Here is a 1,023,306-nt window from a genome sequence, read left to right as displayed (position 1 = left end):
AATTAGTATAAACATTTTGGAAAGCAATATAGAATTATGCAAATAGATCTTGCTTATAAACATTTACCTTAATAATAAGAATTAATAAGATAATAAGAAAAGCCAAAATATTTATATCAACATTTTGCAGAAATAAAGAATTGTAAACAAAGTCAATGCCCATCAATTAGGGAATGACTGAACAAATTATGGTACATGAATGTAATGGAATATTACAATATGAACTATAAGAAATGACATATATAATGAATATTGAGAAGCATGGACTTAAATGAATTGATAAAAAGTGAAGTAAATAGATCAAATAAAATAATATGTATAATAACTATAAAAATATATATGGAAAAAACAATAACCACAAAATAATGGAAATGAATACTGTAAAATACAAAAAAATATGCTTTTATTGAATAAGAAATATAAGAAGGCATCTTCCTCTTTTACTCCTTTACAGGTACTGAGGTGAGGTAGGGTCCACAACTGTGGAATATTGCATGTATTCTAAGATTTTTTCCGAGTATTGATTGATTTCACTGATTTTTTCCCCCTTCTTCCTCTTTTCTTTTCTTTAAAAAAATTCTTTGTTATATGGGATACTTCTCTAAAAGGGAGAAAAAGCAAAAGATAGAATTAGGACAATGCACATAAGGTATCAATAAAATGTATGATAAAAAGAAGGAATACACTATCAATAAATATTTATCAAGTATCTACTATGTGTCAGGAACTGTGATAAATACTAGGCATATAAATATGAAAAAGAAATGCAGTCCTTGCTCTCAAGCATCTTGCAGTCTAATGGAGAAGACAACATACTAAAGAAAGCTGAAAAGAGGAAAAAGAGAAGGGCAGGGGCCCAGAAGGTGGAGAAGTCAAAGAAATACAAAATGAGTGCAGAAGGTTGGAAAACAAGATGTTGAGGAGAACAGAAAAGAGAAAGAATGGAGTGAAATTTGATATATCTCATCATTGGAAAGCTTCAAGAAGACTAAACAAGGCCAGGGGTAAGGCGGGCAGTGGATATTACCTGAATTACATTTATCTGAAATGGCCAGAGGAGCGATGAACATACACACGCATACACATACCCACACATTGGTGTAGAATGACACCAAATTCAATAGAGAAATAAATGGCTAAGGGAAGGTTTAGGCTGAAGGACAATAACATGAATGAAATAGTCATAAATGAAAGAAATTTACTAATTCTAAAGTGGGTAATAAAAAGGGAGGAAAGAAAAGAACTAAAAACTAAAGTGATCCCTTAGTTTGCGTATTAGACAATCTGAGGATGGCTGAAAAAAATACTGTGGCATATGAATAATAGAATGTTATTATGCTGTAAGAAATGAAGAAAGAGATTATTTCAAAGATTTCTGGGTATTCTTACCTAAAGAAAAGTGAAGAGCCAGGAAATGTTATATACAAAGACTGTAACATTATAAGGAAAAGAACTTGGAAAGATTTAAGTCCTATAATTTATCATGTCTGCAGAGGACTTGTAGTGGACCATGTTTCCTACCTCTTGAGAGACAAGATAAAGACTCACAATTTTAGACACAGCTATTGTATGTTTTGTTTTGCTTGATCTTATTGATTGGTCATAGAAGAGATTTCCCCCTCCCCCCCCCCCCGTTTTTTTTCTTCTCAGTTTTTAATTGGGGGAAGTCAGAAAGAAACTTTTTAAATAGTAGTCTCTCCTCACCAAAAGGAGGCCAATATAATCTTTTCACAAACCTCATAGTAGCAAACAGATGAAATTTCAGAAGGAAGCACAAACAGGACAATGTAAAAATTAACATGAATTTTTTACATAGTTTTTTAAAATCAAACAATATGAAATAGAGATTCATAATTTTCTACAGAATCTTCTGTGTTCTGCTGCATGAATGGAAATGTTCTTTTTTAAGTTGAGAATTTTTAAAATAATGTTAATCAAATAAAAGATAGCCATTAAAAATAAACCAAATCATTAATGATAATCTGTTCTCATTTTCATTTTGTCAGGAATAAGATGATTGCCATGTACTTGTAAATATGTAGAAAATATTTAATATTTCCCCATATTAAAATCTTTATATAGGCTTACTTATCATGACTTCTCATTTCCTATGTGTCTCCACATAGCCTATTCTATTTTTTAAAAATTTAATTTCTAAATTCAATTTTGTTTTATTTTTAGTTCTGATTTTTTCTGTCTCCCCCGTTTCTCTACTATCAAGAAGTCAAACAAAACAAATTCTTACTTTAGCTAAGTCTACCCTTCCTACACCACCACCATCTCTCTCCAAAAAAAAGAAAAGACAATATGCTTCACACTTCTGTACTCTTGAGTCCATACTGGGCCATCTACCAGTCATCTTGACTTGTATCTTGCCACTAGAATCCTATGATTTTGGAGGAGAGAGTGGAGCTGATGATTTTCACAGCTTCACCACACAAATCTAATTCATTTGCAAGACATCACCATCCTGATGTTATTGATTTTCTTTGAGAACAAAGAATGAACCATAAACAATCTTGAGTCCACAACTCTTTAACTTGAGAGAACATGTTTCAATATGAGTCCTTTAGAATTGTTCACCTCGCTTATTCTGTATACCAGGTTATAAGTTAGGGTGGTGATGAATAATTATTTTTACAGTATTTGTTAAGGACCTAATTGTGCCAGGCATTATACTAAATACCACAGATAATTAGACAGATTTCCCACTTAGGAGCTTATGAAGGATAGATTCAACTGACTATCCCCTAGGAAACTGACCAATAAATACCTCATCAGTTGGGGAAAAGTCTCATCTTGTCCAAATTACTTAAGTAGGAGGGCTGTGGATTAGAACAAGATACATCCCATAGGATGCCTGTGGTATAGTGGAAGGAAAATTAGACTTAGAGTCTTAACTGTGTGATTGTAGACAGCCTCAACTCTTCCATGCTTCAATTTCCCATGTATAAAATGAAAAAACTGTGATAACATCTCTCAGGCCCCAGCTGTCAAATTTTCTGGTTCCTGACATAGGAATATATATAGGCAAAATTTCTTTTAAGGCTACAATTTGTGCTCTCTAGCTTCACAGCTCAATTCAATTCAGTAAAAGTTTACTTAAATATGGGCAGAATAATGCACTATACAAAGATAAATGATAGGCCCCAACCCTCACAATGATTGTAATCTATAAGGAAGAGAGAATGTACAAAAAACAACTATAATACAAACAATACAGGTATAAGCTATTAGTGATCACAGAAAGGAAACGTCGTTTATTCTGACAGGATCAGGAAAAGGTTCATGGAGGAAGTGACAATTAAGCTAGTTCTTGACAGATGAGTAAGAGTTCAAAAGACAAAGATGAAAGTTGGAGAAGGCACTTCTGGACTCGGAATATTGCTGGGACAACTAGGAGGTTCAATGAATTGAGCTGAGCTTGGGGTCAGGAAGTCCTGAGTTCAGATTTGACCTCAGATACTTCTTAGCTGTCCTAGACAAGTTATTTAACCTAATTTGCCTCAGTTTTTCTCATCTGTAAAATGGAATAATAACAACACTTGCCTCACATGATTGTTGCAAAAATCAAATGAGGTATTTGTGAAAGAGTTTTAATGCCTCACACATAGTAAGTTTTGTTTAAATGTTGATTATAATATTATTATTATTAGGAAAAGGCATTGAGACTCAGAAGCAAGGAATGTGAATAGGGCAGAGTGAGAAATTCAGTTTGTGAATTCCTTTGACTTAGTGAGGTGAAACAGCATAATATAAAATAAAAGGTTGTTTGTAAACCTTACAGCTCTAAAGAAATGTGAGTTTTTACCATTATAACAGGTAGAAAAACTGAATGAGTATCTCCAACACTGTAGAAGAAACAGCAACCCACACCTGTCTTATTTCCTTAAGTTCTGAAATCTATAGATTAAACAGGATATAAATGCAGTAGCATCTAGGGAGTATAGAATAGAATTGTTCAGGTACTTCCAGCCTTCAAACAGCTTTGAGAGTGTGAACTGGTGGACATGCTGAATTTCAGGATCCCCACTGTCCACCAGAGGGCCCTGAGGCTCCAAACTCTGATCTCCTGGAGGAACCCCAGCCAGATTCAAAAGTGGAGGGTGGGGCAGACCCAGGGCGTCACACTAAAATGTAAAGACTACAGAAATCTTATCCTCTCGGCTGGATGATTTCTTGATTTTTTAGTGACCACATAATTAAAATGCACTAAAATAACCATAAAGGAGTTTTATGAAACTACATTGTAAAGAAGTAGCTTCACCTGGTGATCTCTCCCCACTCCAAACCTCTTCCTAGATGGGACATAGGATAAAAAGAATGGGGGGGTGGAAGTGGAGGGAGGCAGGACAGAAAGAGGTTCTTTCATGCAACAACTCTGCATATGGTAGAAAGAGAAGAGGAGAGAAGACCTAGAGAGTGAGAGATATCCCTTCACCCAATCTCCCCAGCTCCTAAGGTTACATGACAGAGCTACAATGGGATTTCATTTCATCACTGTGCTAGGAAAATAAATTAATTGTAAAGGATTCTGAATATTGGGACACAGTTTTAAATTTTTATTCTATAGGCAACTGAACCATCAATGGAATGAAATAGAAGATTAGATATTAATAGATATTAAGTGCTTACTAAGTACTGAGGATACAAATAGAAACATAAGTTTCTGCTGTCAATAAGCTCACATTCTAATTAGAAGAGACAATAAAGTTTGGGTTTGCAACCAATAGAAAGGACCAAAAGTATCTAGGTATGGCAGGCAAACTGCTGGGCAGATGGTCAGGTCCACTGAATCTGGAATAGCTAGGGCAGCTCCAATGGTCCCCAACCAATGACTTGGGAAAAGGATGGTGGACCTGAGGAAGTTGTATTGTGATACCTTCAGAAGTGATGAGGATGGAGTGGAAGACTGGACAGGAGTCCAACGGTAAATATGCCAAATGTAATTGAGTTGATTTCCTGAAGACAAGAGGTACTGTGTCTGTAGCCAACCAGGTGAAGCTTACCCCTCAAAATGCAAAGAAGTCCAAGCTGGGGTGAAAACGAAAAGCTTTATTAGGAGGAAAAGCAGGTACCAGTACCAAGGTTCTCCCCCCCACCTCATCCTCTACAAGGCACAAAGGAGCCCAGAGCCCAAGAGAGGTGAGGGAGATTTATACTGGAAACAAAGGTTGGGAAAAAGAATGGACAATTTTCCCCAAGAACAGGTTAACATAGAAGCAGGATATTGCAGGAACAATAGACCACAAGGCAGGTTTGGGCCATTGTGGAGGGCAAAGCTCAGCCAGGTCACCCAGAAAACACCAGCAAAGGCTGGGAATGAGCAAGATTTTGGCTTACTGCAGGTTTTTGATTGGCTACTTTCACAGCAAACAGGCTCACTCTACATTCAGTCCATCTGATTGATAATGTAATTCAGAAGACAGACATTTAAAAAAAAAACTAGTTTATTTTTTAATTCATTGTTTTATGAATTATGTTGGGATAGACAAATCAGAGCAAAAGGAAAAAAAATGGGAGAGATTTAAAAAAACAGAAAAAAGAAGTGAACATAGCATGTATCGATTTACATTCAGTCTCCTTAGTTCTTTTTCTGGATACAGATGGCATTTTCTGTCCAAAGTCTATTGGGATTTCTTTGCATCTCTGAACCACTGAGAAGAACCAAACTTTTCATAGTTGATCATAGCACAATCTTGCTGTCACTGTGTGTAGTCCTGGTTCTGATTATTTCACTCAGCATCAGTTCATGATCAGCTTGTTTGCTTGTTCATCTTCCATTTACCTTCATGTACCATAACTTGTTCAGCTATCCCCCAGTTGATGGGCATCTACTCCTTTTCCAATTCGTTAATACCACAAAAAAAAAAAAAAAAATTCTGCTATAAACATTTTTGCACATGTGGGTCCATTTCCCTTCTTTATAATTTCTTCAGTATACAGGCCCAGTTGTGGCACTACTGAGTCAAGGAAGAGTTTTTAGTTGGTGGTTCTGACTGTTGCTCCTAAAGGATCTACTAATCCTTTTTTTCTTATAATAATAGCTTCTTATTTTTCAAAATACATGAAAAGATAATTTTCAACCTTCGTCCTTGCAAAACAATGTGTTGCAAATTTTTCTCCCTCTTTCTTTTCTCCTTCCTCCCCTAGATAACAAGTAATCCAATATACGTTAAACATGTACAATTCTTCTAAACATATTTCCACTTAATCCTCCTCTTTACACCATTTCTCTTTCCTTCTGTGATACTTCAAGGGCCACCTCCCAATACATTAAGAATCAGAGGGTTACACATGTACAAAAATGTCTATACTGGTAACCGAGTAAATGCCCATCAGTTGGAGAAGGGCTGACGAAGTTATGGTATATGAATGTAATGGAATATTATTGTTTTATAAGAAATGATGAGCAGATTGATTTCAGAAATGTCTGGAAAGACTTACATGAACTGATGCTGATTAAATGTTCTGAGCTAGTCTAGTGCCTAGAGAACATTGTAGATAATAACAACAAGATTATGTGATGATCACCTATGATTAATTTGGTGCATTTCATAATCATGAGATGATTAAAGGCAATTCCAATAGATTTGTGATGGAAAGAGAATCACAGAGACTGAATGCTGATCAAAGCAGAGTATTTTCACTTTTTTCATTGTTTTTGTTTGCTTGTTTTTTCTCTCTTTTGTTTTTTCCCTTTTGATTTGATTTTTCTTGCACAGCATGATGAATATGAAAATGTTTAGAAGAGTTGCACATATTTAACCTATATTGGATTTCTTGCTATCTTGGGGAGGGAGGAGATGAAGAAAGAGGGAGAAAGATTTGGAATACAAGATTTTGCAAAGGTAAATATCAAACACTGTCTTTGAATGTATTTGGAAAAATAAATTATTATTTAATTTTTTCTTTTGCAAATTAAACATGCTTCTTTACTTTCTTATTTTTTTTTTGGTTTATTTTTTTAATCTGTTTTTTTTTACAATGTAACTAAAAGGAAATATGTTTTGCATGACTGCTCATGTATAATCTATTTCAAATTGCTTGGTTTCTCAATGAGGGGGGATGTATAAAAGGAAGAAAAGATTTTGGAAATCTACATTTTAAAATAAAGTTATAATTGGCCTTTTTACATGTAATTGAAAAAAATAAAATATTAAATGAAAAAATATAATTTTAAAGAGATGAATGTTCTGAGCTAGCCTAGAGCCTAGAGGCAACACACACATTGTTGTCACAAAATAAAACTATAGTAACATTATTATTTGTTCTTGGTAATTCTGTATATATTTACTCTAAGTAGCTTTTTGAGATAAGAGCAAATGACAATAGACAATGGAGAAAGTAGAAACAAAATTAAAAGAAAAAGAAAAAGAGGTTACCCAAAGACCACAGATAGTCCAGGAAGATAGGGAATTCCTTGACTCATGATTCCTGCCACCTTTCCAGCTATGGAATGAAGTTTCTAGGGGGGGTAAAAGAGAGATAGCATAGAGAATACTGCCTTTGTGAGGTATCTGGAAACTGTTCTTTCACTCCAAGTTTTGCCCTTACACTTTTGTCAAGGCCGTCAGGACCTGAACCAGGTTGGATTAGGAGGATCAGGTCAGAAAAAAAAATTAAAATCAATAAAACAAAAATAGCCCAGTCACCAAAATTAGTAATAAAAATCTCTTAGGCATATCACTTCATACCTGGTCTTTCCAAAGGAGTTTGACTATAATGATATGGAAAATGGGGAGACAGGGTGGTTCAATGGAAGGAGCATTTGATTAAGATTTAGAAGGTCTGAGTTTGGATTCTGACTCTATCACTAGGCTGGTTGTCCAGGCAAGCCAATAACTTCTCTGGGCCTTAGTTGTTCTGTTTAATAAATGAAAGTCATTCTGCATTACTTATCCCTGTTGTCCCGAGGAAAGAAGAAGTTTGAAAAATTTCAGACAGGAAATGGGGGGAATAATGGCTTCCTATTCCTATTACTTTATCCTTGGAGTTTTTTCTTTCTTTAAAAAAAATTCTATAATTTTTATTTTGCTTTGTTTTAAATCTTCAGGTTTCTCTATTTACACTCTAATTTTCTCTTTAAAAAAAATCCACTTGTAGGGTCCTCTCTGGGCTACTTGCCACTTTTAATTTACACTCACATGCCAGGTCCCTGAGATTATCTGAACCATGGGTTCACAGTACTCTGTAGGCTCATTCTCCTAATTTATAGCTCACAAACTACTACCAGTGAATTGAGCTTTATTTTAGTTAACCCACTGTCTTCCTTTAAGTTCCAATTAAAATGTCATCTACTGGAAGCTCTGTCCCACCCCTCTTGATTCTATCACTTTTCTTATCTTGTTTATTTCCTATTTTTCTTGTTATAAAGCTTGTTTGTACATATTTGCTTGTTGTTTCCCCCATTAGATTAGAAGCTCCTTGAAAGCAGGCACCATCTTTTGCCTCTTTCTGTATCCCCAGCACTTAGCACAGTGTCTGGAATAAATGTTGAATAAACATTTGTTGAGTGCTCTGGAACGCTAATATTACAGAATCCCAATTTTTTCCCCCTTAATATCTTCACTTTGCTTACAGTTGAGTATGATGCCTTTCTTGAGGACATTGCTTTAATGCTAGGATGTGGTCTCCATCTCCAAGTTCTGGCTCAGATGAGATCTAATATAATAGTAGGATCAGACTGGAATTAGTATCCTAGAATCAACAGTGATCTCCAGTCTCCTGAGCCACAAAATTCTGACCCTAGCTTTCTCCTCTCCATGATTTGGTCCCGTTGCAGTTGTTGCTGTTCAGTCATGGCACACCAATACTGGCCAGGGAATTTTCTTGGCAAAGATACTAGAATGATTTGCCATATCCTTCTTCAGTGGAAAAAAGCAACTAAGTTAAGTGTTCTGCCCAGAGCTACACAGTTAGTAAGTGTCTGAGGCCAGATTTGAACTCAAGCTTTGCTTACTCTTGCTCTATCCACTGAGCCAAATAGCCTCCAATCCTATTGCTATTGTTGTTTGATCATTCGAAATGTCTGACTCTTCATGATGCCATGGACCACAGCATACTAGGCCCTTCTAGGCTCCACTATCTCCCAAAGTTTGTCCAGCTTCATGTTTTTACTTCCATGACATTACTCATCTCATCTTCTATCATCCCTTTTTCCCTTTGCCTTCAATCTTTTTCAACATCAGGAGCTTTTCTAATGAGTACTGACTTCTCATTTTGTAGGCAAAGTATTTAAGCTTTAAACTTCCACTGAATTGCCTGAATTAATTTCTTTAAATATTGACTGATTTGATTTCCTTGCTGTCCAAGGGACTTTTAAAAGTAGTCTCTAGAACCATAAAAGTGTTCTTTGATTCTCCTGTTTTTCCATACCAGTGAGTAGGGGGAGAGGCAATTTGCCAATTGCTCCTCTCTATTTTCTTGGCTACTTAACATTCAGAGTATCCTCTGAAGAAACTACAGCAATCAGTTCAAACTCCTGCGCTGTGACCATATTTCCTACAATCATATTTTGCCTTGCTGCTTCTCTTCCCGCTTTCCTAACTTCCTGCTCTGACAACTACAATAAAATCAACATTACTACTGTCCAATTGCTCTTTTCATCATCCCTGTGACTTCCCAAGCCAAAATATCCTTTCCTTCCCATCATTCTACCATATGTGCTGTCACCCCAGTAGAATATAAACTTCTTGAGGGCAGAAGCTGCCATTTTTAATACCTTTATTCTTAGTAATTGCTGACAAAATATCAGGTGGGAAGTGTGTTTCGTTTACATGCAAATGGACTATTCAAAAGTCTAATAACATTGTTGATGAGGTCCAACAAGTCATGATGAGGTTCAAGTCAAGGTGGGAAGTCATCCAGAATGAATTCAAAGGTTCAAACTATCTCCAGGTCAATGGGCAAAACTTTATCATAATGGTAAACAAGCAGGCAAAACCCTAATGAACTCTCAATTAGCCAATGAAGTGATAATATACATAGTGGACAATGGATTCCAGCTCACTTCATTCTCCATTTACAACTCTGCCTAATTTCAACTCCTGGGAACAAGATGCCTTTTCAGAATAAACTTTTAATCTCATCACTATCATGCTAACTCAAACCTTGGATACTACCTCCCTCAGCCTCCTTTCCCCTTAGATCTGAGGGCTAGAGGGTGGAGTACTAAAAACATTTCAAAGTTTTCCCTTTTAGGGAAATGGACTTCCAGCTCACTCCATTCTCCATCTTCAGGTCTCCCTAGTTACAAGTGCATAAAACAAGATCCTACCTCAGTTTCTCCAGCATTACACTCACTTCTGTTTGTGTATTTGTTACTGCACAATTATTACATTGATATGTCAAAGTTTTTCAACCATTCATTCCCAATTGATGGTCACCTGCTTTGCTTCTAGTTTGCTTTGCAGTAGTAAAGTATGCTGCAGTGGATATTTTGGCATATTTCTTTTTGTTTCTGTGTTAACCTTTGTTTCTTCTTTGACTTTTTTGGGATACATGCCCATTAGTAGCATCTATCAATAGGTCAAAGGATATGGACAATTCAGTCATTTTGATGAGGGAGAACCTGAAACTGTCCTCTCTGACTTTGGGGGGGAAGCCATGGGGTGACTCTCCTCTGGAAGAGACTTGCCTCAGGGAATCAAGATAAAGTGGCTTCATTCTGTTATCTTGGTGGGGCTAACTGTACCGTCTATTGAGTTGAAAATTAGTCCAGGACCACTCCTAATTAGCTTGAACTTAAGTGGTCTCATTTAACTGGAAATCTAGGCCCCGGCTTAGTGACAACATTGAAGGAATCTCATTCAATTGATCTTTTAACTCGTAACTTGCAGAGACCTGAAGCAGGACTATGCCTTGTCAAGGAAACTCTCTCTCCTTGGCATAGCTACCTGCCAGGACTCCTGCCCACTGTGAAGACATTCACTTCTCAGAAATAACCCCTCTTTATTTCTCTGCCAGGACCTTATCACTCGGAAGTCAGTCTTCCTAGCAAAAACTGACTTCTGCACTGCCAACAATAAGACTTCCTTTTTGCCACTAATATTTCAGGTGTGAATTCTTTCATGTTGAACCTGTGCCGACCAGAAGGGTATTCTCACACCTCAACTCTGCACTACCACTAACTGCATCAATTTTTATCGCATAATTACAAATTGAAATACTGAGGAGTTGGGCACGATTAATAGCATTAATGTGTCTATCTTTTCCAGTGACTCGAGAATGACTATTTCCATTTTTTGTCATCATTACCAATTTTCATGATACAAGGTGAAATATCAGAATTATTTTAATTTGCATTTCTCTTCCTATCAAAGATTTGGAACATGCTCTCATATGATCATTTATAATTTTCAGTTCTTTTGAGAGCTGTTTATCTCCATTATTGGATATATGCACTGTGGAACTGGGAAATGATTCAGTCATTCTAAAAGGCAATTTGTAGCTTTGCCCCTTGGCCTAATGATATCACTACTAGTCATATTGCTCAGAGATTGAAGAAAAAGGAAAAGAATCCATATATACAAAAAGATTTATAGTAGCTATTTTTGTGGTGGCAAACAATTAGAAACTAAGTGAATGCTCATTAGTTGGGGAACCAATTAGGGCATATAAATGCAATGGGATATCATTGTATTTTAAACATGATGACAATTTGAGAGGAACCTGGAGGGACATGTATAAACTGTTACAGAGTGAACTGAGCAGGACCAGCAGAATAATTTATTCAGTAGTGTGTGGGACAGTAATGACCACAAAAGCAATCACAGATTCTCAGAGTAAAAAAAGCAAAAAGAGGTTTATTACGATCTCAAGAGAAAGGGCAACTCCCATCTGACAAGGCATTTGTCAGTAAAGAAGTACAAAACTGCAAAACACAAGATTAAATAGAACAGAAGCCCCACTGACCTCTTCTCTCCAACTGACTTTTTCTCCCATTGTCTGGGGGAGTCTAGGCTTATACTCTAATCATGGAAATCTATCCCAGAAACAAAAGAATAAATTGCCTTTTTAAAAAAAATTTATATGCTAATTAAGAGGTGATGGGAAACTGGAGGGGAATGTTTATTGAAAACAATTGAACACCTGTAACTTTTTAACTATAGCTTAACTTGGTATTGCAAAATCTGTTTTAAGTTATAATTAGGGCATAAATTGGAAACCATATCCTTCTCAAAGAGTCTTCACTCAATTTATCCCATATAGTAGCAATTACATTGTTAATATAACTTTGGAAAGATTTAAGAACTCTGACTAATGCAGCAACTCAGCATAATTCCAGAGAAACCCTTCTTTTACTTACCTGTAGCAAGGTGATAGACGCAAGATGCAGAATGAGACATACCTTTTTTTGGACATGGCCAACGTGGGAATTTGTTTTACCTGACTATGGAGAACAAAATGTGAAAACTGTGGCTGAAATAGCTCTGGCCTGGGATTCAGGAGTGCTAGGTTTTAGGTCCTGTGACATTTAAAAAGTTCAAGAGGCAAAATTTCTGGGTAATTAATCATTTTATTAATAATGCTAGCATATTACCAAGAAAATGGGTCAGTGATATTCTCAGTTGCCAAAGATGAATCATGGCAATTGGCTCAGATTTATATGCCCTTGGAAGAGTGGGTGTTCCAGAAGATGGCAATCAATTCTGATTGAATTCAAAATGAGCATTACAATGAGAGATGGACCTATTCTAATGAGTGGTTAGGGAAATATAACATTGATTATGTCATTTACTTCTAAATTATACAGCTTGGGCAATCTAAATCCCCACCCTACCAGTATAAAATATAATAGACTTTCCCACCTGGGTGGTATCTGAAATAGACTGAGGACAAAGATAATTCGATCACATTATCAGCAATGTCCTTCAGAGACTGAGTCTTAAAATGAGGACTTTAGAAAAAAGGAAGAACTCTAGATCTCGCCAAATCATTCATTATTAATAATTATTTCTCTTAGTCCTGTTCTCACACTTACTCTGGGTCTCTGATTTCTCTTATAAGATGAAGATAAGATGCTCTCCAAGGTCTCCCATTTCTGATTGTTCAAGTGTCTATGAGATCTGGAATTCATTTTACTCCACTCTAGATCAGGCTTAGCCTAGAGTTGAATGGCTATGATTTTCTATGCTCTCTCCTAGAGGCTTTACCTTTTATGCAAAATGAGAAGTCTGATTAGATGATGCCTAATGTTCACCTAGCTCTAATAGGATACTTTGAAGGTCCGGGGAGTAGTTTGTGTCAAGCCTTCCTGTCCTCAAATACCTGTTTTCCTAAAAATGTTATCACTGAATTTTCACCTTGTTGTCCAGTCATTTTCATATGGCTCTTCATGGCCCCAGAGGGGCTTTCTTGGCAAAGGTAATGGAGTGGTATGCCATGTCCTTCTCCAGTTAATTTTATAAATGAGGAAACCAAGGAAACAAGAGTCCCACAGCCAGTAAGCATTTGAGGTCAGATTTAAACTCAAGATGATGACCTGTCACTTTATCCACATCTCTCTTCTGCTCCTCTGTAAGAAACAAGCATCTTATCAAGAGCTTTACAAACCCTGATTGTATTTCCCTTTGGTTTGGCCATGGTTCATGGCTTGGATTCCCTATTGGCTGTAGGAAAAAATGCCAATATCTGACCTTGATATTCAAAATATTCCAAGATCACAATCCAACTTACCTTTCCATATCTATTTCATATTACTTACCTTTATACATACACAGATTATTCCAGCCAAGAGACTATTTCCCTAAATTCATCATTCTATCCCTAGAAAGTTTTCCTTTATCGTCAATATATAATTTTTTACTGGAAATGGATGTCCATCAGTTGGGCAATAACTGAATAAATTATCGTATATGAATGTAATAGAATATTATTGTTCTATAAGAGATGATGCACAGGCTGATTTCAGAAAAGCCTGGAAAGACTAACATGAACTGATTGCTGAGTGAGGTGAGCAAAACCGGAGAATATTCTACATAGTATCAGATGTGACGATCAACTGTAATGGACTTGGCTCTTGGCTCTTAATATGGATAATTCCAATAGACTTGGGATGGGAAAGGCCAACTTCTTTCAGAGAGAGAACTATGGAGACTGTATATGGATTGAAGCATAGTATTTCATTTTGTTGTTGTTTATTTGCTTTTTCTTTCTCATAGTTTTTTTTCCCTTTTGATCTGATTTTTCTTATACACCATGACAAATATGGAAATATGTTTAAAAGGATTGCACATATTTAACATATCTAATTGCTTGCTGTCTTGGGGAAGGGGGAATTGAGGGAGGAAGAAAAATCTGGAACACAAAGTCTTACAAAATGAATGTTGAAAACTATCTTTACGTGAATTTGGAAAAATAAAATATTATGGGGAAAAATATATATAATTCCTTAAGGTTTGCAAAGTACTTTGGCACAAACTAGATATAGGCTAACATCTTACAACATATACAACATAAGGCCAAAATGGGTACATGATTTATCCATAAAGGGTGATGCCATAAGCCAGTTTAGGAAAGCATGCCAAATCTCTGAATAAGGGCAGAATTTATGACCAAACAAGAGATATAAAGTATTGTGAAATGTAAAATCTGTAATTTTGATTATATTAAATTCAAAAGGTTTGCACAAACAAAATCAAAGCAGCCAAGATAAGATGGAAAGCAGAAAGCTAAGAAAAAATTTTTACAGGAAGTATCCTCGATAAAAGCTTCATTGCTCAAAATTTAGAAAGGTGAGTCAAATTTATAATAAAAGTTAATCCCCAATTGATAAATGGTCAAAGTAATATGGTTAGAAGTTGACACAGAATTCTGAGATTTTCTCAGCCATCAGGAGCTTTATTTACATAAAAATACAGGGACTAGTCCTAAAGAAATGTGTTGGTGTGTGGGTATAGCAGAGGTCTAGCAAGGGAGTCTAACAGGTCTGGGGGAAGAGAGAGAAAAGCACTGGGGTAGCTTATATAGGAAAATTTTGGCACTTTCTCAGGGCTTCTGATGAATAGGAACAGGAAGATAGATGATACAGGGCAAGGATGGGGAAAAGATGTGGTTCTCTGTGACCTCCAAGGCAAACATTGTATATAGTCATGGTTTTATGTGGGAAAGAAGTGTTCCTTTGACTGATGATAATGGCTGAGGACACATTTCTGGGGCAAAATTCAGGGGTTTTGTTCAGGGGTCTGTCTCATCAAAAGGAATGGAACAGGAAGTTTTCATATGAAGAAATAAAAAGCTATGGATAGTGAAATTAAAATGTGCTCTAAAGCACTACTGACTAGAGAAAGGCAAATTAAAACAACTCTGAGGTACTACCCTATACCTCTTAGGTTAGCTAATATGACAGAAAGGAAAATGATAAATGTTGCAAAATTGGGACACTTAGGCACTGTTGGTAGGATTGTGAACTGATACAACCATTCTGGAGAGAAATTTAGAACTATACTCAAAGGGTTATAAAATTATACATACTTTTTGATCCAATTATAATACTCTTAGATCTGTATCACAAAGAGATTAAAAAGCAGATAAAAAGGGGAAGAGATCTATTTGTACAAAAATATTGGTAGTAGATTTCTTTTGTAGCAGTAAAGAATTGGAAACTGAAAGGATATCCATCATAGGAGAGTGGTTGAACAAGGTGCGGTATATGGTTGGAATGGAATACTATTATAAGAAATAACCATCAGGAACTGCCACAAAGTGAAGTGAGCAAAATCAGAATGTTGTACATAGCAAGAACATTGTATGATGATCAGTCATGAACAATTTATTTTCTTTTTTTTTTTTTTTTTTACCAGTAGATGTTAAATATATTAAAATATAACTTAGATACATAATAAGTATACATGACCAAAACATTATTTTGCTGTACAAAAAGAATCAGACTCTGAATTATTGTACAATTAGCTTGTGAAGGAAATCAAAAATGCAGGTGTGCATAAATATAGGGATTGGGAATTCAATGTAATGGTTTTTAGTCATCTCCCAGAGTTCTTTTTCTGGGTATAGCTGGTTCAGTTCATTACTGCTCCATTAGAAATGATTTGGTTGATCTTGTTGCTGAGGATGGCCTGATCCATCAGAACTGGTCATCATCTAGTATTGTTGTTGAAGTATATAATGATCTCCTGGTCCTGCTCATTTCACTCAGCATCAGTTCGTGTAAGTCTCTCCAGGCCTTTCTGAAATCATCCTGTTGGTCATTTCTTACAGAACAGTAATATTCCATAATTTTCATATACCACAATTTATTCAGCCATTCTCCAACTGATGGACATCCATTCAGTTTCCAGTTTCTAGCCACTACAAAAAGGCTGCCACAAACATTCGTGCACATACAGGTCCCTTTCCCTTCTTTATAATCTCTTTGGGATATAATCCCAGTAGTAACACTGCTGGATCAAAGGGTATGCACAGTTTGATAACTTTTTGAGCATAGTTCCAAACTACCTCCAAAATGGTTGGATTCCTTCACAACTCCACCAACAATGAATCAATGTCCCAGTTTTCCCACATCCCTCCAACAATCATCATTATTTTTCCTGTCATCTTAGCCAATCTGACAGGTGTGTAGTGGTATCTTAGAGTTGTCTTAATTTGCATTTCTCTGATTAATAATGACTTGGAGCATCTTTTCATATGACTAGAAATAGTTTCAATTTCTTCATCTGAGAATTGTCTGTCATGAACAATTTATTTTCAGCAATACAGTGATCCAAGAAAATTTCAAAGGATTCATGATGAAAAATAATATACACCTCCATAAAAGAACCGATGGAGTCTGAATGCAGATCAAAGCACACTATTTTTCATTATTCAAAAATAAAATAAATATTCAAAATAAATAATATATTAATAATAAATAAAATATAAATAAATAAAAACAAATATAAATATTTAAATAAAATATAAATGTAAATATAAAAATATATATTAAAATGTAATGATAGATTTGGAAATGTTATTTGCAGGTACTGCACATGTATCACCTATAACAAATTGCTTATTTTCTCAGGGAAGAGAGTGGTAGGAAAAGAGTGAGCCAAAGAATTTGCTACTCAAAATTTTTAAAAAATTAACGTTAAGCTTTTGCAAGGCTGAATGTTGAAAACTATCTTTGCAGGTATTTTGAAAATAAAAAACCATTATCAAAATAAAAAAACCCAAAAGAATAAATGCTAAAATTTGTTTTTACACATAATTGTGGGGAAAAAACCATTTTCTAAGTGTAAAGGGAGCAACGATTGAGCATCAATTCTTAAACGCAATCCACAGCCGGGTACGTGAGTAGAATCCCATTTATGGCTTCAGCCAGACTCGGAGAGAGAGGATTTAGGATCCGCGGAATGCTGGGAATTGTAGTCCAACTTGGACTACAGGAACTCCAGACGAAACCGCGAAGAGTCTAAAGGCGCCATTTCTTCCAGCGCATGCGCACGCCACAGAAGGGGGCAGCATGGAGGAGCCATCAGTTCAAGCCGGCAAGAGGAAACGCGAGGAGGAAGAAAAGAAGGAGGAATCCGACCGGGTTCCTGGACCAGGAGGAGATAAAGAGGTCATTGGGAACGGAACCACTGCCTCCGCCCGTTTTCCTTTCTCCGGCTTCCGGCTGCAGAAAGTGCTCAAAGAGTCCTCGCGGGATAAAATCATTTTCCTCCATGGGAAGGTACCATTCATCCCGCTCTTCGGGGGGGAGGGGTGAGGCGGAAGGCCTGTACCAAGTGGCTTAGGTGGCGGGAATGTGCCAATGAGTGAATAAGGAAGGCGGGATGTACCAATCACTGAATAAGGGAGGCGGGCTGTACCAATGAGTGAATAAGGGAGGCGGGCTGTACCAATGAGTGAATAAGGGAGGCGGGATGTACCAATGAGTGAATAAGGGAGGGGGGATGCACCAATGAGTGAATAAGGGAGGCGGGATGTACCAATGAGTGAATAAGGGAGGCGGGATGTACCAATTGAATTAGGGAGGCGGGCTGTACCAATGACATAAGGGAGGCGACCAATGACTGAATAAGGGAGGCAGGCTGTACCAATGACTGAATAAAGGAGGCGGGATGTACCAATGACTGAATAAAGGAGGCGGGATGTACCAATCACTGAATAAGGGAGGCGGGATGTACCAATCACTGAATAAGGGAGGCAGGATGTACCAATGAGTGAATAAGGGAAGCGGGATGTACCAATGAGTGAATAAGGGAGGCGGGATGTACCAATGACTGAATAAAGGAGGCGGGATGTACCAATCACTGAATAAGGGAGGCGGGATGTACCAATCATTGAATAAGGGAGGCGGGATGTACCAATGAGTGAATAAGGGAAGCGGGATGTATCAATAATTGAATAAGGGAGGCGGGCTGTACCAATGACTGAATAAGGGAGGCAGGATGTACCAACTGGGACTAGAAAAGGGAAAGTGATTGCGTTTCTCAGCTTTAAACAGAGAACTGGAGCATGATTTATTCATTCATTCTGTTGTTTTAGTCCTTGCGAGATGTACCTGGTGGACTGCTGTTCTTGACTCTGACACTTTAATTTCTTCTATAACCCAAAGCAATAATAATAATAATAATAGTAAATGATAATAGTCTCATTTGATCTTCACAAAAACCCTGGGAGGTAGGGGCTCTTTATTACCCCCATTTTACAAATGGATATACTGAGTCAAACAGGCTCACTGTGCCACCTAACTGGCTCCATCACATCTTGCAAGCTCCTTGGGGGCAGGGACTGTCATTTTCCTCCTTTTGTATTCCCCAGAATTTAATAAATATTTATTGAATTAGCCTGCAAAATGAGGTAAATACTTGTCCTACCTACCTTGCAGAGTTGCTTTGAGAGCAATACTCTTTTGACTTTAAGGTACTTTAATAATGTGAATTATAATAAGAATTATTATCACTAAGCACTAAGAGAAATTCTAATTGTGTTGGAAATGTACCCCCTGGAGGAAGTATCTCCTACCTGTTTTAATGTGGGAGGCAGAACAAATGTTTTTAATAATAATAATAGCTTCCATTTTATTTAGCTATTTAAGTTTGCAGAAGTGCTTTGCAAATCTCCTTTGAGTCTCACTATAACAGTGGGAGGTAGCTGCAGTTATTGTCCCCTTATAGATAAGGAAACAGGTTCAGAGAGGTTAACAGATTTATTTGCCAAGGTCATACTCTTAATAAGTGTCTGAGGCAAGATTTAAGCTTAGTCTCCCTGTCTCCAGATCCAGCAGTCTATCCACTATGTCATCTTGCTGACTTTTATTGTTAATAAAATTATAACTAGTAATTGTATTAATAAATATGAGGACCACACACAAAAGGGAGCTGAGAAGTCACTAGACACAATGTTCCAGGTGCTAAAAAATCTAAGATAAAAAATTGAAACAGTTTCTAATCTTAAGGAGCTCAGCAGGGAGACAGTCTTTGAGAAATTATAATCATTAGTCATTTTAGTTGGTAATTGGTTAGTAATAGCAAGGAGGATACCTCTTAGTCTGGTAAGGTCCATAGAGCTTGTAAGATTGGCTTCTCTCCACAGCAAGAGTTGAAGTCAATAGGCCTAGGCTTCTGTGGCTTTGGTGTGTCTTTTGGCCCCTCATGTCTTCAGTCTGAAGCCCCTACTGATGATAATGACCAAAGAACCCTTTAATCTAGTAGGGATGACATTTAAATTCTAAATCTGGTTTCAGTACTCACTGATGTGTGATATTGAACAAGTTTCTAAGTGATAGGACAGTCTCCAGAGACCAGGAGGATAGTGTGTATATTTATATATATATATATATTTTTTTTTATAATTTCTCCAGTCGTATGAAGTCCTTTCTTTCTTTTTTTTTTTTTTTAATTATTATAGTAACTTTTTATTGACAGAATCCATGCCAGGGTAATTTTTTTACATTATCCCTTGCACTCATTTCTGTTCCGATTTTTCTCTCCCACCCTCCACCCCCTCCCCTAGATGGCAAGCAGTCCTATATATGTTGAATATGTCCTAGTATATCCTAGATACAATGTATGTGTGCAGATCCAATTTTTTTGTTGCACAGGGAGAATTGGATTCAGAAGGTAGAAATAACCTGGGAAGAAAAACAAAAATGCAAACAGTTTACATTCATTTCCCAGTGTTTTTTTCTTTTGGGTGTAGCTGCTTCTGTCCATCATTGATCAATTGAAACTGAATTAGGTCTCTTTGTCAAAGAAATCCACTTCCATCAGAATACATCTTCATACAGTATCGTTGTTGACGTATATAATGATCTCTTGGTTCTGCTCATTTCACTTAGCATCAGTTCACGTAATTCTCTCCAAGCTTCTCTGTATTCATCTTGCTGGTCATTTCTTACAGAACAATAATATTCCATAACATTCATATACCACAATTTACCCAACCATTCTCCAATTATGGGCATCCACTCAGTTTCCAGCTTCTAGCCACTACAAACAGGGCTGCCACAAACATTTTGGCACATACTGGTCCCTTTCCCTTCTTTAGTATCTTCTTGGGGTATAAGCCCAATAGAAACACTGCTGGATCAAAGGGTATGCACAGTTTGATAACTTTTTGGGCATAATTCCAGATTTCTCCAGGAGGATAGTGTGAAGTCAGACAGGTGATGGGTTATCCCAGCTCTAGTGATTGCTCTGAGTTTCCCTGATTCTTCCTATCTCCACAGGTAAATGAGACTTCTGGGGATGGAGAAGGGGATGATGCAGTTGTCATTCTGGAGAAGACTCCCTTTCAAGTGGACCAGGTGGCTCAGCTCCTTCTGGGGAGTCCTGAACTCCAGCTGCAATTCTCCAATGACATCTACAGCACCTACAATCTGTTCCCACCAAGGCTGCTGAGCGGTGAGCATGGGGGTAAAAAAGGCAGGAAGAATGACAATGGGAGACTACATAGGCTGATTTGCAGGTTTCTAGTTTTCTGGGAGTATATTAACTGGGGAGTAGTCATGGGCTAGAGAACACAATCGCCTGTGACACAATGAAGAGCAGGAATTGGCAGAATTTGAGATTTTCCCTACAGCATATTTTTCATTTTGAAGAATAACCATCCATCCATTTCTGCATTATTGTTGTGAGGTAAAAGCTTACCAATTTTCCTTTAACAATTATATTCTAATTTCTTTTTTAATCACATCTGTAAATGCAATACACTCTTTGCAAGGCATTCTGTGGTTTCATTTCTTGCTTTTGGCTTGACTTTTGCTTACACTTAAGTATAAAAACACTGATTTACATTTATGAATCTTGCAATTGTCTTTTTGATTGATTCAGTCTTGGCCTCTTCATCAAAAAAGGTTTTGTTTTTTGTTTTTTTTCTGCTTTGAAATGTCTTCAAATCCTTGATGTGCAACAAATACATTTGCAAGAGAGAATGCAAACATTTGGGTCCTTTATTTGAATAAATCTCAATTTAGCTGTCTAAAAAATCTGAAATAATTGGCCATTCTGGATTTGCTTGTTTTGAAGTTGTCATTTTGTTAAATGTACTCGTCAATTTACAAGGGTGGGATATAATCATAGCAAAAGGCACTGTGATGAGTTATGAACCATCATACTTTCCAAACAAAAGACTCTTTTGGTCATGTTCTTACTCCTGTTTGGATAATTTTCTGCTACCATAAACATTCTACTCACAAAATTATGGAATTCTCCTTTAAAGACTATTCCGTTTTCATTTTTATAGTCACCCCTATCCCTACAATTGTTCCTTTTTGATATTTTTTTGGCAAATATATCAATTTTCCTGTTTTTAATTCATTTTTAGGGTGAATTACTTTAGTTTTTGTAGTCTCTACTAGATGATGCTGGGCTATCATCATCTCTTTTTTTTTTTCTAGAAGTACTCTATTTTTTTTTTTTTTTTTAATTTAATAGCCTTTTATTTACAGGATATATACATGGGTAACTTTACAGCATTAACAATTGCCATACCTCTTGTTCCAATTTTTCACCTCTTACCCCCCCCACCCCTTCCCCTAGATGGCAGGATGACCAGTAGATGTTAAATATATTAAAATATAAATTAGATACACAATAAGTATACCTGACCAAAATGTTATTTTGCTGTACAAAAAGAATCAGACTCTGAAATATTGTACAATTAGCTTGTGAAGGAAATCAAAAATGCAGGTGTGCATAAATATAGGGATTGGGAATTCAATGTAATGGTTTTTAGTCATCTCCCAGAGTTCTTTTTCTGGGCATAGCTAGTTCAGTTCATTACTGCTCCATTAGAAATGATTTGGTTGATCTCGTTGCTGAGGATGGCCTGGTCCATCAGAACTGGTCATCATATAGTATTGTTGTTGAAGTATATAATGATCTCCTGGTCCTGCTCATTTCACTCAGCATCAGTTCGTTCTCCAACTGATGGACATCCATTCAGTTTCCAGTTTTTAGCCACTACAAAAAGGGCTGCCACAAACATTCGTGCACATACATATCCTCATCTCTTTTGAATAATTTCTGCTTTGTGCAGAACACTGTGTCATGCTGAAAGAAAGAACTTGTTTAGACTAAGCCAAAACCTCTGCTCTTATTAAGTTTAAAGTCTGGTGGAAAAGTGAAGGATATATTGGAAGAGAGGAGAAGAAAATGAAAGTAGTAAGACTTGCTAGAAAACTATTGGAGTAGTGGCAAGTGGCAAAAAAAAGGCCTTATACTAGGATGTTAGCATTGGGATTAGTTGAGGGCAGGATGAAAGCTGTAATATTCTTCTCTAAAATGTAATATTCTCTGTTGAGATTTTCTTGGGGTCTCTGGAGGCAGCCTTCATTTCAGTTCAGTAATCACCACAAGTATAGCCAGAGATTAAAGTCCAAATCCTTTATTGTCTTTTTCTAAGTCTTGTCTCCTTTCCTGTGGCCCAGTTAGCTTTCTTATAGTCCAGATCCTTTATTATCTCCTTCCTGGAGCTGGGCAGCTTTCTGGAGAGCCTTTCAGTCTGGCCTTGATTCCGAGAGCTTGAGCTCCCGCCTGCCTTCTCTGGCTTCTGAATCTCCCCGACTTCCTTTGTGCTTCAGCCTCCAGCCACAACAAAGGTGGAAGATGGAATGAATCTGTTTCAGCCTCCGAGAGCTTCTAGTGCTTTCTGGCCCTGAGAGCTTCTTGCTTATATTCTGTACACTGAGTACACACCAATCATTATATCACTAGGAAACCATTATTTGTTGTAGGATTAAATCAAGGCTAAACTAGATTTAACCATTGTCTCCTCGATTCCACTTAGTACCTTGTTTCAAGTTCTGGCCCATAACATCTCCTTGTAGTATTAAATCAAACATACTGAACCATGCTAAATTAGATAATTATTGTCTCTATCAATTCCATTGACTTAGTACCTTGTAAGAATCCTTTGTTTCAAGTTCAGAGTTCTGGCCCATAACATATAGCTGTTGCAAAGATAGATTCAACAGGGTTTGATAACTCATTAGATATAATAGATGAAGGAAAGGAAAGAATCAAAGATAAAAATGTTTGTTGAATTGAATGACAGTTGCTAAGATTTCCAGCATAGGAGACTGTTGAGTGGTGATGCATTGATAGAAATTTTGATATAAACTTGGTTCTGGATGTATAAGTTTGAGATGACAAAGGGATATGCAACTAAAAGTTGTCTAAATAGGGAGAAATTTGAGTCTAGAGTTTAGAAGAAAGGTCTGACATGAAAATACTAATTTGGGAGTTATCCACATAGGAGAAGTGGTATTTGAAATTGTGAAAGAGAATAATATTACCAAAGAATAGATTATAAAAAGGCTATATTACTAGAGCATAACCTTGAGGGAAGAGGATATAGTGATATTACAGAGAAAGTTTAAAAGGATTAACCTGAATGAGAAGGAAGAGTAGCTCATTTTCTGTCACCTGAGGGAATTGAGTGATGATGCTGAGAATTTGGTGAATAGAAGAGAGGAGCTGAGATAACTAAGTTTGGATTTCTCATTTTTCTGAGGGAAATAGGAAGCAAAATATTTTGCTTTAAATATTGTGAATAAGAATACTATTGAAGGCCAAAGGAGTTTGGGGAAGCTTTGGAATAGCTTCTTCCCCTCTCCTTCCCCCATTCCCATTCAGCCTAAGTGATAGTTTACTTATTCCAAGCCTTATTGCCTTCTACTCAATTGCTACAATGTCTGTATTCTCCACAAAAATCACAGAATCTGAAGTGAACAATAATCCAAAGGCTATCTATTCCAACCCATATTTTAGTGGGAGTCCCCTTACCTCATCCCCAACCAGTGGTTATCTAAGCTTTACTTCAAGGCCTCTGGTGAAGGAAAACTCACTACTTTCCAGGGCACTTCATGATACCTTTGTGTAATTCAAATTGTTTTGTTTTGTTCAGGAATGTAAAAATGTTTTTGTGGGTTTTTTACCCACACACACAAAAAATTGTTTTTTATTCACTCACTCAAATTCATAATAAATTATCTTCAAACTTGGTTAAAATTAACAGCAAACCATGATGTATTTTATCACCTGAATCCAGTAATTGATAGTTTTATGATTTTCTTAAACATCAACCTTTATTTAACTCACTTTCTCCAACTGACTTCTCTGAAGTTAGAGACAAATACTGTTTTGTTCCTTGCATCATAGTTCCGAATAGTGGAAGACTTTTCCAGAAAATTAGAACATGTTACCTCCCATACCTCCACCCATCCCCTTTGTCAGGTTCCTTCTCATCTTGAGAAATTTCAATGACTTCAACTTCAACTTAACAGAGAGGCTGTACAATTCTTGCAACTTACTCCTTTTTCAACCATATTCACATAATTTCCAAGCATGGAAGTGATCTCTGAGGCCTTTTTTTTTTTTTTTTTAAGATTAGATCTCCCCATCTCTCCCAGACCATACTCTACTGTCAATTAGCAGGAATTTTGACCTGCCCCATTTCTGGATTCATCCTTCCTTAGGAAGTTTAGTGGTCTCCCTAAGCCCAGGACTCACTATATTGGTTCCACATTTAATGTAGTCACTCAGGCAGCTTTAACCCTGTTGTAGCTCAATCTCGCCAACTTCTCCAAACTCATGCGTTTCACCAGCCTTCCCCTCTCTGAGTAGCAAGAACTACAGGGTGTGTGCCACCATGTCTGACACTGAGGAGCTTTACCAGCTGTGTAATGAGAACAGCAGTCACTTTTAGTATTTTGTAAGTTATTTCAATGCTAGTTTTGTTTTATTTTGTTTTAAGGGGTGTTTTATGAGTTAATGATTCTCAGACTGGAATGCACTAGGTACTGCCAACTCTTAGAGCTCTGTCTTCATTAGTGCCCTATATGGCATTTAGTCCATCAGTAACTCAATCTTTCTTTTCATTAAGTGATACATCACTTGTTTTATTTACCTTTATTACATCTGTTTTATCAGAAAGTTTACCAGCTGTTCATTTAACTTTTCTTTTTTATAGTCACTATTTGTAATCTCTAACAATGATTTCTTAAATCTACTTTTCACTTTAGGATTCTTTTACTTTTGCATTTCAAAAGCATGACATCACCCTTTGTCATAAAAATTTCTCCCATCTTTTCTAGAATCATGACTATCTTTAAGGTTCAGGGTCAGTCTTTCATTTCCAAAAACCACACAGCCAACAGCTGTAGCAGTGGTCAACATCTTAAGCTGGGTTTTTTTTTCTTTTGTGATCAACAAAACCTTTTACCACAAGAAGTAGTGATCCAAATTTTAGCTTGTTCAAAACCAATGTACCAAGTGCTTCTCCTTTAATATATTCAGCAATTACTGACCAAGGGCTTATGGCAACATATGCAATTTGAAGATCAGGTACAAGACATTGGATGTAAGAGACCTTTTTTTTTTGGTAAGAAACAAGGAACAACTTATACAATAAGAACAACATTATAAAGATAAACAGCTTTGAAAGACTTAAGAACTTTGATCAATGTGATGTTTAAACGTGTCTCCAGGATATTTAATGATGAAGCATGTTATTCTCTCTTCTTCAGCACAAGTTTATTGGAACTGCCTTGAATCACCTCATTGTTGAAAAGAGCCAAGTCCCTCACTGTTGATCTTCACATCATCTTGTTGCTGTGTGTAATGTTCTACTCACTTCACTCAGCATCAGTTCGTATAAGAATATCCAGGCTTTTCTGAAATCAGCCTGCTGATCATTTCTTATAGAACAATAATATTCCATTACATTCATACAGCATAACTAATTCAACAATTCCCCAACTGATAGGCATCCATTTAATTTCCAGTTTCTTGTCACTAGAAAAAAGGGCTGTTGAAGCCTTTTTTTAATAGGCATCTTGGAGCTCACATTTCTGATCTCTGGCTACATTAATAAAATATGGAAAGAGAGGATTTCTATCTCTGTTAAACTTCATGACGTTCATTGTTTCTGCTTTTTCATCCATTATTTTTCTATCCTTTAGTGCAATATTCTCCTTCATGCAACTTTTTTCATTTTATCATATATTATGTTGCCACTTTATTAGCATCCATTTGCAGAAATCGCAGCCTTCTGAGGGATTTCTTCAGGGATTGTGACAGCTTTAGGCTGCTCCTTCAGCTCAGCAGCTGAAGCTCCCAGCCTCAGTCCTCTTCTGATCTTCCCCAGATTTGCCTCTTTGCTAATCTTGCAAAGCCTTCCTTAGCAATGTCTGGGCAAGGACAATGGCCGGGGTAGGGGTTGTTCCCAGGCTCTTTGTCTATTTCAGTAGTGACATCCTGAAATCATATTTTGATATTTGTTCTTCAAGTCTTTCACTTCTACAGTCTCTCCATATTTTGTTACCTTGAGTCTCCCCCAACTTTGTTCAGTGAATCACAATTGACTCCTTGGCCTCATAGTAACAACAACAGCATCTGCTAAGATTGACACCTTAGAGCATTGGGGCTCCACATTTGACGTCTTTAACATAAACACAAGTCATATGGAAGAACAGTGATTGTCCTGGATTCTGGTTCTAGCTGATGAAAAAATGAGAGCAGCTAAAGCATTTTTGCAGGAGGTGGAGGTTGTGGATAGGGAGGGGGGTCAAGCAGGTGCTCAAAGCATGTCATCAGTAACAGAGAGGGGCTGACAACTCTAATTATTAAGCCTGTCTTTCTCATATATGACCAAACTCTTCCTCTTTGCTATATCTGCCTTTTGGTTCTAATTCTGCTTTCCTGGACTAGACAGTACAAGTCTATTCCCTTTTCCATATGCCAGCCTTTGATGACCACAATCATGTCTCCCCTAAGCCTTCTCTTCCTAGCCTAAATGCTAAATTTTCTCCCATCAGTCCTTATGTAGTATGGCCCAAGTTAGATTTGGAGATTCCCAATCCACAGAGTTGTGGGGATGGGAAGTTTTTACTAAAGGGATACACAGCATCTAATATATGATGTGATACTGATGGTAAGTACAATATGATAGAATCTTGTAACTGGAAGCAGGATTTAAAATGCTCCTGATAATGAACAAAATAATAAACAAAATAATGTCATTTAGATTATTTTATATCTACATATGTATTATTTTAGTGTATCATATTTTTCCAGAAAAAAACTTTTTAAAACTTTTTCTTTTTTTATGATAAATTTGACTAACATGAACTTTTTTTCTTAATTTAAAAAAATTTTTTATTATAGCTTTTTATTTACAAGATATATGCATGGGTAATTTTTCAGCATAGACTTGCAAAATCTTCTGTTCCAACTTTTCCCCTCCTTCCTCCCATTCTCTCCCCTCGATGGCAGGTAGACCCATACATGTTAAATAGTAACATGAACTTTTCATATACAAATAAGAATAGGAAAAAAATTGTATATGAAACCATAAATCTCTTACAGTTTTTTTAAAAGAATACATTACATATAACACATTAGTATCAATTCTGTCCCTTCTGAATCTTCTTCTGCCCTCTTCAGAATAACTATTAATTAGATGAGCATTGTGAGTCCCACTCCGTACAATTTCAGTTGCTTTCTTTGGCGTGAGTTCCACTGAGGGTGGCTCCATGGGTTCCTTTTGACTTGTGATGACCTGCCACAAAGAGGAAATTGTTTGTCACTCAGGTGTTCACACACATAGCCCCCAGTTAGGGCTGGTGTTAGGCTTTAAGAACTTGGAAGGGACTGCAGAATTTGGCTCCAATTCCCTCATGATGAGGAGAGGTGATACGACCCACTTTTAAGATCCTTTCGGGCAGCGACGGTGTCTTGAACATCTCCCCTTTTGCGGGAATTGCCCAGGAAAGGTGTTTGATAAAAATGTTGAATGAAGAGTCCCTGATCCTCAAATCCTGATTCAGTTCTGGGCAAGTCAGAGAACAGCCACAAGGTGGCGGTGTTACCTCGCCACTCAGCACAAGCCCAGCCAGCAAATCCCTCCTTGGAGCAGGATGGGAGGCCAGCATCCCTTTCCTTTGAGTCTCCCTCCATGGCTCTCCGCAGGATTTCCTCATATCTCTCTCCTTGTTCCTGCCCCTTAAAAATATTATAATAACTATATTTCAGTCTAAAATTAGTTTCTTTTGTCACCCCATGTGTTTTATTTTATGCATTTAAAAACATTCTGAGAAGGGGTCTATAAGCTTCATCTCTGGACATATATCCTACGGATTCCTTTCTTAACTGTCTTTTCTTTTTATCATTTAATTAACAAGTGTTTATTAAGCATCTACTCTGTGCCCTGGCATTGAACTGGATGGTAGGGACACAAAACCACTCTGTCTACTAGGGAACTCATCTGCCCTCCAGAGTTCTTCTCTCACTTCAAGAGATCTCTTCCATTACCATGTTTCTCCCTGTCTGCAGGGTTCTCCCAGCTCCTTGGCCTGCTGCTGCATTTTTTCCCTCAACTTTTCTCGTATGCCCTTTGTTAGGGTTCTTCCCAAACTGTTGCAGCTCAGAGATGCTTAAAGATCATCTAATTCAACCTTTTTCTTTTACAGGCGATCTTCGAGTTAAATAACTTGTTCAAGGATGCATAAGAAATTAGTGGTAGAGTGAGGACTAAGTCTTAGGCTTCCTGACTCACAGTCTAGTGCCTTCTCTGCATTGTTATTCTTGAGGTGAGATTGTGGTAGAAACCTTTGTGGTTTGATAGCTGATGGCTCATCTTGGTATTCTTCCAACTAAGCAGAATAGGTCAAATATTAGAACATTTCCCTTAGGCCCCCCGGCTTTATCTAATTGCATTACTCAGATACTCTTGAATCTCCCATCATCAGAGTCCAATCTGTGAGATTTTAATGACCTCTTACCTGGAGAGGAGATATTTTTGAGAAAGGGAGGCGGGGAGTTAACTTAGGAGCCAGGATTGCTTTCTGAAAAGGTCAATTGTTTCCCAGGATATAAAACAGGGGAATGGAATCTCTAGTTCAGTAGGAGGTAGGAATCTATGGTTGAAGGGAATGGGGGAGGGCTATCCAAGGTAGGGAGGAAAGAGGGCAACCAGGTTTTGGGAGCCATGTCCTAATAGGTTTCCAAGAAACTTTGGGAATTTAGCCTCAAGCCAGTATTGTCCTCCCTAATTTTATATGGAGGAAACCCAATCTTCCAAGAGTGGAGCAACGCCCAGAAAGAATCACCAGAGCAGCCACTGCAGGCTTATACAGAAGCCTTTTTTGAAATTACTCTTAGTGAGAGTTTTCAGTTCAGGTTTTTTCCTTTGAGGGTTTTGAGTTTTACTTCACTTCTGTTTATGTTGAGCATGCCTTCCTCTTTGTGTTTTGAACAGTTATCTTCATTGGAACTTTTCTCTCTCTCTCTCTCTCTCTCTCTCTCTGGGGAAATTGTAATCGAGAATATTAAAGAGGAAGATTGGTGCAGCTGTTGTGGCTACACAGAACTTTCATGCCAGGGTGACTTTGGCCCTGGACGCAATTGTACAATGTAACTGAGTTCTCTAGCAGCTGGAGAGGAAGACTGGGTACCAGGCACTCGGGGCTCACTCCATCACAGGCCAGCACAGGGCTTTGGCAATGTCCCATCTTATCATGGGTCTCCTCTTCAGCTCTTTTTTGCAGCTGAGCCAGAGGACAGTAGTCATTAGAGTGAGGACAGTAGTTAAAGGTACTAATGACCAAAAATAGTCTTGACCAGATCTCTTCTAAAGAGAAATCACTTCCTGCCCCTAGATTTTAGCTGCTTCTTCTATATAAGTATATAACTAACTTCTATATAACGAGAAACTAGATCATCTCTGAGTCCCTTCCTGACAGTAACAGTTTAAGAATCTAGGGCTGTGTAGCCAGCAGTGTGGCTTTACTCATTCTAAATCAGTAGAGAGGAATGTAGCTTTGAGAAAGCTTAGATTGAGCAAAAGCCCACTGTGGCCTGGGTTAGATCAGAGTAGAATGTTGCTGAGACTTGAAAGGAAGATTTCTGTCCATGCCTTGCTTCTTTCTATATCTCTAGTACTTATTAATATGGTATCTGGCAAATAGTAGCTGCTTAGTAAATACTTATCAACCAACTCCCTGAATTGGCTTTGAAACTGGTGTAGTAAAAAAAAAAAAAAAAAAAAAGTAGTGGCCTGGGCCCTGGGTTTGATTTGGTCTCTGCTACTCATGGGATTGTGAGCAAGTTACCTACTCTCTGCAGGCTTATTTCCTTGTTTGTATAATGAGAAGGTATGATTGGTTAATTTCTAAGGTGTTTTCTAGTTCTAGAGCCTTAAATTTTCTTTTATTGAAGCCATAGACTGTTCCTCTTTAGAGAGAGATCAGTTAACATTTAAAAGAGAGTTGAGGGCTTTCCAGATGTATTCTCTCTATAGCACGGTCGATAGAAGGCCAGATTGATCAGTTCTTGCAAGCCAGACCCAGCTAGAAAGTTTGTGTTCTGAGCAACTAGAGTCCTTGTGGCATGAAAACCTGAAGCCTCGCTTTCTGCAAAGATGACCTACATTTCTTGGGATATTTCAGGATCTCCTCTAACTTCCCTAATAAATGCATACGTGTGACTAGCAGTCATGTGGAGCACATTAGTCAGGAAACAAAAAGTTATTGAATAATTTCTGTGTGTAAGTGTGTAAAGCTAAAGAGCTAAAGGGCTGTTACAGCGTACAAGAAACTTACTTAGATGCTAAGTGGAGGAAGAAGACATACACATATGAAAAGTTAATAATCTAAGGTAGCATATCACTTACTCTATCTTCAGGCGTTTATGTGTTTGTTTACAGACATCTTCTATGTGCTTGGCATGGTGCTAGACACTTGGGAAACAAATACAAAGAATGAAAAGAGCCCAACTTAAATTCTCTGGAAAGAGATAATGTACAAATATATATTTTTACAGAATAAAGGTAGAATCAATGCATAGTAGTTTAGGAGAAAGGGGCACTAGCCATTGGAGAGATGGGGGAAAGTTTCAACTACTCATGGAAGCAAGAAACATGAGCTTGGATAGACTTTGAGAGATAATGGAGGATAGAAGGGACTGGTGCTGTGGTACCTGGGGTCACAAAGAGTTGGCCATGACTGAAGGACAACAAGTGAAGAGCTGAATTATAATAAATGTAAGGGATTCTACAAGGTAGAGGTGACAAGAGTGTATCCCAGGCATGAGGGACTGTTAGGGCAAAGCCACAGAGGCCAAAATGGGGGTGTAGATGATAGCAAAGAGGCTGGTTTGGTTAGCCTGAAGAATGTAGAAAAAAGGGAATGATGTATAATGAAGCAGGAAAGGTAGGTTGAACCAGGTTGTGAAGGACTTTATGTTTTGACTCTAAAGTTGGTAGGGAAACATTGGACTTTATTGAAATGGCATGGTCTGACCTGCTTAAGACAAATCACTTTGGCAGATATAAAGAATGAATTGGAATAAGAAAAGACTTGAGACAAAAAGACCAGTTAGGAGCTGTTAAATTGTTGATCCTAGCAAGAAGTAATGAGAACCTGAACTAAGTTGGTAACTATGTGAATAAGGCAAAGGGGATAGATACATGAAATGTTGGAGATAACAATGGCAAGTTTTGGCAACTGAGTGGATCTATATGAAGTGAGGGAGAGTAAGTAAAGGGGTTGTGGACCCAGGACTTTGGGAGCATAATGGTGGTCTGGACAGAAATAAGAAATTTCATAAAACTAGTGGATCTGAAGGGAATGCATTCTGTGTTAGACATATGTTTGAGATTTCTATGGGATAATCATGATATAGGAATGGAATTCAGGAGAGAGACTAGGGCTGGATATATAAATCTGTCAGTTGTTTTTCCTCTCGGATACTGGATTAGCTATCCTTGAGCTCAGTTAAAAGAGTAGCACTCTTGGAGACTCAAGAGAGCTGATGTGGTCATAAAATGAGAGAGTAAAAGGAGAGAACAAAAGATGGTCCAGAATAGAACCTTGGGATTCATCCACATTTTAGGTAAAGAACCAACCAAGGAAACTGAGAAGGAATGATCAAATGGTAGGAAGACAACCTCTATGATGTTATTTGTGTATATTTCCTCCAATAATTCTGATCCCAATTCATCAGTTCCTTCCCAAATATTCAGATTCTTGTCTCTGCCTTCCCATAAGCTCTTTGCAGGGGTCCATTTGATGTGCCAGGGTCTTTTTCCTTGCTCTTTTCCAGCATTAAGAATCTACCAGTAAGGTCATCCTGCCATCTAGGGGAGGGGGTGGGGGGGTAAGAGGTGAAAAATTGGAACAAGAGGTTTGGCAATTGTTAATGCTGTAAAGTTACCCATGCATATATCCTGTAAATAAAAGGCTATTAAAAAAAAAAAAAAAAGAATCTACCAGTAAAGTGCACAACCTGTCCATCAAATGTTATCTCTTGCTGTTGCCATCTGATCAACCCATCTTTTTTTTTCCACTCATACGATTCTTTGATGACACCTTTTGTTCTTGTCCTCCTCTATCTGACTATTTTGATGTGCTGAGCCTGCTCACAAAGGCCTTCTCTGAGAGCCCCATTGTGGTGTGGAGCTGACACTGGATTCTTGCAGACAAAGCACATGTCCAGGTGGGTTCTACCCTGCAGGAAAGCTCAATCCCAGCAACAGACAAAGTTTGCTTTCCGAGCCAACCTAGCTAAGTTCAGAGAAGCTCACCAGTTGGCCAGGCGCGGGATAGATTCTTTGGCCACAGCAACCTGTAGAACAAAGGAAACTTGTTATCACATGTCAGATGAATAGTGTGGATAATGAGGGCTGCAGGAGATCAGAGGGAGCTGGGGAGCCCTGGGAGCCACAGCAGGGGGTGGAATGTAAAGCAGGGCTTGTGGGGGAAGATTTGGATGAAGGAGCTTTCTGGAAAAAGGGACCACTGAGCACATTTCCCATGGCCCACTGAGGAGACTTAGGTTTATTTCTATGTGGACAGAAGTTTGGTGTCCACTCAGGGTTTTAAGTGGGTCTCCCGGAGGTGGCACAGGAGGAGGGAGGAATAAGAGGAAGGGCAGATGTTCTGGCATCTCTTTGGGCCTTTTCCCCGCCCAGTGCTCTTAAAGGCATCAGGCTCCTTTCTTTCCCCTTTTGTGTACTTCAAACCTCTTGATGCCAAAGTATTAACATTTTTTGGAGGGTTTGGAAGGAGGCCAAGGCAGCATGAGTTAGAGCAGATTGAGTTCCAGGTAAACTAGAAGGGCTACTCCCCACCACAAGCCACTATGGGACCTTTGCTATGGCCCATCTCCCTTGGGCCTCCATTGTGAGTATTCTTCTTAGAGCAGAGTCCAAGAATGGCTAATCAGAAAGATAACCTTCTTTTGATCCCAATCTGTGAAATGTAGCTAGGATACTTGTAGTACTTACCTCACACGGTGATTGATGGCATAGAGAATGTTAAACACTACGGATCTAAACAGTTTGTATTTACTTTAGCTCTCATCATTGTTAGATAATCCTCTTTCTTTCATTTAAATTTTTATTTTTTGTTATTCTGAACCTTATAAACCTCAATAAACATGAGCATTCATATATATATATAAAACAGAAAATGATTCTCCATGATACACAATTTGCATTTTGAAAAAAGAATATAATAAATTTTATTAGTTAGTTTCTTTAAAAAGATGACCATGTGTAGTGGCAAGAAACTGGAAACTGAGTGAATGCCCATCAATTGGAGAATGGCTGAATAAATTATGGTATATGAATGTTATGGAATCTTATTGTTCTGCAAGAAATGGCCAACAGGACGATTTCGGAGAAACCTGGAGAGACCCACATGAACTGATGTTGAGTGAAATGAGCAGGACCCAGGGGATCATTATACACAGCAACAACAAGACTATATGATAATCAGTTCTGATGAACATGGCTCTCTTCAACAATGAGATAATTCAGATCAGTTTCAATAATCTTATGATGAAGAGGGTCATCTATACTCAGAGAGAGGACTATGGGAACTGAGTATAGATCACAACATAGCATTTTCACTCTTTCTGTTACTGTTTGCTTGCATTTTGTTTTCCTTCTCAGGTTTTTTTTTTTCTTTCTAGATTTGATTTTTCTTGTGCAGCAAGATAATTGTATAAATATGTATGTGTGTATATATATGTTGGATTTAACATATATTGTAACATTTAATATGTATGGGTCTACCTGCCAGCTTGGGGGGGGGGGAGGAAAAAAGTTGGAACAGAGGTTTTGCAAGGGTCAGTGTTGAAAAATTACCCATGTATATGCTTTATAAATAAAAATCTATTAAAAAAAAAAAAAGATGACCATGTCTAAAAGGAAATCTTTGCCCAGGACCTCAGAGAGTAGAAACCTCAAGATCTATACTTACTGCTTTCACCTTCTACTTTTTTGCTTTCCCTCCCTCTCCTGCCTGGACCTACTCACCCCTCCCCACTTTAGTAGGACTTGTAGCAATCTCTTGGTGTGCTCCTAGTGAGCTCAAGATCTTCTTTCCATTCTCTTTTGAAAGCCTTATCTTCTGTGGAGGTCAGGCTTCTTAGATTCTACTGAAAAAGCGGCAATGCTTCAGGCTACTCTATGTCCCTCAACCAGCAAAACTAGCGAGCTTGCTTCCTGAGGTGGAAGCCCTTAGTGGAGCCAAGACCCAAGTCTTGGTGGGCAGCGCCAGGGCCCTTGTCAGCAGAAAAGTTCCGCTTACTCAGAGGACCTGAGAGCTAGGCTTGGGCTGGAACCAGATTACCCACAGTGGTAGCTTATTCCATTTCTTCATTTGGCTCTAACTGTAAATTCCAGCCTGTGGTAGCCTGCTCCCTTTGCTTCCTCCCAGATTAGTGGTTAGCTTCCTGAAAGCCTTCTTGTGGTGCTACTTTTAAGTTTTAGTTGATGTTGAAGCCTCTCCCCACCTTTTATTTTTAAGTAAACTGACTTATTTAGGGTAACAGCTACTAAGTGTCTGAGACCATATTTGATTTCAGGTCTTCCGGACTTCAGGGCCAATGCTATATTCACTGCATCACTTCTATGCCTCTGAATCCCTTTTTGAGAATAATATCCTGTGTCTTTTCTCAGTCTCCCCTTTCTCCCTATTAACCCAGCCCACTCCTAGACACACAGGAAACTTTTTCACATTGTTTTTCATTAAGTTTTTCATTGAGACTTGGTGTCTATGTTCTTATTAACATGAAATAAAGAAATGATGAGATAAACCCTTAAGGGGAGAGGTTACTTTTTTTTTTATAGCTAGGGAGTATCATATGTCGTGTTTCATGTTCAGGTATGGCATTTACTCTCTCTTAGAATAGACTTTTTCTTTGTTTAAAATTATGAACCGGAATTCAGTAGTGTGTGTATTTCTATACTTTGACAAGAGTCAACTGTCCTGATTCTCACATTTTGCTGAGTGACACAGATGCTGTAGTTATCCTACAATATAACTTTTCCCATCCTCAAAGTCTGTTTCCTTCCCTCTCCCCCTCCCCCATCCCTCTCAAGCTAGCATTGAGAGTATAGATTGAAGCCACTTTCCTGGGCCTCTTCTGGTTAGGGTTGGGGTTGTGAGTGCTGTGCTTAGGATAGCAGAATTTGATTTTTGAACCAGGAGATCCATTTAACTCCCTGACATTTTGTCAATTAGCCAACTGTGGCTGATGACTAAGGAGGGGAAAAGTCTGAATTGGCTCTCTTTACCATAGTCTTCAGAAAGACGGGAAGAAGTAGAGGAATTGGGGTCCTAATAAAGGAATCTGGGCAGACCTAAGACCTTGCTAAAACCAGGCATCTGCCTCGGAGAGCAGCCTTAATCTTTAGTGGTACCAGGTAATTAGTGGTTTGGGGATATGCTTTTGAGACTTCCAGCAACTGAACCACACCCTTTGGCCCAATTGATCCTCTCTTTGGAGGTATGTCTGCATTTTCTCTGAGAGGGTGGAGGAATAATTCTGTAATTCTTGGGCTCTTGCCCCCCAGCTGTTAACCCATCTAGAGACTGCTACTCTGCTCCTAACTTCTAGACCTGTCTCTTATTCTTTACCATAAGTTGAGGATGATGGAGAGTGTTGATTAGCAAGAGAAAAGCCGCAGAATAGGAATTCTTAACCCGGAGGCTGTGAATTTGGTTTTCAAAAAGATATTTTTTTTAAAAAATTGGTCATTTGTAATTGTATTTGTAAGCTTGTGTATTTTAGTTTAGGCATTTTGAAAGCGTTATGTTGAGAAGGGATCCACTAAAGGGAATCCGACTCAAAGAAAATTAAAACTTCTGGCCTAGGAAGTGAACACCTTTCTCTCACCTGCTCCTGCTCTGTTGGCTCTTGATGTACAAGGCATCTCTGACTGTGGGTCTGAATTCATGGCCAACCAAGCTGAGGTATTTACGTGTCTCTTTACAGTTCTACCTTTCTTTGTTTTGAGAAAAACTTTTCATTCCCAGATTATGCATTTCTATTGTTTCTCCCTTCTCTTCTGGGCCTAGCACATCTGGGTCAGATAAATAGAAACTGGCTTATTGTAATGAAGGGAGAGCAAAAACTGCAGCCTGAGCCATTGAAATGACCTCATGCAGTAAAAGTCGTTAGGGACCACTGGAAAATAGTCTTGTTTGAACATGTGTATGGGAAGGAGAGCAGACTGTCTGTGGTTTGCATTTTCGTGTTTCATTTGCAGTGGCGTTTTCCTGGGGATTTGGGTAATCTTGGTTTGGCAAAGAGAAGGAGAAGCATCTGCTCTTCTCTCTCCTCTAGTCAGCTCCCACCTGCAGCTGTCCCTTGCCTTCTGCCTCTGAAAACAGCTAGTCGGGTGCCATGATTGCAAAAAGAGGAAGAACAAAGGGTTGATGGACAGCTATTCTTGGTGGAGCCAAAAAGCAGACAGCATTGGCATGAGTTGTCAAAAGGAACATGTGTATGCCAGAGAAAGGGTGTGTTTCAAGCTAACAGCAAGACTTCTTGTACTTGTCCTAGGCTAGTCTGAATTTTTCAGGTATCCAGTTGGTGTCATTCACTGTTCAGGGCTAGATATAACCCTAGTATTTAGCATTATGATTTTTTAAAGTTCTCTTTTTTTTCTTGTGGTTTTCCCCTTTTGTTCTGATTTTTATTTTACAACATGACTAATAAAATGATTATACAAGTATAACATAACTGATTTCTGTTTTGAGCGGGGAGGTAAGGGAAGGAGGGCGAAAAAGTTTGTAATTTAAAATCTTGCAAAAATTAATGTTGAAAAGTATCTTTACACATAATTGGAAAAATAAAAATACTATTAAGGGGAAAGAATCTTATTCTCCTAAATCTTAGAAGTTAGATACCTCTCTAGCAATTATGTCTTTTAATTGAAGATAATTCTTTTTAGAGTTGTTTCTAAATCAGTTGTTGAAATTCTTCCAGTGTAAGAATGTGACCCTTGGGCTACATTTTATATTTAAATGTTGCCTTTGATATGTAGATATGAAAATTTTATCTGATTGTTTCCTTGGAATTTAGATTGGACACTACACTTTAGACTACACTTTAGGCTAGAAAAAGAATGGTCTTAAATTAGCCAATGGAACCAAAAGCTGGTTTGTTTATTGAGTAGAGCATTTCTCTGCTCTGAGATAATAACTTATCTGGGGCAGCTAGGTGTGGAAGTGGATTAGAGCACTAGCTCTGAAGTCAGGTAGACCTGAGTACAAATGTGGTCTCAGACACTTAACACTTCCTAGCTGTATGACCCTGGGCACTTGCACTTAGCCCCGATTGCCAAAGAACTGCTATCTGGGGGGGGGGGGGGGGGGGGGGGGGGGGGGGGGGGGGGGGGGGGGGGAGGGAGGGAAGAGAGGGGAGAGAGGGAGAAGGGTCTAGGACTTAACACCTTTCTAGACTTAGACTGCTACTCTCAGAGAACCTAAATGTTCCAAATCTGAGCCAACCCTTAGCAAGGAGAGTTCATAGAATTGTAAAGCTGTAAGGGATCCTAGAAGCCATCCCGTCCAACTCTCTCATTTTACAGATAATTAAACTGAGGTACAGGGTAGTTAAGTGGTTTGCCCCATATAACACAAATAGAGATAGCCTGAGACAAGGCTTAATCTCAGATCTTCTCAAAGTCTACCATGGTATCTTAATGGAGAGCCTTCTGTATTTAAGAAACATTTATCTGGCATCTGTTTAGTACTTTTCACTGTGCTCATCACTTATTAGTCTGGTAATATCGAATCTGGATCCTCTTGAACGTTAGTGGGAACTTGGATCTTAAGTGAGTTTCCAGTTCCCCTTACAAGTTGGCTGTCACTGGATGACTCCAGATAATCTGGATGTAGTCAAGTGATTGGTTCTCAACTTTTTTGAATTAGTGGCCATTTCTAGTTGTTTCTCCTTCACTTTTATAACCTCAATATGGATGTTGACAGGGGTCTCCTAATAGTTTCTAATTATTATTTCTGCCATCACAATGTTTCCTGCCTTAGTTCCTGGCCTTCCCACTTCTCCTGGGTTATTGCAAGAACCTTGCAAATAGTCTCTCAGCCTCAAGTCTTTCCTCATTCCAATCCATCCTTTCCTCAGCCACCAAACTGCTTTTCCTTAAACATGTCAACTTCCCTCTTCCCTTCTTGCTGGAGTACATCAAAAATGTTGGGGTACTGGGGAGTGGGGCATGGTGTTGACTCAAAGAATTCAGACCCAAACCGTCTCAAGCAAGGGTGTTTATTTGGGCATTAACTTGGAGTAAGGGATGACAGACTCTGTGCGCCTCCCTAAGAGAGATGGGCTATTCAATAGGGTAAGGCTAGGGATTATGTGAAGAAAGATGAGTAAGAAAGAACAGGAGAATTGGGCAATCTCATATGTTTAACCAATCTCTGATAAGATGGTGAGGGGGATGGGAATCCCTGTGATTAGATATATCTCAGATAGAATGTGCATGGAAAAAAAAATCCTTTTGTTCTAGAGAGAAAGAGAGCCTGGGTATTGCAACTGAATATACAAGGTAAAAGGTCCATTTGTAGAGTTAGGATATTAGAGCTAGGGCAGCAGCTAAGATTCCATTACTCATAATCAATAAAACCCCATGGTTTTAAAGATCTTCATTTCCTGGTTCTTTCATGTCTTTACATCTTTCTAAACTTTAACATTCCCCCCCCCCCCTCTCTTCCTCCCCCCCCCCCCCCCACCCCGCTCCCCATGGACTTGGTTATCTGGGATAGAACTATCTCATCTTATCTCTGCCTTTGTTCTAGATGTCCTTTGTACCTATAATTCTCTCCCTTCTCTTGGCTTCCTGGCTTTTATCAAGACTCAGTGCATATCACATCTTCTAAAGAACTTTCCTGGTTCCTTTCCCAATTCTTCTGCCTTATCCCCTCAAATTAGCCTTGTATTTACTTGTAGGATGGAACTAGGGGAAAGGGGACATCTATTTAGATATACTCCCTTATCCTTAGTAACATGAATATAATTAGTTTAGTTTTCAAGGAAGAGGGTACCTTTCAAATCATCTAAGCCAATGTTAAATCCATCTAAGCTAAGGCCTGGAGAGTTGAAGTGGCTCGCCTGGGGTCACATAACAGGTTAATGACAAAGACAAGTCTTCACTGTCTTATAACCCACCCTCTCAATTTCTGGCATCCATCTCACAGCTGATGAAGGACCTCCTTGTTGGTGTTTGTCCTTTGTTCTTGAAGAAGACATCATATCTCAGGAAGGATGACTGAACTTTCAAGTGAATTAGAAATAAGTGAGGTAGAGTTGTGCTAAGTCATCAGCCTCACTCTACTCCAGAGTCATTGTAGTCTGAAGGCTCAGGAGTGACTTCCTCATCACAGGTTCACTGGCCTCTTTTTTTTTCTTTTCCTTGACATCTATACACATTTGTTACTGTTGACCACTGTGTCCTTCTGAATGTTTTTTATTTTCTTGGTTTTAGAAACATATTTTTTCTAGTTTTCTTACTTTTCTAATTATTATTTCTCTGCCTCCTTCGTTCATGTCTATTTCTTGGTGCTTTTTCTTTATAACCAATCTCATTTAATTCCATGGCTTAACCATTACCTCTGTGCTGATGCTTCTATATCTGTATCTCCAACCCTGACTTCCATATAACTGTCTTTCTCTAGCACATCTCTACCTGGATATCCCACTAATACTGTAAAATCAATGTGTCCAAAACTAAGCTTATTATTCCTCTAACTTTCTGACCGGTATTGTCACTATTTACTTAATCTCTTCTGTTGGAAATCTTGATATTACCTTGAACTCTTCTCTATATCTTCTCTCTCACATCTAAGGTACCTTAGATTCCTGTACCTAATTCCTTCCTTCCTTCCTTCCTTCCTTCCTTCCTTCCTTCCTTCCTTCCTTCCTTCCTTCCTTCTTTCCTTCCTTCCTTCCATTCATTTTTAAAATCTCTTTCAAGAACCGCATCTTCTAATTAGGGAGACGACACATACTGAAGGACTCAGCTTCAGGACAACAGGAAACACCCAGTTGACTTTCTTTTTTCCTTTTTCTATTTTGTATTTAAGTTTTAAATAAATATATTTTTATTTTATTTTTTTTTTTTAATTTTATCATTAAATTTTATTACTGAAAGCAATACAGTGATTTATGGTTTGTGATATTATTAGAAGCTTGGAATAGAATATCTTTCTCATCATGCATTTTTATTGTTTACAGTAAATTAAAAATCAAGTAAGACTAATCATGGAATTGGATATAGAGGAATCTTGATTTTTCAGATGTAATTTGACATGTGAGCAATTTCAGAAATGTTTACTTCTTTTATCTACCTGATTTGGTTCTATTGTTCAAAATGTTTTTTATAGTGTAGCCAAAACATTGAAAAGGAATATCTTTTCACCATGAAGGTGTGAGAATACCATCATAATGCATAAAGCAATGGTTAAAAAACAACAACCAGAAATAACATTTTGGTTTTTAAAGATTTCTCCTAGCTCTCACTTCAAAATTTTTTAAAAATGAAAACTCATATTAACACTCTTAAAACAAATTGGTATTTACTTGTGATTAGGTTCCCTTCAATATGTTTAAATAATGTTTGTGAAATGCTTTGCAAATCTAAAAGTGCTATATAATGTTAGATCTATTATTTTTATCCTTATTATTATTCTGCTTTTTCTCTTATTTCCTTAACCTATTTCCCTCAACCATATGTAGAAAAAAAGCATATAATTCAGTGCAGAAATATATACATGCATATATATACCTATATATATATATATTTCTCAAAGTTCAATTTTGTTTCCTAGTTAAAGATTTAAATAAATATATTTTTAAAAAATAAAGTTAGAGCACCTAGGTGGTGCAGTGGATAGAGCACCAGCCCTGAAGTCAGGAGGACCTGAGTTCAAATTTGACCTCAGACACTTAACACTTCCTAGCTGTGTGACCTTGGACAAGTCTCTTAACCCCAGTTGCCTCCCCAAAAACAAACAAAAGAAAAATAAGTACCCCTCAAACATTATATGTGAAACCTAAAAAAAAAAGGTTGGAGCACAGAGGGGCTCAATGGTTATTTCATGGAGGAGAAGGGATGAAGTAGATCAGCATTCTGTCAGGAGAGAGCCTCCAGCTCTTTGTCAAAACTGGGCAATGGAAGATGAAGGATGAAACAAGGGTAGAGGAAGATTAATTCTCTTGAATCCTCAAGCCACCAGTTATCTTCTCTTTCTTTATATTTCTGCTACCATCACTCCCTTACATTTATTTCTACTTATCTACCTAGACAATTTCAATAACATCCTAGTAGATATTCCTGACCCTATTTCCTCTGGCCCTCTGCCCTTGCCAGACCAATTTGTGCATAAAAATGTGTTACTCCTCTTCTCAAAAACTAAAGTAGCTCCATTTTATCAAGAAAAGTTTAAAAGTTTAAACTTTGGCATTCAGGGTTCTCCACAGTCGGGTACCACTCTACTTTACCATCATTCTCTCATACTGTTTTTCCCCATACATTCTCTACTCCAGCTAAACTACCGTAGTAGGATTTCTAGTTGATCTAATACTTTCCATCTTCAGTGACTTGTGTTCATACTGTTTTCCTGTGCCTAAAATGTCCTGAATACTTTAAAGTACAGCTCATTGCCATCTTCCATGGGAATCTAAGGATTTGTTAAGATTCCCAAAGCAACCTATCAGTAGCAGTCTTTCCCTAAAGACCTCATATAGCATTGTGTTTCATACTTAATATTGTTATTTTATAATATTGTATCCTAGAGTTAGTTGTTTTTCTGTCTTATCCCCCTTTCTATAAACACCATGAAGGCAGAGATCCTATATTAAGCAAACTGGTACCTAGCACTGCTCTGTACTTAGTAGGTGTTTAATTTATCTCTTGATTGCCAAGTCAGTATTCTTTTTATTGGATTTTAATCTTTTTACTACTTAGATTTTCTTTATTCTCCAGTATCTTGGAAGACCCTTAAAAGTTGGTTGAAGGAGCCATAGGATGGGTGGGAATTCCTTTTGGTATCTAACTTCTTAAATACTGGCTTCTTTGCTTCACCTGACTCATTAAGGAGGGTGTCAACCTAAATACTCACATTAGACACAATAATATGAATCTCAAGAGTTGTTACTTTGGAATGATCTTCAGTAACTTTTTAGTCCAACTTTTATCCAAAGCATGACTGTTCTACAGCATTCTCCATAAGAGAAGATATAGCATCTGCTAGAAGACCTCTAGGAAATAGATTTTTCCCTATGTCCAAGGACAGCATCTTCCATTTTTGTAGAGCTCTAAATTGTCACGTTGGGCCAACTACTTCCTTGTGACTTCCATCTTATTTTGTCCTTTGAGATGAAATAAATACATCCAATTCTTTATATGACATCTCTTTAGATATTTAGTCTTTCTCTCCCAAGTCTCATTTTCAAGCCAATACCCCCAATTTCTTTGGTAGATTCTCATTTCTTGTCCCCTTACCAACATGCTTAACTTTCTCTAGATATGTTTTGGTATGACAATGGCCTTCCAATAATACGTCGGCTAAAACTAGACACTGTCCTAGGTGTGGTCTGACCAGGGAAGAGGATAATGGATTCTGGACAAAATTCTGGACATTTCTTTTTTAAGTAAATGATTAAAAACTCTAGAACCAACCAAACAAAAAACCCTCTAGAACCAAGAAATTTTTTAAAATTCCCTTTCCTGAAACTGAAAGTCCTACAGAATGGTGAAGGGAAATCAACAGGAAGCTGAGACATGGTCATCAGGAGTGAGTTAAAGAGTTTGCTTTCCCTGGAGCCATTATCCAGCCCAATTCCCCACTCAGGAAGAGCCAAAGTTGCCAAATTCTGGGAGGAGAATGAAGGTACCAGTCATAAAAGTGCCTTTATTTGCAGAAGCCAAGGCAGCTAAGCTAGCTATGACTGATGCAAGAAACTTGACCCCCTCCCTTGTAATCTTCTTCCCTCATGCACTATCAGGGTCTGTTTCACCCCTGACTTCTCACACGTATACTTGCAATTCCATTACCGAAGACATACATCCAGAGGCTTTAGTGAGAGTCATGGTTCCTACTTATCCCTCCCCCACTTTCCAGGCTCCTTGTGGGGTAGAATTTGTCAGTCCTTATTCTAATAAACTACAGGGCCTCCTCTTTTCTTGTTTCCCGAGTTTCTGTGCCTGATCTCCCTAGCACCTCATTATGTCACCAGCTGTTTATATTTCTCTCAAAGCAGTTAGAACTGTTTATGTTCCTTTTCTAGGGCTGTTTGTGGGAAGAAAGATATAGGGGAAGGGGGTGCTGGCTGAAGTTAAGGAAATTTGGATGCTCCCTTCAAGAACGTGCTAGTAAAGGAGGAATGGATATTTGATGTTGTTCATCCGAAGAAAAGCAATGTGAAGACTAGGATTGGGCTAATCTGCCCTTAGGGTAGAGTTAGGAGCTAAAGGAGTCACCAGATATCACCCTTTCAGAAGAAAAATCTTGCCAGCCCAGCTCATCCTAAAAGCAGAATATTCCCAGGATTAGAATCCATGCATCCAAGCCTCATCAGCTGACTTAAGTGTGGGGACAGAACTGCCAAGAGTCAGGTTTTCAGTGGGCACTGGTTACAGGCCCACTGTCCTGTCTGGTGTTTGGGGGTAATGTGCTTCTGGCACCCAGACGAACACCCCAAGTGCAGTTTGGGTGCCAGAGAGAGAGTTGTTCATTTATCAGAGTCGCTGACACATAGGACTAAAAAAAGTTGCTTTCCAGAAATCAGAATCCTACTCTTCTGGGTGGTTCTGCTTCCCAGACTGGACTTAACCAGCTCTGGGACAATCTCTCCGACTCAACTGGCTTTTACTTAAACCAAGGAACCAAGTCACTTTTGCCCGGGGCCCTGGGCGAGCAGCCTTCTCTTCCCTGGGATGGCCTGGGGAAGGGGCCTGAGGAGCGCAGAGCCAGCAAGGCCCAGGGAGAAGCTGTGCTGGAAGGGCGAAAAGTCTGAGGCCAGAGGGTCCTGGGGAGGAAGATGAATGAGTGAACTGACAAAACCCTAGTCCTGTGCTGGGGCTTACAGGTGGGGAAGGCGGGGCAGGAGGGGGAGGGGTTGCTCATTCTCCCTGCTCTAGTGGGTGGCTTGGTAACTCCACGTTGGGGCAGACTTCTTGACAAACCCTGGCAGACAGAGACATGTTCTGGGCCCTGGTGGCTTTCTACTCTTTAGAGGCCTAGAAACTAGGCTGCAGTGGGCCTATGGCTTCAGGCTGTCTGGGTGCCAGGCAGGAAGAACCAAACAGGCTGAGGCCCACCGGTGCTTCCATTTGCATGCAAAGGGTCTGAACAAAACCGTTTTTACTCCCACTTTTCCTAGAATAGAAAGTAGAAGTAGAAATCATAGAATTCAAAATGAAGAGACTTCAGAAATGATTTAGTTCAACCTGCCCATGTTTGAACCATAATCCTCTTTGTTCCCTAGCTAAAGCCTATCCCCCAGCCTTTGATGACATTTCCTCAGTGAAGATTCAATTACTTCCTGAGGTGGCTCATTTCCCTTCTAGGTTGTTAGAAAAGAAAAAAATTAAGGGATTCTTCTAGAATCCCTACAACAAGGCCAATTGTGGGGAAAACAGAAAAGGCCTGGTGTGTCAGAGAGGAAGCCATTTTTGCCTTAGCCATTTTTGGCCTAATTACTTTTTCTCAAAACCAATACCATTTTTAATTGTTCTTTTTGTTCTTTAGCCCCAAAGTTCAGTACCATTCACTTCTCATTAGCAGGAAATGGTATAGTGATTCATAATTAAAGTAAGTTCTCCACATTGCCTCTGATAAGTCAAAACACTTTATAAGCCTCTGATAAGTCAAAGCACTTTATAATTCTCCATCTAGGAAGTGATTGACTTCTTACCCAACAAAATAATGTTGGCTTGAGCCTGGACTGTAAAAGAGGAAAGTTGCTGCCTTTCATTGATGCCTGGTACATTTTAAGGATGCAGTATGGGTCTTTTTTTTTTTTTTTTTTTCCCAGAATAGATGAAGCTCAGGGTCTCCCAGACCCTCCCAGAAATTTTATCTTAGGCCACCTGTAACAATTGCTAAAAGGACTGGCCATATGTAATAATGACTAAAAAGATCAACCACCTTTAATAACTGCTACAGGTCAGCACCTTCTCACATGTCTTATTTTATACCACCTTGATGAATTTCTAGAAGAGGAGGTATATAGGGGATGCTTACTGAAGTTAAGAAAGGATAAAGTTAAAGAAGTTAGAATGATGATGAGTAAAGTTTGACCAAGGTCAGACAATCTTTATAACTTTTTTTTTTTGCTTCAGAGTTCATTCATTTTTCTTTTTCTTTTTTTTTTTTTTTTAAACTTAAAGCTTTTTGTTTTCAAAATATATGCATGGATAACCCTCAACATTGCAAAACCTTGTGTTTCAAATTTTTTCCCTCTTTTACTTTAAACCCTTCCCCTAGATGGCAAGTAATCCAATATATGTTAAACATGTGCAATTCTTCTATACATATTTCCACAATTATCATGCTGATCAAAATCAGATCAAAAAGGGGGAAAAAATGAGAAAGAAAACAAAATGCAAGCAAACAACAACAAAAATACTGTGTTATGATCCACACATTCCACAGTTCTTTCTCTGGGTGCAAATGGCTCTCTGGGTGCAAATGGGCACAAATCTTTGTGATTTTCATCACAAAATCGTTGGAACTGGCCTGAATCATCTCATTGTTGAAAAGAGCCACACCCTTCAGAGTTGATTATCATCTAATCTTGCTGTTGTCCCGTACAATAGATCTTTAACTCTTCTCCTGGGCCTAAACTACATTTAAGAAAACTATAGGAGCTTCTTCTAATTTGTAGTTCATTCAAGAGACAGGAAGCATGGCTCATTTCTCAAGTCCCCATGACCTTCTCCTTCCTAGGTTCCTCCCATCCCTTTCTCTCCCCCTCCCCCCTCCAGCTCAAGCTTGTTTGAAGTGTGACTGGGAAACTTGTATTAACTGGGCATTTGATTTGGTTGCAGATATAAAGACAACGGTGGTTTACCCTGCCACAGAGAAGCACTTGAAAAAGTACTTACGTCAGGACCTCCATCTGGTCCGGGAAACTGGGGATGATTACAAGAACATCACTCTACCCTATCTGGACTCACAGAGCCTCAGCATCCAGGTAATTAAAACTGCCTTAGAAGAGATAGACATAGGAATAAATATCATAAAGTCCTACTTATTCTGGACTAACTATGGGAGTTGAGGAAAGAAGGAGAGCAACAAAGTGTAGTGAGTAGAGCACTGAGATCAAGATGACTTGAGTTTGAATCCTGCCCCCAACACTGGCCTTGTGATCAGTGAAAATCATTTAACTTTTCAGGCCCCAGTTTCCTCATCTGTAAAATAAGGAAGATCTCTAATATCCCTTTTAGTTCTTAACATATGATTCTATAAGGAAGGTCATCATGAGGTTCAACAGGGTTGGCTGTTAGGATTCCAGTTTAGTCTGTTTTAGGAACTTAGATATCTGACTTGACTCCTTATTTGACTGAGTTCTATTGCAAATTTATCATGGTTGGACCTCCTGGAACCAAATCTACCTTTATTCAGACCCTTTCCCCTGGGTATAGTTGAAGCAAATCATTTTCTAGGGGTTGAAGCTTAATGTGAAAGACTATTTCCCACTTTTTTTTTCCTTTCTTTATTATCCCACATTTAACTCAATAAGTACTTAAGTGCCTACTATAGACAGAGCCCTTTGTTAGGAACACTGTTACATCTAAATTTAGAGATTCTCTTTATCCAGTAGCTAAATTTTTAGTTTGATCCAATCCTTCAAACATCCTTTTAGCCTCTAGACTTGGCCCTAAGCTATCCAAGAGAGGCCAATGGGAATTACTGCTCAGAATTTGGCTGTGTTTGAAGTTAACCCTAATTGACATCATCAGTTATCATCATCATCATTTTCATGTTTCACCTACTCCTCATTTCTGGATCTTTCCCACTATTATATTTACCCAATACAAAGTAGAAGCAACTCTATTGGGCAGGTGAGTTAGTCCCAATTTGACCCTTTGCTCACTAAAATGAACTGTCCTTTCTTTTAAAAGATCTCCCTATCCCACTGTGGTGCTCATTGGAAGGGATAAGGACTAAGTTGGGCTTCTCATCTTTGATTAAAAGTATAGGACAAAAGTAGAGAAAAGGTAGGAAGTAGCATTGAGCCTTCCTTGATGAAAAGGGGAATCCCTACTTCGATGGATTCTTTATTTCTCAGACCAAGAGTTTTTTCAGGCGTTGATCTTTTTTTTGTAGGGAAGCTAACTCTTAACCAGCTCAGAGACAAACCCCTCCTTGGAAGTAGAACCAGTGTCCTCCCCTGAAGTGCCCTTTCTTTGTGGTGAGCAGGTCCCCAAAGAATGTGCCACCCTTGCTTCGTGGCCTGGTCCCTAACCCTTTCTGTCCTGAATATCAAGAGCATGAGACACAGATCTTTGTAAAAGCACCACCTATGCAGAGATGGTTTTTAAATGTGGAAATGTCTCTGAACAGCTTCAGTTGCATCTTCCTGGCCTAACTCTGATTTTGATCTGGCTCTCTACCTCTTCTGTTGGTGACATTTCCGGTCTTTGGTGGGTAGAGAACTGTTATAGAAGAGTATGTGGTTTTCCTCCTGTGCCTGCTGAGTTTAGCAGCTATAAATCCCGCCAGCTGCTTTCCTCTCCCCTTCCACTGATCCCTGGGAATCATTCATTGCTTGGTGGCGGGAGCAGATTGCAATGTGATCTCAGTTACTCTCTGTTTTCCCGGCTCCCTCCCTGGGGATGGCATAGAGCTGGGAGAGGGAACTCTGATGTTGGGGCCAGGGGATGTAAAAGGCATTATCCAGCATGTAGAAGCAGGGAAAGGGAAAGGAGGAGTACTTGAGCTAGGCATGTTGCCCGAGGCTCCCATACCACTTTGGAAAAGGGTTTGCTTGAGATCCTGAGATGGGAATGGTTGTTTTTGCCGACTCTGCTGCAATCAGCCACAGGAGCTTGAAGGTCCAGCCCTGCTGCCACCTCCAGCTGTGGTGCTCATGTTCTAAGAGATTCTACTGTGTGACCTTAGGCACTGTCCCTTATTAGAACCCTCAAACTACAGCTGACCAAGATGGCCATTGAGGCAGATAGAGTAACCAAGTCTGGGTGGTCCTGCTATGCTAACTAACTAACTAGCTGCAGCAATGAAAGCAGAAGCCCAAGTAGAAACCAAAGTAGACACGGATGTCCCAACTCAGTGCAGACCCAAAGGCTTCATCCCAGCTTTTCCTTCCCTGTCTTCTCTTCCGCCAGCATACTTTTCTCCAAGGGCTATGTATGGTGATTAAGCTCCAAGGTTACTTCAGTGTACTTTGTAGCCATCCTGTCTCCTTTTGGCATCTAGCTTCCCTTTATTTCAAAGCAAAAGCTTCCATCCTTTGTGAGCTTTTCTTCAAGACTTCTTTCTCTTCCCTTTTTCACTAAATCTGAAACCCCAGCTTACCACTCTGGGTCCCTACAGGGCTACCACATTCTCTACTAATCAGGTGTTGGGGAGAGAATGAAAGGACACTCTTCCCAACTTCCCTGAGGTACCAGGTGCCTCACCAGACTTTATGTCTCTAGGACCTGAACTGATATTACCATGTCAGCCTTCGTCACCCAAGCCCTTTAGTCAGCTGTACTCTTCAACACTCTTATTGCAGAGATTTTCTTTTCTTTTCTTTTTTTAAATTTTTTATTGCCAGAACCCATGCCAGGGTAATTTTTTACAACATTATCCCTTGCACTCACTTCTGTTCCGATTTTTCCCCTCTCTCCCTCCACCCCCCAGATAAAGATCCAATATTTTAGGTTACAGTATATCCTAGATACATTATATGTGTGCAGAACTGAACAGTTCTCTTGTTGCTCAGGGAGAATTGGATTCAGAAGGTAAAAATAACCTGGGAGGAAAAACATAAATGAAGATTTACATTCATTTCCCAGTGTTCTTTTTGGGGACTGCTTCTGTCCATCCTGATCAATAGAAACTTTGAGTTAGATTTCTCTTTGTCAAAGAAATCCATTTCCATCAGAATACAGCCTCATATAGTATTGTTGTTAGGATATAAGATTCCGGTTCTGTATTTCATTCAGCATCAGTTCATGAAGTCTCCCAATCCCTTGTATTCATCCTGCTTCTTTTTACAGAACAAAAGATTCCAAACATTCATATACCACAAACCCAACCATTCTCCAATTGATGGGCATCCATTATTTTCCGCTTTAGCCACTAAAAAGGGCTGCCACAAAATTTTGGCAACAGGTCCCTTTTCCTTTTTAGTATCTTTGGGGTAAAGCCCAAGATAAAAGTATAAAAAATATAAAACACTCATCAAAGGGTATGCACAGTTTGATAACTTTTTGGGCATAATTCCAAATTACTCTCCAGAATGGTTGGATGTGTTCACAATTCCACCAAAAATGCATCAGTGTCCCTGTTTTCCCACATCCCCTCCAACATTCCGCGTTATCTTTCCCTGTCATTCTAACCAATCTGAGAGGTGTGTAGTGGTATCTCAGAGTTGTCTTAATTTGCATTTCTCTGATTAATAATGATTTAGAGCATATTTTCATATGGCTAGAATGCAGAAATTTTCTTTCCTTTGTTTAGAATGAGTGAGTTTCAGCTGCTGTTGTGGAAGAAATCTGGGAGTTTTATATTCATAAGAGAGTTCTTAGAGTCAAAAGAGATGAGTAAATAGAGCTAGAGAAGTTTAGTTTGCCCATCCTGGGCCCTGAGTCCAACTATCTTCCTTTTCCCCTTATACTCCCATTTCTTCAGAGAGACTCTCAGACCTTTGATGTGGAGTGATCCTGCTTTAAGTGCCTACTCAGTCACTGAAGGATCAAAGTGGGATTAGTCTGGCTCCTGAGAGGCACTTAGCTGAAGGGTCTGGACAAGGGATAGAAGGTCATGCTTTGGCCAGAGGACTCCTGATAGAACACCTGTTATTGTAGCCTGCTTTGGGTTCTCAGTTAGGTGTTGGGAAAGCTTGCTTGTCTGTTGGAGCCCTAGGCAGGAGAGTGCTCCAGGAGAGGCAGGACTTTCAGCCATCAGAGCGGCCCAGTGCTAACCACTCTGCATGCTCTCCATAAGAACACCACTGCAGACTCCTGCTTTCCCTTCTTCTCCTTTGCTTGATAGCCCCTGAAGATGAAGGAGCTAGGGATTTCAAAGGCTTCTGTTCAACCAACCTTGCCTCCTGTCCCTTTCAGGACCTTGGAAGACAGACATTGGCTTTGGCAGTACAAAAGCCATGTTTTTTAGCCTGAAATAGTAGAGAAAAAGCACTAAGTTGAAATCTATTTGAACTGGGGTTGATTCTAGTGCTGGTGCTGATGCTGGTTCCATATGTCTATTAGAAGAAACTCCCAACCCCTGAGCTGAATTTCATGTTGTCTCCCCAAGCCTCTCTGTATTCATCCTGCTGATCGTTTCTTACAGAACAATAATATTCCATAACATTCGTATACTACAATTTACCCAACCATTCTCCAGTTGATGGGCATCCATTCATTTTCCAGTTTCTAGCCACTACAAACAGGGCTGCCACAAACATTTTGGCACATACAGGTCCCTTTTCCTTTTTTAGTATCTCCTTGAGGTATAAGCCCAGTAGTAACACTGCTGGATCAAAGGGTATGCACAGTTGGATAACTTTTTGGGCATAATTCCAGATTGCTCTCCAGAATGGTTGGATTCGTTCACAACTCCAACAATGCATCAGTGTCCCAGTTTTCCCACATCCCCTCCAACAATCATCATTATTTTTTCCTGTTATCTTAGCCAATCTGACATTTGTGTGGTGGTATCTCAGAGATGTCTTAACTTGCATTTCTCTGATCAATAGTGATTTGGAACACTCTTTCACATGAAAGAGTTTCAATTTCATCATCTGAAAATTGGCTGTTTAAATCCTTTTACCATTTATCAATTGGAGAATGGCTTGATTTCTTATAAAATAGAGTCAATTCTCTATATATTTTGGAAATGAGGCCTTTGTCAGAACCTTTAACTATAAAAATGTTTCCCCAGTTTGTTGCTTCCCTTCTAATTTTGTTTGCATTAGTTTTGTTTGCATAAAGGCTTTTTAATTTGATGTAATCAAAATTTTCTATTTTGTGATCAATAATGATCTCTAGTTCTTCTTTGGTCACAATTGAATTTCATGTTGAAGAAACATATAGTTAGATTTTTCAGAGTTAAGGATTTTTGGGAATTATAATTATCTCAATGCTGGTAGGACATTAATGCACTGTCAGGGGAACTGTGAACAATCCAGCCATTCTGGAAAGCAATTTGGAACTTTATTTCTTCCCTCACTTTTCTTCTCACCACTTAATAGTATTTTATTTTTTCTAATTATACATAAAGATAGTTTTCAACATTCATTTTTATAAGATTTTGAGTTCCAATTTTTTTCTTCCTCCCTCACTCTCCCCTTCCTTCCCCAAAACAGCAAGCAATCTGATATAGGCTATGTATATATAAAATCATGTCAAATATATTTCCATATTAGTCATGTTATGAAAGAACCAAAACAAAAGGGGAAAACTATGAGAAAGAAAAAACAAAAACAAAGCAAAGTAAAAATACTATGCTTCAATCCACATTCAGACTCCATAGTTCTTTCTCTAGATGTGACTAGCATTTGGAAGTTTATTTCTTGATGGGCTGGAGGGAAGAGGGAGAAAGACAAGCAGATTTTTTTTTTAATACAAAAAAAATTTTAAAAATTAGCTGAGGTGAAGAAACGTGGCTCCAGGGAGCTTTTTTTTTTTTTTTTTTTAACAAATGTATATGTAAGCTGTTGTCATTAATAATATGAAAATTCATTTTTTAAAAACTCAAATGTAGTTTTTTTTTCCTCTCTCCTTCTCTTAGTGGGTATATAATATTCTGGAGAAGAAGGCTGAAGCTGACAGGATTGTATTTGAGAACCCAGATCCTTCAGATGGCTTTGTTCTCATTCCTGACCTCAAGTGGAATCAAAAGCAAGTAAGACTTTTTTTTTTTTTTTTCCTGGGGCTTCCTCATGTCTTTCAGTGTTTTGTTGCTTGACTTCAAGCTTCTGGCAATCCTTAGCCCTTGCCTCCTTTCTTTGGCTCCTTCAAACAAGTTAAAATCACCAAGTGGATCACTAAGCTCTTAAAGCCAGGAAGAAAAGTTGGCAGAGCACATACCTGTCATACTCAAACATGTGAGTGAGAAGAATTGGCCAAATGCCGGTTCTGCCTCTCCTCCCACCTAGTGAGCCAGTGTTTAATGATCGTATCCCTTAAAGAGAATGGCCATGGGGAGTATTCCTTAACATCCCTGCAGTTGCCACCAAATTTCTATCCTCACTTGCAGGAGGGCCTCTATCTACAACCTGCTGCAATGAAGTTTTGTTTGCACTGATAGCTATTCCCTCAAACATTAACCCCCATTGTCAAAGTGATTGTATTTCATTTGGCTTCCAGTGAATAGAAATGAGTTGCAGTTCATTCTCTTAGGGATCAGGCACCCCAAGGAAAGCCTCACTCAACAAAAAGTGTGCAGCAGCCTCAGTCAGCAGTCTAGTTTTTCTTTCCTCCATGTGGGAAGCCCATTTTTGCCTATTGACTCTTTTACCTGATCTCCAAGTAGTTCTCAGTGTTTCTACTTCTTAAATGCTGAATTTAAGTGTTACTTCAGCTATTCTCTGTTTATATATAAAGTATTTGCCATTCCCTGAAGAATGTCTCTGTCAGTCCAGGGTAATTATTACATTTATATTTCCCATTTATCTCTTTCTGTGAGTCCCTCAGATCCCCAGTGATAGTAAAAATGCACAGTGAATTATTGTGTCCAGGAGCAGACTGAGATCTATATGGGATCAAAAGGAGAAGGAATGAAATAGTAGTTAACAGCATCAGGATGGATCATTCAGCAAACTGGGGAATGGGGAATGGCTAGGTCAAAAGTTGAAAAGAGGGATTCTTTTCCTCTGAGTATTCTGAATCCTTTTTTATATAGTTCTCTGTTGGACTGGGCCTGTTTGACTTTTGTGGTCCTGATGTCAGGGTCTAGATTGGGCTTTATCCTGTTTCTTCTTCATAAATTCCTTCCCTTTTACTTTTTATCTTTGTGTACTTTCTGATTTCTTTCTGATTCTAAACTGAGCTGACCTGTAGAGTATTTCAGACATGTACTCATTCTCTGTTATCTCCTATCACCTCAAGAGTATAGTAAATGAGCATAGTAATCTAGTGTATAATAAACTCCTAAATCCAAGCTTTTAGAACAAAAACTACTGGGAAAACTGGAAAACAATATGGCAGAAACTGGTCATAGACAAATATTTCACACTGTATTCTAAGATAAGGTCAATATGAGTACATGCTTTACACATAAAAGGGGATACTACAAGCAAATTAGGAGAGCAAGGAATAGTTTATTTGTCAGGTCCGTGGATAAGGGAAGAATCTAGGACCAAAGAAAATATAGAGAGCATTAAAAAATACAAAATGGATAACTTTGATTATATAAGATTAAAAAGGTTTTACACAAACAGAATCAGTGCAGCCAAGATTAGAAGGAAAGCAGAAAGTTGAGAAGCAATTCTTATACCCAGTATTTCTGATAAAAGCCTCATTTCTTTTTTTGTGGGGGAGGGGTTTATTAAAGGTTTTTCATTTTCAAAACATATGCATGGATAATTTTTTCAACACTGATCCTTACAAAACCTCGTGTTCAAAATTTTCGCCCCCTTCTCCCCATCCCCTTCCCTAGATGGCAAACAATCCAATATATGTTATACATATTAAAATATGTTAAATCCAATATATGTGAACATATTTATACAATTTTCTTTTTTTTTCCCTTTGCTGAGGCAATTGGGGTTAAGTGACTTGCCCAGGGTCACAGAACTAGGAGTGTTAAATGTCTGAGATCAGATCTGAACTCAGGTCCTCCTGACTTCAGGACTGATGCTCTATCCACTGCACCATCTAGCTGCCCCCTTATACAATTCTCTTCCTGTGCAAGAAAAATCAAATCCAAAAGGAAAGAAAATGAATAAGAAAACAAAATGCAAGCAAACAACAACAGAAAGGGTGAAAATGCTGTGTTATGATCCATCTTCAGTTCCCACGGCCCTCTCTCTGGGTGTAGATGGCTCTCTTCATCACAAGATCATTGGAACTGGCTTCAATCATCTCATTGTTGGAAAGAGTCACATCCATCAGAATTGATCATCATATAGTATTGTTGTTGAAATATATAATGATCTCCTGGTTCTGCTCATTTCACTCAGCATCAGTTCATGTAAATCTCTCCAGGCTTTTCTGAAATCATCCTGCTGGTCATTTCTTACAGAACAATAATATTCCATAACATTCATATACCACAATTTATTCAGCCATTCTCCAGTTGATGGGCATCCCCTCAGTTTCCAGTTCCTTGCCACTACAAAAAGGGCTGCCACAAACATTTCTGCACATGTGGATCCCTTTAAAGGCCTCATTTCTTCTTTTTTCCCCTCAATACTATTTTATTTTTTTCCAAATACACATAGTTTCCAAAATTCATTTTTGTAAAATTTTGCATTACAAATTTTTCTCCCTTTGTCCCTCCCTCTCACCTCCCCAAATCAGCAAGCAATCTTGGTGGTGGTGGTGGTGGTGATGGTTTTTTAATAGCTTTTTATTTACAAGATATATGCATGGGTAATTTTTCAGCACTGACCCTTGCAAAACCTTCTGTTCCAATTTTTTCCCTCTTTCCCCCCTCCCTCCCCCAGATGGCAGGTAGACTAATACATGTTAAATATGTTAAAGTATATGTTAAATACTATATATATATATATATATATATATATATATACACACAGTTATTTTTCAGCAAACAATCTTCTATAGGTTAAATATATTTCCATATTTGTCATATTGACAAGAAAAATCAGACCAAAAGTGAAAAAAAACATGAAAAAGAAAAAGCAAACAAACAAAAAAAAGTGTACTATGCTTCAAATCACTTTCCATCTCCATAATCCTCTTCCTGGATGTGAATAAAATTTTGCATCCCAAATCTGTTGGAATTGTCTTGAATCACCAGTTGCTGAGAAGAGCCAAGTCTGTCACAAATGATCATCACATGATGTTGCTGTTATTGTGTACAATGTTCTCCTGGTTCTGCTTGAGTTCGTGTGAGTTTTTCCAGGCTTTTCTGAAATCAGCTTGTTCATTATTTCTTATGGAAAATAATATCCCATTATATTCATACACCATAACTTATTCAGCCATTCCCCAACTGATGGGCAACCATTTAATTTCCAATTCCTTGTAAAAGACCTCATTTTGAAAATAGAGAACTGAGTCAAATGTATAAGAAGACAAGTCATTCCCCAATTGGTAAATGGCCAAAAGATATGAACAGACAATTTTCAGATGAAAAAATTAAAGCCATCTATCGTCACACGAAAAAAAAATGCTCTCAATTACTATTGAGTAGAGAAATACAAATTAAAACAACTCTGAGATACCACCTCACACCTATCAGATTAGCTAAAATGACAGGAAAAGATCATGATAAATATTGGAGGGAAAAAGTAGAAAAAAAGGAGGACATGTGAATTGTTGGTAGAGTTGTGACTTGATCTAGCCATTCTGGAGAATAATTGGGAACTATGTCTAAAAGGTTATTAAATTGTGCATATCCTTTGATCCAGTAGTGCCACTACTGTATCCCAAAAAGATCATAAAAAAGGGAAAAAGACCCACATGTGCAAAAATATTTGTGGCAGTCCTCTTTGTAGTGGCAAGAAACTGGAAACTGTCCATCAGTTAGAGAATGGCTGAATAAGTTGGAATGCCATTCTTCTCTAAGAATTGATAAGCAGGTTGATTTCAGAAAAGCCTAGAAAGACTTACATGAACAAATGCTGAGTAAAATGAGCAGAACAGGAGAACATTGTAAACATTAACAGCAAGATCAACTATAACAGACTTAACTCTTCAGCAGTGCACCTGTTCCAAACAGTTCCAGTAGACTTGGCATGAAAAATGCCATCTATATCCAGAAAAAGAACTATGGAGACTGAATGCAAATTGAAGCATACTATTTTCGCCTTTTTTTTTTTTTCTTTCTTGAGGTTTTTCCTTTTTGTTTTGATTTTTCTTTCACAAGATGACTAATATGAAAATATGTTTAAAAAGACTATACATGTATAACCTATTTCAAATTGTTTACTACCTTGGGGAAGGGGAAGGTAAGGGAGGAAAGGAGAAAAAAATTAGGAACTCAAAATCTTATAGAAGTGAATATTGAAAACTATCTTTACATGTAGTTGGAAAAAATAAAATACTTTTAAGTGAAGGAAAAAAAAAAGCCTAATGCAACCACAGTTAAAAAGGAAGCAGAAAAGTGGGGGAAAATTTTTGGCAACAAGTTTCTCTGATAAAGATCTCATTTCTCAACTATAAAGCAAATTGAATCAAATTATAAAAATCTAAGTTTTTCTCCAACTGATAAATGGTGAGAGGATATGAACAGGCAGTTTTCAGAAAAAGAAATCAAAAATATTTATAGTCATTTGAAAAAAATGCTCCAAATCACTACTGAATAGAGAAATGATAGTTAAAATAACTCAGAGATACCAACTACCTTACATCCATCAGATTGGCTAAAAAAAGGAAAATGATAAATGTTGGAAGAGATGTGGGAAAATTAGAATATTAATGAATTGGTGGTAGAGTTGTGAACTAATCTTACCATTCTGGAGAGCATTCTAGAACTATGCCCAAAGGACTATAAAATTGCATAGCTTTTGATCCAACAATATCAGTTAGGTCTGTATCCCAAAGATAGCCAGAAAAAAAGAAAAGGATCTATTTGTACAAAAATATTTATAGGAACTCTTATTTGTGGGTAGCTAAGAATTAAAAATTGAAGGGATGCTTATCAATTGGGGAATGGCTAAACAAGCTGTGGTATATGATTGTAATAGGACATTCTTATGCTGGAAGAAATGACAGGCAGGTTATTTCAGAAAAACTTGAACTGATACAAAATGAAGTGAGCAGAATCAGGATGATATTGTATCCAGGAACAGCAATATTGTATGTGATGACCGAGTTAGCACCCTGGATACCTTACAATTAGCCGGAGTCAGGATAAGCAAAAGTCCTTGGTCTTTATTCTTGGTCTTTAAAGGAAGAAATGAATTGGATGGATGCAGAATCTTCAGCACCTTCCTTCTTCATCTCCCGCCCAGAAGTGACTCTGGCTAGTCTTACTCCACTCCCTAGTCCCTCCTACAATTCTCTGTGTACAACAATTATCGAGCACAGGATAGTGAGAAGGGCCATTTTTCCAAGCATATGCTTTATAGAGTATTGTCCAATCAGTAATTAGCCTTAAGTGCTCGGTTGTCCAACCTCAGTGCATTGACTCAAGAGTTTCAGCCCTTTACAATTGTATAATGAAGACCTGTGAATAACTTATCTAATTTCAGACTGATTTCAATAATACACTTATTTAAGAGAATCCCAAAGTATTCATGAATGAAGCGTGCTACCCACCTCTGATAGTCTTTGATTATAAACTGAAACATACTATTTTTCACTTTTTTCTCTTTACTTCTTTCCTTTTTTCTTTCCTTCTTCCTTTCTTCCTCTCCTTCCTCTTTCTTTTTCTTTCCTTCTTCTTTTCCTTCCTTCTTTCTCTTTCTTTTTCTTCCTTCCTTCCTTCTTTCTCTTTCTTTTCCTTCCCTCCCTCTCTCCTTCCCTTCCTTCCTTTTTCTTTTTCTTTCTTTCTTTCTTTCTTTCTTTCTTTCTTTCTTTCTTTCTTTCTTTCTTTCTTTCTTTCTTTCTTTCTTTCTTTCTTTCTTTCTTTCTTTCTTCATTTTCTTCCTTCCTTTTTGACTCTTCCTGTTCAAAATGACTAATGCGGAAATGTTTTACATGATTGCACATGTATAACCTATATTGTATTATTCACCATTTCAGGGAAGGAGGGAGTTGACAAAGAGATAGAATTTGGAATTCAAAACTTTAAAAAGAACACAAATGTTAAAAAGTTGTTTTAGCTTGAAATTGAGAAAAAATTATTATATATGTAAAAAGAATATAGTCAAGAACAGTTAAGAGAATGGGGTTCTTAGTACTCAAGAATCAAAGGAAAAGAATCAAGGATATAGTAGTCCCTTTGTTTCTGATAAGGGTTGCAAGGACTCTGCTTAGAAGGGGGATCATGCAGCCCTTAGGCAATTGTGGTTGGGGAAGTGTGTGAGGGGGGAGTTGAAGGGAGTTTCCAGAAACTGAAATCTTGACTAATTTATTAGAATCAGGTAAGATCAAAGAAAATAAACCATCTCATTCGAGAGATGATGAGAACATCTGCTTGTCCTCTATAGTTAAAATCTTTTCCTTGCCTTGTAGGAGTTAATTGGGATAATAGGGAGGAAAGGACTACTGGCAGACCAGCCTGAGTTGGCTCTGGAATTGTTTGGGGAAGGGCTGGGGGATGAAGCTGCTGAGCCAGGAACACCTGTGCCAGCAATGGGAAATGCCTCCAGGGTCAACTCAGCTTAGCTCAGGAGTTAACTTCTACAAAACTCCTGACCTTCCCATGTATTCACCATGTAGTACCAGGAGGCTTGGGATTCAAGGCTAACTGGTGAGGTGATGAATGGAGGTGGGAGAGATTTCAGCATCACAAGACCCTTGAAACTTCAGAGCTTGTAATGGATACAGTGCTGAGGCACATCATCTTGAATTCAAATCTAGATTTAGCCATGAGTTGTGTGATCCTTGACAAGTTAATTTATGTTGTTTGCCTGAGTTTCCTCATCTGTAAAATAATCTGGAGAAGGAAATGGTGAACCACTCCCATATCCTCGCCAAGAAAATCCTAAATGGGGTCTCAAAGAGAGGGTCATGAAGAGTTGAAAATAACTGGGACAATTGAACAACAACAAAAAAACAACAAAAAATTCCTATCTCCTGAATGTACAATGATTTTGAACCTGAGGGTCCCAGAACTAAAATTTATTTCTCATTTAAATACTAATGCTACTCAGCATCTTGTCTTCCCATTTAGGAGGAATGATTCCTGTCCTTCTGGACAGTCTCCTATGTAGCACTCAGTCACAGAGAACTTTTTGGAATTTCATCTTTGCCACCAACATCCTCCCACCAATGAGACCAGAAGCAATATTTTAGTTTGAGATTAGAGAAGCTGGCTTAAGTGAAATACTCTTATCAACAATGATACAGATGGTGTCCGTGTGATTTTAGATCAGTACTGTTGTCTGTCTCCATAGTAGCTATCTATGGTTTGGTTCTTTCTCCTTTGCTTATTCCATTTTTATTTTGTTTTGTTTTTAGCAGCTATTATTATCAAGTGTGAGTCACAAGGTATGGGAAATGATGCCCCAAGCCTCAAGTCCTTCTTCATATATATGTGTGTACACATAATATATAAAACTTTTTCTTTTTTTTACTGAGACAATTAGGGTTAAGTGACTTGTCCAGAGTCACACAGCCAGGAAGTGTTAAGTGTCTGAGACCGGATTTGAACTCAGGTCTTCCTGACTTCAGGACTAGTGCTCTATTCACTGCACCCACCTAGCTGCCCCAAAGCTTTTTATTTTCAAAACACATGCATAAGACAGTTTTCAACATTCACCCTTTAAAAATCTTATGTTCCAAATTTTTCAAATTTCCTTTCTCCCCACTCCCTTCTTTAGAGGGCAAGTAATCCAATATATGTTAAATATGTGCAATATTTCTATACATATTTCCACAATTATCATGCTGAACAAGAAAAATCAGATCAAAAAGGGGAAAAAAAAGATAAAGAAAACAAAATGAAGCAAACAACAACAAAAAAGTGAAAATACTGTGTTGTGATTCACACTCAGTCCCTCCTGATAGACCTCTCTCTGGGTGCAGATGGCTCTCTCTTATCACAAGTCTATTGGAATTGGCCTGAATCACCTCATTGTTGAACAGTCAGGTCCATCAAAATTGATCATCATATAATCTTGATGTTGCTGTGTACAATATTCTCTTTGCTCTACTCACTTCACTTAGCATCAGTTCATGTAAGATTCTCCAGGCCTCTTTGAAATCATCCTGCTGGTTGTTTCTTACGGAGCAATAATATTCCATAACATTCATATACCATAACTTAGTCAGCCACTCTCCAACTGATGGGCATCCACTCAGTTCCCAGTTTCTTGCCACTACAAAAGGGCTCCCACAACCATGTTTGCCCATGTGGGTCCGTTTCCCTCTTTATGATCTCTTTGGGATACAGGCCCACTGCTGGATCAAAGGATATGCACAGTTTGATAGCTCAGGTCCTTCTTAATGTTATTTTCTTATTTCTGTAGCAGGGCCCAATGTTGGGCACTCCTCTCCGCCCCTAAACCATGCTAGGGGCCCTAGCCACTGTGCCCCACAAATGCTGTTGCTCCCTATGGTCCCTACAGTGGCTAAATACTGTTGTCTGTCTTGCAGTTGGCTTGTATTTATTCTGTAAATCTACAACTTCTTGGCTTTTGCCCGAGAGTAGGCCAAGGGGCTATGGAGGAGAGAATTTTGCCATGAGGGTGGCCTTCCCAAGAATGAATTTTCCATTGTCCCAAAAGAAGTGTATTCACATTGTTTTAGGTATAAAAAGACACTTCCTTTGAAGGGGGCCAGATGATCTGGGGAAGCAAACCTGGATAAGTGGTTTTTCTTTATTCTTTCTGTTTGGATTTAAAAGTGAACATTTTCATTAAGTGCCTGCTTTGAGAAAGATCCTGTGCTAGACAATGGTATTAGAAAAATGAAAAGCAATATACTCACTTCCTTAGAACTTACTATGTACAGGGTGAAGAGAATAGGGTTCTTAGTATCTAAGAATTAGAAGCAGGGCAGCACCAGACACGATCTCTTCCTTTGCTTCTGATAGAGGTGATAGACATTCTTTTTGGGAGGCTTATCATGGACCTCCTAGATGAGGCTTAGAGGCTTAGGAACATGGTCAAGGAAAGGATAAAAGAGAAGGGGGCTATCAAAATATGCATTACAGAACGTTAAGGGAGAGGTTCAAATGGTATGAGAAATTTGAGGTAACTTACATTTTTATAGTGCTTTAAGTTTTGCTGAGTATTTCTTCATAACACTGTGGAGTAGGTAATAATAGAATGATTTTTGTCCTCACTTTGCAGATGAGGAAACTGAGGCAGACAGAGGGACTTGCTCAAGGTCACTCAGCTACTACATGTCAGAGCCAGGAATTGAATACAGTTTTGACTTGAAATCCTCTTTACTACAAGTAGCCAGAAGGATGGAGAGGAGTTTCAATGAAGAATTATTATCTGCACTTGTCTTTGAAAAGTAGGGAAAAATTTAATTGCTGAAAATATGGTGGGAAAATATTGTAGCCATGAGGGAATGATTATTGTTATAGTCTAATGTAAAGAGGACCAGTGGGGACACTATGAAGTCTGGGAAAAAGTAGGAGTTATAATTGGTTAGAATGTATATCAAGTGGAACTTGTGTATGATGAGCAGGTGAGATCCCTTCGCCACTTGACTTCTTTGGGGTCTATCACTGCATTGTCAAAATGACGAGCATTCGCAGCCCTTCCTCTCACAGGGGAAGTCACACTCTGGCTACATGGTCTCTGGTAAGCTTCCTCTGCCCCACAAAAAGATTGCTTGCGCTGGCTTCCTTCTGACACTTTGCCCGCATCTAAGTCGTCATGTAAATCCCTTGTCTGTGCTAACTCCTGACAATTTTCTGACCTCCCTGGAGACCTGTAGGGGTCATCCATTAGGTTGGCACACCAGGTGTCCATAGAATTAGTCTTCATCGGCTGCACTCCTGATTTAGCCTTCGTGCTGACAGGTACCATCAGGATCTGTGCTCCATTCTAGGCCAGGGGAACCAAGAGCTGTAATTTGATGTGTCATATTTAGCATTTGTCAGCAGCATTTGTCTAAAATAAATGCTATTATTTGGGAACACTGTGGTAGTTGATAAATAGAAGAGCTAAAAAAATCAACACACTCACACAAATCAAAAATATCCAGTTCCTCCCAAGTTTGAAACTTAATTTTCTTTTCTAGCTTCCTCAATCCTTTAATTGGACAAAGTAGTTGAATTGGTTCTGTGATCATAACCTGAGAAGGAAGAACTTACTGTTTGATAAAAATTGCTGGGAAAATTGGAAACTAATATGGCAGAAACTAGGCATTGATCCATACTTAACGCCGTACACCAAGATAAGGTCAAAATGGGTTCATGACCTAGGATAAGAATGAATTATTAATAAATCTAGAGGAACGTAGGATAGTTACCTCTAGAACCTGTGGAAGGGAAGGTTTCTATGACAAGAAACTAGAGATCATTACTGATCACAAATAGAAAATTTCGATTAGCTACAAATCATGAAGTGTTTGTACAAACAAACTAATGCAGACAAGATTGAGGGAAGCATAAACTGGAAATATTTTTACAGTCAAAGGTTCTGATAAGAGGCCTCATTTCCAAATATAGTAGAGAATTAACTCTAGATTTATAAAAATCGCTTCATTCTCCAATTGAAAATGGTCAAAGGATATGACAGACATTCCATGAAGACATTGAAACTCATTTCTAGTCATATGAAAGATTGTCAAGTCATTATTAATCGAGAAATGCAAATTAAGACAACTCTAAGATACACTACAATCCGCAGATTGGCAAGATGACAGGAAAACAATGGTGACTCTGGTAGGATGTGCGAAAATGAGACTTGATTCATTGTTGGTGAGTACGTCCACATTTGAGCTATCTCAAAAGTTCAAACTGCATCTCTTGATCCCGTTAACGGATCTATATCCAAAGATTATAAACGAAAGGACTGATCCATGTGAGCAGCACTTTTGTGCTGACATCTGAACCTGAATGGAGTCATCCAGTTAGTGGTGATACAATGGTATCATAGGAATTACGTTCTTAAGAATACAGGATGATTTCAGAAAGGCCTGAGAGACTTACTACTGATGCTAGTGAAATGAGCAGGTACCAGAGATCATTATACTTCCACAATACGATGAGACTATCCGATGATAGCTCTCACAAGATCAACACTTATGGAGCAGAGAACTGAACAATATACGAAAGACTCGAGACTAAATCATTATTGATATTCAGTCTATAATACACTGACTTTGATTTCTCAGCAGTATATTGTACTAATAATTAGTCATTTTATTTGTACAGAATAATGTTTGGTATGTATATTATTGTGTATCTAAGTTATATTTTAATATATTAAATCTACTCATCCTGCACATTTAGGGAGGTGGGGGAGAGAAAATGAACAAGAGGTTTGCAATTGTTAATGCTGTAAATTACCATGTATATATCCTGTAAATTAAAGGCTATTACAATTAAAATAAAAATAAAAATGAAAAAATAATAAATAAATAAACTGAAAATAAAATAATAAAATAACCTGAGAAGGCTGAGGCTGGGGAGAAGCCTATTTAACACAACAATGTGCATTCATTCAGCAGTTCCATGCTCCTGCACAGTGGGTTGGGTCAGTACTTTCACATCTGAGTAGAGGGTCAAATCATTTAGTCCTCTATGGTACTAGCAGAAAGAAAGGAAGCATGACAGAGGCTAATGCTCACTTGTACCTCAGGCAATTGGGGAAAACCTCATTTTGTATTTTTGCATCTGAGAACCAAAAGCATTCAGTTGAGTGATTCTTTACTACCTGAATTATTGCAGTTAGAAATTGAAATTAGTCGGGGTCATTTGGTACTTTCCCCCAGGGATAGAAACATTGGAAGCTAGGAATCCTTAAGGATCCTTCCAAAGTTGGACTTCCTTGAACTGTGTGATTGACTTCCCACATTCACAATAAATTTATGATATGGGCCAGCCCATAGCTCTGATTTTTGGCAAGTTGGTAAGGATAGGCTTTTCTTGGCTGGAAGTGGAAAACAATGTGACCATAGTATAGGAATCCGTTGATTTTGGCTCTTTGAATTGGCATGGCCTCAAAGATTTCAGACCTTTTTCATTTTTTTTTTTAATTTTTTTTATTTAATAGCCTTTTATTTACAGGATATATACATAGGTAACTTTACAGCATTAACAATTGCCAAACCTCTTGTTCCAATTTTTCACCTCTTACCCCCCACCCTCCCTAAATGTCAGGATGACCAGTAGATGTTAAAATATGTTAAAATATAACTTAGATACACAATAAGTATACATGACCAAAACATTATTTTGCTGTACAAAAAGAATCAGACTCTGAATTATTGTACAATTAGCTTGTGAAGGAAATCAAAAATGCAGGTGTGCATAACTATAGGGATTGGGAATTCAATGTAATGGTTTTTAGTCATCTCCCAGAGTTCTTTTCTGGGTATAGCTAGTTCAGTTCATTACTGCTCCATTAGAAATGATTTGTTGATCTCGCTTGTGAGGATGGCCTGATCCATCAGAACTGGTCATCATCTAGTATTGTTGTAGAAGTATATAGTGATCTCCTGGTCCTGCTTCATTTCACTCAGCATCAGTTCGTAAGTCTCTCCAGGCCTTTCTGAAATCATCCTGTTGGTCATTTCTTACAGAACAGTAATATTCCATAATTTTCATATACCACAATTTATTCAGCCATTCTCCAACTGATGGACATCCATTCAGTTTCCAGTTTCTAGCTACTACAAAAAGGGCTGCCACAAACATTTCGTGCACATACAGGTCCCTTTCCTTCTTATATATCTCTTTGGGATATAATCTCAGTAGTAACACTGCTGGATCAAAGGGTATGCACAGTTGATAACTTTTTGAGCATAGTTCCAAACTACTCTCCAAAATGGTTGGATTCGTTCACAACTCCACCAACAATGAATCAATCAGACCTTTTTCATGAATGGAAATCAGACAATCCAGAAATGGTAACCCAAGGACTTGGTAGGGATAGTAAAGGAAAATAATAGTAGTAACTTAATAACATCACTGTGCAAAGTGCTTTACAAATATCTCATTTGTAGGTGTTGTTACTATTCTGTATAGGAAATGGGGTAGGGGGGCAGGTGAGGGAAGGGAGGGAGGGAAGTAGAGAGAGGTGGAGAGAGGGAGGGAGAAAGAGAGAGAGAGAGAGAGAGAGAGAAAGGAGGAGAGAAGGAAAAGAGAGAGAGAGAAAGGAGGAGAGAGGGAAAAGAGAGAGAGAAAGAGAGGAGAGAGAGGGAGAGAGAAAGAGAAAGGAGGAGAGAGGGAAAAGAGAGAGAGAGAGAAAGGAGGAGAGAGGGAAAAGAGAGAGAGAGAGAAGGAGAGAGAGAGAAAAGAGAGAGAGAAAGAGAAAGGAGAGGGAAAAGAGAGAGAGAAAGAGAAAGAGAAAGGAGGAGAGAGGGAAAAGAGAGAGAGAGAGAAAGGAGGAGAGAGGGAAAAGAGAGAGAGAGAGGAGAAAAGGGGTGGGGGAGAAAGAGAGAGAGGGAGAAAAGAGAGAGAAAGTGATTTGGCCAGGGTCACATAAATGTAATTAAATATATATAGTTATACCCCCCAAAGAAATCTCCCAAAAGCCTTTAATCTTCTTACTTCCTTAAATGGAAAGATTCAGCAAACTTTTATTTATTTATTGTTGCACCCTACTCAAACATAGACACTTGTATGTTCATGGTTAGTAGGATAAAGTCCCTTGGATGGTGTCTATCTATAGCTCAAGGTTAGGTTGTAACCGCTGCTGCTACTGCTGGCTCCCGGGCCAGGGCTCCAGGCCCAGAGTGGGAAAAGGGGGAAGGAGGAGGATCTCCTGCAGTAGACAAGGGAGCTTTTGAGTCAGGGCCCTGTGTCCCCGCCTTAGTCTGATCACTACCTGTAATGCTTTTTTGTAGTTGGATGACCTCTACCTAATTGCCATCTGCCATCGCCGGGGAATCAGGTCCCTACGAGAGCTCACTGGGGAACATTTACCTCTACTCAGGAATATCTTGCGAGAGGGGCAGGTGAGTCACCAAGGGGGCACACCACGGCCTGGTTCCCCCCTGGGAAAGAATGGTATCAGGAACTTCTTGGACTTTTCATTCTCTTCTTCACATCTCTCCTCTTGTGCTTTGCAAGTATTTCCCCAGGAGCCCCCATAAGATCATCACCTGGCATAAAAGACCCTCTGCATTCCCTAGCCTGACCCTGACTGTCCAAACAGGTCTCCTGCTTCTCTGCACTGGCCAGACTGGCTTCTTCATTGGCTAATCATTCCCACCGACTCATGCTGGTTTCTCTACCTGGCATGTTAATCTCCACCCTGCCTTTTCCCCATGGGAGGCAATCCAGGTTTAATGATTTGCTCAGGGTCACCGAGCAGTGTCAGAGGCAAGATTTGAACTCAGGTCCTCCTGACTTCAGGGCTTGTGTTCTATCCACTGTACCACCTATTTGCCCTTTCCATCCAAATTATAATGGTTTTTCAAGGGCCACTTTGCACTCTCCTTTTCTGTTAAATTGCCTGACATCTGACATCTGACATCAAGCTCTTATATTAGGTCTTGCCTCCATCATCTGGGAATACTGTTTGTGCAGAGTCTGGTACTGATCCTGGTAGCCAGATGATCTGACTGTGTTTGGTGTTTCTGGGACATCCAGTTCTCCCTTTCGCTCTCATCTTTTCTGTTCATCCTGATTTTCTCTAAAATGTACCCAAGTTGAGAATGCTTAGTCTTTTCCAGCTCTAAGTATAGGAGATTTGAGGACAGAGTTAAAGGCAGAGGCAAGAACAGTTTGATAGGAAAGTATCACAGGTGAAGTTACTATATATTTGGCCACTCCTTGAGTACATTAGCCCCCAATTTTTTTTTTTTTTTTTTAAATATGTATTGATTCACATTTAGTCTCTTTCTGGATGCAGATGGCATTTTTTGTTCAAAGTCTATTGGGATTGCTTTCAATCACTAAACTGCTGAGGAAAACCAAGTCTTTCATAGTTGATCATCACACAATCTTGCTGTTATGTGTACGGTGTATTCCAGGTTCTCTTTGTTTTACTCAGCATCATGTAAATCTTTCTAGGCCTTTCTAAAATCTAAAATCAGCTTGTCCATCATTTTTTATAGAACAATAATATTCCATTACCTTCGTGTATCATAGCTTGTTCAGCCATTTCCCAATTGATGGACATCTTCTCATTTTCTAATTTTTTGTTACCACAAAAAGAGCTACTATAAACATTTTTGCACATGTGTGTCCTTTTCTCTCCTTTATGATTTCCTTGGCATACAGACCCAGTAACACCACTGCTGAATCAAAAAGTATGCATAGTTCTATAGACGTTTGGGCATAATTCCAGATTGCCCTCCATAATGGTTGGATCATTTCACAGTTCCACCAACAATGTATTAGTGTCCTAGTTTTTCCACATCTCCTCCAACATTTATCGTTATCTTTTCCTGTCATCTTAACCAATCTGAGAGGGGTAAAGTGGGATTTCAGAGTTGTTTTAATTTGCATTTCTCTGATCAATAGTGATATAGAGCATTTTTTCATATAACTATAAATGGCTTTAATTTCTCATCTGAAAATTGTCTGTTCTTTGATCATTTATCATTTGGTAGTCCCCAATTCTTGATTAAAAGTCTGAAGGACAGTTAAGCAAGTAATCATCAGGCTTTTCAGGAGTTACCAAGAGTTTGGTGTTACACCTCCTCCATAGTTTCTCTTTCCCCTTCCTCCATGGCAAGCAGTCTATCCAAATTTGGTGACTTAGTTAAAACCCATCACTGCACCAGGGTCTCATCCAGAACCAAAATAAAAACCTTCTTTTTTTCTAAATGAGCCAAGTTGAGATTTAACTGGCCTTCAGGATGATCCAGCATCCCATAGCCACTTCTTCACCCACCCTTTCTTGCTTAAGGTTTTCTAATTCCTAGCCTGGCCCTGACCTTGTTTTCTACAAGTTCACATCCTAAATTGGTGGGTACAGAATCCTTCCGTCTACTTCCTTCTCTGCAACAGTGTCTGGAGATAATCAGAGAAAAGGATAGGATGTCTCAATAATATTTTGGTCTCAATAATCTTCAGGAACCAAGAGGCCTGTCTGAATCCTGGGCCTTTCCATGTTCTGAACAGGACTTTTTCCTGATAGGAAAATAGACCTAGGGAGGTTATACCAAACTGAGAGAGAATGATTGCATCTGACCTAAGTCTCCAATGCTGGGTGGTGTTTGGGAAAAGGGATGTGTGTGGACTCAAAAGTTTTGTCTTTGGACTCCTCTCTTTTCTCAGGAGGCCATCCAGCAGCAGTACCAAGTGAAGGAGGACCGTCTTCGGGTTTATCTGCACTATCAGCCCTCCTATTATCACCTGCACGTGCACTTCACTGCCTTGGGCTTCGAGGCACCTGGCTCAGGTGTGGAACGGGCACACCTGCTGGCTGATGTGATTGAGAATCTAGAATGTGACCCACACTATTATCAGCAGCGTGCTCTTACGTTTGCCCTGAGGGCTGATGATCCCCTGCTTAAGCTATTTCAGGAGGCCAGGAAGAGCTGAGGACCCACACAGAGGGGTTCTCATGTGGGGAGATAAAAGGAATTTTTATTACTCTTGGATTTTTAAAACATTTTTTTGTACTGGTTTGTTGTCTGTACTAATGAATAAAGTATCTGGTTCACTAGGCCCAGAGTGACTGAGTGTCCTTGGGATTGGGAGAATAAGGAGGTGGGGGAGGAGGGCAAGGCCTTCTTGAGGTGGGTGGGGTGGCCTTGGTAAAGGTCATGATGTAAGTCTGGGAAGAAGCTTGGACCTACACCAAGCCTGGTGTCCCTATTTATCCCTAGGTCCCTATTTACCGTACTTAACCCTGTTTATGGCTTTTTATTCCAAGCAACTGTCCAACCTTGTGGTCTTGAGACACCTTAGAACGACCAGCTAGAAAATCTTTCTCTGAACAGCACACTGAGTCATCTCAAAGCTCTACCCACTTTTCTCCAGTGTTTGGTTTACCCACTGCCCTTTCCTGCTCTCTTGGCAAGATGTGGGAGTTAGCAAGGTGGAGGTAGGGAGGAAACTTAAATAAAAATCTGATGATGAAATTCATTACAGTGTCTATTGTTTGGTCAGTAAGCATCTATGGAGAGCATAATACAGTGAAAGCATTGTCAGTAAACATATTAGTGGATAGAGAGAGAAAGAGATGTGTATGTGTATGCATGCAGATATAGCAATATAATTAAATATACAACAATATACAGCAAAACAATACATCAAGATGATCACACATAAAATAAGTCTGGAAGCTTTGAGAGGACTCGAGGTTAAGGGAGTGATTGGTATATTTTGTTTTGTTTAGTTGGGGAGACAGTTTTCATTTATGGAATTTGAATTTTAGAACTATCAGGAAGTTTGAGATTATCTACTCCAATTCCTTCCTTTCCAATGAGTATATTTTTTTATGCCTGTCTTGCTTGCTTCCCATCTCACCAAGGCTGAAACCCTGCTCTCCAGAAAACAGAAGAATACAGTTGAAAGTACTGCAGGAAACAGGCCTCAGAGCATCTGACCCAGGTTGTAGCCAGGGAGGTTTGATAAGGCCCTAGGAGGTCCAAGCTGGCAGATTGACTAACATCATAATTTGACCAGCAAAGTGACTTATTCTTTGCCAATCCCTTTAAGTTCTAGGGATTTGATAAGGTAGAGCTAGAGGGAAAACTGTTTCCTTAGGTGACTACAAAGGCATCAGGGTAGGTAATATCTGAGAGAGAGAGAGCAAACAGGATCTCACAGGCTGCAAGTATGAGCCTGTCCTACTCCTGATTAGGACCCAAACCAAGTCGTCTCTCCGGCTCAAGCAGCAGCTAGTGCTGCAGTCCGGGCTGTGAGCTTGGGCTCTGGTGCTCTCTGTTCCTGGGTGGGTTGCGCAGGCCTGGTGTACTCTCAGTCCTTTGGGAGAGAAGATGCTGTTTCTCTTCAGTGAGGGTATTACAACTTCGGACTCTGAGTAGCTCCCCAAAACCCGCTGTGGCAGCCTGATGGATGAGCCAGTCAGGGCTGAAGTTCAAGTTTAGGTACAGGGAGAGCCGACCTGAAAGACCCATAGTTAACATAGGGAATTAAGGTTTGTTGTATGAGAGAACAGTCCATCGTCGTGAGTACAATTCGCAGCAGCTATGGGACAGGTAGCCCAGCCATATATCTGACTAGATCCCAGACAGGGAGATAGTTTCTACCCTTGCCAAATTCTCTCTCTCTCTTTCTGTCTGTCTGTCTCTCTTTGTCTGTCTGTCTCTGGTCCTCTCTGTCTCTCTCTGTCTGTCTCTGTCTTTGTCTCTGTCTCTCTCTCTCTCTCTCTCTCTCTGTCTGTCTCTCTCTCTCTCTCTCTCTCTCTCTCTCTCTCTCTCTCTCTCTCTGTCTCTCTGGCTCTTTTTCACACACTCAAAAGTAGCTAGTGCAAGTATTAGATGAAGAAACCAAAACTCTTCAGAGAGATCAGGTGATGTGCTCAAGATCATACAGCTTGATTTGAACCTAACCTGAGATTCCAAATCCAGGATTCTTTCTACATTACCACATTCCCTCTCTCATTAATCATTACACAACACATCTGAAATACTGGGACACAGGGCAACTAAAAAGACAATTGGAAATGCCCTCTGACTGAACCACTGTAATGCATTGGATAACTCCAAGGAATCTCTCAAATTTCCAGAGGAGAGAGGTTTTTAAATACCCCTCAGGGCTAGATGAAAAAGTATTGACATAGTGTTCTTTCACTGATACTGGTTCCTACTGGGTGAGTGTGTACAGTTACATCTGTGACCCTGGGCTTAAGTTGCAAGGTGAAATTCTCTTTAGCCAGCTTTATACAAGGAACTAGGAAAGGAAGTCGGATAAGGAGCCTTCTTTATCTCTAAAGGAAAACTAGAACTGGGAGAAGCTGATTCTTGACAAACAGTTCAACAGAAATACCAAGTCTAGGATTTTCTCTTTGTGTGTGTGTGTGTGTGTGTGTGTGTGTGTGTGTGTGTGTTGTCTCTGTCTGTCTGTCTCTCTTACACTGTCTCTGTCTTTCTCTCTGTGTCTCTGTCTCTACTACACTGTCTCTGTCTCTCTCCTCTTCCACTCTCTCTGTCTCTGTCTCTACTCCTACGCTGTCTGTCTCTCTGTCTGTCTGTCTGTCTGTCTCTCCTCTTACACTGTTTCTCTCTGCCTCTCTCCTCTTACACTGTCTCTGTCTCTCTGTCTCTCTCCTCTTACACTGTCTCTGTCTCTCTGTCTCTCTCCTCTTACACTGTCTCTGTCTCTCTGTCTCTCTCTTTCTCCCCTCTTACACTGTCTGTCTGTCCCTCTCTCTCAAAACTGAACAGGTGCAGAATTTGAACTTTTCCAGTTGATTGGTACTCAAATGAATACATAACCTGAATTCTACCCATCCATGCCTACCCTACCTGTGTTATTCTCATCCAAGAGAGTCCTTTTATACTTTAGCCGCAGAAGCCCCACAAAAAGTGATGGAGACCCTCCACTATTTCTTGACATTGTGAGAATACTTAGTGAAACCCTCAAGCTGCCTTGGCATCCCTTAGCTACACTGTGGGACCAGCCCATCTTCTCTTCCTCGTCTTCCTCTCCCTATTGACTTTCTTTGTTCCTGTTCTTTGTGCCTCATCGGTTAGATGTTGTAATCTCACACCCGCCATACCCTCTCCATTGACTTCTGATGATGCTCATCTTTAGGTCTATAGAGACTATTGTATTCTGTGTTTCAGTTCCACAGCAACACTGGTAAAATACTGGAATTAAACTGGGAGGGAGTTTGGATTTATTAAAGAAGTTGTGCAATTTCCTGAAGGCATTCCCTCATGCCCTTCCCCTCCCATTTAATTTAAGTGCCTGCCTCCTCCGTAGAAGATGTGCTGGGCAGTGGTTATATTACTGACCTTTAAATCAATTTCCTGTTTAATGAAGTTGGTCTGTAGTTCAGTAATATGATTTATTTCCATCTCACCTACTATAGAAGAGGCAGGGAAAGACGATGGCGCATCTGAGGCAAACAATAGTTTCAAATTATCCTCACGACAAGATAGGCTATTAATTGGGAAATGGCTAAATATCACGTAGAACTTGAATGTAAAGATATTGCTGCACCATAAAAAGTGACAACTGAAGAATTGAGAGAAGGAAGATTTATATGAACTGATAAAAAGTGATGGAAGTAAAATTAGAAAAATTACATGACTGCGTCATGGTTAAAGGAAAGAACGGATAGCAACAAAAGACCAAACAATATCCAACTACGATGGCCAAGCTTGGCCCCAGGAAGAAATGAGAAAATGCTCTTCCCCCTCTCCTTGTAACAATGGGGGACTATAAAGGGACTATACACTGTCAGACTTAGTTAACATACTGATTAGTTTTTTCGGAATTGCTTTTTTTCCCCTTCTTTTTTTATTTTATGTTACAAGGACCGACTTACTGGGTATGGATAATTCAGAAATGAAAGTGTTATAAAAAATAATACATCAATAAAAATTATAAAAACAAAAACAAAACAGGGAGCAGAGCCCTGGACTCAGAAAATTCTTTCTAAGATCTGATCTTGGGAAGATAAACAACCAATAAATTAGCAAGCTGCCTGCTTCTCTTTAAGCACACTCAGTCAAAGTTTGGAGCCCTTTAATTAATAGAAAGTGACATGTTAGAGAAAGGGATATACCTCCATAGGTCCTTAGGGTGAACTTTTCCATTATCATGCGTCTGGAAAGGATTTCACTAACCTCTGACCATGGCATTGACTGAACTCTTTTGGCTAGACCAAGTGAACACCTTCTTATACTTCATTGAGAAAACCAAATCAACTTTCTGAGAAATTAAAGATAATCCAGGCCTGGGCCATTCAGCTTTCTGTTGCTGTCAAATAAATCAGACACTAAGAGAAAGCAGGAACTCAGGTTTATCTTTTTTCTCTTCCCCCTTGCCATAATCTTTTAATCATCTGATAATTAAACTTTTATCATTCTATAAGAAATATCTATTGATACATCCCATTTGTTAAATAAATAATACGTAGGCTGATAAAAGGCCTGAAATCAATGATCTCTGAGTTCTTTTATGGCTCTAGCTCTCTGATCTTATAAAAGGGTTGGACATGAAACTAGTTCCTGACCTTGGGAAGCTTACAGTCTAGTAAAAATCTGCTTCTCTCTCTCTCTCTCTCTCTCTTTGTGTGTATGTGTGAATGTGTATATGCACATTCAAGGTAGCTAGTGGAAGTATTAGATGAGGAAATCCAGGCTCTTCAGAAAGATTTATCCAAGGCTATACAGGTAGATTTGAATCTAAACCTGATGATTCCAAATCCAAGATTCTTTCTATAATACTATCCTTCCTACTTTATTAATCATAACACTATATGTCTGGAATATCCTTCCCTAGCCCTATACACTGCCATGTCACTTGCCTTGAAGAATGGAAGAACCTTGGTTAGTATTCCAGCTCTGTTACTGCCAGTGTGACTTTGAGAAAGGCAGGAATAAAGGCAGGAACGCGCCCAACCTTTCCCCCAGAATGCCCCACATTCCTTTAAACAATGACTCTAAACAAATTGTAGGGTGTCAGAACACCCAGAAAGATGGAGTAGAACATTTTCCAGCTGAGAAAGGTACTTTTCCCCTCCAGGTCTAAGTGACCTCATCAGAAACATAAGGCGGTTAAACTTGACCTCTGAGGTTTCCTCCACCCTGAGCCTATGATCCTTTAATCATATGAGGCAGTTAAACCTGAAACCCAGTCTCCCAAAAGCTAAGGGTTTCCCCTAAGTGCGTTCTTATCTAACCAAATACACAAATCTAGCACCCTTCCCCCTCCACGTCCCCATTACTTTGTTTTCCTTTATTTCTGTATATGTGGAAAAGTTGTTTGTAGTTTTCTTTAATAATATTCAGTTGTATTCCCTCAACATCTCTTATTTTAGAGCATAAGCATTTCAAGATTAAGGATTATATCTGTAACTGCTGGTTAGTTTCTCTGTCAGGTATCTCCATACTCTAGTTATCCTCCACTCAGCTGCCTTACTAATCTTCCTAAAGCCCAGGTCTGATCATATCACTTTCTGATTCAACAAATTCCAGTTGCTTCCCATTACTTGTAGGATTGTATGTAAACTACTTTCTTGAGCTTTCAAAAATCCTTCCAAGCCTGCCATCTTAATTCCTTCCATATACTCTTCAATCTAGTGACACTGCCTCTTTTGCTATTCCTTAAATATAGTATTGGGATGCCCCAATTCCTTGCATTTTCACCTGCCATTTAACACAGGAGGAGGTCTATCCCTCATCTCTAGCTCCTGGCTTCCTTCAAGTGTCAGCTAAGGACCAACCTTTTCCAAGAAACCTTTCCCAGTCTCCCTTAATCTTAATATCTCCCCCTGTGACTCCTCCACAATTTGTCCTGTCTATATCTTATTTCCCCCTTTTGATTATGAACTTCTTGGGAACCTGGACTCTTTGTCCTTTGTATATTTTGTTCCTTACCTGGGAAACTGTAGATATGTGTAAATAAGTTCTAGCTGACTGACCATAACTTCTTTCTCCAGCTTTACAGTTCCATTACCACTCCCTCCTAGATATCTTAGCCAGTCCTAATTTCTTCCATACATGTGGAAGAAAACTTTTTTATTTTACTCTTTCAATACTTCTGTATTTGAATGCACCTTATCCAGGTGAGTTGCTCTCTTTGAAAATACCTCTAACAACTTGCATTTGTGGAGCATTTTTAGGTTTGCAAAGCACTTTGTATATATTATTTCATTTGATTATTCAAAGGTAAATGGATCCCAATTGTGTACCTCCTGGCCATGCCCTTCCATAACTATTTTTGTTGATCATGTAGCTGCATTAGTGGATGATTTCCTCTCAATACTGTAATAATCCCTAGGTGCAGCACTTTATCTGGCTATCATTATTTGCTCTCATTATCTGACTGGACCACCTTTAATTTTCCCCCAATGATGCTTTTCTCAGATCTCTTCATACTATTCTTGGCATCCAAGTCATTGTTGATTATGCTCAACATCCTTCTTACATCCACCATACAGTTCTCTTTTGCTCTTAGAGTCATCCACGGTTTTGACTTTTTGCATATCACGTCCCATGATTTACAGAGTACTGCTAGAAAAAAAAAGACTGGTATTTTAAGAAGATGGGTTTTTATGTCAGGGAGCAGCTTGGGATCATTTAAAGTGTTGCACAATTTCCCAAGTGTATTTCAGCCCACTCTCTTCCTTCTGTTCAATTCTGGAACTAGGTCATTATCCATCTGTAATGTCTGTCTAAGATATATGTAGGGATGTGTCCGCTCAGTGGGGTGCCCAGCCAACTGAATATCATAATCTGGATAATAGTCATTCTTCATCCACTTAATTTTTCCTGTGTGGACAATAAGATTTTGTGCTTTACCTTTTTCCCCTGCACAACATGGGAGATTAAAAGAAAATGATTGAAAAGGCCAATTGGTCAGCTTCTCCAATTGACATTACTTTCTACATTGAAAGACAATTGCCTTCTAAATGGGGAGCTAGGTGAGTCAGTAGATAGGGTATTGAGTTCAGAATCAGATAGATATCTTCCCGAGTTCAAATCCAGCCTCAGACACTTACTAGCTGTGTGATCCCAGGCAAGTCACTTAACTCTTTTTGCCTCAGCTTCCTCATCTGTGAAATGAGCTGTGGAGAAGGAAATGACAACTACTGCTCCAGTATTTTTGCCAAGAAAGCGCCAAATAGGGTCAGAAAGAATTAGATGTGACTAAACAACAGCAACAAAGCCATCTAAATGAGTGGTTTTATGATACTCTTCAACATAAACTGGGGAGGGGGGGGGAAGAAGAAAAAACCCCAAGAGCACAAACATAAAATTTCTGAATCCTAGTGAGGATTTATGAATGATTTTCTCTATACCCAGTATAGGTCTCTAGATGGGTAGAGAAGGAATGAGCTTCTTCTCAAGTCTTGATTTGGTTGTCCACCAGCTTATCTGAGACTGCAGAGGCACAGAGAAAAAGGGGTGAAAATCCTAAATGGTGAGATGGGAGTGGGAGTGGGAAGGTGTGTGTGTGGATGGTGGAGAACACTTTCCCTTTTAGTAGGAAAAAACCAAGGCTAGTGAAGTCACATATTAGAGTTAATTTTCTAGTTTCAGGAATTCTAGGTCAGTGATTGGCAAAAAGGGATGATGAGCATATAATCAGAGGGCTCATCCTTCTTAACTCTGATTAAGATTCAGAAATCTGTTATATATAAGAACTAGGCTGTTACAAAGAAAAATTTTCACTTAGTCTGAGCAGAATTGTTTTAATTATTTTGAAAACAGGAAGAGATTTTCCTAGCAGTTTAAGAATGTTAGACAAAATAGTAAAATTCCAATAAATTGGATAGGCAAGAAAAAACCAAACAGCCAAAGGAGTTGTCTCTAAATAGCTAGGCCCACATCAAGGGTAATTACCTCAAGACTTGCTTCTTTAGAAAGAAAAATGAAGCCTTTGCTTTAAGAAATAGCAATTTCCTCTTTGAATTCTACATATAAATGCTGATTAGATTAAGAGGAGAAGATTTTCATTTGAATTCTAATTTTAAATATAAAAGGCCTCCACTTATCAATATAGCTTCCTAAGACAAGAATTCTTTCTCTAGCAAGCAATATTAATTCCTTTAGATTTACAAAAGATGACCTTTGCACTTACAAAAATTTTAAATGCAAACACAATTTTAAATACATTATTAACTCAGAGATAGAACTACAGGGATTAGACATTATAGAAAATATAATATTTGGCCCATTCACACAAGACTATTTCTTTCTAATGGTTAGGATTCTCATTAAGAAAGCACTCTGTCACCAGGGGCTTCAAGCAATTAGGACCAGGATTATGGGATGAAGACCTCACCATCTCCAGAGAATCTCCTTCCATTTGGACTCCATGCAGGACATCTCTCTTACTCTAGGCAATGGCCCTTACTTTAGGCAAGCATAGGTGTCCCTATTTTATACTTTACTTGAATATTTTCAGAAAAGAATCGAACAAACTTCTTTCATGATTGTATCTTTCAAGGAATCTGATATAATTTGTAAGTATGAATATAAGGCATCTAAACGAAAGAATGAGTAAAAAATTTAAATGCTTATTGCATGCTAAGTACTATGCAAAGTTCTGGGGATATAAATGTTTAAAAAAAGAGACTATAAAATAAAAGGAAGTTTGTGGTATAAAAAGTTACAAAAATTTAAGAATGAATTTCTTACGCTACTGCTAGTACTGTTATCAAGATTTTCTTCCCCATTGAAATGATTATTGCTATGTCAAAACATAGTTCTTGTTCATCAGTGCTTCTGAATAACTTGCAGTTATACTGTATGATTTCTTGCCAGATGTACAATGTTTATGGAAAAGCTTATGAAAAGATCAGAGATACTACATAAATACATTTGCAATTTTGATAAATTCTTGGTACAAAATATCCACACTAACTGAAAGTCTTCTACTATAGATAGCATTTTCTAGGAGTACTCTAATGTAACATAAAAATTGTTGTTCAACAAATACCATTTGCAGACAACCCAAGGGGAAGGGATGCTATCTTGTTTGTTCCAAACCAACAGCACCAAAGAAAGTATTATATTCCTAAATCTGTATTTCAACTTAATTATATTTGATGGAAACACTAAAAATCTGACATTAAAAAGAAAAGAAAAGAAAAGAAAATTTGGCTCCAGGGCAGATGGAATTAGGGAAGTCCTAAGAGTTTGGTAGGGGAGGGCCTAGGGGTAGAGTGCAGGGGATACAGAGGTCGTTACCATGGCATCAGGGAGGGCCATAACATGCAAATGATGGAGGGTTGTGCAAGGCCACCTGCCTCACTACCAGAGCCAATTGGGCCCAATAGTCAGATATTGATCAGGATGACTGGAGATAGCCTGCAAGGCTCGGAGGCACTCCCATAATTTACATGGTTAATACAAGAGTGCTGGGGGATTTCTGGGGCACAGTGGCCATGTAGATGGCAAGGTTTGGTGGTCCTGTATCCTATAAGAAGGATGGAGTTGTTGACTTCCATTTCCTTTTCTCTTGAGCAATCAACCAGGTCAGGTAGGCAGGGGGATCAGAGCTCTCCATGGTGGGCCAGCAGAACCCTATGGGTCCTAGAACTGCCTGAGGCTGGAGGAAGGGGCCAAGGAGGGGAAGGTGAGGAGGCAGAATGCATATAAGCTGTGTTGTCCCTCTAGGGAAGTGAAGAAGCCTTCATATAATGCCTGCTAATGTGCCAGACATTGTGTTAAGCTTGTTACAAATATCTCCTTCGATTGTCACTTTATGAGGAAGGTGCTGTTATTAATTCCATTTTATAGTTGCAGAAATTGAGGCAAACAGCAGTCAAATGACTTGTTCAGGATCCTCAGCTAGGAAGAATCCTATCCTATTGTTTTTCTGATTCTAGGTCCAGAGCTTACTGACTTTATCAGGCTAAATGCTTTTAAAAAAATAACTACACACTAGAACATAACTCTTCTCTTCTTCCTACACTTTGGTAAATCCCCCTACGTATTTATAATTTTTACTTTGTACCATAGCTACCAACGAAATATCTTATCTTTCTCATTAGCTATTAGTCTCCAGTGAGAACAGTGACTATATCTTACTTTGCATTCCCCCCTGGTGTACAACACAGCTCTTGCTCATGATGGATCTCCACTAAATGTTTGTTGAATGAACAGGTAAATGAATGAATGAGTGAAATTTGAACTATGATATATTTTTTGAAGAAGATGGAAATAGAAGTGTCTAGAAGGCTGAAGGGGGTGGGATGGTGGGGTGGAGAGCAGAATTAGAAATCTTCAACACAATGAGCAGACACATGGAGGAACGTTTTGTAGGTGACCTGCTCTTTTTCCTCTGGAGGGGGGTCTGGGGTACACCATGAGGTATTAAGGATAAATGCTAGGACAGACTGCCTTCTGGCAAGGGGAAAGGAAACCCTAGAATGTGCTGCAGACATTTTTTCCAGGAGATTTTTAACAAAAGGCAAGAAATAAAAATTTCACAACAGAATGTTGACCTTGTTCAGATACAGGGCCATGAGTGATGTGAGTTTGTAAAGGTCCCTTCCTGCTCAAAGGCTCTGCTTGAGTCAGCCAGGTTTCTGCAGTTACAAAACTACTGTCTCTGCCATTGAGAAGCCTGGGAAAAACCCAACTTGCTGGCTTAGCCGTCCAGTTGCTTAAATCTGATAAAAATAGGAGCCGAAATACCATCTCCAGGCTGCTATTTTTAAAAAGCATCTGAGATACCAGATTGGGTTTATTTCCCCCTCATCAGAGAATGGCTACAGAGCCCTTCCCTTCTTCTAAAAGGCAAGATGCTAATGTGGTACACGTGACAGAAACCAAAAAACTGGCAAGATGTTTTCATTGCCCATCCCTCCCAAATCCCCATCTTCCTCTCTTTCACTACCCAATAGTTGAAAAATAACATTAGTGGAGCTCACAGATCCTCTGACCTACACTTGCCTCTCACGTCTACAGACTGACTTCATAATGCCCTCTTATTTCCCAGAGATTTTTTAAATACACCTGGAAGATAAACATTTTTCTCCCTTCACAGAGAGAGACTGAGGCCTAGAGAAAACAGATGAATTATTAAGTATCAAATAGCACAAAATGTGTTATTCTCAGATAGACTCTTTTGTCTCCAACTGCCAGTGGGGAAAAAGGATTTGAAATTTAAGGATATGGGTTAGATTCTTACCTTTGTGTGACAACAGGTAAATTATTTACCCTTTCTGGGCCTCAGTTTCTGCCTTGTAAATAAAACAAGAAGTTTGAACTAGATGACCAAAAGTCCCTTGTAGTTCTGCCACTGGCTTCCTAGTTCTGGGACTACGGACAAGTCATTTTGTTTCCTCTTTTGACCCTGGATGACAAAGCCTGTCTTATTTACCTTACAAAGATTTTGTGAGAATCAAAAAAAGTGCTGCCATGTAAAGATAAGCTTCTTTTATAGGAAGTAGTTGACTGAAATTATCTATTTTCCTACCATGTAGAAGAAACACATGATTTTTTAAAAACTTTTTTATTTTTAAAACAGATGCATAGTTTTCAACATTCATCTTTGCAAAACCTTGTGTTCCAATTTTCCCTTTCCCTTCTCCCCATCCCCTCCCCTAGAAGGCAAGTGATCCAATATATGTTAAACATGTGCAATTCTTCTATATATATTTCCACAATTATCATGCTGCACAAGAAAAATCAGATCAAAAAGGAGAAATAGAAGTGAAAAAGAAAAAAAGATGCAAGCAAATAACAACAACAAAAATGGTGAAAATACTATGTTGTGATCCACACTCAGTCCCCACAGTCCTCTCTCTGCATTCAGATGGCTCTCTCCATTACAAGACCATCAGAACTGGCCTGAATTATCTTGCTGTTGAAAAGAACCACGTCTGTTAGAATTGATCCTCATATAATCTTGTTATTGTAATGTACAATGTTCTCTTGGTTCTACTCATTTCATTCAGCATGAGTTCATGTAAATCTTTCCAGACCTTTCTGAAATCATCTTGCTAATCATTTCTTATAGAATAATAATATTTCATAATATTCATATACATAATTTATTCAGCCATTCCCCAACTGAGAGGCACTCACTCAGTTTCTAGTTCCTTGCCACTACAAAAAGAACTGTTACAAATGTTTTTGTGCATGTGGGTGAAACACATAATTAACCAACTTTTTTGTGATCTGCATTATTTTTTAAAAATGTATTTATTGGGGCAGCTAGGTGGTTCAGTAGATAGAACACCAGCTCTGAAGTCAGGAGGACCTGAGTTCAAATATGGCCTCAGACACTTAACACTTCCTAGCTGTGTGACCCTGGGCAGGTCACTTAACCCCAATTGCCTCAGAAAAAGAAAATTAATATTTCACCCAGTTACATTTATTTATTCTCTCTCTCTCTCTCTCTCTCTCTCTCTCTCTCTCTCTCTCTCTCTCTCTCTCTCTCTTTCTCTCTTTTATTAAAACTTTTAATTTTCAAAACACATGCATGGATAATTTTCAACATTGAACCCTGCAAAACCTTGCATTCCAAATTTTCCCCTTCTTTCCCCTACTCCCTCCCCCATAGCAAGTAATCTAACTTGTATTAAACATGTAAAATATATGTTAAATCCAATATATGTATACATATTTATACAATTATCTTGCTGCACAAGAAAAATCAGATCTAAAAGGAAAAAAATGTGAAAAACAAAATACTAGCAAACAACAACAAAAAGTGAAAATAGTATCTTGTCATCCACACTCAATTCCCACAGTCTTCTCTCTGGGTGTAGATGGTTCTCTTCATCACAAAATCATTGGAAATGGCCTCAGTCATCTCATTGTTGGAAAGAATCATGGTCTCCCAAGTCCTATTTAAAACAATATTTATTTATTTTAATTAAAGCTTTTTATTTACAAAAGATATGTATCGATAATTTTTCAACATTGACCCTTGCAAAGACTTCTGTTCCAAATTAACCTCTCCTTCCACCACCTCTTCCCCTAGATGGCAAGTAATCCATGTTAAATATGTTAAATTATATGTTAAATCCAATATATGTATACATATTTATACAGTTATCTTGCTGCACAAGAAAAAATGGATCAAGAAGGAAAAAAAATTGAGAAAGAAAACAAAATGCAAGCAAACAACAACAGAAAGAGTGAGAATGCTATGTTGTAGTCCACACTTAGCTCCCATAGTCCTCTCTCTGGGTATAGATGGCTCTCTTCATCACTTAACAGTTGGAACTGGCTTTGCATTTGTTTTTAAAATTTTTGAGTTCCAGGTTCTCTCCCTTATTCCCAACTCTAGCACCCATTAAGAAACCACATGTGAATTATGCAAAACATTTCCATAAAAGTCATGATGTGAAAAAAAATAGATCTCCTACCCTAATGAAAAAAACCCTTAAGAAAAATAAAATTAAAAAAAGAGAGTGTTCACTACATAGAATTCCCAATCCTTCTATTTTTTTCATCCTGCATTTTTGATTTCCTTCACAGGTTAATTGTACACTATTTCAAAGTCCGATTCTTTTTGTACAACAAAACAACTGTATGGACATGTATACATATATTGTATTTAACATATACTTTAACATATTTAACATGTATTGGTCAACCTGCCATGGAGGGAGGGGATGGGGCGAAGTAGGGGAAAAATTGGAACAAAAGGTTTTGCAATTGTCAATGTTGAAAAATTACCCATGCATATAACTTGTAAATGAAAAGTTATAATAATAATTTAAAAAAAAAAAGAGAGAGTGTTCTCCAATCTGTATTGAGGGAGAATCAGTTCCTCCAAAATCTTTCAAAGTAGTCATGGATCGTATACTCCTGAGAATAGCAAAATCAGGTATAACTGGTCATCCTGTAACATTGCTATTACTTAGTATTCAGTACATTTCACTTTGCTTGCATGGAAGACTTTTCTGAGAGAATCCTGTTCATCATTTCCCACAGAATAATAATATTTTATCACAAACACATATCACAGTTTATCTAGCCATTCCCCAATGGATAGGCATTCCCTTAAGCCAACTTTCAATAAACTAAGCTTTGCCAAGTTGACAACATTTGCAAGGTAAGTCATCACAAATTGGGATTTCACCCTCATGATGTCTTTGGTCCTCTTCAAGAACCAAGGATGAACAGCAGCAACTTCAGCACTGACATACAGCAGGCATTTATAAGGCACGTTGATTGATTGAGTTGATTGAATTGACTTGCCTCTTTTTGAACTTCATTTCAGGAATAAGTATTATTACAATTATCTCTTCCACATCACAACTTTTCTCATCGAGGTTTCAATATATGGAGGGTCAACATAAGACATTAAATTGGAATTTTGGGGTGAATTTATAGAAGTTGTAGATGATGTGAGGAAGCCATCAGAAGAGAGAGCCTATGACCAAATATTTATCCCAAATGTTACAAAAAAGTACTGTAAATACTCCATAAAAGAAAAAAAATTCAGACTTCTCTGGTATAAAGAGAGGGACAAAAAATTTTACATGTCTTTTCCTGATCTCAGGGGAACTGAGCCCCTCATCTCCACAGTGTGGGAGCTACACCAACTATACACAAGACATTGCCATTCCTTAGGCCTTGGCTATGGTAAGTGCTAGACTGAACTTGTAGCATTTAATTTTACAATAACCAGGATTAGTCTCCAACTGGTCACGTGTGTATGTGTGATCTCATTTAAATTCCCCGTCCTTACGTACCTCCTACATTCCTCCCAGGAAAGCATTGGGACACATAACCCAGAACTCCCTTGGATTCGTTTTTAGTGCCCAGGTGACCCAATTCATTGTAGCTGCTTTGAGGCTGAGAAAGTTTTTTTTTTTAATCACAAAGGCAACGACATTAAAAATAAGAGGTTCTTGTGTATATTTACAAATCTTTTACAAGGCAAGGTATGAGCTCCAGAATGAGTTACTTGGAAGACTGGGGTGGGCCTAAGGCCAAGGAAGGGAAAATTATACATTTCTACCACTAGAAAAACAAAGGTTATAATGAGGTCACTCAGCTGGACAAGGAAGAACATGATGATCCTAGGAGAGACGACTCTTTGGCCCTTATGTGGCCCACACAGATTATATATTTGAATCTGACACGGCACACCCAGGTAGCATCTTTGGAATGGGCCTGGAACACCCAGGTTTTGGTTCATTCTTTTCCCTCTTCCCTGTTGGATGACCTCTTTTAACCCCCTTGCTGCCTTTGACATTTTAGAGAAGATGGTGAATTTGAGAGAGATTAAATCACTTGTCCAGAATTACCCAGATAGTGTCAGGTAAGATTCAAAACCAGTTTTTCTTTTTTATTTTTTCACTTTATATTTATGCTTTTTATGCCTATATTTTTACTTGATGTCTTCCTAGACTATAACTTCCTTCAAAGTAGGAATTTTTTTGGTAGTTGAATCCCTGGGCTTAGCAGTGTACATAAACATAGTAGGTGCCTAATAAGCTCTTATTGATTCACTGATTAAGAGATTTGGAACAATGAATGAAATGGCAAAAAAAGCTCTTAATAAAGAGCTGTATGTACTAAGCTCTCATTGTACTAAGCTCTGAGGATATAAATTCAAACATAACATAATCTTGTTTCCTCAGGGACCTTACTTTACTTTTCTTTCTTTTTTCTTTTTCTTTCTTTTTTTGTGGTCAAGACAATTGGATTAAGTGACTTGCCTAGAGTCACACAGCTAGTAAATCAAGGGTGATTTTAACTCGGGTCCTCCAGATTCCAGGAGTGTTCTCTCCACTGCCCCAACTAACTGCCCCAAAGAATTTAGGTCTAATGTGATAAGGATGCAACAGTACAAGGTGAGTTGATTTTGTGGTTTCAAAATTTGAGAGGACAAGAATGATTCATTCACCAACCAGGAAAGTAAACCCTGCTTCACCTCACTGTAGGAATTCCTCCAGGATACGGTCTTTGGTGTTCGGGTCAAGGCTGCATGACAATTGTTGTTCCCTTGTTTCGGTCCCATTTTTTTTTTTTTTTTTTTTTTTTTTTTTGGCAAAGATACTCAAGTGATTTTTGTCATTTCCTTTTCCTGCTCATTTTACGGATGAGGAAACTGAGGCGTAGAAGCTTAAATGATTTGCTGAGGCTGTTTTGAAGTCACAAAGAGGAGTCTCCCTGACTCCAGCTCCCCTCACTACACCACTGAGTATTTTCTTGAAATAATGTTCTAGAGGCTGTTACAAATTAGGTGGAGGGGGGGGGGTCCCAGAGAATGGGGAATGGGAGAGAGGGAGGGGATTACTTTGAAGACTCAATTGGAAAGAGGGGACTTAAAAGTCAAGAAGACCAGAGTTCCAAAGTGGCCTAGCTGAAAATGGAATAATAATAGCACTTATATCCCCAGGATATTAGGATCTGAATGTCTGTGAAGCATTTAGCACAGTGCTTAGCACATAGTAGGCAATATACAAAAGTATATTTTTCACCAACAGTCATTTTTGGGGAAAAAAGATACCTAGCAGCTGTGAGGGGGCTTGTTGAGATCAGATATCATGAGTTTGCAGTAGCCCCATTTGGGACCTTTATGGGATTTTCTTTAGAGGAATTCTGAAGCTTATGAATTAAGAGTGAAGAAGGCAGATGGTAGGGGTTTGGCAAGGCCTGAGAAGAAACAGGACAAAGGAGCAAGGGAGCCTAGGGAGAGAGGTCTGTATAACTATGTGCAAGGTCTTCAAACCTAAAGGGGGAAAGTGGGACCAGAGAGGAGCTATCCTGGGAGAACAGGGCAGTGTGCAAGAATTAGAGACTGACAGAGATGAAAAAGTATTGTAGAAAATAGCCATTTTACAAAACAGTTTGGATTGAGGCCTCCAAAATTGCAAACCCTTTGCTGAATGACTGTGAGAAAGAAAAGGATCCATATGTATAAAAGTATTCATGGTATCTCTTTATGGTGGCAAAGACCTGGAATCTAAGGGAGTATTCTCAGCTTCAACTGGGAAACAGCTGAACAAAATATGTGTACAATAGGACATTATTTTGCCCAAAGAAATGAAGAAATGGGGGTTCCAGAGAAACGTAGCAAGACTGAGTGAAAGCAACAAGATCAAGAGGATAACAATATAAAGACAAACAACTTAGAAAGACTTTAAGCACTCAGATCAACGAAAAGATCAACCACAACGCCCAAGGACTGATTACGAAGAACTGTACTCTGTTCTTGAATAATAAGAAATGAGAGATGAAACTTGCAGAATGAGACACACGTTGATGGATCCGGCTAATGTCGGAGTTTGTTTTGTTTGACAATGCATTATGGGTGACAAGGATTTTTTCCCTCCGGAGGGAGAGAGTATCAATGCTTGTTAGCTGCAAATAACAATAAGAATGGATTTAAAAGAACAGGATGTGATGGAAAGAGCCACTGGCAGTTATGATTGGGGACCTCTCATAGTCAGCTGTGTTCTTTAGGTCAATCATCTGGACAGCTGGGTGAAGGATAGATTTCAGAATTCTAAGGCAGGGAGACTAGGAGGCCCTTGAACGAAACAGGGAGACAGGAGGAGGGCCTCAGTGTCATGGCTGTGAGAAGGGAGAAGGGAACAGAAGTGAGAGGTGTTAGAGAGGCTGAAATGGCAACCAATTGGTTTTGTGGGAGCAAGGAATGATTGTGAACCTTGAAAGATGATAATATCTTGACTGCTAATAGGGAAGTTTGGAAGTATATTGCTGACTAGGTGCTTGGTACTGTGCTAAATGCTTCACAGACACTCTGGTTATAATATCCTCAGGAGGTAAGTGCTGTTATTATTCCCATTTTACAGCACCTTTGAACTTAGGTCTTCTTGACTCCAGCTTCGGGTCTCTCCTGGACACTGAGCTGAGAGAGAATCCTGCCTTCAGAAGCTGGGAAGTTAGGGGCTTGCACAGCAGAGAAAAGGCATGTGTGTTGGGGGGAGGAGAAGGGTATTAAAATATGAGGGTAGATGTGGTAGTTAGGCTCCATCAGAAAAATGTGGGATTTGAGGGGAGGGGGGACATTTGAACGTTATGGATTTCATGGAGTTGGAGAGCAAAAACTAAAGTTTTTTTTTGTGAAACTTTTCATTTTACAGCTGTGGAAACTGAGGCCTAGTAAAGGTGATTTGCCAAAGGTAGAATAACTTCAGGAAGGGTGGTACATTATTGTAGAGGCTAAACCTCAGCACAAGGTTATAGAAGGGAAGGAAGTTAAAGGTTTGTGGGCTGTTTTTTTTTTTTCCGGTAAATTTTTTATTTTAAGCTTAAATACAAAATGAGAAATTTTTTTTTAAATGCCATAAGAGCATTCATAGCAAACCATAAGACAATTCAATAGAAAACAATACATTTCCATTTCAAGAAAAAAATCTATATAATAAATACTACACATTGTTTTCAAAGCTGCCTAGCTTTTCTTGGCTTCCTTGTTGATTTTCTTTTATTCTCTGCTGTACAGATTTTACTTTATTTTCCTCTTTTCCCTTCCCCCACAAAGGCTACCCTTAACCATGGATATATCTTATATACGTTATATAATATATATGTAGAATACACATAGATATCTATAAATATATACACTCATACACACACATATAAGACCATACTATGTTTATTTTTATCTGTCATTTTTCTGTGACAGTGAGTAGCATCTTTATTCATAGGTCCAAGTCTTTTTATGGTTTTTCTATATCAACAGCTCATTTCCTGCACCACAGCAAAATTCCAACCCAATCGTAGATTATCTAATAAAGTTTTGAGGTTTATTTTCAATTTCACTGTTTATAAAGATTCTGAAAGTACTAAATAGCAAATATGATCATTTCCATATACCAAGTAGAATAGGGGGGAAAAAAGATTGAACACAGAACTGAACATTTTTATCAGGTAGTTTGCTTTTAAAGTATATATATTTAATTTATAATAATATATTACAATTAATTTAATTATTAATACTTTAATAATTAAAGTGTATATATGTTATATACTTTATTATTACATACATATTATAAGTATATACATATTAGATACTTTATATATACAAAGTATATAATATACTTAATATGCAGGTTTCAAAGTTATCCTGCTAGTTTGTGTTTCCTTCTGGGCTTCCTTCTCCTGTGCATTGATAAAAATACTTCAGTGACCTACTTCTTTCTCATAAGCCCATTTCCATCTCCTTCCCTACTCTCTAAAGACAAATAAATCCAACAACAACAGTGATAATCAGTATGCACTAGTAAGGAAAACCCCCAAAACTCCACATTGGCTGCCCCTTAAAACTTGTTCTGAAAAACCGTTAGTGATCTTGCTTGTGAATGAGGGGAAAAGGGCTAGCGAATGGGGTGTGCGTAGGGAGCTTCCAGGGGTAAAGCGCTTATTCCAAGCTGCTGTTTTCCTTCTGATCATTGCCTACCCTCCCCCCCGCATCCCCGGGCTTGGCTGCTCCCCCCTCCCCAGCAGCTCTGCCCACCTCCCTGGCCTGGCCGCCGGAGCCTCCGACCCGGGGTCCCGCCCGCGACGGCCTTTGCAGCCCCGTTTGTCTGAAAGACTCGGGGCTCTCGGTTTAATGCACTGGATGTAGGGGCCGCGTGAAACGCCGCGGAGAGGCGACTTTAGAGCCCAGCCCCGGACCCCCTGCCAGGTGGGGAGGCGCACCAGGAGAGGAGCCGAGCTTCCCTCCTCCTTTGTGCCTCGGTTCGGCGTCAGAGCCCGGGACACAGACTAGGGACCCATTTTCGGAAGGGAGGGAAGCCCCCGAGCAGTTCCATCCTCCGGGATGTCGGGGCTAGCGGGGGACCCGGACCTGGCAGACCTCTGAGGTATCCCCCGCCTCTCGTTCCCATCTTCCCTTCTCCCCTCCCTACTTTCTCCCCTGTCCCTTTCCCCCCTTTTCTCCCCCCCCCTTGGACATTTCCCTCCCCTTGCTTTTCCTTCCCTCTCTCCTCCTTCATGTTCTCGGCCCCTGCTCCTTCCTTTCTCTCTCCTCCCTCTCTCCCCAGCGCTTTTCCTATGGCTTCCCTCCTCTCCCTCACCTTTCTCCTCCCCCTCCCTTCCCCTCAGTTCCTTTTATCCCTCCTCTCCCAACGCCTCCCTCATCTCTTCCCCCCCCCTTCTTTCCTCCCCCACTCCTGCCCTCCCCTTCCTCCCGCTCGGCTCCCTCCTCCCCTCCCTCCCTCTCTCTCCTCGCTCCCCCTTCCCGCTCCCCGCGCGCTCCGGGGCCGTGTGCACAGCGATGTCCATCCCTCGCCGGCCCCTTCCCCTCGCCGCCGCCCGCCCGGTCCCCTCAGGCGCAGACTTCGCAGCTCGCCAGGCCCGCCGCGGTGAGGGACAGGCCGGGCCACCGCCGCCGCCGCCGCCTCCTGCGCGCCCGCCGCCCGGCGCCTAGCGGATCGGAGCGGCGTCCCCGCCCTGACCTGTCCGGCCGCCGGGTCCGCCCCGCCTGCAGGGTGAGTGCCGCCGCCGTGAGGGGGAGAGGGGAGGGGTCGGAGGGACCTCCGCGGGGCCGGGAAGGGGGAGGGGGCGGGTGTGAGGAGAGGAAGGGGCCGGGGCCTGGGGCTGGGGGGCGTGGGAGGAGGGACGCCCCGCCGCGGCCCGCCCGGCTCCGGGGCCCGCCCGCCGCGGGGGGCCGCCGCCTCCCGCTGCACAAAGTTTCCTCAGCCCGGACCGGGGGCATCCTCCGGGGCCCGGGGACCAGGCTGGCAGTGCCCACGCGCCCACCCGCGCCGACTGCCCGGGCTCCCAGGATTCCAGCGGGGGCTCCCCGGCCCCAGTAACTGCTCGCCGTCCCCCGTGGTGCGGGGCGAGGTGGGCGCCTCCGCAGGCGCGGGCCCCCTGGCAGACGCCCCGGGGCTGCCAACATGTCTGCCCGCCGCTCCCCCGCCACTCCGGGTTTTGGGCTCCCCGGCCCTCCCTGGGCCCTCAAAGTCTGCGTTTGGCCTGATTTTTGCGCCTGAAAGAGGGAAGGGGAAAGGCGGTCCTCTGCCTGGATCTCATGGCCCCGTGGTCGGCTCCGGGGAGCTCTTGGGGGGGGGGCGGACAGTTTGCAGGCGCTGGGGGTCCTTTCCCCGGCCCCGGCAGAATTTGGGGGAACCAGCGCCGTCCCCTTTTCCTCTCCCCCCCAAACAGAGAATCCTGGATCCCATAGAACTTGGAGGTCCGGACCCAGGATTCTCTCCTTCTGGGCGCCAGTGGTCTCTTGCATGTGTGGGTCCCCAGCTAGCATGATCCTTGGTGGTCTCGGCCAGCTTCTTCTCTGCAGTGGGTCCGGAAAGGCTTGGGCCAGATCAAGGCTTTCCTCTCCTGGACCTAATAGTGACATCCCTCCGGACATGTCTCCCACACCCGGCTTCTGGCAGCAGCTGTTGCCCAGCCACAGACTGGGAGCCCGGGGCACCCCGCTGTCCGGTGGGGCAGACACCCAGAAGCTCGTTTCCCTAAAACATAATGGTTCAGGCCGTGGGCGGCTGTTCCAGAGCTTTGTCTTTGAACCCCCTGCCCAAGACCACAGCTTGATCCAGATGAGCGGGGCCCTGGCACTGCTTCCAGGCACTGCTGCTCCTCAGTAACAGACTTCCCAGCCCGTCTCCAAAGCCGGCGTGTGAAGGGAGGGCGGGAGATGCAGGCGGCCCTGAAGTTACTGGGCACAAGAAGAAAAAGAAGAGGGGGAGGAAAGTCACAGGGTCTTGGCCAGGGTGCTCCGGGCTCAGAATCGGCAAGTTTCAGCGGAGAGACTGGGCAACTTAGGAGTCACTTAGCCACTGTGATGGTGACAGGGTGTGTGTTCTAGGGTCAGGGACTGGGGATCCTTCAGAGGCAGCCTGGTGCCTTCCATTCTGTTTCTCCCCTTCTTACCCATTCCCCTCCTACTCTCCTCTTAGTCCCAGTGTAGGGGCTTGTTTATTTGAAGCCGAATGATAAAATGCCCTTTGCACTACCAAGATTTTGTTCCTGACCCAGTGGAGGGCCCCTAAGGGCTGCTTTTCTGGGTGGAACCACTTTTCAGGCCCTTGCTCTTTTTATCACTGTTCGGAGGAATTATACTAAGAATGATTGGCAATAAGGTTTGCTTTTCATCTGTGATCTCATTTGATCCTCCTCTCTCCCCTGTAAGATTAGTATTTGTTCAGTCCTTGCATCATGGAAGAAATATTGGAAGGGCTTGCCTTTTCCAGCTCACTTTACAGATGAGGAACTGAGGAAAACAGAGTTCAGTGACTCCCTCAGGGTCCCATAGCTACAAAGAATCTGAGGCTGGATTTGAACTCATGAAGATGGGTCTTCCTATTTTCCCAGTAAGCCCTTAAGCCTTAAGAAATCAAAACTCGGGTCTTCCTGACTCCAGCTCTGCTCTGTGGATGCTCCCAGATTACTTTTTCTCTTTGCATCTCTGCTTGCCCTGCAGTGACCCAGCCCCTCCCTCCCTCCATCCCTCCCTCTCTTTCTCCCTCCTGCCCTCCCTTTCTCTTTCTCTTTTTAATCTTCCACTGATCCCAGCTTCTTTCTACTTCTCCTAGGCTCCAGTGAGGTCAGTCACCCAGTGGAATCCTCAGGACAGTTTACAGGCTTTGGAAGGACCAGGGGTTTGATTATCTTCTCTCCTCCGCAATAACTTATCAGTCCTTCTTCCTTCCCTGTGTGACCTTGGCCAAGGACAGTACACAGCTGACATTTATGTAACATTTTAAACTCTGAAAAGCTCTTTTATTTTAACTTTCTGGGCCACATCTCTAAAACGAAGGGATGGAGTTGGGCTAGGTTATCTTTAAGTTTCCTCCTAACTCAAAATCTTATTAGTGGCTGAGGATCTTTGCAGAAAGGGCAGTTTAGAAGAAGCTGGTGAACGTTGTGGTGCCCTGGCCCCCTCAGTGTTAACTTTTACCTCCCCAATTCCGCTCTCTGTGGTTGTTCGCCTGCCTAGTCACTTCCCCTTCCCTTGGAAACTTTACTCTCTGTGTTGAAGTTGTTTCTCCAACAGCTGTGATGGCCCAGAGTGGGGCAAGGCAAGGTTTCAATCTCTCTTGAACTCTTCAGAATTGCTTTCAGTGGGGACTCCTGCCTGCTACCCCAAGTGCCCTGGAGCTCTGATTCAAATAATTTATTTATTTATTATCTTAGTCCTCCATAGTTGAGGGGGCCCCAGATAGAAATTATCTACTTAAAATTTTCCCATTTTTCATTTGAGGAAACTAGGCTTCTTCAAAGAAAGTGAAGTGGAAAGGGAGTCTAGAGGCCCTTGTTTCAGTCCTACTCTCCGAACTAGCTGTGTGACTTCAGAATAGTCACTTCCCTGGCAGCTTTTTCCTTTTTAAAATGGAGAGTTTAGACTACATGGTCTCTTGAGGTCCTTTCCAGTTCTTGAGATTTTATGACTGACTCTCTGGACTCTTTGATTAATCTGCCAAAAGTCAAATCCCTTAGCTCCATAGGGAAAGTCATGCCAGAGTCCTCGCCTGGCAACAGTGATTGCAGGGTCCCAGGTCCAGGCCAGGACAGCTTGGAGGCTGGTTCAGTGCAGATAATTGGACCACGGATAATTTATATTTTCATGTTGTTGTTTGTCGTTCCTTCTCTGAGAGGGCTATGACATCAGGGAGAGGTGGTGCCTTGACATGCAAATGAATTGGATTGAAGTGAGGGAGGGCTGTGCAAAGTCATCTGCTCCACTTTCCCCTGCAGAGCCAACTGGGTCCGGTGGCAAGATGTAGATCAGGACGACTGGAGCTGCCCGTGGATGAAAATTACTTAAGCTTTGAAAGTGCTTTTATATTCATTGTCTTGAGTTTTACAACAGATCCGTCCCAAAGGATTGAGGAGGTGGTCTATAAATCTATCCTTGAAAGACTAGGTGAGGAAAAATTTCCTGGTACATTTTCTTTGGGGTTATCTTGGCTGGGACATTGCAGAAGTGGTTGGTGGTCTGAAGACATGAGCTCTGTGCTTCTGCTGTTTCTTTAGCTGATCCTTCCTCTGCCAGTGTCCTGGGGGGCAGAATCTGTGCATCATCCGGGGCTTAGACATCTTTTCTCTTTCCTATTTCTCCCTCCTCCCTCACTCCGAGATCTGGTTCATAGCTTTGGGCTCCACTCACCATATAAGTAGGGGCAGTAGATGGAGTTTCAGACCTGAAGTCTGGAAGATGAGTCTTCCTGCCTCAAACACAGCAAGTCAGTTTAATTCTGTTTGCCTTGGTTTCTTTACCTGTAAAATGAGTGGGAGAAGGAAGTACCAAAGTGTTCCAGTATCTTTGCCAAGAAAAACCCCATCAGCACCAGCACCAATTAGGCGGCTCTTCCCTATGCCTCATAGTTCTCTCTTTTCCTCCCCATACTCATTATTTTACCTGTGGTTTCTCCAAAGATGATGTTCAGGATATATGTGAATGGCAGACCTTAGGTGAATTCTTATTTACTTTGTGAGTAGTCCCTCCCCGGAACAACTCAGCCAACTTCCCATCTCCCTCTGACTCTTACCTTCTTCCAGAATCTTGGGTATGGCATCAAAAACTTAAACGGCCAGATCCAATCTTCAATCAGACTTTGCACTTTTATGTGTCCTTGAAGGGGGTGCCGGACCTCCAGAGGGCTTAATTTCATTCCTTTGCACCACCTTTAGCCCTAGGTGACTAGTAAGTAGAGCAGTGGGCTGGGAGTCAGGAAGACCCAAGTTCAAATGCAGCTTCCGACCTGCATTAGCTGTATGACCCTGGGCAAATCACTTAAACCCGGTTGCCTCTATTTCCTTAACTTTAAAATGAGACAGTATTTATAAAGTGCCTAGGACAGTGTCTGGTTTTGTCCCTCCCTTCTACTAATTCACACGTTAGTAATTGGGGGTGGGCAGAAGGAGGGGTTGGGGGGAAAATGCAAGTGTCCCAGAACCCTCTTTGTTCAGACTTGGGGACCAGAGGTGTCCAGCTTGAAACTAGCTTGCCAGCCTGACTGTGGAGTAAAATGTAAACTTGAGTGAAATAAAAACTCAACATAGATAATGTTAATTGATGGTTTTCTAAGTAAATATCTCTTTGTATTTGTAATTACCACCCCTGTTGGAGGAAGGAAGTGGACAACTGCCGTTTGGGGGTTCTGGATGTGGGCCATGGGGTTTCTTCTGGAAGAACGGTTGCTCCCAGGTGTATCCAGACTTTGGTCTAGTGTTTTAAGTGCAGCCTCGGGTGATTTCCCAGACTTCTTACCTCCCAGGCTTTGTCTCAAGTCTAGGCAGGATTGACTTCAACTTTGCTGAGTTTGTGTAGGTCTTGGGAGGCTGGGCAGATCTGGGCCTAGAGCGAGAGGAAGCAAATGCTGCTTCTACCTGTAGGATTTTAGGCAAATCCTTTCAATTACACAATTACACAAATTACAGGATTCTGCCTCTGGAGGCTTCGGGTTCAGTCCTAGTTAGTATGTGCCCATTACCCAGGCCCCAGGCCTTGTCGCTGTGTGCCTGAAAGCATCTCTGTCTACTTGGATTTGTGCAGAACACATATAGTAAATTAATAGAATGTTTTCTCTGGGCACTCCCTTAGAGCCTAGCTTCTTAAATTATGCGTCACAACCCCATATGGGGCCTTGCTGAATATGGTGGTCATGACATTATAACTTAATATCAGTCAGTGTTTGGTATCTATACCTCTTATATATCCATGTAAAAATGATGGTTGTTGTAAATGTGTTGTGTAAAAATTTTTCCAGCAAAAAGGGGTTGTGAGTGGAAAAAAGTTTAAGAAGCCCTGTGTTAGAGCATGTCTAGTTTGACCCTTCCTCTCTTTAAAAATTAGGAAACCAAAACCAGCATTGTCTTGTCATGTGTTCTAGTCTCCATCCCCTGAATCTTTTCCTGGAGGCCTCAATAACCTGAGCTCAGTCAGTTGGAATGTTAGCCCCTCCATCCATCGGGTAGGGCTCCCTTCCCTCCCTCCCTCCCTGCTTTTCCACTCTTCCTCCCCCCCCCCCCCCACTGTCTCTCCTTCTCCTGGCTCCCCTCCTTCTTCTCTCCGTTTTCCGCCCTCCTATAATTGCTTCCATCTGGCCAGCCGACTCTGACTCTTCCTTTGGAAACAGGGTTTCCAGGCTCTGGCTTCCCACACCACTGAAGAGAACAACCCTCAAAACCATCAGAGACCTAACGGAAAGGGGGGAAGATGGCTGCCCAGGTTTAAGCTCTGTCTTCATGGGGAAATATCAGATTTGAGGCTGAAGTAATAATAGCTAACCCTTCTTAGCACTTTCAGGTTTGCCAAGTTTTTTTTACGTTTAGTATATCATCATGAGGTAGACACAAGTATCCTTATTTTACAGATGAAGAAACTGAGGCTGAGAGATGAAGTGACTTACTTAGGATCACACAACTAGTAAGTGTCTGACCTAGGGTTTGAGTTCAGGTCTCCTGACCATCAAATCCAACCTCTCCCACCCTGTTCTGCCTAGCTGCCCAGCCTCTGCCAGCACTGGGGCAATGGCAACTTCACTTCAGAGATGCACTCTCTTAGCCTGCCTGTTTTGGGTCATGGGGGACTCGGCTCAGATCTGGAGGTTCCCACCTAAATTCTTGCTTGGAGGTGGTGGCAAGTGAGGGGTTTTAGAAAGAATACCAGGTAAGGAGCCCAGGGATGAGAATTTAAATCCTGTTACCCAAAGGAATGAATTTATGGCCTTCCTCTCTCACTGTTACCTGACTCCCACTCTAAAATTGAATTAAATAAGCATTTATTAAGTGTCCACTATGTGCAAGGGTGAGAGCCTTCCTCCAAGTCTGGATGACTTGTGTTCAAATTTGACTTTTGACATGTCCTGACTTTGACTCTCTAAAATGGAAGTGGTTCAATAGTTGTCAGTCTGCCTTTGTAGAAGGATTTTCCCAGCACCTGGCTGCGGGTCTCCATCTTCCCTTGCCCCTACATTTCTGCTGGAAGCACACTCGTGCACAGATAAGCATACAAATCTCAGCAAGTAAGACTCTTTCAGCAACTTCACTCTGGGCAGAGTTTCTTTGGCCAGAAGCACATTCAGGCAAAGAAGAGGAACCTGGCTTATGCTTAGATCTCAGCTACACGTGGATTAGGGAGCTCAGGACTGAGCAGTTGTTCCCCATGGATGGGGGACAGAAACAGTCAACAAGCTGTGGCCGAACTCTGTCCATCACTCTTAGGGACACCTGCAGTTACAGCCTGCCACAGAACCAGGGACTGACTGTTCCCCCAGGGCCCCCAGGACGCCTGCACGGTCCCAGCAAGGGCTGGCCACAGGGGGGCTGTTACTTAAGCCCTGAGGATGATGCAGGCTGTGGCCCAGCCCCTCTCATGCATACACGTGGCTTAGTTAAACCTTCCTTCTCAGTATGGGCCCTTCCTCTCATACGTGTAATTAACCTTCCGCTAACTCCTGATTCTCCTGTCTCGAGCCTGCTCTGTTTGGCCCGGGGCGCCCACAGGCTGGAGTCTGGTCGCGTCCCCGTTGTCCTCGTTTTCCCCTCTAAGTCTTGTGGACGGCCCCACTTCCCCTGCGTCCAGAATTCCTTGTTGCCCTCCTACACACATGCCTCATGGGGGCTTTTTGCAGGTTGGCAGAGGAGAGAGAAGAGCGGAGCTGGAGTTCAAGTTTCTGGCTTGGAACTTTGATTGTTCTGTATTACCTGGGTAACCTTAGGGAAATCACAGGATCTCTCTGAACGTCGGTTTTTCTTTTGTGGGTGAATTGGACTAGGTATTGTCTGAGATCAGCCCTTTCGGCTCAGTATCCTGTGAGCTAATCTAAAAGAAAAGAAGGCAACTCTCCTGTTGTTCCTTGGATCTTTTCTCAGTTCAGCCCAACTCGGCTGAATTCTGCGGTGTTTATGGAGCGGCTTCTGCGTGTGAGCCGCTCCTGTTCGGTCATCCTGGGCAAGTCACTTCCTCTCCCACGCCTCCCTTTCTCGGCTGGAGGGTTGCATGAGGCGATGGCGGTGAAGAGCGCGGATTCTCTCTCCTTCCTCTTGTTCTAGACGCCGGGTGCACAAGATTTAAGAACGGGTGCGGCCCTTTCACCCCAGGGAGTGTAGCTTTTCCTGGGGCCCGCAGGGAGACGGGGGCGCAGCCGACAAGGATTCTAGGTTCACAAATGTCAGGATGGGACAAGCACTGGAGGCTTCCTGGAGGTGTCCGGAGCTGAGCCTCAGAAGCAAGATTCTGAAAGGCAGAGATAGGAATATGTACCAAGCACATACACGTAGGCGCATTTAAATTCAAAGGACAGCTTTGGCTGGATCAGAGGATCCAGTTTGCTGGGAGCAGTCTGTGTGAACTGTGGGAATGGGGAAAGCCGAGCTGGAGCTGCAGGCTCAAAACCCAGTGTCTTGAATGATCCTTGATGATTCATCTGGGACCCCGCACCAGAATCTGTGTCCTGGGGGGGGGGGGGAGGTGGGGCTTCGCTGCAGGCGGCCATGCTTCCCCTCCCTCCCGAGTGCTGGCCTTCCTCCTCCTGCCTTCCCCGGAGCTTCAGCCCCGGAGCTCGGCCATCCCCGAAGGAACAGAGCCATCTAGTGGACTTGGAGGGTGCCCACGGGGAGGGGGCTGCCCGGGGTTCAGATGGAAGGTCTCCAGCCAAGGTTGTTTTGAGGGATGGGAAAGGATGGAGGCTGTGGTTCTTCACTCATTCCCGGGGGGGGGGCGCGGCCCCTTCTCGTGGGCCCCTCTCAGAGGGGGGAGTCAGAGCCCTGGCCTGTGCACCGTGGGGATGAGCAGGGGCTGGGAGCCAGGGGAGGGCAGCCATTGTGACCAGGGGCACGAGTCACACTCCTTGACAGCTCCTTCTTGCCCAGGCTTTGGCACTCTGTGCAGCCAGCTATGGCTGCTGGCTCTGAGGCGCTAATCTCCCATGTACCTTTCTGGGCTCTGCCTCGGGCCCTGTCTGTGGTGTTGGGCCGCATAAATCCGGGTTTGGGGTCAGGCCACAGCCAGCGGCTCGGGCTGGAGCTGTCTCCTGAGTCTCTGGGGTGAAGGAGAGGTGGGGTCGGTGCTCCATGCCCCGCCGGGGTCTCCTCCATAAGACCCTCAGCTGTGCCAAGGGGAAACAGCTGCACTGGCTGCGGTCCGGCTCTGTATGGATTCGATTTGACAACAAAGATCTCTGTGTGTTCTCAGGCTTTTACATAACTAAAGGGAGAGAAGGGTAGGGTGTGGGAGAGGCAGGGATGGGGACAGAGAGACACCAAGATGGGAGAGGTCAGGGACAGGGAGAGTGGAGAGAGAGAGACAGAGAGACAGACAGAGAGAGAGACAGAGAGAGAGAGAGAAAGAGAGAGAGAGAGTGTCAGAGAGAGAGACAGAGAGAAACAGAGACACAGAGAGAGAGAGAATGAGAGAAAGAGACAGAGAGAGAGGGAAGGAGGGAGGGAGGGAGAGAAGAGGAGAGAGAGGGAAAGAGAGAGACAAAATGGGAGAGACTCTGGGAAATGGGAACAGACATGGGAAAAAAAAAAAAAAAAAACATGAGAAAGACCAATGAAGACGTAAGGAGAGAGAAAGAGAGAAAACTATGACTCTTTGTCCCCAATTCCCCCCCTTCCTGCTCTGGGTGGTTGGGCGGCTTTTCTGGGTCCCTTCGGCTTTGCGTTGCTTATATTTCAACTTCCTGTCTATTAGACTTTCTTGTCTCTAGGCAGGCATGGAAGAAGGGGCAGGCTCAGGAAGGAGAACTGGCAGCTTTCCTTGGTTCCTTTGCCTTTTTCTCTGGTCAGCCTTGAAGAGAGAGGATTAAGAAAGAAAAGTAGTATCTCTCTCCTTCTCTGGGCTGAAGGAAGTGATCCCCAAGACTCATCCTTCCCTTAATCTTTTCCTTTTCTCCTTTCACTGGTGTCCAGTTTCCACTCATTGAATCCCTACTTAATTGGAAGCTCTCAGACGGCCTTTTAGAGTTGGAAGGAAGGTTTGGCTCACATAGTCCAGCTCCCCATTTGACAGGTTCGTCTGAAGCTCAGAAAGGAGGAATGGCTTCCTGCAGGTGACAAGTCAGTGTGTGCCTCCTGACCCTCAGTCTTCCCAACATGGGTCACAAATCTTGCTGTGCTTGCTACGTAATGCTCTGAGGTTCTGAGCCCTGCACTGATCGTGCTTCCCCTCCCCCCCCCCCAGGGGGTAGTTGGCCAGGGCCTCTCTCTTTCTCATTTCTCTTAACAGGTTAAGACCTTCCCATCCCCACCCCCGTTCTTCCTTAACCCCAAGCACAATGAAGCTTTTCTTCTTCCCCTACTGTTCTTGTATATCTCCAAATGGGAGAGGGATGCCAAACTTAAGCAGTGAGGAGAACTAGATTGGTTGTTCTCCTGAGAGAGGAGCTTTCAGTCTCTAGGGCCCCCAGTCTTCCAGCCTCAGCCCCTATCCATTGCTCTTATGGCTGGTCTATGAAGGGGCTCAGAACTTGAAGATAGTCCAGAAGGAAATAACCTGAGATGATTGTCAGGAATCTTTCCCTCTTTATATAATGGAGCCTGGGGTCCTTCTTTTTGGGAGCATAGGTCAGAGATTTAGAGCTGGAAGGAACCTTGAGAATCACTTAATCCAGAGATGGGGAATCTTTTTTCCTGCCAAGGGCCATTCGGATATTTATAACATCATTCACAGATCCTACCATATTGTCAGCTTATAGAACTGAAGTAGTGGGAGGTTGTTCCAGGAGGTTGTTCTACCTAACTTACAGCTCATTGCCCGGGTTTGCCTTGTATAGCCTGTGGGCCATATCCAGACGTTCCCCACCCTTAAATCCAACCTTCTCATTTTACAGGTGAGGAAACAGAGGGTCCAGGTAAGTTAAGTGAGTTGCCCAGTTCATGCAAGGAAGTGCCTAGGTTGTGATTTTAATTCAGTTCTTTCAACTCCAAATTCAGGGTTCTCTCTCCACTCTTTTCTGTTCTCTTAGTTTTAAAATCAGAAGTCTTGTCCCCCTTTTTTCCTAGTAGTTAAGCTGATTTAGGTGGTTGTTGGACAGCCAAGGGGAACAGGCTCTGAATTTGGACAGAACTGTGGGATGGAATATCTTCCTGAAGTCTGCAGCGTTTATCGTTGGGGAAGGCAGGGGCAGCAGCAGTAGGTGTTGTACCGGGCAGGGGCTGGTCTGTGGTCCTGAGCCCAGGGCAGAAAGGAAGGGACCTAGTCTGCTCCAGCAGCCGGCCTTGTGCCTGCAGGAGAAGCCGCGAGTTCTCCAGCCCCGTGTCCCCTTTCCCCTGGGCCCACAGGCTTCTGGGAGCGGGGTAGGGCCGAGGGCTGGGCTCAGACCTGCCTCTGCTCTCCCAAATCCTGCGGGCCCCAGGCCTGAGGTCCCTCCCTATCTGATTGGTCACGCCCCTCGGGTATCTCACCTCCCCTACCCGTGCTGAGGCCATTCTGTGATCCCGAGGCAGCCAAGGTGGCAGAGGACAGGACTGCAAAGGTCTGTGCGGGGACTTCTTGGGAGGGGGGGTGGCTGTATGTGTGATGGAAGGGGATGAGCCTTGTGGGTGTGTGTGTGCCGGGCACTCAGAGGGGCTTCCCCTAATGCTGCTTCTACCCCTCCAGGAGCCTCGGATCCTCAGGCCTCCTCAGCGCCCTGCAGCCTAAGCTTCTTTTGCCTTCCTGGGAGTCTCAGGGAGAAGAATGGATGGAGGTCAGCAAAATGGGCAGGCACTCGGAGCCCTTTCAGACCCCCTCCCATAGGGCCCTCCTGAAGTTCCTCGGAGCTTGCTTAGCTGGCAGAGCTAAAGCAGCTGGGGGGGGGGGCGGGACCCCTCCTCGGGGAGCTGCCCGAGGTCACCTTCTCTGTTTGAGATCCTGTAAGCAGAACATCATGCCTGCCTTCTCCTCAGCTGGGGAGGAGGACAAGGTCCCCTGGTGCTCAGATGTGCCGCCTTCTCTTCTCCCTGGCTCCCCTGCCAATTGCTTCTGGGACCTGTGGCTTGACAAACAAACTGGCTTTGGTAGAGGGAGTGAGAGCATTGGAAAGGCAGGCGAGAGAAAGCTTCAGCAGCAGGGACCGGGAGTACCCCAAGTACGGGAATGGGGGAAGGGAACGCTCTCCCAGAGGGGGTCCTCCCGGCTACGGACACAGTAAGTGCTGGGGTGGGGGATGGGCCCAAGGCCCCTGGCGCCCCCAACTGCGTGTCTGTGTGTAGTGTCTGGGTGAGCAGGAGGGCAGGCCGGCTGATGGCTGAGTTTGTGAGGGCTGTGTCGGTGGGTGCGCCCGTGCAAGAGCTGGGGAGATCATGAATGCCTCCGCCAGTCTTCCTCATCTCTCCATGCAGAGCTCAGTGTATCCTAGGGTGAGGGGAAGGTTTGTGTGAGCGCTTTCCCTTCACTTACCCACGTCGGGTTTCAGTCTCTGAGGTGGAAGTGGAACCGGTCAAGAAGAGGGAGCTCCTCCTGCTCACTGACAACAAGAAGTGTATAGAAAGGCACAATTTTAAAAGCCATTAAATGAGGCTTGTAGATAAGATTCCTCTGAAAATGAAGCTAGTCCCCCTAGGGAAAGGGCTCTTAAGACACCTGGGCATTCTGTTTTCCTTCCCAGAAGCTCTCATTCCTCCTCAGCGGGTGCTGCAAACTCAGAGAGAGCTGCCGCCGTTCCCTCACCACAGATAGACGGCAGGGCTGTACCACTTTCCTGGGCACTCTCACTGGGTCCTGGCCGGCCTCCCTCAAAAGTTTCTGCCTAGGTGGCTTTGGAGCCAGGGAGAAGTTCTGTACCCTGAGTGCTCGTAGCTCCTCCTGAGGAGAGCTGTGGGTGTCAGTCAGGTGCCAGTAGTTTCAGATCTTGATACTGCCACTTATTAGCTGTAAATGGGCTGATTAGTCTCTGAAATCCCTTGACTTTGTTTCATTTCTTGTGAAATGGGAGCAATGATCAGGAAATCATAGTTAGAGCTTCAGGAACCTCCTAGACCATTGAGTCCCACCTAGTAATTGGGCAGATGAACAAAAGGAAGAGAAGCTGAGAGAGGTTAATTGTCAGGGTTAAACAGTAAATTTCTGAGATAGCATTTGAATCTAGGACTTTGTGATACTAACTCCAGTTCTCTGTCCTTGGCTCCAAGTCACCTCCATGGTATTTGTACTGACAATATAATAAAAGTGCTGCTGTCAAGATCAAGTTGAGTAATATGTGTAATTGCAAACTGTAAAAAACTTTTTTACATCAGTTATTACGAATGTGACTGTGAGTTGGGAGAATCATTTGCCTGGGACAAAACTAGGCTTTACATTTTGACTGCAGGGCAATGTTGGCTGAACAGCATCCAGGGTAGAAATATACTTTTTGGTATCAAAAAGATCCCATTGAATACTTTGTAGTCTATTCCTCCGAGTTTCAGAATGGAGATCAGCTGTTTGGAGATGGATTGTGGGAGAGAGCAGAGGAGGGAAATAGTTGTGACTGTAGCCTTCTTTTCTGGATTCACACGTATACATTATTCTTGGGATGGTCACTTGGTACTGATCCTAGTTTAAATAGAGACCCAGTGACACAAGTGACCTGGCTATGTATCTCTTTATTCTTAACCTTTTCTCTGAAAAAACATAGGGGCCCTATTCCATGGTGCAGTACTGATTCTGATGACAAACGGAGCCTTCTTCCCTGAGAAGCTCCCTCCCAGAAGAAATGCAAATCAGGGTGATTTGCTATGGAAAACCCTGTCTAGGGTGGGCATGGGGGTAACTTCCCTACCTGCTTGAGATTTTCCATTAGAAAGTTTTCCCTCCTGCAGGGAAAGGGAGGCTGCAGCAGCGCTTAGCACGGTGACTGACACAGAGTAGGTGCTTAATAAATTTTTATTGGTTGATGGCAACAGGTACAGGGGTTTGCCTTGTCTCTGGGATCTCAGCTGTTTGGTAACTATCTTGGAGTTGTGGGACCCTGGTGTCTTTTGTCATTCATCCTGGCCATCGCTAGATTTACCTGGGTACCAGGCCATACCGAGCCAAGCTTCAGCAGGAGGGGAGGCAGGCTTTAGCACCTCAGGGGTGGCCCAGCCTGTTTGTGGTCTCCCTAGTGAGTGTCTGGGTAAGGAACGCTCCTTTGGCTCCCCGAGGACAGTTGGGAAGGAGTGGGAGGGAAGCAGTCCTGGGTCAGGAAAGGCCGAGCCGCAGGGGCTCAGAACAGTGGGACCTGCCCCACTTGGCTTTGGTTCTCGAGGTCGGTCTGGCCGGGGAGAGGAGGATAGGAGAGCTCCAGGAGAAGGGGACTGTGGACAGGGCATCTGGGTCATCCTAGCCAGCGTGCCTCCTTTGGGAGGAGGGTTATCTCCTACACAGGACACCAGGGCGCCTGAGCCAGCATCTCCAGCACATACTTTGTTTCAGCTGTATTTACATTTGTCCTCCTTTCTGTCTCACTATCTTATCCATCCCTAGCTCAGCATTCTGCCCTGGGAATGCCTCTGCAGTGCCTGGCATCCCGGTGGTTATTTTCAGATGATCCCCTGCTATGACTGGTGGCTCGGGAACAAGGCTGTGGGCAGTGCTGCTCCTCCCTGCTCCCAGGGGCGGCTCCTGCAGCTGAGGCTGGGGGTTCTGCTGTCCCGGCTCATTCAGGACCCTCCTCTGTGGCCTAGAGGAAAATCTGTGCCCCCTTGGAGCTGAGAGAACTGATTCAGCTCCGACTGTGGACCCCCTCACTTCTTCAGTGAATGGGGGTCCCAACACCCGGGACAGGTCTGCTCTCAGAGTTATGACCAACAGATCAGATAATGTTTATGAAGCCCTTTGTAAGCTTCAGGAGCCATAAAATGTCCACTTCATTGTTAAAGGGATTTGAAGGATGCAAAGGATAGGGCTCCTAAGTCAGTCTCCCTCCATCCCAGGTGGTTTGCTTTCTCCCTGTGCTCTTTGTTACAAGGGCTTTCCTGGGACTTTTGCTCAGACTCTGGGGAGGAAGGAAGAAGGTTGCTAGTGATCTAACTGCTAAACACTAGGACTTTCTCTCCTAATCTCCTTGGACTTTCTGCAGCTTTGGACAGGAAGGATATTTCTCTTTGTTTCTGTGATTATACTGCTCAGTTCTCGATTCTTCTCCTACCTGGCTGGCTCCTGCTGCATTTCCTTTGCTGGATCCTCACCCCTCTCCTGACTTGTGGTCCTAGGCCCCCTCCCTCTACATATTAGACCTTGATGAACCCCTCCATTACCATGGATTGATGCACACGTCCAGCCCTAATCTCTCCCAGAACCAGAATCACCACTGCCTGCCAGACAACTTCCTTAGAGAAATGTTCAGTCAGCACCTCAAATTCACTGTGTCCAAAACAAAACTCATCATCTTGCCTCTTAAACCTGCCCCTCCTCCTGTTCTATTGTGAGAACCACTCTCCTTCTAGTCATCCAGATTTGCAATCTCAAATTTGACTTTGGCTCTTGGCTTGCCTCAGCACACCCTATCAGTTGTATTACCACACCTCTTGATCTGCAGCATCTCATGGCCTAGTCCAGACCTTCTTTATATAGGACGGTAGTCTCCTAATTGGTTCCTCTATCTTTAGTCTTTATCCTCTTAGTCTGTGCTTCACTCAAATGCCAAAATAATCTTCCTAAAGCTTCAGAGGCTCCCTCTTAAATATAGAATAAAATGCCAATTTAGCCTAATATTTAAATAAACTGCCCTAAAACCTGCCTTCAGTGTACTTTTCCAGGCAAATTTATTTGATAGTGTTCTTTTTTGTACAATCAGTACACCTTCCAGCAAAACTGGCCTGTTAACTCTTTGCTGAGCTCAAGCTCTCCCTCTGCATTTACAGCTAATCATTCCCATGTACATCTTCCTCATTCATTTTCAGAATTCTTTAATTCCTTCATCCTCCATGAAAACTTTTCTTATCTTTTCCCATACTTATATTATACTTTTCTGTGTATATATGAATATGTATGTCTCTATTCTTCTTGGGACATTTTGTATATGTTGTCCCTTTCAAACCTCAAAGCCTAGAAAGGTGCCCCTGTACATAGTAGATACAATAAATGTTTGCCATTTCATCTCAGAGGTTGTGAGAGAACCCAGTAAGTAGAATGGAACTTTAAGGCCTATAGAACAGCTTTGGCACAGTGGTATGAGCTTTTATGAGTGAAAAATGTAGTTTTTATACTTTACTATATTTTCAGTGTTTATTTTATACTATATCCTTTACTAATATAATATCCGAAGAGTACTGATTAATGGATTAGGGTCAATCTACAAAAGAGGGCTCTAGTGGTATGCCTCAGTTTTCTATCCTTGGTCTTGTTCTACTTGATATTATTTCAACAGCTTAGATAAAGGAATATATGGGAAAGATGCTTCTAAAAGTTGTAAATAACACAAACTTGGAGGGATTGCTGTGTGTGACATGAGGATTGTTTTAAGCTTTTAGCAGGCCAAAACAATGAAGTTGAAAGCAAGACAATGAAATTTAAAAAGAAAGGATGTAAAACGGGATTCAGACTCAGGAGGTACAAAAAATTACATAATAATATTAATGGGGAGGAATTTTTCTATACAGTAGATGTTTAAATTTTACTTTATTTTTTTTTGCTGAGGTAATTGGGGTTAAGTGACTGGCCCAGGGTCACACAGCTAGGCAGTGTTAAGTGTCTAAGGTTAGATTTGAACTCGGGTCCTCCTGACTTCAGGGCTGGTTCTCTGTCCACTGCATCACCTAGCTGCCCCTAAAAAAATGTTTGTTAAATTTCATTGAAAGGCTGACCTTGCATTTTAGTGAACCATGAACCTATCATATTACCTAGCTGTCAAAAAAATTTAAATTTGTTATTCAGACATGTGTGACTCTTTGTGATCCTATTTGGGCTTTTCTTAGCAGAGATATCTGGAGTGGCTTACCATTTCCTTCTCCAGCTCATTTTACAGATGAAGAACCTGAGGCAGAGTTAAGTGACTTGCTCAAGGTCATGCAGTTAGTGAGTGTCTGAGGCCATATTTGAACTCAGGAAGATGAAGAGTCTTCTTCTTTCAGACCCAGCACTCCTAGCCTGAGCCTCCTAGCATTCCAGTTTTATTAGGCTTCACTAATAGAAATACAGGGAAAGGAGACAGTCATCTTGTGCTGTGCTGGCCTGATCACATCTAGTGTAGTGTGCTCCTTTCTGAGTACCACATTTTTAGAGGGATATTGGAAGATACCCACTATGTATGCTTGAGGGAAAGTGATCAGGATGGTGAAAGTTCAGGAAAACATGCTGTATGAACAAGCATTGAAAAAAAAAAAGGGGTTGATTAGGATGGAAAGGGAAGATTTCATGGGAATATCATCAATCTCTATGAATATGTGAAGAGGAAGGAGACTTATTTATATAGCTGTAAAGTTCAAAAAAAAGGTCAATGGATATAAATTATAGGGTTAGATTTTGACTGTAATAAGAATTAACTCTTGAATTAGTACCTTAGATGGAAAGAAAAAAGCAATAATAGCAATCATTTAGATCATTATACGTTTTTAAAAATAAAATTTAATAAATAAAGCTTTCAAGTAAGGAATGATCATACATAAATATTAATCCCAAATAATTTAAAATTTTTGTAATGTCATAATAACAGGTTGCATCTTGATTTAAAATTTTCCCCTTTGGACATCCCATATTCATTCTGTTCAGGGAACTAGTATAACCACGGTTTCTACCACAGCTGGCCTCAAGGAGATTTCTTACTTTCTTGGCTCTTTTGGCTTCTGTGGGGCAAGCTCCCTTTTTGTCTTTTTTTTTTTTCAGCTGAGGCAGAGTGGCCATCTTTCAAAGGTTGTGGAGTAGTAGAGAGTGCTCTGGGCTTAGACTTGAAGGAGGAGTCTACCTTATTGGACTGGTGTGAGAAAAACCTTATAATTCTTTGTAGGATTTGGAGTGGAACTGGAGAAGTTATTATAGTACAACCTCTCTTTTTAACCAGAGGAATACAGAACTGGTCTAACATAGGATTTTGAACCCAGCTTTTCCTGACTCCAAAGTCAGTCACTTACGCATTTATTAAGAGCCTCTAATTCCAATAAGCACTACAAAGAAATGCAAAGGACAGTCCCTTCTCGCCAGGAGGTCACAACTATGTACAAACAAGATAACAAGACAGTATGAATTAGGAGTAACCTCAGAGGGAAAGAACTAGCAGTAAGTCAATAAAAATGTATTAAATTCAACTGAGCTTAAAAAGGCCAAGGTCTCCCACTGCGTCCGGGGCCATCTCCAGTCCCTGGACCCCAATGGCTCTGGAGGGGAAAGTGAGGCAGGCAACCTTGCCCAGCCTCCCTCACTGAAACCCAGTTTGCCTGCCTGTCGTGGAGTCCCCTGATGTCATGGAGAACAAAGGACAAACAGCAAGTCCCCTACTGTGTGTCAGGCAAATGTCAGAAAAGACTTTTCTTTTTTTCTTTTCTTTCTTACTATTGAGGGGAGGAAGATGGCCTACAAAAGGAAGTATTTAACAGGTCTGGCTGGTGTGTCTGGTTTGGACCAATTAGGCAAATTCAGAACATAGGGCAGGGATGACTTCTGAGCCCTGGGGCAGCAAGCCATTGGGGTGTGGTCGACCCCGGCACAAGAACTCATGGCTTTGACAGGCAACAACTTCCATATAAGGACCAAGAAATACCGATTGGTGCTTGCATGAAGAGAGGGGTGCTAGGCCAGTTCAGCTTATCCCCAGGCTAAGGACCGGGCACAGGGGCCGACCACCATCCTCGCAGACTGGTTTCACTTGGAGTCACTTGGGCATGGTGCAAAGGGCCGTGTGCAGCCAGGCAAAAGATGAGCCTGGAGGGAGTGGGGGAGGCTTCTCGTAGAGGAGCCTAGAAGGGAGCCACGAGGGGGAGATTAGGAGGGAGGGAGTTCCTGGCCTGGAAATGGAAGGTAGGGAACATGGCGGCCGGGAGCCGCCGCAGCTCTGGGCTGTGGGATAGCCCCTGCGTGCAGGGGAGAGAGGGGCCAGAAGGCTGGGAAAGGCCAGGGTAGCACGGGCTCGGGATGCTAGGCCAGGGCTTCTTGTATTGGATCCTGCAGGAGGTGGGAGCTACTGGAGTGGGTTGGACAGGGTGGGAGATTGTAGTCCAGTGCTCTGTTCCATATGCTTTAGCCACTTCAGAAATGTGTGGCTCACTACTCTTTCAGCCACTGGGTGGGGGCTCAGTTTTCTCATGTGTGAAATGGGGCTAGTAATCTTGTGCCACCAGTCTCACCTCGTGCTCTCACTGCTCGTGGCTCTGTGGAGTACGAGCGTGTGCCGGCCAGGTGTTTCGCCTCCTAGCCATCTCAGGGGACAGAGGCTCGTGCAGGTCCCACCAAGATTGTGGTACTCGGCTCTTTACTGACCAAGGGGAGAAGGAGCTCTTAGCCCAGTGCTGGGAGAAGTCCTGTTGATTTTGATCATAGGAAACATGGATCTCTTAGGGAAGATCTTGTGCTGCAGTGCCTTCTTCATCCGGGTCATTTTAAGGCCTGCTCCTGGCATATCTGGTCCAGATCCCTGATCTCGGAGACGAGAAATGGAGGCGAATGTGACTAGCTTAAGGTCTTACTGTCTAGGAGTTTAGTAGGCAGGAGTTCACTCCTGCTTCCCCTCTTCCTCTAAATCTGTTTCCTTTCAACCAAACTGACTCCTCCAGTGGAACATAATAGTTGTCTTCAAGTACTGGAAAAGCAGTCTTTTGGAAGGATTTAATTTCTATTGTTTGTTCCCCCTAGGCAGATCCGGGAGCAATGGATGGGGGGTGGAGGGAAATTTCTAGGAGACAAAGTTTAGTTTTACATTTAGTATCCTCCGAAGGTATAGTAGGAGGCCCCAGAAGTTAGCAGGCTTCTCCTCCTCCAGGTCCTTAAGCAGAGTGAATCTCCAGTTGTAGGGGAATTTTTGTTCAGAAAAATTGGACCTGGTGGAGAGCCCTTCTGATTATTTTAATTTTGTTTTTTTGCTCTTTCTGGTTTTATAACACCTTCATTTCTGAATACATCCCTCCCTCCTGCTCCATCCAGAGAGCTATCAGCCGTCCCTTATTTAAAATAATGAAAAAAGAAGCAAAAAAGGAAGAGCTGTTTGGCAAAATTTACCGCCCGGCAGTCTGTTAACGAGGATTCTTTAAATTCTCACTATATGCCAGGCCGTGGGGGACACAATACAAAAGGGAAAGTGGTCTCTCCCCTCCAGGAGCCTACAGTCTGCAGAGGGCCACCACACACACACACACACACACACACACACACCTTGTTTCATTGCTCTTTGCTTTATTGTACTTCTGAAGGTACCGCTTTTTTTCTTTTTTTAGAAATTGAAGGTTTGTGGCAACCCGTGTCTAGCTAGTCTGCTGGCACCATCGCATACGACCACACTATCTTTGTGCCACATTTTGGCAATTTTCTGAACATTTCAGGCTTTTTCATTATTATTCTATCTATTACAGTGATCGGTGATTGAGATCATCGATGTTACTATTGTAATAGTTTTAGGGCACGACAAATCACATCCATGTAAGACTGCAAACTTAGCCTTGAATGTTGATCCAGCCTGTTCCCTGTCTCTGTTCCTTGAGACACTACACTATTGAAATTGGGCCAATTACTAAACCTGTAGCAGCTTTTAAATGTTCAAGTGACAGGAAGAGTGAGTGATGTGGCAAATTTAATTGTTGACTTATTACAAGAAGTTGCCACAGCTAGCCTAACCTTCAGCAACCGCTACCTTGCCGACCAGTCAGCAGCCAACGAGATAAGACCTTCCACCAGGCAAAAAGATTATGATTTTCTGAAGGCTCAGATGATGGTCAGCATTTTTTAACAAACAAGTATCTTTTAAATTAAGGTACATACATTTTCTCAAGACATAATACCATTTCACAATTCATAGACTATAGTATAGTTTAAACATAATTTTTATATGCACCAGTAAACCAAAAAGAGTATGTAACTTACTTTATTGCAGTGTGGTCTGGAAACTGAACCTTTCATGTTTCTAAGGGATGCTGATACTTAAGGAAATATGTATGAAATAGATTCAGTGTGATTTGTGAAAGACTTAAAGTTGGGGGATCAGGGAGGATCTCTTGGAGAAGGCAGTCCTTGAGCTGCGCTTCTCAGAGAAAGATGAGGAGGGAATCCAGTCCAGGGCAAGCCAGCGCAATGTCAGGGAGGCAGGGGACGGAATGCTTAGTTCTGTGAAGCATCCCGAAGGCCGGTTTGGAGAGATTGCAGTGTGTAGAGAGGAGTCATAATATATGATAACTTTGGGATAATATGTTGAAACCATATTGTAAAGGGCTTCAAATGGCCAAACTGAGGACATTGTTTGATCTTAGAGGCAATAGGAAGCCATCGGAGATTGAATAGGGGAATTATATGGTCAGATTTGTACTTTTTTTTTCCATCAGTGACTTGACTTTTTTTTTTTTCAATTGATTCAGTGATTCAGAAGGATACAACATATAAAACATGAGAGGAAGTAAGACATAGAGAACCAGTATTGGAGTTCACTAGACCTGGGTTCAGGTTGCTCAGTTCTGTTGTGTGACACTGGGCAAATCATTTAAACTCTAAGTTCTCTGGCCAAGTGAATTTATACTTTAAGAAAAATCAGTTGTGCTGATTGGAAAAAGAAGCAACTTGAGTGAGGGAGACCTATTTGGAGGCTCTTGTAATAATAGCCTGGGTGTTAGATGATGAGAACTTTTATTTGGGTGGTAGCTGTGAGAGAGGAGAGATGTGAGAAAGATTGTGAAGGTAAAGGGAACCACCAGGTATGGGAACCTCAAGTGCCTGTGTGGGGGTGAGTGAGAGAGGTGAAGTATCCAATGGACATCGAAATGAAGGCCTGGAGCTGGGGAGAGGTATCAGAGCTTGAAATAGAGATCTGGAAGTCATTTGCATGAAGATGACAATTAAATTCTTGTAAAGGGATGAGGTCAGTGAGAGAATTGGGAGGAAAAAAATGCCCTGGATGGAGCCTTGGGGTGCACAGGCCGTTAGTAGATGTGTTATGGACAGAGACTCAAAGAGTCCGAGAAGGGGCCAGGTGGCCCCCCCCTTCGGTGGGAGGAGCAGCCTCCCTCTGTCCTCCAGAGTCATTGAAATCCATTGGTAAGGTGAAAGTCTAGTGGACCCCAGTTTATTTTAAGTCAACACCCATTCAAAAGGGGGCAATTAAAGATTAGCATGATTGTGAGAGAAATCTGTTGGGGAAAGTAGGGGGTTGGAGGATCTGGGTTTGAGATGGGTGAGAAGAGCCTTCTCTTCAACCGATTCCAGCTGTCTGCCCTAGCTGCACCTCCTTGGTCTACCTACCACCTTTGCAAAGTAGGGAAAGAAGTACTTTTTATATCTTTTCTCTGGGATCCTGCTTTGTCATTTGTAGTTTACAATGATTTTTCTTGTTTCCATTTATAATGCTGTCATCACTGGTACTTCCTGGTTCTCTTTACTTTGATCAATTCACATAAATAAGTTTTCTTATTCCTCCTGTATTCCTCATAATTACAATTTCCTGTGTATTATGTTTGTGTACCATAATTTATTTAGCCATTCCCCAGTCTATGAGCCACTAATTCGTTTTCAATAGTTTGCTGCTACAAAAAACAGTTTTTATGGATATTTTGGTGCATATGGCAACTCTATTTTTGACCTCCTTGAGTATTTATATATTATATATATCTACATATATTTACATATATATGCACATATGTGTGTATATGCATAGGGAATCTTTGATTCAAAGGTTATTGACATTTTAGACATTCTTAGCTTAGTTCTAAATAGATTTCCAAAATAATTGGACTAACTCAGCTCTACCAACAGAGTATGCCAGCTGTTCTAGAACCTGCTCTAGCACTGATTAATCCCATCTTTTGCCATCTTTACCCATTTATGAAGTGTTGAGGTGAAATTTCACAGCTATATTTATTTGCATTTTCCTTATTGTTGGTGACTTTGGACATTCTTCTGTGTTACTGTTAATAGTTGTCTTCAAAGCCAATTCTTCTGGGAACTGTTGATATCCTTTCACCATTTTCTAAATCTGAGATTGTCAGATTTTGTCCTACCTGTCTATTACTTCATCCTAGGCATGACTCCCTTCCTAGCAAGTCTTCTTGGGATCCCAGTGAGCTTATTATTTGTATCCCTTTATTAAAATTTCATGTTTACTTTATCATATTCATTACTTTAATATATTGATATTTGAGGTGATAGTTCTATACCCTCTTTAATCAATCAACACATTTATTAGTTAATTAAATTAAACTGCATGCTAGGCATTCTATTATTATTGAAAATGGTCACTTGTTAAGAATCTTTTGGACCTTGTCTGGAATGACTCTTGGATCAATCTTAAGAGCAGGTGTTGATGTGGAACTGAGGGATAAAGAACCTGGAGGAGGAAACAAGTGACTTTAGAGGGATTGGAAGGAAACAGGAAGGCAGATTTATTTGTTTAGGACTGGCCCTCTTCATTTGGAACAGATTAAAAAGGCCAAGTTGGCAGCTTCTCTCACTTGGGAGTTCCTGGGCCATTAGGGTGATAACAGTAGTCAGGTAAATTGCCTTTTTTTTTTTTTTTTTTTTTTTTGGTAAATTGCTTTTCCATGGATGGAGTGGGCTTTGGTGGTGCTCACCTTGTCTGTGCCACCTGCTTTCCTAGGCAGGATCCAGTGGCGTGGGCCCCTTTCCTCTGCTTCCCATTTGGTAGCTTCTGCTAAGCTCTGGCGCAGGAAGATGCAGGTAGCCACTTGGTTCTCTTTTTTAGTGGAAGGAGAAAGGTCTGATTAAAAGAAGTCCTTAACAAAGTTTGTGTTTTTCAGGAAAGCTTAGTTGTTAATTTAAAAATAGTTCATTTAAGTTTCAGTTTCTGTAGTTCAAGGAATAAAAATAATCTACTTTGTGATTGTGTGATCAAGTAACATTTGCCTTTAAAACAATTGAAATTCCCTTAATGTGTATCCTAAGGAAATGTGCTTCCCGTGCCATTAAGGTTAAGGATGGCATTTGGCTCTTTGCCCTAGACCTGTAACAGGTGGGTGAGACTTGGCAGGATTTTCCACCATCAACTTTTTCAGCTGAAGTGGATTTCCCAGGTGTGGGGGGACCTGTAGAGATAGGAGCTTGGAGCCATTCCCTTTGCTCTGGCTGGGTTGTTGCTCCAGCTTTGTGTGATTGATACCTTCCCAGATTGGAAAAGGAGAGGAACACAGTATCTCTGAATCTCATGAAGATCTGGGGGAAAAAATAGCCTTAGTGCTAGGTTTTCCTGACTACAAGGGAGTTCAGAGATTAAGTCTAAACCTCATTTTGCACATGAAGAAATTGAGATTGAGATTATTGAATTTGTTCTTGCCAAGCCCAGACATCTGACTCATATATAGCCCAATGCTTTTTGCAGCTTTTTGGTGCCTTCTCACTGTTGAATAGATGACTAATTTAATAATGAATATGGTAGTCCCTCCCTTTTAACAAATAAAATTCATCCTTGTTCTCTTTTCCTATAATTATTCAGCTGTACTGGGTGGTCCCTGAATTTAAATGTGTGAGATCACCTCTGGGCCATGTCTACCTCCAAAAAGGGACTTGCTTCTTTTCTTTCTCCACATCCTCTTTCTCTTCCTCCTAGATATTCAGAATCCAGCTTGGGTAGGTACCACTTTCTCCATGAAATTTCTGATTCTCCCCAGTTGTTAATTATCTCCCTCAAATTACCTTTTTTTTTTTTTTTTAAATTTGTTTTGGATATGTCATATCCCTTAACTCTTTGATGTCAATGACTTTTTTCCCCCTGTGTCTTTGTGACCTGGAGCTTAGGATATTGTCATGCACGAGTAAAAATGAAGCAAATATACACTATATAACGGGCCTCTAAATGTATATATTAGAAATGCTTGCCATTCTGCTACTGTGGAGGATATTTCCACACTGGAAAGTCCTTAAAATAAAACCACAACAAATAAATGATATAAAATAATTTTATTGTGGTGGAAGTGGGGAATAATTATGGAATTAAAGGAAAAAAAGAGTAATTAAGCTCCAGAAATTGAGGAAATCTCTGTCTTGGGAGAAAGATAAGTTGTATTAATTAATTAGCCAGAACCCACTTATCCCTAATATCCACCCCCTCCCATCTTAGTAGGGCTAATAATAAATCTGAGGATTTATTTGACTTTTGACTTTTACTGCCTCACCTTATGAAGAGGAGAGACAAATTGGGCAGCAGGGTAGGGCCAAGAAAAGAAGGTGAGAATTAGGAAGGTGTGGGCTGGGAAGACTAGAGGGAGGAGTTGGTCCCAAGTCTCAGAGGTGCCTCCAGGCCTAGCCCATAGTGACCTCTCACTCATGTGTTTGGGCCCTGAGTGTTCAGGGAGGGTCCAGGTGCAGGGTGGATCCATAGATGACCATAACTTGTCATACCAAGAGGAGGCTGATTGGTTGGGGCCTCCTTCAGAGTCAGGCAGGCTCACTGTGGAGGGGGGGAGCGGTGAGTTTGGGGAGAGAGGTGAGTCCTTTCCCATTGACACTGGGGAGGGCTTCTGCCCCGGGAAAGCTCTGCGAGCCCATAGAATCTTTGGGACTGTGACCACTCAGGACTCCATTCCTCTACTGCCTCAGTTCTAATTGTGTTTAGCAGGCATAGGAACCTCATCTCCAAGGACTTGAGATGGAGACAAGACAAACTGCGGCTCAGCCCGGTCCAACATGCTGCCCTCCCACCTGGGCTCCTAAATAGGAGTCAGTCCCTTCTCCTCCGACCCCTCTGATCCGCCAGCTCATCTCTCCCCAGATCCCGGCCTAGAGCCTTCTGCACTTAGCTTACGGGGGTCCCACAATGTGGTGGAGATTACCGGCAGCTTCACTTCTACTAAGTCAGAAAGACTAGGGCTCAAGTCTTGCTTCTGTTCCATCCTGAAGTGTGACTTCAGAAAAGTTACTTTACTTCTCTGTGCCCCAGGCAACTCTGACATGCAGCTGCAAACCAGGTGCTGAGTGAGATTGGTAGGAGTTTCCTCACCAGGAGTTTCGTATATGGTTGAAATTGAAGGTCCTAAATGACTAAGAACTCCACTAACTGTCCCCTCCACCCCACCCCTATCCCCATGCCTGTTCTACTACCACTCTCCTCTTCCTCTTCTTACTAGCTATGTTTCCTCACCTTTCCTGCCTCCCTGCTCCTTTGTTCCTTTCCTCCCAGGAAATCCTTGGGTTTTGTTCTCTTCTTTTCCTACCACAGCCTTAGCTAGAGCTTCTTACGGGCAGTCATTGTCCTAGCTATGGCCCTAGCAACCATTTTTTAAAAGGGGTGTGTGTGTGTGTGTGTGTGTGTGTGTGAATTTATATATATATATATATATATATATATGAAGTGTTTTCAAGAGGCTTCAAAAGGAGCATAAAATACTGTTTTGCCCTTTCCAAGCTTACTCTCTGGGTTGGGTGGCAAACACAAATGATGTTGTTGTTAATAGAAATAACAGCTTATATTTTTATGGCATTTTAAGGCTTATAAAGTGCTTCACAGTGTTTATAAAAGAAAGTACTTCCACAATCCCTGCTGGTTTTGGGAGGCAGGAGAAGTAGACTATGGCTCTGACACATTCTAATCATGTGACCACTGGGAAGTCACATCAGTAAGTTACATTACTGCCATGGCCTTCTGATTTTTGTCTTAAAAAGATAAATGGGCCTTTTGTTCTTCCATCATTTTTATCTTCCAACAGGCCTTTTTTTCTCTTCCCTTTTCCCAAAGAATTTTTTCCCCAAATCAAATAATAAAAAAGGCTAAATATGAAATCATTTATAGAGGAAAGACACTAGAATTAATAGGAGTTGAGAAAGGCTTTCTGTAGAGGGTAGGATTTTAGTTGGGATTTAAAAGGAAGCCAGATATAGGTCAGTAGCCAGAGCAGAGGAAGAAAGGAAGATATTTTCTTATCTCTTCAGGGCTGACATTGGCCATTATAAATACTCAGAATTCAGTTTTGTTAAGAATAAACAGTTAAGAATTCTCAAGCAAAAGGATACCACCTATTGGCCATATCTGAAAATATGTATCTCCTTCCATATCTCTCTAATTCATTACCTCCCTGCCAAGAGGCCAGTCATCATTTCCTGGAGCTATAATTGTGTTGATCATTTATTAAGTGTCACAACTGATTTCCTTTTTTTTTTTTTTTTTTTTTCTTTTTTTGACTGAGGCCATTTGGGTTTAAGTGACTTGCCCAGGGTCTCACAGCCTGGACGTGTTAAATATCTGAGGCCAGATTTGAATTCTGGTCCTCCCAACTTCAAGATTGGTACTTTATTCTACTACACCAGCTAGAGTTTTTAAAAGTTAAAACAACTTTTAGTATGTTATAATCGTTATGTAAATTGTTATGGTTCTGTTCACTTCACTCTTCAGAAATTCGTACAAGCCTTCTTAGGATTTTCTGAATCTGTCTCACTCAACATAACTCCAGCTGCAAATACAAAATGCTCTCTTTCACATTCAAAGTCCTTCATAACCTAATCCCTCCTACCTTTTCAGTCTTCTTATATTTCACTTCCTAACATACTTATTGATCCAGGGATACAGGCCTCATGGCTGTGCCATGAACTAAAAACTTCATCTTTTGGTTCCTGGTATTTTCTTTGTTTGTCCCTCTTGCCTGGAACCTTTTTCCTCCTCTACCCTGATTACTGACCTCCCTGGCTTCCTTTTAAGTCATAACTAAAATCTACCTTCTACAGGAAGCCTTCTCCAACCCCTTTTAATTCTAGTGCCTTTTTTCTGTTAATTATTTCCTGTTTATCCTGTATGCAACTTATTTTGTATATATTTATTTGCATGTTGTCTCCCCCACTAGATTTTAAGTTCCTTGAGGGAGGAACTTTTTTTTTTTTTTGACAATTTAAAAAAAATCTCCAATGCTTAGTTTAGTGCCTAACATGTAGAAGGCATTTATTAGTTGTTTATGAATTACCTGAATAATATTCCATTACGTTTATAAGCCATAATTTATTTATCTATTCCTCAATTGATGGGAACCACTTTGTTTCTACTTCTTTTCTACAATAAAAAATATGGCTATATAAAAATTATAGGGGATGTGCATGTTGCAAGGAAATTTTCCTTTTTTTCTCATTTCTTTGGGGGAATATGCTTAGAATTTATACGACATTGTCAACGAATATGTACAGCTTAGTGATTTTTTTTTTTGGGGGGGGTGTATTTCCAAATTTGAGCCTCTATTTCTTAACTTGTATAAAAGAAGTGATGATTTGTACTGCTCTCAGAGCTTTTACTATTGTTATATGAGACATTTGACTAACTGTATGAGACTGTAAATGATAAATTCTGTGAGATTTCAAAAAAGAGTGATTAGGATGAATACTAGTGGTTTGGGAGTGTTCTGGTAAAAGAATTGAGTCTTGAGATATGATTTGGGGAGGTAGAAAGGAAGAGAGAGGGCAGGAGAGGGAATTGGCAGAAGCCAAGGCTTGAGTCCAGAATGTACATAGTGGTTGGGGACAATGACTGGACTAGTCTGGTTAGTTGAGAAAGTTGGTATCAGTGAATCCTAGTAGGTAAAATTGAAGCCTGATTGTGGAAAGTCTTGACCGCTTGACAACATACATTCCTGCTTAATGAATGATTGTAAATTGACAGTCATCTTCTTACAATGCAAGTCTGACCATACCTCTCTTATTCATCAAATTCCAATTCCATATTATCTCCAGAATTGAATAGAAAATCCTTTTTGACTAATATTAACCACCTATTTTCAATTAACTCTAAGTGACTCCTTATTATTTTTAGGACCAAATAGAAAACCCGCTATTTAGCTTTTAAAGCCCTTCATAGTCAGATGCCCCTTCTTACCTTTTCAGTCTTCTTATATCTTAATCCCCTCCCCATATGTTTCAGTCCTGTGACACTGGCTTTTCTAATCTTCCTTACACACAACAATATATCTTCCAATTCCATACAGTTTCACTAACTGTTCCCCATTTCCAGTCATCTCACCTACATCTCCACACCCCAGACATACTCCTTTTTTAAGTCTTAACTAAAATCCTACTTTGGGCTTTTCCTGATCCCCCTAAGTTCTGGTGCTTTCTCTTTGAAATTATCTCCAGTAATCTTGTAAATAACTTGTTTGTATACTGTTGTTTAGCACAGTACATGGCACATAGTAAGTGCTTAATAAATGCCAATTTACTAGTGACTAATCCTTTAAGCTGTCCACAACAGGTTCAGAGTAGTTATATAGCTTAATGGGAAAACTCTCATTATGAAATCAAGAAAAAACCTGGATTCTTAGTTCCTAAGCTTTCTAGCTATTTGACCAAGTGCCCTATACTTCTCTTTCAGTCTGTTTCCTTGGTTGTAGATGGGTGTATTGATTCTTGTACTACTTATTTATTAGTAGGGTTGTCATGATTAAAAGGTAAATTATAAATTTTAAAATGCTCTCTCTCTCTCTCTATATATATATATATATATATATTTGCCATATATATATATATATGCTTATTCTATACATCCTCTAAATCTCCTGGTTAGGATTTTGGTCAGTCAGAACAAAAGAAAATAAGATTGTGCTGGCCTGAAAGGGAAATTGAAAGGGATGTACTTGCTTTGCGACATAGGGAGTATCCTCCTGGCATGAAATCTGGAAAGGCCAACAGTCTTTGAGCCATTGTTTTTGGGTTTTCTCTCAGTGGGGACTTTTCGGAATATTTCTGCCCGGCATCCTGCTCTGATTTCTTGGCAGGGCCAATGATAGCTGACCTTGGGTGTTAGGAGTTGGGTAAACATCTGCGTCGTTGGAACCTGAATCAAACCCTTGCCAGTCTAATTTAACTAAGATGGTGGCAGTCTTCTGCCACATTGATTCCTTCTAGGGGGGTGGAGCGGGGTGGGGAAGAGGAGAGGAAAAGTTGGAGAAATTGCTTGCTGCAAAGTGGATGTGACAACCCACATTTGATTATATTACCTGAAAGCAGAGCTCCAAGTTGGAGGGATTCAGCTACAAATGTTAAAGCCTGAGTTCTGGTTTTTACATGTTTTCCCACTGGATGGAAAAAGGCCTTTTCTAGACCAGTGATTACCCTCTTAATTTGTCTCCTAGGATGTCAGAAAGTAGCTGAGGGAGAGGGGAGGGAGAGGGGTCGTCAGTAAGATAGGATTTGGAACTTGAGATATGAAGCAGGCAGTTCAGCTAAAATCTAGGCCCAACCACATACTTCCTCAGGGTGGGGAGCAGGTGGGCAGGGAAGCAATCAGTCAGCCCAAAAGTATGGTCTCCTCAAATGGTCTAGAAATTAACTTTCTGGAGCTGAACAGACACCTGTTCCTTTGTCTTCCTAGGTGGCCCGAGGCAGCCGAGATGAAAGCTCTCCTTGGGAGCCGTGCTACCTGCTGAGAAACATGATCAGCAAGTCTCGTGAGTATTTTCTCTGATGGGGAGGGCCAGTTACCCTACATCCCCGGGTGGCGCTGGTATAGTGGGCTGCCTTCTAGACCCCTAATCTGGGGTGGTTAGAGTGGACCATTTCTTCAGGAATGAGAGAGAAGGGGAACCCTTTTTGTATTGTACGAGATGTGAGAATCTGTCCATCTTGAGCTAGAATGAATTTGCTTAGCTGGGGTGCGATTGGAAGGATTATCAGTGGGGAAGGAAGGTGGGGTATGACTAGGAGAAGTGGGATTGGGCAGTGGTCCCCACATCTCCTCTAGTCTCTTTGGATATCCTGTTTGTAGGCTGGAAGATCTTGGCCGTGCTGGCTCTGTTCCTGGTCATGGCCTGGTATTCTATCTCCCGAGAAGACAGGTATGTGCTGCTAGCTTTTATCTCTATTATATTAATTTATTCTCCCCCTCAGAAGCCTGACTCCAGAGCAACTGGTGGGGAATGGAGGTGGGGACAGGGACAAAGCAGAGAGCCTAGGAGAGGCTGAAGCCTGAAAAGATTGTGTTTGGCACAGTGACTTGGCATGTATGTAGCATGTGCTCTATAAATGCTATATAATCCCCCTTCCCATCTCCTTCTTAGAGAAGGCTGAACTCCTTTCTTCCTTGAAGTGGAAATGAGGGTGCTTGTACTGCCTGCCTCACAGGGCTACTGTGATGATCAAATAGGATAATTTTTTGTTTAGAAGAAAGTCAAAGAGCTTTATAGATTGTTAAGGATTGCCCTTCAGATGTCCCCTGGACATAGGAGGGCTGGGACAGCCAGCTGCCCTCGCCGTTGGCCAGGATCCAGGGTGAGCCTATAAGAATAGGACTTGGGGCACTCTGTTGGGCCTGGGATACAAATACTGTAGGGACACAGTTCTCAGGGAGCTTACATTCTACTAGCACAGGACTCATTCTCCCAATATCCTGGACATTTCTAAGGGTAGCCCTAATTGGACCTGTCGGGATTGGGTGCAGTCTTAGGTGCCAAGCTCACGGTGTCCTTGGCAGAAGGGCAGGGGAGCTGCTAACTCCTTTCCCTCCCTCTGTTCTAGTTTTTATTTCCCTGTCCAAATGGAAGGGCTGAAGTGCCCCCAGGGTGAGGTGGAAAAGAAAGCTGCTCAACTGATTGGCAAGTATGTGAGGAGGGGATGGGGGAAGAGGGTGGGGCACCATGGGTAAAAGTAGAGAGCAGAGCTGATTTCAGGGTGAGCTGGCAGGTCCCCTGTGAAGACTGATCCATTTCTAGTAATAGCAACCTTGTGAGAGTTGTAGGGAGAGTCAAACTGTGAGTCTGAGAACAAGGTGGGTGGGAGCTGGTGGGTCTGTCAGTGGGTATGGGAATAGTATTGGGCAGAAGCCTGGCCCTGGTTTTAATGGATGGATGCACTTCCCCCTTCCCTTTTGTCCCCTTCTTCTTCCTGATGCTATAGCTACTCTCGAGACCAACCCACCTTTTTGCAGTTGAAGGATTTTTTTTGGATACAGACAACTTCCACCTACCAGCTGCCTTATGGTGTCAAGGGGAGTGGTAAGTGCAAGTACTTGGGCTGGGCTGTTAATTCCCTTCTCGACCTTGCTTCCTTCTCTCCTGTTTCTGGATCTTACACATTGTTCTCCATGATGCCAGAATACTTAGCCGTGAGCCACAGAGGGACTATCAGTGACTCAATCAGCAAACATTTAAGTGTCTCCTGTGTGCCAGGTTATATCCTAGCTGCTGGAGATGGAGAAACAGAAGCCAAAAAACCCTGCCTTCAAGGAGTCTTCGTTAGTGGTGGTGTATATAGAATAAGAGAGGCATCCAGCTTCTAGAGACCTAAAGGGAGGAGCTTAGCTGGGATGTTTGTATGTGTCAGAAAGACTGGGATACTGTGGGATAGAGAAAGAAGGGGGAGTGAGAAGGGGTTTCAAGGCTGGGGACCGTGCTGCTGCTTCTACCATCTCCCCAATTCTGTTGTCCTTGCAGAAGATGTGCTCCTGAGGGTCCTGGCCATTACCAATTATGCCATGCCAGAGAGCATCCAGAAGTGAGCAAAAACCACCCCCTTCCCCTTGCTCCCTGTCCCTATAGTCTGTCCCCACTGTAGTACTAAGTACTGCCCCTCTTCTCTTCTCCATCCTCTCTCTGTCATTGCAGCCTGGTGCTGTAGGTTATTTCTCTGCCCTGATCTATGGTCACAGGTTTCTGGTCCTGGTATAACCCTTTCCATTTTTGGTTTTCTTCTTGCCCCATCTCGAGGCATTCATGGCCACAGATCAGTCCCCCTAGTCCCCCGAGTCAGAACCAGGCCCAAAGCCAAATCTCCTTTTCTCCCAGGTGTGCCAGGTCTACCAGTCCCCATGGTGACATAGACTGCTGTAGGTGTCACCTTGGTGACAGGATGGAGATAGTGGAAGGATGCTTAGAAAATTGGAGCAGAATTCTACTGATTTCTGCCATTGATAATACTCTCCCTGTCCCCTTCATTTTCTTTTCCATCCCCAGTTTCTCTTCCTCCTTTTCTGTCTCTCTCCACTAAATCTTCCTTTTCTTCTCCTTCCTTGGCACCCTTGAAGTCCAATCTTAGGAATTGGATTCCAATTGGATGCCAGGTACCCCTGCGACTCTCTAGTAAACCCTGTGGGGAATTCTGATTAATGAGACTGAAGGGGGGAGGGTTGAGATTTTGGCACTTTTCCATGATGTATTGATGAAAGGGGAGTCAGTAATTGGTTGTCTGGTTGTGGAGAGGGGTAGAGGAGGTAGCAGGTAGGGTTCCCTGATATTCTCCCACTCTGTGGCAGGTTGAAGTGCCTCCGGTGCGTGGTCGTGGGAAATGGCCATCGGCTAAAGAACAGCTCTTTGGGGAACACCATCGACAAATATGATGTGGTCATCAGGTTGGTGTGGTGTTCTGGGATGTTTTTTCCCTTCCTTCCTCCTGGAAGTGGAAGTGATAGCAGCTTAGGTCCCTTGTGTGTCTGTCCAAGAGCAGGGCTAGCTCCTCATTTTTGAGGGATCACCTCAGTGCCCTTGTGCTGAAATCTAATGACTGTCAGTGGACCTGGATTCATATACCATTTCTTCCTCTTAGTGTGATCTTGGACAAGTTATTTATGTCCTTGGGCCATCTGTGAAATGAGGAGTTTATCTTTGTTCTTTTAAGACTCTTTTATCCCCAAATTGAAGAGTGTAGGGGACAAGCAAAATTCTCATGAATAATGATCAGACCATTTCCTCCATCCCAGGCTGAACAATGCTCCAGTGGTTGGCTACGAGAGTGACGTGGGATCCAAGACCACCATGCGTCTATTCTACCCAGAGTCTGCCCACTTTAGCCCCAAAGTGCAGAACAACCCTGATACCCTCTTGGTTCTGGTACCCTTCAAGGCAATTGACTTTCACTGGATTGAGACCATCTTGAGGGATAAAAATCGAGTAAGTGCAAGGACCTGCAGAATAGGGTAAACTGGTGGTCAAGCCCTGCAATCTGAGTCAACCTCCACTCCTTCTATGCCCAGGATTCCTGGAGTATTAACAGATATGGGTGATCCAGCCTTGGGCCTCTGGAAATCAATACATAATTACTCTATTTTCACCTGGGGTCAATGTCTAGTAGTCTGGTGTCCCAGGTCTTGTCCCTGCTGGGGAAGCCTGCCAGAGGCTGAAGAGGTTCCTGAGCGGAGTGCAGGCTGTAGCAGGTATGGAGTGATAGTGGGAGACAGGGCCCAGAGCACTGGCCTTCTTATTTCCCCTTCCCCCACAGGCATTGCTGGGGCTTGAGAGCTGAAGGGAATGAGATTCTCTCTCTCCTCTCCTCTGGAAAATAGAAAATTCCATGTAGATAAAGGCCCTTATCTCTAACTTATCTCATCTTGGGAGCTGGACTGCAGCTTAGAGCTATTGGTGATCTGCTGTTCACTCCCTCCGGAGATCTTCAGGAGAAGTCCACAGCCCCCCACCCAGGGCATTTTACTGTGCCTGTAACTCCAGTCCCTCTAGGGAGGAGAGCAGGCTACCGTGCTTGCTCGTGTCTCCGCAGAGATGGAGACCAGCTGTCTTTGCTCTTCATAGTGTGACCCAGTGTATAAAATAGGACAGCTTCTTGCAGCTTCCCCTCACAGCCTGCCCTCTAACCCCCTCTCTTCTCTTCCCTCCTCTTCCCTGCAAGTAGCCCCTCTTTCAGGTTTCCCCTGCCTTGGGGCTGGGCTCCTCTGTCTCTCATCTCAGACCTATTTCTCCCATCATTCCGTCTCCCTCTGCCATGTCAGGCTAAAGTCTGCTCTTTAATTCTTCTCTTCCTCCAGGTGCTAAAGGGCTTCTGGAAACAGCCCCCCCTTATCTGGGATGTCAACCCTAAGCAGGTTCGGATCCTTAACCCCTTCTTCATGGAGGTCACTGCTGCTAAACTGCTGAGCCTGCCCATCCGGCCATCCCGGAAGATCAAGCAGGTGACTGGCTGGGGGGAAGGCAAGGAGAGTTGAGTTTGGGTTGGATTGAGATCCTGTACCTGGAAGCAGTTCAGAGCTGGGTAGGGGATGGGACCTGCCCTCTGGGGACTATGAAACCTGAGGATTTCTTCCTTAATCCTTTCGCTTCTCCTTTCCTGCCACTCCCAACTTTCCCCTAATCCTCTGCCTTCTCCCAGAAACCCACAACAGGCCTGCTGGCCATCACACTGGCGCTACATCTCTGTGACCTGGTACACATTGCTGGCTTCGGCTATCCGGATTCCTCTAACAAGAAGCAGACCATTCACTACTATGAGCAGATTACTCTCAAGTCAATGTCTGTGAGTTTCAGATAATTTCTCTGGGGTTCCTGCCATCTCTCGTGACGCTTGTGACCTTTAGCTAGGGAGAAAAGGAAGTCAAGGCTGCAGAGGGAGTGATTGATAAGCCATGGAAGAGAAGAGAGGGGCACAGTGTGGGGGAAGATGGCCTAGTTCCTCAGGAAGGGAAGCCAGACTAGTGCTAGGGTAAAAGAAAGTCCATGCTGGGAATACCCCTCCCAGTCCTGGGTCAGAAGGAGAACCCAGGAGATCTGACTCCCAGACCAAGGTTCCCTCTATGTTGGGTTACTCTTGATTTTACAATCCTAATCTTTTTTCTATTGAGAAGTCAGGACCTGGGGATGAGGGAAGTCCTCTGGGATGGGGATGGTTGTGAGAAGGGAACTTTCATGAGAACTGGAAGTAGGACAAAGAAACCTTGTGAGTTCCTAAGTGTGTTCTCTTAAAATTTCCAAAGGCTTCAGAACACAACGTCTCTCACGAGGCCCTGGCCATCAAACGGATGCTGGAGATTGGAGCTGTCAAGAATCTTACTTACTTTTGACTTGGACAAGAACTGTACCAGTCAGTCTGTCCACCTTATTGCCAGAGGAACCACTCTTGCATGGTTATGGGGAATCCTGGTGCTTGTAAAATGCACTTGGACCCCACTCTCTTCAGCCACAGGAAGAGGGCCCTGGGACTGGCCAAGAGTGGGTTGGGGGCAGTGCCCCAGGCTACATCTGAGAAGTCCAGGGCCCAGCAGGTTATGAGGCCATGGAATCGTAATGAAGAATATGGAGTTAGAGTTGGTGCTTTCATGACCACTTTCCCCACTGGGGCCAAGAGACTGTTTAATGTTCTATTTAATTGGGATATAGGGGGATGGCAGGAAGAGTCAATGCCTTAGCCACATGGGAAGGAGTTATGGGCTGGTCCCATAGTACTCCCTGGAAAGAGAGAACCAGGGCCTTCATGGGCACAATACAGTATTTTTTCCATTTTTTTTAAAATACCCACACAAATGTGATGGGGCCTTTGAGGCCTGGACTTAAGAGTACTGACAGCCCAAGAAGTAGGCACAGATTCTGAAAATGTTGTTTGGGACAGGGGCTGCTGCCTCCCAGCTGGCATGGGAGGAGAATGAAGGCATGCAGGGGTTCTTCAGGGGAGGGCCCCCATTTTTGAAATAGGTTTATGAACCTGTCATTAAATATTTTTCCTCAAAGGAAGATGGAGTCACATTTTATGATTAGGTGGGAATGGGATGGAGGGGTTGGAAGCAGGGGGTAGCTGTAAGAGCCAAAGAGACAGCTCCCATTTTTGGCATGGGACGGAGTCTTGAGGGCTGTTGTCTGTCATCTTCCCAGTGTCCTTGGTGCTGGGAACGCAGTGGGAATCAGACTTGACCTTGTTGTGAAGGGAGTGTTCCCTCTCTCACACAGCTTGCTTGAGGACACAGGCAGGGAGCTCTGGCCAGAGCCTCTCCTGGTGTTCAGAGCTGCCCTGCCCACCGTGTATCATCAGGTTTGGATTTCTAAAAACTCCCTCTGCTTCCTAAAGGGTTGGAGACTGGGCGCCCAGACAACTGGACAGGCGAGAAGGGTGGGGACAGAACCTCTCTCTCTTCCTCTGGACATTTGTGCCCGCCCCACTTATCACTTCACAGAATCCCAGGATGGCAAGCGTGTTTTGGAGAGTGGGGCGGAGTCAGACATCTGGAGCCGGATTTCCCTTTTCTTGATGCTCCTTCTAATCAGAGCTAGTGCAAGCCAGGTGCCTTGTGTCAGTTCCAAATGATTGGGTAGGAAAAGGCTGGGGACTGGGGTCAGGTCAGTGTTCCCATCTCGAGTCTCGGCGTGCATGCTGCTGCTCTCTCCACCCACTCCTCCGATCCCGCAGTCATTGCTGGCTGCCAGCTGGGCCTCCTGCCACCACACATCTGTTCTGATTTGTCCCTGAGTGGAATGGGACCCACAGCTGTGTTCTTGGCCTTTCCCAGGGTCTGGGAGGTGGCCAGTCTCAGGCAGGACAGACAGAAGGGCTGGAAAGAATTCCTGTGGGGATGTTGGGGTAGGTCTATATGTATTTGTGTGTGTGTGCGGGTATGGGAGGCCCTGATCCCAGGGAATAGGAAGAGAGTTTCCGGACCATAGAGCAGGGATGCTTAACTTGGGGTTCAGAAACTCCATGAACTTGGGTGGGGAAAAATAGATTTTTATTTTTACTAATCATTGACTGAAATTTAGCATTTCCTTCAATTGTATAAAAACATAATTCTGAGAAGGACTTCTTAGGCTTAATCAGATTGTTGGAGGAGTCCGGGACACAAACAAGGCTAAGAATCCCTGAACCAGAGCTTCATTGAGTGAAAGGTTTGAACCCTTCTCCCTCTGTTTCAGACAGTGCAGAGATTTCTTGGACCTATTTCATGACCACCCATTTGATTTCCCAATCCCCAAGCTAAAAACTTCAGGAACATCAGCGCCCCACCACTCACAATGGAGAAGAAGTTCTGGGGTGTAGGCCCTCTCCTAGCTTTGCCTCATTAGTGTTGGCATCTAGTATCCTGGTTTGCCTCTTGTTCCAGCATTAGAAAGCAACAGTGAGAGTGTACTCCCCTTTTGGGGACCAGTAGGAATGGCTGCTCTCACATGCACTCCAGCTGTTCTGGACTACAGCCACAGCCTGTTACTGAATGTGCCTAAATGTGAGCCAGATCCACCCCCTGCTCACGGTCCTTAGCTATGCAATCCCCCCCCAATATACATCATGTCGTCATGCTCCCCAAATAGATGCCCGAGAGACTCGGGCACATGTATACATACGGTCATTATTCATCTGTGCGCTTGGGTGGAATTACACAGTCACACATGTGATAGTCACTTTGAAAGACAATGAGATATGCTTGTACCCCAGAGCCAAGTTCCCAGCTTGTGGTGTGACCCTACTTCTTGAGTCAGGGTGAAGGAGGAGGGGGAAGCCTGAGCACATCTGTAGTGAGATGGTTCCTGCTCTTAAAGGAGGAGGAAATTGTCCTTTCAAGAACCATTACATGGATGAAATCTAGTTTGAGGATGATAAATTGAAGAAGGAGCTTGGTACAGAGCCTTAAACCTCCCCCTTTCTCCTCCCTCTCATCCCCCCACTTCTTGGGACAAAGCCACTGTGTTCTTGTGGGATGCTCTGGAGTGCAGAGCTTGACTGTGCCCTGGGAGAGCCTTAGAGAAAAGTTTGGCAGGGAGTTTTCTTTTATTCCGCTATTTCCCTTTGAATACATCTAGAAGACATACTCCTGCAGTTCAGTGTATGGTAGGTGGGGCCAAGAGGGAAAGGAGGGAAAACACTGGGGAGGAAAGGTAATTGTCAGTCCTACCTTTGATCCCAGGAATCCAAGTAGGTTTCTGGGACAAAGAAGGTCAGGAAGCTGGGTTTTCTATTGTGGTGTTATCACTCAACATCAAAAAGACCTCATACAAGACCGGCCATTACCAGTATGATCTTGGATGTGTGCCCCAAGCAACTTAACACCATAATAAACTTCAGAGGTGTAAGGGATTGGTATCTCTAGAAGGGTGCTCCATCTTTCCATCAGAAGGAATGTTTCAGAGCTATAAAATCTCAAATCTGTACCAAATCCTCTAGTTTTAAAAAAAAGCCTTAAGGTCAAAGGGTCCTCATCTCCTTATCAGCATCAGGTAGCTGACTATCGGTAAGGCCTGGGTCATGATTTTTCTTTTCCCTTCTCGTCTATCATGAGAGTGAGCTTCCAAGTCTTAGACCTGAGGCAGCAAAGGCAAGCAATGTGGGACATCGGACTTGAACACAACCAAGGGGCCCGGAAGCTCTGCTGGACAACAGTTGCATGAGGGGTGGGGCCGCCTTCAGGGAAGGGTCTCGGGGCCCTGGGGGCTAGTGATTCCTTTGGTCTTGACGTTAATTATCCGAATGAATCGCTTGCCAGCTTGCCTGGCTTTGATTAACCCACGTTCTACGCCCGCCTCGGAGACGAGGGGAGAGAGAGGAGCGGGCCCGAGTTAAAGGCCTGCCAGGCGGCGGGGGAACATGGCTCTCCCTGACCACTCTTGGAGTGGAGAAGGGAGGAAGGGGGGGTAAAGGGGCACCGGAGATTTGGAGCTGGAAGGGTTTGAAGAAGTCCAAACCCGTAACTGCACAAGCTGGGAAACAGACCTAGAGGTTTTTAGGAGAAGAGGAGATGAGGGAGGATGGAGGGGAATTTAATTACGCGGGCGCGCCCGGACTGTGGGGACGCGGAGGAGGCTTTTGAGTGGTGGATGAGCGCCCAGTAACATTTCCGACCACCTGCTGTCTTCAAAGTCTCCGGGGTCTGGGGTGGGCGGCCCGCGCTTGCGTAGCCCCGGGATAGCTCCGGCTGGAGTTCTCTGCCCGCCTGCCCCTGCGGCTGGTTCCCGGGGCTGGGGTGCCCTCGGCGCGTGCTCGGCTCTCCGCGGGAGTCCCAAGGGGGTCCCAAGGGAATGGCTCCTCCCGGTCCTGGCCGCCGGGGAGAGAGGAGCCCCCAGCCCCGAGCTAGAGCTCACCCCGCGCGGGGGCTAGGGCTCGCTGCAGCCGCAGCTGGAGGGTCTCCCTTGGGAAACGGACGCATCTCTTTCTGCAACCTTTCTTGGTGGGGGGAACACACCCATTCCCTTTATTACAGTGGACAGCTTTTACTCCCAGCCTTCTCAATACAAATGTGCGCTTAATTTCCGTCTTGCTTCATTTCCAATCCCACTTTGCTCTGACAGTAGGGCGTAAATGGAACGGCAAACATGTGGTTGGGAAGGAGAAGTATTGGGGGGAAAGTATCCCCAGGGGAAAGTCATTTATTTGGTGGTGTAAGAGTCTCCTGCTGTGATTCCGTTTTGGTGGCTGAAAGTGCTCTCCAGATTTGCCTGTTCCCAAAGACAGTGTCCAGCCGGGTGGGAGGACGGGCGGAAACCGGGCTTGGAAAAAACGCTTGCTCGCTTGGGTTCCATTATCTTGCTGAGAGAAGGAGAGAAGGGTGGGTGGGTTTAGGGGATGGCTTGGCTGCTTATAGAGAACAGTGTCCAGTTCTGGTTGCCCCGGCTTAGAAGGAACGTTGCAGGCTGCATGGGATGTGTTGGGGGAGTGATAGACCATGATAGAGAAATTAGGTCATGGGAAGATGGGAGATTGGTGGAGGGAACTGGTACTAGTGAGCCTGGAGAATGTTAGCTGCTAGACAGATCACTCTTTAAGTATTTGAAGGAATGTCCCGTGAAAGAAGGATTAGGTTTGTTCTGCTTGGCCCCAGAGGGTAGAACTATGGCCAGTGGATATAAGAGAAGCAGATTTTAGCGCAGCATAAGGAAAAACAAAACTGCCTAGGAATTAGAGTTGTCCAAATGCCCGGGGGTGGAAGTCTCTGAAATTTAATGCAATAAAGTTCGATAAAGAAGAAGCAGGGAGCTCCTGCTCACTGGGAAGTTTTGAGCACAGGCTGGCTGACTTTCGGAGGGGATGCTCTGAGCAGGATTCATGTTTTGGGACAAGTGACCGACAAGGTCCTTTTGAGCTCTGCAGTTAAAGACCTTTTCCAATGCTAGGACTCTATAATATGAAAATAGATCATTGGCATAGGGAGTAGGTATGACATATTTAAAGGTCCAGTTAAAAAAAGAGATGAACGCCATTGAGTAACAACAGGATTCTAGAAGAAATCGTGTGTTAAAATTGTGGAAAAACTAAATGGAAGAGTGTAATGTGTGGGGGGAAGTAAGACCAAAACTGGCAGCCAGGACCGTAACATGATCTCGGGCTTCTTTAAGAGAGTCACAGTGTCCAGCACTGGGAGTGGGAGTGATAATCCCAATGTACTCTGCCCTGGTCAGACCACACAGGGAGAATTACATCCATGTCTAGGAGTCCCGTTTAAAGAAATGCATAGAAGATCAAGGAAACATTCAGAAGTTCATGATGTGGTAGGTGAGATGAGAATCAGTTGAAAAAACTGGATATATCACTGGAGAAGAAAGGACTTTGGGGCTTGTTTAGCAGATTTCTGCTCAGCCCTAGAGGGTGGAATAAGGAAATAGCAGAGAAGCAGAAGCTTGGTGCGAAGGAAAAAGGACAAACAACTGTAAACCAATGAGATCGATCTAAAACCTAAGGGATTGCCTATGTTCTTGGTCACCGAAAGTGTTCAAACAAAGGCGAATGGCTACTTGTCAGATTTCCTGTAGGGTGATTGTACAAGATAGCCTAAGACATCCTTTCTAACTGAGATTCTGTGAATTGATCCATATACATATAAAAATCAGGTGATGAGAGTGCTTTTGAACAAAGTTTGTGAAACACTCCTAGGTTTTTGGAGAGTAATAATAAACTAGCATTTTATATAGTGCTTTAGGGTTTTTCTTTTCATAGCAATCCTAGGAAATAGATACTGTTGTTTTCCTATTTACAGATGAGTCTTGAAATGGTTAGGTGACTTGCCTAGAGCCACACAACTAGTAAATGCCTGTGACTGGATCTGAACTTTGGTCTTCCGGATTCCAGTGCTCCATCCTTATCAATGAAACAAACAAACTTGTGAGGGGTGATGAAGATGAGGGATGATTTTGCAATCACAAAATTGCAAAAGTCTTCTTATGCTAAAATTTTGTGTGATTTTTTAGCATCTCCTTGGTGTTCCACCAAAATAAGTGCACCCTAAGACCCATGTCTAGCAATTCAGTAAGGAAGTGGTTAGTTATTTATAATTGGGTTTCCTTTTAAGCTGTTGCTCAGTTGACCCTTTTTGACAGGGGGAATTTTGAGGTTGCAGGATAATGTCCAGTGCTGGAGATTTCCTATGCTTGCAATCTGATTTGAGGGGGGGGGAAATAATTTTTAAATGAAGTCATTGGGGAAAGGAAAGTTCTGTTTGAATTAATTGAGAGACTTATCTGTTCATGAGAAGGGGAAAAAGAAGAAAAACTATAGCAGCTTTGGGAGACTGAAATACTCTCACGATTCTAGAATTTGTGCAAGCAAAAACTTATGAATTCTGGAAAGTGGAAGGTCTCATATGCTATTTCAAACTTCCAGAAAGGGCCAAGCTTTTCTCTATTGAAAGCAGGCATGGTTATTTCGCATGTGGAGTCTGCAATACTTGAAGTGCAACCACTTGAAGGAACTCCAAGAGTCCCATCTAGTAAGTTTCTGGGATACTTCTACCCACTTAAAAATTCTAATCATCAAAGGAAATTCTCATTCAAAAGTATAATGAAATGCTCTATTTACATACAATGCTTAATTCACTTACAAACTAAATAATAACTAACAATAATAAACTGATAAACATTAACTACTTAATGAAAAATCAATTTATTCACATCTATTCAGGCTCAATTACTCTGGATCTTGTTTGTCTAGGGAAAGTGACAAAAGCAGGCAGATGGGAACTCTCTTCATTTTGTAATTAAAATATGCGTGTAGGAGTCTCTCCAAAATTTGCTTTCCAAGTCAATTTTTGTGTGACTTCATCTTTGGGGCCTTCTTATCAGCATTGCTTCCAATAGCAGCATCATGAATTTACATTTAAACATCAGGCACCATTCTCATAATATTGGGAGAGGAATCGTTAGGCTAGAACACCTGAACTGTTCCTCTTGCCTGAGCAATTAGAGGATGGTCTTTCAGAATGGGTGATTTCATCCATGAGAATGAGTCACACAAAGATATGTGGAATTTGTCTTCAGTTACCTTCATCTTCAAAGGTTGGGAAAGGAGATCAACTCAATTCAGGCTCCTAAAGTGATGGAGAAGTGAACTTCAGAGAGATCTTGGAGAAGTCATCCCTTTATGTTACCGTCGATTTGCTTTATCAAGACTCTCCCTTACCTTCTCACCTATATCTTTCCAGAAGTTAAACTTGTGGCATGGGGAACTGCTATATCCCTCTTTCCCAAAGGATTTCTGCAAACTCCAAGCTTATTCTAAGAAATTTTCCTGTGTGTGTGTGTGTGTGTGTGTGTGTGTACACACAGATTTCTGTGTCAAGGTGAAACAATATAGTTGGTAGAGAACAGTTGTATGGCACCTCCTCTGGTGAAATAATCCTTTTCCTTAGGAAAGAGGAAATATTGCCTCAGAATGTTGTGTTTATTCATATCTTAATATAAACTTAGGAAATGCCTTTCAGACACACTATTGTTGAAATGATTGATATGAGGAACTCTTCATCTTTTCTTGTAACAGGGTAACTGATGGATGGAATAAGAAGAAAAATCCTTAAGAAATTGAAAAAGGAGATTTTTTTGGGGGGAGAGCAAAGTTTTCAAGAATTAAGATTCTTTGCTTTTTTATTTTGTTTTGTTTTGATTTACTTTAGGAACTTCCTTTAAAAAACAAACTAACTTTGTCTAGATTGAATTCTGGGAAAAGTTAGTTTATCTTAAAGTCAAAATAACTAAGGGAATCTGAGTCACCCCTAGGATCCTGGGGTGGTAGTGGCAGATCTGACAAATATATGGGAATTGTGGAGGGAGTAAGTAAACTTCACGTTAAGGAAGACTGGGAATCTGGCTTTACTGACTAGCATATTCTTTTACTTCTTTTCATTCAGAAACTCAAGATTCTAGTCCTAGAGTTGGATATTTTCATATTCTTCTCCCTTAGGGAGAGAAATCATGTGAGTTCTTTGTGCTTCTTGTTTCAGAGAAGAGAGTATCAGAACACAGAAGCAAGAATACAGACACAGACATAGACTGAATGGATAAAATCTGTAATCTATGATCTATCTTTAAATGGCTTGAAAAGGAGGAAAAGACTAAAAGATATATTTAAGGAAATTCTGCTTAAGTACAAGACTTTTTAAGTGAAGCAGTCTATCAAATTACAGGGTCTGCAGCAGCAAAAACTTTCATTTGTCTGCTAAAGACAGTCCTCAGAAAGGATGAGACAAAGTGAAAGTTAGCAAGGAAGCAAGTAGATTATTCCCTACATTAATAATTTAGTTCTTCAATTTATCCATGCCCTCACTAGAAGAAAGCATAATCTGACATTTTTTTTTTCAAATTTCTGTTTCAAACTTTTGGAGAGATGGGAAATTATGATTATAAGGAAAAGAGTTTGAAGATTTATCAGAAACTAGATTATTTAATGAGAGAAGAGCATGAGGCAAAAGAGAATGCAGTACCCATAGTGATTCATTCTTGTCCTCCAAGCTTTAAGAGGGTGCTTTAATTTAAAGGTTTTAAAATTTTACTGATAAAATTTGACATAGTTAAGAGGATATTAGAGAAAAGGTGCCGATTTGTACCTAAGGATTGATATTTTCTTACATCTTACTTCAAATAGTATTTTAATTTAAATTTAACAATAAATATAGATGATTAGGTTAGCTAAATATTTATGCTACCTATTAATGACTTATTTTTATAGAAAAAGCTCACCTAAATGTGGACTTAACTAGGAAAGATATTAATTGCTTTGTCTTATTCTCCACAAAACAAACATCACTTTCTACCTACTTAATGTGACCTACTCTAACTGAAGGCCTAATGCCTAGAAGGAATTTGGGAAAGTATCTGAAAAGTTAATCTTGTTTCTGTTATGGCATATATCACAAATAGGATGATGAGGGCCACTGTATTTCAGTATCTTAAATAAAAACAAACAAACAAACAAGGATTTTTGATAGTTCCTCTTATTATCATAAATAGTATGCACATAATTTCCAAGAGATTGAAGTGGATAGGTAAAAAATGTTTTCTTGTAGGGTCTTTTGAAGAAATTGGATTCTTATCATTGGTATGTGCATCATTATCTGCATTATTACTATATAAAAGTATATTTGATACTGGAAAATTTCAAGATCTCCTTTTGAAAGGAGGTGTTTGAGGAGGAATCATCAAAGAGAAACTGACTTGGGTCAGGAAAATCAGGAGTTAAAAATGTTTCTTCTGCTAATCTCAGCTCTGGCCAGTGTATTCTGGATCAAACCCAGAACTTAATGGTATGTGCTAATGGGAGAGTGTTTCTTTAAACAGAAAAAAAAAATAACAATTCAGTTGGTTTTGAATATTGGCAGATGGACTCAGATGTACTAGTAGTGATTTTAAAGACCTCAGGGGAAGTCTACTTAGGATAATAAATTTAGAATTGAAAGGGACCTCAAAAGTCACTTAGTTTTTGATATTCAGATGAGGAAACTATGAAAACTGGAGAGGTTACCAAGGTCACACAGACGGTCAGTTACTAGAATCAGGAGTAAAATTCAGGTTCTTGTATTTTAAATTCAGTGTTCATTCTACTGTGATTTCGCAGCCTCTCAAGAAGGAAAAAAAATATTAAGTCTGACTTTTCTTAAAGATAGAATTTGTCTGGAAAAAATGTTCCATATAAATTCTGGACAGAAAAAGTAGATCAAAGTCAATAAAGTCCTCCTAAATAGCGACATACCCAAATCTCATCTATTCTGAAAGAAAAACAAAATCACTCAGGTCCTACTATCTCCACAAGCTATCTTTTCTCTTTCCTTTTAGAGCCAAATTGCTACAAAAAGTTCTTTACCCACACAGCTTCCACTTTCTCTCCTCATTTACTTTTCAGTCCTCTGAAGTCTGACTCCCAACCCCATCACTCAACTGCAACTGCCCACTCCAAAGTCACCAGTGATCAGATCTAAATCTAAATACCTTTTCTCAGTCTTCATCCTTCTTTTAATAGCATTTGATGCTGTTGATCTCCTTTCTCAGAATACTTTCTTCCCTCTGGGTTATCATCATAATACTCTCTTTTGGTTCTCCTACCCGTATGAAAATTTCTTCTCTTCACATATAGTATACCCCATTACTGTGACTGTGTCCCAAGGCTCTGTACTATTCTGCTATTCTTTCTCCACATTCTCTCAATTGGTGTCTTTATTAGTTCTCATAGATGACTCCCAAATCTATTTAGATATAATTGCTCTCCTGATTTTAAGTTGTTCATCTTCAAGTACTATTGGATATTACAAACTAATGTTCTGTTGGCTCAATATATCCAGACAGAACTCATTATCTTTTCCCTTCTTTTTTTCTAAACTCTGTTTCTATCAAGATCACTATCATCTTTAGAGTTACCTAGGTTTGAAGATTCCTCAATTTACCTCATTCCACATAGCTAATCAGTTGACATATCTTGCCATTTCTATCTCTCACATCTCTTTATACACTTAGCCACCACTCTTATTCAGGTCCTTATCAACTCTTGCTTGGACTATTGCAATGGTTTAATTGGTCTCTTCCTGCTTCAAGTATCTCACTTCCCTGGAGTCCACCTTCCACTCATCTAATAAGTGATTTTTTAAAAAGCACAAGTTTGACAATCTTACTTTAATCAGTAAACTCCAGTAACTACCCATTGCCTCACGGCTCAAATTTAAGCTCCTCTTTTTAATTTGTAAAGCTTTCCACAGCCTGTCCCTAATCGACCTTCCAGCCTCCCCTTTCCTACATTCTATGGCCCAGCCAAACTTTTTTCTTCCTGTTTCTTACACATAACCATACCTTTGTGTCATTGTGTTGGCGCTCCTCTTTGTCTAGAATGAGCCTCTAACTCTCACCTCTTAGAATACTTTTATTTCCTCAAAACTTTTCAATATCACTATTGCTATTGAATCACTACATACCTTCTATTTAAGTTTTTTCAGGAAATTCCCTCCCTGTCCTATTTCAAGTTCCCATTCCCCAAATTTAACTTGTCTTTATTTTTACATATATTTATATGTGTATATATGTGTGTATATGCACATATACATTTAAAATATATACATACACACAAACATATATATGTATATAGTCTCTATAGAATATAAGCTCCTTCAAGGCAGGGACTACTAATATTTTTGGCTTTATTTTCACTGTCTGACTTATAGCAAGTGCTCAATAAATGTTGATTGATTGATTCCAATAGCCATAGAAACTTCTTGGAGAAGATATTTACTAATTCATTGCGGGACTCCTTGAATACCGAAGGGAAGATTCTGGGAATCAGATAGGCAGGGGCCAACCCCCATCAAAAATTCCTCAGACAGAGTTGAAGCAAGGAATAGGAAAATGGAATTAGATCTACCACTTAGGCTGTGACATTTAAGTTCATCTGTGGGGTTAGACTGAAGTTATCTAGGGAAAAGATTTCTGTACCCTCTAAACATCAATTCTATGCTTGTATACGTTATTTTAATTTCCTTTAGTTTTCAAGCTTTTAAAAACAAATTCAGCCTTTTTCTCTTGTGGAATAAGGTAAGAAGGTGTTTGTACTATTTGGTAGGGGTGGTAGGAAAGGTTGTAGCCAAATATGATAGTAGCAATGTTAGGGATCCTGGAAAAAGTACAAAGCAGAAGGAAACCTCCAAAGCTATCAGAATTTCAGTTGATGAGTATCCCCTATCTGCCCATGTGTCTTTCTTTACTCATGAAGCCCAGAGACATCATCCAACCCTTTGACTCCAAGCCCCAAAGGCAAAGCGATTTGGTATGACATTTATGAAAGAATTGCAGTCTATTATTCTAGGAAACACAAAGAAATGATAGAAATAGCCTCCTATTTCTACTCGAACTATGCTACTAGAACTTGAGCTGTGCGAAGTTCTAGGCTAGCAGCAAGACCCTATTTCAGCCTTGGTGACAGGTGGCAGTCACAGACCTGCATTTCTTGACAGGCTTCTCTTTTGGAGGTCACAAGAGTTAATCCTTATTTCCAGTTTATCTTGTTTGAATAAAGTTGCTTGCCTGAGCTCCCCCATTAGAGTGTGATCTCCTTGGGATAAGGGTTTTCTTTTACCTTTCCTTGTATCCTTAGCAAGTAGTACAATGGCTGGCACTTAGTTGGTACTTAATATTTATTGACTGACTTTCCATTCCCTTCCAGTCTTTCAATATTGCTCCTGAAACAAAGGCTTGGGGGGCCACTGTCTGATTACTGTGATGGAAAAGGGGCTTCTCTTATGGATCCCAGAGCTCTCCCTGTTTTCCTGGGCTGTCCTATGTTCTTCACTAGCCCTGACTGCAAGGGTGTAAGTGAGATGTATGCAGGGTAGAAGGCCGTAGACTGGCTTTTGGCTCACTTCTCATGGACCAGCTGCTGAGGATCTTCAGAAGAATGGAGAATCAGCAAGGGGCTATTCCCACTGAACCAAGTGGGGTGAGAGTCAGACTATGCTGCCATCCCATAGAGTGGAGGATACTAAGAACTGCCTTCCAGTACACACACTGCCCAAATTCCCTTTGCAATCATGCATTCATTTTCACCATACCCTGCCCCATCTTTCCATGGAAAGAAACCTGACCAGAGAAACTCTCACACCTCTTATATTAACTCCAGTTGTGCTATGGGGGGTACACAAAGCAATTGGGGAGCGCAGAGAGGTTCCGTGTTACAGAAGGAGGGATAGGTTTTGGCAGGGGCTACTTTCGGGGTATAAATTCTCCCTCATCCTTCTCCCTCTCAGGACCATCAGCCTCCAAGTAGATCAGCCCCTGCCTCAGAATCCAGGGATGTTGAGTCCAAAGACAGAATTGCAATAATATGGACACAAAACACCAAACAGAAATGGGGGGGGGTGTCCCCACCAAGTTGGTTGGGAGCGCATCCCGCTTAGGGCTGCTATTGGCTTCCCAGTCTCCAAAGTAGTAGCTATGAACAGCAGGGAAAGGTAAGGGGTGCCCGGGGTGACTTAGGAAGAGCTTCCTGATTTCCCCAAGATTGCAGAGGAGCATAGGAGGAGGGAGTGGGGGAGTGGGGTTACCTGGGGGGAGAGCCCCAAGTATGAAGAGCAGTTTCATTAAAGCAAAGTGGTAGCTGCTACCAGAACCTGGGGGAAGGAAAGGCAGCAGCGGGGTCCCTGGGAATGGGCTGGGGGCCGGAGTCGTCCAGCACTGGGCTCTACGTCCTCCGCTACACTCTGTGTCCTGATTTCCCACGCCGCGGTCAGGGAGAGAGATTTGTGCTTGTTCCGAGCTCAGAAGTGGGTCGGTGTCGGGGGCGCGATGCTGCCCCGGGGCTCGGCGGTCCCGGGCCCCTGCACAGTTCCCTGGGACGCCCCTCCCCAGCCCGTCCCCATAGGTTTGGGTCCTTCAGACGTGAGTCTGCATCCTCCGCTGCAGGGGCCGGCTGGGGTCCGAGTTCTGCGAGGAGGACTGCGAGTGGTGGGAGGAGGAGGCGGAGGCTTTGCTGGCCTTGTCGAACTGCACGTAGCCGTCCTGCTTGCCGCTGCTGCTGACGCTGCTGTCACACTGCGTGTCCAGGAAGGAGCTGCTGTCGCTGAGCGAGCCCCTCTGGAACTCGCGCTCGCACAGCTCGATGGAGGAGCTGCCCATGCCCAGCACGAACCTCTGCCCGTAGTCGTAGAGCCGGCTCTGGCCGCTCAGGGTGCTGTAGATGTTGGTGAAGGACATGCCCGTGGGCACGCGCTGCTTGCCGGCCGGCCGCAGGTCCGGCTGGCAGCTGGAGAGGGAGATGGTGGGCGTGGAGTGGTGCTCCTTGAAGGTGTTGACGCTGTAGTAGCCGTTGGTGGGGTCCTGGGCAGGGAAGAGGGGGGCGTTAGAGACCCTAAACCGGGCACTGGGTGGGTCCGCCCAAGGGATCCACGGAGGGGAGGGGTTCAAAGGGAGCCCTCATGCTCAGAACGGACCGGGACCCATTAGCACCGTGATAATCCGTGCTGAATTCTATGGGTAATTTGCAATTAGAACAATCATCCTGAACACCCGGAAAAATAACACTCCCTGGGAGCGGCAGCGAGGAGCCCGGACATTTTGTGCGTGTGTGTGTTGGGGGGGGGGGGTGACCCTAGGACGGCCTTCTGCCCACTTTCTTGCCCAGGGATCAGTGGCGGGGCCCACGGGCTCTCTCTGGTTGCACCAGCTGGAGATTGGAACATGGATCTTAATCCATCTCTGTCAATCCCACAGCTGTCTTCAGAACACCTGCTTTTTACCTTTAGGTTCTGGAATTCTTTCTCCTCCTCCTTGAGCACCTCGAGCTGTTTTAGAACCGAGTCCTGCTGGAATTCCCCTCGATCCATCTGCAATACAAAGGAGGGCTTTCTGTGAAAGGGAGATAGGCATTCCCAATTTTCCCCAATGGGAAATAGAGGAGTCTGAACGTAGAAGGTGGTACTTTCCCTAATTACTTTTCTGGAAGGATAGAAAAGCTCAGATAAAATTTCAGACTTTATTATTTTTGCTTCTTAGATCCACAATGGGAGAAGAGAGAGGGGGCAATAAGGATTGCCTTGCCTTCATTTGGGCCTTGGAGTTACTCTCTAAAAGCTCTGCTTTCCAATTATAGGAGAACCTAATATTGGCTACAAATCAGTCCCTCCTTCATTGAATAAGTGGCAAACTTCATCTAAAACAATGTCAGATTTATGAAAATGAACTTCATCTGCCAGAAGATAGAAAACAATTAGACATAAAGTTAATAAACTTGAGTCCCTAACATTGATAGTGGATGCTCCATATGTTTTTGCTATATTAAATTTACAACCATCATGACGCATATTATGATACATATCATTTCCTGTTTCTCACATTTTTTATTACTTGTGATGTTAGTCCAAGGTCCCAGCTTATTCTTAACTGGGCCTCCTTTCCTGTCTCCCACCCTTCCTTCTAACTGGTCTCTTCTTAAAGTGTTAGGGATAGGCAAAGATTTCTATCCTGCTTCCTCTCCTCCCCCTGCTCCTGCCCTGTCCTTTCCTCTTTGCTTTTTATTTGTTTTGGGATTCTTCTTGTTCCCCCTACCTACAGATCGTCCTTTGAGGATGTCTTTCTTTGGCCATAAGATCCCTGGAGGGTGGGTAGAAAGAGTGAAAGACCCAGTGGGATCTGGACTTCTTAGCACTTTCTTTCTGCCAGAGCATATCTGTGGATCTTCCTAGGGAAGTAGTGTCCTGAAGGAATGAATCAGGGTAGAGAGCTCAAGCAGGCGGCTATCAGATTGGGGAAATGGCTTGGTCCACATCCCTAGGGACACCAAGGAATGGCCCTCTGTGGAAGAAGCTGATCCCCAGAACTTATCCAGGAAAACAATGAGTTACTACCGAAAGTTGGGCTTGGGCTCTCCCTGTCCCATGAGACAATTGGATAATGTGAAAGAATTACTTTTTTTTTTCTTCCGGAGTTGGGGTTGCAGAAAAAAGAGTTATGGAAACGATCTTGGGCTGAGCCCCTGGACCTGCTGTCCCTGTGGTCATTCACCCTGACTGGCTAAAAAAGGAGGTGGGGAGGGATTTGTAGATTGGAACTGCTAACTACTTTGTCCTTCATGCCTAGAACTTTAAGGAATCAGTGCATGTAGGGATGAACAAGGGGCAAGAATTAACATTTTTACCATCAGCTGCTTGATGGTGGGGTGTTCCTCAGCGTCTCTCCCAGAGGCAGGTTCCTTGTGGACGATTTCTACTCGAATGTCATTCTTTGCTGACACAACACCTTTCAGATCTGAAGAGAGAGTGGGAAAAGACAGATGATAAAACTATTCCTGCCTTGCCCTTATTCCTCCATAGGGAGCCATTTCTTTCATTCATCTTGGCATCTTTCCCTGTTCCCAAATGGGGGTTCCGGTCTTTCTGAGCAAAGAACCCTCTATCCTGCTGCTCTTCAGCCCACAGTTCAAGAGGATTCATGAGCAAAAAGCCTTGATTTGAAAATGTAGAACTTGTTTGTGGGTATCTGGGTACGCAACATTTAAATCATGTGTTGATTGGGTATTCAGTGATCCCTAAGGTATTACTTAAAGAGCATTGAGCATATTTTAGGATCCCCCACTTACATAGCACTTTTTGCAAAGCACTTTACAAATCCTAAGGGAGATAGGTTCTATCTTCCCATTTTACAGATAAGGCAGCTGAGGTTATCTGACTTGAACAGGTCCTACAGCTAGTTAAGTGTCTGGTGCTGGATTTGAACTGAGGTCTTTCTGACTTCAAAGTTTATTATGTTACTATGTGGTATATACTAGACACTTAATAACTGCTTATTGACTGAATCTAAATTTAGAATTCTCTCTATCTAGCTGCCTCTCCTGGACTTTCTAGTTCAAGAGACTTAACAGTGGGGAAACTTGACCTATCAGTTCTTCTCTACCTCCAGGGAAACACTTTGGGGCACAAATTAGTTACAGTTTTTCTGCCCTTTACTTTTCCTGACTCATGTCTTTGTCCTTTGCTTTTTACACAGTGGCCTCTGTTTTTCGGTTTGTAGTCACTTCAGTCATCAAATCTTATCACTTTTCCTCATGCACAGTATGATGAAAGAGCCCTTCCTTTATTGGCAATTGAATGATGTTATTACTGGAAGTTTAAAACAATTGTGCACTGTAAAGTTGTGAGGCTAGGGTATAGGTGGAGCTGGCAGCTGGACTAGGACAGGTGTGAAATATTAATTGAAGTCAGCTGGTGTTAAATCAGCAACTCTACAACGGAGAGACACACAGAGAGACAAAGAGTCAGAAAGAGACAGAGAGAGACAGAGAGAAAGAAGGGGGGGAGCGGGAGAGGAAGAGAGAAAGAGAAAGAGAGAGAGAGAGAGAGAGAGACAGAGAGAGAGAGAGAGAGAGAGAGAGAGAGAGAGAGAGAGAGAGAGAGAGAGAGAGAGAGAGAGAGAGAGAGAGAGAGAGGCAAACTCATTGGAAGCGGGATGGCGTGGGAGGAACCCTCCAGAGTTTTGAAGTCAGAAATGAAAAGGAGTCGGTTTTAGGAGTTGGCTCGGGACAGCTATGTCTGGGACCATATCCAGGAATCCTAGCCGCTGACCAGATGGTGCAGCCATGCCTAGATGCACATGAAGCCAAAGGCCAAGGAACAGGCTGCCGTATATGTTAGGGAATGTGGTCAGGGCACAGTCAGATATATAGAGACAGTTAGGTTAGCCCCGGAAAACTATGTTGACCATCAAGAACTAGATTCTGGGTAACTTAAGATAAAATGCTTTTACCTTTTTATGTGTTGTTTTCTCTTTAAAATGTAAGTTTCTTGAAGTAGGATGTGTTATATTTGTATGAAAAACTTTCTCTCTGTCTCCTCTCCTTCCATCTTTCTCTCTGTCTCTTCCCCTCTCCCTGCTTCCATCCAATCTGCCTACTTAGTTAATTGTTTGATAATTATTTGTTAATTATTTTTTAAAGATCTAACATTTTTTTCAGGTGAATAAAATAATGTTTTCCAACCACTGATCTTTGGCTATTTTGTTTTGTTGTGTGTGTTATACACACACACACACACATACACATTTTAGCAATTTGTAAATCTTTTACTACTAAAGAGTCTTATTTTTAAGAGGCAAATAGCTGGCATAGTAGATAGAGCATTGAACTTGAAGTCAGGAAAATCTGAGTTCAAATTTAACCTTAGATGTTTACTAGTTACTTGACCCTGGGTATATCATTTAATTTTTATTTGCCTCAGTCTTTTTAACTGTAAAATGGGAATAATAATAGTGCCTACTTGTAATATTTAGCCCAATGTCTCTCTATACTAGACTCTCCATAAATTACCCTTACTTCTTAATACCCACAAGCATAACTTGGCTTGAGCCTTAGGGAGTTCCCATTCAACAGGGCTGAGCAGTCAGAAATAAAGAATTTAGATCATTTTATTGGATAGAGGCACAGTTTGAATTGGGAAAAATGGCCTTTCAGATCAGATGGCGTCTGGTGGCCCACTAAGATGAAGAAGCTATGAATCCAACAGCTTTGTGTTGGTAGATCCATTAGAAAGAGAATAAAAAGAAAACTTCAGGGTGGTGGGTTTTCAGGTGCAGCTTCAGATGTTTGAGAGTTTTTCCAGTTTTGCTTCCTATATTTTTGCTTCCATTTTTGAGCCTTCACATTTGCTTGTAAAACCTTCCTCCTATCTGGCCATCTCTTGCCTTCTTTCTGCCAGTCAATGCATGCCCTATTCTTTAAAATTGCTCAAAACTTACTCTGTGGGGAAAATCTTCTCAGGCTACTTCTACCTGGGCTTGCTCACTTCATTCACAGAATCAGGGAATATTAGAATGGAAAAAGACTTGAACTATCATTTAAGAAAATTCCCATCCAATGCAAGAATATCTTCCATAGTATTCCTGGCAATTGATACTTCATTCTTAAGCTGAGAACTTCTGGCTTTGAAGTTGTTATTTCACCTGGCAGCCCATCCTATTTTCAGATAACATTGTTAGAAAATTCCTTCTATTGAACCCAGTGTTTTTAATCAATTCTATTTAATGGTTTAAAACTTTTGTTCTTTGGAGATGGCATGGGAGTAATTCTCTTTCAAGTGACTTAAAAGGAAAATAATTTTTATCTTGTGTGGTTTTTCTCCACTATAAACTCCTCCCTTCCCTCCTACTCTTTCCAGGAGAAAAATTCCCTGTTCCTTTAACCATTTATTCCCAACATTTCTTTTAGCCACTTATATGCATATATTGTCATATAATTGCATAGTGTTTGTACTTGTTGGTATACATTCTTTTCATTCTTTCTTTGGGACTGTTTAAAGCCCAATTTTGCCTGTTAAACTGGAAGCCACTCAAGGACAAAGAGAAAGCCTCTCTCCCCAACACCACCACCCCTTTTTCTTTTTCCTCCCTTTTTTCTCCTACTTTAGTTCTCTTTCCCCTTCTTCTATTTTCCTCCTTTTCTTCCTCTTTGTTTCACATCTCTGCCTGGCAAACAGGGCAGGGGTTTATCCACTGAAGGAGATTGATTGCAAATGTTGGGATGACTGTCCCTATTGTGATGAGGTTCACTGCTTTTGCAGTCACAGGACCTACTCAGAATTGTGTGCAGCTCTGTATTCCCACCCCCACCTCTGGCCCTGAGAGCTCCCCAATCCCCTTCCTCCATACTTCTCTGGGATCGGGCACAGCAGAAGGCCACAATGGTTGCCATGAGGACAAGGAAGGCCACACCGGCTCCCACCGCTACCCCAATGATGACAGACATCGGCACGGACTCTGTAGGAAAGAAGAAAGCCCCTATTATGGTGGTGGTGTCTTTCTTATACTGTCACAACTTCTTGTAGCTCTTCCCTACCATGTCACAGCTGGAGGAGGGGGCCACACTTAGACCTCCCTCCTTCCTGGGAAATGGGGATTGAGGAGATATGGTAGAGTCCCCCCTAGGTTAGACTGATTTAGGACCACTGGTGTGGAAGAATTATGGCTGGGCGTTGGGGGGTGGTACTGAGGGAGGGAAGTGGTATGAAGGTGACAAGGAGGAATTGAAGAAGGGATGGGGACTGGTGGGAGAGGACTGGCAGGTACAAACATCGTGGGGGTAAAGGGCAGGCGTGCTGAAGGAAGGGGGGAGCAAAGGGACGGGGAACCAGTCACTGGTAGGAGAAGAGTTCTGAGAGGCAGAAGATGAGGAATGATTGGGGCAAAGGAGGATGCCTTTGGGTAGTGGACAGGAGAGAATCATCGGCTCATTTTTTGTTTATCTTGGTAAAGAGCTCTGCCCTTGGTGGCTCAGAAGCCTCTGCCAAGTTTGGGCACAGAACGGATGGACAAATGGATGCATGGGCAATGTAATTTAGTGGGAGAGCCTTTTGGAGAATTCCCTTGCTGTGCAGTCTTCAATATGGGCACCTCTTCCCCTCCAGGAGATAGGTAGAGATGGATGGGGTAGGATCAGGTTTCTTATCCCCTGATCTATTGTTCTCTATGGTCCCTGAACCTACAAGGAGGGGCTAGGGAGAGGGCAGTGAGATAACTTTCAAGAAACAAAGGGGGACATCCCCTTTAATCTAAGGGAGACACTCCCTTCTTTTACCCAGAACTAATTTTTGACCTAAATTGGTCGTCTGAACTTTGCTATTATTCTCTGATTCTACTGGTTTGTCTAAGTTCTCCTTGTGACACTCCCGCCACTTGCATTCAGTCCTGTCTCTAATGAAAAGGCATCAGCCCTTTCCTTCCTGGGAGTCTTAGACTTGGGGAGTTGTAAGAAGCAGAGAGTAGATCACTGATTTTTCTTTTGGGAAGTCTTGGTCCTTAATCTCTCCAGAGCTGAAAGGTTCCCCTAGTCTTGGTGAACTAGCAGTGTGTCAGCTCAGGCACCAAATCAGTGAATATTAGTGGAAAGGAACTTTAGGGACTCTAGTCCCTTCATCTCCTCTGACTGATAAACTGACACCCTAAAAGAGATTTTTTCAGGATCTTACAACTTATTGGTGGCAGATCAGGATTTACTGAATGACACTTCCTAACTCTTTCCACTATATCATGCTTGCCCTTGAGCATCTCACCAGGACAGGAAATAGGATAGCAGGTAAAGAGTGAAAATGGTTTGGTGGTCATATCTGGCCTGATTCAGGCTCCAGTGTTTAGTATCTCAGCCTTCCCCTAGTTTCTCTTTCTTATCTTCCAACCTGGGAGTACATGTCCAGTAAGGCAGGCAAACCCACAGGGCAATCATACTTTCTGCAGGCAATTCTAGAGTGGTTTTGTTCCCACCCAAGAGGAAAGAGAGATAGTAGTGGCCCAAGGCCCTGAGACTCTGGCTGCAGGACTGGCATACTGGGAACTCACCTACATAGACTTGTTTGGATCATCTAACATTACTATCCAGGACCCCCTTTTTGTAGTTTCCCAGTGGGTGGGTAGAGGGAAATATAGGAGAGATGGGGGAAAATAATCCCCTGTCCCAATCCTTTCTTCTGTTTGGCACCAGGAGTCCTTGTAATGAGAAGAGGGATTTAGAGGAGCTGGGGATGATTGTTAGCAGACATGGGAAATGGAGACAGGTAAAAGAAACTTTTCTACTTTGCCAATGGAAGGTTTCTGCAGGGGTGCTAGTGAGACTATTATCCTATGGTTCATAACCCAACAGTAGGAGGAAGATAATAATATTTAACCTTTGCCTGACAGAGTGTGCAAGAAACACTCAATAGAGAGTAGGGCTGGCCAGTCTTGTCTAGGAGAAATCCAATCCAACAAGTACTTCCTGGGCTGGGAAAACACTGAAAAGAGGCCTGGGTTTTTGGTCAGAAGAACTGGGTTTCAGAATGAACCCCCACGATAGTGTAACATTGAGGAAGTTACTTAAGACTGAGCCCCAATTTCCTAATCTAAAAGGGGATAATGCTTGTATTACCTTCCAGGAATGGAAGATCCTGGAACTACGAACCACTGAGTATTATTTATTAAGAACAAGAAGGAAGAGGCAGGGTAGCTTCACACGTAGGGTCACTGGAGAACCCAGACTTCCCCAAGCCCGGCTAAGGTGGCTGCAGGACCTCCTGGATGCCAGGATGGTTGGTGGGATCTATAAGAGGGCAGGGCACACAGGGGTCCAGGACACCAGCGCAGTTCCTGTGAAGCCAGGGGGGCAGAGGCTTCTCGTTATCTGCCTGGGCTCTGATGGCCTTTTTAGGTTTTGTACCAAGCCCCCGACATCGATGTCTCTTCATCTAGTTCCTGTGTGGTACTGGGACAGAGCCCTCCCAAGCACAGGAGTCTGGTGCTGTTTGTTGCCAGGTGACTGGGGAGATGGGCAATTCCCAGGGATCTAAATCTGATGATAAGGTGCCAAATATCAGGCAGGTGATCCCCAGGTAAGAGGGCACACTTAGCATATATCAGGGGTGGAAATGGCAGGACCCTGAACATTCCAGCAAGTGATAGACAAGTGGTTACACAGAAGTCAGAGGCCTTCTGGGAGTCCAGGGACAGACAAGGGAGTGATACCCAAGGGCACAAGGGATGCCAAAGGGCAGAGCTGTTCCTGAGAAGGGAGGGAACTATAGAGCAGGAGCAGCAGGCTCTGAATGAGAAGGTCAGTCAGGGGTGCTGGAAGTTGTGACAACTTAGGGAACAGGTTTCCCAGGGTCCCTGTTCTGACCCATGTTGGGGTGAAGAAGGAAACTCACTGGAGAGCCTCCATTCCAACTCCTGTGGTACAAGTTGTAAAAGTTCTCCCTGAATTGTGGGAGTGGTCAGTCTGGGGCCTGCAGAAGCCTCCACCTCCCACCTAGCCGACCGGCCCTTCCCACCCCTCCCTTGGGCAGCTCCTTTCATACCTGCTTCCAGCCCAGCTCCCGACTTCATTTCCGTACCTGTTTGGAAATAAGGCAAGTGTCCACAGCTGGGCCAGGGTGGGGGTGAGGGGCAAGCTAGCTGGGAGGCCTGGGTGAATGCTGGAAGGGAGTGCTCTTCCTAATCATAACTGCTAGACCACCCAACAGGCTCAGCCCTGCAGAGTCGAATTTAGAATTTATTCAGCCAGAGTTAGAGACACCAAGGGGGAACAAGGGGGGTGGGGGTGAGAAAAGCAACAATGCCTGGGGATGTTGGGTAGAGGGCTAAGGAGGGGAGAGAAGCAAGGACTGAACATTAGGGGGACACGTGGGAAGAGGCTAAGGAGCTTTGGGATGACATGTGGATGATGTCATGCAAATTAGGTGCCAATAATCATGTAAACTAGAACTGCTATTTGGAGGATGGATGCCAGGAGACAAGCATGATGGCACTGAGTATCAGAAGAACCTAATAAATTAGGAATCTTCCATCGGTCTGGGTATCCAGAACTGGAGAGTGAAGTGGAAATGGCCAGGACTGGGGGGGAATGGTCTGACCCCAACTTCTCTGCCTTCTGTACCCAACATCATCCTTCCAAGGAAGTCAGGGTCAGGGCCAGGGCCAGTACATTCTGCTTGAACCATCTGTGGGGCACTTCCGCTAGGGACAGGGGAAATCCTGAACTTTTCTTAGTGGGAGAGTGCAGTTGTAGCTTGAAGCTTGGGAAAATGGTCCTATGATCTTGCTTTCTAGTGATCGGCTGGCACCGGTGGGCAAAAACTGAGTGTGAGTTGTCCCTGCGCATCTCACTTCCTGCTTCTCTGTTGCCCGGCAGGAGTTCTGGGCCTGCAGCTTTTGCTGAGCACCCAGCTATGGCCACCTCCCTAAGTGGCACCTGGAAGGATCTATCCACTCTGGAGTTTGGGTTCGGCTCTCAGTCAGGGTTCAGCTAGAACCATCTCAGCCGTAGAGATTGTTTGTTGCCAGGTGCCTGGGGAGACGGGCACTTCCCAGGGATCTAAATCCGAAAATAAGGTGCCAAACATCAGGCAGGTGATCCCCAGGTAAGAGGGCACACAGGGGGAAATGGCAGGACCCCGAGCACTCCAGCAAGTGGTGCAGAGAAGTCAGAGGCCTTCTGGGAGTGCAGGGACAGACAAGTGAGCTATTCCCAGGTCCCTGGACAGCTACTCAGCTGCCTCTGTATCGTTTCTGGTCCTAGAGCAGAGAATAACCAAACATTTGGGGCTCTTCTTCCTTCCCTTTCCCTTTGTTTGGTTGCCCGCCCATTTAGCCCAAGGCCTTGCCCTTTCGGCTGGCATTTCTACTTCTACGTTCATGGCAGCTTCAGACAGCCCTTATAGAGAAGAGTTCTTTCCTGCCCCTTTGCCCAGCATTGGGAATCCTCTGGGAACTCTCCTCCAGCTGAGCTATTTCCACAGAGCCAATGTTCCCATCATACCAGTGCCCGCTCTGCCCTCTAGTGGCCACTTCTAGGCTCCATGGCTCCCCTTGAGCTTGGGGCCATCCCCAATGGCCTGACAGTGGTTTGATTGGGGATCTTTGTAGAAACGGGAGAAGGGACAGGAGCAGTAGCAAGCTGCTGCGCCGCGGCTTTGGGGAATCTTGCAAAATGGCCCAACAGCTTGCTCAAGGGTAACGTGAAAGTCGGGAAAAGACCCTGAGCCCTGATTTCTTGCCATTTGTTATGGGCCAAAGCCTTCACTTTGGCCAAACTATTCTCCTCAGAGACTTTCCGAGTGTGTCTCCGTGACAATGGAGACTTTCGTCTCAGAGTTCCAATTTCCCATAGACTTCCCTTCTCGGCCCTGAGTGAGGGACCCCCCATTCTGCTCTCCCCGTCATCATCTCCCCTAACAGCTCCCACCTTGCTCCTTGAGCCGTATTATCTCTGTGTCCGAACCAAAGCTGTTCCAGGCTGTGCAGTTATAGATGGTCTGAAAGTCAGCCCTGACGATGTTGCTGATGGTCAGTGTGGAGATGACCCCTTCTTCGGTGCTGACCGTCTCCACTGTGTAACGCCCCGAGGTCCCCGACTCCAGGACGTTCTCCTTCCAGCTCCAGGCCTGGGGGGGAGGCAAAGATGGGTCACTGATGCCGTGCCCTCGCCTTCCACCGCGAGCCTCGGCTCTCTGAGCGTTTCTAGTACACACACACACACTCAGAAGGCATTTGCTCGAGGGAGCGCCCCGTCTCTGTATTTTTTCCAGAGGGGACAGGGAGCAACGGCGGGATGAACTCCTTGACTTTCAGCCTGCCTGCTTTGGGGAACCTGCCTGACCTCCACAGAAGGATCTCCCCGCAGGAAGAGACCTTGCACATGCATGAGCACTCTGTGCTCCATTATATACCTGCAGATACAGAAACACCCCCTCATTCTGGATGCTTCCTTCAGTCCCAGTGTGTGGGAGTCAGTCCCGGTGTGTGGAGTCTTAGTCCCAGTGTGTCCGTTAAATCATATCAAGGGGCCCCTTTAATTCTCTCCTTGTACAGATCGGGAAACCAAGGCCAAGAATGGTAAATCACTTGCCCAAGGTTACAGAGGTAAAAAAAATGACAGGTTGGATGTGAATTCAGGTCTCCTAATTCAGAGAGTGCTGTGGAGGTGAGTGCTTAAGGGTGCAGATGAATGGAAGGGTAAATACATTGTGTGTGTAATATCTGAAGGTGCAGGGATGTAGTCATTCGTTGCTCAAGTCCTGGTATATGTTAGAATGTGTGTGCAGGACAGTACTGAAGTGTGTGAAGGAACAGGCAGGGTGTGTGCTCCACAGGGTGATTGTGCAGGATCAGAGAGGGTTGCACTTGGAAAGGCGTTAGTGATCAGCTGGTACAGATGTCCTTAATCTTTTTTGTGTCATGGTCCTCTATGGCATCCTATCAACCCCTTCTCAGAATATTATTTTTAAATGCATAACAAAATATATAGGGGTAAAAATGAAACTTAATTATATTGAAATCTAGTTATCAAAATCCTAAAAAAAATAGTTCATAGAGGCAGGTTAAGAACTCATCTAGTCTAATCCTTTCATTGTATGGATGGGGGTAGTGAGGTACAAAGGTTACATCACTTGTCCAAAGCTGCAAAGCTAAAGAGTGCTGGATTCAACCTAGAATCTGCAGCCTAGAGATTTTTCCCCAGTACCAGTGACTCTCTACATGATAGTAGTTGTACTGTTAGCACCTACTGATTGAAGGAAATTATACCATGAAAAAGCTAATACCATCAGGTAGAGCTTTGAAGTACTTTATGGCTATATAAAGACCAAAATCATAGCTCCAGTTACCCAGGTGGATTTGTTAACCCTTTAAAACAAGCCTCTGGCCCTTCCTCATCCATGGGGGCCTTAGCCGTGCTATTCTTTGGCCTCTGTAGCTGCACCGGCAATACAGTGTTTACTTTAGAAAAAAGCATCTTTATACCCTTTTCCTGCAACCGCTGACAAAGAAAGAAGATGAACAAGAATCCAACAGTTCCCGCTCTTGTAGCCCGGATGTTTAATTTGGTGTGTAGGGCACCTACTCAGGTTCTGGCTTGCTAAACTGGCCCACTGATGAGTTGTATGACTGTTCTCCCTGAGCCACATTAACTAAGTTCAGAGAGGCCCCCAAACAGGAGGGACATACAAGTTTTTAAGTTAGAGCAACTCAGAAAAAAGGGTAAAGGGGATTATAATTTGTGTCCAAGTGGAGAGAGAGAGGGTTAATGAGGTGACAAAAATAATTGGTTCTTGGAGTATTCCATTATAAGTATTTGGGGTAGGGGAGGGCTTAACCTTTAAAAAATTATTATGCACAGTCTAGTGAAGCTCATCAGCCTCCTTTCAGAAGGAAATGAAATGTTTCAAATAATTGAAGGAAATAACAATTTCCAGTGAGAGGTTAGTGAAAATAAATATGTAGTTTTCATTCATTCATTCATTATTTTTTCTTCCTTTTTTTTTTTGCCAACCCAAGTATATGTACTGCTTGAAATTTATCCATGAAGTCCATGGACCTCAGGTTAAGAACCCCCAGCTGTGTTATGGGTGCAAAAGGATTTTATGAGTTAAACTATTGTTAATAATTCCCACTTGTTTCTTTGGAAAAATGCCCTCTACGCTGGAAACAATTGACCAAATCATCAGCAAGTTAGGAATTAGCTATCTCATTTTAGGTTAACAACAACCCTCTGAAATAGATAAGGCAAGTTTATTGCTGTCTGGTAGATGAGGAAGCTCAAGTCAAGAGACCTTACTTGACATGTCCACTGTCATACAACTGTTTAGGAGTAAATCTTGGACCAGGTCTTGATTGAACGTGAGCTCCTTAAGGGTAGAAACTATTGTATTTTTGCCTTTGAATCTGCCCGGGGTCTGGCTCATAGTAGTCACTTGATAGCTATGTATGGATTGAATGATCCTTACTTCAGTTTTTTGTTTTTTGAGTTTTTTTTTTTTTTTTTCTGGTCCTCACTTTGTGTATCTGTGTTTCCATCTAGTCCTCCCTGCTCCAATGTATTGAGGGGCAATGGTCACCAGGTGGCTAAATTCACTCACGATTCGGTCTGGAGGAGGGGTGCTCCGGATAAAACACTTGATTTGCCCTTTCTCGCCATGCAGGGCATGCTGGGTCTGGGTGCTGGAGATGATGGGGGGCCCTATGGAGAGAGATACCAACACATATTAGGGAAAGTGTCCAGTTTCTTCCCTCTTCACATCCCCTCCCCTATAGCCAACACAACGACCCCTAGAATGCATCTGCTAGAAGATTGGAGATGAACATGGACCAGCAGAGGGTGAGGAAGAGAAGGAAGAACAGTCAGGAAAGGAAATCTTTGTCTGGGCCTCCGAGGAACACCAGAGCCTCTCTAAAATAAGTCCAGGTCCTATAGTTAGCATGTGTCAGAGGTGGCAGCCCGGGGCATTCTTGGCTCTGAGGACTGCCTTCTTCACTATGATCCCTAAGCACTCCTAAACAGCCCTCATTTCTCTTCGGGTTTCTTCTGATGTGGTCCAGCCCCTTTAGCTGATGCCATTCTAAAGAGAGCCGGCAGGGGAAGCTCTTGCCTAACACATACAGCATTCTCTCCCTGGAAACTGCTGCTCCAGAGGATGGATCTGGGAAGAATCCTGCTGGATCTCCCTGACAACCTGAACTAGTGAAGCTATTGAAGTGTTTGGGCTTCCAACTCCACCAAACGGTCCTAGGTAGATAATCATAATAGTTTAAATTAAATTAAATTTATTAGTTTTATTTGATTATTTATTAAATTACATTAAAATCAGTTTTATAAATATCAAATAATTAATATTAAGGAATAAAACAACAATAATATCAAATAAATAAAATAAATAATAAATAAAAATTAAATGACAAAATTATTAAATAAATATAAAATTAAATTAGTTTATGAATTAAATTGAATAGTTTAAATTAAATTAAATTTTAATTAAATTTTTAAAAATCCCTCTAAGCAACATCTTTGTGAACAAGGCAATATTATGGTAGTAGCATTATTATTTCCATTTTACAGATGAGGACAGAGGCTCAGAGAGAGTTTAAAGTGACTTGCCCAGGCACATAACAAGTAAGTGGTAAAGTGAAGACTTGAACTGGGGTCTTCTGATTCTAAGCCCAGTGTTCTTTCCTCTACATACAATGTTGCTTCTGATTTAGTCCTCCTCATCTACCTAGTATAGTTGATAGAATAGCTAGGGAGATAAGAATATTTATATTCCGAATGTTGAAAATTGGTCATTATCTAAACAATAGCCAATATTTATGTAGCACTTTATGGTTGGCAAAGTGCTTTACAAATATTATCATTACAGCAATTCTGGGAAGTGGGTGTTATTGTTTCCATATTTACATATGCGGAAACTGAGGCAGACAGAGCTGTGCCCAAAGCCATACAGGTAGTATCTGAAGCCAGATTTGAACTACCCATGTAACGTCATTTTACAGCTACCTTCAGCCACATCCCATCCAACGGTCGCCCCTGAAATCACTCTAGCATTCTATCTTTTCTGTGGCAGGTTTCATATACAATCTGCCCTGTTTTCTCCTTCCTCTTTTCAAGAAAAGCAGTACAGAAAGTGCTTGAAAAGGCCATTCAGTCAACATTTTTTCCTCTCAGGGAGTTCTTTCTCAGAGCTTATCCCAGTCTTTCATGGTCTGGGTAAAAGTATTACTACCAGGTCTGATTATCACAGAAATGAAGAGTAGCAGCTGTGATGATTCTATAATAGCCTTTGAAAACCTGAAGATGTTTACTGCCCAGATATCTCCTATTATTGGATGTTATTTTGTACACTGGCTAATGAGTAATTCATTTTGGCTGTATAATGAGTTTCCAATTCATGAATATCTAATATCCAAAGGTACCTAAATCAAAAAAGGGCTCCCTTATCAAAAAAGGGACTGCCTCCTCCTTAGAGTGACCATGGGAATTCCTCTTTTCCATCGGGGCAATTGTTTTTCAGCTCCCTCGGGGGTTACTAATACTCTTTCCTAAATGTTTGAGACTCACAGGACACTTTCTGTGTATACTGTGGACAGGGTAAGAGTAAGAGAAAGGGAATGTCTGTTTCCATCACTTGGAGTCCTAAATTGGATTTTGAAATGAGTTTTCCCACAGATGCAAGGCTATAAATAGTAATTACATTCAACAGTATCTGATAACTTATGGATGAAAGAGGGTTTTATGAACTAGTTTGGGAACCTAACCACCATTTATAACATTGCTGTTACATGGATGATTATCCTAAGCAAATATACTACAAGTTCTTCTAACCTGGCTTACCAACTTTTGGAACACAATTCTTTGGTACATTGGGGACTTCTTGTGTAGGTAATAGTGCCACACACAAATGCCAGGATTGGCTGACTCCACCTGGTAGATGGAAGGCTGCTTCCTGAAATAGAGATCTCAGAGGCTTACTTAAGAGGAAGCTGGGCTGTCCCCCAATACCTAGGACAGTGTTTACACAAAGATAAGAGTTAAATGTTTATTGAATATAATCAAGGTATTCTTGGCTGTGAAAACAATCAGAAGCTATTACTAGTCATTAGGGGAAGGAGATAGCAGGTCTGAGCAGATCTCTTTTGGGATTAGATGGGATTTGGGTAGAAAAACCCAGAATTGGAAAGGACCTCAAAGGCCAGGGAATCCATCTTGGACCCGCACAAAATTCACTTTTTGCTTCAAGACTTTTTGTCAGGGGGATCTCATGACTTCCTGGGGCAGATCAGTCTACTTTTGGATTGCTCAGATTGCCAGGGAGTTTTTCTTTATGGGGTTAAGGGTTAAGGTCTCCCATTTCACTGACATTGAGTATTCTCACATGAGGAAACACCCTACACCAAAGCAGGTCAGCATATTTTATGCAACTTAGAGTATTAGAGAGTTGCCTTAAGCTTGGAAAGTCTAAATGACTTAGCAAGGTCCGCATAACAAAGAATGTGTCAGAAATGAGACTTTAACTGGGTTTTCCTGGGTTTAAGGCTCTTTCTCCTCCATTATGCTGCCTCTTAAATTTAATCTGCTTCTTTTCAACTTCTATTTCTCTTAGTTTTGCCTTTGGGATCAAATAGAATAAATCTATCCCTCTTCAATCAATCAACATTCAGTAAGCACCTACTATGTGCCAGGCACTGTGTTAAGTGCTGGACACAGAAAGAGATCAAAGAGTTCTGCCTTCAAGGAGTTTATAATCTAATGGAGAGAATACATGTAAACAACAGATACAAAACAAATTATCTGCAGGATACATAGGAAAAAATGAAGAGAAGAAAGGCACTAGAATTAAAGAGAGGTTGAGCGAGGTTTCCTGTAGAAGTGAATTTCAATTGGGACTTACAGAAAGCCAGGAAAATCAGTAGTCAGAGCATAGGAGGGGGAGTACTCGAGGCATGGGAGACAGCCAGAGAGAATGCCTGGAGCTGAGATGGAGTACGTTGTTCATGGAAGAGCCAGAAGGCTGATGTCATTGGATCAAAGAGTATGTGGCAAGGCTTAAGGTATAAAAAGACTGGAAAGGTAGGAGGAGGCTATTATATGGAGGACTCTGAACACCAAACAGAGGATTTTGTATTTGTTCCACTTCCACATGACACCCTTATTAGGACCTTAGGGATCACCTAGTCAAATCCCTTTATTTCTTAGATGGGGAAACTGAAGCCCAGAGAGGCTACGTGGCCCTTTGACTCTCAAATCAGTGTCCTTTCTGCCACACAACACTGCCTCTGTCTGGGAAAAGGTGGGGATGGGGTATGTCTTGGGTCTCAGAAGAGCAATCCATTTGCAGAGAGAGCTAAAAACAGAGATGGGAGAGCTAGGAAAAGTGGGATGGAATTAAGTTATTAGAAAGTACCATTTGCTCTAGGGGTACAAAGGATCCCCAGTGAATAGAAAAAATCTTCTGCTATACTGAGTTCTTGATTCTCCCCCTCTCAATTCAACCTCCAGTTCCAGCAGAAATAGTAAAGTAGGATCCCTGAGGTCTTTACAGTGTGGACATGGTTTATGTGGGACTCCATTCTGTGGCAGGATAGTGGCTGAGGTGGAGTCTCTGTTTCTGTATCACTCCTGGGTGGGGGATGGGGAGATCATTTCTCATCAAATACAGCAAAGAAGACTGGGATGAAGGGTGCAGAGAATAGTAAATCACACTGGGAACAAAACAAAAATTGCTGCAAATATAATTGTTGTTTTTTAGCCCCTTTAATTAAAATAGATTTGCATTTCTATGAACAGCTCCCAGCTAAGGGGAAAAAAACACTAGGTAGTTTATGACAGAAACTGACTCCAGTATATGAGTGAGGTAAAGAGGAAAGAGAAAAATGTAGTTCTCATTAAGAGTGGGACTTTTATTCTGTGTGGGGCCGAGAAGTGATCTCTGAGTTCCAGGAGCCTCCCAGATCAGCAGGGCTGAGGTTTGCCCTGTTCTCCTCACCCACAAGTCAGGAAACGGGACAGCTCCTGTCCATGGCACCTATGGCCATTAACTTTCTGACTTCCTTTTAAGTCAGCTAAAATCTCATCTTTTACAGGAAGCCTTCCCGAATTCATCTTAATTCCAGTGTCTCTTCCCTCTGCTAATTATTTTCTATTTAGTCTTTGCTTTGTATACATTTATTTTCATATTGTCTTCCTCATTACATTGTAAGCTCCTTGAGGGCTGGGACTTTTGCTCTTTTTTGTATCCTCAGTACTTAGCACAGAACCTGGCACATAGTAGCACTTAATAAGTGATGATTGATCAGTTGATTGATGGTATTCTCACTCATAAACTACCCTCCAACCTCCTTCCCCTAGGGCGAGGGCATTTTAGTAGCTGTAAGAGCTAGGAGACAAATGAATGTATGTTGCCCACGAGGCAGAGAGACTGAAGGAAAATCAGGCAGGAAGTCAGAATTAGAAAATAGGCTATGTCTATCGTCCATGGAGACTAGTTTTCATGGTTGGTAGGGAGGCCAAGCCTAGATCACTACTGACTCAGATTTTTGAAATGAATCAGGTGAGACCTGTATGTCCTTAGAGATGGAAGTTGAGACCAACTCACTTCATTTTGCACAGTAACATCAGCAACCATCCTCTCCCTTCCTTATCCCCAAACACCAATTCAGTTTCAGTGAAAGGTTCAGCCCATTCCTGACTTTGTCACTTGAACTCAAGAGTTTCCTAGGCTCCTCTCCAATGATCTAAAATCTATTTAACACTCACCCATTCTCCAGATAGTAGCTGGAAAATGTAGTTCCTTAGCTCAGGCCATTAATTAGCCACTAATTAGGACCTGTCAATTCATCTCCTATCACTGAGTAAATCAATTCCTACCAATATAATGGCTTTAATACCCCATTATAATGTTTTAGCATCTTGGCTGGCTTTTTTACTTACTAGCCTTCCCTTTCCCTTCTCTCAGTTGGTTGTGGAAGAGGAGGAAGTTGAAACAATAGCTATGTTGGTGGGCTCCTGGGATCTTTTTGAGTGGGTGGAAGAGAGTAATTCTCCAAAGTATGGCCATTAGGCAGAGTATCCAAGAGAGTGAATGAATGAATCTCTACTCAATGAGGCTGCCATCTTGGGGAGTTCGATTAGAAGCAAATTCTGTTGCTTAAACTCTTAAAGGGACACTGGTAATATCGGTCTTTATAATGGCCCCCTATTTCCTTTCTCAAACTCTTTTAAAAAAATTACTGGATCTATGATTTCATAGATGTAGAGAACTCTCTAGGAGGAAAACTTTGTCTAACAAAGCAGATCAACACTCAGAGTTATAAAAAATTATCTGGGGACACTGAGAGATTAAATGAACTAGGACCTGACCACAACTAAAACTTAGGGAATTTACTGGATTGGGAACTCAGAGACTCTAAGATGATAGATGGTTGACCCTTCCCCTCCAATCTAATTTGATTTTAGGCAGCATTAACAGAAGTAGAGAGTTCAGGAGAAGAGATAAGAGAACCCTGTTATGTCCTATTCTGGTCAGAATACAGCCACATTTTAGGAAGGACAATTGACAAGAAGCCGGAGGCCAGGATGGTGAAGAACCTGGAAACTATCCTTTGAGAGTTATTTGATGGAATTGTAACTTGAGACACAGAAACTGTTTTCAGGTACTTGGAAGGATATTACACAAAAGAGGGATTAGACATATTTCTTTGCTCCAAAGAGGAAAATTAAGGATTAAGGAAGATTCTCTCTCTCTCTCTCTTTCTCTTTTTTCTCTTTTTATTCCTTCACATCTATCTCTATTCTCTCTTTTCTCTCTCTTTATTTTGTCACAATCTATCTCTATTCTCTCTCTCTCTCATATATATGTAATATCTAGCTATCACATCTATCTCCCTATTCTTTCTGTCACATCTCCCTATTCTATCACATCTTTCTATTCTCTATCACATCTATATATCTATCTATCACATCTATCTTTATTCTCTATCATATCTATCACATCTATCTATTCTATCACATCTGTCTCTATTCTCTCTCTCTCATATATATATATATATATATATATATCCCATCACATCTCTTTCTTTTCTTTCTCTCTCTCTATTGTGTCTATCTCTCTGTCCTATCACATCTATCTCTCTATTCTCTCTATCATATCTATTTTTCTATTTTCTCTCTATTATATACATCTCTATTATATCCATCTCTTCATCCCATCACAGCTATCTCTCTATTTTATTTATATATTACATCTACCTCTCTTTGCTATTACATCTATCTCTTTATTCTCTCTTTCTCTTCTACTATCTGTCTCCCTATCCAGTCTATCTCTTTTTCCTCTCTATTTATCTTACATCACCTGTTTCTTATCTATCCCATCTTTCTCTAGTTATCCTGTCTATTGCATCTATCTATCTTTATCCTTCTCTTCCTCTTCCTCCTTCTCCTCTTCCTCCTCTTTCTTTTCCTCCTCTTCTTCTTCCTTCTCCTCCTTCTCTTCCTCCCCACCTTTACTCTCTTTCTGGCTCTTCCAGCATATGAACATTATAGGGAGGATATAGAAAAACTTATTAAAACTCACCTGGCCCAGGCTGAGAAGTGAGTTCTGCATCACTGGTGGTATTCAAGCACAAGCTAGAAGACCACTCATCAAGGGTGTCATGAAGAGAATTCACTTATCAGTATAGCAATTGAATTCCATGAACTCTAAGGATACTTCCCTAGCAGATGGTACATGATTTTTATAGTCAGTAGTGCCTGAGCAGGACTGGCTGTACAGAGCTCAGGACCTCTTTTTTCTCTCTAGAGGGGGCAGCAGGGTGATGGCTGAGCAAAGTGTCAGACAGCTTACGGGCAGGAAAAGACTCTAGCCTCTGTTGCCATGGATATAAACGGAGGCGCGATCAAATGCTGTTATTTTTAGCCCCGCAGTGCCAGTTTATTGGTGGCATCCTGGGGACACTAGAAAAAGCAAGATAACTTCAAGCTTTGGACCCTTACTGGGACAGGCTCTTGGTCCAGATAGACTTGCCCCTTAGGACTCCCAGGGTTTGGGGCAGAATAATCATGGGGCACTCAGTATGGGACACTCAGTGACTCTGAATCAGTGGGTGGTTCAGCAGGCTGGTTGAACAGACCTGCAATATTTGAGGAAGAATCTCTAGCCAAGGTGACTGAAGAGAGGGCAACTGCCAGTGGACAGTGTCCAATAACTGCTACAGAGCCTGGTGTCAAAACAGCAGGAGTATGGGAAGATGTCCCATCTCTGTGCTATTTCTGGGGGCCAACTCAATGCCTCTGCCCCATGGAGCCAGTCAGGGACAGGATGGAGTGGGAAATATCAGGCATGGAGTAGGAACAATGTCAGGGAGTCTTAGAAGCAAAAGGATAATAACAACAACAGTGATAACAATTAGACTTTATAATGCTTAAAAGTTTTTCAAAGTTTTTCTCATGACCTTCAGAGGTAGATATTATAAAGGATTATTGCCTTCATTTTATAGATGAGGAAACTGAGGTTAGAAGAGATCAAATGAAATGATCAATATAAAGTGCTTTGCAAGCCTAAAAGTACTATTTAGGTCCTAGCCATTAGCTATAATTACTGTAAAGTTATTTGCTCAAGATCAGGTTGCCTGACTCCAGGGAGTTTGTATTACCTTACTTTTGCAATGTATTTATACAGTCAAAGACTATATAGGTGCTTCCCAATCACCCTTCTATTAGTTTCTGACCATACTCTGAATTCATGCCTAGAGATTTTAGATCTTTTATCTCTGGACTGTTTTTTCCCCCCTCTTGATTTGAGTATTTCCCCATCCTGCATTCAGGTGCTCAAGTTGTCTTCCTAAAGCAGTTCTGATCATTCTCTTCCTTCCACCCCAACCCCAATAAATTTTAATGGCTCCCTATCACCTTCAGGATCAAATATAAAATTGTGTTTGCCTTTTGGAGCCCTTCACAATTTGTTCCTTTCTTATCTTTTTAGTTTTCTTACATTTGACATATAGATTGTAAACTCTTTGAGGGCAGGAACTTTTTTTGTTTCTTTTTGTATCTCCAGTGCATAACATAGAATAATATCTGGCACATAGTAGGCATTTTTTTTTTTTACTGATTAATTGGTTTTACTCTCCAGTATAGAGTCTATGGTCCAGTGATGTTAGTTTATATGCTGCTCATTACAGGTTATTATCCATCTCCTGACTCCTGTCTTTCCTCTGGGTGTCCCTCATGCCTGGAATTTTATCTTCCCATCTACTCTCTGTCTTAAGCAAATCTAACCTTCTTTAGGAAATCTTTTGGGAGAGGCAGCTCTTAGGACAGTACTGGTATACAGCAAACACTTAATATATGTTTTTTCATTCATTTATTATACTAATGTTGTTTAGGGAAAAAAGTGGGACTTTTATTGAAAGGGGTAGGACCTTCATGAACTCTCCATAAAACCCCTTAGGGGTTAAGTGTGGTTTTATAGATTGATTCTGTTCCCTTCCTTGCTACCACCCCTCCAGGAAAATGGGACTGGGATATTACCATTCACAGTCAGGGACACTTCTCTCTCCCCAGCTCCGACTCGGGGAACAACAGCTCTACACACATATTTGCCAGCGTCTTCTTGTCGGACAGTTTTCAAAGTCAGAGTGTTTTCATTGCTCAAGACCTGGGAAAGGATAGAAAAGATCAGATATCAGGAGTAAGGGAAAAGCTGATCTGTCCTCTAACTCTAGGATGGTGGAGACTGACACAATTCTGAGGGAAGCTGAGAGAGGGCAAATAAGTGGTTTCATTTTATTTTAGAAAACCCAGCCTCTGCGTTCTTAAAACAAAAACATGAAACCCAGGATCTGAAGGAGAGGAAGACATTCCATTAGTGGTAGGTGTCATGGAATGTAGAGCAGGAAGGACTTAGAAAGAATTTGGTCCTTATCTATCTTATTTTAAAGGACGAGGAAACTGAAGCTCAGAAAAATTAAATGAGTTGTCAAAAGACACAAAGTAAGTAGCAGAACTGAGATTTAAACTCTTGTCCACTAACTCCAAGTCAGGTACTCCGTATCTAGTTATAATTTTTGCTTGAGCTCTCTGTCCCTGTCTTTGTCTATCTGTCCCTCTCTCATTCCTTCCCCCCTCTCCCCGTCTTTCTTTCTCTCTCTCTGTTTCTCTCTCTCTCTCTCTCTCTCTCTCTCTCTCTCTCTCTCTTTCCCCCTTTCCCCCATCTCTGTGTCTCTCACTTGCCTTTTCTTTCTATTTCTCATTCTCTATATCTCTGTCTCTCTGTCTTTGTGTCTGTGTTTCTATCTCTCTGTTTTTCTCATCTATCTCTATCTCTCCCTCTTTCTCCCAGCAAGGATTTAGTTACAAACTGAGTGGTTATGGAATTCTGCATTGAAACTAGGGTTCTCTCTATGGCTGTGTCCTGACTTTTCCTTGCAGTTGTCCTTCCTCACCTGGGAAGCAGTGTGGCTAACCTATTTGGAATTTGTCTTCCTTGCTATGGTTGGGGGGGGGGGCAGGTGACCCAATCCTGAGTTCTGTTCCCTTCTTTTAGTCTCTGGATCTTCATTGTTCCTACTCTCCAATCTTGGACTTTCATTATGCTTCTTCTTGTAGAGCAAAGGACTGGTTAATTTATTCACACATGATTTATTACCCTCTATATTTTAAAAGAGGCTATGAGGAAGAGGGTAATGCTCAACCCAGTGGAATCTTAGGTGCTCCATATGGAGCTCTCTGTCTCTCTTTCTGTCTCTCCCTGTATTTGTCTATCTGTCTGTCTCTCTCTCTATGAATGGTGGGAATCTCAGGGATTTTGATGGTTTAGTGGGGAAGATCCTTTGGGGGATAGGAATTGTCTTCCTAGTGATCCCTAAAATCATAGTAGTTTCTCCTATGATCCATAGGTAGACAACTCAGTTGCTTGGGATTCCCTCTACCATTTCTTGGATCCTTCTTTTAAATGAGGATTCTTTTAAAAGATCCTTCTTTTAAAATGCTTTTCCCCCTAGAAAATTTATGGAGAACTCATCTAGTTCCTTTCCTTTGCGGTTTGAGAGCAGGAGGGACAGCAGCTCTCAGATTGGGACCAGCAGAAAGAGGTCCTTGAGGACCCAATCTTCCTAGGGCCAGACACCTACCACTCCAGAGCCACGTTTCATCCACACGATGGTTAGTGATGGGTTCCCTGTCCAGGCACAGTTGAAGACAGCATCAGAGCCCAGGTCCACCAGCAGCGACTGAGGTTCAGAAGTCATTCGAGGACCAACTGCATTCAGGGTAAGAGAAGAGGAGATAGGTCTGTTAGATTTGAACTAAAGGGATGAACCTTAGTTGTAGAACTTCAGGCATTTAATATAAGGAACTGGGGGAGATATTTGGGGAAGATCTGGAGTGGCTTTCCCCCAGCCTTGATTGAACACCCTTTATGAAAGCTGTTGCCTGCTTTGTCTATTTGGAATGATGGTCTTGGGGTAAAAAAGTTAAACTTACTGCCTTCCTTTTGTTGTCTTCTCAGTCCTTTTCACCATTGCCTCAGGAGGATATTGGATCCAGTCTATGCTCAGGGTAAGGGTAGAGCAGATGTGGGACTGACCCAAGGCAAAATGGTGGAGTAGAAAAGTACATTTTTATAGGGTCTTCTGGAGACAATGTTTTACTTCAGAGAGCCGCTCAATGAAGCCTTCTCTGTTTTCCCTAGCTAGAACTTGTCACATGCTGCCTCATATGATGCTTATTTTACTTATCTTAGACTTCCTACTCCCTCTCCATCTTCTTAGATTGTAAGTTCTCTGAGGCCACAAGCTCCATCTTATTTTATTTTTGTATTCCCAATATAGAAGATTTTCCTGTAGCAGGTAGTTAATAAATGTTTGCTGAACTGTATTGAAATAGTGGCAGTTTGAGGTGATAGTCTGGTGAAGATAATCTTTTCAAATTCAGAAAGCTTCATGTACTTAAAAAATTACATCAATAAAGTGTCTAGTTCTGTTTACAGTGTAAGATTTTGGATCTAGCCAGATAAAGGATACCATTCCCAAATTACTATTAGTAATCTAAGTGTGAATTTCTCCTCAAGTTACCCCCCAATATCACAAGATAAGGGAAGATCTTGAAATAATTCTCCTTCTTCCAAAGACACTCACAGTAAACATCCACTGTGCGACTGATGTTGGTGCTGCCCAGTGCATTGGTGACTTCACAGGACACTGGCTCGAAGAAGAATGTGTGATCCACAGTGGTCTCATAGGAATCCTCAGATCCTTCCTTGATCACTTGACCCTTCTTGGCCCACCTGAAACACAAGTGTCCCCCCAACATGGTGGAGACTTCTAGGCAGCAAGGCTTATGAGGGGGGAATTGTAGGGGAAAAAAGGTTGAGGGGTGGGAAAGGAAGAGGATGGAGTTCTTTTTTCTAAGAATCTCAAAGCAGTGTTCCCAAGATATATAGAGGGAGTAGGGATTCCTTTTCCCACAGGGAAACAGAAACATGGAAAGAGATTGGCTCTCAACCATTCCTTGAGATCAGATATCCGAGTAGGGGAAAGTAATCCTTGGGCCTGGAAGGAGAACTGAGCTGTTTCCTATTCAGCCAGTTTGTGTGAAAAAGAGCTTGAACCTTTCCTGACTTCAAGGCCTGCTCTATATCCATTAAGGCAAGCTGATCTTATGTTTATTTTATGTCTTTGAGGAGCAGCATGACATGATGGATAGAGAGTTGGTATTGAAGACAATTGTGGCTGTGTGACTCTGAGCAAGTTCAATCTCAGTGCTTGAAGGAACTCTAAGACTCTGAGAAGTCTTACAGAAAAGCTGTCAGAAATTTTCTATTCTGAAGAAACCATGCATCCATCCCTATGCCTATTTGAGTAGAGATGTTTCCTCCTAGTAGAAGACAGTCTTTTGTAGGGGAGAGATCATGTGGTTTTTGGTCTTTGTATTCCCCATGTAGTATAATGTTTGATACTAAATTGGAGCCTAATAAATGCCTTTAAAATGAAGTTAGACTCTCTGCTGAAAGTCAGCATGATCCCCATCTGCTTACCTTGATAGGAAATCAAGGAGACTTGCATCCAAATTTGACTTCAGATCTTTATTCTTATGTGATCCTGGCCTTAAACTCTTATCTAACCACCGAACCTCTGTTTGTTTCGGTTTCTTCAGTCATAGAATTAGGCTAATAATAGCACCTATTTTGCAGGGTTTTTTTGAAGATCAAATCAGATCTCATTTTACAAAAAAAATTGTACATTCCCTGCACTTCTCTTCAATCAGTTCCCTCTGCTCCTCTGCTCCAAGGCAAGGTAGGCTCTTGGTTTATGGAAGACTACCTGACTTCTTAGAAAGTCCTTCTACCTCCTCAGCCTGACACAGAGTAGATCATCCTTCTCTGTGCGGGAATTGATTTAAAGGCAGAGGGAAGGACCTTCTCTGGCCAGTAAAGGTAAGCCCTGGATTGGGCAGATTGGAATTGAATCCTTCTGGGAGGGACTCCAAGGCTCCGAGCAGCCCCGGGGTCTCTGAGAATGGACAAGAAGGCACTTACACCAATCCAAGATCTCTTACAAAACTACCCTCTCCCCAAGAGATACACTCTTTCAATGATTTATCTTCTCACTGTTGAACAATTTGCACCTTTCGGTAAATTTCATTTGTGATCTACTTCCCTTGGGCTGCATTTAAAACCCTTTTTTTTTGGGGGGGGGAAGTAAAAATGGAGATCAATTATTCCCTTCCATCCAACTAAAGATTATTTTGCCTTGTCCTTCTCTCTCTGAAAGGTGACTCAAGTAGAGGGGAAAGGATGAGGTAGGATGGTTTTGGCTAGGGGATAGAATATTGGACCCAGAGGCAGGAAAACTGGGTTCGAATATCACCTCAGGAATTTATTAGCTATGTGACCTTGAGCAAATTAATTAACCTCTCTGAGTATACCTCACTTTTCCCCCACCTCACACGGTTGGTGTAGGCATGAAAGGAGAAAATGTATATAAAAAGCACTCTGCAAACCTTAAAATACCACATAAATGTCAGATATAATCTTTATTGTTTTTCCCTGTTCTTGGGCTTCCACATCTATTTTCCTGGTTTCCCATTCTCTTCTTGGCTTTTTTTCTTGTCCACCCCCTTCCTCTCCTTGCCCCAAAAGAAACCCGCCCACTTTTCTGCAATATAAGGGAATCTCTACATGGGTATTGAGAGGTTAGAGTCATAAATCAATATTAGGTAACAATTAAGAGCACAATTCATACTAATAATTATGATTTGACTACAGAACACAATATCTTTCCCCAAGTGCTCAAGGAGGTTCCTAATATGCTATTATTCATGAGTTATTCATGAATCATTTCAATTTTTATTTAATTTAATGATCAGACTTCAGAGTCAGACAGTGCTTGTCCAATGCTAGGAAACTCTGGCTTATCATTTGTTAGAGATCTGTGTCCCACATTTCTTGGAGATGGACAGAAGGGGAGGGAGAACTGAGATGGAGAGCAGGGACACCTGGAAGGTTGATTTCCAGGCTAGAGGCTGAGGCATTTTGGGACTGTTCATGCATTTATTCTAGACACTTAGACTCCCTTGTTTTTCTTAGGGCAATACAGGGCTTGGGGACAAGTTGCTTGGGCATGATGGGTGGCAATCTGGTGCAGGGAAAGGAACGCTGGATTTAGAGCCAAAGGATTTGGAATGAGTCTTAGCTTTTCCTATGTGACTTTGGGCAAGACATTTAACTTTGCACCTCAATTTCTTCATCTGAAAAACGGAGAGGTTGAATGTAAATTATCTTTACAATCGCTTCCAAATCCCAATATAACCTAAATTCAGTTTTTGGGTGAGGAGTAGTATTCTCATTCCCTAGTCTAGCTCTCTTTTCTGTCCTAACCCAATATTAATTAAAATATTCTCTCTTCCTCCTTTCTCTTCTGCCTCCCCTTCTCTCCTTCCCCTACTCTCTGCTTAACTCTCTCTGTCTCTCTGCTTTTCTCTCTGTGTCTCTTGCTCTTCTTTCTCTCTCTTCTCTTTCCTTTTTCTCTCTTCTCTACCTCTTTCTTTCTATTTTTTCCTTTCTTCCTCCCTCCTTCCTTTCTTCTCTCTATTTCTGTCTTTTTTCTTCTCTCTTCCTTTTCTCTCTTTCTCCCTTCTCTCTCTCTCCTTTTTCTTTCCCTTCTCTGCCTTTCTTTCTCTCCATTCTTCTCTCTCTTTCTCTTTGTATAAGTACATATATATTTTTTCCATCTCTCTTCTTTTTCTTTTCTTTCTCTCTCTCTTCTCTCTCCTTGCTCCCTCTTCTCTGCCTCTTTTTCTCCCTCCTCTCCTCTCTCCATTTCTCCTTCCCTCTCTCCCTCTCAGTATCTTTCTCTTCTCTCTTTCTCTCCCTTTTCTCTCTTCCTTCTCTCTCTCCTTTTTCTCTCCCTTCTCTGTCTCTTTTTCTCCATTCTCTTCTCTTTCTCTCTGCTTGCTAATTTATTACTCTCCTCCCTAAAGGTACATGCAGTGTGGAATGGAGATGAGAGGAGGAAAGAATAGAATAATCAGGGGTAGTAGGCCTCTGCATGAGGAGGAATGGAAATACAGACTAAGTAAGAAGCAGAAATGGTCAGGAGCTGGATTTGGTAGTCACAATTCTAGCCCCTTCCCTAAAGCTCTGCTTAGGCTGCCTCCTTTCTCCTTTCCTTTGCACCTTTGATTTGTGTTTCATTTTTCCTTTCCCTTTTCCTGTCCCCAGTCTTTGAGCCTCAAGTTCACAGTCAGTGTAGTGCTTCCCCCTCACTTGGCAGGAGTCCCTGGCAGGGGCCTACTGATTTTCTGTGTTTGCTTGTCATCCAAGGACAGACTCACTATTAATGCTTCCTGGGGTGAAGGGGGTTCATGGTAAGAGGCTTAGGTGCTGTTGGGGAGGGCAGTGGCACTATGAGTCTGTGTGTATATCTCTGTACATATTGTATGACTGGGACCTCTGTTGCCCTCATTAGCACTCACAAGAAGCACATAGGCCTTGAGTTTCCTTTCTGTTGAATGAGTTCCTATTCATGTTTCATAGGAAAAGAAGGGTTACCATTTTTATTTCCTTTCTCCTGAGGAAAGGTACCAGACTGATTTCTCCTTTCCTGAGAGGGAATGACCAAAAGACATGGATGAAGGTAAGGTGGATGGAAGATGTTCTAGGGTCTCCAGCCTGAGAGTTCTAATAGTCAATGTTCTTATTTTGGTTTGGGTTCTAATAGTCAATGTATAATTGAAGATGCTGTTAACTTCCCCAGCCAATACTAGAAAAGGTTTCTGATCCCAATCTTTAACTGTCTCCTTGAGGTAGGTGGCAGCTGATTGCTAATAATAACAGCAGTCAGTCTTTATAAAATATTTTAAAAGAATGCATATTATCTTCCTTTAGGCCTCAGTGTACTGGAGTAGTTTACTCTTTATTCTCTGCCAAGTAGTGACTATTATCTTCATTTTAAAGATGAGAAAACTGAGTCTAAAAGAGAATAATTTAAGTGATTTACCCATGGCTCCATAGCTAGTGAGTGCTTGAGGCAGAATTTGCACTCGAGGCTTCATAAGTGCATATCTTCCTACCTGCCCTTGAATTAGTGTTTCATAAGGTTTCTGGGGAAGGGAGTATGGGGGAATTAGCCCCTTGAGTTACTCAATCCTAAATTCTCTGGAGGGAGGGAGGGACTTTAAATCTTCCAAGGATACACTGCACACCCTAAAATTATTCCTAATTCCTTCTACCTTAGCCTTACTCTTCTTTTTCTCTTGTTCTTTCTTCCCTTCCCTTTCTTATCCTTTTTTTCTCTTCCTCCATTGTTTTTCTTCTTTTATCTCCTTCTAAAACAATTTGTACCTGCTTCACCTCAGAACTAGAATATAGCCCAAGAATATAAGGTTATAAAACCTTGTGATCTCACAGCTTAGAGGTGAAAACAGAACTTTTCCAAAATTCAGATAAAGATTATTAGTTGTTATCAAAATGATGAGAGTAACTAATATGAGTATGATGTTTACAAAATGTTTTCACATACATTATCTCATTTGATACTAAGTAAGGAGCAATTAAATACTCACTGAAGCTGAAAAACAATATTTAGATATGAAGGCATAACATAGCCTTTTTTCCTTCAAGTTATTTCATCCCCTTCTTTTCTTCTCCTTTTTTCATTTCCTCTTTTTTCCTCCTTCCTCCATCTACTTTCTACCTCCCCTCTCCATTTCTCAGCTTAAACTATTCCCAATCAATGCTTCATTTGGTCTGAGCCAATATAAAAAGATTAATTATTTATATCAACAGAAAGAAAAAAAGCTTAGTGTGTTATGAGGCACTCAGCCTCAAGTATCACCAAGTTGGTTTTCCCACCCCTCTAAATCAGGTCCGAAAGTGGCATGGGGTGGGGGTGGAGTGGGGGTCACAGAGAACAGAAACAGAGAGTGATGTGGACCCCTGAGGAAGGGGGAACAGAGTATGTGTGGATGAGAGGAAAGATTTCTTGAGATCCTCTCTGCTGAGTGTCCCAGTCTGTCCACCCAGCTAGACTAGGCATTTTTCTGCCTCTCCCCTGAGTTTCCCTCCCCCTCCCAAGTATCTAATTTTCAGAGAAACAGGAAAAAATACAGAAGAATTGGGAGTGGACAAACCAATTCATCCCATATAATCGTGTAAAAATCAATTGTTTGTGTGAGAAGACTGCCCTCTTCTCTCAACATCTTCAATCCTCTGGAAGAGAGAAGCAATCTAAAGTAGATGGGGGGGGGCAGAAATGGGGGTTGGAAGGATCGGCAACCTCTCCCTTCTGCTAATGCTATTTTAGAACAAAGGGGACCTGAGTCTCTACAAAGTCAGCTTAGTGGCTTGGAATACTGGAGACTTTCTACTCTCACGTTTGGGCTATCCTGATCAACCTGAAGTGGGGGGCTTTGCCTTTTTCAATTATGACAGGTCCTGGAATGCCCAGCTGCCTGACAACAGACCCAGTTTCTGTGGCTGTAAAGGTCTGTTGGTACAGAAGTAGCTAACAATTATATAGTGCCTATTCTGTGCCAGTCATTGTGCTAAGCATTTTACTATTATTCTCATTTAATCCTCTCAACAACCTTGGGAAGTAGGAGTTATTATCTCCATTTAACAGATGAGGAAACTAAAATCAAGATAGATTATTAAGGGCACACAATTAATAAGGGTCTGAGGTAGGATCTGAACTCAGGTTTTCCAGATGTCAATTTTAGGGCTTTTACCCATTAAACCCTCCGCCTCCAGTGACAGAAGAGAAGGGAAATCAAAGTCAAAGAACTTATCACCCACAATCCTAAATTGAGGTAAAGCTTTCTGCATTTTCTTGCAGCCTGAACTCTTCTGATTTCAGGAGGTCTCCCAAGAATTCTGAATGGTTGTGAGGATTGATAAATGGGGAGAGGAGAGTGGAGAGTTGATGTTAAACAGTGTCACATTGTAGTAATGAGGCTGTCTTGACAACTGGAATTTAATAATAACAACAACAATATTTATTTATTCCTTTACATACTTTTATCTCATTAAAACTTTATACCAATTTAGGAGCTAAGGCTATTTATTATTAGTCTCATTTTGTAGATGTGAAAGCTAAGTCTCTAATGAGGCAGCTAAGTGGAGTAAGGAAACCCTAAATTCAAATCTAACCACAGACACTTTCTAGTTGTATGATCCTGGGCAAGTCACAGATCTTGATCTAATAGTAACAATTCAGATTTCCATAGCGATTTAAGGTTTATAAAGCTTTCCCTTCACAACAGTCCTATAAGGTAGGGGACACAAGTACAATTGCTCCCATTTTCTAGATAAGGCAACTAAGATTCAGAGATTATTCTGACATAGCTAATTAAAGGTCAGACTAAGTATCTCCTGCCTCCAAGTCATGTGTTCTTTTCACTAGATCATGCAACCTCTCAAGCCATCTGAGGGAATCAAGGAATTTTTGTATTGGAAGGGATCTTTAAAAAATCACCTCTTTTGTCCATTTTTAAAAAAAGTTCCATCCTATATATATTTGCTGATATTTCACATATTTCAGTCGTAGAGGGCCCTAGGGAATAGAGGTAATTTACAAAGCTCCAGTTAGGACTATAGGCCAGTGGACCTGAGGGTAGCCACCTGCCTTAAGAATTAAGGGGCTCAGGTGGGATAGTGGCTCACCACAGAGATGCCAGCACTATCTGGCTGGGCTAACATCAGATGCTTTCAGGGTAATGAGTGAAGATACTACAAATGCAGTAGAATATATGCAAGTTATACTTTGTATAGAACTTATTCATGATATGTTTGCATGCAACTGTTTCCTGTCTGTGATCTGTGTGTATAAACTTGGAAATATTTCCAAATATAAGATATTATGTAACATTTATATATTTATCTTTGTACCTGGCATAATTTGCAGGGAATGGTAAATTTTTCATGGGGGTGGGTTGTAACAGATTCAGTAGGAAAAGGATTACAATTCTCAGGGTGCCTGAACACAGAGTACGAGTGTTCTCTGGAGGAAAGCAAAGCTGCCATTCCCCCTAAGAGTGTGTCTGTGAAGAAGCTGTGGGTTGGAGGGATGGAGACTTCTGGGAAGAGAGGGAAGAACAGAAATCTCTGATGAATTCATAATCAGGCTGGATGTGGAAGAATAACCTGGGGGCAGTGGGCAGATGGTAATTACTACTGGGCAAGGGGCAAATAAAGAAGCTAATCTGGGAGAGGCAAAAGAAAACATGAAGCTGGAATCAAGAAACTGCCTACACCTTGGGTCCCTAAAAAAACTATGTGTGTTTAGAGGAACTTTATTCCAAATCCCTAAAATTGGGATGGGAGGGAGGGAGGGAGGGTGAAGAGGCAGAGGAAAAGACAGGTTTGAGATTATTTTTATTTGGTCATGTGAACTGAGATTGTTTTCTGTTGCTTTAATATTCATTTCTGGTGTGGTTTTATCATTTTGTTTTTTAGCATGAGTAAATGAATTCCTAATTCTGAGTCTGTGGGATCCATAGGTCTATCTATATCTAAGTTATACATATATGTTTGTACAAGTGTATACTTTCAGAAATGTATCTGGCCATGCATAGCTGTCAACAGATCAAAACTGATATGTCCTAGAAAACCCACAATGGAATCTTTTATCATTCCATCAGTTCCATGTATGTTCCATGCTAGGCCAGTCTTCCAAGTATGGATCTATGGTTCTAGGATTTTCTCACTTCATCTCTCAACATTCCTCTCCTACTTGTGTTCTCAAGAGCTAGAGCCAGCCAAAGGTGTATTTTCTTATTAAATTGTAGAGCTTTCCAGAGTATACAAAAGTCTGGTATTCAGCATGGTATTTCCAATCAACCTTCCCTGAGCCTAGTGTCTGGAATATATCTTATAATATAAAATGTGGGATAGGAGCAGTGGTATGCTGAAGACAGCTCAAATTCAAGAGAGCTGCTTGTTAAATTTTCAATGTAAATTGGGAAATGTTGATTTGCAATCAGGGCTTTATTTATTGTTTTGTTGATTGTCTAGACCTAAGGACATGATTTAGAAAATGTTAACACTGCAGATCAATCTTTAAAGTATGCCATGGGCAACTGCTCTTTCCCTGGTTATTAAACATTTACCAACATATCCCTGACAGAGGTGACCTTTACCTGCACAGGTATGTGCATATATATGTTTAAAGGGGACAGGTGGATGACCAGATGACCAGCTGCTAGCTCTTACCTGTACTGGGTGACTGCTGGGTTAGCCTTTGCAGAGCAGTGGAATTTGACATCATTATTTTCTAGCACTGGCTGTGGCTCCACAGACAGATTGACAAGGGGTGGATCTGCAAAGACAAGAATATAGTTAGATTTGAGGCAAAAGGAGTAGTGGCTACCATATGGAAGGGCCCAGTCTAAAGACTCCTTCTTTGTAGGATAGAGACAGCCTGGAATTCAACTACAGGAAGCATTCGTGTAGCTGCTGCTCTAGCAGCTGCCACACGACTGAAAAGAGCCCCTTGTAATGCGCAAGAAGGATGTTCCCGGAAGGAAACCAGGACCCTTTCTTAGCAGAAATGGGCGTCAAGACTTGGCATTTAAACAGAAACTTTGCTCAGGAAATCACAGCTATTATGAACCCTCTGGGTCAACATTGGCCAACTCCTGACTTTTAGGAAGAATGATCAACTTCCAAAAAGGGTGTATGTATTTGTGTATATATTTAAAGGCAAACTTCCTGCCTTTGAAATTTCTGTATAACATTTCCTATAATCAGTTTGATGCATCTGTTTAACTTGCAAGTGACATTTATGCCCTTTCATCAGTTTAATCATCTCCACTGAGTACTTATTGGAGTCACAGGGTTTTCAGTTCCTTGATCAACCTAGAGAATTTTCCTTTTATATGATAAGCAGTTAAACTTTAGAGTGTTGTGTTAGATGGGGAGATGCGCGTGCGCACACACACACACACACACACACACACACACAGAAGAACTTCAAGAAGACAGTAAAAGCAAGAGATTTGTTGCTGTCTAGCTGTGTCCAACTCCTTGTGACCCCATTCGGGGTTTTTCTTCCATAACCAGCATTTATTTATTAATTTTTTGGGGGTATATGTGATATTAAAAACATAAATGAAGTATTTTATTTAAAATGGTTGTGAAAATTAACATTTCTACATTATAACAAAATCCAGTAAAAATTCCAAAATTGCTACAGAATATATAAATTGTCTGAGAATCAATCTTCTGAGGAACACTTAAGACTTATAGGGGTTCATCAACAATCATTATTTAAAGAAAATTGAGGCAAACAGTATTAAGTGACTTGCCCACAATCACCCAGATAGCAAGTGTCTGAGATTAGATTTGAATTCAGTCTTCCTGACTCCAGGCCCAGGACTCTATCCAAAGCAACACCTAGTTCCATCCCTCAAAGCATATACATTATATATATGCTTATAAATTATGTCTATAATATTATATATTTAATTATATATAATTTCCCTAGTGGAAAACATGATGGATTTGGCTTCAGAATACCTGGTTTCAAATCCCACTCTTGACATTTTTTCCCTGTATGATCTTAGGTAAGTTAGTCTGTTGCTGGGCATGGTGGTAAGCACCTGTAGTCCTGGCTACTCAGGTGGTTGAGGTTGGGACTGGAGGATCTCTTGAGCCCAGGAGTTCTGAGCTGCCATGTGCTATGCTGATTGAGTGTCTGCACTAAGTTCGTTCGGCATCAATATGGTGACCCCCTGGGAATGGGGGACCACCAGGTTGCCTAAGGAGGGGTGAACCAGTCCAGTTTGGATAAGTTAGTCTGTCTTGACCTTATTTTCCTTACCTATAAAACAATGGGATTGAGTTAGATGATTGGTCAGATTCCTTCCTGTTCTAAATTTATGGTTCCAAAAAAGACAGAAGAGAGCAGAGTAAAAAGGATGGGGAAGCAATGAGAGATGAGTCACAAAGAAGAGACAGAGAGATAGGGAGAAATCGAGAGATCAAAGACAGAGAGATAGATGTTAAGAGTTATGAGGACTTTAAATTTAAATCAGAGAAACAGGACTCAATAAGCCAAAGGACAACAGCATCTTCCCTTGAGCCAGAAAGAAAATAAACCTAGATAAGTCAGCCACTCTCTCTGTGCATGTCTCTGTCATCCTTTAGCTGTGTCTTGTTTCTCTGACTTTGACAACTCACATTTATATAGCACTTCAGGGTTTGCAAGAGCTTTCTCCAAAATAATACTCTAGAATTCAGGGGTCCTCAAACTTTTTAAATAGGGAGCCAGTTCACTGTCCCTCAGATTGTTGGAGGGCCAGACTATAGTAAAAACAAAAACTTTGTTTTGTGGCCCTTTAAATAAAGAAACTTCATATGCCTGGGTGAGGAGGATAATCATCCTCAGCTGCTGCATCTGGCCGGTGGGCAGTAGTTTCAGGACCCCTGCAGATACATAATAAGTGTATGTATCATCCCATGTTGTAGATCTAGAAACCGAGGCACACTGATTTGCCTGTGGTTATAATGATCAGGTGGGTGAGGTGAGTATGGTACCCATAGCTGAGCTAGATTTCTTTTTTCCCACAGAGGTTGATTTCTGTCAAACACGCTTGAAAAATGACTGAGATTCCAGGTCATGGAATGTGTTTTATCCTTAATTAAACAGAAAAAAAGTTATGTTGATTCGCTTTTGCTTTTAACATCATTGTAGTTTTTACTACCCCTCCCATATTTGTAGTAAAAAGTATGATAAAATACAACAAATTGATGTATTAGCCATGTCAGAAAATATATGTCTAATGGAGCATAATCTCCAGGACCTTGGATCATAGCTGTTTGGATCATAACTTTATTTCACAATTAACTAGGCAAAGAGACAAAGAGTTGGACTTGGATCTGATTTGGTCCAATTTGCTCATTTCACAGATAAGGAAATTGAGGCTCAATGAGTTTGAAGTGACTGGTCAATTGGTGAAAGATGAAGGACTAGAATGTGTTTTGACTTCTACACCAGCTTCCTTTATGCTACACTGAGATACTTTCTCTTGGAAAAACCTATTTTGTTTCCATCCAGTGTCCCATGGGAGATGCAGAGCCCCTATGGCTTTGATGGAACTATGGGAGAACAGTGAGTGACTGGAAAGGAGCAGTCACTATCCCTCACTTTTGGGTAAAATTTACCCTGGGGGCCTGGTCTATCTATCCCAATAGTCAGGCCATCTCCTGGAAGTGTCCAAAGATGGAATACTTTGGGGCTGGGGAAAGAATCAACTCTCTTAGAGAAGTGAGCCCAGGAGTTGTGAGAGGAAACATTTGTGCTGGGAATGCATAGTGTGGGGGACTGTGGGCAGCTGGGAAAGACACTGGGATGTGGGAGCAAGGAAGGGGAAGACCAAGCTCCCTAATTAGCAGGGGATGAATCACTATGAAGGAACTCTCTTCCCTTCCTCTCTTCCTATTTTCCCTACCTCCCCCTGAGTCTGGCTGGGGATTATTTACTCTGGAAGGTGTCTGCCACCCAAGACACCAACCCACCTGTCTTTTCATGGAGAATTATGAGGCAAATTATAGGTATTTGCAATTTACTCTAATCTCATTTTAAAATGTGTAATTCAAATGACAATAAAGACAAGTATAGTGACGAATACCAATGAGAGCAGTGCACATAGCCAGCCTAGATTGGTGCAGGCTTTTTCAGGCCCCTTGCCGCCTTCTGACTCTGCCCTATCATTACCTAACTGCAGCTAATCACCTTCCTTTGTTAAATATGAATCACGAGGCCCCTCACTGGGATATGGCTCACCCACATGTGATTTGGGGATTTGATAGAGAATTTTTTCTGCTTACACTGAGACCCAAAGACTAGGGGTATTACTCTTGATGTCTCCACCCTAACCCTGTCCTTGCTCCAATTGGAATGGGGTTGTGATGGGCAAAAGCTTAATAACTGATGCATTAATAATTATTGCAATGATCCAAAATATATGTTGCATTAGTCAACCAATAATGACTTGTTATGATAATTGCAAGAATGAGATTGCTTGATTTAATCCTATTGAAAGCAAGCACTGTGTAAATGTGTTCATTAGTCTGAATTCAAGAATCTTATGGGAAACTCTGCTGCTCCCCTCCCCCTTGCCCAAATTATTATGATCCTTCCTCCCTTAGACCTCACGTAATTTTCTGTTTGTGTTTTCCTTATGTACTAACCAGTAATCATTTTGTATTGTAGTTATTTGTATATATACTATATCTCTCTACTGTAATTCTGTAAGTTCTCTGGGTCAGGGAACAGGTTTTAGAGCTTTATTTACTCTTTAAATTAGACCTCTCAAATGACTGGCATAGTGTTCAGTGCATAGGAGGAAATTAATGAATATTTGTTTCTGTTGGAATCTTAAGGATCCAAACAAGAACTACATGAATGCATTTATTAAGATCTCCAAAAGTATAACTAGAAAAAAGTTGAAGTTAGGATGGAAAAGATTATACTAGACTCAATATCACGTCATTTCATCTCACTTTACTTATGATACTATGATAATAAAACATCTTCAGATAAGTGTAGTCAATTGTTTTGGAGCCACTAGCTTCAGTTAGACCAATGGCCTCTAATTCTGGGGGTGCTTGTGTTGGGGTTGACACATTGAAAAACTAAAGGTCAATTAAGACCCAGTCATTACAAACTAGTCAATCTAGGTCTCAGTCATAGACGAGGCAGTTTAGGCAGTGATAGGACTCTTGGAATCCAGGTCTGGAAGGAAGGGTGTTGTTGGGATGTCTATTCATGTACTCTTCTGGCCATGAGGTTCTCCCTTCCCTTTCTATATTTAATGTTTCAGTTATACTGATCTTCTCTCTGTTCTTCACACATAGTACTCTATTTCCCATCTCCATGCCTTTGTATCGACTGTTCCCCATGACTGGAATGTATTCCTTCTGATCTCTGAGTAATAGAATTCCTCATTTACTTCAAGACTCAACTAGATCACTATCTTCTCCATGAAGTCTTTCAGGATACCTCCAATAACTAGTGTTCTTTATCCCTAACTATCTGGTGTTTGTCTCTGCTTATAGAATATAAAGATAATTTCATTTTTTGCAGTTGTATCTCCAGCTCCTAGTACTTTGCTTGGCACATAGTGATCACTTAATGAAAACTTGTTGGTCGACTGATTAATTCATTTGCTTGGTTCCACAATCTACTTCATTATAGCATCCTCTCCCTCTCCATTGATACCCTGACCAGCAGTAACACACTGCCTCTTAAATGCCTTTCTCCAGGCATTTAATCTAGCTTTCCTGTTGCCTGAGTTTCTCCTAATTCTGGAAGGTCTGCCTGAGTTGTGATTCCGCAGCACTGAGTTTTCTTGGTAAAATTTGCACAATCACACTGAGGACTCTGAAGCACCTAAACCCCTCTACTTTTTTCTTTCCCAAGGTGTAGGATATGAATTTTCAGGCACCTGCTGAGCTCTAGTGATATAAATAGTTTATGGCATATTCAACTATTAAACATGATTTTAATCCCACTTGTGATGTCGGCTGCATAACTCACAGGAGGGCATCTTTGATGTAGCTGGTGGAACCAAAATCACATGGAGCAGATGTTACAACTGTGAGTCTGTTAGTATTTTCAATCAGCAAAGGCTTGCATTTCAGGGGTGGGTGGTGTTTTCTGGTGGGGGAAGAGGGTTATATTTTGGAGAGAGTAGGAGGAGGGTTGATTTTCTGACTCAGCAATTTTGCTAAACATCCTTTTGAAATCTGGCAGCTGGCTGCAGTGTTCAGATATGATAAGGTGGTGGGGGGTGTTGTGCATTCTCTCCCATTAGTCAATCTTAGGGCTTTGTCTTCCGTTGGGATAACACATAAAGACCAAGGGAAACAAACAAATAAACAAACACGTGGTTTTCTTGAGTTCAGATGTTTCTCCTTGGTTAACTAGGAGATTTGCAAAGGCAGTGCTGATTTTGTCCCTGGTCTCCTTGTTATCTGTTAGATGAGGGATCTGGGATGGGAAAGAGTGACTGGGAAGTGTCTGTGAGTTTGTGTATGACATTGCATAGGGTGTATCTTTACACACACATGTGTGTATATGTGTGCATGTGAGAAGAAAAGATTTGGGGAGAGGAGACACAATAGCTACCTTCAAATATTTGAAAGACAGGCATATGGAAGAGGGATTAAACTAACTGTGCTTGGCTGGGAGTACCATTAGGTGGAATGAGGGGCGATTGAAGAGAGGCAAATTCAGCCTTGATGTAGGAAATCTTCTACCAGCTTGAGCTGTCCAGGAGTGGAATGGATGTGTGACCTGGAGGAGTGGTGGGCTTCCCTGTTTGGAGGGTTTTGAACAGAAACTGCATGACTATTTGATGCGTTTTTTATTATTATAGGGATTTCTTTCATGTCCTATTTGGACTAAATGGCGGCCAAGTTTCCTTTCAACTCTCAAATTTTGAGATTTTGTAATTCTGAATGAGTTTATATGTGTGGATGGCCACATTAAGGTCAGGACTTGAAAAAAATCTTACTGTCAAGGGTTTCTTAGGCCTTCTTCCTCTTGGACAGGTTAAAATCTGTAAACTGTGGTTGGTGTACTTGGCTTGGGATAGAAGCTATACCTGTCATTAGTAAATTATCACATTTGTACAAAGAAAGGCAGATGAACTCAAGTGACTTTGTGTATATGGGTTAGGATAAGATATCTCAACAACTTCTGGAAGATTTCAGGCCATTGCTTCATTTTGATTGGCTAAGGCTTCTATTGCTCCCTTTTTAACCTAGGGAAAATTACAAATGGAACCTATCAGTGGGCCAATACCTGATTGACCTGGAACACTTGACTTGTCCTACACTATAGGTCTTCCCCTTTTTTCTCCTAGTGAAAAAAATTTTTTAAAACTATTTTTCAAATTTAGTAAAATAAAAAAGACTAAAGAATTTATTTTGAAAATCTTTAATGCCTTTTTTTTGGAGGGGAAACTCATAATGAAATTACATCTAAAAGATGATTCTTCTGGACCTTTTTCTTCTAATGAATTAATTTTCTTTCTCTGTTCTTTCTGAAAGTGATAGTCTGAAAAAATCTATACATTATTCTGGATATGTTTATTAGGAGAGAACCTTTCTAATAAATAAAAAAAAGTTTTTAGCTTGTGCAAATGAATAATGTCTTGCATAAATTCCTAGCTGATAAAGCTGTATCTTGTTCCATTGTTATATTAATAATAATGAATCATCAGACAAATTGATTTACACCATTACATTCTTGACTAAATCTCTGAGATTTAAAGATATTCATAATTCTCACTTTAGTAAGTAGAGCTCCAGCTTGTGGTGTTACTATCTGTCAACAAAAGTAATTTTAATATTAAGAAGTAAAATTTTATTGAAAAATCTGTGAAAATCACAATCAATACATATATGGGGAATCCTCATTCTTTTTAAGCTTAAAGTCATGTATAAAGTATTGTAAGGGACTTCAGAAGTTATTTAGTACTAGCTATTCCTGAAACCATTCTTCTTCACTTCGTAAAGCAGTCCATGATGCTTCTATACAGCTTAGAGTGTTAGAAAGTATCATTTCTTCTCTTCTCCCCCAACTTTTAAAACATGGACATTTAGTCAGCAATCACGTTGACCTTCTCCTGTGGAATCCCCATTCTGTTGTTGTTCTTGTTGTTAAACAACAAAAATTCTTTTCTTTTTTTTGGTATCAGTCTTCTTGTCATTTTCCTTCCATATTATTGTGGCTTTTCCTAGATGATACTGCATTCTAGGCCATATTTCAAAGGAGGAACCTTCTTCTATCCCTTGACTTACTCCCCAGGAGGAGGAGTGAGTGAGCTTCTGGTGGCCCATGGTTAATCCCAGGGCCTCTCCCTACCACTGTATTTCAGCAACCTCTGCTCTTTTGAAGGACACTATTCTATCTATCAGTCTACAAAGACAGACTGCTTAAAAAAGCGAAGACTATAGTGAGATAGAGAGACTGCAGATAAATGAGGAGATGGAAAGGAATTAGAGTGTTTATTCAGCACCTCCTTTGTCTTTTTTTTTCTGGGGCAATTGGGGTTAAGAAACTTGCCCAGGGTCACATAGCTAGGAAGTGTTAATGTCTGAAGCCTGATCTGAACTCAGTTCCTTCTGACTTCAGGGCTGGTGCTCTCTCCACAGCACCCATGTATTTTTTTTTTTGTTTGTTTGTTTTGACTAAGTAAAAGTAAAAGTAAAAAACATAATCATTCATTGGGCACAGTCTTGGTCAAACTGAAACCTATTTAACTTAAAAAGGCTAAGGTCTCCCACTATACCCAGGGCCATCTCCAGTCATTCTGATCTATATTTGGCCACTGGACCTAGATGGTTCCAGAGAAGAAAATGAGATTGGTGACCCTCACTTCAATCCAATTTACTTGTATGTCCCAGCATCACCTCTCTAATGTCATGGTTCTCTTAGAAAATGAAGGAAAAACAACAACTCCAATAATGGGGATGTTTTGTGGATGAGCAGTATCTTTATCCAGGAGTAGGTTACTGCTATAGCTTAAACCCTATGGTTCTGTGGTTCTGAAATATCATAAGTTTTCATGAGCAAGCTGAAGGCTTGTCTCTATGGGCTATGGTCCTGGGATGTACTCCAAAGAAGGTGGAAGCGTCTATGACACAGAGTGGGAAGTCAGCTCATCTGGGTTCTAATCCCCACTTGGATCTCCATTCCTCAATTCAGCTGATTCATCTTTTACTTTAGTCTTAATTGGGGTGGGAGTGGGGTAGGACGATGATCCTTATTTGGAAATCAGGGAATTTATCAGCACCTGGCACTGCCTTCTCCAGTCCTGTGAAACATTTGTCATCTGAGCCACCCTGTTAAACTGATCATCTCATTAGAGCACATGTAGACAAACAGCCTTTTAATAGTCAGATGGGCTATTATGATGATGATGATCTTGTTTATGGGGGATATTCTCCTCATATGATGGATAATGGGTTAGAGCTGAAGCCCTGCTGTTTTCCTGTGTCTCTCCCTCTCAGAGCCCCAGCTGCCAGTTCCTAGAAGCCTATCTACATAGAACCTGGGAAAGACAATTAGAATTGCAAAGTCGGGTTCAAACCCCAGCTTTCCTACTTCCTGGCTTTGGGGAAATCACCTCAATTCTCTGGTCCTTCCTCTAGAAGATAAGGGGAATGGATGAGATCATCCCTTGGGTTTCTTCTGGCCCTAAATCTTAGAATTTTCTGTTTCTTAAGATCAACCATGTTTTCTAGACAGACTAGGGGTGGGTATATGTGAAAGAGGGATGGCTCTGGAGACATTCTTTGTAGTTGGGAAATGATGTGCTATCATTTCTCATCTCCCATCTTTTGACAAGGTTTAATTTGAGGCTTAGTGAGGATCATTTATTGAGGGTGGAGGAATCTCTGTCCTTTGGCATTTAAGACTTTTTAGTATGTAACTCTCTTACCTTTCCAGTTGTCTTACATTTTTCTACTCTTCGCAAATGCTAAATTTCAGCCAAACTGTCTTTCCTTTCTGCTCCTTACACAGGACATTCTACCTTGGTACCTCCTGTCTCACATTCCTAAATGCTCTCCCTCTTCATCTCTACCTCTTAGAATCTCTGACTTCCTTCAAGACTCAGAATAAACTTCACCTTCTACAGAAGGTTTTTCCTAGTCTCCTCAGAAATTAGAATATTTCCATTTAAGGTTACTTTTCATTTATGCTGTATGTATTTTGTATGTACCTATTTATTCACATCTTGTCTCTCTCATTAGAATGTAAGCTCCTGGAGGGCAGGAGCCCTCTTCCTTTTTGTATCCCAATGGCAGTGTTTGGCACATAGTAAACACTGAATTAATGCAGGTTAATTGATTGTCTGATCAATGGTTCCAGTGACATTATGAAGGTAATGTCTTAATTTGTGCATAAGTTGGATTTGAGTGAGGTAAAACTGTGCAAAGTCTACAGCCTCATTCTCTCCTCCATAGTCATTGAAGTCCCGTAGCAAGACATAAGTGAAGATGACTGGCAGTGGTTTGAGATGCAGTGGATGACCTTGGAATTCTTTCAAAGCTCATTTTTTCCCTTCAAATATAGGACATTAAATTAATCAATAGACTCTACTATGTGCCAAAAGCTAAGTGGAATCATTATTACTTGGAAAAACAGTCAGGGTTTGAAGATCCTTTCATGGATGGTAACTCCTGTAATCATTTGGATAGAAACTCAAATCTCAGGTTAGGAAGGAGCCAAGCAAAAGAGGATGCTTCCCAGACAGAATGGGAAGAAAAGAAATGCCTGAGTGGGTCAAGGTGATAAAATCTATTGTGAAGATGGAGCTCCCCTTCTCAGCAGTTAAAATTCACCATAAGACCCAAACTGTGGTATAATAGAACCCAAGTGATGTCTCCTACAATCTAGAATTCAAGCTCTATCTTTTGTATGCTACTGATCAAATCATTCTCTTCTAGAACAGGGAAATAAATTTCTCAGGGACCTGAGTTGATCTCTCTAATATCTGGAATCTACCTTGTATCCCTATGGATCAGTTTATATCAGCACAGAATCTAGAATGGTTCTATAAATTGCTTAAATTCTAATTCTAGAATTACCCAGAATTAAGAAGATTTAATTCATATTGTGGCATAGATTGCCACAAAACTAATTTTATTAAGAACATGAAAAAGTAGAAACGTATGTATTACAAAGAGCAGAAGATCTCAATTTTAACCCTATGTGATCTTAAATGTTATCTTCCTTTTTTGGGCTTCAGTTATCTGCACAAGAATTTGAACAAAAATGATCTTTGAGAGGTCTTCCTGTTCTAAAAGTCTACAATTCTATGATTCTATATTCTAATCTCTTGGGTTAATTAACAGTATCTACTGGTGGATTGTTCAAACCATGGAACCCAAAACACTGCCACCTGGTGTCCTAATTGTGCTCTAGTTGCAGAGGGAAATGACACAAGAAGAGGCAAAGAAGCCCCATATCTTGAGTCCTACAAATAATTATTTAAATATATCAAATGATGTCAGAAATATCAAAGGAGCCATCCAGTCAGCCATCATTAAAACGTTTTACGTTTTTTGAGGCTGATTAGCAGTGATTGCTCCCTGGGGGCAACTCTAAAATGAAATGCTTTCCTGAACTTTAAACATTTGAATTTCCTCCCCTAGGGCAACTAGGTAGCACAGTAGATAGAGTCTGGAGTCTGGAAGACTTATCTTCCTGAGTTCACATCTGACTTTAGACATTAGCTTGTGATCCTGAGCAAGACAGGATCCTTGTTTACCTGTTTCCCTACTTGTAAAATGATCTGGAGAAGGAAATGGCAAGCCATTCCAATATCTTTGTCAAAAAAATCCCCAGATGGGGTCACAGAGAGTCTGAAATGATTAAAAGAGTGTACTCTATTTTTTTTCCCCAAAGTGATAGTATGTCTCTCCATTTCAATCATGTAAATATAGCCAAACTAGCTATTGACTCACAAACTAGTTTTACCAGTCAGTTCTTCTGTGTGTATGGGCACAGACAGAAAATGTCAATACTGACCATGGGTAAATTGGGGACAAACTCTTTGTGTGACAATGAACTAGACTGTTAGACCCTCCATCTCCTATCTTCAAGCCTTGGTGGGATCTGGGTACAAAGCAACACTTACGCTGGATGTCGATGGTGACCGAGGTCTCTTTCCCTCCTGGGATGGCTTTGTTGGTGGCTCTGCACACGATGCGCTGTCCATTTTCCACATCAGCAGGTGAGACAAAAAGGGTACTCACAATGCTTTCCCGCTTTCCATCCCGAAGCAGGGTCTAGAGGAAAGGAAAAGGAAAGGAAGACAGAACACTGATTATTCTAGCCCAGAAGCCATTAAGGACTCTGAAGAAAAAGATGTTGACAGTGGATTATTCCATTTCAGCAGAGGTAAGGATGTAGCCTTCAGTGTAGGCTGGGAGGGCAATGAGGTGTGAGGAAAGACATGAGATTTGGAATTAGACTTTAAGCCCCAGCTATGCAACTTACTAGTTATATGATCTTAGACGATTCATTTCAATTCAACAAGCATTAAAGAGCCTTTTATGTTCTAGGTATTGAAGACAGAAAGCTGAAAATTAAACAGTTACTATGCCTGAGGAGCTCATATTCTACTGGGAGGGCAAGTCTATCCCTCTTTCTAAAGCTCAGTTTCTTCATCTGTAAAATGAAGGACTCTTTTAGCTTGAAATCTATGATAATCCTGTGATTTTAGGAACCCTCTGACTGAAAGTCTGACCTGTATACAGGACAAAGGCAAGATGACAAAGTCAAATTTTTCATTTGCTGTGAAAAGTGACATTTGTTTAGGTTTCCAGAAGTGCAAAAGAAATCAGGTTGATCTAATGGAAATCAGGCAGAAGGATTACTGAAGATTAATTATATATAATACTTTAGTATTGTATTTTCTACTCCTTCTATTTGCTTTTCCGGGACCTATGTGTTGGTCTGGGTTCTTGATTTTTTTTTTTTTCTTTTTTTTTGTGGATCATAGACCCCTTAAGAAGACTGGTAAAGTTTTTTTGATTGAAATAAAGATGTATTTATCCTCCCCTGCTTTTAAAAAACAAATCTCCTGAAATCTGTCTATGCATTCTTTGGGTGTATACAGTCCCCAGATTAAGAACTCTAGTGCTGAGAGACCACTGAGCATGTTGTAGGCTGATACTTTGTCTTTTATGCCTGTGTTCATGTTTCAAGTTTCTTGAACCGTGCGTTGTGGATTTCTTAAACTGAGGGGTCATGTAAATAAAAGTGGGGAAATCATGATTTATTATCAGCATTTTATCTGTATACCTCTTTTATATACCTATGTATCTGGAGTTGCGTAAAAATTTCTTGGGCAAAAAAAGGATCACAAGTGGAAAAAGTTAAGAAGCCCTGCTAGATCATTTTATGATGCCCCCTGCCCCAAACCTGGGCAATCTTTTTCTTGCATAGAATCTAGCAAAGGGGAAGAAGTCTGTGACTCTGGTATGCTATACAAGACTCAACCTGATAATCTCATTGGTGATTACATTCTGCTGGTACATCCTGAAGGCTGTACATATCAAAGGGAATTGGATACTCTCTACCCAGTCTTTCTCCCACCTACTCCCAATGCATAGCTGAGATACCAAAGCTCTACACTTGGTCTGAAATGTATGGTGGACTAATTCATTCATATTCTCCTGCCAACCTCACTGAAACAAAAGCTGCAACTAATAATTCTCTCACCCAGGGTAAGTAATAATACAAATTGAGTTGAAGTTCTTTGGGAAGAGAGAGCCCAGACACTGATTTATGATGGGGAGTGGATGTAGGAATTTCTTGAAGTCACTGGTGGGAAGACTGGATAGGTGGATACCAGGCAGGAGCTCACCTACAGTTTAGGAGTGAGGAGGAAGAAGCCCACCCTTTGGTAGTTTCTTATTTGAATGACTTTTTCTTGTTAGCTTGAGCTTGAGCTTTTTCTACTCAAAGAGTACAAATGCTATCATTGCTTCTAAATTTTGGGGCCCTGGATAAATTTCCTATGATACTATTTTAATTATTGATATGATAGAAATAGAAACTCATTACATACTCTCACCACAATTGTTGGTGAGCTTTCCATGTTTCCTTAATTATTCCTCTCAAGCCAGTCTTTCAACTTTTATACCAACACCAGCCATAAAAACGACTTTCTTCCTCTTAAGAGCATTGTTCAGTCGCTTCTGACCCTTCATGATGCCATTTGGGGTTCTCTTGACAAAGATACTGGAGTGATAGGCCATTTCCTTCTCTAGCTAATTTTACAGATGAAGAACTAGAATAAATAGGGTTGAGTGACTTGTCTAGAGTCACCCAGCTAGTGAGACCAGATTTGAACCAGGAAAATGAATATTCCTGATTTCTGGCATAATACACTATCAACTAAGCCACCAATTGCCTCAATACTGAGGTGGAATTTTAGGTACCCACTTCCCTTTTAGTTTTTGGGGGAGCAGCACATCCTGTTTCCTGTTATTGTCCCACAGCTGAGCCCAGTAATAGAAAGCGTAGCAGTAGTTACGGTTTGTGAAAATGTTGGCAAGGCCATTATGAATTGCCCCCTTTAACATCTCACCTCGTTGTCTCACTTTTTAATCTCTCCAAAGTGCTTTCATTTCCAATGTCGTTGGGAACCTTCAGACCCCCTTGTGAGGTAGGCAAGGTTGCTCTTATCTCCCCATTTAAAAGATGAAGAAGCAGTTAAGTGACTTGTTCCTTTCTACCACTGTGATCTGGGGCGAGCCACTTAAAGCTCTGAGCCTAATTTCTTAATATATGAAAAGCTGAAGCTGGATCAGATAGATTGAACACTTAAGATCCCTGTGATTTAATCCAAAAAAAATCCATTAAATGATGATTATGTGGGAGAAACTGTCCTATCCCATTTTGTTCTATATTTGATAGAGATGGAAAATGGATGGACACAAAGATCTTCACATGGTATCCCTTGGCTTACTTCCTTTACCAAATCTTAAAAGGCTTTTTCCTTAAGCCTGTATAAAACAGTCTAGAATAAGCCTCTGCCATTAGGTCACCAGGGAGAATTTACAAGAGCTAGGCTATCGTTATTCCCTTGATTTCATTATGGGGAAGCACTGTAGGTGGAGACCTCTATCTCCGAGGCCCTTTAGGGAGAAGAGGTATCCCATTTTCCCACGGAGTAGGTCTGATTGGTCTCTTTGTGGAGGAGAATGCAGAAGTGTTGTTTCAGAAGAGCTGAGACATTGGGGCTGGAGAGGGGAGAGCATCACTCAGGCCCAAGCTGGAGCTCAGATCACATTAACACGTTGGCTTGGGGCTCCTCAGCAGACAACACACAGACTATAAATAGCCAAGCGATAATAAGAACAATTTCCTGGATGGAAATAAAATTCTGTGTGTGTGTGTGTGTGTGTGTGTGTGTGTGTGTGTGTGTGTGTTGGTGGAAGGATAGAAAGGTTATTTTTTTTCCTCATTTCTTTTAGTTTGCTTTTTCGTTTTGCTAACAAGAGGCATTTGCATAAGTTTGACTCTGCCAGGAGTTCCTTCGATTGATCTCTCCTACTTTCTGCAAAGAAGTAGAGAAGGGGCAGGACTGGGTGCTGGTAGGAGTGGAACAATGAGGCCCCAAGCCACTAATTAGGCTCCTGGCTGCTTCTCCCACCCATTGGTGGTTCTCTGTCTTGGAATGATGATTAATGACATATTTACTGTGTCCAGGCGTTTGCTTTTCTGGGAAATAAAAATTCTGGTTCAAGTCTGTTTGTTGCATCTAATTAGAGAAAAAGGGAGATGTGTTCATTAAACAAGGACAAAGGAGAGAAGAAGGAATGCAGCCCAGGAAGAAGGCTAATTGCCTGATGGCTGTCCCCCACTCACCAAACAGACACATTCACACACCTGGCTCTAGGGAACTCATCTTTTTGTTTTTTTTTTTTTTCTGATTTCCTGAAGTAAGGAGGATGGCCAAGGGCATCTAAATGTTACGCCAGAGTGGGTGCAGCAAGATGAAGCCCAGTTGGAAATTTGGCAGGCTAGGATAACCGCCAGATTGCACAAGATCTGTGGGACTTTGTGGGAAGCAAAACAGAGAGTGGGGCATTTGAGGAGAGAAATTGAGGTGGGGAGGGGTGGCAGAGTAGGGTAAATGAGGACTGGGAGGGGGCACATGAAAGGCTAAAGCTAGAGGCATGCTACACATGGGATTATTTTCTCTTTACTCTTCTTATTTCTTGCCCATTGTCTTTGTTCCTCTCCTTCTTGCTTTTTTCTCTTTTTTGATAAAAAAATGGAACCCATAAAAATGAGTTTCAGGAGCCTGTAGGGTATGTCCCTTAAAATAAAGATCACGTGGGGAGCTATTGGAGCAATACTGAGGAAATTAAGCTGATTTTCATGCTGGGAGAGTATAACACATAATATTATTTTGGATATGTGTGTTAATTTCATGGGTTGGTATATTTGTACCACCTAGACACTAAAGTTGAAGAGGAAGGCTTCCATCTCTTTGGTAGATGCTCCATGGAGATTAGACAAGAATCTTACCTAAGAAGAAGGCAGAGAGTGGTTCTTATATCCGCTGGGGGAAAGAGCTTCCATCTTTGAAATCATGGAGTTACCAAAGTGCATCATTAAATATTTTAGTGGGAAAAACCATTGATAGTACAGAACTATTCCTTTGTCACACTGAGGCACAGAATATCAGGGCTCCAGAGAACGCTCCAGGGAACACTCCAGTGTGGGGATTGCCAGTTTAGTCTGTTCTTAATTCTTTTTTTTTTTTTTTCTTCACTCGTCCAATTCTCTCCCTCTTTTATCGACTCTTTTGTTCTTTGCTTCTTTTTTTTCTTGTTTCCTTTCCTCTTTACCCTCCTCTCTTTTCCCTTCTTTCATTTCCTGGGAGTGAGTCTGGGTTTTGAGACACCCTAGAGACATAAAGCTGCCACCCTCTAGCTACAGAAAGGTTCATTAGCATGTAAATCAGCTCTGGGTCAGGAAGGGCATTAATTATTAGGCACTAGTTATGGAATTTCTTTTTACTGCACTATCAGAAGGGCTGCACTGCTAGAAGGCTCTTGCTGCTCCCTCTTTGCCATATATGTGTGTGTGTTTGTATAGTGTAGGTGGGAGGGTAGAAAGATGTTTTCATTTTGACCAGGCTGCTTGGTTTTCCTTCCCTGTGCCAGGCCTGGACAATGCTTGAACACCACAGTATGGATGTAACTGAGGCTTTTTCCTAGGGTCTTGACATCTGGGGATGGGACTCCCCTTCTGACGGTGATGGTCTTTGCTCTCTCACCTGAACCCAGGCCCTCTCTCCACCATTGCTTCTGGCCCTCAATACACTCATAGCCAGGGTCCCGTCTGTGGAACCTTGGGTCTTGTCTTCCTATTAGCCCCTCTCTGCCTTCTCTTAGGGGGTAGGGAGTTAGGAGCCCTCAGCCCTAGTGCAGGACTGGACTCCTTTGGGGACCAGCCACCTTCTCTTATGATGCACCTGAGCTGGTCCATTTTCTTCCCCACTCTCTTCTCCCTCAGACTGTATTTTCCCTGAATGTAAGTAGTCCTAGTTGTGGCTCTTGGTGGGATAGTGGACAGAACTATGGGCCTGGAGTCTGAAAAACCAGGGTTCAAATCCAGTCTCAGACACTAGCTGTGTGATCTTGGGTATGTCACTTATCCTCTGTTTGCCTCACTTTACTCAGTGGTAAAATAGGGATAATAATAGCCCCTACCTTCCAGGTTGCTGTGAGGATTAAGTGAGAATATTTGTAAAGCACCTAATGCAGTGCTTGACTTATAGTAGGTGCTATATAAATGCTAACTGTTATTACTATTATTATTAGATCTGTTGTGACAAAATCCCATTACAGCCACTTGAAAGACCTAGAGCCTCATTTCAAGTACTATAATTAAGATGTAATCACCAATTTTCTGGGACCTGATCCTTTTTCTTTTCTCCATTTATTTTCCCTATGATCTTTCCCCACCTCGTCTCTTTCTGTCTCTCTGTTTCTTTCTGTCCGTCTCTGTCTCTGTTTCTCCTTCCCTCTCTGTCTCTCTGTGTCTCTGTTTCTGTTTCTCCCTCTCCTTTTTCTTTTTCTGTCTCCCTCTCCCTCTCTTTCTCCCTCTCCCTCTCCTTCCCCCTCTCTCTGTCTCTATTTTCCTCTCTCTTTGTTTCTCTCCGTCTATCTGTTTTTGTCTGTCTCTCTGTCCCTGTGAATGTCTCTCTATCTCTGTCTCTATTTCTGTTTTTGTCTGTCTATCTCTCTGTCCCTGTCAATGTCTCTTTCTCTCTGTTTCATCCCTCCCTTTTTTTCTCTGTATCTCTCGGTGTCTCTCTCTCTGGCTTTCTGTCTCTGTCTCTCTGTCTCTCGATAGGAGAATACTTGTGCATTTACATACCTATTGATATCTATGTATAAATTAGGAAATGTGCATGTGGGAGTATATACCTTTATGCACATATCTGTGAATGGGATGTCACAGAAGGGAAAAGGATTACTAAAAAGTGGACACATACATCCAAATAGTTACAGAACATGAAAGCTCAAAGACATTTCAGAGATCATTGACTCCATTTACAGAGGAAGAAGCGGCGGTCCTAGAGAGATGAGCTGATTTATTCTAAGTCACAGCCATATACGTATATACATACATGTATTTAATTTCATTCTATAAATTATATTTTATTAAGTGTCCCTGAGCTAAGAACTAGAGCTAGAAAGGCACAATAAGGTTGTTTTTGCCTATCAGGAGTGTATCTGTAAGTGTGTGTGTGTGTGTGTGTGTGTGTGTGTGTGTGTGTGTGTGTGAGAGAGAGAGAGAGAGAGAGAGAGAGAGAGAGAGAGAGAGAGAATGTGTGAAACTTAGAAAAGATTAGGCAATTGGATCTTTTCCTTGAAATCTGTAGAGTAATCTCTACCATGAAACCTCTGATGACCAGAGCTCACATCAATCTCTTCCTCTTAAAATTCTCTAGCACTCTTAATCTATATATGCCATCTTATATCAAATGAAATATTGTGTGTAAACCTTAAAATGCTTGACAAAACCAGTTACTATTTTTATCATGTTAAAAAAAAAACCCTACCATTGGTTTCATGTACATCAGTTTAGCTTGTTCAGCGAGACTGAAAGCTCCTTTAGGATAGGGATCATGCAATAAATTCTTCCTTTCTGCTCCCCATGATGTTCCTAGTGACAGTTAGGACTGGCTGAGATAGAGGGACTAAGCAAAACCTAAGTAACATCACCAGGGTCTTAACCACAGCTTTTGGATTTACTCTCCTTAAAGGCCCTTGCACCTCTGATGCTTTTGAGACCAAGCAGCCCCTTTAGGGCCACAGGGTTATGAGGTCTAACTGACCAGGGGTAGGAGTAAGCAAGGCTAAAACTGTAGCTTCCAGTCTCACCGGGGACTCCATCCCTTGGGATTCCCCACAGGCTGCTAGGCAAGAGCCAATCCCAAATTGCCTCCTGGGCGGGAGTGGGGGGAGGGAATGGTGGAGCAGCTGCCAGAGGAACGTTGTTTGCTTGGCGATCTATTTCCAGGGCTTCATTTCTCTCCCCAATCTCTTTTTACCCCAGTGTGTCAGTCATTGGGGGAGTCTGCTTCTTCGGGTTCACAGCTGGGGCTGGGTGGGGGGCACGGGAGCAGAAGGAGAGCACACAGTTGAGGGATCTGTGGTGATTGGAATTAGTTCCTAACCATTACATCGTAATGATCTGAGCCCTAATTAATTTCATAGGAGTCAGTGATGGCAGGAGAGGACCACCCTCCATAGTTTCTAATTAGCATGGGTCCTGAGAGCCCTGTGGGCAAAGGGGTTGGTAGAGGGAGGAGAGAGGTGGACTTATTTGGGCATCATCTGGTGTATACCCTGCCAGCAACAGGGACTTCTAGGGCTGGAGAGGCAAGGTCTGAGTGACCAACCTCTGTGGTAACCAAAGGGTTACTTTACTGGGTGTATTTGCTCAGTAGCATGAGGTCTCTGACAGCTATAACCCGGTCTCTGACAGCTCCAGATTCTCCTAGCATTATCTGTACCTTAAAAACCACACACACACCAAACCTGTGATTTTGCTTGTGTATCACACTCCCAATGAGGAAACTCTGTCTCTGCAGTTTATAGAAGTTTCAGAGAGCTCTGGGGCTTGGAGAGGGTGAATGACTTGTGCAGCATCCCACAGCCATAGATGTCAGGGGAAGTTTTCCCAACTTCAAGACTAGCCCTTTCTCCATTAGACATCACCACCTGAGCATCGGTGTTATTTGTACCAAATGTGTACACAGCATTTGGTCAACCTTGAAGCAACACACGGATATCTGTGTGATCCTTGCTTGATTGTTTTGCTAATGATTTCACTAGTGTGAGTTCTGACTTCTCAGCCAAAGTGTAATGGAACTGCAGTCTGACTTACACAGCCACTTACTGAGGGGCAGCTCAGGTGCATCCGACACTACGGGACCTCATCTGGGGCTTTCTTGGCCACGATACTGGCCTGTTTGCCATTTCCTTCTCTGCCTCATTTTGACAGATGAGAAACGGAGGCAAAAAGCGTGAAGTGACTTGCCCAGAGTCACTCAACTAACTGAGGCTGAGTAATCTGAGGCCCAGGGCTCTATGCATTGTCACTTATTGCCTATGTGATGTTGGGTCAAATATTTCCCTTTCTTAGGGCTTAGTTTCAGGCATTTATAAGCTATGTGACTATGGGCAAGATGCTTAACCCTGTTTGCCTCAGTTTCCTCATCTGTAAAATGAGCAAGAAGGAAATGGCCAACCACTCCAGGGTCTCTGCCAGGAAAATCCCCCAAATGGCTAAGATTGGAAAAGGTTGGAAAAGCCTATTTTGTAAGAATCTAAGTCTTCTCAGTTCCCAATCCAGTGGTCTATGCACTGTTACTTATTGCCTATGTGATGTTAGGCCAAATATTTTACTTTTTTAGGCCTTAGTTTCTTCATTTGTTAAATGGGACTGGAGGTTGTACTACATAAGCTCAGGGCTCCTTTCCAGCCCTAAGCCTCTGATGATATATAATGGATTGGAAAAGCCTGTGTTTGTGAGCGGAAGCTCCAGTTTTTGACAAAGGCTTGAGCTGGGCTTGGGGTATGGGGAGAGTCTGGCCCTGAGGGGCTGATCCAATGTGGACCCCGGATTATAGCTTGGTCACACTCCAAACCAAAGGGGCTTCAGAAGATATTCTCTTCTCTTTGCTCTTGCTTCAGCATCTCTGCTCAGCAAGCATTCCTTCCTCCTCCTTCTAAGGAGATCAAACCCTCTTCTGTCACCTCTCCTCCCACTCTCTTATCTATTTATTTGTTGGCATTTCGGATGATAATGCCATTGCCAGCTTCAAGGCCCAGAAGCCCAGATCAAAACACATGGGACAGAAGGGCAGGCTCCTTCTCAGACAGCCTGACCATGCTGGCTGTCTGGAGGAAAGGGGCAAAGAAAGGAAAGGCAACACAAAGAACTTGGAGGACTGTCTTTGATGTTCTTCTATGCAATCGCCCACTTCAGAGGCACAAGAGGGAAAAACCAATGAATCCAAAATTGCATGGCCAGATTAATCCAGGACCAGGAAAGAGAAATGCAGAGTTTCTCTACCTTTCTCCAAATTCTATTTCATTTTAATGTGTCAGTTATATGTTGCCTCATCACAGATCATCCTGAGACATCTCTTGTCACAACTGATTTTGTCAGTTAACTTTTTATGTCTCCTTGTCGACGTAATTCAATTAAATTTACCAGACACTTGGAGTATCATGTATTATGTGCCAGGCACTGTGTAAAGCATGGAGCACCTAAAGACAAAAACAAAACGGCCCCTATTCTCGAGAAGATCACGTTCTATTGGGAAGAGATAATTTGTACATCGTTGATTTAATACAAAATTTGTACAAAGTATTTTCAGGGTGAGGGAGACATCTAACAATTGGGAAATTTGGAAAGATTTCTTTTAAGAGGTAACAAGTACTTCAGAGGAGCATTGAAAGGAAGATTTCAAGATGGAAAGATGAGGAAGGTGAATGTGGGAAAATGATGGAGGTGGGGACGGCAGGACACAGCCTGGGCAAAAGCTTGGAGATGGGAAATGTCAGGGATGGGGAAAAGCACATAGGTCTGGGACATAGAGGTAATAAAGAAGAGAAATATGAAATTAGTTTGGAAAGGGGCAAGACAGATTGTGCAGGATTTTTTGTGCCAAATAAAAGAATTAATATCTGATCCTAGAGGAAAGAGGGAGCCATTGGAGCTTCTTGAGCAGGAAAGTGAATGACATGGTCAGATCTGTGTTTTATATATATCAATCTAGCAGCTGTGTGGGAGGAAGAATAGAGGTGACATGTCATATTTTTTGGAGTATTCCATAGCATCCAGTGGGGAGCTGGATATAGTGGAGGTGCTTTGTTGTTGTTATTTCTGATTCTTTGTGATGCCATTTTGGGGGTTTTCCTGGCAGAGGTACTGAAGTGGTTGGCCCTTTCCTTCTTGATCATTTTACAAATGAGGAAACTGAGGCAAACAGGGTTAAGGAACTTGCCCATAGTCATATAGCTTACAAATATCTGAAGTTAAATTTGAATTCAGGAGGATGATTCTTCCTGACTCCAGACTCAGCACTTCATCCACTGCACCATCTAGCTGCTCATGTAGGAGCTTAGTCAATGCTTACTGATTGAATTGTATACAAACTATATCTGGAAAGCCTCTTTTGGGAAAAGAATTCTAGGTCTGTACACTTGACATGATTTTTTGTCTCTTCTTCTAGCTGAATGGATTTTTATTGCAGTACATCTTTAAAGTAAGGGAGAGGAAAATGATTGCTTTCAAATGTCTTCCAGTTTTATCCACTAGGGAAGGGGTGGCTTCCATTGCTTTAGTGTCTAGCTTGGTGCTTAATAAGTGTTTATTGGATTCTATTCTTTTCCTTTTCTGCAGAATGTTTGAATGCTAAACATAAATTTGCCTAAAAAACTATTTTATGGAAAACTCACACATGGTAAACATAAGGTGGTCAGACAAGGACACTCTCAAGGTCTCTCTTAAGAACTTTAGAATTGATTCTATGACATGGGAGACCCTGGCACAGGACCCTGGCACAGGATGGTGTGCCCTCATCAGAGAAGGTGCTGTCTCTATGAGCGAAGCAGAACTGAAGTAGCTCAGAAGAAATGCAAGATGTGCAAAGTTAGAGAATCCCCCCAATGTTCATATGGACTATTTGTGCCCAATTCTGGTAGCGCATTCTGGGCTCATATTAGTCTGATCAGCCACAGTCAGACACTCTGTAACTTTACTCTAACATGGTCATGTCATTTTGCTTTTTTTCCCCAACTAAAACCATTTAGGGACAGCAAGGTGGCACGGTGGACAGAATGCCAGGCCTAGAGTCAGGAAGACTCATTTTCCTGGGTTCAAATCTGGCTTTAGACACTTATTAGCTGTGTGATTCTGGCCAAGTTATTTAACTCTATTTGCCTCAGTTTCCTCATCTGTAAAATGAGCTAGAGAAGAAAACTGTGAACTACTCCAGTATCTTTGCCAAGAAAACCTCAAATGGAATTATGAAGAATCAGATTCAACTGAAAACTACCGAACAAAAACAACATATCTTTTATCTGGTTGTCTGGAAGCCTTAATCATGGTAAAGAGGAGCCTAGGGTATGCTGGTAAATGTTTAACAACTGACTCTCTGAAATAACAAAGTGTATGTATGATATATTGAGTTTAATATGCATTATTCACATTTACTCCCTCACTTTCTTTCTAAATAATCTACAGAAGAATAAATCAAGCCTGAATTCTTAGTGTTTGCCAATTTCTAAGGTGTAAATGCTTATACTGAAAATTTAACAGTAGAGTTGGGTTGGAGCTGACTTCAGCACACTCGTGAGGGGGAGAATATAAGTGACAATCATCTAGGAATTTCTGTGTTTGAGAGATAGTCTAGCATAGAAGACCTGGAATCAGGGACTCTCTCTCTCTCTCCCCTTCCCTATCTCTCTCCTGTCTCTCTTCTCTCTCTGTCTCTGTCTCTCTGTCTCTCTTTCTGTTTGTGTGTGTGTGTAACTACCCTCAATGTCTGAAACATAGGAGATGCTTAATAAATGCTTATTGACTGGCTGGCTCCCTTTCATGCTCAGATGTCATCTTAGACATAATTTTTGGAGTAAAGGTACTATAAGATGATAACAAAGATGATTATGTTGAACACAAAATTAGCCCTCATGAAATATAATCCTTTCACGTCTCATTTCTCAACTCCTTAATTTCCTCCTTTTCTTCAACAATAATGAGAAAGAACAGTCTATTTTAGGGTTTGGAGACTCAGGCTCCAATCTTGATGCTCATACGAGCTAGCTGTACAACTGTGGGTAAGCAATTTAACCTCTCTTAGGTTAATCATCTGGAAAATACAACATCACAATAATAGTTAGCACTTACATAGCCCATAAAGGTTTCCAAAGCCCTTTACAATATATTACCCCATTTGATCCTCATAGCAATCTTATAATGTAGATGTTATTATTGTACTCATTTTACAGGTAGGTTGAAAGAGATTAGGTGACTTGTCCACTGTCATACAGTTTGCAAGTGACTGAAGTAGGATTAGAAACTCGAGTGTATCTGGTTTCACGTCCAGCGCTCTATCCATTATGCCATCTAGCTGCCTAAATTAATAGCATCTGGTCCCTCTTTATCCATTATTTTGAGAAAAATATGTGCCTTGAAAAATATAAAGTGCTTGAACAACTCAAGGGAGGGATCATCGCCACCATCATTAATATCATTATTAATTTAGCTCTTTGGGGAGACCTCCTGGTGGGCTCATCCCCTTTTTCAGAGAAGCTCCTTTCCCTTCTCCACTTTTGGCTGCTCCCAGGACTACTCTTCATCAGTTACAGAAAACAGATGTGACATTTTGGTAAGAGTCACTGCTGGGTGCTTTAGCAGAGACGAGAGGCAGCACGGTTGGAATGTAAATCTTGAAAAGGGGGAAGGGAAAAAGAAAGGACAAGTAACTGGATGGAAGATTAAAAGTTTCACCAAACCATCGAGGAGCTGATTCTTTACGATCTTGTCTCCTCAACAACACTATGAGCCCCCAGAAAACAGGAGTTTGTGCTTCATCCAGCATTTCACTTTAGAGCTTTATGCTTCCTCCCATTCTGTATTCCCCATGTGTCTTTGGCAGAGAGGAGGTGATCAGTAAATATTTGCAGAGTTGAACTTGACATCCCAATTTCAGGCTTTGGAATGAGGGACAGGAGGTCGTGTGAGTTTTTGGCAGCTGTCCTTAGCCCTTTCTGCCCTCTGCTGGATCCCGTTAAATTCTATCTTTTCTTTTCTGAGGCTATAGCCCAGCTGCTGCTTAGGACTTAGGAAGGGAACAGGACCTGACAAGTCTGGGAAGAATGTCTGCTTCCTTCCCCTCTGCCCTCATTTGATTGGAATATTCTCATTGTCATATTTTCATGTTTAATGATACAGCTGGGTGGTTCCCAAATGGAAAGACAAGCTGGAGGATTTATCTCCTAATAAGCTGGTTCTCAGAGCCCCGGGGCTTGGGACTACGCTGGAGGGAAAATGTTTATCACCCATACTCTGGTGGGTGGGTGCTGGCAGAGAGAGCCTGGAGGCTGAGCTCCTGCCGTTGACCCAGTGAGGCAAGTTTTGAACGCAGGGCGATCCTGCAGCTTAAAAAAGGATGAGTTGCTTTGAGAATTCAGCTTCTTGGAATGGGAATGGGAGCAGCCAATAAGACCTAAAATCCACCACTGATGAAAAGCATGTTGGGCAAGGGAGTCAGTATTAGGGAGTGGGAAGGGTACCTGAGTTTGAGATATCTCTACTCTCTACTCCTACCTGTGTGATCACCAGAGATCCAGTCCCTTCTCTGGATCTGTTTCCTGACCTATAAAATTCGGAGGTGGAGAAGGTGATCCCTGAGGCCCAGATCTGGCTCTATGCTTGTATTATCATTTCTGAGGTTTCCTTCATCGTTCTGGGATCTTGTGGACTGAGAGAAAGGTCCATGTCTGCTCCCCTCCCCCAGCCTTTTCCCACCCGATGTCTCACCTTGGAGTAGGTGGCCCCATTCATAACCTCTCCTTTCCTCATCCAGATAATAGAGGCAGCGGGCTTGGCATTGTCAGCATGGCAGGTGAGGTTGAGGGGGTCTCCCGCACGAAGACTGATCACCGGTCCCCCCAGGATGACCGGATCATCAGGAGGCACTGTGGGAGAGAAGCATTGGAGACATCAGTCTGAAAGCTGAGAAGTGACATTTTCCTTGGGCTTCACGGTTTCTCTCTCTGTGGGAGGATAAGCGGCGGTGGGTTTCTACAACATGATGTTGGGCTACTTTAGGAGGTATGTCCCCAGTACCTAACGCAGGGCCTAGCCTGTAACTTGTTAACCGACTTGGATGGGGGTGTGTGGGTTTGGCCAAAGAGCATGCTCTCTGGTGGGTCCGATTTTTCAGAACAGACTAAGTAAAGCCTCATAGTAATTGAATTGAAAAATAAAAATTGAATTTATTTAAAATGACCAAGCTTTTTGTATTTTCATGTGCATTGAGAGTAGGGATGGTTCCATTCCTTTTATCTGTACACAAAGAGCCCAGAACAATCCCTGGCACATAGAAGGTGCTTAATAAATCATGCTAATCGATTGAGCTCCATTTTGGAGATGAGGAAGCAGACGCTCAGCAAGGGCAAAATTTACAAATGGTGCAAATTCTTCCATACTTTTGCCTCCTCTCTTCCTTCATGCTCTCACTACCTTGCTTCTTCCCCTGAGGTGAAAGTATAGTCTGTTTTGGAGACCTTGGATGTAGGATGTCTTTGATCCCTGGAGTACATTAGAATGGCCAAGACAGTAGCACTGGCTTAGCATAAAGGGATCTCTCTCTCCTGGTTACCATAGGTTACATGGGGATAGGAGTTGATAGCTTTTCACTAGACAGGCTGCTATTCTTTCCTTTCCTTCTTTCCTCCCTTCCTTCTTCTCACCCTTCCTTCCTTTCTTCCTTCCTTCCTTCCTTCCTTCCTTCCTTCCTTCCTTCCTTCCTTCCTTCCTTCCTTCCTTCCTTCCTTCCTTCCTTCCTTCCTTCCTTCCATCAATAACTGCTCTATCCCAGAGCCCATTGGACACTGAGAGGTAGTATAAAACAATGGAAAGATCATTGCCTCTGAAGTCAGGAGAATGGACTTTGAATCCTGACTCTGACACTTCCTCCCTATGTGACTTTGGACAAATCTCTAATTCTTGTTTTCTCTATTGAAAACTGCCAAGGTTCCAGTAGATGTCCTCTGGGGCTCCACTTCTGCTATTATTCTTAAATAGAAGTCCCTTCGCCTCAGGGTCATCCCAGCTATCCTCCTGCCTCCAGCCAGGATTCTCTTTGGCTAAATTTCCTGACACCATAACTGAATTTGAAATGGCTTCCTCCTTACATTTTGGATGAAAAAAAAAAATTCATGTTCTCAGTGATTCTAATATGAAATCAGTAGCTCCTGTTCTTTCACATTCCAGTCCTTTTTCTCTCCCTCAATGCCTACCCTCATTGGCCTTTTTGAGGTCATCCAACTCCTCCCAGTTCTTTCTCTTTTCAGCCAGAGTCTTGCTGGGTGGTCCCACCGCTCCGTGCAGATGGCCTCTCTGGGTGGGGTGGCCAGGGCCCCGGGAGCTCGGCAGTAATGACAACTCACTGGCCCAACACCGCTCACAGGCTTTCATTTGGGGACTTGCTAAACACTCATTAATCCTTGGCTCGCCCTCCCTGGGCTGATCAGGGCTGGTCAGAGCTCCAGGATCACAAGATGGTTCAGGGTGGGGAAGGAGGATGATTATGGGTTCCGATAAATGGGGGAGGACAAAGCAGCTAACGATTAGCTCTCAATAACTGGAATTTCATCCCAAAGATGCAGAGAAGGCCTCCTCTCACTCCTCCCCCAGCTGATCCACAGGGGAAAAGCGACCGGCCTTGACCCTTTCCCAAAGACCTTGTAAGGGCTCTTACTGATTTTCCTTGTTCACCCACCTGAGCCCTGCTCTTGTCCCAGTCAGGCTCTGAGGCGGAGGAGAGCGAGTAAGGCCCCAGCAGTCTCGGCCTACATTGGACGGCTGGGGACCCATGACTGGTATTTTAGGCCGTCTCTGGACGCTATCTGCGTCCCCCTTGTCTCTGCCACCTCCTAAAAGGCCGCGAGTGTCCCAAACCACCAGGCTTCTTGTGTGAGTCCTTCTGAGTCGGCTCCAGCCCCCCGGCCCCCCGGAGCCGCCTCCTGATGGGCTGACCTGTGTCCCCATGCCTGAGGTCGCCCGAGAACATTCTGGTCATTTAATTCTCTTGGAACCTTTCCCCATATCTTTTTGCTTGTGCTTCAGTCTATTGAATTAGAGGTAACAGAGACACGGAGATAAGGAGGGATTAGGCTCATGTACACACACACACACACACACACACACACACACACACTCAGAATGGGTCCTGATTACATCTTCCCAAATAAGTGGTTATCATCCTGGTTATTCATGTAGGCATGCATTATTGATTGGCCCTCGGCTCATTACACACCAGATGGGGGTGAGGGTGGGAGGGAAGGGTGGGGAGGGGGCTGTTGGGGGGCTGCGTGTGCTCGGGCCTAGGCAGCAGGAGGAAAGGCTGGGGGAGGAAGCGCAGGGCCATCAAGCTGAATAGAAATCAACAGTCCTTCTCCGCAGCTGTAACTTTACCGGAAGGAGAGCAACTCATTACCTCTCCATTCAAACTTGGGCAGAAGAGACTGAGAGGGGGGCGGTGGAGGGGGAGAGGAGCAGCCAGCCGAGAGATGCATTATTCATACATCACACTCGCTGGATTGGTTATTATCCTGTACCACTATAGAATTTGGTCTCCTAATTTTTAATCACAGGGAAGGTGGAAGCGTTAGCCTTTTGTGATTAATTCGGGGATAAAAATAGTTGCCTGTTTTGGTGGTGTGTTTGTTGTCAACCAGGGAAAACCAAATTAACCATTGGGTGGCCAAGGGGGACCGGAGAGTCAATGCAAATTCCATCCAAAAGTTGGAACTAGAAGGATGAACCTGGAGGAGGTAACAGAACTTGCGGAATGATAAAAAGCACCGTTTGGCAATCAAAAGGCTTGGATCGGCATCCAGCTCTGCCATTTACCAGCTGTGAGATCTTGAGCGAGTCATATAATGAAAATAGTAACAAAAAAGAGCCTTTTGAAGTTTGCAAAACATTTCATATATGTTAGTTCAGTTAATCCTCACAACACTGGGAGTGGTTTAAGTAATTCCCCCCCCCCCCCCGAGGCAATTAGGGTTAAGTGACTTGCCCAAGGAAGTGTTAAGTGTCTGAGATCAGATTTGAACTCGGGTCCTTCTGACTTCAGGGCTGGTTGCTCTATCCACTGGATCACCTCACTGTCCTTTAAGTATTATTGTTATTCCCATTTTATAGATAGGGAAACTGAGGCTGAGAGAGATTGACTTAGCCACATAACTAGTATTACATCTTTCTACCTCCAAGCCAAATATTCTATCCACTGTATTATCTAATGGACTCTTTGGTTTCCATAAATCTCAGTTTTTTCATCTGTAAAATGTTGGAAGATTTTTGGACCAGATGATCTCTAAGGTTTTTCCCAGCTCCAGCATCCTATTATTTTTAAATTAGCAGAATCCTTGACACAGGCTGATGTGAAATGAGGAATGCAGGACTTGCTTTTGTTGTTGCTTATGAAAAAAAATTGTTTTGATTAAGAATCCAACAGTCAATGCAGTGGGGATCCTGGCTTTTGCAAAGGCTTCTTTGCTATCATCCAGGACACAGACAGCTGGGTATCTCCCTCCCTTCCCCCACCACAGAGCGATGCCCTCAATAGGATGGCTTTGCCAGCGGGTGTTTATACTTAGGGCATTATCCCATCCTGTTCCTTCCATTCAAGGGAATAGGGAGGCGTGAGGTTATTTTTTTTCCCCCTTGCATCCACCCCCTTCTCTCTCCCTACATAGGTGCTACCTTAGTTTAGGCCCTCATCGCTCTTTCCTGAAGACTGTTTAAAACAGAGTCCTCATGAGTCTCCCTACCATAAGTCTTTTTTCCGCTCCAACCCATGCTCCTCATGGTACTGCCCTACTCAATAAACTCCAGTTGTTCCCTTCACATCCAGGACCAAATATAAAATCCTCTGTTTGGCATTTAAGGCCTTTTGCAACCTGTTCCAAACTATATTTCTAGTGATAGCATTCATTATTCCCCTTCACATACTCTAGAGGCCAGAAAAACTGGCCTTCCCGTTCATTCTTAAACACAGCATTGTCTCCCATATTTATGCCTCTGCACAGATTATCCCCCATGTTTACCATGAATTTTCTTACTTCTTAAAATTCCTAGTTTCCTTGAAAGCTCAGCATCTACTAGGGGTCTTTCTTGATCCCCCAGGAAGCTGCTAGTGCTTTTACCTACTGCCTAAATTATTCTATCTTTATTCTGTATATATTTACATGGTTCATGCATTATAAACTCTACCAGGGCAGGGAGTATTTCAGTTTTGTTCTTCTTTCTCTATTGCTGTTGTTCAGTCATGTCAATTGTGTCTTATTTTTGGGATTTTCTTGGCAAAGATATTGGAGTAGTCTGCCATTTCCTTTTCCAGTTCATTTTATAAAATGATGTAAAATGATAAGGAAACTGAGACAGTTAAGTGACTTGCTCAGGGTCACACACTAGTAAATGTTTTAGGCCGGATATGAATTGGGAAGAAGAGTCTGACTCCAGGCCTGGCACTCTGTCTATTGTGCCATTCAGCGGCCCCTTTATCTCTTCTGGATTTTCCCTTATTAGGTTCAGCCCTAGGCCCTAGTCAGTCTGCCTCTTTTTTGGTTCCTTATTCTCTTTTCTGATATGTTCCCTTCCCTTCCAAAAGCAACATCACAGTATTAGTCGTAGGGAACGTTGAAAGAACCCCTGCCTGGGCCATTCCCCAATCTCTGGACAGGAGTTCATTTGAACACATTTCATGTGCTACTAAGTTATTCAGTCAATAAACATTTATTAAGTGCTTACTGTGTGCCACACATTATATTAATCATTAGGGACATAACGAAGGATGGTATCTGTTCTTGAGGACTTCATGGTCTAATAATGGGGGTGGGGGTCAGTATGTTATGTATGAACCAGCTATGTACAAAAAAATTATAGATGGGAACACATTTAAATAATCAGTGGAAGTAAGTCACTAAAATTAAAGGAAGTTGGGAAAAAGGGTTGGAAGATGGACTTTTAGCTGGGACTTGAAGCCAGAAAAGTAGATACAAAGAGCAAGAATATTCCAGGACTGGGGGATAGTTGAGAAAATGTTCAGAGCTAAGAGATGGAGTGTTATGGGGGAGGGTAGCCAGGAGACCAGTGTCAGTGGGTCACAGAGGACACTAGAGAGGGGTGGGATGGTGTCTCCTGTAAGAAAGTCCCTCTGCATCTTCCCCAGAATTCTCTAAAGAAACAATTTGTGGTGAGATCTCTATTTTAGAGCTTAGCCTTAAGAGAAACTTAGCTAAAATCAGATTGGACAAGTTAATCTTGAAGGTCCCTTTCAGTCCTAAATCTACATTACAATTACAGGTTGTGAGTAGTGCAAGCAGGATATAAGTTCAGGTCCTTTGATTCAATTAAACCAGATTTCCTTTTGACATTTTGTAATCATGCATAAATTCTAAAAACAGAAGGAAACTCAGAGGCCATTTTGCTCAAATTCTCATTTTACAGATAGGGAAACTGAGGTTTGGAAGTGAGAAGTCGCACAGGTCATAAATATCAGAGATGGTTTTTAGACTCTAGAACCAGTAAGCCTTTGTGGCATTCAAAGGTCAATGGTTATTAGAATGTGGCTCCTGGGATCTCAAGAGGCTTCATGGTGTGGCCACTGTGGGGGAGAGGGGAGGAGGGCAGGTAGGAGCAGCTAGTTGGGCATCTGTGTAGAAACTTGCCCCTTTCCACATGTTTTTAAGAAGAACCGCCATGAGCTAGGTTTCTGCCTCATGGTCCTAGCTCTGACCTGGGGGCTGCTCAGATTGCTTTCTGAATGACATCCTGACCTTGGAGGTGGGTTGCAGGAAAGAACCCCGTTCTGAGGCTCCGATCCAAGGTCCTTGTGCATGGTCCCAGACCCTGACTCTATGTCAGATTTCCTAGGGTCACAGTGGGGAATGTTCGGGTTGTAGGAGAGCTTTAAACAGACTGGAGACAGTTTGCAAATCAACTGGCTCTTGGCTGGAGGAGGGTTCCCTGCTTGCAGTCTGGCTCAGCCCTGGACATACTGGGCAAGGGGCTGACCCTGCAGAGAGATAAAGAACAGCAAAGGAACGAACCTCTCCGGTCTCAGGAGCAGATTGGAAGGGGGGGGGGGGGGGGAGAAGGCTTATAGTTCCCTTTATTTTGTCCAGTATATTTGGGCCCTTGCAATCCAAATCCTTCCCCCATTGTATTTCTCCTTCCTTTCCCCCCCTTCTGCAATCCATTACACCCAGGGAAAGTCTTCACATGCTTGGGGTACACCCTCCTAATTCAATGGATTTGAGGCCTATTGATTATCTTTGGTCTAGTTTAGCTGCTGTGCTTCTTGGAGCCATAGGTGAGAACTGAGTGCCAGGTAGACACCAAAGGTGGATGAAGAGCCCTGAAAAGGGTTTGGAACATCTCTGAACACCCGGCACAGTCTTGATTAATAAATGTCTATTGATTGACTATTGACTGGCTCATGCCTCAGGAAGAAAGGGGCAAATGCAATTATCTTTGAGAGAAATCCTTTAAGTTGCCTGTATATATTTGCTAGGGGTAAACTCTCTTCTCTTTTTCTGTTCGAAGCAAATGCTTTGTTGAAAAAAATGCTTTTTTTTCCTTATATCACAGTGACTTTCAAGTGATCCTTTTTACCTCCTCTCCTCCTCCCATAAGGACCTTCTCTTGGAAAAGAGAAATTGTTCAATTGTGTTCAACTCTGTGACCCCATTTAAGGTTTTCTTGGCAAAGATACTGGAGTGATTTACTATTTCCTTCTCCAGCTCATTTTACAGATGAGGAAATGGAGGCAAACAGGGATAAGTGACTTTTCCAGAGTCACACAAGTAAAGTCTGAGGTCAGATTTGAACTCGGGAAGACGTCTTTCTGACTTCAGGCCCTGCACTCTATCCACTGTCCCACCTAGCTCCACCAAATGCCTTGTCCACAGCTACACTATGTCACTCTTCTGCTAAGAAGAGACAGGCTTCATCATTAGGCCTTTGGACTTGACTGGTCACTGAATTGAACAGAATTCTGATGTCTTTTAATGTTATTTTTTCAGACATTGCTGAGGTCATTGTATAGACTTGTCCTGGTTCTGCTTACTTTTTTCCAAATTGCTTTGTCTGAGTCTTCTCAAGTTTTTGTCCATTCTTCATTTCTTATGAAGAATTCTTCATTCAATTCTTCAGTATTGGTTCAGTAGGATATAAAAATATCTCTCATTAATACAATAATATTCTATTATACTCAATTATCACAATTTGCACCCTTAGTAGAGAGAACACTGGCTCTGGAGTCAGAGGACTGTGTTTGAATCCTTCTTCTGATGCTTACTATCTTTGTGACCTTGGGCCTAGACTCAGGCCTAATTTCCTTTCTTGTAAATTAGGGAGGTCAGATTAGATGGCCTCTGAGGTCCTTTACAACTCTTCAACTATGATCCAATAAATCTATGCTCCTATGAACCCAGTCAATGAGACCACTTTACTTTCAGGAAGACTGTTATTTTGTTAATAAAGGAAATATCCATATAAATCCCTGGATTAGTTTAGAATTTAGGATAATGAGAACCCTATTGAATGATTGAATAATAATGAGCCAAATAGCAGGTGGAGAAGTGATTATCAGTTTTTTGCTGTACTAAAGAAAGGGCTGCTACAAATAGAGAAAGTAACCCCTGTCTTTGACATCCTTCATGGATTACTAAGTCAAAACAAATATAGAGTTTTCTGGTCTAATTGTTTTCTAGAATTCATTCAAACTCCACCAACAATGTACTTGTCTTTCCATAGTCCCTCCCCACATTTGCTAAATTACCTCTAAACGTTTGTTGTTTTTGCCAATCTGATGGGTGTGAGCTAAAACCTCAGTTGTTTTAGTTTGTATATCTCTTATTAGGAGTAATTTTGAATATTCTCTTATATGGTTATTGATGTTTTTAAAAACACTTACCATATATATATATATATACACACACACATATATATTTAAACTGCCTCTTCACAGTATCTGATCTCTTATCTTTTGGGTAACGGTTCCTTTTTATGTATTTGTAGCAATTCTTTATAAAGCTTAGATATCAGATTTTAGCAGAGATTCTGCTAAATCTCTGTTAAATAGTAAAAAAAAAAAAAAAAATTACCCCAGTCAACATTTATTTATTTTGTTCCTGAAAATTATATAAAATTATATAACCCAAACTTTCTATTTTATCTTTTAAATTACCTTTATCACCATATTGGATATCATGAACTGGTTATGCCTCAAGCAAATCGAGAACAAAATTATCATGTGAACACTTCCTAATATTATGTTATATGAATTAGAAATGTTGCATTTTCTGGTTGTAGAAGATACCTATTCTAAAGTGTTAAACTTTGCTCTTTTTACTTAGGCTTTTGTAGGAAGACTCTTGTTCAAGTTGTACTAATATATAGTACTGAAGATAAAATTGTCTTTGATATCATTGATGTTACTAGTTATTTTATATTGTGATGTGATCATGTGATAAAAAACACACCCAAATGTACCTCTTTCCTTTAAAATATACCTTTCCAGAATTTTTATTTTCCAGTATTTACAGAATTTTAAATTTGCTTAAAGAGTAAAGTTATTTGGAGTAAATATGTTAATATCAACTATAATAAAACCATAACTGTTAGCAACAACAACAAGAAGATGATCTTTATCCCTATTTTGGTTAAGAATTTCTCACTTTCATAGTTGTATAAATTATCACCTTCCATCATTCTTAAATCTTTTACTTTTAAGTTGAGATTCCATTTGGAAATTATTATGGCATATGCTGTAAGATGTTGGTCTATACCTAATTTCTGCCAAACTGCTTTCCAGTTATCAAATAAGTAGTCTTTATTTTTGTAGTATGTGTATTTCAGTTTATGGCAGCATGCTTGATCATTTCTCGGTCTTGCTTGCTTAGTCTATTCTACTGATCAAATTTTTTATTTTTTTTAAAGCCAGGAACAACTGAATTTTTGAAGATTATTGTTTTATAATATAGTTTGAGATTTGGGTAATAGTAGTTTCCTCTTTATTTCTACTTTCCCTCCTCTATTTCTCTTGAAATCTTGACCTCTGTTCTTCTAGATGTGTTTTGTTATTATTAGCACAGTTCCAAGTGAATACTCAGCCTAAATATAAAAGACTACATTGAAAAATAATTATAGGAAAATAGAATTATACAATTGTGACTTGGGGGCAAATTCTTAATCAAATAAGCAATAGAAATAATCTTAAAAGACAAAAAAAGCTTTTCCAGGAATAAAACAAATATGACATTATATAAAATAATTCCATGGTACTTTGATTGGTGTGGCACTAAATCTGTAAATTAATTCAGGTACTACCATCATTTTCATTATGTTGGTATAGTCCCACTATGAATAACGAATCTCTCTCCAATGATTTGTCTTTGTATCTGTTAAAAGTGTTTTGTAGTTGTAGTCAATTAAGTCCAAAGCTGTGTCTTGGTAGGCTTACGTACCAGATATTTTATGTAATTTTAAATTATTTTAGATAGAATTTTTTTCTATCTCTAGCTGAGTTTTGTTTTATCTGTTTCATGTGTATATGTTTCCCTTCTCCATTTGGATTATAAATCCTCTAATGGCAGACATTCTTACATTTATTTTTTATTTTCCACAGTGGCCTAGAAAGGTGCTTTGTATGATACTTGAATTCTTCTATAGATCTATAATTTGACTGGTGTGAGTGCTTTCCTTACTGATATAAATCTCAGTCTCTTTATACCTTCTCATTTTGTACAATCCTTGTCCATCTCTTTACTCAAATACTCCACAGAAAATCTCCCCCAAACTCTAAAATTCTTGTTCTTGTTCTTTAACATCTTGGGAGCACCAATGTACTATTCATTTTTGCCCCTTGGCCACTCTATTCTTTCTGGTCATACATGTGCTTGAAGGTGTCCTTTCTTTTTTTTTTTTTTTAACTAAATTTTTTCCCCATGAATAAAACTCTTTTATCTTCAGGTTATCTTGTTTGTACATTATTGTTTGCATTAGATTGTGAGTTCCTAAGAGGGACTGTATTTGCCATTTTTTGTTTCTCTATGGCTTAGCACAGTGTTAGATACATAGTAAGTCTGAAAAATAATTCTTGACTTGACTTGATTTCGACTACTACTTTGAAAAAAAGAAAGAAAAAAATCCCTTGTAACAGATATGTACCATTGAACAGAAAGAATTTCTGTATTGGCTATGTCCAAACATGTATATGTGTGTATGTGTGAGTATGTGGAATAATGAATATACTGTTGGAGGAAATCAATGAGTAGGTTGTTTTTTTTTTTTTTTAAACTGTTTTTTCTTTGTTTTGAGGGAGTGCTCAAAGCATGTAGGAGACAGGGATATATCCAGAAATGTAAGCAAAAGTGATTAATAAAACTTATGTAAAAAATAAATAAATGGCTTCCTTCACTTCCCTTCTCCCTATCTTTCTTTTCTTCTTCCTCTTCCACTAGAGAGAATTAGTTTTTTAACTTGGTTGGTACATTGGCTCCTTGTGTTCTTGGACAATTTTAAGTCCCTGTTCTTGTGACTATCACCTCTCCAAGCAACTCCTACCCCCCATCAGGACCTTGATTTTCTCATCTCTCAAATGAAATGTTTGGGCTAGATAGTATTTTAGCTTCCTTTGAAGTCTAAAATCATGTCATTTTGATACTATCTAAGAAATTCCTTTTTGTTTTCTTTCTCCAATGAAGGCGGTACAGATTTGTGGGTGCTAGAAGAGATTGAGAGCTGAGTTAGTGCCCAAAGTAACATAATTCTGGTATTACAGAATATCCTTTTGAGCCACTTTAATCTGTGAGAGAACCTAACTGTGCTGGGAGTCACCAAGGAGGCTACTCCTCCGGACTGAAAATAATTGAAAAAAGTCTAATATTTAGGTGAATATTTTAAAAGGATTTTATCATTTACCAAAATAATGGTTTTATTGACTAATGCACTGATATTGCATAGCATGAGATTCATCAGTCAACAAACATTTATTGAGAACTTACTCTGTATCAAATGATGGCTTGGGGCTATGACATAGTGAATCAGTTATTGGTGAAATAATGTATGCAAAAGATTTTTCAGGCTTTAAAGTTCTTAGTTGTTATATTATTGTTGTCATGACTTCATATATTAAGATAATAACTATTCAAAATTATGAACAGTTTCAAAGTCACAAAACATTTTATATACATTATGACAACTAAGTCTCACAACAACGTCATGAGGTTGTCGATGAAAAGTATGACCATATCCATTTACAGATGAGGAAACCATCCTGGACAAGTTAAGTGATTGTTTCATGGCACAACCAATAATTTCAGAACTAAGACTTGAACCCAGATCCTGTGATGACAAGAACATCATTCTTTGTACCTCTGTACCTTGTTGGCTGTTATTAGGGAACAAACTGCATCAACACCCCCATGAATAAAGTCAACAGGTTGTTCTGGGAAGTCAGGCCATCTGAGAAGCCTCTCTTGGCTGGTTTTTGCCTCTTGGAAAAGTGCATAAAAGTGCTGGTGACTGTCCTAAACTACAGCTCAAATGCTCAACCCTCCTCTAGGACTAAACTTCCTACCTTATTGCCTTGCTCCTTCATGAACTCTGTCCCAGTGGATTTCTCTCTCTCTTCTTAACACACCTCTATTTGCTCACCCAGAGGCTGTGCTCAGCAGTCTCTGCTGTCAGATTGTATCTTGTTGGTCCTGTGAATGCCCTCGATCCGTGGCAAAGGCCTTCACCTTCCCTTCCCTTTCACTCTGTCCTCCAGAGATTGCTCTCATCTGGGCTGACATCCCTGTTATGAGGAGCCCAATGAGTTCCAGGTAGCTCTTCCCCCAGGTCAGAGCCTTTTTCATTCAGGCACACTTTCTGTACTCCTGCCTGATTTTCCAGGCTCCTTCCATCTGGCTAGAGACATCAGGACATTAATTCAATCCTTCACGGCCCTCTGCTTACATTGCAGGACAATTCTATTTGTGCTTTGATTTGATAACTATCAACTTGGGCAATGGGGGCTGGGATGAACTAAGCTGCCCCTCCTGTTTCCCTGGCTTCCTGCTCACAATAAACTTCTATATCTTCTGTTCAGGGAATTTGGAGCCTGAAAGGCTATTAACCCATCTGTTTAAGGCAGTCTTTTTTTCACTAGAAGCAGGAATTTAGGTTATCCGGTTTATTCTCTACCCCTTTCTGACCCCTTTTTCAATCTCTCCCATTTTATAATAGGTAAACCAAGGCATGGGGAATTTGCATTTTTACAGATACACCACATATCATTGGTTGAATTTAGGAAACACCAGTCTGGTAAAGCTGGCTTTAATTCATTTAACAGAGCACAGTCATAGCCCCCTAAGTTTAAATCCAAATTCTGTTATCACTTTAACATGGGATAAAATCAATTAACTTTTCTGGGACTCAGTTTTCTCATCCATAAAACGAGGGAATAGGTGACTTGTGAAATTTCTTCTAGTCCAAGATTTAAGATCCTGGGATCCTAGCTGCCCAGACCATTTTTCTCAGGTTACAGAATTATTACTCATGGGAGAAAAGATCTCATAAGGCTTCTGTCAACTTTTGGTCAAACTTGCTTTACCTGTAACGTTCATCATTGCAGTTGACATGGCCAAACTATGTTCTGACCCCTAGAATAGTCTCCCCTTATTACAAAACCTATTTGGGGCCTAGAATGTAGCTGGTTCAAGGAAGGAGCAAGTGAGATGGAGAAACTGCCTTGTTACCATTGCATCTTTACTGGCTTTTCCTTACTCTGTTGGTCTGAGGATTAAGAATGCTCCTGACAACTGAATGGATGTCCATCAGTTGGAGAATGGCTGAATAAATTGTGGTATATGAAAATTATGGAATATTACTGTTCTGTAAGAAATGACCAACAGGATGATTTCAGAAAGGCCTGGAGAGACTTACACGAACTGATGCTGAGTGAAATGAGCAGGACCAGGAGATCATTATATACTTCAACAACAATACTAGATGATGACCAGTTCTGATGGATCAGGCCATCCTCAGCAACGAGATCAACCAAATCATTTCTAATGGAGCAGTAATGAACTGAGCTAGCTATGCCCAGAAAAATAACTCTGGGAGATGACTAAAAACTATTACATTAAATTCCCAATCCCTATATTTATGCACACATGCATTTTTGATTTCCTTCACAAGCTAATTGTACAATAATTCAGAGTCTGATTCTTTTTGTACAGCAAAATAATGTTTTGGTCAGGTATACTTATTGTGTATCTAAGTTATATTTTAATATATTTAACATCTACTGGTCATCCTGCCATCTAGGGGAGGGGGTGGGGGGAGGTAAGAGGTGAAAAACTGGAACAAGAGGTTTGGCAATTGTTAATGCTGTAAAGTTACCCATGTATAAATCCTGTAAATAAAAGGCTATTAAAAAAAAAAAAAAGAATGCTCCTGAAACTTCTCACGAGTCACTTAAAGTGGCTCATTCTATAATATCACTTCATGATGGCAAAATGGAATGAGGGAGAGACAAGAAAGTCTGTCAGTAGCATCCAGGCTTCTGAAGTAAGCACTGGCAACAGCCCATTTCCTAGGGTTTGCTTCCTAGTGCCACAGAGCCGGGCAAAACCCTGACTTTAGAGAGATTAGTCTGCTGGTTCCAACTGCTGCTTTCTCCCTTCCATGCCCAGCAGTCCACCCTGCAAGGGTGAATGAGAACTGCTTGATTTCAGGAGAAGCCTGGGAGTCATAAGCATTAGAGATTTAACCATGCAGTAAAGAGGTACAAGCTCAGTGGTTTGGCTTTTTCTCTACTTGCGAATAGTGTGTTGGGACCTATTTACTTGCAAAGGAAGAGTCACATTGTTCTTGGCTATGGTTTCAACTCAAGGTAATTCTATGATCCTGGAATGGCTCAGATTCTCTTCTTAGCAAGGCAGCTTCCACCATCTGTCAGTCTCAGTGGCATTTCCTTTATTCTCTTAACTGCTGGTCCAATTTGCTTTCTTTTGATGCTGTTGCTCAAAGATCTGTGGGAATGTAAGGGGGCACCCACTCCATCCACTCATGGATATGAACAGAGTATTTGGAGTCCAATCAGTTGTCTCAAGTTAGACTAGTACAATATAACCTATGGAGGTAGTGTGGATAAAGAGAAAACATGATGAATTAGGGATAATGAGACTAATGCTATAACCTTAGATTTGATATTAATTAACTTTATGGATGCGAGTCAGAGCTGGAAGGAACTTTCAAAGTCATACATATAGTCTCCCTCATATTTTAAAGGAGGAAAGAGACCCAGTGAATTTCCGTTCTACACTGTCCTCTACTCTTGGATCCCTAGTTTTCTTTTCTTGTCATTACATATATCAAGTCAAATTTTAACTCTGAATTTCTCCCATCATCTGCCTCCTTTGTTCCTTTTCATGAGATGTTGAGTGTAGTTGGGGGAAGTTCTACAATTGTGCTGACTAGCTCATTGCATATTCATATTATCCAGCATTAACTGGGTCCTCATTGCAGTGACTTCCTGTTTCCCTCCCTACAGAACCTATTCTAAACTTTCTCTTCCCCCTCAAGCTACCTACATCTCTACTTCTCCTACCCCTCTCTCTGGCTCTTACTTTGCTGAGACAATGGAGGCCATTTGACCCAAAGTTCCATTTTCTTCATATCAAAACTTCATATTATAATTTTTTATAATCTTTTGTTCCCCATTGTTCCTTTTCCTCACCAAGGTCAACTCTTCTACATGTGCACTTGATGCTATCTCTTCCCACTTTCTTCAGCAGATTGCATCCTTTATCACCTTTCTTTCTTTTGAATACTCAACCTCTCCCCATTTATTAGTTCTTTCTCTGTTACCTTCAAACATTCCTGAGTCTCTCTTTTCTTAAAAAAAAAACCCTCCAATAACAATAATAAAAAACCCGAAACCATTTCATTATATACTCCAATGCCCTAAAACTTTTATCCTATATTTTTTCTTCCCTTCTTAGTCAAACTTCTTGAAAAAGATATCTATCCTCACAGATTCTACTTACGCAGTTCTTTGCCATCTTATACCTGAAACCTTTTTTTTTTTTAATTTTATTTTTTTTATTTAATAGCCTTTTATTTACAGGATATATACATGGGTAACTTTACAGCATTAACAATTGCCAAACCTCTTGTTCCAATTTTTCACCTCTTACCCCCCCCCCTCACCCCCTCCCCTAGATGGCAGGATGACCAGTAGATTTATACCTGAAACCTTATAACTCAAATGAAACTACTCTCTAATGCTACCAGTGATCTCTTAACTGTCAGAACTAATGTCTTCTCAGTCATCAACCTTCTCATCCATTCTGTTGTAATTGTCACTACTGAGCACTCTCTTCTCCTAGATACTTTCTTTTGTTTTTGTGATTTTACTTTCTCCTGATTCTCCTTCTACCTGCCTGACTGCTCTTCAGTTTTCCTTGTTGGCTCATTGTTCATACCTCCTAGTTGTGAGTGTTACTCAAGATCTTTCCTTTATACATTCTTATTAACTTCATCAGCTTCCATGGGTTTAACTATTATCTCTTAAGTAGATTATTCCTAGGTATTGATATCTAGCCCTGGTTTTTCCCTTCGCTTTGGTCCACATCATCAATTGATTATTGAACATTTAAAACTGGGTGAGATATTTCATACTCAAAATGTCCAATACTAAACTCATTATTTTTCCTTCCTAAATCCTTCCCTGCTTCCAAACTTTCTGATTTCTGTCAGAGACATTGTCATTCTTTCTGTCCCTTGGATTCATAAACTTGATAATTCTTGATTCCTCACTCTCATTCTGCATATCCAATCAGTTGCCAACTTCATAATCTACCTTCATAACACCTCTTAAGTACAACTCCTTTTCTTCACTGACATAAATCTTAGGCTACTACTTTAGTTTTGGTTCTTATCTTTTCTTGCTTATATACTATTACAATAGCTTTTTAATTAGTCACTACTGCAATTTATTCTTCATGCTGCTGCCAAAATAATTTTCTTAAATATTTTTTAAAAAAAATTAAATGAATATTTTTTAATGATCAAATATCAATTTTCTTTCCCTTCTTACCACCCCATCCCCCATTAAAAATGAGACCCCAAATCCTATAATAAATATGCATAGTTAAATAAAAAACATTTCTGCACTGGTCATGTTTATGTCTCATTCTTCACTCTGAGTTCTTCACCTCTCTATCAGGAGGTGAGCAGCATGCTTTATTATTGGTATTCTGGAACTTTGCATTGATGAAAGTTTTTAAATCTTTAAAAGTTGTATTTACAATATTGTTGTTATTGTATAAATTGTTCTCCCGGTTCTGCTCATTTCATTTTGTATTACTTAGTAAAATTCTTCCTAAGTTTCTCTGACTTCCATAATTTCTTATGCAACAATACTATTCCATTGTAATCATCTACCATAATTTCGTTCATCCATTCCCCAATTGATGAGCATATAATTTTCCTTAAGCACAAATCTGATTACATGACTTCCTTATTCATCTCCATTATCTTCCATTTACTTTTATGATAAAGCCTTTCACAACCTAGATCCAGCCTCACTGGACATTATTCCCTTGAGATTCATCCAAACCAAACTTCTCTTTGTTCATATCATTCTTTTATTCATATCTGTGCCTTTATAATGGTCATCTCCTCCCACATGGAATGCACTTCCTTCTTAACTTTTCATAGGGTCTCTGTCGTCCTTTAAAATGCAGCACAAGCATCATCTTCTGCATAAAACCTTTCCCAATCCCTTAAATCCCCCAATTAGCTTGTATTTAACCTCTTTGCTTATATTTATATTTATTCACTTAATATATATTAGTTATTTATATGTTTATATAGGATGTCTCAAAAGTCTTTATGCTGAAACTTTTGGGACAACCTGTACATATACTTGGTATCTATCTATCTATCTATCTATCTAACCTCCCCCATTGGAATGTAAGCTTCTTGTAAGGAACAATTTGTTTCATTCTTTATACTTTAATCTCCAGGGCTTAGGACAGTTCTTGACACATAACTGATTACTTCTTACCTCAAATATGATGCTTTTTCTACTATTCTAACTTTTCAGAGCCTCAGTTTCCTTTTCCATAAAATCAAAGAGTTGGCTTATATGATTTCTAAGCTCTCACATTCTGTAGCTGGGGTTGGAGAACAGAACATTGACAGAAAAAATGTGTATATGTTTCCCTTCTCCATTTGGATTATAAATCCTCTAATGGCAGAAACTCTTACATTTATTTTGTATCTCCCATAATAGCCTAGAAAGGTGCTTTGTATGATACTTAGATTCTTCTATAGATCTATAATTTCATTGATGTGAGTGCTTTCCTTACTGATATAAATCTCAGTCTCTTTATACCTTCTCATTTTGTACAATCCTTGTCTATCTCTACTCAAATACTCCACAGAAAATCTCCCCCAAACTCTAAAATTATTCTACTTGTTCTTTACACATCTTGGGAGCACCAATGTACTATTCATTTTTGCCTCTTGGCTATTCTATTCTCTGAGGGAGGTATTATAATGTATTAGCATCTTTATCTTTACAAATAAGTTAATTGACACTAAGTGACTGGTTCAAGATCACATAGCTAATAAGAATGTGAGCCATAATTCAAAATGAATCCTCCTAAATCTAAATATAGAGAATTATTACCACTATAATGCAGATATTCCTACTCCAGTAGCCTCACAGGTCACCTTTCTGAGCTACTCAGATGAGGCAAATGAAGTAATATTTTTGTTCCTTTTTTCCCCACTGCAAAGAGAAAGCAGTACTATTCTTTTTATTTCTGATTAACTCAGCACCAAAGAATTGTTCTTTGGATGTTGAATACTTTATTAATATAGAACAGAGAAATCAATGAACAGGTAGAGAATAGGACAGAAGAAAAGGGTGAGAAAGTGGAAGGAGGAGTGAAAAGATTGTGTATGTTTGTGTGTTTTCATCTGTTCCTATGAGGACAGTGTTTCCATATTTTTGTGTGTAGTGTTATATTTGAGACAGTGGGACAGGCTGTGTGTTTTTGTGTATTGCAATAGCAGGGCAGTATGTGTGTGTAAGCAAGAGTGCATTTATAGCTGAAGATGTGAAAGGGTGTGAGTTCGTGTTTGTTACCAAACATGAAATAACTTGGCTCAGTCACTAGAGGGAGAAAACATGCTGGATTGAGCAGATTGTGTGAAAATAGCCAGAAAAAAATTGTGAGGTTTGGAGGGGAAGAAAAAGAAAAAGGAAGAAGATGGAAGGGAGGAGAGAAAGAAATAAGAAAGATTGTGGCCTAAGAGACTTTACTGACCTTTTTGGGAGTCTTCTGGGATCAGAGTCTTAGGTTTTATTACTGCCACTCAGAGTTAGACAGAAAGTGAGCTATACAGAATTGCAGAATTAGAAGATTCTCATAATTTATCTAGATTCTAGTCCAATATGGACCGAAGAAGAATTCTCCCTATGCCATACCTGACAAGGAATCATCCAGCTTTTGCTTGAAGATCTCCAATGATGGAGAGTCCACTCACTCCTGAAGTTGCTCATTTTACTTTGGACAACTCAATGAATAGGAAGTGTTTTCCTCTTACAAATCCAAATCTCTCTCTGCAACTTCCATTCCTTGCTTTTAGGACTCTGGACCTAAGTTCTCCTTACTTTCTTCTCTGAGGCAACTCAGAGAACTTCTCTAAATCCAAATCTAATCCCTTGTTTTGAACTGTAGGACTGGAAGAAATCTTAGAGATCTTTTAATCCAACTCCCTGTCATGGATGAGGAAACTACAGTCTAGAGAGGTGATAGTGCTCAAAGAGAATATTTGCCACTACCCTTTCTTTTTTAAACAGATAAGGAAAACAAATTTCAGCAAAACTGAATGAGCTGTTCAAGATTACACATTAAATGGCAGAACTTGTACTAGAAATCCGGGTCTCTGGGTTCTCAGTTTAGACTCCCACATTGGCCATGCAGTGTTAGTCTGTGCCAAGTACTTTCCTTCTCTAAATATCATTGCCTCATTGAAGGAAACCCCTGATTGGGTACCAATAGAGAATATGGTCCTAATTTCTGAGATTACTGGGAGAGTGAACAAGGGACTACTCCTAAGATTCACTGACATCTTCTGAAGAGCAAATTGGGAATAAGAAGGTGTTGTTGCCAATGATAATACTACTAGCAACTAGGATTTGTGTAGTGATTTAAGGTTTGCAAAGCACTTTAAGTGTTATCTCCCTCAATCCTCATAGGTGCTATAGGTAAGTACTATCATTATTCCTATTTTACAGATGAGGAAACTGAGGCTAAGATAAATCAAGTGATTTGCTGAGGATCACAGAGTTACTAAATGGCTGAAATAGGTCTTTCTTACTCTGGGGCAGTTAAGTCACTGACTCTGAAGTCAGGAGAACCTGAATTCAAATTTGGCCCCAGATACTTACTAGCTGTGTGATTCTGGGCAAGTCCTTCAATCCTGTTTGCCTTAATACCTCATTTGTAAAATGAGTTGGGAGAAGGAAATGGCAAACAATTGCAGTATTTCTGCCAAGAAAACCCCAAATGAGATCATGAAGAGTCAGATACAACTGAAATGACTTTCTAACTTTTGATTTGGTGCTCTATCCATTATGTCACTTTGCTAGTCATTTATAAATGTTATAGTAATCCTTGTGAAACTGTTTCCTGAGCAGACTGGGACCTAATACTGAAGATGGATGGGTCAAGGTGGGGAGGGACTCATTCTCTAAATTCTTAATATGACTTTCATTGCTCTGATTTCCTTGAAATTTGTCTTGTCAGCCACTCTGAAATGGCAACCCTGAGCCCACCCCTCCCTTGAAACTTGGAAGTATCTTGATCCATAAATAGAGAGCAGAACGGATTAGTTGGTTCTGCTGCTGGATCCATACACACCAAATCAACTCCAGGTCTGGAGAACATTGGGTAATGTAGAGAAATAGGCCAGGGGTGGTTACATTTTTTCTATGGAAAACTCCTGAGCCATAGGTAAAATAAATGGAAAGATATGTAAATAAAAATAAGCTTTGTTTATTGTTGTTAAAGAGAAAATTATCAACAGAATCATAGGATCACAGAGTTAGAGGGCAACCTTGAAAGCCATGTAGTCCAACCCAGATCCGAACAGAAAATTTCCCTACAACAAACTGGACAAAATCATATGACCTTCACTTGAAGACCTCTATGGAGTAGGAAACCATTATGTCCCCTGGGAAGCTCATGTCACTTTTGGATACCTTGCATTGTTAGGCAGTTTTTAAAAATTACGAGTTGGAATCTGCCACCTTTAGATTCTGTTTGTCAGCTTTTAAAATTAAGAAGAAGAAACATAAAACCCTACCTGTTAAATATAGCACATAGCATAATTTATTTCAGGCCTATACTGTGGCAAATTAAGTGAAAGAAAGGGAGGTAGAAAGAGTAGGGAAGGAAGAAGAGGAGGAAAAAGAGAGAGAAAAAACAGATCACAGAAAGAACAGAGGCACAGAGAGGGATATACATTGATTTATATAAAACACATAAATATACAAAGATACACAACACTTGGCAAATACAGAAATACAGAAGGAGAGGGTATAAAGTGAAGAAGAGAGAGGAAATAAAAAAGGGAAAGAGAAAAGAGAAGAAAAAAGGGAGAAAGAAATGGAGAGGGAGAGAAGAGAAAAAAGAGAAAAGAAGGAAGAAAGGAAAAAGAAAAATAATGATAGAGAAAAAAAAGGAGGGACAGGAGAGAGAAAATATAGATCTCTCTTCTACCAGAAATGTGAAGTGAATTTCAGCATAGCAAGAAAAAGAAGCCCTTCCTTCAGGTCCCCTACCACAATTTCATATTAAGGAAGTCTAGAAAAATAGCAGCTCCCTCTCAATGTGTACCATTGAGTTTTATGTAAATATAAGACATAATTGGGAGGACACATGAACCTGTATGCCTATAGTTATGAAAATAACCTCTATATTTGCCAGACTCTTGAGAGGAAAGGAATTAACTCTTTCTCACATTGTCCTATCTTGAGGTAAAATGGAACCCTTTAAACAAAATAAAAAGGAATAAATATTGTTAGATTTTATCACAATAGATAACATTTATGAAATACTTCAAGCTTAGTTTAGTAAATTTGGAGTCAGATCACTTGGTTCTAAGACTAGGGTCTGCTTCTTAATAGTTATGTAATCTTAGCAAAATTACTTTACTTGTAGGGACCTTAGTATCTTCATTTGTGAAATTTGATTTAGATACCATATCAGGGCAATTGTGAGAATAAAACAAGATTATACATAAAAAGCTTTATAAATAAAAATCACTATTATTTACAAGATCTTTTCCTCACCTCAAAAAAGCCACACCACAAAACAAAAAACAAAACCCTAAATCATAATACAGCAAAATCACCTTCACTTAGAAGTAGAGTAGAAAAAGTATTGATTTTGGATTGAAGAGACCTATGTCTAAATTTTGGTTCTGTTTTCTCTTTTATCAAGAAAAGTGAAGATTTAGAGAGGACATTATTGTTGTCTTGAAAAATTTGAATGGATGACATGAGGAAAAAGAATTAGTTTTGTTCCAGGTAGCTAGAGAAGGTAGAATGAACAGGAATGGGTGGTATATTTCAATTCAATATAAGTCAAAGCTTTCTCCTAGGTAAAACTCTTCATCAATGGATCACCTTGAGAAACAGTGGGTTCCTCATCACCAGATGTCTTTAGGCAGAGGCTGGATAAAATTTTTTTGGAGTATTGCAGAGGGGATTCTTGCTCAGGTGTAGGTTGGATTATATTATCTCAGAGGTCCCTTCCAACTCTATGATTCTATGAACCAGTTGCTTGACATTGGACTGGCCTTTTAACCTTTCTGGTCCCAGTTTCCACATTCATAACATTGTACTAAAGACTCTTGTCCTGCTTTCTTATCTCACAGGGTTGTTGTGAATCTCCTATGAGAGTATTTATTTAACAGTTCTTTGCAAGCTATAAAGATCTGGATGAATGTAAAAGGCTTTACATTTATTTTGCAGTTTTGCCCAGGGCTAGCTCTGACCCTACTTCTATTCTGTAACTCTGGACTGCCTGGTTAGTCCTCCTTCTTACCCACATTTCCCTCCTGCTCTTCTGCAGCACAGTGTGTGACTGGCTGGCCCAGTCTGCCCCTTCAGTACCTGAGGGAGCTCTGATGGATGCCCAGGTTGTACTGTCACTTATGAAGATAAAGAAATCACCCTCAGCTTGTGTAATGTCTGGACTTCAGTTGGAAGATAAGTTCTTTTTATTCCAGGTCTGTTGGGATTGATTATTTTCAGAGGTGAGAGATGTTTTTCTTTCTCTTCTCCCCCTTGGAAGGCTAACTTTTATCAATAGAATTCACCAAGAGATGAAGTGAGTTCTCTCAATCATTGCTATGAAGCTGGTGTTGTGGGGCAGCTGAGGAAGTCACTTGTACCCTAAAGTCACTGGGGTTATTTATATATGCTGGTGATTGTGGGGGAAGAATAGAGGATGGGCTAAATAAGCAAATATGTGCAGACCACAGTCCATGATACCACAGCCACTGGCACAGACACACAAATTGTCTTTCTCAACATCCAAACTTTGACAGACTAAGAAGAGATAGACTTTAAACTACAGTATGAGGGCATTAGGTTAGAAAAACAACAAAGCTTCCTGTCTGCAAGAGTTGGGTGACATTATCCCAGAAGATCCCTTTCATCCTTGTTTCCTCCACTATCTAATTTTTGGCAGTGCTGAGATTTTTGGTCCCTTAAAGGTGAATTTGACTTTGAAACAATAACAGAAGTAGGGGTGAGGGTGGGTAGAAATGGGCAGGATATCTGGAAGAATGGAAATTAAAAGATATAGGATGCAATGCTAATTCTGTCAATGACTAATAGGCTAGTTATAATATTTTTATTATATTATATTATTATATTTTCTATAATTCAATTTTACAACTGTATTAAGCAACCACTATGTACAAGGTATTGTGTGAAGTACAGAGATGAGAATACAAAAATGAATAGCCCTACTATGAATCAGTTTACTACCTAGTAGGGAGATAATTTTGCATAATTAACTATAAAGTCAGAAAAATATAAGTATCTAAAAGTTAACATTTATATAAAGCATCTAATATGTGCCAAGCATTGTGCTCAGCACTTTACAATTATTATCCACTTGATCCTCACAACAATCCTGGGAAGTAGTTAAATATTATTTTCCCTGTTTTACAGATGTGGTAACTGAAGCAGATAGAGGTTAAGAGGCTTGCTTAGAGTCCCATAGCAAGGAAGTGTCTGAGGCTGGATTTGAATTCGAGTCTTCCTCACTTCTGGTCTAGAGCTCTATCCACTGTGGCACTTAGCTGACTCTGTGCCACCTGGTAAGCCATTTAATTTGCAAAATAAGGGGGCAGGACCAGATGCTATCTAGCATCCTTTTCAGCTCTAACACTGTATAGTTTGTGGCTGGCTGTTTGGTGAGAAAGGTAACTATATTGTCTTTGGAATAATAAAATAAGGATTCTAGTTTTGGTATTGCTGGAGTGACCTTGGATGAATCACAGTCTCTTTGAGCTTTGTTTCTCTCCTTATTCATACATTCTCTTGGTTGTTTTCATGTTCCACCTCTTTTCACAGGGACTGATAATCAAATAAATTTGACCACAGTTGCCGTGAAGGGCAAGACAACCTACAGTTCTATAGGTAGAAGATCCCAGCAACTTTACACACATCCAAGACAGCTTCATCCTTTTTTTCAACACCTTTATCTTTTTTTTTTTCTGTCTCTTCATGGGAATCCCCTGGAATCCTGGAATCCTTGTTCTATTGTTTGCCTCACTCCATTAATTTCTTTGTTTAGTTTTTAAAAATGTGTTTAGGAATACAGGATTATTGGGAGGGACCCTTAGGTTCTATCTGATCCAATTTAGCTGATAGATGAGGCACTGGGGTTAAGAGAAGTTGAAGGATTTGCCCAGTGTCACACTGGCAGTAAAGCAAAGGTGGGATTCCATATGTGAAGTTCTGCTATTCTCCCCTATTACCCTTTCCCCATCCCCAGAGGGAACATAAACTCCCTCAGGCCAGGGATTATTTTATTTTATCTTTGTATCTTGAGTACTTAACACAGCTCCTGGCACATGGCAGCCTCATAATGTATAATGTTTGTTGAATTGAATTCAATTAAATTAAGTTGAATTGAATTGACTGTTAGATATTGTGGGCAATCTGGCCCTTAATCTGCTCCCTCATCTTCTTTCATTCTCTCCCTTTCGCATCTTCCTTTTCCCTTTGGCTCATGATTGACTCACCATGTAAAGTGTTCTGTGCATGAAGGACGCTCTATAAAAATAAATGGGACTGTGCTGTGCTGATGCTGTGGGTGCCCTGGGACTGGGCTGAGTCAGAATATATAGGTTTCAGTTCAGATATACATCATTGTCACTGCTCATGAATCCACTGGAGTAAATGCTGTATATATTGGTTAAAATGAAAATGTGTCAGGCGGGGGACAGCCCATCAGCTGCTTTGAGAAATGGACCAAGCAAGGTATCCAGGCTCTGGTTTGAGGTGAAATGTATTGGATGTGTCTTAAAAATCCTGCTACCTTTCAATTATCCACATTACCTATGGGGACCAACTGCATGGATAATTCCCAAACCAGCAGATCATTAAAAAAGTCATTTCTCACTTGGCTTTGGAGTGCATCTTATAATTCTTTTGATGGGGGAAAGAAGGCCAATTTACCTGACTAATTCTGTTTATTTTAGGATCAGGTTAAAATCAGTTTGTATTCCCTGCACACAACTGCTTAGGAGGCAGCAAGGGAAAGTCCCTGGGAAAAGAATCATTGTCCTGGAATAATTCATTGGGTTAGCAGTTCTCCCCTGGTCATTGAAAACTGGCCTTAGAGTTCTGTAATCCAGGGGGGTCTGAGACTTCAGACCCACCCCTCCTCCTGACTGTTTCTGAAAATTCACTTCTTTTCTATACTTCTCCAGGGCTGAATTACTTATTTTAATTCTTGACCTTCCACTTGGCTTAAACTAGGGTCTAAAGAATATTGTGTAAATTCAGATACAATGCCTTAATCAGATAGGTAAATCCAATTGTTTTCTGCTGGTGGAATGAGGATGATTCTTACAAACGTTTAAATAAAGTGGAAAAAGGCAGGGGAGCTGAATAATTCCCAGCCACCTATCAAAGATGGGTCCTCAGAGAGAAAGTGGAACAGGAAATCTCTTGGGGGTGTTTCAGGATTTGAATCACTGAAGAAAACAATAACTTCCCACTCAAATGGATGATGGATAGACCACTATATTTCCAAGTGGGGGCCTAGAGCTGGTGGGCACAGATATCCTTAAGAGTGTGGGGAGGGGAGATGAGGATGGCATGCCTAGAAATAGAAAGTCCCCTGCCAGATTCTATTTATTTTGCTGTGAGTTCTTCCTCTGTCCACTAATTCTGCATTTCTTACCTTTATAAAGGGAAAGATGGCTCAACCTTCTTGCACAAGATGCTGACAATGAAAAGGTTTATAAGAGTTACCCTCATTCCACAAAGAAAACAATTGGACTTGCCTATCTGACAATGCATTGTATCTGAATTTGCTATATAAAAGAATCAGTGATTGATCACTTTGCTCTCCTCTCAGTGCTCCAAGTGCTTGACCCACTAATTATTCTACTAGTCTCTGGATCTAATGTCCATAAAGGAAGAGCATCTCCTCGAGATCATCTCTTTAGAAAATAAAATCCAAGTAGGTTAGGGTAGAGGCAGAGATCTTTTTTTATGATGCTGGAAGAGCCAAATAATCATAGCCTTAGTTTTCCTCAACATTAGAAAATTTAGGAGAACCTTAACTGACAGTGTTTAGGTCTCTGAAGGACTATTGTACACAGCACAATGATCTGACAATCTTCTCCACTGAGGATTAGAAAAAAGGGAAATAGGCTCAGGTTTCACTGTGAAGGGGTGAGATTAAAAAAAACAGGAGGGAACTAGTGAAAATTTAAAGTCTAGAATGAATAGCTGAGGGAAATTGTGGAATCTGTGTATTTGGACTTGGAATCTTATCTGCCTAGAATAATAACATGAAGAGTGTCCCAAAAGTCTTAGTACAATTAAAATGTTTAATAACTTAAGGTAAGTAATTAAATTACCATAATGAAATAATTTGTTTAATTTAATTAAATAATTAAACTTAATTAAAGTTAATAAAGCTTTAATAGCTTAAAATAGTACTAGGACATTTTGGGACATCCTGTATGGCACCTTAAGGTTTTACTAAGTACTTTCCTCACAACATTCTTGTGAAGAACTACTACTACCAGGATCATTATCCTCATTTTTCAGAGGAGGAAACTGAGGCTGTGAGAGATTAAGTGCCTTCTATAGGTCATATCTTTAGTAAGTGAGACACTATTTCAATTCAGCTCTTGTTGATTACAGTTCTAGAACTTGGCTGACTTCTCAGGACCCTTTCCAGCAGGAGAGAGCCATGATTGATCAGAATCCTCCTGTTTGTTTCCCCAAAGTTTCTATCTCCTTCAGGTTTCCTTAGAGTTGGTCCTACTGGTAAGGACAAGAGACAAGGCAGTGGGAAAGGTGGGGGGCTGGGGAGGAGAAAAAGGAGGGTGTTAAAGGGAGAAAGAGATTTGGGTGTTTGGATGTGGTGGTTGTTGTTAATTGCCAGCTGTCACCCTGCCTGCCTGTGTTCCTGGCCCTGCTCCCAGCCAGCCCAGCTATCGCAGGAGGGAATAAACACATAACACAAACATATTTTTATGGCTTCCTATCAAACTTTGATAAATTGATTCTGAAAGGGGCTTTTCTCGCAAGCAGTTTATGGCTCAACAACTGTTAATGGTGAAATATCAAGACGCTGAAAGGTGCTCTCTGGCGAGCTGCAGAAGGAAAGACTAGTCCTTAACTGCTTCAGCACCATGGCCAGCAGAGCCAGCTGGGAGCTGTGGCTCTCCCTATCTTATGTCCTATCTTTTGTCCCCTGTGCTCTGGAGGCAAGAGAGACCATGCTCTATCTAATAAGTTAAAGGAAGGGGCTGCTTCCCTCTTCATTAAATATGGAATAAAAGGCAGGGACTTCAATTGTTGTCAAAGGAACTTTAAGTCAGATTTAAAGGAACTTGATACTGGAAAAGGTGGCTCACAGATTGTGAAGTAATCTCTACCTCCAAATAGCTCCACTAATGGTCCCTAAAGTGCATGTTCATATTCAACTTAATAAGTAATTATGAAAATGAACTTAACTTTGAATAATAATACAATCAATTAAAATTGCATTTACAATTTAATTAAACTCTTTAAAAAAGACTTCAAAATACAGCCATGTATATCAACTTGTCATTTACTCTCATCTTCTCTGTCCTCTTCTGTTCTTCCCCATCTTCAGACTACTCACCCTGAGCTATGTGTATTTTTTTCCTAAAGAGAGGAGCATGTGTTCCCCATAGACATTCTCTGTGGGTTCTGAGACTGGGGCCCTTCAAAAAAGGCTGGATAATAACTTGTCATTGATGTTAGAGAAAGGAATCCTATTTAGGTTGGTCTGGATGACCTTGAGAGTCCCTTCTCTCTGAGAATCTGTGAAACTAACTTGGGAAAATATATAAATTTTTAATAAAGTTAATCAATGTGTATACTAATTTTCTGGTTCTACTTTCTTCACATGATATTGTTTTATATGACTTTCCATATCTTTATATTTCTTGTTTTTATCTTTTTAAGTTGCACTACAGTATACTGTTTGATATGTCACCATTTATTTGGCTATTTCCCAACAACTGAATATTTATATTGTTTTTTTTCAAATTCAAACAATTATTTCATATGTTAATTTAAATTAATTTTTAAAAAACATTTTTCTTAGAGTATATTTCCATCGATGGCTTATAAAAGCAAAGGGGGAAAGAAAGGGAATGAATATTTATTTTTGCAGGGTACTTTGCTGCTTTATAACTATTATGTTATTTGATATTTATTAACTCTTTGAGGTAGGCACTACTATTATCTTCATTTTATAGTTGAGGAAACTGAGATAAATAGAGTTAAATGATTTTTCCAAAGCCACACAGCTGGTAAATGTCTGAAGTCAGCTTTAAACTCAGGAGTATGAGGAAAATCATTAAAGAATTTTTCCCTTATCATCCCCATTGGAGGAGACCAGGATGGGCAGGTACTAACTCTCCCTGTTGTCTTCAGGTCCATGCAATAAATGATCCAGAGTTCCCTGATTGCCTAGAGGGAGCTGATTGAGGGGGCGTGGGAGGGAAGATGAATAGCCTGGGGAGGCTGTACAGATAGAGATGCTCCTGGTATTACTAAGCACATTGATCACTGTCCCCAGCCCACTGTCCCATGCTTTAATCATATTGGGTGGCTCCCTTGCCATTAGGGACATGATCTAGGCTGGCTTAGTAATTTCTACAAGATGGTCTCCTACCTTAGAGCCTTATCCAGTGGTTACCAAAATGCTTGACACATAGCAGATCCTTAATAAATTTTTATTGATATTGATAAGTGCCTGGTTCCTGCTCTCTTACCTCAGTTCCTGCTTTCAGCTCATTTTCAGACTACAGGACTGAGGTCTCTCTTTGATGAAAGGCAGTAGGGAAGAATAAAAAAAACTAACATTTATATAACATTTCATAGTTAACAAAACAATTTCCATTCAACAATTGGGAAGTAGTCAGTAACATGATAATTACTCCCATTTTCCTTGTGAGGAAAATAAGGCTCTAAAATGTTAAGTGATTTGTCCAGTGGTCATCAACAGAGTTGATGTTAGTCCTAGGTCTCCTGATATCGAATCCAGCATCTATCTCCTCTATCACATTGCTATTGAGGTAAGGTTTTATGAGGATCTTTCTAGTCACTGCAGCTTTTGGCTTAACTTTAAAATTTTTCTTCCTGGGATTTCATGATCTCCTACAGATGGGTTCCTCTTTACCGCTACCTCTCCAACCTTATTTTCAGATACTTTCCTTTGTAAATCCTCTCTGCCTTTCACCCAAAGGGTATGTATGACATTAGAATTCTTAACCTTTGCCTCTGCTTGTGCTGTTGCTCTTGGATCCATCTCCTCTTCTCTTCTCCAAGGCCTAGAATGCTTCAGAGAACAATTCAAGCTCCATCTTCTCTACAAAGCTGTCCTTAATGATCTAGTCTATGATGTTCTCTTCTCTGAATCATATAACTTCCTCATCCTTCTGATTAATATTTACACTTGATTAAGCCTGATCTTGATTTATTCTTTCATATATATGTATTATATACATAAAACAAAGTATGTATATGGATCTATATGTATATATGTGTATTTATATGTGTGTGTGTGTGTGTGTGTGTGTATACACATATCTCTATATCTCTATCTGGAGCCTATAGTCTATCAAGACATACACCACACACACACAATTTGCACCACTAGATAATTAATCACTTTAGTCTGCATTATAATAGAATAAATGCATAAAAGAATTACAAGAGTTATTCCAGGTTAAAGAAAGAAAAACACTGTTTTGGACTTTGGGGATTAGAAAAGATCTCACAGAAGAAATGGAACTTGAGTTGAGCCTTAAAAAAATAATCAATAAATAAGCATTTATTAAGTGCTAAGAATTATGCTTGGTTCTGAGGATAAAAAGACAAAAACTAAGTCCTTGAGGAACTTAGATTCTGTGGGAGGAAATAGCATATATGAATTGAATTTCAAAATGTATATTGGAATAGAATATATGAGATATGCGATAAGACCATGTGGGAAAAGACATGGAAGCTATTTTTCACTATACATATACAAGAGATGGCTAATAATTCAGTATTCCTGAAAATTAGTTCTTGTAGGTAGGATGTGAATAAGGAATGAATAGATCTACTGTGCCCTCTCCTTTTTCTTTACTTTAGTGTTTATTAGCAGTGGCTGGAGAAGGATGTCAGGATTAGGGCAAGAAGGTAATGAAGTCCAGTAGGACATGGGGCCCTTGTTACCTCTCTTCACCTTGGGAAACTTAAGAGGCTAACAGGTAGAAATCAATATACTCCCTCTAAGGCAATCTAGTCCTGACCTGTTCACATCTCTGGGAGACTCAGCAAACTAGGCCAGAGATGTTTGAAATAGCCTAGAGTCGTGTAGACCTCCTATGATCTTATGTAGCCTATAATCCCAATAGTAGGCATAATATCACGGTATGGCTATGGGCCTAACATCAGCAACTTGGAAGTCAATTCTTACTTCTGCTTATTTGTTGGCTGTCTATTCTTGGTAGAACATTTAACTGCTTCATGATTCAGTTTCCTCTTTTATATAAAGGAGATAATAATAATGTCTCTTCTACCTACTCCACAAGGTTATTTGGAAGATACAATGAAATAAAGGATATGGGAAACTTTGTAAATTAGAGGGCTACATATGCATCAGCTGTTATTATGATTAGAAGTCCTGACAGAAAGCTTCTCCTTGCCTTGTTCATTCTCCATTGTCCCATTAATGGGGCTGAAGGCTCTTATGGTCCTTTATCCTTAGGGTCCTACCTTCCCTTCCCACAGCAGCACATGCTTGTCTCAGCATCCTTTGCTTCCTGTTCCAGAAACTCCTCTCCTGACTCTTCTCTTCACTCATCCTTTCCTCTCTTGGCTCTCTCATCTGCAGCCAGTGCCCGAGGCTGTTGTGGCAGCATTTAGCAAGAAAAAGCAGCGGTTGAAGCAGTCCTAAGCAGTCAAAGTCATGAAGCAAGTTTATACCGAGCTCTGCTAAATGGTACCTGTCGTCAGGAAGATGCGGCTCATTGAAGCCCTATCAAGTGCTCAGCCGTGCTCCTTGCCTCAGAGGGAGAGGAAGGTCACAGGGCAGAGGATGGTTGGGAGGTATTTTCTTTCTTTCTTCTGAGGCTGGGTGAGGCAGGCCACCCCAAACAAAACAAAAAACCTGGCTTACTTGTAGGGAGCAGCCCAGTTAAGCCCACTCCTCACAGACTCTGGTAGCAAGCACAGTGCCTGGCACATATTAGGTGCTTAATAAATGCTGACTGGCTGACTGATTCCCCTCTATTTATGGCTCAGTTTATGCTTCTTTAAGATGAAGCAGTATGCTGTGGAAAGCTTGTCCTTTCCCTAGAGCCCTATAGTCCATTTCATCCTTGCCCTCTAAAGTCTAGAATCTAGGATCAAAGACATTTTGCACAAGTTTGTTTGCAATCTTGAGGTCTCTTCTCCTTTTGGGATATTGTCATGTTTTATCCTCTACCACCCCCTTGTCTCTGAATATGTACTCAGTTTTAGGAATGCCCACTTTCCAGAACAGAAGTTTGCTGGCTAAGTGATTGTTCCACTGACACCACAGCATCATAGACTTGGGTCTATAATGTATTTTAGTCCAATTCACTTATTTTACAGACACGAAAACCAAGACCCAGAGAGGTAAAATAGATTGCATTATTATTTGCAAGGCATTTGGAGGTAATTGATTTGCCCAAGATCACACAGCTAGTAAGTCTTAAGTGTCTGAGGCTGTATTTGAACTCAGGTTCTCCTGAATCCAGGGCCAGCAGGCTTTCTACTGCATCATCTAGATTCCTCCTAAAATAGGTTTTAGCCTAGATTTTTAAATTCTAAATAAATCTTTTTTCCCACTGCTCCACTGACACTGAAAATATTTCTAGAATCCTACACAGGTTTGAAAATCTGGAAGGATATTAGGAGAAGTCATCTAGTCAATCCATTTTTTAAAAATCCATTAAAAAAAGTGAGGCTCTGAAAGACTCAAATGAAATTTTACAATATCATGGATAGTAAGCAATGGCAGAAGTGGGACTTGAAATGATATCCTCTGACTTCAAAGACACTGCTCTTTCCATGGAACTACATTATTGCTATGGACTTGGGGCTTCACTGAACTTCTTCAAAATTATCTTGCAGCAAAGAGTTTCTCTTTATAATGTTCTCTTTCCTCTGGGTTCTAATCAGACTTCTCCTGGGTTCTTATTGCTCCCAGATTATTTTCCTTCAAGGGCCATGTGTTGAGTTTGTCAGTGCTTTTCATTTCTCCGATAAACACAGACTCAGTAGTGACTGTGAAATCGCTGGGTGAGGGGATTTGCTCTACTGCCACTCTGGTGCCAGAGAAATTGTATGGGTCCTAAGGTTTTCCCTCCAGGCTCCATCACTCTTCAGACCTGGCCAGATACGGACCGAGATGTAAAAACTTGAGCATAACATCTAGGGATATTGGTATGTATACATCCTGGCTCTGGGACTGGGTGAGGAAGGATGCTTGTAGACAAGCACCTTGGCAGCAGCTTCTCTGAGCTGGTTTTGGGAACTACCTAATTATTCCAATGACCATTACCTAATTTCAACCATTTTATTTTTACAGATGAGGACACTGAGGTCCAGGACACTTATGTGATTTGATCCAGGCCACACAGGTTTGAATCCAATGATCTCTCTAACACATCATGCTGACTGCTGCTATCACTGTTGCATTAGATATAGATGGTATATCTGAGGTAGCTAGTACAGCCTTTGTTATCCATATTTTACAGATAAAGAAGGAACTTGATGTAGTGGATAGAAAGCTGTCTTGGAAGACTTGGGTTCAAATCCTACCCAGGGCAAACCACTTAACTCTCTGCTCTGGACAACTCTTTCAGAATGCATTTTGGAGAAGCAGCCAATGTGTACAGTTGGAGTTTCCTCACATGGTACTTCTCTATCCTGATGAAATCAAAGATCTAATTTCTATCCTCTTCTATAGATAAAGCCACTAAGTCTCAAAGAGATGATTAGCTAAGCCAAAGACTGCTGAGATTCTTCCTCAAAATCAAAAATTTCAAATCACTTACAGCCCTGAACTGACATTACTGTCAACACCATGGTTTTATAAAGGGCCATAGAATCATAAAATCTCAATTTATCTTTGTCACAATCTTGAAGGTTATCCTTTATCAGAACCCAGAGAGAAAAGAGAGATTTCCCAAGGTCATATAGCAAGTGAGGTTTTAGAACTCAGATCTCCAGTTCAGTGCTCTTCTCACTGGACCAGAGACACAATCAGCGTCCATGGAAATAGACTGAGAGTGGCTGGGAAACCACCGAACAAACCTCTGCCTCTCTGCTGTCTTGGGCACAGCTCCAGGCATGAGTCATTTCTGAGAGTCACTCCTTATTTCTTGTTATCATAGTAATAATAAAAGATAGCTATAAGGAGTGATTAATGCCACCCAATGTTTCCTTAGCATCTTCTTGGCAAGGAATTTAACGTACTTGCTTTCATTTCATAATACCCTTGGGAAATAAAAAAGAGAACTGGTATCCTGCCCATGTTATGGATAACACAATGGAGTTCCAGAGAACCGCGATAAGAACTTAGCTTCTGGCCCATGCTGGATCTTGAACAAAGACTAGGGGGTGGGACATGTGGACAGCTTCATAGATACCACCCTCTCAGCCATTCCTGCTCTCCCTTCAAACTTTGATGAAGTGAAATTTGTTTCCTTGGCTGTTTTTCATACAAGGCACTATACCTCTAGATGTTGGGCATTTTCACCAGCTGCCCCTCATGTATGGAATACCCTCCCTCCTCATCTGTATCCCCTGGCTTCCTTCAAGTCCTAGCTAAAAATCTCATCTTTAATGAGAAACCTTTTCTTACCCCTCTTCCTGCTTAGTGGCTTCCCAGTTATCTTTATTTTATGTTGTCCATATCTTGTTTATACACAGTTTTCAGGATGTTTCCCCGAATTGGACTGTGAACTTCTTGAGGACAGAGATTTATCTTTTTGCCTTATGTTACATCCCTAATGCTTACTTAGCACATAGACTAAACAATGTGACCTCATGGACTTTGTCAATGGGGGTTTCTTGGCAAAGATGCTGGAGTGGTTTCCATTGCCTTCTCCAGTGTATCCCCATTTTACAGATGAGCAAATGAGGCAAAGAGGAGTTAAGTGATTTGATCAGGGTTACAAAGCTAGTATCTCAGTCCGGATTTAAACTCAAATCTTCCTCAATCTAGACCTGGTGTTCTATCCATCACACCACTTAACTGCCCCTCTTAGAACATAGTAGGCACTTAACAAATGTGAGCTAATTATTAATTCCCTGAAGTCATGAGTTTAATTATGGGGAAGTTGGTGGCAGAAAGAGGAAGAAATGTAGATCACTTATCTTTTGGATATTGAAAAACTTCCTAAGTGTGGTATGAGAATTGTTGAAGGAAAGAAAGGCACATTGAGGAGGGCAAAGGAGTAAAAAGGAGGGATATTATCCAATTAATGGTTATCTCTTGGAAGGAAGAGGCAAAACTTAGTTATTATCCCATGAGGAAGAGAGAGAAGGCAGGCTTTCACTTTGTTTAATCTTCCCAGGGCTATTACACAAGCCTCTCACTCCCCAAGCCTCCCCAGATTCCTAGGAACTAGGCAGGGCTCTTGCCTTAACTACCCCACCCGTCTCATTTCCTCTTCCTGACCCTTTCAGCCAAAATAAGCCCAAAATACAAAGGTTTTTATGGAACCCGCCTGACACCTGGTGGCAGCTGGCAATAATACAAATCCATGAATTTGGGCATGAGACTGCTAAATTAAAGGTACTTCACTTTCCTATTGAAATTTCATATAAATTAAGAAGGGTGGGTTATGGTTATAATTAAACTAAATTGGAGAAACCCAATAGTAAACATTTTTAAAAAAGGAAACATATTTTAGAAAATAAATAATTGCTCTTATTTATCTATATGGAGTGGCTAGATGGTGCATGGGATAAAGCACTAGGCTTGGAATCAGGAAAACTCATCTTCATAAGTTCAAATCTGACCTCAGATACTTAATAATTGTGTGACTTTGGGCAAGTCACTTAATTCTGTTTGCTTTAGTTTTCTTATCTTTCAAATGAACTGGAGAAGGAAATTGCAAGCCACTCTAATATCTTTGCAAAGAAAATCCGAAATAGGGTCACAAAGAATCAGATATGATTGAAAATGATCGACTGTATCTTGTAAACCTGTCTGTCTTGTGTTTATTCATCTATCTTGTAAGTTTGGGATATCCTATGCAGGAAGATCAAACCAAACAATATTAACTGGTTCCCTTCTCTCTTCTTCTCCAAATACCACATACTTTTAGGAAAAACCGTGTTTATAGGAAAACACTAGTTTTCAAGGAAAGACTTGTTAATTGACCAAAATCTATTTTAGCGATGTTTTAAAATAAAATATGTTAGGATATTTTGACATCTCAAGCTCACCTGATTCAGACAGGACTCACTAACCCTACTCCTCTCCCCAATTCTCTATTTCTATCACTGTTCTTCCAGACATCCAGATCTAAAACCTTAGTCATCCTTGATTTCTCTTTGTTTCCTCTTACATATCTATTCAGTTGGTAGGTCTTCTAGGATCACAGATTTATATCTGAAAGAGACTTAGAAATCAGTAGGTTCATCTCTCTTATTTTACAGATGAGTAACCTGAGAAAACTGTATATCCTCAAGTCACAAGCTTTGCCCCAAAGAGAAAAGAGAAGGCTGCTATTGAATTGGATTTTACAAACAGCTTTAGTTTCTCTGATATTCTTAATTTAGAAGAGAATGCAGGGAGAGGGTGCTGGGCTGGGGGTCAGGACTGGTGAATTTAAGTCCTAATTCTGCCCCTTACCAAATCATCTTGGGGAAATTATTCAACTTCTGTTTCCTTATTGGTAAAAATGAGCATAATCTGTATAAGTTGAATTCACAGAGTTATTATAAAGATTAAATATCTATCAAATGCTTTTGTTATTGAGGTGTCTGACTCTTTGTGATCCCATTTGATGTTTTCTTGACAAAGATACTGAAGTAGTTTGCCGATTCCTTTTCCATTTTGTTTTACAGATGAGGAAACTGAGGCAAACAGGACTAAGTAATTTGGTCACGGTCACGTAGCTAGTAAGGGTCTAAGGTCAGAATTGAACTCATGAAGAGGAGTGTTCTTGATTTTAAATCTAATTCTCTATCCACTGTGCCATCTAGCTGTTCTATCAAATGCTATCCAAATGTAAACAATTAGAATATTTGATTACAGTTGCTCTAGTTAAATTTGTTCTCAGGGCTTGAGTCAAACTAGTTTGCAGATGTGAGTTCTGAAGTTGCCAGGACCTAGTCTCTCTGTAGTCGGTGACTTTCATGTGCCTGAAGGAGAGAATTCTATTCTGATGCTTCTTTAGTTTCAAATTTTGACTTTGCCTTCCCTCCTTCAACAATATCATCTAATATATGAGTTGCAGAGGCAGTAGAATGTAGGGGGCCAGTTTTTGAGTCAGAAAGACTTGAATTCCAGTGCTGCTCTAACACTTTCCTAGATATATGGCAGTGGCAAGTCTTATGTCTAAGATTATAAATTACCCGGAGGTTGCCAACATAATTCAGGGGAGGGAGTTTCTGTTCCAGGAAATTCCCTGTACAGATCCAGATCACCCCTTTCCTACCTGTCCCCCAGCCCTCCTTAATTCTTTTTTTTTGAGGAGTTTCAATTAAGGGTCATAATTTCTTTTGGGACATAATGTCATTCTACCTTCTGTTAAGGAGGCAGCATGATGTAAGATTTGCAGGTGCTGGATTTGGAGCAAGAGGACCCAGATTCATAGCCTGCCTTTAGATATTTACTTATTTCCTGAAACTTGCTAAATTACTTAAATTCTTTGTACTTTAGTTTCCTCTCGGTCTTTGCCTCTCTCTGTCTCTCCTTTCTCTGTATCTATCTGTCTCACTCCTTTCTTAGTCCTGTCTCTCTTTTCCCCTTTGTCCCTTCCTCTCTCACTTCTCCTTGTCCTTCTCTCTTCCTCCTTCTCTCCTTCCCTTCTTCTCTCCCTATTCCTCTTCTCTTTTTTCCTCCCTCCATCCTTTCCACCCTCTCTCTGTCTGTCTCTCTGTCTCTGTGACCTGGGGTCTTTGGACAGCCTGCCCAGTGACTTTGATTCCCAGGAATTAGCTTTCTCCAGGAACGTCTCTTTGTTCAGACCGACAAGCCTTTGTGTTCCACCTCGAAGAGGGGGAAGTAGAAGGTTACGAAAGGGAAAACCTAGCAATGGCCATACAGAGCTCATGGTTTCCAAGGAGGGAGGCTAAACTCAGAGTCAAATTCAAGAGATTTGAGAATTTGGGATTAGTTACAGTTCTCTCCTGTTGCTCTCACAAGTGATGCCCAGAGAGTCCCTCAGGAAAGCTGGGGTTGGGTCAGAGAAACAGGGCAACTGTGTGTGTGAGTTCCAGGCAAGCTATTTTGCTTTGGCTGCCAGGCCCTGGGGATCAGAATTGCCTTTTTAACATTCACTCCGAGCTAGAAGTTGACAGTCAGTCAGAGTCAGGGACCGGAGCTCAGCAGAGTGGGATGGAGTCGCTGAATCTATAAATCCAAAGGAATTTATTCCCAGGGATCCCTGGGTGCCTTGTCTGTCCCAGTCTAGTACTCAGTCATAGGGGATGGGCTTGCTTGAGAAAGGTCATGCAGCTTGAGACAGTGCTTACTGGCAAAGGTTTTGGAAGACTGGGGTAGGCCAGTGGAAAAAATGAACTGGATCCTCTCTGTTACCAGGTCATATAAACAGCAACGAATTGCATAGATTTGCATATATTAATAGGTAGTAGGTACTCTTTGGGAAATGCTGAGCCTAACCTTCATTGGCTATTTTTGTTGTTGTTAGTTAATGTGAGAAGAATTATTTTCTCTCTGTCCTTTCTGGTTTCCTTTGGTTATGGATGCTTACAATTAAGCCAAAAGGGAACAGACAAATTATAGCTAAGTCACCTCATTAAGTCACAAGAGCCCACCAAAGTGGATTAATTGGCAATGCTAAGATGAACCAAATAATGGTAAAATCTTTTTCTTTACTTTGGGCTGAGACACCAAGACAACTTTCTTTGATTAGGTAGAGAATTGAGCCCAGAGTCTGGAACACCCGAGTTCAAATCCTGATTGCCGTGGATACTGGGCAAATCACTTAACCTGTTTGCCTTAGTTTTCCTACCAGCAAGGGTTACTGGGACAGCCAGGTGAGGCCCTAATGCATAGAGTTCTGGGCCTGAAGTTAGGAAGAGTCAGCTTTGTGTGTTCAGACACTTTACTAGCTGTATGACCCTGGATAAGTAAGTTATGTTACTCTCTTTGCCTCAGTTTCTTCATCTGAAAAATGATATGGAGAAGAAAATGGAAAAGCACTACAGTATCATATACAAGAAAACACCTAATGGGGCTGTGAAGTATAAAGTAGGACTGAATAACAACAAATGAAGGGTTATTGTAAGGATCAAATCAGAAAAGACTGGTTTAAAAAAAGTGCTTAGCACAGTGCCTGGCATAGAATAGGTGTTATATTGATGGTTATTCCCTTCTCTTCCCCTAATAACATTTATTGTTGTGTAGTGGAAAAGGTGCTGATTTTATCACCAAAAAAGGTTTAAATCTCAATTCTAACATTGGCTTTTTTTTTTTAAACCTTGAACAGGGTTTCCCTTTGAGTGTCAGTTTCTTAATCTATAAAATAGGAATAGTATTTGAAGTACTTAGCTGACAAGGTGGTGTGTATATCTGTGTGTGTGAAGTGCTTTGTGAATCACAGAATATTAGAAATGTAATCTACTATTAGCATTCTTGTTGTATATGTTCAATATCCTCTTAGAGTTACAAGAAAAGACCTGGAAAGGCCATGGGAGACCATTTTGTCTACTTCTCTCATGTTACAGATGAAAAATCTGAGGTTGAGAAGGGAAGTGACTCAGCCCAGTCCAGTGATGTTGCCAGGATTAAAATCTAGTTTCTTAGGGCTCTTGACTCTCTCTGATGCAACTTTAAAGACTATTTAGTTTTATTCATTAGATGAAAATGAGAATCTATTGTAAATAAACAAGGGAAAAAGACCCAATGTACAATTTTAAGCTGAGGACATATGAACTGGTCTGGCACAGAGGTCTACAAATTTCTCTCCCATTTGTCTTTTCAACTCTACCATTCAATATCTATTGATTACAGAAGAAAGTAGAAGAATCTTCAGGTTTATTAGTCTAGTGATTCTTAACTTTCTGTGCTATGGACCCCTTTGGCAGTCTGGGGAAGCCTATGTTCCAGGCTCATGTTTTTAAAATACACAAAATAAAATACATTGCATTACAAAGGAAACCAAAGATTAGTGAAAATAAAGAGATTTTTTTTTTTGGCCTTATTCAAGTTCCCTGGCCTCCTGAAATCCATGCATAAAGCCTTTGCGGGTCCATGGACCATGTGGACCCACCTTTGATCTAATTTAATTTTCTCATTTTACAGATAAGGCAACTGAGGCCCAGAGTAATAAAGTGACTTGCCACAGTCTCACAGGTAGGTAATGTCAGTCTTCGGATACTCAGTCTAGCTCTCTTTTCATTTTACTATGCTGACTTCCCTATCAGTACTGACTCAATTCAGCACCTTCCCTCTAGTGTAGGAAGGGAATTAATTTTGTAGAAGAATTGGTTCTTGTTTTGGTCATGGATGAGTAGATCTTAATACTCCAAGGAAGGCCAGTAGCCTATGACTCCTTTTCCAAAATTCCCCAATGATGGTTGAGTTATGATACAAAGACATATGGCAACTGAACTTGATACCTTTTATTTTCTGTACTTTAAGGGACCATGGAAGTATAGGGTTATTATGGGAGCCCTTGATTCTAAAGACAAACTGTAGAAGTAGAGAGTAGGGAAAACTGAGTATGGTCAAGGGCCTGACCTCTAATAATAAAGTATAAACCTCTTGTCCAGAAAAAAGGCTCAGAGCAAGAGAGGAAAGGAGGGAGGGGCAGAGTCTTTCTCCCCCAATCTGACTCTAGCAGTAGAGAGAGGAAGAGAATTGCTAGGGAAAAAGTGCCCAGTGCCCCAATCTGAGTTTTTCCCCTCATTAATTTTAATCTAATTTGATCACAACATTCCATGGTAAACAACAGCCTCTCTTTAATAAGCAAGGCTCTTCCCCCGACCCTGCCATTGTACTCCTAATCAGCTGGTGTATCAGGAAAGACTGGGGCTGCTAATTGTGGTGAGGAATCACTGCTATCCTGTGTGTCAGGTATGGGATGGCAGTGAGAGATAATTATAATCAGATCTAATTAGTAATTATAACAGATCGCGACTAGAAATTGTTTTCAGTTAAATATTCCCAGAGAGGCTCTAATAGTCTCTCAGGCCCGATGAAAGCTGCAGGGGGGTAAGGGGAGGAGTGTTGGGAAGGGGAGGAGTTGAAGGGGAATGTGAGGAGTTGGGAGCTTAGTATCTTGGGCAACCTTGTCTCCTACAGAGCCCGTGTAGTGAGTAGATAGATAGCTGCGCTTGGAGTTGAGGAAATCTGGATTCTAATAAATATGACTGCTAAGGACCCTTCTAATCTTAAGACTTGGTTATTCTTCTTCTGATGCTTATCAGTCATTCTCTGAGTATATATCAGATTCTTCATCTGTAAAATGGGAATAATATAGATGTCCCAAAAGTCTTAGTGCTTAAAAATTAATTAAGACTTTTGGGATACCCTATAATATTGATGTCCCCAACCTTATAGAATTGCAATTTTCTAGATAGATGGTTCATGTATAGATGGTTCATGTTTCAGTTAAATGTCAGTGATCATCATTTTTCTAGATGCAGAAGCTGAGGCCTAGAGAGGAGAAGGTCACACAACCAATTAGTGGAAGAGCCAAAACTAAGGACCAGGGCTTCTTTCTTAGAATAATAGTTCATAGATTTCAAGATAGAAGGTATGACCTCATTTTGCAGACAGGAAAACAAACTCGGGGAAATTAAATGACTTGCCCAAAGTCACACAGCTATTAAATGTCAGAGCTGGGATTAAACCAAGTTTCTTTTCCTCAGAACACATGGCTCTTTCCACTATCCTCCACTGCCTCCCATACACTAGGAATGAGGCTTCTTTATCTTATTATCTTATTAATTCAAAAGGCATTAGTTGCCCTGACCCAGGAATGAGAGATGAAAATTCTACTCTGTATGAATTTATTTATTTATTCAGTCATTTTAAAATTTAAGGCAATGGGGTTAAGTGACTTGCTCAGGATCACACAGCTAGTAAGTATCTAAGGCTGGATTTGAACTCAGGTTCTTTTGACATTAGCGCTCTACTCATTACACCATCTAGTTAGCCCTGTGTGAATTAATAATATCAATGACTTACATAAGAAAACATACAATAAACTCCTTTTGTATCTAGTATCTACCTAATCAGGACAGGATTGACAGTCATTCCCATCATTCTCCTGAACAATGATAACTGATGTTCAGAATGATCAATCCATAGTCACTTGGACTTCCTAAAATCTTCTCCAGATCATAAAAGATCTAAATCTATTAAAAGATTTCAGTCTTCATTCTTCTCTGCAGCATTTGACAATTCCCTTCTTCTGAATATTTTCTTTTCATCATGCTGATCCATTATGGTTCTTTTCCTACTCTTTTGCCTACTCTTAGTTTCCTTTATAGGAATACCATACATATCTTACTCTTCTATGCTTCAATGCATCCCAGATCTTTCTCTTTTTTCCTTTCTTTTTTGCATTCTCTCTGTGATCTCATCAATCTACAGGGATTCAACTATCATTTCTATGCATACTCAGACCTCATCTCTCCTCTGAGCTCCAGTCCCATCATGTCCAACTGCTTATTGGACATTTCAAACTGAGTATATCATAGGCACTTCAAATTGAACATATCCATAACAGAACTAATTATCTTTTTTTTCTTCATTTCTGTTGAAAGCACTGCCAATTTCTTAATCACTCTGATTTGCAATCTATGTGTCATTCTCAACAAAACTTGCCAGGTCTTGCCAATTGTGCCTCCTCAACATCTCTCATTCGTGCCTCTGTTTCTAATCACACCGTAACCACAGTCATCCAGGCCCTCCCTTATCATCCCTTTCCTGTACCATTGCAGTTGCCTCCTAAAGATTCCTTGAATCTTAGTTCTTTCTCTTCTAATTAATCCTCCACATAGCTGCTAAATGGATATTCCTAAAGCACAAGTTTATATCATATCCTAACTGATGGAGTTTAAGTGACTTCCTTACTGCCTCTGGATAAGATACAAGCTCTCCTGATTGGTGTTTTAAATACATTCACGATTTAATTCTAGTCATTGTTTCTGGGCTGGTTACTCATTACTCCCTCTTATTCATTCTCTGTTTCTATCAAAGAAGTTTCCTTGCTATAGTTACTGTGCAAGGAAATCCCATCTGCCATCATGCCTTTGCACAGGTCACTCCCTCCCTCTCTCCCCATGCCTGGAGTACTCTCCCTCTGTACCTCTGCTTCTTAGAACACCATCTTCCTTCAAAGCATGGCTCAAGTACCTACTCCTTCACAAGGCTCTTCATCAGTTCTTCCAGTTGCTAGTCCCTCTCCCAATAAAAGAACAAAAACAAAAACAACAAATCAAAACTTTGTATCTATATTGCATTTTCTGTATTTGTGAATATGTGACATCCTTTAGTAGCTTTCATTCTACTGAATGAAAAGCTTTCATTCCTTGACAGCAGGGATTGTTGTAATTTTGTATCTGTATGTCCAGTTTCTAGGACAGTAGAGCTTGTGACAAGTCCTGAAAGGGGAAGCTAAGGCTGCAAACTCATCACAAATAACCACTTTCAGCCAAACTGTGGTGAGTCAGGCAGGCTGGTTTAGAATGATGGACTATATGGAAATACCCAGGCTATTTGACTTTTCTATTCCCTTCTTGTTCGTTAGCATACCCACCTGTGAGATGGCAAAAATCACAATTGTCCTGGGTGGGAGTTCAAGAGAATGTCCAAGCTTTGCTTGTAGGACTGAATAGGTACGACTAATAGAGGTGGGAGGATATGGTGAAAAGAATTCTGAAGTTTGAGTCAGGAAGACCACGCCATAACTGCTTACTAGCCAGGCTTTTGTGGACTTCAGTTCCCTCCAGGAGTCTCCACAAAGGAGAGAGCTAGATGCAATGTCTTCTAAGAAAGTTTTTTCTAGCTTTAAATCTGTGAACCTATGAGAACCCTGAGGCGTATGTGTGTGTGTGTGTGTGTGTGTGTGTGTGTGAAGGTACATCAAGACAATATAAAAGTGTGTGGAGTGGGTCAGGGACAGGAAATTAACCTTTTCTATCAAGAACAGATATAAGAGTTTGTGGGAAAGGCACATGTCCTCCCTCTATTCTTCATAGAACTGATCTTTTTTTCTAAATTCTAATCCTCCTTCAAGACCCATTAAAAATCTCTCTTGTTCAAAGAAATCTTTACTGACAACACTGATACACATTGATCTCATCCATTTCTAATGTTTTAACAAAATGATAGTTTGGGTGAAGGACTCATATAAGTACAAGTAGTTGACAGAGATCATTTTTTATGTTCTGACAGGGCATTAGATGGATGGGGTCGAGTATGTTAAGGAGGTAAAGTGCTTGTCACTGGCTCCCCTTTCTCCATGCCTTCCTTCAAGAAAAGGGCACAGTGAGGGAGATACACAGAGTGTCTTAGAAGATGGAGAAATTTAGCCAAAAGCTTAAGGAGGGGAGAAGTGGGGAAGTGAGAGAAGAGATGAAAGGTAAGAGAGAGGAAAGGAAAGCATAAGAGACAGGAGAAAGAGAGAAAGAAAGAGAGAGAGAGACAGAGACAGAGAGAAAGACACAGACAGACAGACAGATGGAGACAGACATAGGGACTGAGAGAAAGACAGAGATGAGATAAAGACAAGAGAGAAACAGGGATAAGAGAGACAGAGATGACAGAGAGACAGGTGAGAGAGAGAGAGAGAGAGAGAGAGAGAGAAGAGAGAGACTTCTTCCACATACAAGTTATAGCCTTTAGTAGCTTGGTCTATTGCCACACAGAATTTAGGATTAAACCAGCTTGGATTAGGAAATTTAGCAAAGGCCAGATAGATTTATCAGTTAATTTCAGAGCATGCTGAATTTTTGTATCTGAAATGTATGGTATAAATTTTGTTTTTTTCTTTGTAAATTAAACCCCTGCTAAATCTTCCAAGGTGGCTCAATTCAGGGAGGGGAAGGACAGATGAAGCTAGCCAAGGACACATTTAGGACAGAAGAATGAAAATGAGGGTGCTGTGATAGGTCAAGCCGTGAGGGTTGATTAGATAGGAAAAAAAATCTGTAGTGTTCTGGAAGAGATTCTGGATAGGGCTCCAAGGACCAGAATGAGTACAGCAATCTGAGACTTAGGGGAGTCATAGAATTTTGAGAGGTCTCTCAGGCTTCCTCCTAGAGGTTTCCTAGTGTTTTTCTACAAAGTACATAGTATAAAAAAGTACTGGGTTATCACTCCATTTTGTATAATTCCCTGTTCCACTTGTGTTCGTTTTGTCTACAGGCAGCAAAGCATGTTGGTCTTGTCTCCTCAGTTAGATTGTAAACTCCTGAAGGCAGGGGGACCAGTCTCATTGGGGTGGTGCAATATAGGGGAAAGAGCACTGAATATGGGAGTAAGAAGAAGACCTGAATTTGAATCTTGGCTCTCACATTTTTATGTTGCGTGGACAAGTAGTTTCCATCTCCAGCTTCAGTTTCCTCATCTGGAGGTGGGAGATTATGATACTAGTGCTACCAATTGACAAAAAATATGAGGATGTGATTCTTTAAATCTTAAAATATTATAAGTATAAATAAGAAATGATCGATTCCTCTCTCTCTCTCTCTCTCTCTCTCTCTCTCTCTGTTTGTGTGTGAGTATCATAACCTAGAATGGTCTTGACAAATTAGGTACGTGTCAGTACTTGAATCATTAAGACAGATTGAAGAGAATTGCTCCCATCCCCTTCTACTATACCAGGTCCAAGGGCTGACACGGGGATATCCTTTCAAGCAAGAAAGGTGAGAACCTGTAAGCATTTTGTGCTTGACTCAAGTAGAGAAAGGACGTCCTCCTTAGGTCAGGAAGTGAGGTGTGGTTCAGTGGAAGGAGGTGAGGACCTGTATCATTTCCAGGTTGTACCATCTCAGAGGACAAAGCAATTCAATTAAGAGCTGGTTCACAGTGAGAGCTAAAAAAACCTCTCTCCAGAGAATCATTTCCTTCTATAGATTTTTAAGACCAGAGGCTAGAGAATCACTCCTTTTATTTTATTTAAAAAAATTTTTTTTTCTCCTTGGTGCCATGTCTCCAGTCAGTAAATAAGTGGGAAATAAAGGATTTGGGAGAAAATAGAATGCAGTCAAAAGGTAAATTGTGGTCTTAAAAGCCCCTAAGAGACTAGCATAGACTTTGAAATGTTTCCTTGTTTGATGCAGTTTCCTTGGTGAGTCCCTGCTTTTGGCCTTCCCATTTGCATCTTTGGAAAGGTAATCTTTAAAACTGATTTCCCCTTGGTTGCATTTCATCAGTGTAGAAACTAAACAGTCTGCTGCATTACAGTAATAACATCAACATTTCACCCACCTTCGCCTTAATTATTTTTCTGTCTTGCCAACAGAACCTGTTTAATAAGATTTATGGGTGGCGGAGAGGTGGGTTGAGCTGGTGTGTGGCTTAGATAATCGCCCCAGCTGAGCTCCCCCTTGTTGCATGTCACCATTGTAAAAACATAAACTAAGAGCTTAGAGGTATTTAAGTAATAACCACGACAACATTTCACCTATCTTTCCCTTAATTATTTTTTTCCCTCACTCTTGCCACCTGAACCAGTTCAGATAAGATTACTGTCTGGATAAAAATCAAAGGCTTGCCTTCTCCTAGGTAGATAAGCTGTATTTTTTTCCCCTTGGGTGAAGGGGATAGAAGAAAGAGTAGGGGAGATTTAGAAATTTGTGCAGTCCATGTGAAAGAAAACAGGAAGGAGACAGGAGGAGGCAAAGGTAGCCATGGTGTGGGTATTGGGAGTGGGTGCAATGCTAATAAGAACTGGCATTCACATAGTGCTCTGTGTTGTTTCATGTGACTCTTATTACAACCCTGGGAGGTGGGTATTATCATGATTTCCATTTTACATATTAGTAAACTGAGGCTGAGAGACACTCATGCAGTATTTGAGTTGGGTCTTTTTTGACTTCAAATCTCTCAATTACCCTGGAAGAAGACTGGGCTGGACCGGCACCAGCTAGAAATAGAAAGAGTATTTCTGTGTTCCTGACCATTCTACTTGTAGAATCATAATATTTCAAGTTTGGAGGGAGCTTGGAGATCATCCAGGTTTTTTTCTTTCTATTTTTGTTAAATAGATGAGGAAATTGAAGACCAAAGAAGTTACAGGCTTAATTTCCCTGCAAGATATGACCTTGTGGTGTTAGTCCTTGCTTAGCTGACCTCACTTTCCACTTCTCCTTTCAGAAGCTGGTGTCTCCAGATCAACAGTGTCCCTTTTCTATTCTATTAAGTCGCATCATCTAGGGATTGACTGTTCACTTCTGTCCCAGCCATACTGGATTTTCAATTATCCTGTTTCTATCCATGAGTTTTTAATTTGGAGGTAGATCATAGGTCTCTCTCTCTCTCTCTCTCTCTCTCTCTCTCTCTCTCTCTCTCTCTCTCTCTCTCTCTCTCCTACCCTCCCTCTCCCCTCTCTTTCTCCCTTTCTCCTTCCCTCTTTCTCTCCCTCCCTCCCTCCTGCTCCCCTCTCTCTGTCTCTGTCTCTCTGTCTTTCTCTTTTTCTGTCTCTGTTTCTCTGTCTTTGTGTCTGTGTCTCTGTTTCTCTCTCTGTCTTTCTCCATGTCTCTGTCTCTGTCTTTCTGTTTCTCTCTCCAAAATAAATAAGGAAGCCCAAAGCCTAGATAGGCTGAATTCCAAAAAATGGTCACATTTTCACAAATTGATCAAGGAACAATTCTCCTAAGATAACACAGGTGATAACTGGCAAAGTAAGCATTCAAACTTAGGATTTCAAATCCAATGTTCATTCCACTGCTTCTCCATCCCTGGTTCCTGTTTATGTGCAGAATGCCAGAACCTAGTCAGAGGCTGGTGATCATTCTTGATGGGAAATGAAGATTTTTAAATGTGGCAATAGGATAAAACTCAGGGAACTAGAGACTGGGCATGAGAGAAGAACTAGAAACTGGGTATAACTCAGGGCCAATGCAGAGGCTACTGGAATGCTGAATCAGCAGAACCAAGGTGGAAATATAGGAAGCTCCAGGTGTCCCAGAGAAAGACTATGGCCAAATTCCATGTCCAGTAGGGTCACATTGCACATGGTGGGGGGTGAGGTGGGAACTATTGCTACACTTTGACTAGGAGGTCTTGGGGCAAACTGGGACAAGCACAGTCTGAGAAACGGGAGACCTTGGCTCTGATTTGGGCAAGTGATATCACTCACTCCAGGCCCTTAGTTTTCCCTCTTTGTAAAACAAAATGTGTTGGATTAGATGATTTTAGATCCTTTCCAAATATGACATGAAGGCTGCTCTGAGTAGCTTCTCTGTCTTGGAACTAAAAGGGGAAAGAAACAAGAGAAGTCCACGTAGAATCATCAAATTAGAGGTAGAAGGAACCTGAAAGCCCATTAAATCCAACTTGCTCATTTTACAGATGAGGTAAGTGACTTATCTAGATCACAAAGCTAGGGAGTCTAAAGTAATCTATTTATTTAGTGCTATACCAATCAGACTTCCAAGAAAATATCTTAATGATCTAGAAAAAATAACAACAAAATTAATATGGAATAATAAAAGGTCAAGAATCTCAAAAGAATTAATGAAAAAAAATCAAATGAAGGTGGCCTAGCTGTACCTGATCTAAAACTATATTATAAAGCAGTAGTCACCAAAACCATTTGGTATTGGCTAAGAAATAGATTAGTTGATCAGTGGAACAGGTTAGGTTCACAAGACAGAATAGTCAACTATAGCAATTTAGTGTTTGACAAACCCAAAGATCCTCACTTTTGGATAAGAACTCATTATTTGACAAAAACTGTTGGGATAACTGGAAATTAGTATGGCAGAAATTAGGCATGGACCCACACTTAACACTGTATACCAAGATAAGATCAAAATGGGTCCATGATTTAGACATAAAGAACGAGATTATAAACAAATTGGAGGAACATAGGATAGTTTATCTCTCAGACTTGTGGAGGAGGAAGAAATTTGTGACTAAAGACGAACTAGAGACCATTATTGATCACAAAATAGAAAATTTTGATTACATCAAATTAAAAAGCTTCTGTACAAACAAAACTAATGTAAACAAGATTAGAAGGGAAGCAACAAACTGGGAAAACATCTTCACAGTTAAAGGTTCTGATAAAGGCCTCATTTCCGAAATATATAGAGAGCTGACTCTAATTTATAAGAAACCAAGCCATTCTCCAATTGATAAATGGTCAAAGGATATGAACAGACAATTTTCAGATGATGAAATTGAAATCATTACCACTCATATGAAAGAGTGTTCCAAATCATTATTAATCAGAGAAATGCAAATTAAGACAACTCTGAGATACCACTACACACCTGTCAGATTGGCTAAGATGACAGGAAAAGATAATGATGAATGTTGGAGGGGATGCGGGAAAACTGGGACACTGATACATTGTTGGTGGAGTTGTGAACGAATCCAACCATTCTGGAGAGCAATCTGGAATTATGCCCAAAAAGTTATCAAACTGTGCATACCCTTTGATCCAGCAGTGCTACTACTGGGCTTATACCCCAAAGCGATACTAAAGAAGGGAAAGAGACCTGTATGTGCCAAAATGTTTGTGGCAGCCCTGTTTGTAGTGGCTAGAAGCTGGAAACTGAGTGGATGCCCATCAGTTGGAGAATGGTTGGGTAAATTGTGGTGTATGAATGTTATGGAATATTATCGTTCTGTAAGAAATGACCAGCAAGATGAATACAGAGAAGCTTGGAGAGAATTACATGAACTGATGCTAAGTGAAATGAGCAGAACCAAGAGATCATTATATACGTCAACAATGATACTGTATGAAGATGTAATCTGATGGAAGTGGATTTCTTTGACAAAGAGACCTAATTCAGTTTCAATTGATCAATGATGGACAGAAGCAGCTACACCCAAAGAAAAAACACTGGGAAATGAATGTAAACTGTTTGCATTTTTGTTTTTCTTCCCGGGTTATTTCTACCTTCTGAATCCAATTCTCCCTGTGCAACAAGAAAACTGTTTGGATCTGCACACATACATTGTATATAGGATATACGAGGACATGTTCAACATATATAGGACTGCTTGCCATCTAGGGGAGGGGGTGGAAGGTGGGAGGGAAAAATCGGAACAGAAGTGAGTGCAAGGGATAATGTTGTAAAAAAAAATTACCCTGGCATGGATTCTGTCAATAAAAAGTTACTATAATAAAATTTAAAAAAATATTGAAGAAAATGTAGAAAAAAAAAAAAAGCTAGGGAGTGCCTGAGGCAAAATTCGAACCCCTTTTTTCCTATGTCCATGTTCAAGTTTCATCCACTATATCACACTGCTTCTCCTATGTATTTGTACCCTAAGATGGGTCTAGGGAATCATACCTTGGTGACTCCCTCCACCTATTCCCTCTATGTAAATCCAATTCTGATGGGAAAGGATTAGGATTTAGCTCTGCCTTTTTGTCCACTACATAACCTTCCCTCTTTCTCTTTCAAGACTTCAATTAAACCCATCTATCACACTGACCTTCTCACCAGCAGAGGACAGAGAGATGTGCGGAGAATAAGAAGTTCCATCCTTTATCCCCCATCTCAACAGTCAAGGGTATGGGCATGCATACTGGTACTGGGGTCAGACCCAATCTTTTTGCCCTTCCCAGGCCAGTTAGCACTCGCATGTCCAGCAGGGTTTCCCCCTGTTTCCTTGCTGCCACATCTGTGATTCCAGCCGTATTTCTGGCACCCAGCGTTTTCTCAGCTGCCAATGTTATTCTTGACATATTTGCATATGGAAAGCTCTTGCTTTTATATAAACATTTGCAAACACCTTGATCGACTTGTGAAAATGTGACAGTTTTTTGGAAGCCAGCCTCTCTGGGCTACAAGCTTATTTATTTATTTTGGAGAGCAGGAAATAGCTATGTAAGTTTGTGGGTTCCTATGAACCTCCACTATGGTAAACACTCATAGATATGGCCAGAATAATTGAGAGGGCCCAGTGTAGCTGGGAGAGAAGCAAGCAGTCAATCTCTAGGTAATGAGACTTAATAGAATGGAAAATGGATGCTGTTGATCAGGGGACACTAGCCTCTAAAGTGGACTAGGAGAGTGGGTTCAACTGAGTGGATGTTTTAAAGCTTCCATATCCTATCTTGCTTAATGCGGACAAGCTTCATGAAGGCAGATCCAGACTTGCCATTCAGACCTAGAGCTGGGCTGTATTTCCTCTTATAATATATATCATGGGGCTGCTGGGGACCTCATCCAATCTATGGGTTCCCCAGAGCGGGGATTATATCTAGACCTGTCTTAAAAGGGATAACTTGTCCCATAGCACTTCTCTACCCACTTACATCCTGACCAGTCTGAAGCTCATAGTTCTGTGGCATATCAAATAGCTAATCTCTTTCCAGGAAAAATAGTGGCTTAGTGCTGGGGTTGGACAAAAGAAGACCTGAATTCTAATCTGGCTTCAGATATTTATTAGCTGGGCAAGTCACTTAACCTCTTTTTGTCCCAGTTTCCTCAGCTGTAAAATGAGGATAATAATAATACCTGCTTCCCAAGGTAGCTGTGCAGATCAAATGAGATAATATTTATAAAGTGCTTAGCATAGAACCTGGCAAATAGTAGGTACTCTATAAATGCTTATTCTCTTCCCTTTTAACAGCCTCTACTAGACCCCTTTCCTGTAACCTAATCCCTAGATTTGATGGTATAATGGGAAGAAGACTAGAAATATAGTAAAAAGATCTTGATATAGTTCCAGGCTTGGCATTCATCAGCATTGTGATCTTATGTAAATCACACTACTTTTCTGATCTTATTTTTCATCACTAAAATGAGGGTGCTCTAAAAGGCAATTTGTAATCTCTCTCGAGTTCTAATATCTCACATGTCATCATCACTTCTGGGCAAACAACTCAAAACACATGTCTATGTTTCAGTATGAAGGTCAGTGTGTTATAACAGTTCTGAGTAGAGGAGATACTTCCTTTATTTCCCAAATCCCTATCAGACAACAAGCAGGGAGGAAGGTAGGGAGGATTTTTATTTACATGAACAAATTACAACACACACACACACAGTTATCTATACTAAGAATGTTGACAGAAATGATCTGCTTTGTGTTTTGATTATATGGATTTTAAATTTGTTAGTTCTAGCTGTTGTTCATCCTTCTTCTTGAAGAGGATCAATGATGACTTGTGTGTGAATTGTATTTAAGGTAGACACAACTGTGTCCATTTTACTCTTTCCTCCAGAGGTAAAGTCCAGTGGCAAGATAAAAATCATCATAATGACTGGTGATGGTTTAGGTTGCAGTGGGGTGATTTTGGTCTTTCTAGATGAAGGTCTTTCCCAGGTTTCATTTTTTTTCTGAGGTAATTAAATGACTAAAGGCTAGGAAGATAGTAGATCTGGCTAGATTTTCCTGAACTGTCTCATGAGACCTTATGATATCAGCCATGTTCTCCTGAAACTCCATAGCTGCCTCTTTTTTCCCCTTGGGTCTGAGTTCCTTGTCCCAAGACCCTCTTTGCTGTGATCTGTTCAGCTCTTGGTTCTTTGGTTTTAGTCTATTGATGCATCTTTCCCATATTTAGTCAAGTTTGAAATAGCTACTAGAATTTGATTGATTTCTGGCCCTCTGACCAGTTTAGCACCTTCCAAGTTCTTTCTGGCTCAATCTCTTTACCTGACTTTCTTCTTTTCTTGTTCTGTCTCAACTTTTTCTTTTATATATCCTATGGAGGGCTCAGGGAAGCACAACACAGAAATCTATTGAAACTATACAAATTTCTCATCACTAAGGGATTAATCCAACCCAGTTACAACTCTCTCTTCAAAACTCACAAAGGCATCTTATTTCTTTATGGAAATGGCTCCCTTTGGGATGGAGGCCTATAACTTATAAGCTTACTCAGTTCCCTAGCTGGGAATTTGAGCAATGGGAGCATTTATCCTTTCCCAACCAAAGCTCCACACATTTCCTCCAGCATTAGTTAATCTGGTACATCTTCCTCTTTTTAGAAACCTCATGAGCTTGCCTACATCCACAAAAGAACCACATGATTATTTCTCAAGTTTTGCAATTGGGGTTAGGTGACTTGCACAGGGTCACACAGCTAGGAAGTGTTAAGTGTCTGAGGTCAAATTTGAACTCAGGTCTTCTTGACTTGAGGGCTGGTGCTCTATCCACTGTGCCATCTAGCTGTCCCCATATGATTCTAATTCATTCCAACATCCCTACTTACACTTATATTCTATATAATATGTATGATTTAATACAGCTAGAGGAAGTTATTATTGTTGAGTTCTACACAGGACACAGTAGGTGGAACACACAGTAGGTGCCTAATAAACACTTACATTTTCTTCCTCTCTCCTTTTTCCCCCTTTGTTCCTTCATTCCTTCTTTCCTTCCTTTCTTCTTCCCTCCTCCCCTTCCTTTCTTTTTGTGAATGAGCAGTGGGGATATACTTCCAATGTGAGGGAGCTCTTTATCTCTTGAAGCACATCCTTCTTCTGTTAAGACAACTTCAATTTCTAGACATTTTTTCCTTATTTTGTTTAAATAACTTTCCCTATAATTTTCATCCAATGATCCCAGCTTTATTCCTTGAAACAAGAGAGAATGTTTAATTCCTCCCTACCTTTCATGGATTTAGATATACCTATGATGTCTCCCCCAAGTCTGCTTTTTTTTTCAGCCTAAATATCTGCAGTCCTGTCAATTAAACTGACATCATTAATCAAAGCATGATATTAGGTGAAACAACACCACAGGGGACAGTTCATTTCATATGAACAGTGTCATAAGTGGGCAGCCAGCCAAATGGTGCCATAGAGTTTCTTGTCTTTACATTAATGATATTATTGCCAAAAAAATGTTGATCAGGACAATGTTATTCACAGTATACCTATATGGGCACCATTTTTTTTGCATGTATATGGGCTTTATTCCCCTCACTTGACTGTAAGCTCCCCAAGAACGGCGATAATGTTTCCTCTTTTCTCTGAATTTCTTCAGCATCTAATAAAAATTTACATGCACAGTAAATGTTTAATTCATAGTGTTGTCCAACTGGAGGAAGGTTTGAACCATGAATCTAGTCCTGACATCTCAAGGTTAGATTGGTTGCAATTTCACTGAAATATATGGCTGTTTTCCAGGTAAACATCAGGCCTCACATGCCAGATTATATTAACCCACTTCCACAGTGGGTTAATGGATAAAAATAAAGAACTGGCCTCCAAGGCAGGAAGACCTGGTCAATCACTATTCCATACTCTAGGCAAATCTTTTAAGTTTCAAAGAAGATACCCATGTGTATTGGTAGAAGGGGCTCCTTATGCCAATGACATCATAGGTCCAATTTTTGTCTCTATTCCTATGCCTGAGGAATAGGCTAGAGACAGAAAACATATTATTAAATTTCTGGTGTGAGCATTTATAACTAAGAAAATTGTTTTGTTGACTGTCATTCTAGACTTAAGATAGCTATGGAGAAAATGTTAATCCACATTAAATTTAAAAAGTATGTCAGGCACATATCCTCCTTCTCACTCCCCTTGGAGAGCTGGTTGTTAAACATTTACCAGTGTATGGTGGCTATCTGTATCCTGCCTTCTTAGCTAATTAATTAAAAATGACATTAATATAGTATTTTACAGTTTAGGGAGTGTTTTGTATATATCTTCTTAATTTCATTTTCATAACAACTCTATGAGGTAGGTCACAGGGACCCAAAAGATCATTGAGTCTCATGTCTTTGTTTTTCAGAGGACAAAACTGAGACTGAGATTTGCTAGTAAGCATGTGAGGCAAGATTAGAACTCAGGTCTACTTGATTCCAAATCCAGCATTCTGCACTATGCTCCCTAGCTACCTCAAAGATACTGCAGGCACTACACTGGAAAGTGTGTCTGCATAGGGTTAGGAAAAGGCTTCTGGCACTAGAACCTGCCAGAATGTCACCTGTACTGTTTTGGGGAGTAAGGAAATAGCTTTTCTTCTTTTCTGTAGAGGACAAGGAATGGGAGAGATCCCTAGATGTCTTCCAAATGTTCTGAGCAATAATAATTCTTTACAATTTTCCAGAATTCTCCCCATCACTTTGAATAATCCATTGTCATGATCTGCTAGATTTAAGAATATTTGCTCCAATATTTTGTTCTTTGTTCCTTTGTATAATAGGGAAGGAAAGAGATGGGTGAGAGAAGTTAGGTCATTGCTTTGCCTCATATGGGAAGACATGGTATGGCGGGACAAAATGAACTATTTCTATACTTTTGAAGCTCTAGATCATTGTTCTACTTACTTTTATTGGATGCAAGGTTTCTCCCTTGATTATATAGTGAACTTTGTTTCAACCTTACTTTTTTCAAAGTCTTTTTTAGGTGAAGAAGACTTTTAACTCTTCACATAGGCAAGAAAGGAGTGTATGCATTTATCTGCATATATGAATGTAGATATATGTGAAGGAGGAAAGGAAGAGGAGGAGGAGGAAGAAGAGAAGGAGGAGAAGAAGGAGGAGGAGGAGAAGGAAGAGGAGAAGAAGGAGAAGGAGGAGGAGGAGAAGGAGGAGAAGAAAAAGGAGGAGGAGGAGAAGGTGAAGGAGGAAAAGGAGAAGGTGAAAGAGGAGAAAGAGGAGGAGAAGAAGGAAGAAGAGAAGGATAAGGGGGAGAAAAAGGAGAAAAAGGAGAAGAATAAGAAGAAAGAGGAGGAGGAGAAGTAGGAAAGGAAGAAGAAGAAGAGGAAGAAAGGGAATGGGAAGGAGGAAGAAGACAGGTGGCAATTCCAATAGAGAACTCATTACTTCCATAGATCTGGAGTTTGGGTTTATTAAAGAGAGAGAATCAGGCTGAAAGATGGTCCATTTTCAGGTGTGTGTGTGTGTGTGTGTGTGTGTGTGTGTGTATCTCTGGAGCAGCTGGGCAATCTCCACTCTGTGCAGAGAAGGAGCAGTGTCTGCTTCACCCCAGTCACAGCTCCCCAGCCCCGAGAAGGTGCTTGGTTTGTTCCCACAGCTAAATGGAGTCCCAAGGCTTTTGGCCGCAGAAAAACCACAGCAAGAGCAATGAGACTTGATTAGGCCCCCTGGCAAATGGATTCCTCTGTCCTCTGCCTGCTGATGTGTGATAGAGTGGGCTGAGGAGGTGACTGCCAGCTCCAGGGATCATTCCTCACTCTCTGTCTCTTTCTGTCTCTGTCTCTGCTTCTCTCTCCCCCCCTCCTACTATAGCTCTCTTCCTTTGCCTTGCTGCTACCCAGGGGAAGGCTCCCATGTAGTGGCATTTTCCTTTCTCATTTCATGCTATAATGGAGATTCATTGCCAGTTTTAAATCCATAATTTGCCATGAAACCCTCTGCTCAGGACTAGGCTGAGGTCAGAGCCAGTAAGCCAGGGGATATTTTTAGCCACCAGAGGTTTCCCTCCCTGTCCATCAGCCTCTGTGGGCCCTAACCAAATGCATATTTCAAATGAATCCAGTGGGGGGCGGGAGGGCTCTGTATTGGAAACCTAAAATGCTTGGGAAATCAGTATCCTCATAGCTCACATTTATATAGAACGTTACAGTTATATATATATATATATATATATATATTTTTTTTTTATATCCGTTCACATACATTATTTTATTTGGTCCTCACATTAGTTCTCTGAATGATAGCTAGTCCCACTATTATCATTCCTGTTTTGTGGAGGAGGGAAATGAGCCAGAGAAATGAAGCAAATCAGAGGTTAGTTTGGGTCTTCAACCCAAGATCTTTTCATGCTAATAGTTAATTTTCATATAATGTATTAAGTTTTGCAATATATTTTACATGTTACCTCATTTGATCCTCACAACAAGTTTATGTAATAGATGCTATTATTACCCCCATTTTATAGATGAGGAAACAAGGGGTAAGAAATTAAGTGATTTGTACAGTGTCAGAGGGTCACAACATCTGAGGCAAGGTTTAAATTCTCATCTTCCTGTCTGTAAGTACAGGTGATTTAACTCATGTTTTTGGCATGGTGGCTATTCCCCCCCCCCCCCCCCCCAACCTACTTTACAGCCTCTTAGAAGTAGGAAATGTGTTCTGGGATCTGTGGGGGTGGGTGCTACTTGACCTTTCCTTTTTTCCTTTTCTTGCCTCCTCTCCCTCCCCCCAGCTGTTGCATTTTTTATTAGGGGGATCAGTACCAAAGCAAAGTCCCTCATACTGGTGATGTCATGCTCCAAACATCTCATTCTTCTCTGCTGGCTGCCAAGGGGAGGGTCAATACTTCTGTTAGGTCGCTAACAACTCATTAAATTCTTAATGGGGACTGGTTCCTAGAGAATCCGTGTGTCTCCCCACTGCATGGGCATCCATGATTATGAATGATGAGATTCACCAAGAGAAGATGCAAGGAGATGGAGAACAGTTGGGTATGCTAGGAGCAAAATGGCATGGGCTCACTTGCTGCAGTGTGAGTGATTCTGCATGTGCTTGTTCACTTAGGCATGTATGTAGAAATATGAGAATAGCTTTGCAAATAGCAACGGTATTCTCACTTAGGATTCCTAAGTGCACCAGGATCATAGGATTTAGGACTAGAGCAAATTTGAGATAATCTAGATCTTGTTTTTCAGATGAGGAAACTGAGGTCTAGAAAGTTTAAGGACCCTACTGAAGGTGTTGCAGTTATTCTGTCATTTTTCAGTCATAAATGACTCTCTGTGACCCCATTTGGGGTTTTCTTGGCAAACACTGGAATACTTTGCTACTTCCTTTTTTCAGCTCATTTTACAGGTGAGGAAATTGAGACAAGCAGGGTAAATGACTTAACAGAGTCCACAGCTACTAAGTGTCTGAGGCCAGATTTGAATTTAGGAAGATGAATCTTCCTGACTCCAAGCTTAGCATTCTATCTACCGTACTGCCTAGCTGCCCTCTACCAAATGTACTGAGAAATAAATTCAGGATTTGAATCTAGGTTCTTTGCCTTCATATCCATTGCTTTCTCCACCATATTAGAAAAGTGTGGCAATTTTACCTGGCATACTGCTCAGGGAAAGTATTTGGAAAGGGCCTTTGTGCCCTAGTAAGGTGGGTAAAATTTTATTTTTGCTAAAGATCTTTGAGAGTCCATTTCTTGGAATCACATAGGTCATATTTGACCCAGGGACCACATGTGCAACACAATCCCTTTTCTTGATAATTCTCTGTCTAGATCCATACAACATGAGATTTAATTCTCTGACCCTGGATCCGTTTTTTGGAGGGAAAAGCTGAGAGTATTTTCATAACAGATGGATCCCAATTCCTATAAAAGCCTTCAGGAGAAAGTTACTGGTTTCTGATTAGTGAGAATTTTTTTCCTGCCCCTTACTCCTGTTCTGATGTATGGGCCCCAATTCAGAGAAGAAGAAACCAGACAGATCCCATCCCTGTCTAAAACAGGATGAAAAATGAGGAGGGACAACCAAATCATTTCCAATGGAGCAGTAATGAACTGAACCAACTATGCCCAGAGAAAGAACTTTGGGAGATAACTAAAAACCATTACATTGAATTCCCAATCCCTATATTTATGCCCACCTGCATTTTTGATTTCCTTCACAAGCTAATTGTACAATATTTCAGAGTCTGATTCTTTTTATACAGCAAAATAATGTTTTGGTCATGTATACTTATTGTGTATCTAATTTATATTTTAATATATTTAACATCTACTGGTCATCCTGCCATCTGGGGGAGGGGGTAGGGGGTAAGAGGTGAAAAATTGGAACAAGAGGTTTGGCAATTGTTAATGCTGTAAAGTTACCCATGTATACACCCTGTAAATAAAAGGCTATTAAATTAAAAAAAAAAGACTGATATCAGTAATTGGGTAGCTCAAAATAAAGATTGGGAGAAAGTTTAAAAAAAAAAAAAAGAAAAATGAGGAGGGAGGCCAGAAGAGACTCTTGTTTTTGTTTCTGCGATATGGCAGATTAACTGGCTCTGGGAGATAGTTTATCATAATGAATGATCTTTAGCTTGTGGCATAGACAGAGCAAAGGAAAGAGGCTACAAAAGTTACACATCCTTGTATCATTCTGATATCCTCAGAGAGTCCCAAGGGTCTCATTGCTCATCATCATCATCATCATCACCACCATTACCACCATCATCATCATCATCACCACCATTTACACTAACACCACCACCATCATCATCACCATCCCTGCCACCACCACCACCACCATCATCATCACCATTACTATCACAACCATCACCACGACCATCACCATCACCATCATTCTCACCACCACCACCACCCCTACCATCATCATCATCACCACCACTATCTCCATCACCATCATTATCATCATGATCATCATCATCACCACCACCACCACCATCACCATCATTATCATCTTCATCATAATCCTCACCACTACCATCATCAGCATAAGTAGATAATAGATACACTAAATCACATGGAACACAGGGTACAAATCATGTAATTGACATTGTCTCTTTTCATGAAGATCTTATGGTCTAACTCTAATAAAAGATACCACTGTTCAAATCAGGAAAGAGTTTCCCACAGGCAATAATTGAACAGATTGGCTTATAGTAGGTTTATAATTACAGAACACTTATATAGGGCCAGCTAGATGGTGCAGTGGATGGAGTCTGGGTCTGGAGTCAGGAAGAGTTGAGTTCAAATCTGGAACACAGATTCTTACTATCTGTGTGCACTAGTCGCTTAATCTCCGTGTGTTTCCTCAACTGTAAAATGGGGATGGTAATAGAACCTATTGCACAAGCTTGTTGTGGGGAATCACATGAGATATAAGTACTTAGCATAGTGCCTGGCACAAAGTAGGTCTGTTTAACAAATACTTGTTCCCTTTTTGTTCCCTTCTCCACCTAGAGCTATAAGAACTATAAACACTTTACTTATAACACCTCAAAGCTGATACTACGAGAATTCTTATATCCATTTTTAGAGGGTGGGGCTGAGACCTTTAGAGATATTAGATCCAAGGTCTTTTGAACAGTGTCATCACTGGCACAAGAATCCAGGACACAGAAGGCCATTAAGTTCAACTTGAATCTGGTCATGAAAATAGGCTACTATGGCAAGAAGCATGGATTTGGAGTTATGGGATCTGCATTCGACCCTCATCTCTGCTGGGTACCTCTTGATTTCAGGAGTCATTTAACTTTTCTTGGATTCTTTTCCCTCACTTGTAAAATAATGAGGTTGGACTAGATGACTTCTGAAATCCTTTCTAGTTCAAAATCTATGACCCCATAGTGTATGATCCAGTAAGTGGCCATTCATCTTATGCTGGAAGATCTTTAGTGAGGGGGAGCCCACTTCCTCCTAAGTCAACTAACTTTCACTTCTGGAATGCTCCAATTAGGAAAAAAGGTTTCCCTGACGTCAAGCTTAAATCTAGGTCTCTGAAGTTTCCAGTCATTACAACTTATTCTGTCCTGTGCCACTGAACAGGATATGACTAGCTCTTTTCTAAATGACAGCTAAATTTTCTAAATGATAGCAAAAACCATCACGAACAATGGAAGAACACCGGCTACTTGCCCAGTCAGTCAGGGAAGGGAAACACCACCAATAGGTCAGTAAGAGTGAATGTCCCAGTCCCAGTCTATCCAAGGACTGGGTTTGGAACCCTACTAGCCCTGAATCTGTAGCGAAGAATGAAGGTGGTAGCTAATGTTGATACCAAGGTTCCTGCCCCAGCATCAACCCATCCCTTCAATGTTATTGTTAGAATGTAAGCTTCTTAAGGGCACAAACCCAGAACCTAGTATAATATATATGATATACAGTTGGCACTTAATAAATGCTTGTTAATTGATCTTTCTTTCTTTCTTCTTCTTCTTCTTTTTTTTTTTTTTTTTGCCGAGGCTACTGGGGTTAAGTGATTTGATCAGGGTCACACAGCTAGGAAGTGTTAAGTGTCTGAGGCCACATTTGAACTCAGGTCCTCCTGACTTCAGGGCTGGTGCTCTATCCACTGCACCACCTAACTGCCCCTTGTTAATTGATTTTTGATAGAGCATCAGCCCTGACTTCTCTCAAGGCTGAGATTTGGAGGCCTCTTTGACTTGGAAATTTCTGTCATGGATGGAAACACCATCTCATTGGGCAGACTGTCACTAATCTTCCATTCCCTGTTAGCTCTACTAGCTCCTTGGTGGGGATAAAGCAGGAAAGTGTTAGGGAGTGTGGGGAGGTGGAAAGTGCACTGGACTTAGAATCAGGAAGATGGTTTCAAATTTTGCTTCTGATATTTCCTCACTATGACTTTGTGGGCAAGTTATTAAACTCAAGACTCCATTTCTTCATGTGTTAAATTGGGATAATAAAACCTGTGGCACCTATCTCCCAGGGCTTCTATGAAGGTCAAATGAGATTAAGTACGTAAAACCCTTTGTACACCTATGTAAATGTCAGCTATGAAGACTGGGCTCCTGTTATGGAGAAGGCATTTGCTCTGCCCAGTGTCTATCATTACCCCAGAGAAAATCCAGCCTAGCATCTCTGAAATCACCAGGTAAAATTCTAATTTCCAGTTTCCTTTAAGACTAGGTTCCAGTGCTAGAATCTACATGAGACCTGATTCCTGTTTCTTGAGAAAGCTACTAGTGCCTCCACCCAAATGGTCTCTTATTTGTTTTGTGTATACTTATATGGGTATAAGTTGTTCTCCTCAATAGATTCTAAACTCTATGAAGGCAGGACTTGTTTCAGTTTTGTTTTTATATCACTTGAGCCAAGCACAGTGCCTGACACATAGCAGTCTATTCACTGAATCACCTGTTTCTATAGGCAAGAAACATGAAAAGTGGATATAAGTAAACCTGAGAGGGGGAGGCACTAACAATTGGGAGGGAAGGGAGACTGGAAAAGGCCACTTCCAGAAGGTAGCACTTGAGCTAAATCTTGAAGGAAGTCAGGGTGCTAAGAGGTAAAGGGAAGAAAGGAAATATTTCAGATATGGCAGACACAGGTATGGAGAAAAGAGATGTGTGAATAACAAATAGGTCAGTGTGTTAGGAGCACAGACTCCACAGAAGTGGAGTGTAAGAAGATTATGAAGAATTGTAAATGCCAGACAGAAGAGTTGATATTTGGTCCTAGACGAAATAGGGAGCCACTGAAGTTTCCTGAATAAGAGACATGGCATTGTTGAATCTGTGCTTTAGAGCCCATCATCACCCATAACTGAGATACCACCATGATCTAAAGTTTTCAAATCCCTCTCTCTCATCATAACCCCCTTTCCTTTCATCTTTCCCTTTATATCACTTCTCCTAAACTGATTCTTCATCTTTACCATAGTTTGTGCCCTTCTATCTCTATTTTGGGCTCACAGTCCTTTTATAACTTTAATCCCACAATCAATCATTTCAACCTATGTCTGCTCCATTTTTGAATTCCTTGACCTTTGTCTTATTGATGCTCATGCCTTGCCTAGCTCTATTTTTGGGTTATAGTCATCCTCTGCCTTACCAAAGCTATACAGGTGTTACTACTAAAGGAAGGTACTCAGTCTTGTCAACCAGGTTCTGCAAATTTATGTGATCTAATCTCTATTAGGTCTTCACTGTTGCATGTAACATCCTTTTTTGTTTGATGAATGATTCTATCCCAGTTTCTGTTTGCTGTCCCAATATTTCTCTCTTTTCCTTAAGACCTAATCACTTATCCTTCCTCTAAATCGAATACAGAATTCTGCTTTTAACTGCTAAGTCTGATGGCTTTTTTTCAGTCCTCAGTCCGTTTGGAAGACAGTCCCCAGAGAGGCAGAATGATTCAGGAGATAGAGAGTTGAATTCAAAACTGAGAGGACCTAGGTTTAGGTTCTTTCTCAGACACAAACTGGCTGTGCTATGTCACTCTAGGCAAATCATTTAACCTTTTAGTGCCCTACACAACTTTCTAAGACTTTAAGAAAGAAGACGCCAATTTGCAGTGATAAAGGGAGTTGTCTCATCCGGGAATCCCCTATATCCATGAAGTCATTGATCTAATCCCTATCCCATCCTTATTGGTCTTGTCTGTAGCTTTTGACATCATAGATTATCACTTCTTCCTGGATGCAATTTCCTCCCTTCGAATCCATTATACCATGTTCTCTTACTATCTGCTTACTACTCCATCTCAGTTTCCTTTACTAGACCAACATCCATCTCATGCTTTCTTCTCATGGGTGTACCTTCAGACTTTAGATTCTCTTCTCTTTTCTATTTTTTTATGTTATCTGCATTGGTAAACTTATCCATTCCTATGGAATCTAAAAATCCCATTATGATCTTTCTCTTGAATTCTAGTTTCAAATAGACGATGACCTGCTATGTATCTTGCTCTGGAATGTCCCATTCATATCTCAAACTTGACATGTTCAAAGCAGAATTCATTATCTTCTTTTTTGCACTTAACAGAATTTTATTTTTTTCAGTTACATGTAAAGATAGTTTCAATATTCATTTTTGTAAGAATTTTAGTTCCAATTATTTCTTCCTACTTCCCTTCCCTCTCCCTCCTCAATACAGCAAGCAATCTGATATAGGTTATATATGTACAATCATGTTAAACATATTTCCATATTAGTCTTGTGATGAAAGAAGAATCAGAACAAAAGGGAAAAATCACAAGAAAAAAAAACAAAAAAATATAAAAAAGTAAAAGTAGTGTACTTTGATCTACATTTAGTCTCTGTAATTCTTTCTCTGGATGTGGATAGCTTTGAAATTGTCTAACTCATTATCTTCTTCCCTTAAACTCTTCCTTCTTCTAAAAGTCCCAGTTTCTGTTGAGGGCACCACCTTCCTTCCAGTCACCCATTTGCAAATTCAGAATCATGTACATTCTCACCAAACTGTTCTACTAGATTTTTTTCAAACTCACCATTTCATCCTTTATCTAAAAGATTTTATACAGATGGTGCTTTCTGTTTGGGATATAGGGGGCAGTGGCCCAGTAAAGTTTTGGTTGAAAGAATCAGGGAAACCTCAGACACTTATTTGCTGTGTGACTTTGAGCAAATCATTTAGTTGCTTTTTGCCTCAGTTTCTTCATTTGTACAATGAGGATAATAAGAGCATCTAATGCAAGGTTGTTTTGAGGGCAAAACAATATTGTAAAGTGGAAAAGTGCTAAACATGGTACCTGGCAAATTGTAAGTAATACACACACAAACATGTGTGTATGTGTATGTATATGTATATGTACATGTTAGTTATTGCATTATTTCTTTTCCTTGGAATGCTTAGTTTGCTTCCAAGCTAGTTGGCAACTTCTTCCTAGAAGACTTCCTTGATCTCTGGTCTTCCTTCTTTCCAAACTCCTAGTAGACTTTCTTCCTCCTCAAATTGTTTGGTATTTATTTTTTCTCTGTAAGTTTTGTACTCACCTGGTAGAACCTAAGCTCTTTAAGGGCAAAAACTATCCTGTTTTGGTCACTGTATCCTCAGCACCCAGTAGAATACATTGTATTCAGGCACTTGTTCAGTGTTTGTTGAGTTGAATTGAATCATTTCTCTTCCAAGTCTTCTTTTCTCTAGGCTAAACATCCTTTAAACCAATCTTACATGGTATAATCTCTTAGTCTTTCTGTCTCCAAGTGATGCCATTTTTCTACACTAGGGTAAGGAAGATAACTCCTCAAGATAAGTATAAATTGCATCCTGTTGCAAAGTCGGAGCTCCTGCATAGCTTGGAAAGACTTCCTAGAGGAAGTGAGCACTAAGCTGAGCAGCCATGGAAGGGTTTTGACTTGGTACTGGAGAGAGGGGAGCTATTTTTGCTACAGAAGAACAGTGGGGGCAAAATGATAGAGAGATATTTAGTATTTGTGAGTAAGCCTTAAGGGGAGAGGCTGAACAAGGCTCCTGGGACAGTACCAATACTTTCTCCTGCACTGAATGCCCCACCTCAAGGCGGGGAACCTCTTTCCTGCTTCTCTGCCATCATCATCTCATTTACTGCTGCTACTTGGAGTGATTATGCTATAATGAACGTGGCAGGAAACAGACCTACTGTACAAATGAGATCCGGCACCTCTGACCAGACCAGAGGCTTGGGCAAAATTCACTTAATAAGGAGATAAGGAAATCAATTCTGCTTGTCTCTGCAGGAACTGGGTGCCTGGAAAGGGCATTTAAGTGCTTAGACTTCACTTTTCTGCCAATTTGCTGAAGCAGCATCTCTAGTAATAATAATAATAATGACAAAAGTAATAATGATAAAGGTTTGAATTTATATATTACTTTAAGGTTTGCAAAGCACTTTACAGGTTATCTCATTTGAGCTTTAAAACAACTCCATGAAGCTGGTGTTATCTCTATTTTACAGAAGAGGAAACTGAGTCTGAGATAGAATAAGTGACTTGCCTTAAAGTCACATAGCTACTTAATCATTTGAAGCAAGGTTTGAATAAAGGTTTTCCTAACTACAAATCCTGCATTCTGTTCATTTTGCCAGGTAGCTGTCTCATGGACAGTCTCCTCATTTTCTCACGAATGGGGACAATGAAGGGATTATCATAATGGCTTTTAAAAATTTTTCAAAACACAGGCAAAGGTACTTTTCAACATTTATCTTTGCAAAACCTTTTATTCCAAATTTTTCTCCCTCCCTTCCTCCTCCCCTTTCCCATGTACAACAAATAGTCCAATACAGGTTAAACATATGCAATTATTCTAAACATATTTCTACATTTATCATTAATGAAGAGATTATCAATGAGAGACCAGGGACACTTGTTGGTGATTTCTTCTCTTGTGATTCAGGACTGTAGGGTCTCTATCTTCTCTCAGCAGATCTACAAACTACCTCTTCTCTTCACCTAGTCCTTGACTTTGAAATATTTGACCCATCCTTTCTTTATCTATTCTCTAGGCCAGAAGAAGTGTGAAGTGAGAGTAGAGGGATGAGGATGAGTGGAAGATCACATGGACAAGTCCCTTAACCTCTCCCAGACTTATTTTCTTCTTCTAAACATAGGAATGAGAATACCTGGAGGTTTATACAACTAATGTGTCTAAAATGCTTTACAAACCTTTTAAATGTTTTAAAAAGGTCAGTTGCTATTATTATTAGTATTATTATTATTATTGAGTGAGATCTCAATGAAAAGAAGGACTTTATGAGTTTCTGTGTTATACTCTCAGTTCTGGCCCAATCACTTTCAGTAGCTTATTTTACCTCCGTGGGCCTCATTTTCCCCCAAAATTCAGTGAAATAGTTAAATACTGGCTTGACAGTATGGATATGAGGGCAGAAGTTCTTGTCCCTTGTATCCTGTTAGGTGACATTATTTAGTTTTGAAATCTGGAGTCAAAAGAAAGGGTAGAAGAGAGAATGAAGGAGCTTCATCTTGAAAAATAAACAAGTAATAAGATACATTTGAATTTGAATCTGTTGGGCTTCAGTGATGACATTTGGGGCTTGATGTCATTTTAAAAGAGGATTCAGATGCTCTCTGTATTTGAATTGACTTAGTCTCCATCATTAAATAATTCATGTTGATTTAGGAAAGCTTTATTTCTAATGGGAGTTGCATGAAGGCAGAGTTAATATTAGAACGGCCAGGGAGGAATGGCGGATGGAGAGAGGGGACCAAGAAAATGAACCACATTTTAATAATTAACACGACATCCTTGCCACCCATTTCCTACTGGTGTTCTCCCAGGCTCCCCAAACTCTGTTTCCTGAGCTGCTAGGGAGTTATCACAGACAAGTTAAAACCCTCCTCTCTGATAGCAACAGGAAACCAGGCTTATGGCTCTGGCATTGAAATAGGGCAGATTCATCCAACCCTGATATTGACTCTGTAGGGATTTGCATATATATATATATATATATATATATATATATATATGTGTGTGTGTGTGTGTGTGTGTGTGTATTTGTATGTATATATATATATTTATATACCCACAATATACATGTAGGCACATGTGCATACATACACACATGTGTACATTCACATTTATACACATAGGTATTTGTCTATAGACACATGTATTTTATGTATAGCAACTATATGTATATCCATTAGATTGTGAACTCTTTGGAGTCAGGACCTGTCTTTTGCCTTCCTTTGTATGGACTGACTCAAATGACACATATGTGTAGATGCAGCTAGATGGTGTACGGTCCTTGATAGAAAGTGCTGGACTTAGAGTCAGATAGATCTGAATGCAAATCCTGCCTCAGACAATTTACTGGCTCATTACCCCAGCCTCAATTTCCTCAACTATAAAATTTATTTGTATTCAACTCTCTATGACCTCATTTGGGGGTTTTCTTGTCAGGAATACTAGAGTTCTTTGCCATTTCCTTTTTGAGATCATTTTACAAATGGGGAAACTGAAGCAAACAGGTTAAGTGACTTGCCCAAGGTCACACGGGTATAGCAAGTGTTTGAGGCCAGATTTGAACTCAGGATAATTCCTGATGCTAGGCCCAGTATTCTATCCATTGAGTTATTTAACTGTCTCAGGAATATGAAAGGAATATCTGGAATATGAAATAACATCTGTTTTTATAAGTTATTATGAAGATCAAATGTGGTCATAAATATAAACCATCTTGAAAACCTTAAGGCTTCATATTATATGATTACAATAATTATAATTATATGTATATGTAAACATTTAGCTTTGGACTGGGCTGTGTTGTCCAAAAAACTCATCGCCGGATGTCAACCCTTTGCATGATGAGCTAGGCTGATGTTCCATCAGTAGATACTGTCTGATTGGGAAGGCTTTTTCAGTTTGGTAGGACCTGTCAGGGCTTTTTTGTAGGGGTATGTGTATGTGTACAGATGCATGCCTATGCATTTCCAACATGTATGTATGTTCATGAATATGCATGCATGGTTACTACTATTACATGACTATACATAGTCTCTGGGGTGCCTGGTCATTTAGTAGGTTTTCAAGCCAGTCCAGGAAGGGCTCCTTCCTTGACAGAGAATGCTAGATCTGTTGCTTTTCTTTAGTTAGCTCTTCCCTTTCCTGTTTTATCTTTTATGGTTTGTTGAACATAGAATCATAGAATCCAAAATGCTCTTCCTTATATTACTCTGTAAGCTCCTTGAGGGCAGGGAGTAAAATTTCCTCTTTCTTTGTATCCCTTGTACTTAGCATAGTACCTGACATACAGTTAACACTTAATAAATGCTATACACTATTCGACTCTGTCCAGTATATTCTGGGTTCAGAACAAGGATAGTCTTGGCTCTCCTTGTTAGTGAAAGGAGCCAAAGAATCTAGTGTCCCACAGTTGGCTTGTTCATTAAAGGTAAAGTGGCAAGATTTAGATTCTATGCCTTTGGCTAGCAAGGGCTCTTTTCAGTCTTGCTTGCTCAGTTCCTCTTTGTCCTCACTTCTCCTATTCTTCTCTGTCTTCCTTCTCCTGTCCTGTCCTGTCCTATTCTATCCTGTCTTGTCCTGTTCTATCCTGTCCTTTCCTGTCCTGTCCTGTTGTATCCTGTTCTACCTTGTCTTGTCCTGTTCTATCCTGTTCTGTCCTACCCTGTTCTATCCTGTCCTGCTCTGTCCTGAATTATCCTACTCTCTCCTATCTTCTTTTCTCCAGTCTTGTCCCATGCCCTCTTCTCTCCTCTCTGCTCCTGGTCTCCCAGTGAAGCAAATCCTGTGTTCCAAGTTGCTACATGGCTGATCACATCAGAGAGCTGGGAACACAATGCTAATTTATGTGTCTGTGACTCTGAGCTTTGTGGCTAGGGTGGGGGGCTTGAGGTCTGAGTGTATGCTGTCTCATGAGCCCAGGCAGCTCTGCAAACTAGCCCTCTGGCTTCTCAAAATACGCTGCTGGCAGATGCATGACTTAACAACACACATCTGTTGGCTATATAATCTCTTGTATTTGCCCTCCTCACTTGGTGCTTTGATGGAGGACCTCTGGGGACCTCATGAGGTTCCAGTCAAAGTGTTTGCTTTGCAATTTTCCTGGAATACCATCTGATTCGACTCTCACATTTTCTGCAGGTTCTAATCATGCTCTTATTTTATTTAATTAAAAATCTATCTCAGGCAAATACAGACTAAATTAGGAAGCTCTCCTATTCCTGGCATGCAGAGAACATTGTCTCCTCTGGGGATCTGATAGGACATTTTCCAGATCTAGGATATCTGGCAAAGCAGATGGGGTCTTTGTAGGGGGAGTCAGCTAGGGGTTAGGAGTATACTTCTCTCCCCTTTCCTAGGCCTTCCAAATGAAAAGAAATGGAGACTGTATCATCTTTACAGGATAAAGTTTTTGTGGGACTAAGTGTGTGTGTGTGTGTGTGTGTGTGTGTGTGTGTGCTGAATACAGATGAAAGGAAGCTAGCCAATCAGGAAAATTGATCACATTCATGAAGTAGACAGGAAATCCTTAAACATGATAGAAATAGAGATTCTACTTGTAGAGATATTTTTGGGTATGACTAGTGGTGTGGTTCTCTATTAAGTCTAGGATCTAGGATGTGCTGGTTTGGGGATTAGATGATGGGAGGAAGACTCAATTTAAGGTGGAATGATAGTCTGAGGTTGGATTTGAAACCAAGTCCTTCAAGTTCCAAATCCAACACACTTAAAACACTTTTTAAAAAATGAATTATTCTTGTTATTATTGGTGCTACTCTGAGAGGCAGCATAGCTTTATGGATAGATAAAAATCAAAGTCAAGAAGACCCGGGTTCAAGATATATCTTGGCTCTGGGCAAATCACTTATCTTCCCAGAATTCTCGGCAACTTTCCAAGGCTTTAAGTTGCTGAAAAGATGCTGACCTACTTTGGTAAAGGGAGTTTCCTCACCTAGGAATTCTCTATACCAATATAATCACAGGTAGAGTCACTCACTTAGTTGCTGTCATGGAGGAGATGATCCCTTTGTTCACTTTCTTTTTTTCAGAGGGAAGGGTCCTGGGCCAGACTAAGATCAGAAAATTGCCCATATGCCCCAGTTTTGAGATCTTGGAATCTCAAAGGAACATCATTTACACAGATATGCAGTGGTCAGTGGGCAGTACAAGGCTGTGCAATTGGGAAGGGGGGAGGCAGTAAAGAGTTCTGTGGGCTGCCTCTTGGTATCATAAAACTCTGGGAGGATTGGAATATAACCCACAGAGAAGTGGGCCAGGCTGCTGACATCAGATTCCAAGAAACTACTCTGAGAAACATGGCTTGTACCCTGGAGGTATTAAAGAAAATGCATAAAGGTAAGGACTACACACTATCCTGGAAAAGCTTTAAGTCCCTTAATGGGAAAGGTTTAGGGAGAGGTGTTTACTCCTTTATTCCATATTGGAAGCTCTTAGTAGCCTGTATATTTCTTACTGGTTAACTCCAATCATGGTATAGCCTCCAGTTTCTTAAACTGTGGGTTACCAACCCCATATGGGATCCTGTAACTATATGTGGGGGTCATGAAATTAATAGTTATTATCAGTAAATGTTTGATTTGTATGCCTATTTTATATACCTATAGACCCAGGGTCATATAAAAATTTCTTGGGTGAAGAGGAGTCACAAGTGGAAACCATTTAGTTCATTCTCTCCTCTCTCTTCCCCTTTCTTTCTCCCTCTTTCCTTGCCTTCTCTACTCTCTTGCCTTGCCCCCTCATCTTTTCCTCTTTTTCCTTTCTTTCTTTTTCTCTCCTCCCTCCTTTTCCCAACATACAATATTTCCTGAATATTGTCAATAAGTAAGGTATTGTGTCAGAGTCTCATCTCTCTAGAGCAGTTTTATTAAGTCATGGGGACGGGCCATATAGCCTCTATGAAAGCCTATGACTTCCCAAGGTTCCTTCTATCACCCTTGCAATCTTGTGATTCTATGAGCACTAACAGAGCTTCATCTAGACTCTTCCTTGGCAGGAAAGAGTATAATTCTTCCTTTCCTGTGTTTTCCTTAATCTGTACTTTTAGCTCCTTAACCTCTGCCTTTCCCTTTTCCTTGCAATAAAAGAAATTTGAAGGTTAAGGGTATTTTCTGAGGTTTACTTAGGGGGCTCATCCTTCCCATGTCTAGAAGCTCAATTTGACTCTTGGTAAGTGATACTAAGGGGCCTGACTGCTGGAGTGTTTGGAAAAATATGTCCCTGTGCATTTCACCATGTAGATCTGAAAACAATGTGACAAACTCTTAAATATTTAATTTCTAAACAGCCGTGCTGCTCCTCCTCTGCCCATACAAGGAAGCAGCATCCCAGGATGCTGAGCTCGCTGTCAGAGATGGGCTCTGGCTCACAGGTGGGGTAGCCAGAGTTGGTGATCTTTCTTGATCCAACATCACATGCTTGAATTTGTGCTGGGGACAGAAGCAGTACAATGGAAAAACCGCTGGACTGAATCAGATTATCTAAGTTTTCATTTCAGCTCCTCTATGTACTAATCATATGACCACAGACAGTTCTCAACATCTCTAAACTTCAGTTTTCTCATCCACCAAATGGGCATGATAATGCCCATGTGCCAACCTTATCATGAGGATTAAATGAAATAATATATGTGAAAATGTGTTGAAAAATAATAATTTATGATGCAAAAATAACAACTATGTAAAATATCTCACCTCATCAATGTTGATTGCAATCCATCTATACCTGGTAGATAATTCCTAGAAAGTTACCTGAATCTCAGAGATTAATGGCTTGCTTATAGTTACACAGCTGGTAAGTACTAAAAATGGGATTTGAATCCAGGTTTTCCTGACTCCAAATCCAATACTACACATTACATCGTATTGCCTCTATTAAAATGTACAATATTATTAGTATTTATGAGGCTTGACACATGATGGATACTCAGTGTACTTTACTGATGGATTGGTTCAAAGTTGAGAGGAACAATATAGTGAGGGACTGACTGCCATCTTAGGATTTAAGACCTTATAAATTCATTGGGTTCATTTGTCTTCCTCTGTCTAAAACTGCCTGAATGAAGGATGGGGGACTACTTTGGGCAGGCTTTCCTAGGAAGATGAGAAGCTGATGGGAAGCATGAAAGTAGGGTCTTAAAATATCATAGCAGTTGCTCACACAGTGGATAGAGCACTGGGCTGGAGTCAGAAAGACCTGGATTCAAATATAATCCAGACCCTGAAACTGAGTTTCCTCAATTATAAAATGGGGATAATAATAGCAGGGTGTAAGAATAATATTTGTAAAGTGCTCGACACAGAACCTGGCACATAACAGACCTCTGGATAAATGCTAGTTATTATTATTAATATTATGTGATAGGGAAAATTGGTTAGCATAGGGTAGAGAGAGGGAAAAGGACAAGAAGGGAGCACAATGCCCTGAGCTTTAAGATTTAAGCTTCAGTTCAAGGCAAGAAACATTTATTAAGCACCTATGATGTGTTAGCCTAAGGGATACAGAGGTATCAAGATTCAAAACCTCTCTTTGGGGAGATTCTACCAAATCTACAGAGACAAATAGAATATAAACTGGGGATGGTTGAAGCCAAAGAGAAAATAGATGGAGTGATCTAGGGAAATCTAAGGAAGGAGAGGACCTTTTTTAGTGGGGTAAGGAGGAGAAGATGCAGAATCAAGGCAACTTCACAGAAGGGGTGATATCTGAACTGAACTTTTGGTGAATGGAAACATTCTGAAAAGTAGATGTCAGATAATGCATTCTAGACCAAGGGAACCACTTATATGTACAGAAGTGGGGGATGACATCCATTGAGCTTGGGAGACATAGTCCGATTTGATGATCATATAGAATATGTGAAGGGGAGTAACGTTAACTAAATTTGGTAAGGTAGGCTAAAGCCATATTATGGAAAACGCTGAAGCCAGATTAAAGAGATTTTTCTTTTTAAATCCTAGACACAATAGGAGCCACTGAAGGTTTATGAGCATGGTCCACCTAGCTAGTTGGCAGATCTTCCCAATGTGGCAGGAGACCTCTGTTCTCTACAAATGCACTTTTGGTACTGACGCATTGACTTTCCCCATATGTCAGTCCACATTCTGCTATTTGTCAAGATCAGAACTCTTACCAAGAACAGTGAGACGGGCTGGGCGTGACCGGATGGCGGCCTGGATGGCCTGGCATTCATATACAGCATCATCTTGCAGCTCTGCCCGAAGAATCTTTAGATGATGTTCTCCAGATAAGTGGTTTCCTACCACTAGGTACTGTGGGTAACCTGCAGGGACAACAGGCAAGTCAAACAAGCATATAAGGGAGGAGAGGTACAATGAGGTGATTCAGGCCAGCTCCAATAAACTTGTGATAGAGAGAGCCATCTACAAACAGAGAGAGAACTATGGGGACTGAGTGTGGATCATAACATAATATTTTCAGCTTTTTTTGTTGTTGTTTGCTTGCTTTTTTATTTTTTTCTTTTTGATCTGGTTTTCCTTGTATAGCATGAGAAATGTGGAAATATGTTTAGAAGAATTGCACATGGTTAGCCTATATTAGATTACTTGTTGTCTAGGGGAGGAGGGTGGAGGAAGAGAGAGAAAAAAAATTGGGAACATAAGGTTTTTCAAGGGTGAATGATGAAAACTATCTTTGCATGTATTTTGAAAATTAAAAAAAAACTATTATTTTTTAAAAAAGATAATAGAAGTGAGGGGAATATTAGGAGGAGGATGGGAAAGAAGTTGACAAAGAAGCAGGAGTCACATAGTGACTTCATTGAAAATCACAGTGACTGGATTTCAGAAAGTCAATGTAGGAAACAAGATGCTTGTCTAGGAAAGCTGGGTGGAGTCAGAGAATTTGGGGCATACACAGAGCAGAGAGATGCTTATGATTATCTTAGCTCCCTAGGAAAGGGGAAAGGTGGGAAATATAAAATTTGTTTTGGATGATATGTAGAGCTATATCAAAGGTGGGCTGATTGTGACTTTACCCCAGGTTGTTGACAGAAGTTGTATTCTTTCAGGAAGTAGAACCAACTAAGCTGATCACCTAGTTAGCAAGAAAAGTTTTTGCTAATACTAGAAATAGCCAGTTTATCACTTTTCCCTCCACATCCCAGATAAACCTTGACCTGGTCCTTCCCTGCTCCTTTCCCTAGCTGGGTGCCCCATGAGCATGGGTCTCAGGGTATCATTATGGTGGAGGCTAGTTGTTTGGAGTTGTTGTCTTTATTCCAAAGTATATTAGATTTGGAGTCAGAGGACCTGGATTCAAATCACTTCCTAGCTGTGTGACCCTGGGCAAAACCTCAGTTTCCTTATCTGTAAAGTGAAGGAGGTGGATTAGATGACTTCTAAGGTTCCTTCTAGTTCAAAATCTATGTTCTTATTATTCTATGACTGGGTGAAAAGGTAAAGGGGGTTCTTTCCTCTGGCCTTGTGTTCTGGAGGATCTCTGCCCACCCACCGTGTTCTCAAATGCAGCGTCAGCTACCAACATTGCTTATTATAACTTTGGTAACTTGTATGGAAGGAGGGAAAGGGGTAAGAGGTAAAGAGGGCAGAGCTGGGGTAAAGCTGGGATGATGTGGGCCAAAGAAGGATTTTTGTTAAGAGGGAGAGGATGCAGAAGTAATGAATATTGGTACAATGCTGGGCCTGAGTTCAAATCAGGTCCCACAACTTACCAGCTGTGGGACTCTAGGTAAATCACTTAATTATGTTTTCCTCAGTTTCCTCTGAGCTGGAAAAGAAAATGCTAAACTGCTCCAGTACCTTTGCCAAGAAAACCCCAAATGGGGCAATAGAGTTGGACAAGACTGAAATGATTGAAGAACAACAATAAAAGCCTTATGTCTAAGGGTATGAGGCCTCATAGAACAGCTTTTTAGTTTTATTCAGTTATCTCTTCCATCCACCAGTTAAGCCTTTTTGGGACCCAAAGCACTTAGGAATTGCTCCCCTCCTTGCTTTTTGCAATGAATAATAGATAAATACTCAATGAAAATTATAAATCATTAATCCAATCTCACAATGTAGGGTCTAATTTAAATTCTAATGAGTTAAGTTCTTTAAAATGACAGTGTAGTCTTTAAGACTCTATTCTTGACTGAAGCATCCTGAAGGCCTGTACTGGAGGGGATCTGTTAACTACTTTTGACCTTTGGTTTGACCAGGGTAGAGATACATAGATCTCTTAACTTGCTGCAAGTCTCAAAGTGACTTTATCCTTCTCCAAGTGCCATCTTTACCTTTCTTGGGAGAGGGATGGAGAGGTCAGGAGGTGCCATCTCCTTCCTAGCTATTCCCTTTGACTTGAGCTAACCTTCATGATATTAGAAGGTCCAGTTGAGATCTGAGAAATGGTGTTCCCTTACTCTATGCTGCCATGTTTAAAGCACTTCTGCTGTATTTTGTCCAGGTCTAGGCACTACATTTTGAGAGAATAAAAGCCTAGGAGTTATTATGGATAGTAAGCCTTGGAGTTAGGAAGAACTGGGGTAAAATCTTGCTTCTGACATATACTCAGTGTAGGCAAACTCCTTGATTCTTCAGGGCTCTGTTCAATTTCTTATAAAATTATAAATAGGGGCAGCTAGATGGTGCAGTAGATAGAGCACTAGCCCTGAAGTCAGGAGGACCTGAGTGCAAATTTGACCACACTTCCTAGCTGAGTGACCCTGGGCAAGTCGCTTAACCCCAATTGCCTCAGCAAAAAAAAAGAAAGAAATTTTTAAAAAAGAGGAAAAAAGCTAATTTACATAGGCTCTACTTCATCGAGGGGAGTCTGTATACTGGAAACCCCCCCACATGAATGAAATCACAGGTCCAATGGCAGCAGCTCACTTTTATATAACACTTCAAGGTTTCAGACTGCTTTGTTCAGCATAATCATGTGTTATAAGTAGTGTAATTAGCATTATTCCCACTTGACAGATGAGTAAATTGAGGCTCAGAGAAATTTAATAAGTCTAAGTCATCTGGCTAATTAGCATCACAGACAAGACTTCCTCCAGCCATAAAGCTCTTTCCTTATCCTGGGGACTCTTCAAAGAAGGGCAGATAGTATAGTGAGATGTTCAAAACTATCATATGAGGAATATTGGAGAAATCAGGGGTTTTTAGAAGAGATTTAGGGAGGCCAAATCACTCTCTTTAAAGATCTTAAAGTTTGGTCATTTGGAAAAAGGAGTAAGCAGACTGTCTTACTCCTGAAGGCAAGATTAGATATAATAAAAGGAAGCAATAATGAGATTGTATTTATCTAGACATAAGGATTTAAAAAAACTCATTTAGGAACAAACTGCCTTGTTTGGTAGTGGGCTTCTTACCAATGGAGATGTTTAAGAAGAGGCCAAATTACCATTGATTATAGGATCCTTTTTGTTTCCCTTTCTTCAGTAGCCTTGCTTGGTGCTTGCTGTAGAAAGAGTCTTTTTCCTGAATAGTGGATTCTAAATTGCGACCTAATCCTAAATCCCAAGTGGTCTTTTAGGGATAGTTAGATAGAAGGATAGATGATGGATAAATAGATGGATGGATAGATAGATACATATTGATGTATATTTGTGGGTCTAGCATCAGAAGGAGCAGTGACATTATGTCAGTTGCTTCACAACTTGGTTTCTGCAATTACTCATAAGATAAACAAAAACTTGGACAAAACTGGCTATTTTGCTGTGACGCCTGAGGGTGCTGGGAAACCCATTGAATTCAGCTTCCTAAGCCCAGTACTTGCTGCTGTGTCTCCTTTATTTCCCTTTGCAGGATTTTGGGATAGGAATCCAGGTGAGTGGATTGCTCTCCATCAGGGTGGGATAAGCCAGGATTGGGTGGTGGGGCTGGGGTGAGGGTAGCAATGTTGCTCCCTTTCTATTCTAATCTTTTCCCTGCTGATCTTTGCCTTGCAGCAGGCTCCTTCCACCCCCATCCCCTTTGCCCTCTCCCCTGGGTCCCCCTGGCCTGTTATTAGTCTTGGGCCTCCTGCAGGCATCTTGGCTCATTCTTGCACTTGGTTGTTTTGCAAGCTATGAGCAGCAGGACTTTGCTCTCATGAGCTGCAGAAAACACAAATGATGAGTTTGTTTGTATTTGGCTAATTAGAAGACTAGCTGCGATGCTATCCTAAGAATTGGCAGCTTCTCTGGAAAATGCACACCCAGAAGCATTAATTGCCATGGATGTTTCCTGCCCCTAAATCCTTCCTCAGATTTTTTTTTCTCTCTTGAACTCCCAGAGGAAGATCAGTAAGGTTGTGAACTTCGAAGGAATCTAGCTAAAAGTCACACTGCATGAGTAGGTGTACAGACAGGGATGCTGGAGGAGCGGAGATTTGTTATTTCACAGATAAGGTGATAGGTTGGGATAAGGACATCTGGATTTGGGTTATGTTCTGTGTTTATTAACCATCTTGCCATCTGTGACTCTGTTTGCCTTTCTGTCAAATGGGGAGAACAAAATTATCCTTTTCTTCCTTCTGTAGATCTTTGGGGATTTATGAGATGATGTTTGAAAAGGGCTTGAGTTCCTTAGAAGAAAGATGCTCCATCAAAACAAGAAAATATTCTTTATAAATCATTTCCTTGACTGGATTTTCCATTTATATACTTTGTGTTGAATGTATTTAGGACATTCCTGTTCACTGTTTATTTTTTTATTTTGTGACCTAAATGGGATCACACAGTCAAAAAAGGATAAAAAGTATGGGAGTGGATTCCTAATCCTATCTCTGGCATATCTACAGATATTGCTATGTTGGCATGTTACTTAATTATTTCAGGTCTTAGTTTCTCTATTTGTAAAATACTTTAGAAGCTTGATAAATATTTTTTGAATTGAATTCCAGTTTCTTCACTTCCCTCAGGGAAGGCTAGCCTTACTGACTTAGATCCAATTGAAAGGATCTACATATATACATACATATTTCAGATTTATTTTTACTTTAAAAAATGTATAAATAAGTGTCTAAAAACCTGTCCTTTCCACAAACTCCCTCCAAATTAAGCAAATTAAATGGAAACAAAAAAATAAAAAAATGCCTTCAAGATTTATCTACATAGCTGCCACATTAATCATGCCCCAAAACATATGTCTTTTCCTGCATTTTAAGTTTATTAACTCTCTGTCAGGGAGTGAGTGATGTTTCATTTTCACTAATAATATTTGTCCTTATTTGATATTGATATTTTCAGGATACATGACAGGGCAAGGGCTTTTTCAGAACAAAGCAGATGTTTTGTTTCCTTGTGTTTGAAACAGAAGCCCAATTTTATTTTTATCAGGGAAACCAAAATGGTGAGGTTGCAGACTCATTTAATCACTGTCTCCCTCGAGGCTTGGTTGGTTGTGAGTTCCTCATTGGGGAGGTCCTCAATCAAAGGGCTCTTGGAACACAAATGTTGTGGAAGAGATACCTATTTCATTGCAATATCCAAGGTCACTTCTAACGTTGAGAATTGATTATTGATTCAGATTGAGGATAATGACCTGGATCCCATTGAAACAAGCAATCAGCTCTTGGAAATCTATTCTCTTTGTATAGAATGATGTATAGTCAACTCTCACCTAGGCAGGAGGCAGGGAGGAAGAGAAGGAGCAGTAGACCTGAAATCTCTTTACTATCTCTAGTTCTGCCTTCTGGGAGTGAGCATGGGGTGACTGCCTTTGAAATATTAAAAGATTACTATCATCTTAGGCATACATAGTACAGTGCATTTGGAGCCAAGGACTTCAGTTCAAAGATGACCTCAGGCATTTATTAGCTTATGATCCTAAACATGTCACTTAATTTTTACCAGTGTCATCTATAAAATGGGAATAATACTAGCACCTACCTCCCAGGGTTATCATGAGAATCAAATAAGATAGTATATCTAAAGTGATTAGCAAACCTTAAAGCACTATATAAGTGATGACTATGATTATTATTATCATTATATCTCTCAATTTCCTCTAGTAGAAATATCCCCAGTTCCTTGTACTGATTTTTTGCTATTTACTAGCTCTGTGATGTCTAGAAAATCAGTTTAATCAAGTCTCAGTTTACTTCTCTGGATCTTGGTTTCTTTATACTATTTTTTTTTTTTGTAAAGCATTTGGAGATAAATGTCTTGCCCAGGATCACAAAGTTAGTAGATGTTAAGTGTCTGAGGTAGGATTTTGAACTCAGGTCCTCTAAACTTCAGAGCTGGCACTTTCTCCATTGTGCCATTAAGATAACCCCTATACTAATTCTTATAGTACATATTTCACTATGACCCAGCCTCCTTTCTCGTCAGACCACAAGATACCCCATCTCCTAAATCTGAGCATTTCCACTGGCTGTCTTTCACAGTTGGAAATCTTTCCCTCCTCATTTGGCTTCCCTGGTTTTCTGGGTTAAAAAACTTCTTGACCACTTATTTTTTATTTTCCCAAGGAATCCTTCCCTTCGTCCTTCATCTTAGTGCCTTTCCTTTAAGGCAATTCCCAATTTATCTTGTATATATCTTCATTGTACAGAGTTATATATATGTTGCCTTCCCCATTAAATCACAAGCACCTTGAGAGTAGGAACTTTTAAAAAGACCTTTCTCTGTACCCCAGAGTATAGCATAATGCCTGGCATGTTGTTTGGTACTTTTCAGTCACGTCCAACTCTTTGTGACCCCATTTGGGATTTTCATGGCAAAGATATTAGAAAAGTTTGCCATGTCTTTCTCCAGCTCATTTTTACAAATGAGGAAATTGAGGCAAACAGAGCTAAATTACTTGCACAGGATCATGAGGCTAGTATCTGAGGCCAGATTTGAACTCAGGAAAATTACTCTTCCTGACTCCAGGCTTATTTCTATCAACTGCACCATGTAGCTGCCCAAGGTACTATATAAATTTAAATGTAATTAAATATAATTTATTATGTGGATTATCTCTACTGACCTCCAGATGGCCTCCCTGATTCTGCCCATTTACAACCCTAGGTCATCCCAACTCTGGCTGAAAACATCTGGCAAGGAATACAGGTTCTTTAATTAGTAAATGATGCCAGGCCAAACCCAGGGCAGCTATTTGGGGTTTGGAAAGAATATCCCTTTCCCAGTTATGGGTGGTATAGAGTTCAGGTTCTTTGAGACTGGCTGGTTTCCATACTCCTTAAACTTTATGGCAACAGACAGTATATTTTCAAGAGATTATTATGTATTTTATCCATGCTCAGTTGGGCTGTAACATTCAGATCCTGTGAATATATTGACCATTGCTCTAATGTTTCAACTAATATCTCTGGCAAGATATAAATCATATTTTAAAATATTAATTTTCTGGCCATCGGGTTCCTGAAGACACTTTACATTTTATTTTTTTCTGCAGTTGAACACCCTGTGGGAGACAGATTTACTTCTTAGCTAGAGACACCTCTTTCTCTGCTCCACTGTGTTAGGTGGATGCATAGCAAGTCAGTATCTTAAAAAAGGTCACTCACATACTCATCCCAAGAGGCCATCATTATTTTTTTCTGACATAGTGGCCAAGAGTAAGTGGGCAACTAGGTGGCGCAGTGTTAATAGGTAATCACAATGTCATGAGACTTATGTGAAAAGCAAGTTTATTATAAGAATCCAAAAGAGTTCACAGTCTTTATAGAAGTTTGCATATTTATGGCAGTGCAACAAAAGGAGGAGGAGAAAACAGGAAGGGGCATGGCATGGGAGGGGGAAGGTGCAGTAACCCCTCCTGAAGGGGAGGAGCAAGGTGATGGTAAAAGCCTCATTCTTTCCCCTTGGGAACTGCTGGACTGTGAAAACTATGAAGATAGGAGGATTCTCTACCTGCAAAGAATCCTAACTGCACAAGCATTTTCCTTTATCCTGGCACAGAATGCCTCCAAGTACACAAAGGGATGCTTGGGGTGCAAACCACAAATTATGTCAGCAATGGGGGGAGAGGGGGAGATGGACCTCCTGCATGTTTCTGGGTCTGCTATTTCTCGAAAATTTTGTAACTCAAAAAGACAAAGGGAGCCTCTTAATATAGTGGATAGAGTATTGAATCTGGAATCAGAAACATTTCTCTTCCTGGGTTCAAATCTGGCTTTACACACTTACTGGCTGTGTGACTTTAGGTAAGTCACCACCTCTGTTTGCCTCAGTTTCCTCATCTGTAAAATGAGCAGGAGAAGGGAATTGCAAACCACTGCAGTATCTTTGCCAAGAAAATCCCAAAATGGGATCACAAAGAGTTGGATATTACTGAAATGAATCAATAACAGCAAGGTGGCCAAGAAATTGTTTTAATTTCATTTGCTGCAAGTGGAGAGAAGGTGCTGTATGATATTTGGATGGGCAACTCAAAGTTTGGTCATTACTTGCCAAGATGTTTACATGTCTTTCTCAGATGTGTATATGCTGTTAAAATCACCAATGAGTGTGATTTTAAAGTGTGTTCTGAGTATACTTGGGGATTCCAATGCTCTTTAGGGGATTCAAGAGGTCAAAATTATTTTCATAATAAGTTTTACTTTCTAATACAGTAAATATCAACAGATATAACCCACAGAAACAAAATATCCTTGGGAGACTTTGATAATTTTTAAGAATGTAAAGGAGTTCTGAGACTAAAATGTTTGACAGTCACTGAAAATTAAAGCAAAAGTAACCTTAGAAACTGTTATACAACCCCTCCATTTTGCAGATGAAGAAACAAAAGCCTGAAAATAGATGACTTTTCCTCTAACTCCAAATCCAGTGTCCTAAATACTCGAAAGAGTGATTAGGGAAAACTGGGATATTTTTAAAATTTCAGAAAAGATAAGACCATAGGTAATTATGGAAGAGCAAATTTGGAGAATCTGACCTCCCAGTTAGCTGAACAGCAGTTCAACCTGTTAATGCTACAGTGCATATTTGATATAAGATAGAGTTACATTTATAGCACATAGGAGGTGGAAGGTAATCTTAAAGATCACAGAGTCATCTTAGAGAAGTTAAATGAATGGTCTATTGCTACATAGTTATAGTAATAACAAATTTTTGATATTTTAAGATTTACAAAATACTTTCCTTTTAAGAATCCTACAAAGTAGAGAGCAAATGGACATTATCCACATTAACAGAGGGGGAAACTTAAGCGCTGAGAAATTAAGTGGTTTCATAGCTATCTGTTAGTCAGCAAACACTTTCTGAGTCTTATTATGTGCCAGGCACTGTGCTAAGCACTGGAAATACAAAGAAAGGAAAAAATAAATCCCTGCTCTCAAGGAGATGATAGACTAATGGGGGAGGCAATGTATAAACACTTATGTATAAATAAGATATATATATGTAAATGTATATGAATGATAAACTGGAGATAATCTCAGAGGGAAGCTAGTAAGTGTATGAAGTAAGCTTTACACCCAGATCTTGTGATTCTCAAATTCAATTCTATTTGATTTACACCCTGCTGCTTTCTATGATGTCTATTGTTTTTTTTTTTTTTTAATCAAGATATCATCGGTTTGTACTCTCAGAGCTAAAAAGAATCTTGGAGGCAATTTAGTCTCATTTCTTCATTTTATTTATTTATATGAAGAAATTGAGACTCATTCAAGTACTAGAACCAGAAGGTCATCAAATTGATTTTCACTCATTTTACAGATTAGGAAAGTGAAACACAGGGAAGGTAAGATACTTGACCAGGAACACAAAGCTACTAAGTATCCTGGACAGGATTTCAGTCTTGTTTTTCCCAAATCCAAGTCTAGTGCACTACTCACTAACTCATGTTTTTTAGCTTGAAATATAAATGTATAGGTGAAATGCTGTAACCAAAGTGATACAGACAAGATCTGAATCCAGTTCTCCTGCTTTCCAGCCCAATAATACTATTATGTTATGTTGCCTTCTTAAAGATTGAGTCTGCATTTAGAGGAGAGGAAATAGCGTGGAGCCTTTGATTGTGGTCACCAAGAATAGGAATATCCATGACTTAAAATATAACTAACATTTATAGGTTCATTACATTAAAATTGAAACCAGATTCTATAAGGCAACATTCTATTTATTTTACAATTCATCAATTATAGATATAGAGAGAAGGAGGTAGGGTTTCTGTAATTGAATTATAGCAACCCTTCCTCTTTCTTTCTCCTTCCTTCCTTTCTTCCTTTCTTCCTTTCTTTCTTCCTTCCTTCCTTCCTTCCTTCCTTCCTTCCTTCCTTCCTTCCTTCCTTCCTTCCAACATTAACAGTGAGAGAGTTTCCAATTCCCTTCTTTTTGGACTTCAAGATTGTTTAATTTGGTTCTGAATTGATGTTTCCTATGAGCCCCACAAAGGATAATACATATGATAAGCATAATGAGTAGGTAGACAGGTAAGAAAAAGGGCACTATGTTTCCTCTGTTGAGCTGGACTTCACAGAAGACATAGGCACACTTACGTGAGAGATCTCGGCCTACACCTAGTGCCAGACCATCTTTGATCCAGAGAACAAAGCCATCATACTCTGGGATGGCACAGAGTAGTGTCACTGGCTGTCCGGACACCACCACTTGGTCCTGGGGCTGCTGGCTGAAGGAATATACTTGACCTGAGGAAAAAAGAAACAGAAAGATTAGTTTATGTTTAGTTCCAGGTTAGAAGGAAAAGGAAAAGAAGACTAGGCAGGGGTTGGGGGAGTTGGATAGGGTAAAGAAAGACACAACTGTTGTTTTCAAAATATTGGAAAATTTTAATGTGGGAGAAAGATTAGTTTTATTGGATTAGTTTTTATTTTCCATTTCTACTTTTGGGTAGTTAAGTATCAATGGCAGAAATCATGAATGGAATTGATTTCACACATTATAAATTTATGTTGTATAACTTCAAGTAGGCTTTCAATGGAGCATGGAAATCTTACTTTGTTATTATTAACTCTATTTTACTTAACAATTATTTCACATCTTTTCCTCTTTCCTCAATTACCCAACTACCCTCCACCTTTCACATTTAGAGCATATGATTTAGCTTTATCATTGGGAAGATTGAGACTTCCAGCACACACACTCCTTATCTCCTTTATTTCTCAAAAATCTTAAGCTTCAGTTAATATATCCATTACTTTTTTTCCTTTCCTTCAGGAAGAGATATTCCTAATTTTGTTTTTGATTTTTAAGTTAAATTTTATTTTTTCAATTAACAAGCATTTCTTTTTCTCCTATCTCCCAATGAAAAAAACAATAATTAAAAAAAACCCTCAAACCCTTATAACAAGTATGCTAAGTCAAACAAAACAAGTACCCCCACTGGCCATGTCCAAAAATATATGTGTCACTTGGCATATTAGTCTATCACATCTCTGTCAGGAGGTATATTTCTACTTTTGTTAAACCTAATCCTTCTACTTGTGCTTTTGATCTCATCCCCTTTTTTTCCTCCAGCAATCCTCCCCACCCCATACATCTTTACTCCCCATTGGCTTCTCATATTCTTACAAACATTCTTGTTTTTTCTCCTTTAAAAAAAAGACTTTTCTATTCCATCCAACTATCATTCCATCTTTCTCTTCTCCTAAGCTCTCCATATTTTTCAAAAAGTTGGTTATATTTAATGTCCCTCATTTCCTCATTATCCACTTTCTGTCATCCTCCTGTAATCTTTCAGAGACATTATGGTATTTTGGTTCTTGTACCTCTCCATTTACTCCCTTTCTTGCCTCTTTTACTGACTCCATTTCTTCCTTTCAACCCCTTAAACTCTTCCTCACCTCTCTTTTTTCTCTATCTCTCTTTTGTTTCTCTCTCTCCTTTCTCTCCCTCTCCTTATTCTCTCTCTTCCCCCCACCTCTCTCTCTCTCTCTCTCTCACACACACACACACACACACACACACACACAGATACATACTTTCTGAGTTTTAGTCACTCTCATGGCTTTGGCTGTCACATCTACATGACTTCCAAAACTATCTTGACCTATGAAACTATAATAAATAAATAAATCAGTAAGTATTTATTTAGTGTCTACTATGGTTAGGCACTGCACTAAGGGGATAAAACTAGAGTAGTCCCTGTTGGAGTATTCAATATAGTGGAAACAGCTCTGGTTTTTTTAATTAGTAGATTTGAGTTTAAATCCTACCATTGAAACCTACTTCAGGGGCAGTTAGATGGCACAGTGGATGGTGCAGCCCTGAAATCAGGAGGAACCTCATACACTTAACACTTCCTAGCTATGTGTCCCTGGGTGAGTCACTTAACCCCAATTGTCTTACTAAATATTACTTCAGAATCTTTGCAACTTTGGACAAGTCATGTAGCCTTCCAAGAATTTAGGCTTGGAATAAAAATAATCCAAGGATTATTTGTAAAATGAGATCGGATCATGTGACTTTGAGGTACCTGTGAGTTACCTTTGAGCTCTAGGTTTATGATCCTATGTGTAAACATATGTAAATACAAAATAAATGCAAGAATTTTTTAAATAGGGAAATTAGCAACTGATAAGTCTGAATCTTGACACATTTAATTCTGGGGCTTTAATGTTTTCTATCTAGCTACAAATCAGGATCAGGTTTTCTTCTCTTCTTACCTGTCTCCTTTTCTGGTTCTGCATTCTTTTTCTTTTACCTTAATGCGGCTGTCTTGCCAAGCATTGAGCCTTTTCTCTTCAATTGCCAGTCTAAGTCACTCCCCCATTTCAACTACCTCTTTTGGAGACTCCCCAAATTCTATTTCCTGTTTTGACCTTTCTTCTGAGCTCCAGATTGACATTTCTCCCTCCATGGTCTATCACCACTTCAAATGCAACATTTTCAAAACTCAATTCATTATTTCCCCCCTCTAAATCTCTTTACTCTTATGGAAAGGATACTGGAAATCTGGAAAGAGTCCAGAAGAGAGTGAACAGGAAAGAAAAGTGCCCAGGTTCAGGCTATAAGAGGATCAGCTGGAAAAGTGGGAATGTTTAAGCCTGGAGAAGAGAAGACTTAGGATATAATAGTTGCCTTCAATTTTTAGCAAGGCTGTCACAAGGATGAAGGAACATGTTTATTCTGCTTAGCCCCAGAGGGCAGAAATAGGAGCAATGGGTAAAAGTTACAAAGAGCCAATTTTAGGTTTGATGTCATAACTGATATTTATATAGCACTTTACTGTTTGCAAAGAACTTTACATGCATCTCATTTGAGCCTCACAGAAACCCTGTGAAATAAATTCTGCCTGCACTATTTGAGAAGATGAGGAAAAAGTGAGATAAAAAGAAAGATTAAATGAAGGGCCAGTGATAATTTGGCTACTAACTATAGGAGGTGAGTTTTGAACCAGATCTGCTTGATGGGTTCAGTGCTCTAACTACCAGGCCATTCTGCCTCTCTTTGTAAGGAAAAACTTCCTAAGAAATAGAGCAAAAGCCTAATGGGCTTCCACAAAAGGTTGTAGGTTCCTCTCATTAAAAAGCCTTCAAACAACAGCTGCCATAGTATATTGTAAAAAGAATCTTAATTCAGGTACAAATTAACCTAGATGATATCTGAGATTTTTTCCAAATCAGATTTTATGATATCATAAAAAGTACCATGGTGCCAGACTGGTGAGGGCCTTGCAATCCAGGCAAAAAAATTTAAACTTTATAGTCAATAGGGGACAACTTGAGATTTTTGAGCAAAAGAGTTCTTCTGACATATGAATCTTCCTTATAAGTCTGATAGATATGTGAAGGATGAATTGAAAGCAGAAAAAAATAGAGTCAGGCAGATCTCTTGGGTAGCTATTGTCTAAGGGAGTAGTTATAAAGGTCTGAATTAAGATGGTGGCAACCAGTAGAAAAAGGGAGATGGTACATTTGTGTGATATGACAGCCAAAAAGAAAACACTGAGAAAGGAAAAATGTTAAGGATTAGAGAAGTAGTAGTGTCACTGGATGCAGTGCTGGTAAGACCACATCTAGAGGATGATACCTTCAAATGGATTCAATATATGCAGTGGGAGTAGAACCACTTAATATATAATATAATAATAAATAATATAATCACTTAAGAACCATTTAATATATGATTGAATATGAGAAATGAAGGATAGAGAAGAATCAAGGATACCAAGGTTTTCAAGATGCATGACTGAGTAAATGGTGGTGACACTAATGATAAAGAGATTTAGAAGAGGGAGATAATATGTTGAGTTTGGAACAGGTTGCATTTGCAGTGGTTTGGGTTCAATAGTACACTGTTAATTCATACTGAGCTTACAGTTTATTAAAACACCCAAATCTTTTCCAAACTTCCGTCCAGCCATAGGGGTTCTAATCTTTTATTTTTGAAGTTAATTTTTTAAAAAACAAATGCAATAATTGTTAAACTTCATTTTATTATATTTTGTCCATTGTTCTCCTTGTGATTGTTACATTCCCCCCTCAATAACATTAACAATTTCTTCAAAAATACTTTAAAAATTTTTTTTTGACAGGAATTGAAGTTAAGTATATTGGCCTATTACCTAGATACTCCAATTTCTCATCCTCCCCTCTCCCCTGCTGTTTTTGTTTTGAAAAAGTTACCCTTTTTCAGCCCTGTAGTACTTTACCCTTGTTTCACTATCTTCCAAGATAACAGAAAATGGATTAGCCAATCTGCCATTCTGCCAATTTTTTCTAGTACCTGAGGATATGATCCATCTGGCTCTACTGACCTGAACTCATCAAAGACATTTCTTATTCTTCTAGCCTCATTTGGTACTACTTTCCTCCACATGCTTTATTCTTTGGCCACATTGGATAGATTGTTGTCCCCCTAACATTTTTCATTTTTTTTGCCTCTATGTCTTTGTTCATGCTGTTTCCTGTGGCTGCAACACATCCTTATGATCTGACTTTTCTTATTCCTCTGCCTATCCATCCTTGAATTCCAGCTCTAATACTGCTTCTTTTTGATCCTCTTCCCATTGAATCAGTAGCAGCATTTTCTGCTCCAAGCCTCAGAAAATACTTTATTTTGTACCTCTCCAAGGTACTTAATATGCATTGTGCTTATTTTCACATTTATCATTTCCACTTGACTAGATTATAAGCCTCATGAGGACTTGCAGTGAATCTTATTTATTATACTATAATCTTAGATGAGAACAATGAGAACTAGGAAGAAGATACTTTGCAATCACATAAGACCATGTTGGAGCTCTCCCATATCTCTGTAGAAGGTGGATGCCCTTAAAAATTTACAGGTATATTAGGCAGAAATATCATCTAGTCTTTCCCTTCCCCCTCAACCTACCCCAACTTCCTGTGAGTACTTGGAGTCCTTTTAGACACTCAGAGGGTCAAAAAATTCTGTGGCTACCTTTGTGTGCAGAGTTTGTATGGAGTTATAGAGGAAGAAGGAAAAATTGAACTCATTAAAGTTCACACTTTAATGAAAGAAATACATACTGTACAGGCACAGTCATATAATGATGACAAGTGGTTAGCATATGACCTGAAAAACAGTAGGCACTTAATAAATGTTGATTGATTGATAATAAGAATACTGATAAGATAATAATTTCCAAATATATAGCAATTTATTACTACAAAGTGTTTTGCATACATTGTCTTATTTGAGCCTCCTAACAACTATATGATAAGGGCAAGACAGGGATTATTCTACCAATATGACAAATGAGGAAAGCCCAGACTCAAAGTGGTTAAATGACTTCATCAAAGTCTCATCATAGCTGCTAAGTGATGAAGAGAACATGTGCATCTAGGTCTTCTAATTCTAAGGCTAGCACTCTTTCTATAATAACAGGATAATATAAACAAAAGTAAAAGGTAGGGTGGAAGTATCATTGTGTATCTGGATTTTCTTATTATTTCTGTTCTCCTTCTTCCTTTCCATCACAAGAAATGTATGCGTTATTGTTGAGTTATTGAAGGAATATCCCATGGGAACAGACCATCCTGACAGTATAAAGTTCCTATTGCATCACTAAGAATATGCACAAAAGGCTATCCTGAGAAGGGATAAAGCAGTGGAGAATACCAGAAGGGTATTGAAGAAGGGTGAAGGGATTGCTCACTCCCCCAAAGTAGAAAAGGACCTACTATAGCTAAGTGGTGCAATGGATAGAGTTTTAGGCTCAAATACAGCCTCAGGGGTTTACTAGCTGATTGACCATGGGCAAGGCATTTAACTTCTTTTTGCCTCAGTTTCTTCAAAATGGGGAAGATTTCTTTTCAAAAGAAGGAAAATAAAAGTACCTATCATGCTTATTTATTATGAAGATAAGATGAGATAGTAGCTATAAAATGCTTAGCACAGCGCCTGGCACATAGAAATGTTAGCTATTGTTATGTGCTATTATGAATACCTATGTGACCTTGAGTTCTGTTCATCTTATTTTTCTCCATTGTAAAATAGAGATAATAACAGCTCTTACCTCCCATGGGCAGTGTGAGGATCAAATTCGATATATGTAAAATTCTTAGTTTAGTACCTGGCACATAATAGACATTATATAAATACTAGCCATAATTTTTATTATTCTTATCATTGTTAATATTAAATAGGTTTACAGAAGAGAGGAGGGTGGCTGAGTTCCCAACCTGATGCAATTTTGGCTGGGTTTCTGAGGAGTCTCATTAAAAATCAAATTGGCCTTGAATGTTGGGAGTAACACTTTTTATTCTGATTTAAGCTTTACAAATTAGATTTCATAGGACATTTTAATCAGCTGCATGTGGTAGTTTTTTTTTCAAGTTCTTCTGTCTCTTCAAGTTCAGGGTTACAATGTGACAATGCTTTGGGTGCCAAACTAAAAGGGGGGAGAGAGAGAGAACAAATTAATGATAGACAGATGGAGAGAGCTAGAGAGACTGACAGACACACCAGGAGAGAGAACCAGACACTGGGGAGGGAAAGGAAAGAAGGAAAGGAATAGGAGAGATAGAAGAGTGGAAATATTCTTTTTTTCATTCCCTTTTCTCATCATTCTGATGATGATTTCATACCTCACTCCTTAATTTCAATAACTCTAAAGGCAGCTTGAGCAAGACTGACAGTGTCAGGCTATGACAATAGTCACCAAAGATTGTGTTATTAGAGAGAATTATCACGTTGTCAGCTAGGAGCTGCGGGAGTTGTAATGAGAAGGCACAAAGCAAAGTGGTGTCCACACCCTCTGAAAATGTCCATTACAGAGGAATGGTGTTGGTTAATTGCTATCAGAGATGAGCCAGCTCCCCTCCCCTCTTATGGTCTCCCTTTCTTTAGCTTAAGGAGCATGAGATTCTGGGTGAGAATACCTAGTGCTGGAGAAAGACAGGATGGTTGTGTGTAAGAGGCTATTATTTTCTTCCTGAGACTATTATTTTCTATCCTTTGAGAGTAAAGAGGAGAGCCTCAGGTAGGATTCTAGCCTGGTATCCAAATTAGTTTGAGACCAGTTTGGAAAAGTTGCCCTCACATTGAAGATAATTTCTCTCATTCCTTCCCTTCTCCTACATATAGTCACAGACTAGTGGGGTCTCTGCTTTCTTAGCAATATATCTCTGGGGTGGGGGCGGAACAAGAGGAAGATATTTCACAGGAAAATTTCCCAAAAATACAGTTCTTCATGGAGAATATAGACATGTGATGACACAATTTATTTTCTGTAATAATCTTTCTCAGAAAGGTTGAGAAAGATGACCCATTGGATGACCAGTGCCAGAGTTCTTGTTGTTGATACTTAGAGGCCTAGGCTAAGGGTCTCCAATGGAAGGGGCAGTTTTGAGAACTTGACTCTCTAACTGTACCATTTATTTAAATCTTTTTAATTTATACACTTGCATTTATAGCATCTACCTCTCTATCATCGTTCTGTATATCTCTCACATTCACGTTGTTATTTACACATTGTTTCTCTCCATAGAACGACTACTCTGAGAGCAGGGACTATTTTTGCTTTCTTTTTGTATAGCTGGCATTTTAGCACATTGCCTGGCACATAGTAAGCACTTATAAATGCTAATCAACTGACTTAATGAAGTCTGGTTCACCTGCCTGTGACTGAGTGATGAGCATAACTGTCTAGGAACTCAGGTAGTTTCCTGCTTGTTTCCTGCTAGGTATCTGTGATCTGAGGTCACAGATGTTTCATTGTGGTTATTGTCATGAATTTGACTTACTGGAAGTGAGGAGTTAACTAGTGCAGTGGATAGAGTGATGGGTTTAGAATCAGAAAGATTTCTCTTCTTGAGTCCAAATACAATCTTAAAAAAATTACTAACTCTGTGACCTAAGGCAAGGCACTTATCCCTGTTTGCCTCAGTTTCCTCATCTGTCAAAAGAGTCAGAGAAAGAAATGGCAAACCTCTCCAGTATCTTTGCCAGGAAAGCTCCAAATGGGATCACAAAACATTGGACGTGACTGAAAACAACTGCATGAGGTAGTGAGAGAGGGGTACAGAAATCTGTTTTAATATTGATGTTTCTCCTAGATCTATGCACTTTCAAGAAACTTTTTTAGTCTAAGGAATAGGTATTAGACTAGCATTCAGGAAACTTAGATTCTGACTCTGAAATTAAGCAATGATATTAAACCATGATATTAAATAACTTGAAGGAAAAAATATGGGAATGGGATCCTTGCACCAATTCTTTAGCTGAACCAGGGAATGAAGAATCAAATGTGTCTGGTCATCATTGGTATGAAAAATGGAGGGAGATCTTAGGTATTAAAAAGAAAGAACTGTCCATCACATCATCCTAAATTATAAGCAGGACTCTGAGGAAATGGGGAATATGGAGAAGAGAGCTGTTGGTGTAGGAGTAGACATTTTCCAAAGGAATACTTTGTAAAGATTCATAAAAGCATTCCTAAGTGTACTTAACATTCGTTATTTCATTTGATGCTACATGATTTTTATATTGAAAGATGTTTCTGGGGGAGATGAATGCATGGGGGAGTTTAAAAAAGGTACAAAAGGATGTTATTTACAACAAATCATTCTTCCCTCTCTGAGTTCCTGCTCTATTGATGGTTTTCCTTTTCAATCAGATTTCATTTGCTTTTAAACACCACATTTCAATCTTTGTTAGCATGAAAGGATAACTGTGAACAGAGAAATCCCTTTCATTCATTTTCTCAATATCCCCATGGTCATTTGAGAGTTATCCTGAAGCTTCTGTTCTATATTTCCACCTGTCTTATGAATATTTCCATTTGGATCACTAAATTGTAGCTCCTTGTCAACTAGGACCAGGTCCTCACCTCTCACTCATTTCCCAAACTTTACCATACAAATTTCCAATTCCATTCTTCAACTGAGACTACTTTCTGCAGGGTCTCCAGGATTATCAATGATATCAATAATTTCAAATTTGATAACCTTTTCTTAGACTTCAGTCTACTTGAGTTCATTGTAGAACTTGCCTCTGTTGACTATCTCATTCTTTTGGATATTTTTCCATCTCTTGAGTTCTATATCACTGGTCTTTCCTTGTTCTCTTCCTAAATGCTTTCATCTGTTTTCTGTCTCCTTTGCCATCCATATTTCATTATATAACTGTGAGTCTTCCTCAAGTTGGATTCTTCTTTTTTTTTTTTAGAGAGGCACTGTGGTGAAGTATTCTTCTGACTCATTTGCATTTGAATCCCACCTAAGATGTTTACTACTCTGGGACCACACTAAAACCTGGAATCTAGGGATTTTTGAGTTGTAAAGGACCACAGTGGTCATCTAGTACAATTCAAACCTAAAAGGAATTCTTATTATAACATACCAAACAAGTGCCCATCCAGTTTCTTCCTGAAGGATTATAATGAGAAAAAACTCATTATTTTCCATCCCATTATGGGACAGTTCCAATTGTTAGACAGTTTTTACTTGACTCACCTAAATTTAACTTTTTGCACTTTCCATTATTTTCTCCTTATTTTACCTTCTGGTTTAAGCATCTAATATAAGTCAGGCAATGTGCTAAGAATTTTATAAGTATTATCTCATATGATCTTCACAACAACCCTTTGAGGTAGGTACTATTTATTATTCCTATTTTACAAGTGGGGAAACTGAAACAGATAGAAATTAACTAACTTGCCCAGAGTTACACAGTAAATGTTTGAGGCTTCATTTGAACTCAAGACTTCCTGATTTTAGGCCCTGCCCTCTATCCATTCCAATACCTATTTGTCTCAAAGGATATGAGTAACATTGCAATGAGATGATTGCTGTAAGATGGGGGGGGGGGGGGGGGGGGGGGGGGGGGGGAAGGGAGGGAGGGAGAGAGGGAGGGAGGGGGAAAGGAAGAGGGAGAGAAAGAGGGAGAAGAAGAAGGAGAAGGAGAGGGAGAGAGAGAGGGAGAGGGAGAGGGATATATCAAGAAGCATTTGTTAACCTTTCAGACAGGAGGACTGAAAATAGGGAAGAGGCATTTGTCCAGGCAGATAGAGAATGCTTAAGAAAGAGAAGGATGAGCTCATAAAGATTTTTCTGGGAGATGGCATATCAGGACCACACTGTGACTTTGTCATCATTAGAGAAAATGTTTCTTGAACTTGAGAGTAATCCCTGAAGAAACTGAGGAACGAAATATGATGCTATGGAAAGAATACTGGACTTCAAGTAAGAACAACTGTCTGAGTGCATATGCAGTAACTTACTTGTTCCCGTGACCTTGGCAGGCCATTTAACCCTTCTGAGACAATTTTCTCATCTATAAAATGAGGCTATTAATACATTTACTACTTTTGAAAATTAATGTAGCAAAATGCTCAATAATTGTAGAGGGACTATTATTAGAATTATAAAGCGAAACTGGAACTGACTGAAAAAAGCCTCTTTATTATGTTAAGCAGCATCAAATAGAATAGAATTATAAGACTACATAATCTGTACTTGAAATTTACTTACTTGTATATAGTTTGTCTCCTGAGATTCATTCATCTATTTAGCATATCTTTAGCAAACCCAAGATCTACTATGAGCAGAAGATGATGAAGATGAACAAGAGCCAATTCCCTGCCCCCTAAGGATCTGGGAATAAAATTTTTCTTGCATTATCGACATTTTACATGATAAACAATTGACATGTGTTGTGCTTAGGGTACTATGTAGCAGGGGCACAAAAAAGAAATAACAGGGAAAGGAGGAGAAAACCCTTGAATTATGAATAATGAGAAAAAATCAACCAATTCTGGTAAATCTTCTGTTGGAGAGCACAATCTTATCACATCATATATATGCAATATGTTCTCTAACTATGCTCCACATTTCCAGTGTTCATAGTTTGTGGCTGTAAAACTGAATACCATGTTTGAGTATGGTTTCATCAAAGCAAAGAGACTATCATCATCTTGTTTATTTTAGCTCTGGGCTTCTATTAATTATATGAAAGATTGTGTTAGCATTTTTGTCTGCCACATAATAATAATATCAACATTTATGTAACACTTAAATGTTTTCAAAGCAATTTATGTGTATTGTCTCATTTGATTCTCCTGATAGCATTGTGAATTGTGTGCTATTATTGAGCCCATTTTGCAGATGAGGATCTTAAAGTTTAGTGACTTGCACAGGGTCACATGGCTATTATTTATTTAGTTGATCTTATTTTATTTTAAAACATTCATTTAAAACATTTTCAGTTCCAAATTTTCTCTTTTCTTATAGCTTCTCTCTCATTTTAAGAAGGCAAGCAATGGGATACTCATTAAAATGTAAAGTTATGCAAAATATATTTCCATACTAAATTGACTATTATTTATTAAATACAGGAGACAATATTTGAACTTGGGTCTTTCCAAATCCCAGTCTAGCACTTTTGCCAATATATCATTCAACTAGTTCACTTCAAGGTTGACCAGTTATAAGCTTAGGGTCTACTGGAAACTTTAGCTCTTTTTCAGAGGAATTGTTGCCTAGTCAGGATTCTCCCCATCTTGTAATTATGCGTTATATCTTCCTTCTCTCCTACCAGAAATTCTTTTTTCTTTTCCTGCCTTTAAAGTCACTTGTACTTCCTGAACACCAGGCCACTAGACTCCTTGCTGAGATATATATCTGAGGACAGAAGCAAGACATACAGCACCAGCTGGTTCTGCATAGAAGAGGAGATAGATGGCAAAAAAAGAGTTATTGGGATTAAATGATTTAGATAGGAAAGCTTCCTTTGGCCCTCCAAACAAAAGCAAAATATTCTTCTTTGTGAGAGATCCAGTAATTGAACTTCTCTGTGATTTCAGGTTTGTCATAAGGACAGCATGAGCCTCATGAGAAGAGGTGACAGGAGACCTTTTTTTTTTATTACTCCCCTTCAGGCTTTCAGTGTCTTATTCAAACTGAACTACCCCAATTTCTCATTTCATTCTATATTCTCCCTCTTTTGGGCATTTTCACAGGCTGTTCTTCAGGCTAGGAACATGTGCCCTTCTTTCCTCTACTTTCCACTTCCCTCCTCAATAAACTTTATTTGCTCCCTATTCTCTCTAGAATTAGAAACAAGCCCTTCTGCTTAGCTTTTAAAATCCTCTAAAACCTAACCCTAACCTATTTCTCCAATCTCATTATACATTGGGACCTTTTCTATACTTTAGGGTCCAGTCAAACTGGCTTTTTTTTTTTTTTGCCATTTCTTACAAATATTACACCATTTCCCACTTCTGTCTTTGAAACAGCTGTCTACCATGCCTTATGGAAGCCATTTCTCCTTGTTTCTGCCTCACAAAATGTCTTATTTTTTTTTCTAAAGACTAGCATCAAGCATCATCTTCTACATGAAGTCTTTCTTCAACCCACTCCTTATTCTGGAAACATTCTCTTTATATTTATATCTCCCTGGGTAGAATATACATTCCTTGAGCCTAGGAATGATTTATTTTCTTTATGTTGTTTCCCTTGTGCCTAGCATATCACCTGTGACTTTGCTTGCTTCCATACCTAGCTCAGGGGTCCCATTCTTCATGAAGTTTTTCTTGATTTCTCTGTATGAAATGATCTCTTTCTCTTCAGATGATCTTGCAGCATTTGGGATATGTCCTTCTCATATTCTGTTGTACGTATTTCTACATTACTGGTGTCATATTCCCTTTATTAAATTGTAAACTGCTTGTGGACAGGGATTACATCCTTCTTTAAGCTTTATATTCCCAGGGCTTAGTACATATTAGGTTTTTAATGAATGCTTTTTGAATTGTTTGACTGATTGTGCCCCTCAGGCTCAGATGTTGGGGCATATAGTTAGAGAGTATGAGAAACAGCTTGAGCCACAGGATTTCAGGGATCTGGCATATTGCCCAAGACAGGCAAGGCAAGCAAGGTGAACAGAAGACTATACCAACGGGGCTAGAAGTGTAGTAGTTAGTGGTGGCCCTATAAATCAGTTGTAAGTAGAATCAGCTAGAGAGCACAATAGATAGAGCACTAGACCTGAAATCAGGAGGATCTCAATTCAAATCTTGTCTCAGATACTCACTAGATATGTGACACTGGGCAAGAAACAACTTCTGATAGGTTTGGCTTTTGTATCTATCAAATGGGAAAATTAATAGAACTTAACTCACAGCATTGTGAGATCAAATGCATAGTTATGTAAAAGGTTTTGAAAATCATAAAACACTGTAGGATTGCAGCTGTTATCCTAGGGAGTGGTTAACTGGATATTTCAGATGGAAAGAAGGAGGTCAAAAGTATCTCTTAGATTAAAAATAAAGGCTCTTATGCGTCTGATTTTCTGGGAAGTTGCTGCCTAGCTAATGTTTCTCCATCAATCAGCTTCTCCATTTTCTAAATGAAGACTACGACAGTTTGCCCTTTTTGACAAATACCTTGGAGTCTCAAATGTGGTTAGAGCATAACTCCTTATCACATAGATTCTGATCTTTTGTGGGGTCAAATGATATCCCCCTGAAAGAATTCCAAAGAACAAAATCTCACTTAAACTCAATTCGTGTGCAAGCCATCAGTCTTGTGATGTCACTTGTCCTTTTCCATAACAAAGGATTACCAACAACAAGGATATTGGTCAGTTAGTCAGCCAATAAACACTGATTAAATGCCTGTGATTTCCTAAATCCTGTGCTAAGAGCTGGGTATATAAATAAGAAAAAAAAGACAGTCTCTATTCAAAAAACTTACAATCTGATGGGGAAGAAAGCAAAAGCAAAGGTTGAAAAAGGGAGTGGGGGGAGCCTTGACACAGGATCATGGTGGAAAAGTCAGAGAAGACTGAGTAGTTCAGCCATTGAGAAATGTGATGTTCTGAGCTGAGCTTTCTCCTTAAATGGAGGTTTTGGAGTTCATGGCTCTACCCCTCAATCAGAGGGACCAGAGGGTGGTGATTAACGATGAAATGACATAGTTATGGTAGAAGGCATGCTTAGCTCCAGCATTTCACTGTATTTGGTGAGACACATCTGGGAATTACAAACTGTTACAAAATCTAGGAAATATACAGGGCCTGATAGAAAGAGAACATATGGTTTGAGAAAATATTTTAAATTTGATTGTTCATTTCACAAACTGAATTCATTCCTAAAATGTCGAATTTGAATCTCTAGGCACTGAGGGGGTCAGAGATCACAAAGATGATTTCCCTCCCTCCCCCCTACCAAATGTGACCACTGGCCTTCCCCAGATATGTTTTGTGTTCTCCTACTCTGTCTGCCTCCTCTGATATGCTGCACAATTTCTACTTCTTTTTCAAGGGGCAGTTCAAATGCCACGAAGCTTTCCCTGATCTCCCAGCCAGAAATAATCCCATCCTACATGTCTGAGCCCACAGCAACATGGCCTTCACTGAATGATGAGGAAGCGTATTGCTAGTACAATCTGCCACAAACTGTCTCTGTGATTCCTGGTATAAAACAAACTGTCAGTCAACCAGTGCCTGCAAATCTTCCATCCTTTAGAATTTTCTTGACCATACTTGTGAATATTTTCTTCATTGCTCCCACTTCCTTCTCTCCCCACCTCCACCCATACACATTCCTTTTTTCCTACCTGTATTCTCAGGATGACAGCCTTAACTTTCTTACTCAAACAAGCCCACTTGCAGACGCTTAGCTCTGTCCTTGAACTTTTGGCTTGGATGGTGCCCTTTTGGTTGGGCATGTTAATCACTCCTTGATACTAAACACAGACTACTCTCCTTCTTCTACAAGGGTCTAAAAATATGGTATCATTCTAATAGGGGAGATAAGACAACTACACAAGAAACCAGTACATAGTGGATTATGGAAGTGCAATGAGATAGGTTCATAGTACTCTGCGAGTTCAGACAAGGAAAGATTACTTTTGACTGGGAGATCAGGGAACTTCATGAATTGCCCCTTAAAAAAGAGATAGAAAGTGTTGCATTTCTGGGAAGCCAGTCCAGGTAGTGTAGATGGGCAGAGGATGAAGAGCAGTGATCATTTTGTGGGAGCATCGGGCCCAGTCATTGCCTACCACACCAATGTGGTCACTCTCTCTCATGTCATCTCTGAGGGGATGATTTTTCTCTTGCCTTTTTGTCCACAGCCTTCCATGTCTGAGCATAGCCCCTTGCCAAGTCAACTTGGAAGAAGGCATATGCAGCCAGGACACCACATGGCTGTGTCCTTGATGCTGTGGTCAGAGCCAACGCTGCTCAGCCAAAGTTATGAAGTAGCCAAAACCAGTTTCTGGCAGACTAGCCATCAGTGTGTCCTCTTTCACCATGCTGCCCTTGGGCTCTTCCTGTTGGGCCTTTATACTGTCTCTCCCATTACTCATTTTTTCTGCCATCTAGATCTCCTACTCTAGTGCCTCACCTAGACTATTTTCCTTGGCAAGCCATGCCAGCTCCATTAAATTTAATTATTTATATTCCTATCCTTTCAGGGCCCTGCTCTCTGTTTTCCAGTAGATAATAATAATAACAATAGCATTTAAATAGCTTGTTAAAGTATACAAAGTGCTTTAAAATATTATTTCATTTGACCCCACAGCAATTCTAGGAAATAGGAGCTATTATTTTTCCCCTTTACAGATGAGGAAACTTATGAAGACAGAAGTTAAGTGATTTGCCCAGAGTCACATGATTAACAAGTACCTCAGGTTGAATTTGAATTCAGATTTAAGCATTTTATTTATTGTACCACATAGATGCTCCGAATATAGGGCTTTGGATTTTCCCTTCTGAGGTAACATAAGTCCATTTTTTGAACTGATTGATCTTAACTGTGGCTTTCTGGAGACAATAATATGAACTCCATCTTCCAACCTAGAAAAATATCTCCATTAGGGGAAATTTCAGACCTGATAGGCAGATCTATGAAAAGCTACAGTGGCAGTAAGGATGGGGCTATCATCAAACTACTGGAGTCTTAGGATTTAGAGCCAGAAGGGATCTTGGAAATCATTTAGTCTAACCTTTTTATTTTACAGATGACAGAATTAAAGTTCAGGAGGTTGAAGGATTTGCCCAAGATCATACAAATGGCAATTAGTAATTTCGGGGTAGAAATGGATAGACTAAGAAAACAAATTATATCCCTCCTCAATTGTTTGGATTTGCTCATCCTGGATTCTCTGTCTCTGTCTCTGTCTCTGTTTCTGTCTCTCTCTGTATCTCTCTGTTTCTCTGTCTCTTTCTCCTGGCTTTTCTTCCTATCTGTTATTTTTCTCTCTCAAAAATTCTCAGCTTCTTAAAACTCCTCTCCCCAGATCTGGCCCCAGGGAAAGAGCAGGCCATCCATTTATACCCTAGGTTCTTATTCCCTTCACCTTATTCCCCTTTCACGTATGCACAGCATATATTAGCATTTTAAAGTCAATCACCATCTGGCTCTGGGATGTCCCCACCATCTTCAATTAAAATGTTTTAAATGCTGAAGACCCAACATATAAACTTTGAAGAGGGCAAAGGCAGTTTGCCTTATGTTGAGCTTGCTTGGGGACCAAATAACTTAGACCTTGCAAGTAAAAGCCACCTCCATGCCAGGTTCGCCAATGTGACAATGATGGAGATTCAGGATAGTGAGACTAGGGCTGAACAAACTGGAGCCTTGGACTCTCTTGTATGCCCTTTCTCCCTTTAACTTTGCTCTTACTTTATCCATTCATTCTCATCACCTTTTTCATGCAGCACTCTAATCCTTGCTCCTTCATTGACTTTACCCATCACAAGCTCATAGATCCATAGAATGTTAGATGTGGAAAAAACCTTAAGAGATCATTTTATTAAACCTTTTTATTTTTCAGATAAAGACTGAGACCTACTGGTATTTCTGACTTCTGGCATTGTTGTATTTGCTATTTCCCTCAAAGTTTGGCCTATTCTGTGAATATGTAGATTTTTCCTCCTCTTCCTCCCAGCCACCAGAGAGAGAAGGGTCAGAATGAATTCAAAAGGGATGTCAGAACAAATGTTATCTTAGCTAGGTGACACAGTTTATAGACAGAAGATGATAGTTCAAATGAAGACACAAATATTCCCTGGTATGTGACTCTTGGCAAGTCATTTAATCTCTGTCTCAATTTCCCCAACTGTAAATAGGAATAATAATAGCCCCTACTTCCCAGGGTGGTTATGAGAACTAAGTGAGATAATATTTGTAAAGCACACTGCAAAGCTTACATAAAATAAAATAAGAATTAAATAAAAGCAAAATATTATTATTGTTAGTAATTAAGACTAATCTATTTCAAAAGAATCCGGGGAAGTGCAGGTAGATAAAGGAAGTCCATTCCTAATCTGAGAGATGACCAGTGCAAAGGTGGCAAGGCACAGAAGTGGAGAAGACATGGTAAGAATGGGAGATGTTCATTATTCTAGTTCAATCACATTATGAACCGGTTGGCTGGTTATGGGAAGAAGAGATACTAGAAATCTTCCCTATAGCTCTAAGTTGTAAATCAAGCCTCAGGCTTGTCAGTGAGTTAGGGGGATATTTACCCCAAACATATGAAGACTTTCCTCGGTGGAATGGGCTTATGAGAATAATTTGTTCCAGTGTCCATGAAGATGGCTGAAGCATGGATCTTTGATAGACAGCAAGGTCATCTTGACCTTTATCCTGCTACTGGGACTCCCTGTTGACTGGGAGAATGAGAGGAATGGCTCTGTGCAACTTTGCCTCACTTCAATCCAATTCATGCACAAGTGAAGACATTACCCCGTGATGTCATTGGTCCTCTTGGAAAATGAAGGATGAACAATAACTCCCCACTAACCTGTGCAATCAGATCAATAGAAACTAAAAGAAAGAAAAGTGATGTGGACCAGGGGAAGACTTGTGGCCCGCTCTAGTCAGAGGAACTTGGTTTGAATCTTGTTTCCCGTTTGACTTTGGGCAGGTTGTTTATGCTCTTTAGGTCTCAGTTTCCTCTTCTATAAAGTGACTGGGTTGGACCAAATGGCCTCTGAGTTATTTCCAACTCTGGGATCTAAAATCCTACTAATGCCAACAATTCCCTCCTTATCTCTCTCTCACTTGGCAGGCTAGCTGAGTGCTTGCTCCCACAGCAGGTGGAGGGGAGGTTACAACTGTTACCACTATAATATCCAGACCTAGGGGTGGGTGGGGATGTCAGAAGTAACCTTGTATCTCACGTTTCCTTCCCCAAGCAGGAGTGCTTTTTGCAGATACTCTCAGAGCAGAGGGAGGGAGAAATGGAAGAGAGCAGGGCACAGAGGTGGTAAATGACCCCCCAGAACATGCAGAATATCAGCCACCAACATGGAATAAGAACTGAGCTCTGGTTTCCAGAATCCCCTATACTGAGTCTCAAAGGATGGAGGCAAGCTAGCATACACACTCTCCCTCTTTATACATGGAGACCATCTAGAAAGCATTTCAACAACATGTATGCATACTTTGAAGGGTCACAAAGTGGCGCAGAGGATAGAAGGCCAGTCCTGGAGTTAGGAAGACTCATGTTTTACATCTGGCCTTAGACACTACCTCTGTGATCCTGGGCAAATTCACCTAACTCTGTTTGCCTCAGTTTCCTCATCTGTAAATGAGCTGGGAAAGGAAAGGGCAAACTACTCCATTATATTTGCCAAGACAATCCCAAATGGTGACATGACTCAACAACAACAGTTGGTTGTACCTGAATCTTCTGCATACTTTGAACATCAACACGGTATTTACAAATACAGCTAGAAATATAATAATTAGATTGAAAGCTAGAGGTTCCTCGGAGGTCATTTTCTAGACAAGGAAACCAAAGTTTAGGGAGTTTGTGATTCATTCAAAATCATGCAGGTTGCTGCAAATGAACAGAGGGAGTATTTGAACTAGGTTCTTACTGTTTCTGTTCCACACTGTCTCATCATTATTTGTTATTAGTATTATGTTATAGCTTGCATGATAGCATCAAAATGGGTAAAAAGTGCTAGAAACTTGAGAAGGACAAATTCTATCTGACATTGGAGATCAGAGGATAACAATAATAATAATAATAATGGATATTTTGATAGGTTTCACAATAGCCTTGTGAGGTTGAGATGTGCTAGAGGCACCATTTTTTCTATCTTTGAGATATAGAAACTGAGGTTCACACATCCAGCAAGTATTGGAGAGGGATTCAAGCTTGTAATTTTTCTTCTCTTCTTTTCTTTCTACAAAATCCTTGACTTAAAGTTAGAAGGTACCACTGAAATGCTACGATGCAGAACTCTGAGATGAGATGAGATGAGAAAACAGGTTAAGGTGGGGAAAATGAGGGGCCCAAAGTCACACAATGCATAAGTTCTGAGTGACCTAGGTAGATTTTAAATTGTCATTGGAAAATGGGAACTGTTACATATAAAATATATTGGGAGGAGTGAATTTGAAAGGGGACCATTAATAAATCACCAAAGTGAGGTTATGCAGTAAGTCTTAGGCTGAAGTTATCTGGCCCACCACTTGCTGGGAACATGATAGGCTTCAGAGATAATGCAGAAATATGTATATATGTGTGAGTCAGTTTGTAGTGTCTGCTCTTCTCAAATATATAGAGCAGCTGATGGGGAATAGTCTAAACATTTGCTTCCTTTGGCTGCAAGCCATTATATTCTCCCATGATTTTAATTACAAATGTATTGGTTAATAAAGTACATACACACTCACACACACACACATACACACATATATTATTGAAATGTCTTATATATGATTTGAAGTAGCAAGAGTGAAATGGGAAATTTCTGTATCCAGCAAAAATGCAGCCAATGATAAATAGAGAAGGGAGCAAAAGCAACAACTTATGGTGATTAATAAAGGCTTATTGATTGAATGGTCTGCTTTGCCTATGACAATGGCTATTTGTAAACACGGACTTTCTTCCCTAAAATATTATAAGCTTTTTATGTGTAGGGACATGGCTTTTTCCCCTTTGTGGCCTTCTTAGCACTTGACACAATACTTGCATGTATGAGGTACAAGCATTAGTCCACATATTTGGTGGACTAAGGACTCAAAAGGATGAATTGATTATTCACCTTTCCCTGATCTCACAAGATTAGAGTTTTAAGAGTGGAGCAGAGATCATCTCTAAGGTCCATTTCAGGTAAACATTTATGATCCTAGAATTTAGCCTAACTCCAAAAAGGGAATAACACTTGTCTGAAGTCCCATAAATGGGAAGTAGTAGATTTGGGTTTTAGGTCTGTGGCTTCTGGCTCTAAGGCATCTTTCCATTGTCCTATACTAGATTGTGTGTGTGTGTGTGTGTGTGTGTTGTGTGTGTGTGTGTGTGTGTGTTTGTATGTGTGTTGTGTGTATTGCCCTTTCTTATTTCTAAACATATTTCATTGTTCCCTATACCTGGAATACTATCTCTCCATTTCTTTTAGGGTTCCTTCTAGTTCTTCATCTATGATTCTAATCATAAATCTACGATTTATCATGATCTGTGCATGTGACTTGTCTCCCTTGCTAATCTTTAGCTCTATGGAGGTAGGAACTATTCTTGTTTAAACTCTATATCTCTCCAAGACAGTGTTCTTCATAGAGTAAACACTTAATAAAATGTCTGTTGAGTTGAATTGTGTACATATATCTTCTCATTCTAGACTATATGGTTTTTTTTTTTTTTGAGTACAGCTCTCTCTTATTTCATCTTTGTATTTTTTCCAAAGTACTTAATACAGAGTTTTGTACACTGTGGGTGCTTAATATATATTTGCTGAATTAAAGTGAAATGAATGAATGAATCAACACACTGAATTTCTTTGCCTGAATTCCCAATCAGTGCCTGACTGTGCAAAAACTTCCCAGCCTTAGGGTGCTATGAACTGGAGCAGCATCTGTCAAGAGGCGGCCAGGAGCTTGAGAAAGAGAGGCCTTTGGAATCAGAAATTAGAGTTATTAGAAATCTATTTCTTCCTGTTAGTCATGCAGGAGAGAGCTGAACCTGAGAGTCTTCCTGTGGCTCTGATACCATCACCAAATCCCAGCCTTGTTTTCAAAGTCCCACGGACTCGTGTGGTCAGCCACGCAGAAAGGGCTCAAATGCCACCGTCTGCTCTGTTATTAGCAACCAATTGGGGAGGGTTTAAGTATACATGTACTCAGGGATATTTATTGCCAGCTTCCTCCCAACTCACAAATTGCTTCTTATAAGATTAAGAACTGACTGCCTAGTACTTGGGAAATAAGCCACCAGGAGGAAAAGGAGGAAGGAGGAGATGTATTCACCTTTCTGACTAACATTCAGGAATGTGTGTGTGTGTGTGTGTGTGTGTGTGTGTGTGTGTGTGTGTGATGGGCACATCCTATATTGGGTTGGCTGATTCTGCACCTAGAAATACAAAGGTCTAGAATAAGGACCTAAAGGCAACCATTTGGAAGACTTTCCAAGCAGAGAATAATATTCTTCTCTGTAGGATTGTTTCATTCTGCCTTTTTTTCAAGGCCAATTTCTTTCCCTAAAAGAGGATAAGCTTGAGAGGAGGTTCTCAAAGGATGTGAGGGAAAGGAGAGAAGTGTTGTGGAGGACAACTAAACTCTAGGCAGTGGTAGTAGGGCAAGACTAGGTGGTAGGAACCATTACCTCTGGTAGAACTGTAATCTTTTGTAATGATTTATACAGAATCCCTGAACTGGAGGGGGCTTCAAAAAGTCATTTGATCCAAGCTCCTGCTGCTGGGTATGTATTCATTCAAGAGAGGTCAAAAGAACTATGCTTTCTTCTGTTTGCCCAACCTGGACCTTTGGTCTTCTGGGCCTAGAAGGAGTTCTCTCCCCAGATTTACACTCTGTGGAGTTGGCAGCCTTCTCCTGAACTCTTGGCAATATCATTCATTTCCTACTACATACATAACTGTTTATTTTTCTTCTACACCGGGGTAGGGAGGGGATTTGGGGTTGTACACCTTGGAGTGAAGGTAACATCTCTAAGCCCTGTTCACAGAGAAAAATCCCTGGACATATTAGCTCCCTGCTAAAGTTGTCCTAGAGAGCTGAGGTTTGTAATGAAGAACAAGGCCAGCCAAGGCAGGGTGACTCCAAAGTCACCATAAATCCAGTGATTTATCCTGCTTATCAACACCCCATCCCTGAGGCAGGGCAAGCTCTGCTCTCATTAGCGAGCAGGAAGAGATGTTCCTTCCATTGATTCGGCCCGTGGCCCTGTTGCCAAATGGAAATTGACAACGGCTGCTAGAAATAATGTGCTCATTGGTGTCTGGAAAGGAGCTAGCTCCATCTTAGCCCATCTATTCTGGTTTGAGATCAAACTGAAGAATAGCCAGGGAGGACGATGTGGTCAAGAGGCTTGCAGGTGGTGCTGAGGGTTCACCAGAGCCCCCAAAGGCAGAGATGCTGAGCGTGAACCCCAAATGTGCTGCCAGCTTACTGTGTAGTTCTGGCTATTTTTTTCTCTTCTTGAATCCTAGTTCCCTCCCTAGTCATACTCAGAAAAAGGAGATATATTTTTCTAAGAGGTGGTAGTTGAATTATGCAGGCATATTTCTTAACTTAAAATATCAGAGATTTAGACAAGGTACAAGGATATTAGGGAGTTGCAATGTTTCCTTCATCTGGAATGAGTCACACACAGGAGTTAGGGGAATAATCTAGACCTTAAGAGAGTTTTCCAATCTGAAGTTGATAATTTTCAGCCTCCCGAATGTCCCTTCCTTGTAGGCATGTAGAATAATACCGAATTTAGTTTCTGCTTTGTCACTAAGTTATTGTGTGACTTTGAGCAAGTCATTCAATGCCTCTGGGCCTTGGTTTCCTAATATGTAAAATGAAGAATTTGAACCACATGATTTCTAAGATTCTTAATGTTTTATAAGTCTATTCCAGAATTGACAAATGTGACAAAAGTACTAAATTAGGGGTTGGAAAACCAAAGTTCAAATTCCAGTTCTGTTACTTATTTATGTGAGGGGTTAAGTCATTTAACTCCTGGGGTCTCAATTTCTTCATATATCAAACAAGGTTTGGATTGGATTACATGGGCTATGAGCTCTTTTGCAACATCAAATCTTTAATCCTATGATCCTGAGTCCTATATAATATAGTAACTAGAAATGGAAGGAGGGGAGGAGAAAATAAGGTTTAAGAAGGGGAAATGATATTCCTGATTACACTTGGTCTTTTTGGAATAAATCCAAAGTCTGGTTCCATCTTTCTAAGAGCAAGAAACACTGGAAGCAGCTAGGTGATATAGTGGATAGATCACCAGCCCTGAAGTCAAGAGGACTTGAATTCAAAATGGGCCTCAAACACTTACTAGCTGTGTAATCCTAGGCCAATAATTTAACCTTTAATGCAAAAAGAAGGAGGAGCAGGAGGTGATAAAGTGGGAGAAAGAAAAGGAAAAAAAAGAAACACCGATTTGGGTGTCTGGGATCCTGTGTTTTTATGCCATTATCTATATGACCTTCTGCAGGTCATTTTACTTCTCAAGGGCTCCATTTACTTATCTATAAAAAGAGGGAGTTGGGCCAGATGATCTCTAAATTCCCTTCCAATTCTCACATTTTATGATTAATGATTTCCATCTTAAAGTTATCATTCTGCCTGGCTTAGGGGCTTTGGCGCTTAGTCCTTCTATGGAGAGAAAAATGAACACTGCAGTCTCCTGCTGACATGCAGGTTGGGTTGCCATGGCTGCCTGTGGCAGTGGGGCTTCTCTTAGGAAAGGCTGTATTGGGAGGACATAGCTTCCCTTTCCTTTTAGCTTCATGGTTATTTTCAAAGATTGGGAACCATCTTGTAGAATTTTTTGTTCCATAAACTCGGCTTAAGCCTGTTTTATAAAGCTCCCTTGGAAGATGCCTAGGTCAGTTACCATTTGGAAATAGGTTGTCTTGGTACTGCATCTTGAATTTCTCTTGTTTTGGGTTCCTAAATGCTTAAATAAGTTCTCAATTTACTGTGTTAGGGGAGTTCCAGAAATATGCATTATTTCAAAAGAGAGAATGCCAAATAAGCCTTACTTATTATGTCAGAACACATTTTAGTGTTTATATTTGAACAAGGAGACATTTGATGTTCTAGAAATTTGCAATATTTTATAAAAAATAATGAAACAATCCTGGGAAGCTTTGACTAAGAAGTTGGAAACTATTCATCCTCTTTCTCATTTCTTTCCTTCTTCCATCAATAAGGGCAGTTAGATACTGCAGTGGAAAGTGCTGAATCTGAGGTCTTTCTTAGTTCAAATCTGGCTTCAGACATTTATTAATTGTGTGACTTTAGGGAAGTCATTTAACCTTATTTGCCTCAGTTTCTTTATATGTAAAATGAGAGGGAGAAGGGCAAACTACTGTACGATTGTTGCCAAGAAAACCCCAAACGAGGTAATAAAGAGTCATACAGGATTGAAAATGACTGAACAGCCACCACCACCACCACCACCACCACCACCCTCATACTAAGAATACAGGGCGTTATTTCGTAGTCTGGCAAAGTACCCTTCTAACTTGAATTTCTTTCCACTTCTCACAGAATTTGGTGTCTTTCTGGCTGACCTCTTCCTTGGCCCAGGAAGGAAACAAACAAACATTCATTAAACTCTTACTGTGTTCCAGGCATTATACTAAGTGCTTTACAAATAATAATAGCATTTATATTGTGAATAATTCTGTATCTATACTCTATAAGTTCCTACTATGTGCCAGATACTAAACACTTTTTTACAAATAACATTTTTATTGTGAAATATTCTTTTTTTCTATAAACTCTTATTATATGCCAGGCACTATATTAAGTTCTTTACAAATAATAATAGCATTTCTATTGTGAACTACTCTATTTCTATACTCCATAAATTCTTACTTTGTTTCAGACATTAGTTTACAAAAAGCCTGGGAGTTAGGTACTCTTATAATGACCCCCATTTTATCATTGAAAAAACTGAGGCAGGCCCCAGTTACATGACTTTCTGACTAAGCACAGAGCTCTATCCAAGGAGTCACTAGCTGATATAGGAGTGGGAATTAGGTGTTTTGGTTTCACAGGGTTTCCTCTCCTTTTGGATGGAAGGCTGAGCACAAGAGAGAGTGAATTGAGAAGTCCTAAGATGCTAACAAAGGACTTTGTTAAGTAGCTGCTAATATCACTAAGAATGCCTGAGTTAAGATTAGTCTAAGTAACATGCATTATGTGGTATGTGTATAATGTACCTCTAAATAGAGTTGTATCCATAAGTGTCCTAATAGAGAAAAATAATGATGACATTTCTGTTTGCCATGGGACTTTGGACTTGTGGTATCCCAGTTTTATGGGACTAGTTTAATGTAAATTATCTCATGGATACTGCTCTTTTTAGCCCCACCTCTGGGAGAAAAGCAGACCTGAATCTGACAGGCTCATTTACATAATCCCTAAAATTACATAGCAGAGCAGAGAAAATGACTAGCAATTATTGTTTCACGCTTTGTTTACATTGTTTGGAGTGAAAACATTTGTAAATAAGAGATGCTGCCATGTGTAAATAATGGAATCACCTTGAGAGAAAGCTAGTAGAGTAGGCCATTGGTCAGAAACAGGGGCAGGTATTAATGGGCTTGTTTGTTTTTTCTCTTGCTGGTCTTGAAGTTCACTCTGAGGCTCACTAGTGGTGTGACCTTGAAAAAGTCCCTTCACCACTTTGCTTTCATGTTCCTCATTTCTAAAATGACAATCCTATTGGCACCAGCTATCTCACAGTTTTATTGTAAAGAATGTGTTTTGTAAACATGAATAGGTGCTATTAATTTTTTTTTAACTTAAAAATAATCTGCTTGCCATCTGGGGGGCGGTGGAGGGAGAGAGGGGAAAAGTTGGAACAGAAGTGAGTGCAAGGGATAATGCTGTAAAAAATTACCCAGGCATGGGTTCTGTCAATAAAAAGTTATAATTATATATATATAAAAGAACTAATGCCAAAAGAGGTTGTTTTGCACAGGTTTAACCAGATATGTGATAAAAAATTATAAACGTTATTTTTCATTACTAGAAAATCACAGACCCCCCCCCCATAAAAAAATAAAAATAATCACTGTGCTTTTGGAGTTTATTTTTACTTAATGATAAAATGGGGGTGGTGAGGCAAGGAAAAGGGAGCAATGGAGGCCTATGGGGAAAGTGTGGATGAGTACAGTGAATCTTAGATTTCCTTATCATAAAGGAAATAATAGGGAATAGCTTCCCCAAGTATGATGAAGTGAGGCTCCAGAAACAGACTTATGATGTTGAATTGTACATTGGAATATTCCTAGATTTGTAACCAGGAGTACAAAATTCAAATCATGACTCTGCCCACACCAATTGTATGATCTTAGAAAAAACACTTTTTTCAATATAGATATTATTTTGCTTGTCTTTAAAAGGAGAGTTTTGGAGTAGATTCTCTCAAAAGTTCTTTTTAAATGAAAATCCTATGATTTTTTAAAGCAAAATTTCTTATCCTGGGGTCTTTGACTTTCTTTTTGAATATCAATATTTTGAAAATGGTAGTATTTAAGTGTATTTCATTTCTTTCATAATCCTATCATTTTACTTTATGCATTTTAAAGCATTATTCTAAGAAAAGGTCTGTAGACTTCATATTTTGCCAATGGGGCTTATGACAAACAAAAGGAATTGCAAAACTTTGTTTTAGGGTATCTGGCTATAGTAAACCCTTCATAAATGTTACTTACTTGAGTTATTGAATTGTCTGCTCCATTCTATCTCCATTTCTTTCTTGTACACCCACCATCCAGCTTGGGAAAGAAAGGGGCTTTCCAACATTAAGCAGAAGCTCTGATACTTCTTCCCTGGTGATATCTAAGGCTATGCTTAGTTAACCTCTGTGAAAACTGAAATGGGGCAAACAGAGGTGAAATGAAGGCAAAAAGATACAAGCAAATTGCCATGTCTGTTTATTATCTCCACTTCAGAGCCAATGTTTTGTCAATGCACCTATCCTCCTTGCACAGAATGGCTCTTATTCCTCAACTCTTTGTACATACCATCTTCTCTTTCCCTGTATGCTTGGAGCCTGTAGTCTTCACAAAATCAGAGATTGGCTAAGCCATCCCAATGTTGCAAAGCCTAAGCAAGAGCCAGTTGTTGCTATGCTGGGCCATTCTGCTTTGAAGATCTTGGAGACAGAGAAAGGATGAGCTTTTGAGAGACAGGCTCCTTCAATGTGTGGGTATTGCTGTGCCATCCAAGACATCTTTCTTACACTCCCCAAGAATCTATTGGAGATACTATCAGATGCCCTGTTTACAGAGTAACTCACAGCTTTACTTGAAAGACCAGAGCAGCTTTCTGAGTCTCCTCCCCTAAATGCAGCAATATCTGGTAACACTTGGTGTCTTGGGGAGAGAATTCATGTCTGTAATTAGTTACTGTATATCATGGTTAGTACTCGGCTCAGGATTTACTGGGCAAATACCATTTAACTGCACAATAACTACAGGTTCTTGCTGCTTACGGGGTTATTTAGTAAGACTGGGAAAATGGGGCAGGAGGGAATCTGAATGGGAGGTATTGTAGCCCCTTGAATCAAACTTTATGAGTTTGGGTTTGGCAGGAAGGCTGCTGCTCAGAGCCAACTCTCATTGCTTTGTTTTGCAGAGCTGGTTCAAAGAGTCTCTTTCTCTTTCTTGGATCAAGAAAAGAGGTCCAAGGTTGGCATTGAAAGTTGCTTGAGTTCATGTCAAGACCAGGATATCTTTTGGTCAGTTGACCCTTCTAGTAGGAAGGCTAGAAACAAGGTGGGAGAGGACAGTTACATCCTTTGGAAATGGTGCTACATTTGGGATCCCTGGGTTCTAGTCAGTGCTCCAACATCCACTCAGTATGTGGGGCCTTTATTCATCCATTTACTTATCCAGGAAAGAGAGAGGGTAGCAGCCTGCAGCGGGGAAAACAATTAGCCATTCTTGGCCGACGGCATCAAGATAATTGCAAAGCTCCACTCATCTCTCCTGGGTATGGGGTTGGTTGGAAAGAGGCCGTTTCTGGACACTTGGCAGACACTCATGGCCTAGATCTGCTTGAGCAAAGTCTGTCTTTGTTTGGCCCGACTCTGTCTAAACTCCTCTAACCTATTTAGGCCTCAGAGAGAGAAAGAGACACAATAATGAAAAACCCAATGTGCAACATTGCCCTACGCAATCCAATAAATTACTCGGTGCCCGGCTGCCAGCTCAGACTAAGCCCAATATTGCCTGCAGTAATTATTTGGATCAAATGCAGTTTATCTGCTTCATATTTGTGTTTCTGTGCTCTGTGGTAACTTATAAATGTCATTGCGGTGTTTATTTGTTATAATGAAACTTAATGGTGTTGGAAGCCAGGAGCAGAGCTTGTGGGACAGCAGGTTTAAAGCAATCTCTTCATCTCTGGAGCAGAAATAGGCAGAGATAACATTGAATTACCCTATAGGGAAGAAAGACTTAGAGATACAAGGAAGACCGAGTCTGTTTGCTATGCAGTGGACCAAGAGAGAGCAAAGAGCTCTGGGAATGGGACTAACAAAATCTCTACTCTCCAGAGGCATCTCTTTCAGAAGAAAGGGAAGAAGTTGGTATAATCAAATTCCAGGATCCCTTTTTTCTTGTTCCATTTCCTTGGGGTCTCTGCACCTCCTGGTTGTGGCTCTGAGAGATGTAGGCAAACTGAGCCCTGAAGAGGTAATGAGTGGGAAAGTGCTGGAGAAGCAGCCATACCTGATTACTGAACAGAGGGGACCACCTGGTGAAGACTCATTTTACCAAAAGAAATAGTAGGGAAAAGAAGGCTAGATTTGAAGTCTAAGGACCTAGGTTCCTTTCTTAGAACTTTTTATTTGACCTTGAGTATGCCCCTTATACTTTCTGAGACTCAGTTTCCTTATCTGTAAATTGAGGCAATTGAATACATGACCTCTTGGGTCTCTTTGAGCCAGAAATTTATGATTCTACGATCCATGGATAAAGTAGGGGACTCTAAGGGAGCATGGGAACAGAGGGGAAAAGGGAACAAAGGGTAAATATTCTCTTCAAGTGGTTGTTTGCCTGATGTTCTACTGGTGGTAAGCAGAACAATGGAGGCACACAGGAGTGGTGGTTTCAGAGTGGCAGAGGCTGCATTGTTCAGCATGGAGGACACTTAAGGACTGATAATTAGAAAGGGATATAGAATAGCAGTCTCAAAGATGAGAACATCTTACAGTGAGGAGAACGGTGAGAGGACTACATTTTTACTCTTGTAGCCATGGAGAAAAATATCTCCTAAAAGTTTTCCCCTCAGAACAGCTCTATGTCTAAGAGGGACTGTTGATTCTGTATGACCAGAATCCTCAGAGATCAATTCATACAGGAGCCCAGAGGGTGACTTTGGTCTCTCTAGTCAGTCTTCTCTTTTGTTCACATGGAAGAATTAACCCTGAGGATGTTGACCCTAACTCACACCTTGTCAAGAGGAGGCTGGGATGGGTGGCTGCAGAGCTTCATCTGACCTTGGCCTTATTTCTATTGTGTAGGACCCTATTAATCTTAGGAAGTCTTATCTATAATAGACCTTCGTTCCCATGTGATGCCCCTATTCTGATGATGGTACTTTAAATATTCCATTAATTCAGGTTATAAAAATCACAGTCATCTTTGATTCTTCCCTCTTCTCACCACCTCCATCCAATCAATTATTTAACATGCAACACATGTTTATTAAATTTCTAGCCATTGGCAGATTACCATGTAATACATCTGGAGAACTATAAAATTTAGTGAAGACTTAGTACCTGTTCTAGTAGGCTATAGAATCCAGTGGAAAGAAAACATTTAAACACAGATAACTATAATGCATAAAAATGCATTAGAAAGGCAAAAGAAAGCCCCATGAGGACCAAAGGAAAAATTGTACTGATTTACCTAAGCTCTTTCAGTGTGCCATAGGGTTATGTATAGAATATACTTTTCTTACTTCCTCCACCTGTTAGAATCCCTTGTGGCCTTCAAAACTCAGTTCCAGTACCATCTTCAACATGAAGTCTTTCCTGATCCCCCCAATTACTTGTGATTCCCACCCCCCAAATTACCTGCTGTTTATTTTACATATATCTTCTATATAATTTTATATGTATATGTTTCCTTCCCTATTAGAATTTAAGCTCTCTAAAGGCAAGAACTATTTAGTTTTTGTCTCTATTGTGGTACATAGCAGTCACTTAATATATGTTTGTTGATTGATTGATTGATCATGGGGGAACAAGGAAAACTTAACAGAGAAGATACCATGTGAGTTGGACTGTAATTTCTATTTGGCTGGAGCACAGAGTTCTTGGAAAGAGATAAGGATAGAAGTGGGCTAGTGCCAGATTTTGCTCTATCTTGGGAGCCAAGCAATTGAAGAGCACTGAAGATTTTCAAGTTATTAACATGATCAGATCTATGACTATTTCCAAGTTGTTGATATTGCTCCAGCTCTCCTCATATCCACTGTTACCATTCCAGGTTCAAGTCCTCATGCTTGGACTAAGAAGTTAACTGGTCTGCTTTCTTCCATTTTCTACCCTTTTTAATTAATTCTTCTTATAGCTGCCAAATTAACCTTCTTAATACAAATGTCAATCATATCACGTCACTCTCCTGCTAAGAAATCTTTAATGGTTTTCTAATGTTTAATAAACAAAATATAAATATTTTATTTTAATATTCAAGATACTCAAGATACTCCCCCCCCCAGATCTTTCTAGTCTTGTATACTATTCTCCATTCAAACATGCAATTCTCTAGCAAGAATTCTCCATCATCCCTAATTTCGTTCTTCTGTTTCTGGTCTCAACCTTAGAGTCTAACCAGAGTCATCTATGATGCCTTACTCTTCATCATCACCCATACCTAATAAGTTATCAAGTCTTGTTAATCCTACCTCCTCCTTCTCTTCTTCCTCCTCTTAATAATAATAATAGATAGTATACTTTGCATGCTTTGCTAGGTAAATAGCACTTTAAAGCATGGAAAGCATTTTATAAACATTATCTCATTTTATCCTCACAACAGCCTTGAAAGGTAGGTGCTATTAATATTTTCATTTTATATATAAAGAAACTGAGGAAGATCAATCAAAGGCCGGAGCCTTTGGATTTATCCCATTTTCTCCTAGTTTAACTTCTAATTACCTCTGACATGGACTTTCCTAATAGTCTCCCAGTTGGTTTCCCTTCTAATTTCTCTCCTTTCTGATTCATCCTCCACCCAGTGTCCAAAACAATCTTTCTAAATCATAGGTCCAACTACTTCCCTTAGAAAAATATCACGTGTCTTGCAATAGAGTGGAGTCATCCTTCTAGTAGAATATACTGCATCTATCATTGTTTTCCCTTTTGCTTTTGAAGAGGACCAGTGACATCATGGATGATGTCTTGCCTTGCACATCAATTGGATTTAAGTAAGGCAGAATTGCACAGTCATCAGCTTCACTTTATGTTCAGAGTCATCAAAGTCCAGTGGCAGAACAAAAGTGAGAACAACTGCTGATGGCTCGGGATGCAGTGGATGACCTTGGCCTTGAGCTCTAAGTGCTACACAGCCACTGCTTCAGCCACCGTAGTGGCCCTTGGAACAAACTGTTCTTCTCTGCCCATTCCATTGGGGGAAGTTTCACAGGTTTGGAATAGACATCCTTCTAATTCACTGATGGGTTACACTCAATCTGGATTAACCTTTCTGCAAGATGGTATTATGAGGGTGTAGACAGTGAGCATGCTGCAGCTTTTGACAGCTACAGATAAGAGGTAAGACTGCACCCATCAGGAAACAAGACTAAGGAGTCTGAGAGAGTTGGTGGAAGTAGCACCAAAAAGTGTGACCCTTGGCTTCAGAGAAAAGAGCTAATTATAAATTCAAAAAATAATTAGTTCTGGCCGTTGGGTGTTTATCTTCAGATAGAAACAGGTCTGGGGAGCCCAGCTGAGTGACCTGCCTAGCAATGAAACTACCCAGTGAGGAGCAGCATACAAATATGAAATGTTACCAGGATCCTGTAGTTGCAGAGCCCCGAGTAGCCTGGCCACATGTGCCTCCTTATATGTATCTCACTACCAGTGTACTTTTAAGTTTTTACCATTTCTTCTCACTGAAGCTGCATATATCATACATAAGGATGAAAGTTATTGGCCATACTGTATATTTCCTTCTCCAACCAGTTAGTTCCTCTTCATATAAATACCTGTGTGGATCTCTATAGAAATGGGACCAGGTTATGAGATTTACCCAGGACATTAACCAAATTTCCTGAAGTTAATAACTGCTTTAAACTATCCCAAATGGTTTCCTATCTATTATCTAATTTTTTTTCTTCACAATAAACCTCTAAGATTAATAGGACTGGCATCATTCCCATTCTACAGATGACACTGTTACTTGGAGAAACTGCTAAATAGTAAGGGGCTAACTTTGTTTCCTTTTTATATAGGGCTAATAAACAGACACATTAGGGTAATGCAGTATATAAAACAATCTTGAATTTCAGTGAAAATTTGGTAGTCTCATGTTACTTTTATGAATAAGATGGAGACATATGGGCTAGTTGATAATAGGTTGAATAACTGGGTCATATTAGTCTGGAGAAAAGTACCTAGTACCATGACCAAGAGATCTGTCCTTGACCCTGTTTTTTTTGACATTTTTATTACTGACTTGAATGGAGGTACAGAGAGCATACTCATTAATTTTGCAGATGACAAAAATCTGGGAGGAAGAGTTCACAGAATGGATGACAAAAATCAGAATCCAAGGAGAACTTCCTGGCTAGAACGATGGGCTGAATCTAATAATGTTACATTTAATTGGCATAACTGTAAAATCCTATGCTTGGGTTAATAGATCAACTTCACAAGAATGGAAGTAGGGAGCAATGAGGACCTAGATAGAAATTTGTGTGGAAAAAACCCCTCGGATTTTTAGTGGGACACACAAATCAGCAGAGTGATATAGGAACAAAACTAAGGGACAGGGTTCAGAAACTTGAAGAGTCTTAAAATTCAGTGGTTTAGGACCGCACCAGCTGAACTAAGAGCTGGTTTTTAAAATGCTTTGAGATCCTTTAATGGACAACAATGGGTAAGTGCCCCTTAATACTAAGTATAGATGTTGCTATTGCTACATTTGATTCTGCAGTGGGAAATACTACACTGCCCTATTTATCCCACATTCTATTCGTAACTATTGAAACTGTCACCATGTTCCACATTCCATTTTGCTATTATGTGTATTTCAAACCATTATAAAAATGGACTTGATTTTGTTCCTTTGAATGCTATTAAACTCTACCCATACCAGTAACAACATAGTTTCCATAGAAACTAATACACTTTAGAAAGGGTGAGTCTAGAGCTACCAAAGGAATTGGGAAGAAAGCAAATAGAAATTGGGGAAATATACACATACACATGAACACACAACACCATTACTGCTTGTCTGTGGTTGGACAGAGCCATATGGCATGACCACAATATAAGGCTGAGGAGGGAGTAGAGGGGCTGTCTTCTAGGATTTTATTGCCTTTCCTTAGATTAAAAACCTCATATGGTTCATCACTGCCCCAAACTGCTCATTCCAACACAGAGCACTAAAAACTTTATGCCATTGCAGGCCATTACAAGTCTCTCATTTATTCAGGATCCCCTGTGTTTTCTGCCCTCATTGGGTTCTGGAAATAATGATAAACATTTCTCAGTCCAATTGGAAGTTAAGAGAGACAGTGAGATAGAGAGAAGGGCAGTGCTACAGGGATAGAAAGGAGATTATGTTTCCTGGTTAGTTATTCATAATGGGCCACAGTGGTATCTCTAAGTTCTATTTAAAATTCCTGTTCCTATTCTTGATGGTGATTTTCATACAGCTTTAGAATTGCTGTCCCAAGAAAGCTAACAAGAATGGTAAAAGGGCCTTGAGATCATGCCATACAAGAAGTCACTGAAGGAACTGCTTGTTTTGGAGAAGAGGACACTTGGAGGCATACAAATACTGATGATCTTTTCTTTATATTTCCTTTTTTTCTTCACAGTATTTCTCCAATCTTTCCTGTTTTTGCTATTCTAACTCTTATAGTTTAGGACTTCTTTCATCACATTGAAGCTATTTCAACAATTTCTAAATTGTCCCTCAAAGGATTAGATTGAGATTTAATTTTTTCCCTTGCTTTTCTACATTTAAGCCACATACTATTGCCAGACTCACCTCTTCAAGCTTCTCTTTTCATGTTCTTGTTCAAAACTTTTCTCTGGCTTCCTATTGCCTATGCTGCAAAGTTCAAATGCATTCGCCTAAGCTCAAAGTGTCCAGAACTCAGCAGTAAATTAATGAACATTTATAAAACACATATCATGTACCAGATACCTTTCATACCACTCCCCTAGAAAATTTCCCACTTCAGTGAAACTGGTCTGTTTTTGTTTCCCAAAAAGATGCTATAGTCACTTCCCTTTCTTTTTCTTACCAATGATCTCAATCCTACCCTTATTTCAAGACCTGAGTTGAGCCTCATTTCCTCTGTGAAGCTTTCTCCAATTAAACTGGCCTACACTTAAGTCCCCTTCCTATGAACTATTTTCTATTTCACTAGCTGCCCGAATCACTCATTTGGCATTTAGCATTTGCTGCCTATGTAATTACATAAGCACATAGTAAGTATAAATGTTAGCTGTCATTATTTGTTTTTATGTGTATTTCCTGTTTCCATAGATAGATTATAAGCTCCTTGAGGAAGAAGTTAATTTCTTAACTTCTTCATCACTTCCTTAGTACTTAGCACAGTACTCCAAATATAGATGGTGATTAATATTTTTCCATTTGTTGAATGATGACTTGCTCTGGATATTTACATATTCCAGTCCTTTCCTTGGAATATCTTTCCTTTGTCTATTTCAATCAATCAATCAATCAGCATTTATTAAGTACCTAATATATTCCAAGTCCTATGCTGGTATGTAGTCTATGCCCTTAATGAGCTTACATTTTGTTGTGGGAGAAAATGTGTCTCTGCAAATTAGTAATTAGAGAAATTAGTATCTACAAAATTAAGACAAGATAATTTTGGAGAGTTATTAGTAGCTTGGGAAATCAGGAAAGGCTTTTGTTTCTTTGCTTTCTTTGAAAACTAAGTGACTCCAAATTCAGTTCCTTAGGGAGGCCCTTTGACTGATCCACTCAAATTTGATCTTTTATTTTTTTTGGAATGCTTTCTGTATGCAACACACTATTATACACAGAGGGAAATATGAGAAAGTATAAGACATTATCTCTTCCCTCAAGGAGCTCACAATCTAGTTAGGGTGACAGGACATACCCATAAAAAAGGTGAATAATGGTATAAGTAGGATTTGGTTAAGTTAGAAAACCATCCCTCACTTTTGTCAAGATGATTGGCTCTGCAGCAACAATCAAGCAAGTGGATCTAAGAATTGCCAGCCCAGAAGTCCCACTTTTTCTCTGTTTTTCTATATATCAGCAGGGAACCTCAGCATAGGAGGGAAAGATCTGGTTCAGTCTTCAGGACTATTGCCTATCCTAATATGATAATAATTGAAGAATTTTTCTCAGGGATTTATTTGATCCTGGTATATGCAGTATGAAGGAATTCTTAGAATCATAAAATCTTAAAGTTAGAAGGAAGTCTTAAAAATCCTCTGGTCCAACCAGTATTCGGTGCATTAGTCTCATCTAATACATTTTGAAAAAAATCTTCTTTGATCTCTGAATAAGGACCCTCAGTGACCGGGGTTCATTACCCCTGACCAAGCCTATTCCATTTTGGACATCTTTGTTTTTGAGTTAGTTCAGTCATGTCGGATTCTCTTTGAGCCCATTTGGGAATGGTTTATCATTTCCTTCTCCAGCTCATTTTACACATGAGGAAACTGCATGTTAGGTGACTTATCTAGGGTCACAGAGCTAGGAAGTGTCTGAGGCCACATTTGAACTCACATTCTCTTGACTCCTCTATCCACTGCACCACCTAGCTATCCTTTTGGATACCTTTAACTATTGGGAAGTTTTTATTTATGTCCAGTTGAAATTGGCCTCGTACATACAACGTCCACTCATTAGTTATTTTTGCTCTCCAAAGGCTAAGTCCTATCTGTGCAAATTTGATTAAATCAGTCAAGTTCTATGGGCCTGTGTTTTTTCAACTCTGATTTATGAAGGGGTTTAAGTATATCTATTACTTATTAATTATTAATTAGATTATTTTATAGACTATTAGACTATTAATAGACTATAGACTATTAATAGATATTAATTATATCTATTGATATAACCAACAATATTTTAGTTCTTTTCATTGCCACATCAAATGGTTGGCTTGCATTGGGATTATAGCACACTAAAATCTCTAGGTCTTTTTTTTTATACAGTTGTTATTGTTTAGTTGTTTCTGGCAGGTCTCAGTCCCTGTGACATTTCTTTTTCAGCTCATTTTACAAACATAGAAACTGAAGCAAACAGGGATAAATGACTTGTGCAGGGTCATATAGCTAGTCTAAGCTGGATTTGAATGCCCGTTTTCTTGACTCAGGCCTGGTACTCAGGCACCTAGAACTGTTTTAATCATGTCCAGCTTCCTCATCCCACATCTGTATAGGTGAGTTTTGAACCTGTGTGTAGGTATCCCTATTAGATGTCATCTTGTGTATTTCAGGTTTGATTTGGTTATTGATCCTTTTAGCTATTCCTCCATTTTTGGAGGGTATTAAGTGCTCAGTCTTTTCTGAGGGTATTAAGTGCTCAGTCTTTTCTAGGATAGAAGAAATAAGTTCCTGGACCCGTCAGGAAGACCAACTTGGAGGAAAGGGGCTGAAAAAGGGGATATGTAAAGAACAATTAGAAACCTCAATTACACCAAGGAAGGAGAAGGGAAATGGCAGGTCTGTCATTCCCGGATGCTGTGTGAATTAAATAACTATCATAAAGTGCCCTGGAAATTGGAGTCCCACCATAAATAATAAACAGGAGCAAAATACAAATAACCCACTATGCAGCCCCAGAGGAAGAAAACACATCAGCAAGAAAAATGAAATAAGAAAAATGCACCAAAAAGGCTCCAGCTAACAAAATGGCAGTATTAGCCAACATCCCGGGGGCTCAGAAAGGGAGTGAGGAATGGTCTTGAGAAAATGATTGCAGGCCCTTGGCCATAAGTCAGGATTGTGGTGGCTGCCACAGTTAGTATGGGACAAATACCACAGTGGAACCAGGCACAGTCCTACTATATCATGATGCTAGGCCCAGTTCCCAAACTGGCATCATTCCCTTTCTCTGGAAGAGTACAGATGGCTCCTTAGGTCACTGGGCAAAGGCTGCTCTGGCATCCTCTGGGCTAGCACCACCCTGACTACAGCTGACTGTGGCGCTGAATCATGAGTCTCTGTAGACTCTGTAGTCTTGTATTAACTTTGAAGGCCTAGGAAACATGAATCTAGCTTCTAGAGCACTGAGCATGTAGTCCTTAGATTTTCTAGTGCTACACAAACCTTCTTTTGATGCTTTCAAAGCACTTTAAGACATAGAAGGGAAGACATAGAAAAGTCTTTCTGTATTGTTGAGTTGAATTTTAGAGCTGGAAGGAAATATGGAAGCATCTATTCCAACCCTTTCACTGTGGGATGGAGAAACTGAGGCAGAGAGATAAAGTGATTTGCCTAAAGTCACCTAGTGAGTTGGTGGCAAAGCTCGGGCAAGGTAGAGTGCAAGTGGATTGCCTTCCAATTAAGTGTTCTCTCTGTACCATGTTACTCATGCTTTGACTCCATTGTCCACCTTCCACTCCACAGGGGAAGGGAAGAGAAAAAGGAAGAACCATGTTTATTTTAATTGGATGGGGAAACTGACAAACAGCAAGACAAAGTCTTCCAGTTTATATCCCGTAACATTTATGGGCTACTGAGGACTCAGGTACTTACATTCTAGAGCATCTTGTTAACAGGCTTTATAACCAACTGCCTGTCACCATGAAATCATGCCCAAATTTCTTCCTAAGCGGTTCAAAGGAGGTAACAGCTTCCTATATTGTAGGTTTTTCACAAGTGGTTGTTGAAAGTTTGTTGAATCTATTTCCAGGGACCCAGTGGACATTGACCTTGACTTGGAACACAGTGTAGTTTAGGGGGATACCCCGCTTTTGTCCTTTTTTAAGTCTACAACATTCTCTGAGGCTGGGGAATTAGGTATTTAATGGAGACTCCTTTCTGGCCATCCTCCTGGGATGCAGGGCTTGCTCATTTAATTGACTCAACAGCCCTTTTATGTCCTTTCTCCTACTAAGTGATGGAGAGGGGCACTCCAGCCCTTCTACTGTCTCTGAAATATTGTCGTCAGATAAAGAACAAAACGCTCACATCCACAGCATCCTAGGACACACCTCTCCGAATCACTTGCAATTGTTTCTTCTCTGAAAGATAAAAGTGATAAGGCTGGAGGGCATATCCACTTTCCCACCACAGTGCTGAGAAGAGGAGAGCACCGAGCCAATTGCTCCTTGCTACTTGAGAAGTGGAGAGACTGTGTTGGCAATTTGCTCCTTTCTACCTTGCAAAAAGTGGGAAAGGGCACCCCCTGCAAACTGGAATCTTTGAGAACTCTAATGGAGGTTGGATTGCTCATCCTCTTTCCATTTTCTGTCTGTCCAGGCAACAGAGCTGAAAATCGGATTTCTTAGATCGCCAGGCACCCTCCTCACAAACTGCCCTTCTTGGGAAGGGCCAGGATCCAGCCCTATCTTGACTTCTGTTCTCCATCAAGACTTACTTGTTTAGTATCCTGTACTGTTAGGATTTTGCTCTTAGTTAGATTAACTAATTTAAGTGAGGAAGTATTGTGAAGAGTGCTTGCAAATGAAGTAAGTACAAAGTTCTGGATTTGAATCAATATTAATTGTGTGAACATGAAAATATCACTTTGGTTTTCTGAGCCTCAATTTCTTTAGCTATAAAATGGGATGATGATAAAATTCACAAGGTTGTTACAAGGAAAACATTTTATAGACCTTAAAGTATGGTATAAATTTGAGTTACTATTATTATGTTTATGTACCCTTTCCTTTTCTTCCCTTCCAAGTAAGGTATAGCTCTAAAGAGGTTCTGGAGACAATGACAAACCAAAGGGGTGAAGATTTTATGATTATTGTATTTATAGTGCCTAGCTCAGTGTCTTGTAAATAATTTTGTGGTTTTGTCATCTTTTCAATTGTGTCCAATTCTTTGTGAGCTCATTTTGGATTTTTTTGGAAAGATACTGGAGTGATTTCCAATTTCTTCTTCAGCTCATTTTATAGATGAGGAAACTGAGGCAAATAGGGGTAAGTGACTTGCCTAGGATCACACAGCTAATAAGTGTCACAAGTGTCTGAGGCCAGATTTGAACTCAAGATGATGAGTTTTTTGACTCCAAAGACCTGGCATTGTATCCACTGCACTACCTACCTTCTTCTCTCTCCCTCCCTGTCTCTCTCATTCTCTCTCTCTCTTTCTCTCTCTCTCTCTCTCTCTCTCTCTCTCTCTCTCTCTCTCTCTCTATATATATATATATATATATATATATGGTATTTAATACATGTTTATTGAAATATAATGAACTGCATCTCTCTACTGATAGGACTTTAAAGCATCATGAAAAATCAAAGAGAAAAACTGTTGGAATGGGGGATGGGAAATCTTTCAAATAATATCTCAGGGAACTGTCTTCTAGGTTTATGAGTAAAAACAGTCTATATTAAAATTGTATTGTAAAGTTTACCAAGCACCTGACATATTTTAATATTTACATACATATTTCTATATTGTCTAGCCTTCTAATTCTTTAGTCTCATTAAATCCCATGACCATATCCTTCACTCTCTCTCAGATATAGATAGGGATAATTACATACTAGATCTTATATCATAAGTGTTTCACTTCCCTAATGAGAATCTCTGGCATTCTCTAATCTGACCAGAGCCTCCTATCATTCCACCAATCCCTATGTGCTACTGCTCCTAAAACTTTCACTCTCATCAATCTCTCCAACCCCTACACCCTATAGTAACTTTCAGGCCATTATACCCACCATAACTTCATTTTCTTCCCTCACCATTCTTGACAAAGTAGGTAAACATTTCAAATATTCACTGTTTTCTTCTCTCTAATTCTGTAACCCTACGTTCTATGATCACTCATTTCTTGCCAAACCTGGGCCCCGGATCATTCCCATTATCTGTCTCCTCTACTCCTATTCATGAGCTACTGACTATTACTGGAGGAAGCCTCATCACTGTTATAACTGGGTAAATTGCAAAGTCAGATTATTCAACTCAAAACTAGATGTTCCTGCAGCATCGTAGTCCCTTTATTCCTCCCCAATTTATCTTTCCACAGAAAATATTCCAAACCTTCTCTTTTCTTCTTAAGCCTCCCACACTACTCTTCCCTCCTTTCTCAGCTGAAAGTCTTACATCTTACCTTACTGAGAAAATAGAAGCTACTTGATGTGACTTTCCTTTCTCTGTTTTCTTCTTAAAATACCTTAACAACACCTTTCTTTCTCTCCTTTTTCCTCTCATTTTTAACAAGAAAGAAATTGTTCTCCTTTCCAAGGCCAACCCCTTTGTCCATATTCTTGACATCCTCTTATTTTCTCTAGAGATTGTATCTTCAATCATCCTGCCTCCTTAATGACATCAGCTTCTCTTTATCCAATGGTTTCTTCTTTACTTTCTTCAAATATGCATCTCTACTCCATCATTCTAAAAATCTTTGCTAGATACTACCATCCCCGAGGCTATTGTTCTATATTCTTTCATTTTATTGTACAAACTCCTTGACAAATCTCTCTATTCCTAGCTACTCTGATCAAGTCAGTGATCCAAGACAATTCCAAAGGACTCATGATAAAAAATGCTATCCACTTCCAGAGAAACATGTGATGAACTTTGAATGCAAATATTAGTATGCTTTTAAAATTTTCTTCCTATTTCTTGCTATTTTTTTGCAACATGGCTAATATGGAAATATGTTTTGTACAACTTCCCATTTATAACTGACATACTGCTTATCTTTTCAAGGGGTTGGGAAGAAGAAAGAGAGGGAGAAAGAGAATCTGAAATTCAAAATTAAGAAAAAATAAATATTAAACATTTTCACAAATAATTTGGAAATATTTAATGAAATAAATGAAATATATTTTAAGAAAGTTTTTATACTACTCATTGCCTTCATTTCTTCCCTCAATAATTTCTCATCCCTTTGCAATCTGGTTTCCTATTTCATCACTCAAATGAAAAAAAAACATTTTTTTAAAGTTAGGGAAGCTAAATGACATACTGTAGAGAATGCTAGGCCTAGAACCAGGAAAACTCTATCTTCTTGAGTTCAAATCTGGCCTCAGACACTTACTAGCTGTGTGATTCTAGATAAATCACTTAACTTTTGCTTCCAGTTCCTTCATATGTAAAATGAGCTGGAGAAGAAAATGGTAAATCACTCCAATATTTTTGTCAAGAAAACCCCAAATGGGATCATGATTTGGACATGACTGAAAACAAGAGAACAACAACAACCAACAACAAAGTTACCAATGATCTTTCAATCATCAAATATCTTTTCTCAGTTATCATCCTTCTCAATCTATAGTCTTCACTTGATGCTGTTTATCACCTTTTCTTGTATGTTCTCTCTTTCCTTTTTTTCTTTTGTTGTGTGTATGTGCAGCACTATTTTGTTATTACCTCATGTACTTAAGCACTTCTATGAAGATGAAAACCTAGTATTAATGTTTTTATCTATATAAAATCTATCTATCAGGATTCAATCTCTTCCGTGAGCTTCAGCTCCATTTCAACAATTATCCTTTTATTTTATTTTATTTTATTTTATTTTATTTTATTTTTATATTTTTTAATAACTTTTTATTGACAGAGCCCATGCCTGGGTAATTTTTTTTACAACATTATCCCTTGCACTCACTTCTGTTCCGACTTTTCCTCTCTCTCCCTTCACCCCCTCCCCCAAATGTCAAGCAGTCCTATACAAGTTAAATATGTCACAGTGTATCCTAGATACAAATTATCTATTAAACATTCCAAATTGGATTTCCTATAGACACTTCAAATTTAACATATCAAAAACTGAACTCAATTTTTGCTTTTAATTCTTCTTATCTTCTAAACGTTTGACTCTTCCTTTGGAAGCACTATCATTCTTCCAATATTCCAACAAATTCAAATAAATTTATATTATTCTTAACTCCCCACGATAGTATCCCCACATCAAGGAAAGCCCTGTGCTCTATGACTAAAGCAGAATTATAGCAGCTTAAAAGAAACATGAAATGTCCAAATTTAGAGAGATCTGCAGTTTAAATGATCATGTAGACTGTTTGTACCTGACCTCTGGTAGTGCTTTCCAAGCTTGTATTGGTCTGATAATACATTGCCAGGCATACCTTACCTAGACTCCCAACACAATAATGTCTTTTTGGTCCTCTTCAAGGATGAAAGGTAATAACCAACCAATCAACCCTCTTTGATCCCACATATGCAATTAGTTGCCAAATTTTGTCATTTCTATGTCTACAACACCTCTCACATCTGGTCTCTTCTCTCTACTCTCAGGAGCTTGGGACATTAGAAGGATAGTGTTTAACAGGAACAATGAAGTTTGGAAGAGGAGTGGGTAGAGAAGCAGGGTTCACATGCTGCTGGCTCAGGAAGGGAGAACCTTTGGGCATAAGCAAAATTTGACCTACATATCTTCTACCCTCACTGCAGATCACTGTCTTCACTCCTAGCTCTTTCCATTTACCAAATAATCTGTGTCTCAACTGCTTAAGTATGGATTTGGCACTCAGGTTGTAATACTGATATAGGTATGGGAGGAAACCTGGAAACTGGAAGAGAGGTGAGATCTATATAAGTAGTTAACACACAAGGAACCCCTTCTAATAGGTTCTATTTTAGTTAGTGTGATTTAAAGATTGGACAAACTTAATCTCCTTACTTTCTTTTGAATCCCTATTCGGCTTTAGCTTCCTTCTCTCTTTCACTTTGCCCTCTTCTTGGTCTCTCTTGTCTTATCTCATTTCCTCCCTAGTTTTTCTTTGCTCATATCTTTGTTCTAAGCCTGATTCACTTTGGATGTTTTGGAGCTAAAAAGCCAAAGAATGAACACACACACACACACACACACACACACACACACACACACATTGAGTGTCAACCCACCTTCAACCTTTATTCTTATAAAGGCTGCAGATTCAATGCAGAAGCTATTAAATACTCCCCAATAGAGCAAACCTTGCATTGACTATCACATGTCTCCTTAAACGATCTTTGAATAGCATTTTCTTTTTATTGCTTTGTGTAGTTTAACAGCTCCAATTGCTATTACTCCAGCTTATGATAAACCCTGGATCTATAAAGCTTCCATTCATTCATTATTTCTCTCTTGCTTCTTCTGAAGTTATTTGTGTGTGTGTGTGTGTGTGTGTGTGTGTGTGTGTGTGTGTGTGTGGAAAGGGGAGGGGAGAGGAGATAAAAAGATATCAAATTAACAGAGAAACAAATGAAACCAAAGACAGGTTTTCCCCTGTGACAAACCCTCTATTAGATACTGTTAAGCCAAACAAACAAGCTTTAGTGTAGCATAAGTGGGTCTTTTATATTTATTCTAAATTAGAAACAAAATTATCACCACCTTATCTTTAATGGAAGAAGCAGTTAATTGTTCTTATATCTCACTAATTTCAGTGTTGGGAGAAAAAGAATTATTTTTATTATTTTCTAATTGTTCAGCTATACCAAGGTATTGTATTATATAGTATAGAAGGAACAAGTGCTTTTTGTTCCTTTGTGATGTATGTCATGGCTATGATGCCACTCAATTATTAATAGGCACAAGTTATAATTATTCTGGATTTTAGTATGAGATAATTACAAACTATAAAAACAACTTCCCTCTGCCTGGAGATGCCTTTTCTTTTCTGTAGTCATAGTAGGTCAGCTAGGTGGCACTGAGATAAAGTGGATAAAGCACTGGGCTTGGTATCAGAAAGACTCATTTTCATGACTTCAAATCTGGCCTCAGGCACTTATTAGCTGTGTGACTCTGGTCAAGTCACTTAACCCCATTTGCCTTAGTTCCTCATCTGTAAAATGAGCTGGAGAAGGAAATAGTAAATCACTCCAGTATCTTTGCCAAGAAAACCCCAAATGAGGTCCTGAAGAGTTGGACACAGATGAAAAACATCTGAACAAAAACAAGACATAGCAGAATCTGGACTTAGAAGTTTCAAAAAGAAGGGAAAGTGCTTGAAAATTGAATCTGAAAAAATGATAGAGTGATAGGACTATTTAAAAATGGAAAAGATCATTGAGGTACTGAGGATCCTATTATCATCACTTACTTTCTCCCTATCTATATATTCTGAGACTCTGAGGCTGCTTATCTCATGCTTAAAATCTATTCTCATCCTGTCCCTTGATTGTTAACTGAAACCTCAACATCATTGTACAAGAATCTTTTGCTTTCTGCATACTTCTCCCCCTCTTTTTCTCTCCATCTCCTCCCTTCTCTTCCTCTTTCTTTCTGTATCTGTGAGATTTCTTGAAATTGTGATATTTTATAATTCTGTGAGATATATGCATGTGAAGAGATCTGTGAACCTTTGCTACTGTTGATGTCTCAAATGTCTTATTCCCTGATTTTGATTTACTCTATGCTGATGAAGAATTGGTTACACACAAAGGGTGGTGGGAAGAGTACAAAGAAAAAAAATCTACTTTGTATACATATTAGAAGTGTGATATTCTGTTCTACTGATCCCAGGGGAGACCCTAAACATGAGATAGTTGGGACTTCTCCAGGGTTATTCTTGGCAGATGTAGCAATGGATGATGTAACTGTGGAAGGAGCACTAAATTTGACTTTGGAAGACCTCTGTCCCAATGCTTCTTATACTATTAATTGACTTCTATGGCTTAATTTTCTTTGTATTTAAAATTGTGGGATTGTATTAACCTATTTTTTAAATCTCTTATAGCTCTAAATTCCAATAACCTATGTAGCACCTAAGTGGGAGCAGAAAAAAAGAGGGGAATGATTCACTTTTTCATCAGGTTTGAAATCTGATTTTTCTGGGACTTGAATGATATGAATTATTGCACATCTAGAATGAGATAAGAGCTCATGGGTAAGGGGTTCAAATCCCAGTACTGCTCACGACAATTAGGTGTCTTTACTTTGTTTGCACAAACAAACAAAAAATTTGAACACCAGGTTCAAATTTTGTGAAAAGTATGAGCACTTTCAGAACCATGGACAGCACCACAAGCTGTTGTGTGTAGGTGATAGAATCTGAGAGTTGGAAGGAATCTTAAAAATTAATCATCTAATGCAATCATCACTTTATAGATGAGGAGACTGAAAACTCCAGAGATTAAACCATGGTTTCAAAGTTACACAATTTATGTGAAATGGGACTATAACCCAAACCTCCTGACTCCCAATTCATTATATTAGCTTGCCTTGTCTTATTTATTCTACTCTCTCCCTCTCTCCCCCATTCCCTTTCTGTCTCCCCCTTTATTAATCTCTTTCTTTCCCTCTCTCCCTTTTCTCCCCTTGGCTTCTTTTCTACCATTCTATTTAGAAGGGAGAAGCAGTTGCAGTGAATGCTCCTTTCCTGGTGTGCTTCTCAAAGATTTTCATCATACATGGGAAGGGAGGACTCTGGTGGGCACTCTGGAATAGCTTCTACTTTGCCTTGACAGGTGAAAACCAGGGAAGTGACTTCCCCCCACTAATTAATTGCTCCTGTTTATAATTTAGAGCATGACAATCACTGTAATAGCAATAAGATCTGAAGCTAGCAAGACATTGAGCCCAGAAAAGGGCGTAGGTCAGATGAGGTGACAGTTAACAGGTCAGAGGAGAGCATCCAAGGAGTTAGGAAGATGGAACTGGTTACTGGTATGCTATTCAAAATCTGGGCAGGGTAGAGATATTATTGTGCTATCCTCTCCTTCCTTCTCTCTTTTCCTGAAATTGGGTCAGAAGGAACCTTTGGAGTCCCCTCATTCCTTTCTAATGAGGGATCCTTGATTTGCAAGGGGGAAACTTACTCATAGGAATCCAAGCTAGTGGTAAGGGAAAACTTCATCTGTCTGATTTTAATTAATAAATGACATCCGCAGCTATTGTTTATCCACTTTTGAATCTTAACAAACAGTCTGTGACATCTGATAGAGTAGGTTATTAGCAGTATGGAGACAGATGGTAGAAGACTAAAGTGAATGCTTCTTTATTGCAATGTGACCATAAGTGAGAATACTCCTTCTGCCTCCCCCAGCCACCCACACCTCATCTCATAGGACTCCCAGAGAACACTTTCCCAGCTCTCTTGTGATTAAGACCATCTGTGGAGAGAGCCCAGAACAAGGTAAAGGTAGAAGGGCTTAAATTAGAAGCAGTATGAAGGTAGTATTAGTTGATCTCCAAGGTCATTCCAGGCTCTAAAAAACTTCTATGTTTGTAACATTTGGGGTTATTGGAGAATTGAGAAAAGGAGATGGAATTTGGTTGTAAAGTTCTCAAGAGCAAGGACTATGTATCTTCTTCCTTTTTTTCATTTCCCTTAAAATGCCCCACACTGAGTTATTAATTCAACAGTAACTCAACTAAATGTGGAAATATATTTAGAAGAATTGCACATATTTAACCCACATTGGGTTACTTGCTATCTAAGGGAGGGGAAAAGTGGGGGGGGGAGAAAGATGTGGAACATAAGGTTTTGTGAGAGTGAATGTTGAAAACTATCTTTGCATGTATTTTGAAAAATAAAAAGCTATTATAAAATTTTTAAAAATTAATATATACTTGAGGATAAATAAAATATTACATTAAAAACAGTTAATCATCAAATGTGAATAAATGTGGAAGAAAGACAGTATGGATATAAAATTAGATAAGAATAGGCAGTGGAAAAAAGGTGATAAATTTAGAATGGCCTGAGTTTAGAGCAGATATCTGAATGGAAGTACAAGAGGAAAGATGTAGAAATAATGGTAAAGATAGAAAGAAATATAGCAAAAGAATGAACTTCAGAAATGTTAGGAAACATAACTGAAAAAAAGAGAACAGCTTACATTTCTATAAGGCTTTAAGGTTTATGAAAAATTTCCCTTACAATAAGCTTATTGAGGTAGGTAGTACATGACATCTTTGTTTTTATAGATAAGGAAACTGAGGTTCAGAGAGGGAAGTAGCTTGCCTAGAGTTATATATGATTAATAATAGTCAGAATTTGAACCTGTGTCCTCTTCTTCCAAATACAGTGTGCTTTTCAAAACACCACAGTGAATAAACAGTCCATTATTTTCTCTCTATGAGTCCCTAGGCCCCTTCTGTTTCTTTTTTAGAAAGCATTTTTAGTAAGAGTAATAATAACAATCATTCATACTCATATAGTGCTTTAAGGTTTACAAAGCAATTTTCTCATGACATCCCTGAGATAGACTAAGTATTTTATAGATGAAATGAAGGCTCAGAAAGGTTATGTAATTTGCCCATGGTCAGTCATTCATTATTTCTGGAACATAATTGTTTCCCTCCCAATGACTCTCTCAGGGGACAGTTAAGTCTTCACTGACCTTCATTCATCCTCCGGAACTTTTCTTTGGACATGTACCCCAGCACCAGACAGCATCCTCTCTTCTGGAGTCCAAGTTCTGGAAGGAAGCACATGGTAGGATGAGTCAAAAATGAGAAATGTGAAAACCTTATCTTTGGAAACTGAGGTATATATTGGGGGGGGGGAGGTAAGGAGGCCCTCCCAGACAAATTGGGATAAGACTTCTTTTCTCAGATACTCCAGGAAGAAGTCTCCAGAGGGAATATGACTTTTAGAGAATACCCACTCCTATATTCTCTGAATCCCTTTAAAGTTATTCCCCAGAAGGCAACGAGGCACTAATAAAGCAAAATCCAGAGTCCTATCAACAACTATTCACTTAGTAGGTTATCATGACCAGACTCAGAGAAGGAACTTAGTAGTATAAACTCAGAGATTAGCAGATTTTTTTCAGATGTGGGCAGGAGTTTGACATCAATGTGGGGAAAAGGATTTGCATTAGAGACACAAAGGTGCAAATGCCAAAAGACTACAATTGGTACATTTGAGGGAAAGCTTTAAGGACTGGGGAAAATTCTGGACATCACTTAGTTCACAGCACACATAATTAGTCATTGTCACCAACATGTATTGAAAAACTGAGGATATAAGACAGACTTCTTGCCCTTGAGAGGCTCACAATCTAGTTAGGGAGATTTGACAGAGATTTTTAAAAAGATAAGGAACACAAAGTGGCTGGTGTTGTATCAATCTGATGTGCACTATTATGTAAACTAGCATGTTTTTAAAAAGAATTAATAACTAATGTTTATGTTGGCAAGTAGGTGGATCAGTAAAATGAGGGAGTGAAAGTAACTCGTCTTCCTGAGTTCAAATATGACCGCAGATACTTATTAGCTCTGTGACCCTGAGCATGTCACTTAATCCTGTTTGCCTCAATTTCCTCATCTATAAAATATAAAATGAGCTGGAGAAGGAAATGGTCAACCACTCCGGTGTCTTTGCCAAGAAACCCCAAATAGGGTCATAAAGAGTCGGACATAATTGAAAAAACTGAACAACAATATTTATGTAGTACTTGAAGGTTTGCAAACCATTTCACACAGATTATTTGATTTCTATAACAATCTTGTGAAATACCATAGATGCAATTGTTAGAGATTTCCCCTTTCTTTAGGGGATCCTGTGCTGTATAAGGCTGCCTGGATCAAAGCCCCTTTGATGTTTACTTATTATATTTGTGGAGTCTTTCTATTTTACAGATGAGGCTGAGTTATGTTTAGAGCACACAGCAGGTAAATGCCTGAGGCATAATTTGAACTCAGGTCTTCTTATTCACCATCCCTTACAATTACCTTTAGAAAAACCTCTTCATGATGGTACCACCCACCTTGGTCTGCAGCCAAGGATAGAGGTGACACTGCTTTAATCACCAGAAATCACTTCCTGTCCTTAGCTCTGAAACTAGCTCAAATAACCAGGATATGGAACAACAGTTTTACACCTTCTGGTACTTCTATAGAATGTCACAGCTTACTTTGGAGGATGCTTTCCTCACAAGAACTCTGAGGGACATAGCACAAGTGTGATTATCTTCCTTTTCCAGATGAGGAAAGAAACCTTCAGAGGGGGTTTAGCCAAGATTAAACAATTAGTAAATATGAGAGCTGAGACTTGATCTTAGTCTCAAGTCCACTGCTCTTTCCAGTAAGAAGTCACCAAGCAGCGTCACTTCCCCATCTTTTTCCGGCTTTCTCCCAGACTTCTCTGGGTATCCAGCTGCTCCCTAGATAGGTCTCTAAAAAGAAGGAAAAAAGTACTGAATGCTGAGCCATGGCTGCTTCCTCCAAGACCTGATCTTGATTTGGTCTGTATTTCAGCTCTTAAACCATGGTCAGGGTGGGCACCTGCTGGAGCCTCCTCCCCACCCGGCCCTCACTCCAACCGAAGCAGGATGAAAGGGAGAGCAGGGCCCGTGACAGACAGCTAAATCAAACTTGGGGGCTCTTGCCCCAGAGAAAGGAAATGCAGGGCTTGCAATGGCAGGATACCATGGCCCGGGGGGATCACTAGCTTTGATCTTTTGATTCTTTAAAGGGGCTTATTGACTATCAGTAAAGAGCAGAGAAGCAGATCTAAGTGTGGCTTTTCTAAAGGCACTCACGTCTTGCTTTCTTTTTTTCCTGCACATTGACGCATCTGAAGGCACAGCCAACACGCTCTCACTTCAAACAAACCTCCTTCTCAGACGCCCAAATTGGCGATGTTAAGTTCTCTCATCCAAGGCCTTGGCCCTTTCTTTAGGGGATCCTGTGCTGTATAGGGCTGCCTGGATCAAAGCCCCTTTGATGTTTACTTACTATATTTGTGGATTCTTTCTAACATCATCTTCAAGAAGCAAGAATCCAGACTGCCTAGAAGGGGCAAGCGGAAGTATAAGCGACACAGAATTTTAGTGGAACAATAGCTTCTCAACAGAGACTGCAATGAAGGCCTGAACACCCTGACAATGAGCATAGTTAACTATCCCATCATGATTGCATATGCATTGTCACTGGAATGATACAATTGCTGACAATGTCTATTATATTTTTCATTGGATTTTTATGATCATCTTAAAGCACATCTCTAATGTCTTCTAATTAAAGAAAGGGAGAGGGAGAGAGAGACAGAGACAGGAGAGAGAGTCAGAGAGGAGAGAAAGACAGAGAAATAGAGAGAGAGACAGAAAGAGACACACAGAGAGACAAACACAGAGAAAGAGAGACAGAGATAGAGGCAGAGAGACTCAGAGACAGAGATACAGAGACACACAGAAACAGCGACAGAAAGAGACAGAGACAGAGAGAGAGAGACAGAGACCCAGAGAGACAAAGAGGAAAGACAGAGAAATAGAGACAGAGACAGAAAGAGACACACAGAGAGACAAACACAGAGACAGAGAGACAGAGACAGAGGCAGAGAGACAGAGACAGAGAGAGAGAGACAGAGACAGAGAGAGACAGAGACCAAGAGAGACAGAGACAGAGAGAGATAGAGACTGAGAGAGACAGAGAGAGAGAGAGAGAGCTCACCAGAGTGGAGGGAGGGAAGAAATGAAAGATTGGCAAGATGGGCAAGAGACCCTGGAATGCTTTTGAGACTGGACTCAGTCTATCCTCTGGTCTTGAAGTAATATAACACAGCTTCAAGGAAGAGAAAGGAGGAATCAATTTCCCAGGGAATATTTTTTGGGAGGGGGGATAAGCAGAAAATTAGAGCTTGGGATGATCGAAGAGCCCACACCTAATAGCTGTGAAAATCTGCACTAGGACTTTCTGACTGACATTATTCTGTGATTCTATTCTGGGACTCCACTGCCTTATAGTTTTGTCTTTATAACTGTCCCCCTTTGTGTCTAATACAAAGTCACTGCTTCTTGATTGTCTCACTGACTGTAGTGTTTTATTGTTGACAAGGCTTACTTTCTCTGTAAGGATGAGAAACCTGATGTTTCTCAGAGAGAAGTGATTTACCCATGGTTATACAGGTAATGAGTGTCTGAGTTAGGATTCAAATTCAGTTCTTTGGGTTTTAAATACAAGGCCATGTCTATTCTACAACACTTCTTGTTTATAAACATGCCATTCCACTGGGTAATTTAATTAAAATCTCCAAACATTTATTGAGCTCCTATGGGGTTCAGGCTTCAATGCTGGGTACCCATTGGAGGTGTGACAAAGATTAAATAAGACTTGGTCCTTGCCCTCATGAAGCTGACCATGCAGTGATCTGACATGGATTCTGGTATCCACTTTGCTTCGTTTTGCCTGTCAAGAGCTAAGCACACTAGGAAAGATATTACAAACTATCATTGTAACCAGGAGACTCGCTGACAACATCTGATTTTTGCAAATTAGCAAGAAAAGAAATTTTAAAAACCTGATTAATAAAAGAAATTGGGGATGCGGCAATTTTTCAATGTATGTGGCTCATTGAATTTGACATGTGTGAGTTAGTCTTAATTATTTAGGCGGCTACATTACCGGGCTCTAATAAGCAGACTGTGGAAAACTGCTAAATGAGAGGGTTTTTTTCTTGAGTGTATGCTGAGATGTTATTTTGGGTCTATGAAATACTTGAGAGAATGAGAAGGCTGAGGATTAGTGAAGTAAGGATGAACCGGCTTCCATTGTCATATTTCTACATATAGAGCTAAATTGAGGGCCCCAAACCACACATTAAAGAATTTTGTCTGTGTGATGGAGGAAAGGTCAGAAAAATTGCCAAGAATCTGAGGATGCTAGCAAAGACCCTGATCAAGCAGACTCATGGAACATTTGAACCTGGCGCAGGAGGGAACTTTAGAGATCATTTAGTTTAGCCCAATCATTTTACTGATGAGGCAGCTTATCCATAGTCACACAGCAAGTTAGTGATAGAGTTAAGACCAGAACCTTCTTATTTCCAGTCTAGCATTCTTCCTATAAAAAGGGAAAAAAATGAGATTCACCTGGGGGAAAAGTGAACTCAACCAGCATTTTCCCAGTACCAGGCACTGGGCTAAAGACTGGGGATACAAAGAAAGGAAAAACAACCCAAACCAACCAAACAACCCAGTCTTTACCCTCAAGGAATTCACAATCTAATGAAGGAGACAACATTCAAAGAATTACATTTGAAAAAGATATTGACAAGAGAAATTGGAGGAAAAAAATCCTCAAACCACTACTACTTGAGAGAAAGTGGATGATGAAAATGATAAGGGTGTGTGTGTGTGTGTGAGGGTTGTTGGGGGTGACAAGAAGAAACAAAGTTTTGTTTTTATGACTAATAGAAGCCAGTAAACCAGTCTCAAACATGTCAGGAGACATGATAATAGAATCAGTTAGCAAGGCAAACCCAGAGATTTCTCATTTTAGAATACAAAAGGAAAGGGATAGTCCAGTAGAATCAGGTCTTTGGGTTGAAGTCTTCTGAATTGAGTTATTACAGTATCAGAACCTACTAGACACATCAAATGAATAGAGGGGAGGATGACTGTGAGAGTAATACTGACTTCAGGTAAAAGAAGAAAACACAATGACTACAGTTTATAAAAGGTGAAATGGGAAGTGTAGTGAGTATAGTAATAATTGAAAAGAGACTTGAGCTTTGGGAAATATCAGTTTAACTGGTTGGATATTGTTTATTCAGGAGAAGAGAAGGCTAAGGGCTGACTGAACAACTCATAGACTCAAAAAGGAGAGTAATGGCTATCATTTTCCCATCCTTATCTTTGCTCCACAACGGGCAAAATGAGAAGAAATGTTCAGCAAAAGATTTCAATTAAAACAATTTTCAAACAATAGGATGAGACAATTGAATTGGTAATAATTGTTGCCATTTATATAAGCCTTTAAAATGCAAAATCACTTTACATAAATTTTTTCATTTGTATTTTATAGCTAGCCCATGAAGTAGGTATTGCAGACATAATCATCTCCTTTTTATAGATGGGGAAATAGACTCAATTATGACTTGTTCAAAGCAACACAGCTAATTGGAAGAAGAATTCAAATCCAGGTCTTTTAAACTCAAAATCTACCTATAAGGGAGATTTACATACATAAGAATGCTCTTTGCAACCCAAGGTATCATACCAACTCCTGCTTTCTGCTTGTCTCCTGGGGATGAGGGAAGGTGGCAGATTAGTTGCAGCATTGAGATTTCATTATTCTTAGGAAAAATCCATAATTATACTAGTATAGCCATCCTACCTCACATTTGCAGTTATACTTTTCAAAGTTATCTCAACCTCATGGCCCTTCAAGATTATAATGACAAGTATCAATAACTCCATTTTGCAGATGTGTTAGTGAGAAGTTAATGAGATGTGTAGATGAGAAGTTAAAGTATGCTATCAAGGTCACACTATCAGTTAGGAACAACAGTAAGATTAGAATCTAAGTCTTCCAACACTCAGTTCAATTTTCTTTCAGATAAAGGGCAGGACTCTTTAAAGGCAGTGCTGTGTAGTGGAAAGAACACTGGAATTAAATCAAAGGGTCTGGGTTCAAGTTCTAACTTCATTAACTACCTGTGTGACCTTGGGCAAGAAACAACTTCTCTAAACTTCAGGTTTCTTTTTTTTTTTGAAAAATTTAAGAGGGTTTCTTATTTTTGGAAGTTTTAATAATAGCCTTTTATTTTTAAAACACATGCAAAGATAACCTTCGACATTTGCCCCTGCAAAACCCTGTGCTCCAAACTTTTTTCCCTCCCTTTCTCCTCCCCTTGCCCCAGACCGCAAGCAATCCAATATAAGTTAAACATGTGCAACTCTTCCAAATATACCCTTCAGATATACCATGCTGCACAAGAAAAATCAGATCAAAAAGGAAAAAAAAGCAAGAAAAAAGAAAGCAAACAACATCAACAAAAAGTGAAAATACCATGCTGTGATCCACATTCAGTCTCATTTCTCTGGAACCCAGGTACCATAAGGATTTTGTCTTTGGCAGTCTATCTCAAGGAGCCAGTCACTCTTCACATTCAGTGAATGAACCCATCAGTAACCTTTGGATGAAGAAGACTACAATGTCCTTACAATCTTCCTCATAACTAGCCCTCCTTATCCTCTTTCCCTTTCTGCACTCCTGAACTTCCCATTGTGTCTTTTTATGAAGCATCATTTCTTACAGGCTGTTCCCATCAGTGCTCTATAAAAGTTACTCTGAAACCTTATCCTTTCCTAACCAAACTCAAAGCTACTGGAAGTGAACACGGTCTTGAATATCTATTGAATAAGAAATAAAATATTATTGATCCTCGTCAACCTCAGATGAACACTGAAGCATGTGTTTGCAAATGGAAGGAAGAACCAGACTATTTTTATTCATAGCACATCTGACACAAACATGCAAGTACATAGTGTTGCCTTCTTCACTGGGGAAACCTAGAGTGGCCTCTGTTAATTGAGAATTAAATAGTGTAATTGCCCTTTAGTACTAAACAAATATTGACACATTAGCCACAACTGAGGATTCTTTAAAAAAAATTAGTGATAAGGAAGTCTAAGAAGGTGGAAATTAGTTTGAGAAGTGGCAAAGCTCAGGGTCCCATAGCACTCCTCAGATAGCCAGGAGAGAGATGGTCATCTGTCCCCATTCACTAGGACAAAATCATACCCTCTCTGAAGGTCTGCAGTATATAGCAAAGGATTTCAGATAGTTAAGGAAGAATGTTTGGACTGGAATTCTTAACCCTGTGGTCCATAAACTTGTTTTAAAAAATATCTTGATAACTGTATTTTGAAATGATTGCTTTCCTTTGAAATCTCTTATGCACTTTATTTGATAATTTAAAAATATACCTAATTTGATTATGCGTTGCTTTATTGTGCTTCACAGATATTGTGATTATGCATTCATTCATTTTACAAATTTAAGGTTTGTAGCAACCTTGAATCAAGCAAGTGTATTGGCACCATTTTTTCCAACAGCATATGCTCACATTATGTCTTCGTGTCACATTTTGGTAATTCTTACAACATTTAAAGCACCTTCATTATTATTATATCAGTTATGGTGATCTGTGACCAGCAATCTTGATGTTATTATTGTGCTTGTTTTGAGGCACCATAAACCATGGCCAAAAAAGATGAAGAACTTCATTTAAAAATTATGTGTGTTGACTGCTCCACTGACTCAGCATTCCCATCTCTCTTCCTCTCCTTGGATTTCCCTATTCCCAAGTCACACCAACATCAAAATTAGGCCAATTAATAACTTTAGAAGTGGAAGGAAGAGTCAACTGATGAGGCAAACTTGATTATTTTGTCATTTTAAAAAATTGGCACAGCCATCTCAACCTTCAGCAACTACTACTTTGATAAGTCAGCAGCTGTCAAGATTGAGGCAAAACTCTATACCAGCAAAAAGATTACAACTAAAGACTGAGATGAATGATGGTTAGCATTTTTTTAAATCAATAAAATATTTTTTAATTAAGGCATGTACATTTTTAGATGTAATATTGCATGCATAATAGACAAAATGTAATATAAACATAATGTTTATATGCACTGGGAAACCAAACAACTAATGTGACTCACCTTATTGCAATATTTGCTTTATTATGGTGGTCTAGAACAAATCTGCAATATTTCAGAGGCTTGTATATTGTGAGAAGGGTCCATAGATTTCACTAGATTATCAAAAGAACTCATCATACACACACAAAATGTTAAGAACCCCTGATTTATAACAATATCTAGCATTTATATGATGTTTTAAAGTTTATAAGTCTTAAAGTTTTACAAATACCTCATTTTAGCCTCATAACAATCCTGGAAAGCAGGTGCTATTATTCTCATTTTATAGATAAGGAAACAGAGACAGATGGAGGTTAAGTAACTTGCCCGAGAGACACATAATTAATAAGTATCTGAGACAAAATTTGAATTCAGGTCTTTCTAATTCTTAGGTCCATGGTTTTATCTACTGCCTAATTGTCTTACCTAACTATTTAGACAATGAGAATTAGGACCTTGGAAAGGGTGACTCCCAGAAGTTAGGCAAAAGAGACAATAACTTATCTCCCTTCAGCTGCTAAAAAAAAGACATGAACATTAAGTCAAAAGTAGAATGAGGTTGCTTACCAGACTTGCAGGTCTTCTTTGGAAGAATCTTAATCTTAAACCTTAATCTTAAAAATTGGAGATCTTTAAGAAAAGACTGAGTATATGACCATTGTGGGGTATGATTTAAAGGTATGTTTTTTTCTGGTGCTGACTAGACTAAATGGTTTCTGAGGTGCCTTTATATTTAAGAGTCTGTAGTAGGACTTGTTTCCTTGGAGGATTGGATAGGGAGAAAAGAGGTAGGACAATGAGAATAAGTAAGATTTGGGTACTTTTTAATATAATAATGATTCTTATTTGTAATGGCTTTTTATATTTATAAATTCTTTTCATGCATCATTCTTGCTTGATCTTCACAATAGTCCTGAGAGGTAAGTAACTGAGTTTAATTACTGGATCCATTACTGGATTAAATCCATTACTGGATTTAATTGCCCATTTTACAGATGAGGAAACTGAAACTGAAGGTTTTGGGAGGCTCAGGTTTGATAATTCTAACTTCATTAAAGAACCGTAAGCTTTACATTGCTATAATGATCTATGATTTTATCTATTATGTTAGGGATGGGAAGGAACCCAAGTTTTCTTATTTCTTATTGCAAGCTGAAAGAGACCAGAATGGCCATTTAGTCCCCTCATTTTATAAAAGAAGAAGTTGAGGCCAGAAGGTTTATTACTCCTTCCAGTTGCTTCCTTTCTATAATCCTCAGTTTTTTCATCTATAAAATAGGAATAATAATATGTTTTCTAATGATTTTACAGGCTTATAGGAAGGAAAGTGTACCAACAAACACAGCTGAATGGGAGGTCCTTGTCAATGTTTTTATTCTTTCCTATCAATCTGCTGAAGTCTCTTTGAAAGCTGAGACCGGAGAGAATATTTAGAAAGTTCTTAGTTTATCACTGCCAACTCTTTTTTTTTCTTATTCAATCTGCTCACTCCTTTTTACAGCTTAATTACTTGTAATCCCAGCAATGATGACAGCCATGAGTTATACAGGATTCACCATTTCTAACCAACCTCTGTATTGAAGTGACCAGAACACAAGCAAAGTAAAAGGTTATTAATCCTGCTATGTATGGGCTCTGTCCCTCTAGGCTGGGGTATAAATATTTAATAGCTAATAATACCTGTTAGATAATTTTTGGAATTCATGCTTGCTAATTTTAAGTTTATTAAAGAACTATAAACTTTACATTGGTGTAAAGAGCTAATTGCATTTTCATTGCTTATTTAATATTGAGTTAATTATATTAGAACAAAGTTATTTTTTCCCATTCCTATTATGTATCAATTAGTTGTTTTAAACTATTGATTTGTATTTAATTAACTATGCTATTACATACCAATTAAATTTTTATAAGAGAAAACCTTAACAGCTGGGGTCTTAAATTACATTCTGAAAACAATGGATTACACAAAACACATTTGTTGAATTATGTCTTTTAGGGATTGATGGTAATGATAACTTTTCTCTTTCAAGGATTGATGGTGATAATTTTTGTCTTTGGGCATAAGCTGGTGGAAATGTTTAGAATTCTCAGCCCTATCCTTTTTTAGTTTACAGAGATGTGAAAGCTTACACAGATGTATTGCTATAATAACTTACACAATACAAAAAGTAAACTTAAGAGTATGCAGAGACCTGATTTTGAATCTCAATTCATTACTTATTTTTATGTGTGACCTTATCCAAGACTTAGAACAAAAACAACAACAACTAGCTAGCATTTATATAGCATTCTTATGTATACAGCATGCAGGCATCATGTAAAACACTTTACAAATGTTATCACATTTGATCTTTACAATAATTATTGTGGCATTATTATCTCCATTATACAGTTGAGAAAACTGAGGCAGAGTTATGTGACTTGCTCAAGGTCATACAGGTAGTAAGAGTCTGAATTGGATTTGAACTTATGGAGCAAAGATTTGAGTTTATTTTTGAACTTCATTTTTATTTTAGGCTTCAGAATCCGTGCTATGTAAACTAGTCTGTTTCTGTCTATCAGGACAGATCTCTTTCTCTCTCTTCTCCCTATCCCATTTTATTTCTTGCTGAGTTATCTAGCAAAATTATTTTAAAAATCTAACATGGTCTCCTCTTTTGATAGGTAGCAGGGAGGGGAGACCTGTGTGGCCAGCATTTTGTGTCTTAGTTTATCGAAGTCCTAACTGAGGGTGCTATAAACTTCCAACTCTGTTTTGGAGTTGAACTCTAGGAAGTTAGAGTTCAGTGAAGGCCAATAAGATAGGGCCATAAGGAAGGTTGTGGAAAATGTGAATTTGGTCACAAAGCTAGCCCTGTGGTGCTTATTGTTGTTATTACTAATGATGGAGTGTCTGATAGGTAACTAATGTAAAGAGTGTTATGTGATGGCTGGAATCAAGGGACTTTTGACAACTATTCTGCATAGCTAGTAAAATGGAAAAAATCTTGGCTTGAGAATCAAAAGATTTGGATTATAGTTCTGGCTCTAGTAGAAAAGGATAGGGAAATAGTCCAATTGATTTTTTTCTTCTCTCTTAACTTTAACACCCACCCCCTCTCCAATCAGCCTAGCTGCCCTGTTAGGGCTCTGACTTTTGAGAGATTATTTGATATGAAGTCTTTTAAATTTTTCCTAAGGGAAAGTCGGAAGTTTGTGGCTGGTCTCCAACTGCTTTGAAGCTCGACTGGAACAGGTGTCCTGGAGTAAAGCACAATGTCCAAAGGGGGCTCATATACATATTCACTTGAGGCTAAGGGGACAGGCTTTGAGAGTAAATACTCTCTCCTAGTGTCATCCTCTGAAAACCAAAGCAGAGGGCAATGAGGAGGCTTGAGCATTTACCAACCCAAGTGAAGGATGACTAGTTCTCCCTTCAAGAGCCCTCACAAGTAGGACACAGAGCTACAAAAGAGCAATGGATATTTCAGGGGAGGAATTAATAGGAAACATACACAAATATCCGTGTGAGTACATAAGTGTCCGAGGTAAGACCAAGGCAGAGCTATGAATAGTGGTAAGGAATGCTGCCCAGAGACCTGGCCAGAGGAATCTGCTGCCCACCTCTGCAAAATGGGATAAAGAAGGAAAAGGCTGCCTTCTGAAGAATGGCAGCAAGACAGAGGCATAAAGAAGGGAAGGAGGTATGCTAGGTAGGTTGTCAGCTCACATGTCACATCCTGCTCTGGCCATGGTGCTGATATTTGCTTATGTGCCAGCAAACCATTTTGTCATCCATTTATTGTACAAATAAAATGTTAAAGGCTGAGGATTAGTCGAGTGAGTCCTAAGGGGACCACAATGTGACTTGAAAGAATCTATCATCAGATTCAACCGATAGGAACCTTGGCCTCTGTAAATGGATCCCTGGAGTCTTAAACAAAGAGACAAGAACAGGGAGGGGAGCTCTTATGAGATGGTGTAGGCGAAGAAAAGGGAAACAAAACATAACACACTTTCGTTGGGCCAGGGTTTGGTGGATGGGAGAGGAAAGGTTAAACTCCTTGACTGAGCTAGATGCTGCGACTTTTCCTCATTTTGAAGGGAAGGCAGGAGTATGAGAAACAGGTCAGATGATAAATATGATTCTTTCCTCAGTCTCCTCTAAAGACAAAGTCATAGCTGCCTCATTCACACTTGAGTAGCCACTTGGACTATGTTCACTCAGTGCCTTGTAATTCTACACAAGCAGAAAGAATGGGTAAATGTGTGAGTGACTGGGTGGTATTGATGGGAAACACAGATATCCTACATTTTTCTTCAATGATCTTTCTCTGTCTGGCTTTGCAAATGCTTCTGAACCTTCCCAAGGATTCTTTACTGGGCAGGAGAGGTAAGGGAAACCTGGACAGGGACTCAGCAGGTCTCTCCAGAGTTAGAAATTCCCTCCCTCCTCTTCCCCTCATTTCTCCCCACCCAACTCTTAACATGGATGAAAAGTACTCAGTAATGTTTTGGCACAACAGGAGAAGGCAGGAAACCCTGTGGTCCTCCTATTACTGAAAATCCTCTTCAAGTCTCACACACATGCCATTATGACTTTGTATCTTATAATTAAATTGTATCTGCCAGTTACCTCTCAGCACGGCAGCAATTCAAGCTCATTGGAGGCTCATTTTTATTTACTTATTTATTTATTTATTCATTCTTGATGATCCCATTTCCCCTTTGGCCAAAGTTTCTTCTGCCTTGGAAAAAAATGAGAAGTCAAAACACTTTCCAGCTAGCTTTGATACTTGCCCTGCTGTGTGTCTGTAGGACAGAATGGGAATGCAGTGGAGCTGACAGGCGAATGGAGACTGGGGGAAGTTTTAAGATGAGAACCCACAGAGGAGGGAGCAGCATTGCTCTGTACTATATACCCTGGGGATACACATATTAAAGTATTACACACTTGGCCTCAGTGAACATTTAATCTGATGAGAAAACATGGAATAAACAAAGATAAGTAAAATACAAAGTTGAATATTATTGGGAGCAATGGAACATTACAACCAGGGTTGGTTGAGCTCTTCATGGGAAGGAATAAGCATTTATTAAACACTTGTCCCAGACACCATGATGAATGCTTTTACATATATTATCTCATTTGATTCCCAAAACCATTCTGGGAGGTAGTTGCTACAATGATCAATATTTTTTAGTTGAGGAAATTGAGGCAGATAGAGGCTAAGTCTCTTGCTAGTGACATACAGCTAGTGAGTTTTAAACTCAGTTCTTCTTGACTCTGGGCCCAGCATTATATCCACTAAACCATCTCTGCTTGGATCTCATTCTGCACTGTATGCTTATGATGAGATGTGAGAATTGGGAGATCCCCTCTGGTCGTACATTCTGTGGGCATCCATAAACCCTGTCAACTCCACTAGGAATCCTAACCTTACAGATATCTGCTCAATATGCTAGACTACTGATGTACAATCTTAGGAGGCTAAAAGGTGGATGGGAAGTACAAAAATAAGGATATAATTGTCTATTCAAGATTAAATAAGGGTTAACCAAGATAAAATGTAATACTATTTGGGATAGTGAAGGAAATACCCATAATAGCTATTCTTTCTCACATGCATGCAAGAAGTAGCTAAGTCAAAATTTATATATGGTAGAATAGAGCCAAATGCCTAGGATTTGTCCTTTTGTAAAGAATCTGCTCCCTTCTCTATGACTAACCCAGGATGAGCAAGGGCACAGGTTTCAGTCTATAAGTAGATTTATAAGAATCAAAGGTTTTTACAGCCTCTTTAATTATTAACCTTTCCTAGGTGAGGGGGTGAAAAAGAAACAAAACAAACTATATGGATTTGATTAAAGTAGTAACCTTAAATGGATACAAGAGCCTTGATTCTGAATCACCATCAGTCATGTCAAATGGTCATGGAAGTTCACTTACTGTTCTTGGCTATCACTGTGAGACACTGATTGCTAATGTGCGAAGCTAGGGCTGTACAAACACCACATATAATAAAAGAGACCTTGGAGAGGTTAACCCAGTTTTGGCTACCTGAATTTAATATCTCTGAAGGAGCACAGAATGAGAGAAGAATTGGAAGTGTATATTGAGAGATTGTGGGGTGAGAAGGGTTGGAAAAGGGAATTTCCAAGACCGTCACTTAAAGAATGCATCTCTGGTGGTGAAAATGATATTTTAAAACTTAGATGGCTCTTTGGGAGGTAGATCATACACAGAGAGATATGTGCACAAGCAGTTTTGGCACCTGGGACAAGTTTTATAAAATATTTTGGGGCAAGTACCCTTCAATTTGTCCTCAAATCATCTGGTTACAGGCAAAATTTGGATATGAGCCTTACATACTTGACTTCTTAAAGATAGTTTTTCACTATACTATACTGACTCTTTGTATAGTTGAAGAGTAAAAGAAAGCGAGGAAGGCTCCAATTGGAGCATGTCTCAGGAGAAACTAAATTCATGCACTGCCCAGTTACCATGTTCTGATGTAGCATCAACCAGTTTGGAGCTGGGGCCCCGTCAAACTCTTCTCTCAAGTTGTATGACTTACTGCAGCCAGTTGGGCTAAGGTTGCCAAGGGCCCACTTTCCTGCTGTTGGGCCATAATGTGAATGATGTGTGGAAACTACTCCCTAGCTCCTATGGGTGTAGCTGCACCATTCCCAAGCACAGTCATAAGCCCATTAAAAGTAATGGAGTGAGATTGCCCACCCCATTACTTTCCATAGCTTCAATGCAGCTAGACAGCCCTGAGCTGTCCTGAGCTCCCTAGTCCTCCTCTGATTAGGGACATTGGTCATCCCAGTGCCCATAGCTTTGTTATCACTGCAAAGGGCTTTGTGTGCTTGAGATAAAAGACTTTTTGGATTTCTTACTTTTCAGGCCTTTCAGACAGGGGGCTTGTGTCCTTATTGTATTTATTGGGCTTGTACTTGTTGCTGTGTCCTATTTCAGATAAACCATTTTCCCTCCTCAATTATGGTCCAACTTTACAGAATTTGGAGTCTTTCCTCATGGCTAAGGTCCCTGAAATGTCTGGGATCCTAGGTCAGAGCTAAGATGGCCTAGTAACAGAATTATCCAGATGGGAAGAGTTAATTTAGTCTATGCCCAGTCTCCAGGCAGAGACATCCCTAGAAAAAACATTTCCTACCCTCTCTAGAGATGGAAACTTCATAATAGCTTGTAGGCAACATTTTTAGTGCTTCAGGATCAGGATTCTTAATGTCTAACCTAAATTCCTATTACTATAGTCATCTCATTGTAGCAGAAGCCTAGGTAGGTGATTATTACTCAAGGGTCATTACTGGGATAAGTAGAAATATTTTGACCTGTAGACATCAGGGATCTTAAGTAAAAAGCTACTGTCTTGGAGAGGAACAATTTCATAGCACCTCTCAGTCATTAATAGCGACAATTTAATTAATTAATTTGGGTGAGACAGTTGGGGTTAAATGACTTACCCAGTGTCTCACAGCTAGGAAGTATTAAGTATCTGAGGCTAGATTTGAACTTAGATAACCCTAACAGCAGTAGTACGATACCCTGCCCCTGCCTCTCTGTTCTGGTCAAATGTCACAGAGAAATCCTGATGAGTCAACACAAGACCCTCAGGTTTGCTCTGTGGTGAGGAAGCTCCCCTGTGGTGAGGGAAATGCCAGCTAGCAGATGGCCCAGTGATCAGTGACTCCAAATGCAGTACGTGCTATTCAGGGAGTTGATCACATCTGGCTATTGCCGTGGTGAGGGGTGGCTGCCAGGGACATTGATGTGGAAGATTCAAAGGGGCTCTCGGGACCATTCTATTGTTGGAGGTTGAGCACCTGGCTGCCCAGGGCCTCAGCTGCCCTACATCTCCATCCCATGCCCCACTGCAGGAAGACCAGGCCAGCAATATCTGCTCAGAGAGAGCACCAGACTGGATATACCAAGGAGCTGGCCAACTCTGCCATGTCTGAATTGGAGGCAAATCCTGCTTTGCCTCACTTTCTGGGGGCATGTAGCTTTGTGGAGAAGCATGCTTTTGGGGATGGATTCTTCCTTTTCTGCCTCATTTTCGTGTGGGTCAGACAAGATTTCTGTTTGAGACACTGCCATAAGCTAATTCGGAATCCTTAGTGGCAAAAGAAATGCCTGGTTTTCCCTCTCCCTCTCTTCCCCGCCAGCTGTAAATGCATAGCTCAGAATTTTTCTGAGTGCTTAATGGAAATAATAATTTCTTATTTGGGGAAAGCAGCAGCAGCAGCAGTGGCTGGAATCCCTGAAAATTCTGCCTAAGGGCTTGACACAATGGGGATTTGCCAGGCTGGCACCCAAACTTGTTTGTATGCGGTTTGCTCTATATTAACTTGTGCTGGTTTATATTTCTTTCTGTGAGTTCTTATTAGTTGAGTCATATGGGAGTTTTGGTCTTTCCCATTAGATGTGGAATGAAAAGAGCCTGGATTCAGAGTCACAAGATTTGGGCTTGTATCTTGCTTCTCCTATTTACTTCCCTGAGCTTTCTTCACTTCCCTAGACCTCAGTTTCTTCATCTGCAAAACACAGGAAATGGAATAAAAGCTCTCTAAGATACCTTCCAGATTTAACTCCTATGACCTCTAAAGGCCTTTCAGATTGCAGGAGTAACTACAATCCTTTGACTATCAACTCTCTGAGAACATGGATTTTTCATTCTATTTCCTCAGAAAAGGCTCTGGGCTTGGGAGACCTTCAACACGTATACTCGAGCAAGTGGCATTTAATCTTTTGTCTTGTATTACACTGATGCTTTGGGAAGTAGCAGAGTTTGAAGGGTTCAGTGTGAAAGGAAAGTGGCATTTAAATAATCAGGAGTGTGTTTCAGCCAACTCTTATTGGCTTGTAACAGCTAATTGTTAAATTTTGGCAAATGTTACAAATCAGGGCTTGATTTATTGTTTTGTTGATTGTTTAGGCTTAAAGTGCTGGAGAAGATGTTAATAATGCTCAGTAACTTAAAAGTGTCCAGTGTATAAATTTTTTTGGGAGAGGGAGCTGGTTGTTAAACATTTATTACTCCACCTCTGGCTATAGCACATGGCTGACTTAAATAAGTTACATATGGTAACTAGGTGGCACAGTGGATAGAATGCTGGTCTTGGAGTCAATAAGATCTGAATTCATATCTGGTCTCAGAAACTAGCTATGTGACTTAAATCATTTAAACCCTGTTTACCTCAGTTTCCCCATTTGTAAAATGAGCTGATGAAGGAAGTGGCAAGCCATTCCAGCATCTTTGCCAAGAAAACCTCAAATGGGATCATGAAGAACTGGACATGACTCAACAACAACTTAAATGAAAGTATGAGAAAAGGCTCCTATGCAGGTTCTCCTGTTCTATGCCTTTCCTCTTCTGCTTACTATTTTTTTCTCTTATCTGACTTTAACTATATCATAAATCTGTCATGCTGTGCATTAATATGAACTCTTCTTACATGTTTAGTTTCTTTTTTTTGGTAATAGCTTTTTATTTTTCCAAATGCATTTAAAGATAGTTTTCAACATTCGTCTCGGCAAAACCTTGTGTTCCAAATTTTTCTCCTTCCCTTCTTCCTACCCCCTCCCGCAGACAGCAAACAATCCCATAGAGGTTAAATGTGTGCAATTCTTCTAAACATATTTTCATATTAATCATGCTGTGTAAGAAAAATCAGATCAAAAGGGAAAAAACCCACAAGAAAGAAAAAAGCAAACAAACAACAGATATTTAAGTTTCAAATCATGTTTGTAAGGGACAAATGCATAAGACTTCATTTCCTATAATGCTTGGACTCTGTGAGTATAATAAACTCTAGATGAGGATTCTGATTCCTCAAAAAGCTCAGTCCAGAAGAAATGGATGTTTTAGAAAAGTGAGAAAGAAAATAAACATATATTAAGCACCTACCATGTGACAGACACTTTACAAGTATCATCTCATTTGTTCCTCACAACAATGCTGGGAGATAGGTGCTATTTTTATTCCCATTTTACAGTTGGAAACACTGAGTCAGACAGGTTAAGTAACTTGCCTAGGGTCACATAGTAAGTGTTTGAAATTGGATCAGGTCTTGACTGAAGGCTCAGAGTTCTATCCATTGTTATATCTGGCTGCCTTATGGTAGAGAAGGGGTGGGGTAGGCTCAAGGGTGGCTAGATGTGGATCTGTGGTGGGGAGAGAGGTGAAAGTCAATCAACTGGGCTGGTAATTATGAATCCCACTGCCTTATCTGAACCATGATGATGCCTTCAGAGCCAAGATGAAAACTGTCACCTCTCAGTTTGTCTGAGGGGGATTTTTGGGAAGGCTCCTCGAAGTAGAATTTATCATGTACGAAGTGGCTATCTCTTGGACTGTGAGTGCAAAAGGACTGTGCTCTTCTGCTAAATTGGAAAGTTGGAAAGATTAAGGCAATTAGAATAAAACTCTCTTATATTTGCAGAAGATGGTACCTGTGTGTATGAGTATAGGAAATGTTTTGTTTTTGATTTCCTTTCTTGTTATTGATGTTGTTTCAGGTCTTAATTAAATGCTTTTGCTATTGAAGTTTTATCTTTGGCATGTCTATCCAGAGAATGATACACCAGATGGGATATCTGGCCATTGTTTGAATAATCAGTTCCCCCTAAACAACCCGTGAGGGGTGTGTGTGTGTGTGTGTGTGTGTGTGTGTGTGTGTGTGTTTTATGTGTGTGTGCATGAAGGGATGGTGCCATTTATTGTTTTCTCCCAAGATTCTGGGGTTTTTCATTCTCAAACATTCAATTTACTTTCTTTTTTTTTCTTGTTTAAAATATAGGCAAAAATGTGGGCTCCCTTCATTCTGGGTGTCTCACATAGATCTTGGGAGAGTACTTTTTGGTTTTTGTAACCTACTAAGTAATACGGATCTTTTCAGCTGTAACTGGAGGTCCTATGCCATAGGGGGTAGAAGAAATGGGAATTATGTAGTGATCTTGATCTCTGCCTCCCTTTCCAAAGATTACAAAGTCACAAACACCTTGGGAGGAAGAGATAAAAAGAATGTCACCATGGCACATTCTTTGCCTGATAACACAGCTTGGTTTAGTGTTTGACTTGGCAACATTTCATATTGACCGAGTCTGTGGCACTGGGATTAAGAACGCAGTCAGGTGGTCTTTGAAAGGATGAACATCTTATCTGGAATCAATAAGGCAGAGGAAGTTCGGGACTAACTTCATCAAAATGCCACACGAGATGAACTTGTCCTCCAAATGCACAGTGCACTCCCATCTATGATAAGGGGCTGGCAGGGGTGACTGACTTTGTGACATCAGGTCACCAGGCATAAATTCTAAGGGCTCAGACCACTGCTGTTCTGTTTTTACTGCAAAAGTATGTTTTCCCACAAGTCTCTGAACAAATATCCCTCTGACATTTTGTAAACCAGCTCCCAGAAGAGGAAATCCTGGGATTCATTAGAATTTAGGTAGGGAAGAAGATAGAGAAGAAGACTGTTTGATGAATCACAGTTTGAACCTGGCTTGAGAGACCAAGTAGGAGACATTCTCTGCATGAATCCAATAGGATCCCTGAAAGATGGTCATTCGACTACAGTTGGCACACTTCCCATGATGGGGTTCAGTTCTTTCCAAGGCACCCCCTTCCCATTTTCAGGTAGCTTTAATTATTAGAAATTTCTTCCTTATATTGAATCCCAAACCGCCTTCCTGAATTTCAACCTACTGGCCTAATTCTGTCTGTTGGAGTTACATGGAACATAGTTATTCCCCCTTTGTCATGATGGCTTTTCTAAGCACTTAGAAATGATCATCATTCCTTCCCTTGGTCTTTCCCCCCTTTAATATAAACTCCTTCCCTCAAATGGGACTATTTTGTAGGAATAACTTGGAATTGTAGTGCACAGAGTTGAAAGAGACCTTAAGAACCAATTGGTCCAATTCTCTCAATTTATAAATGAGAACACCAAAAGTCATTCAGGGAAAATAACTTGCCCAAGATTATCCAGATAGTAAGAGGCAGAACCAAGATTCAAATATCTAAGTACTCTGACTTTTAGCATTCTTCGTGTTTTTCCAGAATCTGGAAGTGTCAGAGTTGGGGAAATGAGCACAATGATTCTGGATATTGGTACAAAGCTCTCTGTCTCTGTCTCTGTCTCTGTATCTCTGTCTCTGTCTGTCTCTCTGTCTGTCTCTGTCTCTGTCTCTCTCTCTCTCCTTATGGGAATCTTGAAGGCTCCAGTTCTCCTGAGGTCACAGATGTGGCTAAGCAGAAGGATGAGTGGGAGGTACTGAACAGATGCCCTATAGCTGCCATTCCAGAACTGCCAAGGAGCCCTGACCCAACCAGAAATTTCCCCAAGGACAACACACTAGACAACATTGTCTTGGGCAATAAGTGGCTTTCTGACTTAACATTAGTGTTGTTTCTTCTGGTCCCTAGCTCATACTAAATTTCCTTTTACTATGTTCACCTTGTCCTTGTATCTGGAGTGCACTTCTCTATAGATTTCATCTCTCTAGAGGTGCTAAGTCCTAACTTAAATGTTAGTCTTAACATTTAAGTTCTTCTAGACTCTCCATCTTTTAGGAGCTATAATTTGGAGCTAAGGTTCCTATCCTTTTAAATGACTCCTTAGAACAGAAATTCTTAACTTGGGGGTCAACAGATCTGCCAAGATTTCTTGGATAGATTTTAATAAGTATATGAACTTGTTTTTTTAAATGGATAACTATATTTAAATAAAATCAATTTCTTTTGCAATACCATGCATTTACTTTATGCTTTTAAAATGATATTCTCTGAAGTGGCCCATAAGCTTTACCAGACTGCCAAAGGGCAGACACATAAAAAGTTAAGAACCCCTGTCCTGGACTATATGTGATGGAATATGATAGAGTGAGAATAATATTGGATTTGGAATCAAAGGACTTTGGTTTTAGTCCCAGTTCTGCCAATTACTCCTTGCACAGGTAACAGGTGTGGTCAAGTCACTTAATCTCTCAGTTATAATTTCCTAAAATTAGGAGGTTGGAGTAGATGGTTCCTATAATCTCTGAATTTATTCATGTTTCTTGTCTTTTGCAAGTATCTGATATTGGAAAGAATTGACTTAACGGTATTGGATGAAAGATTAGTATTCTTTGATTGTATTCTTCCTTTGTCTTCCAGAAGAGTAGGGATAGTAATGGGCTCTCCTGATCACCAACAGGAAGAATCTGGCCCTCACTCCCAGATCCCGGTTCCAGTGGATTCTCTTTTTAAATCAGAGTTAGGATTCAATAGCAGATTAAGGAAGTAACCACATCTCTTTGAGAGCCTCAGAATCACTGATGGAGAATTGTATTGATGGCCCTCATTAATCAGTCCATCCCAGTCCCATGACAGCCTTCTTTCCCTGACTCTACCAGTAAAATTGTCCTCTTTCTCACTGCTTGTCCTGCACAGTCACTACCCCAAGGGAAGGTCTGTGTGTAGGATATACATGTTAAGAATCAGCTCAAAGTGGCCCCTCCCTTGCCAGATTTGCTAAGCCCTGGTTTGTGTTTCTATGTTCAGTGTTTTGCCTACAAAAGCCTGGCTCTGCCGGGAGGGATAATCCAGACACGGCTTTAGGGTTTAGTTTGAAATCCTTAGTTGTAGCAGAAAAAAGCAGAACCTGGAGCTAGGATTTTGGCAGATGCAAAGCCTGCACATTTACCTTCCAAATCTGTGAGCTGGTGACTTGTCAGGAAAGGTTGAGAAGCAGACAAACCCAGTTTGCTCTTTGGTAAGAGGAGGGGAGGGGAATAATTAGATAGGAATCAATTTAGCAAATAAGATTCTATATTTTCTATTGGGGGGAGATCTTCCAACTCTCTCTGGACACATGAGAAGACAACAAAGAGCAAGAGGCTGACTAGCATTAGACTCAAGAGGAGGATTATAAGATAAAAGCTAGAATTTATATAGCATTTTAAGGTTTGTGAAGACTTTACATATGCCATTTCATTTATTCAGCTTTGTATGGTATTGATATAATTATCCCCCTTTTATAGATGAGGAAGACAAAGATCAAATGACTCATTGAGTCATTTATTACTCAGTAATAAGTGTCTGAGGTAGCTTTTGAATTCAGAGCTTCCTGAATCTAAGTTCAATACTCTATTCGCAGCATCACCCAGCTATCCCAGGAACTCTGGCTTAGCTATAGGAAGCTGGAGAAGTCACCTTCTTCCTTATTTAAAGGGTTGTGGAACAGGTTGGGGGAGATGTTGAGTGAGTTCTTGTCCTTACTCTGCCATCTTGGCTCTGCCTCCCCTAATTCACCTTCTTCATTACTATCTTTAGCTAAGGTTACTTTTAACCTGACCCTTTCTGGATTCAGACTGGTATCTATCCTATTATTTGAAATATTTGAAGGAGACTCCTTTCACTCCACAAAGCATTCTTACATCTCACACCTCTACCAACATAAAGTCCTGGATAATACCTCACTTAAATCCCTCCTACTTATAAGTTAAGCCCCTTTCTTGACTTCAGTGGAAATACAGAACAGCTGCTCCCTATCATCTGCAAAATATCCCTTTCTATCCTTGAAAATTAAGTCCTCTTGCCTTCTCTTTTCTGCAGTGAAATTACCTTCAATTCTATTAACCTGTTTTTGCAGGTCCTATTTCTCAGCTCTTTAATCATTCTCTTGGCTCCGCTCTGGATTCTCTCAATGTCTCCCATATTTTGCTTACCTGGTGAGGTCTCCGACTATGAAAAATAAACACAAACCCTTTTTAAGTCCTCAGGAAATTCTGGGGATCCTTCTGAAGAGTGGGCAGTGTTTGTTTTTGTCAGTAGCACTTAGACTCAGTTGTCAGGTCTTTCTAGAAGTTCCCAGGGAATATATTATGTTTTCCTAATGAACTTTTCTACTTAGCTTCCAGCTCTGAGGATTAGAAAATTCCAGATAAACTAAACTAGATGGGGATAGAGAGGTTCTTCCCAGTCCAGGAAAGATCTGTGTGCATGCTGGACCCCACAATGCCTTGGAGCCCCTGAGGGTCACAGATCTGGTTAAACTAAAGGATGAGCAAGGTGTGCAGAACAGATGTCCTAGCACTGCTATTCAGAGCTGTCAAAGAGCCTTTGATCCAATAGGAAAGTTCCCTGAGGGCATGTGACAACCTATTTCTGACTCAGGCAATCAGTAGTTTCCTGATAAAAGGAGTAGGGACCTAGGGGCTCCGGGTGCTTTCATGTCTCAGTATAGGTGTTAAAACCCAAAATAAAGGAGGGAGGAAGAGACAGAGATGCACAGAATGAAGCTAGGAGAGAGATACAGAAGAGACAGTGAGAGATTGGTGTTTTGGGTTGAATGGAGACAAAGCTGGAACCTCAGTGCATCCAGTCTGTTCAATATCTGGAAATACATGTTTCCTAAATTTGAAAAATGACAGTTGACTGAAGGCCTGAGGCTGGCAGGTAGGGAGTACACACAGTCCTCCACAAGGGAACTGCTGGTGAACACAGCCTTTCAGAAGGCATTACAGGCCATTGTTTTAATCAATACTGTATTATTTCCTTCGCAGCCTCTATCCCCATGTTTATTATGTGTAAATAGGGTTTTTCAATGATGTGAATGTGTTAGTTTAATGTAGCTGACATTCAGCGCGTGCAATCTGGCGGCTGCCCCTCAGGACCTCCAGGAAAATGAGATGATGTATCCACCACAAAGCTGTCCTTGTGAGTGAAATTGGAAAAATAAAGCTAGTGGGGATCTGGGGGCTCTGTGTGTGCATGTGTTGATGGAAAACCCAAAATAAATGAAGGGGGATGAAACAGAAATACACAGAGATGATAGGAGAGAAAGAAAGATGAGAGATTGAAACAGAGGGAAAAATAATTTCCATTGTGAAGAGAATGCTCACTATTACATTGGAAATGGGATTCCCTCTTTGTCCTGTGTAGAACAGGTCCATGGCACACCCACTTGTTGAAAGAATTCTCTTCCTCCCTAACAAGGGGGAAGCAGCTTTCTTTGTCTGTCTCTTCTGTTCAACAGAGATAGGCAACCAAGCTCAGCAAAGATGGGTTGTTCAACCTTGGTTTCTAAACTAGGTGGGTCTTAGGTCCCAGGCCACTGAATGCATCAATAATACTTTGCAGGCTTGAACTCTAGGATAAAGAATCATTCATACAGAATAGAAGGGACCTCAGAGGCTTAGTCCATCTCCTTCATTTTACAGATGAGGAAATAGGCCCAGAGAAGTTCAATGACCTACTACTGGTAATTACAAAAATATTGTCAGGAGCAGAATTTGAATCAATATCTTCCTAATTCCAAGTCCAGCACATTAAGAACCAAACCATACAATAAGCACAACCATCTATGCTGTGTTGCGATTGAACATAGAATAAGGGTATATGGTGGAGATGAAAGAGTACTGGATCTTGAGTTCAAATCCCAGTTTTGACACTAATCTGTAGTAGGATCTGAGAAATCTCATTTTTATCCTCTGTAAAATAGGGATTATAATGCTTGTACTACTTTTCCTGAAGAGCTGGAAACAGTATTTTTAACCTTAAAATGTTCCCTAATTTTGAGAAAGTATTGCAAGAGAGATGGCTTGAAGATTTGAGGGACCTTATAGGCCATCTAGTCTAATAGCTCAATTTTACAGATGAAGAAATGAGGCCTGGAAAGCTCAAAGGACCTGTTCAGGTTTACGATGTGGTAAAAGTGGGGGAGATGGGATAGAATTCCAGGAGCTCCAGCTCGAAATTCAACACTTTCTGTGATACCCAAGAACCTTCTAGTTGTTAGAGAGGAGAGATGTACAAAAGAATGTTTTAACAGGAACAATGGAAAAGCTACATGACAAATTATATTTGGACAAAAGATGCCACAACCAACATATTTCTGTATAACAGAAGGGTTTCAAAGCTCTGGACAGCAGCATAAAGTAATATTAGATATCAGAAAATTTCTTTACAATGAAATAATTTAGAAGCATCTAAAATCTCATATTCCTATAGTACTTTAAACACTTTCTTCACAAGACAGGAATCTTAGACCTATAAGGAGTATAGGAATGGAAGATGTAATCTAGAATACCCCCTTTATTTTCTATGTGGGGAAACTGAGGCTTGCCCAAAAATACCTTGCAGACCAGCAGCAAAGCAAACAGCCTCTTGTGTTGGCTGCCATTAAGAAATAGCTGCTTCCTCTGGACAGATGGGGCTGAATCTTAGGCCATGTCTAAAAACACCAGTCATCACAAGAAACTGAGGATGGTCCAAGGTAGGAACCTTCATAGAATTTAGATCCTTTCTACTATTCCAGTATTAAGGCTTTTATCTCGTTTAGCTCAAGCTCAGGCTTTGCATCTTTTTGATCTGTTTTAATCCTACCTAGTACGGACTCCTGCTTCTGATCCAGACAGTTCCATTTAATTCTGGCCCTTCAACCCTGTATCCTTGGCAACCAGCTCGGTATGTCCAATCTGATGCTTCTGGCCTCTCCTGGAGCAGAGATTCTCTGGCATTGTCCTTTATTCATTCCCTAATCCTGGAGGCTTCAGCCTGCAACATGGAAGGCTTGAAGTTCCATGGCAGATTCTCTTCCCCAGAGTTCACCTTGGAGTTTATCTTAATGAAAATTTAGTCTTGACCAAAAGAATTAGTAGTCTCCCTCTGGACAAATTAGACTCTTAATGTTGCCCTCCCTTTCCCTCCAGGGTTTGGATGGTGTAGTCCTATTTGGAATTAGTAGTCTTTCTCCCTAGAAAGCCTTAAACATGAAACCATTCCTTCTTTTCTTGTCCTAAGATTCCATGATTCTTCATTTTAAGTGATAAGAGGAGAGAGAGAGAGAGAGAGAGAGAGAGAGAGAGAGAGAGAGAGAGAGAGAGAGAGAGGCTCCTAGGGAGAACAACTTTAAGAGATGCAAGGATGTGATCCATAACTCCATAGGCCTGTCTATGCATCCATCCGTAATGTTTGTCAAACTCTGGGGGTCCCTTTAGCTAAAAGGTGCTATATAAAATGTAAATGGCCATCATTATCATTAACTGCCGTCTGCCTGTCTTAAACTGACCACATGGAATGTGATTCAAGTTGGGCATCCGGCTTCCCTCCACTGGCTAAGAAATATTGGGGAGGTGTTTTTCTTGGCAAATAAATCTGATATCATAAGCCCTGGCAGGGATCCAATCTGAGTAATTGCCTTCTGCTTTTCTAATTTCCACTGTAGCTTGGAATAGAGAACAATACTCTTTACTTTCCTTTAAAAACAACCCGTGACCATTTCCTACTCCCCAACAATGGATACTATTGAAACCATTGCAGAAAGCTACCTCAGAACTGATGGCATTTCAGGGATGAGGAGGCTCAGAACATTCTGCACAGTAGGAGAAACACATTAGAAATTTGACTTTACATTGCAAAGAAGGACTTGAAATGAAATCAGGGCATGGTACTGGGTTTCTCTTGTTTCTGGGAAACATGAAGAAAATGCAATGAAGAAAAACATATCTTACTCTTTTATAGCCTAGTTTAGCACCCTCATCTTACAAACATGAATATTAGGGTCCAGAGAAATTAGTTAATTTGTTCAAGGTTACATAGTTGATGAATGGCAGAATATTTTGGAGACCTTTGTTAGATTGTTCTGTGTACTAGTTTGTAAATTTCTTGGAGGAACTACTATTTTTGTATTCCTATAGAAACACATACAGCATAAATGCAGGGGTTTTTATTTCTTCAGCAAACACTTATTAAATATCTAATTATATGTGACATATTCATAGCATGACTGGTAGAAATATTAGTAGTTATTCACTCAAAAATGCTTATTGACTGAATCTAACCCATTTCTAGCGATACATCAAATTTCTAGCTCCACTTCAAAGGCCAAGTATGACAGCTGTGAGCCTACTGCACTACATATGTGATTCTCTTGCTTTTGCCAAATGCAACGATGACAACTACATTTTTAGAGTAATTTAAAATTTATAAAATTCAGAGTGGTTAAGTGAATTGTCCAGGGTCACACTGCTGATAAGCTTAAGAGTGAGGGTTCAAACTCAGAACTCTTTTCATTCTGTGTCCATTGATCTTTCCACTAACTCCATGCTACTTCTCTACATTTCACGCCTGCCCTGCATGCCTACCTTAAATATAGCCTCCAAATTAATCTTTATACCTTTTCCCATATTATGAGGAAAGGAGCACTGTGCTCAGAAAACCTAGGTTTGGTTCCTCATTCTGTCATTAATTAAAAGTCATTTAACTTCTGGATCCTATTTTTCCTCATCTGTAAAATGAGAGGGCAAAACAGATGATCTCTAAGGTTCTTTTTAGCTTGAGGTTTTATTATAGAAGGAGAATTTTTGTTTTCATGAAAAACCTGGAACTCTCAATCTCTGAAACCCTAGACTACAAGACTTCCATTCTCTTCAGAGGAAGATAATAATTATGTGGTACAGTGGAGTGATATCAAGAGTCCTTCTGTACTATTCTCAGCTCAGTCACTAATTTGATATATTTCAGTTTTCCCTTCTAAGAAATGGAATAATAACAACCTAATAGAGTTGTTAAAAATCACAGCATTTAATGAATATGAAAGGATTTTGAAAAGGAAGTTACTACACAACTGATAACAATAAAAATGTTAGAAAGTGTTTTTTAGTTTAAAAAAAAAACATTTTCATGTGTTTTATCTCATCTGTTCCTCAGATCAATCCTGTGGAGTATGCTAGTAGAGTTATATTATCATACCATATTACAGAAAAAGAAGCAAAGGTTCAGGTTAAAATAATTTGGCTAAGATTGCTTGACTAGTTAGTAGCAAAGATGGGAACCAAACTTAGGGCTTTTTATTCCAAAGCCAGGCTGCTTTAAAAAGTGTTATTTGAATTGTTGTGATGAAGTGTTATTAGTATTCTATCCCATTGAGCCATGAAGTGGACGAGAGAGTGTCTCGATGTAGGAAGAGAAAGTCTGAGAAAGATCCAGTGTCCATGACACTCTCATCTTCTTCACTCTGATCCCACAACTATCCATGGAAGACAGTTTCTTTTCCAAAATAGTAACCTTTTCCTTTCTCTGCATTGCTCATGACCAAGAGCAGGGGATACAGGTCCAGTCAGAACAACTAACAGAAGCCATTGAATAAAAAATATTGGTCCTGCTTTCTTTAGTTGAAGGTCTGTAATCTGGGAGATGTTCATTTAGCATATTTCTACCTCCCAAATGGCTTTTACTTTTTCCTAAATTGAAACTGCAGTACAATATATGTGAATGATTAGGCTATGTAATACATTCCTGCAAATTTAGATTAGGAATGATTATGGCTTAAATAAAATAGTTGAACACAATTCTTATTGCTATCTATCTTTGCTCTTCTTTGCAATATAAATGGAGTGATGGAATTTGAGGAATGAATGACTTTAAGAGAGGGAGAATAGATCTGGGGGGAGGGGATTTACAGGGGGAAAGAGAAGGACCCTCCTTGTATTTCTGAATTTGACAGCTAAAGATGAGCAAAAGGAGGCTGTCTTTGTTAAATAAGAGCTGGGCTGGGGATTAGGGCAGACTTCAGGAAGCATTGTGCCTCCAAAAAAAGTTTGAATGGGGGATTGAAAGATTTTCAGTCTAGTTGGTGTGGTGCTTGACTCACAGAATCATAGAACTGAAAGGGAACTTTGCTTGAAATATGAACCCATTCTACAAGAACATATCTAGTCTATGTTCAGTCACCTTAAGTAATATATTCTGTGTCGGTGCAGCTCTCATCTTCAGAACATTCATATCTTAAGCAGAAAACTGACCTTTTGTACATTTCATCATTGGTTCCAGTTTTCTTTGGGGGTTAAACAGAATAAGTCTAATCTGTCTTACACATGTCAACTCTTCAAATACTTGAAGGTCACTTATCTTATCCCCATTAGGTTTTTCCTTCTCCACAGTAAACATCTTTGAACTAACAATACAACAGCAATCCCTAGCATCTTAACAACACTTTAAAGTTTGCAAACGCACATATGTTAACTATTTTTAAAAAATATAATAACTTTTTATTTTTCAAAATACATGCAGATAGCTTTCAAAATTCATCCTTGCAAAACTTTGTATTCCAAATTTTTCTACCTTTCTCCTTTCTTCCCTCCTCCCCTACAGAGCAAATAAGCCAATATTGGTGAAACATGTACAATTCTTCTAAACCATATGTTAACTCTTGATCCTTATAACAACTCTGTGAGATAGGTGCTATTATGATTCCCATTTTACACCCGAGGAAACCGAGGTTAAAGAGGTTCTGTGATTTGCCTGGTTCACTCAGATAAAAAGTGTCAGAAGAAGAACTTGAGGTCTTCTTGAACCTTACTCATTGTACCACCGATCATTCTCAAGCAAATGATACATAGTTGGCAAGATTTTAAATTTCTTACTATCTTGGTTGTCCTTCTCTAGGAGGCTCATAGAATCAAAATCACCAGGTTGGTGGGGACCTCAAAATTGTTTGGCCTGATCCATGAGAATCCTATCTACAACACAACTGACATATGTATGATCACTCAATTTTTATTTAAAGGCCTCTAGTAAGGGGAAATTACTACCTCCTGAGGCAATCTACTCTACTTTTGATTTGCTCTAATTGTTAGGAAGTTTTCTCTTATATTGAGCCAAAATAAGCCCTTTTGTAACATCCATCAAATGCTTCTAGAGAAGCAGACCCGGTTGAATTAGATTTTCCCAAAAGGGCAGCTAAAGGGCAGCTCTTCAAATATTTGAAGGCAACTATCAACTTTCCTCAAAGTATTTTTTCCTCTCTTTTCTACCTAGTTTTTTTTTTTAACTTATCCTAATATGTCATGAATTTTCCTATTCTTCTTGCTCTCTTCTGGACTAAGATAATTTTTATCAATGTCTTTTCTAAAATGTGTGGCCCAGAATTTTAAAAAAGCAGGCATAGAATGTTAAAATTGGAAAGGAACATAGAGATCATCTAGTCAAACTCAGGAATTTTTTATAAGAGGAAGCTGAGGTTTGGGGAGGATAAATATAGAGAGTTAAAAAAAAGTATCAGAGATTTAGAGCAGGAAAGAACTTTAGGGATCATAAAATCCAACACCTTCATAGTGGCAATAATGGGATTAGAACACACATCTCATCTCCCCAGCCAGTTCACATACCCCTAAATCACACTGTTTTTCTTTCTCTGGAAGGTTTAAAAGGAGAGAGTATCCATATGTAAAAGAGTAGGAAGCAAAGGATGAACTATATGACCCCAGGAGAGCTTTCCCAGTTGAACTGTGGAGATTATCTCCTTAGGAAGCTTGTCTTCATGATGGAAAGATAAATGCTGTAAAAACAAAGCTGGTTTAAATTGGAGTCATTGAAGATAGAGAAAACAGGTACTCATTCCACTATTCCACTTTTCAATATTCAACCCAATATTTTATAGTGGTGCAAAGATGTCTAGTGCAGGTAGGGGGCCATTAGCCAAAAGATCCATGAATGCCCCAAGGAATCTCTAAATACCAGAGACTTTGCTGCATTTCACTCTTGACAATCTAACTAAAACTTCTTCTGACTAAAGCAATTACTGCCTCTCCGAACACTTGTGATATGTATACTCTACCCCATGGCTCTTCTGACTAGAGACAATATTTCTCTTCTTTTCATCATGATAACTGAAACAACAAATAACATCATTTTTGTTCAAGGACCCTTCAAGTCCTCTAAGGCTGAAGAACTTTGAGTTGTTGGCAGCAGTGGCAGCGAGAAAAACAAAAGGATGAGCGTGGATGGCTCTAATCAGCCCTCAGGGTCTCAGTTACCAGCTGCCAGCCTTCAAGCTCCAGGGCGGGGATTTTCACCTCTTCACCCCTCTCTGGTAGAAAACAGTTGGGTAATCTTTCTTTCTTTGTCTTTAGAATGGACTGTTTGCAGTTCTCCAGTGGAACCAGGTGCCCTGGAAGGGTGAGACTAGAACCTCTACTGCACCTTCCCGATTATTGCAGCTATTTGGCCAAATTCATACAACTAGTAAGTAACTGAGATAGGATTTGACTTCTTGACACTGGATCTAGCACTCCATCCACTGTACCAGTTACTCCATGCTGCTGTTGCTACTGATCCTTTTAAAGCTCAACCCAACATCCATGCCAGGGAGGACGGTGACAATGGCAACGTATGGGAATGCTGGTGAGGATGATGTGTGCTCTGAATTACTATGGAGCAAAGATTTGTCAGGAATCCTAAAATTCTGGTGACTTAGGTCTGGTGATTCCACTATGTTTATTGTGATGCAACTGCTGCTAAGAGTCAAAGAAATATAGAAGGTGTCCCAAAAATCTCAGTGCAATTTTGGTAAACTTAAATAAGCTTATCATTACACTAAGAAAAATTGCATATAAATTTATTAAGGCTTATAACTACACTAGGACTTTTGAGATACCATGTGAATGGCAGAATAAGGTTGCAGATTGATTTTATCTAAAACATTGTGATGTAATCAGCTTGAAATAGAGTAAGCAGAGTGAGTGGAGTTCCTTTTTGTTTCAATATTATAAGGAAGACTACACAGGAAGAAATCAGCAAATCCAATGTTTTACTTGCTGAAAATGCATCAGTGCAGATGGTGCTGACCACTAAATCTGACAATGAGTCTGCATGAAACAGAATGAGGATGTGAATAGTTTCCTCCTATGTACTATTTATTACAATGTATTATTATGTACTACTATGTACTATTATTACAAAACTGGAAACAGAATTTTACCGGTTATAAGTAAGGGCTTTGGACTGCTTTTAATCCATGGTACCTTTGGCTCCAAATAACATAACAATATATTGCAGATCATTGTAGGGCAATAATAAAAAGATTCATTTTTCTTTAGCTCAAATTATATGAAATAAACATTGAAATCAAGTTGCTCCTAAAAAATACAAGAGGGAAAATTTGAAAGATGTAGAATCATTGAGGATTTCTATTTAATACAAGATTCAGAAATGTCACTTAATAATGAAATGATAACAAAACAATAATGATATCTCAAATGATTTTGGAGAGGAAATGGGAATACTTAGACTGGAATTTTGAAAACACCTATTCAAATTTTAAAGCTATTATCTCAGTATCTAACTGGGATGGGCAGTAAAATAGGTGGGTGTATTATATTCCCACTTAAGGGTAGCAAGGAGAACAACAAAAGAAACTTGCAGAATGGAATTTAGAAAGTAAAGGTACATAAGAAAGTCTTCCTTTAATCTGTGGTTGAAAAAAAGTAAAAAAGATTATGGGCAAATGCAAAAAGTTAAGGCACCACAAATAACAGTATGGACAATTTAACATTAATCAAAACCTTTATTACATGGGCTTGAGAAGCTAAAAAATCAGAGAGAAGGAACTCCTGAAGAAGGAGGTTGTGGAGAATTTCTGGTCTTCTATATGATTGTTAAATATCTGGGACAACAAAAATATTAGTTGAATCAAATGCGAAACAGAAAGCTTGCATTGCCTAATATAATGAACTTGAGAAAAGTTAAGTCCAAGAAGATAACTAAAATTCTAGCATTTTGCAAAACTGGAAAGCTATGGGACTGGATAAGATCCATAATTATTGGTTCGAATGTTTCACAGTGATGCATTAATTACTAGGAAATCACTAGTTCTCAGACACAAGCCAGATTATACCTTTCTTAAGACAAGATATTACATATCCATTACCAAAAACTGAGAACATCAGTGATCTTTCCAAATACAGACTAATGATGCACTTATGTATCTTATGTTAAGCACTTACAACTTATATAATTGAGAAGCTCTATAAACACTTAAGAAAATATATATTGGCTCAGATCCCAAAAAGGTGTACCAGAAATTCTTAGGGGTGCAAAAAGCAACTTACTATTGATTCAGTAATTATTAAATGAGTCATCTGAAAAAGCCATCACATTTATTCTGCCTTTATTGATTGTTGTAAAACCTATGACTCATTTCCTCACTCATGGCTTATTCATGTATTGCAATTATATAGTAAAATAGACCCAACTATAGTTCCTCCAGATGCAGTTCAAGCATCGCTTTATTTTACAAAGGCTTTCTTGATTTCCTCAATTCTAATGCTCTCCTTCCCTATTTTGTGTTCATTCTATATATACGTTTATATTTTATTTTTGCCTCTCCTATTAGAATGTTAGTTCCTTGAAAGTTATTTGATTTTTTATTTTTTTACCTTCATTACATAGAATAGTACCTGGCATGTTTTAGGTGCTTACTAAATGCTTGTTAATTTAATGATGTTGCTATAGCAAATATTCAACCTCCAGTCTACCTAGAACAAGAAACTTTCAAAATAAAAAGACCTAGAAGGAGAAATCAAAATCATGTGGCAGAATGAGGTACCCATCCTGTCATTCTGTCTGCTATTCAAATTATGACTCTTCTTTTGGGCATAACTAAAGAAAATGAGCTACTTGTACCAACTTATTAATTTTTTCATCATTTTATCTATGGGTACAACAGACTGCATAGAATAAATTAAAAGAGAATAATAGCAGGATAGAGACTTGTCCTAGAATTGTTTCTATCTAAACTCCATTAAAAATGAGAGAAATACGAGTAGTAATAGTAATGTTAGAATGTGTTAGAAGTGTGCTGTTCTTTATAAATTAACATATGACAAATCCCAAAAATATCTTTGAGAAGTATAAATATGTATTTATATATGCAAATATGCATACATATACATATACACATATGTGTATATATATATATACATACATACACACACATATATATATATATAAATACACACATATACTGGAACCAGACTATCATTATAAACAAAATTATTACCCATAAACTCCTGCACATAGCAATGATCCATAAAAGTCAAGAACATTTTTTTAGAACAGATGTCTTCACACTTAATAGTAATAATCCCCAAACAATAGCCTTTCAAAATATAGAGATAACAGAAGAGATTAAGATCATGTGGTGAAAGTATGAGGGTATATCATCTTATCTGGATCTGTCCCAATGATGATTTCAATGAATCTATAGAAGATAAACTTCTAATTCATACTCATTCAATTACAAAAAGCAACTATTTCATTCACTTTCACAATATAGTCTCCAAAAACCTAGAATAATAGCAGGATAGTGATTTGTTCTCAAACCATTTCTTTCTGAAGTCGATCAAATAAGATGAAAAAGAGATAAGAATAATCATGAAAGTTGATATAGATTTTACAATTACAAAGACTTAACTTTGTTTACTTCAGTTCCACATCTGTAAAATGACCTAGAAAAGGAAATGGCAATATCTTTGCCAAAAAAAAGCCCAAATGGAGCTGAAATGACTGAACAACCAATAGCAGTTATAAACAACTAACACATATTATCCCATTTGATTCTCATCATCACCTTTGGATTACAATTAGTAAAAACATGATCATATCCATTTTGCTGACAAAGATCTAGATTTGAAAAGTCCCTTAGAATTTATCTATTTCAACTTTTTCATTTTACAATTGAGAGAACAAAAGCTTAAAAATCACAAAAAATGATCGCTTGCCAAATGTTACTAGGGTAATAAATATCATAGCTGAGAACTGATTTCAAATATTCTGAGTTTCAATTTAGTAGGTTCAAGCCAAATTGAAGTTCCCCCTTAAACATTTGCATTGCCATTACTTCTACTTAATGATTTTTTTTTCTTTCCTCCATCTGTCTAAATCTCAATTCCACTCCCATTTACTCCATGAAACTTCTTTGACTATTCCAGCCCACACTGTTCTCTCTTTTCTCTGCAATCCAAAGTGCACTTAAGGGCAGCACCACATAATTGAGTCCTTAGTTATTTCCTAATTGCTTCCTTTGTGTATGTATTGTCTCTTCAACTAGGTTGCTAACTCTCAGAGGACAGAGACTGTGCCATTCATGTTTCTATCCCCAAAGCATCCCACAAAGTGCTTAGCACATAGAAAGTGATGGGAAGGATTTAGGATTATAGAATTTAGAGCTATATTATAATGGACTTCAGTAGTTATTCAGTACAACCGTCTTATTTTACATAGAAGGAAATTAAGACTCAGAAGGAAGTGATTAAACCAGTCACACAAGAGAGTCATTAGCAAAGGCAAAGGGAGAAAATGTATAAATGCAATGCACAATACACAGATATATGCATATGTCTGTTGCGTCTCTCTGTGTGTGACACACACATGTACTGTTTATATTTGATTGGCTGACATGCTTTGGTAGGATCTCTCTTCTGTGACTTAAAAATGTAGGTTCTAACTCTATTTAATTAGCTCAGACTTCATCTTTCTCCCTCTCCTCTACCTCACTCACTATGTCTGAAATGGCCTGGGTTTGAGGCAACTGGAGATAGAACAGCTGATTGGGATTTTGGTTCATTAATTTTCTTTTCTTTCTCTGTCCTTTCTTTGGTAATACCTTATGCACCTGCCATTGGTTTTAGCACTTAATGAAAACACTAAAGGAAGAAATAGAGCACTCATGGGCAAGTTGAGGCTTGAATAAAAATGAATCTGCTCAAGAAGGTGACTGCCACTGTTGGGGTGAGGTTTATTCTTATTTTAGCCTTAGCGAGAGAGTGGGGGGGGGAATTAATGCTCTGGCTATGCTTGCAGGGGCTAATGCCCCAGCTCAAGGAAATTCAGACAAGAGAGTTGAATTAGCTTTTTCATAAAATGTCAGTGTAGGAAGAGATCTTAAAGGTCTTTTAAACCAATGCCATCATTTGACAGATGAGAAACCTGAGCTCTAAAAATAGAAATGATTTGTTATACATAGGATCACTTGGATTGTAAGTGGCAAGCCTTTCATCAGGATTGAACCCAGGTCCCTGATTGTGCACGTTCACATTGTCTTCCTCCTCTTGCACATTCATTGTCTGTCTTCCAAAGCAGCTAGGGTATAAGAACCACAGTGTCTGTAATGATGTTGAAAATTTGTGACAGAATTATGAAGTAGTTTGTCTTTGGTGCTTTCTTCCCTTCCTTTTGACCAGGGCTCACTTATTCCACCAGTATCTTCAATGTCTCCCGTTTGCACTTATCTAACTAAAACTTAAGTTTTTCCCATGTCTTACCCAGGAGTGAAGGACATAGGAGGATCAGATGAAATAATGGATCCAAGTTCCTTCGCAAACCTTAAATCTATATACAAATACTTATTGTTGGTCTTGTTACTATTATTATTATTATCATCTTGCAGTCACCAGGCCTCTAGTCTGGCAATGACGACTTCATTCCCTAAGCCCACGACTGCACTCCTGCTGAGCTTAAGCAATGTTTATAGAGCAATTAATGGGGATGTGCTGGTAAATGTTTAACAACAGGACTCTAGGGAAAAATGTATGTACACACACTTTTAAATTTAATCTGCATTATTAACACTTTCTTAAGTCCAGACAATCAACAAAACAATAAGTCAAGCCCTAATTTGTAGCACTGGTAAATTTCTGAAATGAAAATGCCAATAGTGAAAATTTAACAATGGCTCTCTCAAACTGGTTCGAGCAGGCCACAGAATATCCCAAGTCTTATCTTCCTATTTTTATCTTGTTCAGTTGTTTCAGTCCTGTGACCTTTTTATGACCCCTTTCGGATTTTATTGGAAAAGATACTGGAAAGTTTTGTCATTTTCCTTCTCCAGCTCATTTTTATAAAGGAAAAAACTGAAGTAAACAAGGTTAAGTGATTTGCCCAGTGTTATACAGATAGTAAGTGTCAGAGGTCAGATTTGAACTAAAAAAGATGAATCTTTTTGACTCCAGGTCTGGCACTCTATCGGCGGAGCCACCTAGATGCCCCTTTGTCTGTAAGGAGCAGCCAGGTTAGAAAATTACCTGATGAACTAAATTAGGCTCAAGTGTTAATAGCTGATAGCTATTCACCCAAGGGGTATTAGCATTTCAACAGGGGATAAGATCTTAACCCACTGTCTAACTCCCTGATGACAGAATTCGGGATGTTGTGGATAGGAGAGAGAATTACTAGGCACTTTTCTCACAACTGTCCTGTCAGATAGGTAGTGCAAATGCTATCATTTCCATTTTACAGATAAGGAAACTAAAGCTCAGAAAGCTTAAATGAATTGCCCAAAATCACAAAATTAAGAGGTACTAACAATTATACTTGAACTTTGGCCTCTGTGCTTTTAAATCTAGCTCTCTTTCAGTCATATAACATGGGTATTTGTTCGTGGGAACAGATGCAGGTGTAGAACACAACCAGTTGTGGGCGTCTTGGGGATGGGGCTTCCCTTCCAAAGAGATTGCACCCACTTTGTGATGGTCTGGTAGCTAGCTACCTTTCCCCCATCTCACTCCCAAAGCCCTGTCCCTCAAAGTTTAGCTGCAGTTGTTTTAGGTAATTATACCTCTGCAACTGACCCTTCTTAGAAATTCACATTTTAATAAAATAAACAAATATTTATTTATTTAATGACAAAGCCAAAGGTTGAGGGGCGGACTCCTAGCTGGTGTTTGAGATAACACAGTATTTTTCAGGTCACCTTTGCCTTATGTGGATGGATGGCTTTGTGGTGGCGGGAGTTCCGCCGAGCGTTTCCCCCCAACGCATGGATGAGTAATTTACCGTTTCATCAGTCACCACCTCGCTCACTCAGCCATTGTTAACTGGTGACTTGAAAATTACCTTTATTTAGTTCTGTTATCAGGAGGCTGCAGGGACTCGGGCGTTTCCACTCCACTTAGCTTCTTCTAAGGCTGACTGAAGCGTGCAGGCACATCACACAAACAGGAGCACCTCGGACTGCCCAACCCTGCCCACTCCTCCTTCCTTCTCGGAGCAGCTGGGGACGCCTGCGGAATGGGCCAAGGCCGCCCGCCTCGGAGCAGCTCCCCGGAGCAGATAAGCCTTGGCGCTCTGGGACGCATCATGTCCTGTCTGTCTATACAAATTCCAAACCCTCCCCAGCCGCCCGCGGGGGTTGCGGTCAATTCTCCGGCTACATCATGGCCTGCACCCTCTACCTCAGCTAAATTTGCTGCTTCTCCGGGTCCCGAGACTCTGAGACTTGGCCCTTGCTTCAGGAACTATTTGTTCTCTCTGTTAGGCATTTCGAGAAATTTTGGGAAATGAATTAATCTTTGCTGCGCTCCCCACTCTATTCTCCGTCCCAAGATACCCAGCCAACACAACTTGGTAATTCCCCTTTATGACCCAACCAAGGTGAGTTCAGGGGAATAAAACTAAAAACACAAGTTCAACTATGCTAAGTGTTAGCAAAATCTCTTGTTAAAAATTATATGAAATTCCAGAGCCAGAGAGAAATAAGAGCCTCGGGGTTTATCTGCTAATTTGGATTATGTGCACACCAAACTCTTCTTCCACACTGGTAACGGAAAGCTGGCTTTATTCATAGCCAGTTTGTTCACCGCCACTAAGAGGGGCAGGCTTAGTGAAGGACGGGCTAGGGACATCTGGATGAACCAAATAAACTTGGCTCCTGGTGGACTTGAAGTGAACCTTCTCCTTCTGCCTAGTTCCTCTTCTCCCTCCTTTCATCTTTTATCTCATCTGTGATAATTGCTTACCCCACCATTTGGAGCAAGCCCTGTCCTGTTACCAGGCAGTTGCTGACTATGGATGAAGGGTTTGTATTCAACTGTGTCTAGCTTTGTTTCCATGCAGCTGGGAAGCTGGTGACAAGGTCTGTGGGCTGCTGGGCCAGGGCTGAAGTGTACTTGAGATCCACTTCATCTCTTTCCTCTCTTTATTCCAAGGCACTTAACCCACTTGAGAAAGGGTGAGGGGAATGGAGGGAACTGGGCTCCTGTTTGGGGCAGACAAAGGAGTTGGAGCCATCCTGCCTCTTTATCAGGGTTGTCTGTTTCCTGGCATACAGGTGCTGCAGGCTGAGAGGGACAAGAGGAGGAAGTTGGCGTAGTCCCTTGGCTGAACCACACTGCACTTCTGGGCTTGGTGATCAGTGGGGAGACAACTGGGTAAGGATAAGACACACTCCCAAGGGAGAGAAAGCCCATGGGTCATTTTGGTCTGGTATTGTAATTGGTCTCGGTCCATCTCCTCCTTAATCACAACTTTCTCCAAAGGCTCATGCCTGATTTCCAAGCATACTGGACCTTTAGGGTCACACTGATGACACAGTCAAGCTGTAGGTATCCCCACCTCTGAACCTTGCTACCAGTGGCAAATCATGGCAAATCCTCCAAACCTTTCTGGGCCTCAGCTCCCACATTTGTAAAATGAGGGACTTGGACTGAATAATCCCTGAGGTCTCCGGTTCTGGAGCTATGATCTTAGAAAAGATGCTAAGGTGATAGGGAATGATTGGCACAGAATGTGGCTTGGAGTCATTCATGTAAATCAACTTTAGTTCTGTCAAGACTGGCATCGTTTGTTTTTCAAAGAGTTTTTCATTTTTGCTTTTTGCTTGTGAAGAGGAATGAATAAATTGTGATTTACAGTATGTCAAGGACACAAAGCTGGCAAATGTGGCTCTGTCTTCTTAGACATAATCTTCCTTTAGGAAAAATGGGGATAACAGTTGAATCTCCTTGGAGAAGGAGGCACAGAAGGCTTTCAATACTGAGAGTTTCTCTTTATGGCCTTGTTAAGGGTGGTTAAGGGGTCCTCTGAACTGGTCTTATTGAGTTGCCATATTTTCCAGAAACATTGGACCCAAAGATGCTGGAGGCCCTGAATATATCAAGGATGGAGCTCCCCTTGAGCTGACACAATTTGTTGTTTCACCCCAACTGGACTCCTTGTGTATCCTTGGGAAGCGAGACAAATGCCAGCCAGTCTGTGCCAGACTGGGATAATGCATGTGCAGCTTGGGTCCTTTGTAGATAAGTAGACCCTCCTATCTTCATGGTCTAGCAGTTCCCAAGAGAAAAGAATGAGGCTTTTGCCATCACCTTGCTCTTCCCCATGGGGAGTGCTGTCTTGTCTTTTCCCTTCCACTTTTGGTATGCCATTCCCCCTCCCATATCATGCTCCTTCCTGGTATCCCCTCCTTGCTTTTATATTATTATAAACGTATAAACTTCTGTAAAGACTGGGAATCCTTTGAATTCTGCATGCATGTTCATTTCTCTTATAAGAAACCTGGTTTTCACATGCCTCATAGCATGATTGCCTATTGACATTTTGGTGGCAGAAATGGGCTGATGAGAGAAAGAGACTCAGAGTGCTCAGAGAAATCAGATGAGGGCTCAGTATCAGCATGGGGTGTTTGTTTTCCCCACATATACCACATCTCTGGTTTGGGGAATTTTACTTCTCTATTCATATTTTGGACTTCCCTCTTTTTGGGTTGAATTCCTCATTACAAGAGAAAGTCAAATTGTTTGTGGTAAAACAGACAAAGGCAAGGTCTTCTTTGGTTAAGGGTAACCAGCTAATATGGATTTGAGAATTCAGTTTTGATATATGGGCTGGATGTTTAGATAAAGGTTTTTCCAAGCTAGAATTGGGTTTAGTTTTTCCTAGCTGGGAGACTTGGGCAAAGAGGGCTTTTGAGGGGAATCCTGTGATAAGTCTTTGGGATGAGTGAATGGGCCTGAATTTTTGGCCCCATTTCCAGGGTCCTGCCAAGGTGATATAGTCAAAGAAAGCATACCAAAAATGCATGCCCTATTTCTCCTGGATGGCTGACTGATATAAATAAGAAAGATATTCTATATAGACATATGTGTGTGACTTGGAAATACAAAAGTTTAGAGTTCTTTTGTTGTTGTTTGTCTCTCTGTGTGTTTCCCATGGGTACTAACGTGTCTAAATATGACTTTGTTCCCTCTAATGGGACAGCTGTGGGCCAAATTTTATAGCTAAATAGCCTTGAAACCTGCAGGTATTTATGTAGTTGGTGAAGATGCACATTTTAACTTGATTTGTAGATTTAGCTAGCAAGGAAATTTCAGCACTTCTAAGTTGCTGGTCTGTTTGTTTCTTGTATCTGTGCTTATGTCTCTGCATCTTGTTAAGCTAATTTATGTTTTTAGAAAGATTTTGTTTTCTTCCTTAGCATTTCTGAACTATAGTCAAGTTCTTTCCATCAGCCTTCCCTTCTCAATCTCTACCCATGATGTTTGCTTTATTGTTTTACATTTAGATAAAAGGTCCTTTCATTGATTACAAAGAGACAAATTTGGGGGCTGGGTCAGAGAAAGTTTCAAGGCATGCACTTCAGAATTGGCCTGGCATGTAATTCTCTCCTGGTTCATGAAAAATGTTAAAGTCTTTTGTGAATCAAGACACAACCAAAAGGTGATTGAGTTTGATTAGAATACCTAATTTGGTATTTAGGGATAATATGAGTTAAAATTAAGCACTGATACATGTATATGATAATAAAATGATAGTAACTTTTTGAATTGGTGTGTATACTGTGAAATTGGAAATATTGCTACAATTATAAGAGATTCCTATATTTTATCATAGATATCTGCATTTGAATCTCAAGAAGTGCTGTATTCCATATCCATACAAGAGGAGCTTATATCTGAAAGTAACTTGAAAATGCTTTGTTGCTACTTGTGTGAATACTACACCAGAATTTGACTATTACTTGAATAAACTAAGTTCTGTAAGCTGTTAAAAGATTTTTGTAAGGAATAAAAGCATCTTAAAGGATTTTTGGTACTTCCATTTCTTAGCAAATAGCAGATACCTTAATAATTCAACAGTTTAAATGTTAAAATATGTTAATAGCCAACATTTGCACCTTATGAATCAAATTCTTTAATAGGTTATTAGTTTTGTTTAATACCACTGTATACTAAAAAATTTTAAGGAGAATTTAAGGAGTAATAAAAATAATGAATGACTTAAAGGTAGAATCTGAAGGTAATAAGGGAGATAAGGTTGTTTTTTTTAAATAAAAGACAGTTTAAGTATGTTGACAAAAGAGATTGAAAAAGTTTTGGCTCTGTTTAAGAGAAAAGGTTATATGCAATGTTATGTGTTTATTTTAGTGGGAATGATAGTAATAAAACGGCTGCTTTATTTGGAAGTATATAGGAAGAAATCATAAAGAACTATAAGTAAATTGATAAACTATGGATTTCCTCTGAGACTGGAACCCAGATTTGAACTAAATTAAAATGTGCACTTAAGTGTGATAATTGAGTTAGGTTAAATCCTAATATCAGATTGCCCCTTTTACAATCTTTGGCAGTGGATTAGCTGGAAATAGTGGACTCAATAATGTGAAATACTTGGAATAAATAGAATTTGTGTAAAATATACTACAGTGTTAAAACCATAACCCAAGATTCTCTATCCATTTGGAATATAGATCTAGGTACAATTGAATTCACTCTGGTCACATTTGAAGTGAAATGTGACCTCTCTTCTAATTTGATGCTTAAGATTAGTCAGAATTTATCATGCATTTTGGCATTATGACAAATTGGGAAAATGCATGGATCAGATATTTGTTGAGTTGGAGAACTTAAGTAAATTATCTTACATCTATTTACCATAATCTTAAACTGTGATTGATGAAATTTGCCATTTGAGGTAAAATCTCTTGGGACTGATTCTGTTTTGGCGTTTGAATTTAGGTGTAATTGTTTGATGGGTCATTAAGTCAGTAATCCACCTTTCAAGAGAAACACTATAAGCCACTCAGAAGGAACATGATCCTGAACAATTCCAGGTGGAGGTCTGTATCTGGAAGAAAGCTGAGAGGACAACCTTGGCCTTGCTTAAGGTAAATCTTTCTGGCTTTATTTCCTCATTGTGTTCTTTTTCAATGGGAATATTTCCCACCTGGCTATTCTTGGGTCTGGCTACAAAGTGGAATTGTTACTGAATGATTGGTTGTCAACGATGACTCTTACCTGAAGTCAAACAGAGTTAAGGATTCTTTATTCCACTGTATATATGTTGTCATCAAGGACCAGTTTGATGCTGTTATAATTGTGTCTCTGCTTTTTCCTTTTATAACAAATTTCTCTTATTTGAGCAAGTGGTCAATAGAAGACATAAGCACAATGCAAGTATGTGACATCTTGATGTTTTCAATCTTAATGAACAGTCATTCCATATACCCAACAATGAGGAAAATTAGTACTCAGGCTTGTCATGTCTGCTAATATTTACATAATCATGCAAAGATTAAATCCTCAAAATACCTTATTCTCTTTGAATAATTAGCAAATATAAAAAAGTTTGTGAAACAAAGATGCAAATATGGTGTTATATCATTAGCCCATACATCTGAGCTACTATTATAAAATAAAGTATGTAAGATCTGAACTATTTCAGTATAAAATTATAGTCCTTTCTTTATTTTAAAAAACTTAATAAATGAGTATTTGGCCTAGTCATCTGCTTGTAACTATATTTATATCTATATATCTATATAAAAGAAGGTCCTTAAATATTTCAAAATGATTTAAGAAATAATTAGATATTGATACAACTTTTTGTGGGACCTGCTATTATATTAATAATTGAACCTAAATTAGAAACATCTTCTGTTTGGTTTAGAGAAGAAAATTTAGTGCAATTAGTTTTCTTAGAGGGATGTAATTTAAATGACTTAATTTAAAATAATTCTTAGTAGTCTCTTTCACCTCCTGTTACTCCCTTCCTTTGGGAGAAATAGGAGTATAAAATTCTAGAAATTCATCGCTGGAAAGGACTGTTGTTCTAGTCAAATGGATCTATTTTCTTTCTGCCAGAGTTTATATTTCATTTCTTGCAATAGCTTGCTTCCCATCCCCAGAACACACTTTTTTCTCACTTCTACCTTTTAGAATCCTTAGTTTCCTTCAAGACTCAGCCAAGGAGCCATCATCTATATTGTCTGTCCTGATCTTCTTAAATTATTCTCTCTTCCTTAGATAATCATGTCCTTATTTATTTGCTCGCATGTTGTATCTCCTAGGAGGATGCAAGCTACTTGAGAGGAGGACCTATTTTTTTTTCATTTTGTCTTTCTATCCTCTATGTCTAACAGAGTCTAACATAAATAGATACAATGAATGTTTGTTGAAATGAATTCAACCAACATGATAACTGGTCTCATTTCATGTCTCATTTTACAGAGCAGAAAATGGAAGCTAAGAGATGTTGTCTCCAGACCAAAGTCAAACAGACAGTCAATGTCAGAGCCTGGACATGAAACCGGAGCTCCTAACTTTCATGATACGTTTGATCTCTATGAAGGGGCCATCTTGCTTTTAGCCTGGGAATTTTTAATGTTGTTTATGTGTGATTGGCCCTTTAAGCATTTTAGTGAAACCTGTGGACCCCTTCTTAGAATAAGAATTTTTCTTTAAATTTACAATAGAAAAAGGTTAAATTTCCTTTAGATGTTAGTGAAAAGTAAAGATATTTTTTTCCCTTCCCCTTCAAGTTATACATCCCCTGAATTATATCAATTGACTTAAGGAATCTTGTTTTAGATAGTTTTCCCCTATAATTTGTATTGCCTTCCATGAAGAGATCTTACTTGTCTTCCTGCTCTTTTTTCCTGCATTCATGGTAAAAATTCAAGTTTAGAAATACAGGCTCAGAAGACTTTCTAATCTGTTGTCTTGAGGCAGCCTCAGAACAAGATGGTGGTGGGTGTCCTGGTCAGGACAACAGGTAGTCAGCTACCTCTGCCTTCTGACTCCCACAGATCACTCGCCCAGCTTCTTTGCTTGTGCTAACAGGCTTGGTTTAGGAAAGATTTGAAACCAGGATTGACTCTTGAAAATATGATTTCACACCAATCTATCAATGTTCAGAATCATTGAAATTCCTGCTTTCTTCCTTAAAGGGTCTGTCTTCACTTAATTAATTCTGCTTTGATGGGCTTCTCTGTCCCCTAGAATTCTGTGGTTATTGGTCTCTGTCCCCTGTTCTATCACTAAGAACTATCTTAGTGGTCTTCCAGCCTAAGACCTTGCCTATCTGCCAACTTTCTCTCAGTACTGACTGGTATTAGGGAACTAGGGGCAGAGACATTGGCAGCAACAGTGAGCTGACAGGCCTGAGTTCACATCAGTACTGGGGAGTCGACAGGAACCTCTGAATTAAGTGGCCATGTTTAGTTTTTAATTAAGCCCCTACAGTCTTTTAAAAAGGTCACTGATGACACTGTCTTCTTTAAGGCCAGTCTGGGAAGACATTCAAAGTCAAAGTTCCAAGACGGGAGCCTTGTTACTTAAAATGTCACTGGAAGAAGTTTTGAGATGGGGAAGGAGGGAAGTAGAGGGGAAGATCGCCCATATTTTCACTGTTGCCTCAGTGCTTCTAATTGGAGCCCTAGACTTTCTGGCCCTAAAGGGCAACAGTTCCCACTCTATTCTCTCCAGTGCCTTTCCCCCTACCTGCTCAGGAAAGCAAGCACATAGACCAAGGTATCTATTATGTCTGAAACAAAGCAAAAGGTTAGGTCTTCTAGACTAGCACAGGTGACCCATTGGCATCATCTGGGAACCCATTTGCAGGCTGAGGGCAGAATGGGGTCTTCGTGTCATCAGTAACAAAGTCACATTTAACATTTGTTGTGATACTGTCTGCACCAATTTTTCCATTAACTTCTTGGGAGATCCTGACCAATGTGTAGTTCTTTCTAGATTGGAACACAATTACTTAGTTTTTTCACATACTCCACATAAACTGTTAATTAGTCATGCTACAAGCATTTCTTAAGCACTTATTATGCTTACCAGACACTGTGCTAAGATCTACAAGAGAACAAAGCAAGGCAAAACAGCCTTTATCTTCAAGAAGCATATTTGAATATAAATAATTATGTGTATACAATATATATTATATAATAAATACATTATGATATGTAAAATATATACCATACGTGTGTTTAATCAATAAACATTTATTAAGTACTTACTATGTGTCAGGTACTGGGCTTAGAGCTGACCATACAAAAAAAGAGGCAAAAGACCGTCTCTGACCTCAAGAAGTTTTCAATTTAATGGAAGAGTTTACAATCTAATGGAGTAGATGGAGGGTAATCTCAAACTACCATTTGGGAAGCAGAGACTTTTATGGCTAGATCTACATAACTGAATGTGAGAGAGAGACGGAGTCATCTGATTTCCTGGAGCATTCCATCCAGTTATTCTGGATAATTATCCTGTGTCAAATGAAGACTTCAGAAATGTTGAACGAATCAAAGGATTGGGAAAATTACAGAAATATAGGAGCCACTAGGTGGTACCCTAGATAGAGTACCGACTTGGAGTCAGGAAAATGAGTCTTCCTGAGTTCAAATTTTACCTCAGACACTTACTAGTTGTGATCCTGGGCAAGACATAAAAATCCTGTTTATGTCAGTTCCCTCATCTGTAAAATGAGTTGGAGAAGGCATTGGAAAACCACTCCAATATCTTTGCCAGGAAAATCTCAAATAGAATTACAGGACTGAAGAACAATGAAATGATGACACCGACAATAACAAAGAATTCATGATTGTTTTGCTGTATTTTCCTACCTTATCACTACAACTTGAACAAAATGGATATTAAATGATCATGAACAGCCAGTGACTTTGCTTGGAGGGTTCTGGATTTGAATTCTACCTTAGACACTGTTTTAGCTGCACGAGCCTGGGAAAAGCACTTAACTTCTCTCTGTAGCTCAATTTTCTAATTTGTGAAATGGGAAGAATGACATGTACCTCCTAGGGCTGTTGAGAGAAGCGAATGGAATGACATGCAAAGTATTCTGCAAACCTGAAAGAGCTATGTAAATTTTAATTATGACAGACATTGGTGGTGATAATGATGAGGATAGTGAAGAAAAAGATGATGATGATGATGATGAGTGGGGTCTCCAGGGAGAGAGTAAGAAGAAAAAGTGCTAGGAGTAACACTTTGTAAACCTTAAAGTACTATATAAATATGAGTTATTATTGTGGCTCCTACCATTAGGAAAGATGGTAGGCTCCTTGGTACAGTCACTGGAGACTTTTTAATTTCAGAAAGAGTCCCCATTGGTTCATGGTCAATTTGTTGAGAGCAGTACAATAGCCCATGTCCCAATATATGGACAATATCACTTTGTGACCTGTGGTAGTAGTGCTGGTGATTGTGTGGGAGCTTAATGTCCTTTTTCCTCCATTATGGATAATTGTCATTGGACTACACAAAGTGGTGTTGATGGTGGTGGGGAGGGTAGTATTGAATGGGGAATATGTGCCTGCCCACTTCAAAGGCTTACTTTGGTATTATGTAATTCTCTTATGGAATTCCATTTTTCTAAGGCACAATAGCTTTCTCTTGGCTCGGCTCTCCTTGCCTAGTACAGAGCCCTATACTATTCGAAAATGCTGAAATGAAAACTTCAAAGGGTTTTATGTCAAACTCCTCTTAGACGCTGACTCATAGAAATGTTTCTGGAAATCCTCAAAAGCTTTATTAATCTGTTAAGATATCCCTAGAGCAGGATTGTCTGTAATATCATATTTCCAGAGCTCTTCAGCAGCTTCCATTGTATCATTCCTATTGTTCTTGCCTATTTTCTTGGCCCCTAATGAACTCTTTCTGAAGCAAGAGGGCTCTTGGCTATGCTGGCTGTTTTAGTCTCTCATCTTCCCCCCACCTCTTCCTACTCATTTCTCTTTAACTCTGAGAGATGAAAAGGAGACCAACTCTGCATTTGTTTACTCCTCTTCCTCTCCCTGTTGGTTATGCTATGTTACCACTTTTTTTCCTGGCAGCTGGATCTAGGTCAAGTGCCTAGGGGCCTATGTTGAAAAGTCTACCCTTCATTTCTCAATATAGTCCTCTCCCCCCTTCTGCAAGTCACCATGCAGATCTCCAAGGTCTGCTTTTAGAAGCCTTCATTCCTGGGGCTACTTTAAGGTTTACAAGGGATCTCCCTAGAGTAAGCCACTACTTCCACTAAGCAGCCCTTGTCAATTAAATAGAAATTAATGGGCAGTCTTAGAATATACAAATGATAATTCTGCTGTACAATAAACCGCTATTAATTCATTTAATCTGTTATATATTCAGCTGGTCTCAGGCCATGTTTCAAAGTCATTCACCCCAGTTATTTTGCCATCTGCCCTGTGGCACCAGAGACCCTGTCACTGGGCACACATTTGAATTTTGCTTTTGGAAAGAGCAAGACAATCCATTGTCCCAACTCTTTAGAGCCAAACTTACTCTCTTGACCAGCATTACCCTACACATCTTGCCTTCCCCTCTAAAAATATGTCTAGGGAATATTAGCACAATGCCTGACACATAATAAAGCAGTTGATTGATGGATCCATAAATGACTACTTGTAGAAATTGATATTTATACATCTTTAAGGGCCTGACTCATTTTATTAATTTCATATGCTAGTTACTTACTATCAGTATGGTTTGGATGCATTTTCTTTTGGGAGTGATGATTTATGAGAATCAAGATATAGGAAAGAAGAGGAAGAGGGAATAGATTTGTTGAATCTGGCCCCATAAGGCAGAATTAGGTATAGTGGATGCCAACTGGCAGAATCAAATTTAAGTTTAATGCCAGACAAACCTTCCTGATGATTAAAGCAATCTTAAAGGGAAATAAACTGCTGTAGGAGGAGAGAGTGTTTTCCTCACTAGAGATCTTCCAGTGGACATATTGTCACTTTGTTGTAGAAGGGATTCTTGCTAACATGTTAGTCAGTCTATATTTTCAATACATGTCTGTTCAGATCTTGAGATTCTGATGTTATGTTTAAGTAAATTTTAGCAGAGACCAAAGACTCAAAGATAAAATTATTTCTAGAAAAAGGCCACATACCGAGAATTCCTTTGGAAACTTTATAGGAGAATTCTGTTACATAGGAAAAACTGTAAGGGGGATTCTTGGTTCCCAGCATCTAAAGGGAACTACACTTGGTAAAGGACCCAGATACAGAGAGAAATTCTGACCATGCTGCTAAAGAAGGCACAGAGAAAGTATTGGATGCTCAGAGAAGACTTAATACTGTTCCTACTGGACCTTTAGTGTAAGGTGCACTGTGGACTTGGTGGTTAGAGAACATGGGTTTAAATTCTGGTTCTGCTACTTTGTTCCCAGTGGGACCATGAATAAACCCTTTTGCTAATCTGTAAAATGAGGGACTTGGACAAAATGATCAGTAAGGTCCCTTCTGTTTCTAAATCTATGGCTCTTCATAACAGCCTTAGGATGCCTGTCAATTGGGGAATGACTGGACAAGTTCTGGTACATAATTGTGATGGAAAACTACTGTACTACAAAAAATGATGAGCTCAATGATTGTAGAAAAACATGGATAGACTTGCATGAAATAAAGAGCAGAATCAAGAGAACAGCAATATTGTTTTAAGAACAACTAAGTGATTAAGTCATTTTAACTATTATAAAAACTCTAATTACATACAATAACTCTAATAACCTTTGAGTTAAGTTGCTATCTGCATCCACAGAAGTATGTATAGAATGATTTTTTACAAATATTACATATATATAGTTATATATACATATATATATATATATTTGTGTTTAATAATATCCATTTCTGGGGCAGGGGGGAAGGAAAGGAAAAATTCATGATAACTTTATTATATATTCAAAAGGAAAAGCGAATCTTACAATAGATTTTCAGTTTCTTGTGTAATCATACACATACACACACATATTTAAAGAGTAGCCTTGTGTTTGCTAAATTAGGTTGCAAAAAAAGCCAGTGTTGCCTTATCCCAGCCAAAGGGTATTTTCTACTCCTGGGCTATAGCTTCTGCCTTCTGGAGGGAGAGCAATCAATGAGCTTCTCTCTCTTTCCCTCAGACTCAGACTCAGGTGCCTGCGTTTGGCAGAAGACTTCGGGAAACCATCCTGGATTCTAGGGCCTGATAGTTGAAAACGAAATTCTGAACCCTTTGCCCCAGGACTTTCCACAGAGGCAAAACACAAAGAAATTTCTCCCATCTAGGAAGAAATAAAAAAATGTATTTATGAACCAGTCTCTCTTGCTAAGGGAGGGAATTTATGTCTCTTCATGCTCTTGTTGACAATAATAACTGATTGCTGCATCAATAGGATGCAATATAATTTAAAAACCCTCCAAAACAAGGAGCAGAAAACAACTTGTGAAGGGAGAATGAGCTGGGTTGTGGGCACCTTTGATTTTGTGGCGGGAGCACTGGGCCTGCTAATGCCCCGAGGTGATGGGAACTCAGCTCTCGGAGCACCTGCAATCTCATCTTGTTTCCTACCCAAGCACCGGGGAAGAAAAGCAATTTGTTTGCTCTCATACTTTAAAGATGAACTTTCCGTGCTCAATCAAACGTTATTATCCCAATGTAAGTCAATTTACCTTTGAATTTGAAGGCTATTTTCTTTCTAAATGGCTAATTATGGGAGATAGATGGCTGTAAACAGGAGCTTTCTATTTCACAACTCAGCCGGTCCACTTTTCTTTAGCACCTAGAGTGGGGCAGGCAAAGCAGATTCTAAAATTTGCTTTTCCAATGTAACTGTGCCCTTGTCACATGATGCTTTTAGCTCTGCTTACATGCTATCTCTTACTTTGCCCTTGGAAATTTTAAGGTGATATTCTTGCTTCCCCCCTTGAACCCCAAATCTTCCAACCCCATAGTCACATATTCTTCTCATGGAACTTTTTCTTTCCTATTCTTCCTATGGTTTGCATTCCATCTCTTCTTCAAATTTATGCCTTCTCCTAAAATGGCAGATGGCTCCTATTGAAAGGTATGGTACCTGTTTAACATGTATGTATGGTATATGTTTAACATATACTGGACTACCTGCCATCTAGGGGAGGGGATGGGGGAAGGAGGAGGGAAAATTGGAACACGAGGTTTTGCAAGGCTTAATGGTGAAAAATTATCCATGCATATGTTTTGAAAATAAAAAGCTTTAATTTTAAAAAAGACATGATTCTACTAGCATTGGGGTGAAGGAGAGGAAGCAGAAGGTTTTGGGTGAATTGCTCATTAGGCAGTGTTTCTACCCCACCCCACCCCAGGCCACTTTCTTGGGTCCATCTTCCTGAGATTTTGACAGATAGAACCCTCATGAATCAGACCCAAAGAGAGTAGTAGAGTCATTTCTCTGTCATAGAATCATCTTGGTCTCTTCCCCTTTTCTCTCCATGGGTCTATAATGTTCTCTCTTCTCCCTGCTCTAAGTTTGTGAAGCAATCAAGTATTAAACATGGGAAGTAGAAGGCCACCCTTGATCTGCCAGGACCCTGTCCCTTTCTTACCTTGACATCAGACCCCTTCATTAAAGGAGAGGTCTTAGTCCCAGAATGTGACATCCTAAACTCTCGATGACTGGAGTTTTAAGGGAAAAGTGACACTAACAGAGGTCAAGATAAAACGAGGTCACCTGAGGGAAGGCTGGGCTTGCTCGCAGGGCTGCATCTTTGATTCCTCTAGCAAAGTCAGGAAGCCCAACTGGCAAAGCACCACGGGGGCAGCTGCCTTTCTCAACTGTATTACGGGCATCATCCAGGAGTTAATTGAATGGGGCCGTTTGTTTACAGAGATGAGGGCCCGTGTCCCTTCCACCATCCCCATGAGCCGTGATGAACAGGTAACTCTAAGTGTGCAGTATTTTTGTTTTCCTTTTGATGAATCTCCAAGCAGAGCTGCTTTGAAGATGAGAAGCCAATTGTGTTTGCTGGGTCATGGGTGTCTCCAGCTGAGGGTCAGAGCCTTCGGAATGCTTCAGATCTCAAAGAGTTTAGATTCCTCTGGCGTGTAGGCTATGGTGTGATTCTGTGAAAATGCGTTTCCCTGCTCCTGTCTCCCCAAAGAAGCCTTTCCGTTGGCCCCGAGCTCTTTGCTTCCAAACACTGGAGCAGCAAAAGCTTCTTTGTCCCTGGGACCTCATTGTCACTCAGTATTGGTCAGGGAATCTGGTGTTGTATTGGGAGGGTAATTTGGTGAGGGGTCTAAGCCAAGTACTTTCGGAGTAGGATGGACATAGTTGGAGTGATAAGATCATAGCCTAGAATAGAATGTCAGAGTCTGATCCCATCTCTGGGCCTGATTCAGCAGGATTCCAGTTAGTGAAAAACCTCAGCAGGTCTCAATGACCTAGCGGCTAATTGGATGCCAGTCTGAGTTCTGCTTAGTTTGAGTTTGAGGACTAGCATGTAGAAGCCTCCTATGAGCACTTACTGTCTGTACCATTAATTTGTGTACTTAATATAGCTGATTATATATCTATTTTCTATATACAGATTTTCTTAGACCATAAACTCCATGAAGATAGTTTTATAATTTTCTTGTATGGTGCTTAGAACTAAAAATAGTTCAATTTACCAATTATTTATTAAATGCCTACTGTATGCAGGATAGTAGGGAGGTGTTGGAAATAAAAATACAAAAAAACTCTCAAATCCTTGCTCTCAAGGAGTTTAACTTTTGAATGAATCATAGTATTTAGGAAATATTTTGATGAATTAAATTGAAGTGGTATGTGAACACCTAAATATTTTTATAGTTCTATTTTTACTTAACAATACTTAATCTACTGGATTCTATACTATATTCTTGCTCTTTCTCCTTTCCTCCTTCCCTTCTTAGCCGTCCCCCATTTTCTTTCTCTTAACAATGATTTTCTAGCTATTTTCTGATTACATGCCTCTGCTCTGCTCTATTCCCATGATATATTTTGAGATTATTCAAAAACTGGCAATAAACCAATGATGGGCTTCAAATTTGTCCAAAATAGAATCTTTCAAAGGAAAGCATGAGGATATTTCAGTCTAATAATAAAAGGGCCTTTGGAAGGCAGAGTTTTCCCTAAAGAGAACCAGGAGATCCATCTCAGCCAGAAGGATAGGTGCTCTTCCTGGATCCCATGATCACTGAGTCCCAAAAAAAACCAGGGCTGGAATGGAAGAATTCCAAGCTTTGCTTCACATGCTGATTAAACTAATAAATCCATATTGATTATGGACAAACAGACAGGTGGGAACTCGTATGGACTTTGGGACTCTCCTGGACTCTCCTTGTTTCTGCAGCCAGTTAGAAGAGAGATATTTCTTTTCTCTACAGTGAAGACAATGATTACTCACGATGAAGGGAAGAGACAACTCCTTGGGAATTTGAGGAGAGTGGGAATGACAGATCCAAGTGGACCACCTTTGGGAGAAGAGAGAGACAGAGTCTTGAAGCCTGACTCTAGGAGATTGAAGTAGCCCTTAGGAAAATTAAGATGGAATCCAAATCTCTTAAGAGAGAAAGAGGAGGGAAAATGTAATCAACAACTGCCCATCTTCATTCCTCCTTTCATTTTGATTCCCACTTTGTCCCTCTGAACACATCTACCTTGGAGGAAAGTAAAAGACCCAGTCTCCCTTGAAACAGCTGTGGCAGTGCATTACGCCAACATGGTTAATGAGGCATTTGCTCTATCTGACAGTAGGCGGCTGCTTTCACTTGCTTGCTTCTGCTAGCAGCCTTCCAAAAGCCCCTTGCTTCCTCCCCTCACCCAACCCCTGCAGAACAAATGTTGGAGTGGCTATCTTTCTTGATCTTTCAGACTTGGCAGCTGTGAGCTGACCAGGTGGCAAGAGGAAAAAGGGTCAGTTAGGGAATATAGTTGGGTCTGTCAAGCGTGTCCTTTGGACCTCTTATATGAAAATAACTTCCACTTTCCTCCACTGACCAACAATTAATTCCACAATCTATCTTCAAAGAGGCATTACATTCTACCTGCTATTGTCATTGGGGCAAAGTATTTCATGTTTTTTTTTTATCACTTTCAAGTGATTCCATGAAAATGGAGTGTTTAGTTAATGTGGAATAAGAAAATAAGAGTTAGGAAAAAACCATTCTTATTAATCTCTGTCCAGCTAGTGATTAGGCCAAAGAAATAAGACTCAGATCCAAAGGAAAAAAGATATTACATCTAGCTCACTTCTTGTGGTTTAATAGTGTTCAGTTTTGGCTGACTCTTCATGACCCTTTTTGGGGGTTTCTTGGCAAAGATACTGGAGTGGTTTGCTATTGCCTTTTCCAAGTTCACTTCTAGGATAATGCAAAACACCAGCCCACCTTGTCCCAACAGTCCAGGAAGGTGACCAGGAGACATTTTTCACCATAAGTAATGACAGTCTTGGCCAAGACCTCATCTGAACTGTAAGAGTGGAATGAAAGGTTCTGATAAGTATTGAGATCTAAGCCAGAACAAGCTGACTTAATCCCTAGCTTTGGTAATGGATGCCTCAGAGGCAGAGTTGAGTGTAATTGTATTAAACCTCAGTTTCTTCTTGTGCATTGGTAAAGCTATTTCCCATATTGATATTATCCTTGCACGAACATTCCAGGTACCCTGGAACTATAATATGATTTGTTCCAACATCTTTGAAAAACAGTTATTTCTTCCACATCATGATTTTTTTCCATTGGGTTTTCAATATATTGCAGGTCTGTATAAGATATTAAAGGGGAATTTTGCAAAAAGTTTTGCAAAAGCTGCAGATGACACATGAAGGCCAGCAGATGACACAGAAAAAGTTTAAAAACCTCAGAAATGCACAAAATATGGGTATAGTATTAGTCTATGACCAAATAACCCAGATTTTACAATAAGGTACCATAAATACCCCATAAAAGAAAAAGAAGAAAAAATCAGCTTTCTTTGCTTATAAAAAGAAAGGGCCATGGAGAGATTTACATGAACTGATGCTAAGTGAAGTGAGTAGAACCAAGAGGACATTGTTCATAGCAGCATTAAGATTATGTGATGATCAACTCTACTGGATGTGACTCTTTTCAACAATGGGGTGATTCAGGCCAATTCCAATAGACTTGTGATGGAGAGAACCATCTGCATTCAAAGAGAGGACTATGGGGACTAAATGTGTATCACAGCTTAGTACTTTTTGTTGTTATTGTTTGCTTGCTTGTTTTTTCTTTCTCATTTTTTCTCTTTTTTGTTCTGATTTTTCTTGTGCAGCATGATAAATGTGAAAAAATGTTTAGAAGAATTGCACACATTAGCTTATATTGGATTAATTGCTGGTTAGGGGAGGGGGGTTGGGGAAGGAAGGGAAAAATTTGGAACACAAGGTTTTGCAAAGGTGAATGTTGAAAACTATCTTTACATGTATTTTGAAAAATAATTCAAAAAATAAAAAAATCTATTATTTAAAAAAAAAACTAAAAAAAGAAGAGAGGCCCAAAAAGTTTTATGCATATTTTCCAGATTGTGGAAGCCCCTAACTCCTGGAATGGGGAAAGGATAACTGTAGTCAAGGAACAGGATGGCATAATGAGACAGATGGGTAATACAGGGAATAGAGGTATTGAGAACTGGAAGACCTGAGTTCCAATCCAACCTCAGATAATTAGTAGCTGTGTGACTCTGGGGAAATCTCTTAATTCCCATATTCTTCAGTTTTTTCATTTATAAAATAAGTCTAATAGTAGCATATATCTTCCAGGATTGTTGTGAGAATCAAGTGAGATACCATGTGTATAGAACTTTTCAAACTTTAAAATGCCATATATGAAAAAATGTTAGCTATTATTATTACTATCAAAAGTCAGGACACTCCTCACCACATGACAAGTCTTCCCTTTTAGTCAGGTGTTGGTAGCTAAGTCACTAAACAGAGTTGGATACACAGTACAAAGACAGAGGAACCCAGTAGTGTAGGAAAAAAAAAAAACCCAATAACATTGAATTTACATCAGATAATGTGGGCTTGAGTTCTAACTCTGCCACTTACTAGCTAGATAACCTTGGACAAAACACTGAACTCACTGAGTCTCAATTTCTATCTATAAAATGGATATAACATTTGCATTATTTGTGGATAAAAAGGATTGTTGTAAAGAGAGCATACTGTGAGCTTTAAAATGCCATGACAAGAGACAGCCTGAAGGGTCAGAGCTAAGATGACAGAGTACAGGCAGAAACCCAACTGAACTGAAATCATTTGACTAGTAATAGGTTTTGTTTCATGTTTTAAATACCTGATATTGCACATGTCATTATTGTATTTCTATGTTATTATTGTATTTCTAAATCTTGAAATTTGAGAGATCATTGTATCAGAAATACTGCTGGACTAATAACTTCTTTTTTATTTGGATGCCATTAATTATGAATTAAGTTTTTAAAAGAAAGTGATAATAATTATTTGAAAATTATTAATGAAGCATATTTTGATTTTTAAAATAGATAATAATAATTATGAAACTAAATAGCAGAAAATGACATGTCCTATAATCTGAGAACTGTTAAAGATGGATGTCAGGTAATGGGAAAAATTGAGGAGATTACCTTGATATAGCCTAAAATAGGAGTCTCTTGACTCAGTTTCCCTATGATTTACTTTCTGAATAAGAAATTTCTCCACCTGGTTAATCCTGAACCTTGCTTTTGATATCTTGTGACTACATGATTGGCTCTCAGATATGACACATGCTTGGGATCAAACAGAGTTAAGGTTTCCCCCCACTTTTTAAAACATATGTCAGGTCAGTCTCTACCCTTGAAAGGATAAGTCTTGACATTGTTATAACTATATCCCTTTTTTTTACTTTCATAGCAAATTTCTATAATAAGGGCAGGTGAGCAGTAAAAGTTTTGAAAGTACAATACTAAATCTATTAATCAAAAGATAGATATTAAAACATCTCTGAGTTCCTGTGATAGGATGCGAGTATGAAAAATCTAAGAATTTTAATCTATAAATGTGGTCAAATTATAATATAGGGATGCTATCCTCCTAAAGGAGGAATTAAAGAAAGTAATGACAAAAATATAATATAAAGATTTTTTAATTAAATAGAATAATACATTTTGAGAAAGCAACAGGATTAGACTTGAAAAGATAAGAAAATATATACATATGTTTGTGATTGGCTCCAAATGTATGTAGTAGGGAAATTCAGGATTTGAGTATGTTTTAATAATAAGTTCTCAAAATTGGAATAAGAATTTTGTATATAAATTGCATTGATAATTTTAAATAAAGTGAAATTATTAACCCATTTTTAAATTATCTGGCAAATAATATTAAAAGTCAGAAGGATTAATTTTATAAGTCACATATTCATGAATTCTTTTTTAAAAAGATTCTTATATCAAGTACAAGGTTTTAGTAAAGATACAAACAATGCGTGGTATATATAAAAATTAAAATTATAGTTTCAGATTTGGGAAATCAAATTTAAGATATCATACTAAATTGTATTAAGTCTTGTTATTAACAGAATTTTTAGGAACCTCTAGAAGTAATTTGGAATCAGAAGAGCAGAGCCTTCCTTAAAAGCTGTTTTGAGAATGAGGACTATTCTAGAAATGTCCAAGAGAAGATCTTCACGGGCTAGATGGCTACATGAGACATTTGGGACTCAAAATGTGTTGGACATTGGAAGTGGGTTACTACCATATCAGGAGCTTTGATGATAGTTAATATCGATGATCATTATTGCATTGTTTTGGCCTTTTGTTTCATGGTGTTGATATTTAAGTTTTCTTAGTTACCTTGGTAACATAAATCTCTGTTCTCAAAATTAGTTCACTGTGAGCCCTCTAAATAGTTTGATCGGCAACCTATGTGAATCTGATTATGAATATATGAAAAACCTTATAGATTTGGCTTATAGATAAGTAATCATGGGCTCCCTACGAAACAAAAAGGAATTTTGAGGGAATTGAGGGTATTGGAACAACAAGTGGTAGTGGGAATTGAAAGGATCACACTAATTCCACCTTGTGTCTCAAATCTGGAGTTAGCTTAGCTCCCTTTTTATTCAATTATGGGTCTAGTCCAAATTTATGATAAAACTTTATTCAATTATGGAAATTGGGGAAAAACTTTATTGTTTGAATCCAATCCTGTGTAAATGTAGGATTGTGTCACTTCTGACTGCAAAGAGAAAGATTATGCTGACCAGAAACTCAATCAGACCCAAAGTTTGATATGAAAGGAGTTTTCTTATAGTTATATATCTCAAGCAATCCATTTGTCTTCTCTGAAAATTGATCCTATACTGGTTAATCAGTTATTTATTATTACCATGTTCCTTTGATTGACACAGATACTAGGGGGAGTGGGTTATTTCTTTTTTCTTTTCTTTTGTTTTGTTTTGTTTTGTTTTGTTTTGTTTTGTTTTCTTTCTTTCTTTCTTTCTATTTTTTTTGGTTTCAAGGAATTGTACTTGTTCACTCTCCCCCTCCCAACTTAAAAAGCCCCAAATTTTTCTTGTAATCAAAAATCAAATTACCTTATTTTGTATCCTGATTAAATGTTCCATTTTAATTAATTAGCCTTATTTGATTGTTTTTAATGTATACAAATCCCTCTGTATTCAAGGTCCAGAAATAACCTGAGGAGATTTGGTTGCAGTTTGTTGGACAATTGCCATGCACTGTTTAATAAATCAAAAAATGATTGGAAGCTCGAACTTTTGCTTTCTCATTATTTCATCTTTAACTTGTCACAGAGTTGTGAACTGGCCTGGCCGTTCTGAAGAACAATTTGGAACTATGCCCAAAGGGTTATAAAACTGTGCATATTCTTTGTCCCAACAATATCACAAGTACTCCAAGAGATCAAAGAAAAATGACTTATACAAAAATATTTATAATAGCTTTTTTTGTGATGACAAAGAATTGAAAATTAAGGAGATGATTATCAATTGGAGAATGGTTGTAGCATATGATTATGATGAAGTACTATTGTGATTTCAAGAAAAAAATGTCAACACATATGAATTGATGTAAAGTGAAGTGAGAAGAACTGAAAGATCATTGTGCACAGTAAAAACAATTTTATTGACTTTAGAATTCAATTGTGTCTGTCTCTTTATGACTCCACTTGGGTTTTCTTAGCAAAGGTACTTGGGTGATTTGCCATTTCCTTCTCTAGCTCATTTTACACATGAGGAAACTGAGGCAAACAGGATTTAAAAGACTTGCCCAGAGTTACAATCTAGTAAGTGTCTGAAGGTGGATTTGAATTCATAAAGATGAATCTTCCTGATTCCAAGTCCTATGCACTACCCACTTACCCTACCAGTAATATGGCAATGATGATCAACTGTGAAAGATGTAGCTACTCTGATCAATACAATGATTCAAAACAATTCCAAAGGACTCGTGATGAAAAACTGCTACCTATTTCCAAAGAAATAACAGGTGAATTCTGGGTATAAACTGAAGTGTTTTTGCTTGTGATATGGCTAGTATAGAAATATATCTTTCATAATTTCACACGTATAATTGATATAACTTTACTTGTCTTGTTAGTAGGGAGGGGTGGAGTGGGAGAGAGAGAATTTGGAACTCAATTTTAAAAGAGTGTTCATTATCATCATCTTCAAAGTTGTAAAGTATGGTAGACACAGAGCTGGCTTCAGAGTCTTGAAAGACCTAGTTTCAAGACCTCCTGCCTGTGGCCTAACTCTGGTCAAGTCATTTATCTTCTCTTAAGTTGAAGAGGTGGTATTGATTAGGGAGGGTTCCTCATTGAGAAGTCCTACATTAATGAAATCATGGGCTTGTAAAAAAATGAGATCGCTATATACATATAATTTTTTATACTGTTATTATGATTCATATCCTTTCCAGCTTGAATGATCAGCTCTACTTACTTTTCTAACTTAGCTTAGATTCCTTAGATATACCTAGGTCTATAATCATTTACTGTTCTATCTCTGAATGTCTATAAAAACTTCATACATAGTAATAATAACCAACATTTTCCATTAACAGAGATTTATAGATCCACAAAGGTCTTTCTCATAGGCAATATAGGGAGCCCATATGACCTATTATTACTTTTGCCCTATCCTTTCCATTTTATTCTTCTTTTCTCTGCTTCACCCCTCCAATCACAAACCTGTGGACAACCTTTGGAATTTACCCTAGTGTGAGCTAACTTTGGATTCCACTAAGCTGAAGTTTCTATCTGGTGTCCTCTTCACATTTGCCATTCTATCTTTTCCTCCCTCCCTCCCTCTCTCCCTTCCTTCCTTCCTTCCCTCCCTCCCTCTCTTCCTTCCTTCCTTCCTTCCTTCCTTCCTTCCTTCCTTCCTTCCTTCCTTCCTTCCTTCCTTCCTTCCTTCATCCTTTTCTCACTCCCTTCTTTCCTCCCTTCCTTCCTTCCTTTCTTAATCATTTATGCAGAAGGAAGAGGAAGAAGTCATCTTACAGAAGATTCTTGTTAGGTAGGGGGTGCTATTGGTATGGAGAGGCATTATGCAGAGCCATTCTCCTGCTTTGGGAGAAATGATGGATGAGATGCAGACCAGGGGGCCCAGCCAACATCCAGCTGACACTGGGGATGGGGGTGGGGAGGGTAATGCATGTAGAAACTGCTCACAGCCTGTGTTGGGCACTTCATTTCCCAGAGACAACCCGTACGTTTTAATAATGTCTACTTGGGTTAATGAAAGTTGTCGGTTTCACTTAATAAATACATCGCCATTTTCAGCCATAAATATCCATCATGCTGGGCTTGGAGTTGCACATTTATGATCCCTGCAGGGGGTAGTGCGTAAAGCAGGGGAACATCAAATATTCTAGGAACTGAGGTGGGTTTGGAGGTGGAGACAGTAGGAGAAGGATGCTGAGCAGAGGCATCCTAAGTCTCAAGTGTCAAGCCTCTAGACATCTTGCCCTAGATATGGGGAAGAAAGGAAAATGAACAAGGTGACTATTCTTGTCCTTTCCATTCTCTATGACTAAATGAGGGGTGTGTAGAAGGGACCTCAAGAGATCATTCCATCTATCCTTCTGCCTTTGAGAAGTAAGATACCCAAATTATTCCTTTTGGAAAAGAGTTTACCCTAAAGCTGTCTAGGAAAGGGGATTTTGTGGGTTCCTTGGGGAGTCCTTTCCCTTATTTCACTGATTTTTTGAATGGAGCACTCAGCCACATCCCAGTGCATAAAAGCCATCAAGAAATCTTAGCACACTTCAGGGGGCAGCTTGGTGCCAGACAGTGATCCTTGGAATTTCAGTGCAATGAGAAATGCAATGCTGCCTCTGAGTAGTGACCCGAGAACTTGAGTCTGAGTTTCTAGGGAGTATAGCTCAGATGTAGGGTTGGAGGAGGGGTGGGCACTCCAGGGGAATATTTAAGATGCTAGGGCTATTCTTTTATTATTCGTCTGTGGCTTACATCTTTTCCTGTGCTGATACATAGTAATAAATTTGTTTTCCTTCCTTCCTTCCTTCCTTCCTTCCTTCCTTCCTTCCTTCCTTCCTTCCTTCCTTCCTTCCTTCCTTCCTTCCTTCCTTCCTTCCTTCCTTCCTTCCTTCCTTCCTTCCTTTCTCCCTTCCTTCTTTCCTTCCTTCTTTCCTTCCTTCCTCTCAGATGATCAAAGGTGGAAAGGGAGCTAGGAGGAAGCAGGCCTGAGGGAAGAGAAGAAAAAAGGCAGACAAATTATGGAAGGTAAGTAGGTAAGTGATCCCCTGCTTCAGCAAGCGGCTCTGGTATAAAGCCTATTTCTGTGCTTATTAATCATCTGTTCTATGTTTACTTCATTAAGCAGTTATTCATTTAAGAGGGGCTCTCCCAGGCAGCTAGTGAATCAACTGTAGTGCCGGTCACAGAGTGCTTATTAGTAGTCAAAGAAGCTCTGGGGTGCTATCAGTGGTAGAGTGGGAAGCCTGCTGGCCATGGTGGGGTTGCCTTTTGGTTAGGGTTTTTGGCAGGGTTTTATCTCCCAATTCCAGAGAGAATCACAGACTTTTAGAGCTGGAAGAAATCTTGGAAATCATTTATAGTACAACCTCTCTTATTTTATGGATGAGGAAATAATCCAAAAATGGAATTGACTCAGTCTACAAGCAGTGGCTCCTCTGGAAGGTAATACCCAGGAATAGGGGCCATGTACAAAGACACCTCAATTCTCTGGGTCTCAATTTTTTCATCTATAAAATAGGACTTATAATATTTTCCTACGTACTTCAGAGGGTTTTTCTGGGGAAAAGTGCTTTGTAAATGTTAGAGCAGTGGTATCAAAATCAAATAGGAAGAATGGCCACTTAATCAAACATAAAAATTCCAGTAAGCTGCATATTGATTTAGAAAATCACATATTAATATTATCTACCTTCTATTATATTTTTATTTATTTTGTTAAATATTTTCCATGTACATTTTAATCTAATTTGGGCTATCCTGCATAGTGTTGCTGTAACTGGTGGGCTACATATTTGATACCTCTGCCTTAGAGTTCTATAAGTATGAGTTTATTTGTTGTTACTATCAATATTATTCTCATCATTGTTATTTCTTGCTCTGAGAGGGCTGGACTATGTGGCCTCTAAAGGATTCTCCGGCTCTGAAATTCCAGGAGCTTTAACATCTTGGTCCCATTTATAGAGTGGTTATAGAAGGAAGAGTATTGAGTCTCAAGGCATCCATCTGGGCTGGGTCTGATATAGCCCATGCCATAACTATAATAGCCTCATATCAGAGGAGGGAAGAGGTTTACTTGAGAGCCAGATATTAGAGTTCCTTCCTTTCCGGCTTATTTGATCTTTCGAACAATGACCGCCTCCTGCCACTGGGAGGAGCAGTCTTTCCATAGGTTGTTCAGCATTTCTGAGAACCATAGCATCTCCTTAAACCAGACAAGCCCTCAATATTATTAACTATTCTCTAAGGCTTTGACCTAGACATTAAGTGATTTCCACTGCCCTTAGTGACACAACACAACAATCTAGCCTACCTTTCAGGAAGCCCTAGACAAGTCCTTGCCATTAAACCTGAATTTACCCTCCTGAGAGGGGTTTGGGATGCTATCGCCATTTTTTTAGACAGAAAAACTAAGGCTTAGAAGTTTTTGCTCTGGGGGAGGGGATGGAAATCAATGATAGGCCCACCCTACTGCTGAAATCTAGCAGTCTTTTAAAACTGATCTGTCAAATGAGATCCAATGAGAATCAAATAAGACTTTATCAAACCTTAAGGCTCTAGGTAAATGCTAGCTATCAAGCATTTATTAAGTGACTGCTATATGCCAGATAAAGAATGAAAAAGAACCTTTTCCCAAAGAAATTACATTTTGTAATGGAAACAACACATATATAATTATATACAGAATAAAAACAAAGTAATGGGGAGGGTAGTCCCTACCAAATGGGAGTATTGGGAAAGATCTCATTAAGGAAGAAATGCTTAAGCTAAGCTTTGAAGGAAAGTACTAAAAGAAGGAGGTGAAGAGGGGGTGCATTCCAGGCATGGGAGGACAGCCTTGCTAAGATACAGGGATGGAATGAGAAAATGAGACCAATATGTAAGTAATAGTATAGTGGGGATAACACTGGGCTTGGAGTTCTAAGATGCAAGTTCCTGCAAGGTCTTATTATACACAGTCAACTATTTATAAAGTTCTTACTAAGCCAGGGGCAAGCTAGATGGTACCACAGTGCACAGAGTGTCAGGCCTAAGTTGGGCAGACATCTTCCTGATTCAAAACCAGCCTCATGTACTGTGACTCTGGGCATGTCACTTCACTCTGTTTGCCTCAGTTCCCTCACCAGTAAAGTGAGCTGAAGAAGGAAATGGCAAACCACTCCACTATCTTTGTAAAAGAAACCCCAAATAGGGATTGTGAAGAGTTAGGACTGAAAAAGCAGCAGCAGGAACAACATGTGCCAAACACTGTGCCAAGTCCTGTGGATACAAAGGCAAAGGACAGTTACTGTCCTTGAGAAGCTCACATATTATGGCATATAAGTGGTTTTTATTATGCCCTTTGATTAGATTACTAATTAGGGGTCTCTGAACAAATGATTTCACCTCTCTGAGCCATGATGTGTAATAGCGAGAAGGCCTGTTTGGCCAGGATGAAGAAGAAACAGAGAAAAGTATTGTCTAATAATCCTTGGGAAAGATAGGTCAAAGCGAGGCTGCAAAGGACTTTAAATCTGACCCTTTTTAAAGTCAAGTGGAAGAAGCAGCAGCTGCTGAAGATTCTGGCGTTTGCCTAGGTCTTGGTGGTTGCACTGCTGATCCACATCCCAGTAGACACAACAGCTGCCCTGTCACAATAAAGAGGCGTATATGCCTTGATGTTAATGTTCTCTGAAGCCATCAAGCTCCGTTGGGTTCTGACCAAAGGAATCATTTCAGCAGCACCCAATATTTCCTCTCTATCCTCTGTGCTTCCATGCCTTTTCTTCTACTCCAGGCACTGAGTCTGGGCAACTATAATTTATTATGGATTGTGTTGTATATTTCAAAAGAAGGTCCCTAAAAATCACACAGATATAAAACCATTTCCCTGCTCAAAAATCTGATATCAACTTGTTGATTCCCTCGGGAAAAGACAAAGCATTTAAGGTGCACCACAAGCAGATTGCCACATGCCTTCTTTCTCAGCCTTATTTTGCACAAATTTCCTTCATAAACTCCATCTCCTAGCTCATCTGGCCCATGAGCTGTTATAGGACATGTACTCTCCCACCTCTGCAGACTTGCACAGGATGGCTGTTCCCCATGGTTCTCAGACTGTTTTCCTTCCAGGCTCATCTCAAATACTAAGCTCCTCTTAAACCTTCTCTGGTTCCCTCAAGTGGTTAGTACTGTCTCTGTCCTTAAATGACCTTTTGTGTTTATTTAAATGTGTAGTTCAACTTCACTTCACCTTCCTCTCAAATAGGTTGTAATTTTCCTGAGAGCTGGAATTATTTTTATTGTGTTGTTTTATATTTATGCCATTTCATTTTATTTTATGTTATTTATACCTTGTTATTTTATATTTATATTTTTCATTTTATTATTTATATCCCCAGTGTCAAGCATAGTGCTTCATATATGATAGGTGCGTAATAAATGTTGGGATATGTGGTTTGTTATGTTTGTAGTTCAGTTGTTTTTCAATTGTATCTGAGTTTTTGTTGATTCCATTTGAAGTTTTCTTGCAAAGATATTGGAATGGTTTGCTATTTTTTCTCCAGTTCATTTTACAGATGAGGAAACGGAAGCAAGCAAGGATAAGTGACTTGCCCAGAGTCACACAGCCAAGAAGTGTCTGAAGTGCAATTTGAATTCAGGAAGATGAGTCTTCTTAACTGAAGGCCTGACACTATCCATTGCGCTGCTCATGGTATGTTATATAGTGCTACTGGAATGCTTCCTATTGTTATGTAAGTGATCCTGGGTATGATAAGGCTATACAAGGACAATGCAAACTCTAATAGATTCTACCAAACTGGAAAAGGAACAGGCAGGACACCCCCCCCCCCCCCCCAGATAGCCTGGGAGGGGCTGGCTCCTTCAGCCTGGCCACAAGATACATGTGGGTTTTTCTGATCAGCAACTATAGAAGAATTATTTACCAAGTTACAAAGGTGATGCAATCAAGCCTGAGTGGAAGGATACACAGTAACAAAATGAGGATACAAAGTAACAAAATAAGTTTCTGATATATTAAAGGTTGGGCAGTTAGGTGGCTTCTGGGATAGAAGAGTAGGCTTGGAGTCAGGAAGAATTTTTTTCCTTAGTGTCTGAAGCCAGATTTGAACAAATCTGGGCTCAAACACTTATGAGCTGTGTGATCCTGGACAAGTCACACCCTCAATTTCTTTAGTAGTCAAAGGGGCTAGAGAAGGAAATAACAAATCACTCCAGTATCTTTGCCAAGAAAATCTCAAATGGGGTCATGAAGAATCAGACACTAATGAAAGATGACCAAACACTATTTTAAAATTGACCTATTGGTTACACATCTTTAGTTATAATAATAAATTACATTGATCTTGTATTTATTTAATATTATTTGGCATATACTTACACATATTGAACTTGCATTCTTTTCATTATTTAACTCTTTGAGGGTTTAACAGAGTATCTGGAGAACAATAGATGTGTACTATATGTTTGCTGGTTCATTTAGCACTCAAGTTTGCAAAGAACTTTTGCATAAATTGAATTTAATCCTTTCAAATGTCATGTGAGTTATGTTCTACAGATGTGACTCCTCCTTCCCTTACCCTGAGGCTCACATAAGGACAGAGGGTGAATGAGTTGTCCAGGTTCACACAGCTAACATGTCAGAAACAGGATTTGAATCCAGGTTTTTCTGACTCTAGCTACTACTACAAATTATAATTAGATCTTCCTCACTTATGGGGCTTGTGCAAAATTTAGAGGCCAAATGTATGTAGTAAGGTGTCAGGCTAGTTTAGAAGAAATGAAAAGATTGACTAAAACTAGAGAAAATCAATTCCCTCCCTCTACCCCCCCCCCATTCCCCAAATTGCCCCATCAGCCCTATCAGCATGCTTTTTGAACTAAGGGGCTACATAATACATGTTGTTTAATTAGTTGGGTGCCCCAAATGACTTTTTAAGACTTTTTGGGACCCAGACTGATTAAGTCCCTTAGGATTTCCTGCTCATGGCTCCTCCTCCAGCTCAGACCCCCAAGCCACATTAAGCCAGCTGCTGATTCCCTCATTAAAATAATTAACCCTGTCTTTGGTAGTACTCCTCAGGTACTGCAGATGAATTCCTGGCTGTACAGTTGTTTTCCCAAGCAGGTGCAAATGGTTTCCTCTTCTCCTCAAATGGGGTGGTTAATCACCACATTCCTTTATGCAGCATTTTACTCTGAGCCCAGTAATTACACTGAACCAATGGGCCCCAGTAGTAGCATTGATCCATTAAGGTCTATTTATGATAGCATCCGCTCCCTGGTTTTTAGGGTGGCTGCCTTGCCCAGGTGCAGAGAACCCAAAGAGAGAAACCCAGATGGGAAAGCTCTCCCCCCCCGCCACTTTCTGCAGAAAAACTCAGACTGTAGTGGCAAAGTTTTTAGAAACCTGTCCCATAGTTGGGTGTACTTGGAAACTGGTAATTGCCTATGTGATTTGCAATTTCCTGGGGCCTAATTGCATCTGCACACACAATTACCATGCGTAGCACCTGTCTGCTTGGGATCTGAGCATTGTTCCATGATGGGATGGGATAGGCTGGGAAGGGATGGATTGGAATGGGAAAACAAAGATGCCTATGCTAACATTCAGCTCCCTTGGTCCCAGCTTGAGCAATGTGAACAATTTGGTCTTTATAAATAAATTAGTCATTGATGGGGTAGGTACCTGATACAGAGTGGGAGAAGTGGAAGACATAATTATAGTACAATCAGTATTATTTGAAAGAAGGAAAAATCTACCATAGAAGCAGGTTAAGCCACTGCCAACTCTGACTTTAAAGTTAATTGTGAAGAAACCCTTAAATGTGTGCCATTCATGCTTAGGTAATTGTCAACTTATCTGCTGGGGCAGAGATGAGTACCATGAGCAAGGAGTGAGGGTAGATTATATTGGCAGGGTTGACTGAGGCAGCTGCAGCATCCCAGTCTGAGCTCAGATATTGAGGGCTACAATTGCCCTAAGCAAATTCCTTAATGTCTACTCTTTGTCTCTTGTCAAAGAGGGCTAATACATTCCTTTCTCCTGGGCCTCATACTGGCTTAATTAGATATTGTTTATGCTACTTCTATCATTTATGAATACTTCCTTGCTTAGGAAGTAGGAGAAGCTTCCAGCTAGGGTCTAGTGATTTAATCATCCATCTATCCACTGGTCCATTCATTAATTGATCTATCTATCCACTGATCCATCCATCCATCCATCCATCCATCATTCCATTCATCCATCCATCCATCTATCCATCCATCCAACTATCCATTTCATTAATACCTGAAGTAATCAGGTAAGATCTGGTATAGGAAGTGCTACTTAAGCTATTTTGAAAGGACCCATTAATCTATAGCTATTTTTAAAGTTTTCTTAAAAACTTAAATTTTTAAAGTTTTCTTTCTTTCTTTTTTTTTTTTTGGCTCTGTGCCAGGTATTGTGCTAGGTGGCATACAGAGACTATACTTTTAAAAATCCCTGCTGTCAAGAAGTTTGCATTTTCTTGGCGAAAACACCATGTACAATAGTTAAGTAAATACTATACACACACACATATATATATGTATGTGTATATATGTAAAATATATGTATATATGTATTTGGAGAAGTGGGAATGAGCAACTCTATATGTGTGTGTGTGGGGGGGGTGTGTGATAAGAATAGATCTTTTGTAGGAAGTGGCTCTTGAAGGAAACTAGAGAATCTAAAAGATTCAATTGAAGAGAGAGAGCAGTGCTAATTCTGTCTGGAAAAATGTATGGCTTGCTAGTTCCCCTGAGGTTCTTATTGTTCATTTGGGAATAACTCTTCATGACCCTTTGGACCCGTCCATGAAGTTTTCTTGATAAAGATACTAGAGTGCTTTACCTTTTCTTTTTCCAGTGGATTAATACAAATCAAGATTAAGTGATTGCTCAGAGTCACATAGCTATTAAGTATTTGAACTCTGGTCTTCTTGACTCCAGGACCAATGCTTCACACCCTGAGTCATCTAGCTGCCTCCATAATAAGATTTGGATGGAAGTTGGATGGAGAGGACTCTGGACTGTCAATCAGAAGACAGGGTTTGGCTTAATTTTCTATTAGCTGTATGATCTTGGTCAAATAACTTGAATTCTTTATTCCCCAGTTTTCTTACTTGCAAAATGAAAGGATTGAGTGAGATGCTATTTAAGGTACTTTTTATCTGTGATGTCTAAGAATCTAGACATCTGCTTTAATGAAAGTCAAACTAAAAGGAAATGGTGTGAGAAAGAGACAGGGGCAGACCCCGAGGAAGGAGCATGAAGAAATAAAATCTACTTGCTTATTTTTTCCCTTATAGAATCTCTGCAGTGACAGGCTCATTTTGGTCTGGGCTGAGTTTAAAGTAGCTGGAATCTTGCATTATTCTCCTCTTTTTTCTGTTTAGCCTGATCCTTTTTTATCATGCAGAAAGAGGGGTGAGGTAGTAGTATAATGGACTGTCTCTGTGAGGGGATTCATGGAACAGTCTACTAAAGACCAGGAAGGAAGACAACGTGTGTAACTGTGAGTCCTTTGGGGTGAGCGACTAAGACATTACAAGAAGGAGGAGAAATGAAGACTTCAAGAAAATTCTGGACAGAACACCATTCCCTTAGAGATAACATCTTATCCCACACAATAATATACTGTAACTTTGATACTGGAAGGTCAGTACTTTCATTAGAAAAAGGAAAAAAAAAACCTTTATTCTAATTAAGGGTCTTTCCAGATAGTGTCATTTTTCATAAGACCTGGATTTGGTATCAGAGGACGTTTAACAAGAAACTCAACCTTTCTAGGTCTCAGTTTCCTCCTCCATACAATGGAGGTAGGGGAGAAGTTGTACTAGGTGATCCCTAATACCTTCTTCTTCTTCTCAATCTACAATTCTCTGATTCTTTTCTTGGAGACTTTAAGGCTATTTCCATGATTGTTCCCCAAAACATTAATCTAGATAGTCTCCTTGTACTAAGGACTGACATGAGTTCATAAATTTCAGAATTCCAAAGGACTGAATTTAGACTAGTATTTCATTTACTCATCTAAATCTGTCTTCAACAATGAATGGCATGGAGGGACTCTTTGTGGGAGGGCAAAGTTGCTTTTTCTTAATGGCAAACTCAATCATTAGAGGTGGGCCCCATACATTTCCAATTCCTTTAACCTTATTAAGGACTCATAGTATCACTCTATTACTTTATCATCATGGGTATCACTTTTATATGTTAGAGAAGCTCTTCTGGAATCCTTTTGTGTTTTATAAGTTTCACTTTTTGCCATAATGAATTCCATTAGCTTATTAATGCCATTATAAAATGGCAATTTCTCCATTTTCTCTTAAAACCCTTAAAAAAAGCACACATTAGATACCACTTCATACATGAGGCCTTTCCTGACTCCCCAATCTTTAATTCTTTTTTTTTCTCTTAAGATCACTTTGTATATACTTTGAATTTCCTTAATTTTTGAACATGTTGCCTTTCCCCTTCTCCCTCTCCTTGAGAGCACATTCTGCTATGATTGCTTGTTTTGTATCTTCAGAGCTTGGTGCATAGTAAGTACTTAAGAAATGCCTTAATCATTCACTGATTCATTAATTTATAACAAAACTATGTCTTTTTGTGGGTAGAGTTGTCCCTAGATGTCCCTGAATATGAATTATGAGGTCATTTGTCCTGGATCCCACCTTTTGCCCACTACTTACTGGCACTGGACAGTGACTTAAGGGAATCATCAACAAAATAAGAGACCGTGGAGTCTTCATCTGATGGTAAAAAATGATTGAGGCTACTCTAACACTCCATTTCTAATGGAAAATTTTTCCTCCTTTTCATCATCTTGTCCTATTACTTTCTCCTTTCTTCTTGTTGCCCTTTGGGGACTTCTTTTCTTCTTCCAGGCTACCCTTGATATTCACCATCTTCTTATTTCATATAATCACAATTACAGAACCTAGTTACAAATGGTGATTAATAAATGCCCATCTAGTAGATCTGATCTGTATCCCTCAAAGGATGACTTTCAACTATTTGTGACATATTGTTCTTGTTGTTTTTGTCTTTGTTGTTCAGTCATGTCTGATTCTTTGTAACCCCATTTAGGGTTTTTTGGAAAAGGTCTAGTAGTTTGTCATTTCCTTCTGTAACTTATTCTACAGATGAGGAAACTAAGGCAAAGACTTAGTCTGAGGCCACATTTGAGCTCAGGAAGATGAGTCTTTCCTGCTCCAGGCCTCACACTCAAACCACAATGCCGCCTAGCTGCCTCATCTATGATGTGAAACCTTAGCAAAGGATTTGGGCTTTCAAAACCCAAATCAGGGAATTGAATTGACAAAGATTCAGTCCTCATTCAGCCACTGTTTATTTATTGAGCACCTACTAACACAATTAATTGTCAATTAATATTAATAGTGCTAATATTAGACATATAGCTCTTTAACATTTTCAAAATGCTCTATATACATGATCTCATCTGTGCTTCATGTTGACCTGCTTGACTGAGAACTACTATAGGCATTATCCTTGCTTTATGGATGAAGAAATTGATAATCAAAGAATTTTAATGACTTGACCACAGCTCCACTATTAAGGTGATGTTAGAGACAGGATCTGAATCCTGCTTTTAACTCCAAGTCTAGCACTCTCCCTTCCTATGGGCCAAAGGGGCTATGAATGTGAATAAGACATGGACTTTGTCTTTATGGAGATACTACCAGGGATAAAACAAGGATGTAGAAAAGGAGTTGAACTCAGTCTCCAAGTCTAGCACTCTAAGCTGCTGGACATAGAAGAGACTCAATAGATAAGTGTTGACTTGTAGGCAAGCATTTTATCATGGAGAGAGCAACAGATTCTGAAGTTAGGACATTGGTTCAGCTCCTAATTCTAGTACATACTACGTGTGTGACCTTGAGAAATTTATTTAATGTTTTTGGACCTTAATTTTCTCATTCATAAGACAAGAGAGGTTGATCTAGGTGGCTTTTGAGGTCTCTTCCAGCTTTAGATCTGAATCTATGTGTTGAATGGGTAAAGCACTGGGAGGCTAGAATACTTGTGTACATTCTTTTGATTTTGGGCCATTTTCTCTAAGAGAATAAGGTCACTGGCAAGGTCTATGGAATGGTTTAAAGGCCAAGATGGTGCAGTGTTACTAATGTTAGCAACTACCAAGGTAGGTAGGGCACGTGGCAGGGCAGATTAAATCAGTCCTGGAGTTTGTCAAATACAGAACTTGAGCTGAGAAACAGCTTTTTCACACGGGCATAGGAAATGGGTAATTTGACTAATGAGTTCCGATCCATGTTCTGATTTCCGTCTGGGATCAGAACATTCGGCAGCCAATCAGTCGTCTTAATTTTTTCCACCCACTTTGTAATCATCTGATTGATGTGCAATTATCTCCCTGAGCTCTAACACACATTCCTCCCCTCCCCCATGTTTGCAATCTGATGCCAGATAACCTTCATTTTCCCCATTTATGTTGTGCATTTTGGCCACTGTTTGATATAATTATTTTTGCAATCATCTTCCATTAGGCAGAAGAATATGGCAAAAGAGAAAAAAATGAGAAAAAGAAAATAAATGCCTTCCTGACAAGTTCTCATATTTTATGTTCACAAATAATCTCCCAATATCAGAGCAATAATATTATTTTCTCAAAATGTGCATTTATTAAAATGTAAAGCAGCCTGATCATATTGGGAACGAGAAACCTTGCATTATCTTGGCCAGAAAAATATCACTTATTTATTTCATATTACTTTTCCGGAATTTTAATACCAATGTCTTTTTTTCTCCTCTTCCCCTTTATCTAGCAAGGGAGTGAACCTGAAAGACTGATTTCTAAAGCAGCATTGCTGTATGCTCAGGACTTTAATTTGGTTTTAAGAATTGCTTTTGGCTCTTGATTTACGACAAGCTTCTTTTGCTGTATAATTCCTTTGGCTAGAAACTGAACAGGGCTCTCTTCTTATGTATAGAGCTCTGACATGGGGTATTCAGTCTCTCCAAGAGAGGGGGAGATGGAGCATAGTAAATTTTACAAAACCGTACATTAGAAAGGTCACAAATATGCTCTAGGGGCCTTATAATCTCTATTTCGTCCGTCTTTTGTCTTCTCTATGTTGCCTAAAAAGCTGGTGCTGAGAGAATGCATACATTTCATGATTCTGTTTCAAGCATATATTGGGAACATCTGGGCAATGACTGCTGGAATTCAATTGAATCCAACAAAGATTTATTAAGTGCCTATCATATGTGAGACATTTGGGAATAAGAAGATAAAGAAGATATGTCCTCCCTCTGAGAAGCTTACAGTCTAGGGGTGGAGATTCAATCAAAACAGATCAAATCAATCAATAAGCATTTTTAAAGTTTCCCAATATGTCAGGGAATGGGGATACAAAGACAGAAATGAAACAATATCTGTCCTTAAGGATCTCGCATTCTATTTGAAGAGAGAATATATGCATAATGTAAGTATATAGAGAGAATAATTTCATGGGGAGCACTAGCAGTTTGGGAGATTAAAAAAGATCCCCCACAGAAGGTAGGATTCAGCTGGGCTTTAAAGAGCTTCTAAGAGGAGAGAGGAGAGAAGAGGAGGGGGTAAAGGAGTGAGAGTTCCTGCCAGACTTGGGAAACAGTGGGTAAAGTCAGGAAGATAGGAGATGGGGAAATGAATCTGGTAGACAAATAGCTAATACAAGTTAGGATAGTGTGGGGCAGTGGAAAGAACACTGGGCTCTCTCTCTTAATGATTTCATGTTTATCCTCTGTATGGCTTGTTTGTATATTGTTTGGTTGTTGCTTCCCCTATTAGATTGTGAGCTCCTCTGGGGCAGGGATTGAGTTTTACATTTCTTTATATACTCAGCACTTAGCACAGTGCCTGGCATACATTAGACAGTTAATAAATGCTTATTAATTGATTTTCTAAGCTTAAAGTATTCAGACAAGTTCAAATCTTGACTTCATGATAACTGACTTTTATGTAGCATTTTAAAGTTTTCAAAGCATTGCAGGTATATTATCTCAGTTGGTAAGTTATTTACTGACTGTATGACCATGAACAAGTTATGTAACTCTTCTGGGGCTTAGTTTCTCCATCGGTAAAATGAGGATACACTACCCAGGGAATTTGTGACATAAGCACTGCCTTAAATGGCTAATAAATATGAATTGCTGCTATTTTGTGGTCATTATTACTAGAAGGGGGCAAAATTAGTGGGAAGTGTTTGGAGGGGTTCTGAATACTGGGCTGAGTGGGAGGACCCTTAGTCTTTTGTTCTGGGCCTTTTGACACTGAAGGTGAGAGCTCTCAGCAGAATTTGAATTAAATTTAATTGAATTTCTGTCTCTACCAGGAGTTGTGATAGTAGCTGCTTCTTCCCTCCTTCCCAGGCCTGGGATGCTGGAATGATGGATGAGGCAATGTTGGTAAAGTAGTTTATGCTTCTCAGACATAAGCTAGGAGAAGACACAAAGCAGGCTCATTGTTTTTGGAGTGGAATCTTGTTTCCCTGATGACAGCCATCAGTGATAGGTAGTTCTATAAGCTTACCAAAGGATTTCTCTTTCTCTCTTTTCCCCAGTGCCACTTCCTTTAGGGCTGTTGAGTATTTGTCTCTCACTTGGGGCAACTACAGGGGTTGTTAAGCTTGATGCTGAAGGGAAGAGGGGATGGACATCTTTCTATCTCAGTAGCTGCTGATTCCCCTTCTTCCTGCCTGGGGAATACAGCCTGGCATATGGTATATGTACAGCTGTCACTGTAGTACTGCACCCTTCTGCTTCTGGTGCTTTTTTCTAGTCCATGAGGGAGGAATCTTATGGAGACACATGGAGTCAGGAAACCTGCATTCTACCTTTGGGTTCTTTCATTTACTAGCTTAAACTAGTCCTTATATTCCATTTTTCTCATTTTTAAAATAAGATGTTATATTAGAGTATCTCTAAAGTCATTCCCAAGGGATCAGGGACTAACTTTATTCTATGTTCTCCCTATCTCAATACTGGTACCCTTCACAGGAAACAAATATAGATCCATGCAGTTGGTGGTGCAGGGAATAGATTTTGGGTCAGAAAGACTTACATACAGATTCAGTCCTAGATACCTTTTAACTGTGAGATCCTGGGCAAGTCACTTAACTTCTACCTGTCTCATTTATTCAACTGTAAAATGGGGATAATAATTGTACTTGTGAGAAATCCAATAAGTTAATATTTATAAATCACTTAGCACAGTGCCTAGAACATAGTAGGCACTTCATGAATGCTTATTTCCTTCCATCTTTTCATGTGTACATATGCAAGAGTACACACACAGAAAAAATAGGTAATTAATGCATAAATTCACTCATATATTCACATGGGCTTATTATTTGTAAAATATTTTGTTGGATTCTGAGAGAGATTTGAGAATGAATAAGACAGATTCATTTCTTCAAGAAAGTGGAAATCTAGTAGGGGAAGTAAGATTTTTGTATGTATGTAGCCATCATACAAGGTAGGATGATTATTTAATTTTAATAAATTTAATAAACATTTATTAAGCACTTATTATGCTCAAGGACCACAGAAGGGGATCTAACCAAAGTGCAGTGGAAGATCAATAGGTGATATGACTATGAACAGACTGCAGCATATGAATGTAACAGACTCTTAGTGCAGTAGGAAGTGAGGAACAGGAAGAATTTAGAGAGACAGATTTGCATGAATTGACACAGAATGAAATGAGCAGATTCAAAAAAAACAATATACACAATGACTATAACAATGTAAGTGAAAAGAACACTAAAAGGAAGCAATTTCTATGTAAGTGTAATAACTCATCTTGCTTCCAGAGAATGGGCAATAATATATATCCTCCTCTTCTTGGCAGAAAGGAAAAGGGCTACTAGGGCACAATGTCCCATATCTTGTCAAGTGCAGTCACTATGTTGCTTGTTTTTACATTATTGATCTTCTTTGTTATAAGGCAGAGTTTGATTCTGAACCTATGTGGGATTCTATCTAGAAATAACTGAAAAGTAAACAAAAGCATCAAAGACCCCAGAATGAAAGATATGGAGAAAGAGTAGAGCTATGAAATTTCACTGTGGGTTCTCTGATTCACATACACTTTACTCCATAGGCTTATAGATTCAGAGTTGTAAGTAAACTAAAGACAATCTAGTTTCAATTCCACATTTTATGTAAGGAAACTGAAACCTAGAGAGATGAATGTGTCAAGTAAAGTCACACAGGTTGTAAGTAACAGAGCAAGGATGTGAACACAAGTCTTCAGACATCAAATCTATTATTTCTATTATACCATACTGCTTTTGGCCCATACAACATTGCTTATCTCTTTCTCCTTTCCATTTTTCTTCCTCCTTTCTTGTTTTGGGCAATGACTTAACTGTTCTGAATTATTTCTGGTATGTGTCTGAAAGAATATCTCTTTCTCACTACCTCTTTTCTTCTCTATTTGGTGTTTGGGAACCTAATGTACTCTTCTTTTTCCTTAATCTTTTCACAATTATTTCACCATCCATTTCTCAACATATATATGGATCCTATCTAAATTCTTCCCTTCCTTCTCTCTTCTAAGTATTATTCAGTTTTACAGGAAATATCTCTCCTCACTTTTTCTCTATTTGTCTGTTCCATTAGTGAGGTGGTAAAATGACTCTAATCATGGTTGATAAGTATAAAAGTAATATTAGCAGTAGAGCAATAATTGTGGGCAAGGAAAGCCATGGATTTGGAGTGAAGTTAGAAATGATGAAGAACCAGTACCATCAACCTCAAAATCACTAGGAAAGTATCTGAAAGCATCCTTCAGAAATTCCATAAAATTCTCCACCTATCCAAAATGATGGAGCTTGGAAGGAACTGTTGAGATCATTAGGCTAACCCTCTCATTTTATGGAGTCTGGGCCCAGAGAAATGATGTATCTAGCACTTAAATTTCCTGATTTTTAGTCTAGCTTCCATTTCTCTTTTTACTGAACCTCCTCTAATCAAACTTGCTTTCCTCTCAAACCAGTATTCAAGATAAATAAGAAATTAGCTCATTTGATTACATGCTTTCCTGCTTTGTTTAATCACTAGTTTTACTTCGATGCTGGTGCTTGGGGGGATGGGGTCATTGCCATGTTTTTTTGGTTTTCCTTTTAGGCTTCCTAAGTCATACTAAGCACACTGGCATAGATTGGGAGAGGGTGGTCACGACAGTTACCATCACAGATGCAGTTTCTATTGAAGGAAGTAAGAAATTATAGGGTTCAGCTTTTGAGTTCTAAGAGACCTTTGGGAACATTTAGTCTAAATCCCTCATTTTACAGATGAGGAAACTAAGATCCAGAGAGAGGAAGTCAATAAATCAATAAGCAGGTAACAAATGATTACTGTGTTCCAGGCAATCCACTATGTATTGGGTACATATAAAAGTGAAAATGAAACAGTCCCTGTCCTCAGGGAGCTTATATTATAAATGGGGAGACAATAGATATTGTATATAAATAGGTTCAAACAAGATACATACAGAGTAGATAGAAGGTAACTTTAGCAGCTGGAGGAGCTGGGAAAATCCTTTTGAAGAGGTCATTTTTGATCTGGATCTTAAAGGAAGCCATAGATTGGAAGAGGCAGAAGTGAGCAGGCAGAAAATTCAAGAATTGAGAATATACAATGAAAAGGTGTGAAGATGGAGCCTGTATGTATGACTGGACCAAATAGTATATAGAGGGAAGTTAAGGACAGATGGTGAAGTTTCAAATGCCAAACAAAAATTTATATTTGATCTAAGAGATAATTAGGAGTCACTGAAACTTCTGAAGTTGGGAGATGGAATGATGGCCAGACCCACACTCTGGAAAAATCACTTTAGTAGTTGTATAGAATATATTGAAGTAGAAGTGAACTTGGGGCAGGCAGACCAAGTAACAGCTATTTCAGTGGTTCATCTGAGAAGTAAAGAGGGCCTGAACTTATCAGTTCATTAGCAAATGTGCCTGGCACCTAGTAAGTTTTTAATAAAGGCTAGTTGACTTGTTGACTAGAACCAGGTAGGTTGCTATGTGAGTGAAGAGAAGAGTATATCTATATGTATACAAATATAGATAAATATGATAAAAATAGATATATGAATATCTATTCATATACGAATAGATCTGTCGATCTGGTAGCTGAATGGATCTATGAAGTAAGTGAGAATAAGGAGTATTGGATGACACTGGGATTGTGAACCTGGTGCCTAACAAGAAGATGGTGCCCTTAATGAGAATAGACTAGTTCAGAATAAAGGTGAGTTTTGGCTATATAGGTAGTGAATATCCGATTCAGGATTTGAAATCAAGTTCTCTGTCTCCAAATCACATGTCCTCCTCATAACTTCTTCAGCATGGCAAAATGCTGGAGTTAGAAATAGGGACATCTGAGTTCAAATCCTATATGTAATAGCTATGTGAACCTAAACAAGTTACTTAAATTAAATGTGCCTCAGATGGTAAGCACCTAGCAGGTAAGCCATAAAGAGTGGATATCTATATTGATCATTCCTCTGCTGCCACATTAGTGTTTTCTAATGCTTTGTGTTATATATGTAAAAGAGGGGCATTTAAGTGCCATAGGAGATAGAGTGCTAGCCCTAGAGCCAGAAAGACTCATATTCCTGAATTCAGGTTGTTTTGTCCTTTATTCTCAAAGAGGACCATGACATCAGAAAGGGAATGCATGGCATACAATCTGGTCTAGAACACTTTTTAGCTGTGTGACCTTGAGCAAACCACTTAATCCTATTTGCCTCAGTTTCCTCATCTGCCAAATGAGCTGGAGAAGGAAATGGCCAACCACTCCAGTACCTCTACCTAGACAACTCCAAAATGGGGTTATAAAGAGTTGGATATGACTGAAAAACAACTAAAGAACAACAACATTGTACGTGTAGCCATTGTATACATTACAGAGGCTGGTACCTAAGATGACATTGTTTCTCTGGGATTATGATTTTTTGGTTCTGAATTCCTAATAAAAAGACTATGTATCCAGTCCAGTAAGGCTCAGTGCTCATATACTATTCCCTCCCTACCCCAATGGAAAATCAGTATTAAGATCCTATTCCACACTCCATGTGGGGTAGTATTACCATCTGAAATACCGACTCCTGGAAAGAACCCATGTATAGTCCAACAGTACTGCCTGACATTTTGGGTTTGTTAAGGCATCTTTTTCTTTTTTCCAGGCCTGCATTTCCCATCAATCCAATGGCCAGGTTTTCTGTAATTTGGCCTCTCTTTTCTCCCTGTCTAGCAATAGGGAAGTGGGAATAGTACAGGTTAGGCATCCTGAGGCTGCTTCCCTAGTGTAGCATCATTGAAACTGCATTAATGATCTGGTACCAGGACTATTTTGAGGAAAAGCTTAGGAGTTACAGCACTAGAGGACTGGGATGGTGGTGGGTGGAAGGGGACATGATCCAAACAGATTTGCCACTAATCTGATTGCCCTTACTAAAGACAGAAATAACATTACAGTGCTGGAGCTGTCAATTAGTAGAGAGCTACCAGAGGAATTGTGGAATGGAATTTTGATGGAGCAGATGGAGGACAGGTAGGTTAAGGAGAGGGTAGAAGTGGGAGAAAGAAAGTGGGATGAAATGTTAACCCACTACAAAAGATTTTCCTTATATATGGTGAAGCTGCCTCAAAGCCATGACTTTTTTTTTTATTTAATAGCCTTTTATTTACAGGATATATACATGGGTAACTTTACAGCATTAACAATTGCCAAACCTCTTGTTCCAATTTTTCACCTCTTACCCCCCCCCCTCCCCTAGATGGCAGGATGACCAGTAGATGTTAAATATATTAAAATATAAATTAGATAACTAATAAGTATACATGACCAAAACGTTATTTTGCTGTACAAAAGAATCAGACTCTGAAATATTGTACAATTAGCTTGTGAAGGAAATCAAAAATGCAGGTGGGCATAAATATAGGGATTAGAATTCAATGTAATGGTTTTAGTCATCTCCCAGAGTTCTTTTTCTGGGCATAGCTAGTTCAGTTCATTACTGCTCCATTAGAAATGATTTGGTTGATCTCATTGCTGAGGATGGCCAGGTCCATCAGAACTGGTCATCATTTGGTATTGTTGTTGAAGTATATAATGATCTCCTGGTCCTGCTCATTTCACTCAGCATCAGTTCGTGTAAGTCTCTCCAGGCCTTTCTGAAATCATCCTGTTGGTCATTTCTTAGAGAACAATAATATTCCATAATATTCATATACCACAATTTATTCAGCCATTCTCCAACTGATGGACATCCATTCAGTTTCCAGTTTTTAGCCACTACAAAAAGGGCTGCCACAAACATTCGTTCACATACAGGTCCCTTTCCCTTCTTTATAATCTCTTTGGGATATAATCCCAGTCATGACTTTTTTTTTTTAAAGATGATGACCATAACCAAGTTGGAACTGGAGCAAATGGGGGGCAGCATGAAGAATTTTAGGGTAGATGTATAGGAGAACAGTACAATGAAAAAGATGCTTTATAAGAATCTCTTCCTCTAAATACACATTTCAAAGACTGGGTCTACAGCATTCCCAAGAGCAGTATGAACTATATTAAAATGTAATCAGGAAATAGTCAACAAAATAAATAAAAGTTCAGTAAAATACAGATAATATCACAACTGTCAATTGTGGCTCAAGAGAATACTTACATATGGTTTAGTGGCCCCTGTTCCTATTTGAAGTCTGTTATCATTGCCCTACATATCTTAAACATTGGATTGTGGCTTCCTTGTCTGGGATGTCCTAAGGTAGTTTAAATGGAAAGACAGGGCAATGATTTTGTTCCCCTATTCAGCAATCTCTTCATCATTCCCAGCCAGCCTCCACTTGAACACTTTCATTGTATAGAGCTTATTCTCTATTGGACAGCTCTGATTACTAGCAAGTTGTTTCTTTCACATCCAGTCAATTGCTCTATCCTGTCCAATTCCATTTCCACAATATATAATATAATATAATATAATATAATATAATATAATATAATATAAATATATATATAAAATCTAGAACCCTGGAAGTGAGAGGGACCTTGGAAGCTAGTAAACCAAAGCCGCTCATTTTATAGATGAGGAAATAGAGGCTTAGAGAGAAAAAGTAACTGCCCCAAGTTTACAAAACTAGAGGCAGATTTGGGATGAGATCTCACAGAATCGCAGGTTCTAAAAGTTGGAAGAAATCTCTAGTCCTAACTCCTATGACCAAGAATGCCCTTCAAATACATAAAAGCAACCACTTAAAGTCCTTAATTCATCTTTTCCTTGTATAAAAAAATCTCCAGGCTTCTTATCATGTTATTTGCTATCTTCTCAACATACTCTAGTTGTTGTATATTCCTTATATGAGGCATCCAGCATTGAACATAATTGTCCAAAGGTAATCTGATTAGGGCAGAACATAATAGAGTTATTGCCGTCCTGAAGATAACAGTTACAAATCTTAAGTCAGTATTCTTTCTATTATATTATGATATCTCTAGGCCAATCACCAACATCTGGCTCCTTCCCCTCCTCCCCCAAACTATTATAGGGATCCCTTCATATTGTAATAGGTAGTTTGGATTTGAGTGAGGAGAGCTTGGAGCATTTCCACTACTAGACCTTAATCTCATTGATCACAAGGACTATGATTTAATTGGTACCTATTTTTACCTAATCGGTAAAAGATACACTGAAAGGCTTTTAATGCTCCAAAAAGACAAAATATAATAATTGTGACTGGGCTAAGGAGTCACAGAATTTCAGGGGTAGAAGAAACCTTAGTGGTCATCTAGTTCATCTTTCTCTCCCAGGCAACAATCTTTCAGGTTCTTGCTGGAATACTTCCAGATTATTGGGAGCTCACCATTTTCCATACTACTCCACTCCTCTCTTAGACAATTCTGTGTGCTAGAAAGTTCCTTCTTATCATTGAACTGAAATCAATCAATCTCCCTGAAATATCTCTGTTAGTTTTGCCTTCCTGAAACCAAAAGGAACATATCTATTATCTTGTCTACACCTTCAAATACTTGGAGACAACTATTGCCTGTCTTCCCTAATTTTCTCTCATCCAGGATAAGCAGTCATCTTTGCTTCAACTCTTCCTCATATGTTCTAGTTTCCAGAGATTTCCTCTTACCTGCCTGACTGCACCACAGGCTGCTTTGTTGGATGATGGTTCAAATCACTCTCACTAATAGTGGGTATCCCCTAGAGCTCTGTCCTGAGCTCTATTCCCTTCTTCTTCTCTACTATTTTTCTTGATGGTGTCCTCAGCTCTCATGGAATCAATGGCCATTTTTATTCTGTTGATTTTCAGAACTACTCATATAGTCTTAATCTTTCTCCTGATCTCCTATCTTACACCTTCATTTGCCTATTGGACTTCTTGAACTGGATGTCCTCAACACATCTTAAACTCCACATTTCCAAAATTGAACTCATTATCTTTCTCCCCAAATCTTATTATCTTTCCAATATCCAGGGTCATCCTTGACTCCTTCACTCTCTCTCCTCTTATCCAATCTGTTGCCAAGGCCTGTTGATTTGATCTTGAAACATGTCTCATATGCTCCCTTCTCTCCTCTGATATTGCTACCACCTTGGTGCAGACCCTTATGGCCTAATGCCTGGACTATTGAAATATTACAGGTTGGTCTCCCTGCCTCAAATTTCTCACCTCTTTGCCCATTTTCTACTCAGCTGTTAAATTGATCTTCTTAAAGTTCAGGTCTGACCATGTCATTCCCTTGTTCTAGCAGCTCTCCATAAAGTCCATGATCAAATACAAAATCCTCTGTACTCCAGAAAGATATATCCAGACCCCTCTTACTTTTCCAGTCTTTTAACACTTTGTTCTCCCATCCCCTTATTTTCTGTGATTCAGTGACACTGGCCTCCTTGTTGTTCCTTACATTAGACATTCAATCATCTCATTCTAGACATGTTCAATGTCTATCTCCTTTTGTTGGATGACTGACTCCCATCTTTCTAATTACCTTCCTCTACTGGGATTCCAGTTTGTTGAAAGTCCCCTTAAAATGTACACCAAACTGAAAAGACCACTTCAGATGTGGTCTGACCAGAGCAAGGTATTGTGGGATAGACTGTTCTTTTCTAGGATCTGGATCTTCCTAACACCTGACCTTTTCTCGAAGAAAAAGTTAGTTTTTGTATGCAACAGGGAAAGAACTTTTATTAGACAACACATCTCCTTTTCCTTCAATCTTCTACCTACCATGATCACAATCTATTATTTTTTTTTTAATAATCATCCATTCCTAGGGGAAGAAATAAGCTGAGTTCAGTGAGGTGGGACAGGGAACACTGGAAAAAAAGGGATCATGACATCATAAATTTAGATCCAAAAGCCACTTTAGAGCTGATCTCATCCAAATATCTTTATTTTATGAATTAGTAAACCAAGATTCTGACCATCAGGTGATTTGTTCAAGGCCACCAGGTAATTAAAAACAAAGGTAGGATTTTGGTCCAGGACCTTTGACTATAAATCTAATATTTTTTCTATTGTACTGAGTTTTTGCCATGAAAAAAGAAAGTAGGACCAGAGGATTCTCCCCCCCCCCCCCAATTCACTGATCTTTGTAGCTGTCCAACTATCTGGCAACAGAAATTTTTCAACAGCTGGAATATAGAGTCAAGTAAGGCACTTGGATATTAGCTAGTGCAGAAGACAAAGTCATCCAAAAATTATTATGCATTTCCCATTGCAGTTAATTTTGGCACCTTCATCAGAGCTTAAATTCCAGCACCATATCAAACTTAAAAAAAAAAATTTTGATGTACATGTTAATTACTGCTAAGAAGCAGCTACTTAAATCAAGAGTTTATCTTCATTTGACGATTCCTGAATGACTTGGGGGAGGGGGGAGTTACCTCTTTTGATTTGGGTTATTAAATAGGTGATGAGAATACCATGTGACAGGAGCTCCAGTCTCCTAATCCAATGTACCCATATTTTGCAATTAGGACTCAACTAAGGAAGAGTTGTTCGGAAAATTGAGTTCCTCCAGGAATTCCTAAGTGTTTGCCTGTGCTATGGAGTGGGAGATAGTCCTGAATAATATAATTTTGTGTGTTCAAAGCCTTGAGAGTCTGCAGAATGATAGCCTAATGGTAAGTGATATCTTAAAAACATGTGAAAAGCTTAAAAAGTGGATCCATGTAGAAAATAATATACTATTATTTAAAAGCGTAAATTGCCAAAATGACACTACTCTGTGATGCGCTCTTCACAAGAACCATCTCGGATGAATTCTTAATGTGTATATATATATATTTTTTTAACCGCGACACTATAAAACCCATAGAAATACCAAGTTATTTACCAAGTGATTAAACTATAGTCATTTATTATAATTTTACTAGAACATTGTTTTCTTGGATGGCGAAGGCTTTATTGCCTCAGATATAACACTTTACTCCTAATAATCCCTATTGATTTTACTGTATTACCTTATATTTTTAGATTTGTTTTAGTGCTTTGCATTAAATTCCAACCTTAATGGGCTTTATAAAATGAGATATATTGTCATGTTTTGCAGACCTTATGAAGATAATTATCTTGTCCAGTGTGGCTTTCATTTGGGTGAAAAATGTTCATTTTGGGCTGCTGTCAGACATAATTTTTTTGGTGGGGTGTGGAGATAACACAGTCCCTGGGGTTGACTGTTGCATTCTGCTTCTGAGGCAGAGGGAAGTCAAATTGATCAACAGTACCCCCATTGTAGTCCCCAGCTCTTTGGTGCATGGAAACTTCACCCAGTGGGCTGGAAGAATTGGGGTATAAGAGACTCTGTAGTAACTAGAAACAGAGATGCCAAAAGAATACTTTGCTTGGGATTTGTGCAATACTTTCTATCTTCACCATCCACCATCCACGTCTAATCAGTTGTCAGTTCTTGTTGATTCTATCCATACATCTTTCATATCTGTTCCTTCTCTCCCTACTCACACATCCACTATCTTTTCTCATCACTTCTCTTCTAACAAATCAATAAATGTGTATTAAGTACCTACTATGTTCTAGGCCAAGTGCTGGTGATACAAGGACAAGATTTCTGCCATCAAGGAATTTATATTCTAATAGGGGATACATATAATTAGTTCACATATCTATATATTTATATATAACATGCCTATATTCTAATATCTAATAACAATAATAGCTTACATTTCTATAGCACTTACTATGTGCCAGGTACTGTGCTAAATGCTTTACAGTTATCTCAATAACACTAATATTATTATTCACATTTTACAGATGAAGAAACTGAGGCAAACAGAGGTTAAGTGCTTGTCCAGAATCATACTGTTAGTAAGTATTAAGGCTAAATTTGAACTCAAATCATATTGACTCTAAACTTGGAGCTCTGTCCATTCACCACTAGCTACTAACCTGTATACATATTATATATTATGTAATATAAAACACATGTTATATATATTATAAAATATATAATATATATTATAGTGTATGGTGTGTGTGGGTGTGTGTGTGTGTGTGTGTGAGAGAGAGAGAGAGTATGTGTGTGTGTGTGTGTGTGTGTGTGTGTGTGTGTATGTGTACCCACATGCTCAAGGTATATCCAAAGTAGATTTCTCCCTTCTCTTTAGCAGCTTCCTACAACCTTTAGGGTAAATTACAAACTTCAGATTATGTAAAGCTCTTCATCTCCTGATTCTAGCATACATTTCAAGGTTTACTTTATATCATTTAGCTTCATAAATTCTCAGTTTAGCTGAAACAGTCTAATGGCTATATTTTGATTCTGATGTCCCATCCCTCTTCTGTGTACCCTTGTACTTGGCTTCCTCCCCTGAATAGCTCTGGATTGCTAGGTAGGCTGGTTATTTTGTCCAGCTAGATCACAGTTTACATCATTGAGAAGGTAAAAAAGTTGGACTAGATACTTTGTAATCAATGGGATGTCATTGTGAACTTTCAGCGTTTAGAAATCAGGAACAAAGAGTCCTATGAGGCAGGCCTCTAGTTAGACTAGAGAATACCTAAAGTTATAATGCTTTAGGCTTGGGAAATACATTAGATGAAGATGTATTTATAAAGTGTGAGAGCCATCCTGGTGCACAGATAACTTTTGCACAATATTATTTTTGTCCTCTGAATTCACTATGAATTCACTTACTCCTTTAAATAAATATTCTTGCCTAAAATTCAGAATGACTCTGGCTTAGGAAGAAAAAAGAGGTGGATGCTGAATGAAAGTATCAAAAAATCAGTAGCAGGTGGGAAGAGTCCCCAGTAGAAGAATGAGGCACAAGGGAACTTCAGCCACAGACTTGGGATCTAAGGGTCCAGACAAAGTCAATCATGGTAACCTGAGTCTATCTGATAAGGCTCTAGGATCCCACTTCTTTTGTTGTTCAGATTTTCTTTAGATATGTTTGACTCTTCATTACCCATTTCAGGTTTTATTAGCAAAGATACTAGAATAGTTTGCCATTTCTTTCTCCAGATCATTGTACAGATGTGAAACCGAGGCACAGAGAGTTAAACGGCTTTCTCAGGAACAAACAGCTTGTGTCTGAGGCCATATTTGAACTCATGAAGATGAAATTTCCTGTCTCCAGGCCGGCACTCTAACCATTATGCAATCCAGCTGCCCATTAAGGCCCTTATTTATGCCATGGATCCTAGAGTAGAAGGGAAAGATGGCACAGAGTTTATTTTTGGTTTTCTCTTGGACTGACTAGAAGACCTTTTGTGACATAATTTTTTTACTTATGGCCTGGGAGGGATGATGCTAGCTAAGTGCTTGGATGTTATGTTGCTAGGGGATTAGGAGTCAGAGAACCTGAATTTGATTTGCCTTTTTCTAAGTAAGTGACTTTTAACAAAGTTACTTCACCTCTCTGGGTCTCAGTTTTCCTATATGGAAAATGAGAGAGTTGGACTGGGTGACATCTAAAGTCCTGCTAGCTTTCAACCTATGATCATATGATACCCAGAGCAAGGTAAGATTCCTTGAAAAAGGAAAATGGCATTTGGGGCCAAATTGATTACAATGAGAGTAAAGTAAGAATGAGTCCACTCTGATGAGGGGATAAACCTTGAAAGATGAAGGAAGGGAAAGAAACACAGAGACAGACGGACAAATAGATAGAGACACAGAGAGATAGAGAGAGAAAGAGACACACAGAGGGAGAGAAAGAGAAAGAGAGAGACAGACAATCTCAGAGAGAGAGAAAGAAAGAGAAAATAGAGAGAGAGACAGAGACAGAGAGGGAAGAGACAGAGATAGAGACAGGGGAGAATGTGTATGTTTGTGTGTGTGTGTGTGTGTGTGTGTGTGTGAGAGAGAGAGAGAGAGAGAGAGAGAGAGAGAAAGAGAGAGAGAGAGAGAGACACACACACACACAGAGAAACAGAGAGAGACAGAGACAGAGACAGAGACAAGAGACAGAAAACAAGAGGGAGAGAGAGACAGATGGAGAAATGGAGAGATAAAAACAGGGACAGAGGAGACACATACACAGAGAAACAGAGAGGTAGAGACAGAGACAACAGATAGTAAGACACAGAGAGAAGTTTTTTTGGCCTGTCTTACCTTTTATTTTTGCTAAACCTTTTTTTAACCCTCTTCTGATTTCTGCCAGGAAGAAACAAAACCCCAGATCCTTTTGAGAAAATAAAACATGAATCGTTTCCGCCAGAAAATAGTCAAGACACCATTAGGTGCTTAAGAAGTAATGATGGTTGGAAAGACAGAGAATTAGTCGTCTAGGTGCAGTAGGTAAACAAATGCATATCATATGCTTGGATTTGTTGTTGTTTTTGTTTAATAAGAAAGCAGGACTGCTTCTTCTCCCACCCTGTCATATGGGCTTGATGTCGGCACAATGGGACTTGACAATCCTCTGGAATTGTTTGACAGGTCAGACCCAGGAAGGGTTAGCTGGTTGACTGTGTTGTGTAATTCAGTGTTAAGTATCATATTGATTCCCTGAAGTGCTGCCATGGATGTTAATGGAGACAAATATTGTGGCTGGGATTTTTCAAAGAGCTGAGTAATTCCTTAGCATCAATAACGCTTGTCACAACATAGAAGCCAGACAACTTCAGGCTGCTTGATTACACAGGTGGACCTGTAGAGGGCAGGATGTCCCGTTAGGTATCTCTGCATTGGTGTGATACTTTGTAGCAGGTGCAATGGAGAGAGCAGTGGACCTGGAGTCAGTCAGGAAGATGGGAGTTCAAATATGACCTCAGATACTTAATAGCTGTGTGACTTAGGACAAGTGACTTAATCTCTGTCTTTGTTTCCTCCTCTGTGTAATGAAGATAATAACCGAATCTGCTGTCTGGGGATTGTTGTTTATAATTTTGCAAAGCTTAAGGTGTTACAAAAATGCTTATTATTATTATCATAAGGTAGCCTATACTTTGCCACAAGAATTGGGAGATTGGTGTGTGTGTGTGTGTGTGTGTGTGTGTGTGTAGGTGGGGTGGGAATGTAGAGGTGACAGTGGGATGAACTTCCTTAACTCATCCTTTACCATGACTGACTTCACAAAAAATGTCAACAACCACTATAAATCCTATACCTCAGAAATTCTATCTTTCTCAGTAGCATTATCTAGTAACCTGGCTTCATTCAATCATTCACTCATTCCTTGACAACATCTTCCTTCATTAGGCAATTATATAGTAAATTATAGTCCTTTCTGCTAGGGAGTTTAACTTTCATTAAGGAAGATAAGACAGGGACACAAAAAACTACAAAAATAATCACAATAGGATAAAAGTACAATCAACTTGCTAAGAGAGTTCTGAGGAGGTATGATAACTCCAGTTAAAAGTAATCAAGGAAAATTTCATGGCTCCACAATAGGTCCTTAAAGGATGGAAATGGAAGGAAAAGGCATTTGGGGAGGGGCAGTATGAGAAGGAGAAAATAAGAGATAAATTTGAAAGAGGGTGACTCATTCAGCTTGGTAGGACAAGTGTCAAATAGTATGAATTTGGGCTAGGAAAAAAATAGTAGGTGAAAGCTAGATTGTGAAGTGCTTTGAATATCGAGCCAGGCACTTTGACCTTGATCTCAGGGTCCATAGGGTGAGGTGAGGGGGTACTGAAAGCTATTGAACATGAAAATTGCATGATCAGAACTTTACATTAAGAAAGGAAATGTAATATAATAAAAGGAATGCTAGACTTTTACATAAGAGATCTGAGTTTGGAGATTAGTTCCATCACTTAGGACCCACATCATCTCATAGGGCCTCAGTTTCCCCATCTGTAAAATGAAAAGTTTGGACTAGATGATTTCTAAGGTCCTTTCCAGCTTGACATTATAGGAGTTTTCCCAACCAGATAGTTGTTTATCCTCAACTGCTTTGAAAAATCAGTATGGATCTTTTCCTCTCCTATCACACACATCTCTGCAGATTCATAGTAATAGTAACTGACATTTGCATTTCATTTTAAGATTTCTGGAGTACTGAACATATTTTTTATGCAATTCTTAGAGTAACCCAATGAGGGTTGTGTGTAGGAAAACATTATGGTTGTAGATAAGTCAGAAAATAAAAGTCCTAGTTAAAATCCTATCTTTTACAAGAAGGCTTTTCCAGTCCCCTTAATTGTAGCTTTTAATTCTAGTTCTTTCTATGGATTATCTCTGATTTCTTCTGTGTAGATGTATATATAGTATGCATGTTCTTTTTTCCATCATACTGTGAGCTCCCTGAGAACAGGGACTGGTTTTTCTTTGCATGTTCAGGGCTTACACAGTGCCTGGCACATGGTAGGCTCTTATTACATGTTGACTGACTAACTGAGTACGATTATAAGGAGGAGAGTAAAATGAAATAAGGCTAGAAAGAAATGGCAGAACCAAATTATAGAGGGTCCTGAATGTCAAGCAAAGGAGTTTGACCCTTATTCAATAGGTAATAGGGAAACTATTAGCTATAGTAATAGTTTGGGTCAGAGGTCAGCAAACTATGGCCCAAGGTTCCAATCTAGACCCTCTGTTTTTGTAAGACCTGTAACGTTTTTACATTCTAAAATATTTAAATACAATACTATATTTGATTTAAATACAATATTAAAAAATGTAAAAACCACTCAGCTCCTCAGGCAATACAAAAACAGTCTTGTGTAGGTAATAACAGTAATAGCTCACATTTGCTTTTATATATTTAATGAGAGACTGTACTAAGACTGGGGCAGTGAGACGGGTTCATCTGACATCTGCATTTTGCTTAAAACCTTGTATAGTCCTTTAAAGAGATTGGTCTTGAGGTCATGCTTTAGAAATATGAGTTAGTATGGTATTGTCGAAACAATGTGGTATCAGGAATCACAAGTTTCTCCAAGCATTCTTCTACTAGATACTACTTTATAATCTCAGGCAAGTCTCTTAACTTTTCCAAGTTTCAGGAATTCTCATTTATAAAATGAAAATTGAAGGCCTAGATGATAATATAAAGTCCCTCCCACCTCTAAATGCTTTGGTGCATTAAGAGACTTAAACAGTAAAAAATATCTAGAAGATGGAAGAAAATGGGATTAAGGATTTCTTTCAGTCCTAGAAGAGACTTTTTAAAAAATTCAATAAATTAAAGAAATGAAATTAAGAACAAACTAGGACTTGGATATATGAAACTATAATGTACAATGAAAACTATAAGTATAGCAAAAAGGAAACTAGCAAATTGAGAAAATATCTATGACAAATATGATGGATATAAATTGATATCTAAAATAGATAAGGAGCTGTTAAAAAAAGTCATTGTGCTAATTCCCAGTTTACAATAGACAAATAGCTAAATGATGTGAACACTTTTTAAAAAAGAAAATATAACTTGTTAACAAATATTAGAAAAAAAGTTTGATCTTACTAATAATCATAGAGATTTAAATTAAAACAATGTTGCAGTATACCTCATAACCATTGAATTGGAAAAAAGAATTTAAAACGATGGAACATACTAAAGAATTGTGGAAAAATCTAGACACGTTCATTGCTGGTAGAATTGCAAACTTAATAGGATTTCTTTCTTTCTCTTTCTTTTTCTTTCTTTCTTTCTTTCTTTCTTTCTTTCTTTCTTTCTTTCTTTCTTTCTTTCTTTCTTTCTTTCTTTCTTTCTTTCTTTCTTTCTTTCTTCCTTCCTTCCTTCCTTCCTTCCTTCCTTCCTTCCTTCCTTCCTTTCTTTCTTTTTTTAGCAAGGCAATTGGGATTAAGTGCCTTGTCCAGGATCACACAGCTAGGAAGTATTAAGTATCTGAGGTTAGATTTGAACTCAGTTCCTCCTGATTCCAGAACTGGTACTCTATTCACTACATCATTTAGTTGCCATCTAGCTGCCGCCTAGAATTCCTTTCGAGAGCACCTTGGCAGTATACAATAAATATTACCAAGTAATAGTAACTTATGATCCAATAATTCCATTGTTGGGAATTGGTTTTTATATATCTAGCTCTTTGTTCCTAGACTTAAAAAACCAACATTATATATAATTGAAAAAAACATGAAAATTTCCTAAATGTCCAAGAAAAAGGAAATGGTCAAATAAATTAAGTGCAAAATACCCTCATGCTTAAAAGCAAAAAGTATGATGAATGCAAAAAAGCTGGAAAGATGTTTTATGAAATAAATCAAAACAACAATACAAAAATAATCCCCAAACAGAGAATGGAATGCACACTAACTATAGTTATATCAGAGGAAAAGTAAACAAGAACAAATGAAAAAAAAAGAATCCTGATTAAAACTTTGAAGGTTTGAATGAAAAATTGTTATGATACATAATGCATTAAAATTCATTAATTTAAATGTAAATGGTTACTAAGCTAATTTAGGCAGTGGTATTGATGCTTAATGTTGTTTTAAATAAATCATTTAATTCAAACAAAATAAATCCTATGTTCCTTGAGGGTCTGGGGGAGGGCTGGTGGAGCTGCAGTGAGCTGATTTTCTCTAGAGCTGGTAAAAGTATGTGAGCCAAGAATGTAACCTCCTGGTTTATTGCAACAGCAAAATTCCGGTCTCCCAGAATCCTGGTGGTGCTGGATAATAAGGCAAAGTTTAGGTCCCTATGCTGAAGGGTGGATAGGGACATCGGTTGGGCATCGGTTGGGAGGAGAGGTGTGATACTGCCTGTCAGGAGCCTGGCTCCTGATCTAGGGTCCAAAGGTCACCTTCTTCAGAGTAGCCTAGAACCTTGATGAATAAGCAGCCAGCTCAATTCACTGATTTTTGCTGGTCTGAGCTCAGAAAGTCAGGCAGCCCAGGGTAGAGCTTGAGATTTTTGGCTTGCAAGGAACACACAGCTTCCCTGGCCAGCTTTTCTTAATGGTCTTGCCAGAATGGGATGGTGTGGAGTATCAGATGAGTAGCCTAGTCAGATGTTTTTGTTCTCAGCCAGCAATGCCTTCACTGATGGGCTCAGGAATGATGCTCTGTTATAGGAAATGGTCCAAAGAGACCAAGTTTTCCCATCCAGCTGGATGCAGATGGGCAAAAGATGTGGGAACAAGACCAACTGAAGAAGCCAGTCACAGGTAAAGAATCACAGAATCTCAGAGCTGGACTTACCCACCTTAACTACACACAGTAGGCAATTAAGAATTGTTAATTGAACTATATATAAGGCCAGGCAACAATGACTCTAGATTAAAAACCAAATATAATTTCTCCTCTTCACCTGCTTCTCTGGTAAGCTATCATTATAAATTTGGTTAATGTCTACAGATTGGATTAGATGTCCTTTGAGACAAGATGAGACAACTTTCCCAAAACAGTCTGGGCAAAGGTATAGAATGTTAGGCTACTGAATATATTTTCCAAGGATCATACCACTACTGATCCTTTGAGTGCAGAATTGATCCTTTACGCCATGGGAAAGGTCCGACTTCATTTTCAGGAGTAGTCCTTAGGGAGGGAGATAGTACAGCAGACAGAGCTTCTGACCACCTGGATTAGGAAGACCTGAGTTCAAATTTGGGAAGTCATAATCTTGTTTGTCTCAATTTTCTCATCTGTAAAGTGAGCTGTAAAAAATGCCTGGAGAGACCTGCATGAACTGATGCTAAGTGAAGTGAGTAGAACCAAGAGAACATTGTACACAGTAACAAGAATATTATGCAATGTCAGTTCTTCAACAATGAGGTGATTCAGGCCATTTGCAATAGATTTGTGATGGAGGGAGCCATTGACACCCAGAGAAAGAACTGTGGGGACTGAATGGGAACCACAACATAGTATTTGCACTTTTTTTGTTGGTTGCTTGCTTTTTTCTCATTTTCCCTCTTTTTGATCTGATTTTTCTTGTGTAGCATGATAAATGTGGAAATGTGTTTAGAAGAATTGTACATGTTAAACCTAAATTGGATTACTTTCTGTCTGGGAGACAGGGGAAGGGAAGGAGAAAAATTTGGAACACAAGGTTTTGCAAGTGTGAATGTTGAAAACTATCTTTGCATGCATTTTGAAAATAAAAGGGTGTTATTTTTTAAAAAGTGAAAAAAAAAAAAAGAAAAAAAATGAGTTGTAGAAGGAAATAGCAAGCCACTCCAGTATCTTTGCCAATAAAAGCCCAAATAGGGTCACAAAGAGTTATGATTGAAATAAATGAAGAATAATAACTTCAGGAATGGGGGTCATAGAGAAAAATAAATTGTAGGAGGGGTTCCTCTCAGCACCCGAAGGCAGTATGGAAATCACATTGTCTCTAGTATCAAGCTAGACTCCAATTTCTTTTTTTGATGTTTATCCCCTGAATGTTCTTGGGTTTCAGTTTCCTTATTTGTAAAATAAGGGGGCTGGACCAAATGACCTTTGAGGTCTTTTATTATTTCTAGATCTGTAATCTTATGATCACAATGGGCCTTATCCTTTGCCCCTGCACGAACTCTGAATCCAATCACTAGCATTTATCATCGTTCAGGAATTATGAGGGAGGGCCTGCCCCAGAGTTCAGCCTTACCCTCCAACTCCCCTAAACTGGCTGCATGACAACCCTCCTTGGGAATTCCTATGGCAATGCCCTTGCTGGGTCTGGCGCTGTCGCCTGGCAATGGGAACATGGATCTCTTTAATTAAGAATGTCATGGCAGGCTCCCCAGCCCTGCAGTGACTGACGCTGCCAGTTCTGCTGCCATGCGGCCGATGTGTCATACCATGGTACATCATATCCTAATTAACACATCTTGTCAGGTCCAGCAGTTGGCTTTAGTAAACATGTTCCTAGCAGCTGTCACTGGGACCCAGTGTGGGATTGGCTTGCCTCATTAGGTTGGGAGAATCAAGATGGCATTTGGCATCAGGGTATAAAAAGAGGTTTGGGAGGTGGAGAGGTAAAGGAGCAGAGAGGAAGAGGAAGGGGCTTTGGGAGAAACTGTGCTACTCTCACCAATGATTCTGTGGGATTTTAGAGAACACCATAAATTTCTTTCTCATACATTGTCTAAGAGTGTAAACCTGGTGGTAGAGTTAGAATGAAATGACAGCTTCAGTAAGAAATCAGGAGCTGGGCCTTCACCACTACCAAACTGTTTAAAGCTGGCAAAGTCACAAGTCTTTTGGATCTCAGTTTCTTCCCTTCTCAAATGGAGCTAATGTCTGCCTTTTTTTCTCTCTTAGGAGGTTGATAGTTGTGAGTATTTCTGGAGAAAATATATGTGAAAGTGATGAAATGAAAAAAAAGTAGAGCATAATATAAATTTAAAGTAGCATTATAATAATGTGTGCAGGAATACTCTTCATTTCACCAAAGCTCTTCTATGCTATATCTCCTGAACACACTCCTGTTTCCTTGGGAATTAAAAAAAAAGACTAGATCTATTATTGGGCTAAGAAATTTTTGGTGAGGAAACTCCTTTACTAATGAATATCAGCAAATACTATGCAATTTATAGTCTTAGAGACTGGCCTGGAGTTCTGAGAGGCTGACTTCTCTAGCCAAAGTCACACAGCTTGTATCAGGGGATTTTGAACACAGTCTTCTTGACATAAGATCAGCTTCCTATTTACTATAACATATTATACTATGACATTCTCATGCTATGAGAACTACCACCATCACCACTACTACTACTCTTCTTACCCCCACTACTACCACAAGTAACACTGTTATAAATTTTATTGTCATTTTCCCTCTTACAATGTTCTTTCTCCCTCTTTCCCTACTTATCCTTCGAGGTCTAGTTCATATCTCTCCCAATCCCCCATCTCCATGGAGCTCCATGTCGCTTCAATCTGTTCACGCCAAGCTGGAAATCCTCTCACTCCTCTAAACTCATGGAATCACCTAATTTTAAAACAGAAAGGGGCCTGAGAGACCATCTGTTCTAATCCCCTTACCTTCCAGATGAGGCAACTAGGGTCCAGGGAGGCTAAATGAATTTGTCAGAGTCACATAATTAATAAGTATTGGAGTCAGACCTCAAACCTCTGTCTCTTGACCCCTGGTCCTGGATTCTTTTATCTGCAACATGACTCCTATAGCATGCATTCCCTATGTCCTCTGGGAACTTATTATCTACATCCTGAATTGTAGGAACTGAACAAACAAAACTGGGGGAGGAGAAGTACATTTCAGGCAGAGGGAAGAGTACAGGCAAAGGTAGAGGCAGGACATGTATAAGCAACAAGGAGCAATCTAGTTTAACTAGATCATAGAGAATGCACAGGACAGGAAGAATGAAATGACATATAAAAATCTACATATGGCATGATTTTAAAGCATAGTATCCAGACAGAAAGTCTTACAACAATCATTATAACACCTAGGAAAATTAAGTAGACGTATTTAACAGTCATAGAGAATTATTTGCAAAACATCTTTAATAAGTAATACTTTATTCCTGTTCATTTGTTTTAGTTATATTCAACTCTTTGGGGCCTCATTGGGGTTTTCTTGGCAAAAAGTACTAGAATGATTTGCCATTTCCTTTTTTGGCTCATTTTATAGATGAGGAAATTGAAGTAAACAGGGTTAAGTGACTTACTTAGGATCACATAGCTAGTAAGTGTCTGAGGTCAAATTTGACCTTAGGAAGATGAATCTTCCTGCCATAGGCATATGCCTATGGGGCATATATGCCCCATATAGCTAAGTGCTACTTAGCTGAATAACTACCAAAATGGTAAAATGCTAAATAGTTCCCAGACATCTCTTATATGTTCCAGAAGTCTTTCTTTATGTCTAGAGTTTGAGATTTAAAAGGGACTTAAAGATCATTTTTATTACTATTATCAATACTATGACTATGACAATGACTACTCCTACCCCCCCCCCTTCCCACTATCATTATTACTACTATTTTTTGAAACTGAATCTCCCTAACTTGCTTAGGCTGAAAGTTCACTGTTCACTCATAGGCCTGATCCCAATACTAATCAGCATGGAAACTATAAATTGCTCTATTTTCTGATGGGGCTGGTTGACCCCTCTTTAGGCATTCTGGTGGCCTTCTACTCCCTGGTATCATACAGTAAAAATACTGGGTCATTTTTAGTTTATTGCACCTTAGAACTCCTGAACTCAAGCAATCCACCAACTTTAGCCTCATCCCTTCCCCAGGGCCCATGATTATAGCAGACATGATTATGCCCAGTCTAAAACTTTTTACAGAAAAGGAAACTGAGGCCTGAGAGAGACTTGGTCAAATTTATACAGAATATTAGTAGCAAAGCTGAGATTAGGGCATCTGATTCTGTCCTCAGTGTAGATGAAAATTACTTTTCTTAAATAGGAAGTCCAAGAATCTTAGGGCAGTTTTAAGTCTTAAGAGCTCAAAGATTGAAAGCTAAAAAGGATTTGAAATAGCTTCTGAGTCAGGAAACTGAGGCCCAGAGAAATGAAATGATAAGATAAAAGAATTAGGATTTGAACCTAGGCCCCCAGCTCCTGATGTAGGAATCTTCCTACTGTGTCAGCTTGTATGGCTGATCCTGGTTTCACATATATTTTCTGCATGAGACTTTTGGGAACTGCTGTGTTGGAAGGCTGTTCGAGAATGTCCATGCCTCTTCCTCATCACTTAGGTCTACCATAGCCCAAGTTGCTCTTTGAACCAGCCATCCCCGGCTTCCTTCATGTTTCTTTATTCATCTGATTGGAATACCTGAACAACTGCACAAGCCATGAAATCATTTCTCAGTCATAAGGAATTTTTGCTAATGTAGTATGTGGGGGGGGGGGTCAAACCCAGAGAATTTGTAAATCTTTGATAATCAACATACAACTGATCATGCAATATTGAATGTGGATTTTAATTAACATGCTATCATTTTTTAATTTAAATTTTAATTTTCCCCCTCCTTCTTCCTTTTATCCCTCTCTCCTCCAAGCCCCATTCTTTTTTAAATGAAGGGGATTTCTCACTCCCATGTAGGACTGTACAAAGGGCATATCTTACTTTCTCTTTGATTAAGTTGTTGAGTGAAGGGGAGTTGGAGTGGGGTGAGGTGATTTTACACCTAATAGTACAACTGTGCAGGCTTTGTTTGATGGGTGCGTTTAGAGAAGCAGTGGGGCGTGGAGATATACCCAAGCATGTGTCTTTGTGGATGAATCCATGTTAGAATCCAGGTAGATGTTAAGTACTAAGAAAGACAGCCTAATTTTTGAATAAAGAAGTTCATAAATAAGCTATGGACTCTATGAGAATCATAGCATAGAGATTCAGGGGTGTGGGTTGTGTGTTGGAAAACAAACTTGGGTTGGCCAGGTAGGGAGATGGATTTCACCCTAGACCTCCAGATGGGGAGGTAACTCTTGGCATTTTGGTTCCATAAGGTAGAGGGAGGAGGAGGTATGAATCAATGAGAAATAGCACATAGAATGTGGTGGAAAGAGCAATGCATCTTGGAATTAAGAGATGATAGTTGGGACACATTGCTCCGTGATTTTGGGCCAATCACTTTACTTTTCTGGATCCAAGTGACAGATAGTAAAATGGATTAGATTAGAGCTGAGTTCCCCTTTTTATCTAGTTCTTCTTCCTGATGGTGATCTGCCTGCCTGTATCTATCCTTTTCCTGTAGGAGACTGAATCTCCTACTCCTCCTGATAAGCCTTCAAGGTTCCAGGGTTTAGGTACAGGGTCTGCTCTTCTATGTTGCTGACCTTTCCTCCCCCTGAAGAATTGGTTTCACTTGAGAGCTTTTGTGATTCTGAGCACTACTTAACTGGGTAACCAGGCCATTGCTATTGGTTGCTTGATGACTTCAGTTAGGTTCCTTGACATTAAACTGTATAATGATAATCAATCCTGTTATAGCAGCTCAAAAAGATGTGTTGGACTTCTTTTGCTGACACCATCAATATAAGGCAAAAGGCTGCATACTGTGTCTAGAAAAGCTCTTCTCCTTATGTCTGTGAATGGTCTTTCCTCCCTCCCTCCCTCTCTCCCTCCTTCCCTTCTTCCCTCCCTCCTCCCTCTCTTCCCCCCTTCCTCCCTCCCTCCCTCCCTCCCTCTCTTCCCCCCTTCCTCCCTCCCTCCCTCCCTTCCCCTTCTTCCTTCCCTCCCTCCCTCTCTTTCCCCTTCCTCCCTCCCTCCCTCCCTCCCTCCCTCCCTCCCTCTCTTCCCTCCTTCCTCCCTCCCTCCCTTCCTCCATCTCTTCCCCCTTCCTCCCTCCTTTCCTTTCTTCCTCCCTTCCTTCCTCCCTTCCTTCCTCCCTTCCTTCCTTCTTGCCTGCCTGCCTTCCTGTCTTTTTCCCTTCTTTCCTTCTTTCTTTCCTGCCTTTTTCCCTTCCTTCCTCCCTCCCTCCCTCCCTTCCTTCCTCCCTCCCTCCCTTCCTTCCTTCCTCCCTTCCTCCCTCCCTTCCCCCCTTCTTCCCTCCCTCCCTTCCTCCCTCTCTTCCCCCCTTCCTCCCTCCCTTCCTTTCTTCCTCCCTTCCTTCCTCCCTTCCTTTCTTCTTGCCTGCCTTCCTTCCTGTCTTTTTCCCTTCTTTCCTTCTTTCTTTCCTGCCTTTTTCCATTCCTTCCTCCCTCCCTTCCTCCCTTCTTCTCTCTCAGGGCCATGAGTTTACTACTACATCTCCAGGAGAACCAGTGAAAAACCTTAGGCTTTTGAGTTCACATGCAGAAAAGGAAAATGTCCACATATGAGATTATTAATTCATTGTTCAATTAAGTTATGATCTCTAGAATTATCACAATATTTGGCTCGGAGGAAGCCAGCATTGAAAAGCTTGTTCCAAGTAATGTGTGAATAATGTAACTTTATTACTTTTCTCGCTGGTGAGTAATTGTGACTGACACATTGGCAATAACACAGACTACCTTCCCTTCCTCCCCTTGCCTTTCTTTCACTGAAGTGCTCAGCTTCTTGTCTCTGCTCATCTCTTGTTCAATTTTCTTCCCTTTCCCCTTCTCAGCCATGGCTAGGCTGATCTCCTCTCCATCTGAAGTCAGGTAGGGGCAGAGTAGGAGGTGGTCAAGGGCTGTCAACATGATATCAAGGAAGGAGGCATGGATATGAGTACTCAGCCAACATTGCCTGGTGTTTAACAGTTGTGGTGGTTTACAATTAAAGTATTTTTTTGGTCAGGACCTGTTATTTCATCAGTCTAGGAAGCCCCTCGGTGAAAAACTTCCTCCCCAATCCATAATATTGGCACCTTCTCTTTACAAAGAGTTGCCTGGGGAACTGTGAAATCTACTGCACATTATATAGGACTACAAGGTTTACAAAGTGTTAGATTCACAATTAACAAGTGAGGTGTAAGTATTAGGCAATTACTATTAATTATCCCTATTTTATAGATGAGAACAGTGAATCTCAAGACTTATTTTAGTTTGTTCCTCAAAGGTAGGGCTCCTCCTTTAGACTCCGTAAACCTTGAAACTTTCTTGCTGGAAACTTTCATTTCCCTAGACAATTGACACTTATTATATCAGGAATGGGAAACTAACTAATAAGGTTAACTTGAATGAGAGCCTATCTTCTGCCTATAAAACATCCGTTCTTATTCTGCATTGATGTAGGATCTGTTGTGTGGGCCAGTTCATGTGTCCCTTGCCCTGAAAAAAATGAAGGCATGACCAAGAACCTGTCATCTTCCTGGTGGTCTCTCATGTGGATCACTGATCCCTGTTACCTTACTGCTAAGTTTAAAGATCATCTCACCCACCTGTCCCTTCCAGCCAGCCAGTCATTCATTCATTCAACAAGCACCACTCCAGTATCTCTGCCAAGAAAACCCCAAATGGGGTCACAGAGAACAGGACATGATAAATAGCCAAACAAAAAAACATGATAAATAGCTAAATAGACCAAAAAGCTATAGATGGTGTAAATGGTAAATAATCTCAGAAGGAAGCTACTAATATTGTTTTTTTTCCCCTAGGTGAACATGATTCTGCTATATCCTTATCTTCTCTTCTTTTATCCTATCTCCCCTTAATTACAGGTCCTCAGGTGTCTAAAATTAAGCATCTTTCTATATGTGAAATAAAACAGGCATACAATACAAAAGCATATTGCTTTTAGATAGGAAACAAGCTCGTTGAAACCAGAAACTGTTTGGGTCTTCATTTATTTATTTATTTTTGTTCTCTGTATCTTCAAGACCTAGCATGATACTTAGAACATGGTAGGAACTTAACAGATGTTTGTTGATTAATTTTAGCATCATTTGGCTGGTTTTCTTTTCTTTTTTTTTTTTTTTTGGTAAAGCTCTGCAAAGTCACTGAAAGAGGCTGGGACTTTAATCCACTGACATAATTCACTGGCTCTTCTTTATACCCCATTCATTTTTCTTGACATTTAAGATCCAAACTTTTCTTTTCATCCATTTTCTTTAGCTGCCATGAGTTTAAGCACTCTATTTTCTTCCTTTCCTATTACCCATTACCCATTAGTGCATCCCAACACCTTTGTTTACACAATCTATCCAGAGGTTGACATCTTATCTACACACTATCCAGTAACATGTATTCCACTGGGGCCTCTTTTCATATGGCCCAATCAAGTTTCTGCTCCCACTGTTTCTAACTATTCAAGCAGAACTCTTTAGTTCTCTCCATAACAGAAAAGACTGTTTCTACATCATATGGATCATTCTTGAGGAAGAATCACAATCATCTGGGAACTCTCCTCTGTCTTGCTCTGGTGATTTGGTTTGACTTTCTCCACTGGGCCATTTCTGTGGAAAAATTAGTTTCTGCTTTTCTGGGGAGTCTGAATTGCCTACGGTCTGAATGTGCATTGTAAGCTGTTGTCATAAACAAGGCCCCTTGGAAAGGGCGGTGAAAAGATTTTTTTTCCCTAGGAACTTTTTTTAATCTGGTGGTAATAACTCTACTCATGCTGCATGGGGGTGAGAAGGGCAGAGGCTTATACAAAAGACAGTTTGATCTTAATATATTGGCATAGGGGGCTCTCAGAAAGTCCTTCCCTTATATTCTGCTATTCTTTCATCCTTCTGTCCTCAGCTACTCCTGGGGTATAGGCCACTGTGTCTGTAGATGCAAAGTGTAAAGATGATAATGATTTCCTAGATGAGGAAAGAAGCCCTATTTAAAGAGTCTGCACTGGGGCAAAGTCCCACCCATTCTGCCCTCTGTATAATTTTGGGACAGAATGATCTCTGAAGTTAGGCATCTTGCTTATTTAAACCCACTTTACTTTGTCTACTTTTTAACCAAGCTACTCCTTCACTCCTTCATGCATCCTACGTGATACAAATGTATTCAATTAAGTAAGTATATTATTTCTAGGTTGTGCTTGTATTTCCATCTACCCCATGGTTCTCAGTGGGTTCATTAAGCAGAAGTCACTTTTCCCAAGTCAACTTTGCATCAATATATGTCTCCTTGAAGGTAGGTTTCTTTGAAACAATAAACTAAACTGATAGCAAGCAGAGGTTTGCTCAGGGGCAGTTTGCCAGGCTTTGGCCTCTGCAGCAGATTCTCACCAATCAATCAACAGATATATAATCAAAGGCATCAATTAGGTGTGGTAGACTGTGGGTAGCAGGGGAATTCAGAGAAGGGAGAAAATAGAGGCACTGGAATAATGGAGAAGGGCTTCTTTGGGTGGTGGGACTTGAGTGAGGCCTTAGGGGAGACCACACTCTTAGTTTGGGTTCCAAGAAGCCCAGAGGCAGTGAGGTACAGTGGAAAGGGTGCTGTCTTTGGATGAAGATTATGTGGGTGCAATCTTATTACCTGAATGACCTTGGGCAAGACTGTTTCCTCATTTATAAAATAAAGGAGTCAGACTTCATGGCCTTTATGGTCTCCTCTACTGCTAAATCTATGGTCTTATAGGTCAAGGCTTCTTAAAGTTTTTCCACTTGCGACCCATTTTGCCTGAGAAATTTTTATGTCATGTTGGCTATATAGATATATAAAACAGGTATGTAAATTAAACATTTACTGATAATAAATCAAAATTTCACAATCCTTACATTCAGTTATGAGACCCCATTTGGACTCAGGACCCACAGTTTAAGAAGTTTTGTATAGATCATCCCTTTTCCATCGTGAGGACGCATGACAAGGGTGTTATTTTCCCCTCATTTAAATCCAATAAGGCACAGACTTGTGAAAAATAGGAAAGAAGGAAAGTGGTTGCCTACTCCAGTGCTGAGGGCTGGGGTTTCTGATTTCATGGGGGGAGCACACAGGAAGTAAAACAGAACTTGCTTATGCTTGTCCTTGCTCCAGTCTCCATATGGGCTGTCGTCAGAGTAGTTGGAAAAAAATTAGTAATTAGCACTAGCTATGTCACATCAGTTAATGATACAGTTTCTTCTTTACCAGCTTCCTCCTCTCCCCCCTTCTCACTTCTCCCCTTCTGTCTGTTAGAATTGGAGCTGCTAGCAATGTCTTCTCTTTTCACTTTCCTCTTATTTGTTTCTTTGGCTTGTGTGCATCTAGTTCCAAATATGTATTTTTCTTTTCAATGCCCCTCTTTCTCTCTGCTCATAACAGAAAGGAATTAGTCCTTTCTAATTACTTAGACCCCTTTTAGATAGCCCTTCCTATGTATTAGCTTGAGAAGGACCTTCAAATCAGCAGGGCCACTGACAGCTTTCCTGGAAAGAAAACCAGAATAGATCATGTGTGAGTCTGGTACTTCCTTTCCCTCAGGCTGTATATCATCATGAGGGAGACAGTTCACACCATCACTTGATACAGATAGAAGTAGGCCCAGGGAATGAAATCATCTGATGACAGAATTTCAGCAAAAAACCCCCTAGCTTCTTAAGTCCCTCCTTGGCAGGTACAAACTGTAGCCTCTGTTGGCCCTATACCCAACTATGAAATTGCTACAGAGTCTTCCTTACCTGTTCAAAGCCTTGAGACTGAAGGGGATGTTTCTTCCCCCTCCAAAAAGATTTGTTTGGCTCCTCTGTTGAACCAAAACCTTATTTTACTTGGGGATTCAGAGCTGGCTTATTTGAGAATCAAGAGAATTCTCATGTCACTCAGGTAATCCCTTAGCTATACTTGTCCTATAAGGTACTAGACATATTGCAATGGAGGGTGGAAGGAGATCTTTCTATTCTTCATGGTCTCCAAGAAGTGAGGTTTCATAACTTGCTTCCCTTGACTGCTTCTTGCTGAAAATAAATCTTTACAGAATCCCAGGAGCTCAGAGTAGGAAAGAATTTTAGAGACTGTCCACTTCAACTCACACCTGGTCCCAAATGCCTTTCATTGCTGTATTTCCTTGAAGACTTCCATGATAAAGTACCCACTGCTTTTAGGGACAACCATCTCGCCCCTCTTCAGTTTTTATGGTTAGGCAGCCCCTTCTTAATGGAGTGCAAGTCTGTCTCTCTGTAATCCATGTCTACTGCTTCCTCCCTGACCAGTCCTCCTAGTACTGTAAGACACAGGATTATGAGACTGGTCTAATACCCTGTGGCATTTCACATACCCACATTTCAGAACCTGGAGCTGGCGTAGAAGTAAAGGAGCATATGGACTGAGTTGTGTCTACAAGACCCAGGAGGAAACTGTGTCCACATGGCACAATGGGGCCATGATGCGATGGACCTGGTAGTAAGATACAGTAGTGAGGCAGAGCCATGGATATTTGCACTAAGATAGGCTCAATTGTCCAGGAAATGGAACACATGCTGGCCACCTCACTCATCCATCTGGTAAGCCATTCACTTAATTAGGGAGAACCAAAGAGAAAAGGCTGCAGGAAGGGGAATTCCAGGGAAAGAAGACAGACATTTCTTATGGCACAGTGGGAAAACTAATCACAACACAGAAAAAAAACCTTAATTTTGTAGTCAGGGGGCCTGGGTTAAAATTCTTTTTCATGGGCGTATTCCTTTTGTGACTCTGAACAAGGCATTTAGCATCTCAAAGTCTGTTTTCTATGTATAAAGGTAGAGATTGAACTATATGGCCTCTCAGAGCCCTTACAGTTCCAGATCTAAAAGCTATAGCAATGGATAGAATTCAGAACCAGAAAGATCATGGAACCTTCATTTTACAGAAGAGTAAACTGAGGTCTAGAAAAAAATGAAAACTTGTAAAATCCACACAGGGAATAAGTATGTGGGGAGGGGGAATCTGGACCTAAGTCTTCTGATTCTAATTCCATTCCCCTTCAATTTCCATCACTTAGGAAAGAAACTAAAATATTATACAGCTTTGAGTATTATTCCAGGTCAATGATATAACATTTGAAGATCTCAAACACGGTTCTAGAGGAATGGAGCAGAATCTCAAATTACTTTCACAGGCAACTGAGGTTTTAAACTCCCCACCCCAATTTCCATAATTACAGTAGTAGAAAAAATGGAATCATTTTGGGGTAAAAAACTAGAGACATAGATGCATTACAATTCTATTCTCCCTTCCCCCTTTAGAATACTGAAACATCTTCATAAGGAAAGACTCACTGGGGTACCCATCTTTTTTTCTTCTTTGTGTACTAAAGACTTGATTATGTTAATTCCTTTCTCTGCTTCTAAACCATGTCTTTCTAAAGACAATAAAAGCATTTCCAGTGCATTGAGAGGTTAAGTGGCTTTCCCTGAGTCACAAGCCAGACTGGGTGAGATGGAGGGATTGGGTCTCTGGGTTCCAAGGCCAGGTTCTTTATCTACTATGTCACACAATTTTTCTTTTTTTCCTATCTTATCCCCTGGCTTACAGTAACCGCCCTCCTTTCTTCCTAAATGGCACCTTGGCATGCTGGATTGGTGATGAAATTACTTGTGATGTATTTCTCCAGTTCCACTGACTTTCCCTAGTTACCATGCTGACAACAGGAAACCCAGAAGCATTATCAAAATGAGGTGTGGTCTCTCTTTGTCCTAATGACACTCTCAGTCTCCCTGATGCAGTCTTTGGCATGCTGTTTGAATTTTTGAAACTTTGCCAGCTCAGTCTTAGTTTCCTCCAGCACCCAATTAATGCTTTGGTGCTAATTGATCTAGGGGTTTTTGCTCTGGAGGGCCAACCCTTACCCAAGGAAGCTTTCCTAAAAAGTTCTGCCTTTTTGGCCAAAGGGGACTCTCTCTCTCTCTCTCTCTCTCTCTCTCTCTCTCTCTCTCTCTGTTTTTCTGTCTGTCTATCTGTCTGTTTCTCTCTCTCTGTTTTTCTGTCTCTCTGTGTCTTTCTCACTCATATACATAATACACATACATGTATATATGTATATACAATATATACATATGTATGTGTGTATATCCATATTGCATATCTTTATTTATTGAAAGAATCTATCCTGTTCTTCATGAAGGTCTAGGGAGCTACTTGTATTTCTGTTGGAAATTTTTAATCTTCTCTTTGTTCTTCTCACACAAGGACTTAAAAGAACAAAAAAGCTCCTTTGCTTGACCAAAATTCACTTAAACGTTGTGTGAATTTTTTTTGACAGAATCCAATCCTTTAAGCCTTTAAAAGTAACCTCTACTGAGCCCAATAAGCCATTTCAGATGTGGCTGTTTCTAATCCAAGGGTCTTTCAGAAAGCAAATGCTAAACAACAGATAGATGCATCCCAGGACAGTCTCCTAAGAGTCTCAGAGCTCTGCAAACTGGAGAATGTGTCCAGATAATCCTGACTCTATCTTCCCATCCTCTTCTTTGCTTGCTGGTTTGATTTGTGTAATTAGTATTCTCTCTGGTGTTGATTTTGTTCAAATATATTGGGCCCATCAATCACCCACTTTCCAACTCATCTGTCTGGATCAGTCAATTACAAAGTTATTTTTGAGCCACCAGGATTCTTGTGAAATAGAGACAAGAAGGAGCTAAACTCATTTCAGGTTTGACCTCCTCAGCTGGCAATGAAGTCGACCGAGTTTGCTTACTCCTCATGGCCATCGGTTCCAATCTGGCCTGTGAAACTGAGAGGCCACTTGCTTAATTGGGAACACTTTAATATAGATATCCATTAACTTATGCTAAATTACAGTAAAATATCTATGGAGGAAAAGGATGAGACATCTGCATGAATGCTAAATAAATTCATTATGATCAGTACTGTGAGAATGAATATAAAATGAATGCACCGTGAGAAGACAATTAATCTCCCCCCCCTTCCCCAACCATGTTACAGTTTTATTTCCACCTACATTCAGCTTTAAAAGAAGGTATGGGAGATTTTTTTGAATCGACCAAACCTGTTCTGCTACAAAGTGGCTTCAAAAGGCCCTGTCCCATTTGTGGAGGAGAAATTGCCTCAAGCTCTATCCTATATCCTTTATCCCAGGAATGGATGGGGGCAGAGGGGATCATGGGGTTGGTATGGGGATTTGTGGAAATCTCCCTTTCCCAATACACACACATTCATACCCAGTTACTGGAACTGAAAAACATTTTCACCTGGAACAAACATAAAGATTGTCAGTTCAAATTAGGCATCAAATGGATCCCAATCTACTTCTCTGCTATATAACTTACAAAGATCTATGGAACTTAATGGACTCTACAGTATTGCCTTCTAAGTCATTTGCATCAGGAAAATTTTACTGTCCCAGCAGACAGGTTGATATAGCCTCCAACACTTAAGAATTTGTACAACAGTCATTTGCCTAAAATACTTAAGCTATCCATGACAGACAGATAAACCCTCACACTAAGCTTATTTAACTGTAGGCCTTATAGTTGGTTCCTTATAGAGAGTAAGTTATTATTGGGATAGTATCCAATCAATCAATCAATCAGCATTTATAAAATGCCTACTATGTGTCAAGCACTGTGTTAAGTACTAGTGATAGAAAAAGAGGTAAAAGACAGTCTACTCAAGCAGTTTATAATCTAATGGGGGAGACAAAATACAAACAAATATATACAAAGCAAGCCCACATACAGAATAAATAGAAAATAGGAGGCACTGGAGCTGAGGAGGATTGGAGAAGGCACCCTGTAGAAGGTAAGAATTTCGTTGAAACTTAAAGGAAGCTATGGAGGTCAGTAGTCAGGGTGGAGGAGGGAGCAGAGGCATACAGGAAAGTCAGGGAATGCTGGGATCTGAGAGATGGAGTGTCTTTTGTGTGGATCAGCCAGGAGACCAGTTTCACTGGATCAAAGAATTATGTCTTGGGGAGGGAGTTGTTATAATCCTGGAAAGGTAAAAGGGAACTAGGTTATAAAAAGCTTTAAATGCCAAATAGATCATGCTGTATTTTCTCTTGGAGGTCATGAGAAGCCGGGGGAGTTTATTGAGTGGGGAGGGTGACTTGACTGGACCTGTGCTTTTGGGTGGTCACACTCATTGATACACAAAGGAGACAAAATATGTGATTTCTCTCTCGTTATCTTCATGAATCCCTATTCTAGTCTGCTTGGGGATGGATATATAAGCTCAGTGCAGGGAATTGACTAATTTTGGGTGCTCACAGAGGTTAGGGCCTATGTGAGGTTTTATGTCGAAGCAGACAATGGGAACTCTTTGTTTTAATACAAGATGAGCATGTCTGAGCCAGCTATAAATATTCCAATCATGATTAGATTAAATAAACTTAAACACACAGGTTGGTAGAATTCCTTTTTGGAGTCCCAGACTGCATTCATTCATGTGCACTTGTTATTATAACTGTGCATATAACTCTTTCCCTTCTGGATGAAAGAGTCTGATGTAAAAAGTATTTATATCATTATCTTGGCTCACTCTCTGTTGCTTTACGAATGTAGAATATTAATTCCTTGAGGGTAGGGGTTGTTTTCATTGGTGGAGGAGAGCATCCTCTGTTTTTCTAAAAGAGAGGCTCCACTAAGTTTTTTCCTTTGGGTTGGATTGGGAGACCTTTTAAAGGTTACTAACCCTAAATTCGCGCTTTTTCCTCAATTGTTTAATTTAACATCACAAATCCATATTCTGTTAGTGATGATATCTTTGTCCTGGATTAAATCTTGACCATGACATTGGGCTAAAAGCATTGAGAAAAATGGAAACTTCCTTAGTGTTACTAGTAGGAAATTGGGAGATAATTTCCTTGTTTATTGGTCAGCAAAAGATGTTCTAAGCTTGAACAGAACAAGCCATTCAAAAGTTAGGCCTTGAAGCATAGTATGTTTGTTCCTTCTTGCCTTTTAAGGAGGCAGTAGAGCCTGATTATTTTTCCTACCCCTGAAGATTTTTTTCTTTTAAAAATTTTTTTATTGTAAAAAATATTTTTTCTGATTACCTCACTTTACATCAGTTCATAAAGTTTTTTTTTAATTTATTTTTTCTCGTCAATAGTATTTTATTTTTCCCAAATACATGTAAAGATAGTTTTCTTTCTGTAAGGTTTTGAGTTCCACATTTTTTCTCCTTCTTTCCCCCTCCCTCCCCAAGACAGCAAGCAATCCAATATAGATCAAACATGTACACAGTCCTTCTAAACATATTTTCATATTTGTCATGTTGTTCCAAAAAAAATTAAACCAAAAGGGAAAAAAATGAAAATAAAAGCAAACAAATGTGAAAATACAATGTTTTGATTCACAATCAGTCCTCATGGTTCTTTCCCTAATGTTAGATTTCTTTCCCAATACTCCCTTCTTTCCCATTATATAACTTATGTAGAGTTGTCAAGGGCTTGGGACAAAGCCTGCTACATAGACTTTATAAAGTGATTTTAAGAAAAAGATTTGGAGATCCCATTGCAGCTTCCTAGGGCAGCAAGGGCAATTTCTGGATCTAGGCATCTTGTGTGATTTCTAAGATCTCTTTGTGCTCTGAACGTAGGATGCTATGAACAATAAAGAAAGAGAAGCTTTTTAGAAAGAATGTTATCAAAGAAGCATATGACAGGAAAAGAAGGCAAGTTCGGTCTATAGTAAGGTCAAGGGCCACCTTCTCATGAATTTTCCAATTATCTCTGCCATGCCCTAGAATCTCAGATGACCTATATATGGAGGATTTATGGAAAGAACATGGTCAACAGTCACATGAGAACTGAAGGCATGGAAAGGTTGTGGTCTCCATCTCTGGAGAGAGTGCTGCCCTAGAAAGGTTAGAGTTAGGATTAGGATCCCATGATCTAGGAAAGTCTAAATAATTTGTTTATTAAGCAGTGCTGTTGTTTGCTGGACTTTGGATACAGAAACAACTTCTCTATATTTCCCCTTGAAAGGGGGTAGATCTCCTGAATCTGTTGGTGGAAGGAGAACCCCAGAAATCTTGTTATCATGTTAAGTAACATCATTTTAATAAAAGCCTCACTGCCTCACAATCTTGGCTCCATACCCCTTGCCTGCCGAAACCCCTGTAGATCTGTGATTTGTTCCTACTGTTCCTTCTTCTGAAACGGCAAGGGGCTCTACTTATGCCGTTTCCCTGTAAATATTTTAGGTTTTGCCTGTGCTTGGTGATGTCTTCCCAGGAGACAGCATTGAGAATACACCAGGTTCCCTATTAAGATCAGGAGGCAATAGAAATTGCAACTCTGCTGAAACCTGCCCATCCCCACCAGAGCTCTTGCAGAGATGTTAACTGCACTCACCGAGCTCCTCTGTCTCCTCATTTTTCCCCTCCCCTCCCCTCCCATCCCTGATCTTTACCACCAAAGTTCCCAGTCTAAAAAAAAAGTATAATTTCCTTGGGCCACAAACAATTTCAAGTCAGGATTTCAGGGGATGAACAATAAAGGGGCCTTTGAAAGGTAAATAGCGTATGATTGAAAAGAAAAGCATTTGACAGCTCAGTAATATGCCAAGGAAAGACTGCATTGTTATAACCAAGAAAGTAGTCCAGTATCAAAAAATGTGTTTACCTGTAATGGAAGATACAGGCAAGGCTGGGGCTGCAGGAGAATAGTATGTGAAGATCTGGTTGGGATATTCTTTTGCTCAAAAATTTTTAGTGGCTTTCTATTATCTATCAAGTCAAAACACCTGTCTGGAATTCAATACCCTTCACAATCTAGTGCCAACATATATTTCTAGCATTATCTCATGAATTTTCTTTCCTTATTCTATCTCTAAATGTAGACAAATTAGACTATAGCTTCAATTCATCCTCCATTTTCCTATTTCTATGCCTTTGCTCAGGGATGTCAGATCCATGTCTAGATGTCCACCCTCTCTATTTTTCATCTGCTCGGTTTCTATCCATTCTATAAAGACCATATCATTTTCTACCATGACCTTGACCCTCTCTCCCTACCTCTTATACCCAAGAACAACCATCTTTCCTCTGGTGACCTTAGAAAGCACTTTGCTCTATATCCTTCTAGGAGGGAATAGAATACATTCCCAGGCTCTGATGAAAGACCTCTAGTGATAGAGAGCACTAATGGTAGCTGAAACCTGTCTTTTTTCATGCCCTTCAAATATTTTAGAAAAGTCATTTTAGAATAGTTAGGATTCCCTTAAGTCTTTTTTAGGATAAGATCCCCAGTTCCTTCAATTCTCATAGATATGATTTACTTCCTGTTCACCATTTAGTCTTAGTCACCATCCCCTATGTTTTCTAGCTTAAGCTCCTCTTTCAAATGGGATAACCAGAACTGTATCTGACACTCCAGATAGTGTCTGCTGTGTTTGTGTTACTGTTACAAATGCCCTTTTACTACTTTATTTTCTCCCCTTGGTGAGAGTGAGTGTACTTAAATCTTTTTATTTTATTTTATTTTTGAGGCCTTGAGGAGGATAGTGAGATTATTATAATATGGAAGGGTTTCAAAGGCTGCTATCATGTGTTACTCCAGAAAGAAAAAAAAACAAACACTATTTTCCTCCTAGTACAAACAAATTATATAATGGTTTAAATGAGAAGGAAATATAATATTTTATATTATGTAATGGAATAAATGAGAAATTACTTGTAGATATTAGAAAGAAAATTATAACTGATATTAATAACGACAGTCTATAATTAGAGTGGCCTAGAAATAGTTTCTCTGGTTTCCCTAGAGCTTGAGGGATAAACTGCATGACCTCTCTAGCTCCCTTGTGTTCTGGAAGTCTGAATACTCAGGCTCAGTCAGTGCAAACTGGTAAGCTCTACATTGAACAGAACAAATTCCAAAGACCCAGTGTGAGTACAAATATAAGCAGAGTGTTTTGTCCATTAGTCTTACATCAAACTTTTATTAAACTTCTCTTGTGTGTCCAGCATCATGGGAAGATTAAAAATTTAAAAAAAGAAAATTAAAAATAAAAAAGAATAAAAAAATTTTTTTAAAGATTAAAAAACTTCCTGGAGTTTGCAGTCTACTTGAGAAGTCAGTCAATATTGATTACCTACTATGTGCCAATATGTGCTAACCACTGGGGACACAAAGAAAGGAAAAACATTAGTTCCTGCCCTCTATATGCTCTAATGGAGAATAGAACATGTAAATAATCACAGCTATCATTTATATAATGCTTTAAGGTTTGCAATCTCTTAATGAATATTATCTCATTTTAGCTTCACCCTAACCCTGGGAGGTAGGTGCTATTACATCAAGGCAGACAGAGGTTATTTGCCCAAGTCATAGAACTAGTGAGTGCTTAAGGTTGGATTTAAATTTAAATTTTCCTGTTATGCTACCAGGGTCACCTGACAGTGGTTGCTGGAGATCCAACCCAGACCTGCAGAACAGATCTCCTCTTGTGAGAGGAGGCTACAAGGAGATGGAGAGGCAGTTGCTGTTCTCTGACCTCGTTGACTGACCTCTCTCCTCTTCCCTCTGCCTCCAGTTTAATCTCATTACCAGTCCACAACACCTGTGTCAGCAAAGGTTACCCTGCAACTCCTTCAGATTTGATCCATAGCTGTGGAGGCTCTCGGAGAATTGACCTGTTCGTTAACATTTTCCTACTCCAGGACTAGCATTCTGTTTATTGTATTTGCCTAAATGACTAGGTACATGCAAGATACATGGAATATATGCCTGAAAAGTCACTAGATTATGCGTGTTCTTTGACTCAGTAATATTAGGCCTGTCTTCCAAAGAGATCAGAGAAAGAAGAAAAGGACTCATAAGCCTAAACATATTTATAGCAGTTCTTTTTTTGTGATGACAAACAATTGGAAACTAAGGATGGGATGTCCCTCAGGTAGGGAATGCTTGAACACTTAAGGTATAAGAATATAATGGAATATTTTTGTGCTATTATAAATAACAAAAAGAATGGTTTCAATGGCTTTTGGGAAGACTGAAGACTTGATACAAAGTAAAGTAAGCAGGACTAGCCAGGAGAATTTTATATATATACATATATACATACATACATTCATATATATATAATCACAAGAAATATAAATATTAATGACTTTGAAAGACTTAAGAACTCTGATCAACACAATGACCAATTGTGATTTCAGGACTAATAAACTTTACTTCTGGACAGAGAAATGATGGTTTCAAGGTGCAGAGTGAAACATATATTTTTGGACATGGACAACATGGAGATTTGTTTTGCTTGCTGATGCATATTTTCTACAAGTTATGTTTTCTTTTCCTTTTAAAATAGGGGTATTGAGTGGGAGAAAAAGAGAAGTGCTTTTTAAGTAAAAAATTAAATCAAACTGAAGAGGAAAAAAACAATTATCTTTTTGTCTGAAATTTAATGTGAAAGGAAAAAAGCATTAGCAGCTGGGGGAGTGTGAGGAGCATCAGGGAAGGTCTCCTTCAGAAGGTGGGATTTAAGATAAATCTTGAAGGAAGCCAGAGAAACTAAGAGGTAGGGGCGAGTGGCCAGAACATTACAGGATTGGGGGACAGTGCAAAGAACAGAAATGGGAGCGTCCTGATTGAGGAACTATAGGAGCCCTGTGTTGTTGTCTATCTTTTCTTGAAGAAGACCGATGACATTCCAGGTGGTATTTTGACTTGGGAGTAAATTGGATTTAGTGAAGTAGAGTTGCTCGAAGTTATCAGCCTCATTCTTTGTGCAGTTAGATTGAAGAGCTCGTGTGGAGGGGAATAAGATATAAGAAGTCTGGAAAGGTAAGAAAGGGCCAGGTTATTAAGAACTTTAAATACCAAAGAAAGTCTGGAGGTGATAGGGAGCTCATTGAGCAGTATAGTAACATGAGGAGACAAATGCAAAAACAGAGATCAACAAAGGACAATTTGGGAGGCAGCATGGTAAGGTAAATAGAGGGCCAGTCTTGCAGGCAGGAAGACTTGAATTCAAGGTTCCAATCCGAGAAACCTTGATAGTCACTTAATCTCTTAGGGCTCTAGACCTCACTAAGACTAATTAAATTACCAAGAAGATGCTGATGCATTGATGGAGGAAATTTCCTTATGTGGAAGTTCGCTATCTCAGTGACATAATAGGTCCAATCCCTATTTCTCTGGGAGAGAAAATAATTATTATATTATGGGGAACAGACTTTAAGTATTACAGAAAACTGGAGAAGAGGAAAATCAGGGTAGGCTGGAGTAGTCGGGAAACTTTATGTAGGAGAAGAGACTTGAGATGACCTTGGAAGAAGGAGTAGGAGTCTGAGAAAAGAACTTGTAAATAGAGAGAGCAGTTCCAAGTTGGGGAAGCAATGTGAAAAAAGGCGTAGGCCACTGAGAACAGAGGGTCTATCTATTTGAATATCAATAAAAATTTTATTGTTCACACATAAATCTGTGGGAGAAGTTAATTAAGAAGGCTTAACAATAGTATATGCATCAACATTAGTTTGGTGCTTCATTAGCATTGGATGAAGAAAAAGGAAATAAAATAAATGTGGTGTGGGTGAGGGGAGAGTGGAATAAAAATGGCTGTGAGTTCCTAGCTGAAATATTATCTATGGGGTTGGCATAGATCCTGCCCAGGCTTTTTCTTGAGCTGGTCGTGTACATTCCCACCTTCAGGGAAAGACCCTAGCATATGAACCTCTTTGGGTGGATCAAAGCTTGCATTCATGTGGAACTTCCCACTATCCTGTCTCTAGTAGGATACTAGCACTAGAAGAATCCCAGCTTATTTGACAGATGATGGACAGACAAGTCCATTAATGATTAGAGCTCTGGTAATGATTGTCCCCAACTATCTTCTCCCTCTTTTTGGTGGGTTAGCTTATTCAGGCTTTCCATTCCATCCTTATCTTCTTAACAGCTGTTTTTAAAAAACCTTACTATTGTTACATATTCAATATATGGAATAAGATTAGCTAATAATATAATTTTTTCCTAATAATAGGTAAAGAGTTATTTTCCCACAGATGGTACAGAGGTCAGGATGAATATTGTATGCTGAATGATAATTAGGAGGGGTGCCTGACTGTAGCAAAGATTGAATACAAGATGGTGGTGGTGGGAGATAGGATTGAATAGATGGAATGGGTCTCTATTACCATAGGCCTTGACCTTGCATGTTAGGCTGAGGCATTTAGGTGTTTTGATAGGAACAGAACCAAGGAAGTAATTTGCCAGGGGTTGTAGCCTTGATCCAGCTGTGGCTTTGGATTCTTATGCTGTCCTCTGTCTGATCTCTCAGGTAAATCACTATGTCCTCTTGTGTACTTTTGGATAGAACCACCACAAACCAAGTTTGGTGAAATGTAATTCTGGTTCTTTTGGTCTTTATTAATAAACACACAGTCACACACAGACACACACACACACACACACACACACACACACAATCAGATCTCTAGCAGAGACTTTCTTTTGGGGATGGGACTTGCTTGGGCGGTAGCTACCCTTATACCTTAGGATTTATCACAATTCATGGTCCAAAGTTATGGTCCATTGGCTAGAACTTTGGACTTGGGAGACGAACTGATGCTGAGTGAAATGAGCAGGACCAGGAGATCATTGTATACTTCAACAACAATACTGGATGATGGCTAGTCCTGATGGATCGGGCCATCCTCAGCAACAAGATCAACCGGATCATTTCTGATGGAGCAGTAATGAACTGAACTAGCTATGCCCAGAGGGGGAGTTCTGGGAGATGACTGGAAACCATTGCATTGAATTCCCAGTCCCTATGTTTATGCACACCTGCATCTTTGATTTCCTTCGCAAGCTGGTTGTGCAGTGGTTCGGAGTCTGATTCTCTTTGTACAGCAAGGTGGTGTTTTGGTCATGTATACTTATTGTGTATCTGGGTTGTATTTTAATATATTTAACATCTACTGGTCGTCCTGCCATTTGGGGGAGGGGGTGGGGGGGGGTAGGAGGTGAGGGGTTGGAACAAGAGGTTTGGCAATTGTTGGTGCTGTGGAGTTGCCCATGTATATATCCTGTAAATTGAAGGCTATTAAATAAAAAAAAAAAAAAAAAAAAAAAACAAACCTAAGTTTAAATTCTGCCTCAGGAACTTACTATCTGAGAGCTGATGGGTAAGTCATTTGACATCTTTCAGCTTCATTTTCGTTATCTATAAAATGAAGATAATAATAGTACCTATCTCATAGGGTTGTTATGAGCAACTAATGAAATTACCACATGTAAAGTGCTTTGTAGACCTTAAAGGTGCTAGCTATTATCTTTATCATGGGATTTATAGCTGGATGAAGCTTTAGAGATCATCTAATCCACATTTTGAGGAAGAGGAAATTGGGGCTTGGAGATATGAAATGATGTGTCTAAGGTCATGCTGTTAGTCTGGATTAGAACTCAGGTTGTCTGGCTCTAAAAACTAGGGCTCTGTCCCACTATAGCACGCTGCTGTTCCTTGGACAACATTTAATTCATTACTCACATCCAATCTGACTACTTTCCATACTTAGCTTTTTTTCCTCCTTTCTCTTCTATGCTACAGAGGGTCGGGACCAATACTAATGCTTATGCTGTTAAACCTTTTTAATTAACTTCAACTTCTTCTGCAGATTTATGTTTAAACAGTAAATTTTTGTTGATACTCAAACACATAGGCAGTGCTCAGAATGATATATGAGTACTCTCGTCCTCAAAATGGTTCTTGGTGAATTACCACCAGAGACATTTTCATGATCCTCTTTTATTAAAATAATAATACTCAGCATGGCAATAATGCCTTACAAACAGCAGCCAATTAACCCGTCCCACTGGCCTGCAGGTCAGCTTCAGCATCCTTAGGTTAGAGATATGATCACCTGGTGAGTCACTGCTGGCGTCTTGGAAACAATGTCAAACCAGCCTGGGCTTTTGCTCCAGAGCTTCTGAGTAATGATTTTCATTTAAAAGGTATCTTTGTTCTTGGACTGTGTGACTCGATCTATTATTGTTGTTAATTGTTTTGCCCTTGTTTAATACTTTCTCTGTACGGGTCTGTGGTTGACCTCCAAGAGGGGAATTTGAGTACACCTTTGAAAATCTATTGGACTTTTAAACTCTTGCCTAATTACAAAATCCATTTGTTTTCCTGTAACTTTAGATTGGTTTTTCTAGTATTTTTAATTATGATTCCTGCCATTGATTGGAATTTCAATTGAGCAGCAATCTGGATAAAAAAAAAGAACCTCCTTTATCTGCTCCTGGTTTTTTTTAATTCTCTATACTAAACTAACACTTTTTTCTATAAACCAATACAGTCATATTCCATGTTGTACCATTGACCAACCAATTATTTCAATTTTAGCAATAGATTCAGAAGAGAGTTTAATGATCCTCAATGGTTTAAACTGAATTTTTATTCCTACTGTAATTTAGTAACATGATGACACTTAAGCCCTTAGAAAGTATTTCTCAGCTTCCAAATACTGAACAAACAAGAAGGCACATTGTTGTCTAAGGCACTTCTATGGGCAAGCTCAGTTGAGACCTTACTGCCATCACTATTCAACAGTGTTTATGAAGAAATCTCCATCTTTACCTGGCACCATGCTGGGGATAAAAATGAAATGTAATAGAATTCCCACTTATAAGAGACTTTAGGCTGAAATCAGAATGTGGCCTATGGTGGCTGAATGGTAATTTGTAGCTACCATATCTTCCTTGTACTGACTGTCGTAACTAAAAATACAAAATCTCCTAAATGACATGGACTTCAGTAGTTATCCAGTCTAAATCAGACATCCCCAACAAGCCTTCACCTGAAGACTTTCAGTGGCAGAAATCTCCTAAGACAGCCCATTTTACTTTTGCAGTTCTAATTGTTAGAAAGTTTTTCTTATACTGACTTCATGTATTTTCCCCTGTAATTTTATTCATTGGCTCTAGTTTTATTCTCTGAGAATTGGAAGAACAAGTTACTCCTTTCCATAAAAATCCTTTACAGTCTTGAAGATAGTAATTTTCAAATGGCTAAATAGCCCTTTAAAATATATTTTTGAGTTTTATCACTAGACTTGTTACTGTGTTCCGAAGTCTTCAGCTCCCCTCAATCAATTAATTAGATTAGTTTAATTAATAAAAAATACCTTAATTGTGTTTATCAAACATTTAGAACAAAGCCAGAGTATAACTGTTGTTGGATACTATGCATTTATAAATGCACTCAATTTTGCATGAACTCTTTGACCTACCATGTCACACTATTGATTAATTTTGAGGTTGCAGCATATTAAGACCCTTAGTTCTTTTTCACATAAATCATAGTCTAGTCAGGCTTCCCTAATGTTGTGCTTGTGGAGTTTATCTCTTTGAATAAAAAATATGAATTCATATTCATTGTCCCTTTTAAATTTCATTTCATTAGATTGGATCCATCATTGTAACTTCTTGAAATCTTTCTGGATCCCTATTCTGTCATGCTGGATATTCATCATATCTATCAGTGTCAAGCTATGGTCAAATTTGATAAGAATACTACTTATAGATACTTTCATGCAAGTAACTGTTAAAAATGTTGTCCAGAATTGCACCATGGATAGAATCCTGTGGTATTTGACAGGAATTAATCATCATTTTGGGGGTCCAGTTGGTCAACCAGTTCTCATACCTCCTCTTAAATATACTAGTATCAATATACTCATTTCAGCATTTCTCTGATCTATGTTTGATGTAGCATCTTCTGCAAAGAATATATGTGAAAAACCTTTACCTTTCCATCCTAGAGCTGATCTTCTGCTAATTTTCTATCTTCCCAAATTTGGAAGGATTACAAATCCAAAGGTTTTTGTGGTCAGCCAACTCCTGCTAGAGTTTGTTACCCTAATTATACTGTCAAAAAAGGCTTCTAATTTTGTTTCTAGAATTACTTGTATTTTTGTCACCAGAATTTTATTCTTGAAAAAATTTAATTCTTCTTGCATTGGCTTTTTTAGTAGACATTTAGGTCATGAGATCCTAATCTACCTTTTAAAAAAATCTTTATGATCTTATTTTCTAAAAACTAGGCCACATTTCAGACTATTCCCAGCCCTTATCTCCTTATCTGTCATGAATTGTAAAGAAGTATGATCACCTCCTTCTTAGGTTTTTTTTCACTTCTATTTTTTAATGTTCAGTTCATCTTTATTAGCCAGAATAACGTTTAGAAAGATAGTTGACTTTATCATTTCCTCTGCCATTTGAAGAATAAAATTGTTTAGGCCAAGTTGAGAATTCATTAATTGCTTTGCTTTTAGCAAAATGATTTCCAGAAGTTTTTTATACAGCTGATTTTGGCTCCAAATCAAATTTGTGATCATTTCTGCCTTCTGGCTAGGCCGTCTGTAGTACACTTTCACCTCAATAACTCTTCTGTTTTTCCTTGCATTAATCTTCATGTAAGCATTATCTACTATTTCCCCTTGGGATTTATGAATATTTTCAGTGGAATATATCTTTTTATATATAATGCTGTTTTGTTAGTTCTGTTATTTAATTTATTCCTTTTGAACAAGATAAGCCTATTCCATTGTTATATTCTAGACATGAGTGATATTCTAGTGAGTGTTGGTAATGCCTGAAAAGTCAGTTATCTTTTTTTACATTCCCTTTTCTCTGTCTCAATGCCTCTGTCTCTGTCTCTCTCTTCTCTACATGGTTAATTCCCATAATTGGGATGTGCTTATAGACATATAAAGCTATGATTGCTATTAGTGCTCTTCTTAGATATTATTTTCTGTGAATTACTGGGGGTCCCCTTTTGTCATATTTGCTATTTTGTGAGTTATCTGGTTTAGTAGATTGTGGATCATTTCCTCTCTTTCTTTTAATTTACATTTCAAAGCCCTTCTGGGAGTGTAGGCTGAAGGAGATCCATTGTATTCTGTGAAAATTCAGGTCCCAGCCCTCATTTGGGTCCCAGTATATTCACATCTTCTCCAGATCACTACATCTAGGCTGATCTTGACTAAATGTTTAAAACAAACTGATATTAATTGCAAAAGAAGAATATCCTATCCTACCAATGGATCATCTAAATCAAGCTACAAGGTCTTTGAGCCATGTACAGATTGTATACTATGCCTTCCTTATTCTATGCAACCCTGTCTATTATGTAGGTGGTTTTTCAATACATAACACAAGAGGAAAAAATAAGGTTAATGGGAAGAAGAACTTGGTTTTGGATATAGATCCCAGTTACTTTTACTCCTAGGGTGTTTCTGGTCTGATGGGTGTTCAACCAAAGAGATTTAGAAATGGCAGCACCTATGAGGTAATTCATTCCAAATTGTGTCCTTTAGTTAGGAAGTCAATAAGCATTTGTTAAATGCCCACTATGTGCCAGACACTATGCTAGGTGGTGGAGATGCAATAGACAGTTGTCCTTTTTCTCAAGAAGCTCACAGTCTTATAAAGGATATAACATAAATACTGTACAAACAAGATCTTTACAATATAAAATGGAATACTCAACAGAGGGAAGCCACTTGCATTGAGGAGGGTTGAAAAAAACCTTTCTATAGAAGGTAGAATTTTAGTTTTATGTGATATTTAGTCACAGATAAGCTACATACAACATTGAAAAGAAGATCATTTCAAAAGCTCACAGCTCAGTTTTGAATATGCTAGTGGGTAGCATCACAGGGAATGCAAAGTTAATATGATATCTAGTGGTTGAATTTTATAAGCATTGACAAAATGGGTGCCAGTTCTTTTGAAGAAGGAAGAAAGGAAGGAAGGAAGGAAAGAAGGAAGGAAGGAAGGAAAGGAGAGAAGGAAGGAGGAAGGGAGGGAAGAAGGAAAGAAAGGAGGAAGAGAGGAAAGAAAAAAGGCAGGAAGGAAGATGGAATGAATGCAAGAATGAAGCAAGAAAGGAAACAAGTATTTATTAAGCACCTATATGAAAGGAACTGTGTTAAATACTTTACAAATATTATATCATTTGATCCACATTCCAACTTGAAGAGGTAGGTAAAATAGAAATGTTAGGATAAATCTTTTTTTGGGTAGCATTTTTAAAAATGTCCATAGCTTGTGCATAATTACCCCTGAATTATCTAGAGGATTCATCAGGTTTGATTATAGATGCATAATGAACTTAGCCAATTTGTGTGTATTAGGGAAGTATGAATTCTATATGAAGTCTCACAACTTATTCATGTACCATTTGCTTTCATTCCTTCTTCATAATAAGCTAATTAGTTAAAATTATTTGTGCTTATACAAGGTCTTAAAAGACACAGAAAATATGATTAGGCTGTAGAACTCAGTAAATGTGAAATTATGAAGACATATCCTTGTGATGGAAAGTTTGTGAAGCCATAGTTCTTCAATTTTGGTTTGGTGAAGGAAGGTGACAATTACTTTCTTGATGATACTCTCATGAAACTAAGGGAGGTTATTCAATATAAGTACCCACAGGCCTGCTTGTCAAGGTACTGTGCCAATTATGGGCAGAAAACAGTGATGGCTGTCTACCTTGGGCACCCAGAGGTGAAAAGATCAAGAGTTTCTGAGTGGGATATTAATGGATATGTTTCACCTCTGTTTATCAGATCATAGGATTTAAAGCTAGAAGAGCATAGTGGGTAGAGTGCTGAACCCTGACCTAGGAAGACTTGTGTTAAAATTCCATCCTTGAAACTTGCTAGCTGTATGATGATGGGCAAATCACTTTACCTCTTTTCTCTTCAGTTTGCTCAAGGTTAAATGAGGAAAATAGACCTTGCAGCATTTTCCTTATTTTTTTCCCAAGGAAAATGCTTTGTCAATCTTAATACCTTTTTTTGACTATGACTTAGGAAATTAGTTTGGAATTAGTCTTGGAAGAGACCTTAGACATCATTTAGGCAAATTTCCTTACTTTTTAGGGAACTGAGACCTGGAAAGATGCAGGGGCTTCCAAGTACACATAAATGATATAATTATTATTTACATGCAATGAAGTCCAGGGGTGTTTTAGACTTTCATAGTTGACTTACTAATGGCAGCTAGATGGATATAATTCCAGACTAGGAGTCAAGATGAATCATTTTCCTGAGTTCAAATCTAGTTTCTGACACATTATCTGTGTGATCCTAGTCAAGTCACTTAACCCTCTTTGCCTTGTTTTCTTAATCTATAAAATGAATTGGAGAAGGAATGGTAAATCACCGCCATACCTTTGCCAAGAAAATGGGTCGCAGAGTCAGAAATGACTAAACAACTACAAAAATGACTTTCCCGAGTAACTAACCAGATATACAGATTTTCCATATCAGTATCAACTTTGACTCCTTACTCTGACTCATCTCTTACCAATTGCCAGATCCTGTGATTTCTTTCTATAAAACATCTCTTATCACTTTTCTATTTCTCATACAGCTGCCCACCTGGTTTGGGATCTCTTTAACAAGTTTCTGGCTTGTTGTCCCTACCTCAGCTCCTTCCGACTCCAATCCATCCTCCACACAACAGCTGAAGTCATTTTCCTCAATTGCCTCCCACACAGTAAATGCCAGTGGCTCCCTATTAGTCTTTGGCACAGAAATCTTTTCATAGCCGTATAGTGGTACTTCACTGACTTTATGGTCCAGATAGACCGACCTACATGGTGCTCCATTTCCCATTTTAGTAACTTGGCTATTCCCAATGTCTGGAATCCTTACCTCTGCCTTGTAGAATCCCTAGTCATCAAGTCTCAGTTCAAATAAAGTTGCTAATTCTCTCCTTCCCTAAATTACCTTATATTCATTTTATTTACTTTATGTATCTACTTAGGTCTCACATATTCCCTCACCCATTAGAATATAAATTCTTCAAGGCACTGTTTTACATTTGTAATATGTACCTGGCACACTGTGGGCGCTTGGTGGCTGAATGTGGTCTATCTCATTTTGGGAAGAGATTCTAAGTGCCAGAGGTCTCTCTCATTTGCCATGATCCCAAGAATCTGCTACATTTCTGTTAATGGACAGAAGGATTTTTCACTGGCCAAAATACCAGTTCCCCTTTACTCAGCATAAAGTGCGTCTGCCCTGACAGCTGTCAGAATAAGGGATTTGAGGATTAGCAGTTTACATGCCCGTGGCAATGAGGTAGTTCTTCCAAGTGGAGTATTTCAGATATATGAATGTTATATATGATGCAGGCAGTATGGGATAGTGAGAAGGACATGGGGTTAGGAGTTGAGACCTGGACTCTAGTCACTCACTGGTCGTGTGAATGGCCATGTTTTTCGTGCTGGTTTCCTTATCTTATGCGAGTAAGATAATAATAATAATAATGGCTAATATTGGCATAATATTTGCCTGTATTATCTCGTTTGAGTCTCATAACGACCCTAGTATCTAAGTGTTATTTTTGTCACTCTCATTTCACACATCAGAAAACTGAGGCTGACTTGCCCCAAATCATCACATGAAGCCTTCCTGATTTCACTTCCCTAACTCCCAAACCAAGCACTTTATCCGCAATTCATCAATCTCCACCATAGAGATGTGGGAAAGAGCAAGTGAAATGATGACTGTAGCCTGGGAAAGTATAAAGCACCATGCAAACACAAATCAACATATGCTAGAAACATAACTCCAGATGCTGGTGTACTGTAAGCACGAACATGAGAACAAACGAGCCCACGGATCCCTTGGAAGACTTTCACGTACCCCAGCCTCAGCTAGAACACATGAATGCTGTAGGATGGAGGAAGAGCACAGTCATGCTTTGGCAGCACCCCAAGGGAAAGCAAAGAAGGGCCATGTGACTAATGTGAAGGTGGTTGGTGGGAAGACTAGTATAAGATTCTCATTTGCCTCTGCAGGTTAAATTGATAACACTTCATGGACCTTACAAGATGGTTGATGAACATAAAGAAGTGGGCTCTAGAATATACATAGGGAAGAAACATGTGGATTTTTATCCTAGCTTCCAGTAGCAATAGCAACTATCTCAAATCTCTTCTCCTTTCTTATCATTTATACCCTTGTGTCCTATATTTACAATAGATAGTCCAGCCTTCTACTTCACTGAAAAGATAGAAGTTATTTGATATGAATTTCCTTAACTTCCATTCTCCATTTATTATTCATCATCTCTTCCAGTTATAGAAAAAAAGATAAACTTAACACCTAAGGATTGTCCCTCTACTTAGACCCTAGATCCCACTCCTTCCTTTCTCCTTCAAGACCTTGCTCCAGTAGTCTTGCACTGTTAATCTTTCATCACTTCTCCTCCTCCTTCTCCTTCTTCTATTTTTGCAAATCTTATTTAATATTTTCCCCAGTTACATTTAAAACAATTTTTGTATTTATTTATTTTTATTATGATTTTTTTTTTGCTGAACCAATTGGGGTTAAGGGACTTGCCCAGGTCACACAGCAAGTGTTAAGTGTCTGAGATCAGATTTGAACTCAGGTCCTCCTGATTTCAGAGCTGGTACTCTACACACTGCAGCACCTAGCAGCCCCTTATATTTATTTTTTTTTAAATTTGAGTTCCAGATTCTCTACCTTATCCCTACCATCAGCCCCCATTAAGAAATCACATATGAAGTTATGGAAAACTTTTTCATAAAAGTCATGTTGTTTCACCACTAGTTCTTTCCGTTATGCCTACAGACATTCTCAGACATCTTCAACCCTAGAAAAAGCCTTTCCTTGATCTTTTAGGCTATCTATCTCTCCTCCCTATTCACTGTGAAATTTCTTAAAGTTTTCTGTACTTAATGCCTCATTACCCACTCTCTTTCCTTGTAATTGGGCTACTGCCTCCATTACTCTACTGAAACTGCTCTCTTGAAGGTCACCAATGTCCTAATTGCCAAGTTTAAGAGTTGTTTCTTTCACTCCTAATTCTCTTTGTCTTCTCTTTAGCTTTTGACACTTTTGTCCACCTCCATTATAATAGTATAGTATATTCTCTCATCTTCTGGCTCCCAAGACACCAAAAGTGGCATCAGATAAGCAGATAGAAAGTGCTAAGAATTGCATAGATCTTAGATGACCTACAAACATGAATTTGAATATTGTAACTCTTATTGTATGAGCTTTGCCCCCAAATCAAGGAGTTGACATGCTCTTGGGGGAAGTGAACCACATCAAAATGAGTGTTCTTATTGCAATTAAATCCAGAAAAGGAAGTGGGTTAGTCATGGGAATAAAAGTAAGAGATCTTCAGCATGTTGAGAGGATAGAGTAACATTTATGGAGTACCATTATTACTGCAGATAAAATTTGAGGGTTAGTGATTTGCACTAAATAAATTTCCAAATGAATAAATGGATGTAAGATCACATCACCATCTAAATGTTTAAATTGTATATTTCAATTCCTGCTATGAATACTGTAAGGGCCATGACTGTGACCACAACTATAACCACTGGAGGAAGTAACCAAGACTACTAGATACCCTGAGTTGAAAGGGACTTCTGATCAATTCACCTATATTCTTAGCTCTAAGCAGGACTGCATTTGTTACCCCAAACAGAAATAGCTTTGTCCAGTTTGAGAAGATCAAATTTTCTTGAGAAGAAATTCCATGGTGGGAAACAAATTTCATAAGATGAAAAGTTAGTGCTATCCTTTTCTTCATGGAGCAGAATTGTAATGAGGAATTATTTCACCTTGGATAAAAAGAGTTTAGAGGCAGGGAGAGAGCATTGGTGGAAGGAAAGATGATAGTTCAGCTTGGGGTGAGAAGAAGAGAATCCAACACCTCTTTGGAGGCTGGAAACATCATAGTAAAGAGACTTTGTGAGTGGTGTTGGCTAGAGGCAGTTGTAACACAAAGTAATATGGGCCAACAAAGGATGGCCAGGTAAAGGATGGAGCCAGTGGTCACTTTGAGGAGGAAGAATAGGGTTATCCCCCTACTCCATGGGAGCAAGCCTTCTGGCAAATGAAGAACTCCTTCTAGGGTGTAGAAGGTATCTTGGGGTAAAACCCTATTCACTAGTTATGGTTCTGTCAGGTAAATGTGCCCCTCACATCCTATATGGCAATAAGTAGAACACAGGTGCCTTTCCTTCTTATTGTTCACTAGCAGGAACTCTACCTGGAGCTCAGGTGCAATGATACTTCAATACTTTCTGGGGTAAAGATCTACATACTCCAGACACATTCATTTCAGAGCCACTTTCTATTTTTTTCTTCTAGGCTATTTGCAATAAGCTTTTGTTTTCTTGCTTTAAATGGTTCTTGGAACCCTTTCTCTTTAAAGGTGTTATTTTCTCCCTCTGCTTGGACACTGATGTGATCCTGACAGGTGGCAGACCAGAGGTCTGTAGAGGTTCACTAGCAGATGCTCACCCATCATCTTTTTAAAGCAAAAAACCCAAACAAGAAGGGTTTGAATTCAGAATAGGAGACAACCTTGAGAGGTATTCCCAGGCCTCAGGCTGGACAAAGGCTGCTTGCTCTGGGCATGTAGACAGTCCTGCAAGAGACAGGTGGCAGAAGCACATCTGTCTGCCTATTTGGATGGGTGGCAGGTGATTTGGCAGCTGTAGTAAAGATTTGTGAAAGGGAGAGAGAAGGGTAGTGGGGGAAGAGGATTAGTCATTTTAGTCAGGATAATTTTTCCTTGTGTCAAAGCCTCATCCAGGCGAGCTTTTACCTTCGCTTGCTTTTATCTGAAAAATAATATGAGCAGGATCTCTCAAAATTGGGTCACCAGCTTGCAAAGGCAGAGACCTGCCAAGGTGGTAACTGCTTGAATTCACGTTGAGTTTACACAGCTACGTCCTCTGACAAAAGCCTTCTTTGTTTCCCTGAAAACTCTGACTTGCTGAAGCTTTCACGCCTGCCTCTCTTTTCCTCTTCCCTCCTGCCCTCCCCTCAAACCATTGAATTTGGAAGGTTAAAATCATTTCACTTGTCAAGTCAAAAGCTATTCCCCCTCCTCTTCTTGTTGTTTTACTTCCTACCAAGGGAAGGAAACAACTGTGTTATCACTCCTCAGACTTGAAGCCACTTTGTGGAGGGGGCGGATCTGCAATTTTCAAAACATAATTGTCATTTCCGAGCCAGGAGTGCCAGTCTGCCTGAAGGACATCTTATTAAGCCTGCACCCTATCCAACAGAGCCTGCTGCAAAGAGATGTGGGCTGGGAATCAGAGAACCTGAGTTCTCATCCTGGATTCATTACTGATTCACTTAGTGATATTGCTAAAGCCATTTTACTGGTCTGGAGTTCAGCTTCTTTAGCTTCAAACCAAACTAATGATTAAGATCCCATTGGTTTATAAAATAATTAAGAATGATCCTTTGCCTTAGGCTGGATTTCTAGGGCCAGAATAGAGAGAGAAGATGGATAGTGTAATATGGTGCAAAGATAAAATATGGCAGAGTGGGAAAAGCCTGGGAGAGCCAGGAGTCAGGAGCTCTAAGTGAGAATCCCATCCTGGACATTAGTGAGAAGCAGAATGATACATTTGGACTTAGATAACTTGGACTCAAGTTCCTCCATCGCAAAACCTGACAATGACCATAGGCAATTACTTTAGACCCTCTTTGGGTTTCATCTGGTTTCATCTTTTGTAAAATGAAAGGTTTTTTTCTCTGAAATTCCATGCTTGTCTAAACTGTGTGACTCTGGGAAAATAATTAAATTTCTTTGAGCTTCATTGTCATCATCCTTAAATTGAACTTAATACTATGTGCACTACCTATTTCATAGAATAAAATCACAACTCTATTTTCCTCAGTTTCTTCATCTATAAAATAAGGATAATAATAATAACAGCTAACTCACAGGTTGTGAGAATCAAATGAGATAATTATAAATGGCTTAGCATAGTATGTCAATATAGTATGCACTATGTAAGTATTATTATAATTATTAAGAAAAATGTCTCATAAATTATATAAAAATGAATTACTCTGAGAATGTATCACTTCACTGATCAACTTGTCAGAGGGATAAAGATATCTATTGCAACCCCAAAGATTTTTACCCAGAGATAATAGAAGTAGCAGTTTGAATTTAGAGTTGAAAAAGCTGGGGTACAAAGGGTTATATGGATAGGAAACTGTTTCAATTTTCCATTTTCTTAGGGAAATAGAACCTTAGGGACTGGAGAAATCAGAGTCTTCATTTTTCACAGCCTACATATTGACAACTTGAGCTCATAGAGAAACCCCATAATCCTAAACCATTCAGACATTGCTGAAAAATCAGTAAAGACATCAATGTGGCACGATATTCCTACTCTTCCTCAAATGGCATACACAATTTTGGACGTGCAATCTAACTTCTCTGGGCCTTGGTTCCCTCATTTGCAAAACACAGATTTTGGAACAGGTGACTTCTAACATCCCTTCTTGAACTGAATGTATGAAAAACAATAGCATTGAGAGCTTACTATGTGTTGTGTGGGCAACAGAGTGCTGGGCCTGGAGTCAATAAGACTCCTTTTCTTGAATTCAAATTTGGCTGTAGATACTTACTAGCTGTAGGATCCTGAGCAAGTCCCTTACCTCTGTTTGTCTTGGATCACTCATCTGTAAAATGAGCTGAAGAATAAAATGGCACTTTGCTAAGAAAACCCCAAATGGGCTCACAAAGAGTTCAACACTTGGGAAAAAATGAATGAATAGCAAACGTGCCAGATAATGCTGGAGATATGAATTAAAAAAGCCAGAAAATCCTTGTCCTCAAGTGGTTTACATTCTAATAGGACAAGACCATACATATAGGGTAGTGCAGACCATAGAGGGGCGTTTTGTTCAGAAAAGTGAAATCAAGAGAGAGAAAGAAGAGTATAGAAATGGCTGGGGAGTGGGAATACTTACAGGGAATGCACAGAAACCCAGGTAGAGCTAAAATACCTATCAGAGACAGATGCTAAGGAACCCAAACATGTCATGAAAAAGGCTGGGGAATAAACATGATATGTGTGGTTCCTTCTTAAGGCTGGAGGTGACGCATTTTCTTATTTTCCTGATCCACTGGCATGTCCATGAGGCAGGATCAACACTTATTTCCCTCCTTTAGCTTAATAGCCCCCTTAAAGTAATGTGTGATTTGTGCTAAGTATCTGATTAAGCAACATAAAGTATTTAACCTATTGATCTTTTAGTCCTCACCAGCCTGACATTCCCATATAGACTTTAATTACTAACTGGAAAGTTTTACAGAAGGGAATTTACATCTTGTTAGGACTGTTTCTCTCCAGATACTTGTATTGACAGCCCCTCTGGGCTGGGGCTTTTCTTCCTTTTCCCTTCTAGGCAAGGCCCCATTCGTTTTGCATTAAGGCCTTTGGATTATCCAGGAGCATGAGTACCTCTTACATGAATAAGCCCCCTTTATATAACTAGGATTTTTCATGCATATTTTAGAAGACCAATGAAGATATCATTAATTGGTTTTGCTATTTTCCCTAGCCTGATCTTTGCAGCTATAAAGTTGTCCAAAATGACAGCCCCAATTTTAGGTACCTGGTTAGTGAGGCTGACCCCTGATCAAAAACAAGCCTTGTCTCCCAGGGAGAATAGGCCAGCAGGCTTCTTACCAAGGCCTCCAAAGGAAACTATTTAGGATGGCCAATTAGCTGACTAATTGCTCTCATCTGAACCTCTTCTTAGAAAACCAATTCCTTCTTTTGCCTGCAAGGACATAGAGGAGAATATTAAACTCTGATGGATTGATTTATATGCTGTCTTTCCTTAAAAGGTTTTAGTTTGACACATGTCAGATTTGGGTTTGTTAGGCTGTTTGTTTTTCTGTTTTATAGAATCACAGAATCTTAGGCTTGGAAGGGACAGCAGAGACCATTTGGTCCAACTTGTACCTGAGTAAGAATCCATTCTGCAATATTCCAGATAAGGAGTCTCCAGATTCCCCTTGGAGATCTTTGCCCATTTGTCATTTGGCTAGTTCTAGCTGTAAGGAAGCATTTCTCTTATCTTGGAGTAAAATTAGCCTCTATTACTTTTATGTATTCATTGCTCCTCAGTTTTACCTTTGAGGGCAATCCGATGCAATCTAATCCAATCTGGCAACTTTATTAAGTCCTTTCAACGTATAAAGCACTGTGCTAGATGTTGGAGATACAAATAAGGAATGGAAACCCTTCCCACTCATCCCCAAGAGTGATTTAGGTCTCCCAGAGCCCATCCAATCTACAGGACTGCTTATAGGGCTTAAGTTAGATAGGGGTCACTAATGGTACCTCTTCAAGTGAGACAAAAGATCATCTGGCCTTATCATCTACCCTGATCCTGGAGCCTAGAATCCTCTGGGTCTTACCATTCAATTTTCCTCTATACTGGAAAACCCCTGGAACTATCATCTGATCTACTGATGTAATCTGCCAAATTTAGCACCTTGCCATCTGCCTTGCTGCTGAACCCTTAGGAATTCTAGGGGTTTCCATTTGTCCTATAGCCAAACATTCTTTTATGTGTTGTCTCCTTATTGGAATATGAGCTCCTTGAGAGTAGCAACTGTTTTGTTTTTTACTTCTTCTTTTTACACTTTCAGTCCTTAGCACAAATTTTGGAACATGATAACTGTTTACTAAATGCTTTTTCATTCATTCATTCATTCATTCATTCATTCTTCTCCTTAATTTTTCTCTTCATGTTAACTATCTCATTTCCTTCAGCTGTCCTTACATGGTCTTGTTTCAGTCTTTTCACTATCTTGATTGCCTTATATTTACATTTTCATATAGGAATTTTCTGAAATAGCTATGCTGGAGAATTCAAGGAACAGCTATGCTGGAGAATCCCAAGAATTAAGGGACTTCAAAATCCCTCTATAAAGGAGAGGAGGTGCATCTCTCTAGTTGAGATGAGATTTCCCTAAAGGTCAATTGGGCAAATGGTTTGTGAGGAGAGCTGTCCTAGATTCCCTTCATTGTGTTCTCCTTTTATTTCCACCTATTCTTTAGTCCCTTAAGTAAAAAGTATCATTTGATGATCTGTAGGTAGCTTTAGAGAAAGAGTGAGGGCCTGAGCTTCTGCTACAGAATATTTCACAAAAGCACTAGAGAAACCAAAGACCAAAAGAGGCTGGATATGGAAGTTCAGGGGTGCTAGTGATCTGAGGAGATGTGCCACTTGACCTTTCCAGTCATTGATCTTTACTCTCTCTGAAAGAACTTTCACTAGCATTACTAGTGTGACCATTTGCAACTCATAATCCCTCACAGCTTCAGTGTCTTCATTTGTAAAAAGGGGACAATATTTGTACTACCAGGTTGTTGGGAAGGCAGAGTTTTGTAAGCCTTAAAGTGGTGTAGAAATGTGAATGATTATTGTTATTATTATTATTATTATTACAAACTCAAGAGATGAATTCCCCTTTTTTAAGGATGAGGCATTTCTTATAGTCAATTCTTGATTAGCCAACTCAGTGCTATGGCTAGGACACTAGACTTGGAGTCAAGAAACAAATTTTGGAGTCTACATTTTGCTCCTTATTGACTGTGTGCTCTTGTGCAAAGTCAATTGATTTCTAAGCCTCAATTTTCTCATCTGGAAGATGGGTATAATAATTACCCTTCCTATCTTATTTCCATCATAGGGTTGTTATAAAGATTTATATGCATATGAATATGTAAATTTGTGTCATTATTACAGTGGAGAGAAATAGTGTAATCCCAAATAGCAGACTATTAAAAATTCTTTACTATTTTGTATGTATTCTATGAGGTTTTAAGGTTATTTCACGAGGTTTCCTTCCCCTCCCCCAAAAAAGGAAGTGGATTTGTCTGCTTAATTATACATTAGGTTTTTTCTGTCAGTTTAGCTGATTTCTGTCAGGCAATGTGAATAGACAATCTAAAAACATGTTGTGGGTTAAAACATCCTGTAGATATTACACAAATAGCCAATGACCCACATGCTTAGACTATCAAGAACTTTTTTAGTTTGATGTAATGGAAAGATCACTGGTTTTGTGGTCAAAGACTCCAGGTTCAAATCCCGGTTCCGCTACTTTCTGCTTGTTTGGCCTTGGGTTAGGTATTATAGTCATTCTTTTTGTCTTAGTTTCATCATAGTAACTAATAAGAGAATTGGATTTGATCCCCTCTAAGGCCCTTTGTAGCTCTAAATTTATGATCCTACTAATGTTAAGCTCATGGAAAAAATTGCTAACAGCACAGATCCAAGGATTGATCCTTGAAATTCCTACAGTATGTATCTTTTAGAGTTTATTTCTGGGGTCTTGATATAATAAAAATAACAAACATTTATAGAGTGCTTTAAAATTTTCAAAACACTGTACACATATCATCTCACTTGATCCTTATAACAATCCTGTCATATAGATGCTTTTTGTTCCCATTTTATAGATGAGGAAACTGAATTTAAAAGAGGGCAAGTGACTTACCCAGGGATCACCCAATTAGTGTAGCTGGATTTGAACTGAAGTAGGATTTGAATTCAGGTCTTCTTGAAGCAAAGTTTGGCTTTCTATCCATTGCTATTGGTCAGTTCCTTCCATTGTGTCTGACTCTTTGTGACCACTATTTGCTACACAGTCCTAAATCCACCTAACTATACCATCTGTCATCGGCCCAGAAGTGTTCATCATGTTAGTCAGCTGGCTCAGGGGAAAACAGAATAAAATGTAAAAATACAATGAAACATAGATAATGTTAATTTATAATTTTTTTGTCACTATTCTGCCGTTAGCAATCCTTTTGTTAGGCTTAATAGCCCTGTTTCAATATGAGTTTGATGTCACTGTAGTTAGCTTGTTCATAAAAGAAGCATGAGAAACATTGTCAAATGCTTTGTGGAAATCTCAAGGAACTTTGTCTACAATATTCCCCTAACCTGTCAAACTAGTAACCCTGTTCAAAACAAGGAAATGAAGTTAATCTTTAATGACCTCTCGATGAAATTAGGTGATCTAGTGTAATGATGAATTAAGATGGCTCTGCAGTTACCCTTAGTTGCTGGGTGAGTAAAGCCTATGAGTGAAGATTCTTGGTAAGTAGAGGGTAAATAATAATGATTATTTTTATATAATAGCCAGCATTTATTTGGTGCTTTAAGATTTATAAAATGTTTTACAGGTATTATTATCTCACTTAAACTTCTTGACAACTCTTGAAGACAGGTGCTATTATTACAGATGAGAAGCAAGTATTATGATTTGCTCAGGATCATACAGCTAGTAAACGTGTGAGATTGTATTTGAGCTCAGATCTTCTTGATCTAACCCTGTGCCCTATCTACTGAACCACCTGGCTGCTTCCACCAAAGGTTTTGGTTTGGTTTCCAGGACTGCTTGCTTATGCAATAGATGAAGTGTGGAGAGTGGGGAAGGAGCAGAAGTTTGACCAACCACCTAAGGGTGTCCAAGAATGTTCTTGGCTTTGAAATGGAATAGGTGACAACTGGAAGAGTCAAGATAAGATGAAAGGTAGAAAAGAGAGATGTTTTTATGCAAACTGCCCACCCATCCTCATGTGTATCATTGGAAGCTTTCCTAGAATGTAAAATAGTAAAAAAAAGATTCCAAAGTCCCTACCCCCCAAACACTGGCTGGGTGAATATATTAGAGTTGTGACTGCTTCCTAAGCAGTGGGACATTTGGGATGTTGTCATCTTTCTTATGAGAAAAGCTTTAGAGAGCGGTTGTTGCTGCCCCTTTGTCATTTCAGTCGTGTCCAACTCTTCATGACTCCATTTGGAATTTTCATGGCAAGGATACTGGAGGGGTTTGTCATTTCCTTCTCCAGCTCATTTTACAGATGAGGAAACTGAGGCAAAAAGGGTGAAGTGACTTGTCAAGGGTTACACAGCTAGTATGTGCCAGAGAACAGAGATTTAGGATAAATAGCACCTGACAAAGCATTATGCCTCTTTGGGTCCCTCATAAAAGATGTTTAACCTAGAAAAAGTCTGTCATGGAGGAGAAGGCACCATTGCCATATAACATGAACAACATCTTTTAAAAATAATAATAGCTTTTTATTTTTCAAAATTCATGTAAAAATAATTTTCAACATTCACTCACAAAACCTTGTGTTCCAAAATTTTCTCCCTTCCTTCCTCCTCACTTCCTCCCTCCCCTAGACAGCAAGTAATCCAATATAGCTTAAACATCTGCATTTCTTCTAAACATATTTCCACATTTATCATGCTGCACAAGAAAAATAAGATCAAAATGGGAAAAAATGAGAGAAATAAGTAAGCAAGCAAACAATAACAACAACAACAAAGGTGAAATATTATATGTGATGCACATTCATTCCCCATAGTACTCTCTCTGGATGCAGATGGTTCTCTCCATCACAAGCATGAGCAACATTTTACTATCCATTTGTAGCAGGAGGGGCATGTGAGCTAGATTGGAGTGCAGATATCCTAAAATCCATGTGCTGCCTTAACCTAACCAGTATTGGACATCTTGGATGAAATGACTGATGATAGTGTCATGCCTTTTCTGATCATAGGAGAACCTATAGATAGAGATAGAAGGAGAGGCTCCTTCTAGAGGTGGTTTTGTTTTTGGTTATGGGTCCTTTTCGGGAGAATGGTCCTTTGTCTGTATGGATGACTTTCCTTAATCCTAATCCCAGCCTAATCCAATCCAAAGGATGGTCACAAATTGATAAAATGATCACAGTTACAGTCTTTCTGTAACTGATGGTCAAGTGGCTCAAACTTTGGATTGGATTTCAGGGCACTTGTGATGGACTGCGTGAAATGGGGTTTCCTTGAAATTCTGGGCCGGAGAATCCAACCTCTTTTTAGGAAATGCACTCCTCCTATGCATATTAAGCTAGGACATGGAGGGTTAGGCAGTGAGGAGGGAGTTGATGAAAATAAGAGAAATAGAAAGGCAAAGAACAAGCATTTATTAATCACCTACTAGGCATTGGATACTGTACTAAGAATTTATATAGATATCACCTCATCTGATTCTCACAAGAACCCTGAGAGGTGGCTGAGGAAATTGAGGGAGATAGGTCACAGATGTAGTTTGGAGTCAAATTTGAACTCCAGGCCCACTGTGCTATCTAGTATCCTCCATAAGAAATGTTAGAGAAATGGAGAGACAAGAGAGACTACTTGAGAAGATCTTGAATATTTTCTATTTTCCACTAAACTCTTCCTACTTCTTGAGTCTGAAAAGAAAAAGTGTTCTCAGAGTTGTAGCCTTAAATTAAAATTAAAAATAAAATAAATGTGTATATTTCCTTGGTCCCCCAGTATCCCATTCATAGGATGCTGAGGAAGAAGAGAGCTTATAGCCATCCTCTATTAGAAGCAGATCAAAAAGAACATACATATCTGCGATGAAGATACCATTAACAGTGTGGGGGTAAGTGACGAACAAGCATTTATCTTTGGGAAATCTCCTGATTGACTATCAAAGAGAATATAAGTACCTTGGAGAACATTAGAGGCTCGGGAAACTCCATCTATAACTTCAAAGCCTAGCCCCTGTTTGAGATAAGTAGCCAAGAGAGCAGCACTGAGAAAAATAGGAAATGACCCAGTTTATTACCTCCTCATCCTGAAGTACATTTTCCATTCTTGTTTCTTTGACTTTGTAAGTGTGGGGTTAATTTGGCTTCTAAGTTATTTCTTTAAACTCTCCCCCCCCAACCCTAAGTCTATGCAGCTGAAGTTCTGAATAATAACAGCAAATCTCATTTTTATAGCTCAGAATAAATAGTACTTTGCCTTTATGCAGTGCTTTATGATTATGAAACACTTCTCTTACAAGAGTCCTATGAGGTAAGTATGGAAAGTATTGTTGTCCCCATTTGACAGTCAAAGGGCTTTTATGGTCATTGCATAGAGAGACATAACTGACTAGGGGCTCTGTCCTCAAAGAGCCCTCTTCCATGGAAGTGGACAGAAGGGAAGAGGATTAACACTCTGGTAAGTAAATACAAATACAGGTAATGGGGTGGGTGAGCTGCACTAAACTTGGGGAAAAATAAGGAAAGTCTCTGCAGACTTTAGGCATAGGGTATCCCTCACATATTCCTGATGGAGAAACCAGGCTATTGAAAGTTTAAGTGACTCACTCAGGTTCACACAGTTAACTAACGTTGAGGTTGGAACTTCAGCTAAGGTATGATTCCAATACCGTCTCTTTTCCTATTGCAGTCTGCTTTTCGAGAATTAGAGAAGCATTAAAAAAAATTCCCAAGTAAATCTCTTAACCTCTCTGGGCTTCATTTTCCTCATGTATAAAACAGGGGGTTAGATTAAATGATTTCTAAATTTCCCAGCACTTGTATAGTTCTAGGAAAAACCAAGAAAAGAGCAGCTTTCTGATATTACACTGAAGAGAAAAAATGTCAAGAGTGTGCCCATCTCTGAGTGAGTTAGTAGGACACAGGGATGGCTCCTGAGGGAAAGAGGCTTTAACAAAGCTGGTTTGTTTTAATGCCACAGAGACACAGACTTCTTCTCTTATACACCTCCTGGTTTTCCCCAGGGAGGGAGTTGCTGGTTTCCCACTAGGAAGCAAAGAATGGATGTGCTTGTTACAATTACATTGTCTTTAGGGAGCAATGTGTTGCTTCTTGGGAGGCTTGGTGAGCAGCAGCTGACTGATGCTTAGACAGCATCCCTGGGAAGTGGCAGAGACTGCCCTTCCCCCATGCATTACAGTGGGAGAAACCAAGGTAATGAAATGAGCAGTGGTATCATCTAGGAGGGAGGACCTTGGATTGTTCTAATTTTTGAGTGACCTAAGGCAAAGGAGGGCATTCCAGTTCTAAATCTCCCTAGGGTATTTCCTTTTCCCCTCAGAGCAGAAAAGGATACTGGAGGAGGGAGGGAAGGACCCTGGACTAAATATATGGGATATGGTTATAAGACCATAGTTTTAAAGCTGAAAAGGACCTTAAAGATCATTTAGTCCAGGGAGTCTTAACCTTTTTGGGGTATTCTGGACCCCCAAGTTGTGAGTCCCTTAAAGCCTATGGTCCCTTCTCAGAAGAATGTTTGGAAATGCACAAACAACACAAGATTACGTAGGAAACAGTTTGTATTAAAATACAATTATCAAAATATTTTTTTAAAAGTTCACAAACTCCAGGTTATGAACCCTTGTTTGAAGTCCAATTACTTTATTTTACAGATGTGGAAGCTGAAGCCAGGAGAGCCATCCCATACCACACAGATATAGTCCCGGGCAAAGCTAGTGCTTGGATTTAGAAACAACATCTCAGCCCAGTGTTTTTTTCCAGATAGCTGCCACCCCCAGATTGAAGGGAAGAGTCCTTTCCTGTCTCCCTCCACCCCCTTCTGCAAAAGGCTGAGTTATTCGGCCGGGGATGGGGAAAGGGCTCTGCCAGGGTTCTTGGTCTGGGGAGCCAGGGAATTTGCCTCCCTGACGCTATGCAAATGTCACTTGGTATGTGTGTGTGCACGCACACGCCCCTGGCACTGGGGAAATTAACCAGGCTCAGTGTGTTGTGGGAATTCTGCACTGCAACCTAATCAGGGCTTAGTTTTTCATTAAAATTTCCATTAATACTGAAGCTGTTTAGGGCAAGTTGAGTCGGATTTTCCTTCGCCCCCCCCCCCCCCCACACACACACACACACTCCATTCCTTCTGAGGTTGTGAGTTGCTGCCGGGGTCATTAGAATCTTGTCTCATTTAGCAATTTTTTCATCATCACATCTATTCCACACTGTTTGGTCTTAGACACTGCACAGATAATTAGGTGGACACAGCCCCTTCACAAACCAATAAATTGAGGAGATTCATATTACTAAATAAAGACAGAAGATCGGTACAGAAATATAGGTAAAATAATAAGAAGACCTTACGAATTTCTTCTACAGGAATTCAGAATTTATGATACATTGGTCCAGAAAGGGGCTTGATATTGACCTCTGAACTGCTTAGAGAAGAAAAGGGTATTGAGCTAACTAAATAAACAGTAAAAACAAGATTGCAGGGGAGAATGTTTTGTTTTTTTTTTTTTCCTGCTAAAAGAACAAACTTTTCAAGTACCCTCAAGTATTTTGGAACTATCCATTTATTCAAAGATAATTGATATGCTAATTACAGATTGTTCTTATCTATTCATGAAAACTGGTCCCCTCTGGCACTTTACTAGGCAAAGCTTAGTTCATCTATCTTCCAAGAAGTATCCATGTAGGCAAGGAACAGTAAATATTCTACAAAACAAGCTTTCCGCCAATCAGCCAATCATTCTGAATGAGTAAGTTTTTTTCATAGTAATATCAAAAACATGTCAGGCATTAAAGCAATTTCTGATCTAGAGCAGCCATAATTATAAAATTTGGTTGCAGAATCTTACATCAGAGATGTCTTGTGAAATAGTGGATAGATCCATCTCAGGTCTGCTATTTATTAGCTGTGTGACTGTGGGCAAGTCACCTCATTAAACCCAGGTTCTTCATCTGAAAAGTGAGGGAATGAAATAGATCAAAGTTTCTTAAACTGGTTTGCAATCCCACTTGGGGTTGCAGAACTGAATGTGGTTAATTAAAAATTATGATTTATTATCAGTACATGTTTGATTTGTATATCTATTGTATATATCTGTATATCTGGAGTTGCTTAAAAATTTCTCAAGCAAAAAGGGTTCATGAGTTGAAAAAGTTTTAAAAGCCCTTAACTAGATAATCTCTGCAATCCAAATAGAAGCAGAAGGGAATTTAGAAGTTCCCTTCATTTTATAGATTAAGAAACTGAGGTCACATAAATTAAGCCACACACTTAAGAGGCTTGCCCAAAGTCACACAGCAAGTGATGGTACAGCCATTGTCAGGAATGATGTGAACTCTAATGAGCCATTGTCAGGCGTATTCTACACAAGAAAGGACATATTCCTGGGACTGTTTTTTTCTTGCCATCATGACCACAGCTTGCCCAACCCACCAAATCTGTAAGGATCCTGAGATAAGGGACCCTTCCTTCCCCTGAACAGGATCATTAGAGATACTTTTGTCTGACAAGTAACCTTTGTGAACAAAGCACCTTCTGAATTAGCAAGTCTCTCTTCCTGTATTCCCATCATGCAATTACTGATATAGACATAATGAACTTGCAAGTTAGTTCTCCACTAGCATCATCCTTCTTAACTCTCTAGATCTTGCTCTAAATACTTCCTATTCCTCTTTACCTCTGACTTTTAAATGGCCCCCATCAAACCAAGTCAGCAGCTAGGATCATCTTACCATCCATTTTGCCCTTTTGAAAAATAAAAGGCATAAAAAGACACCTTCACCAGTCTGGAGGCTAAAAGTTTTCTTTAGTGGACCTTGGTTTCTCATTTGTATAATGAAAGGCTTGTTACCTCTAAAAATTCCTTTAAACTTTAAAAACCAAAACTTTTGGATGAGGGCAGGATGCCCAGCCACTTGTTTCCATTATACCTCTATTATCTTTCTCTGGTCCTAATTGTAACAGATGCTACTTAACTCCAGTAGCTACCAAACTCCCCTCCCCCCCAAATTGATTTGCTATTGTTTGGTCACTTTCAGTTGTGTTTGACTCTTTGTTGGAATTTTCTTGCCAAAGATACTGGAATAGATTGCTACTTCTTTCTCTAGCTCATTTTACAAATGAGGAAATGAGGCAAATAGGATTAAGGGACTCGTTCAGGATCTTATAACTAGTAAGTGTTTAAAACTAGATTTGAAATCATGAAGATGAGTCTTCCTGAGTCCAGATCTAATTCTCTAGTCACTGCACTATCTAGGTGCCCATGGGTTAGCATATTTCTTGAGCTGGCCTGGCTATTACAGGCCTCTTTGAGAATGCTACTGGGGAAAGACTCATCCAAGTTTTTCCACCATTTCATCAGAGGTTTGGAAAAGTTACCTTGTTATAGTTAGTCCCTCTAGGATTCATATTATCCCTTTCATATTTCCCCAAACCAGGTAACTCTCAGAAAACTAGCTATTTCTTTAATTCTATCAACCATAAATATAGATTTTGTGTATATGTGTGTGTATGTAGTGTTTGCATAGGTATAAGTGTTCCTGTGTTCTATAATTTATTTTTCCATTTTGTACTATTAGTATCATGAAGGAAAGGATCATGACATATATGATTTCCATATAGAACTATGTCTACTCAGGAAATATTTAGCAATAACAACCAGATACAATCTCCATTGATTATCTTTAAGAAGCAGGGAGGGGTAGTTAGATAGAACATGGACATTTGTGTTCCATAGATGAGCACATTTGAGCTATTTGGGTCAAACTGCTTTCTCTACAGCATTGTCTTGTTCAAAGACCACAGGACAGCAAATCAGGAGACCTGATTGTGAGAAATATATCTGTCACTAATTTGCGGTGTGATCTAGGGGGAATCATTTTAGTTCCTTGGCTATTGCTTCCTCATCTGTAAAATAAGAAGGTCTGGTCTGGATGGATGCTCACTAAGGACCCTTTTAGTAGCCTCATTGTACTACCAATGTGACTCTTATTGAACTGCTAAAAAAATCAAGATGGATGGATTTGAGTTTCATATCCTTTTCTAGCCTCTTCTTCCTCTAAGGAGGCTGAAGACAGAAAGAGAAAAGTCAGAAGACCTGAATAATCCACCAACTGGATGACAGATTATTCCCTGAAAAAATAAAGGGTCACCTGCTGTCAGATTTCTTTTCTTGGAGGAAAAGGGTAGCAAAGCAGTCCAAAGCCTTATTATCAGGAAGAACATTTAATATCCAGAAAGTTACAGTCAAGTTTATTGAACAATAACCCGTTTTCTTCATTTAGAAACAACGAAGAATCATTCTCTTCATTTTAGTGCCACAAAGAAACACTATTTGTGATTTCTGCTGCCTGGTTATCAAGTCTCTTAACCAACTCGGCTTATTTTCTTGCTGCCGATATTAGCACTCTGGGCAGAACACAACACTCTTTCTCTCTGGTGAGATTTTTTTCTTTCTTTCCTTTTTTCTTCTAATTTGTATTTATTGTGTGTTCTTTCATCAGAAGAATGAAAGAATGTGTTCTATCAAGATAAGAGGGGTGATCAATCCCCTTCTGTTAGCTGGTCTATTTATTTAGGGTATGGCATTGTGTAAATATTTGCTGAATGATTTCTGGAGTGACTTGTGTGAGTCCCTCCAACAAAGGCTTAATGGACCACCTCAAGGAACAGTTTTTGCCAACAAAAATAATTCAGAACCCTGAGGTGTTTTCCAGGGAGGCTGATCAGGCTGGGAATGTGACAGTTCAGGGACATCCTGGAGACCCACAAGCAACCAGGTAATTTAATTTGTCAATATCTCTGCAGTTTTCTGTCTATTCCACTTGAAGCAGAGATAACACAACACAGGGCATGTTACTGTTCTTTTGGTTTTTAAAAGGGTGGAAAACGCCCCCCCACCCACCCAACAATTCCAAAACAGTTCCAAGGTGTAGGATGAAGCATCTCAGAGCATCTTAAGCAAAAACTTTGAAAGCAGAATGTTAAAAAACAAATACAAAGCAATCAGAGAATGTGTCACTAATGAAATCAATCACAGTAAAAGTCCATTTCCATTTCTACATCCTGGCTTCTGTTCAAACAATTTCCAGTTGCAAATGTCATTCGGAGGGTCTAACCCACCTGACAAAGGTTTCAGAATCAAGAATTGAAAGCCAGGAGAAGGTGACAGGAATGAAATAATGTGGCTGTGAATGAGGGGGTGCCATTAGAGCAACTAGGTATATAGCCTGCTCTTTTAAGGATTCTGGCAGAAGAATTCTGTTAAAATACATTGAGTGGTTTTTTAGGGTATTGCTATGACCTTCCCTCTGGCAGAGGGAGGAGGAAACTAGAAGAGAGAAGCAAAGACTGGTCCCTTTCTTGGGAGGGTAAGGTTGAAGTGGTCTTTTTTTAAATTTTATTTTATATTGATAGTCTGAACAAATTACAGGATTCTACTACATATGGAGTCATGCCCAGCTCCGGCCAAAGAGCACCTATCCAGTCTGACTTGGTGACTTATTTTGGAAGGGGTTGAAGTAGATGATCACTTCTAAACATTTTTATTATGATCTAAACAAGTTCAGTAAAACATGGACAGATTTACATGAACTGACGCTGAGTGAAATGAGCAGAACAGGAGAATATTGTACACAATAACATCAGGGTTATGTGCTGATTAACTATGATAGACTTAGCTCTTCTCAGTAATGCGGTGATCCAAGTCAATTTCAATAGATTTGGGATGGAAAATGTCATCAGCATCCAAAGAGAGAACTATAGAAATTGAATGTGGATCGAAGCATATGTTTTTCACTTTTTTTTGTTTGTTTTTTCTTTCTTGTGAGTTTTGACTTTTGTTCTGATTTTTCTTTTACAGCATGACTAATATGGAAATATGTTTGAAATGATTGTATAACCTATATCAGATTGCATGCTAATTTGGGGAGAGGGGAGGTAAGAAAGGGAGGGAGAAAATCTTACAAAAATGAACATTGAAAACTATCTTTACATGTAATCAGAAAAATAAAATACTATTGAAAAATAAAAAAAAAAGTTTCTTCAACCCTATTAAAAAACAAACACCAAATTCTGTGTTTGACTGTAAGTAGCAGGACCATTTTTTAGTGTCCTGGGAGAAAACTTTTCTTTTTAGAGAAACGGGGAAGCAGCAGTTTGAAAGAATGTCCCCATTGCCTAGAATCTGGAGAGTGTCCAGTCATATTCAAAGTAAGTTCCACCCACTTTGGGTTGTAGTAAATAGACTGCTATGCTGGGAGGTAGGGAGATGAGTTCAAATTTAAATTAAAATATTTCCTACCTGCAGGAAGTAAAGTAAGTGACTAACCTCTGCTGCCTCAGTTTATTTGTAAAATGAGGATAGTTTTAGCACCTACTTTCCAGGATTGTTGGGAAAATAAAATGAGATAGCATTTGAAAAGCACTTTGTAAATCTTAAGGCACTATATAAATGCTGGCTATTATTGCTTTATGGACGGGAAGCTATAATCTCCATCCTGGAGAGATCCAAGCCTATTTAGCTTAAACATTACAGGGCACAGTGCTAGATAGAGAGGATAAATCTATTTTTTTTTTTTGGAACAATTCAGAACACCCCGTTAAGGGATCTGGACATATGATGAGCCACAGAAGAGGGTCTGGGCTTAAATCTGTCCAAGATGCTTCCCTTTCTCACAAGCCCAAACAGCTGTCTATGGCTTGGTGAGCTTCCTCTGGGGAAAGCAAGCCTTGCCAACTGAACCCCACAGTGATGCGGTGACATTTCCTCCTGCCCCTTCCTCATTAGTTCTGTCCTGACTCCCAGAGATGACAGGAAGGCTTTGCTCTCCCATCTTCATTATGGCTTGAAGTAAGCAGACAACGTGCCATTTGCTGTCTCTGATCTATAAAAGGCCAGTGGCAGACAGATCATTTTCTATTTCATTCCCCTAGGTGGTTCACCTGGGCTTGTAATAACTTCCAGTCCCATCCCACTCTTCTGGTTCCAAGACTGTCCCTTAAGAGTCTGTCCCTATATCATTTTGTTAGTTTAGAGTAAAAGGGATTTTAACCCAGTTCCTCCCCTCATTGCTAGGACTAACAAAAAAATGGGCAAAGGAAGTAAATTCTTTTAAAATTAAATGCTATTTATTTATTTATCTTGAACATTCATTTTTTTTTTAAAGAATTGAGTTCCAAATTCTTTCCTTCTCTCTCATTTCTTTCTTATCCATTAAGAAGCCAAGAAGTGTAATATCAATTATACATATGAATTCATGCAAAACATATTTCCATATTAACCAAATTGCAAAAAGAAAGCAAGAAAAATAAAGTGAAAAATAATGCCTCACTCTGCATTCAGACTCCACTATTTTTTTCCTCTGGAGGTGGAGAGCATTTAAAAAAAATCATAAGTCCTCCTTATTAGTTTTGGATCATTGTATTGATGAAAATAGCTAAGTCATTCTCAGTTGATTATTCTACAGTATTGCTGTTACTATGTACAATATTCTTCTGGTTCTGCTTACTTCATTTTGCATCAGTGCACATAAGCCTTTTCAGGTATTTTTGAAACCATCCAGCTCATCATTTCTTATAGCACAGTAGTATTCTATCACTGTCATAAGCTACAACTTGTTCAGTCACCCCTCAATTGATGAATATCTTAGGGAAAGGGGAAGCTTAGTAATATCCTGAGTTTTCTTCATCTTGTAGGATTTTCCCTTTTAATAACCCAGAAGAAATATCCATGTAAGGAACTAATCAGAGGATTTCTATCAAGATTTGTTCTTTATTCTTTTGTTCCTTTGAGGCATTAGTTTCATGTAGAATCCCTTTTTTCTTACTATGCTTAATGATAATTCATATTTATATTATAACACTTCCTCCCACAACAACCATGTGAGTTGGTAGCAAAAGCATTCTCATCCTTATTACCAGCAGAGGAAATTGGAATTTAATGGAAACTGAGGTTAAATGACGTGTCCAAATTCACACAACTAATAAATGTCAGAGCTGGGATTTATTTGTTAGATCCATTATCTACAAATGGAGGCACCTGAACCTAAGACAAGGTCCTGCTTCTAAGTCCTCACCCTGCATGGCTCCCCTGCCCCCAGAGTATTCCAAATACTAGAACAGTCTCCCTTTTCTGGTTCATTGATTTATGTTCTTCATTTTTTTTAGCTCTTCATTTTATGACCACAATCTTTTAGGAATCTTTCTTTAAGCTTAACTACTCTCTAACCATTCTCCCTCCCCACACTAAATGTTTGACTTGTGACTATTGTGGTGTAATAGAAAGAATGTGGGACCTGGAGGGCTACATTTAAATCTTGGCTCTGATACTTACTAACTGTGTGAACCAGGGGAAATCAATCTCTTCCGAGCCTCCATTCCCTCACAATACTGTACAACACATTCATTATTAGGAAAGTATTTTTCAGTATTGTATAGAAATGTGACTTATCATTATCATGATCTATAACTCACTTCAGTACTAAACTTTATGGACTTGCATATTTTTTCTGCTGAATGTGTGAACACTTCCTGTGATTTGGTATATTGTCAGTTCTTTATTATGTAGCATATTTTATAAACTTTAAAGAATCATATGTTTGTATATATATGCATATATAAACATGCATGTACCTATATATATATATATGTATCTTGTTCTTGAAGTCTTAGAGCTTTTGGATATCTTAATACTAACTAGCATTCCTATAGTGCATTAAAATTTGCAACGTGCTCTTCATATGTTGTCTCGTTTGTTATTTCAGGTACACCCAATAAAATGTTCACTAGCTAACTGGTCAACTAATTTCTCATTCACATTCCACAGAGAATCAAATTCATAGTACCAAGAGCCATTTTATGAGTCTTTATTATGCACAAAGCTCTATGGCAGATATTGTAGCTGATATGGAGAAACCGTAGAGATAGTTTTGGGTTTGCCAGTTGGGGATATACACAAGTGAAATGGGTTGCCTTGGAGATATAGTCCATTTTCCATGCCTGGAAGTTTTCAAGTGAAAGCTGAATAACCCCTTGCTGAGGCCATTATAGAAGAGATTTCCTGCTTGGGTAAAGGTTAGACTTGATGAGCAACAAGTTCCCTCCAAAGTCAGAAAATCTGAAATTGGCTGAAATGTGGTTCTTCCCTGCTATCTCGCAGGATCTTAGATCAAAGGCTTCCAAGATTCTCACCATCTCTAAGGTTCTCAAGAACTCCAAACATAAACTCCCAATCCTATAATCCAGTATTTATTTCCTACATGTTTTCTGAAGTAACAGTTTCTCTCACCTTCCTCCAAAAGCCACTTCATTCAAGATGTTCAAGTTTTTCCTCATTAAATCCAAGTAAAGAACAGAGCAGAAGAGTTTGGATTGCTCTCTTGCCAATGCTAGCTCTCCACTATGCATATAGAAGAACCCTAAGGACTAGAGCAGGAGGGGAAGAGGAAAAACAAATGGTCAAGCGCTTGAATAATCCAAAAGATAGGCAGTTCTGGGATAGTGGGGAATTGGGTATATTTTGCTGACTCAGGCAGCAACACTAGCCAAAGTAGGATGGTAAGCAGTTGTGCACATCTTCGTGGAGTTTGATAAAACTGAGCAAAACTTGGTTTGAAAGGGCAGAGGCAAAAGTAAAGTCAAGCAAGGAAGTTGTGCTGAGTGAGTGGAATTGGACCCAATGCCCATCTGTTATCCAGTAATGACAGGCTGATTGCAGTCATCGGCCCAAGCTCAGGCAGGCAGCACTGGGAAGAAAATTTATGAAAGAACCTTATGCTCTGGTCACAGCAATCTAGCATCTCTGGAAATCAGATCCAGACAGATAGCATTTTGATAACTCCTCCTGACCGTTGCCTTTATGCTAATTATAGAGGCCCAAGAGAAAGAAGGGGCCTGTTTCCAAAGGCAAGAAGTCCATAATTGCTTTTAATGTGTTTCCAAAATTCATCTGTACCCCTACCCAGTCCCAAAACAGGGCTAGCAGAAAAGCTGGGGAAGGAAAGGATGCATGGAAGCTCAGAACATCAGTAACCCTGGCTCTTGCCTTGGCTCGTGCAGATGTACTGTGTGGAGCTCTGAATAGCACATTTTGCAAGGCCCCTGAGAGCAGGGAGTCAGGCTCAGGGCCTGCAAGCCTCCTTTACAGGGAAAACTCATTAATCACTGTTGTACTTATTGATATACTTAAAGGTGCTATAAACACAAGGACACTTTTTTCCCCACTCTGAAAACAACAATCCTGGCTGGTAGACAAGGAGATTTTTTTTTCTGTGAATGAAATGCTGTTCCTGGCATGCATTTGATGGAGGAAGGAGCTGAGTGAGGTGCCTTGAGGTGAAGTGATTTGCTTAGGGTCACAGAGTGAGTTAATGATAAAAAAAAATGGGGCTAGATTTTAGGTTTACTGATTGCTGGATATAAAACCAAAGGGTTCGAATCCCTGAATAAGCTACATCTGTCTGAGCCTCAGTTTTTGTCATCTACAAATTTAGGAGATCATGGATGTATTATCATTTTTACTGTGGAAAGGTGCTTTAGAGATTGTGCCTAACTCCCACATTTTACAAAGTCCCATAGAGATTAAATGATTTGACCAAGTGTTTAACACATTGTGGTAAATGCTAAGGATCCCTAGACAAAATTACACCATAGGCCTTAATCCCAAAGAGTTTAATGATCTATTGGGTTCTGGATAGACATGTGCAGAAAGAGGTACAATATTCTTTTTTCTAGCTATGTGACTTTAGAAAAATCTCTGGAACTCAGCTTTCATTCTTGAAAAAAAAGAGGAGAGGCCTATATGATCTCTAAATGAGCTTTGAAATTCTGTCTACTTTTGGAAATTGTCTGGTTATGCCAGGGATAAGGACAACTTCTAGTTTAGGGTAAGAAGGGATCAGCTTCTTTTCTGGGAGAATGAAGCCTTCCCAGTATCTCTTAAGGGGGTGGTGTGAAAATTCTAAATTTAGGAGTGAAAGCACTTAAAAGGCATTTTAAATGAACTCTTCCCCTTCCCCTTCAGGCAATACTATTTTAAAAAGTTGGACTGCTTCTTAAAGATCTCAGAGGAGCCTGGGTATTGACTGCTCTTTTGTATAATATTATTCTGGGTCTTCCTTTTCAGAGTCCTTTCTCCTATCTGATAGAGATACCTTCGTAGACAAGGCAGTTTCAACAGTTTTTGGAGTCCTACAAAATGAAGCAGCTCACATGGAAGTGAGGTGTCTAGATCCCTATGAGCTTGAGTCGTGTCACTTTGGTGAATAAAGATGGCTCTCATTCTGTTTAGTTAACAAAAGATCTAGTGATAACTTCTGTAATAACTTCAGGTAATAATGATAATAGCTACTATTTAGAGCATATTTTAATGTTTGTAAAATGCTTTACAAATATTCTCATTTGATCCTTACAACAATCTTCTTGTTATTATTGTTCAGCCATGTCCAATTCTTCCTGACTCTGTGTAAGTTTTTTTTTTTTTTTTGTTTGTTTGTTTTGGTAAAGATACTGGAGTGTTTTGCCATTTCCTTCTCCAGTTCATTTTACAGATGAGGAAACTGAGGCAAACAGAGTTAAATGACTTGACCAATGTCATGTCTGAGGCCAGATTTGAACTCAGGAAGATGGGTCCACATTCAGTACTCTATTCACTGTGGTACCTAGCAGCCCCAACAATCCTGGAAGATAGATGCGATTATATTTCCATTTTACAGATGAGGAACTCGAGGCAGAGGAATAATTAAGTGACTTACTTAGGCCTTCTTCACTCTAGATCCGGTGCTGTATCTGCTGTATTACCCACAGATTATATATATATATATATATATATATATATATATATATATATATAGCCCTTGTGATTCAGTCTGTCTCCACGCTATTATAATATATCTTCCTCTTTGCCATACAAGGAAATATTGCCCCATATAATGAAATTGCGCCTGAGGAGCCTGATTATTTGATTTTTAAGTTTTAAGCTGCATTTTCTGTTCTCAGAGAAATGCATTTCTCATTTCCCATAGCACTCAGTATGTTTGACATAATGGACTGTGGGCCCTTGTCTCTCAGCACTTAGGACTGAGACTTGCTTTTAATTACAGTTGGGCTCTGTATTAAGAAATACAAGGTGCATTGGGACTGGAGCAAAAGAACATTTATCAATACACTTTTATGTTGTTACATCGTGACAGAATTTTTTTCTGAGATTGGTACCTGCATGATGTTTAACAAAGTTGATAAAGCTTTGGGCTTGGATTGGGAAGATCTGAGTTCAAAATTGAATACAGATGCTCACTAATTGTGTGACCCTGGTCAAATCACCATCTCTGCTCAGTTTCTTCAGCTTTAAAATGGAGATAATAATAGAATAATTGTAAATTAATAATTAATTGTAATTAATTGTAAATTGCTTAGTACAGTGCCTGGAATACTGTAAACACTGTTTAACTGTTAGCTACCACCAGTCATCACCAGCAGGCAGTTCTCAGGTTATAGTTTGTTGTCGGCTTATCTTTGCCTCTCATAGTTTTGGGTCAGGTCCTCCCTGTTTGTGGGAGAAGTAATGGGTACAATTCAGGTGTATGACCTATAAAGAACAGAGACATTCCATATTTTGCTTCTCCGTCTGTTTCTATGGGGATCCTGCTGTCTCCAGCCCCCTTTTCTTTCCTCTGGGTTAACTTTTTTTCTGTAGCTCTCTTAGGAAGGACATTTCTACTTCCTGCTATTCTTTTAATTCTCATACCTCCATCCCTGTTTTCCACAGAGGCCCAACTCTTGTATTTTCTCATAGCACAAGCAGGACTGCCTGTATCCAATAGCTTGCACAAAAGAAAAAAGCCAGACAAACTCTAAGGCACCTGAGTGACACAGTGGATAGGATGCCAGGACTGGAGTCAGGAAGACTCATTTCTGAGTTAAATTCAACTGCTAATTCTTACTAAATATGTGATATTGGGCAAGTCATTTAACCTTTTTTTGCCTCAGTTTCCTCACGTATAAAATGAGCTGGAGAAGGAAATGGCAAAGCATTTCAGTATTTTTTGCCAGGAAGACTGCAAATGGAGTCACATAAAGTCAGGCAGGATTGCAAAAATGACTCAACAACAACAAAAAAAGTTCTGCTCTAGGATCAAAGATTAGAACCCTAGATTTTAGGTTAGAGAACCTGGGTTCAAATCCCATTTCTGTTATTTACTGTGTAATCTTTGGCAAGTCATTAAAAATGATTTTTTTTCAGATATTTTTATTTTTCAGATATTTACAATTCTGGATTTTAGTCTATTCATCTAGATGACCATGAACATTCCTTCTAAGTTTAAATCCATGAACTGACATGCTGACTCATTAGTGAAGTTCTTGATGATCTCCTAGGCTCTGAACCCTGCATGGTTCTTCTCCTTGCCTGCCTTAGAAAACCTTCTTGAAATTTATTATTTGAATGACTATATAACTGGGAACTTCTGGATCTCTTCTGATTACTCAGGGAGCCAAGTCTGGACCTTTCTGGCTACCCCTGACATGAGCTGCCCATTTCTCTGTGGAATATCATGTTTGAGAAAAGAAGCTCCTCTTTCACTTAGCCAAAAAAAAGTCTAAATAAATATCCTGATTTATTTATATATTTTTTGTGATTAGGTAAAAGAAGCCTCAATTCTTATGTAGCCTTAATCACTGAATGGGTGCATCCTTAGTCAAATGGAGACCTGTTGAAGACCATAGCTTAAAAAGGCCAAAGTCTCCCATTGCCTCTAGGGCCATCTCCAGTGATCCTCATCTCTATCTGGCCGCTGGATCAACATGGTTCCGGAGGGGAAAGTGAGGCAGGTGACCTTGCCCAGCCTTCCTCCCTTAGATTCAATTTACTTGCATGTCACAGCATCACCTCCCTGTTGTCATGGCCCTCTTTGAGAACAGAAGACAGACTACAGAACATCATGTTTTCTTCTTCAAGATCTGATACACCTTCATATAATCGAAATCCTAGCCTTGACCCGGGAAGGAAAGCAACCTCCTCCCTGAGGAAACCAGCAGTACCTAAGGCAGCCATCACTGGTCAACACTGACTGCTCATAGAGCACTGGAATAACTTCTATAAGTAGTTAGGTGCAGGATAGAGCAGCAGGTCTGAAATCAGGAAGACTTGAGTTCAAATCCAGTCTCAGACACTTCCTAACAATATAGTCCTGGGAAATTCAGTCTCCATTTGACTCAGGCTCCTCATCTGTAAAATAGCATCTACTTCCCAGGATTGCTTTAAGGATAAAATAAAATACTATTTATCAAGTGCTTAGCATAGTGTCTGGCGCATAGTAGATGCTATATAAATATTAGCTATTGATATAAATGGTAACATCTAACCAATCACTGTAGTATTTCTGCTTTAAGGCTAGTTAGAGCTAGTTATGAAATGAATTCAATGTGGCATGAAAATGATTTAATTTCTACTTGTTTTTGTTGAAAAAAAAACAGTCAAAAATCCAGGACTTGAGTCCTTGTTCTTCCTTTAATTAATCAACTATGTTGATCATACTTTCTTTGAGTTTTGGTTTCATCTATAAAATGGGCAGATAACTAGATTCATCTTTCATCCCTCACAGAGTTGTGGTGAAAATCCAGTAATGCTAATATGAAAATGCTTTGATAATATAAAGCTAGATACAAATATAAGGCATCATCCTCACTGAATATTATGGAGATAGGAGAACAGGGAGAGCAGGGAAGGTCATGTTGTAAAAGCCTCAGTTCTTGAGTTTTCAAGCTGCCACTGGGAGCCTTGAAGCAGTGGATCATTTTAGAATGTCTCATACCTAATTGTGCTGGGTCAGAAGCAAGAGGGAGGCTGTCTCATCAATTCCCCACTTGCCTGAGATTTTTGTGTTTTTCTCTCTTGGAGGAAAGAACAGCAATGACCCGAGTCTCTGGAAACTCTGATATCCTGGGAATGCTCTGAAGAGTTCAACCATGGACAGAGGATGAAAGGATATTGACACAATCCACCACCTGGCCTGTCATCAGTATCTCTGGAAGATGTTGAGACATACATGGGTTGAGACACCAAAGCCTATGGAATCAGGTAGTTGTCAATGTGACTGTATACCTCAGGGAACTTCTCATTTCATTATAAAGGATAAAGCATATTCCCCACCCCACCCCCCAGTATGATTTTATGTGGTAATGAAGCATGCAGAAAACCACACAAGATAGATGGCAGCTTTCACTAGTGAAGCCGAAAACTTGGTTAACTTAATAGTCTATTTATTACATTCACTCCCCAAGCTTACAGCACCTGATTAATATCTTCTATCTTCTCTCTTGCTATACAATTAAAACTAGTAATATGTGATTGCAAAAGTTGACTCTGGCACAGATGAGTGCGAATTTTGAAGCTTAGATAAGAAATGAAAAAAAGATTTTTTTCCCTGGGTGATGATGGTGTCAAATTTATTGCAGTTTGAATCAGAGTATACATTGGAGGAAGCTGCTTTGTAGAATCAGATAATGCTGGGGTGGGAAGCATTTTTAACAGGCAGTTTTGTCCATTTCCTTACTTTTGGGCAAACTTAAATCATGCCAGACAAAAATGAAGACCCTGAGATGCTGTGGAAAGGGCTCCAGTCTGGCCCTCAGGAGCCTCTGTTTCTAGTCTTGACTCTGTAGCTAATAGTATATGACTTTGGGTAAATAATTTTTCTATGAGGCATAGTTTCTTTAGCCATAAAAGAAGAGATTTGAACTAGATGATCTTTGATGTCCTTTCTAGCTCTGGAATTTTGTGAAATTTAAGAAATTAAGGGCAGTGAAAAAGAGATTCCACATTAATGATAAAGACAAAGACGGGACACTGTGACTTACTCATCTAGCCAAAAAGGTACTAGGTTATCTAAAGATGGTCATCTATATCATGGGGAGTGATGAGACTTCAGAAATGCTTTAGGTCAAAAAATAAAGGCAATTTGATAAATCCCAGGGGGAAAATGCTTCTTCTTCTATTTCCCCTAAAGATAAAGGCAGTTTTTATCCAAAAAGGAAATTTAAGAAGAGACCTTTTTCTCCTTCACATGATAAGTTGATGATTTAGAATTATCTAGTGATGCTTAATGAATCACAGATTCCATTAAGCTATGTTGAATATGAGGGAACTAAAGGTTGAGAGACTTGTTCATGTGTCTCTAGAGATCAAACCATCAAAGGTGGGTTGAGCTCTCAGAAATTCCCTTGTCTAGCTTCTTCACTTTGTACATGAAGAATTTTAGTTTCAGGATGACTATTTGACTTGTCAAAGGTCAGAGAAATAGGAAATACAGATATTTGTAGGAGAATAGATATTTGAACATAGTTTCTTTGATTCCAGATTCAGGTTTCTTTTGAAAACCTATTCCCTTGAATCATAGACGAATCTCATTCTTCCCCTAATGGCTCTGACTGTGATTCTCTGCACTTCATCAGAAGGTCTCTCTGAAACTTTCCTCAGTGCATTAGAAAGCATGTGTCTGCTTCTCTGTCCCTCTTCACCCATTGATGAATTCTTCCAGAAGTTCAGTTCAATTATGTTTGATTCCTCCCTTGGCTCATAGGACTTCACCACTGTCCCTTTGTGGGGATCTTCCCTCTACATTCTCTTTCAGCTCCCATTAAATGTAAGCTCTTTGAGGGTATGGGCAGTCTTTTCACTTGTGTTTGTATTTCTAGTGATTAACATATAGTCAATATTCAATATGTTACCTTGCCTTGCTATCTTAACAGACCCACTCCAGAGTAGAATCATGAGAGGTAAGGATTTCCCATCATGGGGGGAACGATTCATAAAAGGTCCAGATGATCATTTATCAAGTTTGTGGGAGAAGAGTTCCCTGTTTAGGAATAGATGAACCAATTTGGACTACGGAAGTCTGTTTTGACACTGAGATTTTCTAAAATAAAGACTCAAAGTTCAAGTCCAGGTTTACAATTGAATGTGAAATTGAAAAAAATGAAGAACATATATGTGTGTATATATATATATATATATATATATATATATATATATATGGAGAGAGAGAGAGAGAGAGAGAGAGAGAGAGAGATGGTCAGCCTAACTTCTCAAATATTCAACTAACTGATCCTGGCTTTGAGGTTTTTTTAATAGCCTTTTATTTACAGGATATATGCATGGGTAACTTTACAGCATTAACAATTGCCAAACCTCTTGTTCCAGTTTTTCACCTCTTAACCCCCCACCCCCTCCCTAGATGGCAGGATGACCAGTAGATGTTAAATATATTAAAATATAAATTAGATACACAATAAGTATACATGACCAAAACGTTATTTTGCTGTACAAAAAGAATCAGACTCTGAAATATTGTACAATTAGCTTGTGAAGGAAATCAAAAATGCAGGTGTGCATAAATATAGGGATTGGGAATTCAATGTAATGGTTTTAGTCATCTCCCAGAGTTCTTTTCTGGGTATAGTTAGTTCAGTTCATTACTGCTCCATTAGAAATGATTTGGTTGATCTCGTTGCTGAGGATGGCCTGGTCCATCAGAACTAGTCATCATATAGTATTGTTGTTGAAGTATATAATGATCTCCTGGTCCTGCTCATTTCACTCAGCATCAGTTCGTGTAAGTCTCTCCAGGTCTTTCTGAAATCATCCTGTTGGTCATTTCTTACAGAACAGTAATATTCCATAATATTCATATACCACAATTTATTCAGCCATTCTCCAACTGATGGACATCCATTCAGTTTCCAGTTTTAGCCACTACAAAAAGGGCTGCCACAAACATTCGTGCACATACAGGTCCCTTTCCCTTCTTTATAATCTCTTTGGGATATAACTGGCTTTGAGTTTTCAAACAGATTTTTGGCTTACAATAGAATAGCTTTAGCCAGCCTTGTGCAACAAGTGATTAGTGAAGGCAGATGGTTGGGAAGATTCAATGAGTAGTGGAAAAATGATAAGCCATGGTAAAGTTGGGTAGAGGATTATTGTGTTATACTCAGCAAGGTAATTCAAGTTTGAATAGACCTCCCTATTCCTCTTTAATCTCCCTTTTTAGCAAGTGCCTCCCTAAGCCTTCATTCACTTTAGTGGTAATTAATGTGGCCATATTCTAATCACTGTCTTTGATTTCTGGGCTGGGTCTATGGAATACAACATAAGCAAGTAATATATATGACAAAAGCAAGTAATATTCAGCCAAAGTGGAGACAGGGTCTCATGGAGCAAAAGCCCATACATATTGTTTAGTTCAGGAATTCCTACCCTTTTTTGGTGTCGTGGACTCTTTTGGCTATCTGGGATACATATGGAGCTTTTCTCAGAAAGCTTATATTACATTCATAATTGAAGGAAATGTTCAATTTCAATTAGAGGTTAAAGAAGATAAACATATAGTTGCTGCTGTTGTTTTTCTACCCCTATCCAATGTTATAGATTCACTGAAATCTTTCCACTCATTCCGTTAGGACTTATGAACAGCAGGTTAAAAATCCCTAGTTTAACTGAATTTAACCAGATTTATTCATTTATGGGTCAAACAGATTCCATCTCTATAGCCCTGTTCCAGCTAACTTTCTGCAGCCAGAGAATGATTATGCAGATGAAGGGGAACTAGACTGAAGCAGATACTCTTAGATCAGTGGAGCTGACAAAAATGCTGGGCACATAGTAGGTATTTAATGAATGCATGTAGCATTGAATAAAATTGAATCCAGAGTGCCTATTAGAATTATATTAGTGATGCTTAAGTCCCATTATGCCATTTCACAAATGTCAAAAAATGTTCTCCTGAAGATTCCTGTAACTTCAGCACCTGCTCTTAAGCAGAGCTCAGAAACAGTTTCCTGCACTGAATCTGAAGGCTGCAAAAAAAGCTAAGATATATAAGTGAAAAATAGGGCCAAATTCAAGGGTGAAAGTTGAGGAGAGCCATAACAATTGTGGTCACACACAGCAAAGTGTTTAGTTTCTTACAAAGGCTCCTGGCTTCCTTCCAGATTGAGAAGTTCTGGCTAGCTTGTGTTATTCTTGATTCTCTCTCTCTTCCTTCTCTCTCTCTCTCTCTCTCTCTCTCTCTCTCTCTCTCTCTCTCTCTTCTTTCTCTCTGTTTCTGTCTCTCTCTCTCTCTTTCCATCTCTTTCTCCTTTCTCTCTCTGCCTCTCCTCTCCCCTCCCCTCTCCTCTCCTCCCCTCCCCTCTCCTCTCCTCTCATTTCTCCTCTCCTCTCCTCTCTCCTCTCCTCTCCCTCTGTCTGTCTCTGTCTCTGCCTCTCTCCCTCTCTGCCAAGAAAAGAGTAAACTCCTTGAAGGCAGGGGCCATTTGTTCTCATATTTCTGTTCCCTCACCAGCACCTGGCACAGTACTGGGCCTGTAGCAGACATTCAATAAATACCTGTTGACGGAGTGACTAGCCAGAGTAATGGAGAAAAAATGTTCTCATAATGAAGTATGATTCATTCTTCCCTTTCCTGATGAGAAAGCAAAAGAAATAGGCAGCTCTCTGGATAGCATGCCAGGTGATGAAGCTATTTAGCCTGAGTGGGACCACTTATTGATCTAGTCCCCATTAGTCCCAGGCTCATCAGTTCTGCATTGGAGGTGTGCAGCCAGAAGCCAATGAAGAAACTTGGCCACCTAAGCTAGATTCTCTCCCCTACCCCATCCTACTATTATTCACCAGGAGGCAGGGGAGCTTACCCCTCCTTCCTTCCCCTCTTTAGGGCAGAAATTGTTGGGAGAGAAAAAAAAAATTGAGTAAACATATGCAAGAATTGGGGTTTAAACATCCCATGAAGATTAACTTATCTGCAGTAATTGACTTAACTAGGGGATTTTTAATGCTTTTCAAGGTTTCTTAGAGGAGGAAAAAAATGCCGAGTGAGTCTTGGAGCAGCCAGCAGAAAAGATATTCAGGGGGAAAAAAAGTATCTAACAGAAGCAGCCCATAGCTAGGAAATTTTAAGGCACTGATTCTAGGGGATTTAATAAGAATGTAATTTGTATAATTAACCATTCATCAATGTCAATTTCATTAAATGAATGCCAGAAATATTACCTTCAGCAGCTCGACCTAACAGGATTGGAATATATTATATGAAAAATGAACACTTAGTGGTTTTTTTTTCCCCCTTCACTGTCTGTCATAGCAAGATTTGCAAGACTGTGAAATAATTTAAAGGGTAGTAAATGAAACTGGCTAAGGCAAATGTGTGCATTTTGGTAACTAACCTTTGTCTGATGTATGAAAGTTCATGTCAAAATGTTTTTCTATGGCAGTGACTAAAGGGGCTTATACCTCTAAGGTGATGATGTGGGGAAGATGCCCTGTTTTTCAGGGACACATGTGTTTTCTTTTTCTAGTGTTGCTATTATTTATTTTATTTATCGCTGAATCTAATCCTTCTGATTCCACCTTCCTAAAGTTGCAGATACTTTTGAGCCATTTTGCAAATAGGCATTTGCTTTCTTGCCCAGGAGAGGTGATAATTGAGGCTGGGGTAAAGAGAAATCATTCTGAATTTTATTCATTCAATTGTGAATCATAAAATTGTAAAATTTGACAACAGGAAGAAATTTCAGATGATTCATTCTTTGCCCTCTCAACCTTTGTGTGATGATTTCTAGTGTTGGGGAATTCTTTCTTCTTGAGGTAGCCCATTCCATTTTTTTTCTATCTATCTACTGACAGTACTGATTGTTAGGAAGTTTTTGGATGATTTGAAATCTGTCATCCTGAAGTTTCCAGTCATTGGTCTTAGTTTTATCCTTTAAGGTCTATTAAAATGAGTCTCATCCTCTTTTCCGTTGCTTACTATCATCAAGGAAGACTGGCAGAAGATTCGTGATATTTAATTTCAAGGCTGTTCAAAAGGGAGGCAAATTACAGGAATTTACTTTTATTTTTCCCAGTGGGAAAAGTTAGAGACAGAAAGGGAAAACAACACCTAGCTATTGTTAGACTCTTGGGGCAAAATATGTGAAAACTGCAAACTTGTATTACAATGGTTTGGGTTAGTGTTATTTCTGCTGTTTTTAAAGCTTATGTGTAAGCTCTGAAGGCCATAGGCACCTGAATAGGATTTTTGGAATGCTGGTATTTAGCATTTTTAGGCCACTTGAGATCAGCTTTTCAAGCAACAATAATAGGATTTTTAAAATGTGAAATCATTCTGCCCGATGATAATTCAGATTTTCCTCTTATATTTTAGGAGCAGCACAGTGTGGTAGAAAAGGCCCCCATTATATTCAGATTTATGAGATATGGTGAGAGCTAGAATAGACTCTCTCTCAAATTCTAAGTTATCTGTAATTTCTTCTTCATTATCATCATCATCATCATCACCACCACTACCACCACCAGGCACTGCACTAGGTGCTGGGAATACAAAGGCAAAAAACAATCCTTGCTCTTGAGAAACTCACTTTCTTTTGGAAGATATAACATGTAATAACACCATGAAATAACATGTAATAACAATTAAGTATATATAAGATACATGTATATACCGGGATCACGAAGAGTAGGAAAGAAAATGAACAACATAAAACATCTATATATCTATCTGTGTTTATGTCTACATCATCTATACCTAGATACACTTGAATAATCTGTTACCTCATCCTCAAAATGTCCAGTATAACCTGAACATCTTCCTCATATAACTAGTATGTATCTGAGGCTAAATTTGAATTCAGATTTTTCTGACTTCAGGCTCAGGGATCATTGTACCAGCTGGCTGCCTTCCCTCTTCTGTTCTTCCTTACTTCTGGCATTGTCTTTCTTGACTTTTTTCTTAACCTCACAGACATCTACCCTCAGTCCCAAACCTCCTTCAGTTAGCTCCCCTATCCTATTGATACCTCCTCAGATTTGGAGTTACTCTGAGATGCAGTCTCAGAGGTCCCATTACCCAATGCAAATCAAATGTATCTGACAACTAGTCATCTGGCCTTTTGAAGACCTCCAGAGAGAGGGAATTCATTATCTCATGAGTCAGAACATTTGACTTTTGGATAACTCAATGTCAAGCTAAAATTTCCCTGTGTACCTTTCACCTATTGCTTCTTGGGTTCTCCTTTGCAGCCAAGCAGAACAAGACTAATCCATTTTCCCCAGGTGAGCCCTTCAGATACTTAAAGATATCCATCATATTCCCCATCCAATAAGTTTTCTAAGTGAGCATTTGTCTGGCCCTCACCCTTTCAAATACTAGACATTGGACTGGCCATCGCCTGTTCTTGGTGAAGCCATGTTGGTTCTTTGTGATTACCTTTTCCTTTTCTGAAGGTCCAATAGCAATTTTTTTCCTTTACATTTCCTTTGCATTCCTTTACATGGCTCCATTGAGCTCATTGGCCAGCAGTTTATAGACACTATTCCATTTTTTTAAAAAATGAAGTCATTATTTGCCCTTTTCTAGTCTGATGGTACTTCCATTATTCATCACGATTTTTCAAGGGCCACTGACAGTAGTCTAGGCACCATTTTTCTTCAGGATCCTGGATATGGTTCATTTGGGCTTAGGGACTTAATTCATTGGATACAGTTAGCTGTTCTCACATTGTTTCCCTACTTCAGTTCCAAAAGTGTGGTCTGAGGACTTACCCTATTGGGGATCAATACTTTGATGAGGCCAAAGTATTATAATAATAATATTAAGGCATTTTAATTTCTACTATGGTAAATATTGCTAGACAGAACACATAAACAAAACATTTTTTTTGGGAGCAATTCAATAATTTTTAAGAGTGTAAAGGGTTCCAGGGACCAAAAAACTTGTAGCATTTACATAGAGAGGGGGGCAGTTCTCACAACATGAATGGTTGGAAGTGATCAGAGCTTCATATAGGAAGTGGTATATGAACTGAATTAAGGGAAAATAAGGATTCTGAGAGACAGAAGGGATGAGGGAGTCCTTTGCAGATATAAGATGCAACATGTCCTAAGGTATTGAGTTGGGAGATATCATCATATCAAGTTCAGAAAAAAGTTAATAATCCAGTTTGGGGAAAACAGAATATATGAAAGGTAGTCATGTGAACTAAGACTAAAAATATAAGTTGGAGTCTGGTTGTGGAAGGCTTTAAATGTTCAGGATAAGGAATGGTTTTTGAGACAAAAGAGGAGTTATTGAAGGCTTTTGAACAGGGGAATAACAGTCAGATCTATACCTCACAAGATCATTTTGGCAGAAATAGGAAAGGCAGATTAGAGAGGAGAACAACTGGATTTGGCAGACCAATTAAGAAGTTATTAAAATAGCTCGGCTGCAAGGTGAAAAAGGCCTGGATTATGATGAAGGCCAAGTGAGTGGAGAGAAGGGAACTCAAAAAAATAAACGACTAAAGGTTGAATTTCAGACTTGGGAACTGGGACAGGACTCTTTTCCGATCCCTGAGATAGTACTACTTAAGGTGATTGTTTTGTTTTCTGATACTGGATGCAGATTACCTGGGCCAAGCAAGTCTGAGAACTGTTCATATGGACAATCAAGAAACATGGATCGAAATATCACCAAGATGAAAAGCAACTTGCTGATCTTAGCTCCCTTTTTATTTCTGTGAATTTCTTTATCAGCAAGAATACATGCTTCCAGTAAGGCTCCATTCCTCAGTGTAGGCAGAACTCTGTCTGCAGAGAAGGCAAACTTGCTTACGGAATGGCAACAGATGTCATTCTTGGAGGGACAACTCTGCTGCCAACAGACTGAAGTCTGAGTAAGTATAGTCTATAGGGGTCAACTCAGAAATTGCATTTTCTGTTTTTTTTGTTTTTTTTTTTTCATTTCAGAGAAAGAGGAGTTAGTAGCCTGTGGGCATTTGTATTTTCATTGAACAGTGTGTGTGTGGGAGATTGAGGTATAGTTCCTGACTGAAATTTCTGGCCATTAGTCTTTACTGAACTCAGCTATAAGCTGTGAGCCTTGTCTGAGGGACAGTAGAATAGGGCCTTAACACTCCTGCGTTGCTGGTCTCAGAAGAGAGAGGATGAGGGAAAGGGGGTCTGGAACCCCATGGAATGATATTCACTCTTTTATGAAAAGAACCTGGGAATCAGAGGCCTAGGTGCTACTTCTGATTCTGAGTCTACCTGCCCTAGTTTCTTCCTATTCCAACTCATCTTCCATTCAGCTACTAAAGTGATTTTCCAAAAGTGCAGGTTCAATAAATAAATTCTAATGGCTCCGGATTACTTCCAGGATCAAATATAAAATCCTCTATTTGGCATTCAAAACCCTTCATAACCTAGCTCTTTTCTACCTTTCCAGCTTTTTTTTTTTTTTTTTTTTTTTTTACTATTTACTTCTCAACAAATATTTTTAATCCACTCACACTGGCCTTCTGGCTATTCCTTCCAACATTTTCTCTGGCTGTCCCCCATGCCTGAAATACATACCCTTTTTAATTCCACCTACTAACTTCCCTGGCTTCAAATCCCAACTAAAATCACATCTTTTTTTGGAAGCTATTCCCAACTCCTCTTAATTATAAGGTCTTCCTTCTGCCAATTAATTCCTATTTATGCTGCATAAAACTTATTTGTATATATTAATTTGCATGTTGTCACTAACATTAGAATATAATCTCCTTGAGGAGAGGGATTATCTTTTGCCTCTTTTTGTATCTGCAACATTTAATGAAGTACATAGTAGACACTTAATAATGATTGATTGATCTCAAATAAACTAGCTGTGTCTAGTCATTCTGTCTCCATCATTTTCTTATTTTCTAAATTGAGGAGTATGGATTAGATGATCATAGATTTAAAAAGTTAAGTGTTCAAGTCACAGAGGTAGCATCTGGCTAGGCTGGGATTCAAATTGACTATGAATCCTGCTCTCCTTTCACTTCTCTAAGATCCCTTCTAGCTTTGAAATTCTATGCAATCATCTGACTGATTAGCACAGTTTGAGCCTCTCAGGTGCTTTCTTTATCAGCTGTATGTACCACTAGCTAATGAGCAGACTTGAGAGGATCTTTCACAGTTAAATTCATCTTTTTGGGTGGGCTTTCTCCACTGCTTATGTGTTCCAGGAGAAAGGCACTTGCAATGTTCAGATTTTGAATGTTCATGTAGGCACTGAGGCTTGTAAAGGCCACCTAATCAATTTACTTTGCCAAGAAGAACTACCAAATCATTGGTCACATTCATTTTAAAAGAAGGAAATAAAGTTATTTCTTTGGTCTGTTCTGTGAGCACCGGCTTCAGGTTGCCAAAGGGTCCAGACCTATGAAAGGTTGTCTATACACACATCCACTTTGGTTCACCATCACCACTCCTTCTCCTCCAGCTTGAGGACTTTTGTGCTAGAGAAATTTCTTAAGGAGACTTGGGATTAGAGAACCTTTGAGATAGATATGAGCAGAAAGATACACGGGTAGTATTTTAGTCTCTTCTGATGATTACAGTCCCTTTCCACCTCCACAGAAGCTGCTGACACTAACTCAAGAATAGGCTCTGCCCCCAGCACATAATCATAGCAACAGAAATTAATAATCTATACTTAATGAACTTGAATTAATAATTATTTTAATTATGAAGTTCTCTCCTCCTTCACTTCTGCTGCCAGGGCAGGCACAGCCCTTCTTACACAGTGAAAGACACCAGAATGGTAGTAGATAAACCTTAATTAAAACATCTGAAAATATAATGACTAAATTAAAATGCTGTGACATGTCATTTTCATCTCATTTTGATTTCTTGTTTGTGATACTAAAGGCTTCCTTGCTGCTAGGCAGGGGCATGGTAGCTTCCCAGGGTAGCCAGCTTTCCTTCAGTTACCCACCACTGCCAAGTAAACATTCCACTGCTGATGGAAGAGTTCAGCCATTTTCAAGTTTTATCTGACACTGTGACCCATTTGTTTTTTTTTTTTTTGGCAAAGATGCTCAGATGGTGGAGTGTTTTGAATTTATTTCTCTGGCTCACTTTTTTTTGAAATTATGTAAAAGATTCTCATACTAATAGTTTTGTACAAGAAGACTCAAATAAAAGGAAAAAAAGAAAGAAAATGAAAAATTGCATGTCTAAGTCTGTATTCAGTTAATATCAATTCTTTCTCTAGAGGTAGATAGTATGCTTCATCATTAGTCCTTTGGGATTGTCTTGGATCATTGTATTGCTGAGAATAGTTATCATTCATAGTTCTTCACTGTACAATATTGCTATTATTGTGTACGACATTCTGGTTCTATTCACTTCACTATGCATCAGATCATGTAAGTTTTTCCAAGTTTTTCTGAAATCATCCTTCTTGTCATTTTTATATCACAATAATGTTCCATCACAATCATACACAACAGTTTGTTTAGCTATTGGGCATCCCTTTAATTTCCAGTTCTTAGCCATTGCAAAAAGAATTCTTCAGGTCATTTTACATATAAGAAAACTGAGGCAAACATATGTAAGTGACTTGCCCTGGATCTGAGACAAGATTTGAAATCAGTAAGCTGAATCCTTCCTGACTCCAGGCTGGGTGTTTTATCCACTATGCTGCTTAGATGCCCCATGAAAGAATGTAACGGCCATCATGGAGACTAGGGTACTGCTTCTTTGATGGCAGGAAGCTCATTTTTGTTTTACTTTCCCTTTTCTACAGCACCTAGAATAAGCTACATCCTTGATACTTCATGAGAATTTACTGACTCTAGTACAGGTATGATGGAGGACTATTTGTTGGGTATGATATAGAAGAGATAATAGTAATGATATTAGTTAACATTTACAGAGGGATTTAAGGTTGGCCAAGTTCTTTACACACATTATCCCATAACAACAGCAGGAGATGTTTTAACTTAAAACAAAGTATTAAAATCCACATTTACCCAAAAAGTCATTTAGAGCAGGATTGTGAAAGACCTTGATTTCATGTCATATAAGGAGGCATTATATGAGATGGTGATGTTTAACTTGGACAAGAGAAGATATAGGAAGGAAATGATAGTTATTTTCAAATATCCAAAGAGCTGAGATTAGATTTGTTCTACCTGACCTCAAAAGATAAAGACAGGAAGGCTGGACAGAAATTGCTAAGAGATAAATTTAGGTTTGATATAAGGAAAAATTTACTAGTAATCAGAGCTATCCCAAAATTGAATGTTTTAAGGAATAGTGGATTTCTCTTAACTGAAGGGCTTCAGGCAAAGGCTAGATGACCATTTGTTGGATATGATATAGAGAAGATTAATAGTAAGGATGATGATGATAAGAGAATGCAGGGCCTGGAGTCCAGAAGACTCATCTTTCTGAATTCAGATTGAGCCTTGGACACTTGCTAGCCAGACACTTACAAACTGTATGACCCTGTGAAGCCATTTAACCCTGTCTGCCTCTGTTTATTCATCTGTAAAATGAGTTGAAGAAGGAAATGGAAAATCATTCCAGTATCTTTGCAAGAAAACCCCAAATAAAAAGTCAGATATAACTGAACAATAATAAAAATAGCTAATTTTTACACAATATATTAAGGTAAAATATTTTTACATATATTATCTAATTTTATTTTCATAATAACACTAGAAAGGAGATCCTATTATTCTCATTTTATAGATGAAGAGACTAAGGTTATTGCTGACTACTTACTATCTCAGGAGGGATTTAAACTTGTCTTCCTGTCTTAAAGTCTTGCACTCTAGCCAATACACTAACCAGTTGCCTTCTGGGATGCTCATTCAGGCAGGGATTGATCAAAATAATCTCTGAGTCCCCTTTCAATTTGAGCTTTTGTATTTGGGATTGTGTAGTCATTTCCCCTTCCCCCCTCATTTTATTTCCTTTATGACACAGATGTCTTGCTATGACAAAGCACCAAGGGTATCCCAACAAGAGACTCCCTGTTCTCATGGTTGCTCATTTTCCTGCTGTTGTAGGTCCACAGATCAGGAGACCTCAGATGTATGAGTTGGAATGAACCTCCAAATGTCTTCATCACGTACCTCCAATCAGGCCCTAATCAGTTCCAGCCTCATTGTGAATTTACTCCCCTTCCTGTACTTGGAGATCCAATTAAACAAAATGATTCTTCATTTTGCATCTCTGGACCTTTGGATTGTATTCTAATCCAGATATAGTTCTTGCCATTCTTGAAGACATAGACCAATTACTTTATGAAAGTCTTTCTTAAATCCCCCCATTCTTAGTAACTTTTTAATATACATACATATATTTCTGAATATATATATCTCCTTGTCTTCTTCATTCGAATGTAATTCTCTTCAGAATAGATAATCTCATTATTTTCATTCCTAGGACCCAGCCCACAGCAACTTGCCTAGCTACTTAGGCCTAAATTCTTAATGATTTTTGATTGGTTGGGGGAACTGATCCTCAGAGAAGTTATGGGACTTGCCTATAATTCACCCAACTAGTATGTGTCAGAGGCAGAATTTGAACTCTAAAGTCCAGGAATCTATCTATTATATACTCCCTAATGCTTCTTTCACCTCCTGGACCAGAGCCTTTGCTTCTTACCTTTTCTATACCTTATATTGTGGAGCATTTTTTACTCCACAATATAAAGGCAAAAACATCATACTTAGCTGTTTGGGGGACCCAAACCATTTTATTCTGGTGGTGAGGTATAAACACAGCTAGTTAGTGTCTCAGGCTGGATTTCAGTTGAGATATTCCTGATTCCAATTCTATCTAGTTGCCTCCAAGATAACCCTTACTAGGAGACTGCAGTGGTTCTAGGTCTCTTATGTTTGGGTTCCTAGGTCTTTCTCTCTATGATTATGGAAAACACCTTTATTCTTTCATTATTACCCTTCTTGTACCCCAACCCCAAGCAAGATTATATTCCCTAATCTGTCCTGTATTATTCTGGGTTTTCTAGGTGTTATCTCCAGGTTTTAGACTGAACAGCATTTTAGGACATTCCCCAACATCCTACATATAACCTTTCAGCTACGTATACAGTAGAGAAGCATCCCTTTCCTTCTTCTCCCTAACCCATTTTCATACTGACTTTCCCTGACTCATTCCACTTCTCTCTCATGGCTCACTGTTCTCTTCTTCCCACTTCCTTGGTCCAGTGCTTTTCATCTACTGTTGAGCTTCCTTCCCATCAATCTTATGGTTGATAGCTTCCCATCAATCTGCAAATTTATATGCACAAGCACCTTCATTTACATAGAACATAGCTGCAAAGGCTTCTGCTTGTGTGGCTAAAGTGTATACATAAAGCACATGCAATAATAGTAATCGCTAGCATTTAAGGAAAGATCTACCTATTTTAGTTTCATTCAGCATCCCCCACATGGTATGCAATGACAGATCGAATCCAAGCCAACCCTGACATTAAAAAGTGCCTTTCAGATGGAATCATAGAGCAAGGAATTTTTTTTAAAGGAAAACACTATCCTAACTGGCTTAAACTTTCCCAGGTGAGAGCAATTTCTAAAGTATTTTTACTGGGAGACAGAATATTGGAAAGTTAAGTCTTACACACACACACACACACACACACACACACACACGCATGCATTTTTTGCTTTTGCTTGGTTCTGCTAGGGATGGAAGCAGTCTCCCCAGCTGAAGCTTTGATCTCCTATCAAATTGCTGGAATAGATTTCAAAGCAGGCCTCTGGACATTCCCACTGGTCTCTGGAGTTGCCAGTTTGGAAAGTGAAATGGAGAAAATTTCAGAGCTTCTTCTTTGCTCCAGACTGGCTTCTCTATTCCCTGGGTGACTTTCAGATTAACTATCTCCACCACAACGCCCCCCCCCCAACCCTTTCCTGCTCCCCTCCCCATTCCTAAACAGGAAATTACTCCAGCAAAACATACAATCTGGTGCTTTGAGAGCTGCCGAAGCTGCATAGAAAATCTTTCTCATTGCAGATGTGTTGAGCTATTTGGTTACTCCTGAAAACTTGGAATGGCAGGTGGGGAGGAGGAGGGAGAAAGGAAGGGTGGGTTACTATCACTGCAGTAAGAAAAATGAAGTGAGGGGTTTACTGTCTGTGAAAAGTATACTACATCCCTGTTAAAGCTGAGAGATAAATAATTTTCTTTATGACAGTGTCAGGGGGAAGGAGATACATAACTTCTTTAAGAATAACTCCTGACTCTTTTAGCAGGTCAATATACTGAGAGATGTGTAATGATTTTAGCCTTAAGATGGATGTCCCCAATGGTGAGGCATTGTCATTGCCATAAATTAGTCACTCCAATAACGTTTGCCTCCGGCCTGCACAGGACCCACTCTTCTCCAGACTGACTTCTCCCCCACCCCCAACTTCTGCCGCAACCGGATTATCAGCTTTTTCCGATGAGTGCATTCAATACTGTTCCTTTTCCATTTGGAACATGATTGTGTGCGTGCTGTACATAAAAGATATTGATTGCAAGTAAGCCGTTGACTGGAATACATGCCTCTGTGGAAATGTTAGGATGGGGGAGAGAAGGAGGGGGAAATGAAATTAAAAAAGAGAGTGAGAAAACACCCACAACCCCTAGTTGGAAGCTGCTCAAATATTTGAAGCTCACAATGTTTTGGTTGCCTTTCCCCCCCTTTCTCAGGGTTTCTAAATGTCAATATTTCACTTGCTGCTGAACCAGTGGAAATCATAACAAATTGAATAAAATGGGAGAGCCAGATTCAGCTTTCCTGGAAGGCTGATTGGTACTTTGGGATCCTGGACTGGTTGGGCAGGTACTGTAGCTGTACCAGTTCATAATTAAACTGAAAAGAAATAAATGCTACTTTGCTATGAAAAAGGGAGTTTTCTGTAATATAAGTGAAGAGTTTTATACACTGTCCTTTCTAGTTTGGACCAAAAGATTTAGAAATTGCCTAGGTCACTCTGGAGGGCATTTCTGCTTGATCAAATTGCACAATAACTAATTAAAACTGTTTAGCTCCTAAAGAAAGGGGGCAGTGATATATGAGAGAGATGGGGAAAACCGGCGCTGAGAATTTACTTCCACTTGGCTACTGTTGAGCTTGTCTTTATGGTTGACTGCTCAATGGAGTTACTTGGACTATGCATTTGGGTAGGTGTATGTGTATGTATGCATGTGGGGAAACCGGGATGTGAGCAGGAGTGAGCGGTCTTACTTTGAGTGTGTAGACTATTTTACCTTCATGATTTATTTCCAGCTGGTTGTCAGCACTTTCTTGGAACAGAAAATAAAGTCTTCTTCTAACTAACTGAGATGTGAAAAACTTGAAAAGGCCAAGCAAGATGCTTTGTAAATGGTGTCTGGTAGGAAACAATGGCAAATAAACCTCAGAAAATTAGACGCTCCGTTGCTGCATCAATCTTAGAGCAGCCTCAAGGATAAATGAGTTTTCTGTCCATTGGTGCCATCTTATACCTGGTGAAACTGAGTCACTTTAGAGCAAGGGTCCTCAAACTTTTTAAATAGAGGGCCAGTTCACTGTCCCTCAGACTGTTGGAGGGCCAGACTAAAGTAAAAAATAAAAACTTTGTTTTGTGGGCCTTTAAATAAAGAAGCTTTATAGCTCTGGGTGAGGGGGATAAACGTCCTCAGCTGCTGCATCTGGCCCAAGGGCCGTAATTTGAGGACCCCTGCTCTAGAGGGTGAACATATTACAGAGGATACCTATAATGGGGTGGACTAAGAACTGAGGAATTCAAGTCTCCTAGCCCCAAACTGTTGTCTCAGTTTTACCTTATTCAACATCTGCCCTACCCTTTAGGTGTGTTAGGATTCTATGTATTAGGTAGCATTAGATCCTTACAAATTCTTAAGAAATTATAATATAGAACTATATGATTATATATATATATATATATATATATACATACATAAAGTCAGAATATAGAACTATATCCCATTCTCAGGTGGAAGTAAGGGAGAGTTCCCAGTGACTAGCCAGCCACCAGGCTCATATGGCTTTAGCACTCCCAAATGTAAATATGCCTAATTATTCCATCCAAACATCCCTCTGAGATTGTGAAAGATGCCCGTTAGGTAAGTTTTTTAGTTGACTCTGTGGGAAGTGACCATTGCTTCTAGTTAGACTCACTCCAAGTCAATGCAACTAGCTACCTGTCTGCCTGCCATTTTTCCCTCCCCTTTTTGGGGGCCGCCTGGGTTTCAGCTAACAATATCTTGGGACTGACAGTTTAGCACCAAAGGCATGATGTGGTAGTCAGATTTCACAGTGTTGCGCAGGGAATATAGACCCCTTGACAGGTAAAGGAATAAATATGAGAAGACATTTGCTGTTAAGTGTAAATGGCAAGTAGCACTTTAGAAAGCTAGTTACTGAAACGGATGAGACAGGGGAATGAGAACTGCCTCTTGTTTGTGTCCCTGTTTATCTCTGTCATACACTGGCTTCCTCTTGGGTCTGACCTCTCCACTCAGAGCTTCTCCCAACTTATCTGAGAGCAGCCCCAGGATAGGGGGCATGGCCCAGTTTATATCGCTGATGGCTTTACCCAGCTCCTGTCAATTCAATATGCCAGGAGCCCATACCCCTTAGAGAATAGCTACATTTTTGCTTGTCTTGCAGTCACTTTCATTTTCTTTATTTATTTTTTTTATTTCTGGATATATTTTCCTTTGATATGACTGTCACTTTCCGTTGAACACTCAGGCAAACACCCCACAAAGTATCCCCCACCCCCACACAGAGCTCAGGAAAAACCATCTGATAGAAGGATCAATAATGATTGTTCATGGGAGCTACAGGTGAAAGGAACCTTGGAGGCCATCTGGTCCAAATATTTATTTTACAGGCAAGGTAACTGAGGCTCAGAGAGGTGAATTCAAATCAATATTTGAGCCCTGGACCCTCTGATACCAAATCTAGTTCTCTGCATGGCATTGAGTTGCCTCCATGCCTTTTGTTCACTCTTTAGAGTATCATTTGTAAAGAGAAAGGAAGGAAGTGCGCTTTAATTTGTTATTAATTTGGTTCCAATATTAAATAGTATTTGACCTGATTTCAGCTCCCTTTTAGTGTGGCAACAATCTCTTTGACCATGACTACTCTCCATCATTAGTTGCTTTACTGACATCTCACCTCTCTTTATTCTTTGCATGAATTCTAAAACCCAGCGGGCAGTTCCTTAGAAATAAAGCTAGTTAGTTCATCAGCTACCCAGCTCCAGGGAAAGTTTAGGAAGGCAGCTCTGGGAAGGGCAGCACTTCACATCAGTCCCAGAGATGGTTTCCTGTGTCATCTTTAGGGAATGCCCCAAGTTTGAGGTTTGGGATTGGAAACCCACGCTTTATGATTGATCTGGGAGATCACTGATTAGGAAAATGGTTATAGCACTCAGTTTCCTGTAGCAATTTACTTCTTCATTGAAATTTTAAAATTGTGCTCTCTTTGCTTGAGCTACCCCTAGATGGTCTTTTTGTGTGAATCTTCTACTAATTTTAAGTTTTTTCTAAAAACTTTTCTGGAGCCCAGTGAATTCCTCTATTGGGTATGGGAAGGCAGATAATTGCTCTTCCTCTTAATTATCTAGAGAGATTGTAGTTTTTGAGCAAAAGTTGGGTGGCTATTTGTTGGAAATGTCAAACTGACTATTGTTCAGATGGGACTGACTTCATTGGAGAGCTTAGAGCTCTATCCAACTTTGAGATTCCATGATTTTGTCAAGTCTTAGGAATGTGAAAAGCACCAATCTGAAGACCTCACTTCATTTGTCCAACAACCGGCTGTCTGATGAGCTATGGTCAAAAGATGTACTGGGTTCCCTGATGATGATATCAATCAGTATATCAACAAGAATTTATTAAGTACCTACTGCATGCCATACATTGTGCTAGACAGTAGGGAAAGAAAAATTAGATGGGTCTTGTTCTCAAGTAGGGAATATTATGCTGGTGGTCGTGGTGCTGAGGGACCCAGCACAATCTCTGGATGATAAATAAGATATTTTGTATGTAGAATACATACAAAATTAATAACAAGCAATAGGGATGGGTCGAGAAACTAACAACTTGGGGAATGAGGAAAGGCCTCTAGAAGAAGCTAAACACTGTAGGGGATTTGACTGTGTTCAAAATACCAGTGCTTCTGAAATGGGCCAGAGCTATTTTAGAAATATTATTCCTCCATATCACCAGCTCTCTGTTGCAAGGCTGAGGAAGGCCCTGGAGCCAATTACTGAGTTTTATCAGGGATAGAAGCAAAGCAGTTAGGGGGAAGAAGTCCGTGTTTCTAGAATGAGCCTTCCTCTCTTTCCAGGTGACTTTATCAGACATGGCTCATAAATGATGAATCCCCAGGCTGTTCTTTAGATTATTTATCATGCGAGCATTCCAGCTGGGATGAGAGTTGACTGCTAGCAGATTGGTTGTTAATGGAAATGATGCAATTTATTGAATTTGTATTTTATTTACTGCCATAACGGGCATGCACCTTTGGTAGGCTATCAGTACAACCAACTCTCAATCATCTTCAAATGGGTTATGGACTTTGCAGATTATAATATTAACAGTCAATAATAACAACTATCATTTGCATACTACTTTAAGATTTGTAAAGTGCTTTCATATCTTATCTTATCTGGTTCTTATAATAGCCCTGAGAGGCAGATACTATTATTACCCCCATTTTACAGATGAGGGCTGAGAGAGGTTAAATGATTTGCCAGGGCCATATAGCTAGTAAGTGTCTGAGGCAAGTTTTGAACTCAGATCTTCTTGACTCCAAGTAGAACGCTTAAAGAAACAATTTAGCAAGGATCGTATGCATATTGATGTATGATTTTTCTTCTTAACATCCAGTTGTTTTGAGATGATGACAATCAAGAAGGCATCAGGATCAGGCATGTATGTTCATTTAAGTATATATCTGATTGAATTCTGAAATGTAATGAAAACTCCATTTTAGGATTATTTGTTATGTGAATGTAAATGATTTCTATATTATCTGTTATTTTACATTCTTTATGTTTCTTTCCCCTTCCAGTACTTCACCCTGAGGATATATGTTGGAATGGAGTATCACCTGCTTTATCTTCATATTTATTAATCTATATTTGCATATATTTTTATATACTTATATATGTATATGATGTAAAATTCTTGAGCACAGGGAGTTTTTAATTTTTGGTTTCATGTCATTAATACTTAACAGAATGCCTGGCATATAGTAGGTACTTACTAAATAAATGTTGACTGATTTATAATGGGGAGGCATTCCTCCTTGTGTCTATGGAGCTTGCCTTCAAAGTGTTCACAGTTGAATTAGGAAAAAATTAAAATTTTCAAACATTGTAGTGCCAACTGTATACATTGACAAAACTAACACATGTGAAGTGAACAGAAGAGCTCAATTTGCAGAGAACAGCATCCATTCTTGATAGGCCGGAGGCAGCATGAGTTTGTGTGCATACATAATCTACTCAGAACTGATCCTGAACTGACATTTCATATAGGCCAGTTTGAACAACTTGAGGTAAAAATAAGTTTAACATCCCTAAACCGACTGATACTACTGTTTTTGGATTTAGCTTACAATGATGCAGTTCAGAAGGTTAACAGGAAAGACCTTGTGGAAATGATGGCACAATGTCAGATATAGATTTTCAGCCTTGGGTTTTAGAACACACCGGTCTTCACAAGAGCAGTGGTCTGTCACCCATTCAACAGGTAAGAATTTTGGAGGAAAGTTTGCTTTCTTTTATTGATGATTAGTGGACACAAAAGGTAAAGTTAGGAAGGAGCAGTACCTACCTCCCAGTTGAAATCAAGGATTATATGAAATCCTTCACTTATTAAGTTGGACAATGCTAAAAATATTGACCTCATTTCAGGTCTGGCTAAAGTTAGGACTTTGTAATATGTCAAACACAATCTCTCTTTCTGTATCCTTCTCTCTGTCTCTCTGTCTGTCTCTGTCTGACTCTGTCTCTGTCTCTGTCCCTTTCCCTCTCTCTCCCACCCTTTCTCTGTCTCCCTCTCTCTATCTCTCTCTGTTTCTCTGTCTCTGCCTCTTTGTCTCTGTCTCTGTCTCTATCTGTCTCTCTGTCTCTTACACACAGACACATACATACTGTGAAGGTAGAATAGTGAGTTGCTTGTTGTTATTGTTTTGGTGAGCCAAGGATGTTAGGGCCGCTTGCCTACAGGGATTTTGATTTTAGTAAAAAGAATTGAAAAGGCAAGACTGAATATTGGAAGAGAACTGTAAAACTTGGGAATTGAAAAAGAGAAGGCTTACTTTAAACAGCATTGATTTTAATAGGACATACTTCCTGGGTCTGAGGATCCTTTGCCTCCAGAGATGAGGAACAAATTTAAGGAATCTTGAATCTGGGTTTACAATTGGCTGGCAGACATATAGAATGTCTAGGGGTAGGCTAGAGAGGTCAATAGTCACATTGTAGAAGGTATTTTTCTTTGATGGGTTGAGAGAGGTAACTGGGTTAGAAAAGGAAGAAAAGAATTGGGGGAAGGGTGATGGAAGACAGCAGAAATGCAGCTCTTTCATCCAAAGTGATTGAATTCCCCCTAAAAATAGGGCACAGACATATACACACAGACAGCGAGCACCACTGCAAACCAGGCTGGGTCCCCAAAGGGGAGATTTCACTTTGACAGTGACAGCTTCTAGGGACTTCTGTACTTATATTTAGTCCTAGCCAAGGTAGGGTTGTTTCCCTGTGATGTCAGAGCATGAGGAGGAGGGGGTAAGAAGGAATAGTAAAAAAAAAAACCTGATTATGAGAGGGGATGGATCCTCCCAGATCTTTAACATTACCTAGTTATTAAAAGACTTAAAAATTCTTCTTCTCAGTCCCCAAGTCCTTGTTCCTATCTCAAAAAATCCCTCTTTTCCTTACACATAAGTGTACACCGGTTCTGGATCATTTAGCACAGGACAGTGGAATCTGAGGCCAGAGGTTACTACATACTGCCTGGGTCCCCTTAGGCAGGTGTCTTTACTTTGGCCTCAGGTGGCAGACCCCAAAGCACTAGGTGAAAGATGCAGAGCATAGGAACACTTCTTAACAGTTAGAATAAAACAAAAACCAGATGTCTTAGAAGGGAGCAGATTCCCCTTTATTAGGGATCTTTCAGCTAAAGCTGCAGGTCTTCTCTAGATCTCAATTTTCCTATCTATAAAATGGACCAGATCAGGGATTCTTAATCTTTATTTGTGTCATGGATCCCATCAGGAGGCTGGCAAAGATTATGGCCCCCTTCTCAGAATGATGTTTGTTGCCTGTTCTCATAATGAAAAGAAATACTAAGTTTTAGTTAGAGATGAATGAAATAAAGATGTAACTTCCTCCCATCCCCATCTACGGTCAAAAACTGACCCTGAAATGTATTCACAGACTCTCTTAAGGGCGTGTGGACCTCAGATTAAGGAACTCTTTAAGTCTCTTCCAGTTCTAAATTTTATAATCCTATGACTTCAAGACACAGTGTCTCATCTTTTTTCTCAGCTTTTCAAAGGGTCTGGACTAGTGATTTTATTGATATTGAGAATTCCCAGGATGGACTTTCTGGTTGAAGGAGACTGGTAACTCATCTATAACTTAGAAGTTTAGGGGATTGCAAAGAGATGTTAGTTGACTTGCCCATAGCTAACAACCCTTATATGAGGCAGGTTTTGAATCCAGGTTTTTTTGACTACAAGACCAGACTTCTAGCCTTTTACTATTCATTATACCATGAAGCTTCCATAACCTTTGCTTAATAGTCATTTTTAATATCCCTAGGACCTGATTTTTCCCTTCTCTGTTTCTGACCCATGCAAATTCTCCCCAGGTTCTTGAATTCAATGGAAAGTAAGTCTAATTGTTTTTTTGTTTTTGACTAAAATATAGAGATAACAGGGTTGGAGTGGGGTAAGGAGGTGAGAAGAAAGAGAGGTATCTGGTGGATAAAAATAGGAAGCAAAACTGCATGAGTTATGTCCATCACACAAAATAGCAATTGTGCAATTTGGAAGTTGAGTTTGGCAGGTTGTAGCAGATGATAGGAGCACAAACTCCATCCCTAAGGGAGCCACATTTTTTTTTTTCTCCATCAAAGTCATCAGGCAGTAAAAGGAAATTGCAGGGATGGGGAAATAATGAAAAGGGCTCTTTGTTTTCCCCCCAGTCCGAACTCCTAGCTCATCAAACCTTGGAAATGCTTGGTACAAATGGATGTTCCTGTTTTATTGCTTATTTATGGGAATCTATTTAAAGTGAATTGCATTTTTCCATTGGATCCCAGAAAGCATGTGCCAGAGTTGTGTTTCCCCTGGTTGTGGTGGTATCTGGATTGGGGATTCAGTCTGATTGTGTCAGCATCACATTCTATGGCATTTAAAAGCTGGAAGTGAAAGAGTCTAAGGGGGAAGGGAAAAGAATGTGGAGGAATCCTGGGGCCTCTATCAGCTCACAGGGTGTCCCACTGGTGTGAGAAAGGGACATATTTTGGGATAATTACCAGATCATCAAATTCATAATATTTCATGTCACTATAGAAAGTCAATAGGGAAAAGGCACAGGTCCAGTTTGCCTTTCTCCACATGTTGGAACTGATCCTGGCATCTGTGAAGAATTCGAACGTCTCTAAGGAGCAAGAGGTCTGATTAGCAGAATAAAATCAATTTCCCCTAAATAGTCAGGTTGTAAAACTTGTATCTTGCTTACAAACTTTGTATTCCCTTCCAAACTGCCAAAGAAGCAGCCAGCCTTATTTTTTCCTGATTATACTTGCAGAGGTGATGGTGGACAGGTGAAGACAGAGGAAGAACAAACACATGGAGAGAAGTCACCTCCTCCTTTCTGTTCTGCAGTTCCCCACTAACAATGAAACCAGAAACAACAGAAAGATGGGACATGAAGGTTTTAGTTTCTTAATAGGTCCTAGGTTTTATTCTTTGGACTTGCTGTATTTCTTTTAGACTTTAGCAATAGTAATAAGAAATGTTATATTATAGTTAGAGAGGTCTTCTCAGATTCAGGAAGACATAATCTGACTTTGTGATTCAGGACAAGTCATCTAACCCTCTGAGTGTCCCCAGGAACTCTGTAATAAATTTGAGATCTGTATTTGTGCCCAAAATTTCTCACTGAGCATTCCATAAATTCACAGGTTTGATAAAATTATAACAATAAATGATCATCATAATATAAGTAATAACAATAATAACAGATAATGTTATGCCACTGTTCTCTTTTATTGTCCTGACTCAGTTTCCCTTATTATTCTGACCCAGTTCTGCCTCAGTTTCCCTAATTGTTCTCCTCAATCATCCCTCTCTCCTAATCATGATGATCCAGATAAGGAGAAAGACCTTCTATCTTAGGCATCATTAGAATGTTGGGTGCCTCTCCCCACTCAGTAATCCCAATTATCAGATATCCCCCATGCCTCTCCTTACCCTGTTAGAACCCGATTGTCTGAGTCCTGTTCCTGCTCTCAACACCCTGACTCCACCCCTACTCCCTGAGTCTGAGCCATGTGGATATAGGTCATTGAGAACTCACATTGTTGGCTGGATTCTTGGAGATGATTGTCTCATTCATCCCAGGGACCAAACCATGGATCCATTTGGTCCCAGTAAATCTCTCCCTTTTAAATAAATTATTAAATACTCTCTAATCTCTCTCTTGCCTCAGTTTCTCTGGCATTACATTTATTCTAGAGTACTTTAAAGATTGCAAAATATTTTAGATGTATTTTATTTCCTTTGATCCTCACAACTCAGTTAAGATACTTCTATTATTATCCTCATTTTATAAATGACAAAAGGGAGACTAAGAGATTAGATAGATCAGCCAGGGTTCATTCAGGTCTTATGTATTTCAGAGAGGCTCTGTCCTTAGGTCTTTCTGATTCAAAAATCAGCATAATACCAACCTAGTGATATAGGCATTACATGTATCATCATATACTGATTTTTTCAAGCCATAAATGATTTAAATTTGTACATTTTCTTATTTTGCTTAAGATTTCTTCTCATCTTTTTTCTACTTAGCAAGTCTATGACCATTGCTTCAAATCTGGTATATCTAAACATACACACATATAGACATATGGATACACACATATATACAACATATATATATATATATATATATATACACACACTCTCTCTCTCTCTCTCTCTCTCTCTCTCTCTCTATATATATATATATATATATGTATGCACTCTCTCCATACACATATTATACACATATATGTTTTGTCTTTCATGCCTATGCATCTGGAATGACTAGAAAGTCTGGGAGTATCTACAAGTCTGTGGAGAAGTGGCTATGATTTTATAGTTTTTGTTACAGGAGGAAGAGAAAATGGAAAGCAAGTATCAGATGTAATTTCTGCTAAGTTCCTGCCCACAGACAGTTAGGTGTAGTCATACCCTGTGACTCTGGTGGGGTTTGGTGGGGTTATCCTAGTCAGAGCACAACAATTCAGGTCCCTTGAATGACTACCTTCATCAGACCTCAGTGATTACAAGAGAGCCATTTTTTTTCTCCAAGATTCTTTTTTTAAGCGGATGAAGGAAACAGGTTACTAGATGTAGAATCTTAGGCAATAGATGAACAGAGAATTCAATTCTGCCCAAGATCCAAGCTCAGGGATAAATGGATCTGTTGCTTATCTCTCAGCTCAAGGGGGAAGAAAAACCTTTCTCTCCCTCCCTTCCCCTAACCCCAAACCTCCAATTCTAAATACTCATCCATACCAGTTTTCCTGGGAGTGCATTCTCTGTCTACAGCTTTACAGTGGATCCCAGGGGCAGAAAGCAAGGCTACCAATTAAATTTATCTCCTTCTCCTTCCTTCATATTAGATTACATCCTACTCGGCCTGCAAAAAGGCACCATAAACCTGACAGACATTTTAGAATCTTTTGATAGCAAACTGAGGGAGTGGGAGGCAATAAGAGGAGAGCGGGAGAGAGGGAAGAAAAGAGAGGGGGAAAGAGAAAGAAAAAGAGAGAGAGACAGAAAAACAGAGATACACATACAGAATGAGAGAGAGTGTGTGTGTGTGAGGCAGAGAGACAGATACATACACACATACAGTCAAATAGAATCTCTGTATTTATATGTATGTATGTGTGTGTGTGTGTGAGAGAGAGACAGAGATAGAAAGACAAAGACAGAGACAGACAGAGAGGAAGACAGGAGAGAAGAAAGGAGAGGAGAGAGAGAGAGAGCAAGAAAGAACAAGAGTGAGCAAGCAAAAGAGGGTGAGAACGAGAATGAGAGAGAATAGAGTCTTAGCAGGTCTATGAGAGGGATTTGTCCCTCCTGAGTGTCTTTTCTTCGGGATATGTGTGGAGTTGGGAGAGAGAGAGAGAGAGGGAGAGAAGGAGGGAGGGAGAGAGCCAACGCAAGCACAAGCCAACAGGAGATGGGGATGCTGATAAAGTTTGAACAAACGCAAAGTCAAGCACAATAATAATTTGGGCAAAATGGCAAATGGCACAGCTGAGGAGGAAATAACATTGTGAATGTAGAAACTCCTAAATGGAGCGCAGATGGGAGGGAAAAGTGTAATCTTCTGGAAAAGCCTCTAATTGTCTGCCCACACTAATAATTTCAGCAAACGCTCCCTCTCTCCCTCCTGCGTGTAATTACACCATTCCATCTGTCTATCAGCAGGTTTTTTACTGTGCCTTGCTGCTACCACGTTCTCCTGCTTGCAGAGAGATGAGGTTTTTCGAAGATTTAAGAATCCTTCTGACACATATCCCGAAGAAAAGACACTCAGGAGGGACAAATCCCTCTCATAGACCTGCTAAGACTCTATTAAAAAAGTCATATAATCTCTCCAAGCTCCATTATGATGTCAAAACAGGGGTTGGGCCACATAGTCCTTCCCCCATTTCCAGCACCCCCACCTTGGATTTCTCTTCTATTAGATTTTTGGGGAGTATGGCATTGGAAAGACAACTGTTTTCTTCCCAACCAAATGGGTTTGGTGGAAATGTTTACCTGGCTGATGTGCAGGTAGTCCTTTTTCCAAGAAAACATTGATCTAGAGTGAGAAGAAATTCATCTAGAGGAAGGGTCATCCTTTGGGCACATTCATCCTAAGATGAGGGTCACATGTATGGGAAGAAGAGGCAGAATGAAAATGGATAGCCAAGGTCATCCTTACTTGTAGTAGCCATAGATTTTTATATTAGCTCAGCTTTCCTTGTTTAAATCACATGTCTTAGCATCCTTGTTCAGAAGTTTTTAGAAGAATGTAATTGTTTTTTATTCCACTTCTCTTGAAGTTAATTACAGAGAAGATAGGTGAGCTGGTATTTCTAGTCCCATGGGAAAGTACCTAAATCTCTTCTTTGTAGGACAAAGCATTTCCCTTTCATTATGCTTAAGTTTCCTCATCTGAAAAATGGGACTAATGGACATAATGATCTTGGGGTAGTTTGGCTAGAAAGTACTCTCTATGTGTATGGCAAGTATTTTCTTTGTTTTTGTAGGCAACACAATATATCCATGTAAGTGGACCCAGTGGTGGAATCCTGGTTCACCTTTATGCTAAAAGGAGTTTATGTATTAAGAAATCTAGTTTCAAAAGGAAAGGGGCTTAAATTACAATCAATAAACACATTTAGCATCTACTATGGGCAAAGTAAGTAGTTGAGGCACGTAGCTTAGATACAAGGTATTTGTGACTTCTAACAATAGAGAGTTATAGCCTTTGAAATTCTTTTAAGGGCTGAGTGTAATTTATTTAGGATGGTTCTGTCAGTGCCTGACTGGAAAGCAGGGTAATGAATTAGATAACTTTTTAAGGTTCTTGTAGGGTCCAAGACTTTGAAGGAAATGAGAAAAAACAAAACAAAACAATCACAGAATTTGAAATTTGGAAGGGATCTCAAAAGGCATTTGATCCAACTTTTATTTGAAAGAAAAGTCCTTTAACAAAACCTCTGTGAAATAGTTATTCAACCTTTGCTTAGAAACCTGGAGTAAAGAGTAACCTACTATTTCTCAAGGTAGATCGTTCCACCACCAGAGGACTAGTACTGTCTGGAATCTTGACCCCATCCTTAGATCAATTTCCATCAGTTAGAAAATCCACTACTAGCACTGCTAACTCATTTTGTCCATCCATTTTTAGAAAAGCCCATCAGTGAATGCTTACTGAGTCTTCACTAGCTGCATATTAGGCACTGTAAGAACTGGTATGTATGATCAGATAGGCAAAAAAAGGATAAATTGTTAATTTATGTACTCATGTAGCCCTAACTTTTCTGCTAAAATTGCCTCAAAAAGCTCCATTGTTTAATCATTTTTCAGTCATGTCTGACCATTTGTGACCTCTTTGGATGTTTTCTTAGTAAAGGTATTGGAACAGTTTATCATTTCCTTCTGCTCATTTTACAAATAAGGAAACAGAGGCAAATAGGGTTAAGTGACTTGGCCAGAGTCATACAGCTAGGAAGTATCTGAAGTCAGATTGAATTTAGGGAGATGGTTTTTTTTGACCCATCAACAACACTCTACCCACTATCTGTGCCACTTAGATGTCCCCAATACTTATAGATTTGACTACATGGGGGTAACTTTATGGAAGCTTTGGGTTAATTAAATGTATCATTATTTCAATTGTTATTTGGCATCCCTCTTATGGATGGGAATAAGAATGGGCTAGTATAGATATTGATTTGTATAATGTTAATGTTCAACCTATTCCCCACCTCATCCCTCAGCCCTCCCTCACTCTAATTCAATTCACTTGCATGTCATGGCATCACCTCCCTGATGTCATGGTTCTCTTCAAGAACGAAGGACAAACAACAACAACCCTTCATGATTAAATACTGTGGAGTTATATATATGTGAATGCTGGTCTTCTAAGCTCATTCTTAGAGGAGATGATATAATACAGAAGAGTGAATGCTGGACTTGGGATTAGGAAACCTGGATTCAATGTGAGAGAATAAAGAGAACAATGGATTCAGAGTCAGAAGTTCTGGGTTCCCATCTTAACTTTGCATCTTACTACCTGTGTGATGTTGGACTAGGCTCTGAGCCTCACCAGATTTCCATTTCCTTACCTGTAAAAAGGAGGAGATTGTATTGGATGACCTCTAAAGTCTATATGAATTAGAGTTCAATTCTTTGACTCCATGAAACTGAGAATTGGAACAATTGCTATCACTAAAGTTTCTAGGGAGGAGGAGAGACTTTCATCAAAGTCAAGGTAGTCTCCTAGTCCTATGACCAGCCCCAGTGCCCTTCTCTTAAGTATAGGCATCTATATAATAACTTGCCTTTCTACCTTCCTTAGGACTTTAGGGAGCTAATGACCTTTAAATTCAGCTCATATCTCAACCTCTCCCTTCCATCCTATCTGCCTTGCAGACAAAGCCCAGACAGAATTAAGGACTCCAAGTTCACTCCGTTTCACAATAACCCCACAAAATCTATCCCAGAAGCCCATTTGTCCTGACGTAGCCTCTGAAAGCCTAGGCATCCATGTCAACATTTTGCAGAAGCCCAGAATGCATTATCATGGAAGGGCCATTTGAGTGGAGTAGCTCTAGCAAAGGTATTTTTCAAACATTTCAAGTATTTCAAACATTCTTCAACATCGATTCATTTTTCCGTATCATGGTCCTTTTGACAATAAATGAATTACATAGTGTGTGTGTGTGTGTGTGTAGAAATAATAAATTTCTAGATGAGCCAGCATCACAAAAGATTGGTTCTTCTATCCATCTGTCTATATAAAACACAAGTACCAACATGGCATGTGGAAAAACACCAACCCCTCAGTTTTGCTAGGTCACCATGAAGAAGCAGCTGCCATTATTTTCATGTTGCTAAAAAGCATAGATATCAGTAGAAGAAGGAAGCCACAGTAGAAGAAGGAATGAATTTTCTTAGAAGTGATAGCTTTTCTTTATGGAAGCAGAAAAGCTGCAGCATCAGCCTATCATCTCAGAAGCCATTCTTTGGAAAGTCACCATGAAAGATGCATATGAACTAATGCATAATGAGCATATGAAATAATGAACCTAAGTAAGCTGAGTCAGGAAGTCAATTTACATAATGTCCACAATAACACAAAAAAAGATGACAGAACTATGATCAACACAGTGACCAATTGTGGATGGCTTTCAAATAACTGATGAGGAAACATGTTTCTATATTTTGGGAGAGAGTTGGTAGTCTGTAGCAGTGCAGTGAGGCATACATTGTTAAACATGGCCAATATGTTATTTTGTCTTCCTTAACTACTTTCTTTGTTTCAAGGGAACATTATATGGCAGCAGGGAGAAAGGTCATTTGTCAATAGCAATGATGTAAAAAAAAATCACCAATGAAATACATTGAAGCAAAAAAATAAAAAAAGTCACTTTATTGTATTTTCAGGAATGTTTTACATTCGAATTCCTAGAGATACCAGAAGTACCATTTTAGGAATTGACAAAGCTGGGAATGCCATAGCATTATCATTGTATATATTCAGATATGGGTAGAGAAAATGAAATCTAGAAAAGTAATTGATCTAAGATCAACTGGTATCAGTACCAGAGAGTTGGCCTTGTCTTTCCATTTTTTTAAAAATAGAATCACAGATTTAATTCAAATCACTGGTTAAACAAAAGCTCAGAGAGATTATATAATTTCCCCAGGATCAAAGAGTTAGCATGCAGTATAATCAAGGTTTGAACTCCTGTCTTCTGATATCACAATGCCTCTTACCTATTTGTTGCTCTGATATGAGCATCTTAGTCCAATTACTAGGTTATGCTGGATGAGTCTTGAAAATGGAAATCAGAAAAATGGAAAAAGGCAGGTATGCTAGAGGGTGTCAAGAGAATTATGGGACATGAGATTTGCCTAATAGTGTGGGCATTTTTTAAAAGACATCGGACTATGTGGAGTCATACAACTCTTAATTTTAATTTTAGGTCCTGGTTTTGGCTCTGCTGCTAATTTGCTACATTATTTTAGACAAATAAGTCAATATTTTTCTGGCCCTCACTTTTCTCTTCTATAAAATGGAGATGATATTACCTTCCCTGGCCACCTTGAAAGAGTTGTCAAGATCATATGAAATAATAGATTTGAAAATGCTATAAAAAGCATAAACACTACAAATTCATATCTTTTAAATATTTAAAAATTATTATGAAACCAAAGCTAAAATTCTCCTTTGGTGTTTCACTGTTATGCAAGCAATCCTAGCCTACCAAATAAATGGTGCAGTAGATAGAGTCCTGGCTTTGGAGTCAGGAAGTCCTGAGTTTAAATCTGTTCTCATTTACTTGTGTCTATTATGTGATGAGGAAGTCATTTAATTTCTGTCTGCTTTTGTTTTCCCCCGCTGTAAAACAGGGCTAATAAAAGCACCCCCCAACATGGTTATCAAGAGAACCAAATGAGATAAATACTTAATAAATATTTCTCTTCCCTTTCCTAATTTATAGTCTTGTAGCAGGAGTACTTAATCATTTTTGTGTCTTGGACTTCTTTGAAAGTCTGGTGAAATCTATGGACCCTTTCTTAGACTAATTTTTTAGATGCATAAAAAAATACAGTTGTAAAGAAACCAATTTTATTCAAACACAGATATCAAATTGCTTTAAGAACAAAACAAAACAAAACAAAACAGGTCTTTGGATTTTAGGCTAGGAGCCCTTGATACAAAGAGATGCAAAGAACTAAGAGAGTTTGAGGCCTTTGTCTGGGGTCATACAGCTAATGCTATCAGAAGTAGATTGAATTTAGTTATTTTTGAGACTGGATTTAGTATCATTGTTGGGAGTAGGGAGGGGAAGCTGCATCTTTTCTTGAAACTGTGTTATGGGAACAATTAATGGTATTAATCAGAATTCTCTAATCCCCAGAATTCATAAAATTGATGTATTACTAATGTGAGTCTCTATGGCTCTATGCAGCAGTTTCTGTCAGGGGGTGCTCATGAGAGGGAAAACCCAGAAATCTATTTGTCCAATACCTGAAGACAATGGTACCCCTGCCCCCAAAGCTTCAGCTGACCCTTCCCCCTTTCAAAACAAAACCTGGGTTTCATTTAGAGAACACTTTTTTTTCCTGCAAAAAGGTCTTCAGCTCCCCTGCCCTGGCAAACCTGGGACCCAACAGGACTCCCCTCTGCCCCAGCAACCTTTCCATTTTACAATGTTTCTCTTTGATCACTTAAAATATTGCACCCTGGCAGCGGGGACAGGGAGCTAGGGCCCTGACCATGGGGGCACATCATTTCCTAATGAAAGCGAGATTGGATTGGAACCATCTCATGCCAGGCTTGCCAACACTAGAGCAAAGCCTTTTTTGAGAAAGAACAAAGCCCAGCTCTCCCTCTGTTCCTGCTAACAGGGTCACACCAGCCGTGTCTTTGTTCCTGTCTGAGGAACTAGAGGACAATTGTCATCTTTTGCTCCTAAGGGAGCCTCTTCATCCCCATGACGACCCTGAGACATCTTAGAGCGAAGGCAAACTTTGGGAGGTACTGGCTGGGGAGGGCATGTGGCCCAATGGGCAGAGCAAAATAGATGCGGGTCTGAAGGCTGGCATTGTGCTTTTTATCTATAAAAAGACTGTTAATACAATACTGAGTCCCAGAGAGCGCTCTGATGGATGGCACTGATGAGCTTCCGGGAGGCAGGACCTTTAGGTCATCTGTCCTTGACTTTCCAACAATACTGAGTCCCCAGGCTGAGAGGCCAGAGAAGAAAAAGAGCTGTCAGTTCTTGCTGGCCACATGGAGGCCCTTTCTCCCTCTGACTCACTGTCACACTGTCCCATGCTCCCTTGGAGAACAGATCAGGGCTTCTCTCGTTGGGAGGCCAGTGCCGAGGTCAGCCACAGGTACTTGTGTGAGTGATGCTTTGGTTGGCCTTCTTCCCCCAAGGGAAGGAAGCGCATTCTTCTGAATGAATAGCTCTTCAAAAGTGAGTTTCCACATTAATCTTTACAAAAAGATCTATATTTGTTTAAGCCCCCTCCCACATGATGTATATGGAAATGAACACACATTCATAAATTTGAATGAGTACAAAAACAAAAAATATACATATACATGTAGACAGACAGAAAGGAGAATCATGGAACAGCAGAAAGAACACAGATTCTGAAGTCAGATGACCTGATTTTTACTTCTTGGTTTAAGTCACATAACTTTTCTGGGTCTCAGTTTACTCATCTGCAAAATGAGAGATTGGATCAGATGAGCTGTCATGTCCCTTCCAGTTCTAGATTTATAATCCTCTCTCTCTCTCTGACACATGTTATGTTATGTATGTATAACACACAGTTGTACATGCAGGCACACAACTTTTGCAGAATAAAGCAAAACCCTGGATATAGAATATCAACTAACAAATTATAGAAAGAAACTATTTATCTCTAAGATGTATTATTACATATATTCTACCAGTGCCTATCAGGGCCAGACTGATGGGATCTGAGCTTTCACATTTATGTAAGCACTGCCTCAAGGTGATGGTGGAAAACTCAGCTTTTCTATTCAAATGGGAGGGATGGGTCAAGCATTACAGAAAAGTGAACCCCTTTTTCTGGAAGCAGCAACTTAGTATGATGGTGATGGAGAAAGGAAAGGAAAGAAGGGAAGAAGTAAAAAAGAAAGGAAAGAAGGAAGGAAATAAAGAAATAATTATTAAATGTTTGCTATGTTCTAGGCATTGTGTTAAGTCTTGGTGATATGAATACAAATAAAAAGAAATACTACCCCTGCTTTCAAGGAGCTTACATCCTAATTAGGGAAGGCATCACACAAGGGAAGTGAAGGGAAAGGAGAAAGGAAGAGATGGAGACAAAGAGATTCAAACCTGCCACTTATTATGGATATTTACATGATAACACATGCATTTTGAATTGCTTACATTCTCAATTGGGGAGGTTGGAAGAAAGGGAAAGAATCTAGGATACAAAAATTTAAAAATTAATGTTAAAATTGCTTTTACATGAAACTGGGGAAATGCAAAATTTTAAAAAAGCCAAAAAATTAAAAAAAATAATAAAATCCTGCCACTTACTTGGGCACACTATTTGTTCTTTTAGAGCCTCAGTTTCTTCATTTTTAAGATGGAGATAATAATACTTGTGCTACCTACATCATCATGAGGTTTTTCTATGAATTATAGTGGATAATGTATGTAAAATGAAAACCAAAAAGTACTGTGTAAATATGAAGTATTATTATTATGACAAAGAATATTAGAAACCTAAGTTAAAATACTTGCTGGCTTTGGCATTCACTTTATTTTTCTAGTATCATTTTTGCCATCTGTAAAATGTGAATAATAGTACAATTACTCTATACTTTCAAATACTATATAGATAGGGATGATTTTTCTGATTGTATCCATGCTGATACAACCAGCACTTAACTTACTCATACACACAAGTCTGCAAAAATCATTGATTCAGAGCTGAAACGGATCTTAGAGGCTATCTAGCCCAACTATTTTTCTTTTACAGGTGAGGAAAGTGAAACCCAAAGTGGGGAGGTGTCTAGCCCCAAATCCTATGAGTAGTAAGTACCAGAAACAAAATTCAAATCCAAATTCTCTGACTCAAAGTATTCTTTCAACTGTATCCCACAGGGAAGTCTGAAGTCACTTTTGACATCTGGTCTTTGGTGGTTCATCATATAGTAATTTACTTCAGGAATTTATTTTTGGTTTGAAGATCTATATCAACCTCAAAAGTCTTTGATGGTTTTGGTTGCCTTTCTAGAAAATGGATTGTTTCAAAAGTTATGACAGACTAGCTCAGGGCAGCCTCTAACAGAAGGCTCCTCAGAGCTTTCCCTTTGATGACTTTCCCATGCTTTCCTCCCCATGGAAGACTTTTCCTTCTTAGACTGACCTTGGAATGAAGACCTTTCTTTTTTTTAAAGCTTTTCTTTGGTTTTATACCTCTATAACACATGATGACCTATTCAAAGTACAACATTAGGTAGAAATGGAAAGGATGATTGGGATTATCTCAGCCAAATTCCTTATTTTAAAGATCAGGCAACTCTGGCTCCAAGAAGTTAATTAAATGCCTGCTAAGGTCACCCTCTAGATCAGTAACAAAACTGGGAATAGAATCTGGAGTGGTTTCCTTTCCATGACAATGTTAAATCCCTAAATTACCTCACAGTCATAAAACTTGGTCAATAACTACAGCTTGACTTGTTTGAACATCTAGTTGATGCTTAACAGTTACAACCTAGAGCACTTCCAGTTTAAAACCGCAGATTCCAGGCACATTCCATCCTTTTCTACTTCCTATAGTCCCTCTGATTTGGATTTAATCATCAACTTTTTGCTTCTTTTTTTTTTTTCCTAAGGACCCTCCATTTTTTTTAACAACCTGCTTCCTTCTCCTCTCTCATACTAATTATATTCAGCCACTTTATGATATTCAACCCTGAAATGAATATTGCTATAGTCCACCTTTAATATCTGATAGCTTGGTCAAACTGAGAGTGAGTGAAATAGGATATGGTGCTTAATGCCAATATCTCTGATCTGGAACGGGATCCATAACCAAGCAACTGGCACCCCAAGGACTCCAGAAATGATGACAGTAGTTGAGAATGTGGAGAAGTGTGTTAAAGGGAAGAGTTTTTGTTATCAATGAAAAAAACTACTTTTCATTCATTCTTTTGATGATTTCCAACAGGCATATATTAAATACCCCAATGTAAAGAATCAAAAGTGTTGGAGAGAGATATAAATGAGAAAATAACTCATTATCTCTTGAAACATACAGCCTAGGAAGAGAGATGTAACCCACATAAACATATGCCACCTCCCCACATGCTACAAATAAACAATACCAGAACATGATAGGAGAAAAATTGTAAAATGTGAGAACTGAGAAAATAAATGTCACTTCTAATTAGAAAAATTAGGAAAGACTTCATGGAGGAAGAGGCATCTGAACTAGGATTTAAAGAATGGGTAGAATTTCAAAAGATGGAGATGGGGAGGGTTTTTCTAGCAAAAGAAAATGACCCAAACACATAAAAAGGGCTAAGAAAGTGCTATATACACAGCACAGTCTGTATGTAGAATCATGGGAAATGGTGTGACATATAGAAAATGAGGAGGCAGCTAGATTATATAGAACTTTGAATACCAGACTTGGTAATGAGGTATTTTATTCTTTAAACAATGGGAGATAATTGCAGGGCTTTGAGCAGGGGAGTGATATGACCACATCTTTGTATACAAAGATTAATCTGAGATTTATATAAAGGATGAATAGGACAGGGGTGAGATTGAAGCCTGGGACACCAATGTGGAAAGCTGTCCTGATGGATCTCAGTGAGGGCCAATATTAAGATGGTAGCAGTTGGAATGGAAATGAGGTGAGAGATATGAAAGATCTTGTTGGGGGTAGAATTAACAGGGCTTGGTAGCTGAATGGATATGAAAGAGTTACTATATCATTTTATGGGAATGGTGCTGCTACTGGCAGAAATAAGAAAGTTAAATGGAGTATCACATTTTTGAAGGATAAAATGACAAGCATATTTTAAGATGTGTAATCTATGAAAAAAAATCTAAGTGAAAATATTCACTAGGTAGTTAGAAATATGGACCTGAGAAGATTAAAAAAGAATTCTAGGAAGTGAAATACATATGAGCAAAAGTACTAATGTGGGAGTAACTATTGCGTGTACAAGGTAGAGTAAAATATTTAAGTTCATATTGGAGAGTAGTGGAGAATAAGATGGTATAATTAAAATACAGCTAAGTCATGGAGAGTTTTGAATGTCAGGATGGGAAGACTTGGTTCAACAGTTAGAAGCTATTGCAAGGGAAAGTGATATGAAAACAGTGATCTCTTTTGAGGAATATTAATCTGTCAAAAGAAAGATTGGAATGGGGGAGATAATGGAAGTAGTAGTTAGTAATCTAGGCATAAAATGAGAATATAGAATAGGGAGTCAACCATATAAATGAAGAGTAAGAGATGAGTGAAGATTTTGAAGGAAGAATTAATAGCCCTGGTGACAGATAGAAAATCTCCACAACAACCCTAGGAGTTGGGTGTTATTATTGTCCCCATTTTGCCAATAAGAAAACTGAGGTCAACAGAGAGTATGTGATTTGCCCAGGGTAACACAGCTTGGAAGTGTCTGAGGCTAGATTTGCTCTCAGGTCCTGACTCCAGGACCAGTGCTTTATCTACAGAACCTGCTAGCTTCCTCACCAGATATTCCTTTTTGTAAATGAGATTGTGATGAATGCTTTGAGCTCCTGCACACTATAGAGTCTCTGTAATGATATTTATAATTACAGTACTCAAAAGAATTCAGTCTAACTAACCACACAGGAAAAACCAGCGAAGAGCAATGCCTGTTGTCTAGAATATGATTTGCAATAGGATGGACAGCTTATACAGCTGGTCCATCAGTAAATATATATATCAGGTGTACACTATAGACAGATAATGAGATGGGACCAAAAGTGAACAGAAGAAAGAGAGCAGATGGAACTACATTTGGGAAATTGTAACCTGCTTTCAAAGACCCCTGAAACAAAGCCCCAACTTTTCATCACCAATATTCTTCCAGTGACACAATATGGCTGTAAACTGTGGAACAATACATCCTCCAAGGAATCAAAATTGCCAGTCACTCAAAAAACAAGGAAGAAATCCACAGTGGGCATAAATTGGGTTCAATATGTTGTCAGTGAAAAATTTCTTACTAATGACCTAAAAAGGAAGTGGGCTGGTCATGAATTGAAAATGAGGGTGTCCACACAATGTCAAGAGACTTAAGGAAGCCTGATAGCATGTTTTATGAAATCTCTGCATAGGACTTATGGGAAGTCATGGATGAGAGATGTGCTTTTAGAGTACCCACAGAGGTGAGATCATGGATCCCCTGGGGTAGTAGAACATTGAATAAAGGTTCTGGGTTACATTTGAGTTGATAATCTGAGAGGAAGGGCTCTGTATTTCCAGTCCTTCCCTTCCGACCTTCCCTTGAAGAAGAAAATAAGGCATTTAGAGCTCAATTACGGAAATGCTCTCAATTTTCCAAAAGAAAATAAAGAGAAATCCTAAGTAAAAATCATTTTCTTGCCAAATGTCCTTGGCTATTATGATAACATTATTCCAATATTACTTATTTCAGACTTTTGATAGCTCTTCTGACTTTACATAGCCATTTTGTCTACTGTAGCAGTAATAAAGCATTGTAAATAGCCAAGAAGAAAATGGGAGAGGGACTAGTAAAGAGGATTTTTAATGATGGGAAGATCTGTTTTCTAACTTCATAACCAAGGATTTCTATTAGACTTGTCTGGCTCTCATTCCAGGTCAGATATGAAACCTATAAGAACAGACTCAGAGAGTGCATTTGCCTTAGAGAGCATACTATACACATAGTCGAGGTAGGAAGTTGGGATAAATGACCCCATTAAGTCTCTTGAAGGTCTATGATTCCCCCTAATAACCTTGGGCAAGAGAAGAATAGAGAGAATGTATTTCCCAGTTGTATAGATAAGAAAATGGAATCCAGGGGAAGTGAGTTAGCTCAATGACCTTGTGGCTGAATTGGGAATGGGTTTTTTTAATTAAAGTTTACAAAAAGAGAATGGTCATTGTGGAAGGTGTACACATTTATACTAGGATCCCAAGGACTCCCTTGAAAGCATTTCAAAATGCCATAGGCACCTAGTATGGAGGGAAACCACACACTAGAAACCATGATATGAGAAGATGGATCGAAGAAGCTGAGGATGTTTAGTCTAGCGAACAGAATAGTTAAAATTGTTGTCTTCAGAGAATTGAAAGGTGATTAACTCAATTCCATTCATTCCACAGACACTGAGTTTAAACTAGATACAAGACATGAAGAGACAAAGGAAAAAAACATGGAAGGATTCATGAAATCAAAAAGCTTATATCTGATTATACCTCTGGTAGAACAAAAACAGAGATAAGTGTTTTACAAGGTAAGGAGTAAAGAGGGGAATGGGAGAAATCAGAAGTACCCAAAAATAGTTTGAGGAAAGAGAAAATGATAATTCAGGTCACCAGGAAAGGTGTTCTGGAAGAGTTAAGGACTTGAGAGCCATAAAGGAAGATAAAGATAAAGATTTTTAGATGATGAAGTGGGGAGGGAACACATTCCATGGATGTACAAATAGAATAAGACAGGAGATAGAATGTTAAGCTCAGTTCATGGCCATCAGTCCAGTTTGATTACATTGTAGGGTATGTGAAAAGGACTAATAGAAAATGAGGAAGGAACAGTAAAAATTTCTTTGACTGGCATTCAAAACTTCATAACTCAGTCTTCCCCTACCTTGATAGTCTTATATTTTACTCCCCAACACTTATTCTTTGATCCAATACAATGGCTTCCCAGATGTTTCATGTACTGCATCCCTCAATTCCAGGCATCTTCTCTGATTGTTCTCCATGTTTGGAGTGTTCTCCCTCCTCTGCTCAGCCAGCTGACCTTCGTGGCTTCCTTTAAATGCCAACTAAAATCCCACCTTTTATTGGAAGCTTCCAACAATCCTTCCTAATTCTAACACATTCTCTCTGCTAATTATTTCCTATTTATCTTATAAATAGCTTCATTTATATATATTTGTTTTATGGTTTCTCTCCAGCTAAATTATAAACTTGAGAGCAGAAATTCTCTTTTGCCTCTCCTGTATCCTTAGTGCTTAACACAGCAACAGGCACATTGTATGTACTTAATAAATGATTATTGATTGATAGCAAATTAGGTTAGAAATATTTAACATATACATATACACACTGGTCTGCAAAAACCTTAAAGAGCAATGACAATTTTTCTGCTGTTGGTATTGATGCTTCATTCTTTTATTTTGTTAAATAGAATTTATATAAAAGAAGTCCTGGGACAAAATGATTTTGATTTTTAATGTTAAGCAGATTATTGCACAGGTGGGTATAATAAATGCTTTTTGTAGTTCAATGAAAGTATTAAGATGTAAACTTATTTTTGGGTAGGTTTACTTAAATCACCTCTAGTGAAGACAGAATGAATGGGATAATCTGTACTTCATCCTAGTCCAATGATTAGGATTTTTCCACTACTATTTAAAATGAAGATGATGGCCTTGAGGAGTTTGGACAATAACTGGGGCCTGTGATAGAATCAGTCAATGAAGAATAAAATGATTGGTATTCCTATCTAAGAGAATTAAGATTTACTCTGCTTGGTTGAGTTAGCAAAAATAAGAACAGTAGGTTAAAGAAAGTTAGAGAAAGATAGTGAGAGTTCATTTCATTATAAGGAAGGGCTTTCTAACAATTAGCTTTTTTCCCCCAAAGATGATGTTCAAGTGAAGATTGGATGACTGTTTGATGGAGTTTTTGTAGAGCGGATTATTGCCTGGGTATTAGTTAGACAAGATGACTTCTAAGGTCCTTTATACCTCTAAGCTTCAATGATTCTGTGAATGAAAATGGGAAAGGAATGTTGAGGGGATCTCAAAGGAGAAAGGGAAGCCAAATACTAAGCAAAGAAGTTTGAATGTTGGCTAGAACCAGAAACACAATCATCAAAGGACGAGGAATAAAAGTATTATAAAGAGAGATAAGAGGTAACTTGTACCAGGTAAGTCAGAGCACTATTACCCCTTCCTCTTAGACCTGATTAATATTATTCAGTACCCTAAACCTTCTCTACTTCCCACTTCCAAGATCACAAGTCCCTGCATCAATCACATGGAGAAGCAATGCCTGGGGGGAAGGGGCCAGCTATCCCCAATTGTTGAGCAACTGCCACTCATCGGAGAGGTAAGTAGCCTGGCTGAAGTATCAATGAACCCTGAGGGAAGAACAGGAGGTGACGTGTGTCACATAAATGAAACTACCACTACCATCTCCCCTCAAACTCTGATGAAGTAGCCAAGGATCCCAACATCAAGAATACTGGGAACATTAATGAGCCTCCAGACTAAATGTCCTGTTTCCATTTTGATCTCTACAGATGCTACTGAAGGATGCTATCACAGGGGAGAAGTGGCCTACCTTCCCTAGCAAAGACCAACTGCTGGCAAACTGCCAGTGATGGATAGGTAAGCCAGAACTTAGAGAGAGAGAGAGAGAGAGAGAGAGAGAGAGAGAGAGAGAGAGAAAGAAAAGTGAGAGAGAGAGAGAGAGAGAGAGAGAGAGAGAGAGAGAGGCAGCACTCCTTGGGCCACCAGTCTTGCTTCCATCCTAACTCCCAAATCATCATCATGGAGAGCAAGTTCCATGGAGATGGGGCTGACAACTGCTTATGCAGATGTTGTGGACATAGCTACTAAAGATTCAGAAAAGAATGCTCCCCCCCCCCGAAAGTCCTTGGGATTGCCAAATCCCAAGGTTCTACCTCAGAAACAAATACATTTTTATTAGTAGAAAGGACACTAGAGATAATGTTTTGTCACTATAGTCAAAAGACCATGGAACATAAAATCTTTTAAATGTGTTGTCTTTTCTTTAGAATATGAACTCCTTTAAGGAAGAAACTGTTTTAAATTTTTTCTTTGTATCTCCAACATTTAGCACAATGCTTTGCACATAGTAAGTGCGTAATAAATGCCTTTTCATTCATTTGTTCATTCATTCATACAGAATCACTGAATTTGGGAGTTAGAGGAGACCTGGATGGCCATCTAGTTAAATTTACATCGAAAAGAATCCCTAATAGAAAAAACATGACAGGTATTTATTCAGCCCCTCCTTGAAGATTTTCAGTGAGAAAAATGAAACCAAACTGCCACCTCTTGCCTAAGTCCTCAAAGGTAAGAAGGAGTGTGAAGATTTACTTTTATGGCCTCTATTCCTATAAAAAAAAACCGTTCTCAAAGCGATTTTGCCCTGCTGTTCAATGGGAGGATTTTGCCCTCTCTGAACTCACTTTGGGACACTGAGGATATGGTTCGACAAGGATGCAGTCCCAGTTGCATTTTCCACCTAATACAGTCCCTAGAATTGTTGATCACTGTGAACTATACCTTAGCATTAGATTCAGGGTCACCTTCTTGCCATCCCCTCTACCATAATAGAGAAGTGAAAAACCAACTAGATGCTCTCACTTATTGACATTCTTCTTGTTCTTCTCTTCATTCTTTCTTCTTCTTCTTCTTCTTCTTCTTCTTCTTCTTCTTCTTCTTCTTCTTCTTCTTCTTCTTTCTTCTTCTTTCTTCTTTCTTCTTTCTTCTTTCTTCTTTCTTTTGCTAGATCACTCTCCTTTTCTCTATGTAACCAGCTTAGACCTGAGAGTACAGCTCAAAGGTAACTTGCCTTTTCTTCAGCTGGTTCAGCATTACTGCAGCAACTCTCCATGGTACTTAGACTTTCCTAATGAGAGGAGAATCAGCTCTTAAAGCCTCAGTTAACATGTATGCAGATGGGAGCTTGGGGGAATATTTCTTTAAACGGTGCTCTCCATGAATCCCCATCACCTTTCATATTTATTAAGAAGTGCCCCCTCTCTGTCCTCAGATGTGGGATTCACTAGTTCCACTGTGAATCCTGAGTCCCCAGTGCCCTCAGGGAAAGCAAATTAGTCTCTCTTATAATTAAGTGATTCAAATAAAGGCTTGATTTAGATTTAATAAAAAAAGTTATTCCAAGTCAAACAGATTGCAATTGATTATTAAGAATGGAATTACCAAAGTTCAACAACTGTTATAGAAAAGTATCTTATTTCTGAGTTGCTGAACCTCAATAAATACTATTTTAATAATTAATTAAAGTTTAATTAATGCATGATAACAGTCTCAAGTTGAAACATCTTTTCAGGATGATCTGGGATGGATGGGGGAGGGGATCTCACAAGCTAAATGAATGTCATGATGGGGATAGCAAGGATTTCCATTACATTCGTTGAGCATTTATTAAATGTCTGCTATAGCCCAGGCACAATGCTAGATACTGAAGATAAAAGACAAAAAAATGAACAATCCTTGCTCTTAAGGAGATTACCTACTTACTTGAGGGACAATTCTGAATTCTAAATGCTCATTCCTTGAGCAGTTAGGGGGTGTTGATGACTTTACCACTTTGGTCTATAGGCACTAGAGGGAGAATGTCATAAACTATAACACCAAAAAATAATGATGCTAAGGAGAGCTGTAGGTTTTTTAGTTAATTTAGTTTTTATATATAGTAAATAGGAGAAACAGTGTGGTATAATGGGTAGAACTGGACTCAAAACCAGGAAGCTCTGGATTCAAGTCTTACCTCTGACATATATTGGCTAAATTACACTGAGCACTTTATCTAGACAGATTAAGAAACCCTGCATACTTCATTGTACAGTCTTTGTTATAAGTCAGCCAAACAGTAGTCCTCTTTATGCTACTTTCTTTTAAATCAGGAAGGATGGAAGGAAAGGACTAATTAGGAGAGCCTTGGTACAACTACACCAAAAGCAACTACTTTTTCTCTGATGAGTTGAAGAATTTATTTGAATGTGAATTTTCTGCAACAGTTAAAACAGTTGTTGTAACGTGAGAGGAATTGTGCATCTTAAATAGGGAGGTATATATATATATGTGTGTGTGTGTGTGTGTGCATGTGCATGTACGTGTGTGTGTGTGTGTGTGTGTGTGTGCACTTGTGCATGTGCTTGCTAAGGGCTATCCCTATGAAAGCAATTCTCAAGAACTAGGGAGTATTGGGCTGATTATTTTTCAGTAAGCCAGCTTACTGGCTCAGTGCTTGGAGGGATCTACAGCTCCTTAGAGCCCCCTCTGCTGTCTGATTGATGCTGTGACAGTCAAACAGATTTGTGGTTTAACATACCCCACCTCAACATCCAACCTCTTCCCCATTTCTGGAAGAAATAATACTCGTTTAGTTCTGAGAGCCCGAGGGAATGGATCCTATGACCTCTGTCCAGCAGGCCAGGCCAATCACCGTCCTACTGAGCTAAGAGCAGAGCTTTCAGAGTTGATTCCGTTGGAATATATGGGAAGATATGTGACTTTGGGAGCATGATCCTGTTCCCTCCTCTCTCCTCCCACCCAAACAAAAATCAGGATATCATAACATTTATACTTCTCAGAGTGATTTAACTGGCTGCTCTCTGGAATAGTGTGATTCTGTGACACATATAGAATTAACTTACTCAGAATCAGAATGGACCTTAGTTGGTCATGTAGAGGGCCAGATGAAGAAGTGGAGCCCAAGAACTTAGGTATTCACCCAGGGTCATGCAGATTGTAAGTATTAAAGACAGGATTTAAGTCAAGATAACCCAGACTCCAAAGGTAGAGCTCTTTTTATTATCTTATGCTAAGGGGAATTAATACCTGATCAGGAAGGGTTTTTGAAATATGAGGAAAGTAGATTGCTTAGAAAATTTTAAGATATAAGGGACTTTGGTGATTATGATGTCTAACCCTCTTATTTTACAGGTGAGGAAATTGAGGTTTTAAAAAGTGAAGTGACTTGCCCAAGATCATGCAGGTGATAAGTAGCAGAGCCAGTATTTCAACTAGGATCTTTTGGTTGAAGATTCAAGGCTCTTATACTCAATCTGCTTTTATATCATCCAGACAAAATTGACCAAAGCAAAATTAGCAACTAGAACTCTTGTGGTATCATAACCATTTAATCAACAAGCATTTATAAGTGCTTACCACATGCCAGACATTGGTCTAAGCACTGGGAATACAAGGCCAAAGTAATTTGTCCTCAAGAAGCTTACTTTCTACTATGGAATAACTCACTTTTATATAGTGCTTTTAGCGTTTACAGAATATTTTATAGACATTTCATTTAATCCGCATAAAATTCTGTAAAATAGGTGATTTTCTCATCCTCATTTGATAGAGGAAGAAATTAAGGCTCAGAGACATTTAAGTGACTTGTTAAGGATCACACAGCTAGGAAGTATTTGAGGAAGAATTTGAACCCAGCTCTTCCTAGCTCCAAATTAAGTTCTCTTTCCACATTACCTCTCACAGAGATGACACAGGGGCAAGATCATGGAATCACTGATTTATAGGAAAAATGGAGGCTCAGAGAAAGAAATGACTACTTCAGGGTCACAATGGTAGTAAGTAGCAGTTAATTTTAAGTGGAAATATTTCCAATCCTAATGGAAGGAGGGAGAGGGGAAGGATACAAATAGATAGACAGAGACAGACAGAGAGACAGACATAGATAGAAAGAGGGGGGTGGGAAATAGGGATAGAGACAGGCAGAGGAAGAGACAGAGAGATACAGAGATGGAAATAGATACAGAAAGAGAGAGAGAGAGAGAGAGAGAGAGAGAGAGAGAGAGAGAACCTAATAAGGTGAGTTATCTTGTTGATAATTTAAATTTTCATGAAGTATGAAAACTAATAAGAGAAATTGCTATTTCAGACAATTCTGACCAACTGCAAGAGCTGAAAGGGGAGGCAGAAGATATTAGGAGATAATGACCATGTGTTACAAAAAGGGCATGCTTTGCAGTATCTCATCATTAGTGTAGGATATTGTAGCGGTGATTTGTTTCAGGTAGAGATCAAACTAGATTCTTTATCCAACTACTGAGGTTCTCTTACAATAAAACAATCTCTTTGTAATTAAGATATCTAGACTTATGTCTGAAAGTATATATAGATTCCCTTATATGTACAATACCCATTCCCCTATGTGTGCATTATTGCTTCTCTCAAAAGCACATCATGCATCCTCAAGTGTTTATCTCCCCTTCTTCCCTTTCCTCTCCATGCCACCAAAATTTTCCCAGAAATGGGGAATATTTTTTCCCACATTAGCATCATTCCTCCTGAATATTGCAATAACTTTATATCTCCAGAAGATCAATTACTAATGTTAGTTTTCCTTTCAAATAGGGAAGGAAGACCATCCCAGGATGGAACTTCTGCTGTTTTTCAGACGTTTTTCCAAGGTACCTTTATATGATGATCTCCAAAAGAGGCATTCTGAACAACCCTAATGGGTGGGTCTCTGTTTCCTTCTCCCAAAGTCCCTTTTTAATGGGCCCCCCTCTAGCAATGTAGATGCTGTACAATTACCTGCTGCTGCTTTGACTGCCTAAGTTCTCAGCAGAGAAACCATGAGACTCCAATTACCTGGCTTAGCCCATGGTAGGGATTTCTTAGGACACTTTTTGCTTTGTCAGAATAGAAAGCACTTATTACTCTTCATGTGGAATGAGTTTCCAGTGACAGATTGCTGGCCACTTAGTTCTGTTGAAACCACGAATTCTGATTGCTTTGGTTTCCTCATATCCTCTCTTCCCCTCACCATTCCTTCTTGCCTTTTCCCCCTCCCTTCTTTTTTTTTTAATTTAATAAAATCATTTATTTCCTATTTTAAAAAAACCCTCTTTGTGCATCATTTAGGGTCGTTGAAACAATAAACAACATCAATGGTTATCAAAAGACATCAAAAGAATCAGGAGAGAAGATATAATCAAGGATATTCTGATAAACTTTTTACAAGGAGCTCGCCAGAAAACATATAGATAAAATATACATATATGTATATGACATTCTTTTAAATTTAATCTGTATTACTATTTATTTTTTTGCGCTCCCTTTATTTTTGGTTTTCTCTTTCCACTCTTATTTCTTCTGTCCTTTATGCTTCCTCTTTCTTGTATGTTATTCCTATAGGAATACCTATATTCAGAGTATACTCTGACTTTCTTTATGTTTCCTTCTACCTTTCACTACTTTTAGCTCAATTCTTCTCTTATCATTCCCTTTGCTTTTTTTTTTTAATAGTACAAAGTAAAGGATGTTATTGGTCAGTTCCAATGACACACAAGACATGTAGAATTGTGTCATCTATGGAAGATATCATCTTGGGGCAGCTCTAGGCCCAAAGTTCCTTTTTATTTAATAAAACTGAAGGGGGTTTCTTTTCCACAACGCATCTCACAGAACAAGAAACTGGACTTATCTCCTTCTGATGGAATCTATTGTGGCCAACATGTTTTAAGACTAGAAAAGGGTTTCTATGTTAGTAATGAACTAGTTCTATTGCAAGCACACTAACCTCTTGTTTTGGATTATATCTAACAAAGTTAGATATAAATCCCCCACAAGTCTTCCTTTGATGTCTTTTCATGACATACATGAAGGTGATGTGGAGTTTTTGAAGTTTGTGCCAGGGGAACACAAACTCTGGCAGGTCCTGACATATTGGGGGGAATCCTATATCAAATTAAATCAGCTATCCTGTGGACAGTTGGGCTAAATATAGAGAAACTCATTACAGATAGACTGACCATCTGTTGATGAATTATTTGCTCATGGAAACCCATGAAATAAAGAAAAATACAAAATGGCCGTTCATTTTGTGGACGGTCTCTCCAGTTTCTGCAATGATGGTAGAATGGTTTAAAAGTAGACAGAGCAAACTAAGAGTCTGTTTATAGACTACTCTGTAGATATTAAACTGTAAGCAACCTAATTCTGAGATTCTTATATGGTTATCAGTGATCAACTATGATATTAGAGAAACTGAATGATACTGATCTTGATATTCTCATTATAAATGAAACCAGAAGACAAATGTAAGTTACAAATAAAGGGAAAAATGGCTCACAAGTTCTTTTTGGACAGTCACAAAAGAGTTGACTTTATTGTATGGCAAAAGACTATAAGTAGCATCATTTTATGATACGTTTGATTATCTTAAACTTGCTTTTGATAAATGTTTATAAAAAGATCTCTATAAAGATAATTTCAGCTTATGGACAATATTAGTTGTAAAAGAGGAAGAGGTAGAGAAATTCTATAAAAAACTCTATTATCTTCTTTAAAGGAATGAGTGTTATACTTTAATACTCTGACATCAATGCAAAAGACGGTTGTGGAGGAGGATGGTGAAGAATATGTTAGAAGACATATTTTAGGTGAAAAAGAAAAGAGAGATCAAAGCCCTGTGGACTATAAAAAGACATGCCTATATATTATAACTACTTTCTTCAAGAAGAGAGTCAGGAGGCATCTAGTATAGAAAGCACTGAATAAAATTACAGAAAATGGAAATGCTTTAACAAATTTATATTCTGTCTATGCAGTCAGCTGATTCAGAAATGACTCCTACAAGCTATTTCTCATCTGTTAGAATAAATTCAAAGATCAAAATTAGTATCAAATTATTAGAAATAATGAAAAAGAAAAGATAAGATATGCAATTGAACTTACTCTAATCTGACCTACTTAAATAGATATAAGTATATTTAAATGAGCTGTTGTGCTGAAAAATTGAGAGTAGATAAAAGACCCGACATTGACATAATCTCTTGTCATTTCCTAAGGGAGTTTAACTGATCAATTGCCATAATGTGGAGACCAAAAGAGACTGAAATCTGCTTCAGCTAGCAAATACTTGATATCTTTACCAGGTAGAGAGCTATAGAAGCCAAGGGCAAAACAGATTTAGAATAAAAACCTATTTCTAAAACATTACCAATGGTAGAATATTATGAATGATATCAACTCAAAATGATATGAAACAGTCGAGAAAAAAACAGGTTTACAAAAATTCAGTCAGACTCTATTAAGCCAGTTCAGACTGAGTTCATTTAAAGATGAAACCGAAAGTAGAACAATAGACAAAATATTGAGATCTGTCAAGATTTTTATGACAAATTATTTTTTCTTATCAATGACAATGGAACCACCATATTTAGATTTTAATATAATAGTCTCAGATGTGTTGCCTAAGAAGTAGAAAGGGTATCTAAAGAAAATAAGATGGGAAAAGAAGCTAGACTAGACCAAGTATATACAGAGAAGCTCTTTTCTGGAGGCAACACACAAGTAGGTGTGTATGTGTGTGTGTGTGTGTGTGTGTGTGTGTGTGTGTGTATGTGTTTACATGTTGGTAGGAGGTTAAAAATTGATTTATCAAATTACTTAGGAAGTAAATATTTCAAAACACTGAGAAAATCCTTATTGTTACCAAGAAAGGCTATTGATAAGATATCAATAAGTAATGACCAATATGCATGTTCACTTTCTCATCTCTACAGAATCTTTATAAGAATATCTAGACAAAAAAGCATTCTTGATGAAAGGATGGGAAGGGAACAAAATATTATTCTGCTACAGAACACAATTTTAAAGGCTTGCAATTTATTGATTGCTTGTTGACTTACAAAAGTATTTTATTTGGTAGAGTACAAAGTTTCCTTAAATGTTTTCCCCTAACAAGATATATCTCATACATATCTTAAGATCATAATTATTGAAATGCATAATAACAGAGACAACTGTTCAGTGACTTTCTCATTATTCTTTTCAAATAAATCATAAAATAAGGACACTTGTTTACTATAGTGTTTGGTGAGTAGAGAATGGAGAATACATGGAGAATGTTTAGCATACATCCCAAGTCTAAAAGGGATTTTCTATAGATGGTGGGGTTCTCCAGATGTTATTGCTTGCAGATAGCATTTTCTTAATTGTACCAAACTTTAAAACATTGTAAATCTTTCTAAATGAGGTCCAAAATTACTCAAGAGTTTTGCTTAACTATCTAATAGTCAAAATATCTATATTTATATAATATATATACATACATATATATATATATATATATATATACTTGAATGAACAAACCATAGAATTGGGATATCGTTATATTTTTGTTGAAAAGATATTATGGATGGTCAGTAAGCCAAGGCCAGAACTAAATCTAAGATCTGGATTGCATTTGGGAATTTATGCAGTGTTTCTCATGACCTTAAAACTCTTCCTGTAAAAAAGTCCAGTTTCAGAAACACTGGCCTTCTTCAGATGATTTTGCATAACTGTAAGTCATATTATACCAGTATTCTCAAGAATGAAGATTGAGAGTTAACCAAAGGGCAATGGAGAAGCTCATGGTGATCATGGACAGCTGTACCATATTCTCCATGTACTGTTAGAGGTGGCCTAAGGGATATCATCAGAGAGATGTATGACCTAAAAAAGAGGGAGATAGCCATGTAGCAATAGAGAAGGACCACTGGTAAACAGAATTCTTTATAGGTATCCAGTGAAGTTATATGGAAAGGAAGGCTCTCTATAAAATGGGCAGACTTGTCTGTGAAGAACTTATGGGAAGCCATAGACAAGAGTTGAACTTTCTCTAGTTTTGTCTACTTTTTGGAATTGCTACCAGTGCTTACATCCTCCCTGGATCAGAATGACTGGATGGACTGTGACTTGGGTTATTGAAGAGAATGCTCACTTTGATAAGGTCACAGATCTATCAATGATATAGCATGGAGTTGGAGATATTCATGGGATTTATCCTTTGATCTAGTGACTATCTACATTGCTCTAGAGAAAGAATAGAGAACAGTAGTCTGTGCCTTCTCATCACCTACCCTCTACATCTGTCTTTTGGTGGGAGAAAAGACACAAATAATTAGCTTTTTCTAAGCCCTTGGATAAAGTGAGCTCATATTTGCTTCTGGATTATTCCAATATCAAAATGACCTATCTATGGGTCGGCTTCTGATTTCAGAAGCAAGTTGTAAGAGAGTGTTCTATCTCTATGGGGCAGTTGGCAGCTAAATATCACATGAACTTACTGGCATGAACTTAAAAGAAAGAAATAATTTCTGCAAATGGAGACAAAGAAGTTTTCTACAATGGCTGGAAGAAAAACTGTAGGCTTCTCAAAGAAGTGCAGTGTGGGAATACAGGGAGAGAGGGACCACTGTGCAGATCAAAAATGGGAGAGGAGGGACAGAGAAAATGAGAAAAGATTCATCTGAAGAGGAGAGAAACAGAATGAGGGGAGAGAAAGACAAGGAAAGGGAGGATATAAGCACTGGTAGCAATTCCAAAAAGTGGACAAAACAAGAGAAAGATACAACACACACACATACACACACACACACATACACAAAGAGAGAGATACACACAAAGCAGAGACAGACACACACAGAGATAAAGACAAATAAATACAGACAGACAGACACAGACACATATACACAGAGAGAGAGAGAGGGCGGGGGGAGGGAGAAAGGAAAAGGAAAGGAAGGAGGGAAGGAGAAAGAGAGAGAATCTCCATAATAAGCAGTGATGAAGTCAGTGATAGAGTGACTACTGTTCCCCAGTAAAATGTACAAAAAAGAGCTTTTTGCTATTCTAGAGGATACAAGTGGAATCTGCATTGTTATTGACCCAAGAAAATGACTCTCTGACTATTGTGGAACAAGATTTATATTTAGAGACTATCCTCCTTAATACAGAAAATTGCAAATGCTTTGAAGAAGAAAATAAAGGGGGAGGCAGGAGTGAAAAGAGAAGTGGAGAAGTAGGAAAAGAGGGATAAAGCAAGGTAGAAGAATGAAGGAGAAAAGGAAAGATGAAGAGTGGTAGGAGGAGGATTATAGGGGTAAGATACAGGGAAGAAGAAATAGTGAAGAGGATGTTAGAATGAGGAAAAAATGGAAATAGAATTGGAAAAGAAATGAGTCAGATTTCAAATATTTCAAGATTTGTTCTTATCTGGAATGATAAACAATTACCAATATTTGTTGACATCTAGGCAGCTCATTCAAGCTAATACTAATCATAGGATCATGAATTTAAAACTGAAAAAAAAAAAAACCTTAGACAGTATCTAGTACAGCCTTCTCCTTTTACAGAAGAGGAAAAAAGGTACAATGACATAAAGTGACTTAAAATGCTGCATATTATAAAAATTTCTAATCAGAATGTCTGTAAAATGAGTTAATTGGGTGGTTTAGTTGTCACCCAATATGGTGACATCCTTAATAGGTAACCTGAAGTCTAAATAGAAATCTTTATTTATTAGAATTATTTATTTATTATAATCCCACTAAGGCTACAAAATCCAATCCAACATGCATTTATTATGTGTCAACTATGTACAGAGGAGTGTTGTAGGTTCTGGGGATATGATGAAAAAGGGACAAATAGTCCCTGAACTAAAGGAGTTTATGGCCTATCAAGAATATATACCTCATATAAAGAGATAGTATATACATGATTATTCAGTGGAAAGGATGGTAAGACTGGAGTCAATGGGCCTGGGTCCTAATTTCACTTCTGATATGTACTACCTATGGTAATTTAACTAATTTCTCTGAATCTCAGTTTCCTCATCTGTAAAATGAGGGCTTGGATTAAATGACCTCTTTTAGGAACTTTTTGAATTCTTTGAGTTCCCTTTTAGATATAACTCTGGGATCCTATGGTAATTTTTAAAAATTTAGTTTATAAAATAAAACAAGCCATTTCCTTAACACAGTAGAATGAAAAAAAGATGATTGTACATGAAATTGCAAATATATTATGTACAACTTGCTATTCCTGTTAAATATATAATAAAGATATCCTTGGAAGTTTCTTTTTTTCTTCCTTTTTTTTCTACACTCCCTCCTACCCTTAGAGATGACTGCCATCAGACAGGCCTGTGTATAAAATAATTCTATACATACTTCTATTTATCAGTTCTTATTTTGGATGAAGAGAGTGTCTTTCTTCATATCATGATAATTTGATGAAGGAGCAAGGAGCAAGAGATCTGAAAAGACTCCTCCCGCCCATAAAGGATGATCAATGAACCGATCCTTAGAGGAAGCAAGTGGTTCTAAGAGGCAGTAGTGAGGATAAAGTATACTCCAAGCACCCAAGGACTGCCTATGTAAAGGTGAGGAGGGGAAGGTGGGAGATGGAGACTTGCTTTTACTGAGGCTTAGGATGTGGGAAGATGAGTAATGTGAAGTAGGCTTGGAAAAAGAGTTCAGAGCCAGATTGGGATGGATTCTAAATGCTAACTTGAGGAGTTTTCATTTTATCCTTTAAGTAATAGAGAACCACTAAAATCTAGCCTCAGGGGCAACTGGATGGAGCAGTGGTTAGAGCAGTCAGGAGGACCTGAGATCTAGCCTCAGTGAGGAGAGGTGGGGCAGAAGCTAAGGGGAGATCCCTAAAGCCCAAGGCTGGTTAGGTCCTTTTCTGGTTCAAGGAGGGGTTAAAGGACCCACTATTGCCTCTAGGATAAAACAATAACCTCTCTATTATTCAAAGACCTTCACAGTCTTGCTCCAAGCTATCTTTCCAGGCTAATTACACATTACTCTCCATGTTCCAGTTAGACTGGCCTGTACGTGACATTTACCTGATTCCATACCTTTGTATGGGCAGCCTTCTAGTTTGGAGTGTTCTTTTTCTTCATCTCCCCATCTTGGAAACCTGACTCAGTTAAGTCCCAGTGTAAGTACCAACTTATACAAGAGTACTTTCCTTACTGGTTCTCTCTCTCTCTCTCTCTCTCTCTCTCTCTCTCTCTCTCTCTCTCTCTCTCTCTTTGTTTCTCCATCTCTCTTTCCTCTGTGCGTATCTGTCTGTCTGTCTCTATCTCTCTCTGTTTTTTCCATCTCTCTTTTCTCTCTCTCTCTCTGTGTCTATCTCTCTCTGTTTCTCCATATCTTTTTTCTCCCTGTCTGTGTGTCTGTCTCTCTGTTTCTCCATCTCTTTCTCTCTCTATTTTTCTCCTTCTCTTTATGTGTCCGTCTCTATCTCTCTTTCCTCTATGTCTGACGTGTCTCTCTCATTTTGTCTACTTCTGGAATTCCCACCAGGGCTTACATCTTCCCTTTCCCTATCTACATTTATGGGTTCTATCCTCCTTCTTAATCAGGATATAAGCTTGCAGCACAGGAATGATTTCATTTTTGTTTCTGTATCCCTATCTCCCAGCACACATTCTGGCACACAGTAGACACTTAATAAGATTTTTATCACAATCAGTGGAATCTCTTCCTAAAGCCCCCAAACTCTACCACAAACTCTAGCCTTTTCTGTCTGGGAGTTCAGGGCCAGCTCTAGTAACCACCCCCTCAGCCCCACTAAGCCATCAGCTCCTGTCCATTCTATTTTTCATTTCAAGCCACAGCCCTCCAGTCTTCCATTGCTATTGGAAGCAGCAAAGTTATTTTTCACTGAGCCTCAGCATCTGAACTTAATAGCATGCTGTAATGCCACCCTGTGCTGATACGTGGCATATTTAATATCCATCTTTCTTAGAAATAACAGCATTCAGAAATTAGAAGGGACTTTAGCAGTGAAATAATTAATGTGGATAACCATCATAAACGCCACAAATGGAACAAACACCGACGGCAGTGAATCGTGATTGCTAATATGCTAACTTGCTTTGACAGAACTTAAGAAATTTTCCTCCAGAGATTTAGGGATGGAAGTTAAAGAGCCTCCTTCCTCATGACAAGAGATCAGCTTTTCTGGGTCAGGGATGCACTGATCTTCTACCTGTTTGGAGGTAGTTGCAATAGCTATGGTTAATAGGATTTCCTTTTCCCTCCCTCCCTAACTGGGGCCTCTTTCCCTCCCTGTCTGCCCCTAGGCTGCCATCTGTCAGGAGCCAAGCTGCATCCAGCCTGATTTCTTGTACCCTGCCTCTGGCTTAGGAGGCACAGGGCCATACCCAACTCAAATCCTGGGCCCTAGTAAGGCCCCAGGGGAGTGAGGGGGGAGCTTCCAGACTGGGGTCTGTGAGAAGGCTTGCTGGGCTCAGCTCAGCAAGATGTTGCTCTTTGAAGATTGTAAAGCATAAAGGGAGAGGGTGGGGTAAGAGAATCCAGCCTCTAAAGGCAGAATAGAAATGAAACATAAGCACAAATATGCAGGAGGATCCAGGAAAAAAATAAGGGGAGGCCATCATTACCAGGGGTTCAGGAGGGGAAGCTGGGGTGGGGAGACCCACATTTCTCCATTTAAGCAGGCTGCTCACTTATTGGCTCTGACCCCAGGCCCCGAGGGCCTTTGAGAGTCCAAGCACAAGGCCAAATTAGATGAGTGACCGCTTTTCTCAGTGCAATCCCAGTAGATGCAACTAAATAAATGCAGGGAAAAGGGGACAATAACCCTATGAGAAAAGCCTGAATCCAAAATGGGATTCAACATCCTAGTTTTTAGGTGTCATAGGGAGGGATTCATGTCCTGTCAGCCAACTGAGCCACGCTGAGAGAGGGAGAAGGGGTGGGGGGAAGCACAGCTCAGCTCTTGCTTAGAAAGGCTATAGTTTCCTGCAAATGGGGTTTCTTATCCCCTGGATAACAATGAATGGACCTGGCTTTGAGGGCTCCAAAAAGTCATCTCTTTTCAAAATCCGTCTGAACAGGATTTTAAAATGGCAATGGAAAAACCAGATACCAAGGAAATATGCAAAACAGAAAGGTGCAGAAAAAAAAAATCAAATGAAGGTGGCTTAGCTGTACCAGATCTAAAATTATATTATAGAGCAGCAGTTACCAAAACCATTTGGTATTGGCTAAGGAATAGATTAGTTGATCAGTGGAATAGGTTAGGTTCAAGGGATAAAACAATCAACAAATATAGCAACCTAGTCTTTGACAAACCCAAAGACCCCAGCTTTTGGGATAAGAACTTACTGTTTGATAAAAATTGCTGGGAAAATTGGAAACTAATATGGCAGAAACTAGGCATTGATCCACACTTAACACTGTACACCAAGATAAGGTCAAAATTGGTTCATGACCTAGGCATAAAGAATGAAATTATTAATAAATTAGAGGAACACAGGATAGTTTACCTCTCAGACCTGTGGAAGGGGATGGACTTTATGACCAAAGCAGAACTAGAGATCATCACTGATTACAAAATAGAAAATTTCGATTATACCAAACTGAAAAGTTTTTGTACAAACAAAACTAATGCAGACAAGATTAGAAGGGAAGCAATAAACTGGGAAAATATTTTTACAGTCAAAGGTTCTGATAAAGGCCTCATTTCCAAAATATATAGAGAATTAACTCTAATTTATAAAAAATCAAGCCATTCTCCAATTGAAAAATGGTCAAAGGATATGAACAGACAATTCTCAGATGAAGAAATTGAAACTATTTCTAGTCATATGAAAAGATGCTCCAAGTCATTATTAATCAGAGAAATGCAAATTAAGACAACTCTAAGATACCACTACACACCTGTCAGATTGGCTAAGATGACAGGAAAAAATAATGATGATTGTTGGAGGGGATGCGGGAAAACTGGGACATTGATGCATTGTTGGTGGAGTTGTGAACGAATCCAACCATTTTGGAGAGTAGTTTGGAACTATGCTCAAAAAGTTATCAAACTGTGCATACCCTTTGATCCAGCAGTGTTACTACTGGGATTATATCCCAAAGAGATTATAAAGAAGGGAAAGGGACCTGTATGTGCACGAATGTTTGTGGCAGCCCTTTTTGTAGTGGCCAGAAACTGGAAACTGAATGGATGTCCCTCAGTTGGAGAATGGCTGAATAAATTGTGGTATATGAATACTATGGAATATTACTGTTCTGTAAGAAATGACCAACAGGATGATTTCAGAAAGGCCTGGAGAGACTTTACACGAACTGATGCTGAGTGAAATGAGCAGAACCAGGAGATCGTTATATACTTCAACAACAATATTATATGATGACCAGTTCTGATGGACCTGGACATCCTCAGCAACGAGATCAATCAAATCATTTCCAATGGAGCAGTAATGAACTGAACCAGCTACGCCTAGAGAAAGAACTCTGGGAGATGACTAAAAACCATTACATTGAATTCCCAATCCCTATATCTATGCCCACCTGCATTTTTGATTTCCTTCACAAGCTAATTGTACAATATTTCAGCGTCTGATTCTTTTTGTACAGCAAAATAACGTTTTGGTCATGTATACTTATTGTGTATCTAATTTATATTTTAATGTATTTAACATCTACTGGTCATCCTGCCATCTAGGGGAGGGGGTGGGGGGGTAAGAGGTGAAAAATTGGAACAAGAGGTTTGGCAATTGTTAATGTTGTAAAGTTATCCATGCATATAACCTGTAAATAAAAGGCTATTAAATAAAAAAAAAACAGAAAGGTGCAGCTAAGGAAATAAAAATTCTGTAGGTGAGATAGAAGAGAACAGGAAATCATTCCTGGTTTAGATCTAAACTGACTGAAATCTGAGGCCCTGCCCACACCGAGGCCAAAAAATGCCGCCCAGGCTCATTAGTCAATTCCAAAGGGGTTTGAAACCAATTTAAGGACCAAGAAGCTAAATTGGATCTTCCTGCCTGGCTCTTCAGCTCTGACACTAAGGTCTTTTGGAGGGAAGGATGGGCTGCCTGGAATTGTATGTGCTCTGGACAGTGACGGAGACACATTGGACATCGAGTAATACAGTGTGGAAGCAAGCATCCCTAAGAGAAATCCATTAACACGTTGCAAGGTCACAGCCCTCTGGTCTGCTGACTCCCTGCTAACCAGGCCAACCTTGCGGGACAGATGGAAGTAGGGATAGAGTTCTGTGAATCAGATAGGGGTGTGAGTTTACATCCAGAATGGAGGTCCTTTGATATTTTCCCGATTTCCTTTTATTTGAGGACTAGAGACTAATGCTGTCTTCATTATCATGAATTCTCATGGCCATGATGGAAGGACAGCCAACCTGTGGGGCAATGTGGATTAAGTTTTCCTCAGATATTTACTGGAGCTAAATGACTCTGGGCTAGCTGCTTAACCTCTTTCTGCCTTAGTTTTCTCATTTGTAAAATGAAGGGATTGGATGTAATGGCCTTTAAGGTCTTTTATAGATTTAAATCTGATACTATGAAGTAAGATACAAGAATCAGATTGGGAAAGAAAAAGACTATTTGTTGGGAAGGGAGAAAGAGCCCAAAATAAGAAGGATATATAGGAAAAAAAAAGTTGGTGAGATGATCCACCATAGACCTTTAAAAGTATAAAGCCTGGATCCCCAGTCAACTTCCTAGGTTCCTGTCCCTCTTTTGGACATTTCTTTTGGATCTCATGGTCCTTTTACCTTGTATTCCTTACTAAGTATCCTTGATCTTATCTTGAGACAATGAGTTGGCTTTTATTCTTGAGATCAGATATTCCCTAAGCCTGAACTCTAATTATGAGTTCTCTTTCTATTTCTTTTTTAAAAAACCTTTTATTTTCAAAATATACGCATGGATAATTTTTCTACATTGACCCTTGCATAGCTTTGTGATTCAGATTTTCTCCTCCTTTCTCCCATCCCCTCCCCTAGCTGGCAAGCAATCCAATCTATGTTATATATGTTAAAATATATGTTAAATCCAATATGTTTAAACATGTTTATACAATTCTCTTGTTGCATAAGAAAAATCAGATCAAAAAGGAAAGAAAATGAATAAGAAGACAAAGTGTAAGCAAACAACATCAAAAAGAGTGAGGATATTATGTTTTGATCCACATTCAGTTCCCACAGTCCTCTCTCTGGTTAAATGGCTCCCTTCATCACAAGATCATTGGAACTGATCTGAATTATCTCACTGTTGAAAAGAGCCACGTCCATCAGAATTAATCATTATATAATCTTTCTGTCGCCATGTACAATGATCTCCTGGTCCTGCTCATTTCACTGAGCATCAGTTCATGTAAGTCTCTCTAGGCCTCTCCAAAATTATCTTCCTGATCCCTTCTTATAGAACAACAATATTCCATGACATTCATACACTATAACTTATTCAGCCATTGTTCCACTGATGAACATTCATTCAGTTTCTAGTTTCTAGCCACTACCAAAGGGGCTGCCACAAACATATTTGCACATACAGGTCCCTTTCCCTCCCTTAAGATCTCTTTGGAATGCAAGCTCAGTAGAAACATTGCTGGATCAAAGAGTATGCATAGTTTGATAACATTTTGACTATTCTCTTTCTATTCCTAGTCCTCATTCTGGGAATTTTTCCTAATATCCCCTTTCTTCTTTCCTTTTTTGTTTCCTGCTTCATAAGATATAGATACTTAATTCTATAAAATGTTTTAAATTTTTAAAAAGTTCTTTACATCAATTATCTCATTTTCTCCTCACAACAACCTCTGAGGTAGATAGTGAAGATGTTATCATCCCACTTTTACAGAAAAAGAAATAGAATTTCAGAGAGTTCAAAGTGATTTACTCTTGATCACACAACTAAGTAGGAGAAACTAAGAGTTAAACCCAGCTCTTTCCTGATGTCAAATCTATTACTCATTCTATTACATTGCATCATTTCTCAGTAGTAGAGTTATATAATTTTGCATACTAAGTGCTTAATAAATGTTTGTTGAATTGAATTAAGCTGACTTATTTTCCATCCAAGAAGTTATCTATGGAAAATGGGGAAAAACTTCCTTTCCTTTTATAGATGCAAAATAATTGACAGGTAGACTGATAGGGATATATGAGAATCCTAGCAGAGCATGACAGAAACAGAAATGTTAATGGTGGAATATGGGCCTTTATTCATGACCAGAGCTCAAACTCTGTCCTGGGTCCTGTTTGGAAAAAACATGGAACTCTCCACCCTACCTCTATTCTCATGACTTTCATGGGATGATATGAGCAGCCTACATCTCGATCCTTTGTCCACAGAGACTGGTTTGGTTCTAGGCCATCATGGAGATGGAAAAAGGGACCCAGAAAGCAGCAGGGCCAGAGTGACTTTTCTGAAGATCAAATTGAATCCTTAGGTTGGCGCCAGATCTAATTCGGTCTCCATCGGGGCATTAGGGGATAAGAAAATGCTTGGGAAAACAACCATTTTTCTGTTTTCTTTTAGGTCCATTTATCAATCCCTAACCCCATTCCAAGTGACTCAGAATCAGAATCATAGATTAGAGATAGAAGGGACTTCTGGTCTCTAACTTTTCTTTCACAGATGAGGAAACTGAGGCTTAGGGAAGTGAAAAAACCTCACATCACAAAGATGTCAGAGATGACATCTGAATCTAGGTCCTCTGGCTCTTGAGCTAGGACTCTTTCTATTATTCCACCACTATATTGTTCCTCTACCATAATATCAGAAAAACCTCAAAAATCAGAACACATGCTCACATATACAAATGTGCACATGCGTGTTGTCAGAACTTATTTTCCTAATGGACAAGATGTGGACTGAGTTAGCTGGCAGATGGTACCCTGGAGGGATTGAGCTTTGTCACTGCTGATCAAGACACTTCAAAGATCCTTCAGGTCTCGCTCATGCAGGGGCTGGGAAGGAGGTGCAGGTAAGGGTCTGCAAGAGCAGGTTATGCAAACTTCCAGACAGAAGTTTTAAAATTGCATTGGAATCCTTTTCTAATAGTGGCAATGGAAGAAGGTTTGAGATCCACCATTATCACTGGCTGTCATGCCAAGTGCCCTACAGGTTTTTAGATAATGTTGGGTTGGGGGGATCTGGTGAGGTGGGTGGATACCTTTGTGGTGTTGCGCTCTCCTCCAGAAGCGTTCTGTTCTATGGGCACCCAGTCAATCAGGGAGGAAGAGTGGATGCTGAGGATTCATCCTCTGATCCAGAGTCACTGAGGCAGCAGACTGGGGCAAGACTGTATAGATGGATGACTTTACAGGAAAGGACAGCTTAGCGCTGAGCCTGCCACCAAGCATTAATCTCAAGGAGACGCTATTGAATTCAAAAGAGACTTAACATCAGTGCAGAGAGATCAAAGATATGATCTCTCTGGCAGCATGTGCTCTCAAGAGTGATCAAAGGGAAACAAAAGGGGTCATTTTGGGGGCCTGTAGATCAGCAGACAGGTTCCTTAACTTGGGCATGTTGTGAGCTGGCATCTGGGGTGCAGCTACCCCAACAAAGGCTCGGAATCTTTTTATTCTTTTAGATTTCTATACATATTCTGTTCCCAAATGAAATAATGATATTATCATATTATAGCACTTTGTCCCTATTTACCCACAAAAAGTCAGCTGGCCTTCTATTTTTTCTTTCCTTTCTCTCTCCTCTCTCCCTCCCCCCTCTGTCTCTCTGTCTGTCTCTGTCTTTATATCTGTCTCTATCTCTGTTTGTCTGTCTCTCTCCTTTCTCTCTCCTCTCTTTCTCCTTTCTCTTTCTCTCTCCTTTCTGTCTCTGTCTGTCTGTCTCTCTCTCCTTTCTCTCTGTCTCTCCTTTCTCTCTTTCTCTCTCTGTCTCTCCTCTCTCTCTTGTTTCTGTCTCTCTCTCCTTCTATCTCTCTTTCCTTTCTCTCTCTGTCTCTCCTTTCTCTCTCTCTCTCTTGTCTCTGTCTCTGTCTCTGTTTCTCCTTTCTTTCTCTGTCTCTTTTTGTCTCTGTCTGGCTGGCTCTCTCTTTGTGTGTGTGAGATAGTTTTTCTGCCTTCCTGAGGATGTTTAGGTGAGGCTATCCTGTGTGTCTGGCTATGTTAGGAAATTAATCAGAATTACAGGCTCTCTCAGACTCAGTCTGTGTCACTACTCTTAGTCTACCTGATTAGAATGATAGACCAATAATACAGGGAGGGTGTTAAGTGGCTTCCTCCTTTCTAACCAATAGGAATGCCATAGGGTGGGGTGGAAGGAATCTAAATAGGAATCCTGGGTTTTGGTTCTGACTTCTTCATTAATCACTTTTGTGATCCTGGACAAGTCATTGAGTCTTACATGCCTTCTCTGTAAGCTGAGGGGTGTGTGTATGTTGGACACGATCCCTAATTTGTAAAAATTCTGTAATTTTGTGATTCAATAGCTAGGCCTAAGGCCTCAAACTGACCTAGTCAAGATTTCTGCTTTTCTAGAATCCTCCATTTTTTTTTCCAAATTCCTTTTTGAGACAAAATAAGGAGGGGTTTAGCAATCTAGGTGTCCTCTAGAAAAGCAGGTGCTATGTATGACCTTTCCTTTTATTAAGAGGGGTAGGTATATTTCCATGCTATCAGAAGATAGGTTAGATGGCTCAGGTGTCTTCTTCATAGCTTAGAATAAAGCACTCCAACAGAACAGTGCATATTTGCCTTTTCAACTTCATGTCACAATAAGGAAGCTTGTCCCTAAATATATTATGTGTTCTAAAGCTAAATAAATGAATGTTCACTCTTTTTTCTAGTTGACATAGGACTCAGTTTAAAAACACTATCTCTCACTCTGATCTAGGGCTCAGTTTAAAAACACTATCTCTCACTCTGATCTAGGAGACTGGCAATGAGAGTTCAGCTTTATACAGATTGTTTTAGATAGGACGTTCATAAAGGATAAGATTTATAATAAAATTCCTCTCCCTCTCTCCAGTTTTCCCTTCCTGCCTCTCTCTCCCCACCCCTACCCAAGCTTGACTGTGTTATCTTAAGGAAAGCAGGTAGTTCTTCACATCTTTCTAGTCAACTTAGCTGGGTCAGTAGAACACAACTTAGCATGTTCTCAAAGAAAATATGAATTGGTTTAACTTGATCCTTCTGGGCTTGTTTCACAGTTGCCACTGAAAAAAATGTATTTTGTGTTGGTGTGAAGCCTTAAATAGGCTTCACATGGGTCCCAAAGACTTCTCTACAGTTTGTATAAATCTAGCCCAATTAAGCATTGGGTGGATCTGAATCTGAAACTTAGAGCTGTTGGAATTTTGAAGATGGGGAGTTTCACCAAGAAGGGACTCTTTCATGAAACCAACTCATTGGAAATTCACATAGACCTTAACTTGAGCAGCTCCTAGGAAGTGAGGAGGAAAGACCAACCAAAAACCTTTTGGTTTATACTGCACCATAATGACATAGTTGATGAGTAATATTGGGTTCAGTGATGAGGAGCAGACTGTGGGGTCAGCATGAGTGAGAAGGGTAATAGCTCTGCAGAAGAGATCAGATGTGGATGTCTTCTTGTAGGAGTGACCATCTGGTCATAAATGCTACATTTTCATTAATCCTTAAAATAATTGGATTTTATGTATGCCAGTGTGAGGCAGAGGGGGTGAACCTAGTGGAGTGTACTTTGGCCTGAGACAGGTTGGAAGAGAACTGGAAATTAACTATTGAAATGGCATAAAGATAAACAATAAGGACATTTTACACCTGTGACAAGTTCAAATATTCATTGAAATTCTCTAACTCATCCTAGCAATCTTCAAATGCAATTTCAACAAACTTCCATGTAGACAAAAGGTAAATGCTATTTTCTATATTATTGGTGGAATAGAACTGGCTCCTTTTGTCCATCAATTGTCCCCTTCCTTATATTTATTTCCAGTATGCGGTCTAACCTGGAGGAGTATAGGACATGACTCAGAAGATGAAGGGAATAGAAATAGTATACAAATTACAGGAGTGGAGTTGGGGGAGATCAGATGTAAGAAGGCATGTTTGTGAACTTGAGTTGGAGGTATCTTTCAGGTATGGGGTGATGGTTCACTGGGACTTCTTTTTCTTCTCATCTCAGATTCCCTGAGTCTCAGTCAAAGTATTTAGACTTACTTTGGCAGTACACTCTACAGGGATGTCCACATTGATAAGAACGTTGACACACACATTGCCAGAGAGCTTATTGTTTTGGAGGCTCTGAAGGAAAGTGTGGGAGAGAAGAGGGATTAAACTGACTGTCAATCTGAAGGTCTACAGAGCCATTGAGCTGACATCATTGTTGTATACCTAAGAAACTTGAACAGTGTACCAGCACCATGCAGGAAGTTGAATCACTTCCATTTGAATTGTCTTAGGAAGATCTTGAAGATCCCCTGGCAGGAGAAGGTACCAGACACTGAGGATCTTTCTCAAATTAAACTGCCAAGCATTCCACCTCTACTGCAGAGAACACCATTCTCTTGAGCTTACCACATTGTCCAAATGCCAAATGTATGCTTGCCAAAAGAACTATTACATATAGAACTTACATAGGGCAAGCTTCCATATGATAACTATACTCTCAAGGGCTCTCTTAAGAACTTCAGAACTGATAGTATCTTAGGGGAGACACTGGCACAAGACCGCCCAGCATGGCGTGCCCTCCTCGGAAGGTGCTAATGCTTCTAAGCAGAATTGAATGAGACCAAAGGAAACTCAAAATATGCAAAATTAGGAAGGTACTCCGTGTTCATATGGACTATTTGTGTCAGAACTCTGGCAGACCTTATATCGGTCTGATTACAGTTGGACACTGTCATTTGACTTTAATATAATGATGTCATTTTGATCCTCTCTGAGATCAAAGGGCAACAGCCAACCATTTGGACTACAAGATACAGACAGAACTAGAATAAAGATGAACATGACCAAGGATGGGATTATTGGATGGGTACACTACCAAGTTCATAGAACCACAAAAATATCAGAGGAAGAAGGAATCTCAGAAGTCATTGAAGTCAACCTGTATGTCAAGTTAAGAAGCATTTATTAAGTGCTTTTTCTGTGTCAGGGATTGTGCTAAGTGCTTGAGATACAAAGAAAGCCACAGACCATCCCTACCTTCAAGGAGCTCATAATTTAATGGATAAGCTGACATGCAAACAAGCAGGTACAAACAGGATATATAGAAGATAAATTGGGAGAAATCCCAGAGGGAGACACTGGCCTTGAGGAAGAGCAGGAAAGATTTCTTACAGAATATAGGATGTTAGCTGAGACTTGAGGAGAAAGATATGAGGAGAAATTCCCTGTACACCATTTCTGATGAGTGAGCATCTTCATCCATTCCACTTTTGTGCAGAAAAAATGTCAGAGAGTTTTTCTTTATAACAACCTGAAATCTGCATCTGCAACTCTCACCCATAACAGCTACGTCTAGCCCCTGGAGATATGTTGAAGTACAGTTCCACATGGCAGCCCCTCAAAATACTTGAAGAAAGTTATTATGTCACCTTACCCATAGTCCTTTCTTCTTCATGTTAAAATAATACCTACAGCTCCTTTAATGAACCACACAAGCCATGAATTTGAATCTACTCCAGCTTATCAATGTTTTACTTAAAATGAGACTGTTGTTGAGCTGTTTTGGTCATGTCCTACTAGTCTCCATGACCTTTTCGTGTGTGGCAAAGATACTGGAGTGATTCACCATTTCCTTCTCCAGCCCATTTTGTAGATAAGGAGACTGAGGCAAACAGGATCAAGTGTCTTATTCATGATCACACAAGCCAGATTTAAATCCAGATTCCCCTGACTTTAGGACTGGTATTCTATTTAGAGTACAATCTAGCTGCCCCTAAAATGAAATACTTTTAATTGAACATAGTACTGCAAATGTGGCCTTAAAAGGCAGAATACAATGGGACTGTCACCTTCTTTGTTCGTGGTAAGGAAATGTTATTAATACAGAGCACTGTGGAAAATACAAAGCCGGGATAAGACCAGATTCTTGTCCCTGTGGAATTTATCCTTTAGCTGGGGCACACACTCGGGTGATGGTATGGAGGCGTTGGTCCCTGCCTTGTGGAATCATCGACAAAATTATGGTTCATTTGAAATATGATCACATTTTATTGTATAATGATGCATAATATTAGGTAACAACAATGTACAGTGTAACAGTGTAACAATGTAACAACTTTGTACAGTATCTTTAACCTTTTCCAAGAGCTCTCCCATACATTGTCACACTGGCTACTAACAATAGCTTAAAGCAGATAGCACAAATATTACCAGTCCCCATTTCTGGGGAAAGAGCCTCAGATGGAGGAGAGAAGTGACTTGTGAAGGGCACACAGAGCTGGAGGTAGGGGAGAGGGGAATCTGGGGCTTGGATTTTCTCCTCTGTGTATCTCCCCCTGGACCAGGCTGCACCAAGGAAGCATCTGCTTGGCACCTGGAGTGAGCAGCGGACCAAAGGCAGAGAATGGAAAGGAAGCTGAAGGGGGGATGCTGGCAAAGGCAGCTGTTTTCAAGCAGATAACTCTAAGGGACAATGGCTTTCCCAGCAGTGGGGGAGAAGGGGGTACCTATAACAAGAAGCTTAAACCACCCAAAGGTAGCTCCCTTTCTCCTCCCAGAAGCTTTGTGAGGTCGGTAATGGGGATCCTATTATTTTCATCTTACAGATAAAGAACCTGAGACTTGAGAGGTCAAGCTTTGTCTCCCCAAGGTCACAATGCTAATACGTTTTTCAGTCATCCTGTTTGGTCTCCATGAATATATTGAGTGCAGGAACTCACTGGGTGCTACCCTTTTAACCCGGTCCCTCCACCCCTAACTCCCTTCTAGATTTGTCTCATACGGACATCAAGGACTTTATTCTTATAGTCTGGGGTTGGTTTTGTCTCCAGGGAACAATATGGGAACAGAAAGTTGCTGCAGGTTTGGAAGCCAAGGTGACTGTAAACTCCCTGAAGGAAAGATCTCTTTCATTTTTGTCTTTCTGTTCCCAGGGATAGGACGTACAGGCACATAAGAGGCACTTCTGGAATGTTTGTTAAATAGAACTGAATATAGTGACAACAATGGGGTTGGGGGAAGGGAGCAAGGATTTCTTTAGGGCCTCCTATGTGCTAAATTCTTAAAAAATATCTTGTTTGATAGCTTTTTAAGTCAGTATTAAGGATGAATAAGTAAAATATTGTCTTAATATTTTAGGGTTTTTTTGGAAACAAACACACCAGTATTTATGCACCCAAATAAGAGTTACCTTTCAAGGTGATAATTTTGAGGGGGACTACTTTCTTTTGAATATGTATACTCTGGTTTGTTTCTTCAAAGAAAAGTCAGTCACTTTACAGTCTTAAAGTATACAAGAAAACTAACTTTTCATTTATTTTAGGACAAGAAAGATGGGAAGGTGATTCTAGAAATGGCAAGTTTTAAATCTGTGCTGTATATACAGCAAAAATTCACAGTGTTTCAGGTGATGATAATGATGGTGGATAGTTGCTTCTCCTCTCCTGTAAGTTTATTACTTTTCGGTCTCTCCCAATTTTAAAGCTCCATAATGATGTACTTTCTAATATGAATAATTCACATTTACACAGCTCTTCATGCTTTCTTTATGTTAGGAGGCAGTGTGATACAGTGGATACAAAAATGGCCTGGGAGCCAAAATCTACTTCTCATAAAAACTGAGTATATGACCCGGGTGTGTGCTATTTACCTTTCAGTGCCTGAGACAGATGTCCATAATGAGAAGTTGATGATTTTTATTGAGAGATAGAGAAAATTCCATATAGCATTAAGACCATGTCCTTCTACCTTACATTTTTTCCTATATAAAATGAAGAGGTTGGAGTCTAGGGCCTCTTCTACTGATTAAACTATGATCTTAGAAGTTACAAGAAAAAAATAGTGCTATTTTTCTAAGAGAGCACCCATTCTTTAGGCATTGCCCTTTATCAGTGAAATTAGAAGTTAATGCCCTATCCTTCTTCATAACAACTGTCTGAGGTACATAATGCAAATGCAATTATCTACATTTAGCAGAAAAGGAAACTGAGATTCAGAGAGGCAAAATGACTTTTTGAAGGTCACAAAGTGATTAAGGTTGGTAGCTAGTATTTGAACTTGGGATGTCCAAATATCTTTTCATCCCATAACAGGAAAATTTCATAAAAAGAAATAAGGACTGAAAAACATCTTACTCTCTTTTCTTATAATTCACCTCCTAAAAAGACATATTGTGCTGAGAAGATCAAACCAGTTTGCATCTCAGAAAAGATCCAGACACTTCATTTCTCCTCTGAGCTGTCACTTGCTGTAAAAATGATCATTGATATTCAGCTATTATACTTCCATAATGATTAATATTCTTAAAAGGCTCTTGAAAATACATTTATACAAGGATACATGATCAGTTCCTACATTTACTTTCAATTTAAATAACGGTTTTAGCCAGGCTTTTGATGCGCTGTTTACTTTAATTACTGTTCTACCCCTATCTATGTCTTGACACAATGTCATTTAATATTTTATGAATTTCTCTTAGTCCCTTTATTCGCCTAATGTCTGTGATTCTAAGGGGTGTTTGGTATGTATGTATTTTTTTTTTTACTGTTGAACTTTTAACTTTTCTAAGGTTCATTATAAACAAGATTTGACATCTTGTTTATACCACATCATGGTGTTTCCTCCCTTGGTTTTAATGGAAGGGAATAAATAAATTAGTCAACAGCTGCTTTGCCAAACTGGCTTGAAGAAGACCCAGGCACCTAGGCCTGCTGGAGTCTCAGAGTGACAGAACAGCAACCTTAACAAGCCAGAGGAACTTGAGCCAGATTAAAGATTTGGCTTAGGGAGAGACTGGACCAGGATTCAAGAGATGGGCTTTGCCAGTGAGATGATATTGTGGAACATCCCAGGATTTGCATCCTGGTACTTATTGCTTCTGTGATGCTAGACAAGCCACTATATGAATTTCTTCACCTGGAAAATGAAGGGGATTGGCCTGGAATCTAGAATTAGGGGTTCTTAAACTGAGATCTGTTAATTTATTATTTTAATATTTGTATAATTGTATTTCTACAAAATCGTTTGCTTTGTAATTTTATATATTTTATTTTATCCATTTACATTTATCATTCTGAAAAGGGGATCCCAAGGGATCTAGGACTCCCCAAAAGGAGAGAACCTTAAGATTCTTTCCAGTTTTATGTTCCTGTAAGTCTAATTCTCTGAGCTTCAGGTTGTTCCTCTATGAAAGAGAATAATGTTAGACTCCAGTTTTTAGAATCAGTAGTTTTGTAAAAGCTATAGGAAAAGGTACTTATATTGGAAGCCTAAGAGAAAATGGGGTGAAGCAAAAGGAAATCAGTCATTGAGGCTAAAAGAAATTGACTATTCTTTCACTCATTTCACAGAGTTATTTGAAGAGATCAAATGGACTCTTATAGGTAAAACATGGTTTAAACCTTAAAGGGCTGTGTACATGCAGTTATTATTATTGTTAGATTTCATGGGAATTTGTATTTCAGAAGGAGCTTGGCAGGGCCCAAGAGTCACCCATATATCCATATTGATTTTTATATTTATAGAGATGTACAGATAGGGTACCCTAAAAGTCTTGGTGAATTTTAGCTTTAATAGTTCAAAAGCTTTGGGACACACTTTATAATGGGTTTCTACTATACTTCATTAATTCTGAGGCATGCAGTGAAATGCACACAGAAATTGTGGGCTAACTGATAAAGCATTATAGCCTGACATTGAGTTCCCATATAATATCTTTTGTATGACACTTCTATTCATATAAACAACCAGCTTAATATTTATAATATCACCTCTTGGACTTTTAAAATAGCCTTCTAATTGGTTTCCCTTCTTTTGTCTTTCCGCTTTCCAATTCCAGTCTCCAATCCAGGCACCCCTAAGCTTCCAAAATGATTTTCCTAAAGTTCAGGTCCCACACTATCAGTTGTTCAGCCATTTTTCAGTTGTGTCTGACTCTTGTGATGCCATTTTTGGTTTTCTTGGGAAAGATGCCACAGATATTTGCCATTTCCTTCTTCAGTTCATTTTACAGATGTGGAAACTGAGGCAAGGTCACACAGTTAAATGTCGGGAGACTGGATTTGTTATCCCTTGATTCAGTAATCTCTAGTGGCTCCCTATTACCTTTAGGATCAAATATAAAATTCTTTGGCATTTAAGCCCTTCCCCACCCAGCTCTCTTTCCTTTCCAATCTTTTTACACTTCCTCTATGTGCTTTTGGAAACAGTGAACTTGTCCTGTTTGTTGTTCCTCTATTCAGCTCTCTGACTTTGCAGTCTATCATCCATACCTGGAATGATCTCCTTCCTGGATTCTGCCTCTGAGCTTCCCTGGCTTCCTTCCTGATTCAGTCCTATAGGAGACCTTTCCTTATCCTTCCTTTCTTCTCTTTCCGGCCTCAACTAGTGCTTTCCTTCTGAGATTACCCACCATCTGCTTGGTATGTATAATATACAAGGTTATTTACATATTGTCTGCCTCATTAGATTGTGAGCCCTTTGAGGTCAAAAACAATGTTTTTGCCTTTCATTAAGAATACCAGAACTTAGTACAGAGACGGGTATGTAGTAGGAGTTTAATAATTATTTGTTATTTATTTCAAGAAATAGCATCTGAGCTTAGTTTTAAATAATAATAATAATAGCTAACATTTGCATAGAGTTAACTATGAACCATGTGCTATACTAGGCATTTTACAATTATTATCTCTTTTTATCCTCATAACCCCCCTGGGAGAAAACTGCTATGATTATCTAATTTTACAGATAAGGAAAATGAGGCAAACAAGTTAACAGAAGTGTCCAGAATCACAACAATAATAAGTATCTGAGCCTGCATTTGAACTCAAGTTTTCTGTTTCCAGGCTCAGCACTCTATCCATTTATTCTGTCAAGCTGCCTATTAGCTTTGAAAGAAGCCAAAGATGAACAACAACATAAAAATAATTATAACTTACATTTGTAGAGTGCTTTAGTACTTTTAAAAGGAGGGAATGAGGGAAAGCATATTCCATGCATGAAAAGGAATAATGTGAAATAAATCTGAAGAGATAGGTTGGAGCTAGATTGTGAAGGGTTTTAAATGTCAGGTTGAGGGACTAGTGTTTTATTGTGGGGGCACTAGGGATCCACCGAACATTTTTGAGAGGATAATGATATAGTCAAATCTGTGCTTTCCTCTTGTTCAATGCCTATCACTCTCATTGTCTATGCAATTCCTTTGGGTTCTTAATACTTTCTATTATGTAACTCTATCATGGCTCCTCTCCTTACTAAGAACAGAACACAAGCCTTGAAGACAGGGATCATGCTTTTTATGTCTCACGGCACTTAGTATATTGCTATCAAATAGGAGACACTCCATAAATACTTGTTCTTGACTTATTAAATCACTGAAAGCTCACTCTTCTGAATAAATACCATTTTTAGCCTTTCTGAATGTCACACTTTTCTTAAATCATTTCCCTGGCGCTTCTTGGAACATTTTCCAATTTTCTATCCCCTCCCACCTCTTCTTTTTCATTGAGGAGCCTGAGAAGGGCCTCTTGATCAACCAGTCAGGAAGGACAAATGTTGATTGATTTTGTGGTTCAAATGCCAATTGTGAGACTGATAGACAAGACATACCTCATTCTTCAGGCCAGTTGTGTTGTGGGATCTGATTGGGAGTAGATCTGCTGTGCGGTCACTTTGGGGTTGGGGCACAGTGAAGACAGCAAAGGAAGTCACCCCAAATCACTACTTAGTAAAAAATAAGAATACCTGCAAATCTTTTGTTATGTATTGGTAGATGTATAGTTACTCTTTGGGGAATTGAAAGACCAGAGCAATACATTTTGCAGAGATTAGAATCTCTTCCCTTGCTTATTTGACAACCCAGTTTAGACCTGTTTCCTTCTCTTCCTTACTACAGGGATTTTAAAAATATATCCATCCCATCCTGTCCTTTCCTGATCATGATTATCCTTGGTAATCCCAGTGATGATCCAGGACTCTATCTCCCAGAATTCCTTCACTCACCTCTGGCACATTGCTCCATGAAGGCTGATCTCTATTTAGTAATAATGACAGTTTACTGACCCCTTGATTGATTTAACAAATGTTTATTAGGTAAGTTATGTTTCAGTGGGGCGAGAGGACCAATGGAGACCTTCAAACAAGGATGAATAGACTAGGAGAGAAAGGGACAGACAATGAGCAGAATGTCTTCCAGGCATTAATGGCTACTGTCCCAATGTCCCAGGCCCATTCCTCAACACCTTTCCTATGCTAACTATAGACGCCAAGCCTATAACTGGGGGAATTGATCAATACTTCTGCAGAGGAACTAAAGAATAAAAACTCTCCTGGGGCAAGCCAAATCAGGAATGTGTTCTTGACAATATATATCAAGGGACTAAGGTTTATTGGAGAAGGTGGATACAATGGGTGGTTGTCAGATCTGGGGAAAATGGGACACATGAGGCAAAGAAATCGAAACCCATAACTCATATTTTAGGACAAATATTATTTCCTTGTCTCTTTCTCTATGAATCAAGCTAAATTGCTCCTTAGGCAGAACTAAGTCTGAGAGCAGCTGGAGTCCCATTGCAAATGAATGAAAACAGTCTGAAAATTATTCTTCCCTGCCTTTCCAGGTTTTACACATAAAATTTTGTACATACTACTAGAAACAATGGAAATTAATAATTGCTATCTACTGGTAAAAATAAGGAAGGCACTCACAATAATGTAGGTATTAATATATGGACCACAACAATCTATTTATCTATTTCTTCCCATTCTTACTGAGTCAGGCACCCTAGTTCAGGGTCTCATTATCTAGATAATAAACATCTAATTAATCCTCTTTTTTTTTACTCTCCCCACGTTAACTACTAGAATAATCTTTTTATTTCATAGTTCTGATAGTTACTCTCTCACTAAAAAACCCTCAATAACTCCCCATATTCTATAAGATAAAGTCCAAATATTTTGGCCTGGAACACAAAGTCATCTACAATAGGGGTCAAATTTACTTTAGCTTAAGCTATTTTTTTCCATACCCTATGTTTCCACAATTCTAGATTATTTGTTGTTCCCTGAACCCATGCCATTCTTTATTTCTGCACTTTGAAAGGAAGAAAGGAAACAAGCATTTATTAAGCATATTTATTATGTGCCAGGCAATGTACTAATCATTAGGGGTACAAATTTAATTAAAAAGAGAATCCCTACCTTCCAGGGGCTTCTGTTGTGGAGAAAGATAATCCACAAAAAAGAGCTGAAAGGTAGGAAAGGCAGGAGACATGGTTGTGAAACTTTGAAGTCAGATACAGGCTTGGAAATGGAGGTTGGCTTGGGTCTCTTCACTAAATGGAGGTCCCAAGAAAAATTCACTGACAGGAGAAGGGGGAGAGGTGAGCTTTATAGAGGGATCTTCCATGTTAAGAAGGCTGCAGGGGAGATAAGAACTTTGGGTCACACCATTCCTATCCCCACAATGGCCTGATACTCTATGTCTTGCTCTTGAAATATTTCTCTTCTTTTAAGTTAGGGATCAAATGCCACTATTTAGTCTTTTCTAATCCCTTCCTTCTCCTCCCCTTTTTCCCCACGTAGGTAAGATCTTATTCTCCTTAGAACTCCGATGGCACCTTGTACCTTTCCCAGGAAAACTTAGCACATAACGCCCTATATTAAATTTATTTTTATGCATGTTGTTGCCCATGCCAGACTATTTGCTTTTAGAAGGCACAGACCATATCTTATAATTCTATCCTTTATCACTGGCTCAGGGCCTTGCAAAACTCAGGTTCTGCAAATGTTTATTGAATTAAATGAATGAATTTCACTCCCACACAATTCCAACCCAAATTCTAATATAAAACAACTCTTACTTCTGGGAAGAATAGATTTCCTAGTAGAGCTTATGGTTTCCATGGGTTAGAGAATTGCATTAATAAGACCAAAGAAACTTTTTATCACTTTGTATGCATGAGTTAGCTTTGCAAAAACTCAGCCATAATCATGAACTTAACCTTGGCCAACCATTTTGCAAAAGTCTGCTCTTGGCCACAAGAGGAACTGGATAGAAAACTATAGATGGATAACAGAGCCACAGAATTTCAAAGATGGAAAGAACCTGAGATATTTCTTGTTGGAGATCTTAACCTTTTTTGTTATGAATCCTTTTGTTAGGTTGATAAAGTCTATTATTTTTTAAATGCACAAAATAAATTACCTAGAATTAAAAAGGAAAGTGAATATATTGAAATATAGTTATTGGACAATTAAAGAAGACAAGGACATTGACCCCAGCTTCTTGGTTCACTGTTCTAATTGCACAAATGAGGTAAAAAGGGGATAAGGGGTTTCTAAGATTAGACAAGTAGTTCATAGAGAAGGGCCTAGAACCCAATATTGTGGCCCCCGTTCTGGACTTCTCTTTATTTTACTACTCTAAGCAAAGCAATAACTATTTGGGGGGGGAGAGAAAAGAATAGCAAGTATGTCCTATTGATAATGAGTGAATGTCATTGAATGTCAAGATTACAAATAATCTTACACATTATATAGACACAGAAACAGGATTAGAAGGAAATGTCATGTATCTAACCCATACCTGAAAAAAAGAATTCCTTGTGTAAAATATCTCCAAATTAGTGATCTTGCCTTTGCTGGATAGTAAATTCCACTACCTTCTGGGATAGCAAACTCCATTTTGGGATAATTCTAATTAGCAAGAAGGTTTTATTTCAAATTTAAGACTGAATTTGCCTCTCTACCCATGTCTATGAGCTTGGACCTCTTGGGCCAAGAAGAAAAAGTCTAATCTCTAGAAGACAGCTCTCATGACTTCTCTAAGACTTATATTCTCCAAGTTAAATATCCTTCATTTCTCCAATCAATTCTCTTTTCTCCCATCATTTTGAAAGCCCTCTTTTGAATAGAAATTATTTCATTTTTTTCCCAATGTGCTTATTTTTCTAATGAGGGACCTAAGACTGAGAGAGCTACCCTGATTTGCTAAAGGTCACACAGGTAGTTGGCAGCAGAACTGGGAACAGCATCCAAATTTTCTAATCCCACTTCAGTGTTCTTTAAATTAAACCATCAATTTCTTAAGAAAAATGATAGCACCATTGACCAAAGCCTTACAATTGGTTTCAGTGGAAAACCTATTCAAGAGCAGTGCCCTCATTCAGAAAACAACAACCCCAAACTAAAGTGAACAGAATACAAATCCTAGAATTTTCTCTACTACAGTTTTCAGGTTTGCTCTTTGTGGCAGTTCTCAGAATCAGGCCATTAGTAGAATCTGGGTGAAAGTGTACTTAGCAGGGGTGTGCTTGCCAAGGGGAAAATGAATGTGTCCTCCTGATTTTACATGGTTGCTTTAGATAATTGTAGAATTCAGCAAACTGGGCTGGGGCCCAGAGCTTTGGGAGAAAGGCAGCTGACATCCCATTCAAGGACAGAGACACAACTCCAAGGTAGAAGCCCAAAGACTAACAACAAGAAGGTGAAGGAGAATGTCAGGTGGCTATCTGTGAAAACCTATTTAGCCATATCAGCTTGTTAGTGAAAGTTCTTGGGTTCCAGGTCACAGGTCTTAGTTTCCAGTTGCAATATTTCCTTGGAGAAAGTTTTTTCATGTGATATGGTGGCCAAAGGCATCTAAAGTAACATTGGGCTGCATTGCATTGCATCTAAGACTTAAAGTAGAAATAATTCCATTGTCCAGGTCACATTCCAGGTCACAGGACGTGGTTTCCAGCTCTAACATTTCCTTGCAAAAAGTTTTTCCTATGAAAGCATGTGATATGGTGGGCAAAACATCTAAAGTAACATTGGGCTGTCTTATGAGAGGTTGAGTATCCAAGACTTAAAGAGGAGATAATTCCATTGTACTCTGCCCTGCTTAGAGTATATCTGGACTATTGTATCCTGCCTTTTGGAATTACATTTCAGAAAGACATTGATAGACCTAAGAAAACATCTGAGGCAGAGATGTCAGACTCACAACTGGCACTTGCAATCCACAAAACTCCAAAGTGCAGCGTAAATCAGATTAAAATATAATTGCTAAGTGTTTAACAAAATAAATAAAAATACAGTACAACCAAAATAATGCCAATTTGTGGTTTTCTAAGTCAATGTATGACCTGCAGGGATCTATATGAGTTTGTCACCACTGATGCAGAGGACAGTTACTAGATCATGGATTTTGAGCCAGAAGAGGTGAGAAAGACCAACCTTTTCATTTTCAGAGAGATCAAGGTCATACAACTAACACAATAAAAAGCTGTGAGTTGAATCCAGGTCTTTTGTCTTTTCCTTGGGCATTTTTGCCTCATGCTACCTCTCTCTATTCAGTGGAAGAGGATAATTAAGGGAAACATGAGAATTATCTTCTAGTATTTTAAAGGATGTCGCATAGATCTTTTCCACTTGACCTCAGAGGATAGAACTAGTGATAACAAGAGGGAAAGAAGGAGATTCAGTCTCGAGGTAAAGAAAGATCAACAAGGAAAGCTGTATGAAGAGTGGAACATGGCGAGGTAGTTCACACAAGGGATGGGATGGCGGAGCTCTTCAATCATAGTCTGGGTGACCACTGGCTAGTGTTGTAGAGGAGATTCCTAGTTAGAAGAGGCTGGACCAGAAGAGCTTTGAGACCCCTCCCAACTCTGCAATTCTGGCAAGACCATATTTAAGTCACTTAATCTGAATCTCACTCCTCTGAAATGTACGAAGGAGAAAAATACTCCTCATACTACCCTTCTCACATGGAGAACATGATAAAGTTTTTTTTTTAAATTTTAAGTGTTATTTGTACAAGTCAGCTACAATTATATCCATTAGCCCCAGCACTATCACGGGGGAGTAACTGACAAGGAGTTCCTGAGGTGTTTGGGGTACCCCTCTTATGTCTCAAGTTTACATATCATCTAGGAAAACTAGTTAATGGGTTAAAGAACACTCCCCTTAAATTAATATTATAGTTCAAATTGCTAGATTTTTCCTAGTGATGTAAAATGAGGCAAGTTGGCTAACTTAGTTTCTTCACCTACAAAAAGGGAATAATGCAATATTGCTTTTTACTACTTAATCTGCAGAATCTTCTGGAAGAAGTGTTGTATTCACTTTTGTACAAATGCAAGCTCCTATAAGCATTAGCAAAATTTTGGTTTGGGGCCTGAAAAGGCGGGACAGCAGAATGAATAAAACAGATTTGATCATGTTATTTCTCTGCTCAACAAATTCCAGTGGCTTCCTCTTGTCTCTAGAATTAAATATCAACTTCTCTGTTTAGCTTTTAAAATCTTTACAATCGGGCCCCAATGTATCTTTTCATCTTTATCATGCATCACTTCCCCTCTCATTCGATGATCCCGCCAAATTGACCTTCCCTCTCTTGCTCTCCTTTTCCATGGCTTGCATAACCTTCCCCTCTCACCCTTCGGTTGTCATGTGGCTCAAAGCATCCTCCTCTCACCTTGCTTAAGATGTAGCTCAAATGCCACTTTCTCCATGAAGCCTTTCTTGATTTCCCTCCGTAATTAGTATTGTCTGTCCCTCCCAAAGCCCATTGTATTTAACTACTTTGAATTTATTGCCTTTATACTTATTATTTATATGTATAAATAGGAATTGATTCATTCTTTGTACTCCTATCCTTAGATAGGCCTCACATAGGGCCAGACACATAGGAGCACTTAATAAGTGCTTGTTGATTGATTTATAGAGTTAGGAGTTGGAGTCAGAAAGACTTTGATTATGATCTTGCCACCATGAGCAAATCAATTAACTTTTCAGGGCCTCATATATAAAATGGGGATAACTATCTGTTTTGTTGTTCAGTCTTTTTTAGTGATATCCACCTCCTCATGACCCCATTTGTTGGCAAAGCCATTGGAATGGTTTGCCATTTCCTTCTCCTGCTCATTTTTACAGATGAGGAAATGGAGGCAAATAGATGCCGACTGCCCAATTAGGGGACAAACAAATAAGCAACAAGGATGCCTCTGTGGCTATGGCCTTCCACCCCCTTACAGCTTTGACTTCCCTCTTGGCATAATAATAAATGATTTAGAGTTAGAATCCTCAGAAGAAGTTAAATTTGCCTTTTTTTCGACAGATGGGGAAATTAAGGTAAAGATCAGGGAAGTGATTTGCCTGAAGTCACACAGCTAATCAACAGCAACTGAGATTCCCACCAAGGGGAATTCATATAGTAGTTATGGGCACATAAGGGTGACACAATAGTCTTAAAGTTTAAAACCTCACTGAAACTTGTGGAAATTCCCAGAGTAGGAACTTATAATGCTTGTTGCCTGATTGTCCTAGTGACTCTGTCTCCAAATTTAGGGCTCTTCCCCCACGTAGGTTCTGAAATAAGGCCACAGTTCTAAAAATCAGTTGGAATTGGTTTGAATGAAGTATAATGAAAAGAGAGGTAAAACTGCTTAGCAGAGAGACTGCTGGATTCAGAATTGGTGAGATCTGGATTCAAATCCTGCCTCAGACACTTGCTTTTAGATATTAGTTAAGAGACTTAAGAGTTTCTTTATCTATAAAATGACTCAGTGATCTAAAAGGTCCTTTATAGTTCAGCTACTTTATGATGTGAACCCCTAGTCAGGAGAGTTAAGTCTGAATGTTCTTTCTGATGCTTCAACCAATTCATGTTCCCTCTACTCCTTTGTAAAATGGGGGCAATGATATTCCTACTGTCTACATCTGCACTTTGTGTGCCCTGAATGTGGCACAGACAGGTGAGCTGGTTAGGCATTTGGGCTGTTTTCTGTAGTTGGCGCTGGCAATTATTGAGTGCATTGTCTCATTCCCTGGATTTGCTGAGAGCATTAATGAAGCCCTTTACTGTTTAAGCAGAACTCACCAGTCTTTCCCTAAGCACTTCACTGCTTGTGTTTATTTGGGCAGTAATTAATTGCATTTAATCCTTAAATCCTTAAATTGTTTCTAATTTGGTAAGCAGTGAAGTTGGGGCAATCTAACTCTTGGCTCCCACCTGATTTTCTCTTCCTCCTGGAAGGTTTTTTCCTTATTTCCATGATGGGTGGCAAACCTTGGGAGAATGGGATCCTAGAGTCCTGACCCTAGTAGGTCTCCAAGAGTGATGGTGTTTGGGTTCATTGACTGAGTCACTGCTGGAACAATAAACATCAAAACCCAAATGGAACTCTATGACATCCGTCATAGAGAAAGGCTGATGCAATGACCCGACTTTTCTCATCTTTACAAGAATGTGTCAAGTATCATAATGCATTAGGCTATAATATTTAAGTGGAGAAAGGGGGTAAGGAAAAAGAAATGGTGAATGTTCAATAGATGAATGAGCAGCCTTGAAGAAATGGGTTTGGAAAGAGAGCCTCTCTGAGTCTCAGTTTCCTCATCGACGAAATGAAAAGAAAAGGGTTAAATTGGATGAAATACAGCCTCATTGTGTGTTCTGGACCAGGAATAGAGAAGCTCTGGATTCAAATTCTGCCTCATTCCTGTAAGATTCTGGGTAACCTCTCTTGACTTCTGTGGGTCTCTGCCCCTTTATTTATAAAAGAACAGATGGGGTCACTTGGATGAGAGGCAGGTTGATGCAGGAAATAGGGCACTGGATCTGGAGTCAGATAGACCTGAGTTCAAATTCTACTTCAGATACTCATTAGCTGTATCACTCTAAGGGAGTCATTTGATACTTCTGTGCCTCAGTTTCCTCATCTGTAAAAGGAGGGTGTTGGACTTCATCCTTTCTGTTCTAAGTCTATGATTCTATGAATAAATAATTTTTAAGGTCTCTTAATCCACTATGCCATGACCTTTAAGGTACCTTCAAGTCCTGCATCTATGATATTAGGGCAGCCAGATGGCACAGCAGATAGGGCTCTGGGCCTGGAGTCAGGAAGTCCTGAGTTCTAATCCAGCTTCTGACATTTACTAGCTGTGTGACCTTGGGCAAGTCACTGAACCCTGTCCACCTGAGTTTCCTCCTATGTAAAATGAACTGGAGCAGAAAATGGCAATACATTCTAGTATCTCTACCAAGAAAATCCCAAATGGGGAGTCAGATATGATTGAAACAATTGAACAAAAAAAACTCCTAGGATTTTACAAACATTTATTAAGCACTTAGTGTCTACCAGGTCTTGAGCTAGTTAGATAGCATGGAACAATGTGGGGAGCACTTGGTTTGGAGTGAGAGAGCCTGGGTTCAGATTCTGCACAGACACAACCTATGTGATACTGGGCAATCATTTTGCTTCCTTAGGGCTCAGATTACTTTAGTGGGGGTGGATTAGACTGCCTCCCATACTGAATCTGTGGTTCTAGGTGCTGATGTTTCAAAGTCAAAAATGAAATAGCTCCCTGCTCCTAACATTCTGTCGGAGAGAAACAATATTTGCAGAGATAAGTAAATGGAAAATGTATGCAATGTAATTTTGGTGGGCAGGTGGTAGGGGGACAACTAGGAGGAGGGGGTAAGAGGGGAAATGAGGAAAGACTATGCAGGAGGGGACAGCTGAATCACGCTTTGAAGGAGGCTAGGGCCTTCTGAGTGAGCATTCCAAGCATGGAGCTTGATAAGACAAGAGACATGTCATTCTGTGGCCTAGAAGTCCCAGATTAACTTCTCATATCTGAGGATTGGGATGATGGCACAAAAGCGGCAGAAATAGAAAACATTCCTATTCCTAAAAGAAATCCCAAACCTTGGGGATTTCAAGGAAGAGCAAATAAAATGTACTCCATTTGCAGGAGTCACGGGGATTGGAAAAGGAACACTTAGATTTTTGACACTGCACTGTGATCATTTTGACGGGTTTAATATTATAGAAATATTTCATTGTTTCAGCAGAGATGAGGGAATCTAATCATCCATCCAGCTGAACTCAAGATTTGTCATGATTCACTGGAGAGAGAGAGAAAGACAGAGAGAGAGGGAAAAAAAAATTGATTTAAAATCCAGTTTAACCTGAGGTAATTTGGGCCATTAGTTCAAATTGTGTGGTTCCCCCCTGCCTTTTCCTTTTTTTATTTAAGTCACAGCTCTGTTTTCAAGATATTATTTAACAAAAGTGGCATCTAATTATGTTTCCTCTCCACATTCATTTTTAACAGGTAATGAAGGCTACACTGTGGAGTTATACAAGTGATTAATGGAAGAAAATGCAGATGGGCCTCAATTGAAGCAATAGTGTAAAGTATGGTTTTATAAAAAGGATTGAAAGGAGCTAAAGTGCCCTGTTGCCAATCTAGATGGAGCCCATTTTCTCTTTTTTAAGCTTGGGCTGTTGTGAAGTATCAAAGAACTAGGAGAGGATCTGTGCTGTGTCCAAGGCTAGTATGCAGCAGAGACCAAGTAGTCAATCACCCATTCAAAGAGATTTAAAAGCAAAGTGTCTGTCTCTTTCTGCCCCCCCCCCCCCAATATTTACTCTAAGCTGGTGCTACAGTTCCTGAAATTCTATCATCGGAGATTTATTCCTTTGGCTTAATTAATCCATCCTTCGATGGCATTTAAAAAAATACAAATAGCTTTTGGGCATGTGCCTATAATACAGTGTCTAGTCACTAATAGGCTAGTATGAATGACATTCCAGGTCAGGAAAGAGGGCAGAGAATATATTGGGAGGCCTGGTAAGAAAAAGGAGACAGAACAGCACAGTAAAGCTTCAAAAGATCTTGCAATCTGGAAATAGAAATCACTTTAGTAATGATCTGATCCAACCCTCTCATTTTCTATATGAGGAAACCTAGATCTTGACAGGTAGAATCTGTTGAAGACAAATTTTGTCCATATCATAGTTTTGTCTAATGCAGGTCCTATTAGACCACTAACCCATTCAAATAGAGAGTTTTTTCTATTTGTTTTATCTTACTTGCCCCTATGAAGCACAAGGTTGGAAAACAACAGAATCAGTGACTAAGATGTACTTTGGCTTGTTAGAGCCTCTCAAGGTGTAGATATTTCTTGGAAAGCTACCAGTATAGGTCATATAATGTTTATTTTAGATCAGATTAAACTTGGTGTGAGAATCTAGGGACACAGTTTTACAAAATATGGGGACTAAATTTGTTTCTCATGGTGTCTGGATGGCAGACATTTCCCCAACATTTTATCCCATTTGAGCTAACTCTTTTTTTCAATAGTTTCTCAGTCTGGGTCAAAGGGTCTTCTGCTACAAGAACCCTCCCTTTGTTTTTCCTTTGCTCAATCTATCTTCTCCTTGTCTTCCTCCTCCCTTTCTCACCCTCGAAGTAATTTTCTACCCTGCCTTCCCCCTACACTCTAGACTAGTGGCTTTCAATGTGTGGTTCAGGGAATCCTGGAGGTCCCAAAAATTTCAGGTAATCTGTGAGAAAAAAAAACTTATTTTTCCTAATTTTCCTAATACTAAGACATTTTCATTTCTAATATGGATAATATCTATAAATATAACCATAATCAAAAATTCTTTGGGGATACTCAATAATTTTTAAGAGCATTAAAGAACTCTGAGATCTCAAATTTGGAAACCACTGATTTCTACCTTTTAGGTTTTTTAAACCTCAGGCTAAATTCCTCCTACTTCAGGATGCCATTCCTATTTCTACTTAATTCGGATTCATTTACTCTGCTAATCATCTCTATTCTTCACTCCCACCTCCAGTAGGCATTATATCTGTAAATGTATGTTAAAGTGTAATAAATGTCATTGATGTTTTTGTATTCAATGCTTTATTCCAGGTAATACCAGCCATGAATTTTCCTTCTTTAATTCCTTTATTAGATAGTAGTAATAATGATTGGCATTTATAAAGATCTTTAAATATGCTCAATGTTTGCCATGGTAGTACATTATCTCATATACAATTCTGTGAAGTAAGGACTATAGATATTATTATATTCATTTTACAAGTAAGGAAACCAAGGCTGGGGAAATCAAATGACGTGCCCAGATTCATATAGCTAGTGCCAGAGGCAGGAATTGAATCTGTATCTTCCTGACTCCCACAGAGTAGCTACTATTCCATGCTGACAGTATTTAATCAATCCTGTACATATTCTATTCTTACATCATTATTTTCATGTTTTTTTTGCCCACCTCACCCCCTTAGAGATGTTTGACAGCAGAGACTCAGTTTTGCTTTTCCTTGAATCCCTAACATATAGCACAGTCCCTGGCACAACAGAGGCTTTTAATAAAAGTTTATTGGATGAATATTACTAAATAAACTGTCACACTTTTGAGGAGTAGTCACTTTGACTTTGCCGAATATTATGATTTCTTATACCTGTTTCAGGTGTTTATCACAGTATTAGATTGCCAAGGAGGGAATGAGATCTCATAAAAAATAACCTGAACTTGGCTCTTTTCAAAAATAAGGTGATTCAAGGTAATTCCAATAGATTTGTGAGGGAAAGTGCCATCTGCATCCAGAGAGAAAACTGTGGAGACTGAATATGGATCAAAACATAATATTTTCACCTTTTGTTGTTGTTGTTTCTTTGCTTGTTTATATTTTTCTTTCTCATGTTTTGTTATGCTTTTGGCCTGATTTTTCTTGGGAACAGCATGACAAATATGAAAATATATTTAGAAGAATTGCATATGTTTAACCTATATCAGATTGGGGAGGGTAAGGGAGGGAGCGAGGGAGAGAAATTTGAAGTACAGGATTTTGCAGGGCTAAATATTGAAAACTATTTTTGCATGTATTTAGAAAACTAAAATACTGTAAAAATAAGATAAAATAAAATGCAAAAAAGTAACCTGAAAGCCCAACCCATAAATTCTAAATCTTTAATCTTAGAGTGAGAGGAATCATGGAATCTTGTCACTGGACTTACTTTGTATAACCCTCACCTAGAGTTTACTTAGGGGAACTCCTACTTGTCTATCCTCAATCCTATTCAAAACACTTCTAACAACTAGTCATTAAGCCTCTACTTGAAGAATAGGGATTTGAGTATTCACATGCAAGTGAACTTTTTGGACAGCTCTTATGATTAGGAAGGTTTTATTCATGTTGACCTCAAATAGCTCTCTATAATTTCCACCCATTGGCCCCAACTATGCCCTCTATCTTAGAGGTTCCAAGCAGAACAATATCTTTCCAATGACAGCCCTCTGAATAATTGAGGACTGTTGCCATGACCTTACGACGTTTTCTCTTTCGAAAGCTAGTATCTTCAACCTATACTTGAATGGCTTGCTCCGGGTATCTACTAAAATATCATAGCTAGAAATATATATATAGTGTTCCAGTTATAGTCTAACCAGGGCAGAACAGACGAGCCTTTAACCTCCCAAACACTAAATACAATAATTTTTAAAAATGTTTCCACAGTTCTTTCAGCTGACATCACATAGCTGATTTATGTGGAGGTTGAAGTCTACTAAAGCCCCCAGGTCTTTTTCATATGTACTCTTTTCTAGACATGTAACTCTCATTCTGTGCTTATATAGTTGCTTTTTGTAAAATCCAAGTGTAGGACTTTTTTGTATCCCTATTAAATTTTAGTTTCTGCCTACCATTCTAGTCTAGTAAGCTTCTTTGGAATCTTGACTCTCTTATCCAATTTGTTAGCTCTGTAATACCAGCAAGTTTGATAAGAATAAAATTTATGCCTTCATCTTCATTGATAAACGGTGAAACAGAATCAGATGCTTGGGGCATTCCATGAGAGACCAGAGAGCTCTAGAATGGACACTAATCCATCTTATCTTTGGATATGGTCATTCAATCATTTTCAGACTGAATGAGGACTCCTTGGCTGATGCACAATTTTGAAAGAAAGTGTTAGGTAAAATTAAAAATCATAGTTTCTTAAAGTTAAAAGGACATTAAAAAGCATATAATTTGATGAAGTTATTTTGGGAGGGCAATGGAGGGGATAATTTTATAAGACAAAGAAATATTACAAGATGAAGGTTCATAATGGTTAATTGACTTCCTCAAGTCATGCTAGAATCCAGATCTTGAGCTATTTTGTCCAGGGTCTTTCCTGAAGCATTATTCCATCCATCATTTTTTTCCTCCACACTTTCAGTCACTCAGATAAATCTCAAGTCATTTTGCACAGAGGGCACTTATGCTAAGAAAGGGAAAGTAGGGCACTTGAGAAGTGAAACTTCTATTTACACCAAGCTTCAAACTGAACTTTACATTTTCCAGTTTTAACTTGCCAAATGCAACCTTAATCTAGTTCATTTGCATAAGCTTTAAAATAGGCCTTTAGAACAAATGTAAATGGATCTTCAAAGAACAATATTTTGATGGGTTCTCCCTGTAAATGACTCAAAAACATATGGATGACATTTCGTGAGGATTTCCCAGAGAAACCTGCTCTCCATTGGTATGCAGGAAAGGTTTACTGAGGTAAAATTGGGATGGAGGGAGGTAGAGGATGGTTCGTGGCTAGGTTAACTTGGCTCTCTTCCTCATGGTAGCCTCTATCTCACTGCAACCCCACACAGGCAGATGGAGCTTCAAGGTTCAGGCTCTCCATGGAGGTGAAAATAAATTGCCCCTAATTGAAGCAAATTCTGAATACCAGGTTCCCCCCTAGGGTATTTAAAATTTGCTTCAACTAGGGGCCATTTATTTTTGAGTGAAAGTTCAATGGACTGAACAGCATCATCCAAGTTCTGGGTTCTTAGCTATACCTCTAGGTTACCTTTCATAGAATGTGAGCTCCTTGAGGACAAGGATTGATTGCCTGTGACTGAACACTTTAAATCTTAAGCTTCTTTTAAGGGTTACTTCAAATTCCACTTCCTACAAAATTCTCCTTTGGCTTTCAAAGCCCCTCATAAACTAGCCCTCTCCTTCCTTTCCATTCTTACACCTGTCTTTCCATTATGTATTCTTTCATTAAGCGAGTCCGACTTCCTGGCTTTTCTATGAACAAAACATTCCATATCTCAGCTCCAGATATTTTCTCTGCCTGCTGCTTACGCTTAAAACACTCTTCCTCCTGCTCTCTGACTACTGACCTTCTTGGGTTCTTTGAGTCACAACTAAAATCTCTCCTTCTACAGGAAGCTTCCCTAATCCTTCTTAATTCCAGTGCTTTCTCTCTGTTAATAATTTCCCATTTATCTTATATATAGCTTTATAGCTATATATAAGCTATATTTAGCTTTATATATATTTGTTTACATGTTGCCTCCTGCATTAGATTTGTAAGTTCCTTGAGGGCAATGACTGCCTTATAGATGAATGAATTTCCTGATATCCCCTCCCACCAGTTTCCTTAGAATTTATTTTCTGTTTCATATTTACTTATTTGTAAGTTTTTTTCCCCAATAGAATATAAGTTTTTTGAAAGCCTGGACTACTTTATTTTTGCATTTGTAGCCCCAACACTCAACACTGTGTTTGGCACATAGTGGGCACACAAAAAACAAATGCTGATTAAGTTGAATTGTCTACATAAGAATCTGCAGCTATTGAGAAGACAGTATACATAGTCATGGCAAGTTGCTCCTTCCTCTTTCCATTATAGGACAAGATTTCTTCCTGTTCAACAACCCCCAAATATTGTTATTATCTACCTTGGCATCTGTCTGCCTTCTGTGATCTCCTGGGAATGCCCAAGTGGTAGCCAACCCACTCATTTTATATAGGAACACAGACCCAGAGAATCTAAGTGACTTGCTCTGGGGTGAAAGTTAATAACTGGCAAAGTCACTTAGGTCTTCTGATTTCTGGATGTGGACCAATTAGTCTTTCCACTGCTACAAGCCAGCATTTTCAAAGTCCAGTGAGGTCCAATGGGAAAGCAGTGCCTCATGTGGGGCAGCGTTGTCCCCTGGACTTAAATACAGTTCTTACCAGAGTGGAGTCATCATTCTGAGGAACAATATTAAGTCATAAAAAGAACAATATGAAGAATAAAAAGAACAATTGCAAAAGTTTATACAAAATGAACAAGGCAGAATTAGATGAAGACATGTATTAAGCATGACTATGTTTTAGAAGTCCACTCAATTCAATAAAACGTAAAAGGATATAGCCAAGAAAGATATTGGAAGGGAATCCTGGAAATAGTTACTTTTCATATTACATTTTTTCCTTCTCTCTTTTTTAGACCAGAATGTAACTTATTGAGATTTTGTGAAATTTGGGGAAACTTTATACCATATTTTATCATTCATTTGTGCTTGCTAAAACTATTATTAAATTCATAATTTAAAAATCATTGGTTTCCTCCCCTCCCCCCTAAAAAAGATATATTCTGGTCTTGAAGAAGAAAGAAATAGAACTGTTCAGGATCAATTTCTTTTTAATAATGCCATAAGAATCACTTTGCTTTGATGAAACCACCTTTAATGCAAATATCCCATTATTGCTTTTGAAGATGATAGTGAAAGAAGTGTGTGTGTGTGTGTGTGTGTGTGTGTGTGTGTGTGTGTGTATTGTGTGTGTGTAGGGCAAGATGAAAGAAAGGGGACCAGATTTCACAAGTATCCCCTTTTTACTTACCATTGGAAAGAATAAAATATCATGGAAAGGTATCTGTTACTCAGATCCAGAATTGAATGGGAACTTTCACTATTAAGAAATTTAGAGCCCATAAGACAAGCTGAGCATAGTACTGTGGAAAGGTTAAGCAATCACAGCTTTATTGACTAATTTCTTTACTTCGTCATTGCCGTGCTGATTGCTGAGTAATGGAATTCCCTTCTGTGTAGAGGCTCCAGAAAGAATATATTTACATTTAACAAAACCCAATGGTATGGCATTTTGAGATCAAAGTCTCAGTGCAGAGATTTAATGTTTTGGCTGTGTCACTTGGGGACTAGACATTTCCCAGGTTAGTTAACAGGGCACTATCCCAGGCTTAGCTATTTTGAGATGAAGACATCACTGGTAAGGCACTTTTGAAGGGAAGAGATCAGGGAAACTACAAATATGTCATGAGCTAAAGAAAAGTAGCTATTTTAATTAATTTATTTCTTTTAAAATATTATTTAATTCAAATTTATGGGATAAAATAAAAATTTCTATAACAGTATAGTTAAAAAGATTACACATGAAACTAAAAAATATTATATACAATTAGCTACTGTATTTACATATATAATAAATTTACACACAATACATTTCATTTTTTTTCTTTTCCTCACCAGAGAGGGCTACCATTAGATGGTGGGTATACACAGACACAAACACACACAGACACACACACACACATATATGTATGCATATGATTTTACTGTATATCTATCTTTCTCTGGATGAAGAGTTTTCTCTGTAATCCTATATATTTTATTTTACACATTTAAAAATACTATTCTAAGAAGGGATCTATTCATTAAACTTCATTAAACTTACAAAAAGGTCCATGGCATAAATCGTACCTTAGACTGACCCAAAAGAATAAATTGGAACAGCACAGTTTTCTGGTCAGTCTTATAAGTGATAAATGGCAGCAAAAAATGGACAATGCCTCTCTCAACTGAATGACATTTGGTAGGTAGTGAAGCAATACAGCACCCAAAATTCAAAAAGGGAAAGGCCATTTAGTTCAATGACCCCATTTTACAGATGGGAAAATTGAGGTCCACAGAGACTTGCCCCTAATTACTTGATTAGAAAACATCAGAGACAGAATTTAGAACCTTCTGACTTCAGCATCAGTGCTTCTGCCAGAGTATCCCACAGACCTATTTCCCCCAGTATTTATTGTGTTTCTAGCTGCTGTGTGAAAGACCCATTTTTTTCAAATGCTATGGAATTCAGAAGAAGAGACTAGGGAATTCAGAGTATGGAGAGGTGATTTCTGGCTGGGATAATCAAGAACGGTTTTATGGAATAGCTGACATTTGAAGTTGGACTTGAAGCATAGGTACTCCTAATAACAATTCATGTTTCTATAGCCCATTTAACTTTGTAGAATGCTTTTTCACAACAATCCTGTGAGACAAATCCTGTGAGACCCCCATTTTATAGTGGGGAAACAGTGTCAGAGAACCATATGCCCAGGGTCACCCAGTTTTTGGTATATCAATAAATGAAGATGAAGTGGAGAGAACTTAAAGCAGAGAAAAGGTATGCTCAAAAAAAACATGGAGGAAGGAAAGCAGTAGGTGCCTTCAGGAATGACAAATAGACCAGTTTGGCTAGAGCACAGGGTAGGTGCTGGAAGGGCTACATTGGAAAGGGGTAGTAGAGAATGACATTGGTCCTGATTGTGGAGTGCTAGATGCCAAGAAAAGTGGATACCCCTTTTTCTATGGCCATCAGGTATGTATGGGGAGCTTCTGAGCAGTAACAAAGCTGTGTTTTCGGAGGTTTCAATGGGCATAAAATGGAGAGGAAAGAGACTAAGGACAGGGAGACCAATTAGATAGTTTAGGGAGAAGGAAATTAAATGACAAATGTAATAGAAAGAGAGAAATGTGAGAGAAATTATGAAAGAAGGACCAGTAAAACTTGGAGATGAGATACAAATTGTTTGAGTCCTGATTGATTCAGGTTGAATGTAAATATTTCTGCTTTGGCCAGAAATGCTGAGGGTCTTTCCCTTTCTGATTTATTTATATTTATTTTTCTAGATCTTTTTTGGACTAAGTGAAAGAGGAGATTCTTTGCCTCAATTGCTACCTAAAATTAAACACTGAATGGGTGCAGCCTCAGTTAAACTGAGACCTGTTGAAGACCTTAGCTTCAAAAGGCTGTGGTGTCCCAGTGCTTCTGGGGCCATCTCCAGTCATCCTGATCTCTATCTGGCCACTGGACCCAGATGGCTCTGGAGGGGAAAGTGAGGCAGGTGACCTCCCATCCTTAAATCCAATTCACTTGCATGTCATGGTATCCCTTCCTTGATGTTATGGTCCTTTCCAAGAACAAAGGACAATAAGAGAAAGAGTTGGAATTGGAGATAGAAAGGCCTAATTTAAATCCTGTCTCAGATATTATGTTTTTGACCTCAGGGGTTTGACCCCATTTCACTTCTCAGCCTTAGTTTTCTCATTTGTAAAATGAATAATAACTACCTTGCCAAGTTGTCAAGAATGTTTTCTAATACACAAATATCAGCTATTTTGGTTTGGAAAGGGTCAAAGAAGACTCTAATGTATTGAACCTTAATGATGGGGAGAGTGGTGGTGGCAGGGATCACAAAGGGAAGTGAGAAGGAGGAGATGTTTGGGGAATGAGTAAAGATGGTGTATATATGTGCATATATATATATATAATGATCCACCACATGTATTTATATATGTGTGTTTATATGTCATTATACATATATAATTGTTTCTTTTAGTACAGATTATGTAATCTTATAACTAAATGTACTTATAAATATATATACATATGTATATATATATATATACATTTTTATATTTCTTATATTTGTCACTCTTTCTTCTTCACCATCCTAGAGCTTTATTCCTCATAATGAAGAATAAAAAGAAGAAAAAAAACAGTTGAGCAAAACTAGTCACAGCACATTACCTCAGTTCTGAAAAGGAGGCATGGTGGTTAGGATTTTATATTTGGAGTCACTAGAAACTCAGACAAGATTTGAAATCAGGAAAATGAATCTTCCTGACTTCATACCTGGGAATCTATCCACTGTGCCAACTAGCTACATTAGAGATAGTTATGTTAAATGTTTTGTAGATTCTCATTTATCCAAATACATTGGATTAGATGCTTTCTAAGGTCTCTGTAGAAGCACAGTGGATAGAGCGCTAGGCTTGGAAACCCAGGGAAACCTGGTTTAAATCTGGCCTCAGACACTCACTAGATGAGTGATCCTGGGCAAGTCACTTAATTCTGTTTGCCTTAGTTTCCTCCTCTGTAAAATGAGCTGGGGAAGGAAATGACAAAACATTCCCATATGTTTGCCAAGAAAACTCCAAAAGAGGTCATAAGGAGTTAGATATGATTGAAGGGAAGAGAGAGAGAGAGAGAGAGAGAGAGAGAGAGAGAGAGAGAGAGAGACAGAGAAAGAAACAGAGACAGAGGCAGAGAGAGACATACACGGAGAGACAGAGAAACAAAGACAGAGACAGAAAGACAGAGACAGATGGAGAGAGAGAGAGAGAGAGAGAGAGAGAGAGAGAGAGAGAGAGAGAGAAATAGATGGAGAGAGACAGAAAGACAGACACAAAGAAAGAGGGAGGGAGAGAGACAACGAGAGAAACAGGACAGAGAGACACAGAGAGAGAAACTAATAGAAAAACAGAAAGAGACAGGCAGAAAGACACATAGAAACACACAGGGAGAGAGACACAGAGAGAAACAAAGACAGAGAGAGAGAGAGAGAGAGAGCAGAGAGAGAGAGAGAGAGAGAGAGAGAGAGAGAAAGAAAGAGAGAGAGAGAGAGAGAGAGAGAGAGAGAGAGAGAGAGAGAGAGAGAGAGAGAAAAGCAGAGACAGAGACAGATGGAGATAGCCAGAGAGACAGAGACAGAGACAAGAAATAGATGGGGAGAGAGAGAATGTGTGTGTGTGTGTGTGTGTGTGTGTATGAGAGAGAGAGAGAGAGAGAGAGAGAGAGAGAGAGAGAGAGAAAGAGAGAGGGAGAGAGGGAGGAAGGGAGGGAGGCTGCAGTTGAGAATCTCTGCTCTGGGGGAATCTGTCATTTGGACATAGCTCCTGCATTCTAATCTTCTTAGAAAACCTTGGTTTTCTCTCCCTGCCTCTTTCTTACCCTTCCCCTCCCCCTAACAGGGAGTCTCCAGCAGCTGTAGCCTTAGTTTCTCTGGTAGGAGCCTCTTTGGCTGCATGAAAGATTCCCTGTGACACAAGATAGCCACTTTTGCCTGAAGAAAACCACATGGAAATCAAAGGCTTCAGACTAAAGCTTTGTAGTGTACCCTATAGCAACTAAAAAAAAAGGAGATGTGGGGTGGGGTGAGAGGGAGGAAGCCTGAACAATTTCCTAGCTCATTAAAAATAACATTTTGTTCACATTTCAACATCTGAAAAAAGACTAAATGGAATTTTACAATATATTCATACACTCTGGTCTCAGTAAAGCAAGCTTGGGAAAACTGATAACTAGCTACATTACTATGAAGCCTTGGAATTTGCATTTTCAAAGGTTCTCTGTTTCTCTACCACCCCACCCCAACCCCCCAATTTTCAAATATGTATATGGATGTTTGTTACTTTCACAATGGGAAGAAATGTAAGAGTGGATAGATGTGTTGAATTTAGAGAAAGGAAGACCTGAGTTCAAATTCTGTTTCTTATAAGTTTAGTAGCTGTGTGAGCCTGGGCAAGTCACTCTGTCAACCAGAATGTAGGATGCTTTGTAAACTTTAAAGCATTATGCAAATATTCATTATTTAAATTTCTATTACTTAGACCAAGGACACCTGAATTTCACCCATGTCAGTTGTGTGATGATGGGAAAACGCCTTTTCATCCATTGTATCCCCTAGATACCCCCTTAAGGATTAGTCTTGGCTTCCTGACTCTAGCTGCTGGATGCCATCATCTGTGACCTGACTCCTAGTGACACAAAAGGGTCAGTCTTTATCTTTTGCTCCTCCCTCCCCAAATAGCCCACCCCTTCCCTTTCCCCTTTGTCCATTGTTATGGCTGGGATGGGCTCATGTGCAGCTGATCGTTTATTTTCTTTTGGGAAACACCTTGCATGGCGTCCCTCTGCAGAGAGCATCTCTCAGAACAAATGCCTCGTTGGATGATTGATTTATGTATTCTTTGAATATAGTCAATTTATGAGGCTGTTTGGCCAAAGAAGAGAAAGAAAGTGAAAAGCCAAGAGTAAAAAATGGGTTTGGTTTTCTATCATTGCAGCTATTCTATTCAAACCCAGCCGAGGCCCCCCTCCATCCCGAGGCAAGAGGCTGCTTCTCTACTCTCAGGTTGTGCGTTCCTGCCCTCATCTGCTGCCTTTTACTCTCTTTCCCAATAAGATGCCCCTGCCTCTGTGGCAGGAGACAGGGTAGCCTCAGGAAGCTGTGAAAGCAATAAACAAGGAGATGTTTTCTAGGTCATCGCCCGATCGAGTCCCCACTTAAACAATAATCTTGCCATTGCATCTGCAAAACCCCAGACTCAGGCCCCAAAAGGTTATTTCATCAATAACTCTTGAGCCTGCCCAAGGCTAGTATTATTCCCAACAGACATTTTAGACAATCTCTAAACAGCCTCGGTGGAGGAGAAGGCCCTAGCTTCCCTGAAGTACTTAGGCGAGAATATTGCCATTACTGTTCTTGAAGGGGAGGGTTCCAGGAAGGTGGGCTAAGAGAGGGCATTGACTCTGAGAGTTGGAGTGGGAGGCAGAGACAGTGGGGATAGGCTATCTAATACTAGACACTCTGACTGACAAAGGAAGGATCATGTTCATCTCCGGACAAGCACCTGACCATGGCAGTCTAGAGCTCACCAGGGTCTAGAGCTCAATCAGCTTTTGTTGAGGAGAGCAGCTCCATGGCACGGTGAACAGAGCATTGGACTTGGAGTCAGGAAGTCTTGTCTATAAAATGATCTGGAGAAGAAAATGGCAACATTCCAGTATCTTTGCCAATAAAACCCCAAATGGGGTCATGGATTGTTTACAATGGCTGAACAGCAACAACAACAAAATGAGGGAGTTGGAGCCAGGGAAACTGGGATATATCTAATTCTAGCTACCACAGTAGGTCTCAAGCTTAGGAGTTTTGAACCGCAATGAACTTGGCCAATCAGGCCTCTGTGCTTGTTTCAGCATTAATGTGGTAAGTGGTAATGTGGTAATGTGCTCTGGAGAGCAGTGGGCCACCAGATTGCCCAACAAAATGGTGCAAGCCAAAGCTCCATCACTGATCAATAGTCATGGAACTGGGTCCAAGAATAACCCCTGTTTTTGCCATGTGGCAAGATGGGGAAATCTAGTCTTAAATTAAAAAAAGAGGTTGGAATAAATGATTCCTAAAATCCTTTCCAGCTTATACTCCTAGCTATAATCTTAGGGTCCTTTAAAGTCATACAAATTATAAGGGGCAGAACCAAAATTTAAAACCTAGGTCCCTTGTGTCTATTAGCCCTTTAATTGCATCTAAATCTTTGTTTCCTCACTGAGGAAATGAGGATAAAAATATGAAGGGTATCTCATTGCAGTTAGAAGGATCAGATGAGAAATTATATATAAAGTGCTATATAAGTGCCAGCTATTATTATTTTTCATGTTACCAAATGGCCGTTCAGTCGTGGAGGTGTTTTATCATCCAAAAAGTTACCTCTCTCTCCCTCCAACAATTCTATGGGTAGACTATATATGGCAGCCTCTGTGGAGTACATGGCCTTTGATCTTTACTGGATCCTCCTGAGCACTGCAGGTAAGCTGGCCCTCTTTGATTTACTAAGCATATTTACCAAGCAATTTGTAAGAGCAAGTAATTACTACACAGTTCATGGAATCATAGGTAGGAGAGCCCACTGAGGTCATCTTGTGTGACCTCCATCTAGCTTTCCGCAGGCTTCCTCTTTCATTCCTATTAGCATTTAATCTCATTTCTTCTTCCATCTCTGGGCAGTGATGGAGTCACAGCCACATCCCCTAAGGAGCCACTTCCACTGCCCAATCACTCTGAACTTCTCCTTAATGTTCCACATTGGCTTTCCCTCCCCTAGCCAAAGGCCAATTCAGCCTTGTCCTCCTAACTTCCAAGCTGGTGATTAATTCAGTTACTTCGTTTATTCTCTTTTCTTGGAGGTATTTATAGACTGTGATTGCATTCCCTCTGAGCTGTATCCTTTCTCAACTATATACATTTAGCTCTCTTGCTCTCTCCTGATACGACTTATCTGCTAATCCCTAGAACATTTATTGGTATTTATGTTTTGCTTGGATTTGCTATACCTTTTCTAAATTGCATTGACTAGACTTGTGTAACTTATGCCCCCCCCCCCCCAGTGGAAAGTGTTCTTTTTACCATTCTTGCCAGCTTTCTCTTGGGGATGTACAGCTGTTGAGAACTAAAAAGATCATTCGTGGGGGAGAGGAGGTTAACAGATGGCTCATAATTATATTATAAGAGCATCTCGAAAAGAAGAGAGACCATTTTTCAAGTGCTTTCTTTTCTAAATGGTTCCCACCCACCCTTGCCCCCTGCCAACTTTTTTTTCCTCTTCATGTCAATGCTTTAATATCAAAGAAGGGTATAAAATCACAAGACACCCTCCCACTTCCACACCACTTACTTGCATGGGATTTTAGTCTCTGGAAATAATAGACACGGAAATTCAAATTCATCACCACACTACTCCAATCCACTTAGGTGAACTTCAAATGTTCCAGAGTCATAGGATCCCGGAATATAGAGATACAAGGCACTTGAGAAATTATACAGTTCCTCAGTTTACACATATATCCCTGAATCTCAGCTGGGTTAAACAATTTATCAAGGTCACATAAGGAGCATGTCAGAATGAGGTTTTTTGACTCATTTTTTTCCTCCACAATACTTCACTAAGAAAGCAGTACTATGTGTTGGAAAGCCACATTTTCTATTCCATAGGGATTTTTAGTGCACAGGAATAGGGATTGGCCACATGTTGCATTTGTTATAGGAAACTATAAGGAAAAAACTCCTTTTGTCAATCTAAGTTGGTACTTTCTCTGCAACTTTTATATCTCAGAGAGTTGACTGAGGAACTGAGGAGTTAAGTGACTTACTTAGAATCACATGATGGATACATGTCCAAAACAGACCTTCAAGGCTCAAAGGCTAGTTGGCTATCCATTGTATTATCTTGCCAATTCATTAACTCATAAATACAAGAGGTTTTGAGGTTTTGAATTAAAATGGGCTTTAGGGAATACTTAGCCCAATCTTCTCATTTTACAGATGGGGACACTGAGTCCCAGAGAAGGAAAATAACCACTAAGTTAGCTTCTATCTAGTTCTAATATGCTTGTGTTGGTTGCAGAGTTGCCTAGTGGAGCTCACAATCCAGCTGAAGCAGTGACAAATGGTTCAAAGTTAAGACTTCTCATTTGTCTTCCTTTATGCAAACTCTTGTCAAATGGAGGTTCTTACAAATGGAGCTGAATCTTTGATAAAGACTGATGGTGTGGAGGAGGATGGAAGTACCACTGAGTCAGCCTGCTTTCAGGCATAGTATATTCCACCTAGTAGGTATTTACGTGTGCTAAATCAAACTGATTTATAAGGTTAAAGCATGATTTTGTTGAGGATTTTAGTAGAGAGCAACTGAAGAGAGAAATGGTCACTAGCCCAACCCAGGCTGGAACAAAGACACTTTTTTGTATCTCCTACTTCTCCAAGAACTAAAGAAGTCCTAAAAATCTCTGCCCAGCCAGCTGCAGATACACCCATCTAGAATCAGATTCTAGTGCCAAGCAGTGCTGACTCATTCATTTGGGCAGACAAGAATGGCATAGTTAATATAATAATAATAATTCATAATAATGCTGGTAATGATACTCTTAATTTATATAGCACCCATCTTTAAGATGCTCACAGCATTTATGGATTTTTATAAATCCAATTAAGTTCTTTATCTCAATAAGATTTCATCTAATTACCCTCTCTGGAGATGTCACCACAACCAGTGTAAATTGGGTGGAGTGTGGGGAGCCAATTTGGTTTATTCAGGTCAAATGAATTTAACTTGGTCCACATAATTGAAATTTATTGTTCCAAAAATGTGATACCCAAAAACTGAACTCAGTATTTTAAGTGTGTTCTGGCCAGAGCTGAGTATAGTAGGACTTCCAGCTCCTACAGTCTGAATATTGCCAACTGATATTGCTTTTTTGTCTACCATGTTATATTATATACTCGTTTAAGCTTGTAGTCTTAAAACCTCAAGATTTCTTCACATGACTTATTGTTTGGTTATGTATCCATTTTAATCTGACTGTGTAGATGTGGCATCTGGTTGATATATACTTAACAGCAATTTGAAAACAGTACGACATTATACAAATGAGAGAATCTAAGACACTTGAGGCTCTCATCCATTCTTCTGGCCTTATGCTTAAAACATCCCAGAAAGTAAACTGTCTTATTCTCAAAGGTCTTCAAGGACAGCCTCCTTAAGTAAACTGTCTCAGTGCTTAACAACTCTGCACAGTCAGAAAGTTCTTTATACATAACCTAAATATCTATGGCTGCGAGCAAATTGCTTTTCCTTCTGTTCCAATGGTACAAGCATGGGAGAACAGCTGGAAGGGTTACAATAACCCCTTTAACAGACTTCAAGGCTGTTTTAAAAACAACATTCAGGTTTTTCTTCTCCTCACCTAAGTAATTTCAGTTTTTTCCTTAGTATTTCTTATAAGGTCTATTTTCTATATAACTTGTCATGTGATAAGAGAAAGAGTTGGAAAAATGGTTAGAACATAAGATCTTGGAGATCAGGAATGGAGATCAGGAATCAGGAGATCAGGATCAATAAAATGCCAGATTAGAAGTAGTATGTAAATTAATACATGTGTTGATGGTGAGAAAGGATAGAAGGAAAAAGAAAGAATGAGAAAGACACAGAGACAGATAGGGCAACAAAGAGATAGAGAGAGAAAAAGACATAGAATGAGACAGAGACCAAGAGAAATAGAAGCAGAGAGAGACAGATCCAGAGAAACAGAGACATATAGGCAGAGAATCAGAGAGAGAGAGAGAGAGAGAGAGAGAGAGAGAGAGAGAGAGAGAGAGAAAGGCTGAGACAAGATGGAGACAGATACTCCACAGAGAGGAAAAATGAGTTTAGATATAGATAGCAATGTCCATTTTTGAATATATGAAGAAGAAAACCACAGGGTCAAAGCAAGACTAAAGAGAAGGATGATGGAAGGGTAAATTGACTAAATTCCCACCTTTAATAACAAATCTTCATTTTAGCCCTTCAAGTTCCCCACAGTGTCCACTATTTATTTCTTGATTTTCCCTAGAAAATATCCTTGAAGATAGTCTATGAAAAATCATCAAACTTAGCTCCATAAGGGTTCAAGAAACTCTATGTGCTGATTGGCAATGAGAGCCTAATAATGCAGCTATAGATTTAACAGCATCATTACTATGTTAATAATAATCATTGCTCAATAAAACCATCCCCACAAGGAGAACAAATCCACTGGGTGCTGTACATGAGCATCATTATAGAACATTCAATTCTTTCAAGATAAGAAGCACTTGAATTTATAAAATGTCACAAAATACCAGAGTTTCGGGATCTCAGAATGGAAGAAAAAGGAGACACCATCAAATTCCTCTACAGTAGACCCCAATATTGCTTATCCAATCTCAATCTGAAAGTTTGAATTTTTTATTTTTTAAATTGAAATCCATTCTACTTTTGGACAACCCTAATTATTAGGATATTTTTCTTTATATTGAACCTAAATTTGTATCTACAACCCATTACTCTCAAATTTTAACCTTTGGGAACCAGCCTTAGCTCTCCTCCACATGACAGTCCTCCAAATACTTTAAGGCACCTATTATGTGTCTCTGAAGTGTTTTTTCTTTTCTTATTCAGGCTTAATGTGCTTAGTTTCTTGAACTAATCCTTACATGGCACAGTATTTAGTATGCTCTCCATTTAGGTGACCATCTTTTTGGAAGAAAATCATAGATCTAGAACTATATGAGACTTTATGGAGTCTATTTTACAGAGAAGAAAACTAAAGCTTAGATATTTAAGTGACTTGCCCAGAGTCCCAACAGGTAAAAAGCAACAGAGAAAAAAATTGGAATCCAGGTTCTTGGATTTCACAGAGAATTCTTTTGTCTATTGAATGATGCTGATTTTTTAAAACATGTTTTAGCTTTACATTGTATTTCCTAAAATGTGTCTTTTCCTTTCCATTGTCTTTCCTAAAATTCCAAACTAAATACAAAATTTCATTCAATGACTATCTGGCTTATTCTGGACACTTAGCTTTGGAGGCTTCCATGTAACATTACTTACTCATGCTGATTTTGCAATCCACTAAAACCTCCAGGTCTATTCACAAAGACTATTGTCTATATGAACTTATAAGGCTATTTTGTTTGAAGCTCACTAAAGGGTGTTAGATTTATCTCTATTAAATTCTATTTTATTAGATTTGTCTCATCATTCCATCATGTCAAGATTTTGTTGGCTCCTGGTTTGATCAGCCAACATTTTAGCAATCCCTCTGAGCTTCCTGTCCCCTGAAGATTTGATAATCATGCTATCTGTGTCTTTCTCCAAGTCACTGATAAAATCATCTTCCTCATTCTGCCCTTCTCATTCCAGTGAAACCCAGACCCTATTTCCTTGTCAATAATAACTCACACTTTTTATCTCATTTTAAAGTCTGCAAAATGTTTTATACACATTGTCTTGTTGAATCCTCACAATAAGCCTATGTTTTGTATGTGCTATTATGACTATTATTAACATCATCATCATGTTATGTTACTTTATGATATTATATTACGTTATTATATATTACTAATTAGGTAACTGAGACTTGGGTTAAATGACTTGCCCATAGTCACACAGTCATTGTCTGACAGAGAATTTGAATCTAAGTTTTCCAGCTCAAATTCTAGTCTAGTTCTGTATTCACTATATCTAATTGCCTCAATATCAATCATGGAATTTACTATTTCTGCTTCTGGAGGAGAATTCACTTCAGTGATGGAAAGAACAAAGAAATCTCTGAATTTCTGTTGCTTTTTATTTTTCTCCCTCTTAAATTTGGTGGGAAGAGGATGTATATAAGCCCAGTTCTATCTTTAAAACATACATCCTTCCAGTGAGAAAAATATTGGTTGACTGCCAAAAGAATCTAGTGTTCTATTCTAGACTAAAATCTCTCGAGAACACGTTAATTGTTTTTGTGCTGTAGTTAAGCCTGGAGTTTTATGAGACCCATGGATGAGAAGGTGATAGCAAAGATATAGGCACCTTCTCAAAGGCCCTTTGTTTTCCACATCAGCATCTGGTTAAGTTGGGGGTTAATGGACTTCAATAAGAACTTATATCTAATAAACCTGTTCTGTAGAAGAAAGGAGGAAAATCTGGAATGGAGTGGTAATGTATGGTAGGGGTAGCGATGCAGAGGAACAGAATGTTTAGCTCAATGTTTGTGTATGAACTCCCCAGACCAGAGAAGCTCTCCCAAATCAAAGTGACCCAGTGTCATGGCAAGCAAAAAAATTCTTCTGTGCATCACAGGGGACTTTGTATCTCTTTCTTTCACTATGAGCACAAAGAGCCTTTCAGATCTTGAGGAAGCCCTTTAGATGATTGAAGGAGCCACGCTACCCTAGGGACAGAGCTATTACCCTCAGATTGATGTCTATATGGGCAAAGTGAAGTAGAGAGTTAGAGCAATTATCCATAGTTTTAGGAAAACCAACCAACTGACATTCCAACCAACCAACTAACCAACCAATCAATTAAACAAAGGACAGTGAAGGAAACATCGCTCTTTAATGCAGTTAGTGAGTCCAGTGTTGGAAGGGAAGACAAGGGCTATGAAGGGAGGACAAAAGTCTAAGGTTTTAAGTTATGGAGCAGGTGCTAATCTGCACTGGTAGAGGAATTTCCTTATAGGAAGTTTGCTGTATTAATTAAATTATTGGAATGATACAATATGTGTATATATTCGCACATATGTGTATATATACATATATACACAAAAATACACACATGCATATGCCATATAATTATTATGAGGTAAATTCTTTGCAAGTCCCCAAGTATCATAAATCTGTAAGCAGTTACTACTTTAAAAATATTTTACTTTTTTTAGGTTCTACATATACAATTCAATTTTTTTACATATTTCCATATGAGTCATGTTGGGAGAGAAAAAATCAGAACAAAAGGGAAAAACCATGAGAAACAAAAAATATAAGGAAAAAGGTGACAGGGGCAGCTAAGTAGTACAGTAGATAGAACAGTTCATATCTAGCCTCAGACACTTAATACTTCCCAGCTGTGTGATCCTGGGCAAGTCACTTAACCCAATCGCCTCAGCAAAAAAAAAAAATGACAATAGTGTACATTTATCCACATTTTGTCTCCATAGGTTTCTCTCTGGATGTGGACATTTTTATAGAACAATAATATTCCATTACTTTCATATACCACAGTTTATTCAGTTATTTCCCAATTGATGGGCACCTACTTATTTTCCAATTTTTTGGAGCTGTTATTATTAAGGTCTAGACCATCTACATAGTCAAAACAGAGATTTGAAGTATGGAAAAATTAATACAAAATATTTATTAACAATACTATAATTAAGAAGAATATTTTCTGGGGACTCTTCTATCTAATCATTTCAAATCATGTAAATCTAGTATGTGTCAGAAGGAAGAACATGAGCCTTGGTTCTTCTGACTCCAAAGCTAACTGTCTTATCTTTTATATTATAGTGCCTCTTCTATGTGAGTATTATTAATACCATTTCATGAAATAACTCATATTTGTATAGTAAAAGACTTTCTGCATAGCAAGCCTGGCATACGTTGTTATTATAAACATTTTACAGATGATGAAACTGAGGTTCAGAAATAAAATCAGTTGTCTATAGTCATACATCTAACAAATACTAGTGCTAGAAGTCCAAACCAGATCTTCTGATTTTCTCAAATGTTATTTCCATTATCGATGTCTTTTCTAAGAGAAGAAGCAGGAAGTTTATAACTTGGAACATAATCTAATAAAACCTAGGCTAGGGAATACGAGCACTTGGGTTGGGTTTCTGTCTGTTTCCCTCCATGTGACTTAGTAAGTCTCATTACCACCTGTTTCTTCATCTATAAAATGGGAATCACCACATCTGTTTCCCTCAAGGGGCTTCATACATCTTCATTACGTGGTTTGAGATGATTAGATAGAAAGGTCCACAGAAAGTATTATTCTTAACTATAATGTTCTTAATAAATATTTATGTGGCACAGTTAGTGAGCACAGTGTTTAAAGGGGTTTGCTTGTATTCTGTTGAAGACAGGGCCTGGGAAATGAGGAGAAAAGTCTACCTTGTCACTATTTATCATTCTTAGTTAACAATATAAGATATATGATAGCTGCTAAACAATTTGGTGGCAGAACATCATAAATGAAGTCTGTTTTCCCTGGGAACTGCATAACCATTTGAATTAATTTAATTTGAAATATCAAATTAAATTAAACTGTAGAATAATTCCCAAGGGAGAGCATATTTCATTTGCAATGTCTTTTGATAGAATATTCCCTGCCAAAAGTTTTGCTTTGCATCTGGCTGCAGATCTAAATTTATTGCATTAGCTTTGAGAAGACTTTTAATAGAAAGTGAAATTAAAAGAAAACTTGATGGAAAATAAAGATGTTAAATACTCCCAAATAACCCATACACAGACTCTGGTGCTCTATCTTTGTGGCCCTCTCTGTGTCCCCTGCTGTTGATGTCAGATTGAGCGACCTGGCTAGATGGATAGCTTTCATCAGATAATCCCAGTGTAATGCACAGAAAATGTCAAAAGACACTAGCAAGATCTAGTCTGTTTGGGGCCTGATTATGTCTTACCAGGATGGTGAGAAGAAAAAAGAAGGGGATGGTTGGTGGTGGGCAAAGGTAATCTTTGATATTAATAGGAAGGAGGGGAAGCAAAGAGAATTATTCTGCTACATCCTCATGTTATTTCTTGATCACAACCTTCCCTTTCTTTTAGCCATCTTTTTACTAAATGCACAAAAGGGTTCTCCAATGGGGTTTTTGGGTCAACAGGTTGGCAGGAGAAAAGCCGACGGAGAGTCCAGCAGTTTGCTAAAATATAGGTCACCTTAAATCATCACTTAGAAAATGGCTAGTCTGCTTTTCATGGCAAGACACTGAAGAAAATTGCACTGAGTAGCTGCCTGGAGATTGATGCAGTGGGAATAATCTATTTCTTCTTCTCAGTGAGCAAATACCCAGCAGGAAAGGTAGGTAGGAAGAAAAAGTATTTGCTCCAAACAAACATCCCCTGGCCCTTTAAGGAAGGTCTGCAATTGAACTAAAATTAGGCCCTAAGAATCCAGATAAGAGGTGTCTTAATCAAATAAAAAAAGCATTAGGCTTTAATCTCCAGCACTTTAGTAACCGCCCAGTTTGTTTTAAATCTTGATTGGAAGAATTATCCTGACAAGAAAATTAATAGTAAGTCAATAGACCTGTGGCCCAAAGATAGGGCCTTAAGTAAGCAGGGGGAAAAATCACTGGGACCCACAGACTCTGCCTTCTCTTCTGCCAACACACAAATGGCTCCAACAGAATCTTCTGGAGTGGCTGGGTGGGTGAAGTTCATTATGATTTTAACCATGAAACTATGAAGTGCAGGTAATCATATTTTAAAAAGATAAGGGACATGACTAGAAAAGAACTCAGCTTCATGAAGAAATTCTAATTTTCAGCAGTCATGGGTGGAAAATCAATACCACTCTCTGATGCAAAATGAGGCCTGAGCTTGATAAAGCTTTTCCCCCTTCTCTCTTTCAAAAAAAAAAAAAGAAATCTATCATAAAGTTAAAAAGAAAAGAAGGAAGGAAAGAGAAAAGGAAGGGAAGAAGAAAGGAAGGAAGGAAAAAGAAAGAATAAAAGGAAAATGTCTCACACCTAGTATTGTGTGCTGACTGAATATGCACTTTCCTGAACTTTTTTTCCCCTTCTGTTGCTAGAGAGATCTTAGTCCATCTATTCTTGTCACAAATGCATCTTGTTCTCCTGATTGGAACAGTCCTTTTCCACGTTCTCCTCCTTCTTCCTCCAATGTCTTACCTCTTTCTCAAATGTCTTACCAACCACCATGCTCTTGAATGAGCAAACAGACTCCATCATTTGCGCTCCCTCCAGCCTTCTCTTTCCTTTCTCCATAGTCCTTGCTGTTTCTGAGCCCTGAGCTGGAACTTCCACAGTCACTAGAGCCATCATGATCATGAATGAATAAATGATTGAACCAAGAATTTATCAAGTATGTATTGCTATGGATAACAGGATGACACGGTGAGATGATGGTTCACAACAATGAGAATGATCCCAAGATCATTGGGAAGAGCACTGTCTCCAGCCCAGTGCCCTCAGCCATTACCTTGGGAAGCAGTGCCCAAGGGAGCAACACCTCTCAGCAACAGCTCCTGCAGGTGCTACAGCTACTGAAAACACAGAAAACAATCATGTTCCAGGCACTGTGCTAAGTGCTGGGAGATACAAATAGAAAAGACATTTTCTCCTCTCCAGAGGAAGAAGATGATGCAATATGAAAGATTACAAAAATAAGTCAGCTAAAAAATTCCCATGGTCCTTAGGGGATGACAATAACTTTTTATAAATGTCATCCCCACTGATAAAATCAAATTTTTTGAAGCATATGGCAGTGACAAGCACTTTGGTGACAACTCCAAAGGCTTCCTATTGTTTCCAGAAGCAAATAAAAAATTCTCTGTTATAACTTAGCCCCCTCCTACCTTTCCAGTGTTCCTCCTTTACCCCCTGACATATGCTCTTTGATCCAGTAACTGGCTTCTTAGCTGTTCCAGGCATTTTTTCTGGCTGTCTCCCAAACCTGGAGTGCTTTCCCTCTTCGGCTCTGACTACTGACCCTCCTGTTGCTTCCTTTAAGTCTCAACTAGAATCTCATCTTCTATAGGAAGCCTCTCCCAACCCCTGTTAATTTTAATACCCATACTCTGTTAATTATTTCCTATTTATTTTGTATGTAACTTGCTTTGTATATATTTGTTTGCATATGGTCTCCACCATTATGCTGTTAAGGAACTGATTGTCTTTTGTCTCTTTTTATATCTGCAGTTCTTAACACAATGTCTGGCATATAGCAAGCCCTCATAAATATTGATTGATTGATTTTTGGAGGGTCTTCATTAGCTGGGGCTGGAGCACTTATAAGAACAATTGCTGAGAATGTTTGTGGCAGCCCTGTTGGTAGTGGCCAGAAATTGGAAACTGAGGGAATGCCCATCAATTGGAGAATGGCTGAATAAATTGTGGTATATGAATGTTACGGAATATTATTGTTCTGTAAGAAATGACCAGGAGGATGATTTCAGAGAGACTTAGAAAGACCTATATGAACTGATGCTGAGTGAAATGAGCAGGACCAGGAGATCATTATATACTCCAATGACAATACTATATGATGATCAATTCTGATGGATGTGCCCCTCTTCAACAATGAGATGAACCAAATCAGTTCCAATAGAGCAGTAATGAACTGAACCAGCTATGCCCAAGGAAAGAACTCTGGGAGATGACTAAGAACCACTACATAGAATTCCCAATCCCTCTATTTTTGTCCATCTGCATTTTTTATTTCCTTCACAGACTAATTGTACACTATTTCAAAGTCTGATTTTTCTTGTGCAGCAAAATAACTGTATGGACATGTATACATATATTGTATTTAACTTATACCTTAGCATATTTTACATGTATTGGTCAAACTGCCATCTGGGGGAAGGGATGGGGAGAAGGAGGGGAAAAGTTGGAACAAAAGGTTTTGCAATTGTCAATGCTGAAATTACCCATGCATATCTCCTGTAAATAAAAAGCTATAATAATAAAAAAAGAACAATTGCTGCATCTTGTTGGGGATTGCTTCCTGGGATGATGGTTATAGGTATAAGTTTTGTGGAAGTCTTGGATTCTCTATAAGAGATAACATGAGAAGGAATTGACTTCAAGTCAAGTAGTCTTAATCCTGGGCAGTTTGCTATTCCTTTGTCAGTGAGATCTTGCCATAGATGGAGAGTTGGACTTGAAGTCAGTAATACCTGAGTTCAAATACAGCTTCAGACACTTTCTAGGTATGTGATCCTGGGCAAGTCATTTAATCTTGATCTGCCTTAGTTTCCTCTTAAAATGGGGATATTATTCCCTTAAAATGGGGAAAATAATAGCACCTTCCCAAAGGGATAATATTTATAGAGCATTTAGCACAGTACACACAGTAAATGCTGAACATAATGCTCATTTACTTCCTTTGTTCCTTCCTTTCCAGGTTGTATGGAGGAAGCAAGGCACTTCTCTTCATCCAAAAAGTTACTCTACTGGACAGAAATAATTTTACATAGGTGATGTCATCTCCCTTTTTTGACCTTCCCTTCAGGAAAGAACTGAAATGTAAACCTGCTTTCATTCTAGAAGAACGAGAAATCACATCCACGACTATACCTGAAGTTATGTTATATTGAGTCTATCACAGTTGGTATTTATTATTTAAATAATAAAAATAGCAACAATGCTACTGTGATAACTACCACCACTACAAAATTCTATGACAAGTAATAACTTGGCTTAATATACTTTTAGAAACCTGAATTTAAGAATGTTTTAGAATATATCTCCTACAAAAGAGGTAGTGGGGTTTAATAGAGTGTTGGATATAGGAAATCAGTATTGTCCTGATCCAATGGTCCATTGTGGCTATGTGACCTTGAATAAGTGACTTAACCTTTCATGGCCCTAGACAATCCTCTGAGACTCTAAGCTGCAAAATAGTTGCCAACTGCATTGGTAGACTGTGTTTTCTCATTGGAATTTTCCTATACCAAAGATATAAATCATAAATACAAACCATCCCTTTTCCCCCCAACTGAAGACACAATAATATGCTTCTGGATAATGTTAACAGATCAGATATTCTGCTATTTGATAGGACAAAGAGTTTACTAGGACTCATTGCTAGATCCATCCCACTTAGTGGTATTGTTGCCAAAATTTATGCAGAAAAATACTAAGGTAGTATGTCATTTTGACAAAAAAAGCAAAAATAAATGTAGAACCTCAGGAATATTATAGATCCATAGATAATTAGAGTTAGAAGAGGCTTTGGAAGTCATTCAACTGAGTTGGATTCTATTGAATTTGATTCCACAATCCAACCACTATAAAGCATGAGTCTCTATTATAGCAGACTCAAGAAATTAATATCTCAGAGATGCAAAAGGTTTCATTATTTGTACAGTTTATGGAATTATACTTCTTTCATACTTAGTCATTACTTTAGAAGTTTTGTTTGCCACATTTTTAAGAGAGGCACATTAATGGAAAGATAGATAATGGAAAGGTCTTGGAATCATGAAATCTAGAGTTTTACTCTATATTGGACATTTACTAAGTTTAGAGTCAGGTACAACACTTTGGACTTCAGTTTTCTAATCGGGAAAATAGGGATCAAAAATTTCTGCACTATGTCACAGAGTTGTTTTCAGAAAGGTGTTTTGCAAATCTTAAAAAAGTAATAAAAGTTAAAAGTTATGCTTTTACTATTAAGATAATCTTATGTCAATCACAGATTTTAGTAATATATCTGGCCAACAAACAGTTATTGAGAGGCAGCTAAATTGAGTACAGGGGATAGAGAAGTAGGCCTGAAGTCAGGAAAATCTTGTTCGAATCCAGCCTCAGATACTTACTAGGTATGTGAGCCCAAGCAAGTCACTTAATTTAATCTGCCTTAGTTTCTTTAATATGGGGATAATAGCACTCACCCCACAGAGTTGTTGGGAGGATCAAATAAAATGACATTCTCAGCACCCAGTAGACTCTTATAAATGCTTAGTCCTTTTCTCCCATGATCTAGCTGTTAAAATGAATATACTTTAAAATTTTTTGTTTGAATCTATTGGTTAAATATCAATGTATAATAAAATAACAATAATTATTTAAAAGAATAAGTTCCCCTGGACTGTTCTGTTTCTTAACTAGAACAGAATAATTATTGCTTCTAACTCAAATTTTACATCTTACATCCTTTTGAATAACTTACAAAATATAATAAATGATAAGTGGCAATTTGATAAATAGCTAGCATTATAATGAATATTAACTATGTGGGGGTTGGGGAACCTACTAGTTATGAAAAGCATCTTACAGAGAAATGTACTCCTAGAAAGTTCAAGGCAATTCTACCTAATACTAAAAATTCGACTCAAAATTAAAACTTATCCTTGGTATATTCTAGTCAACAGTTTACCTGAGCAAACCTTGGAGGATGATGGTACCATATGCCTCCCTGGCTTCACTAATTACATGCAACAGGTCCAGGGGACTATATTTTCTGAAGGCAATAGAGGAGAAAGATGAAACAAAATTTCTTTTCTCTATGATGCCATTCACAGGAGTCCTTCCATGTGCCAAAGGACCATAATGTTTACCATTTCCTGATCATTCTGTATTCAGACTTCTAGTTTTCATGCCTTTGTTTTAGTACCCAGTTGGCTTCCTATATGTATGTCTTTCATATTTTCTTGCCTAGAGAATAAGTTCTTTCAAGCATGATACAGTGAAAAGCAGAATGAATTGAGTCATGAAGCCCACATTTGAAATTTTTTTCTGTTACTTACTATCTGTGGCTAAATTACTTACACTCTCTGGGTCTCAGTTTCCCAATCAGAAAAATGAGAAGGTTGAAATACATGACATCTCAGATCCCTTTCAGTCTTAGATCTCATTATCTTTTAGTTCTATTGTATTCAACATCCAACCAGTTGCAAACACACTGTAGATGCTTAGGAAAGGCTTAGTGAATGAATGAATGAATGATTTTTCTGAAGCTTCCTGGAAGGTAAAGCTAGTTTTTGCTATGGGGGAGCTGACCTGGGAGTTGAGCCAAATTTTTGAAGGTGTCACCTGGACTCAGGGCATTAGTTCCTTTGAATGCCTGGCCAAATACATCTACTGAGACACAGGGGTCCGTCTTCCAACAAACACTGCTCCAAGTCTCACATTTTTATATGCCATGTTACACACATCATTTCTGAACCTCTAAGAGCCCATGCATTTCTGAGCATTGGCAATCAAGCAGAAAGTTCTGGGGCAAGCTGTGAAATCTCTGAAATGAAAATCAATTCCATCTCCATTTCATGGAGACTAATGTGGCATTTACAACATAAACAATCACTTCTGTTAGGGAGGAAAATTAAAAGCTGCACTACATAAAGGCACAATGTTTAAAGTTCTGGTGGAAATGAGCACTTGGCTTTGAGATGATTACAAAGGGAATTGGGGGAAAAAACAGAAAAAGGGAAAGAAAAGGGAAAAAAGGGCTTTTAACAGTTCAGAAGCACAGAAGTTTCATAAGAAAAATTTGCCATTAGTGAAACTACTGGTTTTAGCTTTGGTCTTTGGAAAAATGTACCTAAGGATTTGCATGAGAGAACTAGGAGAGGTACTTTCATGGACTCCCAAAAGTCATGACCATTTCCTTTTCCAACCTGCTGAAGTCAAAAGGCCCAAGGCTTGGATGAGTATTCTGATGTTCCAAGTGCCTGGGGAAAGAGTTTATGACTTGGGTAGGGAAGTAAAATGGTTATATTTAGGAATATTTGATCTTGAGCCCAGTGAGTACTTTTTGTATCTGACCTCTTTTTCTGCTGTCTTTATTTAGGATCCTATGTGTTTCTGTGAGCAGAATATTGAGCATTTTCTTCAAATCAACATTAGAAGAGGATGCTAGAGACACTGTCCTGTTATGAACAGTGTCCTAGCACAGGAGTTGGAATACATAAGATTTAGGAGCTACTCCTGATCTTGGGTGAGGATTTTTTAAAACCTTCCTGGGCTTCTGTTTCTTCATCTGCAAAACTAAAGGTTTGGATTAGATGATCGCTAAGATTTCCTTCCAGCTCTTAAAATTTAAGATTCCTTGACTCATTTGCATGTGTTGCTCTTTAAAACATCCATTTCTGCCAATCAGGAGGTATTCATTTACATAATGACTCTGATTGGCTCATCAACCAAAGTTTTCATGGAAATCTGGTATTGTCAGGTACCCAGCAACCATAGTCCTTCCAAGAGATTGACTAAACAATAGCTCCTGACCTTGACAGTTCAGACTGATAAACAGTTAACCAGAAACTTAGTGATGTTTCCATAAAACTAGCCCACACAGTTATGAACATGCTGTCATGAAATCCCATTTAACTGCTGGCTTTTTATAAACTTCAGCAATGTGAACATGTCGTCTTGTTATACTTAGGTTTATTTTTAAACAATACTATGAATATATGATTATGTTACCAATATCATTCTATTTCTGCTTACCATTGAATAATTAGTAGTAATATTATTTGGGGAGCACAGTTATATCTACATCATTTAAACTGAAGCCAGATACATATGTAATAAAGGAGGTGAGTCAATATTTAATTCTTTTTTGAGGAATATGCTGGCTACCTAGGGTGTGACTTGCTTATATATGCCAACCAGTCACCTGATCTGACAGTTTGATTTACCTTGATCAGTGTACCAATTTGTTAGACATCCCCACCCCCTTAAAAAGTGCTAATCACCGTTTTTCAAGATAGAAGATAGATGGGAAATACTGCACAAATTGCTTGCTATCGTCCAAAAATGCTAATCGCTTATGAACATCTAAATTATGGCTTGAGACCTTGCATGATAAGGTAAGAAAACAGTGTCTGTGCATACAGAGCTATTATTTACCAATGTCAGAAATAACTATAACATTTGCATAACTGTGGGGCTAGATGACAATTTCTCCCTTGAAATTGCTTCCCCTGCAGAAAAAGCAGTGACTGGAATGAATTGGGGTGTTGTTTTTTTAACTTCTGACAAAATGGAGTGAGGACTTCTCTGAATCAGTTAGCAAAGAAAAATGTTAACTTGAAAAATAAGTTTTCTCTGTTCCAGAAATACAATTAAAAATACTTCATTTTTTATACATTCTAGGTTCGTGCTAAAAAAAATAAATATTGTGTTCACTAGATAAGGGATAAATGTGTGCACTGGGCATGGCATTTCTTGGTGAGTTCTATTGGGATGGATATGAGGTTGAGATTAGATCATTAATTGGACTGGTATAAGAGTCCCTCTTAACCTTAGCAAGTTTGTTAGAGAAGTTTTTTTCAATGTACAAAGACCATAAACTTTGACCCCACGTCCATAAATGGTAAGACCTTTACTCAGTATAGAGCAAATCAGAAAAACAATGGATCTTTGACACCTCCTTTCCCTATGGAACACTCAGTGGAATTTTCTCTGGTCTGAATTTGTTTCTTAGAAGATAGATTGTTTCAAACCACCACTTCAACTCATCATCTACTGTTTCATTGCTATTTTTCATAGGAAGGAAGGAAGGAGGGAAGGAAGAAAGGAACTATTTGTTAAGTATTTTACACATATTATCTCAGTCAATTCTCACAATAATTGTAGGTATTCTCATTAGATCATTTTAAAATGAAGAAACAGAGGCAGACTGCCTACGATCATATAGGTAGGAAGTGTCTGAGTTCTCATTTGAACTCAGGTCTTCCTGATTCCTGGTCAGAAATTTATCCATTATATCATCTAGCTGCTTCTAGGAAGTCTTTCCTGATTCCCTGAGTTGTTAGTATCATCTTAGTATCATCATTCACTGAAAGCATTTGGTATTTCCTTTGTATGTAATTTGTATTTACTTATAAAAAAAACTGGAAATTTACACTGAACTTTAAGGTATGCAGAGTATTTCACTTATCATATACCATTTCAGGTTCACATTTATCTGCAAACATGTTTTGCCCTGTAGTTCCTTGAGAATAGGAATCCCCCCCCCCTTTTCCTTTGTATCCATCTAGCATATTTAGCTAATAGCAGACTTGATGAATGTGTATTGGATTGGATTGGGTGAGAGCTAGCAACTTCAGAGGAGTCAGATTCCTTTCTGTTTCTTACCTGAAATCTTTTAGCACCATTCTGAGTGCTTTCCCCAAATCACCTTTTCTCTGTAGCTGACCCTGCAATTGTACTTTGTGGCTTATTCTCTAAGCTAGAATTTTTATATAAAATTATCAATTTGTTGGGTTTTTATGCAACATGTTTTTATTGAGTACCTACTCATTGGCAAAGTATTGAATTAGTTACTATGATGGATATGAAGATATATAACATACATTCTCTATTCCCAAGGATCTTATAATCTAACAGGGAAGATAAGACCATACATAGATGAAAAGTTAAATATAAATCTAATAACCACAGGCAGTAACAATACAAGAGATTAGGTTCCTCATCTGTAAAATGAGGGAGTTGTATTAAGTAATCTTTAAGGTACCTTTAACTCTAAATCCTATGGTTCTATGACACAAAGTAGTAGATGATGAAGTTCTTCTGAAGATATAACATTGAACTTGAATTAAGAAGAAGACTTGGATCTTGCAGGATTGTAGAGATATCTCATGAATTATATGACTATGAGCAAGGGCATGTCATTTAACTTTTCTACATATTAATTTCCTCATCCATATAGTGCTTGACCTTAGAGCGGTTAAAATGAAATATGTGGCTAAAATATTATATAAATTTTAGATTTTATAATAAATATTCAGCACAGATACTAAGTATATGGATTTTTAGGAAGGGAGTCATTCTGAAGTGAGAATAGTCTGGAAAGGCTTCATGGAGGACACTAGACCTGCAACTGATTTTGCAAGAATCCTAATGAATCAACTATGTCTATTTGTATTATATTTCGGGAATGTTTGGGTCCCTAAGTGGATTTATCTGTTATCTGGAATTTATGTGAAACCCATTTAGGTATTCAAGGACAAGACTAATGGAAGAACAAAAATAGGATGGGCATGGAGGTAGCATACTTTCTCTATGCTATTGCTATAACTTTCTCCCTCTCTAAAATAAAGAGAGACCCTGATACTTATTACTTATATATTTTGGGTAAATATTTCTCTGGGCTTCTATTTCCTTTATCTTTGTAGAGGTTATGCTAGAAGACATCTAAAATCGTTCTACATTTTGGTTCCTGTGATCCTAAATAATTTTCAAAAGGGAAGTGACCTGACCTGATATGATCTGACCAGGGGAGGGCAGGGATACTAGGAAGAATTGAAGATTGTATACCATCTTATGGTAGTCATTGATAAAGAAAGAAGAGAGGAAGGGGACAGGAAGAAGAAAGGGGAATTAATTTGTATCAGGCTACTCTGATCAAGGGAAGATTACAAAGGAACAAGTCCCTTTGTAAGGTTACCAGAGGGGAATAAAAGAGCTCTGTGTAGGAGATCCAGATCAATGCCTTTCCTATTGTAAGCAGGGACAGATTGTCCTAAACTTCCAGCATCATTCAGCCCATTCTCAGTCCAGTTATGTGTTATGGTCTGTCTGCTGGTCACCAGAAGAGGGCAGCATTAGGACCACATTCCTCAGGTCTTACAGTGGGCAGAGAACAAGTGGAAAGCTAAAAATCTTCCCCCTTTCCTTCTGAGATGGTACATGGTTAGTTGTTGACAGTTTAATGTAAAAGCACTGAAATAACAAGATTAGCAAATGGGAAGAAGATTTAAAAAAGCAAATCCAAGGCAGTTTATGTGGTCATTATTCCAAGACTCAGTAATTCTTAATACTAACTAAAGACATAATTACTCTATACTTTCAGTATCAAAAGATCTTAAATTCCCTAAAGTCACCATGGGATATTTTTTCCTAATAGGACAAAAATCTTTTAGTGCACTTTACCCAATGGCTGGGAGCTAATGCTGATACCTGCCTGTGATATTCTATCTTAGTTTTATCTTTTATAAAATCTTTCAGGGAGACTCACCAGAAATCATCTCCCTGTTCACATTCTTATTTGCTGACATCCAATTCCACATTTTCTATAACTGAATTGTACTGCACATTTTGGAGTTGTTCATCTCAGCTAACTGTGTTCAATGTCTCAGCCCCCTTCCTCCAACTTCTTAGCTCTTTATTGTGCTATGATCCTTATAGAGCTCAATCTATCTAGGGAACTGTGGGCAATTGTAGAAGTGTTGTTCATTAGTACAGACACATGATCTTCACAGGAAAGTTCATCTTCTTCCCTCACCCTCTGGTAAATTCTTGCAGATCTGCATTGGAGAGTTTGGATTGCTGGGTGTATGTGGGTGGAAACAAGAGATCCTAGTATTACCATTTCTATGAACTTTGTCAAGCCAAATCTCCATGGTCAAACATCATGATAGAGGCTTGAACTCCTACACAATTCTTGCTTTTAATGCTGCTAACCATTGTGCCCCAACTGTCATAAATGGAAATGAAGCTGGAACATAGTGTGGTAGGAGGCAGCCTGGTATAGAGTATCTGAAGACAAAGGATTCGGGTTCAAATCCACATTCTGATTCTTATAACCTAAAAGACTGAGAAAGTTATTTAGCTTCATCATGGGAATCATTTCCTATCTCTGAAAAATGAGACATTAGATTAATGTCCTTTAAGATGTTTTCCAGTTCTAGACCTGTGACTACTTTTGCTACCCAATACTTCCCTTTGGCAGTAAGGTTACATCTTGAAAGCTTCCTTATTGGACCTTCACAGACTATGATGTCTCAGGTTTGAACTTTGAAAGCTAGGGGAAAGCTATTCCTACATACAAACCTTTCATCCCAGTCCCCATTTACACTAAATTACAATTCCAAATGTAGCAAATTACTGACAGTCTTGGAGCTTCAGAGACTCCCATTCTCATGGAAGAAAAGGTCTCTGTTAGAAAAGAACAGGACTGTGCCAATGACTTGCTCATTCATCCTCTCATTCTCTTTCCTTCTGTTCATTCATTCATTTACCTTCCTTCATCTACTCATTTGCTTTACTTCTTTTTTTGCCTGGAAAGCTATTTGGCACAATGGATACCAGTGCTGGGCCTCAGGTCAAGAAGATACCAGTTTTAATCTGGCTTCAAACATTTACTAGCTGTGTCATCCTGGGATAATCATTTAATCTCTATCTTCCTCAGTTTCCTTAACTATAAAATGGGCATAATAATATTACCTGCCTCTTGGAGTTGTATCAAATGAGATAGTATTTATAAAGAGCTTAATAAAGTGCCTGACTTATTTTGTTTCATTTATTTCCTTTCTTTCTTCCTTTTCTTTTCTTTCCCTACCTCTCTTCCCTTCCCTCTATTAGTCACTTGACTTTAATAATAATTTATTCATCTACTTTATTTCCATCATTCTTTATTCAATTATGACACTCTTTCAACAAGCATCACTGAATATCTATTACACTCAGAGTCCCATCCTCTTTGGAGGATGGGGGTAGCAGATAAATGTGAAGAAGTGTATAGATTCCCCATAAAATCCTGGTCTTGGCCTTGGGAATCTAATATAGCTAGAAACAGGAAGCATGCATGAAATGACCCGTGGAAAATATGAAGCAAGATTTCCATGAGTACAAGACCGGTGTGCCAGAACTAAGGATATTAAGGATTAAGAGCATTAATAATCAAATTGACTTGATTAGGAATGTTTCCTTACCTCACTCTCTCTCTTCCCATTGATATCTGAAAAGTAGGAGCTCAAATGAATCAAAATGTTCAGTTTTTAGGTGACATTCTAAGTCTCCTGATCTCTGCTCCCTTTTATTTTTTTCCCTTCCTTTTCTTTTCCATATCTGTCCCTCACCTCATTGCATTTTAAGTGCTCCTGTCATTTCCCCTTTGGTGAGGGCGAAGAGAGGTGGGGCTGTACAGATGCCCAGTGATATTTCAGAAGCTCTAATTAAGAGAAAGATTATTCATGCCATTTGAGTTTTAAAAGGTATTCAGATCAGAATGAATAAAATGCTCACTTCTTTTCCAGCTAACCCACTCACCCACACACCCTAGGGCAAAAATGAAAAGTAACTCTTTTTTCAGGGGAAAAACAAAACAACATCAGACAGTAGGACATTCTGATCAGTAGGTCAGCAGCACTGGTGCCTATAGTTTTAGCAAATATATCTTTTGTTGTGAGTCTTTCCTCAATCTCTTCCTTTGCTGGATTCTCTTTCCCTCTCCCCTCCCCCCCTCTCTCCCAAGCATAAACCCTGGGACATTTATTCTCCTGTCGCCTATGCCCAGAATCTATTGCATTAATCTCTCCCTTGGGACATTCAGTTTATTGACAGCTGTCCCTGGTCCTGCTCTTAATGAATTGAAATCTACAATGACTTTTCTTTTAATTCTTTCTCACTCAATGTTTTTTGCCCTCTCCATTCACAACTCTTTAGAGCTTTATTGGTTACAAGATCTAATTATTCTATCACAACCCCTTCCCACCCACATATACTCAATCACCAAGTCCTCTTGCTTTTTCTTCCTGAAATCACTCATAGTCATCCATCTTTTTCAATTTCCACTACTATCACATCATTTGGATTCTAGCAATAGATTCCTAACTGACCTCTCTTTATGTCTAATATCTTTGCTTCCTCCCCAACCATTCTTTATACTATCTGTTAGAGTAATCTTCCTAAAACACTATTTCGAACATTTCCTTGCTCAAAAGACTTTGATAGCTACCCTATTGCTTATATGATTATCTAAACTCCTTAGCCTGCCACTCAAGGTTTTCTATATTCCTACTTCAGTGTACCTTCCCTGCTTTCCAACTATTCTCCCTTCTAATATGTAATTCCACATAAATTGGCTTAATGAGTAAAGAATCATAGCTTATGTTTCTCTGCCTCACTCATGGTGTTTTGCACAGAGTAACTGCTCAATAAAAATGTGTTGGTCTTATTCAGTTTCCTGTCAATTTCTAGTCTATCCAAAGATTAGAATCCTCTAAACCCATATTTTATCAGACATATATCACACAGCTCCTACTAATAACAAAAAGTGTTAATACAACTCTGACTTGTCTAATTTAGAGAAAGTTCTGTTAATGCCGTGGTAGAAAATGAAAACTAAGAATAAGGGGCAGCTAGATGGCTCAGTGGATGGAGCACCAGCCCTGAAGTCGGGAGGATCTGAGTTCAAATCTGATCTCAGACACTTAACACCTCCTAGCTGTGTGACCTTGGGCAAGTCACCTAACCCCAATTACCTCAGCAAAACAACAACAACACAAAACTAAGAATAAGATTTAATCAAAGTTTGCAACATCTTCATTTTTTCCTACTAATTCAGTCATTCAACAATCATTTATTAAATGGTTACTGTATGCCAAGACACAGTGCTAGACACAATAGCAAAAAAAGAAAAAAGTTTCTGTTCTTGAAGAGTTTCTATTTTGTTCATGAAACAATTCAAATAGAGATGGAATCTCAGTCATTTAACAATCATTAATTAAATGGTTATATATGCCAAGACACTGGTAAGATACAATGGCAAAAAAGAAAAAGTTTCTGTTCTTGAAATTTCTATTTTATTTGTGAAACAATTCAAATAGTCATGAAATCTTGGAGACAGAAAGAGCTTCAGAGATCAAGTCTTATACAGACATATGGATAATAATTCAGTTATATATGTGTATGTATGTGTATGTGTATAAGTATGTATGTATACACACATATGTGCATCTCCTCATCCTTGCACATGTTGCACCCCCACCTCCACCCCAATTAGCTCTTAGCGGGCAGAGTCTATTTAGTTGTCTTTATAAATAAAAAAAAAAAATATATATATATATATAATGACTGATGATGAAAGCTAAACTGTCTTTCTATAGCTTCCACTCATTTCCACTAGTTCTACCTTCTGAGGCCAAATAGAACCAAACTAATTCCTCTTTCACTGAATAGTTACTTAAACATTTGTCTCCTCCTTAAATCTCTTGAGATGATGAAAATTCCTAGGTCCCTTTCACACAAACTCTTGCCTAGCCATGTCTTTTTCACCTTATATATTTGCAGAGATAATATTTTTGCTCTAATACAGTATTTCTTATTAAGATGTCTGCCCTCAATTGTCTTAGGACATACATTGTTGAGCCAAAGTAGGTTTACAATCAATTTATGGTCATTTTATTTTTATCATCTGATTTGTAGTTTCCACATAAGTAAAAATGGAGACCACAAGGCACAGATTTATCAAAATCCATTTAAAGTTCATTTAAACATAGTCAAACTCTCTCCCCCCCCCCCCACTTTCCTTTCTGGGACTCTTTTTTTCTAAGGCCTACACTCATTTATAGCATATCCTGAAGGTTAATTGGGCACTGCAAAGGATTGTTCTTTGTTTCAAATAATAGAAAAGTCCTCCTGAGGACAGAACAGGACCTGTTAAAGAGAATAAACACACAGTACTGCTGGGCTGGCTAAAATATCTTCCAGAGGCTCTGCTCACTGCTTTTTCATCTTCCTTATTATAGGTTTCCATAATTCTGTATCTTAACAGGTTTGCGGCTTCTGCATTTAGCCCTGGAATAAACAATGTGCTGATAATTGCTGGGTCATTGTTATTTACTTCTGCAATTTTTTAAAAAAAAGAAAACCCTTTCCCTGTGGGCTACAGCAGGAGAGTAATACTATAATTTCCTTCATAGTCTCCATTTAATGAGGTCAAAGTGCAGGAGAAGGAAGTTGGGCACTTTTCAAGGAAATGTACAACAACAAAGTCGACCTCAGACTGAAGAGTAAAAAATAACTCATTCTTTAAGGGAGATTCATTGTCTAGGGCTCCTGAGGGGGCAGTCAAAGTCCAGTTATAGGGTAAGGAGGCAATGGTACCAGGTTCTTACCAGACAGGGTTATAGTTGACCATTTTTTGCCTCAATTAAATCTGTTTTTCTCAATTTGTAAGTCAGGTAGAAAAGGTCCCCTCTTACCCAGTGCTCTGTGATTTCTATAGTAACCTTATTTGACTGATTCCATTATCAGCATTCTAAGCCCAGCCAGGCTATAAAGATGCTATTAGCTGAGTAAATTCCCTTTCTTGTTTTGATGTTTACATCCAATTTCCCACAATCCATTGCTTTTGCCAATCCTCTAGGGGTGGCAGCTAGTATTATTTTTATCCCTAATGTTGTGAGTGGGTAAAGTGATCATCTATTAGGACATTCAAAACCATTCTCTAGCTATAGTATCTCTCTTCCCTCCCCTTCCTTCTCTTCTTTTTCAAATCCCTCTTGGTGGCTGAGAACAGTAGGAGTCCATCACCGACAGCACATCATCTATCCCTGACAGCTCTGGTGCTATAATACGGGCCTGCCAAACCTATTACAGTAATGACAGTGTTGCAGAATTAGAACATACACTCCTACATAGAGAAGGAAAAAAATGAGGGGGAGAAAGGGGCAGGATTATAATCTTGTGATTTTTAAAAAATGTTGGATTGTATTTTCCTCATATTCCCTTCCATTAAAAAAATATCAATTCAATATAGCCAACCAACTAACCATACAACTCATTAAACAGCTTTGCCACAAATGCACTGATATTGTTTAGGTCCCTGGGAGCCATTAAAAGTAGACTATTAGGTCTTGTGTTACAGCTCACAGTGCCATTCCATAATAATTCTCCAAAATGGGGAATGTTCAAAACTATACTTTTGGATGGGTTTTACTATTCTCACTAGGAATTTATCGAATTAACTTTCTGCCTTGGGTTGTTGGGTTTGGGGAAGGAAGTAGAAACTTAATCATCATCCTTTTGGCTGGGGATCCTAAAACACTTTTGATAATTATGATAATTAAGGTGCTTTGTTTAGAGTAATTAGTCCCTAGGATTTCATCTTGGAGACAAGGAAAGCTAATTGCCTCGATCTCACAGAATGGGAAACCAAGGCACAGAGGAGTGACTCATTGTCATGGGTAAACCACATATAAAACAGACGTGGAAGGAACAAGGCAGGGGTTCTGTTTGACCAAGAGAAGGGTCCCTCTCATTGGATGGAAGTTTGAATTGAAATGCAATATACCTTCCTGTCAGTTCCCTGTGTAAATTGAGAAGAAAAAAATATGCAAATTATGGCATGCCGGGTTGGATTTTAACATAGCAGATGTGCCCAACTCTGAGGTTCCTAGGGTTCCTGCTGAGCCATGGATGTTCAAAAAGAGATACATGATGCATTTCATCTCATTAGTTTTCTTGTTGAGACAGCATATTGGTGGAAGAACCTAACCTTTCCCTTGATGGTCACTAAATAAACATAGAGAAGGGCAGATTAGGGTCATGTACAACTCATCACTCAAGGGTACAGGAGAAAAAAAGAAAACATCTGGTTTGTTCTCATTCTCTCCTCTCTCTCTCTCTCTTTCTCTCTCTCTCTCCTCTTTCTCTTTCTCTCTCTCTCTCTGTATGTGTGTTTGTCTGTCTGTCTGTCTCTTCCCCATAAAACAGAAAAATGGTCCAAAAGACAGGAGATCTATTTAGAATAGTTGGATATCTCGCCAAGTCTAAAATATAGGGTACTTCCAGGTGAGAAACAAAACATACCAATACTAAAAAGAGTAGAAGAGATCTGTTAGATTGACTGCTGAGATCCTAACTCTTGTCATTGCAACCAGGTTCAGGGAGTTTTCTGAGTACTGATATGAATAGAAGTCTAGACAAGCAATGATCCTTAATCATTCCCTACAGCTCTTTTAGAATCTTACTAGTCACCTAACTAACTTTCAGTGTGCATTAAATATTGGAGGGACATTCAGATATAATAGATACAAGTCTGGACTTTGAATTAGGAAAATGGTTCAAATATCATCTTTGTCACTTGGAGGATGTAGGCAGCAAGGTACCATAAAGGAGCATTGGATTTTGAGTCAGAAGCTTATACTTGAACTTAAACTCTGTCTCTGTTACATGGCAACCATATGACCTTGAGCAAGTAACAAATTTTTTGTCCTTCAGTTACATCATCTGTAAAATGGGGCTAATAATAAATGTACACCTATATCACAAGGTTGTGATGATGATGAAATAATATACTTAAAATCATTGTGAACTTCAAGTTAGAACATAAATATCCTTTTTGAGGGCGAGCAATAATTTTGATCATGGTTTCATTTTACTATAATAATGGTCATCAGTGTGTGCTTCTACAGATATTAGACTGATACAGAACAGTTAACTCTGACCAGATGAAATCCAGTCACTGTAGCTTTGCCACCTTTAGCTAATTTCTTTGTCAGCTGAGTGAAAATTTTATGGCAAACATTCTTTCCATATTCTCTTTTACTGTCCTTTTAATTCTTTTGTTTTTAAATATGAAAACATCCAAGGAATTAGGCAAAGGTTGTAGGTATTAAAAGGCACATATTCATAATTTTTAGAGATACTAGAGTGATGGTTGGGATAAGGAAGTTGAGTTTCAAGCCTCATTTGAACCCATAATAAAGTAAAACAGAATCAGTTGCTCTGAATCATAAAAGAAAGGGTGGTAAAAAAAAAAACCAATAAAAATAACTCACAAACTCCACTTGGAAAAGTCCAATTAATCCCCAGAAAATGAGCAAAGATCTTTAATATAACCTGACAGTTGGAAAGATTGTTAATTAATTCTTCAATAGTTCAGACTAGGTTTATTGAAGTTGGAAGAACAGTGAGAAGACTAGTTAGTAAAAAAAAAAAAAAAGCTACCAACTATAGCTATGAAAAATATCACTTGTTATGTACAAGAAAATATAAAAAATGATTCACTGAAATTTCATAAAAGGTGACTTGTATTGTTGAAGGTTATTTTTTCTTTCAAGGCTATAACAAAAATGATTGTTATGAGAAAGACAGTAGAGCCTATAAAATCTAGGCATCTTCATCAGGCTATGAAATTTTCACCCAAAAATGCTTTGGATTTTCTGGTTTCAGTAGGCCTGAAGTCTTGTTCTAATTGCGGGAATCATGAACTCCAATAACTATACTGATATAATGAGAAGTAAAATTGTACTCAAATTATATTATTCCAAAATGGGGAATGGAACACTATAGCATAACCTTGTACCATTTCATATCCTTGAGGCTATGAAATTTCTTCAAGAAATTTAGATAAACATGCTTCAGTTACCTAGGAATTTCCCTGATTTAAATCTAATCAAAGCCTATGAACTACAATCAAGGTTAGACTTGGAAAAATGGACTATTTGCCAATCTCATGCTTGACATCCAATATGATATGTAGCTTCATGCTGAAGAATTTAATGTGTCAAAAACTTATGAACTCAATTCCAAATCATATAAAATGTGATTGCAGCAAAAGCAATATGATATATTAAAAGTTTTTTTTAAGGCATGAAAAGTTGTAAGGTTTGTTGCATAGATCAATAATTTAATTATTTTACTTTGTCTCATTTCATCTTCACCTTCCTGCATGTCTACCATTGTGGAACAAAAAAAAAAAAAAGAAGAAAATTCTGGACCATAAGGAGTTATAATATGGGTGAAGAGATAAGACGTAGGCATATAAAATGCCAAAATTTTTATATATAACATATAAAACCAAGAATCAACACAGGCCCAGCACATATTGTAAATACTTAATAAACATTTTATCTGATGTTAATCTTAAATTCTCATTTAAATAAAAACTATTGTTAATAAATAAAGAAGATGATTTTAAGAGAGAAGCTCCTATCATGGAAAAGATTCTGACTGGAAGTAAAAATAAATCAGATTTTATTCAATTTGATACAAATAATTTTTAAGCCCCTAAATTATGTAACATACTTGGTACAAAGAAAAATAAGACACTATTCCTGCTCAATTGGAGCTTATAGTTTATAAAGGAATGAGAAGACATGTCCAAAATTATCACAATTGGAAATGGGATGTTAAAATGTAATTAAATTTAAAATGAGAGGTTAAAAGTAAGTGTTAGTTCACAGATGGGAAAGAAAATTATTGTGTGAATATGAAAGGCTTCATGAAAGAGTTGGTAAAGAATTTGATCTGAGTATTGAAGGATAAATAAGAATTGAACAAGATCATCTAGGGAAGGGCATTCTAGGTTGAGGGTACTTTGAACAAAAGCATAGCACAGAGGGCAGAGAATTGTGTTAAGAAACACTACATAATTTGGTTTGGCTCAGAATATTAAGACACAATGGGATTTATGGATAGAAAGGGTGGTTTAGGATTAGGTTGTTGTGGATTTTGAATGGCAAATTAAGGATATGGGGTTTTATTATGAAGGCAATGGGGAGCCCCTGAACGTGTTTGAGCAAAGGTGTGATGGAATTACAACCTTGCTTTAGAAATATCAATTCTTATAGACTACGACAAGTTAGAGGGGAAAGAGTGGGAGAAACTGAGAACTACAAGTACATAGCTGCTCCTCTCTCCAATATCTAATTTCAAAAACAAAAAGGAACTAAATTATAACAGAAAAAGAATGGTTGATTTGCATATGAATCTTCAGTTATTTGCACACTTTCCATTTAATGCCAAAATACAAAGAAGTTTCCAATGATCCTGCTCTTTTTGCTACCACCTGTGGCTTTTCCTTTCTTTCACTTTGTTCATCTATCCATCCATTCATTTAGGAAGGTGCTATTAAACACCAAAAGATTTAAGAGCCAAAAGTTGTTGTTGTTGTTGTTTTATGGATGAAGAAACCTAAGACTAGAGAAAGATCTTACAGAGATCACATAGGGAGGATATATTATGTGCCAATTGTGTACCCTGAAGTCTAGGAGATATGGGCAAAGCAAGAATCATGATCTCAGTTCTTAAGGAGCTCATATTTTACTCAGTTAACCTCAGTTTCAGTAGAGTTTGTGAGTCCATTAAAATGACCAATTGGACACCATCTACAAAACTTGCAGCTTTTCTAATCCTCAGATTTTCAGTCCATGAAAAAGCACCTTTCCAAAGAGAGCTGACCTTGGAATTGGGCTAGGTAGAAAAAAGATTGGAAGCCTTGAACGTCATTTCATATATTTTAAAACTGTATAATGTTAAAGCAGAAAAGGGCCCAATGAATCAGCTCATCATCTCCCCTTATTTTAGAGAAAAAACACTGAATTGGGAGCCAGAAGATCTGGATCTTGCTCTTAATATTACCAGTTAATAATGAGACTTGGTTAAGTCTCTAAGTCTGTCTCTTCACCTGTGAAATGGGAACAATAATATGCCAGCTTGTTCATGATTTTTTTTTGATAAGACAAGCAGGGTTAAGTGACTTGCTTGGGGTCACATAGATAGTAAGTGTGAAGTATCTGAGGTCACATTTGAACTCAGGTCTTCCCATCTCCATGATGTTCTTATAAGAATCCAATGAGATAATGTATATAAAAGAAGATTTATAAAACTGCTATATAAAGTTTGGTTGTTATTATTCAGAAGAGGAGTAAAATAGATTGAGAAATGGCTTTAAAGACCTGGCCAGGTTCAAGACCTGCCTCTGACATGCTGATGATATTACTTACCAGTTTCCTCATGTTGAAAAAGGGAATAATAGCATCCACCTCACAGGGCTGTTGTGTGGGTTAAATGAGATTATGTAAAGACTTCATAAACCTTAAAGAATTATGAAAGTGATAGCTATTCTTAATACTACTATACCCAAATGCTGCACCTCCAAATACATTTTTTCCACCTTGAATACTCTCTATCTCTACATCCTTCCTGATGTGAAAATTTCCACCCTCCCCTTTCTGCTTTCTCTTCCTCTGAGGATGCCCTTGGGAGATCTGGAGTAAATGTATTTGTCCCTTGCTCCTATAGCGGAAACCTAAGCGGAGTCTTTATTTGAGACCTGCTGCTAGCAGGTCAGTCCTCATCCCTCTCTTCCTGTCACTCCAGTCACGACAGCCCTGGGGGTCATTGAGTAGGATGAGCATGCTGAGTCACGATGGGCTGTGTGATTCATTTGTGCCAGGGAGATCTGAATAGATAATAATTCTCTACATATGGCAATTAGCAGAATCTTTTTTTAAAAAAATGCCTTGATGGTTAAAAAAAGGAAGGAGTCTGCATAATTCTTGTAGCAAATAATTACTTAGTTGGACGATTATGCAAAGGTTTTGAAATGACCTGATATTTCCGTGGAGTTGAAATGAGTGGGGGAGATGTTTTCAACTTTCCATCTTCAACTTTTCTACTTGTATCACAAGGACCAACATTGTTAACACCACAGTGGCAAGAGCACTGGGCTCAAAGACCAGGGGATGAAGGTTCAAATTCTACTTCTGATAAGTATTTACTGTGACCCTAAACAAGCCACTTAATCTCTTTACTTTTCTTCAGTTTTCTCAACTACAATTGAGGGGATGGAATTAGGTAATTCCTGAAGTTCCCTGGGTAGCTAGGTTTTATAATGAATAAGGTGTTGGATTTACAATTAACAATATCTGAATTTAAATTCTGCCTTAGATATTTACCAGCTATATGTTGTTACTCTAAGCAAATCATTGACTCTGTCTCTACCTCAATTTCTTCATATGTAGAAAGAACTCTGGGAGATGATTAAAAACCATTACATTGAATTCCCAATCCCTATATTCATGCCCACCTGCATTTTTGATTTCCTTCACAAGCTAATTGTACAGTATTTCAGAGTCTGATTCTTTTTGTACAGCAAAATAACAGTTTGGTCATGTATACTTATTGTGTATCTAATTTATACTTTAATATATTTAACATCTACTGGTCGTCCTGCCATCTGGGGGAGGGGGTGGGAGGTAAGAGGTGAAAAATTGGAACAAGAGGTTTGGCAATTGTTAATGCTGTAAAGTTACCCATATATATAACCTGTAAATAAAAAGCTATTAAATAAAAAAACCCAAAAAAACAACAAAAAAAACAAAAAAAAAATTTCTTCATCTGTAAAATGGGGATAACTATAGCATCTAATTCAGAAAGACTCAAATGAGATAACATATTATAAAGTGCTACATAAATATTGGATTTTATTATTGTTGTTATTATTATTATTTCCCTTTAAAGTTCTAAATCTATAACCTAAACACTAGCTTTCAGAATTAAACCTGTTTCTTGACTTATACCTTAAGACTAGGAGAGTTTATGACTTCAAATGCATTTTCCTTTACAATCTCAGAGCTTTGTTAGCTCCCTTTCTCGAGTTTGTGTGCAGAAAGTCGAGATAATCTCAGGACAGTACCCTCCAATAAATTAATTTCTCTATCTTAAACAAGATGAGATTCTTAATAATTTTCTTAATCAATTAGCAATCAGGGAACAAATTCATTCTTCTGTCTGTATTCTCTTCTCTTGGTCTACCAGGATTTGCAGCATGGATTGAATTTCCAGTTCTTGCATGGATGAGTGAGTAGAAGAATAAAGGGAAAAAGGATGCAAATTCACCTACTAAATAAGGAAAGTAAGAAGAATCATGGTCTTAGATTTTCAGGAATAATATGAGTTCCTGGTCCACCTTGATCTTCAAAGCTATTATGAGTTATTGTTCCAATTCATGAGCTTGGGCAAGAGATTTGGTATCCTAAACTGTCAAGTGAGATGGTCTCTCAATTTTCCTCCAATTTTCAAATGTTCTCATTCTATTGTATAGTTATGAACTGAATAATGATGCTGTTCTCTTTTTCTAATTTTGTTCTGGCAGAGATTTGGTGGGGGCAGAGTAGGAAGCTCTGTTAGTGTGGGGGATATGCATTTGAAGATGAACTGAAGGCTGAGCCATGTTCTAATTCAGAGGAGGTTTCAGCAGAAAGAGGAAGTGACTTCAAACACTTTTTTTTTTTTTTTTGCTAAAACAGTGTTGATAAACAGGACACCCTTAAAATGCCAAGGAAGGTCTCAGTTCCTCAGACAGTCAAAATGGCTGTGGGTAGACAAGGAGGATCAGGAAAGGTAAAAGAGAGCTAGGATGTGGGTGGGGAAGAGGGAGAGTGATTGACAAGCTGCTAATGGATGTATTTCAGAAGGTGCTCATCACCTTCACACCCAAGCCCCCACACCCTGATTATTCAACAGCTCCTGCAGAGACTGACTAGTACAGCCAGAAAGAAAAATTGTTCACAAATGTTGGGGAAAACTACATTAAGAGAGGAGATAAAAATCTTTTTTAACCTTCACCTGGTATGGGGGGGGGGTGATAGTGTTAAGGATCTAGATGGGAGGCTGCTGAATTATTTACCAGCTCACTAAGGGTGTCCAAGCCTGTGTCCCTTTCTATCTTACCAGAGTCCAGAAAGTGAAATGGTCTCCTTATTTCAGAACCCCCAGAAACAGAATTATCACTATTTAAAGTCATATAAGACCCTAAAGATCATCACTTCGTATTATTCCCTTCATCCATTTTACAGAAGAAAAAATTGAAATGTAGCAAGAAAAAGCATTTTCTTCTAGGTCACAGATAGAAACTGGAGGTAGATTCGGGATCACATAATTTTTATCCAGAGGAGAGAAAGGATTGACTGTAACTCTCAGTTCTCTGCCTCTAGGACATCCCTTGGTCTTGATCCATAAGAGTTAGGGTTATTAGGGATAAAATGGGGTTGGGAGTGGGGTGTAATAACTGGATCCAGAGTTCCTCAGAGCACTCATAACACAGATTAAGCAACTGACAACTTACTTACAAATTTAATGCCTGTGGAGATGCTACTTATAACCATATAGATCAAGGCAAGGTAGTGGAATGGAAATAACTGAATGGGAAGTCATTGGGTTCAATACTTATCCTTCTTCTTATCTATGCAAATAATAAGGTATATGTACTGATTACTTTAGATGTTATTTTATGCATTTGGCCCATCTATAAAATCAGGGGGCTAGTAGTCTATGTGCTCTACATTCTCCAGAGGTGGTTTGGTAGCATAGTAGATTGTCCCTGTATTTCCAGTCAAGAAGATACAAGTTCCAATTCCAGTGCCTTAGGCATTTATTAGTTGTGTGACCTTAAAAAATCACTTAACCTCTGTCTGCCACAGTTTCTTTCCTCATCTATAAAAGGGGGATGATGCTTCCCAGGGTTGTTGTGAGAAACAGATTAGATAATATTTGTAAAGTGCTTTGCAAACCCCAAAGTACCATATAATGTTAGCTCTGATTGCAGGGCACCAATCTATGTGGAGAATGAAGCATTCATTATGTGCTTGGCACTGTAAATGCTGGGATATCAAAAAAATGAGAAAAACATGGTCTCTGTCATCGATGTGTTCATGTTCTTATGGGGACACAACATGAAAGAACTATGCACACAGATGATAGTTACAGAATCGATGGAAGGTAGAGAAGAAAAGTTTTCTGGGTGTAGAAGGGAGAGGAGAGGGAGAAGAAGTATTTATAAATGAAAACATTCCTCATATTCTAGCCTAGCTAGCAACTTTCCCCTTGGGCTACTATCTGGAAAAGAAATAGGAAGGGAAAAGAGCTGATTCTCTCCTCTTGAGGTCAGTGGAGGAAAACGCTCTTTGCAAGATTACCTTAAGGTCTTCTCCTTTCAATATCAGGGTGTCTGTGGATTACCCCAGGGATATAGGATGGAGGAGGAAGAGTTATTTTAGGCCCTCTTGACTTCACCCCTCTCTGGCTCGGGTTGCTTTGTGTTCTGGCCATGATGTACATTCTGCATGGCAATCTACACATTTGCCATTCCCAGAAATGCATCAGGGAAGAAAAAGGAGCTGGAGACACTTACCTGCAGGGGATGAGAATGAGCATATATTTATGCTATGTGCACATCTTTCTCCAGGCAGGAGGGTGGATTGGGATCCATCAGATTTTTTCAACCCTAGAGAGACAATCCTTCATTTGGACTGGGGGAGCCTGCAGGAGATGTGGGGCTGGTTTCTCCAGGGCAGAGTTCACTCAGAGATGCTGACCCATCTTCTGTTCTGCGTTCTACATGGAAACCAGACTGACAGCTTGGCTCCTGCTGCTATTCGGCTTTACACTCCCCGAGGTTCTATTTTTAAAGTTGCCACATGGGCTGGGCTCTGGGCTGCTTGAGGATTTGAGCCAGCAGGCTGTTGAGCCACAGCCCCCTCTCCTCTCAGCAGAACTGGGACCCTTGGCTTTCCCAACTGGATTCTGCCTTAACAAAATCCTGTTAAGACACCCCTTCAGCTAATTCCTATGGTCAGAAAACACCCTAATCAGCAAGCAAAAAACAACTCTAACCTGCCTCTCAAAATATCCCCCAAACTCCAAGTCCTAGAATATTTTGCTAATCAGAAAATAGCTGCATCTCCCACTTTATTCTACAGAGACTATGTACACTGTGGGAAGCGAAGAAAAGGGGCTGTTTGCCAGATGTGCTTACTTAAGGAATAGATCGATATTTCAAAAATCCAGATAGATGCTCTGGAAGTTGGTTCCAGACACTGAAATGGAATTCTCTCCAGTCCCACTGAGTTAAGCACCAATATACACATCTTTCTGACCAGCATGGAAGCTTCCTCCGAAGTGAACTTTCTGATGGGGATAAATGTTGGCAACTCTTTGACTGTGATGCTCGTCCCAGCTCTCTGAGAGATAACTGTGAACCTTCAGCCACCACCAACTCTCTTCTGCCTCCTGAAAAAGCCCACTTTTCATTGGTATTCTCCTCCACTAGCAGCCTTGGTACACCCACTGTGTTTGCATCTGCCTGTGGGAGATGACGAGGTAAACTGGACAGCACTGATGAGTGGCTGCCTGCTCCTCTCCCCAGGCCCCAGATACCCAGGTATGCATGTTCAAATCAGCACCCTGCTGTTTCAGCTGTTTTTTTCCAAAGATTCACTGAGCCCTTCACTTACAGAACAGGGCTGAAAAATTCTAAGAAGAAATAGTCTTGGACTTTGGTAGCTTTTACTTTGAAGGAGAGAGCTGTGGACCCCAGGAGAATAGCTTTTTTTGAAGGAGAAGGGGATCTAGAACTTTACCTCTGAAAGAGTACCAACCAGTATCAGTATAGAGAAAGAGCATTTGGAACTCAGAGGACGTGGGTTCAAATTGCACTTCTGTGACTCTGGGATCTTTAAACCTTAAATTTCCTTATCTGTAAAATGTAAAATGAGAAAGTTGGACTCAATGACTTTCAGACTCTCATACAGCCTCCAATCTATGATTTATATGTGTTTCCTTGGCTCTGAGTTTGTGCTCTGAGTCAAGGATTTCACACCTAGAGATATTACATGTGGTCTTTTGTTTAGATGACTGCCTTATAAAAGAACATGTATTTATGAAGAGAAAACAAAGATTAACTAGTAATAGTGCAAACAAATTCATGATGAGGTTTTTGTGGGACCAAGCTGGTGATTTGATGAGAATTCCTGGTGAGAAAATAACCACTTCTAAGGCAGATCAGAATTCATTCTATAGCTATGAATTCAAGTCTTCCCAACTCTGATGCCATCTTTCTAGCTACAATACTCTGTTGCTTCTTTAGTGAAAATTTTGAAGATGAGGAATATTAAGCCTGGAAAGGTAATGATTCCATGCAAGCTTAATAAAACCTACTGTGTGCTCATTACTTTTCTGGGTATTCCAGGAAGTACAATAATGACTGAATAAGAATCAATTCTTTGCCTTTGATGAGCTTATGAGAAGAAGAACAATTAGATCCTACAATATAATTGGTATAAATACATTGATAGGATTTTCAGCACAGCACGATAATTCCATACAGGAATGTGGAGGAATAATGATTTTACAAAAATAATTTACTCAGGATCTCATAGCCAGTGTCCTAGGGAAGGATTTGATACTATCCACCACAGCTATTACTGTTATTGTCATACTGTCAAACAACTGATGTCTGCCCATGATAAACCATAGTCTGTTCTTTCTAATTTAGGAGCTAAAACCAAGCATGAAGGGAGGAGGGATTCCCATCTCAATGTCTAAATATCCCTTCTCCTTTCCTTGACCTTGTTACAAAATATCCTTTCCCCTCTCTCTCTGATCCCTTTCAGGGAAGGATAAGGCACAAATCAGTAGTCAGTTCCATTTTCAGGGATGTGATGGGTGTTGTTCATTTTATCTTCAAAGTTTAATTGAGTTTCACTTTTTACCTGGGATTGAGTAGTTAACCATTATGAGCCAGAAAATAACATTTTGTTTCTCATCTTTCTTGCCTCTTAAGGTAATTTAAAATAAATTGCTTTAAATTTTCAAAACTGCTGATTTAAAAATATTTTTTTTTCATTAGAGTACTGGCAGACATGATTTTAGGAAGAAAAAACAAAAGAAAACAAATCACGGACTACAAACCATCTGAGATATTACTTGATATCCTAGGGAGTGCACTGGATTTGAATTGAGAAAACTTGGTTTTGAACACTATATCTGCCCCTGGGGGAATTATTTATCCTTTTCTTAGCCTTAATTTCCTCATTTACTGTAAAGAGACTTGGGTTGGAAAATTCAATGGCTTCTAATGTCTTTTCCAGCTCTAAATCTCATGACCCTGTGATTGCAGACTTCAGAGCTGGACCTACTTGGCTCTGTGACCTCAGCGAAATTGCTTAACATCTCTGTACCTCAGTTTCTTGCAAAACACTGACATACCCTGCCAAGAGAAGCTTCATTTCTCCATAGTCTGAGGATGGTAAGAGATGTTGATTCCCACAATGGTCTTCTCAGCCATACCTGGACCACCAGAAAGTTGTCAGTGCTCTCCAGGAGGAAGGCAGCGGCATTTGGGGTAGGACTATAAGGTAATGAAACGGACTTCCAAGAGTCACACACGAAAATTAATTTCATTACTTTATAGTCATACTGAGTCCGTGCACTTCAGTGAAGGCAAAATTAGCCACCTACTTGTCTGTATGCTTTCAAGTTCATTCAGCTGGGACCCACCTTCCCTATGATGCATCTTCCCCCATCCCACATTTTTAATATAAAATCCCATTTTAAATTGCATCTATGGACATGTTTCCTTCCCTGTGAAGCATCTTCCTTGATCCCACATTATTAATGCTCAATCCCAATTCGAATTGCATCTATGGGCATGTTTCTAGTAGAATATAAGTTTCTTGAGGACAGAGTTGGTTTTGTTTTTGTTTCTGTTCATTGTGTACTTAGCATGGTACCTTGCCCAGCACACCCTATTCAATAATTGTGAGATGAACGGTCCCTTAATGATTTTTGTTTGCATTTGTCTCATTTCATCCACTAGAGTTTTTAAATTATAGAGTGGGGTTTCCTGGTGGAAGCAGGTAAAACTGAAAAAAACATGGGGAGAAGTAATGGACAAAATTATTTTTAATACGATCTCACATAAATAATCTCCTTTTCAAAGAAAAGAAAATTCAAAAGAAAAGTCAACAAGAGAGAGACTAAGATGGTAAATTCACTTCATAAGGTAGGGATTGCCCAAAAATGAACTTTTTGCGGTATCATGATCAAGAAATCCCACATCAGGGAATGGGTCATCAACCTTTCTCTTTTCTCAAAGACCCAGCAAAAGAATGGAAAGAGAGACCCTTTCTGCCCAAGAAAGAGGATCAGCAATTATAGTCACAGCATACTTCATGATTGATGCTCCATCCTCCATGGGTTTAAACCATGTTGCACCATGTGGACAGGAGGGTCTGAAATAAGCTTCCCCAAGTGTCAGCCCCCAGCTCCCTACAGGCAAAGAATCTGCCTACAGGTGGCAAGTGGGATGGTGAGGCTGGGTGTGGGAAAACAATTCTCTCATCTTTGGGGCTAGGTTCCTAGTAGAATCTACTGTGCAGGTTTAATGAAGGGACTTTCTGCCAACATCTTGTTTTTCTCCTCAACTTTGAATGACAGAATTTTATAGTTCTGGCACTGGAGTTAGAAGCCTTGAGTTCAGACCTTGTTGGCATTGCACCTTAACATCTGTTGGGCAAATTACTTATTTGTCTTGGGCCTAAGTTGTAAAATGAATGGATTGACTAGAGCAAAATTTCTCAAACTGTGGGTTGTGACCCCATATGGGGCTGCATAATTTAATGTGAGAATCCATGAAATTATGATTGATTATCAGCAAATCTTTGATGTATACCTATTTTATATTCCCATATACCCAGGATTGTGTAAAAATCTATCAGGTGAAAAGGGGTTGTAAATGGAAAAAGTTTAAGAAGTCTTGGACTGGAAGACCTAGAAGGCCCTTTCCATTTTAAAATCTATGATATAATACTGATAGTAAATATAGTTAGAGATATTTTATTTTAATTATACATTCAAGATTTTTTGTGTTATAAAATATAATAAATTTTAATTTTCTTTGAATAAAATATAAATTAGGAAAATTATTTGTGGAGATTGTTTGAAGTAAAGTATGGTGGGCTGTGACAATTAGTATAGAAATTACTTTATTAGACTATAAGGTCCTTCTAAATCAGGAATGCTAATATGAGCCCCATTTCATCTTACAGTGCCTCCTATGAGACTTTGCATGTAGTACAGGGCTCATTCATCATGGCCTGACCTGGCTTAAATGCAATGCTGTCTCTGTGAAGATATTTCTCTATGAAGATTTCATTAGCAAAGGATACTCGTTAGTCATAAGTTCCATTTTGGAAAAACAGAACAGAGTTCCTATACAAATAAAGCCATCATCCCAACATTTTTACCTCCTTTTGGTTTTCTAGACCCACTAAATAATAAGATATGTTTTCTGAGGAGGACTATTTCATTCTTTGCATTTGCATTTCCAAAATCTAACACAGTTTCTGGTACATAATTAGCACTTAATATATGCTACTTGATTGATGAGCTGTTGGAAAATGAAAGATAAAAGGCCTAGTAAGGAAATAGAGTACAAAGTAAGAATAGTTGCCACCGATAATGGGGGTGCTAGGAACACTGAAAGGCTCTTATCTCATGTGCTTAGGAGGGAGCTTTGGGAAAGGGAAGGAGAAGACTTATCTTAGGCAATGGAGTGGTACGTGGAGATAGTGACAATATCCTGGGCTGGAATAAAAAATAATAGCTATTTCTATAGCTATTTCAAGCTTACAAAACTTTACAACAATCTACCGAGGTAATACAAATATTATTATTCACACTTTACATATGAGGAAACACAAAACAAGACTGTGAGAGAGACACTGAGAGGTTGATGGATTTGTTCAGCTAGCAAAATAGTTGAGTCAGGATTTGAACCCAGTGGGGAGAGAAGTCCCCACCGCTTATAGTCAGCACTTTAGCCATTATACTACACTGTCATGAAAAGGAGGCCAGTGTACTGCTTTGACCTAGTATCCAAGCTTATTGTCTTTGACTTATATACCAACTGTCTTAGAGCAATGACTCATGGCTTGGCACAATGCCTGCCACAAAGTAGATGTTTAATAAATGTTTATTGATTATTGATTAATTGAGATTTTTCCTCTGAAGACCAATCAACCATTTATCAAAGAAAAAAAACATATATATATAATCTGGTAAGCAGGAAAAATGGAAAGACAGAAAAAGTGACAGAGAGATGTAGGGAAAGAGACCCAGAGAAGTTGGCACAAAGATATAAAAATATAGGCAAAGAAGGGCAGGCAATGGAGGGGGTAGAGAGAGAGAAAGGACCTAGAAAGAGAACAGCATAAGAGGAGAGATGAAGAAGCAATGAAAACCAAGATTTGCGTGGGAGTGTGTACTGTGATTGTGTAAGAACAGCATCTTCTGCTGAATATACTTGAGAAGTGTTGTGCGGGAGATAGCCTTAGCTTTTTACTCAGTGTAATTAATTACTTTGTGGGTTTAAATAAAAACCAGCTATTCAAGGGGAAGCCTGACAGGGTTTCTTTTAACTTAATGTTTGCTGAACCATCCCTTCTATCTCACTTACCTGATGTGGAACATATGTTGGGATCAGAATGACAGTGAATAAATCACCAGATTTGCTTGGCTTCTTTGAAAAATGAATTTGGGGGCTGAGATTTCTCATCAGCATATATCTTCCCCGAGCAGCCTTCTGACAGGGCATTAAGCTTGGGGGATATGTTGCATAGAGTCTCCCAGAGACACCCAAGTACCCACATCTGGTGATACACTCCTTACCACATCACTCAGCCTCTGCCACCTGCACTGGGATTACCTCCCGGGACTCAGGTAACCACAGAGTTCAAGGACGATGTCTATGCTTCAGTGCTTTAGTGGATCCGTGATTTCATCCATGTAGCATGCTGTCCACTTAGTGCAGCTACCACCCCTTACATGCCTTCCCTTCCTGCTCCATCCTCCACAGAAACACTATTCAAATGTGCTGAAAGTCTCCCTCCCTGTTCTTACATTTCCTGGGTATTAAGTTAGCACCTGGATGATCCATCTATTATCCCTTGCTTCCCCAAATAACTAGCCTATTGTCTTTCCCAATTATATATGTCCTTGATGATAATCTCCATGGTGCTTCTTGTATGTAGGTCATTACAGGAAATATGCTACAATTTACTTGTGCCTTCCATATGCCTCTCCATTTACCTTTAGGCCACCTGCTACTTGCATTCTCCAGAGATTGTAGTGGTCTGAGATTTGCAACCATATGGTAATGCTGGGAGAATATTTGTGTTAAAAAAAGATTCGGTACTTTGTACTAACGAGAAGCTTAGGATCATTAAAACCACTGTATAATTTCCCAGATGCAATCTAGGCAGCTCTTTCCCTCCTATTCAATTTTGGACCCAACTCATTATCCCTTTGCAGTAACTGTCACATACTTATGTTCTGATATACCAACTCAATGGACTGGTCCTCCAACTACAAGACAAAGTGTGGATAATAGGCAATTTTCACTTTTTTCTTTTTTTAATGGTTATATGTATTATTAGTTTAATCTTTTTTTGAGGTTCAATTCTGGATCTCATTGAAGATCTGGGATTTGATGCAATCAACATAATACCACTGAAAATCAGGAACATCTGAAGGACAAAAAAAGTCTATAGGTAATCTCTTTCCATTTGGACATTAATGGCAACATCAATGGTGGTACACTTTTATTTATTTGTTTTATGCTTTATGCAATATTAATGATCAGAGGGTTATTATAGAACTTCTCTATGATTGCATACATCAAGGAATCTTAAAAGATCTTAACATAATGCCTGACAAGCTATTTGTTGGGGGAGAAAAGCTTTTCAGTCTTTTTTTTTTTATTAAATCAAATATTATTTTGTAATCAACAAACAATATACATAGATCTTTTTGCATCTTTTAATCATTGTGTTATGATAAATATCTTTTGTAGAGAATAATTTGGGAAATGCTAATTGTTCCTTTTTCATATTTATATCAAAGATGCTCTCTCCATGTTTACAGATCATTCTCAAAGATTTTATAAAGATGAAGAACTCAATATACATGCATCAATCAATGGCAGTTGATCTTTTCACAATAATTTCTATGAGTAATAATTTAATTTATAATTTCCCCCTAATTTTTAGGTATCTTTTTCTTTCTGAACTTTGTTGCAAAATGATCCCTCAATGTTTTTGAGATTATGCCATGTTTAGCATGAGTCTTGTTAGCATGTAGTTGATCTGATTTTCCCTGGCCATTCTTCCTGACTTTATCTTAGGTGCCATTTCAATTATCTTGTATATTACACTAGAGATTAAACTGTTAGGGTCTATTCTATTAAATTAAACATTCTCTAATTTGTGAGTAAAATTTCTGAGTCAAGATATAATTGTAATAACAAGGGGACCAGAAATGATGCATATTCTTGCAGATTTTTCACAATGAAGGAGATTTATGGAGCTACAAATGGCTAGGTTGCACCAGCCTTAGAATCAGGAAGATCTGAGTTTAAATTCAGACTTAGACACTTACTGGATGTGTGACCCTGGGCAAACCATTTAACCCTAATTGCTTCCCAAACAATAACCAAAAAATACTGTTAAAACATAAAATAAAAAAATTAAATAAATAAAACATAAAATAAAAATACTGTAAAAACAGACAGTATATATATAATTTATATTAATATATAATATATAAATTAATTTACATTAATATATATTATATATAGTTAATTTACATTAATATATAATGTATATAATTAATTTGTATATATATATATATATATATATATATATAATTTCCCTCAACAGCATGCAAAGTTCCTGAGGTCAGGATCTGTTTTAGTTTTGTTTGTATACACCAGCATCTAGCATGTAGTTCCTGGCACACAGGAGGTACTTAATGAATCCTTGTTGATTGACAGATCACACAGAGACCCTAAGCCCTCCTTATTTCCAGAAGCTATTGCTCTCTTAACATGTTAAGAATGTTTTAGTTTTCTTGCTACCATATCATATGAGAGGCAACAAAGTGGTATAGAGTATAAAGAAGTGGAACTGGCATCAGGAAAAATGAGTTCGAATCCTGCCTCAGATGCTTACTAACTGTGCAACCCTGGCTGATCAAGTCATGTAATTGCTGTCTGCCTCAGTTTCTTCCCTTGTACAATGAAAATCATAATAGTATCTAACTCCCAGGATTAAATGAGATAGTACTTGTTAACGTCCTTTGCAAACTTTAAAGTGCTTAATATATAAATACATTTAATAACATATAAGTATATAATATTTTAATATTGACATATAATATAAATATATAAATGCTGGATATATAGCATGTATATCTTAATTACATATCACATCTATAACATAATTATATATTATACATTCATATAATTATTAATACATATGCTATATTATATTATATATTTGGGATAGTTAAAATGGTACAGTAGATAGAGTGTTGAGCCTGGAGTTAGAAGGACATCTTTTCCTAAGTTCATATATGGTTAATTCTGTTTGCCTTGGTTTCCTCATTTGTAAAATGAATTGGACAAGGAAATGGAAAATCACTTCAGCATTTTTGCCAAGAAAATCCCCAATGGCATCATGAAAACTCAGCTATGACTAAAATGATTAAACAACAACAATGATGTTATTTATTTAATATATAAGTAAGTGCCAGATATTCTTATTGTTGGCTTCTGTTAAACTTACAGTAAACTGAAGCCTCCTGTTCTGTTTTAGCTCAGTTGTTGTAAAGTGCCCTTCTTCCCCTGTTATACTTGGGAGTTGATCTTTTGACTTCATATCAGACTTTGCATTTATCCATCTTAAATAGTATTTTATGACAGTAAGATTTGGCAATTTATAATATTCCATCTCAGCTCTCAAGGGATTTATATTCATTCTAAGACAAGAAAATATAGAAAACTTGTAACATAACTTGTTATTAAATGAATTCAGACATATTCCCAAGGTTAAAGTATGGCCCCATGGAATTAACAACGATTGACCTGACTATTCTGACATAACAGGTTTAGAGTTGGCTGACCCTGGTCACTGATACTCGTGTTACAAAATGCAGTTATGGTTAACAAGAAAATACCTTTAAATAGAAATAATAGGTGATATGAAAGGGGATTTAATAAAGCCAGAGAACAAATTGCTTAAATTGGCCTGAGAGTCACAATCTAACTGTCTCCAAAATCATGGGGCCTTTTCCTTATCACAGCAATTGTTTGATGTTTTTGTCAACATGGCCTGATGCTAAAAACTGGTCAGATCTGTGCTTGTGCATGGCTAGTAGGTTGGCAGCCAACATATTCAATGAGTTTCTTCAATCTCTGCCAATGTGCTACACACCATTGCTACTCAGCCTGAAAAACATGTCTGGGCTGGCTTGGGCATTCATGCTGAAAGCTTGAATTTGGGTCTGACTTGGAAGGGCCCATTGATGAGGTGCTGGCTCTGTTTTCTAATTGGGACAAAGCTCCTGGGTTGGTGACAAGCAGTGATTTGTCATGGAAGGGCAGAGCAAAAAGAGGGAAAAGTGAATCTGGGTTGGCTGTGCTGAGGAGCCAGTGACAGCTACTCTCTCAGGGAGCTGGAGCCTCGAGGAAGAGAGTGATGGCTCTCTGAGCCTCCTTAGGTCCAGAGGAAATCTGGCCTTACATTCCCAGTGCCAATGCAGAAACCCAGGGATGGCTTCAGCAGGAGAGCAGTCCTGTCTAATTTTAGCTATGGCAGTGGGACAACTCGATGGAGCAAATAGCTGAAGGGATGAATGAGCGGCTGATGGAGCCAATCAACCAACAACTGAATGAGTTTTACTGTCCTCCATTGTCCCAGCCTGAGGGACTGTCGTTGGTGCTAGGTTGGATGGACAGCATGGAAACGGACTGCTTTATCTGTGAGGAGTTTGAGACAACAGTATGGAAACAGCTAATAATGGGACGGGCGATGTTTTTGTGATGCTGTTCATTAAACACAAATCCCTAAAAAAAAGTACCCCACCCAAATCAACAACAACAACAAATCCCCTCTACACTCAGCAGAATATTCTCTACTTCATTTTACTTCACCACGTGAGGGAAGAGAGAATCATTTCATAATTCAGACTTCTGGCATTTTCTCACTGCATCTTTTGCCAGAAGGAAAAGGAAGCTGTTTTTACTTCCCCATGACCAAGATGTATTTTTAATGAGCATTAATGGTCTCTCAGCTTACCAGACCATTTGGGGGGATGGCACAAATGGGCAGCTAGTCCAAGGCTAACAGACGGGGGCCCAACTCATTTGTTTTCCCTCGCTCATCTCTTCCTTAAACTCCAGTGGAGCCTAAAGTCTCACAGACTGAAACTTTCTGCTTTTACAAATCTTTAGCCGACAAAGTCAGCCAAGTATAACAGATAATACCCTGGCTAGAATAGTTAGGGTCCCTGACTCTCCACTAGGGAAGAGATTTCATCCTATTTAATCTTTGTGTCTCACACAGTGACTACTAACACAGTACTTGGTACACAAGCACTTAAAACTTGTTTAGTGAATGAATGGATGAATGATTGACTCTGGAAGATACAGACCTCTGTGATTCATTTCTTCTTATTGTCATCAGCTTTAGGGAACTTGAATGAATCACCTATTAAATTCTTAACAATTAAAACTTCCTAATAATTACAATGTTCAAAAAAAGAATCAAGTTGCATTAGGAGGTGAAATGAGTTCACTGTCACTTGAGATATTAAAACAAAAACTTAGAAGATCCCATATTAGGGGTATTATGGAAGATTTGTAGGGGCAAGTTAGACTTTCTAAGATCTCTTTCAATGCTGAGATTCTAGGATTCCAAAGATCTATGGGTTCCAACTATGTTGGTCACAATATAGAGCCTCTTTCTTAAGGTTTCCAATCTGATATCATTTCTTTATAACACCCTAATACTTGATTGAAAAATGAAAAAAAATTATTTGGACTAATTCATTTCAGCTAAGCCATTTGATGCTCTATTCCTTCATTTAATTATTACCTCCTTTCTTTCTTTCTTTCTTTCCCTTCTCCTCATTCTTATGGAATCAGACTAAAACAAAGTTAAAGAAGAGGAAGGGAACAAGTATTTATTAAGTGCCTACTAAATGATAAGTACTTTATAAATATTACCTCATTTTAAAGGCCATGGTGACAAGTGGACTTTTTACAATTCAGAACATAAATACTATCAAATGACCCAGAGGAATAAGAGTGGTTGGTCCTAATTCCAATTTGGGTAAAATTGGCACAATTCCTCCCTTCAGGAGAACATAACCTTGTTATTGTAAGGCAAGGACTTTCATTATATCTCCATTACCTGTCAGAGTACTTTCCATGGTAGGCATTTAATAAATGTTGGCTGAATTTAATTGAATTCATGTGATATAAGACAGGAGAATCAGCATGATCATAATAGTTCACATTTATATAGTTCCCATTATATGTGATAGGCACTGTACCAAGTGCTTTATGATTATTATCAACAAGCCTGGGAAGTAGGTGCTCTTATTATACAGATAAGGAAACTGAGGCAGGCAGAGTTAACTGACTTGCCCAGTGTCACACAGCTAATAAGTCTCAGGAACTGGATTTGAATTCCTGACTCCAAGCCCAACCTTCTTACCTCACTGCCACCTAATTAACCAACCAGTATACCACCTAACTGCCTCTGTAGGAGAAATTAAAATCCGAAACTGAATGATGTTAACCTGCTGGGGCTCATTTCCTTGGCTCCCTTCCTCTGCTGTGCTCCATGCAGCCAAATTCGGATGGTATGAACTGTCCCTGCTCCCAGGAGGGCATAAGATAGATGGAAGCATCCTAAGCGACAACAATGCCAATTGTCTAATGTTTATAAATAGCTTGTGTTCTTTTAAATATTATGAGTAAAATAATGCGCTCACTAAATAATGTGGCATTTGCAAATGAGGATGTAAATGAGGGTACACTGCCAGGCTGGGCTGTCACTTGTTAGTCTGGAGGTGGTTTAAAAACAACAATAACAACAACCAACCTTCCCCTCTCCCAGCCCCACCTCCACTCCACCCACCCAGCTAAGTGTTTTCTTCTGTGATGGTATCTTTTTTTTTTTCTTTTGGTCAAAAGACCTTTGTTAACAAAGGCTCAGAAATTGCATCCTTAAGCGCCTGTGGGCTGCTTCAGAAGAAAGGTCTGGGTTTTGGAAGCCTCTTGTTGAGGTAAGAGCACATTTTCATCTTGCACTGACAATTTGGGTTGCTATTTGTTGACCTGATGAGATGGCAAATAGTTGAGGTATTAAATCTGGAAAGGGGAGGGTGTTATAATCAAAAACCTAATTCATCTTTTCTGGCCTTGGTATAATGCAGGGAGCTAGTGACTCACTGGGCCTTTGCTAACAATGCTTTCCTTTTGGCTCCTGTGCAATAGGAGATTGCAACATACAGCCAGCCTGCTGCTGCCTTTTTATGGGATTTGTGGGAAATTGTACATATAATGCAAATCCATTTTCTTTTTTCTCTTTCTTTCAAAAGAAATGGATGAATTGGCTTAGGAAAATGAGTGATTGATGAGAGGACTCTCAGCCAAGCATAGTGCGGGCAGGGTATCAGTAAGCTTCTCCCATTGCTTCTTTCAGCTCTGTTCTCACTCACATTCCTGCCAACCCTGACCTGGGAGAACTATGTGGTCCTTCCCAAAGAAATTATCTGGGACAGCTCAGCATGGGCACCTTCCTACTCATGTCACTCAGTGCTCATCTCTCTTCCCTCTCTCCACCCCCAATTCCTACGACTCATGTCCTGAATCTCTCTGAGGAAGAAATCTATCACGATCCTTAACTAGATGGAATTGGAATAAAGAACAACCTAAAGGCTAATCTTATGGGAATATGAGAGAAGCACTTTTCTTAACTTTCTTTTTCTGCCCTCCTCCCTCATTCCCTTCTCTCTCTCCCTCCCTCCCTTCCTTCTTTCTTTCTTCCCTTCCTTTCTCTCTTCCTCACTTCCTATTTCTTCCCTTCCTTCCTTCCTTCCTTCCTTCCTTCCTTCCTTCCTTCCTTCCTTCCTTCTTTTTCCTTCCTTCCTTCCTTCCTTCCTTCCTTCCTCCCTTCTTTCCTTCCTCCCTCCCTCCTTTCTTCCCTTCTTCCTTCTTTCCTTCCTTCTCAATGGGGAAGGGCATGGGTGGGATGGAGTTGTGAATGTATTGTCTGTTACTGTGCATGTACCCTATTAGGAAAGGGAAATAAAAGGAGGAATGGATTTTTAGGAGGACAAATGATGTTAGACAGCAGTGAAGCAAGAGTAGAAACCTTTGCAGCCTTCCTACAATCTCTTTCTATGCTCATCTCCTGCTTCCCATTTGTAGCACTTTATTCTTAGCTAGTCATCATAATTCACCTTAAGGTATCAACTGGTAAAGGTTTGTAGCCCCAGGATTATTTGCATTTTAATAGGAGACTTGAATATCTGAAAAGCTCTTTAGGCCCAATGGAATGAATCTCTAATGACTGAATTTCAGGTTCAGTGACAGACTTGGCAGAGATATTTTTGTGGTTGGGAGAGTCCAGCCTGGTGCTGATCAAATCAAACTCTTAGGTAGCTGCTGACTTTGATTGTTCAAAGGCTAACCCTTCAAGAGGGGGCCAAAATACATTTCACCAGCTACATAGAATTTATAGAGCCTGGAGGGTTTCTGAAAATCATTTGCAAAGATGCTTTTAGCCACCGACTTTTCCTAAAATCATAGGATTTAGACCCGGACTGGATTATGGAAATCATTAAGTCCACTCATTATTTAAAGATGAGGAAACTGAGACCCAGAAAAGTGGTGTACAGGAAGTAACAGAATCTCTATTTGAACCTCAGTCTTCACTCTGCTTCTAAATACAGAGTGTCTGCAACCATATCTTCTACCTTTTTCCATTTTCCTTATCTTTAGTTGACCAGGGTATAGTCAATCCTTGAAACCCTCCCCACCTTCCTCTCCAAACCTCTCTGTCTCAGACAAGTTAAGAGTAGACAAGTAGTGTCTGGAGGATCTGGCAATGACCTCTAATGTCAGGCTCATTCCCACCTTGAATAAAGCCTCTTAGAGCCTTCTGGAAAAGCATGAATCAAAATGACAGCACATTTTTCTTGCTGAACGATTACCTTCTCCCGTTATTTTGTTATTCATACTGCCTATAATAAGCCATGTTGCCATGATGTCTCCATTTAATTTACTATTTAGACTAACCTTTCACCAGGGCACTTTTACATTCACGAGGGGATGTGGATTCATTTTATTTTTATTTTTCGAATGCAATGAAATTGGTAATCCTGCGCACAGCCTTGGCCTCCAATGATGAGGAGAAAGGCCAGACACACAATAGCCTTGGAATTAATCATGCATTACGATGGTGAGGGAAGAACAGAACACTCAGGCTAATGAGATACAAGGGTACATGGTTGTGGCATATGGATTAAAGGCAAGGGGAAGAATTTAAACTTATTCTTGCCCCAGATTTTGCTTTCAAGGCTTCTTTTCTGCCTTCATTGCAGAATCTGCCTGTCTTTCTATCTGAGATTTTTACCTAAGACAAACTTTTCTACTACCCCTTTATATTTAAACAATGCTTTTTTTTTTTTTTTTTTACAATGGCAGTAACCTAATAAAGAAGCTAATATGAGGGTGACCTGGAAATATCTAAATTCAATTAAGGACCCTGACACCCATTAGCTGGGTGTCCCAAGTCAAGCAATTTATTTTCTTTGTACCTCTGGCAATGCTATCAGACCTCTAAGAATAGCAAAAGAAGGCTGGCTCTGGAGTTAGAAGACCAGGGTTTGCATTTTGTCTCTGTCATTCATACCTTCTGTGCCCTTGACCACAGTTTCCTCCTTTGTAAAAAAGGACTAAATGTAGAGCACCAGGTCTGAAGTCAGGAGGACCCGAGTTCAAATCTAGCCTCAAACACTTCCTGGCTGTGTGACCCTGGGCAAGTCACTTAACCCCAATTGCCTCAGCAAAAAAAAAAAAAAATAAGGACTTGGAATATGGACTCTTTCAGTTATAAATCTATGAATTGTAATTGTCTAATTTGGTTTCAATGTACAGTAATTGAGGGGGAGAACAATGAAAAAGAAGGCTGAAAAAATAGGTTGGACTCAGATTGTGAAGGGCTCTGAATGCCAAACTAAGGAGCATGGACTCCTTTTGCTATCCAGGTCATTAGTGCGATCCAGTGATGGCTTTAAAAAATTTCATGGAAGGGGAAAATATGTCAGGATAGGGTAACAGGTCCATTGAGATCAAGTTCTTTGTCTTGAAGCACTGAAGGATTAAAAAAACCCTAATGGTTCCATTCACTAGATGCTCCTGCTTGGGATAGAAGTTCATATTCCACTCTAGAATCTTTAGTTTCCTTTCAAGTTGCTCCAGCTAGGGGAGGGGAGGAAGGATTCTAGGAGGGAAGCAGAGGAAGGTACTTTGCACTGACTGGGATTTGAGGGAGGTCAAAGAGGTAATATGAGAGGAGGAAAGTGAGAAAGGTACAAGAGGGAATGGACTGGGCTGCTGAACACCAAATTTGCTAGAGCTGCCAAGTTTCTCACCAGGATGGCTCTTGAGAATTTGCTTCCCAGGCAGATTCATGCTCCCACTTCCTGGCCAACTCTTTGGGTTATAGATTGGGCCATAGCTCTAGGGACTGAAGAGCCCAACCCCTTGGATTTTTATCAATGAGACAACCTGAGGCACAAGGAGGTTAACTGACTGAGGATAGGTCTGGAAGGGACCTCAGGAGAGAGATTTAATGCAACCCCTCATTTTATAGCTAAGGAAACAGACACGTAAGGAGCTTGTGAGAATACTATGTGGTATAGCAAGTGCTCTGGATTTAGGATCGGGTAGTCTTGAGATTGAATCCTGCCTCAGGTGTGTACTAGCTATGGGGTCCTGAAAAAGTCACAACTTTTCTTGGTCCCTCAATTTCCTCCTCTAAGTTGTGAGGTTCAAATAAGAAAACATGTAAAGAGCTTTGCAAATCTTGTGATATATAAGTGCTCTGGTTAGTATTGTTGCTGTCCATGATCACAAAGGTAATGTGGGACAGGATTTGTACGGGAGAGGAGAATCCCCCTCCTCATTGACAGGATCCAATTCCATTAGGGTTTTTTTGGCATTTCTTTTTCCCATATTGAATTCTGTGAACTGGGCAATCCCACATTCTGGACCACTGGCAAAGTAGGTCCCTATTTTGCTCTGTGTTGCAGAAGCAAGACTTTGATAGACACTCCAGTTTTATCAGTGGCTTACTCTGGAGTTCAGTCTTAATCCCCTCTACAGCTGAGGCATCCAGCTGGGGCCGTGTGATGGGTATGCTGATGGGGCCCAGGCAGAGCAGGTCTCTGTTGCAAAGCACAATCACCACTGGGTTGATGTATAGGAGGAAAACAGAATCATATGGTTGAAAAGCACTGTAATTGTAATGGAAATTTCAATCACTCCACTGAACCTGTTTTCTGCATTCGAATTTTGCCCTTGCAAATCAGCAGCCCTGGGAACAATTTATTTCCAAACATTTGCAATTTGGAATGGGGAAAGAAAATGAAATAATTGTATTTTGACGGGCTTAAAACAATTCAACTGTATGTGCATACAGATCCTGAGCGCATGGGTACACTACAAAGTAACATCACCAGGGACTCCCTCTCTCTCCTCCATGCCCCTGCACCTGGCAAAGCAAAGAGAGAATGGAATCTCCAGGACAGGTGGATTTTGACTTCCAGCTGTGTGAATCTAATGATTGTGGGTGAGACGGCTGACTGCCCCCATCTCCCATAGCCAGGTAGATGGGAAGCCTTCCCTCTGCAAGTGATTTAGTGGAAGTCACCTGTGAAGCTTACACAATGGGGTAGCCTCCTGATGACCCCCTTCTGAGAAGCCTTTGTGGGTCTTGGGGGTACACAAAACAACCTAACCCATCTCTACTTGTCTAGGAGCATGCAGTCTTTGAGTTCTTATGATGTACAGACATAGGAAAGGTATCACTAAATCAAAGGGTATGCAAGGCTCAGTAACTTTTAAAATGTAGCTCCAAATTGCTTTCTAGAATGACTATACTAATTGACATCCATCCATCTTTCTTCCCTCCCTCCCTTCCTCCCTTTCTCTTACTTCCTCTCTCCCTTCCTCCCTTCCTCCTTTCCTTCCTTTCTTCTTTCCTTCCTTCATTCCTTCCTTCCTCCCTCTCTCCTTTCCTTCCTCCTTTCCTTCCTTCCTTCCTTCCTTCCTTCCTTCCTTCCTTCCTTCCTTCCTTCCTTCCTTCCTTCTTTCCTTCCTGCCTATCTGCCTGCCTTCCCTCCCGCCTTCCTTTTCTTCCTTCTCCCCTCCCCCATCTCTTTATTTCCTTTTTTCTTTCTTAGGGGGCTGTGGCCATATGGAGAGAAAATAAGTGCTTGCTAATTTAAAAAGGCATTTAATTAAAAATGAAAACGAGGGGGTTGGACTAGATACTGAGGTCCCTTTTAGCTCTAATTTAATTTAGCAAAAGCCATTTATATACTCTGTGTGTACTGAGCATGATGATAAGTGCAGGGAAATATGCATAGCTTAGATAAAACTTGGTCCTTGCCCTTATACAGCTTATAGTCTATAATAGGTTGCCATCCATAGACAAATAACTGTAATATCAAATAATACATGGTTAATGCCTAAGAGAGGTACAAGAAAAGTACTATGTAAAGGCCAAGAGATAGGGAAAGTTATTAACAAAGTGGCAGGAGGACTGAGCATACTCAGTAGGGCTTTAAAATTAGGGAGGAATTTAAGAGGGAGAGGAAGAATGAGAGAAGCATTCTAGGAATAGGGAAGACTATGAGAGACAGAGAGAAGAAAGTGTTGAGAGTGTGTAAAGAATCGTGAATCTTCCAGTTCGATTTGTAGTATGAAATAAGACAGAAAAGTCAGGGATGGAAGGCAGGGAATAGGACTGTGGAGAAGCTTAAAAGCTTAAACTTTACTTAACGTCACAGGCACATAGATTTAAAGAGGGAAATTATCTTAGAAGCCGTCTAATTTACTTGGAGGCTGAAATTTTTTCTTCAATACAAATGATACACAGAAGAAATTACTTTGGTGATGATATGAAGTAGAGGGAATGGAAACAGGAAATCTTGCTGGAGAGGCTAGGAAGGTCATAATGAGGATCCGTGTAGCCATCATTAGTACTTCATCACTAGGGTGACGGCAGTGGAAATAAAGAGGAGGGGGATGGATGTGAGAAATATTGCAAAAGTGGAAAAAAGGATTGTTCTAATGAACTCTATCTTGTGACTCTGGGACTCAGTTTTCTCAACTATTAAACGAGAAGTTGGGTTTAACCTCCTGTCCCATAGATCACACATTGCCAAAATGTTAGATTAATTCTTCTCAAATCTTCTAAATGGCTACATTTCTTACAGTCAGACAAGTCTTTTGGGAATTAAGGTATTTCCCTGAAAAATGACAGAATTCATGCCAGATACATGATGGGCTAAGCTAGCTAGCAAGGGTTACATTGAGACCACAGCTGAGTTTCAATAATGGTCTTTTTTGGTGGCAGTAGTGGAGAAGAAAACAGTTTAATAGCAGTAACAAGTGTTTTAAGTGCAAACAGGCATTTTGTAATGAAGGACATTAAATACTTGATTTAATTGTTCATTATTGGAGTCAAAGTAAGTTATAAAGCTCAGAGACAAACCTGAGTGTACTTATGCAAAATCATGTCATTTCCTATTCTAAAACCTTCAATGATTCCCATTATTTACATGATAAAATCCAAATATCTTAGCCTGGTCTTTAAGGAGTTTAGACTTATTTCACTATATTATGCCTCCAACTGTATGTTCATTACTTCCTAATACAAACCTTTGTTTTTTTCTATATAGACTGGGGTGGTCTGACTCTCTACCCTGAAAGGCCTCCAACTTTGGAAAGTGTGCCTGATATGTCAGTAATATGCCATTCTTTGTTATCAGTTCTGGTCTAGGAGGGGCAAGAAGAGTCCTACTTGAATGGTTCTTTGGTCCAGCATAAGATTCATTTTACTGCTGGTTTTCCTCTGACTCCAGTGAATCTGGTCTCTTGAGGGACAGTGGCTGCTGTAGGAATTGGGATCCTGCCCTTAGTGCCCAGTAATCACCTGGTCCTAACACCAGTTGCTGGATTTTCCTGAAGTCACACTGCCCTGATGTCACCCATTTAAATATCCTCTGCTTTCTAGAAATACACTGCCCTGTTGGAACTGATACTCAGATTTCCAGGCCGGTTGGACTTCTACTTCCTGCTTCATGAAGTCAGTGAGACTGATCTCTCTTGCTTCTGAATTTATGTCATTTATTGTTTGGAGGACTAATTACATACAGAGAACTGCCCAATTCACAAAATTTCCTTAAATAGGAAGAATCAATTTTCTCTTTCTCTCCAAATCTGGGGATGCTCTCCTTCACTTCTACCCAATTCTGCCCATAGCAGCTAGGAGAGTCTCCAGGCTCTATTAGTAGAGGCTCAAAAAACTGTATCCTTTCTCTGTTTTCAAGATAGTGAACCATACCCTGATCTCCAGCACTTCATCTCCGTCCCTTCTTTACAGATCAATACTTATTTTTTAAAAATTATACCTCAGGCATTTTCTTTCTACTCTTACATGCACATTCAAACATCAAAGTCGCCAAGGTCATCCATTGCATCCCTGGCCACTGATAGCCACCTTGATTTTTGTCTTGCCACTAGACTTCACTGACTAGAAGAGACAGTGAGGTTGATGACTTTGCATAGCTGTGCCTTACATAAATTCAAATCAACATATCACCCTCATCATGTCATTGGTCCTCTTCAAAAATCAAGAATGAACCAAAACAATACACACACACACACACACACACACACACACACACACACACACCACTAATTCCTTTCTTCTTTTCCCACTTACTTCAGTTTTTATGTGGCTTCTCAGGTAACTCTGTGTGTCTACTCTGTATGCCTCCTTCCTTTCCTTCTCCTCCTCTGCCCCCTTTTTCTTCCCCTTGTCTCTTAACTTAATTTTTTTAAAATGACTTTTATATTTGATATGTATAAATGACACTAGTAATGGGCCTCTACCAAGGAAAATGAAAAAAAATCTAAAAAATGACATGTAAAATACTTTTTAAAAGAAAGTTTCCAACTTAGAAGCCCTTAAATATGTGCAGAAGACCCTTGTAAAGTTTCTCAGAATTCTGCCGGCCATTTCATTTTTCTCTGTTTAAACCTTTCTTTCTCCCAGACTCAGAATTTAAGGCAAATTTTTAAAAAACCCAGCTTCTTGTTAACCACTAATATTATGACAGTATGATTTTCTACAATTTTCCCCATTTTGCAGATAAGAGGCAACACTATATAATTGAAAGAGCAAAACACTGAAAATCAGAAAAGTTGGATTGAATTTTAGCTTTCCTACTAACCTGAATCTGCTTGAGCAGACATTAATTTGTCACATAATGGGCACTTAAAACATTTTTTTGTATTGTATTGTAAATATTTTAGTCTTTTCATGTCTAACACTTGTCTGAAAAAGAGGTTAGCCCTTCCCTTAATAAAGGTCTAAGCAGCCTTTACAACACCTACACAGTTAATGCATTTCTACTTGCTTAGAAGGAACATTGAAGCAAAGGATATAGCATTAGACCTAAAAAGTTCAAACAGATCTGATTTAAAACCATTCCTCAAGATGTCCATCATTTGGAGCATAACTGAACAAGCTGTGGTGCATGATCATGATGGAGCATTACTTGGTTATAAGAAATGATTGGGGTGGTGTGGTTCAAAAAATAAGGCAAGACCTTTATGAATTAATGCAAAGTGAAGTGAATGGAACAGGGAGATCATTGTGCACAGTAACAGCAATGTTGAAATGATGATCAACTATGAAAGACTTGAAAACTCTGACCAATAAAATGGTCTAAGACAATTCCTAAGGATTCATGAAGAAAAATGTTATCCACCTCCAAAGAGACAACTGATCAACTCTGAGTGCAAACTGAAGTATAACTTTCTCACCTTTTTTTACTTTTTTTGTGATATGGCTAGTATGGACCCATGTTTTTCATGATTTCACCTTTATAATTGATATCATATTCTTTGTCTTCTCTATGGATGGGGAAGCAGCAGAGAGAGGGAGAATATTTGGAACTTAAAATTTAAAAAGAAAACAATGTTAAATATAAATAAATTATAAATTTAAAAAATGGAAAAAAGAAATACACAAAAGAATATATATGATGGATGCAAGGGGAATCCATTCAAAATGAGATAAACCATTGAAAGGAAAATGCCATCCAAAATAAAATATCTTATTCTTTTAAAAAAATCATTCCTGATGCCTACTGGCTGTAAAGCCCCAGGCAAGTCACTTTATTTCTCTGACCCTCAATTTCCCCATCTGTCAAATAAGACTTAGAATAGCACTTTCCTCACAGTAATGCTGTGAGGATAAAATAACTTGGGTAAAATATTTTGTAAAACTTTGAAGTGCTAGAGAAATATTAGATTATTATTATTGTTATTAATTATTATCATTGTTATTAACCACACAGGGTAGGCCCTTTGTAAAATGCCAAGTAAACATAAGCTATTATTATTGGAGTATTTTAGTTATGAATTAAGCTTTTGTGATTTTTCCTGGGAAACTATACATTAAGTATGACGTTGTCCCTTTGGGAAAATAGTTCCAAATAACCATCTTGAAGATAACCTTTTGGAACACAGCTTGTCTCCCCACACATTGCTGCTTTTAACTTGTTGCCTTTTCCTGTGATTGTGTGTCTTGCTGGAAAGGTGAAGTAGGAACTTATAAATAATCCCCATGGTACCAAGCATCATGGCATATAAAGAAGAGGCATTCAAATATTTCTTGAGTGAATGCATAAAGAACCTGGTGCTTTGAGTATTTCATCAGAAAGTCAACACTTTTTTTTCATAAAGTATGGTCACTCTGGGGGGTTTGGCCATAGGGGTCAATAATTTCATCCACTAGAAAATTAAATACTGAGCATGGGAGCCAATACTTTGCTTTTAATGAAAGTGTTTTGGATATTTCAGTCATTTCAAATGTTGCATTATAGAGTAAGGTGGAGAAATGCTTTTATTTCTTATTTATGCAGCATTGTATTGTAATTCAAGGATCAGAGTCAGTATCGGAATCAGGGAAGTTTTGGGTCAAGCATGGTCCCCAGATACATATTAGTTATGCAATTATGGGCAATTCATTAAACTCCGAGTGCCCTAGGGAACTATCTGTATTGTGAAAGACATTTCTGCACTGGCTGTTCTCTGCAAAGATGAAATCACAAGTCAAAACTGTCTCTATTCCTTTCATCTCCAAATAAATATTCTCTAATCTGGCCTAATCATTACCCTTGCTTCAATCTGTAGACCTTAGGTAGCCTTTGAGATTGGGCCTTAGTTCAAGGGAAAAGAGACAATTTTGACTGGGATAGGCATTTGATCAAGAATAACTGTTTCTTTAATACTGATGGCTTGTAATGGAGAACTGAGAGATAATAAGAAATATATGATAAGTTTCTTTCTTTTAGAATACTTACATTCATATTAGGATCACCAGACTTATGAAGATGAAATCTATGCCTTTGGAAGATTATTTTGGAAACCCTAAAAGGATGAATTGGAGGGGGAAGGATTGGAAGTAGGGAGACCAATAGCGATTATACTTCAATAATCCTGGCAGAAGATGAGGATCTGAACTCACTGATCATGGAAGCAAATGTCATAGAGCTAGAGGTGTCAGGATTTGACAATGGATAGAATAGAGGGAGAGGGAGAGAAAGGGAAAAGCTCAAAGTAACGAGCCTTGATGACAGAAGATGGCAATACCTTCAAAAGAGCCCAGCTTAGAAGAGGTCAGGGAGAATGCTGATAAGTCTCATTTTGAACAGGCAGCTAGGTGGATAGCATGATAACACGCCAGGTCCAGAGTCAGAAAGACTCATCTTCCTGAGTTAAATCTGGCCTCAAATAATTACTAGCTATGTGACCCTAGGCAAGTCACCTAACCCTGTTTGCCACAGTTTCCTCATTTGTAGAATGATTTGGAAAAGGCAAAGGCAAATATCTTCAGTATCTTTGCCAAGAACAGGTCACAAAGAGTCAGAAATGACTGAACAATTTATTTTGAATGTGCTGAGTTTGAGATATTGAATAAGAATTACCTAGCATTTATTCAATGTTGGACTCAGAGAAAAATTAGGATTAGATGTAGCCATCTATATAGAGATAATAGTTGAATTTGTAGGAATTGATAAAATCTAAAAGGGAAGAATTTATAATGAGAAAGTAAGGGAGGCTAGGAAAAAGCCTTGGGAAGCAACCATGATTATAGAGATAAGAGATAAATGATAAATTAACAAAAAATACTGAGGAGCTGTCAGACACATAGGAGAAGAATCAGGAAAAGATATTGTTCTAAAAGCCAGAGAGGAAGATAGTTGATAACACCAAAAGTTGCAGAAGAAAATGAAGATTAAGATTAGACCACTGGATTTAGCAGCTAAGAGATCATTGGTAATATTGGATAGAAAATTTTCAGTTAAATGGTCCAGTTGGAGTGAGTCCTTGTTGTAAGGGATTTAGAAGCAAATGATTATTGAGGAACTGGGGCCAGTGAATATAGACAACTTTTTCTAGGAACTTGACATAAAAGTAATAACAGAGTGGTTTGCCATTTTCTTCTCCAGCTCATTTTACAAATGAGGAAACTGAGGCAGACAGAATTCCATGATTTGCTAAAGGTTGCACAGCTAATGAGCATTTGAGGCCAGAATTGAACTCATCTTTCTGACCCAGCACCCTATGCCTTTGGAAGGCCCACTGACTGTACTATCTAGCTTCCTGAGCATCTGAGAGAATGCTCTGCAAATAATAAAGGCTTAACCAATGCTTGCTGACTTGAACTGACTTGAACTGAATTGAGTTAAGATTATGATCAGAGAGAAAAGTCAGAATTCAAGATGATGGATATGGCCAAGTGATGTGTGGTGGTGAGCTCTTAGGTATGGTGATCACTTGAGTACGTGTTACGTGTTACAAGAATTAGGGAGAAGGGAATAACAATGACTATGACATTAAAAAACCCATCATAAGGATAAGGAGATAGATAAGTGATCAGCTCCTTATTACTCCAAGAATTTTGGCTTCTAGAGAAAATAAAGACTTCCTATCCAGCCTGAATCCTTGTCCCAATAACTTCCTTCCCTGGTTAAATGTTTGTAAATTTATCAGCAATATAACAACAACAATAATAGGTAGCATTTATATGGCACTTATATTTATTATCTCATTTGATCCTCACAACAAGAGAAGTTGGTGCTATTATTATCCCCATTTTATAGATGGAATGATTGTGTCTAAAAAGCAGGAAGAAAAGGCAGCAAACTAAGCCCCTAGAAATTCCATTTAGAGTCTGGAACCATGGAGATTAATAACATGCTTCAGGAAGATGACCTGACTCAACTGGAAGCATAGGTTATTTTCTCTAATGCATCAGGGCCATATTTGTGAATCTGAGTGAAGAAGTTGTGGATTCCCTGTGCTCACTGGGACCTCTGGCCATAGCTGCTATTCTTGTTCTCTGCTGCCTGCCTCAGCTCTCTCATTCCCTCTGCTGTCCCAGAAGAGACAGATTTTCACAATAAAAAAGGCACTTACAACATTATACCCTGGGTGAGAGGAGCACAGTGACTGAGAAAGAAATGCATTCTCATCAGGGTGTGTGTGTAATGGCAGCTACAGAGCTCTTCCAGGAAAGGATTTCTCTCTTGATTAAGCTGAACCTGCAGTAGAATACTAGAAACTTTTCCACCTTGATTTCTGTCTTTACATGCTAAAAGGTAGCCTCTCAAATGGGCTCCCCGCCTCCCACTTGGAGATAGAAAGAGTGGCGTTGTGACCTTCAGGAATACCTTGGAGATAATGAGCCCTGGCCACCTTTCCAGCTCCATCCGACACTGTGTGGTACCCCAGCTTCCTCCGGTGCACAAACAGGCCCCGGCGGAGGCCCAAGAGGGAGCCGGCAGGACCTTCCTCCCGCTGGAGCCATTTACTGCTTGGACAGTGAGAGAGCAAATGGAAAATTCCAGGTAATAGCAACAGCCGCTCCAGGAGAGAATGGGATGGTAGGGAGGACAGCAGCTGGGAGCTGGTTTGTGATTTTTCAGCTATACCTTTAATAGGAGGTCTACTGGCTATTTGTCCCACAGTCATAGGAAGACATCTGGGAGGGTTAATATACAGTTTGCAGTTGTACTTTAACCTCCAACTCCTTTGATTCGCATAAGTTCATGAACCTGAGCTTTAGGGAAATTCAGAGAAATGGGTGCATTTTTATTTAGCCAGCAAATCTTGTTGAAAATCTTTTAAAAATGGATGAATTCTGCCATAATAACTCAGTATATAATAGAATTCTGGGCTTGTCAATGTGGTACTCCCTCTAACGGTGAATATGATAACACTGTTCTCCTGGGATTTAATGTCTCTGTTTGCCCATTCATTATTCCTCCTTACAGTAACTATCTAACATGCCAGAGGCCTTTCTCTAGGTGGTTTCACATTTCCCAGATATACATGGAACTCTCAGGATGTTCATCTCTCACTCTCATGAGGTGACTGATCCAATTTCCTTTCTGGATAATAACTTTTTAGGCAACTTTTATTATTTTTTTTAAATTAAAAATTTATTTTTAACAATAGCTTTTTATTTTCAAAATACATGTGAAGAATATTCATCCTTTCAAAACCTTGTATTCCAAACTTTTCTCCCTCCCTTCTCCCTACCCCCTTCCTTAGATAGCAAGCAATCCAATATATATTAAACATGTGCAATTCTTTTATACATAGTTCCATATTTATCATGCTTTACAAGAAAAATCAGATCAAAAAGGAAAAAAATTAGGAAGAAAAAAAGCAAGCCAACAACAATAAAAAGGTGAAAATACTATCTGATCCACATTCTGTCACCATAATCCTTTTTTCTGTATGCAGGTGGCTGTCTCCATCACAAGTCTATTGGAAGTGGACTGAATCATCTTATGGTTGAAAAAAGCCACGCCCATCAGAGTTGATTTTTCATAGGCAACTTCTCTTGAAGGTAATTGGATCTTTTATTTTTAAATTCAGAATCTTATAGTACACAGGGTTGTTGCTTTGAAGATGAGTGATCATTGTTAAGTTTCATAGATGTAAATGGTATAGGAGATTATTCAATTCAATAAGCATTTAAGTTCATACCATAAGGTGGTGTGCTACATGCTGGGGATATATGAACATGAACTAGTCTCTGGCCTCAAGGAGCTTACATTCTATGGGAAGTAGAAGGGGGTATAATATTGTAAAAATAAATATATGCAAAGCATATAAAAAGTGGTTACAAAGTAATTTGGAGGAATTAATAACGAGGGTCATCGAGAAAGAATTCATGGAGACACAGACTTGAAGTAGGGAAGGATTCCAAGGAGTTTTTAGAAGCCTGGAGGGGGAGCATTCATTACTTATATCAAGGGAAATTAAACAAATCAGAATGTCAAATACTGGAGGCAGAAAGTAGATCACTGTTATTGAAAGAAGAATATATGAAGTGGAGAAATAGGCAATGTCTGGGAAGTTAGATGCAAGATTGTAAATGGCTGTAAACATCAAATACAAGTAAATATTTTATTCTAGAAGCAATAGGGAGTCACTGAACCTTTTTGAGCAGGTGAGTGACATGATCTTGCCTGTGTTTTAGGAATGGTAATTTGATAGTTATGTATAGGATGGATTAGAAAAGGGGAATGATTGGAATCAAGAAGACTAATTAGGAGATCATTATAAAAATATAATAAAAAAATGAGACTTTCAATTGGAGTGGGGACCACATAATTGAGGCGAAGGCAATGGATAGAAGAGCCTTTATGATGTAAAATTAGTAAGGTTGAGGAACTGACTGGATATCAGGAGTGAAAGAGTCTAAAGAGTTGAGAATGATTATGATATCAAGGACCTAGGAGATTGGAAAAGTAATTCATTTATACTGACCCCAGAATTTGTTTTGTTTTATTCTAGCTTTTAATGTTTATGAAATTGGTCTCCTACCAAGTTTTGTAAATAGCAGAGGATAAAAAAAATAAAAATTCTAATTAATTAAATGTTCTCAAATAGATTTTTTTTGGTTAATGGATACTTTATTGCATACAGGTGTCATGAGTAACTTTAGCCAGCATTCAGTTATTTGTTATGAGGGATGAGTACAATATTTATTCAAAAGTTCTAACCTGCTTTCCAAACAAACTTTTCTTTCATTAGAAGTTACTTGGACTGTTTTGTATTTCTACTCTTGTCTCTGCCAACTTTGAACCAACTTCAGTTAGATTTGTGAACAGGTGGCCAAAGAGCATCAAAGTAGAAGGAAAGATAAGCCCACACACAAAAGACTTAGATAATCAGCTCTTGGGTAACAACACACATGAAGGGGCTAGTTTCTCAAATTCTGTGTAAACAAGACTTCAATGTGAAGGAAGGCAGCCCTCCAAGTCCAAGATCATCTTCAGTATTTGGCTAAAATAAATTTCAAGCCTTTAGTATCTTACTGAGATTTACTTTAGATTTTGCATTCAGAGGGAAGTGAGAATTTTCTAATGGAAAGAGTTATTAGAACCTAGAATTGGTTATTCTTGTGTGACTCCAGTGACTTACATTAACTAGCAACCTGAAGAGAGATGGATGGATGATCTCTAAATCAAAAGGGTCCAAGACAAGTTCTGCTTGTCCAATATTAAGCAACAGATTTTTAGACTTTAAAACCTGCTTTTGTCATGACAGTGTGTGGAATATGCTGCTTTTTTCTCTACTCTGTTTCTTGTATGTTTACTTTGTTTTTGTTCTCATTGGAGAATCACATTGAAGAGTAAGGGCTCTGAAGGATCCATAGGTCCTTCTCTCTCTCTCTCTCTCTCTCTCTCTCTCTCTCTCTCTCTCTCTTCACACACACACACACACACACACACACACACACACCATCTCTACTTGTTGCCAAAGGAATAGCTAATAGCATCAATATGGAGCATGACCCATTTGTGGTAGGACATTACCAAATGATGTATCTAAGAATTTAAACAAGCCAGGAAGACAGTTGACAAGTGATGTGTGTATGTGTGCGGGTGTGCTCGTGCATGTGCTTAGACATTAGGACTTTATTTCAATAAGACTACACAAGGAACAATTTTATATTCTAGTCAATAACTGGAAACATGCTAGGGAGAGAAAAAAAAAAACTCACGGTGAAATCTGAGCTCTAGACCAATGAGGTCTTAATCCAGGAAGTAAATTACAGTTTAGGAGTATGTGATTTCTCTACTAGCCGTCAAAAAATATCTGAATTCTGTGGAATACAGAAGTCTTAAGATGACCTTTTCTTGGCAGATAGGAGAGTGGAGAAGCCTATTACAGAGCATAAGCCAATTTGTTTTGTACATATAAATGACAATTTTCCTCCTTAAATACAAAACTGTGGAAAAGAAATGTCTATAAACAGAAAGTTACTCTCCTGAATCAAATCTTTTCCTTGTTGGGAAGTTGTCAGAAGACCAAATGCGTTCTGCAGTAAAGTACACTTTGGGAAATATTTTTGTAAATTTCTGGTATTGGGGGGAAGAGGTGGGGAGGAAAAAGGTCATAGAGATGTATGAACAAATTTTATCTAAAAAAAAGCTTCTTAATGGGCCACATCTTTGGGGGGAAATGATGAATATATCTACTTGCTTTAATTTGTCCTTATCTTCTCCCCACTTCTCCCCCAAAAATATGTTTTTTAGAATGGCTGGATTAAATTCCTTCCTTCCATCCTTTTTCCCTTTTTCTCTTCTTCTCTTCCTTCCTTCCTTCCTTCCTCTCTTTCTCTCTGCCCCATTCCTCCCTTCTTCTTCCCTCCTTCCTTCCTTCTTTTCTTTCTTCCTTCCTTCCTTCCCTCTTTCCTCCTTCCTTTTCTCCCTTCCTTTTTCCTTTCCTCTCTTCTTCCTTTTTCATTTGTAAAATATTTAAGGGGGAAAAGGGTGAATGAATGTTATAAGCATATAATTTTATAATATATAATGTTATACATATCTCAAGGAATTAACTATCCAATAGATAAAGCATTTTAGAAGCTGCAGTTAAGAAGAATAGATGGATCAGACCAAGTTCACAGTAAGAAAATTTGTAATAAGAGTGACACAGTTTTGAAAGAGTTAATAGATCATTAACTCTTAAGATAACTGCAGGAGAGAAAGATATCAAAAGAATGGGAAAAAATTGTCACCCAAAAGAGGTGATTGAGTGAACATCAATAACTAGTGGATCATATGACTGCTTTCTCATGTTTATGAAATCTTTATGAAATGGAGCCTCAAAAGCTCTGCTTAAGATCATAAAAAGATTCCTTGATAAATGCAGTCACAAAGCTAACTGCAAAACACATAGCTGCCATAAAAAAGGATTATGCTTTTGGAAGACAGGTTGGACTCTCTGATGCTCCTGGAATCTTGTTTCTTGCTTTCACATTGATTTAACTTACTCACTTAATTGGTAAAAACTGGTCATCAGTTACCTGTTTTTGTTTCTAGCTATTGGTACTCCTAAGAAACCCAGGTATTGAAGCTGTTTAACCTCAGAGTTGTGACTACTTGGATTCCAAAGGAAATCCTACCCTTCAAGCTAAAAGGGTTTTGGACCTATCTAGGAAAAATGCTTGGACTAAGCATCAGTGTATATTTGCACTCCCTGAGGAGGATAAGACAAAATGTGCTGTCTTTTGTAGACTAAGATGTTACTGATCATCATCTGTATGGCAAGCATTTCAGTTTTTTTCACCTAATGTTGGTGATGGATCATTTTATATCGTTTATATTAATTTGTCTGTTTTAAAGCTGACATTAAGCATGTGAGAGCCAATTGGCTAGAAGTGTTGTATATAACTCAGAATCAAAATCCAGTCGAAGATTAAAGGACTGATAGAATAGGACAAATGGTTTTCTTACTTTCATGCCCACTGAAAGATATGCTTATGAACTCTTAGATATGAACAAGAGCGCTTTCATATTATCTGTCCTGGGGAAAGATGAAATATAAAAATAACAAGAAAGAGGAAAAGGGAAAATACAGTGAAAGACAAGATGAAATATCAAGAAAAAGCTATTTTTTAAGATGTTTAACTGTGATGAGCCTCATGGCAACAATAGTAAAATGAAAAATTATCTCCCTTGTGTTTATAACAATAGCAATAATAAGGATGATCATTCATTCATTTATCCAATAAATATTTGAATGCCTACTATGTGAAAAACACCATGACAAAAAATGTAATGATGATGATGATAGTGATGATAATATAAAATTAATAAGGACATTGCATTTATATAGTATCTTTTGACTAAATAGCTTAAAATGGTTTAGGTTTTTTTGTTTTGCTTTTGGTAAATATGAGACATTTATCCAGAGGGTCAAGGAGCAAATATTCTCCTAATTTTTTAAATTGGGAGATACTGAGACTCGGAGAAAGTCATCAACTTACTCCAATATACAGAATATATCTGTGAAGAGTATAACGGATTTACTTAATTCTCCTAAACACCAACCCACTATGTTTCTCAGTGCCTTGCTCAGTCCATAGATGATAAATCCTTTCGAAACTCACCAATAAGAATACAGAGGAAGAAATTTTGCTAATTTTATTTTTAGAATTTTAATAGAACATGAACCTACAAGACTGCCAGGGTGACCTATGACTGCATCTGCATGATATGGGAGAATATGATGAAAAAAATTAGCTGTCACTGTTGAATAAGATTTCCCATTCCCGCCCTTGACTCCTAACAATCTCTTGACACCTTATATAATACTATTCTTTACCCTATACTGGATATGCCAGACAAACTGGACTACTTGCACTCTCAATACAAATTCCAAGCTTTTTTGCCTCCATACCTTTGCTCACTCTTGTTCACTACATCTGGAGTTTTACCATGACCCCCAGAGAAAGAGAATTACAGATTTATCTCTAAGGATCCAACTCATCTCTGACCAAGAATATGTTCTACAATCTATCTTCCATTTTGCTTGAAGATTTCTAGTGAGATCCACTTGTGGAGAACTTGCCTCCAACTTAAGTTCCTCCTTCCTTCCTTTTCTTCTCTCTTATTTTTTTTTCTTTTTTTAAGGTCATATATACAACATAACTCTAGAGAATGAATGGATGATTATGAATGAAAAGTATTTATTAAGCATTTAACCATATAGTAAGCACAAGGAATTTAAGTGCAAGATGGTCCCTGCCCTCAAAAGGTTTATATTCTAATGGAGAAAACTATCAATATAAAGGAGTGGCAGCCAGGTGTTTTGGTCTGGGAAATCACAGGAATTATGAATGGAGCCATAAGGGATTCAAATGATATGAGCCCATGTAAAGGTAAAGTATTAGAACTGGACTCATGAAGAACTGGGAACAAACCCCACTTTTGACACTTTCTAGCTAAGTGAAAATAGACCAGTCATTGTATTTCTATAACTCTAAATTTCATCAAATGTATAATGGGGATAGTAATAATTGTATATTACCTCAGAGGGCTGTTGAGATATTTGAATGAGATGAATTGTATTATATATATATATATATATATATATATATATATATACATATGTATTGAAAACTTTAACATGCTAAATATCTATTATTATTATTAGTGTCAACATCATTGTTGTTGCTGTTGCTATTATTGTTACATAGGTATAGTTAAAAAACTTGTCCTTGGGATCAGAAAATCTGAGGATTTTTTTCTGTTTAATCACTTTATTTTGTTTCAAGGTCATTCAAGGAGTGAAATGTTGAGCCATGAATATGGGCCTTCCAAAGAAACCCTGGCTGAGCCCTTTTCATCATCGTTAAAATGGCATTAATTTTTATTCATGATACCTTATCACTATTTAATATTTTTGATGGTATTCTTTTGGTACTTGGAGACCAGGAGTCAGGAAGCCTCTCCTTTACCCACATGAATAGGGCTCATGATTACAGTCAACATAGATGGAAGGAATATTTTCTGCCAAGATATTACAAAAAACAGATTAAATAACTTCACTAGAGGAACAGGATTTGACCTTAGAATGTACTTAGAAATGCACTTTCTGCTATAGTCTATTTCTTCTCATATCATACTTTCTAGAAAGATATAGACTTGTAAAGAAAAACGTTTCTAATAATTATAGCAGTTTCAAAATAGATGAACTTTTGTAGACAATTGTGGATTTTGCACCACTGAAAGCCTTTCAATTAAAGGGATGTTAAGGATAGTATAGATAATCCAGTTGTGAGATAAACTGAATGATATCTAAGGTTCCTTTAAATTTTGAGGTGGGAAGAATGCTAACCTTGAAGTTCAATCTAAATTATGCTACTTGATATTTGTATGACTTTGGGAAAGTTATTTGACCTATATGGACTTCAGTCTTCTTACCCATAAAATTAGAGGGTTTGATTAAATAGCCTTTAAGGCCTCTTCAAGTCCTAGAACTATAATTCCAACCAAATGAAAAATGAAATATCCTCTATGTCTTTTTACTACTCCTTGTAGGGAAGGTATAGATTGGAGAACGAGAGAAAAGAATTTCATGGGGGGTAAATGAGTGTCTAAGTTTATAGACGTCAATTACCCAGCTATTTTAGTCTTAAAAAACACACAATGCCAGAAATAATCAGGTCATTCAGAATCTGTGTAATTTGGGCCTCATTGATCCATAGAATAGGTCTGTACAGACCCAGCCTGAAGATATTTACTTTAGGTATACCTCCATCTTTTTTAAACCTATTGCTAAGACCAGGATGAAAAGAACTATCAATTATGAGGAAGAAAAAAGGGCTTCTAGGAAAGGTGGACAACAATAATAGCTGATGATTATACAGCACTTTATGGCTAACAAAGCACTTTTACATATATTACCTCATTTGGTCCTCACAACAGGTAAGTGCTATTATTCTCATTTCACAGATGAGAAAACTCAGGCTGAGGGAGTTTAAGTGACTTGCTCATGAGTCCCTTGCTTGCGAGTATCAGGGCACTTATACTCCAGTCTTGGAACTCTTAAGCTTGCTTTTTACCAGACTACCATTCAGCCTCTCAAAGAGCAGTCTGTCGACCAAAATCAAAGAGGCAAACGCAACTCAGAGGATTGGGTGAGTCACAGGGAGGCTCATTCTCTCCCCCAACAGCCTTAGTACAGCTGGATGGCAACCTTGAATAAGTTAGGGGTTTCTCCTAGTAGCTGAGTTGCCTTATTGAAAAGTTAAACACCTTCCCTTCTGATTTAGGAGGTTCCTCAATCCACTTATATCAAGCAGTGACCCAGAAGTGTTTCCACTTGTTCTCCACAGGGGTTCCTGCTGGTGCCCCTAGGACTGATTGATTACCCCACTAAAGACTACCAGGGCCACACACTTGAAGATGTTAACAGCCAAGGAGTTATCAAGGCCTTGTTCAAAAAATGCTGTTACATGGGTGTTTTCCTCCCTCCTTTTTTTCTTTTTTCAGTGACCTCCTAAGGCAGCCGACTCTGTGGGGTTCACTCAGGCGCTACACAAAGAGGTATTCTCTGTCCTTAGTCTTATAAATCAATTTTAATTATAACAACAGAAACATCAGCTGTAAATAGGAGCCAAATGGGCCAGGGCCTTTCTCTTTCCTCTTTAACTATCTCAAATTAAATGCTGAATTGTATTTTGGGGCCTGGGTATTGTCATGCAAACGAAGAAAAACAACTTGCTTTCCAATTTCCACATGCAAATACAGAGTGAATTGTTGAGAGAGAGAATATATTTTGCCATCTCAGTGGTTCTGGGAAAGATAAGGGGGCCTTGCAAAAAAACTTCTCCAATTTGTCAGCTGGCAGCTTATTAAATACCGAAAACAAATGTTTATATAGCATTAGAGGGACACTGTCAAGGTCGGGAGGTTCCAAAATGGACCAATTCTGTTTGTTTTTTCCCCCCTCATAGCTGTTTGCAAAGTCTCTTGTTCTTTACCCCTCTCCAAACAAATACATCAATTCTGTTTTCAGCTGCCTCAGGGGAAAAAAATTAGGAAGAAAACCAGCATTTATGTATGGACCCCTAATAATAAACATGAATGTGCAGCAGTTTAGCATTTATGAGAAAGCCTCCAATAACAGAAGTTTTGAACATACCTGTTCATTTGCTTTGAAAAGACTATCAGTGTGTGTGTGTGTGTGTGTGTATGTGTGTGTGTGTGTGTGTGTCCATGTGCATACATATATAACAGCCCTCCCCAAATAGTTTAGGATAGTTAAAGTTTTCAGGGACGTTTTCAAGGGCATTTTAATGCTATATTAAGTGTATTAGCAAAGAAATATATGACTGAAGGAGGTGGACATGTATATGTATATGCATGTGTGTGAGAGAGAGAGAGAGAGAGAGAGAGAGAGAGAGAGAGAAAGAGGAGAGAGAGACAGAGAAAAAGAGGAGAGAGAGACAGAGAAAAAGAGGAGAGAGAGATAGAGAGAAGGAGAGAGACACAGAGAGAGAGGCAGAGACAGAGAGAGAGCAAGAAAGAGAGAAAGAGAGAGAGACAGAGACAGAAACACAGAGACACACACACACACACACACACAGAGAAAGAGAGAGAGAGAGAGAGACAGACAGACAGAGACAGATACAAAGAGAGAGGAGAGACAGAGCAAGAAGGAGAGAGAAAGAGAAAAAGAGAGAGAGACAGAGGGAGGGAGAGAGACAGAGACAGACAGAGAGCAGAGAGAGGCGGGAGAGACAGAGACAGAGACAGACAGATAGACACACACTGTAGCACTATTCATGCCTAAATAATGGCAAGAGATATACACCCTTGCTTAATATGCTGTGGTGGATTCTTGGGAGGAAAAGGAACAGAGCCTCATAGACTAAGGTAGGAATGATTTAACTTTATCAGTGGAGGAAGTATCCATTTGGATGAGACCATATAGCCATTCAAATGTCAAAGTATCTCTATTTTACAGGCAAGACTGAAGAGGAGACCCTGAAACTGAAAATCCTTGAAGAAAATCTCTTTCAACTCTGCCTCAATGAGGGACCCTGCACCAAGGGACAAACAGTTTCATCCTTGTTATCTGGGTGGGGTCAGCTCAGTCCTGAAATTCATTGAATTCTATTCAAATTCCAGCCCTTGCTGAAACCCAGCAATGAGCCAACTTGGGACTCCACTCACAAGTTTCCCTCTTTGCAGAGGTTCCAAACATGCCATGCTAGGCTATGCCTCTGTCCACTGGAATACTCTTTCTTTATCCTCACCTATTTCCTAACCAGACTTTATTGCCTCTCTGTTAGGATTTCTAACCTTACTTCCAATCCCCATAATGAACCTCTTTTCTCAATCTAGGTTTTCGGGTCTGTAAATTCCTTTACAGAGAACCTCCATGTCGCCAGAAGGGAGTCCCCAAAACTCCCTACCCTTGCACCGAATCCCAAGGGGTGCAGGGGAGACAAACCCCTCCCTTTGGTTCCCTGAACCCCAAACCTGCCACTACCTTATCATTTAACTCCCTGACCACCAGAAACCCTAATCCCATTTTGGTTCCCTAAATCTAGACTTTATCTAGACAACTAAGATCCAGAGAGGTTAAATTATAGAATCATAGAATCTCAGCATCATGGAATCAGCCCATGTCTGGATATCCATCTCCTTTTCTGATACCTTCTAGAGTTTAGTTAATGATCTTCAATAAGGGGGCATCCAATAATCTTTTGAGGCAATAATTTCACTTTCTGACAGTTCTAATTGTTAAGACATTTTTCTTCCTACTGCCCTGAATTTGCTTCTCTGGGAATACCAGCCAGCATTCTTAGCTTGTCCCTTGATGGACAAGCAAGAAGTGACTTTTCCTAAATCACACAGCTAATTAGTAGAGAAAGTATGGACTAGAACCTAACTCTCCTGTTGTTTTCTCTCCTGTCCCATATTTGGTTCCTCCATCTAATCCTTCTACCTGGGAATAGCTATCCCCATTTCTAGGGGGATGTACCATTTCCAAAAGTGTTAATGGTCTGATATAACAGGACAGAGCCAAGATGTTTTAAAGGATCTTAGGGCCTTCATAGGGCCCCAGACCTAATGCATCATTACAGTGCCCTTATACTTTCCTTCTCTCTATTCCAATACCCTGTCTATGCAATTAACCTCAAGTTGTTTGAATTTCCAGGCAGGAGGCTTGGACTGCCAGGGACTCTGGCATCCTAGGTATGAAAAAGATTTCTCCTCCCTTGATTGCATGTTCAATTGCTCTGGTATGTTGCATGGTTACAAATAGATTTCTGTCATTCTTAATAACAGCCCCATTTGATTTGGGAAGGGCAGTTAATGTTGACTCACTGACCGTACAGGGAACTGGAGTGATGAAGTGAAAGGACGATGGGGAGAGAGCTGTCAACTCCATCTGTTCACAGAGGACTAAAAGCATGTAATTCACAACTTCTGTAAGCTCAGAAAGTTATCATCTGAAAGTTGTTGCTCTGCAGTGCCTTGACAGTCTAACAATTCAAAATAAATCTCCTATTCACGCCTCTCCTGCAAGCCAGGATTCCAGGAATGTGCAGCAACAGCAGAAAACAGTGATAAGTTCCTTGTTAGGTTGTTGTAACTTACAGTGGCTCGACACTGCCTCATTACCATATATTATCTTTCTTCTAGCATGTGAGGACTTCCTAAGAGACCAGAGGGTTAGGGAGGCCTTCTTTGATGGCTAGCAGGTTTATGACATTTTGCCATAATCTTTAAAGTCCACTTTGGTCCCTTCCCAATCCCCATTTTCAAACTACAGTGTGTTTTCCTCAAGTTAACTTAAATAGTCAGCAGAAGTCTCAGAAAGGAGGTTTTGAACAGCAAGAAAAAATGATGATTTGAGAGTCTTACTTGCTTGGATGCTGAGGGCATGAGCTCTGCTTATTTTGGAGATGGGTGGTACCTGCAGCATTTATGTTGAGGAGGGGAAATTGGCTCCTAAGGAAAGGAGTAGTAATGGCTCATAAAAAGGACATCTGTTAGGAATAGCAGAGAGCAATGAATATCTCACAGGCCACTGAGTCTGAAACACCAAATTAATCAGAGGGGCTGAGCAAGAATGAGCTATTTCCACCTTGCTCTAAAATCTAAGGCAATCAAGAGGTAGGAAAAGATGGCTCTGCCAAAAACTCTTTGGAGATTTACAATGATGGGGGGGTATGTAAATGTACCTAAGCCTAATGTATTATGTATCTCTGATGAAGAAGTCCATTATCTGCTTCATCCTATTCATCACTGTGGCCCTTTAAGTTGCCTCCCGAATCAATAGCCCTATAGAGTATCTTGAGGTCCCTGCTAACGCTCTGACAAGGACATTTGAGCACTCTGTTCCTAAGGTGTTGCTAGACACATATTTTAGTCTATCACCAAATCTCATTTTATATTAGAGAAATAATGTGGTATAATGAATAGCATGTTGGGCAGAGAGTTAGGAGAACTTTGGTTCTAGTCTCTGCCAGTGTGACTTTCTGATACTTAGATTCCTGGTCTTTGAGATATAGTAATTACATCAAAGGGTTATTGTGGGGTTCAATTGACTATTTTTAATTTTTTACCATCATTTACCATTATAATTTTTCCAAATTTTGCCATTCTTGAAATCTGTCCTTCTGCAGACTTAATTTTTAATGTCATTCTTTCCACTTTGGGCCATTGACAGTGTTGATTTTATAGACAAGTCACTTCTCTTAGACTCAGTTTCCACATTTGCAAAATAAGAGGCTTCAAGGACCTCTGAACTTATGGTCTCAAAAGAGTCATATTTAATTTTCTCCTATTTACACCATTGAGGTTATAATTAAGAGGAAGACAAAGATATATATTCTTTCTTTGTAGCCCTGCAGCATCTAAGCACTTTGTAAACCTTAAAGTGTTAGATGAATGTCATTTGTGATGATGATGATGATGATAATGATGTTGATGGAAGTGGAAGAAATTAATTGAGGAACAGTCCCTAATTTAATATGTTCTATCATAGTTCTTTTTTAGGTTGATAAGAATATTTATTTTTTTATCCAATTTCATTTAGTCTACAGAAACTGGACCTTCCTGAGCACATCTATATAGCAACAACCTATAATTAATATTTTCCAGCAAAAGGAACAACCTACATGATTTTGTTGCCAACCTGTGGGCTTTCTGACAGTAATATAATGGAAGGCAAAGTGTGCTTCCTTTGTTGTTTTTCCTTGACTTTATGCTTCTGCCAAGAATGCATTTTCCCTAATTTACACCTTTAGAGTACTTTATTTGTACTTCTCTTATACATTTCCTTAGGCATAACTTTTTTGTAATGCTTATTTGTGGACATTTCTTATCCTCCAACCTACCTCACTACTAAATTGAGTTTCTTGAAGAGCAGAGACTATGTTTTATTGATCTCTATTTTCCTTCCAGTGACCAGTATAGTTGCTTGCATTTGACAGATGAGCAATAAAAGGTTTTTGGACTAAAGGAAGCTGAATCCTTTCATAAAGGGACATGCTCAGGTTCTCTATTTTCTCTGTTGGTTGAAGTAGCGCTGTTCCTGATACGCTTTTATGTATTAGAACTCAACCAAATTAACTATCTGCTAAGTGTAAGACACCAGGCTTGGTACAATCTCCCTGGATTAGAACAGGTGAATCTTTACTCGTGAAAGGGACCTTTGAGATCATTATGGATGCACTGAGTGTTCAGTTGCCTAAGAGTCAAACAGTTGCATTGAGAGATGAAACCTTGAAAGAAATATGGGATCTCCAGCAACCTTACTCAGCATATGGGCTGATGACTATGGTTCATATAAGTTTACACTCAGATAGATCCCTTTGGAAACTGTAGTTCATAGAATTCATTCTTTGAGGGATTTTGGAGATCTTTTAGTCAAAAAGTGAAGAAACCAAAGTTTACATAGAGAAGCAATTGTCTGGATAGTAAAGTTAATTAGCAGATTTGGGATTTGAATCCTTTGACTCCAGGAACAGTATATATATATTTTTTATTATACCATCCTGAAAGAATATTTCAATAGCCATAATACTTCATCTTGTATTAGGTTTTGTTTTCTTTGAGTCATACTGGAGAGAACTAATTGACATTATTGAGATAGGCCTTTCTGTCCCTCATAGCAACTATGAAACTTGGAAGATAGTTCAAACAGTGAAAGTAATTCATCAGTTCATTTCAACTAGGGTGGTGAAATTGAAAATATACTGTTCAAGGACAGTATTTTTTTAGACTCTCAAGGATTGTGGAAATTAAAGCATTTGCAGTTTTGTCTCCTTGTGAAGGGCTGGAGAGAGGGACATTAATGAGGCTTTGGGACTAACTTCAAAATAATTAAAAACAGATTCATTAGTCTAAGATACCTCTTGCCATCCTTGTTTGAAGGGAACAAATTGGTGGAATCTCTGATCTCTGTAGCTTGCTGTTCTTTGTCTTGTTATCAAAAAAATCTATGTTGTACAGATAATACTTTTAGTTAAAAAATTAAAAAAAGGCAAAGCTAACCCAAAATGTTACTATGAGAGCATACCCATGTAACTTCCACTGAAATGAACAGAAATTTTGCCCAAAGGAATACTGTGAAATGAATCCTGTTGGTTATTGATCTCTTGATAACCTGATAATAATTTTGATGGACATTTACCACAGTCAAGCAGGGTTTAAAAAAGAGTTCTTAATCTTTTTTTTTTACTTTCCTTTCTTCTCTTCTCTCCCTCTCTCCCTCCCTCCCTCCCTCCCTCCCTCCCTCCCTTCCTTCCTTCCTTCCTTCCTTCCTTCCTTCCTTCCTTCCTTCCTTCCTTCCTTCTTTCCTTCCTTCTTTTTTCATCAGAGATCTTTTTGGCAGTCTGGCGAAACATATGGACTCCTTAGCAAAATAAAGTTTTCAAATGTAAAATATATAATGTAAAGTACAAAATACAAAATGTAAAGGAAAAATACACAAGATTACAGAGGAAGCCAATATATTGAACTAACATCACATATTTAAAAAAAAACCTGTGGATCCTAGAGCAAGAACCCCTGGTTTAGATAAAGAAACTCAGTTCTATCAGTCCCTATAATGAAACAGTGGTAGAACTAGACAGTTTTCTAGAGTCTCTAAGACATAGACCACACAATGATAAAATTAAAGATATAAGGATAAATGTTGTCTCCAGGATGATGAGGGTTATTTGTATACTCATTTCAGAGAATTGCAGTAGAGTTAACATTTGTTTTAAAATACCTTTAGGTAAAGACAGTTTTGATTTCGTTTTACTAAACTATCTCATTAATCCACCCATTTCTTCTTAGAATTAACAACAATTACTTTTTTTGAGCTTTAGTAGAATATTCTCTGCTACCATAAAGAAAAAGCATCATTCTACTCTGATAACAGCCCATAAGAGGTTATATTTCTTGACCATGATTTTTCACTACTGAATTAAGAATTAATGATACTGAGAAAGTATTTCATGCTTCAACTCTGCCATGGAGATTCTCTGAAAACCAAGTAGAGAATTTTAAAAGATGGATGATGAGGAAAAGAGAGTTTGCATTACGTAGCTTTTCTCATTTGGTTGTCCTGTGTTGCAGGGTACTCTTTGAGTTTCTTGATTTTTTTTATTAAAAAGATAGCATTTTAATTGACTCAAATAAAGTTTTCATACAACCCAAAGATGAGTTCATCCATCAGAGAAGAGAAGGAATGAATGTGTGTTGTGAATGTTAATGAATAAATGACCTCTTTCATTATTATGTTATCTACATTCAAAATGTCACAGCTCGTTCAGTGATAATTATTGAATTTCCAACATTTATAGGAAAACATCACATATAGTACGGAGATAATTGTCCCACTAGATTCTTATGAAGGATGCAGTTTTCTATAAATATAGGGATTTAGTAATTATCTCTAGCGCCTCCTTGTTAAAATTAGAAAGTAGGTAAAAAAAAAACAAATAGGAACAGCATTTATTCATTAAAATTCAAAAGCATGTTAGCTCAATTATCCTAAAATTGCCCAGACTGGAGGCGAATTGTTTGTTACTCTCCTTTTTGAGGTTTCTTTTTTAGTTTGTCTTGTTGTTTGGCGTGAGGAGTTTGATGTTTCATGTGACAACAGGACTATGATATCCATTGCATTCAGGAATGAGATGAGGGTCTTTTTCCTTTCATGTTGTTGGTTGAGATCAGGTCTTTTAAAAAATGGCTTAGAATGGTTAATCTGGAAGGCAGCTAGGTCTCTGCAATAAAATAACATAATCTCAGAATTGTCAGGGCCCCCAGAGGTAAACCCATTCCATACCTGAAGCTTTCCCCAAATGTAGTCATCTTTTGTCTCATAGGAGATCTGAAGCAATACAGAACCTTTTACTTCCTGAGGCAGCCCACTTTGTCTTTTGTGATCATTAGTTCAGTCTATAGAAATGTCTCTACAACATCCCTCAGTGGTCATTCAGCCTCTCCTTAAAAGCCTGCTGTGATGAAGAACCCATGACAGGGCTGCTCGACTCTTAAAAAACTTCTTTCTTATTTTGAATTGATGATATCTGCCTTCCATTCTGGTTCTGTCTAGCAAACTTACTCATGTGTCATGCTCCATTGATCTGATGTTTAAGCCTGTTCTAATTACAAGCATACTTTCATCCAAGGACCAAGTTTTTCTAAGGATCAGGGAATCCCTTCAAACTCTTCTTTTTTCCTTGGCCCCTCTAAAAAAATGAAAAATCTGGGACTCTTGGCATGAGAGTTCCAGTAATACACTGGCAGGAGGCTCATGGTAATCACTAATTGTTTAGGGAAAAAAATTCTTGGAAGGAAAATAGGTGATTTATTAAAAAGGCCCTGCGATCACATTCCTTCTAATTACCATCTCAACTCCTAAAAGGAGCAGCCTAGGGAAGTTCTGCTAAACAAATGTAGTTATAGTGGGAAGAATCAAAAGCATTTAAAGGGAACATGTTATTTGATGAAAAGGAATACTGATTGTGTTTGAGAACAAGGCAAAGGTAAAAGGCATATAATTATGTAAGAAGGAAGCCTGGGCAGAGAAAAGGGTGCTCTATTTAAACTAATAAAGAAGAGAGGGGGCATGGAAATCAAACACTTGGTCCATAGATATTAGCCAGTTTCCACAGTAAATAGAGAGCCAATCAATTCACATAAGGAGACCAGAGACATAAGAATAAGCAACTCACATTGGCCTAGAAATGTTTACTTTTATACATTTTTTGGAAAGAAGGGAGATGAGAATTTGCTTAAATCAGATGTTAGGTTCCTAGGAAAGGAGGACATAGAAGGTGGAAGTGAGGTGATGGAGGTTAGGAAGAGTAAAAAAACAGAATTAGGATCCAAAAAACATCAGAACAGTTCTGGCTTCATGGTCTTCATGAGAGTGTGGAGTGTAGGAGAAAGGTGACCATCTGTTTTTTTGTTAATTCTAATGGAGGACTGGGCTTAAATAATTAGTAACACATCCAAAGTCTAATGTCTAAATGAAATCCACATCCAGGATCCAAGCAAAATATAGTTATTTAGTACCATTCTTAATCATTCCTTTCTCCCCCACAAAAAACCCCAACTCCCCTGAGAAGCGGCAGCAAAATATTCAGAGAAAATCACAGTAGATCCAATTCTGGACCTTATTAAACAACTCACTCATTCACATTTAATGTCCAAAAGGCATTCAAGATCAGAGCAGGGCTCATGACTCCCTTTTCCTTCTGGGTTACCTTTGACTGTCCTCCCCTTAAGTGGACACTTTCGAAAACCATTTAGACACATACAGTGGATGAGCCCATTTTACAATCCATGGAACTAATAGTCTTGGGAATTAAAGCTTTGAAGGAAGGAGACGGTTGAAAAAGCCCAAGTTGCTTAAGGATGTCACTATGATCACCAGAAGTGCAGATCAATTCTGATTAAGGTGTTAGAATTCATTCAAAGAATGACTTGACTTAGTCAGCAAGTAGCACGACTCTTTCAGGTGGGCAGGAAGCATTTGACAAAGATCAGCTTGCAAGGTTCACTCTGAAGACCTGGAGCTGAATAAAAGGAATTCAGCCAACTAGACATCAGGTGAAAAAGAGCAAGATTTCCATAACAATGATTTTCAGAGGAATAAGATAGATCATACTTCCATCCCTTTACCAAAGATAGGAAGGTTAAATCATTATCAATAACATCAAAAAATTTTTATTAAATATTTACTGTGTGCCTGCTACTACTAAGTGTTGGAGATACAAAGAGAGACGAAATATATTGCCCTTGTCTTTAGGCAGCTTGCATTCTAATGGGGGAGATATAGAAATAACCAGACATACTATATGTACATTGTAGATTAATTTTGGTTCATTTAACATGTAATCTGTTTCAAAACAATATGAACATGGTAGGGGGCACTGCTGGTAAATAGCTGTACTAATTTTTAGACTTAGAAAAAATTATTAAGTAATAAATACCTATTTTGAAAGGCAATCTCAAGACAATTCATTGCCAAGCTAAGCTGCTACCATCAAGTTTATTGAATATATTATAATTGGATTTAATTTTTCTAAGTGTTATATTGGAGATAGCACTGGCTTTAGAGTCAGGAAGATATGAATTCAAATTCCACCTCTGACATTTATTGGTTATGTGTCAATGAGTTAGTATTCTCTTGTGCTACCGGGAGCCACCTGACAGTGGCTGCTGGAGATCCAACCCAGACCTGCAGAATGGATCTCCTCTTGTGAGAGGAGGCTACAAGGAGACTGAGAGGCCATTGCATTGTCTGACCTCTCTCCTCTTCCCTCTGCCTCCAATTGATCGCATTCCCACTCCACAACACCTGTGTCAGCAAAGGCTGCCCTGCAGCTCCTTCAGATGCTATGATCCACAGCTGTGGAGGCTCTCGGAGAACTGACCTGTCCCTTAACATCATTCAACTTCTTTCAGCCTCAATTTCTTTATTTTTCAAATAATAATTTTAGTACTAATTTGTGAGGAGTTCAAATTATATGACATGTAAAATATTGTATACTTTATGATATTACGAAAGTAAAAAGTTATCTTATTGTCATCATTTCTGATATTGATTCTCATGTTCCATCTGCTAATATGCATTTCTTGAGAATCAGAAGGATTGTTAGATATCCATTTTCTTTAAAAAAATTATTGATGCCACTTGTTTTTACATTATAGGTATTTTTTTAGGTATAACTTCCTCCTTGACTTCAGAACTGGAACTAACTCTTACTCCATAACAAAGAAAAACAGACACAAATAACTGATAACATGGTGGAATCTGACAATACATGGAACATTCTGTCCCTATAGTTCCCAATCTTTCTGCCAGTGGGAGGAATTTATTATCCAATTCTGGGACCAAGAGCAGTTGTTAGAATCATTCAGTTACCTATTCATTTTCCCAGGATATCTCACCTATCTTCAGATAGAATGATATGTGAAGTAGGAATGGGAGAAAGGAGAAAGGGGTCATTGTAAGCCAAGGTGGAAATATAAAATGTTACAGCTGGAAAGGACTTCAAGGATCATCTAATAGAAATACTTCTCACCTGTTTTATAGATGGATCAACTGAGATTCAGACAGATGAAATGACTTGTCCATTTATACTTCTATATCCCTTATCTTTTAATTCAGTGTTCCTTATGGCAGGCCAGGTTACCTCAGGCTTCCACTGCATGGACATGAATCGTACTCAGTTACACTATTGGATAAATCAGATAGCATGGGTAGTGCCCATGATGTGGAGTGCAGAGTGCCTTCAATGTTTCAATTCCAATTTCTCCTATAGAGAAGAGCCACAGACAGAAGCTCAAATGATGGCAGAAAGTAGAGAAAGAGTAGAGATGATGCTGATGGCCAGGGCTCATACACAACTCTTAAGGCATGTAACCTTGATATAGATAACTCTGAGTCACTTATTGCTTATATGGTTCTCTTTCTTTCAACCTATGACTAACGCAAAGATGTTAAGGTCAAGGAAAGATGATAAATAGCTATGTGATAACATTATTCCATGCTGCTCACAAAACTAAAAAAAAAACCAATAAGGATATTAATGTCTCAGGCAGTAGAGAGCCATGAGATGGCGAAGAACAGGAGTGGGTGAGCCCACCATCAGGGAGGTGGCTCCTTCTTTCCATTTGTCACTTGCAGGACAGACAGTTGGGGCTTCTAGGCAGCCTTCCAAATAGAATGCCAATTACGGCAACCTCCAAGACTTCCTTCTGGTCGAAGGGTTTTGCTGTGCAGGACAAAGTCTCTGGAGAGCTGATTGGAAGACTTAAGTAGGCCTTTGTAGCATGCAAGTTTTGCATTTAGGAGAAAACTCATACAGCTTCCAGATTATTCTTCTCATACAAAAACCAAGAACCCAAAAAATCTTGCTTCAAGGAAAAACGATGATTCTATCATTTGAGAGGGACTAGGAAGACTGGATTTAGTTCTTGAGACCACTTTTGACCTTGAATAGGATATGCATCCCTTATGTGCTTTCAGCATCCCAGAAACAATTAATCATATTGCTCATTACTGTGCACTCCTTAAGAAAATATATAGGCAGCAGCATCTGCCTAAAAGAGCACTAAACCCCTTGGAGGAAGTTAGAGCTGAGTTTCAGTTTGAAATAGGCAATGGACTTGCTAGGATGCCAGCTATGTTAGTTAATTGACCTGTGCTTCTGAATGAAATTTCCCATCCCTGCCTAGAAGGCAGAGCAATCCAATTGAACAAGTACTGACCTCAGAGTCAGAGGACCTAGGTTCAAATACCACCTCTGATACTTCTTTTGCAAACTCAATCAATTTGCTAAAATTCCCTAACCTCCATTTCTTCATCTATGAAAAGAGGAAGTTAGACCAGATGGTCTCTAGGTTTCTTTCAGTTTCCATGATCTATTTTTACCATCACTAAGATAGCCTGAGAATAAATTAAACCAATTAATCCCTTAAGATATATTTATTATAATAATAACCCACATTTGTGTGCTTTTTGAAGGGTTACTTTTCTCACAACTCTATTAGGTCAGAACTGTGTATATTATTAGCCCTATTTTACAGATAGGGAAATTGATGCTTAGAGATGCTAAATGGGATAGGAAATATCGGAGCTAAAACCAGAAACCAAGTCTTTTGACTTCCAAGTCCTTTTCTTTCTCTATTATAGTATCCTGCCCTTGAGGACCTACTGTTGAATACCCAACAACGTACTAGTTGCTACGGAGAATACTAGGTATGATTCCTACCATAGAGCTTACAATCCATTTGGAGGGAAATAATCAAATACAGGAAGTTTAATGCCACAGGAAGTTTAAAATTAAATGTTAATTTGTGATTTAGATACAAGTGCTGTGCTAGAGATGTCAAACTTTAGACCTGCCTCAAAAACTCGGGAGTTGTATCCCCAACTGGATTAAAATGTAATTGGAAAACATTTCAGAAAATAAATAAAAACAAAATATAATATAATGTGAAATTGTGCAAAGATCCCTTTCTATTTGAATTTGTTGTATTGAGAGTTCCTTGAGATCAGGGACTATCTTTGGACCTCTTTTGTATCCCTAGTGTCTGACACACAGTAGATACTTAATGAATGTTTCTTGGTTGATTGATTGAGTTTGACACCCCTACTAGAGAAGGTCATAGAAGGGTGGGCTATAGTGTTCAGTAAAGGTTTCATGTAGTAAGTTGGATTTAAGCAGGGTCTTAGAGGATAGGTAGAATTTGATTACATAAGGAGAAACTAAGACAGTATTCTAGAAGAAAGCATGAGCAAAGTTTTGGAAGCTGGAATGAACATGGAATGGGAGGGGGAATATAAAGAAATTTGACTGAGAGATTGTGTTGGGGTTTAGTGAGAAGGAAAATATTTCATGAAATTCATTTTGAGTTTCTTGGAAGAATGACATGATGGAAATTCAAGATATTTCAAATGAGATCCAACATGTCCTCTTTTTACCTCCCTTGGGACCGAAAGGGTTGATGTACTGGAACAATTTGTGGCTTCATTCTGAATGGAGTTCCCTTATCTCAGAGTTCATTATCTGAAGGCTTTACTGGATATGAGAAATGTTTCTTCAATTCCTGGGGACTGATAACAGAGCAATCTCAGAGGGGCTTTCCAGACAAGATTTTTCTTCCTATTGTTAGGGTTAGTACAGTTTGGGGAGTGAGGGGGACCAGAAACTTTTCACCATTGGTGAACCTGGTGGAAAATTACATTTTCACGGGTTGGTGAGCAAGCAAAGTGGTTTTTCACTTCACCTCAGAATGACATCTGTGTCTGGGGAAGAGACTCATGTGGCAACTGTCAAGGTTATGTCCAACTGTGCAGCTTGAGACCTTCCTTTGGGGAAAAGTATGATTTTTTTTTCCCTCTTGAAGCCAATTGTTATATAGACCCATGAGAGGAAAGAGTAGAAAAGAAATAAAATGAATGGTTGATTATTCCCCTAAAGGTTCAGATCACCTGATAGAAAGGGAGCTTCCTCCTGTACCCATTACTTAGTAAATATTCACTAAAAGAAGGCTAGGTTTTTCAGACAACTTGTTTTACTAAATGGGCCTTTGACCAGGGATAGATGGCAGACAAGCTTTTGCAGAGAACGATGACATTAGCTCCTGTTTCTAGGTTTTAGAGCTCAATAAGGTCCTCAGTCCAGGCCCTTCATTTTACAGAAAAGGAAACTTAACTTCAAAAGGTGAAGTGATTTGGCCAGTAGCAGATTCTGGATTGAAATTCAGATCCTCTCCCTCCAAATCTATCATTCTGCCTGTCTTATGGTCATAGAGTTGTCACAGGATTAAATTATGGAAGAGAGTTTAGAGATCACTTCCTCTAACTCTTTCATTTGAGAAAACCCAGAGAATAAATTTATAAACTCTCCCTTATATGTATCTGCTACACATTAGTTTGTGTCATTTATCCATCGACATGTCTTATGATGTATAGAGGTTAAGATCATCTGTTATGATCAGTATGAGTGCTCAGCTGGTATGAGTAGATTTTTTGAAAACTAGATAAAGGTCTCTAACATGATGGACAGATGCTCTGCAGAGGATTTATGAGAAGATGTGGAGAAGAATTTACTAGTATGAGAAGCTGTGGATTTTCAGAAGGAATGACCACATTAATGAGAACCCATTGACATATTAGAATATGTCTAATTATCCGTATTAAACTATGAGTATTTTAATGGCAAAGATTTTCTTATTTATTAGTGCCCACTCTAATTACTTATACATGATATGCATATTATATATATACATACATGTATATACACTAACATAAGAAGAAATTATATCAATAATTATTTAAGCCAAAGGTTAAAAGGCTAGCTAATGGCAGAGCCAGGACTAGACTCATAATCCATTGACTTGACTCTCATTTTTATGTTCTTTCATATATATATATATGAAATATATATATATGTATGATATGTATATATATAATGTATATATATATATATATTAAGGCAATGTAGGTTAAGTGACTCATTTAGGCTCACACAGCTAGTGTGTCAGTTATCTGAGGCTGGATTTAAATTCAGGTTCTCCTGACTCTAGGGCTAGTGCTATCCATTGTACCTTCTAGCAGTTTCTCTTTCTACTATATTTTTATATTTCTCAATTATACTTCCTCCAGTGACCCCAAATGTGACACAATAAGTAGCCAAGGACCTAAATATTTTGCCCTGTGACCTGATTTCATGGGAATTCACTTGGTCTACTGTGGAGCTGCCACATGACCCTACCTTAAATTTCCTATGACTACTCAAGAATGGGAGGCTCTCTATTGCCCTGAAATAATAAAGAAAAAATTAAATACATAAGTTAATATGTCCTTGGTCAAAGTATATGTACTTGCAGAATAAGGGGAACACAATGGATGAGTTCCAAAGTGTCTTCTAGCTCTAGAGCCTGTGGGTCTAAGAATCCTAAAAATGGACACTGAGGTAGGTGACTTTCAACTATAAAATTATGTGATTCTGGACACAAATCTTCAACAGCATGTCCTTAAAAAAAAAGATAAAACAAACAAAACCATATCCTTTTGGGAAAAGGCACCATCTTTGTGATTAAGGATCAAATTTCAAGTTTCTCTTCTTTTAAGGTAGAAGTGGAAGATGACATTAAAGGACTTTTATGTAACCTTTGGTGATTTTGCTTTAGGAATGAGTTCATATTGCTGGGAACATTGTGTTTTTATTATTCTGATTCCAGCTACACAAAATAGTCCCACAATAAAACAGGTTGTTTTAGAAATTTGAGTCCTATGGGATCATGCAATACTTTGAATCCAGGTCAAAATGAATCCCAAATTTGTTCGTTTCTAAAGTGCTTTGAGCTCCACAGAGAAAAGAAACTATTTAGCTTCTGAGTCTGGTTAGTCTCATTGGTGGGACCTTGCAATGGGGAGTGTACTTTGTCACTGCCAGTGCTAGACTTTGAATAAATAAAAGAAAATCAGTCTCCAGGGCTTTCTGTCTGACATCTTTTGAGAGACAACAAATTAATTCTCCAAAGAATGAGGCTTAGCCAACCAAGGTGGTGGTAGCAAAGAGAAGAAAAATATAAACCCCGAAAAGCCTTAAAGGAAAACATGATTCCCTCTTGCTTTATTACATATTGGAAGGTGTGCATGTGAGAAAATGCTAAAAATTTGACTCACAAATCTTGACCATTTATCTCAGGTGACATGAGGTCTTGATGAGAGTGGTCACTTTGGGCAGGGACCAGGTGGTAAACCAGAGGCTTGTCTAGCTGGAACTACCTGTCTTGCACATCTCTCAAAATAAGATCAACCTGATTCTGATTAAAGCTGAAAAATCCCACAAGCCTAGCATACCACGTGTGTCTGACTCTAAGGCCTCTGAACAAATTGTTTTCCCTTTTCATGCTGATCTTGGTGAACTCTTTTTACTCAGTGAGTATTGCCCACAGGGACAGGGCTGGAAATGGAAGCTCAGGTCTCCTCTTGGCACCTAGCTGTCAGAAAAGCCCCAAAGGCCCTGAGGAGGAAGAGGGAAGGGGAAATAAAAAGGATTCCTCATCCTGATGTTTGCATATGCAAAGTAAATCACAAGAACAGAATCCTAGAAAATAGAGATGAGCTTATAGGTAGAGAGACAGGGATATAGCTCTGAAAGACAAAATATCCCCTGCATAGTTTGCACCACCTGGGAGGTCTGGATTTCCAATGAAGTTTTCCCCAGATTCATTCTTCTTGCTTCTAACAATGAGTTCTTTCCTTTCATTGAATCACAGACATAGGGAAATAAGTCAGGGAGACTTAGAATCATACAGCCTTAGAATTTTAAGAGTTGGAAAAAACCCCAGGGGTCATTTAATGTAACCCAGAGCACCCCGCAACATATTAGATCAGTGTTCCCTCTTATTCCTCAAAGCTAAGAAAATATTAGTTCCCTAGATATATTTTCTGACTTAGAGGATAAAGATATTGCAACTCTTTGAGGAGACTGATAGGAATTTGAAAAAGATATTAGATCATCACTGAATGTTAAAGCTGGAAAGAAAACATTAGAGATTATTTCATGTCTACAGTCATAGGACCACAGAGTTAGAGCTGGAAGAAACCTTTCAAATTATCTTTTCCAAGTTGCTTCATTTTACAGTTAAGGGAACACAGGTAGGCCAAGATCATGTCATAGTAAAGGTCAGGTTGGAACCAAGATCCCCAGATTTCAAATTCATGATTTCTCCTTTACACCATTTATGTATAGAAGCTCAGAGATGTGAACAATTTCCCTATAGTTATACAGTGAGTCAGTGGGAGGCTTTAGGCCAAAACCCAAGTCTTTTGATTTTCATTCTTGTGTACTTTCCAGCACATCATGTTGGAAATGTGATCTATTGTGTTCTGCCAGAATCTTTGCTGAATATCTACTTGACAATCCCACCCCCTACAACACATACTTTGGGAGATTAATTATATTGATCTGATCTAGACAAATGAGTGATAATATAGTTAAATGACCAGTCTGTAGTGATCACTATGTTCTTTCTTTCGGAGTCAAACAAGACATTTTTATGAGTTGGGAAAGAACTACATAATGTTCCTGGGTACCAATTGGCAAACAACTTTAGTTATAGGGTGGGGAACCACTTAGCCACAGAGTGACAGAGGTTGTAGAATTATAAAGTGAGACAGAACAGGAGAGGAGTTCACCATAGGGTTCCAAGATGGTAATTTATTAGTTTGACTAATTATTATTTTTTTGCCAACTATTTGTAAGATTTGGTCCTCTCTGTTTAGTGTCCTGGACAATTTCCTGGTCACCACACTCGAATTATGGGCTTACCGAGTTTATTTTTCCTTCAGCTGACCAAAATCATTTCCCTCCTTCCTCTGCGTTTGAGCTGGCAGAACTGAATTTTTATGTTGGTTGCTATCTTATTTGATTCCTCTCTCTAGTTATCACTCTACTAAGCCACATAGATCCATTTAGCTTTTCTCATTAGTTCTGTACATCTTTTCCCTAGTCTTTGTCATCATTTTTTTCCTTTCTTTGAACTGCCTCCATTTTCTTTTAACATCATTCCTATTCTGAAATGTTTGAATTTAGCTGTTCCAAGAAATGTCTGTGGGGAGTTTCACTCAATACAGAACCTGGTTTCACTATGAACTTCTGCACTTTGGTTCATTGCTATGAGATTTCAATTTTGCATCACTGTCCTTCCTAAACTCTGGACACATGACTCCATGATACCAAGCAAAGAATCTGGATAAAGACAAACTGTATTTGCCCATATTAGATGGTAGTATTTTGGTTCAAACTACTTTTTCCCAGGACAAAGGCTTTATTTTGCTATGTTAAGGAAAATCTTTCTGTCCAAGAACTTATTTGCAGTTAATAATTGGGTGAATTTTTGGCTCTGTTGTTTATTAGCTTGGGCAAATTATTTTTCTTCTTGAACCTTCAGTGATACATCTGTAAAATGAGGAGTTCATCCTAATTAATTTTTAAGTTCCCATTTGAGTACCAAATTATATAAAACATTACCTCAGGAGAGAGGGAGAGAGACTTCTTTCTCACCTGCTGTCTCTTTTTGGAGCTCTCCATCTTTGCCACCTAAATGTTTTTAGTATATGCATTTGGAGCCATAACATTTTCTTGTATCTATATTTTAATATTGACTTGGCATAGCAGGGTACATAGAAATCAGGTCTCAAAGCCAAGAAGATTTGGACTAAAATAGATTGTTTATAAGTAAATGGGTAAGTTATTTAACCTCTTTCAGTGCTGTAGGCAACTATCCAAGACTTTACATCTAAAAGAAAGTTCCAATCTGCATTGTTAGAAGGAATTTCCTTATCCTACACTAAATAAAATCACAGATTCAATCCTTCTTTAGGGACTAGATTATTTATTTGTTATCCTATTTAGATAATTGAAGGGGAGAAAAACATGGTCACTCCCCCTTCTTCTAACCCTAACAGAGTTCTTCCTTAATAGAAATAGCCTCTATGCAAAGCATTTTTTCTCCCCCATTTGAGCTTCATTGAAACTCTTGATTTTGGGTTCCCCATTTGTTCACTGTGCCTCTCTTCCAAAGGATGATGGAGTTGTTTCTGTTGGGGTGTGTGTGTGTGTGTGTGTGTGTGTGTGTGTGTGTAAATGGACACTTCACAAAACAGCTGCTTAGGCAGCAAAAATCACAGGCTGGCTTCAGAAGAAATGATGCAGCTGTGGCTACTTCAGACAAACTCAAAATACAATCCAGAGGGCAAGGTTTCTATGTTCTGGAAGCCAGACTAAGAGTTGGCTGGTGCAAGGTGGCTTTCATTCATTCGCTTCACTCATTATCCATACAGTCAATTTTTCAGTGTGTTTACCAATATAATCTTAGACAGGAACCCATAGACAGGGGATAGCCACTTTTTGAGATGGTGTACAGAGTATTCATTTATTTCCTCCCTCAGGGATAGGACCGTTTGTCTTCAGTAATCCTTTATAAAATACTTCTTAGAAGGGTCACATGTTAAGTTATAAGAGATCATCTCCATTCCCGAGAGGTTGGGAAAACTGACTTTTCCTTCTCACTTTTATTTAGATTGTGCTCTAGCCTTGGCCACTCCAAGAATCTTTTCTACAACCTTTGATTTTTATGCAGGGTATAGGAGCAAGATGTAATAGAATTTGTGGAATTGGGATCAAAACCTAGATTTGCTATTAGATCCCTGTGAAAGCATGGACAAGTGATGTCTTTTGGTCTGTTTCCTATTCTGTAGAACAATAAAATTGAATTGAATGACTTCTGAGATCTTTTCTAGTTGTGAATTAGGATAATCTAGTACAGGGTATATTATACTTAATAACAACTGACTTCTTAAAATAGATATCTGTCTCTGTAGCTGAGGTCCCAGTCCTCTTCTCCTATTGGACTATGAAGATCTCTGGATTTTTCTGGGACATCTGAGGTAGAGTATTTTGGTTTCTATACCTTAGTTTGCTGAAAGCACCAGCAGGAGCACTGTTCTCAGAAAATTCTGAACCAAATTTTACCCTCCATGTCGCTGGCTTCCCCTTTCTTTACCTCTTTCTTCTTTCAGTGTCATACCCCCTCCTTCCCTTTCCTTGCCAAGTATCTTCTCATTCTCCCTCTCCTTTATTCCTCCAAGCAGTAATAACAATAACAACAAACGACAACACTGTTCCCAGGAAAGGATCTGATTATCAGTATTTCTTGGGTGAGGTGTAATATTTTTGAGTTTTATCTCTATTTGTGTAATGAAAGATTTAACCCTTGAAAACATTTTTCAGCTGCCAAGAGAATATCTCATGGACATCTTTGGGGAACAGGATATACCTTTGAAGGTGGCTATCTCTATTACTTATAAAGTCAGCTCTGAAACTAGGTAGTGATAGTTTGGTTAGGAAGGATCATTTAAGAATTCAGCTCTTCTAATCTCCTCCTCTTTTCTTCCTGATCTCACTTTGCCCCAAACCTTCCCCTATTTCCTATTCTTCTAATCCTTTACCTTCCTCCCCACTACTTTGAGATAGGTAGGAATTAGGCCCATTTTAGAGATGAAGAAAAAAAACTCGGAGACATTAAAAGATGCACTCCCCTTTGTTGGGAGAGAAAGGCTCAGAAGAAACATCTTCCTTCCTTCCTTCCTTCCTTCCTTCCTTCCTTCCTTCCTTCCTTCCTTCCTTCCTTCCTTCCTTCTTTCCTTCCTTCCTTCCTTCCTTCCCTGTGTCCCTGTGATATGGAAAAGCCATGTAAATTTGTTTGTCCCTTCCTTTTTACCAGAGAAGATATATGTTTTTTTTTTTCTTTTTCTTTTATGGAGAGTTAACAGTATCTTACTGTTAAATCATAGGTTCTATGTCATCTACTGATTCTCATGTGTCATGTGTAGCTTCCACAAAACTCCTCCAAAAATCTCAATTAATTTTTTTTATTTCAGTTCTCAATATATCAAAACCACAATGGTCATGATGTGGAAAGGATGATTATAATTCTTTTCAAATGCTTTCTGTGGGTATCCTCCATAAAAGACCTTATTGTAGGACCTCATTGTGGTGAGAAGATGATACTGAGTTCTTAGAGAGTACAATTCTGGTATGAATCTGGAAAAGCTTGCGTATGTACCCTAGTTATAAGACTTTTATGTGTATCATCCAAAAATGAGCATAGATAATTTGAGATTCACACAAAGTGACCTGCAGAGAACTTGAAATCTACTCTGGGAAAGGAAGTACTCAATTTGATTAAATCAGAGATCCTTGAAATATTGAAGTACTATGAGCATGACCTTGTGCTCAATAGTATAGATGATACAAAGGATCTAAAAGCCTCAAGTATAGTTGAAAAGTTAAGATAAGGAATTGTCCCTAGGCCATCTTCTTCTCTCCTTCTATAAAACTTCACTTGGTGATCTCGTTGGCAACCATGGATTTAATTACCATGTCTATGCTGATGATTCTCATATCTATGTATCTTGCCCTGAATTCTCTGCTGACTTCTAATCTTGCATATCCCACTGACTTTCAGACATCTTGAAATGAATGACCAGAAGACATCTTAAACTAAACATGTGCAAAATTGAGCTCATCTTTCCCCCAATCCTCTTCCCATTTCCTCTTACTGTAGAAACCCCTCAGACTCATAACCTCGAAGCTTCCTTACTATCTCTTATATCCAGTCTTCAAGCTATTGCCAAGGCTTGTGGATTTCACCTTTGCAATATCTCTCAAATACATTCACCTCTTTCCTCTGATATTACTACCAGTTTATCACAGGCCCTTATCATGTTATGGCTTGACTATTGCAATAGTCGGCCTGGGCATCAGCCCGCATCAAGTCTCTCCTCACTCCAATCCATTCAGTCACTAATGTTGTTTTCTTAAAGCATGGGTCCAATTATGTCACTCCCCTACTCAATCAACTCAGCAGCTTCATATTGCCTTCAGGAACAAATACAAAATGCTCTTTTTGGCATTCAGAGCTTTTCATAACCAGGCTTCTTTTTACTTTTCCAGTGTTCTTGCATCTTCCAAACACAAACTCTTCAGTCTAATAGCACTGGTCTTATGGATGCTCTCTAAATAAGACACTCCATCTTTTAGATCTGGGCATTTTTTCTAATTATCTCTTATTACTGGATTACTCTCTCTCCTCCATTCTGATCATTGATTCCCTGGCTTCCTCTAAGTCCCAACTAAAATTGTACCTTTTTAAGGAAACTTTCCCCAATCCCTCTTACTTCCAGTGTTTTCCATCTTTTAATTATTTTCTATTGATCTTACAAATAGATTCCTTTTTTGTTTGTTTTTATGTTGTCTCCTTCATTAGATTGTTAATCCTAGAGGGCAGGGGTTATCTTCTGCTTCTTTTTGTATCCTAAGCACTTAGCATAGTGCTTGGCAGAGAGAAGGCACATCATAAATTTTTATTGATTGATTGAGATGAAGAATACAAAACAAGACAACAGATGGTAAAGGATAATATGTAAGTACCAAATTTGCTCTTCCCCCTTCTTTTCCCCTTGTTTCCCCTTTGTTTCTTTTTTTCTTTCTACTTTTTTTCCTTTTATCTTCCTATCTCAGCTAGGTTACAAATGCAGGGGCTACTCATGGGATCTATCCCACTAATGAATGGAGTTTTGATATGCTTTCTTTCGACTTGGGTTATCATGGTCCTTGCTTAAGCAACCTGCCAATGCTCTTTTCATGAGAGTTCATCATATTGAGCTGGAACTTAATGTAAACACCTAACTGGTATAACTCACTGCAGCTCAGAACTTTAAGTTTAAGAGATTATGTAAATTTAACATCCCTGGTAGTTGGGATTATAGATCACAGTGTCACTTTGACCAGTGAATGCTAACATTATACATGATAACACTACTGATATCATAGCCAGAAGATTTCATGGAGGAAATGAGGTTTTGGCTAAACTTTAGGGAATGGATTAGAATTACATAGGCTTCTGTTATAATGTTTTAGTCATTATATTCCTTTCTCTTTCCTTGAAGACTAAACCCCATTGGTTGAAGAAAGTGGGGACCAATGCAACCATAGCTATTTTATGACATTAGTCCCCTGTATGCTGTGCAAAGAAAAATAAATTCCAGTGCCAATGGAAACCAAATTACTTGCTGGCTCATGTGCAAGTTGTTCATGAATTAACAACCTTTGCTAATTACTCTTAGTTGATATTTATCACAGGTACACTTTACAAGATGAATTCTGTCACCATTGCTGGCAGATACTCACCAAGTCCCACCAGCAGCTGCAAATATTCATTAATAATATTTCGTTTTGGCTCCTGTGTGCCACTTTCTATCCTCCTGCATCATAAGTATGAATGGCATCATTACCAAGTGGCTCCCACAGAATGAAACACAAAGGGAACTTGGAAATTTTAAATGAAAACAGATGTTTAGAAATGCCATTATCCCATGCATGCTACAATAAATAGCATTAACATTTCTAAGTGATGGGCCTCAGAAATTGGACTATAAGGAGCTCACATTAACAATTAAATGAGGGACTTATCGTTTTCCAGCTCTGTATTCTACAGGTGGCTTGGTGACAGTCATCTCTTAGTGTTTCAGTTTTTAGTGCCACCAGCTTAGCAGAGATTGGGCAAGATGGCACTTAGAAAGGTATTGGTTGCCAGATGCTTTCATTGCCCAACTGCCTGGATGGGAAACTAACTTAGCATAGCAGCTGAAGTTTGAGAGCCCTTGAAATGATTTCCTCATGTGCTGATTCTGGTTCCCTGTGCCAAGAAGAAGAACCACTGCTTATGCTACTGAGAAATTGATCCTGAACCTCCAAGCATTTTTTGAATGATGGTCTTTCCCTAGACCTATCAGAACATCACCACACCATCTACTTATGATGGAATTTAATAATCAACAGGATATGGTCCAGTGGAAAGCTATATAGTTTAGGAATAAGCTGAAAGCAATAAGATGGAATTCAAACCTCTGCAATGGATAAAATGACCAAAATTCATTTCTTGAGTGACTTCTAAACCTTGCAGTGCTCTTCAAATTTAACCAGTAACTTATCCATAACTTTTCTAGATGGCAAGAGGGCCTTCTATATTGATAAGCATCTAACACTTTAATCTGAGGACCCAAATGAACCTTAGGAGGCAACTTAAAATAGAGGATACAGTGCTGAATGTGGTATTTGGAATATCTGAGTTCAAATGTCACCTTAGAAATTTAATATCTATGTGAACCTGAATAAATCATTTAATTTCTTCCAGCCTCAGTTTCTTTATCTGTAAAATAAGGAAAACAATAGCATCGACCTCACAGGGCTGTTATGAAGCTCAAATTTAATAATCTAAGTAAAATCCTTTGCAAATCTTAAAGTAATAAATAAATGTTAGCTTTTATTATCTTTTCTGTTTTGATTTGGTTGGTAGATTTGGCCTTGCATGTCTGGAAGTGTCTTTCTCCTTCATGGAACCCTTTTTAAGATGGGGGAGAGTGAAAAAGAAAGAGACAGACAGATAGACACACACACAGTGAGAGAGAGAGAGACAGACAGACAGACAGACAGAGGCATAGAGGCAGAGATAAAGACAGAGATAGATAAACAGAGAAACAGAGATTAAGACACAGAAAGAAAGGCAAAAAAGAGTGACAGAAAAAGAAACACAGAGAAAATGAAACAGAGTCAGAAAGATTCAGTAAGTTTTAGTAGGTGGAAAATATAGTAGTCACTGCTAGGAATATAAACACAGAAATGAAGTAGTACCTGGTACAATTCTATGTGGTTTCAAGGGGCTTAAAGTTAGTGTTAATCTTGAATTATCTCTGGCACCTTCTAAATACATCATATGCCTTCAAACCATCAAGGCCAGTTAGAGCCTTTCTAAGTTAAAAGTCACTGAGAACATCTGAGAGACTGAAGATTTATGGTAAACTGAAATTATTTTGTCGAGAATTTTAAATATAGCTTTCTAATTGCAGGATACAGTCCAGAAATGATCTCATATCATGTTGCCATTATTTAATGTATAAAAGTATATATATGCATGTTTCTCTACATACACACATATATATATATTACTTTATATCATTTAGCAAATTATTTATGCCTCAAATTTATACATTTAGGGAACAAAGAAAACTGGAATCTGAGGGAGTTTAGACTGCCTTTTAGACAATTAAGAGATGACTGAACAAATTGTGTCATATGAATGTAAGGGAATATTATTACATTGTAAGAAATAATAAAACAATTCAAATAATCTTGGGTAATATAAATTGACATAGAGTGATGTGAGTAGAACCAGAGAAAACAATTTTTATAAGGAAAACAATATCGTAAAGAAAAGCAACTTTGAAAGATTTAAGATCTCTGATCATAGCAATGACCTACCATGTCTCCAGAGGATCCATCTCTTGACAGAATGATAATGTATATAAGATACAGAGACACATATTTTGAACATAGCTACTGTATAGATTTGTTTGATTATGCTTTTTAATTATGTAAGTTTTTGTTCTATTTCTTTCTCTTATTTAATTTGGGGGGTACTTAAAGGAATATGATTAACAATACTTATGGTCTCAGCCCCTCACAGAAAAAAGAGAACCATTGAAATATATTTTTTTAAATGAACATAGCAGAATAGAAAATTTATAAAGATGCACAGACAAGGAGGGCAGTTTTTAGAAATAACAGGTAGTTTTTAAAAAATATATTTAAATAAAAGCAAGAAGTGTGAGATTATAGTTGAATATAAAATCCTTCATTTTTGCATTTGTCTGTGTATATGGAAATGTTCTTTTTTTGGCTTTAAGTTCAATTTTTAAAAAACATGTATGCTTGGGTTTGTGTTCATATTCCTTTGTCCCCTGGAGCTCTGAAGGATATCACAAACATAAAATATCACAATAGTTTTAAGAAGAATAAACTGTACAGAGAGAGATTGAGATGGAAAAAGACATACAGAGACAGAAAAACAGATAAACAGAGAGAGGAGAGAAGAGAGCAAGAGTGAGAGTGAGAAAGAGAAAAAGAGAAAGAAAGAAAGAGAGAGAGAAAGAGAGAGAATATGATATATCCAACACTATACAGTAAAGCAGAGTCAAAAGGGGGCCTTCTATTTATTTCTCTTACTTCTGAAGGTATGTATATGCAAAGGGATATTGAGAAACTTTCACTACTAACACCCAGAGATTTCTGGGCCCTGTGTATTTTGAATAGGTGTTTCCTTTTTTCCCTTAGACCAACAGTTCTAGCGTTTTTGAGTCCCTGGACTTCTTTTCATTCTTAAATATGATTATGGATTCCCCTAAAGAGCTTCTGTTTATATGATAGGTTATATGAATCTATGAATTTATATTTATCATATTAGAAAAACATATATTTTGGTATAATTATGTAAATGATTTTCACTTCAACTGAACCTAAAAATGTCTCAGGGACCTTCAAGGATACCCAAGACATATTTTAAGAACTGATGATCTAACACTTATTGGGAGTAATTGTAACCTATATATGTAGGTGAATATATATAGGAAGACTATAAATGGCTTTAAAAACTTAACTTATTTCTATATGAAGCTAAACTTTTAAAGCATTTTGGCATTTCTACATGAAGTTGAAATAAAAACAAAAAAAATTCCAATATGCTTTAAAAGTTTAGTTTGTTCCTATAAGCAGTTTAGTGAACACTGATATATGGCAGCCCTCTTCCCCTACCCAATACCAGGCACTAACCTAGAGTAAGCTTGGAGGCTGGAATATATTTAGAGGTGGCAGAATTCTTTACATGCACAGAAATATCCAGAGAACCAGAGTTCTGTATCTTATTACAGTAAAAAGCAGATCAAGAGATAAACTTGTTGTGCTATAATATTAGTCTTGCAGATTTATGGTCCTAAGACTTCGTCATTTCTGAGGGCTTTCTTCTCAGACATGGAGTTGGGTTTGCATGCTGAGAATGTCTTAATGAGCAAAGAGAGGTTCTGAGAGGGTAAGTGTGGCATGGTGGGCAGTATTCTAGTAAACAGAAAACCTCTCCCTTTTACAGATTGAACTCCTCTCCTGTGCTCTTATCTTCAAGGGCCTAACACTGTTTAGTTTTAGCTTTCAATTTGGTGTGTGGACAGAATATTCCTCATTTAACATGGATTTATTCAAGTAGGCTTCACAGTGGTGCACAGAACAGGCTATGTTCAGGTAATGTTAAAGGTCTGTATTAAGCCAACCAAAGGCAGGAAATCCACAGTTTCAGGCTGCCACACCATCTTTAAATCAACTTAATGTGCCATATATGGCTGTCCATAGACTCTTCTCACTGCTGTTATCCTTATAATAGGATCATTCAAGTACTTTTTATCAAGTCTTCTAGATGCTCTGTTCTGACTATTTCAAACAGTCGCAATTTGTCACAGAGCAGCACCCTTCCTTTCTCAAACAGCACAAAGAAGAATCAGGCTGGTTTCAATTTTTTTGGCTTAATCTTTCTCTTTCTCACAAATATTTTTCTTGGAGAAGTGATATACTTCTCTCTGCATGAAACACACACACACACACACACACACACACACACACACACACACACACATATCTCTCCCCCAATCACAGACAGATATATATTGAAATAGTCTATGGCAAACCAGATTAATTTTCATAGAATTATAGAATTTTAGAGCGAGGTCCTTATACCTCCTTAGTCCAAATCTCTCATTTTACAGAAGAAATTTGAGTCAGAATTATGTTCTATGACTTCCCAAGGCCACACAGAAAATAAGCAGCAAGGCTGGATGTTGAAAATAGATCTCCTTATTCTTTAATTCAGCATTCTTCTTAATTCCCTAGGGTTGTTATTTTATAGATACTGAGAATAAATTGCTTTCTTTATATCCACATGGTCACATCCTTATTTATAACAAAATGTATTGTGTCATATCTTCCTTATTGATCTATATGCTGTAGACATGTCTAATTACACACATAGGTTGTATCTACTTACTAAACATTCTTTTGAAGAGATTACCTTGAATATCACTGACACTACACTTAGACATCCAGAATGGGAATCACACAGAAATTTGCAAATTAGAATTCCTTTGTGAAGACAGCTGGTGACATGCTACCATGTACAGACAGTGTACATACTCACACCTTTAGCCTCTTGAGACTAACTTGTCTCCAGGACTGAAAAGACCTGTGCTGGCACAAAGAGCTCTCCATGGTGCTGAAAAACTCTGATTTGAAATCACATACGAGGCAATTTCAGTTCAATTCAACATTCTTTGAGGCTACTGTTTGCAAGGCATTATGTTAGGTCCTGGGAATTCAAAGATACATAAGACCTAGACTCTGCTAAAAAAAGGAATTTACAATGAAAGAAAGGATGAAATAACATGTACACAAATATCTATGATGCAAGAGAAAGCAGGGCATTGTGGAAAGAGATCTAGATTTGTAACCAGAAGATCTAAGAGGAATGTTTAGCAAGTCATTTCACCACTATGGGAATGGTTTCCTCACCTGGAAATAGAAGAGTAGATGATATGATCTCAGGTCATAGTCTAATAGTTTAATATGTGTAAAAGTTGGATGAATAAAAAGGCATTTATTAAGCATTTATTATGTGCCAAACACTGTGCTAAGTGCTGGAAATACAAAGACAAAAGCAAAGACAGTTTCTGGCACCAAAGACTTTACATGATAATAATGGGAGATAGTGGTAGGAGTATTTCAGTTTGGAAAGATTCATGGTGAGTGAAGCCAACTGGCACATGCTTTTCAGTAGCAATGGTTAAACTGATTTAATTATGGTTCCAGAAATTATGAGAGAGAAGTAAGGAGTGTGTGATTGAGGGCACATAGGTAGTAGCAATGTAACTAGTGAGAAGATGATTGAGGTTACCTTGATTTATGGTAAGAAGGTAAGTCATTCACTAATCAGGGCACTGTTGTCTTAGGGCCAAAAGAATCAAGTCCTTCAGGTCACAGTCTCTGGTATAATAGAGCAGTGGAAAGGCAGATGGTGAGAAGATGGCCTGGGAATGATATATAGAGTAATACAGTGTGTGTATGTGTGTGTGTGTGCGCGCGCGCATGCACACGCACATGCCTGTGTGCATAGAGATGCATAGAAGAAAGAGGAAGAGAAGGAAAGAGGGAGAGGGAGAGACAGATGAAGGGAGGGAGAGAGGGAAAGCACAGGAGAGAGGGAGGGAGGAGAAGAAATTCCAGGTTTGACAAATAGTAAGGGAAAAGAAAGAAAAACGAGGGAAGGATAAAAACAAGAGGTAGCCAGTTTGGCTGAAAAATAGCAAGAAGAGGAATAATATGAAATAGCTGGAAAGGTAGGTTATTCCATTTTCTTTAGTTTCACACATCTAATTGGATTCAGGGTAGGTTGAAGGGTATATAAGTTGTCTTTATTGACAGATTAGACTTTATCCTCTTGAAAACGTTTTTCAGGCCACAGCTAACTCCAAACTTGTGAGATAACACATACTGTTGTATTCTTTTCCTAGATTTTATTTCTTTGGGTTAGCCTTAAGGATTCATTACATTTTTTCTTTCTTTATTTTCTTTCATCTATATTTCTACAAAATATATTCGTTCACATATTAAAATGCTCTGAAGAAAGTTTATTTTCTTCTGATTGAAGCCCTTTCTTCTCTGAAATTGTACACCTGGGTAGTTAGAATGTGGGTCATTCCAGACATACTGCAACACACATGGAATTTTACATTATGGCTTCTGGTTAAATTGCTTGTAATATTCAGATGTCTTGTGGAGCTTTCAGATTACTGCTTGTAAATTGTAGTTCACATAGTTTGAATGTCTCTGGCAAAGTGAGATCTATTTGATCAAAACTTGGTCTTTTTTCTGGGTTGCCATGGGACTTAGGACTATCAAAACTAGGGGGTCCTGTTAATTGTACATGCATAAAGTAATTTATAGCTACTTTATACACATTCTTTCTTTTGATTCTCACAACACTGCACTGTAAGTAGTAGAATTCTTCATTTTACATATAAGAAAATTGAGAATTAGAGGAGTTGAGTCTTGTATGATGTTTCACAGATAGACATAGAAGATTCAGAACTCAAAACCAATGATTGTTGCAGTTAATATTCCCTGCAAGACATGATTATTCTTCACTCTATTCTGTAGTCATTAGAAAAAGGTCAATTTATATCCACCATAATTTGCTCTTGAGTTTATTTCCTATTTCAGGTTATCCAAAACTTTTTCTTTAATGTACTCTGGTTCTTCATTGACATATTAGAGATCAAACCAATGGCACCATAGAACATCTCAACTGCTAATTTTGAGAAACAAATGGGAGATTAGATAATGTAGAGGAATCATCAGTATTTGATGTCATTTTGAGATGCTGCAGACTTGATAATATTCATCTAAGGGTCTTGGCTTTCTCCAAGGTGCAAAAACTATAAACACTATGTTGTGATATTATGTTAAGAAACATTTTTCTCTTCTCTTTTCTTATCTGCTCAATGATTGTGCTATTCACCAAAGTCCTACACTTATACAAAGACTTATATAAGTGGCCTATTGGCACAAGAGCCTGAACTGTCTTCCATAATAAACTGGGTATAAATTCCACAAATCAAAAATGATAGTCAGTTAAAGGAGCAAAGTGATGCTTTTGTATGAAAAGTCTTCTTTCTGATTGTGCTCATGAAACTGAAATTCTATAAACTTGAAAGCAAGCCAACTTATAATAAAAAAATTCTGGGCTATATAGTGATATATAGCTAAGTCTTATTAGAGCCCACTATTTTTTCAATCTTTGATTCTATCTCTATTTTAAAGTTCTTGTTTCTGTCACAGTAAACAGATTTCTATACCAAAACTTCTTTGTTTTCCTGACTTTCCTATTTATAAAATAGAAATGATATCTGTAAAACCTATCTCATCAGAGGCTTTGTGTCTTGTGGATAGAGAGTTATCTTAGAATCAAAGTCTGTCTACTGTGATCCAGGCAACTCTGTAAGACAAAAATTACAGATGTCAATCTACAGAGATTGAGGGGGCTTCCATGCTAGGGACTTTCCTTCACAAATAAAATAACATATAAGTTCCCCCCCAAAAATGCAAAACCCGGAATAAAAAATCAAAACAACTTCTCAATAACTTTACTTTGTAGGCCTGTTTCAGAGATTAAATGAGGGAACATAAAAATGTTTTATAAACTCTAAAACACTACATATATATCAGCTATTATAATTATTACTATCAGTGGAAGACATTCCTAAGTATCTTGTACTAAGTAACTTAGTAGAATTTGGAAATTATTTCATTACATAAACATGGCTACAATGTGCAGGAAAGTATTGCACTCCTTTATGTAAGTAAATGGAATTGTATTCACTGGTAGAAGAAGATATTTGACAGTGAAGAACAGATTTCTAGGTTACTGGAAATTTGGATATCTCAGGTTGTCTTTCAGTTTAGATAGACCCTTCTAATAGTGTGAGTTCATGTTATTCTAGTAATATTCAGGTATTACTTCAGGTATATTATCTCATTTGACCTTCATATCAATCCTATGACACAAGTAATGAAAGAATGGCTATAATCACTTTATAGATGAGAAACCTAAAGTATGAAAGATTTAAGTAACTTACTCAAACTTCCACAGATAATAAGTAGTGGGGGCAGAACTTGAATACAGGTCTTTTGATTCTAAGTTCAATGGTCCCATTGTATCATGCTGTTTCATATGAAGGATATGCTACAATAAAACCACCTGAATTAGCTAGAGAGTTGGAGATAAAAAGAAGAAGACATTTAACAAATCCTTCTCCTAACCTATCTAAATAAAGACACATTTCCCAGTGTGTCAAATAAAAGAGATAGTTCTTGCTTGTATAAAAGAACAAAGAAAGGACATAGTAGTTTTAGATTCTCAAGAGTTTTTGCCTTAGACGAAATCTTGCTAGTCTACTTTCTTAGTACCAACGGAAATAATGAGCTTCATTTTTCCTAGCAGGATCATGAAGCTTATGACATGGGGAGTCAAGTAGAAATGAGAGAAACCAAATCCTTCAACTCTAATCACAGACTATTTAGTTTCAGGCACAACAGCAACAACAGCAATAATTTGCTTCATTTTTTCTTAATTTAAATAAATGTAAAGGATACCAACATCAGGATCTTGGGAACCATAGTCTTTTTTTAACTCCATGAAAAGGCATGGTACTTTCAAAGACCAGTTTTCTCTTTACCAGTGGGGTTTCTTCCTGATTTGGAGGACAAAGCCTGACTTCTAGAATAGTTTCCGTGACCTAATCCAAATGCTTCAGAGTTCAGAGCCATAACAAAAGATCTATTACCCTTCCCATGAACAAGAAGGAAATGGTTTGCAGAGAACAAAGGTATCCACATTCTCAATGACAGAAAGAAGGAAAAAAAATATCATTTAGTTTTAAGGCAATGTGAGGAAAATACAACTAAGACATGTCTTTGTTAAGATACAGCTATGGTGAAGAGTGAGGAACTATTAAAAGACTAAATGGAAAACTAGAACTCTAATGCACCAAAGAACTCCAAACAACCAGCACCACCACTATCACAAGTCACATTTCTATACTATCTTAAAGCTTGTAAAGCACTATGTACACATAAATTTTATTCTCAATATTATTTTATTTTATTCTCAAAATACTCAAAAAGGTGGGTAGGATGGATATTGAAAAGATTGGAGTTATGTCTACCATATAAAAATGTCTTGAAGGATCATGAGAGAATTTTTAATTGGGTCTGGGATATTGAAATCATTCTATGTTCCTCAATTTCTCTTCCTGCCCCAATAAATAAAGGAAACAGAACATTATGAAGGTCATATAAAAAAAACCCTAGAAATCAGAAGTCCTCAGCTCTAGTCCTGATACTGTCACTAACCAGTTGTATGACCTCAGGTGAACCACTGAACTTTTCTGGGCCTCAAATGAGACTGGAAAACACACTTTCTTAAGTCTATTTTGAAACTGATCTTCATAGATAAAACAACAGCAATATTAGTTAGCATTTATATAGTGCTTTAAGGTTTGCAAAAATGATTCACAAATATTATCATTTGATCTTCATGGCAACATTGAAAGTTTAGGGTTATTATTATTCCCATTTTATAGGTGATAAAATTGAGATTCAGAGAGATTAGGTGATGCTTAAAATTGATCACATAGTTATTAAAGTTTTAAATAGGATTTTTACTTGTCTATCTGATTCCAAATCCCATACTCTTTCCATTATGCTACCATGAAACAATTATTTGATGAAATAAGACAGGGCAATGGAAAGAACATTAGTGTAAAAATTATTAGAACTGGTTTATAGCTCTGGGCCTAAGTCTCTGAGAAATTAACTTTTCTAATCCTCAGTTTCCTCAGAAGAGGAATGTGGAATTGCAGGTAATAATTTCTAAAAATTCTCTTTCTCTCTAAAAATTCTATGATTCTAAAATAATCCCTTCAATGTAGAAACTGAAGCCCAGACTAGTCTGTTAAAACAAAGATAGGACTTTAACATATTTAATGTATTGGTCAACCTGCCATCTGGGGGAGGGGATGGGGGGAAGGAGGGGAAAAATTGGAACAAAAGGTTTGGCAATTGTCAATGCTGTAAAATTACCCATGCATATAACTTGTAAATAAAAAGCTATAATAAAAAAAAAAGAAAAAGGAAGAAAAATAAGTAAAGAAGGAGTCTTACCAAAAAAAAAAAAAAAAAGATAGGAAAAAAACATTACTTCTTTAGTAAAGACCTATTTATTAATCCAGTTTTCTTCCCATGATCAGATCTTACTTCACAGATTAACAGATGTTTGTAATAATTTGTAAGTTAATTTCTCTAGGTGAAAACACACATTATATGCATACAACCTTAACATAGCAATAGTTGGGTGATGCATAGACCCAACTATTACACTTGCCTTTGCAATTTGTAGAAATATAATTTTCCTATAATCTGTAACTAATTTTGCTAATGGTCTATCATTAGCTTAGGTCATTCAAAATTCATGTTATTTATGTTTTTAATCCCTTGGTTAGACCTCAAAGTCACTACCCATCATTTTTTTTTCCTGAGGCAATTGGGGTTAAGTGACTTGCCCAGTGTCACACAGCTAGGAAGTGTTAAGCATCTGAGCCAGACTTGAACTCGAATCCTCCTGACTTCAGGGCTGGTTCTCTATCCATTACCCCAACTAGTTGACCCACTATTCAGCATTTCTATAATAAATAATAAAACAATGTCTTCAACATTATATTTGGACATCATCTGTCTGAAATGTAATAAGATACAGCAACTATAATGATTGAAATGAAGGGAAAGATTGTTAATATAATGGAGATTTCTACCAGGCATGCTTTAAATCAATGTGCAGAAGCAATTTCAAGAACCCTTCCTGTCATCAGTTTTAAAACACATTGATTTCTTTCTTTCTCTTTTTTTTCTCCTGTGTGTATGTGTGTGTGTGTGTGTGTGTGTGTGTTTAATCTTCCATGTTGTTTTGTTTCCCCTTCCTGTGAGTTTGTATAGGGAGCCAAATAATAAAATTTTTTCAAAAAACTACCCAGAGAGATAATGGAAATAAATCAAGTGACAGCCTGCCCCATTTGGGACATTCCTAATTAGTCACACCTAAAACTTTAACAATCATCACAATAATCTTCCATTGGACAAATTGAAAATAAGTTTTACTAATACAAGGGGAACTAAGATGACCTTTTTTGATTTTTTTCCCCAAGCTACTAGTTAGCAGGTGAGAGGGGATTACAAGCTTCTTGTATTTTTGTTTTTGTTAAATGTAAACCCCTCTCCAACTCTCTAATTAATAAGTGATCTTAATATCTTTCCCCTATAGATTAAAAATAAATGGAGTGACTTTTGCATACTTATATGTATATTTTGCTTTAATTCTAAAATTATTATCTTGAAGAGAGTAGTAAATGGAATTTTTTTGCCAGCTATGAATTTCCAGTGTTATCAGCTGTCAGACTGGAAAAATGTATGGCAGTAATAAAGGGGGAAAATATATGATCCATAAATAAAGAAAAACGGGACTTGTTTGGCATTATAAAGTTTTAATGCCTTTAGGTAGCAAAGACTCCAAACAAATTCCCTTCCTTTAAATCTTCTTATGATCTTTCAGATCATGTCTCTCACAGTCATGCTCCACAATGCAAAAATACCACTAGGCCTGAATGAACTATGCATTCCAAAAAGCAACAGTCCCAACCTTTGTACACTGGATGAGGATGTCATCACCTTCACACATCTTTTACTTTGTAATCATTCTAGGGTGAGGACTGTGATCTTTCTGATAAGTCATGACAGAATTAATAAATGTTTGTTGAATTAGCTTGAAATGGGTGATCGACATTTTTTTTCTGGCTTTATTGCTAGTTCTGAGAAAGGATTTCATTGACATCTTCAAAAACAAATATTTTCTTAACACCTACTATGTGTTGAGAGTTGTTGAGTTACAACCCAGCAAACAGTTAGTAAGCATCCATTCTGTGTAATGACTTGTTAAGACACCAACTTTTCTAATTCAGCCCCCTGCCCCGTATCTCTCCCCCACCCCACTGCACACTATACTCCACAAAAGTGCTAGAATGGATTTTCTAAAGGGTGAGGTTTACCAAGTCACTCTCCTACTCAGTAAATTCTATGGCTTGCTATTGCCTTTAAGATTTGACATAAACTCCTCTGACTTTTAAAGCTCTTCACAACCTTGATCCATTATTGTCCAATGCTCCAGTCCTGCTATATATTATCCCTCTTCAAGCATACTATATTCTATCTAGACTGGTTTTCTTGTTGTTCTTCACACAAGATACTCCATCACCCATTTCTATCCCTTTGTCTCCATGTTAGAATGTTCATTCACCTCCTTTAGCTCTCAGAGTTCTGCTACAGTGATTGCTTTACAGGAAAGCTTTCTTGATTCTCTCAACTATTGGTTGCATACCACCAAATCATCTTTTATTTTCTTTTTATAGATTTCTTATGCACTTCAATGTGTATGTCTATATTATCTCCCTCAATGGAAGGCAGAGACTGTTTAATTTTTGTCTTTGCATCTACAGCAACTAATGGTATCTGGTTCATAGTGTGAGCTTAATGTTTTCTGATTAATCCATATCTGTCTTATAGAGTTTATAGTCTAGTAAGACAATAAAAAAATCCAATACAGATAATTATTTTGCAAATGTTTAGAGGCATATATGTTGTTTCTCCTTACAAAATATAAGGTCCTTGAGGGCAAGTACTATATCATATGTCATTGTATCTTTGGAGCCTAACAGTGCCATTCATTAAAGGAAATCTCTAGCATCTAATAGTATCTGGTACATAGTAGGAGCTTATTGTTTTCTGATTAATCCATATCTATCCTTATAGAATTTACAGTCTAGTAAGACAATAAAAAACTAACACAGTTAATTATTTTGCATATACTTAGAGGTAGATATTTTGTTTCTCCTTACAAAATATAAGGTCCCTGAGGGCAAACAATATGTCATTTATGTCATTATATCTTTGGAGCCTAACAATGCCATATATTGTAGGAAATGATTGGCACTGTTGGTACTATTTTATAATAAATATTTATTGGTTTTTCAGGATACCACTCTCTCCTAGTTTTCCTCCTACCTATCTCCTGCTCCTCTGTCTCATTTGCTAAATCCTTTTCCAGATTATTTTCTCCAATGTAAGACACTTAAAGAGTTTTGGATTTGATCTTCTCTTCTTCATCTATACTATTTCACTTGGTGATCTCATCAACTCTCATGGATTTAATTACTATCTCTCTGCTGATGATTCTTAAAGCTATTCTGTCCCAAAGACTCTCTGACCTCCAATTTTGTAACACTGACTTTCAGATAATTTGAATTGCATATACAATAGACATCTTAAATTCAATATGTCCAAAAAAGAATTTATTATTTCTCCTCCTAAATCTTTACCATTTCCTACTTTCTCTATTAGCAAAGTCAACAAATTTTAGGCAAATGATCCATTGTTATTGTGAAAAGTCTTTTGCTCAGATAGAAACAAGTTATCTTTCTAAAACATCCAGTTAAGTGCCAATGTTGTCATTGTGGAGGGCAACACTATCCTTTCAATTCAATTCTATAAGATAAATGCATTAGAAAATTACAAAGCAAAGTGCTTGCTCTGTGAAGTCTGAGGAACAAAGATATTATCAACTAGGGATAAAATTTAAAAATCTAAGTAGATTTCTGGACTTAAAGTCTGGGTAGATATTCAACAGTTATAGAAAAGGAAGTAAGGCATTCCATGTATAGGAAACAGCTTAAAAAAAGCAAGACCTGATGCAGAACTCTAACAGTGCAGTGTATATATTTGCAGGATAGAAAATTGTTTAGTTGAAACAGAGAAGTGAAAGATACTGAAGAGTCCAAGGTGATACCTAAGTCATGAGCTTGGGGCACTGGATGATACTGCCTTCTATAATATGTTGACTATTGTCAACAGTGTGTGTGTGTGTGTGTGTGTGTGTGTGTGTGTGTGTGTATTGGCACTTTAGAGGGAAAGATGAGTTCCATTTTGGACATATTGAGTTGAAGATGTCTATTGGACATCCAGTTTGAGATTTCTGAAAGGCAATTGGTGATGTGAGACAAAGTTTGGGGCAGGAGAGGTAGTTCATCAACATAGATTCAACATAGATCAACATCAACATAGATGAATTTAAATTCATAAGAGCTGATGAGGTCACCAAATGAAGTAGTGTATATAGAGAAGACAAGAAAACTCAGGACAGAACACTGAGGGATATTTAAGGTTAGAGAGTGTGATTTGAAAGAGGATCTGGCAAAGGAGATTAAGAAATAGGGGTCAGATAGGTAAGAGAAAATCAGGAAAAAGTGTTGTCCTGAAAACCTAGAGAAAATAGTATCAAGGATGAGAAAGTAATAAACAGTGTCAAAGTCTACAGAGTATTCAAAGAGAACAGAATTAAGAAAAAGCAAAGGAGACAAAGAAATAGGAATCAGATAGGTGGGAGGAAAACCAGGAGAAAGTGTTGTCCTGAAAGCCTAGAGAAAAAGTATCAAGGAGGAGAAAGTAATAAATAGTGTCAAAGTCTACAGAGTGACCAAAGTGAATAAGAATTGAGAAAAGGCCACTGGATGTAACAGCTAAGAGATAGATCATTAGTAACTTTGGGGAGGACAGTTTCTAGTGGAATTATAAGGTCAGAAGCCAGATTGTGCTTCAAAGGGGTTAAGAAGAACCCAAGAGGAGAGAAAGTGGAGGCAACTATTGCTTATGACATTTTCAAAGAATTTAACTAAAGTTGGAATATGAGGATAAGGCCAGGTTATGGCAACTCTTCAATGTCAGGCAGGAAAAGGTGCTGAAAGAGCAATACTTTGTTTAAGTAGGTGAAGGTGAATGGAGCACAGGCATCCATGACATTCAACATGGAAGACAGGGATAACATAATTTTTTGTCTGTATCCCTTGCACCTGGCACAATACCTAGAACACAATATTTACCTAATAAATGTTTGCTTAGACCAATGGGATGATTTCAGAAAGGCCTGGAGAGACTTACATGAACTGATGCTGAGTGAAATGAGCAGGACCAGAAGATCATTACTCACTTCAACAACAATACTATATGGTGATCAATTCTGATGGACATGGCCCACTTGAACAATGAGATGAACCAAATCAGTTCCAATAGAGCAGTAATAAACTGAAACAGCCACACCCAGGGAAAGAACTCTGGGAGATGACTGTGAACCATTACATAGAATTCCCAATCCCTCTATTTTTGTCTGCCTGCATTTTTGATTTCCTTCATAGGCTAATTGTACACTATTTCAAAATCTGACTCTTTTTAGCAAAATAACTGTTTGGACATGTATACATATATTGTATTTAACTTATACTTTAACATCTTTAACATGTATTGGTCAACCTGCCATCTGGGGGAAGGGGTGGGGAGAAGGAGGGAAAATGTTGGAACAAAAGGATTTGCAACTGTCAATGCTGAAAAATTACATATGCACATATTTGTAAATAAAAAGCTATAATAATAATTTTAAAAAATAAATGTTTGCTTAGTAAACAAACAAAAACAATAACACAACTTCTACAATGACTTCTGGGAAAACAGAGATCATTTGGACTCGAGATAGGGAAGTCCAGAGGAAGAAAAGTTGGAGGTGAGTAGAAAGTGACCCCTGCAATATCATCAGGATGAAGAGAAAAAAAAACTTGGCATTTTCAGAAAGCATGGCACAAACATCACTTAACTGTAATATTTTGTTGTCTTTTTAAGAAAAATTAGACTTCAGTTAAGGATGGTGCCAAGTCAGCAAATTTTAGGCAAACAATCCATTGTTATTGTGTTCAGTCCTTTGCTTGGGTGGAAATGAGTTATCTTCCTAAAACATCCAGTCGAGTGCCAATGTTGTAGTATAATTTGCATGCCTCAGTTATGTTTTATGTATTATGCAACTTACATGCTAAAATGTACATGCCCGCTCCTACAAATTTAGATAAATTATGAATAAATTAAATCTTATCTAAATAAACAAGTGTCTTTTTGAACTGAAATGCAAGCTGTCATGAATATTTAAGTGGACAAGGATGAATCCTCTTCTTACTGCTCCACACATAAGATTTCCCAGACTCTTGATTTGAGCAAGGGAAAAGAAACACATATATCAAGAGAAACAAGATCTCCTCATTAAAGAAATGTACTACAGAAGAATCTGGTGAGGAAAAATAACAATCTACCTTGGGAATGATTTACGGGAGTTGGCTGTTTACATTGGTCAAATGGAATCAATAATTGACAACTTTTCATTTCACTATGTAGTCTTGGGCTTTGAAGAAGGCATTATTTTTATTTCCTACTAATGAAGAAACAAAAAGAACCTTCTGAAATTTGGGATAATTTCCTTCTTGTTAATTCTTCATTTGAGAATCTCATGGAGATAAAGGTGACATAAGTCAGATCCCAGATGATCATGGAATAAATGTCAGACCTGGATTGTAATTTAGACATCATCTAAGGAAACTGAGGCTCAGGAAGATGAAATGATTCTTTCACCATCCACTCAGCTCTCAAACTGAGCTTCCTAAAATATGTCTGATTATGTCACTACTCCCATTCCTTTTCAATGAACTCTAGTGGTTTCTTATTACTTCGAGGCTAAAATATAAAATCCTTTTTGGTGTTCCTTCTTATCTTTCCAATATTTTTACTCTTTGCTTGCCTCCACATAATGCTCAATCTACTAACACTGGTATCCTACAACCAACACTCTCTTTCCCAATTCTGAACATTTTCAATAGCTTTTCCTCAATGTGAAATTCTCTTTTCTCCCAATCTCTGCCTTCTAGATAGCTTCAAATCTCAGAGAACAGTCCTTCTGCAAGAAGCCTTTTTCAATCCTCTTGATCTTAGTGTCATCTCTTGGCTACATCTTATTTTTAGAGATTTGCTTGCATGTCATCTTGCCCAATAGAATGTAAACTTCTTGAAGATTTTCTTTCTTTTTTTTTGGAGGGGGGAAGGGGCATCCTTTGCATCTCCAAGATTAGCACGATGCTGTGCCTGCCATATAGCAGGAATTTTATAAATGTTTGTTCACCTAGCTAACAGGACTGAGATTTAGTCACATTTTTTGACTCTGGATTCAGCGCTCTTTCTACCTGAACTTGCTCTCCATCTTAGAAACTTATGACAATAAATAGGTTCTCAAAGTGTTTTACATGCATTATCTCATATGATCTTTAAAACAATTCTGTTAATACTTTAGGTATAATGATCCCCATTTACAAGTGAGGAAATTGAGAATCAGAGAAATAAATGATTTGCTCATACTCACAATATAATGTCAAAGGTAGAATTTGAAACCAGATCTTTCTAATTCTAATATGCATTCTACTATAGTATATTCTAGCATACTCTAGAATAATTTCTCTATCAATTTCAGGGTAAAATCAAACACCTCTGCAATTATTTTGTACCACCTTCTTTATACAACATTCTTTCCAACTGCTCACACAGTTAAAATCTAGTGTTAAAAAAACACATAAGGAAAATTACAATCTTTTCAGAAGTCTTAAAGATTTCACCCCAAAAGTTGTTCTTTGAATGTAAATCTAGGGAAAAATAGAACAGCAGAACTTAGCTTCTGCCTTGCAACCATAACTTTATCTTTGTTCTAAAGAACTCAATCCAACTTTTTACAACTCATTTATTCTTGATGTTCAACACTTCATCACTTTTCACCTAAACTATTATAAGAACTTCCTAAGTACTTTCCTTGTTTCAGGTTTCTCCCTAATCTAGTTTATCTTTTACAGAGCAGTCAAACTGATTTTCCTCAAGTGCTAATCTAACTATATAACTGTATCACTCAGTGAATATCATTGGTTCCCTTTGACCTCTAGGATTAAATATAGGTATTTCTGTTTATTACTTAAAGCTCTTTACACTCTACCTCTCTATCCTTATTGCATACTATTTTCCTCTGGGTACACTGCAGTTCAAACAAACTGACTTTCTTATTGATCTTCATTCAGGGTACCTTTTACTCCATTTCTGGCTTTGTACTAGTTGTCTCTGATGCCTGAAATGAACTCCTTCATCAGCACTGTCTCAGATTTTTTCATTTCCTTCAAGGCCTATCTCAAGAGCCTTCTTTGGCTCATAGCTTTTCCTAATACTCTCAGTTATCAGTATCTTAAATTAACCTTGTGTCTATTTTGTATATTCCTATATGTATATGTATTTTCCTTGGCTATGTTGTAAGCTTCTTGACATCAGGGACTGGTTTTGCTTTTTAAATTTGTATGCACAGGGATTGGCACAGTGCTTGCCATATAGTAGGTACTTAATAAACAATGGATGGAGCTGGTGCTATTTGGTTTCCTCTCTTTCGAAGGAGATCTTCCTATTCTGCTTTTGTGGTAACCAAGTCTCTATTTGAAGAACTCCTTATGCCTTGTACACTTTCTTTCTCTCTATCATTTCTCTTGCTCTCTTCTTTCTGTCTTTCTCTGTCTTTCTTTTTTGCATCTTTTGGTCTCTCTGTCTCTTTCTGTCTGTCTCTTGCTCTGCATTTGTGATAAGTATGAGCTTTTGGAAACGTGAAAGAAGGACTAAACAGATAAGAATCTATTGCATTCCAGGAAGCCAATTTCATTCCTGGATAGCTGTAATTATTAGAAAGTTACGTTGCAACTGATTTTCTGCAACCTCTGATTATTGTTCCTTGTTCTGATTTTCTTGTTCTACTCCCACATGACAGTTGTTCATGAAGACAGGCATCATGTCCTCCCTAAAACTTACTTTCTTCAAGGTAAACATCATAACATATTCAAATAATCCTTCTATGATAAGATTTTATTTCTCCTTACTTTCTTGGCTGCCCTCTTCTCCATTCTTTCTAGCTTTTCAATGTACTTCCTAAACTGTGGCACCCAGACTGAGCACAATACTTCAAGCATGGTCAAAAGAGAAAGAACATGCTTCTATTAAGGTCACTGAAGGCTTCATTAGATTTTTTAGTGGCAAGTCTCACAGATGTGAGACTTTTGTGTGCACAAAATCTCTCAAGTATTTTTCATGTGAATTTGAATGAGTGGAGTAATACTTTGTTCTTTTCCATCTTGCTATTTTGTGACTGATTTTATAATCTTAAGTTCAGAATTTTGCTTTATATTTTTTCCTTCAAAAGTTTCATTTCTATAGATCTATCTTATCATTCTAGACAGATGAGATCTTTTGGGATTCTGGTTCAGCCATTTGAAATATTATTGATCCCTCATAGATTTATGTCACTGGCTAAATTGATAAGCACACTGGAAGTCATCTAATCTATTCCTATGCCTCTTGAAGCTTTTCAGCCCAATAGTTACTCCTCTAACTCTTAACTATCTCCAGAGACGGAGTTAATATAGCCCCCTCAATAATTCATTTCAGGGATTAACTATCCTTTACTGTGTGGAAATTCTTTCTTGTAGTTATTTATGTAATTCTATTATTTAATCCCCTTTCTTCTCTAAGTGGAGATGAAAAACATCTGGCCTCCATTCTCCACAATAACCACCTTTCAAATATTAGAAGACCATATGATTAGATGAGATCTTGTCCCCCTTCAGAGGCTAAACAATACAAATTCCTCTAATCTCTCTGCACAGGACCCCCCTTTCCAACATTTTAATCACTTGAAATGCACTGGCAGTTCTGTACTGTTATTACCAGTCCCTCATGGCAAATGAAATCCACCTGTCTTCATTATCAAACCAGGCTCCGAGTTGGATTTAAAGGCTTATAATCCAGGGTTGGAAAACTCCTCACCCCCCAAGAGGTATTGTGGGCTGAAAATGTTCAAGAAGAGTTTAGATACATTCATGGATGATAGATACATAATGGGCTATTAAGGGAAAATTATAGGTCTTCTGAGCCTCCCCCATCCTCTTAAAAGAAGCTACTACAACCATACAGTACATTCCTTCAAACTACTGTCCAAGATGGAATGCTCATCTGACCACTGCTCTTACCCAGTAGAACATACATTTTCATTTTAAGAAGTTCATAACCGATGGCTAATGGTAAAAGAATATGGATCAAGTTCAGGAGCAACCAAATAATACAAATTATTCATGCAAGTACATGGAATTTTTTTTGATTATATGAAGAGCTTCAGAATCCTTGAGTCATCTGATCCTTAGAATCTCTTTGAAACTATACATAAATTCATCTAAAATTTAAATGTGTTTCTAAACTTTCATAAGCCAATGTTCCTCAGTTTCTTCCAACTTCTATGATGTCACTACAAGATCTGAACAGATATATGACATAGAAAATGAATATTTTGAGAAAGACAAATATCTAAATTAACAGGAATGGAGACTGACTTTTGGTAAAAAGTTTCATATGACAAACCATACAGTTTCTTACTAAAGTGAGATACACCTCTAAATTTATTTACTCTTTGCTAAATTAAATGATTTATTAAAACTTGCTTAGTAAATTCTTACCTTAAATTAACTTCAAAATTTAAAGCATTAACTTTCCATATTATCACTGTTACAATGGAAAAGAATTCTGGTTTTGAGTCAATAGAATTGGCTTCATATCCTCAACCAGTCATTGAGTTTATTTGTGTATTTATTATCATTCACCTTTTCTCTTATGTCATTATAACTTGTGTGGGTTATGCCTTTCTGGTTCAACTTTTTAAAAATTTTGCATTATTTAATAAAGATATTTTGGAATTTCCTCATATTCCTTATATTTGGTGATCTTAATTGCACATTCTCATTCTTTAATTTACCACAATTGAGTCAAGCTATTAACATGTCATTGGACAAGTGGGTTAATTCCAGTTTATTTATTTTTGTAATTACAGATATTGCTGTTATGAAAATATTTAAATAAATTGAGCTTTTGTTTAGTATTTGTTTTTGATAACACTTTTAGGATATGTTTCATACAATAGAATTATTGGATCATTGACCCATTTTGAAATCAATATCTGTCCCTGAGGACAAAAGTTATATAAGATAGGCAGGCATGGATGGGTTCCAATCAAAATCTCTGATTTATATCTTTGGAGAGAATATCTAAATTGATGGCACAATAGTTTTACTTCTATGTTTTAAATTATATTTTAAAATTTGGCCTTTTGAATTATAGGAATCTTTGATTTCCCCCTCAGTACCAGTATGACTTTAGACAAATCAAGGAACAAATAAGCTTAATCATCCCATTCAGCTTCAATATTACAGTGTTTGATAACATTATCAGGGGTTGGAAATGAGTAAGCTCATATAATAATATTCATGATTATTCTTGCAAGCATGATGATGAAGATAGTAATGACTTTAGAGGTCTCTGGTACTTTAAAATTTGCAAATTTTAACATATATGAACTCATTTTCCCTTTACAAAAACCCTGCAAGGTGGGTTCTATCTTCTTTGTTATCCTAATTTTATAGATAAGGAATCTGAAATTCTGAGATTTTAAGTAACTTGCCCATGGTCACACAGCCAGTGTCAGAAGTGAAATGTGAATCCAGGTCTTTCTGTCTCCAAGGTCTCTATTTGCTGTGTCACAATTCCCCTTACATTTATGTATTTTTTCACTTAACAGAGAAGAAGTCACATCTCCAATACACTCGAGTCAGATTTTGTTATAGCCCAGTTTCATACTATGGGGAATACCCATAAACAAGTCAGTTGGATCTTCAAGGTCTGGCAAATTCTGCTAAGTTGCAAAGGCTTTGTGTGTAAGACTCATCAGGCAATGTCTTTCATTCAAATAGAAGCCTAGCTAATTGCAGAAAGGCTCATTATCATCCAGTGATTAATTTTCCAAGCCACAGAAAATCATCAAGACCATCTAGTGAGGCATAGAAAGTTTGTGTTCTGCACCAGCACAATATCTGCTCTGATAAAATCCCCAATCTTTGTGCTATGTGCATATGAAAGACCTAAGATGTACCATGCCCCTTTGAGGCATAATATACATCAAATGCTTTGCAAACTTTCAAGCACTAAATAAATTTCAGCTATTATTCTTGTTACTATGTAGGTGATGTGATCCAAAACTAATCAGAAAAATGACACACCTTAGTCACTGAGGAGGACCAGGAAGACTGGTAGAGATGAAGCATAACACTTCTTATCCATTTTGCTCCTCTTGACATGTAATCAGTCAAGTAAAGAGAAGAATCACCTTTGAAAGTCCCAAACTTATATTCCATTTACCAAGCTAGGGGAGGGGGGAAGAGACTCTGTCAGAGAAAGGGAGAGGAAAAAGGGGTAGACGTGAAAAACCAATGTGAGAAAGAGGATAGGGCAATGCTCACAGTGATATCTTTATTTAAAAGAGGAGAGAAAAAATAAGAGAGCAAGAGAGAGAAAGGAAGAATAGGAGAGTAGGAGAGGAAGGATGGGAGGAATAAAGAGAAAAGGATAAATGGAGAGAGGAAGAGAGGGAGAGAGGGAGAAGGAAAGAGAGAGAGGGAGACAGAGTAATAATCACAACACAGTCAGCTGTGAGGGCTATCCATTATCAGGAAACTGACAACACATACCAGTAGCCAGTATAGGAACTTTACTTAATAAATCAAAGCTGACATCTCCTTCCAAATTGATATGAAAAGCCTCTTTAATGCTTGTGACCTGCATAAGTTTTATTCATTTTACTTTCTAAAATAACAGATAAATGAATAGCAATCGTAAACAATTTATTTTCAACAGGTAGGATAGTACATCTTTATTTATCAAGTGCTACCATGGAGAGTGCAGCACCTGTGTGGTAGGAAGATGTAATCTAGTACCAGTTAGAAGAGAACTAATATTATATCCTTTGTTTGCATTATAGCCACATTTATATCATGGATTGTATAGATGAGAGCAGGGGCAACTAAGGTGGAGCAGTGGATAGAGCACTGGGCTTAGAAATCAGGAAGATTTGTCTTTATGTGTTGAAATCCAATCCCAGACTCTTACTAGCTGTGTGACCCTGGACAAGTTACCTAACCCTGTTTACCTAAGTTTACTCATTTACAAAAATGACCTAGAGAAGAAAATGGCAAATGACTCCAGTATCATTGCCAAGAAGGGTCCAAATGGAATTTTGAAGACTTGGACACACCTTTAAAAAAAAGAAAAACACAAAATAGATATAAGCAGGGCCAGTCCCAGGCAAATGCACAAAGAAGAAATTAGGTTAGCCTCTATTCCATTGTTTATTTCATATACTACTGCCCACCCTTTCTTGTTCTCCCTATCTGATAAATTATAAGGTTCTGTACAGTGCAGGATCTGTTTTTTGTTTTTGTCTTTGGAATCTCAAAATCCACTCAAGCTGCCTTATACATAGTAACTACTTAAAATGTTTCTTGAATTAAACTGGACCAATATTTTGGCATTTAAGGATTTCACTGGAATTATTTCACTTTTGCTTGATATCTCCAGGTGGCAGTTCCTTCCTGCTCATTTTGTTGTTAATAATCACAAATTTGCCTGTGCTAAGAGAACAGGCCAAAGGAGACTATTGTACTAACTTATATACACACAAGTATATATATTTTATATTTATACAAGTATAAATATAAAATATAAATATATATATATAACATATTTATACACACATGCATACTTTCCATTAACACACATATTTATGGATTTATTTGTGTATATATAATATAAACATACACATACCCACATGTATACATGTGTATATGTGTATATGTTTCAGCCTAAATCCAAAGAGGGGAAGCCTGAACATAGTGAGAGAGTAAAAAGGGCCATAGATTGTTCAAAGTGTGTTTTTTTTTAAAGCAAGTGTTCTCTTTTTAAAATCATATTGTCAATATATAATCAGGGGTATGGGGTTAGGGGATGTGTGTGTGTGTGTGTGTGTGTGTGTGTGTGTGTGTGTGTATGTATTAGGGTTGATTTGATGGGTAGGAATATTGTGTTTGAGATCAAATGGTAACATTTGGGTGGTTGCTTACACATGTGTTTGCCCTATAGGAGAATGCATATGGCTGAGAATTATTGAATTACATATTATTGAATTATCCTCCTTTATTTATTATCACAGCATTATTGTTAATGATAACAATCCTTTCTATATGTATAATGCTTTTCTTTCTTCAAACACTTTCATAAGCAATATCTCATTTTGGTTCTTACAACAAGCTCGGGTGAGAGATGTGGCAGATACCATTGTTTCTGTTCTCCAGAGAAGAAATAGGAACCATAAATGGAAATAATTTGCTAAAAGTCACACAAATTATAAAGAGCAGAGTTGTGACTTGAACTCAGACCCTCTGAAATGAACTCCAAGGCTCTTCTGAGCCACATGGTCCCTTAATAATACCTTAAATTTATTAGAGATGTTAGAATAAATGACATTTTTGGGTTGTCACAATTTTATAAGATAGGCAGATTTAGGAATTTGTCCAAGGTCATACTGTTGGAATTTAGCCAAATGTGACTTGAACTCAGATCTTGTATTTCTTATTTTGGTGAGCTTTTCACTATATCATACTATTTATGACTATGTATTTAAGTCTACAATAGAGATTTATTATGTAAGTGCTATTAGCTATCATCACAAATACCATATAGTTGTAAATAAGATAAAGGAACTTTTATTTCTCTCATCACATCTTTTAAGTCTTAAGCTCTGCTCAGAGGTACCATTAGCTTAACTTCTTACCTTCATGTACCAAATGTCTTGTATGCATGGCCCCACGAGTCACTTAAATACCTCTAAAAGTAAATGCTCCCTTATCTCTGGTTCCCTTCCTTCCTGTTCCCAAAGAGTCATCAAGTCTTTTTTTTTTTTGGGGGGGGAGGGAATTTGAAATTACAGACTCATTCTCTTAGAAAGATTAAGACATCTAGGCTGGGCTTTTGCTCTCTGTGGGTTGATTTCTGAGAGAAAACAGTAAAGCTGGAGTTCATTAGAATCCCTGAAGGTTCTCAAAGCCAGTATGGACAGCTGCTTCAAATAATCAAGTGCTGAAGTTCACTATCTGCTGTAAAACAGGCTTAAGTGACTCCCATGCCAGGGAGATCTATTTTTTCTCACTAGGAACACATGGGACTCCTGAATGGGCCATTGAGGTGCTTTCCTCAGACACTCTAACTTAATTCTAATCTCTCTATAGAAATTATGGTTTTTATAATTTTCATAGAAAGGAGAGAAAGATTGAGAGAATATGACACTCATTTGATTTTGATACCTTTTGTCTGAACTCAAAGGGACAGTGGTAAATAATTTTATACTCATTTTTATAAAATGGTACACCAAGGTGCAGTATAGTCAACTGACCAATTAAAGGTCATGTAGCAAAATAGAACAAGACCCAAACCCCCCCCCCCCAGTTTTCATAGTATTTTGCTATTGCTCAGTACACCAGGGCATACTGACTTCACTAAGAGCAAAAGTTGGAAAGTCTGTTGGAATGGTACTGTCTATGTTCCCAGAGAATTTCTAGGGCACACACTTTCCTTCCACATTCTTTGCAAAATGTGCTTTGTAAGTGGAGGAAATAATTTTTGTGGGGGTGTGATCCTATAAGGAGCATTTGTTATCTCCATTCTAAAGTCAGTAAAAGCTCCCTGATAACAGTGCAATACTGGCAATCTCCCCCCAGCTCCCCCCCCCAAAAAAGGGAAAAACATTTTTCTATTTTTTTCAACTATCAATTTCAATCAGATTATGTATATTGCAGGACCGAAAAGATGCTTAAATTGCTGTGTGTTTTTTTCCTTCCTTCCACTCAGCTTCTTGAAGAATTAAAGTTTGGTCTTTTCAAATGTAAATGAAGCAATTTGCAAAATATGTATTTTGGCGTATCGGCAACTTGGCTTTCCAAACAAACTAGAGTTTTATTGATTCTGGGAGCTTCCATCTCGTGGAGTTATCTGTCGTCCATAATTTGAGTCTTTAATAAGAGGAGACTGTTTTCGTTTATGATAATAAGCAGCACCACTCTGCTTTTATCCCTTCTCACTCCCCTTCCCTGGGTTTATAGGATGGAAAATGGGGATGATATCCTTTTTAATAAGCTTTGCATGGATTTATTTTCTCCTATGGTGTTTTTGGCTCCCCAACCTGTTCCCTTGGAATATTTCATCCTTACTGCTTTCTAAATGTGACCTGCTTTGGACTCCATAAATACTGACTGTTTGACCACCAACACTGCAATAGGCAACCCTTCTTGAACCTCTGTTTCTAGATAGGTCCCTAGATTTATTCCTTAAAAAAAAAACAACAGGAAAGTAAAATTTGACTTAGTTTGAGGTCTTTTCATCTATTAAGCTTTTCCTATTCCATTTCAAGTCTATTTCTTATTTTCTGTTTAGCAGGATAATTGACTATCCTCCTTATAAAAATAACCCTTTACATAGTTTAGTCTATTTTCTCAATATTCATTTATGAAATATACAATGGAAGTATATGAGGTGTTTTTGTATAAATGTTATAGTTGTCCAGAAGATTGTAAGCTTCATAAGGATAGGGCTAAGGAATTTTTTAAATTGTTGTATCTCCCAAAACATTTCCTAGAGTATCATAGGCATTTAAAGTTTGTTCAATTGAATTAACTATATGTAAAGCACTGTGATATCTACAATATACACATATAAATAAAGCTGAATTTCTTCTAACCTCTAGTGCAGAAGGGTTATTAGATCTGGTAGCTATAGATAGATTTCTGAGGATAGTAGTCTGAGGATAGATTTCAGGGGATCCACAAATTTGGATGAGAAGAATCACATTATTTTCACTAACCTTTGGTGTTTTTTTTTTTTTTTGTAATCACATATATTTTATTAAGAACATTGTTCTGACAAGGGATCTAAAATCTTTAGCATATTTAGCCAAAGGGGTTTGTGACAAATAAAAAAATAGAGAATCCCTGCTCTCATATATCAAAAAGTTTGTTTAAGTAGTCCTGGAATCCACCCTTCCCTTTGGTAAATTATGAAATTTTAGGGCTGTAAATTACCCATTCAAATTTCTTAGCCTTAGAAAGAAAACCCCATATTTTAATAGTGTTTATAATACACACAAAATAATTTTCTTTTAAAATAACCCTTAAAGAAAGGTTGTTATGCTAAGAGGAAGCATTATAATTGCCACTTCACAGATGAAGAATCTGTAGCCTAGAAGAGTCTAAATAATATCCTCATAGTTACATAGTCTCAACCAAGCCTAAATTTTCTTATAGTCCAGTGATGTTTCCATAACACTGTGATGCCTCTCAAATAATTTGTACTCAGCCTCTCTAATTTCCCAGAGTATAAAATAATATAGTAGATAACATGTTCTAGGAGTCAAGATGATTCTACAACCAGAAGCCAAGATAGCAGAGTAAGAAATAAATTGCTCTAACTCTTCTATATTTGCTTCCAAACAACTATAAAATAGGGCCCTGAAAAAAATCCTGAAATAGCAGCACCAGTAAAAGTTTAGGGTGAAACAATCTTTTAGCCCAAGAAACTTGAAAGATCAGCACAAAAGATCTATCTCACTTGGGTAAAAGAGAATAATAGTCCAAAAAAGAGAGAGAATAATAGTCCAAGACAGGAAGCATCCCAGCAAGCCAGCAACAAACCCCACCTCAGAAAACCAGTGAGAGATCCTGAACCTCAGGGTGATGGAGCAGGAAAAAACCAACACCAAGATTCCCCAGGGAATAGTAAAGACTCCAGTTCCAAGAACTACCAAGTGCTTCAGCATAGCTCCTGGTAAACAGGCAGTCTCCACCCCTTGCAGCCAGGCTTCCACTTACTTCAATATAGCCCCAAACAGGCAGCCTCCCAGGGTGAGACTAGCCAATGTTTCAGTGTAGTTTCAGGGAAATTCAGAAACACCCCTCTGGCCTCATCATACACCACACACCAACATGAGGATCCCAGCTCAACACCAGGTGGGCTTCCAGACCCCTATGGCCTCCAATAGTGGCAGCCACTCCCCACTTTAGCTCTTAAAATGCAACATAAGATACTAAGGCTTACCTGTGGGATGTCAGAGCAAGATCATTGAAGCTTTGGGGAAACAGACAGGATCTGCAGTCCCTGACATAAGAAGCCTAAGACAGTGCCCTTTCTACCCTGAAAGCAGAGCTCAAATGTAAAGGAAAGGAAACAAGACTAAAAAAGATGGGCAAATAACAACAACAAAAAGAATCTGATCATATAAAGTTATTACATTGACAGGAAAGATCAAAACACAAACTCAGAAGAGGGTAACAATGCCAAAAAACCTATGGACAACGCCTCAAACAAAAATGGGGAAGTGGTCTTAATTCCCCCCAAAAAAGTCATGGAAGAACTTAAAAAGGAGCTTAAAATCACATTAAAGAGGTAGAACAAAAATTAGGAAAAGAAATGAGAGGAGTACAAGAGAATTATGAAAAAAGATCATCAACAACAAAAAATAACAATTGCTTAAAAAGTAAAATTGAAAAGGAAGTACAAAAGCTAACTAAGGAAAACAACTCCTTAAAAGTTAGAATTGGGCAAATAGAAGCTAATGACTTTATGAAAGAAGAATCAATTAAACAAATTTAAAGAAATGGAAAATTAGAAGAAAATGTAAAATACCTCATGGGGAAAAATTTGACCTGGAAATTAGATCCAAAAAAGATAATATCAGAATCAAGGGGCCATCTGAATGCTAAAATCAAAAGAACCTGGACAGCATCATCAAAGAAATTATCAAGGAAAACTGCTCAGAGGGCCAAATAGTGTTTGAGAGAATTCATTATGGACAAATTTCAGAAAAGGAAAAATATTGCAAAAATAGCCGGAAAATTCAAATATCAGGGAGTCACCAGGATTACAAAAGACTTAACACCTATAACATTAAAGGACTGGAGGTAATGAAACATGATTATTTCATAAGGCAAAGAATCTAGGACTGCAACTGAGAACCACCTACTCAGTAAAATAAAGCATAATATTTCAAAGGGAAAAAAATTGTTATTCAATGAAATTGAATGATTCCTCACTTTCATAAAAAGACCAGAATTGAACAAAAAATCTGAACTCCAATATCAATGTCTAAGAAAAGCCTAAAAAGGTAAAAAGAGAAAAAGAGAAAGAAAATACAAAGGATTTCATAGAGCCAAATTGTTTGCATACCAATATGGGAAAATGATACTTGTAATTGTTAAAAAAAAATATGCCATTCATAGTACAGTTAGAAGGTATATATACATAGAAAAATAAGGGTGTAAAGTGAATTTAAGGGAATGACATAAAATAATTAAGGGATAAGGAAAAGGAGTAGATTGAGTACAGAAGAAAGAAGTCAAATGGGATAAGATTTCTTTTATTAATTTTTTTTATTAATTAAGGCTTTTTTTTTTTTAACAAAACATGCATATAGTTAATTTTTCTTTTCTTTTTTGCTGAGGCAATTGGGGTTAAGTGACTTGCCCAGAGTCACACAGCTAGGAGGGGTTAAATGTCTGAGGTCAGATTTGAACTCGGGTCTCCTCCTGACTTCAGGGCTGGTGCTTTATCTACTGCACCACCTAACTCCCCCTCTATATGGGTAATTTTTTTTAACATTGACCCTTGCAAAACCTTCTATTCCAAATTTTCCCTTCTTTTCCCCACCCCCTTCCCTAGATGGCAGGTAGTCCAATACATGTTGAATATGTTAAAAATATGTGTTAAATCCAATATATGTATACATATTTATACAGTTATCTTGCTGCACAAGAAAAATTGGATTTAGAAAGAAAAAAAACCTGAGAAGGAAAACAAAATGCAAGCAAACATCAACGAAAAGCATAAAAATGCTATGTTGTGGTCCACACTCAGTTCTCTCTGGGTGTATATGGCTTTCTTCATCACCAAACAATTGGAACTGGTGTGAATTATCTCATTGTTGAAGAGAGCCATGTCCATTAGAATTGATCATCGTATAGTTTTGTTGCTGTGTGTAATGATCTCTTGGTTCTGCTCATTTCACTCAGCATTAGTGCATGTAAGTCTCTTCAGACTTCTCTGAAATCATCCTGTTGGTCATTTCTTATAGAACAATAATATTCTATAACATTCATATACCATAATTTATTCAGCCATTCTCCAATTGATGGGCATCCACTCAGTTTCCAGTTTCTAGCCACTACAAAAAGGGCTGCCACAAACATTTTTGCGCATGTGGGTCCCTTTCCGTCCTTTAAGATCTCTTTGGGATACAAGCTCAGTAAAAACACTGCTGAGTCAAAGGGTATGCACAGTTTGATAACTTTTTGAGCATAGTTCCAAACTACTCTCCAGAATGATTGGATCCATTCCCAGTTCCACCAACAATGTATCATGTCCCAGTTTTCCCAATCCCTTCCAACATTTGTCATTATTTTTTCCTGTCATCTTAGCCAATCTGACAGGTGTGTAGTGGTATCTCAGAGTTGTTTTAATTTGCATTTCTCCGATCAATAGTAATTTGGAGCACCTTTTCATATGACTAGAAATAGTTTCAATTTCTTCATGTGAAAATTGTCTATTCATATCCTTTGACTATTTGTCAATTGGAGAATGGCTTGAATATATAGATAAATTTGAGTTAATTCATATATAGATATATTTTAGAAATGAGGCCTTTATCAGAACCTTTGAATATAAAAATGCTTTCTCAGTTTATTGCTTCCCTTCTAATCTTGTCTGCATTAATTTTGTTTGTACAAAAGCTTTTCAACATAATATAATTAAAATTATTTGTTTTGTGATTAATAATGATCTCTAGTTCTTCTTTGGTCACAGATTCCTTCCTCCTTTACAGATCTGAGAGGTAAACTATCCCATGTTCTTTTAATTTGTTTATAATATCATTCTTTATATCTATTTGATGAATTCATTTTGACCTTATCTTGGCATATGGTGTTAGGTGTGGGTCAATGCCTAGTTTCTGACATACTAGTTTCCAATTTTCCCAGCAGTTTTTGTGAAATAGTGAATTCTTATCCCCCAAAGCTGGGGTCTTTGGGTTTGTCAAACACTAGATTACTCTACTCATTGACTATTTTGTCACTGACTAACCTATTCCACTAAACAACTACTTTGTTTCTTAGCCAGTACCATATGGTTTTGATGACTGTTGCTTTATAATATAGTTTTAGCTATAGCTAGGCCACCTTATTTGCTTTTCTCTTAGTTAATTCCTTTGAAATTCTTGACCTTTTATTCTTTCAAATGAATTATGTTATTTTTTCTAGGTCAGTAAAATAGTTTCATTGGAATTTGATTGGTATAGCTCTAAATGAATAGATTAGGTAGTATTGTCATTTTTATTCAACCTATCCAAGAGCACTTGATAATTTTCCAGTTGTTTAGATCTGACTTTATTTATGTGGAAAGTGTTTTGTCGTTTTGCTTATATAGTTCCTGACTTTTTCTTGACAAATAGATTCCTAAATATTTTATACTATCAACGGATATTTTTAATGGAATTTCTCTTTGTATGCCTTCCTACTGGATTTTGTTAGTGATGTATAAAAATGCTGATGATTCATGTGGATTTATTTTGTATCCTGCAACTTTGCTAAAGTTGTGGATTATTTCTAATAGTTTTTAGTTGATTCTTTAGGGTTCTCTCTGTATACCATCATATCATCTGCAAAAAGTGATAATTTGGTTTCCTCTTTACCTACTCTAATTCCTTCAATCTCCTTTCCTTCTCTTTTTGCCAAAACTAGCATTTCTAATACAATATTGAATAGTAATTGTGATAGTGGGCTGTTGGAATCCTAGTGTCAACTCAACTTGAAACAAGGTGAAAACTCAAGGGAGATGTCAGAATCCTAGTGTTAACTCAATGGAATTGATACAATGCTTATTGGTTCACACTGAGAGCTCTTATAAGCAAGAAGTATTTAAGTACTCATTGGAGTTCACACGTTTGGGAGATTTCAGGATTTAGTTGGAGATATCTGAATTCACACCTCCCTTGAAGTTCTTAGGGCCAGAGAGCACTCTGGGAGATAACCCATAATGCTATTCTCTCAGAGGAGGAGTTAACCTTTGGGAGATCATAAATATCGAGGAAGCTCTTAGAGCTTGAGGAGATTTACTTCGGAACATTGACTGGGGTTGGAGAGGAGCACTCTGGAAGGACCCATGAGCCCTCTCTCCGAGGCAAGAGAGATTCATTTTCATCTTCTACCTTGGTGCTGGCTGGAGGCTGAAGAAAGCAGAGGCAGAAGCAAAGGACAAAGCTGCAAGAGCTCTTAGAACCAAGCAGAGTGATAGGCCTCAACTAACCGGGCTATTTTGGAATGAGAAAATAAATGTTTGCATTTTTACAACTGGCTGCATTTTGGGTGATTATTTACTTGTAACTGAAACTAAGGCTGCTTCCAGAAAACCTCCCCGAGAAACCAACCTTCTCCCAGAGAGAACCATCATACTTCTTATATTTTAAAGAACAAGAACACTGCAGTGGGCAACTTTGTTTCATCCCTGATCTTATTGGGAATGATGTCAGCTTATCACCATTACATATGATGCTTGCTGATGGTTTTAAATAGATGCTACTGACTATTTTATGGAAAAATTTTTTTATTCCTTTACTCTCTAGTGTTTTAATGGGGTAAGTTATTTCACATAAGGTGGTATGAAAAATGTAATACAATAGAGAGGAGAATAGAAAGATGGACAACTGGAAACCTTGAACTTGGCTCCTTATCAATATTGGTTGAAAGAGGAGATAATATGCATAATCATGAATATAGGAATCTATGGTTGACAGAAACAAAACATCAAGAAGGGAAAGAGTGAAAAGGGGAAAAGGACTGAGGAAAATTCATAATTAATAATCATAATTCTGAAAGTGAATGGGATGAACTCTCCCATAAAATGAAAGTTGACAGCAGGGTGGATCACAAACCAAATTCCTACAATATGTTGTTTACAATAAACAGATTCTTATAATATGTTGTTTACAAGAAATACACTTGAAGCAGAAGCATGCACATAGAAAGTAAAGGTAAGGGATTGGTGCAGAATTGATTGTGCTTCAGGGGAAACTTAAAAAAAAAAAGCAGGGGTAGCAATACTGATCTTAGACAAAGCAAAAATAAAAAAGAGATAAGAAAGGAAACTACATCTTGCTAAAAAGTACCATAGACAATGAAATAATGTCAATACTGAAAATATATGTACTAGAGTGCAATAGCATCCAAATTCTTAAAGAAAAAATTAAGTGTGGTATTGTTGGAATCTTTACAAAGTGTTAAGCCACTGGAGTTAATTTAATCTTAGAAAGAGTTATTTTGGGCCAGAACTTGAACTAGGTACTAAGTACAACTGATGGAAACAATGCTTGTGTTCACACCTTTAGAGAGCTCATAAGTATCTAAGAACTCAATGGAGTTCACATGTTTGGGAGATTTCAGAGAGCATGCTGGGAGATATCCCACAATCCCACTCTCAGAGAAGTAGCATAAATTCAGTTCCTATGAGCCACTAGAGAGAATTCTGGGAAACTTCAACTGGGGTTGGAGACAGAGCACTCTAGGAGATACAGAAGACTACTCGCCTCAGTTGGAGATTGAGAAGCCACGAGTCGGAGTTGACTGGAGGCTGAAGAAAGCAGAGGCAGAAGCCAAGGACAAAGCTGCAAGAGCTTAAGCAGAGAGATAGGTCTCTGAACTAACCGGGCTAATTTGGAAGGAGAAATAAACGTTTGCATTTTTACCAGCTGGCTGCGATTTTTGGAGTAATTATTTATTTCAACTGAGACTAAGGCTGCCTCCAAGAAAACCTTCACATGGTATAAGAAGAAACAAATAGCAAAACTATCTAGTGGGGGACCTCAACTGTCTTTTTTCAGGACTTGATAAATCCAACAGAAAAATAAACAAGAAAGAAACTAAAAAGGTAAATAGAATATTAGAAAAGTTAGAAATGACAGACTTTTTGAAAAATGGGAACAGCACATATGACCTATACAAAAATTGACCACATATTATGGTATTATATGTCAAAACATGCAAAAAACAGACATTAAATGGATTCTTTCCAGATTATAATTCAATAAAAATTATATTCAACCAAGGTTAGTAGAAAGATAGATTAAAAATTAATTTGAAACTAAATAATCTAATCCTAAAGAGTAAGTGGGTCAAACAACAAATCATAGAAACAACCAATAATTTCATTAAAGAGAATGACAAGAATAATACCCCAAAATTTATGGGATGCAGTCAAAGCAGTGCTTAGGGGAAATTTTATTTCTCTAAATTCATATACTGAAAAATTAGAAAAAAACAGATCAATGAGTTGGGCATGGAAATTAAAAAAATAACTTGAAAAAGAACACTTAAAAATCCCTAGCATCAGATGGATTTGCAAGTGAATTCTACCAAACATTTAACTATATAAACTATTTGGGAAATAAAATATTTGGATGAAGAAGGAGTCCTACTCAATTCCTTTTATGAGACAAATTTGATGCTGATAACTAAATGAATTTCCCTAATGAATGTTGATGCAAAAATTTCAAACAAAATACTGGAACAGAAATTACATCAATATATCTCAAGGTTTATATACTATGACCGGGGGGGATTTATACCAGTAATACAGGGTTGGTTCAATACTAGAAAAACTATCAACATAATTGACTGTATCAATAACGAAACCAGCAGAAATCATATGATTAACTCAATAGATGTTCAAAATGCTTTTTAAAAAATATAGCACCCATTTCTATTAAAAAAAAAACAAACTAAAGAGCATAGGAATAAAGGGAATGTTCTTTAAAATTATAAGAAGTATCTATCTAAAACTACCAGCAAGCATTTTCTGTAAGGAGATAAGCTAACAGTGTTTCCAATAAGATCAGGAGTGAAGCAATGATGCCCATTATGACCACTCTTATTCAATATAGCACTAGAAATATTAAGTGTAGCAATAAGAGAAGAAAAAAAAAATCAAAGGAATTAGAATAAGCAATGAAGAAACAAAACTATTACTCCTTGAAGATGATATGATGATATACTTAGAGAACACTAGATGATCAACTAAAAAAAACCTACTTCAAATAAGCAACAATTTTAACAAAGTTGCAGGATAGAAAATAAGACCACATAAATCATCAGCATTTCTTTATATGACCAACAAAGCACAGCAGCAAGTAGTAGGAAGAAAAATAAGTGTAAATAATATTGGAAAGTCTACCTGCCAAGACAAACCCAGGAATTACTTGAGCACAATTACAAAACATTTTCAAACAAAATAAAGTCATATTTAAACAACTGGAAAAATATCAATTGTTCATCAGTAGGCTGAGTCAGTATAATAAAAATCATAATTCTCTTTAAGTTGGTTTACTTATTTTGTGCAAACTATGAAAAATTATTTGAAAGAGCTAGAAAAAAAAATAACAACCAAACTCATTTGGAAGACCAAAAGGTCAAAATTAAAAAAAAATATAAAGGAAGATGGCCTAGCAATACCAGATCTCAAACTATATTAAGCAATAATCACTAAAATTATTTGGTACTGACTAAGAAATAGAGTGGTGCATCAGTGGAATAGATAAAGTGCATAAGACACAATATGTCTTGACCATAGTAATGAAGTGCTTGATAAACCCAAAGTCCCCAGCCTTTGGTATAAGAACTTAATATTTGATAAAACCTGTTGGGAAAACTGTAAAAAGAGTAGGGCACAAACTAGGAATCAATCAATATCTTATACCACATGCCAAGATAAGGTACAAGCTGTAGACATAAAGGACAATGACATTTTAAGTAAATTTCAAGAGCAAAGAACAGTCTATATATCTATGGAATTCAGGATGAAACAAGAGATAGATATAAATATAATAATAATAAAATAATATAATATAAAAGTAATATAAAATAGATAATTTTTATTATATTGAGGTAACGAGCTTTTGTACAAATAAAACCAATGCAACCAGGAATAGAAGGAAAGCAGAAAGCTGAGAAACAAATTTTACAGGATCTTTGACAGATATCATTTCTCAAATACATACAGAATTGAGTCAAATCTATAAGAATACAACCTATTGCTCAATTAATAAATGGTCAAAGTATATAAACAGGTAGTTTTCAAATGAAGAAATCAAAGCTATTTATTGGCATATGGGGAAATGCTCTAAATAACTTTGATCAAATCAAAACAACTCTGAGGTACCATGCCATACCTAAAAGATTGGATAACATGACAAACATGAAAAATGATAAATTTTGAACAGGATGTGGAAAAGTTTGGATACTAATACATTGTTGTAGAATTGTGAATTAATTCAACCATTCTGGAGAGTAATTTGGAACTGTACCCAAAGGTCAATCAAACTGTGCATACCCTTTAATTCAGCAATCCAACTACTAGGTCTATATCCCAAAGAGATTATAAAATTGAGAATAGGACCCACATGTGCAAAAATATGTATAACAGCCCTTTTTGGTGGCAAAATATTAGAAACTGAGGAAATGCCCATCAATTGGGGAGTGGTTGAACAAGCTGTCACATATGAATGTAATGGAATACTATTATGCAATAAGAAATGATGAAGAAGCAGATTTCAGAAAAATCTAGAAAAACTTGTATGAACTAATGCAAAGTGAAATGAGTAGAACCAGGAAAACATGGTACACAGTATCAGCATGATCACCTATGTGTGATGATCAACTATAGTTGAGTTGAATCAACTCAGTAACATAATAATCCAAGACAAATATAAAGAACTAATGAAGAAAAATGCTATACGTATCCAGATAAAGAATTAATGGATTCTGAATGAAGATCAAAGCATACTTCTTTCACTTACTTTATTCTTTTTTCATGTTTTTTTTTCCTTTTGATCTGTTTCTTCTTTCATAATTGTGGCTAATATGGAAATGTTTTATATGACAGCACATGTATAACCTTTAATAACCTATCATTTTAGGAAGAAGGAAATAGAGGGGAAAAGGGAGCAAAATTTGGAACTCAAAATCTTATAAAAATGAATGCCAAAAATTGTCTTGACATGTAATTGGGAAAAATAATAAAATAGTATTTAAAAAAAAGATCTTGGTTAAAAATTCCATCTCAGACTTTGACTGGATATATGATGTTAAGCAAAATACTTGACTAGATATATTACGTTAAGCAAGATACTTAACTCTTTTTGAATCTTATTTTCCTTATTTGGCAAGTGGAAATAAAATAATTTGTAACATAAGATCTTTAGGGTTGTTGTGGGCATTAAATGAGAGATAGTGTATGATAAGTTTTGAAAGCCATAAGCACTGTAAAAATTTGTTGTTGCTATTGATGATGATGATGATGATGTTGATAATGACAATGATGATGTCTCCAAAGATTTTGATATAGCCACTATTTAATTAAGCTACTTTTCCCCCTCTAAGCTTCAGTTTCTAATAGAAGACATGTAATAATTGTTTGCTCAATGATAAATATATGTATGAATGACACTTAGAAAAACTTTCTGCATTTTAGAAGATCCCAAAAATATTTTTCTCTTGGAAGCTGAAGGAGTCACTGATGGGAAAAAGAATGAGTTCTTGCCAATTCTAGTCGTTCTAATTGCAGGGAATAGAAGAACCAAAGCCAGATCACCAATTCTGCTGGGGGAAGGGACTTGAAAGGACTGTGGGTAGCAGCAGAAGACACTGAGATAGAGAAGGCTACCTCCCCCAGGAAATTAATGTGGGTTTGTGTTTCTACTTTGCCCCAGACAACCAAAGGCCACACAGCTGACACTGAAGATGACTTAAGAGATAGACATACAACTCTAACATGTTGGCATTGGGCCAAGGATTCACTTACTGTGCAAACTGAGGCAGCCAAATGTGGCCTGACCGTAGAGAGAAGACAAAGAAATATTACCGTGGTTTCACACTGGGAAGCAATTTGGTCCATTTCAGCTATAATATCATGGCAGTAAAATACACAAATATAGACTGAACTGATCCAAGAAGCTTTTCTATCATTAACCTTGATGGTTAATGTGGACACATCCTGTCCACAACTGCTTCAGAAAAACTGATTGTAGAGCCAGTAGGAGTGGCTGCTAAGTTAGATCTGATGAGGCAATATGACTTAAACAGCAGACATTAGCATTGCCAAATGTCTTTTCTATTTGAATACATAAGGGACCCATCAATGTTAACTCCTGGAGGGAAGGAGGAGGGCTGCAGAAAGGTGTGGGGGGGTGGTGGAAGTTCTAGAATGACCTAGGAGGTAGATGTCCCATTTAGCCAGAGTGTAGCATTTGTCACTTATGAGGCAGATTTGACTCTTGCATCTGACCTTACATGAGGTAAGCAGAATCCAACATACCCAAGCATTTGACCAATGTATACCATTCACTAATTAAGAAGGATTAATTTTTGGGTCAGCATGAAATCAGCAGGATAAATAACACACACAGAGAAAAGCTGTCTGCATCTATCAGGGAAGAAAAGGGAAGACAATAACCATTTACAAAGTACCTAATAAGTGCCAAGTACTGTGCTAAACATTTTATAAAAATCATCTCACAAAAATCTTGGGAGATAGGAGGTTGTATCATCCCCATTTTACAGAAGGGGAAACTGAGGTAGTCAGAAGTTAAATGATTTGTCTAGGCTTATATTACTAGTAAATGTCTAAGGATAAATTAGAACACTAGTGCTCCTGATATCAACCCCAGATTTCTTAGCTTTCCTAAGTATCATGGAATACCCTTTCCTGTTCAGTGAAAAGCAAGCTCAACTGGAAATCAGGAGAGCTGTGTTTGAACCCTGTTCTTGCCATTTGCCATCCCAAAAACTGCGGATTATCTATTGAATGTCACTGAACTTCAATATCATAAACTGGTAAAATAGGGATAATACCTAATATTCTCACTCCATACTTGTGAGGAAAGCAGATTTAAAATATCAAGCATTATATGAATGTATACACACATTATTACTGGTGTATTACTTGTCATTCACAAGGCAAATTAATATTTCCCCAATTCTGATTTAGTATAAGTCCAGACATACATATACATAAATATACATCATACACACACACAGAAGCAAGAGCAGTTTGGGGTCACTTGGGCCAGAAGGAAGATGGATAGGCTGTTCTGTTTGGGTCAAGCAAACAAGGCTATTTTGATAGTAATGCTATCCATTAAGTAGCCCAATTATTGAGCTATGCAGAGTTGCTAGTGGTGACAAACCTTTTACCAGCTAGAATCTCAATATTTTAAAAGGCCTTGGTTTTTCTTAACGGAATAGATCAGACTGGTCAAGCAGCATTGGAAAACTAAGAGACTGGCCAAGTTACAGGGGTGCTCTGCTTAGCTTAGCTGGGAACTAACAGCTCTCCAGGAGATCACAAAATCCAAATGAGAAATCTTGTTTTTAAAAACACAGAAGAAGACCACAGATATATAAGAAAAAGGGAGGGATGGGAGTAGGGAATCACAAGGTGGAGAGAGTTGTGGCCAAGGCCAGGTGGTATTTGGGGTAAGGGACAACTGTATAAGGCATAAGGATATCATAAGTCATCCTGGATAGTGTTGGGACAGCTCAAGTCTAGAGGACTTAAAAGGGAAATGGCCAGTGAAATCGGCTATTTCCCAACTCTGTTCCCCACCTACAAATATCCTTTTTGTATATTGCCTAACACAAAGGGCAGTTAGAAGTAAAATGAAATATAAACTTTTAATACAAGAGAAATGAGAATATTATTATGATGATTATTAATAGTAATAGTGGTGATGGTAGTAGTAGTAGCAGCAGCAGCAGCAGTAGTAATGGTGGAAGTAGTATTAATATGGTTTAGTACATTTTTCTGAAAACTGGTTTTCAGAAATTCCAATATATTCTTTGCCTGAAGGAAGAAGACCTCTTGGTGATCATAGGGACTTGTTTTTAACTTTATGGTCCTGGGTTTCTGAGAATGTCACCTGTTTCTAAAATTCTTGGAAGGAGGGGTGTTGAAAGCTCAAGCTTGATTCTTTAACCATTTGAGGTTACTAATTTTTTAAAGGCTCCATGGTCCCAAAATAGTCAAGTAGCAAAAGCTATTGACACAGTAGATAATTGTCAGCAACTTATGCTTAGAGTGGAAGAGCTTTTTCTTGTTCACATTTCCAAATGCTACAGTGAATATAATCTCAGTAAATTGAAAAGTGCTTTGTAAATGTTAGCTATTAACATTAGTGAGCACTTTGATCAATTCTGACAAGAAATTAGATAAGGAGGTTATAACAACAGAAGGGGTAGCCAGAGCTGGCTGCTGGGCTTGGCCAAGATTTAGGGTCACAGAATTTAGAGCTGAATGAGTCTTTAGAGAGAACCATACTTCAACTTATTCCCTAGTCTTTAATCAATATTGTGTGCAGGTTTGTTCTGTAAGCGACAGGTAAAAATATCAAAGAAAAACAGAGAGCAGAGTTCCTCTTCTCAGGGAGATTATAGTAATAGATGGTATAAAATAGTCTGGACCAAACTCTTTGTTTTAAAGGTCTTTCATAATCTAGTTCATTTTCCTGTGAGAGTAAGCTAGCACCAATCCATAACAAAAATAAATGAATGAATGAACAAATAAATAATAAATAAAAGGCTTAGAGAATGAGATCCTCACTGGAATTCAGATGCCAGAGGAGCCATAGGTGAGGAAAGAAATGTCATTGTTTAACTTAATGGTTCTCAATCTATGGGTTGGGGATCCCAAAAGTGGCATGATATTACAAAGGATCCATAAAACTATAAATAGGTTCTTAAATAAGCAAACACACCTTTTATGGACTGAAGAAATGACTCTTTTCCCAGTGTGAGATGGAGTTATAATTTTTAATAAAATAAAAATTTCATTAAAAGTATTGCTGAATTTATAACTGCTTTTGGTCATCATGTATTTTCTCAATCAATATATACTAAAAATACAACTACTATCATGGTGAGCAGGGGTCTGTGAAATATATATTTTATTTTATTTTATTTTATTTTTTTATTTAATAGCCTTTTATTTACAGGTTATATGCATGGATAACTTTACAGCGTTAACAATTGCCAAACCTCTTGTTCCAATTTTTCACCTCTTACCCCCCCACCCCCTCCCCTAGATGGCATGATGACCAGTAGATGTTAAATACATTAAAATATAAATTAGATACACAATAAGTATACATGACCAAAACATTATTTTGCTGTATAAAAAGAATCAGACTCTGAAATATTGTACAATTAGCTTGTGAAGGAAATCAAAAATGCAGGTGGGCATAAATATAGGGATTGGGAATTCAATGTAATGGTTTTTAGTTATCTCCCAAAGTTCTTTCTCTGGGCATAGTTGGTTCAGTTCATTACTGCTCCATTGGAAATGATTTGGTTGATCTTGTTGCTGAGGATGGCCAGGTCCATCAGAACTGGTCATCATATAGTATTGTTGTTGAAGTATATAATGATTTCTTGGTCCTGCTCATTTCACTCAGCATCAGTTCGTGTAAGTCTCTCCAGGCCTTTCTGAAATCATCCTGTTGGTCATTTCTTACAGAACAGTAATATTCCATAATATTCATATACCAAAATTTATTCAGCCATTCTCCAACTGATGGACATCCATTCAGTTTCCAGTTTCTAGCCACTACAAAAAGGGCTGCCACAAACATTCGTGCACATAAAGGTCCCTTTCCCTTCTTTATAATCTCTTGAAATATATATTTTAATAATAGTGTTTTATTTTCAAAATACATGCAAAGATAGTTTTCAACATTCATTCTTGCAAAACTTTATGTTCCATATTTTTCTCCCACCCTTCTCCCCACCCCTTTCTCCTAGACAGCAAGTAACCCAATATAGGTTAGACATGTGCAATTCTTTTAAATATATTTTCACATTTATCATGCTGCACAAGAAAGATCAGATCAAAAAGAAAAAAATGAGAAGAAACAAAGCAAGCAAACAACAACAAAAATGTGAAAATACTGTATTGTAATCCATATTCAATTCCCATAGTCCTTTCTCTGGATGCAGATGGCACTTTATCACAAGTCCATTGGAATTGACCTGAATCATCTCATTGATGAAAAGAACCAAGTCCATAGAGTTGATCATGTGAAATATTTTTATGTCACAAAAGGGGACCTCATCTTCAAAGTGTTTGGAACCATTAATCTAGTCCACCTGAAAAAGGATGCCAGTAAATATCAATGACTTGAGTTCACATTTCAGACAGACCCCTGTATGTAGGGTAGGGACAAAATATAAAACAGAAGTAAATGATTAAAAAAACAGAAGAGGTAGTCTCTATCTTTGAGGAACTGAAAGAACCAAATGAAATATGACCTGCAATTTTCCCTTCCCACTCATACTTAGAAAATATGGAAAGTATGAGCTCCTGGGAAATAGGAGAGAATTTCAAGGAGCTTGGGTTCAAAGATCAGGAAGGAATAGTGCCACTAATTTGTTGCTTGATCTGGGTTAGACTGGTTATTTCATCCTTTTGAGTCTATCATTCCATAGAAATCTTAATGAAGTGGAACAGGATGAAAGTCAAGAAGACTTGGATGTCTGAAGATTGTCCCATTATGTTACTAGCTAGGACTCTCTACAAGCTGTGTTTCCTACTGAATCTGAGAAGCCTACAGGCTCTATAAGCCTTCTCCTCTTCAGCTTCCCATGTCTGTCTTAATGACTTCTCTATTTCTACACATTTTGGTGGAAAACATCTTTTATATCTTTTGGATTTACATCTTAATTTCACTCTTCCCTCTGCTATTATTTAACTCCCTAGCTGGACTTAATTCTGTCAAGAGATCTGATAATTTACTGTTGTATGAAAACCACCATGCAAAATAAAGTTTTTCTCTTTCATCTGTTACAAGGAATCCTCATCCCACAGTATCACTAAACATTCTCCATAGGGAGTCAGTCACAGCCTGAAAGGAGAAGGAAGGTTTTGACAAAGTTTGAGAACTGGAAATATCATCAACGAGAAAGGAGAGATCCAAAATGGTAACAGTATACAAAGGAAAGGAGGAATCCATCTGGAAACTGAAAGATTTTTGAGTAAAGGACTCTAAAAGACATGTAGGAAGCATAGTAGATAAGAGTACTGGGAGAGTTGTGTTCAAATCTTGCCTCATACATTTGCTGTGTAATCTTGGTTGTTTTACTAACTCTGTAATGCTGAGCAAGTGCTGAAAGTGCTATATAAATGTTAGCTATTGCTAGATGAGTTCCATGAAGAACATCTCTAGGAAATTCATAAAACTGATTAATCCTCCTTTGTACTAAAGTGTGATTCAGTCTTGCCAACACCTACTCTTCTACTTGTGAATTATCATAATTTTCTTTACTCTCTATGCTGAAGTGGGGTGGACATCTAGGAGGATTTCTTGGGGGGCCATACATTTGGGATATATGTCTGACAGACTGGAGCAGACAGTGACAGAAAGTACTAAGGAGAAAAAGATAATTCTCCCCTCAGAAGACAAGAAATTATGAACCCACTTCTTTTTTTTTTTTTTGCCTTTTTAAAAAAGAGGCAATTGTCATACAGGTAATAAATGTTGAGTATCTGAGGATTTGAAATCAGGTGCTTCTGCCTTCAGGGCTGGTGTCCCAAACCTAATTTTTACTATCAATACCAGCATGGTCAAGTGGGCAGAGTGCTAGACTTGGAGTCACAAATTTGGAGAATCTGGGAAATCATATAACCTTTCTGAGTCTCAATTTTCTTATCTATTAAAAAAGGTATGTGTATGGGGAACAATAATACCATTAGTAATTACCTCCCAAGGATGTTGTGAGACATAAATGAGATAATATATTACAGTTACTTTGCAAACTTTGAAATGCCATATAAATGTCTGCTCTGATAATTATTACTTAAATGGGGAAGTAGAGATATCAAGCATGACAACTAAGAAAACAGTATTGGAAGAGCATGAGATAGCCAAATATTTAAGTCTCTCCTGCTACTATTGGCATAGAGCCAACTAAACTTATTCTCATCCAGTCAGTGCCATTAATACATTCTACTAGGACTAATCCAGGATATCTTGCAAAGTGAAGTAAATATCAATAAAACAGTAATGAGCAATTTTCCCAGCTCCACTGATTCTTACTGGAATTTAAACCCAACATCCATTGCAGCCATTAACAGACCCTCAGATCCTCATTCACACATGTTGACTGACTCTTGAGAGCTGCTTTCTCCCCAATCTGGCTCCTTTAGATTCATTTTTGGGAGAAAGCAGGGTCTCCTGGCTTCAGTACTTATCATCATCAAATTTGGGACTGAGGATATCTAATTCCTGCCCCCACCTTCATCCCACTATGGCAGTCAGAAGACTTAAAGTCTGAAATAGAAATATATAGGACAAGCTTGGTGTTATGAAAAAGAGAATAAAGTAGAGAGAATTAAGTTGCTAATAAGTGGGACACTGGTGTCTACACAGTCATAAGGAGAACAGGCAGGAGCAATAGAAAACTTTAGCTCGACAGGGTGCTGCTCACTATGGTGATCTGTCCACTGAAGTCTTAAGTGAGGTTCACACCTGCTTTGTGGACATGGCAGGTGACAGTGGGGGATGCTGCTGAGAGTGAAAGGGTGTTAATTCAAGACTTAGGAAGTGTGATGCTGGGGGAGCTCAGCCATCCCAGTTCTCTCCATCCTCTCAGAAAGCCTGTCAGCAACTCCCTGTTGCTTACCTGGCTCCTTCCCCATTTTGAGATATGAGGGAAAATACTACCAAGGTCTCTGCAGCACATGGGATCTCTAAATTGAGGAATGAGGCATGAAGAAGGAAAACAAGCAGCTGCTAGTTTGGTATTGTTACTGTTGTATGAAGAACACTGTCCTGACCAGACTTGGGTCTATGGAAAGTATGGGTCCCAGACAAGGGGACTGAGATGAGCAATATTGTAAGCTGTTTAGGGGAAGTTATCTGGAATGCAATGGCTTTTCCAGGGATGAAACCCAATTTTGAAGCTACTTCTCTATGTCTTAGACACATATGACAAAGTGAGGTTATTGCCTTAAGTCAGATGTGCTCAGACAAGTTGCACAAGGACGTCATGAGCATCTCCAAAGCTTCAAATCTCCCTTCCAGAAGTTAAAGGGGGCCACTAAGTGAGGACCAATGTGATTACCATGAGAAATTCTACTCTTGTTCCCATCACTGCCCTTCAATAAACCCAAATGTGCATTTCTGGAAGTGATGTGGTGTGCTTAGCAGAAAGTCTGAAACTTTGTGGCAGAATTGTTATTTATGTTACAAGTTAGAGTAGAAGGAGAATTTTATTTTCTCTGTTCAGTTCAATTGTTTTTAGTTATTTCCAATTCTTCATGACCCCATTTGGAGTTTTCTTGGCAAAGATATGGAGTAGTTTGCATTTCCTTCTTCAGATCATTTTACAAATAACGAAATAGAGGCAAACAGGGTTAAGTGACTTGCCCAGAGTCATACAACCAGTAAGTATCTGACCATATTTGAACTCAAGGGGGACGAATCTTCTTGACTCAAAGCCTGCCACTGTGCCATTTAGCTGTCCTTATCTTCTCGGGACCTGGGAATAGTACAGATGCAAAAGGCAGGAATCAAGCCCAGAAATAATAGAGGTGAGTATTTCATTTAGGATATAGAGAATTCCTGGAGACCAACTTTGTTTCTCTGTGTTGTGGAAGCAGAATAGTATAATAGAAAGGGAGTGGGTCTGACAGCCAGAAGAACTTTGTTCAAGTCCTGTCCCATGGTACATATTGTCCATATAACTTCCAGCAAATTGCTTAACCTCTCAGTATTCTAAGTGACAAGTTCCAGAGAAGGGGCCCACTATATTGATAGAAAAAGTTCTTTCATTTGAGTCTTTCCTATATCAATGAAATCACAGGTCCAATTTCTAGCTCCCTTATTCTCTGTTGCTTCATTCCTCTGCCTCACACAAGCAGCATCATCCACTGAATAAATGGGTAAAGAAGGAAAAAAATAAAGTAAGAACAGAGCAGTGAAATTTAAAAATGGGAAATGGTTATAATGGTAATGTTATGAACAGATATGTTCCCTTCTCATCTCCTAGGGAAGTTCTTTGATGGCAGAAAATAAATATTAATACCCCTCATTGTATAATTCCAACTACTCTAAAATTTCACAAAGTATGTTTTAGGATTATTTTTCCCATTAGAATGTAAACTCCTTCAAGTCAGAAATTTTCATTTTGGTCTTTATTTCCAACATGACTAACAGAATCAGAAACATAGCAACTAGTTAATGAATGTTTATCATATTTGATTAAACAATGGTGGTTGTCTCTCTCAGGTGACCCTGATTAGATGTCCCTGTCTTCTCAATAAGACAGGACAGTGCATTAACCAATCAGGTACTAGTTGCTGGGTCTCAGCCTCAGCCTCTCGGTCTCATTGCTTCTCTTTTCCACCATCCCCAGTATGATCCTCTCCCCACTTTACCCACCAAGGAGTAAATATAACAGGAAAGCAATGTTTCAGTTTTGCAAAATCTCCTGTCATTTACATCATCTTACAGTGTAAAATAGCACAGTGAAAATAAATAAGTTCAAATTCTCCCTCTGACTCCCACTACTTGTGTGATCTTAGACATGAGGCAACTTTCTTGGATCTCAGTGCTCTCACCTATAAAACTAAGACATTGGACTAGATGCCTTCTCATGTCCCTTTGAGAGTTATGATTTTCCCACTTTAAATTCTTGTAATCTGAATTTTGGCTTTCCCAAATATCATACCATTCTCATGAAATTAGTTGCCCCTAGACTCACTGTTTCACCTAGCAGCATATTTCACAGAGCCAATTCATGACAATTGGCAGGATACACATGTACCAAGGTCTCTTTATAACTTTGATCCTGGAAAATAATATTAACACCTACTATATAGCTATAGGCACACATAGAACATTTCATTAGGGTGTGAAACTAGACATTTTACATTTTTTAAGGTGATAACATTTGAATGTTTAATCATAAAAAAATTTATCTGTCAAGCAAACTAAATACACTAAAATTGAAATAATTTTTTAAAAATGACAACTAAACTTTACTTTAAAAACATATACTTAAAAATGAAACACAAAATATTGCATGGGAGGGATATTAACATATACTTATGTACGTTTAGGATTTTATGTGTATGCCTATGCCTATAGCCTAATAATGTTTTATCATGATTTTACTATATGGACTTTTGGGGAGGTCTGTGGGGAAATATGTGATAACCCATGGTAGATATAAAACCAAGTAATAATGAACCAGGTAATATAGGAGTTTTCAGATAATTTAACTTGGCTCCTTAAAGGAGATCAGTGAATATGTTCAGTCTTTACAATGTTCTTGTGGCATAGGTTGAGATCAGCTCATCTGTCCATCAATCAACAAATATTTATTGTCAACAACAATCACAACGTCAACTAGTGCAGCTTCTTCCACGCTGTGTTTTGGAACAGGGATACTGGAGTCAAAAGTCATTCTGCTGCAGAGCTAGGTTTAGAACTCACCAGTTTTCCCACTCACTTTATTCCCATCCTCCTAGGCTGTGCTACAAATGTGTCCCAGTGAGAATTTATTTCCCATTCATAGCTAATATGCCTCTAGGCTAAACTTGAACCAAGATGAGTAGTCAGTCCAATCGTCTAAGATTATTTCATCTTCATCTGCTTAAAGCAAATTGATCAAAGCAAATATCTCTGCAGTCTAAAAAGATTCTTAGTCTATTTGAATCATGGGCTGATAATCAGGAAGTTGTTTGATTTGTGTAGTGATTATATGTTGTCTCCCATACTCTTCAGGAACATGGAACTAGAACTTCTTGCATAATAGAAAATTAGATAACAGTGGCCTCTCATACAGAGTATTTTAGCATTGGTGAGGGATTTAGGGATGGAAATTCTCCGTCTTGTTTTACAAGGAGGATAGAATCATATTATAGATGACCAACAGTTCATCTAGCTCAGCTTCCAGTGCTCATCTCCAACTAGTGTTGTTGACTTCCAATGTTTATCCTAGACTACCTGATCTATAATATATTGTTTCTCTCTTGTTACCAACTTGTTTAGTCAGGTGATTGTTATGATTTAGCTGGAAAGAAGAAAAAAGGGAAATAAAATGGTTGGACTCACTGTTTAGAAATTTGAGGCAGAGTTTCCTCTTCTCTGTACCCTTGGCCCAAAATAAGAAAATATAAGAAAAAATAGTGAAGAAGAGAATGGTACTGGGAGGCCTGACTTTTGAGGAAGATTTAGATCTAAGTCCTAATTCTGACACATACTGACTGTGGGGCTGTGGGCAAATAACTTAAATTCTTAGTGCCCTAGACTACTCTTAAAAGCAATGTTAAGACAAGTTTACGTTTTGCATTCACATCACCCCAGGCTAATGAAATTATAGTTATGGATTAAGAAAAGAAAAAAGAATCTAGTTTCCTGAAAAACCTTGAAATATTTTGCAAAGAATCAAGCTGTTTTTATCTTATAGGGGAGGTTGCAAAGTAGAGCCTAGGAAAGTGAGAGTTGAAAGAAGAATTAGATAAAAGTTTTCTTTCCCAAAGATATTAACAGACAGACATAAGGAGAAGACCAGAGAGGAAAAGCATGTATGTTTTGGTGTTTCCCCCCAAATTTTATTTTTAACTTTGTTTTTCTTTGTGTATCCAAAGCTCTTGGATACAGCTGAGATTTCTAGCTGTCTCTGAGCTGAATAATACAGTAGACAGCCCAGCAGAGACAGCCCAGTGCTATGCAGGAGGCTCCCAATACACAGGGAAGGGATTTTTTCATTTCATACATCATTTAAAACCTGCTGCAGTGATTTACCAATGTCAGTCCATCTTTGGAGCACAAAGAAAAGAAGAAAGAGAAATATAGATGCTTTAGTTGTAGCCAGCCTGGACTCTCAGGTAGAGGTTGAGTTTTTCTTCTTATCCCAAGTAACACTGACTAGGGAGATGCCAGGGATCCCAAACACTTAGGAAGAAACTAAAGGGGGAAAAGACAGTTTGTAGCATATTGGGAAATCCTGTTGAATTACTTTGTCTGAATGACTCCCGGGAAAGGTTAGATTTCTTCCTGTCAAATGGCCAAGTAGTCAGTTTCTGTAGCTCTGGTCCCCACTATTCCAAATTGTGGTTAGACTAATTAATATTCCTTAAAGACCACTTATGTTATTCAAAAAATTATAATGGTCCCCTATAGCCTTTTGCATCAAGTCCTTCTCCTTTGATTGGAATGGATTGAAAAAGCATTTATTAAACACTTATTATATACCACACACTGTGTTGATGATACAAATAAAAACCAGACAGTCCTTGTTTTCAAAAGACTCACCTTTTAATGAGGGAAGATGACATATATAGCAAAGTTCAGCTGCTGCAGGAAGGACAGAAAGGCTGAGTGGTCCTTAGCCCGGTTAGGGCATGGTAAACCTTAGAGTTCAGCAATAAGGCAACTAGTAATGGATGTGAATGATCATGTTTACTAGAAAACATGGTCTCAAAGAGACTTGAGTCTATAACACTTGTAAAGAAAGATCCTATAGGGATATGAGTAGGAGGTAGACTAAGTGTTCAGAAAGGATTGCTGGTAGTCTTTGTCCTCTGGTACCTGCTGATAGAAGGAGCTTGAGAGGACAGAGCATTTGGGGGAAGAACTTGTTTTTTAAAAACTCTAAGAATCATATACTACCCTATCAAATTCTTTTCCCTATTTTCTATTATTCATTTAGGGTGCTTTTTTCAATTGCCCCTGTAATATCATATTCACCTTTTACCTCAATATCATTGCTTAAGCTGCTCCCCTTCCCACTACTTCTCTGCAATTCCTTCTTTCTTTCATTCTCTAAACCCTCCAGAACTGCTTGATTTACCATCTCCTTGAAGCATTTTCTAATTATTTTACCTCTCCAGTGATTTTTTGTTTGTTTGTTTTAAAAAATATCTCCCATCGTGCCTAAGTGGAGCACCCATATTGGTAGCCAAAAATTTGTTGCTTGGGGAAGAATTTCCAGGAATTTAAGTCATCATTGATACTTCTCTCATGATAGTTTGCTTGCTAAATTGAGGTTAAGCAAATATGCAGGTAGCCTTTAGCTAAGTGTCAGTAAGTGCTCTTGACTAGAAGTCAGAAGATATGGACACAGATCTACCACTCAGTGATGTATGATCTTGGGCAGATAATCTAATTTCTCTAAATATCAGTTTTCTCCAGTTTAAAATAGCAATCAAAATAGCTACTCCCTTAGAGGTGCTTATTCTTGGGATTTATTAAGATGATGTCTGTAAGCTCATCATATAAACTCTAAATCATGAAATGTTATCATTGGCAACCTTGTTTCATTAGAGAACACAAAATTTTCCATTTGAGGAGTCTTTGGGAGGAGAAAATGGGTCTTTCTTCTGGGGAATATATTGGGATAATTCAAAACACTCATCAATTTCCCATACTGAATATAGCTCACTCTTTTCCTCTTATTAAATTCTGAGTAAACTTCATTGTTCTTATTTGGTGCCTATCCTTGATATGTGCGCCGATATATATTGTCAACAAAATCAATAACCTCCAATGGGTCTCTATTGCTGCCAGTATTAAATATAAACTCTTTTGTTTTGCTTTAAAGTCCTTTCCAACTTGGCTTCAACTCACTTCTCTTTTCAGACTCAGTATAACATTGCTCCCCTTCCCACATACTCTGATTCAATCCAACTGACCTCCTCCTCACTTAGAGAACTCCATATCTCATTTCCATGGCTTTATATTGGCTGTCTTACAAGCCTAGAATAGGGTTTTTTCTCATCTCTGATTCAAAAAAATCTCACTTTCTTCAAGGCATGGCCAAAGCACCACTTAAATGAAGCCTTTCCTGATCCCCCTTTTAGTAGTGCCCTCCCTTCCTAAGTACCTTAAATTTACTTGTATTTATTTTGTAAACAAAACAAAACAAACCCATATATTTTCTTCTGTGATAAATGTAAGCTTTTTAGAATGGAGGGAGGATTGTTTAATGCTTTGTATTTGTATTCCCATTATCTAGCACAGTGCTTGACCCATAATCTAATTCATTCCCACTGATATATTAATTTACTAATTCAGTGGCCTAATCATTCAACTAAATATCATAATCTGAACAATAGATATTTTCTTCTTTATAGTTTTAAGCAATTTTGAATATTATTGAGGAGAATCCCATACTATTCTAGGACTTGATGAAATAACTACAATATAATTCACAAATTGGAATCTCTTGAAGACTTACTCTTTCCATTTGGACCCCATGCAGAAAGCTGTGACAGCAATAAACTTCTTTGATGATCATAGATCTTGTTATGTCTCACTTAATGCTACTTAGGGTAAAAGCAATGAAGAGACATACGGTAAATGCAAGAAGGCTGTAGTAAATTTCCCGTGATGCTCCATGTAGAATAAATGCCATAAGGGATGTGATCAAGGAGAAATATACCTACAAAAAATGTAGGTTGATCATGAATTAAGAGCAAGGGATGAAAGATGGATAGATTAAGAGTTTCCTTGGTATTTATTGAATGTAAAAGGAACTACACCACAACTTTCAAGATTTCCTTTTTTGCCACATTCCTCACAAATGAGTTTCTCTTGGCTTTGATGAGACAAGTCTTGGCAGGCTCCACATTGGAAGACAGATGTTTGCTCCACTCCACTTCTTGGCCAAGTCAGCTTATAACTTTCTATCTATTTGAACTTGTCCTCTAGAAAAGCTGTAGAGATAAGAGGATGAGTTTCAGCCTTTTGCTATTAAAGAAGAGAATTGAGCATATACTATAAGAGCTTCCACACTTCTATCTCTTCCTACCCTCTTGCCAAATGGGTAGCAAATTCAAAGATTGAAGCCTAAGCTCAGTCCTCCAAACTCCCTGACAAATTAAAAGGATGCAGAGGAACCTGGAAACATGGTGAATAAAATGCATTATCCATGTGTGGGTGTGTGCAAAACTTATGAGATTTTTTTTTTCATTTTTCTTCTCCCTCTCTAGCTCCAAATCAATTAGAGATATAAAATTATTTTTAAAAAGTCAGAGCTGGAAAGGATCATGGAGGTCATTTGGTCCAATGCCCTAGTTTTACTGAGGCTAGAATCACAAACCTTTATTGCTGGCAGGGGCCTTAAAGATAATCTAGTCCAAAATGTCTTAACCCGAGTCACTGAAATAAAAAAAAAATACTTTTATAACTATTTAAATAAGATTGGTTTCTTTTTTAATTCTGTGAATTTATTTTTGTGGTTTAAAATAGTATTCCTGAAGAAGGACCTACACCAGACTGCCAAAGGGGTCTATAGCACAAATAAATTCAATTTGCTATCTCTTCCTTTTATCTTATTTGAACACAAGTAAAAAAGAGGCTTGGGTGGGGAAAGCAGGATGCAACTGGAGTTTTCCAGTCTCAGGTCAAGGCTGGTATATTTAATTTCAAAGGGCAAGAATCAACCAGCTCCATGTAATACCTGGAAATTAGACTCATGGAAGTTGAATTGAATTATTGAATTGAATTGGAAAGTAGCTGAAACTGAAGCCAAAGGAAAAGAGAGCCTATGATGAGAACTCCCTCAGTAATGAGAGTAGATAATGCCTAAAGCACAATTGATTCCAAATAGGCTCTTTTGAAGCTCCTAAAGCAGCTGTATATTGTCATCTAGGGCATTTAAAGAGGCATTACCATCAACATCCATAGGCTGTATACAACCTGCTGCCTATCTTTGGACTGCATAGCTCCTAGGATGAGAGAGCAGTTGCAGGAAAGACAAGACTAATAATACTTTTCTATATAACTAATAGTCAATTTATAATTTGCATTTGTAATTACAAACTTGGACTCCACAAAATACTGCTCAAGATGGCTCCTTTGACCCTGGATTCTTGAAGACTAAGGTGTAGTGAAAAACACACCAAATTTTGCCACAGTGTAAAGGATGATTCTGGTAAAAAGCCTGTATCCTGCTTTCTGAGGATTTAGTTTACCTAAGCATGGAGAGGGAGGTTCATCATGGTTAGGCTAGCTACTTGGTAATGAATTCTTTAACCATAGTATCTAAGGAAAGGAAGAAAAATTCAAAGTAATTCTCTATCCTGCGACCTCTATTCCTCTGATTTTACAGTGGTGATGCCACAGGCTGAATCCTAGATATTTTGCTATTTTTAGGATATATGTAAACCTTAAAATATTTTAAAAGTGTGAGCTTTTTGGCCTATGATCAATAAATGGATTTAATACTGAAGAAAGCATTTAGACTATTGTTAAGGTTTACAAACATCCTAACAATGATAAGACTGCTCATGGGACACTTAGTTATTTCCTATCCAGTGTTCATGTAGCACTTGCTACAGAGACCATGCAACTTATAGGCCTGCAACTCTTATATAGAATGAGGAAATCTGAGAAATAAAGAACTTGAGGACCTCCCTCCAAATTAATGAACATACACTGCAATCTTGTGTTTTCAAAGTAAAAACAAGCAGAGGAAGAATGGCACAAATACGTTGGAAAGCATAATATGAAAATGACACAAAAAGGACAAAGGTTCATTAGTAACACCTTGGTAATTATCCAGTTATTTTTCAGCCTTGTCCAATATTTTGGGACTCCCTTTAATGTTTTCTTGGCAAAGATACTAAAGTAGGTTGCCATTTCCTTCTCCAACTCATTTTACAGATGAGGAAACTGAGGCAAACAGGAGTAGATGATTTTGCCCAGGGTCATACACTTAGTATTATGTCTGAGGGTAGATTTGAATTCAGGAAGATGAGTCTTTCTGGCTAGTATTCTATGCACTGCACCCCCTAGCTGACACACACACATATACATACATGTATATATACATATTTCTCTTTTTAAAGAAAGTATGCATTATGTGTCAAGGATTCATTATGTATATAATGCTAAATACATAACACATATTTTCTTCTAGAAAAGAAAATCAGGAAACACTGGGTGTGATAAAAACCAAAAATTTTTTTTTAAATTGAAATTGGTCACATTCTAACAGACAGAAGATTACTTTTCTTTGATATGTCCTCTCCAAGTCTGCTCTCTGTGTTTAATCAGAGCATAGATTTTTAGAGCAAAGATAAAGATCAATAACAAATTAGAAGAAATAAAAATGAAAAAATATGGTATGTAATTGAGGCAATTCTAATATGACCTTTTAAAATAAGTTGTTGATGCTGAAATATGTAATGTGGATAAAAGAAAGAGACATCAATGCTAATCATCACTATTATCTAAGGAACTTTAACTGATGTAAGTAAATTGTCAAAATTAGAGAACCTAAAAATGACCTTATCCAGCAAACACTTGACCTTTATGCCAAATGGAGAGAGAGATGGAAGCTAAAACACTGGCTTAGAATACATAAAAATTTTATTGAGAAAGATAATACATAATCATGAGCATTATTACTTCATGAAATAGTGAGAACAAATGAGGGAAAGATAACTAATTTTACAAAACTCTTTGTTAGAGACCCAATTAAAAATGATTACATTTATATATGTACCAGTGATTCTACTTTCTTAGCTTTAAATCTGCAAACCTAAATCATATTATTCATGGGACATTTAAGAACACAATTGAAAGGACACCCAAAAGAAGAAAAATGGAAAAGATCTGTTGAGTTGTTTAACAAACTTTTTTTTCCCTGTCTATTACAATGAAACTCTCATATTTGACTTTTAACATTAGTCTGTGATGTGGTGTGTAAGAACATAGAAAAGGTAAAATGGTAAATAAGGATAGAAAAAACAGATGAACTAGACCAAACAAAAAGGTCTATGCTTGAGAGAACACAAGTTTGAGGACATTAAATTAATTATCAATATATATAAAAAAGATCCTTATTCTTATGAATCTTATTATTACCTACAAAAGGCAAATAAAAAATACAAGAAATTCTAAACTGTATGCTTTCTTTCCCATCTTTGAAAAAATTTAGAAAATGCATATATTTATTACATCCTTGATAAAAGTATGAGAGAAAAGAGTTTGCAAATACCCTTCCAGTTCACAAGCAATATAATCACAAAATAGACTGAATGAAGTAAAGAAAAATTTGGTTATTGTTTGCCAATTCTAAAAAAAATTAATTTATTTAGTAGAGTAAATACCAGCTTAAACATTCTGTTCCAGCATGTTATATTAAAAAAAAAACAGAAAACTGTGTCAAATTTATAAGAATACAAGCCATTCCCTAATTGATAAGTGGTCAAAAGATATGAACAGATAATTTTCAGATGACAAAATTAAAGCTATCTACAGTCATATGAAAAATTTCTCTAAATAATGTTTGATGAAAGAAATGCAAATTAAAACAACTCTGAGATACCTCCTTAAACCTCTCAGATTGGCTAAAATGTTAGGAAAAGATAATGATAAATGTTGGAGGGGATGTGGGAAAACTAGAACATTAACAGATTATTAGTAGAGTTGTGAAGGGATCCAACCATTCTGGAGAGCAATTTCGAACTATGCCCAAAGCACTATAAAACTGTGCATACTCTTTGATCCAGCAATGTCACTACTGGATCTGTATCCCAAGGAAATCATAAAGGAGGGAAAAGGGCCCTCACGTGCAAAAATGTTTGTAGCAGCTCTTTTAGTGGTAGCAAAGAATTGGAAAATGAGTAGATACCCATCAATTGGGGAATGATTGAATAAGCTGTGAATTTTGAAGGTAATGGAATATTATTGTTCTATAAAAAATGATGAACAAGCTGATTATAGAAAGGCCTGGAAAGATTTACATTAACTAATGCTGAGCAAAATGAGCATAACCAGAAAGACATTGTACACAGTAACAGTAAGAATGTCTGAAAGATTTGGTTCTTCTCAGTGGTTCAGTGATCCACGGCAATCCAAATAAACTTTGGATCAAAACCACCATCTGCATCCAGAAAAAACAAACAGATAAACAAACAAAAACTATGGAGACTGAATTAAATCAACATATGCTATGTTCACTTCTTTTTTCTGTTTTTTCATATCTCCCATGGTTTTTCCCCTTTGTTCTGAATTTTGTCTCCTAATATGGTTCATAAAGCAATGTGTTTTAAAAAATGAAAGAAAAAAAGAAAAAAAGAGATGTAACAGCAAGCATAACTTTATCTCAATCAAGGAACAAATTAGGGAGACATATGATTCCCAAACATGTATATTACAGCCATGGAGGATGTCAAGAATAGAATTCAAATGAAAATAAATTCCCTAAAAATACAGAGTGTGAATTCAATCAATTATTCCCTGTTTGTGTATAATATTCTGATTGCATCGAGTTCTTCCAAATCACAAGTTTTAAGAGGTATAATTTTTTTCAAAATAATTTGACAAACTGTCCATATATTAATCTGCCTGATACGCAATTGACTGAATACTTCATAGAACTGCTAAAATAGTATACAACTTGGATAGACATTATATGGATGGACAATGAATAAAGTCCCAAATTTAGCTGGAAAAGTAATCATATCTATAGTTTGAGATTTAGAGTTGGAAAGAACATTAGAGGTCACCTAGTCTAACTTTCTCATTTTATAGATAAGGAAGCTGATAGAGAGAGGTTAAATGATTTGCAGATGATATGACTATTAATGTCAGAGGTGGAATTCAAACTCAAGTCTTTCAAACCAAAATACTACATAGGAGGAAATTATAGTTGTTGTTTTTTTACGCTAGGCTGCTCATCAGATGTCAAAGACACAATCCATCACCACATCCTTATTTGATATCATTCTAATTTTTCAAGACCTGCCAGAGTTTGCACTTCATTTGACATGATTTGAAGGACTCTAAATTTCTCTTGGCAACAAAAGCCTATCTTTTTTATCATTACTGTTTTTGAGTTGACACCGTATGAACTTTGATGACAAAGAATAGTCTGAGATTATTGAAAGCACTGAACAATTTATCAAATGCAATCGAACCTTCTCACTTCCTCCAATGTTTTCAGTTCAGTTCATTGCATATCAACAAGGTCTGATTATATGTAGATTGTGTACATGCACAATTGTGTATTTATACAAATTGTGAAGTTATTTCAATTGTGTTTGCATGTGTGAATATATACATACACCTATTCATACATATATATGTATATATGTTTGAATAAGTAGCTATCCTTCTGGTCTATTAGTAAAGGTTAATTCATTTGGTTGTATTTTCATTTGCAAGTCTGGCCTTTTAAATACAATCACCTAGATGGAAAATTAAGTTAGCTCTGTTTAATCAATGGCTATGCATTCCTGAACACATACATATACACCCATACACACAGATACGTATCTATGTGTGTATATGTATATATACATATGGATAAATATATTTATACATATACATACATTTATGCATATGTGTATGTTTTATGTTTTGATTATTGTTGTTACTTCCCTTTTTTTAAATAGATACTAACTCAAATTGCCCAGCCTACTAAAGACTTTCAATTTTCATAATACTCTGTGTGTGTGTCTTGGGGGGGAGGATTTTATAAAATATCACTTTTTGTTTTATTTTGTTTTTTTTCTCTCAGACTCCAGTTGATTTCATCTCCTCTCTTCATGAGTGTGGGTACTTCTCTACTTGGTGCTACTAGGATGGTGCTGAATATAAATGAGCAAGCAAATTAGACACTGCTCGGCTATTCATTTTCTTGGCGTGCTGAATAATACCCAAACCACAGCTCATGGTATGTTGAAAGGTAGCTTAGCTCTGTGAGGCCTCTCAGGTGTTTGGGCAGGAGGCATGGCTCTACCTATAGGTGCTGAGTTATTAACCAGCCTAGAGCCCTGAAACAACTCAGTCCACTAGCCCCACAAGGCTGACTGTAATGTTTTTCCTCTAATAATCACCTGGATGGAAAATTAAACTTGTCTTGTTTCATCAATGGTTATGCATTCCAGCGTGCAAATTAATAAATTTCCCCCCAATCCATAACAGATACATCTTTGTTCAGCCACAGAACGTTGTTATAAATTGTAGCTTTTCAGGACGGCTCTGTCAAAAGCATAATATATCACAGAATAACGGATACAAGTTCAAAAGTACATATAATAATATAATTAAGATAGCTTGACAAGAATGTATTTTAAAAGTATAAAATACCTGCAGGTATAATAGCTTCATAAAGTCTGTCAGATTTACTTCTACTGTGAAGAAATTTAAAATGTTTTACTTTAATGTGATGCAAATGAAGTCTGGGATATGCATATAACACAGTCCTTAAAAAATAGGTAGAAAGCAAAGAATAAAAGTCAAGTTCAGGCCAAACAAGATATTCAACTTTTTGGATGACTGGATAATAGATCAAACAAACAGATTGGAGAACAACATTGGGTTGTTTGTGGAAAACACCAATTTTGCATTTTTTTCCCCTCGGTTGTAGGAAGGGAAGCGTTTTTATTCAAAATTAATGATTCCCTCTGTACATTTCTCTTCCTGCTCAAAAGGTTCAGGCATAATTCTTGTTTAAAGCAAAAGCAATTTTTATATAATTACCAGGCCATGGAAAATTATTTTTCAACGTACTAAAAGCTAAGGGAGTGAAATGACTTATGCCCAAAAGAAAGCTCTCTGGTACTCCTTAGTCTATTCAAGGACAAGCTGCCTCCAATCAAGTAGGAATCAAATCTCTATCTATGTATTGTGATTGTGTCTATGTGGCAATGGAAAGAGCAAGTTTCAAAGATAGGATCATAGACCCTAGAGCTCATCTCCTTTAATCTTATTTTATAAATGAGGAAACTGAGGCAGTAGTGACTTGTTCAGAACCACAGAGCTAATATGAGGAAGGATTCAAATTTGGTGCAGTGTGATACTTGATAAGATCCAATACAGCTGAAAGTTCTGTAATTACTTGCTGATCCTAGGTGCAGGAAAAGGATATAACTTTATTTATTTATTTATTTTTAAATAATGGCTTTTATTTTCAAAATACATGCAAAAATAGTTTTCAACATTCATCCTTGCAAAACCTTATATTCCAAATTTTTATCCCCCCTTTCCTCCACCCCCTTCTCTAGACAGCAAGTAATCCAATATATGTTAAATATGTACAATTCTTCTATATATATTTCTACATTTATCATGCTGCATAAGAAAAATCACATCAAAAAGAAAAAAAAACCAAGAAAGAAAACAAAAAGCAGCTAACAACAACAAAAAAGTGAAAAAAACTGTTGTGCTCCACATTTAGTCCTGCCAATTCTCTTTCTGGATACAGAAGGCTCTCTCCATCACAAGTTTATTGGAATTGGCCTGAATCACCTCATTGTTGAAAAGAGCCATGTCCATTAGAATTGATCAAAGAATGTGATTTTTAGCAGAAAGTCATTCTTATGTGTCTGGGAAATGGAAAATTATTGGGTTTTGCTTTGGAGGTACACCAACATTGGGTTAATCTTATTAATTAGACATATAATTCAGATCAAAATTTTCTTTTTGGAGTCTGATTTCTCTGGTTTGGTTTGTCTACATTGAAATTAACCCTTCCCTTCTCCCTAGACTTCCATCTCTGGCTCTCCTTAGCTTCCTTCAAATCTCAGTTAAAATCCTACTTTCTACTAAGTCTTTCCCAATTCCCTTTAAGACTAATTCTTTCCCTTTGTTGATTATATCCAATTTACCATGCATGTCCATATACATGTACATACATACCCATACATACATTCATATAGACATACAAACACTCATAGACATTATTCCTCATTTTTTTTCCTAACCAAGGAACCAGAATGCCTACCATTCCCTTTTTTACCTACTTCCAAATGTGGTATTTATCTTTGGACAAAGAGAACTTGCTAAATCCTAGTTCCATGTTCATTCATTTGATACCAGTTGAGATTAGAGAGAGAAATAGACAATCCTGATATTCAAGGTCTCTGAACTGATGAAATCACCAAGCTACAGGAGTTCTCCCAAAACAACAAAAAGATAAAAAATGGTTGAGAGGAGAATTTTAGTAAAAGTTAAACATTTTCCAGGGTAAAAAATTTTGTGCTCACATTGCTACAGAGCCATGAAGCTAAGAATCAACAATCCCAGTACCACTGCTTCACATGATTGCACTCGAAAGAATTTTCAAAGCAAATGTACTTTTCAACATTATCTAGTTCATTTGCATTTCATTCCATTTGGATAGTAAAACTAGGCTAGACTGTTTTCAGGCTAGGTCTACAAGAAAACAAACAAACATTTTGGGAAGGAATTAGCCATATGGGTTTGGGCATTATTTTCTTAATGTGGAAATCAAGTCTACCTTATAAAATGTTTCATCCAATGTTTATTTAAAACTAATGCATTCCATTTATTGAGAGATTTTAGAATGAAAGGTCTCTACTGGCTATCAATTGTGTCAAAGCAGCTGGGATCATAACTGTCTTGGCTAAATCCTCTCCAGTCAGGAGTGGAGGATCACGGCAAAGCATGGGGAGTAAATTCCTATTATTCCAGGACATCCAATAGATTTCCTAGGGCTATCTGGCTATATATACTTGCTCTTCTTTAACTCTTCCTTTATGAGAAAAGCACAAAAGGTATAGCTAACATTTTACCTAGAAGATGCTCATTTGACCAATCCGGGAGTTTAATGGTATACCTCTTTCTTCTCTTTAATGGTATACCTCACCTATTCTATTTTGTTTTGTTGGGGTTTTTTGTATACATCTTTGGTTAAGAAGTTTTTCTTATGTTGACCCAAGGTTTACTTCCATGTAATTTTACCAGTTGATCCTAGGGCCTCCTTCAGTGCCAAACAAGATAACTTGAATGTCATTTTCAAATGTTAACTCTTTATATATTTCTTACATGGCAATATGCTAGAGGACAATGAGTTTCATTTTGGGATATAATATCAGGTATGGAGTGTTCTCCATTTTAGGAGGAACAATGTCACTAGATCCTGTGTAGTCTTCAGAGAATTAATTCATTTTTCTGAGCCTCAGTTTTCTCATTTGAAAATTAAGGGACTTACACTAGATATCCTATATAAGGTTTTTATGCTTCTATAGTTCTATGATGTTGAAAAACTCCAGAAAAAACTATGACTATGATTAGGATAATAAAAGATTTAAAATCAATGAAGGAATAAATAATTTCTTAAATCTGAAGAGCTATCCTCCCTTCTTGATGCCAATTCCTATAAGAAATACAATAGCCTATTCCCACTTCAAGTCTCCAAGACTAAGGGCTCCACATGCCCTTTAAATCATTTATACCAGTAGAATAATTAGCCCCTTAGGGCACAAGGAATGGGCAAAACAAACTACTCTAGACAATTGGGTGAGTGTTGAACTAGACAATTTCTAAAATCCCTTGAAACTCTAAAAGTTTAGGACAGTCCACTCTCTCCTTTAACTCTCCCCTCTCATATTCTTTGCCCCCTTCTGTTTCCATCTCCTTCCTGAAATCAGGAACAAAACAACAGGTATTACCAACAAATCATGTACAAAACACAGTACCATCCTTAACCATGACCATGACAAATAGCTCATAGCTGGGGACTGATAATAGACCTAGTGTTGGAAGTCACACTGTTAGTGGTGCCATGTTCAAATGTGACAAATAAGAATGTGTATAGATATGTATATACAGACATGTATACATATATGTGTGCCTCTGTGTGCATGTATGTCTACGAATTAGACCTGTTAAGGGCAACCCATTATTTTTGTAATTTATTGAAACAAAACCAAACGACTCTTTTAAACTCCAATCCATATCCAGGAAATACAATGCAGCTATCACTTTTTTCTCTCTCAGGAGCTTGAGTAATAACTTTAAAGCCATCAGAAAGCATTAGATGTTAGAGGTGAGCAAAGGCATAGGATTCTGGCTTTTATCAGATAATTAAGATGCTACCAAAGTCAAACCTTTATCAACATTAGACTAAAAATAAGCTATTTTCATCTAAGGGCCTCCCTCTGAACATTCAAAGTGACAGTACTCTGAATGAGGTTTAGCTTTAAAAAAAAATGTTTCATTGTTTTTCAACTTTTATTGGCAATCCATTTTCATTATGCCCGATGCATTTGTCTTCATAATATGTACTTCACAATCACAATATCAAAGAGTTTGTATCAACATAATAAAAATGATCTATAGAACGGAACAGGGAAAACATAATAACACAATGTGATTATTAATGAAATGAACAGTTTGAGAAAAACATGGCATCCCAAGGGGGATCCTGTCCCTATATTACAGGTTGCTAGAAATGGGTAAAGCTTGGAGGTGAAATTGAAATTAAATCTCTAATTCCTTGGAGATGGAGGTGTTAGACTGGTGCTATTTAACTTTATTGGAGGGAGAAACAAATTCAGGATTTGCCATGTAACTTTGTTTAGAAATAACTGCCCCTTAGATTGTTTGTGTTCCTTCTGTCTACCTTTCCTTTTGCCAGTATATCCTTTTTTATTTTAAGCTTTTTATTTCAAAACATTTGCCTGGATAATTTTACAACATTGACCCTTGCATATCTTTGTGTTTCAGATTTTCTCCTCTTTCTTCCCACTCCCTCCCCTAGATGGCAAGCAATTCAATATATGTTAAATATATTAAAATATATGTTAAATCCAATATGTATAAACATTTATACAGTTCTCTTGATGCACAAGAGAAATCAGATCAAAAAAAAAAAGAAATAGGAAAACAAAATGCAAGTGAACAACAACAAAAAGAATAAGAATGTTATGTTGTGATTCACATAGTGTTCCTATAGTTCTCTCTCTGGATGTAGATGGCTCTCTTCATCACATCATTGGAACTGTCTGCCAGTATATCTTAGTAGTTCACTATTATGAGTGTATCAGCTAACCAAGATAGACTAAAAGCACATTTTTCTTGTCATCCATGTATGACAGAGGGCCAGTTTTCAGTACTGCCCAATAGAACAATAGAGTTCTAGAGGTAGTAAGAAACCCATAGGCATCTAGACCATCCACACCCACCTAAATAACAAATTCTGTTTTAGAACATTCTGAAAAGAGGTCACTAGCCTCCACTTAAACCTTGATATTTGTTCTTTGCCACCTCCTCACCTATTCTATTTTGTTTTGTTGGGGTTTTTTGTATACATCTTTGGTTAAGAAGTTTTTCTTATGTTGACCCAAGGTTTACTTCCATGTAATTTTACCAGTTGATCCTAGGGCCTACATCAGTGCCAAACAAGATAACTTGAATGTCATTTTCAAATGTTAACCCTTTATATAGCTATTTTATTCTTCATAAATCTTCTCCTTTCCAGGCTAAACATCTTTAGATCTTTCAACTAACCCTAACATATTGGTTGCTCTCCATTAGATATACTCCAGTTTATGGGAAAACTTTTTACAGTTAAACGTTCTGATAAAGGCCTCATTTCCAAAATATATAGAGAATTGACTCTAATTTATAAGAAATCAAGCCATTCTCCAATTGATAAATGGTCAAAGGATATGAATAGACAATTTTCAGATGATGAAATAGAAACTATTTCCACTCATATGAAAGAGTGTTCCAAATCACTATTGATCAGAGAAATGCAAATTAAGACAACCCTGAGATACCACTACACACCTGTAAGATTGGCTAAGATGACAGGAAAAAATAATGATGAATGTTGGAGGGGACGCAGGAAAACTGGGACATTGATGCACTGTTGGTGAAGTTGTGAATGAACCCATCCATTCTGGAGGGAATCTGGAATTATGCCCAAAAAGTTATCAAACTGTGCATACCCTCTGATCCAGCAGTGTTACTACTGGGCTTATACCCCAAGGAGATACTAAAGAAGGGAAAGGGACCTGTATGTGCTAAAATGTTTGTGGCAGCCCTGTTTGTAGTGGTTAGAAACTGGAAAAGGAATGGATGCCCAGCAATTGGAGAATGGCTTGGTAAATTGTGGTATATGAATATTATGGAACATTACTGTTCTGTAAGAAATGACCAGCAGGATGAAGACAAAGAGGTTTGGAGAGACTTACATGAACGGATGCTAAGTGAAATGAGCAGAACCAGGAGATCATTATACACTTCAACTATACTGTATGAGGATGTATTCTGATGGAAGTGGATTTCTTTGACAAAGAGAATCTCTAATTCAGTTCCAGTTGATCAATGACGGACAGAAGCAGCTACACCCAGAGAAGGAACACTGGGAAATGAGTGTAAACTGTTTGCATTTTTGTTGCTTTTCCCAGGTTATTTTTACCTTCTGAATCCAATTCTTCCTGTGCAACAAGAGAACTGTTCGGTTCTGCACATATATATTGTATCTAGGATGTACTATAACATATTTAACATGTATAGGACTGCTTGCCATGTAGGGGAGGGGGTGAAGGGAGGGAAGGGAAAAGTTGGAACAGAAGTGAGTGCAAGGGATAATGTTGTAAAAAAAATTACCCAGGCACATGTTCTGTCAATAAAAAGTTACAATTAAAAAAAAAGATATACTCCAGTTTAACAGCATTGTTCCTAAAATGTGCTTCCTAGAACTAAACACAATACAACAGATGTGGCTTGATCAGAGTAGACTATAACAGGACTGCCACCTTCCTTGCTCTAGATAGTATAGCACTCATAATATAGCACAAAATGGAAATATTTCCTTTAGCTTCCATGTTAATAATTATAATATCTAGCATTTTATAGTGTTTTCATATTTGCAAAGCACTTTAAATATTATCTCATTTTATCATGAAAACAACCCTGAGAGGCACATGCTATTACTATCTTCATTTTACAGATGAGGAAAATTAGAAGAAATTAAATGGCTAGTCTACAATCACACAGTTAGTAAGCATCTAAATCTGGATTTGAATTCAGGTGTTTCTAACTCATCAGCTAGCACTATCTACTATGCCACTTCACAGCTTCATTGTACAATAGACTCCTTAATTCCTATGACTTCATATTCTTTACTTACACAATTAGTATTTTTTTAAACTTAAGTATAGTGCTTTATACACTCCTATTCAGTTTCTTATTAATTTTACCCCACCATTTCAATGTGACTGGTAAGTGCATTGTCCATTTCTCTCAGCTTCATCTTATTTGTAGTATTTGATACATATACCATCTATGCTTTTAAAATAATATCAATTTATATTTATATAACACTTTAATATTGTTAAAGCACTTTATAATAAAACTGTGTTGTATCTAGTACAAGCATTATGATGTCTACTTTTCAATGGCAGATCAGTGAAATCAAATGGATTGCTTATTTAGTCATAATATAGCTTATAACTAAAGAAACAATCCTTGAACCTAGGTCTTCTACCCCTACTAGCAGCACATTTTCGACTACAGGTTATTAAAAAAGCCAACAAGAACTACACACAAGGAGCTGGGGCACTCTACTATAGGTCTCTCTCTATGTAGACATATGCCTGTCCATGTAGTTAATACTTTGTAGAACTACCTATGAGAACAATAGTTTATGAATTGCATAGCCACTGTGTAAGGCAAAATATGTCTGCTAACTCCAAAGAATTACATTAGCCAGCAATTCTCATAAAAATACAGCCCTTTGGTTTGGAGAGGGGCCAGAAAAAGGTGACAAGGGACCTTCATATGGTCAGATCAAGTTGAGACAGCTGTAGTCTAGTACAGAAAGCCCCCATCTAAGAAAGAGAAAGGCATAGATTTGAATCCTAACTCTATTTTTAACTAGTTTCATGACTTTGGACAGGTCATTTTTTTTTTTTTACCTCACTCAACCTATTCACTTAATTGTAAAATAATAGCATACTATAACTAATGAATACGTATTATAATTAATGACAAAAAAAGGAATAAAAAAGGCAGTTTTTTGTAATATTTAAAAATGAGTGAAGGAAATGCAAATTACTCCAGTATCTTTCTCAGAAAAACCCCAAATGGGGTCAACAAAGATTTGGACATGAATGAAATGACTGAACAATAACATAAGTTTTTCTAATAATAGTTTAGCCCCATTCTCTTGAGTGCAGTCATTAATGGAAAGAGTGAATAATGGCTCACCACTATCCAGACATATTTCAGTCTTCATACACACACACACACACACACACACACACACACGTATTATTTAATATGAAGAGGCTAGAATTTTCCCACCTACACCTCAAGGCAGATAAGTTTCATAGCTGTGGGTTTCCTAAGTGAGAGCAACATATTATCTACAGGCTCATGAATGTGTGGCAAGCACTGAATACAAATTCTTGTCATGCCCTGGAGGCCAGTTGCTATTAGTGATTAAAAAATAAATATAAACTCTGTGCTGAGTTGACAGTGAAGGCCTCCAATGGCTTCTCTGCAATGAACGGAGACAAGGCCTTACCTAAGCCCTGTAATGACATGTTATGGCAACCACAGGAATTGCTTCTAATGTAAATGTTGCTCAGAATACATAGGAGAAATAATTCCACATCAGAACCTAGGAGGTGCCTGCATGCTTCCCAATGTAACTGTAGATCTCTTTTTGCTGAGGTTCTGGAAAATTATATCAAAGCTCAGCTCACAGAACAAGATTCTATAGGAAGAGTCCTACCTATGTGATCCGAGTTAAGTCACCTGGCACATATATTGATCAATTTTCTCATCTGTTAAAATGGGAGTGGTATATAGATTTAGATGACCTCTGTGGCCCCTTCTATTTTTAAATTCATGGTTCTTTAGTCCCATATTTTTTTCTCTAAAGATAGCAGGTCACTATTAAATTCATTTAGAATAATTCTTCCTTCTTGCTGGATGTTGCTATATGTCAAAATCTTACTGGGCTAGGGCCACACTTGCTAAGCATCTAGATAATTTAGATTCCAAATGTGATTGCTCCTAAATATTCCAAAAAATTGGTCTATGCAGATCCTATCTGAGCATATTTGTATTTGGGGAACAAGAAACCATGTCTTGCTCTTACACCATGTGTCTTATTGATTCAATCACTGCTGTAGCTTACTGAAAGCTTTAATTCACTGACATTGATACCAGGTTGATTAAATGGGCCTTATTACCAGGAACTGGTAAAATAGACAAATTAATAAGGAAGTGATGGGACACCATCACCTCCATGACTGCTCCAGTTTGGACAAACAGAAAAGTAGGCTGTGGCTCCTGGCCAAAGCAGGGAGGGCTGGGGACCCCTTGCTGATAAGAAGCCTGGCAGATGTTCAGAATGTGGGAAGAGGAGCAGATGTCCAGATCTGCTAAGAGGCTATTGACTGGGAAAGAACTATGAGATGTCTCTTAACTGACAGCAAGCAGCATGGTTGAATCAGGGAGAGTGATTCTCCCTCACTGGATAGTCAGTCAACAATTGAATTATATTTAAATCTTTCTCTGGAGGTCCAGAAAAATTTGACTCAAGTATGCAAAGCTGATTTAAAGAAATCTTTCTAGTATCTTGGCACTTTCAGGTCAGATTGGAAGTGAAAGTGTCATATAAACGCTATTATAATTATAGTAACAAATGCAACAACAGTAACTATACCTTTATTAAAACTTAAGAACAATGTTTTTTAATATATGACACTACAGCAGTTAGTCATAATCTCCAAACTTCATGGACCAAAAAAGGTTTTCAAAAAATCAAGAACTAGAAAAGAAGATCACTTGAAAATAATATGAGGTACATATCATTACCTTCTATTGTTGTTCTGTCTGCTTCTAGAGTTGTACTGGGGACACTTTCAGTGAGCTTGCACAAGATATGCTTACATTATTTTATGATCTAAGATTTTATTTTTTCCGACTAGATATAAAAACAATTTTTAACATTTTTTAAAATGTTGAATTCCAAATTCTCTCCCTCCTTTCTTCTTTCCCTCCCCCTCCCCATTTCCCAAGATGGGAAGTAATTTGATAGAGGTCATACATATGCAATCATGTAAAACATAATTCCATATTAATTGTGTTTACATCCATTTATCCAATCAAAGAGCAGTTATTTATTCATCTGTGCAACTGTCTGTAGAAAATCAAACATAAAAGAATAATAGCAAAAAAGTGATTTTTTTTCAGACACACTTCTATATGATAAAAGTTCAAAATGACAACAGCAAAATGGTGATATAGTAAGAGGCAGTGTGGTACAGTGGTTAGAGAGATGATCCAGAAGTTATGAAGTCTCATCCTTAATGTCCATTGGCTGAGTGTTTCTGAGATAGTCCTTTAAGCTCCCAATGTCTCAGGTAACAAATTCTAATTTTAAAAGTCTCAGAGCAAAGTTGATATGAGTTAATGGAGGGGGAATTTCTGGGAAGCAGAGGTATAGTCTCTAAAGGTAAATTTTATGTGTGTATATGTTTGTATGTACACATATGTACAAATTCACATATGCATACGCTTGTGTTATATAATTACATATATGTATAATATATAGTATAAAAGTTAATCAGTAACATAATTAATGGTAAACCATATTAATATAATAATATAATTAATACTAAACTATACTAATACTTATATAGGTACATACAAACATAATATTTATATATGTAACAATCAAATGAAATGATGTAAAGTGATTTGTCAATGTTAAAATATTATATATAAGCACATAGTATACATATATTAGTATAGCTCAATACTTAAATTAAGTACATATATGTGCATGCACACTCCTATTTTATATATATATATGTATATACATGTTTATATATGTGTAAATAGATACATAATATCCAAAAAAGTCTTTTTACAGTTTTAATATTTAATGTCTTAAAATGCACTAAGGTTTGGGACCTCAAATCTCTCTATATAATATTCAAGGTTGGCAAATCATTTTGTATAAATTATTTCATGTGACAATCACATGGACTTTGGGTTGTTTGAATATAATTTCGATTTAATAGATGACTATGAAGAGATTCAGAGAAGTTAATGACTTTTTTAGGGTCATATTGCAAATAAGTTGTCCTATTTAAACTCAGATACTCCTGACTTACATTCCAGATTTCTTTCTAACAACTATTCTGCCTGAAGAAGCCCAATAGGGTTATTAGAACTAAAGCCCAAATAAGGGTTTTACTATCGGAGAAAGGTTGGTAAAATTTCTGCTTCTTCTCACCTCCTCTCCAGACCCTCCCCATTCAAACCAAATCCTCATATTCTTGATCTTCAAACCATACACTTTAGTTCCTTGTAATCTGTTCACTGAGAAAATTGGCCCTCTATCAATACTCAGTACTGAGCAGAGTGGGAAATAAAGTAGCCTCCCATACTCAAATAGTCTGGAGACATTGTCTATGATTTTATGGCAATTCTATAGACTTGGTTAGGGAACTGTTCTCTCTCATGCATATATGTATTTATACCAAGCCTATATTAGAAGAATTAAGTGGGAAATTAGAGATATTAGGCAAATGATTTTTTTTAAAATTCTATTTTATTTTGGGAGTTTATAATTTTTCCCTTCTATTTCTCCCATCATTTTCTCCATTAAGAAAGAAAGAACCATTAGAGCATTATAAACGTGAATAGACAAGCAAAATAAATTCCTTCATTGGTCATGTAAAAAATATTAATTGGACATATAATTCAAGGGTAATGGCACTTCAGCAGCAATAATCTAAATGTTTTGGATGAAAACACTTTTTTTTGGCTTGAACTATGTACTTGGAAAGTTGCCTCAATTCACTACTTTTCTTGGCTTCTATAGCCCTGTGAAAGTGAGCAAGTATTTTTTTAAACAGAGAGAATTAGGTTGAATATTGTTGAAAGTCTACTGTGTACTTGGTACTTAAAATAGACATAGTGACCAGAAAGGAAGCACAAATGAGAAGCAGGAAAGAAAAATGCCTCTACAATTAGTATCTAAGAAGAAAGAGAAGTTTTTAACTCTAATCAGATACTATAATTTCCCATGTGACCTAAAACCTCTCTGTGACTTTGTTTCTTCATCTGTAAAATAAGGATAAAGATACAGTACATACATTGAAACATTTGAGTACTCCAGTGATGTTGGATATATAAGTGGATGGGGAGACATATAGATGTTTTCTTAATAGGTTGTTAGATTTTGGAAACAGTCTTTATTTTCAAATTTTTATATTTAATAGGCATATCAACACTCTCTTTAATAGTTAAGGTCCTCCACATAGTTCCATTCAAGGGAGAGTGAAACACTCTGAAACATCTTTTCAAACAATAAACAGTGGGAAAGGTGATAGTTCCTGTGACTGATGTGGTCTCATCATTAACCCTCTTCCTTCAGAAAATATATTTATTCTAATGCATTTCTAAACAAGATTCCCAATTTTTTTTCTCTTGGGGAGGAAGCAACTGCTGACTACATTTTTTTTTCTCTAAAAACTGCATTAAAACTTTCTTTTGTAAGAAAAAAAATGAGAGAAAAAAATCAATAGAGCATGAAAGGACATGAAAAATGCATTTTAACCCATATTTTTTCTAACAGTGCAATTTTTTAAAGCATTCTTTAAAAAGGGGAGTAAATGCAAATCTCCAGAGGGAAAAATGCAGCACAACTTTGAATCTGGGATTAAGATAAAAAAAATAATAATAAACATCTCATGCAGTTTGAAGGCCGGATAACATGGTGTAAACCTTAAGCATCTCATGGAATTGACACTTAAGTCAAAAGTTACATTTAAATATGGTGTCAAGCAATTTCTATTTTGGGGTAGTTCAGCAAATATCTGTAATATAGCTCTTAAGCTTTCAAACTTTATGAAAGAATTTCCAGGAAGCTGTGTGGTTGCTGACTTCTCCTTTATGAAGTCTTGCTTGTATGTCTTCTATTTTTCACAGAGATAAAGGGAATGGAAAAGAATTGTGACCTGATCCTGGGAAGGGCTAGGTGAAAGGAAAATTGAAAAGAAAAAGAGTGAGAGAGAGAGAGAGCAAGAGTGAATTAGGGGAGGAGAAACAAGGGGAGGGGAGAGAGAGACAAAGAGACAGAGAGAGAGATAGGTAGACAGACAGAGACAGAGAAAGAAAGAGACAGAGAGAGAAGGGAGAGATAGGGAGAGAGGGAAGAAGGAAAAGAGGGAGAGGGAGGGAGAGAGAGAGAAAGAGAGAGAGAGAGAGAGAGAGAGAGAGAGAGAGAGAGAGAGAGAGATGGGGGGAGAGAGAAGACACAGAGAAAGAAAGATAGAGACAGAGAGAGGGAGAGAGAGACAGAGACCAAGAGAGACAGAGATAGAGAACAAAATAGAGAGAAACAGAGAGAAGGAGAGAGGCAGAGAGAAGGAGAGAGACAGAGAGAGAAGCAGAGATAGAGATACAGAGAGACAGAGATAGAGAGAGAAAGAGAGATACATGGAGAGAGGAGAGAGACCCAGAGAGAGTCAGAAAAGAGAGAGAGAGAGAGAGAGAAAAGAGACAGAGAGAGACAGAGAGACAGAGAGAGAGAAAGAGAGAGACAGAAATAGAGGGAGAGGGCAAGGGAGAGAGAAAAGGGAGAGAGAGAGGAGAGAAAGGGAGAGAGAGGAGAGAGAGTGTGTATACAGGTTAAATGCAATATAAAAGAAGATCTCTCCTAATCAGTGTATCTTTCTTCCTTGCTGCTATGCAATCTTTGTCAATTACGGGGCATTACTCTACACGCCAACTGGCAATCAAAATGGGATCTTTTTTCTTATCGCTGACAGCAAATGGGGAAATATGCCTAGTCCAGCTAAATGGAAGGTGGAAAAGCTGAACTCATTTCAGAGGTAGTGTAGAGAGCGCTGGCAACAGGAATGCAGATGTTGCATACAGCTGTTATGCAAAGAAGCTCTAGTACAAAGAGTTGTTATGTTTATTTAGCCTGGTGCTAAAGCTAAGTTAACACCAATCTCTAGAGAGGATTAATATATTGACTAACGTGGAATTACTGAGCCATCACACGCATCTGGGAATGAGGGTTTCACTATTGCTTACTATAGCTGCCATCTCAATAGGAGACCGTTGGTGAGATTTCCATTGCTTCCCATCTCCCTTCTCCCCTCTATTCCTCTAGTCTGACTCCAGATTTCAAAATCTTCATATCCTTGACATCAGGACCATGTCCTTGTAATTTTTTCATTGCCCCCATTGGCCCTTCGCCTTTATCCAGACTTCCTCTCCTTGTCTCTAAGAATCTGCCTCCATTAGGATCCTGTTCTTATTCAACTCCCTCAAATCTATCCCAGCAAACCACATTTTCCAAGCAGCCATCAGCACCCTCGCTCATACAAGGGAGATGGAAATAGCCCTAGATTCATAAAGCCTGAAATTTCACCTAGATTTCTCAGTTCAGTCAATTTAAGCTTTAAATTATACTGAATGGGCAGCTTACAGAATGAGCCTTTGGCATCGTATCTGCCCAAAGTGTACATGTACTATGCACAGTAAAGGACACCACAAGGACTCAACCAGAAACTGCTCACCTTCGGCAGCAAACCCCCGAAAGCCGAGCAATTGGCATCTTGTATGGATGTTCTCATTCCTGGACGTTGCACTGGCCACTAAACTCATCTCAGGCTGAACGATGAGGTCTTTATGATATCAAAGAAAGTGACTATAGTGCTTGAAAACTGGATATAACCAGGCTGCTGGGGCTTAGGCACGGGAGAGTGGGGGTGGATAGCACTTATATCTAAAAAGCTGGAGAAAAGGAAGATTCAAAAAAAATAATGGGCAAGCCATTCTCCTTTTGCCCCCTGCATACAGACACCCCTATCTATTCCTTTTTTCCCTCATAGATGTCTAGTCCAGACATGCAAAGTTCCATCTATTACAGTCTAGGAGTTGTCAATCTCATCCCAGGATGGTTATTTTCTCCTGACCCTGGCTACTTTTGTAAGGGTTTGTTCATTAATAATTAGAAAGCACTTGGCAACCCAAAGTACCATAGCAATTTACGGCTAGAGATTCGACTGGGGGCCATTCAGTGATCTATTTGCTTCAATCCGTTGCTCACTGTCTTTTTCTTCACCGGCTCTCCCGTTATTCAGCTGACGCCTGTCGAGTGAACATCAGTAAAATCGTCTCCTCATCCTCAGTTCTAAAGTACCTTGCAATCATTTGTACTTTCCTCCAGAATACCTCTTTCAGTGCTATATCAGAAGAGCCCTTTAAACACTAACAAGAACCAATATTTTAGATTCTGCTGCTAGGCGCTTCAGCTCAAGTCACTTTATTGTAAAATTAGATGTCATTGTGAAAAGCACAGATATAAATATAAGTGCAAAAGGGCCTTTTCTTAATGTGGAAACCAAGGTAACAATATCCCATTTTTCCTAGTTGCCAAAAGTTTTTTTTTTTTTTGATAGCTCAGCCAGTATAATGCCCTGCATATTTACACTTAGCGTTAAATAACTATTATGCAGAAGTACTTCACAGTAATATCTAAGTATATTTATGGAAAGCCAAATTATATTGCCAAGTTTATTTTAGTCCAAGGAAGCCCCTGGGAAGGGATATTGTGTATTTTAAAGAGTAAATGTAAACTATTAAATAGAGAAAGGCTTTGTGGAATGTAACACATTCTACCTAGGTAAATCACAGAGCAATTACACAGTAAACTTTTCTTTGATGAGGCAGTGAAGTGATGACATGTAATTACTTTTCCAATGCTGCACTGTGTGTTTATCAAAATGTTAATGCAAGCATAATAACAGGCTGTATGTTTGTGCCGAGAATGTCAGAGCCATCCAACTGTCAATCACATCTGAAAATAAAATCGCAAATAAGCAGGCAGCTTGATAACACAACTGACAGCCAATACTCACTCAACTGACAAGTGCTTTGCTCCCCTCCACCAATCACTGTGTCAGTGTAATATACCTAATAGAAGGAATATAGTTTTTAATAGGTGGTATGGAACAGGGAGGCCCAAAATGGGTGAGCTTGCCCTTACGTGTGGTTCTCTCCTCTTCTTCCTACAGCATGTTGGTGACAACAGACTTTCAGAGGTGAAAGCTCAAGGAACATTGTCCTTCAGAGAAGCATCTTTAATGTTAAATAGCACAGAATCTGCCGATGGGCCAATTATAACATGAACCACAACTCAGACCTCTTTAAAGCTCCAAGCTTCCTGGTCAATTGACTCAGTTCACTCAGTGGAAAAACAGTTTCTGCTGTATATATTTCATAGGGCTTTCTGTCACTGAAATAGAAAATCTTCTTGGTGATTGGTTAATAGACTCATGTGACCAAGAAATGAGTTCATAATATTGTAGACCAAGAAAACCCATATGCTGATGAGTCAGACAAGGTAAATACTGCTTGAGTCCTCTTCAAGAATTATTTTGCAAGTCAAGTTCCTCTTTTTTTTTTTTTTTTGGCTGAGATTTGTGATTTCATTAGTCTCTAGTAAGGGAATTCACTGGGTAAAAATTTCCATCATCAATGTAGTAGTGTAGCAACTGTTTTGCAAATTATAATTTTAAGGGGTTTTCTGTAGCACAGGATCACATGGCCAATCTGTGGCAGGGGTAGGACTTGAACTCAGCTCTTCCTGACCTTGAGGTCAGTTCTATGAACCATCCTGGCTCTTAAGAACTAAATAGGACACTGAAAAATTAAATTTTTTCACATAGTTGGAAGACTGAATAAATGAGGAATTTTCTTTTGGAAATACTGAACTTAATGTGACATTGCCAGACTTGGCATTCAGTGAGAATTTGTTTCTCTGAAGGACCTTTTCAAATAAGGATAGGAATTATTAACCACATATTACAGATTGAAAAACTGAGGATCAGCACAAGAAAGTATATTATTTACTCCTTTGGATCTATAATTTTTCTATTAAAATTTTCTTTTTTCATTTTTGACAAATCCTTGCAGTTGGTGCTGTAAATATTAAGGATGGATTTCATAATTGCTATTAATACCACTGAGGTAGCATGACATAATGGATGGAGGGATGTCAACTTAGGTTCAAGTACTACCTTTGACATATATATATTGACTGAATGATGTTGGACAAGTAAGTTAACATCTCACTGCCCTAAATCAATTTTCTAAGACTATAAGTTGCATGAATAGAGGAAATCTGATCTGGCAGTTTCCTTATACTAGTGAAATTACAAGCCCTAAGATCTTCAGGAAAAACAAATGAAAATACATACATGCACATGTGTATTTGTGTGCATTCCCCTCTGACACAAAAACACACATACCATTTTCCTTCTATTTTCACAATCACTAGCATGTCTGTTTTCTTGGCCAAAATTTGGTGGCTAAGAGAGGAAGATATCAAGACTTGATGGGGAGGCAGTGGAATTGTTATCTTCAACTATTTCAAAGTATATCATATGCAAGAATTAAACTTATTCTCTTTTGTTCTTATGACATAAAGAGGGTCATTAAGAGAGATTTATAAGAAAATAGATTTTGGTTTACCATGGAAACCCCCCACAAATTATCTATTAATGATATCTCTAGTAGAATGGCCTACCTCTCAAAATGATTAATTTCCTTTCACCGTAAGTGTTTAAATAGAGCAGTAGTTCTTAATCCAGGGATCTATAAACTTATTTTATTAATATTTAGATAACTGAATTTCAATATAATTTACTTTATAACCCATTTTTATTCTGTGCATTTAAAAATATTATTCTGAGAAGCAGTCCATAGACTTCACCAGACTGCTAAATGAACAAGTTAAGTCAAAGAGTTAGTAAACACCATGTGCCAGGCACATAGTGTTGGGAATACAAAAAAAAATTAAAAAAAAAAAATACTTATCTCCAAAAAGTTTGAATTCTAACAGGTATAATAACAACAATATCCAGAGAAATAATTAAAGGCTAAATTTGAGGTAATCTGAGAAGAAAAATACTAATATTGAAGGAAAGTAGAATCTAGATGGGGCAGGAGATAGTGTCAGGTCTGGAGTCAAGAAGATTCATTTTCCTGAGTTCAAATCTAGACTCAGACACTTACTAGCTGAGTGACCCTAAGCAAGCCACTTAACCCTATTTGCTTCAGTTTCCTCATCTGTAAAATGAGCTAGAGAAGGAAATGGCAAATAACCCAAGTATCTCTGCCAAATTCCAAGTGAGGTCATGAAGAGTTGGACACAACTTTAAAAAAGACCGAGTAGGTCAGGTCTCTTTGCAGAAGGTAGAATTTGAACTGATATTTGAAGGAAGGCAGGAGACAAAGTTAAACAGTGAAAATATTTGAAAACCACTTAAATAGAGGCTGGAGGACAATGAATCACAACCTAGCATATCAAGTGAATAATCTAGAAAGGATTTCTACAATATGGAAGTTCTGAAATCCAAATGCCTTTCTAAAGCTCAGACTCTGTGGCATACCAAGGAAGTCTTTGTGATACACCAAAGTATCTCCAGCTACTGGTTGGGAAAGTAAACCCTCTGGACACCAATCCCAGGACAACAGTTTTTCTCTTTACCCAGATAAAGTTTACAAAGCATGTTCTCTTAATAACCCTGTATATAAATTGCGTAAAAATTAATTAATTTAAAAAAGATAAATGGAGTAAATCTGAATATCTTCATTTACAGATGAAAAAAAAAAAAAACACCTGAGGATCAAAGTAATTATTTAACCTGCCTAAGGTCCCACCTAAATAGCAAAAAAACAGAACCAGGATTTGAGCCCAGATCTCTTTATACTACTTCATGGTGCTAGATCTTCAAGTCTTATATTAACATCCCATGATTGGATTATTAACATGATGTCAGTAGAGCCCACAGCTGATCTCTGTACAAGTGCTTGGGAAGAGTTAAATGCTCAGAATGGAGAAAAAATGAACATCTCAAACTGCTTGATTATCAGAGGATATGGCTTTCTCAGTGAGGATTTCCTTTTAGAATTATGGGTTGCTAGACATACATACAGATAGGTATATGGTTCTGATATATGCATTGGTTTGATGAAGTCAGAAATCTATAGAGCACTATGGGGCCATAATAACCAGCATGCAAGCAAGAAATCATACCCCAGGAAGCTAATTAATTGGTCAACTGGATGGCAGATTTTGAGGTACTTTCCTAGAGAAGAGAGACAGGGAAACTGTCAAAATTGAAGGAGAGCTCTACAATGATGTTCTCCCCTCTGAAAAAAGGCAAATGAACTGGAAAAGGTATTCTGGAAGATGGAGCAATCACATTTTGGCACACAGGTACAGTAGGCAGTAAAAATCAGAGCAATACAAGCAATAGTTGCTTGGCAACAGAGAGCAGAGAGGTCCCTCCTCAAATTAGACATCCAACATATGACAAAGTATACAAATTTTAACATTATTTTAAATCACCTGTTTGATAGAGGGGGAAGAAACTGTAAGGGTAGGAGACCCAGGCTCTCTCCTAGCTCTGACATTAAGTAGCCATGTATCTTTCAATAAATACTTACCTCTTTAGGTCTTAATTTCCTTATCTGTAAAAAAAAAGATGGGGTTAGCTTATATAACTTCTAGGTGCCTTCTGTCTTTAATATTATACATCTGTATACCTATATAAAAAAGCATATAGTATTAGGAAATTAGTACTTTTCTTTTAAATGTCTATAATTTTGGTGTCGTTCTTATTTTAGTTATTTTAGTCATGTCAAGTTGTTTTGGCTGTGTCACAACTCTTTGTAACCCAATTTGGAGTTTTCTTGGCAAAGATACTGAAATGGTTTATTTCCTTTTCCAGCCCATTTTACCAATGAGGAACTGAGGCAAACCAAGTCATATAATTTGCCTGGAGTCACAACTAGTTAAATGTTTAAGATTGGACTTGAACTCATGAAGATGCATTTTCCTGATTCTAAGTCCAGTCTAAGTCCACTACACCACCCAGATACCTGTGTGTGTTATACACACATACAAAATAATGTCCCCATATTCATATTAATTTTGGGAAAATGACTACTAGGTTGCTGGGTTTCAGAAAATCTCAAGTCTGTAGAAAACCAACCAGTAAAATTTTATTTCAAACCTTGCAATTCTGGATAACTGCCTCCACTTTTTTCCCTATGCTTTTTATATTTTATCTATGAAGAGACTATAGTTTAAGACATATTTGTGCAAGAAAGATTTGTGGAATCACCAGAATTTGAGAATTGGAAGGCATTTTTCCATTTCCAGCCATCTTGTCCAATCCAAACATATGTATATGTGTATGTGTATGTATATAAGTATGTATATATGTATATGTGTACACACATACACACACATACACAAACACATGTGTCATCCAGCATTTCTGCCTGGAGACCTCCAAGAAGACAGACATTCTTCAAGGGAACCCAATACACTTTGGAGATTTTTCCTTATATGAAGCCTCTTTGCAGCTTCTGCCTTTTGGCTCCTTGTTCTTTCTTTTAGAGCCAAACAGAATAAATCTAACCCCTCCACCAAATTGCCCTTTGAATATTTTATGACAGCTATTGGTTCCCTTTTAGCTCCTTTTTTCTTTAGTTTAAACATGCCCATTTCCTTCAAATGATCCTCACATGATATAATGTGGATTCCCAAGATTTTTGCCATTCTTATGGCCCCACTCTGAATACCCTCCCATTTATCAATGTTTTTCATGAATACGGCACTCAAATCTGAACACAGCACACATATCATTTTTCAAGACTATCCAAATCCTAAAGTAGAAAAATGACAGGAAATATAGAAAACACAGTCAAACAGAATGGATTTATATCTATGAAATCATAGTGAATTTCCCAATTTCAGTTATAATGGCTTTCTCCATTAATTATATTATGGATGCGTTCTGCCTAGAGAGATGAACTAGACTTCTTTTCTAGTTGCCAAGATATCAGTGCCTACTCTCTCTGCAAATTACTTTGTATTTATTTTGAATATATTTACTTAGCATATACTTATATATTTATGTGCACATAAATATATTTATTTACATGTACTTATGCATTTATTTGTTATATTTACTGGTAAAATATAAATTCCTTGAGGGCAGGGACTGGGTCTCTCCTTGCCTCTCTAGTACTTAGCATAGTACCTGACAGAGAATGGGTACTTAATAAATTCCTTTTGATTGATTGATTATAGTCTCTTAAAGTTCCTTTCTATCTTTATTTCAATCAAATTTCAAGAAAGATTACCTAGAAGACATTTAGAAAAAAATGTTTTGAGGGTGATGATGGTGCGTGAAAGGGGGAAGCAACCACAAGGGAGGACTTTAGAGCCTCTAGATTCTGCTTGGGGTTTGTGTGTGTGGCACCGAATAATTGTCCTAGGTTCATAGCTTTGGAGTTAGAAAAGGCCTTCAAGACCATCTTGTCTGACTTTTTCATTTTATAATCTTCAGAAAAATGAATTTTAGAGATTTTAACTCAAGTTCTGTTTCCTATCCATGTACCAAGCCTAATGGCCCATCTTTATTTGTAACTATTCAGCATATTGCTGTATGTATAGTAGATCAAAAAAGGTACTGAATTGGGAGATGAGAGATATGATTTTAAGTCTCACTTCTATCATTACATCATTATATATCTGAGTAAGTCACTGACCCTGATCTGTAAAGCAAAAATATCTGGATTCATTGGAATCTAAGTTCTCTTCCAGCCCTGAAAGCTACGAAGCTTTGATAACAGAAAACCACTCACTAATATCTAAACACTGAATCATCCCTATTGCTTTCTAAAAGGTAATTGAAGGGCACCCCTTCCATGCTGAATGATTTAACATTCTTTTGGATGGGAGGACAGGGAAGAGGACAATATGTGAGCCACCCACAGGTTGGATGTCACCAGTACATCCTATTGTGTTGTCTAATTCCAGGGTGTAAAGAGGTTTGAATAGAAGTCTCATTTTTCTATTTGGTAACAAATGTTTCATCACAAAAATTGCGGGTCTCAAAGGATATGTGTGATTTCACTCCTGACTGAATCCGCTGATAACAGACAAGTGAACTACAGTCAGTAAATTTGAGGAGGGGGACTAACACTGGGTTTATTTTTCTCCTACTTTCAAATCTTTCTCTCTTCCTCATATTTTCTTTTTTTTTTTCTTCATTCTTATTTCTGTAGGCCTTAATACTTCTATGCCCTGTTTCCTTATTCTCTTATCTCTCCTCACCTCCATTTTTACCTTCTCTTCCCATTGTTTCTCAATTCTTTGGGGTAGGTAAGGAACAAGCATTTATCAAGCACCTACTGTATGCCAGACATTGTGCTAAACACTTTTACAGATATCATCTCACTTGATTCCTCATAATAATCTTGAAAGTAGGTGTGATCATTATTGCCATTTTTTTATAGCTGAAAAAACTGAGATACAGAAAAGTTAATTGATTTGTCCAAGATTACATGGAGTAGATCTGAATTTAGGTCTGTCCTTTATCTGCTGTACCACCTAACTGCCTCAGTTAGACTTTGTGTAATTCCTAAGTCTGGGGACCATAAGTGTGCCCCTGGATGGCATCAGACAGCAGTGAAATATGTACTTTGAAAGAGCTATGTAGCTTTGGAACTAGATAGAGAATTTATAGACTGTGAAACATTCACTGGAATCCTTTAAAGACCATCATCACCACACCCACCCAGAATCTATTTTGAAGTCCAAAGTGCTTGGGAGATTCTTTAATTGGCTTTTTTTCCTACTGACTATTCTGAGTCCAGCCTGAATGCCACCATTACCTCCCTCCAGTACCAATAAAAGGATATAGATTGACCAGACAAGGTCAGTCTCTATTCTTCCCATCATAAAAGGCCACCTTGTTTCTTAAACTAAAGGCCTTTCGACTGAAAATGCAGTCATGTTTCAACACTGCACTCCAAAGCAGGTGTTGGATAATTCAGTAATTAGTATGCACATCTAACTCCATGCAGCCTCTGTTGATCTCTCAATTATAGTTAGCTGGGTCCTCTGAAGTTTGCGGTAGTTAATTAGAGCATTATTGAACAGTCGGGCTGGAGAGCCAAGCTCTGTAATCAGCTGACAGTTTGGTCCCACAGACTTAGAATTGGGTTAGTCCTTGACTGGGGTCTGCCAGGCCCGTAGGGATGACCCCGGGCCTGAGTGATGCTTTGGTCTGTCTTTGGAGTAAAATATGGACAAAGGCCTCTTTCAGGAGCCAAGGATAATAATGGATATTCTGCATTTTGTCTCACTCATGGTAGAGGGAAACATATTCCAGTTTTATAAAGCTTTTCACAAGGGAAAAATGTAACTACCAGTTCTGACTAGCCTGGGAAGATCCAAAGTCTGAGGGGGAAAATAGAAGATCAGAAATAAGACCCTTTTTGTCTACACCAATTCTTCTTAACTGGCTTCAGAGTAATGATCATAGTATCACAGATCCAGAACTAAAGGGACCTCAGAATCTATCCAGTGTAATGCCTTCTTTTCATAAATGAGGAAACTAGATTTGAATTCAGGTCCTCCTGACTCTAAACTTGACACTGAACCCCTTAGAACCAGTATATAATCTAATTGAAAAATATAGCCTTTAGGGGGCAGCTGTGGGAGAATATATTCCAAGGCTGGACTGAGGAGGATGGTGAATGAGCAAGGTGAACCCAGAGCTAAATTATATGAGGCAATTTGAAAATAGTTGCTCCTGAATAATTGAGGAGTTGTGTCATCTCTAACATCGGAGATCTGACTTTCTAAAACTCATGATAATTGCTAAAGTAGAGTTTTGAATGTAGCCCATAAATATTAGAGCAGGCATGAATTCATCACTTTAAGACCAAAAGACAAGCATGTCTTCTTGTCAATGGAACAGTAGGAGAATGCTTTAAGGATTCGAGGATATGGTATGGCAGCACTGCTCGTTAGAGTCACAGCCAATGTGTTTCAAAGAGAGAATTTGTCCAAATGGCTCTATATTTAGCCTTTGGTGATGTCCTTCTTCCAAATTCATGGAAATCAAAAAAGGTCATTTCTTTGAACTTGGAAAATCTCCTATTCAGGAATGTGACTACCAAAGATGAGCCTAGAATTGGGTATCAAGTCTTTGGGGAGGCCAAAGGTTGATCCTTGTTTCCCAGTCCTCACTGTCAATTCATCACAAATGCCCATATATGGGAAAGCACATAATCGTGTTCATACATAGAGTAGCCTATAGGAATCTGGCTAAATAAGAAGGCTTCACTGAACTTTACTGACAATGTAGGGTGTTGGGAGGGAGAATTCTTGGATTCTAGTCACCTCTTCAATTACTAACAATATGGCCTTAGGCAAGTCCCTTAAATGATATGCATATTACCTCTTTTGTCTGTAAAATGGGATACTGTCATATTAAAGGCCAGTCAGCCAAATGTCCTATTTCAGATCAAAAATTGATATCTTTATTAAGAAATAGAACAGGCAACTAGAATAGGTCGATCACTAGGAAATCAGGGAGCAGAATAAGAATAAAAAAATCTCAGAGGGAAGGCTAAAGTCTAAGAGGTATTAATTTACAAAGGATGATTTACAAAATTTAACACTACCATAATCTCCAGAGAAAAGAATTGCAAGAATGAGAAGAGGATCGTAGCAGTTATTGTTCCAAAAGGAGCCTAGAAACACCTGCTGGCTTTTAAGGAAGGCAGCTCAAGTAAGCCCCTCAGGATTTTTAAAGGGACTTTGTTAATTCCTGATCATCATGATCTCGCTATCTCAGTTTTCTCATGGTTGGATGTAAGAGCTTGGAAGAGAATCCCTGAGATTAAGGTTTAACCTGTATCCTCCTCTGCGTTACTGTGGGCTGCTAAAACCAGGACTTTGGGAATGGGAATCTTCCTTCCAACAGGCTCCATGATCTCATAGATTCCATCTACCTCTAAGATCTGTGATCCTAGACTTCTGTTAGCAATCTGAGAAATGGATAGTAAGGAGATTTAAGAGATTACTAAAGTACAGGGGAAAAAATACCAGACTTGGAGTCAGGTCTGGATTTGAATCTCATACTCGTTATATGACCTAAGATCTTATGGCAAATCAACTGATTTTTAGTGTCATAAATTACTAGGCTATAATTTATAGTGCAGGTGCTGGTCTGTATTGATAATGGGAGTTTCTTAAGTGAGAATTGCCTAGAGAAATGAAATCACAGATCCAATCCCCCTCCCAAAAAAATAGGATGCCAAATATGATGTGAGCTGGTGCTGAATCCCAGGTTTGCTGCTACCTAGCTCTGGAACTGTATGTATGTCTCTTAGCTTCTTGAGGTTTTAGCTTACTCATCTCTAAAATGAAAGGATGAATTTTCCAATTAATAAATTCTCAAAAGATATTAATAGATGGTTTTCAGAAGAAGAAATATGAGCTATCAATAGTCATATAAAAAATCCTCTAAATCACTAATAATTGGATAAATGAAAATAGCTCTATAGTACTCCCTTATATACAGGTTGGTTAAGTTGACTGAAAAGGAAAATGACAAATGGTGGAGGGGCTATGGGAAAACAGGTATAATAATGAACAGTGGGTGAAACTGTAAACAGTTATTTGGGAAAGCAACTTGGAATTATGTCTTAAAAGCTATTAAATTATTCTTACCCTTTAACCCAGTGATACCACTTAGTTTTTTCGTAAAATTTTTATTTATTTTATTCTGAACTTAAAAAATGAAAACAAATCAAAGAAAAAGGAAAAGATCTATATGTACAAAAATAGTTATAGTAACTCTTCTTGCAATGGTAAAGAATTGAGAGAAATGAAGAAGTATCCATCAATTGGGGAATAGCTAAGCAAATTATGGTATATGAATATAATGGAATATTACTGTAATTAAAAGAATAAGAACTGAGTAATTTCAGAGAAACTGAGGGGACTTGTATATAATGATGCAGAGTGAAGTGAATAGAACCAGGAAAATAATTTATACAATGACAACTATATTTTAAATACAAAAAACTTGGAAAAACTTATGAACTCTGAGCAACATAATGGAACCCACCACAGTTTCAGAGGGATTATGATGAAAACAAGCTACTCATCTCCTGCTAAAGAGCTGATGGACACAGAGGGCAGACTGATATGGGCATTTCTTTGTATCTAGAAACACAAGAGCGCATACACACACACACACACACACACACACACACACACAGAGAGAGAGAGAGAGAGAGAGAGAGAGAGAGAGAGAGAGAGAGGCAAAGAGAGCTAGCCAGAGAAACAAAGGCAGAGAGGGAGAGACAGAGAGAAACAGAGAGAGACAGAGACACATACACAGAGAGAAAGATTTGGACATTTGTATATTTTGATATGTAGGCATTTATTGACTATATATGTTTGTAATGGGAAGTTTATTTTTCTTGCTTTCTCAATATTTTGTTGGAGTGGAAGGAGGGAAAATAAAATAAAATAAATAAGACGAGACTGGACAAGGTGAACTCTAGGGTCCCATCAAGCTTTTAATCTGATTCTATGATCCTCACTTATAAAATGAGGGAAAGAGACTGTCTCCACTTGTTCTGATCTATATCTTGCCACTGAACCCAGATGGCTCTGGGAGAGAAAATGAGACTGGTGACTTTGCACATCCCTTCTTCATTTGCATGTCATGGAATCACCTCTCTGTTGTCATGGTTCTCTTGGAGAATGAAGGACAAAACAACAATTAAAAATCTATCAAACCTTAATAAAATCATAAAATTATAAAATCTCAGTGTGGTAAGAGACTTTAAAAGGCAAAATTTAGTTTAATTCATTCCTGAAAAAAAGAATCTTTTTTACATTATTCAATTCAATTCAACAAGCAATCATTAAATAATTACTATGTGTAAGAAACTGAAAATAAAAGCATAAAAACAAAATAGTTCCTTCTCTCAAGAAACTTCCATTCTGGTTGGAAGATACATGCACAGAAATAAATAACTATAAAGCACCATTTTATTATTATTATTATTAATCTGTGATCTAGTGACTGTTGGCTTCCTGTATTCCTCAAACAAGAGTATTCATTTCCCTATTCTGGGCATTTTCACTGGCTTTTCCCATGCCTAGAATTTTCTCCCTCCTCATTTCTATCTCCTGGTTTCCTTCCCATTTCAACTCATATCTCCTCTTCTGCAAGATCTTCTCTAAATTAATTCTAGTGCCTTCCCTCTGTTGATCATTTCCAGTTAATCCTGTCTATATTTTGTTTGACATAATTGTTTGCATGTTGTCTTGCCCATTACACTGTGAACTCTTGTGAAGTTTTTGCCTCTCCTAATATACTTAGGCTGGTTGGTTGATTGATTTAAAGCTTTTTCAAGGGACAACTAGGTGGTGCAGTGGATAGAGAGCCAGCCTTGAAGTCAGGAGAACCTCAGTTTAAATTTGATCTCAGACACTTAACACTAACCCTAGGCAAGTCACTGAACCCCATTTGCCTCAGCAATTTATTTCAAGAAAGAGTGGGCGCTAAAAACAGGGAAATCAGGATAGTTCTTTTATGTATGAAGTGGTAGTTGATCTGTGTTTTGAAGAAAGACAGAGATTATATAATGTAGAAGTAAAGAAAGAGTGAATCCCAGGTGTTGGGGATCATCTGTGCAAAGGTTTGGAATTGGGAGCTGAAATGTCATGGATGGGCAAGAGGGTGCTGGAGATAGTTCTTCCTGCTGAATTGTAAAATTTTTAGTTTGAATGTTTATACCTTGGGGAAAAACACTAGAAATTAGGGCTAAAAAATTAGGTTTTGTTGATGGTCCTAATATAAGAAAGTGGTGAAGAAAATATTAATAATATATATTAAACTTAAAAGTACCTCATTTGTACTTTTTTTCTTCAAAAAACTGATTGCTAAATATTTACCAATTCATTCCTATAGTATGGGGAATGATTAAAAGTTCAGTTGGAAAGGACAAGAGAGTGTACAAAAGAATTAATATTAAACAATATGAATTGTATCATCCCTTCTATATTTATCTGTTATGTTCTGATTTCTGTATGTTGTCTCCCCCATTAGAATGTAACCTCCATGATGGCAAGATACTATTTTTTCTTTTTTTTTTCTTTTTTCTTTTCTTTTTTGGTTCTTAAGCATTTAGCACAGTGCCTAGGATATAGTAGGTACTTAATAAATACTAGTTACTTGACTTACTGAGAGTTAGGTAGCACTTATTTCTGAAAATGCTTTAAATTCTACAGCAAGATTTTCTTATTTCAGCCTAGAAGTGATAGGGAGCTACCAAGATTTTAGCAGAGGAATGACGAGCTCAAATCTATGATTTCAAAACCCCAACTTGACATACTTTCAAAAGATGGATTACACAGGGGAGAAACTAGAGACAGAGAAACCAAGCTTTAATATTCTACATATGAGATGATGAATGTCTGAATTAGGAGGTACTGTGTGACCTGAGAAAATTTGGTGAATGTAAGATACATTGTGGAGACAGGATCTCCTGATTGGATATGAGGATTAAAGAGAAGACAGAGTTCAGGATGATTCTGAAGTTGCAAACCAGGCTGTTGTTCTTACCAGAAATAGGGATGTTTGGAGGTTGACTGGGTTTAGAAAGGAAGATAAAGATGAAGAGACATACTATGTTATTATATATGTATATATACATATAAATCTATATTTCATACCCACATACAAACACATACCTTTTTATACACATTTCCATATATACACATATATGTAAAATATTCATAATGTGGTATATGTATTGACATATATGTAACACGTTATTCAGTCATCTGTAGTCATATCCAACTCTTTGTAACCCAATTTTAGGAATGTTCTTGGCAAAGATGCTGAAGTGCTTTGTCATTCCCTTTTCCTGCTCATTTTACAAATGAGGAAATTGAGGGGAAAAGAATGAAATGACTTGGCCAGTGATGTATACCTAATAAGTGTCTCAGATCAGATTTGAATTCCGGGAAGATAAATTTTCTTGACTCTAGGTCTGGCACGCTATTCATTACACTACCAGCTGCCTTCCATGTGAAATGAGTAACCAAAAATGTTGTATTTGAGATGCCACCAGGCAATTGGTAATGGAAGACTAGAGTGTAGAAGAAAGGATAGGACCTGATATGTAGATTTGGGAACTCCATCTTAGAGATGAAAGTTGAATCCATGGGAGATGATAAGATTACAAAGGGATATAGAATACAAAGGAAAGAGAAGAGAATTTAGAACGGAACCATGAGAGACTTTTACACTTAGTGGAAAAGGAAAGGATGATGTTCCAGAAAAAGAGATACTTGCAGTTCAGTCATATATCTTTGCTGGAAGACCTCCAATGAAGAAGAATATTCCTATATGTCTTGGGATCAATGCATATCACTTTTGGAGATCTCTAATCATGTGTAAACTTTCTTCTACATCAAGCCTATATGTACATCTTTGTATCATAAACCCACTATTCCTACTCATGAATCCTGGGTTCACTTTATTCTTCCCCACTGAGATGACCAGCTAAGGATGACAACTCTAGCTCTGTCTGTTTAACATGTCCTGTTCAAATGAATAAGCAACTCACAGGTTAAATTAGAGTTTTTGTGTACAGCATGAAAAGAGTCATTTTGAGGTGGTTTCTATCAGGATGTACATATTGAGGTGACTTATTTGTACATAGCCAAATAGAACTCAGAAAGGCATAAACAATAGAGAACTTTGGGAAAATTATGGGAGCAATTTAGAAGTGGATAATTAGATATCCTTTGCAGGGTGTTTGAGAAATTAAATTAGTTTTTTTTCTAAATGAAAGTTTGTGTGGATCACTTCATAAAAAATATTGCAGTGACTGATTATTTTTATAATATTCTTCACCATTGTTCTTTGCATATCCAAGGAAGTGGCACTTTTAGCCTTTAGCTGTGGCAGCCAATCATAGCCTATAATTGCATTCACTGAATAAATTGTCAGTGTCATGAATAATAAAATTAGTTTAAATAAACTCCAAGCCATGTTCACCAATAACTATCTGGTGGAAGATCCCAAATCCTTTTACTTTGGGAGAAAAATCAGAGTGATCTCTGATAATAAAGTCATGAATTAAAACAAAAATACAATTTTTGCTACAAGATGGCCAGCAGGGATATAAAATAATGGGTTTAGCAGTGGGAAGAGAGTGCTCAGTAAGTTCACAAAGGAAACTTGCCTTCCTAGATTAAATCTGTAAAAGAAAGTTTTATACTTGTGTAAGAGTGAAAAGAACAGATATAAAAAGGATGATAGAAAAGAGAATAATCCAGAAAGCAAGCTATCCTTCGTCCATTGACACGTAGGGTAACATGCTCCTTCCTGGAGTAAAGAGCTAGTAGAAAAAACATCAGTGATTAGTTATTAAATACTGCCAACAAACTACTGCCACACACTATTGTCACAGACTTTGCCTTATCTTGAATGTGTAACCCAAACACTGCGAATCCTTGTAGTCTCTGTTCTAATTCCATAGTAGCATAGAGGAAAGTGCCCAAATTTCGATCCAGAGGACTCAGGTTAAAATACATGTGCTGAAATAACGTTTTGATCATGTATACTTATTGTGTATCTAATTTATATTTTAATATATTTAACATCTACTGGTCATCCTGCCATCTAGGGGAAGGGGTGGGGGGGGGGTAAGAGGTGAAAAATTGGAACAAGAGGTTTGGCAATTGTTAATGCTGTAAAGTTACCCATGCATATATCCTGTAAATAAAAGGCTATTAAATAAAAAAAAAAAGAAAAAAAGAAAAAAAAATACATGTGCTGCTCCTGTTCATGTGATTTTTTTGATCAATTACTTCTTTCCCTCCCGCAGACCTCAGTTTCTTTATTTGTAAAATAAAATCCTTGCATTAGATCAGAAGCTTTTAAATCTGGGGTTCATGAACTTGATTTTTCAAAATGATATTTTCTAACTTTTTTTCAACATAATTTGTGGGTTTTTTGTGATCCTAGGTATATTGTTTTGTGTATTTAGTAGCATTATTCTAGGTCCATAGGCTTCAGCAGACTGCCAAGGAGGAAGAATGGAGTCTCTCTTTCTCTGTCTCTGTGTCTCTGTCTTTCTCCCTCTCTCTTTCTCTCTTTCTCTCTCTGTCTCTCTGTCTCTCTCCCTCTCTCTCTCTCTCTCTCTCTCTCTCTCTCTCTCTCTCTCTCTCTCTCTCTCTCTCTCTCTCTCTCTCTCTCTCTCTCTCTCTCTCTCTCTCTCTCTCTCTCTCTTTCTCACACACACACATACACACACATGCACATGTTAAAAACCCCTAGATGCTAGATGATTTCCAATCTCTTTTCCAGATTCAAATCCTATTCATATCCAAGCTGATTCTGAGGAATGGTAACTGGAAATTCTGCAAGCATTCTTCAGAGTGATAAAAGGTCCAATCTTAGCTCTTTCTCTGAAGCATGGAGAAAACAATACACTTTATTCCTAACATAGACTACTCTAACATTTCATTTATTAAATTTCTTATGAAGAGTGTGATATTTTCATTTGGCTTATTGCCTTGAAGAGGCATCTTATTCTGACCTAGATGAGGAAACCAACCTCATTCCTACAATGACAAGTCTGGTTCCAAATTACTGGGTATCCTTTTAGTTTTTCTGTATTGTGTCCATATGGATCATATGATGAATCAAGAAATATTCCCTTTCTTCAGTCTTTCCCTGCTATTCCTTAACCCTGAATAACCACTTTTCAGAGGGATTCTTGGCCCTCTAAATCCCCCATTTGCCTTATTACATTTCTGAGCCCACTTTGCTGACTTTATTTAATGAGGTTTATTGTTTGTGCTTAGTAATTTTCAAAGGCCCATCACCCTCTTTGAGATTGCCCTTAGATCTCTAGCTTGCCAAAGAGGTGGGCTTTTGAAGCTACTTTCATTAATTCAGTATCTAGCTTCTGCATTTAACAGCACATGGGTTTGAAGTGTACATAAGCCACAGTGGAAACATCTGAAAAAAGTCCCAAGATACTGCAAATTATAAAGAGTGATTAGGAAATAGCATGGCTCTCTATCTTCCCATTCCTTAGAACTTCTCTCTTCAAATCAAAAAGATTCCAGGGTATCAAAATATCACTGTCTGACTCTGATAATGACTTCCCAGAGTTTCAGACATCGGTGGAACAAAGATTTAATTTTAATTATCAGCAGTTCCATTATTCAACTTCAGTTATTGTAAAGGGGAGGGAGGAAGGGTGTTAGGAAGGGAAAGAAAGAAAAAAAAAAGGCTGTTTGGTGCTGCCTTTGATAGTTGGTTCTAGCCCACATCCTTTGTGATTGCCTTCACTCAGCTTCTGCAGATCTGTATGGGGTGGCTTTGTACCTCAGTCTACTCTTTCTTGCACTTACATTGTCCCATAGCGAGAAAGGAGCTTAGTCCCAAAGAGGCTAAGTGACCCAATAGTAAACCCAAATGCAGAGGCTCCAGGGACCCAATTAGAGATATTTTGCTTTCAAAAGGCAATCTTAGAGCATAATAGCCTTAAAGAAGAATGAGTCCATTCTCCCTTCTCAAATAAGAATGGATATAAGGCACTTTGTAATTATTAATTGCTATATTAACAGAAGTGGTTATTATTATCACCAAGAGTAAGAGAAGTAATGGCAATACAATCATTACTTTTGTGACTATTGGGAGGAAGACAGAAAAAAGATATACAACTCTCAGAAAACCTTCTGGTTCAGGGAAAGAGGATAATATTTTCTGAATGCCCCATCCCTGAAGGAAAGGTAAGTTCAGGAGCATAACATACCTTAGAAGATGATTAGAAAGCCCTATTCTGACCTCTTTTCTTCATTGTAAATTTTGCAGCTAAGACACTGGACTATACAGAGAGTTTTACTGCCTTCCCATACTTTTCGACCCCAGTTTGCCATATGGAGGGAAGGTGAAGGCAGGAGACACAGGTGAGCTACTCTTTCCTTAAAAAAAATCAACTTCGATTTATCCTAAAAGGAAAAAGGAAAAAAAAAATGACAACTTCACAGAAATGATTTCACCTTCATAGATTTTATTGACACTGAGCACAGCTGGAAGCAAAAGACATTTTGGAAGGGTCTACTCCATTTGCTCTTCTCCATTTCCTTTGCCAGCTTTGAAAGAGGCTTTTAACATCATTTGGATACCAAAACCTGGATCTGGGACCATTCCACAAAATGGGAATTGCAAAGGAATGGCAGATGAAAAAGAAATCCCAAGTTGGCTAGAAGCCTTCATCTATTTCCACATTATCGAGTTGGGCTTGAGTGTGTGCATGTTTTCCTTCAGGAGATGGATCATAGGTAACGTTTGTCAAATGAACAATTTTGTTCCCAAATCAGTAGCTCTGGGTCCCATCCCTCCTGCAGAATTAAGCTGGGGCAATGCTGATTACACTAATTGCCGGTGGGATATGATTTCAACATATCCCTGCACAGCTGTTTTCATGCTGGTGTTGGAATTTGGCACTCAGTCACTTCCCTTATTGTCTGATATCCATGCTTGCCATTAGGGGAAGAAGAATAAGGGAACACAGTTCTCAGGAGAGAACAGCAATAACATTTCACTTTCTTACAAACAAACACAATACTGCTCCCCCTCCCACAACTTCCCTCAAACCACCCACAAACTAACTCAGATAAATACCTTTTCAGACATCCAGCAAATGGTTCTTCTCCTATAATTTCCCTCCCTCTAAAAATCGTGATGGGGTTATATCTGATGCCCCGGCATGTCCATCATGCATTTATTTTATACAGCTCAGCGCTAGGCTGCAATTAGCAAAGGTAACACTAATTAGGTTTTACATTGTAATATGTGTCCCTCTAAACTTAAGTCATAGCATTTTAAGCTTCTAATGATTGCAAGGTCATTTTGCTATTCTTCATAATAGCCTGGATGCTAATGAGTGCATTTAGTATGCATGGGGATGCCCCTGTTTTCTCATGGGGGTTATTAGCATTTATCTGGGACACTTTACTTAAATTGTTGCTGAGCATATAACCTAGGAGGTACCATTGAAACAGTAGCCTGAAGTGTGGAGGTTTCAGATTCTAGTAAAATGAAGCCTAGGGGCTGTAGTGTTGATGGTTTCATTAAAAGATTGCTCAGTTTCCTTATTTTGAAGGATTGATTTGTCTGTTTCTGACATGATAATGGCTGCATATTCTTTCCCCCAATTTCCCTAAAAATTCTTCCTTCCAAATAACCACTTATTCTTTCTTCCCACCATTAAAATATCACTCATCGTTGGACTTTACTAAAATCCTAAGTGAATGCATCATTTGGTTTGGAAATGATATAGGTCCCTGAAGGCTCAGTCAGTAGAGAGCATATTCTAAAAGTTCCTATCCAATTGGAAAATCTTCAGGTTGGATGTGGATTACAGGTTTAGCCATTCAGGACAGATCTAGCTGTTTGGAGATTGTTGGCCATTAGACAGTGGATTTTTACTTTTGGTCAGAACATCTCATAAAGCTTGGAAAAGGATTGTAATCTACTTTGGTGCAGGGAATATCCAAACTCATGGAATCACAGATTTTTTGGAATTTTCAAGCATCGTTGACCTATATACCATATTTTTATTTAATGTATTAATCAGGCAAGAGAATGTAAACTCCTAGAAGGCATTTATTTATTAATTCATTTCTCTCTGTGTGTCTCTGTCTCTGTGCCTCTCTCTTTTTTCTCGTTTTTACAGAGAAGCTTGCAAATAGTAGGCACCAAATAAAAGCTTGTTATCATGTTATTGCTATTAGTATCTCCTGGACGTATTTTCCTAGATCTGTGTTGACCAAAAAGATGATAATAATTAGTAGAGAGCAGGATTCATTCACATTTATGCAGTTCTCTCCATAAAATGCCTAGCACAGCATTGTATACACAAAGTATCAAAGACCTGTTTTTGGATGCTGGTTCTTGTAACAAAGTTCTGATTCAAATGGAAGCGGTAAATATGTTCAATTTGTGTGTGGGTTGTGGAGAAGGGTTCAAGAAAGGGAGAAAAGATAAAAAGCATTATTGTGAAATAAATCCACATGTTTTGACGATATAACTTTGAGGGAGAAGCCTTTTAAACTTCAGACTGATTTGCCTTCTTCAAAGATGAAGGAATTTATACATGGCTCTAAATATACCTAAGAATCAACTCATTCACTTACATATACATAGTCCTGGTCTCAACAAGTTTATGGGACAGAGGAAATAAATAGTAAGTTTGAAGGTTCTCAGGAGACACTTAATCTATACAACATGTTATCCATTTTTTATCATCCATACACGTGCTTTATAAATGGAAACATGATCATGGAGAGAATTTTGGGCTTGGAGTCAAGAAGAGCTGCTGTTCAAATTCTTTCTCTGCTATTTATTAGCTGAGTAGCCTTGGGAAAGTCATTTAACCTATAAGTCCTTCAGGCAACTCCTTATAATTCCTTTAGATAATTCAGTGAACAATTTTCAACTGGGAGTTAGGAAAACCCAAGACTGATTCTCACCAAGACATCTTCTAGGTGTGTGACCATGGGTGTTACTTATCTTCTTTAAATCTAATCTTTATCTGCAAAATGGGTTTAATAACAGCAGCTACCTCACAGAATCATTGTGAAGATCAAATAAGTTAATATATATACACACACATATAGTAATTTGAAAACTTTAAAGTAAGTGTTAAGTAAATGTCATAATTATAACTATTATTACTAATGGATCAAATGAGACAATATTTTTAAAGCACTTAGCACAGTGTCTGGCACACAGGAGGCATTTAATAAATGCTTATTCCCTTGCCCCACTAAGTTATGGATGGACTGTCATCTGCTTTGAAGGAGAGATTGCGCATATTAGGAATTCTTCATTGACAAAATCAAAGGCAGTAATTCATATATGTTGTGCTGTTATTAAATCCATTTTACAGATGCATATCTGGTGACCCCTGAGACTTCCTCAAAGCCTTCCTTCTTGTACCAATAATAAGACTCTCCAAGAGTCCCAGACCACAAATTAAGAAATATTGCCAATAATCTCAGAAGAGGCTTAATATTTCCTACATCCCAAAGGCCTAAGGATGAAAGAGCATATACAAATGTTACATAGACTTCTAGTACTCATGATTGGGGGGAAAGAATGGGGTATAAAGGCACTTCCCTGAAAATCTCTTCTAGAGCTAGTCTAAGATTAATTGGAAGCATACTGGGGCAGAGTTGGGGATGGGAGGGTGGAGGGAAGTGTGAGATGATAGAATATCCCTAACTGCAGCCACTTGGGCAAGCTGCCACAGACCTCAGGGACTGTACACCATTTATAGCATAAGCTCAATACATTGTAAAGAGAAGAAGCTTCAGTGGATTTGTCAGTGGAGTGAACAGTACATTCTCATAGCCAGATAATGCAGAAATAAAGTGCATTTGTAACAGACAACAAAAGGATAATCCCCCATTCATTTCAAAGCATCCTTCATTCCGCTCAGGGATTACATTTTTCTTTACTTATCTTGCAAATTTTTTTCTTCTTTCTAAAGAACTCATGGCTTATGACAAAAACCAAACTGTGGCTGGTCCCTTTAAATGTACTGATTATGGTGTTGGCAAGGGAACAATAGTCATTCCCAAGGATGCTGGAGGTTCCCAGATCAATTGCTTGGAGACAGGGTATCCAAGGGACTAACTCCACACTACCAAATGATGTTCTCTCATGGTCAAAGTGAAGGGCAGTGTTGGGGTGAGTTGGGGTTAGAGATTATATCACAAAGAAGCAGGGTCTTCAGAACAATGAAGAATTAAGCAGGTCTCTTTGAACCTAACCTAAACGAAAAGGCCTCCTTAAGGTCAAGGTGTAGGACCCTCACATAATCCCTGAAGCTTTCCATTGATGCCTATCAAGATGTTTCAAAGTATCACTGATGGTCACATTATTAACACTCATCTCAGATGAGAGTTCTGAAGGGGAAAAGCACCACAAGGCTGAGAAATAGTCTGCAATGCATTGGGGAGATGGGAAAAAAGGGAGCAGATGCCCTGGAAAAATGCCACAGATTGCATTGGATCCTGCCCACTGACTCATTCTGTTGGCAGGAGAAGTCAAGTGAACTGATCGCCGCAACTCTGTTCAAGCCCCCCAATTAAAAGGATGCTTGGGCAAGATGGTGATTCCATTCACTCGAGTATCCCCTTGCACTTACCCCATGCAGCTATAATTAGTTTTTGGAGTTTATTGTTGTGTGCTTATGTCTTATTCATAGATAGATGGCTTTCCTCTCCCTTCATAGTCCTCCTCAAGGGAACCCATTTCCTGTGCTCTGATTAATCATACTCTCTGCATCCAGTGGGAGCTTTAGTAAGAAAAAATTTACCACTGATTTTCATTGTATGTCATTTCTGCCTTGTTCCTTTCTGCCTGTGCACTGAGACATAGAGCTCTAAGAAGAGAACAAAGATGGGGATGTTCAAGACTACTGATGTTGTTAAGACTTTAGAAACTTTCAGGTTAGTAGCCATGAACTCTTCCTACCTTAGATTTCCTTCCTTCCTTCCCTCCCTCCTTCCCTTCCTCTTCTTCTTCCTCTTCCTCTTCCTTCTCCTCCTCCTCCTCCTCCTCCTTCTTCTTATTTTAAGATTTCCATGTAGATACATTACAAAACTCCTTGCATTTATGAATTATGGAATTTTATAGAATTTTATACTTTATGAATCTGAATCATTGCAGATTCATGGAAAAAGCAAAAGTTATCTTGGGTCATTGACAGTCATCTTGACTTTTGTCTTGCACTAGACTTTGATGACTCTGGAGGGGGGAGCAAAGTTGACCAATTTGCATGGTTCCACCTCTCTTAAATCCAATTTACCTTGTTATGTTAATTTCCAAAGTGGAATGTAATCCTTGGACAAAGAGATTAGGTTTATAATGGGCAGACACTATTAATTTTTTTTTTACCATTGAAGGAAAAGCATAACAAAATATTAATAGTTCACATTTGCATTGCATCCAAAGCATTTTACATATACCATTTCTTTTGATTTTCCCCATAGATAGAGTATATTATTGTTCCCATTTTACAATAGAAGAAACTGAGCCTGAAACATAAGTGACTTGCTCATGGTTATATAGCTGATAAATGATTGAGATAGGATTTGAATCTAGGTCTTCCAGTGATCCTTACACTATATTATACTACCTCTCAATTGCTTCATAGGAAAAGAAAAAATTCCCTAGTGTCCACTTATTTAGGGGTGGGAGAAATGAATTCACAGCATGTCATTAGCTAGGTTCTTCTATCAGGCAGCAAGCCCCAGCCCAGCCCTTCTCTGCATCCTGCCTATGGAGATAACAGTGAATCCCTGATTCCACAGGGGGTTAAATTCACAGCTTCCTCCTGTTTCCTGATAACAGGGTCATTAGGGTATTTTTATTTCTCCTCTTTCTCTCTCTGTGTTGCACAATACCACATCAAAAATACATTTGCAGTGGAACTTATTTTCTGAAGATGGATAATTTGGTTAAATCTCTTCCACTCTGGTTTCATCTCCAGTTTCAGATGAGCAGCAGTACAACATGCAGGAGCAAAAGCCCATTTTATTCTCATGAAAAAGAATTTAATGACCCTCTGATATAAAATTGATTTTCCGATAAGATGACACTTGTGGGCTACTCTAACAGAAACATTAAACCTAGTGAGTTTGACTATACACACTGCAATGGACTACCTCAGATAGGGAGCTGTGACGGGAGGAAACAGGTCTGCCTTTACCTCAGATGGACATGGGGGCTTAGAGATACATAAATTGATCCATTTCCTGAGCTGGAAGACTTTCATTGATGGACTCATTGTGTCCATCACAAATGATGAAACAAATAAGAACAAACAATGGAGGCTTAAAGGGTGGGAGGTGAATCCCAATAAAAGTGTATCCCTTCCACATGCAACTTTCCTCTTTGTAGTTTTGATATATTATAGCCCAACATAAGAAATTAAATGGGAATTTTGCAGAAGTTGCTGATGACATGCAAAGGCCAAAAGGCAACACGGAGCAAATATTTAACCCAAGTTTACAATAAACACCCCAGAAGAGAAAATTTAAAAACTCAGGTTCCTTCTCTGATATGAAGAGAGGGCTAAAAATTTTATGTGAATTTTCCAGGTTGTGAGGAATGTCATGCCCCTAAATCCTGGGATGTGGAAAGGATAAATATATATCTCAGAAATACAGAATATCTCAGGAAGTCTAGACCACAGTCTCTATTTCCTCTAAACCTCCAGTCTACTCCATGATTCCGGCCCAAGGAATTAAGAAATTCAGGGTTTAAAATTTTACCTCTAACACATATTAGCTGTGTGACCATGGACAAATAAAATCACTTACTCTCCTCAAGCCTCAGTGTGCTCACTTCTAAAGTGGAGATAATAAAATCTCTAGCACCTACCTCCCAGAATTGTTGTTAGGTTCAAATGATCTATGTGAAGCACTTTGCTAACTTGAGAGTGCTATATACGTCAGGAATTAATCTCTTTGTGACTGATACCATGTCATCTGAGATATGTTGCAGATGATATCAATGTTGATATACATGATAGAGATCTTGCTGATCACCACTCATCTCAAAAAAAAAAAAATCTAAAAACCACCTTGCTTTCTTTGTCCTTTCTTTTTTCCTATGTGCCAATTAGTAGAATACCCAGCTATAAGAAAAAGGCTAAGATGAAATGGCTTTGATGCTTTCAAAAGGAGGGAAAGGATCTCTCTTCTTCCTGAGCTCCATGTGGCTGCAGGTAACAAAGGCTACCACATGTTGCAAGGCCAATTAAAGTCAATTATAAAGTAGCTGACCCAAAGGGGGGGAGCATTTCCAGAAGAATTTGCTCCAGTCTTGTAAAATGGAGATTTCTTCCATGCACATTTCTAATTTGGGAAGGGGTATTGACTTTTCAGCTCCTGTGTAATGGTCATCTGGAGGCACTGATCAAAAGCGGGTGCTGCCTACATGAATTCTTTATAGATTGCCACTCCTGATGGACACAGAGCTGTCTAAGAAGACGGGATGGAGGCCATCAAAGTCATTTGCATTTATAAAATCTGACCCAGTATCCATTAAACATAAATCTCCAGTAATGGGAGCAGAGAATAAAGGAACACCCTGACTAATTGACAAGGCCAAAAAGAGATAAGATTCTGAATCCTGAGATGCTGCCTATTCTCCAATGGAAATTATACCTGCTTTTCACCAGTTGAAATTAAGGAGTAAAAGCAGGGTTATCACCCAAAGCTCAGCAGACTTTGGAAGAAAAATTTTACCTTGTAATCCGCCATAGATGCCCATCTCCAACAATGGGCCTGTCCAGTTCCTTTTGTCCCCATTTCTGGGGTTCTGGGAGCTACAGTTTTGGAAAGTATTAAAAATAGGGAGTCAACATCAGGTTAGTAGAGAAATCTTTCATACTTCAAGTCTAGCACTCTGAATTCAAATCTTGCCAAAGATACGTAGTAGATGTATGACCATGGTAGACCACTTAAGTTCTCTGTATTCTGAAAAATGGAAAGCACATCTATTACATGGGATTGTTTTAAGATCAAATGAGATAAGGGGCAAAGGAAAGGGAACAAGAATTTATTAAGCACCTCCTATGTGCTAGGAACTGTGCTAATGATTTTATATAGCTATTAGTCAATACTAAATATAGGACATTAATAGTTTTTAAATTTTTATTTTCTTGTTTTTTTCTCAATAATATTTTTCTAAATACATGTAAAAATAGTTTTAAACATTCATTTTTGTAAGATTTTGTGTTCCAAATTTTTCTCTCTTACTTCTCCTCCCCAAGACAGCAAAAAATCTGATGTAGGTTTTATATATATATATATATATATATATATATATATATATACTTTAAATATATATCTATATTTGTCATGTTATGCAAGAAAAATCAGACCAAAAGGGAAAAACACACAAGAAAGAAAAATAAAACAAACAAAAGAAAGGTGAAAATACTATGTTTCAATCCTCATTTAGTCTCCATAGTTTCTTCTCTGGATTCAGATGACACTTTCCATTACAAGTCTATTGGAATTGTCTTGAGTCACTGCATTGTTTAGAAGAGCTATATCTATCAAAGATGATCATCACATAAACAGTCAGGGGTCCTCAAACTTTTTAAATAGGGGGCCAGTTCAGTGTCCCTCAGACTGTTGGAGGGCCAGACTATAGTAAAAACAAAAACTTTATTTTGTGGGCCTTTAAATAAAGAAACTTCATAGCCCTGGGTGAGGGGAATAAACGTCCTCAGCTGCTGCATCAGACCCACAGACCGTAGTTTGAGGACCCCTGCATAAACTTGTTGTTACAATGTTCTCTTGATTCTACTCACTTCATCCAACATCAGTTCATGTAAGTCTTCCCAGGCTTTTCTGAAATTAGCCTGCTCATCATAATAGTAATATACTACAAAACATGTTATTAAATTCTATGAATCAGCTTCTTTTGAGTTCTTAGATATATCTTTCAATTCAAAAATGCTTCCAAATCTAGTCAAATTATTATTATTATTTGGACTCAATCAGGTTTAAGTGACTTGCCTAAGGTTACTTATCTAGTAGGTGTATGAGGCTGGATTGGAACTCAAATTCTCCCATTTTTAGGACTGGTACTCTATCCACTATGTTATTTAGCTGCCTCTAAAATTCAGTGTGAAAGGAATATTTCAAAAGGAAGTTGAATTCATGACTAGTATTTGAAAAATGGAGCAAAATTAACAAGTAAAATTCCTCAGAGACCTATATGTTGACTCTCTTTAGAGATTCTTAATGTCCCAATATCCTTTGCAATGGCCCTTTCCTAGTTGGAATTGTACTTTTCAAATACAGGGACATAACTTTGGCTATAGAATGACAAAATCTCTGTTGATTGATTATCAGGTAGTTCAGTGAACAAATCTGGCTAAGTGTTTGGAAGATGATGTTATGTTGACAAAGCAACCTAATGATAGATTGGTTTCTCTTCTGATTTTTTACTATTGATTTTGCATTCAATTGTTGTTTATTTTGTACCTATTTCAGATTATGTGGCTATCCAGTCCAATCCAATATACATTCATTAAGCTCCTACTAAGTACAAAGCATTGTGCTAAAGACAAAAATGAAAATAATCCCTGCTTTCAATGAGCTTGGATTGTAGAAAATGTTAGTGAGAGGCATCTGAACCTAATATGGGACTTTGTGTCTATATGCACATATGTATTTGTGTAGTCCCTTACTTGGAGGCAATAATAGAGCACTAAAGAAATAGCTAGTCAGTTAGTTGTTGAGAGTGTTTAGCCTTCAGGCAAAAATCCTTCTTGGTCTGGATGACCATGTGTAAATAGTCACCACAGCTGGGGTCTAAAATTGCCCAAAGCTTTTTTTTGACTACAGAGATTTTCCTGAATGGAGACTGTGAAGAGAAATAGAACTAGGAATGCCAATAGCAGAAGCACCACAGAGAATATTGACAGGGACGTGACGGGAATACATAGTCCCTTTCCAATATTCTCCCATTCCTTTCTATAAAGGGTTAATCAAAAAAGTAATTAAACAATGATTTCTTTATAAGTGCTGGACTTCTGAGGCCTGTTTTCTCTGTTGGAAGAAAAAAATAGATTTAAGATAATGGCCCTATTCTCCTCAGAATAAATTAAGCTTAGAGATAAAGAATTCTATTACTAATGCCTTTCAGCAAAGCCCAGGCATCCTTTAAAGTAAAACTTTAAAGCATAATGTGCCGTGATCTTGTTGAAATCTTTCCTGTAATGATATTTAAGTGATGGGCAAGGGTATCAATGGTCCAGGCAAAGTATTGATTGTATATCTTCAGGGCTATTGAGCCCTTTCAGAGTAACTCTTTTTGAGGGAATATATTCCACTTATTTAAGAACACTTTCAAAACAGTTGCAAGCAACTGATTATTCTGGAAAGCCATGACAAAAAAGAGAGAAACTTGGGAAGGGGAGAGAGAGAAAGAGCCTGGAGGAAGCTGGAAGAACAATCAATGAAAGATATGGAAATGTGGAACAAACAGTTAAGCTTTGGAATGGGAGAGCTGGCCAACCTAAAGGACATGCCTCCAGCTGAATATTCTCTTGGTGCTAAAATTCTCATCATTTTTTCTTTTCTTTCCAGGGAGAGTTGACAAGATGTAATCTTCACACTGATGACAAAGAGATGCCTTCTTTCTCCCAGGAGTTCTTACAGAGGAACCAGACAGGCACTGGCCTGAAAATTCTGCACCTTCAGCAAACACCCTTCTGATCTCTTGGGAAGCTAATATTGCTAAAGAGTCAGAAGAAAGTATAAGGATGGCTCATGGATAGGAATAAAATGATTAGTAGTCAACAGTACTGGAGGCCCCTTGGGATCTCTGTGGTCTAGCTGACACATTTCAGTGGTGCCAAAGTATTGGATTCCGCATCTTCTCAACCAAATGAACTGAAAGTACCATTCACAGCACTTCATTCAGGAAGGCGACAATGACCAACAATCCATAAGCAGTAAATACAGAGTAGAAATGCTGGTCAAAGTTGGCTTAGTTGTTTCATAAGGTAGCTTAGTAGCAGGTAAAGGACATGCATTTATAATCAGCCTGATTTATATTTAATTGCTTTTAGGACAGAAAACTTGGGTCTTAATCTTTTACTTTAAATACTTTGATAAGTCTTGTGGGATTCTTAGAATGGACTTACTGATTATAGTACTCACAGAGTACCTCACAGAGATTCTGGATTTTGTCTCTTGTCATCCGGGAGCTCTATAAACAACTCTATCATCACTTAAAATTTTATCTAAATCTAGTCTCTCTTTTTTTCTACCTTTACCTATAAGAGATGAATTACAAGCTCAGTGTTAATGTCTTACAGGATCTTAATATTCCAGGATCCTGAGAAACAAAGCATTTATTAAGTGCTTACTATGTGCCAGACACTGTTAAGCTGCTAGTGATATAAATATAGGAAAGCAAATCAATTCTTGCCCTCAAAGGAGCTTACACAAAGGGCAGTTAGAAAAGCTGTGGCTCATAGACTATCAAGTTGCCTAGCAAGGGGAATAAAGATGATGAGGATGGCTAGTGTATAAATGGTATGATTTGTCAATGGAAGAAATCTTGAAGATCTTTTTATTAGAGTTTTGACTAAGCTAGCAGTAGTGTTAATATCCTAGGGAAGAAAGGAGAGTTTTTAGCCACTGGAACTAGTAGCTGTTCTCAAGAGAGGACTGACTAGGGAAATGTGATTTGTGACTTCCACTCAGGACTAAAAGCTTTTCCCAGACTCCTTGCCTACCAAGAAAAGAACCCAATAATCAATCCCAGGCAAAAGTAGGGGAAGACAAGGTAATCTGAAATATCTGTTATAATGCCCTTCCCTTTCCTTTAGTCCATTGACAATGACTCAATATTCACTGTGCATCTAAGTGAGTTATGAGGGAATTAAAAGACAGAGTGATCATCAGAGGGCACTGGGCATCTAATTTTGGGGATCTTTTGAGCTTATCATTTTTATTGCTAATAAGGGAGATGACATCTTCTGGTTTGGTTCCATCTTCTTGGGTTGGCTGCATCTAGCTTATATTTGGAACTGATTATTCCTCTCAAGGTACCAGGATTTCCACCACTACCCCAACTCCAACTCTTTCTTTATTCACCAAGTGAGAGCAAAAGTTGTCCAGCATCTCATGACCTCCTGAAAAGAGGAAAAATCTAGTATCCTTATTCTCTAGGCAATATAGTAAACTTCCACTTTTGTTTTTTTTCTTTTTCCTGGTCTGATTATTCCTAAAATGATAGCTATGGTAGGAGTACTCACTCTTCTGCGAATATGCTTTTGATTTGAAGAATTATTTTACAAAAAAAATTATGCTGGAAGCCCTGTTTGCTACATTTAGAGGGAAAACAAAATTCCCTCTGCAATTACCATTCTGTAAGAACTTTGGGCTCCCCCCCTTTTTGGGATAACAATGGCGGGATCATAGTTACACAATTATTAAGAAGAGGCCACTTAAATTCAACCCTCCTTAGATACAATGTCTGTGGCAGTGTTTAATTAGAGATTAAAGCAGAGGAATTGAATAATTGGGCTTGCTAATGAATTTGAAAGCACAGCAAAGCTAGGAGAATGGAGCATTTTTTCCCTCCTGGCTTTTCTTTTCTTTCCTCTCTCCCCCTCTTTTCCATTTCCCATTTTCAATGAACTTCTGACCTCAACTGCTAACCATTTTTTTTTTAGTAATGATAACTCTTGTCTGTATTGCCATCTTCCTTCATGGCAGCTATACTCTCAGCTTTGTTTCTGGAGACATTCCATTTTGGGGATTTATGGTAGAAAGAGGAATCCAAGATTGTAGGAAGATGGTAGTGGTAAGAATGAAGTATATTAGGCTACCAACAGCTTCTGTGCACACTTGAGTAGGTCATCATGACAATGGATGTTACTTATTGGGAAGGTAAAGAAACAATGTATATGAAAAAGATGCTATCTGCATTTAGAGAAAGAACTGATACATTATGTATAACACACACACACACACATATATATATATATATATATATATATACAGTATGTTTATATTATGTGCATATGTTTGTAAGTGTGTATATTTGAATGCATGTATATATATATATATATATATATATATATATATACTTATATATGTCTGTGGTGGTCAACAGTCTCTAGAGTGGGATGGTGAGGGAGAGAGGGAGGAAAAAAAATAAAATTACATAACTTTGGTATATGTTTATAGGGATAACAAGTTGTACATGATGGATTTACAGTTTCACGTGCAATAATTTTTTTATTGTGCTGTTTTTTTTTAGAAATGCTTGTTTTATTCCCTCAATTAAAAATAAATAAATTGTAAAAAAAAAAAAAAGAGATAGAATGTAAAACCAAAGAGAAAGAATTAGAGGAAAACCCTTTCTTCTCCATCTAGTGCCATCACCACCCCCAGAGAGAGTGGATTCATTCTGGAGCCATTCAAGTTGGGATCAGGGTGGCCTCAGTAGTCCTGGCGCAGCCTTGGTCCATTGGTTTACCCTTGAGTGGACACAATTTTTCATAATGTGACTTGAGAGCTGACCTGAAGTCCATCCCAAATGGGTCATGTCAAAGGCAGAAAGAAAACTGCCTCTCTCTAACATAAGAGCTTTGCCTTTTACATCTTCTCCCTTAAAGAAAGATAAAATATTTAGGGCTATTTTTATCATGTGGATACTGTACTTTGGATGATACATTTCAAGCCTCATTTGGCACAAAATCGAGATGGTCTAAGTCAACATTCAAGGTAAATGTCTGTATGTTTATGGCCAAAGGCCCTCAAATGTTATTATTTGCTACTTTGCTGCTTCTGGTTAAATTGAGTCTCGTCTGTTTACTGCATCTTAAACTCCAATCAGACTGATGGCTGGCAGGGAGCTTATAGCCAAAAGAAGGAACTGCATTGGAAGCAATAACTGGGTAAAAGGCTTTTGGTCACCAAGTCTTTTATGAATAAGAGGTCATTTCTAATAACATTGTCCTAAAACTTCTTAGCCCTATGTCTATGCTCAGCTGCTGATGGCTTTTCAATGACTGCTCTAAATATATGCTCATGACAAGGTGAAAAGAAATAATCTATCTTATAAAACACTTTTTATTTGGGCCAAGAAAAGCTCTTCTTTCTCTCCTGTTTAATTCACTCACAGATTTTGAGGAAAGAAGAGAAGGAAGAGGGGCTATGTATAATGTAAATATCCAGTCTTGTGGACTTCAGTTAGCTGTGCCTTATTTGTATTGGCTGTGTGTTAACTCAGGGTTTTTAATGTCAGTTTGCAACAATGATGTACTCCCAAGACTGGCAGTTTCCAAAAGGGAAGTGAGCATAGTAGGCATTCTTTGCACAGTATCAACTAGAACGACACTGGAATCTTCTTTTGGGTTCAGAGTAAATAGGTGATGATAGTGATAGTGGGCAGCTAGGTGGTACAGTGGCTAGAGTACCAAGTCTGGAGTTAGGAACACTCATCTTCCTGAGTTCAAATCTGGCCTCAGACACAAATGTGTGACGCTGGTCAAGTCACTTAACTCAGTTTACTTTAGTTCCTCATCTATAAAATGAGCTGGAGATGGAAATGACAAATAATTCTAGTATCTTTGCCAAGAAAACCCCAAATGGGATCACAAGAATTTGGCATGACTGAAACAACTGAATAACTATAAAGTGATTATGATCACAGGTAAGAATAATAACTCTGTACTTTTTTATTAATATAGAAGTGACCCTGAGCTTGCCAAAAATTAGAGCAATGGAGTCTGAGCTCTAACGTGTCTGTCAAGCTCAGCAGACTTTAAATATAGGCCTAGTGACCAAAAATAGAATGTCTATTTTAAACAATATTCAAAGACCAGCTTAGTTAAGTTAAGAGAGCCTTGCTACTAAACAGGATGCAAAGGAATGAATTTTTTTTGATGATGGTTATCTCTCAAAGACCATATATATAAATTATAGCATGACTGCAACTTGTGTTACTGTTTGGATAGAATCCCACTGAAAATCCTAAAGGTACTGATAATGTATTTCCTCACAAAAAACTTATTATATAAAAAGGCCAAAAGTATTATTATTCCCATTTTACTGATTAGGAAACTGAGGATCAGAGAAATGAACAAACTTACTAAGGGAGACTGTACATGCTTTAACACTTTGATGATTGTGATCCTTTTGGTGATATACACTGAAATTCATCAGTGTCTTCCCATCTTGTGCATCTTTTCTTTTGCTTTTTTTAAACTTAATATTATTTTATTTTTCCAAATACATGCAAAGATAGTTTTCAGTGTCTACCTTTGCAGAACTCTGTGCTTTGAATTTTTCTCCCTCTTCTCCCCTCCTTCCCCAAGATATCCAGTAATCCAATATAGGTTAAACATTTGCAATTTTTAAAATATATTTCCATATTCATCAAGATGTGCAAGAAAAACCAGCTCAAAGGGGGAAAAACACAAGAAAGAAAAAAACACAACAATAAAAGGTGAAAATACTATGCTTTGATTCACATTCAGTCTCTATAGTTCTCTCTATGGATGCGGATGGCTCTTTCTGTTGCAAGTCTGTTGGAAGTCTGGGCATCTTTTCTTCATATTCTCCTAGAAATCCTTATCTAGGGTAGGAGTAGGAGAGTTTGTCTACTCGTCTTGCTAGAGACTTTCTTTTAACTTTCTTCCTGAACTCTTGCATATACATAAAGTCCAGACCATCTCTCTCTTATGTTTTATTCTCCTTACCTGACTGTCCCATCATTTTCTGTGTCATATATTTCTCAAGGAACTTCCTATGTGATTCTTCCTTAATATAACTGCTTATTTGTAAGTTGCATCCTGTATTTATGACACGTAAAGGTCAGAAAAAACTCATTATGCCAAACTTTTCTGCTAGTCACCTTCAGATGAATGTCTGATAAAATAAGAGGCTGAAAAAAAAAAAAGAATAGGAGGCTTCCCAGTGGGGTGGAAACATTCTTGGACTAGAATTCAGAAGATTTGGACTCTGGCACAACTAAATACCAGTCAGTGGGCAAATCTTTGCAGCATACTGGGGTGTATGTTTTAGATGTAGAATAAGGTGGTTGTTCTGTATCAATGGTTCTCAAACATTTTGGTTTCAAGATACCTTTATATTCTTAAAAATCTATTGAGGACAAGAGATCATAAAAAAAGGGAAAAGGATTCACATATGCAAAAATGTTTGTAGCAGCCATTTTTGTAGTGGCAAGAAACTGGAAATTGAGTGGATGCCCATCAGTTGGGGAAGGGCTAAATAAGTTATGGTATATGAATGTTATGTAATATTATTGCTTTATAAGAAACGATCAGCAGGATGATTTCAGAAAAGCCTGAAGAGACTTACATGAACTGATGTTGAGTAAAGTGAATAGAATCAAGAGAACATTGCACATTGTAACAAGAAGATTACATGATGATCAATTCTGATGAACATGGCTCTTTTCAACAGTGAGGTTATTCGGGCCAATTCCAATGGTTTTAGAATTGTCTTGAGAGAACCATCTGCATCCAGAGGGAGCAATGTGGAAACTGAATGTGGATCACAACATAGTATTTTCCCTTTTTTGTTGTTGTTTGCTTGCATTTTGTTTTCTTTCTCAAATTTTTTCCTCTTTGATCTGTCTTTTTGTGCAGAATGATAATTGTGGAAATATGTCTTGAAAAATTATGCATGTGGATTACTTGCTATCTAGGGAAGGGGTTGGATTGAAAGAGAGGGAGGAAAAAAATAGGAACATAAGGTTTTGCAACGATGAATGTTGAAAACAATCTATGCATATATTTTGAAAATAAAAAAGCTTTAAACAAAGAAAAAAATTATTAAGGGTCCTTCTCCCTCAAAGAGTTTTTGCTTGTGGGTGATATCCATTGATATTTACCATTTTGGAAATTAATTGAATGCACTCCAAAAATCAGTTCCCACTATCCGTTTGTGATCTATTTTTTAAAATCTACCTCTGAGTTAGCAATGGGAAGCCAATGCATAATCACAATGTTGCCCTTCTGTTCATTGATACTGTTCATTCATAGATAAGGTATAGAGTCAGTGTAATATGGTAGAAAGAGAACTGAAATGGATTGGGGGGGGGAGGTCAGAAAACTTGAGTTCAAATTCTGTCTGTGATGGCAAATTATTTAACTTCTTCCATCCTCTACTTTTTCCTCTGTAAGGGTAGAAGGCTAAATAAAGATTGCTTCCCATTCAAGAATCAACCTTCCCATGATGTATGAACACTCACTTTGTTTTTGAGCTTATTTTCCTAAAAGGTAATTTCCAGGATTATGATGGAATACTACTGTGCTATATAATGAGCAAAATGGTCTCAGAAAAAACCTAGAAAGACTTACATGAAAATCTGATATAGAATGAAGTGTTGCCATCAGATCATAGGATTGTAAACTAATTATGATATTATATTATTATTTTTATTTTATTATTTTAAATTATTTTTTTAATTTTTTGGGAGTGCTAGGCAATTGGGGTTAAGTGATTTGCTCAAGGTCACACAGCTAGATAGTGTTACAGGTCTGAGGCCAGATTTGAACTCAGGTCCTCCTGACTTCAGGGTCGGTGCTATATTCACTGTGCCATTTAATGACCCCAGATTGTAAACTTATAATTGAGTTTTTAGAGACTTAGAACTTTAAGTCACAGAGATGTGGCTCAGATATCAACTCTTCCAGTCTGGTACATATGATGGGTGTTTTAAGAATCTCAGAATTGGAAAGAACCACACAGGCCATTTGTCCAACTTGTGCTTGGACAAGAACTCTCTTTACAACATACTTGACAAGGGGTAAATCTTGCCTTTGCTTGCAAAATGTTATCGAGACAAATCTACTGTCTCTAATTTTTATGAGGTATATTTGTTAGAATAATGACATTATTTCAACCAGAGGCCAATAGATTGAGGTTCCAAACAGAACACTGTCATGATGTAGTAGAACAAAGAACTAGATTTGGAGTTAGAGGGGTATGGTTGAATCTTAGCTCTAAAACTTGGTATTTGTGTAACCTTTAGCAAGTGCCTTTAATAAATAACTTTGGATCTTGGTTTCCTCATCTGTTTATTGAAGGGACCATTCAGAATAATTTCTAAGATCCCTTTTATCTTTAAATTCTATAATTCCAATCCTTGCATGATCAGGAACAAATCAAGTTATACCTCAGTTTCCTCACTGGCAAAATATTGTTTCCTAATGGAATGTGAAGATCATCAGTTAATTCTCATTCAACCACATTGCAAGTGAGCAAGAGAGTAAGGGCTCTTCCTAATTTTCTTTCAGATGAGAACTGCCAATAGTGGTAGACATTTGTGGCCTTCACTTGCCCTTCTTTCTTGGGGGAGTGAAAGAGGAGGTTCTCATATTCTGGGGAACTTGCTTCACTTCTGACCTGCAGCCCATCAGAGCCTCCCCCAGCCCACTGAAGCTGAATATGATTCTGAGTGCTAAAATGCATCTTGCCATTGACTAATCTGTCTGGCTGTTAGCCCTTAACAAAACACCAGGGACACAATGTGAAATGGAGTTATCACCCACCTCACAGCACTACAACAGGGAGCCCTATCTGTCCAGCTGTCAATCTGGGTTGGACTGCTAATGAGCACACAGCTGAGATGCTGTAGCCAGGGCAGGACTCCTCAAAGAGCCTGAGATGTTACCTGGATCCAAGCACAATTCCGGGAGTAGCATATAAATGTCAGAAAGCGTGGTGGAGATAAAACAGGCTGACAGACAGAGCAATCCTGTTTGGAGTTTGTATACAGAGTTGTCAGTTCAGGTCTCCAGGTCAAAAATCATTTTATCTGCTAAACCATATGCTTTGTAGAACAAAAACACCAGGCAGACTTCAAGAGGGAAGGTTTGTGAAGCTCCAAATCACAATGTGGTTGTAGCCAGACCAATTTTGTCTCTGAATTTACTCAAAGCTTTTCTTTTTTTCTCTCTCTTTTCATTCTCAATTTCTTTTAAGACTTGTTAAGGCATTCTTTTAACCAGCTGATCACTCTGGACACAGAATTTCAGAGAACTTGATGCAAAAGCCCCAGGAGATCAGACACACAGGTTTGTGTTGCTCCCAGAGAAGCCTAACAAACATTATCTCCTTTGCTCTCCTGGATTGAAACTAGGATCATTAGTTCCATTTCACAGATAGCAAAACTGAGGCTTAGAAAAAAAAAAGAAGCGTCAGAGACAAGGGCCCCTTCAGAGAGAAGAGGACAGCACCCTTCCTGCAGCTAAGGGAGGTTGTGGAGGGAATAATGAAATGGGTGTCATGAGACCCACGTTCTAATCCCAGATTCACTCAATTCCTATATGACCTTGGTGAGCGAGTTACTTTTTTTTAATCTTCCTTCCTTCCTTCCTTCCTTCCTTCCTTCCTTCCTTCCTTCCTTCCTTCCTTCCTTCCTTCCTTCCTTCCTTCCTTCCTTCCTTCTTTCTTTCCTCCCTTTATTCTCTCTCTCTTTCTTTCTTTCACAAAATGACTAAGATGGAAATGTTTACATGAATGCACATGCATGACCTATATCAAATTGCTGACCATCTCAGGGAAAGGGGAAGGAAGGGAGGGAAGGATAGAATTTGGAACTTACAGCTTAAAAATGTTAAAAAATTGTTTTTACATGTAATTGGGAGAAATAAAGTATTATTGAAATATTATGACAACTGTGGTGGTGTTCAAAATTTTCAGGTCATGCCTGATTCTTTCTGATCCCATTTGGGATTTGCCATTTGGCAAAGATACTAGAGTGATTTCCCATTTTCTTCTCCAGATTATTTTATAAATGAGGAAACTGAGGCAAGAGTTAAGTGTCTGAGATCACATTTGAATTCAGGTCTTCCTGACTCCAGGCCAAGTGCTCTATGCACTGTAATAACTAGCTACCCTTTTTGATAACTGTATTTTGATATAATTGATTTTCTTTATAAGCCCATCAGTTTTATTTCATACATTTAAAAACTATCCCAAGAAGGAGTCCAGAGGTTTCATGAAACTGCCAAAGGTGTCCATGATTCGAAAAAGCTCAGAGCTCCTGGCCCTTTTTAGTACTATTACTATATGATTCTTTCTGTAGTACTTTATGCTATTTCATCTTACTGTTTTCAGAATGTATTATATTACATTCAATAGTAATGCTTAAAAATTAGCATAAGAAATTAAACTTTGTTGCCCTGCACACGTAATGGAATGTAAGTCCTAAAAGTGTATATTCCTTGCAAGTTCTATGGCTATCCTAGAGTTCCCAAATATGTGACCCAGTTTGATCTCCTTAGAATGTTATTCAACTTGAACTCTAGTATTCTTGTACCCTGCTGGCTAGGCCTTCTGGGAATCAAATAACTTGTGATGGCAGGAAATTGAAAATCTTACAAGTTCTTACTCTGATCTTTAGAAGGAAAAGACTGGGAGAGTGAGGGATGTCACTGGGTATGGGTTTATGGCAGGAAAGAGCCACAGATAATTTAGAAATCAAAAAATCAAGAAAGTAGGCAAATGAGAAAAGGAGAAGAAGAGGAATAAAGTTTTTTTCCAGGACAAATGAGGAAGAAAAAAAGTTGTTTTTTTTTTTTGGGGGGGGGTGATTTCCTCCCTTTGTTCATTTGTTTTTGTTTTTTTTCAATCATGTCCAACTTTGGAATTTTCTTGATAAAGATACTGTGGTGGCTTGCCATTTCATTTCCTTGCTCAGGTCATTTTATAGATAAGGAAGGTCAGATACACAGAGTTAAATGATTTGCCCAGAGAAACACAGTAAGTTTCTGAGGCCAGATTTGAATTTAGGAAGATTAGTCTTCCTGCTTCCAGGACAGGAACTCTATCCACTGAGCCATCGATATCATCCATAAGGAAATAAAAATTCTGTCCTAATACTGTATCTACTTCAATTAAGGGCATTATCATGTCCATATTGACAGAGAGGCTTCCTCTTCCATAACTTTTCAGTTGAACTCTTCTCCTTAAAATTTCAAGTTTCTAGCTTCAATCTGCTCTGTGTAATACAGCAAGTACCACCCATTAAGTTCCTCAGCCGCCCATGTCCCTGCTTAAATTGCTCCTGCCCATCTGTAACCACTACCTGAGGATTTCATGGCCTCCTGTTTCCTTGCCTCACTAACTCTAATAGGCATAATTTCTCAAGAGGCAAATCTATTCTTCATCTTTCCTCAGAATAAGCTGTCCCATTCTTCAAATAGCATCTCAATTCTTTTCCTTGTTGAGAACCTTGAAATCACCTTTTTTGGAACGTTTCCCCCTATTAAACCTTAACCATTCAACCCCCAGAAAATTTGAAGAGAAAACTGAGGTTCAGAAAGGTGAGACACTAGTAAAAACAGCAGAGGCCTCTGTTGCTTGTCCCCTAAACTAAAGGCAATAGCTTCATAATTCATCTTCCCATCTTCATCTCTCCCTCTCTAATCTATCTTTTCATTGCTACCCATGAAAAATTCCTTGTCAAGCCTATAATTCAAAACTTTCAGTGGTTCCCCATTGCCTATCAAAATAAAATACCTACCTTGTACCTATCTTGTCATTCAAGGCTAGCCCTCTTCTATATAGTTCCAATGACCCATTCTAATCTCAATTCCCATCACTTACCTCCCTTCCCATCCTTTGTGATTCAATTGCCATTTCCAGCTTCAAAGTTTAACTTTTACAGGAAGTGTTCATTGATATTGGTCCCTTCCCAGTATAGGGTCTTTCCTTCTTCAGATTTCTCAAAGCATTTTGTTTAAGTCTCTGTCTGACCTTTGCATTTATCCTAATGTCCTTAACACCAAAGTTCTTATTTGTTCATGTGCCTTTTGTCCCTTTCATTTTTTTTTTTTTAATTCTGAGGTACAAGAGTCCATGTCCCACCTATTTTTGTATCCCTAGAGCCTAAATAGCATGGTGCTATTTAGAATGGCAGGTACTTAATAAATGTTTATCAACTTAAATATCTATGAGAAAAGAGCCAGGACTGAGTCAGGTTTGTTGCTATGAGTTCAGATAGACAATTTGGGCTGATTTTAATGGCTGATATTATATATGTATAATCTTTTACAACCACTGGAACTGCTGCTTTGCAGTCTTAACAAATTGCTGGCTTTCCATTCCTCTACCCCTGTCATCTTCAGTTAATGCAGGGTCCATTAGGACTTGAGAAACTTATTATTGCAATAAAAATACATCTTATCCATATCACAGACCATATATCTGAACCTTGCATAACATCCTCACAGGAATTAATCCATATTCTAAGCAAGTGTTTTCTAATAGTGATGCCTTAGTCCCATCCTGATTTATTTTCATGGATGCTAAAGCAACAATAGCTAAGGATTACTACAAAATCAAGATTCTGACTATTTTATGTTTGTAAAGCATAAATAGTGACCAATCTCCACATACGACTGTGAAGACTGCGTATTTTAAAATCAGCCAGAGTCAGGAATTCAGGTTACGGGAAAATCGTCAGTCTTTATTCTCAGTGAAGAAAGATCAGAGGTGGAAGAGAATCGGCGATAGCAATGTGTGCAGCTGAGTCAAGAAGCTAGCTAGACTAGAAGCCACACGACCAGCAGCTGCTAGCATGGAACCCAGGCCAATCTCTCCCAGCTTCTCTTCCTGTCTCTCTGTCTCCACCCACCAAAATCGTCATTTCCTATACAACACATCAGGACTTGCACGGAGAGTGGGCAGGGACCATTCTTTATCCAATCATGTATATTAATAGAGTATATTACTATTTAGCCTCATGTACTTGGGACCTCAATGCATCAACTCAAACCTCAGCCCATTACATATGACCCCCTTAACAAGTAGAACATTGGCTCTGAAGTCAGTCTGACTTTGAATGTTGGTTACCTAATCTTGGCCAAATCATTTTGCCTCTGAATCTCAGTTTCCCTTTGTATAAAAGAAAGGATTTGATTAGATGGACTATAGGAATCTTTCTAGTTCTAAATTGTGGATACTGTGTCCAGAAGCAAGTAAACCAGAATAGCAAGGATGTGGTCACATAAAGCCTACTTGAAGGAATTGGTTATAGATTAGAGAAGACTTGGGGAGCACAATAGTAATTGTCAGTATCTGATGAGTTATCTTGGAAGAGGACTTTGACTTGCTCTGAGACATAAGGGGAAACATTTTGGTAGAAGTTAGCAGGAGGTAGAATTTAACTCACTTTAAGGACAAATCTAACAATATAAAATTTTCAAAACAGAATTGGCTGCCTCTGGAGTTATTGAATTCTCTTTCACTAGAAGTCTTCAAGAAGTAGCTGAATGGCCATTTATCAGGGATATGGCAAGAATGATTCATGCTTTAAGTAAAGGCTGAATTAAGTGTCCAAAGTTGGAATGAGCTACCCCAGAAGGTTGTGAATTCTTCAAGCCAAAACAAATGGGACATCAGTTGCTAGAAGGGAATTTTGATAGTGTTTGGGTTGGGATGGATGGTCTCTGAGGTTCCTTCCTATTCAGAGAATTTGTGACCTCTTGTTCTCTTGCAACTCTGGAATTTTATGATTCTTATTCCCAGATCACCAGTCAGGACGTCTCACAGGACTAGAACACTCTTCCTTTCCTTCCTCTTCTTATAATCTCTAATTTTCTTCAAGACTCAGATTAAATGCCACTGTCTATAAAAACCTTTGCTAATCTCTTGGTTGTTACTTACTTCCCCACAAAAATCACCTTGCATCTCTTCCCTGGCTAGAATGTGAGTTTCTTGAAGGGATTGTCTTGTTTTCATCTTTTTTTTTCTATTCCCTACACCTAGAATTGTATCTGTCATCTAGTAGGTGATTAATTCCAATACCACTAACACATAGTAACAGTACACAAGAAGTATATACATTATTAGTCATAATTCAGGATCTAGACGCAGGGGTCCTCAAACTATGGCCTGTGGACCAGATGCGGTAGCTGAGGACGTTTATCCCCCTCACCCAGGACTATGAAGTTTCTTTATTTAAAGGCCCACAAAACAAAGTTTTGTTTTTACTATAGTCCGGCCCTCAAACAGTCTGAGGGACAGTGAACTGGCCCCCTATTTAAAAGGTTTGAGGATCCCTGATCTAGAGAGTTTAAGTTATATATACTTCTTGGAGGTGGTGGACTAGACCAGCAGATATCTGATACAAATGCATAAAAATTATATGAATGATTCCTAATCAGATGTGGGGATAAAGTGTATCAAATAGTAGATGCTGGAGGATTTTATGTTACCTTGTAGAAATCTCAGGGGAATTGGGACATAAATATTGAATTTTGATGATCAAGATAATTGAGATATAGTACTTCCAAAGGAGTGAAACGGGAGAATTTAGGAATGAGAAAAGGGTACTATCAGTGGTTGGGACAAACTGAAGCTGCCAAATATAGAGCAAGATAACTGTTCTGGTGGGCAACTAGATGGCACAGTAGACATCTCACTGGGCTGGGAGGTCAGGAAGATTTGAATTCAAATCCAATTTCAGACACTTAGTAGCTGAGTGACCCTGGGCAAGTCACTTAACCCTGTTTGCCTCAGTTTCCTTATCTATAAAATGAGTTAGAGAAGAAAATATCAAACTACTTTGACAAATCTTTGCCAAGAACCACCCCCATGGGGTCATAAAGGTCAGACACAAATGAAATAACTCAACAACAACTACAACTGGCAATCAGGAGACTATGATTTGAGTCTCAGTTGTGTCACTTCTGAGCAGTATGATCTTTTACAAATCAATTTAACTCCCTATGATTTGTTTTCTCATCTGTACAATGAGAGCCAAACTAGATGAGCTCTAAGGATCCTTGTAGTTCTAATGTATTAATGTACAATTATATTCTGTAATACTAAGAAAGGGGGAGGGCATGGTGGAGATACACATGATCTATTTCTCAATTTTATCTAGGTTTGGTCCCAAACATGTCATCATCTGAGCCTCTCCACAAAAGAAGATCTGATATCAAACATTCCACTCATGTCAAAACAATGAGACTTTGGTCATGGATAAGCTGGTGGACAGAGCTGGATCATATAATTGAGAACTGAAACAAATTTCAGGGATCTTTCTTTGATGTCCTCTTTTCACAAATGTGGAAACTGAAACCCATAAACATAGACTGACTTTCCCCATCATCCACATAATAAATAGCAGAGCCTAGAATTAAATCTAGATCTTCAAACACCAAATCTTGTGCCCTTTCCCCTGCACCAAAATGGCATCATTGTCTGCCATCTCTTGTTGTCATTCCTGTTTGTCAGGCTAGGAAGTGGCATTTATTATCTGAGGATTTCTCCCAAGGCTTTCCATGCTTTTTCAATCTAGAAAGTTTCTTGGCTTGTCCATCATTCACAGTATGTCTCTTTTTTATGCTTTACTGTGTTATGTTCAGTCGGAAATGACCCTCTATTTCAATTTCCTTTCTGTCACAACAATCACAAAGTGTCTGGGTAACTGTGATATTCTCTGATGAAAATCATAATAATGACAGTTGACACAGATAATGATTTGATAAATACATCCCCACTTGCTTTGCATATAATATCCAGGATGCACTCATAATTTCTTCCATGATGCCTTATGTGGTATCCTAGGAGGTAACAATTATTTCCCCTTAGGCCTCATATAGCATTTTTGTACTGTAGCCATCTAATACACTTATTATAAAATGATCTACTGCTGTCATTTTTATGGGTGTAGTCATCTTTATTCTCCTAATTTATTACTTTTCTTATTGCCCTAAAACATTTTAAGTTCCATGAAGGCAAGTATTGTGTCTGAACACATTAAATACTTAAAATATTTTTGGTTGATTTAATGACATAGATAGGGGGATCCAATATCACTTGTCCTATTTTGTGTATATTAGATAGAAGGAGATTTAATAATATCCTACTGTAATGATTCATCTTGCATGGAGATAACGTTGAGTTCTCAAAGCCAAATATTCCAAGAGCTTAAGCTGAGAGGGCTTTGAGTCCAAGTCAGATGACAGTATGTTACTGAGGAACAGACTCCATTCCAGCAGGTTGTCTATAAGGTAATTAAAGAAAATTAATTAAGAATAAAGGGATTGTCTACGTGGGTGGAGAAAATCGTACAATAAATCAGGACAAAGACATTTTGGTTCTAGTCCTGGTTCTGTTAAGGTTTTGTGATTTTACTCAATCTATTTCACCTTTTTGAGTCTTGACCTTCTTATCCACAAAATGGAGATAATATCATTGGTTCTACCTATCCCATAGGTTTTTGTGAGGAATGTGATTTGTAAACCTTAAATTGTTATATAACCCTGAGCAACTGCTCCTACCATTACTCTCTAAGCATCAGTTTACTTGTCTGAAAAGGAGTAACCTCACAGGATTGTTCTCATGAGGAGAAAATTTAACAGTTTAGTAAATGACAAATTCCTATACAAGTGTTATGTAATGCAACTAATTCCAGAAATTTCAATCATCATGGCAAGAATAGTGGGGGGAGAGAGAGGCTATAAAGATAATCAAGGGGATTCTCTCTATCTCTTAAATCAAGGGTTCTTAATCTCAGCTCTACAGAACCCCAAAGGGTTTCTAGATAGATTTTAAGCAGTTCATAGATGGGAAAATTATTTCAATTCAATAAACATTTATTAAGCACCAATTATGTATCATAGTGAAGACCTTAGCTTAAAAAGACCAATGTCTTCCACTCTATCCAGGGCCATCTCCAGTTGTTCTGATCTATAACTTGCCTCTAGACCCAGATGGTTCCAGAGGGAAAAGTGAAGCAGGTGACCTTGCACAGCCCTTCCACACTTAAATCTAATTTATTTGCATGTCATGGCATCCCCTCCCTGATATCATGGTTCTCTTCAATAATAAAGGACAAATAATAACAACAACACTGTGCTAAATTCTGGGGATACAAAAAGAAGCAAAAACCAGCCCCTGGTTTCAAAGAGTTTGCAATCTAATGGGGAACAAGTGCAAACAATTATAAACAAAATAAGCTATATACAGAATACATAGAAAATAATTAAAGGATGGAAAGTGCTGTAATTAAGAGGAGTTGGGAAGGCTTCCTATAGGAAGTGGCACTTTAGTTGCAACTTAAAAGAAGCCAACAAAGAAAAAAATTACATCTTTATTTTTAGTAGCTAAAATTTCTAACTGAATTCTAGCACTTCCTTCAATTATAAATGTAAGCAACAACCCACACTAGTGTTAGGTTTCAAGAAACTGCCATAAAATGTCCACACCACCCAAAAAAGTTAGGAACTCCTATACTAAATTATGCTCTGAAAGGTATTGATTTTATTTAGGCCAGTCAGGACTAACAGTGGCTCTCTTGATTGTGTCTTCCAAGTTGAATTGTGAGCAATGCAGAAAACTCCACATTCCAAGTTCCAGGAAGAAGGAAAGGAGAAACTGATCCCACCCCCAAACTTGCAGCTGCATGGGGCGGTAGTGACAAGTCCTGGACTTTATCAGTTCCTCCTCTGTGGGGGAGAAAGTCACTGCTTGTGATCGGAAGGAGGTGGACCGGAAGAGAAAGAGAAGGGGGGGAAAGGGGGCCAAAAGGAAACGTGGAGATCCAAGGAATGACAGAGATAGGGTAATGATGGTACTCTTCATAATGATAATGATGATTACATATTTAAAGATCCACCCTCCCTTTCCAAGTAGGGGAGCTGAGGGGGGAGAAGGGAGGTTAGAGAAGCGGCGGTCTCTGCATAGATATTCTGCTCTGAAAATGGAATTGTTGTCAAACTTGGAAAGCAGTTTCCCGCCCTGAATAAAACACTGACATTTGTCTAATTAAAAACCCTAATGGAGATTTTGCAGACAGAGAGAAACCGCCAATGCATCTGCTGGTGAAAGCTCCATATGGTCCAATGTGCTGTGTATTCCACTGCTCAGATGGAACGGGGCACTCTGGTATTAAAGCTGCCCACCCATTAAATTACCTCAGTAGCCCTAAGGACTATTAACATTAACAGCAAAAAGGATCTGTTTAGATTTCTTGTCCCCTCAAAATAGTGGTTGTTTGATGTGGACTCTGAGGAAGAAGAGGGCAGAGATGAGATTCAGAGGAAGGGAAACAAATTACAAGGGGCTTCCTTCCCCCAGTTGTGAGTATGGCTGGACTGGGATCAGAGTAATGAAGCAAATGAAGAGCTTAAAGTCTAAGGTAGCCCTAAGGAGGATTACAGATTTTTAGGATCATAATTTTCAGGCAAGAAGGGTTTTTTAGATGCCTTTGAGTCCAGTGTTTTCTTTCATTTTACAGAAGAGTAAACTGAGGCCAAAAAAAGATTAACATTGCTCTTTTCACTATGTTCTGCTACTTCCTTTATACTAGCTACTTTAAGATCTGTACAGCTATTAAAAGATCTGAATTATTCAGACCCCTTCAATGCAATAAACTTGAGTGTTCTACTCAGAATTAAGTGACACATTCATTGGATAAGCTTAGTTTAGACCTTTGTGAACAGACTCTATTCTATTTTTTTTTTTATTTAATAGCCTTTTATTTACAGGATATATACATGGGTAACTTTACAGCATTAACAATTGCCAAACCTCTGAACAGACTCTATTCTAAAAGAGTAGAAATGGGGGAGGGGAGGGAGACATACACATTAACCCTCACACAAGCTTTAGCTCTGAGTGTGTTCTAATGCAGAGATCTTTGGTTCTATCTGCTTTGCCTCAAATGGCTCAGTGGGCCTTTCAGTTATTTTAAGAAGATACCCACATAGGACCATATCTTAATCTTCTTCCCCTACCTACCTGCTCCTTGGTCCTGCCTCTGTTTGATACTTCTTTCTATGATTCCATCATCTCTCTCCACTCTAATCTCTTTCCATCTCAACCTGTCTTAGACACTCCCACAAAGATCTTTGCTTTTGAGACAGCCTTGTCCTTCAGTCATTCTCTTACAAGGCAAAAATAAAACAAATGATGACAACAATGACAAAAATCTCCTAACTAACCTACCAGTGAGATCTGGGACAAAAATAGTTCGTCCTTTCTATTAGTTTGGATAAAAATCCTCAAGGAACAAGGAAGAGGAGAAAGGAGCAGAGAGAAACTTTGTCTTTCCACAAGAAGCCATGCTGGGTAGCAATGGGGCTCCTGTCCCCTCCATTCATTATGTTTTCAGGGTTTTTGCTTGGAGTTTGAAGCACTATAAAGCATTCTGCTGTATCAGCCTAATTACCAGCCTCTCTCACTTCCTACTGGCATTGCAGGTGAAGCATAGCCAGGAGGGACTTGTTGTGATAATAGATCCTGGTGATAAACAACACTGGCTGCTACTGGCCATTCATTATCATAATTACTGATGCCATTTATTTTATCTTGAGGACACAGAAAGGGTGCCAAGTTGTAGCAGCTGGAGTGGGTGGCAGGGCAGCAAAAGATGAGCTATCCAGAGGGAACAGCTGGCTCCCCTGGAAAATATCTCCTAGAAACTAGAGGGAGTTGTCCAGGGATTGGGTGGACCAGAGTCCCGAGCACCTTTGGCCAGCCCCATCCTTGAGGACCCAGAAGACCCAATGCTGCTCTGCTTTGCTCCAACATCAGTAACTAAAGTCCCATCTTCCCATTGCCACTAACAGTCTTGGGGATCTTTGTTGTGAGGCTGGTGTGGGTGCCCTCAAACTACAGATGATTATGGGTGACAACCAAAGTGATTCCCTCCAAATATAATAGATCATGATGTCACAAGGAGTCATATTCTCCCCGACAATATAGCTCTGCTTATTCTGTGCCACTCTCATCCATGTTTTCCCATATATTCAGCTCTGGGGAAAGAATGCTTTTGATAATTTTGGGGGTACCAGTGGAGTATTGTTCCTGCCCAACTGTTACACCTCCTTCTTGTTACATGATCACCCTATCTTTTTTTCTGGGCACATATTTCTCAAATGACATGCTTCTTGTTACTTCTCTGGCATAATTCCTCATTGGAAATATGTTGTGTGGCCTGCTAATTCCCACTCATTTGTAAATAGGTTTTTTTTAAAATTTCATATTTATTTATTTAGTCAGTCAGTTTGCCTTTTGGCTTCATTCAGAGCATGTCCAATGATCGCAAGTTTTCATCATAAAAGACTCCTTGGGTTCCTGAAAGTTATGACAATAGATTAGAAACTCTAGAAGTTTATGGTGTTAGTATTTAGTCTTGTCTGACTCTTTGCCATCCCATTTGAAGTTTTCTTGGAGTAGATATTAGAGTGGGTTTGCTATTTCTTTCTCTAACTCATTTTATACATGAGGATGAGGTAAACAGGGTTAAATGATTTTCCCAGGGTCATACAGCTAGTGTCTGAGCCTAGATTTAATTTAGGCCTTCCTGACTTGAGGCTGTAGACTCTATCCACTGAGATACTTAGCTGTCTAGAACCTAGTAGATGGGTTCTATTATCCTGAGAAAGCTCAAAGTTTGGTCTCAGAAAATATTTACATTTTCTTTCTGAGGACCAGCAAAAAGGGACTGCCACTAATTGGGCCATTGGAAAATGCATACTTTGGCCGTTATAATCCATGAAATATTGACAAATACAGAGTCCTTTAATCCTTTGAGAAGCCCCTCCTAATTCTGCAGGGACAGCAGTAGAACAGAATATAAAGATGCAAAAATAATAGCAGTTTTTAAAACCAATCAACATAGAATCACAAATTTAGAGATGAAAGGAATCTTAGCATCTAGTTCAATCCCCTTCATTTACAAATGAGAAAATGGAGTTCCAGAGAGCTGAACTGATTTGTCCAGAAACACACAGTGAAGGAGTGTTGGAAGTAGAATGAGAACTCAAGTGCCCTGAGAGTTACTGCTTCCTTTCCCTACCCTCACTGTACCATCTAATCTATCTAAACCATCTAAAAATCAATCTTCTAATAACCAATAGATAACTAGATGTATTCCTGGAGGGATTGAATTGTGTCCATTTTTTAAAAAAAAATGATATTCCAGACTTTTTCATCCAAAACTTGTTATTAACTGTTGTTATTCATTTACTAGCCAAACACCAATTAGTCTATTGCGTGTACAATATTCCTTCAGGTGTTCAAGAGGAATTACATATATGACGTTTGCCTTCAAGAAGCCCACTATATATTTTGAAATACAAGACAAACAGACTAAAAATTTTCAAATAAGTGGATATAAAGGGATAATTGATGGTAAAGAATGGAATATACATCAGAATTATGGACCAAAAGCATCAGAGGGAGGGATCCATATTGAATGACTAGGGCAATAGGATGGTGTAGTACACTGAGTGACAAGTCAGGAAGATCAATTCAAATTTGACTTTATACTGTTACTGGTTGTATATCTCTGGGCAAATCATTTAACTTCTACTTAACCTTGGTTTCCTCTTCTGTAAAATGAGTATAATAATATCACCTGCCTCACCATGGTTGCTATGAGAAATCAAATGAGCTAATAATTATAAAGTACTTAGCACTATGCCTAGAACATATTATGTTCTACATAAATGTTGGTTCTTCTTCTCCTCTTCCTACTCTTCCTCCTCTACCTCCTTCTCTTGTTTCTCCTCCTCCTTTTCCTTCTTTTGAACCTCATAGCCAAGTGGGACATGTTCTGGCATAAAAATGATGAGATCATTTTTGTCACTCACTATCTTCATATCCAGCAAAGCCAATTTAAAGTGGATAGCAAATCCAAGATATTATCAAATTTTTGCCAAATTGTGTATAAGGTCCATCAGTCAAGGCTGTTTGAAAGCATGGTGTGGTAGGAAGAGCCATACTACCTTAAATCATTTTAGGTCTGGAAATGACCCTAATTCAAATCCAAACTGGGTTCCACTTATTCTGGTTCAGACACTTAATAGCAACTTGACTTTAGGCATGTTGCTTAATTGCTCTGAACATCAGTTTTCTTATCAATAAAAAGTGCAAACTACTATTTACTCCATCTACCTCATAGATTTGCTCTAAGGTGTAAATTAGACAATGGACAAAATGATTTACAAATTGCAAGCATATGGTAAATGTTTGTTAACTTGACCTGAGCAAGTCAGGAAGGTTTAATGGAGAAAGCTAGACTTTAACCCTTTCATAATCTGGTAAACCCAAGGATCCCATATTGGAAAGGCTTGTGTGGTGTATATTAATAATCAAAAGAAATGCTAAATTTCAACTACAAGTTAGCAAAAATAAAGATGTAATTGTTTTCTCATCCAAGTTCATAGGCCTCTTGAAATCTCTGAGTTGTGTGGACCTCACATTAAAAAGAATTTTAATCTTAAATTAGAGGCAAAGTCTCTGCAAGGGATAGAGTGGGAGTAGGGAGGAGGGAAAACTGAGTAGGAGTAGCATTTAGGAAGAAGCTCAGTGCATGCCCTCAGGGTGGCAGGGCATCTTCACCCCAGGCAGCCCTTTGCCAGCACCTGCTCAGGCAACAACACTGACTTTCCTTTCCTTCTACAGCCTGAGGGAAGAAATGGAGGAGCAGAGCTGTCTTTCACTTTCATATTCCAAAGAAAATATCCTTGTGTAGGAATTATCACTTTACTATTAATTATGCAGAATAAGCAATACCCACAAGACCTCAATATTATGACAGCTTGAAAATTTATTATTTTCTAACTTAACATGCAACAAGTCTCACCAAATGTATGTTGAAAAGTAGCATAAGACTGTATAATTAGCATCTTTAATTTTGTACATTCACATCACACCTAAGGGTCAGTGTAAACATTACAAACAACTTCCATGGATAATAACTTGACACTTTTCCAGGCCTCAGAATTTAACACCAGTGCTCCCTCAATTAGGCATCCCTTTTCAATCCTCCTCCTCTTCTGCCACCCCCAAATTCTTTGGAGAAAATAAAATGTTGAGAGAAATCTATGATTACACTACATTGAAGATCACTAAGCCTTTTATGGTTTGATTTTGATAAAACAAACTATTTCATTAACAGATAAATCCTGAAATGTTATGTCTCCATCAAGGGAACTTCACTGATACATTTCTAATTACTTCACATTTAAAGTATTAAAAGATTAGGGGCATTTGATGTCCAAAGAGCCTGTTCTAGAGGCTAATTTTCCTCATCTTTTTCCTCAGGTTTTAAAATTTAATTATTATTATTATTATTTTTGCTGAGGCAATTGAAGTTAAGTCTTTGAGGCCAAATTTGAATTCAGGTCCTCCTGACTTCAGGGCTGGTGCTCTATTTGCTGTGCCACCTAACTGCTCCTCGTCAGTTCTTTTAATCAAAATTAGGAAATAGAATCTTAGATGGTAGTGGGGAGAAATACATATTAAATGTAGAGGCTGAAGCTTGAAATTCTGAACCCCAAAATTCATACTTAAACCCAATATTCCTAAGTACTTATGAATCTTAGAATCGTGTGTTTTAATTTTTTTTTAGATGGTACAAACCAAGACCCCAGAAAACATTTCTGATTTGCCTTATTATACTAATCATGAACCCCTGAAAGAACCTAAGAATCCTGTTCTTCTTTCTATTCTAAAACCTGCAAGCCAACATGACAATCAGATCCAAGAAGTATTTATTTACCAATTAGAAGACACTGTTTTATTTACCAGGGATGCCACAGACTGTAAACAGTTATAGTGATTAGAGGCATGAATTGTGTATAGGTTAGCATTAACCAGTAAAAGAACTAGGAAAAGCTTTCCATATCAACGGGTTCCAAACTCCAAAATTAACTACCTATCTATCTACCTAATGGAAAATTCCATTCTCTGGGCATAGGAAATATCAGCCTGAGGTTAAGAAGAAAGGAATGTGATGGGAACAATTTACACTAATGTAAATATCCCATAACATTTATTTTAAAAAACCCAGAATATTAATTCAATTGAATCTCTGATGTATAGGATATTAGGAAAGACTTAATGAAACATTTCAGATAGTTTGGAAAATACAAGTAAGGTAGCTGGGGTCAGTTTCCCTAGGTTATTCCTGCTTTATTTATCCATCTGTCCTTTCTCCACTTCAGAATCTGTTTTTTTCATAACAATATGCAGCAGCATGGGGAGTAGTGATGGGAATAACATAGGGAATACTGGAGAGAAAAGGAAGCATCAATAGCAATCTGTAAGAATCTGTAAATCAGTTATAGTCAGTAAAATTTACATGACACCTATAATGTGCTAGGTACATGACACTGATTGGACTGAAGGGGAAAAACAATTTAGACAGGACATGATTCTTGCCTTAATGAAGCTTATAGTCTCAAGTAGGCATGATATATCTATATCTATATCTATATATGTAAATATATACACATATACACACAGATAACAACACAAAATAAAACAGCATTAAGGCATGAAATGGGTAAAACAAAATGAGACCTGAGATTAGGATGTGTATGATGTTCTCTATGGAGGAATCAAGCAAGTCTTTATAGAAGACCTGATTTGGAATTGGACTTTAAACATAAGGCAGGTGTTCAATAGGCCAAGTGGTCATGTATTTCTAAGCTTTTGTTATTCTTTAACCATTTCAGTCATGTTCGACTCTTCATGATCCCATTTGGGGATTTCTCAGCAAAGATACTAGAGTGGTTTGCAATTTCCTTCTCCAACTCATTTTACAGATGAGGAAACTGAAGCAAACTGGATTAAGTGACTTGCCCAGGATCATTCAGCTAATATGTAACTGAGCCTGGATTTGAATTCAGGAGTTTTCCTGATTTCAGGCCCTGCATTCTCTCTACTGCACTACCTAGCTGCCCCATTTCTAACTAGGGACTGCCTGTTTATGATATGGCTTAGAAAATCAGCCTTACCCAATATTCCTGAAGTGGGAGAATACTATTCAGAAACAAAAAAATCACATAATCTCATGAAACCTGTATTTCAAGTAGAAATGAACTCAGAAATTCAACGCTCAAAACCTGCTGGGATGCAGAATAATGTTAAAATTCCATTGTGTACTCGAGGATCCTGGATGCCAGTAGGTGCTACGGCCAGCCCTAACCATCATTAGTAGAGAGCATCGTCCTAGAGCTAAGTGTCTTTACCCCTAAGGAGGTGAACGCAGGACTCCTTGGTTGAGCATTGATCACAGCCACCTGCTCTGCTCGTGGCCTCCCTTTTATAGTTCAGGTCCAGTAATTAAAATCATTCCCGTTAAGCTAGTATGGTAGACTCAATAAACAAGGGCAAGTTTATGGATCTGAAGGCTAGAAAGTGCTTTAAACCTTGGCAATTCTAGCCAGGGTGGAGAAAAGCAATTAGAATAATTAACAACCAGGTCCTTGATGTCTAGCCACCACCCAGTGCCAACAGCAGAATAAGGACTCCTTGTGACTCAGGCTGGAGCTGATAACAGACCTGGGGTTGCAGCATTCTAGCTGTGGGGACTGCAATGGGTAGCATGTGCACAAGCACAGAGGAGCAAACTGTCCTGGGGCTCTGGGACCTCCCCCAGGTGGTGAGATGAAGCTGTGTGGTTTGGCAAAGATCCTGTTTTCCTAGTGTGTTCACAAGGACAGTAATGAACAAACAGATGGGGTTGCACTGCGGTCTGATTGGATAATCAGAAGCCGGATAGTGTTAAGTTTCCAAAGAGGATAGGATATTAGTAGCCTTACAGGAGCAAGATTTGGGCAGGTGCTAGGTCTATCCAGGAATGATGTAAAAAGCATGTTTGTGTATTGTTCCATAAATAAAACAGGAAATCTGAAAGTGAGGGAGAAGGCAAAGGGACCGGTGACCCCTACAAGTGTTTGGAATGGAATACCCAGAAGAGGCAAGGGCATTTCTCCAAAGAGAAATGGGAAAGGTCCAAGAAAATGCACAGAACATAGGTGGGAAGTCAGGGGGCAGCATTCTCTGGTTCGAGTGGAAGTTAGTATAGGATGCTAAGCCTGGAGAGATGGGTGAAGGCTAGTGTGTAAAGGACTAGAAAAAGGAGTTTGGACTTATTAGGCAATGGGGAACTATTGAAGTAGGGGAGTGACATAAGGAAAACAGTATTATAATACTGGGTACAAGGGCAGCACGAGATAATGAAATGAACACGATTAGGATTTAGAAGATGAGTTCAAAATCTATACTTCATTCTTCACTTCAACTTACTTTTCTCATCTGTAAAAAAAAAAAAATGAGAGACTGGACTAAGAGATAGTCCTATTCAGTTGTTTCAATCCTATGTGACTCTTTGTAACCCCATTTGAATTTTCTTGGCAAAGACACTGGAGTGGTTTACCATTTCTTTCTCTAGCTCATTTTACAGATGGGGAAACTGAGACAGGGTTAAGTGACTTTCCCAACATCACACAACTACCAAGTATCTAGGCTGGATTTGAAATCATGGAGATTAATCTTGCTAATTTCAAGCCTAATGCTCTCTCCACTGCACTACCTAAAAGAAAAAAAGCTTGTCTAAGATGTCCCTTAGACTAGATGAAATCTATATTAAATTAAAACTTTGGTAGCTTAAAACCACATTAAGACTTTTGAGAGACACTACAGAATCTTAGTGTAAAGAATACCGAGTCAGAAGTCAGAAAATCTGATTTCCCTAACCCATGGAGAGGATTGTAATCTCTTTAAAACTCTTACTAGCTGTGTGAGTTTGGGCAAGTTAATTTACATATCTGTGTTTCATTTGTTTTACTCAGTCAAATAATGGAATTATCCTACATGAACTCTGAGGTTTTACATATCTCTGACATTCTATAATGCTGAAGGAAGCATCAGATTAGTATCTGATTTCCATCCCATCTTGAAAATTCCAGTTCAGTTATTTAACCATTTTGCCCTGATTCTTTAGGTAGATAACACAAGGACTTTCATGTCTATTATCCATCTTATCCTCTGTGAATTCCCACATGATTAAATAGACTTGTACTTAAATGGAAGGTCAAAAATGTACTTCAAATCCAAATTTTAAAAAGTACTAGCAAGATAATATCTATGTTTAGAATTAACAGCACCTCAGTCCTGCTCCATGTACAAGGTCATTTTGAAGAAAGTGCTCTGTATACTGTAAAGCACTTTTGATAAAAGAGCGATCCTTGTGAATAACTGAGAGGTGATTGTGCTTTTGGGAGAAATAGCTCTTTAGCAGTATCCTTGCCATGGATAAATAATCTTAGACCCATGTACTCAGGATATTAATAGTTCAGTTTAAAAACTTTTTAGCCATTTATAAAGTGTCTGCTATGTGCAGGACATTATCATAATAGTAACAAATAATATTTATATAGTGCTTTTAAAAGTTTCTTGTTTTATAAATAAAATTTCATTTTATCCTCACAATCCCCCCAGAAGATAAATGCTATTATCACCCTCACTATATAGATAAAGAAACTGAGGCAGATAGAGGTTAAGAGTAAGTACACATAGCTACTGCATGAAAGCAGATTTAAATTAAGGTCTTACTGACTTCAGACCCCATGCTCTATTCACTGTGCTACTAACTTGTTACCTCTGTGCAGGAGACTAAGGGATAAACAAAGTTTATGGGAGAAAAAGATCCCTGCCCTTATGAAGCTCATAGTTTAGTAGGGGGGCATGATATATACACAACTAACACTCTAAACATCTGATAAGTAGAGAAAATAAATGACAAATACACAAGAAAGATGTAAGGAAAGCACGATTTGAGATCTAAAGTGGGGAAAGATTGATACCAAATGGACTGCACATTAGAAAGTACATTGATTATTGATAAAAAGAAAGAAAGAGGATCTGGGTTCAAATTCTAGCTGTATCATTTACTCTGTATGACCTTGAACAAATTACTTAACTTCTCTTAGAGGGCCTCAATTTCTTCACAAATACAAGGATGAAATTGGACTAGGTGACCTCCCTTCCATAGGTTTTTTTTTTTACTGAGTTAAAAATTTAGCATTTTTAAAAATAAAATTATCTGTAATAGATTCATAGCTTCATATAAAATTCCTGTTTTCTAGCCTTCTTTGGATATGCAAATATGCATGCTTGTTGATGATTTCCTAGTTCATAATTTAAAACATTTTTAAAAGAAATGCCAAATTATCTTTTTTTTCTATTACAAATGAAGTTCCCTTTCAACTGAAGATCTAGTATGCAAAAATTGAATAATTTTATGATTTAGGAAAGGCTTTTTGTAGGGGGTGACATTTAAGCTAGTTTTAAAAGATAGGCAGAATAGGGAGAGTACATTTCAAGCATTAAGACCAACCTGGGCAAAGACACAAGGATCTAAAAGCATGGGGCTAAGTGTAGGCCTAAGAAAGGAATACACTTTGCTTAGAACACCATCCATGGCACAGTATAAGAGAAGGCTAGAAATTTAGGAAGCCATCAAATTTGTGGAGGGTTTTGAATGCTATTTAAAGGAGTCTGCTTTTCTTTATTAATCAACAGGAACTATTAAAAGGATTTTAAGTAGAAGAGTGATCCTACATGATCAATATATAAGGAAGATTAGTCTGGAAGTGGAGTTAAGGATGATTTGAGGGAAAGCCATATTGGAAATGGAAATGGGAAGACTCATTAGGAAGCTGCTGTAATAGTCCAGGTAGATGGCAATGAATACATATTTTTGAGATGATGGAGGTGGGAATAAGAAAAAGGGTATGATGAAAGACAAGTTGTAGAGTAAGAATTGAAACTCTTTGGTAACTGATGGAAAGTGAAGGAGGGGAAAGAGTTCAAGATAAGGCTAAAGTTTGGAACTTGAAAGAATAGATGCCATAAGGAAAAAAAATTAAGTGAAAGCCAAGAACACATTTTGGGGGAAGGATAAGAAGAGAACATAGTGGGCAGAAGTGGTTAGCAGTGTCAGATTTTGCACAAAGATCAAAGAAGACAAAAACTGAAATAGGCAACAAGATTAGGCAATTAAGAGGTCACAGGAAAATTTCCAAGAAGTGGTTTTGCTAGACTAGTGGGGATGGAAGCCAGATTATAAAGGGTTTTGGAGGGTATGTGGTAAGAAAAGTGGAGGCATTAGAATGGGAGGAGAGCTTCATTGCCTGGCTCTTTTGGCAGGCTCCTCTGGGTACCATGTTGACAGATTGTATGACAATGCCAGTAGGTCAGGATATTGATAAATCTTCTGCCTTAGTCTGAGTCTCACCACTGACAGGAGGTTAAAAAGGACAGATTCTACTTCCATTTGATTCATAGCCAAGTTGGTTTATTGCTGGTATAGAACTCCAAAATAGAGAGACACTCTCCATTGTTTGGTTACATCTTCAAAATAAGACCCCCCATCAATCCCATCTCACCCTGTTCTTCCCTTTTCCATTTTCCCCTTTCCTCACCCTCTCTTTACTGATAACTATACAAATAACACATTCTTTTCTTCCATTTATTTATCATTATAAAATGCATCTCTAATTCTCCAGAGACTTGGTGGTTAGACAAAGAGATGCATAGTCACTATAACAGCTGAAATTTATTGAGCTAGTGAACAAAAGGCAGAGTTAAATCTCTTTAATGCAAGCACTCTCTTTTCACAATAGAGCCAAATCAATGGGAGCTGAATTTGGATCCTCCAATGGGAGCAACTCATTCAAAGCTAAGAAGTCTCAGCTTCTTATTTTCTTCCTACCCAGACAGTGCCATTGCTTGGTTCCCTGATGATTACTCGGTGAAAAGCTGGGGTTATCTGAAATGCAGAGGGCCTTCTGCAGCTGTTAAAAATCTCAGGTACCAGTTGTTTAGTAGGATTACGGTATTAATCAATTCAAGTTTGATTTCTACTATAGGTGAGAAGATCGTCTGAAATGCTCTTTGCTCTTTATTATCTTCTTCCAGTAAAGCAAAGAATGACCTTCACCTAGCCTAGATTCAAGAATGTGCTGGTCAATATTGAACAATCTGCTCTCCAAAAATGAGCCAGTATGAAATGGCTTCGGCATACCTTTACGTCAGGCTTGTAATCTTATATAACACTTTGCTTTGCATTCTTTTCATATATTTTGGGGGTATCTTATTTATTTTGTGCCATCCTCTACTAGGTTATAAATTCCAGTGGCAGGAAATGTCTTATCCGAACTTTTAATCTCCATAGTATACTTAGAACCATTTATTTGCACATAGTAGGTGATTCATAACTATTTGTTGATTGAGTTACTGAAACCAGGAAAGGCCTGAGAGAATTATGAGAAAAGGTCCTTTATGGTCCCAAATGTAAAATGTTCCTCACCCCACCCCTTTCCCAAGCAAACTTCCCTACTGAGTCCTCCATACTCCTTCTGATTGATTGGGCAGCCACTATGAACTCATCACTGTCCTGGTAATATCTATCTCTCTCTCTCCCCCACTCAATCCTGTAAGTCTTTTCTTGATTATGTTAAAAAAGCAACTAATCATAGTTCTCTTCTCTTCAGTCAAGAATATAGGCACCCAATGTGTGTATGTGCACAAACACCTGTACCCATATAAACAGGAGAGAATACAAAGTAAGAAGAGGCTTGGGAACTTTGAAGAAAAAGGCCAGGATGGTCATTAGCTAATAACAATAATAACAATTGCAAAAGCTGACACAAAAGCAATGTCTTGGATTGGGAAAGAGCTGGGATGATGAACATTTTACATGTGAGAGCATAAAAGCCCCCCTTCCTGTAAATGTCTCAGGTATTTCCCTAGTTTTAAATAACCAATCAATCAGATATTTATGAAGCATTTTTACTTTAAATTTTGCAAAGCATTTTACCACAATGATGAAGGAGATATGTTATCTCAGAGACATCTGGGAAGATGTATGAACTAATGCAGTGAAGTGAACAGAACCAGAAGGACAATTTACACAACAACAACAAACTGTACAAACAAACAACTTTGAAAGACTTTAGGACTCTGATCAATGCAGTGATCAATCACAGGTCCAGAGGACTCATAATGAAACATTCTACCTACCCCTTGACAAGAAAAATGATAGACTGAGAGTAAAAAGACAAACATATGTTATGGGTTTTCTTTGGTGGGGGAGGGAGGACAAATTCATGACCAATGTGGGATTTTTTTTTGTCCTGATTATGCGTATTTGTTACAAGGGTAGGAGAGAGAAAAGTCAGAGTTTGGTGAATTGAAAACAATTTTTTAAAAAGCAATTTGCCTATATCATCTCCTCCACAATTTCTTCCTCATCATGATAGCTAGTATCTATATAACATTTAAAGCTTTGAAGACTTCTTTGTTATTTCATTTAATCTTCACAATAGTCCTTTAGCTATTATTATATTATTATCTCCATTTTACAGATGTGGAAAACTGAGATGGAAAGGTACAATATTTTTCTCAAGCTCGCATAGCTAGTGAGTGAAGTAGAATTTGAGCTCTGATCTTCTTAACTCAAGGGCTAGTTTTATCAATCTTGCCCCCTACCTCTCTAATTTCATAGCAACCTTCCAACATAGGCACTGTTATTACCCCCATTTTATAGATGAGGAAACTGAGGGTCAAAGAACAAATATAACATTCAAAATTATTCAATTGGCCTGAGTCTGAGCCAGGATTTAAACCCAGGATTTAATGTCTGTCTAATGTATTATACCACACTGACATTTTATAAGAAAAACCTGAGAACCTCTAATTTACTAAAATTCATTCTCTCTCCTGTATCTTTCTGAGTAGTTAAAAAATAATAATAACGTTAACAATATAAAACTATAGTCTAGGTCCGGAAAATCTCTCTCTCTCTCTCTTTATATATATATATATATATATATATATACTCCTTTTTGGCATGTCTCCCCTAACAGATTCCATTATCACTTGCCAGTCACTGAAAGCTCTTCCTTTCTTTTCCATTTGCCGGTGCTTTTGGAGATTTCAAGTGCATCTGTCCTAGACTAGGTGAGAGTGGACCAGGAATGCCTGTTGATAAGTGACCTCTGTAGAGACAGACCTATGCTTTTCTTAAGGATTCAGGCTTCCACTGGCGATATGGGACTAAGGCAGCATGAGAAATGGAGGCTGGGAATAAAAGAGTCTAAATTACCCACAGATGAAAATTTTAAGAAACTGATTATAGTAGATTGGTGGGATTTGGGAAAGGGACTGAAAGAGATGAGCTACGTCAGAGAGAAGACTGAGCTGGGGAGCAGATGTCTGGGACTGGGAGCTTGCCCAGCCCTGCCCTCTCCTCCCCAGCATCATGTCTTCCTGCTGACAGGGACTGCCAAGCATCTAGCTTCATTTGTGACTGGGCTCCAATTGCCACCAATGTACCCAAGCCCCTGCCAGTTAATGTGAGAGATTAAAGTTGTCTCTTGGGCTTCATTCTCTCATTTCTTTCATTCTCTCAGTGTCACAAGTACTTTCTATCTCACTTCCAGGGCCCCAGGACATGGGTGACTTAGCATCTGTTCCAGTGCCTGCTAGAAATAAGTCTTCCTTCCCCTCCCTATCCTGGCAAGTTGAACCTCAGAGATCTGGTACAACCTTCAAACTATCCAGCCTACATTGGATCTGTGACTTTGTCTAGATCAGTGGTTCTCAAAGTATGGTCTAGAGAATCCTGGGGATCTCTGAAACCCTTTTAGAGGGTCTACAAATTCAAAAATAGTTTTTATTTCCAATATGGTAAATATCTATAAATATAATCCAGATAAACAAAAACGCTTTGGAGAGATCCTCAATAATTTTTAATAGGATAAAGATACTGAAAACAAAAGTTTGAGAATCAATGGTCTAGATTGATGGGCAACAGAAAGCCTTGGGTTTGCAGTAAGCAGGAGTTAGTAGGTCATGTTGTTGTTCATTTGAGTCAATCTGCAATTTAGGGATAATATGCTTTAGGAAAGGTTTTTGTTTTTCAAATCTTGCTAATTGAAGGGCATTTCCCATGGCTTGGTCAAGAATTGATAGAATCTGGTTCTACAAATGCTTGTTCCTTGTCTGTATGCATTAGGTTACATACCAGTAAAATGTAAAGTTCTTGAAGGCAGGTAAGATTTCATTTTTCACTTTGCATCTCTGGAACCAAGAATAATGACTGGTATGTAGTAGGTGCTTAATAAATTAATAAATGTTTGTTAATCTGAACTAAATGTTGGTCTACTATTCTACTTTTTCCATGTCTCACCTGTTAATCAATTTCTTCTACCACTTTGAGAGTGTACAGCACCAGACTGTGGATCACACACACACACACACACACACACACACACACACACACTGAGGGCAGAGACTTTCACTGTCTTTGATGCTCTTCAGAACATCACACAGTACCCGACATAAGGCAGACACTCAAATAGTTCTTGCATGATTTAGTCAATTGATAAACTCTTGGAGCCAGGTATACATCTGTCTCACAGAATCCCTATGAAGCTCTGGAGCAACCTGATACTTCCCAGAACTAGACCAGGGTGTCTTGGTGAAATGCAAAACCTCTTTCCCCTTAGATATGAAAATGACAGCTTTTCCTCATGCCATCCTCCTATGTCACTGTCCACCAGAAGACTTGGATTTTCACAGTAATGTATGACAAAATAAGTATCTGTGGGCCATGGGGAGTTATCACATTAAAAATATGTGCATTTAGGAAAAGTAACGTTGATAAATGTTCCACATTGTGCTTCTCCTTCGTTTCTGACCCTCAGCACCTGCCTACTCTGTCTACCCCCCTCCCCCCCATTCCCAGTTCTGCTACCTATCTCTCCTAGGTAGCACTGTGATCAAAATCATAGTATGCAAACCTGAGGGACTGTTGAAAGCTTTCCCATACCATTTACCATCCACAGACTATGCCTCCATCAAATGAAAAAACAACCTGAGTTACACCATCCAGCCTTACTTCAGTTTTCCAAATGCCTTGATAATGTCCTTGAAAAGAATTCCTTGAACTTTCCATCTTGCAATACTGGTGGAGTCACTGTCCTTAAAATAATGTGCCCAAACCCATGTCTTAGAGGGCAATCAAAATGATCTGGCCTCTCCCTGAGCTGAGCTGCAAAACTCTCCATGGGATTTTCCTCTCCCATCAAGCTGTCCTGTAGTTTGGATGCTACGCGCATCCAGGGAGCAGGGAAACATTACGATACTAGGGTGGTTTCTGAATGCAGAAAAAGGTGAAAGGAAAAAAGGAAACGAGACAATGATGACTCAGTCAGAAGTTTTTCCTAAATTGCTATGGATTTCAAACCCTAACCCTGGCCATTTTTGTCAGGGCGAGAGGAACAAGGCAGAAAAGGAGAAAATCAAAAATAGGTTATTACCTACCTTGGGCTGTGTCCCACTTTTCATCATGGGCTGTAGTTGCTGTCTTCTGTAGCCTATCTGCATGTTAAAAGCTAAAGAATGAGGTAGGCCAGCTATTGACAACCAAGCCCAGATTATAGGTTACTTGGATCCTGGAAGATGGAATCAATTAGAATGGAGCTTTCAGCTGGCCAGGTGAATTATCTTTTGAATGATTTTTCTTTTCCTTTCAGAATCCAAAATATTCTAAATACAGCTGAAATGGGGGCTGAAAAGGCAGAACCACCCACTAGGGCACATGAGAGGGGGTTGGGGAAAGGCAAAAGAGAAATCTCAAGAGATAAAAAGTTGGGAAAAAAGGAAAACAGTCAGCATTTTCATCTGAGTACTTACTGATGCTTCACAGATATTTTCAAATGAGACCTGTCAGCCCTTTGTGAGGTCTTATGGGACCTATTTTAAAGAAACATGTGGAAAGACCCTGAAAAATAGTCACACTTCAGCATAGCTGGGGCCAGGGTTGACATTGGTTTTAGAAGAAAACTACAAGTTTAGCCTCCCAGAAGACAGAACCAGTAGATAATGGGTCTTTTCTCTCCCTATTGGGCCATGATATTGAGCGATTGTATTTGTAATGGAGTTCTAGCAACCCATTTTTGTTAAAGAATTGGTTTAAAAAAATCAAAATCCAGGGGAAGGGATGGCAGAAGGGAAGGAGAGAAGGACAGGGAGAAAAAAAGAGAAAGGGGGAGAGAAAGAGAGAGCAAGGGGAGAGGGAGAGGGAGAGAGAGAGAGAGAGACAGACAGATGGACAGAGATAGAGAGAAACAGAGAAAGGGAGGGAAAGGGGAGAGAGAGAGACAGAAATAGACAAAGAAAGAGAGGAGAGAGACAGAGACAGACGGCAGATAACAGAGAGACAGAGACAGAAAAGAGAGAGAGAGAGAGAGAGAGAGAGAGAGAGAGAGAGAGAGAGACAGAGAGAGAGAGAGACTAGGAAGGGGAGGGGGAGAAAAAAGGGGAGGAGGAAAGGGAGGGGGGAAAAGAGGGAGGGGGAGGAAGAAAGAGAGAAAATGAGAGGAAGGGAGGGATTGAGATGGACAGAGGAAGAAAGGGGAAGAGAGGAAGAGAGGAGAGGGAAAAGGAGGAGGGGAAGGAAAGAAGAAGAGAGAATGAGAGAAGGGGAGAGAGGGAGAGAGAGAGGGAGAGATTTATTTTAATGATAAAACCACAGAGATTCAGAACTTTTTGACTTCTTCAAACACTTCTTAAGCCAAAAAACCCCAAAACAAAACAAGACCAAAAAACAAAACAAAACACCAAAAAAAAAAAAAAAAAACTCCTGGAAAGGACTAAGAGGCCCTCGCAGGGCAGTAGGGCCTTACCTTTGAAAAAAGAAAAATCTGCCCCTGGATCCCCTTAGTAAAGTTCCTCTAAAATCTATTCATGGCTTTCTCTTTTCTCTCATCAAACTGCACATTTGCCTGAGAGCAATTTCCTGCTCACCATAACTCAACCTTGGAAAATGCCCCTGGATGCTTCCTTTTCAGCTCTGAATTTCCATTTGGTTTTAAGTCACACTGTTAACAAATACATGAAATGAGGGACTGAAGGGGTGGCCCCTCCCCCACTCTAGCATCAAATACTGGGGGGGGGGGACTTGTGAGGAAAATTGGTTCATTCATTTCATTTTTATGGAACACTTCACTCAATTTCAGCATAATTATTGTTGTACTTTTTGCTGTTTCCCATTTGTCCTTTAAAAAACACTTCACTCCCCCCATTTTTCTTAATGCATTAAAATTAATAACTCATAACAGTGACCTAATTTGCCTTTAGTTCTGTAAGCATGAGTTTTCTTTTTCTTTTTTTTTCTCCCAGATCCTGAAAAACTCTTGACATGTTACTGTGGTAACAGGAACAGCTCAGAAAGTTCATCAATGAAGACCATTGTAGCTCCTCCAAAGACATCTCCTCAGCTCACCCTTGCCATATTTGGGCCTACCACTCAAGGCCTGCTATACAGTTGATTCCTGCATTCAATCTTTGAAATTGGCCGCTCTCACCAATTCCCTGCTTGTGCCTGTCACTATATTGCCTGACCAAGAGTATGGATTCAGGAGGACGTCTTTTTATTTGTCTTCAGGACTCCAGAACTGTTGCCAGGTCCCTTTCCCTTATTTTTTCATCATTTCTTCAACCATAAATGTTTTGGTACTTTTCCCCTCAAGATATCTCTAGCTTTCAAACATTTCCCTCTTCCTTTAACCTCGCCCCCCCCATCCATTGTCCTCATTATTCTTTGTCATGATTATTAAATAATTTCAGCCTTTAATGAGGAATATAATGACAAGAAAATAATGCTCTACATAGAAACTCATTTTTTAAAATGCTGAATTTGAAGTCATGGAGCCTGGGATTCAAATCATGGTCCTTAGGATCTTGGGCAAATCAAAAATTTCCTCATCACTAACATAAATCTGTCAGGCTACATGTTTCCATCTCAAAATTTGGAATCCTATAATTTTCTATTCCTCCATTTATATTTCACGATGAGAAGCTGTTTTGTAACAAGGTCATTTCAGCACTTTAACAACTAAGCCTTCTTCGTGATGTTACAGATGGAGCCCTTTGATGGCAAGTTCCTTTTATTCTGGAAAGTGTTACAGTTAAATCCCTGGTTATTGAGATAGCACCATCCTACCAAGTGGTTCAAATTTGTAAACGACCATATGTCTACCCTCTTCCCATCACCGAGGTGATGTTCTCCAACTTCCAGAGGGAGGAGCATGTATGTTCTTGGGGGAAGGGGTGTGTGGTGGATGTGCACGTGCCAATGGATGCTACGGTATAGATCTGATTTCTTAAGCCACTTGGAGAAGGAGATTGATCATTACCCACAACAGAAAGCAAGCAGGGAAGGAAAAGAACAAGAATGTTTCAAGAAGGCTCTGTATTGATTTAAAAATCCCATCTGACAGAAAAATGATTTGAATCCATTTCCACATTGTGGCTAAGGTCTGGTGCTTCCTCCACACAATCTCCTGAAGCAGAATTCATCAAGGATGTCCCAGGATGGCACTTCAAATCTGACATGCAAATAGCTTCTTATTCATTTGCCTCAGCAAAGTAGCCACGTTTTGGGTAGGGGGCACAACTTGTGCTTGGTGCTCTCTGCTCTATGGGGAAAGATATCTAGACAAATCAAGAGCCTTATTTACAAATTTCCTTTAAAGTCACAAATTTGTAAAGACATATTTATTCTTGCCAGGAAGAGACATCCAAAGACTCTACCTTAGCAGAAAGAAAGCTCTCAGGCAAACTGCAAACACACACATCCCTCTAGTGGAAGGGCACTGTATATCTGTCATGTGTTCTCTCTTTATATGTAAAAATCCTAACTAAGGGCAAAAGGTCTGTACATTTAATTTACTTGTAAGTGAATAGCTAAATTCCTCCTATAAGCTGTTTTTTAAAGAACAACCTTTCAATTCATAATTGCTAGAAATTTCACCTCCTGGCCATGCTTATTATCCTTCTATGGAGTTATTAAAACCCACACAATATGGTCTAATAATTTATTAATAGTCAACATAAATAGATAACAACTCACAAAGCCATAATAGTTATTGCATGTTAAATAATAACAAGAAATTATTTAAGAGGCACTTTGTTGCAAGGGGCAAGGGAAGTGTTTGGAGGGGAGAAGGAGCATTATTGCTAATACGTGGGATCCCTCTTGGGGGGGTTAGACAATTTGCACCCGGATAACTCATCACTTCAACTCACTCTCCTTGTATGGAGCTATTACCTCCACCTTGAGAAGAGAAGAAATTAACAATCTACCCTCTCCACCCCCCAGCATACACACCATGCCAGTGAAGGGCATCCAAGTTAATGAAAAGAGAGCAACTTTTTTTCTTAAAGGAATTTTGCGCAGACTTTAGGGCAGCTTGTTTTTCTCTATTAAGAATAAATACTTCTGATTGTACATGCTTAACCTGTATCAGAGGAAGATCTTGGGGAAGGAAGGGGAAAGAGGGAGAAAAAAATTAGAACAAAAATTGTTACAGAAATGAATGTTGAAAACTACATGTATTTGGAAAAAATAAAATCCTATTAAATTTTTTTTAAAAGAATAAGTACTTCTCTTTCATTTGATTTTGGGTTTGGGACTTAAAATCTCCATTATCTCTCTATAGATAACAAGATGAAAGCTCTAGAGGGGAAAAGGATCAAGTATAAAATGACTAGAAAGGGAGCAGAATGTTAGGAACTTTAAATGCTGAACAGAAGACTTTATATTTCATCCTGAGGTTAAACAGGTAGTTAAAGGCAGAATAGCTCCTTTGACCCCTCCCAAGACTTTTAGCCATCCTAACCTCAATTCTTACTTTTCCTAAAAGGTAGTTAATTATAGGCCAACAGAAATAACCTCTCTAGGGATTATTTGTGTGTTCTTTCTGTATGTTCTATAAAATTTCCAAATTAATAAAACATGATTACTAAGAATGTCACTAAAGTACATGAATGGGCAGGGTACACATTAAGAAGACTACCTATGATTAATTTAACACAGCCCCATTACCAGTGAATGGCTCTTCCAGGAATATCTCCTGCTATTACTAGAAGATACGCTATATTTATCTAGGACATGAGCCTCACAGTTGATGTCAAAGCAGAGTCAATTGAACCCATTTTGCTTCTAAACTAAACATCATTGACTGACAGAATAAAACATAATATTCTCTGGATTGGGCAGGTATGGGGAGAAAATGTGATCCCTGTCTTAGTAGCAATAGATATATAGGTGTGGTTATCTATCTATCTATCTATCTATCTGAATATAGTTATTCATTATTATTATTTAGTTGTTTCAGTCATATCCAATTCTTTGTGACAACTTTTGAGGGCATTTTTTGGGCAAAGATACAGGACCTTCTCCACTTCTTTCGCAAATGAGGAAACTGAGGCAAACAGGTTTAAGTGGCTTGTCTAGGATCACCCAGCTAGTGAGGGTATCCCCAAAGACTTGCTACAGTTTTAAGCTATTTATTCACAGACACACACACTCACATTCACACTCACACAAACACACAAACTGGGTGGGAGTATTTAAAAATTCCAATCCCATTATTTTACTCAAGCGCCTGAAGCCCAAAGAGTGACTTGCCAAAAGTCATATAGTAAGCTGGTAATAGAACTAAGAGAGGCACTTGGTTCTGCCAAATCCGAACTAAGTTTTATCTCCCCTACAATATGTTAATTAATAATCATCATTCACAGAGTAGAGAAATGTCAAAGATTCTTGGTGCATCAGGAATAAAAATAGACTGAGTTCCAGCAGAATGAGAACAGGGAAAGTATCCAGGTACTATAGGGAAAGCCAGTCCATGGGGGAGGAGGGTGTCCATGGCTTCACTAAGAACTTGTAGTCAAGCTGTATAACTCTCACTGCAGGTGGTGCTGGGTCAGGGAAGGGTGTAGTGAGAAGGGAGATGGTGGCTGGGCACTATTAATTGTAAGATGCTACCTCTACAGAGCAAGAAACCCACCCCATTCAGAGCTGGACAGCAGCATCATTCATCTCCATCAAACACAAATGGGTTGCTCAACCTTTAAAAAGCTTAATTGCTTTTTCTTTGTTGTTCTCCATCCCTACACCCCTAATAATAATTCACTGTTTCACTTAGCCCAGAGGTAATAGTAATGTGATTAATGATTGCTTGAAAGGTGGGGAGGCTCACCCCATTTTCACTGGAGCAGAGATTAGGAATCCCAGAAACCACAGAGGGGATGAAGCAATTTAGTGAGGTCTTGAGGATGTAAAATGGTGTTCCACAGTATAGAGAAGGGTCACTTTCACAGGGTTCCCACTTCTGGCAAAACTCTTGGAAATGAGTTCTTTTGGCAGAGATATGGCATCTTTCAGATCTGTCGATGTAAAATGATCCATAATGTGTCAAAGGAAAATGGGGCTTTGGAATTGGAATAACAAATCTGATGACTGCATGAGTGTATTTCTCGCCATACCTCATAACAAAGTTATTTTTGGTCGAAATTCTCCCTCATCCAGACCAGACGGTATGTTATCTCTCAGTATATTATTGATTCAGCGTTTCTACGTTACAAGAAACTAAGATTACATGAATCTTATCGACATGAAAGAAATGAATCTTCCCTGCCAGGTTATTGCCCTCATGTCTCTCAAAGATGCATCTTCATCTTCAGGGTCATTCTTGGCAGTCTGAAAAAGGCATAGGGGTCATACCATGGGCTTGAGAAAGTTATTACAAGGAAACCCAGTAGGATAAAATCAGAACTTATTCCTCAGAGTTCCTCTTCTATGGTTTTTTTTCTTTCTTCTTCCCTATGATATTTCAGGTTTGAATCTTTTCCCAGAGTGGACCTCTAGGGAAGGACAGGCACTTTCTCAGTCTCTTGAAAAGTGCATTTACTAGCTCTTCTCCTGGGGCAAGTACCAATCATGGCAAGCCATGCAAACTACTCAGGGCATTTCTACAAAAAGGAATGCCAAAATTGGAGTGCTACATGTGATCCAAGACAATATATCTCCATCAAATGCTTTATAACTCATTCAACATTAAGGAGGGTTGCCCCCCCCTCCTTTTCATAGATTAAAAACACACACACATACCACAATAGGTTTTTTTTTTAATTTTTATTTCAGCAGGGTTCCAGATAATAAAAAGATTTATAATTAAGCCAGTAGATTTACTTTTGCTATGCTGCCCTGGATTATGAAAAAGTATAATTATATGCAATTAAAAAATGAACAGTATTTCTTACCCGAGTGAAGCTTTAAAAGTCATTATGAATCCATTAGCTCAGCAGACCTTACAAATGGCCTTCAGTTCTCTGGACTTGGTTTAAATTTACAGCAGAAGCAACTAACTTTTCCCCATTTCTTTGTGTGTGTGCACGTGTGTGTGTGTGTGTGTGTGTGTGTGTGTGTATGTATGTGTATGTGTATGTTTACTGTTCTCTACTACACTAGGGGATGGCTGATGGGATGGTATAGATGTTAGGGTAGGCATGAATGCTTTTTTAGTGATGGGAAACTTGCCATCTACCCTTTCAGCTAAAATACCACTGAATTTTCTTCTTTTGTGTCTTTTTGGTTGGGAAATTACAAAATATCTCTTGAAATTTCTGAGTCTTTTTCCCCTTTAATTCGTCGGGACTGTTATTTATTTATTTATTTATTTTTTGACTAGCTCAAGTTCAGATAATGACTCCAACATCTAGGCAGAGGACAAAGTCACTCGGGCCCCCTCCTGAGTCTTTGTCAAAAGGGACTCTCTATTCCTAAGGCAAGGATCATAGACAAACCAAACACAAAATCTAATGCAGGGGCATCTGGGAATATATGGAAGAAAGTGAAATTAAAGATGGCAACAACTAAGTGAAGACTGGGCAGTAAAGGCAATATTTCAATGAAATAGATGGCCAATTTGGATGATTCTGTTTCCAATAAACATTCATACCTCTAGTTTTGGCCTCAATTATCTTGGCAATTAAGGTGAGGAGAAGTTGTCAGGTTTGTTTTAGCCTTACCCATCCAATATCTTGTTGGGTTTTGAGGCCAAATCAAAAATCAAAATATTCAATTAAGCATTTCCTTGTGATAAAAATTAAAATTATAGAATATTTTATCCACATCAAGGTTTTTTTGGGGTAAGTATTATGACCCCCTTTGTCAATCTGGTAAATATAGTAACCCTTTCCCAGAATTATATTTTAAAATGCATAAATATAAGACATATAAAGTAAATCAATTACATTGAAAGAATTATCAATATACTAAAAGCAAGCAAGCAAACAAACCCCAAACACCTAAAGTTTAAAGCTGCATTTTCATCTTAAGGGTGGCAACTTGAGGGATATGGATGTCTTATCCAAACCAAACCAGGTTTGGAGAAGTTCCGAGAAACATGCCTAATTTTGCCTGATTATCTAGATTAGCACCTTAATCTCTTTGATCTGTCTATACTCCATGGCTTGCAGTGACACCATGGCCTGAAAAGGGGATAATAAACGTGTTGGGAATGGAAGGGCGGATGTTAGTAATGGATAACCCAAAGACTCTGGAGACTCAGTTGAAAGAGTGAAGACCTTATTCCTGGGCATCATTGTCACTTACTCCTTTCTGTTCTTGCTCACAGTTCTCTAGTACAGGTCTGGATACCAAAAAGGATAAGTTAAGGAAAAGACACAACTCCTACTCAGCTTTTGGCAGCATTCCCAGAATGGGCTGGATAGAAGTAGATCCCCCTGGTACCAATTGATATATTATGATAGAAGACTTGCCATCACTAAAGTAGTTGACAACCCCGATAGCCCAAGAGACAAATACACTCAACAGCGATGAATTAGAAAATTCCATTTGACACTCCTGGTGTCTTATCCACAGGTTAAAAGTAAGTTATTTAAAAGAATTAAAATACTCTAGTACAGTGATGTTAAATTCAAATAAAAACACATCCCTGAAAATTACATATTGACTTAGAAAACCAAAATTAACATTATTTTGTATTGTATTTTAATTTCATTTTCTTAAACATTTCCCAATTTTTAATATTTTAATGAAATAGAGTACAAGTCTTTAGACCAAAAGTTTGACACTTTAGTTTTAATAGTGCAAATTTGTGTAATGGGCCAGAACTCTGGAGAAATATACTTAGGCAAGGATTCTTACAACAAGGTGCTAACTCAGGGGAATTGATGAGATAATGGTTATCTAGTTTAGCATAGTGCTTAATTATTCTCTAGTTCAGTACATGTACTTAGTACTTAATAGAGTTCTACAAGATTGATACCTATTCTACAAGATTCACACTTACAATGATGTAATTATACAAGAGTTTATAAGCTGGGACAAACTCAGCCAGAGACGTTCATTCCATCTCCCACCTTTGTGGTGGCTGGAGGCTGGAGCAAAAGCCCTCAAATTCAGAGAGACATCCCATCTTTGATCAGGCTCCTGGTGGCTCTCTTTGGCCCATTATAAATTTGTACAACATATCCTAATTATTTCATATCTATTTGTATTAATTTTGGTACTTTGTGTCAAAGTGGATAGATGGCTAGCTTTGGAAACAAGGAGAACTGGATTCATGTCCAGCCTCTGACACATACTGGCTATGTGACCTTCAAGAATTCATTTAATCCCATGTTGCTTTAGGCAACTGTGTAAAACTCTTAGTTTCAGAGAAGGTGCTGACCTGAATTGATAGGGGTAGTTTCATCACAGAGTTCACTATATCAAGACCCTATTTTATCCTTATCAAGTAGGGGTTTTAATCAGGGACCAAGTGGAATTATCAAATGAGTGCTTTACCTGCTCCTCTCTACCCCAAAAATAAAGCAGGTCAGTCTATGTAGGGAAAGTTCTCTCCCTATTTTTCTTCTTAAGAAGACTGCCTTTTGGCAGCTAGAATTTCTTAGCCTCATTGAGACAGTGAGTTACACCAGTTACCTTTTTCTATGCAAGAACCCTTCCAATATGGATCTAAGAATTACAATATGATAGCCAGATGCTGATAAAACCATGCATTAATCATGAAAAGAGCATGGAGTACAGTTTCTTTTCTTTTTTTAAATTAATGAAGACCTTTAATGCAGAGGAATCCTAGAAAAATAATGCACTGACCTCTTCTCCTTACTCTATTTGTATAGCTGCTTTAAGAGGAGAGACTGGGGACAGTGGTGGCATTCTTCCTTTGAGTGACATTGCATTTAGGAAGGCAGTTTCCCCCATAAACTTATGAGTCCCTCTCAAGAATATCCCATCCATTCATCCATCCATCTATCCAGCCATCCAGCTATTCATCCTTTCTCTCCTTTCTTTGTCTCTTTCTGTAGGTCTCTCTCTTGTCTTTCACTCTCACCCCCCATGCATTTGGGTAACAAAGTCATTTATAAATCTCTCCCCCCACTCACACAAACCTTCCCCAAGATATGTCAATTATGAAGCTTGGTCCATTAACATGCTGGCAGTAAAGTGCATCAGGAGCTCTGATTTTTAGTATAGAGAAGGCTATATCAGTATAAAGAGGCACATTAAAAGATTTTATTTTCTGCTACATTTTTTCTTTCAACTCTCACTCCTTACTAGGACAAAGTTCTAGTCCTCTTACTTTCCTGTATAAAACCTGCTGATAAATGTTTCTCTTAGTTTTGAGTTTCTGCACAGCTGCTTTTAAACTGCTTAATTGTGTTCTTTTCTCAAAGATCCTTTGACCCTCAATTGGCCAGTTGCCTTTAGAGATACCTTTATGTTTTGGAGATTCTGTAAAAAACAAACAAAAACCTATCACCTTTGCTCTTCTTTTTGTTTCTCATCTTGTTTATGAAACATGAATATCAGAGTTTCCAGTCAGTCAATAAACATTTGTTAAGTATTTATGTGGTAAAATTGTATCTGGGACTGGGCCTTCTAACCAACCCTTCCTCTCCACCCCCAATTTAGTATAGTAAATTCATTTTAAGCCAGTATACATTTACAATACAATATAATGCAATACAAATTTACAAGAGTAAGATTTCAAAGGGGAACCTAGGAGTCATATACACAACATCTCAAAGAAGAAAGGAAGATAATTTGCAAACTGTATCATATCTTAACTAAAATTAACCCCATCCCAGTTATATGTGTTAAATCAGGGCAAGCCATCTGGGTTTTGCTGTCAGGTACCTTTGGTTCTATGACATGTAAATCTCAGATAAGTTCTACTGGAGGACCAGCAGAACAACCAAATGATTCTGATAACTTTGAGGTGACATGGGTATGTTAACTTTAAAGTTTTACTGACAACTTTGAGAGAATTTGGATATGTTAATGAACTAGTCCTAAGCTGGTACAGATAAGAATTAGTTTGGTTCCCCCCACCCCAAATTGCCTTCTCTTTGAAAATTGTTCCATCTTAGTCTGGGGCCATGTTGCCCAGTGCTCCCAACTCTAATATATGGTTATGTGAGTCATTTTCTGTTACTCAGCTCTTTCTCATTCTCTTCCTCATCAATGTCTGCCTTCCTTTACTACCCTATTCCATCTATTTTTGTATTCCTTCTCCTTTTTTTGGTGTTGTTTCTACTTTCTGTGCCTTGTTAAAGTGTGATTGCAGCCATATTTATACTACTATTGTTATCTTTCCCCTCAAGTACTCAAAAAAACCAGGTATGTCTGCCCCATTTCATAATTTCAGAAATAATTAGCAATCTAACTCACTTGGTGCTTGGCACTATGTTAAGTTCTGAGGATATAAAGAAAACTAGAAGACAATCCCTCCAAAAAGGAGTTCATAGTGCCAAGGAGGAAACAACATACCAACAACTAGAATTCAGGGGTCCTCAAACTTTTTAAATAGGGGGCCAGTTCACTGTCCCTCAGACTGCTGGAGGGCCGGACTATAGTAAAAAACAAAAACTTTGTTTTGTGGGCCTTTAAATAAAGAAACTTCATAGCCCTGAGTGAGGGGGATAATCGTCCTCAGCTGCCGCATCTGGCCCATGGTGCCTGTAGTTTGAGGACCCCTGAACTAGATACAAACTATATACAGGATAAGTGGAAAATAATCAGCAGAGGGAAGGCACAGAATTAAGAAAGAATAGAAAAAGCTTCCTGTTAAAGGATGGGACTTTAGCTGAGACTTGAAGGACGCCAGGGGGACAATTCCCCCTGTTGTTGAACAATGACAAGACAGATGTCTTGTTCCAGAAACAAAGATGGCAGTATCACTAAACACAGAATATATTTGGGAAGAGAGTTACAAGGTATAAGAAGATAGGAAAATTGAGAATGGGAAGAGGTTATGAAGGCCTTTAAAAGTCAAACAAACAATATTATATTTAATCCTGGAGATGATAGTGAATCACTGGACTTTACTGAGTAGAGGAGTTCCATGGTCAGAACTTCACTTTAGGAAGATCACTTCGATGGCTTAGTGGAGGATGCACTTGAGTAGGAGAAAGCTAGAGGCAGGGAACTAACGGGACAATTTTTGCAAAAGTCCAGGTGTGAGCTCATAAGAGTTAGCACAAAGGTGTTAGCAGTATCAGAAAAAAAGAATGTATATGGTGGAGATGTTAGAAAGATAAAATCAATGGACCCTGGTAATAAACTGCATGTGGAGAGAGGGATGAGAGGGGATGAGAGATAATGAGGAACTAGGAATGATATCTAGGTTGCATACCTTGGTGACTGGGCAGATGATATTACCATTAATAGTAAGAGGAAAGGTGGAATGAGGGGAGGGTTTGGAGGGAAATATAATGAGTTTAGTTTAGATTATGTTGATTTTAAGATGTCCCTAAGACAGCTGGTCCTATATATATATATATATATTCAATAGGAAGGTCAGCAGGGAGGTTAAGGATGGATAAATAGATATTTGACTCCATGGGAATTGATGAGATAATCAAATGAAATAGTATAAAGGGATAAGAGTCCCCACTCTGTAAGAGATTTATATTTAGTTGATATGACTTAGATCAGAGCTTCTTAAACTTTTTCTACTCCTGATCCCTTTTTTGCTTGAGAAATTTTTACATGACTCCTGATATATAGATAAATAAAATAGGTATACAAATCAAACATTTACTGATAACAAATCATAATTTTGTGATTTTCATATTCAGTTATATGATCTCATATTCCATATGAGATCCACAATTTAAGAAGCTTACCTAGATGAAGAGCCAACCAATGGAGACTGAGAAGGAGCAGCCAGAGGTAGGGGGGGAACCAGGGGAGAGCAGTGTCAGTATTAAGGAGATGAGAGGATGATCTACAACGTCAGACTACAGAAAAGTCAATAAGAATGAGGCCTGAGAAAAGGCCATTATATTTGGCAATCAAGAGATTGTTAAGGTGGATTTCAGAAAAACTGCACAAAGTAACAGCAAAATTGTGTAATGATTAAGTATGAATGACTTAGCTCTTCTCAGCAATATAATGAGTCAAGGCAATTACAATGAGTCCTAAAAAGATTCAGGATGGAAAATGCTATCCATATCCAGAGAAAGACTCTGAATGCAGATTGGAGCATACTATTTTCACCTTCTTTATTTTTTCCATAGTTTTTTTTTCCTTTTAGTCTATTTCTTCTCTAACAACTATGACTAATATGGAAATATGGTTTACATGATTGCATATATATATGTGTGTATATATATATATATATATATATATATATATAACATATATCATATTGCTTACTGTTTTAGGAAGATGGGAGGGGAGGAAGAAAGGGAGAAAAATTTGGAACCTAAAATTTTGTAAAACTAATTCTAAGAGTTGTCTTTACATATGATTTTCAAAAATAAAATACCATAAAAAGAGCTTGCTAATAACTTTGGAGAGAGCAGTTTCATTTGAATGATGAGATCAGGGGACAGACTATGGGTTAAAGAAAGAGTAAGGGGGAAAGAGTTTAATCAGAAGAGGAAGGAAAGATATGAATGAGAGAAGAGGTAGGGAAGGTGGATTCATCAAATGAAGGTTTTTTTTTTTTTTTTTCTCAAAACGCAGAGATATCATCTTGTTTGTAGCAGTAGGGAGGAAGCCAGTAAACGGGGAGAGATTAAAGACAAGTGAGAAAGTAAGGATGACTGAGGCAGCAATCTGCTAAAATAAAGGATGGCATGGAACCACATGTGCATGTAGAAGAATTGGCCTTGGCTGGGAGAAGGGGTACTTCTTTCTGTGAAACAGAAATAAAGGAGGAGATAGTGTTAGATAGATTCTTGATGGTGTGAGATGAGGAAGAGGGAGAAGAGGAAGCTCTCAATGAATGACCTTGATTTTTTCAGTAAAATATGAAGCAAGATTCTCTGCCAAGAGGAGGGGTCAGGTGAGTTATGGGAGGTTTGAAGAGGGATGAAAAGGTTTGGAAAAGGCATTATGATGAGTGATTATTAGAAAGATGTGAAAGTATGATAAGGGAAATAAAGGAGTGCTTGTTTGTACCTTATCTGGTGGCATTTTGAGTGTCTAACTACCAAGCATTATATTAGACGTTAGGGATACAAAGAAAAATTATACAGGTCCTGACCTCAAGGTACTTATCTACTATTAGGAAAAAGCAACATATATAAAGATGAATAAATCTATATCTATCAAATCTATCTATCCACATGTATACATATACATATGGGGCAGGTAGATGGTCCAGTAAATTAGAGTACAGGGCCTGGAATTAGAAAGACTCGTCTTTCTGAGTTCACATCTGGCCTCAGACACTTACTAGCTGTGAGACCCTGGGCAAATGACTGAACCCTATTTGTCTCAGTTTTCTCATCTGTAAAATGAGCTAGAAATGGAAATGAGAAGCCACTCTGGTATTTTTGCCAAGAAAACCCCAAATGGAATCACGAAGAGAAGACACAACGGAAATAACTGAACAACATATATGAGAGTGTATATGTATACTTGTTAGTATTTATATACGTTTATATATAATTTCTGGGGGTGGAGTTGAAAAGAACTGACACATGCTGAGATTATGAGCCACCTATGAAAGTGTCAATTGTCTGTGGATACTTTGGGCTATATGTCTAATGCATGGAAGGTCTGCTTCCTCACCTCTGCTTCTTAGAATCCTTTACCTCTTTCAAGGCTCAGTCAGCATTTCTTGATGCCTTCAGGTGCCCTCTTCCCTGAAATTACCCTGCATTACTGACTTTATATACATTTTGGACTTTTTGTTTCCCTTGACAGAATGTAAACTCCCTGAGGACAACTTTTTTTTTTCTTTTTACTTTTTTTGTTTCTTTTTTGGTCTTTGTATCTCCAGGGCTCCAGAATAATCCCTGACACCTACAAATGCTTAATAATTATTTGCTTAAAGTTTGATTGATGGCACCTGACAAAGGACCACACACAACCTTTGTCTCCTAGGAGCTCAAAAATATATTTCCACAGATGTTGTAGCTCAACAAGTAAAGTAGAGACAACAGAGAAGAAGCAGACTACAACAGAATTAAATAGCAAGGCATTTTTAATTATGTGTCAGTAAGAATGTTAATTGGGAAGGACAACAAGGGAAAGTAATGTGACTGAATCTTAAAGTAGGAGGTCTTTTAGAGATCATCTAGTCCAAATCCCTCACTTTATGCTTGAGGAAACTCAAGTTTTGAATTGAAGTGACTAGTTCAATATCCCTCAGTGGCTTGGTTGCAGGGTGGGAATTAGAACCTGGGTTTCTGGACTCCTAGACCAGTGAATTTTTCACTATTAAATCACTTTTAGTATGGTGGGTGGCTTTGTAGAGATACAGTAATGGTTAAGAGGCGGGGCACAGTATTCATGAGCTAACAATGAGTTCTTTGGGGTGTTGGGTTCCCTGTCCACCGTACTCTTGCAAAGGAAAGTGGAATTCATCCTGAGCCCCCAGGCCCATTTGGCAGCAAAGTTAAAAGTAAAACACCAAGCTCCCTATCCCTCTGAGCTACTTGAAGTAGACTGCAACATAATTTAATAGCTTGACAATTGAGATTCAGGCAAGGTGGTCCAACTGGGGCTTCCCCTCCCATGGGTGTTTCTGAAATGAGCCAATCCAGAAAGTCCCCATAGCTCCCCTCGAATGGAACTGGAGCTCTCCAGAAAGAGAGAATTGAATTCCCTCCCTCTATTGCTCCTGGGGCTGCTAATTCATAGTTGCATTAGCTTTCATTTGGAAAACAGCATGGGGGACTGTCAGATATTGGCTCTGACCAAATTTAATCTGCAGGCTTTGCTCTGCCCTCTATCCACTTGCCTTTTATTCGAGACCATAATGAAGAGATTTATCTGATTGGTTTGCCAGAGTCCTAGCTGGGATGGATAGCTCCAGCCCTCTCTCTGGTTTCCACCTCTCTGCTGTCCACTCCAATCAGAAACCCAGCCTCTTCCAACTCTCTCAGTTCTAAAACAAATTAAATCTCGCTGACAGACTCTATCTGCCTCTAGTTCTCCATTACGTTTCGCTTTTGGTTTGCTTTGGCAATGACAAACCTGCTTTGACACGTTCGCAGCTTCTCAGGCCCACATTATCTACTCCCCCTCTCCCAGTCTCTTTGCAGTCCAGTGTGATTTTCGTAATGACAAAACCATTTTGTGCCTCCTCAGGCATGTAAGTCTCTACAGTCTTCCAGGCTTTGGTAAGCTGCAAATCAATGAGATCCAACAACAACAAAAAAAAAAAGTGAAGGAGAAGGGGGGAAAATCGCAAAGACCCAACAATTTAGTAATGGGACCAGGGATTAATTGATAAAATTTCCTTTCTCTGATTCTCTCCTAGATGGAAGAGACTATTTCATGTTAGGTTTTGCCTCCCAACCAAGTCGGTTCTTCCAAAAATACTTGTTTAGTGACTCCACATTGCCTAAAAGCTCAACAACTGATTTTGAAAGCCCTCCCTCTTCTCCCCCAGCCTCTGGCCTTTTTTCTCTTTCCCCTCTTCTTCAGTCTCTTTTCCTCTCCCGTCCTCCTCCTACCTTCACTCCCCCTAATAAATTGGAAAGTTGCCTAGAGGCATTCAGTAGTATTTTAATCTCTACTTGCAATTTAACAAACCTTTAGATGTGTTTCCTCAGGCAATGGGGGTAAAGTTCTCAGGTTTCCTGAGGTGCCTCCAGGAGAAACTCACTAATCTGCCTCCCCAGAAACAGTCTCTTAGTACAGACCAAACAGCTGTTTCCTTCCACACCACCAGCTAACATCAGCATTTCCCCCTCCTTTTAAAAGTTGCAAGAATAGGTATTACAGTGGGGGAAAAAAATCCCTGACATGCCACAAGCATGATGATGGTGAGAATAACACCAATCTCATGGGTGATGTTGAATTATGTATTCCATGGCAGCTGCTGTAATTCCATAGCACCTGGAATTGCATAATTGGAATTAATAATGATAATCACATTTAATAGGGCTTTGGAGTTTACAAAGCTCTTTCCTCACAAAAATCTTGTGATATAGATGGTGCAAATAATATTTTCCCCATTTTACACATTAAGGAAACTGAGGTTCAGGGAAATTTTCTTGCTCAAAGTTATATGATAGAAACAAGGTGGAAATTTGATCTTCAGTTGGACCTTAGGATCACTAACTTCCCTGATTGTTTTGATGCGGGAAAGATTCCAATCTTTGATTCCCAACCCCCCTAGATAATGTAAATTACCCTTTGACTCACAAATCCTGGTCCCTTTGAATTCCAATAGAAGATCCGGACCTGTCCCAGCCCCACCCAGATTTGAGCCAACTTTGGGGCTACACCCCAAAGCCTCTTGAGCTAAGTCTCCGACTTAAAAGGGCCTCACTGGGAACCTCCTTGCAGAGATTCCAAACATGGTCGCCATGTGAGGACCCTCTGTCCACTGGACCCTCTGTCCAGTGCCCTCCTTATGTCTACCTTCACCTGTCTCCTACTTCTAAACTCAGTAATAAACCTCTTATTAATCTAGCTCTCTGGGCCAATAAATGCTTTTATTGGGAATTCCACGCCACTACTAGACCTCATATACCGCCATATCCTTGCGCCAAATCCAAGGGGTTGCAGGGGAACTCTGTTTGACTCCCTGTACCCCAAACCTGCCACTATACCTTAACTAAACCCTAATTTCATTTAGGTACCCTAAATCTAGACCTCAACATGTGGTCTACACCTCAACATTTGGTTCCTGACCCTAACAGTTTCACCATACCACTACTTCTCTATGTAAGGACTCTAAACTACATACTTTAGGATTAGAGGGATATCTGAGATGGCTTAAGAAGAGTACTTGAAATGATAAAGGATGACAGAAAGAAGGAAGAAATATGCAGTAACACTTTTCTATAACAGATTAAGAAAGGATGAACTGCAACAAATGGTTAAAAGGGAATTGAAATTTAACATAAGTAAGAAAATGTTAAAGAAGCACCTGGTTGCCCTCAATTAATTCAAGTTGTTAGGTCCAGATGACCTACAAAAACCAAAGGTTCAGAAAAAGCTACTGAATGTGATTAATTAACCTCTGTCTATAGTTTTAAAAATTGTGGAGAATGATAAAGGTGTTTCATGAATGAAGTCGTGATAATCAAAATGGAGAGGAAGGTGCAATCTTCAAATTAAATAGCAATGAACTTGAATTCAATTTTAGGTATATCTGAACCAACTTTTTAAAGGTAAAAATTTTAGACACTTAGGGAAGTATTGATCACTAAGAGTCAGCTTCAGTTTGTCAATAGCAAGTCATGCCAGACCAGAATTATTTCCCCCCTTTTTTGGACAGGTTATTAGATTAATAAATCTGAGAATGCCTTAGTCGTAGTAAATCTGGATTTTGGTAAGAAATTTTCAGCATTTCTTTTTTTTCCCCTATTTTTCATCATTTTATTTTTTGAAATATATGCAAAGATAGTTCTCAACATTCACCTTTCAAAACCTTGGATTCCAAAGTTTTCTTCCTTTCCTCACCCCTCTCCCCTTCCAAAGAAAACAAGCAATCTGATATAGGTTAAATGTGTGATTCTTCTAAACATATTTCCATATTTGTCATAGTATGCAAAAAAAATAGATCAAAGGGGAAGAAACACAAAAAAGGAAAGAAAAAGACAAAAATAAGCAAACAAATAACAAAAACAACAAAGAAGAAAATACAATGCTTTGAGCCACATTCAGTATCTATAGTTTTCTCTTGGGATGCAGATAGTTTATTTCCATCACCAGTCTATTGGAATTGCCTTGAATCACCACTGTTCTGAGAACAGATAAGTCCGTCATAGATGATGATCACAATCTTATTGTTACTGTGTACAATATTTCATTACATTCATATATCATAACAGTAGTATTTCTTAATATTAAAAGGACAAGTGCCCATAATGGTCTTTCAACGAAGAAATGGAAAAATATGGTCCAGATGATGATGCAATTAGAATTCAGTCATAGTCGATGGACCCAATGAGGAATGATAATGAATCATTGTCAATCTGGAAAAAAATTTCCAATGAAGTTCCACAAAAACCTTTGATTTTGTTTCAATTTTGTTAAATCTTACTATAATTTACTTGGATAAAGGCCTAAGTGGCATGATTAGCAAATCACCAATTTACCAAATCCCAGAATTTAAAAGTTGGAAAGGACCTCAGAGACTTGAGAGTCCAACTGTAATTTGATCAGGAATTACCCCTATACCGTGATCAGTAATGACCTAGGTTTTGTTTGAAGACCTTTTATGAAATAAAACTCACAAAAATCTGAACCTGGAAGAAATAGCTAATTTGTTAAATTATAGAATTGGGATTGAAAAACATCTCAAAAGATTAGAAAAGCAGTTCTCAAACTTTTTGACCGCAGGACTTCTTTATGCTCTTAAAAATTCATTGGATAAGATGCTGGACCTGGAGTCAGAAAAATTTCATCTTTCTGACTCAGATCTGGACTCAGATACTTAGTAGTAGTTGTATGACCCCTAGGCAAGTCACTTAATTCTGCTTTAGTTTCATTATCTATAAAATGACCTGGAGAAGGAAATGATAAATCATTTCATTTTTGCCAAATGGAGTCACAAAGAATTAAACATGACTGAAAATAATTGAACAATAGCAACCATGTTTACATAGGTTAAATCTATTGCTACTTATTATATTAGAAATTAAAATTGATCAATTAAAAATGTCATTTATAAATTTAATTTACAAACAATAACAAATATATTACTTGTTAACATAAATAACACATTTCAATGAAAAATAACTAAATTTTCCAAAACAAAAATACTTTAATGAGAAGAAAGGCATGGTTTTCCATAACTTTGCAGTTCTCTTATGTCTAACTTAATGGAGGACACTTGGATTTATATATCTGCTTTTGCATTCAATTTGTTGTAATTTATTATTTTGATTACAGTATATATAAAAAAATCTGGTTTCATACAGATATGGTGATGAAAAAGGGAGGAGTATTGTAATAGAGGAATGCCTTAGTATTATTGTGAAAATAGTTTTAACATAATTGGCACCCCACCCCCAAAAGTCTCAAAGACCCCCAGGGAGTTATATTTGAGTCTTGGTAACTAGAAAAATGAGCTGAATCTGATGAGGTATGGATCGTGGCAGGAATATGGTAAACAAATGAATGATATGAAGCTCAATCTTATCAAGTATTTATTTGAAGGTCTGGCAAGTGGAACTAGGAAAAGACATTCTCTGACTCTAATGGCTAAATAAAGAACTGGAGGCAATTTGTATAATAGAAAGAATACTAAATCTGGATTCAAAAGACTTAAGACTCAAATTCTAGTTCTGATACTGATGATTAATGTGATCTTGGACAAGTTATCCTTGGGTCTCAGTTTTTTTATCTGTAAAATGAGACAGATTAGATAGCCGCTGAGTTCCCTTCCAGGTATGAAATTGTAAGGAAATAGCTTTGTCTTTATATAAGGGAAATATTCTAACAGTTAAGAATGGCCCACAATATATTGTTTCTTTGAAATATTGTGAGTTCCTAATCACCCAGGATTTCCAATGGAGATGGTTACCACGTTTTCTCTAAGATAATTCTTAACTTACTATTTGAAGTTTATGGCTTTCTTTATGGAAATTCAAAATGTCAGTGTCATTGTCACTGACTGGGGAATTATTTCCTTTAAGATGGCTGTTCCTTCAACCTTCAGCATGACTGTATAACAGTGATAATTGACATTCATATAATATTTCCAGGTTTGTAAAGGACTTTGCTTACCTTATCTCATTTCACACCTGTACCCCAAACAACCCAGCAATAGATATTGTTATTACCCTCATTTCACAGATGAGAAAACTAAGGCTTTGGAGGGACTGCCTAGGGGCTCACATTATAGGTCATGGGTGGCTATTGAACCCAGATGCTCCTTTTGCAATTTCTATCATTCTATCTACCAAACCATAATGTTCAACTTTTCCATTAGGATCTTATTCATAGTTATAAAGTCCATGAGGACCTTACTCATATCCAAATGTATTCATACCAAACTTCATAATTTTGTTAGCTTACACTCCCCTTCCACTCTTCTATTCCAACTCAATTCCTATTGCTAGTGTGAATTCTCCACTCCTCAAACACAAAATAGCCTCTTTGTCCTGCACTAGTTCACAGCACTGATACTTAATCTGACTTATTTTCTTTCTGTTTTTTGTTCATTGTTGTTTCCTTCAGCTTTCCTTCAACCCAGCAAACTACTTACTAATTGATGGCTGAGCTAAAGGACAATAACATGGTTTTATTCTTGAGGAGCGAATTGTGAACTGGTTTTGAAATGATTAGTCATAAGTCATATTGTTAAGACAAAAGCAGAGATGCTCAATCTCAGTACAGCTTCCACCATGTAATAGAAGCACCAGCTAGGAGGGATTTTAAACTGGCCAAATGGTCCCAACTTTAAAATCATACTTAATCTAGCAGTCAAACATGGACACAGACTTGAACTGGAGGTAGAGAGGATGCAGGGAGAGACAGGTTTAAAATAAGGGTCATAGATTTAAAACTGGCCTCTTTGTAGTGGACACAAACTGGAAACTGAGTGGATGCCCATCAATTGGAGAATGGCTATATAAATTGTGGTATATGAATGTTATGGAATATTATTGTTCAGTAAGAAATGACCAACAGGATGATTTCAGAAAGGCCTGGAGAGATTTACATGAACTGATGCTGAGTGAAATGAGCAGAACCAGGAGATGATCATATACTTCAACAACAATACTATATGATGATCAATTCTGATGGACCTGGCCATCTTCAACAATGAGATGAACCAAATCAGTTCCAATAGAGCAGTAATGAATTGAACCAGCTACACCCAGTGAAAGAACTTTGGGAGATGACTATGAACTACTACACAGAATTTCCAGTCCCTCTATTTTTGTCTGCCTGCATTTTAGATTTCCTTCACAGGTTAATTGTATACTATTTCAAAGTCCAATTTCTTTTTTGTACAGCAAAATAACTGTATGGACATGTATACATATATTGTATTGAACTTATACTTTAACATATTTTACATGTATTAATCAACATGCCATCTGGGGGAGGAGGGAAGGAGGGGAAAAATTGGAACAAAAGGTTTTGCAAGTATCAATGTTGAAAAATTACCCATGCATATATCTTGTAAATAAAAAGCTATAATAAAAAAAAAAAAAGACAGATTGAAGGATTTTGGAGTTAATAGATAAAAAAAAGATTTAAAGCTGGAAGGGATCTCAGAGACTATCTTATTTAAACTCTTATCTATATACATTTGTATATAACAATTCTATATATGTGTATGCAAAATCATATTCATATATTTATATGTATAAACATGTATACACATATACACGCATACATTTACATGTCTATATATCTTCATACTTCATTTATAAATGAGATAATTAAGAGCTAAATAAATTAAATAACTTGTTAAAGATCTCACAGATATTAAGTATCAGAGACAGGATTTTGACTTCAGTCAGGTGACTCTAATTCTCATGTTCTCTTTTCACTACAATATCACATCACTTCAACTATCAACATCTGGCTATGTATCATGATACAGCCTCTAAAATAATTATGCCAGATTTCCCCAGATCTCTAGCTATTCTCAGATATGAAGGTCTATGTTACCTTCTCAATAGAATGTGACTAAAAGATTTCATGATATATTTGTACATAGCAAGGATATCAAAGACCTAGAAATGACTGGAAATACAAGTCATCATTTGTGGAATATAGTAATCAGCTCTTGCCCCCATCAGAGTGTGAGCTCCTTTAAAACAGGGATTGATTTTTGTCTTTCTCTGTATGCTCAGTGCTTAACACAGACTTTAGTACACAGTAGGTGCTTTAAAACTTCTAGCTGACTGACTAGACAAGAAATTAGAGAACCTGGGGATTAGTCCCAAATTTGCTGCCATGTAGTTGTATGTGCATAGGTGAGATATTTCTCTGGACCTCATTTCTGCCATTTGAAAATTGATAGGAGAAATGTAGTTATGTCAATGAAGGTCCTGGCTAGATCCCATATTCTAGGATCCCCAGATCCTTTGTCAACAGAATTTTAAAAATTCATCTGGTAGAAGAATCTTGAGTCTTTCTTTGCATTCCTAGAATATGTATCTTTCTATAAAAATTCTCTAATGGAATTCAGTTGCCTTGAAGGAGTTAATAATATTTCCAAAAAACGAGTCTCAGTTTGCTTGCTGGAAAAGAACACACACACACACACACACATGCATACATACATGCACAAGTTGCTCATTATTTAAAAGAGGTGTTAAATATCAATCATTCATTAAAACACATATTATTTAATGTTTAACTACCGTGTAATTGATTTTCTATCCATTGCCCAGTGGTTAACCCTCAATAAATATTTTTTTTCCCTAATCAACTCTAAGTATAATACTTACCACGCTTGATGTCTCTCTTTTGATGACTAAGAACAAATTCTATATTATTGAACTTGCAATTGTTGATAAAAAAAAATTGGTTAAATTGTAAGAATATTATAGTGGAAAACCTCTAGTATGTACCTGAAACTTTCTTAGAAGAATCACGTGCCCTGTCAACATCTGGCCATAATGGCATGAAATTCTAACCATTTTGCCACATGAGCTCAGATCCAGTAAAATCAAATGCTATGGCGAAAAGTGAAGCCAAAAGTCATATTCAGTGCCATTGGGTAGGGTGGCACAGTGGGTAATGGGCAGGAAAAAGTTGGGAAGATCTGAGTTCAGATTCTGCTTCAGATACTTAGTAGCTATGTGATCCTGAGCAGCTCAACCTCTGTAAAATGGGGATCATAACAGTAAAGATCAAATATAAAATACTTTCCAAAACCCAAAGCAATATATTTGTGTTATTTATGGGGATGATGATAATGATGAAGATGATGATGGTGGTGGTAATGGAGAACACTAGAGGTATTCACAGATAGGGAATCTGAGGCCCAGAGAGTTTAAGTATTTTGTCCTTGGGTCACACAAGTAGTAAATGATAGAGATAGCATTTGAAATAAAGTTCTCATTCCACTATACCAAATCTGATTCAGCTCCCTTGGCAACAGTTGGACATAAGATATGGCAAATCATGACAATGGCCTTGAGCCTTGGATGCTCAGGAAAATAGGGAGCTTGACACAGTGATCCAGAGATTGCCACCAAAGGGGTGATTGTACCTATTATTACAATAAAGACAAAGACATAAGGTTTTCATACATCACTCACCCCTCACTCTCCATTCTCCCTCCCATACATGGTCACCAAGAAAATGGATAGAAAATGAAACTGACTACTTGGCAATCTATATCTATATCTATATCTATATCTATATATCTAACTAGGTTCCACACTGTTTCTCACTATCCCTCCAACTCCCATCAACACATACACACATATACAGACACACAGACATACACATACACTCACTTGTGGGGCTGCTTTTGGAATATCTCCCCTTCAAGAATATTCTTGATGTTTATTTTTGCTTATAAAATGCAAAAGTGTTCTAGAAACTGTGGTCTGATCTAGACCTTTCTCTCAGGATAATTTCTACAGTGCTGATCCATGAATTCAATTCAACATTTTAAAAGTGCCTATTAGGTGGCAGATACTCTGTTCGTCAGCAAGCTTTCATTAAAGCATCTACTATGTGCCAGGCAGTGTCTCAAAACTGCCTTCAAAAAACCCATAGTCTAATGGGGGAGACTACATGCAAATGACTAAGTACATACAACAGAGTAGTTGGAAGGCGATCAGAGAGAGGAGGGCTCCTGAAGAAGGTAGGATTTGAGTTAAGGCTTGAAGGAAAACCAATGAAAGTAACAAGTGGAAAGGAGGAAGCAAAGTAGTACAGTTATGGTGAACAGCTACCACAAAGGCAGAAACAAAATAGAATACTTTGGAACTCAAACTATAAGCTAAATATAATACAAAGTAAGTATAATACAAGAAGACTGCAAAGGTAGGTAGTAAAAGCTTAAATGCCATCAGAGGACCTAATAATTTATATATATATATATATAGATATATATATATATACATATACATATATATGTATACATATGTATATTTATATATGTATACATACATATATACATAAATATGTAATTTTTATATATATATATATATATACATATACATATGTATTTATTTTTCCTCCATATGACAGGCCTCAAGGAGAAGACCTTGCTCTTCGTCTATTTAGTTTACTAAATGTTTTGCAGCATTCTATCTCTCACTATGTGTTTTAGACTAGAGGGCAGGGGCAGAATCTCTTTAGCTAACTGTGATATTTGACACAGCTGTTGTGTGAACAGAGAAAGGATGGCTTGGTCTAATAGATCTAGTTTGAGGCTTGGGGTGAGCAAGACTCTAATAATTCCAATCTGGATTCTAGTTCTAATCTAACACTCACTGACTAGGTCGCCATAACCTCTCTGAGCCTCAGTTTGTATAATGTAAGAAATCATAACCATAGAACCTAACTTGAAGGGGTGTTGTACGGATCAAAGAAAATAATGCATGCAGAATGCTTTGTCAACATTAAGGTGCTTTGTAAATCTGAGCTATTATTGCTGTCTGATGATTATGAACTTAAAAAATCAGCCCTGAAATATGAGTTTGTCATACCCATGCAATACAAGAGTACAAGGTCTATAACCCATTTCCCTGTGTACTCACCCTCTGAAATCAAAGGCTAAACACTCTCACCATTTAGCCTCTGACAAGAGACAATGATTGAAATGGTGCTGCTGTCAGACAAATACAGAACTCTCTTTCTCTAAAGGCATTCTCCCCCATAGCATAGTGAGTGGAAAGCCTTCCATATGTAGGATATGTTCAAAATATAAAAATTCATTGGCCACCGAATGACTCAGCTTGGAACCCCCACTCCCAAAGAGAAGAGAGTTTTTGAAGGACAGCATGAAGTACCCACAGATGGTTTGGGGAGCAGTTGTATCTAACAGATGCATCTACAACACAGACCTTCTCTTTGAAGCATCAAGCCAAGCTCATGTCAGAGCTCTATGAAGGGTAGGTTAAAACCCAAATAAATCAGCCAGAAAAATCTACATGTTTATGAATGAGTGCAGAGTACAAAAGAAATCAAGCTTCAATTCTGGGGAAGGACTTCAGAAACTGTCATACTTTGCTATTTCTTTTGTGTTGGTATGTGGGAGTTTGGGGATAGGGCCAGACTAATCTGCTTAAAGCACTATGTTCATTATGTCACTCCCATCTCCAAGAATCTTCAAGATATTCTATGACCTTATCCATTAAGCCTAACCTATTTTTGCCTGGCTGTCAAGGTCCTCTCAATCTGTTCCTTCCTTATGTTCCAACCTTGCTTTCTATTACTGCAAATCCTTCACCCAAATAAGATTGGTCTGTTATCCTATCCCCATGATTTTTTTTCATACCATTCCTCTTACCTGGAATTTCCCCCCATTCATCTTTCCAAAACTAATTCTTCATGAACTATTTTGAAGTTAATAAACACAAGGTAATTAAGAAGATAACTAATTAATATACAGGACACTTTAGATGTCCTTCACATCTCTTTTAGTCTATACATTGCCTGGAATAATACTGCATATAAATATATGTAATACACATAGTGTATGCTTAGCTTCTTTATTAGTACATGGATTGACTGCTTAAAAAAAGGGAAGGTTATGTATGAAGAAGACTTTGAGATCATCTGCTTGGTAGATATTTGGATTCTCTTGCTTAAGGCAATCAGAAGAGGATAAGATCAAACTGGAAGAGAGTAAAGAGCACTTCAGTGAATCAATCAACCAAACCATCAACAAGCACTTATTATCTGCTGTGTGCCTGATACAAATGCTTAACACTGAATATACAAAGACACATACAGATATAGATATATGCAAAAATACATACAATACACAAAAGATAAAGGTTTATTTTTTCTTTGTGTAGGAAGCAATGGTAGTTGAGATTAGAAAAGTCCCAGGTAGAAAGAAGGTAATACTTAAGCTAAGCCCTGAAAAAAATTAGGGCTTCCAGGGAAGCAAGTGCACTTGGGAGAGGAAGCAAAAGGCAGGAAGAGAAAGGCATCCTGATTCAAAGCCATGTTTTTTTTTCCTTAAAAAGGATAGCTAAGAATTGTAATCTATCAAATAGCAAGACCCAGATGAAAAGAATAGCTTCTAAGGAAGATGACAAGGCTAAAGGTTGATGGCCAGCATGAAAATTATCAAACTGTCCAAAACTCCTTTCAGAACTGTAATTGTTACACATTTAAACCATAGGCTGACAGGAAAGAATTTCAACTGTTTCCCCTTCTCCAAAGTCTCTCTAACTATTTTTCTGATATTCTGATTTTATATAAACTCTTCAGTGACTTTTCCCTGGCATGATTAGTTGGCAAAGTTTTCCTATACCTGCCAAAGGCATATGTATGTTATCCTGATTTAAACTTTTTTCTTCTGTTCCTTCCCTTGCTCTTTTTCACCACGGAGGTTGGGATTTCAGAGCACAAGTAACTGAGTGGCATTATAAATGAGTTGAAGATGTTGTTAACTGTCTGGACGGATTAAAATGTGGGTATGTTGGCAAGGGTCTAGGAGTGAGAAAAAGAGGAATTTTTCAGTGAATTGAGTAGCTAACTTCAGATGATGTAGGTTGTTGATTGGTTGTTGTCCTTCATGCTTGAAGAGGACCAAAATGACATTATTATATTGGGATCAAGGATCAAACGAGATAATATATGTAAAGTGCTTAGTATAGTGTCTGGCACATAGTAGATGCTTAATAAATGCTGATTCCCTTCTTTCCCTTCCAGAGACACAGAGGAAAGGAAACTTTTTTTTCCTTATGGGTTCTGCTATATTACTTTGCCATTTTCAAAATATAGAAAAATTACTGTTAAGGGTAAGAAAAGGCTACTACTCTCATATATTTTATATAGAGATATAGCTATATTACCAGCCTAAGCCTAGGACCAGAAAAAAGGGAGAAATGCATAGCCCAGGCTCTAAAAATGTTCTGGAGTAGAAGGTGGTCTCTTGTCTCCTCAGACATGGCATTAGAATTCATAAGCCTATCAAATTAGAATTCAAATTAGACCTTTTGCTGACAACATCCCATTTAATTGATGATTTTTCATTTTGGTGAAGCTTTTGTTGATTAATTATTCATTACTGAAAACAGGAGGGCTCTTCAAATTCCTAAATGCCCCTACATCCCAGGATTTGGGGACCTACAATGTGCTCCTCTATTCTGAATCCCTACCTTTCTCAAATGGATTTGATGATTATAGAAAATGAGAAATGCCTGAGCATAGACTGGTGTGGGGTGGGGGAAAGCATGGTGGGTAGGTGGGTGATTGGCAGTGATTATATTCATCCCCATCACCCAGCGCAAACACAGGGGATGTTTTGGTCCTTAATAGAAACAGAATGAGCCTTGCAGGCAGGGCTGGCCCTAGGCAAAATTATGAGTAGTTAAAATGTGTCTTCTATATCTAGAAATTTCTTGAATAAATTTCTCCTTTTTTGCATCAAAACCTACTTTCCTGAGATTCTGTCTCCTTGGGACTGCTCTGTCTAGGTGACTCTAGGTGGTAGTGAGTTAATGCAATGCACTAATATAGGTCTATTAGCCCTCCTAGGTAACAAATTGCTATAGCTCAGTAGAAAATCAATGCTTCCCAAATCATAGCCTATATAGAAGGGTGTGGATGGTTGTGGTCAAAAGGGCCGTTTAAAATTCCTCATACCATGTTGTTGGTCGTCTGCTCTGAATATCCAAGCAGTAAGCTCTCTGCATTCAGGAACCCTCAGTTGAAGGGTCACAGCTGCAGAGACAATCTGTCTCCCTGGAAGGACTAGAACAAGAAATGTTGGTTCCCTCCATTCCCCCTACTCCCACCCTTTTCAGGGAATCCAAGGTTGAGGTTAGTATGATAGGGAGAACTTTCCTATCTCAGTGCCCTGAGTAAAACTCTCCACTACACTGGTCTTGCTATAATTATATTAGTACCCAGAGAGCAATTTCTAGATGAGAGGTAGACTGCCTGTTGGCAAGTGACATTTCTATGTGGGCTTGCTATGGTACTTGGTTTGAAGAATCAATCAGGGGAAGGGTCTGGCTAGATAATGAGGAAAAGAAGGGGATGTAAAAGTGAAAAGAATGTTGCCTTAACCCCATAAGAAAGCATTTCTCCAGCACCCAGTTATGGTTATGAAAGCAAATGACAGAAAGCTGGCTTAGCTTTTGATCTGAAAATACTTACAGTTGTCCTGCAGTTTTTAATTAATACACTTCACTCCCTGACAATGGGATGGAGGTGGGAGCATATTAAAAGACTTAGTCACCCCACATGAAGAAATGCTTTGCCGAAAAGGTTCTGGTCTGCCTGAGGGTCTGGCTCTACCAACCTTTCTCCCAACCCCCAAATAACATGGCCAATTCATTCTGGAGGGGGGAAAAGCAGTTTTCTACCTTGAGGATCCTGTCTTTGGAGGGATGGAACCTATCACTCATTCTCAGTGCACTGTCTGGAATATAGCAGGCATTAAATGAATTTTGAATTGAATCCTTTTATATGGGTTATATGATAAATAAGATGCTGTATTGGGAATCAGGAGAGCTGGGTTCAAAGCACTTCAGACATTTGCTCGTTGTTCAGGAACCTTGAGCAAGTCATGTAACTTGTTTCTTCATCTGTAAAATGTGGATGATAATTAGACTACCTACCTCACAGAATTGTTGTGAGGTTCAAATTAGACCCTATAGTAGAGTGAATATATATACTCGAGTATATATAAACTTGAGCATTTATTAATACACAAACACACACACACACACACACACATACACACACACACACATCTATCATCTGACTAACTATCCATCTATTATCTGGCTATCTATCAATATCTATCTATCTATCTATCTACTATATTTTGTTAAGAAAGCATGCCAAAGACTAGGATCCTCTTTCTTGACCTTTATTTCTGGGTAATATTGGTGTCCTTTCCTGGATATACCCATTTGTTTAAAATCCCTTCATTCTGTTTATGACTACCTGCCCCTGGGCTAAGCAGTCCCTCTGCTACATTTTCAGTTCTTCCTCCCACTCCTTCTAATGCCTGTTGGAGCAACTCTACCTCCCCCTCCTATAGCAGGATCTTTCTCTTTTGGTTAATATCTCGAATGTCAGAGTCATTCCATCTGACAAAGTTTCTCCTCATCTGAATTTCCCTATCTCCTCATTTCTTCATCAGTCCATTTCCACATGTCTAAGCATTTTAATGGCATATGGTTCCAGGGGGGGAAATCTCCAAATGAGAGAAAATTAGCAACTGTGCTTATTGGGCTAAAGAAACGACTGGAGGGGAAGGTTTCTTTAAAAAGACCCACAAGAAGCAGCAGCCCACAGAGATGTGCCTGCAATAAAAAAAGATGATTTTTCTTAGGGGTGGGAGTAGAGGGTGAATGATCAACTGCGTTTTCTTTTCCCCAGAATAGGTCTCAGTCATTAATTTGTTTAATTTATTTTTTGCCTCTTCCCCAATGAAGCAGCTCAATTCACTATCGGTCTACCCATCAGAACAAATTACACTTCGGAAATATCCGAGTGCTCCAGATTTCCATTAAATAGAATAAGGAATCACAATGGTATGTTCTGGCCTGATGATTTCTCACCAAGGGCCAACAAGCACTTTAGTCAATGCTGCTAAGGAATACCTATTGTCATAAACACCTGTAGCTAAACAAACAGGCTCAGGAGCACTAGGATTTAAATCTAAGTGTAGAAACTTTCTAACTCAAGAAGAATGAATCTAAATCACTCTAGACATGAGAGATAGTCTGTATAAAACCACAGGATACACATACATACACTTATATAAACAGACAAATAAATACATGTCCATATCTACAGAGAGATGTATCCGTTTTTATATATGTATTTATAAATATGACATAACTCAAGAAAATATGCATTCTTTCCCCCCAACTTGATTTCAGCACCCCCATCCCCCCTGCTTCCAATAGGAATCAGGTTAAGGTCTTTTTTTGCTGAAACACATATCTCTCTCATTGTTGTAGTTTCATACACTCTCCCTCATGTCTAGAATCCATTCCTTTCTCACTTCAACTTCTTAAGAGTGCCTACTTTCCTTCAAAGCTCAGACAAAGGCCACCTTCTATATGAGTTTAGTCCTGTCCTTCTCCTGTAATTATCTTGTATTTATTTTGTATAAACACAAATGTATACAGGTTTTCTCCACTCTTGTGTCTTGCCTTCTGCCAATGTAAACTCATTAGGGACAGTGACTGTTTCATTTTTGTCTTTGTAATCTCAGCATCTGCCACACAGTAGTTACTTAATAAATGCTGAGTGATTGATTGAGTCTGGTTCTTTTTGTATCCTCCCTTCATTTTTTCTCTGGTACAGGACAAAAGGCAGCCTATAAGATGGTAGAGTCAGTAAAGGGTTAAAGGAACCTAGCTTGCCACTTCCCAGGATGCTTAGAATAAAGGTTCATTTGGTCATCTTTCTTCTTCCATGGCTTGTCTATTTCCTGACTGTCTCCAGTCATTGGTCTGGATGTGAAAATTGCTCACTATTGCAGATCACAGTCTTTCCCAAGGAACATCACTAATTGATGATTACATTTCATTTTCAGGATGTTATCTTACTTGTGCAGATTGGAAATAAAAATGTCTAGGGGTTACACATATGGCATATATGGTTCTTTCAAGTCAGAGATTAATTGTCAAGTATTAATATTTCATTTTTTTTTTACTGCTAAAGCTTGTAGGAGAAGGAGGGGGAAGCAGGAGTTTAGCTACTTCTTCTGTACTATATGTTCTGTTCATGGACAGGGTAACTGTGTTGCTAACCAGGTAGCTCTAGCTTCTGAAAGCATTGGAGGCTATAAAGTGGAGTATTTGGGGAGCATTGAGTTCTTTGGTGGGATAATTTTCTGGAAATAAGATGTAGGGCTGTCATAGCATCAGCCAGGTACCAGTGAGAAATTGTCTGCTGAATCAATGCTGAAAAGTAGAGATTCTTCTTCTGGGGTCCACATATTTGTTTTATTTTTAACTTTATAACTATTTGAACATAATTGGTTTCCTGAAAAGGGTATGTCCATAGATTTCACCAGGTAGCAAAAAGGCACATGATGCAAAAAGGTAAGAACTCTGCAGTAAAGAAAAAGGAGATCAAGCAAAAGTTATGGTCACCTCTTTGTGGCAAATCTAGGGGAACCCCATATCTGACCCATGCAAGTTGTTTTAGATAGGATGGAAAATGTAGGCGAAGGAAAATCAAATGTAAGACTTAAGATTAATTCTGGTGCTACCACATATTGTCTGAAAGACTGTGGGCTCAGGTATTAAAGCATCTCATTAATTTTCTAGGGCATCAGTTTTCTTATTTATCAAATTGGGATCATGATACTTACACTACTTTTTTCCAACACATTGTTAAAGAGATCATGTGAGGCATGAAAATATTTTGCAAATGGAAAGTGTTACATGATAATTTGAGGATGGAGGGAATCTTACAGAGCATCTAGTCAAATAATTCTTATGAATCGCTGTAAGTTATTGCAAGGAGACCATGGATATAATTGTGGACTAAACATTATTATTTTGATATTTATTAGCCTTTGAAAAAAATATAGTGTGAATACAACTATATCCCACAAAGCCCAACAAAATGTTTTCATTATTAAAATAGTCATCATATTTGAAAAAAAAACTTTTCTAATTTCTCTGGTCCTATGTTATCTGTGCTAGTATTATTTTCTTTTCTTGTTCCAATATTTTAAGAGTCTGTGCTTGCAATGATGGGATTTTCTCTTCCACCAATGTGCATTGTAACTCCTTCCTGCCTTAATAGATTATTTCAGAAGTTTCTGTAGATTTAATACTTTGCATCTAATAGTCACGAAGAGTTCAGAGAAGACTAGCCCTGGGATAAAGGATAGACATTTCATCATTGGGTTTATACTCAAAGCATTTCCATCTTGGAAACACTGATTAATGCTCTATGAACAAAGCCTTTATCAAGAATCCGGATCACTTCTACCCCATGATAAAGCCTTTGAGTTATCTTTTTACAACAAATAAAAACATATTAAAAATATAATACAAGATGTTCCAAAAGTCTTAGGGCAGTAAAGCTGTTAAAACTGAAAATTGAGTTAAAGTCTTTTGGAACAAACCCATGTATGTGTATTAGGGATTTTATTTTTGGTGGTGGTGGTGGGGTAATGGCGGATAGTGAGAGATATTTTTGGCCACCAGCCATCAAGTTAAAGATAAATAGATAACAGGTAAAAAATTTAGGGATTAGAAATGTCAAGTTCTATGTTTGGGTTCAAAAAACCAATTGCATAAGATATATCCATATATATCTACTCTAGTTCATTTGGAAAAGATTTAGGAGTTCAATGAATGAATAAATGAAAATACTATTAAGTGCTCACTCTATATGCTAGCATTGTTCTATGTGTTCAAGATACAGATCTGAGTAATCAAGATAGTCCTTACCCTCAAGGAACTTACATTCTTTTTGTAGGGGAATGTGATGCACATAAAAGGAATAAGGGTTTGAAAGTTGTGCTGCATAGTTGGAAAAGGATACAGAAAAGGGTAACTGGACAAGGAGAACAGAATGCAAGGCACATGGCTGGGAGATCACTGGGGAGCATTCCAGGGACCTGAAAGCTCAATGTAAGTCAAATGTATGACATAGTGACCTAAAAAATAAAAAGGAATCTGTGACTATTGTAATAGAAATATAATATGTAGAAATTAGTCCCATTGTTAGTTATATCTTATCTGGAATACTGAATCCAGTTTGATATCACTTAACAAAGGATATTGGTAAACAAGAGAACATTTCAAAGAGAGTAAGAATGATATTAAGGAAATCTGTTTTGCCATGTGACTATTGGTTGAATGAATTAAAGATAGTCTGGTAGAAGAGAAGGTTCAGGAGACTGTTTAGTCTTCAATGCTTTCAAATATTTGAAGAGCAGTTGTAGAGAAGAGAAATTATATTTGATTTTTATGTTCTGGAAGGCACACCTAGGACCAGTTAGTAGAAACTACAGGTTGGTTGATTTTGGCTTATTTTAAAGAGAGTATCCCAATACAATAGTTCAGGACACCATCTTTGTGTTTGCAATGGTATATTTTCCTGCTGTAATTATGTGCATAAAGGAGAAATTCCTTCTGAATAGAGTAGACCAAGTGAGAAAAGCAAAGATAAGGAGTCTGGATTGGCAGAAGTGGCAGCTCAGTGATTCATTGAATAGAACCCTTAGTCTGAAATTAGGAAGACCTGAGTACAAATATAGCCTCAGGCACTTATAGGTTCTATGACCCTGGTAAGTCACAACCTCTGTCTGCCTCAGTTTCTTCATTTGCAAAATGGGGATAGCATTTATATCCTTCGAAAATCATTGTGAGTGTAAAATGAGATATTCATAAATCCTTCTGCATGGTACCTGGCACATAGTAGTGCTTAATAAATGTTTTTTCCTTTCCTTTCCATGTGAAATAGGTCATTTGAGAAAGAAATAGGGAAAAGCGATCTTTGATTTTGTCTAAGTCCTTTTTATGTTTTTTTTTTTCATTGTTAAAGTCTGTTTTGTCCTTTATGTCCTTGACAGCCTGAATGCTCACAGGGAAGGTGAAGGTACTTCCTTTTGAAAGAATACCATGTGCTGATATTACCAGGAATCACTTTAGTAGAATTTATAAATCGGAGAAAATTTGGGAAAAGACTGAAGTATATTTAGGTGACAGCAGTCTAGATTCAAATTACTTATATTGGGCAACAACATCAGTTATAATTTTCCAAAAAGTTGAATGGGTTACATTGAAGAAGCTACTTATTGGGGATATTACAGGCAGTGTGGTAAAAAGGAAAACAATCTGACTGTTCTGACTATGCACATAATATGTTTTGAATATATCCTTGTTGAAAGAAGGAAGGAAGGAAGGAAAGAAAGCAATACATTTATAGTCAGAGTCCCTTAGTTTAAAGACTAAGTCTTTCAGTTACCAGTTCCATATCCTCATTCAAATCATCCCAACTCTCAAAGCATCCATTTATTTACATGTAAAAAGGGGATTTTGGACTATATAACTCTTTAATATCCCTTCTGCTCTAAATCTATTATCTAATGTTGTCATTGGGATTCATGATATAGAAAATGTTTGAATAAAATCACCTCTGAAAAATCCTTTAAACTTTGAGATTTTATGAATGAATCTGGATCTTTTTTTCCCTGTATCTCATTTTCTCCAATAGGCTGAAATAGTAAAAGATTAATTAGATAATCATTCCATTCTTCTTTGGCCTTAAACTGATCAGGAAGAAGACTTTGGGATGTACATTAATTCCATGAGGCCATTAAGGGAAATTTCTGGTGGAGGAGTAGTCATTTCACGGATTTCCTAAGTTTCAAAGTAACCACATTGTGTTCATTTAGGCAGGTGAGAGCACGTGGTTCATTGTCTCTGTAAAGTATGTTGTCCCTTTAAGGATCTTTTTGTAAGAGACAGGTAATGATGAAAAGAAAAAGACAAAAAAAGCAATTGTTTCTTAAAAGGCAATTATCTTAATTATCAAAAGGTGTGGAAATTGTAGTTGTTGTGGCTGAACATTTTGATCCTACTATGAGTGGGGGAAAAAAGAACCTTGTTTTAATAAAAACTGCTAAAAATGTGTGTGAAAACAAGATATCAGATGGAATTTGGACAGTTTTTGGAAAGAAAATAATCTGGAATATAGATGCAAGGATTTGCAATGTGTTGTCAACAATGTGAATTGATGTCTGCATGTGTTGGAATAGTCTAATTTTCTAGAATCAGAGAAAGAACTTTCATTTATTTAAAAACTTAAAAAAAGAAGTAGGACCTGGCTGAAGACTTTAGATGAAGACATCCTCATGATGGATACCTCCCTTCACCTGTATATATAGAACTGATGTCTAAAGATCATAAAACTAAGAAAATGGGGGAAAAAAATAAAGTTTGAGAAATGAGGTTTGATTGAAAAATAATTTTCAATTTTGCAAGAGAAATTTGGATAACTGAGCTGTTTTAAGTAAAAGATGAGTCACTCTCATTTAAGCCCGTGAGCCAAAAAGCAAGCATATCACTTTGAAGAGTAAGACATAATAATAGGAGAAGAGGAATCTGAAAAAAAAGTGGTTCTCTTGGCAGTGATCTCAGGAACAGTGATCAAAGAGAATACGTCAGTCTAGAGATTCCTCTGGTCAGAGATTGGTCAGAGTGAGAATTGACTTACTTAATTGGCCAAGAGTTCCAATGCTTACTTTTGCTCTTCATTCAGCACCACCTAGAATTGGAGCAAGGTGAAGCTTTTCATAATGGCTATTGCTCTCTGTTGCCACCTTTTGACTTAGTAAGGAAAGACAGACGGAGCTTTATTTCACGTTGTGAGCCTCATTCTAATTGAACAATCCAGAATCCAAGTGGGTGAATAACTAATTGTTTGGGCGGCAGATAGTATGAGGAACTTGGATATTCACATTAAGAATTTTAAAATGCCCTTTTAAAAGTAGTGATGGTTAATTGAAAAAAGCTCACAAAGAGCATGTTTGTTTAGAAAACAGATGATTTTTCAGTTGAAGAGTGGTGAGGGGTAATAGTCTAGCAGTAAGCTAAGAAGTTTCACATGGTGAAAATATTTGTGAACGAACAAATAGCATTGGAATCTGGAGTTTATTAGCTTAAGTTCATGAGCTTTCTCTATTATGTGTTTCCCTAACAGATTCCTCCAGGTCTGTGTCCACTCTTCACCATAGCTCCACACAATGTTTATGGGAGAGGGATCTAGGTTGATATGTGTATTGTAATGCATATGCTTTAATATATTACTAGCTATAATGTTATTTTTTTATTTTCCCTTATTTTCAAATAAATGACTGTATTCAATATCTAAAAGTGTAATTATTTTGAATAGTTGGTTGTGTAAATCTTATTCACTATGTAGATGCATTGTTTTGGGAGTGACTGGTTGTGAAGATAGCAAACACAATGGATGGGGGCTTAAGAGCTAGGATGATAGATGGGGGAAATGTGTTTCTCTTCAAAAGTGTTATCCTTAGAAAACTGTGGGATTGTAAATGTAATCTGGCTGTGGTAGAATCTCTGAGACAAGGTAGTAGGATACCAAGTTGGAATAGTGAGTCAAATCCAGAGAAAGAGTTGGGTTTTGTTTATACCCTACATTATATATAGATTAGATACCCTATATAAAAGATAATATTTCTAATACCCTTGAAGATCCTTTAGATTATTTTTTGGGTGAGACAACTGGGGTTAAATGATTTGACCAGGATCATACAACTAGTAAGCTCTATTCACTGTACCATCTAACCATGGCCATAATTCTTATCCTACTCTTTTTGGAATTCATAATCCTAAAGTAACTGAAGGGATTTTTTTTGTTTTTGTTCTTATTTTCCTCTAAATTACTCTGTTGCTACTGAGAGCATTTAATAAATACCACTGATGAGTAAATTACTAGCAAGTTTCTGCTCTTGAAATAGCTTAGTATTTAGCCTTCAAGGCTAACTCCACCTTTTCTAGCCTGTTCCTATCTCCCCAAATCCATATATATATATATACACATATATACATATATATATGGATTTGTATATATATATATATGTATATATATATATATGTATATACATATGTATATACGTATATATACATATGTATATATACATATGTATATATACGTATATACATATGTATATATACATATGTATATATACGTATATACATATGTATATACATATATATATACATATATATATACATATACAAATCCATATATATATGTATATATGATATATATATATATATATATATATATATATATTTCCCAAGTTTCTTCTATTGATCAGATTTCATATGACTTCATGGCTAGGTTCTTTCCCATTTCCAAATTCTGTCTGACACAGTCAGAAATGGTTAAATGGAGTTTGGGAGTGCTTGAGGTAGTGAATAACCTTTGTATTTTCCTAGCTTGGCAAAGCCAATGAAGAGAAATGAGAAAGGTATACCACATGATCTAGATACTATGAAAAAAGAAACAATAAAGAAAACTAATCTAGTTTGTCAGAAATAAATAGAAAGAGGGTTCACCTTACTTAAATTTTAAACTGAGAGAACAGAAATAAGTTGATTTCTTAAGAACAAGGTAGTAAATTTCTAAATATGCTCTGAGGATAAAGCAGTATCTTTCTGTGAGAAGTCTTCTGCCATGTCTAAAAATCATAGCCAAGCATAGGGAAACAAAGCCCCATCTTCCTAAAGGGGCCCTAGGGTCTATTTAGAGTTCTCTTAGGGCAGACACTGCCTGGGATATTAAGGTCTTGATTCAAAGGACTCGGGTTTGGGAGATGTCCTGAAGCTCAATTAATCTAACTCACAAAGATGGATTTGATTTGAATTGTGGTTCCAGGCAGCTGTTAAAGCCAGACTGCTGACCTGGCTCCTGGATAGCAATGATACATCCCAGTCTACACTGCAAAATTAGAGTAAAAAGTTGGCAATGATCCAATGAATTTGTACCGCATAGACAACTAGACTAAATCATTCAGGAACTACATACTGTCATCCCAAACTCATGTCCTCTCTCTCCCCCTTTCCCTTTCTCCCCCTCCGTCTTCTCCCCACACTTCTGTCTCTGTTTCCCTTCTCTCTCTCTCTCTCTCTCTGTCTCTCTCTCTCTCTCTGAGTGTCTCTCTCCCTCTCTGTTTCTTTCTATCTCTCTGTCCTTCTGTCTCTGTCTTTCATGGAACATGATGTTCTTAAAATTTCTGTCAAATATTATAAATATATACAGGGGATTGGGGGGAGGGGCTTATTTAGAGGATTGCCAACTTTCTCTAAGTTTAACCTGTAAAGGAACCTTCAAAATGAATGTTGGGGAAGTGAGAGAACAATGAAGGAGAACTTTTCCAAGTCCTTCCTAAGTCAATTGATTTTTCTACTTCTTACATAGGAAGAATCAGAAAACAAAGCATATAAAGGAAGGTATGGGTAAGCAGGCTAAGGATATTCCATTTCACTGCATTTGTTGGTAAAGTATTGAAGGAAAATATGTGAACTGAAGAAAGTCCAAATTATCAGAATTTCTAGGTAAAATAAAACAAAAATACAAGGGTCAATTTGAATCATAACGATAAATATACCTAAGTTTTATATGGCCAAAGAGCCACTGGTTAAGTCATCTAGTCTTATCTGTAGAGATTGTTCCCCTCAGTGAAGGACGTGATATGCTAAATGAAAACAGAAATAGGGATGGTTTGGGGTCCAGAGCAATGAGGTTAATGATATTAGGAGATTGAGTTTCTTTCTCATATTTAAATATGTTAGCACTTCTCCTTCTCCCTCCCTTCACTACCACCCTAGACACAAAAAAAGCAAAGGACATAAGTAAACATCCTTAAAGTTTGGATGCTCTACTGCTTGCAAATGGGCCAATTAAAAGTAGATAAATCAATGGGAAATGCATAAAAAAGTCTCATTTATCATATGACATGTTGGAAGAGGTTTGGAGTGTTACATGCATTTATTCAGGAAATTTGTTTATCAGTGCAACATTTCTGAACAAAATGCTTTGCAATGAACCATTCTGTCTATGTGAATCTATATGGAGAGCAATTAAATTCAGACCCCAAAGACAAAACGTGATGAACAGAACAGCCGTGATATTGATTTGGTATTTTACAAGTGTCCTTTATCCTATTGTCTTCAATTTCCTCCAACAAAAATACCTCCCATTCCTTTTCCTACAAAATTCCTTTTCCAACTCCCCAGAGAAAACAAATTCCCTCATTTCACCTGAAGTGTGCAGGAAATTTGACTGCTAGAGGAAATGCCAGAGTATAAGTGGAAGATTGGATGGATCCCCTACTCTGATTCTCACTACTCTGTGAACATGAAGGAGTCACAGCAGTGCCATTTCAAAGGTTCAGAGATTTAGAGTTTTATAGATGAAGAAACTAAAGCCCAAAGCAATGTGATATCTTTCTCAAGGTGACATAAGGAGTAGAGCTGGGGCTTTAAACTATCTTCTCTGCCTCCAGATTTTGACACTAATTTCACTGCACCATCTTGTCCCCCTATAAAATGAGGGGTTTAGTTTAAATTGTCATTATAGTTACTTCCAGTTCTAAATCTAGGATCCTAAGGCACTGACGCTCCCTATAGCTATAGATTTTCAACAAAAGGCCTGCATTTTACAATGTAAAATGTGCACGGGCTTATCACTGGAGCAGAGCAGATGGCCAATTTTCCTATCTCTCTCTCTCTCTCTCTCTCTCTCTCTCTCTCTCTCTCTCTCTCTATTCTCTCTCTCTCTCTCTCTCTCTCTCTTTTCTCTCTCTCTCTCTCTCTCTCTCTCTTCTCTCCTCTCTGTCTGTTTCTCTCTCTCTCTCTCTCTCTCTCTCTCTCTCTCTCTCTCTCTCTCTCCTCTCTCTTTCTCTCTTTCTCTCTCTCCTTCTCTGTCTCTGTCTCTGTCTCTCTCTCCTTCTCTCTCTCTCTCTCTCTCTCTCTCTCTCTCTCTCTCTTCTCTCTCTCTCTCTCTCTCTCTCTCTTTGGTTTGTTATTGGTTTGTTGTTTTAATGGGATGTTTCAGTGGGTATTCTTGATTGGCTAGGGATTGGACAGCTGGTTTCTGCAATCCTTCCAGCTCTTACATTTTATATTTCTCTTGGCCTGAATTATTTTACGATACTCTAAATGGGTAGCCCTAGCCTAAGGATAGAACTAGCAACTCTACATTCTATATGTTAAGGACTTTTGATGATTATTAAATCACTCTTAAATTATCCCCTATGCACATATGACATGTTTGTGTGATGGTGGTAGTAGAGAGAGCAGAGCTTAGAGAGTTAGGAAATTCAGACCATATCAACACAATTCAAATGAACAAGTTACAATATAGCTGAGAAGATCATTGTAGACTCCCTTATAGCCCATGATGATTATTAACTGTGTAGTCAGCTTGGCTGAAGAGAGCATTATCAGTTTCAGTAACGGCCAAAATGACTAGATTCAGTCATACTGCCATAAATGGACACAATGTGAGACAACACATGCAGAATGGATGTTGGTGGTGGGATAGCAGGTAGGTGAGAGGATATCCATGGCAAATAATGAATTGATTTGACTGTTTTATACATTGGTACAATTCATCAGAGCACTGCCAAGTCTTCATTTCTCTTTGTGCTGTGTAGACAGTGCCTTAGGCAGTTTGCAAATGACCCAAAGGAGCCTACTGGAAAGTGAGATAAAAAAAATCACTATGAAATAAGGTACAATGACGAACTATCCCCCCTCAGCAGTTTTACACATGGGTAAGTCCCCAGACACCTCTACCTAGAGGGGATCTTCAACAGCTGGTGCTATACAGTTCTGCAAATAAGGATTTATTAAAACAGAATCAGTAAAGACCCAGAACTAAGACAGGACAGATAAAGAGGACTCTGAGGTTCTGTGGAGATATTGACTTTTATGGAGGTCAACAGTGAGATTTATTGACCCAAAGAGGTAAATATTGACTGAGGCTCAGTGGGTCAATATTTACCCCGGGGCATAATAAATCTTCCCAGCCACCCCCAAACTGAAATCTGTATTCTTTATACTCAGTACCAAAATGAATTAGCCATGACATAGATTAAGATACCATTTCATTGGGTTGTCTAGGGGATTGGAAAGCAGTATTAACACTGAGCACTTATGTCTTCAGAGCACTTTCCAAACATTCATTAAGACTTACCACCCCCTTGCCAGATGTATAAAAGTGTTGTTATCCCCACACAACAGATGGAAAAATCAGCATCAAGAAATTAAGTAATTTGGCCTAGGCCACAGAAAGAACCAGAAAGAGAACATAAATGTGAGTACAGGAGGAGAGTCCTTGAAATTCAGGGATGAGTGAGTCAAAGAACATTTTAAAGATTGTCTTTCAAAGACTTAATGCTCACTGATTCAAGTCAAGTGCTCGTTTATGTTGGATGAGACATGGTGTTGATTGTGTCTACCTCAGAAATACTGTGCTAGTGGAAAGTTTTCATGGGTTTGTCATTTACTGTGCTTATTTGTAGAGTTGTTTTCAATGTGTACATATCCTCCAATGGAGAAACAACATCGTTTGGGGGGGAAAGATTTTAGACTGGGAATCAATGACTTGGACCCAAGTCCCAGATGTGGTACAAATTAGCTGTGTACTTTTAGGTCGGTATTTCTCCTCTTTGACCTTCAGTCTTATCGTTTATAAAATGACAGATTGGGACTAGATAATCTTTAATGTATCTTCAAATGTTAAAGTTTTGGAGATGTATTCATTAAGGACATGAATAGATTTGACATTTTGATATCTGTATTTATTGTGAACCTCAGACATTTGTACACAGCTGTCAAGTAACTGACTAGAGAACTTAATGCAAACTGCTGGGGAAGAGAATGTTTTCCTGTATGTATTACATGCTATAAATGTTTCCTAGTTTTTCTGAAACTTGTGTCTTCCTCAATGACTAGTGGATTTTAGCACTGAGGAATATAACCGTATCCATACTCAGTGTGAAGGAGCAATAAAAATAACAAACTCTTCCTGAGTTCAAATCTGGCCTTGCATACTTACTAGCTGCTTAGCCTAGGCAAATGACTTAACCCTGTTTGCCTCAGTTTCCTCATCTGTAAAGTGATCTGGAGAATGAAATGGCAAACCTCCAAGATTTTTTCCAAGAAAATTCCAAACAAGGTCATGAAGAGTCAGACGTAACTGAAAAATTACTGAACAACAACAACAAAAAAAAATGACAAACCATTGCAGTATTTTTGCCAAGAAAATTCCAAATAGGATCACAAAGAGTAGGACATGACTGAAAAGAGTGAATAACAATAAAATGAGAATTTGTTTTGGTAGAATATGTAGGTATGTATGAAAGTATTTCTTTTTCATGTTTTTTTTTTAAATTTTTTAATAGGAAAAGAAAAGGAGGGACAGATGCTTACCAATTGAAATAACATTTTAGGGGCAGCTAGCTGGTGCTGTGGATAGAGCACTGGTCCTGAAATCAGGAAGACCTGAGTAACTTAACACTTCAGACATTAACACATTCTAGCTGTGTGACCCTGGGCAAGTCACTTAATCCCAATTGTTTTGCCAAAAAAATTTTTTTTTAAATTTTAATAGTTAAATTGTGCTATCCAGAACTGAACACAATATTGCAGATGTAATCTGACTAGATTGAATAAAGTAGGTCTACACTTGTTCATGGAAGTTATATTCCCACGTTAACCAGTCAAAGATAACATTAGATTCTCTAATACCTCTGGTTACTCCATCACATTGATTATTCATTTTGAGTTTTCTGTCCATTTTAAAACCCCAAGATCTTTTTCAGAACTACTGTCTATTTATAACTTCTTCATCTTATAGTTATAAAAAGATTTTTTATCTACATGTAATACTTTTTATTATTATAGTTTTTTATTTACAAGACATGCTTGGGTAATTTTTCAGCAATGACACTTGCAAAATCTTCTGTTCCAACTTTTCCCTTCCTTCCCCCCTAGATGACAGGTTGACCAATACATGTTAAATATGCTAAAGTATATGTTAAATCGTGTAATACTTGTTACATGATGATTGCCAGTCAATCAGTAAGTATTTTCAAGTGCCTACTATATCCTAGGCACTATAGTAAATGCTGAGATTACAAAGTAATGCCAAAAAAAAAAATCCTTGCTTCTAGGGAAGATAGTGGTACTGACATGCAAATAAGTATATATGAACAAACTATCTACAGAATAAATTGGAGATAGTCAACAGAACTCCTTTCTTTACAAAATTGAGGAGGATTAGGAAATGCTTCTTGTAGAAGGCAAGATTTTAGATGGGATTTGAAGGGAGACAGGGAAATTAGAAAGTAGAGATGACAAGAGAGAGAATTCCAGGTATGGGGGACAACCAATGAAAATGCAGGGGTAAGAGCTAAAGTATCATATTAAAGGAGAAGCAAGAAGGCAGTTTCTCTGGATCACAAGTATATGGAAGATATGAGAAGACTGAAAAGATAAGTAAGGGCCAAGTTTTGTAGGGCTTTAAAAGCCAAAGAAAGGATTTTATATTCTAATACTTGAAGATAGTTTTGATAGACCCTAAAAGTCCTTGGGCTAAACACCCATAGTATATTTAACAATAGTACTGTATACCAGATAGCTTATTAGAATTCAGGGTCTCTCAAGACGGATAGAGTCTTCTCAAACATCACTTTCTCTTGAATAAGAAAATTGACAGGAATCTGAACTTGTGAATATTAGGTCCACATGGTTAATTCTTGCTAATAATCTCATAGATTTAGTGTTAGCAGAAACTTTGGATATAACCTCTCATTATATCCTCTCATTTTAACAATGAGGAAATTGGGGAGAAGAGAGGTTAAGGATTTTAAGGTTGTGATAAACAGTCATATTTATTCAGTAATTTGAACCCAATTCTTCTGATTTACAATCCAATATCATCTCTTGCACATTATGCCACAGTAATTATTTACATTTAAACATCATTGAGAAATGAGTTCAAGTAGGTTTCAGCATCCCTAGGGATTTGAACTCAGAGTAATAGACTGCAATGTGTAGTTCCAAAGTTGAAGAGTGTTGGCTTAGACAGGTGAATGGTGGAGTACTACAATGAAATAGCATTATTAAATTACTTCCATTGAATTTCCTTTGATTAGATTCAATCCAATGATTTAGCATATATCCAATACTAGAAACCTTTGTGTCTTATATAAGGGGGGAGAAGTCAAAACCACTCTTACCCCATTTTATCTCTTTTTACCTTAACTAGGTAAAAAAATCAATCAAGTGATTAGTAAAAAGAACTCCAGACTAAGGACCAAAAAAGTATTTGATCTAGGATGATTTGGTCAGGGAAATTCAATTTCTAGGGATCATCTATCAAGTGAATTGAGAAAAGGCAGACTTCTAAAAATTACAGTAAATGTAGGTTTCTAACTCAACCTTCAGAGAAGGAACTTTGTGGGGGATAGGCTAGGTTTGATTACTTTTGACTAAAGGAGAACCTTCCATTTTGAAGCTTTTAAAGATGATGGATCTCCTCCTCATGTTCCCATCATTGTCCAAAACGGTATCCCTGATTCAGCTAGAGGCAGTTTTTGAATCTTTAGGAGATAAGGTCAGTCTGAACACATGGCTCTACAAGGAGTCTAGCAAAGGTATTACATCACGTTTAGGAGGAACTTTCTGAACACTCCATTAATGATAGAAAAGGACTTTCTGACACCAGGAATTTTGAATTATTTTTATCCACATGCAGCCTCTAAGCTTGAGCCAATTTTCTCTGGGATTATGGAAGAATATGTCAGATTTGGAGGAATGATGTTTTGTAGAAAGTGTTCACTCTTTTCAGTCATATATGATTCTTCATGACTCCATTGGGATTTTCTTGGCAAAGTTACTGGAGTGATTTGTCATTTCTTTCTCTAGCATATTTTACAGATGAGGAAACTGAGGCAAACAGGGTAATAATATTAGAAAATCACCTGTGACCCTTCAGGGGAATCCTCTTAAAACCTTGAGGGGATACCTATAGCCAACTTGGCTCTATGAACCTAAGTGATCAATGGAAGAGGGAATTAGAATAAAAAATACCCAGAGCTTACATGAGTGTGCTTGAATGGCAGGAGCTTTATCTGGTCAATGCTGTAGGTGTCCTTGCCTGTAGCATCAGAGATAGGAGAGCAGTCATACTTTGCTGATCAAGAACCACCTGAATTCCGAGAAAACGTGTACCCTCACTTTTGTCATGGAGCTGCCTTGTATGAAGGTGACAAAAGATTCAAATATCCTAACCATTAACTAGAAATAGTGACAAAAGTTTTGCTAAAATTAAGTATGCCAAGGTTGAGTCAATTAATCAATATGTATTTTAAGAACAAAAAATGAAACAATTGTTACTTGAAATAAGCTTATTTTACAATGGAGGTGACAAGTACATATAAAAAAGATATAAAATGTAACACATATTACATAAATACATATAAATATACAAAATGGTTAAATAAAAGATCATTTGGGAAGAATGGCATCAGCAGTTGGGGAGAGTCTCATTGATCCCCATTGTTGACAGGCCAGTTGTGGCATGTAGAGCATAATGTTCAAAGTTCAGATGAATTCTCTATTTTATATCCCTTGTTGCCTCTTTGTCCAACTCAGAGTCATCCCAAATTAGGCCTTAAATTATCCTGTTTATATGTTAAAAAGTAATATAATGAAGTCCTATTTCTTCAAACATTATTGGCCTGCTTGACTGTTTTGTAAAACTCCCTTAAGTCCCCAAAGTCACGAGAACAGACTGGGACACTCAGCTAATTGGCATTTGAACATATGGTTCCCATGAATGCTCATACTTTCTTCTATTTTCTCCAACAGTTGAATTTTAAACATTGAGAACTCTTTGTTATCTGTGCTAATGGAATGGGGTACAGGCATAGATAATCCCAAACATTAGAAAATCCAACAATCTTATTTCTATCTAGCTTCAAAACATATTACATGATTTTTTTCTAGCTCATTTGCCTAATTATGTTTTTCTTGGACTAACATTAAAATTAATTTGCAGTCCCTGAACACACACTGATCAACAACAGGGAGAAGTAGACCTGAAGTGTGTTGAATGTCAGGCAAAAGACCCTCTGGGATTAGAATTGTGCTGTGGATAATCCATAGTCAGGTTGTTGGGAGTTGAATAAGCTTGGTACCTGATATTTTGTATTTCCAAGGGTATTTAAATGCAGTCAACAATTCCTCTGTATTTCCATTCTGTTCATTCATACTGAAAGAGATTTGCCCTGAGTGGAAGCATCAGATAAGGAACCCAGGAATCCTAATTTCCAGCTGCTAGAATAAATCAGTTCCTCACTCAGCAACCAAGTTTGAGAGCAGTTTTCCCAGTTTGTCACCAAAGGAAACAAGTGGTACCAACAGGATTTGATACAACAGTGAAAGAATAATTTGACTGACAATACCGTACAGACAAATGAAAGTGTTTACAGGGTTTAATATTTAATAATGTAAAATGAAAAAGTCTGTGAAAGCAGGTTGGAGATGAAAAGATCTGTATCGAGTCAGAATTTTTGCCGATTGTCAAAGCAGTGTGCCTCTCTTGAGGATCTGAATAACTGAACCACCATTCTCCCGGAATTGTTATCTTAGTTGTATTGATTGTGTGTGCTCCAGTCAAGTTGTCAACTTTTCCTCCTGCCTTCCCTCTCCTCCCCTTATAAAATATACTGTCAAGCATCTCTTAGCTTTGAAATGTTAGGCAATAGCCTGTGGCTGCTTAGGCCACACTATTTCTAAGTCTTTCTTTGGTTGGAGCAAAGTGATTCCTAATGGAAAAAAATCATAGGCTGGAAATGTGGGCACCCCCATTCTACTTAAAAGCTTATATCCCCATTTGTTTTTAGCTCAAGTCCATAGTCCTGAGCTCTGTCTGTTATCTCTATGGTCCCCACAGATAATAATTCAGTAAGGCAGTGTTTGGATCATAGAGATAAATAGTTTTCATATAATAGTATAAAATTTGCAAATGCTGCACAAAGATTATCTCATTTGATCATCACAATATACTCTGTGAAATATGAATTATTATTATTCCCATTTTATAGATGAGAAAATTGCAGCAGACAGAAATTAAATGATTTGCCAAGAGGCACAGCTAACAAATGACTGAAATGGGATTTGAATTCAAGTTTTCCAGGTTCCAAATCTAGCACTATCCACTCTGCAACCTAGCTTTCTGATAAAAAAAAAAAAAATTATATAATCAGAAGGCTCTTGAGAGAGACTGATCTTATTCAGTAGTCCCCTGGGGTTTTATTTTTTTCCTATGTTTTCATCTTCTCTATAGCTTTCTCAATACAATACCAGTCTTAGAGTTTAGTAGAATTCTATGCTAACAAGAGTAAAGATACTAATTTGCTTCCCATGAGTTATTTAGTTTCAAAGAGGAACACTTCATATTCTGTAACCAAAAGTTGCATCCTTACATACAAGAATCTATTTTGTCAATGCATCATCATCATCATCTTCATCTTCATCATCACCATCACCATCATCATCATCATCATCCTAGCAGATAATATTTATATAGCACTTATTCTGTGCCAGGCACTGTGCTAAGTGCTTTATAATTATTATTTCATTTGATTCTTACAACAACCTTGGGAGGTAAGTACTATTATTATCCCTGTTTTATAGATGAAGAAATTGAGGAAAACAAAAGTTAAAGATAGCTGTCCAGAGTTACAAAGCTAGTAAGTGTCCGAGGTCACATTTGAACTTAGGTCTTCCTGATTTTAGAGCTCATGCTTAACTCACTTTGCTCAGTCCAAAGAAATCCTACTGAAAACACCACTGAAAAGCACAAATTCTACAAGCAGTTTCATACTGATTTGCAGAAGTCTCCAGATCATTATGCTTTCATTTCATTTTTTGTATCTCCAGTGCCTGGTAGATCACAGACACTTAATTGGATTGGACTAGATTTTACTATAGGGTTTCAATATCTCTATGTTGAAGGAAATGACATGGAGTTTCAGAACACTGATGACCTAAATGAGGAAGGATGACCTAAATGAGGAAGGATGACCATGGAGAGCCAACATCTCATGACTACTGCTTTTCTGCTTATACTACAAGATTTTTCTTTTCTCACAGAAACTTCATAAAACATTTGCAAAGGACTTTGTGATACTCAGAAGAAAGTTATTAACTAAATGTAGTGTTTCTAGATTTCATGAGGCTGTGGGTAAAGTTGTTTTTATTTTGCCTTTTTAAATTACTTTGGGAGTTGGTGTTCTTTACATAATTACAAGCTGACAAACATGCTTCTGTATTTTTTTTAATTAACAGATATTTGTATTCAAGTTTTCCAAATTACATAACGCAGCTTGCACATTACAGGACAGCTGCCATGCTCCAGATGTGCGCAATAACCAGAACATGGTAATGGCAAAATGCAAAAGAAAGAAAGGAAGAAAAAGAAGGAGAAAAAACTACCATATCTAGACTGATGAGCAATTCCAGTTAATGTGCTCCTGTTTGGAGACTATGCTGTGACTAATACCTGAAGTTATCCAAAATTTTCATCTTGGCTTTAAAATGGGGATGAAGCCTTCTGGTTCATACAGAGCTGTTACCAAAAGGCCCACGAGTGCCTTGTAAAAGCAAATTACAGATGAAATGGGGCACATATCAATGTTAATAGCGTGCTGGAGTAACTATTCAAATTGCTCCAGTTTATATGTGTGCTATTAAAACCCTTCCGGGGCTCTGTAGCCCTGTTTTATAAAAGGTATTCCCAGCCATTACCAAAAAATATTCTCCTCTGAGAGCCCATCACGTTGGGGCAAAGATTTGCTGGGCTGAATTCTCAGAGCCCTTCCATGTACTTCTGGTATAGTATTGATTGACAGTATCCTCAGGCAGGTAACAGTTCCTTTGTCATCCTTGGAAGATGACTGGGGGCAGGGAAAGGGATTGGAGGCAAGGGAAGAATAGTCCCAGGAGATGTTCTATACAGGTTTATGAGAATTCTCTTTTTCAAATTTATTTCAACAAGCCTTTATTAAATACTTGCTCCATACAAAACACTGGCCTGGGCAGTCAAGGATACAATGACAAAAATGTAATCAGTCATTGCCCTCAAGGCGTTTTTATTTTCTTAGTCCACTACTTCTCATTGTTGAGTGAAGGGCTTCCAGGTGGCTTAATGGATAGAGTATTGAGGCTGGAGTCAGGAAGCTTCATCTTCCTGAGTTCAAATTTAGTCTCAGAAATTTGCTGGCTGTGTGATCTTAATTATGTCACTCATTTCTATTTGCCTCGATTCCTCATCTATAAATAGAAAAAGAAATGGTAAACCACTCTAGTATCTCTGTCAAGAAAATCCCAAATGGGGTCAGGGAGTTTCAGACATGACTGAACAACAAGGGGGAATTGGGAAGGCTTTAATTTTTGCCAACGGTTTTTGCATTTCATTTTCCAAAGTATGGGTCAAATAACTAAGCTACTAGTACGTTAAGCTTCTGGTAAACTATAGAGATTCAAATTCAGTTAAATCTTTTTGACCTGTTAAATCGGACTAACTTCAGTGCTTCTACAATATGGATTTTTGTGTATGTCACAGACTTCCAGAAGAATGTTTTTATATACATTTAATTACAAGGGAATTACATTATATTGAATTCATTTTTTCAAATAGTTATTCAAATATTTTAAACAAGAAATTTACAAACTCTGGGTTAAATAAGATACACTATGAGAGATACAGAAAGTCTTTCCACTTGTACTACTGAAATGCATGAAATCATAATGGTAAATTCTAAGTTGAATTCTAATTTTTACCCTGACATTGTATCTGAGCACTGGTGGGTCAGGTTCAAATAAGAATAATTTAGAAATGGGATACTTCCTTCCCATATTTGATTTATTTTTATTAGTTTATGTTGTGATTCAAATAAGCTCATCTTTTAGAGAGAAATAAAATGGAGGAGAGTCATGGCAGAATTATCAGGATTTTTTCTTTTCTTCTCCAAACATGCTATTGTAATTGGCTTCTGGAAATGCTCAAATCTCAAGTTGTGCTAGATTCTATTTCTACACTAGTTTGGAGTAAGAAGATATGGATTCAAGTCACCCTTACTAACTGTGTGATTTTGAACAAGTCACTTGATTTGAAGGAGTCACAGTTTCCTTATCTGTAAAATGGGAAGGCAACTAGATGACACAGTGAATAGAATACCTAGCTTGGAGTCAGAAAGACTCATCTTGATGAGTTCATATCTGGCCTCAGATAGTTACTAACTGTAATCCTAAGCAAGTCCCTTAACCCCATTTGCCTCAGTTTCCTCATCTATGCAATGAACTTGAGAAGGAAATGGCAAAGCATTGCAAAATCTTTGCCAAGAAAACCACAAACAAGGTCAAGAAGACTGAACAACAAAAAAGTGAAGAAATAATACTCATGCTATATACCTCATTGAATTGTTTTGGGCATCAAAGGAACATTGCATATTCATACTTCATAACAATAAAGTTACATATAAATATGACATTATACAAGAAAAAAAATTGTTCTAACAATGCAACTGATTATAGACATTTCCTGGATTACAAACTCCTAAATGACCCATATAGATAACAATCTTTTGACTTCATGTTTACCATCCTTTACTATTACTCACCCACTCTATGAAAAGTAGCAAACCTGTCTTAAACTGACAATTCCCCCTGCTGGCTATTAGTTTAACTTTACAGCTATTTCTCACACAAGTCTCACAAATCAGTGTTCAAGAAGACTCTATCTCTGTCTTTCTCTGTCTTTGTTCCTCTCTCTCTCTCTCTGTAGTCTTTATCTCTCTTTTTTTCTCTTTTTACAAGTATACCAACAATTTCTTTAACTTACTTTCCTTCTCAGCCTTCTGTCCACCTCCCCCACCACCATAATTCTCTATAATAATTTTTCCGTAATCAAATTAATACTGCCATTGCTATTAGAAAAGACATGTTAATAAATTCCTCTAGATCTCCATACACTTCCCAAGTCGAACACTTCTCTCATGTATGTTGTTATCCTGTTAGAAAGTAAACTCCTTGAAGAAAGGTGTTATTTTTTTCTTCATAAAACATTTCAATCATTCATTCATTTGTTGACCTCTTCTTTTCTTTCTTCTTTTAATTTTTATCCACAGTCATCCTGAAAGCAACAAGAGCTGGATTTGCAGTCAGAAGATTAGATTATATTATAATACTGATTGATTAGACTTAGATTAGATTAGAATACTTGATTAGATTATTGACTCTGGAATTTACTACTGTGTGCAAATCAGGAAAGATATGAACCAAGATATTTGTTAACTCTCTTTTTTCACCTATACAGTTAGTAGATAATCTCTAAGGTCCCTTTTAATTCTAGATCTATGATAGTGTAATGATGTTCCCTATTTCTTTCCCTTTCTCCCTTTTCATTCCATTCATAAACCCTAAAACATGACTAAGTTAAGAATAGTGTTAGTGTTAGCAAGGAAAGGAAAAGGTAAACATTTATCTGCTAAATTAGCAGTAGAAGTAATGCTTACATTCTATAATCCCTTAGAAAGTGTTTCACTTAATCCCAATTGCCTCGGCAAAAAAAAAAAAAAAAAGTGTTGAAATGCCTCTTTCTTAATAATCATGAAAACTCTACCTTCCATCATATATGTAGAGCTAGAAGAAATCTTAAATCCACCTAGTTGTGCTGCCCTTGCCCTCTATATATTTTGCAGATGAGGTAACTAAGAAGACCCAACAACCTTATCAAAGGCCACATAAGTAGTTAAAATCAGAAGTGGAATTGGTGGGACACTAAGGCACTGTTGGTGGAGTTATGAAGTGATCCAACCATTTTGGAAAGCAATTTGGAACTATGCCTCCAACAAAATCATCACTGGGTCTATATCTGAAAGATATATATATATATATATATATTTTTTTTAAGGAAAAGGACTCATAAGTAAAATAAAAATACTCATAAAAACTCTTTTTTTGTGATGACAAAGAACTGGAAATTGAGGGGATATTTATCAATTGGGGAAAAGTTGAACAAGTTGTAGTATATGCTTGTGATGGAATATTATTGAACCATAAGAAATGATAAGCAGGATGTTCTCAGAAAAACTCAGAAAGATTTACATAAACCGATTCAAAGTGAAATAAGCAGAACCAGGAGAACACTGTACACAGTAACAGAAATATTGTGTGATGATCAGTTGTGTATGACTGCTATTCTCAGTAATTCAATGTTGGATTCTGAAGGGCTTATGATGAAAAATGCTATCCACTTCCAGAGAAAGAAATGATGGACTCTGCATGCAAATCAAAGGACATTTTTTCCTCCTTTACTTTATTTTTCTTGTTTTAGGGAGAGAAGGAGGAGAGGAGACTGGGTTTTCTCTCACAACATGACTAATAGGGAAATATATTTTGTATAACTGAACAAATATAATATTTATCAAATTTCTTATCTTCTCAATGATGGGGGAGTGGAAAAATGGGGGAGTAGAAAGATGTGGGAATGAATTTCAAGCTCAAAATTGTAAAAAAAAAAATGAAGGTTTGTAAAATATTATAATTTCCATAAAAAATGGAACCTAGGTCTTCTGATTCTATATCATCTGTGTTCTTTCTGCCATATTCTTCTAATTAATTTGCTTTTTTTTAAAAAAGGTGCTAGCATGCTAGAAAATAAGCTACTTATTCAATTGTATTTTGCCTTGTTATATTAATAGTATCACAATACTTTTTTTTCTCTGTTTTCTTCAAAATTTTGAAGAATTTTTGAATTTTGGTTATATAGTATTACAGATTAACTGGACTTTAAAAAACTACTTCACAGGCCTAACCATCATTTATACATTGTTTAACTGGAATAATGAATTTGGAATCCCAAACCTAGACTCAGAAATGAACTTCTGGAACACAATCCATTTAAAAATCAAGAAAAGCAAGGTCTCTTCACTCCAATCTCTATGTCTCCCAGTAGAGATAGAGAGAAACATGACAAAGATGACAGTGCTATTGCCATTTGCCATAGCTGCTAGTTGTTGAACTGTTTCATTCTGGCAGTGGCTCCAGGGCTCACTGGTTGGTATTGGAATAAGGCAGAAATTACCTAGAGTAAGTTACTGTAATAGGCATACTGTCTCATTAAGCTCTGAAATGTTAAATAAATGTGCTTTTGTCATCACTTCTCAGTTTTTTTGCATGTGTATTTTTTCCTTTCCTTTCCTTCCTTTCTTTTTTTTTTTCTTTTTCTTTTTTTTTTATTAGCACCATGTCAGGACTTGTGACTTCTTTGGTCTTGCATTGCTGGCATTCCACTGTAAAAAGCTGATATGTGTTTAGGAGGTTGCTAACTACAGCATTTATGAGAACAGAATGTACTATCTACATTCAACAAGAAAATTAAAATATTACCCAAAAGGGACAAAGTTTGGATGTTTGGCTGGAAGCAAAAACATTTAAAGACTGTATTTCTAGTTCTCAAATGAATAGATGCTTAGGAGAAGTAGGCCATTTGGTCATTCTTTTCCTCAGATTACTTACCAAGAATCATAGATTTAGAGTTGAAAAAATCTCAAAAGCAAGCTACTCTAATCTATTACTTATTTTACAAATGAGAAAACTAAGGCCCTTGGAGATTAAGGGCCAATCACTCATGAGCTAGGGTTCTTTCTACTGAACCACATTGTTTCCTTCAAAGCAGAATAAGACCAAGGGTATGATGATATTTATCTAGATTTTAATCACCACAAAAGTGTTGAGAGACTAAACTGAGGCCAGCTATGAAAATAAAACTATCTCAAGTTTAGAGTCATTACTTGTGAGCTTTATTCGAGGTAGATTCTGGATGTGTTCTCTTTTAGCTGTAAATAGCATGACGAACTTGGAGTTGGGATCCTGCTTCAGACAATACTCTTGTGTGATGCTTGTCAAGTCACTCAAGCTTTGCATGCCTCATTTCCCTCATCTGTATAAAGGGGATAATAATAGCACAGTGTCTTTTTAGAGATCAAGAGAGATAATATATACAAAGCGCTCTATAAACCTTAAGATGCTATACAAATATTAGCTATTATTATTAGAACTATTATGCCACAGCTGGGGACTTTGGACACATTATTAGTGATCTGAGGAAGCTTTCTCTTTTTCATCTCTGCTTCTCATCCCCTTCTCATGTCTTCTCTTCAAAAAATTGCCAAAAAGATACTCAATGAGTCCTTCTGTATCTTTATTATGGTCTTGCTCATTAGGCATGGAACATAAAGAAAGAGAAAATATGATTACTTATTCTAGCTCTCTGATGACTATTAAGTCCTGATACTCCAAATAAGCCTCTTATGGGTAAGTTCTGTTCAGCACCAGGCAAACCACATGGCTGGCAATCAAATACAATAAGTAAAGAGCATATTTTTCCAGTTCAATCAGTCAAGATGGACAGACAAATGGGACAACATTTCCACATTTCTCTTCCTCCTTCCTTCTTCCTTCTTCTTCTTCTCTCTCTCTCTCTCTTTCTCTCTCACTCTCTCGCTCTCTCTTTGTATGTGTCTCTCTCTCTCTCTCTTTGTCTCTCTGTATCTCTCTCTCTGCCTTTCTCTCTCTCCAATTTATGACTATAAGCCCTGTGCCATAGAGATCTCACATAAGCTCATTTGATCTTCCTTGTCTAAGAAGCTGAGAACTCCAGATGAGTTAGAGGGCAGGCAGGATGCTTGATCTTTTTTCATTGAAAAATATCAGAGGGCATATTCTATTTGTTCACATTTTTTCAGATTCAATGACTATGCAGGCAAACCAGTATAAAAAGAAGCACACATATGCATTGTTTAAGTTTTTCCTCCAAAGGACAAAGGTGGAAGTTCTATAACTTATGGGTGTATGCACACACACACACACACACACACACACACACACACACTTCCTTCTCCATCTTTTTTTTCCCTATTACTCTCACACCATGGAAAATACCACATTGCTGTGATGAAAAGTTCTAAGCTACAATCTTTGTAGAAGGAGGAAAAGGGGAAAAGGGAAAAAAAAGGAAAAAGCAGCCCTTTGTCACCCTACCATTCCTGTGTAAAGCAAAGGAAATAAGCACAATACGCTGCTCTGATTTGAGTTGATAGCTATAAATCCTTCCCTTCATCTCACACAAGCAGGGTGCAGGGTAAAGTCAATGGGAATTACATTTGTGTAACTAAGGGCAGAGCTGAATCCACAGAGACTGGAAACCAATCCAGCTTATTTTGCTGCCAACTCTTCATTATGGAAAAAAAAAAAAATAAAGAGCAGAAATTGAGTTTTGAGGCCAATCTGCATGAGCACACCATTCATCAGCTTCTGAAAAGGCAGACAGACCAGTTTCACCCATCATGGAAATCTGCTTATTGTCATAGTCTGGAAAATTTTGCAGAGCCTCAGGATCTTTAGGGTTACCAACCTAAGTTGACTTCTCACCTATCTGGTGTCATGGAAAATGTCAGTTTTAGAAGGAGATAGTCAGGGGATCAAGGAGCTAGATCACAAATGGGAATGTCTGAAGCAGGATAAAAGTCAATTCATATAAGGAGGCGAAATATTCAGTTAACATTAAGTCTTGCATAAGAAGTCAGCAGGACAAGGTGGGTGTCAGGTAGTAGAACAGAGACAGAACTGAGAACTAAATGGAAAAAGCAAAGTCTTAGTTCATGCACATGTGCTATGGTACTAGGTTCAAGCTAAGTTTGGATGGAGTTCAGACATAGTTCACTTATTATCTACCTTGGGCTATAGGTTCAAAGAAAAGGATAAGCAAACTATTATGGCATCCTATAGCACAGCATATTTTGAGCTGGAATGGACTTTGGTAGTCATGTAGTCCAACTGTCATTTTACAGATGGGAAAACTGAGGCAAAGAGAATTTAAATGATTTGCTCAGGGCCACATAGCTAGGAAATTAGTGTTTGAGGCAATATTCCAACTGAGATCTGCTTAGTCAGTCCAATAGGAAATTAAGCAGTTTATTTACCACGCCGCCTGCATATCTATTGGTTCTAAAAAGACTAGTCCACCTTTTACCTTGCCTTTAATAATCCTCTCTCATGGGTATCCCTTCAGTACATGTAGCTTCCTATATTCCAACAAGGGACTGGAGCCTTCTGAGGGGTCCTGGTCAGTCTAACAGGAGGAGGAGGGGTGGAGTGTGCTGTGTCTTGAAAGATACAGGAGGAAACAAAGTGATTGATCATCATTTTGAGACTAGCTGAACAAAGTATGCCACATGAATATAATAGAAGATGATTCACCATAAGAGAAGGTGTATATAAAGAATTCAAAGAGACTTGTCTATGACCAGTATACACTGATATTGAGTGAAAGGATATAAGTAAAATACAATAAATTACACAATGACCATAATTCTGTATATGATGCTTTTCTGTATTATTTCTATATTGGAATTTGTAATTACAGTTGTAATATTTTTAAAAGAGAGAACAGGGCTGAGAATGAGAAAATAGGAGTTCTACTTCTGACCCTACTAATACTGGATATCAGAGGTTTTGCTTTGTCTTTTTTTTTTTTTTTTTGCAATTTGCTTGATTTTGGGGGGGGCCTCAGTTTCCTCACCTGTAAAAATGAAGTGGTTAGATGAGATAGTGTTCAGTTCTGAGATTATGACTTTTTCAAGGGGCAGGCTCTCACACATATCTTCACTCTCCCTGCCCTACCTCATCCCATCCTATCCCAATGGAAATACCATATGTATTCTAATTCTGTGAGCAAACTTTCATTTCAAAAGCATTTCTCTCTATGCGGTGATGGTACAAGAATAGCAGCTTTAATGTAGTAAAAAAAAGACACTGAATTTTGAATCCATAGACATGATTTCAAATTCTCAATTTTTTACTCACTAGTTAAGTCATCTTGAACAAATCATTTAGATGTTATTTGCCTCACTTTCCCCACTTAAGAAAAATAGGAGATAGTAATACCTCCTTCACAGGTATATCCACAAGACATGGTGTACATAAAGTTTTATATGTTTTGTTAAACACCATCTACATGTCAACCATTGGGAAGGGTAAGACAAGGAAGGAGAAAAAAAAAGTGTAGAACTCAAAGTCTTATAAAAGTGAATGTTGAACACTATCTTTACATGTAATTGGAAAAATATATTTAAAAAAGGAAAAAAATGCTAAGTATTAACTATTATTATCATTTTAATTATAGTGAACTTGGCTTAATCCATTAATGATTACTAGATCAAAAGCTTATATCTGTGCAGACATTAGTTCCCGATCATAGATATAGCTCATTAATAGCTGCTTTCTTCATTGGGGTTAGGATATTAGAATGATAATTGTCAAGTCTGGATAAGTAATAGACTTTATGTGTACTTATTCTTTTGTTCTCAAGGTAAGTTGCCATGTGGTGATGTTCTCTAAGACCCACTGATGTCCCATCAGCTCCTAATGAAAGCAGTTAGCTAAATAAGCCTTTCGGTTAGGCTGAGCTCATGGGAGATATATACAATCAGGCTCCTTGAGGGCAGAGACCATGTCCTGTTTATCTTCCTATTTCCCCAGCACCTAGCCTATAGTAGTCACTTAATAAATGTTTGGTTAATGAGTGAATAAATGGATTCAAAATGCTTTGGATTTCATGATTTTTGATTTAAGTCTTTTCAGATCCTTCCCTTTTCTTCATTATTAGATTTAAGATCTTTATTATTTCTTCAAGAGTTTCATAGATCTATACCTTTCTGATCTATGGTTCTTTCTGTATATAAAGCACTTACTATGTGGTCTGGCCAATGCAGAGAAAGTTGGGATTCTTAACTTCCTTAATCTGTCATTATCCTTCTAGTGCATAATGAAGTCTAGAACTCCATTAACTTCTTTGGGTGACCATACCATACTGATGACTCATATTTAGTTTGAACAAGCAATTCAATTGAAATAGGTCTGGAAGTGTTTGTTGACCATAAATTCAATGGAAATCAGCAGTGGATTGATGTACCCATAAAACTTTAAACATTCTTGGTTTGCAGTAAGGGAGGCAAGATATCTAGGACAAAGAAATGACCATCTATCTGTACTGTAATATGTACTACATAAGATAATTGTGAAGATGAAATGGATGAATATAGGATATGTTGAAAATATTAAAGCATTATACTTATTTCTAGTATTATTATCAAAACTGGAGCTGTTGTTATATCTCAGAGCATATGTGGAGTGTCACATTTAGTACTGGGTGCCAAAACGTAGGAAGGAAAAAAAGAAGTAATAAACTCTGAATGCAGATCTAAGCATATTATTTTTCACTTTTTTATGTTGGATTTTTTTTGGGGGGTCTGTGTTTTCTTTCACAACATGACTAAAATTAAAATACATTGTGAATGATCACACATATATAACCTATTTCAAATTGCTTATTGTCCCAGAAAGAGGAAAGAGAAGGGAGGAAGGAAAAGAATTTGGAACTCAAAATTTAAAAAAAAAATCATTCATTAAAATTAAAATGAAAAAATCATAAAATAAAAATTTTTTTACATGTAATTGGGAAAAATAAAATGTTATTTTAAAAAAGACTACAGTATCTTGAAATGGGTGATATCCTTACCTTCCTGAGGATGGTGAAAGATCTGAAGAACATACTACATGGAATCAGTCTTGAAACTAGAAGTATTTAGCCTGGTGAAGGGAAGATTTAGGAGGAACATAACAGCTATCTACAGGTATTTTAAGGGCTGGAATTTAGACAAGAGATGATGATGTTTGTTCTGTTTGACCCAGAGGGCAGAACTAGCAGTAGTGGCTGTGAATTTGCAGAGACAACAGTTAGAAGTACCTCAGAATTGAATGAACTACCTCAGGAGGGAAAGGGTTATCCTTCACTAGAAACTGTCAAGCTTAGTTGCTGGTCTCCTGCTGCTATGTTGGAATGTGAACTCTTTGAGCCCAGACACTTTCATTTCTTCCTTTGTGGACTCATCACCTAGCACCATTCCTTACAATTTTTTTAAAAATTTGGAACTGTAATTTTACTGTGTTGAGAACTCCTCTTGAGAAAATTCTTCAATCAGTGTAGTGCTGCAATTTACAACCTTAGAAACCAAGAGTGGATCATTAAGAAATTAAACGATTTGGCCAAGGTCAAGCAGCCCATATATGTTAGTCATGAGACTGGAACTCAGACATTGCTTTCTTTGAAGCTGCTCTCTAAACTCCATATCATTTCTCTTCTAGAAATAGGAGGAGCTTTAAAAGCATTTGTTGAATTGACCTGAATTCTTCAGGAATAGGTTGAACTATGAGGTATCTTCCCACTCTGAGATTGTTATACTTTGAAAAATTACTTGGACTTTTTTTTTTAATACCAACTGCTATGAAGCCAGGTCTTCCTATCTTGTACTTGTGCCCTTGTTTTTTTTTTTTAAACCTTAGTGAAATACTTTATATGATTCTCTTTTATCTAATAGCTTCAGACCTTTATTCCAGTTTAGCAAGACCCAAATTTTTACTTTAATTCTGTCATTGCATACATTCACAATCCCTAAAAATTTAGGGCTCCTGAAGATATGAAATACATACCTTCTACATCTTCAAACAGAGACAGAATAGAACAAACAATTATCAAGTATCTACTATGTTCCATGCACTATGCTAAGCACTTTAGAATATTATCTCATCTGATCTTCACAATAACTCTTGGAGGTAAATTATATTATTATTTCATTTTACAAATGAGGAAACTGAGGTAGATAAAAATTTAAGGGATTTGTACAGGATTGCACAGCTAATTAGTACTCAAGGCTAGATTTGAACTCATGTTTTCTAGATCCAGACCTAGCACTCTCTCCATTATGCCATCCAAATGCCTTTTAAGAGTTCTGGAATCCTAACTCTGCTGTCATTAAATCTATATTTCTTTATCTTTTACACAAAGATATCATAAGGGATCTTCTTTAACACATAAGTATATAATAAATGTTGGTTGATTTGAATGGAATTGTCATGACCTATTAACCTAATAAAACAAACAAAAAGGGAAATGAAGTTAGTTGGGAATGCCTTTTTCTTAGGAATATACTATTTTTCTCCTAAAGGATTATTATCATCCATTTAAAATCATAGTGTGGTAATAAGAGAATGAGAGACAAAAAGGGGATTAGATGGGCAATTTAAGTAATTGCTATATGGTTGCTGTATTATTATTTCATTTCACATATGAGGAAACGGAGGCAGATAGAGGTTTAAGGTGCACTGTGTACACAGTGTCACACAGCCAATTAGTGTTTGAGGCTAAATTTGAATGCATGTCTTGTTGACTCCAAGAAATGTGGACTGTTGTGTAGAATGACAGAATTGCAATTTTATATTCTGATAGAATATAAACTCTCTGAGGCCAGGAACTTTTGTTTTTGTTCTTGTATACAGATCACAAAGTATGCCCTTAAATAAATGAGAGTTAATTGATTAGCACATTGGCAAGCCTCAAATATTAAAAGATTAAGAAGAAGACCCTAATGGGTCTTGGACAGACTGGACAGAAATTTATGGAATAGCAGATCTGGAGAAGAACCACAAAATAATATGGAGTTACAATCTACCTAATAAAACTCAGAATCCTTCAAAGATGCAAAGTAAATGTCAGGAGTACTAAATGGCCAATCAGGCAAAGAGGATCCCAATGACTGTCACTAACTAGCTGGTGTGCTTTTCATTTCTCCATGCCTCAATTTCTTTATCTGTACAATGAGATGTCTAGAAGAGCTCTAATAATTGTTTCAGTTCCAAAATTCTATGACCAAACCATTTCAGCACTTTGATTGAGGCTTCATTATGAAGCTAATCTTTGTACAGTTTTCAAGATGCACCTTTTTCCTATTTTGAAAACCAGGATAATTTTTTTCCATCTTGTCATCTGGTACCTCTTTCCTTTTCCATGATTTCACAAAGACGGTTATACTACTATCACATCTACAAAATCTTTTAGTGTCCTAAGATGCAATTTATCTAAGCCTGGAGACTTCAATTAATTTAAAGCAGCTAGGTGTTCACATCTTAACTTTTTACCTATACTGGGCTTGAATTCCCTCTAAACTATCTTTGAAGATCATCCTCCTGGAAAGAGAAGACTGCAGAGAAAGATGGATAAGGTATTTCTGGTTTCTCTCTGTCATCTGTTAAAATAACACCATCTGTTCCAAATTGTAGTCCTTGTTCTTGCTTCAAATATAGAGACTCTTTTTTTCATCCTTAGTGCATTTGTGTGTGTGTGTGTGTGTGTGTGCTTGTACATGCAAGGCTCAGACCATTTATTCAGGACTTTCTCATTCATTTCATCATTATTCTGACAGAACCACACCATAATATATTTGTTTCTGGTTATGTGTCCCTTTTTCCAGTTTTTATGGGACGAGTTTCCATGTAGTCACATTGGTTTCTATAAATGCTCCCATACCCTTTTTCTTTCTTGCTAGAATCATTTGTCATTATATTGTCTGAATTTTATTTTTAGAGTCTTTCATTACTCAAGCCATCTTTGCTTTTAAAAGAATCTCTGGCCATGAAATTGCACCTACATTTTCTCTATACTTGTTGAAACCTAATTCCTAAAAAAAATTATGGATCCAGATTTACACCTGGAAAGGACTCCAGAGATTTCCTGGTCCAAATGTCTTCATCTAATAGATGAGGAAATGAGACCCAGCGAAGTGAGGTTAAAACAGTCTTCCCAAAGTTGAGGATCTGACACTTGAACCCAGCTCTTCGTTCCATGGTATCACTTGGTAAGGTATGTTTACATTTAACATTCCATAGCTTAGATCCCCAGTTAAAATTTGAAAATGGATTAGTATCAAGGCTTCTGATGTCACTTTTCCACCAACCTGTCATGACTCATTTGTTTGGGTGCAGCATGAAACCTTTTAACCCTTTAAGAGCAGAAAATGCCAGGCAAATAAATCAAGAATTTATCAAAAACTTTAAGCAGAATAGCATTTCTAATAGTAATCTGGAGAGATGAAATGTTTTATCATAGCTCTATCTTCCCTCCTTTTCGGTTTCATTATCTATAATAGTAAAGCAACATCTATATCATCCATCTAAGTGGTCAGTTGCATACTTCTAACCTGGTAACATTTGTCCTTCTCTTGCTTTATATTTTCTCTCCAGCCTCTAATACTTTATGCTGTGCCTTTATTCTTAGGTTCATGAATTTGTTTCAAGGTATGTGCTTTTTTTTTTTTTTTTTTTTTGACATGTAATGATATTTTCTTACTCTTTTTATTAGAGTATTTTCTTTCTTTTAAAAGAAGGTATAATTTTCTTTGCCACTTGATAATAATGAATTCTATTTCATGACTTCTTGGTGATACTTGTAAGAGAATAATTACCCCATTGTGTATATCTATTTAAATCCTACTTTATTAACTATATTTCTGTACCTCAGTATCAATCATCTGAAACCACGTGAATTGTTCATGACTATCCCCCACCTGTTATTTTATTTTGAGGAGTAATAGATTTCTTATTTTATTGCTTTTTTAATCCAGTTTTATGGCCTTACCCAGCTAATGTTCCTTTTCAAATTTCAGTTTAAAATCCCCTTTATGCCATTTGTCTTTGCCCATACTCAATGCATTCTACCATATTTCCTTTTATGACTAGCATCTCTCCTACTCAACATACAAAATTTTAGTTTTTTTTAAATAATAATAGTTTTTTTATTTTTTCAAAATACATGTAAACAGAGTTTTCAACATTCACTCTTGCAAAAGATTGAGTTCCAAACTTTTCTTTCTCCTTCCATATCTCCTCCTTCCTCTAGTCAGCCAGTAATCCAATACAGAAACATGTCCAATTCTTCTAAACATATTTCCACATCTATTATGCTGGACAAGAAAAAGGGAAATCAAAAGGGATCAAAAGGGAAAAAATGAGAAAAAAATAAGTAAGCAAACAACAGCAACAAAAGTAAAAATACTATGCTATGATCCCCATAGTTCTCTCTGGATGCAGGTGGCTCTCTCCACCAAAAGACTATTGGTATTGCCCTGAATCATCCCATTGTTGAAAAGAACCAAGTCCATCATACCTGGTCATCACATAAAGTTATTGTTACTATGTTTTTTTGTTCTAATCACTTCACTTAGCATCAGTTCCTCTAAGTCTCTCCAGAATTTTGTGAAATGAGCTTGCTAATCATTTCTTTTTTTTTATTTAATAGCCTTTTATTTACAGGATATATACATGGGTAACTTTAAAGCATTAACAATTGCCAAACCTCTTGTTCCAATTTTTCACCTCTTACCCCCCACCCCCTCCCCTAGATGGCAGGATGACCAGTAGATGTTAAATATATTAAAATATAAATTAGATACACAATAAGTATACCTGACCAAAACGTTATTTTGCTGTAGAAAAAGAATCAGACTCTGAAATATTGTACAATTAGCTTGTGAAGGAAATAAAAAATGCAGGTGTGCATAAATATAGGGATTGGGAATTCAATGTAATGGTTTTTAGTCATCTCCCAGAGTTCTTTTTCTGGGCATTTGCTAATCATTTCTTATAGAAATATAATATTCCACTACATTCAAATATCATAATTTATTCAGCCATTCCCCAACTGACGGGCATCCACTCAAACTTCTCATTTTCCAAATACTAAAACGCCCCCTTCCCCAAGACCATCATGTTCTAAATCTCTGCCATACATTTCTCTTTTGAGTTATTTAGATTTAAAAATTTACTGTGCAGAAAAAATCTGATGTTGGACCCATTTTTGTCTACTGGTCCTTATACTATTGGCAGTCAAAAATGGGTGCTACTATGGATGAATATTTATGCAAACAAATTTCTGAGAGTTTGTCCAACTTTGAGAGTATTCTATGACAGCAGCAGAGGGTACCAGAGATAGAAAATATGATTTCAAGAGGGAACTTTTCTGAATTGTGCTACTCTCAGACAAAGCTCAAGTCTAAAAACACATATACAAAAGCACAGACTTTCAGAGAAGCTACTATTTAATGATATGGAGTCCAAATTTATCGGGAACAAAAGCTGTCTGCAACCATTGTTTATCACCAAGAAAACACTCCCTTTTTGTTCCATTGTCAGTGCTCCACAGACCACATCTGCTTTTGGACAGAGGAGAAGAAACAGAAAGAAACAAATAAAAGATGACAGAGTGAGTTGATTTATTTATTTATTTTACATATAAATCAGCTAATCTCTTTAACATTCATATTAAAGTTGTAATCACCTTTGCACACATTAAAATACAAACCAGCTCAAGTAATAGGCCTTAAGAACAACATTACAATAGCTATTAACATATAACAGCTACCTTATCAACTTACAACATCCCTATAAAATAATAACCGCATCCAGGATTGATTTGAGGGAAGCTCATTCTCCCAGAGCACTGAAGCCTGACATACTGGCGCAGAAAGCTGAGGGTTTGCTGTTCTCTTCCTGCAGCAATGACAAACTCAGAGACATAGAGGGATGCTGGAGGGAGCAGAAGAGATGATAATACCCTCTTTCTCAGATCTAAGGGGTGTGCAAATATGACATGTACTTCATTATAGATGGAATTTGCATCCCAACTAAATTACAAGTTCCTTGAGGACAGGGACAGTGTCTAATTAATCTCTGCATCTCTCTCTAATGTTTAGCATAGCACATCACACAAAGCAGTGCACTGCCCTTAATGAATATTTGTTGACTTTATGGATGAATCAATGTTCCTCAACTTGGTCATTGGGCAGAAGCCAACTAACTTGATTTTTTATTGCTCTCCACAGTCTCAGGGGTGACTCTCATTACTGGTTTATAGAATCAGCCAAAGGAGATGAATTCTAGAAATCAATACCCAGCAAGAACCCAAGTACCAGGAAAGGAAGAAGAGATTTTGAGAGCCAGTCTTAATAAGGTCAGGAGTTCTTACACTATCTAAAATGAATAATGGGAAAAAAAAAATAAAATAAAATGGGAAATTGTTAATTAATCAATAAACATTTATTAAGTCCCTATGAAACAATATTGTCATGTTGTTATTTCTGCTGCTGCTATAGCTGTTTAGTCAGTTCAATTCTGTGACTCCATTTTGGGTTTTTTTGGAAAAGATCTTGAAAGGGTTTGCTGTTTCCCTCTCTGACTCATTTTACAGATAAGGAACTAAACACAGGGTTAAATGACTTGCCTGAGGTCAGACAGCTTGGTTATAGGTCTAGTACTCTATCCACCATGACATCTTAGCTACCCTACCAAAACAAAAAGCTTACATATTTTATTGTTCTTGGGAATTAAGAAGCTGCCCCTTTTCCCAAGATTTAGAATTCTATTCTCTCCTTCTACTACTAGAACCTCCTCTTCCTGCATTCTATGGTCCTGTCAAAGGGACTCTGTGGTTGTCCCTCGAACATGGCACTCTATCTGCCACACCATAGCTTTTGTATTGACCATTCCTCCTTCCTGGAACTACTCTTTCTTCATTTCCACATGACAGTTTTACTTAATTCCTACAAGACTTAATCCAAGCACTGTACACAAAACTATTCTTTAATTTCCCATCTCCAAGTATCCTCCTTTCCTAATTTCTTTACATTTAACTGTCTTGTATTTACTCTGTACATATTTTTATATAAATTGATGTCATCCCCACTAGAATATGAACTCTTTGTTGCTTCTTTTTTGGGGTCCTGGTGGTGATTGTATCTGGTACACAATAGGTGCTTAATAGAGATAATAAAAAAGGGACCCACAGGTGCAAAACTGTAGCAGCCCTTTTTGTAATGGTAAAGAACTGGAAACTGAATGAATGCCCATCTGTTGGAGATTGGCTGAATAAGTTATGGTATATGAATGTTATGGAATATTATTGTTTTATAAGAAATGATCATCAGCAGGATGATTTCAGAAAGTCCTGGAGAGACTTACATGAACTGATGCTGAGTGAAATGAGCAGAACCAGGAGATCATTATGCACGGAAACAAGAAGATTATATGCTAATCAAATGTGATGAATGTGGCTCTTTTCAACAATGAGGTGATTCTGGCCAGTTCTAATAGACTTCTGATAGAGGAAGCCTTCTGCACCCAGAAAGAGGGCTGTGGGAACTAAGTGTGTATCACAACATAACATTTTAAACTTTTTTGTTATTGTCTGATTGCATTTTGTTTTCTTACTCATTTTCCCCCTTTTGGATCTGATTTTTCTTGTGCAGCATGAGAATAGTGGAAATAGAAGAATTGTACATGTTTAACATAGATTACTTGTTTTCTGGAGAAGTGGGTGGGGGGAAAGGGAGGGAGAAAAAAATGAGAACACAAGGTTTTGCAAGGGTGAATGTTGAAAACTATCTTTGCATATATTTTGAAAATTTAAAAAACTATTATTAAAAAACCCCAAAACAACAATAGGTGTTTAATAAATGCTTGTTGTTGATTTCTTATTTGCTTAGATTCAGGTTTGGGGTGATGTTGATAGGGAAGAATACAAGTTAGAGAATTGGGCATAGGTAAAGTTCAAAGCTTTCTAAGTAGCTGCCTAATTTTTCACCCACAAGCTGATTAGTATACTAATGTGAATTCCCATGTGCTGCAATAGCCAGAATCGAGTTATTTCTTAGAGAAAGCCAATTGATTGCCATTGGTTAATAAGATAAAAGTTGGCATTTATGTTTCACTTAAAGGTTTGTAGACCGTTTCACAAGTATTTTTGTGAAATTTGATTATCATAACAATCCTGGGAGTTAGGTCCAATTACTTTCCTCATTTTATAGATGAAATAATTGAGGCAGGCAGGATAGGTAACTTGCCCAGGGTCACACATTTGGTTGGTTGTTGTCATTCATTCTCAGAGGACCAAAATGACATCATTGTTAGAATCAAGTAACAGTGTGTCCGACTCTGGATAATCAGACCAATATGAGCTTGGAATGCTCTGCCACAGGTCAGATACAACTAGTCCCTATGAACATTTGGGATGGGCTCCCTAATTTTGTGCATCAGGGTCACATCCCTAGTAGGTGTCTTAGAATGAATTTGAATTTAAGTAATCCTGATCCCAGGATGAGAACCCTATTTTCCCACATAGTAGAAACATATTGATATTACTATCCTATGTGAAAATAACCAACAATCATTATAGATAGACAAGTCCTATTACATTAATCTCAGAGGACGGAAGCATAAACTATTACAGTAGATGACCTTGTCTAGGTCCAGGGTAAGGGGGAAGTTACTGAACACATTTGTTATTCCTTCCAAAAACTTCAAAGGCTGTTATTACTTCCCAGCTCCATAGGACCAGACAATAAGCAATGGACTTTATTGGGAGAAAACTCCTTCTCTACAGTGGTGTTATTAAAATGTTAATCCATTTGTCTGGGTGTTGGAAGAGACCTCAGGCCATACAACCTTCAATTGGACCTTACCTACTCAACCCCTATCTTCATGGAATAACTTCCTTCTCCCAGGGAGTGTGGAAAAGTGGAGGGAAACCTTTATCTCTATCCCAGAGGCATCTTCTCCCTCCCTGGCCTCCATCACTCTGACCTGCAGCCCATTTTGGTTTCTCTGGTTGGGGTATCCAACATAGATAACAGAACTTCTGCATAGCCCATTCCCTAGCTGGCTTATTCTGCCAGGGACAGCAGCCTTTAAACGCCTCATTAATATTCAAATCTATTCAAGTCATTTCAATTTGAATTCTATGCATATTATCAGATAGAACAAAATGCAAATATATACAAATTCATCCATATGAAGAAATAAATAGGGGAAGCTCTGCATAATGGGATTATAATCATTCCACAGGCATCTCTTTTTCCTTTCTTTTTTTATTTTCCTTTTTCTAAGAATGGGCTGGGATGTTAGTACCTGGGATTGTTTAGACCAGTGCTAATGGGTTAGATGTAGGTTCTGTATTGACTGAACTTTGAAAGACAGCACTGGCTCTGTGATTTCTTTGATATAGAGAACTCCCTAGTAAAACAAAACAAAAACAAAAAACCTTCATCTACCAAAGTAGGTTAATAGCTTTTCTGTAGCTTAGCGTCTCAGAGAGTTTCCTGGACCATTAAGAGTTTAAATGACTTGCCCAGGATCACACAACTAATATATATCAGAGTGGTGGGATCTGAACCTAGATTTTTGACTCTAGGGTTAACTCTTTTTCTAAAAATGCCCAGGAGATTGGAGAGGTCAGAGAATGGGGTTCTTGTCCAATTTCTGCCACTGATTCATTATGTGAACTTGAGTAAGCCCTTTCCTTCTCTAAGCTTCAGTTTTCTCATTTGTAAAATTAGAGAACTGCTTCAGAAACAAGTCTCTGAACTTGAGGTCTCCAAACTTTTTTTTAAATTACCATTTTAATTATATTTCAATGTGATTGGTTTTCTTTTAAAAGACCAATTGTAGTTTATTGTATACATGTAAAATTATTATTCTTGGAGGGGGTCTTGAGGTTTCATTAGGCTGCCAAAGGGATCCATAAGGCAAAAAAAAAAAAAAAAAGAAAAAAAAAAAAGATTAAGAAATCCTTGGTTTGAATGATTACTAAGGTCTCTTTTAGCCTTAATAGTATGGGTGGGTAGTCAAAGATCTTTCATGGAATAGTTTTCTTTTTCTTCCTGTTATTAAGATGATTGGGGAGGTAGGTAAAAGACAAAGTATAATCTAGATTCCATTAGTAGTAGTAGTACTGAAATGCCGGAGAAACTGAGCAAGATAGAGATTAGAGAGTATTTAATAGTTTATTAAATGGAGAGATTTACTGGGACCAAATGGATCCATGGTTTGGTCCCAGAGCTCAATGAGACTATAGTCTCCAAGAATCCAGCAATGTGAGTTCTCAATGACATATATACACCTGGCTCAGACACAAGGGGTAGATGGAGTCAGGGTGCTGAGAGCAGGGATTCTGACAGGGTGGGATGAGCATCTTGATAAGACAGTGTCTGATATTCTGATAGCTTGGGATGGGGAGAGGCATTCTGATATTCTAAAACATAAGATCTTTTATCCTTATCAAGGGTTTTAATTTTGATAAAGAGGGTTTTGCAGAACTGAGAAGCAGGGAAACCGAGGCAGGACTGAGTCAGGCTAATTAGGGAAACTGAGTCAGGACAATAAAAGAGAATTGTGGCATAACAGTACCAAATCTGAAAAGTTATGGAGATGGAATTTTCTAAGATCATTAGCCCACCTACTACCAGTGCTATGCATATTATAGGTTAGAGAATTCCCAGATTGGATCAACCGCTTGTTAGCAGTTCACTTCCAGGCCTCCTTAACAAGCTTCTTCTCTATTGGAAAGCCTTAGGTTGCTATTTTTCTGCATCCTTTTGGGAAGGTCTCTAAATCCCTTAAAATGTTCCAGCATTTCAATTAAATTTCAAGTTATAAATAATTCAAAATGGTGGATGAAACAAAAAGGACACATAGTATATTTAATTTGCAATAGTGCTAGCCACACATGTCTATTTGTAAGACTCACATGCACAGCCTGTCCTACCCATCTCTCTACTTACCCCTCTACAAAAGTGGAATGTCCCTTTGGGCCCAGTGACTCAACTCAGCAGGCAACAGAGTGTGGATTGTTAAAGGAAAGCATGGATGACCAATTTTCAAATAATGAAGAACTGACTATAGCAAACTAAATGTAGAAAATTCCCTTTCTTACATGTTTGTTGTCTTATACTGATATTTTTATAGCTGTCTCATTCCAATTAATCCACACCTCAGGAGGGGATTGGGGTATGTGACATTTTAAAAGAGGGTTCCCATACTCCATGCTAATGAAATAAAAGTAAATTACTATTAAGGCCAATTTGCAGAGGTTTAATTACAGAATCTGATAGATATTCCCTTTAATGTCTTCTCCATGAGATTTAGAAATGGTTGTAGCTGGTAGTAGTACTATCTTTTAATCTGAGCATAAACTATACTAAGTAATGGAATAACATTTGAATAACAATTTCTTTCTCCAGGAATCTCAAAGCACCCAGCACATATAAATCAGACTAATTTACAAATTAAACTTGCAACCCAAGAGTTATGCTCTATTCTTTACTCTCTCTCACCACCCATCTCCAATCCATTGACAAATCCTGTCTCTGCCTTCATAGCAGTTCTTATCTATGTACCCCACACTGCCACCATCCTGGTATAAACCTTTGACACCTCATTGAAATAGTGATCTCCCTAGGCTCAAGCCTTTCCTCATTCAAGTCTATCTTCCTTTCAGAAGTCAAATTAATCTTGCTAAAGCACAAGATTGATCATGTCACTACCTCTCTTTTCCACTATTCAATAGATTTCAATGGCTCCCTATTACCTTGAGGATCAAATGCCAAATACTATTCCAGTCCCTCATAACCTGATTTCCTTCTACATTTCCAGTATTCTTCTCCTTTGCTCTCCTCCACATACTCTGAGATCCAATGGCATGTGAATTTTTGCTATTTCTTGCACAAAACATGCCCTTTCTTGATCCCATGTGTTTTCACTGGCTTTCTTCCATTGTTAGAATTCTCTCTCTCCTCATCTTCCTCTCCTAGCTTCCTTCTAGTTTCAGCTAAAATACTGCCTTCTATAAGTAGCAGTCTTCCAAACTACAACTTTCCCTTCTCCCTTAAAACCAATGCCCTCCCTCTGTTGATTATCTCCAGTTTATCTTGTCTATATATTCTTTGTACAAAGTTGTTTTCATGTTGCCTTCTTCATTAAACTGCAAGCAGAGAGCAGGATTTTTTTTTCTCCCTTTCTTTGTATCCCCACTACTTAGCTCAGTGCCTGGTATATAATAAATATTTGATAAATGCTTGCTGACTGATTAAAAAATAAGACAATGTAGAAATAGAAAGAGGGTGTGAATTGGCGAATTCAGGATAAGAAAGGTTATACTAATATTTCCTGAGAAAGCAAAACACACACACACACACACACACACACACACACACATATATATATATATATATATATATATATATATATATATATATATATATAATAGTCACTGGCTCCCAGTTCTGATTTCAGCCTAGCCTGTAAAAAAATGGAGAAGATGGTTAGGCTCAGAAGTCCATGATTCTGAACTCACAATTACCCTTAAGCTCTACTTCCAGAAGTCATGCAATGACTTGACTTGACAACTGGCCTATGTTTCAGGGCAGAGGCTGAATGATATTGGGCTTCCATATGAGACTATTTCATTTTTATTTTTTTAATCTTCATGCCTAGTGCAATACCTAGATATATCAGTAATAGGAACAATATAGTTTCTTGTTTCCTTCCAGTCAACTCAATTATTTCTTTTTACATAAAGCTTTTCTTCAGGCCTCCAAATCCTAGTGATATTTTTTATATTTTTAAAATATATATGTGTTTTTTAAATATATATTTTATATAGAGATAGGTACTACATTTGTGATTTAATTGATTCAAGGAATATCTAAGTGAGAAAAAACTCTCTACTAATGAATTCTGATACCTACTCAGTAATTTATAATCTTAGGCAGCTATTTAGAGCACTGAGAGATTAAGTGATTAAAAGATTAATCAGGTGAGAGCATATTATCAATATGCCAAAGCTATACTTGAACTCATGTCTTCCTATTCTATATATTGCCATTGATGAACACCTTGCTCTTGCTGAATGTAAGCTTTTTGAAGGCAAGAATTGTTATTTTTGTTTTTTCAGCTCCAATGCCTAATATTGTACCTGGTATGCAGTAGGAGCTTAATGTATTCTTTTTCATTGATTGATCCATTCTTCCCTAAAACTTAAGTAGCAATATGATAATGTTAAATTCCATACTTTTGAAAACTAGCTTATTAAAAAAACAAACAAACACTTTTTAAGGATCCAGCTTTGATCCTTAGGACAACCTCTGAGGTAGGGAGGGCAAGCAGACCTTATTACCTCTATAGCAAGTTAGTGATGGAGCCAGGACAAGAGCCCTGGTTTCCAATACTTTTCCTTCCCACTGCCTCCCTAAGCACCATTGCTAAGGGTGCTCTGCAACCTGTGGTGAGCTAGAAACCCGGCACAAGTTAACTAGAAATAGATAAATGTTAACAGATTCCTGTGGAAAAACACCACGGACCAGGGAAGGATTTTTCTATGTGGAATCATTCTATATTATGCTCCCTTACTACCAGCCAGCACTCTGAAGTCCTAACTTCGTAGTACTATTAAGCTCTGCTTATTATGACTCATTTTTATTGCATGGACTCATTATGTGACGAAGCCTGTGCACAGAGGCCAGAGTGCCGTAGTCTCTGCCATCATTACTGTAGCAGAAATACTGCCCTTCAATCAGGGATACTGCTCCATGGATATTAATTTCCTTGCTCAGAGAATGATGACCCAGTAAATATTCTCCGGACTTTTCCTATTTCCAAAGTGTAACTGAACTTTCTTTAAATATAACTCCTTGGAGGCAGGAATTGCAGGCCCCAGTTGTTTGCTCAGTCTGCCTCCAAAACTAGCTCTGCTTTCCTCCCACCAAATTATTGTGCAGATAGTTTGGATTTTCTCATGTGCATATGCTGTTTCCTCTTAACAGATTATAATTTCTTTAAGGGCAAGGAATGTTTTGCTTTCGTCTTCATATGGCTGTGATTGTAAGTAAAAGTATACCTTTAAAACATAAGGCTATGCAAGGGTCAATGTTGTCAAATTATCCATGCATATGTTTTGAAAATAAAAAGCTTTATTTAAAAAGTATACCTTTAAGTTGTGCTTGACCCATAGCAAAGTTTCTCAAAAATGCAATCCACAGTGAAACAGATTCTGAAAAGATGACACATTATCCAGGTTCTCTAGGTTTCTTCTATAAACAGACAAAAAATCACCATGAAATAAATGTAGAGTGGCAAAAAAGAGGTAAAGCAATTATCCTCCTAAGATAACTTGAGAGGACCTCAGAAAAGACAGTGGTCAGCAACAATATCTAATATTTATTAAGAACTTGGTATGTTCAAAGCGCTATACTTTCCTTTGTGGAGCATAAGGTCTAGGTCAGGGGTGATATCAATACAAATAATCATGATACATGATAATATATAAGATAATGAATTAGAGTCTTTTAAAAATGCTATATGAGGTCAGAATAGAAAAGTTATTACTAAGGTCATTGCCAAGGCTTGAGATCAGGGATCAGAGAAGGATCCCCCCCCCCCCCAAATGACATTAGAGTTAGATTTTAAAGGTAGGGTAGAAGATCAGCAGGTAAAAAGGGGTTAGAAAGATCCCCTAAAAATAGGAAACAATTTGAGGAAAAATAGATTGAGTTTGATAAAGCATTCATGGATATGGGTAATACAGAGCCCAGAAGAAGAAATAGGAATTTAAATAACTGTCTCATTTGGAACCAATGAATGAAGTTATGAATAATACCATAGTCTTGGTGGTCAGATGTCCCCACAGCCTATGAGGCTCTTTCTGGCACCTTGGCCCAGGTTATAGAAAAAGCACTAGACTGAATGGCTGCTAGCCCTACTTATGACCTAAATAGCTTTATGACCTTGAGAAAAGCTCATTTTTTCCTGAGAAAAGTCTCAGTTTCTTTATTTACAAAAAGAAAGAGTTGCTTTAGATATTTTCAACAGTCCTTGACGATTCTATGAGACTATGAATAAAAAATACTTGAATGATACATGGAAATTTCAGCTCTTTGGAAGATGATGATAATTACTATCCAATTACATCCAATAGAATGTTAATTTTTTGAGGTCATGGACTGATTTTACCTTTCTTTGAATCCTGAGAGCTTGGTCTAATACTTAAAACATAGTAAGGGCTTAAAAAATGCTTGCTGGTGGATTATAATCTTTCTCCCAGTAGTTCCTGATGCATTGGAAGGAGATCCTATTACTGTTGGTGTTAATCTCTATAATCTAAGGAAGGCCTAAAAAAAAAAAAAAAAAAGATTCTGTCTTTCTTTATCTCTTGGTGTTCTGTCTTCCCCTCTCTAATAATCAATTGAGCAATAAACATTAGATAGGTAATATGGATTGTATTATTCCTATTTTACAGATGGGAAGCTGAGACTAAGAGAGGTTAGGTCCCAGTGCTTCTCAGTGTTACAAGTAGAAGCTGAAACCAAACCTTTCTGACTGCAAGCCCATTCAGTATAGTGTGCTGCCTCTGGCAACAGTTATCTCAGCACTCTCTTAATGAGGTGATATCAGCTGGGGATGTTAGCAATCCATAGATCAGTAGTCATGAAGATGAGGGTTGGTGGGGGTAGGGGGTGGAGTGTCTTTAATTCTGGCACTGACCCCATCTCTCTCCTCCCTAAATTGCTGAATTCATTGGCTCCTGCATTTGGCTTCCCACTGGTGATTTAAGCTGAAGAAATAGGCCCAGAGGCCTAGTGATAGGAACATCTTTTTCTATGAATTGAAAAATAAAGTGACAGTAAACAGCCGGCAGATCCCAGTTCACAATGAAGTGAATATCAATGTCGGTGGACGTATTGACCTTGAAGTTTCAAAAGGCAGAACAAGAATTCTCAGGGCACATTATTACATATATTCTGAATGTCTTCACTGTATAAAGCAGAAAATCAATCCATTATGGACATGAGCATCTCTAGTGTATAGGGTTTCCTTTAAAACAAACATTCTAAAATGCAGGTGAAACACTGTGCTGGAAGAAAATCTATGGCTATTCTCAGCTGTGTGGAGAAGAATGACATTGTCCCTGACTCATCAAAGAGCACTGGATTGCATAGCTAGGATCTCCTGTGAGAAACAGTGAAAAGTCACATAAACTAAAGAATAGTTCTCAATTTTAAATTTCTGTCTTAATCTTAAGGAATATAATGTGAGCTATAAGATCTCTAAATCATTATGAAACTTTGAGGAACTTCTCCAGCAGAAAAAAAGGGCTGCTTCTCAAGTCAGAGGATGCAGGTTCAAATTCCACTTCTGACATTCACAATATTATACAAATCAATGAATTTTTTATGTCTCAGTTTCTTCATTTGTAAACCGAGGGATTCGGATTATATGGCTTCTGAGGTCCCTATGATCATCCAGAAACATTCATTGCTTATATATCTTTGCTTTTCCAACCATGGATGTCAACAAATATGTCTTGTTTCTCATGTTTATCACATCTGGGGTGGGGGAAATATATTAACTACTAGAGGCAGGTTGTATGGGTCAGCTAGATGCCCAGGGCACTAAATTAGTTCTTATATGTAACTCAATGTAATCTCACCATAGAAATGGATAGAGTATAAGTAGGTTATGGAGCATGCATAGAACTTTGGAGGGCATTGAATCTGGCCCCTATCTTTTATAAGTGAAGAAACTGCAGGGAAGAAGGAAGGTAAATTCAAAGTCATATCAAGAGAGAGGGAAAGTTTGAGACCTTAGATCATGCTAAATTAAAAAGAGCTGCACAGGATGTCTAGTTCATAAGATCAGATACAGGGTAGAAAGAGAGTTCAGACTTGAGCTCTGTTAGTCCCTTAATTTAACAGATAGGGAAACTGAGTCTTAGAAAAGTGAAGTGGGTAAGCCAAAGTCACACTTGTGGAAAAGAGAAAGTAAGAATTATGTCTAGATGCTCAAAGATTTGGAGTTGGAATGAACTATAGGGGATCATTTTATTTTAATGGCATCATTTTTTCAGATGAGATAACAAAACAATGAGAAAGTCATGAAAAAACTCAGAGTAAATAAAAAGAAGCCAGTATTCCAATTTAGGTCTTTTGACTTCATTCTGGAATTCTTTCTGCTATATTATTTGGCTGCATACTTATTCCAAAATAACCTGAGGAGGTTACAAAAGGAGGACATCACAACTTTCTCCAGGTTTATGAAACAATTATTTTTCTGGGACACTGTAGTATAGCCATGGAAGGAAACTGTTATTAGATGACCTCTAATATTCATTTCCCTTTAAAGTTTTTTTCCTGAAAAACAATTCCACTGCTAGGTATATACTGCCAAGGAAGTCAACAACAGAAAGGTTCCATATACTCCAAAATATGTATGGCAGAATTTTTTGTAGAAGCAAAGAACTGGAGATGAAGTAAGATCCATTGATTAGGTAATAGCCAAACAAATTATGGTGAATAAATGTAATGGAATATTGTATTCTATAATAACAAACACAACTGTGTTTTCTGTGATGAATACCAAGAAGCGTGAAAAGACCTATATGAACTGATGCAAAATGAAGAAGGATGAAAACAATATACATAAAGACTATAATAATATAAGTAGAAAGAACAAGAACTAAACAATCAAAGCTGAAATTTGTAGAATGATAGTAATGCAATTTAGTCCCAAAGAAGGGAGAAGACTCTTCTATCTGCTTCTGCTTTGTAATAGAGGTGGGCAGATTATGGGTATGAATCACTTCATATGTTGGTACATAGATTGGTCATATACATCCATGCATATATAAATAGTTAAGTCATACATGTGTGTATATAAAAAATATTGGTAGCTTTAGGCCATAGCTGAAATCAGATTTGGAAGATGAATATTTCTGATTCCAGACCCTGCCCCACTTATGTATGAAAATCTTGCCTCAGAAACTTGCTAGCTGTGTGACCTTGAGCAACCATTTCATCCTTTTTGTTTCAGTTTCCTTACCTGTAAAATGAGTGAGAAAAGGAGATAGCAAAACCACTCTAGCATCTTTGCCAAGAAAACCCCAAATGGTGCCATGAAGAGTCAGCAACAACCAAAAAATGACTGAATTGTTCACTTTTATCACTGATTTCAGCTGTGATCTAAAACCTATCAATAAATATTGCCAGCTAAGTGCTAAGGGCATTGATGGGATAGAAGGTTATTATTACCTAAGGGATAATAAGAATATTTAAAGAAGGATGTGACACTGGAGCTTAAACTAAATATATACAAATGCATAATTGAACCTAGGGAAAGTTGCCACAGAAAGCATCAAAAACCATCCCTTTGCTGGATCTTCATCCAAGTCATGCCCACTAAATTTGAGATTTCCTAAGGCTTGGTCCTGCATCTTCTTAATTTCTCTTCACATTATTTTACTTGATGATTTCTGCAGCTTCCATGAATGTAGATGATTCACAGATTGATATGTGTAAAGGGTAGACACTTAATAGTGTGATCACAGGCAAGGCACTTAATCCTGTTTGTCTCCATTTTCTCATCTGTAAAATGAGCTTGAGAAGAAAATAGTAAAATGACTCCATATCTTTGCCACAAAAACTACAGTCACAAATTTTCAGACATGATTAAAAACAACTAAACAACATATTAATAGGTCTAAGACCACCAAACTCTGACATCTTAACTAGATAACCTATCAAAAAAGACTTTAGACTGAGCATGAAATGTCTTTGAAAGTCATACAATAGTCTTCCTGATACCAGGCCTGACACTCAATCTGCTGTGCCGCTTAGCTGCCCCAAAATGGACTAAATTGACAATTTAAAAATGTGATAGTACTTATCTATGAACTGAATTTTATTTATAATGTGCATTGATAATAGGCAAAACTCAATCAGAATGCCATACAGAATAATTATAGCACTTAGTAGTGAAAATACTTTGTATACTTTGAGTCTTATAACAGCTCTAGGAAGTAGAAGGAAAGTATTATTATATCCAGTTTACAGATGAGCAAATGAGGATCAGGGTGGTAAAAAACTGTCCAATGTCATATAACTAGTTAGTAATAGATAATAGCCTTCAAACATAGTTCTTTTAACTTCCAGTCTAGGATTCTTTCCATAATATTATAACTTGTTATTTAGTCATTTTCAATTGTCTCTGACTCTTGGTGAATTCATTTCAGGTTTTTTTTGACAGAAAAACTGGAGTGATTTATCATTTCCTTTTTCAGTTCATTTTACATGTGAGGAAACTAAGGAAAACAGGATTTTCCCTGCCCGAGGTCATATAGCTAGTAAATGTCCGAGATTGGATTTGAACTCAGGTTTTTCTGACTCCAGGTCCAAAACTCTCTTCACTGTGTCACCTGGCTGCCTTGATATCACAGCTATTCATTTAATTTGCTTATTCTGGATGACATCTTGAGATCTCTTTTACCAATGGTTCAGGTTTTTTTTTTTTTTTATTTTAAGACATATTGTTCTATGAATTCCTCCGCCTTTTTTGACACTTAAGGAAATCTGAGTGCAAAGGTAAAACAGATTTGATGCCCAACTAGCACACTATGTGCTATATGTCACATGCTAGTGATACAATCAAGGTCTTCTAGTTGGAACATGAATTTAAAAGGAGGGAATGTGATGTCTTTAACATAGAAATCTCTCTGCCCTTTACTTTTCCTCCTTAGCCCTCTGATTTCATCTAAAGAAGCTTGGGAGACTTCAAAGAATTTCATGTTTCATGTTTATCATGGATGTATATCTTAAACCAATATTATGATTTAAAGCATGACCAAGGTAGCTGCTGAAATCTTATAAAATGATTTCTGGCACAAGGCAAGATATACCTGGCAGAGCCAAAGCCTGGGAAAACAGAGAGTTGAGCAGCATTCAGGCTTACATACATTCCAAGAATCTTTTTTTTCTCTCCTCTTCATTCCTAACAACTCTTATTAATCATTTCAGAAATGTGTAGTCTCCTGACATTTTTACTATTATAGACTTGACGAAAGGGAGGTTTTTGATGTCCTAGAATGCCTTTTTATGTAGAGTGGCTCATTTCCTATTGCACATTACTAACACTGAGGGTAATCTTTCCATAGGCAGAATTTAATTTTTAAATTTTTTTAAAAATCCATTGAAGATAAAACTGGTGATGAATTCTTGTTAAGAAATTGGGGCTCAGTATTCAAAACATTAGGCTAAGATGAAGCTAGGACAGGTAGTAAGCGCAGCTGTTAGTCATCTAAAAGAATTTTCTAAATGATCATTTAGCTTTTTATATTAGTAAAGTCAAGCATTGCCTTTTTATTAGCTCTTCCTCCCAACAATCTTAATGTGAATGAAGGAGTGGGAGAAGGAGAGGAGAGATGAATGCATAACCTGGGAAAATAAAAGCATTTATTAGGTCACACAGCTAGTTTGAGGAGTTTGAGGCACCAACAGGATTGCTGGTCTACTTTGTCAATTAACTATGAAAAAAAATGAATTCTACATATGACTGGCTAGTGTTCTCAGAGCACCAGCTATTCCAAATCTTTCATTCTCCCATGTTCTCTGAATGAATGATCCCAAAGTATCTAAACCCTATAAGGTTACAACCTATGAATAAAGAGGAAACAAAGCACATTTGCCCATCTGCGTCAGTGCAGTATATAATCTGGATCTTGCAAGGTGGCACATTTTTTCTGTGCTTTTCTTTTCCTTCTGACTGACATTTAATTCAAGAAACTTGCTATGTTCCAAGAAGTACAACCAGGTGTTAACGATACAGAACTAAAAGATGTCCTCTGAGAATCTGAAGAAATTGTCTGGTCTTGGATATATCTCTGCAAAATAAGCATAAGAACACATGCCTACTCTTTCTTATGTCCCTGTATTATGATGCTTGAGAAACACAGACAGAAGGCTTTATTGGAGAATCAAGGATGGGTCTCTTGGCTTGGAGAAACCTTATATGACATCCTATCGATTCTATAATCAAAACAAAGTGAAAACAAATTATATGATGTTTTTGGATAGGGTATATTATCAAAAACTTAGCAATGGATGGGATCATAGAGTTATCTCCTGCAAATCTCTTATTTTATTGATGAAAAAAGAAGTGACCTGCTCAATGTTACACAACTAATAAGTAACAAGACCATGATTCCAAACCTAACACCATTTTCATGATGCCAGATATCAGTCCAATCACTTAGACTTTATCTATGAGTGTAAGATGGAAGACAGTTCCCACCCCCCATAAAAGCTCCCACCTGCTATAACTCGATCTCATTTGTGACCCCCCAATTCTAATTTCAAGGTGTCTAAACTAATTTGCCCTGCAGTACTTTAAGAGTCAGAAAAGCTGGATTGCTTCCCTTCTAGAGGTAAAAGGTGAATTTAGTTTAATCTTGGAAGTTCTTTGCAAACTCCCTTCTATCCTGGAGGAGGCAAGGAGCTGTCCAACTATGAGGATAGAATCTTTCTTGCAAAAAGATGCTTTCAAATAAACAGCCTCAGACAATGACAGTCTTTATTTTTTCCCCCAGTCTAGAGGTGAATGCAGGTTAGCACCTCAATAGTCATTCTGGGACTTGGGGGAGCAAGAAGCCAGGAATAATGAAGACTAATTTTAGTGCCTGTTTGTTTTGCTTTTTCAGCATGCCAGGGAACACTAGCAGGGATATTGACTTCCAGATTATTAAAGGGGGAGAGACCAGGAGAAAAGAGGGGTGAGTTCTGGTACAAGGTTCAGTTCACTGGAGAAGGAAGGAAACCTAACAACCTACTTCTTCTACTCCCTCCTGACCCCACTCCAGGAACCTTCACATTCTTCAATGAGTATCTGGGGAAACATCAATGCCTAAAAAGACTGCCATAGTGGAGAAACAGGACACAGTGAGAAGAGACTTTCTACTCTCTCTCTCTCTCTATCTCAGCTTTCTCAAGCCTCTTTGACCTCTATCATTTTACCCATCCCACACCTATCCCCAGGGGATCCCATTAATACTCAGCCCTTGAGCTCCATCAAATGATATTGACTATCTAGGGCAGGGACTTCTAACCTAGGGACCTCTTGGAGTTCTGCAGATAGATTTTAAGAGGTTTGTATTTTTTCCTCCAAAATATTTTAATAACAATATTTCAAAAGAATTGGGTTTTTTTTGGCAATGCTATTTATTTTACACATTTAAATAAAGTGTTCTGAGAATAGGTCCACAAGCTTCACCAAAATGCAAAAGGGATGTAGGACATAAAGAAGGCTAAGCAGCCCTGATAGAGCAAGTTACCGCTTAGTTGTTGCTTTTAATGGCAATGATTTTCTTTCCCCTCTTTGAATACATCTTCCTATCTCAACAGGCACCTATGGGCTTTGCAAACAGCAGTTCACTGCTCCGGATTATGGGCTCCTGTCTACAATACTGGCTGCCCAGAGGAGGAAGGGAGACAGCGGACGCTGGACAGCTCCAGTTTTCTGCTTCCCTGGATCACCCTCCCTCTATCCTTCTTTGCAAGCGCTGCTACTGCCACCATCAGGCCAAGCTTTAAACTGAAGACTTTGTCCCATTTTAATATTCCAAAATACTTAGCTTGCTTCCTGTGTGGTATGAATGACTAAACAGACCCCCTCCCCTCCGCCACGCCCCACTTTGCATCCCTCCAGAATGTTGTTTCATCAGCTTAGATGCAGAGAGACCCTTTGCAAGGAGAGTTTTCTGAGCCATCTCACTAATGAAATGGAATTGACTGTGAAAGGGAAAGCCAGAATCTGGAGCCATGAAGCCGGGTCTGGATAAAACCCTGGCCCTTTGGGATGTAGGTTGGGGACGTAGTATGGGGACAACAATACTATAGAATTCATAATTGACTTAGTGATTATTTCTTTCTTGCCCCCGAGTTGCTTTGTTATTCATGAAATCGGGTAGGGAAGGGTGATGGTTAGTTCCATTTGTAGCTGCATCCTGCTAGGTACCCAGGGAAGAAGTTTAGGGTTTAGTTCTATACGTTCCATGTAATAAGTCAACCTGGCTGGAGTGTATTCTGACACTGTCATAGCTCCCAGCATTGCCAAAGGTGACAGGTGGACTGTCACAGAGTGCCAGAGTCACCAGTGACACACACATGCGGATGACAGGTAGAGATGGAAATGCGAGTGTAGCAGAGAACAAAACAAGAGAAATCTTTTTTTTCTGAGATTGACAGGAGATGGGGTGGTACATGGCCTGTACCAAAAGCCTTATTCTCAGCTACATTCCCGTACCTTCATGGTTCCACTCAATGCCTTGGACAACTGGAACTCTCTTCTAATAGCTTTCTTTAGGTCCTTGTATTTTTTAAAGATGTTTTAGGACTGATTTCCTTATTCTTCCTTCCTTTTATTGGAAAAGGGAGTGTCCCCTTCCTGAAGTCTCACTGTCTGGACAGACCACACTGGCAAGCCCATAAGCCAATCCAGAGTGGCCAGAGCCCAAACCTCCCTATCCAATTATCCCTGCTATGCCAATGACTGAGTTGGGTGATGGAGACAATAAGAATTGACTGAGAATCATAGAGCAAGGCAGGAAGAGACCATAGATGAATTCCCAGGATGGAGAAGCCAATTTTGCTTCCTAGTGCCTTGAATACTGTAATACTGTGCTTCCCCAACTTTCCAGAGAATTGTTTAAAATCTTTTGTACTGTATACTCATCACACTGACCTTGTGCCACTGATCTAGACAATCCTTGAATTTTATCTAGTCTTAAAGGTGGATAAATCATCATCATCATCATCATCACCATCAAGCATTTGCCTAGCCCCTATTTGTGCATGAAAATATGATAAACAAATAATATCATCATTTCTATTAAGTTGCTAAGGTTTCTACCTTCTCTAAATCTTCTCTTTAAGCACTTACAATTGAAGGCATGAATGTTAATAGCAGCATACATGTATAGGACATAGAGATGGGAACAGGACAACAATGAAACTGGATTCAGCCATAAACAGCTATGGAAAATTCAACTTCCCATTTTCTTTTAAAAGCAACAACGACAATAACAAAATGTCACCAATCCAGCTTGCCTTAAAGGCAAGCACACTGAGAAAACAAGATGGTAACTGAAACCAAAGCAAAAATTTAATTAAGATAATGCTCCACATATTCACAAGGGGTTTAGCTGATGCTGTAGACTTACCCAGTCTCTTCAACAGTTTCTCATTTGGCCACTGGGCCACATAACCTTCAATTCCCTAACAGCCTGGATCATAAGGTTATTATCTCAGCTTCCTTTGGGGCATAAATAGTGATGTGTAAAGGTCATTGAGATTCAATGACCTAACCCCTCCTTATCATCTCCCTATTTTTTCCTGTTGGCTCCCTATTTTAGGCAGCTCTCTTCTCTGACCATCTTCCTCAAGTGGCACAAGAAATCTGCCAGATTCCACTGCTCCCCATGTAACACAAGAATTCTGTGTTCCTAACTTTTGATCTTTATTCTCCCAAATATAAACCTTCCTTCTGCTTTCTCCATGGCCTTCCACTCCCATCATGGCTCAATAATAACCCGATAAGGGGTTATTTTCATAGACATACATTTTAAGCACTCATTCAGGATTTTTCACACTCAAATAAAAAGTTGGGAATTCAGTAGGATATCTGCACAATGGGTCCTCTTCAAGGAGATGTAGAAAGATCTAGGCAAAGTCAAATTCTTCTCAGAGAAGTGACACCACAAGGTGAAAAAAGTAAAGAACAGAAATAGTGGAAATTATAGTTGCCTGTGCTGCTGATTCTCATGTTCTTTATTGTCCTTGACCTGAAGCCTTGGAATGGACTGTCCTAAAGTGAAACAAATCTTTCCCCCACCCCATGCCATACACCATAAAGAAACCAGTGCTATGTCCATCATGACCAATGACAAACAGGACCTCAGTTTCATCTGGAATATCAATTCAGATGACACATAAGCCCCCTCTAAACAATCCATAGTACTTAAGGATAAAGACCTTCCAAAGCAGGATCCTGAATTCAACAACTGTCACAATTTCCTAAGAAATGCTGTAGAATCCGTCCGAAGGAAATATCATATATCCACACTGCCACTGGTTCAGTGATCTTAACTTTTTACCAGGTGATACAAATCGTGTAAAGTACAGTATGAAGAAACTAGTTGGTGAGTTTGACTTGTATAGAGAATGCCTTGGCTTAATTCAGCCTTAATAAACACATTTTAAAAAATAAAATGATAGCAAATTAGAGGCCTAAATTATTTGGAAAAGTGTCTCAAATAAATACATTTGACTTTGCCTTTTATGTAGATATAAACTCTGAGGACAAGCAAATGTAAATCTTCCCTCTCAATTCAGACCCTTGAGAGACAATGATTATTGAGTAATTTTGATTCAGGTACTAAGCAGTATTCTATTATTTATAACAAAGTGTGTGTGTGTGTGTGTGTGTGTGTGTGTGTGTGTGTGTGACTGAAGTTGATACCTCTCAGAAAAGAATCCTAATTCTCTAGAAACTTCTTTGAGAAAGAACCTGATAAATGTCCCCAAAAGGTCAAGTCCTTGAAATGATTCTCCTAAGAATATATTTTTAGGCCATCTTCTTTTGATTGTTCCCAAGAGGATTCTGGCCCTGTTTACATCCCCTCACTCCAGAATACCAGAGGATAACTATATGGAAAACAAAGATACCTTCACTGACAAGTGGTTCAGGTCTTTTCATGTTACCAAACAGGCCCATTTGATGGCTAACATTTCTTTAAATCTCAGAGTTGTTTTGGCTGTGGACTTACTAAAACAGTACATGCTTCGGAAAGACTTATTTCCAAGCAGCTTATGCTAAATTGTAGCTAGATATAAAGAAAACACTTATCTAATATTGACATTTACTGACTTCTAGATATTTACAGCCAGAATACTCATTTATGTCAGGGTGAAGAGAGAATAAAAAGGAAGAGGACAAAAAATGAAATTGTGTACTCCTCTCTTTTCATGAATGAGAGTGAGTTAATGAAAGGAAGTATTTCCACAATAATGGGACTGTCCAGGAAAGGTCCCTGATCTTGTAACCCTTTCTTTGTTGTGATACCTCAAGCTCTGAGAGAATGGTGACAGGCTGAGACTCTGCTATCCCTGGCTCTAAGTCACTTGAAGGAAGCAGGAAAAGGCATTTCTTGAAAGACACAAGAATTCACATCACACAGTAATATCTATTTCCATGGCTTTCACTGGACAAACCCTGGTTTGCCATCTGGGTGAGGAAAGTATCCTGGGATAAAAACCCTAGGATTCCTTGCTGACTCCATGCATTGACCTCTCTCCTGTAAAGGATATGCTTACAAGGGGGTACTGAGATAAACACTGGTGATCTCACTGACATCCCTGGGAATGGCAACTAGTTTTCGCTGAAGATAAAGTGACCATACACTCCCAAGAAAGAGTTACAGGCATAGGACTGTTCCATGAACCCTATAGCCTAAGAGTATGAGCTCATGTATTTGATGAGGTCACCCTTTATAAAATCTTCCCATTAAACTCAGGGGCCACTCTATTGAAAATTTGAATTAAGCTTACCGGGTTTCTCCAAAGCTGTGATAAAATCCCATTTCTCCTTCAAAGTCTGGGATGAATGCAGTGTCTCTTCATTTTCTGGCTAGTCTCAGGATTACCAATGCTGTTTCTATTCTTTTAGCTAAACTTCATATGTCTTCATTTCTAGTTAACTACAACTCATTACATGCCTACTAACAATTGGAAAACGACCCCAAAAATCCATCTTTTGTTCTTTATATTCCCATCTTATTCTGGCCCACTCTTGGTTCCTTCCCTTTCTGTCTATCAGTCTTGGGACAATTGCTTTTTTCTGGTTCATTTTTCAAAACAGTTTATCTTTTTATCTCCTTGGAAGAAAACTGTTCTATAAATCCAAAGTATCATTATTATTGTTGTTATTATTATTTAGCTATTGAAATCCTTTGAATTATCTCAAGATTATTCATGTGCTTTTTTTGGACCTGCAATACAATACTGCCTAAGTCACCCCTACCAGGCTGAACAAAAAAGAATAAATTGTATCTTCAGGCCTAATCTCCTGCTTCACCCTATCTCCTGCTGGCCCTCTCGCTCCCAGAACACAGGCACACACCATGCAGAGCAGTTGTTTGGTACCATGCCTAGCTAGCTACAGCATATCAATGAATAAGATCCTCCCTTTCTTGCCCAGGAGGAGGCTGGCTGGGTATCCTCCAAGCAAATGTGGAGGAGTTAGTCCCACCCCACATCCCCCTCTCCCTCCAGGGATTCTCCTCTTCAGCCAGTACTAGACTTTTGTAAGGGGGGAGAATCAAAGTGGCACTCCATACCCCCACACACAAAAAAGGGAGCTGGCAAGGCTACTCTTCTGCCCACCCCACCCAGCCATTCCCCCAGGCTCCCTTCCTACCAGGCACCCTGCTTTTGAAGTCCATGTGCCCTTGGTAACTATGCAGTGACCTTAAACTCCTTTTATAAAGAAAATGACTCTCCCTTTCCTGGAAAAGCCATCACGCAGCAGGGAAGGACAGACAAATCATAATCGGAGATATAAAAACAAGAAATTATAGTTGTTTTATCTTTTCCAATATGACATTTCTGAATAATAGCCAGTGTTTTCAAAGTTTTTGCCCTCTCCCAAATCCTTTCTCTAAAGCTCTTCCATCAAAGACTTATTTTATCTTTCTTCATTTTTCTTGACACCTGTGGCATCCACACTATACTTTTGAAGGCACCCAAAGGAACCTTTCGGTATGCAACCTAAATTCCATTGGCTCCTCATAGTTAGAGAAGGACTTCTAAAAGTTAGAGGACAATAAAAAATATCTTGAATATGGAGTTCTCAATTCAAATCTTGGCTCCCTCACTTACTAATTATATCAAGTTAGTCAAGTCACTTCCCATCTTGGACCTCAGTCTCCTTATCTGTAAAATGAGGTGGAATTGGACTATATGGTCAGTAAGGTCCTTTCCAATTCCAAATCCTTTGATCCTCTCTTGCTTCAATTCTGTAAAATCTGAAAAATGAGGGAATGGGACTAAGATAACATCAAAAATCCTTTGTGTTTCTGAATCCATGATATCATAATCTTAAGATCAAAAGTCATCAGTTTAATTCCATACCTATAACCCCCTTTTTTTTCTGGCTCTAGTCTTAGTCATAGCTCTCTCCACTCCCTTCTCCAGCCTGCTCTCCTATCTCAGGCATTCTTTTTCCCTCCACCCTTGTTTTTTCTTCCTGCACTATCTGGGACCATTTTTCTTTATTCTCACTGAGACTGACTCCACATCTAAATTTCCACATGAGACTTATGACCATCTAACAACTTCTTTGAGAAGTCACTACACCCACTAGGCCGGTAAGGAGAGTTATCACCTGAAATGTTCTTTAATTTCTTAGACTCTTTCTAAAATAAGTAGAGATGGTACCACAGAAAAGCCGTTCAGATTGCTCATCCAAAGAAAGGACTATTAATAGATGAAGTACAGATTTTTTTATTTTCTAAATGCAAACATAATACAAGTTTAATTAATCCAACTTGAGGGCCTATGACCCCAAAGGGGCTACAAAGTCTTTGCAAAAATCGAATATATTGTGACATCTTCTGCTATTAGTTCAATTCAATAAATATTTATTAAACACCTACTCTATGCCAGGTATTATGTTAGCCTCTGGGGATACAAACAAGACAGAGAAAGACAGTTCTTACCCTTAAAACTTAAAGTTGGGGTGAGGGTGAGGAGCATGGGAAGGAGTGAGGGCAAAATTGTTACATAGAATACTAGAACCCAAGTGATAGGGGTGGGAGGTGGGAGAGAGAGGGTAAAGAAAAACTTTTCCTTAAGAACATCTTATGTAGATCATGCCAAGTTCTCAACTCTGTAAGGCTCCCTGAGCATTCTTACAAGTTGCAATATGATGGAAGGTAGGAAAGTTTCAGTTCTATATTCTCTCCTTCCCTCCTCCTGCCTTTGGACATTCAGGAATGGGCATTTGAGTAAGATGGGGCAATAAGAAGGATCAAGGAGGGGAGAGTTGTGGAAGAAGGGAAATGATAAAAGGGATAAACAAGAAGTTTTAAGTTTAAGGTTGACAAGAGAATCAATTTTTTTTTTCACCCAGGGCAGAACATGCCTCTTCTCTGCAGGAGGCAAATTGTGCTGTGACATTATCAGGCTCTCTACAAAGCATCGTGGCCCTGACAGCTGAGGGAAGAGGCAGCCCCAGCAAGAAAGAAACCCACAAACACAGACATACATTGGCAGCTCTCCATATCCTTGTTGGGAGCTAGTCCCAGGGCTGTTGGCAGCAACCAAAAGTGAAGGAATGCCATTTATTCTTTCTACTGTTACCTTAAGAAAAATAAATAAACCTTGGATCCCAAGCTACCTTAAACCTTTCAAGGCATGTTGCCACATTAGATCATTGCCTTTAATTATGTTTTAATTTCTCATCTGTAAATGGTTATAGGGAAAGTGGCTAGACAACAGACAATTTAAGATTGGAGGTGTGATTGAAATCTTTGAGGAGCCAATCTGTTAACAACACTACCTGAGAAGCTTTAGAAAGCTATTGGAGAGACTTATGTTTTGCAGCCATATTCCACCAAATGAAGATTAGGAATGAAATCATTGTACAGGAAATGGAAAGGGTTTATACCCTCAGGGGCCTGTGGTCACATACAGGTGTCCAATGTGAATTGTTGCAGTATAGCAAACAGATCTATCTACCTGGTTGCTTGTCACAGTCTGGGAAAAGAATCCCACAAAAAAGCATTTTGGGGACATTATACCCACCATTACTCAACCTCAGTGTACTTTTCTAGCATGACATGTCAGGAAAAATGCCATAGAAGAATAGGCTCTATTTTTGAGTGGGTGATTGAGCATAGGAAGGAAAACCCCTGTTCATTGTCCCATGGAAGTGATTTGAAGCCACATAGACTAATCCTCTTGAGCCCTTTTGGAATCTGGGGATAACTACTTCATAAAAGGAGACTATGTGTAGTGATGCTATGGAGTTATGGAACACAGAATAGGAAATGGAAAAAAAAGATAAAATCCAGTGGTAGTTAGAGGGGTGCAGGGTAGAATTGTGAGATTCATATTGCCAAAAGAGTATCCATAATATGAAAAATATCTATAGATCAAGACAAATAGATGCCCCTTTAAATAGTCAGTAAGGAAATATATAAGATATGATCAACAAACTCCTTATTCCAGTGCATGGGAGCCATGTGTCCTAAGAGGCTTCTGAGATAACCAATTGGAGCACTAGCTTCAAGTAGCTACCTCATTACAATTCTAGCTCTTAGGGCTACAATGCTCAGTTAAGAGGAGGAACTGAAGGAACTCTGATTCTCTGGCCTCTCTTGTCTGGTGGCCTTAAATCAGCACTTGATTCTAGGTTCTCTTGGCTAAGGAACCACTGGGCAGGGTGGGCACACAAAGCCCAGAGCACTTAGAAATAAACAAGGAGCTATGAATTACATAATGCCATGATTCCTTCCTGCTTCACTCACGGCTGAGGAGAGATGAAACAGCAGCTGAGTGCATTTAACCTTCTGAGGTAAACATTCTAAAGATCCATATGAGGCAGCAGCCGAGGACTCCGTGTCAAGAAATGAATAAGCAAAGTAGCAGTCACACACTCTCTAGTGATTCAGGCAAGCGGGCAGGCGGGGAGGCACAGGCAGAACGGGCTCCTCATGCCATTCTGGAGCCTAAACTCAAGCTCCTAAGACACCGAAGACAATAAGAAAGAAGCATTTGCCCCACATAAGGTAACTGGAGGAGAGTCCTGGCTTGTTCTCAAAGCGTTTGCTAGGCAACTTTCAGAGTAAACCAGTAAAGGGGCCAGATTGTGTATATATGTACATATATATCCACAGTTACACCCTCACTCACTCACTCATTCACTCAAGAAAGAAATTATCTTCTAAAATGGTAATATCACAGAAGCTGCTTCTGTGTCATTGTTCAGAGATAGTTCTTACTCATTCAGCCTGAAAACTCCAGGCAAGACAATTTATCTTCCTGTTGCTGTGGGAGCCTTTGTGATGAGTAGAGGACTATTTGAATGTGTATGTATTTATACACACATGCACTGTATTAGCACACAGCTAGCTGTGCGCGCACACACACACACACACACACACATAGAGCCCTCATTAGAACTTATTAGATATAAGTGGAGCGTGAGCTAAGACGCAGATAACAGGAAATATCGCACTATGAATAACAACCGAAAGGGAACAGGAGGTAAGCTCGGTTTTGCTTACATTTGGTTTCTCCTTGTCAGGAGAAGGAAGGGAGGCATGCTGTTATGTTTGCAGAGCCGAAGTCATGCATGGCAGGGCTCTGCTTTCTCAAAAACTTTTACCCTTCATTTAATCAACAGATGGACTTGCTCGGTTGTATATTTTCCCCCGATTGTGAGTCCTGTCCCTCTAAAATCTGAGCTGGCACTGGCGCTGGCCTTGCGGTGCCACAGATGGCACTGACGGCTTTGACATTCCACGGCTCTTGGAAGGGACTGCTTGATCTACTCCCTTCAAACACGATTCTCCAGGTGACTTCTGATGCCTCCTGAGAAGGGAGCCACCGCGGATGCCTTTTGCCAAGCTCCGAGCCTCCCATTCCTGTCATCCCACAGCCCCCCCAAAGTTCTCTCCAGACCCTCGGAGCGAGCTTCCAGGATCCGGCTAGGCTGGGCAGCCGAGAGAGAATGCTCACTCCAGGGGGCTCGATTGCGTTTAAGACAGGAAAAATGTGGCCCTCGGGCTCAGAGCCCGGCACCACCCTGGAACCACCATTAAATCCGGGGCAAACCAGGGCAAACTCTTTTACACAAATCTTTTTGGTAACCACTGCAAAGGACTCCACCGCACGCTGGCTCGTGCAGGAATCGCAGCGCCTTCCGGCTCCTATACAACCACCCCGCGCGCTCTCCCTCACTCTTACTCTTCCCAAACAGCTCCAGGGCCAGCTGAAATATCCATCCACACAAAGCCTCCTGGCTGCGATCTTAGGGGAAGGAGGTGAAGAGAAGTTCAGAGGGGAAACGTACGTATACACACCTCAATTAGCATCACCGGGACCTAAAGAACTAGTGATTTCATTTGCAAGGGAAAAGGGTGGATTTTGGTGGTTTTGATCATTTTTTTTTTCTTTTTTCCTCTTGGGCATTGACAAAAGAGAGAAGAACGTCCCCCTTCCCCCTCTCCCGCCTTCTCTCTCCCTCACTTTCAAAGGGAAGAAACAGTAGCATGTTGTTGCATTTTAAAGGGAAAAGAAGCAGTGCCCTGTTTGAATCTCTGCCTGCCTGGCAGTGAGCGGCGCATCCATCAGTTTGAGTGGCCAATGCCTTCCCACATCCCTGCCCACTGCCTCAGTGACAACCCCGCCGCCGACTTTCTTTGCAACTCAGTAATGCATCCGTCCTACCTTGGCTGAAAAGGAAGAAGCAGACGAAAAGCAGATCAAGCTGGAAAGGTTTCATTCCTTAGAGCGAACCGAGATGAAAGCAGGAAGAGGAACTTAGGTTTGCAGTTAGTTTCTCTTCTTCACGGGCTCTCTCGTCTTCTGTCTCTGTCGCTTGTCCTCTTCCGAGCTCCGAGATCATCTGTTCCCCTGTCCGTCTGTCTTAGTCTGTCTCTGTATTCTTGTAGCCAGCTGAAGTCGAGTCGCCTTTTTCAGCCGCCTCTGGAAACCTGGATCCTCAGTAACGTACACACTCCTTGCAGATCCATTCTCAGCCTCTCAGCATCCCAGTCATACAGCTTCCTCCAGCAGGGCTCCTCCCACAGCAGTGAGTGAGGGAGAGAGAGGGTGTGAGTGACTGAGTGACAGCAGCTCCTTTCACTGAGGCTGGAGGGGTAGGAGAAGGAGGTGGGAGAGAAACAGGTCATAATTAAAGAGGAAATACTGGCTTGGTGCGGAGGGGGGAAAGGAGCTAAATATTGTGAGGTTAAGGGAAAACAAATGTTTTCTTTTCTTTTTCCCCCCAAGGAGGAAAAGATTTTACTTTTGCTCTTGCAATGGACACACACACAGACACACACACACACACACACACACACACACACACACACATTTTTTAAAAAAATCTCAGGCTGGGAATGTGCCTCTGACTTTCTGTAAATACAACATAATTTTGTTTAATAGGAAAGAAATAGATGATAGCTATGTACACATAACACATAAGTATTCTGCCTCGGCAAGAAAGAGGGAAAGCAGAGTAGTGTGGAATTGTGGCACTATATGTGTACTGAAGGCAGAGAGAGAAAGTGTGGAGAGATCTGTGTGTGGGAGAGGGGCACATCTTTAGATAGGACTTTGAAAATATGTGCAGCATTAGAGGCAGAGTGGTTTAAGAGATAAGAAGCATTCAAGATTCCTTTCTTGGGAAGAATCATACATGGGATCACAGATTCTAGAGCTGGAAATGGGCTCAGAGGACACTTAATCCAATTTTACAGATGAATAAACTGAGATCCAGAGCAATAAAATTACTTGCCAAAATCATAGTGCTCATGACTGGCAGAGTCAGGGTTCGAAGTTAGATCCTCTAATAACTCCAAATTCAGCATACTTGCCGATTGTACCACTTTGTTTTTGTAAAGAAAAAAAAAAGGACTGTATGAGCAAGATGGGGGACTTTATTTGGTTTTCAGCTACAAAAGAAAATGCAAAAAAGGGAAAGGAAAAACACCTAGATTTGTTTCTTTACCTCATTCTCTTCACACACACCCCCCTTTTTTTTGTTTGTGCATTTCCTAGCAAAGACCTGGGGGGGAGCAGCCAGTCTTTTGATTTGGAGTTTCTCTCAGGAAGAAAGCTAGGTTCCATTACTTCTCAGACTTATTCTTTGCAAAGGTGTTTTGAGTTCCCCAAACCAAGGGCGGATCAAGGTCATAGCAAAATTCTACTCTGTAAAAACCTTTTGACCTTTTATCATCGGCCAAATATCTCCTCTTCCTTTGTGATACCAGATTAGGAAAATTTCTAAGTCTATGTGGTTTAGAAGCATTTGTAAGTGTTTTTCATGTTTGGAGCATCATCCCAGGTGAGGTTTGGGAATTTAAAAAGAGAACACATAGAGTCATACTTTGAAAGCACTTATCTTTAGGTAGGTTAGCAAAATTGCAAACATGAAGTAATTCTTAAGAATCTTAATTGCAAAGCAACACATACTGAAAAGTAGGGTAGGACTGAAAAGTTCTATGGGGACCAGGGGAGTTATGTATCTTGATTTGTCCTATCCCATTCCAAATTCAGACCATTAATCCCATCATATCGTGGTGCCTGGGTAGGGCTTTTCGGTCTCTCCCCAATAGTCCCACATTAGCATTATACACTTAGCCCCAGAATTATTCAAAAGACAGCATAAACTGTATTAATTGGAAGCATAAATTCTGTTGCTAGGAACTCTTGAGGCCGGACCACAAAGCACTTCCCAAAGTACCTGAGCTAAACTAGGAGAACTCTAATCCTCATAGTAAAAGACAATTGGCTGCTCTTCGTCAAAGGTTAGCAAATTAGTAAAACACTGTGCTAGGGTCAATTCTTCTTTTCTCAACATAATGGTTTGTTTGCTTAACTCAGTTCTGAAGAGGGTGTTAGCATGTCAAAGAGAGAGTTAAAACAAACATTAGCTTTGGGTATAAAAGAGTAAACTCAGAGCAAAAGAGAATAGTGAGGTAGTCCTCTGGAGGTTAAGACAAAAGTGTCTTTCATCACTTAAATAAACTGAGCCAAGAAGGTAACCATCAACTCAGCCTTAAGATACTGGTTTGAAGAGGTAAATAAATATTAAGTCAAATGTTGGGTATTAGCTGGATACATTATAATTTTATTTAGGAGTTAATACATGCTAGAGATGGCTCTTATGAATAATTTAAAAATGTCAACATATGTAAATATGTTTAGCCATAGGCTGAATAGCTATTTGGGTACCTATATGTATATTTGTGTATAATTACACACTGATAATAGTATTTTTTCATTTACTTTCATTTTTCTCACTTGACCTTCATACAGATCCTAGGCACAAGTATCATCATCATCATTATCATCACTACCACCACCACCACCACCACCACCTCACTCGAATTTTATAGTGGAGGAAATTGAAATTCAGGGAGGATAAATAACTTGCTCACAGGTTTTCAACTATTGTATCAAAACCCAAACTGGAACCCATGTCTTTAGCTGCAAATCCAGTTCTCTGTCTTGTTCACTAACTTTCCAGCCACCTGTGGCAAGAGTTGTCAAATCCAGCCCATATTATGGAGGATGGTGGGATTGGGCTGTGGCTCTAATTTCAAGGAGGGGGATCTAATACCTAAATCCTGGACAATTAGTTTTTAATCCTATTACATGTGAATTGCACCCTAAAGAGGCAGTATGACAATGGAGAAAGAAGTGAACTTGAACTTGGCATCTCAGTACCTGAGTTTGAAACATATTCTGTCACTTAGAAATGCCTGTGTGGCTGGGGGGCACCTTTTTGGGCCTCCGTTTTCTCATCTGTGAAGTATAGGGGTTAGTCTAGATAACTCTAAAGTCTCATAACTCCAGACCTGTCAATGACCACCAGATATTACATTTGATTCATGGTTTATCACTTAGAGATTTTACTTATAATTTTGTAATCTCTTATAGAAATTCCTCATTGGAATAGGGCCCAGAATTGCTTTGGAGGAAGATGGGGGGAGGGAAGGAGACAGGGGAAGAAAGAGGTGGGTCTGGGGGAGGATAGACTTCTCGGTGAGCGACACTCATGGAGAGGAGATAAAGCACCTATAATAAATTTCTAAAAAAAAAAAAAAAAAATACAAATTGCAACCCACAGAGATTCACTCGCTGACTCCTGCACTCGCCCATGTGTTTCTCTCCCAGTCCCATAGGGGTGGGGATGGGAGAAGCTAGAAAGAGGGGGAGAGCGCCGACCTACTCCACTCTCTCTCTTTGGCTTCCGGATGGGCTCGGATGTACCCCCGCCAGCTCCGTTCCCCTCAGTCTCCTTTCAACCTCGATGCCTCCGGACTCCGGCAGAAACCCAATAAACCGAATGTTAAGTGATAAGCTGCTTGCCTCTAAAAGGGCCAGGAGGCATTTCAACCTTGAGTGCCGGAAAAACCACTGCAATTTTCGACAGACAGCACCTGGGAAAGAAGGAGAGCTTGGTACCTGAAGGACTGGGAGGCAGCACGGCTCCGGCGCCAGCCCCGACAGCGGCCACGCCACCCCCGGGCCCAAAGCAGCCGGGGTCCTCATTAGACTCACCTTCTGCACGCTTCGGGTTAAACCTCTTTGGCTCTTCCAGGTGGTCCGCGCTCGTCTCCCTCCTTCGGACCGAATGGGAGAAGGAAGGAAAGGAGAGCGGAGCAGAGCAGGGAAGTAGAGTGTAGAGCTGCTCCACCTGATGGAGGAGTGAGCGGGGGACAGGCTACATACAGTGCAGAGATAACTGGTCCCAGCCCCTCTGGGCAGAGGACCAGCGCTGGAGTGAACCACAAGTCTTAGACTAAGTAGCACTGGGCGGAGGGAGGCTCCCTCCAGCTTTAGAGATTCATTCAGAGTATCATTTATACGGAGCTGGAAGGACCTTAGAGAGCGTTTAGTCTAAACCTCTAACGGGTGGGGTGGGGTGGGGTGGGGTGGGGGGTGGGCGAGAGTCTTAAATTTAAAGAAGGAATCAGAGGCAAAAGAGGTAAAAAGGCTATGCTGGTGACAGAGAAGGAATTTTACCTCAGATGCTCAGACTTCAAATGTAGTGCTCTTGCCATTGCACAACACTTCCTCCTTTAGTTGATTCAAAAAGCGTTTCTTTATTACACTGAGATTGGTTATAGCAAAAAACAAGCTAAAAACAAAAGCAAAAAACCCACCAGTCAAGAGAGATGGATTGGGGGAGGGGGAAGGAGTTGGAGTGAGTGGACTGTATGATCGCTGGGAAATTACTTAATGTCTTTGAACTTATTTTCTTATTGGTTTTAGGATCATGTTTTAGGCCCATATATCTAGACCTGGCAGGGATCTTAGAGGTCATTTAATCCAATCCCTTCATTTTACACATAAGGAAACTTGCCAAAGATCAAAAGTTTTCTTTTCTTTTTATCCCCTGCACTTTACCACAGTGCCTAGTCCAGAAGTACCTATATAGAAAATGCTTCTTTTCTAGACAAAGGTAGTAAATCCTAATCCACCCGAATTCTGAGATAAACTCCTTGGAGACATTAAAGGTATATATGTGAATACCTATTATTAAATGATAGGGATGTATGCTAGCATAACAGTATGCTAGCTTTTGAGAGAAATGTAAAGATAAATAAGACAAAAGATCTGTCTTCAAAATGTTTCATCTGGTAAAATATTGATTCTTTCCCTTCAATCCACTATGCATATATCCTCCTCTTCTTCCAGTTAAACCATGTCAACTAATCATTAATTTACTAAACACTCACTATGTGCCAGGCCCCAGATATTTACTAGCCATGTGACCCTGGGCAAGTCATCTAACAGAATATGCCTAGGTTTCTGAAAAATGTGCTAGAGAAGGAAATGGCAAAGCAGTTTGCCAAGAAAACTCCAAATGGGCTCATTAACAAGAACATGTGCCAGGTATTGCCCTAAGCTTTGGGAATACAAATCCAAGCAGTGCTACTCTTGAAGGAGATTAGACTTTAATGGGAGAAGACAATACATTGAAAGAAGTTTAAAAGTGTAGAGAAGGTAGAAAAAATCTGGAAGCTGGCAGCTCTTGTGCCAGTGCAAAGTTTCTTCAGGGAATAAGGCTCACTCCACCAGCACCCAGCTTGTTGACTGTGAGCCAAGTTGTGATGTACACTTCCTATAATGGCCCCTCCTCCTACTTTCCCTCACTCCCCAGTAAAATTGACTTAGGGGTATGTTGAGGGATGACAAAGAAGAATGAGATGGAACAGGCTGGGTTTCTGGGCTGGAGTTCAGACTGCTATTATCATACCTAAGAGCCCCAAATTCTTCGTCACTCATTAAAATGCTCCATTGATCTTTCCCATTGAAAATAGTCTTGGAAGTCATCTAGGCTATTCCCTGCATTTTATAGATGTGGAAAGTGAGGCTGGGAGAAATGAAAAAAAAAATGACCCAAGATCACATAGCTTGTTAGTGATTAAACTCAGGCTTGGAAGCCAGCCTTCTGATTATACTGTGCATGTTTCTTCTGACTGCTCTGCATTGCCTCTCCTTACCTTTCTGCAGAACACCCATGCTCACAGTTTCGGGAATGAATCATCATGAGTCATGGAAGGAGAGGCAGATGGACCATCTTGGAGAAGAACAGATTTGTGTATGAAATGGGAGGAGCTACTAAAAGCACAGAATTAACTATGTCTTTAAACAATTTTTGTTATACAAGCACATTGGAAAATCATCCTTAAACGAGTGCGTATGTGTATAATGTGTGTTATATTCAACAACAATTCCAAAAGACCTCTCTGTAAAGGCATTAGAATATCCTTGGATTGTTTTCCTTGCTGCCAACTCAGAATTACCTAGGATCAGGCAGAGCATCAGTAAACAATGTGCCCATTTGTACCCTGAGTGATAAAATGAGAGAAAGAGAAATAACAATAAGGACCAAATGTTTTTCAGTACCTAACCTGGGTGACCATTTACTTGTCTGATTTGGATAATCTCCAGTTAGACTTTTGCCCATAATTCACATAGCTCCTAGCTTTTTATACTGTAATTTCCACACCATAAATTTCCAAGAGATTTCAAAAGACCACTCTTTGGCTGCAGATCAATTCCAAAATTCAAAATAAGGCCACTCATTCATCACACTTTGTAGAATTCTAGATCAGTTCAGGAAGGCCTAGATTCAAATCCAAGTTCATCATACATTTATTTTCTTCGTGACTGAGGGTGAGCCTTAATCTCTTTGAGCCTCAGTTTCCTCATCTGCAAGGAATGATACCAGCAGCACTTACCTCACATAGTTGTGAGATTCACATGAGATAGTATATTTAAAATGATTAACAAACTTCAAAGTACATCATGCATTTCTATTATTATTATTATTACTCATCTCATAGCCGCCCAACTCTACAAATATGAATTATCTATCACAATTGAGAATATAAACATGAACACTCAGTCCTTAACCTTAAGAAACTTGCACATTCTACAGGAAAAGAATAAACTGTGCACAGAGGAAGAAGAAATACAAAAAAGAGAGCAGTTGAATTAGATTTTCTTGGTATAAGGCACCTTTTAGCTGTAATATGTTATTATTCTATGACTTCGAGAGACAGTTCAGCTGGAGAGATTATCAAGCTTCCTGGAAGAACCAGACCTTGAGTTGGGTTTTAAAAATTGGGCAATAGAAAGATAGGTATAAGAGACAGTTGCAAGAACAGGAATGTTATGAGCAAAAACACAACTTTGCCTAAGCACAGCATTTGTGTGGGGGGGCAAATAGAGATTCACATTAATTATAGGTTTGAGATCTCTGAAAGGGATTAATAGTTTCAGATAACTTTGGGGCAGAACAGAGAGGATCTTAATGGTAATCTAAAATGTTAGAATTTTATTTCTTTCATCAATAGAGACCTCTTCAGTGTTTTTAACCTGTTACCAGGGAGGGGCAGACTCCCTTGGCCCCAGAGTGCAAATGTCTAGAAAGATGTATGTTTTCCTTTTGGTGACCTCTGTCCTTGTATTTTACCTCATAGATCTCTACCAGTCTGTCATGTCAAATTGTACAACTATCCTCCAACCCTGCCATGGTTCTTTCAAAAGGAATTCTTTTTTCAGGAAGAATATTTTCTGCCAGCTGTTTTGTAGGGGAAAGCCCTGTTATCTGGAGTAGGAAATGGACTATTCTTCTTACAAAACTGTGGTGAGACTATTCTTTGCACTACTACCATCCCTTTTCTCCCCACTCCCACTCCCAGTTTGAATTACCTCTGGTATAATAATGCTGAGATATTTCTCTGCAACAAAACATGAAAACTATTAAGGATGGGTGCAAGTTTTACAGAAGTAGATAACTTGATGTGGGTAGTGAGGGAACAGGAAAAATATAAAATGATGCTAAGGTTTTCCACCCTAGGTGACCTAGAAAAGAGTGATACCATTAATAGAGACTTCAAGAATAGAAGGAGAAGTAGGCTAAGAATAAGTTGGTGAGCTTGGTTTGGAGAATGTTGAGATCTATAACATAGTAAGAATTTCAAAAATTTTTATTAAATTAATGCTATCTTAATGAGTGGAGAGGGAGAAAGAAAATATTGATTTATAGTCCAGGAAATCTGAGCTCTAGCCTTAGTTGTTCTAGCTAGTCGTATTAGTCTGGAAAAGTCACTTAAATCTTTCTCTGCCTTATTTTCCTCATCTGTAAAAATGATGGCATTGAATTAGATGATCAGGCTGTAAATTCTACTGTGCTCTATAAATATAATCCTACCGTTAACAAAACTGCCTAAAATGTTCAGTTAACTACTGATTATTCAGAGGGCATATTACCCCATTTGGGGATTATCTCTAGCCCTTTATCACTTCTAGCTTTAAGAGCTGTAACCCAATCCAGTCTTGTTGAATTGAATTGAACCTTGATTCTCTTTGTTAGCAACTCTGAATAAAAAGGCTTTGGCGGAGAAAAGAAGAGAAGGTGAAATTGCTGAGTAAAATAAAGTTTAGGGATTATCTAGAATTTACCTTTTATTTTTGTTCTCTCTCCACAAATAGAGAGTAGGCCACATTAAGGTAAATTACCAAAGCATTATATTAAGATGGAAAGTCCCCAAATCTTTCATTCATTCCCTTCCTCCTCTGTATTTTAAATTTTTTCTTAAAAAAATTACCAAGGTATTTATTGTTCTCTAAAAATCACCCCAGGAGGACAGATATTTTTATTTTATCAGTTTTAATTTTGGGACTCTCAATTTTGGTTTCCCTTCCAACATTGGAGGAGGGTAGAAAATAATGAAAAGCTATTATTTATCTTAGCCATTTCACAAGGTCAAGAGCTACAATATAAGAAAATCAAGATGGTTTGTGTCCTGTACCAATAGGGCTTTTGTGGCCAGGGAGTGTGATTGGCATCTTTTCTCCCATCATGTTGTACTTTCAAACAATTGTTACTGAGATCAGAGATAGAGCCTGACTGTTTCAAAGGACCTTGAGACCTTGCTGAAGCATGACTGAATATAGGGGAGAAAAGCACTGACTCTGAGGACCATGATTCAGATCTTGCCTCTGATGCTTATCACTTGTATCTCAGTTTCCTCATTTGTAAAATCTGGAGATTGGATTAAATGGTGCATGAATTCCCATCTAGCTTTAATTCTCTGATCCAATGACAAGTATTCTACAAAGGAGAGAATTTCTGAGTTAAAGGGACCTTGAAAGCCATCTAGTCTTGACTATAAAAAGAATCCTCATCTCTAACATAAATGACACAGGATACTTTAAAGGTCTTAAGGAAGGGGAAACCCATTATTTTCCAAGACTGTCCAAGACTGGAGGGTCAGCTAGATAGTGTAATGGATAGAGTGCTGGGGCCTGAAGTCAGGAAGACTCATCTTTCCGCCTTCAAATATAGTTTTGGGAAATTATTAGCTGTGTGATTTTAGGCAAGTCACTTAACCCTGCTTGCCTCAGTTTCCTCATCTGTAAAATGAGCTAGAGAAGGGAATGGCAAACATGCAATTCTCTGCCAAGAAAACACCTAATGGGGTCATAAAGAGCCAGATATGACTGAAATGACCAAACAACAATTTCATTTGTAAGATTTTTCTGACATCAAACATAAATTTTTCTCTTAGCTATTTTCACCTACTGCATCTAGTTCTCCTTTTGGAGGCCAAGTAGAACAAGTATAATCCCTCTTCCAAATCACAGTTCTTCAGATAGTTGAAGGTTGTTTTCACATTTCTTTCTACACCTTCCAAACATTCCATTTTCCTTTCATTAATCCTTTTATGAAGTAAATTCTCTGAATCTTTCATCATTTTCTTTTGGATGGTTCTCTTTTGGATAGCTTAACAATGTGGTAACCATAACTGAATACAGAGCTTGGAGGGATTATCACTTCCTTATTTCTGGCTACTGTTCCTCTCTTAATATACTTTACAATTGCATTAACTTTGCAAGCTGCCATTTTGTACTGTTAACTCATTGCTGTCCACTGAAAATCCCAGATCTTTGTCAATGGGAAATCCTACCCTTCCTACTTGTACCATTTTTGAAGATAATTCAAATTGTTCTACTTTCACCTATCTCTAGCTTTCATACTTCTGATCCTTTCTGCTTTAGATTATACTATTTTTTCTCTTTTCCTAGGATTCTACCTCTGCCCAAAATATGCAGGGAAATCTTGCACTCTATGCATACAAGTCAGCCAGACACATCCTGTCTGTAACAGAAAAGGCATGATAGAAGCAGTCGGGATAATCGGGGAAGACTGCTTTTAGGAGCTTGTATTGAAAGGAGTTTTGAAGGTAGTAAGGCACATGAATCACTCAAGTCTAACCTAAGGCCTCACATCCAATTTCTTGTTTCTTTGTATCCAATTTAACTTATCCTTCACTCTGGTATTAAGCCATTGTCAAACATCTGACACATGCCCGCCACAACTCTGACTGTATTTTATAGGGATGGGTAATGAATCCAGACTATATATAGTTTGCAAAATGTGGAGCACACTTTAAGATGCACAGCACTATAGAAATGAAAGATATTTTTATCTTCTCAGCATCATTCCACAGAAGGGTCCAATTCCCTGGCAAAGCCATTTAAGAACAATAGACCTGTTTAGCCCTGACTTACTCTGGCATGCAGGGCACTGGGTATTCAATTCATATGTGAGCTGTATTACTCTTTTTCTCCAGCAAAGGCTCAGAAAGGATGTAATTTGTGAGGAAGGAACATTATGAAAAAGAAGTGGTAATGCCCTGTGCCATCCCTGATTATGGCAAATGGCATAAACCAGCCATTCCCCATGTAGAATATCCCTGAACTTTCACTAAATTGGAAAATTTTATCAGTTAGGGATATACTTTATGAGTTTCTATATACCTGAATTGGGGGGGGGAGTCCCTAGAAGAAGTGATAACAGTGAAAGTGGAAATCAGAATTCTAATTGCATAGATCCCCATGCAAGGGAGTCAGAGTCCTGTAGCTCACATCTGGTCTGCTCTTTTTCGCTCCTATTTTTTTAAAGTTTATTTACCCTCTCCCTAGTTTGGAAGCTAATGACAACTCAAGCAACAGCTGTGAGAACATCTGCATTTCATTTCATGAAAATCCTTCAGATTTTCTCCCAAGATGGGCAGTGTTACTTCCTTTTTGTTCCCTTGGGTTTACATAAAACTTTTTTTTACTCCAGAGGTCTTTATTCTCCTGGAGGAGATGAGACATTTGGATTAGTAACACTTTCTACTTACACGGTAGTAAAGAGCTTCCTGCCAAACTATTTGGCATAGAAAACTGTCCCAAAGTTTCAGATTTGCCAGATTCTATAGAAAGATCCCTGGATTTGGAATTAGAGGCGAGTTCAAATTTTGACTCTGCTACTTACCACTCACGTGACCTAAGGTATGTGCCTTCACTTTTATTCAATTCAACAAATGTTTATGAAGTACTTTCCAGGTACCAGGTACTCTTGGATGTTATGTGTACATAATGAAACTCTCTGACCTGAAAAAGCATTCTAAAAAGGGAAAAGTATCACACAAATAAGTTAAAATAAAACATATACCAGAAAGTGTAGTTGGCTAATAGGAAAGCATTAAAAGGGGAGTGGTGAATTAAGAAATGGAACTAGAGATTCCAAGGGGAAGAAATGGGGGACAGTGCTCCAAGCATATGGAGCACATTGTGCAAAAGCATGGAGATAAAGATGGGATGCAATGGATAAAGTACAAGAAATAGGCCCACTTACCTGGAATATAGAGTATGTGTAGCTGTGGGGGTTATGGGAGAGATATGAAAATAAAATAGAAAAATAGGTTGTGAAGGACTTTTAATGCCAAAGAAAGAAGTTTTTATTTTATCTTACTAGCAATAGGACGCTATGACATGGTCAAAAAACATCAATTTGATGGCTGTGTGGAAGATGTATTGGTAAGGAGAGAAATTGGAAAAGGAGATCTATTTATCTTTTTTGCCTTTAAATTATCTCAATTGTGAAATAAGGAGAATGCACTAGATCAGTGATATCAAATTCAACTAAAAACATCCCTATGGACTGCATATTGATTTCTAAAATCACAAATTAACATTATCTATGTTGCATGATATTCATTTATTTTGTTTTGTTAAATACTTACCAATTTAATCTGATTGGACTGTACAGGATTTTTGTAACCTTCTAATGTCCCAAATGAGGCATATTTGATATCTCAGAACTAGATGACCCATAAAGACTCTTTCAACTTTATTTATTTTTTCAACTTTAAATCTTATGATTTTAGGACTATTCCAATTCTGTCTGGAAATGCCCCTCCCCCCCACCCCTTGCTTCCCTCCTCAACTCACATTTAGGTTCAGGAGATTTCTTTTTTCTTTTCTTTTCCTTCCTTCCTTTCTTTCTTTCTTTCTTTCTTTCTTTCTTTCTTTCTTTCTTTCTTTCTTTCTTTCTTTCTTTCTTTCTTTCTTTCTTTCTTTCTTTCTTTCTTTCTCTTTCTTGTCTCCTTTTTCTTTCTTTCTTCTTTTTTTTGGGGGGAGGGGGGAAAGCAATTGGTATTAAGTGACTTGTCCAGAGTTACACAGCTAGTGAATGTTATGTGTCTGAGGCAGGATTTCAACTCAGGACCTCCTGAGTCCAGGGTTTGTGCTCTATCTACTTCGTCATCTAGCTGTCCCCATTCAGGATATTTCTCACAAATTTCTCTGAACTATGGAGAACTAAAGGATAGTGGGGATATATTTTGTATATAGTTGGACATAGAACCTAAATTTCTAGACCAAGCTCTATTCAGTCCCATTTGACCTATGTGATCCTTCCTTTGAGAGACATTGTGACATCTAAGTGAAAATTCTAGACTGACTATCAGGGATTAGAGTTCAAGTTCTACCTCAGACAAGTTCATCTTTTTGAGATTCAGGCTTTTTTAAATCTGTAAAATGGGGAATGTTATCTATAAATATTTAACTCAAGGGATTATCTTGAAGACTAAATACCAAAAAAAAAAATACATCTAAAGGACTTTGTAAATCTTAATGTACCAGATAAATCTAGTTACTTGTTTTAAAATTGGAAATCAATCTGAACCTAAGACTGTCTACAATAAGCCAAAGTGGGGGATATTGCTACTGAATTAGATTATTGAAGCCCAAATCCTAGCTATTGAAGAAAGTCTTGAGGTTCCAATTATCCATATTGCTTTGCTACATGATCCTGATTCCCCAGTGAGGGATATCACCCAACTAATAAAGTATCCAATCCCAAGTATTGGTAGAATATTAGGATTATTTTTGATGTTTGATAAATATTATGTATCATAGAAGAGAGAGTTTCATCATTTTATTTTTTCCCTTCTGAGACTACGAGCTACAGAAGGTAGAAGCTCTCAGTGTTATCAAATCCTATGAAAATCCAGTGTGGCACCACTTGGAACTTTTAATGAATAGAAGAAAATTCCTAGGCCATGATTATTAGTTGCTTAAGTCAGGGAAATCATCCTCAGAACATGTCCAACCATTCAGATTTGAAAGGCATAAAAGGGAGCCTAGTTATAATTAAGTATCATATATGTAAATACAGAGCTAAAAAAGATTCTATAGCTGAATATAGTGGCTCTTGCCTGCTTCTAGGGAGGATGTGGTTGATGAGTTGGGGAATTCTGAGCTGCACTAGGGTTAGCTCAGGACCAATACGGTGAACCCCTAGGAGTGTAGAGTCAAGGCTGGGAGGAGATCATCAGCTGCCTACAAAAGCCAGGTCAGAAACTACATGGGTCAAAATTCTCATGCTGATCAGCATTGTGTTTGGACCTCTGAATAGCTACTGTACTTATAGCCTGGTTGAGATAGGGACAATTAGACTTGGGGGGTGGGAGGGAATCCTTTATGGATTTTTAGTTCTCCATTTAGAAAAGATGATGATAGGGAGGCTAGAGTGAAAATCACAAACATAGAATTTTGTGGCTCTCTACTTTACTTCCATCATTTCTAGATAGAAGCAGAGGCCTAAAAATGGAAGTAGTCTGATGCCCAAGGTCTCACAGATAGTAAATATCAGAGTCATGATTTAAATTCAGATCCTCAGATTCCAAATTCAGCATTATTTTTACTGTACTCTTTAAAAAATGGTTCCAAAAAACCCAATCTCCTTTTTCTGTTTTGGATAGATTAAGTATTTTTTCCCTTTAAAGAGGGTGAATTTTGTAAATAATAGACAAACATGCTGCTGCTGTCCCACGGTCAGTAGCATAGACCTTAAATTGTGTTCTTAACAGTAACAATAGGTCTGAAAACATGATACAAAATCTTGTTTCTAGTTCTTCTTCTGACCCAGAGCATGGACTTACAGTCAAGAGGGTAAAGGCTTTCTGGACTTTGGTGACAGATAAAAGTGAAGCTAACTCCTGCACTGGGCACCGAGCCCATGACCTTGGCTTCAGTTACATTATGCCCCAACCAACCAGATCACTCAGCCAGGCTCATATTATAGAAATGTCTGTGGGATCCCATCCAGGCCTGCTTCTCTCCCATGAGTAACTGTGGGAATCTCCCAGAAGCTCAAGGGAATATTTGTTCCCATCTCCAGACAACTTGTAGCAACAACTGACACTTGCATGGAACGTGATTTGATAGCAATATCTGCAAAGTGTCAGGGAGGGGAGGGGATCAATAAACTTAATTTACTTGGAATAATTCATTGCCCAACTGGAGTTTTCAGCCAGGGCAGACAAATTCCACACTAACTCAACTCACCCGCCTGGATCATGAGGAGCCCAGTATATCTATCTTTTGGATGGGATGCAAAACTGCGTTTCTTGCTGTCATCATTGATTTCTCTGACACTGCCATTGAGAAGGGGAGCTAGTGTGGTGGTCCAAGAAAAAAAAGTGATGTTTTAGATTTACTGATTTTCCTTTGCCACTTTTACCTGAGGTGATCTGCTTCTGCTTCCTTTTAAATTTGGATGTTTTGCTCTCTAGTTGTCAGTTGAGAACTGTGTTCCACTTTAGAAGAAGGAAAAGGCATCAATCCAATTGAGTTCAATTATCATTTTTAAGTACTTAGTATTATGTACAAGGCACTGTGGTAGACTATGGGGAGGCAAAAATAGATTCAGAACAGTCCCTGGCTCATAAGAACCTCATAATTTACCTAATGGAGGGATGGTTAAGACATCTACACAAATATGTATGATACAAAAAGGGATGAGATAAAGGTGACAAAGAGATGAGGAAAAGGGATATGAGCATTATGAAGGCAGAGAAATCATTTTCCTATGGGATGCTAGGAAGATGTCAGAGATTATACTTGAGTAGACTGTGAGATCCTTGAGGGCAAGGGGTAACTTTTGCCCCTTTTTTTTTTGAAATCTAGTATTTAGTAAAGTACCAGGCACAGAGAGGCACTTATTAAATGATTATTGACTGACTTACTGATTGACCAAGAAAGGCCTTGAAGGATGAGAGCATCTCTAAAAGAGAGAAGTACCTGGAATTAGTAGGTAATAGAAAGTTGACAATTGCTTGAGAATGGCAGTGAGGAAGAAAAGAGTCAGGGATGATTCTGAATAAGCTTGAGTGATTGGATAAATAATGGTATCTTCAATAGTACTACTACTATCACTACTACAACTACTATCACCACCATTACCATTATTATTACTACCACTATCACCACTGCTTAACCATCACCATCTTACCACCACCATTATTAATACTATCACTTAGCATGGCTACCATTATTGTTTCTGCTACCAGGTAACTAGCTAGCATTTTTATAGTGCTTTTAAGGTTTGCAAAGTCTCTCCTTTGAGACAACAACCCTGTGATGTAGATCCCATTGTTATCATATCCTCCTTTAATAGTTGAAGAATCTGAGACAGGTTTAGTGACTTGCTCAGGTTTATAAGGCTAGTAAGTATCTGAGGTGGGATGTCAGCTCTGGTCTTCTTGATTCCAGTTTAATGCTTTTATCCACTGTGCTATAGGTAAGGGAAGGGACAGATTTTTTTCTTGCTTTTTTTTTTGGAGGAACATTTTTGGAATGTTAAGTTCTGGATATCTTGAGCTTGAAATGGTTTTAGAATACTCAGATGATAAAAGTAGTTGGAAATCAGGAACTGGAGCCCAGAAAAGATATTGGGGGGCGGGGTAAAGCTGGTAGATTAACTAGAGGATAGAGTTTTGGGAGTCTTCTCCATGGAGATACAAAAAAAGTATAGTAGTAGATGAGATCACCAAGGGAGACAGTACAGAGGAAAAAAAGAGGGGTGAATCAAGAACTCTGGGAGAGATGCCCACATTTAAGGATGCTAAAGATGAATAAGAATTATTCTGTTTGGAATGTGTTCTTTCCTCAAGTACAGACCATCAGGACGTGGGATTAGAGCATAGCAGGGAGCATTTCTTTTAGAAACAAAGAATGCCCTATAGTAAAGATAGAAAGACATTGGAATAGATTACCAAGAGAGCTTATAAAATATCTTTCAGATAAATACTGCACAGATATATGAACTAAATGACCTCTTAAGGTCCTTTCTATCCCAGTGATTCTCTGTCATGTGTAAAATGGTTTGCAGTAGGACATGCTATGTAATAGCAGCCATGTGATAAGTCACTGAGAGAGAATCAATCTGGGGCCCCCTCCCTTCTTTGTTCCAGTGAAGTCTTCTCTAGCATAAATGCTGGCTCAGCGAGTTTTACATTAGGGTGTAGGACAAGAAGTGAAGGGGAACCTGCAAACCCAGGTGAAACAGTTAAGGGAGTTTGGGGAGACAGAATGTAATTATAAGGCAGTTTCGTTGCTAACTAATTATGAGAATGCCACTTTTCCCTTTAACTACCTGAGATTCAGTGATCACCCAGAGATTGGTTCCCTATTGCTTCTTTATGTTTCTACTAAAGGAAAAGCTAAAATAGTGTGACGATGAACCATTAGCCAGGTGGGGTACCAAGATGCTACTTGAGGTCACTGAATCTCATAATTGTGAGGAACCTCAAGGTTTATCTTGTTCAGGCCATACCTCACCAAAAATTCCCTCAGTGATATTATCAAATCTTTATCCAGCTTCTGCTTGAAAACATCCAGTGATGGGTAGACTCTGCCTTCAGAGATAGCCTAGTCAGGACATAACTGTGATATCACTGGTCTTCAGAAACAAAAGAACAAATAACAACATCAAAAATTCTGTTGCCACACAATGCTAATTGTTCTCCCATACCCAACTGAAATCTGCTTCTCTAGAAATGACAGAAATCTTAATTGGGTGACTAGATGAAATCTTGTATCTTTCTGAGGCTTAACTAATCCATTTGTAAAAATTTGGGGAAAATTAAGTCTCTTTTGCCTTTCAATGAGGTAGTAATGGAAAAATGGAGCCCTCCATAAAATATTTCTGTTGTGGTTGTTTTTTTACTCTAATTTATTTTTGATACTGGTAAAAATGGGAGAAAATTAATCAATCCACATGGATTTAATACATTCAATATATAAAGCATTGCACAATAGCTCTGGGGGATGTAGTTATCAGAGAGCATCTGTCTTAAAGCAACTTAGAACTTTCATCTGGAGAGACAAAACATATATGCTTAAGTAGATAATTGACAACATATAACAATGTAAGGTAAGTGCTTAGGGGTGGTGCAGACAGACACTGAATGTTTTAGGTATTTGGAAGAAAAGGGGTTCAGTGTGTTTGTGGGAGAGCATTGAAGAAATGGAACTTGACCTTGGCTATATGGAATGAATTGTTGTTGAGTCCTTTCAGTTGTGTTCAACTCTGTGACAATTTGGAGTTTTCTTGGCAAAGATACTGGAGTGGTTTGCCATTTCCTTCTCCAACTCATTTTACAGATTAGGAAATTAAAGCAAACAGAGTTAAGGGGCTTGTCCAAGATCACACAGCTAGTAAGTATCTGAAGCCAGATTTGAATGCAGAAGTTGAGTCCTCTTGCCTTTAGGCTCAATGCTTTATTCCCTGTACCACCTAAGATAATCTTTTACTTTAAATTTTCTTTTGTCCATTCCATTTTTTTCTCTCTCTGAATCCTCCTGAGATGCCTCTTTGTAGTGTAAAGGTAGTTATACTCAAGCAGTACAAGTTCTGGCTCATCTCATCAATCCAGAAATCATTGAATCAGCCCATGGATGTACAGAACATTCTTTGTGTGAGGAAAAACATAAGTTTAGAAAAAGTTTACTATGGAAGCTGAACTTAGGGTTAAAAATTTTTCTGCCAGAGTAACTCATGAGGATGATGTTCCAAATTGTGAAGGAGACTCTGATGCATATTGTTAGAGGGCTTGTTCATATTGATTAAATTAAAGAATCTTGAAATGTTAGTTCATTTTCATTTGATGAAGGCAAAACTTGTAATAATAACTGAAATTTATTTAATATCTTATATATGTTATCTCATTTGAGCCTCATGATGATTCTGTAAGGTTTTTAATATTATCCCCGCTTAAGAGATGAGGATCATAAGGTTCTAAGCGCAGGGGTCCTCAAACCACGGCCTGTGGGCCAGATGCAGCAGCTGAGGATGTTTATGCCCCTCATTCAGGGTTATGAAGTTTTATTTAAAGGCCCACAAAACAAAGTTTTTGTTTTTACTATAGTCTGGCCCTCCAACAGTCTGAGGGACAGTGAACTGGCCCCCTATTTAAAAAGTTTGAGGACCCCTTAATAAGGGGATCAGTGAGTTCTTTCTTTTCTTCTTCTTCTTCTTCTTCTTCTTCTTCTTCTTCTTCTTCTTCTTCTTCTTCTTCTTCTTCTTCTTCTTCTTCCTCTTCCTCTTTCACCTCCTCTTCTTCCTCCTCTTCCTCCTTTTTCCTTCTTCTCCTTCTTCTTCTTTCTCTATCTGAGCAGGACAGAAGTCATAGCACTCTACTATGGCTGTCCTTTCTCCCTCCTATTGTTACCTCAGATCCTGTTTTACCTCCTTAACCTTGGACTTCTTAGCTAAACACAATGCTGGGCAGAAAGGTGAATGCTGAACTATCTGATGAAGGGAAGGGAAAGGAGGACCAAGAATGGTGGTATTGTGACAAGTGGGAACATGAATCACAGATGCTCTTTGATTTTCCAAGAATGAAAATATGACCAAAAAGTTGGTATAAGTAGCATGCTAAAGAGTCCTGGATTTAGTGTCAGGGCACTAGGATTCTCCCTGGGCCTCACTTCTTCATAAGTAAAATAGAGGTGTTGGACTAAACAATCTTAAAGGTTCCTTCTGATTCTAAATCTATGATTTACTGTAGCCTTTTAATTCAAGTGCCTCATAATGAATTCTAGTAGTTCAGCAAAGGATCATGGGAGAATGAGAGACAGTGAGCTGAAAAGGACTTTAAAGGTTAATATACTGATAATTTTGCAGATGGAGAAGCAGAGGACCAGACAGGTTATGTAATGTGTAAGAAGCCACACATGCACTAAGGGACAGAGCTGGGATTTGAACCCTGATCTCATAATTCCAAATTTAGCCTTCTTTCTATTGCATTGCATTCACTGCTGGAGAAGGCTCTGAAAGGCTTTATGTAACCAAAGTCCCAATTAGAATTATGTCTTTGACATATCCACTCCCTCTATCCCCCCAATAAGCAAAAAGACTTGACAAGAAGAACAATTGTGGGTGACAGAAGCATAGAGTAAATCACTGAGTGAGCTGCCTGTCTAAGTGCTATTGTGAGAATGAACAAAATGTATAAAAGAAGGAAAGTGATTAGTTCTTGGTGAAGACATAGGCACCATTTGCTCAGTATTCTCCTGCAAACTCCCTTGGGAAGAACACTTGCAAAAACGAGTTCATAACTCTGCCCAGCCTTTCTCCTTCTGGAGTGTATATGGGGTTCCCAGTGAGGGAGCACAGGGAAGATTTATACTGGGCATGGGTACAGAATATGGAAAGCTAGGAAAGAGAGGCTGGATAGAGCTGCATGAGTCTCATGGTCAAACCATAGAGAAAATGGGATTTTTCATTTATTCATTCATTTATAGTTCAGGCACCTTGCCTGCTTTAGCTCCTAACTGGTTATAATCCCTTATTGGGAGAATGCCATTGTTGTTATTGCTAGTCCTTCGTTCTTGAAAAAGACCAATGACATCACGCTTAACACATGACTTGAACATAAGTGAGACAGAGCTGTACAAAGTTGTCAGCCTCATGCTCTCCTCCAGAGTCATCAAACTCCAGGGGCAAGACAAAAGTCAAGACAATTGGTGATGGCCTGGAATGCAGTGGATGACCTTGGTCTTGCTAAATTCCAGGTAATTGAAGGGGCCTGTGATAATAACAGCAATAAGGACAGTGCCCTAGATTCATGTTGCACTTTTATTATGAATAACTTAAAGCATATTCATGTGAATCATTGCATTCACAAATCCAACATCCCTTCTCTATGAGGCAGAGAAGGGCAGGCTTCTTTGTCTCTGTTTTACAGAGGGAGAAATTGAGAACAAAAGAAGTAACAACTAAAATCCCAGTGAAATGCAAGGACAGAGACAGAATGAGAATTTGGTTCTACTACCTCCTAGCTCAGGACTATGCTTTTAGGTAATATTATTCAATATTACCCTAGAGATAAACAATTGAATTAAAAAATTAATTTAATTTACTTCAACAAGCATTTATTGAGTGACTATTGTGTGACCAGAGACTGATGATACAGACAGAAATCATAATTGATAAGTTCCTAGGTAAGAATATACAAAATGTGTGTACAGAGTAAATACAAAATAGTTGAGTGAAGCATTACTGACCAGAAAAATCAAGAACAAGAGGAAGAATTTATAGGAACCTAGGCCTCAGAAAGAGCAGCAGTTAAGCTATGCCTTGGAGGAAGCTAGGGATTATATGATGAAGATAAGGAGAAGGAGCATTTCAGATAAGGGACAGAACTTTTGCAAAGCTAAGGATCCAGGATACAATGTTGTATATGGCCCTATACATCTAGTTCAAGAGTACCTGGAACAAAGAGTATGTCATTTGTCTCTAAAACCCGGATGTTGTTCTTTAAGTGGAAACTAGAGGAATTCGTATATCATCCTAGAAACAATAGGGATCCACAGGAGTTTCTTCATTAGTTCTAAATGTCCTCATTGGCTCTCACAAATGCCCTTTCATTGTTCCCCCTCTGATATCAGAAGTAGATTTCAGAAATCTCCCTCAGATATCAGTCAAGACGAGGCACAAATATCTGACTATATAATGACACAAAGTTAGGAGACCCTATGCTCATTTCTCCCCATTTCATCTTTAAATATATCGATCTTTTTTTTTTTTTTTTACCTGAAATAACAGTGTATTCTGTTTTGGACCAACCTAAGACACAATTCTTATTGCTGATTCTTCTGACAAACAATGGGCCATAACTGGCATATTTTAATCCCAAAATGGCATTTGAAAGTGGTTCTGCAATGTCGCCAAGCCAGCACTTTTAGAAGCATCTGACTGTATTAATTTCAATCTCTTTCCTGATGTTTGCAGGAAACTAAAATGTAAAAAATGCTGTGGCAAAATATTAAAACAAGATTGAAACAATAAAAAGAGTAGGGGGAAGACTGTCAAGGGGAAGAGCTTCATTGGGACAGCTCTCTTTGCCTACTGCAGGACTGTGGTCTTGTCCTCCTTTTCATGGAGGACATTCATGAAAGAAAAACAGTATCCTTTCCCTCTTAGAGTTCAGCCATTAGTTAGTTTTCTTTAAATGTTGGAGACAGATGACTATATACTATTAAACATGTGTGAGACAATGCACAGGGGCTTTTAGGTTAAGTTGTAAACATTATTTCTGTCCATTTTTTGTTGTGGACTGAAACAGCCTTCCTTTGTCTGATTCAGAGCCTAAGGGAGAAAACAGAACCAGTTTCACCAACTTCCAACATTGGTTTATGACACTTGGCTTGCAGACATTCCTCTCTGTATTGAAGTTGAGTAGCCCTAGAGTTTGAAGCCTTATCTTGAGTGTCTTTGACAACAAACCTACTCTAACTGTTCATTTATGATGAGAGTTTAAAGCAAATTCCACTTGAGCATTGTATCTCCCTTTAAACGGGATCTTTATTTGTCTGATTCCTTCCCCTTCTTCTGCCCACGACTAATGCCTCAAATTTCCTTAGCTACAATATATATATATTTTTTAAAAAATTCTTGCAAAAGTACTGGTTTCCCTTGCCTGATTTTTGCAGCCTGCATTTTTCAGCTTCTCACCAGTAGGTGGACACAATCGTGTTCAGTTTATATAGCATTTCTAGCATATTGACTCATGTCCTGCTCAGTTCTAGAGATCTCCAGGAAGGATTGAACAGTCATCTGTGGTTTATCAAAAGAATATGAAGGTGGGGAGGTGGAGAGGGAAAGGTGCTAAGATTTTAGAGGAAAAAATAGCTGTAGCATAAGGATAGAGGTAAGCATAAATTTAAAGTATTTAATATCATTCTGTCTCATCATCACCCAGCTGGTTTTGATTGTTGGCAAGGGAAAATGGCAAAGATTGGGACTTTGGGACAATGAGGATGATGACAGGATGAAGGATGAGTGAGTTTTTAAAGTAAAAGGAAATAGTTCAGGAGGAAGAATAGACGATTTTAAATTTTTTAGCAGGGAATTGTGATGTAGTTAATATGGGGAACTTCTGCTTTAGGGATGTGAAGACTTTTTTTTTTGCTAGAGATCAGCAACTTGACTAAGTAGGAGTGTGTGAGTAAATGTTTAACAACCAGCTATGGAAAAAAAAAACCTGTTCATATCATACACTTTTAAGTACTATCTAGATTATTAACATCACCCCTATCACTTTCTTAATTCTAGATAATAAAAAACCCTCAAAAATGAATTAAGCACTGATTTGTAACATTTGCCAATCTTTGAGGTGTAAATAATCATACTGAAAATTTAATAATAAGTTTTCATTAACTAGTTTGAGCTGACTCCAACATACTTCTGAATATAATTTTGTTTTAGATTTTTATGTAGGCCATTGAGAGAGTGACTTGCTCATAGTCATACAGCAGTGTATCAGATGCAGGACATGACCCCAAATCTTTTGCACTCCAAGACAGCCTTGTAACCATGGCATCACGTGGCATGAAGGAGGGGCTTCATCATTCAGGAGTGTTTTGGATATATACACATAGCCATTTGCTAAATCATAAATGTAGCGAATATGCGTGTGGATGAGACTTCAGAGCATGGAGGAGGAGTAGACAACGTGATCTGATGATTTAGCTGGTGATTTTTAGGCACAAAGCCATTGTTTCCATCCAAGGGTTCCTGCCTTTCATGGCAGGTTCAGCTCTATGTGTCCTTATCTAAGTCTAAGTATCCAGAAGTCAGAGTTTTCATACATTTTTTTTTAAATTGTTCTCCCTTAGATTGAGCAATAACTGACATATAGTACTTTCAAGTTTGTGAAGCACCTTACATAGGTTATCTCATTTGAGTCTAATAAGAACCCTTTAGGTAGGTAGTAAGATCTTACCTCTAAGTATGATTATCCCTATTCACCAATAAGGGAACTGAAATTCAGAAAGGTAAATTTACTTGCTCATAGCTAATGAACATCAGAGATGACTCCAGGGCTTTCTTACTTAAAATCCAGCAGTCAATCAATTATTCCTGACCATCTTTCCAAGGCAGGGATGGAGAAGAATAAGTTGCCATTTTTATAAGTGCATGGTTTTATTTCCCTTATTGGCAACAACAGTATTAGGTTCTAGACAGACTTAGAGTCTCATCAAAGATGGCAGCTAGGCATTGTGTGTGTGTATGTGTATATGTATGTGTGTTGGCAAAGTGGAGAGGAGAGTTTAGTCCAGATGTTTAACAGTCTCCATCTGCCCGATGGTGGAGGCATCCATCTTCTTTTTAAACTTAATTTTATAAATGTTAATTTTCATTTCCCCTTTCCCAATTAGCAACAATAACAAAACTGTCATAGCAAATATGCATAATCAAGAAAAGTAAATTTCACATCAACCATGTCCAAAAATATGTCTCATTCTTCATCTTGAGCCTAACACCTCTTTTTTCATAAGGTTAGGAGCATGTTTCATTTTCATGATTTATCAGGTTGTTGATAAGAATTCATAATTCTTTTTTAGTTTTTTTTAAAAATAATGTTACCATATAAATTGTTCTCTTGATTCATTCTGTATCAATTCATGTATGTCTTCCAAGTTTTTTCTGAACCTGCCCATTTTGTCATTTCTTATGGTGCAATAAGGTTTCATTAATTCATACACCATTATTTGACTTAGCCTTTCTCCAATAAATGAAAAAACGTATTTACAAAGACAAAAAGTGCTGCTAGAAGATTTTTTATACATGTAGGTCCTCTTCTTTCTTTAAACTCTTTGGGATATCATTCGGTCAAAGGGTATGTCCAATTTAGTGACTTTTGGAAGACAGTTTTAATTGCTTTCCACAATGACTGGACTATTTCACAGCTCTGACAGCAGTGCCTTCATAATCTTACTTCCCTGCAGTTCCTTCTCCAACCATCATCTTCCAAACCTCAGAGCTGTTTTAATGTCCATTTCTCTAATTATCAGTGATTCAGAACATTTTTTTTCAATTTGGAACATTGTCAATTCATATGGCTGTCCATATCCTTTGACCTTTTACTTATTAAAGAATGGCCATCCCATTTTAGTGACTGGTTTCTGTGACAATTCCCTATTTTGGATTCAAGTAACATTTCTCAAATGCAGAGGATTTTAAAGTAACAAATAGTCTCTCTTCCTATTCTCACTTCAATTTTGCTATGCTCAGAGAGTGAGAATTCATATGTAGAGTGTGGAGAAGTAGCATTTTAGGTACAAGGGTGATTGTGAGAGACCTTCTCAATTATAAATCTTGAAAGCTCCTAAGGAATTTCACAGCTTTTTCTGTTACCTGAAAACAAAAAGAAGGATATAGAAGAGAATGATTTGATGTTTTCTCTGTATTCAACCTCAAAAATATACACCAAGAGTTTTTCATCTAGAGGTGATTACTTTAGGTTTTTCATTATAAAAAAATAGATAACCTCTATTTTAGCTTTAAAAGACTAAAATGTCTAACTAGCTTAACCCTTGAATTTTACATTTTAGAAAACTGAGATCAAGTATGACTTGCCCACACAGATAAGAAATGGAAGAGCAAATATTTGAATTTGGGTCCTCTGATTCCCAGCTTTTCCCATTGCAACATAATGCCTCTTCTTCCAGAGCATGTTATAATTCTACCAACTCTTCCCATCCTTCCAAGCACCATTGATTCACAGTTCTGCTACAATATTTAAATTTCTATTTATTACATTGCCATTGGTGATCAGAAATTTCATGGTCCTCATAATCATGAACCAGGACCAAACACATCTTTGTACACTCACCATGCTGGGAAGAAGCCTAAGTTCTGGTCTCTCATGGCAAGGGAGGTAAAACCAGATGTCAGCTCTTTCATTATGTGACTGGGGAGCACAGGCAACCTATAGTCTGGGGACTTCCTTTATTCACTCAGGTCAGCATGATGTGTAATTGCTGGCAATCAGGTTTTGTCCCTGGTGACTGGCAGCCACTGAAAAGTGGCTTTTTTAGCAATGAAGCCTTTGAATAAAGTGAGCAAGAATTCACTTCCAGAAAAACCCAGTAATGTCTCATCTACGGTCAAAAGTCCCCTAGTGAACATGTAGGGAGGCTGGACCCATCTGGGCCCATTAGGGAGGGAAAAGACCAAATAGGCTTTACTCCTTGTACCAGGCTATAGAACCACAGAATGTTAGAACGAGGAGAGAACACAGAGAAATGTTAGCACCAGGATCACACTTAGAGATCATTTAGCCCAGAGATGCCAACATCCATTCCAGAACACTCCTCAGTTCCATCAGAACCAGATTAAAATGTAATTAGGAAATATTTAGCAAAATAAATAAAAATACAATAAAACATATTCTGTATACATGTGTAGTGTTCTAAGTCAATATGCACCATGTAAGAATTCTTAGGAATTGTTTAGTGGCCCACATTTCCATTTTGAAATTGATATCACAAATTTTATTCAGAACAGAGGAAATTGAGGCCGAATTACTTGCTTAAAGGACAATTCTGGAGATTATCTTAGACCAAATGTAGTTGCCGGTATAGTAAAAAAAAAATCACTTTATTTGAACCCCAGTGAATTTATTAGGAACTTCTCTCAGTGGTGTATTTTATCTATAATGTAGAGTTTGAGAATATGAAAATTATCATAGGATCATAAATCAAGAGCTAGAAGGGACATGATTGTCCATTCAATCCAACCAATTTATTTTGTAGATGATGAAATGGAGGCCCAGAAAAGTGAGGTGATTTGCCTGAATACATACCAGTAGTATGTTTCAGAGGCAAGGGTTCTCCATTATTCCTCTGTGTCGAATTGCTTCTCAGAGACCAGCCAGAGGCTTTTAACTTTTTTGGTGTAATGGACCCATTTGGGAGTCTGGGGAAGCCTATGAGAATGATGTTCTTAAATCTATAAAATAAAATACATATAACTACAAAGAAAACCAATTACAATGAAATAGTTATCAGGATATTAAAAAAATCACAGATCCTACGTTAAGAACTCCTGATCCAACTGACACATGAAAGGCTGATGCTCTCTGTAACATCTGTGAAGTGTGGTCATCTACTCTTATCTGGATGGATGGTAGAAGTCCAGGGATGTGGAAAACCAGTAATGTCCTTCAAATTTTGAACATCCATTTGGAAACACCATTATGTCAGAACTGAAGAAAAACAGTGAGATACAATCTAAATTCAAGGCCCTAAGAAAGTCAAGGATTAGATCAGGAAGTGAAATCCTAACCTTGAGCTCTTTCAACTTCAACCAAAGTGTGCTATACAGACAATTTCAAGGAGATGGAGATTCTAACTTCCTGCCCTGTGAAAAGAGCTGGAATTATTTTACTTGGCTATGCTTTGCTTCTTCCCAGATTATAAGTGTCTGATGATTTGGCCTAAACACTCAGCAACATCTTGCAAAAATTTACTTTTTTTTTTCCCTTTAGCAATTAACATTAGACTTAGGCAATTATTTTCTTGGGTCTCCAAGAAAGCTCGACATTGCTAAAAGTATTTTGTTTGTTTTACCAGGATAAAAAGAGTAAAAGAAAATTAATTAGTGTTTCATGAGTCACACAGCTGACACACACCTTCTACTTTTAAAAACAAACAACCAGGACACCTTAGTCGTTAAACATCACTACTCCCCCACCTTCCCATCCTGTTCTAACTCTCTTACAAACTTTGAGAACCTTGATACAGTTGGGTGCTTTTGAACACAATGTTCTACTTTTCACTAACTTTCTGAGTATCTTTTCTTGCTTAACCCTCTTTTCCTATTTGACTGTCTGGTCTATCTGTAAAATTCATATTTTCCTTTGTTGCAATCATGAATATTGCCTGGGTTGGTGGTATATCAAATTCAATTCAATAATCATTTATTAATTATCAACTATATATGCAAATTGCTAGGAACAGAAGAACAAAAATAAAATCGTCCTTTCCTTCAAGAAGCTAACATTCTGCTGGAGTGTATTTTCCAACCAATATTTCTATCATAAGCATGTAATTAATATGATCTCAGAATAAATCAATCAAAAGTAAATTAGGTATAAATAAGTCCTTAATGAATTTGAAAAGACCATATGGGCTTTGGGTCATTGGGTGAAAACATGATGCCGCATAGGAAATACGAGACAACTAGGTGGTACTGTGAATAGAGGACTAGGCCTGGAGTCAGAAAAAAACTGAGTTTAAATCCAGTCTCAGACGCTTTCTAGTTCTATGATCTTAAGCAAGTTACCTCTGCATGGCTCGGTTTCCTACACTATAAAATGGGGATGATAATGATTTACTTCCCAGGGTTATTGTAAGGATCAAATGAGATACTATTTATAAGACACTTAGCACAGTGTCTAGAACAAAGTAGACCCAAATAAATTTTAATTATTATTATTTCTTATGATTGATTTAAGATAATTAGTCATGTCTTATGATGCTATTGATAAAACAACAGGTTATCTTGAGGTCCAACCATTATAGCAGCTAGTTGGTTGAAGCAGTTAAATCTAGCAATGAAAGACCCCTAAGAAGGACTTGCTCTTAGGGTAAGGGGAACATACTTTTCTTTTTTTTCAAAAGGTTGGAAGATCTGTAATTCCCATCAGCATCGGTTGCATTTTTCCCAGAGCAGCCTGACAGTGCCATCTCCATGAAGAGATGAGAGATGAATACTGAGGAGAAGTTAGACATAGAGAAAAGGAAACTTCAGAACTCCCTAAGGATATTAACTCTTGGAATCCAGTAGAGGGCTATATCTAAGAGGGAGCTTTGAGAGGATTCCACAAAGATCCTACTATGTTGCCCCCATACTTAATAAACTCCAGTGCCCCCATCATCTTTAGGATTCAATATAAAATCCTCTGTTTTGTGTTTAAGGACTTTTAAAACATTTCCTTCTTTCCCCAACTCCAATCTTTCTAAATTTTTTACACTTTATATCCCCTTTTCCCTACATCCTCTTCAATCTAGTGACATAGTGTTTTGGCTATTTTATGAATGAGACAGTCTCTTTGCTCTGGACATTTTCTCTGTCCTGCTATACCTAGAATATCCTCCCCCCATTGCCCCCTCTTGGTTTTCCAGACTTTCTTTAAGTACCAATTAAATTACTACCTTTCATAGGTTTTTCAACTCCTCTTAATTCGTCATTCCTTCTGTCAATTATTTCCTATTTATTCTATATGTAGTTTGTTTGTATGCAATAATTTGCTTGTTTTCTCCCCCATTAGATTGTGAATTTCTTTAGGGCAGTAATTGTTTTTTGCCTTTCTTTGTATACTCAGAATTTAGCATAAGGCTTGGCATATAGTAATCATTTAGTAAATCATTATTTATTGATTTACTGAAAAAGGGAGAAAAGGATTTCCAGTAGTCAGAATCTGGGTACTCATGTTCTTTAAATTAAAGTCCACTTTTCCTGAGGATGCTGTTTTGGCAAGGGGAGAGTACATTTTCAGTTTGGGAAAGACATTTCCATGACAACTGTCTTTGCCGTACCTTTCTATACCCTTGTTTAGTAAATTGTCCTTCTCAAAGCTAAGTCAAGCTGATAATCAATGGGGAGCAAAATGGGAGTGTCTCATGTGCATCTCTACAAAACCTTCCCAAACCCTCAGGATTAACTCTACAAATCTGAAAAGTAAGAGTTGCAGCTGTTCTCTGGCAACTAGGCAATCAATGTTAATGGGAATTAGAGAAAAAAGTCTCAGAACTGGTACTTCAGGCATAACATGGAAGGAAGATTGTCTATTTTATGTTCCTCTCTATAGACAGTGGTCCACAGAATTATTTGTTCAATAGCAAAGCAATAGTCAGGGAAGAACCCCTAACTGACTATATATTTTACATTCTATAGAAATATTCTATATTTCTGAAAGAAAATTCTTTCTATGCCACAGATATGGTCGTCATATATAAAGCAGGGAGAATCAAATAAGAATATTCTACATGTACCTACCTCTTAATCTTGTATAATAAGTGGAATATGAGAAGTAGCTTATATTTTTTATAATTATTTACTATCCCTACATTCACAGTGATTTAGATGTAGAAATAGACTCCATGTATATAAAATTATGAATAATTGAAAGCATTCTTCTTGGAGGAAGGGATTGCTCTTGTCTTTACATCACAAGTGTCTAGAACAAAGAGCAGTATAGAAGAGAGAGCACTTGGCTTGCAGCCAGAACATGAGTTCAAATCTTAACTCTGGTTCTTACTACTGGTGTGAATTACTTAACTTTACTGGCCATCAGTTTCTTTTTCTATAAAACGAGGAAGTTAAATTTGATGGCCTTTGAGATCTGCTCTGATTCCAGAGCAGAAGTTCTACATTTTTTTTTGTCATGAACCTCTTTTGCAGGCAGATGAAGCTCAGTGAGCCTTTCTCAGATAAACAGCCCACATCTAGAGGAAGTAAACTCCCAAAAACAAAAATTCCAGGATCATATGGATTAATAAATGAATTCTAGCAAACATTCAAAGAACAATCAATTTCAATACTATGTAAATTGTTTGCAAAACTAACAAAAGAAAGAATCCTACCAAATTCTTTCTATGCCATAGATATGGTCTTCATATATAAAGCAGGAAGAATTAAATAATAAAAAAAACTAGTGTAATTAAAAGAAAATATTATCAAAGAAAATAGAAAAACATGTCACGAAGATTAAATACTATTTCCAAGTTGTATTTATACCAGATATTTTGGGCAGGTTTAATATTAGGAAAACTACAAATGTAATGATATAGATGACAAAATCAACAAAAAAATCACAATTTTTCAATAGAGGTAGAAAAAGCTTTTAACAAAATACAGAACATATTTCTATTATAAACATTAGAAAATAAAGGAATAAATAAACTTTACTTTAATATGGCAAATTTTATATATTTAAAACCAATAACTACTATTATTTGTTTTTTTATTATTAACTACTATTATTTGTAATAGAGTCAAATTAGAATCTTTTGCAATAAACTCAGAGGTGAAACAAATGTCTATTGTCGTTTGACTTGACAGTACTAGAAATATTGGCTATAGTAATAAGATAAGAACAAAAAATCTGGGTGCTGGTAGGGGGGTTAATAAGCCTAGGTTAAGAGGAAATAAAGTGATCACTTTTTATAAATAAAGATGGTATACCTAAAGAACCCAAAAAAGTCAAATAAAATTTAATTAAAACAATAACTTTACTAAACTTGCAGGATATAAAATAAATCCACAGAATAATCAGCAGTTCTACATAATACCAATCCAACTCAGTTAGAAGACAGAGAAATTCTATTTAAAATTACTGTAATATACTTGTGTTTTTACTTTCCAAGATACCTACAAAAACAAAAAAATATATAACTATAAACAACTGTTTACAGAAATAAAGAAAATTAAATAATTGGAAAAATATTAACTGTTCATGGGTAGGACAAGTCAATAAAACAAAAATGACAATTCTGCCTAAATCAATTTTCTTATTCAATGACGTCAATCAAATTACCAAATGATTTAAGAATTTCTAGTAACCAGGATCTATGAACTTACTCCTTTGCTACTTATATTCTCTAAATCTGAGTCTACATTTTCCAGAGATCTTGTTTATGTTAGGGGATTATATGCCTTTTTTTCTAGTTCTATAAAACAACAACAACAGCAAAATTCATTTGAAGGGGAAAAGAGGTCAAGAATCTCAAGAGAAATAATGAAAAGAATTAGGAATGAAATGGGTCTAGCAGTGCCAGACTCCAACTTTACTACAAAACGATCATTTAAAAAAAAAAACAATGTGGGAATGATTAATAGAACAGATTGGATACACAATATATAGAAGTAATTGTATCTAATACTTCATGTTTGATAAACACAAAGATCACAGTTACTGTTTTCCTGTCATGTTGGACTCTTTGTGACACCATTTGGGGTTTTCTTTGCAAAAATATTGGAGTAGTTTGCCTTTTCTTTTCCAGTTCACTTGATAGATGAGAAAACTGAGACAAACAGGATCAAGTTTATTACTCAGGGTCACACAGTTAGTAACTGTCTGGGGCTAGATTTGAATTCAGGTTCTCCTAACTCCATACCTGGCAACCTATCTACATTGTGCTACTTACCTGCTCTAATTACTAGCATAAGAACTCAATATTTGACAAAAACTTCTGGGAAAATTGGATAATAGTATGGAAAAAATTAGATTTAGACCAATGCTTGACAACTTATGCAATGATAAGCTTCAAATGGGTATGTGAACTAAATGTAAAAGGCATATTATAAATAATTTAGAGAAACATGGAAAAAAATCACCTATTACCTATCATCTATGGATAGGGGAAAAGCTCATGAGCAAAGAATTAAAGAATCACAATGTATGATTTTGATTAAGTAACATTATATTTTTTACATAAAGAAATCTAGTAAAGCTAGGATGGAGAGGGAAACATTTAACAAGGAAAAATATTTGCATAAAGTTTTTAAGTGCACAAAATAAAATACATAATGTAACAAAGAATTCTATATAGCTATCAAAATATAGTTTTTTAAAAAGGATTTTAAAGACCTCAGGTTAAAAAAATCTGCTCCCATTATGATTTTATAATATTAATACATGTTTATTGAATATAGGTTGCTGTTGAATTTAGTTATTGTGGCATGTGCTAATCTGTCTGCCCATATTCTGCTTTGAAGCACTCAATGAATTATTCAAGGTAGCATCTATGCTTGGGTTAGGGATACTATATTGGCTAATAATGACTTTTCTACTTGTCTAAAGTTAGCATCAGAGCTTAAAAGAAGGAGATAGTTTCTTTTCCCTCTAAGACTGGAGACAAAGACGAAAAACTAGGCATAGATGTGGGCAAGTGAGGATAGATAGGAATTCACTTCTGACAAAAATATTAATGTCACTACAAATTTAGCCTTGACTCTGGAGGACTTTGGTATTGTTCATTTTTCCCCATCGTGACCCTCTAGACTATAATTTATTCTAGCACAGCTTGCCCCTCCTCCTTTTCACTTTTCATAAAGCAGGGGCTCATGCTTTATTGTTAAAACTGGTTTTCAAGGGGATTTTCTGCTGGTGCAAGCTACTTTAAAATAGTAAATAGAAAAAAGAAAGGTGCCAATAGAGAAAATCAGTAAGTCTTATATTATAACTGCTGTCTATGAGTGTTAAAGTATGACTCCTAGGGATAAGCCTAAATGCTGATTATTAAGAAGTGATAACTAAGAAGGGCAAGTGGCATGGTGTAGGAGAGGGAATGTGAAATTGCAAATTAAAAGAACTGGTTTCAAATACTAACCCTGCTTTTTACTTTGGGCAAATTATTCAATCTTTTTGGTTTCAGTTTTTTTTTTTTTCATCTGTAAAATGTGGGAGGTTTGGACTACAAGGCCTTTTTCTAGCATTAAATCTATAAACCAATTGGAAAAAACCAACTATCTGGACACAGTAATGGCCAAATTCATGTAAATTTGGATAACAAATTACCCTATTCCTCAAGTAATATCTAAATAGAATCTCCATCTAATTTGAGAAATACTAAATAATCAATTAGTTGCTTGGTGTTGAATAACCACTGTGAATATGCTGATGTTTAACTTGGAGAAGAGGAGACTTTTAGTTCTCCTGACTCTAGGCCCAGTGCTCTATCCACTGTACCATCTAGAGGCCCCAAGAGGAGAGTTTTGGAAAGGGGTCATCAAAACTGTCTTCAAACATAGCAATATAAATTTTTTTGTTTTGCTTTTGAAGCCTTTCATGACTTAACCCTTTTCTGCCTTTATAATTTTCTTAAAAATTACTCAACTCTGATCTAGTGACACTTCCTTGCTGTTCCTTGAACAGCACTCCATTTCCTGAATTCTTGTCTTAAAATTGGCTGTCTCTTTTGACTGGAGTTGTCTTTCTCTTCATCCATTTCATGAATTGCTTTAAGAATTAGCTAAAAACCTACCTTCTGATTCCCCCTTGGCTTTAGAGCCTACCGTCTCCTGATTATCTCTAATTTATTTTGTATATATTAGTCTGTACACAGTTGTTTGTACGTTGTTTCTCCCATCACACTGTGAACTCCTTGAGAGCAGAGAATATATTTTTATCATTAAAAAAAAAAACCAACTCAGTACTTGGTAGAGTGCTTGACACATAATAGGTGCTTTTACTAATTTATATTTACTAATGTTTGTTGCCTGACTGGAAGTTCTATCCTGTAAGATAAAATAGATGTGTGTTGTTCTAATGCAGGGAAGCAGAAAGAAAAGCAAAGAATAGAAGTTGAAGAGAGGTTTGCTGTTGGTTCTCATTCTCAAAGAATGAGATCAATGACATCATGAGGGAGGTGTTTTGACTTGCTGATGAATTGGATTTAAGTGAGGTAGAGCTGTAGAGAGTTATCAATCTTACTCTCTCTTCCAGAGTCATTGAATGTAGATTTTGCCTCAGCGTAAGGGAGAGTTTCTTAATAATTAGAAAAATACATGAGCACAATATGAAATTATGCCCAAAGTTATAAAATTGTGCATGCCTTTTACTCCAGCAACGTCACTATTAGGTCTGTTTCCCAAAGTGATCAAGGAAAAAAGGAAAGAATCTATATGTTCTGAAATATTTATAGCAACTCTCTGTTTTAGCAAAGAAGTGAAAATTAAGGGGATGCCCATCAATTAGGGAATAACTAAACAAATTGTAGTATATTGTTGTGATGAAATACTACTGTGTTGTAAGAAATGATGAACTGGTTGATTTTAGAAAAACATGCATGACTTACATGAAATAATGAAAAGTGAAGAAGTCAAATGAAATAATATTTAGAAAGTGTTGTGCAATCCTTAAAGCATCATGCAAATGCTACCTATTATTGTTGTCCAATGTCCTTCATAACTGAGCAATAACCCTTCCTAAATATTTCCAATAACTGGTAATAAACCATTATGGGAAGACCCTCAGTGATAGGAAAGTACATCACTTTCCACTTTTTTATATTTCTCTTTTTAAATTAAATTAATTTGTTGTTAGAGTTTAAGTTCTGAACTGTCTCCCTCCCTCTCCATTCTGTACCAGAAAAGGCCACCATTTGATGCAAATTTATAAATATATGTAAAATCATACCATGTATACATCCGTTTGTCAGTTCTTTCTCTGGAGGTGGATAGCATCCTCCCTCCTAGGTCCTTTCTAGTTGATGTGAATATTTATAGTACTCAGAATAACTTGTTTATTCACAATTCTTGAAAAAATAATGTTGATGCTGTATATAACATTCTTTTGGTTTTGCTCACTTCACTTTTCATTATCTCATGCAAATCATGCGTGTCTTTCTAAAATCAAAATTTTTTGAATTTTTTTGGTCCATATGGTCATCAGTATACACTCCAATCCTATGATTTTAGAGAACATAATCATGACAGGATTGATTTGTCTTTTATGAGGAAGGGCTTGAAAACTGATTTTAGAAAAAGCAAAGAATGACAGTGGTGAGAAGAGACTTGAAACAGGGAGATGGAGCAAAAATCAATTTGGAGAGCTGAAATGGGGGTGAAGGAACATGGGACAGGATGGCATGGAATGAGAAGAAACCATATTTCTAGATTCCCAGAAAAGCATTTAAAGAAGGATCTGTTTTAATGGCTACTAATTCCAATACTGATGACTTGCTTCTCAACACTGTAAATATTTATATAAATAGTAAGCATATCATTTCTGCTTGATTGGCAGTTTAATTAGGCATATGTCCTTTTGCTAGCATTGTAATTATATTGGGGAGAATCCAAGATTTTTAGGCTGTTATGTTTGTTAGGGGCGAAAAACATTTTTTATGTACTTAAAAATGTGATAGCGTTTTGTAAGAAGGACTCACTGAAACACACACCTAATCTTATTATGTTAACAAGGGAATCACTATGCTAAAAAGAGAGGAAAAATGAAAAAAAAACACACCTGAAAATCCTCATTTCTATCCTACAAGACTCTTTCATTTCTCCTGAGTTTGTCAGTAATGAGATAGAGTTTCTTAACATTAAAATCAGCCTTGAATTTGAGAGCACTGGCGGGGGAAAAAAAAGGCTGGTGAAAGTCCTTGATATTTTTATAAGGCAATCTCTGTCTTCCTTTCACTCCCCCCATCAAAAAAAAATCTTTTATTGCAGCAAGTCTAAAATGATGCTGTAACTCTTCAATGGTTACTTGCAATGGGCCCAAACTCGGATCAAGGTCAGAGAAACCAGCAAGGTCACATAGAGATGAAATGGACCTGGAGAAATTATGATGTCCATTTTTACCTCTAAATATGATCTTTCTTTTAAATTCTCACCAGAAAAACATCAATTTGCACCACAGCCCTATTCCAACTTGTGTTCTTGACAGCAGGTAAGTGAGGGTGGGTTGACTTGAATCTTATGCCCACTCTAGTCCTTCTGTCTTGCTCTGGCTTGGTGTGTAGAATTTTAGATTCATAGTTTTATAAAGTATCCTGATTCTAGCTACAAGATCCATACTTATTTGAGATCCATAAGGTATTTCTCTGTTTAAATGAACTCTATTTTTTTAGACCTTACTTAAAACATCAAGAAAATAAAACAGTAAAGCAGATAATATTCTATTATGTTTTTAAATATATAAAAATATTGGCAAATTCTAGTATTTTCATTCTTAATTGTCAATCATACTAAAAGTTATTATCTGCAGAAATTAGTTAGAATTTTACTTTCTAATACATACCTAACCTTACCTTGTAGTCAAATACCTTCTGCAGCTGATAGAAAATTCTGGGGCCCCAGACTCTCCTTTTTATTTGTGGCTAAACTCCTTGAGAAGGCTACTTAGAAACAGGTGCTCCTACTTCCTTTCCTTTTTCTCTCTTCTTAACTCTATAAAATGCTTCCATTTTCATAATTTAGCTTTCTTTATTGTTACTAATATTCTTACTTGCCAAATTTAATGGACTTTTCTCACCCCTCCACTATTATTACATATTACTACCTAACCTCTGCACTGTTACCATCACCATATACACTACAATATTGTGAAATTGATCTTATTGTTATCCCTTGCACAGGATAATTCATCTCCCAATCCTAGAATTTTCACTGGCTGTCCCCCATGCCCAGAATGCTCTTTCTCCTCATTCCTGCCTCCTGAATTCCTCAAATCCTAGCTAAAATCCCACGTCCTACAGGAAACCTTTCACTATTCCCCTGAATGCTATTAACTTATTATCCTGTATATAACTTGTTTGAAAGTAGTTATTTATGTGTTGTGTGTCTCCTATTAGACTGTAATCTCCTTGAAAGCAGGTATTTGTTTTTATCTTCCTTTGTATCATTTAGGCTGGTACCTAGCACATAGTAGGTGCTTAATAAATATTCATTAACTGAGGCCAAGCTGACAACCAGAGAGCCTCTAGGAGGCATTCTCTAATTACTAATGGTTTATATCTTTCCCATTAATAAGCTGTCCATTTACTCTAATTAGGATGTTAGAATATTAATGAAAATCCCACCTTCTGCAGGAAACCTTGTTCAGTTATTACAGTCATGTCTAGTTTTTTGTAACCTGATTTGGGATTTTCTTGACTAAAATACTGGAGTGGTTTGCCATTTCTTTCTCCAACTCATTTTCCAGATGAAGAAACTGAGGCAAACAAAATTAAGTGACATGCCCAGAGTTCTACAGCTAGTAAATATCTAAGGATGGATTTGACTTAGATCTTTCTGATTATAGGCCTGGTGCTCTATCTACTATACCATTTATATGCCATAAACCTTCTCTATTTTTTTTAAATTCTAGTTCTTTTCCTCTTTTAATTATTTTCTATTTACCCTATATAATTAGTTTCATAGAGATGCACAAAACTTGGTCTCTATTTATTTGCATGTCATCCTCCCTTATTAGATTTTAAGTTACTTGAGGGCAGAAATTGCCCTCTTTGTATCACCAAGGCTTAGCACAGTACCTGGCACATAGTAGGCTTTTAGTAAATATTTATTGAGTGATGAGAAGTAATAAAGGGCAATCCTTTCTGTCTTCTACCCACCTGTTTCCTGTCTCTTCCAAGTCCCCTGAATTTCATTATGACACCCTCAAAAGGCTAAAAATTTGCGTTTAGTTCTTTGAAATCCTAGATGACTCAATTGTCTTTAGAAGAATAAAAAAAAAACAACTTTAACAACTCAGAAACTTTATCGATAAGTGACACACAACATGATCTGCTCTACTGCTTGTTAGACAAGTGTTGGGCAAGATTTAATGGAACCTGTGTCTACATGAGGTAGTATGTCTTAAGTTTTTCAAAGGCCCATATTGAGAAATATATTCTCAATGTATTCAGTGAATATTGTATGTCAATTGGATTAATTGAGCAGATTTAATACTATATGAAGATCTTATTATTTACTTTTCAAAATAGATACAAGAATAGATCAGCAAGAATTGTTTTCTAGACTTCAGACCCTGTCCTCACAACATGAAGCAGGGATAGCAAATAATATTATCCTCATTTTGGAGATGAAGTAACTGAGTCTAAGGAAGATGAAATTGCTTCCCCATAATTACATAGCTAATGTGTTGTAAGAGGAAATCCAATTCAGGTCACCTGGTTCCAGGCTCAGTGATCTTTCTCTTACAACATTTGAATTCTATTACAATTGAGGTTCTCTGTGTATATTGGAAGTGGCCAGGAATCCCAAGAGATTTTGTACTCAGTTTCAAGATAGATCTTCATTAGTAAAGGAAAATAATAGCTAGTGAAAGCTGCCCCTATAACTGTTTTTTTTTTCTCTCTTGGAATTAGCTAAATAATTGTCTTAATTATTTGCTTTGTCCATGGTTAGAGAGACTGGAGTGCTGAAAATCTACTCTTACATCACAGGCACGGCCTATGGATACCTTTGGAATGGCCATATAAACTTCAAGAAAGTATGCCAGATCCCTAAGTGGGTATGAATCAGAGTTTCCTGGCTTATATAATCCTACCTGTGGCTACATGACCTAAGCTGTTCCAGAGAAAGGCTTGGCATTTAAACTTCCTTCAATGGGGACTCAACATGTCTCTTAGGTCAAGGGTTTCTGTAAAGTCTAATGAATAACCATTAATTATTGTTAGTTGGTTAATAGGTTGATGTCAATGCTAGTTGGTTAATGGGTCGATGTCAACTTAGAAGAAAGTCTTTTATTTTCAGAATTGTATTAATGTATAACCCTTGTTCATTTTTACTATCAGGTGAAGTATAGTGATGATTTATACATTAAAGCTATGTAAAATCCATATATGATTCTCCCCATTACAGTTGAAATCAGCCACATAAATTTATTGACAGTTGTCATTTTTCAGCAATTAAAAAATAAGAGTTGAAATGATTTGAACAAAAAGATATTTTCTCCTTTTCCTAGGAAATGAACATAGGTTGATATATATATATATATATATATATATATATATATATATATATATATATTTAATATATAACTGCCTTTCAAATTGCAAAGTGGTTAATTACTTTTACATATTAAAAAGTACTGCTCTTTGGTCAAAAATATTGACAAAAAGCAGAGGATGGACCTCACCCTCAATTTGCTATCTTAAAAAAAATGACTATTTCAACAGTTGAATGTACTGAGTCCCTAGTTTTGGAATCATAAGGAATATGCAATATTTGCAGAAATAGGCTAAAAGGGACCATGAAACATCATTGAGTCCACCCTCTATCTGCTGTGTCCACAACTAATGGCAGGACCATGACTAAGTTACCCAAGACATATGATACTATAAATGCCACTATTTTGGAAACTATTTATTAAATTAAAAAAGAAAAAAATCTTACTTAGATATAGCCCAATTATTAAAATTGGTGGGATAGTAGTAGAAATCTTTTGGGTCAGTCAACTATCCCTTAGATAGTAGTTAGGGCTTTTTGACAGTACATAAACTCTTCAAGGCCATCACACTACTGCTTAATAATAATGTTTCCAGTACCCCTCAGGGCTGCTGCAGTTATCTGAAAGTGTTGATGCACTCTTGGAGGTCCTTGGCTTGCTTAGAGGGAAGTCTTTAATGAAGTGTCAGAGGGTTTAGCAATTTTGTTAATGCTTTAGGTAAAGGCAGAGATGTCATGCTTATCAAATTTTCATATGGCACAAATCTGGGGGAAATATCTAATATATTGGATAATGGGATTAGAAGCCAGAGAAATCCCTAAAGGCTGGAATTATAGATGGGTTGATACAAATAAGCTGAAACTTAACAAGAATAAATGTAAAATTATACATTGAGGTTTTAAAAAATCAATACTAATACAAGTACTTTCACAGGAGAAGATGAGGAAAACCTGACTTATCAGTTCTTGTGGGGGAAAAGACATAAGGATTTCAATGAATTCAAAAGCAATTAAGGTAACAGGGTGACTTGGTTACCGAAAATGCCAATGCAAACTTTAGTTAACATTTAAAGATATATAATGTCCAGTAGAGATGCAAGGTAGTAGTGGTTAGAGGAATAGCCTTGGAGTCAAAAGACCTAGATTCAAATATTGCCTCCAACATATTCTATGTGACCATGGGAAACTCACTTAACTTCTCAATGGGCTATTTACTAAGCCTCTCAGTTGCAGACAAGCTACAGAACGATATTGGTGAAGGGAATTTCCAAACTGCAGGTTCCACATAGTGATGTAAGCACAGGTTTGGACTTTCATAAAAGGAGTCTAGAAAAGAAGAAGTAATTTTATCTTTGTGCTCTGCCCTGGTCAGACAATTCCCGAAGTATTATATTCAGTCTTGAGTACCATATGATAAAAAACATAGACAAAATGTGGCTAATCTAGAAGATGATAAGGGATGGTAAGATGATAGATTTAGAGCTAGAAGGGATGGAGTTATGAATTCAACTCCCTTATTTTAACATATGGGGGAACTGAAGCATAGAATTTGATTTGTGACATAAAACAATCTCACATGTATAAGGAACTAGGGATGTTTATCTTGGAGAATAAAGAACCCATTGCAGTGTTCATGAATTTAAAGGTTTAGAGGCAAAAAGGCAATTTTATCCAAGCTCTTCATTTTCATAAATGAGAAACACAAAATGGAAGAAATTAAGTTCCTTGCACAAGAAAGATTGTTATTGTTCATTCTTCATTTTTGAGAGGACCAATGACATCACAAAGTGGTATCTTGACTTGCCTGTGATTTGGATTGAAGTGAGACAGAGCTGCATAATGTCATCAGTCTCACTCTCTTCCCCAGAATCTTTGAAATCCAGCAGCATGACAAAAGTCAAGATGACTGATGATGTCCTGGGATGCAGTTGATAACTTTGGTTTTTCCAAATTGTTTCATTGATAGTAAGTAGCAGCACTCAGACTAGTAAAGGGAGATCATAAAGATATTAAGAATTATTTTCTGAAGGATAATCCTTGTTGTGGTGAGAAGTTGAATTAGAGGATTTTGGGGTCTGTTCCAACTCAAAGACACTCTGATTTTAAATCCTCATGACTGAATTGAGATGCTTATCCTTTTGAACAAAACTTCTTTTGAGGAACGGGAAGCATAAGCTGCTGACTTTTATAGCTTTGCTCTCCATACTGATCAAATTCATTGAGAAATGGAAATATCTTTGCTTAATTGTTTTTGTAGACACAGCTCCAAACATGATGCTTTCAGAGGATCAGCAATCACCATGCTATTTTATTATATCCTGGCCACACTGATTTAGCATCTGCTTAGCCAGCTGACCTCTATGGCCATTATACCTATGGGTTTAGCATCTGTACTTATATTTGCCTAGCAATTGAAATAAGAAAACAAACAGTCTCTCCCCCTACAGCTAATCTGCTCTTCCAACTTGCTTCTTGAATCCCTATTATCCTGAACTTTTACCCAAGGCAAAAGTGTCCTCTCAGTCTTTCATTTCTATCCTTCTTAACTTTACCTTTCCTAGGGCTCCATTCAACCTTGTCTACTCCTGCTATAACTCTTGTACTTTTATTAACTCTTTCTCCCTGTATGACAAGCATTTTTTCCTGCATTTTCTGTCTTCTTTCCACTCCCCAAAACCAAGTAAAATATGTCTATTCCCTGATAAGACTACATTTCTAGCAAAGAGATATAAATTAAAACACTCTGTAAAGAAAAACACTTGTTCATTCACCCCTTAATTCTTAGAGTAAAACAATACTTGGTCTATACAACAAAGAGATCAAAGAGAGAAAGCAATGACTCATATGTACACAATATTTATGGCAAGTCTTTCCTGACAAAGAATTTGGAAATAAGAGGGTAGCCACTAGTTTGGGGATCATTAAACCAATCATGATATATGATGTAATGAAATCTTATTTTGCCCTAAAAATAATGAAAGTGACAATTTCAAAGAACCTTGGGAAAACTTTTATGAATTGATATTAATTGAAGAGAAACATGTAACACACAGCCAGGAAAACAATTTATTGAATAATCATACTATTGTGAAGTCAGTTTTGATAGACTTAAGAACTTGGATCCATCCAATGGCCAACCATGATTTTGGAGGGCTGATGAAATATGTTTATGTACCAAGTGACAGAGGAATCATTGATTAAAGGTGAAGAATGAGACAAATATGTCTGGATATGGTCAATGTAAAAATTAGTTTTGCTTGACTATGCATATTTATTACAAGGTTTTTCTTTCCCTTTTTTTAGTGCAGGGTGGATAAGAAAAGGGAATAATGCCTGTTAATTTGAAAAAAAAATAAACCCAAAATGATCAAGGCAACAAGAAGGAAATAATATATTCCTTATTTCTATTTTCAATTCCAGATAATTATGCTCCTGTCATTCACTTCCCTTGCAGTTTATGTCAACACACTGTTCCATCCTTTCCTAGTATTCACTATTATTCTCTATTGTCCTCCCAGATATTTTCCTTTCTTCGTTTCAGCACTTCATTCACTGTCTTTTCTCTTCTTCAGTCCATCTCTTTATCTTCATTAGTGGTAGCAACCATCTTGTCATCTTCTAGGTCCCATCTTCCTTGATCCTGATGACATTCATTTCTGTTTGACCAGAACAGTAATACCTCAGATGTCATCATCACTAAATACTGTTACATTCTAAGATACTAAATTCTGAATTTCCCACTCTCAAATCATAATATAAAGAAAAAGTGGATCTGAAGTCAGAGGACCTGAATTTGAATCCCAGACTTTTTAGTTATTATCTACAAAAGTTAGGCAGATCATTTTATATTAGTTTTGTTTTCTATAAAATGAGGTGGTTGACATAGATGATTTCTAAGGTCCTTTCTAGCTCTTACTTTTACTGACCCTCTGCTTTATTCCCAAATCCATTTTGATCTATCTAGTCCCTCAGTCTTTACCTATTCCCTTTGCTCATCACTCTTGTTCCGTTTTCTCTATCAACCAACAAGCATTTATTAAATCTTACTATATTCCAGACCCCAGTGCTAAGCCTTGAAGACACAAAGAAAGGTAAAAAAATAATCTTTATCTTGTAATAGCTGACATTTCAATGTGGGAGATATCATATAAGCAAATATGTACTTACAAGATATTTACTTTGTAAATGTGAAGTAATATCAGAGAGTAGTCCGTGGTAACAATTAGTGTAATGGAAGAAATACTGGGAAAGCCCTCATACAAAAGCTGAGATTTGAGCTGTCTTGAAGAGCCAGAAGGTAGAGATGAGAAGGGAGAGCATTCCACTCATGAAGGAGAGTTAGTAAGTTTGAAATCTGGAGGTGAAGTATCATGTGTGAGAAATAGAAAAAAGTCCAGTGTTGTTAGATTATGGTACATAGAAAAATATAAAGTGTAGAAAGATTAGCAAAGTTGGATGGGATTAGAGTGTGAAGAGTTTTAAATGCCAAATAGGATAGCAGTGGATTGATCCCAATATATGTACACATATATTGTATTTAACATATACTTTAACATGTTTAACATGTATGGGATTGCCTGCCATCTAAGGGAGGAGGTAGTGGGAGGGAGGGGAAAAGTTGGAAGAGAAGTGTTTGCAAGGGTCAATATCGAAAAATTACCCATGCATATGTTTTGTCAATAAAAAGCTATAATAATTTAAAAAAGAAGATCTGAGTTCTAATCCAGCCTCAAACACTTATTAGTTGTATGATCCTGGGCATGTCACTTAACACTGTTTGCCTCAGTTTCCTTATCTGTAAAATGAATTGGAGAAGAAAATGGTAAACCATTCCTGTATCTTTGCCAAGAAAATCCCAAATAGAGTTATGAGGAGTCTGACATGACTGAAAAACAACTGAACCAAATTGAATGCCAAACAGGTGATTTTATATTTAATCTAGGAGATAATTGGAAACCAGGGGAGTTTATTGAATGGGAGAGAGGAGAGCATCTTTTGGAAAAATCACTTTGGTGTTTGAGTGGAGAATGGATTAGAGTGGGAAGAGATTTGAGGCAGGAAGATCAAACAGAAGGTTCTTGGAATAGCCCAGGTATGAAGTAATAAAGGCTTGTAACACAGTGGTAATTGCATGAATGGAAAGAAGGGCACACACACACACACACACACACACTATTATGTATATGATGCAAAGATAGAAACAACAAGAAGAGGGCAACAAGTTAGATATGTGAAGTTGAGAGGAATTGAAGATGGCACCAAGGTTGAAAACCTGAATGACTAGGAACATGGTGGTGCCCTTGATGGTAACAGAAATGTTTGGAAGAGAAGAGGATTTCAAGGGAAAGGTGATGAGTTCTGGTTTGAATGTGTTGAGTTTGTTCAATAGGTTGATAGAAAACTGGAGCTCAGGAGAGAAATTAGATCTGGACATGTAGACCATCATCTGCATGGAGATGAAAATTGAACCTGTGGGAGATGATGAGATTACAAAGTAAGACTATATAGAAGGAGAAAAAAGAGGGATAAGGACAAACCACAGTTAGTGGTTATAACCTGGATGAAGACTAAGGAAAGGAGATTAAGACTAATCAGAAAGTAAGAGAGAGGTGTGATGACAACCTAGAGAGATGAGAGTATCCATGGCAGCTGTGTGAAAAGCTGTATGTTCAATCATTTCAAAGGGAAAAACAAAATAGCATAGTGGAAAGAACACTGGACTTGGAATTAGAAGAAATCTGAATTTGAATCCACCCCCTCCTCTAGATAGCAAGTAATCCAATATAGGTTAAACATGTCCAGTTCTTCTATACATGTTTCCACAATTATGCTGCATAAGAAAAAATCAGATCGAAAAGGGAAAAAAATGAGAAAACAAAATGCAAGTAAACAATAATAAAAAAGGAAAAATACTATGTTGTGATCCACACTCAGTTCCTACAGTTCTCTCCCTGCACATGGCTCTCTCCATCACAAGATCATTGGAACTAGCCTGAATCACTTCACTATTGAAAAAAGCCATGCCCATCAGAATTGGTCGGTCATCTTATAATCTTGCTGTTACTGTGCATTGCTTATATTATTGCAAAAAGTTTCCTGACTACCTTAACTCCAGTTTCTTTCCTGTTCCAAACTGTTTTATATTCTAGCTAATAAGACACAGCTCTGATAAACAAATTTATCAACTTCACTGCTTTGAAATATCCAATGAATCTGTATTGCCTAGTAAACATCATTTTCATTGTCTTTAAAACTTTTCAAAGGCGTGACTAATTTACTATTTTATAATTAAATTTAAATTTAATGAACATTGAAAAAGAGAACATATTCAAAGTAGAGAAAACATATTGAATACATGAATCTTTATCCCATAAAACTTGTTTTTTGTAAAAGGATACATAATGATATCAACATATTACTTTCAGAGCTATCTTTCTAGTCTGAATTTCTTTCTGAACTTCCTTGTGTTCACTTCCCCATTGAAAAAAATGCTTCACTGATCATTTTTCTTCTTTTTTTTTCTTTTGCGAGTTCCTTCTCTTCCCTCAAATCAATACCTGCCCCAAATCGAGAAAGGAACACATAAATCATAGAGAAAATAAGCCTGATCAATCAAGGAAACTCTATATTTTTCATGTTTTAAGTGTATGTTTAATCTGTTTTTTATTATATCTCCTGCCCCTCTATCAGGGGATGGGTAACAATAATTGTAATTAACCTGGTTCACTTTTTGGTATTTATCTTAGCACCTTACATAGTACCAGGCACATAGTGGGTGCTTAATAAATAGTTGTTGCTCGAAGATGGTCTTCAGCTTGCCCCCAACTTATCTTTTCTTCCATATATCATACTACTTTTACTTTGCTCTCTACAATTCAGAACATTTGTTGTTTTTTTCCCCTTTTTTGTACACATACCATGCTTTCCCTTCTTTACCCTTTGTTTATGTAATTTTTTGTACAATATTTGGAATTCTCCCCATCCTCTATTTTCACTTACTGAAAGCCTACTCATCCTTTAAGGCCCAAAACAAATTTGAGCTTGCTTACAAGCATTCCCTATTTGCTTTGTAGGTAATGTTTTCTTCTTCATCTGCATGCTTATCAGTCAGTTAGCAAGCTTCTTAAGCACTTAAACTATCATCTGTAATACAGTCCTTTATATATATTTTATCATATATATGTATATATATACATTATATATGTATGCATATATATTTGTGTATATATATATATATATATAACATTTCTTTTAGCATCACTATTGTTTTAGGTGACATGACCTATGTTTGATTTGCTATATATCATCTTGGGCCTAGTGCATGTGAATGCCTCACAATAGAAGCTTAATAAACATTTCATAGTTGAATGAATGAATAAATGAAAGAAGAAGTTATGTGCTCAAGTGGTAAAATTATTGGATTCTAAGATAGTGTACTGGAAAGTAATTTTAGAAGTTATTCACTCCAACTATCTCATTTTACAGATGAGAAAATAAGACTCAATGAGATAAGTTGTCTTATCCATGGTCCCATTGGTGGCAGGAAAAAACGTCAGCATTTGAACCCAGATATTTGACTCCACATCTGTTTTTTCTACTAGATCATTTCACTTCTCATGGCTTACTCGTTATAAAAAAGATCATATGAAATTTGAGTGTAGTGTTAAATTACAGCTACAAAGAAAATGAGCCTTTAAATCTTTTAAATGATAGTTACAAAAATAAATAATAGTGAATACAGTGAATCCTCTATTTGGGACCATTCCTGTAGTTTTGCTACACTTCATTCTGTGGTCAGTCTCTGAATGAAGTGATTCCACTGTATAAACATACTTGTAACTAATTCCAGGTGGATTTGCACCTAGGTGCATTTGGTCACCAAAGTCAACTGAGGTCTACAGATTAAAATATCTTTGCTTGTCCACAAACTCCCCAATCAGTTGTTTTAGGATTTAGACATAAGCTCCCAACTTTCCTATTTAATAACTTGAGCTATCTTCTCTATGCTCCTATAAAATTCAGGGTGTCTGCTTAGCTCTAAGACATCATTATTGGAGTAAAAATTTTTTCAGTGAATTACTGATTTACTCCAATTGTTTCCATTAAGGAGAAAGTGGCCCCAGCTGGTTGATTACACTTGAAATTATTTGTTGACTTAGGGAAGAGGAAGTCTACTGAATAATCTTATTTTCTTGGGAATGCTAACAAAAACTCCTATCCTGGATAGGGACCCTAACTTTTGACTCTGGGCAAGTCACATGCAACTTAAATGGAGCAGAGTGGTGGGGAGAAGGAGAGACTTCAGCAGTTATATGGCATAAGTCAATCTGACCTAGTAGTCTTGGTACAGGACACACTGTCAGTCTTTTATTTGGAGCACACACCAAAACAAGCATCTGGAAATATGGAGACAATATCCATTGTAGACCACTCAGCTGGCTATTAGCAGTCCTGCTGCCGTGTGGGTGGACAGTGTCTTTGACAAACAAAGCAGCTCTGCCAACAGAATAAGGACTGTCATTGCAGCTAATTGGGCAGTAAACTGCTCTGGATGATGGATTTGCGTGAGCTGGTCAGCACCACCCTTGTGTCACTTATAAAATATTTGCTAGGCTATATCAATAATGCTACCAGTCTTACTTGCTTTCTTTTTTTTTTTTGAAAGCTGATATAATGAAAGAACTTTGCATTTTGATTTTGCCACTAACAAGTAAATCGTTGAAAACTCTGTTCCTCAGTTTCTTCATCTGCATACTGGAGCTTATAAAAATTGTAACTACTTATCATAAAGGGTGGGGTTAAAGAAGATAATATTTAATCAATTTATAAGTCATGAAACACTACATAAATGTGTTATTGCTATTGTTATCATTAGAGGAGTTGTTTCCATTATTTTTATAGAAATGAAAGCTACAGGTACCTATTGTGGGTTCCATCAGATTTCTCAGAACAGCTTAGGAATGCTGGTAGTGTGGACAAAATCTCTTACAATGTGCCCTGTGATCCTCTGAGCTGAGACCAATCATCTCAGAATGTTCCATCATTACCCTTCCATTCCAGTGAACTCTTTGATTACTGAGAACTTCCTTTACCCTCCCTCTCACCTCACATTCCCATAAGCCTCTTATTCCAACTGGGTCATTCTGGACTTCAGATAGCACCTGCCATTAGGAGAATGTCATTGAGCTGAATTTCATTATGTTCTGACACATTTGCACTGTAAGTCTGTAATGTACTGTAGCTCACCTTTATGTTAAATTAGTTCTCATTCACCTGAGTTATTAATAGAATGCCCTTTTGCATTATCCTTGTCCTTTACCATCACAAATGCCCCTGTTCTCAATTCCAAAAGGAGATCAGTCCCAAGGGCTCTTCTGCTGGGACAAGCCATGTTCCATATTGCTTTCCAGTTTTGGACTTGGTAGGAGTGATGGGGCTGAAGCAGGGAAGGAGACTCCAGTGTGCGGAATTATGAACCAAGTTGAGATAATATACGAGTACAGACTGGCATTTAGCTTTCTACTCAATTAGAACTGGAAGCAACATTTGGATCATCTAGTCCAACATACCCACTTTAAAGATGAGGAAATTGAGGCTCAGAGGTGAAATGAAATGAACTCAGCTAGTTGACTGCAGAGTCCAGAATAAACCTAGGTTTCTTAGGTCCATATGAACATTCATATGAAAATCATAGATAGTTTTTACATAGCACTTTGAGGTTTGCAAAGTACTTTGAAAATATGACCACATTTCAGTTTTATAATAACCCTAGAGGGTATTATTATTTTTTCTCATTTTACAGGTGAAGAAACTGAAGCAAACAGATGTTAACGGACTTGTCCAGTCATACAATCAGAAGTGTTTATGACTGGATTTGAACTCCAACATTTCTGACTGCAGGTGGACCACTCTTTCCAGTGAGCCATCCAGTCAAGACTCTGTTGTTAGTATGAGAGAAGGAATGGATACAGAAGTTTTAGTAGGCAGTAGGGAAACATAGTTGGGTAGGAAAAGTAGGATTTTTTCTATGGAAGGCAAGACATCTCACTTTATTTAAACATTTCAACCAGTTTATGGCAAAAGAGCAGATTTTTTTTTCTTTTCTTAGGAAGAAAGCTTCATTGTTTTTCTGAAACTGCATCCATGATCAGAGAAGAGAATCTAAATTCTGCACACAAACCACCTTCTGGATGCCTATGCTGGAAACAAAGTGGTAACTCAGCCCAGTGAGCTGATTAGAGCTTAGCCCTTTAACCTTTCTGGGATCTTTCATTGACTTTAGCCTAGATGGAGACTACCAGAAAGCCAAAAAAGGAACAATGGGGGTTGGATCTAAATGAGACAGAGAGGCAGAGAAGAGAGAGAGAGAGAGAGAGAGAGAGAGAGAGAGAGAGAGAGAGAGAGAGAGAGAAGATAAGAGAGAGAGGAGAGAGGGGAGAAAGAGGGGAAAGAGAGGGGAGAGAGAGAGGGGAGAAAGAGGAGAGGGGAGAGAGGAGAGAGTAGAAGAGGGGGGAGAAAAGGAAGGGAGGGAGAGAGGGAACAGAGAAAGGGAAGGAGGAAAGGAGGGAGAAGTATACAGAGAGATAGGTCAGAGAGACAAAGAGAGACTGACAAAAACAAAAGACAGAGACACAGATTTAGAGTCAGAGACAGAGAGATACAGAGAGGGAAAGAGACAGAGACCGACAGAGGTATACAGAGACAAAGTGGTAATGGAGAGTTTGGAAGACAAAGCTGGTTCTGGTTGTTGTCTTTCATTCTCCAAGAGGACCAAAATGACATGACTATGTTAGAGTTGAGTTACTGTGTGTTTGACTGTAGCTGATCAGACCAGTACAAGCTCAGAATGCTCTGCCATAGGTGGGACACAAATCGTACATAGGAACACTTGGGGTGGCTTTCCTAATTTTGTGTTTTTCATATTTCCTAATGGCTAATTAAATTCTGCTTTGTTTATAGAGCCCAGAAACCTTCTCTGATGAGAACATACCATGTAAAAACATCTTTGGAGAGGCAAACTAGAAATAGTGCGCTGGTTCTGAAGGCAGAAAAGACCTATGTTCAAGTCCCACTTTTGACATTTACTGTCTGTATGACCTTGGGTAAATTACTTAACCTCTTAGTAACTTGGGCATTCTCTGGGAGTATAACTTGAGGAAATGGCACCAATTCACAATGTTAGAAGCAGTTCCTCTGAGGAGCTTCCAGTAGTACCAAAACCACAGTACTAATTTCTATCTCTAGCTAGCTAAGAATAGCCTATGGAACAGTGCTGTCCCTGAAAATGGTAACATGATCAGACCTGAACTTTTATTTCACTGCTGCCTCTTCCTCAGGACTGTCTTGTATGGTAGAAAGAACAATGAATTTATTAACAGAATTCTTGGGATCTAATCCAGACCCAGCTACTGAATATATATATATATATATATATATATATATATATATATATATATATATTCCTTGAACAAGACATGTTACCCGATCTAGACCTTAACATAGATAGGAAAGAGCTAACACTGAAACTTGGTATCATTGATTTAGGACTAGACTATAGCTATTTTCCTACTCAAAGGAAAAAGAATATGTAAAAGGATAGTAATGAAGGAACAGATATTAAAGAGATTGATTCACATGAGAAAATCCAAGGATCATAGTGGAGAATGAGAGGAGGAAGTACAGAAAACATTTATATGAGGATCAGAGGGAAAAGAAGTAATATTCTCATTGGAATAAAACCCCCAAAAAGATGGAGAATTCAGGAAATAGATCACATATTTGCATAAGAACAGTGTACTATATATATATATATATGCATATATAAGATAGATAAAGCTATTAAATAAAACTATATATAAGTATACAAGTATATATAAAATAAAATATATAAAGTATCTGAGACATATGTTGGAGCTCTTTATAAGAAGTAGCTATAAAAAGCTTTCTTGACTTGTTCTTCATAATAGTTTCATCCTTGAAAAGGTAGAGTAAGAAGGGAGAGGAATTTCTATTTTGGACTTGAATCTTGCCAATAAGAAAGAATTTGTTGCTAAAGAAGAAATGATGGCAATTGCTATAGGGAGGTGACCTTTCTACCTTGGAATGTGTGATATGGAAGCAGAAGAAAATGGGCATAGTCTGATGGATACTCTAGATTTTTTGAAAGTCAATGTCAAAAGGCCAAGAGAAAAGTTAGGTAAGATCCAATGCCCTAGAAGCCTGTAGGGAAAATCAGTTCAAATGACATGGGAAGCTCTTAAGGAAGAAATTGTGAAGACACAAAGAGAAATAACTGTTGAAGAGAAAAAGGGAGGAGTCTGTCTAAAGACACCAATGTGAATGCATAGGACCATCAACCACCCTAGATTTTAAAAAGAAATGTACAGAAAAGAGAAGTGGGACAGGTATAAGAGAATGAATACAAAAGTGTGGCACAGTCCTGGGAGAATATTGTCGGGATTTTAAAAGCTCAGAAAAAGGTGAGACTGGTGAGGAATTCTAAGGACAATGAAAAAGAGTTGTTTTCTTCTAAAGATATATGAGGGGATCAAGGAAGGACCAGGACCATTGCTCATATGGATGGGGTGATGATATTAAAAATGATTAAGAGAATGCAAAACCGTTCAATTCTTATTTTGTTTTGGCTTTCTCTACCAAGGAGAATATTCTTGGTTTGGAAAAAAGTAAAAATGGCTTATAGGGAGCTGAAAACCTAAATAAGTAAGCAGACGGTAAGAGAGCACTGACTTATAAACTAATTTATATAATGCTTTAAATTTTTCTTTTAAAATATATTTTGTTTATTTCATTACATGTGATAGAATTAGCATTTTTCAGTTCCAAATTTTTTACCCCCCCATCTCTTAAGAATGCAAACAATACATCAATTATACATGTGAAATCGTGGGCTATAGCTTTTCAATGTGCTTAATATATACTATCTCATTTAAATCTCACAACAGCCCCATGAGTTAGATTCTACAAGCATTATTTATGCAGTGCTTATGATGATTATGAGAAAAAAACATGAAGATTATTGCAACTTATGTACTCAACATCTGCTATAGATGATGAATAGATAGGGAAAAACACCAAATAATTAGACAAGATCCTCTGAACCAAATCAACATTGATATATAGTGATTTCATTGTGAAGGTGAACACAGGGAAGGGAAGTAGCATCACATATTAAAAAATAGATCAATTTAAAAAAACCAAAAAGAAGAAAAATATAATGATGATGATGATAAAGATGAAGAGATCCCTTTCCAAATGAAGAGACATGGTAATCAAAGATACCTATAGAGCTAATAAGTAACCTAATGTACAAAATTGAGTATGATGGAGGGAGATTGTGAACAATATTGCTTCACAAAGTAGTGAAGAGCAATTAAGAAGAAAAAAGATTGCAGAAAGTATGAGACCCAAATAAACCTGTTATCTCAAGATTATTTGTTGATGAAACTGGAAAGGGGACAACTAAGAGACAAAAAGTGAAACAGATTTATTGGAGTTCTTATGATGATCTATGATCTATTTTTAACACTGATGGTAGTAAAATCACAATACATAGATGTTAAAAAAATCTTCATATCTGATAAGAAGAAATTCAAATACCAATCAAAAGAATAACTTTGCAAAGGCTCTGTGGATGGACATAATCTGGGCTGTGAGAGGAATAAGAAGAGTAGAATAAACTGGATTGTATTTGGGAAATTAATCCATCATTTTAATGATTCTATGCTGGGCCCTGATTCTAAATCTATTTTTAAAAATAAGACCAGTATTCTCTCAGTGGTGCCATATTGCTATAAATCATTTATTTATTTGTTTGCTTGTTTGTTTCTTTTTAAAGTTTTTTTTAAATTTCAAAACACCTGCAAAGATAGTTTTCAATATTCACCTTTGCAAAACCTTGTGTGCCAATTTTTTCTCCCTCTTCACTCCTCTCCCCAAGATAGCAAGCAATGTGATACAGCTTAAACATGTGCAATTCTCTAAACATATTTCCATATTCATCATGATGTGCAAAGGGGGAAAATATGAGAAAAGAAAAAAAACAAGCAAAGAAACAACAACAACGAACTAAAGGTGAAAATACTATGCTTTGATTCACATTCAGTCTCCATAGTTCTCTTCTCTGTATGCAGTTATCACTTTCCATCAAAAATCTATTGAACTTATCTTGTCCATCACAGTTGATCATCACATAATCTTGTTGTTGTTACTCTGTACAATGTTCTCTTGGTTTTGCTTACTTCATTTACATTCAATTCATTGTAAGTCTTTCCAGGCGTTTCTGAAATTAGATTGCTCATCATGGGAATGATAATATTCCATTATATTCATAAACCATACCTTATTCAACCATTTCCCAATTGATGGGCATCCATTCAGTTTCCAGTTCCTTGTCACTATAGAAAAGGCTGCTACAAACACTTTTTGCACATGTAGGTCTTTTTTCCTCTTAAGATCTCTTTGGGATACTACCCAGTAGAGACACTGCTGGATAAAAGGGTATGCACAATTTGATAGTCCTTTGCGCAAAGTTCCAAATTGCTCTCCAGAAAAGTTGGATCATTTCACAACTCCATCAACAATGCATTAGTGTTCCAGTTTTCCCATATTCTCTGCAACATTTATTATGAGCAGTTCTTCAAAGCATATTTCCACATTTCTCAAGCTGCACAAGAAAAATCAGATCAAAAAGGAGAAAAAATGAGAATGAAAAAACAAGCAAGCAAACGACAACAAAAATGGAAAAAAAAACCTATGTCATATTACACATTCAGTCCCCATAGTTCTCTCTCTGGAAGGAGATTGCTCTGTCCATCACAAATCTATTGGAGTTGGCGTGGATCACTTCATTGTTCAAAAGAACCCAATCCATCAGAGTTGATCTTCACATAATCTTCTTGTATACAATGTTTTCTTGGTTCTACTCACTTCCCTTAGCATCAGTTCATGTAAATCTCGTCAGGCCCATCTAAAATCATCCTGCTGATCATTTCTAATAGAATAATAATATTCCATGACATTAATATACTGTAACTTATTCAGTCTTCAACTAATGGGCATCCACACAGTTTCTAGTTCCTTGACACTACAAAAATGGTTGCTACAAAAATTTTTGTACATGTAGGTCCTTTTCCCTGAAAAAGATAATTTTCATTAAGATATAAGGGAAAATGCATTTCCTTTACCTCTTACAAGTACATTTGTATTTGAAAATTATTTAGAGCATGTAGGAATGAATCACTAATGTTGGGATTTAAGATCTCGGTTTGGGAAATTTTGTGGGGAATGAGGAATGCAGAGAGAAGTTTCTCTACTCATGAAAACTATATTTTAATGTACTTTAATTTCTAGCAAAATTTTTGAATGTGTTATTAAAGGGAGAGAGCCAGCAAACATTCAGGAGAGAAAGAATTAATCACAAAGAGTCATTGTGGCTTCATAAAACCACATACCAGGCATGGTATTTTATTACTAGACTTGTATATATAAAGGTGGGAGATGCTGGAGATAATACATACTTAGGTATTAGCCAACGGTTTGACAAAGTTTGTGATGTGATTCTTATGACTAAAATAGAGAGGTACAGAACAGATGAAAGCATGGTTGGGTAGGTTCAGCATTATTTGATTGGATAGTTATAATAAGTAGTAATTAATGTTTCAGTGTTAATTGGAACAAGGATATTACCTAAGGATCTGTATATCTTCATCTCTGTGATCAAATCTTTTCATTAATTGTTTAGATAAAGGTATAAATGGCATCATTATTAGATTTTCAGATGACAGAAAGCTGGAACAGATAGTTAATATATAAGATAAGAGTCAGGATTCAAACAAATCTTTACAGCATAGACTATAAAGATGAATTAAATAAGATGAAATGTAATAGAAATAAATGTAAAGACTCATCCTTGTAAGAATTGTGTTAACTTCTTTTTTTTTTATTCAATAGCCTTTTATTTACAGGATATATGCATGGGTAACTTTACAGCATTAACAATTGCCAAACCTCTTGTTCCAATTTTTCACCTCTTACCCCCACCCCTCCCTAGATGGCAGGATGACCAGTAGATGTTAAATATATTAAAATATAAATTAGATACACAATAAGTATACATGACCAAAACGTTATTTTGCTGTACAAAAGAATCAGACTCTGAAATATTGTACAATTAGCTTGTGAAGGAAATAAAAATGCAGGTGGGCATAAATATAGGGATTAGGAATTCAGTGTAATGGTTTTAGTCATCTCCCAGAGTTCTTTTTCTGGGCATAGCTGGTTCAGTTCATTACTGCTCCATTAGAAATGATTTGGTTGATCTTGTTGCTGAGGATGGCCTGGTCCATCAGAACTGGTCATCATATAGTATTGTTGTTGAAGTATATAATGATCTCCTGGTCCTGCTCATTTCACTCAGCATCAGTTCGTGTAAGTCTCTCAGGCCTTTCTGAAATCATCCTGTTGGTCATTTCTTACAGAACAGTAATATTCCATAATATTCATATACCACAATTTATTCAGCCATTCTCCAACTGATGGACATCCATTCAGTTTCCAGTTTTTAGCCACTACAAAAAGGGCTGCCACAAACATTCGTGTACATACAGGTCCCTTTCCCTTCTTTATAATCTCTTTGGGATATAATCCCAGTAGTAACACTGCTGGATCAAAGGGTATGCACAGTTTGATAACTTTTTGAGAATAGTTCCAAACTACTCTCCAAAATGGTTGGATTCGTTCACAACTCCACCAACAATGCATCAATGTCCCAGTTTTCCCGCATCCCCTCCAACAATCATCATTATTTTTTCCTGTCATCTTAGCCAATCTGACAGGTGTGTAGTGGTATCTTAGAGTTGTCTTAATTTGCATTTCTTTGATTAATAATGACTTGGAGCATCTTTTCATATGACTAGAAATAGTTTCAATTTCTTCATCTGAGAATTGTCTGTTCATATCCTTTGACCATTTTTCAATTGGAGAATGGCTTGATTTTTTATAAATTAGAGTTAATTCTCTATATACTTTGGAAATGAGGCCTTTATCAGAACCTTTGACTGTAAAAATATTTTCCCAGTTTATTGCTTCCCTTCTAATCTTGTCTGCATTAGTTTTGTTTGTACAAAAACTTTTCAGTTTGGTATAATCGAAATTTTCTATTTTGTGATCAGTAATGATCTTTAGTTCTTCTTTGGTCATAAATTCCTTCCTATTTCGCAGGTCTGAGAGATAAATTATCCTGTGTCCCTCTAATTTATTTATAATCTCATTCTTTATGCCTAGGTCATGAACCCATTTTGACCTTATCTTGGTGTACGGTGTTAAGTATGGATCAATGCCTAGTTTCTGCCATATTAGTTTCCAATTTTCCCAGCAATTTTTATCAAACAGTAAGTTCTTATCCCAAAAGCTGGGATCTTTGGGTTTGTCAAAGACTAGGTTGCTATATTTGTTGACTGTTTTATCCCTTGAACCTAATCTATTCCACTGATCAACTAATCTATTCCTTAGCCAATACCAAATAGTTTTGGTAACTGCTGCTCTATAATATAATTTTAGATCTGGTACAGCTAAGCCACCTTCATTTGATTTTTTTCATTAATTCCTTGAAATTCTTGACCTTTTGTTTTTCCATATGAAGTTTGTTGTTATTTTTTCTAGGTCATTAAAATAGTTTTTTGGGACTCTGATTGGTATAGCGCTAAATAAATAGATTAGTTTAGGTAATATTGTCATCTTTATTATATTTGCTCGCCCTATACAAGAGCATTTAATATTTTTCCAATTGGTTAGATCAGACTTAATTTGTGTGAAAAGTGGTCTGTAATTTTGCTCATAAAGTTTCTGATTTTCCCTTGGCAGATAGATTCCTAAATATTTTATATTATCAGTAGTTACTTTAAATGGAATTTCTCTTTGTAACTCTGACTGTTGGATTTTGTTAGTGATATATAAGAATGCTGATGACTTATGTGGGTTTATTTTATAACCAGCAACTTTGCTAAAGTTGTGGATTATTTCTAATAACTTTTTAGCAGAATCTCTGGGGTTCTCTAAGTATACCATCATGTCATCGGCAAAGAGTGATAATTTGGTTTCCTCATTGCCTATTCTTATTCCTTTAATCTCTTTCTCAGCTCTTATTGCTAAAGCTAGCGTTTCTAATACAATATTAAATGGTAACGGTGATAGTGGGCAACCTTGTTTCACTCCAGATCTTGTTGGGAATGGTTGCAGTTTGTCTCCATTACATATGATGCTTACTGATGGTTTTAAATAGATGCTGCTGATTATTTTAAGGAAAAGTCCATTTATTCCTATACTCTCAAGTGTTTTTAATAGGAATGGATGTTTTTTCTGCATCTATTGAGATGATCATATGGTTTTTGTTAATTTGGTTATTAACATGGCCAATTATATTGATAGTTTTCCTAATATTGAACCAGCCCTGCATTCCTGGTATAAATCCTACTTGATCATAGTGTATTATCCTGGAGATGATTTTCTGTAGTCTTTTTGCTAATATCTTATTTATGATTTTAGCATCAATATTCATTAGGGAGATTGGTCTATAATTTTCTTTCTCTGTTTTCAGCCTACCTGGTTTAGGTAAAAAAATAAGAAAGGTGTGGCTAAAAAAGTAGTTTATCTGAAAAAGATCTGGGGGTTTTAGTGAATTTGCAAGCTCAAAATGAGTAAGTAATTTAGCTTGGAATCCAAAAAAGCTAATGGAATCCAGTTAATTAATAGAGGCATAGTGTCTAGTACTTATAAGGTAATAGTCCTTCTGTATGTTGTCTGTTCTGATTACTTTTGGGATACCATATTTAAATCTATATTTCATGTTTTAAGAAAACCAATGATGAAATGAATAATGTCCTTAAGAGAATGATCATAATAGTGAGAGACTTCTGGCTCATAACTTATAAAAACATTTTAGTCTAGAGGAGACAAGCATTAAGGGGAGAATATCTAGAAGAAAAATACCTACCCGTCTTTCTTGGTGTTTAAAATCCTTCACAATCTGGCTCTAAATTTATCTTTCTAGGCAGATGGGCACTACTTCCCATCGTACATTTCTATTCTAGCCAAAGTGGCCCATCTCATTATTCCTAGAGAGATGTTCCATCCCACATCCCTCTGCCTTTAAGACATCTATTTTCTGGCTTTTAGAACCCCTAGATCACTTTGAGGCTCACTTTAAGTGTTACTTTCTCTAAAAGACCTTTCCTAATACCTTCAGTTTTTAGTTCTTTCCTTCCCTGAGATTACTTTTTTATATTGTATTTGTGGTTTGGTCCTAATTAGTGTGAGGAATGAGCCCTCTGATCCTTTATATTGTTCAAATTCATAATACATGTTTCCATTGGCCTAGAACCAATGACCATATTTTAGGTAATTATAACTGTGAATAGTGAGAATTTGAATGCATGTGACTATTTTAGAACATACATTATTTGTACCAATCAAGACCCAATTGCACTATATAATTATTCAATCAATCAACAAACACTTATTAAGCATTGTACTAAATGCTGGGCCTACAAAAAAGTCACTAAATATCCTTGACCTCTAAAAGCTTACATTCTAATGCTTACATTCAACATGTAATGATTAAGTATATCCAAGATACATGCAAAGTGAATGGAAGATATAATGTTAGACTCTCAGAAAAGGCTGCCTATGGAAAATGGAATATAAGCTGAATCTTAAAGAAAATCAGGAATTTTTAAAAATAGCTTTTTATTTTTCCAAATACATGCAAAGACAGTTTTCTACATTCACCTTTGCAAAACCTTGTGTTCCCAAATTTTCTCCTTTCCTCTCTTCCACTCCCTCTCATAGACAGCAAGCAATCCAATATAGGTCAAACAGGGGCAATTCTTCTAAACACATTTCCATATTCATTAAGAAAGCCAAGAATTCTAAAAGAGATTATTTTCTGTGAGTAATATCTAAGCTCCATGAGGGTAGGACCTCTTTTGTTTTTGTCTTTATATCTCCTATGCATACCTACCATATAATAATTTCTCATTAGAGATGTGAGCTGAATTGCCTTGATACCCATGGTTAGTGGACATGACCTTGAAGAAGAACTAGAAAAGGAGATTGAGAAAGAGTGGTCAGACAGATAGGAGGAGAATCCAGAGATAGTAGAGAGAAGAGAATATCAAGGAGAAGAGATGACTGATCATGTTAAAGATCACAGAGAAGTTGAGAAGGATGAGGAGCAATGGATAGAAAGAGACACTTGAAATCAGGAAGATGAGTTTAAATCCTGTTTCAGATACTTACTAGCTATGTGACTCTGAGGATATCATTGAGCCCTTCTGTGATTAGTTTCCTAATCTGTAAAATGGACATAATAATCACACCAAACTCACAAGGGTTTTATGAGATTTCAAATCATTTTTTAAAAAATGATAAACACTTTGCAAATTTTTAGTTCTATACATATGCTAATTATTCTTATTATTAATGAATTGCAACTTCATTGCCAAATATTTTTAAGACAATATAAAGTCCTTAATTTGTCATCTAAGACCTCACACCCTAGTCCCAGTTTAACCTTATTTCATCTTACTTCTCTTCCCATATAAATCCAGCCAAACCAAATTATTATCTGCTCCTCAGATCAACATATCACCTCCTGTGTGAACATTTGTTCAGGCTGTCCCTTATATCTGAAACACATTTTCTCTTCCTACCATTCAAATTTTTCCTCTTCCTTCAAGACTTAGATCAGGTGCTAACTGCTTTTTTTTTTCCAGATTTCCCTGGCTAAAAGTTTTCTCTTTTTTCTCAAGTATTCCTAAACCTCTTAGCCTGGATTTAACTTTAACCTCCTCACTTCCTATCTTGTATCAGATTTGTATTATCCTCATACCTTGTATTTTCATTTTATTCTTTTGTTTCATTATCATGTCAAGAAGCCTATGGATTCTTGAAGGGTATTTCAGAGAATCCAAACTCTGGTACGTTCTACTAATGTGAAAGGTATGAAATTAGCAATAGGCAGAATCTGCTACTGTAGGACTTACCCAGCTAAATATGGAAGGGCTCATCACTGGTGGGTTGGCTGATATGCATATTCTTTTGCCATGACAACCCACAGAACAAACAAATAGATGAAATACAAAATGCTCCTCAGCTCTTTGTACCTTCTCCCCTTACCTATGCTTTTATGGCTACTGTATTAGAGAGCTGGAAAATGTGAGCAAAATACGCTAAGAATACGCAAACTCTAACATACGCTAACCCTACATAAATCTTCATATTCTAACTATGAAATTCTTGTCCAATGACCAACACCTCAATACATTACCAAAGGAACTGAATCATATCAATATTGATATTCTTGCTATAAATGAAATGAAAAGATATACATTATATACTTCAACAACAATACTAGATGATGACCAGTCCTGATGGATCAGGCCATCCTCAGCAACGAGATCAACCAAATCATTTCTAATGGAGCAGTAATGAACTGAACTAGCTATACCCAGAAAAAGAACTCTGGGAGATGACTAAAAACCACTACATTGAATTCCCAGTCCCTATATTTATGCACACCTGCATCTTTGATTTCCTTCACAAGCTAATTGTACAATAATTCAGAGTCTGATTCTTTTGTACAGCAAAATAATGTTTTGGTCATGTATACTTATTGTGTATCTAAGTTTTATTTTAATATATTTAACATCTACTGGTCATCCTGCCATCTAGGGAGGGTGGGGTAAGAGGTGAAAAATTGGAACAAGAGGTTTGGCAATTGTTAATGCTGTAAAGTTACCCATGTATATATATCCTGTAAATTAAAGGCTATTAAATAAAAAAAAAAAAAATGAAATGAAAAGATATAAGAATATTGCAGCTAAATGGAAAGATGACTCATAGGTTCTCCGTGGAGAGGCAAATAAAAGAGCTGACACAGTCAGTTTCATCCTGTTTTCAAATGAAACAAGAGACATCATTTTATGTCACATTTGGTCATCTTGCCTTGCAGGGTTTATGATGATTATGAGGAAAAACCCATGAAGATTATTGCAACTTATGTACCCAACATCTGCTATAGATGATGAATAAGCAGAGAAATACATCAAATAATTAGACAAAATCCTCTGAACCAAATCAACATATACATTGATATCTAGTTACTTTATTGTGAATTGGAACACAAAGAAAGAAAATGGCATTGAATATTTTAAAAAATAGATCAATTAGGAAAAAATAATAATAAGATGATGATAAAAAAGAAGAGATCCCTTTCTAAATAGAAAAAACATAGTAACCAAAGACAGCAATAGAATTAGTAAGTAATGTGCAAAATGGAGCATGATGGAGGAGGATTGTGAACAATATTGCTTCACAAAGTAGTAAAGAATAATACAGAAGAAAGTAAGATTGCAGAAAGCATGATACCCAAATAAGCCAGTATTTGTTACTGAAACTAGAAGGGGGATAACTAAGAGACAAAAAGTGAAACAGATTTATCAGAGTTCTTACAATGATCTATTTTAACACATGATAGTGGAACCACAATACATAGATGTTAAAAACCTCCCTGTCTAATGTATGTTATAAAGAAATTCAAAGAGCAATCATAAGAATAACTTTGCAAAGGCTCTGTGGATGGACATGATCTGGGCTATGAGATGAACAGGAGGAATAGAACAGCTGGCTTGTATTTGGGAAATTAAGCCATTATTTCAGTGGTTCTGTGCTGGACCCTGATTCTAAATCTATTTTTTAAAAAAAGACCAGTATTCTCTCAATGATGCCATATTACTATAAATTAGGAAATCCTATTTTCTCTAAGGAATCTAGATTTTGGATGACCCAAAAAAGTGGCAAGACGGGCATAAGTGTCCTGAAGCTAGAACTATCAAGCACTTAAGTACAAGTAATTGTGTGAAATACATAGCTAGTTAGGAGCTGTATAATCAAGAAATGGAGTACAGCAACAGGAATGATAATTGATGGCCAACCTGAGTATTTCAACAATTATTAAAGACTGTTTGAAGGCTTAGAGGATGGATGAAATTTTTCAGGGGTTTGGGTAATAATATTGTCATCACTGATTGATATTTATACAACAATTTGGATTTACAAACTACTTTACATACATGATCTTTTACAAACTACTTTACATACATGATCTTTTTAAGAACTTTACTATGTTATTCTTTGAATATATACTTTCTTTGGATAATCTGTGGGATCACATAGGCAAGAATCACATACAATGAGAAAGGGTTGGCTTGCACTTGTGGAGCAAATAGTTATGTGACTGAGACCATGAATCATTAAATTATTGATAAGAATTGATAAGAATCAATATGTTTAGTATATGTTATATCTATGTGTCTCTGAGTAAACTGCATGCTCTTGGAGAAAGCATTCGGTAATATTGTATCATTGTAACCCTAGTACTCAGCTTGGTGCCTTAAACATAATAGATATTTAATAGATGTTTGTGGAATTGAAGAAGACACTAGGATTTTTTTTTATCACTCTAGAGACATCAGATTGCTTTTATCCAATAATACTGCATTAACTTCTATTTCAGAATTATCCGAAAGCTTTTGAAAACCCAAAACAAGTCATCCAAGGTCTGTGAGCCTGTTAACTAAACTATAAAATAATAATACCATCTATATTACTTAATTCCTGATTGTTGAAAGGATCAAATGAGACTGCAGTCTTTTTTGTTTGGAAGAAAGGTTAAAAATTATCCAGTCCAAACCCTTTATTTTATGAATGAAGAAACTTAGACCCGAGATTACACAGCAAAAGGATTTGAATTCAAGTCTTGAGACTCCAAATTCAGTACTCTTTCCTCTGCCCCATGCTGTCCTTTGTAGGCATAAAGAGCCATAAAAGTGTTAATTAACATTATTATGAAGCAAAGTTATGTGCTTCCCAAAGCACATCCCAAAGTAGATTACGTCATCTCTGCTGATATAAACCATTTGGAATCAAAGCCTGAACTGGGGATGAAGGTGGTTTGGTTGCTTGGGACAGAAAAGTGGTTGAGTTTGTAAGCCTGTAGAGTTTGAATTTTGCCTGCAGAGATACAGAGCAGGTGCTTGTTATGTCAAGGATCACTCAGTCCTATGAATGATTCTTCTCACTAATGCTAAGCCATGAATCATTGGTCTGTGGTACTGTAAAATTAACATGCACAGTGCTATAAATAACTCATCTGTAATGGGCTGTCATTGATGGCTTTTTGGAAAGGCTTGACTCAGGGGTAAGAGTTTTAATGACTGTAATTGAAATTAGATGAAAAGCATCAGTGTTGGGCTTTTCTCTGACCCATGCGAGGACAAATTCCATCATATGTCAAAACAATTATGCCATGTCAGGCCTGAGGGACCAGACAGTGCTGTGCCATCTCTCCAGTACCTCCTGATGATAGCCTCCTGACTCATCTGAGAGTGAGTGATGGAAAGGCAGTTGGTTCCCAATTCAATATCTTCACAAAGAACTATGGTCTAGTCAGGAACGTCTATTGGTGATAAAAAGTACCACATATAATGCTTTGTGCTTGACTAAGAACTTTCCTTGTTAAAACAACAATAATTCTGTGAGGCAAAAAGTACAAGTCTTTCTCTTTTCATTTTTTGTGTTAAGAAAGACTAAGGTTCAGATTGGTTAAGAGGCTCACTTATGCTCCCATGATTGGTAGATTAATTGTGAGGTCAGATTTCAAGTCCAGGTATTCTGATGGTCTTTTCAGGGGCCTGGCTTTTGGAAAGCAAGGTTATTTATTGCTGGATCTCTACCACTAGCAGAAGGGCAGAATAATTATTCATAAAAGTCCTAGACATAGAATCTCAGGGGTGATAAGATCATAGATTTAGAACTGAAAGGCCATTTAGAGAAGTCCAACCTATTTGTATAAATAAGGAAACAGCAGATCAGGAACTTGAAGTGATCTGTCCATCACACAGGAAATATGTATCAGAATAGGAACTCAAATAAAGGATTTTGACTCCAAATCAGGCACGTTTTCTAAGGCACCACATGATCTCCTAGCATAGTCCAATATATAGTGCAACTTATTCATTCCCAAATAGAGGAAAAGTTGGTTCCCTATGCCTGTTGATTTTGCTTGTTCAATATCTCTTGCCTATGTGTTCCCTTCTTTCCTCTGACTTTGCTGGCACCCTGGTGCGGTCCCTCATCACCTCACTCTGAAACTATTGTAATAGCGTGCTGATTAATATCCTTGCCTCAAGCCTTTCTCTACTTCCATCCATCTTCCTCTCCATTTCCAAGTTGATCTTCCTGACCATGTCATCTCTCCTACTCAGAAAAGCTCAGTAGACACCCATTACCTATATGGATCAAGTATGTTTAGCTTTTATTTAGTTTTTAAAGCTCTTGACAATCTGGTTCCTTCCTATCTGCCCAAATATCAATTCCATCTCAATCCATTCTATGATTTACTGCCACTGACTTTCTTGCTGTTATTTACATATAATAATAATAGCTAATATGTTGATTTACAAAACCTTTACATGTTATCTCTTTTGATCCTCACAAAAACTTTATGAACTCTTGTTATTGTTCAATTATTTCAATTGTTTTGGATTTTTTGTGATACCATTTGGGGTTTTCTTGGCAAACTTACTGTAGTGAGTTGCTATTTACATCTCCAGCTCATTTTATAGAAGAGAAACCAAGGCAAACAGGATTAAATGGCTTGCTCAGGGTCTCACAGTTAGGAAGGGTCTAAGGCCTGATTGAATTCAGGAAGATGAATCTTCCAGACCTGGCATTCTGTCCACATGGCCACCTAGCTGCCTCATTTTACAGCTGAGGAAACTGAGGCTGGGAATAGCTAGTCAGAATCATATAGCTAGTAGTGAATGAATCAGGATTTAAAATAAGGACTTTCAGATTCCTATTAACCAGGCTATCTAACTGCTGAATGATATTCCATCTCTTGGCTGTCTTCATGTCTAAACTGTTTTCCCTTTGCTTTTCTGCCTCTTGGCATCCTTGAAGTTGTGGTACAAATCCCACCTTCTCCAAGCATTCTCTAGACAATGTTAAAGCCTTCCTCCTGACATTCCCTTCAATTTAGCTTGTATAAATTGTGGATGCTCATAATCTTTTATGTGTTGTCTCTTTTATCAGGATGAGCTTTTTGAGGGCAGGGACTGTGGTTGCCTTTGAATTTCTAGAACTTAGAACCTTCTAGGCATTGTTAAGCATGTATCAAGCTTTTATTAATGCTGGTTGACTTGAATTTTTAAAGATCTGCAGGTAAAGAGTCTTCATGATTTCTTTGGTCACTTGTTCGTGGATCTAAGAACAATTGCTGGTAAGAAATTTTTCCTTATATTTAACCTGCATTTCCCCTCTTTTGATTAAAACACTTAATCCTTAAGCAGTCTTGTATAATGCTGCACATTCATCACTAATGGGGGAATAAATACAGCCAAAGAGAAGCATGGGGTTAGCTTTATTCCACTGACCTGCTCTTATTCCAAGCTGTTTTCTCTAAGCCAATTTAAATCAGGAGTGGATGTTCTAAGCAAGCTAGCTAAAGAGTTTTAAAAATCAGACTATAAAGTGTTTCAGTTTTCCCTTTTCATTTTTCTGCTTGTGTTGAAGAGTCTTTCAAGTGTTCATTTCAGGTGATGCTGTGTGCTTTACATATCAGTGAGACTTTTTCAGGGACAAGTCCCAAGATTTGGGCCTAGATTAATCCATGCACATATCTCTCATCCCTCTCTCCTCCCCCTGCCTCCACCCCCCCAAGTTTATTTCCTGATCTCTAATACACATTTACAGTTTGGGGATCCAGGAAACCTCCTTCTATAAAGGATTATTGTTTAATATAGTAATAAATAATAAAAGGTGTAATTTAAAGTACACTTTGATTCAGGGCAGCTAGTTCTCTCAATGGATAAAATCCTAGACCTGGAGTAAGTTACTTTCCTGAATTCAAATCTGGGCCTTAGACACTGATTAGCTATGTGGCCCTAGACAAGTCACTTAACCCTGTTTACCCCAGTTTTTTCATCTATCAAATAGAGAAGGAAATGGCAAACTATTGCAGTATCTTTGCCAAGAAAATCCAAAATAAGGTCACAAAGAGTCAGATATTACTGAAAAAAAAAAACCCAAACCTGCATTTAAATCCTAGTACTGTTACTTTCTACCCATGGTATCTTGGGCAAATTATTGAACATTTCTGAGCCTTGTTTGCCTCAGAAATAAAAGGAAAGGGAACTAAATGACCTCTGTGTTTTCTCCCACCTTTTAGTAGAGGATCCTATAACCTTTTCTCCAACTTATCCTAAGAGCAACTGACTTTTGAAAGAATTACCAGTTTCTCAATTCTGGCAGCAATCGTGATCTCAAGAGGCTAAATCTTTGGAAACCAATAGCTTGCCATGCCTTTCTTTCATATTTTTTCCTGCCCCCGGCCAGCTGGCTGGGGAGTTAGCCCAAGAAGTTAGATTCATCCACACCCCCAGCCCTCCTGTCTCCCCAGCTGAGCACCCATCGTGCCAGCAGAGGTTTGCAAATGAGCACACAGCATACCTTTGTTCTTGCACTGTCACCAGTCCCTACTGAAAGGCAGCTTCACAATCCTCCTGTGAAAAAATAACAAGGCCCACATAGGATTGTGTACATGGGCTAATTACACGTAACAAAACAGCTCCTCTCAGGAGAGAAGGAGTGTTTGGTAGTAAATTAAGAGATGCAGAACCCACCGTGAGCAGCGCTGATTAATCCAGCTCTCTAGCAATGGGGAAGCATCCTTGAGAACTGGGTTTGCAGTTGATGATAATTATATGCCCACTATGGGGGCTTCTCTTGTATTCTGGCTTTTGTATGGAGAGGGAATGTGGTTGAGATGGTGAATACAAGGCTGATTTTTTCAAGGCCATATTGATTGACTAGAAATTACTTAATGGAAACACTAATATTTCATTAAATATTGTGATGTCCTCTTACCCTATGGCTTACAACCATTGCTCAGAACCCATTTTTCTCCAATGGGAGAACTTTGGTTCATTTACAAACATGAATCTACTAGATTTCCTAAAAAAAAGCCAAATACCTACTTAACCAAGTTTCTTCTTCTTTTTTTTTTTTTTCTATTTGCCTTCCCTCCTTAATACCATCTACTCAAGACCCATTGCTTATATCTAACAAAGAATAAGTTTGATCATGTTACTCTTGATCAAAAATCTAAAAAAATTAGATTTTGGGGTTTTGCAAAGGTCAATGTGGAAAAATTATTCACACATTAGTTATAAAATAAAAAGGTTTAATAAAAAAAATCTACCTTGCTTCCCTTTTATCCTTAGGATGAAAACCATCCCATGTGTCACTGAAAAGCTTTGCCAATCTGATTCTAGCACACTTTCCCAGTCCTATTCCATATTACCTTGGTCTAAAAACAACTCCCTGAATTTGGGTTTCTATATCTTCCTGGAATGAACTTTCATTTTAATTTTACTTCTTAGAATTCCTGCCTTCATTTAAGACTCATCTCATGTGCCATTTCCTATTGTCAATCTTTCCTGACTTGATGCTTTAGTTATTAGTGCACTTTGCAAAGTGTCTTCAAAGAATATAAACTGATACCTTTAGGTATCAGTTTGCTTGTCTTTATATTTGCAGTACTTAGTACTGGTAGCCACTTAAAATGTTTCTGGATCAGATCAGATTTCAAAGATCACAACAGTTCATATTTACATAGCAGTTTAATGTGGTATTTCTTGACCACAATCCTGTGATTAATGTGGTGCAAATATCATCATCTCCATTTGATAGATGATAAAACTGAGGCTCTACTAGGTAAAGTTACTTGACCATAATCAAATCACTAGTAAGCAGAGAACTTGGCTTCAAGTCTAACACTCTTTCCATTGTATCACACGAAAGGCTAAATGAGAGAAATGAAAGGTATGCATATAAAACAAATTTAAAAATATGTATAACACAGAAGCATTCAAAGTCATAAAAATATCTGTTGAATTAAACAAATTATAGCCATAATGATATGTGCACACACATTCTGTATATAGATTGCTTGTGCATATTTATTTGCATTTTGTCTCTTCCATTAGACTATGAGTTTTTTGCCTCTTCTTATGTTGCAGTACTAAGCACAGTCCCTGGTACATAATGGGTGCTAAATAAATGATTGTTGACTGACTGACCTAAATAACCTGATTCTGATAGGGAGATACTCTTGGAGAGGGTGAGTTTTACTTAATCAGAGTTTAAAACAACAGATGAGCAGAAGATAGGCAGGACATGTTGCATGAAGAGGAAAACAAGTCGGCTAGAGGATGTAGTTCTTCACTCTTCCATATTTATGCGTGTTATAGCACTTTTAGCTTGAACATAACTCTCTGAGAGGCACCATGGACTGAATTGTGAATCAATATAGCTTTTTTTCTTCTCCTTGCCCTTTCACCAGGCAAGTAGATGGCACAATGCTAGGTCTAGAATTGGGAAGATCTGGGTTAAATTCTAGCTTCAAATATTTATGACTTGTATGATTCTGGGTAAGTCACTTAAACCCTATCAACCTAAATTATTTCTTAAGTCTTAAAATGGGATAATAATAGTATTAGTCTTTCTGGGTTAATATGAGGGTCCAATGAGATAATATTTGTAAAGTGCTGGCTCATAGTAAGCATTTAATACATGCTTCCCCCTCATCTGAATTCCCTTCCTCTACCACAGATAGCATTTTGGGCAATTCTATTAACTACTGGAGCCCCAGTTTTGTCCTACAAAGCAAAGTGGATAAATTAGATCAGGGATTCTTAAACTTGTTTCACTCATAACCCTTTTTGCCCAAGAAATTTTACCCAATCCCAGGTATATAGGTATATAAAATAGGTATACAAATAAAACATTTCCTGATAGTAAATCATAAAAAAATTTATTTTAAAAATGACTCTTTTGGGGCAGCTAGGTGATACAGTGGATAGAGCACCAGCCCTGAAGTCAGAAGGACCTGAGTTCAAATGTGGCCTCAGACACTTAACACTTCCTGGCTGTGTCACCCTGGGCAAGTCACTTAACCTTAATTGCCTCAACAAAAAATAATAATAATTCTTTAGTATACATATGATTTTATCATTTACTAAAGATGAAAGCAAATTTTCATGCTAAAGAAATGGATGTCCTTGTTTATTTTTACATAAAGAATTAAATCTTTATGTAATATTTGATATTGTTGAACATAGAGCATTCAGAAATCTTTTACTGTTGCCAGATTTTTCATGACCCCTATCTTTTGGGTTCCACCCACAGCTTCCAAAGCTTTGGACTAGAAGCTCCATTTGCTCTACTATGTACAATATGATGACTATAATTTTGGAAACTTTAGTGTATATATTAATTCTACAACAACCTCTATTCTTTTATGAATTAACTGTTTTTTCAATAAATCACTTCTATTTTTCATTATCTTTTAAATTAGCTTGGACTTGTTGACCTTAAAATTTCCTTTTAGCACTAAGATCCTTTCTCTACATAGAATTTGTCTCTGCTAGACACTTAATAGATACTGAATGAAGGAGATACAAAGAAAATCAAGTAAGGCCTTTAAAATCAGCCTATTATTAAAAATCAGAATACTTTTCCTTTGATAAATAGTAGAATAGTTAAATAAAAATGAAAGAGGTTGGAGGGACAACTGATTCAAGGATCAGTGATTAATGTCAATCTAGAATAAAATCTCTAGTAAAGCATTACAGAACACTTGCTCTATTCCATTCAATATTTTAATCAATGACTTACATGAAAGCAAGGATGGGGAGCTTAACAAATTTTCAGTTGACACAAAGCTGTTATCCTATAACAAATATGGTTATAAAATTGGGATCCCAAAAAGAAAATGGAAAAACTAGACATTGTCTAATAAGATTAAATTTAATATGGATACTATAAAGGTCCACGACAGAGTTTGAAAACTGTACAAGCTAGACAACAATTCATGTGAAAGAGTTTAAGAAGTTTTCATATGAAATAAGAGTGTGACATAGTACAAGATAGAGGGAATAAACACTGGGCCAAAGTCTGGAGAAGGCAGAAGAGAATGAAATCAAGTGCATAGGTAGAAATTATCTTTAGTAAGTAACAAGGAAACATCTTTTATCAGAAGGAATGAAGGAAGAAAAAAAGAAAGTATATCCTTCTGGGAAAAGGAAAGAAGGAAGGAAGGAGGAAATTTTTTATTAAATGCCTACTATATGTCAGATACAGTGCTTTACAAACATTAGCTCAGGAAGAGAGAATAGAAAATGATGCTAAAAAAAATCATGGTAAATTGGAACACAGGCTAACAGATTTTAAGTTGGGGATTCACTCTACATAAAAAGTATCTCCAAGTATTTGAAGATCTGTCACCCAGAAGAGTAATTAGATTAGTTGTGTTTGGTGACCAAACTAGCAGTTGTGAGAAAGAATGAGAAGCCATGGATTCTCATTAGAAAAGAGGCAAATTTAGGTTTATTATCAGGAAAAAACTTCTAATAACTAGAATTATACACAAATAGAATAGACTTCCTCAAAAGGTAGTATATTCTCCCTCATTGAAGAACTTGAAACTGACTGGATAACCCATTGTTGGAGGTGGGGGAAGTGACAAGTGGGAAGTGTTACTAGGGAAGGTTACTCTTTAGGTATGACTTATAATGAAATGACCAATAGAATCCCATCCAATCCTATGATTTCATGGCTAATTATAGGCTGAATGGCAATTTTTGAGTATATTATAGAGGAATTTTAAAATGGATTTGACTAGTTAACCACTGAGGTCCCTTTCAAATGAGACTTTGTAATCCTTTGGGAGTTGGTGAAGTAGGAAACCAAATCATGTGCTTTAATTGTCTCAAAGCATGAATACATGGAGTCAGAAAAGAGAATAGGTTTTAAACAGTAATTGTAGAAAATGAAAGTTTTTATTATTATTATTATAATCTATTATAAACAAGTACAAAATAATACAAAAATATACATAGCACAACATAATAAAGCAATGAATTTCCATTTTAAGAAAACCCATATAATAAATACTATACATTGTTTTCATATCTGTTCAACTTTTTTCTGCATCCTTGTAAGTTTTCTTTTGTTCTTTGCTATGCACTTTTTACTTTATTTTTCCCTCTCTTCCCCAGATACAGCTACTAATAGGCATAGATATAAAAAAATACACATACATATGCACATTATATATCTATATATACACATACATACACATTGATATTTATAAATATGCACACACACACATATATATTATATATATATAAAATCATACATATATGTAAGGCAGGAGAAGGTTTTAATAAGGGTAAAGTAGAAGATAGTACTGCAGTATGAGAGAAAGAATATTGCATTTGGAGAGGACCTAGATTCAAATTCTAATTCTTCTAATTACCGTTACCTATGTAGTCCTGGGTAATTGACATATCTCTGAACCTTAATTTCCTCAACTGTAGGTTGAGGGTAATGTATGCTCTTTAATATCAAACTTCTCTGGACCTCAGTTTTCTCATCTATAAAATGAGACATTTGGATTCACTGACCTCTGCGTTCCCTTTCTGTTCTGAATCTATGATCCTATGAACTAATCCTATCCCAAGAAATACTAAAGCTTGTAGGTTGCCAAGCAGTATCAAGAGCCTAGCTAATGTTATGAAGAATGATAATAGCTAGCACTTATAGAATGCTTTAAGGTTTGCACAATTTTACAAATATCTTATTTTGCTTTCCCAGCAGCTCTGGGACAGAGATGTTATTATCTTATTATCTTACTTTACATATGTGAAACTGAGGTAATCAGAAGTTGTGATTTTTCAAGGTCACACAGCTAGTGAAGATCCTGAGTCTAAATCTGAATTCATGTCTCCCTAACATCATGGCCAATGCTCTATCCACTGTGCCATGTAGCTGCCTATTACTGGGTGAAATTAATGCATCTGCCATGACTTTGTAGTTGATGAAATCAGCTTGATTTCAAGATTTTCTCTAATGAGTTTCATCAAGGAAGAAGCAGGAGTGAATGATCTAGGTGGAAATTGTCTGGGGAAGAAAAATCACAAATAAGTAATAGGTGAAGGTCAAGGGGAGCAAAGAATTCTTTAGTGAATATTTCCAGCGATAAGTTGAAATGACAGATCAAGTTGTTGAATGGACATAGAAGCAAATGGAAAAATATCATAGCTATATAGGAATGGGTCAAGGGAACAGAGGAAAGAATAAGATTAGATTTGGTATCAGTGAGAAAGGGGAATAGGAAAAAAAGATAATAATTTAAGGCTGGAGAGTAAAATTTTAGATTCATTAGAAACATGGGTGGAAGTTACAGATTTAGATTTAGTATAAGAAAAATCTTCCTAAGAACTAGGGCTGCCAAGAATAAAATGAGCTGTTCTACAATCAATGATTTCCCATCATTGGAGAGCTTCAGACAGAAACTGGTTGACCAATTGTCAGAAACACCATAGTGAGGATTGTTATTCAGGCATGGGTTATACTAGATAATTAGTGGATTTCCTTTCACTTTTATGAATTAATTTAGCAAAGACTTATTAAGCATCTACTAGGTTCCAAGCACCATGGGCACAACGACAAAAATCAAAATAGTCCCTGCTTTCAAGGTGTTTACATTCTCAATTCTACCAATACCTTTCAAGACAGGTGTAAGATGAAAAAGACTGCCAATGAGTAGGAGGAAGTTAGAAGTGTCGGATTCTGGCGTAGAATGTAGCCTTCTGGTATGCTCTCATCCTTGTGACAGGAAGTTGGAGCTTAGGATAACCTGAGCTCAATGTTGCTTTCTTCAACTCATCAGTACCTTTTTGAACAATTAACCTCACTTTAGACACGCTAATATTTCTTGGGATGAGATAATTCATGGGCCACAGGTTTATAGAGGCTGCTAGGCAGTGGAATGGAGAAAATGCTAGACCTAGAGTCACTTACTAGTTGTGTGACTCTGAGTAAGTCACTTAAATTCAATTTCTGCATCTGTGAAATGGAGATAATAAAGTACCTGCCTTCCAAGGTCGCCTCCCAACCTTGTCCAAGGTGGGTGGAGCGCTAGTCTCTAGTGTACATGCACTTTCCCATCCTACAATCCTATAATCCTACAAAAGCTATGTCATGAATTTCCACAGCAATGGCAAACAGCTTCAGTAAGAAAGAAGCTGTGTTTTGAATGTTTTAATATACAGAAATTGACACTCATCTACTTCAGTATTCAAAAACCCTCTCTCTGGAATAGCAGAACAATGCCTCCTCCTCTATATTTTCTTTGCTCACTACCACGAGCTGCTGTTTTGAAGACAATCCTTCTGTCACAATTCTTTATTTTTACCTCTCCTTCAGTTTGTAAATCATTTTATTTCTCTAAGAGATTAGAATGTGGTAAAAGCTGCAAAATGACTAAGAAAATAGGCCCTCTGTGAGTCAACAGATCTGCTCCCCATGTGTCTTTGAGTCATATCTGCTGAGGCCCCTTGACACCAGCCAAGTTTTCCTCCTGGTAGTAGGTCTGGGAACATATTGAGCTGTGGTGGGAGGGAACCGTTCTCACCCTCTATAACCTGCATCTCTCACAGCCTTGCCCAAATACCTACCTGAGAGAGTAAAAGATCTGATTTTATTTTTCCTTTTGGGCATGAGCCTAAGAATGAAACCTCTGTTCAACTAGAAAATGCTTGAAACAGAGGCAAGTGCCAAAAAACCAAACCAAAACAAAAAAACTTCCAAAAAAACATAACCCATGGCAGTGAAAGACTCACTGGAGGGGAGTAGGGGACATCATGAGGAGAAAATTCAAACCTCATAGCATAAGATCCTATGGGTGAGAGAGTCCAGACACTGACTCTTGGTGGGATACAAAAACTGCAGGATTCAAAAATCTATGTGATGATAGATAGATAGGTAGATAGATAGATAGGTGATGGTTATATGGATAGATAGATGCAAGAGGAAAATAGGGTGATCCTGGGAGGGGTAGAAGCTTATTTAAGATGGAGCTAATTGTTCTTGGTAAGTAGAGCCGAAGCTTAGTTTTTTTTTTTTCCATGCATATACTTTTAATACCCTCCAAATTTCAGTGCCCTGGGGCAAAGCCCCAATCTATGTATCCTTGTTAGAACTCTTCCCCTAGTCCTTTCCATACAACCTAAAGAATTAATGCTATTTTATAGTACTTTATAGTACTAGAATTCTAAGTAAGAGAAATCATGTGGTATAATGCAAAGAGCATGGACTTGGAAATAGAAGACCAGTGTCTTTATCATAGTTACTTATTAGCTGTGTGACTAATAACAGATCATTAACTTCTATAAATCTAAACTTCAAATCTATAAAATGCAAAAAGTAATAAAAATTATGAAAATTACAGATGATAAAGATTGTATTCCTTTTGATTGTGAGGAAAACACTTTGTGAGTTTGAAAAGTTTTATAGAAATGTTAGTTAAGTGACTTGTTAATACAAATGCTAATCTGAATTTAAAAAAAATATTATTCTGGCTGTGTCAACTCATAATCTTGTTTCTCTGATTCCCAAGTACTCATTTCCTGTTCCTTTTCTTCAATATTCTTATTTCATGCTCTTTTGCCTTGTTGAAACTGTCAGTATGAGGTTGGTCTGGTCCAGTTTGAAAATGATACATAAGTCTCTATTGGCATCATCAACAATTGCAAATTTTGGACAATACAGAAATTCTCAAACTTGATAAATCAAGAAATTGTCTTTAGAGAACTTTTGATTTCTTTCTTTCCAGATCATCACTGCCCAAAAGCTCTAGATGACGTGGAAGGTATTATACTAGGCGCCAAGGCCTACCTAATTAATGATACCAACACTATGATATTCCTTGGAGCAAACTCTGCAGAGAAGAACACAGCATCCCATGCTGCTTCTCGGCTCTCAGGGACATAGTCAGAGACCATTAGCAGAAGCTGTTTCGCTCATCTTCTTAGCTGCTGATGTACCTTGGGAACCAAGGGACCTCTGAGACCCAGGATCAGTGGAGCCCTGTTTGCCTTAGAAAGCTGGCACAAGATGCAGGATTTCTGTGGCTTTCAAAAAGCTGTCATGATCTTCTTTTCTCTGTGAAGTGGGCACTTGTGAAATGGATCTTGTTCCTTCCAAAAGATGACCCCATTTGGGACATCTCTGGCTGGAGTCATTGCACGATGTCCAACAAATCTTGAATTCAGGAACAATCCCCTCCTCCTCAAACAAGAAAGCAAGTTGGGATGGATAGTTTGAGGAGAAGGCGCTATTTAAAAACTTCCTGTTAGTCCCATTGTTCCATCACCTCTCTGATTTTTCATCCTATTTAGATTTCAAGAACCTTTAATATAAAAAGAACAAGAAGGAAATTGGTGGGACCCTAGAGACAGATCATTGAGTCTAACCCTGTCATTTTAGAGATAAGGAAACAGACCCCAGAGAACTTCAGTGACTCACCCAACATCAATCAATCAATATAATTAAATAAATACCTACTATATTTTAGACACCATATCTTGGCTCTGGGGGGGTACCAAAACAAAAATGCAGCTGTCCTTATTCTCAAGGACTATATGAGTGACCACTCATGTATATGCACATTTATATGTATATGTAGTTTAAATTCTTGATTGACATAAGTATATATTATATTTATTCACACATATATTTGTATATAGGTATATATGTATACACATACCCACACATGCAGATTTAACTAACCTATGATTTTAATAAACTAGGCAACAGGAGAGATAAGGAGATGGGGGGATGAGGGACAAGACACTACCTCTACTATTGAATGCAGATTCATTGTTCTGAACTTTATATCTTAAAAGAAATGTCTGGAGAGGGGAGGCACTGAATGGTTAAATAACTTATCTAGCATTAAACAGCCATTAAATATTAGAATTGAGACTTGAATCTAGAATTTCTTGATCTGGGCCAATCCTCTTTCCATTATTTTATGCTATAGATAGATATAAAGTAAACAGAAAGAAATTTCATGGGGTTGGGTTCAGAAAAGATTTAAGGTAGAGACTACATATAAATTCAGATTGAAAGGTATCGAGTGGTTCTAAGAGGCAGAGAGGAAGACTGATAGAATTCCGGGCAAAAGAAAAGCCTGTACAAAGCCAAGGACATAGCAAATGTTCTGGAGCAAGAACAGCAGGAAGGACATTTTGATTGTGCTGTACAGTGAGACAAGGGGAGGAATGAGTGACTGACGGGCCCAGGAAAGTAGTTTGGAATCCAGTTGTGAAGGACTTTAAATGCCAACCAGAGAAGTCACCATTTAACCCTAGAACAGCCCAGGACCCCAAGCCCAAGAGGCTTAGGAATAGTAGGTCTTTGAACATTGCCTATTGCCTTCAACTTGGGAAGTCACCCTTGTGGAGATATAGCCTGGCAAGTGCTCTTGCAGGTGTCATAGACACAGGTATTGACCTAGAAAAGAGAGTCCTTTCCACTGGGATCCTCAGCATTGCTAAATAGCTTGACATCAGAAATCAATAGGGTTTTAAGAGTGGGAATAGCACAAAAGGAAGAGCATTATCATTTGCTTTATCACTCTACCCTAAGTGCCACGGGACCTTTCCATCTGACATGCAATTGAAACCTTCCATATGGGTTGTTTCCCCCATGAGAATGTGCTCTCCCTGAGAGCAGGACTTGTCTTGATTTTTTATTTGTATCTCTATAGTTTTGTACATAGTTAAGTGTTAACACATACTTTCTAATTCATTCATTCATTCATAATACAAGAACCTGGTGAGCACAACATTAGACATGGAATGTTTGGCTTGGAATTCATTCTTAAATGGATTTGGTGGCAGGGATGAGGGAGAACATGCCCTTCTCATTTCCAAGCAAAATGCATCCATGATAGTGGACAATACTGACTGCATTGTATTTGGTTGATGGAGAAGAGGAATCCTACACTCCTGCATTTGTGCCATCAGGAATGACTTTTCTTCTCTTTTCTGTGTCTGGGTCCCATCCTTTCTTCAAGACCCAGCTCTGTTCTCAAGGCTGGGGGCTCCCCCTAACATTTACTGTCCATACAGCTCTTCTGGTTTGATACTTATAGAATGACAGACTTTTAAAGAGAGTGGAAAGGATTCTGAGAGCATGTGTTGCCTTGTAGAATGGATGCATGGATGCTTATTTATATGTGTGCATATATATATATATATATGCAATGAATTAGTATGTATATATGTATTACTATGTAAATGGCCACAATACACATGTATTTGCATGCATTTATATGCATATATGTGAATATTATGGGTTTGTATAATAGCACATATACATATTATATTTGCACACATGTTTATGTGTTATATGCACACACATTGTGTTATAAGCATGTTTGTATATGTAAACAATGCATCTAGATATATTTATATGTATGACACATGTCTATGCATAAATTCATAGGCCTGCACATATACACATATGCATGTATGTATATTCTTACAAGTACACTTTGTGTATACCTGCACATGTGTGCACATATGTATACACATATATTCCTACAAATATACATATATGTGCATACATGTATGTGCATGCATGTATACACACATGTATAATGATGCTTTTCTTCAGTTACTCAGTTGTGTCTGATTCTTCATGACCCTGTGAACCATACTTTTAGTGGGGTTTTCTTGGCAAAGATATTAGAGTGGTTTGCCATTTCCTTCTTTGGATTAAGGCAAACAGATTAAGTGACTTGCTTAGGATCACATAACTAGTAAATGTCTGAGCTCAGATTCGAGCTCAGGTTCTCAGTATTCTATGCATTGCATCACCAGGGGTCATGATCTCAAAATCTTTTCAAGATTTTTCCATAGGTATATATGCAGGTATGTGGATACACACATGCATGATACACACATGGGGTTATGCATCTTTTCTCTTGTCTCTCAGTCTGCATGGCATAATAAGAGCATTTGACTTAGAGTTAGGAGGAACCTGGTTTTGAAATCCAGCTCTGATTCAAGCTGATCTTGGACTACAGCTTCCTTTCCCATACAATAGGAATAATAATACCCACAATGCAACCCACAGGGTTGTAAAAAATTACTTTGTAAGTCTTAAAGAGCTTCAGAGCTGTCATTATTTTTGCTACAGTACATCATTGTGGTGGGAGGCTCTGAATAGCTTTGCCAGCAGAGCCCAAACTCTTACCAGATCCTATCAAGCTGGAGAAAACTCTTGAGTATGGACTTAGCAATGGACTGTGTATAATAATCATGATAATAACATTAATCGCTAACATATCGAACACTTTAAGCTTTGCAAAGTATTTTTCATATATATATATATATATATATATATATATATATATATATATATTCTTATTTGATCCTCACATCAACCCTTTGAGGTATATAGTAATTGCATCCCCATTATAAGAATAAGTAAAGTGAACTTGAGAGAGGCTGTGATGTCCCCAGCATTATATGACAATTGCCAACATTTATATAGTGCTTTAAAGTTTATGAAATACTTTGTAAAAATTATCTCATTTAAAACTCTAACAACCCTGGGAGGCAGGTGCTTGCTATCATTATCTCAATTTTATAGATGAGGAAAATGAGGCAGTCAGCATGTAAATGATTTGCCCAAAGTTTTACAACTAATAAGTGTTGGAGGCTGAATTTGAACTCGGGTCTTCCTGAATCCTCATACCACCTAGCTGCCAACTGTTAAACACATGGTTGGGGAGCATAGGACTGATGTAGGACAACTGAACTTGACCCTCACTGATTTTAAGTCCAAAACTCTATTTACTAGATTGATTATCAGGTAATCGACCATAAGTACTCATTGCAATTATTTACTGAGGAATTCAAGGGCTGTGATTAACGAAATCATTGATCTTTTGAATCCCTCACAAAGACCTGTCTTTTTAACCTGAGCGCTATTCTAGGCACATCATAGCTGTAAGTTACAGAACACCAAAATATCTTAGTAATTAAATTTGCGGGTTACCAGGTGAATAAAACTGCATGTGAATAGCCTGCAACCATGTTACCCATGAGGAGCTATGGGGAAGAAGTCTGGAGGATATCAACAAAGGGGTGTAGGACCAGAAAAAGAAAAAGTGGTGAGAGTGAGAGATAATCTGCTGACAACCTTCATAATTCACAGACATGCCCATGATGTCAAGAAAAAGGCCTCTGGGACTTTGGATGAAGTCCTATGGAGTGTTTATAGACCTTGGAAAAGGAAGGGTGGTTGGGCGATGATCTCAATGGTGCTGTTGCCCAGTGAGTTCATATTTCCTCTCTATTGTATTGGACTGCATTGTATGATCCTTTAGGATCTTATATACAGATCTTAGAGTAACAATGACATCAGGAAAATGATGTCTTCATTTACAAGTGAACTGGATTTAAATAAGGAAGGCCTGGGCAAAATCATCAGCTTCACCCTCTTCCCCAGAGTCATTTGGAGTCCAGTGTCTTGCAATATATGAGTAAAATGACTCATTATCAGGATGAAGTGGGATACTGACCTTTTTAAAGTAAGGTCTCTCCAAAGTCTCAGTTTGTCTGAGGCAACACCCATTTAGTAATTAAAGTTTAATTTAAAATTGGGGCAAAAGATGGCCTAGTTTGCCTTCACAACAGAATCAATCTGGGAAGAGAATCATTAAAGTTTCCAATAAGAACAGAAAAACATGCTATTTATACTCAATCTGGGCCATCAGAACCCACACAATAACCATGTAAGGCTTGGGTTGGAACCTATTGTTGACCAACCAGTGAAGTCAGATTGATTATAAAGGAATTATAAAGGTATAGTCAATAGCTCCATTTGTATCATCATTTCACAAAGTCTGGTTTTCCAGAGATATATTTGAAGAAATAATAATGAAAAACTGCATTAGACAAAAATAACTTATTGTCCTATTTTAAAAAGATAGAGTAAGTAAGTAGGAAAGAAAAAATAAAGAGGCAAGAGACTCAAGAGAAGAGGACAGAATAGAATTGAACTGATTCACCAGTGGTCAAGATGGGGAGGAGAGGAAAGAGTGATTAGTGCTAGGTGATAATCTTGGAGATAACGAGTGAGGGGTTAAGGGACTGGAGGTCACAGTGAGCATGAAGAACAGAGAACAGAGTTTGGAGTTGCAAGATAAAGTGAGAGATGGAAAGCCAGTAGGTTGGATTAGATCAGTAAATTTCAAAATTCATAAACATGAAAATGCAACATGTGTGGGGGATGGCAAAATCAAAGGCAGCAGTGCCATTACTAGGTCTGTAGCCTAAGGAAATCATAAAGGAGGGAAAAGAACCCTGCATGTGCAAAAATGTTTGTTGCAGCTCTTTTTGTGGTAGCAAAGAATTGGAAAATGAGTAGATATCCATTAATTGGAGAATGGCTGAATAAGCTGTGTGGTATATGAAGGTAATGGAATATTATTGTTCTATAAAAAATGATGAAAAGCTGATTTTAGAAAGGCCTGTAAAGATTTACAAGAACTGATGCGGAGTGAAACAAGCAGAATTAGGAATGTGTTATACACAATAACAGCAAGAATGTACAGTGATCAACTATGAAAGATTTGGTTCTCCTCATGGGTTCAGTGATCCAAGGCAATCCCAATAGACTTTGGATAGAAAACACCATCTACATCCAGAAAAAGAACTATGGAGATTGAATGTAAACCACCATATGCTCTGTTCACTTCTCTTTTTTTCTGTTTTTTTTCCTCTCCTATCATTTTTCCCTTTTGCTCTGATTTTTCTCTCCTAACATGATTCATAAAGCAATGTATATTAAAAATAAATAAACTGGGGGCAGCTAGGTGGTGCAATGGATAGAGCACCAGTCCTGAAGTCAAAAGGATCTGAGTTCAAATCTAGCTTCAGACACTTCACACTTCCTGGCTGTGTGACCTTATACAAGTCAGAACCCCAAATGCTTCAGCAAATAAATAAATGAGTTAAGTTGAAGAAAAACAAACAAACAAATATATTTAGCACCTGTTACATGCAAAGCATTGTGCTAGGCACCCGGGGGGAGTAGAAATTGAAAGATGTGGCATGTATTCTTGTAGATCTCAAAATATAATATTGTTGTTATGGTATGTAAAAAGAACTATAATATTCAGTAGGATATGAAAAGAATATAAAAAAGCTCAAGATGTTCTATGAGGTCTGAAGAGAGAAAAAATAATTTATGATTTGGGATGTAAGGGAAGGAAGATTTAGTGTTTCAGGTGAGTCTTGAAGGCTGGAAGACAATTGAGCATATTGGAAAGGTTTTTTGGTGATGCACAGATTGAAGTAGATAATTTCATATGGTTCTTCTCACTCTGGAATTATCAAGGACAAAGAGAGTCTATGATTTTGGGTGGGAAAAATTCATCTTTATTTTCACTAACATCTACTTAACTTAATAGTTCTTTCAGTTATGAATTTTAAAAAATATTATTCTGAGAACATTGCCAAAAGAGTCTCTCATACAAGAAAGATTAAGTATCGCCACATTAGAGAGAACAACAATGAGGCTCTTGGGGGGTGGGGTTGTTTTATAAAAGGAAAAAAAGTCACAGAATTGAGATGAATTATTTTTCCCTTATCAGCTCTGGAAGAAACTTTGGGGACTATTTAGTCAAACTCCCTCATTTTCCCAAAGAAGAAACTGAGACCCAGGATGGTAAAATAATTTGCCCAAAGCAATGCTGCCTATGTGCATAAGAGACAGAATTCAAGCCCACATTTTCCGAATCTAATCTTGTACTTGTTCCATTACACCTTTTTGGCTCCTAAATAACTAATTTCTTTGCTTCTTCCCTTCACCCTAGTTCCAGCTTTAATTTCTCAAATGAAACTAAAGATGATTAACAGGAAATATTAAAAAATGGAATTCCTACCATCCCTTGATTATTATATATTTGGTTTGTCACCTACACATTCTCATCTGCACAGCCTGTGAGCAGATTAGAAGTTCTTCGTGGTTGGAGAACATGTCAAACCCCATAAGGTCCCCAGCACAGTGATTTGAATGGAAAAACAAATATTTATTGATGCTGACAGTTGTGAAGCAACTAGAATTTCAGCTAAAAATGTCAGCATTAGGAAGGGAGCAACTGAGCAGTGCTAAAAAGCAACCACATTTTCCAATCTCAAGATCCACCTTCTCTCTGTTTGGATTTCCAGGGTGTATGTGTGTTGAAGGTAGAGGGAATGTTGGAAGGTGAGGTGACATTTTTCTTCTGCCTTTGCATCTGTGTTGGGGATTTCCCAAAGCAACTTCTTAATCTGATCTTTTCTGGGGCTGTCTCCTTACATCTGTCCAGTTGTATCATCTGGACCATCAACACCATCAGTGTACCAATGACATAACCAGTGGTTAGGTTTCTCAAAGCAGACCAGCAGGGAAATAGCAGATCCAGAGGAATAGCTGGTGACTGATGGCTTGAGAAGGGGATAAGTGATATAAGTTAGGGTGTGTTCTTACAAAGAATTAAGAGAGGGGCAAGTAGTTACAACCCTTAAAATAAAAATAAACAGACCAAAGTGGCAATAGAAGGTCTCATGGTGAGTACAGACTAGCTGTTGTGTGTTGACTTTCTTGGGAGTCTTCCAATACAGGAAACTACTGTTACCTATTGAAATGATCTTGGTGAATTAGCAAAATGACAAATAATGTAGCTGTAATGACAGGAAACAAGATTGTGCTTGACTAGAAGAGGTGATCAGTCACAAGATAAAATCAATTAATCAACCAATCAATATTTATTAAACTCCTATTATGTATCTGGCTCTATGCTAAGCCCTGGGGGGGAAAAGAGAAAAATAGACCTTCTCTGTCCTATAACATGCAAGCAAATATGTACAAACAAGCTATGGATAGGATAAATAGGAAATAATTAATATAGGAAAGGCACTAGAGTTAAAAGGTATTGGGAAAGACTTCTTGTAAAAGGTGGAATTTAATTAGGAACATAAAGAAAAATAGAAAAAGCCACAGATTGAGATTAGAAGAGAAACTTTCAGGAAAGAAGAGAGAAAAAATACCAGAACAGTTAGAAGGCCAGTTTTACTGAATCAAAGAGTACGACATGTTGGGGACAAAAGATTGGAAAGGTGTGGAGGTGAGATTATGAAAGCCTTTTAATAACAAGCAGAGTATTTTATATTTGACCTGGAGATGATAGGGAGCCATAGGAGTTTCCTGAGTAAGGAAATAATATGGTTAGATCTGCCTTTTGGGAAATTCATTTTGGTAGCTGAGTGGAGGATGGATTAGGAGGGGAGGAGCTTGAAGGAGGCAGATTTTGCAGTCTGCTATTGCAATAATCTAGGTATGGAGTGATGGAGGTCTGCACTAGAGTGGTAGTATTGTCAGAGAAGGAAAAGGGATATATTTGAGAGATGTTGTAAAGATAAAATCAACAGATTTTTGGCAACAAAATGAATGTGGGAGGATGAGGTATAGGAGAAATCAAGGAAATCGCCTAGGAAGACTGGGAGGATTGTGTTGCCGTCTATAATAATAGGGAAGGTAGAAGAAAGGGAGGATTTGGGGGGAAAGATAACGAATTCTGTTTTAGACATATTTAGCTTACGATGTGTACTGGACATACAATTCGAAATTTCTGATTTAAAAGGCTGTAAGATTTAAGATAAGGAAAAAGATCAGAGTGGAATAAGCAGATTTGAGAATCAGCTATATAGACATGGTAATAAATCCATGAAAGCTGACGAGCTCATAAAGTGAGCTAAGATAGGGAAGAAATGAGGGTCTACAATATCTGAGGTTAGAGGACATGCTCTAGGAAAGGAGACAGAGAAGGAGTGCTCGGAGAGATAGGAGAATTACCAGGAGAGAGTAGGGTCCTGAAGGCCTGAAGAGGAGAATATTAGAGAGGAAAATGTGCTCCACAGCGTTAAAGAGTGGTGGTCAAGGAGAATGAGGACTAAGAAAAGACCATTGAATCAGGCTACTAAGGGATAATTAATGATAGAAAGATCAGTTTCAGTAGAATGATGAAGTCAAAAATTACATTAAAAGTGTAAAAAGAAGGAGAGAAGAGAAAGTGGAGATACTTATTTGGTCTTTTTGAAGAATTTAGCTACAAAAAGTAGAAGAGATGTAGAATGATAGTTATCAGGAATGGAGCAATCAAATGAGTATTTTTTCAGAAGGAGAGAGGAGTGGACATGTTTTTAGGCAATAGGGAATGAGCTGGGGAACAGGAAGAGATTGAAAACAAGGGATAGTGTGGGGATAACAAAGGGAGCAATCTATAAGAGGAGACAAGATAGAATGGGATTATTTGAACAAGTAGAAGGGTTAGCCTTGGTAAGGAATAAGTCCACTTCATCATGTGAGACAGGGATGAAATTGAAGATAGTGACAGAAGGCATCTGAATTACAGGAGATGAGGAAGGGGAGGGAAATTCAATTTAATTCAAACAATTTTAAACTACTTGCTATGTGTCTGTCAGGCACTAAGCACTAGGAAAAGAGGGAACTCAAAGCAAATGCTCTCAGTTTTTTCTGTAAAATACAAAGCAAGGTTATTAGATGAGAAAGGAGTAGGAAGGGAGCCTTGGAGGTTTCAGGAAGCATGAAAAGATTTGGAAGAGCTGCTGTGGAAAGCAGGATAGTGAGATGATAAGGGAAATAGAGAGAGATTGCCTAGCTTTAGTGAGAACCCAATTGAAGTCGTGTGACATAATTTGTACCGGATCCTGGTTGTGTGATTTTCCAGCTTTATTAAGCAGCATGTAAATAGGAGTGAATGAAGTAAATGATGAGAGAATCAAGGCTGAAGCTTGGCAATTGGAATGATGATAAGGGAGCTTGAGATTCAGGAAAGAAAGGCAAGGTAGAATTAGTTCACCAATAGGTCAAGGTAGGGAAAAGAGAAGGTGGCTGGTACAGGGATTTGGCCTAGCCTTGCTTCTTACTACTTTCCCTCAGGGGACACATTTTTCCCATGAGGAGATGGGAGGCAAAAGGCATGTGGTAACAGGAACTCTTGGCTCCCCCACCCCACCTTTTTTTATGGGGGATGCTTCCCAGAAGTAGCAGACATCCTACAAAAGAAGAAATTTTTGGGGTTGATAAAAGATACCTACTCTGGAATCTTTCATTGTCCAGCAAAAGATGGAAGGAAAAAAATGACAGGAGATGGATGAACAGTCTGAATGTTAGATGGTACTTCCAGGATAATAAAAAAAATAAGAGAAAGCTCTTCAATTCATTTGCAGATTTAAGGGAAAATGTGGGCATGAACTGTACAGAATCAGAAGATGGGGGGAGGCTGCTATTAGCATGAATGGAGGCAGTATCCTTACAGATAGAACCACAGCTCCATTAAAGCACTGGAATAAATGTCTTATTGCTTATTCTGGCTATGTGAAAAGCTCCTTGGAGAAAGGAACCATGTTTTATACTTTTTAGTGTGTCTTTAGTATATCTCCCTCATAAAATTACAGTAATCATTCTTGTTCTTCTTAAATGCAGGCCTAGTTGATAAGTGTTTTGGGGTCTCTGTAGCCTGTACAAGTGCTTTGAGATTTGGGGGAGAAGGACAATAGAAAACCAGGGGATGATAGCAATTCCACAAGGTTTGCTTTCCCTCATATGTGCATTCTGGTCTCTTTGGAGCTCTCTGTTAAGGCCTGCTGAGCTCTTCTTGTGGATGCTATCTGGAGTTAAGTGCAAACTAAACAGTATCTTGAATTTCTAACATGTTATGAGGCATAGCAGATGACTCTGTATAATCAAATATGCCATTCCGCATTCCATTTGTAATTTCACAATTTAGCTCTCTGCACCATTTAAGCATATACAAAACTCTACAGAAATCCTCATTTTTTACAGAAGCTTTTATATGTGAGTTGCGTGCTGACTTTTAGATCTTTGTTATGTCTAATGGGATTCTTGCTAAATTTTCTCAGTGCAAATTGTGATAGAACAGAAAAAACTCCAATAAAATAGATTAATTGAATGAAATATGGATGGACAGATGATGAACAAATCATAGATAAAGATACTGGCCAAGGAGAAAGAAATGTAGTATAGTGGAAAAGGCCCTAGCTGGATTTGGAATTCTAGTTCAGTTAGTGTGACCTCTGTGGGCCTTGGATTCTTTCTCTGGGAAAGAAGGAGATTAAGACTAGATGATCTCTGAGGTCTCATCTAGTTTTAAAACCTATGGATCTTTACAAATTAGAAGATCATAAGTGAGCATCAGCCCAGCTGAGAAATTGATCATCTTATCCTTTCTAATTTGATCATTATGCTTGGTTTTCCTGGATCTCTCTGGAGGAACTGGGAATAGCAGGAGAGTTGCATTTTAGGTACAGGTAAATGCTTGTGTGCTCTGGGTTGAGTTTCATGAGGTAATAATGGTACTTTCTCATTTATACAGTACCTTAGGACTCAAAACTAGAGGCAATATGGTAGAGAGAGAAAAACTGAAGCATTTAGACTCTCAGAATCTAGTTTAAAGCCTACTTCTGAAATTCTTGGTGTGATCTCTTGGCCTTAGTGTTTTATTTAATCTATAAAATAAAAGGACTGAATTAAAAACTTTTAAAGTTCCTTCCAGTTCAAGTCTATGTTGCCTTTACGTATGACATGGTCTTTGATCTCAGTTTAGCCTTACAGGTAAGTCTAAGGTTTAACTTAAATTTTCTAAACCTCAGTTTCCTCAGGAGTCAAATGGGAATGATAGCACATACTCCCTGTCTCATAGGGTTCTTCTAAGGAAAATGCTTAATAAACCTTAAAATGCTATATAAATGGTATTCACGGTAAGTAGGAATTGGCACAGGTCATTTAATGTTCCTGAGCTTCATTTCCTTAGCTTCAAAAGAAGGGATTTGAATGAGATGATTTCTAGGATTTCTTCCAGATCTAAATCCATAGTTCTATGCAAATTATTATTATATGAGTTATTCATACATATTCTCTTAGAGTAGTTATCATTAGCTTCATTTTATTCATGAAAACATCGAGACTCAGAGAGAGCTGGAATGCCTTTCTCAAGGGGAAACCAGGACTCAAGATCAGTCACCTGAATGGAGGATAGACAGAAAGCAGAAGCAACAAGAACCATGGAGTCTTATGTACATTTTGCAAATTAAATGTATTGTTTTGGGTGACCAAATGCTTCTTGGAAAGTATACCAGAGAAGAGCTTAGAGTTATTTTCAAGGATATTAGAAATGAGGTTATCACTGAAGCTTTCTTTGTTTGGCTTCTATTCTTTTCTGTATGAGCCCTATTTCAGTTCAATTCAATGCAACATTTATTAAGTGTCTACCATGTGCAAGGCACTAAGTGAGGAGCTGGTGATACAGAGACAAAGGCCAAGCAGTCCCTGACCTCAATGACTGTTCATTCTATGAAGGAAGATACATCAGGAACATAAATAAAATAAATACAAAACATAATAAATAAAGTACAGTGTCTGGCACACAATAGGCATTTAAATGTTTATTTCCTTTCTTCCCTCTATAGTAATCAGCACAGCTCTGAGAATATAGAAGTAGAGGCTGAAAGCTGGAAGAGACAGAGAGGTCATCTTGCCCAGTCCCTTCATTTTGCAGATGAGGAAAGACCAGCCCAGAAAGGTCAAGTGGCTTGGCTAGGATCGTATAAGTGGCAGAGCACATACAAAAGCAAGGTAGTTCTATTCCAGGGTTTGTGCATTAGACCACATAGATTCTTATGGCAAGTACTGGACAAATATTTATTGATGAATGATGAACGAATTAAATTTTTTTTTTGGCTTACTATATGACAAGCACTTGGAATAAAAATAGAAATGAAAAACAGTGCCTTTTCTTAAGGAACACTTGTCTTCTTTATTCTATCACTATAACTTTATCTTTTATCAGTCACTTTCTTTGTATGCAGTGCCTACTACCTCTTGCTTAAAACTGTCTTTATTTCCTGTGATAAATTATCATTCTAACTAGTCTCTCTGTACATAGACCAGCCCCATTCTAGTCTTGAGGCAGCAAGATGACACAGTGGATAGAGCTAGGGGCCAAGAGTCAGAAAGACTCATCTTCCCGAGTTCAAATCCAACCTGAGACTCTTACTAGCTGTATGACCCTGAACAAATCATTTAATCCTGCTTGCTTCAGTTTTCTCATCTATAAAATGAGCTAGAGAAGAAGATGGCAAATCATTCTAGTATTTTTGCCAAGAAAACTCCAAATGGGGTCACAGAGATTTGGGTGTAACTGAATAATAACAATACATATGTAACACTAATAATCTATCTTTGTGTTATTTATCGAAAATCATATCCCTAGACTAACACAGGTCTGATCGTGTCATCCCCTATTCCAGTGACTTTTTCTTACCCCTAGCATAAATGCAAACTTTTCTGTTTGGCACATGATTTCCTCTACAAGCTCACTCCAGATTACCTTTCATAGACTTACTTTACACTTAATTCTTTTCATGCACTATGTGATGTAGCCAAGTCATGTCTTCTGCTGTTCCATCCTCAATATATTTTATCTCCCCTTTCTATGCCTTTTTCCAGGCTGTCTCCTTTTTTCTAGAATAGAGCCCCCTTTCTCTTTCATCCTTTAGAATTCCTCAATTCCTTCCTAGCTTTAGCTCAAACGCCACTTCTTACATGTGGCTTTTCTTGATTTCCCTAGCAGCTGATACTCCTCCACCAAAGCTACCTTCTATTTGCTTCTCGTTAATTTTCTATTTTGCAAATATTGATGCTAAGAATTTAAGAACTTTGAGGCATCTGATGTCTTTTCCACAACAGAATGTAAGCTCACTGATGGCAGGGACTATTTATTTTTTTTGCCTTTGTATCCCCAGGGGATTAGTTTGACAATGGATACTAATGGAACACACTTTTCTTTGAGCAAATCTCCATGAATGATTCTGATAATTTCAAGACTGCTACATTCATGTTTTGAATGAGTTGCCAATTTAGTTAGTCACGTGGGGCTGTGTGGGCACATCAGTGCTCATCGTACCAAGGCATACGGCCGCAATTGAAGCTCACACAGAGTCATTCTTTTTCTGAAATTCTACAGAATGTATTTAAACCACAATTCACCACTTAGCTTTATACTGTCTTGTGGTATTTATTAATTGTATAATTTAGTTGTCCTAATTGTAATATCAGGCCCTGATATCAGGGGCATAGTGTTATGGAAACACTGGAAACATAAAATATGTTTTACCTTCATATTAAAAAAAAACACTTCCTAACAATAAGAACTACACAAAAATATGGAATGCACTATTCCTAGAAATAGCAAATCCCTACTCACTGGGGGTCTTTAAACAGAAGATGAGCTTCAAGACCACAGGGGCAGATCTATTATAGACAAATTCTAATTTAGGTGTGGGTTAGACGATGGTCTCTGAGATTCCTATCTTTAAGATTTGATGTCCATTTAACTTGCTGCCTTTCCTTTGCTTACTCTTTATCCTTTTCTCTTTCTTTCTGTTTTCCCACCCATTCCATCTTTGTTTTCTCCAACTTAAGTTGTTGTTTTGGGGAGCTCTGTTTTTTGGGAGATCTGTAAAATGCTTTCTCATTTATCTTATGCTATAAAGATTTTTTGGGATAGTTGGTATAAAGGACACTATAAAAAGTGGAATTGAATTTCACTGAATTTTAGTCATATGAGTGTGAAGTGCTCCTGGGCAGAAAAAGAAAAAGGAGGGAGGCAGAGGAAAAAAAAAAAAGCAAAATTACTTTATGCACAGCAAGAAGAGGGACTAATTAGCCTCTGCCCAAACAACCACTCACTGATTTCCCAAATCTCTCCTGTTGACCAGAAAAGAGGGAAGGGAATAGATATGATAAACTGACTCCAGGGGAAATTATCTCAAGAGGGAAAAGCAGCAACAAGAGAGCATGCTGTTCCTAATCGGGTCTGTAGGACGATCTTTTTTTTTGCTATAGAAAGGCAAGATAGTTTTGAAGAAAGAATGCTAGTTTTGAAGTCATAAGACTTCAATCAAGGTTCTAGCTCTGCCATTTTCTAAATGTAGGACCCTGAGCAAATCACTTCATTTTTCAGAATCACAGTTTCCTCATCTGTAAAATGGGGATAAATAATAGTTGTTTTACTACCTCATTGAGTTGTCATGAGAATAAATGATGTGCATGTAAAGGGCTTTGTAAGTCCTAAAACATTATACAAATGTAAGCTATTGTGATTCCCCTGGGGAGGCTACTACAGTAACATATCAAAATGCACTGGGGTAATAGCACAGCCCCAAAACAGTATAGCCTGAATGTTATGCATCAAAAGAATCATTATTCCTTTGGTTTAAAAGGTTTTATTCATCAATACCCATTGAATGAAAATGTATTTATTTGTGTTTTAGGTACTGTGTTTCATGAATAAGAATCTGGAGCCAGTAGACTTCTGTTTGAATGCTGGTCGTTAACATTCCATTTGTCCTAGTGAAAATCATGTAATAATGATAATAATGAGGATTTGCATAGCACTTTGAGGTTTACAAAACGCTTTATACACATTGTGTCATTTGATCATGTCTTAGGAGTGTGGTACTTCATTAGCTCCTTTTAGGGATAAAAAAAAATCATTCTGAGAAAGGTGAGATTATTTGCCTAGTCTTATATGGCTGACCAGGACTTGAGGTAGGATTTGAACTCAAGCCTTCTGCTTTCAGATCTAATAGTCTTGGTGTCCTCCAAGGTTCTGCAGATAGACTTCATCACTAAGCTGCCTTAACCTATTAGTTTAAGTTTTCTCATCCTCATAATGAGGAGACTGATGATCTCTAAGGTCCTTTCTAGTTCTGTGGACACTGAATTAAGCTTTTTGGAGAATACAAGTAAATTAAATGATGATGCTTGTCCTAAAAAATACTTAAAATTTAGTTAAAATAATAATCTGGGCTTTTCTGGGCATGTCAAGTTCTCTTAAGAAGATATCCTTGAGAGGCCTTTTGAGGATCCCTAATTTGCCTAACATGAAACCCTTTGTATCTTTTACCTTGTAGATGGGGGTAGTCTTCTTTGATTGGCTGCCCATGTCTTTGAAATGATTGATACTGAGTCATTTTTCTGTCCTAATTTTTTGCCAGATTTTATCTGCTGCATCCAGAGGATGAAGATCCCAGTCCACCTACAGCAAGAATGCCATGAAATGAACTGGTAAAAAGGGGGAGATTTCCCCTGCTTCTTCTTTTTTACCTGAATCTAGGAAATGTGTCTGGGAGTGTCAGCTTCTATTTTATATCGTTTCCCCACTTTCAGGTGCTGGAGAGAAATCTATAGAGGACCCAAAAATTTGAGCCATGGTTACTTTGGAGCCACTATTGCAGGGATACAGTCAGTCATTTGGAAGAAAAGCCCTGGGAAGTTGGGGTGCATAGAATTCAATCCCAGTGGGGAATTTGGAATGAGAGAAGGCTGTATAGGAAAGTGTGCTAAACTATAAACCAAATTCCTTTCCCTTTCCTCTTCCCCACAGACTCAGGTGGTAGATGGTAGAAGAGTATCATGCCTCCTAGTTTTAGGGCGATATGTTTATGCTTTTGTGATCATATCTTCTGAAGTATTTATCAAAGCTAATCTGGTTGTCCTTGGCTAAACTGTAATACAGAGGATCAGCCTCCTATACTTGGGGAAACACAAATTGATGGGGGCTGAAGTCATACACAGAGAGTCTAGACACCCAAAGCCCCCTTAATAACACTGGTTCCAGTGCTTTGGGGAATAGAGTAAAACTCTAATCTACTTGACCTTCAGACAGTAAGGGTAAGGGTACTTTGTGACATGGAATTAACAAATATATTAGCCAGAATTTAAATAAAGTAAAAGTTTGGATAAGGCAATAATTGTAGGACTGTCCCTGTTCTGTATATGAAAAGTTCCATATGAATAGTAATGATTGCTTATATTTCTATATTGCTTTAGGGTTTATAAAGCTTTTTCTTCAAAATATCATTCCTGGATAGGTGGCACAAAAATTACTACCTTCATTTTACAGCTGATAAAACTGGGAAAATTGCTGGATGATAGAATTTGGAGGATTTGGAATTAGATTTAAAGAATAGTCATTATTGGATCAATGACAACCTGAAGGGGGGGTTCTGTATTGTAGTACCTCAGGGATTTTTCTTGTTCTTGTGTTTTCAATGTTTTTGTCAATGACTTATCAAAGTTGTGGATGATACAAAATTGGGAGGCACATCAAATATGGTGGATGATAAGACACTTATCTAAAATATCTCAAAAGTCTAAGAATGATAGATAGAATCAAATAACTTGAAATTTTATAGGGATAAATATAAAGTTCTGAACTTGGGTTCAAAAAAATCAAACATACAAATGAAAGTCAGGAAAGATGTGTCCAGGGAATGCTTTCTGTGAAAAAAGATCTTGGATATTGGTGGGTTCCAGTGACAATGTGTGTCAATAGTATGACATGGCAGTTATCAAAGGTAATATAAATCTTCAGCTGTATGAATAGAAGCATAGTCTGATAGGGGTCCTCAAACTTTTTAAATAGGGGGCCAATTCACTGTCCCTCAGATTGTTGGAGGGTCGGACTATAGTAAAAATAAAAACTTTGTTTTGTGGGCCTTTAAATAAAGAAACTTCATAGCCCTGGGTGAGGGGGATAATCATCCTCAGCTGCCACATCTGGCCCAAGGGTCGTAGTTTGAGGACCCCTGGTCTGGAACATGTGTGTGTGTGAAATAGTGTCACTTTTCTTAGCTCTTCTAAGACCAAAGACCACAAATGGAATACCATGCTTAGTTCTTAGTGCCACAATTTTGGAATTTCATTGACAAGTTAGAACACATACAGAGAAAGTACACTAGTCTCTTTATATAACTTGTCATTTTCAATCCGAAATTTCTTTGACTACCCTTTTTCAGTCTGTCATCACTTACAGGTCTCCAGAGATATTCTGAGTTTCTCTGGACAAGACAATATTACTTAAAATGAGCCCAAAATATTTTAGGATTGGATTGTGTTCATTGTCATGCATCCCATACATACATACATGGAGCACTCATCTTAGTTGGAGGCCAGTATAGTGCAAAGGGAGGCCAGGATGTCAATAATGTCAGGGCAAATTATTCAAATTGTCCTTTGGTTGTTTCTTAGCTTTGGAATCTTAGCTTAGTCATATAAGCTCAATGAGTTTCACTTTCCTCATGGGGATGACATGGGAATAAAATTTCACAGGATTGTTGTATCTAATCAGATAGTGTATGTAAGTGGCTTTGAAAACTTTCTAGTTGCTATCTAAATGGCAGCTAATAATGTCTCCTGTAAGGTTTATCCTGGAATAGTTACTCATCCCTCTGGGTGTGGCCAAAATGTAGTACTGGGCAGAAATGGATGAGGAGGCAAGAAGAGTGAATATAATTAAATTCAAGGAAATTTATGTTTAATCTCTACATAAGGTCATCTCTGTGGGTCTAGGTGAATGAAGAATCTCCAAGTCAAGTCAAGCCAACAAGCATTTATTAAGTGAATACCATCTGCCAGGTCCTGTGCCAGGTGATACAAAGGTTGCTAAGGATATAAAGAAAGGCAAATAAAGAAATGGATAAATTAATAAAAAAAATAACATACATAAATACATAAACAGTCCATGCCCTTGAGGAGACCATCTTCTCATAAGGGAGACAACATGCAAACAACTATGTACCTTTCACAATTTATAGAGTGCAATTGGGAAGTAACACCCAAGGGAAGCCTCTAAGAAGGGTAGCAGTGGAAGGGATTTGAGTTGAAAATTGAACCCAGAGAAGCTAGGAGTCAGAAGTAAGGAGGAAAAGCATTCCAGGTATGGAGGAAAATTAGTCAAAATGTACAGAAATAAGAGATGGAGGGTGTTATGTGAGATCAGCAAGAAGTTGCGTCATTGTATTATAGAACACATGAAGAAGAATAAAATATAAGAAGGAAAGTAGGGAAGGGGCTAGTTGATCAAGGCTTTAGATATATATACATACACATATAAAAATTACAGAAGATTTTTGTACTCAATCTATCCTGGGGTAATAGGGAGCCAAGGGAGTTTCTTGAGTAGGACAGTGACCCAATCTATGCTTTCAGGAAGACACTTTTGGCAGCTGAGTGAAGGAAGACGTACTGGAGTAGGGAGAGATGTCAAAAAGAGGGATCAACTTTAAGGCAATTGCAGTAGTCCTGATATGAGGTAAGATAGCCAGTACAATAGGGGCAGTTATATCGGCAGAAAAGCAGGTACATAAAAATGATATTGCAAAAGTAGAATTGATATGACTTAGCAACAGATTATATATGGAGTATAAGAATGAAGAATCAAGGATAATGCTGAGGTTATGAGTCTAGGAGATGAAGAGGATGATGGTCCCTGAGTCTTCCATCTCCTGCTTGTTGTAGCATGTTCCCTGAGGCAGAGCCTCCAGGGTCCATGCTGAGCATCTTCCATCAATTGTACTAGTCCAAGGCATCTGAGGCTTCCTACAGCTAATAATCTCCCAGTTGGGATGTGTAGAACCTTCAGTGCAATGGAGATGAATTATCCTTTCAACTTAAGGCTCCTACCTCTTTCTGAACCTGTCCTTTGAAGGTACAAGTGTGACATTCCATTCATCTCTGAACAGTATCACACTTGCTCTTATCCTTCATATGCCAGTGATTCTGAACTTCCAAACCCCATTCCTCACTCTATACCTCCTGATTACTTCCTTCTATCCCTCTCAATCCTCCCATATCAAAGTTTAATTCTAATTCCATCCAACCTTTTCACTGCATTCTCTGGAATATTGTTTATGGAACCATAAGCAACAAGGTTCCCTTCATCATAACTATTCCTTTCTTTCCATCTACTAGCTCTTGCTGAAAGCTAGCTTTTCTCTGAGAAGATAGCCTCCGTGTATGATTTCAGAGAGGTCTGAAAAGACTTACAAGAACTGAGGCTAAGTGAAATGAGCAGAACCAGGAGATCATTATACATGGCAACAGCAAGATTATATATATCATGATCATTTCTGATGGATGTGGCTCTTTTCAACAATAAGATGATTCAGACCAGTTTCAATGATTTTGTGATGAAGAGTCATGTACACCCAGAGAGAGGGCTGTGGGAACTAAGTGTGAATCACAACACAGCATTTTCACTCTTTTTGTTGCTATTTGCTTGGATTTTATCTTTTTCTCATTTTTTTCCCTTTTGATTTGACTTTTCTTGTGCAGCAAGATAATTGCATAAATATGTATGCATATATTGGATTTAACATATATTTTTATCATGTACATATTCCAATATGGAAGAGAGAAGGGGAGGAAAAATTGGAACACAAGTTTTTACAAAAGTTAATGGTGAAAAATTATTAATGCATATCTTTTGAAAATTAAAAAGCTTTATATTTCTTATTTATACTGGTATATATATATATATATATATATATATGTTTTGTGTATGTGTATAATGTTATCTCCCTTAGTTTGTAAGGTCCTTGAGGGTAGGGGCTATCTCTTGCCTTTCTTTTTATTTCCAATGCTTAGCACAATGACTAGCATATAGTAGGTACTTAATAAATGTTTTAGTGATTGATTAATGGTACCCTTGACAATAATATGGAAGTTTGGAAAAGGTGATGATTTTGAGAGAAACAAAGTTAAGTTCAATTTTAGACACTTGGAGTTTAAGAAGCTATCTATGGGGCTTCCAGTTTGAGATGAGACTGGTAGTCAAAGAGAGAATAGGGAAGGGTAGTTAGATCTGAGAATCATCTATATAAATAAGATAAATAATCTATGGTAATTGAGATCACCAAAGAAAGTTATGTAGGGAGAAGATTGGAAGGTGCAGGATAGAGCCTTGGTGAACACCAAATGTTTCAATATGAATAATATTTGTAAAAGATATGTGATATTATAATGATATATATATGTAATTTGTAAAGTACTTAGCACAATTCCTGGCAAATAATAGGTGCTTAATAAATGCTTGCTTCCTTTCCTCTTCTCCTCAATAATTTATTTGGTGTGGCTTATGTGAAAAATCTAACAAAGGATGAATTTCTGTCACATTTAACCCATTTGAAGTATTCTTGGCATTCTATACTGGAGTGGTTTGCCATTTCCTTCTCTACCTCATTTTCTAGATGAGGAAACTGAGGCAGATAGGGTTAAGTGATTTGCCCAAAGTCACATAGCTAATAAGATTTGAACTCAGGAAGATGAGTCTTCCTATTTCTAGATCTGGAACTCTATCCACTTCCCCACCTAGGAGATGAAGAAATTGAGATAACTGTTAGGAAGATGAGGGTGAGGGAGAGAGAAGATAGAGAGAGAAGAGGTCCTTAGATTTGGCAATTAAGAGATCTTTGATAACTGGAGAGATACTCAAAGTTATAGCTTAATGTGGATTTAATAGAATTTAGAAATAGAAATGATCTTTAAAATCATCTTTAGTCATGAAACCGCAAATCTAGAGGTGACCCTGTAGATCAATTAGAACAATCCTCCTATTTTATGGATGAAGAAATTTAAGCTAAGGGAGGTAGTGATATGCCCCAAATCACACAAGTAGTAAGCCCCTAGAGTGGGATTCAATCTATATAGAGTTATTATTTAGAGTATATAAAGTACTATTTAGAATCAGTACTATTTCCCCTGGATCATGCAGCCTTTCTACCAATCCCTACATACAGATAAGGAAAATGAGGAGGGGGGGGGAAGGTCTAGGTGTCTTGTCCAAAGGCATAGAGATAGTCAGTGATGGAATTAGGATTCGAATCCAGGTCTCCTAACTCCAAATTCCGTATTCTTTCCATTGTACAATATTTCATTAAAATGAATGCATGACTGGAACCTAACAATAATGTGATGACAGTAATATAAACATACCTTCCATCTAACTCTAAGATTTACAAAGCCCTTTCCCCTGTAAAGTTAATGATACAAATATTATTGCTCCCATTTTACAGATAAGGAATCTAAGGTTCTGAAAAAAATATTTTCAGAATATTTAAAGGTCTTAAAGTTATGCAGCTCGAGCAGTTAAAATTAGACCCCAAGTCATTTGGTTGCCACTTCAGTGCTCTTTTTTACTACACATTGGGCATTTTTCCCACACCCATTCTAAGAACCAGAAATTATCCTCATCTCTTGGGTTGTGTGTTGGTTGGTTCCCAGGTGGGCAGAGTTAAGACTGAGGACTTAAGAGCTAATTGGCTGAAACTCTATCATAAAAATGGAAAATCCAACATAAAATCTTCCAGGCAGTGCCTGGCTGGCTGATGTGAAGGGGGTGATTACTGGCGTTTACTACCCTTCTTTTGATAAAGCTGTTTTTTTCACCCCCACACCTATGTTCAAGGTTAATTCTGTGTTATTTTCTCCACTGCAGGTCTTTACAAAGTGCCACAAGGAGTAGCATTTAGGGAAGCCAGGCTGGCGAGGCAGGCAGGCGGTAGAGCTGCCTTAACTCTGAAAGCAAGCTTAAGCTGATGGCAGGAGAACAAGTGTTTTTCAGGTGTTAAATGCAAAAGGAGAGAACAGCCAGACTTCTGGAGCCTTCACTCGGTCTCCTCCCAGGAGCTGTGTCTTTCAGAGAAAGCCACAGGTTGGCTCCCAGCTGCTGCTTCCAGATCCTCAGAGATTAGGTGGGAGAAGTCAGAAAAAGGGGGTGGAATAAGAGCCCTGGAGAGTCTAGACACTGGTGATAGTGGGGAGAGCTGGGTGAGATGTCAGCAGTAGGTGTATAGCTGATTAGAGAGGATGCCAGAGAGAGAGCTTAAGGGGGGTGGTGAGAGACCCTGAGGGTTTGACTAATGGACCTGTTTCTGGTCTTTTCAAGAATATACTTCTCATCCTTCTCACTGTAGACTTGTGAAATCCATAAGGAAAAGCTATGGTTAGATTAGGTCCCCTCAAGAGGCAGTCTGAACAGTATTCTATTATTAAGAAAAGTCAGAGCTATTTGCCTCCTTTTTTTGCAAGGCAATTGGGGTTAAGTAAATGCAGCTACTAAGTGTTCAGTGTCTGAAGCCAGGGCTGGCTCTTTATCCTCTGCTGCCCCTATTATGTACCTTCCTTTACACATCTTTGTCCTTCAGTCATTTCGGTCATGTCCGACTCTTCCTGATAACATTTTGGGGTTTTCCAAACCCATTTTGGGTTTTTTTGGCATAGATACTGGATGGTTTAGCTGTTTCCTTCTCCAGCTCATTAACACTTTACAAGAAACTGAGAAAATCAGGATAAACTGATTTGCCCAGAGTCACACAGCTCCATGGTGTCTGAAACTGGACTTTGAACTCAGGAAGATGAGTCTTCCTCTCTCCAGGCCTGGCACTCTGTGCACTACAGTGCCATCTGACTGTCTCAAGAGTCAGAGGACACAGGTTCAGATTCTAAATTAATCACTTAGTGTCACATTGGCCAAGTTACTGAAAACTCTTCTAGATTTCAAGTTTCCTCACCTGTAAAATAAGGAGAAGGCACTATGAACCAGAAGGCTTCTAAAATTCCTTCCAGCATTGAATCTTTGTTTATTATATTATATTACATTATATCATTGTATTATATTATATGTTATATTGTATCATATTATATTATATTGTTAAAAGTTAGAAGGAACTTTCCATCAAATTTTCCAATGATAAAGAGCTGAGAGGGATTGCTAATAAACTGGAAGAAGAAAGTATTTAAAGTATAGTCCAAGATGTGGTAGTGAGATAGGTAGTACCTGTCCTGTAGATAAAGAAATCTGTCATCACACAAATAGGCGTTTAAGATGGGCTTTGAATTCATTTCTTCCTGATTCCAAATCCAGTATTCTTTCCACTCTACTACACTATCACTTTTCTTACATATTGCCTGGGCAACACTTCTATGTATATATGGCACTCCAGGACTAGTTTTCCTAAAGGTGGGAAGCATATGAAAGGCACTGCATTTGACTAGCTGGTCCTGCTAAGGGAATTGTGTTTTAAAAAGATAATCATAAACTATCAAGTGCCATGGAAACACTTATTAATCCTGGGGGGCCTGGAGCTCAAATGGTTTTGGAGGATTGCTCTGGCTCTGGTTTCCAACAAACAGTTCTAAAGCTCATTCAAGGCTCACAGTTTCTTGGACTAGAAATCAGAGTACTCAGTAAGCATTGATTTAGTGCCTTCTGTCAAAGTATATCAAAGCATGTAAGCAGCAGAAACCCCCCCATGCCCTTGGGCAGAGTGGTACAGAGCAGTGGGCACAGAGCAGTGGGGGTCCATTTAGTTCTACTGTTGTCTGATCTGTTCTTTATGGAAGTGATTGTCATCCAGCCTTGCTGTACCTGAGAACCAGTGTTTATTTTCTTCAGCATTTTTACCCTATATTCTTCTGCTTTATAATGGGTTCTTAGATCCTTTCCATAACAACCTCAACCAATATTTTTCTGTGACTTTGGGTTTGCAGAAAGGAGATAGTATAAATGACAGAAAGGGTACTACATTAAGACAGGAGAATTGATCCTCAACCTGATTCCCTGCAAGGTAGCTGTATAAAAACTTGGGCATCATATTTAAACTCCCTGATTCTCAGATTTCTCAAATATAATAATAACAGCTACTTATTACATATATGTGTATACATATATTATATATGTGCACACATATACACATATTACATATATATGTATATATACACATACCATATTAAGATTTGCAAAGCACTTAACAAATATTACCTCATTTTAACCTCACAATAATCTTGAGAGGTAGGTACTATTATAATACCATTTTACAGATGTGGGAACTGAGACTGAAAGAAATTAAATGACTTGACCAGGATCACACAGTTAGTAAATGGATGAAACAGGATTTGAATTAAAAACTTCATGCCCTTACCTGAACTGATGATGAGTGAAATGAGCAGGACCAAGAGATCATTATATACTTCAACAACAATACCATATGATGATCAGTTCTGATAGACATGGCCCTCTTCAACAGTGAGATGAACCAAATCAGTTCCATTTGTTCAATAATGAATAGAACCAGCTATACCCAGTGAAAGAACTCTGGGAAATGAATGTGAACTACTACATAGCATTTCCAATCCCTCTGTTTTTGTCCGCTTGCATTTTTGATTTCCTTCTTAGGTTAATTTTACATTATTTCAAAGTCCTCTTCTTCTTGTGCAGCAAAATAACTGTATGGATATGTATACATATTGTATTTAACATATACTTTTAACATATATTGGTCTACCTGCCATCTGGGGGAGGGGGTGGGGGGAAGGAGGAGAAAAGTTGGAACAGAAGGTTTTGCAAGAGTCAATGCTGAAAAATTATCCATACATATATCTTGTAAATAAAAAGCTATCATAAAAAAGAAAACTTCCTGCCTTCAGATCTGGTACACTATTAGTGGCACTATCTAGCTGCCTTCTTAGCTACTTCTGAAGTAGTATGATATTTTAATGTAGCAGTGATTTATTCAGAGAAAAAAAAGTAAAAGGGTCATTAATTTCATTCAGTACATAAATAGTTAGTGGCCAGAATACACTGATTTTCTGTGTCAGTCATCTCTCCTAAAGATAAAATAACACATACTGAGCATTAGAGTTGTTTGAGGGATTTGAGTTAAGTGTAGGGCAGGTAGACCCTGAGATCAATTATCAAAGAAGGTCATGAAATCTAGTTGGGGGCTTTAATACATTGCTACTTCTGTGGAACTGGATCTCATCAACATGGTTGCTTTCTTTAATGATGCAGAGCACAACCTGCCCTCTCCTCTCATGGTTAATGTTCTCCCTTCCCAAAAGGTTCATCCAATGTGTCTGGGGTGGATGGTGATCTTTTAACTGAAAGATCCTACATACCCAAAAATATATGAACTCTTTGTGATAAAAAACAAATTGGGATATGTAGTTCATTCTCTCAAACAATTTAAGAATCAGTTGAGTATTCAATATATAGATATGTAAAAGATTAAATAACAATGTAATGTAAATAACAATATAGCATAGCAACATAACATAATACAAGAAGTATCAGTTAATTAACATTCATTAGTCCTTTAATATAAGGGGCAGGGTGGTGCAGTGGAGAGAGCATCAGGCTTGGAATCAGAAATACCTCAAATGTGGCCTCAGACACTAACCGTGTGAGCCTGAGCAAGTCATTTAAATCCACTTGCCTGAGTTCCTCAGCAAACCACTTTAGTATTTTTTGTCAAGAAATCCCCAAAGGGACCAAGAGTCATGCACAACTGAACAATAAAGTGCTATCACTGGGTTAAGCACTAGAACTAGAAAGAAGTCTCTGCCCTCAGAGAGCTCGCAGTCTAATGAGGAGACAATGTGTTAACAAACATGTACAAATATTTAGAGGAAAAGGTAGAGATAATTAATAAAGGCAGATTATGAAAAGTGACAAATAAGAAGTGGTTATAACTCACATTTCTATTGTGTTTTAAAGTTTACAAAGATCTTGGTCTCTAACGTTGTGAGGATACCAGAGGAGCTTCCCATTGGCTAATCCTTGCTAGACCACTTTCTTTTCTGGTCAGCTCTCTGATATTACTTCTCTCACACAATTCATCACTGGTAAGGCATTATAGACTAGTCATGGCCTGTCATAAGCATTTCTTTGAGGCAGCTGGGTAATTCCATAGTGCATACAGAGCATAGACTCCTCTTCCTGTGTTCAAATCCAGCCTCAGACATTTACTGGCTGTGTGACCCTGGGCAATCCTATTTGCCTCAATTTCCACATCTGTTGAATGAGCTGGAGAAGAAAATGGCAAACTTCTCCATTATCTTTCTTAAGAAAAACCTTGAATGGAGTTAAGAAGAGTTGGACATGACTGAAAAACTGAACAAAAATTGTACTTTGAAACTTTGAGTGATATATAATTTGTATTCTTAGGAGCAACCTGCAAGATTCTGTAATTAGCAGCCATAAAGCTTTACCAAAAGATATTGCTATTAAGATGATGGACCTTTGTTTCAAGAAAAACATTGGGTTCATTAACAATAATTTTGCTTAGAAATACCCATTATTCTTGTCAAGTGAGACATAAAAGAAGGAAATGTTTGTGAATACATAGGTATTTGTTGCTATCACAGAGGATGCTCAGATCAGAATTCAAATGGAATATGGATTCCTTATATTCACTGCAGTTTCCTAAATACATTTCATAATCAATTAAAAGAGATTAGCTTCAAAGATTTCAAAGGAATCAATGAAAAAAATACAAAAGAAGGTCATCTAGCTGTACCAGATCCCAAACTGCATTTTAGAGAGGCAATTATCAAAACATCTGGTACTAGCTATGAAATAGAGTGGTGGATCAGTGAAATAGATTAGGTATGAATTACATTATAATAAGTAAATGACCATAATAATTGAGTGTATGATAAAGCATCACATCCAAACTAGAACAAAAACTTCTGGGAAAACTGGAAAAAGCATGGCAGAAATTAAGTATAGACCAGTATCTCATACCGTATACCAAGATAAAGTCAAAATGGGTACATGAATTACACATAAAGAATAATGTGAAATAGTTTATCCAATTTATGGATAATGGAAGAATTTAGGATCAAAGAAGATATGGAGAGCATTACAAAATGTAAAATAGATAATTATAAAAAATTTATATTTTTGCACAAAAAAAACAAAGCAGCCATAATTATAAGGAAAGCAGAAAACTAGAAAAAATTGCAATAAATATCTCTGTTCAAAGACTTATTTCTCAAATATATAGAGAACTAAGTCAAAGTTATAATAATACAAATCATCCCCAATTGATAAAAGGTCAAAGGATATGAACAGGCAATTTTTAGACAAAGAAAGCAAAGCTATTTGTAGTCAAATAAAAATGCTCTAAATCAGTATTGATCAGAAAAATGCAATCAAAACAATTTTGAGGTTCCACCTCATACCTATCAGATTGGCTCACATGAAAAAAAAATATTGGTTGTTGGGATGGGATGGGGGAAAATTGGGACATTAATGCATGTTTAGCAGAGTTGTGAAACGATGCAACTATTCTAGAGAGCAAAGCTTTAAAACTGTGCATACCCTTTGATGCATCAATATTACTGCTAGGTCCTTCTGGGTGGGAAACTCTTTCCCAGAGCACTCCAATACCTCACTGCTCTTTGTAGCCTGTTGGCAGGACAGCTATCGGTCCATACACCTATCACTGCTCTGCAGAGGAAGCTGGTAACTTCCTGGCCCTGAAGGCAGACCCTACAGGCTTTAAAAAATGAGTAAAAAAAATCAAAAGGACCATTGATAGCTTCTATACAGAAAGAAAGCAGCTTTTCAACCCCGAGGAGACTAATACCAGACAGTTTCTAGACAATTGTTGATCTCCAACACAAAAGGCTCTCCTAGAAGAGACTATTAAGAACCTTAAAAGAGAACTAGAAGAAAAATGGGGAAAGGAAAGAGAAGCTATGCAAGAGAGTACAGAAAAGACATATAACTCACTAAAAGAAAAATTTGATAAAGTGGAAAAAGAAAACAACTTCCTGAAATGTGAATTGGAAAAGGTAAAAAACTCCCAAGAAGTACAGGGAAACAGAATTTGTGAAGTGGATATACATAAAAACCACATGTATGATTTGATTTTACTGATATAACATAAAAAAGGGGAAGTAGAAATGGAAAGGGGATAGTGTCAGAAAAAGGGAAAAGGCAACAGAGTTGCCTCCAGTTCCAAATTGCTTTCCAGAATGGCTGGATGTATTCACAATTCCACCAACAGTGTATGAGGCAAAGGAAATCTATCATATCTGAGGGAACTTAGAGAGGGGGAGGAACATTGTGTGAATCTTACTCTCATCAGAGTTGGCTCAAAGAGGAAATAATTGACATATTTGTTTTACAAAGAATCTTCTCTCACCTCATTAAAAAGTGGGAGAGGAAAAGAGAAAAGGAAAAAGAGTAATAAGGGAAGGGTACAAAAAGGGGAAGAGATTTAAAGAGAGGAGGGAGGGATCCTAAAGAGCGAGAGCTACACAACACAAGTGGGACCCATAAGTTTAATACTAGGGAAGGGGATAAGGGGTGGCCAGAAAAAGAAAAGCATAATCTGGGGATATTAGGATGGCAGGAAATACAGAATTAGTGATTTTAACTGTAAATGTGAATGGGATGAACTCTCCCATAAAGCAGAGGCAGATAGCAGACTGGATCAAAAGTCAGAACCCTACAATATATTGTTTACAGGAAACACATTTAAAACAGGGAGATAAATACAGAGTAAAGGTAAAAGGCTGGAGCAGAATCTATTATGCTTCAGGCAAAGTCAAAAAAGCAGGGGTAGCCATCCTTATCTCAGAAGAGAATCAGAAACTTTAAACTACAAAACTATAAAACACTTTCCACACAAATTAAGTCTGATCTAACCAACTGGAAAAATATTAAATGCTCTTGGATAGGGCGAGCAAATATAATAAAGATGACAATATTACCTAAACTAATCTATTTATTTAGCGCTATACCAATCAGACTCTCAAAAAACTATTTTATTGACCTAGAAAAAAATAACAACAAAGTTCATATGGAAAAACAAAAGGTCAAGAATTTCAAGGGAATTAATGAAAAAAAATCAAATGAAGGTAGCCTCGCTGTACCAGATCTAAAATTATATTATAAAGCAGCAGTTACCAAAACCATTTGGTATTGGCTAAGAAATACACTAGTTGATCAATGGAATAGGTTGAAAGGACAAAACAGCCAATAACTTTAATAATCTAGTGTTTGACAAACCCAAAGACCCCAGTTTTTGGGATAAGAACTCATTATTTGACAAAAAGTATTTGGGAAAATTGGAAATTAGTATGGCAGAAACTAGGCATTAATCCACACTTAACACTGTACACCAAGATAAGGTCAAAATGGGTTCATGATCTAGGCATAAAGAATGAGATTATAAATAAATTGGAAGACCATAGGATAGTTTACCTCTTAGACCTGTGGAAGAGGAAGGAATTTATGACCAAAGAAGAACTAGAGAGCATTATTGATTATAAAATAGAAAATTTTGATTATATCAAATTGAAGTTTTTGTACAAACAAAACTAATACAGACAAGATCAGAAGGGAATCAATAAACTGGGAAAACATTTTTACAGCTAAAGATTCTGATAAAGGCCTCATTTCCAAAATATATAGAGAATTGACTCTAATTTATAAGAAATCAAGCCATTCTCCAATTGATAAATGGTCAAAGGATATGAACAGACAATTCTCAGATGAAGAAATTGAAACTATTTTTAGCCATATGAAAAGATGGTCCAAGTCATTATTAATCAGAGAAATGCAAATTAAGACAATTCTGAGATACCACTACATACCTGTCAGATTGGCTAGCATGACAAGGAAAGATAATGAGGAATGTTGGAGGGGATGTGGGAAAACAGGGACACTAATACACTGTTGGTGGAATTGTGAATACATCCAGCCATTCTGGAGAGCAATTTGGAGTTATGCTCATAAAGTTATCAAACTGTGCATACCCTTTGATCCAGCAGTGCTACTACTGGGGTTTTTCCCCAAAGAGATACTAAAGAAGGGAAAAGGACCTGTATGTGCCAAAATGTTTGTGGCAGCCCTATTTGTAGTAGCTAGAAACTGGAAAATGAATGGATACCCATCAATTGGAGAATGGTTGGGTAAATTGTGGTTTATGAATGCTATGGAATATTATTGTTCTGTAAGAAATGACCTTCAGAATGAATACAGAGAGGATTGGAGAGTCTTACATGAACTGATGCTAAGTGAAATGAGCAGAACCAGGAGATTATTATATACCTCAACAACGATACTGGATGAAGATGTATTCTGATGGAAGTGGATTTCTTTGACAAAGTGATCTAATTCAGTTTCAATTGATCAATGATGGACAGAAGTAGCTACACCTAAAGAAAGAACACTAGGAAATGAATGTAAACTGTTTGCATTTTTGTTGTTCTTCCCGGGTTATTTTTACTTTCTGAATCTAATTCTTCCTGTGCAACAAGAGAACTGTTTGGTTCTGCACACGTATATTGTATCTAGGATATACTGTGACATATTTAACATATATAAGACTGTTTGCCATCTGGGGGAGGGGGTGGAGGGAGGGAGGGGAAAAGTCAGAACAGAAGTGAGTGCAAAGGATAATGTTGTAAAAAATTACCCAGCCATGGGTTCTGTCAATAAAAAATTATAATTATGAAAAAAATAAATATTTTAAAAAGAAAAGAAAAAAAAGAAAAATACACACACAAAAGACTATATCTAGAAAAGACAATTTTCAGATGAAGAATTCAAACCATTTCTAGTCATGTGAAAAAGTGTTCTAAATCACTATTGATCATAGAAATGCAAATTAAGATAATTCTGAGATACTACTATATACCTCTCAGATTGACTAAGATGACAGGAAAAGATAATGACGAATGTTGGTGGGGATGTGGGAAAATTGGAACACTAATATGTTGTTGTTGGAATTGTGAATTAATCCAACCATTTTGGAGAATAAGTTGGAACTAATTCCAAAGAGTTATCAAAATGTGCATGCCCTCTGATCCAGCAGTGTTTCTATTAGGCTTATATCCCAAAGAGATCTTAAAGGAAGGAAAGGGATCCATATGTGCAAAAATGTTTGTGGGAGTCTCTTTTGTAGTGTAGAAACTGGAAACAGAGTAAATACCCATCAAGTGGAAAATGGCTGAATAAGTTATGGTATATGAATGTTATGGAATATTATTGTTATGTAAGAAACTATCAGCTTCTTACCTGGAAAGATTTATATGAACTGATATTAAGCGAAATGAGCAGAATCAGGAGATTACTGTATATGACAACAATAAGATTATATGATGATCAATTCTGATGGTCGTGTCTCTCTTCAACCATGAAATGATTCAGATCACTTCCAATGTGATGAAGAGAGCCATCTACATTCAGAAAAAGATTGTGGAAACTGAGTGTGGTTCACAATATAGCCTTGTCACTGTTTTTGTTGTTCTTTACATGCATTTTATTTTCTTTCTATTTTTTCCAGTTTGATTTGATTTTTCTTGTGCAGCAAGATAATTGTATAAATATGTATGCATATATTGGACTTTACATATATTTCTACTATGTTTAACATATATTGTACTATTTATCATCTAAGAAAGGGGATGGGCGAAGGGGCAGAAATTGAAACACAAGATTTTGCAAGAGTTAATGTTGAAGAATTATCCATGCATATATTTTAAAAATAAAAAGCTTTAATAAAAAATATTACTGCTAGGTCTATATGTCAAAGATATCTAGAAAAAGGGTAAAGGACCTATTTGTGCAAGCATTTTTATACCAGCTCTTTTTGTAGTGGTTAAGAATTGGAAATCAAAGAGATGCCCATCAATTGGAGAATGAATAAATAATCTGTGATATATGATTGTAATGGAATATTATTGGGATATAAGAAATGACAAGTAGGATGATTTTAGAAAACCAAGAACATAAACTGATAGAGTGAAATAAGTAGAACCAAGAGAACAGTAAACAGGAACATTGTATGATGAACAACGATGAATGACTTAGCTATTCTCAGCAATACAATGATTCAAGACAATTTCAAAGGACTAATAATGAAGCATTAAAGTTGATTGAATACAGACTGGAGCATGCTATTTTTCACTTTATTTATTTTAAAAATTGTATTATTTGAGTCCTTTTTACCAAATGATAAATTTGGAAATATTTTACATAATAACACGTGTATAACATATCTGATTGCTTACTTAAGGAGGAAGGAGGAAAAGGAGGGAGGAATAGAATTTGGAGCTCAAAACTTAAAAAAAAAAAAACTTAAAAAAAAGAGGTTAGCTTAACTATTCCCATAAGAAAAAAATGAAATCAAATGTATGAAGAATATATTGTGTCCATACTATAGTATAAAGGTGGTTAGAAGGCATTATAGGACAGTGTAAAGAGTGTGACCAGAAGAGGTTTGTTGTTATTCAGTGATTTAAAGAAGATCTGACTGGGGTTTCCTTGACAAAGATTGGAATGATTTGCTATTTTCTTCTAGCTCATTTGACAGATCAGAAACTCAGGCAAACAGGATTAAATGACTTGCCCAGGGTCACACAGATAGTAAGTATCTGAGGCCAGACTTGAACTTAGGAGAATGGGTCTTCTTGAGTCTGGGCTTGACACTCTATTCTCTGAGCCACCTAGCTATCCCAGGGAGAAGAGGATAAAGGTTCAAATCTTTCCTTTGCACTTAATAAAACCACCTAATTGTGTGATTTTGGACATGCTAGTCTACTTCCCTGGGTCTCAGTTTCCTTATCTACAAAATGAGAGGAGTGGATTAGGCTTCAGGAACTGGTCAGTTAATACATATCTAGACACTGTGAATGAACAATAAGGAAAATGGGAAAAGGGTTTTATTGTCTTTGGGAAATTATGCAATGTTCTTAATGACTTTAAGCTTCTCTCTGAAATAAAGTAATTATTAAGCACAGATGACATTCTCATCAGTTTAGGCACAGTCCTGCCTAAAAGTAGAGGGATGAGTCAGATATGCTCTTAAAAATCTTCCTAACTGAGCATTCTTTGGAATCATTCTTCTTACAATTTTGTCTCATGATGCTTTGAGATAACTTGCTTAATAGGAATAGATTGACTTCTATTCTCTGCTGAAAATTAGAGAAGTATGTGGGATGGAGAAGTGGTAAGAAGGAAATGGGGAAGAAGGCAAAAGCTAGTAGTGCTTCTGTTCAGATCGTGAGGATATTCATATAGGCCTCTAATGAAATTAATATGATTTTAGTATTCTAAATCAATGCATAAACATTTATAAGTGACTCCTATGTGAAAAGTACAGTACTGAAGGCTGGGGATACAAAAAGAGAGAAACACCAGTTCCTGCCCTCAAGGAACTTATGATCTAATGGACTAGACAATATATAAACAAACACATACAAAGCAAATTATATACAGGATGAATAAGAAATAAAAGAGGGTAGATAATGGAATAAAAAAGATATTAGGAAAGCCTTCAAGTAAAAGATGAGATTTTAATTGAGACTTAAAGGAAGCCAAGGAGGTCAATAGTCAGAGGGGAGGAGGGAAAAGATTCCTAACATGGGGGACAGCAAGAGAAAATGCCCTGAGTCAAGAGATGGCCTCTTTGTTCATAGAACATTCAGGAATTCAGTGTCACTAGATTCAAGACTACCTGTCAGAGACTAATGTAGAAGCAGATTGGAAAGATAGGTGGGGATTAGGTTATGGAAGACTTTGAATGCCAAACAGAACAAACTGTATTTGCTCCTGGAGGCAACAGAGAAGCGCTGGAGTTTATAGAGTACGAATGTGACATAGTTAAACTTGAACTTTAGGAAAATCATTTTAGTATCTGAACTGAGGATGATTAGAATGGGGAAAGACTTGAGGCAGGCAGACCCACTAACAGACTATTACAATAATCCGGCTCTGAGGTGATAAGGACCTGCACTAGATAGTGAATGGAACATATTTGAGAGATGCTGCAAAGATGAAATTGACAGACCTTGGCAACAGATTGAATATGAGGGAGTGAGAGATAGTGAGGAATCCAGGATGATTCCTAGGTTGGAAGCCTGGGTACTAGAAACATGGTGTTGCCTTCTGCAAATAAGGAAGGTAGGAGGTGAGAAGAGGGAAAGATAATGACATACTGTTAAGATGCCCACCGGACATCTAGCTTGAAATCTCTGAAAGAAATTTGGAGATGGGAGATTGAAGATCCATGATGAATTTCTAATAATGCATAAATTGCGATCCCTGGTAAAGAAAATGGTAGGAAAACTGGTGGGTGGGGGACTAAGGAGAAAGCTGGCCCTGTGTTGCCAGAAATAGGAGCTACTCAGGACAGAGGTGACTCATCCAAGTAGTTCCTTGAAGGAGAGGAGAACCCCTTCTACAAAATGTCAAAATTAGCAAACTCAAAAGGTTATACTCAGTTGCTAGTGCTTATTTCCCAGCTGGAGGACTCTGATAAAGCTGCCTTTCTTTGCTCCAGCTTTGACTGCATAGAGTACTAGCAATTCCACTAGGTCTTACACTAGAGTTTTACAGAGGGGAAAGCCTGTCCTAATATCCAATCTTAGCTGACCCTAGATACTCCCAACTAACTATCAAATGGGTATGCACATAGATCCAGAAGCAGAAGGATATTGCTGTTACATGTCCAGATAAAGATGGCTCCCATGGTACTTGGAACATAACACTTGTACATTTAACTTTATTGGTGTGATTTAATGGTATGTGTTTTTTTAAATAAATGGCATTTGGCCCTAGAGATTTGGTTTCTGGGGAAAAACAAAGAGATCAAAGGATAATGGGGACAATAGAATCCAGGGGTAGCATGTATCTTTGTTTGCTGCCATCCCACAGATTGGTTAATCTGAGTATCAGTTAATGCCAAGGGACCTTTTAGCCTTGCGCTGTGTCATCCCCTCAATCTTCATCCAAGTTTGATTTCCAGCAACCCGTGGGGCAGAGTACAATGACAAAAAAAAAAAAAAAGACAGACCCTCTCTTGAGTAGAGCAAAGTGGCTGTTCTTTTACCCCTCCCCACATGCTTCTCCATTTTATGCCTTCCCTCCTTCAGCCTGGCTCCCATTCAACCTGTGAAACAATGCCACCTTTACTGTCCCCTTTACCCTGACTACCTGCTCGGAAACCCATCTTCCGCTATTCCTTTTGATGACTTCTCCTTAGTTGCCGCGAAGAAGTGCTCGTATCAGCAAACAGATGGCGGCTGAGGCATGTAGCATAAAATATATTTATCAAGGCAAACAGCTGTAGCCCATTTCATTCCGAAGATTTCTATTAAAAGTTCTCTGGAGCTACAAGCTGCTCAGAGTCTGCAGTCTGAATACAGCCCCGGGAGCAGGCAGCTTTGTGCGCTGTGCAACCCCCTCCGCGCCTTTCTTTGCAGGTCCAAAGAGAAAGCAGACGGTCTCCTGTATTCCTTTTTGCCGGCTTCAATTATAATGACACAATCGAATTGGCATCCTTTGCCTTCCTCCTTTCAGGGACTTGGGGGGGTACGCCCGAATAGCTTTCGCTCTTCAAACACAGCATTAGACAATGGCATCATGGTAGCCACACAATTGAAATGAATTGTAATGAAGAATGTCTTTGAAGTAGCTGCTTGGGGTGTTTCTTTTCCCCTTATATAATTGAGGAAGACTCATGTAATGTTAGAGTTTGTTAAATAGTGATCACCTCATTCTCTGATGAAAAAAAAGGAGACCCGGAGCTAAATGGGTTTGCCCAGTATCAAGCAACTAGTGATAGGAAGAGGTACTGTTTACCAGAAGGTTGTATATGTACAAAATAGCCGTGGGCAATTCTGTGATACTAAAGAACCTTTCCGGTGCTCATTCCTTTCAAACTAGGGAACTGAAACAAACAAAAACAGCAACCCACATTTCATTAACATGTTTAATTTACTTAATTTTTTCTCCATTTTACCATATGAAGTATATGAGGCAGTCAGTCAATATACACTTGCTAAACACCTACCATAATTCTAGGCACTCTGTTAAGCTATGCTTAGACAACATGGTATAATGGGTAAAGAACTGAGCCTCAGAATCAAGCACACCTGGGTTTCAAAATAGAAAAAGACAGAGAGAGAGAGAGAGAGAGAGAGAGAGAGAGAGAGAGAGAGAGAGAGAGACAGAGAATCATCACAGAGAAATCATTTAACTACTTTAACTACTCAGTGACCTTAGGAAGTCCTATAAATTCTTCAACTGTTAAATTGCAGAGAATGAACTAATCTCTCTGGATAACAGGGAGTCCTCTCATCCTGAGGTCCCCATATAGAGGAAAAATTAGTTTTGGTCTAAGAAAAAAATATCTTGCATTATTCTAGTATATTATGATTCCTATTTTATAATATTTTAGTGATAGATAAAAGTAAGCACTATTTTATCTCATGGACAGTTCAGTTTGGTGGTAATGAGGGCAAGGTCAGTGCTAAGTCTGATACTGGTCAGTTATTTCAATTGAAAAATTATTCCCTAACCACAAATCTAATCTGAATGAGCCATGATGAAAGTCATAAGAAGGGCTGAGCAAATAATAGCAACATAACCATATATGGTACCATGCAAAGGGTAGGTGTGGTTGTGTAGGAGATACAAAACATTTTGAAAGGTTGCCACTAATTGACACGAAGCTCGCTAACCTATAGTTTGGATAATGATACTGACAAAAAAAAGGATGATAATATATAATACCATAACGTATATTTACTGAGAAGATATAACAAAATCCAAAGTACAAAACCTCTGCTACTGGGCACCCACCCTACTAGGTACGTCCCTGAGGAGAGCAAACAAACATAGAGGAATGACTACCAATAAGTTAATTTCTGCCAATGCTGTGTCCTTGCTTGTGGGACTTAGTGTGTGTTTGCAGCCAGGTCGATTATCCTGCTATGCTGGGACTTGAGATTTGCTTTTCAGGACTAGCTCCTCATTGGGCTCAGCTGCTAAAACTGCAAACAGATCCTGCTATGGACTCCAGGTGATGGACCTTTGGTGGCCCTTCTGATTTGTCAAAGCTCACAAGGTTGTAATATGATCGATTCCATCTACCATACTTGTCCCCCCAAGATCAGGAAAGAATAAATACAGCAGACACATAGACGTGGTACACTGAAATCACAGTCATTTGATGGTGATGATGGGGAGATGGTGGCTGGTAGCAGGAAGCTTGTTGCCACTTTCACTGATGCATTCTCCCTTTCTCTCTCCCTGTTTGGAAGATTACAATTTTTTTCCTCCTTTTCATTACAGGGAATGAAAATTCCTCTGCTCGAGCCTTTCACATGCATACTCAGTTCAGGCTTGGCAGCCAGTTCCAAGACTTTTTGTCACCTTGCTGTAAATAGAGAGGAAACACTCAAAGAGCATCTGCACATGCTCTGAGATAGGGAGGGAAAGAGGCCCTCGTTGTAGTATTTCCTGAAGTGTGCTCACTGAGTTTTCTCATAGACATGAAGAAGGCAGAGACCATTGCCCACACTCCAAGTCCTAGAATTCTTTGGCCAGTTGCCCCACTAACATAATATATAATAACAATAATAATGATGATAATAGTAATAATATAATCAAATGGCAATTTTGCAAATTATTTTTAATTTATGGAATAAAACAATCATTCCATAACAGTACAATAACAAAGATGATTATACATGAAACTACAAATCTATTATGTATAACTTAATATTCCTTTCCAATATACAATAAAATTATCATGCAAATTTCTTCTTCCCTGTCTTAGAGATAGCTTCTATTAGACACATATAGGTATGTAGTGTGTGCATGTAAAATTATCCTATACATACTTTTATTTATCAGTTCTTTCTCTGGTTGCAGATAGCATCTTAGGAATCCACTTCTTTTAATTCTTTAAACATTATCACTTCTGCCTATCTGTGGTCCTATGCCACTTCTCCTTGTTCTATGACTTTTCAAAGATTATCAATGAAGGTCCAAAGGTCACTTCAACAAGTTTTTATTTTTTTCCCATTTTTCTCTAGAATATTTTCATTGGAGTCTAGGGATTCTATGAGAGCAGCTAGGTTTTCTCTGCTCATTTCTTCCATTATCTTGAGTTTTGATCACCAATTATTGTTTCACACTATTCATTTTAAAGATCATTTTTCCCTAGACTGAGAAAAGAAAAGCAGAAAAAGATTTAAATAATATATCTCCACATTTTTGTATCTTGTTATGAACATATCTACTGCAAGCAGGAGTTTTATTCCTTATTTATTGTTTCTTGTCTTTCAGATAGGTCTTGGTGGGTCTTATCTTTCCCAACATTATTCTTGTAAAAAGGTACTATGTTTATTTTTGTCTTTGTCCTTAGCGATTTGTCTTTTTTATATACTTTATTTGCTTTTAAAAAAAACCCTTCATTTGTTGTTAAGATCCCAGACTCATCATAGAATAGCTACAACCAGTCTTCTTAGACATGTCCTATAGTCTTCTTCAATGGAATCATCTGTGATTTGATCATCAGAATTTCATATTTAAGAACCTCTCATCCTATTGCAGCTAATTCCCTTTTAGAAAAATTAGCCCTTGAGATGCTATCTAGCTTTCCTTAGAGGTTTGTTTTTTTATTTTTTTGTTCCATTCTGAACTCTAGGATATGCCTGCTATGCCCCTATTTATCTATAACAAATTCTCAGTACAATTACTTGCCCACTAAAGTTATCGTCACTTTTATTTCATTAACCAATCTCTTCTTATCGTTCAAAATGAGATCCATAAGAGCAGCTCCATATGTGGCTTCCTCTACATTCTGAAATGACAAAAAATGTCAACAATTTATCTCCTACTTAATTTAAAGCAGAGAGAGAAATTAAACACCTGATTATTTGAATCACATATATATTCTCTCTATATTAATTTTATGATCTGCATCAAAACTTTTCACTGAATATCTGCTTCTGGCTAGGAGGTCTATAGTATACATCCATCACTACATTTGTCTTGCCTCTCTTTTTTTTATCCTTTTTAAGCTATATTCTCTCTAAGATTATCCTTAGATTTAGGGATTTCAACAAAGGAATAAATCTCCTTAATACATAATGCTATTTCATTAACTGTCAAATTAATATTTTAAATTTATATTATGGGTCACATTTCAATTGGACCATTCCAGTTGTGATTTGTAACCTCTAATATCTCAGTGACACATAATCTTTTAAGCTAAACATTTAACCTCAGTCTCGATTTCTTCATTTACAAAGTGAAAATGTGAAGTCATTTTTCAGTCATGTCCAACTCTCTGTGACCCCATTTGTAGTTTTCTTGGTAAAGATACTGGAGTGGTTCAACATTTCCTTCTCTAGGTCATTTTACAAATGAGAAGCTGAGGCAAACAGGATTAAGTGACTTACCTAGAGATATATGATTAATAAGTGTCTGAGACTGGATTTAAATTTGGGAAGATGCCTGGTACTGCATCCATTGCACCAACTCTATTTACTCTACGTATTTATTTTTTCCTGAGGCAATTGGGGTTAAGTGACTTGCTCAGGATCACACAGCTAGGAACTGTTAAGTGTCTGAGATCAGATCTGAACTCAGGTCCTCCTGACTTCAGGGCTGGTGTTCTATCCACTGCACCATCTAGCTGCCTTTGCATTTTCTTTATTATAGGTAGTTTTGAGAATAAAATGAGGTAATGTATAGGAAATGCTTTAATAGAATCATACAACTGGAATGTGGTAGTTGCACTGGAATAGTAGTAGTAGTAGTAGTAGTAGTAGTAGTAGTAGTAGTAGCAGTAGTAGTGCATTGGTAGTGGTAGTACTGCAATAGTAGGAGAAGTATAGTAGAAGCAGCAGCGGCAGTATCAGTGGGTCATAGGGGATGAATAATTTACTAATTTTTGACTTCCTTCAAGACCCAATTAAGTCCTAAACACTGTAGCAGACCTTTCTCACCTCTCCCTTTACTTCTACTGTGCTCTCCACTCTGAGATTCTCTCCAATTTACCCTGTAGATATCTAATAGATAAATATTTGTTTGTATTTTGTCTATGCCTCATGTTTTTAAACTAAGCTTCATGACCCTATGGGATTCTGTAACTGAATGTAGGAGTGGTGAAATTATGATTTATCAGTAAGAGTTTGATTTATATGCTTATTTTATATACTTTTTATACCCCAGGTCATGCAAAAATTTCTTGGGCAAAAAGGGGTTACAAATGGACAAAGTTTAAGAAGTCTTGGCTAATCCAACTTCCTCTTTTCCCAGAATAGTAAAATGAGACTCATATAGATTAGGATCATAAACTCCTACAGGTAGCAAGTAACATGCTAACATATAGATTTATTAAAATATTTTTAAGATATATATGATTAAACAACTTGCTACATGAATATTGGCTATGATAGTGATTTGTTGTGTTTGTTAGTCCATCAATAAACATTTATTAAGTTCCAAATATGTGCTATTGAGAAGCTAGGGAACACATTGGACAGAAAACCAGCATTGGAGTCAGGAAGACTCATTTCTGTGAGTTCAATTCTGCCTCAGATACTTTCTAAGTGTGTTTATTCCTGGGTAAGTGACTTAGCATTGTTTGCCTCAGTTTCATTTGTCAAATAAGCTGGAGAAGGAAATGTCAAACCATTTAATTATCTTTGTGAAGAAAACCCCAAAATGGGGTCACAAAGAGACACAACTGAAATGACTGAACAACTGCAACATGTGCACACTCCTATACATATTATACAATACATTGATCTATAAACATTTAAGACTATAAATATAATTTCCAGTTCTTTTCTTATTCAGTTTTCTAGTCCAACTTTTCTAGTTCTTTTATTTAGTCAGTCATTCAGTTAGTTAGCTTTTATTAAACACATACAATATGACAGGTACTGTGCTAAGTGCTGTGAGTTCTTCACAGTCTAAGGTTGAGATGACATGCAAACCATTATGTACACACAAGATATGTACAGATTAAATTGCGGATGATCTCAGAGGGAAAGCACTTAGTTTAAGGAGCCTGGGAAAGGTTTCGCCAACAAATTACTGTTCCTTTCACTACTACTCTTCTTCATATATCATACCTGTTCCTTTTGGATAGTAACTTGGCTTTGTACTTGTATCTGAGAATCTTCTTTATTCTCTTTTATTTTTCTACTTAGAGTTCTTCAGGTGAGTTCAGCAAGTCCCCAAGCAAATATATTCTTCTTTGTAGTCTTAATCAGTTTCATTCTAACCCTGGCTGAATGCCTGCCTAAATCATGGTCCCCAAAGCCAAATCCTGTTTGTTTTCTGACACTATTTTCTTGGCCAGATGTTCACTTTCCACACCATCGCCACCCCTACCCCCATCCTCTTTTATTCTCTAACATCCCAAATTCCAGCCAGGAGCAGAGAATCATGTTGCAGTAAGAAAGAATGCTGGATTTAGAGGGGGCACATCTGGATTTGAATCTTGGCTCTACTCTTTAGGGGCTGGGTGATCTTGGTCAATTACTCTCCCCATCCCACCCTTGCTCAGAAAATCACTTTTCTCACCTTTAAAATTTAAAATGGAGATGGACAAAATGATCACTAAAATCCCTTAAAGTTCTAAATCCTATAGTCCTGTGAAAGCACCATATATGCTTCCGAGTCCTCCAGCTTTATTGCTAAAAATGTGTAATTTGTCTATATCATCTCCCTAAGTATAACCATGAGTGATTAGTAATCAGCAATATCTAGGTAAAGGATCATAGCAAAGTCCTAAGCCAAGCCATAATAAGTAGCTGGCATTTATGTAGTGCTTTATATCTATATAGAGTGCTTTATATATATGCATATATATCATTGTATACAGATATAGTGCTACATATATATATATATATATGTATTTGTATGTATATTGCTTGTAAAACACCTTACAAACGTTATCTTACATCCTAGGGGGTAGGATTACTATTGTTCTCATTATACATGAGGAAACTGAGACAGATTCTGCTATTTTCATATCATGCTGTGAGTGTTTCACTGATTTTGGTCTTCTATCTCTAACCACTATGCCATGTAGCTGTTCTCAATCAATCCACAAACATTTATTAAATGCCTACTGTAACAGGGCAGGTACTGTGCTAGACCCTGGGGATAATAAAAACAAAAATGAAGCAATCTCTGCTTGCAAGGAGCTCACATTGTAATGGGGGAAATAATAACAATACATAAACATGTACAGAGAAGAAATACAAATAAATAAAAGGAAGACCTGAAGATTCGATGCCCTATCCATTTTGCTACCTAGCTGCCCTCCATCAATCGATAGAGACCCAAGTAACCCTGCTTCCCAGGATTGTTGGTGTAGTGTTTGCCAAAAGTCAGATGTTACTGACTCCTATGATATGTCTTCTTACTATGAATGGCCTGGCTTCTGGTGACACTTAAGGGTCCATTGAAAATTTACCCAGTATTTCAAAAAATTAGAGCCCTGGTGAAGGCAGTCTGAAAACTAGGTCTTTTGACTGTAAATCCAATATCCATTCATTATGCTTCAATGCTTCCCTAAAGGGTTCAGTGCAAATCCATCCTCACTAAAAGCAAGCTATTGTTAAGTTTTTCTTGGATTAATGGTGTTAATTGTGACTTCTTCATAAAAAAGCATTTATTATTCTAATGAATTTTATGTTATAAAAATTAAAAAAGAAAAACAAATTTTATGACAGTATAGGACATGATGATATTTTTCAACCTTTAAAAGTTTTTGTTTTAGACAAATTATATTTTCTCTTTAGCTGCCTATTAAATCCCCCAAGTTTTTTCCTGAGTTCCCTTAGTTTTCCCAATTCAAACTTGGGCTTCTTTAGCATATTGACTTTTAGAACAACTACATTATGGAATGGGCAAATGGACTAGCAAGTTTTTTCCAATTCTGTCTGGAATCAGCTTATTGATGGAATATTTCTGGTTATTTCTCTACACTTCCAGGATCATGATTTCCATTAATTTATTATGAATTTGAACAACCTGTTGGTGCTATTTGCTGGTTATAAGAGTTTTTTTTTTCATACTTAGTAAAACCAATCTGAAAGAGGTAGACCAAGTAGCCATTGGAAGTTTTGACAATATGGTCTGTCTCTTTTTTGAACCATGGGACACATCTTGTCTTGATAAGGTCCATCCCATAGAGATGAGTCAAAACGTCTTTGCCTTGAATCTTTTCAGTAATCATCTCAAACTTATAAAAAGCAACCTCGTTATGCTACAGATCAGTAAAACTCACTTTTAAAAACACAGCCTTGAAGACCATCAAAGGCAATTTTTATTCCTTGAGTTTTTATGACCTATGTCCTGCAAATAATGATTATATTGAACATAGCTGGTGCCTTGACATTATACCAATATTTTAAAAGTGGGTCAACCACTTTTTTCTTTGCTCGTCTTTAGCTGGCTTTGAATAGGCACTTTTATTTTATATATTTATTTAGTTTGCTGAGGCAACTGGGTTGTGACTTGCTGCAAGTCATATAGCTAGTACTTGTCAAATGCCTGAGGTCAAATCTGAACTCAGGTCCTCTTGACTCCAGGTCTGATACTCTAACCACTGTACCACCAAGGTGTCCTGGTAGGTACTTATTCTTGCCAATTGTCAGAATTTTATTCAGTATGCCAAAAAATTTCAATGGATTTTAAAAATATTAGACTTGAAAGGGACTTTAAAGATTTTCTATCCTAATGCCTTCATTTTACAGATGGAGAAATTGAAGATCAAAAAGAATTCTCCAAGACACATCTTGTAGTAGCCAAGCTAGAATTAGAATTCAGTACTCTTATTCTTTGTCTTTTCTGGTATATTGCCTCTTCTCTCAGAAGTGGATCAAATAAATACAAGTGCTATAAAGAACCTTAGATGATTGTTTACTCTGCTTTCAATGGGAGCTGAGAATTCTAAGATAAATGAAAAAATTTGCCCTGTGAAAGAAGGCAATATTTTTTGATTCCCAATTACAAGAGAGATCATTTTTTCTTGTGCCAGTTTCTCCATAGAGCAGAAGCCAAGTAGTACAGTAGATAGAGCATAGAGCCTGGAATCAGGAATTCAAATCAGGTCTCAAATACTCACAACCTGTGTGACCTGGGTAAGTCCCTTAACCCTGTTTGCCTCAGTTTCCCTACCTGTAAAATGAACTGGAGAAAAAAAAAATGATAAACCAAGAAAATACCAAATGGTAGCCTGCTTGGAGGGGATAAGGGGGAATGAAAGGGGGGGGAATAATAAAGTAAAAAAGATGTGTAGCAGAGAACAAAAGAACAATTTACAAGGAAGTAAAGATGAATACTCATGAATATAATTTCTTTTACTAATATATATATATATATTCTTGAACTGGTAATTTGTTTTTATATTTTTTGAATCCTCCCTCATATTCTGCTGGGCACATGACAATGTTTCTTTTGGTTTTTTAATTTCATTTTCTATTCCTTTTATGTTTTTTTCCTTATTCTGTTTTTTATAAAATAAATTTTTTAAAAAAGGAAATACCAAATGGGGTCAGGAAGAATGTGTCATGACTTAAAAATAACTTAACAACAACAACATCTTCCCATAGTAGTCCCTATTCCTTGAATTCCTTGAAGGAAAATACCTTCTATATTCACAATGTGGAACTGTATAATAAGTTGAACTATTTAATGATAATAATTGAAAGATGGTGTGATGCAGTGGAGAGAAAGCTAGCAAAATAATCAGGAAACCTGTGCTTCAGTTCCACATCTGACACACACACTGGCTGTGTGACTTTTCTTAAGTCACTTAACCTCTCTTTGCTTTAAGAATCTCTCTAAGATTACAAATTTCAGAGAAGGTGCCTAACTACCTTGAGGGAGGAATTTCTGGATGATATAGGCAGCTTCATATGCATAGAATAGCACAAATCTGCTTTTAAAAAATGATAAGGTGATCAAACTGATTCAATAAACTCCCTTTGGCCTCCAGGATCAGTTACAAAACCCTGTATCAGTCATTGAAAGCCCTTCAAAACCTAGCTCCCTCTTACATTTCCAGTTTTCTTAAACCTAACTCCCTAATACATCTACTTTGATCTGTTTTGACCTTCTGGCTTTTCCATTAACAAGACACTCCATTTCTTGATCCTAGACATTTTCTCTGGCTGTTTCTCCTGCCTGGAATTTTCTCCTTTCTCAATTGCCCATACTGATTTTCTTGACTTCCTTTAAAGACCCACCTAAAACTCCATTTTTTACAAAAAGCTTTTGCCAAACACTTTTAATTCTAAGGCCTTCTTTCTGTTACTTTTAATTTATTCTGTATATAGTTTGCTTTGTAAAAAATGTATGTGTATATATAATATATATGTCTGTATATGTGTGTATATATATATCATATATATGTCTTTTGCATGTTGTCACTCCTCTTAGATTATAAATGACTCAAGGGGAGGAACTATCCTTTACTTCTTTTTTGTATCCCCAGAACTTAATACTGTGCTAAGTACATAGTAGGCCTTTATTAAATGTTTATTAATTATTTATTTAAATTTGCTTTTACTTTTTAGAGCAAAACTTCTTAAACTATGGCTTATAACCCCATATAGGAAGGCACAATCAAAAAGGGGGGGGGTAATGAAACTGTGATTTATTATCAATAAATGTTTGATTTGTATACCTATTTTATATACTTATGTACCTGGTATCTTGTAAAAAATTTCTTGGATGAAAAGAGATTGTGAATAAAAAAAGCCTGAGAAGTCCTGATGTACAGAAGTTGGTACTGTAGACAGAACACAGGGCCTGGAGTCAGGAAGACCTGAGTTCAAAATCAGCCTCAGACCCTGGGCAAACCATTTAAATGCTGCATGCCTCAGTTTGCTCATGTGTAAAATGGGGATAATAATTATACCTCCTTTCTACCAAGGTTGTGGTAAGAATCAAATAAGATAATAATTGTAAAGTACTTAGTACAGTTCCCAAAACACAGTAAGTTCTGCATGTTAGTTATTTGCTATTATGATTATTTGTTCTAATGTTCTGGGGCATATTTCATCCCATGCTTTCCAGAAGGATCAGTTAAAGAACACTGGTCTGTGTTGAAACTATTCACTAATGAGCTGAGTTACTTACATCATACGACAGGAAGGTCAAGGTCACTTGAGTCTTTCAGCTTTGCCCACAAAACAATTTTCAGTATGAAATAGCTCAATGAGTTCTGTTCTTGGAATCAGGAACACAGGTGTAAATTCTGCATCTGATAATTACTAGCTGTGAGGTTCTGGGCAGTCCCTTAATCTCTATGAGCCTGTTTCCTGACATCTGTAAAATAGGACTTCGGGTAGCCCCCATCTCACAATGCTGGTGTGAGGTACAAATGAGAATGTATGCAAAGAACTTTATAAGTCTTCAAGCATCAAATAAAAGTGAATTATTATCATAAATATGAGTTATTATTAGGTTATTGGAACAGATAACCTTTTAAGAGCTCTCCTAGCTCTAAGATCTGTGATTCTGTGACCTCAGCATAGCCTTTAATAGAGTAGAAAAGCTAGTTGAAGATGGCTTGTTGGTGCAGTGGATGGAGTAGCAGGCTTGCAGTAAGTTGTACTTATCTTACTGAGTTCAAATTTGTCCTCAGATGCTGAATAGCTGTGTGATCCTGAACAAGTCACTTGATTCTGTTTGCTTCAGTTTTCTCATCTGTGAAATGAGAAGGAAATGGCAAACTACTTTAGTATCTTTAAAAGAAAATCTCAAATGGGTCACAAAGAGGTGGACACAACTGAAAATGACTGAGCAACAACAGAAAAGCCAGATAATGGCAAAGGGTAAGTTGGAGGTGAAAGTTAAGTCATACAGTAAATATAGAGTGCTTTATCTAGAGTCAGGAAAAAAAAATCTTAATTTAAATCTAGCCTTAGACACTAGCTGTGGGATCCTGGGAAGATCATTTAACTTCTATCTGCCTCAGTTTCTTCATTTGAAAATGTAGATCATAATAGCAGCTACTTTCTTTTCTAATTTTTAAAAACATATTTAATTAATTTACTTTTAGCATTATTTCCTTTTTAAATTTTGAGTTGCAAATCCTCTCCCCTCCTCCTACCCCACTGAGATGGCAAGCAACCTATCAGTTATACACATTAAATAATGTAAAACATATGTCCATATTAGCCATATTTTATAAAAATCAAGAAAAATGAGAAAACTATGCTTGAATTTATACTCAGAGTTCATCAGTTCTCTCTCTGAAGTGGATAAGATCTTTTTATTACGCGTTTTTTGGAACAGTCTTGAATCATTGTATTGCTTTTCCCCAATTGATCATCATTACAACATTGCTGTTATGGTGATTTCCTGATTTTTCTCACTTCACTTTGCATCAGTTCATAAAGATCTTGCAATGTTTTTTTCTGAAACTACTCCCATTGTCATTTTTCATATCATAATAGGACCCCATCACAATTATATGCCACAAGTTATTTAGTCATTCCCAATAAGCATCTCCTCAATTTCTAATTCTTAGATACCAAAAAAGAGCTGCACAAATATTTTTGTACATGTAGACCCCTTTCCTTTTTCTTTGATCTTTTTGGGAGTACAAACCTGGTATTGGTATTGCTAGATCAAAATACTGCACAGTTTTATAGTTCTTTGGGCAGAGTTCCACTCTCTTCTCAGTTTACCACTCTACCACCAGTTAATAAATATGCTTATTTCCCCCCAATATCTCCACCATTTGTCATTTCTGATAGTTATTTCAATTTGTACTGATCTAATCAATAGTCATTTAGAGCATTTTTTCATATGACTATAGATAGCTTTGAATTTTCCTGCAAAGTGCCTGTTATTATTCTTTGACCATTTATCAATTGGGGAATGGCTATATACCTCCTATTTTCCAAGGTTGATGTGAGGATCCAGTAAGATAACATTGACAAAGTTTTGTAAACCTTAAAGTGCCATATAAATACTAGCTATTCATAAGAGAACTCAAAGAACTGTGTTGAGGTCAATGACTAATTCAGTTCTGAATGTGAGACAGTAATGACCCTATAAAGATTGCAAAATGGGCTCGTTGTGTTCTCCTGGAGACACAGACCTAGATAAACTCGTGAAGAAGAGTGTCACATGTGTCCTTCACTATCCCCATGACCTTGGGCACGTTAGAGCGATGATTGTCTTAACCTGAACTCCCTCCTTAGTCATACGGGAAAACTCCTATTTGCACTCTCCAACAATCTCACAGTGGTGAGGATCACATGTGAGGTAATGGCCATAAAACACTCAGTAACTGTAAAGATCTCTATAAATGTGAGTCATAATTATTATTATTACATAAACTTCTCAGTGTCTCTGGCTTTGTAGTCTGATTCTCCCCAGGAGCATGGAGACGGGCCCTGGACACCTCCGGTTTTCACAGTTGGGAGCCCTTCCTTAAATGCCACTTAGCTTTGGGGACCATATGCCACTTTTATTTGCTTTTATTTTTTTTTTTGAAAGAGAAAAAAACCTTCCCCCCCCCCAACAGGACTGCAATAAAGGAGCATATGTATCAACTTTAAAAAAAATCCTTGGCAACAAAATCCTTTTAATTGAACACAGTCTCTCCAGCCAATTTATGTAAATTCTATCCCAATTTTGGGCATCTATTTTGAGCACAGAGAAAAGCAGTATGAATCTTGCCCTAAAATTGTGCTCAACAGAAGGGGTGATACCATATGGAAGCCATGTTATGGGAGGCTGTCACCTGCTAACCAAGATGAGAAATTACAGGTTACTGCAGCCTGAGGATCTCTGGGGTGTGGGGCCTCTGTAGGCAGCAAGGTATACAGATGACAACTTGAGACTGGGCTGAGGATCCTCGTCCACAGGTGCTGGGAAAGTCACGGGTGAAAGATAGTTCAAACTGTTCCCTCCAAGCAGAGGCTAGGACCCCTATTAGTCTGATTTTTTTTAAGAGGTGAGTTTTCTCTCTCACAGTATACATGAAATCCTATCTCATCTTATAAAATCTTTACTAGCAGAGAATCTCATGGGTGATTGCTGGTCAATGAGAAATAGTTGTATGGGGCAGGGTGTGCTGAGCGAACTCAAATTGGCTGGTAAGAGCAATTGTCAGATTTTCTGAGTGAGCATTTACACCTTGGACACTGACAAATAATATTAATCAGTGCTTGATTTATTGTTTTGTGGATTGTCTAGACTTAACAAAGTCATGGAGTAAATGTTAATAATGCATATTAAATTTAAAAGTGTGTCATGTATACCTTTCTTTTGGAGCGTTCATTGTTAACCATTTACTAGCATATCCCTGATGGTGGCAATATCATAGAAGGAAAGCCTCTTACTAGGCAGAGAAAGGGTGCTGTCATGGAAGCAGTGAGTAATGGGTCTAGAGTCAGAAGACCAGTGTGTAGTTTTCCTCCATATATTTATAGTTGTTCGGTCATTTTTCAGGTATGTCCATCCCTTCATGACCCAATTTAGGTTTTCTTGGCAGAGATATTGGGAGTGATTTGCCATTTCCTTCTCCAGCTCATTTTACAGATGAGGAAACTGAGACAGACAGGGTTTAGTGACTTACCCAGAACCACACAACTACTATGTGACAGGCCAGATTTGAACACAAGAAAATGAATCTTTCCAACTGCAGGCCTGGTACTGAATCTACTGTGCCCTTGGCTGCTCTAGGTTCAAATCCTGACTCTATCACTTGCTACTAATATGATCTTGGGCAAAGCAGTTCATCTCTCCTGACTGTAGTTTCCTAATCTATAAAGGAGGGTGTTGGAGTGAAATGGCCTCTAAGGTTGTCTCTAAATTGATGATCTTGTGACCTGATAAATCTTGGGGAACTCAGCTTACTGGGCTTTCATTTTTCATCTAGAAAATAAGAACTACATGACTCCTCAGATACTTTTCAGCCATGAAGCCTCTGTATCATTTTGCACTGTACTACTTAAAACAGGTGACATTTGCATAGTGTTTTACAATTTACAAAGTGCCTTGTGTATATTACCTCATTTTCTTCTCACACCATCCGGTTGGCAGCACAAGCATTTTTATTTCTATTATACAGATAAGGTCACTGAGGCTTAGAAATTAAGCAGCTGTCCCATGGGAATTCAATCATCCAATGGCAGAATGAAGATCCAGACCCCTATTTCTGGTTCAGTTTCTTCCCCACCAGAACATGCTATTAAATATGCACAGATTTTATTCCCAATTACTAGACTCTGAACTCCATAAGGAAAGGACTAGTTCTTATTTAATCTTTTTTCCTGGGTTCATCATGCTGTGTTTTGCCCAAAGTAAAAGTGCTAATAAATGTTTGTTGAAGATGAAATCGAGAACCATTCCATATTACCAAAGCACAAATAAATCTTGTGACTTCTCAGGAAAAAGATAACTCCTACTTTTATATTGTTTTGCATGTCAAAGAGGCAGCTGTGTGACCTTAGGCAAATCATGCATTATAGGTCCTTTTCTAAGAATATGTTGTTATTTGTCCTTTGTTCTGGAAAAGAACCATAGTGTCAGGGAGGTGATACCATGATATGCAAGTGAATTGGATTTAATGAAGTGGTAGAGAAGGCACCATTTTGAATTGGTAAAGAATTTAATTTTTTTATTCATCTTTACTTCTTCTTATCTATACCAAACAGCCATAGATGAAGGTCACACTATCACTGGTTACAAAATGCTTCTTATACATCATCTACCTAGATTCTCACAACAGCTGGCTGGTAGTGTAAATTTTGGAAATGAGGAAATGCACATTTTTTAAATCACTTGCCCAAGGTCAAGAAGCTAGTGAGCAGTGGAATAGAGACTCAAACCTAGATCATTTGACTGCAAATTCATTAAATACTACTTTCTCCCTACAGAAGTGTTTAACTTAAATGTATGCATATATATATATATTACAGACCAGATATTTTACCAGAGTCTGACAACTCAGTGACATGGCTCTCAGAGCATCCATGTAAAAAGAAAAAAATCTGTAGATACTCTTTGAAAAGACAGTCATTACAGAGGAAATGACTATGAAAAAGACACGGGAATGCCCCACATTTATTTTCCACTCATAACTTCTCTCCCCAAACTGGCATACTGATACATTGTTGGTGGAATTGTGAATGTATCCAACCATTCTGGAGAGCAATTTGGAACTATGCTCAAAAAGTTATCAAACTATGCATACCCTTTGATCCAGCAGTGTTTCTACTGGGCTTATACCCCAAAGAGATCTTAAAGAAGGGAAAGGGACCTGTATGTGCAAGAATGTTTGCGGCAGCCCTCTTTGTAGTGGCCAGAAACTGGAAACTTAGTGGATGCCCATCAATTGGAGAATGACTGAACAAGTTATAGAATATGAATGTTATGGAATAATATTGTTCTGGAAGAAATGACTAGCAGGATGATTTCAGAAAGGCCTGGAGAGACTTACATGAACTGATGCTGAATGAAATGAGCAGGACCAGGAGATCATAATGGAATAATATTGTTCTGGAAGAAATGACTAGCAGGATGATTTCAGAAAGGCCTGGAGAGACTTACATGAACTGATACTGAATGAAATGAGCAGGACCAGGAGATCATTATATACTTCAACAACAATACTATATAGCAGGACCAGGAGATCATTATATACTTCAACAACAATATTATATGAGGATCATTTTTGATGGACATGGCTTCTTCAACAATAAGATGAACTAAATCAGTTCCATTTGTTCAATAATGAATAGAAGCAGCTACACCCAGCAAAAGAACTCTGGGTAATGAGTGTGAACCACTACATAGCATTTCCAATCCCTCTGTTTCTGTCCACCTGCATTTTTGATTTCCTTCACAGGTTAAATGTACTTTATTTAAAAGTCCAATTCTTCTTGTGCAGCAAAATAACTGTATGGACATGTATACATACATTGTATTTAACATATACTTTAATATATTTAACATGTATTGGTCTACCTGCCATTTGGGGAAGGGGGTGAGGGAAGGAAGGGAAAAATTGGAATAAAAGGTTTTGCAATTGTCAATGCTGAAAAATTACCCATGCATATATCTTGGAAATAAAAAGCTATAATAAAAATAAATTTAAAAACCTTTTTTCCCAAAGTTACTTTGTTTCCAGGTCAGTTCAATTTTACATGTTTCCCCCCTCATATTAAATCCTTATTGGCTCAGGCAGGTACACAAATATAGCCACTATTGATGCCCTAGAGTTTAATTGGTTGGAACAGTTGGTTGTACATAGAGAAGGGTCTTTAGTGTATGGCATATTTGTTGAAAGAGCTAGGAATGTTAACCTGGAAAATCTAAGACTTAGGTATGTAGCCCATGATTTCTGTTCTTAACTCATAATACAATGGTAAAAACACAGGTGCTAGAGTAAGACCTATTTTCAAATCCTGCTTCTGCTTTGAAGCACTTATGTGATCTTGGGCAAGTAATTTATCTTCTCTGGGGATCATTTTCCTAATCTGTAAAATTAGGCAATTATACTAGATGGACACTGAGGATTCTTCAAGTTCTAGGCATTCAAAAGGAGAAGAGGTAAAGATTAGAAGAAAGAATTAGTAATAACTGGTGAAAGCTACAAAGAAGTAAACTGAGGCTTGAGGTCAGAAAAAACATTCTTTTTTTTTTTTTTGAATTATCTAAAGGAGGATGAGTTGCCTCAAGAGGTGGAGATTTCATCTCACTGGAAGTTTCCCAAGCATCAACTGAACAAATCACTTGCACGCTGTATCTTGAACATTTTCTTATGAGCACGAGAAATATATGGTAGTAAAATCTCTTCCAAATCTGAAATTTCTGCGATTCTGTGACAAGATGGGGTGACGCCATTTCCATTTACTCTACCCAGTTTTTTTTGAGGGAAGACAGATCTGACCCAGGAAAGCAATAACTTTGCTAGGTAAATCCAAAGAATTAGTAGTTGCACTAGGCCTAGTCTTAATCTCTTGTGATCATGTTCTAATTTTAAAAATTTTGATTTTTGAATATAGAGTAGTTATATGTATATGTAGTTTATGTATTTGTGTATTTATATACATATAATTGTGTGTAAACACACACACACAAATAGCTACAAAGCAGAGATTCCTTGAATAGTGATGATTTGTAGGGAGTTAAAATGGGTGACTGGGGGAGGCTATTGAATTTTAAAATTCAGAAAAGGCAAATATGAAATAATATATGTGAAACTCGTTAAAAAAACACCATTCAAATGTCAACTAATAGTACTATTAGTATCATTATTTCATTTTCACTTCACTATTTTAATTTGTCTTAATTATCCCAAGTATAGATCCACTAAAAGCAATTTCACCTTTTAAAATTGTTTATAGTCCTTGGTCCACATTTGAGAGGCAGTAGAAGAAAGGGCATGAATTAGAAACTCACTGTCCTGGATTCTATTCTCTATTTTTTATTCACCAATGAGGTTTACATTACCTTGGGTCAGCCACTTAAAAGTTTGTGGGTCTCACATTCCTTATGATGCTTGAGTTACCTCCTTCATAAGTCTGTCATGAGGAAAATGTTTTATAAATATTAAACTGGTACAAAATATGAATTATTATGATCATTGTTATTTATCTTTTGGTCTCAGTTTCCTCAACTGTAAGATGAGGCTAATAAAATCTGTCTTTTCTGCCTTGCAGTATTAGATAAGAAGGAACTAATGATCACTAAAGTCCATTAAAGCTTGATTTGATTCCAAAGTTCAGGTCCTGGATAAGAATGCTCTGGACCAAAGCCAGAATGCATTTTGGCTAGTTCAATTCTCTATATTCTGCTGAGAGGATGTGCCTTCTACCTATATATGTTTTGATGGACATTGAAAGTTCCTTGTACCCATAAATACGTTTTCTAAAGAAAAACATGAATCTAAAAATCTCCAGAATAGGTCACTCCTTTGGTCATTTTCTTTTTTAAAAAATAAATATTTTAATTGTATTAAGCCATTATGGAACATGGTAGGATAACAAATCTGTAGAGATTGTTTTATCTAATTTAGTTATTAGAAACCATTATCATGTGGATGGCCAAAAGATATGAACAAACAGCTCTCAAAAGAAGAGCTACAAAGTGTTCATAACCACTTAAAAATTTTCCAAATCATTACTAATAAGAGAAATGAAAACCAAAAAAACCCTGAGGTTTTATCTCACACTCTGCAAATTGATAAAAAAAAAATGATGCCCCAAAAAAGGCAACGATCAATGTTGGAGGATCCTGGGGAGGTTGAAACACTAATACATTGTAGGTGGAGCTATGGAATGGTACAACCATTTTAGAAAACAATTTGGAATTATGCAAATAAAGTGACATAAGTGTCCATACCCTTTGAATTAGCTACTCCATTACTGAGCTCATATCCCAAAGAAGCCATCAAAGAGAAGAAAGTCCCATATTCACAAAAGGATAGATTTGAGAAGTTTTTTTCTCCACAAAAGAAAAATATTATTTGCCTTAAAAGATGGCTCTTTTTTTTTTTTGGGGGGGGGGGAAGAGAAGGAATGCAGAATATACTATGGTAGTGTAAGAAAAATACAACATTAGCAAAAATCTTTTTTTTGTTTCAAAGAAGTCATTCTCATGTAGAGGGCAACTAAGGTGGTATAATGGATAGAACTCTGAATCTACAGTCAGGAAGATCTGAGTTCAAATCCGACTTCAGATATTGACTAGCTGTTTGACCTAGGTGAGTTATTTTTCCTCTATTTGCCTTGATTTCGTCCTCTGGAAAGTGGGGATAATAATAGTATTTACCTCCCAGGGCTGTTGTGAGGATCAAATAAGATAATAATAATTGTAAGGTGCTTAGCACAGTCATTAGCACATAGCAAATGCTACATAAATGGTAATCATTATTAGCTATTATTATTATGTAGCAAAGAGAAGGGTGTTGAACAATTGGGACAGAGCCTGATAACATGAGGTTTAATTCTAGGACTGTATATGAGGCTACAGCTTAGGGAAATGTAGTAAGAAGAACACTAGCCTGGAAATCATCCTCTATGGGTCTGAGTCCTAGCGTTAACATTTACTAACCCTCGAGAGGTTTATCAATTATCAAGCTTTTTTTTTTTTTCTTCTGAGGCAATTGGGGTTGAGTGACTTGCCCAGAGTCTCAAAGCTGGGAAATTAAGTGTCTGAGGCCATATTTGAACAAAGGTCCTCCTGAGTCCAGGGCTGGTGCTCTATCCATTGGATCACCTAATTGCTCCTTATCAAGCATTTATTAAGCACCTACTCCATACAAGGCTATGTGCAAGACACTGGTGACACAAAGACAAAAAGGAAAGGATTCCTGTCTTCCCATGGGAAGCCCAATGCTGGAGGTGAAACTCAACTTAATTCTCTGGATTCCAAGTTCAGCGTTCCTTCCAATGTTCTATACCACTTCTTCTCCCTAGGAAAATTCAGATCCTTGGTGCTTCAAACCTATGCAAACACCCAAAATTGTGGCTCGGTGCCTCCACCGGACATCTCCGGTCACCTCAAAACGCCTGATCAGCATCAGTGAGGGAGGGGCTCTTGCTGGGGAGTTGAGGGGCTGGTACAAGTGAGATTGAAACGGCCTCTTTGCATCCTCCCTTCTGGTTCTGCTGTGTTGTGAGCACAGATTAACTGCTCTCAGGGATCTGGGCCACAGAGAAAGGAAAGTTTATGGAAGGTATTTATGCAGCTGTAGCAAAAGCCAAATGGGTCCCAGGCTCCCCGTTGCATGATCACATCGGTAGTAAACATTCTCCTTTCCTTGAAAGCACAGCTCCTGCAGCCCCTCCCGGTGCCTCGTGCCAAGCCTCTGGCTTCCTAGAACCTCCCGGGAGGCATTAGGTCACCCCAGACAGTTGATGCAAACACAGCTGTTGTTCCCCATGGAAGATGGTCTCTTAGCAGCAATCTCTGGGTCTACAGGGAGCTTAGTGTAATATAATGGCAGCAGACGCCATCTCTTCTTGGAAGCTCTGGGGGCCAGGATTTGTGGAGGGGCTGCTGACAGCATGTTGTCGGCTCTCTCCAGGGCCCGCCTTCCTTGGGGATAGGCCCCCCCTTTGGAATATTGAGTGTTGAAATGGATGCCTCCCTCCTAGCCCAAGCCCACTCAGAGATCTGTACCTGCGTCTCTTTCCCTGGGAGGCTGATGGAACTGGGGGATTCCCTAATCAAATGTGTTTAGCATGAAGGTTTTTCTCTGAGCTGGCCCTCACTAGTGGGTTCTAAACCTCAGCCATCTTCAGGATGGATAATGGCAAAATATTGTTAGTTCTCAATCCAAGCTAAGGCTAGGGAAGAGGGATAATCAATCCCAAGGAGGTGATAATGCAGGGGAAAAAATGTCTGTTTGACTTTAGTACGTGCTGTACACAAACACATAATAGGTTATATAGTTAGAGACTGTTAAAAACTGGAAAATATCAGAGGCAGGAGGTACATAGACTAATTTAAGCAAATGTTTTAACTGTAGTTCATTATAATTGATTTCTATATATTTTATTGTAATCCTATATATTTTATTTTATGCATTTAAAATGCTATACTTTTAAAGATATTTTTGTGAGGAGGGGTCCATAAACTTTACCCAGATTGCTGAAGGGGTCCATGACCCAAAGAGGTTAATAATCTGCTCTAGTCTAAAGATGCTGTGTTAGAAATTATGAGACTGAGACCCAGAACATTTCTCTCTTTAGGCTGCTCTCCTTTACCTTGCTCACTTGAATCATTTATGCTTATGGAAGGCTACTGAAGCATGATGTAATAGAATGGAGAATTAGAACTAGCCAGGTATCTGTTGAAATTCTCTCGGTAATTGATTGGTCAGGTCCGTCTATTCTGTTCTTATCTTTCTCTATCAAAGAAGCTATCTCTTCCCAATTTAAATCCCCTTCTTCTGCCTGGTTACCCCTTTACTCCCACTCTTGCCCTCTTTCTGGACTCTCTATGTATCTAGATGATCTATGGTTGGAAGCATCTGTTTTTACACTAGAAAACCCAGTTCCATAACAGGTTGTTGTTTCTCTGCTGGTGACCCCAGGGATTCTAAACCAATTTTCCTAAAACAAACAAACAAACAAAAACCCCCAAATATCCCAGCACCTCTACCTAGGGAATGGCCAAGACCCCTTGAAGTGAATTGAATCAGGGGCTCTGCTTCCTGAGCTGCCCTGAAGTATGGACTTGGGAGTTCCATCGAAACTTGTTGTCCCAGGTATCAAGTCCTGGGAACATCCTTTCAAAAGGCCATGGTGGATTCTGATTCTCTGCCTTTTCCTGAAGACAAAGTTCCTGTTTGAATCCTTCCATACTTTTTTTCCAGTCCTACTTCAAAAGGTGTCACTGGTTTAGTGTAACTTGATGAGCTGCCTTAGTTTGGAAGTGGCAGTCCTAGGCTTTGTGTAAAGTAGAGAGGACTATTAGGCTTCTGTCCTCCTTTCTTCTTGATGCTTTGAGTAAATCAACGAGCATTTATTAAACACTTAGTGTATGCCAGGTAATATGCTAAGCGCTATTGGATCTCAAGGAGCTCATATTTTAATGCAGGAAATAATATGCAAATTACTATTACATATAACACATATACAGGGTATATGAAAATTAATATCTGAGGGAAGGCAATAATATTAAAAGTAGGACCTGGAAATGCTTCTTATGGAAAGTAGGATTTTATCTGAGACTTCAAAGAAACCAGGGAATCCAGGAAGTGGAGGTGATGAGAGAGAGCTTTCCAGTAGTAGATGAAAAAAGGCACAGAGTTGAAAAATGTGATATTTTCCATGAGGAACTGCAAGGAAGCTAATAAAACCAAATCGTAGTGCTTGGGGAGGCAAATGAAGTATGAGAACATTTCAAAGAGGAGGAAGGATTTCTAAAAGTTTTGAAATCCCTAAAGAGAATTAAATATTTGACTCTCAACCTAATAAGGAGCTTCTGTTGCTTATTGGGTTTGGGGAGCTAACAGGGTCAAATCTGTACTTTCAGAAAATTTCTTTGGCAGCTGAGCAGAGGATAGATTGGAACAAGGAGGCTTGGAGGCAGGAAGACTAATCAGAAGGCTTTTATAATTGCCCTGTCATGAGGTGAGGAGGGTCTTCATTAGGGTGATAAAAATATCAAAGGAAACAAGGGAGCTTAGAATCTATAACACAATTATATGACCTTCCCTTTAGGACCTACTATTAAACATGACAAATAAAAGGACTTCTTGCTTTCAGTATTGACTGGCTCAACTAATTATTTTGTGAAATCTCTTTAATCCCAGCATGGCACCCTAACATCAACAAATTCTTGACTTTCTTAAATCACATGTAGGGCATTTGTTTTGTTCATGTAGCTTATGTGTATGTCCACAAGCTTTCTAAAAGTGGCTTACAGAGAGACATGAATCATTTTCTCTGGAATATAGCCCATCTTCTCCAATAGAGACTTTGATTCCTATCTGCATGAATGCCAGAGATGGAACCATGAGACTAGTCACGAGGCTCTTCCAAGATCAGGGAGAGGGAAAGAGAATTATATCTATGTACTAACCACTTTTCCTTTGCTAAATTCTGATAGTTTAGGTTAAATGATTTTTCTTAATTCAACTTGTTTCTCTGGTTGCAATCTCTTAAAAAAGGAAGGGATTTTTGTTTGTTTATAATTCAGTCTCCTTTATTTTAACCTCCTCTTACAAAACAAAAGCCCAATATTTGGCAGTATTCCCTCCTTGCCCTACAAGTCCACACAAATATA

The 1,023,306-nt window shown here is 38.4% G+C and overlaps 3 protein-coding genes, 4 long non-coding RNA genes and 1 pseudogene across 14 annotated transcripts; 6 read left to right on the top strand and 2 right to left on the bottom strand.

The window, feature by feature from the left end:
* Positions 1 to 17,431: 17,431 nt before the first annotated feature.
* Positions 17,432 to 69,484, top strand: DCPS (decapping enzyme, scavenger). The gene is made up of 6 exons (XM_003766353.4): positions 17,432 to 17,674; positions 20,678 to 20,852; positions 46,816 to 46,961; positions 52,733 to 52,846; positions 66,709 to 66,819; positions 69,092 to 69,484. Exons 1-6 carry the CDS (start codon positions 17,465 to 17,467, stop codon positions 69,356 to 69,358), a joined length of 1,023 nt encoding a protein of 340 aa, XP_003766401.1. The 5' UTR covers positions 17,432 to 17,464; the 3' UTR covers positions 69,359 to 69,484.
* Positions 69,485 to 88,911: 19,427 nt separating this feature from the next.
* ST3GAL4 (ST3 beta-galactoside alpha-2,3-sialyltransferase 4) lies at positions 88,912 to 125,754 on the top strand. Of its 7 annotated transcripts, none has more exons than XM_031963703.1 (12): positions 89,829 to 89,843; positions 100,925 to 101,012; positions 119,682 to 119,757; positions 120,075 to 120,144; positions 120,824 to 120,904; positions 121,202 to 121,299; positions 121,738 to 121,798; positions 122,556 to 122,651; positions 123,000 to 123,189; positions 124,059 to 124,202; positions 124,400 to 124,543; positions 125,001 to 125,754. In XM_031963703.1, exons 2-12 carry the CDS (start codon positions 101,007 to 101,009, stop codon positions 125,085 to 125,087), a joined length of 1,053 nt encoding a protein of 350 aa, XP_031819563.1. In that variant the 5' UTR covers positions 89,829 to 89,843; positions 100,925 to 101,006; the 3' UTR covers positions 125,088 to 125,754. The 7 variants fall into 7 exon arrangements, with proteins under 7 accessions (XP_031819565.1, XP_031819566.1, XP_031819563.1 ...); XM_012545141.3 differs by lacking the exon at positions 89,829 to 89,843 and adding an exon at positions 99,532 to 100,799; XM_031963705.1 differs by lacking the exons at positions 89,829 to 89,843; positions 100,925 to 101,012 and adding an exon at positions 88,912 to 89,216.
* A 12,070-nt stretch (positions 125,755 to 137,824) lies between these two features.
* Positions 137,825 to 893,357, bottom strand: KIRREL3 (kirre like nephrin family adhesion molecule 3). 2 transcript variants are annotated; one of them, XM_031963701.1, is made up of 18 exons: positions 893,162 to 893,355; positions 889,319 to 889,741; positions 327,834 to 327,911; positions 280,303 to 280,452; positions 270,038 to 270,187; positions 197,614 to 197,771; positions 183,659 to 183,809; positions 172,215 to 172,320; positions 163,642 to 163,790; positions 162,637 to 162,764; positions 161,036 to 161,162; positions 152,097 to 152,197; positions 149,426 to 149,624; positions 147,540 to 147,575; positions 144,367 to 144,474; positions 140,867 to 140,976; positions 139,470 to 139,556; positions 137,825 to 139,050 (listed from the first exon to the last, which is right to left on the bottom strand). In XM_031963701.1, exons 2-18 carry the CDS (start codon positions 889,371 to 889,373, stop codon positions 138,607 to 138,609), a joined length of 2,337 nt encoding a protein of 778 aa, XP_031819561.1. In that variant the 5' UTR covers positions 889,374 to 889,741; positions 893,162 to 893,355; the 3' UTR covers positions 137,825 to 138,606. The 2 variants fall into 2 exon arrangements, with proteins under 2 accessions (XP_031819561.1, XP_031819562.1); XM_031963702.1 differs by lacking the exon at positions 147,540 to 147,575 and having other exon boundaries at positions 893,162 to 893,357.
* On the top strand, positions 618,110 to 632,133 carry LOC116423003. The gene is made up of 3 exons (XR_004233492.1): positions 618,110 to 618,235; positions 630,923 to 631,171; positions 632,073 to 632,133. It is a non-coding gene; the product is annotated as an uncharacterized LOC116423003 (long non-coding RNA).
* Positions 753,748 to 754,079, top strand: LOC116423005. Its single transcript, XR_004233494.1, has 2 exons — positions 753,748 to 753,812; positions 753,999 to 754,079. It is a non-coding gene; the product is annotated as an uncharacterized LOC116423005 (long non-coding RNA).
* Positions 757,524 to 764,234, top strand: LOC116423004. Its single transcript, XR_004233493.1, has 3 exons — positions 757,524 to 757,602; positions 758,296 to 758,366; positions 764,031 to 764,234. It is a non-coding gene; the product is annotated as an uncharacterized LOC116423004 (long non-coding RNA).
* LOC116423002 lies at positions 888,039 to 895,564 on the top strand. Its single transcript, XR_004233491.1, has 3 exons — positions 888,039 to 888,133; positions 888,849 to 888,937; positions 895,121 to 895,564. It is a non-coding gene; the product is annotated as an uncharacterized LOC116423002 (long non-coding RNA).
* A 111,724-nt stretch (positions 895,565 to 1,007,288) lies between these two features.
* LOC111719816 lies at positions 1,007,289 to 1,020,580 on the bottom strand (annotated as a pseudogene).
* Between the last annotated feature and the right edge of the window lie 2,726 nt (positions 1,020,581 to 1,023,306).

Source organism: Sarcophilus harrisii, chromosome 3 (genome assembly GCF_902635505.1).
Source record: "Sarcophilus harrisii chromosome 3, mSarHar1.11, whole genome shotgun sequence".
In the NCBI taxonomy this organism is placed as follows: Eukaryota; Metazoa; Chordata; class Mammalia; order Dasyuromorphia; family Dasyuridae; genus Sarcophilus; species Sarcophilus harrisii.
The sequence above is the reverse complement of the archived record's forward strand: the minus strand, read 5'-3'. Positions and strand labels throughout refer to the sequence as shown.

Coding starts and splice junctions, on each gene's coding strand:
- KIRREL3 (XM_031963701.1), bottom strand. CDS start 889,373: ATGAAACCTTTCCAGCTTGATCTGCTTTTCGTCTGCTTCTTCCTTTTC. Junction 280,453..327,833: donor GTTCCGGAGGATGAATGAAG/GTCAGTGAAGAC, acceptor TTTTTTCCTCAG/GTCAAGTATATTCCTTCAGC. Junction 147,576..149,425: donor AATACGGCTCAAGGAGCAAG/GTGGGAGCTGTT, acceptor ATTTCCAAACAG/GTACGGAAATGAAGTCGGGA.
- ST3GAL4 (XM_031963703.1), top strand. Junction 123,190..124,058: donor TCTTGAGGGATAAAAATCGA/GTAAGTGCAAGG, acceptor CTCTTCCTCCAG/GTGCTAAAGGGCTTCTGGAA. Junction 124,203..124,399: donor CATCCCGGAAGATCAAGCAG/GTGACTGGCTGG, acceptor GCCTTCTCCCAG/AAACCCACAACAGGCCTGCT.
- DCPS (XM_003766353.4), top strand. CDS start 17,465: ATGGAGGAGCCATCAGTTCAAGCCGGCAAGAGGAAACGCGAGGAGGAA. Junction 17,675..20,677: donor TCATTTTCCTCCATGGGAAG/GTACCATTCATC, acceptor CTATCTCCACAG/GTAAATGAGACTTCTGGGGA. Junction 66,820..69,091: donor ATATCTTGCGAGAGGGGCAG/GTGAGTCACCAA, acceptor CTCTTTTCTCAG/GAGGCCATCCAGCAGCAGTA.